Source organism: Ambystoma mexicanum, chromosome 1q, assembly GCF_040938575.1.
Source record: "Ambystoma mexicanum isolate Mex_15411 chromosome 1q, UKY_AmexF1_1, whole genome shotgun sequence".
Classification (NCBI taxonomy): domain Eukaryota; kingdom Metazoa; phylum Chordata; class Amphibia; order Caudata; family Ambystomatidae; genus Ambystoma; species Ambystoma mexicanum.
In genome coordinates this window covers 613,643,964-614,682,606 of record NC_090922.1, presented here as the reverse complement: position 1 = coordinate 614,682,606, position 1,038,643 = coordinate 613,643,964, and the positions used below count along the sequence as shown (strand labels likewise).

At 47.0% G+C, this 1,038,643-nt stretch overlaps 1 protein-coding gene and 1 long non-coding RNA gene across 4 annotated transcripts; one reads left to right on the top strand and one right to left on the bottom strand.

Annotated features, from left to right (window-relative positions):
• Window positions 1–194,873: 194,873 nt before the first annotated feature.
• SEC16B (SEC16 homolog B, endoplasmic reticulum export factor) lies at window positions 194,874–900,593 on the top strand. Of its 3 annotated transcripts, XM_069641150.1 has the most exons (28): window positions 194,924–195,006; window positions 256,145–256,224; window positions 256,565–256,701; window positions 325,822–326,162; window positions 410,828–410,931; window positions 419,728–419,848; window positions 462,235–462,343; window positions 467,267–467,405; window positions 505,112–505,269; window positions 506,460–506,521; window positions 536,028–536,163; window positions 556,890–557,117; window positions 637,249–637,346; window positions 639,074–639,155; window positions 642,686–642,803; window positions 673,120–673,231; window positions 683,055–683,160; window positions 755,228–755,362; window positions 781,777–781,884; window positions 782,691–782,760; window positions 789,485–789,799; window positions 819,949–820,019; window positions 821,613–821,768; window positions 857,730–857,858; window positions 861,766–861,883; window positions 867,312–867,361; window positions 870,154–870,237; window positions 892,831–900,593. In XM_069641150.1, exons 4-28 carry the CDS (start codon window positions 325,876–325,878, stop codon window positions 892,903–892,905), a joined length of 3,171 nt encoding a protein of 1,056 aa, XP_069497251.1. In that variant the 5' UTR covers window positions 194,924–195,006; window positions 256,145–256,224; window positions 256,565–256,701; window positions 325,822–325,875; the 3' UTR covers window positions 892,906–900,593. The 3 variants fall into 3 exon arrangements, with proteins under 3 accessions (XP_069497252.1, XP_069497251.1, XP_069497253.1); XM_069641151.1 differs by lacking the exon at window positions 256,145–256,224 and having other exon boundaries at window positions 194,874–195,006; XM_069641152.1 differs by lacking the exons at window positions 194,924–195,006; window positions 256,145–256,224; window positions 256,565–256,701 and adding an exon at window positions 318,719–319,041.
• Window positions 856,767–859,458, bottom strand: LOC138533543 (uncharacterized). The gene is made up of 5 exons (XR_011284870.1): window positions 859,342–859,458; window positions 859,094–859,203; window positions 858,787–858,973; window positions 857,710–858,650; window positions 856,767–856,874 (listed from the first exon to the last, which is right to left on the bottom strand). It is a non-coding gene; the product is annotated as an uncharacterized lncRNA (long non-coding RNA).
• Window positions 900,594–1,038,643: the final 138,050 nt, after the last annotated feature.

Here is a 1,038,643-nt window from a genome sequence, read left to right as displayed (position 1 = left end):
TGTTATGCTGTCGGCCAAACAGAAGGATGATGAGACACTGGACACCTTCTATGGTCGTTTGCGCCGCCTCTCCCTAGGATGTGGGTGGACGGACGCAGAAGACATGATGCGCACAATGTCAATCCAGGCATGCTCCTCCGGCAAACTCAGGAGGCAGGTCCTCAGAGAGCCAGGCATCACTCTGCCCCGCATACTGGAGCTCGGCCGTTGCCATGAGGTGGCAGAGGCTCGGGCCAATAAGATGGAGGCAGGATCCCGGTCAGTGAGATCGGAGGAGGTGTGCGTTGTGTGGCGAGGTGGCAGAGGCATGAGACGTCCTGGTGGAGGACCCCGTGACAGGGCAGGCAGAGCCGCGGAGTCGTGCCAGAAATGCGGGTACGACCTTCCTCACCCGACAGAATGTCCGGTGGTGGGAAAGACCTGTGGCAGATGTGGACTGGCCGATCACTTTTCAAGGGTATGCCGTGCAGCCCTGCCCGTGATGGTGCCGAGAGGCCAGCCACGGACGTGGATTCCACGCCAGAACCCGCCGCCGAATGTGGCCCAGATGGATCAGGGAGAAGTGGATCCCCAGGTGGAGGGTGCCGAGGAGGAGGACGAGGAGAACATCTTTTTCGTCTCGAGCGTGGACATTCTGAAAAGGAAGAGCCGGAGACAGCCCAGATGTGTGGTGGAGGTCAACCACTCCCCAGTCCCGGTGCTCGTGGATACGGGGGCCTCCGTCAATGTAATGGCCAGAGGACATTATGACACACTTGAACCCCTCCCAGGTCTGGACACACCGAAGGCTCGCATATTTGCGTTTGGAGGGCTGGAACCGATACCACTGGATGGTGCCTTTGTAGCCTGTGTTGAACATGACGGCTCACAGATCAAGGCTCGCTTCTATGTGACTCCTGTGAGTGACAACACCCTGCTCAGCTGTGCCGCTGCCGAGGCCCTGGGGATTGTCAGTTTCGCCTATTCAGTCTATATGGAAGACATCAATGATCTCCTAGACAAGTACGCAGCGCTCTTCAGTGGGATCGGGAAGATGACCGGCGAACCGGTTCGGCTTCACATTGATGAGTCGGTCCAACCGATTGCCCTGAAACATCGTAGGGTACCGTTTCATCTGAGAGAGCAAGTGGACAAGGAGCTGGACAGTTTGGTAAACCTGGACATCATCGAAAAGGTGGAGGGCCCGACCCCCTGGGTGTCTCCGATCGTGGTGGCCAGAAAACCTAAGCAACCTGGTTCGGTCCGCATCTGTGTCGACATGAGGCTCCCTAACAAGGCAATAAAGAGGGAGCGGCATCTCACACCCACGATCGACGACATAATTGTGGAAGTACAAGGGGCTCGGTTCTTCTCGAAATTGGATCTCCGAGCAGGTTACCACCAGGTCGTTCTCCACCCTGAGTCCAGGTACATCTCAACGTTTACCACCCACCGGGGGTTGTACCGATACAAGAGGTTGAGTTTTGGAGTGTCATCTGCCGCCAAGGTGTTCCAGAACATCATCAGAGGCGCCCTGGCAGATCTCGAGGGCGTCCTCAACATCAGCAATGACATTCTGGTGTTCGCGAAGACAGAGGTAGCCCATATGAGGAGCTTGGTAAGACCCTGGAACGACTCCAATCACTGGGCCTTACCCTTCACAAGGAAAAATGCGAGTTCATGCGCACCTCCATTCAATTCTTCGGTTTTGTGTTCAAGGAGGGAGGGGTATCGCCCGATCCAAGAAAGGTCCAGGACATCAAATCGGCACAACCTCCCGAGTCGGTGTCTGATGTGAGGAGTTTTCTGGGGATGGTGACCTACTGTGGACGTTTCATCCAAAACCTCGCTCAAGGTCGGATCCACTCCGGGCCCTGACGAAGAAGGAGTCAGCGTGGCACTGGGGCCCACTTGAGCAGGCCGCTTTCGAGGACATCAAAGCTGCCCTCACGACGGAAGACACCATGGCATTCTTCGACCCAGCCCTGGAGTCAGAGATCGTTGTTGATGCCAGTCCTTTTGGCCTGGGGGCCGTGCTAACTCAGGTGGATCGCAATGGGGGAGTTCGGCCCGTGGCATATGCCAGCAAGGCACTCTCAGAGACTGAGCAGAGGTACTCCCAGATCGAGCGGGAGGCCCTTGCGGTGCTGTGGGGCTGCAGACATTTTCGGCTCTATGTCTTGGGTCGTCCGGTGACGGTGATAACTGACCACAAGCCGTTGCTTCCAATCCTGGTTGGGTCCTCGTCAAAGCCACCGGCAAGGATCGAGAGGTGGATGCTCGCCCTCCTTGAGTATTCTGTTACCCTGGTGTACCGGCCCGGGGCCAACAATGCGGCGGACTACCTGTCCCGCCACCCGGGGGTGTGCGGGGGAGAGGGGCATGATGTCTGTGAAGAAGAGGCTGACAGCCATGTACGGATGGTGGTGGAGGCGGCCACACCAAACGCGATGCCGCTGGCGGAGCTGGAGGCCGCGGCGGCCCAAGACGAATGTTTTCAAGTACTGAGGCACTCGATGCAACACGGCTCCTGGAAGTCCATCCTCGAGGCTGTGGCCGGGCGGACACATGAGGCCAAAACAACACTTGAGCAGCTGTGGAATGTGAAGGACGAGTTGTCGTTTTCGGAGTCGGGTCTGCTGCTCCGGGGTGACCGGATTGTCGTCCCCCTGTCAAAAGTGAGGGAGGTCATCACGTTGGCACACCATGGACATCAAGGCACAGCCAAGACCAAGGCGCGACTCCGGTTGAAGGTCTGGTTTCCTGAACTAGAGAAGAGGGTTGATGACTTCGTAGCGGCATGCGTGTGGTGTCAGGCAGCCTCTCCTCTGCAACGGGAGCCAGCAATAGAAGTGATGCCCCGAGGCACCCGGCCTTGGGAGGTCGTCCACGCGGACTTTGGATCGACGTCGGTGGGCACCCACTTCCTGGCAATTGTCGATGAGTACTCTAGATATCCAGAGGTGGAGTTCGTCGAATCCGTGGCGTTTGAGCATGTGGTGGTTGCGGTGGAGAAGATCTTTGCAGCCCACGGGTTTCCCCACACCCTGTGCTCAGACAACGGGGCTCCTTTCCAAAGTGAGCGGTTCTCTGAGCTAATGGAGAGCTGCGGGGTGCAGCACAGGAAGGTGTCACCGCTGTGGCCCCGAGCCAATGGCGATGCGGAGAGACTCATGCGGACTCTTAATAAGACATTCCGAATCGCCCAGGGACAGGGTCAACCCCAACAACGGGCCCTGTACCAATTCCTGCGGGTGTATCGAACCACCCCGCATGCCTCAACTGGAGTGGCTCCTGCAGAAGCGCTGTTCAAGAGATGTCCCCGTGGTCTGCTACCCGAGGTTGGGGAGAAAGAACCGGGAGTGATTGACAACCAGCGGGTTGCAATGGAAAGGCGAGTGAGAATTGACCAAGAAAACCTGCGAAGGGGTCTCCGGCCTCAACGGCTTGAGCCGGGAGACGAAGTTCTAGTCCGCAACCGACACCCCCATGGGAAACTCTCACTCCCCTATGAACCCGAGCCTTTGGATGTTGTGGCTGTCAAGGGATCCATGGTGACGGCCTCGGATGGGCGATCTGCCGTCACCCGGAATGTGAGCTTCGTCAAGAAACTGGGTGATCCCCGGACTGAGACTCCGCCTGAACCTGACCCACCAGAGGACCCCGACGCTGGAGATTTCTGGGACGAGGTCCCAGACTCCCCGATCCGGGGAGCCGCGGCTGAGGGACACCACGGGCCGGAGGTAGGCAGGAGGTACCCCCAGAGGGCTGGGCGAGGGAAACCTGCTTACCTCAGCGAGTATGTTCTTGGACACTTAGCGTGTAAACTGTGATGAAGGGATACGGGTGGTTGACAATAAAGGGGTGTTGGGTATGCAGTGGTGGTTTATAGTGTAGCTGTGTGTTAAAAGTTATGATCATTAAAAGTGCCGTTGTTGTGGTTCCTCCCGAAAAAGGAGGAGTGTGGCGCTGCCCGTAATGACGGGCTTACGCGGCGGCGTGACGTTGCACGCCGCCGCCGAGTGTATAAATAAAGGGGCGTTCCCGGCCGAGAGCAGAGCGACCGGGAAGCCCGAACCGAAAGGCTGTGTGTGTGTGTCCTTTTAGGTGGGGGGGCTTACGGGAACGCAGTGGGGGGCTCAGGACCGCCCCCCAACAGTGTGTAGTGATAGTCGCCCTGCATCCATTTGAACACATTTCAATTCCTACAATACAATGGCCCTCATTACGACCCTGGCGGAAATCGAAAAACGATGGCGGAAATGCAATACCGCCATCGAATAGCGCTCGGTGCGACTATGACCCGTCACCGCAAAGTACGAAGCCATTAGCGACACCGTAGTGAACGCCAACGCTAACTGCACCAAGCACGCGCGCGCGCGCCATGCCAAACCGCAAACACCACCATGGTGCAACGGTACGCCAATTCCGACCCTAGCGGACATGTACCTAACGCCATCAGGCATGGCGGAATGTACCATTCCGCCATGGCGAGAAGTACGGCATCGCGAATCAACCGTAAACGGCCCCACTGAGTGCCTGTACACCGCTCCCTGCCCACAAAGTACAACTCCCCGTAGGTGCAATGAAGCCACAATGCAACCATTGAAATGTACAAGTCACCCATGCATGCCAACGAACAAAAGAAACACAACAGGGGCCAATGGGAGCTGCAGGGCACAGATGGCACGAATACAGAAGCCATCCCAATGGACATGACCACAGTCCCCCACCAAGAAACGCACGCAAACACAGGCACCTGTGACCAGCAATATACCGAAAACCACATCATTCAACCAGTCCACCTGGCTGACCGGCATCTGTTACACAAAACCCAATCCCCCGCCCCTGAGCATGACAACATTCAAACTGGCATATTGGCAGCCCCCATCCCTGACCTCACTGGGCTTCGTAGGCAAACGCGCACAGCACAGTACCACGCAACTAAACCCCGAAGCTGGAACCCAATGCAGATCTCCTCACAATACATCGCCCCCCAAATAGGCATATGCCACATCACTTGCAAAGAAAAACGCTACACGGGCCAAATCAGAATAGATATTTATGCACATCAAAATCACCAAGCACATACAGCCATCAGGCCATGAAATCCAAAACACCAATCACCATTGTGGGCTGCTTCCGCAAGAAATGACCAGCCACTACCTGTGTGTCGCCCTGTTCCCCCATGGTACACAGAGCCACATTCACGTCCGAAAAGGCAACATGGAAGCGCACAGAACCGCAGGGCCGTCCCAATGGGGAGGCACTAGTCCAGCTGAAAGGCCGAAATGTTGCTCCGAGCCACCAGTACTGCGTAAGGGCATGTTGCCCATTGGCGATCGTCCCATAAGATCGTAATGCTGCTCCACTGATTAACACGAAGCAGCAGGTGTCGGGAGTAAAATCCATCTGCAGGAGTGGCATACAGATGGCAGTGGCAAAAGGGGAGGAGATACCTGTCAACCAAAAGAAAAGAAAAAGAACAGAATGGCCATCAGAACTACATACCAACAACTCACTTCAATGATCACACGAAATCCACAGCCATATGCATGCTAGCCCACTCCAAAGGAACATCACCACCCCAAAACCACTTGCGACTCATAACCATCTATATCGAGGTGCAAACACCATCGCAAACGAGTGTCTGAGGGCGCCTCGAGACAGGGAGGGCTCAACAAGGCCAGATGGACGATGGTCCCACTATGGCAGCCCTGCATCACATAGCGTAGGGGAGGCGGATAGATCCCAAGAAGCCCTGTACATGGCAAACTCTGTATCAAATCACCTGCCCATGCATCCATCCATCATTCCCTCATCCCGGGATCAAAATGCCTGAATAATTACTCACATGACATTAGAAACATCCATTGAGTCTGTGCGTTATGCAGCCTGCTAAATCCACAGTGCCCCAGCCCGTAATTCCAGTGTTGTGAAGTAACATGTATTTGGGAACGGACGGCCTCATCGCCCACGTAGCTATTGCGCATCCCAAACTATTCATATCAATCATTGCTCCCTCGCCATGGGCCCTGTCTCAAGGACATTGAACAATAGAACGTTATATTTGCAGTCAGACCTGTGGGCATCTCCTCGCCGCTAGCTGGAAACCGAAAGCGCCGCCCTTCGAATTCCTCATTTGCAACATCACGTCGAAAAGGCATCTGTGGCCGTTTGAAATCACTAATTATCCCATCGAGTGCGGCTGTGTGTGAAAATGGCAACTGCCTTCACCCACGAATGGGACGCCCCGCCCGTCGTTGCAACTCGGTACAGTGATGCATGAGGGCCCACCGTTACTCGAGTACTACGTCCCACTGACCCCTCACAAGTCTGTTCGCGACTGCACAGATAGTATGTGAAACAATGGGACCACAGCAGAATGAACATATCAACCAATCTTACACGGCCATCGGGTACTAATACATGATTGCAATAGCAAGATACAATTCCCCGAATTGCAGCGTTGTGCGCGGGACGTGCTCGGCCAAAGGGGAGAGCAGTTTGCACAGGTGGAATCAATCACCACAGGTGGAGGCCATACAGCCTGAAAACACATAAATTGCACAGCCAGTCTCCTCCCACAACCACACCGAAATGCTACCGGCAGGACTCGCGATGTTGGCCCTGGGGGACCTGATAGCACTGCAAGTGCTCCGACTCCAAGAAGTAGACGAACACCAACTACAACCAGCCGCACGGAGGAGACGCAGGAGGAGGAGGAGGCCAAGGCAGGGCCAGCAAGGCCCACCAGCACAGCCACTACCACCACGCAGGCAGCCCGCAATTCAACGCCTCCGAGCACATCCGTTCAACCTCACTGATGAGCAGATCCACACCCTCTACCGTCTGGACCGGGACACCATAGCCGCCATTGTGGACATGACACAGGCTGACCTTGTCAGCATGATAGATAGCCCAACCGCCATCCCACCCCTACTGAAGGTGGTGTCTGTACTCCACTTCCTGGCCACAGGCACCTACCAGCACACAGTCGGACAGTTGCATGGCATTTCTCAGCCACTGTTCTCACGGACACTATTGCAAGTGCTCGATGCCCTCCTGAAGCACGCAGACGACTACATCTCTCTACCACGCTCGGAGCAGGAAATTACCAACACAAAAGTGGGATTCCATGCACTTGCCGGCATACCGGGTTGCATTGGTGCCATCGACTGCACCCATGTGGAATTGGTCGTCCCACATGCCATGGAGGCCCAGTACCGCAACCGAAAACAATTTCATTCCCTGAATGTACAGATGGTGTGTGACTCCAACAGGATCATTACACATTGTTGTGCCCGATTCCCTGGATCAACCCATGATTCTATGGTCTTGAGGAACTCTACAATACCACGCTACATGGAACGACACGCAGGGAACAGATCCTGGCTACTCGGTGAGTCTCATTACATGCATGATGATGTGGGGTATGTGAATTGGCAATGAACTGCCAGGAAGGGGGGGGGGGGGTGTGCGTACGTATCAATGGCATTCCACATCATACGTTTCTCGTCCACATACAGGTGATGCTGGATATCCACTGAAGAGATGGCTCCTCACACCAGTCCGGAACCCACGGGACCAGCATGAGGAGGACTACAACCATGCCCACTCACGTACCCGTGTAGTCATAGAACAGGCATTCGGCCTACTGAAGACTCGTTTCCGCTGCCTCAGCAGGTCTGGCGGGGCACTCCTGTACCGCCATGAGAAGGTTGCAAAGATGGTGATGGCATGTGTCATGCTCCACAACATGTGCGTACGTAGAAATGTGCCCATGCCCCCTGACGCAGAACTGCAAGCACCTGATGATGGTCATGTTGAGGGTGGGGATGTGGCAGCACCTCATGGAGTCTGCGAGGCACCGGAGGGCCGTGACATTCGTCAGCATCTCATTGATGTATGCTTCTAGCACTCACGCCTGGTGGCTGATGCATGGACACGGGACTCGTGGCACTGCGTGTGTCTGGGACATGCACAATATGGACTGTACGCCTATGATGGCCTAGTACACAAAGATCAATGTCCACACTTCTCATTGGTTGATCGTGCACTTTTTATGGCATATGTGATATCATGTTGAACACCCTATCGACCCGCCACCCAAGTGAGCCCAACACACCCCCTCCACCCTCCTACCTCCCACCCGAACACCAGTGTCCAAAGATGCTCATTGTCAGTGGGCTGTCGCTATTGCATGCCCCCTCTGCGGGTATCAGGGGCACCCCTGCCTGTGGAGCGCAGGTTCCTTCCAGATCTACGTTGGGGGCTGCCCTGGACGGAACTTGCAACGGATGATGTGTCTGCCTGCTCACGTCCATGCATGTCCCTAAGGGTTTGCGAGAGCTCAGTGAGCACACGGCGCACTGCGGCAAGTTCGGCACATACGTCTTTGGACGTCGCATGCAGTTCCCCCCTCAGGCTATCGGTGCTACTCTCCATTTGGACTCTCAGGCTCTCGGTGCTACTCTCAATTTGTGCCCTTAGCGTCTCTGTACCTCTCTCCATTTCTGCCCTAAGTGTCTCTGTTGATGTTTCTATGTCTGCCTTGGTGCCCCCACATTCATCGGCATGGCCCTTGAGGAGTGTGGCCATTTGCTGCTGTTGGACGATTAACTTGTCGAGGGACTGTTGCCTCTGCTGGGCCATGGCCATTTGCGGTGGTGTCACAGAGGGGCTGTTGTCCTCATGTTGCCTTGCCACAGGGCTTGTGGGGGATGGCCAGTCGTCGTCTTGTGGCTGCACCTGCGTGGTATCCTCATGTTGTACGGGAGGGGACAGACAGGGGGATTGGGACAGGTCATGGATGGATCTGACCTCGACATCCCCGTCTTCTGTGTCCGAGCATGCTGCCATCAATGGGGTGTCACCTATGGTGCTGCTGCCACCAGAGGCAGTGCCTTCTGTGGCATCCATTGGGGGGACCTGTGGTGGTGGTGTTGTGGCCATGCTGGCTGCTGGGGTGCCTGTTGATGTTCCCTCCTCTGTGCTGCCACCTGATTTGTGCTGCTGCCGTGTCTTGATGCGTGCAGCTGAGGTGGAGGGTCTCTGGCCGTTGGTCTTGGCCCTCTTTGCAGGTGTGCTGGTAGGGGTGTCCTGTAGCTCGTCGTTTGGATCGGACCCTGTGGTGGAGTAAAGGAGGGCGAGGGTTATTGATGGGTCAGTGGGAATTGGAATGGCATTGTATCACATGCATTGGGGTGGTACCTGAGGGTGATTTGGGTCGGGGTCTTGGAGGTGCTTTGATTTGTGTGTGGAGTGAGGGTGCAGTTGTTTGGCAGCCTGCAGTTAGGGTGTGCCTGCTGCACGTGTAGTGCGTGTATTAGGGGTTTTTAATTATTTATGTATTTATTGTGGGTTTTGACGTGCGCTTTCAGGCCGATGTGTGTGGACGTTCTCCTGGACATGTGTTTCTGTTGCACTATGTGGACGCATGGTACTTCACATGGTTGGACTTTGTGGATTTGGCATTGTTTTATCTGGCCCTCCTACCTGAATCTTCGGATGTCTGCACTCCTTTCTCCATCCCTCCGACTCCCTCTATGCTCTCCATTCCGATGGTGGAGGCACAGATTTCTTCCCAGGGGGTCAACTTGATGGGTGATTCAGGACCTCCCCCGGTGGCTGTGGCAATGTTGCGGTTGGCAGAGAGTATGCTGCGGACGCGTATCCGCAGGTCGTCCCATCGCTTGCGGCATTGCTGTGGGGTGCGGGGTGCGGTCCCCACCGCACTTACCCGCTGTGCCACCAGAGCCCATATGGCCTTCTTGTTTGCAAGTGCCGTCCTGGTCATTTGCGTGGAGAAGACGACGGCTGCATTCTCCTGGAGGGTCTCTGTTAGCACGGTGAGTTCCTCACGGGAGAAGTGGACCTGCCGCTTGCGGTCGCACGCTTTCTTCGCTACTTTTCCCATTTTTCGTGGTTTCGCTAGGGTGGTTGACGGGTTGGGGTGTGTTTCAGGGTAGTGATTTTAGTGGTTGTGTGGTTTTGGTGTTTTTATAGGTGTACGCCGGGATGTTTCCCGTTCCGGGCCCATGTTTTAACTTCCGTTTCCGTATATTTCCGGGCACCGTACTTTCCGGTAGGCGCACACTGCGGTGACCGCTAAGTGGGGTGGCGGTATTGCACCTAGGGCGCCGTACGGCGGCGGTGTGGGCCGTTTTGGGGTCATTTCCGCCATCGCGGACTTTGCACTTCCGCCGTGGCGTGGTGCTCGTGCCCGATGGGTCGGAATGGGCCGCACTTTGCTCCTTCGTACAATGGCGGAAACGCTATTTACGCTGTGGCGCTCCGGTCAGTCGCTTTCCGCCAGGGTCGTAATGAGGGCCAATGTCATTTTTAAAAATATCTGTGTGTTAATTATGTGCAGCCGGCCGGATACTCTGCTGGTTTCTACCTGAACGGCGCTTCAGCTATCTCCTGTTTGGCTGGATGACTCCTCCTACTGCATTTGAATCGCATGAATACACCTCTGAAGCCCGTGCGCAAATTGTTTCATTGTGTGCAGTCGAAAGGACACTCTGTGCCTGATTCATGGAATATTTGCCCGGTTCAAAGAGACTTTGCACTGCTGAAAAGTGACTTTGCACTGCCGACACAAACCCTGATTCATGGAACTGTGCAAAGTGTATCTTTCCAGGGCAAAGTCAGTGCAAAGTTAATTTTGCACTGCAAAAATGGCTTTGCACTGAAAAAATACACCAGTCACCTATGCGCAAGACACTAAGAGGTGTTAAGAGAGTATTTCGTTCTTAATTGATTCCACAAAACCTAGGCATTGGTTCATAGTACTGTGACATTTATTGTGATTTTGCCAACACGTGTTTCGACCTCAGGGGTCATTATCAAGGCAGTAATTGTTTAGTTAGAGGATGGAGGTGTAGTATTCATTCAGGAGCGTGGGTGTCCACGGTGCAGGTTGCTATCTGGTGATACTGGTGGGCTTCACAATAAGTATCACAGTGCTAGAAACCAATGCCTAGCTTTTGTGGAATCTATTAAGAGCGAAATACTCTCTTGACACCTCTTAGTGTCTGGCGCGTAGGTGTTTGGTCTTAACCACCAATCCCGTTATTTGTGGGTGTAGCCAACAACAAAACTAAACAGTTTAAGCAAAGCTACAATTTAAAGAAAACTGGTGGAATTAAGTTTAAGAAGCGTGTTTCCCTTTGGACCTGTCTTTTTTGTTTTGTTTCTATGACATTGTAAGCTGATCATTTAGAAAGCAATAATGTTGGGAAGCCAGCTTTTAACAATGATGTCCTCCACTTCAATGATATTCATGGCCAATTGATTCCCTTAGTATCTTCTTCAGGCAGGTCCAGAGCCGACCACAAATTATAAGGGGGTCTGAATGGCAGTTTTGAAAGCTGGTAGTGAGTGGGACCATTAAATCCACTGAAGAGTGATGCCTTCCTGAAAGTGGAAGGTCTTAAGCCCTCCCAGTCTCACCCTCTATGCTGGTGTCACCTTTGGCTTCAGGCCAGAAGAAAGAACAGGAAGGAGCACCTTTAAGATTCCTGAAAGTGTTCTTTGTTAGAGGGGGCCAGGCCGCAATTTGGGAAGGGGTAAGGCAACAATTACTGGGGGCAATTTCCCTTATTTGCCACCCCCTATGGACGCCTATGCTTCCACAGTGCAAAGCATGTGCAAAGTGTGTGCAGTCGGCAGGGTGCTTCAGGGAACGCAAGAGATAACGATTCATAGGCGCTTGAAGATTATGCCCCTTAAATATTTATTTTTCAAAAGATTGATTTACTAATTTATCATCACTTGTCTGTGGGTTCCTTTGATATAAGCGTCCAGAAGGCAAAAATAAAGGTAAACACTAGAAATTAGCTGTGGAGCACCCTCTATCAACGTGCATTTCTTAAGTGACAATGACATTTTTAAGAACTAGTTAATCCCCCAAAACAGAACATCACACTTAAAAGAATAAGTATGGCTTAGTATCAGACCGCTGGAGCATGCCAGTTCAACATAGTGGTCTCTGCACGGCACAATTCACCCACTTACACTATGGGGACGCTTTTAAGCAGACCTGGTTCATCACATTGCTGTTCCCTATCTCTGACAAATTAGTGAAAGGGAATCCAAACTTTGATATTTTCCTGGTATGACCCTGTAGCTAGTGCACACATCTTCTCCACTGCCAGGACCCCCCAAATCTTGACCCACGACCAGGCAGGCACTGGACCTTCTTCAGTTTTCCAACCTTGGGCCAGCATCATTCTGGCTGCTGTTAACAAATGTGTTTTAATGTGTATAAATCCTCTCCAATTACGCCAAGCAGGATCACTGCTGGTGAGTCAGGAAGCTGCATCCCCGTACCTCTTTGATATGCCCAATTATTTCTTTCCAAAAGAACTTGGATTTAGGGCAGGTCGACAGCATGTGCCCCAGATCGCCCGTACCCCCACGTTCCCTCCAACATAGGGATGGGAACTGCAAATTCCTTTTATGTGTACTCTGTGCGGACAGGCACCACGTAAAACACATTTTCTATCCGATTCACAGAATAAAATGGCACCGAAAAACAGGCGCTTGCGTGCAAAACATGCGCAAGCGCCCATTTGTTGATTCATGGAACACATAGCGCGTGGCTTAGTGGAAACTTGCGCTGAATCCGCATGGGTCCAACACGTCACTGCAACACCATAACACCTTGCCCGAGACGCCCAGCGAAGGCGCATACCGTCTAACGCAGTCACCTAAAAAGGGGGCGGACCACGTGGAATGGGGAACAACAAGCGTAAATGTGGGCGTTACGTGGGAAGTACCACAGTAAACTACTTGCAACGCCCACATGCGCGCTAACAACACGTATTCATGGAATTGAACAGGGCTCTCCTGCGCGCCGAAAAAAACGGGCTAATCCAGAAACACGTCCGCCAAGGGAAAGCAGGCGTAAGCGTCACCGTGCACTAAAAACAATGCATAAAAAATGCATGCGAAAAACCAACGCGCTATACAGCTACGATGAATGTCCCATTTTTCGCAGGAGTGATCGTGGGACACCGCAGGAGGAGGAGGATAGCCAGGGCATGCATTTTTTCCCAGAACCAGCCTTTTCGGGATGCCTGATGGCCAGGTCTATGGCAGGTATAGGTTTCCACCTCATATCGTATTACACCTGGTCACGGAGTGGGAAGATGTCCTCACATCACCCACCCTGTTCTCCCAAGCACTGAGCCCCTTGGAAAAGGTGCTCAATGTACTGCATTTTTTGGCCACTGGGTCACTTCAGCGGACAACTGCCATTGTCGGGGGCATTTCACAGGCCACACAGTCACCCTGCCTACACCAGTTGTTGGCAATCATGACGGCACGCCCCTCCGTCCGCAGGCACACATACATGCCCAGAACACCTGCAGAAAGGCAGGCTGTGGTCCAGGACTTTTACGGGGTGGCGCACGTCCCTAAAGTGCTTGGTGCCATCGATTGCACCCATGTGGCCCTACGTCCACCTAAGGCCACAGAGCACATCCATCGCAAGCATTGGCATTCCATCAACGTGCAGGTTGTATGTGATGCCAAGGGAATCATCACCTCTGTATATGCCAACTATCCGGGGTCCACCCTTGATAGTTTCATAATCAGAATGTCACCCCTACAGCGGGCCCTGGAAGCTGGGAATCATGGCAACACATGGCTCATTGGTAAGTACAAATGGCCCTGCAAATGTCACACAGACAAAACCACACCACTGATAACCCATATCACCTCTACAGGGGACAGTGCCTACCCTCTGAGCACCTACATGATGACGCCAATAGGGGACCCCACCACACCACGCTAGGTAAGATACAATGCAGCCCATATTGCAACTAGGGGCATAGTGGAGTGTGCATTTGGAGTGCTAAAGTCACGCTTCCGCTCCCTTGACCACTCTGGTGGTGAGCTACTATATGCGCCACCAGTAGTGAGCAGGATCATTGTGGCAGCATGTGTCCTGCACAACGTTGCTACATGGCGTGGCGTACTGGTGGACATGGTGGTGCCCCAACATCCCCAACCACATGCACGGCGTCTGTGCATGGGAGGGGAAAGGGCACTTGGCAGGGCTGCCCGTACCCAGCTTGTGGCACAATTTTCCACCTAAATTCCAACCCCTGCGGAGTGCACACTGCCCTGGCACATTCCAGGTGACAATCGATGATGACAAAGGGACAATCATCTGTCCCAACCTTAACACCCTGAGAATGTGTCCTCGGAAGTGCTACATTGTGTGCATCCCTTAGTACTAAAAGTATCTCAATCTGGTGTGCACAAAAGGAACACATGGAAGATGGAGTATGCCACAAACACCTTGACAAAGTACACATCTAAATGCCAGTATGTCACCTAAACCCTCCCACACTTCATGTCACCTGCTTGACACATTATGCCATGGCATGCAATGTCCTAACAAAGAAAAACATGGCCAACACATAACACTACTGTCACAAAGCGTGCAACGATCAACCTAAAAAATCCAAAAATAACTCATCAATATAATCATGTACACAGGAACATCAATTGGCCAGTACAACAAACCAGAAACACAGGACCCTAGAGTTATTCTGTCTGACCGTGACCATACCCAAATGCACATGTGCCTCAATGTGTCGTGACTTGCACATGCCACTCTTCTAAATTCCACCCTTCTAAATTCGTGTGGCACTGATAAACAAAGGGGGCCAGGGAAGCGCATATAGCATGAAGGCTAACAACACTGGAGACAGTCAAGGCAATACATGAAGATGGAACATGAACAAAGGATGCATCTCAATGTACAAACATAAAATAATGCCAACCATGCACTTGACAAACAATCATGAATCAATTACGGGTGTATACACAGGTCGGACTTGAGACTGCCCTCAGATAGAATGGAAGCCCAATGCCACTGTGTTATTTTCACATGCGGCACTCCTAGCAAGCCCATGGAAAGGGGAAGCAGGAGTGGCATATGTGTCTGGACCCAAGGCACAAACACCAACACGAGACAAGCCTCTATGGGACCAGCTGGAACCTACAGTGGATGCCCTTGGCTGCCACACAAAGCAACACACTGTCACATAAATGCACAATAGACAAAAAAATGAATTTAACCAAATCATAAATGCCCATAGGGGACTAGGGGGTGGGTGGGGGCCCACCGGGAGGAGGTGCATAGTGCACATAAACACCCACATGTGTGGATGTCAAAAAAGAACCCTCCATGGGTTAATAGGCCACCAGCTATGATGGAGTGGGAGACCCGTTGCTGCTGTCTCCACCCTCTGGTGCTGCATCAGAATGTGGTAGTGGAAAGGGAGGATAACCATGTATAGCCCTGGTCTGGTCCTCCATGGCAGTGGCCATGTGGGAATGAGATGCTTGCATCAGCAACATTATGGCCCGGAGGTCTCCATGCCATAATGTTGCTCACGGTATGCACGCAGTTCCTCCGGGATGGTACGAGTCATCATTTCCATCTGCTGTTCAGACCGTCTACTGCTGAATGCCTCGAGTGCAGTCAGTGTAACCCTGAGGGACCTATACTCTGACCTCAGGGCTTCCCTGTTGGTCTGACACTCAGCAACCAAGGATGCACAAAGAGCCCTCAATTCTGCCCGTCGGCTCCTGTTGCTGGCCACCATGTCCAGCCTGTGTGAGCCGCATGTGGACTGCAATGCCTGGTGCTGGTGCTCCACCTGTCTTGCTGGGGGTATCATGGAATTGGTCACCCTTTCCATGCCCTGAGCGAACATCTCATGCAACAGCATACATGGACAGCTCCCACAAAGTATCGCCAGCTAACACACAGCCACCGCGTTGATGGACCCCCAAGTCTGCCTAGGCCAAGGGTACCTGGGCCTTGATGTGATGACACCGTCTGTGGCTGTAGGACTGCATCCCTCCCATGATCTACTGCCCCAGGACCAGGAGTCAATGCTTTGGAGCGTGATCCTGCAACTGTAACCACCACAGACAGATGTTCTGACACTGACTGGCCCTGTGAGGGGTCTTCCCCACTCCAGATGTTTGGGATGCAACAGCACCCACAGTCGATGCACTCACCTGCGACACCAAAGAGGTATCCATATATGATTCACCACCAGAGCCTAAGGCTTCCTCTGAGGCGGACTCATACTGAGTCTGGGCCAGGATGGCCTGTAGCACCAGTGGAACTTCATGGTCTACCACACCACGTCCTCCACTGGTGGATGGTCGTGGCTCACTAACCTGTTCCTCCTACACCTCCTCCTCTGCATCCAGTGCCTCATCACCTGCACATGGACAGAAAAATAAATGAAGAGCCATGTAAATACCATAGACCACTCACATAGGCATCACAATGTCATCATGTGACACATCAACCTGCCATGTCACAAACTCCCGCAGCTACGCAGTGTCAATGTCAAGTGAAGGGTAGCATGAAAACAGCCATGGACCTGTGTGGAAGGGCTACATTCAACCTGTAGTGCATGGTGTATAGCACCTGCTACACACATGAGCACCTGGCTGGCATAGTTCATCCACCAACATCACAGATGCATAAACACATATGCCATGTACCATAGCCATGCCTGATCTGTAATACTGCATGAGATGTGCCTTGCTGACTATTGTCCCAGAGCCATGTACAATGGAGGTGACATGACATGTAAATCACAAACTCAATACACAGAGGTGTCACAGGGTGCAACAATGCAAGAGTGGTGGAATAGAGTGAAGCCAGACACACCCATCCCATGAGGCCAGCTCATATTGACATGACGCGAGTGAATAAGCATGGTGAAGGTGCGGCCTGGGGTTGGAAGTGGGAGTGGGCAGTGCAGTACCTGGGAATGGCATACCAATTAAATACAACTACATTATCATCAATGACAATGCTTTGTGCTGGTGGAAGTGTATGCGCAGACATCAGCTGTCAATAGCTGCTAGAGGGTTGTAGGGATACAGTAAACAGCCACCGAGTGCGGAGTATGGCAGAGAGGCAGTGCATGGGTACAACTGGTGGCTCAGAGGCCTGTGTCAGAGATCATAGTGTGGGCAGGTGACTAGTGCATTCTCTCAGTCATCCAGGACTCCAGCAGGGGAGAGGAGGCAGAGAAAGCACAACACATGAGGAAGTATCATAAGAGCCCCCAGACCCAGAGAAGGTTCACCTCCAGTGCCATTGAGAGCAGGGAGGCTGTAGCAGAGGGAGGCCCCAGCCAAAGATAGACATCAACCGCCAACTAATTGCTCTGAGAAGTAACTGACCCTGAGGGAGTAGGAAAGGGATGATCAACTACCATGAGAAGGAAGCAAATTGGGAAGATGGTGTTGAAGGAACTGCAGGGCCAGGACCCATAAGGCCCTGTGGACAATGGAGAGCGATTGAATATGAACAGTCGTAGCCACCGGGAGCCAGTGTCATCATCACAGTCCTTTGGAGAGACAATACCTGGCACCAAGACAAAAGGACACTCCCCACTGCCCAGGTCAGGATGAGTTGCAGAGGGAAGAGAGTAGAGGCACAGATATCTGGGTATAGGCCATTGCAGTACCCCACCATACGTATGACCAGTCCTCTGGAGACACTGAGCTACTGGGGGAATGAGAGGAAAGGAGGAATACCACTGAGAAGGTGCAGCTGGCAGGCTGACCTCTCAGAGACGTCTGAGATGTGCAGAGAGAAGGCCAGTGTGGAGTGCAAGATTATCGCAGGCTATCCGCCATCACAGGTTGGACCAGGAAGAGGGCCAAGAGAGCCTGGACAGAGTGACATTGAAGGAGTGAGCAGGTGTGGTGATGGGGTTTGTCACGGTTTGCAGCACATTGTGGGTATGCAGTCTGCAGGTCAACAAGCACGTGTCAGTCTACCATGACATGGTTCAGCCATTGCAGACATGCAAATGCAGCCAGAACTGCCAGACAACCAACACACTTAATCCAAGCAACCTACACATGACCTGGACACACATGCGTCACCACTTACCAGACATTCCCTCATAGATTGGCAGGTCCCCCATGCCTTGGACCTGCTCCACATCAATCATAGCACCTATGATCTCTTCCTGTGGAGTGAGTTCTTCATCCTCTTGTGGTAACCCACCTCTAGTCACCAGAGTAGAGGCGTAGTTGACACCCATCTTACCTTTGGCTCGGCGCAAGAGGTCATACCAATGCTTCATTGCGTCAGTAGCGAGCGCCTCTCATGGCCCAAGGCGTTAACAAGGTCGGCGACACACCGCCAGTGGGCCATACGCTAGGCAGGCGTATATGTGCTCCCTGCCTGCACAAGCATGTCGTGTTGGTGTACTTGCGCGTAGTCCATCAGGACCTGGACCTCCTCATCACTAAAGCACCTCTTCCTCGACATGCAGGTCTCCTGTGCCGTGTCTTGGGAATTAGCCTGTTTGCCTACTGCACGCTTTGCCTTCTTACGAGGCTGTGCAGACGCCAAGTGGCTGGGAACACTTGGGTCAGTAGGGACTGGAGCACTGGTGGCCTGGGCTGTGGCATAACACACTGATGGTGTGATTGTAGGTGCCCTTGCAGGTGGCTATACATGGGTGCTGGTGCCATGCCACTGCACAGCATTTCCCTTCCCCTTCGATTCATGAATAGCACCTGCCCCAGCGTCTGCGTAGACCAGGGCGGGGAGCACCACAGGCTTGGGTGAGTGACCCGGAGGCTGGGTGGTGGTTGCTACAGCTGCCCCTGCAGCTACCTGACCCAGGCGGTTGTGTAAGCAGGTGACACTGCTGCATCTGGACCCTGGGTGCCGGTGCCATGACGCTGCACAGCATGTCCCTTCCCCTTCGATGCATGGATAGCATCTGCCCCTGCGTCTCTGTGGAACGGGGCGGGGAGCACCACAGGCTTGGCTGAGTGACCCCTAGGCTGTGTGGTGGTTGCTACAGCTGCCCTTGCAGCTTCCTGACCTTGTTGGGTGGGAGGCATTGGCTCTCCCTGCATGGTGCTCCACCACCTCGGGCACCTCCGCCACCTTGCACACCTCCGCCACCTCGCACAACTCTGCCACCTCAGGCATCTCCACCACCTCGCATACCTCTGCCACCTCGGGTGCCTCTGCCACCTCGGGCACCTCCGCTACCATGGCCACCTTTGCCTCCCTTCCCACTAGTTGCCCTCTCAGTCATGGCGCATGTGGATTGGTGCAATGGGAGGTGTAGCTATCGATTGTCCTGGGCAATTTGAGTGACGGGGCAGTGTACGTGATGTCAAACGTACCAGTGTGCCCCAGCAAGGCTCAATGTAACCCCTGGGGAAAAAATAAACGGGCCGCATAACGCAAAGATACCCCAAATATGAAAAAACAGGTACGCGACCCCTTGGCAGCCCACGTGTAAAGAAAAAAACCTAACCTAAAAATACGTACGCGAAAGACACATAAGCTACAGAGATGTTAAATAAGGGGTTACGGAACACACAGTGGCACCCACAGATTGCAAAATGCGTACGCAACTCACCATGAGCCTCAAAAGTAAACTTGCGTGTGCGCGGAGGCAATCCCCCACCAAAACAAGAGGCTTGCATGCAGTGAAGAGATCACGTGGAAACAAAGTCCACATGTCCATCCGCTATAACTCGGCAAGCATGTGATGCTCTCCTATGCACTACTTTATCCCGATCCTGAACGCCACGGCCAACGTTCGGAGAGTTCAGCGCGCGTCACGTAAGTTACGTGCTTAGGGCCTTTCCTCTGAATCCACGCTAATGCGCTGGTTCCGCACGTGCAGAGTCACTCTGTTTCCGGCTGAGTAACACGGAAGACCCGCGCTCCTGCCTACCAGCCAATTTACCTGCCTCCAAGTGCCCCGAGCCGCCTCCTACGAGCCATCTGCTGCTGCCTGCCCACTCTGGGTGCCTGCTGCCCACCTGCCCTGAAATTTGGTGCCTTTTATTCAGCCATTTCCAGTGCTCCTGTCACTGTGACCACATCTGCTGATCCCGAAGACTCCCGACAATGTGCCATACCCCCGCTCCACAACCCAGCCCCAGGACCACCTTGCCTACCCTTTCCACGCGAATGTCTGGTGCGACTGGGGTACGCGCAGACCTTTCCCCGCAATAATTTGGCTTGTGCAACCAGGGTACGTGATTATGCTGGGGTGCGGAAGGGGTACGCGTGGGCCTTTACATGCGATTTGGCTGGTGCGACCAGGGTATGCAAATTTGCTGGGGTGCGGACAGGGTACACGCGGCCCTTTCCACACAATTTGGCTGGTGCGACTGGGGTACGCGATTACGCGGGGATGCGGAAGGGGTACATGAGGGCCTTTACACGAGATTTGGCGGGTGCGGCTGGGATACGCGCAGGCCTTTCCACACAATTTGGCTGGTGCGACCGGGGTACGCGATTATGCTGGGGCGCGGAAGGAGTATGCGCAGGCCTTTACATGTGATTTGGCTGGTGTGACCGGGGTGTGCGCTGATTTTTCATGCAATGATGATGAGGGGGCTGTGTGCTGGTCCACGGAGGGGCGGGGCCTTGCCCATATTAGGCAGTTCACTGGCTTTTTCCTGTGCACAGGGGCATGTTGGGGGCGTTACTGGCGCTGTTTGATGTTCATTACGCCACGGCTACTGATGCCTCGGAAAATCCATGAATACGCGTGGCGCGTATTTGCTGGTTTGCTCCAGAGCTGGAGCACGCGTATCACACGCTCCTTCCCGGCAAGAGGAGCTTGCGCTACTTCTGCGCTGGATTCCATGAATTGGGCCCTTTATAGGCCGATTCTTTATTGGTCGTAAGTTTCAAGGCCTTGTGAGCCGTATTCCAAATCTTTCCCCATTCTTCCTGCGCAGTGGTAGTGCTGAGGTCCATTTGCCATCTATCCATGTATGGGAGCCTTAAATCTACAAAAGGGGAGACTTTTATTCTTGCTATTATGGTTGCTCTTTAATTTGTTTGTATGCTGTGTCTCGAGCTACAAGAAGGAAAAACGTTTTTTACAGTTTTAATAGTACATGGAAAAACCTTAACATTCATGCAATATGTAACCTCTGAAATATAAAGCAAATGGCAACCAGCACACATAACGATAATGATGAATTAAATTCCAAATCGCCTGCTGCGAACGCTTCTTGCAGTGTCAAATTGTCACTTGGTATTATGAAATACAAAACAACATCATATTACTCCTCGCCAGGGAATTTAAAGTCTACTAAGTAGTAATAGCCCAGAACCACCAAGGGATTCATCTTGCCTGCAGAAGAGGGAGTCATTAAGCCCTCAGGCTATTGGCAATAGTTCTCTGATGGGATTGCGTGACAACTTTCAAAGGAAAGCCAGAGTAAATGTGGAATTTTCTAGTGCCCGTTTACTAAACAAGAATGCACGATTTGTGAGCTGATGAATCTATGACACCTAGTGAGCTTATGGCCCCTGGAATGTGCATCTGTTACTGGACGGGATTACACCAGAATAATTCTGAGTCCAAATAACCGGACAAACTCAAGAAGATGGCAAGTTGCTGTTTTATTAGCAATTATCTAAAACAGGGAGTTTACAACGAACTTCAACAGATGTACGCTCATTCTCTCAGCGATTTCCTCATGAAATAGAATTATATACTCTCTTTGTTGCATCAGAATGACGTCAGACTACATAGCAATAGTGAAAAACCTATCAAGGGTTGGGATTGGTTAAGGGACACATCTAGATATACAATCATATAGGAGCTACGTTTGTTATTGGTTGCCCAATATCAGGTGGACAACTCATGACTACCTCTTCAAACGCGTCATAGTAAGACGAATCAGTTACACAGTGTATCATTGGTTTCTCAAGCTATAAGATCCTTCGTTATATAGACTAATCCAATTGGTTGGCACTTTTGTAGTGGCACTCAGCTCCAAGTTCAGGTCCTATTTCCAGCTTCCACTCAAATGACTTGAGACCACGATTATGTTAATTCTGCAAGCTTTTAAATGTTTTAAATGAATTAAAACTTGGCATCCTTTGTGTTCTTCCTTGCACCTTAACGTGAGAGGATTACGTGTAGATAGCTGACCTCGACTTCTCCGTTCTTGACATGAGGCCAGACATCCTCCAACGCAGCTCCAACAACCTGCTATTCTAATGTGACACAACCTTTCATTCTTTCTTCATGATTTCTTTGTCTTATTATTTCATGATACCAATGTCCAGTTTCTTTACAATGGCGTCTCCACCTGCATTCTATTTACTACTTGTAGCTAGCCTATTCGATGACTTGATCTTTCTTGCGTTTCAGCGTCTGTACATTCTTTATACTTCTGATTTCTGCAGCACTTTTTACTGTGTAATGTTCTTACTTTACACTTTAAGGTTCACTTGATTCTTTACTTCTTCATTTCCCCTCTAGGATTCATACATCATCTTTGTTCAGTATTTGAGGACGTCGGGCACACTTTCTTATAACGTCATGAGTTTGTTTTCTTACCTAAGTTAGTTTTCTTAGCTCTTTCTCATATTCCTTCAGGGAGTTCCTCCTGCAGGCTGTCATCAACTCGAGGGTACATTCCATATGGTCATCTTAATGGATACCGTCTTGCATATTCTCGCTGCAGTATTGGTACAATAGCTGGTGTTAGACAGGGCACAGTTTCCTGGCTCCAATACAGGATAGGTAGGGGGTTAGGATCTCCCACAGATATATACGTCTGCTCCTCTACATTCCTCCCTCTGGTCGAGTACTCAACCACCTCCTCAAGTTTTCCTGCTTCTTTGAATCATCTCTTGAAGAAAGGTTTTTTTGGTATCCATATCTTCGTCACCCCCCCTCAGGGTGCCCACATTTTTGATATGTTCATCGTCACTGCCGGTCATGTAATTACATTCTCCACTAGGGGTACATGAAAACAGGTATGAGAATCAATCGTCATCTCCAATAGCCTCTGTCTCCTCCATTTTTGTGTGCAATCCTGTCAACATAGTTATGGCATCCTTCAGAATCCCATTCTCACCGTCATGCAATGTTGTGAAAGTACAACAAGAAGGCCTGACCTTGGCGCAAACACCTCCTTCCATCGCTGTAATCATGTCAAGGACATGTCTGCTCTGGCGGGTCATCAACCTTATGACCCTCAACTCTTCCTTTATGGCGATAAATCCTTTTATAGTGGCATTGATTGTCTGTAACAGCTCCCATCTGGTGCTCTGTAGCCATTTGGCATTCACTACTGTTTGGAGTCCATGCCTGAATATAGATGTCACGTGCTCGCCTTGGAAGCAAGACGTCACAAGCAACACAGGTTCGATCCCCGGGTCCGCGCTTAGAAACCTCTGGGTATCAAGCGTGTTATAAATAACCTATCATATCATATTATCATATCAGTCTTGCTGAACAACTTGTGTTCATCAGGAATGTCTTCAGAAGCTTTTATTGATTTCAATGAGAAATAATTCTCTCTTTTCATATGTCGAAGTGCAAGTGACCTTCCATTTTCTCAAGTGCTCATCCACTTTTGGAAATTCCTCAATCTTCAGGTCACTCTGGGGAATCACCAAGGCTGGAACATGGATGAGTACAATGGAACACACTCCTCCCCAGTTCCTGGACAACTTCATATATGGTCTGGATCCACAGGCCCAAAATCGATCCATTAGGACAGCAGCCCCTTTCCTCATTTCTGGAACATCAATTATGTTCTTGCACCCCTTATCCTCTCCAATTCAGATGTTGCCTGTGCTTCGTAAGCACATTGTCGCATTAATCAATGGGACTACATTCAGAGGTCCTGCTTCATCATCCACCCATGTCAACAGTTTAGAGATCTTGGCCCATGACTTTAGGCACTCATCATTCACTTTCTGCACCTCTTTCACTGGTTCTTTCTTCAGTAGATGAGCTGCACAGGACATCATCCCATCTTCCCATCCTTTGGTTGTAATCACTTGTCCATAGATTAACAGCTGTAAACGCTCCCAGCATCCAGGCATTCCAGTCTTTTCAGTTTTGTCAGAGCAATACATCCTCTTCTTTTGTTCAATTATCACTTTGTCTTGTCCTGCAGAAGGATACAAAAGCATCTTGTATGTCCATCCAGGCTCTTTTTCCATTTGCGTTGTCTTGATATAATCATCCTGGTATGGAAATGTCTGTCTTGATCGCCATCGCAGGGTTTCTCAGCTCCCTTGGAACTGTCCTCTGGTAGTACATGCTGCTAGAAGGCTGAGGCACTTTGCATCATGTGCCAGCAACTCTTTTGAAATAAATGTTCTTACTGTACTCATGGCATAGGGGATGAGGGAGCAGACATAGCAGCTCTCATCACATGCTCTCTCCCACACCTTTTTCATATGTTGGTACCACATATTGTTCTCCTAGTGAGCCTAATTATCAAGATAGGTATTTATCTTGGTTATCTTCTTCTGCATCCCTCTTATGTCATCTGGCATGCCCAAATATGTCAAAGAAGTTATCATCATTTGTACTTATACTTGGAAAACTCACACATATCGTGTTTTCAATTGTACTATTAGAATGATAGTTTTTTGTTTTTAAAACAATTTTTATAATTTTTTATAAACAACACACCAAACTTTTCAAACAATGAGGACGTTTATATCACATCATTAAATTCACAGGTAGTGGGTCACAGTCCTCCCCCATCCCACCCCCTTTAATTTCAGCGCCTGATTCAATGCCAACTGATTGCGTGTCTCTGGGTTTATCTTCCTCTTCACTCTCCCTCATGTCATCCTCATTAAGTTCGACTTGGGAGGGTCCAACCATCGTGGCTACCAGTTGTCTCCAAGCTATCAGGGGTCCCACTTCCTGCTCTCCTCCCCTACTGATTGCTTCATACCAGACTGCTGTTTCTGCATCTGCCCACTTTAGGAGGTCAGCCCACCACGTCTCTATTCTAGTACGTTGGGCTGCCTTCCAGCCCATTGCAATTCTTCTTTTGGCCAGGATGTAGGCCAAGTCCTTCATTTTACTGATGTGCTTAAGGTTTTGTGGTCTAGCAAAACCCCCCAGCATGCATGCCCACGCTGACTCCACCTCCAGTGTGATCCCTTTTCCGGCCAGGCGTAGCTTAACCTCTATCCAGAATCTCCCCACGTCCGGGCAAGCCCAAAACATGTGTAGCATCCCAGCTTCCACCTCCCCGCACCTTGGACATTTCTGTATCACTGAGCTTCCAAATCTGGCAATTTTGCTAGGGGTCATATATGCCCTGTGGGTGACATATAACTGGATCTGCTGCAGCCTCGCGTTTCGGGACACCTTCTTGCGGTACCTTTGTGCCCTAGCCCATTGTCCATGCAACATATGTTCTCCCACCTCCTCCTCCCAATCCCGCCTCAGTTGGAGTAACTCCTTGCCCACCCTAGTCATCAATAGCCCATATATGCAGGAAATTTCATGCCCACCCTCAGATATATCATACATCGTCTCGATGGCCGTATCAGGTTGCTCCGCTAGCACTGCCCCAGGCCACCTCTCTCGCACCCGTTTGACAATTCTTGTGTGGGTGATATATTGGCCTGTGTACACCCCGGTATCCTCCATTAATCTCTGGAAATCTAGTGCCTCCCCTCTTGCCATACATCTCCAAGGGTCACAAGGCCCATCGGCTCCCAGTATCTGCAAATCCTTTTTATCATTTGCGGGTCCTCCCCACATAGCGCCACTAGCGGCACCCGCAGGGAGCATGGGGTCAGGTTTCCCACTCTTTGCCATGTTTTGCTCCATATTTCCCAGCCCAGTGTCAGCAGTCTCACCTATCCCTGCAACATTGGTTTGGGCAACCACACCACCTCTCTTAGGAAGAAGGGGGCTGTATCCCTACACAAAAGCCTGGATTCGGCCGTTTCTTCTTCGGACAGCCACCTGGTCACATACTGGAGCTGTTCCGCCAGGTAGTATATCTCGAAGTTAGGTAAATTTATACCCCCCCTATCGCACAAGTTTTGCAACTTCCAAAGGGCCACCCTGTTCCTGGAGTTATGCCATATGAAGCCCCTACAGAAGCTATGGAGCTTCACAAAAAAGCGTTTGGGGGGCATGTACGGGATGTTCATAAAATAGTGTAAAAATCTCGGCAGGACCACCATCTTGATCAAGGCCGCCCTACCCACCATGGCTAGGGGTAGTTTGGACCAAAACCCCATGCTGTTCTTGATGCCTTCCATTGCCCTTTCCGTATTGTGTTTGTGCTCCTCCTTGGCCGTGTGATATATGTCAATTCCCAGATATTGGAATGTCCTGGTCTGCCAATGTATCGGCAAGACTGGTAGGTTCCTATGCAAAGCCCCCCTGTATCTACCCAAGGGGAACATGCTAGATTTCTTGGGGTTAACAGCTATGCCCAAGAGGGTGGCGTAGCGTTCCATCACCTCCAGGACATATTGTACATTTTCCTCTGGGAAGCGCTATCCCTTGTCTGAGGCAGATTGCCAGTGGTTCCAGTGCGAGGATGTAAAGCATGGGCGACCAGGGGCAGCCCTGTCTAGTGCCCCTACTAAGTAGCCACTTGTCAGAGATTGTTGTGCCAGTTTTAACCCTGGCGATCGGGGAGCTGTATACCATTTTGACCCACCTCAGATACCCTGGCCCCATCCCATATTCTTTCAGCGCCGCTAACAACCACGGCCATCTCACAGAGTCGAATGCTTTAATGGCATCCAGCGAGACTATTGCCATTTCGCCAGGGCTCTTCTCTGTCTGTTCAATAATGTGGTGGAGTCTCCTGTGATTGTCGGTTATATTCCTACCCGGGACATAGCCTGTTTGATCGGGGTGTATCAGTTTGCCTATGACTCGTTTGAGCCTGTTTGCCAGCGTAGCAGTAAGGATTTTGCTATCTTGGTTGAGCATCGATAGGGGTCTGTATGACCCACAGTCCGTGCTAGGCTTGCCCGGTTTCAGGAGCGGAATGACCACCGCTTCCCTCAGGGACTCTGGCAGCCTCCCTCATTCAAGCGCCTCATTTAGCATAGCAAGCAGCAGGGGGAGCACCTCCTGCTTGTATGTCTTGTAGAATTCGCTTGGGAGCCCATCCGGCCCCAGAGCCTTACACGTGGGTAGGTGCTGTATCACTGTCTCTAATTCTTCTAGTGTGATTGGGGCATCGAGGTCCTCCTGTTCCTCATCGTTTAGTTTAGGCAAACCTATGTCTTCCAGTGTTTCCGGAATCTCCCGGCCCATCTCCTCCCCCATGTCCTGAATGATAGAAATATAGATACTAATGTAAGATACAGAGAGAAAAAGAGAAATCAGATGTATATGTATATCAGGCATAAGAGTCTAGAAAAACATTTTGTGTGCCACGCTATTTCTCGTTGAATTGCTAGCCTTCATGCAACTGCATTTTCTTCTTCCTAAATCATTTTTAATATATGTACTCAAATCACATTTGTAGTTGCACAATCTGCTCTGTTATTGCAATCAAATGTATTGTTATAACTGGACTGTTCTTCGGATCAAGAGATCCAAGATGGCCACCAAGTGGAGAGCACCGTAGTCAGTGCTCGCCCGAACCCCCGAGACCAAAGCAAGCCTAATTAGCAGACACAAATGCCCTCCCCAGGTGCTGTATGCTGCAAAAGAAGCCCTTAACAGTTGTGTCTCCAAGTCCCTCTCAGGGGAGGTGTGGTGCGACAAAGATATGGTGCGGCTTCCCAGAACGCAACTTCCAGCAGGAGACCAGAGCGGGGAGGAGAGGAGGCCCGCTCAGCTTACCACTTTGGACTGTTGAAGCTGCTCCTGGCGCGGGCCCCTGAAGAGGATCGTTAACACCCCAGTGCTGGGTGAAGATGAGACCAGCGCCATTAAGGGGGACCCCCATCCAGTCAGTTGGGACGGGCCACTGGTTTTCCGCTGAGGGCGAGCACCGACAGAACCAACTGGAAGAAGGCGACCCTGAGGGACAACCCAGCGTGGCAACAAAGAGCAACTGCGGATTAGCCAGAGGCTCATCCTCGTCGACCCGCAGGAACGAAGACTGCGCCCAGAGGGGGCACCGCCTGCTGCGGGCATACCTAGGTGAGGAGGACGGCCAGAGAGGGGGCAGAGCCCCCAGTGTGAGCTTGCACAAGCACTTGGTGAGCCCAGACACGTCATAACTCACCACAGAGCATAAGGGACGCAAACGGGGGAAGGCACCTCACTGCACAGACCCCCGAAGAGGCAACAGAGGCATGACAATAATAGGCCTAGACGGCACCCTGGAAGATCTGACCTCGAAAGCAGACCGTAAAGTATATGTCATCCTGATGATGGTGGGGGCACTGGCGGTAGCTCAACAGTGGAAGTCGAAGGAACCCTCGGTAGAACACGGATGGGTCGGGAAAATATTGACTTTCACAGCACTTGATTGGCTTGCCTACTCCCTGCCAGGTGACAACTAAAGCTACCTAAGAGACTGGTCAAAGTTGCTGGAATTCTTGCAGAGTGGGCCCCCGGGGGTCTAGTGTCCAAGACGAATGCGCCTTTTGGGACTGGTGTGACTGCCTGTGGATTCTCAAACCTGGAGGGGAAGGGGCCAGTGAGGAATCCCAATATGCACATGTCACCTGAACTCTCTACAGAGAAGGAGAGGACACTGGTGGGAGAAGTATGCAGTATTGTGGACCACAACCGGACTAGGAGGGTAAAGTTGGGGTTGATTGAAGTGGGATTGTGTTGTTATAAAATGCAAATAAAAAGTTATGTTAAAGAAAAAGGTATTTTCCCAAAAAATAATCTGGGTGTTGCGCTCTCTTCCAATTTCTAATAATGAATTGGCGCTTGGGAATAGTGCCGATATGATTTCTCTTTTTTTCAAAGAATCTCTAAAAAGTACGTTTAAGCTCTGGAATTCTCTGTAAGTCTATGCACTTCCTGCTAAATTTTAAGGAGTGTCCAATGAATTCCAGTCCAAAAGAAATGTTTTTCAATTGCACACTGTTTTATCGTCCTTCTTCCTGGTCAGCAGGTACTAGAGGGAGGGTCTCGCATTTGTAGATCTTTACGTCGCCCAAATGTAACCAAGCTCTTCTTCCAGACACTCTAACTGTAGTGGGGGAAACGTCCTCTACTTGAAAGGGTCCATTCAATCTGGGCTTGTGCCAATAACGGGTAACATTTTTAATAAGTACTTGATCTCCAACATACAACTTTGGTGGTGGCAATAATTAACTCGGATTGATTACTGGCCCATCCTCTCCCGTGTTCCTCAATCCCGCCCTCCTGTTAGACCAGAAAAAGCAACCCTATAGTCGAATGATATGTATAATATGTTGGTCAGAAGCCAATCGCATCATGTGACAAACATTGCAATTCTAGAATCGTCAATGTAACCAAAGGGCGTCCATTTTGTGAAATCTCAGCCATTTGCTTTTTTCTTATCTGTCAAAACGCTTTGCAAATGTATTCTATGTTTTAGACTCGCACACCGTGCAAGGCCACAGCTTGAACGCTGAAATACTAACACAGACAGAAATATCAAACTGTGCAGAAATACATTGTTTTTCTCTCTCACTGAGTCCTTGAAGTCGAGCAGAAGCCGCATATAGTCAGTAGTCCAGGTGCCGGTTTGTCTTGCAAGCGCTGTTGTAAAAGGCAGTTAAACATAAATTATATTCTCCTAACGGTGCTCCTTCACAGAGAGTGGTATTTTCTGCTTCAGAACAATCTGACCCTTAACTCATGAGCCAAAACACACAGATAACGTTGTAAGGAATGTTTCCCTGCTAAGAACACAATATCCTTGCTGAGCCAGAGCTCCATGTTCTATGTTCTATAAAATAACTATGTTTAGGATGAATGAAGACTTGTCATAACATGTCATAATTGTCAATCACTGAACCCTAGCCTGTATGACATGTATGAGGGCGGGTCGAATTGCTTTAGCAAAGGATATGTCTAAGGTATATATATATTGCTGCTTGAGCGCTGTTCGCTCTCTCTCGCATCTCACAGTGTTTGGGAACACATGTCGCGAGGTGGTAAGACCCAGTCGGCCGACTGAGAATCCTTTGAAATAAACCAGACTTGTTTGGAAAATGAATCTCGCGTCTGACGTGTCATTTTTGTATATGGTTATTGTGCCTTAGTTTCCATATGCGATCTTTATGGCCTAGCAAATTTGTCGCCCGAATAGGGGCCCTCCCACTAATGCTCCATCGTATACGTTGAAGTTGAAGGAAGGCAAAAATGAATAGAGGACGAAGCCGTCGTACCGGGATCGGAAGGTGTTCGGGGCGCCCCTGTAGAAGTGATGAGAGACTCCTCCACAGATCTGTACACAGCCGATCCCTGATCGTCGAGCAGCGCCTAGAGAGCATCAAGGTGAGGGTCCTGGAACGAGGCAGATTGAGCCAGACATGCAGTCACGACGATTCTTGGTTGCGTCTGTATACGGGCAAATTGCGTCCTCAGTGACGAATTGGTTGATCAGGTGAGTCGTGCCCTGATTCTTAAATGTCCTGACATTGGTAGAGAGTTGCACTTGCAAGTTCAAATGCCCAGGGTAAGAAAAGGGTAAGAATGACTGTTTAGTGAGTTTTTTCCAATGCAGTAGACAATCTTTGGAAACTGGCCAGGTTGCGCCACCCGTAAGGTCGTCAGCACATGAAATGTATATCAAATATGGTATAGGGGCAATAGTGTTTAATGCGCTTTGGCATAGGCAGACCAGACGTGTATCAGACCTTCAGTGGCCTAATAATGGGAGCTTTGAATTAGCACCTATAGAACACCTGGAATCAGTATTGCTACGCAAAAAGGCCCGACCTGCGGCGTTCAACGTTGTAAGAGACTGGAGGAAGGAAGCTAATCTTCATTTGAGAAGTAGGGAGAAACACGCGCGCAGACATAAAAGAAATGTAGAGAAAGTGCTGGAGCATGACCAGCATCAGCAGACAGAAGCCATTAGAAACATGAACAGGGCTTTCCAATTAGATGTACAGAAAATATGTCCCCAGCAAGGGGACAATACATCAGATGAACTAATAAACAAAATATTAAATGAGCGAATAAATGAACATCAAAATACGGACCCAGTTGTACCTCCTCTTTATGTACCTCCCATTCCCGTTATTTCATCTGCACCTATAGTAAGCAGTTCCTCTCCCCCTGTGCCTGTGATATCATTTCCTCCACCACCACCAGAGCATGACTTAGCCGCTTTAGCAGGCAGTTCTACAGAGATGGGGCCTGCACAAGCAAGTATTAGACAGACTCGTAGTATGATTAGCAAAAGAAGGAAAGAAGAACTGAAAGAATGGGCTGAAACATATATTGATGATGACAATGAAATGGCTGTGCAAATTTCCATATCTGATCATAGAGACCTTGCTGAACAGCAGGTATTGTTAGAATGCATGGGGAATTATCTTGTGAAAATATGGAGTGATTTGACCGATACAGTGGTACCGCAAGAGTTGCGTGATTTGGTTGTTCTTTCGAATCTGAGAGATAATGCGACGAAAGTACGAGAACACGTAGGCCGAATATTTGTGTTTAAGCGAGAACTTGATCGACTGCATAAAGAATTATTGAGAAAAGATAAACCGCATATGTCGTATGTCCAGCAACAGTTTTTACCACTATTGAAACCTGTTAGTGAAGAGATGCAAATTTGTATGCGAGATGCGCTTAGATGGATTACGGATGCCGCCATTTCCCCAATTGAAGTGCATGATACGTTTAGTCAGTATACACCAGAAATGCAGAGAAAGGTATTACAGGTTATGGTAGAGTACCTACAGGATGAATGTATGAAGAATAAGATATGTTGTCCCGCTGATCTAATGACAATTTATAAAAGAGCATTTTCGCCTGAAACTGGAACGACTGCTTTTTCACTTGATTTAGCTTTGTTGCTTAATAGACGGATGAATGTAGAATCACCTAGTTTGCAATTACCCATGAGGGAGGTGCATCCAACGTTTGTCCCAAAAGTAGAGGTTGCTGCCGCTGAAGGAGCTCCAGTGCGAACTATAGAAGCTCATTATATTGAAGAGTTTGTACATGTCCCTTTTTCTAGGCAAGAGGTAAATACTATAAAGCAAACAATCCCTGATATTAGGAAAAACCCGGCAGGATTCTATAAGGAAATTGAATCTGTTTTGAATTCATCTGTTTTTACATTGAGTGACATTGATTTACTGTTTCCTGTAATTCTTCCTGTAGACATATAGAAACAGGTTAGAAATATAAGTGATGCGCCGATGTTAGGCGAAACATGGGAGAATTTGATTAGAATTGATAGTGAGAGAAAGGCTGGAGAGAAGCCACTGCAAGTAATGTTGGCCTTGCCATCGCGAATAGTAGAGAAATTGAAAACTTTGGTGCCCGAAAAAAGAATAGTTTGGGATAAATTGACTGCTTGTTTACAGGGCAAAGAGGAAGGAGCGACAGATTATTTTAATCAGTTTGAAGAAGTATTTGCAGATTTTAGTGGTCAAGATCTGAGTACTGAACCCGGCAAGAGACTGTTGATAAGTTGTTACCGGAAATCCAAAGTTTAATAATGACATCTGAAAGTGCATGGCAAGCAAAAACACAAAGTGAAGTATTACATATGGCCCAATATTATGTGAACAGAGTACATTCAGAAAAGGATAAGGAACTAAGGGACAAAGGGAATTTGAAAACAAGAGTATTGTTACAGCAAGTAGCTAACAACAATAGAGGTGGTGGGAACGCACTGTCCAGAGTCCAATTTGCATTAACGTCCAGTATGTAAGGGGGTCCAATAGGGATTAATCATTGTGCCTATTGTAGACAAGAAGGCCATTGGTGAGCACAGTGCCCACATATACAGAATAGAAATGGGACTTTTCCGAGAAGACAGAATAGAGGTCGTCCAGGAATACAAGGACAGAATAGAAACCAAAAGGCACCACAATTTCAGGAAAATCAGGGTAATCAGAATCAACAATGAAACAATACAAATGGTGGGAATGTTTTTGATAATCAATCCAATGCATATTGCTCTGGCGACTTTAGATCTGACGATGTACTGTTCTACTAGGACAGCCCGAGACAGGGGTTGGAACCAGTATCTATTCCCGTTGACCAGAAATGGCCCTACGTTGAAATGAAGGTAGGGAATAGGGAGCACATTTTTTAGTGGACTCAGGTGCACACAAATGTTCAATTGACCATCAACGGGTTCCAGAAATATCACTGTCAGGGCATAAAAATGTCTCAGTAGGGTTCTCAGGTACGCCCGTAATTAGTCCAGTGTCACAACCAGTACCTATAACAGTAGGTCCATGGGGGGCGTGGCCTGATGTCCGTGGTGTGAGGACGCGGTTCCTGTGAGCTCCGGCCGAGCCACGCAGTCCGATCCTGTTTTGGGCACCGAAAACCTAACAAATCAGCCCATCCTTCGGTGCAGCTACACATAAGGCGATTAGCTGCACTCCACGACTTGTTCCGACAGAAATCGGAGTTCGGGGAGCTTTTCCGACGCTTCGCCCCGACCTCCCCCTGCCGCCTGAGAGAGGAGCACGGGATCTGCCCGAGGCGCGAGATCGCTTCCCTTTTCGAGCGGTGCGGCTCCTCTGCGGTGCCCAGCCTTTGGTGCAGCCGTAAATCAGGCGATTGACTGCACTCGACTTCTTGCCCTGGCAATAAACGGAGAGCCGGGGCCCGCTGAGACGCTCCGGTTGGGCTCCCCCTCTCTCCCGTAAGAGACTTCCAAGATGGCGGCCATGATGACATGAGGATCTCGGAGCGTTCCCGGGACGAGGCGGCGAGCGTGCACCCTGCGGGGGCCAGACCCCAGACCTCCAGGTGCCTCTATCGCTGCCCCCTTCCGCCCTGAGACGAGGACCACTACGGGACCCCATTGATCCATCGACGGCGGGACCGGGGCGCGACGGCGGTGGGAGTTCACCGAGTCGTGATCATTGAACTTCCCGGATCACTTACTGCGTTCCTGACTTGGGGCGTTCGGGGCGGACCACCTATCCTCCGGGGAGCGGATCCCCCTGCCAACGCAGACCTACACATCTTGAACTGGATCGAAGGCTGACTCCAGACCCATTCACAACGCCCACAGGTGAGACCTTCCCAGGGTAGGCCGTTCTCAGCGGTCCGGGCCTGGCGGCTGGTTCGTGGGGTTGTGGGTCCCGGCCTGCTCACCCCAGGCGGCTACCACCGAGCCCCCGACCTCTACACTCCCACTGGCTAACCCCATTGGGAGACGCTATCTCCCTGTAGGACCTGGACCTCTCTTACCCTACTAAAGGCAGGGCGATCACACCCGCGGTGCGCCCAGATCCCGACCCACACGGGGCCAAGTATCCCCGAACCTCCACGTCCCGCCAAAGCTAAACCAGACAGTGAGAGTCCGCCTGCCCCAACGGGAATCCCCTGCGCTCCTGACCAGAACTAAAATAACCCATCATGGCGGCAGCAAGAAACAAAACCAAAAATGCCACCCTTGATCCTTTTATCACGGCGAAACCTCACTCTACTGCCCATACATCAACGGATGACTTAACGACACGGAATAGCCAGGACACCAAACATGACCAGCTACTGGGGGCGATTGAGGCCCTAAAAACATTCATAGACACGAAGATAGGGGAAGTAAAAGCTGACATCCAGCTGATAAGGCAAGACGCCCGCAACCTAGCTGAACGTGTCACCGTTGTCGAGTCCCACCAAGAGGAGATAACAACTGAATCAGCAGCCATGAAATTGGAACTAACAGAACTTAAACATAAGGTGACCCAGCTGGAGGCGAGGTCCGAGGAGGCGGAGGGCCGCGCTAGACGCAGCAACATTAGGATACTGGGCATACCAGAGGGGTCAGAGACTGCTGACCCGACGACCTTCGTGGAATCCTTAATCCAACAAGAGATCGGGGCGGAGAACCTCTCGCAGGGCTTCTCCATAGAGAGAGCACATAGATCGCTCCAGAAAAGACCACCCCCAGGCTCCTACCCTCGCCCCATCATAGCGAAGGTCCTCAATTTCCGGGACCGGGAGGTGATCCTGAGGTTTTCAAGGGAGGGAGGAGAGATAATACGAGACAACTCGAGGATAACGATATACCCAGATTATACTCAGGCGGTCCAGAGAGCGAGGAACTCCTTTGTCCCAGTTAAGGCCAGGCTGAGGAAACTAGACCTAAAATATATGCTCCTATATCCCTCCAGATTGAAGGTAATCTACAAAGGAAAATCAATATTTCTCGAGACTCCAGCTGCAGCTACCATGTGGATGGAGCACAATAACCTGGCTGATACCCCTGCTGAATCCCGACACAGACACTTGCACCCGCCTACAATAGCCTGAGTGGGCAGAGAACTTTAGCCACAAGATGCAGAACTACTATGTGAGTTGCTAAAAGACTGCGGGGCTCGCCCGTTCTCCCACGCATGCACGAAGACCTCGACCCCACGAAAAACCAGTGCAGGCCAGTTGCCAGCACAAACCTACCCGCGCCAGACACCCGGACTGGGACAGACAGCGTGGGAGCACCTGAGCACTCCACCGTTGTGTCAGTCGCTGGGTGCACAAGTTTTAACTGTTTCACACAAGTTATCACCGTTCTGACTGTCCTTACTCCGAGAGCATCCACCCAAATGGAACCGAACCCAAAATCTACCACAGGAGCTAATCTCTCCACTCATCGAGGACAAACCATGGCTCATGATAACAAACTGGAAAATCCCAAAGAGGCCGCTAACCCCTCCTCTTCAATTAACACAACCAGACAATGGCACCGAAACTTAGAGTAATCACATGGAACGTTAGGGGGTTGGGGTCCTACCTTCGGAGAAATCGAATATACTCTTACCTAAAGAGGAAGAAGGTATCAATCGCACTACTACAAGAAACCCACCTCTTAGCCGATTCTGCAAATAAGTTACCAAATTACTGGGGGGGCCAAGGCTACGGATCATCATACTCGAAGTATGCAAGAGGTGTATACACCTGGGTGAGCCCAGACACACCATTTCAACAGCTGGGGGTGGAGCAGGATATCGAAGGCAGGTACTTGCTGCTGTGGGGCATGCTGGAGGGCACCCGCATATGCATAGTAAACTCGTACTTCCCCCAACATGGCATACCCTCTTTCCTCAAGAAGCTGTGCACCAAACTCGTGCTCCACAGAGACTATAGCCTCCTGTGGGGAGGTGACTTTAACTGCGTCATTAATGTGGAATTGGATAGATCCACCATACCACGCTCAAACAATAATTTCCCTACTCTGCCCCTCCGCAGAACAATCGAAGACCTGCACTTGGTGGATATCTGGCGAGACCTCCACCCCACAGACAGAGCATATTCATTCTACTCGGCCCCCATAACCTGCACACCAGGATAGATTACCTCTTCATAAATGACGAGATGACCCCCCAGGTCGAGTCCGCAGAGTACCTGGGCAGATCAATCTCAGATCACTCCCCACTAATAGTGCAATTCTGCCTCCGACCCCCCCTACCTCCTATCCCAACGTGGCGTATGCCAGTGGAGACACTATCTGACCCTGCATTTAAGGACCACCTGGCCGAGAAACTAGAGGAGTATATAGAGATCAACAGGGGATCAGTAGAAAAATGGAGTACTCTCTGGGAGGCAATGAAGGTGGTGACGAGAGGAGAGGTGATTGCTGAGGCGGGTGGGATCAGGAAACAATTGAGGAGGGAACTGGAGGCCGAGGAAGAAAAGATCAAGCACCTTGAAAGCAACTCCCCCCTCACAATTGAGATAGAGAGCAAGCTGAGAGAAATTAGGGAGGAATGTAGAACAGCATGGGAAAGGCTCTCGAAGTTTGACTTCTCTACCCGCACCACGAAAGCTCATAAAGAAGCGGACAAACCAGGTAGGATACTAGCCTGGCTGTGCCGGAAGGAACATCCGAAGCAGGCCCTTACAGAGATCAGAGACGGTAACGGCACAATCCACAAAACACAACAAGCTATAAATAAGGTCTTCACTGACTTCTATACGGAACTATATGCTCACAGCGACCTTATACCCGAGACAGACATAAGAGACACCCTCGAAGAAGTAGACCTACCTAAACTGGCCCCTGAGCAAAGAAATATGCTGGGAGAGGCCATCACGATCGAAGACATCACCGACGCGATCAGGTCCCTCTCCACAAGCAAGACCCCTGGAACTGATGGCCTTGTCCCCGAGTTCTACAAGACATACGAAAAGATCCTCTCTCCCATACTACACGAAGTCTATGTGGAGGCATTCGAGACAGGCACGCTACCAGACACCATGAGAGAGACCCTCATAGTGCCGATGCTCAAGCCAGGAAAACCACCTGAAAATTGCGACTCATATCGCCCACTCGCGCTCCTGAATTATGATAGCAAAATTCTCACAACCATACTCGCTAAGAGGCTCTCAAAGGTGATAGGTTCCCTAGTACATATGGATCAGTGTGGATTTGTCCCCGGACGCAATACTACAGCCAATCTGAGAAGGCTTCAGCACATAATGGCACAGACAGCGGGTTGCAAAGAAGACCTGGCGGTTCTCTCGCTTGATGCCATCAAGGCATTCGACTCGATCTACTGGGAGTGGCTAATGGAAACCCTGAGAGAGTTTGGAATAGGCGAACACTTCATCCGATGGGTCAAAGTTCTGTACAGTAACCCAGTGGCAAGAGTCAAAACAGGGGGCCTGGTGTCGGGAGCCTGGGCTATTCAGAGGGGAACCAGACAAGGATGCCCGCTCTCCCCAATGCTATATATACTGGGCCTGGAACCAGTGGCAATCTATTTCAGGAAACAGCTGTTTGATGCGGGCATAAGCATTGGTGGCACGGACAACATCATTTCCTTATATGCAGACGATGTTCTTTTATACCTGCGAGATCCCCAGATGAATGCCCCGATAGCCCTAGACATCTTGGATAATTTTTCGAGATACTCAGGCATAAAGTTCAGTCGACAGAAATCATCCGCCTTCCCTTTGGCTGGCCTCAGGAAGAAGAGCACAGAAGAGCTACCTGAGATTGGGATTCAGTGGCAATCCGAGTCCTTCCGCTATCTAGGCATCACCATAAGGCACACACCAATCTCTACTCATGAATACAACACTGAGGCCGCATTATCAGGGGTTCGGAACTCCATCAAATTTTGGTCAAAACTACCGCTATCAATGATGGGCAGGGCTGCAATATCTAAAATGATAATTTTACCTAGATTCCTTTATTACTTCACCAACATAATTTACTACATCCCCCCATCCTTCTTCAAGAGGCTAGAATCCCTGATCCGAGACTTCCTTTGGGGACGAACCAGGCACAAGATCACACTGAACATCCTCACACTTCCCTACTCCGTTGGAGGGATCCAACTACCCGATTTCCAGAGATATTACCTGGCGGCACAACTATCACATGTCGCCAAATGGATGAGCGATGAGCCCTCGGCTGAGATGAACCTCCTCTACCAGCTGACCTCACCCTTACATCCTAAAGAGCTAATATGGCACAACAAAATAGGGCCCCCAGACCCGCCCATAATAGTGCAGGTGGGTCGACAGGTGTGGAAAAAGGTTGAATCCATGCTAGGTTTGAAGCACCCATACTCACCCGAGACTCCCATTCTCGCTGACGTATGTGTAACCCCCAATGACCTATCAATAATGAGAAGATGGGAGAACTGCGGTGTCTACACGTGGGGAGACATGTTCGAAGAAGGGCAATTCAGAGACTTCGAATCACTACAGGGAAACGATGGGCTTGCCCCATGCCATTACCTATGGTACCAAAAGGTTAAATTCACTGCCAAGAAGAAATGGAATGTGTGGCCTGAGGAACCTGAGACACACACCCTGATCCAAGAGATGCACGGAGTCAGCGACGGTTGGAAACCAACATCAAGACTATATACCCAAATAAACGACAGATCGAACCCAAGAAGTGCTCGCTTGAAAGAGAAATGGGAATCTGACCTGGGGAACGAAATCACGGAAGGAGAATGGTCTAGAGCCCTGACATACCCGAAGGAGGCATCTAGGAACGCCAGGTTCAGGCTAATACAGCTCAATGTCTTATACAGAACTTACATGTCCCCACACAGAATATCCACCTTCAATAACAGAGTCAGCCCGATGTGCCCATGGTGTCCCTCTGACCACGCCGACATGATCCACATGTTTTGGACCTGCCCTAAAACTCAGAAGCTATGGTCCGCTGCTGAACGGACGTGCAGAAAAGCTGGGCTCGAGATACACGAATGGACACCGAAAGAGTGCCTCCTAGGCACCTACCCGAGGCTAAGCAAGATCAAACACTTGACGAAATTAATGGACATAGCTTGTGTGCTGATAAAAAGAACAATCGCAATGGCCTGGAAATCCCCAGCGGGCCCCAGGTACGAACCTTGGATCAGGGAGATGGAAAGATGGACGACAGCCGAAACTAGAGCATGGGAGGAGGGAAGCAATAGGGGTGGAGAAGACTCGAGCTCCACACTTGAGGCCTGGAAGACCCTTCTGAGAGACATGATCTTCTCGTCGACCTATAAACCTCCCTGAATCAGCCACCCACAAAGGACACAATGACCAGATCTATGCACTGTCGCATCTGTCCTATGCAAGCCGCTCCTTCCTCAGCGCACCGCAAAGACCACTCAGAGTCCAACGGAATAGAGACTGGGGTTCACCTTCACAAGCAAAGCCCACAATAACTCGGAGTTCAAGAGACAGTCACTGTTATCACTGTTACCTCTTTTGTTTTCTTCCCTTTCTTTTTTCCTCTTGTTTACTTCGTTCACTGTTCAATGTTATCTATAACTAATATGGCATAAGTGGTATGCCAGCCATGATTGATACAAACCAGGACTGTAATGGTCCACAATAGAAATGTAAATGTTAAATGCCAATAAAAACATTACAAAATAAAATAACAGTAGGTCCATTCACAGAGTTTTGCCCATTTCTTTTGACGAAAAATTGCGGCGCAAATTTGTTGGGATTAAATTTGTTGAAGAAATTGAATGCAGTCATTTATTGTTCTCCTGATGGAGTGTATTTGACAATGTTACCACAAAAAGACTCCTGTATCAACATTTGTATCTATACCACTACTGACTGAATTGAGTAAAGTACCGGCTTGCATATGGGCAGTCAACAGCAATGATGTTGGTTGTTTGAAAGTAGAGCCAGTAAAAATTGTTCTGGAAGAAGGAATTACATTGCCGCGTATTCCGCAATATAAAATTTCAACTGAGAGAGAAAAAGCATTAAAATGTATTGTACCAGATTTAATTAAAAGAAACGTAATTGAAGAAACTTCTGGTAGTATCTGCAATAGTTTGAATCTTCCGGTTTACAAGAAAGGAAGTAATGATATACCTTACCGTTTTATAATTGATTTACGCTGAGTGAATAAAGTGGTTGCTCTGCAATTTCCATTAGTCCCGGATGTGACTACAATTTTGACTATGATTCCAGCCTCTGCATCATATTTTATTGTAATTGATTTGAAAAAAGCATTTTTTAGTATCCCAGTGCATCCAGATAGTAGATATTTGTTTGCTTTTACATTAGGAGGATGTTCATTTACATTCACACGAATTCCACAGGGCTACACTGAGAGTCCAAGTATTTACAGTAGAGCATTGAAGGAACAACTAGATATGCTTGAACTACCAACAGGTTGCGTATTACTACAATACATAGATGATTTGTTAATAGCAGCAGACACAGAAGAAATATGTAAAGAAAGTACAGTTGCATTATTGACACATTTAGCAGTGCATGGACATAAAGCCTCGCTAAAAAAAAATCCAGTATTGTCGAAAGGAAGTGGCCTACTTGGGCTACCTCCTTTCGAAGGAGGGAAGAAGATTGACACCAGAAAGAATAGAAAGCATCTCTGATATGCCTATTCCAAATACGCAGAAAGAAGTCAGGGCTTTAATTGGCATGGCTTCATATTGTAAGCAGTGGATCGCTAACTTTTCAATGATTGTGAAACCGATAGTGGCATTGACAAGGAAGGATGTTACCTTACCTTTGCCATGGAACATGGAATGTCAAGAAGCATTTGACCTGCTCAAAAGCTGCATTGTGTTCAGATCCAGTTTTGGCACGCCAAATTACGACAAGAGTTTTAAGTTATTTGTGCATGAAAACAATGGATGTGCTTTGGCTGTTTTGACTCAGGAACACGGGGGGAGAAATAGACCATGTGGCTACTTCTCTTCCACGTTGGATCCTGTTGCATGTGCTTTACAGCATTGTATGTGAGCTGTTGCTGCAGCTGCTGCGTCAGTAAAACAAACCGAGGGAATGGTTTTAGGTCACGCTTTAACCGTAATGGTACCTCACTCAGTGGAAGTTCTTTTAAATAGAACGCAGACGCAACATCTCACATCAGCCAGATTAACAAGGTATGAAATCGTTCTATTTGCACCGCATATCCAAATTAAGAGATGTGGCACTTTAAATCCGGCCGAGTTGATGCCTCCTCCAAATGAGAAAGGGGATGAAAAACAATTCCCCCATGATTGCTTAATTGTTACTGAACAAGAGACAAAAGGAAGAATTGACCTAACTAACACCCCACAGAAAGAGCCAAATGGAGAACTGTTTTGTGACGGTTCTTGTTTTATATATCCAGATGGTACATCAACTGCTGCTTATGCCATCACTATTGAAAACTATTCTAGAAAGCAAACGAATCCCATATAACTCAGCACAAGCTGCAGAAGTAATGGCGTTAACAAGAGCATGTGAAATTTCTGCAAACCTCAATGTAAACATATATACTGACAGACAGTATGCCTTTGGGGTGGTACACAATTTTGGTCGATTATGGCCTGAAAGGGGTTTCCTGACATCACACGGAACCAAAATCCAACATGGCACTTTGATAGTGAAACTGTTGTCAGCACTTGCGCTTTCCAAGCGATTAGCGATAATGAAATGTGAAGCACACAAAAAAGTAACATGTAATGTTGGAAAGGGAAACACATTTGCAGACAAAATTGCTAAACAAACTGCCACTGATTTACACACAAAAATGTATGTCGAAAGAATAGAAGAAGTACCCTTCATGATATAAAACGGAATTGCAACAGTTAAGGAAATCCAAGCAGAAGCTACTGTAGATGAAATAAAAAACTGGTGCGAGGGTCCAGCAGAATTAGATTCTGAGGGTTGTTGGGTGGACAAACAAAATAACAGATGGATGGTGCCAAATGCCTATGTGATGGCCATGGTCACCATGGCTCACAGTCCGACACACATATGTGCTAGAAAAATGATTCAACACCTGGATTCTATATGGCAGAATCCACACATTAGAAAAACTGCTGAAAGATTGGTTCAGAATTGCATGACTTGTTTACAAAATAACATTGGAAAGGGAACAGTGACACCAGTAGGTAGTTTTGGCCCACCGTCTATGCCATTTGAAGCCATCCATTTTGATTTCATAGAAATGGAGAGGTGCCAAAACTATAAGTATGTCCTCGTGGTGGGCCGCACATTCAGCAAATGGGTAGAGGCCTATCCCCTGAAAGATTGTACAGCTATGTCCACAGCTAAAGCCATGCTAAAAGAATATTTTCCCCGACATATTGTCAGACAATGGCCCGCACTTTATTGAGGCCGTGATATTGCAAATTTGCGCAGGTCTCCAAATTGATAAACGATTCCATTCGGCCAGACACCAGATGAGTGCCGGTTTGGTAGAACGCCAAAACGGTATCTTGAAAAACAAGCTGAGTAAAATCTGCGCAGGGAGCAATTTGAAATGGCCCGATGCACTAGCCCTAGCTTTACTTTGCATGCAAACAGCTGTACAGGCGAGGACTGGTCTCTCCCCTCACGAGATTGTGATGAGGAGACCAGTAAATGTCTGGAACATGCCCCGACCAAAATGGTTGAGGGATATTGAATACCCATTACTTATTGATTACTGCCAACAGTTGACTCAAAACTTGCGTTTCATTCTTCAGCAGGTGCAGGAGGCTCTTACTGTCAGTTACACCGGCCCAGGACATTGTCGGCAGCCTGGAGACTGGACTCTGGTGAAAGATTTTGAAAGAAAATCTTCGCTTGCACCCTGCTGGACGGGACCCTTCCAGGTGCTACTGGCCACGTAGACTGCAGTCCAAGTGAATGGCTGCAAGCACTGGATGCATGCAACACACACGAAAAGAGTTCCGATTCCTTTGCCACAGGAGAAAGAGATTGATGATCCTGACGTCGAAAGAAAGACAACTGCACCTGATCACAAAGATATCATCGCAAGTTCTCTGTAAGAAGTACTTCCTAAGCCCGAGAAAGGGCCTGGGGAGATTGCAACGGAGATCGAAAGGCCAAAGTTGCCTCAACTTTGTCCGACTGCTGCCTCATCATCATCACGCAGTGCATCACAAGTTGGCACTGATCCTGCATCTGGAAATGAGAGTGCATTGTTCATCGATCATACTGTACCTGGAGCTGTAGGGTACAATCTACGTTCACAAAATCGGAAGTGATCAGATTTTGTTTCACCTTTGTTCCTAGCTCATGGATGAAGCTGGGAACGGAGACCTAGGGAAAAGGAGCGTATGAGTTGCATCAAGTTGAAAGCTCTGACACATGGTTTCCCGGTGCTACCATTTAAAGTGAAGGACCGTTGCAACCTAGCACAGTCAAGCGGGGGCAAATGGTACCGACACTATAAAATTGATACTTGCTCCTGCCTTTTTGGAGCTCTGTGGAGAGTTACATCAGCTTGCTATCATCTATAAGAAGGCTGGCCTGGACTGGCCTGAACGTTTGTTGCTAACGTGTGTTGCTGTGGAGAACTTTCCTTGACGGACACTGAAAAACATTTCCTGAAATAAACATTCCAGACAATGCCTATATTCGCTCCTGCTCCCTCCTGCACCAATGCTGTTGATGATATAGAGATAGAGATTAAGCCTACTCCAAGAAAGACTTGGTTCGGAAAGTATAATATGCTAATGATTATGATACCGCTTTGCATTTTGATTACACTGATCCCAATATTTTGGTATCTAGAAACTGTGCATCCCTTAAACTCTCTCCTAACTGCTACCAATGCTCCTACCATGAGCTGCCCAGTACATGTGCTCTCTTATAATCTCCCTTCACAAGAAGTGAAACATAGAAAAGGGTATGATAATAATACATTACTACTGATTATGAATATGACCCATGCTATCTTGAATAGGTCCAATTGTTGGGTCTGTTCCCATTTATCCCAGCACGGGGAAAGAGGAATGGGTTGGTATGTACATTCTTTGCCACTTAATACCGCCTGTTATGCATCATTCAGAGCGTTTTTTTTTGGAAAATGGAATGATAGTGTCACTGGTCAGTTTGATGGAACAAACATAAATGTATTTGAAAGATTGGTATTGGAACCATTGGGTTGTTCCGTATTTACAAGCAGAAGCAAAATAAAACCGGTAACAACAAGTCCAGTATGTTAGTCCTAAAACAAATCCTATCATGGTCTAGCCCCCCTTGGGCAACCATGTATCAGTCTTAGACAACCCTAGCCAATCCCCTAGGAGGGTGTGGACCACTATGCCCCCCCTACTTTCGTATCCTATCTCAGGGCCTTTGTGCACTGTGTTACTTCTAGATTACTCCTAACATACTCCTATAGACACAATAACATAAGACACAAAGAAAACACGTGAATTGATTCAATTATAACAATAGAATACATTTATTTATACATAACAATGCATGATGGTGATGCAAGCATTCCATTAAACTATGCACGTCTCAAATTTGCACCTTTATACTTTTGGTGCAAATCTACCATGCAGGGGATAACTATAAGCCTTACAGGCTTCTAATGCAAGCTATCAGTGTCTAATGCAATATACATATGGCAAGTGTCACATCAGCATTCCTCTCCATTCCATACCACACTCACTCTCTAAGACAATCCCTGTCTGATTTCCCCTTTCCCAAACCCAAAGCTCTTTGTATGAGTGTCTTTTCTAATCAATCAGTTTAGGCCATTCCCATTTGCTTCCCTTTGTCTCCAGTTCTGTGTGCCAGGTCCAGGTCTCTCCTCTCCCCCTACTCTGCATTCAGTCAGTCAGTTGCCAGGCCAGGTCTCAAGATCTGGTCACTCGAACTGCCTCAAGCCTTTGCCAAGCTCTCAATCTCCCCCAAAGCCATCGGATTCTGCTGCACCAAGACACCTCTCCCTCATCGAACTCCATCAACATCTAGCACCATCTAGAACCAGCTCGAGCGAACTCCATCAACATCTAAAAATCTCCTCTCTTCACCTCTGGTTATACTATTCCATGACGTACACAAATCCCTATGGTTACATTTGTTCTCTACTAAGAATGTCTCTTTCTCTGTCAGCATTTAGCAATGCCTGAAAGTCTGTGTTTGCATGTTCTTTCACTTCATGTTCTGGTCACTGCATGTTCTGTGTCAATGTGACATTGGACATCATATCTCTATCATGGCCTTCTGTCTGCGGGGCCTCCACTTCTCCATTCATACCCATTCACTCCACTGTTGGCAACACGAAATCCTCTTTCCGCCAGAGAACAGGCCATCTCTCCTCTCATGCAAAAGCACACTCTCCCTCTATCCATGTGGCGCAGCCCCCACGTTTTGTGTCTCTGCGAAGCTCAAAGCCATGCTGATAAGGCTTCCTTCGCCGTCCACTCGGACAAGGCTTGTGTTATCTGTCTCTGCCAAGCAAAGCTTTACGAATACTTGTACACTGTTAACTCATAACAATCTTTCCGCACTCCGCGGCGCTCCTCTTTGTCTCCATCCAGAAATGGCTTTATAGGCCTCATGCTTTCACTAGTGCTTACTCTTTCTTCTCGCAACCCAAGCGCTATCTATATGCTCAAAGCATATTCTAAGTGCACACTCAATGGGTGGTGTCTCTATAATGCATACATGTGTCTCTAAATGGCTCTACATGTCTCTATAAGTATAACAGTGTGTCTCTAAAGCACTACATGGCACTTCAAATACGACAGTGTGTCATTCTATAAGCAAATGGCTAATGCATACAAAGTGGCAGTCTAATATGTGGATAGTGTAATGTTACTAGTTCATGTACTAATCAGAATATATGATGGATAACTAAATAGGATACAATGATTCCTAATAATTCTCTACCAAAGAGTCTAATGATTCTATAATGATAACAATCCAGGCATCCCCAATTATCAGTTTTTACAATCTCTCCTATTATCATTACATAATCATTCCTAACTGTATGTCATAACATAACCTAGCAATATGGCATGCTAAAACCAAGCAAAATTGCAAAGGGAAAAAGCATTCTATTTTATGATGCAAAAAAAAAACCTTTTAAAATGCAAGCATTTCACTCTATCAGTGGCAAGCTAAAATTCAAATGCATAGCTGCAAATATGTCAGAAATCAGATTAGCATATTCAAATTTCTCGTAGCAAATCATAGAAAAAGTCAAGTCAAAACCAATAGTCAAAAGTGTCTCTACAAGCAGAAAACGAAAATGCAATGCATAGATCAAAGCATGTGTACTGTGGATTCAGATATTTCCATTTTTCAATGTGTCAAGCACAAAATGTGACAATGTCACTTTCACAGGTGTACAGTTCAATGCATACATATCAGTGTATACATCCAGTCTATTGGTCATGTAGGACAATTCAGTTAATTTCCAGTCCAAGATATTTCCAGGTTCTCTCATTAGGTATGTGTGCCCTCACATCTGTACACAGTTCCAAGTCAGTACACATCCAGTTCTAATGCAACGGTTTCAGCCAAGGAATGTCACCAAAGATGTCAACGAAGCAAGTGTTCACAAATGGATCACAACGAGCATAAATATGTGTTCAGCAAAGATTTTAATGTTCAGGTAGCAGAAAAGTGTTCAAGCCAGTTCAGGCTGGCCTGCTGAATAAATGGCAGCAAGCTAATGAGATTTTGCACAGAGCTCCAAAAAGGCAGGAGCAAGCATCAATTGTGTTGGTACCATATGCGCCTCGTTTGTCCCCATGGGGTGATCACATCGGTCCTTCACTTTTCAATGGTAGCACCGGGAAAACCGTGTGTCAGAACTTTCAATTTGATGCAGATTGATTGCTCATATGCTCCCTTTTCCCTAGGCCTTCTATTCCCAACATGGAGAAGTGGGAACAAAGTTGACTGCAAAACAATGCAGATGGCAACTCTCAAGTGGCAATTCCATGCACAGTGCAATTCCATGCACAGTGGCCCTTCTCCATAGGCCAAATTCCAGCTTCAAATTCTCTCCTTCCTTGCCAGGTCATGCTGTTGCCAGTTGTTGCCATGCCAGTTCATGCAATGCCAGTCCCATGCTTTTCAAATGAGGGACCAGCCAACGTTGAATGCAAGTGCAGATTTCAAAGCACCATGGATCAATGCTCAATCTCTTTCACTCAAGAGACAAAGCTTCACTGCTGTTCAAATGTAGACAGGAATTCAAATGCTTTCAGGGCGTGTTTTCCTGCTCATTCCTGAATTTCTCTCTTTCTCCTCAGGCCCAAATTTGTGTCTGGTTCTGGTTCACAAGGTAAGGCATTCCAAATGGATTCTCTTCTCGCTGCAGATTACAACACAGCCCACAAAACAAATGTCTCCTTTCTTTGCTGAACAATCTTCCACTGCTCCTTCTCTCTCGCTCTTGGCACAGAATGCAGAATGCTGCAAGTCAGTCATGATCTTCGCTTTCCATGGCAATAGTTGTCATGCCACGAAGTCTGGTTACAAGCAGGTTTTCTGGGTACATTCTCAGAGCACAGCCATTAGACAAGGCCACATCCTGAGGCCTCAAATCGGTCAGTCTGCATTCCCCAAAAGTGCTGCTGCAAAGCGTAGCAAAAGGTCAGATGGTGTCACATTACAAGGTGACAAAGCCAGTCTCTTATCGGTGCTGTTTCAAAACAGCCATGATGCAAATGTCACAAGGTGTCAGCCATCATGGATCTCGAACAGATGGTCATCAAGGTCTGGTCAATCTGGTCTGGTCAGTCCATCATTCTGGTCATGCTGCTTTCAATCGTCATGCTGCTGCCAATCATGGTCTGGCCAATTCATGCGATGCAATCTGGTCAGTCATCAATGCGATCTCGGTCTGGTCTGGTCTGGTGTTTCTGCAGATGTCATGCAAAGAAAACAAAAGTGCAGGTATCAGTCTTCAATCAGATTCAGATGTAATCAAAGCCAAAAACAAAACAGCATTTCTCATTGTGCGTTGCAGTGCACATAGCTAGTTCTAAACATCACATGTCTCTCAAAAGACATCAATGCTATCTCCTCTGTGTCTCAGTCAGTTCAATCAATGTGTCAGTGCATCTGTCTAACTATGCCTGTATCTCCATTCTGCTTAATGCATGCATGCTTAATTCATGACTCCTGCAATTCCATCTCTGTCCTTCTCAAAACAAAACAGAACAGCCAATTTCACATACTCCAACAATTTCACATTCAAAAATTGCACATTCAAATGCTGCACAACTGCATATCTCTCATTCAATTGCACTCCATGTCCTGCATTTCCATGTCTTCAAGCCACACATTCCCCTTTTTTCATCATTAAGTATTCACAAAGCTGAATTACTCCATGTTGAAAAAACAAATCGGTTTCATTCAAACAGACACTACAGTGTGTCATACAATTCAGATTCAAACAACATTCCTTCACTTCACTGCTAAATCCTGCTTCAAATAAACAGTCTTCTAGTCCCATGTGATGTCTAATGTCAGCAAACTTCCTCTCCATGTACTCATTCAAACTCAAAAAATTCATGGAATGCAAACTCTCAGAACATCCAAATATAGCACGATTAGTGTGATTCACATTCTTCTTCAATGCTATCCCACTTTCAATGTCATTAGACAAAATATTTTTCTCACTCGATAACATAGGCAAAATACTGGGGGGCGTGGCCTAGATCCATGGAGTGAGGACGTGCTTCTCTCGAGCTCCTGCCCCGATCCTGAGACCGATCCTTGAAAGAGTTTCCAATCTGTTCCGAGGGCAGAAATATTTATATGCCCAGCTGCCTCATCCGATCCTGCACCACTTGAAGGTGAAATTTGTAAAAAACGGAGCAGGCAATACTTAAAACGCGACCTCCGCGCTCCGGCCCCCGGGAATCTTGAGCCCGCGGAGGGGGAGTGCCCGACAAACGGTGGGTACAGAGTCGCTGACCACCCGCGCCACTGTCGGTGCTCGGACATCTGCGCCCCATCCCGGCGCCGAGACTACTGCAGGGCGCCTGCCGCCAGGGGCGCCCCGCCGCCGAGAGGCGAGGAGGAGAAGGCAGCGGCTGGAGGCCCGGGCCGTTGCAGGCCCCTAAGTGAACAGTGAGTGCCGCGAGGTGTGACGCAAAACCCCAAGCCCCTTCGTGGAGGACTCCGCCGCCGGGATACACTCATCCTCGGCGGACAATTCGGTCCGCAGCGCATTGATGCCTTGATCCCGCTCACGAGGAGTGCCAGACAACTAGGGGAGACACAGAGTCGCTGACCACCGGTGCCCCCCATCCCTGCGCCGGGCTCATCGTGGGGCATCTGCCGCCCAGTGCGCACCACCACTGTGAGGTGAGAAGGGGAGGGCGGAGGCGGAGGCTGGAGGCCCGGGCTGCGGCAGGCCCCTGGGCGAACTGGGAGCGCCGCACGAAGAGGCGCACTAAACCCTCCGGGGACACCAGGCCCCTTCTTGGGACCCGGCGGCTGGTGAAAAATCATCCTCGGCGGACGGTTCGGCCCGCGGTGCTCTGTCCCGGCCAATTCCGACCACCACTGAACTTTGGCAGATGCCGGCGGGCCCCGCGGGCGGCGACCACACGATCTGGTGCAGACGACCCTACGGGACAGGAGTTCCCCAGGACACCCGGTTCTAGCCAAAAACACAACGCAACCCTACGAGCCCCGTGGCAGGGCCCGTCACACGGTCTACCCACGCAGTGCAGCCGGAGGACAGATACTCGCATAGAACAGGAGGGCCTGGCCCCAGCACAAAATAACACCCCGCACCAACGGCCAAGAGGGGCTTTACTCCTGCGAACACTCTCCCACCTCCTGCATGAATGATGCACACCTAATGGGGGAAAACCGCACAGCACTGAGAGGGTGGACTACCCTCGGTAATAACCCATAAGCCCTGGTGAAAGGGCGACTCACGGGGTTCCGAGGTTACTTCACGCCGACCAAGAGCCTTCAGCGGACGTCACACAGCATCCCACCAGAAACCCTCCTTAAAAAGAATGTCGCCTCCAAGACAAAAACCCAAACTCGTCACAATGGATTCCTTCACCTCAGTCAGACCAAGACAACAGATGCCACAGGAGACAAGTTCCGCCGAAGAACTTCCGACTGAGGCAATAGATCCTCGGGACTCCCAAATCCTACAGGCGATAGCAGCTCTGAGAACATCCATGGAAGACAAGATTGGTGAAATAAAATCGGACATTCAATTGATGAGACAAGATGCGCGAAACCTAACCGACAGGATGGTCACCGCGGAAGCCTCCCTGCAGGACAACGTGGAGACCACACAGGAACTCAAAGCGAAAGTCAAAGAGCTGGAATCTACAGTAGCTCGACTGGAAACACGCTCAGAAGATGCGGAAGGCCGAGCCCGCCGCAACAATGTCCGGATACTAGGGATACCGGAAGATTCAGAAGGCCCTGACCCCACCGAATACATTGAATCGTTGTTCCTGCAGGAAAACGGGGCAGGCAAACTCACCCAAGGTTTTTCCGTGGAGAGAGCTCACCGATCCCTTCAAAAGCGCCCACCCCCCGGATCACATCCGAGACCAATAATAGCAAAAATCCTAAACTTTAGGGATCGGGAGGCCATATTGAGGTTCTCGAGGGAAGGCGGCGAGATCAGAAGAGGCAGGGCGTCAATAGTCATGTACCCCGATTACACCCCTGTGGTACAACGAGCAAGAAACTCTTTCATACTAGTAAAGACAACCCTAAGGAAACTCAACCTTAAATACATGCTGCTATATCCAGCGAGACTGAAGGTGCTTCACAATGGGAAGGCAATCTTTCTGGAAACCCCGAAGGCGGCAAATCTATGGCTTGAACACAACAACCTGGCAGAGGATGCGGAAGGAATGGCGCGAAGCAATAAACACCTGGGCAAGGTCAAAGACCACACAACAAGCTAAACGGCATAACAACCATGATTACAACCTCGGAATGAACTGCATCGCCACACCAGGAAGGCGATGCAATCGGGCAGGAGCTCGAAGGGCCACATGCAAAACTGGCAAAGACCCACCCCAACCGAAGCGGTGCAGGTAAAATGCCTGCACACCACCCGAGCCGGAAGACCTGGAGAGGACTGGAAGGCCCGGGGGCCCCCGAGCGTCGAGTGTTTGTATCGACTGCTGGGCGCAGTTTACTGTTGTTCTTTTCTGTTGATCCATTCCATGGGATAGAAGTTGTTTGAGTTGGTAAATCTCCGAAGGCAATAACACAACTGGCAGGATGGGGGGCTTGCTTGAGGGCCGAGATGGGCTGGACCTTGCAAAACAGTGCCGAATCGACGGCACCAGATGTCGCCATCTGCACTGCTGTTAGAAAAGGGGGTTCCCTAAGCGTTTTGCGAAACCGAGATGGCTACGCACATTAGACTACTGACTTGGAATCTAAGAGGCCTGGGCACCTACCTCCGTAGGAACAGGATTAAATCCTACCTATACAGAAAGAGAGTGGACATCGCCCTCCTACAAGAGACTCACTGCACCGCTGAAGCCGACGAGAAGCTCAGAGAACACTGGGGGGACAAGGCTACAGAGCCCCTTACTCAAAATTCGCCAGAGGAGTGTTCATCTGGTTCAGCCCCCAGGTACCATTTCTCCTACACAGGATGGTGAAAGACCCAGAAGGTAGATATCTGATCATTTGGGGAACTGTAGAACAAAGAGAAATATGTATAGTAAACTCATACTTCCCCAACAACAATATCCCAGCCCATCTAAGGGTACTTAGCACCCAGATGTCACAATACCGGGACAGCTTCTTCTTGTGGGGAGGCGATTTCAACTGTGTCCATAATCCTGAATTAGATAGGTCTTATCCACCGGCAAATGGCTTCCCCGTCGCCACCTCATCCCTGAATGTCATGACCAAGGAACTTGATCTGATTGATGCTTGGCGGGACCTTCACCCAGGCGAAAGGGCATACTCATACTACTCATCCCCACACAAACTTCACACGAGGTTGGATTCTTTTTTCATAAGGAGAGAACATATGCCTCAGATAGGCAGTACGCAGTACCTGGGGAGGACCATCTCTGACCACTCCCCGCTCCTGTTAGACTGGCAATACAACAGCCCCAGACCGCCCATTCCGATGTGGAGAATGTCCGCCGAGGCCCTGAAGGATCTGACCTTCAGAGAGGAGCTCCAGGAGTCCATAGAGAATTATGTAATGGAAAATTCAGGCAGTGTAGACCAGATTAGTACTTATGGGACGCCCTAAAGATGGTGATATGGGGAGAAGCAATTGCAAAGGCAGGGGGCATCAGGAGAACACTTCGGGAGGAACTGAATCAGAAAGAGTTGGCCGTGCAGCGGCTAGAGTCCACCCCTATCGACACACCCGGGAGGGAGGAGGAACTAAGTTCTCTCAGAGAGGACTGCTCTAAAGCATAGGACAGACTGGCTAAATTCGATTTTAACATCAGAACTAGCAGGACACATGCAGAGGCCGATAGGCCGGGTCGGCTCCTAGCATGGCTCTGTAAAAGAGAACACCCTAGGCATACAACTACAGCACTACAGGATGAACAAGGCACAGAACACAGAACCCAACAGAGCATAAACGACACCTTTCAGAGCTTTTACGCACAACTATACTCCCACACACACAAAGGCCCACAAGATCAGATACTAGATGCCCTGGAAGAAATCGGCCTGCCTAAATTGTCGCCAACACAGTCCGAAGCCCTAGACTCCGACATCACACCTAAAGACATAACAGAGGTTATTAGGTCTCTCGCCACTTGTAAGGCCCCAGGGTGCGACGGGCTCCCCCCAGAATTCTACAAGGCATACGAACCCACCCTGATGCCCGTATTGCACCAGGTCTTCTCTGAGACATTCGAAACCGGTATTCTACCAGACAGCATGAGGGAAACCTTGTTGGTCCCGATGCTCAAACCTAATAAACCCTCCGATAAATGCGACTCCTATCGTCCGCTTGCCATGCTTAACTATGATGTTAAAATATTAACGAAGATACTGGCTAAGCGACTATCTAGAGTGATAGGTGACATAGTACACGAAGACCAGAATGGTTTTGTACCTGGGCATAACACGTCCCATAACTTATGCAGGCTTCAACACATCATAGCTGTGACCAATACAAGCGAAAAACAACTCGCATTACTGTCCCTAGATGCAATTAAAGCATTCAATTCCATTTATTGGGAGTGGCTGGTGGCGGTTTTAGAGGGTTTTGGAATTGGCCAACGATTTATCAGATGGGTATTTATCCTGTATAATGAACCAAGGGCCAGGCTAAAATCTGGGAAGTATGTGTCGGACGCGTGGGATATTCGCAGGGGCACCAGGCAGGGCTGCCCACTTTCCCCCATGCTCTACATCCTGGGCCTAGAACCCATCGCAATCTTCCTCAGGCAGCAATTTTTCGATGCAGGAATCAGGCTGGGCGGGATGGATCACATTGTCTCACTGTATGCAGACGATGTACTGATATATGTCAACAACCCCCACCTCAATGTTCCAACCATACTAGAGGTCCTTGACAACTACGCCAAAGTCTCAGGCATACGATTTAGCAAGACGAAATCCTGCATGTTTCCATTAGCAGCCCTGAGAAATAAAACCGCAGAAGAGCTTCCCTCAGTGGGCATAAAATGGGAGACTGAATCTTTCCGTTACCTTGGGATCCAAATAATGCACACCCCAGAACAAATGCACACACAAAACACCAGAGCTGCGATACCCAAACTGCGCAAGTCCATAAGTTTCTGGACTAAGCTCCCACTGTCCATGCTGGGTAGGGCCTCTATAACCAAGATGATCATCCTACCAAGATTCCTGTACGGGTTCCAGAATGTGCAATTCTATATCACCAAACCCTTCTTCCAGCTTCTGGACACAATACTTAAGGAGTTTCTATGGGGGAGGGGCAGACATAGGGTGGCACTGTCTACCTTAGTACTACCACACAGGCAAGGAGGGATCCAATTACCGAGCTTCGAGAGGTACTACCTTGCAGCCCAGTTAAGCCATGTAACCAAATGGTTAGCAGACGGGACTACTTCAGAGACCCCCCTGCTGCAGGCCATGATCTCCCCAATCAGTCTGAAGGAATTGATCTGGGCCCCACAGACTTTGCTACATGATCTGCCTTTTCTGGCAACTCTGGGTAGGAAAATATGGCGTAGAACTGAGAAGATACTGCACTGGAAGCAACCATACTTCCAAGAAGTACCAATACTCTCGGGACTCGATAAGTCTGTCACCACCCTTCACACTATCAGGCTCTGGGAAGACAAAGGTGTATACACTTGGGGCGATCTATACTCCGAAGGCATATTCAGGGACTTCACTGAGTTGCAGGAGGGAGAGGGCATTCACTCTGGCCAATTCCTGTGGTACCAAAAGATCTGCATGATAGCACGCACGAAATGGGACACCTGGCCAGAGGAACCGAAGGCAACCCCCTTTCTGACGCTACTATACAGCCAGAGCGAGGGGGGAAGGGCAATATCCCAAATCTACAGTCTTCTCATTGACAACCCCAATCCCCGCAGTGATGCACTAAAGACCCGCTGGGAATCAGATATGGGACAAGAGCTGTCCGAGGTAGAATGGAGTAGAGCTTTGTCCTTTCCGAAAGAGGTCTCTAGGAACCAGAGATTTCGACTAATCCAATTAAATATACTTTACCGCACATACTTAACCCCAAGCAGGATTGCGAAGTTCAATAAAACCACCCAGACACTTTGCACCTGGTGTGGGACAGAGGGAGCAGATCTAATCCACATGTTATGGAACTGCACCAAAACACGTAGCCTCTGGTCAATGGTGAAAAAAACCTGCGGAGAAGCGGAAGTCACTAGGTATAAATGGACCCCAGCTGAATGCCTCCTAGGCTGCTACCCCAGATTGGCCAAACTCAAATATGCGGTTAAGCTGATGGACTTGCTATGCATAACAGCCAAGAGGACTATCGCCATGGCATGGAAACGGCCGGCAGGGCCGAATCATAGAGCATGGCGCAAAGAATTCGAAAGATGGGCGACTGCCGAAACAAGAGCTTGGGAGGACAGTGTGGCTAGATCCACAGACGAGTCGAGCATGGCCCTTGCTGCATGGAAAGACACCATGTCCAAACTGTTCCATTCCTCCGATGATAAGCCCCCCTGAACATCTGCCCGGCCCTATCACATGACTTAAAGGTTGACCAGAACACTCGATACCTGACCCCCCCATGAGTATCACTCTTGGAAACCCCAAACCCACGCCCGTGGCGCCCGGCCACTACCCCCGCTTGCGACCCAATCAACCATCGCTTGCCCTCGGACCGGAGATAGTTAATGTTTGATGTTTTTGTTATGTAAATGTTGTTGTTCATTTGCAAAGACAGAATTTCGTTGACCACGTTGGTCAATCTGAATAGTGATTGTAACTATAAATGCCAATAAACAAATTTTAAAATAAAATAGGCAAAATACTGCTACTGCCACCAAAAATGTCATCACAAATGTCATTTCTATTCAAATCAAAGATCTTTCCATAACTAACTTCATACACATAACTGTTTTCATGCAAAGGTGTCTCCAATGATACAGTTTCACAATGCAAATCTACATAGGCAAACCCTCTATGCACTCTCTTTATGTCTGTCAAAAATGTACTATCTCTCGTATTATTCTGAAGTAACTCTTTCTCCCCACGAACAATATTTATATCTCTAGGAACTCTGTTCCCGCCCATGACTGCTGTTGTTGACAAATTTTTCAATGGGTCTAATTTCAAAGCTGCTGCTGCTGGGACATTTTCCCAGTCTTTAATTATATTTCTGAGACGATATATTACTGCTCGCAAATCACCAATATATGGACTCCTCTCTGTCATAGCTATTTCACTATTCACTTTCCGTATGGTTGGTGCCTGTGATACATCGCAGGCTTCAAGCATATTTCTAAGCCGATTTCTTATTGCTTTCAAATCTTTCAAAAATGTGCTAATTTTGCAGTTTCAATTATTCACCCTCACAACACTCAAGTGAGTTTCAAAAAACAAGTTCCAAGACTTCTCTAAACATGCATATATAGTCGGCAACTTGAAATTCCAAGTCTCTGCGGGGATCCAAAAACAAATACCACAAGCGTCTTCAAGAAAAAACTGTTTCTCTAGCTCGGCTAAATAAATGTACATTTATTCCCCTTAAAAAATTGCCAGTCATGAAATACTGCTCTGGACCAATTCCAAAATTCAAATTCCGGATTCAAAGGTCAGTCAGACAATTGTGTCCCCCGTCCTACGGTGAACAAAACCCCAAGACAGACAAAACACGAAACATGAAATATCTATTCCCACAAACTAACAAAGAACAAAACACAGCTGCATACGATGTTCAAACTTCGACTGCTGCAAAACTGATAAGTGGACCAACAAGCCTGCTGCTATCCATGTTATCAGTCAGCATTAGTGAAGTCCCTCTTCGGGCGCCATGTTGTTAGTCCTAAAACAAATCCTACCATGGTCTAGCCCCCCCTTGGGCAACCATGTATCAGTCTTAGACAACCCTAGCCAATCCCTTAGGAGGGTGTGGACCACTATGCCCCCCTACATTCGTATCTCAGGGCCTTTGTGCGGCCCTGAGATCCCCAATTATCAGTTATTACAAGTAGATAGGCTCTCTAGGCCTTACCCGTCCCTAATCACTTTTAAAATGGCTCCGGAAGGAAACAACAATGCTGTGCCTCCCTCCTACACTATTAATCATAGTCCACGTTCTGTCCCATTTTGGTTGTGGAAAAAAGGTTCCTACCCAGTTGGAACATTCACTAGATGTATGAATATTGCTGTGCTTGAACAAGAAGAAAAAACATTATTTCTGAGGCTTGTGTAATCTGCTTAGATCACATGCTGTGCATAGCCGACATCTAGTGGAAGATGCAGAGTGTTACAGTTTGTTTTTCGAAACTCGAAAATGGGCGACGACACAGGGCGTGCCAGTAATACCATCCCTAGTGTGACATCCACTGTACCCATGATCCCTCACGCGTCTAGGACCCTCAGATTGTTTTTTTCTGCCATACTGGTTGGACGCATCCCGCGGAGTTCCCTGGCCTTAGCCATAACTTTGCAAAATATCATAATATTTCCCCATTTTCTCCATCCCAACGTCGAATCACCGAAGTTCGACACTCGACGCCGGCCCGAAGAAGAAAACAACTGTCGAGAGCTGCATGACGGACTTTGGGCCCAGGAAGGCCTCTGGCCTCGGCCCGGGCCTTGGAAGGCCTCTGGCCTCGGCCTTGGAAGGCCTCTGGCCTCGGCCCCTGCAAGTAGGGAGAGTGGGGGGTGGTACATACTCAACACTCTATATATATATATATAGATACAATTTCTTATATATTCCTACACACACTAGCCCGCTGCCACAGGGTGCGTATGGATGGTACCCCTTTCGAATTTTGCCCCAAGTGCAACCGCAAGTACCCTTGGGTTGACAGACACGCCACCTGTAACCTCTGCTTGCCGAGGGACCACCCTGAGGTGAACTGCAGAGCGTGTAGTCGGTTTAAACCGAAGACTCTAAAGGACCGTTCGATCAAATGTTGGGCCCACCATGCCAGGCAACGAGAGGCCATGGAAGCGGAAGGCGCCTTCAGTGATGGCAGCGATGCCGTCCTATCGGACAGCGAGGGCAACGTGGCATCGAGAGACAGCCAATCGCAAGTCCCCGACCTCGGAAGGTTGTCCGGCAGGGCAGCTATGGGGAACACCCCCAGCGACACAAGCGCTACCGACAGCACTTCCACTAAGCACTCAAAGTCGAACCGAGACGCGATGCGCGCGTCGAGTTCTCAGAGAGAGGCACACAGAGAACGGTCCACCGAATCGGTGTCCTCTGGGCGTTCTCGATCAAGATCACTGCATGACACCAGGCAACCATCCACTGTTGCCAAGGGTGCCTCACTCACTAAAGTAACAGAGGTTTGATCATCGGGAGACGAAGACGACCACCATCCCCAGGCCGCACTCCAGGAGTCGGCGTCAGCAGACCGCGTGACGGCTGCTCCCGTGTCCCGACCTACACTCTCTAAGGAAAGGGACACTACTCCGGAATCTCGACGCCAGAAGTCGAAGAGCTGCGAAAAGGTGAAAACACCAGGGAAGCACTCTTCCACTCACAGGGAGGGGGGAAAACAGCAGAAAAAGCATTCCCAGCCTTCATCTGCACCACAGACACATAAGGACAAGTCACAGTCTTCTGTAAAATTATCCAAGATCCCTGCACAAGGCCATAGGTCCAGTCAGGATATAGCAGGGAAACACTCCCAGGAAAGGGTAATCCCCAGCTCTAAAGAATGGTCAAGTGAGGATATAACAACGGTAAGGGTATAGCTAGTTTGACCTCTAACAGGGTCTAAATTACATTCCTACCGAGAATTAAAGATTCATAATCACACACAATCACGGTCTATAGAAGAATAGATTTTCATTACATATTTTATATGTAAAAAATATGTATTTACATATTAACTATGTCATGAAAATCTATTCTTCTATAGACCGTGATTGTGTGTGATTACAAGTGAGGATATAGACAGAGTTATGTCTAGAATGTCATCCCTAGCAGACTTCTATGGCAAAAATCCACAGCACTTCCTCGCCTTTACCCCTGTCGGGGCTACTCCCTCAGGGTCTAAGGACCCGCAAACCCCTGGTAAAAAACCTTGAGTTGAGGCGCCAACGCAAAGTAGGTCTTCTGACCCTTTCCACATTCAGCCATACTCTCAATATGATGAGGATCCATCATTTAACGAGGATCCAGAATTGCCCACATTGTACGTCCAAACTGGAATGGATTACTATGGGGATGACGAGGGCCAAGAGGAGGACGAAGATGACCCAGAAGTCTACAGAGTAGACTCCCCAGTAGACAAAGAACCTCTGGTTACCGACCCTCCTGTCGACAACCAACCTCTCTTAATCTAGAGCGGCTGAACACTTCTGCATAGATACGCAGGGAGCACAGGAGGAGAGGGACTTTGCCGAGGAATCAGTGGAAGAAAAGAGACCTGTTGCCCAGGCCATCCCTATTCTCAAGTCAATACAAAGGAGAATAGACTCTTCCCTTCACAATCCCAAAAAAGAGGGCGGGAACACCCTTATCATCGTCCGAAGCTCCCCACGACAAGGAGAGCAAGACGATCTATGGGTTGGGAAGGAAGGTAGTCTCCACTACCAGGCAATGATTGCCAACTCCACCACCCTGCTGGCGAGTTACAACTGCCATCAGTGGGAAGAAGTTGCGGCGCTCATTGACTCCGCCCCGGAACCTTTAAAAAGCCAGTTGGCACAGGTTGCGTCGGAGGGAAGAGCCGTGTCCGGTTGCATCCTTAATGCAACCTTTGATGCCGCGGATAACGCAGGCAGACTGATAGCAGAGAGCACTTTTATCAAAAGACATGCTTGGTTAAGACAATCTGGGTTTAAACCCGAAAACACAAGCAATAGACAAACCGGTGGAGCCCGATCTACTGTTTGGTAAGGCGGTAGAAGACGCCTTAAAAAATGCGAAAGATGAATACGAGACTCTCAAATCCCTTGGCCAGTTAACCAACAAACCCCCTAATCAAAGAGGGAATGGCAATTTTCATCGCCCACACGGCCAAAACTCACAAAGAGGCTCCAACTATTCCCAAAGGCAGGGTACACCATGGAATAACAACAACCAGCAGTCTTCCCAAGGTTATGGCAGGGGTAACAAGAGGGGACGTGGTAAGGGTAGAGGCAGCCCCAATAGAGGCGGCGGCACGCCTCCCGCAAAACAGTGACGTTACGTTCAGTGTCCCTTCTCACGCATCCCCAGTAGGGGGATGCATTTCCAACTTCACCTAATCATGGGAAGGGATCACATCAGACAGATGGGTGCTGTCCACAGTGTCCGCAGGAAACTGCATAGAACTGTTAGAGCGTCCCCGAAACCACCCTCCACGTCAAAAAGTACATTCATTAGACCACCAGAAGATCCTCCTCGAAGAGATTGCCAATCTTCTAGCAAAGGACACGATAGAACTCGTCCCGGGACACCAGGTAAACAAGGGAATTTATTCAACCTACTTTCTTGTGCCAAAAAAAGATTTGACAATGCGCACAGTATTGGACTTAAGGCCTGCAAACAAGTATGTCAAGCCCCAAAGGTTTCGCATGACTACTCTCCAAGCGCTAATCCCCCTCCTAAAAAAGGGGGATTACATGGCAACATTGGACATGAAAGATGCCTATTTTCATATTTCCATGTTCCCAGCGCACAGAAGATTCTTGCGCTTCAAGGTGGACAGCCAGCACTACCAGTTCAAGGTACTGCCCTTCGGTATAGCCTCGGCGCCAAGGGTATTTACCAAGGTACTGGCGGTGACTGCGGCACACCTACGCAGGGAGGCGATCCAAGTGTACCCTTACCGGGACGACTGGCTCATCACGGGAGAGACCCCAGTAATTTGCAGATCAAACATTCAAAGAACCATCAACCTCCACTTCGAATTGGGTTTCTCCATAAACAAGAAAAAGTCAAGTCTGGTGCCAAGCACCTCCAAACAGTTCCTAGGAGCTGTCCTAAACACACAAGACTGCTGCAAATTCCGCTATATCAAGCTAGTCACCAAGTAACAGTGCACAAGGCAGTGCGTTTGCTGGGCATGATGGAGTCATGTATTTACCTGGTCCCCCACGCGCGCCTGCGCATGCGTCCCTTGCAAGAATGGTTGGCGAAACAGTGGTCTCAGGCAAGTGGTCAGTGGGATGATCTAGTGGTCGTTTCACCAACACTTGTACAAAGTCTTCACTGGTGGACAAGAGAAAACCTGTCAAAGGGGAAACCCTTTTACGATCCCGAGGTACAGGCGGTAGTCACAACAGACGCATCCCTGTCAGGCTGGGGAGCACACCATCTCCACCACACAGCTCAGGGTCTCTGGTCTCACTCAGTGGCCAAGAACCATATCAATCTGCTAGAGCTTCTGGCAGTATTCAGAGCGCTTCAAGCGTTCGAGCCTTACCTGTTGAACCTGTCAGTGCAGATCCTGACAGACAGCACAACAGCTATGTTTTACCTGAACAAGCAGGGAGGGACTCGTTCGCCAAATCTGTGCAAGCTGGCCCAAAAAATGTGGATATGGGCCCTCAGACGGAACATCTACCTGTCATCTCAAAATGTTCCAGGGGATCTCCATTCTCTGGCAGATGCTTTGAGCAGAGATCTCCTCCCGGAAGAACACGAATGATGTCTACACAGAGAAATCATAGAAGACCTCTTCTCTCAGTGGGGTTTCCCCACTATAGACCTATTCACTACAAGCGAAAACAGACAGTGCCCAGGATTCACATCCAGGTTACCCCAACCAGACTCCCAGGGGAACTCCCTGTGGATGAACTGGTCAGGGATGTTTGCGTACGCTTTTCCACCAACCCACCTCATCAGGAAGGTGGTCAACAAGATGCACAGGGAATCGATGACACTCATCCTGGTTGCTCCCATGTGGGCGAGGCAACCGCGGTTCCCACACTTACGCAGACTAGCGGTGTGCGAACCCATCAAACTCCTGTGCTGGTACAACTTACTGTCCCAGAACCAAGGTCAGACAGTGCATCCTCAACCCAACTCAATGAACCTGGCAGCATGGCTCCTGAGGTCATAGAGTTTGGACATCTCAAATTACCTCAGAGATGTATGGACATCTTAAGAGAATCTAGGAAGCCAAACATGAGGCACTGCTACTTTGACAAATGGAAAAGATTTGTTATCTGGTGCCAGAATAAGCATTTCAACCCGGTTGATTGCACTCCTTCTACTATAGTCACCTACATGCTACACCTGCTGGACGCAGGGTTGGTATTTAATTCACTGAAGGTGCACCTGGCGGCTCTGTCAGCATACACCACCTCACATAACAAAGTATTGTGGTGGAAAGTACCAGTGGTTAAAGCCTTCATGGAAGGAGTAAAGAGACTTCACCCTCCAATTTCTAACCCACCACCAGGATGGGACCTTAATGTGGTTCTTGCTAAACTCATGGGCCCTCCCTTCGAGCCCATGCATAAAAACAGTCTCAAACACCTGACATATAAAGCTGCCTTCTTGGTAGCCATCACGTCTATAAGAAGGGTAAGTGAAATTCAGGCTCTGTCAGTGCAGGATCCTTTCTTTACTGTCCATAAGGATAAACTGGTTTTACGAACACACCCAAGGTTCTCACCTAAGCTTATTTCTAAATTTCACGTAAACCAGTCCATCGAGCTTCCGGCTTTCTTCCAAGACCCACAGAGCTCGGCTGAGGTGAAACTACACACCCTAGATGTACGTAGGGCGGTCCTACACTATGTAAACAAGACCACACCGCTAAGGAAAACAGACCAACTGTTTGTCTCCATAGCTACAGGCAGAGAGGGAGATCACGTCTCTAAAGGTGCCATCTCCAAGTGGATTATAAACGGTATCCAGCTGTGTTACTCCCTTTCTGAAAAGACTCTGCCTTTCACGCCAAGAGCCCACTCTACTAGAGGCATTGGGGCCACTCTGGCTTTTATTGCAAATATACCCCTTGACACCATTTGCAAAGCAGCTACATGGAGCTCTATTCACACTTTTACTCAGCACTACTGCATTTACACCCATTCCAAGACAGATACTCAAGTGGGACAAGCGGTTCTAAGACATTTATTTGCTCATGACCCTTCTCACATCCCACCTCCTTCTTCTAACACTGCTCGCTAATCTATGCACAGCATGTGATCTAAGCAGATTCCACAAGCCTCAGAAGAGATACAGTACTCACCATAATCGTATTTCTGATGCTTGTATCTGTTTAGATTCACATGCGACCCACCCTTCCTTCCCTCTGAGAGAAGGCGCATGGATGCTTGTAGTCTTACCTTTCTATCTATCTGCTTGGATAATCTGTACTCACGCTACTCCTCATGTCAGAAAAAATACAATCTGAGGGTCCTAGATGCGTGAGGAATCATGGGTACAGTGGACGTCACACTAGGGATAGTATTACTGGCATACCCTGTGTCGATGCCCATTTTTGAGTTTCGAAAAACAAACTGTAATACTCCGCAGCTTCCACTAGATGTCGGCCTATGCACAGCATGTGAATCTAAGCAGATACAAGCATCAGAAATACGATTACGGTGAGTAATGTATCTCATATAGGAGCTTCTGTCTATTTTGTATGTGGAGATGAGGCCTATCCATGGTTAACTAGAACTTGGGAAGGGACCTGTTATTTAGGTATACTTTTACCTGGTGTATTTCTTTCCAAAACTTCTGAAATAGCAAAATTATCCAGGTATCAGCCACAACGAGATGATACCGCAGGACAGATCGTTGGCGATATAGCGAAATCAGTTATACCGTTTTGGGGACAAGCAATAAACTCATGGAATATAAGAAAACTGTCCAGGGTGTTAGAAAAAATGATAAATGGGACAACAGATATGCTCTATAATATGACATTGGAACAGAAAGCAATCAGATTCATTGCACTTCAAAATAGAATAGTGCTTGATATAATTTTGGCTGATCATGGAGGAGTATGCAAATTGGTGGGGTCAGCGTGCTGTGTATTCGTAAGTGACTCCTCCCCCACGATATTTGAAGCAATTAAGACATTGCATGTCCTAAGTTCTGAAATTCATGTTCCCATAGGTGGTTGGAATCTGAATATAAGTTCATGGTTTTGGGAACTGCTACGATCATGGGGATGGAAACTAATTGCAATTTTGATTATGATATTTGGAATCCTCATATTCTGCTGTTGTTGCATACAATGCCTGCCAGACCTCTGCTCCCAAATTTCAAATTAGTGAAGTGAAGATGCGCAACACGAAAATGAAATAATTAAAGAATTTATGGCAATTCATATTTCTGATATTTCTGATGACGATTATAGCGACACGGGTAGTTCGGAATTGGACACGTGGTCCGATGAAGACGCGATGTATGGATGATGCTATTGGCGTAAGGCCAAAAGGAGGGCTTGTTAGACCAGAAAAAGCAACCCTATAGTCGAATGATATGTATGATATATTGGCCAGAAGCCAATCGCATCATGTGACAAACATCGCAATTCTAGAATCGTCAATGTAACCAAAGGGCGTCCATTTTGTGAAATGTCGGCCATTTGCTTTTTGTCTTTTCTGTCAAAACGCTTTGCAAATGTTTTCTATGTTTTAGACTCGTTCACCGTGCAAGGCCACGGCTTGAACCCTGAAATACTAACACATACAGGAATGTCAAACTGTGCAGAAATACATTGTTTTTCTCTCTGACTGAGTCCTTGAAGTCGAGCAGAAGCCGCATCTAATCAGTAGTCCAGGTGCCGGTTTGTCTTGCAAGCGCTGTTGTAAAAGGTAGTTAAACATGAATTATATTCTCCTAACGGTGCTCCTTCACGGAGAGTGGTATTGTCTGCTTCAGAACTATATGACCCTAAGCTCATGAGCCGAAACACACAGATAACATAGTAAGGAATGTTTCCCTGCTAAGAACACGATATCCTTGCCGAGCCAGAGCTCCATGTTCCTCATAACAGAAAGCTGTCTCTGCTGCCTTCGCTAAAATAACTATGTTTAGGCTGAATGAAGACTTGTCATAACGTGTCATAATTGTCATAATTGTCAATCACTGAACCCTACCCTGTATGACATGTATGAGGGCGGGTCGAATTGCTATAGCAAAGGATATGTCTAATGTATATATATTGCTGCTTGAGCGCTGTTCACTCTCTCTCGCATCTCACAGTGTTTGGGAACACACTTCGTGAGGCGGTGAGACCCAGTCGGCCGACTGAGAATACTTTGAAATAAACCAGACTTGTTTGGAAAACGAACCTCGCGTCTGACGTGTCATTTTAGTATATGGTTATTGTGCTTTAGTTTCCATATGTGGTCTTTATGGCGTAGCACTCCGATGTTTGACTTGATCTGAAATGAAAGAAGCAGTGGTAGTCATAGATGTCAAATAATTGTGAATCTCATCACCTAGAATCTGCGCTACACTCTGGGCATCTCTTCTGACTCTAGCTGGAGGCATAAGATGCGTCCTCATGTAGCGCCCTGTTACTAATTCATGGGGCGTAAGGTGATGATCTGAACCTGGCTGATTTCGAAGGGCATACAAGGCTAGGGGTAGGCAATATAGCAATCCCTTTTTCAAAATTAATCTGATTTTTGCTATTCTTTCCTTTAGAAGGCAGTTGAGCCTCCCACATATTCCGTTCGCTTGTGGGTGATAAGCAGAAGATAACTTATGCTTTATGCTCAATAAAAGCCCTATTTGTTCAAACATCTCATTGGCAAAGCGTGGCCCATTATCAGACCTTAATACTTCGGGCACACTCCACCTTGGAAATACTTTGCGCACTAGTTAATTCACTGCACAGGTTGCATCAGGTTGTGAACAAGGAACGGCTTCGATCCATCAAGAAAGGGGACATGCCACCCCCAATAGATACCTATATCCGTTACATATCTGCAGCATATCGAAGTAATCAATATGCAAATGCTTAAACGGGCCATTTGGACGGGGTATTACTCCTCTGATTGTTCTTAGTGTATGCCCAGCTGTGAACTTCTGACACACAATGCAACTCACAATGAATTGTGCAACGTGTTCCAATAGATTTCGGACAAACCAGTCTTCTGCAATAGTGGCATCAAGACTTTCTTGGGCTATATGTGCGGGGTAATGCAGCTGCTCAGCTGTGACTCTCAGTAATGCTGCTGGTTGCACTAGCTTTGCAGTGCTTTCCTGACTTCACAATGCTTCCGTGGGGATAAAGAGCAACCACTACATCTCCATAGCTCCTGCTCTTCTTGTGGGGCTATACCCTGTATCTCTATTAGTTGCGTAATTGACAGCATATTCAACCCCTCTCGTACTAACATATTTCTATTTAATACTTCCTTGACATTTTCAGTTTCAAAACTCGAAATGTCTGAAGAATAGGCAACCATTTTGGCTTCTAAGTCTGCGGCTTTGTTTCTGCGAGAGATAAAGGGCCTCATTACGACCCAGGCGGTAAGTTACCGCCTGGGTCGTACCCTTACCACCATGGTGTAAACTATGTTTACACCATGGTGGATGGCGGATTTACCGCCCCATTCCAAGGTGAGTGGGGCGGTAAATCCCCATTTCCCATTTTACCCTTCCCCATTCCCATTTTTGCCCCATACGGCATAATGGGAGTGGGGAAGGCGCTAATTACGCCACCGTAAATTACGGTGGCGTAATTAGTACCATGGTCCCTTAGCGCCATGGATTTTAACGCCTGCAAAAAGCAGGCGTTAATATCACCATGGCGCTAACAGACCTTGTAATCAGGCGTTAAGGGTCGGCGCCGTTTACGGCGCCATTAACCCCTTAACGCCTGATTCGTAATGAGGCCCAAAGTCTGTTAGTTTAGTATGCGTTGCACATTTTACAACTTCTATGGCCACTGGGAGTTGTAGAGCCTTAATGATCCTGTCCAATAAAGACGCATGTTGCACTGGAGTGCTGTCTGCGCAGAGATAACTCCTCCTTTTCCAATGTGACAGCCATGCGTGTACGGTTGACGCCACATAGGCAGAGTCACTGTACACCATCACTTCCTGACCTTGATGTTTCTCGAGCGCAACAATAAGTGCTACCAATTCTGCTGCCTGTGCTGAAAAATGGGACAATAGTCTTGCACTCGCCAATACCTCAAATTCACCATTGAATCTGTGCCTTACAACTGCAGATCCTGAATGCCTTTCCCCACTAGTCTAGTCAATTTTTGACAAACCATCAATAAAGAGAATCTCCCGTCCTGCTAAATCATTTTCTTTTACACAGGGTATATCATCATAAAATTCAACATAGTGCACCTGTGTACATGATCACCTTCTTCTACAGGTTCAGCTACAAACATAGCTGGTTTCACTATTTTACATCTTACTATTTTAATCACTGGATTTGAAATCATCATTTCATACGCAGATGCTCTTTGTGTTGCCAATATCATTTTGGGTTTCTCTAAAATGGCAAATAAGGTGTCCTGCACATATAGCCTCCTTGCACAGCCCATCATAATACTTGTGGACTTCTCAATCGCAAATGAAGCAGCAGCCAAAGATTGATCGCATGGAAAATGTCCTCTCATGACTGGATCTAAAATCCCACTATAATACGCCAAAGGTTTATACCCTATAATACGCCAAAGGTTGTTCTTTGTGTGAGTACTGCTGTCATTACTGATCCATTAGTGTGCGAAAACAAATACAATTCTTCAATATAATTGGGAATTCCCAAAACTGGAGCTGTACCAATTGCTCTTTTTAATTCTTCAAATCCTTCCTCTATTTCTTCAGTAAAATCTTTTCTTACCAACTTGTGCTTTCTTGAGCGCTTGCAAAAGTGGCTTTGTATATGTGCTGTAGTCGAACACCCAGGCCGTTCAATAATTGCATATGACCAGAAACTGCTGCATTTGCCTCACTGTGTTTGGCTTTGATGTTTTCATGATAGCCTCAGCTCTCTCAAGTGTCATTTTCTTTCCTTCATGTGAAATTAATTGGCCTATGTACAACACCTCTTCCTGTCAATACTGTAATTCCTACTTGTCTATTTTGTATCCCTTGTCTGTCAATATAGTTATTAACTGAACAGAATCCTGCCTACATTTCACTACAGATTGATATGTCATCTACGTACTGAATTACAGCACTCTTGAGTTCAATGTTACCCAAATCCATCTGTAGGACCCTATTAAAGATTGACAGTGACTCACAGTACCCTTGAGGTAAACAAGTATATTTTAGTCTCTTTTGTCTGAATATAAAAGAAGTAAGGTTTTTTGAGTCTTTGTGCAACGTGATCAAGTTAAATGCATTCTTCAAATTGATCACTGTGAAATACCTAGCATTAACTGGGATGCTACAAAATATTGTCGCAGGATTCGGAACAAATGGAAATTCTACTTCTACAATCTGATTAAGAGGGCACAAGTCCTGGATAAATCTCCATGACCCTCCTTTAGATTTTTTAATCAGATATACTGCAGTATTGCACGAGAACTCTGATGGCACTAGGACGCCCTGTTTCATCAATGCTGAGATAGTCTCAAATATGCCTTCATCAGCTTCCCGTGACATGGGATACTGTTTTGTTTGGGGTAGAATTGCTCCTGGCTTGAGTTTTATTTAAACGTTCCCTATTCACTTCAATAATCCAACGTCATAAGGGGCCGTTAGTCCAAAGGACACTTGGCACCTTTTCTATGTCTTCCTGAAAGAACGCTGGTCTTTGCCGCATCAGTGCAATTCGCTGTGGGATTTCTCTTTTCTCAATCTTGATCCAATGTGTAATGCTTATGAAAAATACTACCTCATCATCTAAACATTAATCTCTGAACATATCTTCATCTGTTATGTCAGTCAGTCTGTATGCTTCTTCAAGAGCAATTGCTGTTCTCCATGCTCTGCCTCCGGTATCTACTCCTTCGAGCATTGCTATCCTCCCTCGTACTATGGCTGCTTCCAATTCTACGGGAATAATCTGCCCTTCTTCCTCATCCATAGGTACTTGTGGTCTGAATAAAAATTCATCAGGTATACTCACAATTTCCCAAACTAATCCAGGTAGCCATGATAATAAAATGCTCACCCCATACATGAACATTTCTGGATCTACCAGGACTCCCTTTAGAGCCACTTGTCCTGTAAATGCCAGTATAAACTCTCCTATGTTTAAATAGTGTAATCATGGAGTGGTCAGCAGAGGTAGGGGGTAGGATCTCCTGTGGATATATACGTCTGCTCCTCTACAATAGCGTAAAAGAGAACGGTTCTTTGGATTTTTGCCTTCCAAATAATTTCCTTCACATTCAGGTATTTGGTAAAAAATATGCCAAGAAATGCAATTGGACCAGCGCAGGCAAGACAACCAAAGTTTGTAAAGGATTTAGGCCTTTGTTAAGATCGCTATCCCAATACAACATGTGGAGTTTCAAGAGCATGCTGCTTTGGAGGAATTACCTACTATTATTGAAAAAGTGGACTGGCAACATAATGAGGAAGTTGAAATAGAAGCCTTTGATATCTCAATTAAAAGCAATTCCATTGAGGAAGCCTAGGTTAAAATAACAACTTAAGCCAGGCAGGAATAAGAGTCCTTGTAAAAAAAGGCAACAGGGAAAAGAAATAGAAAGAATATAAACGGGATCCTTGCAGGATTCATGGTAGTGAAAACACACTTTACTAAATAATAAGGAACGTGCTTATTTCCTAAATCCTGATAACTAGCTGATACAAAAATATAAGGGAGTGTAAAGAAAATGATACAGGGAAATCTTATCTCACTAATAACGAGGGATACATGAGTGGTTTGAGAAAGGCAGCCCTTTCTTTGGCTGTGGAACCATCTATAATATCGATGAACTCACTGCTAATTGCTGATAAGGATCCAAATAAGAATGACTGTGCATTGGGGAAGAGCTTGAATAGATGACATTGGGCCTCATTACAAGCTTGCCGGTTCGGAATCAACGGTACCGGTAAGCTGGCCTGTACCATTGTTTCCGAACGGGCAAACTACAAGTTCTGCGGGCAAGGTCTGATCTGGCGGGCGGAATGGCACCTGCCCGCAGACCTTGACGGTAGCACCGGCACCATTCTGAATGGTGTCGGTGCTACCGTCCTCCCCATTCCCATTGAGTCCAATGGGACTCAATGGGAATGGGGAGTATTTTTTTCTGGTGCCCAGCACTGGGCAATTACCGGGTCCGCCGGGGCTGTAATGCCCGGTAATTGCCCATTGCCGTGCGCCAGAAAAAATTACTCGTAATTACCCCATTGACACTGAACTTGCATTTTCGAAGACGGGCACCAAGGCCCTCATTACGAGTTTGGAGCTATTAGCTCCATGGCTGCCACCAAACCGGGCTCATTTACTGGGTTCATGCAATGAGGAATAACCGGGTCATTCCAACATTGGAGAACCCAGTAATTCCTCCTTGCAGGAACCATTCCCCATTCCCATTTGAGCCCCCATAGAGCTCAATGGGAATGGGGATGGAGGTAACAACGGGCAGATTACAACTGGCCCGTTGTTATCTCCTTCTTCCCCTCGCGGGACCCGGAAAGCACACCTGGTTTACCAGGCGTCCGATCCGGGTCCCGCGATGGGAAGCTTGTAATCGGCGCTCCCGTAAGGAAGGGGGCCGGTCCCATACCGGCCCCCTTCTTTAGGGGAGCGCCAGGGTCGTAATGAGGCCCCAAGACTTTGGGCCTCATTACAAGTATGGCGGTATGGTAATAACGGTGCCGGTAGCGCTTCCGGCACCCTTGCTACCGTACCGCCATACTATGAGCTGCGCTCGCGGGTGCCTGTCAGCGCGCCAGGTCTGACCTGGCGGGCAGTGCGGCACGCGCGAGCACAGCAAGTGGGATGCACCGGCACCGTTGTAAACGGTGCCGGTGCATCCGACATCCCCATCCCCATTTAGCCCTATGGAGCTCAAATGGGAATGGGGATGTACCGGGCCCGGCACCCACAAAAGGGCAATTACGGGATCCGGCTGGGCCGGAATAGCCCGGTAATAGCCCATTGACGGATGCCGGACTCGGAAGCGAGTTTGGAGGTAGCCTTGCCGGTTTTACTGGCAAAGCTACCTCCAACCTCGTAATATGGCCCTTTGTTTATTATTTATGAATTATTTGCCAACGGACACAGGCGGTCAATTAATTGTAAAGCAGTGCACCCGCTTTTACAGTTCATTCCTCTTCTGCTTGTTATCACTACTTTGGATATTGACCCCATTGAGTTCTTATCATTGGATAGTGAAAAGGCTACTTGTGCAGAATGCAGCTCTAGCTTTATCGTACACTTGATTATGTCATATTCCTTCTGTTATTTAAAGATGGGTTTTGACATGAAATACGATGCCTCTGATCCGGGTTGTTCCTTCAAACCTATCAAGGTAATGAGAGGTTTGAAGGAACAACCTGGATCAGAGGCATCCTATTTCACGTCAAAACCCATCTTAAAATAACGGAAGGCACAATTTTGAGGGTAGACACACGTGTCTGATAATGGCCATGGCATTCTTATGTCCTGCAATTCATTATTCGTCTGAGAGCCTATTAATGGGCTCTTGGGTTTACATGCACTTTCATGGAACACTCGCAGACCTAGGCACAATACAAGTAGAAAATGAGGTCATAAAGGGGTTTGTGAACATGCCATTTTTATATTACAAGAAACTTGGCTCGCTACTCGTTTTATAAATAGATGGAATTGGGATAATTGCAAGATGTGCTACAAAAGGGAACTTGGACGTCCTGGTCCTGCGAGTGGTCTTATGAAGCGTTAACAACAGATGTACAATTAAAGAATACGAATTGAAAAAGTAATGCCCTTAATTATTGGCAGCAAAAGTAGACTTATATTAGGAATTGAACATATATTCATGCTGCTAATAAATGTGTATGATCCCCCTGGTGCTAAGAGAAAAGACGAAACGTGTTATTACGGGGTAGGCGGTAGCCGTGCTGGTAAATACCACCACGGCACCCGCCGGAGTCATGAATTTACTGGCACCCGGCAGTGGGGACTTACCGGTCTCACATGGTTGAAGTTATAACTAAATGTCAATGTGCAAATATAATGAATGGAAGGGGACTTCAACGCACACTGTTGAGCTGAAGATGATGGTAAATCCGTACTTCAAAAACAACAGCTATGGTACCATCTGTCAGTTTAATTATGCATTATCGAGGCAGCAGACATGGGATGGCTTGGGTTTGTGGCAGAAAACGACTTGGTAACGTTTAATGGAAGAACTCTGGAAGTCATCCTGTGCAATTTTACCTGGAAGATGGGAAATACAACTAACTTCTATTAATAATGATGTCTTTGTAACCTGCAAGGACTTCATCAAAATAACCCAGTATGCATGGGGGTGTTGCATATGAAAGTCATTTTCAGTCAAAGTGAACATTCAAAGAACTTGTGCACTACAAAAATGCCAACATTATTTATTTATTTACCCTCCCAAAATCTTCAAATTGTTTAAAAGCACGTACGCATTGCATTTCCAATTTCATCATATTTCTACAATATTCACATGTGTGATTTTCAACATAGCTGTACCTTTTAGCCAACTCTACCCTTTCTTTTATAAACCAGTGTTTGCCACGACATAAACTGCTTGATCCCCGTTTACTAATAAATTGCTGGCAACATACTGTCCTGTAAATGGCCTATATGGCTCGTATCTTACAACGGTGTGTACATTATGCATTACATGCAACTATATAATGTCGGAAATTAGATCAATATGACATGTTTTTGCTCTTTTGTCATATAGATGTGGACCATTCCTCAAGACACACACTTATGAGATTTTGATGGCAGTAACCATGGAGAACAATTTAAGTGTATAACACACACACTACATATTTAGAGATTACATCATTACCATCCCAGGCACGTTGCCTAAAAAAACAAGCTATAATAAAAAAGCAAAGGAAGCAGTATAAGACGCCGAATTTTCACACCACAAATGGTGTATGCCAATGGACTATTCACAGAGGCAAAGCCAGTAACTGTGCTGTGAGCATCAAAAATGATTGGTGCACAGCATTCGAAAAGTGGGCATTTACACATGGCCACTGAATACCTTACCAAATCCTGTTCATGGAGATTTATTTACCACCAATTAATGTTAGACCCTGAAGAAGCTCATTGAGCGAAACACGTGTAGGCCTTTTACAAATATTCTGTGAATATCTCAGATCTAACATATGACAATCAATCTAACAGTGCACGACTATAAAACACAAATTAAACAACTTGTTTTAAGATTTTGATGCCTCCAGAAATTCAGTACGAAACTAGCAGATTGGGGAACAGAATATCTGTTATTACTGTTATAATTCTGATCCATAGTTTCTTCGTATTCTAATATTAATGAAGTTAGTAACTAATAATCTCTTTATTACCGTCTCATTGGGAGTACCAGTCCTTAATACTTCAAATCCTTTCTTTGTTCGAAAAGACTGGTAAGTGTATTCATTTCTGTAAGCAGTATATATAAACTATGTTGGCCACAGTTAAGGTTGCAATGTGCGCTGCACAGAGCTAAGATAGTTCAGTTTATGTAATGTTGGTGCATAAAGCTGGCGGATACCATAGGGATCTCCAGCATCTGAAAATGTATGCCAGCGCAAATGCTGGGGCATTTGTATGGTGGCGAGGAAAGGATTTAGCGGAATCACAAGTTGCATTCTGCCTCTCCTATCCGCCATACATATGATTGGAAATGTGGCATGGTCTGAATGCTTTTAAGCCTTTCATTAACTTTACGCCACAATGTAGTGATCATGCTAGCCTGTCAAAAGATGTGTAAGCGACTCCAAATGCATCACTTATGATTGGTGGCACAAATATACATTTCGAATGGATTGTGTCCTCCCACGGATTCCTCATCTTTGTTATTCAAGTCTGCTAGCAGCTTGCTTCGAAATTTGTTTTCATAGTCGAGCATCGTGCCGCATCGAGTCTTGGTCTTCAACGACCTTCGTAGCATTACTCGTGACGTCGACACTGGTATATGAAGCATGCGAGCAGACCATTACCTCAGTTCCCTTTTTTCTGCATTGTGGTGTGCTTCAGAGCTACTCGCCTCAGCAAAATTTGTATTGCCTTTTTTCTTCAATGAAGTCACTTCGATACTCTTTTCACATGTCCACGACACCGAAGACAGGTTTCAAGCAGTGTGCAGACTTTGGAGCAAAAATATCCATAACAGACCCTCACCACGTCTGTCTGTGCTGTTTGGTGACATGTCACAAGGTGGACTACTGTGGCCCATGTCAATATATGACTGTCAAGGCATTGCATGAAAATGAAGGGGAAATTCAATGCAGATAAGCCCTCTCCCAAATCCCCATCAATTACCTCTTTTAAAAGAAAGTCATCCTCCGTCGAGGGATGTTTTCCCTGAAAGAAAACGTCTGAAACATCAGAGACGTTCGAAGTGCAGTTCACAACGCTCGTCGTCCTCTTCACACAAGAAGAATAAGAAACGGCGTCACAGGTGCTCGTCATCGTCATCTTCCTCTACCGAAAAGGTTTTGTTCCCAAAGAAAACTTTGACTCCTGCGGAATGGGATAACTTCCACTTAAAAATGCGTTATGTTTTTCAGAAGCAAGCTCCTCTGAATGTCGCTCTCAAGGAGTCAGGGAAACAAAGCCACCCCTCAGTGTCTGACAAGACCAGTAGGGTGTCTCGTGTGTCTCCTTTTCGTGCGCCTCAGAGCCAGGGAAGAGAGGCTCTTTGGCAAAAGTTGAAAGAGTCTTCATTGACACAAAAGAGAAAGTCTGTTCCTACCCCTTTAAGGCATTCATCTCCGCTATCAAAGCCTTCTTTAAAGGTATTGAAGCCGTCAGGTTTTTCTGCTGAGCCTTAGATGCATGTCATCCATTTGAAATCATTGAAGCATGTTAAACCGTTGGCTCATTCACCGAACGCTATGAGGAAGTCTTCGAAGCCCTCAATGCCTTCGACACCATCAGAGCATTCAGTGCTTCCGAAGACTGTTAAACCAATTGCTGAACCAACCAAGTTGCTCAAACCCATGCCCGACCTGATTTCTTCAGGCAAATGGGTTCCATCTTCGAGGAAGATGAAGAGGAGGATCAAGCCCCTCTTGGGTATGAGTTTGGAATACCAAATGTTCCAGAAGAGTGTATATCTCCAAGAAGAGTCCAAGATGCAGAATCTGGTGGAAACCCTTAAAGAAACCAGCAGCTGAGAAACATCTCCTGAGACTGATTCTGGCAACCCATAGGTGGTTGGATATGCTGATCCTTCATACAGATCTGTAATTTGTAAAGTGGTTGAATATCTGGGGTGGTCTAGACCAGCAGCTACCATAGAGACTGATGATCTTACTGTTATCTTAGACAGTGGTCCAGTCAAAGAAACTGTGCTACCTTTTCATGCTGCCTTAAAGGTAAGGGTTATGGAAAATTGCCCACACTGCGCCTCAAAAAGTGGCCCACCCCTCGCCTCACGACCCTTGACCTCTGATGACATCACCGGAAGTGATGTCATTTGACCCCACCCCAAAGTGACATCCTGAGAAGCGATGAAACACAACCTTTCACCCCTTGACAAAACAGAAAGTGGCATCAAATAGCATTGTTTCCAAGTACACTAAATTACTGATAATCCAAGCAGACGTCCAAGGCCAATTGATAATATGTTATTGTATAGCACTTAGGCTTAAGCTCTTTTTTATAGAACAAATATACATACAATATCACCCAACCTGTGTTGGTACTCATTTATCGACCTAGGAAGGATGAAAGGCTTTTTTGGAGGAAAAAAAGTGGAAAAAAGAAATATATTTGTTTAAATTTTATTTTCTTCCAAACCGGCCCAGGCATGGCCAGAAACCGGCCCCCACTCCCTAGGGACGATTTCGGCCCAGCCAGGGGCCGAAAGGCCAAGGGGCCAATCCGACCTTGTCCCCCTGTAAATAAACTATTAACAAAAAAACACAGAACAGCCTCTGTAGACCCTCCTTTTCTGAACAGGCATCCCACACCAGAAAACCTGGTTGTTCAAGCGGCAACTGTTTCATCTAAGTCTGCAGCTTATCTTTCTGCTCCTGAGACAAAGAAGATAGAAAGATCGATTCTTTGGGAAAGAGTATTTAGTGCAGGAAGCATGGCACTAAAAACGGTCAAAGCCACAAATACCTTAGCAAAATACACACATACCCTTTGGGTTTAGCTGCCCCGGCAGCAGAACATATACCAGAGGGTGAGGAAAGGGACAGGTTTTTAAGCCTAGTCCATGACAGGAAAGATGCCATGAGGCAATCCTTACAGTCCAGCCTGGATACAGTGGATTCCGTAAGTAGATCCATGGCTGCCAGCACTGTTTTAAAATGGATGTCATGGCTGAGAAATTCTGGATTTTCTGCAGATGTCCTAGCATGTCTGCTAGAAATGCCCTTCGATTGTACTTTTCTTTTTGGCAAAAAAGGCTGACAGTAGCTTGGAGAAGCTGCAAGCTTCCATGGCTGCAGCTAAATCATTAGGGGCAGCAATCAGGCAACCTTAACCTTCAGGTCAAGGACGGAGAGGATGTCCTTTTCGTTTCTATTCCACAATCTCTAGAGGAAGAGGGCAGTTCTCACAAAGGAGTCAGAGGACAGTGCCTTGTGGAAGCAGAGGAAGAGGAGGTAGAACTCCCTGCGCAACACCAGCAGAGTTACCCTCAGTGGCAAGTGGAGCAGCAAAATGACTCCCTGACCTACAGGTCTGTGGTGGGAGGCAGACTGTCATATCATTGACGGAGTTGGCAGACGGTTACTGCCTCCCATTCACAAAGAACCCTCCCGATTGCCCACCAAAAGCCAGATCTGCATTGGTTCCAGATCTGCTCCTTCCACAGGATGTTCTCATCCTGTTGGTGAAAGGTTCAATAGAACTGGTACCTGCAGCAGAGAGAAACCAGGGTTGGTATTCTTCCTACTTCTTAATTCCCAAGAAGGACGGAGGAGTGCGACCCATCTTGGACTTGAGATGCCTGAAAAATGTCCTCAGGAAGGACAAGTTCAAGATGGTAACTCTTTTGCAGATCCTTCAGGCCCTTCGACTCCAGGATTGGTTGGTGTCATTGGACCTTCAGGATGCTTATTTTCATGTGCCCATACATCAGAAGCACAGAAGGTACCTGAGTTTCGCAGTTGGCGGTTCTCATTATCAGTTTCGGGTTCTGCCATTCAGGCTCACCTCAGCCTGGTGGAAGTGTCACACCTTTTGTGTTTATTTTCAATGTATTTTGAACGTTTTAATCTGTTTGCCAAAATGGGTGATGGTGCTTGGTGATTATGCAATTGCTATTATCACATATGATTTTATAAACTCAGACATGCCCTGATTTGAGAAATGCGGTACGCCGAAACACGTGTAATCTATAGGGTGACACACACAAATTTAACAATAAAAACTTCCACAGCATAAAACTCTTTGGTTTCCAAGATCTTTTTCTGGCGCAGTAATAAGGCGTTGCCTTAGTAACTTGGTCTTTCATTATACAAGCGGAGTTAAGGAACTCTAAGTCTCCGCTCTAATGGCACACCAATGCGACAGCTTGAAAATGTGCAAGTAATTAGGTCGCGGGGGTCACAAGGTGATATCAACCCAAAAGTTCCTTCGCAAGCTTACATTAGCTTCAAGCCCCATTTGCTAGACAATCCTGGCTACGCCTCTGACTACTCCTCTTTTAAATGCCTCATCTGCAGGCTCTCTCTCTCCTCTAGCCTTTCACTCACTGTGGCTACTATCTATCAGCCACCTGGTCAGATTTCATCCTTCCTCTCTGAGTAGGCGGATCTCTCCTCCTCACTCCTGGCCTCAACTATTCAACTCCTCCTTCTTGGAGACTTCAACATCAACCTGGATGCCTCCGGTCCTCCATCTGGACTCTATCGCAAACTCTGCGACTCTCTCTCACTCACTATTCTCCCCTCTGGCCCGACTCATTCTGCAGGGCACACTCTGGATGTTCTGATCTCGTCAGACCTTCCCCTCTCTGTGACTCTCACCACTCCTCTCTCCTGGACTGATCATTTTCTCCTCTCCTCCCACCTCACCCTCCCTTCCCCTCAGGCCAAGCCACTTCCATCATTGCCACCAATCTTCTCGGTCATCCGACCCATGCAGCGCGTGTCAGCTGAGGCTTTCGCCGCCACCTTCTCACACCCCTTCAACCTTTCGCTGACTCCCATCCTGACACAGCCTCTTCACGCTCCACTCTGCTATATCTGATACTCTCGATATCCTTGCCCCTGTCCTGAGAATCAGCCTGAAGCCCAAAGCCAAGTGCAACTCCTGGTACGATCCAGACCTTGGCAACCTAAAACACAAGAGTAGGGTGGCCGAGAGGAAATGGCGTGCTTCATGTACATCCTCTGACAAACTGGCCTGCCTCCTGCTGAAAATGCAATACCGGCTCTCTGTCCTAACTAAGAAGAGAGCGCATATCCAAGCCCGCGTCTCTGCGGCATCTAACGACTCAACTGAACTTTTTAAAATCTGCAAGGAACTGGCCAACCCTGCGCAGGCTCTACCTCTCCTGTCCCCTCCCAGGCCCTCTGTATGGCACTGGCGTCTCACTTCATATCTAAAACTCAGGACACCATGTCCTCTCTCTCCGCCTATCCCCTTCCTCCCCCCACTCCCTGCTCTTCCTCTGGCCATTCTGCAGCCACCTTTCCTCCCTCCTTCTCTGCCTTTCCCCTGTTCTCCTCAGACAGGGTTTCTAGACAAGTCTGATCTATGAAAGTCTCGTCAAAACAGGTTCACCCCTGTTCCTCCCAAACTATCAAGGACACATCGACTCCCTGGGTCCTGCCCTGGCTCCTGCCCTGGCTGATTTCTGTAATTACTCCTTCGCCACTGGAGTCTTCCCATCCCCTCCTGAAGCACTCCCTTGTGCACCCCCTTCTTAAGAAACCCACTGCCGACCCCTCCTTCCCAGCCAACTATCGCCCAATCTCCATGACTCCCTTCCTGGGCAAGCTCCTGGAGAAACTGGCCATCTCCCCACTTAATCTCCACACTTAATCTGTTAGTTGTCTCCATGACCATAAGTCTGGCTTCAGAGCTGCCAGAAGCACAGAAACTGCTCTCCTGAACAACCGTGAGGACCTGCTCTCCAACCTTGACTCTAACACCCCTTGTGTACTCATCCTGCTTGATTTCTCTTCTGCCTTTGACACTGTCAACCATGCCATCCTGCTCAAACGTCTCCGTGATAACCGGGGTATCACTAGTCAGGCTCTGGCGTGGCTGACTTCTTTCCTCTGCGACCGACCCTCTCATGTTCAACTTGGGACCTTCCTCTCTGCTATCTTTTTCTCTACCTGTGGTGTTCCCCAGGGGTCTAACCTCTCTCCCTGGCTGTTCAACCAATACCTGGCACTCCTGGCCCACCGCATTGCCGCTCTCTGCCCCAACTTTCAGTGTTATGCGGATGACATCCAGCTCATCTTCAGGCTACCCTCCGCCTCCTCCTCTACTTCCCTCATCTCTGACTGTCTGTATGCTATCCAGGAGTGGTGTACCACCAATGACCTCTGCTTTAATGCCAGTAAGACTGAGATTCTCCTCATCGGCACACCCCCTCCCTCCTTTCCTGTAGCTCTCTGGCCGGCCTCTCTCGGCCCTCTTCCTGCTACCACCTGTGAGGCTAAAAACCTCGGGTTCATCTTCGACTCTACACTATCCTCTCCTCACATCTCTGACGTCTCTAAGAAGTCACACTACCAACTGCACCTCCTCAGAGGTATTCTTCCTTTCCTCTCCTTCCCACAGAAGCTCACTGTCTCCAGAGCTCTGGTTCTCTCTAGGCAGGACTATTGCAACAGCCTCTTTCTAAATCTGCCTGCTTCTACTCTCTGCCCTCTGCAACTTATCCAGAACAGGACTGTGACACTTGTCCTTGGCCTCAAGCCCAGGGATCGTATCTCTCCAGGACTGAAATCTTTGCACTGGCTCCCAGTGACTGCGAGGATTAAGTTCAAACCCCTCTGCATCGTCCACAATGCCTTCTGGGGCCTGGCACCTAAATACCTTCAACTCCATCTTCCTAAATACCTTCCTTCTTGAGCCCTTCGCTCATCTGCCTCAAACTCCCTCAGGGTCAGTCGCTTCTCCAAGGAACGGGTTGGTGGTAGATATCTTTCTTCGGCTGGGGCCTCCCTCTGGAACAGCATCCCTGCCTCCCTTTAACCTTAGCAAAATCATCTTCGGTTCCGGAAGGACCTCCAAACCTTTCTCTTTGCTTCTGCTTTTTCTCCTCCTCTCCCTTGCTGACTTCCTGGCTGACACTGATATTGCATTGGTTGCCTGGCCGCCCTCTGATCTCGGGCCCAGGTCCCCTCCCCCACCAGTCGCACTCCTGCACTGCCCTCCTGGCAACCCCGCACTTGGGGACTGTTTCTGTATCCCTACAGTCCCACTACCAGCACTTGACACCTGATGTCTGCACTTATCCTTGCACTTGCCATCTGCTGGCCGTACTTTTACTTATTGTTATTTATTTTCTTATCCCATGTACTGCACTGTCCTCTCCCCCTTCCCCCCGCACTCTCCTCCCTCCCCTTCCCATGCACTTGCGCGATTTGAATGACACCTGGCCTAGTAGGATCGCTGTCTGTCTTCCTTCTGTTCCCCTCCCTTGCCGTGTCGCGCCATGAAACACTTGTGTATAGGCGCGTTATAAATGCCATATCATATCATATCATCATATCTCATTCACACCTGGGACTACCATCATGAGCAGGGTTTCTCCCTGAACTTCAAGAAGTACCACTTGACACCTTCACAGAAGCTTCAATTTATTGGACCAGTCCTGGATTCAGCCTCAGGAAAAAGCTTTTCCACCCGAGTTGAGGGCTCATCATCTCTTGGACATGGTCCAAAAATTCCAGAGTGCCCAACGTCTTCCGGCCTACGACTTCCTAAGGTTGCTCGGCCTCATGGCATCTGGCATTTATCTGGTGCCAGAAGCCTGTCTGAGAATGAGAACCCTTCAGTGGCCTCCCAGATCCCAGTGGTCTCAATTCTCTGGCAGAATGACGGACATTCTCCAGGTCCTGACAAGGGTCGCCAAGGATCTCCTGAGGTGGGCCAACTGAGAGAATGTGAGGGGAGGAGAACCCTTTTGACAACCATGCCAGGAGATGACAGCTGTGACAGACACCTCCGTCACAGAATGGGGAGCACACAAGAGAGATTTTTCAGTACGCGGACACTGGTCTCAGTCAGAGTCCAGACTCCCTATCGACCTTTTAGAACTAAGGACAATCAGTCTAGCGCTGATGGCCTTCCGGCCCTCAATACGGGGGAAGAGTGTCCTGATAATGACAGACAACACAGTGGCCATGCACTACCTCATCAAGAGAGGGGGCGTGTTGTCACTGCCCCTGTGCAGAGATGCAATGCAGTTCTGGTTCTGGGCACTGAGAGAAGGAATCATTCTTCTGGCAGTTCATCTAGCTGGAGAAAAGAACCCGGCGGTGAACACTCTGAGCAGGCAGAGCACGATCTCCCATGAGTAGGAGGAGTTGGCTCAGGAAGTCTTTCTGGAGATCCTCCCCCATGGGCAACCCCTTAAGTAGATCTGTTCATGACCAGTGAACACCAGAAGTGCAAGCTGTTCTGCTCCTGGGAATTTACGCAGAGAGGAGCTCTAGGGGACGTGGTTCGTGGTGAACTGGTCGTTTCCACTTCTGAACGCGTTTCCACAAGTCACCATCATTCCTCATGTCCTCAGGAGGTTGAGTAAGTTCGGGACAACCATGATCCTCATTGCTCCGGATTGGGCCAGGAGAACGTGGTACCCGGACCTTCTGAAAATGGCCACCTGTCCTCCAATTCGTCTTCCCCAAAGAGAGGACCTACTCTCTCAAGAGGGAGGTCGCATTCTTCACCCAGCGATCTGGACTCTCAGACTTCATGCCTGGTGTCTGAAAGGGTGAGATACAAGGATTGGGACCTTCCGGAAGACGTAATGGAGGTATTGCTTTCAGCTAGGAGACCAGCAACTAAATCCCTGTACGGCTACCGTTGGAATAGGTTTTGCAGCTGATGCAGGGAAAAGAAACTTAATCATTTCATATGTAATCTTCCCCATGTTTTATCTTTCCTGCTCCACCTGACCCATTCTGGTTTGCAAGTGGCCACGATGAAGGGCTACTTAGCGGCACTATCAATCTTCAAGAGATCTCCAGATGAGAGATTGTACTTCAAGGTGCCGATTGTGGTACAATTTCTTAAGGGCCTAACAAATGTGTTCCCACCTACACCCTTCATTGTGCCATCATGGGATTTAAATCTAGTACTAAGATGTCTTATGGGAGATCCATTTGAGCCCATACATTTGTGGCCTTTAAGAATGCTCACCATGAAATGTGCCTTTTTTTTAGTTATCACGTTTGCCCACAGGGTATGAGAGCTACAAGCCCCGTCTTCCAAGCCACCTTTCAAATCCTTTCCCAAGGACAGGGTGGTTCTAAGAGTTTGGTCATCTTTCCTTCCAAAGGTTGTGCCGGAGTTTCACCTTGCACAACGTATAGTGTTACCAACTTTTTATCCACCTCCTCATTCATCAAAGGAGTAGGAGAGACTGAGACTACATCGTCTGGACCTCAAAAGGGTATTAAGCTACAACATTACGCGAACAGCAAGTGTTCGTCAAGATGACCAGCTCTTCATTGGTTATGCTGGTCAAATTAGGCTTGCCGGTCACAAAACAGACAATCTCTAGACGGATTGCCATATGCATAACAGAATGCTAGTCATTGGCAGGCAGAGATTCACCCGAAAGTTTGAGGGCGCATTCTGCTAGAGGGGTGGCTGCTTCTTCAGCTCTGGAAAGAAGCGTGCCAGTGTGGGACATTTGCAAAGTGGCAACCTGTTCGTCCCTTCATACTTTCAGTACATTTTATTCGTAGACTCTATCAGGAGAGAAGACAAAATTTGACAAGGCTGTCCTTCATAATGTAAACAAATAGGTACATCCTTGACACCCACCTCCTAACCTAATCTGCTTTGGGAGTCTATCAAAGATGAGGAATATGTGGGAGGACACAATCCATTTGAAGAACAAGTTACTTACCCGTGGTAACATTATTTCAACTGGATGTTCCTCCCACATATTCCTCATCGCCCTCCCATCCATCCCCGGTTGCCTGCCTAGAAATTCTGTCTTACATCTTCCTTTCTCGAAACATCAATATTGTCTCCTCCTATGACACAGCATGCAAATTAAGGAGGAAAAAACTAGAACTGAGGTAACGGTCAGCGCACATGCTTCATATACTTGCGTCGACGTCACAAGGAACGCTGTCGCAGACCAAGAATCGATGCTGCACAACGCTTGACCCTATGAAAAAGAATTCCGAAGCAAGCTGCAAGCAGACTTGAATAGCAAAGTTGAGGAATACTTGGGAGGAACATCAAGTCAAAAGAACGTTACCACGGGTAAGTAACTTTTTCATTTCAGGCAACCAGATAAGGTGCAATGAAACCAAAATGAGGGGTACTAACAATCATATTGCAAACTCAGCTAATATAGAAAAGAGTTCAATTCATACTGATTCACAGGAAAAACTGGTTACCTGGATATGCAGTTTGCCGGCAATTTACAGGTTAATAGATACCCCCTTAATTTTAATTAAAAGCAATATGCTAAGATATTTGATGCAGAGATTTTATGCAGAGATTGCCCAATGTAAATGCATTCTTAGAGCCACAGTCGGCACAGCTCTTAAAACTAATACGATATGTGCTGGTGAATGTGTAGAATGGATGAGAAGAGCCAAGAAGCAATATAAAAATTGGATGAAATATAATAAAGATTCAAACACTAATGCCCAACGGCAACTTATGTTTGGAGTATTGACCACAAACGATACACACACATTCAGGCATTAGTTGAATAAACATAGAGCTGGGATAGACAAGGTTAATATGAATTCTATTGCTAAAAATATATTGCGTAAACATATTGAAGTGATCTCAAATAAGAAAGGGGGAGACAGATCTCTACACATACGTCATATTTCCTCTCCATATCTATTTCATGGTACGCATTTATCTGATTATTAATACATTGAAAGAAAGACTAGCAAGATTAGCAAATGTTGTCCTTAAGAAAGACACGTCAATATGGGCCCACACTTTATATTTGCCCTAAACTGCTACAGCAAAGGAACACCTCATCCTCTTGGAAAGATTCCTTATAAACACCACCTTTAAAAAGGATATCAGTTGACGCCCACAAATTGCAGATTATTACCTATGTTTGATGTTTCCAGTAAAGGTTTTGCCAACCTATCACTCAAGGAACCAGTAAAATGGGCTCAATGGACAAATCACTTTGGCCCATTTCAATCTGGGGTTAGAAGGGGCCATGCCATCACTCATAATATTTTTTTGGCTACATCTACTAACTTACCGTGGTATTTCTGGCAGTGGATCACCTTTATATGTGACTTTCATTGACTTCACTGCCTCTGGTGAAGTTGATTGGCGATTGCTTTGGTGTAAGCTTCTTAAATGGGAGATTCCAAAGGGGCCAATAAGTATGATCATGCAACTGTATAGTGGCACTTCTGTTAGGGTGTGACCTGATAACATTGGTGTGTTTACGCAACACATTAATACGAACTCTAGCCTAAAACAGGGCTGTATGATGGCTCCTGTGTACATTGCAGATGTGCCTGGGGAAATACGGTTAGGCAACAGCTTTCCACCTAAACTTGGCACTGTACCCATCCCTTGGATGGGTTATGCTGATGACCTCGTTTTTATAGTGCTCCTGTGGTTGGTGCTGACAAGACTGATAACTGCACTTATGCAATGCTCACATGATAACTCACTTCGGGTGAATGTTAATAAAACAAAACATATGTACTTTGGGTCTAAGCGACAAGTAGACATGAGAAAATGGTCTATTAGTGTAACTCATATTGAGTAAGTTGAACTTTTTTGTATCTGGGTGCACTGTTTTATAATGAGAAGTATGACAAGAAAACAAGAGAAAGAATTATCAATAAAGCTATTTACAAACTGACGCAAATGAAAGGTTTTAATAAGGAAGCTGCCAAGTACAGTACGAAAGGTATGATTTTGGCCTATAATCAAGGCATAGTCCCTGCAATTATATATAGTCTGCAATTATATATAGTCTTGAAGCAGTATAGTGCCTAAAACAGAATGGCGAAATCAGTTATAAGGGAAGCTATGGCGCTCTGTGCTTGGTCTCCCTCAATGCGCCTCTGTTCAAAGTAGATGCTTGGAATTAGGATCAGCTTCGCTGGTAATATCTACAGGTGTTAGATGCAGATCTTTTTTTTTAAATAGATAAAACCTCCAACAAATCAATATCTGGAATTTTAGGTACTTTATTGAGAGAAGGCAGTAACTTCGATTTTATGAAAGAATTTTCTGATGGATATTAAATCTTTTTTAAGCGAATTGCATCATCTGTGAACTGGAATTTAGATTATAATGAATTAGAACATCAGCTTTATAAAAAGCGCAGGAATCTGATTGGTGTGAAAACAGCAGGTTTTTTGTTAGCAAAATAAATCACTCGTTGGGCACGCAGCAAGCACCTTCCTGCTATTTGAACAACAGCTTTACTTGCTACTTTTTAAAGAAAATATTCTTGCGATTGAATTTGCTTCCATCTTTGGCCGTTCTTGTTGCTCGATACGGTATCCCCAAGGATAAACATTTGTGTAGAAGTTATTAAGAACCTCACATGTAAGAAAGCACTCAACATCTACTAACTCAGTGTGATAATTTACAAACTTTACAATATACGTTTTTGGAAAAATATGTTCACAATCACAATATGCTACAATCAGATCAATTTTGGTTGCTCTGCTTAGTAGACCGACACTCTTGTATGGTCGAATCTCGGATTACAGATTGAAGATCTGGTAGATGAATTGCAATGTTTTATTTGTAAATGTTGTTTTTTTACACAAATAACATAGATGTAATGCATTTAGATTTTTTGAATGTTTGTAAGATTTCATATATTTGTATATATTTGTAGTGTGGAAGGTATTTTTAATAACAGGAGCACAATTTTTAAGTCCAATTAAAAAAATCTGTACTAACTTGTAACATTTTGGCACTCATTTTACTACCTCCCCATTTTGCCAATCCCTCATTAAAACCTTCTATAGCTATTATAACTACAGACATGATCTGCATGTTCATCAATACCCATTTATACACCTGTTCAAACATTGTCATATTTCTGCTCTCATACACGTAAATAGTGAGAAAAGGAAAGCACATGCTAGAACCAGAATATATGCAGTTAATACATACTTTATTCATATTTGTATGTAGTCGCTCTTTTTGTAGAACCAACAGCTGACACGTGGTTAAAGAGAGGCAAGTTGTGGGGCAGCCACTGCATATCTATGTATATTCAGCTTTCAGATATGGTGGTCAATAAGTGGTAAATGAGTGACGGAAACGAGCGGATGCTTGGCTCACTTTGGGATGGAGGTGTCGACTGAGGGTTTTAAGTACTTGGGCAGATGGATAAGCATGGGCTGGCGATGGCTGTACACCCAGAATGCAGGGAAAGCTCTCCCACCATTTGAGGGACTCACAATTATTTGGAGCCGGTTCCCTATTTCTGTACAGGCGCGTTATAAATGCCATATCATATCATGGCTATGGTAAAGATGATCGTGTTGCGAAGGTTGTTCTATGTATTTCAGGTAATGCGGAAGGTGTTGAGTATTGCTTGTTTTGGCTCACTGCATGCTACCCTCAATAGGTTACTTTGGAAGGGAGGGAGCCCGTAGATCGCCCTTGACATGCTACAACTGCCGGCAGGTAAAGGGGGTATTGGGGCACCTGATTTTAGGGCATACTACTGGGCGTCCGTCATGTAGCATATGGTGGACTGGTTGACGCAACCCCATGAGGATGAGGACCGTACCATGGACTGGATCGAGCGAGAGACGGCACTGCGCAGCCTGCTGGAGGCACTTGGGGGATGGGATTGGGAGCTTCGGAGTGTCCTCTCCCTGGTGCGCTTGATTATTAGGGTTTAGTGGAGGGCTATCGCGTGCAAGGGACATCGGTTTCCCTTTCTGTCATTCCCCTGTGCTGTAGCAGGCTGCGACGGGTGACGGTTGGGAGGGGTCTGGGCGGCACGCTAGTTGATTTCTATGTGGAGAATAGGGCAATCACATACGTCAAAGTCAGTAATGCTCACCCACAGGCCCTCCTGAACTTCCTAGAGTTTGCCACGTTGATGGCGGGAGTGAGAGAGGCCTGTGGGGGGTCCCAGGATTGCCCCACGCCCATGGGACGAATGTGACTCTCCTACAATTGGCAGAAGCGTGTCAGGACTGTGTCAGAGGAATGTGACACCACATCGTGGGGCTTGGTCTGAAATGGGAGACAGACATGGGGGATCAATTCACGGATGGCGAATGGGTGAGGGTTCATTGAGCATCCGAAACTGGTATCTAGGAACGTAAATTCAAATGGATGCGATATAAAATAGTCTGGATGGCATACATCACGCCGGTGAGGTTAGCCAAGATGGTGGAGGGGGTGGACCCCATCTGTTGGGGATGTAGGAAGGAGGTTGGGACCTTCTTGCATATGTGGTCGGGATGCGAGTGAGTGGTGGAGTTTTGGGGGGACGTTTGCTCTGAATTGTCTGTGTTATGGGGGTCTGTGCGCAAGTCGCATCAAACACTGCTTGCTGGGCGTAACGCCTGTAGGGAAGGGCAAGCGATGGAAGGAGTTGGCCACAGCTCTAGCAGTGGGCCTTTTCCTGGCAAGGAGGACAATTGCTATGGCCTGGAAGGCACAGGATGGACCCAAGATGGGGGACTGGCACAGGAGTCGCTGCAAGTGGGTAAGAGCCGAGAGGGATGTAGGTGCTAAGCTGCGAGTGGGGGAGGGTCCAGGGGCCAAATACACAATTAGGTACGAGATCTAGGACAAATTGGAACTGAAGCTGGACTGGCATCCCCCCTGAAGGGACTGGGGGTTGATGACAACGATGCCAAGGGAGGAACATGTTGCAGCAGGGGTGGGGGGGGGTCAAAGTTGAAGGGAGGAGGGAAGGAGGAATGAGAGGGGCTGAGCAGGCTGAGTACTGTATTGCCTGGGGTGATTGCTTCACTGGATGTAAGGATGTTTGAGGGACGGGGAGGGGGGGGAGTTGTTGCACAATACTTTCCATGGTGACAAGTGTCTGTTTGCTTTTTTAAAAATGTGATAAAAAAGTGTTTTAAAATAAAATACGCAAGTTTAAATCACTGCATTGGTAAACTTGTCTTTAGTGCTGATGAGTTCATGTAAGTTTATTAAATTCCATGTGATATCTCTGCGAATAGGAGGTAACAAATGACCCAGAACTCAACAGTTTGAAGGGCACATTTTTCTTGATATGGAGTGTTCTATAAGGGGGGGGGGTTTAAAAGTACTGGTACACAACTGTACTGAAATTAAGAAGTTAATACAGAAATACCCTTGTTACCCTTGGCACATCTAGTTTCCTCCATGGAATGTGTATATCTGGTATGTGTTGTCTACGTCGAATGCCTTAAAAGGTACGTTTGATACACCCATCTCGCTTTCAGTCCTACTCTGAGGGAATATTTCACGACGGCACTGAAGCAAAATCCCAGTGAAGAACGACTGGTCCAGCAGTTATTGAGTTCATGTCCTTGTGAGAATCGACTTGCTCGAATATCCCTTCATGAACTTAAGGTACATGGTAAAACGAATGCCCGTAGGAGCTTTGCAGTAGTGCAAGTTTACCAGTGAGGAGGGGCAGTGTGCAGAACTCTTCAGAACAGCAATGGAATCTACCCCCACTCTACCCTGACCTCTCAGCTGGGACTTGGTTACAGACCCCTTGGAAGTCCTGGAACCTCCTTTGAACTAATCTCTCTGTGAAGAACGCATACAATAGTTTTGGGAAATGTAAATGTTATGTTTTCAAACCCAGCAACACAGTACATTAATAAAACCCAAATGTTTCAGCATTACTTTTATTGACTCACCCGGCGTAATATCACTGTACACAATGCTTATGACGTGTTCTGCATTTCCTGCTACCAACCGCCTTAAAGACTCGTGGGTACCCATTGACCAACCCTCTATCCCTGGCCTGCTAAATGCCTCTCCTAGTCTTCCTGAGCCTTGCATCGACTCCAGTGTGCCAGTGTCTTTCTCGCACACCCCTCGAGCTCACTCCGCCCAACACAGCTTTCTGGGATATCAGTCTGGGGCTCATTTTCCAAGTCCCCTGATCATAAAAAGAAGCGATAAAACATCAGTGAAGGTCTTATGACTGTCTTAACACGTTTGTTTATGCTCTGGGGCATGTTCATGGCCTTTGGAGGAGGAGGGGGCACTGAATATGAGTTACATTTCTGCCTCCCTCTTCCCCTCCACCTCCAAAAACCACTTGGTTTTAGACAGCATGGTATGTTCATGCTGGCATAAAGCTGGTGTATTCCTATGGTACTTCAGTTGTTCATTTGTGGGCGCCTTTCGACGCTAGCATCCCGTAGTTCCCTGGTCCCACAATTATTTATGTCCACATGACTTCATACCCCTTCAGTGTGTTCTTTATGGTGCGTGTTGTGGAAGTGTCTAGTAGTGTTTCGGTTACTTCTGGTAATTACAGTTACTCCTAGTTCCACACTTCCTTGTCACAGTGCATACTTACGTGAGATGAATCCCACTTTGGGCAAAGGTTTCCCAACTCTAGCCAAGACGATCAGGTTTGCCTCAGCAGCCTCCTCCATCCTAAAAAGAGGCTGCTCACCTACATCAAATTCCCTTTTCACAATAGCGGCACATACTCGAAGATTACCACTTGGCCACAGTGGCGGCAGGTTTCTAAGGATCGTGACGAGGAAGGGCAGGGCTAGGAGTAACGGTGTAACAGCAACTACCAGAAGCAATTGAAGCATAAGCCAAATACCCCTCTTCCTCGCCAAGTCCTTACACGAGTGAGATATTTTTTTTTGTTTTTATTGTATTTTAGTTTATTACAAACTTTATTATATTTGTTTTGTTTATTTCCGTACATAATCAATCAATTCCAATATAAAATCTTCAACACATTTACTTAAATACTCTGCCATCACTATTGTTGCATATCTCAAGATAGTCAATTGTGGCACAAATATACCTGTAGTTCCGACCAGTTAGTATAGTCTGCCACAGCTCTTCCATGTCCTCGTTTTTTGGTGCGTTTCAATGTATGTGAGATATAAAAAGCCAAACTTTCGCCCCAAACAAGTAGAAAAACAGCACCCCCGTGCACTAGCAATTCATACAAAATCAAAATTTGACACACATTAAATCACGCTTGGTAAGTGAGTCACTTGGATGTGGACAGTAAAACCCCCTCCCTCAAGCCACTTTACAGAGAATCCAAAACATCCAGAGTGTCATGGGACATGAATGTATGGGGAGCCCACTTAACATCCCAATACAAATCTGAAAGCAACAATACCTAAACCTCTGCCCAGCACACACCCATGCCTCTAGGATATCCACTGTGAACACTTTGAGGGCGAGGCATCGAAGTCACAGAATAGGCTAGAGCAGTGGTTGCTAAAATCCATCAACTGAGAGCAATGGAGGAGGCTTTACACTTCTTATCAGAGAAACCAAAGGGCACAAATAAATGTCTGGGCGCCCAAAAAGAAGAGGTCTTCTGAATGTAGAAAAGTGACGCCCTCCTCACATTCACTGTATGCAGTCATCACGCCTCCTCCTTCTTCAAAGGATAAATGTGATGTCAAAATCACCCCCTCAAAACAGTCAAATAAGGAAGTAATGTTAAGGAGAATGATGGGTCCAGACACAAGATGATTACTTCCAGTTTAACAATCAACTTGGGCTCCTTACACGTCGGAGCACCACGTTTCCTGATCCTCCAGCCATGCCAAAGCACTAGACACTGGGCACAAGTAAAAGATAAACACCTCAAATCTGCTCTATCTAATTGTTCAAACAGAGCTGCAGACTCCTGAGGACTAAGAAGAGATCCCAGGTGGGTACCAAAGCCTTACAAGGTGCGCACTGTAAAGTAAAACTCTAGCAGTTTTGCAACTAAATGGCTTCTGACACATAATCCCATTATGCTCCGAAAGCATGAATATCCACCCACTGACTTCTGGTGGTTGAGACCCAGAGTCCCAAAGAAATCCGATCTTGAAGGAACTGCATGACTGGCAGAATAGAGCAATCGGCGGCACTGCATAGGCATTTGGAAAATCTGTTTTTGGAATGACCTCCAATGTCTAATCTGCCAGAAAAGAAGACCTCCTAGACTGCTACCCTATGGGACCTAGATCACTCATAAGACCTTGGGCCTCATTCTGAGTTGGGCGGTAAGGGTTAACGGTCACCGGTAATGATGCCGGTATCGTTAAACCCTTACCGCCCAATTCCGAGGTCCCTTAGCAGGACCCGCAAAGGGACCAGGGCGCTAATAACGGGCCCGCTATTTGCAGGCCCGTAATTAGCGCCTTCCCCATTCCAACTGAGCCCTTTGGGGGCTCAAATGGGAATGGGGAAAGGTCTACAGAATGGGGATTTACCGGGTCCTCCAAGGTCGGAATGACCCGGTAAGTCCCCATTCTGTCAGACCGGACCCGGACGCGGCTATAAGCGCCATGGCTACCTCCAAACTCGTGATGACCGCCCTTGTCTCTGAATACCTTGTCTTTCAGTTTCCACACTGCTTGCTGTGGAGGCTTGAACCAGGACTTCAAGTTGTGGGAGGGAAGTGTGGGGCATAATCTTCTAAAATGGTGCCACTGGTAACTGAAGCAACAGAGTGAACCAACCCGTCGAGGTCAAAAAGGATAATGAAAATAACATGATGACCCTCCCTAAAAACTGTGGCCAGCTCCCTGAATATAAAGGGGAAGGAGAGCAAGCATACAGTGATGGTGGCCAGGAAAGAGACAGTGCATTCTTTCCCAGAGCCCAGTTTCCTGAGTATTAAACAGTTTTTCAGAACGGCATTGCTGTCTGACGCGGAAAGATCCAGGACTGGTTGCCTGAACATCTTGAAGGTTCCGGAGGCAGAGTTTATGTGAGGGTGAAATAATGTGGCTCAATTTGCCCATCCTGACATTTTTTTATTTTTTATTTTATTGTTTAAAGCGCGTACCTAACTCGAGAGCAGCAGAGCGCTGTACAGAGCCGTCATTTGGGATGGCATCTTTTAACAGTAGCGCAGTACTCTGAGGTATGTGCGTCCATTGGAATTAATCCTTGGTCATGTATTGTTGATTGGTCAAGCCCCTGATATGTACTGCGAACCCCAGTCGCCATGTCACCTGTGTCAGGACACTGGACCTTGAACGGCCCTGCCTGTTCACACAAGAACATGCCACTACAGTGTCCATCCTGACTAACACTGCTACCCCGTGAATGACAGGCAGGATCCTCTGCAGAGCACACAAAAAAATCACTCTCAGCTCCTTCTAATTTGAGGAGTGATCCCTTCCTAACCAATCTCTCCTTCCCTGCCACTCTATTAAACCCAGAATTACCCCACGTGCAGGGTACCCGTTCTTACCACCTTCAGAGATGGAAGAGGGAAAAGAAGTCCCTTACTGAGAATGGAGACAACCAGCCACCAATGAACAAACTCCTCCACCGCAGCAGATCATTATCAGTCCTGTCCGCCCAGGCATATGCAGAGAGCTGACCAGAATTGGAGACCAGAGGGTAACGAAGCAGTCCTAAGGGCCCAAGGGTCGAGGCAAGAGCTGCCCACCTAAGATTCAAAGCATTCCTTGAACAGCAGGGTTCTTAGCCCTTTCCTGAAGCAGAGGTTGCTTTTTTTCTTTGTGACAGTTGGGAGCAGAGAGCTCCAAAGGTTGAACCCGGTGAATCGAATCGTCCGTCCTCCAACCTTCACTTTCTTAGATTGCTAGATTATAAGAGGTCTAGTGGGGAAAGATCTCAGGTACAGTCGGCTGCGCTCCCAGAAAGCTCAATGAATGAGGCGAAGGACTTTGAAGGTGACACATGCCTCCACAGGGAGCAAATGAAGGGATTTCAGAGCCAGCGTGATATGGTTATGATGAATGAAGCTCAGCATTAACCTGGCTGCCCTGTTATGGTTGATCGGAAGCTTAAGAAGGGAGTGCTTTGGGAGTCCCAAAACTAGATAATTACAGCAGTCCAGTCTCGAGAGGACCAAGATTTGAAACACCATTTGCAGTATTTGGCGCTTTATAAATACTCAATAAATAAATAAATAAATAAATAAGGTTCTGGTGACCTCCAACCTATGAGTAAAGTTGAGGAAAGGCAAAATATGATGGGCCATTGTAAATTACATTTCTTAGAAAGGTCCTGAATTTGAGGGTAGACATAGAGTTGTCAAAGATAATATCAGATCCCTCAAAGGACCAGGATGGGAGTAGCGCCTAAGAATGTAGACCAAGGTAAAGGAAGAAAAGGAAGCATAGAGGAACCCAAATAGATAATTTCAGTCTTGGTTGCATTGAGACACAGACTATCTTCAAACATCCAACCTAGACCTGGCAGAGACAGGTAGACATCAAGCAATGGGTGTTGCCAGCTAGCCTGAAAGCAATCTGTGTGTCATCAGTGTGGCCCCGAAAGGAGTTTGAGAAAGGGGAGGCGAGCTCACAGGGGAGGTAGATAAGAGCCTGTGGAAGAGAATCGAATGGGGCCATGAGGAACCCCTCTGATAGTCGAGAAGGAGAGAAAAGGACCAGACCTGACCTGCACTTCTCTGTCCTGAAAGGGGAACATGATCCACTTGATTGCGGATTCAGTAATGCTAAAGGAGGTTTTCTAGGTGGTTAAGGAGAGTTGAAGGGTTGTTTGTATCAAAGGTGAAAGACAGTTCAAGGAGTAGCATCAATCTATGCCAGGGAGTTCATCTCTCATTAACAGGAGGGCAGGCTTGGTTCCCCTCAAGGGGTGCAAACCTGATTATTTGTCATTTTGCAGAACATTATTTCAAGTAGAGGCCAAGTATTGAAATATTGCCAGCTTTTCATGAACTTCTCCAATGAATGGTCTAATTGCAATAAGCTGTAGTTGGCGGGGACTGCAGGGTCATCATTGGCGCTCTTGATAAGAGGCCGGGTGTTGTGGATCTTTTTAGATCCTTGGGGACAATGCATGAAAGAAAAGAGCTGTTAAAAAGGGTTGCAAGAGCGGCAGCCAAGGTGTTGATGTTGATTTTTATGGTGCAGGCGAGGCGATGCATTTTTATGGTGCAGGCGAGGCGATGGAAGGCTTATTAAGCATACACTTTGATTTTTGTAACAGTGAGCACAATGGCCGCAGAAGTCACCCATTTGAAAGAACCAAGAATGGGTCTCTAAGGGGTGGCCAGAGGCAAGGATGAAATAGTAACAGATTGCAAGGCAATAGCATTATGGATACCTTTGGACTTATCCCTGCAAGCAGATACATTGTTGGCCAGGAATTAAGAGGCAAAAGGAGAGGAGGAACATGCCTCAGGGTTGCTCATCTCCCTGAATATTTTAAATACTTCCACAACGTTGTTAGAGGCTGGGTGAAGCAGTCTCTGCAAGTGGGCCTTCTTTTTTGTGTGACAGAAGCACAGAAGGTGGTATTGACCTGCTTGCTTTTCTTGGGTGAGAATGTCAAGAGTATGAGGGCTCTGGGGGTCACAGGAAGGCCAAAGTAGAATGAACAGAAGAAGAATTCCCAAAACAAGCTACCTACTGGTGTCACACTTCTGGGCTGGTTACTTAAGTTGAAATGAGGCAAACATGAATCACAGTCTTGTGTCAAAGCAAATATCACAAGATATGCACATAGGCTAGTATTTCAAAAGGAAATATTCAATTTAATTTTTCTAGTACATATTAAAAAAAAGGAACATAATGGGTCCAATTATTAAAAGAGCACAAGACAAAACAGAGAGAAATCACAGTCCTGTTGGAAAAAACTCATGTGAAACGATCATGTGAATCTATTTACTTGAGTCAAATTGTACATCAAACCTGTTCTATTTTTAAGGTGATGTTAGTAGTGAAAAAAGTGACTTCACATCATAGACATAGTATTGTAATACTTTTGCAAAGACCCCAGTCGGGACAATGTGTGAACATAAGCCTGTGTGGGGAACGTGTCGACAGGATGCCTCTGTTTCCAGCCTTAAGAGAGTACAGTCTTCGGAAGTTCAAAGATGACTGTTGTCCATTGAATGAATATTGGACCAGATAAGGCTTTCATCAGGACACATAAACGACAGCTTTAACCCAAGAGTCGTATTCTTCACAGTAGGTGTGAGATGTCTAGATGTATCTCTATGGACCTACAAACATATATGTTAAAAACTAGCTATATTGCAAATGGCAATAGTGAAGATGCCACATAAATCCTAACAGAAACAGCCCTTTCATACAATGTTCAGTGTGCAACCTGGACATATTCATAGTTAATCATGTATATAACTCTTCAAGTTATTTAAATAGCATGTTTGTCATTTGGCTATTTGGTGTATTTTACTTTCACAAATAGATGTGACTCCACATCTTGTGTTGTTGCGTAATACAGCAAATGAGGATCACGCAATTATCCCATTTATGTAAATCAAAATTAAAATTAATTAATACGCTCCAGTTATCATAGTACCTTTCGGGAAATCTTCAGAGAAGTGCTCTGCATGAGTCAAACGATGTCTGTAAGTGCTTCACACATGCCTAGAAGGGCAGCTATGCTGGTCAGTAGCCATCGCTGGCTGTGTAGGAAACACAACAATGCAAAAAACGCAAAAGACATGCGTCATCATATGTCTAAATAATATCCCATTTGATATTAGAAAATGTGTGCATATGTGTACTCATACCTTTCATGAGTTGTTTAGTTGGTGAAACCAGCGATTTATTATTCTGAATGGGCGTCACCGCAGTGATGGTGGTATTCGGCCCAAGTGTGGCACGTACAATAGCGGCGTTCTAGAGGCACGGGAAAGTGAAAAAAACACTCTAAGACACAGAGTCCTTGCTGAGATTACTACGTTCAAACTCGTATAATTGATACATGAGGAGGACTTACTTTTGATTTTCGGAGCACTGTTTCCCTCTAGCAGAACGGCATCACCATTTTTGAGTCCGTATAATCAGTTCAAGCGGTTAAACACTCACGTACTAACGTGGACATGATCATGTGGTCCAGCGGAAATCGCCTGGAGGATCTGGGAAACTGTCGGCCATCTTAGAGTGTCTAGAATGAAGGTGGAGGCAAGAAACGAGGTTGTCAGATAGTTCCAGCTAGTTAAAAAGAAAAGCATCAAAAGTATGCCCATTCCCCGTTGTACATAGGGAATGAATGCCAGATGTTGAGGAAAATGGTGAATGTGAGGTTAGTGATAGTTTGGATGTTGGCAAGGAAGTCGTGCCATTCCTTCTGGAGGTTAGGTGTTCTATGCTCATTGTTTATGCACTTGTTATCCCTGGTCTTTCTCTCCCTCTTGCCCCACCCTTTCCCTGCCTTTCTCATTCCTTTCCTGTTGTTCCCTTTATTGTTACTTACTAGCATTCTCATGTTCCAACATTATTTATTGGAAGTGTTGGAGTTGTGGAGTAGGGTGGCCGACCCCCTGCCTTAATAATCCATGCTCTCCTTGTTCCTGTCTCTGCTTCATTGGAACTCAACAATTTGGCGATGAGTACCTCTAAACCCGCGTCAGTAAGGGACCTCTCATGCCCACACTCACATGGCTGCTCTGTACCTACACGCCAGACAAGCCACCATAACTGAAACACTGCAAATTGCCGGCACTGTACACAGTGAGTGTATTGCTTCTCTGTCCGTCCATGCCTCCTCATCTATTGACCCTGTGGCGGTAACACGCCCAGCCAGCGAAGGCAACATGACCAGCCCTTAGCCTCCATCTCAATGCCTGGCTGTGTGCATGGAGACCTAGCAGCAAACTACTGCCAGTCAACCTGCATAGCACGCCGTCTCTCGCAGTTCTTTCCAAACAGGGCAGACGCACGCATCCCCAGCCAATTCGCTGCATACCTCTCAGGAAGCATTATCACAGCAACCTGAATGCATCCGGCCAAAACCCTGCAATCTCTCCATTCAACTTAGAAATGCAAGTACAAGAGAACCAGGAGGACACCAGGCATTTCCCCGCAACCTCAGCAATGAATGAGATCAGGCTGCATCAATTGCCACTTTAATTACAAGCACAAGGGCAACAAGTGCAACAAGTACTAATAACCAGTCCTGCAAATACCTTGGAAGAGGTGAAAAGTCGGATTCATGATCTACTTTGAGGCTATGAATGGAACTGATGAGTCACAAGTGAAATGGACTAAGATTCTAATGCATTGATAAGGATTGCTAACCTATGAGCATCACTGAAACCCGTCTCCCATCCCTGTGCACAGTGATCAAAGAGACACATTTCAAGACACTATTACAAAACTCGGTAAGTACTACCTTACCAAAATTAACCTCGTGATGGAGAGGCATCTCTTCTGTACCAGATATCTGCATCGGGATGTAACCTTAGAAGATTACATAGCCCCCTGCACATGATTGTCACACCTGTAACTTTGTAACTTTGCCAGTTTTCTCAAGAAAGTCATACGAGATCGAATAATGGTCCACACCAATTGCAACAAGATCAGGGCCAGGCTATACCAAGCCGCTGACTCCTCATTGGATCAGGTGGTGAGTTTAGATGAAAATGTGGAACTGTCGATGGCCTAAAACTCTGTCATCTCAAAACATAAGAGAAGAATGGGAGAAACCAGTGATCCTGTGTGTGCCCTGAATAATTCATAAAAGAAATCCAACCCCTACAAGGTTGCGCAGGCAAAATTACCAATAGTAACTAGGCCGCTAGTCGCGTAAAAAGATTCTGGTATCACTGTGGAAGTTACATTGCTCTTCTGCAAGACACTTCCCAGCACAGGGCAAACAAGGCTATGCTTGTGATAAGAACACCTATTTTGCCCAAGTCTGCCAACAGACACAAAGCAGACCACGCCAGAACAGTACAGTTGCCCTCTTTGATGACAAGAGCGAATATGATATTGATGATATCATCACAACCACATACTCATAGGCCAAGAAATGGAGGACCAAGGAATGCCATCCGTGCCCACGGTACTCATCAGAACTGTGGGGATCGAAATGCCCCTGTTAGCAGACTCAGCATCTCTGTACACTGTAATACCCCACCAAGTATTAGACAACAGGAGAGGCAGTTACTTATCTTGTTCCTGTCAGTACCAGCCCCCATCCCAGAGGGTACTCCAGACATGAACTAAACCTCCACTAATGGATCCACACAATGATGCAATTTAAGGAAAGGGAGACAATATGAAGAATATTCATAGCCATCAGAGGAGTACCCATATTGGGCTAAAAACACCATGCTGACTTCAGGATGACTCTGAAACCACAATATCCGGAACCAGTTCTTTCCCTAGGCCATGGTAGCGATGATGACCCAAGACAGAAATCATCAGGTAGTCCCCAGCTATCTTCAAACCCAACTAGGAAAACTAATCAGATTCTGACACTGGATTGTCGTCAAAACCAACTCAGTACCAAACAAGCACCTAATAAGGAAATTTCCTCTCTGGCGACAAGGAAAGCTTGAAGAGCACCTCTCTAGATTGGAAAAGGAAGGAATAATAAAAGCGGTTGAGTCACCAAAGTGGCTTTTACCTCAAACACACTGGCTGAATTGCTGGATGACCTAACCATTTCACAAAAGAAATGGCTTTTTAGAGGTGCTATGGTTGGCAAGAGATTGATCTTACGTGGTTGGAAGTCCAAGTTTGTTCCGTCTACTGTTGAATGGGTTGATAAATGAATATACTTGCAGATATGGAAAAGACAATTTTCAGGAGGGGTCGGAGAATGAATCTTTATGATAAAATCTGGGGGATGTTTACGGATCTGTACTAGTCTCATTATGTGCCATGTTTTCGGGGGGGGGGGGTGATATTTGGGGGTTTCTGCTTTGTATATCTTTTACTATGCTTGTATATAGTTTATGTACCGCAATTGTGGACGATTTATTATGTTTCCTTATTGTTCATTCTAAAGTTGATGTGTGCTTTCTTGTACAAAATGTAAATAAATAAAATGTTTTTAAAAAACAAAGAAAGTAGGGGCAAATTAAATCAGACTGTGTAGACCTGAGATAACTAAACAAAAGCATTCTCATTGATTGTCATCTATTGATGAACATCAATGAGGTAGCCTGTCTTCTAGGGCAAGCAACATTTTTGTCCAGGGCCGATTTAAAATTGGTCTATCACCAGATAGAAATGACAGTTGATTCAAGGCCCAAGACCACTTTCATAATGCCTTTTGACACATTTCAATTCCTGTGTATGGCCAGCGCAGCAGTTGTTTTCCAACACCTATTGATAACATCATCTTTGAAGATAATATTCTCGTCTTCACCGCACAGTAGAACAATAGAAACATGTCTTGGAGGCTGGCCTAAGGATTCCTCAAAATAAAGACCTCACCCTCACGCAAGAGAAGCGCAAGCTGTTCTGCCTGGAAAGTGATTACCTCATGTGTCAAGAAGAAAATGGACTTGGTGGCTGCTGATAGAAACATCATCTCCCCAACATCAAAGGAAGAAATCACATAATTCCTGTGGTTGTGTGAATTCTACTCACAATGTGTACAGAACTTGATAGCAAGAGCGCAACCCTTGAACAAACTGCTAAAAGAGGGCTCAATCTGTACGAGAGGCACCAACCAGCAAGGAGCCTTTGAGCATGTCAAAAGGGCCAACACCCTTGCCCCAACCCTGACATAGTGTGAGTCTCACAAACACACCATGTTAACAGTAGACACCAGTAACAAAGGCCTGGGAGTAGTTCTTTCCCAAGCTGAGAATGTGGTCACATTTGCCTCCTGAGCTCTGAAAGCCACAGAGAAGATTTACTCAGCCATCGAGATTGGAGCTTTGGTGTACCTCAGTGCAGTGCAACACTTCAGACTGTTCCCCCCACGGTGCACCCTTCAGTTTACGGGTCTAACACAGACTTTTAGTATGAATTCTAATGGCAGGCAGAGAAAATCAGGGTATTTCTCAGGCTGGCCTGCATTTCCACAAGCCTGCAGGAGTATCTTTATGAAATACAGTACTGAACTTTTTTAAAATGTCTTTTCTTAAAAACGTGTATACCAGTTTACATAGAAACTGCTCACACTAAATCATAATACACATTACAATTGTAAAATAACAAAGAAGAAAAAAACACAAAAAGCAGAACAAAATCATACACATTATTACACTCAAATAAAGATCTGGGAACACCTTCCGAACGCTACTGTCATCTTAGTCATCCCAAATTGCACGCCACTCATCCTCCCTCTGCTGTACAATCAATTTCAATTTTGTAGAAATGAATTATAGTAATTTACATAACGCCAATATCATAGCTTCATTGTTAGTCATCATACATCTATCCCATAACAGATCGGACAGGAGCAATTCCGTGGAGTGTACAAAGGAACCTAATAATCGAATACTTTCTTCCAGAAATACTGGACACTTTAATACTAAATGAGACAAGGATTCAATCTCCATGTTACCACATGCCCGACAACCACACATAGTTCTTGGCAATTCCAACTTTGGGCCGATGACTTCCAATGTAGGCAAAGCATTTAGTCGAAATTTTAAGTACCAGGTCCTATATTCCTGAAAAGGAAATTTGAGTATATATATTCTTAGAGTAGACTTTGGAAATAGTGAATTTGTTTATCTCTAAACAACTTTAGTCTTTCCAAGTCTGACATGTCTGTACTCTTATCCCGTTGTCTGATCTTATTCTTTTTGACCTAGTCAGAATATGACATTGCAAGTAAGGTTAGCTCTTCAAAAAGATACGTTTCATGTACTGTGCCCACCACAATGTTAAGCCCAACTCAAGACGTATCACACTAATAAGGGTTGACTTGGTGAGTCCCAAGACTGCCTTCAACATTTTTCCTTCCAAAGAGTCTAGGAATATTCGATTTTTAAAGGCAATCAGTTGACATCCATATAATAGGATTGCTGTTAGTTGAAGTTTATACAATTCAATAAGTGGTGTTAGAGAGAACATGCACAGTTTCATCGTTACTACTTTCATGACAAAAATACAGGGCAACATCTTCTCCTTCATTTTTTTCTTTTTGCTTCTTTTTTTTTTAACTTTTCAACAACACTTTATTGTTTTTCATATAAACATTAATAGCAAAAGTAACAATGCTTCACAATCAGCAGAAAAAGTGAAATTTACAAAAGGACTAGAGCATCATAGATAATACAGCTCAAACAAGGAATCAACCTTAGTGAAGCATAACCAGCAAGATAACCACAACCACACAAGACAGGACAAACAAACAAACAAAAAAAAAAAAACTTTTTTCCATTTACCCATTAATCATATAGAGCCATAAAGGGACCCCAAAGATTCAAATAGTCTTCATCCTTATCTTTATTATGAAATGAAACCTTATCATACTGTGCCAAAACATGTAATTCCATCAGCCTGTCATCTACATTAGGTTTCTTCCTCGATTTCCAAACCCTGAGTATTAACTTGATAGCCACCATTATGGCTCTATCAATCCAACAAGAATGTCTCATAATCCGACGACCCCTGTCCTTACGGGAAAGTAATATGCGACCTCTGCAAAACCACATCAAAAATCAAGTCAATTCTATCAATCACTGCCGACCAAAACTCCAACACTCTCGGGTAATCCCACAATAAATGCAATAATGTACCCCTATAATTATTACAACCCCAACACAAATCATCTGACCGGAGCCCCAGTCTAAACATCCTAACCGGCGTCCAATATAATCTTCCAATAATTTTTTGTCTAATCAAACGTAACCCCATATCAGGACCCAATGTCAAATTAACCTTCAGAATGTATTTCCAATCTAACTCAGAAAGTTCAACCAGAACATCATCCGACCACACATTTTTTAATCTAGACCATGCCCCCCTGAGTTTCTCATCAATAGGCATAAATTGCATATAAGTACTTACCCCGTATTCCGGACCTTCCAATAAAGTACCAATCTCCGGTTTATTCCCAATAGAACCATCAGCCAATTCCAATTTATTATTCATCATATTCTCAAAAGCTAAGTACCTATGCAGTTCATTTCGCCTCAAACCGTACCTATTTGTCAATTCCGCAAAACTCAACAACCTATCTCCATCCAACACATCTGCCAATTTCAGAATACCCTTGTTAATCCAACTGAGTCAATTCAAACATTTATTATCAATCTGTAAGGCAGTATTGTACCATATAGAAGCATACCTATTGAAACCATAACTCATTCCATTCCTCCATTCATTCCATTATCTCGAAACCATCCGCCAATCACCTGTCTAGTAGCCACAATCGGGCGCAACTTCAATCTATTAACTGGCAATTTATCCATACTGTAGACGGACCTCAAGTCAAAAGGAGCACAAATGCCCCGTTCCATACGTAACCAGATTGGTTCATTCACCCCACAATCTCTAAAATAATAAGAGCTTTTTTTAAGTAAAAAAGCATTATAGTATTTTACCAAGTCAGGGAATCCAAATCCCCCATCTTCAACTTTTTGTACTAGCATGTATTTCGGAACTCTAGGCCTTTTTCCAGAACCCCACAAGAAGGAATAAAAAAGTTTTTCAATTTTAAGCAGCTGATTCTTATACAACAACAATGGCATGGACTGAAGAACATACAAGATTTTCGGCAAAAGAACCATTTTAATTGCATTGATCTTAGCCCACAGATTCAAAGTCAACCTCTCCCATCTCCTAATCAATAAAGACATTTGCCCAGTTATCAAATCCAGATTATATTGCAGTAATTTCTTTAAGTCCCCAATAATATGAATTCCTAGATACTTAACCCCCTCTGGAGACCATTTACAATTCCACAAACTCAAAATTGAACCGTCACACCGACCAGACAAGGGGAAAACCTCAGTTTTTTCCCAGTTCACCTTATGTCCCAACAGTTCACCCACTTCTTGAAACATCGATTTTATTACATCTCCACACACTTCTGGATTTGATAACATGAGAAGCATGTCATCAGCATACGATAGGACTTTCACCTCAACTTTCCCAACATTAATACCTTTAATAATCTCACATTGTCTAAAATAAGTAGCAAGAGGTTCCAACGCCAGATCAAACAAAAAAGGTGACAACGGACAACCCTGCCTCGTGCCCCTCAACAACTGAAATGAATCTGAAACCACACCATTAACCAATACCCGGTCCTTAACATCAGTATGAATACATTCTACCATTCTCATGAAAAACAGGCCAAAACCCATTTTTAGCAAAGTGAATTTCAAAAACCTCCAATTTACCCTATCGAAGGCTTTTTCAGCATCAAAGAAACCAATGACTTCATTTGTGTCCCTCCCAAATCGGGCATCTACTACATTTAATACAGTTCGAATATTGTCATAGCCATACCTCCCTGGAATGAAACCCACCTGTGACCCATCAACCAAGTCTTTCATACATAAACCCAATCTGTTGGCCAAAATTTTTGTGAACATTTTTAGGTCCACATTTAGCATTGAGATAGGCCTGTAGTTTCCACAGCGAGTGTGATCCTTGTTAGGTTTTGGTATCAGCACAATCATAGCCTCTTTCATGGAATCGCACATCATTCCCGAAACAACAAACTCATTATAAAGTTCACACAAAACAGGTGCCAATTGGACTTCGAATTGCTTATAAAATTCCGAGACAATACCATCGGGACCCGGTGATTTTCCATCTCTCATTTGGGATATGGCCAAACTAACTTCAGCAACCTCAATCACAGCATAAAGAGAAGTACGTTTGTCCAGAGTCAGTTTGGAGAGCAAAATCTTCTCAAAAAATGTGTCCAGCTCATCTACAGTCGGGTCACAGTCTTCTCTGTACAATGATTCATAATAATCTTTGAAATAACTACAAATATCATCATTCCTATTTAAGGTAGTACCACCATCAGTTTGTATGGAAGAAACACAAGATTCATACACCATCTCCTTAAGCTTATATGCCAACAATTTGCCATTACGATCACCTGCCTCCCTAAACTTCTGTTTTGAATAAAACAAACTTTTACTCGCCAAATTTTGAATGTGAGTCTTCAGTTCCGCCTCTAACTTACACAATTTCAGTTTGGATTGTCCTGAAACATCAGTAGCACAAACCCTCTGCAAGTCACTGATCTCTGTCTCCAGAGCACAAATCAAATTTTGCTTCTTCTTCTTCTTCATATGGGCAGACCTACTAATCAATTCTCCCCTCAAGACCGCCTTAAAACAATCCCAAACAGACTTAATACTGGGCGAGCCTATATTTTCCTTCAAGTATTGCCCAATGAATGCCTCTAGACCCTCTGTAATCATCTTATCTTTCAACATTGCGGCTTGCATCCTCCATCTTCTCGTTTTAGGGCTTATATTGTCCAAAATCAACTGGAGGTCTAATAGAGCATGATCAGAGATGTTTCTTTCCAATATATTCGTCGAGGTCGTGTGACTACTCAAAGCTATACTAATAAAGAAATAATCAATCCTGGTGAAAGAATCATGAACAGGTGAATGAAAAGAAAATTCCTCTTCGCCACGATGAAGCTCTCTCCATATATCAATAAGATTGTATTTAAATACAAATGCCCTAAGTTCCTCACTAATCTTCTCATTATAATATCTACACTCCGATTTACGATCTAACTTACTGTTCATCACTAGATTAAAGTCACCGCCCAACACCACTGAATCACCTTCCATGCCATCTAACAAAAGGCGCAATTGATTGGGAAAAGAAACAGCTGGCGAGCATGGCGCATACACTGAGCCAAACGTCATTTTTTTCCCATCAAGGAGTACGTCAAGTAACAGGATTCTACCTTCCTCATCCATAACTGTCTTTTCAATCTTAAACGACAGGCCCTTCCTAAACAAGATGCTCACCCCCCTAGATTTAGAATCATAGCAATTAGAGACCGCCCTAGAATATTTAGAGTTGACCAGGTATTTTTCAGTATGTTCTTCTAGATGGGTCTCTTGAAGGAACACCACATCAGCCCTACTTCTCCACAATCTCGCCAGAACCTTGCGTCGTTTCACAACATTTCCAATTCCCTTAACATTCCATGAAACAAAAGTTAATGCAACCATAACTCCCAAATCAGATCAGTACAATATAGACAGTAACCATCCAGGACAAAGGCCGGGTTACAAAAAAAAAAAAAAAAAGTGGGAGGGAAAAATTGTAGACACAACAACAAAAACACATAGACAACAACAGACAAAAAGCACATATTTTGCACAGAAATTGTCAGTCTGACAAAACGCAGACTTAAGATAAGCAGAAATACACACATCAAGAAAACCATTCTGAACCATACCCACCAGAAACGAAACTCCAGTCCCAAACCTTATATGAAAATAAATACAATATTTTCCCTTAATATCAAATTTGACCATGCAAATTCCCCTTTTTTTAAATGTGTTTTATTTTCCCTGTTTTGCCACCAACTCCCCATAACCAGGCCAGGTAAGAACACGTTCTTGGCACATTCAAATACTGCACACCAATCATAAAGGCCTAATCTGAATCCCACCCCCTAGAACTTCAGTCCCATTTAAATACAATCCCCCAACCGCTAAACTCAAAGCCCACACAAAGGCAACAATTAACATGCCAAACTCCCATTGAAGAAAAGCCCCCAAATCCCTCTGGAGTTATAATGTCATGACCGAATACAAGGAGATATGTCGTGTTATCAAAGAATCAGCTCAAATCAAAAGAGATCATTTCCCACGAGTGGACCCTCAGAACATAAGCATTCAGCACTGACATACCTCCATCCACACATATCGCCACAATCCCAACCCTGCAGCCACGAAACCTGAATCACCTCCAAGTAAACCTTGTGGCGTCCGGGCTCCAGTAACCGAGCCGTAAACACCATCCCTCCATCAAGCATTGACTTCAGTTGATGAACTAGCCTAAGCACATCCCTCCATTTACTGCACACAAACCTGGAAAAGAGGCAGGCCAATCCACAGGAACACCCCATGAGGATGAACCAAGGTGAATTTAAGATTTAAGTACAACATCTTTCATAGCCATTTTTAAAAATCCAACCTCTACATATCCATTCACATAGGATGTGGTAGTCCATCGTTACAATATTCTTCCCCTTTCAGAGATCAACAAACCAGTCCCAAGTTTGCATGCAAACAGTTTATACTACAGAATCCCATACCAACATATGGAGGCAGCATCGCAGAAGTAGTGTAAAACATATAATCCCTTAAGCAGAATAGAGGCCGCAAATACATGCTAGTTAATTGTAGCAGTGGAACATGCATGAAGCGTGAGCTCCGAAATAAAAATTGGAACCAAGTACATTTAAGAACATCCATCAGCCGCCTCGTTTTGGAGCATATCTTTGATCAAGCGCTGCTTCGGGAGTTTGGAAGAGCAGGGTGACCAAGGAGTGCGGTTTCATTTCAGAATTGCAACTAAACTGAATTTCAGCAGCCAAACATGAAAAGGAGCCACATCTAAGGTCAAGATACACCCATATGGGCTCATGCAGTCAATAGTGGGGTATACGAGGGGCTCAAAGGAAAGGCCGATACTCATGAAAGGCAAAGAGCAAGGGCATCCTGTATGTGACTCCAAAGCCCCAAAACCCTTGTCTCTGTATATCTCCCCGCATTGACCCCATAAGAAAATAATGGAAGTCCGCTCGTAGCAGTGACAGGGCCAAAGCAGCCCACCCGCAAACAATCAGGAACAGATAAATAACAAAGTCTCGGACCATCAACGAGCTTACCAATGTCCACAGGAGTCAACAAGGTCACAAGCTGGAGTGAGGTGTAATCACGGTAAGACTAAACACCAAGCACCTTTCCAGGGGACCTCCGCAAGGGGCAGAGCAGCTGGAGCACGTGATCTATGACAGCACATGACTGCGTATGTGCCAGAGCGCTCCGGTTGAGGTTATCTCCCTCCGCAACACCCGGAAGTGGACGGGAACCGGAGGCATAACGAACAGGAAGGAAAGGGTTTGCCAGTCCGCTACGTCAGACGTAATGCACGTTATACAACAGGGTGCTTTCCTCAACAATGCCATAATACGAAAAGTACAGGCAGCCATGAAACACGAACATCTTCAAGTAAACACTCGAAATCCGTTACTCTTGGTTAACGGAATATAGGCAGTGGCGGCCATTTTCTTCAATAGAAAGTAATGGTGATGCAAAATCTGTTTGATTTGGATTTGGATCCTATGGAGGGCACTTCGTCAGGTTTGGAGCCCAGAGAAAGACAGCGGAGGAAAAAGGGAAGGTCTGACATGCACTAGGATGTGCTGGGAACGGATGCTCATGTGTTGTTTTTTTTTTCAACACCATTACTTTCTTTTTGCTTCTTGACTAGACCTAGAGAAGATATCGGTAGGTCCAAATAGCTTATAGAAGTTACCCTGGTAACCGCTTGGTCATTCAGTCGCCAGACGAAAGGTTTAGTCTTATCCTTTTTCATGAAGGTCATTATGAAGGATTTAGAGAGATTCATCTTTAACTGATTTTCGTACAAGTATCTTTCCACCCCTCCAGAGTTCTCTGAAGCCCTGCCGGGGTATAATCTAACAGCACAAGATCATCTGCGAAGGCAGGGATGTTAGACTTTAGATCTTCCCATTTAGGTGCAAAACTCCTCCCCCCTTGACTTTTCTCCCAGAGGTCTGCTAAGTAGAGATTGAACAGTGGAGGCGCTAGGGTACAACCCTTTCGCACACCTTTATTAACATCAATTGCATTGGACTGTTCCCTCTGATTATTTAGTCTTACCTTGACTGAGTTTCCTGTATACAATAGCTGAATCATTTCAAGAAGGCCCTTATCAATCTTCCACTTTATTAGTTTTTGCAACAGTCTATTTATATCAATGTTATCAAAGGCTGCCTCTAAGTCAATGACTGCAATGTAAAGTGATTTGCCAAATAATCCACCTATATCTGAGATACATGCCCAGAGAGTTAATGCACTCATAATAGTCCCAACCCCCTTTCAGAAACCTGTTTGCAAGGGGTTAAGGATCCTGTTAGAGTCCGCCCAAGCAATCAACTCCTTCAAGATTAATTTAGCAAAAATGTTTGCCTAAATGTATATTAGGGCAATCGGACGATAATTGACTATCATGGCTCTATTGACTTGAAAATAGGTACAATTGCTGCACACTGCCAAGAACTGGGACACACAGTAGTTTTAGAAATATGTGTGAAGAGCCGGAGTAAAATATCTGACCATAACCCAGGGTTTTCCTTAGAGACACAGTTTGAGACCCCATCTGGTCCACAGGTTCTCGAAGTCTTTAGATCTCCAATAGCCATATCCAATAGTCATCAAAGATCTCCAATCTTGTCAAATTGAAATTTCCATCCAGTCCTTCTCCCTGGGCTTTCTTTCGCAAATGTAAGATATCTGGGATTGATTTAAAATGTATTGGTCAGATACTCCACCCATGACCTCTCTGACACACAGCAACTTTGTAAAGTAATCTGAAGCTTGTCTATCACATTTAGAGTTCTCCAAATAGAACGGGTGTCCTTATTGATAATGTATTTAAAAATTGCCTGGTTCTCCTGTATATGTTTTCCAAGTTTATAGAGTCTTAGCCACCTACAATAGGCCTGTAATGCTCATTTTATTCAATTTTTATTCTCTACCTTGCTTAAACTAGGGTAACACCTACTCAGTGCGTTAATACATTTACACAGATCCTTCTTTTTTTTCGTTGATCTGATTGTCAAATGATTTTGTATGTTTGTCAGGGATAAACCCCCCCCCCCCAACAGCTTATTCTGACCAATCTCAGCCAGTCCCAGTTTTAATAAAAACCCGATGAAAATCGTTGGGTTGGGTGCATGCATTTTTGGTCACATTTGATAGAGAGTCCCACCATATCCTAAGATTCCTGTTAGCTCTGTTCACATTCTTAAGTGGTACAAGGCTGTTGTTTTGTCCCTTTACAACAAGATTTGAAGTCTCCCAGAATCAACTTACCTTATCAGATCTAAGTCCAAGACCAAGTGCAACCTTGCGTGATCACTTTGCCTAGTATTAATTGTTTAAAACATACAAAGATTTGATTGCTCCATGTTTCCCACAACCAGATAATGGTGCATGTCCCTATCAAATTCTGCCAGGTTGGTACATTCTTCCACTTGTCGACAAATAGCAAATTTGTCTGTACAAAGCCCCATTTGGCAAATAACGAGGACCAGATTGAATCATAGGAACTTCTCTTGGATCCGTTATTGGTTATAGCAACTATGGCGGTTTTCCCCCTCCTCAAATAACACAGCATTTGCCTCAGTACAGTTACAATCACAGTTAAAATCGCCCCCACAACAACCGGACACATAGGATACAGATGCTGCTTTCATCAGTGTATTTTCAATCTCGTCAATGAGAGAATCCAGCTCATTACACACAGGATTATAATAGACATTAAGTATTAAGATATGTTTCGAAGAATCAGTGGTAGTCTCAATAATCTCTGTTGCCAAGACTGTATCAGACCTACAATACCAGTTCTTGATGGAGCGATATTCTGTTGCCCTTACGGCAATAGGCAGACCCCCCATAAGACGTCCCCTGACACCTTTTTTGGTGCTAATTTCACATTTAACGTAAACCCATCCAGTACTGGCCAGGTGGCCAACCATGTCTCCTGCAACAAAACAAAGTTGTATTTACTTATAATGTGTACCTTTTGCAAAAAAGAATTATAGCCTAAGGAGTTCCCACTTAGAACCGTAATTTTTGAAACCTGGCCTTGAGATTGGGATTCCTGGAAGGGAATTTGCAAGCCATTCCCAATAGGGGTATATTGATCTCTGAAGGAATGGCTGCGACTGTCATTTTTGAAGTAGCAAGTTACAACTAAGTTCCTTCATTGCTCCAATTCCCATTTATTACTTGCAGGCTCCATTTAGTAACTTTCAAAGCCTTTTAGCAGAATGTCCTCTTGATGTTGAAACACAAGATTTTTGACAAGTTTCGAACTAGAATGTACAGCGCTTTTTCCAATTCAGGTTTTATCAAATAAGTAGACAAAACTCAAATCTGCTGTGGAAATCGAGGACAGTTCTGGTACTGTAGAAAGCAAGCTCAAAATCCTTGACCTATTTAACGGAACCCCTCCTTCTTCGTCAAACTCAGGTTCAAAGATGATAGGCCTCAGACCAGTTGATCCAGCCTCCAATTATTTTGTTCTGCCACAATCCCAGTTCCTCATATTTCCAGCCTGTGCAGCAATGGTCGAGCCCTGCATGTCTCTGCCCTACATTTCGTACTAAAGTCATTGGCAGGACTGGCACTTGTTCCAACCAGGCCTGACTTTCCAGTCGCATCCTGGTAACCTACAGGTGACTGTTGGAGCATAATAGGCCCCTGGTTCCTTTTGAACTGACCCATCCTACCCTGCTGCCTCTGTGTCCTGTGGCCTTCACTATTTCCAAGATTGTTTTTGGCCAACATAGGCAAGACTGACCCGCTTTATTTTCAGTAGTTCCTGGATGTAACTAATTCCTTGAAAAGCGGGGAGAGACGGATCTGTCCCGCCTAAACCAGCATTGCGCTTTCTCATACTTAGATGCTAATAGAATCTTGCACAGAAATTTCCTTGAACCTCTGTTATTGCGCTTTATAAGGCCTTTTTCATTTTTTGATTTCTTCTTAGAAATATTCTGACATGTGACTTCTTTACCAGCTGAGGATCGACTTCAACTATCTATTTTTCCACCAAAGATGAAGGTACAGACAATGCTGAGATGTAGTAGGGGACTGCACTTCCCTATGTCTTTCCACAGAACCCTCCTTGGCCTTCTTCAATCACACTTTTTAATTAGCACTTAACACAGACACAGAGGCTGATAGAAGGCTTATAAAAGAGCCCTTAGTTCTGCCAGAATCGCCAAATTCGGTCTCACCTCGTAGGCCACCGTGTCATACAGACGGATAAATGACTGTACGACTAAATTCAATGCAGCTAATGAACTCAAGTTGGCCAGGTCCTTGCCCTCAAAGGGAAGCAAGGAATGATCAGTCCGTGATGAAGAGTCCAGATCAGGATCAGAATCATTGCCTGCAATATCAGGAAAAATACTAGTAGCCTGGGTGTTGAATAGACCAGGCTATTATGAACTTCCAACAAGCTCACACCAGACTCTGACTGCAGAATGCTCAGTCTCCTTTCAATGTTGCTGAGCACTGGGCCAGAGATTTCATAAATGGTTTCTTCCGTTGCTGGCGTTCGGGCTCTCAGGAGGTCTATAACAGTAGTCTCCATTGTAAAAACTTCACTATAGGTTTTAGGAAAAGCATGAGAAAAAAACCTTGTGATTTTCCCCTGTTCTACTGAGACCTCACCAGTTCAGTCAGGTACTTGATTTTTCTCCTCGTTTCTGAGGGGATATCTCTTATTTTTCCTCTTCATTGCCAGATTGACGAGCAATCCACTGACAACAGACTACATAACCACCTTGGTGTCAGGCACAAGGCTTTTATTTTCAAAAAGATTTTATGTCGTGTTCAAAATCTTTTGCCGAACCTTCCAGTGTTAGAACGCCCAATCTTTCGGAAATCAGTGATACTCCAATACTTCAAATACCGAGTCAGTGTTGTTGAGACCCTGGTCTTAATAATCAGTGTTGCCGTGCAACAACAAAGAAAAAGAAAAAAAAGAAGAGCGGCAGATAAAAACTGCGTAATTAGTTGAAAAATCATGCCTTGGCTTCCAAGGAGTGTGGGAATTCACGACGTTGCATTACCACCATTCCGCTTACAGTTTGGTAAAATTAGGGTGACATGAACTGCCAGCCGACACAACAGAACAAACGTCTTTAGATCGGAGAGATCAATGCAGCTTACATCTCCACACTCTCTTAGTTTTCGTATTCCTCCACCCCGGACCGAAGTCTACAGACCCACAGACCCACCAACTTATTCCACCTTATATCAAGTATAGAAGGGATATAGACAAGATGTACAAATTAGTGGGAAGGCAGTAGGAGGGGGGAGCTTAGTGGGACCTCAGGAGGACAGCGGTCAGGGTCTGTATTTTCTCCCCCAGCTGCGGGAGGCGCTTACCAAGCTCACCACGCTTACTGCATCTCTCAGGCAGCAGATGATGAAGGTGAAGGGTCAAAGAGGCAGCAGGCATGCCGGGCACCGGACACCTTCAGTGGACCAGCCGTCCAGCAGTCCTGCTACATTAGATAACCCTGCCTGCTCACTGGCACCGTTCCAGCCCTGCTCTGGTCTGCTCCAACACAGCTCTGAGAACACAGCTCCAGCAAGCGCTGGCAATGCCGACACGCCTCCTCCCATGATTAGAGGAAAGTACCCAACAGAACAGAACGTCAAACCAAAATCAACCTTGCAGTTGGGGGGTCGGAAGTCGATCTTTCCCTTCTTGGCCCTGTGACACAAAGGTCACTTGGGCATTACCTTGACAAAAAGGATTGTTCAAGAAGACTGCTGGTGGCCTGCTATCGACATTGAGATAGATTGCTTTGTCAGATTTTTCAGAGCGTTCCTTTCTCTTACACCAACCCCACTGTACTGGTTAGGGTCAAAGAGGGACCATGGCAGAAGGTGGCCATGGATCTGACCAACCCCTTCAACAGACTACCCCAGTGTAAAAATATCCCAATGCATTTGTTGACTACTTTTCCAGATGCCCTTAAGCGGAACCACTACCGTCATTACATTTCTCCGGAAAACCTTCATTTGGGAGGGGGGCCAAACGGTCTCTCAAGAGATGAAAATATTTTTAGGTGACATAAGTGTCAAGCAGCAAACACAGCTCTCTCCCACCAACAAGCCAAGGGTTTCATTCAAAAGTTTAAAAGCGTACTGAAACACAGCATACAAACTGGCCTCCTGGATGGATACCAGTTTGAGAATGTGATAGATGACATTATTGTGATGTACAGGAACACCTCAATACCCTCAATGAAATGTCACCTTTTGAAATTATGCGAGAGAGGAAAGGCACAATCCAGATTAGGCTGTGGAGGGTTTTTAGAGAAGCAGACATGTACGTCTTTCCCAACCATGGTCTTGATTTTTTCAGAGGAAAATCTTTCAAGAAACAAGCTTCCACCAAAACAAACCATGATGCCAGAAATCATGTCAAAGCCCCAGACTTCCATGTAGGCCAGCAAGTTGCATTAAGATTTTCTCCCACGTAGACCAAGGCATGCCCAGATTCAGCGGCCCCATCAAGATAGGGCAGATCTGGGGAAGTGTGTAACGACATCACTGACTCTCTCCTGATGCCACTTCCTGTGCACCCTCTAGGAGTCCCTGATGGTTAATTGTGCAATACCACAAGGGGTTACACAAGGGGTTCCACAAGGGCTGATGGATACTTGTGTCTTGGGACTGGTGGGCCCTAGGTTCTGATATTTTCCCCAGCTCCTGAAATAACGCAATGAGCTCCTTACTATTGTTTCATGAGTTAACCTTCCTTTTCCTCTTCTGTCCCCCCATCCAGCAGTACATGGTACCTGTTGTAGTAATGAAGTGCCATGTTCACTCATGATCATCAACAGCTGAATGCCTTCTGTGCTTCTGCAGCAGTTAGACACACTCTACAGGGTAAGTGTCTTAATCTTCTGTGGTGGGTTAGTTCATCCTGCGTAGAAGAATGTAGTACACTGTATTCCTGAATAGTTAGAATGTGCTCCTGAAATATAATTCCAATGTTCTCTTGCGTTAAAAGGCACAACTATATTTCCTTTGGGTTACATTCTCTCTTTTTGTCTTTCAGGAAGAAGCACAACGCTTACAGAATGCCCCCAACAAATCCAGAATAGTACCCAGCCTCTAGTTCAAGATTTTTGTCAGGTTTTACAATCTAGCCTTGTATCTGTAACCATAGGAATGCTTTTTCTTCTCTTTAAGATGCAGATTTTGGTGGTCCAGAAATTAAGGGCCTTGGTTCCTTAGATAAGTATATTCCCTTAGAGAGCGGATCCAGAATCTTGATCAATTCAGACAGACTCCCAAGGATGAATGGCATGTAATGCCAGTGGGTGTGGCCTTATATAGGACAAGACCCCGAAATCAGCAGGATTTCAAAATCTTGTGAGATTTGGCGAAATCACGTTCCTGCATGATCTCCTGGCTTGTGGCTTTCTTTGCTACTATGTTTGTTGTGTAGTGTGATGTGTCTAGTCGGTCCCCCTTGTCCTAAGATACCTACTGACTCTACTGCACAACTGGCCCCTGACTGAACCTATTGGCACCAGGCACCCAGAATGCCCTCGCCCTCTTCCCATGGTGGCCATGACAAAGTTCACTGCAGATAACAAAAGTTGGAATATCAAGAGGATAGCATTGTGTTGCTCCAGTGCACTTTTGACCATTGTGATAAAATCACTACTGCTCTGTAGGATTACAGGGATAAGTAGTGGATAAAACCCCAAACAATCCCCACACCAGTACTAAACCCACAATGAGCTAGATAATAAAGGTGACACAGGCACAGCCCGACAGCTGTACCTTCTTTGCCTCTTATGGTAACGCACAGAGAGCTGGCAAAGAAGCATCCAAAAACAATACTTCTGCAATACCAAAATTAACGAAATGCCCAGTCAAGGTTCTATAAAAAAAAAGAGACTTTAATTCAAATAAAAATACAAACACAATAAAAACACTAATACCCACCCATGCAAAGGACGACACAGAATATGTAGACATTTACATACCATGAGCACTCTGGAGCCGAAGACAGGGTAAAACAGGCCTGCCGCAATTTTCAAGTTCAAAGTAGATGTGTTGTAGAAAGGTTAGGAATGAGTTCAATAAATAAATCTCCCTAAGGTACTTAAAACCAGCCCAGAGGGACAGAACAACTAGAGATACCTTTCTGTCTTGTTCTTTTGGCTCAACAACATTGATTCCAGAGTCTGGGAGCTCTATGAGGCAGCAACTCAGCATCAGCATGTGAGCGGGTTGATTTGGTCCCACAGCACTCGGCACAAAGAAGCTTGGGACAATCAGGTGATGTCTGGGTTGGCATACCTCACAAAAGGTTCGCAGTGGGAACCAGAGCAAAGAGCTGTTCCTTTGTCCCTGGGTATCTGTGAGATCCAGTTCAGGGTCTCAAAGGATAAGGTGAGTCCTTATTCTACCCTTCCCAGCCAGGAAGATTGCCAGAGAGCATGTGAAGGCAGTGGGCAGGGTCCGGGTTTTCAGTGTTCAAGCAGCAAGCAAGCCTTGTCCAAACAGCAGGTCACTCCAAATGGTCTACTGGAATGGGTGGTCAGAGGGTCTTAATCCCACCTTCAAATTTTTATCTTCAACTCTGTGGCAGAGGACTTTGTGCAGATTGTACCCTAATAAAGATCTGTGTGAAACCTTCTGATTTCCAAAGAAGATTCAGATTAAGTGGGGTCTCATCCACTTACATACTCAATTTGGCACAGCAGATTGGTCAATATCAAGCCTTCTATAAAGGTTTAGTACTGGCTCCTGTGACAAGAGTCTTCCCCTGTGAGGTCTGTCCCAGAGTGCTTTGTCTGGAGGAAGCAGTGAGTGTGGACAGTTAGATTCCAAGATGGTGGTACCCTTCTATGGACTGGAACTGCGCTTCAGTTTGACTCTAGCTCTGCCCTCTTGCCTGTCGGACTTGCAACAAAGAGACTCAAGTAATAAGCACCCTGGTGAGACCTCTCCATTATTCTGGCATGGATTGCTTTTGAAGCACTGGTTCCCAGGTGACCCGCTGGGTATATGCTCCTCCTGGGACGGTGACAAGACTTTCGAGAGAGAGAACAATTGTATTTTCTAGGGGTAGATACTAATGGTTTGTTTTGGATGATACCCATCCCCGAGATGCCTCATACGCAAAGGTGCTGGCAGTGTAATGGCTCACTAGAACCCAGGCTGACAATCAAATGAGACCAAAAGGTTTTGTTCAGTATAATTGTATATCACTATAGACCAACCCATAAAACCAGATGTGGTTTCTATTTATTTATGTATCTGCCACCAGGCATTTGGCAGTAAACAATTATATATAAAGCTGCTTGTATACTGAGGAATTCATATTTTTATTCCCAGAGGCCAATGTAAAACATAGACTAAGTTTCGTTGTTTACGGGCCTGTGATAATTCCCTTGGAAAGCATATTCCTGAAGCAGTCACGAGCATTGCCTCCAATTTTTACGATGCTACCACTTTTGTATGTATTTATTTACTTAATTGTTTTTTTATAACGCACCTAATACCATACATGAGTGCAGTTTCTAAGAACGGATACAGGGTTCAAACCTCTGTTGCTCTGCATGTTCTTGCTTCCAAGACCAGCATATTGCACCTATGCTATCCTCCGTTCAACTGTAGTACAATTGGCAACCAAAAGCAGGTTACACTTTTTAGTTAACAAAAAACACAGGAACTTTCTAAAAGTGAAGAATCATTTCTGCTGGCATCTCAATTATTGATGTCGACCAGCAAGTATACCTGTGGTGTCTTCTATATGGATGTTGGTAAGTTCAATTATACAAAAAATGTCTGACAGGCCCCTCTGAGTACACACCTACCGAATCCAGTTTGTAAAACAGAGCGCTGTCTGAAAGTGAGACTGTTTGGCAGAACTAACTTTCATTGCAGAATCCATTTACCACAACTCATAAAATTTCAGATTCCCCTAGCACATGGAATTAATTTATTTTGTCACACCTGACCAGAGAAAGGTGTTGGGGGCACCAACCAGGCTGGCTGTCCCACTGATGGATGAGGCAGTGGACGACGTTCTCCCCAGAGGAGAAAGGTCTGACGGAAGGCATGCTAGAGACGCAGTGGAGAGGAGTCGTGGCAAAGGTGAGAATCACAGAAAGCTTTCCTTCCATGCAACCGAGGGGCAAGTGCTCCCACCACTGGCAGGCCCAGCTCTAAAGCAGTGCAGGTCCCTAGCAAGCAGAGTTAAGGACAGGGGATGGCTATCACGCATTCCTATCAGTTGCAGAGACAAACCCATCCCCCGTTTCCCTAAATCCCTCAGTCCTGGGTTTTCCTATGTGCATAAGGGGGGGGGGGGGTATTATATGCTAATCATGTCTGCACTTGTTTTCCCTTGACTTTCTCTCCCTCTTCCCCCATTTTTCCCATGCTCTCCTCATTCCTTTCCTGGAGTTCCATTTATTGTTATGTACGCTTTCTGATGTTCTAAGGTTATTAGTTGGGAGTGCTAGAGTTGGCAGTCCAGCTCCCTGCCTTAAAAACCCCTTCACTCCTTGTTCCTGTCTCTGCTCTGTTGAACACAACAGTAGAGTCACCTGGAGGTCTGTATATAGTAATGATGGGGAGACAAGTGTTGGCACCCCAGGAGATATTTGCAAGACCGACTATTGAAGGAGGGATAATAAAAGGTGATAAGCAATCAATAAATCAATTGATGTTTATTTCAGACCATGTCCATAAAAGGTGATAACCATTGTGGTACTAAAATGTGCAGGGTAGACCAGGGCAACCCTACCCCCTCATACACGGTCGGACAGGCCATAAAATTGTCTCAGGCACCAATGTAAAAGTGCCCTACAGTTGTAAATGGCAATTCATTCCTTTTGTGACACTGTTTGGATGGTACCCAAAGTGGAGTTTTTAAAAAAAAATGTAAACTTTTCTTTATTGGCAAGGAACAGTAGCTGGTGCATTACACATTACCTCAACAAACCGTGTTACATAATTAAGAACATGGACAACCAAGCAGAGCATTAGCAATAAACCAGGCACATTCACAAGAGCGCATCGAGTCTAATAAGGCTACTCAAAGTTCAGATTACACAACTGCCTGATCTGGTGATGGGGGGGAAGATAGGAGCTCCAAGTCAGCCTTGCTGTTCAAATAGCTACAAAACTCTGTCCATACGTTTTTGGGGCGAGCATTCACAGGCAGTGTGTTGATATAGTTCTCCTCACACACCTGTGTCCAGGTAAGAGCCCTTAACGACATTCCTAGCGAAGGGGGGGATTGCCGCTTCGTGCACTGCATAATACATCTCTTAGCCACTATAGCCACTACATTCAAGAATTTAGCAACACGCTTTGCCCCAGTCCCCTCACACAGCCCGAACAACACAGCCAGGGGATCAGGGTCAATCCGGAACCCCACCATCTCTGAGAGGGCCTCAAGCACAGCCTCCCAGAATGTAGCCAGCGCACCACAGGACCAGAACATATGGGCGTGATCCGCTTTGTTGGATCTGCATCTCTTGCAGACGTGAGGCTGATCACGTGTGAATTTCCCAACCACATGAGGAGTATAATACAGGCGATTAAGTAGCTTATATTGCACACATCTAAATCTAGTATTGAGGGAGACCTTACGTGTGTGTGTGTACACATTTTCGCCCACATATCGTCAGTGATTTCCAACCCCAGTTCATGGGCCCAAGCGTCCCGAACCTTGTGGGATGATTCTGCAGATTGTGCTATCAGCATTTTATACAGGGTGGATACTATGCCCCTACCCCCTGCAGAATTAGCAATGTAGCAGATCTCAGGGGACTCAGGGGGTTCATCCGGGTACGAAGGCCACATGTCTTGCACTGCTGCACTGAGTCTAAAGTATTGCAGTAACTCCAGTGGTGACTCGGAGTGTCCTGGCCTCCATGTCTGCGGGGTGATGAATTTCCCCTCGGGGAACAGGTTGGAGAGCGCACGATACCCCAGGTCCAGCCAGTGTCGCATGAGGAGTTTATCCTGCGTGGGGGCGAGGCCCGGGAATGACCATAAGGGCAACTATTTATAGTACGAGCGGGGTTCGGAGTGGGATTGCAGAATCTGTTTACATGCCCTGATTGTGGTGGCCACTGGGTCAGCCGGGGCGTCAGAATGATACGAGTGGAAGAGGATCCGGGACATAACATTCACCTCCTCGGTTGCCAGGATCTCGAGTTTAACATGAGGAGGAGGGTCTTGGTGTTTGTGCAGCAATCCAGTATTGGGTTAGATCTGGTGCGTTAAAGCCCCCCCTCTCATAGGGTAACGTCATATGCTGCCATTTCCTGCGGACAGCACCAGAATGCCATAGGAATCGGGCGCACCCCGCATGTAGGTCCATGAAATAGTGCTTCCCGGGCCAGAGTGGGACGTTAGCGAATATGTTTAGAAGCTTTGGAACTATAATCATTTTGATTAGCGACAGTCTCCCTGACAGGGACAGGGGGAGGTTACACCACCTCTTCATTCTGGCTTCTGCATATTGTGCGGCAGCCACATAGTTTTCAGCCAATAAGGAGGATCTCGACAGGGATACCTGGACCCCTAGATACTTGATGCCCTCAGGGGCCCACCTGAGTGGGAATTCGCGTGTCGGTTGGGGAGTTGCAGGTGTGAGGGGGAAGATGTCTGACTTGGTGTCATTTATGGTGAAGCCCGAGAATGTACCTATTTTGATTATTTCGCGGATGATTGGGTCAAGATGGTCCGAGGGGTCCCTGATGTACAGAAGCACGTTGTCCGCATACAGTGATATGATTTCGGGCGTGTCACGCAGGCGTATCCCTTTGCGAGTATGCTTGTCTCTTACACTATCTGCCATTGGCTCGATAGCCATCGCGAATAGTAGGCGGGAAAATGGGCACCCCGGTGCGTCCCTCTGTGGAGGGTGAAGGAAGCTGACAGATGAGAGTTAACCAGGACTCTGGCCAGAGGGTTGGTATAAAGCAGTTTGATGTAGTTGATGTAGGAGGGCGTGCGTGGGCCAACCCCCATCTTCTCTAGCACCGCCCACAGATATTGCCATGGAACCATATCAAACGCCTTTTGGGCGTCTAGTGTCACAGCAACCGCGTTAGCTTTAGGGTCATTTCTAGAGATGACGTTGAACAGTCGCCGGATATTTAAAGCAGTGGAGCGGGCAGGGACAAAGCCGCTTTGATCCGGGTGGATCAAATATGTCATGATGGGGAGGAACCTGTTCGCAATGATCTTGGCGAATATTTTGGTGTCTGTATTCATGAGGGAAAGAGGTCTGTAGGAGCCGCACTCCTCAGGAGGCTTGCCCGTTTTAGGGAGCACGGTGATGGTGGCCTCACGCAGGGACTGGGGGAGAGTGGCAAGGCGGAGCGACTCGGTCCACACCTCATGTAGGCGCGGGGCCAGTAAAGCAACATGCTCCTGATAAAATTCAGCGGTTAGGCCATCCGGGCCGGGAGCCTTACCCTTGGGGAGGGCCGAGATGGATACGGTTACCTCATCGAGGGTGATGGGGGCGTCCAATTGCTCTTTTGTGGCGTGGGATATATAGGACATGGGGATACGGTCCAGGAGAAGATCCAGGTCTTTCGGGCTATGCTCGCGCTGCGGGGCGTAGAGGGCAGCATAGAATTCTGCAAAGGTCTCAAGAATGGTTTGGTCAGACCAATGCCGCACTCCGTTCTTGTCCGTGATACTATCAATCCGGGTTCTGCCCCCCTCAATCCGGGGCAGCCTGGCCAGGGTTCGACCAGGTCTTTCCCCCTCGCCATACTTCCGAGCCACAATGGGTCGGGCGTAGTATTGTATCTCCCTGAGGGTATGGGTCTCAAAGGTTTCCAGTTCCGTTCGTATCTGTGCCAACTTGGGTGGGGAGGGGGCGGAGGCGTATTCACGCTCTAGTTCCTTGAGTTTGGTCTCGGAGCGCCGTAAAGAGTTCCTAATGTCTTTCAGGACCCCTGCTTCCCTAGAGATGCACATCCCTCTGATGAACACCTTGAATGCCTCCCACTGAACCCCGTCGGTTGTGTCGTGATGTTTGTTGTTATCAAAAAACGAAGTGATATCTGCAAGGATATCGGCCTTGTAAACTATGTCATGTAATGCCTCTGATTTGAAGCGCCAGTTGGAGTGGTGAGGGAGGGCAGGTTGTAGAGTTATGTCCAGTGTCACTGGGGAGTGGTTGGAAAGCGTGCGCGGTAATATCTGCATGCTGAGAATTTTGCGCGGTAATATCTGCATGCTGAGAATTTTCCCTATGAGCCTAGCTGATAGGAGGAAGAGATCAATTGTCATGATCTCTGCTTCCAAAAGGTCAGGGTTTTCCCAACTCCCTTGGAAGCAGATCCATAACCCAGGTTCCGAGTGCCAACCAGTCCCAATTGGGACCTTTTGGACCCAGTCCTGGCGCCAGTGGCACCAGGCTCATAAATATGCCCAGTCCCAGCGCTGGAAGCGCCGGGCTCATAATGCTTGGGTGGACTTACCTGCAGCAGACCATGCTGCTTACTTGCCTGCCAGTTGAGCCTCTGATCCTCTTCTGTTTGGAACTACTTTTCCTGTTGGGTGGGGCAGGAGCCACTCCCTAGATTCAGAACACTGGAACTCTTCTGGAAAGCAGGAACTCTTTTCTTACCTAGGCGTGGCTGTGGAAGGAGACACCTAAGCACTACAGGAGGCTATTTAAACCACACCCGATGGATGAATCTTGCTTTGCGTTATTCTGCATCCTCTGCAGCAGAACGCTCATCGTGTCTTCTGCATCTGATCCTGGGCCTAAGGAAAAAGGCTTACCATCCTGAATCCAGTCTTCAGCAACACCTATAAAGACAAGAAAGAACAGGTTAGCATTACGGGCTTCAGTGACAGCTCTTCACTTACCTGGTCCATCGGCTGTCACCAAAGCCTCGCGCTGCATTCCGGCATCTGAAAGACAAAGGCTTACCTACTCTTCGTGCGCTCCGGAGGTCTTCACACTGCATTCCGGCATCTGAAAGACAAAAGCTTACCAACTCTTCGCACGCTCCGGAGGCCTTCGGCGCTGCATCCCGCATCTGAAAGACAAAACAAGGTGCATTTAAAGACATTGGGGAACTTTAATACTCACGTGCCATTACTCCTTTCCACATCTAACCCAGTGGGTATTCCGGCACCCTGCAGCCGCTCCGAACTTGTACCTGCAAAATAAAAAGACAGTTAGAACGCACCGTGAAGCAGGCAACAAGCGCTTACTTACGTGCTTCCAGGCGCTTCTATTCATCACAGGGGCTCCATCTTCAACTCACTTCAGCCCGTCATCCGCCATCGCCGGAAGCCTGCAAAACAAGAAACATCATTACTAAAGACTTTAAAGACATTAGAATTACTCGAAACTTACCGTTCGTGCAGTAAACGACGGACAGCAGTCCTCTGAAGTCAAGAGGCCTGCTCCCCTTATCCAGTGAAGAAACTGGTTACAGCACCCTGCCCCGAGGCAGATGGAGAGCACGGTGTTCACTTACCTAAGGTGAGAGCGTTAACCTTTGGGGTTCTACAGGAGAAGAGAAAGGGAAGAAGAGAGAGACATTCAATAACCCAGTTCCTTAATCCCATATTTTCTATCTGCAGACATCTTACCCTTCAAGTCAGACATACAGTGCACAGAGGTCCAGCCCAAAGAGCCAGCCGTGTGTTACACATCACCTTTGAAGATACGGTATACGCCCAGTCAAGACCGGCGCCTCTACGGGAATCAGGTGAGCGTTACAGAACGCAAAGCCTACCACAAAACTCCCGTCCAGGCGCTATGGAAACCTCGGATACCGACCAGCTAGCCCAGTTACTTGGGGAACTAAGGGCAGAAGTGCATGCAGCCCGTCAGGAAACGAACGCTCTAAGAAGGGAACTGATTATTTCCAAGGAGCGAACAGATGATCTCGCTAGACAATTGCTACAGTCACAAGCCGGACAGACCCCGTTACCCGCATCTGGGGGAAATCTTCCTTCTACATCCTCTATGAATCCAGTGCAGATCAACCTACCTGGGAATGTACCTCTGGCTCCGCCCGAACGATTTTCTGGTGACCCAAAGAGGTTTGCAGTATTAATCAATCAGTGCGGTTGCATTTCTTATGCCGGCCAGCAGCCTTTCCAACTGATCAAGCTAAAGTAGCTTTCGTACTTTCGTACCTTAGTGGCAATGCGGCAGACTGGTCGATCCCTCTAGTAAATCAAGATGATCCGGTCCTCCATGATTTTCAAGCTTTTCAGCTCAGTATGGAAAAACTGTTCGCAAGACATTCACAGGGGCAGGCCTTGGACAATGAGCTTCTTTCGTTGCGACAAGGTAATCAAGACCTTTTGGCTTATATTGCGTCTTTCAACAGACTGATAGTGGAAACTCAATGGCCTGAGGACAAAAGGATTACGCTGTTTTATAGAGGTCTACGTGGAGAGCTCAAAGATGTGTTAGCCCAAGTAGTGAATCCCCCACAAGATTGTTCGGACTATATAGACTTAGTCGTTCAAATAGATCACAGACTGCAGAACAGGAAGGCCGATCGTTCCAAGTTTGATGCTCGAGTATTTTCCAAACCGCCAACTCCTTCCAAAGGAGTAGACTCCGGGGAACCCATGCAAATAGGGGGTCTGAAAGGTCCTCTAACACAAAAGGAGCGGGAAAGGAGAAAACAGTTGCAATTATGCCTCTATTGCGGAAACTCAGGGCACTTTCTTCGAGACTGTCCGGTGAAACCTGCCAAGAAGGCAGTAGGAGCTGCAGTTACCAAAGTTACAAACTCTGAGCAGGGAAACGACCTCGCCCGACAAGAATAGAGGTCCTCTTGCCGAGCGTGAAAACCAGTTCCGTGACCTCACATTTCGTGATACCTATGGTCCTCATTAGCCCTGATAATCCGGATCGATTACATGCAATTGAAGCTTACGTCGACAGCGGTGCCATCGGCAATTATGTGGATCATGAAATGGTTTTGAGGATGAATCTAACTCTTTGTCCCAAGGCTGTAAAGGACGTCATTACTACGGTGGATGGTACGGAGATAGCCTCCGGGCCAGTAACGCATACCACTCAAGAGGTGACGCTAGTAAGTCAAGATGGACACCATGAGAAGATCGTGTTCGATGTGATCAAGGCCCCTCAGTTTCAGATTATTCTAGGAATACCTTGGTTAGAGAAACACAATCCTCTGATCGATTGGCGAGCAAGAACGGTCCAGTTTCCAGAATGTGTCTCTACTTGTCACCCTCCACCTGGTGTTGCACTGGCAGCAATTTCTTCAGAGACTCCCCAGTTACCTCCCGAATACCTAGAATACCAAGATGTTTTCCGGAAGGATCAGGCTAACTCTCTACCTCCTCATAGGTCTTATGACTGCCAGATAGACCTGATACCTGGATCTACTCCTCCTTGTAGTAGAATTTATGCCCTCACCGAGCCTGAGAACCTTCACCTTCGACAATACCTGGATCAATACCTGGCAAATGGGTTTATTCGTCCTTCCAAGTCCCCTGCTTCTTCAGCTTTGTTCTTCGTTCCAAAAAAGGAAGGAGACCTTAGAACTTGTATAGATTATCGCTCCCTGAACCAGATCACCGTTAAGAATAGATATCCGTTACCTTTGATCCCTGAACTCCTGGACCAAGTCAGAAAAGCATGCATATATACAAAGCTGGATCTTAGAGGAGCTTACCACTTGGTACGAGTAAAAGAGGGCGATGAATGGAAGACGGCCTTCCGCACCAAGTATGGGCTATTTGAATATCAGGTCATGCCCTTCGGACTTTGCAATGCCCCGGCCGCCTTTCAATAGTTTATGAACGATGTCCTCAGAGAGCTCATAGATGTGTGTGTTGTTGTTTACATTGACGACATCCTCGTTTATTCTTCATCGGAATCTGAACATCGGAAACACGTGAAAATGGTCCTCGAAAGATTGCGTCAACACAAACTTTTCGCTAAGTTGGAAAAATGTGTTTTCAACGTGACTGAAGTTGAATTCTTGGGATTCATATTATCACCTGGCGGAGTGCGTATGGATTCAAAGAAGGTCGATGCAGTTCTCAAATGGCCATCACCATCCTCCGTAAAAGGTGTGCAAAGCATGTTAGGCTTCGCTAACTTTTACCGCAGGTTTATCCCCGAATTCTCTCGAATAGTCCAGCCCATCACTGCCTTGTTAAAGAAAAACAAATGTTTTGAATGGTCTACCGAGGCGGAACAAGCTTTCCAGGATTTGAAGACTAAATTTATCTCTGCACCAATCTTAAAACACCCTCGCCCCGAACTCCCCTACATCGTGGAAACTGATGCTTCAAGCCTTGCCATGGGGGCAGTTCTATCACAAAAGGACCCGGTAACCAATCAGTTGCATCCCGTGGCATTTTGGTCCCGCAAATTCTCGCCTCCTGAAATCAATTACACGATTACTGACAAGGAACATCTGGCTATCAAGTCTGCCTTTAAGGCTTGGCGGCATTATCTGCTGGGGGCCCGACACACCATTACTGTGATTACGGATCACCGAAACCTGCAATATTTGAAAACCGCAAAAGCCCAATCCTCTAGACAACTCCGTTGGGCATTATTCTTTGCCGAGTTTGACTTCATAATTACCTATCGACCTGGTACAAAGAACGGTAAAGCTGATGCCCTTTCTCGGATGGGAGTGGAAGAACACTTGATCAACCCTAAACCTGTACCAATCATTCCCGAACAAAGAATTCTGGGTGTAATCGCCACAGAATCCATAGAGGAAGTTAAGGATAAAGCCATGCAACTTGTAACTCCAGCAGACATACAGAATTGGCATCTGCAGGGAAAGGACTTTGCAGTAAAGGACAACTTATTGTATTTCCAAGAACGATTATACCTACCCAGCACAGATTTACAGAAAAAAGTAATCTCTTGTTATCACGATTCTTTAATGGAAGGACATCCCGGTATGGCCAAGACCTCAGAAAAGATCAAGCGCTACTTCTGGTGGCCGTCTTGGAAAAAAGATATCAGAGACTTTATAATGTCCTGTGGAGTATGCGCCCAAAACAAGAGTCAAAAGGAAAGACCAGCAGGCCTCTTACGCCCTATTGACATCCCACCTCGCCCTTTGCATACGCTTTCTATGGACTTCATCACCAATCTACCTCCATGCTCCGGATACAATACGATTCTAGTAATCGTGGACTTATTCTCCAAGATGGTGCATTTCATTCCGCTCAAAGGCTTGCCAACAGCAGCAACTCTGGCCCGAGAATTTCTCGAAAACATCGTCCGACTGCACGGTTTTCCTTCGGTTCTAATTTCGGATCGAGGTAGTCAATTTATTTCTCATTTTTGGCGAAGTTGCTGTCGGTCGGCTCATATTGATGTGAGACTATCGACCAGTCACCACCCTCAGACCGACGGACAAACCGAGAGGACCAATCAAACTCTGGAACAGTATTTACGCTGCATGCTGCAACAAACTGAAAAAACTTGGAAAGACATCCTTTGGATAGCCGAATATGCCTACAATAACTCTGTCCATTCGGGAACTGGGAAAACCCCGTTTTTTCTTTTGTACGGCAGTCACCCTCGAACCTCGGAGTTGGATCCCCTCCAAGATCTTGAAACACCAGCAGTAGACTACCTGCATTCTACAATCACCCAAGCCTTTAAGGACGCTGTTTCTCACCTTCAAAGGGCTAAAGAACAATACAAGAAAGGAGCAGATCAACATCGGAAGGAAGCCCCTCAATATCAAGTAGGGGATCAAGTCTGGTTATCCACCAAATATCTACCTCTAAAAGGGCCACGCACATTCAACCCAAGATACCTTGGTCCCTATTCCATCACTACCATAGTAAACCCAGTAGCGGTCAAGTTGGACTTGCCCCGGCACATAAAGATACATCCGGTCTTCCACGTCTCTCTATTAAAACCCGTGCAACCTCAAACCCGACTAACTAAATCTCCAAAACCTATCCTAGTTGATGGAGAACTCGAGTTTGAAGTCAAAAGCATTCTGGACTCCAAGATCTCCAAATCTAAACTATTTTACCTAATTGACTGGAAAGGCTATGGCCCCCAAGAGAGATCCTGGGAACCTGCTAAATATGTCCACGCTCCTCGCCTAATCAAAAGATTTCACCGAACATTTCCTGACAAGCCAAAACCCCCAGAGAAGCCCGGTTTGGGAGGGGCCTTGAGGGGGGGTACTGTCATGATCTCTGCTTCCAAAAGGTCAGGGTTTTCCCAACTCCCTTGGAAGCAGATCCATAACCCAGGTTCCGAGTGCCAACCAGTCCCAATTGGGACCTTTTGGACCCAGTCCTGGCGCCAGTGGCACCAGGCTCATAAATATGCCCAGTCCCAGCGCTGGAAGCGCCGGGCTCATAATGCTTGGGTGGACTTACCTGCAGCAGACCATGCTGCTTACTTGCCTGCCAGTTGAGCCTCTGATCCTCTTCTGTTTGGAACTACTTTTCCTGTTGGGTGGGGCAGGAGCCACTCCCTAGATTCAGAACACTGGAACTCTTCTGGAAAGCAGGAACTCTTTTCTTACCTAGGCGTGGCTGTGGAAGGAGAGACCTAAGCACTACAGGAGGTTATTTAAACCATACCCGATGGATGAATCTTGCTTTGCGTTATTCTGCATCCTCTGCAGCAGAACGCTCATCGTGTCTTCTGCATCTGATCCTGGGCCTAAGGAAAAAGGCTTACCATCCTGAATCCAGTCTTCAGCAACACCTATAAAGACAAGAAAGAACAGGTTAGCATTACGGGCTTCAGTGACACCTCTTCACTTACCTGGTCCATCGGCTGTCACCAACGCCTCGCGCTGCATTCCGGCATCTGAAAGACAAAGGCTTACCTACTCTTCGTGCGCTCCGGAGGTCTTCACACTGCATTCCGGCATCTGAAAGACAAAAGCTTACCAACTCTTCGCACGTTCCGGAGGCCTTCGGCGCTGCATCCCGCATCTGAAAGACAAAACAAGGTGCGTTTAAAGACATTGGGGAACTTTAATACTCACGTGCCATTACTCCTTTCCACATCTAACCCAGTGGGTATTCCGGCACCCTGCAGCCGCTCCGAACTTGTACCTGCAAAATAAAAAGACAGTTAGAGCACATCGTGAAGCAGGCAACAAGCGCTTACTTACGTGCTTCCAGGCGCTTCTATTCATCACACGGGCTCCATCTTCAACTCACTTCTACCCGTCATCCGCCATCGCCGGAACCCTGCAAAACAAGAAACATCATTACTAAAGACTTTAAAGACATTAGAATTACTCGAAACTTACCGTTCGTGCAGTAAACGACGGACAGCAGTCCTCTGAAGTCAAGAGGCCTGCTCCCCTTATCCAGTGAAGAAACTGGTTACATCACCCTGCCCCGAGGCAGATGGAGAGCACGGCGTTCACTTACCTAAGGTGAGAGCGTTAACCTTTGGGGTTCTACAGGAGAAGAGAAAGGGAAGAAGAGAGAGACATTCAATAACCCAGTTCCTTAATCCCATATTTTCTATCTGCATACATCTTACCCTTCAAGTCAGACAGACAGTGCACAGAGGTCCAGCCCAAAGAGCCAGCCGTGTGTTACACATCACCTTTGAAGATACGGTATACGCCCAGTCAAGACCGGCGCCTCTACGGGAATCAGGTGAGCGTTACATCAATTCTGGAATGGCTGTCATGTGCAGAAGAGTAAAATGTATACTTCCTAGCCAGTGGGTTAAGTGCTCTCCAGGCGTCGACTAGGCCAGCAGGGACCATGTGTGCCTGGAGCCGGCGAGCGGCTCTGGATATCGTCCTGTGTGCAGTGCCTGATCTATCTAGCTCAGAGTCTAATATGAGATTCATGCCCCCCCCAGATGATCGGGACCCCGACATATCTCTTGAGCAGGATGTTGATGTCATCGAAAAAATCAGGAGCATCTATGCTCGGAGCGTATGTGTTAACCAAAAGGCACTCTGTGTTAGCTAGCAGACAATGGGCCTCATTACGAGTCCGGCAGTAACCGCAGCGGTAAAACCGCCTGGTTAGCGCCGGACTCGTATTACCATTCCGCCTCCGTGACTCCCGGAATTACCAGGGCATTACAACCTCGGTGTCCCGGGAGTCACAGAGGCGGAATGGTGTTAATCCCCATTCCCATTGAGTCCCATAGGACTCAATGGGAATGGGGAAGTGGAAACACCGGCACCATCTCGTGATGGTGCTGGTGTTTCCACGTCCCCCTGCAGGCGGGAGGTGTTCAACCCACCAGGCCAGACCTGGCGGGAAGATCACCTCCCGCCTGCAGGACTCGGGACCGGGCAGTCTGGAATTAACAGTGGCGGCGGGTTTACCGCCACTGTTAATTCCGGACGCCTGACCCGTAATGAGGCCCAATGTAGGATCACATACCTACCCTCACGATCTATGTGACTAGTGCGTAGGGGGAATTCCACAGATTTGTGAATTAAGGTGAGGACACCCCTCGACTGAGAGGAATATGCCGTATAATATTTATTGGCGCCCCAAGCCGGTGCCAGAGAGGATGAGAGGTGTGCAAGGGCGTGAGTTTCTTGTAAGAGGAGTATTTTGACCCCATGCCTCTGAGCGTACGCCGTTATCCTGAGGGCCTTCGTAAAATTACTGAGCCCCCGGATGTTCCATGACATTAGCCTAATAGCCATGTTTCAGTTTTATGGGGCATCCCAGCACCGTGTGGCCTTGTTTGTTGACCATGTGATGGTTAATGCAATGGCACACCATTCCGCCCTCCAATCCACTACCTCATTGCCATTTTTGATATAACATTCTACAACTGTACCACCCCACCCTCACTGCCCACCCCAACCCAGCAGTGTACAAAGACCCACCCGAAGATCTGATGCAAGCGTGCCAACCCCAACAGGGCACCGCCCGCCTGTACGCCCAACTGGGGCGCAACCAGTGATCATAACATGCCAAACTCGGCATTGCAGCTCCAGAGGGGGTCGCTGCTGCCGTGAACCCAACTTAAATGAGAGATTGATGCAGTGCACCGTGGATCGTACAGCGATATCGAGTAATACAATTTCTGGGAGCCATTACAACAGGTTACAACTAGCAGAGGATACACAGGATGCAAAATCCATAAGTTCATCAAGGGAGATGCAGACGACGAACGTGTTGGCGGTGCACATGGAGGCCCACCTACGAGAGTCAGGACGAATTTCCTCAACCATCATCTATTGGCTCACAACCGGGTCCGGAAGTGGAATGTGGGATTCAATGAATTTCACTGCTTCCTCCGGCACCGAGAAAAAATATAACTTATTGCGATGGGTGAGCTGCAGCCGTGCCGGGAACAACATGGCATATTCAATTTTCCTCCCTCTAAGCAACTTTTTCACGCCGTTGAACGGTCTGCGCTACAATTGCATACGACGGAAAAGTCCTGAAAGATTCGGATAGTTTGAGACTCCACTTTCAGCTCCCCCTTCTCCCGAGCCAAACGTACTAAGTGATCTCTATCTCTAAAGCTTAGAACCTTAGCAATGATCGGCCTGGGGAAATCGCCCGGCTTGGGACGGGGGGTCAGCGCCCCATTAGCGCGCTCGATCGTGAAGAACGGAGAGAGTTGGGGATTGCCCACGAGGTCTCTTAGGAGATTTTCAATGGCCAGTTCCATCTTGCCTTTGAGGGCGGACTCTGGGACCCCCACAATGCGTATATTGTTCCTGCGGGATCTGGACTCATTAGTCGTTACACTTCGCCTTGACTTGTTTCATATCACGCACCAGGTCAGAGACAGTGTTTTGGAGGGTGTGCACCTCATCCTTGTTGGCCCCGATTCTGGTCTCGGCCTCCACCAGCCTGGCGCCGTGCTAATCCAGTTTGGCTCGCATAGAGGCCACACTAGCATTAATGTCATCCAGTTTCTCGTGGAATGACGCAAAGTTCTTCGCCATGGTTTCCATTAGAGTCGTGAGGTCAGGCTGGGGGGGACATGAAGGTGCATCCGAATCGTCCTGGGTCGAGGCAGACCCTCCTTGCTCCTGTCTAGGAAGTGATTTAGCATATTTATCCATCGCCCCCGCCTTGTTGGCCCCACGTGATTTACTTGACATATTTTGGGAACACACTGGAGCCCCGTAGGGCAGTCTTTGCGAGGTGCTGGCCCGTGAGCTTTGGGCCCCTTGAGCATAACAGTATCAGGAAGAGGAGGAGGGTCTCAACCTCCCATTAATCAAGGGACCGAACACAATATAGGGATAGAAGTGAGCTGTATGCTAGGCAACAGCGTTCCAGGGTGCCGGTGCCTCAGTGCGAAGATGGTCAGTGCGTCCCCTAGTCTAATGCAGCAGCATAACCAAGGCGGGGAGCCAGTCAGGCAAAGCGCGCCGTAGGGCCAGGAGGGCCCCAGGCCTCCGGTGTTAGAGGCGATAGGCAGTGGAATCAGATGCCGCTCAGCGGGTGCGGAGTGTGGGTGGTTGGGTGCAGGCCCAGCGACCGCCCAGGCGGCAAACAGGATGTGAACGGGGAAGGTCTCCACTGGCGCTGCCCACCTCAGTCTGGGGAAGTCGCAGAAGTGCCCCAGGCAGTGGGTCCACAGAAGGAGGGCAGCCCCGGCCGCGGTGTAAAAGGATCTTGCAGGGGGAGAGCGGCGCTGCTCTGAACCTCAGGCCAGGGGGGCTGCACAGTCACGATGAAGTCCCAGGGCCTGTAAGCCTGCAGCAGCTTGGTGTGTATAGGGTCTTTAGCGCCGGTAGGATTTGCGCTGTAGGCAAGTTGTGCGCGTGGTGAACACCTAGGGGCACGGTACGTGCCAACTTCAGCCCCCCAGCACCTCACCTGCAGGTGTACAGTATCAGGCTCCCCGTCACTGCCGAGGCCCCAGCCACCACCGGGCCACCCCCAGGTGACCAAGTGGGATGTATGCAGGCGGGCCGCAGAGTCCGAGATCGCGGTGTGGGGGGGCAGTCAGCCCAGCATTACGGCCGCCACCTGAGAGGGGCAGTCGGCGGGCCGGGCGCAGACAGGGAAGCCATGTCGTCTTCGGGGCGGCGGGACCGTTCCAGCAGCCCCCGCAGGGCTGGACAAGACGGCGGGGGAACCGCCAGTTGAATCCGGCTCGACACCTCCAGGGCGGCGGGCCGCTCCAGCAGCCCCCATGGTGCAGAGCAAAGCAATCCGGCAGCCGCAGGTATGATTCAGCCGGTGCGCTCGCGCTGACAAGGAGGAGCCGCCCGGGCCAGCGCCAACCCCAGGCACGCCTTGCCATAGGGAGAGCGGGGCCAGGGGAAGAAGCGCCGGCCCAGAGACGCGCAGAGGGCCAGGCACGCAGGCGGCCAGGCAAGGAGAAAATTAGGCCCGCCGCTCCAGGCGGCAGTCATGGCTCAGCAGGGCCTCAAAAGCGAGCAGCCAACCGGGCAGAGATGGCGAACCGCAGCCCCAGCGGCACCCGGGGGGCCGGGCCTGCAGTAACAGCACGCGGCCCAGCAGGCCTCAGTTGTCGGGTAGCTGGCCCGGGAGGAGAAAAAAAGCCCCATTCAGTATTAAAGTTCCAATTTTCGCCCCGACACGGATCTGTATGTTGATCCGGTGTTAGCAAACACGATGCGCTTGTTCCCAGCGCTGGATGATGCAAGGAACCGCTGATGCAGGCGGATATTCAGCAGTCGGGTCACGGAGCTAAAAAGCTAGGCAGCCATCTTGCAGGCTGCTCAACAGCACCCCCCCAAAGTGGAGATTTTTGATAGAATGTGATGCAAATTGTGCATTTTAAAGAATTTTATTCAGCAACACTGGTCAAAACTATTAGCTGGAAAGTGAAGTAACTCCTCAAAATGGCCCACATTGACCAAAAATGTGGCCCACCTTGACCATAAAAAACTGTCCCACACCAACATTTTTGTTTTTTTTGGTTTCGGCCATGGGCCTATTGCCCTATAGGTCAGTCCGAGCCTACCCTTGTATTAAGTTGGTTGTTCAACATAATCTAAAAACTATCCCGGTCCAGAAAGTTTTGAGAAGTCCTACAGGTGTTAGATAAACAGGTTTCAGTGAGGCCTTGGAAGTCCAGTTCAAATGTATCCAGTAGGCCATAGATGTTAACAGCATGTTCGCTTGCAGGCCTAATATTGAGGGTAACAGGTAGCTCCAGAACAGTGAGTATTTTCATAGGAGGCAGGCAAATAGTCTTCTTTGGGCTGTCTCTGTGTAGCGGGGGGATCGTACCACGCACCTTATAGGGAGACAGACGAAGGCTGGGCACACCATATACTTATTACATAAATTTAGTGACTACTTCTCCTGTTGCTTACCTGTCTCTTACCCTGCTTACCTGGTTCCAAGATCAACCCGGTGAGCCCTGCTGTGACATGTGGAAAGGAGGAAAAGGCAAAGATTTGGGCAGGATTTTCTCCAAATATCCCAGAGCAAAGAAGACACTAGGTTAAAGTAACTGGCACACAAAGGAAAGGCGGATAAAGGAATGCTGGTGTACGGTTATTTTAGTTGTTAAATGCTTATATATACTTTTCTCTTCCGGTACGCCAGCAGGGTTTTTTGAGAGTTTAAAAGAAAAATTACAAAGTCCATACAGTGCACTGTCCAAACAACTATATATAAAAACACCTTACTTCGGAGACAGCCTGGCTAGGCCTGTCTCAAGGTCCTTGCTGCTGCTCTTTCTTGATGTTCTTCCTGGTTTTGACACTCTCTTGAGATGGTTCTGGCAAGCAGTTCTGATTTACAGGCAGCAGCAGCAACAGTGTGTTGTGGGGAGTATTTTATTTGGCTGGGCTGCTTATGTTAGAAGCAGCCCAGAAGGTAGCAGCAGCATAGCAGGAGTCCCTTATTTTAAGTTGGCCGGGCTGTAGATGTCAGGTGCAGCCCGTCATTGTCTGCAGCAGCGGGAGAGAGGGCCCACAACACTTCCCAACCTGGGCAATGCCTGCCAGGTGTGGCCCAGGGAGTACAGGTGGGCCCCCTGTAAGGGGGCAGCCCCTATTTGTAAATTAGGCGGCCCAGGAGGGCTGGCAGACATGTTCAGCGCTGGTAAATGATGTGCTTGGGGCCGGCGGTGTCAGAAGGCTTGCCGTGGAGGCAGCTGTGCTTTTGGGCGCCTCCCTGTCTATCAGGGGAGTGCCAGCATGAAGACCCGGGTAGCAGCGGTGTGACAGTGCGGAGTGGATGCGCCGTTCAACGTTTTGTTTCTTAAAGAGTAAAGGAACACTTGCCTTACCATGGGTGAGGGTCCTTTACTCTACATGTTCTTTTTCTTTTATGGATCCCCGGCGATCTCGTGCCAGAGATCCTTTTCTTTTAATCCCTGTGCAGCAGTTACATGCTACCCCCTTTTAACTATCCTCGGACCAGAGCATAGCCTTGGCCTCTTCTATGAACTTATCTAGCCATGATTTAGAAGAACAGGCCACAGGTTGCCACCCAGTACCCTGAATCTCATGCACCTCCCACAGTACCCCTGAACTCCTGGGAAAATGCTCTAAAGAAGGAGGAACGGAAGACTGAGAGGAACAGGAAATGGGAACCCCACACTGGAACCAGGGTGAATCGCATGTTCATTTCATAACAGGTCTACTCTACCTGGTGGTATGACGGAGAGCATTCGGGGCCTCTTCTAGGATTTCCTCCATTATGTGCTGTGCCAAGTCAGGGTTCCTATCTTGCAGTGGAGGAACAGGTAAGGGTTCCTCTACCACGTCCAGCATAGCTGGGGCATTTGGAGCAGGATCTGGATTGGACTCTGATAGAACACTGTCAGGTTGGGGTTCAGGTTCCCTAGGAGTGGGATCTGGATCTGCGGATGTAGGGACCCACACTAGTATCTGTTTTAACCATTGTTCTGGGTAGACGCCAAACTGACTGCCCTTGGCGTCTGTGTCTTCGCTGGCTTCCGGCTGGCCTTTTACTGGTCTCACAGTCTCAGTAGCTGGAGAAGCTTCCGGGGATTGAGCCTTCAAAGGATCTTTGGGTCTTTCAGTGAGGAGTCACTGCTGTCTTGTTCCCGGTCCCTTGGCCACTTCCTCATCAGTCACTTCTGGTGCTCAACCTCATCCCCGACTGGGAGCATGTGGTTCTGGTGCAAGGTCTTGATATTCCTTGGCCGTTGTTCATCTCACAGTCAGTAGACAGGGAGCTCTCCTAACTTATGCTCTATGATGAAAGGCTGAGACTCACACTTGTTGCTTAGCTTGTTGCGTCCTCTCTTCCCCAGGGTGCGGATCAACACACGATTGCCAGGTTGGAGAACATGAAACATGACCTTGTCATCATAACAGCGTTTGTTCCCTTCCACTATCTTCTCTGCTGCAGCCTGGACGAGCTGATGTGCTTGCTCTACTTGATGCTTGAGCTGTTTTACATAGCTGGTGTTATTCTTCCTGCCTGGTTCATCTATGCACACTCTAAAACACGGGTTTACAGGCAGACAGGCATCCCTTACAAACATCAAGAAATACATTGTAAACCCGGTGGCATCGTTCTTTGTACAGTTGTAAGCATGGGTCAGGGTGGCCACATATTGACTCTATCTATTCTTTTCCACTGGCCTCGAGGTGCCCCGCATTGTCAAGAGGGTTTGATTGAACCTCTCAACTTGAGCATCCCCCTAAGGGTTATATGGAGTTGCATGGGTTTTCTTGATGCCAACCAGCTCCCGCATCTGCTTTCCGAGCATCAATTAAAAATCTGTTCCCTGGTCGGACTTAATCCTGACAGCCAACCGTAGTGCACAAAGTATTTTTCCCACAACATGCGGGCAACAGTGATGGCATGCTGGCTGATCATTGGTGGGAAACCCCTGTGCATACCAAGTGCAGTGGTCAGTCACCACCAGGATGTTCTGTACACCTCACCTGTCCATCTCCAACTTGAGGAAGTCAATGCCAAAGAGGTCCACGGGCCCCGGAACTCAGCAGGTGTTGAAGATAGGTTGCAGGATGAGCCGCAGTCTTCCAAATGATATACCTGGTGCTGTGCTGGCAATAATACTTGACATCTTCCGCTAGACTAGACCAGGAAAACCTTGAGCGGACCAACTGGAAGTTTCTATTGCTGCCAAGATGTCTGTGTTGGTCGTGGAGTGCATACGATGCTGCTCGGCGGAATCTCTGAGGCAATACCAGGCAATGTAGTAGCTGTTTGTCCAACTTTGCTTTCCTTGTACAGGATTCCACCCTTCCGCACAAGTGTCTTCCACTCTTTCAGCATTGCAGCTTGCTCGGGGTCATGAGAGAAATCTCTGTACACATCCACCCCGGTAGTGTTGGCTTTTAGGAACAGAGTGATGCCATGATCCGCTACCTGGGACATGTAGATTTCATCTCGGGTCAGACACGGTAGCTCAGATACCTCCAGGCTAGTGATGTGCATTAGACGGCGGGTACCTCATCAGCTGAGGATGCCAAGCATTCCACGCTCCTGGCTCTGTCTGGCTCCTGCTGGCTTGCTGCCTGGCAGATAGCTCTGACACCTGCTGAAGACAACTCCTTCCACAAGGTGGATCCAGCTGTATCCTCTGGCTGAGCATGAGGCCTCAGAGCGAGGCATCAGTATCAATGTTAGTGCGTCCAGGTCTGTACTGTAAATTGAAATTATATGTGGACAGTGTGGCGAGCCATCAGTGTCCAGTTACATCCAGCTTCACTGACTTTAACACGTATGTAAGGGGGTTATTGTCCGTTCTCTCCATGAAGGTCGCGCCATAGCGGTAATCCTGGAACTTCTCTGTAACGACCCACTTCAATGCCGAGAATACCAACTTGTGGACTGGGTTGTTCTTCTCTGCCGCATGCAGGCCTTGGCTGGTGAAAGCAACCAGTCTCATCTCACCTTTGGTCCTGGTAGAGAACATCTTCCAACTTCTTTAGACTTGCATCCACATGCAGGATGTAAAACAACTGCGGATCCATGTAGGCCTGTGATGGGGGTCCGCTTGAGTTCCTCAGAGGCCTGCTGGCATTGGTCAGTCCACCGCTCACCAAAGTGCTCCGTGGATGATATAGATGACCCGCAGAGTTGGCGGTATTCCTCTGGTTCCTCTAGGTAGGTGGGTATCCTTTGGGGAGTTCCACAAGTGATCGGGCAATGTTATCATATCCTACAACAAACCTCCTGTTATAGTTACAGAATCCCAGGAAACTCTGTACCTCCTTCAGTGCCTGAAGTCTTAGACAGGTGAGGAGCGTCTCCATCTTTGCCAGATCCACGCAATGCTGTGTGAAGGTGACTATAATTGTCTGATGTACTTCACCCTCAGCCGACAAAAGCTGGCACTTGTCCACACTGACCTTTAGCCTTTGCTCCCGCAGGTGATCCAGCACCTTCATGAGTCTCCTGTTGTGTTCTTCAAGGGTCCTCCTGAACACAATGATGTCATCACAGGTATACAAGTATCTCTAGGAGGTTCATGACGCAGTCTTTTCTGTGAGGCACTGGAAAGTCGCTGGCGCACCCGAGATCCACTTAGGCATCCTGACGGTGTCATAAAATCCAAACAGACAAGCGAAAGATATCTTCTCACAATTCACTGGATGCATTTGGATCTGGTAATAGCCACTCTGCAAGTCCAAGACTGAAAACCGCGTACTCCCTGTTAGGCAGTCCAATGCCTCATCCACCCGGAGCGGGGCATACTGGTCTGGAATAGTGCGGGTGTTAAAACAACGGTAGTTAAGGAACATCCGGACATCCCTGTTCTTCCAGACGACGATGATGGGAGAAGCAGTTCCTTTACTCCTGGATAATCTCTGACTGCAGAAGATCATCCCAATGGCGGCATAGATCCACCACGTCTCCTGGGGCCAGGCATCATGACTGCTCCCTGACAGGAGTCAGACACCGGATCCGGTGTTCTACTCCGTGGGCCTTGACAATGTCGCAGGGGCTTGTGGAGAATGCCTCAGTGCTTAGGGGGAGCTGCTCCTTCAAGTGGTCCTTGCCCTTCTCCTAGATCAGGGAGTCTCCATAGTCTTTGGATCCAGTGCCATCTCGGATGGGCCGTTGGCAACACTCGCTGGGGCTACAAAAGTGGTCAGGTGGAACTGTGTGATGATGGTGCCTCCTAGTAAGTGGATGGGCCGGTTGGTCACATTAATGACTGGTACCTGGATGGACTTCAGGTCCATTACATATGTTATCACCAGGGTCCACTGTACCAGTAAACCCCTCCCCCCCGGGTGCTCCCTACATTCTGGTTCTTCCATCACCAGATGTCTAGGTCATCGCTCCCCACTGAGTCACATTCTGTCAGGAAACATCACTGTGGTGTATGACCGGATTGTGATCTGCCGGAACCCGAGGGTGCAAACATTTCCATGAGTCCATCAGGTAGACCGGATCTCTCTCTGCAAGTACACCTGTTGGCACCTGGGGTTCAACATGCTGGTATATCGTGATTCAGGCATCTCCCAACATAATGCCACCAGTGCGTCCAACATTGAGGAATTCATTCCAGTCACCACCAGTGTTTCTGGGTCTTACTCCGACTTCTGCAGACGAGACCTAGGGTGTTGATAGAAGTACTGACTCCAGCTATGTTGCATGGAAACTGCAGTCTGAGCCAGATGTACCTCAGATATTTCCAAGGATTATCTCCTAGTCTAAGAAGGTTCAGTCCAGCCAAGTACTCCAGTGTGATATGCACCAGGTGTTTCCTGTAGAACCGCTCATAGACGAGGTGGTCAGTCATAATTTCGAGAAAAAAAATGTCAAAAGACAATAATTTCAAAAAAATAATATAAAAAAAAAATCAAATTCTTTATTTTTTTATTTATATATTTTTTTGGGGTTTCACGAGTAAAACAAAGGTACAAAAATAAAAATAAAAAAGGGGGGGGGTTGGGAGTGAACCCCCCCTTTTCGAATAAAAAACGTAGTGAAAAAGAAATTCGATATTTTTATTTTCAATATTATTTTTACGAAATTATGACCTTCGACATTTTGGTATTCGAAATTATCACTATAAACCCATAGACAATGGTCACCTGTGAGCTGCTATCCAGAGGTGCTTGTGCCTGTCGTCCAGCGATGGGAACTTTGACTGTGGCTGGTGGTCCTACAAGCCCTTCAGGAATTGCCTATGATATTCGGGTGCTGCGCTTGCTGGTAGTTTGACTACAGGGGATCTTCCTCTCGGGCTGACTAGCCGGTCTGGGTGGGTGCTGGTTCCCAGATTACTTGCCCACTGGTGGTGTCAATGCAGCCTTGGGCCCGTCTGGTGGAGCAGATTTGTTGTTTGTCTGTACTTGGGCGTAGCGTAGTAGTATTGAGGATTCAGGTGCTCTGCTTCCTGGTCCTCGCTGGCATCTCCTACCATTTCGTGTTTTTTGGGTCGTTCAAGGCCTGGAATCTTACTGCAACTCAGATGTAATCCGGTGGGTTTGAGCACATATGAAATGTTTAGACTTCCTGTCCACACCTGTGGCAGAACTGCAAGACTGGAGTAGTGCGGTACACTGCAGGGTTCACTTTGGGCTGCTGTGGCTTTTGAGCGTGCTGGAAGAGCTGGTGGTCTCTCTCTCGGGATGGCGGTGTAGAGCCTCTTCGGTGCTCTGGTGGTCTGAATGTCACTACAGGCGGTGGCTTGGCGAGCACCCTCTGCAGCTGCATTGTCTGGATGGTTTGGCAACTCCTCCACTTGATGTTGCAGGTCATATTCCGGGGCAATGTATGGAGATACCAGTTGACTCAGCAGACTGCATCTTCCATCTCGCCTTCCAGAGTAAACACCTCTCGGACCAGTTCATCAAAGGGTGGTGGTTTCTGGGTCCGTTCTTTGAGTCATAGCTGCAGAAGCATCAGTGGCAGCAATATGGCTCTGCGCATGAACTGTTGCAGCCTGACCAAGTCCAGGCTGTTCGGCTCAATCCCCTTCTGTTGTAAAGCCAGCTTTAGAATCGGCTTGGTCCTGAATAGATTTTTGAGAGTCGCTCACCCTGTTGGAGGTGGGTGGAGTAATATTGCGCCATCATCTCCGCACCAGACTCAGTAGCTCCAAATAATCCATCCAGCGTGTACATAATGTCCTTCACCGTGGGGTCTGGATGCGTGGTACAGAGCGCTTGATGACTTTCATGCAGGAACGTGCAGACTCTCAATGACTTGATGCCTCTTCTACCTGTCTGCAGCTCTCCAGTCATGTATCATCTGGTTTGCCTGGTCCGCCCAAAGTTGAATTCTTTTTCGCCCCTCAGGATTGGTTTCTCACCAGAGAAGGGTCTGAGGCGGACATATGGGCCATGCTCAGATGGTGTTTCGATGTCCTTGTGTAAAACGTCCTTGAAAGCATCCACCATGGAGGAAGCAATCAGTCCGGCGCCTCTTTCCTCTGGTGTAGCATTGGTGCGTGCTCTAGACTGGTAAAATAGGGGTGCTTACGTGCGTAGCCATGATGGCACCTACACTGGGCGCTGCAGGATGATTGGGCTAAGCGTATTTGGTGTGACTGGTGCAGTGGCCTACAACCCTATCCATGTGTTCAATGCACAGAGAGGATATTACATTACAGGGTCTCCACCATGGATGGTAAGGGGCAATGTCTCAGGGTTGACTTCCTTAGGCCCGTAACAGACCAGGATACTGGTTCCTGCTAGGCCAGGGGCTTTACCCAGGCATTTGAACTAGCCTGTGAAGGACTATAGGGACTCCTTCAACTTGAGCACCTGATGTAGAGACCTATGATAAAGCAATGATCAGGTTTAATCCCCTCATCATCAGCTCAGCTGGCTACCTGAAGCCAATCTATGAGGGTGGTACCTGTTTGTCTGATAGGGTAGCAAAACCTGTAAAAATCAAATTAAAAGAATGATTATCACAATATATACAAATCACTATTCAAAATGTGCACTAAAAAACTGATTGGCCCTCATTACGACCCTGGCGGAAATCGAAAAACGATGGCGGAAATGCAATACCGCCATCGAATAGCGCTCGGTGCGATTATGACCCGTCACCGTAAAGTACAATGCCATTAGCGACACCGTAGTGAACGCCAACGCTAACTGCACCAAGTACGCGCACGCGCGCCATGCGAAACCGTAATTACCACCATGGCGCAACGGTACGCGAATTCTGACCCTAGCGGACATATACCTAACGCCATCAAGCATGGCGGAAAGTACCATTCCGCCATGGTGAGAAGTACGGCATCGCGAACCAACCGTAAAAGGCCCTACTGAGTGCCTGTACACCACTCCCTGCCCACATTGCACAACTCCTCGTAGGTGCAATGAAGTCACACAATGCAACCAGTGAAATGTACAAGTCACCCATGCATGCCAACAAACAAATGAATCTAGGGGCTCCAAGTGCCTTGTGAGTGGCCATCCATATTTGCCATGGCACCATTGCCGTACTGATGCAGCACAGGCATGTGAAGGTTCAAGTCCAGCAACATGAACTGAAATATGAGACAAACAAAAACAGGCCCCCCATCGCTTGACACCAGTGTAAGGCAACATTCAAAGCAGTATCCTGAGTGAGACTGCACCAGCCCTGAACTCCTGCCAGTAAACAAACCAACCATCAGCATAAGCATGTACCACACAAAATGGCAGAGTGACTGAGCAGCCAGGCTCATCTCAAGAGGGGCCAATGGGAGCTGCAGGGCACAGATGGCACGAATACAGAAGCTATTCCAATGGACATGACCTCAGTCTCCCTCCAAGAAACGCACGCAAACACAGGCACCTGTGACCAGCCATATTCTGATAATCACATCATTCCACCAATCCACCTGGCTGACCGGCATCTGTTACACAAAAGCTAATCCCCCGCCCCTGAGCATGACATCATTAAAACAGTCATAATGGCAGCCCCTATCCCTGACCTCACTGGGCTTCGTAGGCAAACGCGGCCAGTACAGTACCACGCAACTATACTCAGAAGCCGGAACCCAATGCAGATCTACTCACAATACATCGCTCCACAAATAGGAATATGCTACATTACTTGCAAAGAATAACGCTACACGGTCAATATCATTATCAAAATTTAATGCACAACAAAATCACCAAGCCCATACAGCTATTAGGTCATGAACTCCAAAATATATTTCATTATTGTGGGCTGCATCCGCAATAAATGACCAGCTTCTTCTTGTGTGACGCCCTGTTCCTTCATGGTACACAGGGGCTACATTCACGTTCAAAAAGGCAACATGGAAGCGCCTAGAACCGCAGGGCCGTCCCATTAGGTAGGCACTAGTCCAGCTGAAAGGTTGATATGTTGCTCCTAGCCACTAGTAAGGGCATGTGGCCCATTGGCGATCGTCCCATAAGATCGTAATGGTGCTCCACTGATTAACACGAAGCAGCAGGTGTCGGGAGTAAAAGCCATCTGCAGGAGTGGCATACAGATGGCAGCGGCAAAAGGGGAGGAGATACCTGTCACCCAAATGAAATGAAAAAGAATAGTATGGGCATCAGAACTTCATTTGAATTACTCACTTCAATGATCACACTAAATCCACAGCCATATGCATGCTAGCCCACTCAAAAGGATTATTCCCACCCAAAAATCACTTGCGAATCATAACTATATAAATCGAGGTGAAAACACTATTACAAACGAGTCTCTGTGTGCATGCGTCTGTCAAAACAGAATCCATTAGATGGGATTAGTAACGTGCATAGACACAAGTGTTTGAAGGCGCGTCGAGACAGGGAGGGTTCAACAAGGGCAGATAGACGATGGTCCCACTATGGCAGCCCTGCATCACATAGCGCAGGGGAAGGGGATAGATTCCAAAAAGCCCTGTACATGGCAAACTCTCTATTAAATCATCTGTCCATGCATCCATACATCATTCCCTCATCCCGGTATGAAAACGCCTGATTATTTACTCACATAACATGTGAAATTTCCATTGAGTCTGTGCGTAATGCAGTCTGCAAAATCCACTGTGCTCCAGCCCGGAATTCCAGTGTTGTGAAGTAACATGTATTTGGGAACGTCCTGCCTTATCGTCCACTACGCTATTGCGCATCCCATACTATTCATATCAATCATTGCATTCTCGCCATGGCCCCTGTCCGAAGGACATTAAACAATAGAACGTTATATTTGCAGTCAGACCTGTGGGCGTCTCCTCGCCGCTAGCCGAAAACCGAAAGCGCTGTCCTTCGAATTCCTCATTTGCAACATCACGTCGAAAAGGCACCTGTGACCGCTTGAAATCACAAATCCATCCATGTAGTGCGGCAGTGTGTGAAAACGGCAACTGGCTTCACTCACAAATGGGACGCCCCGCCCGTCGGTGAACCTCGGTACAGTGCTGCATGAGGGTCCACCGTCAATCGAGTACTACATTCCACTGACCCTTCACAAGTTTGTTCGCGACTGCAAAGATAGTTTGTGAAACAATTGGACCATAGCAGAATGAACATATGAACCAATATTTCACTGCCATCGGGATTAAATACATGATTGTAATAGCAAGATGCCATGCGTCGAATTGCAGCGTTGTGTGCGGGACGTGCACGCCCAAAGGGGATTGCAGCTTGCACAGGTGGAATGAATCACCACAGGTGGAGGCTATACAGCCTGAAAACACATAAATTGCACACCCAACCCCCTCCCACAACCACACCCACTCCAAAATGCTACCGGCAGGACTAGCGATGTTGGCCCTGGGGGACCTGATAGCACTGCAAGTACTCCAACTTCAAGAAGAAGACGAACACCAACTACTACAACAACCGGCCGCACAGAGGAGACGCAGGAGGAGGAGGAGGGCAAGGCAGGGCCAGCAAGGCCCACCAGCACAGCCACTACCACCACGCAGGCAGCCCGCAATCCCACGCCTCCGAGCACATCCGTTCAACCTCACTGATGAGCAGATCCACACCCTCTACCGTTTGGATCGGGACACCATAACCGCCATTGTGGACATGACACACGCTGACCTTGTCAGCATGATAGATAGCCCAACCGCCATCCCACCCCTACTGAAGGTGGTGTCTGTACTCCACTTCCTGGCCACAGGCACCTACCAGCACACAGTCGGACAGTTGCATGGCATTTCACAGCCACTGTTCTCACGGACACTATTGCAAGTGCTCGATGCCCTCCTGAAGCACGCAGACGACTACATCTCTCTACCACGCTCGGAGCAGGAAATTACAAACACAAAAGTGGGATTCCATGCACTTGCCGGCATACCGGGTTGCATTGGTGCCATCGACTGCACCCATGTGGAATTGGTTGTCCCACATGCCATGGAGGCCCAGTACCGCAACCGAAAACAATATCATTCTCTTAATGTACAAATGGTGTGTGACTCCAACAGGATCATTACACATTGTTGTGCCCGATTTCCTGGATCAACCCATGATTCTATGGTCTTGAGGAACTCTACAATACCACGCTACATGGAGCGACACGCGGGGAACAGATCCTGGCTACTCGGTGAGTCTCATTTCATGCATGATAATGTGGGGTATGTGATGCGGCAATGACCTGGCAGGAAGGGGGGGGGGGGTGCGTACGTAGCAATGTCATTCCACAAACATCCTTTATTGTCCACATACAGGTGATGCCGGGTATCCACTGAAGAGATGGCTTCTTACACCATTCCGGAACCCACAGAACCAGCATGAGGAGGACTACAACCATGCCCACTCACGTACCCGTGTAGTCATAGAACAGGCATTCGGCCTACTGAAGACTCGTTTCCGCTGCCTCAGCAGGTCTGGCGGGGCTCTCCTGTACCGCCATGAGAAGGTTGCAAAGATGGTCATGGCATGTGTCATGCTACACAACATGTGCGTACGTAGAAATGTGCCCATGCCCCCTGACGCAGAACTGCAAGCACCTGATGATGGTCATGATGAGGGTGGGGATGTGGCAGCACCTCAAGGAGTCCACGAGGCACAGGAGGGCCGTGAAATTCGTCAGATTATCATAGATTCATGCTTCTAGCACTCACGCCTGGTGGCTGATACATGGACACGGGACTTGTGGCACTGTGTGTGTCTGGAACATGCACAATATGGACTGTACGCCTATAAAGGCCTCGTACACAAAGATCAATGTCCACACATCTCATTGGATGATTGTGCAATGTTTATAGCATATGTGAAATTATGTTACACACCCCATCGACCCGCCACCCAAGTAAGCCCAACACCCACCCTCCACCCTCCTACCTCCCCCCCGAACACCAGTGTCCAAAGATGCTCATTGTCAGTGGGCAGACGCTATTGCAAGCCCCCTCTCCGGGTATCAGGGGCACCCCTGCCTGTGGAGCGCAGGTTCCTCCCAGATCTACGTTGGGGGCTGCCCTGGACGGAACTTGCAACGGATGATGTCTCTGCCTGCTCACGTCCATGCATGTCCCTAAGGGTTTGTGAGAGCTCAGTGAGCACACGGCGCACAGCGGCAAGTTCAGCACATACGTCTTTGGACGTCGCATGCAGTTCCCCCCTCAGGCTCTCGGTGCTTCTCTCCATTTGTACTCTCAGGCTCTCGGTGCTTCTCTCCATTTGTACCCTCAGGCTCTCGGTGCTTCTCTCCATTTGTGCCCTTAGTGTCTCTGTACTTCTCTCCATTTCTGCCCTAAGTGTCTCAGTAGATATTTCTATGGCTGCCTTAGTACCCCCACATTCATCAGCATGGTCCTTGAGGAGCGTGGCCAGTTGCTGCTGTTGCACGATCACCTGGTCGAGGGACTGTTGCCTCTGCTGTGCCATGGCCATTTGCGGTGGTGTCACAGAGGGGCTGATCACCTCATGTTGCCTTGCCACAGGGCTTGTGGGGGATGGCCAGTCGTCGTCTTGTGGGTGCCCCTGCGTGGTATCCTCATGGTGTACGGGATGAAACAAACAGGGGGATTGAGACAGGTCATGGATGGATCCTACATCGACATCACCGTTTTCTGTGTCGGAGCATGCTGCCATTAATGCAGTGTCACCTATGGTGCTGCTGCCACCAGAAGCAGTGCCTTCTGTGGTATCCATTGGGGGGACCTGTGGTGGTGCTGTTGTGGGCATGCTGGCTGCTGGGGTGCCTGTTGGAGTCCCCTCCTGTGTGCTGCCACTTGATTTGTGCTGCTCCCGTGTCTTGATCCGTGCAGCTGAGGTGGAGGGTCTTTGGCCGTTGGTCTTGGCCCTCTTTGCAGGTGTGCTGGTAGGGGTGTCCTGGAGCTCGTCGTTTGAATCGGACCCTGTGGTGGAGTAAAGGAGGGCGAGCGTTATTAATGGGTCTGTGGAAATTGGAATGGCAATGTATCACATGCATTGGGGTGGTACCTGAGGGTGATTTGGGTCAGGGCCTTGGAGGTGGTTTCATTTTTGTGTGGATTGAGGATGCAGTTGTTTTGCAGCCTGCAGTTAGGGTGTGCCTGCTGCACGTGTAGAGGGTGTTTTTAGGATTTTTAATTATTTATGTATTTATTGTGAGTTTTAAAGTGCGCTATCAGGCCAATGTATGTGGACGTTCTCCTGGACATGTGTTTCTGTTGCACTATGTGGACACATGGTACTTCACATGATTGGACATTGTGGATTTAGCATTGTTTTATTTGGGCCACCTACCTGATTCTTCGGATGTCTGCACTCCTTTCTCCATCCCTCCGACTCCCTCTATACTCTCCATTCCAATGGTGGAGGCACAGATTTCTTCCCAGGGGGTCAACTTGATGGGTGATTCCGATCCTCTCCCGGTAGCTGTGGCAATGTTACGGTTGGCGGATAGTATGCTCCGTACGCGTATCCGCAAGTCGTCCCATCGCTTTCTGCATTGCTGTGGGTTGCGGGGTGCGGTCCCCACCGCACTTACCCGCTGTGCCACCAGGGCCCATATGGCCTTCTTGTTCGCAAGTGCCGTCCTGGTCATTTGCGTCGAGAAGACGACGGCAGCATTCTCCTGGAGGGTCTCTGTGAGCACGGTGAGTTCCTCACGGGAGAAGTGGACCTGCCGCTTGCGGTCGCACGCTTTTTTCGCTACTTTTCCCATTTTTATTGTTTTCACTAGGGTGGATGACGGGTTGGGATGTGTCTCAGGGTAGTATTTTTAATGGTTGTGTGGGAATTCTGATTTTATAGGTGTACGGCGTGCTGTTTCCCGTTCCGGGACCATGTTTTTACTTCCGTTTCCGTATATTTACGGTCACCGTATTTTCCGATTGCCGCTCATTACGGTGACCGCTATGATGGGTGGCGGAATTGCACCTAGGGCGCCGTACGACGGCGGTGAGGGGCGTTTTGGGGGCATTTCCGCCATCGCGGACTTTGCACTTCCGCCATGGCATAGTGCTCGTGCCCGATGGGTCGGAATTAGCCGCACTTTACTCCGTCGTGCAATGGCGGAAACGCTATTTACGCTATGGCGGTCAGGTCAGTTACTTTCCGCCAGGGTCGTAATGAGGGCCATTGGCTGGAAGAAAACAGAAACTTAGACTACCAAACTGTACACTACCCCAGGAAGGAAAAAGGGTAGGTATGAGGTAAGTACGTAGGATAGGGATGGTATAGGCACACCAAAGGTGATCTCAGCAGTGCCTCCCAAAAATGTAGTGGGTGGATCATACCACGCACCTTATAGGGGGACAGGTGTAGGCAAGCGCACAATATACTTATATACCTTTACTGAATATACTTGACCTGCCTCTTACTGTCTCCAACCCCACTTACCTGGGTCCAAGATCACTCCGGTGAGCCTGCTGTGATGTGTGGAAGGGAGGAGAAGGCAAAGATTAAGGCAGGATTTTCCCCAAATACCCATAAGGAAAGTAGACATTAGGTTAAAGTAACTGGCACACAAAAGAAAAGGCGGACACAGGAATGCTGGTGTACGGTTCTTTTAATTGTTATTGCTCATATATACTTTTATCTTCTGTTACACCAGCAGGGTTTTTTTTTGAGCATTTAGTTAAAAAAAAGGGAAACCACAAGACAATATAAACAGATACTTTAACCTAAGCAGCAATGTATTGAACCTTAAAAACGCAAACATAAAAAGAGTTGTTTAAATCTTAACAAATGGTAAAAGTCTTAAAAAGTCTTAAAAAATATATACAAAGTCCAAACCGTGCACTGTACAAAATACTATATATAAAAACACGTGACTTCAGGTTCCTTGCTGCTGCTCTTTCTTGATGTTCTTCTTGGTCTTGATGCTCTCGTGAGATGGTTCTGGCAAGCAGTCCGGATTTTCAGGCAGCACCAGCAACCGTGTGTGTGTTACGCTCACCTCGGGGACGCCACCCAGCCCTGGTTGGATGATTTGCACTCTCGAACCCTCTCCCGGTCCCTTGGTAAGGCCTCTGGTTAAAGATGGGTCTGCAATATAGGAGAGCTGGATTCAATAACAGTTTGTCTTTGTTTTCCCACCTCCCTTGGCCTCAACTCCTTCCTCCCCCTTGGGCCCTCTCCTCCCCTTAATATTGTAAAAGGTGGATTCTCTGTCCTGCTCCTCGTGGAAGGGGCGCGTAGATGTGGGGAAGCGAGCAGCGACCAAGTTACTTCACTGGTGCAAGCCCCCCCTGTGGGAATCCAGGCCTGCTGCGACTCTGTAGGTTTGCTGCTTTACAATCTTTATGTGCAGTTCTTATGTTCCCCTTAGTTCAAATAATAATGTCTTGCTTCTTTACTTTTAGGTATGGAAAGGTATTTTGTGTTGTCATGCAGTTTGAAGATGAGCATGGGCCGTTAGGCGAATGTGCGGTGTGCGCGATGCTGTCCGGTGATTAATGTGTGATGTGCTGCGCTGTTTCGCCTTTTATATTGCTAACCTGTGTCTTTTCTCTCCTTGCAGGTTGCGATGTTCCTCGCCGAGCGCCGTAATGTTCCAGCAATGATACTGACCAGGAGATGACTACCCAGGTAAGAATAATTGTGTGGCTTTCTTCATTCGGGAGGAAACGTGAGTAAACGCTTACTAATGCTGTCTTTCTTTCTCCTCTTTCCAGGTTATGGTATTACAGGATGCATGCGGTGCCGGATGATGGAGTTCGTACCTTCAGGTGAGTGGAACTGAAGTCGGCGATGGACTGAAGACATGTTCCAGGTAAGTTTCGTAGTGTTCTTTCTCTCTCTGCATGTCCTTGGTTTCAGGTAAACTGGCATCAAAGAACTGGACACAGTGAGCGTTGCGCTGCCCACAGCAGAATAACGCAAAGCATGTTCTGCTGTTTGGGTGCGGTTTAAATAGTCTCAGGTAAAGTAGTCCAGGTAAAATAGTCCCAGGCCTGCCACACTGAAAGTAGTCCAGGTAAAGTAGTCCCAGGCCTGCCACACCCAAAAGACTAGACCACATAGCTCAGTTCCTTGTAACTGAGCTATGTGTGTGCCTCCATGTTGGCTGAACCCCCGCAAGTTAAATAGTCCCAAGTAAATAGTCCCTTTCTAATGTTGGTCTTCATGATGGTTATGAGCCTGGCGCCAAAGGCGCCAGGACTGACTCCAAGAGAGTCTTGGATGAGGTTTTAAGGCCTTTGACTTGGCCCTAACTGGAAGGCTGACTTGCCAGTGAGGGCCAGAGGTAAGGGTCATGACAGTGTGGGGGCCCCCAAAGTCTTTTATATGGATGGGCTGCTTATGCTAGGTTAACACAAAGAACGGTACTAGGAGAAAACTTTACATAGGGGAGAAAAGACAACAACCCTCTCTTCTCGACAAAACACACATGCAGGCTGTCCCTATGCAGAAGAACACCCTGCCCCTATTTAGAAGGTCTCTCCCTAGGAGCTCGGTGATGTGTCGACTATCTAAAAGGGATAGCGAGGAGACTCTCCGTGATCAACAAGCATACACATATACCTAAATAAATGAGTCAAAAAGGTCAGTCACAAGTATGTAGATGCTATATCAAAACAATATGCATTAGATTATGTCTCTTCCGTATGTGCCAAGAAGACTACTGCTGCTAGGAATTTCTGTCTATGTTTTAATTACCAAATTGAGCGTTGTCCTGTCATATCGGAACTTGTGCTGGTCTTATTAAAACAACGTACTCTTGATAAAGGGCAAACAAAGGACCTAGAGGCAAGCAAGCCTGGTTTTTAACGTGCACACATTTCTTAGGTTGGACAATGTTGTGCTCATGAGGAGGCACATGGACTGATTGGTCGACCGGTTTCGATGACCCCAGTTGTTTGGGTCATCTTCTTTAGTACCTCATTTTATTGTTGGGTTCACTCCTTCTCTGGACCATCAGTGGGATCCAGGCAACACCTTCGATCTCTAGGGGGAGACATAAGGTTGAAACAAAGGGATAAGAGTTCCCTCTGTGCAACACTCATACACATATGTAACAAGGTGCTTTTTGTGTGTCAAATTTCAATCCCATATCTATTGGGGGTTTATTTAATGAGAGGACTATCATGCATGTCCTGATTCCAACACCCAAAGAAACGAGTTGGGGAGGGGGGGTTTCAGGGGAAGGTGGGTGGGGGGACCCAGTGGTCAGCCTGAGCAGATAGTGCATGCTCATGCATCTAGATGGAAAATATCACCTCTGTGGTACGATGTAAGGCATGCAAAGGATAGGTGGTACTGGTTGCACGTACCCAGTAACAAGCTGGTGTATTCCTGCTCGTACAGGAGTCTCCAGGTCGTCAGAGGCAGAACCTAGAAAAGCGTCCTGTCACGGGGTTGGTGTGTACAAGACTGCGTATCAGGTATTTGTATAGAGAAAGGTGTCATGGTGAATAGAAAAGACACATCTTCCTGCTTACCTCAATTGGGACAACCTTTTCTATTAGGATCCACCCATGGACTGCCGTAAATCTACCGTCTCTAGTAGTGCACATCTATGCATGGGGCTCGATGCCCTCAACTGTTCTGAAAAAGCAAACCAGAAATGGTTCTATTGTTTCGCTCTATATTATAGGTGCCTCCTATGTGCGTCATCACATCGCTCAGCGTTTTTACCTGCTATGCGGGTGCCACGAGGGAACCGTTCGTACATGTACTGGATTAGCGTGGCTACAAGCCGCTGGTCTATTGTATGTGTTGTTTCCGTATACGTCACGGATGACGACCCTAGTGTGGTAGCGCGTCTGGGACGCCATCTTGGGATGGGATACTCGGGTGCATGCGTGGAGTCATGTACTGGTCTCTAATGGGTGTCCTAGATGGACCTCTGGGCTCATCTACATTTATACCTTTTTGTCCCCAAGTGACTGACAATGATTTAAAGGACAAGGCACAAGTATATGAAACAAAGTGTGTTCGTGCTACCGATTGATATCTTTTAGTCTCGCATTCCCAAAGGCTGAGACTGTCAATATAGGTATGTCAAGGGTGGGAAATAGGCAGCGTAGGGTGCAGGGGTAACCGGTGCATGATTGTCTTGGCCGGAAGGGTACCCATAGGTTAAATGAGGGGCAATGGAGTCTACCGAATGGGCAAGGACGGGCATGGCATGGGTAATTCTATAAAGCTCTGAATGGGCAACATGGCACTGTTTGTGCATGGTGAAAACATACGGGGATATTGCAACCTGTATTTCAAACTTCCTAGAGACCAGATAAGAGGGCCTAGCGAGTCTCATCCAGAGGTTTTGGTTGTGGTAACTATAATACTGCCAGTTAATTCCACTGGATTTGTTCGTTCAGGCCAGTATTATGGATATGTAACCTGAAAATCCAGTTTTGCTCCCACTTCAAAAGTACATTATGAAAGTTCCCACCTCTTCTTGGCAGATGGATTTTCTCTATTATGGTCCAACGGAAATCGTCTGGGCCATGGCCTGCTGATGTGAAATGTGTCACAAGAGGAGCGGTCAATTTCTTGGTTCTCAGACATGACCTGTGTTTGATCATTCTCTTCTTAAATGCCCTCATGGTCGTGCCCACATACTGTAGATTACATGGACAGGTAATTAAATATATGACTCCTGAGGTATTGCAGTTCGTAAAGGATCGCTGTACGCATGGGGTTGTTGATAAAAAGTCTCATGCTGTGTCGTGTTTGTTCACACATCGAGCAATTGCCACATGGCGCATGTCCAGTGGGAGGAACGCTATTCCACAATATAGGTTTGTGGGGTTTTGGCTCAATTTGTGATCAGGAAAGGTTATTTTTTTTTTAAAACACTTTATTAATTTTCACAAAAAACATATGTAACAATAGCAAAAGTAACAATGTTCCACATTGATCAGAAAAAACGCAATTCACCGAATAATAAAATCATCATAAGTATTACAGACCAAAAATCGACCAATTCAAGTGAAACATAACCAATTTGTCCCTCAAATTGGATCTACGTTTGAAGGCAAATGAGGGTTGTAAGAGTGGATGCTCCCCTGTATTTAAAATTGGCCAGGGTGTCTTGATCTCTCTTTTGATCTTGTTGACTAATGGCGAATAGCTGAGGACTGCTGTAATATTGTCCCGCATTGGTGCGTTGGGCTGTTGTTGTAGGGTGATCTGCCTTGGAATGTTGCGTGCCCGCTTACATGTGGTGTTAATAATCTTCTTGGGATAGCCTCAATTGGCCAACTGTGTTTTTAAGGTTTGGGCTTGTGTAACGAAATTTTCTGTTTCGGTACATAGGCGTCTGTATCGCAGGAACTGCCCAAAGGGCAGATTATCTCTCAAGGTGCGCGGATGGTAGCTAGAGTAGGTAAGTAGTGAATTTCTATTGGTCTGTTTCTTAAAGACCTTACAGCACAGGCGCCCGTTGTTGGTCGCAATGGATAGATCGAGGAAATTAATCTTCGCCTTATCTGGTTCAAGAGTTAACTTTAAAGATGTGGGTTGCATGTATTGATAAATATATCGATGCCATGTCTTGATATGTCTCAAAAAAGGGTTGTTCTCATGGTATATATGGTTGTTCTCAAAAGCATCTACATAAAGGTTTGCCAAACGGGGGGCAAAGGTCGCCCCCATCACATTCCCCGATATTTGTTGATAAAAAGTCTCATTGCACAAAAAGACGTTTTTGGTGTTAGTTCAGCCAGCTGCATAATGAAACTGGGGGGTATATTATGTAGATTAATGCCTGATTCTATGGTGTGTCTAACCATGGATAGAGTCGCCTGTTGGGGGATTTTATTATATAGGGACTCAATATCCATGGTGACAATATTACAGCAGTCCTCAGCTATTCGCTGTTAGGCAACAAGATCAAAAGAGAGCTCAAGACACTCTGGCCAATTTTAAATACAGGGGAGCATCCCCTATTAGAACCCTCATTTGCCTTCAAAGATAGATCCAATTTGAGGGACAAATTGGTTAAAACCTTTCCTGATCAAAAATGGAGCCAAAACCCCACACAACCTACATTGTGGAATAGCGTTCCTCCCACTGGACATGCGCCATGTGGAAATTGCTCGATGTGTACACAAACACGACGCTACACAACAATAGACATTTGGCTAAAAACACCATGGGTACAGCGATGCTTTACGAACTGCAATACCTCAGGAGTCATATATTTAATCACCTGCCCATGTAATCTACAGTATGTGGGCATGACCATGAGGGCAGTTAAGAAGAGAATGATCGAACACAGGTCATGTCTGAGAACCAAGAAATTGACGGCTCCTCTCGTGACACATTTCGCATCAGGAGGCCATGGTCCAGACGATTTCCCTTGGACCATAATAGAGAAAATCCATCTGCCAAGAAGAGGTGGGAATTTTCATAATGTACTTTTGAAGAGGGAGCAAAACTGGATTTTCAGGCTAGATACCCATAATACTGGCCTGAATGAACAAATCCAGTGGAATGAACTGGCAGTATTATAGTTTCCACAACCGCAACCTCCAAACGAGACTCACTAGTCCCTCTTACCTGGTCTCCAGTAAGTTTGAAATCTAGGTTGCGAGATCCCACGTATGTTTTCACCATGCACAAACAGTGCCATGTTGCCCATCCAGAGCTTTATAGAATTACCCATGCCATGCCCGTCCTTGCCTATTCAGTAGACTCCATTGCCCCTCATGGAACCTATGGGTACCCTTCCGGCCAAGACAATCATGCACCGGTTCCCCCTGCACCCTACGTTGACTTTTTCCCCACTCTTGGCATACCTTTATGGACAGTCTCAGCCATTGGGAATGCAAGACTAAGAGATATCAATTGGTAGCACAAACACACTTTGTTTCATACACTTGTGCCGTGTCCTTTAAATAATTGTCAGTCACGTGGGGACAAAAAATGTATAAATGTAGATGAGCCCAGAGGTCTGCCTAGGACACCCATTAGAGACAATTATATGACCCAGAGCATGCGCCCGAGTATCCCATTCCAAGATGGTGTCCCGGATGCGCTACCACACTAGGGTTGTCATCCGTGACGTATATGGAAACAACACATGCAATAGACCAGTGGCTTGTAGCTGTGCTAATCCAGTACGTGTACGAAAGATCACTTGCGGCACCCGCATAGCAGGTAAGAACGCAGAGCGATGGGATGTCGCACATAGGAGGCACCTGTAATATAGAGCGAAACAATAGAACCATTTCTGGTTTGCTTTTTCAGAACAGTTGAGGGCATCGAGCCCCATGCATAGATGCGCACTAGTAGAGACGGTAGATTTACGGCAGTCCATGAGCAGATCCTAATGGGAAAGATTGCCCCGCTTGAAGTAAGCGGGAAGATGTGTCTTTTCTATTCACCATGACACCTTTCCCTATACAAATACCTGATACACAGTCTTGTACACACAGATCCCGTACACCTTTCTCTATGCAAATACCTGATATGCAGTCTTGTACACACAGACCCTGTGACAGGACACATTTCCACGTTCTGCCTCTGATGACATGGAGACCCCTGTACGAGCAGGAATACACCTGCTTGTTACTGGGAACGTGTCACCAGTACCACCTATACTTTGCATGCCTTACATTGCACAACAGAGGTGAAATTTTCCACCTAGTTTCATGAGCGTGCACTATCAGCTCAGGCTGACCACTGGGTCCCTGCGCCCACCCTCACCTGACCTGCCCCACCCCATCCCCACTTGTTTCTTTGGGATTTGGAAACAGGACATGCATGATAGTCCTCTCATTCAATGCACCCCCAATAGCTATGGGATTGAAATTTGACACACAAAAAGCTCCTTGTTACATATGTTTAAGAGTGCTGCACAGAGGGAACTCTTATTCCTTTGTTTCAACCTTATGAATCCCCCTAGAGATCACATGTGTTGTCTGGATCCCACTGATGGTCCAGAGAAGGAGTGAACCAGACGATAAGAAAATGAGGTCCTAAAGAAGATAACCCAATCAACTGGAGTTATCGAAACCGGTCGAACGACTAGCCCATGAGCCTCCTCATGAGCACAACGTTATCCAACCTAAAAAATGTGTATACGTTAAAAACCACTATTTATGACCAGACAGGCTTGCTTGCCTCTAGGTCCTTTGTTTGCTCTTTATGGAGGGTTCATTGTTTTAATAAGACCAGCACAAGTTCCGATATGACAGGACAACTGCTCAATTTGGTTATTAAAACATAGACAGGAATTCCTAGCAGCAGTAGTCTTCCTGGCACATACGGAAGAGACATAATCTAATGCATATTGCCTTGATATAGCATCTACATACTTGTGACTTTTTTTAGGTATATATGTGTATGCTTGTTTATCAGGGAGAGTCTCCTCCCTATACCTTGTAGATAGGCGGCACATCACCGAGCTCCTAGGGAGAGACCCTCTAAATAGGGGCATGGTGTTCTTCTGCATAGGGACAGCCTGCATGTGTGTTTTGTCAAGAAGAAGAGAGGGTTGTTGTCTTTTCTCCCCCATGTAAAGTTTTCTCCTAGTACCGTTCTTTGTGTTAACATAGATTATCCTAACGGTAGGAATGCAATGATGACCAAGTTGGTCTGTATTTAAGGCCTAGGTGTTTTTGCTGCTTATGCTAGGAGCCGCCTAGCAGGAGGCAGCAGCATAGGGGAGATGTCCTTATTTTAAGTTTGCCAACCTGCGTATGTCAGATGTAGCGCGGTGTTGTCTGCCCCAGTGGGGGGAGGGCAACAACACTTCTCAACCTAGACCATGTCTGCCAAAGGTGTGGGCCAGGGAGTCCAGATGTGCCGACATGCAAGGGGGCGGCCCCTTTTTATAAATTACGAAGCCCAGGAGAGCTGGCTGAAATGTTGGGTGCTCCCAGTTGTGGGGAGCGTCAGTAAATGATGTGTCCGGGCCGGCAGTGTCAGGAGGTTTGCTGTGGAGGCAGCTGATCTTTTGGGTGCTTCCTTGTCTATCAGGGGAGCACCAGCATGAAGTCCCGGGCAGCGGCAGTGAGAAGGAGCGCCTCTCAACACTCCTTGCGGAGGGTTGGAAAACCACTGACCACGGCGCTCCGTTTGTATCGTTCAACATCAGTTTATTCTTAAAGAGTAAAGGAGCCCTCCCACGTACACAAGCTTAGGGCCTTTAGTTTAACTTTTCTGCTTTTTCGTTTACAGATCCCCAGTGCATCTTCTTATGCCGGGGATCCTTTTCTTTTAATCCCTATGTGGGGGTTACATCTGGGTGGCAGCTGCACCTAGTAAAGAGTGGCAGAAGGCTCACTCATCCAGGGAGACTGAGGCTCAGAGTGAGGAGAGCGTGACTGGGAAGTGTCTGTATGGGAATAGTCAACAGAGGTGAGAGAGACATTAAGGTAGAAGAAAACAGATAGAAAGTGGGAGAAGCCCTAATGGAGTAATTGCGCTGCGTCATGGTGGTCCCATTAAGGTGGATTTTCGTAGGAGGCAGGTGGAGAGTCTGCCTTGGGTTGTCTCTGTGTAACGGGGGTGGGGGGAGCATAACACGCACCTTATAGGGAGACAGGCATAGGCGAGCACACAAAATACCTATTGTATACCTTTAGTGAATACGTCACCTGCCTCTTACCTGTCGCTTACCCAGCTTACCTGGGTCCAAGATCACCATGGTGAGCCGCACTGTGACTTAGGGAAGGGAGGAAAAGGCAAATATTAGGGCAGGATTTTCCCTAAATATCCCTAAGGAAAGAAGCCACTAGGTTAAAGTAACTCGCACACAAATTAAAGGTGGAAAAAGAAATGCTGGTAAACGGTTCTTTTAGTTGTTATATGCTTATATATATGATTAGTTTACAACTCGAAGCAGGCCCCAATTGGATGTCCCATCATGTGCAACAATGCATCCAGGAGCATGTGAGAGTAGAGGGTTTGGAGAGCATCAGGATCTGCCAGGCTGAAGGGTTGCAGGAGAAGAACAGACTTTAAATCATCTTTTCTTTGGTGAGGTTAATGTAGGTTTCAGCCTGCCATGACATTGTGTATTCGCACCTGGAGTGTTCCAAGTGCCAGATGGAATTACCAATAATGATCTCAGACCCAAATAACCAGACAGACTCAAAGAATATGGCAAAATACTACTTTATCATCAGCTCAATAAAGTAGGGAAACCTGGTGAACAAACAGATTGCAGCTCACACACTTTCTACAATAATTTGATTACACAAAGCCTTTATACTTCGATGTACGTCAGCTATGATGTCATCCTACGTGGCACACAGTAAAACCTATTGAAGGGAGGGATTGGTTAAGGGAACACCTAAACGTATAGGGCCTCATTACGAGTATGGAGGTAGCCATGGTGCTATTAGCGCCATGGCTGCCTCCATACCGGGCTCCAATACCGGATTCCTGCAATGAGGAATTACCGGGTCATTCTGACACTGGAGGACCCGGTAATTCCTCCTTGCAGGAACCCATCCCCAATCCCATTTGAGCCCCCATAGGGCTCAATGGGAATGGGGAGGGAGGTAATAACAGGCACATTACAAATGGCCCATTATTACCTCCCTCTTCCCCTTGCGGGACCCGGAAAGGACATCTGGTTTTACCAGAAGTCTGTTCCGGGTCCCGCAAAGGGAACCTCATAATAGGCGCTCCCGTAATGAAGGGTGCCGGTCCCGTACCGGCACCCTTCATTACGGGAGCGCCACCCTTATAATGAGGCCCATAGTTCATATAATTGTTAGTATCATCATTGGATGCCCCTTATCTGGTAGGCACGCCTTGAACTACCTCTAATACGTATAATATAGATTAATAGCAGAATAAGAGCAGCGCATTGGCTTCTGCAACATTGTATGGTACACTGGTCCATAGGCCCTCATGATTGGTTGGCATACTATCCCAACCTTGGACTTTCGTCTTGTTAGTAGCACATAAGCAAAACAAAACTCAGGTGCGGGGAACAACGTCAAACAATTACCTATTGGATCAATTACGCAACCATCTCTATCCGATGTGGCTCTAAACCAAGGCCTCTTCTTTGTAGTTGACCTTATGGACTGTTCTCTTCTCTGGAATTTTTAAGGGAGTGTAGTTACACCACTATCTTCGTCTTGAGCTTAATGAATAGGCCTTGTTTTCTGAATCACGTGTGAGGAGACCACAATTTGGTCCATTTCAACCTTTTATTTAGTGCTATTTAAATCAGTTATGCTAGGTGCCATTGCTCCTTTTGGCATCTGGAGACTTGGTTGCTCTTCCTCACATATGTTTTATGCATATTTGATTGTCCAATACTTTCCACCTGCAGATGTTTACTTCGTTGTTTAATCTAAGAGAAATATGTCATGCCTATGCAGCTAATCCTCTTGACTTCCCTTGTGCCTTGCAATTATTTCTTGATGTGGCTTCCTTGATCCCAGGCTAATAGATATTCTTTGTTCCGTACACAAAGATATTTTCCAGCGCCTTTCAGCTCTTCAGCCCTGGTCTGTCTCTGAGGTAGCTTTATTGGTTTTAACACAAGTGCGATGTCCATCTTTTCACCATGTCATGTTATATTTTCTACTGAAGCAAGCTTCTATATGTATGTCTTATCTACCTTGCATTTCTGCGTATGCACATTCACCTTGTCTCTTCTCACTTATCTCTTTAGTCCACATGATTTTTTCGTATTCAATGACATGTTTCTCTTGTTACTTCAGTTACATATTTATTCTTTGAGTATCTGCATATCGTTTCAGTGCATCTTCGTATCTTCTCTTCATGACGTCACTCTGCCCTCGTGAGATTTCATTTATAGCTCTTTGATGTCCAATGGTGTATGTAGACATCCTTCCACCACGTCAGTGCAAGGGTACATTCAATACGGTTGTCTAAGTGCAGAACATCTCTCGTATCTTCGATGCAGTATTGGGACGATATCTGGTGTCACACACAGTGCTCTCTTACTGCTATTCCAGTATGACGGAGGTGAGGGGGCGGTCACTAAAGAGGACGTGTACATCTGCCCCTCTACACCATTAAAGAAGGGGAAAGACCATATGCAAATCAGATGTGCTCCCCCCAAAAGGGGCAGTCGAGCCAAACTGCTAGTTGACATCCCTTCTCCAGGAGACGCCAGGCAACCCCAGACATATTTCAGCATCATTGTGCATCATCAGTGAGGTGTAGCTTGGTTCTCTAATAGTGGCAAACGGACACGACGAGAAAAACGACAGAGTGTGGACGCGAGTGCAGTAGGGAGGCAGTCTTACCTGATTTTGGAGGTGCTCCTGCTTGTTGTGTTTCTTTGCCTCAAAACATACTTGAATGCACGGACGAGGGTGTGGGTGAGTTCGGTTGTGAGGCAGTTGTACCTGCTTTTGGAGTTGCTCCTGTACGTTGTGTTTCTTTGGCCTAGAAGGTGGAGCTGTGAAGCATCAAAAAGTCCTTGACTGCGCAGAGCGACACCGTGGATGAGAGTGCAGATGCAAGAGAAGTTGGGAGGCAGTTGGAGTGCAGGTGAGTGCAAGTTATGGAAATCAACAGCACTGGTTAACTTGCTCTCTGGGACCAAGCTCCTTGTTATAATATGAAGTGGAAGTGATGTCCAGACACAGACCAGCTGTGAAGCCACTAGTTGTGAGAGCATGTAATCTTTATTATACATATTTACATGTTAGGGTTCTAGTTGCTCTCAGCTTATGTTACAGGACAAGGAGCATGCAGCACACCTATCGGCCATACTCACACACCCCAGCTCAGGCCCCAACTAACTCTGGGGGGAAACCAGCAACACTCACCAGAGCTGCCAATCATTTCAGTCACCAACGTTGTACACAGCAAACATAGGTGTCCAGCAGGACAGGACAATACTAGAATAACAGATCACAACACTCCTCTAGACTGGTGTCCTTAAACCTTCAGTATGGCATATAATTTGAGGAATTGCAATGCAAAAACAACACATCCTTGCAGACGTTCGAGATCCTTAAATTCGGAAAACAAATTCCAACACTATCTCTAACCGGGCAGTGATCGTGGAAATTATCGCCATTGAGCCTAGTCTTCCATCCGCTGAGCTACAAGTACAGAAGTTTCCAGGTAGTCGGATGACATGCCGTGTCTCCAAGGGTGTCGCTAGGTCTGGAAAAGATCAGGGGCTAAGCTAATGTCGGGAATGGCGGGACTCGGGGCTAGCTGGAATTTTGGTTGTAGCACATGAGCTTCTATCCAGGGCTACAACCAAAAGACCCAGGGCTCTAGCCCCCTCAGGCCCCCCCAGCAACGCCTCTGTGTGTCTCGCCTCCTCAGATAGTACCTATGACCCCCATTACCCATGACAAAATAACCAAATATTTCTTCCAAACAGCCTTCAGTGATGGCTGGAGTAATGGAGGAGGCTTCATCAATTGATAAGGTTGTAGGCTCAATGTCGATGCCACCTACGAAGACTTCCAATTTGACCAGGTTAGGGGTTCCCCCTATTTCTCGTCATAGTTCCTTAGACTCTTAATATCTAAATATGTGTAATACGCTGCTTCAAGAAAGCAATTTATATATTCAATCAAAGTTGGAAGGGTGAGCATGTCAATCTATCAGTCAAAGCCTTCTCAAAGCAATTACAATCTAAAACTGTCAAACCAATGACATATATAAAACTCTGGTAACTGGGACAGTCATCGCTCAACCTCAGCATTCTGACATAAAATTAACATCCATACATGTAGTTGCATTTACTTTGGTCCTACAATCGCTGGCAAAGCTTTACTACCAATCAACAGAAGCAGCGGAGTATCAAACAGATCCAACTGGTCCAGAACAGGGAACAAGGCTAATCCTAGACATCAACATCCTAGATCAAATCACACAGCTGCGGGCAACTCTAAACTGGCTCCCATAGTTGCAAGATTCCCAAGTCTTTTGATATGATATGATATGATATGGCATTTATAACGCGCCTATACACAAGTGTTTCAAGGCGCGACGAGGCAAGGAAGGGGAACAAAGGGAGGACAGACAGCGATCCTACTAGGCCAGGTGTCATTCAGATCATGCAAGTGCATGGGTAGGGGAGGGAGGAGATGTGCAGGGGGAAGGGTGAGAGGACAGTGCAGTACATGGGATAAGAAGAAAAACAAAATAAATAATAAGTAAAGATACAGCAGGTGGCAAGTGCAAGGGTAGGTGCATACATCAGATGTCAAGTGCTGATAATGGGACTATAGGGATACAGAAAACAGTCCCCAAGTGCGGGGGTTGCCGGGAAGGCAGTGCAGGAGTGCGACTGGCAGGGGTGGGGACCTGGGCCCGAGATCAGAGGGTGACCAGGAACCAGTGCAATTTCAATGTCAACCAGGAAGTCAGCAAGGGAGAGGAGGAGAAAAAGCAGAAGCAAAGAGAAAGGTTTTGAGGTGCTTCCGGAACCGAAGATGATTCTCCTCAAGTTTAAGGGAGGCAGGGAGGCTGTTCCAGAGGGAGTCCCCAGCCAAAGAAAGAGATCTACCACCAACACGTTGCTTGGAGAAACGACTGACCCTGAGGGAGTTTGAGGTAGATGAGCGAAGAGCTCGAGAAGGAAGGTATTTAGGGAGAGAGAGTTGAAGGTATAGAGGCCCAAGGCCCCAGAAGGCCTTGTGGACGATGCAGAGGGTTTTGAACTTAATCCTTGCAGCCACTGGGAACCAGTGCAGAGATTTCAGTCCTGGAGAGATACGATCCCTGGGCTTGAGGCCAAGGACAAGTCTCGCAGTCCTGTTCTATTTTTAGAAAATAGGGACTAACTATGCCACAATATCAAACTCCAAGACCCCGGGACCTCGTCTGTTGGATACACAGACAGCAATTGATACTAATTTCACAAGAGTGTGGGAGACCCTCTACTGAGAACGAACATGGAGCAAATAACCTGTTCTATGACATTTTTACCACTCAGGAGGGTCTTCAGCCACGTTTTAGCCCACTGACCCGGCAAAGTGTAACGCTCACCTGGTATCCACGGGGACGTCACTCAGCCTGTTCTGACCTCTTACGACCTCAAACCCTTCCCTGGAGGCTATTCGACTGGAGACTGGGCCTGAAACACAGGATTGGTAGAGTTTAACTCCCTATTGTCTCTGTGTGATTGAACCCCTTCTTCCCCGGGGTCCAACCCTCCCCTTTGATCCACAGCTCACCTTGTTTTCTTGGATAGTGTGCTCTCCGTCCTGCCTTCAGCGCAGGGGTGCGTTGATTGATGCGGGCTCGTTGCTGCCTAGTTACTTCACTGGCAGAGTCCGACAGGTAAGTATAATGAGTCTTTTGAACAGTTCTCTAACTTCGTTCCTTTTCTTCCTTAGATGATGGCCGGCGTCCAGGGATGGCGGCGTGCTGCTGAGATGAGTAGCACTGAAGGTGAGTGAGAGCGCGATGCGCGATGCACCCCTTTCGTATTTGCATTGAACTGAGTTATTTTTCTGTGTCTTTTATGTGCCACAACGTTTTTAGCGTGGATGCCGGTTATGAAGAACAAATGCGGTGGGTAAGCACGGTATGCAGCGCCTTTAGATGTTTCCACGCTAACCTGGAGTGTCTTTTCCCTCTTGCAGATGGATGAGAAGTTCCGGAGACAGAGTTCCCCCAGAGCGGTTGGGATTTAGATAAGCGTTTGAAGCTCGTACAGTATTTAAAAATAAGCGAAGATTTGCAGAATGCTTACTAATGCCTTTTTTCTGTTCTTTCCCTTCTCCTTACGAAGTGACGTGCCGGGATGTGAATGACACCGGCGAAGATGCCCGCAGAACAGAAGGAGCGATTACTGATTGGCAGAAGCGCCGCAAGGTAAGGCTGTTCCTAACGGTGTTCTTGTTCTTGCAGGAGCTGAGCGCAGAAGAAAGAGGCAGGCCTACTGAAGACCGATCCGAACACGGTGAGTGTCACGCTGCAGGTGCAGAAAACGCAAAGCATGTTTCTCAGCCTGGGTGTGGCTTAAATAGTCTCTGGGTATCCCAGGTGCCTCTGGGCTGAACCACACCCAAAAGACTAGACCGCACATGCAGTTCTGGGAACCAAAATATGTGGGGGCATCCATCTTGTCCCCATCAATGCACTACAAGTCCAATACCCAATGTTATCCTATGGGAGTGAGTGAGTCTGGTGCCACAAGCGCGAAGTCTGACTCCAAGTGGGTCTTTGGAGGGATGGAGAGGCCCTTGAGGGCCATGTAGGTGATCGTGGCCTGGCTCCAGCCTGACATCTTGGAGGGCTGGGGACATGAGGGACAGGAATCATGACACAAAGAGGAGAAATACCAATTTGCATATCATTCTGGTCCCACCAAATAGGGCAGTCCAGCACCGAAATGCTAGTCAATTCTCCACGAACTAGAGTACAGTCAGGAACCCCAGACAAGTGTTTCTGCCTTGTTGGGCCTCACTAAGATGGATGTCATTGCCTACTGATTGTATGCACTGTGCTGCTTTATCCTAGTGAAGACCAATCATTCCCAATCTGCAGAAATAGAGCCTCTAAGCAGGAATTCAAACTCTGAATCAGCATTAGGAGTCCCCTCTTGTTGCCGAGACCACACATTCCAGGGAATCCTCTGTATGCCATCACCAGAACGGCGCGAATCGGGAAGGAAGGTGCACAATGCATTCCTTTTTCAGCGGCGTTCTCCCATATGCAGACTCATCAGATTTAGGGCCTAAGTAAGTTGCCGGGTATTACGTTTGGAGCATAGCATAGTCATTAGCAACTGTTCAAATATGCGGGGGCTCTTCCTAACTTCCACATTTAGACCATGTTATATTGGTCAAACCTTATATTGTGAGCTCTTGTGTTCAATGGGGAAAGGAGGGCTGAGAGGAGGGTGAAAACAATTCGCACTGAGAGGTGCAGATCTCTCAAGTTTCACTTGGCCGCACTGAGAATGCCATCTAATCCTGTTTTTCCCTTTGGATTCTGTGGATGGTAGTTTCTTCTTTCGCATTAGAAATTTAGGGAAACAACAAGTCCCAGAACCCAATGTAAAACAGGACTGGGTGGCATTTTCACGCATTGACACGGGAAACACGAGCGCTCTGGAGGTGCAGGGAATTATAGTATTGTAGCCTAGTGATCTTGGGCCAACAGTATATTCTGATCTATTTTGTTCAGTGTCGAGGAAATGAAAACAAGCAGCACTGAAATGCATAGGGATTTTTTGTATTTGTGCCTCAGGATCTTGGACAAACAATATATTCAATAACCTTGTGTTCCAATGGCGAAGAAACGAAAGTACCTAGCACTGGAATATAATTTGTTTCAGTGCCGCCTTGTGAACTTGTGCAAACAATGCATCCCAATTTATTCCCTTATCCTGAATCCTTTCTGAGGTTGGCTAAAGTCATTTAATTGGCTGTACCACTTTATGAGTTTCTGCTAAACTGCAATATATTTGCCTAAAATCTATTTGAGCCTGATAGTGCAGTTTTCTTTTGCTTACATACATTATGGAGAGGAACAGAACTTTTCTTGTAGTAGACCCAAGGCTGGTGATTGAGTGCAATGAGCCTCCTTGGGACAGGCGCTTGCCTCCAACCTGGCAAAGCCCAGTTGCTGTTGATGTATTAGCCCCAAGGAGAGGTAGTGACCGAGATTGTGAGTTGGTCAATGCTTCAGACAAGACTCCCCTTATCAGGGAGTGGATCCTATTGACAGTTGATTAGAGATCCCACCTAATTGCCTTCAAACTAACTTAAAATCCGTGCCCTCCCAGAGCCGCCCACCTGCCCTTAAGTGCCTCATTTCCTTAACAGACGACTTAGTCGTTACAGGATTGGCTTTTTAGATACCAAACGTCTACTATTTTTATGGTCTCTTGGTGCTTTCAGACCTGCTGGAGACAGCATTGGTTTTGGTTAGTAGGGCGGGAAGGCAGCGTGCAACAATTCTTAGCAGTTGTGTTGATGCATACAGATTGGCAGGGACTTGGCTCTGTGTGCGGGGTAAGATGCTAAGTATTTTTTGCCATGTAGATCGGGTTGCGGTTTGTGCATATCCTGGCAACTTGTGTGGGCGATAGCTCGTATAGCGTGTTGGCATTCTATGGTCGTGTGGAGTGGTCAGTGTTTAGTGTCTTTGTTTCAATCGTGGGTTTAAGTGCTGAATCACATTGGTTCATGCGCGTGTTGGATCTATGTTTTGATGTAGTCCTGCTTTTTATTTTTACATCTGGTATAGGCTGTTAGTGGTTTGGTGAGATGTAATGCCAGTTTATGGTGGGAGACTGGAAATGTTAGTGGGGGGGGGCAGTTTATTTACCAAACATCAATCAGTAGAAACACATTGTTAGTCACAATAAAAGAAGCCAATAACCAATGAGGAGCAAAGCATTGCATGACACAGAGGCTCATTACGACCCTGGCGGTCCCGTAATGAACGGTGCCGGTACGGGACCGGCACCGTTCATTACGGGATGCCCTATTACGAGGTTCCCAGACATCCTTAGCGGGTCCCGCAGGGGACCAGGGACTAATAACGGGCCCGTTATTAGCTCCCTCCCCATGGGGGCTCAAATGGGAATGGAGATGGGTTTTTTCAATGAGGAATCCTCCAAGGTTGGAATGACCCGGTAATTCCTCATTGAAGGAACCCCGTACTGGAACCCCGTAAGGGCATGGCTACCTCCATACTCGTAATGAGGCCACAGTCTTTTTTTTAAAATGTCAGTCAAGGAGCAACAATTTGGTGCACAATGTTACAGGGTGCAATAAAAGAAGCTAAACATTTAATGAGGAGCAACAAAACACAGGGCACAGTTAAGAAGCAGGCACTTATCAGGAGGAAAGCATCACAGGGCAACATCAGAGGAGGAAAACACTAACATGGTGATTTGAAAGAAATTGTGAAATTGCATGCACGGGGTCACCAATGTTAACACTTCTGTGTTGTGGTGTCACCTGCATGCAATTTTAAACATCTGCGAGGCAGACTGTCAAAGGAAAGAGTAAAAACGAGGCAAAATGTTACCCTTTCCATTTTTCACTCATGCTTTTGGAAAAGTAAAAACAGGCCACACATTAATTTTGTATGATTTTAAAATAATATATATTTTTAATGTCTTAATACAGTTTATTATGTTGTTACCTTAATGTTATTATTGCTGATGTTTGTAGATGTTAAGTTTTTGTTGGTTTAACCTTAACTCTTTTGTAAAAAAAAGACATTTCACATAATTTCCAATTTTATTTACATGCATTGCTATTAATCACACTCTTACGACACAAATTAATAGTAATTCACATTTATATAGTGATACGAATCCTCAGGCATCTGAACACTGCTTATTATTACCCACGGTGTGCGGTGTTCACTGTTATCACAAATGCTCCTGACACAATCTCCTGAGACATTCTCCTATAACACGTGCACCTACAACACGTGCACCTGGAACACGTGTACATATCATACCTGCACCTATGACACATGCACCTACAACACATACATGTGGATGTGTGACATGTGGACGTATGGCACAAGCTTCATGGGGTCATACTTCCATAATACCCTTTCTGACGACACACACTCTTATAACACACAGTTATGACACATACGTCTATAATACATGCTTCTACAACACACACTCCTACAACGCACGTTCCTACAACACACGCTTCTACAACACATGCTCTTACAACACATGCTCCTACAACACACGACACACAATCTTACGACACACATTCTTACAACACAGAAACGTACAACACACACACTTACAATACATACATTTACGCCATGCACTGTTATGCAACATGCTTTTATGCCACACATACATTTATACTACATGTTCTTACAACACACGTAGTATTACAACAAACACTGGTGTTCTGTGAATGGTGATTACAAGGGATTACACACAGAGTGTGTATTTAACATGGTTGGTTACCTGGGTCTGGGAGGTCCAGTGTGGAGCGTCTTCCCTGTCTGTCATCTTTGGAAAGGAAAAAACATTGTTTCCGGTACTAGGAAATGTAGAGTTTACTGCCACCTTGTCCACTATGCTCTGACATATCTTTTGCTTCTTCACTGTGCTGGTTTTGACACGGACGGCTCCATAGAGGCATGGGGATAGTCTGCTAATCCTCATTGAACTTGATTTTGCTCTTCCAGCCTTCACCTACAGTACATCATGATCTGCATGTTTGGCTCATTTTCCACAGATAAAAGCCTGAAAGCTTTGATGCAGGCACACTGAGTTTTTAAAGAACTATGACAATGGATCCATCATTTTTGCACTTTTTTCAATATAAGGGGGGCACCATGTTAAGGGTTAAAAAATAATGGTTTAATACGGATGGCTGCACAGGTGGGTCACTTTAAGGAAAATGTTACTAAATAACAGTATGTATTCACCTTTTTTTCACCTTGAAGTCCAAACAAAGTCGATTCCTTCCATAAAAGTCTCTGGGAGCAATAAAAGTCTCTAAGTTTAGCAAACGTCTCTGAGTTTCATAGTCTTCAATCCAGGGATCCTTTCCATGGATATATTCTTCCTTCTTAGTGACTCACAGTCTTGGGGATTGAGTGTCACCACACTTCTGCTCGGCTCTTCAGTCTTTAGATGCAAGCACTCTGCTTCTCACCCTAGACTCCTGGGACACCCCTTTTTCTGGGTCTCGGGCCACTGGGTGCATCTGCATTTTAGGCTGTGTGGTGGAAGCGATGAATGGCTGAGGTAAAAGAAATGGACCCCAAACCTTCCACCAAGAGGTTAGGCACCCGATCTTCACTACAGGCTGCGCCTCTGCGCCTTCTACACCTCTCTGCCTTGAGGTCCTGGCTGTAGTCTCCAGCACCCTATCCTTGTCTTCATCCTCTGTGAGTCACATCTGCCTTTTATTCAGGGAAACCTTTCCTGTGGCTCTGACCATTTCTTCCTCCCCCTCACTCTCTTTCTCCTCCTCAACGCCTCACCATGTGCTCATACCACCACATCTCCTCCACTCACACCTCTCAAAGTTAGAGTATGTCCTCTCCTTTAAACTGAAAGGTATTCGCCTCCAGTATCCTCCTCCTTTTTATCTTTCTATACCTTTCCTTGAATGTACTAATTTCCTCCTTGATATTTTCCCCAACTTTCTCCACATTTCTCTTTTCGACCTCCCCCTCACTTCACTCCTCTTGACATTCATCCCCAATACCTCTTGGTTCTCTTTCTCCTCCCTTCTCTTGATACTAATCCTGTCTACCCCCTTGTTCACCTTCAGCCACCTTCCTCCTCCTCACTTCTCCTGATATTCCTTCTCTTTGCATCCTTGTTTCTCTCCACCTCATCTTCACTCCTCCTCCGCCCTCACTCTTTCCTTACTCTTCTCCCCCTCCAACCGTAGCTCCTTCCCTCTATCCACCTCTATCCACACGCCTTCTTTCTGCCCTGCCACAATCTCCACCATGTGTCTCTAACCTCCTCAAACACTCCTTTTTCGCCTGCAAACTCCTACTTCAGATCTGCACTCCCGAAGTCCATTTCACTGCTGTCCTGGGAGATGGCTGTTATATAGGGGTTGAGTTGAATGTCTCCTTCCTGGTTGGAGGGTTCACACGACCTATCTGAGCATGCTCAATTACTGGGATTCCCTTTACTTCGTACTCTTGGGAGGACGTCTTCAAATAGGCCAGCCTCCACATTGAATCGCTTTCTAGAATGCTCTCTCTGTGGGTGGGCTGTAGCTACTACTCTCTCTCTGTCTGCCTGTTGCTGGAAGGTCCCCCTAGCCTTTTCCCTTCCAGAGTTTGTTTTGGTTATTTTATGTAGCAAACAGGTCAGTCTTTGCTATGTACCTCTTTTGGGGTGTGAGAAGTGGATTGGTGTTGATGTTTCTTCAACTAATTTTAAAGAGGGAATGGACTGCAAGTGATTCTCTCTCCATAAGAGAGACATGAACTTTCCTCTCCCCAGGTTCTCTGTAGTGTGGAAAAGAAGTGGCTTTCTCTTTTGGTGTTGAGTTGCTAAATTGGTAAGGGCTGCACTTCGTTCTGTCCTTTGGGTATTAGATGGAAGTCCCCCATGGCTAACCGGCTACCCTCTTTGGGAAGTAGAAATTCCTTCCATGAGGTGCGCAGGTTGTCACCATATTCTTCCTGTCGTTGAATCTGCAACTACCTCTGGATCCACTCTGGGAAAAGAAAGCAAAAATTCAGAGTTGGAACTCCAGGCATTGGTGGATGGAGTGGTCAGCCACATAGAGGAGCTGTATGGCAGCAGGCAGTGCAAGACCTCTACTCAGAGAAAGGCTGCCATTTGGTCCACCATCAGGGGCCAAGTGGTGGCAATGGGCATTGTACCACTTGACTCAGAAGAATTCAGAAAGCGATGGAACAACCTAAAGGCCAGGGTATGCAGCCTCATCTCCTACCACAGAAGGGAGAGCACAGCCACAAGAGGTGGTACTGTGGAACCCCTCATCCTGACACCGTTGCAGGAGAAGGCCAGCTCCATCCTCCACATGGAGGGGATTGAGAGCGCGGAGGCCGGAGCAGCAAGCCAGGGGGATGGCGGTAAGTCTATCAGTCCCCACTCACATGTGAATGCACTGGCCAAAAGCATGGGTTCCCCAGCATAGATGAGCACAATGGCCAAAGGAATAGGCAAATACATGGCAATCATTGCAAATGCACAGTGAGTACATGCATATGCCAGGGGAGGTGGGAAAATGTAGTAATGCTCATGCGCTGTATGTGAAGGTTACATGTGATATTAACGAATAGAAAAGAATGAACAACATTTATGTCTAAACATTTTTAACAAAAGAAATACTGATTTATTTTTATTATTTTGGTGCGGGGGCCCAGGCCCCCACTTCCCTTCATTTATAATCACAACCCACACCCCTTCCCACCCGTTTTAACACCTTACCCCAACCCCATATATATTGATTTAATACAATTCTGTATTCTTTTCGTTATAAATGTTTAAATGTAACTCCACTGCACTTGGACACATCCACTGTTGCCAGTTTGTCCACCTACACCCATGTACATGCCAGACCCGTAGGCAGTGGGAGGAAAAGCAGGAGGGAGTCAGCAAGGCCACAGGACACCACCGCTGTAGCAATTGTGGCAGGCATGGAGGTAAGCACCGTCCCCACATCAGTGCTCAGTGGCCCCTCCACCGGCCATGCAGGTGGTACGTCAGATGCTGATGCTGCCACACCACAGCTGGCCCCTGCGGCAATCCACGAGGAAGCAGTCCGTGCCCCGGTACCTACATATCAGGGCACTGGCGCTCACTCCTCACCATCTTGGAATGTACGTCATCAGCCCCAACACCATCCAGATATAGGCAATGACGGCACCACCAATGTGAAGGAGGAGGACACATGCTTCTGCTCGCCTTGCCCTATAGAGTTGAATTGTCTGGGTAAGATAAGGTGGAGCGAGTCCATGAATGCACTTGAAGACAAGGTGTAGGATCTTAAATAGGATTTGTGAATGTAAAGGTAGCCAATGAAGACTATGCTGGGCAGGGTGATTGATGAATCCTTTGGTACTTTCAGAGTGAGTCAAACTGCAGAGTATTGAGCAATTTGGAAGCGATTCACCTGATATTTGGGTAGGCCAGAGTAGAAGAGGGCGTTCACTAGTCTAGCTTAGAGTGAACTAGTGTAAGGTCAGTACAGAATCCCCTATGACCCCAAAATGTTTAACTTTGTTTGTTGTTGTGATCGAGATGCCAAACAACGTAGAATGATCACAAGTGAATTTGATAGCCACAGAGAATTATGATATATTACAATATGCACAATGAAATTGCTCCACATGATATAGACCAGGGCCCTCATTCCAAGTTTGGCGGTAGTTCAATGGAATTATCGCATACTACCACTAAACGGAATTACTGTTACAGCCACTTGGTCCTGCTGATTTACTGCTGGATTACAAATGGTGGTAGGCGGTGTCAATGCCCATTTTTTGGAGTCTACAGGACTCCACGGGGATTTTGGCAGAATTACCACCAGCAGTTATTCTGCCGATTTAGCCGATGTTTCGGAGGTAAGGTGGAGGATTTACTGCCAGTATTTTGCTAGAGATGAATCCTCCACTCCAAGGCCAAATTCAGAGTTTGGCAGAGGCGGAAAAGTGTCAGTAATTCGGTTACTGACACTTTCTTACTGCTCTGCCACACTCCAAATGAGGCCCCATGCTTATTATCTATAGGGAAAAGGTAAGTGTGACATATGCCAGAGATATTATACTTGTTAAGAAAAATAATCTTGTGACCAGTATAACAGATCTATAAAAAAACAAATTTGCTCTCAAATTTCTTCCTTTTGCACTAGTATGCAAAACTACTTGCGTAAAACTGTTCCTCACCCTGTGTCAGATCTTAAGGACAGAGGTGTGCCCCCAAATCCCAGGGGATAATAGTGCACAAGAGGCAGGAGTGTAAGGAGTACTGCAGACAAGGAAAGATAATAACTACAGATGGGCAGCAAAGGCAGTGAACTGTAAAAGGCAGTGAATGCAAACACGTTAGGTTCCCACTTGATGTGTACTCATAATGGGGAAAGAGCTTCCCTAGTGTCAGGGGAAATGCTCATAGAAGGGAGCAGCAGCAATTGTCTGCATCTGTACCCAAAGGCATGAACAATGAAACAAAACTTTCAGAACTGAAGCCTGTATGGGTCCATCAGGACGGAACAGTGACTGCTCCTGAAACAGGAACAGGCACGCTGTTAACAAATATGGCACAATGGGCAAGACTGAGATGCAGCAAGGGAAAAGGACTGAGATTGACTGTCGGGAAACAGCAGCCACATTCTGAACAAAGGAATTACACAAGCACAAGTGAGGACAAGAACAGTAACAGGAATATCCAAGGAAAGAACACGAAGTCAAAGTGAAAAAGGTTCAGGACAGAAAAGAGGAAGAAAAAGCAAAAGCAAGAAGACAATAATAAACAAAGTGCAAGGGTACAGGAGACTGGAGACTGGACACTCGAGCATAGACTACAACTACGGCCCGGAAACAAGGAACAGCAGACTGGACTATAGACCAGGAACAAGAAAACCCAGGACTGAAACCCTGGACTAGGATAACCAGGACTGAACTGCAGATAGTTAACAAAGAATACAAGGAACTGTAACTCTGGACTGGAATAACAAGGGAAGTACTGCAGACAGATAACAAGGAAACTAAGGACTGGAATCTAGGAAGCAAAATCCAGGTAGCAAGAACTAACTACGGGCATAGTGCAAGGAACTGCAGGCAGGGAACAAGATAATTGTCAGTAGAGAGCAGGGGGCTGCAGGCAGGGACAAGAGGACTGCAGACAGAGGTGTGGGGCACTGCAGGCAGTGTGTACATGGTTGCTGGGTAGCAGGGACAAAGCTGCAGAGAAAACAGCATTGCAGGCAGGGAAGCAAGGCTGAAGCACTGAGGTGCCGGGCAGAGGAGCAGGGCTGCAGGGCAGGGAAAACAGAGCACTGGAACAGGATCAGTTTCTGGAAGCCACACGACAATCAAAAACTTAAAACACAAAGGGCTGGCAGCAAACTCAGTGCCACAGTCCTGTGCTCCTGCAGGCAGCTGCTTAATTTCTGACTAGCCCTGAGATGCAGCACGCTCATTAGCAGCACCTGGAGTACCACACCTGAAGGTAATAAGCCTCCTCCCTCTCTGCTCCTGGGAAAGCAAAACCAGCACTTATATCAATGGCCTCTGGCATTGTGGTTATAAGACTGCTGTATAGGAATAGCCAGGTAATGAGGCCTGCCACACAGTGCATTATGGGATATGTAGTTTTTGATAGAACATACAGTAGTGCAGGGGTCTGCAACCTGTGGCTCTCTAGATGTTTTGGACTACAATTCCCACGATCCCTCAGCATTGACTTTACTGGATATGGCTGATGGGAGTTGTGGTCCAAAACACAGTGAAAGCCAAAGGTTGCAGAACCCTGCAGTAGTAGAGGAGCAAAGTCGGGTAGATAGTTAGGATGAGGGCGAGGGATAGAGAAGGTGCGCAGGAAGGCATGAGAAGGAAAAGGTGGAAGAGCTATGTGTACAATTGAACCAAGTTTATCGTGGGACTCAACTATATTTGTGGGGTGCAGCACCAAAAAGAGAGATAACTGGAGAAGAGGTGTTCGCTGCGCAAGGGGGTATGTCTAGAATATGTTAACTGCATGGTGACCTGGGGAATGTTGAATCCATGCCCAAGAAAACACAGGCAGCAACAACATTTGGCTGGGGTTCTATGACAGAAATTTGAATTTGCCAATTTTTTCAACAGCTCCTGTTTCTGGGTTTGTATAGGTATTGTCCATGGAGGATTATGGCGATGAATGTCGAATACAAAATACTCCAATATGTGTGACACTTGGTGTTCTATTAGTACGGTAGTGACACCCTTTTACAAAAGACACAGAAGGGCACTAGAACGTAGAGTCTACTGCGCTCAGCACACAGTTCTGTAAGTTCCTAAAGGGGTAAACTGTAAACTGAGAACCCTGCTGCGCATGTCTGGAGTGGGGAGAGGCAGTGTCCTACCGTCCTCTAAATGGCAGAATAAAGAAAAACAGAGTGACCATGACACAATCACGCTGGGTTAATGATAACCAAAAAGAAGAAACTAACTGAAACCTCAACCAAGAAGGCTTAATGCTAAATTAGTCCAGGAATGTGTTGACATGTTAGTGTTACAGCTACAGCCAAAGCATCACTTAACCGTGGCAGGGTCTGTTTCAAGGCTGTTCAATACAAGTTGATGAACACAATGGATGACAAAGAGTATCATGCTGCAAATATTATCACCGAAATTGTGATGCCCAGATAGATTTACAGAGACCCATTAGTGGCATGGGAATGAGATAACAACGCAGTGGATACATATATCAAAAATAATGATCCTAACATGAAAAATTATTATACAAAAGACAATTTTGATAAAAACATGCATACACATGTAAGCCAATGTATGAAATGAACATGTGGGGGGAGGAGTGGAAGAGAGAACAAAGTACAGATTCATATTAATAGGCAGCAATTACCATGAAGTCATACAATTAATCAAGTGGATCATTCCCCAAGGGTCTGGATCATCTTGCAGAGAACTTTCAAAAGTGTACAAGGGCACAGGTTAAGTGGAAAGGTTGCAGCCAATTGCTGATCATACTGTGGGAATGGGAAAAGGAGATGCAAATTCGAGTAAGTGAATTCATAGAGCCAAGGGGTGGATGGTCCATAACTACTATCATCTATGCGAAATAGACGCTACCTGGAAAGTGTAAATTTGACTCTGCGGACTGATAGTTAAACCAATTTTGAGTAACAAAATACCTCAGCCAGTGACTGAAAAGTAAGTGATATCTATCTTCAGTTTATTAGTAATCCATTAATTTGCCAAGTAAATTAGTCTCAAAGAATAAGCATCATAGTCTGTGGAACAAACACAACATGTAAAGGGCCAGTGGATAAACACATAAAAGAGAAAGAAAACAAAAAAGAGGGGGAAAAAAGTTCAAATGATTGGACAGATAGTCTACATCTACTATGAACTGTGCAGAACAGGTGCTAAATGAAAAGTGTTATTCTCACTCTGTGAACTAATCAAGAAAAGTCCAGTTAACAATCCTATTGTAAGTTAAAAAATAACTCAGCCGATGTGACTTGAGAGTAAAGGATATCTACGTTTATTGGTAATCCAGTAATTCTCCAAATATAGTTAGTATCAAAGAAAATACAGCATGGTCTGTGAAACAAACGGAACAGATAAGAGTAGTTGGAAAGGCAGATCAAATCAAAGTAAATAAACAATCGTCGACATGAAAGGCTCATTACGTGCAACAAAATTTACTCAAAAACAGGCTGTGTCCCTTTCGCTCCCACCCCTCGCCCGTATGTTAATTTCATACATTGGCTTACATGTGTATGTATATTTTTATCAAAATTATCTTTTGCATAATAATTTTTCATGTTGGGATCATTCATTTGATCTATGTATCCACTGTGTTGTTATCTCATCTCCATGTCACTAATGAGTGATGGGTCTCGGTAAATTTATCTGAGCATCACAATTGTGGTGATGATTTGTGCAGCATGATACTTTTTATTATCCATTATGTTCATCAACTTGTATTGAAAAGCCCTGAAAAAGACCCTGCCACGGTTGAACCACGTGTTGGCTGTAGCTATAACACCAACATCTCAACAAATTCCTGAGCTAAACACTAATTTAGCATTAAACCTTCTTGGCTGAGAGTTGAGTTCATTTGTTCTTTTTGGTTATCTTTAAACCAGCGCGATTGTGTCAGGTGCACTCAGTTTTTCTTTGTTCAACCCTTTTACAAAACACAAGGTTTTATGTTAACTACTTTTATGAGTCCTCTCACTGCAATCTAAAGGTCAATACTCATTTGCATATTGATGTCTCTTTCTAGGTCATCTTCCTTATACACGTCTACATGCTTTTTGCTATCAAAATAATCAAAATAAAACAGTCTTTCTTCAGCAGTAATCAGAGGTCTGGTTGCAGATATATTTACACTGCCCCTGCTAACTAGACACCTGTCACAGAAAACAATGAACTCCTCCAAAAGAGAAGAAGGAAGTATTAGCCCTGTATTCAGAGCTATGACAGGCTTATCTTTAATGGTTTCCCTAAGCATCAAAAACTGTTTCCAAAATGTGTAACTGCTTCCTTACATCATTATTCTCCTGGATCAGGGGTAAGAGTTGCAATAGGTTTTCAAACCTACGTCGGCCCATACTTTCATACAATTTAGGGACATTTCATACTTCAAACGTGTTATCGTAGTTTTCTTGATTTGCCAGAAAATATTATGCATCCTAGTCTGAGCAGAAAGTGTATGTCTGCAGAGGTTGCTCCACTAACCCATGCTACTATTAGCTGTGAATAACTCTGTACCTTGTATGAACCTACCTGTGGTTCACCCTTCCCTAAAAGATCCTTTCACTTACCAACATTAATTGGCCTAGCACAAGATTACTTACACATTGCAGTTGGGGAGGTTCGAGAGGCCATAACAGACAATTTTTCCTTAACCTATCCACACATCAGGAGTTATACCCATGACACTGATTTGGAACCTAGATGGCTGTCCAGGAATCTACACTTCCCAGATATCACAGTGCATCACCCAGTCTCAGGAACATCTGTCCCACAGGCCTGGCAGGATCGGGCTTGTTGTGGCCTAGCCCCACCAATGGGCTCTTTGGATTCGAATGAATAAAGATTTCGCTAACACCTCCAACTGCAGCATTTCCACATTTTCCTATTGGCAGGTATTTCTTATTTTTTGTTGAGCTCTCGGGGTCAGACTTGGTTCAGTACATCATAACAAATTCTTATGAGTTGTTCATTGAGGAAATCCTGAACTTTTTTATTTTTGTATTTATTCCATGCAAACCTTACATATTTCACAAAAAGAAATCCTGAACTTCTGCACAGGCAAAGTCCCAGTACAAGGCACCTCCAGTTGTTATGGCAATCTAAATAAGACTTGACAGCAGTTCTACAATGTTTGCATCAGTGTTGGCCAGTTGTGCCCTGGTGATTAGTCCAGTCACCTTTTCCAGGCAACGCAAGAGGTCACTAGGAGACTGATCTTATAGACACTCCAAACAGAGAGTGCACTGTTGGCTCCATTCCACACCTGATCCCTCAGACTCGGCTTACTCCTTTGAGAGATCAACACTTGTAGCTGTTCTGCAATACAGATCATTGCTCTTCTTCAGCAGTTGGGGAACTTCAATGTTACATGGAATTCAGACAGAGGTACTGAAAATGTGAAAGTTCCTGGAGATGCATTTACAAAGATATACCTGTATCTAGACCTATTTACTCAATCAGCTACAGTTGTCACGTTTCTTAATTTCACTGGGTTCATCATGAGAAACAGAAGCTTGAATGACTAAACAAGAAAAATCATTGCAAAGTCATGGGGTAAAACACCACAATCGTGGTCATTTGGGGCAAATCTCCCCTGTTAGGGAATTATTTCTGACATTCAGGGGTGCCAATGAATAGCAATAGGGACCATTGTAATTATCTCCTTCATTGAGTACTTCGCAATAACCCTATATACCATCATTGCCACTGCCTCAGATAGATGTACTTTATCCAAGTTTCAGATCGATATACCGCAAAAGGTCTTGTATCCTACACCATTACTCGTATCATATCATTTCAATACCAGAAAATGACTCTCTCCTTATACTATCCTTTATATACAAAGGATACGTTAGAAACACAATATGAATGCAAATTGGATGCATATAAGGGAAGGCTTTGGGCCAGTTGAATTCATTTGGTATGGTTGGCCTGCTGCTAACAAAAGAAGGAATAGGAGAATAATGAGCATGCGCTGTCATTAATGGGGTTCATTTGCAGCTAATACTTTAGAAGAGTCTTCATCTGATTACCAATTTGGGAGAGCCTTGCAAGGATTCTCAACCTACACTTCTTTCCATTGAGCAGGTGATGGACTGAATCCTAAAAACATGTTCGTCCCACACTCCCAGTTTCCCCCTTAATCACAAGTTCCACCTTCCCATGCCATGGTATATCCCCTCCAATACCAGGAACATCCTTGTAGCTCAGAGTTTGTAACAATATTGCTTAGATTAACAATGTTTAGGCTTCTGACTAGCCATGCTATTTCGCTTTGATGATTCCAGAATCAAACCTCATTTAGAAACATAGTAGAGTATAAAAGTCCTGCCAGCATATTAACGGCTAGCACCCTGCACTCCATTTGCTCGTGGCACAATCACTTTGCATTGTGTAACATGGATCCAGTTGGCTACTTCCATTACCTTTATGGGTGTTTTGGATTTTAGGAGTGCTTGCTAGGGACCACACCACCTGGGAGGGGGAGCCAATACTGTTTTTCTTTGGTGTTCCTTTATCATCACAGTCAACTGGGCTGGATGGAGTGGTGGGTTTTACCGGGGTTCTTGGGCAGCATCTCCCGGATCTGTGTGTGTAGACACTTCACAGTAGATATAAGTCGTCACAATATCAAGCAGGACATTATCAGTCAAATGTATATAAATGTAGAAACTTCAGGTGATGTTGAGGGGAGGTGCACTGCTGACATCTTGTGGGGACTTAACCCGGTTTTCCTGTTAGCTGTGCTACATACACTAAACTATACCAAAGAAATTGCCTCATGCCACTTGAGGTCTGTCTCTTTGTAAGATGGTGGGGGCAATGGAGTTTGTTCTCTATCTGTAGTCTGCTCACAGTTCCCTCACTATTTTTCAGTAAAGTGAGCACACCAGAGCCTATTTATGCTCATGTGTACTTCAGATCATGGGATAAAGTCTCTAATTAACAGCTTGGCCACTGTCACAGCGTCGGGTCTCAGGCACTGGTAGGCCTCAATTCAGCCTGAGAGTGTATCCATGACTAAAGCACACTGGTAATTATTGCATTTCTGAAGCTGAATGAAGTCAACCAAGGCTTCAGATGTGCTCTTGTTACGTGCACAGCTTTTGCTCACATTATTATGCCGGTAAAAACACACTGGGCTTCATTATCCAAGTCCCTCGAGCATCCTGGGTGGACATTTTTTATGCCTTGAATTGATGTAGCTCCGCATACCCATCACATACGACTGTGCCCTCTGCCTTTACGCCACCAAACACAGGCATATTCTCTGTATGGCTAAGGCGTAAAAACATGCAGATTTTATAAAACGGACATTTTGCAACATTTCTACGTTTGAAATTTATGTCAAAGGTGTATGCCTTTGGGGATGTTCCCGGAACTTTGCACTGGGCTTTGCGCCAGCTTTTTCTCTAAGAAGAGCACCTTCAATTTGTTAGAGAAAATGTGGCCTTCAGACAGGGTGCGCTGTTCTTCATGCTATCCTTACAACAAGCAACACTTTTGTGATGAGGACTGCATAAAACCTCAGAATACAGTAGCCTCACTTTTTCAAGACTGATGGAAGAACTACTACTGTTGTTCCAACTAAGGAGAACTCTGTTCCAGGCACAGGTGGCCCAGCTGCACCATCAGCAGCCCCTAACCAGGATGCCCAAAAGCCTGGGACCCGGCCCCATCCCAGGAAGTCCATCAGGCTGGCCCCAAGGCCCTACCCCAGGTAGCCCATAAGGTTGGAAATCATCCCATACCCCAAGCAGCCCATCAGCCTGGAACCCAGCACCCACCTCAGACAGCCCATCATGCTGGACCTCAGCCCTTTACCAGGCATCCCACCAGCATGGACACAATCCCCCACCCCAGGCGGCCCATCAGGTTTGACCCCAAGAGGCCACCCCAGCAGTAGCACTAGGAAAGTCGGAGCAGCAGGAAATTTCAAGGCCCTAGCCGCAAAAGGTGTACCAGCCAACGTTGTCCATCCCAGCAAGAGATCACAGACCAGCAGGTCCTTACCCAACTAAAAGCTGAACATGTCCACCATCTTCAACCTTCTGGCAGAAATCGGGCTCTACAGACAGCCTCACAAGGACACAGTCACACCATTGCACACCGGTTGAAGCTCCTCGCAGTGCTCCATTTCTGTACCACATGCCATTTCAAGCACAATGTGGGCCTAGTGCCTGGCCTCACCCAGCCAATTGTTCCCCTGCATCCTCTCACAGGTTATATAGATGTGACACTACATTGCCTTCCCTACAAACTCAATAGTCCTAAATCACTTCAAGGCCCACATGTATGGAACTAAAGGATTCCCAAACGTGGTTGGAGCTCTGGACTGCAAACTCATGACCCTTGTACCACCTAGGGCACGGAAGCATTTCTTCAACAATAGACACATGCAACATACAATCAATGTGCAGATAGTCTGTGATGCAAACATGATCTTCAAACATCTGTGTGTGAGATTTCCTGGCTCAGCTCAAGATAACATTATCCTGCCCAGACCAACCTTGCAGGCATCATGCAGGGAATACAGCAACAATGGGCATGGCTTTTGGGTATTGTGAGAAATCTAAGGGTATCCTCACACCTACTCCCCCTGGATCCTCTTCTCAGGTGGCCAGGGAAAGCGCATCACTTTTGGATCCTGATCCTGGGGTGGAGAAGCGAGGAAGGGTCACCTGGGAGGAGGGTCGTTGGGGATTGGGAAGAGGGTATGCACAGGCGATACATGGTATCCCCCTTTCCCTTATGAAAACCAACCTAAACCTCCCCCGACCTTTATGGGCTATTGCAATACATCTCCCCTCATTCAACCTACTAGAGTACTGGGACGAGGAAGAGGCGACTAGGAGTAGTGAAGACTAGTAAGTCATTTCACCACTCTTACTTAGTTCTTCTAATCATACGAACCCGGTCCTAACCTGAAAAATAGATAGCCTTCTAAGATGCTGAATTGCATGAAATTCTCTACATCCAACTACACATTTGTTTGTAATACCCACCCTATAGGGCGAAATGGAAACCTGTAAATAACTCACCCTACTACTGCAGGGCTGAGTATCTTAGTAATATGGTCCTAAACCACCAACTATGGTAGTAACTAGCGTGCATTAGTCAAAAAACCCTCTTGGTTGTCCATTCCTGGCGATCCACTCACCTCAATGTGTACTTGTCTTTTGATTAGGAACCATCGCTTATGCAGGGGTGGAAGCCCCTCTCCAATTTCTTAAGTGGGTTATACACACCTGAATAAACAATGTGTCAATTTTAGTGTCCCATAATGTTAATTCCAAAAGAAAGAGAGGGGAACTAGGCTTACATGCACTGAATTAGAATACCTTAGATGTCCTTGTGTCCAGGGAATAGCCGTCTGTGCTCCCGAGTGCCTATAGAGCAACGCAGAACGGCCGCAAAATGGCTGCTATATATATTGGCGTGCATTGCCAGCGTGATGATGTCATCACATTGTGACGTGCATGATGTCACTAGTGTAAACATTAGCCGCGAGTAATCGCGCTGGGCGAATGCTCACTGTTAGGTTCATGTAATATGAACTAATTTCAGATCTAAGGTAAACTAAATAGTAGAGCCCTCAATCTACTGGATACTTGCAGTTTCCCACACCCGTGTCATCTGTCTGAGGTAAAACATGTCAGCTACATCGGACACCCAGGCATGGCACTGATGCCTTTGTTGCAACATGTGTAATGTGATACGTGTCTGAGGCAGTGCTGGTTCACAGTCTGAGCATGCACGGCCATGGACCTTTGACCCAGCATTGTGGAATTATGTGCAAATACAGGGACTGCATTGCAAACGAGAACACTGATGCAGGAGGCATTGCTGTAGGGATTGTTGCACATACATGCCACTCATGGACCCTGCATGACCGTCATCACCATGTCCAAATATTGTGGCTCAGGATATGTTCTATGCACACCACATTTGCACATAACCAGCCTCCCCACCAACATGGAGCAGGAGCAACAGGGCGCGGTCCTAACATTGTAATGCAGATGACAAGCAGCTCTCAAACAAGCCTTACTACCTGCCTCCCCCTTATCCTCTCTCATGCATTACTGGCCATATGTTATACAGGCATGCTGTACTGCTTCCAATCTCTGCCTCAATACCAGTGACACTGAGAGCCTACTCACTGGGACACCTGCTCCCTCTTACCCTCCCCTACCCTGGCTGCACTTCATGGGCCCACTCCCCTCACCCTCTTGTGGGTCCATGGGCCTTGTCATCTTTGAATACTCTCTTCTCTTCACTTCACGGATCTTGCCCAAAGGGGCCACTTTCAGCTGACCCTACTCAGAGGCATTTTCAAGTTCCTCGCCTTCCCCCAGGACCTCAATGTCTCCAATGCTCTGTCCCAATCCTGATTTGTGTGTCATGTGTTGACCGTGGTGGTGTCTGTGGATATGGGTGGCAGACTGTTGCCATGTGATGTCCTTCAGCATTACAATGTCCCATGTGCATTACTATTCCTTGGTATGTGTAGTGACATGACAGTTGCATGGTCCATCATTGTGTGTTTTCACTACTTTTGTATGTCAATGTGTCCACTGCTGGCATGGACATGACCGGGAGAGGGGAGGGCGGGGACACTAGTCAGCAAATGCCATGCATACGTTGTTTACAGCTCATTTTGTGTGAATGCACAATGTCTGATCCCTGCATGTCCTGCTATGTGTAGTTTTAGTGCACTTAGATGCACATGTGCATTTGTGTCTCATTGCACATGGCTCAATATGTCTTTCTCTGCTTATGTGCAGGTGAGGATGCACCAGATGCAGAGGCGGAGGAGGAGGAGGAGGAGGAAGAAGAGTTAGTGGTGCATCAGACTACCAGTGGAGGACGTGGTGTTGTACACCATGAGAACCCAATGGTGCTCCAGACTATCCTCAGTCGTGCTGAGACTCTTTGGACTCTTCAGACTCAGCTGGTTTTGATGCTGAACCAGATGTGTATGCCTCAAAGAGGGCAAAGGTTAGTGCCCCAATAGGCAGATCAGATGGGGCCCATGAGTCTGCGGCGGTGCAGTTGGCCTCACAAGGCCAGTCAGTGGTGGGCCCCCATCTGCGGTGGTTACAACTGCAAGGCCACCCTCCCATGAATTGGCATCAGGTCCTGGGACTCATGTCCAAGGGAGGGTTTCAGACCTGCCACCAACGACAGGGACAACACAGCAAGAGGCATGGTCGCTTGCATCAAGCCGATGTGGGCCCGCACACATGGTGGACGTGTGCAGGCTGGGGAGACAGAGTGGGAGCAGCAGATGTTGCGTGCCGTCATCCGACATGGCAATGTGTTGGACAAAATCTAAGAGTGCATGCATAAAATGGCCAAGACCATGACCCCAAGAGCGGCACGGGTAGAGCAACAGCTGCAGGTCATACGGTCCTCATGCCGCTACCACAGACTGCGCATGCAGGCCAAAATGAAGGGTGTATCGGCTTTTCTGAGGTGTCTGCAGGGGTCTGTGCATGCAGATGCTCAGACACACAGAGAGGCCCTGAGGCATGAGATGTAGGCCATGAGGACTGCAATAATTGACAAACTTGCAGCCACAAGGACGCTGATCCACGAGGAGATGGATGCCTCCAGGCAGACACTCTCAGAGCAACTCAATGCATCAAGGTTGAGTGCCCATGTAGACTCTGCAGCCATCCGGGAGGACATGCATGGAGACCACACCACCCTTACTGTGCTGGTACATTCAACTGTGCCACAGCTGGCCATGGCCAGTGAAGATCAGGCCTTGCCACTGCGTGGTAGGGCCCCAACACCTCAACCACCTGCAGATCAACCGCAGGATGGTGGTCTCAGCACAGACCAGCCTCCTGGTCCACTGTTGCCATGAGGTCCATGACCCCATGGAGGAGATTTTGGAAAAACAATTTTTTCCACTCATGTGGACATTGACATGCACCTCCACTCCCCACTCCAGGTTGGACTCCCCCCATCCCCAGTCCAGGATGGACTTTTTTCTTTTCTTTTGGACATGATTGGTGTGGCCTTTGTTTAATTTTATTGGCCCTTTGATTCGGCATGGACACTTTGTGGTTGTTTTTCAATACCCATGGCCCGGATGGTGGCATGTGTTTTTGTTTTTTCCTTTTCAAGGTGTACTGTTCTTTGTTTATTCCCTCGAGATCTTCAGTTGCCCTCTCAAAGGCATGATGAATGCAGTTGTGGGCATGCAGCCATGCACAGTAGTGTCAACTGCCATGGCTGCCTTGAGGTCGACAGGATGGGATCTAGCTATCTATCTATCTATCTATCTATCTATCTATCTATCTATCTATCTATCTATCTATCTATCTACATTCTTGTATTGCGCCACTAGCCCGAAGGTCTCAGGGCGCACACAGAAGAAGAAAGGAGACATACAACAGACAACAGTGACAGACAGAAAACAAGGAACAGAGAGTCATGAGAATCCAGTACTCATAAAGGCCAAAACGATGGTAGGAAGTAGCGTGATATAAGATTCATTACCAAAGTGCTATTCAAGGAAGCAGGTGAGTCCTAACCTTTGTCAAACAGGAAGGTCTTTAGTTGCTTCTTAAAGATAAGCAAGGAGTCACTATTAGCAAGATGTTTGGGAAGTAAATTCCATAGAACCGGAGCCCATGAGTCAAAGCTTACACCTCCAAATCTTTTCAGGATAAATGGAGGTTGGACCAGAATAGTATTATTGCTTGAGCGCAGAGAGTGGGTGACCAGTTTCTTTTTTAGCCTAGTAGTGAGATAAGATGGAGCTTGACCGTAAAGGCATTTGAAAACAATAGTTAGACCTTTATGTTGTATTCGCTGCTGCACTGGCAGCCAATGTAGGCTATGCCTAGCATCGGATACGTGCATATTGCGCTTGCGGCCCATTACGGCATGTACTGTACTATTCTGTATAACCTGCAAGATTTTAAGATGTGCATGTAACAATGGGTATATGGAATCTTGACACATGTGTGCTACATGCATGATTGTGAACTATGGCTGTTGAAATACAATGTCCCATGTTGTTGCAGTTATCCATATTCATCCAATGACTGCACTCCATGGGAGGTCCACCCTGCACACTTTCACGTCCCTGGCCCCATACCCTCTGCCAGGCACTGACTCTCCTTTCATGTATTTGAAGGTACAGTTCCCGAGGGATAGTGATGAGGGAGTCACATCATGCCAGCTCTGTCAGAATGAAAGCATGTACACTGTCTCTCGTGTTGTGACTGTATTATTGGTTGCCATGGGCTTTGCATGCATGGCACATTTTTACTGACTGGGGGGTAAACCTTGAGTCACAGTGAATGGGGCCTCATTACGAGTCCGGCGGTAACCTGCCAGTTTTTCCGGCTCGGTTGCCGCCGGACTCGTATTACCATTCCGCCCCCGTGATTCTCGGAATTACCACGGCATTACAACCCCGGTGACCCGGGAATTCCAGAGGCGGAATTCGGTAAATCCCCATTCCCATTGAGTCCTATAGGACTCAATGGGAATGGGGACCATGGAAACACCGGCACCATCTCGTGATGGTGCCGTTGTTTCCACGTCTGCCTGCAAGCGGGCGGTGTCAAACCCGCCAGGTCAGACCTGGCAGGAATGACACCTCCGCCTGCAGGACTAGAGATCACCCGGTATGGAAACAACGGTGGCGGCGGGTTTACCGCCACCATTATTTCCATACTGGGTGACTCGTAATGAGGCCCAATATCTGTCCACATGCATGTGTGTGTATGTGCAGTTACACTTTTATGCGGATGCATTGTTTTGGTGGATGCACTTACATAATTGGCCCAATTAATGGAAGGGGTTGGGCAGCACTTGTCACACTTTGGCCATTGGCAGTATTTCATTAATTCTGGATGTTGGTACTAATTGACGGAATGCATTCTCTGTGCATCTGCACTCTGTGTCTTTTGGTTCTCCTAAACTTGCCTCACTGATTGTGATGATATCTCCTTACTGCCACCCTTATACTCCCCCATGCCCCATGTATCCGACTGGGCCCTGCAGGTGTACTCCATTGACCTGTGCCACTAACCAATTCACTCCCTTCTCCACTTACATGACCTGCCCTGACCTGCCACTGTTCCACATGTAGCACCCACGCTGATTGTCAGGCATTCTCATTCTCCGCTCCACCGCTTCATGACGTAGCTCTGGTGACACAATTCTGGCCATTTCTGTACATTGACTCCACAGGACAGGTTTGTCACACTTGATGCATGTATGGTTGGACAGATATGCACATGTGTACCCGTGACAGACTGCTTCTGTGTTACCCAATGAGGTAGCCTTTTTACAGTGTTTGTTTCTGTTGGTTCTCTACACCGGGGTGTGTTACATGTTTTTCTTTCTCCATTTCTTGTACATGTCATCCGGCACTGTCAGTGAATGCACATTGTGTGTGCACATTGTGTGGCCATGCATGTGTAACATCGTTCACTTCCCACACCTTGTCTTCATCTGTTCTCCCTGTGTCAGTTGCAAGGATCTGTGTGATTTTTCCATCATGGAAAGGTCTGTGACGGAAAGGTTTGCATGAGAAATGTGAGAAACACGCATTTAAAACCCCTACAAACCCACACCCCCACCCACACCAACACACCCACGACACACCCACACCCTTAACACACCCCAACATACCCACACCCTACTTACCTTTCCTTCACGCTGTGTCCCTACGGTGCCAGTTCCCTTTCACTTCCGTGATCGGTAACCGGCACTGCAGGGTCCTTTTCTTTTTTTTGGAAGCTGCAGGGGTTTCCCCCGCAACCCCCCGCTCACTATACTGTAAAGCCCTTGTTTAAAAAAATATATATATTTTTTTTCTCGGGTGTGCTGCCGGGGTGTCCCCCGCAACACCCTGCTCACTATACTGTATAGCATTATTCATTTGGTGGGGGGCTAGGGGGTTGTCCCCCACAACCCCCGCTCACTGTAGTGAGCAGGGTCTTGGGGCGGACAACCAGCCAACCCCAAGTCCGACCCCACCAAAACACTTGAACACACACCACGAAAAGTTCGGACTTTTGGTGTTTGTTTGTTGGGGTCGGACTTTTAAAGTCGGTAAAAACGTACAATACTGAGTTGCAAGTGCACCCTGGAATCCATGCTCACTTACTGGGACAGTCTCACTCAGGATGTATCGTCTGTTAGGGGGAGTGACCATGAGGGGGAATGTTGGTTGGTGTAGGGTATGGGTATGTGGTTGTAGGCACTACTTTGAGGGGATGTAGCGTACATGGGTCTTTTTCTGATTTCCATGCCATGGTCGGTTGTAACAGTGGTTTGCCTGATGTATAGCTGATTATTGACCTTTCATATGTGCCAATTCTTTGCCAGTCTACCCTTTGCTGTCGCCCACTTTTGTCCTTCATGGCCCACTACATGTCGTACTTTTCCATCTCTGTTCCTTCAAGGTTCAGGTTGCTTCTTGCAAAGGTGTTCATGGCTCTGTCTTCCTTGCTTGGAAAACTTCTCTCTGCCCTCACCCACTGTGATGTCAGACATATCCATCCTCATCTCCGCTCCAGCCAGTCTCCTCCTTGCAGTCCTTTTCACCTGTCCCTCTCTCTCTCACGCTCCACTCCAATGCTAGGCAATCGTCACTCTGTCCTATCTCCCTCTTGCACTCTGTCGTCCTTCGACATTGGGTAGCCCATGCCTATTTTCTTGTTCCCTACATGAGTTGTCATGGATATCCAGTGTCTTTATGTTGTTGCAATGCATGTCTTTGTGATTTGAAAAGGTCTTTCCAGGTGGGATGCAAGCCAGGTGGGTACCCTTTGCAGGTGAGTGAAGGGCACTCAGGGTGTCACTTGTATTGTGGTTTGTGGCAGGGAGTTTGGCACTGTGTGTGGTCGCTTTTCTTTTACTTGTATTGAGGTGAACGGATCCAGCTTCATGGGTGCATGTTACACATGGTGATGGTAAGCCGGTGTGTCTATGCATGCTGTTTTCTAAAGCCAATCAGGGTGGCATTGGTTGTGGTTCATAGTTCTGAGGGGGCTGTCTCTGTAGGGCCTTTGTTGGTGAGTTGTCAAAAGGGTGGCAGGCCTGGCAGTTTGTGTGCTGTGACACATGGTGATGGATGTGTTGGTGATTGTTTCCTTGCACTTTTTTTCACATGTGTCCTGCCTGCCACATAGCATCCCATACAATGATTTTTCAATAGTCATGCCTACCCACGCAGGCAGTCCAATCTTGGTCGTTCCTCCCCTTCTGGGGGTGCTGTCCCAAGCCAGGTCCAAACACAAAACAGTATGCTGGCCATTTGTGGGATCACATGTGGGACCACAGACACTAGGCACACATCATTGTCCTGGGGTTGTTGGTCGCCACGGTGACCATGTACCGTGCATGGTACACCATCTCATTTCCTGAGGGATGTTGACAGCTACTGAGTGCATCTCAATGCTCCCTTCAGTTCAAAGCACATTCAACACATTTCGATCCAGTCCCGGTGAAGACTGCCTTCCCTACCACTTTCCTGTTGCCTGCTCCTTTTTGTGTGTCTTTGTCCCTGGCCTCAGTTTCTTATTGCTTTCTCATTCTGCTTGTGTGTTTCATGCCAGTTGCCTCAGTGACCTGCCTTCCAGTATGACAGCTGCAACTGTGAAGTGATGCCTTCAGCAAGATCCTGTCTTCTGTGAAACTGGTGATATTTTTCAATCACATCTTCTTGGACTTTGTATCATCAGCTCCCCTGCCAGTGTTTACTGCACTGTCCGAGTGCCATGTTAATGAGAGGATGCCATATCATGGCATTGGGGGTACTTCCAAGGTGATCCTGGGTTTCCATCCTCTCAGACCACTGAGAAGATTGTCTCTTTTTGGGGGTCCTCTCAGTGTCATACTGACTGTGGCCAGATTCAAGGGAATGTCCCATCAGCATGATAATGAATACGTGTTACATGGTCCTTCACGGCATGGTACTCGGGGGGCAATGCAATGTAGGTGTTGTGGGTGGGTAAGGTGTCACTGTGTGGGGTGTCCATTTTGCATTGGCGGGAGGTGGGCGGATCTGGCTGCATGGGTGCCGGCACACATGGTGATGGGTGGCTGGTGAGTTAATGTTTGCATTTGTTGCATGTCACTCAGGGGCAAATGTTGCTGTATGTTTGGGTACATTGATGTGTGTTGCCTGCCCTCACATTATGCTTTCTTTATCTACAGAGGCATTCTGCATGTGAATATGGTTGTTGCGATTGAAGGTGAAGTTGCTGGTGTGGTTGTATAGGACACATCATCATGGTTTGGTGGTTTCCAGGCCGACAGAGGGGGACATCAATGGATTGCACAGTCCAGCTCGTGCAGGCAGACAAAGGATAAGGTGAGATGTGAATATTTCTTGCAGTGCACTTGCATTTTTCTGGATCGGCATGACAGCTTTGATGTGACTGTGGATTGTGAGCATAGTTTTGGTCAAGGAATGGGCTGGCCACTGAACCTGTTTATTGTTGTGGGACACACAAAGTGGATCCAGGTCTGTCCTCACATGTCTTTCTTTTGCATCCATTTGGTACTATGCCTTCCTACTTGTGGTCTCATGTGTGTGTTTTGGTGTCTACATGTACAACAGTTGTCCATGTGATGGTGGTCAGGGACTTCGTTGCTTGTGCTGTGTGCTTTTGGGTGTACTACATGGACGCTGTTCAAGTTGCTCTGACTGTGTTGGTGATTTTTGCACAGCCTTACTGTAAAGACCGGTAGGGGGTGTCTGTACTTCCGCTCTCTATATGGTAGAGGGGAGGCACAGCAGACCCCAGCCAAGATTCTCTATTACGGTAGCAATGGACGAGCAATCAAGGCCTAGCTTCTCAGGAGGTGATGCGGGCTGGTTCTTAAGTACAGTGTAGTCCCCGAACCCCCACAAAGGAATGTCCACACACTGTATTACTGAAAACACAGTCTTTATATAATTAATATACAAAGGTATGTACACGATCACAATACATACTTTGTACTTGGAAGTCAATAATGATAAATATATACACGTCTAGAGTGGTACCACTAATGTTATCAAATCTCATTAAAGTGCATCAACTGTACGGTTAAAATGTCACAAAGATCAATAACGAGTAAACCAGCAATAGAGATAGGAAGGAACGCAAGGTGGTTGAAACAATAGGCAGAATGCTGACCCCTACCACTAGGCACAGTTCTGTGTGGAGATCCCCTCACCTGAGCAACCTGTAAATAAAGATATATAGCACAAGCCCAGTCCATATATTGTTCGATAGTCTTACTCCTTCCTATTAAGGTTTTACCCCCCCCCATGTACCTGGTGGAGTAGAATTCTCCGACGATGCACCGACCGATCCTTCTTGAGTGCCTCCCATTCAGGCGGGAGCCACGGATCGTCGAGAGGTGTCGGGGGACTTGGCGTTCGGTGTCGGGGAATCGACGGCCCTTCTTGAGTGGCCTCCCTTTAAGGCGGGAGTCACGGATCTTCGAACGTCTGGCGGTGAACAGGGTGAACTACGGCAAGGAAGTGACAGCTTTGTTCCTAGCGGTGCTCGTCAATGACAGAGCGTTGGCGTCCTGCAAGGAAGAGGCATGCGGGGCACCTCAGTGACAATAGTACTGGACCGCAAAGAGATGATGAAGAACTGTGGCCCAGCAAGGGCGTCGAGTCGTCAGCGTCTCTGCGGTCTTTAGGTGGCGGGAAACCCATCGGTGGATGCTCCTCGGCGCGTCAACGGTCGGGCCTTCTCCAGCGGGAGACAAGCGGGTGACGATGCAGACGAGAGCGTCCGATGATCAATTGAAGTTCTTAGGCAAACGGGAGCACGGCGGCTCCAGTCGGCGACGGCGGTCGTCGACAGTGGCGGACAACAGTCTGAGTGCTTCTCCTTGGAGTTCCGCAGCAGTCCCCGTATTGGGTCGGCAGCCTGTCGAAGGTCTGTCTACCAGGAAGCGTTGGCAAAGATCAGCTGTGCACGATGGTCCCTCGTAGCTCGGGAAGAGGGCGCCTTACCAGGTCCTCTCTGGGTCAGTCCTTGGAGGCACAGCAGCTTTCAGATTGTGAAGGAGAGCAACAGAAATTCTTCTGGTCCAGCATGGCTTCAAGGTCAAGCGTCAGTTAATCCAGTAACTCGTCGTAGTGGACTTCAGCTTCTGAACACGATTCCTAGCAGTGAGAGGTCCCCAGATATACTGTTGATCTCCCATTCATTCCGCTGGGTCACACTCAAGCATCCAATCACGACTACGGGCATTCATGCAGGCAGGCAGCCAATCAGGCACACAAGTTATTCAGGCCATTCACTTCTCTCCAGACACTCACAACAAGTTATGTGTATTGGGACAAGTACCGAGCCATTCAACACTCCAAGCTGCATTCATACCGGTTTCGGGCAGGGTAGTCTCAGTCATTGTGTCAACCACCAGATACTAGACACCCACAACACAGAATGCATATTCGTCACACACTCTGTTCACCCAGGTCCCACCCACAGGAGGTACCCACAACATACATCACCGGGAAGGCTCCAGCTAGTCTGACTGGGCCTTCACAACAACACCATATATGGCACTTCCATCCAACAGCCAGTCAGGGGGAAGGGACAGAGTCAGGGCTTCCCAGGACTTTGGGAAAACAAGGTAATGGGTAATAGAAAGCAAGAGGCCACCGGGGCCATCTTGTTTTCCATCAGGGATCAACTGATCCCAATGGCAGGGCCGGGGTATCCCAAAATGGAGGATACTCCGCGCACCTGTCAAATTCAGCATGGAGCTGCCACCAGCCCATACCCTGCTCTGTGGGCCACCCACAGGTGCCCAAAAACATACACTAGGGGCACAGGGTTGTACCCCCACCCATGGGTGCCATAAGGGTATCCCACGGGTCCGTTCACCAAACCAAAAGAAAGAGAGCTGCACCGCCAGGAGTCCCACATGAACTCCTGCGCGGAAAACATGACAGAACACACGATAAAAAGCAGTAAAGGACAAGGATACGGAGGCCCTTTCCCTCCGATGCATTTCCAGCATCACACTTACAGATTAGGGCCATGATTCACAGAGCGTTTCCCTATGGGAAAGCACCATTATTTGTCGCTTGTGTTAATCAGGCCATTGTGGGTTATCAACCACTTTTTGTCACTTACAAATTAGCTCCGACTCAGTGGTAATTTTTATATGGGGTGCAGAGTCTCCCTATTCACAGTATGTATGTAACATGTGGAATCTTGCGCCCCTGCTTTTACGCTCACATCAAAATGGATACGTTTGAGCCTGTTGTGCATGCAGTCCCACAGGTGTACAATAGTATTTAGAGTGGCTGATTGGAATTAGTGAACATGTTGCTTTTGATGTCCATGAGTGACTAGGTGCTAAGAATTGAATGTTGCCAAGTTGATGCATTTTATTTTCCAACATGTTTTTACTTGTTTATGTATTTTTCACATTTGTACATTTGTTCTGCCTCCAGAATCATTTTACTCCCAACTTCCCATTTACAGATCTTATCTGGAGCTCAGTTTGTGCATGTTGTTTTATGTCTAGTGGACACACACAATTTTGCCCTCCCAGAGGTACATTCTCAGGGTGTTGTTTTGGGCACGGAGGATAGGCCCCAATTCATCATTGATTGGCATGGGATGTGGCTTCAGAGTGTGTGCTCCACAGAGGCTGGTTTTTATGTGAAGTGTGATTGCACCAGCTGGGTGCATGCAGCCTAGCAACGCGCCCTTTGGCCAACCATCGGCAAAGGGGGTGCCTGTGGGTGCGGTCGGTGTCCCACCTGCATTTCCACTTGTACACCACGCCATGTTGCAACATTGTTATGATTCTACATACTGCCGGTGGTGCATATAGCAACACCCCACCAGAGTGGTCAAGGGAGCAGAACCGTGACTTCAGCACCCTGAATGTGAGCTCCACCATTGCCCTAGTGGCTACATGAGCTGTATTATATCCCACCTCAGCTGGTGTTGTGGGATGTTGTGACACCGGATTGGTGTCATCATGAATGTTGACAGCAGGTAGGCACTGTCCCCTGTAAATGTGTACATGGTTGTCATTGTCATTTATTGTCAGGGTCTATTGTTCAGTTTATTTATTTTGCATTTTTAAAGCGCTCACACATCCTGGGGGCATTGAGGCGCTGTTGCCGGAATATGTCTTAGTTGCGTATTTATAACGCGCTGAATACCCACAGGTTTCTAAGCGCGGACCCAGGGATCGAACCTGTGTTGCTTCGTGTCGTCTTGTTTCAAAGGCGAGCACGTTGCCGCTGAGCTATCCTCCCGGGACTAAGTGTGTCACATGCATGCATGCGTGTGGCCGTTCATACTCGCCAATGAGCCAGGCATTGCCATGTTTTCCAGATGCCAGAGCCCGGTGCAGTGGTGACTGGCGGAAGATGTAGCTATCATGTGTGCTGCCTGGGAAATTGGCATACCCTTCCATGATGATTGCATTGGCATCACACACTACTAGCACATTAATGTAGTGCCAGTGCTTACGATTCAGGTATATGTGCTCTGTCATTCGGGGTGGCCGTAGCGCAACATGTGTGCAGTCAATTGTACCTAGTACACGGGGGAAGTGTACTACTGCATAAGATTCCTGGATCACTGTCTACCTTTCAGTCACTGTTTGGGGTATATATATGTGCCTGCGCACACATGCACATGCTGTTATTCATGCCAATACCTGGTGTAGACAGCAGGATTGGGTGGTCTGCGATATCCCAACTATTGCAAAGGATCGCTGGAAGGACCCAGTTGCAAATGAAGTGCAGTCAGCACTTTTTCTAGGGGGATAAGGACCAGGGACCAGATAGTGGGGGATGCTAAGCAATCTTCCCACTCCCTGACAATGTCTAGGATTATATGGGGGAACCTGTACCTGGCATATACCTGGTTACCTGGCATCCCAAACAGCGTAGTGTGAAGACCCGGGCATCCTCCTTCTCCTGCGGTGTCCATGCACGATAGCTCCTACTATTGCTTGGTTCTTCATGGCTGTAGATGTTGCTTTGTTGTGCGCTGCGTGCTATATACTCATTGGTTCCTGCGCGTTGTAGTTTATGCCTGCTATGATGTGGCAGATGGATCATAGGGTTTGCATGTGTTTTTTCGCAATGCAACGTTCTGCGTTGAAATCCATGAATACGCTTGGATTTGCGTTGGAATGGGCGTGCGATTGCTTAGCCATGGCCCGTTCCTCAACACGCCCACATTTTCACGTGTTCTTCCTCATTCTGCATGTTCCGCCCCCTTTTTGGGATGCAGCTTAGGCTCAGCCACACTCTGTTTGGAGTCTCGCGCAAGGCACTCGTCCACTCGCAGAGAGGTGCCAGGCCTGCGCGAACTTCATGCAAGTCCCGGAAAAGTCCTGCGCAGTCGGTTCCATGAATCGACGAACAGGGATTTGCATGCAGATTGCTGCATAAAGGCTGATTTTCTGCACAGAAACCTCCATGTATCTGGCCCAAAGTGCAAACTGGGCACAAATCCCACTATCACTTTTCTTTTTCAAAGTGTTCAAAGTGCAAACTGGGCATAAATCCCACCTTCACTTATTAACTGTGTGCTACTAAGGAAATTGTGTTATCACACTGCAGCATAAGTTAAAATTGGGATGCCAGTGCCACATGGTTTTGTGTTGTGGCAGCATGCCAGGTATCGGTATTGCTTTGTAGGGGTGGGACACAGTGGTCGAAGTGTACGAAAAGAAGTAAAAGAAGTAGTGGAACTATGTTCCCTGCTGGCCTGCCCCCGCTCCCCACAAACACCATCACCATGCCCCCTCCCACGCACAACACAACCCCAAAACACATGCACCTGATGTTCAAGTGAACGTTCAGTGCAGTGCGCTGAAAGTGCAAGTTTCAACTTCTTCCTACACTTTTATTTTAAAACGAAACCATTCCGCAACGGTTTCTTTTTCAAATAAAAGTATAGGAACAGTAAAACTTAATTTAAAAAAGTAGAGGAGCACCGCTCCCGACCGCTCCCGCTCATTTCGACCACTGGTGGGATCTGCAACATGCCAACCCTCACGATTTAGGCAGGGGACTCCCGGCTTTTCAGTGAAAAATATTGCTGTCTTTCACGTTCTCCCACCTAAAATGTTTCTGGTGCCCGTGCATTCCTAAAGGGAAAATTATGTCTTTGATTTCTCTCACAAAATCCCAGGTGCGCCGGAATGTTGTCATGTATGGGGACGGCAGAACTGAGCACACAACATCATACATGCCAACCCTCCCTATTTTTCACGGACAAATACTTTCACGTTCTCCCTACCTAAAATTATATTTTCACCAATGCATTCCTATGGGGAAATTGTTGTCTCCCGATTTCTCTGAAGAAATCTCCCTCCTAGGTGCCGCGTAATGTTGGCATGTATGCAACATGGGCTCTGTTTGTGGTGGTGGGTGTGGAGGTAGGATGCCAGATACGGGTATTCCTGTTTTGTGGGTTGGGAAAGCAGGACCCTAGTAATTATACAATGTGAAAGGCAGAGCACTGGGAATGGCTATCATTTTGACGGGTCTGACTGCTCTTGCTTGATTCGAATATCTAAGCCAGACAACTTGCCCCGCTCTGCTGACAGTGTCTCTGATTTCCAGACATCTAGAAGCAGTTTGTCAGTGGATATTATATTTACCAGAAAGCCGCACTCTCACGAAGCATTAGCCAATAACGAAATCGTTCACTCGCCATGCACTTTTCACAGCGTGAATTATAGAAACGAGCGTAACTTGTAAATCCATCCCGATAGGAAACGCGACACACACAAGATGGCATCTTCGGCCATCCGAGGATAAAGTAAGCGCAGCTGTAAAATCTGTCCGTGCTGCTCCGCCGCACCGTGCTGAAGGTTCTGCGATTGGATTTGACGTGGCAGCCTGAATAGAATCCATAGACAAGCTGATCCTTGAGTAAGCGGCGGGACAGGAGGCGGGGGAACGAGAGCCGGCTGTATCTGACTGTGAGTATCCAGCCTCCTGGCATCACATTTAGAGATTTATATCAGCAGGACAAGTCTGTCTGAGACTTACTGCAGGTTGCATGGGACTAGGTCAATTTACAACCCTTTGACAACTCTTGTCGCACTCTGCTACCAATTCCCACTCCTTTGCTGCCCAGAGGACAGACACTCGCGGCACAGGCAGGGTTCGCACCTTCTTTATAATAATTACAATATTATATATGTATATAAGCAAAAAAGGACAAACGATAATGTACAGAATAAATTACTACAATGTACTTGTACTGTATTTTTTGCCTTTGGCTCATTGGGGTATACTCATGCTTTTATCACTAGCCTCGGTATGTTAGCCCTCAGCTTTGATCACTACAATACTAATGCTTCTAAATCTAGACACGTTCTTTAAGTTTTATGGGTAGACTTGTGATTTAATAGATATGAGCTTAGGCTAAAGCCTTGATCCTGCGGGTGTAGGGATGGGAGGGTGAAAAAAGGTCCTGTGTGAATGAGGGAGGCAGGGAGCAGAATATGTAGTGGTGGATATTGTATTATGGTGTCCTTTAAAATCCTTGTGAAACATTTACATTTTAGCAGAAGGTAGGAAGGGGGCTGGATTAAAACAAGAATTGCAAACGGGCTTCCTTTTTTAAGTGTATGTGTTGGGTAGTGTATTGATAGGTGTATTGGTGGAGAGTGGGCGGATGTGATATTTGAGATGTGCTTTTGTGTTTTGGGGTTTGGGTTTCTGTGTATACGTTATACATGTGTGGTTGGGTGTATGCATGGTTGAGTATTATATATATAGAGGTTTAGAGGAGGGACATCACTATATTATTATTATCTCATCAAATGATTATCTCATGTGCCAGATAATGGCACGTGCCATATGACGGTATTGCAATCGTATGACCCTATACTACGATCATATACCCCAATTATTTCCACCATATGGCTTTGGGTCACCTTATGCCTGGTGCTCCTTTCACACACCCACTATAGACGAGCAGCATTAATTTATGTACCTCAACACGGAGTAGGCAAAGCAGAGGCAAGAGCAGTGCAAACTTCCTGCAGACACTCACCATGTACAGCAAGGGCCGCACAATCCCAACACAAACATGCTTAACAGCTGCAGCATTGACAGCAGCAGAGTAAGCTTCACACACAGAAAAGATATAGCAAAGGCATCTGCAGTGCAAGCCTTCCAGTGAGACGTGTGGAGCTCCACACCCAGCTATGACCCAGTTACTCCTCGGCCATACAGGCCTCCAGAGTATGGGCAGAAACCTGGAGGGCAACCGCATATGCTTACACGAGTTGCAGATGTATCTCAAACAAGCTAGTCCACTGAAAAATGGAAGCTCAGTTAGAACTCAAAGAGGAGCTTTGACTAAAATCGGAGCCTTTGTCAGGAGCTTGGGAATTGGGTAAGATAATTCTGTAGCCAGAAGCACGGTAAAGTAGTACTGACCATCCACAGATCTCTTGTATCTGCTGACTGCCCCTATGACCTGGGGTGGCAAACGCAAACCGGTTGGTGTCTTGGAAGCCCTGGAGTGCCACAGTAGGATTTACAGGACTTAAGGTGAACATGCACAATGCTCCTAATGGGGTTTCGAGCAGGGCACTTTGCCTCCATAGTTGTAGTTGTGAAACAGTGTCTCATCGCGGAATGCACTGTCAGTGGGGGATCTACTGGCGCTGCTGGCATCAGGCTCATTTATCTTGCTTTTCTCTATGTACACATATGTAGGTTTGGGTTGCCTCTGCTGTGTTATTCAAGTCGAGAAATGTCTGGGTCTTCTGCGCTCTTTAATCACTGATTGGTGGATACACACACGCAGTGCAACATGCAGTCACACTGGTCAAATGCGAAAATGTAGTGGAGCCATCGAAAAACGGAGCCACAATGCAATGGCCCAATCAAACGCCTGATATGTTTAGCTGAGCAGCACAGTATACGTGGTAGGCATTTGCTTCACAAGAAACCCCACACTCTCTGCAGTCAGAAGTAACAGGGTGGTTCAACGTTATGGACGCAAAGTGACTATGACAACCTGATCTCCATTGCGTCTCTTCCTGGGTACTTTACAGACCACTTCCTGTTCTTTGACTCCCTAACTCTTTGTGAAAGATACATTATTTTGTATTGTACATAGTAAAGGCATGTGATATAGGCGAGGTGAGCAATGATCAAAACACCCCCTCCAAATCCCCCCCCCCCCCAAGTGCTTGGGTTTCTGGGAGAAGCAGCATCTAAAGGTTTAAAGAAAAGGGCTCTCAGTTGAGGGCCCGGCAGTTTCTTCATCCGGGATGCTGCCTGCCTATGGCCTGCTTCCTCGCCTGGACTTGTTGAGGGGCCTCAGGCCCCTTGTACTAGATGGAAGCTCAGCTGGGGCTCAAAGAGGAGCTTCGAGTAAAATCGGAGCCAGTGTTACTGAATACATATTCTTTAAAATGCAAAATTTGTATCACATTTGAGCAAAAACCTCCCCCTTGGGTACTACTCAAACAGTCTGTCACAAAAGGAATGAAATGCCATTTGCAACTGTGGGCCACTTTTTCATTGGTGCACGAGACACTTTTATCCCCCAGTTCGACCCTCCTGGCACAAGCATAGGCCAGCAACTGTATGCAAGGGGAGGGAGGGTAGAAGAGAGGCCATACGTGTACATGACCATAGCCTTTGTGGTGGACGACAGTATACCACATTCTATGGAGATTATCAACTTGACCTACTGCTCCCTGACTTGTTAATCACCTCTTTATTAATGGTGATGACAGTTAGAGCCATTGTCCCAATAGTGACATAATTCATCTAGCTTCCACCTAGCACCATTAAAATCAGAACACATTGCACGTTGCCGCAGATTTTCCTTTAAACAGTTTATTTTTTGTAGTATGTGCTACGGGGCATTTTGTAAAAAAGTGCAACTTTAACGCCCTTGGGAACCGAAGTTCAAGTCAATAGAGAGAGAGAGGAGAGAGTCAAGGTGCGTGTGAGCACCGGATATGTGTGCAGCTGGTGTGGCATTCGTTTAGTAGCTGCTTCTTAGCGGTAGGTGTGGTGGTGTAGAGATCAGTAGTATGTGTTCGTTCTGGCAGGATTTATCCTGATCGATTGCGGCTGCGTTAGGCCTGAGGAGAACGCCTGGCCCGGGGGTGTGTAACCAGTGGTGTTTAGTTAGAGTGATGGGGAGTATGAGGTAGATGCTTGGTATGAGAACAGCTATACCGAATGGTGTCATAGTATCTCTGTGTTCTAGTTGAGTGGTGGTGTAAAGAAGAGAGTAAGCATGGTGATGTGATATGATGGGGGTACATGCTCTTCCAAACCATTCCATGCATTCCAAACCATTCCATGTAAGTTGCGCAATTCCATGCACTCCCGTCTGCTCCATGCACTCCAATCCGTTCCGTGTATTTCTAAGTTGTTTTATGCACTCCATCCACATATTTCACCCGTACTATCCACATACTTCCACGTACCATTCACATATTATACCAGTACCATTCGCATATTACACCAGTACCATTCGCATATTACACCAGTACCATTCGCATATTACACCAGTACCATTCACATATTACATCAGTACTTTCCACATACTTCATCCGTTCCATCCATATATTTCCCCCGTTCCATCCACATATTTCATCCGTTCCATCCACATACTTCATCCGTTTCATCCACATATGTCACCCGTTCCATCCACATACGTCACCCGTTCCATCCACATACGTCACCTGTTCTATTCACATACATCACTCGTTCTATCTACATACGTCACGCAATTCCATCCACATACTTCACCCGTTCTACGCATTCATTTGCTCCAGGCACTCATCCGTTCTACATGTTCTACGCACTCGTCTGCTCTACGCACTGGTCCGCTCTACGCACTCGTCCGCTCTACGCACTCGTCTGCTCTACGCAGTCATCCGCTCTACGCAGTCATCTGCCCTATGCACTGGTCCGCTCTAGGTATTTGTCAGCTTTGTGCCCTCGCACGCTCTACGCACTCATCTGCTCTACGCACTCACCCACTCTTACGCACCCCTCCACTCTTTAGGTGCTCATTCGTTCTGTACACTCGTCCGCGCTACCCACTAGTCTGTTCTACGCATTCATCTACTCTACACATTTCTCCGTTCTTACACACGTCTCCGTTCTTACACACTTCTCCGTTCTTACACATTCCTCCGTTCTTACACATTTCTCCTCACTGTGCACTCTTCGGCGCTGCGTGCACATCCGCTCGGAGCATTCATCCGCTCCCCGCATTCATCCGTTCTATGCACTCATCCGCTCTATGCACTCATCCGCTCTATACACTCATCCGCTCTATACACTCATCCACACTGCATATTCATCTGCTCTACGCGCTCATGTGTTCTACACACACCTCCGTACTTACGCACTCACCCACTCTACACACTCATCCGCTTTACACACCCATCCGCTTTACACACCCATCCGCTCTACACCCATCCGCTCTACACCCATCCGCTCTACACACTCATCCGTTCAACATACTCATCCGTTCAACATACCCACACCTTCTATACACTCATCCGATCTACACACTCATCTGCTCAACGAAGTCATCCGCTCAGCGCAATAATCCGGTCCATGCGCTTCCTCCATTCTGACGATTTCATCCATTCCATTCACTTCGTTCATTCATCATGCATTATCGATTTAGGTCATGTCACTTGTCATATGCACTGGATCCGTTCCGTGCTCTCTATCTGTTTCATGAACTACACCCGTCTCATGTACTAGAATTGTCTATTTTATACTTTCCATTTATGCCATGCACTCATACAGTCGGTGTCATCTATCTGTGTACTCATCAGCCTCTTGTATTCATCTTTCCATCCTCTTCTCGTTATTCATTTCGCTCATTTTGTACATTTTGTCCATTGCATTCATTACATCCATTGCTTTCATTTAAACCTCATTACTGTTGTTTTCATACGATTTATTCCTTTTTATCCATTTCACTGCTTTGATGTACTTTGCTTGCTCTATTCTGTTTGTGCTTTTAGTTTACATCAGTGATTTTTAGTTGTCGATTTCTCGCATGGATCTTGATGTTGTATTGTTATTTGTCTTATTGTTATTCAAGATCTAGTGGTTTGTTGGATCGGTGTCATTGAGATGCTGTTATTCAGATTGGGTTAGTTTGCGTACGGGTTGGTTTTAGCGGAAGAGCCAAGTTTTCAGAAGTTTGCGTAAAGACATTAGATCTTCAGTTATACGGATGTGGGGTGGGAGTGCGTTCCACAGCGTGGGGGCCAAGGCTGAGAAGGATGATCCGCCTAACCTGACTGAGTTTGTTTTAGGTATGACTAGGAGGCCAGCTGAGCTTGATCTTAGAGTACGTGGAGGGTGATAGGGTTTTAGCTTGTCTTGAAGATATTGATGTCCTGTTTTATGCAATGCTCGGTGAGAAATGCATAAGGTTTTGAAAGTCACCCTTCGAGCCACTGGAAGCCAGTGCAGAGTTTCAAGGGCTGGGGAGATGTGGTCTCTCGGACCGAGCGCTAGTAGCAGTTTGGCTGCAGCGTTTTGTGCTCTTTGAAGTTTATTCAGTTGGTAAGCGTGGACTCCTAGGTAGAGGGGGTTAGCGTAGTTCAGTCTTGATATAACAATTGATTGGACCGCGGAGACTCTGGGCCTCATTACGACTCAGGCGCAAAGCGAAAAACGATGGCGGTAAACGATTACCGCCATCGTCTTCCGCTCGGGCCGATTACGACCCGTGACCGTAAACTACGATGTCACTAGTGGCATCGTAGCTAACGCTGCCGCTGACTGCGCCAAGGGCGCGCGCACGCGAACATCCACACCGTACTTAGCGCCATGGCGGAAAGGTGCCGGAATCCCGACCCAAGCGGACATGCCCCTAACGCCATCACCCAGGCCGTTAAGTACCTTACCGCCATGGTGCAAATTACGCCATCGCGAACCAACCGTAAAGGGCCATGTAAAGTGAATGCAGCTGCCACAGGTGCACAGAAACAGCACAGGTGAAGGCAATACAGACACAGGAAGTACAAAAAGAGCACACCCCACCCCTTCCCACACCCAGTCACACTCCACAATGATACCAATAGGACTAGCAATGTTGGGGCTGGAGGACCTGATAGCAATGCGAGTGCTACAACAGCAACTACAACAACTACAACTACAACAACAACAACAACAGCAACAGGCTGCACAGAGGAGACGCAGGAGGAGAAGGAGGGCAAGGCAGGCCCAGCAAGCCCCACCAGCACAGCCAGTGCCACCACGCAGGCAGCCCCCAATCCCACGCATCAGACCCAGCCCATTCAACCTCACCGCTGAGCAGATCCACACCCTGTACCGACTGGACCGGGACACCATCACCACCATTGTGGACATGATACACAACGACATCGTCAGCATGATTGATACACCCACTGCCACCCCCCCCTACTGAAGGTAGTGTCCGTGCTCCACTTCCTGGCCACAGGCACCTACCAGCACACAGTGGGGCACTTGCATGGCATATCACAACCATTATTCTCGCGTACACTGATGCAAGTGCTCGATGCCCTCCTCAAGCACACAGATGACCACATCTCATTACCACGGTCTGCCCAGGAGATTGCCAACACCAAAGTGGGTTTCCATGCACTGGCCGGCATACCTGGTTGCATTGGTGCCATTGACTGCACCCATGTTGAATTGGTGGTCCCACATGCCATGGAGGTACCGTACGCAACCGTAAACATTTCCACTCAATCAACGTGCAAATGGTCTGTGACTCCAACAGGATCATCACACATTGTTGTGCCAGATTCCCCGGATCAACCCATGATTCTATGATCCTTCGGAACTCAACAATACCACGCTACATGGAGCGACATGCAGGCCCAAGATCCTACCTACTCGGTGAGTCTAATGACATGAGCATGGAAATGCTAAGTGGGTGTTGAATGACGTACCAATGCATATTACATCTGGCAGATACAGGGGGGTGGGTGCAACTAGCAGTAGCCAGATCATTCCCTGTGGCAGCACTGACGTCAACAGAGAAGTGTACACATCATGCCTGACCTAATCATCCCAACATGTGAATGAAAGTGCATCCCAAAAACGACACAACCATTTGCAAGTGCATTGTGCAAATTGTGGCCGCATTGACCCTAAAGAATAACACCAACATGCACGTCACCATGCACCAACTACTGAAAGGCCTGTCCCCCACAACTGCGCACAAAGGAGGCACATGACAGACAGGGACATCAATGCACCACTACAAGACCCACAAACTGTCCCCATTGACACCAGTAATGCTCACTGGGGTCATAATGAGCCAGACATCGATGTTGCTATCATGTGAGCTTCAAGCTCACAGGACACGTGCAAGGTCACATGAATGACGTCCTGAACGGACACAGTGGATGGCCACTCACAAGGCAATCGTCCCCCCTGCATTGTGTTTTAGCATGCAAAACAGTACATGAGAGCCATGAACACATACTGGTTGCACAGTGTAAATCCATAACCACAACTCCAATTGGTGCACAGTAACAGTCGGAATCAAGGCATGGTTGTGCGTCATGTTCACATTTCAATCTCGTTCCTGACACATTCTTTTCTCACATTTTACAGGTGATGCGGGCTATCCCCTGAAGAGGTGGCTCCTTACACCAGTCCGGAACCCATCGGACCAGCATGAGGAGGACTACAACCATAACCATGCACGTACCCGTGTGGTGATAGAGCATGCTTTTGGCCTACTGAAGGCACGTTTCCGCTGCCTCAGCAGGTCTTGCGGGGCACTCCTGTACCGCCATGAGAAGGTTGCAAAGATCGTCATGGCATGTGTCATGCTACACAATATGTGCATCAGACGAAACGTGCCTCTGCCCCCTGACGCAGAACCACAACCACCTGATGATGGGGATGATGATGATGGGGATGGGGCAGCACCTCAGGGAGGCAGCAATGCACAGGAGGGCCATATAATGCGTCAGAATGTCATTGACCGATACTTCTAGCACACACAGCGAGTGTGTGACATATGGATGGCACTTGGGGCACTGTGTGTGTCTGGTATGTCAACACTGTGGACTGTAACAATAAAGCACACATACGCAATGAGCAATGTCTACACATTTAGTTTGTGAGAAAAGAAAAAGTGTATTGTACTACTGAATAGGTATAACAGTACCCCTCCCCCTCCCCCCTGCACACTCCAACACACCCAATACCCCCCTCCCCCTCCCCCCTGAACACTCCAACACACCCAATACCCCCCTCCCCCTCCCCCCTGAACACTCCAACACACCCAATACCCCCCTCCCCCTCCCCCCTGAACACTCCAACACACCCAATACCCCCCTCCCCCTCCCCCTGAACACCCTGCAAACATGTGACAGTGCCCGTGGTGAAGTGAGTATAGTTCAGCACACTATTGACTGGCCCCTCTCCCGGAACCTGGGGCCCCCCTGCCTGTGCTCCTCAGGGTCCTGGATGACCTGCGGACGGGAGAGGCTTGTGCTGAACTTGCAGCCGAGGATGTACCGGGCTGCTCAGTACGGCATGTGTCCAGAATTGTCTGGATGAGCTGGCTCATCATCTGCCGCCCTGCAGCAAGTTCGGTGCAAATGTCCCTGCTGGCAGTTTGGATGGCAGCCCTGATGCCATCAGCACTCCTCTCCATGGCTGCACTGGTACTTACACATTCTGCTACATGCTGCGTGAGGAGTGTGCCCAGTGCTTCCTGCCTGTTGGCAATCTGCTCCAGCGACAGCTGGAATTCTGGCCCAATGGGGGGTGCCAATGGGGGACCAATGGGACTACTCCCATCTTCCACAACTCCCACTGGGCTTGGAGTTGCTGGCCATGAATTAGCTGGCGATGGGCCCTGGGTGTCATCTCCATGATGGCTGATTGGGGATAGGTGTGGTGAGTGCAGTTGTGTGTTGTGGTCAAGTCCGGTGTCATCCTCCACATCACTGTCGGAGCAGGCAGCGATGGCTGCAGTCTCCCCAACAGTACTGCTCTCTGCTGACGCATTGCCCTCAGTGGGCAACAGTGGGTGTGGTTGGGCTGCAGGTGCTGTCACGACCCCTTCCTCGGGGGTCTTTGCTGCCCTGGGCTCTTCAGCCTGGCGTGGATTCTGCCTGGGTCCAGCAGAGGTGGATGCATGGTTCCCCTCTCCCACTTTCCTGGCCTTCTTGGCTGGGGTGCTGGTGCTGTCGTCCCTGCCAGTGTCCGATTGCGAGCCTGTGGTGGAGCAGAGGAGGGTCACTGTTATTGATGGTTCAGCGGACATTGAGCAGGCATTGTGAAGAGTGAAATGGATAGATGGTGGAGTAAGTAGCCCGTGACATACAGGTTGCCTCCCTTTAGGTTCGGTTTTGCATGCAGGTGTGTGTCTGCCTACTGTACAGTGTACATGCTGCATGTGCGCAGGGTGTGGCTCATCTGCTGATGTGTTGCGTCTGCCACATTGTGATTGTCACGTGCAAGTGTATCAGGGTGTCTTGCAAGGCTGGATATGAGGCACCTACCTGTGTCTCCAGATCTCGGGGCCCCTCTCTCCATCTCGCCGACACCTTCGATGCACTCAATGCCAATCAGAGAGGCACATGTCTCCTCCCATGGCTGCATCTTCAGTGGGGAGTCTGCTCCCCCGCCAGTTCCCAGGGCCAGGTTACGGTTGACAGACATAATGCCCCGGACCCTGATCCGCAGGTCGTCCCATCTCTTGCGGCACTGTTTGGAGGTGCGTGGGGTGGTTCCAACTGCACTGACACGTTGTGCCACAAGTTCCCACACCTCCTTTTTGCGGCCTATGGCTGTTCGGGTCATCTCATTGGAGAAGACAACATCAGCCTTCTCCTGGAGCGTGTCTGCAAGCATTTGCAGTTCCTCTCGACTGAAGCGCTCCTGCCGCTGCCTGTCACATGCCTTCTTGACAACTTTAGGCATGGTTGGCTGTGGAAATGGGTGGGTTATGGGAATGTCAGGGTTTGAGGGTTGGTTGTGGTGTGGTTGGGTAGGATGGCAATGGATTGTGTTTTTTAAGATGGCCGCTGTGCTGTTTCCCGTTCCGCCGCGATTACGCTATTTCCGGTTCCGCCTAATTGCGGTCACCGCTAATTACGGTGACCGCTGACTACGGTCGGCGCAATGATGGGTGGCGGTAGGTCACCCTGCGCTGTTAACGAGGGCGGTAAGGGCTGTTTACGGCATGGCGTAGTTTACGTTACCGCCATGGCGTAATGCTCGTGCGCGATGGGTCGTAATGTGGCGCTCTTATCGCCATCGGACCATGGCGTTAACGCTCATTACACCATGGCGGTAATTTCATTCACTTACCGCCTGAGTCGTAATGAGGCCCTCTGTTGGGAAAGGAGAGATATGGAAAGATGCACCTAAGAGTTTTAAGGTGGTAGTGGCAGGACTTTGAGACATTGTTGACTTGGCGCGAGAGTGTTAGGTCAGATTCAAGGGTGCATCCAAGGTTTTTTACTGAGTTAGAGGGAGTCGGTGAGTTGCCCATGGCAGATGGCCAGGGTAGTGGGTGTGGAAGAAGTTCGGAGTTGCCACATACCAAGATTTCAGTTTTGGAGGGGTTTAACAGGAGGTGGCTTTGGGTCATCCAGAGTTCTATGTCGAGGAGGCAGGAGGCGAGGTCCGGTCGGTAGTTGGGTTTTGAGTTCAGGAGTTTTAGAATTAGTTGAGTGTCATCAGTGTAGTTGTAAAACAGGATGTTGTGTGAACGAATTATTGGTGGGAGGGTGATCAAGTAAAAATTGAACAGGAGGGTGATAGGCATGCTCCTTGTGGAACTCCGTGTCGACTGGTCAGGCTTGGGAGGAATAGGTGTAGAGTAGCGTTATTTGGTACCTATCTTTGAGGAATGAGGCTATCCATTTGAGAGCAGTTCCACAAATCCCTATGGAGTGGATGCGGTCAAGGAGGTTTGAGTGATTGATTGTGTCGAAGGCGGCGGATAGGTCAAGAAGGATTAATGCGGCGTATCCCGCAGAGTCTGCCGTGATTTTAAGGTCATCCCAGATTGATGTTAGAGTGGCTTCAGTTCCGTGTCGGGCTCTGAAACCTGATTGTGCGGGGTCTAGGAGATTGTTGGCTTCGACAAAGGCATTTAGTTGGGAGTAGGCGGTTCGGTCAATGAGTTTGGCAAGGAACCTGGTGTTTGAGATGGGGCGGTAGTTTTTGGGCTCGAAAGGGTCGAGGGAAGGTTCTTTTATTAGAGGTTTGATATGGACTGTTTTGAATGCGTCGGGAAAAATACATGAGGAAAGGGAGTATTTTATGATGGATCTTGCGTGTTCTCCTGTGCAGGTAGAAGCGAAAATTTCTTTGAGGGTTGTTGCCGGGCAAGGGTCTAGCAGAGAGCCGGATGGTTTGTGGGCAGAGAGAAGTTTGAGAAATTGGTCGGGAGATATTGGACTAACGGAGTCGAACGTTGGTTGCGCAGTGGTCGCAGCCGAGGTTTGGGTAGGGTTTCCTGGTGGTTGTAAGAGAGCCAGTTTGGTGGTTAGCGCATTTGTTCTTTCGAGGGCCGTGGCGTAAAAGTGGAGAGAGAGTGAGTCGCACAGTGATTGTGAGGGGGTCGGGACGGTGGTAGTGCATGCTGGTTTGGTGAATTCATTGATGATTTTGTGAAGTTCTTTGCAGGGGTTTTTGGAGTTTAGGATTCGGAAGTTGTAGTGGGATTTTTTTGCTTTCCGGATCCTAATTGTGTCCTAATTCCCTATGCAATATTTACAAATGTATTATCTTACTTGACTACACAAGCACTGGGTATATCTAAATTCTCCACATGATCATACAGCTCATGCATTGCTTGTATTGTCACTATGTCCAAATTGTCCTACCTGTTCATAACTTGCTTGTGTCATCAATGGCTGGTATCACCGAGCAGTTTCAATGTAATGGTACTCTAATAAATGCAACATCTGCATTCGGGTAAATTAATTGTACTATTAAAGAATAAAGGTTAATAAGTGATGGTGCCAAACTATGGGCCCTGGACCCCAACACATTGCTGGCAGGCAACAGTCACATTGTAGCATATCAGAGGCCAGTGTAGGGATCCAGCCCCTTCCCACCTTGCTGGCCCATCAAGGCAGACTAGAACTAGGTGCTTAGGACCTGACCAAAAATCTAGGAATACTCAGCAGGCTAGTGAAAGACCTCACCCTCCTCTTTTGAGAGAGCCTAAAGCTCACTCTGGCCATACAAAAAAGACTCATAGCAGAAAGAAGAGTTTTCCATTGAAGGGGGAACTTGTCTGTGCAGGAAAAGAAGGTAGCAAATACAGGGTCATTATTGCCAGTTCACCTGGCACATTAAAGCAGTTCCACGGATTGTTTCCAGGTTTCATCTTTCCAAACAAGGAGAAACTAATGCGGGAAGCAGCATTATAAAACATGCGTTCGATGGCGAGCAAATCACACACTAGGGAGCAATATTGTCATATGCCTTGCTCGCACAATACTGCCAATGAATATGAAACTCTTAAAAGCGTACCCAGCGTGCCTCCATTTGTATGCTCTCGATGGAAACACCACAGTTCTTGGCTTAGTACAGGCAGCCACAGAGTCGGTCAGAGGAAAAAACTGAAAACCAAGATGGGCAACAGGGCAGATATAAGATTGGTCCAACCTCCTGATCTCAAGTAGCTCCAGATTACTCAAAGCAACCCACCAATCCCAGCCAACACTCAATTACCACACTCAGGCGCAGACCCTCTGGAAAAGACCCACCCATGGGGAGGATGGAGCACCTTATAAATGCAACCAGCCCCATTTGCTGAGTGTGAATTACAGGAGCAGCAGTCTCAACTTTGGAGGAGGCTGGAAAGTCGAGAAGAATGGAAGAACGGATGCTAAAGAGACGGAAGAAGCTGGGGAGTTGGTGGCAGTGAAGAGCGGAAGAAGATGCTGGTAGCAGGAGAGACCCAGGAAGACAGGAGGAAGTGGTAACATCAGGGGTGTATAGTGATCAGACGGAGGTGGTGAGATCAGAAAAGACCCGGTAGGAAGTGCTAGCATCAGGGGTGGAAATTGAGGAGAATGATTTGGGGGTAGCTAGAGATACCCGTGAGGAGTTGTAACATCAGGGGTGGAGCATGAGCAGATAGAGGTGGTGCTAGAAGGAGAGACCCACAACAAGGTGGTAACAGGTGGAGAGTGAGCAGAAGGTGGTGGTGGAAGCCAGAGAAATTAAGAAGCAAGTGGAAACATCCGGAATGAAGACAGGACAGAAGGAGGAGGTGGTAGCATCAGGTTCCCTTCATTGAGAAGAGGTGGCAGACGACAGGGTAAACCAGGATGAGTTGAAACCCAGGCACCTGAAAGAGGTGTGGATATCAGGGCCCATTGCTGATGCAGAACCCGTCACTTCACACAAGGAGAATGATACAGAGGTGCTAAGAGGGAAGTGAAGCAGATCTGAGAGCAAAGAAGTGTGTGAAGAAATCTATAATAGAGCTAGAAATAATACGACGGTTCCAGCAGACCAGGGCAGCCCTATGCAAAAAGATATAATGGGAGAATGACCGAGATGGGGGCAAGGAAGTTACGGTCATCTCAGAGAGGCAAAGGGGAAGACGTAGAATAGTTTCAGCATGCCCAGAGACCCCCCTGCTGCTCTATCAGTGGACCATGATCAGGGACCCATCTACTTGCAGGGCTTGGTGCCAGGGTCAGTGGTGGGGTAGGGGACCCTGCAAAGCCTGCAACTCGCTAGATGCCAGACGAGAGTTCAAGATACACATATGCCTTCAACACCAGATGAGGGCCGGTGAAGCACCTCCCTCGCATGAACTGCATAGACCTAATCATTGGCCACAGGTGCTCGAAGGCCTAATCATAACCTTACAGAAAATATATTTGTATGTATGGAAATCATTTATTTATTTTATTTTTGCATTCATAGCAGCGCACCAAACCCTCAGGTATCAGGGCGCTAGTTACAGTAAGTGCGAATTAACAATCTTCAAAGAGCAGGTCCACACATACATGACAACGTACAGGTGGTTCTTAAGTAGTAAAGCCATGCCTCGGGGTACAGTGGGCTACATTAGGCCTACAGATACATGAGTGTCAAAGTTAGGGTAAATGCATTGCCTAGCAAAGCCACGCCTCACGGTACGGGGGCTACATTAGGCATACTGGTACATGAATGTCAAAGTTAGGGTAAATGCATAGTTTAGGAAAGCCACGCCTCGTGGTACAGGGGGCTACATTAGGCATACAAATATGTGAGTGTCAAAGTTAGGGTAAATCCATAGTCTAGCAAAGCCACGCCTCATGGTACGGGGGGCTACATTAGGCATACTGATACATGAGTATCAAATGTAGGGTAAATGCATAGTCTAGCAAGGCCGCGTCTCATGGCCTAAGGGCAAACGGACAGGCAATTGTAGCAATTAGCAAAGTAATGAGCATGGGGGCAGAGCAGAGTGGGGTAGGAGATAGGGGAAAACAAAAGAGGAAGAGGAATCATTGGTGGTCAAGCAAGGGAGTGTAACAGAGAGGGTGAGCAGTTGGCGGCGCAACACGGGAAGGAGGGGGAATATCATGAGTATGTAGGTAAAAATGGATTGGAGGTGCAGGGGACTACAAGTTAACAGCACAAAAGAGTACAGCACATCATAGGTGAGCCAAATGCAACAGTGGTTAACAAGCAGTACACAGCAATGCGGTGCAGAGAGACCAATACATGTAGCAGGCCAGAAGGTGCAATGAACAGCGAGGGTTGCCAAAAGACAACAGTAGGTAGCGCATATGTGAGGAGAAGTGTACAGTGTGGCTGCAAAAGTCAAACAGGTAGGTCCATGTGGGTGGGGTGCGGTGTGCCACATAGCTGCAAATGTTCACAGTAAGGTCTACTAGGTATGAAAAAGATTCAAAGTATGACGAAGGCTGTGAAGAATCTCAGGTAGACAAGGAGGGGGGTAAGGGGTGAAGGCGGGTAGGAAACTCAGTGAGTGAAGAAGTGAAAGAGGGATATGGGGGAGGTTGATAGAAGAGAGCTGGGGGACCAACATACCTTTAGGTGTGTAGCAGAAGGTAAAGTGTGAAATAATGAGAGCAAGCAAGCCCCTCTGCCTCATACGCAGCCGGCAAGGCCAGACAAGGGCCTTAAATAGGGGCTTTGGATGGAGGGCCGGCAAGCCTGCCGGCTCAGGGTATCTTCCTTATCTGATCAGCTTTACCCAATCAGAGGCCGCCCAGATGCCAGAGATCTGCCTGGATGCTCACAAGTGTCACGGGCTGCAGAGTGGCAGACTCGGTGTCAAGGAGTCGGCCAGCAGTCATCTTGGGATGGAGCACAGGATCCATAGTTGTAGTCGAATTGGAAGGCATCTGCCTCCTCCCGCACTCAGCGAGGTGCAGGGGGGGCCTGATGCATGATACCTGGATATCGTAACCTTGCTATTATTGTTTCATCTGGAGCTGATCACCTTTTTGCATTTTTAGTTTCCTCCTACTTGTACATAGCCCCAAATTAAGACACTGAACCGACAGTACTTAGTCTTGGCATCCTTCTTGATCCCATGTGTCCTATGTGACACCTATTTTAAAGTCTGGATTTCTTGGAAAAGGTCAAATTTCTCTATGTGCACCCGATCATATCCAGGCAGTTAGAGTGTGGGGATACATTAGCTCTCTGCAGCTGAAGTTGCACAGTGTTCCTGTCATCTCCGTTCCTGCCGTTCTCTTTGCTCCCCACCCACTTGATCAGCCTCGTTGTGAAAGTCAGTATGACCAAAGTGGGCAGAGCAGGTACACAGTTTGAAGTAGGAAAAAAGCAGGGACACCATGCCCATTACCCGCTGAAAGCTGCAGGATAGGAGCACAGTTTCTCTGCTCAACTCCTGCATAAAAATTTAGTGACTAACCCGCTCTTCCTGTGAGTCTGGATAAAACTTAATTAACTTCTCAGTCTCACATTGTCAGGTGGCTTTCGTCTACGCTTGTTGGCTCAGGCATTGTTTATTTGGTTGGTTAGAGGGTGTTCAGACTACTGAAGGGCTGGATTTCTTCTGCTTGTTTGGACTTCATTTATGAGTCAGTTCATAATATTCTTGCACTATTTTATGGTGATTGTGAGAGGTGTTTGAACTTGGTTATTAGTAAGGAGGTTTATGACTGGGAAGCACAGTTTTACATTTTGGAGATATCTTTATTGATTTTAAATACTTTCGATGCAGGAACAAATGTAACATTCCAGTGTAAAAGGCTCCAGGGTGTATTGACGACATTACATATTATATATAAGGAAGAGAGAAAAAAGAAAAGTCAGCAGCTTACAGTATTAATTCTACAACAAGTAGCAGTTTAAATCATATATTTTTTTATTTTATTGTTTAAAGAGCGGATCTAGCGTGAGATCAGAGGAGTGCTGTACAGGGTGTGGGTAGCCAACATTTGGGCTGGCATCTTTTAACAGTAGTATAGTACTGTGAGTAGCGGTCTATGCGTCCATTGTGATTAGTTCCTGGTCAAGTGTTATTGAAAAAGGCATGTTTTGAAATCATAGTAGGTCACTTCAGGGTGGTCCTAAATCTGAAGGGTAATTGACAGTAAAACATAACTCATCCCACACCGAGTAAGACAAATCATTTTCTGCCACACTCATTTTCTGATGCCCTACGAATTTCAGTCTCAAGAATAGCTCATCTGCCGAATTCTTCAAACATACCTGGAAGGCAGGAATCATTGAGTCCTTCCATGGTTGCACTATCAATCGTAATAGCGCAATACCCTGGGATAAATATGTAGTGACTAACCCGATGTTCCCATCCTGTCACCTGAGCGAGGTTGTTCAGTACCTTGTGCCAGAGCTCTCCAGTGGCTGCACAGTCCAACACCATGTGCAAACAATCAGATTTTGAATATGAATATCCAGGGCATGCCGCCTGATTTATATATTACTAATGGAGAAAAGGAGGCTCTTCATCCTCTTTCGGGCTGAGCGCCTCGTGTAATCCTAAAATACGCCTATTACCTTTCAAACCCCTGAGCTTAACAACCACGTCGTTTTGCGTAACAACCAGCCCAGTCCAGCGAATAATAGCCAAGGTCACCACAGAGGTAAACAATGTACCCTTGTGGATTGCTCTGCCTCTACAGAATTCTAGAAATGGCATTAATTTGCTACCCTTGTAAAGGGAAGCCACTGTTGGGCACCCGTTACCTAATCCAAAGGACCTGCCTAGTGTGTTTAGGGAACCCTTAAAAATACAACTTCCCCAGAGAGGAACACCCAACGCAAGCAAACACACAGGACGTTTCTCCCGTGGTTCTAGTGAAGCCATGTTCTCACGGGGCCAAGGACTGTGTAGCTGAAGTACTAGTTGCCCATAGTACATTTGAGAGGTTGTCTGGCACCATTATGTTGCATATCATTTTTCCAGGCAGGTCTAAGGAGCTGAGATCCCACCAAGGGGCTACATGTTGCACCTGAGCTACTGGGTAATAGCCAATGAAATCAGGTGCTCATAGCCTCCCCAATGTGTATGGCAGTTTTATCGTACTTGGGGCAAGGCAGGGATTCCCCCCGCAACCCCTACCAAAACAGCCAAAGCAGCAGGCCATCTAATGCCTTAAAGAAAGATCTAAGTATAAAGGTAGGGATTACCTGGGACAGCTATAACAATTTTGGGAGCATAATATTTGTTATGGCCGATACTCTGCGTAGCAATGATATCGGGTGCCCTGGCCAGATGTAAATTGATTGCGATAATTCAACAAGCAGTGCATCTACATTTTCTCTATATACCCCATTGAAATCGCTATGCACCTTAATCGCTAGATCAGGGCGCAAAATGTACACTTGCCACTAGCCATTTGACTCTTGGCGAGTAAGAAATGGTGTGCTGTGTGTATGCATAGAATTGAGGTGGCAAGTGACTTTTTATGGCCGGCTAGCACGTGGCAACTTGAATTTCTGCCCCCTGCCCTAGATACCTGCAGGGTTCAGCTGTCAGCTGCAATGGCTTGTAGTCCAGCCCATCAACACAGCATCCTGTTAGGGGGTACAGCAGGGACTTCTGCCAGTTGAGCCTTATTCCAGACAATAGGCCAAAGTGCTCAATCAGTTAGAGCATCTGCCGGATCGTAGACAACGGTCTCGAGAGAACAACAGTGTGTCAACTGCATACAAAGCACCCACATGGTGGTCCATACCACCCGTTAGCAATCCTAAGCCGGCAAAGGAGGATTTCTTCCTGCATGCCAAGGGTTCCACATTCAGTGTAAATGTCAAGGGTGATAAGATGCACCCGTGTGTGGTGCCCCTGCCAATCTTAAAGGATCTCGAAATACAATCATTGGTTTAAACCCTGGCCTTTGGGTTGTTATATAGGATGTGTAACCATTTCAAGAATCAAGGGCCAAGTCCAAAGTGCTCCAAAGCATAAAACCCGATAGATAGTCCATCCAGGGCAGGCGCCTTGTTCCCTCACACATTATGGATAGTACTTTGCAATGGTATAGAGGCGCATTTTAGCAAATTCTGTCTTCGCAAGATAGACGTTGCAGTTCAGCTTTGGCTAAAAAGGCTAATACCTGATCCCTTCCCAATATGTTCTGCTGCAAATATAACCTACCATAAAACTCTTTGAAGGTGTCATTAACACAGCTCATTAGTGTTCATTAGTGGTGTGACCCTGGCCCATTTCAATGCACGAGATGGGCCTATGTTCTTGCCCACCTGACATCAGTCTATATAAAAGCATGCCCCTTCATGTATTCTTTTGATGTCCTCTGCATATTCATATTCCCCAAGCTTGTCCAGTGTCAGGGATTGTGTAGTGCGCGTCCCCATCAATAATTGCCCCACCATGTTGTCTGCTATGTGCAACCAGTCTAAATCCTTTACTTTGTCTTCCAGACTATAATGTAGGTCTTGAAGCTGTCCCAAATCATCCCTCGGTTGGAAACTGAATGTAGATTTGCAGCAGAGAAGTTGTTTATTTCAGTGCATACCATGTGTACGAAAGCTAAGTCTGAAAGGAGAGGTGCATTTAACTTCCAGGTGCAGATTGCAGGTAATCTTTTACCCCTGGTAAGATGTATTAATAATTAGGAGTGATCAGACAAGAATCAACCCAAGTACTCAGAATGTGTTATGCTATTCAATTGTGACACATTTGCTAACATCATGTCAATCTGCAAAAAGGTACCATGCACTTTGGACCAGTTGGAAAACCCAACCCCCTCTGGATGAAATTCTCTCCACAGGTCCCTTAAGTAGTAGTGTGCCACCATACTGGTCAATGTCCTTGAAGCTACTCCTAGTGGCCTGCCGCTACCCCTAGAACCGTCCAGCAATGTGTATAGTATTTGTATTTATTTGAAAAACAGGGATGCCAATTTCGATCACAAATGACTTATATTGACACATTAACAGATGATGGAGGCATTCCCACGAAGCATGGCTGTACAATAGCATAAAGATGAGAAGAAATGGTGAGCCTGTTTATGAGAGTGTAAAAAAGCAGAACATATACCAGGTACAAAACAAAACCAACAGAAAACAAATATACATGAGTAAGCAGGTGATTTACAATAGTAACACTAACATAAGCGAGGTGTACTATTTAAATGTACAAAATTACCTTATTAAGCGTCACTGGAGGCACTGGAGGCAGTCACTGGAGGCGTCACTGGAGGCAGTGGTGGGGTCAGGTAGGGAGGATGGGGAGAGTGCAGGGGGAGCTCCATTTTTAGCAAGTAAGTGAAGTTTAAGCCGCGCTTTGATGAGATCCCAGTTGGTCTGGCTCTGATTGTTATGGGCAGTGAGTTGCAGTGGAATAGGGAGAAAGAACAGAAGTGAGAGGAGGCCCATGGAGGGTATGGCATGGTAGGTTCAGTTCAGATGAGGATTGGAGTGAACGAGATGGTGAGTAAACTGAGATACAGACTGACAGGTACTGAGGAACGAGGCCATTGTTAGCTTTGTAGACTAGGAATAGGAACTTGAAAAGAGAGTATGGAGAGCCAACCAGCATGTTGTCAGCAGGTAGAAGTGGTAGAGGATCTTGGTAGGTTGTAGAGAGTGCAGAAAGCAAAGTTGAGGAATTTAGGACTAGAAGGAGTAGAGAAGGAGGCCAAGGAGTAGGCTTAAGCAGTAGTCAGGTTTTCTGAGTATGAGAGTGGAGATTAGATTGGAGATGAGACAACAAAGTTTGAGGAGGTTAATACGAGCAGTAGAGGCAGTGGTAGTGATCAATTGTTTCAATTGTTGCAGTTTACTATCAAAGAGGACCCCAAGACAGCGAGTCATGGGCGAGGGAAGAAGACAGTGAGGTGGGAAGGAGATAGGAGAGGGTGGGTAGGAGGAAGATGACTTTGGTTCAGCATGAGGCACCGGAGAGCCATTCAGTGATGAATTGCAGTGAGACAGTCCATAATCCATCATAAGATGGCTGGTGTGGAGGAGGGAAAAGAGGAAAGTATTTGAGTGCCATCAGCCAGAAGGTGATTGTGAAAGCCAAATGATGAGATACGGCTTCCTAGGGCAGAGGTACCGAGGGTGAAGAGCAGAGCTCCAAGGACTGATTGTTGGGGGGCATCGACAGGGAGAGGGGTGGGGATCGGAGGTTTGCAAGTTCCAAGAAATTTGAAAGGATTCACCTTCCAGGTAGGAGGTGATCCAGGCAAGAGCAGATTTGCGAAACCCATGGTCCTGATGAGTGAGGAGGAGAGAGGAATGGTCAGATGTGTCCAAAGGGGCAGAAAGGTCCAAAAGGATGAGTATAGAAGAGAGTTTAGAGAACATATTTATACAATATAAAAAAAGAAATATAAAAAAAGAATGAGCTAAAATAGAGGTAGTTATTACTTGTATAAAAACACAAAGGGTAATAAATCCTATTTTAACTACATTCATATTTTTCTTTACACCGAAAAGCTGCCTGATATACCATGCAAATTGTATTGCACAGCATTTGGTTATATAATTTAGATGTTGCCTTGTTCCGTAAATAACATATTACCTATTCCTCCAGGATATTGTGGCAGGAAATGTAAAATGTTGCCCTGCACACTGCCTCTTTCCTGCAATGTGCCAATCTCACACCCTCCAGTCAATAAATGTGCTGTATAAATGCTGCAAAAAGTACAATTTTGTGCTGCAAAATTTGCATTTGTGATGCAACTTTTTACATTTTACATTTCCTGTCGGTGCTGAAATGTATCAAGCTCTGGGGAATGAATGGCTGAATCTGCCATTCTGAGATTTTGAACAGTAACCTGCAAGTCGGTCTCCCTCTTTCTTTCTCTCGCGGTCTCTCTCTCTCTCTCTCTCTCTCACACACACACACACACACACACACACACACACACACACACACACACACACACACACACACACACACACACACACACACACACACACACACACACACACACACACGTCTCTACACTGCAAGAATGTAACTCTGTGAGCTATCTCATTTAATTAATGCTCTGTCTCTCTCCTCTAATCTTACTGATTTGCCTTCAAAATTCTCTTCTTGTCCCCTTCAAATCCTACTGAGAGTCTTTGTTAATCCTAATGACATTCCCTTCGTATCCCCCTTATGTTCCATCCATATCTCACTTATGCTCTCTACAAGCAATCCTTTCTCTGCATTGCTCCCCACTCCCATGCACATTCTTCTCAGCGTTGCTTCCATGCAACCCAGCCCCTCTTCTCTCCTCTCCCTTCTCTTCAGGCTCCCTTGAGCTGCGACCAGTGTATTGTTCCCCGTTTGTGTCTCTGCATCCCACGCTCGTTCGTACTGTGACCATTGTATTGTCATTCCATTGCATTGCTTGCATTTTCCTCTTAATTCCAGGTCTCCTTGATTACCAGTGTTTGCATATTTGGTTGTAGTGTTACTAGTGTATCGTTTACGTGCTGCATTGTGTGCATTTCTCTTCTTCCCCTCTAGGTCCACTAGGACTACCTGCTGTGTATTCAGTTTTGTACTTTCATTCTCACGCCCTTGAAGTGCCATTGTAGTGTACATTTATTGTTTGCACTGTTTTTCTGCACTCACGCAAGGCCCCCGCAAGGTTTCAGTGTTCTTGTTCTGTGGTGAACTTACTGTTGCCCCCTCTATTGTGTGTGACCCCCTGTGTTCCTCCCTCGCTCCAATATGGGCACAGTGCGTCACAAGCCCAAAACATATGTATGTGATCCGCATCTGTAGATTTACATCTAGGGCAAGTGTGAGCCTGGCTTTGTGCAAATCTGCCCACCCTGTGCGGCATGTAATATAATCGATTCAGGAGCTTATATTGTATACACCTATATCTGGCGTTTAGGGAGGTCGTACGGGTGTGTATGCACATTTTCCTCCACATTACACCAGTGATGGGCAGGCCCAGCTCACCGCTCCACATGTCGCGTGCCGTCTGTAGCACATCCTTAGGGTTAGCCATCAGCATTTTGTACAACAAGGATATTATCCCTCTAGCCCCTGCCGAGTTGGTTATATAGTGGATTTCAGGTAATTCTGGGGGTTCGTCGGGGTATGAGGGCCACCAGGCACGGACTACTGCTCTCAACCTGAAGTATTGTAATAGTTCCAGCGCAGAGCCTGAGTGCCCCGGACGTCATGTCTGCGGGTTGATAAACTTCCCTTCGGGGTATAAGTCAGTCAGGGCTGTGTATCCCAAGTCATACCAGTGTCTCATTAGGAGTTTGTCATGCGTGGGGCTGAGGCCTGGGAACTGCCAAATGGGCAGCCATTTGTAGTACGGGTGGTGGCCAGGTTGTGTTTGTAGTATTCGTTTCCAAGCCATGGTTGTTGCTGCTACTGGGTCAGTCGGGGCATCAGTGTGAAATGTATGGTGGAGTATAAGAGAGAGGGTGTTGACTCCTTCACTTGCTAGTTTCTCGAGTTTCACCTGTGGGGGAGGATCAGTGAATTTATACCAGTGTGTGGCGTGTTGGGCTTGCGTGGCGGTACAGTATTTAGCGAAGTCTGGGGCAGTGAAGCCCCCATTCTCATATGGAAGAGTCATATGCTGGCACTTCTTACGAACTGCGCCAGAGTGCCACAAAAATTGGGCGCATGTAGTGTGTAGATTCTTGAAGTATCGTCTCCCGGGCCAGATCGGCACATTAACAAAGACGTAGAGCAGTTTAGGGACAATTATTATTTTGATTAGGGACAGTGTGCCCGATAAGGAGAGCGGGAGGTTGCGCCATTTCGACATACAGGCCTCCGCAAGTTGCACTGCAGCCCCGTAGTTGTCGGCCAATAGTGAAGGTTTAGTGAGGGATACTTGAACCCCGAGGTATCTGATACCCTTTGGTGACCAGCGGAGGGGGAATTCACATGCTGGTTCAGAAGTGGCTGCCGTAAGCGGGAAGATTTCAGATTTGATATAATTTATGGTGAAGCACAAAAATGTTCCAATTTTTGTTATGTCCCGTATAATTGGTCCAAATGGACAGCTGGGTCTTTGATATAGAGAAGTACATAATCTGCATATAATGAGATGATCTCCGGGGTGTCACGCAGGCATGTACCCTTACGTGTATGTTTGTCTCTGACACTGTCAGCCATGGGTTCAATAGCAAGCGCAAAAAGTATCGGGGAGAACGGACAGCCTTGGCGGGTGCCTCTGTGGAGGGAGAAGGGGGGCAAGACCCTAGCGTTGACAAGGACTCTGGCTACGCGGTTTGCGTAGAGCAATTTGATATATGATATCATGCGTGGGCCGATTCCCATTTTGTGAAGTACAGCCCACATATACTGCCACGACACCATGCCTTCTGGGCATCAAGGGTGACCACTACGGCGCTTGCGTCAAGGTCGATTCTGGCCATGACATTGAATAACCGGCGAATATTGAGGGCTGTGGATCTGCTAGGTACAAAGCCACTCTGGTCTGGGTGAACTAGGTGGGTCATAATGGGGAGGAATCTATTCGCAATAATTTTAGCAAATATTTTCATGTCGGTGTTGATTAGAAACAGGGGTCTGTAGGAGCCGCATTCGTCCAGCGGTTTTCCCGGCTTGGGAAGCACAGTTATGACCGCTTTGCGCATGGATTGGTGTAGGGTGTTCAGCCCAAGGTATTCGTTCCACCCCTCTAGGAGCCTGGGTGCCAGGACGGCGACATGCTCCTGATAAAACTCCAAAGTGAGACTGTCTGGGCCAGGTGCCTTGCCCTTCGGACAGTTTGAGATGGCTGCGGTTATCTCGTCAAGGGTGATTGGAGCATCAAGCTGGTCGCTAGTCACGCGGGAGAGGAGGGTCATGGGGATTTGGTCTAGTAGAATGTCAGTATCTTGTGGGCTGTGTTCTTGCTGGGGGCCGTATAGGGTTGTGTAGAACGCGGTGATGTCTCGAGGATCCCTTTGTCGGTCCAGCACAGGGCGCCCCCTGCATCTTTGATGCAGTCAATGCGAGTCCTGCCATCCTCTGCATGGACCAATCTGGACAGCGTCCTCCCCGGTCTGTCCCTCTCACCATATTTCCTGGCTGCCACAGGGCGGGCATGGTACTGTATCTCCCTCCGGGCATGGGTCTCAAATGTTTCCAGTTCCGCTCTAATCTGTGTCAGCGTGGTCGGGGAAGGGCCAGAGGTGTACTCCCTCTCCACTTCTTTTAACTTTGCTTCCGATCACTGCAAGCTATTTTTAATGACTTTGAGGACCCCGGCCTCTCTGGAGATGCACATCCCCCTGATGAAGACCTTGAATGCCTGCCAGTGAACCCCATCAGTTGTATCTTGTCTAGTGTTGCACTCAAAGAAGGTGTTAATGTCAGCCAGAATTTCAGCCCTGAAAACTTTATCTTGGAGGGCCTCTGATTTGAATCTCCAGGAGGAGCGGGGGGGCTGGTCCTGACCCAGTGTAAAGTGCAGTGTTACCGGTGAGTGATCCGAAAGTGTGCGCGGCAATATCTGTGTCTCTGTGACCTTGCCCAGTATGCCGCCTGATATGAGAAACAGGTCTATCCTAGATAGGCTATCATGTACCGATGAGTAAAATGTATACTCTCTCGTCTGCTGGTTGAGAACACTCAATACGTCTTTGAGACCCAGTGTGTTCATGTGTGCATGTAATCTGTGGGCCGCACGTGATGTGGCTCTACGGGCGGTCCCGGATCTGTCCAGCTCATTGTCCAGAATTAAGTTCATGTCTCCCCCCCCATATGATTGGAACACCGATATATTTCAGAAGTATGGTTGTGATTGTGTCAAAGAAATCTGGAGCGTCGGAATTAGGGGCATATGTGTTCACAAGGAGGCATTCCATATTGGCGTGTAAACAGTGAAGGATTACATATCTGCCCTCGGGGTCAATGTGACTGGTGCGCAATGAGAATTGGACTGATTTGTGAACTAGAGTAAGTACCCCCGTGGACTGGGTTGAATACCTTGTATAATACCTATTGGTGCCCCAGGTCGGGGCGAGGTATGTCGCTACGCGCCCCATGGCATGCACTTCTTGGAGGAAGAACATCTTAATTCCATGCCTCTGGGCATAGGCAGTTATCCTGCAGGCTTTGGTGAAGTTACTCAGTCCATGAACATTCCATGTCATGATATTAAGTGACATAGGGCCTCATTACGACCCTGGCGGAAATCGCGGTGCTAAATGCACCGCGGAGCACGGCGGAAAGCTGCCGATAGCGCCATGGAGGTTGGCGGATTTTCCGCCCCATGCCGACCTTGGCGGGGCGGTAAATCCCCATTCCCCATTTTACCCTTCCCCATTCCCATTTTTGCCCCATAGGGTATAATGGGAGTGGGGAAGGAGTTAATTGCGCCACCGTAAAATACGGTGGCGTAATTAACAACAAGGTCCCATAGCGCCATGGATTTTTCCGCCCGGAAAAACCAGGCGGAAAACGTTCCATGGCGCTACGGGAACTCGTAGTAGGGCGGACGGGTCCGCCGCGAATAACGCTGGCGTAAACCCACTCCGCCAGGGTCGTAATGAGGCCCATAGTGTTGCATTATGGGACATGCCTGCAGTAGTATTCATTACCATTCCACAGCTTGCGTTCACCTGCTGTACAGGTATATTGCGTTGCAGTCGTGTATCTCCCTGTCATGCCATTTTCTTTTAATCCAACAGTGCCCCCCCACCCTCACTGCCCAACCCCAACATGCAGTGCAATCCCCCCACCACCGAACACAGGTGTCACCAATTGAACCGACTCTCACTGGGAGGTGAAGGTCGGAGGGCCGGATCCAACGTGGATATGCCCTCATCCCAGCCCAACGGGGGCCAAACATTAGCAACAACCAAATGAAATTAAACATGGCAACTGCAGCAGGGAGCGCTGATGCCGTGCGGCCGACATTTTAAGCATGATGTAGGGCAGCAATTGCTGTCCTGGCCATGTTACTGCAGTAAATGGATTTTGCAATCGGCCCCTGCAGCCACAGAACACTCTCAAGCTAGTCAAAACTGCAGGAGGGGGTAGGACACATCGAGAGGGAAGGATGGCCAATGTATACCATCCAGGAGCCAGCCTGTGACCCAAATGCAAGTGATAGGGATGCATGTTTGCTGAGTAGACAAAGTCAAGTTGCCATCGACACATCATAAGTCAAGGATCAGCGGTTATGATAAGTCTCCATGAGCTACGCTGTGTGTGATTAGTTGTCATTGGCGCGGTCATATCTCGGACCGTGGAGCAGTATTTGCAACTCAATGAATTTCACCGCTTCGTCTGGGACTGTGAAGAAGTGCAGTTTGCCATTGTGGGTGATTTTGAGTCGCGCCGGGAACAGGATGGTATACGGGATGTTGCGCTCCCTGAGCAGTTTCTTAACGCCAAGGAATGGACGCCTCTCTTTCTGTACCGCCAATGAGAATTCTGGGAAGATTCTAATAGTGTGGGCCTCAAATCGTAGGTCTCCCTTCTCACGCGACAGGCGAAGAATGAGGTCCCTGTCACAATAATTGAGTATCTTAGCGATGATGGGCCTGGGGCGGTCGCTTGGCTTAAGGCGTGGTTATAGGGCCCGGTGAGCTCGCTCCACTGTAAAATATGGTGAGAGGTCCGGATTATCCAGCAGGTCTTTAAGTAGTTTTTTTACTGCGTCTTCCATCCGCCCCATGAGGGCATTTTCAGGAACTCCGAAGATGCGCAGGTTGTTCCTGCGGGAGCGAGACTCCAAGTCATCACATTTCGCCTTGACACTCTTCATGTCATGCGATAGGGAGGCCACAGTGTCTTGGAGCGTGTGTATTTCGTCCTCATTGACAGAGATTCTATTTTTGGCCTCAGTGATCCTAGATCCCGCCTGGTCCACCTGAGTTTTTAGTGAGGCAACATTTGCGTTAATGTCGTCTAATTTTTCATGAAAGGAGGCAACATTTTTGGCCATAGATTCCATCAGCGTAGTGAGATCTGGCGCTACAACCCCATGGTGAGGGTCCGGGTCGGGTTCCTCCTGTGAAGATGACGTGTGGCCCGGCTCAGCCCGCGGAACCGCTTTAGTGAGCTTGTCCTTAGTACCCCTTTGGCAGCTCCCTTGGATCTGCTAGACATTGCAGCAAGAAGAAGCCTGGCTATGGTGCTGGCACTCTGGTGGAGAGGATGGTGGTATGGTGGGCACAGGCCTTGGCGGGCCAGAGGCCTCCCGCCAATGTCTCAGTGTCAGCAGGGTGTACAGGCCGTAGCGGAGGCAGTTAGCTGCGGCGAGGCTGCAGTACAATGTGCAGTGCGAGTCACCAGGGGCAGCCAGGGACAGCTGTGGATTGTTGAATACTGCTAATGAAGTGACAATGCAGTGATGGCTAAGGCGTGTTGTCACTTCATGTGCTTAATTTGCTTGCGTCGGGTCAGCCGTGTCGAGCAGGGTCCTCATCCATCAGCACTGGAGGTCTCCAGGAAGGAGGGGGGGCTGTTCACCCCTAGTATGTGGTGGTCATATAATGACAGGTCGCGTCGAGGCGGGGGTCACAGCGTGGAGCGGGGTCTCATTAAGCACGTGGGCAGTTTGCTCAGCGCAGGTTGGACAAGCCTGCATAGGTTTATATTCAGAACAGGGGTGACCCGCACAGGGGAGCAAAAGAGTCAATTGGTCCGGCCCCGGGGGGGCTATGCATATGATCGGGGATGGTGCATGGTGCCACCTGGTCAGTAGAGCTGGCGGTGCCCATGGGCCTACGTGACAGTGGGCAACAACAGGGGGCAACACCGTGCGTGCTTCCCCCCGCTCCCCACCTGCTGGACTGCCGCGTGGGTGGCGCGAGCCTCCGAGTCCTCACACAACTGGGCGACCGCCAGTGTGTAGCCGCAAGTATGGTGTCGATCGCAGCAAAGAGCACGGCCTCCCAGCACAGGGGGGGTGGGCCGTGCTCCAGCGCAGGCCCCAGCCCGCGGCTCAGCCGTGCTGCCACTCGCCCCGTGCGGGGCCCCCGCAGCAAGCGGTGTCAGGTCTCCGCAGCACAATCAGGTCCCCCCCACCTCAACCACGCCGATATCACAGAAGGAGGGGACCCGGGCCGCCTCTGCAGCTGTTACGGCGACGGTCTCTGGGGAGAAGAGCCAGGCGGGGGAGGCCGGAAGTCAGGCGAGCGCCGGGTCCAGGGACACACACGGCCAGCAGCCGCCAAGGATGTCACATCTGGGTCCCCAGAGGTTGTATCGGGCCCAAATCTGCACAATACTGCAGTGTAGATAGTAGCTCAGCAAAGCGATAATGTTAGACAGCAAAGGAGACCGCAGATGTAGCCGGATCGATGCCTGAGCCGCACAGAGCTGAAAAGCTAGGCAGCCATCTTGGGCTGCTCCACAGTGCCACCCCTCTAACTGTTATTCTATCGACTATCCTATCCCTCTCACTAAGTCTGGTAGGACGAAGTTCAAAAGGGACACCATGGTCTCCAACCCAGGCCTCCCTATCGCTGATACCTACACCAGTGCTTCCTCCAGACAGACCCTCACCGACATCCTCTTTGTTGTTCCCTCTCCTGGCCAATGGACACCACATATGGTCTCTGTTCTCTCTCCTTTTTCCTGCTCTCCCATTAATGGTGACACCCAGTGGGAGGCCCTCGTGGCCCCTTCAGCTCCTCCAAGACAATCATTAATATCTACTGGCACCGTCTTGGTCCAGTGCCTTCAGGCCCATCTCTTCCTTTTTCGATAGATGCTTCTTGTGTCTTATCAACTTCCTTCCTTCTCCTGCTACTCCTACCTACTCCTCTCTGGCTCCCCTGCTGCCTCCTTCCTATTCCATCTCTCTGGCACCCTCTGCTGCTTCTCTGCCCGCTCTGGCCTCTCCTTCCTCTGCCACTCCTCCGGCACCCTCATCTTCCTGTCTGCCATCTCCTCCTTCCACCTCTGCTCATTCTCAGGCCCCTCTAACACTTCCGCAGGGCATATCTCATGGCAGTACCCCTCCACCGAAGTCTTGCAAAGGTGGCAATGTGCTCCATGTCGCTACTCTTAACTCTCTCTCCGCTGTGAAACACTCCTCGGACATTGGATGTCTTCTCAAAGAGCTTGATTTGGATGTACTCTGTCTCACCGAGACTTGGTTCACGGCTAGCTCTGTCACGAGTTTTGACACTCTACTCCCTGTTGGCTACAAGATCCTCTCCGAACCCAGAACAAACCATCCAGGACGGGGAGTAGATCACTGCTTCTGTCATTCCTACGCAGGCCTACTCCTCCTTCGAATGCCTGCTCTGCCTCTCCTGGCCGCTCTCTCACTGGGGCCACCATCTACAGGCCGCATGGCCAGGTCGCGCTCTTCCTCTCCGAGTAGGCTGACCTCTCCTCCTCCCTCCTTGCCTCTACCTTTCAGTTTCTCCTCCTCGGAGACCTCAACATACACTTGGATGCTTCTAGCCCCTCCTCTGGGCTCTTTTGCAACCTCTGCGTCTCTCTCTCTCTCTCTCTCTCTCTCTCTCTCTCTCTCTCTCTCTCTCTCTCTCTCTCTCTCTCTCTCTCTCTCTCTCTCTCTCTCTCTCTCTCTCTCTCTCTCTCTCTCTCTCTCTCTCTCTCTCTCTCTCTCTCTCTCTCTCTCTCTCTCTCTCTCTCTCTCTCTCTCTCTCTCTCTCTCTCTCTCTCTCTCTCTCTCTCTCTCTCTCTCTCTCTCTCTCTCTCTCTCTCTCTCTCTCTCTCTCTCTCTCTCTCTCTCTCTCTCTCTCTTCTTCCCTATGGCCTGACTCACTCTGCTGGGCACACCCTGGATGTTTCTGATCTTGTCAGACCTCCCCCTCTCCAAACCTCTCACCACTCCTCTTTCTTGGGCTGACCACTTTCTTCACTCCTCTCACCTGTCGCTCTCTGCCCTTCAGGCTAAGCCGACCCCAGCACTGCCTTCCACCTTCTTGGTCATCCGGCCCATGAAGCGTGTGTCAGTGGAGGCTTGGGCTGCTACTCTCTCTCTCCTCATCCTACACCTTTGGCTGACTCACACTCTGACACAGCCCTCTCCAACCTTCATCTCTCAATCTCTAACACTCTGGACATCCTTGCCCCTGTCATGAGGATTGGTTTGAAGCCCTCCTCCAAGTGCAACTCTTGGTATGATAATGACCTCGCCACCCTTAAGCGCAACTGTAGTGTGGCTGAGAGGAAGAGGAGGGCATCAGGCTCATTCTCTGACAAACTGGCCAGCCGCCTGCTTCAAAGGCAATGCAGACCCTCTGTCCTTTCTAAGAAGAGAGCATACATCCAAGCCCGCGTCTCGGCGGCCTCTAACAACTAAGCCGAACTTTTCAAAATCTGCAAGGAGCTGTCCAATCCTGCTGCAGTGTCCGCTTCTCCTGTTCCCTCCCAGTCCCTTTGCACGGCTCTGGCATCTCATTTCACCACCAAAACTCAGAACATCCCTTTTCTCTACCTCCTCTCCCTCTACCATTCTAGGCCCCTCTCTGGATATTTCTCCTCTTCCTTTCTCCTCCTTCTCCCTGTTCACACCGACAGGGTTTCTAGACAAGTCCGATCTATGAAAGTCTTGTAAAAGCAGGTGCTCCCCTTCTCCTCCAGAACCATCAAGAACGACATTGACACCCTTGCACCAGCCTTGGCTGATTTCTGCAATCGCTCTTTTGCCAATGGAACCTTCCCCTCTCCCCTTAAGCCCTCCCTTGTGCACCCTCTCCTTAAGAAGCCCTCTGCCGATCCGTCCTCTCTGGCAAACTACTGCCCGATCTCCATCACTCCTTTCCTGGGCAAAGTGCTGGAAAAGCTGGCCATCTCCCAGCTTAATCTATATACCGAATGTGTTGGTTGTCTCCATGACCACCAGTCTGGCTTCAGAGCAGCCAGAAGCACGGAAACTGCTCTCCTGAACACCCGTGAAGACTTGCTCTCTAATCTACACTCTAACCTTCCTTCTGTCCTCATTCTCCTTGATTTATCCTCTGCTTTCAACACTGTAAACCCCGCAATCCAACTCAATCGTCTCTGTGACAACCTGGCCATCTCTGGTCAGGCCCTAGCCTGGTTGACCTCCTTTCCCTCAGTTTGACCCTCCCAGGTCCAACTTGGGTCTTTTCTCTCTTCTATCTCTCTCTACATGTGGTGTCCCCCAGGGGTCTAACCTCTCCCACTGGCTCTTTAACCACTACCTGGCAACTCTAGCCCACCACATCTGTACCTTTTGTTCTAACTTTCAGTGTTATGCGGATGTCACCCAGCTCTCCTTCAGGATCCCTGCTCTGCTCCTTCTCTAATACCTGACTGTCTGTCTGCAATTCAGGAATGGTGGGCATCCAACGATCTCTGCCTTAATGCCAGCAAGATTGAGATCCTCCTCACTGGCCGCCACACCCCCCCCCCCGGGCCCTCTACCTGCAGTGAGGCTAAGAACAGTGGTGTCAGCTTCGACTCCACCATCTCCTTCTCTCCTCACATCTCTGACGTCTCTAAGAAGTCACACTACCAGCTGCACCTCCTCCAAGGTATTCTTCCTTTTCTCACTTTCCCCCAGAAGCTCACTGTCTCTAGAGCCCTGGTCCTCTCTAGGCTGGACTACTGCAACAGCCTCTTTCTAAATCTGCAGGCCTCTACTCTACGCCCTCTACAACTAATCCAGAATAGGACTTCAAGACTTGTCCTTGGCCCCAAGCCCAGGGATCGTATCTCTCCTGCCCTGAAATCTCTTCACTGGCTCCCTGTGGCTGCAAGGATCAGGTTCAAGACCCTCTGCATCGTCCACAAGGCTTTCTGTGCCCAGGGACCACACTACATCCAAATTTCTCTTCCTAAGCATCTTCCTTCTCGAGCCCTCTGCTCATCCACCTCCAACTCTCTAAGGGTCAGGCACTTCTCCAGGCAGAGAGTGGAGGGTGGATCTCTGCACTCGAAGGGGGCCGCCCTCTGGAACAGCCTCCCTGCCTCCCTGTCTCTCTCAAACTTGAGCATGACCACCTAAGGTTCAGGAAGCAACTCAAGACCTTCCTTTTTGAATCTGCTTTCCCTCTCCCTTGCTGATGTCCCCGTCTGCTGTGCATTCTGGTTACCTGGCCACCCACTGAATCTACATGACCAGGCTCCTGCACGACCAGTTGCCCTTGCACTGCCTCCGGGCCTCCCAGCCACTTAGGGACTGTATCTTCAACCCTACAGTCCCCCGACTCCCTGCACGTATGAGCCACCTCCCTGGCAGCACTTATAATTTCCTTTGCACTCTCCCCTCCCCCTTACCCACTGACGCTTCTACCCCCGCACTTGCGCTAACTGAATGATACAAGGTAAGATTGTTGTTTTGTCCTCTTTCTGCCTTCCCTTCCTTGTCTTGTCGCGCCTAGAAACACTTGTGTACAGGCACGTTATAAATGCCTTATAGCATATCATATCATATCATACAAATGTTACTCAGGCTTACTCACTTACTCATATTTGTTCTTGATGTTCCCCGCAAATCTCCCGTATATTTTCTACAAATCTCAGTCATCTCTTGCAAAACTCCATTGTGTTCCCTGCAAATCTTCCCCATGTATGGCGATTTGCAGATACAGGTTCACTGCTCTGTTTCTAAGTTTCAGGAGCGGACCCTTTTGACGATTGGAGTCCTACTGCATACTTGCCAACCCTACAGATTTAGGCAGTAGGCTACTGCTTTTTGAGCAGTCCTACCGCCTACAGATTTGGGTGACAGATCCTACTGCTTTTTACAGTGGAAGGTAATTTATGTGACTTTAAGGCAGGCTGCAGGACAAAGCATGCAACACATTAATTAGTCTGTCTATACAGTGGACTGGTAGGTGATTACTTTGATTGGGATCAGACCAATCTACTGACCTGACAGCTACGCGACTGTGTCCTGCACTCTTGCCGGTACAACCCTTATGTGAACCACCAGTGAAGGCAAGTGGCAGAGTGTAACACCATGACACAGCATCTGCCTATCAGACTGAGGGGAGTATCATTCTCCATGTCATTCAGTGTTCAACTTGCACTGCAGGAATACATATGTATTCGCCAGGCGGTTGCTACAGAGCAGTGGTAAACGTTGCCTACCAGCTATGTGTGATTACCTACTGTGCAATTGAATTTGGTGTTAACTTACCATTCAGAATTATACATTTTTAACATTTGAACATCTTTCCATGTTGTGCTGTTTGATGGGTTGTGTTTTTTAGAATGCTTCAATGCTACCAACAATGTATGTTTTGTATTTTTCTGTGATGTCATTGTTATGCGAATTACTATTTATTAAACTTGAAAAATCCTACATCTTTTGGTCACTGTCATGTCTTCGGGTCGTACCTCTGGCCATGTCCCGTCACCCAGTCACGGGACCACTCTCTCTCATTCACCTGTCTCCCAGGACTCGCGCAGGCAACCCAGTCTGGCTCGCGCGCTGGCAAAACAATCGCCATACTCCTTTCAGTCGCGCTTACGGCCGTTTCTCCCTTGGCAGTTGCCATGGAGATTAGGCAGCCGCTCGAGCGGTAACACACGCGCTCGTACCGTTGTGGCCCGGTCACGTGACTTGTCTATACGGTCATGTGCCCCGGGTTCACGGTCACGTGGCTCCATTCAATGTCACGTGACCAGGAAGTAAACGGTATTTAAGCTGTTCAGTACCTGTACTCCACGCTTCACAGCTGATTTCCTTGGAGACCCTGTCTGGCTGACTTACTCGTGTTACTTACCCGGCTTCCTTGAAACCTCGTTCTTGCTTTTGGACTTCTTGTGGATCACGTTTGGCTGCGACGACACCGGCTCCTCTGTTCATCACGGCTTCTGACCTCGGACTGAATCACGGACTCCCTCTGGATCTTGCTCTTTGTTCTTCCATTTATTCGGACGGCTCTTCCTGGCTTCAGACCCTTCTTTTGCTCAACGGACTCCTCTTGGATTTCCCAGATCGCCTTGCTGCACGGTGGGTCACGCCTCCCAAGTGGTGGTTGTCATCTGACTGATTGGGACCCTTTACTCCACTACAACCCTCTCCAGGTGGAGACTGGCGAATGACATTTGGTCCTATCCCTGAAGGTGGGTCCCTTGCCTGCGTGAGTCCTGGAACCATCCTCCCTTTCAGGTTCAACGTCCTTTTTCATCAAGTCCCCGGTAAGACTCTGATTGTTCTCTGTTTGAATACATGTAGTGCCCTGCCTGCTTGGATTGTAATCATTGCCTTCTTTCACAGCTGCCTTGGGGTTCCTAGTACTTCGGTTCCGGCTTCGGATCTTCTCCACCTGTGGCCTCAAGGGTTGCACAGGGAGTGATAAGTGATTCTCCCTGTGCGGCACTTGGGGACGGAGGTCTCCTATATCTTCACGACTCTCAACGCACAACAGACTGTGAAGCCCAGTCATGTAAGACATGGAGGGTGCCGCTGAAGACCCCCTGGCCGCTGTCATCCAAGCACTTACGGTACTACGGGCCGACATGGTGGCTGCTAATACAGCAGTCCATCAGCGTCTCGACCTATTGCAGAGTGCCCAGCATCCCTTACCCGCAGACCCGGAGCTGGTTGACGCCACTCCAGCGTCGGTACCCCTTGCACACCCACTCCCGACTCCCCCGGCTCCCGTTCCGGTGGTCCTACCCTCTCCCTTTCCTTTGGCTGCCCCAGAAAAGTTCTATGGGGACCCGAGGAAGTTTAGGACTTTCCTTAACCAGTGCAAATTGCATTTTTTGTGTCGACCCCTTGCTTTTCCTGACCCCACCACCAAGGCAGCATTCACTCTATCTCACCTAGCCGGCACGGCTGCTGCTTGGGCAAACCCGCTGTTAGAAAACGATCATCCTGCCCTCTATGATTTTGACCAGTTAATATCAGAAATGTCCAGAGTGTTTGACACCAGATATAAAGCGCAATCCCATGATCTAGAATTGCTGGATTTGTCCCAAGGTAAGGGCTCCCTCATCGAGTACATTACACGATTCAATCAACTGGCAGCGGAGACCTCATGGCCCGAAAGCAAAAAATCGGTTGTATTCTATAGAGGGCTAAGCAACCCTATGAAAGACGCTCTGGCTGTGGTACCGTCCCTACCAGTTCAGTTCCCGGCTCTGGTGGATTTGGCACTCCAAGTGGACGCACAGCGCTCTGAACGCAGGGCTGAGGCCGGGTTTTCCCAGTCTGCCAGCTCTGCCGACTCATCGTCTCACTCTGAGCCCACCAGCGAGCCTATGCAAATAGGGGGTGTTAGGAGTCCCATCACCTCAAGGGAGAGGGAGCGCAGAAGGGCTGAGAACGCCTGTTTTTACTGTGGGTTGGGGGGCATTTAGTGAAGGAGTGTCCTCGGAAACCCAAATCCAAGAAACCGGATTTTCGTCCAGCTGGATCCTAGATACGGGGGTAGGATCGAGTTCTCCATGCCCTTCCCCGAGTCACACTCCATCGTTTGGTCAAATCAGGCCTATCCAAGTAGAAGCCACCATACAGCCCGCCCCTGGTATCATTCATCCCGTACAGATCACTATTGATTCCGGGGCCTCCGGGAACTATATCGACATCACCCTAGCCCAAACACTGAACCTACCTTTGATCAACAAACACCGACCCGAACCGGTTCAAGCAGTCGACGGGACTGAGCTTGTTTCTGGTCCCATTAGGCAACAGACAGCTCCCCTCGTCCTGACCATCCAATCGACCCATAAAGAAACCCTCCACTTCGATTTAATATCCATGCCCCAGTTTGGCATCATTATAGGTATACCGTGGTTACGAGAGCACAACCCGCATATCGATTGGGGAACGGGACACGTTCATTTCGAATCCGAGCTCTGTCAGAACTTCTGCTTACCTGTGGACAGAAAGACAGACACCCCAGCCGGAGCGCTTGGTGCGGTTGCCCAACTATCTGTACTGGGCGACGAAATACCCCCTGCCTCACACATAGTGGGTTTAGTCACCAATCACATTCCTGTGGTTTATCGGGATTACAGCATGCTATTCGATCAGGGCTCCTCCCAAGTACTCCCTCCTCACCGCCCATATGATTGCCCGATTGACTTGGTTCCCGGGGCTGTGGTACCCTCGGGCCGCATCTATTCTTTATCCGTGTCGGAGGATCTGACTCTTAAAGAGTACATCGATAAAGCGCTGCACTTGGGTCACATACGACCGTCTAAATCTTCTGCAGCTAGCCCCATATTCTTCGTGCCCAAAAAAGAGGGCGACCTTCGTCCCTGTGTGGATTATCGTCGGCTCAATGCCGTCACTGTTAAGAACCGTTACCCAATACCACTCATCTCTCCTCTCCTAGACCGGTTAACCCATGCCTCCATATATACTAAGTTGGATTTGCGGGGGGCCTATAACCTCGTCCGCATCCGAAAGGGAGACGAGTGGAAGACAGCCTTCTGTACACGGTATGGCCTTTATGAGTATACAGTCATGCCCTTCGGTCTATGCAACGCCCCGGCCACCTTTCAGCATTTCATGAATGACATCTTCTCGGGCATCTTGGACATGTTTGTGGTGGTGTATCTTGATGATATACTCATTTTTTCTCACACACTGAAAGAACATGTTCAACATGTACGAGAAGTGTTGTCCCGGCTGCGACACCACTCGTTGTTTGTGAAACCCGAAAAATGCTTGTTCCATGTAACTAACGTGGAGTTCTTGGGGTTTAACATTACACCTGATGGTCTGGCCATGAATCACACCAAAGTACGGGCGGTCCTCGAATGGCCAACACCAAAAACCCTAAAATCCTTGCAATCCTTCTTGGGTTTCGCCAATTTTTATCGGCGTTTTATCTCTGGGTTCTCTTCTCTTGTGTCTCCTCTCACATCCCTTACCAGTCCTCTTGTTCCGTTCAAGTGGAAGGAGATACACCAGCAGGCCTTCGACGCATTGAAGAACGCCTTCACGACTGCCCCTGTGCTCCAGCACCCCGATCCTGACCAGCCGTACGTTGTTGAGGCTGACGCCTCTTCCTTCGCATTGGGGGCAATCCTGTCACAAGCCTGTCCCACTACAGGACGGCTTCATCCTGTAGCCTTTCATTCACGCAAGTTTAACCCTGCAGAAACCCACTATACCGTAACCGAAAAAGAGCTACTGGCGGTAATGGACGCCTTTCGAACCTGGCGCCATCACCTGTTGGGGGCCAAACATAAGGTCACGGTATACACCGACCACAGAAACTTGCAAGACCTGGCAGCCCTGAAATGCGTAAACAGTAGACAGGTCAGATGGCACCTGTTCTTCGCCGCTTTTGACTTTCAGATTAAACATCGCTCTGGCTCTGAGCATAGTAAGGCCGACGCTTTGTCCCGCTCCCCTGGGGGGGTTTCGTTACCAGTGTTTCCTGACACACTCTTACCCCGGGGGCATGTTATTTGCACTTTTACACCTCCCCTACCGCTACTAGAGGAGATCCGCTCTTGGGTCAAAAAACACCCTGATCATTTGTCGGAATGGGATCCCACCTTTCATAACGGTCTGCCGTATGTACAGGACCGTCTAGTTCTCCCTACCACTGACACCAGAAACCTAGCCCTGGAGTGGTCGCATGACGCCCCGATCAATGGTCACCCGGGCCAGGCCCGCACCTTGGATCTCTTGAAACGCTGGTGTTGGTGGCCTTCCATGAGACGGGACGTGGGCTGTTATGTCGACTCATGCTCAGTTTGTGCTCAGGGCAAACATCGTAGGGGTCGTCCGTTGGGACTTTTGCGCCCCTTACCCTTGCCACCAAAGCCCTGGCACACCCTGAGCATGGACTTTGTGACCGATTTACCCAGGATCCAGGGGTATGACACTGTGTGGGTAGTGGTCGATGTCTTCACCAAGATGGCCCGTTTCGTCCCTTGTCATGGTATCCCTTCTGCCCCTGCCTTGGCCAAACTTTTCTTTGATTCCATTTTTTGCCTATACGGCCTTCCATCTGTCCTGGTGTCCGATCGTGGCTCTCAGTTCACTTCCCGTTTCTGGCGTGCCTTCGTGCCTTGACCGCTCTGCTAGGTATCGATGCACGGTTCTCCTCCGCTTACCACCCAGAAACCGATGGTCAGACGGAAAGAACAAATCAGTCCATGGAACAATATCTACGTTGTTTGATGCTGCAGCAGCAAACGACCTGGTTGCAGAACATCCGTTATGCTGAGTTTGCCTATAACAACGCTACACACTCTTCCACTGGTTTCTCTCCGTTCTATGCCATGTATGGTCAGCATCCCCGATTCCTCCCTGTCCCCGACATTTCACCCTCCGAGAACCCTGCCGCAGCAGCCTGCATTCGGGATATGACGACCCTCCATGCCCAGGTCCTCATTCACCTGCAGGAGGCGCAGGCTTCCATGAAGGCCTCCTCGGACGCTAGGCGTACCATGGCGCCTTTGTATCCCGTTGGTTCCCGGGTTTGGTTGTCCTCCCGACATCTCCACTTGAAGGGCTGTCGCAAGCTGTTGCCCCGTTTCGTGGGTCCTTATGTAGTTTCCCGGGTCATCAACCCGGTGGCCTATCGCCTGGTTCTCCCTTCCTCTTGGCGGGTTCATCCTGTGTTCCATACCTCCCTCCTCAAGCCCTGTCCCTCCTCGACACGTCTTCGCCCCTCTCCTGCCCCTGTTTCCCTGGGGGTGCCTGATGTTTTCGAGGTCTCGAACATTCTGGGGTCCCGTTTCCTTAGGGGTCGCCTACAATACCTGGTCGATTGGTTGGGTTATGGTCCGGAGGAGCGTTCCTGGGTCTCTGCCTCGGATGTCCAGGCCCCCCGGCTGGTTGCTCAGTTCCATCGAGAGCATCCTTCGTGCCCACGGGGTCGTGGGCCTTTGGGGGGGGGGGCTCTGTCATGTCTTCGGGTCGTACCTCTGGCCATGTCCCGTCACCCAGTCACGGGACCACTCTCTCTCATTCACCTGTCTCCCAGGACTCGCGCAGGCAACCCAGTCTGGCTTGCGCGCTGGCAAAACAATCGCCATACTCCTTTCAGTCGCGCTTACGGCCGTTTCTCCCTTGGCAGTTGCCATGGAGATTAGGCAGCCGCTCGAGCGGTAACACACGCGCTCGTACCGTTGTGGCCCGGTCACGTGACTTGTCTATACGGTCATGTGCCCCGGGTTCACGGTCACGTGGCTCCATTCAATGTCACGTGACCAGGAAGTAAACGGTATTTAAGCTGTTCAGTACCTGTACTCCACGCTTCACAGCTGATTTCCTTGGAGACCCTGTCTGGCTGACTTACTCGTGTTACTTACCCGGCTTCCTTGAAACCTCGTTCTTGCTTTTGGACTTCTTGTGGATCACGTTTGGCTGCGACGACACCGGCTCCTCTGTTCATCACGGCTTCTGACCTCGGACTGAATCACGGACTCCCTCTGGATCTTGCTCTTTGTTCTTCCATTTATTCGGACGGCTCTTCCTGGCTTCAGACCCTTCTTTTGCTCAACGGACTCATCTTGGATTTCCCAGATCGCCTTGCTGCACGGTGGGTCACGCCTCCCAAGTGGTGGTTGTCATCTGACTGATTGGGACCCTTTACTCCACTACAACCCTCTCCAGGTGGAGACTGGCGAATGACATTTGGTCCTATCCCTGAAGGTGGGTCCCTTGCCTGCGTGAGTCCTGGAACCATCCTCCCTTTCAGGTTCAACGTCCTTTTTCATCAAGTCCCCGGTAAGACTCTGATTGTTCTCTGTTTGAATACATGTAGTGCCCTGCCTGCTTGGATTGTAATCATTGCCTTCTTTCACAGCTGCCTTGGGGTTCCTAGTACTTCGGTTCCGGCTTCGGATCTTCTCCACCTGTGGCCTCAAGGGTTGCACAGGGAGTGATAAGTGATTCTCCCTGTGCGGCACTTGGAGACGGAGGTCTCCTATATCTTCACGACTCTCAACGCACAACAGTCACAGAATGTTGTCAAGTATGCTACTGATACCATGTAAATCAATAAATAAAGAACAACCAGAACCAGTAACATTTCTGAGTTCATGATTTATTAGTGCAATTATTTTAAAGTCACAGTTAATAGTTTTATAGTGTAGAACTACAGTGTAGGAAGGAATACTCAGAGACTGTGTTGGCACCTGCTTGTGCGCCTTTACACCAAATAAAAGGATATGAGTTTTGCCATTTTCTGCTGTTCAGCCACCAACAACGTGAACAAGAAGTTCTGGTGGTAACTGGGGATTTCAGTTGAAATCCTGTGGCTGAACCTTTCGAGGGAGTAAAGACAGAAAGTTATTTTTCTGAAAATAACTTTCGGTCTTCTCTCTCCTGAACATTTCAGACTTTGCCTTTAACCCCAGCCCCATACTTACCTTGCGGTGGCACACTTCGCTGTGAGCTGCCGACTCGCTGTGTCCCTGCAACACCCGCTCCCTTTCACTTCTGTCATCAGGAAAGGGCGCTGCAGGGTCCTTTCCTTTTTTATTTTTACTTTTTACAGGAACGGCTGCGGGGACACCCATGCAACCCCCACTCACAGTATAGTGAACAAGGGTGTGGTGGACACCCCCACTGCACATGTAGCCCTTCCCACCGAATGGGGGATTTGTTCGAATTTTTCGGCCGTTCGGAATTTTCGAACGGCCGAAATTCGGCATTTCAGGATTTTAAATACAGTCTTTTTGGGTCATTCTGTAACTGGAGTACAAGGACAGTAGTCACCAATGGAACGAACAGAAAGTTCAGGGGACAGGAAATGTTGAGAGTCTAAGAAAATCAGTCTCCATTAAGTGAAAAGGGGCTAGGCTGGACCATGCAAGGTTGTGGAAAAGGAAACCCAATTAAGTCCCAGAATGTGAGAGGCCAAAATGAAGTCAGCAAACAATTTACCAGGAGTCCAGAATGGGCACAGGCATGAAATCTGCCTGAAACAATCAGAAAAGAGCCGGCATGGTCAAGGAAGTCTGGAGTTCAGGGGTGCACAAAAAACAAGAGCAACTGAGAATACGGCCAACTTTACCTGCAAAAGAGCTCCCTAAGCTTGCAAGTAAGCCTATGGCCGTTATAGGACAAACCGGAGAATGATGCAAGTGTCAGAGTATGGGGTGGTACTGCTGCCAACACAAATGATAGGGCGCTCAATCCCTCTGAGTGGACATCTGTATTCAAACGTCATCTGGCAGGGGACTTAGGCCTGCTGATCGTCATGGCAAAGAAAGACTGGCTAGCCCTGTGATCCGAGAGGAATCAGCAGGGAGCTGTACAGCACTAGGGGAGACTTGATCGAGGACAGGAACAGAGAACAAATAACCACAGTGACCGCATGGACAGATGGCGAAGATAGAGGTTGAAAGGGAGAGGGGGAGGGCATAAAGGTCCTTATGAACACTTTCCAATGATGGGATAGCTCACACAGAGATTGGCACAGGGGAGCTGGTGACTCAGGTAACCAATGGGAGCAGAGGGACGCTTCTAGACAGGAAGGGTGGCAATAAACAGCCAGAAGAGTCAGTTCACAGTAAATGGAGTACTGTTAAGGCCACAGAGGAGGTGAAGGAGGTGAAGGAGTACCACAAAGCCAGAAGGCAATTTGCAACAGCTGGGAGTGGACTTGGAGGAGACTTTGGAGTGTTTGCAGAGAGAGGAAGTAAGTTGTTGCGAAGGGAAAATGGTACCCATTTTGTGTGAGTGGGGAAGTGGTCGGCAGTAATTCTGGAAGGAGAGCAGCAGGCAGGTTGAGAGTAGGAGAGAGAGAAACAGAGAGAGATAGAGGGGGGAGATAGAGGTGCGAGGCAGGTAGTTTTGGGACACGTGAGATTTGAAGGGAAGCAGTGTCATGATGCCTACCCCCGGGGATCCAGACCAAGTCGGGTGCAGTCCTGGTGCCTCATATGGAGAGCCAGTCCTGGCGCCATAGGCACCAGGCTCATAGATTAAAACTTACCTGATGCAGACCATGCTGCAAGAGCTCCAAGCCAAAAGAGGCTTGGAAGGGACTACTTTATCTAGGGACTATTTTTTTTACTCGGGTGGGGTTGGGGAGGAATACTTACCTGGGACTACTTTGGGGGCTATTTAAACCACGCCCGAAGAGCAGCACACGCTTTGCGTTATTCTGCATCCAGCAGCGTAACGCTCACCGTGCCTGCAAGTCTGCATCCAGTCTTCTGCCACGCCCGCCTCGAGTTTGGAGCTCCTAGAAAAAGGGAGAAAGAAGGAGAAAAGGTTAGAACAAGAGCAATACCTTTGATCCTTACCTGAATTCCCGATCCATTGCACCTTCGAGCTGGAAGAAAGAAGTTATTTTATGCGCGTTGCCTCGCCTGCTGCAGCGCTGCGCTGAACTCACCAGCCCTCGCAGCATCTTCACATTCCACTGCATCGTCCTGCATGTTCCCGCCGCACTCCGGCTCCTAAGGAGAAGACAAGAACAGCAAGGTGAGCCAAGGGAATACACAGAGGAATATTAGTTACCCCCCATAGACTTACCTGATTTTACCACCGGGGGTACTATTCCTCTTCACGGGTCGGCGCAGCTTCTACTGCATCTTCGCCGAACCCCGGCCCCTAAGGGGAAACAAAAGGACAGGAAGGTGAAACAAAGGGGCTAACAAGGGGAACCCTCCTCACCACAATAGACTTACCTGATTTTACCGCCGGAGGCATTATTCCCCGAGACTTCATACTTCCTCTCAGCGCCTGAATAAGGGAGAAAGCAACAGGTTACATATTGACATTATTTTATCGAACTGTGTTGGATAATACAAATCCTTACCAGAATATTACCGGTTGCCACGAGGAACTCTTCACTAGGGTCAAGCTGCAACCTGCAAGGAATCGGACAAGAGTGAAAGTCAGGCATTTGAACTCTTATGAACTACATACTTACGGCGTCTTGCCGGGAATTTCGGAGTCAATATTGTTCTGGAACTCACCAATTCCTTCGAGCCAGTGAAGCAACTGTTTATCTACGCGCCCCTGCGCTCAATGCTGGATGGAGAGCTCATCTTTTAAAACCCTCAGGTGAGACTATAAGAGGGGACATCAAAGGTGATCAGTGGGGAGAACAGCGGGGGGTGGAGGGATTTACGCTCAACTCCACGGGCGGTTAATTCCCTTTCTCCATTTGCAGGAGAATATTCCTATGGGCCAAGCAAACGAAGCTAGGTGGGCCAGTTCAGTTCGTCATCTCGGCCCTACGTGTCACATTGGTGGAGACCGCAGCTGTCCAGTTCAGACCGACGCCTCTGTGGTAGCCAGGTGAGCATGACAAGCAGATAAGACCAGGAAGGAGCCGGAGAATAGAGACAGGTGAAGGAACAGAGAGAGAGAAAGGAAGAGAGAGAGAGAAAGAGATGAGACCCAGAGAACACGTATAGAGAAAATGAGAAAGTTGTAGGGTGGAGACAGGAGAAGGGAGCAAGAGATAAGGCCAGGAAACAAGTGTTGAGAGAGTACAAGAGATCAGGAGGAAGTTGGGGGTGGAGTCCGGAGAAGAGAGAGAGAGTGATAAGACCAGGGGATGGAGTGTTAGAGAGCGGGAAGGAGAGAGAAAGGAGGGTGGAGAAGAGAAGAGGCAGGCGTAGGGAGAGGAGAATGAAGAAACAGTTGAGAGACAGTTATCTGGAGGTAAATGGTGCCAGGGAAATCAGACTACACTACTAGGCCACCTAGGAAATCCTTGAGGTAGTCAGAGAGTTAAGGCGATAGCCATTTGTCCCTTCGTAGGACAAGGATAGGCCAGACAGCAGGGGTTGCCTGGCTCTAGTGGATTGGCACAACAATACCTCCTGCTAGAGTAGGGAGACTGGGTTAATGAGGTAGGATTGCGAGCACCCTCAAAGGTTAATTTTTTTATTTATTTGTTATTCATATTTTATCATTTTCAATCAATCAAATACAAGCAGTATACAACAGTGTTGGCAAAATATAATACAAGTAAAAAACAAAGAAAGGGTAACGTAAGTAATCCAATGAGAGATCTTGCAAAAGCAGAACATGGCAAACAAATCAAAACATCTCATATTGTTGTAATAATACAGAAGATCCCAACCCCACTTTACCCACTTGTCCCCGAACACAACAATACAACACAACAATACGCAAACCGACAACCAAATATGTTGTAGCATATGCAACCTTTTCCCTAGCAGCCAATAGCAACATAATCTGAAACCAGTTTTCAAGTTGGGGTTTCCCATTATACTTCCATTTCTTCAAAATCAAAATCAATTTCTTAGCCAGTAACAATGTTTTGTATGCCCAATTTTTAACTCCAGCAGATAACTTGAAACAATTTGGCAATAAGTCCATAACACAAACAATTTGGGAATAAGTCCAGAACACAGAATATTGGAGTATGTGGCAGTACTGACTGGGTTACAAACTCCATTAGGGAGAGGACGTGTTCCCAGTACTGAGATACTTGCGCACAAGGCCAAAACATGTGTGTATTGGTTCCAATTTCCTTTTTGCAGTTCCAGCAAATATCAGATTGGGAAAGTTTACATACTTTCATCCTCCACAGCAACAATTCTTTAGGCTTTTACATATTATCGACCAGTTGGAATCAGATATCTGCACATGCATTTCAGACTCCCAAATCTTTCTCTCTGGCCGTTCCAAGGGAATTTTAGAGATCACAGAGGGTAGGCGGTAGACCACAGATGCAGAGAGAGGGAAGTTCTTCAACATGACATATAGGGCAGGAGGGTAGCCTATTTTTCTAACACCCTTTTTGTAGCAAACACTGAAAACGTATTGGATTTGTATTGTGACTCATTGAGCACTTTGTCACAATAGTTATTTGAATCCCTAGCCTAGTACTCTAAGCCTTGCTCTTGAGTTGCATTTCTTGCTGGAGAGCTTCTACCAGGGATCTTAACAGGGGGTGATTTGTTTGCACGGATTGCAGGTGCTTGATTATGGTGTGTGTGAGAAGGTTTGGAAAGGCTTAAAAGTGCCGATTTTAGTTTCACTGGGCCAGAACAGTGCATTGTGAGATTTGTTATTGTCTGCAGTATTTAATTTATTTATATACAGGAGGAAAAATGACTTTGGATCACAAAAAAACGTGTAATATAAATAGGAAATCCGATTTGACAGGAAGCAGTGAGCTTCTTACAATGGGGTGAGTTTGAGGGACATTAGGAGCAGGTTGTGGAAGGAAATAAATGGAACAGTCAATTGGGCCAATACATAAGTGGACATACATACATAGATTCAGGAAACCAACACTGGACATCTTTAAGTGTAGGTAGGCGGTACGGCTCTGCTGTGCTCGGGATATGCAGCCACATTGGGTGAAGTGCTAGAATGGAGGCAGAGGAAGTGAGAAACAGAGTCGGGTTAGAGGCGAGGACATTTTTTTAGCTAGCAGGCAAATGAGTGGTAGGTTACGAGGGTAGCTCACAGGTGAGGAGGTTGGCTTTCAGTTTGGTTTTGAACAAATCTGTGTGGACTGGTTCGATTCAGCAGCTCTGTACTAAGAAGGTTCAAGCTTGCAGATTCCAGTTGCAGGTCCAGTAGAAAAGTACAGGGCAATTTTGTTATTTGATGTTAGAAACTTTAACACTGCATCAAACCCCCACCATCGTGGTCTCAAGGTGCCAAGGCCTGTCTGGAAGTTGGCCCAGGGCTCGAACATTTCTGGGGAGATCCTGGTTGGCTTGACACCAACAGCTACTAGGAGCTACATTTGGCTCCACAGGCCAACTGGTACCATACAAATGTATCCATATGATATTAACCCTGTGCATTTATGAATGTACATAAATGAGCATTAGGACACATCCAAAAGACATTTAAAGCATAAGGAATCATATTTACTTGACAAAAATGTATAGTTTGCATCTCAGGAAGGTCTTACATTTGTGGCACGCTATATATAGCTCCTGGTTCCGAGAGGTAGTTCCTGCTTATTGGGTGATGCCGGATACACAGGAGCTGCTGTTAGCTACTGCTAATCAAATGCGTATTTCAATTCCTGTTGGCCTATTGTCCTGTTGTGCCCCTGTCTGGGCTATTCAGACTGTGGTCTGCAGAGAAAAGGGAAGGGGGAGGAGTGTAGGGATGAGGGAAGAGAGTACATATGAAACAAACAGGTGGTTCAAGCAGGTTAACGGGCAAGGGATAGTGTTTGTGATAGTTTTGGTGCATGTTGATCTAACCAAAAGAAAATCAAAGTTCAGGAGTGCAGCAATACAAAGGGTTAATTATATTGTGTCTGTAGGAAGAGTAGTGCTGAAAGAAGTAGATTTCTGTTCCAAGCCTGACAGTCAACCAGCACAGTGTATTGTGGGAGATTATTTTTTATATTGAGAAGGACAGAGGATATTGTCATGTTTATTTGCCTCAGGACTGTTTGGTTCAGCTTCGCTGGCACCATTTTTCCTCGTAATATGGCCGCCGCTTACACTTCCTGGTAGAGCTATACGCGGTCTAGTCTTTCTGTGCACCGCGTTTATATCGGCTAATTTTGCCGGTGTGCCTCGCATCTCAACGCTTGGCAAACTTGGTTCCTAGCTCAGCGCTCCTCTTGTTTTTCTCCTCTACCATCCTTGCTGTCTGTTTCCCCTCCTTGGTGCCGTTCTCCTGGCCGTCTCCCTGTCCGTTTCTTCCCTCTCCTGCTTTGGAACTCTGTGCTCCTGGAATCGCCTTGCTGTTTTCACTTCTGTTTTCTACCATCCTTCCATGCTCAACATGCTGTCGACCTCGGCTTTCTGAGCTCCTGGAATCCTCTTGCTTCCTTCTGTGTTGAATTCTGGACTTCCCACTGACTACTCCTGCAGGTTTTTTACCCTCACTGAGGGTTTTGCTGCTTATTGGGTTGTCTCCCCAGTGTTACTCTACTTGATTGTTTATCTATTGGGCAGGATGGTGTCGGGGGAGGCTCGCCCCTTTCTTCATGAGACTTGTACAAAAAAGAAGACCCCAAAGGTGAAGGCCACCAAGAAGACCATGCATAAGAAACCACAGTTGAGCCATATCCCGAAACCTGCACATTCTGACAGCTTGAGACGCCATCGATCCCTTGAGACTGTGGACATGAAACCTTCGGTACAGGATTTATTGCGTGCGTGCATGGTTCATCTCACTTTCAAACCCTATTTTTACTCCACTAATAGGGCCAAGGAGGGATTCATAATTTCTCACCTAATGGGTAATGCCATTACTTGTGCTACTCCCTTGGTGGTCGCTGCAGACCCGCAGTTGGATAACTATGACAGGTTTGTGAATTCCTTTGAGGCCTTGTTTGATTGACCTGATATAGTCTTTGCAGCTATTGGAGTTTCAACAAGGGTCACAGGACATGTTGAGCTACATGACTTAATTTAAACAACTTGCAAAGGAAGTTGATTGGTCGGCCAATGCTTGTTTCACCCTTTTTCATAAAAGAGGCAACGAAGAAATCAAGAATGAGTTGGCACAACTTGCCAGACTGTGGTCTTTTCAGGCTTTCCTTGATATGGCCACACAGATCGATTACCAACTCCAGGAAAGGAAGGTTGAGAAAAGAAAACATTGTTACCCATCCTTTAAACCTACCCCAGTGTTTCCACGCCACAAGAGGCACCTTCCTTTGTTTCGGGGGAACCCAAACCAATGCAGATGGGTCCATTTACTACTGAGGAAAAAAACAGAAGGATCGAGTTGGGATTGTGTTTGTATTGTGCGTCCCCAAAAGATATGGTAACCAATTGCCCAATAGTTCCACCCAGGCGATCGGGAAATGCCACCTCCCGTTCCTAACAGGAGCTGGGTTTCTGGAGGTTGATACTTGCTCCTTTTTCTTTGCCAACTACGCTCTTCCCTGGTAGTGTTACAGGTCTCTTTACAGTCTGATCATGGAGACGTTCAATCCGTACACACATTGGTGGATTGTGGGGCCATGGGAGTTTTCTTGAATGATGAATGGGCCCAACTTCATCAGATTCCTTGTGAGAATAAAGAACAGATTCAGACTGTTAAAGGAATTGATGATTGTCCCTTGTCATCCGGGCCATTTACACAGTGCTCCAAGGACCTTCGTCTGACCATTACTAACCACCGGGAATTCCTTTGTTTTGGTGCAATTCTGCAAAGCACGCAACAGTTACTGCAAACAAAGTGTGTTTGCAGTAAATGGAAACTGAGTTTCCAACATCCCCATACTCACCAGCAAGGTCACGTATCATGCAAATGGTACTTGGCCTTCATAAAAACTACTCGCCAATGCTAGTGGGCTAGTAGATTTTGCAAACTCTACTGTGTAAAAGCTTTTTCTTCAAACTCTGTACCTTTTCCTCTGGTCAAGTAAATGTGTTCATTAACTTTTTTTTATTATTGTTCGGTTGAGAGAACTCAACCTTTAATACAACTTTGAAGTATATCAGTTAAAACACATCAATGCATCAAATACATCCATTAAAACACAACAATTAAAACACAATATAAAGAAAAAAGACAAGAAAAACAGATAACTACATATTTAATTTAATGTCCTAGTCTTCTCCCTTTCACCTAAAACATTGATTATGTAACACATATTAAAAAAAATATATATATATCCCATTGATTGAATATCCTAACCTATTCCCTCTTCCCCTTCTGATTCAACAATGATCAAAGATCAGTACCACATTTAATTACAAGGTGCATTTCATTTCATTACTCCTCAAAAGCAGTATCAAAAAAGTAAAAGCGAGACCACCAGGGGGTGTGGGAGGAAACGGCTGCTTAAGCGTACGGCTTCCGCTCCCTCCAGCATGAATGTGAGGAGGTACAGCTTTTCCATCCTGAGAAGAAACACAAAAATGGTGTGCAGAAGTGGACAAAGTCTTAAAGATCACAGAAAACTGCAGGTTGGAGAGTAAACAGTGATCTGAAGCCACGATCAGGAGAGAAGACGAAGACGGGGCCTCCCAGCAGAAGGAGAGACAAGACGGACTGTGTCCTGGTAACGGACAGGAGTGTGCAGAAGAAGGGAGGAACAGCCCAGGAGCTCCACGAGGACAGCTGCAGAGAAATTAAGGAACAAGCAGCCCAGCAGAAGAGAGGTGGTACGTGAACGACAGTTGCAGACACCGAAACGAAGGACTGGTGCCCGTGAAGAAATTCAGGTGGGCAGACCTCAATGTGGTGGAGGGAGGGGGAGCCCCGTAACGCAGAGGCCCGAAGCGGTATGAACGGGCACCAACAGAGAAACCCAGGTGGGCATACTTGGCCGCAGCAGAGGGTGGAGGGCCCCCTGTGGGAGAGAGGGAAGCCGCAGAAGAGCGAGAATGGAGGCGGCAAGGGAGAGAGGCTGAGTGTGGAACGGAGAGACCAGGGGGGACAAGGACCACCAAGTGCAATAGTGGTGCAGTTGGCCCCACAACAGCCCCCCCTAACCCCGTAGTACGCGTTTGACAAAAGAGAGCACGACAAGGAAGCAGAGGAGCCTGGAGAGGCGGCTAGAATGCCTAGAGAGTAACTGGCTCCTGGGGAACAAGACTCAAGGGGTCCATATCCCCTATGAGGCTGAGGTAGAGTCTCAAGAGCAATATTGGGGCAGCAAATGGCAGTCAGTTGAAACAACCCCAGGGGCACCATCAAACACGGGACGAGAAGGGTGTAAATACCGCAGTGAAACTGAAAGTTCTTCTGCAAACACCGGAGAACAAAGGAGGAAGGAGGGCCTGGTCAAGACAGAGATAAAGTGGGAGTGGAAAGTGCTCAATGCTGCTACCCAACGGCCAAATTCAGACCCTTTGGCGCCATCTAACTGAAAAACACGAAGTGCAAATAACACAATACAGACAAGAGAGTGGCAGAAGCCACAGACATCATGGGCATAGAAGGAAAAACACAGAAGAGGTGAAGAGGAGAAGGCCTTGGGTCGGACGCCCGTGCAGGGGAACCACGGGACAGAGTTAACAGGGGAAGCTGGACACAAAGAAGAAGGGGGAAAAGAAGAAGACAGGGGGAAGGAAGGAAGGAAACAGAAGAGAGCAAAAGAGGAACCCTGGTTGGCAGCAACGGAAAGATGGATACAATGGCACAGCAGCCTCAGAAGCAGGGAGGATCAACAAAGAAGGCTCCAGAGGGGAAAATGTTGCTGGAGGTGGACATGTCCCTCTTCTTCACATAGGAAGACTCGGACACATCCTGGCAGAAATGAAGGCCCTTAGGGGAGACATACAGGCCTCACTAACAGATCTCACAAGCAGGAAGGGCACCGTCAAGAGCAAGGTAGAGGGCCTCGAACATAATCAGCTCAATGCAGATCTGGTGGAAATGAGGCTTGATGCCAGGATGACCGAGCTGGAGTTCTGAGAAGAAGAAGTGATGCTGAAAATGGACAATTTAGAAAATAGAGAGAGAAGGAACAACATATGGATGCTGGGCCTTAAAGAAATGGCGAGGGAGATGCCAAGGCAAGTGGAGGAGAGGGTACAAGCCCTAGTGCACCATCTCTTTGAAGTTGAAGGAGTGAAAATGGTGCAATTCGAAAGAGCGCACAGAGGAGGGAAACTATCGGGAGTGGCCCCTGCTCCATCGTGGCGAAATTTCTGAGCTATAAGGACAAAACAGAAGTACTGAAAAGAGCAACGTAACAAAGAGAAATGGACTTTGAGGGCTCTAAAGGTACGATCTATCAAGACTTGTCCAACGGCACGCTCTCCAGGTGTAGAGACTTCAGGCACCTCAAAAAGTGGCTACAAGAAAAAGGGATGAGGTACAGATGGGGTTACCCATTTTGCTGCAATTTGAAGTAGAGGCAGTAGACTACTGTATAACCTCAGCGGATGAAGCGGAACAAGCCCTGTGTCACCTCACCGCCGACATGGAGGTCGAACTGAGGGGACCTGTAGGACCAACCACGAGCAGAGAAAAACCAAGACCAACACCAGGCCCACAGAGAAGGAAAAGAAGACAAACGGGAAGAAAATACATGCAATTGACTGGACCATCACCTCACAAGACGCCCACGACACCAAAACAGCCACAAGAGAATAACTCTTGAGAAGAGACAATGTGATGGCTGAAGAGACATTGGCAATACCAGATAGAAAGTAAACGTATGCAAACTAAATGCGGAGAGTACAGGGCAGAGGCTACGTCTCACTGTATGCAAGTAGATTAAGGGAGATTCTGGAGACAATGCTAGAATATAACAGATTAAAGGTACATACCAAGCTGTTAGTTGAAACAGGTATTCACAGGAACTGCAGGAGCAGGCTGTAAACAAAGAGACAGAGAAAAGGCAAAGACAAGCAAATACACTGGGCAACATGGATTGATCAGAAATAAGCGTGTACTGGAATATGATAAGGGGTCTCCAGGGATTAAGGAAAGCCCTTGGGTTAGGTACCAGCAGATTACTCTTAACAACAGTCATACAACTATGTCATGACTTAGGCGTGCCGAGGAAACTGTTGTACTCAGTCCAAGGGTAAACTGAAAAACCATATACTGAGGCAGGTACGACTTCCACGGACTAGGTGAAGGCAACAGAAGTCTTCCCTTATCTGATCTGAATGGAGATCAACCCAGGGTCACAATGTAAAACGGAGTCAAGTGGTGACACCACAGTGGACCAAGATGTATACAAGTAGAAAGCAGCGTTGAAAGAAATAACCAGGTACACGACAGGATAGGATATCAGAAGTTGGAACAGGCAGGAAGCAAGGCAAGGAGCCCAGAGGAACAGGGGAGAAGGCAGAGGAGTGTGGCAAGGCTGCCAGGCAGGGAAGCCCAGGGGAGAAGGGCAGAAGGCAGAGGAGTGCAGCAAAGTGGTCAGACAGGAGCCCAGAGGAACAGGGCGGAAGATAGCGGAGTGTGGCAGAGCCGCAAGGCGGGAGCCCAGAGGAGCAGGGCGGAAAGCAGTGGAGTGCGGCAGAGCCATCAGGTGGGAGCCCAGAGGAGCAGGGCGGAAGGCAGCGGAGTGCAGCAGAGCCGTCAGGCGGGAGCCCAGAGGAGCAGGGCAGAAAGTACCGGTGGGAGCCCAGAGGAGCAGGGCGTAAGGCAGCGGAGTGTGGCAGAGCCGCAAGGTGGGAGCCCAGAGGAGCAGGGCGGAAAGCAGCGGAGTGCGGCAGAGCCATCAGGTGGGAGCCCAGAGGAGCAGGGCAGAAGGCAGCAGAGTGCGGCAGAGCCGTCAGGCAGGAGCCCAGAGGAGCAGAGGAGCAGGGCGGAAGGCAGCGGAGTGTGGCAGAGCCGTCAGGTGGGAGCCTAGAGGAGCAGGGCGGAAGGCAGCAGAGTGCAGCAGAGCCGTCAGGTGAGAGCCCAGAGGAGTAGGGCAGAAGGCTGCAGCAACAGGAATCAAAAGGCCAAAAGAGGATTTCTAGGAATGGTCAAAAACTGGTAACAGGAGCACCAGCACGAATTCCCAGTGGAAGCAGTTGACTGACCACTGCTTCTGTTCAAAGTGAGTTTATAAAGGCCATCCCAGCCAGCAGGCCAGCAGGGTGGAGCTGATTGCAGACTCTGGCAGCTGTGTTCAATTAAGCCCAGCCCTGGCTTCAGTAGCCTGCAGCAGTAGCAGCAGTGGTTTCTAATCAAGTGCTCTCCAGCTCTCTGCAGCCTAGCCTGCAGTAGCTTGGAACAGGTGAATGCAATCAGGCCCTCTGCAGCTCTTAGTAGCTTGCTGCAAACAAATGTATTTAGTATGCCTCCTCCAGCCCTCTGTCTTTTGGACAGCATACATGTCCCTGAATGCATCTGCTGGTTTAACCCAAAAGCCGGAATGGAACATGCAATTAGATTAGTCCAAAACTGCAGTGATAAAACAAGGAAATAAAGGAGGAGGCGCATGTAGCACTGCTGGGTGGCAGGCGAGCAGGATCGTGACAACGGGGGAGGCGCTTGCAACATTTAGTAGGGTACTGATATTGGTAATACCAAAGGAAGGAAGGGATCCAGCCCGGTACTCATCATATCGTCCCATTTCACTCTTAAACGTGGATGAAAAAATATTCACATGACACGCTTCGAAGAGATGATGCCCTGCATCGTCCACCAGACCAAATGGGATTTATAGCGGGAAGACAGGGCCCAGATGCGATTCGGAAAAACCCTGGATCTCATTGAACACGTCAAGGGGGACCCGGCGGGCTATGCTCTGTTGAGCCTAGACGCAGAAAAGGGTTTCTACAGGGTCAAATGGGGCTTCCTATTTGCTATACTGCGGAAGATAGGGGTTGGGGACAGAATGTGTCAGGTAATCGAGGTGATCTACTCAGGCACCACAGCGAGAGTGGTCGTGAATGCAACGAAGTCTAGGGAATTTGAACTTAGCAGAGGTACAAGGCAGGGATGCCCCTTGTCATCCCTCCTCTTCGCCTCAACGATGGACCCCCTGGGGGAGAAGATGCGTGAGGACAACCAGATAAGAGGTGTGGAGGTGGGGGAGGATAGCCACAAAATCAGGATGTACAGACGACGTACTGTTATATCTCTCTGAGATATCGGCATCAATCCCAAGGGTACTTAAGATACTGGCTGATTACGGAAGAGTATCAGGATAAACATAAATAAGTCAGTACTTCTTCCCTTGAGAGGTGCAATTGGAGAACAGAGAGGAGAATGGGGAGGGCTGGGGGTACCAGTGGAAGACGAAAGCATAAAATACCTGGGGGTGAGACTACCCAGGGAACTAGATAAACTATATGAGCTGAACTTCCCCCTGCTATTGCACAGGCTCTTCGGTGAGCTGAAAACATGGTCGAGGCTCACCATTTCGTGGCTGGGCAGACTAAATGCTGTTGTGATTATGATTCTTCCTTTGGGTGATGTATCTATACCAGGTGCTGCCAATAGCCTTGCCAGACCTACACTTTACAGAGTTAAGAAAAAGAATAGGGACATTTCTGTGGCAAGGGAAGGAACAGAGTCGCATATGGAATGTTGGTACAGCCCAAAGAAAAGGGTGGAGTGGGCCTACCGGACATGTGCACCTACTATAGAGCAGCTCATTTCCGGGCCTTGATCCCTCACCTGTGGGTGGACAAGCAGAAGCGGTGGGTGGGTATTGAAAATTACCAATTGAGACCGGTCACGCTGTGGGAATGGCTTTGAACAGTGCAAAAAAAGGGATCCCGAAAAAGGTAAAGGCACACAAGATCCTGGGCACACTTTGGATGCTGTTTGTTTGTTTGTTTGTTTAACCTTGTGGAGGGTGAAAAAGGAAATGACAGGAGTCAAAACATGGCCGTCCCCATTGAGTCATATATGGGACTCCCCAATACGGGATCACATCCCCGACCACTCAAGTTTCCAAGATTGGTTCGAGGTGGGATTGGAACAGAGTAGGAAATGTTCTCAAGAAGGATGAATTTATAGACGTGGCAGAGCTTGAAGAGTATATGGGTATAAGTAAGATCTTGGTATTCAAATACCTGCAGCTTAAAGGGGTGTTGATGTCAGGAAAATGGAAGGATGAACTGCAAAGGGAACTGATGAGCACAGAAATGGTACTGAATTCAAAGAGGGGAATGAGGGGATTAATATCTAAACTGTACCATGTCCTACTGGGGGCGCAGGGAGGAGAGATCAAAACATTCAGGAGGAAATGTGAGAGAGATATGGGAATAGAAATAGAAGCTGACCAGTGGAGAAAGTTATACGAGAACCTGCATCGCACGTCCGTGGCATGTCAGTATAAGTTGCATGGAATCAAACTTTTATACAGGTGGCAGTGGGATCCAGTAAGACTATCTAAAATGTACCCAGGGGCGGACCCCCACTGCTGGAGGAAGTGTGGGCAAACAGCAGGCTATTTGCATATGTGGTGGGTAAGCAAGAAGGTGGTCCTGAAATGGCTAAAGGCCTTGGATGTGGTGGAAAGTCATCATGACCCCCTGCTGGTATTGTTTGGAATTGAGACGGTGGAGGGGGAGTGGGTGAAACTCCCACATATGCCCCACTACCTATTGTTGGCAGCCAGGGCTTGCCTGGCAGGGGATGGAAGAGAGAGAAACTTCCAAGTGAGTGACAACGGCCCTTGAAAGCCTTGGGCATGTACAGAACATGTACAGAATGGAACAGCTGACAAGGCAAATAGACAGCCTGGCTCCATCGAGGGAAATGGAGTGGGCGGCCTTTCTTGAGAGGTATGATCAAGAGAGGTCACACTTGGATGAAAGAACTGGGGAGCCAGAGTCTGCAGACACACAGGGATGGAATATAAAATGTACAACGGTCACAGCTGACAAGAGTAGTTGAGAGAGACAACAAGAGCCAGAGACGGTGGAAAGGGGGGAACAAAAGTGTGCCAGTGAACCCTAGACCAGACCCTGGAAGGACATTTCAGAAATCACAAAGTGAATATGGAAGGAAGACTCTCGCCTAAAAGGTGGAACAAGTCATTGAAGGAGCTTGGCTCCAATGTGATACCTGACATGGCAACCCTGGGGCCGCATGTGGAAGAAGCGGGGTGTGGGGTTTGGGTAGGGATTGAAGGGCGGTGGTGTGGGAGAAAAAGTTGGGGGAAAACTTGATAGTGAATAACACAAGGTGTGAAGATGTAATGATCATATCTGTTTTGTTTGCGCTAATTCACTAATAAAATAAATAAAAGAAATTAAAAAGGGAAAGCGATAAAATATAATATCACACCACCAAGGGTTCCTCCAAATTCAGTGCTCTAATAAAGCTGGAGATTCCTATGGCAGAGGACGTGGTTCTACCAGCCAAATATCTGTGCCAAAACACATCTGTATCAACTATCTGGGAAATACGAGCAAGTTTCCCCAGATACGGTTTCTGCAGGGTACCCAGCCCAGGGCAGTCCACTACCCAGTGTTTGGTTATTTCCACTGTGTCTTGGTTTTTACAAAATCTACATTGTCCTGAATTCGCTGGAATCTTGTCATGCCCAACCAAAATTTGTTTGGAATTTACAAGTTCCAGCGAAAACGCATAAAGACTGCTCGGGTCACTTTATCTGTATACATTCTGAGGAATGGGGCTAAAAGGCCCCTCTTTTTATAATCTGCCCTAAAATGTGCAAGGGATGGATAGGAATGAAATTGCTCTATCGTCACCATCCAGTCTTGTCGATAGAGCAATTCTTTCACCCTACTGGGGTGCTCTAACAAATCCTGTGTGCTACAACATATTTTTTCCAATATTGCGCTACATAATTCTTTTAAGGCTCTCATGTTAGTACAGCACTGTTTGGTGGAAGAGGAATTAAAATCTTCGAATAGAGAATGCTCTACCGGAATTAGAATTTTACGCAAAAGAGATAACATTTTCCAGTGTGCTCGAGATAGTAGAGAAGCAGTACCCAACTCATAATGCACGGCTACTTCTAGGAAACTCATTGGAACATTTAGTGTACGTTTCCAAATTCTTCCCTCCACAACTGACAGATATTTCAAGAGAGAAAATGGATGGATCTTGAGGCCAGATAAAGGTTTTGGCGCAACTTTGGCATCGTAATATCAAATAACTGGTTTAAGTGAAAACTTAACCAAACTTTACAGCAATCATTTTCATTCAAATGATTGTTTTCGCAGTTCAATCGTTCAGCCAACCCAGACTATTGTTAAAAGAGGATCGTGTGATTACTGGAAACCCCAAGTAGATCAAGGAGTCCACGTAATGAATGGAAGACTTACCTATGTGCCACTTGAAATTACATTTCTTACTGTTATTTGAAAATCTAATTATTCTAGATTTAGTGGGGTTGACAGTGAGTGCATGATCTTTTATATAAATTGTGAAAGAAGAGATCAAGCGCTGGAGACCAATTTTAGTAACGTCAAACATGAAGAAATCGTCAGCGTATGAGTGCCATCGAAACCATAGATTTAATAATTTAGGGGCAATCAATAATACCTGGCAGAGGGCCTCCATAATATCAGCCAGATACAAGTTAAATAGACAGGGAAAAACCATGCAACCATGTCTCACCCCCTTGGCTGTAGGGATTGTCCTTGATAAAGCTCCATTGTTGTTTAATCATATTTGGATGGCAGTTCTTGAATGAAGAGCGATTAATAAGCTAAGGAGACCCTCAGGATACCCCAGCTTGCAAGTTTCTGCCAAAGCAACCCTCGATCCAACATGTCAAAAGCGGCTGTTAGGTTCGTGGGAGGCCCCATACACTGCTTCGTACCTTCCGCTCCACGCCAGGTCTTGTATTGTATTAATGACCAAACCATTGAGCAAGGTCCCCACCTGTCGCCTAAAGCCTGTTTGCCACTTAGAAATTCTTCCCGTCTCGGCTGCTCAAGCTTTCAAGTGAGAGAGCACCATCGACACAAATACCTTACTATCCACGTCGAGCAGTGCTACAGGGTGATAAATAGAGGGGTTAGCTCTGTCTCCTTTTTTAAAGATTGGCACGATATGAGCGCTAGACCACATTGGTGAAATAATTCCTGTTGCGATTATATTTGCAAACAGGCTTGAGAGTGTCTTTGCCCACGCCTTCCAGTTTAATTTAATGACAAGATTGGCTAATCGATTAAGACTTGGAGCCCTTGAAGTGCTGATGCTATTATTTACTCTGAAGATCATGTCTTCACCAAAGTCCATCTGCGAGACTGCTTGAGAGCCCCAAACGGGCAGCGCCTCGTCCCCACTTGAGCTGGTGTTACCTGCATAAACCTTGCGGAAGTACATTACCCAGTCCAATTCTGATACTCCATTTATTTGGAGCAGAGACTGGGGAGCTTCACTGTTGTTGATTATCTGCTAAAAGGCTTTTGAGTTCTTGTTCTTAAGGCATAGAAGCATTGCTTCACCGTCCCATTGCTCTCTAATACTTTTGACTGTCTGACCCAATTGTGATATTCTTGGTAAATTTTCCTTATTCCTTCAGTCAGTTCAGCGGGACCCCTTATTCCATCGTTTTTCATCTGTATGATCTTTTGGTGCATCTCCCTCTTGCGCAAAACCCCCTCTCTGTTATAAACATGCTTGTGATTAGTCCTAGTTCCATTCTGACCCCTATTGGACACTGCCCCACCTGAATTTAATTGGAGCTTAATTAATAATGTTTCCAATTTCATTAGGATTGAAGTTTTGAATTTCCATGTTGAATCCGTTGATTTAAGATAGGTATCCAATAAGGAATTTACCTACACCACTTTGCCTAAGTTCCAGTGAATCTGAGAGCCTGAGGCATTAACTATCAAATCTGAAGCACATTTTTAATGTTGGGTCATCATCCTCGTAAATCTTTTTAGATTTTTGTATAATAGCAAAATCTGCCTCAATTAAAGCATGATTGCTATGTATGGTGAAGTTCCCAGAAAATGTTGTGTAGCGGACACCAAGCCCATCATCCACAAAGATGTATTCAAGCGTCAAATTTGAGGTGCCGGTGCTTTAAAGCAGAGTGCCTCGTCCAAGGACAATAGTCCTAAACCTTCCAGGTTTGAGAGCCATCTACTTCCATTCCTACTTTTGTCACCAGTCAGAGTACCTAAACCCCTTAAATCTGGGCCGGTTTCAGAACTAAGACAATTGGAGTTGTCCCCCACCACCAGAATATGTCTCTCCGGTGCGACCTCTCACCATTTTAGCACACGTTACTTCATCTCACGGAGCACAATTTTCAGGCACCCCAACCCTTTGTTCCAGTAGACTTTTACTACTAGTAGCTCATAAGGATTGACCCCCCCACCCCAATATTAATATGTGTCACTAACACTCCTCTGGTGATGTCAATGGAGTTCATTACTGCCAGCAGAAAAGATCAAATTAAAGTTAAGAGACTCCCTGAGGGTCGACCCATAGCACCTTGCATGGATGGCTGACTTTGAATTACACAACCATCTAATATGGGAGCCTGTATCGGCCATGTTTCTTGTAGGGCAATTATTTGAGCAGTTTGGAGCTTTTCCCTCAAAGCTGGTTCAGAAAACAAATACCTATGACCCTGAGTATTCCATGATATTACGCTAACTTGGTTTCCTCCTACATGTCCTAAAGAGAGGGCCTCATTATTACTTGCATGATGCGTTAAAGAGCCATGTCCAATTATTGGTAGCTTCTGAGTATTCCATTTTTTGCTTCAGATACTCAATTTCAGCATGTAAGTGGGGATAACTCCTTCCTTTTCTTCAACATTATAGGTAGAGACATCAAACCCCAAGATTCTCAGACAATCCCTTTTTCTAAGAAATGAATGCAGGACAAATCTTGTGTTTAGCATAACCAATGCTCTATCATTTCTTCCACAATCCAAGAAGTCAACCCTATTCAAGTCAATTGAAGAAATACCCTTGAAATTGGGTATCTCAGGAAATAGCTGCAGGATCGTGGAACGTCTCATGATCACTTCCTTGTTCTTGGGTAAGATGCTCTCTAATAGGATGGTCTTGATTTCGTCCATTCACTTTAATGGAGAGTGTTTTAAACTTACTTCATTTGTTTGCAGTCCCCACCAGTTCTGAGATTTATGCCCAAAGCTAAGAAGCAGACCCATCAGAAAACTGTCTGGTTATTCCCTAGAATACGGGACCCTTTTCGCCTCCACCAGGGCTGAGCCCGCATGTATCTTATTTAGGGGTTTCAACTGTTGCGTGCCTCTATTGATGTGATCCTCCGTTATTCTGCAGCCCTCTTTCCAAAAGAATTCAGCATCTATTTCATTAATACGATTGCAACTATGCAACATGACGTTGATTTCAAAACCAAAAAACCCACCTTTTATGCTAATGATGTAATTCTTCGTTAATTTCCCATTTGCAGAACGTTTTCTCTTTTGGTTACATCTGAGTTTTTAAGTTTGTTTTCTTCTAGGAAGGCTACATCGTATTCCAAATGGCTCGCATCATGTCCTCATAGCTCTTTCTGATGCAATTGTGCCTCTATGGATTCCCCTGGTTAACGTTTCCATTCCTCAGGGGATTTTCTCCCAATTCTGTAAGACAGGGTCATGTTCTTCTGCTGCTAAAAGAATCTGGACTGGACTCGTTAGAGAATGGCAACTATCGCACTATCACTGCCATGCCCTGTTATCAATTTTATTGATATATCTTAATCTTGTCATGCTCATTTCTGCTGTACAGTGCCCGCTACCTTCAGACCAGTGTCTGTGCTTCACAAATGGTGAAAGAAATAGTTGGCAATCCCATGCTTCTCATGCTGGTTGATCTTTGTGCTTTTGTTGGTTGTTGCATGTGCTCCCTATTGCTTGATTAGTGCGCCTTATTCCTGTTGATAGGTCCATACAGTCGTTGTTGGACAATCCATAGGTTCCCTGTTGTTCGATTCATGAACTCTCTTGGTAAATCCATGCTATCTATGTTGATCTAGCCAGGCCTCTTTAACGGTCAATTCATGTGTTCCTTTTTGCACAATCTGTGCATGTTTGATTCATGCCTTCTTCGTTGGACATTCCACCCTTTCCAGGCTCGTTGACGTTTGTGCTATTTGTTGGTTGATACATTATCTTGCCTGGTTCTAAATTGATGCATTTGCTTTCTGTCTTTTGGTTGGAGCACCACCTTGGTCAATACAGGTGCTCCCTGTTGGTCAATGCATGCCCTCCCTTGGTTGTTACATGCGTTTCCATGTTGTTCAATCCATACATTCCTTACTGTTCGAATCAAAAGTTCCATGTTGGCCATGCTAGATCCATGCTTTTCGTGTTGAGATCCTTTACTTCTTTGTTAGTGAAAAGAGTTGTTCCTTGCATATGTTGTTAGTCAACTCCTTGTTGGTCGATCCGTGTGCTCCTCGTTTGATATTCTACACATTTCTTTTTGCTGGGTCCTTGCACTCATTGTAGGAGAGTCGATGGATGCCCGATCCAAGGGTTCCTTGTTGATCAATCCATGTGCTACTTGCTGATTAGTCTGTGTTCCGTGTTGGTCAGTTAATGATGTCTTTGTTGCTCAATCCACAGGTTCCTTATTGATCAAGCTAACTATTCCCTGTTCATCAATCTGAACCTTCCTTTTTGGGCATTCCATGCTTTTTAGGTTGGTAAGTACATGTGTTCCTTGTTAGTTCATCCATTTGCAGTTGTTAATATGCTTCCTTCTTATTGGTCTATACAGGCACGTCCGCAGTTTCATTTTGATTGGCCTGTACTCTACCTGGTGGCTTATCCATACCTTTTATTTTTGTCACTTGAGTCCTTATTTTTTGGCCATTCCATGTGCTCTCTGTTGGTCAGTAAATGGCTTGCTCGTATTGGTTGCATGCCTTCCTTGTTGGCCAATTCACTAATTCTCTGTTGGTTATGTCATGGCTTCATTATTAGAAAATACATATGTATCCTATTGTTCAATGCACACAGTGACATGTGCTGTTTCCCCTGCAGAGGCTGCCTTGGTTACACCTGATGTCACAGCATGGACTACAGGGATCAAGACTTGGCTTGGATCAGCGGCATCAAGTTCCATGAAGATGTTCCTTCAGAGGACGAAGGTCTGCTGATTTTTAGGGCTTGATGTACAGGTACAGAGAGTGAGATAGTGCCACTGGTGATTACTGTGAGGTACATGAGCTATGAGAGTGCTGCTTCTGGGGGGCTCCACTGACATCTATGTACAGCGGGAGCAAGCGTTCACTGACATCCAAGTACAGAAGGCGTAAGGGTCCTTCAAATAGGATCATACCAGTGACACCCAGGCATGGAAGGTGCGAGGTTCCCTGGGAGTGACAATTGAGACACTATTTATTACATTGTGTGTGAGCCCCGCACTTTAGGTGGTGTGAGGATCCTTCCTCTAGGAGGATATCAGTGACACAGATGCAGATATTATGACTGTCTTCAGGTAATTTCATCAATGCCCAGGTACAAAATGCAAGCAGTGTTTTAGTTCACGTTTTTAGAGACGATGTTTTAACATTTCATTCCTACACATATTAAAGTCATTCAATTGTTGGGGTACATTCACATTTGAAATATTGAGTTATATGACTTCAACGCCAACATGTATAAATCATTTGTTAGGTAAGGGACAGTGTGAAATCTGTCCCTCTTCTGTTGTTCTAGTCTGAGAACAAAACAGAAGAAAGTGAAGTCCCCATCTTCTCCTCCCTATCCCAGCTCCTCTGTTACCCATTCATCCTACGTATAACCCCTGGGTGTGTCCCCTTTACACAGCACTCAGTATCCTACTTGTATGTCCAGGGAGAGTGTTGCGTGATTACTGAAATGATTTAACTTTATTTTGAAGGCAGCCACCTTACTCCTTACATATTCAGGTAGGAACATGAAATAAATCATGCTGGACCTGTTCATGCTCCTCCATGTCGTGCTACCTTTACCTTCCTTCTGTCCTATCTGTTCTACATTATTTAACCTTTGTGACATATAAATGTCAACCCATTTGACAACCCTTCTGACCTGATCAGATACGTTGTGGGAACAGCACCGGATTGCTTCATCCTTCTCACTTTCATGCAAAATCTTAGCTACACAATAAGCATTGAAGCCCCACCCCACCCCCCAGTACTACAGCTTCACCTTTATTTCCCAGAGACCAGAGGTTTATGACAACAGTAATGGTATCTATAATATAATGTGTGTGCTTTCTCCCTGGTGGATCGTTTACATTTATAAAGAGTATCCATTCTTTCCTTTCTTATGTTTGGATCAGCACTTTACCACATAGCACAACATCACACTTTCTACCCAGATGAATCTGCTCTAACGTTTGTGTGTTCTTTACTCCCAGCAAGAGGCCCCCACTCGGTCTATCCTTATTTCCTTTTTTTGTCTTCCTACAGATAGCACTATAACCATCCAAGAAAACCTCTGGCATTAACCATGTTTCCTGTAATAGTAATATATCATTCTCATTTAGAATATTAATCCCCTAGTTTCTATTTATAAAGTGGTTATGGCGTCTTGTGTTCCATTGCATTATTTTGATAGTATCACCAAGTTGGCTAGGTGCTCCATGCAGTGCATCCACCTACCACACGTGGTAGCCTGTCCCACTTTACTTGCCGTTTCTGTGTATCTTTCCCCCCCACATGGGGATTTTCTACATTCACCTTAGGTCCATTATTATTATAGGTTATTACAATTTTCTCCTTGCCCCAGGACGGTGATCTACTAACACTGCTAGGGTTGTTTACCCCCTCTTTGACTCTACCTAGTGAGAAAAACATTATTAAAAAACTGGGAATAAACTCCATTATCAAATCTGTTATTTGAGTTTTCACCATTATACATCAATATCGTTTGTGATGATGACTTAGTTGTGGGATCATCATCAGCAAGCCTAACACCCTCGATCTATCCAAATACTCTTTTTTGGGTCCTTGGAAAAGCTCTGATATATAGTTTGTGGAGCTGCACTCAAGGTTTAATGTGTCTTTCTTTATCCTAGCATTTTTAACTTCTTCCGTCTCCACCTTTCTCCACATCTCTTTCGCTGCTCCTTATATAGGATGTTGGCCAAATCAATCATTTACGTAATGCACTGTAGCTCATCCCCTTCTGGTGGAGCCTCGTTAATAGAGAATATGGTTTGATTTCCTTGTGGTTCGTCCTGGTTTATCACCCAATTGTCAATTATTTAGTTATAGCTCGGGAAAATCCAAAGGCCTATGTGGGCAAGGAACGGTGTACAACCACCCGAAGTGGGGGGGTGTGTACCTCAAGGCTGTGGCAGGAGGACAGAAAAGGATAGAGCAAGTGTCTAACTAACCCTGCCTAAGTCCAATGCCTCCACTCGGTTACGGTGCTGTGCTGCTTACAAACAGAGGATAGAAAAAGAGGTAAACTAACCACTTCTAAGTGTGTGATGCTTTCAGCCTTGTTGGTCCTATTCTACTCTCTTCCACTATGTGCAAGTGTGTATTGGAAGAGAATAACTAAGTTAATAGCTTAAAATGGTGCACCAATGGTCAACCGAAAAGGCATATGGTGTATCTACCAGTTTATTAACCACCAGATTGTCTTATGTGTTAAAACTAGTTAAGAGTAAGGGCAATACCCTGATAACTCTCTCTTCCGCCCTCTTGTTTTTTCAAATTATTACCCAATTGTCCAATGTTGCCGATTTCTGTCTTTTCCTTCACTTGGCTTTTTTCAATTCTCTTTGTGACATCCTTTTTAATTCAAAGGTATTTTCCTCAGTGTCTATGAGACTATATTTGCTGCCAACTGAGATAGGCAGAAAGAGCTTGTTTTTTCTTCTTAGAGCCTGCTTTGTCCTTTGTCACTCTTTTCTTAGCCGCTCTGCGTTTTTTAAGGCGTTTCTTCCTTAATTTCTCTGTTGTCATTTCACATGCCCCATCTTCTATCATGTTTATAACCACATCACTCCTCATGCCTACCGGTGTGGCCATTTGTAATTCACCCATCAGCTGGTGCAATTCTATTAGGAACTAATTTAAGTGTTTGGCAACGATACACTGCGCTCTCCTAGCATCAAATTGTATTTTGCCTTGTTGAATCCAGTATTAGTGCTTAGCTACTTCCAATTAACCACCACTTATGCTGCAACAGTAGTCTGGCGGCTGTAACACTATAAAGCAACCAGTGTTAAGTATTTAGATATAATCCAGACAATTCCATACGCTGTGGTTCAAAAAGTTTTATATGGTTATCGCAACAAAAATCAACAAAAACCAACATTAACTCATTAGTGAACATGTGCAAATGTTTCGCCCATTACGGCTTTGACATCCAGTATTCTTAACTGTCTTTCACTATCACTATAGATTACAGTTCTTAACAATATAACTTTGCTGCTCCTGTTATCACAAAATCAACCTAGATATACAGTCATATTCATAACCGTTTGTACATTATGTGTCCCATGAATCCATAGTCTATTTTATAAGTACAATCTAAAAGAGAGAATAGTAAGTGGCAGAGTGTTGGCCAGGCGTTTGGCATGCCTCCATAGCTGCTGTGATGCTGTTGGAGTCTGCCAGAATCTGCCTTCTGTGTTCAGTGAGGAGGAAGAGCAACATCACCTACACTCACACTCCCGACGCGGAGCGTTGCAGAGTGTTAGCTGCCGTGTTAGCAAATGGAAGTGTCTCCACCCGCTGGCAGCATCCAGAGAACTCGAAGCTAAGCTTGGCTACTCTTTTTGTGCAACGCGATGAAGATGCCTTTGCTCGTGTCTGGCGGCCCCAGTGAACAGCCTCCACCCCCCCTAGTGATTTCTGTGAGCCGAAGAACAATGGTCCACCAACATGTACTAAACAGGGATGTCTGTTGTTTTTAGGTCGTAGATACATGTGTCCCTATCTATACCCCTGTTGACACAGTTTCCTTGAAACTTGTAACTCTCATGGTGGACTGCGAAAGACCACAGTGCTACTCACTCCCCATACACGACGCCAAAACTCACTGTCATGCCATGTCAAAAAACACCATACGTAGATGACATTGAACAAGTAGATCTTATGGACGGAAATGTGCAAAAAACTAACTTAGGCTTGCGCGTACCAACCCTTTCCGAAAAGGTGAACCACACAGAAACCTGCCCCATTGAAAAATCTCCCTTGTAATACTCAGCGTTCTGAACATCTAAAACAAAAAAGCAACTCTGTTACTGATCCGACATGACTACGATGGCATTTCAAACGGTCTGAAGCCTCACAAGCAAGCCAAAATAATCTGTCTCCACCAGAGGCACAATTCAAAAATGACATTTTAATAGCAACAAAGCAATTGATATTGTGTAAAACCCCTATCTCAGACATTGACCTGTTGGAAAACATCAAAGCCCTACAATCAGCCATTGCAAATGACCCATCATGCGAGATAGGGCCAACGAATAACAGTGTGATGCTGTTCCCTAGTGGTAGAGAGGCCACTTATGGTCCTGGAATCTCTGAAGATATATGTGCCTGTGAAGTGACTAAGGAACCTCTCATTCTAACTTCAACTGATGCTGGGCGTTCTTGAATGAACTTACATTCATGCAACCCCAGTTACCTAGTGTCCCTGAATGCCATAATCAAACAACCCCAATGCTGGCGGCTCGCCTAACAAAAAATATTGCAGATTTAACTTTATGGTTGGAAGGAGGTTGATGGAACGGTAAGCGACTGTGTTTCCGATCTAGTGGAATCAGTTGACTCCAGTCAACAGTGCCAGGTGAAAAGATTTAAACCCAACAACTTACCATCGACAATATTGACTGGGAAAGAAAATGGTCCTCACCACACGCCTCCAGCCGTGGTATATTCTGCTGCCCAGGCATCTCACCCGTCTGAATTGTCGAACCCAAATCCATCTCAATGGCACTTGACTAGCAGCGGCTATGAATCATGTGACAATCCTGACTCTGATTCCTTTGGAGCCTCTCGCTCAAATTCAGAACATAGAGTGTTTCTATCCTGGTAGTTTCCATCTAAGAGACCATATCATTGTGTAGTTGATTGCAATGAAGGGATCCAGAGTGCTCCATTTTCCCAATTACAGGCTAGTATTATCTCGGCAGTTACGATCACGTTATCACTTTACCTGAAGCAGTTCGAAACACGTAATGACAACTATAAAGATCAGTCAACATTAATCGCTCTAATTAATTCAAAACTGATTCACATAGAAATATCTATGGAATCAATGAGAGGATGTAGAATGAAAGACAAAGACCTAGACATGCCCCTTCCGTTGTCAGAGCCCGAATGATTAAAAAACTTTGAACAAGATACAGAAATTGCAATGCTTCACACAGATCTTTGTTGTATCAAAGGGACGCAGAAGTAATGCTGCGGGTGTTGTCTACACAGAACCACCGGAACCTGTGGCTGCACTTAAACAACAAAGAAGCTACTGATTGTCCCCTTCAACTAAAACCAATATCTGAATCTTTATGGGTGGGACACTTTGGAAACTTACTTGGCCAAATAATGCACCAAGGAGAAGAACTCCAGACAAAACTCCGTAATGAATGGAAAATTGACTTTGATAAAGACAAAATGTTACTTCTAATAAAGAAAGCAAATATATCCCGAGCCCCAGGGCCAGATGGATTAACTAACTACATATTAAAGGCCGCCCTAGATGCATTGGCTGATTTATGCCATATTTTGTTCTGGAGAATCATGCTGATGGGCCAAGTCCCTGCTTCATGGAAGAAATCAATCGTAGTTCTGATTTTCAAGAAGGGCGAAAGAGCTGATCCCAAGAAATATCACCCCATCGCCCTTCTTGATCTCTTGGGTAAGCGCTTTGCTGCTGTCTTGTTGAGGCGGCTAAACTGGTGGGTACAAGACTCCGGAGCCTTTGACCCTAGACAAACAGGTTTTGTTAAGGGAGTGGGATGTAGTCTAAACCTGCTACTACTGAGCCTGTTAGAGATGAAGACCTTGAGGGGCGACTGAAAAATCTACCTTGCATGTATTGACATGGAACAGGCGTTCGATAGTATTAGTAGAGAACATCTGTGGTAAAAAAACTTCAAGGTTAAGATGTCCAAATGACCTTCTGTCTGCCATCAAGGGTCTGTACACCGGGACATCCCTACAAGTAAGGCTTGATCAAGAAGGCCATCTGACCAGCAGCATCTTAGCACATAAGGGATTGAAGCAGGGTTGCTCACTTGCCGCTTCTTTATTTAACATCTTTATATCTGATCTACGTGACATTATAGACCCTACTCCCTCATGTTCCCTAAGATCAATGACCAGATGACAGGATGTCTCCTGTATGCTAACGACATAGTTATTTTGGATAGAAACCAGCTTGGCCTCCAAAAGAAGCTAGAAGCTCTACAACTGTATGTAGAACGTAACGGCCTGCAAATGAATGGAATTAAGTCAGAAATTCTAATCTTAGAGAATAGAAGAGGCGGAAAAGCAAAGACATCTAGTTGGGTTCTAAACAAGAACAGAATTCAACCAGTTCTAGCTATTAAATATCTCGGTGCCATGATAAGTGCAAGTCCATGTGAAATCCTGTGGAAGGAGTACTTGGAAAGTAAACTTAAACATTTAACTTCCCAAGGAGTCTTATTTGGGAAAAAATATGGAAAGTTTTCACTACAACTGGTTATTCATTTTAATAACTAGAAAGTGACACCAGCCATGATTTATGCTGTGGAAGCCTGTCTTGACTTACCATAGAAAACATGGGAGCGCTTTGAAGGAAATTTTGGAGACGGATCCTGTGTTTTCCCAATGGCGTGCCAATGGCGGTAATAAGACACGAGATTGGCCTTTTATCCCTGTATGTAAGGGTAGTTTGTAAGTCCCTCCTCCTTTATGGCAAACTACAGGACCCAAACTGTCCACCTCAATTTGAAATCCTATTAATAAAGACTGTGATCATCCCGGATTTGTCCTTGAGCATGTGGATGAAAGGCCGTAGCGCAATTTTGGCAAATTTGGGTTTGTCCATTGAAACCCTAACTCGAAATCTGACTTTGGTGAAAAAGACGTTATGGGCTGATGACTGGAGGGACACAGAACTAAAGAGAGCAAACTGAAAAGTACATATGTTATCAAAAACACTAACATCATTACCCAATGTGACAGCACGATATTTGAAAAAATCTCCAAGTGCAATACACAGAGACTTAATTTTGAGATTCTGTTTAAATATCTTATACACAAACTTGACTCTGTATAGATATGGAATGACAGAGACTGAAAAGTGCAGACTATGTCACACAGAAATAGACATTTCAAACCATCTCATTTTGTTCGGTCCTGAGTAAGGAAACTACAGCACACTGCACCTCTACAGTCAACTGTCAATAAAAAATGTAAGGAACTAGATGAAATTAAATAGCCTGAAATTAATTCTTGTGAAGACCTAATATCTTAGTGGTAGAAGATTTTCCTTTCCCTTTTCTGAAGTGGCGAATGGCAAACGTTTGTAATTAACTAAATGCCTGAATAAATAAAAAACGAAATGGTTTAGAGAGACAATAACAGGCGATATGAAAAGACAATTAATTAATAAATGCTGCAGTTCATTCACAAATGATGCAGTATTATTTTATCTATTGTCACTTGTCCATGTCCCGTTCTATTCCTGAACACACAATATTTGTATCATCAACCTATGTTGTCTACTAGGGATTCCAGTCCCACATCACTGACCAACATCTCCCAGAAGAATCTAGACACAGAACACTATGAGCCTGATTCACATAACATTTCCTATGGGATTGCGCCATTATAAAATGCTTCTGTTATATCAGGCCCTATATGTATGTGGACTTCCTGTCACCTATTCCCTTGTAACCAGTAACTAGAATTATATGACACATCAATAATAATTGTTGTGCCCCCTTCTTACCTCATTACGTGTACTTCCAACCACCACATAAATTATGACCATTCAACTGAATTCCAAACAATCAATTGTACTCCTGTATCCTGTGATCTAACAGAAAATATTTGTTCGTTTGATTCCTTTTTATACTCCAATTGCATGAATCCTAGTAAATGTATAACTGAATGTATGCTTGCAATTGGCTGTTCCCTTTTTACAAGCAACCGTGTATATATATATATATATAGATCCAATCTTCCAATATGTTCAATATTATGGTTTACATAAAAATCTAAAAAACAAGAATATAAATCCCATTAATTTGCTTATCTGTAATCTGCATCCTAACTTGACAATAGCCCATTTTAAATCATATTGTACTTTAGGTCAGTCTGCCAAAGTTAATTTTCCATATGCACTGTTTGGTTGCTTCCTGTTTCATTCCATATTAAGCATTGAAATCTAAAACAGGTATAGAGACACTTTAGTAAGTAGTATGATGGCCCAGGGCTGCAAAGCCCAAGTAAAAGATCCTGTCCTCACTGTTAACCTTACCTGTGAAGACGCACATTATTTCAGCCATGGCGGCAGTGTCCGGCATTCAGGCTCGCCGCTCCGATCTCACTGAACTTAGTTTATATTGTCACGCGCAATGATGTAATGCGCATCGTGACATCATCACGTTGCTGCGTTCCTCTACCAGTGTGTAAACACTAGTCCATTTACGGTTATGCACACCCGTGTGTGTTGAAGTCTTGTGATGCACATAGTTGCTCCATAAGGGTATCAACTTGTCCATAGATTCACTCCTGACTTTACTTGTATACAATTTCACTAAGTGCCGAAGTTCTAGTCCCTCAGAATATTGTTTATTTATTCAATGACTCGCACACCCTCGACCTAATATTGGTATCCTGTTTGGACCTGCAAACATAATGTATCACATTAATTTATAAATGGAGAACCCCATTGTGCATACATTATGGGTATTGTTTTGGAAAATACAACCTCCTCCTAATGCTTGTGTCCAATCAGAGGTGCTTACCAGTCATGTCAGTATCGGTCTCCCAAACCACAACATAATGTATCATTATATAGTATTGGATCTATTGACTATTCATTAGCAAACAATCCTACAGAATGTTACACAACACAACCTTCCTTCTTTTAGGTATTTGATCAGAGTTTGCCACTTAACCATGACACATAATCATGCCAACCATCCTTATTCATAAGAACGTTTTCATCTCAGTGTCCTTATTTAATCCATAGAATGTGCTTTGTAGACATAATCTAAAAAAAAGCCATACCACAGTAAGAAAACAGGCCTTTGCTGGCTTGCTGGTAAGATAGCTCAATGGGTTGCACCCTCACGTCTGCAATCTGAGTGTGATCTGCAGGTCGCAGGTTCAAATCCCAGCAAGGCCTACTCAGCCTTTCATCCTCCTGAGGTGGATAAATCGGTACCAACTTTGTTTGAGTGATCATTTTATAGAAATATGTTAATTAAACAGTGCATTGGCGAAAGCTCTATAAAAATAACAAACCATTATCATTATACCAATCAACCAAATATGATGCAATCATCATGTTGTATTTGCCTGCTAACACCAGTAAAGAATGTCATGCAACAGTAAGAAAACTGTGCCTTGCGGGCTTCACAAATGCCCGTCCCTCCCAATGTGAAAAAACGTATCATGTTGACTTTAACCTTAACAACAGTAAAACAATGCCATGCCACAGTAAGCAAACATGCCATCACCAATGTAAGAACACTCACCAAGCTGGCTTTTTCCATAATTCGAGTACAAAATTCAATGCCACAGTAGAACCCAGACAGCCATTTCAGTATCCCCCACTGCAACGCTTCTTTCACATAATCACACTCAAGTTGCCTTTGCTTTGCACATAAATACCAGTAAAACATGCCATGCTCCGTGCAGAAAATGTTTACGCTCCAATGCCCGTGCCAAACACACACACCCACCCATACAGCTTCTGTCATTCACTCCTTTCCTGGGCAAACTCCTGGAAAAGCTGGCCATCGCCCAGCTTAATCTTCACACTGAATTGGTTGGTTGTCTCCATGACCATCAGTCTGGCTTCAGAGCTACCAGAAGCATGGAAACGTCTCTCCTGAACATCTGTGAAGACCTGCTCTCCAACCTTGACTCCAATAACCCCTGTGTCCTCATCTTACTTGATCTCTCTTCTGCCTTTGACACAGTCAACCATTCCATCCTGCTCAACCGTCTTCTTGATAACCTGGGTATCACTGATCAGGCCCTGGCATGGCTGACCTCTTTCCTCTCATATCGAGCCTCCCAGGTCCAACTTGTGTCCTTCCTCTCCTCTATCTCCATCTCTACCTGTGGTGTTCCCCAGGGGTCTAACCTCTCTCCTTGGCTGTTCAACCAATACCTGGCACTTCTTGCCCACGCATTGCCACTCTTTGTCCCAATGTTCAGTGCTATGCGGATGACACTCAGCTCATTTTCAGGCTCCCTTCCGCCACCTCTTCCCTTTCTCATCTCTGACTGCCTGTCCGATATCCAGGAGTGGTGTGCCGCCAACGATCTCTGCCTTAATGCCAGTAAGACGGAGATTCTCCTCATCGGCACACCTTCTCCCTCCTTTCCTGTTGCTCTCTGGCTTCTCCCACCTGTGAGGCTAAAAACATCAGGGTCATCTTCGACTCCACTCTCTCCTCTCCTCACATCTCTGACATCTCTAAGAAGTCACAGTACCACCTCCTCAGAGGTATTCTTCCTTTCCTCTCCTTCCCCCAGAAGCTCACTTTCTCCAGAGCTCTGGTAATCTCTAGGCTGGACTACTGCAACAGCCTCTTTCTAAATCTTCCTGCTTCTACTCTCCAGCTTCTGCAACTCATCCAGAACAGGACTGAAGGAATTGTCCTTAGCCTCAAGCCCAGGGATCGTATCTCTCCAGGACTGAAATCTCTGCACTGGCACCCAGTGGCTGTGAGGATTAAGTTCAAAACCCTCTGCATTGTCCACAAGGCCTTCTGGGGACTGCGGCCTCAATACCTCCAACTCTCTCTTCCTAGATTTCTTCCTTCTCAAGCACTTCGCTCATCCGCCTCCAACTCCATCAGGGTCAGTCACTTCTCCAAGCAACGAGTTGGTGGTAGTTCTCTTTCTTCGGCTGGGGGCCTCCCTCTGGAACAGCCTCCCTGCCTCCCTGAAACTTGAAGAGAACCATCTCCGGTTCCGGAAGCACTTCAAGACCTTCCTCTTTGCTTCTGCTTTCTCTCCTCCTCTGCCCTGCTGAACTCCTGACTGAAACTGCACTGGTCACCTGACTACCCCCTGCACTTGGGTGCTGTATCTGTATCCCTACAGTCCTTGACACTTGATGTCTGCACTTACCCCTGCACATGCCACTAGCTGGCCATACCTTTACCTACTGTTTTTATTTATTTTTACTGTTGATCCTTTGTATTGCACTGCCCTTTCAACCCCCGTACTTTCCCTTTCCCCCCTCCCCTGCACCTGCGCGATCTGAATGTCACCCGGCCTAGTAAGATCGTTGTCTCTGTCTTCCCTCTGCTCCCCCTCGCTGGCCTCGTCGCGCTTTGAAACACTTGTGTATAGGCGTGTTTTAAATGCCATATCATATCATATCACCCTAGCACCCAGCACATTCACACTGCATTCTCATTCACACGCATGCTGACACCCATGTCTGTACACTAGTCACACTGCATTCATTCATATTGATGCAAACATAGATACACGCATGTGCTCACCCTCACATGCATGAACGCATACATTTATACATGCATACACACAAACAAAAACACTTTTTTTTCTTACCTGTTTCCCTCTGGACCCTCTCAAGCCCTTTCCTGTCCACACCTCTGCATCTCACAGGCTATTTAGTTAAACAAAGCAATGCCCATCATTCGAGGCATGACCAACTAAAAGTTCAGCCCAGCAGTTAAGCCTTTAGCTTCCACCTAGAGGTCCACTGTTATCATCCCTTGGGCAGGCTTTTGTCCTCTGCAAGTTTGCTGACGCTGCAGTCATGTAACAACTATTTTCGCATCTCAGAGAGCGGTATATTTGCTCACTTTTAAAGTTTAATATTATGTTCAAAAGTAAGTAAATACATCACTCTCCGAGATGAGAAATGTGACAGCTCCTTGTCTGAGCCCAGGCTGGGCCTCACAGCAGATTAATGGCTGATGACTCAAAGTGGGAGGGATTTAGCTCTCCCAAGCCTGGTGCCGCCCATGGGAAGGACAGTTACTTTATGTGTATCGCCAGCGACGGGGCTATGACCCTACTCACTGGAGCACCAAAGCCACAGCCTCCCCTGCCCTCGGCCCAGCAGTCCACAGACAGCGTGGGGAGTGACCACAAACCTTTTCCGAGCACTGATCATTTCCACATTGCTACTGCTGCATGCAGCCCCAATCTCCAGGACCAGAGTAAAGCAGGATACAAGAGAACAGCTGCTTCCAACACCATCAGTCAGATCAAATGTCTTCTTATGTATTGCGATTTAACATGCACAGATGTACACATGTCTGAAAATAGCCACTCTGGAGTGTCCGAAAGATGGTTGAACCTACTTTTTTTCTAAGCTGTCCAATGCACCCAAAATGTGCACTAACTTTGCTTTCTATTGCTATGTTGCTCTGTCTTTCACACCGCAGATTGATTTATTTTGTTGATTCCTCTGTCACTTGGTTTACATTTCTCTCCCCTTTATTTCCTCCTTACATTTCTTTTTTCCAGTTCCTCTACGTTTGCTGCTATCTCTCATTTAGTAATTGCCTATTTTTTCACTACATAAATAACCCTATCAATGCATTATTCCTGTTACTGCATCGATCTCAGTTGCAGTGTTAATTGCTAGACAATGTTTATCTCTGCTGCAACCTCTTTCTGTAAAGCCGCCTTGCTCGCTTTCTTCCCCTCTCTGCTTTTACCACAGCTACCTGCTATGAGTACCTATGTAATTTGTATAGCCTGCTCCCTTGTTCCCAACAGTAGGAGCACCCCTCCAGTATGTTTAGCATCTGAAATTGTAGCCCACAGCTGCGCTAGGGGTTACATACATTGAGATAATATCTATACACTTCCACATAGTTAAAAAGGGAAGAACCTGGTCTACAAGGTTTCTTGTAGGAAGTGCTACTCATATAAAGGACTCCACTACTTTAAAGCCGCCCTTCTAAGTGTCAGAGATCTGAGACATCATCACACCCTTTATCTATTCAAGATATTAGGCCAACATGGCCAAGCTCAATACACTGAGCTTCACTGAAGCACAAATTCTGGAAATTATGAGAGGGCCATCCCTCTTCAATCCTACAGGCACTGATCAGCCATTGATGTCCCAATCCACAGGAGAAGAATTGTTAAAACTCAAGAAAAAATGCTTTCTCACAGAGGTCAATGGCTATTTCCTGTGTTAATATTTAAAGGCCAATATCATACCAGCTGGACTAGTTGTAAAAAATGAACCTTCACTATTACTCGATGATATGGATTACTGTATAGGTTTCAGTCAGATCGCCACCAAAGGCAGTCGCGACCTGATGGTACATATTATCCCCACTGCATTGAGGATCGGTGTAAAAATTCAGAAAGACCGATACAATGAAGAACTGACATTTTTAGATGATACAGCAATCTCTAATGCATGGGACAAACTTAATGAAACTCCCAATAAGAACAATTTAAGAATACCACTATAAACAAGAAAATATAAAAACTCAATAGAGACGCAAAGGATTTTAAATTAGAAGTCACATATCCATATCCAGTGGAAAATTACCATGCCAATAAGCAGGACGATAACAGAGGGGGATCCGAGCAACAGCTGAATGCAAGGCACTGCTGGGTCACATTCAGTGTCACTTCTTGCTCAGACTCTGGTGATGAAGACCTGAGAGAATACTATGGAGGTTCCTATGAACAATTTAGAAGCAGAAGGAGGCCTTTTTTAGGATGGGGGGACCCCAGGAGAGGAGAGAGTGGAGTTGAATTTCATCAACACTAGATACCCCAGATACCAACGCACACAGAGACATCCACAGCAGAGGAGATGGATGCACAATTAAAATTACCTGTGTTTAACCTAACATCCACAGAAGAAATATCGCTCCAAGCAAAGGGACTGTCTTTTGTACGAACAAACACAACTGACTGGTATAACCTAGAGCTTGAATTGCGCAGGTTCTTTAGCAGAATAAGACTAAACATATGTTTTCAAGATCGACAGAACGAAGAACCCTCTGAAGACACCGCCCTCAGAGCAAAATCAACATTTACTCTGCAGGATAATCAAACTCCAAGAGAGATCCTGGCCTTTGAAAGATGCGTACTACAGGAAATCCTAAAACTACAGAAACTCAAACCAACTGCTCGCAACAACTTAACCAACCAGGAGATTGCAGCCCTTCTATTCCTATGTGCTAACAATGAGATGATAATAAAACCAGCCGATAAGGGCAAAGGGATCGTGGTACTTGGGGTAAATCAATATTGCAAAATGGTGATCGATCTACTCAATAACGAAACAAACTATGAGAAACTTAAAAAAGACCCCACGTCAGATATACAACAAGATCTATCAGAGATAACGGGCACAGGCCTGGCTAATGAGTGGATAGCAGAACAGGAACACGCCTTTCTGAACAGTTGTGAAGGACGGACACCCACCATGTATGCTATCCTGGAAATTCATAAAAATTCAATGCACCCACCAGGCCGACCCATCATCTCAAGATGTGGCTCCATTCTCGAACCTACAGGCACATTTCTAGACTTTTTTCAAGCCATTAAGACAATTAACAGACACCTATTTAAGAGACACCATGGATGCCATCAAGTGCTTTGAAGGAATTACCATTGAAAATCAAACAGACCTCCTACTCCCTATGGCCTTGTAAGCACTGTACACTAGCATCACGCAACATGAAGCCACAGAATGCATAGGGGAAGAATGATCAAGTCAGGATATCTAAAAATTGACTCCTTACTGAATTTATTATGGAGATATTAACTGTGGCATTGACAAAGAACTTCTTTACTTTTGACAAAACGTTCTACCTCCAGACAAGAGGAACAGTGATGGGCGCAGCATTTGTGCCCAGTCGAGCAATCATATTCATGGTCCAGTTTGAAAGAATGCATGTCCTGAATAACAACAACCCATTCCACAATAAGATCTATAAGTGGAAACGCTATATAGATGACATAATTTTCATATGGCATGATACCTGAAAGAATTTAGAAGCATTTCTTCTATTGCTCAATCCCAGAAACCCTAACATACAGTTTATGATGTCCTGGAATCAGCAATAAATCAACTTTCTAGACCTCGCTATATGGGTTGCCCATAGCACCTTACAATTTACAATCTTAAAATACGCACAGATCGAAATATACTACTACATTACTCGAGTCAAAACCCCACCACACTAAGGAATAACTTACTGTGTGGTCAATAGTTACACATAAGATAGAATTGATCCACGACAGAAGACTACCAGGGACAAGTACACACACTTGATGCCAGACTCAGAGCCCGGGGTACCCAAAACAAGTTATTAGACATGCACACAAACGGGCCAGATGTACCCTCTAACACCAAAAGCAAGAAAACCTCAAGAGGATAGATGTGTATGTGTACATACCAATAACCACCAAAAGACTAAGATCAAGGCAACCATCAAAACATTCTGGCCACTGGTTCATACAGCTCTTTCCAGTGAACCATCACCTCTGATGGCCCTTAAAAGATCTAAGAACCTTAAAGACTATCTGACCAATTCATTCTTCCGAAGTCCTAGTCCTAGAAGCACATTATGAAATATGAGACCCATAACAGGCCATTTACCCCGCCGCACATGCACTGTATGTCAATTCACAAAGAAAATGCCAGGTTTTGAGATCAAGTGCAGGACATGGCACTTTAAACATCTCTCAAATTGTAAACCAGCAAATGTGTATTGTGTGCAGTGCCCATGTGGACTCAGATCCGTGGGTCAAACAACCAGGCCAATCCGCAAAAGAATTGTTGAACACCGGTCTAAGATAAGATGTAGGACAGTCTCAGCCTCCATGGTCCCTCACTTTGTACACCACCAACACTCACAGGATGAAATATGCTGGTGAGTGCTAGAGGTAGTAACCAGCTCACCAAACACAAATGCATCTCTTGACCATAAATAGAGCCGGTGAATCCATACATTGAACACAGACAGGGAAGCCTCAATGGACTATACAACGCTGTAAGAATATGAAATGCATTACAGGTCCTGTTGCAACACATACTTTGGACTCCCCTAACCAAACCCAACCCTGCATGAGCATGACATGCATTTTAGTCGTTTTTGGTCTTGTTTTTGTTTAGTATACCTAGACCTCCCCATCCATTCTATACCAGTATTAGCTATTGTCGACACAATGTTTTAGTCCCAATAGGACGACAACACAGTCGATCTCCGTGCCCATTTTCTCTGATTAGAAAAGATTCCATTTCAGTTGATACCTCCTCCTTACCCAATTTATTCACCTTGGCATACAATTCTCCTACCCCTCGTTTTATTTGAGACTTTCAGGCCAGTACCATGCCTTTACACGGCACCTAGCAAGTGTACATTACACTATCCTTTAATGCACAGTAGCATATCCCCCATCTCACTCATCCAGTGTGGACCTGCGTAGAACAAGCTGACCGATATCATGTTTCTTCCCCATATGAGGCACTACGACTATCGCTGGGAGTTATACATGTTAGCGTTCATCTTCCAGACTTACCAGACAGCCACCAGCAAGGACAACACAACAGTGCTCGGCTATATGATCTTTTTTCTGGCACCACGCCATGTTGCTGTGCACCAATAATTTAATCAGGTTATGCCCCTCAACTGCATTGCAGTGGCAGCACACTAAACAGACATAGGGTCTCCTCACAAGTTGGGCGATAAAGCGGCACAATTACCGCTAGGCGCTAATAGTGTTACCGCCGGGTCATGCTGTGGTAATTGCGCCTCATCACATCCTGGCGTGCACGTGCCCACGATTCCGGCGGTAACGCTATTAGCGCCCGGCGGTAATTGCGCTGACATAAGGACTACTACTGGAAATCCGCCCCTAATAGCGCTACCGTCCACGAGCCTGCTGCAATTAGCGCTGGCGGAAATTTAATTTCCGCCAGAATGGGGAGCATCTTGGTGGCCATTTTGAAAAACACAATCCATTTCAAATCTCCACTTCCTGCAGCTATCCAGCAGTGTAGACAACTGAAAATGTCATAGGAGAGGCTGAGCGGCAAGGGGCCATACATCAGCTCAGAAAGCCCATGTTCAGTGAGGGCGTGCTTGTGGTACTGCCCGATGAGGTAGTGGGGGACAGTGATGAGCTATATGGGCCAATCCAGAAGACCAGTGGGCAGCGGCGCACAGCCATATGGAGAAGCATTGCCCAGAAGGTCTCGGCAGTGTCCAGTGTACCCGATGGTTGTGAGGACTGCCGGAAACTGTGAAATGAACTGAGGGTACGGGTGCGGGGACTGCTTGCCCAACACTGCCGGGAGTCCCTGGTGACTGGAGGAGGCACTGCCCAGCCACTGATCCTCGCTGCATGAAAGGAAAAATGCAGCACTGTGCTCGACCTCGAGGGCATAGAGGGCGTCAGCATTGCAGATGCAGGAGCCAGCAGCCAAGAGGCAGGAGGTGAGTAAAACTCCCCCACCCCCAACAAATGCATGCACAAATGACAACCCAGAATAAGAAGCCCCAGTGGACGGGGCACACAAGTCAGCAGAGCCTGAAGCTGAGCATGCTGACAGTGCAGAGTGAGGGCCCGTAACATCAGCCACCCCAGAGCAGCCATGGAGCAGGGTACCAAGGGCACTGTGAGCGTCACAGCAGTGGGAAGGGCAGGCAAGTGAACCAAACAAATATCCATGCACACCTCACCCCTCCTGGTGCACACTGCACCAGCGGGATTGAGTTGTGAGAGCAACTATGACACCTTGCATCATCCACCCCAGAATGTAGCGGACCCAGTAGGCCTGCCCGATGAAGGCATGGCAGAAAAGCCACAGGGAAGTACACGTCCCACATGAAGACATCTCCACAGCATGCAAATCACTGTTCACCACAGAACAGCCCTGCTGGCTGCACAGCAGTGTCCCATAGAGCCATGACTTTGCCATGGAACAAGGCCCATCCCACCATGTCACTGCCATCCGGGGAGTGGATGCAGGCCCATGAAGCCCCACAAGTATGCATGTCAGACATCACTCATCTCGGCACGGACACCCTACCCTACCCAAAAACAGGCAAATGGCCAACAGGCCATGGGCCACACACCCATCTCTACTAGAAACCCCATGATGGTGGGCCCACATGCAACTTCCGATGGCCAGACATGCCCATTTGTCACCATGTCTGGGGTCACACTCTTCACCATAGCAATCATGTAATGCATGCCAATACAGGTGGTGGGCCCTGATGCAATGCCCTATGTCCCCTAGAGGCGCACATGCATTGCCACAGGTCTCTGAGGAGGAGGACGAGGTGGAGGAGGAGGAGGAGGAGTCAGCTGGCCCATCAGGCATTGCTGCCACAAGGCCCTCAATGTCTGCCATCACCACCCCACGAAGGCCCACGACACTGTCGTCTAGGCGAACGGACCTCCATTCAACACTTGAAGCCAGCAAGGCCAAGTCTGCCAGTATCACCACTGACCCGGCAATGAAACCAGCAGACACCCTGGGCAGTGCAGGCCAAGCTGCACCCATGCCTGAAACCGCCAGCACGGATAGGGAGCCAATACCAGCATACAGTGACACTGGTGAGCCACAGGGGGACACCAGCCTGCAGTCAATACATGGCCAAGGTTCACAATCCCCTGGGAGCCCTCCACGCCACCACCGCGTGGCAACTCATGAGCCAGATGTGGCCATATCCTCGTATGACTCCCCCACATTCAGCCCTGGCCCAATGCCTAGCCCACCTCCACCGCCTGTAAAGAACACTGGGACACTGGCCACCACAAGTGGCTGTGCTGGGGAGTTGGTGGTGGGAGGGGTGAGGTGAGACGGGGTTGTGTGCTGGGGAGTTGGTGGTGGGAGGGGGGATTGTGTGCTGGGGAGTTGGTGGTGGGAGGGGGGATTGTGTGCTGGGGGGTGGTTGGTGGGAGGGGGTTCTGTTGGGGTATGTTCACTACATGTAAACCGTTGAACTCATTCACTGCAAGGAAATTCCTGATTGTGTCATTGTCCTTTCATTGTTGGGGTGGAATAGCACAGTTGTGCATGGCTTGTGCAATGTTATCAATTTGTCTCTGACATGCATGTCTCCCATCCCTCACGGCATCATCGGCAATGGGTGCATTTGCCTCAGCTACTGGCCCTGCTTCCTCATAGTCTGGGGGTGGCATGTCCACGTCAGGGGGTAGCGGGACATTCCTCCAGGGGCAGATAGCGTGCAGCATGGCACACCCAAGCATGATGTTACCCACTTTCTCTGGTGCATACATCAGGGTTCCACCAGTATGGTCAAGGCAGCAGAACCGTGCCTTCAGAAGTCCAAAGGTACGCTCGATGCACACACGGGTCCTGTAGTTCTCCAGCATGTGGTCTGGCATGGATTCACATGCTCATGAATATTCCCCGTCGTCAGGCTGGGAATCCTTGGTAAAGAAAAAATCAGTATCAGTTTCGTTTCTGATCTGTCTTTCTTAGTAGTAACCAATCACTGGTCTCTGGGTCATACTGTCCCCAGCCAATGACTGCCCTCTTCCTAAGCCCTGCCCCTGGCAGCCATCCTCAGATTTTTACCGCACGTTCAAGTGTTGGGAGTCCTCGTGCTATAGCTCTCGAGCTTTTACTGCGTTTTGCGCTTTTTCAAAGAGATTTATCTAATTTTTTCGGTTTAATCGAGCCTTAAGCTTCACCGTTTCTACTTCCGATCAACGGGGACCCATTTCGGATTTATCTATGCCCCTCAAGGGTGAAGTTTTCGTCGAGTTCCGCTTCTTGGAGGATTCCAGAAGTTTCTGAGGCCTACCTCAGAACATGGCCCAGGAGAAGGGAAGCTCGACTCACGGCAAACTGTTCAGGGTCTGCCCTGGATGCAACCTACAAAATGTGTTCAAGGAGGATGAGCATTCGAAATGCCTTTACTGCCTCCACGAGGACAAAACGCACGTTGAGAAAGACTGTGCGTTTTGCATGAACATGTCGGATCGGACTATGAGGGATCGTCGGACCTGTCTCTCCAACTGGCTGGAAGGCAAGAGCCCAGCAGGTGAGAAGAAGAAGAAGTCTGAGCGGTCTTCTAAGTCCTGTGAGGGCGCCCCAGCGACGGGGGCCCAACAGAAGTCAAAACACCACGAGTCAGCAGGCACCGGGAGCGCCGAACGGTCGGCTCCTCGGCTGCCAGGCAGAGCGCACCTTCACCAACGTCATCAACCACGAGCCAACGCTCTGGCTCGGGGAAGAGAAAATCCGAGAACCCGGCTAAGCTTCTGGAGAGGCCCCGGTCGATCTCGAAGGAACCAGCCGAGGGGGAGCGAGGTGGTGACCTTCCCCCTAAGGTGAAGGCCTCAAGCGCGCCCAAGGTGGTGAAGGCCTTGATTCACCCAGTTAAGGCCTCTATCAAAGGAGTCACTGCGGCCCTGGTGAAGCCTGTGGGGGCTAACCCAGTGGAGGCGACCTCGGGGCCCAGAGTTTCCCTGCGTTCGCTGAGGGAATCCTCTTTTAAGCCCATCGAGAAGACCCCCGTGAAGACCCCGGTGGAAAAAGAGGGGGGTGGGGGCGGTGGCCGTTACGGACACGGACACAACCTCCGAGGAGGAACTGACCGAGAATTTGGAAGAGGCCCGGTCCTGCGGGAGGAATCCCGACGAGGGGGACGACGAGAGCGAGGGTGGCAACGACGACGAGGTTCCCGTGTCCCGTGGAGGAACAACCGTTGCTCCTGGCACGCCCGTCGCAACCCGAGCCGCAGGACAACTTGGTGGCCATTTTGACGGCAATCCAAGCCTTATGCACGGAGATAAGGACAAGACTGCCCCTACCCCGACAGACGACCCAGCTGAACCGGGTCCATCGGGAAGCCCTCCAAACAAGAGGAGGAGAATTCATCCAGTGTCCCTTCAGCCCTCACGGCCTTCTCAGCCTTTGTCACCTTCCCCGGTCCCGAGGGACGACACGGGAACAGACACGGCCACGACGGGGACGGATGACGATGGCGGTGATGAGGGACTGGCCTCCCGTCTCCGATTCCTCGGGCGTCCCCGCCTGACGAGATTGGCTCCTTCCACGTCATGATTGCCAGGGCACCTGAGCTTTTTCAGCTCTGCCCCGAAGAGAAGAAGAAGGAAGGCTTCCTCTACCCGGGGTCGGCTGTGCCCTAAGGCACAATGGGGCGGCGTCGGGGACCCAGTACTTTTTCTCGTACTGGTGCCTCTTGGCAGGTGTCGTGGACGGGTTCTTGAGGAGTGCAAGTCCATCGTCCCAGATGTCATCCAGCAACGGCACCGCGAGGACCGTCTTCCTCTTGGCCTCGCACCCCCCCGTGCGAGGCCAAGACCCCGGATTCGGTCATCTCGGCAGCGGCCAAGAAGAAAGCGGGGGGCATCGGCTTCATCTTCAACTTCCCCACCGGAAGGCGAGGGAAAGAAGCTGGATGCCGTGGGACGACGAGTCATCTTATCAGCAGCGACGACGATTAAGGCGGCCAACGCCCTAGCAATTGTGGCCCGCTACGACAGGGAATTGTGGTACAAGATCGCCCCCCCTGTTGGACTTCCTCCCGGACGACAAGAGGGCAGAGGCCCTGGCGATCCTACAGGAGGGTGAAGTGGCGTTGGACCACGCCATAACTGTGGCCACGGACATTGCCGACACCGGTTTCTGCAGTTGGGCAACAGCGTTTGCCTTCGACGGCGGGGGGTGTCTCAAGGCGACGGATTTCTGCTAGGACGTGCAAGCCAAGGTTTTGGACATGCCCTTCGACGGGAACAATCTGTTTGGAAAGACAGTGGATGAGTCGCTGCAGGCCATCCAGATCGACACAGTGACGATCCGGCCTTGGGAGTTCTGCAGCAACGGCGGCAGCCCATTTGGAACTCCGGAGGCAAGCAAGGTGCCTCCAAAGGATTCGGCGGCAGCTCCTTGACCTACCGTCACAAGAAGCCTACAGGGGACGAGGCAAGTCAGGTGGATCTCGCCGTCGTCGCCAGGGAGGCCAAGAAGGCAAGGCTGCTTCCAAGCAAGACTGAACCGGCCGTTGCGTCGGGTCCCCACCGAAGCACCCCAGTGGGTGGCCGGCTGGCGAAGTTTGTCAGCGTGTGGGAGTCCATCTCCACCGACCGTTGGGTGCTGGATGCCCTGGCTCACGGGCACACTCTGGAATTTCTAAAGAAGTGCCCCCGAATTCCTCCAGTGGCCAGGAAGGAAAACCACGTCCCTCAACTGCTTTTAGAGGTAAGGGCGATGCTCAAGAAAGGGGCCATCGAGCTCGTCCCAAAGAGGCTCTGGGGCTCCGGAGTACACTCAAAATACTTCCTCGTCAGGAAGAAGACAGGAGGTTTGCGTCCCATCCTGGACTTGCGTCGGCTAAACAAATACATCAAGGCACAGAAGTTCCAGATGGTCACCCTCCTGCACGTGCTGGGCCAGCTGGAGGAAGGCGACTTCCTATTGTCGTTGGATTTGGAGGATGCGTACTTTCACATCCCCATCCTAAAAGGACACCGAATGTTTCTCAGGTTCATAGTCCAAGGGCGGCACTACCAGTTCAAGGCCCTCCCATTCGGATTGAAGTCGGCACCTAGGGTGTTCAACAAGTGCCTAGCATCAGTGGCGGCGCGGCTGCGCCTGCAGGGGATCCACGTCTACCCCTACCTGGAAGACTGGCTCATCCAAGAAGGGACAAGGGAACTCGCCGTCGAATACACAGCAAAGACCGTCCGGCTGCTCACGGACCTGGGATTCGCCATCAACTTCCCCAAATCCCACCTGGTTCAGTCGCAGGTCGCGCTGTTTCTGGGAGCCAAGCTCGATACAGTGGCGCGACTGGCCTCGCCATCGGAGGAAAGAACGCAGGCCATCCTGGGCAAGGTACAGCATCTGCTGGCCACGGACGTGGCCAGAGCAAGGTCCATCAAATCCCTTCTCTGGATGATGTCCTCTTGCATCTATCTGGTGCGCCTGTGCAGTCTTCGGATGTGCCCTCTGCAGGAGTTCCTCGACGCCCGTTGGATTCAAGTGACGGGCAGCTTCGAGGACAAGATCTCGCTCAACAAAGTATTCCGCCAAGCAATTCGATGGTGGGGCACCCGCGCGCATCTCGCGGCGTGCACTGACTTTCAGACCCCAGCATACCAGGTGACGGTGACGACGGATGCCTCCCTGGAGGGGAGGGGAGCGCTCACCGGAGATCTTCACGCGAGAGGCCTTTGGCTCCCGGAGGAGAAGCCGCTCCACATCAACATACTGGAGCTCTGAGCAGTGTTCTGGGCCCTCAAGTCATTCCTCCCGTCCCTCAAGGGCAAGGTGGTGAGGATCTTCACCGACAACACCACCACGATGTTCTACATCCGGAAGCAGGGAGGAACCAGATCCCCAGCACTGTCCAAAGAAGCCCAGGATCTGTGGCACTGGGCCGTTGCCCAGGGGATGTTTCTGGTACCTTTTCATCTAGCAGGGATAAGAAACACCACCGCCGACTCACTCAGCAGGGAGCTGCGCTCGTGCCACGAGTGGGAACTACACCAGGATCAAGTGGATCAACACTTCCGGCGATGGGGCAAACCCCAAATCGACCTGTTCGCGACGGCGACAAACTCCAAGTGCCAGAGGTTCGCCAGCAGGTTCCCCCAGCCGAGGAGCATGGGCGATGCTTTCTCGTTCCCCTGGGACGGCCTGTTCCTGTATGCGTTCCCTCCGTTGCCGTTGCTGCTCAGGCTCATCAACCAACTCAAGAGGTCCCTGTGCAGGATGATCCTCGTCGCACCGAGGTGGCCGAGACAAATATGGTTCCCGGACTTTCTGGACTTGTCAGCGTCCCCACCAGTCAAACTGCCGACAGACACAGATCTTCTCTCCAGAGAAGGAGGCACCATTCTTCATCACGACCCAGAGTCACTGAACTTGCAGGCCTGGCTCCTGCAGCACTAGAGTTTGGAGGGTACGATATCCTGGCTGACTGCAGAGAGGTTCTTGCAAAGACCAGGGCGTCCTCAACTCTCAGGTGCTATGGACACAAGTGGAAGAGGTTCTCTGTCTGGTGCCGTGCACAGAAGATTAACCCTCTACGGATTACAGCCCCTCAGGTGCTACCATACTTACTGTTGCTGGCCAAAGCTGGACTAGCTCATGCTTCCATCAAGATACATCTGGCAGTGATTTCCCGATACACCACAACTGCAGGACGGTCGTCCCTTTGGTCTCATCGCCTGGTGAAGGAGTTTATGAAAGAACTGTTTCGATCGTTCCCGCCGGTGAAGGCTCCAGCCCCGGCGTGGGAGCTCAACGTGGTGCTGACCAGGCTCATGGGCCCGCCATTCGAGCCCTTGCATTCGGCTCTGTTGAAGTTCCTGTCATGGAAGACAGTTTTCCTTGTGGCCATCACCTCTGCACGACGTGTGGGAGAGATTCAGGCCCTATCCTGCAAGCCTCCATACTTGACTTTCCACGAGACGAGGGTAGTGCTGAGGACACACCCCTCCTTCATGCCCAAGGTGCCATCGGACTTCCATCTCAACGAGCCCTTGGTGTGACCAGTCTTTTTCCCGTCACCTTTGTCGCCGGCCGAGAGGACTTTGCACTCGCTGCATGTAGCTAGAGCGCTGAAGTTCTACGTGGACCGAACGAAGAGTTTTCGGAAGACATCACAGCTCTTTGTGAACTTTGGACCTGTGAACAAAGGGAAGGCTCTCTCGAAGGCTTCCATTTCCAGATGGCTCTCCGGCTGCATCATGCACTGTCATCGGTTGGCAAACTGACGGTTGCCCGGCCATCCGAGAGCCCATTCGACCAGAGCGACCGTTGCTACCACGGCGTTCTTGTCTGGTGTGCCCCTGCTGGACATCTGCAGGGCTGCTACGTGGAGGTCGACGCACACCTTCACGAGATTCTACTACATCGACCGGGATTCCAGGGAGGAGTCCAGAGTCGGCCAGGCAGTGCTGCGCAACCTGTTCGCTTAAGGTGAGCCTGGTGAGGAGGTAAGAGATGCTTAATGTTGAGTTTTATGTAATGCTTAATGTTTAGTCTTGCCACCTCCCGTGGTTGTGCATGTGTGTACTGCTATGTATTCTTATATTCACAAGCATGTGAATCCATGCCAGACCCCATGCTGGAGAAGGAACAAGTTACTTACCTGTAACTGTTGTTCTCCAGCATGGGTCTGGCATGGATTCAAATGCGAACCCTCCCTCCTTCCCCTCTGCGGCTCTTCACTTGGTCATACTGCCACTTTACGTGCTACCAAATCTGAGCATGGCTGCCAGGGCGGGGCTTAGGGAGAGGGCAGTCATTGGCTGGGGACAGTATGACCCAGAGACCAGTGATTGGTTACTACTAAGAAAGACAGATCAAAAACGAAACTGATACTGATTTTTTCTTTACCGAGGATTCCCAGCCTGACGACGGGGAATATTCATGAGCATGTGAATCCATGCCAGACCCATGCTGGAGAACAATAGTTACAGGTAAGTAACTTGTTCCATATTGCACAGCATGGGTCTATTCCATATCTGTGCATGCTGTGAGACTTGTTTCATGCATTGTTGCTGCTTCTCATGCACCCTTTTGACTTTTAGCATATGTTACGTTAGGTGTATGTGACTGCCATGTGCTGCAGACATGGTGGCTGCCATGTGTCAGTGTATTTACTTGTGCCTGTGGCATGCTGGGAACCCCATGGGCCCTACCTGTGCATCTGGTGGCGACTGGAGAGCATTGTGGGCTAGACGATCATGGGTACATGGCTGTGGGACTGGCAGGGTTGTTGTTGAGTGTGGCAATATGGCCATTACCATCATTGATTTGGTATGTGCATGTTGTATTGTGGTACTTGTAGTCATGTTGGTGTGGATGATTGGAACTATATGTGTGTTGCTGCTTGTCCATGCGAGCAAGTCTAACATGTGCATGCTCCATGGCCTGTAATGTGACATTGGTGTGGGGGAGTGCTGATGTACATATTTTGCGTTCACTTGTCATGCCATCCTTTGTGTAGTCATTTGCATCACCCCTGCCCCCCATTTGGACATGTGCTTCACAGTGCATGTGTACTGTCTTTTGGGGTCACCCACTATCCAGGTCCGTTGTCTTCTGTGCATCTCAATGGATGCACAGAAGTGTGCTGTTCTGTAGGACTGTGGCATTGTGGGTGGATCCAGGGTAGCGGGCACAGCAATGGGTGATGATGAGATCAGGGTTGCAGGTCACCTGCACGTTGAGGGAGTGATTGTGCTACCGGTTCCTGTATACAACCTCATGAACCTTGGGTGCCACCAATGCAACATGGGTGTAATCAATGGCTGCAATGACTTTTGGCAGTTGGGCGATGGCATAGAACCTTGCTTTCATGTTGTTGACCTGGGCCTGGGTGGTGGGCAGTGCAATATGGTGGTTCTCTTGCCGCAGTAGGGCATCCAGCACATGGGCCAGGACTGCACAGAATGTGGGCTGTGCCATGTCATGCATCATGGCCAGAGTGCTGGAAGGTGCCTGTCTCCAAGAACTGCAGGACTGCCACCAGCTTCACAGCTGTTCAGATGTTGATACTGCTCATTATGTCTTCCAGGAGTGTGCCCAGCAGATTGGTGATGGTCTCCCTGTTGAGTTGGTACGGGGTGACCACCCAGGTGTCGGTGAGGGCCCAGGTTGATGGCCTGACTCTGGGATGGGTGTACACTTTGCTTGTACAGTTGTCCTCCTCTTCCTTTTCCTCCTTCTCTTGCTCCTATCCCCCCTGTGCTCCCTGTGTCCTGTTCTAGTTGTTCTGCATCTCAAGATCCAGGTCGCAGCATGAGCAGCTGCCTGTCCCAGCTCTCAGCGAATAATGGCAGTGTGGTGTTGAAAACAGTGTGTGGGGTAGAGGTGCGCCTTATGTAGCCCTCTGGTGTGCATTGTGTACACCGGTGGCTTCATTTCCGGCACCTGTGTTCATTTGCTTCCAGCTAGATCGCAAGAGGTAATTCTTGGCTGTATTAGTGCTGGTTTTTGGCGCTAATACTGCTGTAAATGTACTTGGGATACGGCTGTAATTGCGCTTTGTGTTGTTGGTGCTATTAGCGCTGCCTGTAATTACGCTGGCTGTAATAGCACCAGCTGTAATAGCGCTGGTTCATTTTGTGTCCGGCTGTATTTGTGCCGACTCGTGATCTGGCATGGTGGTATTGGAGGCGCTAATTCCGTTACCACTATATTTAAGGGCTACTGTCCGACTCATGATGAGGCCTATAGTCCTGCTGCCTCATATCAACTCGGAGCCTTCTGCTCAGCAGCATTTGGTCACTTAGCAACTAAGATTCACCATTACTCTCCAGTGCAGCAATCGTTTTCGGCATTGTGACACCAATACACATTCCGCATGGCCAACCAATCAGTGTGGCTATGCCTCACCAAACCCCCTATGGTTACCCTGACTACCGATCAGCATTTTGTCTACTTTTAGACGACTGCCGCATACGGCTAACTTTTCCATGCCGCCTGCGCACTTTTTCAAACTACGGATTCCTTACTATGCTAACGGGCCCTATGGTAAGCAATCCTCCAAATTAGAATATATTGCATGTCCCTGGCACAACTTGTGCTAGGCAGCCATATGCTACTTCCAAGTACAAGCGCCAAATATGCTTTATATACTTGATCCTGACCACAGACATTGTCCTTGTCTTTTTTCTTTCCTTTCCTCTTCCCCCATTTCAATCATTAATGCACAGGTCCAGATGCTTGGCACCTTGCCTACAGGAGTGATTAAAAAAAAAGACACAGTTGTGTACATACACACACACATGAAGCTCCAATATTCCATGGTTCTTAGTGAAACCCACAAACAGAAATATATATTATTTGTGTTCCCTATAGAGTGTGTTTTGCTAACTACCTCTACAATACATGAGGCCGCCCTATTGAAGTTATTTGATGCTCATTCCTCTGCCGTGAACTTATGCTGAATTACAATTTCAACTGGGTAAGATTTCTCAGCCAGTGTTGGGCCTTGGTCTAGCGTAGGCCAGTCCGTGGACATTTATACAGTCCTCATTATATACAAATCCATATCTCTTTCTTCTAATGAGTAGGCAACATCTAGTTAAGATATGATTGTCTAACTGATCCAGATAAACCAATCGACCCATGTCCCTTCCTCATATGAAGTAGCACCCAGAGGTCACTATCTCCATCTACCTCTCTTGTTCACACCCTTTGTTGATATATTAAGCTCACACCCACTGAAGAACCATACAAATTATTCATTTTGTTTACATTCAGGGGTCCCCAAAGAAATAGGAAAAGGTCCTGAAGAAGGCAAAAGCCAAGTCATAGACAGTTGCCGAAACGTCACACTGGAAGACAGATAGGCTAAGAGCCATTGTCATATGGTCATTAAGGGTTTCTCAAGTGTAAACCCCGCAAAAAAACAAAAATAATTTTTTGACACAGACCTGCATTAAGATCCACTTCTTGTCCAGTCTAAACAAGTAATGATCTACACTAGGATTCACTCCTTGCTCAGCCTAAACAAGTAATATAACTACCACACTGGTACATCATACAGTGTGATCACAAGAATCTAAGTAAATTTGTGTTATGAACTGTATGTCATATATTGATGTATTGTATACATTTTAACATGTATATATCACTATGTATTAGTTCTAGGTATTGTCACTCTGTCTTGTATCCTTTTCAAGATTTTTCAATATTTGTTCCTTTTTTGTTAGTAACCATATGCTTTCACAATATCATGAATATATGAAATTGTTTACACAGGTACAATGAATAAATATATTAATTTTGTTTACAATGCACACTGGAGAATAAGGACAGGTTTCTTGAAAAAAACAACCAAAACTAAAATTACTTTCCTTTGGTTTAAGGTTCTCTTTATGCCTTTTTATTTAAATGTTGTTGTTTATGCAAACATATGTTGGGAACTCACCTATGTAATTTGCCATGAGTACGGGGCAAGCAGCGTTTACTCAATTTGCACTTCAGAGTGCTAAAGGGCGGCATACACGCATGTACGCCACCTTTTTGATCTTTACTTTTGCACTCCGCCTTGCAAATGTTGAAAATTACATATTCATTCATTTTGCCATTTGTATAGCGCCTTTCACCATAATTATGGTCCCAACTCACTGTTGGTTGAAGCCCTCAGAGAGACCAAAGTCCAGATATGGGATATTAGTAGGTGCTATTAATCCGTGTGCATTTCAGCCATTAAAGTTACGAGAGGGTGGCCAAGACCCTGCTAGTCACCCATGTCAGAATGGGATGTGAATGGGTGGAAAGTAGGTATACTATGAACTAAGCAGGGGGTTTGGGTTTAAGAGGATAGAACATTTTGTGAGTAGCTACAGTTCCCAATTTTTGTTGTGAAAGATAGCTTCATGCTTATGGCAGAGGTGTTGTGCAATAGTGTTTGTGTTATATGTAAGTGCAGAGGTGTGTGGGAGTGAGGCCGTGCTTTCGGCTAAGTTACAAAGGTGCTGGGTGCTAGGGAAAAAGTGGGTTAGCTGTACAAACAACCATGACTACCCCCTGGAATCAAACCACATGCAAAGAGTGGAGCTTAGTCTCACACATGATCTATTTGCAATAAATGAATAAACAAATAAACAAATGAGAGAATAAATAGTGGGAAACTCACCCTTTGGGTGGATTTTATAGTGATAAATTGCCATCCCTAGGTCCTTCAAGTGTAAAAACGTCCCACGTTACATGTCTAGTTGCAGTGGCAATGCCAACCCTCGTATGGTTTAGAGTTGACATACAGTTCTGACTACAATTGATGGATCAGCTGTAATTGATTATCCTCTTCCAAATTGATCCAATTGCTTGGCCTGAGGTGCGTTTAAGTGCGATGCATTGCCCACCTTCGGAGCCCGTTTGAGATCAACAACCAACACACTCTCAGTATTCTTATTATGTGCAAGTTTAGTGGATTCCTTCTTGAATCCTTCGTACGAAAAATTGCCACCTTACGTGTCTAGTTGTGGCGGCAACGCCCACGCTCATATGCTTTAGAGTTGCATACAGAGCTGACTACGAATTGAAAATTCAGCTGTAATTGATTATCCTCCTCTAATCTGATCCAATTGCTTGTCCTATGGCGCGTTTAAGTGCGATGCATTGCCCATCTCAGAGCCCATTTGAAATTAAATACAGGCCCACTTTAAGGATTCTTATCATGTGTAAGTTTACTGGATGATATGATATGATAGGTTATTTATAACGCGCTTAATAGCCAGAGGTTTCTAAGCGCCGACCTGGGGAATCAAACATGTGTTGCTCTGTGTCGTCTTGCTTCCAAGGCGAGCATTTTGCCCCTGAGCTATCCTCTCGAGACACCTTCTTGAGCCCTCTGTATGGGGTTGGCAGAGCTTGGCAGAGCTGGGGGATATGTGGTGGCCACGTTCAGACGATAGATTAGAGATGGGGCAAGGTAGCTGAAAAGATGGTGTGTGCATGGGGTGGGGAGTCTGTCTGCTGGATGAAGCTAGTGTGTGGGAGGGTGCGTGGGGTGGGGCGTGGAAGGGGGGGTCCAGGCAGCTGGAAGGAACAGCCAGTTTTTTAGGGATTTCCTGAAAGCCAGGTGATCCTCAATGAGGCGAAGAGCGAGGGGGGATTTCCAGGGGGTGGGTGCAAGGACGGAGAAGCAATTTCCTCCTAGTCTGGGGAACTTGAAGGTGGGGACTACTAGGAGGTTTGCAGAACCTGATCTGAGAGTGCGGGTGGGGTGGTAGCATGTGAGTTTGTTTTGAAGAAAATCAGGCACTTTCTTATGAACGGCACAGTGAGTAATGCAGATTGATTTTAAGGGAGGCCCGTGAGCTGATGGGCGGCCAGTGAAGTACCCTGGGGGTGGGGGATATGTGTTCTCTGGGGAGAGTGTGAGGAGTTGTCTTGCTGCAGCGTTTTGGATCCGTTGGGGCTTTCTGCGTTGAGATGCTGGTGTGCATAGATAGAGGCAATAAGAATAGTCTAGGAGTGAGAGGATGGTGGCCATGATTGTGGAGACTCTATGGGGGTAGGAGAAGCATGGAAAAATCTGCCTGAGAATGCAGAGGTGAAAGGTGCATGATCTGGAGACTGCATTGATGGGACGGAAGAGGGACATGTCTGAGCTATAAGTGCATCCTAGGTGTTTGACTGAGGGGGATGCGATTGGCGTGGGTCATAAGGAAGGCGAACAAAGGGTGGTTTGGGGAAAGAGAGCTGTTTTGCTGCAGATTAGGATTTTGGTTTTTCCATGGTTGAGGAGGAGGTGGTTGCTCGTCATCCAGTGGTCAATGTCTGAGAGGCAAGTTTCCAGATCTGGGACAGGCGAAGACAGGGATTTGGGAATCTTGAGAATGATCTGAGTGTCATCGGCGTAGTTGTATCAGGTGAGATTGTGGGAGCGGATGAACGAGAGCAGGGGCAAAGGGTAGAGGTTGAAGAGGAGAGATGATAGTAAGGCTCCCTGAGGGACTCTGTGGGGGATTGTGTGGGATGTAGAGAATAAAGAATGGAGAAAGGTTATTTGGGAGCGGTCAGCAAGGAAAGAGGAGATCCATCTAAGAGCAGAGCCCCGGAAGCCTAAGTCGAAGAGGCTGTTCTTGAAGATGGAGTAGTTGATTGTGTCAAAGGCGTGAACTATCAAATAGTCATCTTTCAAAGTCAAGAGGAGTTAGCGTTCTATTTAAGGAGGGGCTAATCTTTAAAATTGAAAAGGTGGCCATGGATGGGGAAGGTAGAATACTCCTTGTAGATATATGTTATGGTGGTTAGGTGATAATTATTGGTAGTTTATATGGTCCATGTCCTTCAAACAAATTATTATTTTTGACGGTTACCCAACTACTGCGTGACCTGCAGGGTGACACAATTATAATTGGTGGAGACTTCACTTGGGTCCTTCATCATGTTGTTGATCGCTCAGCAGCATGCAGATACACGAATCATGGGATAAGTAAAGAATTCAGTCTCTTCATTGATCGATTCATTTTAACAGACGCATGGAGGATCATACAACCCTCTAAGAGAGAATACTCTTTCTATTCACCAATGCATAATTCCTTTTCCCGGATTGATTATATACTGATTTCAGATAGGTTGACTGATGAAATATTAAGTACAAATATTAGGGAACATGAAACCTTTGATCATGCTTTATTAGATCTACAACTAACAAAGGGTGGAGAAAAATCTAACTTTCAACAATGGTGCTTGAAAACAGGTATATTAAGGGATGAGCATGAAATAACCCATTTTATGGCGTTTAATTGAGATGTTTTTCAAAGAAAACATGGGCTCTGCCGATATTCAAGTGGTTTGGGATAGTTTTAAACTTGCCCCTCTACAAAGGAAGTATGCATGAACAAAAAGTGTAGAAGACTGCCTGAAGATATCTCTTACACAGGAAGATCTGAAGCACAAAACTAATATGATGGCGGAAACGGGTATTTTTTTCATGAGACAAAAGTACTGCGACAATGGAGACAAAAGTGATAGATTACTGGCTACTAGGTTGAAAAGGATGATGGAATCTTCATGTATACAAAGTATGAGAATGCGCAAGGTGATATAGTTAAAAAAAAAAACAAAGACATTTTCAAATGTTTCCGCTCCTACTATAAAACTATATATAAGGAGGATACCTTCCCATTGGTATCAGAGTTAGAGAGTTTTTTTGATGCTTTAGATCTCCCCAAATTAAAAATTGAGGATAGAGATACATTGGATGCAGAGTTTGAATTAGGAGAGAAGTTACAGGCAATTCAAGAGCTTAGTGTTGGCAAGTCGCCGGAATTAGATGGTTTGCCGTCAGAGTTTTATAGGGCATTTGGGACAATAGCTCCCTTTCTATGTGACTCATTTAACGATTTTATATGTAAAGGGACCCTTTGTCACTCAATGAGGGAGGCTCTTATAACACTAATTGCGAAGCCAGGTAAGGACCACAAGATGTGTGGTAATTATAGACCCATCTCATTACTCAACGTGGATGTTAAAATATTTTCTAAAGTACTGGCTAATTAACTGGATAAATATATTGGGGGCCTAATACATTATTTGCAAGTGGGTTTTATGAGGAACAGATTTGGGTACGACAATATCAGGACTATTATTGACATACTGGGACTACACAAAGATGTGATTCAAGAAACAGTACTAGTTTTTATAGATGTCGAGAAGGCTTGTGAATAGAGTGAGTTGGACATATTTGGAGTACACGATGCAGAGGTTGGGTTTTGGATTACGATTTTTACAGGCGGTGAGATGTTTGCATAATGATGCCATGGCAAGGATTTGGGTCAACAATGAGGCTTTTGCCTCATTCAAACTTGAAAGAGGTACGAGGCAAGGATGCCCACTATTGCCATTTTTATTTAACATGGCTTCGGAACCTTTCATTGCTTATATACATAGAGAAATTGGTATTAGGGGTCTTAAATTTGGAGACACAGAAATTAAAGTACTGTCATATGCAGATGACATGGTGTTTATCTTGTCAAATCCGGTGGAGGGGAGTAATGCTTTGAAGAGAGCATTTAAAAGAGTGAGTAAACTCTCAGGACATAAAGTAAACTGGGAAAAGTCTGAGGTTTTCCCATTCTATGAGAGATGCAACATAGGTGATTTTGAAGAATGGAATTGTAAATGGTCAGATTCACAGGTTAAATATCTAGAAATATATCTTATAAGGGACCTCAAGAGAAGTGTTGAGATACATGTAGAAATGTTGATTGGAGATCTACTTACGTATGTCAGGAAATGGCAAAGTCTGAATCTAGGAATTTGGGCCAAGGTCAATGCCATTAAAATGACTCTGTTACCTTATACTTGGTCCATTCACTTCCTCTGCCTTTTACCAAAAAACAATTAAAAAAGATTGATAATACATTTCATAGGTTTTTGTGGGGTGAGAAGGGGATGGCGAGAATCACTAGGTATATTATGATAATTAAAGTACAGAAAGGTGGCGTTGCTTATCCGGACCTTAATGAGTATCATAGGGGCTTTATTTTAAAGAAGGCTGCCCACTATATGGACCATAGATTTATATAGATAAATATGAGCTAAATTGGCTAACAATTGAAAGGGAGGTGTTTCATCCATTGGAATTAGATAATATTTACTCAGTAGGAAGATTCCCCTCGAAGCTGAGTAGACTGTCTAATATAGATGTGACACATACAACTCTAATTAATTGGATTACTGATAATGACCAGAACATTACTTTACATTAGAAAGCTTCACTTTGGGGTAATCCTGGTCTTCAATTGGCGAATAAAACTCTATATTGGCGCAGTTGGATCCTAAAAGGTATTCTGAGGAGAGGGGACTTGGTAAGAAGGGACATGTGGTTTCCTTCTTGGAACTACAGAGGAAGTCTGGTCTGGAAAAGAGGGAGTTGAATAAGGTTAAAGAAATAAGGACACTTCTTCAACAAAGACTGAGAATGCTGTCAAGCCCATTGGAAAAACAACTGGCAGGATGTGAAATACTCGAGTCGACTCCGTGTTCAGTTTCTACTTATATCAATCTAATGCCTTTAGATGTTCCTACTATTGGGTCGTGGAGCAAATTGAAAGTAAAATGGGAAAATGAGTCACAATGTGCAATTTGGCAGGAAGAGTGGAGAAAGGTACTACAGGTGGGTTATAGGAGCAAATTAGATTTAAACCTGCGGCTTATTCACCAAATGTTTTTTTTTTTATATTGGGCACCTGTGCGTATGCATAGTTTTGATCTCCTGGACAATGAGGTATGTTGGCGGCATGGGAAGGAGAGAGGGACGTTCATATGTTATGCAATTGTTCAAGATCAAGTGGTTTTTGGGGCGATGTATTAGATAGGCTGGACCCAGCACTGTATTTAAGTTTTCCGAGAACAACCTTATCTGCAATTCTTCTGTCTGACAAAGGAAGATGTGTGATTGATAGAGGATATAGATGCCGGATTGACAAGGCTTTAATGGTCGTAGTGAATCACATTTTAAGATTGTGGAAAACTAGAAAAAAGCCGCAAGTGGAGAATTGGGTCAATGATATGCAGTTGTCAGATTTTGAAAAGTATATGTATTACAGGAGAAATCAGGAGAATGTTTATTTGGATCTCTGGTCACCCTTTAACAATTTAAATGGTTCATAAAAATAAGTTCTGCAAATGTAGTCCTAATCAAAAATGGTGTTTGCCTGTTCATACATATTTGGGTATACACTTTGTATGTGTGATGTGTGTATTATGTGGTGGCTTTTGTGTTGTCTTGTGTTTTCTTTTTATCCCCTTTTTTCTTGCTTACTTTCTTGTTTCCTTTTCCTCTTTAGTTTCTGGATCTTAGTTTCTATGCAAGCACATTGGTTGTGCCGGAGGGTTGATAGCAATATGTTGTTGATATTTTGTCAATGCACTTGATAGATATCTCAAATCCTTTAATAATTGTTAATTTAACCCTTCGATAATCTTGTAAGCTATTAATATTGATGTTTGGCTTTTGGAAAGTGTTACTAGTTGCCGATTGTGTTACCTGTTTCTGAAAATGATAAATAAAGTTCTTTTCAGATCATCCCTGATTGAGACATCGGGGGATTCAGTTCCATTGAGTGGTCTGACGCCAGACTGGGCAGAGTCAAGAAGGGCGTGGAATTCTGCGTAGAGGCTGAGCTGGCAATAGGCCGTGTGATCTATCAGTTTGGCTATGAAGTGATAATTCGAAATGAGGCGGTAATTGGAGGGAACGAGGGGGTTAAAAAAGTTGCTTTTAGTAGCGGTTTGACATGAGAGGTTTTCTATACTGCTGGGAAGAGCCCCGCTTAATGATTGTTTGATAATAGATCTGGCAAGGGTACCTGTGCAGGTGAAGGAGAGAATGTTTTTGAGGAGGGCCGGCGGGCAAGGGTCTCCCTGGGCTCCTGAGGGGCGGCTATTAGAGAGAAGCATTAAGAATTCAGGTTGGGAGACTGCTGAGAAGGAGCTGAAGATGGGTGCATGTCAGGGGGCGGTCGGCAGCGGGGGGAAGAGGTTGAAAGTTTGGTGTGATGGCAAGGTTCCTTTCAATGACTATGTTGAGGTAGTGGTCAGACAGAGAGTCGCACAGTGCTTGGGATACAGTGGGGGGAGAGGATGAGCACAGGGGGGTCTTGAACTTGGAGATAATCTCATGGAGTTCTTTGTGTGGGTTGGTTGCATTGGTAATGCAGGGCTGTAGAAAGCATTTGTGGCTTTTCTGATTTCTAATCTGTAGGCTCTTGTATGTCTAGCAAGGGTGGCTTTGTTTTGGGCAGAAGCGTTGATCTGCCAAAGGCATTCCAGGTGATGGTTGAGGGTTCTGAGGGATTTGAGGGAAGGGCTGAACCACCTGTGTGAAGGACCTGTGCGGTGGGAGGGGGGTTTTGAGGGAGATAGGGGTAAGAGCATCAGAGAGCCATTGGTCGAAGAGGTCTAGGGAGGGGTCCTTGGAGGGTGAGGTTGGGAAGAGGGGTGAGAAGGGAGTGGGATAAATCAGGGGCGATAGTTACCTTGTCCCATAGCAGGATTCTCAGGGAGTTTGTTGGGAGGCGGAGGTGGGAGGGGTCTGGAGTCAGAGCTGAGGAAAAGATAGTGGAGTGGTCTGTCCTGATGCGTGGGCAGGTGAGGTTGGACGAGCTGAACACTACATCTAGGGTGTGACGAGCAATGTGTGTGGGGCCTGATATGAGTTGGGCCATATTGAGTGCTTCCAAGCTGTAAATGAGATGAGGGGTTATGTGGCTGAAGGGGGTGTTGAACCAGATGTTCAGATCTCCTGGACGGGTAAGCGTCGGATGCATGAGGCCGCTACAGATTCACTCTGTGAGTCTGTGAAAGTTCTCTTATAGCCGGGGGTCTGTAGAGGAGGAAGAAGCTGAAGGAGAAAGAAGGTGATACTTGGTATTTTACTAACAAGGATTCACAGTCGTCACTCCAGGTTTTGTATGGGGAACCTGCCTATTCAAACCTGTATTCGTAACCTTTCAACGTCATTAATGGGGAAGTTAAAAAAAAAAAGCCATATTATAATTTGTGAACTTTCAATAAAAAGTATTTAAATAAAAACAAAAACATTTTGGGAAGCCCTTGAATTCTTGGCTCCTATTGCTGTTTTTTTTTTAATCTCTTTCTCTTGCCTTAAAAACAAGAAAAAGCCTTCACTGAAGCTCTGTGCACACCAGGTCCCTGCCTCTAGTGGTGTCCGGATAGATCAATTAGGCACACGAACAGAGAGGGTGCAAGGGTAGCTAGTGACGTCAACTGCTCTGGTCTCCCGCCCTTAAAAACACGGCATAAGTCGAGGGAACACGCGGGTGGACCGCGTCTGACCACTTTTTTCAGTGAGCGCTCCCCGTCCCCACTGTGTTTTCAAGGATTTTTTTTTTAATCATAATTTGCTGTTCCCACATGAAGTAAACAATGCTGCAGCGGATTTGATCACAAGTCACAGACGCTTAGCCCCAAGACGAATCTCTAACCATGAAGCTCTAACATTTCTCATATTGACACCTGCTACACAGGACATTTTTAGTTACAGAGTTGTAGACATAAATGGTGCGCACATTTCATACTTAGCCAAAAATGTTATGAGAAACATCTTGGCAAATGCTTATTTGTCATGTGCACTTTCTTCAAGTAGGAAAGACGGAGTAAATTAAATGTGCATATTTCACTTTAGGACATGTTCATTTCCTGTGACGTCACTTCTCATTGAGTACGTCAGAGTCCCCCACTTTTTTTTAGGACTTGAACACTGCAACTACACAGGTCCGGGTGATCGTATTCTACAAATCTATGCACCATCTACTTTTAATACCCGCGAGTGGATCGGCCGATCCCTGTGACCTCGAGATCTGTGTGTGGCGTAGATTCCTGTGCACCTGCTATCGCATTAATTGCTCTGCTCCTAGTGAGCGGGGCCTTCAGAGAGACTTGTGAGCACCAGGGTCGGACTGGGACGAGAAATAGGCCCGGACACCGAAAAAAAAGTGGCCCACCCCACGCCTCACAAAAAAGTGGCCCATCCCTCACCTCCAAAAATGTGGTCCGCAAACCATCATCCGTATCCATGAATCGTGTAATTCACAACGTTACAGCCCCAGCCCCGAGCCTAGAAACCTAATGCACACAGTGCACTTGGAGCCTGGAGGAACTGGAAAAAATGCATAAATATATATAGGATGGCATTTTGTGCGTGACGCCAGCATTAGGTAGCGCCCTGTCCTTGTGTGCGCATTAAAACACACATCATGCACAGTGACATGTAGTTAATGTTCAGTGGTGGCTGGTGAATTCTTGAACTGGAGAGTCTTAAATGTTGTCTCCAATTATGGAGCCCAAACCAAACAAGCGGTCTTGAGAGGGTTTCTTACCGAGATATTGTTTTAAAACAAAATTAAAATGTTGATAACATTTTCTTGAACATTTTGGTTAAAAAGCCAGAGTTTGCAACTGGTTTTGTATGGTAGCTGTGCTGCCTTCCACCCCGCCACCCTGGTGCAGGCGGGGGGGCGGGGGGTATGCAGTGGCGTCACTATGGTTGGTGTCACCCGGCGTGGCACCTCATGGTGTCACCCACTCCAGACTTACTCCATGGTTAGACCATTAAGTGCTCAAGGGTGGGCCCTGAGCTAACAGCAGCCGGCAGCCCCAAAACAGACCCTTATCATAGGTGAGTGGGAGATCTTTCACATGGCTGCCGGACCCCTTGCCAATGTAGCAATATAGGAGCTCTCAAGTTACGTTAGTGTTTTATATGTGGGGCCCATCACGTCCTTGGTGTTTCCTGTGCAGCTGTCTGCCACTTGCAGCTTTATATTTCCGTTATAGATGCAAGCCCCAGAATGCAGAGAAGAAATCATGACTGGGTGCAGCGTGAAAACTCCACAAAGTGCTGCATGCCATGAATCAGTGGTGCCGCGTAATACGACGCTGTGCCGCATAGTAAATTCAGTGGTGCTCAATATCTGAGGGTGCTGTTGCTGTAGCTACTAATATGGTTGTTGCTGTTCAGTGTGAGGGGCAGCACACGTGCATTGCTAAGGGTTCTGCAATTGCTAATATTAGAGCATGCATACTAAGCTCTTTCTTAGTTCACACCGAGCAAGATACGCGGGCTACTGCAGCAGAATGCTGACACATTACAGAGGCACTGGAGAAAGTGGGGTGCTGAAGGCATTTGGAGACTAAGCCGGACATTTCCTATTCAGGGGGTTTATGTGTTTGGCTTTACGGCTGGCTGGGGCGATTAATATTGTGCTGACCATTTTAATTCTGGCCAATTGTGACCATTACAATGTTGCACCTGCTACCAGTTAATACAACCACGGTAGTCCCTCACAAGTGCCTTTCCCATGCCTACACATGGCCTGGGAATGTGGGTAGGACTGGCAATAAAACAAGCATCAGCAATGCCAACAGTCTGGGCTTTTGTGTATGCATGGGAGATGCACTTACCAGGCCCTACCATAGGTGTATTAACTGACATTTGATCCAGTGGTTCAGATAATAAGGTATAAGGGACATGTAGCTGAAGTTTCCAGTACTATGGGTCGATCAAATATTTAATAAACGTATCAGTAATTCAAGCTGAAGTTATAAAGCAACAGGCAGATGCAGTAGTTTACTGCTGTGATTGCAACATGACACTAGCCAGAGCAAAGGAAATAGCAAGACTGTTGAAATATGACTATGCTATTCATGCAGCAACACTAGTTTTACCCAAACTTTACAAATGTGTTGTGTTAGCCCTCCACAGAGTTGTCCATCAAAATCAAAGTAGGTTTCATGCTCCCAAACTGGAAAACACACCAGGCCCTCAAAAGCCTGCAAAAGTCACTGTAGCCATGTACAGATCCTGATTTCAGCAGATTGCCAACGTGTTGAGCGAAAGAGTGAATTCTGTGGAAATAGAGGGGGAGGACTGATAGAAACTAGTGTTTATCAGGCGTTCATGGCAGGTCTTGGCGGAGACTTCTAGTTAATGTATGGCAGCCCTTCCCTTCTGACAGCAGCTGCCTTTACCTTGTCTCTTAAACAGTTTAAGACCTGCTAAAAAGTGCCTTCCTAATAAATAGATCCTTGACAGCAGACTGCTGGAAAGTGACAGAACTGTTCAGAATAATGTGTAGCCCAGTGTTGAGAGGTGAAAGTACTATCCTGAAAGTACAGCGGCCTGCATCCTCCTGGTGCTGGACCTTGAATGACCCCTTCATTAGGGAAACATCCCGCAGATCCAAGCCTTTCGTCCACGTATACAATTTAGGAATACAAGAAAATCCACTCACAGTTTAAGCCAGTGCTTTAAATGGGAAGATACTTGATGGTCCAGAGTACATGTGCTTCTTTCATTTGAAATTAAGCACCGGCACTTCTTAGCATGAAGCTAGTACATTTAATGGAGGAGTACCAGCACTTCTAAACAGTAAGCAGGTACTCTGGTAAAGTACCTGCACGTCTGTGTTTCCACTTCAAACACTGGTTCCAACTCCCCAGAGATGCCAGTGTGACCATGAGCCTTAGCCGCTGAAACTGATCACTCATGACACCTTGGACCATAATCACGTATCACCCCCATTGTTATCCCAGGGATAAAGCATGCAATGGGAGTTTCCTTTCATTCACTATCGGCCCTGTCCTGCGCAGTGTGATTGGGTATTGTACTATGTGGATCACTATACTAGAACATGCCACTTGAAGCACACCTCAGTCAAGATATCCTTGTCACTTCTTTGGGAAGCAGCGCCACACACCTTATCGTCCGACAATGGTTCCAATGGACATGCACTGCAGTGTGATCCAGTGGCTGTTTGCCTTGTCAAATCCGTGCAGACAAAGCTAATATGCATATATTTACAACTCTACTGTAGACAACGGACATTGCGGGGTGGGTGCTCACCTGTTTCAGGTATGCCCTGTCTAAGGACCAGCTGGAGCCAGGAGAAGAGTGTGATGGAGGGTGTCATAGCCGCTCCTGTGCAGGGGGTTCACTGTCACCATGAAAGCAGGGGGAGGCTGGGCAGTCATAGTCTCGGGCAGGTTCTGTTGAGGAGCGCCTGTCTTGTCCTCCTGATGGGTCCCATGTCTGAGTCGGCTGGGACTGTGTGTGCACTCTGCTCGGCTCCAGTTCCAGTATTCTGATAGAAAATATTCTTCACCCTGAATTGGTGGGCAGCTAGGCACATTGCAGCAATGATGCCTCATGCTCCTCTGTGCTTGAGCACCTCAGTGCACGGCATCTGCAGATTGTTACAATTGTAACCGTTAGTCAATGGTTCCTGCCTGTCCCATCCCCCTTGACACAGTCAGGTCTGGCTACCTCCAGGTGACCTCCTCTCCTGCAGTGTTTAGGCTCGCTTGAGGCTTACAAGCTGTGTTTGCTAGTTCCCGTCGACGGTCACTTCCATTGGGGAAAACGTACATGGTGTCCCCCCTGAAATGGTGTCAGGTGGGCACTGCGAGGCCCGTCCCAAGAGCGAGGCCCGGGGCAGATTGCCCCCTCGGTCTCCTCTCCTTCTGACGGCCCTGGGCTGGCTTGTCCCATGGCAGGGATCTCCGTTTTGGGAGATATGTGGTGCGAAATGCTGAGTTTTATGTTTACTTAAAACATTACATCAATCACACTCCTCCAACGTGCAGGTGTTCCAAACAGCACAGCCGACTGCACTCTGCTTAATTAAAATTAATATATATATTTTAAAAAACTAAGAAAAAAAACCTTATAAAACGGCCCAGGTGTGGACAGAAACCGATCCCCAGGCCCTCCACATGATTTCGGCTCGGCAACGGGCCGAATGGCTGGTGGGCCAGTCCCACCCTGGTGAGTACTCCTCTGCCCCTCCCCAACCCCATTTATTACATCCAGGAGTGCATTACAGTAGCATGTGCTTAGTGTGGTGTCCCGCTCTGGGGGCACCTGCGGGGGAGACACAGCAGCTGTGGGGGCACCGGCTGAACAATGACACTACAATCACGTATTGTAACACGCGGCAGGGGGCCCCTTGCGAGGGTCGGGAGCACCCAATTTTCATACTAGCACTGGGGCACCCAGTGCACGTGGTCCTCGGCACGGTCCTCGGCAGAGGATCGCACATAGGCCGTGAGCACACAGCAACCCAAACCAAATGAAGACACAGGCGCAGGGTTGCCATTTCCTGGATCTCGGCTGCAGTGCCTGCACGTGCACGCAGAGGCCCCTTTTATTCCTTTGAGTCATGACAAAATGGCAACACGCCCCAGTTAAAGGGGCCACACACCACACTCCTCCTTTACCACAACCAAACAAAACAACAGCAACACTGTCCCTGTAACTGAGCCCTCAACTTTGGTTCATTCCAGTCCGCACATCAGTACTATTAACCATGTACTTAACCACAGCAAACTTTGGTGCTTTCCAGTCTGCGCACCCACATGGTTAACATTTTCATGAAACCCAACAACCTCCTCGGATCACTGCAATCCTATATGCCTGGATCAAACTGTCTGTCTCGGGGAACCATACTCCGGTCTTTGCTCATTTGATGCAGACAACCCTGGTCACTTTTCTGGGTGCAGGACAGGAGGGTTTACCTCCTTGCTGTTGTCATCCTCAGCAAAGTCAAACTGCCTTCTCTGTTGCTCTGCCAGCTGGATCATGGCTGTTTTGGGCGGTTTCTTTCCCGTTGGTTTTATCATATCGTCCTTTGAGGCACTCCATGCTGCCAGCGCCACTGCACCTGCAGCACATATGTCCTTTGGCTGGGCACTCATGTGCGTGCAGCAGACCTATCCACATAGCGGGCATAACATTGCGCCTGTCTCCTTTTGTGGCCAATCCCCTTTTCTTACCGGCTTACTTCCCTGCCATTTGCCCACAACATACACTGTTTTACGTGATTAACAGGGACAGAGCCCCTTTAAGAACAGACACACGAGGAAGCGGGAAGAGGGCGGAAAGGGAGGGGACAAAGGGAGAGGGGCAGTTATGTTGGAGACGTGAATAAAGAAGGTTCATAGTCTAAATGGCTCCGTCTGTCTGTTGCGTAGCGCTATGAATGCGTGGTAAGAGCCCCCAACAACTGGCGACGAGGCCGACACGAACCTTCGTGTGACGGCAGCAGATCGGGAGGGCCTGTGCGCCCAGCAGGTTAGGAGGGCAGTGCGCCCCGCAGTTCAAGTGGGCCCGTGTGCCCTGCTGTAGAGGAAAGACCTGCGTGAGTGAGCCTGCGTGGCCGACGCAGCTGAAGGGGCCCATGCGCCCAGCTACCAAGGTGGGCCCATGTGCCCTGCAGCAGAGTAGAGACCCATGTGCCCTACGAGGGAGCAGAGGCCCGTGTGCCCTGCAGCAGTGTAGAGGCCCATGCGCCCCACGATAAAGCAAAGGCCCGTAAGCCCTGCAGACACCTCAGAACTGTGTGCCTGCACATCGGGACGAGCCTGAGTGCCCAACGACCTGGAGTGCACGACCGCGCGGGCCTGTGTGCCCGGCATCCACCAAGAGGCCCGTGCGCCTCCAGATGGAAGGACCAGCGGCTACGGAGCCACTGAACAAGAAAAGAGAAGACTGTGCATGCAGCACCCGTGTCAGCGCAGCAGGCCCAGCTGATCCACCGCTTCATCCCGCCATCAGCAGCAGGGAGAGAGGAGACAACGGACCGCTGCGGCCACAACCCCACCAAGTAAGGTACTCAGCCGGGGATCAGGAAGGAAACAAGCCGCAAATAAGGGTAACCCGGTGTCTCCCACAATGTGACATTCCAAAAAAAAAAAGAAATGTCAACTGTAACATACGGCCTAGCAATATTAACCCCGCGTCTCGTGCCCAGTGACACTAAAAAAAAAAAAGAAAAGAAAAGTGCACAATAAACATTGGCGGGACATTACAAATAAAGGCCAAACCCCAGGGCCCAACAGCCCCACATGAGCACAACAAGAGCCAAAACAAACCTTACGGCTCACCTACCCTACCAAACAAGCTGGTTGAAGCTTCCTAGAAGGAAAGTCCACATTTTGGCACACTAAACAAGTGACCACAGACCATCATTTCGGCTCCGGATGCGGCAGACCCCAATGCCCAGCCACCATTACCAGGAGCACCCTCCTCTCACACTAGCTTAATGAGAAGACCTGCGCCATTCACACTGAACCCACACCACAATCAGGGTCAGCGATGGGAAGAGTGCGTAGAAGAATTCGAGGACTTCGTAGGTGCCATTGGCACACAAGAACCACCCAACATATTCAGCATTTTCGCCAATGTGGCAGGGAGAGAAATTAAAAACATCATACGCACGATTCCCCCAAAGGATCGTACCACGTATCCGAAACTCTTAGACGCCATCAACGAGAAACTTGTCATTTCACCCAACCGGGACTATGAGCGATACACTTTCAATCAATGTGGCCAACTACCTCATGAGTCCATAGGGGAATTTGTCATCCGCCTGCAAAGAAAGATAACTAAGTGCGACTTTGCCAACTTTAATGATGACGAAGGATGCATATCTTCCATGTTTAGGAAGCACCTCCTAAAAAAGCCCCTATCCCTGAAAGAAGTTTTGGATTTGGCCAGAGTGTACGAAAGAGTAGATGTCCAAGCTGCTGCTATTGAAAACCCAAAAAAGAAGACACCATCGCAGCAGTGAGCCCCTACACCCAATTTCCGACTTCGCAAAATTGAACGACTCCCAAATATTCAGCTCAATGGTCCCAGGGCGACCGCCAATGCTACCGTTGCGGGTTCGAATACCCACACAGAGGACCATGCCCCGCCATCGGCCAGCGCTGCCTAAGATGCGGAATGGAAAACCACTTCCAAGTGATGTGCAAGGAACAGCTCCCTGAGGGAAGCTCGACTCGCCAACGAACTGCTAGCCGCGCAGCAGAGATGCACATGGACCAACAACTACGCCCCGCCGAAAGAAATGCACCATACCCCATAAACTCATATCAACGCCCGAACACCGTGAGGGCACTAGAAGGTCTCCAGATTGCACCAGACAGGAGAGATCATGAACTGTATGACATTCGCCAAAGAGAACTAGTACAAGCACCAGAACACGGAGCAACATACATGAGATACCCCTTGCCATTGCATGAACAGGACATGGACCCATACACCAACTCCCCACCAAGACATCAATTAGGGGAAGACGCACAAACATATTACTTGCAAGATGGCAACGACAGGGAATACGTCCGACTCCTCTGCGTCGACGTTGAAGACGCCTAAGCTCCCAAAGTGACGATACAAATGAGGAACACCAGGAACAAGTTTGTGGTTGACAAGGGAGCGACAGTAAATGTCATGAATGAAGACCTGTAACGTGACATCGCCCCTCTGTACCCCCTTCGAGAATCCAGAACACACATCTTCCAATGGGGAGCAGCTATACCCATGACATCAAAAGGACAATTTCAATGTGACCTCACACACCGCAACCGCACGGTGACATCCACGATACACGTCATCAAGAGCCCATCCATAGGTCGCTGTCTCCTCAGCTATCGTACAGCCAGTACCCTGACACTGATTGACCTACAATATGACCGATCAGAAATAATAAAGCGACACCCCTCAACACAAGAAACCATCATGGCGATAATAGGCCGACCTCTCGCAAAAGAAGACCTCAAACATCAATTCCCTAAACTATTTGAGGGAGTGGGAATGCTCAAGAACTCACCCATCAAACTACACATCAACCACAACGTCACGCCAATACCAGAGCACCCCCGCAAAGTGGGCTACCACCTTCAGGAACAAGTATCGAAGGAGATTCAGCTCTTCCTCCTCAATGACATTATAGAGAAGGCAGAAGGACCAACGCCATGGGTATCCCCGATAGTGATAGTGCCCAACGGACGCCTACGCATATGTGTCGATATGCGCATCCCAAATACCGCTATCCAGAGGGAGAGGCACCCAGGCCCAAGCCTGGAAGACATGCTTATCAGGTTAAATCAAGCGAGGTACTTCTCAAAATTAGATCTCAATCAGGGCTACCACCAGCTCGTCCTGGATCCAGACTCGAGACCCATAACCACCTTCGCAACCCATGACGGACTATTTAGATACAAGAGACTAAATTTTGGCATATCATCTGCTGCAGAGATTTTTCAGGAGACAATAAGACGCCTAATAGCATCTGAAATGAATACCCTAAATTATAGTGATGATATTCTGATCTTTGGAAAGGATCAAGAACAGCACAACAGTGCCCTAATAACTGTCTACAAGACCCTCCAAGAAGCAGGATTGACGCTAAATGAACTCAAATGTGACATCAACAAGACCAGCCTCAAATTCTTCGGGCACATATTCTCCAACAAAGGAATAACAGCCGACCCGGACAAGATAAAGGCTATCACTGACCTCCAAGCCCCCACGACAGCGGCGGAACAGCGCTCCCTCTTAGGAATGGCAGGATATTGTGCACACAATATCCTGCCTCTTAGGAATGGCAGGATATTGTGCATGCTGTTAGGCAGAAACCTGTGCAGTTCCCTCTGGGACCACTGCAAAAGATTTAAGACTACAGGCGTTTGGCAGTAAACCCACTTGGTAGCAGTCTGTACCACACAGATTCACTTGGTAGCTGTGGCTGAGCAGTCAGACTTCCATCAAGAAGAGTTAGGCAGTATACAGAGTATTCACAATAGGTCAAAATAACACAATAAAACAAGTAAACACTGACCAGAGCTTGGTGTAAAAGAGATATAATTATTTATTTAAAACCACATCTAGTAAAACACACAGGTACTAATGTTAAGCAGTTCAAAAACACTGTCACTAAAAGATATACACTCCCTTAAAAGAATATTAGACAATTCTTAAGTAAAGCCCCACTTATTTTCAGACAGCGGTGAGCGCTTAACGCAGATGGCACTCTAATAATTTGTTTTAAAAATGGAGAGAAAAGCAGAGTATAATTTGAAACAGATCCCAACACTTTCACAAGAACACAACAAGAGAGGAAGGCAAAGTAAAACCGTGAAGTTAGAGTTCAGAAGGCCGGATCCACTTTAAGAGGATCAGAACGAAATGCGTACAAGGTCACACGGTTGAAGTGCACAAAAGTCTTGAAAAGGTTCAGAAAGAGTTGGACCAAAGAAAGGGACCAGTTAGATGGTCAAGGCGGCCAGCCCAGTCCAGAAGGTTAAGGGATTATTATTACCTTGTAGCAATCTTTAGAAAGGGAGGCCTGGCGGACACGGTACCTTAAAGTGGTGAGAATACTCCAGCGGGGGCAGTTGTTCCTGGCAGCGGATGCAAGTCGGTGCTTCGTCCGGGGGAAGAGAGGATCTCGTCGGGGAGGAAGACAGGAGTTCGTTGCACTGCCAGGGAAGAAACCAGCTGCGGAGTTCTCAGGTAAAAGGAGCGGTCCTTTTATTCGCGGTCCAGTGGTAAGTGGCTATCCGGTTGCCGGGGTGCTTGGCACGGGCAATTCGACCACAAGACGTCCTGGGATGCGAGGAAAAGAAGGTAAACTGGTTGTGCCCACCAGTCAGGGGAAGAAGCCTCTCCAGCCGGGAGATCTTCTCTGTCGTCAGGAAGTGGTGAGTCGGTCCCACAGGGCTCCACCGGTGGTGTCATCGTGGTAGGTCGGCTCAGCTTCTCCCTCATCGGATTCTCAGGTCCTGTGGCGACTTCTGAAGTTCCAGTCCTCAAAGCCCTGCTTTTATGCAGCACACCCCCATTCACTCAGCCTAGCTGTCAATCAAACATGCTAAGTGGTGAGCCGGCCGGCTCACCACTTGGGCCAATCACACAAGAGTGCGACTTGAGTTACCAAGGTAACTCAGTCCAGGGTGCCTAAACCCCCTCCCACACCCACTGTGGTACCCAGACAGAGTGGCACCACTTTTGGAGGCTTCTGTGGAGAAGCCCGCCAAAAAGTGGAACAAAGGGCTCGACTTGGGTTGGAGTCACAGAAGAGAACACAAACGCCATTTTAGAATCGAGTCCTGGCAAAAAATACCAACCAGCGAATTAATATTAAATGAATAAACCGGCAGTATGTTCGAGGCTATGAGAATTAAATAATTAAAGTTGGTAGCCTCGAACAATGGGAAAATCCCATAGGGATATATTCACAGTCGAATATAAAAATTAGTATCCACTGCCACCAGCCAAAACTTGATCAGGGGGGACGGAGACGTGCCCCCTCGACTAACAGACCCCGGGGCAATCGAATTGCCCCGACCAGTACGTCCACAATATGATGGTTTGTACTGGTTTCTGTTCATAATTTGGGACTAGTAAAGCCAATGGTGACTTTACATGCCCTGTGAGACAGTAGTCAGTCCCAGGGTATGGAGTCTATGATGGGGTGTCACTGTGACACCCCTTTGTCACTGCACGGAGGGTGCTGTGTAACACACATATTAAAAACACATGAGGCCCTATGGGGTAAAGGACCCCATAGCCCATAAAACACATAAACAGTCAAAGGAACACCATAAATCATGTCCAAGAGTGGGAGAAAAAGAGAGAGAATTCTCCCTAACACTAGCCCCCCCCCCAGACTAAGGGACAGGAGGATTTAATCCACTCCTGGATGAATCTCATACCTCTAGTCGATGACATACATCCTAGAGAGACCATCAGCATTTTGGTGGTGACACCCTGACCTGTGCTCAATGGTGAATTGAAACCCTTGCAGGCAGATTGACAATCTCAATAGTTTTGGGTTTTCCCTTTTCATTTGCATTAACCATCTCAAGGGTTGGTGGTCAGTCTGAATGACAAAAGTAGAACCATACAAGTATGGCCTAAACTTCTTCAGAGCCCACACAATAGCAAAACACTCTCGTTCAATGGTTGCCCACCTTGTTTCAGGATCCTTCAGTTTTCTACTGATGAAGCAAATGGGGTGCTCCCTACCTTTCCCATCCAGTTGACTGAGGACTGCACCTATTCCTACATTTGAAGCATCTGTTTGCACAATGAAAGTTTGGTGGTAGTCAGGAGCTCTGAGTACTGGGGCTTGGCAAATAGCCTTTTTCAGGGTTTCAAAGGCCTGATTGCATTCCTCATTCCACCTAACCTTTTTAGGGAATTTAGGAGAGGAGATGACATTCAGTGGAGAAGCTATGGACCCATAGTTCTCAATGAAATTCCTGTAATACCCAGTGAGGCCTAAGAAGGCTCTCATCTGAGTCTGACTAGTAGGTGTTGTCCCATTTTGCACAGCTTCAATCTTACTGGGCAAAGGCCTTATTTCTCCACCTCCTACCTCATGTCCAAGGTAGACCACTTTACTCTGTCCAATCTGGCATTTACTCGCCTCGCCTTTATGGTCAAATTGGCCTTTCCAAGAGCTTGCAAAACATATCTCAGGTGGTTCACATGTTCTTCCCAGGAATTGCTGAACACTGCTATGTCAACCAAGTATGCCATGTAGAAGTCCTCCATCCCATTCAGAACCTGGTTTACCATCCTTTGAAATGTAGCAGGTGCATTTTTCAATCCAAAAGGCATAACTGTAAACTGGTATACGCCAACTGGGGTAGAAAATTCAGTTTTCTCCTTGGCATGGTCTGTCAGGGCTATTTGCCAATAGCCTGACGTCAAGCCAAATGTGCTGAGGAACTTGGCTGCACCAAGTCTATCCACCAACTCATCTGTCCTTGGCAAAGGGTGGGCATCAGTCTTAGTGACTGCATTAAGAGCTCTGTAATCCACACAGAATCTAAGTTCTTTAGATCCTGCCTTTGGTACTAACACAACTGGGCTAGACCATGGACTAGTAGAGGGCTCTATTACCCCGAGATCAAGCATCTTGCTGACCTCACCTTTGATGTGGGTTCTTACATTTTCTGACATTCAATATCCTCTGCTTTTGACTGGCAGACAGTCACCAGTGAGTATGTCATGCTTCCCCCAAGGGGTCAAGCCTGGTGAAAGTGAGAACAGGGAGGCAAACTGATTCAACATGGATTTGCACTCTTCCTGTTGCTCAGGTGTCAGATTTGAAGAGAGATTTACTCCTTGAATCTTTTCGTCTAAAGGTAAGCCTCTGAGGAGATCAGGAAGAGCTTCACTCTCTTCTTCTTCCTCTGATGATGCTAGAAGCAAAGCTCCTACATCAGGTCTGGAGACATACGATTTTAGTCTGTTGGTGTGGAAGACTGTTGGAGCCTCCTTGGGATTGCCCAAGTCCACCAGATAGTTGACCTCTCCAAGTTTACCCACAACTTTGAAGTGTCCCATCCATTTGTCTTGCAAGGCCCTCTGCCTTGTTGGAATCATAACGAGAACTAGCTGGTCCTGAGTAAACTCAACCATGTTAGCCTTTTGGTCATGCCAGTGCTTGACCAATGCTTGCCCAGCTTTCAAGTTATCACTTGCTTCTGCCATCATTTGTGACATTCTCCTTCGGAGACCTATCACATAGTCAGTCACTCTGACTGGCTTGGGAGAAGGAGCACTCTCCAACTCTTCCTTGATCAGGGCCAATGGACCTCTGACCGGATGACCATAAAGAAGTTCAAAGGGAGAATAACCTACTCCCTCCTGAGGGACTTCTCTATAAGCAAAGAGAAGGCATGGCAGTAGAAGGTCCCACTTTCTTTTAAGGGGGTCCTCTAAAGCACCTATCATGCTCTTCATGGTTCTGTTGAACCTTTCAACTAGCCAATTTGTCTGAGGGTGGTATGTGGTTGAGAACTTGTAAGTAACTCCGCAGGTTTTCCACATGGCTTTCATGTAGTGGGACATAAAATTCGACCCCCTGTCACAGATTACTTCCTTAGGAAACCCAACCCTGGTAAAAATACCAAGGAGGGCCTTAGCCACAGCCGGAGCTGTAACAGTCCTCATAGGAATTGCCTCAGGGTACCTAGTAGAATGGTCTACTACAACAAGTATAAACCTGTTGCCTGAGGAGGTTGGAGGATCAAGGGGACCAACAATGTCAATCCCTACTCTCTCAAATGGGACTCCGACTACAGGGAGAGGCACTAAAGGTGCCACATTCTTGGAGCCAACCTTACCCGAAGTCTGGCAGGTGTGGCAGCTCCTACAGTACTTATCTACTTCAGCCCCCATCTTTGGCCAATAAAAGTAGAGTGAGAGCCTTTCCTTAGTCTTCTTGAAGCTCAAGTGACCAGCCAAAGGGATCTCATGGGCTAACTGCAAGAACTGTGGTCTGTTCTCTTGGGGTACTACAAGTTGTTTGTTGTCCCCAGGTGCAGACTCCGTTGGTTCACTGTAGAAGAGGCCATCTTCCCAGTGTAACCTATATTTCCCTGGCTCTTGCCCTTCAGCCTGAGCATCTGCCTGGTGGCGAAGACCTTCCAGAGTTGGATATTCTCTCTGTCCCTTACTGAAGTCTTCCCTGTTGGGTCCACCTTCTGCCAGTAAAGACTGCAGCTCAGGATGGTCAACAGGATCCAGATCTCCAATGAGTTCCTGGCCTTCCACTAGCTCTTCTTTAGAGTCTAGTTCAACCACACAGGGTTGTACCTCCCTCTCAGCCTCAGCTGGAGGGGGAGTTACTGGTGTAACTTTGGACAACCTAGGGGAAGTCCTTGTTGGCTGCACTGGAGTGCTGGCTGTGAGCTTCTTTTAAGAAGTTTTAGGTTTCCCTTTTCCTTCTAGTTTCTTAGAGACAGCAGCTGACATCTCCAGTGGAACAGGAGTGATCTCTTTCTTCATCATCCCATTGGGAGTACCTCTCATGGTTCGCTCCATTGCAGGTCTGGTGAGATCCTGTAACCTTTTACTTGGAGGTCTGGGGTATGTGACACTACTCGAAGAGTTTTTAAGTCATTACCCAGCAGAACCCTTCCTGGCACCTCACTTTGTATGCTGACAGGTATCTTCACAGTCACGTAATTACACTGGATGAGAACTGGTAATTGGGGAAGCATCTGCACAGGCCCTCCAGCTTACTTGGTGAGGCATTTGGGTGCCTTAGCAATATCCTCAGCCTGAAAAAACGATTTGTCCACCACAGTTATGCTGGCCCCAGTGTCCCTAATGGCAGGAGTCTCCTGACCATTCACCTGGACACTGTCCTTATAATACTCTTTAGTATTATCTGGGATAGAATTATACACATCTAAGTTATGTTGTTCCCACAAACCCAGAGACACTAAAGAAACACTGGCTGAGACTCCAATGGGTTCATCAGCCAGCAATAGAAAGTTTCCACTTGCCATTTGTACTTCCTCCTCTGGAGCAAAGGCTAAGGAGACAAGCTGGACCCCTGAAGGTTTACCCTTACATCTGGGATCTCCTTTCACATGGTCAGTAGAGCCACAAACAAAGCATTTACCAAATGCTTTCTGGAATGGTGGCTTGTTCTGACCTCCTTCTGGTTTGGCACCAGGAGGTACACTAGCCTGATTTGGTTTCCCTTGTGGCTTACCCTTTTGGTTTTGTTTGGGACCCTCTTTGGAATTGGAATGATTAGAATTCTCTTTGGAGTCCTTTTTTGGCTGTTTTCCCTCATCCTTTTTCTGAGTAGCCCCAGAATCCTTGTGAGTGGTCCTGTTGGCAACCCACAACGCAGCAGCCGTAGCTAACTTCCTGGAATCTAATTCCTTTGAATCAGCCAAGCGCTGTCTGAGCTCAGGAGAGCAGGCATCATAAATTGACTCCAACATTACAAGATTCTTCATTCCTTCATAAGTGTTAACTCTGTAACCCTTAATCCATCCCTCTAGGTTTTTCAAACTTTCACTCACCCAGGTAGCCCAAGGGGTACCATCATGCTTTTTGAGGGTCCTAAATCTCTTAAGGTGCTGGGAAGGGGTCTTCCCAAATCTAACTATCAAAGCTAGTTTCACACATTCATAATCCTTCTTATCCACCTCCCCCAACTCCATTACCACATCAGTTGCAACAGGGGGAAGCTTAGAGAACAACCAGGGAAGTAACTCATTCCCTGTGATGTCCTGGAGCCCATGATTATACTCAAACATTTTTAACAAATCCAACACATCCAATTTAGGTTCAGACATACCCACTAATTCCTTAGGCATCCGGGGTCTTTTGGGACTGGAACTCCTAGAGGAACCAGAGGAGAGAGAGAAGCATTTTCCACAGACAACTTCTTCATTTCTAGTTCATGATTAAGCTCTATTTCTCTGAGTCTTAACTCAGCTTGCTTCTGCTCAGCCTGGGCATTCATTCTTCTAAAACGTTTGTACTCTAATTCAAGCTTCATTTTTCAAGTTCAAAATAAGCAGTGTTACATGTAGGACCTGGTATAGGCCCAGTAGGTACAGTAGGTAAGGCAGACAGAGGCTCAGAGTGGCTAACTTCATTAGGTTCACTTTCCTCTTCTGACTCATTATCAAGACTTTGATTCAGATCAATACCATCACTGTTTTCTACATTTGCTGGGGGGGTAGATTCCTCTGTACCTCCCAGACTTTGGTTTTCTAACAATCTTTCTATAAGTTCCATTTTCTTGCCCTTCTCAGAGAGATTCTTATGTCTACACAATACTTTTAAGCAATCAGCAGTTTTGGCAGACAATGATTCTAGGGGATAACTCTCCATAGCAGACATAGTTAGAAAATCAGCTTTTTTTAGTGCTAAGCTCTGTGGTTAGTTGTCCTAAAGTGTTCAAAAAGCACACTAAAGTGTATACTCAATACAAATCCCACCGCTGTACACCAGTGTTAGGCAGAAACCTGTGCAGTTCCCTCTGGGACCACTGCAAAAGATTTACGACTACAGGTGTTTGGCAGTAAACCCACTTGGTAGCAGTCTGTACCACACAGATTCACTTGGTAGCTGTGGCTGAGCAGTCAGACTTCCCTCAAGAAGAGTTAAGCAGTATACAGAGTATTCACAATAGGTCAAATGAACACAGTAGAACAAGTAAACACTGACCAGAGCTTGGTGTAAAAGAGATATAATTATTTATTTAAAACCACATCTAGTAAAACACAAAGGCACTAATGTTAAGCAGTTCAAAAACACGGTCACTAAAAGATAAACACTCCCTTAAAAGAATATTAGACAATTCTTAAGTAAAGCCCCACTTATTTTCAGACAGCAGTGAGCGCTTAACGCAGATGGCACTCTAATAATTCGTTTTAAAAAGGGAGAGAAAAGCAGAGTATAATTTGAAACAGATCCCAACACTTTCACAAGAACACAACAAGAGAGGAAGGCAAAGTAAAACCGTGAAGTTAGAGTTCAGAAGGCCGGATCCACTTTAAGAGCATCAGAACGAAATGTGTCCAAGGTTACATGGTTGAAGTGCACAAAAGTCTTGAAAAGGTTCAGAAAGAGTTGGACCAAAGAAAGGGAGCAGTTAGATGGTCAAGGCGGCCAGCCCAGTCCAGAAGGTTAAGGGATTATTATTACCTTGTAGCAATCTTTAGAAAGGGAGGCCTGGCGGACACGGTACCTTAAAGTGGTGAGAATACTCCAGCGGGGGCAGTTGTTCCTGGCAGCGGATGCAAGTCGGTGCTTCATCCGGGGGAAGAGAGGATCTCGTCGGGGAGGAAGACAGGAGTCCGTTGCACTGCCAGGGAAGAAACCAGCCGCGGAGTTCTCAGGTGAAAGGAGCGGTCCTTTTATTCGCGGGCCATTGGTAAGTGGCTATCCGGTTGCCGGGTGCTTCGCACGGGCGATTCGACCACAAGACGTCCTGGGATGCGAGGAAAAGAAGGTAAACTGGTTGTGCCCACCAGTCACGGGAAGAAGCCTCTCCAGCCGGGAGATCTTCTCTGTCGTCGGGAAGTGGTGAGTCGGTTCTGCAGGGCTCCATCGGTGGTGTCGTCGTGGTAGGTCGGCTCAGCTTCTCCCTCATCGGATTCTCAGGTCCTGTGGCGACTTCTGAAGTTCCAGTCCCCAAAGCCCTGCTTTTATGCAGCACACCCCCATTCACTCAGCCTAGCTGTCAATCAAACATGCTAAGTGGTGAGCCGGCCGGCTCACCACTTGGGCCAATCACACAAGAGTGCGACTTGAGTTACCAAGGTAACTCAGTCCAGGGTGCCTAAACCCCCTCCCACACCCCCTGTGGTACCCAGACAGAGTGGCACCACTTTTGGAGGCTTCTGTGGAGAAGCCTGCCAAAAAGTGGAACAAAGGGCTCGACTTGGGTTGGAGTCACAGAAGAGAACACAAACGCCATTTTAGAATCGAGTCCTGGCAAAAAATACCAACCGGCGAATTAATATTAAATAAATGAACCGGCGGTATGTTCGAGGCTATGAGAATTAAATAATTAAAGTTGGTAGCCTTGAACAATGGGAAAATCCCATATTCGCGGTCGAATATAAAAAGTAGTATCCACTGCCACCAGCCAAAACTCGATCATGGGGGACGGAGACGTGCACCCTCGACTAACAGACCCAGGGGCAATCGAATTGCCCCGACCAGTACGTCCACAATATGATGGTTTGTACTGGTTTATGTTCATAATTTGGGACTAGTAAAGCCAATGGTGACTTTACATGCCCTGGGAGACAGTAGTCAGTCCCAGGGTATGGAGTCTATGGTGGGGTGTCACTATGACACCCCTGTGTCACTGCATGGAGGGTGCTGTGTAACACACATAGTAAAAACACATGAGGCCCTATGGGGTAAAGGACCCCATAGCCCATAAAACACATAAACAGTCAAAGGAACACCATAAATCATGTCCAAGAGTGGGAAAAAAAGAGTCTCACTCTTGGCAGGAGAAAAAAAACAAACTCCAGAAATCCAGCAAAGCTGCTGAGGGACTCACTAGGTTCGGAAATTTAGCCTAAAGAGAGAATTCTCCCTAACACACGCTACCTCCCGAACTATGCCACAATTACCGACCCACTCCGCACCCTCCTGAAGAAGGACCAACCTTTTGTCTGGGACGCACCCTGCAAAGGGGCATTCACAACTATTAAAGAAAGCCTCACCAACAACCGCCAGCTGGCGTATTTTCATCCAGAGTGGCACACCATGATTACGGTAGATGCCAGTCCAGGAGGACTCGGAGCCATCCTGGCCCAGACCGACGCCAAAGACAACGCCCGGCATGCAGTGGTGGCATACGCCAGCCGCGCTCTATCAAACACTGAGAGGGCCTACTCGCAAGCAGAGAGGGAAAGCCTAGCCGCAGTATGGGCCTGCGAGAAATATCACCACTTTATCATCGGCCGAAAGTTTACCCTCATAACAGACCATCAAGCACTCCTCTCAATATTTGCCAACCCCAAAACGAAAATGCCACCCTGAATAGAGCGCTGGGGAATAAGACTACAAGAATATGACTACGTGATTATCCACAAACCCGGGGGAGAAGCCAACCAGGCGGACTACTTGTCCAGGCACCCCACGATGAACAAGGACGACACCTTGGCCCATGAGGCCACTGACTACATCTCCTACCTGTCCTCAAATGCCATGCCACGGACAATCTCAACGGCAACATTTGTGGAAAGAAGCAAGGCCGACCCAACGATCAAAGCCGTCGTCTCCCTCACCCGCTCCAACAAATGGAGAGAGAGCCATAAAAGAGGTAACGGAGGGGAGGAAGCAGACAAGAAAGAGCTCGATTGGCTAGCCAAAGTGCACAAGGAACTAATAGCCACAGACCAAAGAATATTACTGCGTGGAAACAGATTAGTAGCCCCGAGAGACCTAAGGAAGACCCTGGTGACACTAGCCCATGAGGGCCACAGGGGGATTGACAACACTAAACGAATTCTCAGAAACTATGTCTACTTTCCGTACATGGACGCGGTAGTTGAAGACATGGTGATGCCAACTTGCAGCAAAGGGGCCTACCCCAAACCCCCTACAACTAACCACACTTCCAACAAGGCCCTGGCAAAAAGTTGCGATGGACTTCTACAGACCCCTGGAGGAAGGAGGGTACCTGCTAGTGATAATAGACGAATATTCAAGGTTCCCATTCATCAGGCAGACACCCTCGACATCTTTCACGGAAACAGCACCCATCGTAGATGAACTATTTAGTGAGTGGGGCATCCCAAACATTGTCAAGACAGATAACGGATCCCCGTTCCAAGGACGAGAGTTCGCGAAGTTCGCGGACCACGTAGGATTCCACCACCAGAAGATTACACCACTCTGGCCCCAAGCCAACGGGATGGTGGAACGGTTCATGACCACCATCAAATTGACCTGACAGAAAGCTGCAGCAGAGCAGACACCCCACATGCAAGCCATCTGCAGTATGCTCAGAAGCTACCGAAACACTCAGCACGACGCAACAGGAAAGCCACCAGCTGAACTCATGGTGAGATACCAGCCCAGAACACGCATCCCCCGGTGGGAAGATTACACACCAGAGGAGGATACGACCATCAGAGAGCGAGACGCTGAAAAAAAGAGGAAAGCCAAACAATGGGCCGATAAAAGGAGAAGAGCGGAAGAGCACCAACTAGAGGTGGGACAGACCGTCCTAGTCCGACAAACCCAACGTAAGAAGACAGACACGCGGTACAGCCCAGAGCCTCGGGTCATCACAGCCATCAAAGGACCCATGATCACGGCGAACCGAAACTCCTCATTCTTTAAGAGATTATTTCTTGAAGAGCCAGAGACACCGGAAATAGCAGCTGAAAGTCTAAGCGAGGAAGACGAGACATAACACCCAGCGGAAACGACGGGAGAAAGCAGGGAATCCCCAGGGAGGCCTCTCAGAACAATAAAGAAACCAGTGAGACTTATCGAACAGATGTAACTAGACTTTCATGTTAAGCACGGGGAGGTGTTGTACGTGATTAACAGGGACAGAGCCCCTTTAAGAACAGACACACGAGGAAGCGGGAAGAGGGCGGAAAGGGAGGGGACAAAGGGAGAGGGGCAGTTATGTTGGAGACGTGAATAAAGAAGGTTCATAGTCTAAATGGCTCCATCTGTCTGTTGCATAGCGCTATGAATGCGTGGTAAGAGCCCCCAACACACACCTCCTCCAGTTTCACCCATTGCACTCCTCTGCCCCTCCCTAACCCCATTTATTACATTGTGGAGTGCATTACAGTAGCATGTGCTTAATGTGGTGTCTCGCTCTGCGGGCACCTGAGGGGGAGACACAGCAGCTGTGGGGGCACCCGGATGAACAATGACAGTATGATCACGTAGTGTAACACGCGGCAGGGGGCCCCCTGTGCAGGTCGGGAGCACCCGACTTTCGTACTGGCACTGCGGGCACCCAGTGCACGTGGTCCTCGGCACTGAGGTAACACAGGCAGAGGATCGCATATAGGCCGTGAGCACACAGCAACCCAAACCAAATGAAGACACAGGCGCAGGGTTGTCATTTCCTGGATCTCTGCTGCAGTGCCTGCACGTGCACGCAGAGGCCCCTTTTATTCCTTCCCGCCATGACAAAGTCCTGACTCGTGTTCTTTAAAGGGCAACACGTCCGAGTTAAAGAGGCCACAAAGTACACTTAGTAGTCAGGCAGATCCCTGAGCACCCACCCTCTCCATCGTGAATACCCAGTACTTCGCTGGGCTGTTACTAGTGCAGGGGGCTTTTAACATTAGGCTCTCGGAATGTTTTGGACTACAGTTTCCATCATCCCTAGTCGGTAGAGTCAATGGTGGGAGATCATGGGAGTCGTTGTCCAAAATGTCAAGAGCCTGGCTGCAGTTTACAGATCCTAGTTCTCTGGACCCTTGTTGCACCTCTTATCTTTAATCCCCAAGACTGGACCACAGCCTCTGTTTGTAATCACCTGTGTATGAATGTTCCAATTAGATTTTCATGGAGGGAGATCGCTGATGAGCTCAGCGTGTCAACATGAGATAACCAGTGTATAAACTATAATAAGTACGTGGGCTAAGGGTGGTTTGCAATGGGAACACCACTGATTTACCGCATCAGAGCGAAATGAAGCTAGCTCTGCTCGTTGTGCTTTGTGAGACAAAAACACACGTGTATTTGAACTTCTAAAAAAATTACATTTTAATCAAAGATTAGTCTGTTTGCCCATCACATGATCTTGGCAGGTAGTGGACCTGGCTGGGCCAAAGTGGTTGACTTGGCCAGTATCACACCATTTTGTTATGTGAAAGAATCAGAACTCTGGTCCCTTAGTATCAAAGTAGACAGCTTTGCTACTAACCACATCTGCATCGAGCAGCATAAACTCTGCATAATCCTTGTGGTTGATGTCAAATGTTGAACAGGACCTGCAGGGTGTGAATGGAATATCAGGGTTTCCATGGATAGGATGTGAATGGAATAGCAGGGTTTACATAGCTATAATGTGAATGGAGTAGATGGGCTTCCATGGATATGGTGTGAATGGAATCTCAGTGTTTCCATAGCTAGGATGTGAATAGAGTAGCTGGCATCCACGGATAGGGTGTGAATGGAATAGCAGGGTTTCCATGGCTAGGTTGTGAATGGAGTAGCAGAGCATCCACTGATAGGATGTGAAAGGAATAGAAGGGTTTCCGTGACTAGGATGTGAATGGAGTGGCTGGGCTTCCATGGATAGGGTGTGAATGGAATAGCAGGGTTTCCATGGCTAGGATGTGAGTGGAGTAGCTGGGCATCCATGGATAGGGTGTGAATGGAATAGCAGGGTGTCCATGGCTAGTATGTGAATGGATTAGCTGAGCATCCATGGATAGGATGTGAATGGAATAGTAGGGTTCCCATGGCTAGAATGTGAATGGGGTGGCTGGGCTTCCATGGATAGGGTGTGAATGGAATAGCAGGGTTTCCATGGCTAGGATGTGAATGGAGTGGCTGGGCATTCATGGATAGGATGTGAATGGAATAGTAGGGCTCCCATGGCTAGGATGTGAATGGAGTGGCTGGGCTTCCATGGATAGGGTGTGAATGGAATAGCAGGGTTTCCATGGCTAGGATGTGAATGGAGTGGCTGGGCTTCCATGGATAGGGTGTGAATGGAATAGCAGGGTTTCCATAGCTAGGATGTGAATGGAGTAGCTGGCATCCACGGATAGGGTGTGAATGGAATAGAAGGGTTTCCATGGCTAGGTTGTGAATGGAGTAGCAGAGCATCCATTGATAGGATGTGAAAGGAATAGCAGGGTTTCCGTGACTAGGATGTGAATGGAGTGGCTGGGCTTCCATGGATAGGGTGTGAATGGAATAGCAGGGTTTCCATGGCTAGGATGTGAGTGGAGTAGCTGGGCATCCATGGATAGGGTGCGAATGGAATAGCAGGGTGTCCATGGCTAGTATGTGAATGGATTAGCTGAGCATCCATGGATAGGATGCGAATGGAATAGTAGGGTTCCCATGGCTAGGATGTGAATGAAGTGGCTGGGCTTCCATGGATAGGGTGTGAATGGAATAGCAGGGTTTCCATGGCTAGGATGTGAATGGAGTGGCTGGGCATTCATGGATAGGATGTGAATGGAATAGCAGGGTTCCCATGGCTAGGATGTGAATGGAGTGGCTGGGCTTCCATGGATAGGGTGTGAATGGAATAGCAGGGTTTCCATGGCTAGGATGTGAATGTAGTGGCTGGGCTTCCATGGATAGGGTGTGAATGGAATAGCAGGGTTTCCATGGCTAGGATGTGAATGGAGTGGCTGGGCTTCCATGGATAGGGTGTGAATGGAATAGCAGGGTTTCCATGGCTAGGATGTGAATGGAGTGGCTGGGCTTCCATGGATAGGGTGTGAATGGAATAGCAGAGCATCCACTGATAGGAAGTGAAAGGAATAGCAGGGTTTCAGTGACTAGGATGTGAATGGAGTGGCTGGGCTTCCATGGATAGGGTGTGAATGGAATAGCAGGGTTTCCATGGCTAGGATGTGAGTGGAGTAGCTGGGCATCCATGGATAGGGTGTGAATGGAATAGCAGGGTTTCCATGGCTAGGATGTGAATGGAGTGGCTGGGCTTCCATGGATAGGGTGTGAATGGAATAGCAGGGTTTCCATAGCTAGGATGTGAATGGAGTAGCTGGCATCCACGGATAGGGTGTGAATGGAATAGCAGGGTTTCCATGGCTAGGTTGTGAATGGAGTAGCAGAGCATCCACTGATAGGATGTGAAAGGAATAGTAGGGTTTCCGTGACTAGGATGTGAATGGAGTGGCTGGGCTTCCATGGATAGGGTGTGAATGGAATAGCAGGGTTTCCATGGCTAGGATGTGAGTGGAGTAGCTGGGCATCTATGGATAGGGTGTGAATGGAATAGCAGGGTGTCCATGGCTAGTATGTGAATGGATTAGCTGAGCATCCATGGATAGGATGTGAATGGAATAGTAGGGTTCCCATGGCTAGGATGTGAATGGAGTGGCTTGGCTTCCATGGATAGGGTGTGAATGGAATAGCAGGGTTTCCATGGCTAGGATATGAATGGAGTGGCTGGGCTTCCATGGATAGGGTGTGAATGGAATAGCAGGGTTTCCATGGCTAGGATATGAATGGAGTTGCTGGCTTCCATGCATAGGGTGTGAATGGAATAGCAGGGTTTCCATGGCTAGGATGTGAATGGAGTGGCTGGGCTTACATGGATAGGGTGTGAATGGAATAGCAGGGTTTCCATGGCTAGGATGTGAGTGGAGTTGCTGGCTTCCATGCATAGGGTATGAGTGGAATAGCTAAGCTTCCATGGCTAGATTGTGAATAGCATAGCTGGGTTGCCATTGATAGGGCGAGAATAGAGCAGGATGAGAATGGAATCGGTGGGTTTCCTTGTATATAGTGTGAATGGTGAAGCGAGAGTTCCATGGATAGGATGTCTTTGAATGGAGTTTTGGTTTCCATAGATAGGATGCAAACTTGGTTGCTGGGTTCCCATGTATATGATGTGAATGGAGTAGTATGGTGTTCATGATATGATTTACATGAAATAGTAAAGTGTCAATAGATATGATGTGACTGGAGTGGCAGGAATTTCGTGAATATGATATGAATGAAGTAGTGGGGGTTGCATTGCTAGAATACAGTTGGGCAGTCTAACGGGCTCAAATCATCTCCAAGCCGCCATGCTTCCCTGGGTGAGGGTTCGTGGTAGCGGGAGGCGGGCCTGCTGTGAATCTGTTGGCTCCTCTGTGCCGCCCGCGGTACTGCACTTTGCCCTCTTATCAAGCCTCTCTTGCTCAGAGCAGCCGGGCTGGCCGCTGGGGGAGGGCGGTTAATGCCTCACACAGGGCCAACTTGGTTGGACTTTGTCGACATATCTTCACCAGCTCCGACAGACAAACCCGAAGCTGCGGTGGGACCCTCCACAGAAAACTGTGCAGTTGGCCTCTCCGCCGTAAGGGCGGCACTGGGCCCCAGCTCCACAGAAAGAGCAGCCGTGCCTCCAGATTTAGAGAGCTGCAGCGGGCCTCTCCATCGGAAGAGCTACAGCGGGCCTCTGCACGGGAAGAGCTGCAGCGGGCCTCTCCATGGGCAGAGCTACAGCGGGCCTCTCCACGGACAGAGCTGCAGCGGGCCTCTCGCCGGGAGCTACCTATTAATGAAGCAGGTGTGTGCCCATAAACACATACTTTTCCTTTTGGCCTCTTCCTTGCATGGCGGGCTTCTCTCGCTCTCTTTTTGCCCCCCTATCCACACTGCTTTGCCTACGTGTGCTTCTATTTGTGCACTGATTAGATGTCCTCGCGCCCTCCTGTCCTCCTTTCCACCGTGTACAGTACACATTCTTGTTAAGTGTTGTAGACAGCTTTCTGTTTCTCCAAGTCCTTTCCTTCCATCATCCTCGGGCCTGTTCACCCCCCCTTGCCCCTCCCCCTTCACTATCTCTCCTGGTCCACAGTCCTAGCAGAGCAAATTGACTAGTACTTAACGTTATGGCGCTGCAGTATAAAAGGTTGCCTGTAGTGGGGAGTCCAACAAAGGTATTACAGTGGACCTGAAAGCGTCCCTTCCCCATCATTGGGGTATTGAGGCACGCTGGGCTTCGGGCGGATGGCCAAGGATAATGTTGTTTTTGTATTCATTGCTGGGAAGGAGGCGGGTGCTGATCAGGGCAAGTGTGAGACGCATTAGCATAACTTGGCCATTTGTCCATTACTATGCCAATATACATCACACTTGCTCATTCATCTTGGCCCCTTTCTTCTCCCCACCAGTAAGGTGCAGAATGAGACATGTCTTCTTTTTTGGCATAAAAAGGCCGCAGATTTATTTTCACACATAATCAAAAACACTGCAAACAATTGTGAAAATGGTTCCGGCGACTGCTCCGTGTCCAAAACCTGCTTCCCCCTTTTCCCAACAAAGTCCACAGATGGCACAACTCCCCCAACCCTTCGTTCTGAGACCCGCCTGCCCCTGCTGGAGTTCCTGGGCTGGAAGAGCACTGTTTATTTGGGTGGAAGCTGAGCCCTCATTGTTACCACCAGACGCCCGCGCCGCTTAGGCTCCCAAGAGGCGCTGTTCCCGAGAAGAGTGTAGACCCTTCCGGCTTTCCCATGGCTCATTCGGAGTCTGTCTCTTGTCACTGGTCGCCAAAACACCGCCTTGCCGTCCCACGATGCCGACGGCCAGGCCTTGCCGTACCTGTTCCTTATGCAGGGTGGGTGGTTGGAAAACGAAAATCCTCTCACTGCGGCGGGCGTCCTACGGCTGGGGGCTGGATGCTTCCTGCAGCTGGATGCCATCGGCCGCTTATATCGGGCTTAGCACACCCCCTTCCTTTGTTGCCCTTCGCAGGCTTTCCAAGCGCTTTGGCGCACTTCCTGCTATCCCTCCCCCTTACCCAGGGAGGAGGGAGGAGGAGGACCCTGCCTGGGTTATCGGGGTGCCTCCTCCATTTGCTTTCTTTGTCGTCACCTTCATAACCTGGGCATTTGTCCATTACTATGCCAATAAACATCACACTTGCTCATTCATCTCAGCCCCTTTCTTCTCCCCAGCAGTAAGGTGCAGAATGAGAGATGTCTTCTTTTTGGTATAAAAAGACTGCAGATTTATTTTCACACATAATCAAAAACACTGGAAACAATTGTGAAAATAGTTCAGAAGGTGCGGCGACTGCTCTGTGTCCAAAACCTGCTTCCCCCTTTTCCCAACAAAGTCCACAGCAGGCACAACTCCCCCAACCCTTCGTGTCTGAGACCCGCCTGCCCCTGCAGGTGTTCCTGGGCTGGGAGACCGCCGTTTATTCGAGGGAAGCTGAGCCCTCATTGTTACCACCAGACACCCCCGCCGCTTAGGCTCCCAGGAGGCGCTGGTCCTGAGAAGAGCGAAGACCCTTCTGGCTTTCCCAGGGCTCATTCGGAGTCTGTCTCTTGTCACTGTTAGGAAAGATTTCATAATTGTATGTAATTTTCCCTCCATGTGTCAACCCCCAAACATTTTTCTGCTGTTTAGACACCATTGATTGACTTTGCCAGAGAAGCACAGCCTTCAGTCGCACTTACTCCTCTGGGCTTTAGCTCACTTTTTATGGGGAAACTGACATGCCCTTAAGACAGTCAGTACTAGGAGACTTTGTTTCCCTTAGTCCTTTCCTCATGTTACAACTTTTATGCAACATATAACAAGTGTGCAATGTATTTTACCATACAGCACGCTTGGGTCTCTAGTCATTTCCAAAGGCCCTAGATACTCTCGCTGGACTTTTTATGAACTGTGCAGATGTACCATGAACAGGACTGGTGGCAGCTATCTTTTTGCATTCTTTTTAACCCTTTCCTGCCACGTTAACCGCATTAACTGCGTTTGGCACAAATAGGTGACCAGGCTCCAAAATGGCCATGCCACAAGGCTCTTTGTCCTGTCCTTTGGCCATCTTGCCCCTTCACCTTCCCCAGGTCGAGTCGACCCGGGTCAGTCCTTATTTGGTCAGGCACTTTCCTGCGAATCCAAATGCTTTCGCGGGCTTCTGCATGCCTTGTGTGTGTGCCTCCAGGATGTGGGCTGGAACGTCTGGTTCCAATACACATCCTGGGTGCCAGAGAGTCTGGAGTGCCATGAATTACTGGGACCACCATGGTCCGTGATTGGTCCACGTATGGATGTTTGTGAGCAGATCTCTCATTGGGTCCTCTTCGTTTTGGCGCGAAGAGAACTTTGGATAAGAGGGGGCCGAAAACACCCATACCATTTTGATATCCTGAGTTCTCACTGAACAAAGGATAGGATCCAAGTATCCTGCAACTACGAAGCCGAATCGAGGAACCGCTGGTGACCCGTGGAAGGTTTGGCACCCTGAGCCCGCTGTCGTCCCGTAGGACTCCTCTGCATCTGGTTGTCCTAGAAGGTCTGTGAAGGCGCTTCGATCCATTGGAATAGTGGGACCAACTATTCTCTGCACCTTCATCAAACCCTGCAAGTAAGCTTTCTCGGAAGTGTCCCTGGGCCAACCAGTGGACTGACCCGCTTACCCAGTTGCTTTGCTCTGTCACTGCCGCCGTTTCGAGGAGGCCCTCGAAACTTGGCCTACTGCTAGCTCTGTGTCCCCGGCACCCTCACACCGTACACTTGGCATTCCCAAGTTTGAAGTGAGACGAGTGCGCCAGGACCGGAGTGAACGCGGTTACCGTGTTGCACTGCTGCAGCAACATCCTTAGCAGGTCCGCTGCATTTGTGACCCTCTTGCCCCTGAAGCCTGCTGCAGTGAAACTTGGCCAATTCATCCACCCGGAACGGAGAAATCGCCACTGTCCTGTTTGGGAATCATCGCTGTATCTCAGGAACTGAAAGGTGCCGAGACGTCCTTTTTGCCGCATTCGAACCTGCAAGCCAAGTGGACTGAACTGGCGAAGTTTGGGTCCGCTTGTGTCGGGGACCGGTGAGTGCTCCATACCCAAACTGGTGGCCCCTAGTGCAAGGGCCCATTTTTACACACAAGGGGCCCCTGCGGGGCCCTCTCTATTTCCACTGCTATTGCGAAATAGCAACTCCATCTCGAACTCTCAAACTGCCTCTGCCTTCAAGTGGAGGTCCCTCTTGAATAGTTGGACCTTGTTCTGCATCGCCTCATCCACCTTCCTGAGCTGCTAGAGACCCCTGAAGAGACCCTAGTTGGCCCATTGGAACAACCGCGTGCGATTGCATTGCATGTACTATTGAGCACAAGGCTCCTCTCTTCTTAAGGCTTGGACTGCCTCTTAGTTAGGTGTATTGTCGACGTCGAACTGGGCCTAAAGAATATCTGCACTGCCTGTTTCCCGTCCTTCTAGGTTGTCGACATATTTTGTGCATTTAACCCTTTAGACCCCAATAGTCTTGTTTATACATTGTAGTGATAGAGTTGTGTTGGTTTATTTGTGTTACTGTGATTCTTCTGCTATGGTCTATGTTACAAAGGCCTTGTAATAAATGTGTCTATATTTTTGATATAACACCTGTCTGGAGTAATTTGTAAGTGTCCTTGCTTTGTGTGCTCATTGAGGTCCTTCAGTCACCCTCACCCCTCCTGAGACTTAGTCTTGACCGCCTGCCATAGCTACCCTGATTGGTCTGGCTTGTCCAGAGGTTACCCTGTTCCAAGAAACTAGGCTAGCCTTCTGAACCTCTGACCCTCCAGGTCAGAGTTCAGAAATCCACCTTAACAGTCACTGGTCACCAAAACACTGCCACGCCGAAGGTGGGTTACCGCCCACTGCGGCACCCCCCACTTCTAATTCATAGTTCCAGGAGCTTTGTGCAAAAATTCCAATAAAACAGATCCATCCCAGAAGCAGACAAATGCACTCCATCCTTCAAGTAATACTTCAGGGATTTCAAATTGATCAAGCCTTGCCTGATCTGGGGAGAACCTCTGCAGAATTTTGCCATTGCACAATTCAATTTCCTTCTTGACTTCTCCACAGCTGAGTCACTCTCAGCGCACCTCCATTCCTGCCTCAGAATGATCTCTGACCACAAGATCTCTTTCTCACCCAGTTGCGAAGACAACTCCTGTAAAGAAAACATCATCTCCCTCATCAGAGCCCTCCTCCCCAGGCTTGTCAAATCATTGCCCCCAAAATGTATGATCAAGAAGTCCAGCTTTTGCTGCTTACCCAGCAATCTGTGGATGTGCCCATGCAGCTGGGCCCATCTCATCCCCATGCCACCCTATCCGGTACTCGCCAGCGGTCAGCTCCTCTCGCTCTGCCGTCCAGCTCGCCCCAGCCCTTGACACAAAGCAATGCACTACCACGCAGACGGACCGCTTTCTCCTCTGTGTTGCTGCTAGTAGGATGGAGACGAGAAGGAAGCTTGTTAACGCTACATTTCAGGCATGATGTATCTCCTGTAACACCCCGAGTTCCATCTCCCTGTTTGCTTGATTGCCTCTGAACCCAGGCTCATCTCTGCCGCTGATGTGGCTGCCCCTATCCTAAAGGAATGAGTCCCGAACACCCCTTCTGTAAGCCCCATCTTCTCTAGAGCCATGTTTATGACCCTCCTGAATTGGAAACGGCACAAGGCTGACCCATCACTGTGCAAGAGGAGTGGAGCTCCCCCCCTCCCGTAGGCAGCCTCTGCCGAAGATAAGCAGCCAAGCCCGCCACTGGGCACACTATGCTCCCTTCTGTGCTAAGGAGTGTAATTGTCCTACCTTTCCCCTACTGATCAATTTTTCATCTCCTTAGAAAAATGCTTAACCGGCCAACTGTTAAGTGAACGTCTGACAATTGCCACTACTTCATCCATGTTACGGTCTCGTGAAAGGTGTGGGGTGGATGGAAATGAGCAGAGCGCTCACTGCACAGCAGCAGAGTTCTCATTTGGCTTCATGCCAGGTGCAAGACGTGCAGCTAGCTCTGGCTGTTTGCCTTCCAATAGATTATGTTACTTGTAGTCCACACTTTATAAAGGAAACAGCAAAATTACAAATACTGCACCACAATTCAAAACGATGGGAAATAAGAACACAGGGCTGGTAGAGCTATTCCCGCCTGACAGGAAAGTCACAGGGAGCCCAGCTTCATCAGTCGAGCAAGCTCTTGCCCTCGCTTTCCCGTGAGCGTGGGCAGCTGCCTCGAGCAACCGATGGCAGATTGTGAACAATAAGGTATGTGTCGTGTGTAGGGGCCGCATTTGTTGTCATAACAAAGAGGCCAACAACCTTTGTTTTTACCTCTGTGTGATGCGAGACAGTTTAAAAGAAGCATCATGGTGTATTTATTATTGAGTGAATGATCGATCTCAAAGCACCCTAATGTGAGCTAGTTTACATATGAAGACGTATGCCATATGTTGATGCACACAGATTTGTGTATCTATGAATCATTTAGTGGTGCACCTTCCCTCATTGCATTGTGTCGTGGAATGTCATTAATATGTGTTTTTTCAGTGATCGAAGTGAGCGAGAACGGTTGGGAGCCGCGTTCGACTACTCTTATTTTTTTCTGTTTACTATTCCTCTACTTTTTACAGCCATAGTCACCATTCTATACAGATGATTTGTCCATTCATGTCCCTGTGCAATAGTAAAGTTGTAATATGAGCCTCAGTTACTAGTCACTTAGACTATTGGAATGCCCCAGCCGCAACACATGGTCACATGTTGCCCTATGTTCCACACACAGTTCCACTACTTTTTTCGGTACCCCTGGTTATTATGGCTCAAAATAATGGTTATTGTTTTTACTGTTATCTATCTTGGAAGGATCAAATATCAGCCCTGTCACTAATCAAACCTACCACCTAGAGCTTCACCTGCCTCTCAGCAGCAGGATCTGAACCCACTGACCTAGGTCCCATCTTTGTCCTGCTTGTTAAGGTTCATGCAATGACATGCATCCTATCCAACCCTGATAATAACAGTATTCGCTATCCAGGAGGTTAGGTCCTCAAATGGGCTTTGTGGTATAGAGGGAGTACTACTGTGTGTACACCAGGAATGAGCAGCACTGCTAGAGCTGTAGCAGGCAGGGGTGCTAAGGCCGGGATTGAGGGATATTTATGGAGCTGCCATGGATATTTTGTCGTCCCATCTCTAAACGCTGGAGCATTCTCCACCATACTTACAAGTTATCCCCAATATTGAGGCTTTCAGGAACCTTCTCATTCTGCAGGTAGTCTAACACTAACACTTGGCCCCGGCTTTAAACTAGGCAACTTGACAAGTATCACTGACCTAACATAACTAAGGTGGCAACAGAGTACACGTTCAACGGTGGGGCAGCACAGCCCACAGCCGTTGATGGGCAAGTGGGCAAGATGGAGATGCTGTTTGGGCCCCAGTATCTGTATCTTCATGGAAAAATGATGCTTTGCAGGAAATGTTTAATGCAGACGTGTGGGTTCTTTCAAGTGGATATTAGTACTAATACTTCTAGGTTCTCCCTTTTTTCTTAATCAGTGAAAGAAAGACAACCCACCCAGGAAGAACCTTCGCGAGGGGCAGTACACTGGGATGGACCCCAGGGCCAGCCCATGGCACTCCACGCCACAGGGAAGGCCACCACCGGGCATGGTTCCTTGGAGAGGCGGATATCTGCACAGGCCTGTCCCCCTTCCCAGGCAGAACAGCAGCATCCCGTATTATCAACCCCCCGACCCAAGGAGCGAGTACCAGCCGCGTCCACCACACATCTGGGGAGAAGATGCCCGCCACCAGCGCCAGCCTGCTGCCCCCTCCAGACCCGAATCCAGGGCTGAACTCTATGAAAGGGGGGCCTACCCATACAGACCTCAATCAAGGTAAGATTTGAGGAATCCATCTAGTTGGGATAGACAACTTGCAATATCCGCCTTTAGGACGCCCTTTACCTTAACATGCAATTACCTTTTCAGCACTTGTGACTGTAAATGTCCACAGATTTTTTTCCATTTGCTCTTTCTCAGTGTAAAGTTTTTTACACCTGGCTAACAGGATGAGCAAGGTGCATTGGGCAAGAAATGCCATTAGGCGAAGTACAGAGTTTGACCCTGATGTTCTGTATCCTCTTATTTTATGGAAGTGTGCAATAAGAGCAAATTCTGCCTCCTATAATGTGCATATCAGTAAGGATGAATAAGTGCTATTTTAGATAACAGTAAGTGATTTGGGGGAAACCAGGTATAAGGGCCCTGGGCCAAGAAAGTGAAGTGAAAAAATAAGTTATCAAATACATTTTCAGCTGCAGACTACGGACCTCTAGGCTGAGAATCACAACGTGTTATATTAGCTTCATGGCCTTATGAGATTCCTGCACATAGCAGCATCAAGAAATTGTTTTATTTCCGTGCAATTTGGCAAGGTGACAAGTGGAATTTGCCTTGAAAAAGACTGATGTGGTCGAAACACGTGTCGGCACAGTTCTTTGTGCAACAATGACCATGGAATAAAAATTGAGAACTTTTTCACTTATACTGACTAGTTCTATCATATTGATTGCTTTGTTTACTTCAGCGCATGCACATGGAACAATCTTGTCATCTATTTTAGATACCTCCTATTTTTAAAACACTGCATAATTATGGATTAGGATCACATGAGGGTTTTATGGTATGGAGTACATAGCAAGTAATGAATGGGGTACATAGGGGTAATTTGCCTCATGCAGTACTTTCTCTGTACCCCATGTGGGAAATATTCGAACCACCCAACTCATAATTTGTTGGTATTTTAAAAATAGGAGGATTTAAAATGCAGCATATTTGCCATTACAAGCATACTCAGAATAAGGGAGACCAGTGCCCAGATCCATGCTGTCCTTGTAATCACTGATGACTGTGGTCTGATGTGGGTCTGGCCTTACAGTTAACATTGCCAATAGTTGTGGTGGTGTGGCAAGGGTTGGTTCACGGCCCTCAGCTCAAGCATGAGCTTGGCCATTGGCCTCTCAAACCCATTCTTCCTAATACAATATGTATGCCTTTCTGTATTGTTTTCTCGTTTTTTAGTTTTGGCTAAAGGGTGATGCACTAGAACCAACTAGTGAGGTAACTAATTATTAGATTGTGTAGAGAGAGGAATGGCTTTGTGGATGCAGAAAAGGTCTCCAGGTGTCAATGGACTGCATAGATTTGTTTCATAGGTTCTTCTTTGTCACCACCATGAGATTTGGTGTATATGTTATCTTATATTACTCTGCTTTTATAATTCAATGAATCAGCATCGTAGCAGTATATAGATCTTTATTTAGTGCCTCCTAGCAAGGCTGCAAGACATTTACTCATAATATGCCCCCCCCCCCCAGAGTTGTCAGCCCACCCTCACAGTCATCCACTGCACTGCTCTTAGAATAGGGGGATTTTATCTTCATTCAATGTCTAATGGAAGGCCCGCAGCACCCGAGATGCGGCATTTGCTTCACCCCACAGCACATCCAGTGAATTCATGCACTGCAATGCACCTGGCTGCTTCATGGAACCATGAGCGGGTGCAGCATCTGCGCCACCCTGGGATGAAAGCAAGATCACAAGAGCTGAATTCATGCTGAAAAACCCAAGCACATCTCTTTGTGAATGTCTGCAGTCCCCACCTTGAAGGCAACTTCCACAAATGCCTGAAATAAATACCCAAACCCTGCCCGCAGAAATAATCTGCTCACTCTAAATGCTGGAGCGAGGGCTATTTGATCACTACTTCAGTGCTCCTTAAGTGTTAAAGCAAGGTGTCAATCTCTAAGAAGCGCGTATTCCACAACTGTTCAGTATTTCAGTCCATCCTGGCATTCAATACATCAAAAGAAGCAATGAAATACACACCACACCTACAACACCCAGCATGTCCATGACATCTGCTGACTGCTTTACCTTTGGTCTGACGCTATCATTTCGTTTCATAGTGAATCAGAGCCCCCTCACCCATGAACTGGGCGACGTCATTTAAAATCACAGACATCCGTGTTTGGATCCTTTTTTTTAGACCAGATGTCAATAATATGCTTTGAAGCCCCAAATGTTTCTTCATAAAGCTGGAGCCCCACAGTGAAAGGAGGAACAGAAAAGACGTGCTGGGCATGTTTTACATATTAAAATGCGACTGTGTTGTACCATCATTGGGATCAGAAAGCCAGAAAGGGCTGAGGAGTTTGGATGGAATGCAGGCCTGAGGTAGCCACCTTGCCTGCAGAGCAATACATCTGAAGCTAGAAGCTTGTTACTTCAAAGACAAACAAAACAAAGGTATTTATTGAAAAGACTTCACCAAATTTTGCTCCCGTGGGCGGATATCGAATCACAGTTGAAAACACGCATCTATACTACCACTTTGCCATCACCGCATCCCAAGTGTTTTCCCCAGGAGTGGACTGGGAACTAAAAGAGGCCCTGGAAATAATTACTGAGGACCAAAAGAGGCCCTGGAAATAATTTTCAAAGTGGCCCCATATGACACATTTTCAGCAAGCTCAATGCTTTTCCTGTGGGAACATTTGGAAATACCACACAAAAGAGGCCCAGGGTGCAGAGGCCCACCGGGAAATCTCCAGAGTTCCCTATAGGTCAGTCCACCCCCGGTTTTCCCCCACTCAAGTGTGGCGTCCACTGTCAAATCCCCCTTTTCTTTACACCTTGCCCTCTTCTTTCCCATCCACTGACCAAGGTCGGATGACCCCATTACGGGATCACAATGCGCCACCCCTCGGACAAGGCCAGGCACCATAAGATCACTAGGATGGTAAAGAGTGCAGCATAAATGTTTGTTTGTTTGCTTGTTTTATTACTTGTATTGCGCTCCAGACCCGTAGGTATCAGGGCGCATTGCATAAGATCACTCACAATTTAGTTACACATAAAAATGTACACTTACATAAAGCAATTTGGTTACACACAGGCAAATTATATACATACAGTATATATACATACATGTAATACAGACTACAGGCAGAGAGCAGGCACATGGAAAGCCTGGGAGAGTCACGGTTCATAGAGTGGTAGTATATAAGGTGCAGGAGACAGTCGGTAATGTGACTAGTAGCTAGAATATTTACAGGGAGGTAGATCAGTTAGTCTGGGTGTAATAGGCCAGCCTAGAAGTCAGCGTCTTTAAGCCATTTTATTATGCTCCAACAGAGATTTTGGTACGATTGATCTAGGCTTAGTGGGGAGGGTAGCAAGTTCCACGATTGGGCTGCATTGACCTGGAAACTGCTACCTCCATCTCTAGATAGCTTAAATCTAGGGACCAAGAGGCAATTCATATTAGAGAGTCTAGTTGTTCTTGTCGCAGGTTTCGTAGTAATTCTATCTGGCAGGTAATGGGGTGCCGCATTGTTCAGCCATTTATATGTGAGGGAGGCAACTTTTAGTTTAATTTTATTGTATGTGGAGAGCCAATTGTTAGCTCTTCTCGTCTCAGAGATGTGTTCTCTCCTTGCAATTCCTAGTGCTGTTCTGAGAGCATTGTTTTGCAAGAATTGGATTTTCTTAATAGTTCTTAATAGTTTGTTTGTTAGCCCCTATGTACAAGGCGTTACAATAGTCGAATTTAGATGAGATGAGTGCTCTGGCAAGGGTGATGCAACTAGAATTTGACAGGAAAGCTTTGCCTGCTCTAATCAGTTTGCAGGTATATTCCGTGGCCGAGGCCATGGCATTAACCTGTTTGTTGAAGGAAAGAGTAGAGTCCAGGTAGAAACCCAGGGTTTTTACCTCCTTAGCTACAGTAATACTATTATGGTCTATGTTAAAGGCCAAGTATTGGGGATTCTGTTTTTTTAGGGTCGATGGCGTGCCCAGGATGATGATCTCTGTCTTGTCATCATTCAGGCATAGTCCATGGGTGGCCATCCATGCCTGAATGATGAGGTATACCCTATTCACCAAGGCCAAATCCTTGTCATAATCACCAGTAAAAGGTAGGAGGATCTTAGTATCATCTGCATAATTAGTGTAGGTGATACCTAGATGATCCAGATCATCGCAAGGGGGCTTAGTGAAGATGTTGTATAGGGTAGGTGAGACACAAGACCCCTGTGGCACTCCACAAGTGATAGGGATAGGGTCAGCAGCTGCCATAGGTGAGAAGACTCTCATAGTCCGATTACTTAGAAAAGATTGTAGCCACGCTATGGCTTGTATTGCGAAGTATGCCGCAGAATGCAGGTGACTGCATAAGACCCGGTAGTCGACCAGGTGAAAGGCAGCCAATAAGTCCAGGAGAAGAAGAAGGGCTGATTTCGCTTTATCCCTAAGTTCATCAATCTGGGCCTTCAGGTCTATTAACGCTGTTTCGATCCCGTGCTGAGGCCGAAAACCTGACTGCCTTGCTCCTAGTAGAGAGTTAGATTCCAGATATTTTTGTATTTGGGAGTAGGCCATTTTATCTATGATTTACAGAAGAAATGGCACTGTAGTGATTGGTCCGTAGTTAGTAGGTATCAAGGGGTCTAGAGTCTGTTTTTTTCAATAAAGGGAGCACCCACGATTCCTTAAGGTTAGATGGCATGGTACTTGATGAGAATGAAGCATTGATGAGTTTCGTGATAAAGGGGGCCAGGTTTCTGGCTGCATCCTTTATGAGTTGAGCAGGGCATTGGTGACTTTGGAAAACATAAAGCGGGAAGTTTTGACAGTGTTATTGGATGGCTCTGGGGTGATTCTGGTGGGCTTGGTGCTGGTTATTGAGGCTTTTTTTCTTAGCAATTTTTACTTGTAGAGTTGTAACTTTATTGGCTAGTGCTTGCTGTATGTTCGAGCACCAAAGTTTATCCTTTATACAGTTGTCTGGCACTGGGAAGCGAGCTTCTAACTCTTTGAGGATGACAAAGAGTTCCTTCATACATCAGTTGGTTTGAGATATTCTAGCGTTATAGGTTTCACGTTTAGCTCAGAGTATTTTGTTTTTGTATAGGGCTGTGATGGTGCTGAGATTAGTCTTGTTTTCTTCAAACTGTTGTGATCTCCAAGATATCTCGCATTGCCATTTTTTAGTGCGTAGTGTTTTTAAGTATGGAGTGTACCAGGAGTGAAGATGGGCCTTGGGTTTACTTTGTCTTAATTTGAGTGGCGCTATTGACTCTAGGGGGGTGGTCATGATATGATTATATTCCTTGACCAATGCGTCAGGTCCCAGGTTTTCAGGGATCACATTGAGTGTGGGGAGGATAAGAGGGAATAAGTTGTTGCAGGTAATATTCTTTTTATTCCGGGTGGGAATAGGTCGAGCTGGCGATACAGGCAAGGAGATGGGTTTTTCGGTAGCAAAGGTAAAGGTTATGAGGTAATGGTCCGTCCAGATCTGAGGGGATATGCAGGAGATTGAGGCATTGCAGTTGTGGTCTGCTACCCAGTCTAGTGTTCTTCCTTTATTATGCGAAGGGAGGAGCACTCTTTGGGTAAAGCCTTGTTCCATTAGGATATTTGCCACACTTGAAGCATGTGCGTCTTTAGGGTCATTATAGCCTAGGTTCAGGTCCCCTAGTAGTAAGACTTGAGATGAGTTTTTTAAGTTATTGGATACAATTTTTGATATGTCATCCTCAAACATTCCGATAAGGCCTGGAGGTCTATATATCAGATGGATCGTGAGAGTCTGGGAACTGTTTATGTTGAGCTTGGCTGTCAAATTCTCTCATGATTTGATATCCGGGGATGGCACTTGTCTAATCGGTAGATTGTCTCTAGCTATAAGTGCAATACCTCCTCCATGAGTTTCAACTCTATCTGATCTTAGGATGGTATATCCGTTGGGAATAGCCAATGAGAGGGCTGGTCCTGCCACGGCATGTAGCCAGGATTCAGTGATCGCTAGGAAGTCAAGGTGTTCTGAGTGGATGATATCTGCTATCTCAGTTGCATGTGCGACCAGAGATCTCGCATTTATTAGAGCGTCCTTGAGAATAGGGTTAGCTGAGGCTGTTATTGGAGAGCCTGTTGTAATTTGGGTCTTGGAGGTAGAGTGGTTAGTGGCAGTAAGTGTGGGCCGGCATTTTGTTTTGGTAATGGGAGTAACGGAATTAGGGTTAGATCTTTTGTTAGGCGTAGCAAGGGTTCTAGCTAGCGGATCTTAGAGTTTAGTTAGTCTCGAACAGAGTCTTCCATTTCTATCAGTGGTGGCACAGAGATGGCCATTCTGTAAAGGACCTTGCGTGATAAGTTTTGTTGGCCATTGTTTACTTGTGTAAGTAAGAGGTAGGGCCATAGTGGAGTTTTGGTTGGTATAATAGTGTTGATCTACCAGTATTATCACTAAGTAAGCAATAGCTGTTGAGATAGTGAGGAAGGGCAGTAGACTCCTTCGTATGTACATTTTAGGTGTAGGTGCTGTTAAAAAGTGGGCCGGTGTTACGCTCGGTGGCAGAAACAGTAGCTTACTTACTAGTGACACTGTAGGAGATAGTGAGGCATGAGATAGGTTAAACTAAGTTTGGTAGGCTCAAGACTGATTAGTCTGATTAGACTGATTAGCATAAAGTAAGCTCATTTCAACAAGAATGTGCTTGAGCGAATATATGCAATCTAGCGGGAAAGATCAGGATACCACTAAGTATGCTAAAAACATTGATAAAAGACTTTGGGATTCTGATTGTGCTAGGAGTATACTGATCAGCTAAATCCTGCAGCAGTAAACTAGGGAACATTGAACGGGTAGGACACTAATAAGTCTCCGCCCCTATATATGAACAGTGCACAAATGAACTATGCATAATGAAACATACAGTGTGTGAATTAGGCTAGACACCACGTAGTGATGCAGTACATGAAAATACTAGACAGATATATATCAACAGTTTGGCATGTGAAGACCATATGCAACAACTAGGTTCAAACACAGTGGACACGAACTATGTAGTACATGGTGAGGAGGCCAGAGGTTCAGTAAGGGGAAGGTCAGCTTGCTGTGGGCAAATATGAGTTTCAACAATGTAGGGTGGATGGTATTTGGCATGTGTGGGTCATAGAAAGAAGGCAAAGAGGGTGGGCTCACGGTGTGATATAGCGTTGGAGTGTTACCGCGTTGCGGTGGTTGAGGCTTCAGACAGGAGGTACGCGAACAGAGTAGATCCGTATGAAGGCGCTGCACAAGCTCCCAGGGCGGGTGCGTAGTTAGGCTCAAGTAGAGACTTACTACAGGTGCGGATCGGTGGGCATCAATAGTCATACTAATGTCCTGGCAAGACTAGGAGTGTGCTGGATTCCAGAAGGGTGCTGTGCACAAACAGGCATGGATTCGCACCTCGCGGCTCAGACGCGGTGAGACAGGCAGAGACAGGCTCCAGCCTTACGTGTTGGGCCTTGAGTAGGCGGGCCGGCTCTCGTCTTGCGGGCGGGTGGATGTGGGTCTGCCGGGGCAATCAGCGCGCGTGGCGCTCGTGGATCAGATCAGCTGTTGGGGGTTCCCTAGCAACCAATCCGACTAAATAAGGCGGCGGCCATCTTAAAAGCGCACACCATGCTTGATTCGGCTCGCAATTAAAAAATTGAATTCAGGCGGTGCTTCATTCACAAAACACAATGTTAGCAGGAGGGGCAGGCAGGGGATGACGTGAGGTGCTCACTGGCCCTGCAAGGATGAAATACCTTCGTGGGTGGAGTGGCGTAGCTGCATGCTCATCTCAGGTGCAGCTGTGGATCAGATGATGCGGGGCAGGGCTCCACCCCGCCCCATGTCATCGCTGCAGGGGAATTCACCTGATTATAATAATAATAATTATTATTATTATAATATTTAATTATATAAATAATATTATAATATCCGATAATAGTGTTGACATCCCAGCAGGGAATTGTTGGGTTGTCGTAGAGAGCTATGTTGTTTGGAAATACGCAAGGTTGTAATGCAGAGATCAAATAAGTACTTTAGTTGAATAACTAGAGTAGTACAATTAAAAAAACAAAACTAGGCAGAATCTTCCCACTTCTGAAGGTACATTTATGACCCGAACCAGGGTTTGGGGGGGGAAGAGGGAACAAACTCAGTACATAATAATGCACGGACCAAGCTCGAGAGCAGCGGAGCACTATGAAGAGTTGGCTAGCCAACATTTGGGCTGGCATCTTTTAACAGAAGAGCAGTACTGTGAGATCTGCGCGTTGGTATTTGCATCCATTCTTGCAGGCACAAATGAATATGCACAGTGTTATATTAATTACTGTATGTGTTAACAGAATTCTGTCTCAGTGTTGTATGCTTGCCTAACACGGCATAGATGGGAGCCCCTACAACTAGAAATAATGCAAAAGGGTTGTGCTTTCCTCTGATACTTAGCACAACATTCCCAAGTTGATATTGTGGATCCATTCATGGGGTTTGTGCCACACTTAACATCAATAAAGTTATTCCAGTCCAGGCATTTTGTAAGATGCCTCTCAGCTGTGCTCAGATGGAAAGTCCGGCCTAATTCACAGAAGGCATGATTCTCTCCAAATTGCCTCCGTCTATTTTGAGTCACCTGGTTAATAATCATGTCGTGGTAGGGCCATGGAAACATTTCTCTGTTGATTTTAATCGTTGAGTAGCGCTTTTCCCCCTCTCAGTCGTTGTATGATTCCACTTAATTTTTGACCAACCTATGCTGCAGTGCCATGTTCACTAGGGCACATATGACATTTACTGCTATTCCACTTAGTCTGCATGCACCATACACGTCTACCCCAATCCTGCAGATATTGGTACTATCAGAACAGGGGTGTGCAGTACAGTTGCCCTTTTATATTGGGGATGCACCCTATGTCAAGGACTGTCTGCCCAATTTCACATCTTGGGGCTAAACGTCCACTAACTTTCCCCGTGGGCTCAGCCCCCTTCTTAATTGAAACCGCCTTTTTACAAAAGACAGAACGAATGATACTTTTACTACATGTCACATCTTTGTTATGAGAATTCTGTATTTGTTGCTCACTGCTGGATTGTTAGCGGAAAAGAATAATTTCTGTTCCAGCTGAGTTTTTCTGCTGTCTTAGTAAAAAAGAATGTCTTAGTGTGGTCTTTGGCGTCTGCCTATGCTAATTGGACAATCCCACCAGAGAAACCTCTTTACAGGATCTAATTGTGGATGGCTGCTGCATGGATGTGTCAATCCATTGCATATATTACATATGTGCAATCCAGACATCTGGCACCTAAGGAGGTGGGTGTAGGACAAAATGGACGTCTGTCACATATTTGTTCATGGTAACCTACTCCCTCCTTTTTCTATGTACTTTGTAGGCCTGCTTTATATATAATTTTAACAAAAGTATAGTTTGTGCAGGTATGTATTATTATATACATATTTACCTCACCTACTTCCTTATGCACTGAGTCAGTGGTGTCTAAATCCAGATGCAGGACTGATAATGCCAATTTACCAATGCATAATTTATAAGGCCATCTTTCGGAAGAAGCTAGACTATCTAGCCACAAGCTTGTCCCGTAGGATCGAAACAACAAGGAGCCAAGACACAAGACCAGACTTATCCTACAATTAATAAATGTCTGGAGGAGAGGGCACTTAAAAAGGTATTCTTACTTCACACTCTACAACGCAGTCCCCTGCCTAACTGTGGGTTCTGACTGTGAAGTGGTCAATGGGACCGGGTGCTAGTGGATTTTAAGTCCAGAACAAGTGTACCGATGACCCAAAGATCGACCCCATGGCATCCCCACACCAAGGCAGGGAACAGTTACTGAAAGACAACCCTCTCTCATCTCCACTGGCTGGCATGGTCATGAAGAGGGTAATTACAGGGCACCCACATTCCCTTCACTCCCTGGCCTTGCCAATTACTAGGATTGGGATTGGGAGTGGAGGCTTCCCTTTAGGTAAATGATTTCAGATAAACTATATCAATGTTAAATGATCCTTGGGTCATTGGCTTACCATCTAGAGAGTTGTATAGCACATTGTCCAGGGATAACACATATACCCTATGACAGTATGTAGTTTTTGGTAATGTTCACTGTTATTTTATTTTAATTTGAATTGAAAAAACACTTAAACACTAAGACATCACTGACAATAAAAATTGGTACCTAAACCAACATAGTACAATGGTGCCCTAACATACAGAAATGACAACATTGAAATTAGAAAAATCACAATCACTCAGTTGTAACTGATGACCGCACAGCACCCTCTATGCACAACACACCTTCTGTCTGTGTTGCCTGGTGCAGTAGAGAATGTCTACAATACTGTCTAAAACTATAGATCCTTAATTGTGTGTGTCCTTTTATCTAACTCTACCCTGCATGTTTCAACCCTCTGTGTTGATTATGGGGTTTTCTTCAGGGGCTTCAAAGTTGTAAAAGAGGTGCAGGCATTGATGATTTCAGATAGTCTCCAAGCTCCGTAGCCAGCCAGAGCCAGAGCTCCCACATAAAAAAGGAAACCCTTCCCATGGAAGAAACAAACAAGGTTACAACTGTTGACAAATAGCGGGGATGCCAGGGGAATCAGCTCCCATTACAATTCCTGCTCACATGACCCGCAGAAATGCTACAGTTACACAGTCACACTTGAACAATGCAAGGGGGATTCCTGTGGAGCACATACATTCTGAGATATAAACACAGCCGTTGCTCCACGTTGCAGGAGTTACAAATTTACCAACATACAGGAGATTTAACTGAGTTAGACTTCCTCCCCGGCTTACCTAGAGATTTCCTGAGTATAGAATTACATTCCAGCAGAGCAGGGAGACCCAGAATCACACAGCCACTAAGACCATGGCTCTCAGGGGAGGGATAGAACGTCATAGTCTCCCCACAGCCCTTCAGACATCCAAGATCTAACATGAGGACAGCCCCCTAATAAACCACATGACCCTGAACCAAGGGCCCAATTACAATCAAGCACAATGCTCAATACACAGGTGTCCTCGGTACTAGAAAGCACCACCCGATGGGAGGAGAGATCCCACAATATAATGCATCCAGCTCAGTCTTTTGTGCTTATTGCTGCCGAAACTGTAGTTCTACTTCTATGGCAGTGGCCTGTCCTGGTTTTTTATTTTGAAAATCTGGTCCCGCCAGAGAGCAAGATACTCCCAATTGTAGGATGTTTTAATTGGGTGACAACTCGCTCAGGGGAATTTTCCACCCTCCCCAAATCAGGTACGGGCAATTTTCAGTTATTTAATAAAGTTCTTTTTATGAAGCTAGGACCACCAATTTAACAGTATTGATTCCCTACAGCCTTGCTCCCCTTTTGGGACAAGAAACACAAAGTGGTGCACATAAAGTCTATTTATTAATAACATTGAAATAATTGAATCAATTTAAATATGCACAAATTAACCATTTATGAAATTCCAATGTCGATAGTGACTTTAATGAAGAGTAATCAATGCACTGGTTGCATCACCTTTCTGTGCTACTGTTACACTAGGCTCACAGAATACAACCAGGTGCAATATAAAGATAAGAATGACTTACGGGGATTACAATGTCCGTGTTTAGTGGCGGTGCATAGTGTGGGATGATCTTCTTGATGATTGGCACCTTAATAATGATCAACCCCACTAGCTCAGCAGAGCCTAAAGCTAGTGCAGTGAATCACTTGAAAGGGTGTGGCGATCCCTATTACAGAGATAGCCTGTGGTGCTGCAGGTTCGTATCGGATGAATCTTCTCCCTAAAGAAGAAGAATGGACTTAGTATACTCCGTAACCAAAAGTAACCCAACCTCTATGTGAACAGTCAATATAGAAGACTCCTACCTTATCATGGAAATACCAGGTCCTGGAAGAGAAAGGAATTCCAGGGAAAACGAGCAAGGAAGGAGGGTTAGTAAGGAACTTAACCCGAACAGCACAAGGGATGCACTAGTGTCGGGCTGGTGCACTAACTATCTGCAAAGCGTCCTGGAGACCTGTGCACATGGAGACGTCCAAAAGTAAATATCCAAAAGTAGCAACACCAAAATCCTCAAGTGTCTAAAGGAAGGAGTATCCCTTTAAGAAGAGAAAGCAACACAAATGCAGGGCCAATAGCAGCTAATTCTACAACATGTTTACTCCCAGCGATACAAAGAACTTCAATGCTGTAAGAATGTAAATGAAATGATGCTGGACCAGCAGGTGTAAAGTCCATAAATTGGGAGGTGTAAAGCAGCTGTAGCCGTAAATAGCAAATGCCCTTTAAATCCGGAATGCTGAAATGACATCAAGGCTGGTGTCGAATGGAAAGAAGTCAGTTGTGGAAGACCCACAGCTTGAATGTCATTGATGGGACTAACCACGTCCCCAGACAAGTGACCTGGTCTCGTAACGTGCGAGTCATCAGGAAACAATCTTCAAACTAAACAGCATAATAACCCCTAATGTCGCCTCCATGAGAACCTGCCAGAGAGTTTATAACAGGGATAGAAAGGCCTGGCAGCCGTTCTCTGTGAAAAGTGCTCTTTAGAATGTGCAAAGCGCAGTTTACGATGTAGAGCATTCATCCTCCTGGAATTAACACGTGAAGAGGCAGAGGGAGCCAATCTAGCAGGCATGACAGCTACTTTTACATGAATGAGTATATATACATAGGACCCTAAGTGCACATGGGTCCATCATAAGACTTTAATAAAAACAAAACATCAGAACACCCCCTTTATTCAAACTGGATACCTCTGCCTTACGCAGTGCACATGTCAGAATTTCAAACAGTGCTTTAGAAAACGCTATGTGAAGCACTTACAAAATGAAAGTGCATGTTTACGAAATTCCCGTCGGGGGTGTTTCTATTGCATTAATGCAAAAAGGGTACATTTCTCATTTTCAATGGGCAGCCTAAAAGTGGGAAAATGAGTAACAACCCATCGCTCCTTAATCTTGAGTGGATCAACACCAGTAACATGGCTCTGCTTGGTGATACAAGCAGAAAATTACTTCAGTTACCTTATTTGTCTAGGTATGTACACATTGAGATTTCCTTTTACTTCCAGAATACTTCTTCTGTGCTTGATCATTACACAAAGAAGGAGCCAGAGGATCTTCCAGTATACACACCATAGGACCTATTCTATCAGACCTATCATTTCAGAAGCAGGTACACTTCTAAAATCTTTATTGATTTCTCAGTATCTCTAGTCAATTTACGTACCCGCCCCTTGAGTATTTCACTAATAAAAAGAGCTGGGATTTAACCTACTCCGTTTAGAGTATTGCTTCCTTCAGGATTATGTCCCCTTAATATTATGCCTATGTATGAGTTTCCTTTGGCTGTCTCCCAGACAGGTGAACACTCTCTTAAGGACTGGTTCAACTCTTCCACTCTAGGAACAGGTTGGCATCAGTCAGCAAGGTGGGATTAGCTTCCCTCTACAGTCTGGTCCCTTCTTTCTGTTTAGGCGATGTCTGTTACCTTTTCCACTGAAGAAGGCCTTGCGTTTTAACTCCAGGTAGTCCTCTCTTACAGTGTGCTGCTAATAATAAAAAAATTGGGTCCAAAAGAAAGCAAGCTATTTCATTCTCCTTTCTGTTGTTATAAATTCTCAATGTTCTCCTTCCTGCAATCAGCCGGTCATTGAGTGAGCAAGGGAGTGCCCCAGAATCTATGGGTTTGAATTGTATAGAGCAGAAGCCACTCACCTTAGAGGTGTTTATCATTTCTCTGATCTAAGTGGTTAAGGTATATCTAAACTCAGTTTCCCTCCTGTTTGATGTGATGTCACCTTGGAGATTTCAACATTAAACAACTGTAACCTTCTAAAACCTAGTTTTCCTTACATGTGATCATGTTACTAACCATCAGATTGCTCTCACTTAGACTAATCAAATAACAAAATGGTTACATCAGCAGGACATGGGATGTGTGTAATATAGGATTGTGTCTTTTTTGCTCTAATAAATGTATGTAAAAATTCCATTCCCAACTCAGAATAAGGGGCTTACTGGCACAAATGCTAGGATATGTGACTGATTGGTGCGCGCTGTGTCTGCACAAATATATACACATATGCCTTATTTACATAATGAAATATACATTTAAGAAATATAATTTTACATTCAGCTCATAGAAATTTTCAACCTGAACACTTAAAAGAAATAGGGCCTCATTACGACTTTGGAGGCAGCCATGCCCTTTGCAAGTTTGCAAATTCTGTCCGGGTTCCCTGAATGGGGAAATACCGGGCCATTCCGACTTTGGAGGGCCCTGTATTTCCTCCTTCACGGAACCCCGGTCCTTCCCCATTCCCATTCGAGCCCCCATAGGGCTCAATGGGAATGGGGGTGAGGGGAGCTAACAACGGGCCTGTTAATAACGGGCCCGTTGTTAGCTCCCTGGTCCCATTGCGGGACCCGCTCTGGACGTCTGATAAGACATGACCCCAAAATGCAAGACGTAAGCTGTCCTACCATGAAAATGATGCAGTGCTACAACCATTCCATAGCCATCAACATGTGCACTGTACAAAATCAGACCCTAGCCCCGCAACACAATGCAGCTACAAGCAATAAGTATGCCCAATGCACAGCACCAAATACCATCAACAAAAAGGACAGTCCTCCATTACTGCGTACAAAGGAGTCACATGAGGGCAAAATACATGAACACACCACTAGACTAACACAGAGGTCCACCAAAACAGCATGTCACCATTTGTCGTGCATAGTGAGATCATCATGAGGCTGCCATCAACGGTGACAGGATGAAAGCATACAAATAACTGCACATCACCGAGATCATGGGAACAACCAGCGTGGACTACCACAGTGCATGAGCACTCACAAGGAATAGGAACTCCCTGTGCCAACTAGACGATGGCACGCACACCTGTCGATAGAGGAATGGACACATAGCAGTCACATCATGTGTCTCTATTCATGCATGGATATGTGGGTGCAGACAGGAAATAAATGCATGCTATGGTGTCAATGATACAGGTCCCATATGATGTGATGACTTGCACATAATCATTGTTGCCCACATGCAGGTGATGCAGGCTATCCCTTGAAGAGGTGGCTCCTTACCCCAGTCAGGAACCCGCAGAACAGCCACGAGGAGGACTACAATCGTGCGCATACACGTACCCGTGAGATGATTGAGCAGACATTTGGCCTCTTGAAGGCACGGTTTCGCTGCCTCAGCAGGTCTGGTCATGAGAAGGTGGGCAAGACCGTCATGGCATGTGTCATGCTACACAATATGTGCATCAGACGGAATGTGCCTCTGCCCCCTGACACTGAACTGCAACCACCTGACGATGAGGATGAGGAGGGCCGAGATGGGGCTGCACTTCAGGGAGGCAGCGATGCACAGGAGGGATGTGCCATGCGTCAGACTCTGATTGACCAATGTTTCTAGCACACATGGATGGGGAGTGTGACATGGAGGTGGGACTCAGGGCACTGGGTGTGTCAGGGACATGGACACTGTAGACTGTTCACCAATAAAGCACACGTACACAATAAGCAATGTCCGCACATGTGAATACTGATTTCACAACAGGTGTATTCAAGAAATATAACATATCAAGTGCACAAGCCCGCCACCCCACACACCCTCTCCCCCTGCCCCTCCCCCCTCAACTCCCCCACACACCCTCTCCCTCTCCCCCCTCAACTCCCCACACACCCTCTCCCCCTCCCGCTCCCCTCTCAACTACCCCACACATGGTGTGCACTGGCATGCACCATAAGTGTACATGAGTTCAGAATGCCTGGCTGAACCTACACCCCTTCTCCTCTTCCGGCATCAGGTGGACCCCTGTCTGACCTGCGCAGGTTCAGCACAGACCTACGCAGGGCGCTGGACTTAGTGGAGCTTGCATTTGAGGATGTCCCAGGTTGTTCTACCACCTGTGCCGGACGCATGGCCTCCAATTCTGCCACCATTTGGGTGAGGACCTGCCTCACAGCTGCCAATTCAGTACATATGTCTTTTGAGGTGGTTGCTGATTTGAGGGATGAGGCGCATTGCCTTATTTCCTCCCTTGCCTGGCCACATTCCATGATGCGCTGTGTCAACAGCCCTGTCAGCTCCTCCTGCTGCTTTTGGATTGCCCTGATCCCCTCTTGGCTGTTCCGAACACTGGTGGATGTATGAGGTGCTACCGACATGGTTGGTTCTTCATGCACTCTTGGCGTGGGGCTGAAACTACCGGGCCATGACTCCCCAGCAGACAGCTCATGGCTGTTGCTGTTGTGTATGCTGGATGGGGAGAGGTGTGGTGAATGCGGGTGGCCTGTAGCGGTAGTTGTGCCATGTGGCAGAACATCTGCCTCGTCATCGGACACGGCTGCTGTGGCAGCTGTCTCCCCCACAGTACTGCTGGCAGCCGATACAGTGCCTTCAGCCACTGGCACCTGTGTGTTGGTGGCTGGTGTGGGTGCTGTGGTGGGGGCCGTAGTGCACATTGGTGCTATGGGTTCTCAGGTTGTCTTGCCCTTCCGCGGTAGTCCAGGTTGCCCTCTTCCCCTTGATGTTGAGGGGCAGCTTTCTCCCTCCATGCCCCTGGCCTTCTTGTGTGGTGTCGCAGCATCCTCCCTGGGGTCCTGGTCATCGCTGTCTGATTGCGTGCCTGTGGGGGACCAAGAGAGGCAGAGTATTATCGATGGGTCTACATGCATCAGGCATGCATTGGGGTAGCTGCATTTATATGGAATGGCAGTTGATTGGCATTGGGGTTGCTTGGCTTTTGGATGGGTGATGCAGGAATGTGTCTGGGATGAAACATATATGGGGTGCATCATGCATGTGGACAAGATGGTGCTGTGCACTGCATGTCCACCTACCTGCATCAGCCGATGACGAGGCTCCTCGCTCCATGTCCCCCACTCCTTCAATAGCCTCCATCCCAATGGTGCTTGCACAGATCTCCTCCCAGCGTTGTATCTTTATGGGGGAGTCCGCACCTCCACCTGTTGCCACCCCTGCTTGCGGTTGGCCGAGAGGATGTTCCGCACGCGTAAGTGCAGGTCGTCCCAGCGCTTCCGGACATCTTTAGGAGTGCTGGGGGTGGTGCCAACGGCACTCACTTTCTGCACCACCTCCGCCCATATCTCCTTCTTCCGCTGCACTGCAGGTCAAGACATGTTGGTGGAGAAGACGACATCCGCATATTCTTGCAGCGTCTCGGCCAGCATGTTCAACTCCTCTTGTGAGAAGCGCTCCTTGCGCAAGCGCTCTGCACTTTTTTGAGTGCCTTGGGCATTGTGATATTCTGCAGGTAGAGGTAGAGGTGTGGTAGAAGTGTGGTGGTGATATGGGTCCTGGTTACAGAGGATGGCAATGGATGGCCGCCGTGCTCTTTCCCGTTCCTGTGCGATGACGCTACTTCCGGTTCCGCTTATTAGCAGTGACCGCTAATTGCGGTCACCGCTAATAGCGATCAGTGCTAATGCCGATGGCTTGGATGGCGGTGGAGCTATCTGCGCTTCGCGCAATGCCGGTAAGGGCCGTACCTTACCTCCAAACTCGTAATGAGGGCCTATGTGTTTACAGGGGTTGGGTGATGTTCGTGTCATGCATAAGGAATAAGTACTCTATCATTTGCTGCAGATTTTGCTGTGACTGTTCATTGTGAGGGAAACACGTGAGATTGCAGTCTATGATGCTTGTACTTTGAGGGAAATGTGCTACTGTGCTTCCTTTATGTGAGGCATGCTTGCCCTGTGGAGGGCCATTGTTGATTTGCCCTGTATGAGGAAATTGTGAATTGCTGTGGCCCATGCTGTATCTATGAAAGAGAACCTTGCACTGCTGCTGCTTATGCTGATCTGTTCTGTGTTTGAGGAAAGCATGCTTGGCTCTTGCCTGTGCTGTACCAGTTTAATGTGAGTGAAGCTTGCACTGCTGCTGCCCATGCTTATCTGTTCCGTCTTTGTGTTTTCTTGGGCTGTGCTCGCTCCTTTTGGTGAAATATGGGGCCACTTTGAAAACTTTTTCCAGGGCCACTTTTGGTTCCCAGTCCAGCCCTGTGGGTCAATCAAGCTGGAAGTATCATGGAGGATGCAAATCCTAACCTCTTTTAGTATTTGTCTACATAAAACTGCAGGTGTTTTGTTTTAGATGGTGAACCAATATTCTTGCAGGTCCATAGAGCATGTAAGATATTGCGGGATGATTGTTGGCACCTCCAGCATTTGGCATGTTTTATCAGACCAGCATCTTGCATCTTTTTCCCGGTCCAATGCCATCCTTGCAGCAGCTTAAAATGGGCTAGGTTCAGTATTGCTTGCTGGGCACTCTTTTCATAATTACTTAAGATGCTGATAATCAAACTTTCCTTCAGCTGTTCTCCTAAGGTCTTGTGCCATCTGTCCGCTAGTTACCTTCTGCACTATTCCATATATAAGGATCCAATTAAGGTAGAGTGCAGCATCTCGTCAGTCCTTTGCTATTCCGTCATATTTAAATGTTTCTAGTTACTGGTGAACGGAGCAGCTTCTGCCAGCAGGAAGTCCCAGTGCACAGTAAGCAGTGCCATGGCTGGGCATATCTCCATATGTTTTCGTTTTTAAGTTATATTTGGAGGTTTGAACCTCAAATCGCATGACTTGAATCTCTTAGGGTAGGTCTTTTATTTGCTTTATTCCTTCTTTTCAGAACATTAGGGTCTTGTCAATTCGTACCACAATATTATTGTTTTTCGGTGCTTCACAGTGCTTAGGTGCTCTTTTCCATGCATATATATTTGTTTATAGAATTGGAGCGTTTTGTTATTTTCCTTATCATTACCATATATTACAGTTGGCCCCTAACTGCAGGCCAGGCTCGGAGTGGCCTATTGGTCAATATGCAATGCCCCAACCAAAATCACAAAATGCTAGTGTGGGCCTGTTGTTTTGGTCAAAGTGGGCGTGTGGGCCAGTTTGATAAGTTACTTATCTGTTACTAAATAAATAGCATTTCAAATACACAATTTGCATCACATTTGATCAAAAACCTCTTCCTTGGGTACTACTCAAACTACTCAAACATTCTGTCACAAAGGGGATGAATTGACATTTGCAACTCTGGGTCACTTTTTCATTGGTGCTCGCAGGAATGTAATGCCCCAGTCAGATCCTGCTTCTGGCTAGCTCCTTTTCCAGCAGTGTCCATGTGAGCCTGTTCTCTGATTCCCCAAAAAAGGATTCTTTTTGCCATATTTGTTGCGCTAGATAATATAGTTCCACGTTGGGAAGTCTGAGGTTCCCTGCACCCATGGGGGCACATACTTTTTCCATTTTAAGTTTGGCTATGCAGAAAACCCGTATAAAGTCTTTGGCCCTCGTTACAACACCGGCGCTAAACCATGGCGCTATTAGCACCATGGTTGGTGCCGGTGTTGTAACGAGTCCGCCATGGTGAAATGGGGAAATACCGCCCCATTCCAAGGTTGGCGGGCCGGTATTTCCCCATTTTACCATGGCCCTTCCCCATTCCCATTTTTGCCCCATAGGGCTCAATGGGAATGGGGAAGGCGGCATTACGTTACTGCAAATTGCAGTACCGTAATTGCCTGCGAGGTCCCTTCGCGGGTCCCTACTTTAACGGCTGGTCCAGACCAGCCGTTCAGGTCGGGTCCCACAAAGGGACCTCGTAGTAAAGCGCTAAGTGGTTAATGGCGCCACAGCCTTTTACGGCGCTGTTAACCACTTAGCACCTGGGTCGTAATGAGGCCCTTTAAATCATCTGGAGATTTTTTTCATGAGGATAGGTGGAATTTTTAAGGTTAGCATGCTGAAGATATAGTTTAAGTATGTGACCACTACCATTTTAAAAACTTGTGTCCACCCCCATCGGCAGAGCTTCAGTGAAGCCCACTTATTTAGCTCTTGGTTTATCTTGGACCTGGCTGTGTTCACATTGGGGATCATTACGAGTGAGGCGGTAAGGGGTTAACGGCGCCGGTAAGGGTGCCGGAGCCGCCAACCCCTTACCGCCTCATTACGAGTCTGCTTGCGGGAACCCGCTAAGGACGCCTGGTTATACCAGGTGGCATTAGCGGGTCCCGCAAGCTGCCCAGCATGCTAACAACAGGCCCATTATTAACGGGCCCGTTGTTAGCACCCTCCCCATTCCCATTGAGCCCTATGGGGGCTCGAATGGGAATGGGGATGGGTTCCTTGAATGAGGAATTACCGGGTCCTCCAAGGTCAGAATGGCCCGGTAATTCCTCATTCAAGGAACCCAGACCCGGTACCTGGTAAGGGGAATCCATGCCGCTATTAGCAGCATGGTTACCTCCTAACTTGTAATGACCCCCATTGTCTTTTACCATGTTTAGAAGTCCTTGATTTACATATATTCCCAGATAATTCAGGTGTGCTGTTACCCATTGAAATTGAGCATCCCCAATACATTCTTTGTGCCTACTGGTATTTAAGGGTAAGACTTCACATTTACCCCAATTCATTTTGTGCTCTGGGAAAGAAGAGAAGTTCTGTACCACCGTCATTAGTTCTTTAATGGAGGGCTTGGGTTCAGAGAGGGTTAACATAAGGTCATCCACGTTGAAAAGGAGCTTCTATACGCAATGTTTTCCTGCGGTTTCCACAAGCCATGTAGCATCACCATGCACCTCATGCATGTTTAATGGCACTGCTTTTATGGATTCCTTCAAAATATTTTCTCTTCCTACGTCCCTGGTCCAAAAGGAGTTTGCTAGAAAGCAGCCATCTTGGTCTGTAGCCCTCGGACAAACCAACATTATTTAATGTACTCTTCTGTAATGATCTAGTGGAAGGTCTATCTCACCACACTTTGTGGTATGATATCTCTTTATTTTACGGGTTGAAGGCTACTTGCTTGGATTCATATTTCTTCATTATTTCATCCACAGGTATCTACTCCTCTTGGCTTGGTCTTAGCCAGTGTCTGTGAAATAGACCTCAACAGAGATCATGCCCCTTTCTCTCTTCTTGGTCTTGTCCTTCCTTCAGGTCCATAGCCTGGAGTGTCTCCTTGCTTCCTGAACCTTTAACCTTTTTATAGTTCCCCTAATTATCCTGATGAATCTCTCTGGATCTCGGTGTACAGATAGGGAGTGAGTTTCACTGAACAAGGGCAAGGACACAGAGGGTCTAGGGCTTTGTGACAGATGGCCTTACTGGGAACCTGATCACTGAGTGGGTCCCAGAATCCCATTCTTTCATCTGTCAACCTGTTCTAAAATAGTGATTCATAGGGTGTCAGGCAGGGACCTCTGCTCTCATCATTCATAAACCATTCTGTGGGGAAGGGAGAGGGACTCTGAGGGATCCCCTGCATACCTTCTGCAGGGATGCCCATAACAAAGCTCGTGGTCATCCCTGGTCCTCAGAGTCACTCTCTAATGCACAGTGAGATCAACCACTAGTAAGCCGGTCAAGTGGCACAGCGAGTAGAGCGCACAGAGCCTGCTAACGCAGGTTTGAATCCCGGCGGGGCCAAACTCAGCCTTTCATCCTTCCGAGGTCGATAAATGAGCACCACACACCGTGGGTAATAATAAGCAGCGCTCAGATACCTGAGGGTTCGTAGCGCTATATAAATGTCAAATTATTATTATTATTATTATTATTATTATTAACCATTGTGCTTTTCTTCACTGGTAATAAAATCCTGGAAAAGGCTAATTTTGGAGGGAGGGATCACGGGTAGGTAGGATCAGTGATCATCACCAGAGGCTCTGTTTATGTCCTAATGCAAAGAAGAAAAAGAGGCACATGTGTATATATTAGCGCACTTAGGCAAAGTGGGAATATTGGTATTGTAGTTATGCTACACACTTTTTATGAGAAATGCATGAGCAAACATATATACGTTGATTTTATTATAATGCTGGGGGAATATTTTGAAAACCTTGGCTAAATTAATTGTGGTGGAAGATAAAGCAACAGATACATACACCTAGTCTGGCTTCCTTAAAATCTTTCGGTCATGAGTCAGGGTACATACAGTCTTTGTCCATAGAGACTGAAAATATATTATTCAACAACAGCTGTAGGCCGATGCAAGATTAGATATGATATTCATCATTAATCTTACTCCTCACACCTCATCATATTCCAGTTGTCCACAATGTCTTTGTAATTTTCCCTGATCCCTAGGAGACATGTAAGGCCTTCTTGCTCCTGCTTATTTCAGTGCTTTTCTTCTTAACAAGAGCTGCTGCTGATACGAATCAAAAAAGGAGGTAGTGCCCCACCTAGGAATAGTGAAGGACCCACCTAACCTGTACGGATGATTGCTCCCCCTGTTTCCTCCCTTTGCTACTTGTAGAGTAATTGCGGCCAAATTGCCTGCCCTACTCATCGTTAGTTCCCTGCTCCCTTGTATTTATCCTTCCCTCACTGTTTCCTTCCCCCTTTGATTTGTAAAGTGTTCTTGTGCTTCCCAAAACTTGGTCCATTCTCAATAAACACCCTAATAACAATAATGACTATATAGGTCCATAAGGAATGTGGTGAGCCAGGAAGACTAAGAATAATTACCTCCCATCCCTCCTTTGCTATTTAATGAAGATATAGCAAGCAGTGATATGTGTCGTATATTAAAACAAACACAGTCCCCAAATGAACTAGTCATATTACATCCACTCAAGTCATTCAGTGAAAACTAGTCTAAAGGATCCTGTCACCAAATATAGTAAATAAAGATTTAGTATATTCTCTTGGAGTGGCCTGCGATCTGCTCTGCACCCTCACAAAGCTCATAATGCTCTTCCCCACAGCGGCCCTCAGTTTGCGCCTGACTTCTTGCAAGACTTTTCTGTTCTTGCCTCACGAGACATGCACTTCACATACCTCCTTTTTTGAGACACATGCTGATGTTACTCCATAATGAAGTCCTTGAAGTAATTGTAGCAAATCAGCTTCCTCTTCCTCTTCACCCTGCTGGTTTCTAGTGTACTCACTGTTCACAGATGCTCTTACCTCTCTCAGTTCATTTTCATCTCCATCCCGACTCACCATTGGCTAATTGTCCTTCCCACATGGCGTTGCCACATCACCGTCCTACAACCTGTGTTTGCCAGTCATCTGTGCTCACACAGTTATTTACCACCACTATCTCTCTTGAACGCCTCCCCTCGTTTTCAGCCGATTGTCTTTTTCAGCCGATTGTCTTGGTCCCTTACGGGAAGTTTGCTGTCCATTCCTTTTCTTTCTACATTCCTGGCATATAGTGCCACTCTCTCCAAAGTTCACCTTTTTCTGCCTGCATGCACATATGATTTGTTCCTTTCTCCATGGGCCTCATTACGAGTTTGGAGGTAGCCATAGTGCTATTAGCACCATTGTCGCCTCCAAACCAGGCTCCATTACCGGGTTCCTGCAATGAGGACTTACTGGGTCATTCCGACATAGGAGGACCCAGTAATTCCTCTTTGCAGGAACCATTCCCTATTTCCATTTGAGCACCCATAGGGTTCAATGGGAATGGGGAGGGAGGTAATAACGGGCACATAACAACTGGCCCGTTATTACCTCCCTCTTCCCCTTGGGGGACCCGGAAAAGACATCTGGTTTTACCAGATGTCTGATCCGGGTCCCGCAAAGGGAAACTTGTAATCGGCGCTCCCGTAATCAAGGGGGCCGTCCCGTACCGGCCCCCTTCATTACAGGAGTGCAAGGGTTGTAATGAGGCCCATAGTAAAATGTACATCTATATAATACATCAAACTCATGATATCCATGTGTAACTCAGTAGTCGGCAACAAACGAAAGTCAGAGTGTTACGATCGTAATAGTTGGCTTACATAAAAATGTTGCATCAGTAGATCCTATGTCATGACTCGATGGGCTCGCCCCTTCTGGAGATCGTGGTCAACACAACACCGTCTTGCGGCGTCCATTTTTCCTTCCAACATGGTGACCAATGTCTTTCCAGCCGCATCAGGGGTCTAGTTTCCGGGATCCTGTCTTCGTCACAGCAGATAGGCGCCAGACTCGAACTCTGTGGCGCGTCTCAATGCTCTTCTCTGAGCTCAGCGCGTCTGTTTGTTTCCTCATATTCCATACCCCCATTTAGGCAGCCTCTCCCCTTCCTGTTCCTTACCTCCTTGCTGCCGCCTTCCCCTTCTCTCTCCTGGCTTCTTGCACACTGTTTAGCACGCTTCTTGGACTCTAATGCGTTCCTGGCCCCTTCCAGGATTCCTTCCGGGACTGACACCGTTCAGACCTCTAATCGGACGGTACCCTCCGGTGCCTGTCAATCCAGCCCTGGCTGGCAGGGTGGTGTCTGGAGACGCACGCCTTTATCTCCGAGAAACTCGCACCAAGAAAAAGGACAAGCCTCCTGCAACTAAGAAGAAGAATTCCAAGTGCAAATAGGAGAGCCCGGAGCTAACTTATGACAGTTTGAGACGCGCAGAGACTGACATAGATCCCGGAATGGAGGCTACAATACAGGATCTCCTGCGTGGAATGCATGAATTATCCACTGATTTCCAAAACCTCAAGGCAGAGAACGCAGCCCTAAAACACTTAGTCCTGTCCAGAGATTCAGCCCTACAGGAAAGTGTTCCTACAGGCGGAGTGGTTGAGAAGTACGATGGGAACCCCAAGACTCTACGCCCCTTCCTTGATTCCTGTTTGGTTCATTTTACCTTCAAGCCCTATTATATTTCTACCCCTCGAGCTAAAGTAGGGTTTGTTATAGCTCACCTCTCAGGAAACGCCCCCGCTTGGGCCACACCCTTGGTGTCTGCCGAAGATCCACTCCTGAATGATTATAATTGATTCATCAGTGCCTTTAAAATGATGTTTGATCTCCTAGATCAGGTTTATTCAGCCCAAGAAAAACTCCTGGAATTTCAACAAGGTAGCCAGGACATGGTAACCTATGTTACTCGATTTAAACAATTGGCCAAAGAAGCGGACTGGAGTACAGAAGCTTGCTCCACCCTGTTTTGCCGAAGCTTAAATGAAGAAGTCAAAGATGAGCTGGCTAGGGTAGCTCACCCAAGTTCCTTCCAGGCTTTGTTGGACCTCACACTTCAGATAGACTTCTGAATCCAAGAAAGAAAGGCAGAGAAGAGGAAAACACGCAGCCATTGCCAGAAACCAACTCCTGTGTATCCGAGCTCCCGGGAACCCCTTCCATCATCTTCATCAGAGCCGGAACCTATGCAATTGGGAGCACTACATGGGCCCATCACCTCAGAAGAACGGATTTGCAGGATTAACAGCGGTCTCTGTATGCACTGCGCTTCTGATAAGCATCTGGTAAGAAATTGCCCTATAGCCCCTCCAAGACGGCCAGGAAACGCCAGCTCCCGATCCTGAACGGAGCACAGTGTCAGGAGAGGAAGAATCGCTCCGCCTTTTCCACCTCAATAAATCCAGCATTCAGATCCTCCCTGGTGATCCTTCAAGTCACTCTCACTACCCATACTGAAGAAGTTATTCCCGCCCTGGCCTTGCTTTATTGTGGGGCCATGGGCATCTTCCTTGGTGACAAATGGGCCAGACAACATGGGTTACCTAAGGAATCTAAGGATGTGGTGCAAGCTGTCGAAGGGATTGATGGACGCCCTTTGTCCTCTGGACCTATAACTGAATGGTCCACAGCACTTCTACTTTCTATAAACAACCATCAGAAGATCCAGCATTTTGATATTATAAGGACAGCTCATTATCCCATGGTGTTAGGTTTGCCCTGGCTACAACAACACAATCCCTACATCAACTGGAGAGCGGGGTCTTTGTTCTTGGGATCGGAATACTGTTTATCACATTGCTTGTCTTAAAAGTCTTGTCTCAAGTCAGTCACTGCCAACGAACCTCACGAACACAAGAACATCACTGTATCCAACATTACCCAAGTCCCTGAGGCCTACCATCAGTTCTCAGATGTCTTTTCTACAGCTATAGTACAAAGATTGCCTCCCCATAGACCAGAGGACTGTGCCTTCAACACTGTTCCAGATGCAGTCATTCCCTTTGGACGGATGTTCATCCTATCTGAGCCAGAAAAGAAAGCCCTATGAGAGTATCTAGATACCAACCTGACAAACGGAACAATCTGCCCTTCCAAGTCACCGGCGAGTGCTTCCTTGCTCTTTGTTCCCAAAAAAGACTCTAAAGAACTCCGTCCTTGCCTGGATTATAGAGGGTTGAACCAGTATAATATAAAGGATCGGTATCCTCTACCGCTTATTTCAGATATTGTTGAAGTCCTTTGTGGGAGCAGTAATATACACCAAACTAGATTTGAGGGGGGCTTACCATTTGATCAGAGTCAAAGAAGGCGATGAATGGAAGACCGCATTTAGGACTCCCTTTGGTCGTATTGAATACCTTGTCATGCCCTTTGGACTCTCCAATGCTCCCGCTGTGTTCCAGCGCTTCATGGACCGGTTCTTTTCTGACATGTTATTCCTATTTGTGATAGTCTACTTAGATGACATCCTGGTGTATTTCAAAGACCAAGCTGCACATCAGACACACGTTACGCAGGTTCTGCAACGCCTGCGGGTACATCACCTATTCGCAAAACCAGAGAAATGTATCTTTCATGTGTCCTCCGTGTGATATCTGGGATTCATTATAAGTCCGCAAGGAATAGCAATGGGCCCATCCAAAGTCGCTGTCATCACCCCCTGGCCCGTTCCTTCCATGATCAAACAGATCCAATCCTTCCTGGGCCTAGCAAATTTCTATAGGAAATGTATACCGACCTTCTCATGTATTGTTCAACCCATCGTGTCCCTACTGAAGAAAAACACCCCCTTTCAGTGGGGAAACAAACAGGATAGGGCCTTTCGGACTCTAAAAGACAAGTTCACCCAGGGACCCATCCTGATTCAACCAGATGCTACCAAACCCTTCCTGGTAGAAACCAATACCTCTGAATACGCTATAGGGGCAGTGTTCAAACAGGAGCTCAAGGAAGGGAAGGATCATCCCATAGCCTTCCATTCTAGGACATTGAACTCCAGCGAAACACATTACTCCGTACTAGAAAAAGGACTTCTTGCCATCCGTCAGGCCTTTAAGGAGTGGCGTCATCCACTTCTAGGAGCCCAACATTCTGTACAAGTAAGGATTGATCACAGAAACCTCCAGGTACTACAGTCCATGGAATGCAGAAATAGCAGACAGGCACGATGAGCTTATTTATTTGCTCAATATCGGTTCCATATACAACACATCCCGGGCAAGGGGAACGCCCTAGCAGATGCTCTCTCTAGGAGACCAGATTATGCACCATGTGAAGAAACACTCTTTCCCAGACTACTGCCGGAATCTGTAATCGTGGCTCAAGCCAAGACACTGCTAGACCACATAAGAATTGCTACTCCCCAATCTACCCTGTGGAAGGACTTGACATCATCTGATGGTCTATGACATCCGAAGATGGACTCCTCTTTAAGGGCACAGATCTGGCCATTCCTACACATTCCCTGAGAAAAAATATTATGCACCTCTGCCACGACAACTTATTCTCTGTACATCGTGGAATCAAGGCAACTCTTTTACCCATCAAAAGGAATTTCTGGTGGTCGAGCATGTATGAAGATGTCAAGACCTACATCCAGACATGTTCCATGTGTAATCAAAACAAGACCGATACCAGGAAGCCGGCAGGTCTCCTTCTTCAACCTGACTTACCATCAAGACCCTGGGAAGCTATAGCCACAGATTGTATTGTAGATCTCCCTCCTTCCAAGGGGTAAACTACCATTATGGTGACTATTGATCTATTCTCCCACATGGCACACTTCACCCCCTTGCTGAAATTACCATCAGCACATGAAATGGCATGGATCTTCGTGAACCACATATTTAGACTCCACGGACAACCCACCAAGATAATATCAGACCGGGGACCTCAATATACCTCCAGGTTCTGGAAAAATCTCTGTCAATTGTTGGGAATTCAACATGCCTTGTCTTCTGGATATCACCCACAAACCAATGGAATCACCGAAAGGGTAAACCAAACCCTTGAACAATACCTTAGATGTTTCTCCACCCAGGTCCAAGATGACTGGTCAGTCCTAATTCCAGTCGCAGAATTCGCCTACAATAACTCTGAACATTCTACGATTGGGACCAGCTCAATCTTTTGCAACCAGGGGTTCCATCCTTCCACCATACCCTTGGTTGCCCCACACTCCTGTCCGGCCCCTTCTGTGGACTCCTGGATAACCCACCTGACGACAGTACACAAGGACGTTAAGGGACATCTGGAAAAAGCACGAACAGACATAAAGAAATATGCTGACTCCAGGCGACGACCCTCCCCTTCCTACATAGTCGGGGATAAAGTGTGGCTTTCTTCCTGTTATTTACCCAGGCACCTAAGGCCTAATAAACTGGCTCCTCAATTCTACGGCCCATTTACCATGATCAAAGTGGTCAACCCAGTTGCTCTACAACTCTGCCTTCCAGCGACATGGAAGAGAATCCACCCGGTTTTTCACTCTTCCCTTGTGAAACCTTACCATCCGTCCACTTGCTCTGCTTCTCGTCCCCCTCCTGTCCTTGTCAACAATCAGATTGAGTATGAGGTATCTAGGATATGTGACTCCAGGTATAGGAGGGGTTGGCTGCAGTATTTGGTGGAATGGAAAGGCTACCCACCAAGTGACCGTACATGGGAAGCCGTTGGCAACATCAATGCCCCCCGTTTGCTACATAGATTTCATCGGATTCACCCAGGCAAACCTGGTGGGACGGGTTTTTGGAGGGGGCATTCTGTCATGACTCAATGGGCTCGTCCCTTCTGGAGATCGTGGTCAACACAACACTGTCTTGCAGCGTCCATTTTTCCTTCCAACATGGCGACCAACGTCTTTCCAGCCCCATCAGCGGTCCTGTTTCCGGGATACTGTCTTCGTCACGGCAGATAGGCACCAGACTCGAACTCTGCGGCGCATCTCAACGCTCTTCTCTGAGCTCAGCGCGTCTGTTTGTTTCCTTGTATTCCTTACCACCGTTTAGGCAGCCTCTCTCCTTCCTGTTCCTTACATCCTTGCTGCCGCCTTCTCCTTCTCTCTCCTGGCTTCTTGCACACTGTTTAGCGTGCTTCTTGGACTCTTCCTTTCTGGTAATTCGTTCCTGGCCCCTTCCAGTATTCCTTCCGGGACTGACACCGTTCAGACCTCTAATCGGATGGTACCCTCCGGTGCCTGTCAATCTAGCCCAGGCTGGCAGGGTGGCATCTGGAGATGCACACCCTTATCTCCGAGACACTCGCACCAAGAAAAAGGACAAGCCTCCTGCGACTAAGAAGAAGAATTCCAAGTACAAACAGGTGAGCCCGGGGCTAACAGTAGGTGTCACTTTTTGCTTGTAATATATTAAAGCTGGGTTATAGGAACATTTTGCTTGTGAGATTGATGTTAATATCTTAGATCTCAGCTCTAGATGATATGGAAGATCAACTTTATTGTTGTTTGTGTTTAACCCCAGATATCGATATTCACTAGTTTCCTCAAGAACACTTTGATCAAGCGTTCATTAACACTTTGCTTTCTTTTATTTTTATTATTTCCACAGATACAGATTTGAGTTTTTTCTAGATTTATAGAAAGATGATTTTTAGAAGCGTAGTTTTGTAAGGTATATAAAAGGTTTTGTAGCCCTATTGGAGGGTTTGACAGCAAAACCAAGTCACTGGCATAAAGAAGCCATGATTACTGAGAGACGCCCAGTTTTGGCAAATCTGCACATACAGTCGTACATGTTTTGCCGATATCAGCTATAAAAAAAATTGAATATGGTAGCAGCAAGAATGCATCCCTGCTTGAGACCCTTGGAGGTTAGAATTTGTCTCGACAGTTGTCCGTCTTGTGTTAGGCGTACTTGGATTGATGTATCTGAGTAGAATTGTTTAATGAACTGCATATGTGCAGGACATTTGGCTTTTTCTAGATTGTCAAATCAGATTTCCCTTGAGATAGAGTCAAAGGCCATTTTAAAGTCAATGAAGGCCATATATATCGGTTGACCCATTTGCTGTACTCTATACTTGACTATCACCAAAGAAAGTGAATTAACCGAAGTTCCTAAACCAGGAACAAATCCTGTTTGATATTTGTCCATTAATTGATTTTCTGATACTTATCTTGTAAAACCCTTGTAAAACCCTTCTATAGCATTGGGGCAAAACATTTTCCTGGGACTTCCAGCAATGCTTTCGGCCTATATTTCTGGGGGAGTTGTTGATCACCCTTTTTGAAGATCGGAATGAGACTGGATTTGTTCCAAGTTGGCGGAATTTGGCCATTTTGTATTACATCGGAGAATATATTAAATAGGATATCGTCCAAGCATCTGGATGGGACTTTGACATGGCATTTGATCAGACGTCCGGCCCAGGGGCTTTTGAACTGCTTAGTTTGGCTATTTGGAGTAGAATGTCCCCTCTATCAAACACCAGTGTGCCTTTTGCTGCCCATGACTCGCTTATGGTACTTCAAGCTCCAATAGTCGGCTCATAAAGGTCTTGATAATAGGCTATCCAAAATGCTTCTTGCACCTTGTTGAGTTGGAAGGGTGTTTGATCATCCTAAAAAGCACTATTTAATGTTGCCCAAATTTGGCTACTATGCTTCGTTGCAATTGATTTGCGCATGAGCTCACCGTCGTTCTGAGTGATAAGCTGCGAATTAATGACAATCTAGTAGCCAGATCGTGCTAAGCCACTGCTCGTAGATTATACCGCAGTCGCATTTTTTTTTTATTCGCCGTCGAAAGAATGTTTGTGCTTAAAACAGGATTTTGATTTGAACAATGGCTGTAATTTAAATAAAGACCTAATTGCGACATATGTACCTTGTGATATCGTTAGACCTGTATCAGGGTTTGGGTTCAGCATGTGCATGTTGAAACAGACTAAAGACTCATCCATCCACCTAAACTTGTTCCTCCCTCCCGTCAGGGTCAACCAAGGTAAATAATACTCAGGCTCATCTAGGGTAAGATGCCCTTTCCAAGAGCAGGATAAGAGATTGTGATCACTATTGGGTTGTTCAATGATTTCAAAGTTATCTATAAGGTTATAAGTGCGGCAAAGGACAAAACTATAATCTATTGTGGATGCGCTGTTTCCCCTTTTCCACGTTGGTCTCTGGGGAATATATCCTTTTAGTGTGCCATTCAGCATTAGAAAATGCCTTTCTTCCATAAGAGTTAACCACAATTCAGCAATGTGGTGTGGTTTTCTTGGAATGTATACAGTTTAGATTCAAGTCGCCTGCTATAATTGCATGTATGATTGTTGGGTCTCGAATGATCAGATCCAGCATATCAGTGATGCCTGATAAAAATAAATCATCAGCGATCCCATTCTGATTCGAGTAAAAATTAAGGCTTGCTAAGTTACCTTGGGGAGTTTTTATTTTAACCAGCTGAGTATAAGCATTCGGTGATGCCCAAGGCTCTACTGTATATTTCAGTTTAGATTTAACAGCCACCATCAGGCCTGCTGCAGGGCGACCTAACGTTCCTTTGATGGCAGGCACCAGAGAGAGGACATGGCCTTCCCACACCGGAATTTCCAGAAGCCATGTTTCTTGCAGGATGATATATAAAATGCTTTGAATATGTCAATTTCACTAAATAGGAGATGCTTAAAGCCCCTGGTATTCCAAGAGGCTAGTTTCTATTTGCTAGGACTCAATAAATTGCATTGTTATCTCTGAGAGTACAGTACTTTATTCTCAATCGTCTTCGACCAGAGTTTCTAATTTAATCATTTGGGTTGACATGGTTTTTCCGAGGGCGTTTGGAAGCGGGTGGTTATTGATGAAGTGTTACAGACAAGTTCTGTCTCTGTATAGTGATTTTTTTTTTATTTTTTATTATTTCCATGTTGGCCAATTGATTCCACAATCGCCTGTTCACTTGCCTGCATCTGAATGAAATGCTGCATTAGAATGAAACCCAAGTGGTATAGATCAGTTCTTGCCTGCCATAACATATTTCTAATAACACCAGGTTGGATCCATAATCTTACTAACCCCCTGTTATTTATTTCAACAAACTCAACTTGAGCGATGTCACTAGATTGTACATCTTCTAGAGTTTGTATATCACTGAGCATGTTCAGAATACTGGATCTATTTAGAACATATAGGGGGCTAGGATTGGGTCTACATTGCAGGATTAAGGTGTGGTAGTGTTTTGCTATGGCTCTTGAATCGCTCCTTTCTAGGTCATTACCACTCATCTTTTGCTCTTCTACGTAACTTATTTGCGATATAAAGTTATGCTAGTTTATAGCGGGGACAGCCACTTGAGCATTATTTGTGGGCTGTGTATTTACAAAATGTATCTTGGCCTTAGAGGCAACTTACGGAGCAGCATAATATTGTTCTATTTCTTTCCTTCTTTGTTCTAACGTAAAGTTAGATACATTTTGCCATAGTTTCATGGTTTTCATATCATTTTTGTCATTATAGAAATCTATATTGGCTAGTAGGCTGCACAATGTTAAATGTATGGCCTTGTAATGGTTCTATAATAGCAGGAGATAGTTGCCCTAATTGTTCAGCAGCTTCAATCAGATTGTCTAGGGGCTCAAATCTTTCCGGTTCAATATCTGATTGTGGAATTTCTGCTGTAGATTTTAGATCACATTTTAGTCTCGATCACTTCTTCACTTTATTTGTTACTCTTACACTTGTCTTAAATTTCATGGAGTGGTTAAAATGTGTATGAATTTTCTTTATCCTGGTTGTGAAGCCTAAGAGAAAGATCTTTGATTTTTCGACTTTTTTTTATCATTTTCACAGGTTTCATTTTTTCCTCTGGATTTGTGCAGCAAAGTTTCCAAAAGCCGTGTTTTCATTTTTCGCAGTTATAGTTATAACCTCAGGTTCTAATGCCTGATCATCATTGCTAGGTAACCTATTCATTATTTCCTCAACTGGGACTTCATGTACTGAGGTATCTGGATACAGATTCAGGCATCGTAAATTAGATACTCGTGAGCAGTGAAAAGGGGAGTACGCAAATGCTCGCGAGGGGATGTTCAACAGTCATTATGAGTGGCCTGTGGTTCAGCGTGATTTGGATACTGCTTACCGGATCGGTCTTCATATAGTTTAGTTATTAGATCTGTTTGAAATGTCATTTTGTTGTCTAGTGTAGTGTTCATGGCTGTCAAGGTAACTTCGACCAAAGGAATTGGTTCCTTCTAATAGTTCCCTGGTCGCCGAGGGGTAGGATTAACAAAGGAAACTGAGGAGCAGCTTGAGGAGTCAGGAGAGTTTCCACATAGTATGGGCGATTGAGACAGATTAAGAGGGGTTAGAGATGGAGTCAAGTTATGTGGTAGTGGGATTTGTGTGTCAGGGACTAGAATATATTCTGCTACTAGTTGTTCCCTCGGTATGTTGTTACGGGTAGTTTCCTCTTTGTCTCTTAATGGAATTGTCAATAATTGTGTTATGGGTGATATCAAAGCATTCGCTATCACTCCCAGTGGTGCACACTTTTAGATACCTTGTTCTGTTGCATGAACTTGTATTGTGACCATGCTTACGGTCACAATAGGCAGTCTCTAATATATTTCTAGGTGTATTCATCGAGCCTTCTTTTGCCAATGCCTGGACTAGCTTACTTACTGCCACTAAATTATTAGATTGGTTTTGATTATCTGTTATATCTGCAGGTTGCTCTATAGATGACAGGACATCTGTCATCAAGGTGTCCGATATTTCGCTGAGATCTATTAACAGCAATTTGTCATCTGTGGCTCTTAGAGGTTCTGGATTCAGATGGGTAGTCTTAGCATTTAAATTCCATTTATCAATTTTGTTCGAACTACGGAAATGTCTAATGTCAGTGGTTAGTGAATTTGCTCTTTTTCGCTTTTAATTTTTGGAACATAATAGGTCATTAATTGCGTAAACTCGCTGCAACTCGGTTGTAGAAGTTTCTAAGTCAGGAGTGGTTTCTTTTATCGGCATTGTTGTCTTTAAAGTGTAAGCATAATTCATTATGTATTTCTATGTATCTCGGTCTACCAGACGTTGTCCTTATCAAAAGTTAATAGTAATCCTGCATCACAATTTAAACAATTGGATCAAAATGAGATAAGCCACGCTCTCCAAACGTTTGTTTTAGAACAAAGGAGGCCATTAAAAGATGACAAACAGACTCAACATATATATTCAATCTCAGTTGAAAGCTGGCTCAGAAAATCTCGTTCTACATGCACCGGTCACTTTTCATACAGCTAGTAACCATGTGTGCCATGATATGCAGACAATCATTTTTAGTAATTGGCTGAAATATCCCACTACACTGTGCCCCCTTTCAGACCCCTAGCCATTACTCAGACAAGGAAGAGACCTTTGCAAGCAATGCCAATTCCCTATGGAAAACATACATATAGTATTGAACTGAAGAAGAGGGACAGGGAGGAAACTATCACTCAAGACAGCCATGTCCCACTTATAAGATCAGACAAGGTCAGGCACTTGACTCCCATAATTTACACCTGCAACATATTAGTGATTGGCACCTGTATAAAGGAGGTGAACTTAAAGAGAAATCGAGTCATGGTGAGTAGGTGGTGAGTAGTGAGCTGAGATGCTGGGCTGGCCCAGGACATGTTGTTGGGGAACGTAATGCCAAGACACTGAAGTCTGCAGAACAAGGTGACAAGAAGAAGCGTGGTGAGGGAGCTGTGTCTCGAAGAAGCCCTCAGAGGGGAGATGGGGCTTGCTGAGTCCTTTTACCCTGTTGCCGAGAAGTTGTGCATTTCTCTGGGTCAAACTGGAGCTCAGGAGGAGTGCCTAAGGGGCAGGCAGTGAGCCCTAACCCCAGAGGAGAAAAGGCACTAATAAGAAAAGCGAGAGAGAACTGAGAAGCACAACTGGTGAGTTTCAGACGATGGGAAACTCCGTATTTGTTGAATGCAAGTCTATGAATTGTAGCAGAGTGGTCGCGAGTAAAAGAATACTTGTTGTCGAAAGTCTCTGAACACTGTTGAAGAATGAAAAGTGAGAAGTGAAGTGTCTAAGAATATTATGTAACAGAGGAACTGCGTATCACAGAAGATACATTTGCGAAAACCTCTACATGATGAAAGAAAGTCCTGTTTGAAAAGAGGAGCTGTGCGCGAAAGCGAAGTGTGAGCAAAAGTCGCAGGTTGAAAAGGGGAGATGCGTGAAAAGAGAAGTGTGAGCCAAATACCCTCAAAAAAGATTGAGGAAACTAAAATTCATGCATATAAGAGAGTGTTCATGAGAATGAGAAAGTGACAAGAAGGGGCATAGCAACAGCAAAAACCCAGGAACCTGGTTGCGCTGCCTGTAATGGGTGGACTGTGCAGTCCAAAAATCTGCACCCAGGCCAGGGGAGACTCAATGCAAATAAATGAACTTTGTGACAAATGTGAATCAAGCGGAAAATGAGTGAGAATTGAAGAGTCAGTGAACATGGGAAAGGAAACTCCAGAAGAAACCAGCTGAATGTCTATGAAATCAAGGGGCATTGAGCTTGGGCAAAGTAAGCCTGAGACGCTGGTTGAAGTATTGAAAGTGGGGCTAGGAACCCCAGAAGAAACCAAATGAACTTTTGTGTTTGTTACAGAAGAACGTAGTGTAAAATAGATGGCTTTAAGTTCAGATAAAGGAATCCTAAGAAGCCTAATAAACTTTGTGAATCCAAGTACAGCCTGAACTGGTGATAAGTGAATTCTGAGAGACTTGTGGAATTTTGTGAACCTGAATACTTTGAACTTGGGGATGGGAGCTATAGAAAAGCTCCAGTGCCAAACTGTTTTACTTTTTAACACTATTCTTTTTAACTAAAACAATCCCTACAAAATACTTAGTTAGATGGAGGGCAAGCGTAGGTTTATGACACGGACCAATGTTAATTTGGGATTACTGACTTAGACTGCCTTATAGCAACATCAGTGGGGGGAAAACCCAAATTAGAGATAAGGCAAGATAGGTGTTACACCAACCCTAAAAGTTTAAGTAAAGGTTTTCGAACTGTTCTTCTTGTGTCTGTGTCATCTCTTTATACCATGCTTTTCTCACAACATCTTCCTCTCTACATTCTCCCCTCTGGTCGAATCCTCAACCACCTCCTCAAATTTCTTAATCTTTTCTTCATACTGTGGTTTCTTCGGAATCCATATCTTTGTCACCCCGTCAGGTCACCTGCATTCTTTGTGTTCATCCACACTGCAGGCCATATGGCAGCACTCCCCAGTCGGTGAATAGAACACCCACCGTCCTTCATAGTTCTTATGGTCCGTAGGATAGTAAGACTTTGTTCCTTCGGGTGCAAGAGGGCTTCCTTTGGAGTGATCATGGGTGGTGTCCTCTATCTGTGCATGTGTCAGGAATCCCGGCCGCCGGGCCCGTAACTGGAAGTTCCAGGTGTACACATCACTATGGCAATGCTGAAAAGGTATTTTACCTCACACAAGATGGCGCCTGCAACTACGGCATTGTAACGTGATGACGTCAGATGTCGTGGCAATCCGGAAAGACACTGCTTCAATAAAAAACGCAGAGACCCGTTAAGCCCTGCGTCGCAATATCGGTTCCTTTCCTATTGCACCAATGATGTTTTCTCCCTGGTCCTGGCGCTCCATTTCCTCCCCTGCTCTCAGACCTTACCCTGCTTTCCTCTCCCACCTTGCCTTACGTGGCCTCGCCCTTGCCTCTCTTAGTTCCGGTCTCTGCTTCCTTGCTTGGGACTACCTCCTGTGCACCCGCTTTTCAACCTTGGCTCCTCCTCTGCTCATGTGAGAAAAGGCTCCTACGACTTACCTGCTTATCTCCAGTCTTCTACGATTATTCTGATACCAACTGTCTGTGGATTTCCTTATCTGGACCCTGAGTACCACCACAAGGTGTTTTCCCATTCATTGGGTTTTTCCCCTCGTTTACAGACTTGCCACCTAAGGTGAGCCTCTCTGCCCTCCTGTGCATCCAATCAGTCGGCGGAGTGGCTACCTGGCGGGACAGGCCTTACCTCGTCAAACCCATCTAAAGTCACCAAGGTAAGGCCAGTCGCTGACAGTATGTTCGTTAGTCACAGCATTCACATCGATCATTATCTTCATTCCAACAGCTTTCTCTGCTGTCTTCTTACATTGTCCTATAATTATTCTTATAAGACAGAATCCAGCAACACTAACACTAGTTTTGCCCCAACATCTGGAATGCATTTGCCAGCCAGGTTGGAATCTATGAGAACAGGTATGAAAACCAATCATCCTCTTCGGTTTCATCTACTTCTTCCACCATTTTCGCATGTAGGGTCGATAACAGGGTTATAGCTTCTGTCAGAATTCTATTGTCTCCATCATGGGCAGGTATGTATGTACAGCAAGAAAGCCCGAATTTGGCAAACACGCCTCATTCCTTTTCTGTAATTAAATCCAAGACACACCTATTATGGAGGGTTATAAGTCTAATGGCCCTCAATTCTTCTTTAATGGCATTAAATCCTGTTATTGTTGTGTTAATTGCTTGTAGCAGTTCCAACTTTGTGATTCGTAACCACTTGGCGTTCACTGCAGCTTGAATTCCTGGCATGAATATAGCTGTAAATGTTACTGACGTCCTACTGAACAATTTATGCTCACCTGGAATGTCATTATAAGCTTCCATTGATTTTGACAGAAAAGAGAAAGAGGTTGCTTACCAAAGTAAGCAACCTCTTCTTACTTTGGTGTGCATCAATTTTAGGAAAGCTCTCTGTGTGGAGGTCACTTTGAGAGACCACTAATGCAGGAACATGTATTATCACCATATAACATATTCCTGCCCAATTTAGAGGCAATCTCATGTAAGCTCTGGATCCACAGGCCCAATAGTGGTTCATCAGCACAGAAGTTACTCCTTTCATTCGTCTCAAATCGATTGTGTGCCTGCATCCTTTATTTTCTCCAACTTTGGTCTGACCACTGTTTCTGAAGCACAGTGTTGTATTCTTCATTGGCAGTATCGATACCGGTCCTGCTTCATCTTCGACCCATGTTAATAACCTTGAATACTTGGCCCATTCCTTAAGACATTCGTCATTTACTACTTGCGCTATTTTCACTGGTGCTGTCACCAATAAATGTGCACTGCATCCATCATTCCTTCTTCCCACCCTGTACTGGTGGTTACTTGTCCATATACCAATAGTCGAGGTCTCTCCCAGCATCCTGGTAATCCTGTTGTTTCCCATGTATCTTCACAATGCAGTCTCTTTTGTTCAACAATCTTCACATCCCCTCTATTTGGACCATAGAATGTGTACTGGATCATTTTGCTCTTCTAGTTTGGGTCTTTTATCATCTTCTGTGTTTTTATGTAAGCATCTTCATATGGGAACATTCTTTTTGAAATCCATTGTAGGGTTGCCCACTTCCCTTCAAATTGTCCTCTTGTCATGCATGCTGCTAAATGGCTGAGGCACTTTGCATCAGTGTAGGTATTTCTCTTGCTATAAATGTTCTGCGGTGTTCATGGCATAAGGATGAGAGAACAAACATAGCAGCTCTTATCTGAAGTTCCTCTCCCCACCACACTCTTGTGCTAGTACCATTGGTTATTTTTTAAATGGGCTGACTTATCAAGATATGCATTTATGTCTTGATAATATTCTCCAGCATCCCTTTTAAGCTGGTTAATTTGTTTGGAAATATCAGGGATAATGTCACTTGTGCTTTTGTTAGGAATAGAAACAGATGTCTCATTGTTGGACACTCCATCTATATTGTAAAACATCATTTAACGAAATGCTATAAGAATAAGGAAGTAAAGACTACACATTGTAGAGAATGTAGCTACAAGAAATATTGCAAAATAATGTATACGCCTTACTGCATTTTGCGCATTAGGCACCCTTCTCGCTGACAATGTTAATGACTCTTGCCAGTCAGGACTGCTGCCGCCGGAGCTTATAGCGGCAAGGGTTATTCCTCTTCTGAAAAAGCCATCACTGGACCCTTCTGTTCCTTCTAATTTTCGTCCCATCTCTCTTCTCCCTAAGTTCCTCGAGTCCCTGGTGTCACCTCTACTCTCCACCTTTCCTGAATCTTCTCATCTTCCTGATCCTGCTCAGTCAGGTTTCAGGCCTGGTAGGGGTAGAGAGAGTGTTTTGGTTTCCGTCCATGGCGATATGACCAGGCTGGTGGATTCAGGTGGGGTGGGGGCCCTGTTTTTACTAGATCTTTCAGCGGCATTGGACACTGTCGACCACCCAATTCTGCTGTCCCGCCTTGCCCAGATGGGTATATCTGGTCAAGTGCTGGCCTGGTTCACTTCGATCCTGGCGGACCACACTCAGACCCCTGACTTGTCCCCCTTTCTGTCTGCTTCTTGTCATCTCAGCTGTGTGGTGCTGCAGGGATCCCTCCTCCTTGTCTCTGATTCTTTTTAACATTTACATCTGGGCACTTGTGTGTCTCAACCGCTCCTTCGGTGTCAGGTGCTACTCCTACGCTGATGACACCCAGGTCCTGATCTGTTTAGATCTTGATCAGGCTGAGGTGTCGTCGTGCTTGTGGAGGTGCCTGACTGCTGTGGGAGATTGGATGAACCACAATTGGCTAAAATTGAACTGAGACAAGACTGAGGTTCTGGTGGTGAGCTGTCCTCCTGACCCTTCACTCTGGGTGTCTTCTTTCTGGCCTCCCTCTCTGGGTCTTCTCCCGGTTCCAGTACAGAAGGTGAAAAACATGGGTGTTATTCTATCTGGATCCCTGTCCATGGACAATCATTGACTGCTGTTTGTCAGTCAGGTTACTTTCATTGGAAAGTGTTAAAGAAAGTGCTTCCCATGATTCCTGCCGTCCTTTGTCCGCTGGTGGTGGCATCTATGGTACTACCCCGGGTGGACTATTGTAATTCTCTTTATTTGGCGCAGCCTAAGGGGCTGATCTGCCGGCTGCAGCGCCTACAAACACTTGCTGCCCGCCTTGCCACAAGGATGCCCTACGGGGCTCATATCTCCCCGGTACTTCGTTCCCTTCATTGGCTCCCAGTAGCCCAACGCATCAGGTTTAAAGCACTGTGTATTGTGCATCAGGTGCTGCATGGCCAGGGTGTGGAATTCCTTAGAGAAAAGTTCACTTGTTACCGCCCGGCATGCTGTCTGCGCTCTTCCTCTGCTGATCAGCTCCTTGTTCCCTCCTTCCGGTGTGTGCGGATTGGTGGCCGAGCTTTCTCAATAACAGCAGCTCTGCTCTGGAATGAGCTGCCTTTACCTATAAAAAGATTATCCAATCACTTTGCCTTCAGGAAGACCGTTAAAACCCATTTGGTCTAGCAGCTTTGCTTTGGTTTGTGGTCGTACCCCGCCTTCTAGCGCCAAGATACCCTAGGGGATCGTGCGCTGTAGAAGTTTCGTTAACATAACATGTATCTCACGAAATTGAAGATTCCCATTCTTCTTTTATCAACATTTAGTTCCTTTTGCTTTTTATAATAACCACACTTTTATATAACAGACATTTTAACAATATTGCTGTGATGATCCTGCGAATAATGGGGGCTGTCTTAGGATTTCCAAAAAAAGGTGACAATATCAACGTTTCATCTCACTAGGGCTGGATAGGATCAAAGTATATATGTGAATACAGCATACAAGAATGTGTGCAATGTTGTAGGCAACATAAAGTGTTGTGAGCTCGTCTTTTCTTCAAAACATTGGGCCTCATTACGAGTCCGGAGGTAACCGAGCGGGAAAAACCGGCAGATTACTGCCGGACTCTTATTAACATTCCGCCTCCGTGATTCCCGGAATTACTGGGGCATTACGACCCCGGTGATCTGGGAATTCCGGAGGCGGAATTCGGTAAATCCCCATTCCCATGGAGCCCGGCTGACTCATAATGAGGCCCATTATCTCAGGAATAGTTCTGTGAACACTGAAAAGTTATTTGTTTCCCAAAATTGTTTTATTTTGATGATGCCTGTTGGCTCTTGGTAGCCGATCTGGTCTGCATATGCGTAACTTCCTCTCTTGCTTCCCTGTCAACAGGTGTCAGAGGGGTAAGGGTCTTGTAGAGCTTTACGTCATTTAGGTGCAGACAGGCTCATCTTCCATGTACTTTACCAGCTATGGGGGTGACCTCCTCTATCATGTACTGTCCATCAAAACGGGTTTTGTGCCAAGTGCGGACGAAACATTTAATGAGTGTCCAGTCACCAACTCACGAGGAGTCAGGTGCTGATCTGAGCCAGGCTTGTTTCTTACTGCAAATAGAGCAAGGGGTAGGCAATGTAGCCACCCCTTCTTCAACGTCATCTTTATCTTTGCTATCCTCTTCGAGGACTCTATTTAAATGCTTGCAAATAACATTCACCTGTGGGTGATAAGCAGATGAAAGTGTATGCGTTATGCTTAATAGAAGGGTTATTACGTCAAACCTCTCATTTACAAAATGTGGCACATTATCAGACCATAGGACGTTGCATACACCCCAACGAGAGACTTGGCCGCACATGTGGTATCGGGGCGTGTGCATGGACCTGCCCCAATCCATCGGGAAAAGGGACATACTACCACTAACATACATCTATAACCATTGCATGTTTGCAACATATCCACATAATATATATGGAGATGCTGAAAGGGACCATTGGGACGGGATATTGCTCCTCTCATTGTTTGCAGAGGTGTGCCATGCTGTGAATTTCTGACAAACAATGCAGTTCACAATAAATTGTGCACCGTGTTGTAACAAATTTGGTGAAAACCAGTTTTCTGCTATCATGGCGGCAAGACTTTCTCTGGTTATATGTGCAGGATAGTGAAGTTGATTCAGCGCAACTTTCTATAATGCTAGAGGCATAACAGGCTTTCCAGTACTATCTTGTCTCTATATAGCCTCTGTGGGGGATAAAGAATACCCCCATCTTTTCCATAAATCTTGTTCCTCCTGTGGAGCTCGATCTTGCAGCTCAATCAACTGTACAATAGACAGCATATTAAAGCCTTCCTCCATCATCATGCATCATTCTGACAATTACTTGATATCTTCTACTTGACAATATGAGATATTGGGAGAGTATGCTGCTCTTTTTGCTTCAATGTCTGCGGCTTTGTTACCGCGAGAAATCATGTCTGCCCTCTTAGTATGGGCTGCGCATTTCGCCACAGCAATAGCCAATGGGAGATTTAATGCCTTAATTTGCTTGTCCAATAGTGATGCATCTTGCACTGGTGTACTGTCTGCGTTGAGGAGCCCCCCGTTTTCCAGCGTGACAATCCTGCATGTACAGTTGACATCACATAGGCGGAGTCAGAGATCACTGTCACTTCCTCATCCTCATATCTCTGAAGTGCGGCGATAAGTGCCACTAATTCTGCAGCCTGCGCTGAACAATGTGAAGGCAGTCTTGCACTTGTCACTACTTCAAATTCACCATTCTGTTTTAACTTCACTACTTCCGATCCCATATGTCTTTTCCTGTAGTTTGATCAATTTTCGAAGAACCATCAATGAATAGAATTTCCTGCCTCTTAGAGCGTTTCCTTTAACGTGGGGAACATCGTCATAAAACTCAGTATACATTGTTCAATCGTGTACATAATCTCTCTTCTCTATTGGTTCTGTTATAAATGTTGCTGGATTTACTACTCTACATCTGGCAATTTTAATCGCTGGGTTTGAAATGATCACCTCATATCCTGATGCTCTTTGTGTAGTCAATGTGCTTTTAGGCATCTCCAAAATGGTGAATAAGGCATGCTTGACGTATAACGTTGTAAAGGACACCATTGTAATACTTGTAGCTTTTTCATTTGTGAAAACAGCAGCAGCTAATGCTTGTTCACATAGTTAATGCCCTGCCATTACAGGGTCTAAAATCCCACTGTAATAAGCCACTGGTTTATGTCCATGTCCTAATGTTGTCTTCTGCGTAAAGGCTGCTGTCATCACCACTCCATTTGAATGCAAGAATAAATAAAACTCCTCATTATAGTATGGAATCCCTAACACAGGGGCTGTACACATTGCCTTTTTTAACTCTTCAAATCCTTCATTCATCTAATCTGTCCATATTATCTCACTTTTACTTGTCTGCGATTATTTGGGTCTTTTTAAATGTGGTCTAATATATGTACTGTAATCAAAAACCCAGGCCCTACAATAAGTACATAGGCCTAAAAACTGCTGCATCTTCTCACTGTCTCTGGTCTTAGAGTTTTCATAATTAATTCTGCTCTCTCGGGTGTCACTTTTCTCCCTTCTTGAGAGATAAACTGCTTTGCTGACAGTACTATAGTTTCTCCTTGTCCATTTTGTATCCTTTTTCTGCCAATACCCCTCGTTAACTGGACTGAATCTTCTCTGCACTTTTCTTCTATCTCTGCACACTAATATGTCATCTACGTACATAATTATTGTGCTATCAAGTTGTATGTTACCTAGGTACATCTGAAAGACCCTATTAAAGATACATGGGGACTCACAGTACCCCTGTGGTTATCTTGTATGTTTCCACCCGCTGATTTCTATCCGAACATGAGGTCCAATCTTGGGAGTCCTCATGAAGGGGAATTGAAAAGAAGGCATTCTTTAAATCCAGTGCTGTAAAATATTTGGCTGTAGCTGAGATGTTACATAATATCGTAGCTGGGTTTGGAACCAGAGGAAACTCTGCTTCAAGAATATTGTTTGGGGGTGTAGATCGTGAATACATTTCCATGACCACCCCGTTGATTTCTTAACTGGGCACACAGCATTGTTAGATGGAGAATCTAATGGCACCAATATTCCCTGCTGTACTAAAGCGTTAATGGTTTCAAATATACTTTCATCTGCTTCTCTGGACATGGGATACTGTTTAGCTTTTGGTAACATTGCTCCTGGCTTAAGCTTTATTTTACCTGCTCCCCCTCCACTTAATAGACCCATATCATATGGACTATTGGTCCATAAAATGCTTGGCACCCTTTCTAGATCTATCTGGAAAAATTATAGCTTCTTTCTTACCAATGCCATTCTCTGTGGTATTTATTTGTTCTCTATTTTCATCCAATAAGTAAGACTTATGAAAAATACTAATTCATTGTCTGAATTCTCAACTCTGAACAACTCCTTGTCTGTCAACTATGTTAGTCTATAACTTTCATCAAGAGCCATTACTGTCCTCCGTGCTTTTCCTTTGTCATCTGTCCCACGAATAATCACCCTTTCCTCTCTTACAATCACTTCCTCCAGTTCTATGGGGATAACATGTCCTTCCTCATCGTCCATAGGTACTTCAGGTCTAAACAAAAACTCGTAAGGTATCCTCAACAACTTACCTACCAATCCAGGAAGCCATGTCAGCAAAATATTTACTCTATACAAAAATACTTTTGGGTCTAAAGGGACACCTCATAATGCTTTTTGGCCTGTAAATGCTAATATAAATTCTTTTACATTCATGTAATGTATCCCTGGAATGGAACATATTATCCCTTTATCAGTAAAGGATATCGTCATATTAGTTTTCGTCATTAGATCATGTCCTAATATGTTAACTGGTGTCTGTTGAGAATAAAATAATGTCATAGACACGTCATGTTCTCCTATTGGAATTGGTAATTCATCAATAAATGGAACCAAACTCATAGCCCCAGAGAATCCCTGTGCATTCATTGCGATGCTAGACAATGGATACTTTCCTTCTCAAACACAAGAGCGAGCCGCTCCCGTGTCTACAAGAAACGTTAATGTCTTGCCTCCTATTGCTACCCTGACCCTCAGTTCCTCTTGGGAGTCTGGTGTCATGGATAGTACTGAACACATCAGGTCACTCTGTGGACTTTCCTATTGTGGATATAAATTCATCACTGTACTCGTAAAAGGATTCCCTCCCACTACTGTCAAACTCCCTATCCTAGGTGTAGGTGTTTGTTGGGATCCTGCATTTGCCTTCCATTGTGGCATGCATTGTAGCCTGTTGCATTAGTGTATATTGTTGTGTCTGTACTTGTTGTGTTTGCATAGGTGATTACTGTAGTTGCCCTTGTGGCGACTGTGGTTGCAGCGGAATCTGCTGCATTTGCTGCATTTTTACAGTGCATGTGTCTGATACTGCGTGTGATCTTGGACATAGTACTCTTGTGGTTCTCTACTATAAATTGGAAAATATCCCATCCCCCATCGTTCTGCTGCATGCCCCCTCTACTTCTACACATTTGTGCCTTATGTCCCATCCTCCCACAATTCCAGCACTGCTGCGGCTGTCCTCCATTAACTCCTCCCCTCTTGAGGGTTCTGAAATCCGCCTCCTTGTCCTCTAGATCCATTCCCTCTACCACGTGGCCAAACATTTTACCCACCCTGATCTGCGGGCTAACCTACATTGATTGGCTGTGTAGTCGGCAACTCTTGTGTGACCACTCCTTTTGCCGCTCATGAGTGCTACTCCTTCTATAGCAAACTTCGACAACTTCTTCTGAACTAACTTTGCCTCCTCAAGCTTCCTATTTTCAGCTTTTTTTTAATTCATCTCTTGTAACAATTGACAATGATGTACAATAGTCAACTGTATTTCTGGCCATGGCTCTGCTTCCATCCCTACCTATTTTTTCATCTGCCTTTGCACTGACTCGGGCAGTCCCTGACATAAAATATGATAAAATAATGCCACAGTCTTATTCCACGGTTCCCTTGTCTCAAGACACCAATGAATATAAGCAACAGGATCTTTGTTCTCACCTATTTTCCATGTCATAATCATGCTCTTGTCTGACGTATCAGGATATTCGGCCTCATTATGAGTGAGGCGTTAATTTGGCGGTAAATCTGCCAACAAATCGCCCTAACGAATTTCAGTTACCTTCACTTAGTCAGGCGGTATTATCGCCTGTGGATTTACCTCCAGCATTTCCCTGGATGCAAATCCTCCACTCCAGGACCAAACTCGTAATTTGGCTTAGGGGTAAAGTTGGCAGTAACTTTACCACTTACTGCCACACTCGTAATGAGGCTGATTGTACTCTAAGTACCCTCCCTTATGTCTGCTCTAAAATTATTAAATGGCACTCCATCATGTGTCATGCTTTGTGCTGTTACACACGCATATCCCGCTTGTCTCCAAATGTCATCAGCTCTCTCCCCTAGGATGGCTGCTAGGAAGCCTTTCATGTCACCCACCGCTAATATCATTCCTGCTGTCATTCTTTCTAATACATAAATCCATTTACCCGCTCCTGAAGTTAAACTGGGCAATTTACATTTCAAATGATCTTTATCTATTTGCGGCCATGATATATATTGTGGTGGTTCTCCCCGTTTCTCCAGTAATGGGAATTGTGTAAATCTTGTTCCACAATCATATCCACCCATGCTTCTTGTCTTCCAGGTGGGGCTAGTTTTGCATGCTCGTCTTTGTCCTCGTAATGACCTCAATCTAATTACATAAGGAGGGGTTATTTCCCCTATGCCAGAGGTAGCACAGCTGGTTTTTCTCAGAGGGCCTAATGTACCTTCGGAGCTGCGTAGAGTCGGCCGGACTACTAATGTGGCATGGAGCGGGTGGGGGAGGGGTGATCGCACGACATGAGCAAGGGAACAAAGGAAAATCAAAAAGAAATGGAAAAAGCATCCTGGTCATGGAGATAATGAATCCCCCAATCTCACCCATGTTATGTTATTGCCAGCAAATGAACATTTAATCTGCAAGTGCAAAGGGCTGCAACATGCATTCAGTACCATTTATTTCACCCAAAGTGTTTGCATGCTGTTACCTTCTTTGTCTATTTATCTTCAGCTGCTGTCCAATGCCACATTCACAGTCTCTCTTTCTCTTCCTGTACATCTCTCTCTCTTTCTGTCTTTAATCTCAATCCAAATCTTAAAACATGTCATCCACATCATGCAGACAAGCCTTGGTCAAGGCAAACAACGTCTGTGATTATTAAGTATCTTTAATAGACATCTGAGATTTTCATGGCCATGTTAAACTGAGAGTCCCCCAAGACCGACTACCACACTTGTGTAGGAATCATTGGGCCTCATTCTGAGTTGGCCGGTAGGGGATACCGGGCACCGGTAAGGAGACCGGTGCCGGTAATCCCCTACTGCCCAATTCCGAGGTCCCTTAGCGGGAACCGTAAGGGACGAGTGGTCAGACCACACATCCTTTACGGGTCCCGCTAAGGGACCAGGGCGCAAATAACGGGCTTGCCATTCACGAGCCCGTTATTTGCGCTCTCCCCATTCCCATTGAGCCCTATGGGGGCTCAAATGGGAATGGGATTGGTTTGTGCAATGGGGACTTATCAGTCCCGCCAGGGTCGGACTAGACCGGTAAGTCCCCATTGCACAACAACGGACACGGGCACGGTATTGGAGGCAGCCATGGAGGTAAAAGAAACCTTTCTTTCTCGCTCCGTTCTTTCTTCTTTCGTTGTCATCATCAATACGCTTTCTGTCTAATTTGAGTAGTATCTGTCCTCCCATCCATTCATTCTGTACAATTGTCACTTCATTGGTTCTATCTTTCTCTCCTTTTTGTCTCTTTGTCTCTTCTTCTATCTCTTATAACCTGTCTCTTCTTTCACTATGCTCCTCGTGTTCCTTACATACAGACCTATATTTGCGTTCTTTAATCTTACTTTCTTCTGTGCTATCTTCACTACTATAAGCAGGGGGTGCATGTATCGGATCAATATACCCGCAGCTGCTTTTAGATCCTTTAGAGGATAAAATCCCTGTTTCTCATTGGTCGTACTACTATCATCAGAAGGAGAAAGAGGAGCCGAGGGCGTTGTGCCCTCCCCGCTGATTAAGCATCTCCTCCTTCGCTGGCGGGTCGTCTTTCGCGCTATGATACAATTCTCCATAGCAACCTTTTCCCGGTATACACTGCATGTAAGTATGTTGTCATGTGTTGCAATACTGCTCTTGATAGGGAAGGCATGAACATTTTGTCAACCGTGCCTTTTACCCATTCAGCATGATATTTCTTAATATGGGGACATGCATTTATACATTTGTTTCCGCCCATCACCATCTCCGGTTCCGGAAGCAACTCAAAACCTTCCTCTTTGCTTCTGCTTTCTCTCTCCCCTGCTAAATTCTTCACTGAAACTGCACTGAATCTGCAACTGGGCCACTCTCAGCGACCTCGGTCCTGGGCCCAGCCACTCTCCACTGAACTGCCTCCCTGGCAACCCCTGCACTGCGGGACTGTCTCTGTATCCCTACAGCCCCCCCTTCCCAGCACTTGTCTGAACTTACCTTGCACTTGCCACCATCTGGCCCTATTTATTTATTTTTATTCTACTTACTTTGTACTGCACTTCCCCCCTCCCCTTGCACTTTTTCCCTTCCCCCTACCCCTGCACTTGCGCGGTCTGAATGACACCTGGCCTAGTAGGATCGTTGTCTGTCTTCCCCTTGTTCTCCCCTCCCTGCCTCGTCGCGCCTTGAAACACTTGTGTATAGGCGCGTTACAAATGCCATATCATATCATATCATATCTTAGGTGTGTACCTTGGTAATGTTTTGCACAGGTGTAGAAGGGGAGTGTCTCCCATAATGTCAAGTCATTTATAACTGTAAATACTTGCTGGATCTTTTATTCTGCTACGAGTTTAATGAATTATTGTCATATCAACTTTATTCTTTCCTTCTTTCACAATACTTCATATATCACAACAATCAATTAGGGCAAGCACCATCAATCGCCATCCATTTCTCAAACAATTGTCTATGATCATCTGGTAGAAACCTGTTTCTTGTCCCCTTATCCGACTATGCTACTCGTGGGGAACGCTGTTTTCCAATCCGGGCCCCCGCCTATGGAACCTACTTCCAGCAGATCTATGGAATATTACTTCTCTTGCTATTTTTCGTTCAAAGCTGAAAACATACCTGTTTGATTGAAACTAGAACACATGAAGATAGCTACCTGTGCAAGTCAAGTTATCATATGCACCTAGATACAGTTTGTCTGCTTGGTTCTGCAATGATATGCGCGTAATACATTTTTAATCTAATCTAATCTAATCCAAAAACCTTTCCAAGCCTACACAATAATATTCTCTTTGCCTCTTCATTACAATTCTATCGATTCTCACTAAACTGTTGTTTTATTATTGACAATCTTATCTTGCTATATTTTTTCACAACTGTTACCCTCCTATGATTGGCACCAATCGCTTGTTCTTTAGGATCTGATAAAACCTCAAATTATTACTATCATTCTATATTTCAAAACCACAACCTAAATTATCACAACTAATAAAAAAACATGTGTCTTTTTTAAAACAAATCAACTTTTTATACTAACATTTTCATAACTCTAACAAAATGTGCACAGCAATTTTTACGATCGTCTTCTTTACCTCCCAAGTAAGAGTATCTCATCTGTATGTTACCCTGTTTTGGAGAATAAAACACATCCTTCATACTGGCCTTGCCTCACAAATCCCTCATTTTAATACTCCATCTTGGAGTGTGATGTGTTTTCTTCTATCTCCTTGAGAATAGGTATCAAGGAATCTATCCTTAACCAAATCCCTTTTCATTTCCCCACTACATATATATATCTTTACACATGCAATACAATCCCTCCCCCTTTATTTGCCACTTTCAATGTTCTACTTAAGTCCATTGCTCAGTTTGAGCCCTATGATATCGACTCTGCCCCAATCGGCCACTTCGCCTTTGGTGGGGACCGGTCAGAAAATTCTTCAAAGAGGCACCTACCGACCGTCTCGATTTACATGTGTGATTCTTCTGCTATCCACAGGAAATTCTGCGATCTTCCGGCTGATGGTTGAAGACGTCAAGAATCCTAGAGTCTGCGTCTGAACCATTCGCACTGCTACCAAATGTGCAATAGGACCTGGAGCTTTCCAAGTGCTGAATGGGATTACCACAATAAATGATCTCAGGCCCAAATAACTGGACAGACTCAAGGAAGATGGCAAAATACTACTTCATTATCAGTTCAATAAAGTATGGAATCCTGGTGAACAAACAGATAGCAGCTCACAAACTCTCAATACATTTTGGTTACACAAAAGGATTTATACCTCAACATACATCAGCTATGATGTCATCCTACGTGGCTAACAGTAAAAACCTATTGGGGGGAATTGGTTAAGGGAAACATTTCCCTATGAGGAGCAGGAGCTCCCTAACCTCTGCCGGAGCAGTGGTTCCACATCGTGCCACCTGCACTACCAGCTAAAGGTAAGCCAGCTGGCTTCACCTCGGCCCCCTGCTGCCCGACCTGCATCCCCAACTGATGTACGTTATTGCGCCCACGTTTCTTAATAGTGCCTTCACTACTGATCTAATGCCATCACAGCACTGGATGATAGTGCTGCGCTGCGCCGACGCCAGAAACACCCAGCACTCCATTGCTGAGCATGAGGTAGGCTACATTCAAAAACGGCCGCGGCGTCTCTTTGAAATCATCCTCACTGTGTTCTGCATCGCTGTTCCCTGCTGCCTTACCCTGATAGGCTGCTCCGTTACCTAAAGGTCCAATCTGCTGCCGGATGGCCTAAGCCGGCCCACATCTGTAAAGCACACGGATCCAAGGCTGATGCCTGTCGTAGCCTGTCGTGCCGCATCGGAGCCGCGAGGCGCAAAAACTATGCCCATTTCCCCATAAGTCCACAACACCTTGCCTGCGCTCGACCGCTGCCACATGTTTGCCTAAAATGAGCGTGTTGCACCCTCACTGGAACTAAGGTTGCTGGTCTCATCTCACCCGTGACCCCAACCACCGTAATGTGGTAAGACTTGCTGCTCCCCCCTATTGTTCATCACTTTCCTGTCTGAGACTGCCATGTATTTTATGCCTTGCCAAGCGCTGTACACGGCTGCCTACTTTTGGTAAATTATATATAGACTAACGCATTCCACGTGCTGCATCCGATCCTAAGCTACTCCTTAAAACCACTCAGAATGGACATGTTCTCTGCCCAACAATTGTGACCTTTTTACATATCAGATGCCTGCACGCCTCGAAAGCATTACTTGCCTATGCTCTACTTATGGCGCCTCTAGGTACTCAGCTCCATCCCATACCTGATTGTGCACCACCCACTCTCTGATGTGACTTACCTGAAACCCACATGGCTACTACTTGTAAGCTCCTCGCTTGCAGAACATAGCTTTACTGCCCGCCTTACTTGGTCGGCACTTACCTGATAAGAACTACACCCTGGCCACTGTACCTGGCAACCAACATGCCTTTTTCGATATTGCTTGTGGCATTAATTGTCACATACCTGTTTACACTCACAGTTGTTTACCTGCCCAACTCACTGTGTCTGCTTTGACTGCCTGATTGCGACGTTTTGTACTTGCTTTGGACCTGCATTTACGGCCTGATTATTGCTCGCCTGCCCTACCCACTGTGATCGTATTGATTGCCTGATTGCCACGCATTGTACCTGCCCTTACTTGCATTTATGGCGTGGTCATTGCTCGCCTGCCCTACCCACTGTGATCACATTGATTGCCTGATTGCCACGCTTTGTTCTTGCCCTGTACTTGCATTTATGGCCTGATTATTGCTCGCCTGCCCTACCCACTGTGACTGCATTGATCGCCTGATTGCCACGCTCTGTACTTGCCCTGTACTTGAATTTACGGTCTCATTATTGCTCACCTTCCCTAACCACTGTGATTGCATTGATTGCCTGATTGCCACGCATTGTACTTGCACTTACGGTCTGATTATTGATCAACTGCCCTACCCACTGTGATTGCATTGATTGCCTGATTGCCACGCATTGTACTTGCCCTTACTTGCATTTACGGCCTGATTATTGCTCGCCTACCCTACCCATTGTGATCACATTGATTGCCTGATTGCCACGCTTTGTACTTGCCCTGTACTTGCATTTATGGCCTGATAATTGCTCGCCTGCCCTACCCACTGTGACTGCATTGATCGCCTGATTGCCTTGCCCTGTACTTGCATTTACGGCCTGATTATTGCTCACCTGCTCTAACCACTCTGATCGCATTGATTGCCTGATTGCCATGCATTGTACTTGCCCTTACTTACACTTACAGCCTGATTATTGATCCCCTGCCCTACCCACTGTGATTGTATTGATTGCCTGATTGCCACGCATTGTACTTGCCCTTACTTGCATTTACGGCCTGATTATTGCTCACCTGCCCTACCCACTGTGATTGCATTGATTGCCCGATTGCTACGCATTCTACTTGCCCTTACTTGCATTTACGACCTGATTATTGCTCGCCTGCCCTACCCACTGTGATCGCATTGATTGCCTGATTGTCACGCTTTGTACTTGCCCTATACTTGCATTCACGGCCTGATTATTGCATGCCTGCCCAACCCACTGTGATTGTAACAATTGCCTTGATTGCCCAAGATCACCCAAAACATGCACACCCCAAAGAATTTATCGCCCATCCTCACTATTGCGATAGCCACATTTTATCTATTGACTATACTGGGTGTATACCACTACTGTAATTGGTACCCTACCATGACCCAAGGACCTCCCTTTATAAGTAAATATAGGCCTACTAACTTTAGCTCACTAACTCTTCCACTGAAGACATACCCATGCACTTTGTCTGACAGAAATGGAAAACTCTGTTCTAGACTTTCTAAACTCTACGATGCACCAGCGAGAACCCTTGTCTCTAGTAACAAAAGATCTCCCCCCTCCCTTGTTACACCCACTCATAAAACCAAAGTTCAACCCAGTGCTAATGCCTCTGACCCTACTACCCCCAATACCCAACCAACTCTAGGTCTACTAGCTCCTACCCCAGTCTGTAAAAGTCTCAAGGGCTCACTAATAAATGCAAGATCTATGGTTGCCCATGCTACTGAAATAGCAGACATTATACAGGCAGAAAACCTTGACTTTTTAGCAATCACCGAATCCTGGCTCCATGCCGCTGCAGGACCAGCTCTCTCACTAGCTAACTCTTCGGGATACACTATCTTAAGATCAGATAGATTAGACACTCGAGGAGGAGGCATCGCACTTAAAGCGCGAGATAACCTACCAATTATGCTAGTGCCTTCCCTAAACACCAATTCATGCGAGAACCTGACCGCCAAACATAACATAAATAATTCACAGACACTTACAATCCACCTAATATACAGACCCCCAGACTCCATTGGAACTTTTGAAGATGACCTTTCCAACATTGCTTCCAATAATCTAAAACATTCCTCCCAAGTTCTTCTATTAGGAGACTTCAACCTAGGTTATAATGACCCAAAGGATGCACACGCATCCAATGTGGCAAATACACTAATAGAACAAGGCTTCTCCCAAAAAGTACTTCACCCCTCTCACACCAAAGGAAGAATCTTGTACTGGGTGGCAGACCACAATTGTAATGTCATTATCTCCTCCATATCACCTCAGATATGGTCGGGTCATTACCTGATAACCTTTACTCTAGCCACTGATAAACCCAGCTCCAAACCTGCATCCCTTGCTCCATCCATTCCCACTCGAAATAAAAAGAACATCACCTGCGACAAGTTACTCCCGCTCATCTTACCCACACTCAATGCCTTCCCAGATACTCTGGGTCCTGATGCCATGGTCAAGGATTATAATCATATCATGACCACATCCATAGACGCTATTGCTCCTCTCAAACTTAGACAAAGTAGACCTAAAGCACACCTTTACTCGTAGTACACACCTTACCTGAAAATACTACGTGCTAAAAAAAGGCTATACGCAACAACTTGGAAATCTCTTCCGTCTGAAGAGAATAAGATTAAGCTCTGTGGTATCACAACCTTATATAAAAACAAAATATTATCAGCCAAACGTGAAACCTATAACACCAGAATTTCCCAAGCTAACTCAAGCACTAAAGAACTTTTCGTTATCCTCAAAGAGCAGGAAGCCGCTATCCCTGTGCCAGTCAATTGCACTAAGGACATACTCTGGTGCTCAAACATCCAGCATGCACTGGAAAACAAATTTTTGACTCTACACACAAAAGTTGCCAATAAAAAAGCCTCATTAGCTAGTGCCATGCCTATCAGAACCTTATTAGACCCTTCCAAAAACACTGTCAAACCACCTTGCTTAGAGTTTTCTAAAGTCACCACAATTGAAACGGAAAAAAACATATTATCTCTCAAACCATCCAACTGTCAGGGCGACGCATGCCCTGCTCAACTGATAAAGGACGCAGCCAGAGACTTGTCACCTTTTATCACAAAACTTATCAATGCGTCATTTGCGTCCAATACCATCCCAACTAACCTCAAGGAATCTTGGGTGCTCCCAGTACTAAAAAAACAGACCTTAGACCCTCTAATTCTTATGCAGTCACCTGGACACGGCGGCACACTTCTCTACTGAAGCCATAGCATGGATACAATCCTTTCTCAGCGACCGTACCATGAGAGTCTTCTCACCCACGGCTGCAGCTGACCCTATCCCCATAACGTGCGGTGTACCTCAGGGATCTTGTGTCTCTTCTACTCTATACAACTTCTTCACAAAGCCCCTTTTCGATGATCTGGATCATCTGGGTATCAACTACACTAACTATGCAGATGATACACAGATCCTCCTACCTCTTACTGGTGATTATGAAAAGGATTTGGCCTTGGTGAACAAGATCTATCTCATCATCCAGGCATGGATGGCCACCCATGGACTATGCCTGCATGGTGACAAGACTAAGATCATCATCCTGGGCACCCCATCTTCTCTAACAAAAAACTGAGCCCCAAATATACAGCCTTTAACATCGACCACAACATCATCTCAGTTGCCAAGGAAGTCAAAACTTTAGGGTTCTATCTGGATTCCACTCTCTCACTTAACAAACAGGTAAATGCCATGGCCTCTGCCACAGCCTATACCTGCAAACTGATACGAGCAGGAAAAGCCTTCCTCTCCAATGACAGTTGCATTACCCTTGCCAGAGCACTGATTCTATCTAAGCTTGACTACTGTAATGCCAGGTACATAGGAGCTAACAAACAAATAACCAAGAAAATCCAATTTCTGCAAAATAACGCCCTTAGAGCCGCACTAGGCATAGCTATGAGTGAACACATTTCTGAGACGAGAAGAGCCAACAACGGGTTGTCCACAGCTGACAAAATCAAACTGAAATTCTCCTCGCTCACTCACAAATTTATAAACAAGGTAGCTCCACTTTACCTTGCAGACAGAATAAGCATGAAAACCACGACAAGAATAAACAGACTCTCTCCAACACGAATTGCCTTCTGACACCCAGATACAAATTGGCTAGAGTGGGAGGCTGTAGCTTCCAGATTAAGGCAGCCCAACTCTGGAACTCACTTCCCTCCACCATTAGACTGGAGCAGTCCTATCTAAAATTCTGACACAGCATAATACATTGGCTTAAAGACTCTGACCATTAGCTGCACTGCCACACCTGACCTTCTGACCCACCCCATCACCGACCGTTGTTCATACTATTATTTCCTTACAAACACGCACTTTTCTCCACAGGTCGAAATTGCCTGCCACTACTCCAGCCTATTCTTGTAAATATACTGTAAATGTGTAACTTTATTAATTCTATTGTGTAACTATACCAAATGGATATTTTCCATCATTCATGTAACTAAGTTTTGAGTAATCCTGTGAAATGTATATATTTTCCCCTCTTTATGTGTCTATAACCAAGCTTTGAGTAATCTTATGCAAATCGCCCTTATACCCTCGGGTTCTGGTGCGCTATGCAAATAATAAAACAAACAAGCAAAAAAACAATACAAAGTTTGTATGAATGTTAGTTCCATCATTGGATGCCCCTTATCTGGTAGCCCCGCCTTGAATTACCTCTATGTAAAATACTGATACTAGCATAACAACAACAGAGATAGGCCCGTGCAACAATGTATGGTCCACCATTACATAGACCCTCATGATTGGTTGGCACTCTCTTACCAACCTTGGCCATTTGGCTCGTTAGCAGCACGTAAGCCAGTCAGTCAATAAAACTTTATTCAGATGTAAATATCCATAAAAGTACAACAATTAAAACAATATCACAAATACCACATATAAAAAAACATTAAAACATGCTCCTTGACCACCCCCTTAAAACAAAGAAACAACCAAAACCCGCCAGTCTCTGATCACTTTACAGATAATCTCTATTCCAAAGATTATGAATAAGCATACATCCTTTTCCTGTATAGACTTCTGATGGATTTTCAATGCCCTGCTTATAAAAGTCGACAAGGCCCAAGCTGTTAGGGGGGGTTTCCGTCTTCAGTAGGAATAGGAGCGATGGCCAATACTGTGAAAAGGGTTTCCCTCTAAAAACAGGAACCAACAAACACTTCCTAAACCACTCATACGAGGGGCAAAAGAATAGGAAGTGTGCCAGATCCTCCAACCCAGGCCCACATATGGGACATCCTGCATGAATGTTCAATCCCGTTCGGTTTGCTACCACTTCCCCTAGGGTTAGGCAGTTAAAGAGTACTCTTCTGATGTGACAGCAATGAGATTTCTTGTGCAACCAGACCAAATAGTCCTTAATATAATTTGTGTTCAGTAGCAGAAAGCGTCTTTTCGAGGGTTTGACTATCTCTAGGCTTTCCCTTACATTGTGAAGCCTGGCTGCCACTCTCTTCTTCATGTCTCGGGGCATTACCCTGGTCAATATTCATTCTGAAGCACTTTTAATAAAGAAAAGCCATTTAATGTTATTCACACCATTTTGCATTAGAATCTAAAGAGGCATTGGGGTTTACCCAGACCCTGAACCACAACGAGGTAGGTTCATTTGCTATCTCATCTGCAATATAACTGAAACCCAGCTAGTTTTGAACTGCAAAATTAGGGGGTGATAATGGTAGGGCCAACATTTTTTCAGGAAACTATTTTCTTCATATTGAATTGCCTTTTGATTCTTGTTGCCCCAAATAGCAGCACCATATTTTGCTGATCCCCTGGACCCTGATCCCCTGGACCTAACCATATAGAAAGTTCTAATTATCTTTAAAGGCTGTTGCCTGTGCTGCCCCATGAAGCGGAAAATACCTCAGAGTGATTGCCTCATACTACACAACTCACGGAATTGGGTGTGTCTAACACCACATGGTCCTAAACCTCCCCTTCTTCCTATCTGGGTCACAAAACATAACAGCAGATTTTGTAGAATTAACGTGGAGGTCCAACTCTGCCAGGAATGCTACATAGCTATTGATTAGACACTGCAGAGCTCTAGGGGATCGAGCTATACACACAGAATCATCTGCATAGAGTAGGACTGGCAGTGACATAGCCCCTATTTTAGGAACATCCACCTGACAGTCTACTAGTACTTTGTATAGGTTATTTATATACAAATAACATAAAAGTAGAGCAAGCACACACCCTTGCCTAACCCCAGCCTGAATTGGAAAACAAGATGTGCAGTGACCCTCTGACCCTGATCTAACGCATCCCACATTCTTCTCATGTAGAGAAATGAGAGCAGCCAGGACACTAGATGGACTATCAAAGGACCTCAGCACCTGCTATAACTTGCTTCTATTAACCTTATCAGTGGCATTGCTGAGGTCCATAAATGTGAGGTACACTGGCTCTTTCTTTACGTAAAGTGAGTGTGCAATGATTAAATAGAGGTTAAGACATTGGTCAATAGAACCTGGTGAAGGGCGGAAAACTAGTTGAATTGGTGACAAAATCGAGTTTACTGATACCAAATCCTCTATTACCTGCAGAAGACCACTTCCAGAAATGTTGCAACTCGAGTTCAAAAAGTGAAATCGGGCGATAGGATTCAAGAGAATCTCTGCAGCCCTTCTTAAATAAGGGGACAATAAGCACCCTATTCAATTCTTCCAAGAGGATACCCGTCGCCATTATTGCATTAAATAACCTGGTTAGAATGGGTCTCCATATCTTGACGTGATCTTGATAATAATCAGTAGGAATTCCGTCTGAGCCAGGAGCTCTATTCCTCTTTGCCAGCTTAATTACCTTCACTACCTCTGCATAATGTTACCAACTCCTTCAGCAGCAACATACATTTATGGGTGTTTAGCCTCAGGATTTGCTCACCTATCCTGAATTCTTCTGCCAACTCCCATCTTAAAAGTTTAGTCACATTGCCCTTGCAAGAGAGCCCCTCAAGATGTTTAATTGTGTTAGTTCTCTGCACTAGTGCATTAGACTGAACCACCAAGGCCAGACCATAATGATCACTCTTGAGGGTTGTCAGTATACTAAATTGCACAATCTGCTTCCACAGGTTTACTGTCACCATGAAATAATCAATGCATTAACTCCCTCTGGTGCTACTATAGGTTATAGATATCGCTATCTATCCAACCATTTAGCGATCTCATGCCCATGTTAACTAGCCAGTGCCAGAGTTTCAAGCCCTCTGCACTGGATCTTGGGTCCTTCATCTTCTTTTGGGTCATACAGCCCCTCCGATGGGCCATTCCAATCTCCCCCACATATCAGCCTTAGATCTTTCCTCGGTTGTTACTCTCGCAGCCCTTCAAGGCATGTTTTAATTGCAGGCCGGGGATTTGGAGCACTTTGGGAAAATGTCCCGTTGTAGTTTGCATTTGGATACTTCTGTAGGTCCTTGCATCCCTTTGTTCTACATACGTACACACAAAGGGGCCTACATCAGATGGCAAACTACTTGCTGACGACCTCTGAGTATCTGTGGATTCAACTTGCATCTTTAGCGATTGCTGACCCACGGGCTCATGACCAACTTGGCCCCCAACATTGATACACAATGTACTGGCCCTGGCTGACGTTTGAGACAGGTTTATCATAGAGTTAGACAATGTGCTGATGGCCTCCAAACAAACATCCAATCTCTCTGCATCTCTCTCGTTTCTGCCCAACAACGAACTGAGGGCAGCTTTAGTTCCAAATAAGCAGCAGTGAGCCTATTCCAATACATGACAAAATGCGGTGTGCCGTTCATGTTCCCACTTATTTGCCTTTCTTCAACTACATCACTTGCCCCATGGTGTCCATGTGGATCTGGATTTGATTTAAAAGCAGGTAAATCTGGGTGAAAAGCCTGCCATGAGCCTGCCTGGTTCCACTGTTCCCCCTCATCTGGAGGAACAGCTGTCGACCTGGCTGATGCAAAGCCCGATAAATCCAGTGAGTTACAGTCATCAGCACCTTGAGTATTCTGCCTCCTCCCATCCTTGTCCTGCTGCCCAGCTAACATGTGGTCACCCATAGGGTCCTTGATGGTCGTAGGAATTTGTGGAAGCAAAGTGACGCTCTGCATACCTGCTTCTGCCCGAGCCACTTTGCAACCCCACCTCGAACTCAAATAAACTAGTCAACTCCAAGTCTGCTTCCAAATCAGAGTTGGCGGTTGTACCTTACTGAGACCTGGCTCCTGCCTAGCTCCTTGCCAGCATTGGTCCAGGCTATCCCTGCAGAATACTGCATTATCCATCTCAACCGCCCCCCGATCCCCCCACAGCATGGAGGTGGGGTTGCAGTCATATATAGTGCAGAATATGAGGCCACTCAGCTGACTTGCCCTCACAAGCTTAATATGGAAGCACTCCTTTTTAGATGTGCCATCTCGCCTACATGACTATGCCATTTATTTCTCATATACCGCCCTCCTGGTTCTTCTGGGAGTTTTGGGGAACCCTTTCTAGACCTTCTGGCTGACATGCATATGCGCTATACTAATCTTATAGTGTTAGGAGATTTTAATTTGCGATTCAATACCCCTAGGCCCTCTGACACAAATCTTCTTTTCGATAGCATATCTGACCTTGAACTATATCAACTAGTCCAAGGTCTCACACATGAATTGGGAAACACTCTTGATCTAATTTTCTCTAAAGCATCCTTACTCAGTCTTAATGCTATTGTACCAGTGGTCTGGTCTGATCATTTCCTGATAACTTGTATGTTTAAGTTCTCTAACACACCCACCAAGATCCCGGCACCTAAAGTGTGGCTGCGCTCCTGGAGCTCGGTCAACACTAAAGACTTTGCCGAACAGATAGCCTCTAGATGCAACTCTTTACCACCCATGTCTCTGTTACTGTTGTCTGAGGTGGTTCAGGAGACGGCAGACAAATTTGCCCCTATGAAACTGAGACAATGTCGTAGAATGCCCTCTCAGCCATGGTTTTCCGACCAACTCAGAGCAGCGCAACTCAAGGTGAGACAGACCGAATGCAAATGGTGCAAATCTTACGACCCCCTTCTTAGAGAAAGCTATAAATCATGTCTCTCTACTTATTTGATGGATATCAAAGCGGCCAAAGCGTGCTATTTTTCTTGCAGGATTGAAACAGCTCTGTGTCAACCAAAAACATTGTTCTCTATTGTCAAATCTTTGGCATCTTCGGACTCTCTCACTTCGAGGGTTAAACAAACTCAAGAATTACGTGACGGTCTCTCCCACTTTTTTCTCACCAAAATCCACGATATTCAGACCAATATCGCTAAATCATTAGCCGTATCTGCTGATAATGTGAAGGCGATTCCTAATGTCACACAACCAGAAAACACAGCTAAATGGTCTACCTTCCCTCCTTTCACAGAAGGAGATGTATTAGCAACCATCCTAAAGATTAAATCCTCCTCCCCGTCGGACGCTGTTCCAGTGGAGATTATGAATGAAAAGGCACCATAACTTTTAGAAGCATTAACAACTGCTGTGAGTGACTCATGTCAATCAGGGGTTGTTCCACCCGAGCTGAAATCTGCAAGGGTTGTTCCACTTCTTAAGAAGCCATCACTTGATCCAACCGTCCTAGCTAATTTCCGCTCTATCTCTCTGCTTCAGTTTCTCTCCAAATTACTTGAATCTCTGGTTGCACCCCTACTTTCGTCTTTTCTGCAATCCTCTAATGTTTTCAACTCTGCACACGCTGGCTTCAGGCCTGGCAGAGGCACTGAGAGTGGGCTAGTTTCCGTTCAGGATGATATGTCCAGGCTGGTGGATTCAAGTGGGGTGGGGGCCCTGATTTTATTAGACCTATCAGCGGCGTTCGACACTGTCGACCACGTCATCCTGTTATCTCGCCTTGCCCGGATAGGAATATCTAGTCAGGTTCACCTCATTCCTGGCGGATCGTATGCAGACTCTCTCTATGCCACCTTTCCTTTCTACTCCTTGTCACCACACTTGCGGTGTCTCACAGGGCTCGTCTTTGTCTCCGATCCTATGTAACATCTACATTTGGGCCTGAGTGTGTCTCAACCGCTCCCACAGCCTCAATTGCTACTCTTACGCCGACGACACCCAGATCCTGATCTGCTTAGACCGTGATCGAGCTGAGGTGTCATTGTGCCTTCAGAGTTGGTTGACTGCAGTTGGGGAGTGGATGGACTACAACTGGCTCAAATTGAACGGAGACAAGACAGAGGTTCTGGTGGTTGGGTGTACCCCTGATCCTTCACTCTGTGTTTCTTCCTTCTGGCCCTCCACTCTTGTTCCTCTCCCCACTCCGGTTGGCAAGGTGAAAAACATGGGGGTTATACTCTCAGCCACCTTGTCTTTGGCGAATCAAGTCGCAGCTGTCTGCCAAGCAGGCCATTACCAACTTAAGGTCCTGAAGGGTGTTCTCCCCATGATCCCCGAACATCTCTGCCCTCCAGTAGTTGCGGCTTTGGTTCTATCTCTCCTAGACTATTGTAATTCACTGTATTTGGCCCAGCTGATTGGTTTTACGCAGTGGTTACAGTGTCTACAAAATTTAGCAGCCCGAACGGCAAATGCCACCCCTTATGGAGATCATATAACTCCAGTATTACGTTCCCTCCATTGGCTGCCGGTTAGCCAGCGTATCAGATTTAAAGCCCTGTGCATAGTTCACTGGGCTCTCCACTCTCATGGCGCCGAATGTCTTCAACCTAAATTCACTCGATATCAACCTGGGCGTCTGCTACAATCCTCCACTGCGGATCTTCTTACTGTACCCAGGTTCCGGCGCACAAGAATAGGTGGCCTTGCCTTCTCTATAGTTGCGGCAAACCTATGGAATGGGCTGCCAATTCCTATTAGGAAACTATCGAATCATCTGTTGTTTAGAAGCGCGCTTAAAACTGCGCTCTTCTAGACATCTTACTTCTCCTTTTGCACCTGGTTTGAGCATTGTCTCTCTCTCTAGCGCCAAGATACCTTTGGGTGGCCGTGCGTTTAAGAAATCTAACTAACATAACATAACATAACATAACATAACATAACATAACATAACATAACATTGAGTCCCACAAGCCCAAAGGGGCTCTGTCAGCACACCGGGGACCATTATCTCGAAAATTCATATTAACTGACTTTGTATGGGTTTTCAAACAGGTCCCTCCAAAGCTCTTAAAATGGATCTATCCAATGAGACTGCAGCCTCGGCGGGAGGGATGTCCCCATTTGGTAGTTTCTGGTCAGGAGTACTACCTTCTACAGCCAACCCCCCACCCTCCGCTGCTGCCCACAAACCTTGTGTAGTGTCTGACCAAAACTTGTTCCCTCCCTGGGTGTCGATTTGTCAAACTCCTTGCAAAGGAGGTTAGCAGAGGGGTTCTGCTTGGAGCTGAGCACTGTACCTGCAGGTCCTCTGCAACTGGAGCAGTGCCAAGCAGCGGGAGGGAGACTTCCTCTACCCTTCCAGTTGGTATTAGCTCTCGTGAGCTGGGACCTGCCTTCTTCAGCTCATTCAGCTAATTTCTCTTCAATCTCCATCAGCCGTGGCTGAGTCCATGACCTTTGTACTGCGCACCAATCAGTCTATTAAAGCTTCTCTGGTTCGCATGCCGGCTCCAGGTCCAGCATTCTTTGCAAAAAGTTGGTTGTCACTAGTCACTTTCTTGCTGGTTGCTTTCCCTGGTTTTGATTTCATCACCATAATGTAATCCCTGATGTGATAGTGAAAATGCAATATGCAAAAGAGTGCAAGGGGGAAAATGGATAAATGGGACAGACAGAGGCCAAACCGGACCATTGGCTGATACTATGCTGTGTATCTAGATCACTCTAGCACTCTGGCATTCTCCCAGAATAAAAGCACAGTTCATACAAAATCACTTTCCCACTACCACTCCAGATCACCACACACATGCCCATACCATGCCTGTGAGCGAGGTGCTGACTGCACTCACCGCTTTGACACGATAAACGGCACGGTAGGTGTATATATGGTCTGTATATATATATATATATATATATATATATATATATATATATATATATATATATATATATGGTGTAGAAGGGATAATGAAATTAAATGGAGGATGAAAGTGGGCTTGTAGCTAACTAACTACCATCAGATTGCTGGTGTGCCGATATGCTGGTGTGTAGATTGTGCAGATTGTTCCTTGAGCTCTTGGAAAAGCCTCTGTCTAACGTCGCCCTGCTGTTCCCTCTCTCCGCCTCCATGTTAATCTGCCGGCTGTGGCTAAACACATGAACACCCCCGGTACTGGTCCTCGTCCTCTGACAGCACATGACTTAGCCGCGTATGATGCCTCTCCTTCATAGCCTCACTCCTCGCTTTCCTCCTTCCTCCTTCAACAGTTAGAGGAAAGGACCCAGCACGTCAAGCGCACTGCACTCTGCACCTACACAGCCGTTTCCGACGAAAAGTGTATTCTACTAGAGTTGTACACAACAAAACCCATGTGCAAGGGAACAACGTCAGACAACTGACTTTCTTAGCTAATTAGCCTACCATCTCTCATCAGTTAGGCCCTAAGCCAAGGCTTCTTCTTTGTAGTTGACCTTGCTGACTGTTCTTTTCTTCAGAACTTTAAAAGGAGTGAAGGTATATTGCTGTCTTTGTCTGGAGTTGTATAAATAGGCCTTGTTTTTCCACCTGTGAGGAGACCATGATATTTTGTCCATTCTGCCTTTCTATTTAATGCTATTTGATTCAATTATATCGGGTGTGTACATAGCTAATCCTCTTTGACTCTTTTCAAGCCATGTAGTTGCTATTGCTGCGGCATCCATGATTCTGAGCCAAGCAAATACCCTTTGTTCTTGCACAAATATGTATTCCAGCGCCTGTCAGCATTTCAGCCTTGGTTTCCCTTCTCATGGCTACTTGCTTACTATTATACGATGCTGACATCCATTTTCTCAACATGGCTGCTTTACTCACGTTCTATTACCTACTTTAACAAGCTTCTATGTTGTCTTATCTACCTTGAATTCTGTGCATATACATCTACTACATCCCTTATTACTTATCTTCTTTAGTGCATGTGGTTTTCTTCATATTCACATGTATGTTTACTTCGTCACTTCAATCACATCTTCATTGTTTAGATATCCATACATCGAGTTCAGTGCGCCCACGTATCTTCTCTCTTTAGTGGTGTCACTTTCCATCTGCTAGACTTTTCTCATAGTTCTATGTCCAATGGTGTCTGCGGGCTCATGTCTACCGCATCAGTTCCAGGGAACATTCGTCTGAGCGCATAACGCCTCTCATACCTTCGATGTGGTATTATAATAATACCAGGTGTCAAACATAGTACTTTCTTGTTGTTCTTCCAGTATAACGAAGGTGAGGGGTGGGCTCTATAAATTACGTGTACATCTGCCTCTCTACACCTCTTTTTAATATTGTTTTTCTCAACCTTTGGGTTGGTACTACCTTGTGTTTGTGGAATAATAAACGATTCTCCATGAATAGTTCCACTGACATTTTCAAATACGGTTGCAGGCCTTCAGGTACGGCCCTCTCATCTGGCCACCTATACTTGTTCCAACTGCCCAGTTGTGACATGGTGATGACCCGCTCCATTTCTTCTTCCTCTTCTATGGATCTCTGACCTTCAACTTTAGGGTTCTTTGTCACCACACCCTACCTGAAACATACCCCAAATGGGACGTCAAATATCTGCTCTTGATATATTGGACCTGTTGCCCTCACAATTTGCTTCTTTGAACTTCAACACTAAACTAAAAACATTTAACAAAGACTCTCTTTCGTACAAATGCGCCACACTAGTTCAATAATATCTCCAGAGTCGAGATTTATTAGTAAGTGCCCTTCATGGTAACACGTGTTTCGGCATCATTAGATAGTGCCTTTCTCAAACCAGGGCTGTTGACATGGTGCAACTTGATAATATCTTTCCGTCTGTTCTAGAATGTGTTAACCGGGTTAAATCCTGTATCGTCAGGGGCGTCTAAAGTATGAGGATCCATACCTCCTCATACTTTGGACGCCCCCGACTAATGATGCCGAAACACGTGTTACCATGAAGGGCACTTACTAATAAATCTCGACTCTGGAGATATTATTGAACTAGTGTGGCGCATTTGTACGAAAGAGAGTCTATGTCACGTGTTTTTACTATAGAGGTTGGAGTGTGTACCTCTATCTCTCTTGACAGATACGACATGTACAATGACTGTTCATCTGATGTAAAACTAATACTAGGTCGCAGAAAGTGAAGGTCGGCGTCAATCCACTCCATTACTTGTGTTTATAAACAAAAAACATGTTTTGCACTACCAGTTGTCAAGGAGAACTTTCCTTTTATTGTACTCTATATTGACCCTCTGTCCCCAAGTATGCTACGCTGTGCTATATGACGACCACGCCCAACCTACACAGGATCCTACCCATGTGCTCATCCCATAACCTTAGTAGGTAATTTTGCAGAGTGTTAACCTGCCCCTTTCTTTACCATGGATTTCTTTTTGCAGACAGATTGTTTTTTAAATCAATTTGATTTGAGAAAATCATTTTCTCTGTACGTTCAGATCTGCTTCATGCATCATTGAAGCACAGAAGTAATGTGTACATATATTAATTGTTTCACTTATTGTTTTTAAGCTGACCTTGACGTTACCGGTGGCTGAATTCAGTTTTAGGTCTGACCTTGCCACATGATGTTATCTGTTTCAAGACAGGCCACTGACCAAGCAATTTGTTGTGATTTGTATTCAGATGTTTGCAAAGCATTTTACACGCATGTGTGCTTACCTTATAATCGGTGCTGATTTTTTGTATTGATTGTTGATTTGTAAGGCTACAGCCTCAGTATGCACACCGCTTCGTAGCACCCCAAGGAGAAAGGGACAGGGAAGACATTAGCAAAGGGAGGGCACAAAAAATGTAATTCTCAGTTTGTGCAGCATCCAGACTTATGCGGTTGTGGTGGGTGGTGAAAGAACTCAGCGATGTCAACATAATCACTGCAGGGACATAACATTTATAATGCAGGTGTAGACCAAGGCACTCAAAGAGACAACAATGTTAGGCACAGTGATCACGATCTGGCCTGTAGTACCTAAAGGGGTTGCCCAAGACATGGGGCTTACCACCTAGTCCAGGGTGATGAGGTCCCAAAAAAAACCTCAGAAGGCCGGAAACACTTGCTTGAAGTGGTGAGTCTTGAACTGCTTTAGACATTTGGGAAGGTTTTCTTACAATTTGATGAACAGTGGAAGGTTGTCCCAGCGGACTGAGCCCCATACACTGGTGGACCTAATTGCTAACTTCTTTTTCTTGAAGGTAGTGGTGCAGAGGTTGTAGGTAGGGTTCTATGTTGAGGTGTAAGGACTGAGGTACCTGAACCCTCTGTAATTCATGGTCTTGTGAAGAGTACATACAATCTTAAAGATGATTCTTTCTTCCAGAGGGGGGCTGTGGAGGTCCCTCTGTGCCAGCGAGACATGATGCTGAGGTTTTAGGCCTACCACCAACAGGGATGCCTTATTTTGAATAATTTGCAAGGTGTGGACTGTGGACAGTGTATTTGCATTCTTGTGACTTTTACCTTGTGTTGCATGTCAAGGTATGACATGATGCAGTTAAGCACATGGAGACGGAAGTGACAGGAGTGTGCCATGTATTTGTTCTATTTAAGGAAAGCTTGCAATCAAACAAGACAGCTAAGTTCTTGCTGTCTGAGACAGATATTTGGGGAGACAAATGGGTAGTGACCAGCTAAATTGAGTATGGCAAGGCTCTCAGGCCTTATCAAAATGATTTCTGTTTTAGTGGAGTTTAAGCACAGGTGATTGTCAATCATCCAGTCCTTCAAAACTTCCAGGCATGGTGAGATGTTTTTGCGAGTTGTCAGTAGGGGGTTGTATGTTCAGTAGTCCTTGCCCCTGATGTTAAGTGTGGATGCATGTTACCCGGGTATAGTAAGTTGTGCAGATTCTGCATTCAAATTTTGGGATTGCCCTGTATTTGGTCCTGCACCTGGATAAAGATGTTGAGCAGAATTTGTGTTACATCTCGAGGTTGGTCATGTGTTTTAATTGAAGCTTATTTTAACTTCTGCGTTCCTGTTAATCACACTATATGGGCTCCAGATAATGAAATAATCTTGACTTGTTTACAAGTCTTTACACTCTTAGCTGTTCCTCCAGATGTGTACATTGGTCTGATTTAGATATTTTCCTATGTTACCCTTTACAGCAAATTGTTTATATTACGCATGAAGGTCACTTTTGGGTGGGGTAGCTGCTTACTTTTCCTCCGTTTATTGCTGGCTGCATTCCATGTTATCTACTTTAAATTCAACAGCGTGTCTTCAATAATTGTAATCAAATGCTCCAAAGGTTTCCTTTCGCCAAACATACTGCACCTTCTTCTCTGCCTACATATTCTTGCTAATCCAGAAATACTTCCCTTCCTATCAAAATAAAACTCGCCCCCGGCACATCTTAACGTGAGATCAGCTAAAAGAATGCATGCCTCCGAAATCTGGCCTACGACGCCTCTGGATCTTGCATTGGCATTCCCACAACCAAATGACTGCCATCTTCAGCCGCCAGCTCTTAATTAAGCACAAAGGCAGCCTGTCTCTCATTGCCCATGGCTTGCTTTCTCCGTAAGTAATCAACACTCCTTTTTTTGTTGTTGTCCGTGTAGCTATTTTCTTCTGTCTATCAGGGCAACAACTTCACCTCTTTTATCTCAGCTACTATCTACCTTCTGTCGTTGATGGCTCCTCCAACTACCCGGTCTCCGCCTTCCCAAGGGATATTTCCCTTTCACGTCTATCTGAGCATTTTCAAGGTCCTTCCCATGCAGTTATTCACAACCTCAATTTCATCATCTCCGTTGATCCCCTTCCTTCCACTGCTTTTGTTCACCACTGTAATATGATCCACCCACACTCTCATAGCTGATATTTCCCCCCATTTCCCGCAAATCCATCTTCCCCACTGCTGCCTCCAGCATCTAATCTCTTCAGGCTTCTGAGACAACCTTTGCTGCCAAAGTCCTGGACCTCATGTCCATTAATCATACCTCACAGCACTCAACACTGCCATTATGGAACCCATAGTTTCCAGAGCTTCTATAAAGAAAAGCCAGCATTCACCATGAGTCCAGCAAACTATTGCTCTTTAACAATCTCCTGCTTCAGAAATAAGAACTACATAGGAAGGAACTTAAATGTAGGCTATCCAAGGTCCTACTCAGTGAAATTGGACTTCAGGGGGATCCAACCTTGCTAAATGTGTGCATTTAACCCTTTAACTGCCGACCCACTGCCGACTGCCATGAGTTGAAATGGTTTATTATGCAGCACAAAATTCATATACATCTGGTAAATGAAGCCAAACACTTTGCAGGCAGTTCAATAGGGGACCACATGAAAAACTCCCAATAGATGCCAGGTCAAAAACAGCACACAGGCGGTTATTTATTTATTTGGTGTTGTAAATATGATCGTTTATTTATATAGCACCTATACACAATGTGTTTCAAAGTGCTTCAAGGCAAGGGAGGGAACAAGGGAAAATACAACCACATTCTTACAGGCCATGAACAGTAAGGATGTGAAATTAACTATCGTTCTCGGCCTGGCGACATTTCAGATAGTGCAAGAGCTAAGACATATATAAGGAAGGGAGGGGGATAGTGGGAAGGAAATGGAAACAGACAGGCGACTACCGTACTAGGCCTGACAACATTTCTGTTAGAGCCGGAGAAAAACAAAAGGTGAGGGAGAGGGGTGCAGAAAGGGAGGGGAGGAACAAAACAAGCGACTTTCATACAAGGCCTGACGACATTTCAGATAGTGCTGGAGGCGTGGTGGGGAGGAAAACAACAGTAATGGGAGGGTGGAGGAAACAGACGAGGTTGCTATCATATTAGGTGCAGGGAGAATTCTGATAGAGTAAGTACATAGAAGAAAGTAAGGAGAGGAGATAGGAAAAGGGAGAAGGGAAAGGAGGAGAGAAAAGAGAGTAAGCTGTCAAAAAGAGTGGAGAAGCAAGAGTGGGGAGCGAATACAATTGCAGAAGTCATTAGTAACACATAATGTTGCAAGCCAGGATACAAGATGAAGATGGGAACAGAATGATTCAGGGCCACCATGAGTACAAGATGCAAAGGAAGTCCAGCATGAGAATTGAGAAAGAGTGATGCACCGTGAATGAATGAGGTCCATAAAAGTCAAATCCAGCATTGGCCACAAAACAGTGATGGTGAAGGAAGGCACCAGGTGCGCAGGGGTTGCTAACTGGTGAAAAAGAGCAGCAGGCAGGAAGGTACCAAATGGCACAGGGTTGCCAGGAAAACTGCTAGAAAGGAAGGGAAAAAGTAATGGGAACAATGGAAAGGGCAAGGGGACTCACTGGAGTATTGGGGGAAGGGAGGTGGTCATATAGATTTAGATCAGCAGGTGGATTGGTAGAAAGGAATGGTAAGATAAGAAGTAAGGTTCTCTATTTGGGGAAGTCAGGGAATGTCTTCTCTAGTAGTCTGATACATGCTCCTTCTGATGAATCTGTTCCCTTTGTGTTCTGTAGTATTGACAAATTAAGGTTTCTAGCGTCAGAGCGTCATTTCAGCTTTCCACTGAGGTATCTTGGGCCTGTGTACCAGATCATTTTGGGTATCATGCAGAAGAGCTTGAATTTTATTCTTCGCTTGACATGTAGTTATTGGAGGCTCAGTCCGCCCAGGGAGATGTGGCCATTCCTTGTTAAGGCCAGAATCATTCTGGCAGCTCTGTTCTTAGCTAATTGTAGTTATCTGAGTGAGCAAAATGGGTCACCCATGTATAAACAATTGCAGAATCCTAGTCTAGACAAAATCAGTGCCTCTATGGTCTTGGTTTTGTGTTGAAAGCCTATGAAGGGCAGGGTGTGTCTGAGTGTGTAGAGTTGAAAGTGGGAAGATTTGCTCACTGTGTTTATTTGGGATGAAGTATAGGTCTGACTTGGAGGCCACACCCAGATTTTTGAAAGTTTGCACTGGTGTAGGTGCCTCTAATTAGTTGATTGGTTGATTCTTAATCTTGTTAGGGACACAATTCAGGATCACTCGTTTGCTTCCAGTCAAGCACATGAAGCAATATGCCATCAAGTCTTCGATTTTACGCTGTAAACAAGAACGTTTGATGCATTTGGATTCTCCCTTGTCTAGATTGATCAGAACTGACAATAATCTGGTGATAGTTGAAAAGTGTTGATTTAAGGGTTCCAGTTAGAAGGCAAATGGTCACATATATGGACATTGAAAAAGCAGGGATGGGACAGAGCCCTGGGCGAAACAGAATGGTTGGTGCCGTGTCATTGACACAATGTGGTATTCAATCAAAGACTGTTCCTGCTATCCCCAAACATTTCTTTGCAGGGTGAATCAGAGTGTTGTGTTGTGTTGTATGCAGCTGAGAGATGCAATAGGTAGAGAGCTGTTTGATGGTTTGGATCTGATGACTTTAGGAGTTCTTCCCTGATGTTCAGATAGTTGCTCTATGTGTCGCTGGTGGGTCTGAATCTTGATTGTTAATTATGCAAATGAGCAGCTTTCTTGCTGAATTCTTGTCATTGGTCATTGCCACTTTCTTTAGTATTTGTGCATAGAAAGACCGCTGCGAGATTGGACGGAAGTTAGCAACGACCTTATGCCAGCCTTGAACTTTTTTTTAGAAGCTATGCATAGCCTTCTTGAGTGTAAGGGAGATCTTGCTGGCATTTATGGATGCATTGCAGAGGGTGGTGAAAGGTTGTCCATATTCCTTTGCATGAACATGGCAGGGTAAGTGCAGGTGTCATGGGAAGATGCTGTTTAGATCAATGTTTTTTTGGCAATCTGAGTGCACGACATACACTTGGAGATTTCTTTTTGTAATAAGAATGTGTGGCTGTTGTTCTGGCGAGTTGCAAAATTGTCTGCCCTGTTAAATGTGTTAGGGTTTCGTTTTGGGCTAGCAGTCGGATTGCTTAACTCATTAAAGACGTTGAATAGCCCTGAGTATTTTGTCTTACCTTTGTAGTTCTGGTTTGTAAGTGTTCTAATTTATGCAGTCAGATGACCTTTTGGTACCCCTTGCATGTATATTGCAAGCCATTCCCTTGGCCTCCCCCAAAAAGGTGTCATATATTTTCAAGTTTCCTTTGTTGTCCCTTCAAGCCAACTAGAACTTTACCATACCATTTGTTTAATGCTTTGATGTCTATCTTTTGTTTTGCCTGCGTGATAACGCCAGCATGTTCTGTGATCCCTTGAGCCCAAGGTAAATGGAGTGCAACCATTGAGCAGGGTCAGTGTTCTGTTTAGTCTGGGTGAGGGTCAGGGTGAAGGTTTCTGCAAATAGGTGCATCCATATGTCCTTAGAGGGTCTGTCTCTATTCTCAATGCATTGTTTGTCCGTTCTTGACCTAGCCATGAGGGTACTTGTGGAGGATGCAGACTACCTGTGATGAGGTAGTGCTTGGTTGAAAAGTGTTTTTATAATGCTCATGTCACAGATGGACATGTCTAGAATAAATATGATTTCTAGTGTGTGCCCCAATTGAAAGACAAGGTTCGACACGTGGTGTATCCAGTCTGTGGACATTCTGTATATGGTGCTTCACTTCTAAGGTTGAAATTGCCTTTTATTTTGAGGTTTTGACATGGCTTTATGATGTTATCCATGAAGACCAATCATTCTTATAAAAAGTTTTTGTTATGAACTGAGCAACGGTATGTGATCATTATGGGTGTGTCGGAGTTAGGACTCAGGGTACATCTGATCGCAAGGTGGAGAAAGCAAATTGTTTAGGGAACACCAGGGCTTCTCCTAGCCACATTTTTGATTTCCTATTTTTATTGAGGATGTTATAACCTTGCGGCAGAAGAAAGTCAAATAAATGAATGGAGCTTTTGTTAAACTATGTTTCTTTGATAGTCGGTATTATTGGGTATTATTGAGTTGTTTTCTGCAACGATCGAGTGCAGGTTTGAATCATTTGTGTTGTCCGATCATGCATAATCAATCGAAAGGTGGTGAAAATATTCCACCTACCGTTGGTGGAATGTCTTATAGATGTTGAGGGGTTTATAGAGATCTGGTATCTCTGGGGAGTTATAGCCTGAGTTGACTAAGTGTTAACAATGGGGTAGGGGGTCCTTGCTGTGTGGATATGAGTGGGGTGTTGATTTTTACTGTTGATGGGGGGGATTATTCCCTCTATTGCTTTGTTTGGATGTCGTGTCAGTATCGCAGAGTTTGATATCTTTTTTTAGTTTGGTTCCTATTTGTGAAGTTGGTTGTCATGTAGTTGGGATGTCATGTTGGGAATGTCCAGGAGAACATCTGCTGAGCAACTGTCATCAAAGGGTTTGCTAAGAGCTATCAGCAGGGTTAGTTGGTATGGACCATAATGGTTCCATTCACATAGGTGTTGATGTAAGTTTGCCAGAGTCAGGAGACATTTGGGTTGCATTCAGTCTCAAGCTGACTCCGGAGTGTCGGACAAGGTATTCATTAATGCTGGAGTTGGAGGTACCATCGCTGGATGTGATGGTAGAAGAATAAAAGGTCTATCACCCCTTTTCTTGATTTTATGTAATTGTAGTTGTCCATGAATAGCTTCTCTGGATTTGTCCTTAATGTTGCTCTTTTAATTTAATTTTTACTGTTTGTAGTGTAATCAAGTTATACAGTCAGTCAGTAGGCCATGGGAAGCCGGTTATACACTGTTATTTGGGTAAAAAATAAATCAGCGGATACATTTGCTAAATGTGCTAAGGGTCATGTTATAAAGTTGACCAGTGAGGTCAAAGGGAGCATGTTCTATACTTTACAAATAGGGTAATTGGTATCAACCTTTTCACTTTACTAGAGGGGTCAATATGAGCAACTCATACAGCTATAAAATGAGGCCAGTGGAAAACCTTATTCACTTTACCAAAATGCTCAATGAGATCTGGTTAACCACTTTGCTTGTGAGGCTAGTGGGTCAATAGGAGCAGGTCTATACACTTTGCTACTGGGGTCAATGGGAGCAGGTCATACAGTTATCTGATGAGGTCAATGGCAAATGTTATTCACTTTACTGGTGAAGTCAATGGAATCAGCTCTTGCATTTGCTAAAATGGTAAATGAACTTAGTTTTGCAGCTAGACAATGAAGTCAGTAGTTCAGCCAATACACTTTATCCATATGGTCGATAGGAACAGATAGTGTGCTTTGCTAAAGTGGTCATTGGAAGCCAGTCAAACAGTTGTCCAATGTGGCCAAAGGAAGTAAATGATACAATTTAACAATGTGGTCATTGGGCATAGCTTGTACACTTTGCTACCGGGGTTACTGGGATCAGCTTCCACATTCAGGCAATAAGGTCAAGGGGAACAGGTCATACAATTAACCAATGAGGTCATTGAGATCAGCTTATACATTTTCGAAAGAGACAAAATCGGCTTTGTTTTACAGTTAGCCAATGAGGTCGGAAGGGCAGGTTATGCTCTTTACCAATGTGTTCACAGGGATCGCTTACACACTTTGCTAGAGGGTCAATGGGAGCAGGTCATACTGAATACTGCAACACATTTTCATGCTGGACGTATCTAAAGAAAAAATAAGAGGGCTGGCTCAGTAGTGTTTTCCAGCATTGCCTCTATAAAGCGCAATGCTATACTGCTAGTGACCAACATTATATACCAGCAATGACCTATAAAACTAATTTCTATTCTGCTTGTGCCCAACACTCTATATACCAGTATTGCCATTATAAAAATACACTTTCACGTTGACTGTTACTGGTATATGCAAGTATATTGCCAGTGTAAAACCTTTTCATTTTGACTGTACCCAGTAAATACCTTATTTTTTAAAAAATAAGTGCCTTTCTTCAATGTTAGGCCGTTCTCACCCTCATGTTGAATTACATATCTAGGTGTCTTTAAAAATATGTGCTGTTCTTCAATGTTAGGCCTTTCTCACCCTCATGCTGCATTCAAATCTAGGTTTTTTATTTTTAAAAAGTACATGCTGTTCGTCAAAGTTAAGCCTCATAGCCTTATGCTGTATGGCAAATATATCTGCCTTGTGTAACGGCTGCTACGTTTAATAGCTAGACTTTTTCCCTCCATTGAAAGTCAATCCTGTGTTGTTTATAACTATTGGATGTTCCTTCTTTTTCCATATGCCTGATATTGTACTTGTACCTTGGTTAATTTCTCCCCCTGTCCCTGTATCTCACCGCCTGGTATGGTGCTCTATGCTGCTTGCTGTAACCTAGACCTTTCCCACCAGAGCACTTTTTATTGTTCATTTGACTTGTCTGCACCTGTCTGCTGCTAGGCCGCCTTGTGAGTTCCTTGTGCATTGTGTGGCTCCTGTGGCTCTCTCCCATGCCATGGTGCCCTCTATCTCTGCTATCTTCTCTAACTGCTATTCTATATCCTATCCTACCTCTTTCTCTAAGCCTAGAAAGAAAACATTTAATAAAGCACTCCTGGTCTCCAACTCAGGCATACCCATCGCTGACATCTATGTCAGTGCTTCCTCCAGGCAGACATTTTCTTTGTCATCCCCTCTCCTGATTTATGGATTCCCCATATGTTCTCAACCCTCTCCGCTTTCTCCTCTTCTCCCATTAATGGTGGAACCAGATGGGAAGAACTCTTGGCCCGCTTCTCATCCTCTAGGTGCATCATTAATGTCTATCTGAATGGCACTGTCATGGCCCACAGCTCTCAGCCGAATCTTCTCCTTCTTGATAGGCATCTTCCCTCTCTCATTAACTTTCTTTCTTCTCCTGCCATTCCTCCCTGTGCCACCCCGCTTGCCCCTTCACCTCCACTGACGGGTGTTAGTCCACCCTGCACTCCTCCTCAGAAAACATTCAAACAGGGCAGCCAGCTTCCCTCAGCTACTCTCAATGCTCGCTCTGCCATTAAAAACTCCTCTTGCATCTGGCACTTTCTTGAAGACTTTGATCTTGACAATCTTGCCCTCACTGAAACGTAGTTCAAGGCCAGCTCTGTCACAGCTCTTGACACTCTTCTTCCCGACGGCTACACAATCCTCTCCAAGCCCAGGCCCAACCGGTCTGCTGGCGGAGTGGCACTTATCTTTCCTGAATGGGTCTCTTCTATTATCCTACTCACTCAACCCTATTCTTCCTTCGAAATGCCTTGTCTGCAGACTGGGTGTTTCTTCTACCCTCTCCCTTACTCTTGTCACCATTTACAAGCCCACTGGCCCAGACTCCCTCTTCCTTTCTGAATGGGCCAACCTCACCCTTTCTTTCCTGACTTGTACCTCCATGCTTCTTTTCCTCAGAGACTTTAACATTCATATTGATTCCTCTGACTTGACCACTTGACTCTTCCACAACCTCTGTGACTCTTTCCCTAACCATTCTTCCTTCTGGTCCGACCCACTCAGCTGGACACACCCTGGATGCATTCATCTCAGCCGGCAACCCTACTGCCAACCCTCCCATTATACCTTTCTCCTGGACTGACCATGCTCTCCTCTCATCTGGAGCTCCTGGGCTCCCTGGCTAACCCTCTGCCTGCACTTCTAGTCTCCTTCTCCATCATTCGACAGATTAAGTGAGTGACAGTTGCTGCTTTTGACACCACTTTCATCCATCCTCCTACCCCTCCCATTAACTCTCCCACCGACACAGCCCTTGCTAATTTTCACCACTCCATGTCCAATACCCTAGACACCATTGCCCCTTTCATGAGGATCCATTTGAAGCCTGCCTGCAAGCGTAACTGCTGGATGATTCTGATTTAGCCTCCCTGAAGCGCAAGTACAGGGTGGCCGAACGGAGGTGGCAGACCTCAAACACTTCCACTTAAAAACTGGCCTGTCACCTTCTTCAAAGACAATACCTTTTCTCCATCCACTCTAAGAAGAGGGCCCAAATCCAAGCCTGCATCTCTGGGTCAGCCAACAATATGGCTGAATTGTTTCAGAAGTGTAAGGAGCCAGCTAATCCTACTACAATTTCCACCTCCCCTCTTCCTTCCCAGACCCTCTGTAATGCTATGGCCTCCCATTTCACAACCCAAACCCTGGATATCCTGTCCTCACCCTTCACTACCCCCATCCCTACTCCCACACACACTCTCAGGCCTCCCTTGTGCCCCACTCCAACTCCCCCGTAATCTCTGCCTTCTCGCTCATAACACAGGATGAGGTCTCTAAAGCTGTCTGCTCTATGAAAGTCTCCTCCAAACAGGTGCCCCCAGCTCCTTCAGAGCTATCAAGGGCAACATCTCCTCTCTCGCTCCTGCCCTGGCTGATTTATGCAAGCACTCTTTTGCCACTGGCTCCTTCCCACAATCCCTCAAGCACTCCCTTGTGCACCCTGTCCTAAAAAAGCCATCTGCCGACCCCTCCTGCCCGGCTAACTACCGCCCTACCTCCACTACCCTCTTCCAGGGCAAACTCTTGAGATGTTGGTCATCCCCCGATTTACCCCCCACACCGAATCGGTTGACTGTCTCCATGACCACTAGTCTGGCTTTCGAACATCCAGAGGCATGGAAACTGCTCTCCTGAACACCTGTGAAGACCTGCTCTCCAATCATGATTCTAACTCTCCCTCTGTTCTCATCCTCCTTGACTTGTCCTTTACCTTTCACATGATCAATCATGCCACCCTCATACAGCGACTCCATGATTCCATTGGCACCAATGACTTGATACTGGACTGGTTGACCTCCTTCCTTTCTAACTGACCTTCCGAGGTGCAACTGGGCCCTTTCCTCTCTTCCATCTCACTCTCTACCTGTGGTGTCTCTCAGGGCCCTATCATATCCCCCTGGCTCTTCAACATTTACCTTGCCCCTATGTCCCACATCATTTCATCCTTCTCTCCTCATTTACAGTGTAATGCCGAAGACACACAGCTCTCCTTCAATCTTCCCTCTACTACCCCCTATGCTTTCTCTCTCATTCCCAACTGTATGACTGCTATTCAGGCATGGTGCACTGCTATTGATCTCTGTCAGTAAGACAGAGATCCTTCACATTCACACCCCTGCTCCCTTCCCACTCTCTGGCCGCCCCCTTGGGTCCCCTCCCTTCATCATCTTGTGTGGTCAAAAACCCTGGTGTCATCTTTGACTCATCTCTCTCCTTCTCCCCACACATCATAGACTTTGCCAAGAAGGCCCACTTTCAACTTCACCTCCTTAGAGGCATTCTTTCTTTCTTTACCTTCCCCAGAAACGCACTGTGTCTAGAGCTCTGTTTCTCCAGGCTGGACTACTTCAACAGCTTCTTCCTCAATCTGCCTCTTTCCTCGCTGCGCCACCTTCAACTAATCCAGGACAGGACTGCAAGACTTATCCTTGGCCTCAAGCCCAGGGACTGCATCTCTCCAGTCCTTAAATCTTTCCACTGGCTTTCGGTGGCTGCAACAATCAAATTCAAGAATCTCTGGATCATCCACAAGACCTTCTGGTGCCTGGGACCCAACTACATCCAACTCTACCTCCATAAATACCTTCCAGCTAGATCCCTTTGATCTGCTAGCTCCAACTCTCTGCAGATCAGATGTTTTTCCAAGCAGAGAGAGGGGAGTAGATCTCTCTCTTCGGCAGGTCCTTCCCTCTGTAATGGCATCCTCATCCCTCAGACTTGAGCCAGACCACCTTAAGTTCTGGAATCTTCTCAAGACCTTGCTCTTCTCTACCTCCTTCCCTCTCGCCCTCCCCTGCTAACGCCCCCGCCTCTATGACTGGTGACCTGGTCGCTCATGAGCCACACAGACCACCAGGCCCCCTCTGACCAGTTCCTTCCCTCTCACCCCCCTGCCACTGTGACTGGAGGTCTGATATTCCTCATGATCCCTACAGGGCACCAGGTCCCTCTGACCAGTCTATACCTGCACATCTCCCATACTAGCACTGCCCTTCTGGGCCTCCTTCCCAGACTGCTGGGTGGGTTGGCTTCCCTCCTTCTTGGGTCAACCCTCTGTTCTCGGATTTCGATGATGGTCCTCCCCCTGTCATCTCCTGGCATTTGTCCCCTGGTGGGTTGGGTATCCCTCCCGTGTCTGGTCTACCCCCCCCCTATCTTTGCTCGTAGCCGGTGGTCCACTCCTGGCCTCCCCTGGTACTTGCCCCTTCAGTACTTGCCCAGACTTCCATCCCTCTTACCACCACTCTCCTCCTACCCCCCTGAACTTCCTGTTACTGAACTTGCACAATCCGAATGTCACAAGGCCTAGTAGGACTATTTATTTCTGTTTATCGCCCTTGTTCCCCTCCCCTGTTTTGTCTTGTGGCATCTGGAAACACCTTTTTCTTATAGTGCGCCTTATAAATGCCCAATAAATAAATACATTGCCACTATAAGAACACATGTCCATGATATGATATGGCATTTGATACGCGCCTATACACAGCTGTTTGCTTGTCTTGTACCCAGTGTATGCCAGTATCAACACTGTAAACCCTTTTTGTGTTTGCTTTGTCTACTATACTCCAGTATTGCAACTCTCAAACACACTTTCATACTGGCTGTGCCCAGTGTATGCCAGTATTGTCACTGTAAGTACAGAATTTCATTATGGTTGTGCTGAATATAAGGCAACATGTAAATTAATGAACATTTTGTATCCTAGCCGTGCCCAACATATGCCATAAATATAACTGCAAGAGTACACTTTCATGTTGTTTGTTACCAGTACATGCTGGTGTTGCCACTGTAAAACCTTTCCATGTTAGGCGTGTCCAATATATGCCAGTTATGGCTCTGTAGCAACACACATTTATTCACGTTGTGCCCAATATACACCATCATGCCACTGAGGAAATATTTTCTTACTGTCAATAGTCAGTAAATGCCAGTATTGCCACTGTTAGAGCATGTTTTCATGCTGTTGTGCCAAATATATTCCAATATTGTCACTGTAAGAAAATACTTTCATACTGGCAGTGCCAAGTCTATGCCCATATTACCCCAGCAAAACATTTTTTATAGTAGCTGTGCCCAATGTATGCCATTATTGCCACTGCAATAACATGCTTTCATTCCGATTGTGCCAAAATATTATAGCATGTTTCTGTAAAATATTTTCATGGTGTCTATGCCCAATATATACCAGATCATGTTGCTGAATGAACACACCCTCATGCTGGTTGTGCCCATGGTGTCGCTACTGTAAGAACAAACTTCCATGCTGGTTTTGCCCAAAATATGCCAGCATGCCACCATACAAACATACCTATCAGGTTGTGCACAATATATTCCAGTATTACCAGCATAGGACCAAATTTTCATGCTGCCTGTTCTGATAATTTTCAGTTGTGCAACCTCAATCCTTCCTGACCTTCTTAAAAACTCACCTGAATTAAAAAAAAGATTGCAGAAGCACACTTTTGATCCCTGCATGTCTATTTCCTATAGACCAGTAAGTGGCCAAAACACAATATTGACTAAAATCAATATTATTGAATCTCTGGGCACCACACAACTCCAATCTATGGTGACCACTAACCCACTTCTCAATCTTATGCCATCAGTATTCATCTCAAAATATGGTACTGAGACAGCTGTGGTAGGGTGTGGTTGATGACCTCCACTGCCTGATTAACTCTAATAAGTGTGACCGTCCTGTGCACTTTTATTTGGCATCTGAATTTCACATCCCAGGCCAAAAAATCCTACTCCCCCTTGCAAACAATTGCCCATGTTTCTTCTATTTCTCTTTGCTGCTTTGCAAGTCTCATGAGCGCTCCTCTGCCCCACCCATCCTTTACGACCATGGAGTTCCCCAGGGCTCTTTGCTTTTCCCACATTCTTGATAGTGCACCTGCCTTTCTAGGATGCCTCCTTAGATCCATAGGTTCCACCTTTTGTATCTACGCTGATGAAGTCTAACGTTACATTGGAATTTCCTCCAATCTCTCCCATCAACAAGATTAGATCTCACGCACCTTCATTTTGACATAGACCAGGATGTCTAAACATATGCTTTTCTTAACCTTTCCCAATACAAAAATATTGACTTTCGATTCCGTGAAAGAATTCATCATCCTACGTTCTAGTTGCTCCAATCCTACTTTACTGGGCCATGAGATCTTCTCAACCAAAAAGGCCAAAAAAGCCATTGTATTGTTTTGTACCGAGATTTATAGAGCGCAAACTATGGCCCGAATGCATTAAGGTGCAGTACAGAAAGCAGACATTCCGGGAGAGGTGCCGTAACGTGAAGAGTGTTTAAAAAAGACAAGTCTTTAGTGCCTTGCAAAACAGCAGGTAGTCTTCGTTTTCCCAAACAGAAAACGGCAGCTTGTTCAACGAGGTGGGGGCAACCTTAACCGGCAACCACTGGAGTTGCTGCAACAGACCGGCAGAAGGGGTAAGTCTAGGTGCATTTAAGGCCAACCTAGCCACAGAGTTTTAAAGTACCTGCCAGTACTGCACCTGGCACCCAGGCTGTCCCCGGTAGACCCCGTTACAGTAATCCAGCGATCCCATGATCCCAGAGGTGACTACCTTAGTACGGCAGTCAGCAGGAAGAAAAGGGAGAATGTTTCTCAATACTTTTAATTTATTCTGGCCCGAACTGGGAACTCCAGGTACTAGTCGCTGCCTGGAAGCCAAACATGAGCACGTTTTTTTCCCCATTGAACTTCAACCAGTTTGAAGACATCCAGCTTCCTATAGCTGACAGGCAATCCCTCCGTTTATGAGGGGGCTCAATGGTGGAGGAGTTGAGATGGAACACAATTGTGTATCATCTGCGTATATGTAAAAATGAACCTCAAACTCTGAGATGAGGTTGCCAACGGTCGTAAATAAAGATTAAACAAAAGTGGCGACAGAGTTGATACTTGGGGAATCCCACCAGGAAGATAAGAGGAAAAGGAATGACAGGCATGAAAGGAGTTTGTGTACACTCGGCAAGGAACAAAGCAAACCATGCCAGCGGGACCCCAGAAATCCCAGCCTGCTCCAGACGGCCAAAGAGAATGCCATGATCCACCGTATAAAATGCCACAGAGCGGTCAAGAAGAATCAACACTCCGACCCCTCCATGGTCCTGAAGCAGAGCTAAATCATCCAGAAGTGAAATCATGACAGACTCCGTGCCCATCAGGGGCCTAAAACCCAATTGATAGGGGTGTAAGCAATTATTGTTTTCCAGAAAATGGGAAAAGAACAGAGTGATAAAAACCCCCATGAGCTTCTTAAAACTGGCAACAAAGATATAGGCCGATAATTATCCACTTCGGTTGTTTCGAGATTTTTAATTTTTTAGGAGTGGAGTAACCACCGCGTGCTTCTAGGTGACAGGAATCACCCCTGAGAAAATGAGCATTGAAGAGCCACAGTAAACACAGTAAACACAGAAATAGCTTTTAGGGGGAGAGACTTGAGAATGTGTAGTGGAGCCAGGGCCAAGGGGAATGCTGATTTGAGCTGGGTCAGAGCACTTGACACAGTTGTGTCATCCATTGTTTCAAATTGGAAAAGCCCCACTGGGATTGGTTTGACCAATCTGATAGGAGGCCTTGTACTGATCTGCCACAGTAGGGAGCCGACTCTCATCCGTAATGACTTGCCGAATGAGGCTGATGTTATCAGAAAAGAAGGTATTAATAGCATCCCATTGCGCATGTGAGCCGGGCGTATTATCTTTCGTCCTCAGAGGAAGCAAGGAAAGTTCTTTGGTTACTTTATAAAGCTCCCGCGAGGAGCATGCTGCCTCATTAATCCGGTTGGCATAGAACCTAGATGTTTCTTCGACAATCATTTTATGGTAGTGTAGTACAGCTAGCTTGCAACCTGTTCATGCTTTCTGGTTGTAATTTGTATGCCATCTACGCCCCAGGCGACGACAAACTGATGTGTTTGAAGGCAGTTTGAGGACTTCTGGGGGCAGATTAATGGGACAATGGTGAATACTAACAGAAAGTGATCCAACCATAGTACTGGAAGAGGGGTAAAAGTTGCAGGACGTTTCTTTTCTGAAAGTCAAGAGTGTTTCTACTATGTGTACAGGCAGATGATTACGTAGACTGAGAGAGGAGTTGGCCAAGCTAGTTACCGTTCAGGTGCAGATTAAAATCCCCCAACAAAACCAGATTGAGATGCATCAGCACTAAATCCATAATCAGCTGTGAAATATAATTTTCAAAATTAGCTAATCCTTGGGAAGGTGCACGGTATATCAATAAGATATAAATTGACAAATTAGGGGTAACATGTGCCCTTACGATTAAAAGTTCAAATGGCAAAGAATGTTCAACAGGAATGAATAGGCATTTAATGGATGCACAATGAATTACAGCTAGGCCGTGAGGGGCCTATCACGAAATATTATTGTGTAGGAATCAGGCAGCATTTGTCGAAGAGCTGGCTGAGAACCATGTCTCAGTCATCCATAGAAAATCTGATCCATTTCCTCCAACAGATCACGAAATCATTGTAATGAGCCCCGGCTGATCTAGTATTAATTAAGAGCGCCATGTGGGGTGTATTCTTCCCCCCTTGTGCCATATCTCTATTCCCTTAAGGCATTGCCCCTTCTTTGCTTATAACAGAGATATTGGTTGTTTCCACTATACAGGTCTGAAATGTCTTCTGGGCATCAACAGGCAAAGTAGAGTCAGGTGGGGCCAGGTTGAGGAGTTCAGAGCGGGTGTATCTCTTGCAGGCAGCATCTGACACCCCCCTAGCTAAAGGAGAATAAAAATCCTTATTTTGCCATGGTGTGAAGGCCCACGATCCATCCCACGTCCGGACGTGCCCTTCGTCTGCTCCAGCCTGCGATGAAATGCTGGCTGTGGAAGTGGGAACGTGACGTGGCAGCAGCAATGGAGAAAATACTTTCTGAGCAACGAAGAACTCAGAGGTTTCATATGTAGTCCACCCATAACTGCAAACCAAGTCCCTAGCAATATCAAGAAGTAGGATTATAACATAGCAATACCACCCTCTCTTCAGGGCATTTTACCCAGAAAAAACAGAGAAATATCAAACATTGTCTTCCCGCTCTTAAATGAAAATCATCATACAACCGCTGAATGCCTCCAAGACGGACTGCTGAAATACTTTCCTAGAAAGTGCTAACGCCTCATTATAAGTAAGGCTACACATTTGACAGAATTCCACCCCCAGATCACCACAAACACTGACCACATATGTCACATGTGTCAGATTATGACATGCCTCCATTAACCAGAAAAAAAGCAGATACAAATGATAAGTATTTGTATTTATTAAATTTTATATAGCGCTTTACGCCAAAGCGCTTGACATGGACAACAGTAATACATAAGAAGCAATATAATACAACTCATGATTAAAAAAACCAGGAACAATAAGTGGAACAATTAGCCGAGATCATATAGTAGACAGAGTGGGGTAAAGCAGGTGAGGAAGTTGCAGCGAGGTGTCAAGAGGGAGAATGGAGAAAGTGGGCTTTTAAGGAGGAGCGGAAGGATGAGTAAGAGGAGATGGAGCGAATAGGAAGAGGGAGAGAATTCTAGTGGAGTGAGGCAAGGAGCTGGAAGGAGCAAAAGCGTGAAGGGGAACAAGTAGTGGGTGTAACATTGAGTACGAAGTGATCAGCAGAAACAAGGGGCCTTGAGGGAGAATAGAATGAAAGGAGGGAGGTAGTTGTCCAGGTCCCTAAATTCATCTTTCAAATTGTGCAAGCCTACTTACGCATTGCATCTCACAAACAATTAGAAATGCCGATCGATCCCTCTCTTTGAATCATCTTTCATTGGGGAGAGAAGATTTTCCTGTGCGAGGAGCTATAGTTTGAAAACTCTCAAATCCTATCTGCTTGTGAGACCTGTTCCCCCATCCAATTCAGAAGGTTGCTGAACACTTAGCTATTTTCTTAACCTTTCTACGTGCTGTTCTTCTCATGTCTGGTCAGTTTGATTGCCTCACAACAATTATAAGAGGCGTAAGGGGACCTTACCCCCAAGCGATCCCTCAAATACGTTCAACAACCTTTAAATGCAAACAGCAAAGTGCTTGGGAGCAAAAAAAGTCTATTGCAGGAGTGGTTAAACCCACAACACTAACCAAGGCCAAGAAGCCACCTACCAGAACTCAATACAACAGATGCTTTCATACACATTTATTGGTATCTAAATCTCAGATAAAAAAACAGAACAAAAATGGTCTGTTCGGCAAACCACAATGCAATTATTTGGGATTTACAAAGTGCAAAAAAGACAGGCAGTTTATACATCTAAATTGAAGGCTTCCATCCTTATAGATATAGTGCTGTGCAATCATACTAGTTCATAAAATCTCCCATAACCTAAAATGTTTCTTTCCTAAACATTAGTAACCTGACCAGTGTTGGAAATTCTTTAGGGGCTGTCTGTCTATACACAATGCACTATTACACTACAAAACCTATTTCCCAACTTCAGTTGAATTACTAGTGAAAAACAGATTGTGCTATATTAATGCTTCATTTACCCGGATTGACATCTCATCTTATGATCGCCTAAAGTAAAATAAAATAAAATGTTCTTTGGTTTTCAGGCAGAGCTATGAGGAAGTGTATGGAGCCTATCCTCTGCCGGTCCCCAGTGAAGACTACAGAGCATATTACAACACTTACTCGAGAGCTGCAATAGAGGAGCAAGGTAAGGCTCTTATGTGCAATATTTGAAATCTATGTCTACGACAATCATTCCCAGACCTACTTAAAAGTGTAAGAACACTTTTCACCCAGAACCAGAATTCACAGGTGAATAACTCCAGCCTCTGCATATCCTCCATTGTATTCACAAGAAGTAGAGCAGCAGTTGTAGATGTCCTCTCAACTAAATATTAGACTATGTCACGGAAGGCATGCCTAACGGTTTTCTGAAACCTCGGTTAACTTTGGGAGTTGCCAGTGGCTTTCAGGATTACTTTGCAAGGCTGCACTAATGTTCAGAATGTGTTGCTTCAGAGAGGGACTCCAAGAGTCAGACAGAACACATCAAAATCAGGTTGATTGATTTTTGTAATAAACGTATTGATTCATAAACATCACCATACAGTGGCATGAAGTTTGGGCCTTTAGTATATTCAAGAGCTCCAGTGGCATCAGACTTGTTTAGATAGAAAAGAGAGATAGAGTGCATAGGACCCAACTCCCCACAAAACATTTAATGTCAAATGTCAGAATGAAACCACAAGAATGGTGGATGGACTGGTATTCCAAGTTGATAAGAACATGGGTACAGGAGCTCCAGGACAGAATGTATTTTTTTTCAGAATAAGAAAATAATTGCTGTGAGGGGATTTTAGGATGGAAGTTTAAAAGTTAACCATTCCTATTGTTATGATTTTGCACTTTCTTATGCCTCTGGCACCAGTAGAGGTGTTCAACTTAATTTTGATTGTTCAAATGTATCACTTATTCGGGGAGATGATTATTGTGCTTCATGTAGTAGCCAGTGCAAGGGGTTTTGTGCGGTATCTTCTGGATCCTATATTCAGCCCTGCATCTACAGAGAACAGAGCTTTTAGGGGAGCCACGGATGAAGCTGGAAGCTGTTCAGCAGAGCATCTCCAGTGCTGATGCTACAGGATACAGAAGACCTTAAGAGCTGAACAAAACTTGGGGAAGGGATTGAAGGGTTTGACTGTTTTTACACTTTAAGACAAGAGCTTAATCTAACCTAGAAATGAGGAAATCTAGAGATCTTGTTTCAAGTACTACTGTTTGTATGGTCCCTTTGAAGGTTAAAATGTCAACTGACTGTCCGGGTTTGGGGAGATTATGCAGAATTGAATCACATTCCAGACACAATTTTCAACAGTTTATGTTGCTGACGTGTTAGGTCACCCTCTAGCCTGGCTAAATACAACCAATTGTGACACTATTAACTGCCTCTTGTTTGGTTGTATCCTGTATCTGAGCTATCACGAGTCACTATAGGTGGTGGTCATATACACAGAAATCTAAAGCACAAATTTGTTTTAGCTATGTACAATTAAATTGTGTTACCAACTCAGTTACTATATAGGTTTTGTGAATGTTAAGAAACAAACTACACTTAGTAAACTGAATTTCAAAAAAATCATTACAAAGTTTAAATGCATGACTGTGAAATGCATGAACAGCTAAATAAATAAAAGCTGTATTTATTTATTATTTTCTATTTTTGTCTGCACTCTCAATTGCTTGCTTCAGTACTACTACATACAAAAGATATTTGAATGTATGTTACATGACAGAACAACTTCAGGTTTACAGCAATAAGAAAGTAAACCGTAGAAATACAGTCATCAGAACAACCCCCCCTTGTACCATATGTTGCTGATGGGGGACACTGTTTAGGGTCTTCCTTTTACTGATGCACAAAACATCAGAGGCATAGTCAGGATTGTCTAACAAGTGGGGCCTGAAGCTAATGTAGTTGGGCCCACCGCAGTGACATTACATCTTTAAAGGAGCGCTGCTGAGTGGCCATTTACAGATTTTGGTTAGGGCCTTGCCCACTCAGGCTCTACCCTGTCTACGCCTCTGCACAGCACCTGTCCACTCCATCATAATTCCCAGCAGCTCCATGTGCATCTAAGTCGTATGGGATACATTGTGGAACTCCCATTTGTGCTGTTGTGTACATGTTTTGACGGCTGGAGGCCAGTGGGGCCTTTTTGTCTTTGCTGACCTCTTTGGGCTCAACTGATTTCACTGGTCGGTCACTATGCTGTTAGTGCGGGGGAGGAGTCTGTTCACCATGGCGAAGGTCTCTGTTTATTTAAATATCGGACTAGGTACTGTGGAGTCTCTGGGCCTTACCAATTTGGCACCTCTCGCTAATCAATGGAGTGAACCAGTTCTGTCCTGAAAGCCATTGTCTGCTCTCAGGGATATGGCATGGTCATTTGTGATGGCGGCTGCAGAAAGGCTGATGCAACTGCTTGGATGTATGCTGATTGATAGGGTGCTGGCAGGTTATCATTTGTAATAGATGTCAGTAGAAATATGGTACCTGTTAGGGGGGCTGCTCCGGTCCTCCGGGCAGCCCCAGACTCGTGTCGGGTAGCACCCGACACCACACGCCGGAGTGCGGCGATCACGCCTCTGGATGAAGGGTGGGGGTTCATCCCACCCGCTCCGGGACACCGGAGTGCCACACATGGCCGGCTGGCAACCGGCTTACCGCGGCCCCGGCTCTGGGGGCACCCAGGCCGGGGTCGCCCCCTGGCCCGACTCACAGGGCCAGGGAAACACACAGGGACGGTGTTGCCCGGCAGGGGCACCGTCCGGACGGCGTTGCCCGGCAGGGGCACCGTCCTGGAGCTGGGCCCCTTCCTTGGGCCCAGCACACGTGGTGGGGCGCCGCCATGGCGCCGACACACAGAACACACACACACCACGGAGTCTTGCTGGTCTCGACTGCCGAGCCGGAAACGGCTCGGACCTTTTATTAGGTTGGTCACATGGTTGCCCATGTGACCACACAACAACACTGGAATCTACCATGGCCCCTTGCAGGGGTGCCATGCAACACTCCTCCTTTTCCATAACAACAAAACAAAAACCCCAAAATCCCCATCTAGCCACAACTACTACTATTTGAGCCACTCTACTACTTTGCACACCCTTTATTAACCTGGGTGAGCGGCTCTCATATCACTAAACGGCACCAGTGAGGGCTACTGGCACCACATAAAGCACTCGGAGCCTACAGGTGCGCACCACACAACATTGCCCACTAACTGGACCATTTTAAGCAAGTCCATGTCTGCCGGCTCACAGTCTTCCGGGGAATGTCACTCATGATGTCCATATTCCGTATGGAGTCGCCGGAAACCAGCTCGCACCCTCACCAGAGTTCATTTAGGACAGTTATAACACGGTCACACAAAACACCGGCAAAGCCGCACCTGGGGAGGCCCAGGGGCCACATCGGCCAAGTTCCACTTGTATGGGGGCAAACCTCATGGCCGGATGGCAGAGCCCGCTTCCTTCGCCTCCCCTTCCATCTCGGGCAGCTGACCAGATGACACCGGTGCGATGCCATGAGCCTGGCCATCTTCCTTACTGCGCCAGACCCTAGGGCTTTCCGCCCTCCTTCCTCGTGTTCCTCTTTGTTCGCTGTTGGGGGTAGGCAGCTCATCTCGTTGTTGCAGCCGCAGCCACCACCACCCCTCTTGAGAGAAAGGCAACCCACTTGTTGGGCGGTCCCCGCCCCTCTCCTGGACCGGGGCCACCTCAGCTGTGCGGCGGCCCCCCACATCTCTTTTCCCTGCTCCTCGGAGCGGGCACACACACCCTCGCGGGCCGTCCCCCTTCAGATGGGAGTGGGGACAGCGGAGGGGCAGCTGACTTCCCCACTGCGGCGGATGCCGCTCCACTTCCCGTAGGGGCAGGGCAGGCAGCTCCTCTGCCCGCTCCTCGGGGCATGCACTCCATTGTCTTTGCGAGCCCAGCTGGTGCAGGGCCCGCCTCCTTTGTTTCCTTTTCATTTGCAGGCCCCGTTGGATTCGTTCGGGCCTGCAACGTCTCACCTTTTTTTTTTTTTGCGCGGGCCCAGCTGTTATTTTTCTTTTTGGGCCCGCCTCAGTGGTTCAACTTTCGGGGCCCGACAGGCAGCAGCACCAAAGCGGGCGGCCAGCAGTGCCGGCAGGCGCACTGAGGGAGGGGCCGCACACCTCCTTTGTTGCGGGCCCAGTTGGAGTTGGGCCCGCCTCACCATTTTCCTTCCCGTTGGTGGTGGGGGAGGGGTAAAGCCACCCACGCGGCCTACGCCGCAAACATCTTCCGTCTCCCTCGGGGGACGGGCGGGCCGCTCGCCCACCATGTTTTCCTTGCGGGCCCAGCTGGTGTTGGGCCCGCCTCCTTCCCCGTGCGGCCGACGCCGCAGGACACCGTCACTCCCCTCTCTGGGGGGGGGAGGGGAAAACGGCCTCCCTCGATATGCGGCCGATGCCGCTGGCATTCCAGTCCCCACGGGACAGGGGGGGACGTCTTCAGCCCTCCTGATGGTGGTGGGGGCCGATTGCCTTCGTCCCGCGGCCGATGCCGCGGACCTCCTCCATCTCCCTCAGGGGACGGGCAGGCAGCTCGCCCCCATGTGCACATCGCAGGCCCAGTTGGAGGTGGGTCTGCCACGGCACTTCTTCTCGGCGGGCCCAGGTATAGAAGGGCCCGCCACACCATGATGTCCTCCGGGCACACGGGGCCCGTTCCTTCGTCGCCATTGTTAGGGGGGCTGCTCCGGTCCTCCGGGCAGCCCCAGACTCGTGTCGGGTAGCACGCGACACCACACGCCGGAGTGCGGCGATCACGCCTCTGGATGAAGGGTGGGGGTTCATCCCACCCGCTCCGGGACACCGGAGTGCCACACATGGCCGGCTGGCAACCGGCTTACCGCGGCCCCGGCTCTGGGGGCACCCAGGCCGGGGTCGCCCCCTGGCCCGACTCACAGGGCCAGGGAAACACACAGGGACGGTGTTGCCCGGCAGGGGCACCGTCCGGATGGCGTTGCCCGGCAGGGGCACCGTCCTGGAGCTGGGCCCCTTCCTTGGGCCCAGCACACGTGGTGGGGCGCCGCCATGGCGCCGACACACAGAACACACACACACCACGGAGTCTTGCTGGTCTCGACTGCCGAGCCGGAAACGGCTCGGACCTTTTATTAGGTTGGTCACATGGTTGCCCATGTGACCACACAACAACACTGGAATCTACCATGGCCCCTTGCAGGGGTGCCATGCAACAGTACCATATTTTTCTTTGGATTTGCCTTGTGGAGAAAAGTTGGTCAAAGTTTTAAAATGATTCAAGAGTTTTGGGTCCAAATGAGGTTTCCTGATTTATGGTGTTGCTTGTCCTGTTTGAAAGTATTCAGTTATGTTTCAGAGAAAGATTGTTTTCATTTTTCATTTTTAAATCAATAGGTGGATTAGTTCAATTAAAGACTACTTCACTGTAGAGTAAGAATTAGGGGTTGGTGAACCGACTTGAATCAGATTTGAGCCTAAACAATAGTGTTTAGTATTAGCTCAAACCATTCAAACCCTTTGGAACTGAAGCTCAGAATGTTTTGAAACTTTTAAAACAGAATTGAGCCACTAACAGATTTAGTTAGAATACAACTCTATGGTAATACTGAATTCTGGGGTACTGGTGACTAAGGACATGATGCAATGGGGTCCTCATTTCCTGCCTGGAGCCATTCTGGTGCTTTATTTTTGTAGGTGAATCATTTTTAAATGTTTTTCTTTTTTAACATGTTTATTTTCAAATCGGTTGCACATATGAAAACATTCAGGTATTTATATATGAAGGATAGAAAAGACCCCCATGCCAGTTTGTGAGACTGAAAGAGCCCGTTCTGGAGATCCCGAAGCTCTTCCCACCCCACCCCATCCCACCAACCCCCCAGCCCCCTGCCTCCAGCTCAACTCTCCTCCAGGCCCGATAGAGCCTATGTATCCGTGGACAGTTCGCTGCCCGAGTGTAGGGCCCATCGGGTCGTCTGGGGCTTGTGAGTCATCGTTGGGAAGTTCTGATCATAGTCAAGGATTGGGGCCCAAATGTCTGCAAATTGGTGTAAAAGGCCTGCTTTGGCAGCCGTAACTTTTTCTGCGACCAAAATGACCCAAAGTTTGATCCACCAAAGAGTCATTGAGGGGCCTTCAGCGGTTTTCCAGATACGAGCGATTGTGATTTTCCCGGCCAGTGGGAGTTGCATAAGGAGTTTGGCTTTTTTCCCAGATCTCGGGTAAGTCCCTGGTGCTGTGGCGCCTAGCAGTATAATTTCTGGCTCCATGGGGATCTCCACTTGGGTGATATCCTTAATGACAGAAAAGCATTGGGCCCAGAAGGATTTTACGGTTGGGCACGTCTACCACATGTGAAAGTATGTCCCTGGTTGTCCACATCGGCGCCAGCATGTAATTTAAGCATGTAATGTGATGTAAGCGAAGTGGAGGATAGTACCATCTCAGAAGCAGTTTATGGGTGCATTCCCGATTCGTGATGCAGAAAGAGGAGGAGTGAGTTCTAGCCAAATGTCCACCCATGTTTGGTTTTCCATGGGGTGCCCTAGGTCAGTCTCCCATTGTGCCATATAGGGGGCACTTGCAGTGAGCATATCCCCCTGTAACAGTTTGTAAAGTGTGGAGATTTTCCTCCGAGGTGGCAGATCCTTCAAAGTAAGCTTAAGAGGGGCCGTACTGCTGCCAACTGCATTTGAGGGTGGGAGCACCAGTGTCGAAGTTGTGCATAGAAGAACCTGTCTGTTTCTGCTAAGTGAAAAGCTGCTTTGCATTGTTCAAAGGAATGGGGTTGATCATTCTCGTAGAGTTGCCCCAAGGATTCAAGACCGCCCGCCCTCCAATTTTTAAAGTTCTGCGGTTGGTACCCCGTAGAGAAAGCCAGGTTATGGAAGATCGGGAAGGAAGGACCTATGCCACGCGGGATACGTTTATACTTTAACGCCCAGTCCAATGTTTTAAGAGTATGTTTAGTGGAGGCCAATATTCCAACCCAGGTTCGGCGTAGCGGAGATGGGACGTGAGGAAGAAAGCGAAGAGAGAGGGTAAGACGGGAATCCCTTTATTTTAAGAAAACGTTTTTATTTTGGCTGACTTTTGCTTTTACTTTATTTTAATATTAAAGAAAATAAATCAGGGCCTGGTTCATGGAGCCAGTGCTCAGTCAGTTAGCTGCTGACTCAGTCAGTGCATTTTGTCTGACTTGCCACACTCACTTTCAGAACATTGTTGATAGTAGGGATTTTTATGCTTTCAGATCATTTATTTTTCATCTTATTTAAAACCAAACAGCATTTTGTTTATTCTTTTGCTTCGATATGTGAGTTGTTCAACAGTTTTCTACAAATGCATTTTTCATTTTTTCCATTTAATTTGGTCTGAATGTTTCTTGTATTATCTTTTTCATTTATTTAGTTAATTTAAAACAAAGAAATGCATTTATACAAGCCATTGTTTTTCTATTTATACAGTCGAGTTGTAGAGTAGAAACTTCCTTTTTAGTTTTATTTCTATTACATGTTCTTGTGTGTGTGAAAACAGACATATCTTTGCAGTTTCTATAAAAAATAAATATTTTTTCAGTCGAAATTTTATTCTTTTTGTCATGCAGCTTAATTCTTCTTTCCCCATTTATTATCATATATTTCAAACCAGAGTCCCACAATCTTTGAAAACAAATAAAATTCCAAATAAAACATATTCTCCAAAGGTTGGGTACTGGCTACTGTTACAGGAAGTACCGATAGAGGGAGAGAGAAAGACAGAGAGAGAGAGAGAGAGAGAGAGAGAGAGACAGAGAGAGAGAGAGAGAGAGAGAGAGAGAGAGAGAGCAGCATTTTTGTCTTGGAGAGCCATTACAATTTGTCAGAGTGCAGTTTTTCTGTGGGGGTAGCCATTTTCATTTTTCAGATAGGTAGTTTCCGTGAAGGAGATCCTTTACAATTTTTCAGGGAACAGATTATTGTGTGCCAAAATTAACATTTTTAGGGACCCGGTTCTCGGCATGATAGAGGCGTGTAAAAAAATACCTGTCATCGTCATCTCTTGGCACTTTCTCTGGAAGTGCAGTAGGTGCCCAGGGCATTTCTACAAACATCGAGGCTTGTGTGTAAAAAAGGTCTAATCCTAAAAGCCCTCCAAGTCAGGTTACAACCAAGGAAATTGGCCCTGGTACTGATGAATTGCATATTAAAACATGTGGCAATATCTGAGGCCTGAGAAAAGTGGAAGAGAGAATCTGCATCTGACCAGTTCTCAAATGAGCAGTGGTCACTTGAAAGAGAAACAACAGGTGATCTAAGTGACAGTCACTGTAGCGAGCAAATGAACTTGGTTGTAGACTCTGGAGACACTGATCCTGTGGAAAGTTTGTCAGAAAGTGATGCCCTACTTGCAGATAGACCAGACAGTGAAAGAAATAGCAGGACAATGGTCAATATCTGAATCTAGGATGTCTACAAAGGAAATCACCAGTGGTCTGACAAAAAACACAGAAAAAAACATGTTGCGAATGCCCGCCCCGGAACAGACCTCAATACCATCTGCAAAATCTAGAAACGCAGGGCACCGTGTTCCAGCATCAAGCCCTAAAACCTCAACATTCATGGGACTTCATGATGCCCCCACAGTTTAGAGGCTTTAGCTGGTGAAAGCAGAAACGTATTCTTACAAGCAGTTCAACTCCTGTGCAAGACAACTTTAATTTGAAATTTAACTCCAAATGTATAAAATGTTCATACAGAGGCCAACATCTCTGGTGTATTGTATGAGGGGGTATAATGGTATATACTGAATGGATGACTAGTAAGCTTGTGTCTGGTATTGTGTGCATGACCATTGGAACTCTCGCCACACTTTTCAAACCAATAGAAACACGGTCACGAGAATGTTTGCCTTAATCATCATCCTATTTTCCCTTTTCTCTTTTATTGCAGATTGGAGGCAGATGGAAGTTTACAGGAGGCAAGGCAATTACTGGGACCCGAGGTACTATAGTGACAACCAAGTGGAACAGGAGAGCAGCAACTTTACACCAAGAGATGTGGCACCATACAGGTAAAAAGTGAGGTAGGCAGCGGTTATTTAGGTTTTTGGACTTGGGATTACGATCCAGTGTAGGTGAAAAATTAGACAGATATGGCAGTATGGAGTAACAATGGAGAACAAGATCTTGGTAGTCAGACCCATTGCTTGTGACAGTCGTAGGAGACATTTTGGGGTTTATCCTGGTCCAGATGAAATTGGATAGAATTGAAAGCAGTGTGGTGATGGGCATGTCAGAGCGGCTTGTGAAGGAACATTTGAGGGTGTGCATTGGGTTTTAAGGTGGATGTCAGTACAAGTGAGCATCTGTACCTTGGGCAGAAAAGTACCTTGGTCAGGTGTACTGATTTTGCGCATCTCCCTACTGAAACATCTTTTACTAAATCACTTTGAAGGCTTCTGCCCGATCACAAGCCGCTCTGCTGCCTGAGCAGTACAGCTTGACGCAGATTGTCAGAGTGGCCGCCCTTAGACCTATCGTCTTAAAAGTGCAGGCAGAAGAGGATGATGCTATCTACAAGGTGCATCTGCAAGAGGCAACGGCACTGAGGGGTGCTTTTATCTCTGCCATGGTTTAGGTACGGCAGGGATTTATTGAGCACCTGGTATCTTTCCTTGCATACTGTGGTTTTATTATTTAATTACTCTGTGGTAATTTACTGAAACAGAATCACCTGGTGGGGAAGTAAATACATACATTTTTTATGGGGTCTAGGGGGAACTCGGGGGAGTGGGTTGTAGCGGTGGCAGTGTGGGGAATCAGAGTATGGGTGATCCCCCATTTTTTTAAAAACGAAAAAGAAAATTTGAAGTGATTCTGTCAAAGTAAATTACCACTTAGTAATTTAGTTCGATCAAACCATACAGAGCCATCTTACCCACCTATGGGAAGAACCCAATTAAATTGTCAAGTCGGTTTTAGGGAGGACTAGGTGCTGGATTGGGAGTGGGTGGTTCATGTCCAGCGTGAGTCTATTGGATATTATCCTAGACTCAATTTGTACTATGAGCTTAAGTGTTACGATGGGCAGGAACTTTACCTAAACTACATTTGCACTCTCTTTAGCTCAGGGTCTTGGACATTTGTCCCTAAATGGGACCTTGACCAGTTGGGCTGTACTTGAGACCCCTGGCTACCTATGCTTGTGTGATGAGGGCCAGAAATAGTGGCCCATTTTCTGTTTTTGTGAAGCAATAGTCACACTTCAGGAAGACTGGGCAGACCGCTATTGAGAAGGCTAGTGTTAGACACCTAGAGGCGGCATTTGTAGGGGATTACTCGACAGCAAGCAAGGTTGCAGTCTTTGCTGTGACAACCTTTGTGTGGAAAACTCAGCAACGACAAACATTTCTTGCTTCCAAATACGGGTATTGTTTCATTTAGTTGGACTGCAAGGACAGTTGTCTGGTCGAGGCCCTTTTCCTTCTATAGTAATTTAAGGCAATGTGGGATACTCTTCGTTTTTTTCTGTTAGAACTATATATATATATATATATATATATATATAATATATATATATATATATATGTATGTATATATATATATATATATTTATATATATGTTTTAATGTATGGTGAGGATAGGAGAGTATGGGTATGTGAAACTTCCCGGTCATATATAATGTTACTAAGTTTTTTGTATGTTTTAATTTGAATTACTTGTAATGGCCTTTGCTGAACAAACAAATTTGACTTTGAGTCTTGTGTATGAACATGAAGTTCGTAAACTAGCAACAATTTTTTTTATAGATTATATGCAAACAGGAGAATGTAATCGGGTATTCATCGCCAGCCAGTAATGTTGAGAAATGTTAATTTTTGGGTCCTAAATCCAGTGGAGTCCTGAAGGCTATATGCAGGAGAAATATTTTCACCGCTTTGCACACATAGATATTTGAGTGACTTGTGCTGATTTCCATATGCTGGACGATTCATTTTCTATAAGTTGAATTTCAGGGTCACTTACGCATGTCTCTTTTTCCAATTTTATTTTCTGAGCTAGACAGGGATTTGTATATTGTGGTCGTAGCACTATGTTTTGCAAAAAATATTAGTTTGTGTTTTTGTAATGTGGGCCTTGTAACCAGATTGGTGCTTAAGAGGGCAAAAGAATGGGTAAGGGGACGAGGGAAATAGGCGTAATAGGTACCCTTAGGAGGGTAGATATCTAAGGAGCGTGCTTACTTGCTGTGCTCACGTTCCAGGGGCCGATCATAACAGAACTATTTTTCAGATTCCTTTTGAATGTGATCAAGCTGCAGGCGAAGTAGGGTGTCAGTCTGACCTGAAGGGATAAGCATGGATACTACACAGGCATCTGCCACGTAAACAATTGTACCCGTGCCAGCGGGTTGTAGCAAATTCTGCATCGCCGACCATATGCGCCTGGCCAGCGGTTAGTGAGGGAGGAACTTGGAGACATATCCAGAAGCAGGACCATTGAATGGCAACCAGTGGAGGAGCTTTAAACCATGGGTGATGTGGTCAATGCTTTTCAAGTTGAACATCAGTCTTCCTCCAAGGTTTTGAACCCTTTGCAATCTGTGAAAGGCCTTTGAGGAAGGCCAGTCTATATGCCATTACCTGCCATATATGCCTATCCCTAAATAGAGCCTCGTATTTTTGCTGTGTTGAGGCTAGGGGTGTTTCTAGGTCTGGAAAAGATCAGGGGCTAAGCTAATGTCGGGACTGGCGGGACTCGGGATAGCTAGCATTTTGGTTGTAGCACCTGAGCCTCTATGCGGGGCTACAACCAAAAGACCCGGGGCTATAGCCCCTTCCGCCCCCCACTAGCAACGCCTCTGGTTGAGGCAACGATTGTTTGCAGTCATCCTTGCTTAAACATGTAACAAACATCCACTTACCACTTGGCAGCCTCTGGCCTGCTTTTCCAAATTGATATGGATTTGCTCGGCCACATCACCCATTCATGTGTTTTTCAAAGATGGCAGGCAAAGGAGCCTTTGAAATGTTGAATAGGATTGGGGCATGGTGACGCGCCCTGAGGTACCCCACATGAAATTATCCTAATGTGGGCGAGTAAAGGGGCCCCTGCTAGCTGGTGTGTTTTATGAGAGAATGGAATTGAAACAATTTTAAGGCCCAATCTGAGATACCCATTGGTAGCTGGAGATGGATGATCGGAACACTAGGATCCATGCTGTAAAAGGCTGCTGATAATTCTTCAAGGAACAGGGGCCACCTCTTCAGATGGTCTCTAATAGAGCCTAATTCCTTCTGAAAATCTCTATCCCCCTATGAACCTGATAATCAATTTGGAGACATTGCTGTTCAATGTGCTTTGTAATCAGCTAGTGGCATAGTTTCCACTTTTTCGACCGTACATGGAAGGCCTAATATTGGTAGGTGCTGAGCCAGGCATGTTAACTTTCGCTTTTAAGTAGAGGTGTGATAATTACATGTTGAAACCTCTTAGGGATCTCGCCATGGCTAAGTGTGCAGTTGTTGAGCGCAGTTATCATCTGGACAATCAAAGGGATGAGTAAGCTTGCCCCCCTATCATTGCATGGGTCCCTGAATTAGGTATACCCTTGGATTGGGAACAAGAGCTTGAATGAGCTGTGCACCGTGGGATCTACGTGAAATGGTTTGTCGCCAAAATGGACGGGGCCGAAAAGCGCGACGTGTAAAACTTTGCATCGCTGCATCTGTTTTTGTAACTTTTTTTTAACTTTAATTTTCCCCCGCTTTCCTTGCTATGGAAGAAGGGAACACCTCCGCAAACCCCGAATTCCCATAATGTCGAACAAGGAGAACGGGGGACAAATGTCTTGTTCGACATTATGGGAATTCGTGATTTTTTCCAATGCCGAATGCGCAGTATTTTTTTTTCAAAATGTTCTGCTGCTTCGCATCTTTTCCCATGGCACGTATCAGTCATTGGTAAACTTTGCAAAGTTCCTTGGCTGAGTTTTCAGCTGCAGTGACTGTTCATTGGTAGTGCATAGAATCCCTGAGAACATGTCAGTGTTGTGATAGTTACTAATAACTGTTGTCAGTTACATACCTCTTAGAACATTAAATGCTGACATAACTACGGCTTAAATTAAATGGCTTCCATAACCCTGGCATCCGTCAATTCGTATCCAACGTATCCATAGCTCATTCCCCTTTCCCCCCAGAAAGTGTAGAATGAGACCTGTTTGTTTTTTGGCATAAAAGGCTGCAGATTTATTCCACAATAACACCAAAACCAAAATCACACTGCACACATTTGTGGAAAATTACTCATAAGATGCGGCGACTGCTCCGTGTCAAAAATAACCTGCTTCTCCCTTTCCTTCCCCAAGTGTCCAGAATAGGCCCAACTCTCCCAACCTTGGCCTCCGAGCCTGTCCTGTAGGCGCTCCTGGGCGGGAGAGTGCCGTTTCCTTGGGGGAAGCTGAGCCCTAGTTGTTCCTCCCAGACGCCCCTGCCGTTTAGGCTCCTAAGGGGTGCTGGGTCTGAGAAGAGCGAAGGCCCTTCTTGCTTTCTCCTGGCTCATCCGGAGTCTGTCTCATGTGTTTGTCCGGCCAAACACTGCCACGCCACGAGTGGGTTACCGCCCACTGTGGCTCCCCCCTTCTTCCTACATTTACAGGATTTTTGTGCAGATATTCCAAAAGAACAGATCAATGCCCAAAGGGGTCAAGTGCACTCCATCATTGAGGAAATACTCCGGGGATTTCAGATTGAGCAAGACGTGCCTGAACTGTCCAAAGCCCCTGCCCCTGCAGAACTTTGCCATTGCGCAGTTCAGCTTCCTCCTGGATTTTTCCACCACTGCGTGGTTCTCTGCACCTCTCCATTCCGGCCTCAGGATGATCTCAGACCAAACAATTTCTGTTTCCCCAAGTTCTCCTGCCAGCCCCTGCAACAAGCACATCATTGCTCGCATCAGGGCCCTCCTCCCCAAGCTTGTCAAATCGTTACCCCCCAAATGAATCACGAGTATGTCCGGCTTTTGCTTAACACTCAGTAATCTGTGCACCTGCTTCTGCAATTGTGCCCATTTCATACCCGGCACCCCGTGCCAACCTATCCTGAATTCGCCCGCTGTCAGCTTTTCTTGTTCTTTAGACCAACTTGCCCCTGCTCTAGACACAAAAGAGTGTCCTACCACCCATACCGATCTCCTCCTTCTTCGAGCAGGTGCTGGTGAAAAAAAAAGGACAAAAAGACTTAACCTCACATTTTCTCGGGCCTGATATCTCTCTTGAAGCAGCCAGATTTCCACCTCCCAATCTTCTTGATTGCCACTTCCCCCATGCCAACCGCTGCTGCGGATGTGGCAGCCCCTATCCGGAATGAGTGTGTCCCAAAGATCCCTTCAGCTTCCCAATTCCTTCTAATGCCAGCTCCATCACTCTTTTAAACTGGAAGCGACTTAGTGCTGAACCATCCTGGTGGATGAATAGCGGAGCCTCCTTTACTGAAGGAGGTCTGCGCTTGAGATAAACCGACACTGCCCTGACTGGGCATATCGTGCTCCCTGTGATGAGCTGTAATGACACCGTGCACCCTTTGCCTTCCTGGTCTGTTTTTGAGCCTCTTAGCCATAAAGTCACTTGAAGCTCTGAACAGTGCACATCCTGTATTTGTAAAAATCTCATCCCCTTTGCACCTTTGTTGTCTGGTACCAATTCACTTACCCTGAATGCCCCAAAGAAAGCTAAAATAAAAGCAGCTCTGAATAAAGTCGCTTCGTAATCCCCATGGCAGGTTTGCCCTAGACATAGGACCAAAATCTGCAGCTTGACCACGTCAATGGGCCTCCTTTCATCCCTTCCAGGTTTTACTTGCCTAGCCCATCCTTTCATTGTCATGCCAATATAGTGTTCTTTAGTAGGGTCGTTCTCCCCCCTCAGTTTACAGAAGTGGGCGATAGCTGCTAGATGGTGCGCCATCCAAGACCTGGTTTTCTCCTCCTGCCAGCCCCAGCCTACAATGGCCCTTACCAGTGATTCTTGCTGTATTTCTCCCAGTACCTCTCGTTTGAAATTCAGGTACTGCTCCCAGCAAGCCTTATACCTCCTTGTTGTGCCTGGTGCCAGAGCCATCTGGATGAGAGCACTCAGATTACCCCAATCATGTCCCACCACTGAGTTTTGAACTGGGACATCGCCTTCTCTGCTCCCGGGCAGCTCTCTCGGAATTTCTCCCACTGTAAACGAGAGAGAGCATCAGCTGCCGTGTTCTGCACCCCAGGAATATGCCTGGCTCGTACCTCTATATTCCTCATCAGCATGCATCTCTGAAGCTCCCTTAGTAACCGTAAAACCCCATTTGCCATTGGCGGAACCTTGATTAATGATTTGCACCACTGCTAAGTTGTCGGACCAGAGCGTGATTTTACTGTTTGCCAGCTGTTCCCCCATAGCTTAAATGCTACAACAATGGGGAAGAGTTCCAACAGAGTGATGTCCCTAGTAATCCATTTCTGATGCCATTCCTTCGGCCATGCCAGGCCACACCACTTGCTGTCAAGGATTGCCCCGAAACCCAGCGCTCCAGACGAGTCTGTGAACAATTTGCGGCTGTCCTCCCTGTTACCTTTGCTACGCCAAATTAAAACCCCGTAATACTCATCCAAAAATGTGTGCCACATAGCCAGATCTTCCTGTACCTCTGACCCCAGCCTGACGTGTTGGCCCGCATGCTGCAGGCCGGCTGTTTTCAGTTCCACACTCCTTGCAAATGTTTTGCCCACCGGGATGACTTTCCCTGCAAAATTGAGAGAGCCTGCTAGGACCTGCAGTTCCCTTAGGGTTGCCTTCTTTTTGCCTCTTAGACCCTTGATGATCCCTTTCAGTTTTGTCACCTTGTACCGGGGCAGCTTGCATTCCCCTTTCAATGAATCAATCTCTATCCTCAAAAAGGTAAGACAAGTCACTGAGCCCACTGTTTTCTCTTTGGCTAGCGGAACCCCCATTACCTTTATCAGTCTTTCAAATGTACCCATGAGGTTTTCACACTCTTTAGACCCCTCCACCCCGATAAACAGAAAATCATCGAGGTAATGGACCACTGCCCCTTCCGGGCATTCTTGCTTTACTGCGAACTCCAGAAATGAGCTAAAGGCTTCAAAATAGGCACAGTAGATGACGCACCCCATCGGTAAACACTTGTCATAATAATAGAGCTTTTGCACCTTAAACCCCAATAAATGCTGGCTGTCTGCATGAATAGGAAGTAACCTGAAAGCTGATTCAATGTCTGACTTTCCCATAAGAGCTCCCTTTCCCGCTGCCTTCACCACTTGCACTGCATCCTCAAAAGAAGTGTATTGCACTCTGGACATGTCTTCGCTAATCCCATCATTGACTGACTCCCGTTTGGGAAATGAGAGGTGATGGATCAACCTACATTGCCCCTCCTCCTTTTTGGGCACCAGCCCTAAAGGCGATACCACTAGGTTTGACATTGGTGGTTGCCTGAAGGGACCCGCCACCCTGCCCAGGGCTACTTCTTTGGCCACTTTCTGAGCCACTACTTCTGGCATTCCTAGCGCTGACCGCAGGTTGCATGCTTCTGCGCCCTTTCTTACTTCCATACGTGGGATCCTGAACCCCCACCTGAAACCTTCCCACAACAATTTGGCATCATTACTGTTATGATAAATATTTAACCATGGAGTCATTGCTTGTAAATTAATTGGGGTTGGCAGCCCAATTTTAATCAAACCATTACATTTTTTATTTTGCTTCAGAGCTGTTTTTGCCATCATGTTTTCAAACTCATTCTTTCTTGACCTTATCCTTTCTTTTTGGACTACTCTTACGCCTCCCTTCACTAGAAGTGGCGCTGCGTTCTTTCCCGCTCCCACCGTGAGGATGCTTAAATCGGCATGATTTACCAAAGGGGCAACCTTCCTCTGAATTAACCCTCTAGCAGTCCGCTTGCTCCCCCTGGTAGCTGGGTCTGTTGTTGAGTGCCCGCGAAAGGACGCCCTCCCCCGGCGTGTGAAACCACCCCTCCCCCTCCAAACCTGGGGTTTCTCTACTGTGGCTTTTTCACTTCACTCTCCTGTGAGCACCAATTTATCCATAATCCCGCCCACATCCATTTCATCCCAAGATAGTGCTGGCCATACCCGCATTTTCAAGCGAAATGCGCGATCATACTGTAGCCACCCTTCGCCACCCCGCTTCAAATAAATATCCTGAATGTAATGGCCATATGCCAGCATTGCTATAGCGTCTTGGGGGTACTTTTCTATCATTATTGAAGTATAAACAAAAAATGCCTTTAACCAATTATGTATGGTAGACTCTGTTTTGGGTGTTTCCTTGTCCCTCTTCTCTTTTTCCTTCTCAGAAAGTTCTTTTAAACCATTTCCCAGTGGCTCCATCCCCACCAGTTCCAGGATTTCTATGAATTCCTTCCTCCACATCCTTTCTTTGACTGATACAGGTATGTGCCAAGATAAAGAATTGACTGCAACCCTGACAGGAGCAAGCCCCGGCATTGTTCTCCCGTATTGCGTCATTGTACCCCACACCCCGTCCTGACCGACAATGGGACTAGGCCCTGGGGGTACCCCTGTATTAGTCGCCCTTTGCCCCCGCCATGTGAGTGGCTGAGCTGCACCCCCTGCAGTTAAACCCAATTGCATCCCTGGACCACCCCCTATTACCGAACCCGTGCTGGTCACTGCATTGGGGTGCTGCACTTGCGAGGCTTGAAATGCATTGGTGCCTCCAGTATTGCCCACAGCCCCCGCGCTGACCCCTTGACTCGGTGGCTGCTGCACTCCCCCATTCACACTTGGTAAAATGGGCCATCCCCCCCAGCACTTGGTTCCCTGACCCTGGAACCCCTGTGCTGGAGAGGCTCCCTGCGTGCTGGTAGCTCCCCGGTCCCCCGGCCCCCAGACCCGGTGCCAGCCCTCTCTGTTGTAATACTGCTGCCCCATTACCCATTTGGTTAAATGCCCTGATGTTCCTGCACAACAATTGACCATTGCCCCCGTTACCCCAAGTTTGCATACATTGCATCACCATACCTTTCACCGCCTCCAAAGATGTGGGTCCTTCTTCCCTTGGAGCCACCGGTCTGGTTGCAGGCGTGCTAGGTGTTCCCTCTCTCCTTGGTGCTTCCACAGGTTCAGGCACCGGTACGGCCACAACCTCCTGTGTCCTTCCCTTTCCTCTTGCCCCGGTCACCCTAGCTCTCTTGTTCCTGGCTGCCTGCTCTTTGCTCGCCAGGGCTTTTTGCGTCATCACTCTCCTCCTCTTTCCAGTTGGCTCCTCTTCCTCCTCCTCGTGCCCTCTCCTTCCTGGTCCTGCATGTCCTCCTCATTGTGGAACATCAAAGGGGATTCCGGGCACTCACTTGTCCCTAGCTGTTCTCCATCAGGCTGTGCCGCCAAAGCCTCCAATTGCAGCCGTACTTGGCCACCACCAGCTTTGCCATTGCAACAAACGCCTCCAGATCCATGCTTGTTGCTGGGTGTCTTGCCACAAGCTGCTGCTCAGGCACTGCTTGCCTGCTTCTCCTGTTTGCCCAGACCTAAGCGCTCAATCCACTCACGCTTCTTGCTGGGTGTTTTGCCACGAGCAGCTGCTCAGGCACTGCTTGCCTGCTTCTCCTGTTTGCCCAGAGCTAAGCGCTCAGTCCACTCACACTTCCTGCTACCCAAGGGAAGCGAGTTTGCCTGTGTGCTGCTGCTTTGCTGTATACGGCGAAATGACCGGCAAATGTCAACTTTAGACCAACAGTAACCCTTTGGTTATTTGCCAGTATGAGCCGCTCCTTGCCGTGTGTGGCGTCTGGTGCCCCAATTGTTGGCACCTGGCTGCTCCCTTTGCCGGTGCTCCGCTCGCTGTCCTGCTCTGCCTCCTGCCCTTGCAGTGCCCAGGTGTCTGCTACCCTGCGTCAGTGGTCGGGTGCTGCAGCTTCCTTGCTGCGGGCCGCGGCGGCTTCACAGTGCGGTCCTGATGATAATAGAAACGCTGCGCTCCTCCGTTGTCAGTGGGATTCTCCCGCTCGCCCCGCCTCCTGCTGGTGCTCCGCGGCTCCTCACCCCTGCCACAGCGGTCCCAGAGCTATGCGCTCTAGCAGCGAGATGTCCCCGATCGCTCCACTGCAAGCCAGCCGCCTGAGCGTCTTCTTCTCCTTCCGACGGCGACGCTGCCTATTTCGGATCTCCTCTTCTTCCAGCAACACGGTGCCCCTCAGGCCGATCCTCCGTCTGGCAGTCCTTCTTCTGTCGGCACCGAGCCGCTGCAGCTGTTTCTTCTTGTTCGTGCTGTCAATGAAAAACGAAATGTTCCTTCCGCGACTCCTGGGCGGGTGTCCTTTGCGGGCTGGATGCTGGTTTCCCTGCAGCTCCTGCCTGATTATAAAGGGCGAGCCCCTCCCCTTTCTTTTGTCAGCCCTTTGCGGGCTTTCCTTGGAATTCGCCACGCTTTCTTGTTTCGTGGGCTTTGCCTGTGTTTTGCCGCGTTGGGCACGGCACCTCCCCCTTTTTCAGAGAGGGGGAGGCCAAGCGGGGACACTGCCCGGGTTATCGTGGGTGCCTCCTCCATTTTGTGGCGCCTTCGTTGTCACTTTCATTTGTCGACTTCTACTAGGTTAGAAAGTTTTGATGTCCACATTGTACCTGTTAAGCCCAGCAATTGTACTGTTGTTGATAAGAAATGTTGCTGTTTGTCCAGACAACCTTTTCCAAACCTTCCACTGCAGGTTTCAGGTGGGAGTTTTAAAATGATCAGCACCTGGCTCTTGCGTCGCAGCCAATCAGAAAGCGTAGAACATTGCCCGTATCAATTGAGACAATCCCGCCTTTAGGCTCTTGGAGTCTCATGCTGCGGTGCTGATAGCACCAACACCCTTGCTGCTGTATTGTCTGGTAACTGTGCTACTGTCCTCGATATTAACCCAGGCTGGTGTGCCATTACCAGCCGATATAGCACGCTCTCTTCTGGTGTTACCACCTACTTCAAAGCCAGAAGCAGCTTTATCAAAATCACTTGTAATTGCTCTTGCAGCATAGTTTTTATTAAGGATTTTCTGTAGTACAGTTGCAAAAAGCTTAATATTTTCCTCTGATAGTCTGTACGGGCTGACCCTAATGTATGAGAAATGCTACATTACGGATCCATCTGTTTAACTAAACTTGAGAGAGTGCTTTCAATGCTGGAGTGATCCTCGCCTATATGTTCAGGTAACATATATAGGGTCATTTTATTCTAAGTGTAAATTGCTCGAAGGGAACCGTGAGGGTCAGCATTACACGCTGCTAGGTCCAATGCATGCAATTTTAAACGTTTGCAAGGTGCTGTGTAATAGCAAACAATAAAACAAAGCGAAATCGTGTATACTCTTCAAATGTATGCTCTGTTTTGCAAAAGAGTAAATGCTGACTGCAAATTACGCTTTCCAAGCAGCGTTTCTATGGAATCCGCCTGCTCATTAGCAGGTGCAAAAGCGAGGTGGCTTACATAGGAAGCCATTGGTTTTACGCATGCATGAAAATCTTGTGCAGGCGCTCCTCCAAAACAGAGCACAAAACTACGGCAGAGATGCAGACTGCGCTTTGTGCACCTTCTCCACCTTGTAAGAGGATGAAAACGACCCAGGTTGGTAACGCAAGGAGTAAACGCATTATGCCTTGAATTTATGCCTAGTTCTACCACTCCACCCAGTGCAAAATGAACCCAGAAAATGTTTGTTAAAGCCCTATGCTCACCACCTCCGAAAATATTTTGTGACTGTTGCGTAGGTTTCTTTGTGAATCAATTTCATTTGTTTTCAACAAAGTACTATAATGAGTAGTAGAACAGATAAAGCAGATCAAATAAGAAATATTATCAGCAGTTCAGATAATTGATATGTCCAGTTACCCACACTAACCACTTATAAAGATAATGATAAAAAGGGTCATCATGAACTGAGACCTCCACAATGTCCTAAAAAAAACAAAATCAACCAGATGTAGACAATATTAAATGAGAAAGGTTATCGTAAGCATGAAATACAGCAACTTAAAATGTCATCTTGAATTTCTTGAAATGTTTCGCTAGAAACAAGTAGACGAAAACAAGCACTGTAATGTTTTTTGTTGTGTAGAACCATCCAAAAATATATATATTTGTATTGAGTTATTTTTTTTAATTATTTTTAAAAATAGTATCATAATCCTATCTGGACCCACTTTTCCACTAAGCCAGCTGGCATAGTGATGTCAATGACTATGTGACAGATACAGATTTGCACAGATTCTCCAGAGAGTTCCATGATTTCCTGGTTCTCTAAGGGGATCTTCCATATCTTTCAATTTGAGAGTATATATTTTATTTCCGTCTGTCTTAGTGTCTAAATAGTTACCAAACAAGCAACAAGACTTATGGATCATAAAATAGACACTTAATTATCTGACCTTTACTAACGTAAATCATTCTGTTACCAGCTATGGGAGATACCAGTGAATTGAACTTTCTGCCCGTAAGGGTCTGAATAATGCAGCTTAAACTATCAATGGATTTTGTGAGCTTGGTTCCTTGAGGTTAGTCACCTATTACAATCTTTGATTGTTAAGTAGATGGACTGAAGTCGATGTTCTGGACTTCACTTTTATAGTCTCATATTGTAAGGGGTCAAACCAAATACACAATGTAAGATACCTACAGTGAATACATTGCATCGGGCCCCATTGGCCACTGCACAGCTGCTGTTATTTTGAAAAAGATTTAAAAAACGATTTTTATTTATTGTCTATGATGTTGAAAAGTAGCGAGTTGTTCGGTCTCCACGGAGTAGGCTGTATTGTTTACATCACTATATTAAAATCTGTGATGATTCAAGCATGAAAAGAAACCCAAAAAAGTCAAATGTCCATATGTGGGATACTTCTAGATTAGAGAGGTACGCTATTTCACTGTAAACGGAAGCAGGTTTTGAGACAAGATGGGCCCAGCTTTGCTTACTGCTGCAGGAGCGGGTCTGGTTTGGCATATTAAACTGTTTAATTTTTGTTGGTGCATTGCTGTGAAAAGATGAAAAATCAAATGCAGTGTCGAAAAATCTCTCTATTGAAATATTTCCTTGTATTAGCACCCTGATATTGACCAATCCGATCACTTGGATGTTGTGAATTCACTATTGCATGATGCTTGTACCGTCTATTGTTTAAAAGTTTCTCGCCCCACCAAGGCCCCTCTTTTTTCTGCATGTGCTCCCATCCTCGAGTACCCAAACTCCATTCTCCGTTTTCAAGCAAATTCCTACCAGGACTTGCCCAACTCCCACACGGCCATCCTCTTCGTTATCCTTTGCCATGGTGCCTCTGCATGGCTTGTTTTTTATCCCCCTAGAAATGGGACCTTAGCATCACCCGACATTGTGCTGGTGTGCTAATGGCCACATTGATGCATTTGCCACACCGCACCAATTGGTGCTTGACTGGCGCCCCTACCAAAGGCCCTTGTTGTGCTCAGTCGTGATAGTTTGGACAGCGGGCTACTATCACCCGATGCGGCCTGCCAGTTGCATCATTATGGACGAAGAACATGTTCATCACATTCACAAATACGCAAGTATGTAGCTACTTCTGATTTCTTAAAGGTATCTGCATTCAACATAGCTGTGTTGCAGTCTTTTATAGGAACTTTCTCCTCTACCATCTGCCCAATGGATCTTACGCCTTTTCTGAGGACTTTAATCATAGCACTCGATGGCCAACATCCAAAGCAGCACTCACAGGGAACAAACATGCTTTGTCCTCCTAAAAACACAGTGACGTCCTGGATATCAGTATGTGCCAATTATTGATACTGGAGATGCATCCGTTATTAAATTAAACAGGAACATAATAAGATATGTATTTCCAATGGTTGTGTGGAAGGGAAACAAAGAAGTCAATCAGACATGTGCATTACTTGTTACTGGCCCATTATCTATGTTTTCATTGTTTCTCTGTGGTTCACATTTCTTCAGAATTCATGGTGCATTTATCGTTAAGCTTAGAAGGTTAGGGGAAGCACTAAATGAGTATTATATAATATAACCATTTCTTGTCTAACATGTTTCAAATTTATTGGACATGCCTGGCAAACTGAAGAGGAGTAAAAATTGCTACAAGAAGTAATGGACTCAAACACCCATTCTCGGCTCCTCTTTCCTGTGCTGCCACTTTTAGTGGAATATTACGTAGATTTCTTAAAGTGAACAGTAACCTTTATAAAAAACACTTTACAAATGAAAATGAATAAACAGGACTTAGATCATCAAATCGAAAACCACACTTTTTGTCGGTGTATACTATTAGTTGTCCCAGTATGTTTAGATTCTCATCTTAGTCTTTGGGAATCCAGCTTTACGTGCTTTTCCTGTGTTGAAAAGTCTAACACTACCAGACTACTCTCTTTGTTTGCAGATGAGACCCTAGTAATTGGCTGTGTGCTGGCGCAGGTGGGGTACCCATTTGAAAATGCATGTGGCAGTCTTTTAATTCTGGATATTTTTAAGTTGGGTATGGGAACACCTTTTGTAGATGAATATGCTAAACCAAGCAGACCCTGAGAGGCGTATAAAGCATTGATGACAAGAAAACTCCTGTCTATGATTTTCTCCGGATTTGTCTGCTGTCCAGCTTCTGTTAAAGCAATCTGAACTCTGGTGCTTTGTTTTTGCGCTTCATCTAACAGGTGTTACCCTACTCTTGACTACCATTCTTAGCTGCCTCATGTGAGGGAGTACTCTACTCTTCGCTACCAATCTTTGCTCCCTTGCGTGAGGGAGTACTCTACTCTTGGCTACCGTTTTTAGCTCCCTCGAGTGTGGGAGTTCCCTACTCTTGGCTACCATTCTTATGTCCCATGTGTGAGGGAGTATCCTACTGTTGGCTACACCATTCTTAGATCACTTGCGTGAGGGAGTACTCTACTCTTGGCTACCATTCAAAGCACCCATGCGTGTGGGAGTACCCTACTTTTGGCTACCATTCCTAGCTCCCATGTATCTTCCACATGTGAGGAAGTATCCTACTGTTGGCTACCATTCATAGCTCCCACCTGTGAGTGAGTACTCTACTGTTGGCGACGATTCATAGTTCCCACATGTAAGGGAGTACCCTACTCTTGGCTACCATTCTTATGTCCCATGTGTGAGGGAGTATCCTACTGTTGGCTACACCATTCTTAGATCACTTGCGTGAGGGAGTACTCTACTCTTGGCTACCATTCAAAGCACCCATGCGTGTGGGAGTACCCTACTTTTGGCTACCATTCCTAGCTCCCATGTATCTTCCACATGTGAGGAAGTATCCTACTGTTGGCTGCCATTCTTAGCTCACTCGCGTGAGGGAGTACCCTACTGTTGGCTACCATTCATAGCTCCCACATCCAAGGGAGTACCCTACTCTTGACTACCATTTTCAGCTCCCACATGTCTCCCACATGTGAGGGAGTATCCTACTGTTGGGTACCATTCTCAGCTCCCATATGTCTCCCACATATGAGGGAGTATCCTACTGTTGGCTACCATTCATAGCTCCTACATGTGAGGGAGTACCCTACTTTTGGCCATCATACCTAGCTCCCACATGTCAGGGAGTACCCTACTCTTGGCTGCCATCCTTAGCTCCTTCGCGTGCGCGAGTACCCTACTCGTGGCTACCATTCCTAGTTCCCACACATGTTTCTCTTCATTGGCTCCCCATTCACAGCGGTGCAGTTTAGCAGACTTGCTACATCGCCTAGAAAGCGGTGGTTCTGGGCCAATCATCTTATCTTGCCAAGATGTTGCCTATTTCGGGGGAGATGAAAGGAGACCAGGAGTGCTGATATCGTTTGTTATTTTCCGCTTCAAGTACTCATGCTTTTCTGCTCCAGCTTTCTCAGCAGAGTCCCCACCTCATGCTTGGAAATCTCCTTACCTTCGATTCAAATCCTCCAGACCCTTCTCGAGTTTTGGAATGTCCTTAAGGCATATTTATTTCATCTTACATTTTAATTGTAACTATTTTTCTTCCTTCATCGTTATTTGTAGCATTTTATTTGAATTGTATGTATTTGTTGAAAATGCTTTTCTGCACATAGTCTTTGATGTGGTTTTGTTATTTTTGCCAAAACTGTGCTGTTTGTACAGCTTCCTGTGACCTCTGGGGTAGGGCTGCACTATTTACCATTTTTAAATAAATATCAAAATATTCTTGACATTATCCTGCCCTTATTAAGATGGCTAAGAAAAGCACTTATAGCTCTGCTATTCACGCTGTGGATACAGTATTCCAAATGGCTTTTCAAAGTAATTAAATAAGACTCCTCCTTTGCTGTGCCCCTGTGGATTAACCTGGTGGCAAAATGGCAGTGGAGGGATCTCTAATCTCCCCATCTTGTGCAATGGTTAATGCACAAATAATAGTTATCTAGCCAGCACCTGCCCCTTTAAACGGATTCTCCTGTTTGGTGCATCCTTTTTTGTACAGCACCTGAAATATTTTGAATTCTGCTATGGCATATTCTTTATCAATTACAGGCTGCGTCATGTGCAGGTTGTTGCCTGTGCTACCTCCAATGGATTCCAGCTAAGAAGACAGCATGGTGAGCTTTCTTCGCAGCAAGAGATTTACCCACATGGGTTGTTTCACCCTTACCACCTTTGCTTGGAAGTGGAAGCTCCAGGTGAGATATGCTGAAGGAGCAGGAACTGGATTCCAATGTGTTTCTGGCTACTTAGCATCATAGTGGAGAAGCACAATGGCTATGGGTAGAATCCAGAGCTGCACAAAAACATGCATACAGCAAGAAGAGGGCAGTCTCCTATTTGATGCCTTCCTATTCCTGTGAGTGCGGCTTCAACTGAAGCTGTTGCTAACCCCTGACGGCCCCTTATTAATGCCGCCCTGAGGCAAATCATGTTTCCCCTTCCGAAGCCGCTTCTGGATTCATTGTACTGTAGGGCAGTAAAAGTCCTCCTGCAGGTCAAGATCATGTGGGTCTCAGTATTGATCTAATAGTTCAGCATTTGGTATTTTATAGGACTCCGAATTGCTGCCAGGATCTCTAGCTCGACTCGCGTCACTGTACCTCTGTGGACTTTGATCCTTGTGATTGAAGCCAAGATTTCCATTGAGTGTGCACTTATGAGTAATGGACATCTTGATGCGGGTGACACATTGCCTAGTAAATCTGGTCCCCACACGTTGGCATCAACAGGCTTGACTCCTGGGCTTCTTGCAATAAAATCTCTTCCCCCAATGACGTCTACAATTGTTACAACTGGTTGACCTGCCCATTTTTCATCTTGGTCGGCTTCACAAGTTCCAGTAATGAATAGCACAATGCACATGTTGCATACGGCATAGTTCTTAGTAGCGCCGCAGATGTAGGACCACATATATGCGCAGGATCACTTATCTGCAAAAATTCAGTCTGTGCAAGCGCATTCCCAAATACTAGAAAAAGCACAGCTGATGTTACAAACTTATGGGCTTGAGGAGCATCTGGAAGTTCTGTGCAGTAGCACCGGGAGTGTTCCAAGTGCCAGATGTAATTGCCAATAATAATCTCAAACTCAAATAACCAAACAGACCCAAAGAATATGGCAAAATACTATTATACTATATATATTATAAAAACTATTATCAGCTCAATAAAGTAGGGAAACCTGGCAAACAAAAAATCATAGTCCACATACTCTCGACATTAATTTGATTATACAAAGGCTTTATACCTCAATGTGCGTCAGCTATGACGTCATCCTATGTGGTAAACTTTAAAAACCTATTATCGGTAAGGATTGGTTAAGGGAACATATATACCTATAGCTCATATAAGTGTTAGTGTGATTATTGGATGCTCCTTATCTGGTAGGAACACCTTGGACTACATCTAAATAAGTATAATACAGATTAATAGAAGAATAACAGCTGATAATAAGCTTCTGCAACATTGTATAGTACGTTGCCACATAGACGCCCTTGATTGGTTGGCATACTTTCCCAACCTTGGACTTTCAGCTCATTATCAGCATGTAAGCAAAATGAAACACAGGTGCAGAGAACAATGTCAGACTACTATCCACCCACTCAATTAGTCTACCATCTCTCATCGGTCAGGCCCTAAGCCAAGGATTCTTGTTTGTAGTTGACCTTGCGTGCGGTTTTCTTCCCCAGAACTTTTAAGGAAGTGTAGGTACACAACTATCTTCATCTGACGCTTAATGAATAGGTTTTGTTCTCAAGTTCTGAATCACTTGTGAGGAGACCACGATTATGTCCATTTCAACCTTTTATTTAGTGCTATTTAATTCATTTATGCTGGGTGCCATTACTCCTCTTGGCCTCTGGGGAATTTGTTGCTTTGCCTCACATATGATTTCTGCATCCTTAATTGTGCAATCTGTAGCACTTGCAGATGATTGCTCCGTTGCTTAATCTAATAGAAATATGTCATGCGTATGCAGCTTATACTATTCACTCCCTTTGTGTCTTGCACTTATTTCTTGATGTGACATCCTTGATCCCAGGCCAATAGCTTTTCTTTGTTCCTCACACAAAGCTGTTTTTCAGTGCCTTTCAGCTCTGCAGCCCTGGTCTGTCTGTGAGGTAATTTGGTCATTCTTAACACAAGTCTGACATCCATCATTTAATCATGGCTGCTTTATTCGCGTTATATTTTCTTCCTGCAGCAAGTTTCTATATATCTCATCTACCTTGCATTTCTGCGGATGCACATTCACTTCATCTCTTCTCACATATTTCTTTGGTGCACATGATTTCTTCATATTTATCTACATGTTTCTCTTGTTACTTCAGTTACATCTTCAGTCTTAAAGTATTTCCATATCGTTTCAATGTGTCTTTGTGTCTTCTCTTCATGACGTCACTCTACCCTCGTCTGATTTCAATTACAGCTCTTTGATGTCCAGTTCTGTATGCAGACATCCTTCCACCATGTCAGTGCGAGGGTACATTCAATAAAATTGTCTGAGTGCATAACGTCTCTCATAACTTCGATGCGGTATTGGGACAATACCCAGTGTCACACACAGTGCTCTCTTGCTACAATTCCAGTATGACAGAGGTGAGTGGGCGGGTACTAGAGATGACGTGTACATTTGCCCCTCCACATTCTCTCTGTGGTTGAGTCCTCGACCACCTCCTCTTCCTCGATCTTCATCTTTTCTCAATACTTTGGTTACTTCAGGATCCATACTTTTGTCACCGCCCTCAGGTCGCCTACATTCTTTATGTGGTAATCCACACTCCAAGTCACGTGAGAACACTCTTCAGTCGTTTGACAGAATACCCAACGTCCTACATAATTTATATGATCCTTTGGGTAATAAAACGTCATCCTTGGGTGAGCCTGGGAACTCTTCTTTATGTTCTCATGGACAATGTCTTCAGTCTGTGGTGTATGGTCACCGTTCATATTAATCATTACCTTCATCACAATAGCTTTCTTTGCTGTCTTCTTGCATTATCCTAAAATGATCATTACAAGACAAAATCCTAGCAATACAAACACTAGTATTGCTCTGAGTAGCTTGAAGGCATTTGCCAACCAGGTTTTAACCCATGAAAACAGGGACGAAAAACAGTCATCTTCCTCTGTCTCGTGGACTTCTTCCTCCATCTTCATATGTAGGTTGACAGCATAGTTATTGCCTCTGTCAGGGATCCATTTTCTCCATCATGGACAGGTTTGTATGTGCAACAGGAAGGCCCGATCGTGGCACACACGCTGCCTTCCATTGCTGTAATCAAGTCCAGCATATACCTATTCTGGAGGGTCATGAGTCTGATGGCCCTTAATTCTTCTCGAATCACATTCAATCCTTTGATTGTCATATGTATTTTCTGTAACAGTTCCCACCTGGTTATCTGCAACCATTTGGCATTCACTGCAGTTTGGATTCCTGGCATGAATATAGCTCTGAATATTACTGCATTCTTACTGAACAATTTATGCTCAAATGGAATACTATCATAAGCTTCTATTGATTTTGCTCGGAAATAGTTCTCTCTCTTCAGCCGGGAGGAGGTTAAGCAACCTCTTCCTTCTCTGGTGTGCATCCATCTTTGGAAACTCTTCAATATGGAGAACACTTTGGGGGATCACCAATGCAGGAACATGTATGACCACGATAGAACATATTCCTCCCCAATGTTTAGGCAGCTGCATGTAAGCTCTGGTTTCACAGGCTCAATAGTGGTTCATCAGCACAGCAGCTTCTACACTCATTATCTGCTTACATACCTGGCTTCCTCCCACTTCAGTCGATCCTGTATTTCTGAAGCACAGTGTGACATTCTTCATCAATATATATACAATATCATCATCAATATATATGTAATATAAATACAGGTTCTGCTTCATTCTTGACCCATGTTAGTAGTTTTGCATACTTGTACTATGATTTCAAACATTATTCATTCACTATTTGCACCATCTGCACTTGTGCTGTCATCAATAAGTGTGTACTACAGGCCAGCATGACATCTTCCCATCCTGTGTTGGTTGCTACTCGTCCATATACTAGCATCTGAGGCCTTTCCCAACATCTAGGCAATTCTGTGGTTTCCCATGCATCTGCACATAGTCTCTTTTGCTCAACAATACTTATCAATACTTATCTGGTCTCCAGTCATACGATTGAGTGAGTACATGAGCATCCTTCTCATCCAACCTGGTTTCTTTTCCATTTGCTGCGTTTTTATATGTCCATCTTCGTATGGAAATGTCTTTCTTGACCTCCATCTTAGGGTTGCCCATTTTCCTTCCAATTGTCCTCTTGTTGTGCATGCTGCTAAGTGGCTGAGATATCTTGAATCATGTACAGGTATTTAGCTTGCGATTAATGTTCTGGCTGTGCTCATGGCATAAGGGATGAGAGAATACACTCTGACGTTCTCCTCCCCACCTCCTTCATGTGCTGATGCCACATGTTATTCTTTAAGTGTGCTGAATTATCAAGCTATGTATTTATAGCTTCATGGTTTTCACCAGCATCTCTTTTAAGTCGAACAGTTTGTTTAGCAAAATCAGGGTAAATACTACTTGTGCCTTTGTTAGGGATGATGAGAGAACTTTCATTGTCAACCACTGTATCTGCATTTTTAATCATTATATGTCTAAATGCCACAATAATAAGGAAGAAACGACAAACCATTGTGCAAAATGAGGTTACAATTAGTATTCCAAAGAAACCTTTTGATTTTCCTGTTGGCAGTAATTCTCATATATTTTGGAAAATTCTCATTCTTTTAAATCAATACATCATTTTGTTACTTTTGTGAATCACACTTTTATATCAAAAACTGCAAAATGATTGCAATAATGATCCTGAAAATAATAGGACTGTTTTTAGGATTTGCTGAAAAATGTAACAATGTCCACATATCGTCTTTCTAGAGCTGGATAAGACTGCAATATGTAAGTAAAAACAGCATACAAGAATGTGTGTACCGTTATTATTATTGGTAGCATAACATGTGCGATGTGCCCTTTTCTTTTAGATCTGGTACATCAATACATTGTCACTTTCTCCTATCTAAAAGAATTCTGGAACTTGTTTCAAAAGTTATTCGTCCTTCTTCTCCTTTGCCATGAAATGTTCTTTAGAAATTCAAAGTGTCCTTATTTCGATGAATCTTTGTTTTGGTTCTTGGCAGCTGATCTTGTCATCATCCATGGAGCTACTTCTCTTGCTTCACTGTCAGCGGATGTAGGAAGGGTCAGGGTTTCTCCTTTGTATGGCTTTACATCGTGCAGATGTAGCCAGACTCTTATTCCTTGAAGCTTGACAGCTGTGGGAGTGACCCCCTCTACTATGCACTGTCCTTCAAAGTGGGGTTTATTCCAAGTGCTGACAGAACACTGTACTAGCACCTGGTACCCTGGAATCAAACTAGGTTGCTTCATTAAGTCATTGGGATCAACTGTTTGGCTGTTTTCTTCAATCTTCTTTGATCCCTCCCTCTGGTTTTTGATCTGTTGAGAAATAAAAGAAACACTACCGGTCATATTTGTTAAATAATCATGCTAATGTTTTTACTACACTATGGACATCAGTTATTACCCCAGTAGGAGGTTCAAGGGGTATTCTCATATGGTGTCCAGTTGCCAACTCATAAGGAGTCAGATGGTGATCTGAGCCAGGCTGGTTTGACAGTGTGAATAATGCAAGGGGTAAGCAATGTAACCAGTTTTTCTTTAAAGTGATTTTAATCTTAGCTATCCTCTCTTTAAGGGGCCCATTTAAACAAACACAAATATCATTCGCCTGTGGGTGATAGGCAGAGGGAAATGTATGCTTTATGCCTAATAAAAGAGTAACCTGCTCAAATAGTTAGTTTACAAAATTCTGCCCATTATCAGACCGCAGGACTGCACACACACCCCATCTAGGAAATACCTCACGTACGAGAAACTTGGCAGCACATGTGGCATCTGGGTGTGTACATGGACCTGCCTCAATCCATCTGGAAAAGGGACATACTACCACTAACATGTATCTCTAACCATTACATGTCTGCAACATATCCACATAATCTAGACGTAAATGCTGGAAGGGGCCATTGGGTCTAGGGATTGCTCATTTCACTGTTTGCAAAGTGTGCCCTGGTGTGCATTTCTGGCACACATGCAGTTCACAATAAACTTTGCCACATGTTCTAATAAATTTGGTGAAAACCAATCTTCTGCAATCATGGCAGCAAGACTCTCTTGAGTTGTGTGCGCGGGTAGTGAAGCTGCTCCAGCCCCACCTTCAATAATGCTAGAGGAATAACTGGCTTTCCAGTGCTATTCTGTCTCCATGTAGCCTCAGCGGGGGATAATGAACACCCCTGTCTCCTCCATAAATCTTGCTCTTTTTGTGGGGCTCGCCCTTGTCACTCCATTAGCTGAACAATGGGCCACATTTTGAAACATTCCTTCACCATCATACATCGTCCTGACATTTGTTTAACACTTATACTTCAAAATCAGAGATATTTGGGAAATATGCTGCCCTTTTGGCTTCTATGTCTGTGGCTTTGTTACAGTGAGAAATCATGTCTGTCCTCTTAGTATCGGCTGCGCATTTCACCACAGCGATAGCCAATGACAGTCTCAATGCTTCAATAAGCTTATCCAGTAAGGATGGATGTTGCACTGGTGTGCCGTCTGCACGGAAGAAACCCCTCCTTTCCCAACATGACAATCCTGCGTGTATGGTTGACGTCACATAGGCGTAGTCAGGTTACACTATCACTTCCTCATCCTTGTATCTCTGAAGTGCAGAAATATGTGCCACTAATTATGCAAGCTGTGCTGAATAATGTGAAGGCAGTCTCGCACTTGTCACTACTTCAAATTCACCATCATGGTTCAGTTTCACTACTGCCGATCCCGTATGTCTTTCTCCTGTCATTTGGTTAATTTCAAAGAACCATCAATGAACAGAATTTCCCCCCCTTCGAGAGCATTTCCTCTAACATGGGGAATATCAACATAGAACTCATTTTGTGTTGTGCAGTAATGTACATAGTCCTCCTTCCCTACTAGTTTTGCTATAAATGTTGATAGATTCACTATTCTACACCTAACAATTTTGATTGCTGGGTTTGAAATAATTACCTGATACCCTGATGCTCTTTGTGTAGTCAATGTATTTTTGGGTTTCTCTAAAATGGCAAATAACGAGTGTTCGACACATAATGTCAATGTACATCCCAATGTAATACTTACAGCTTTTTTAATAGCGAAAGCAGCAGCAGCTAACGCCTGTTCGCAAGGGAAATGCCCTTTCATTACTGGATCTAAAATCCCACTTTAATAGACTAATGGTTTATGTCCATGTCCTAATGTTGTTTTCTGTGTGAGGACTGCTGTCATTACTTCTCCATTTGAATGTGAAAATAGATAAAACTCTTTATTATAATCTGGAATTCCTAACACAGAGGCTATACTGATCGCCTTCTTTTATTCTTCAAATCCTTCAGTCATTTCATCTGTTCATGTTATCTTAGTTTTGCCTACTTGTGCTTCCTTAAGTCCATTCAAAAGTTGTTGAATATACATACTGTAATCAAAATCCCAGGTCCTACAATTGTTTCATAGGCCTAAACATTGTTGCATTTCCCTCACTGTTTTAGGTTCTAAGTCATCATGATTGCTTCTGCTCTCTCAGGTGTCACTTTTCTCCCTTCTTGAGAGATTAACTGTCCTATGTACAGGATCTCTTCATGACCAAATTGTAGGGTTTCTATGTCTACTTTATATCTTTTCCCTGCTAGTATGGTCATTAACTGAACCAAGTCTTTTCTACACTTTTCTTCTGCCTCACTGCACACTAATATGTCATCTACATACTAGATTATGGCACTTTCAAGTTGTATGTTACCTAGGTCCATCTGAAGAACCCTGTTAAAGATTGAGGGGGACTCACACTAACCCTGGGGAAGTCGTGTGTGTTTCCAGAGCTGGTTTCTATATGAAAATGAGGTAAAATCGTGAAGAGGTATTGAGACAAATGTGTTCTTCAAATCTATTACTGTAAAATATTTGACTCTGGCTGCATAATGTAGCTGGATTTGGAACTATGGGAAATGTTGCCTCGACTATATTATTTAAGGCACGAAGATCCTGAATATATCTCCACGACCATGCTGTTGATTTCTTCACTGGATACACAGTCGTGTTACATGGGGATTCTGATGGTTCCGATATTCCCTGTTGTACTAAAGCGGAAATGGTTTCAAATATACCTTCATCCACTTCTCTGGATATGGGGTATTGCTTTGCTTGTGGCAAAATTGCTCCAGGTTTAAGCTTGATTTTCACTGCTCCTGCTCCACTCAATAGGTCCATGTTATATGGAATGCTGGTCCATAGGATGTTTGTCACCTTCTCTAAATGTTCCTGAAAAAATGACAGTGCCTTTTTTACCAATGCCATTCTATGTGGTATCTTTCTATTCTCTCCTTTAATCAAATAAGTGAGAATTATGAAAAATACGAACTCATCATCTGAATATTCATCCCTGAAAGGTTCTTTGTCTTTCAAGTATGTCAATCTATACCCTTCACCAAGGGCTATCACTGCTCTCCATCCTCTTCCCTCATAGTCTGTCCCATGAACAACCACCCTTTCCACTCTTACCACTGTTGCTTCTAGTTCTAGGGGGATAACCTGTCCTTCTTCATCATCGATAGGTATTTCCAGTCTAAACAAAAACTCTTCAGGTATTCTCAATATTTTACCTACCAACCTAGGTAACCATGTTAATAAGGCAGTCAATCCATACAAGAATACTTCTTGATCTAAGGGAACTTCTTTTAATGCCTTTTGGCCTGCAAATGCTAATATAAACTCTCTTACATTCATATATTGTATCCCTGGGATAGAACACGCTATTCCTTTGTCAGTAAAAGATATTGCCATATTAAGTTTTGTCATTAAATCACATCCTAATATATTAACTGAGAATAAACTAATGGCATAGACACATTATGTTCTTCTATAGAGATTGGTAATTCATCTGTAAAAGGAACTAAACTCATAGCCCCAGAGAATCCATGTGCATTCATGGCAATGCCAGACTTTGGGTACTTTCCCTCTTGAACACAGGAACTAGTTGCTCCAGTGTCTACAATAAATGAACATGTCTTGCCTCCTATCGTTACCTTGACCCTTGGTTCGTCTTGGGGGTCTGGTGTCACTGATAGTACTGAACACATCCGGTCGCTCTGTGGGCTTCCCTATTGTGGATATAAATTAATTCCTGTACCTGTGAAAGGATTCCATCTCACCATGGTCACAATCCCTATTCTAGGTGTGGGTGCTTGTGGGATTCCAACATTTGTGTTCCATTGTGACACCATGGTCTGTTGTCTCTGGGTTTGCTGAGTATGTAGTTCTTGTGTTTGCATAGGCACTTGCTTTGGTTGCCCATGTGACGTTTGTAATTGTATTAGAGCTTGCTGTGTTTGCTGTATTTGTGGCGCACGTGTCTGATTCTTCGTGTGATCTTGGGCATAATACTCTTGTGGTTCTGTATTGTATTGTGGAACATAGCCCATCCCCCCTCTTGGAGCTTGCCAGTTTTGCTGTATGTCCCCGCTGCTTCTACTTGTTCGGGCTATGTGTCCCATCCTTCCACAATTCCAGCATTGCTGCGGCTGTCTGCCATTAAATCCTCCTCCTCCCTGAGGATTTTGGAATCCACATCACCCTCCCCTAGATCCCTTTGATCTATGGGATACACTACATTGCTTGACTGTGCTGGTTGTATCTCTTATGTCGTCATGTCCTCACCACTTGTCAATACTGCTTCCTCTATGGCTAATTTTAACAATTGTTTCGGAACTAACTTCGCTTCTTCCTGCCTCCTAGCGACGGGTCTCTCGTCTCAAGATGCCAACGTTCTTGAATGTCTTGAAAAAAGGCTACATGATCTTCATCCTCACCCATTTTCCATGTCATAATCGCATCCATGTCTGATGTGTCAGGATATTGTACTCTGAGCACCCTCCATACGTCTGCTCTGCAATTATTAAATGGCGTTCCATTGTATGTCGTGTTTTGTGCTGTCACACTTGCATACCCTGCTCATCTCCAACTGTCATCGGCCCTCTTCCCTAGAATGGCTGCTAGCAGGCCTTTTATGTCACCTATTGCTAACGTCATTCCCAACTTCATTCACTCTAACTCATAAATCCTCTTACTGCACCTGCAGTCAAACTAGGTAATTTACATTTCAAATGATCTTTCTCCATTTGTGGCCATGGGATATATTGTGATCACCCTCCCCCTTTCCCTAATAATGGGAATTGTGTAAATACTAGTCCACAATCATATCCACCTACACTTTTTGTCTTCCAGGTGGGGCTAGTCTCACCTGTTCATCTTTGTCCTGGCAGTGCCCTTAATCTGTTTACATAGGGCGCTGATATGTCCCCTGTACTGCGCGATCATGATTGTGGTTGCTCAGTATATGGTGTCGGTTCTGGAATTTTTTCTTTGGGGCCTTCTAAGTCTGACCATTTTACCCCTCTCTCAATGCTTGAATCTTTAGAAAAACTGCATGCACCCCTCCTCGTGCTCTTTTGCTTTCCTCCCTTTCTTCATCTGAGATCATTATACCCCAGGTTGTATGACTATTGTCCCTTTCCATGTCTATTGTCCCTTTCCATGTCTAAAGACAGCATTCTATGTTCTTCCTTCATTACATTATCTGTTCATCATGCTTCCTTTAATGAAAATCCTTCAATATTTCCTTAAGTTTTGTAATCATCTTTATCTCTCATTTGCCTATATAAATCCCCAATCCTTTTCCCTATGTCTTCTGCCTCATGCTCATCAGCCCATGTGTGCATCCTTAGTATCACTTGCAGCTCCCTGCAGGGCTGCTGTGACCCGCTCTCTTCTTCCCATCACTCTTGTGCAACGATTGGCACTATGCATCTATGGAATAATAATCTGTTTCGTCATCCCTTTGTCCCCTACTCCTATTAATTTCTTCTTCCCTTCTTCTCATTTCCTTTTTTTCTTCTTCCTCTCGCCTTCTTTGTAACCTATGTTTTTTCAATCTCTGTGTTTCTATCACATCTCGTTTCTTCTCACCCAGTCTCTCTTTCTCTTCCTTTTGTTCCTCATACCTTCTTCATTCTTCCTTTCGCGTCCTTGCTTTTTCCTTCTCTTCCTTGTATGATTTTCCTCATTCTTTTTCCTTTTTCTCTTCTCTTTCTCTAACCCATTTACGCCCTTGTCATCTAGCTCAAGTAATATCTGTCCTCCCATCCATTCATTCTGTACTATTGTCACTTCCTTGACTTTGTCCTTCACTCCTCTTTGTCTCTTTGCTTCTTCCTCTGTCTGTCCTTTCTTTCAACATGCTATTTATTTTCATTGCGTGTTGACATATATTTGCGTTCTCTATTTTTGCCCTCTTGCATGTTACCCTGACTGTTATAAGCGGGAGGCTCGTATATATCGGATTAACATACCCTGCCACTGCTTTTAATTCTTTTAAAGGGTAAAATCTCTATTTCTCGATGTCTGTGCTCTTGTTCTCAGTACGGGAAAAAGGGGCCGAAGGCGTTACATCCTCCCCTTTATGCTAATTAAGCATCCACACCTTCTCAGACAGATCTTCTCTCTCACTCTGATACATCTTCCAAAATTCTAAAACAGCTAATCTTTTCTGTAGCTTCTTCCCTTTACATGCAGCATGCAAGTATGTGGCATGTATTGCAATATCGTTTTTGATAATGAGCCTTCTTGAGGCCATGGCATGAGTGTTTTTTTAGTTGTGCCTTTTACCCACTCAGCATGGTACTTTATAATCTTAGGTGTGTACCTTGGTAATGTCCTGCATAGATGTAGAAGGGGAGTGCCCCCATGATGACAAGTCATTTTTGACTGTCAATACTTACCAGACCTTTTATCCTTTTACTTATTCAATCAAATATACCACAATAATTGATTCGGGCAAGCACCATCGATCGTCACCCATTACCAGAAAAAACTATTCTTTAACCAATTTTAAAAATCTATACGATAATGTTCTCTTTATTACTTCCCTTGAAGGTTGGGTCTATAATCGTTCTGAAAACCTTTGTCCACATTCGTCAAACGGAAACAAAGTTATAAGCCATCTAAAAATGTTGTGATCCCATCTAATTTAGCCCCCTTTTCAGAAAATCCCACCAAACTTTACAAAAACATTTATATCTAGAATTAAAATTATTTTGCAAGCTTTTGTGCAGATTCGTCAACTGGCACCACATTTATAAGCCTTTACAATATTTTGGGAATCCGCCTCTAATTTTGCCCCCTCTTGACAGAATCCCACCAAACTTCGGATAACCATTCAGAATCAGGTCATGCAGTTTCAATGAGTGGTGCCAAAGTTATAAGCCATCCAAGAACTGCTTTTCACCAACCCTGTGATGCAGAAATAGGCACAGATGTCCCCAAACACCTGAAGTGTTCGTGAGCATCACAGGACTGTCCTCCGAACATCCGGAGCATTTGCGGATTGCGGATTTCGGGGATGAAAAACACCAATTTTTTGGCTTCTTACGGGCATCTCCCATCCCATCCTCATCACCCCTCACCTCCCCAGAGATTGTTTGATAAGTTTGACAAGTGCAATGTTGTGGTATTTTTACATGTTTCTACCGCAGTGTCCGACGGACACTGCCGGAATGTCAGCGAATCCAACATGGCGGGCGTTTCCAAAAATGTGACGCACTTCACGCTTTTCACCATGCAATCAGTGGGCGCGTCCGATGTCCGCGGCACATTCAGCGGTTTGGGCTATAGGCATGAGAAAAATATCTTTTCATTATGTCTATGGAAAAGAAAAAGAATGAGGGATCCCCTATAACTTTGCCCCCCCCCCCCCTTGACGAAAACCTCACCAAACTTGCCAAAACAATTCAGAGCGGGCCAGATACTTTTTTTGCAAAGTTTGGTGAGGATTCGTCCAGGGGGAGCGAAGTTAAAAGCTGCCCAAAAAGTCTGTAGTTATGGTTACGTTGCTAAACCCATAGGAAGAACACGCTCCCCCTGGACGAATCCTCACCAAACTTTGCAAAAAAAGTATTTGGCCCGCTCTGTATTATAAGTGTGTGTATATATATATATATATATATATATTATACGGCCTGAATCACGTGTGAGGAGACCACGATTTTGTCCATTTTGATCTTTTATTTAATGCTATTTAATGCAATTATGCTGGGTGCCATTACTCGTCTTGGCCTCTGGAGGCTTGGCTGCGCTGCCTCACATATGCTTTCTGCATCCTTGATTGTCCAATACTTGGCACTTGCAGATGCTTTCTTCTTTGCTTAATCTAAGAGAAATATGTCATGCATATGCAGCTTATCCTCTTGACTCCCTTTGTGCCTTGCAATTATTTCTTGATGTGACATCCTTTATCCCAGGCCAATAGATATTCTTTGTTCCTCAAACAAAGCTGTTTTTTCAGCACCTTTCAGCTCTGCAGCCCTAGTCCGTTTCTGAGGTAGTTTGGTCATTTTTAACACAGGGCCAACGTCCATACTTTTGATCATGGCTGCTTTAATCAAGTTATATTTTCTTCTGCAGCAAGTTTGTGTATATCACAACTACCTTGCATTTCTGCGTATGTACATTCACTTCATCACTTATTTCTTTGGTGCACATGATTTCTTCATATTCATCTACATGTTTCTCGTGTTACTTCAGTTACATCTTTAGTCAAGAATTTGCATATCGTTTCAGTGCATCTTTGTGTCTTATCTTTATGAGATCACTCTGCCCTCGTTTGATTTCGATTACAGCTCTTCGATGTCCAATGGTGTATACAGACATCCTTCCACCAACTCAGTGCAAGGGTACATTTGATACAGTTGTCTAAGTGCATACCGTCTCTCATAACTTCGATGCAGTGTTGGGACAATACCCAGTGTCACACACAGTGCTCTCTTGCTACAATTCCAGTATGACAGAGGTGAGTGGGCGGGCACTAGAGATTGCATGTGCATTTGCCCCTCTACATTTCTTTATTAAAATCCCAGAAGCAGGTGTCAAAGACCTCTGATAATTCTATTAAGCTTTTTGAAGCATTTAAGTGCGCTTAAGTTGTAAGCATGAGATCTTTGAAAACATTCCTAGGGCGCCCTGAGTTGCTATAAATCTGGATTCATGCACAGAAAAACCCAGATTAATTATTATGATTTTTTTCTAAGGTGAGGACTCTTGTTCACACTGATTCATGTAGCCTCATTATCAATTTGCCGGTCCGGAAATAAAGTGCCAATAAAAACATATAGGGCCCCTACCGGCCAACATCAAGTCTGCCGGTAGAGCTCTGAGCTACAGACAGGCCTAACCTGCCGATCGATCAGGCACCTACCAGCAGATAAATGCCTGAATCACATGCAGCTGATTCAGGAAACCCCATCCCATGGAGTCCTATAGAACTCCATGTATTGGGGAGGTACGCCGTCTACGCCTCCCGTAATATCCGGGTAATACCGGGGTATCCGGTGGCAGAGACAGTGGTACCGTTTGCTGATATGCCACTGGATATCGGCCAACACATAATGAGGGCCATGGTCCTATTTCTGCCTTCTGGTGAAAGCCGCTCAAAATCACAGCACCACTGGGCAATTCAAACATCTATGCCCCCCTTGAAGCAAATGGGTATTGATGCCTCCTTTCAGACATTAGTTTATCTTCATGTTAAAAGGAATAACTCCCTGTAAGAGAAGCTGAGTGCTTAATTCACAAAATCAGGGAATTTAAATCCTAGAAGCATATGCCAAGTTTCTTTTTCTGGCATCCATCAACCTGCAGGAATCTGGCTGTTTTGGTGATTGGTGAGGTAGGATTTAGGTTGGGAGCAATGTGCTGCTGATTATTTCAAGAGAGCTGTACAGATAGGTAGATTCTGGTGCATGTGCTCTCTGTAACCTTTGTATTTCACAGTGCTACTATTAGTCTACTTTCCCACTTGTAGTGTGTACAGGCTAAGTTCCTGCAGGAAGCAGCTGCAGGTGTTGAGACGTATGGCGAGGACGGTCTGCAATATTGCCCAAATGCAAGAATCGCATTTGATGAACATAGACAGGAAGCTACTATGAGGGCCTGGAATTCATGGTATAGTCACATAATAGAGCAGGAGCAGTTTTGATTTAGATCCCTTCTAATATAGTCACATTATAGAGGAGTAGCAGCTTTGATCTAGAGCCCTTCTAATATAGAGCTCAAAGTCAGACCCTTTTGGCGGGTTCTGGTTAAATTGTGGATATAGCAGATCTTGTTGTTTTTAATTTTAGTTTTTGGACTTTAACTATGTGTATAGGCAATCAACTCTTGGTAGGTCAGCTGAAGAGCTATTTGTCCCAGAATCAGCAATCGTGGTCTATTGGAGCCCTCAGAGCGAACTCACAGAAATTCTCGATCTTTGGCTCTTACGTGATCTGCTAGTAATTATTTTACTTCACCTCAGCAGTAACATAGTATTGATTTTCATATTTTTTGAATGCTCAAAATGATCAATTCTGACCTTTTTGCAGAAATAGGTCCTTTCTGACCCTTTTATGCCCTACATGGCTTTGAATGAGAGGGGGGCTTCAAAGATGTCCACATTGTCACACCCTACCATGTCCCATTCTAAAAATATTCTTGCTGCATTGAAGGAAAGTACCTGTGAATCACTTCTGTACATTACAAAAAGTCATTAATATTTTTGGGGCCAATTTGGAATTTTTAGGTCCACCTCTGAGATGGAGGTAAAAATAGGTGGATTTTCGGGATGACAATGTGCCTTCTTCGCTGCCAGCGGTATTCCCTTTGAATGCACCTGTAAGTAAATATACCCCCAACCTTGAATTGTACGGGGGTAACTCTGGTGACATTTGGCAAATTCTGACAGATTTACCTTTTCCAACCAACTCTTGATGACCCCCTAGTCATCTCTTTTAGTACACAAGCAGAAAGAAAAAACAAGCTATATTTCTTCTAGCTTCATCAAGATTAAATCATCTGAGAGATGCTCAGTTACATTCCCGCTTGACACCGAACTGAAGCTTTCACCAATGAGAACTTCAATGAAGGGCCAGATTAATTCTCATAGCAGATGTCACAATAGTCTTCCGCAAATTGGGCCTTTTGCTTACTCTGATAGGACAGCAACGTGTTTGCCTTTCAAGAATATGGACAATGCACGTAATTTCATATTACAGAATTTATTAATTCACAGGGTCAGGTAATCACTAGCCCGTTGCACATTTCTGGAACATTTCACACATTGTACTACTGGTGATCTGCCACTGGGCCACCAAGCCCCATTGGTATGTAAGCCGCTAAAGGATCTGGACGTGTGTGGGCTAAATGGTGAGTTTGTAGAGTATTGTCCGCAAAGCATATTTTCTATAGGGTCTGCTCAGGTAGTTCCCTGCATTTATGAGTTATTAACCAGGAACACTATTTGGTGTTCGACCTTCCATATCCTGAACTGGTCCTGTAGGGAGAATTTGCCTCAGTGTGTGTTATCATATGCCTGGTTGACTCCGGTGCTAAACTTACCTGGCGAACAGGAAGTTAAAGAGGTGGAGAAATCAAACTATGCTGAATCTTCCAGTGGTGCTTCCAAATTGTGAGCCTATGGACCATGCTGCTGAACACATAGGGTGTGTATTCCACATGCCACTTCTAATCTGCTGCTAGAGGCACTGATTACATTGAATGTGCATAAAACGCATCAGCCCATAAAAGGGAGTAAGTCTGCTATTAATTCTGCGTCCAGCCAAGACTGTCTTAATAAGTCTTCTATTAATTCTTATTTCGACCAAGATTGTTTTAATTTAAACAAACAAAACCATGATTGCTCAAGTGTCCTAATGCACTGTTCAACAAATCAGTGTTGAGAGCAGAGGCAAATGAGTGTACACATCTTAATCTTTAAAAAGGAGGCTAACAGGAATCCTGGCACCTCATGCTAGTGGCCACTCAAAAGGGGAGCTCAAGGGACCTTTGTCTGCTGGTTGCCTAAAGGATGGGTAACTGGCAGCAGTTGAATGAGAACTTTGCAGCAGAACCACAGTGGAGTGACTGTCTATCAATGTATATGCATCAGCCTTTGGTGAAAGGTTAGAAAGGGGCAAGCCCCTACAGTCTCCACCTTAAGTGAGGCAAATCAGATGGGCTACTGGTCCATTATGAACCAGTTTGCACCATTGAGGATTGAGTCGGTGTTCCCTGGACCTCTAAATCCCAGCTATTATTACTGCTATGTCTCGGACGAAGGACTCCCCTTCCTTGGGACCCAATGGTGTACTCATGCTCTTGATTATCCACCCAACTTCTTTGTTTAGCAATGTATATAATTACTAGTTGTACCAGGCAAACCAGATTCCGATCTTGAGCTCTCTCTCTTCCTCTATCACTCTATCACTCTCCTCCACTCCCTGCGTTCTTTCTCTGTCTTGCTCTCTTTATCGGCAAAAGTGACACTGTCAGATGTTCATGGCAGCAGCGAGCCCAAGGGAAAAACATGGATGTCTTGAAGGGGTGTTGTGCTGTGTTTTCTATGGCTAAAAGTAGATTCAGAGCAGAAGCAAAAGAGGCATCCCCTGAGGATGCCAACAGGCAAAATGAAACATTGCCTAAGTGCTCAAAGAAAAAGCAGATAATGAAGATTGCCAAAGCGCATAGTGCAGGAAGTCTTGATTCTATTAAAGACACGGAGGCGAGCATTATGCTTAAACTCCTTTAATACTGCCAATCACAGCATTTCAAAACTTCTCAAATTGAAACCAATGTTTTTTTTTTTTAAACTTTACAAAATATAAAACTTAAACTCTGGGTCCCTTCCTCTTCTTTTTTGTGGAACTGTTAACTTCTCTACTTTAGAGTCACTCTTGAACTGATTGAAACTCCTCTGAGGGATATGTCTACTTTTTCTCAATCCCTGGAGTTCCTCTGATCTTCCCCTTAATCACAGAGAAACGATACTATTAGGGTGGGAATTCGCTAAACAGCACAGCATTGAATATAAAAAATACAGGTACACATAATCAGAAATCTTTCTTTACAATTTTTTATCTTTTGCAGCGAAGTTCATCTTTTTGGGTGGGATAATGCTCGCCTCCGTGTCTTTAATAGAATCAAGACTTTCTGCGCTATGCGCTTTGGCAATCTTCATTCTATGACAAGACAAGAGGTGAGCATTATCCATGTTCAAAGCTTTGTACAATTGTCTTTGCCATATTTGCTACTGGCTTACTATAGAAGGTCCTGAAAACTGAGTCACTGGACCAATCTGCTGCCTTCAGGATCTCCTACAGCGGAAAACCTGCTGCAAAAGCTCCAGAAGCCATAGATCCTCTTGTTGAATGAGCCCCGAACACAGAAATATCTATGCCTGCCAGCTCCATGATCTCTTTCACCCATCTTGCTATGGTAGATGAAGTGACTGCTTTAAAGGGTCTCCTGCGCGCTATGAGCAATTGTGTTACACTATGAGTTCGAACGCTTGCTGTTGCTGCTTCGTATCATTTAATACATTTTGCTACACATAGATTATCATTAACCTGGAAGTAGGGGTAAGAAATTACTTTGGAATTTGTCTTGGTACGCTGCGCAATGTTGAAAGCTACGCCATCTCGATAGAAGATCTTTCTGTCGATCTCTAGTGCTTTCACGTCCGAAGCTCTTCGACATGAAACTAAACAGAGTAAAGTCGCTAGTTTACCTGAAAGCGGTCTCCCTGATAATAGGTCATTCCTAGGCCATTGCTCGAAAAGTCTAAATATCTTGTTTACGTCCCAGAGAACTGAATATCTAGGAAGAGGGGGTTTCGTGACTTTGATCCCTTTGAGTAGTCAGGAGACTGCCGGGTGCTCTCCTACTGGAACTCCTGCTACCAGCTTGTGTCCGGCTGAAATAGCCGACCTATACACTCCCACTGTTCTGAAAGCCTTCCCGCTCATGGTTAGGTATGCCAGGAAATTTAGTACATTTTCTATAGGGGCTGAAATGGAAGAAACACTCCTTTCTCTGCACCATATCTACCAGGCTTGCCAAGCAGAATTATAGCTCCTGACTGTAGATGGGGCCCATGATACTTTAATGAGCTCTGTAGCTTCCTCTGAAAGGCCTGGCAAACACCATCACCGCCTGAAATTCGCAAATGCTATCAGGTTCAGAGTGTTGTTCTGAATCAACAGGTGAGGATTGCCTCTCGGGTCTACTAGCAAGTCTGGTTTGCTCGCAATCCTCTGAGGAAAATCCATAGAAAGTTCCATCAGAACTGGAAACCAGGCTTGAGATCTCCACTCTGGTGTCACAAGTACTAATTCTGCTTTCTCCCTGCGGACCTTTGCTAGTGCTCTCGCCAGCATCGCAAAGGGGGGAAAGGCGTAGTGTGTATGAACTTTCCAACTGTGGAGGAACGCATCTGTCCCTGCTGCACCCGGGTCAAGCCTCCAACTGAAGTACTTTGTCAGTTGGGCGTTTAGTCTTGAAGTGAATAGGTCCGTATCGAACGGACCCCACTTCCGCCGTAACTTCTCGAATACGGATGCATGCAGCATCCAGTCGCTTGAGTCTGTCAGATACCTGGAGTTCCAATCCGCTACTGAATTGCTCGCTCCCGGAAGATATTCTGCTTTTACCGCTATCTCCCTTGCCAAACAATCGTGCCAGAAATCCTTGGCTAGTTCCGCTAACATTTTGGATCGAGTGCCTCCCTGTTTGTTGATGTATTTCACTGCCGAAATGTTGTCCATCCTCAACAGAATGCAACATTTTGCGCGATCCTTGGTGAAAGCCTGCACTGCAAAAGATCCCGCTAAGAGCTCTAGACAGTTTATGTGCAACTCCCACTCCTCCTGTGACCATTTACGCCCTGTTTCTATGAGCCCGCATCTCGCTCCCCAGCCTGTTCTGCTGGCGTCGGATTCTATGACGATCTCTGGTGAGTCTCCGAATATGGCGTGCCCGTTCCAGGCTTCCATATTGCTGAGCCACCATTCGATCTCCGATCTGCTCTCCTGATCTAGAGGAACAGATGATGGTATCTCCATCCCTCTTGTAGGTATTATATCTTGAGCCTCTGAAGAGCTTGATAATGTAGAGGCCCCGGAAATATCGCTTGAATTGATGCTGCTAGCAGGCCAACTATCCTGGCTAGATTCCGAAGCGATATAACCGGTTTCTTCAGAGCCGACTTCAGATCTCTTTTTATCGCTCTGATTTTGCTCATGGGAAGTTCTAACATGGCTTTCTCTGTGTCTATTATAAAGCCTAGCAATTCTATTCTTTTGCAAGGTAAGAGGGCTGATTTTTCTGCGTTGAGAGAAACCCTAGACTTAGAATCAGTGACACTGCTCGCTGGATCTGTTGTCGCAACCTGTCCTTGTCTTCTGCTATAAGCAGAATATCGTCTAGGTATATTATTATTCTGAAACCCTTGTCTCGCAATGCTGCTGCTAGTGGTCTCATTAGCTTGGTAAACACCCACGGGGCCGATGCTAGGCTGAAAGGTAGGGTCTTGAATTGCCATCTCTGTCCTTTCCAATTGAATTGCAGGAAATGCCGGAACTGTTGGGCAATGGGTATTGTCACATAGGCGTCCTTCAGGTCTAATCTGGCTAACCAGTCCCCTTTCCTGAGAAGGTCTGCTAGTAGATGGATTCCTTCCATCTTGAAGTGTCTGTATATTACCCTGCAGTTCAATTCTTTTAAGTTTACCACAGGTCGCACCTTTCCTTTCCTGTGGACTAAAAACATATTGCTCAAGAAGCCTAATGAATGTGGATGCGCTCTCTCTATCGCCTGCTTGTCTGCTAGTGCTTGAATCTCCTTGTCTAATAGCCCCTTCTCCTCTTCCGAGTAGTGTATGCTTGGGGGAGGGCCTGTCTGCGAGGGCAATCCCAGAAATTCTAACTGGCAACCTTGGGCTGTCTGAAGTACCCATGCGTCTGATTAAAGCTTGCGCCAATTGTCTACGAATAGCGAGGTCCTGCCCCCCACTGGCAGATACAATGCACTGCGCTTTCTCACCTGCATTGGCATTCTGGTGCCTGAAGTATCCTCTGCCTCTTCTCCCCCTGAAGCTCCTTCCTCGGTTGGGGAAGAATGTATCTTGTTGGCACGACTCCCAATATTGAGCCCTTGGTCCCTGTGGCCTTCTATTTGTATTGAAGCGGCCGGTCGAGCGGCCCCTGAATCGACCGGCCCCTGCAAAAACTCGACCTGGAAAGACTATCTTGATCGATGCTTGCGCCTTCTCCAGAGCTGTATATGTTCCCACGAATCTGCTCATTTCCTTTACGAAGGTGTCCCCGAAGAGTAGCCCCTGGGCACCTTCTCCCGCCTCATAAGAGGCTAGATCGCCTAGTTTTGCGTCTATCTTGAGGAGCATGGACTTCCTCCTTTCTGTTGACATTGCTGAGTTAGTATTACCTAGTAAGCACACGGCGTGTTGCGCCCAACCTGCTAGGATGACTGGATCTATGTGTTCCCCCGTATCTTTAGCTCTTTCAGCAAGGTCCATTATCTTCGCTATGGGACCTGTCAAGCACAGTACTTTATCTTGGCAAGATCGCCAAGCTCAGTCCATGCCTTTCCTTAAGTCTTTGCTTGCTTTAGAAATGAATGAAAGCATCTTTGGGTCCAGGTCTGGAGTCTCCGATACTTTTACTGGGCTCTGGTCTTAGGTACTCCGATCTTAGGCGAAACCTGACCTCTTTCTCTAAGGGTTTCCTGATTCTTTGAGCCATGTACGTGGCAACTCTTGGGGATGGGGTCCACTCCGTGGATTGTGGATGCCTGATCGCCTCTGGCTCAAACATGTTGGACATGTCATCCTCTGGGGTACCCTCCACCAAGCTGGCTTTCTCCGTACCTGTTATCTTGTCCGGTACGTTATCCATATTTACACTCTCATCATCCTCCTCCTCTTGGTCGAACTCCTCAGATGATGAGATTAATTCCCCCATATTATTCGACCCTGGGGTCGGGTGTGGGAGGCTGGGCACGGCTGATTTGGACAGGAACTCTTCCTTCAGTCTGAGGAAGGCATCAGCTGCCTCCTGGGGCTTCTCTCATATCCCCTTTATTGAGCCCGGGGGGGGGGGGGGGTAGAAGACTGCTTCCTCTTCCGGGCCACTTTACACCCCCTATTCGTGTTGTCAACAATGTTGGTGGAGGTCCCTTCACCTGGATCGTCAAGCAAGCCAGCTTTTGTGCCCAAAAGGTTCTCGAGAACTTGCAGTCTCTCTTGAATAGGTTGAACCCCCTGTGCCACTGCTTTAATCAGGGAGTCCCCTAATACCTTCTTAAAGCTACGAGATAGATCCATCTCTTCTTCCTGGAGCTCTGTATCTTGCTCCTCATATTCCTCCCAGTATTCTCCACCTCTGTCTGAAGCCATTTCTCTTATAGACTGGTGAATTGTCCTTCTGAACCGAAGAATACACGCTTTAAGGCTATCCAGCCCAGGCAAAGAGGGGGATAAATCCTTCAGTATCCACCCTGCGTGTGATGGGAAGGTAAGAGCAAACATTTTTTTTCTTTTTTCATTCATGCTCTTAATATGTTAATCTCCTGTCCTTTACTGCAGAAACCGCTTCAAAACGAAGCTTCTGCGATGAATAGAGGTGCTCGAACGAGGTCTGCGACTTCTTTCGTTCGAGACCGTTAGGAAGAATCACTAACTGCACACTGCGCATGCGCGCACATGCTCACATCGAAAGTTTGCCTGCTCCACAGCCGCGTTCGGGCGTCGCAGAAGGGGAACTGAATGAAAATGAGACCCGATACCTGTGAAATGAACCCGAATGCTAGTGATAACGCTGGCGGGTTCTATCTATTGACGTAAAGAAAATACGGAATAATCCTAACGGAAGAAATAATAATAATAAAGGTACGCGCGCGCTCGTTATACAGCCTACATGCTTATTCTATGTAACGCGGCTGCGTGTTACTCTATTTAATTACATGTTTCTCATAAACCATTGAAAATGGTTTAAAAATATAACGCTATTAAACTCCTAAATCACAAGAAAAAAACTATTACTAATGCAATTGTGAATGAGAGGTACTTAGCTGAGTGGCAGCAAAAAAGAAGAGGAAGGGACCCAGAGTTTGGACTGTATTATACCTGCAGGGACTCACCCATTAGAGGATGAGAGTGAGGCTAGGACTACTAGACCCCTAGAGCCTCTTGGGATTTGTAGGGTGATTACACAACGTGTATACACTATTACTTGAGTTTAAGTTTTATATTTTGTAAAGTTTAAAAAAAAAAAACATTGGTTTAAATTTGAGAAGTTTTGAAATGCTGTGATTGGCAGTATTAAAGGAGTTTAAGCATAATGCTTGCCTCCGGTCTTGTCATAGAATTGGTTTGAATATTAGTGTGACTGTTTCCAAGAAGCCTAGACATTTTGAATAGTTAGCAACCTATGGTTTTTTTATTTCAAATTGTGATGTGATGCACCCTATTTTAGTTTAATATGTATAGATGTTGGAGCCAGGGATTTCTGCAGAATGTTGCTTTAGTGGCTAGACGACTAGATTGAAAGAGACCAAATGATTTCAGAGTAGCAGTTGGGCTTAGGTCAGGGATGGATCACAGATGATCGCTGCATTTCCCTGTCGTGTGTCCCTGGAACTGCATTCGGAAGAAAGGGCAGCTTAATTACTGCTTAAGAGATTTCCAGGCTCTATTTGGCAGGGTTAACAGGGACTGTCTACAGAAAATGTCCATGAACTATTGATTGTATCCCCATACTTGCGATCCTGAGAGACCTTCACATGAATAACTGCGTGCAGATTAGATTAGGTAGTGTTGATTTTTGTACTGAACCCATCAATACATATGGTGGTCTTAGACAGATTGTGTTCTTGTCCCCTACTGTTCAAAATAAATCTTACTGACCTCCCAGTTGCTATCGCAAACGACAGGTTTTTCTCCCCTACCTTGGGTGGGGAAAACGTGTCTGTCTAATTCATGCAAATTATATGGTCCTTTGGGACCTCACGCCTAATGGGCTACAGAGAAAACTTAGGGCAGTGGGTTAAGATTGTGCAGCCAAGAAAATTGATGTGGATATGCAGAAAACCAAAATCACTATATTTTGGCCCATAACATTCTGCCAAGCATGCAAGCATGCTGGAAGGGTACAACAAAACTGGAGGTGGTGCCATGGTTCAAATATGCAGGTGTTTATCTTTCTCATTTTCTGTCCTGGAAATGTCATCACTCAGAAAGAATTGACAGATTGTGAAAGGATTGAGACAATTTAACAGCCGATTCAGAGGGATCTCCACAGAACCTCCCTGGAGAGTATATCATGGTCAAATTATTCCTTTGCTTACACACACCTGTTGTTTTTATGGCAGGTACGGTCAGCCATTTTTTCTTGCTGGACATTTACAACAAGTGCTTGCATACTGCATAAAGAAAGGGTATCCAGTACAATGGAAGCAGTAGGACGGGAGGGGAGTGGCAGCTAACAGAAAACATGGTTATAAAACAGGGGCACAATTAAACATTCATTTAATGTTACATAGAATAATAACCACATGTTTAATAATCAATCAATAAAATGAAGTGGGTAGTTTGGAAGTCCATGTGCATTTAGCCCAAAATATGATGTCATGCTGAGATGTCTTCTATTTCCCTAGATAACGGGAGGTCCTAATAGTCCTCATCTAGAAAGCCCTATCTTTGTATCAACATTCCAAGCGTTTCCAGTTTCCCTAACATCCAGGTGATCCGTCTCTGTCACTCACTGCTAGTAATTTCTCATAGAGGTCCTACTCCCCTGCATTGCAGCGGGTCCCCTTTAGCTAATGAGTTGAACGCTTTTTGGTTGAGGTGTGCTTTTAGGGTGCATTTGCACCGTGCATGGTAGTTCTCAGGTCTCAAACATTTTGTGAAGTCACTCCAGGCAGTAGGACATTCCAAGCAAAGATACTTCCCCCATGTTGAAGTCTTTTAAAGTAAATGATTTTCTGCTGCCTACTAAAACAGTACCGGGTGAGCAGGATGAATATGTATTCTGGCCTTCTCTACGACATACCACGGTGGTCCAGGCATAGTATTTTGAATGATATGTGATGTTCAATGGGTACCTATCAAAACATTTTTAGTTCCGATTATGGGTCTTATGGCACAGGATTTGTCTAGTTTTGCAATAGCTGCAACTGAGGGATTCCAATTTTATTCAGCTCTACTTTAACACTGACACAGAAGTCCAGTCCATTGAGGACCAAGTGTCTGGTCAGATCTACTTTTTGTGTCATTGTCTTATACCTGTATATTTCCTGAGCTTGTGCATTTGGAAATTGGCCTTGCGGTATGCTCTTTTCATCTGTGGTATGAGAAAAGTTTGATCCTGTGTCCAGTTGAAATCAAACAAAGCCGAAGTTGTGATACCTTTTATAGAAGAAACTGAAAAAATTCTGATGAGATGAAAAAATGCATAAGCTTTCAAAGTCCCAGAGACTTCTTGTTCAGATAGTGGTCACACAATGAAAATCGTAATGGAGAAAAACACAGGGCTGGACATATCTTTTTCATTGAACAAAAAAATAACAATAATATTTCACTTTAAACTCCATTGGCTGCAGGAAACAGTATGCAGGTACACCTGCTGCTTCTTCTGGTGAACTTTCTAGAATGTTGTTAATTTTCCATGGCAAGATAGAGATAATCATTTTGTGTCCCGCTCCATGCTGCATAGACAGGATTTAATTTGGCTGTTTCTTCTTACCCTCCTGCCTCTACTTTGAGCTTTCCTTTGATTTATTATGTTGACAATCCAGTGATGATGAAAAGGTAAATATCTTGACCCAATTTTGTAATGCTAACACTCAAAAATACACATTCACCCGACCTCACCCATTTCTCTGTCTTTCTTTCGCCATTCAATCTCATTACCTTTTTCCCATAGGACAAACCACTACCACTATGAAGACCACTACCTCAGGACAGGGCACGAAAGAAATGGAACTGATTTTCATGGGGGTTCTCGAGATGATTCCAGTCTTTTACAAGTCGAGGTAAGTGTAGTTATATATATATATATATATATATATACACACACACACACACACGCACACGCACGCACGCACACGCACACACACACACACACACACCCCCCTCTGCCAGCACAGCATGCCCTTTCACCACTAGGAACAAACACAGATCAGCCACTGCCCTTAAAACAGAAGCAACAGCACCCCACTACTCTCCCTGCACTGGGAACCTCACAGAATCTTTTCACGTCAATCCTACGGTGCAGCACCTCATGCTTTTAAACCACTTGATAAACAAGTGTACCTCGTTCCTGGCACTCATCTGACACATTGATGGAAGTGGAAACATACACATGTAGTCTAACAATAAGTAGATGTTAGAATAGCTGCAGAATCTTAAACATATCACGTCTTATAACATTGACCCACTGTTAGATAATAAACTCTTAAGCTCTCAAACAGAAATGTCTTCGCAGGACATGGCTGTAATCTTGATAAACGACCTGACCTCTATATCAGTTAAGTTGGCACCGCTCAAGTTAAAAAAGATAAAGGATACTGAACATAAAAGCAAAGCTTGGTTCTCTGCGGATCTCAGAACCAAGAAATCGGAAGTCAGTAAAGCGTTCTTTGAGTGGAAAAAGGAACACAACCCAGCATCTCTAGCAAGGTATAAAAACTTAGTATGTGTACAAAAAATCCATTCTCGAGGCAAAGAGAGACTTTCATAATGATCGCATCAACACAGCAAAATCAAATACAAGGGAAATCTATAAGATACTAAAGGAACAGGAGATTACTCCCGCTCCATTAGATACTCAAGTTAAATATGATAATTGGTGTCAACTCATACAAGAAAGCTTTCACAATAAGCTACATAAAGTTCAGACATCAATGTTGGGAAAATAATAACTCCTCCATTCCTTCTAGTAAGGACTCAAACAAAGGGTTCAGTCATTACCTCTCAGTTCCTCTGTTCAATTTTCATCCCATCACAGAGAGTGAACTAAAATAAATTATCGAGCAAAAGAAACCCTCACAGTGCAGTGGAGATGCATTCTCTTCTATGGTTATGAAAACATGCCCTCCGCGTCTCATTGAAGCTGTGCGCACCTTCATAAACACCTCTCTGAAGGAAAGCAATGTACCAGATGAGCTAAAACCTACGATGGTCACCCCAATTCTTAAGAAGCCAGGTTTGGCAATGGGTAATCCGTTAAATTTTCGCCCCATCTCCAACACACCCTTTTTACTTAATATTTTGGACAGAGTGGCCTATGGTCAGTTAGCTGAACATTTGGAGTTACATCCTATTCTCCATCCTAACCAGTCAGGTTTCAGAAAAAAATATGGGACTGAAACCACTCTTCTAGAGCTGAAAACTAAACTTTTGGGAGAAATGGACAGAAGTCGTTTGTCTCTGATTATCTCATTAGACCAATCTGCGGCATTTGATTTAATCGAACACTCCATTCTTATTCCCAGATTACGGGAGGTAGCAAACCTCTCCGACTCGGCAGCCCAGTGGGTTGCTTCATTTCTGGAGCACAGAAGCAGTAGAGTTTGCTCGGCCTCTGCTGAAGCCCCCCCGCTATCAGTGCTGTATGGGGTTTCACAAGGGGCAATTATGTCGCCCTGCCTCTATAATCTGTTTATGGCCCCCTTCTTCTTCATGCTAGAGGAAGAGAGGGTCGTATTCTCAAACTATGCAGATGACACCCAATGTGTCATCTCATTAACCGGACATCATGAGACTGATGAGTTAGAGGTTAATAGAATCTTTGCATTGATCGAACGAACAGTGGATGTTGGATAATTTCCTAGCCCTGAATCGAAGCGAGACAGTTGCTGATTGTAGATAGTTTTAAAGCATCAAACAATTTAAATCAAGCCTATAGCTCTTTTAAATTGGGAGATGACATCATCTCTGTACCTAAAACAAAAAATCTGGGGGTAACTCTGCACTCGACATTGAGCATGAAGGCTCATGTCTCTACAGTAGTGGCCAGAGTAGTGTATTATATTAAACTATTGGCTCACTTGAGGCCCATGATTTCTCAAGAAAGTGCTGAGACAATTGCCAGGGCAATAATTGGAGCAAAGCTAGATTATTGCTGCAGTCTATTGCTGGGCATCAGTCAGCAAGAACAGCGCAGGCTGCAGGTAGCTCAGAAATGGGCGGTCAGAGTAGTTTTCAGACTTCCTAGGCAGAGCCACGTAACTGAGGCCAGGCGTTCTCTCCACTGGCTTCCCATTGAATCCCGGATCTCTTTTAGAGTGCTGGTCATTACTTTCAAATGCAGGCTACAAGTAATGCCCGCTTATCTACAAAGCCATATAAAAGAGAAGTGTAATCAACGAACTCTCAGATCAGGAAATCTGATAATACAGCCTAGATGTAAAACCTCAAAGGCAGAAAATCGGGCATTTTGTGTCTCTTTCCCTGTTTTTTCCTTATTGTCTGTCTAGTCTGCACCTTTATGCCTGAGGGCCAATAGTGCGCATAACAAATGTAATGTAATGTAGCTACCCCTAGTGCATCTGAACTGCTGAACTGGGGGTTGAGTAAATTCTCATTAATCCAAAATCCTCATAAGCACATACCCAACGATGAACACACATATCACCTAAACTGCCCTCTAGACCGCAATCGTGTATACATCAAAGAATCTTGGGAAATCTAACATCTTGGTGTAGAGTATATTGTTCCTGATCTCACCTTTATTGGTTGCTACTGGCCCTCTTTTGGTTGTAACCTTCCCTGTTGTACCTGATCTCCTCATGGTTGGTCGTTACCAGTCCTATTATACCTGAACATACTATTGTTGGTCGCTACTGGCCATATTGTTTCTCAGTTTGGCCATTACTGGTCGGTAATGGCCCTATTGTACTTGATCTAGTCATTGTTGATCACTTCCAGACTTATTGTATCAGATGTCACCACTGTTGGTCACTGGCTGCCCTTTTGCACTTACACATCACATTGTTGGTCACCATCAGCCCTATTGTACCTGAACTTGCATTTGTTGGTTGCTAGTGGCCCTATTGTACCAGATCTCACCATTGCTTGTCTCTGTCGGCCCTAATGTATCTGAACATGTCATTGTTGGACATTACTGACTCTATTGTAGCTGAGTATTCCATTGCTGGTCACTACCAGCCCCCTGAGAGAACAATGAATCCTGCTTGCTACTTTATCACCTTCTGCCCTGGTCACTGATGGTATGTCTGCCACGACTGAAAAGTGGACCTTTGGGTCAAAGGATGGAGACTTCAATGGAATGTGGGTTCCATTCACCACCCCAGCGATGTTGGGGATGCCATGCACAGCATAGAATCCTTCCTTGATGACCTGCTGCTCTTCCCATGCCTGTGAATTGTACACATGTACCCACTGTCTATGTACAATGGCCTTCACAACAGGGTGAAATATTGTGCTGAAGGCTATTTGTGATATTCCGGCATATTGTGCTACTGCTGTTTGGAAGGATCCAGATGCTAACCTGTGCAGGGTGGATGTCGGCCTTAGTAAAGGTGGAATAGGCTGACTTCTAAGGGTGGCAAGTGATATTTCAGCCTGCAGCCCTCCCAGCATGTCAGCATGTCAGTGATTTTTTGGGAGGACCTGTAGAGGGTGTACACCTGCGCACTAGAAATTGAAAATATATTGGCCCTCCGCATTGCTATCTGTGCCCTGTGCTGGTGCCTTGCATGGCATACTTGTGTGGCACGCTGTATGAAATAGCACTCATTGGCCATTGCCTCCCTTTGCTGAAACTCTCCTGTCTAAGTTCAAGCAGGTCTTTCCAAGGTGTGTAGCCAGTTATTTGTGTGCTTGATGTGAGTCTGCTTTTGGAGTTCATGGTCAGTGTTTTTGGTGAAATCTGGGACTTTCAGCTTTCATGGATGTGTGAGTGTGTGTGATCTCAACAGCATGACTAGCTGCACCGTTTCTCTTATCACCTTGGCCAGTGTTGCAGTTTTACACAGAACTGTTGGGTGTAACATAATGGGTGACCCCAAGCTCCAAACTGGTCTTACCTTTGGTAGTATTTACCACCCGGTCTGGGGGCTGGTTGTTATGTAACTGCATTTTCTGCCATCATATCCTTCAGAGTCAGTGTTGTGGGCACCTTCATCAGCACATTGGCGGTGCGCCTTCTATGATCGGGCTGATTCTGCAGCTGGCGGTAATTGACGGTTCACACCTGCGGTATTCTTACCATCCGTTCTGTAAACCCTGCCCGTCTTCCTTCATGGAAGCTGCCCACAAGCAATCCAATCCCAACAGGCCTCAATCTCTCTAGATCTGTACATATTCACCTCTCCCAGACTTCCTACTGATCCGTGTTACACACAGTGTTTAGGAAACCTCATATATCTGGTGTTCACCCGCACTCTCCACAGAACTGTGCTCCTGTTTATAAACACAAACCCCCAAATGTATTCTGCCAGGAAAGCCCACCTTAGTACCACGTACACAACCCTGACAGCTGCCATGGTCAAGAGGTCATGAAAAAGGGAAAGGTTGCTCTTTACAAATATTGCTGAACAACACATAGCATAACCTAACACACTACATGCAATCAAACCCACACACCTATGTACCTGTGCCCTAACCAGCAACACCTGCTTCTAATCCAGCACTGATCTTACACACAGTTTAGCCAGTGCACTTTACAACTGCACTGGAGCATCCCTAATATTTCAGCACAGGGACCTACAAAAAACATCACCCACAGCATCCCTTATAGCTTTCACACAGCTCGCCCAGTGTGCCTCAAATAGCAAGCTATGCATTCTGGGGATTATTCCAATGCTAGAGACCAATATACAGATACAATTGCCCCCAATGTTGATCTGCAATGCTACCTTTGTACTTCACTACTGAGGTCCCACTCAACACCAACCCCTCATTCGCCTCTTCTCTGCTTCCATCCTCCTCAGCGCCCTAGGTCTGTGGAGCCCAGCCTACTTCAGCAGTACAAAGAGTCGGGCCTCTCCTCCAGCAGCTATGAGCTCAGCCAGTACATCTTTGACTCCCCAGACCCACACCCTAAAGAAACCTGGAGTCCTGTGGTTGCAGGTGAGTCCCCATCAACCATCATGGTAAGCCACAACTCTTCTAGAGTGAGATATTCCTGCAGTGCTTTCAAGGCAAAACAGGATTGTTGGCCAACTGCTCTAATAAAAAGGCATGCAATTGGACTGGGTTTAAATATTTGAATGTGCAATGCATGCCATCTTGCTTCATTTTTCGGCACCCCTTTTTTCCATTTCTGTCTTTCTCGCATACATCATTTGGAGTTGCAGAAATGACAATCCTGTGTCTACAGGCATCCTCACCCTTGTATCCTTTACCTTTGTGTCTGGATGTGTCCTCACCCCACCACTTCTACTCCACTGTCTTCCACTTCTTTTCACAGTCATCCGAGTGACTCTAATCTCCATGAGTAGTGCAGTCCCTGTACCCTAGCCCTGGACTGCATGCAGCAATTAGTTTGGTAGAGAAGGGGATGAAAACATGGGGGAGTCCTCCTGTACCAAATTAAGATGAAATGCTATGCCTTCTAGCATACTTCCCTACTTGGGGTGGCATGAGGGATTTCCAGGGCTGCCGGACTTATCCCTGTAAATTCTGCCTTCACCTCACGTATATGTTCCTACTATCGTTTTATCATCTTTTGTGACTTCTTTCAAGAAAGTACACACTGAAGAGAAATTCACCAATCAGGAAGCAAAAAGCATGAGGGCTGCTAGTTAGTAGGACACACACTTCATGTTGGCTTCGGGTATTAGGACTGCAAGAACACCCTCTAACCTCTTGCTCGGCTTCTGCCATCTGCATACTTGAAGCCAGCATGTTGTACGCCGTGTATCATCAGTAAAAAATAATAACACATCAATTCACAAGCAGTTTTTCTTGCAGTAGCAGATGATGGTGCAGCAGCAGGAAGACCTCTTGGGTGTGCACCCTCCTGAAAGCAGATCATACAGGGCTCGAAATTTAGATTGGATGAGTAGGAGCTTAAAATTACTCCTGAGTATCTAGCATTAACCAGTGACCTCAAGCTACCACTTGGGAACGAGGAACTGGCACAAAGCGTTACGCAAATCTATCTTCCACATAAGATAGAAACATATAATTATTTATGATCCTTTATACTTTAAAGTTTGTATAGATGTCTCCTAAACTTTATAGATGGTCCCAAATTGACATAGGTGTGTTTGTTCGGCATCAGTTGGCCTGGGGAGCCAAAGGTAGCTCCTGGTAATGGTTGGTGGCAAGCTAACCAGGCGCTTCTAGGCTACAAAGAGGAGCTAAATAGCTTCCAGCTCCCCTCAATTTCGAACCCTACCATAAAAGATGACCACATTGAGCGAGAACGGACTTCAGTAGTTACCCACATGGTTTAGCTACAACTTTGTCTCATCTCCCCCTACATAGAAGAGTCAAGGAGAGACTGCGTTAATCTGAGGTTTCTTGGATGAACCCACTCCATCAACAGACCACCACATCTTGTCATTTCTACTGATTTCATCCCCCTGAATAAGGTGCAGACTGCATAGAACTGAAACATTTAGGGATTACAGTGCCTCTTATAGAAAAGAACAGTCATTTAAAAAAAAATATATGCTATGACTTATATTTAATGTGTGACGTTTTGATATAGTCACATTGTCTATCATGTATTATATGCTTTATTAATGGGTGTAATGTGTAAAACGTGTACATTTATTTAAATGTGAGGGCACTTAATGAAACTGTTGATTCCATCATTGGCTTATATAATTGGAATACACAATAATAAAGTAAGAAGAACATAACAGTTGTATTATTTTGTTTATGAGCAGCTATATAATGCTAAAGGGGTTTCTTTGGTTGTGTATGCATATGTTTCCTGATGTACCCCTGGCATGTTTAAATGGCCGGGTCCCCCTCATATGTTATGAAACTGTAAACTATGAAGTGTAAGGATTCCCTATCTCAAGTGGGTACTAGTCTCCCTTAAAGTGTCTCTTTTATTGTTCTGCCTCTAGTATATAGTGTCCACGATGCTTCTAAGCTGCAGTCAATACATGGAATGGGTTGGTCAAATGCCTAGATGTTCTAGGAACATTAAACTCAAAATCATAAGGACAGCTATGGTAAAGGTGTCAGGACTGGTCAACATAAAGTATCCCAATGCCCTAACTATGAGAATATTGATCTTCCGAGCCTCCCCTAATTACAGATCCTTTTTCGCTTCTTGGAAATCTCAATATTAGGCATATAACACTCTGCTCGCTTCTTGGCACTCCTACCAGCAAATAATACCCTCCCCCAGGTTACGGTAATTATGCGTCCTAGATATTCTCATCTTCTAACCGATGGTCCCTCTCCTGCCAGCAAATATTTCTTTCCCCCTTCTCAAATCAATGTCCAGGCCTATATATTCTCAGTCTTCTGCCACGGGTCTGTGAGCTCTCCTGACTTTTTGGCTGTCACTAATCTCCTAGCTGAATCTGGTCTTATCGCTGGCTCTTGTCTCGCCAACCTCCAATCCTCCTCTGCACTCCTGCTTCATAGACCGGGGAAACAAAGCTTTAAACCTCCTAAGCCAGGTATCTCTTCCTTAATTGGCTTGGCCTGTCAAATGTTATTTTGCCAATATCTTATTGGTTGTGATGCTTTGTAGTTCTGAAATCGGGAAGGATGGCTTTAAAAGGGCTGATGGCCATTTGGGAATCCTGCCATACCCTCTCAGCATTGAAAACAAAGGAAAAAACTGAAAAGGTCCTCTATTAGTCCTTTCTCTTTTTCCTTTCTTAAAACTACAACTCACACTGTCTCTGTAGTCCCTGACGGTGTGCACTGGTCCCCAAAGATGGTCCAGCTGCTGAAAAATCTCTATGCTCAGTTTCCATTTGTGTTCTCCCACCACACCTCTGTGTGTTCTGTGGGCCTAGGCTTCATGACAGGTGTCTCTCCTCTCTTCTGTTTGCCTCCTCGTGCAATTTGTACCTCCTGGGTTTTCAGCGCGGACCGCTCAATCCGTTTTTTGCTCGTGTGCTGGGCTCTCCGCCGTTCGCACGTGTCAATGATTAATCACTGCCGGGCCCGGCTTCAATGTTCTCTCCGTAGGCGTCTAGATCAACTCCGTTATGCCGGGTTACTCCAGCTTCCGGCTGCTCGATGAGAAAGCGCAGTACTGGCTCCTCCTTCCCAAAGGTGGGGGCCGTCGCGCTCCTCTCGCCTCTGCCTCCGCCTGCGCGAGGGTGTTGGCCGGATCGCTTATGTCGGTAGTGAGGGAGAACGATCCCCCAAGCGTGCAGAGCATGCTACACGGGGCTGTTCTCCCTCATGCTGCTTTTCTCGCTCGCTGTTCTGTTCTTGAACATATTTGAGAAGGTGTTGCGCTACGTGCTCCGTTTCGCCTATGTATTGGCTGACTGCTGAAAAATACACTCCCTAATCTAGGTAATAGAAGGTCATTTCTGTACTATTTAGCATATCTTCGTTAGTATACATCCTCTATTAGGCAATCTTTCTGTTCTTTAACGTAAATCTCCACAAGTAAGGTTAAAATACTACAATTCTAAAGCACTGACGAAAAAGGGTACTTATCTGCTGAAGAGTTGGAAAAGAAGAGAAGGAGTCCACAGACAGGAAGTGACACATGGACTGGGCTGGCACTGTCAGGGACTACAGAGACAGTGGAAGTTGTAGTTTTAAGAAAGGAAAAAGAGAAACGGGTAGTAGAGGACCTTTTCAAGTTTTTCCTTTGTTTTGTTGAAACTGCTGAAGAGTTGATTAAAAAAAAATGAAGCATAATGCTCCAGTCTTGACATAGAATCTGTTACACCTTTAATATTGTTGATGTTTCTTCTTTTTCTTGGTCACTGGGGCTATGCCTTGCCCTACAGTGGGCTTAAACGCAGCAGGAGTCAGGAGACAATCTTTAAGATTCTCCTGCTTCACATGTTTCCATGGCATGAAAGAACTAGGTTTGTAAGGAGCAGTTTCTTTTTTTACCACACGACAGGGACGTTTTAAGCTGTGGCTGACTGCAACTAACTGCAGAAAGATAGTAATGGGCCCCTTACCTTATATTAGCACTTGTATATGAGTCTGGGTATCCAAAAAAGTACTGGTTTTGACTCATGTGATTCTTCAAAATATTTAGTCTGGCCAAGCTCATAAGTTATAAGCATTGCCCATCTGTCACCCTCACCCTATTTGTGTGATCCTTGATGGCATTTGTTTTGGTATTGCTGTGCAGCCTAGGGGGCAATAATGGGACTCATTCTCACTGCGCCACAATCTGCTGCACCTGCAATTTGATTGATCTAGTGCTTTCTCCTCTCCTTCTGTGCACTCTCACTTGGTTCATTTTGTTTTGTTTGTATTGTTCTTGAACATCAGCTATGACAACCGCAAGTATTCCGGGCCCCTGTCATCAATCCCCAAGTAAGCATTGCCAACACATCAAACAAGATTAACAAATTCTATTCCTCTTGCCCCACGTCCAGGAGACGTTTCTGCACAAATGCAGCAGCCGCCTCCACTTAGATGAAGACAAAGCTTTTCTTTTGATACACAAACGTTAATTTGTCTGGTTGTCAAATAGAAGCAGACACCCCCAGTGTTAAGAGTTCCCTCCTTATGGGCATTAATTTCTTCATCTTTCCCTTAGTTTCCAAACTCAAATTTGCAAAAAATAAAGTTGGCAACCATTCCTGCAAAGTTTCTTATTCTTTGCCCCAAGTTGCAAGACCACCTCTCTGTTGTCCAGGTCTTTCAAGACCATAATAACTGTGCCTCCTAATTTTTAAAATCTGTGTCTGATTCTGCTGGTATGTAGGAAGTTAGGTGATGTGCCTTTGTAATTGAAAACGTCTTGAGGTTTTCTCATCTGACATCTAAGAGAGCCTGGATCTAATTGGAAATGTCTTGAGGTTCTCCCAATTTGACATCTAAGAAAGCCTGGAACTAATTGTAAACGTCTTGAGGTTCTCGCAATCAAATTCAGGACCCCCAAAACGTGTGCTTTTGCCACCTTGTTGGTGTTCTTGCTCCTCTCAAGTTTGGAATCCAGCAACACCATACTGCTGGAGAGAGTGTAACTCAGTTACATCTTACACCACTGTCTTTTCGTCAGAGCTGCTATTTGTTCCTCCACTTTTTGTAACCCCTTCTCAGTGCCATGGATCTTGGACACCATTGTTGCTTATCTTAGTTACATGGATGAGATACATTTTATTTTTCCAACTTGTCTATTTTCTTATGGAGGGTTTGACGAATTGACGGAATTTGTCTGTTCTCCCCAATCGGAAGCTCCCCCTCTCGTGAGGCTAGGGAGGTGAGCCCGCTCCACAACACCCTCCCTAGGGGTCGAGACAGGTGGACCTGACCAGAAAAGAATCCCCCTTTGGGGACAGGACTCCCATTCCAGTGAGCAACTGCCTGATGGCCTTCAAGTGATGTCTTAGATTGACAAATAGAATATACCAAACTGTTATCAAACTCATGAAGTGAAGTTATATTATAAACAACAAGAAATGGAAGATATCCCTTTAAATTAAATTCCCCAATGGCCTGCAACAAGGAGGCTGAAAAGGGATGCGAGACTAACCAGTGAGAGAGAGGAGACCGAGAGAGAGCGAAGACCCGAGAGACGCAGGGAAAGCACCCTGGGCATAAAGAAGCGGAAGAAGGCAGGGCTTTGGGAGAACGCAGAGCCGACATGCAGCAGAGCCACTGCAGCGCAGAGCTAGAACTGCTGAGCAACCGTTGTGCGAGAGCAGAAGAAAGCCAAGCAAGGCAGAGGAAAAAGAGCTGTGCTGGCGTGACCATGGAATCAAAGTGGTGGGAAATCTACCTGTACAACAGCACCAAGACCATCCAGGGGAGTAAGCAGCTCCCAGTCCGAGTCACAATCTCCTTGACATATCAAACATGAGAATGGCACATCCAGGAAGTAGATGCAGTTGAGAGCAAGCTGTGGAGCGGCAACAAGAATTAACGAGAATCCAGGGGCCTGCAGGTACCGCTGACTTTGCCCCGGGACTCAGAAGGTAAAACGAGGAACGGGAATACAGGCAAGCCAAGTGGCATTCATTATGAATTAAGCGCAATTCGTCCCATTAATAATAGGAAAACTATTGGAAATAATCCAGTGAAACAAAACTGTTTGAATGAGATAAGGAGAAATACTAAAACCACAGAGTGGGAAAGAAATAAAGTTGGAGGCTTATCACTTTGGGGAAAAAGGGAAGGCCCACCCCCATATCTCGAAGATAAGACAGAGAGCACAAGAAAGAGAGACATTTGGGCAGAACAAATCTGTGAAGCCAGGAAGCCCAAACTCATATATGAATCTGTACCCTGGGAATGGGGGTATAGAAATTGGAACTTGAACTACTATAAAAGAGAGGAGAATAGTGTAACAGAGATTCAGGAACAATCAATAGGGAGAAAAGGAGTCTAATTAGACTTATTGAGATTGATATTTTATTTGTATAGTGCTCATACACAAGTGCTTCAGAACGCGACAAGGCAAGGGAGGGGAACACGGGAGAACAAAAACAACAATCTTACTAGGCCCAGTGCCATTGAGAACGGGCAAGTGCATGGGAGAGGGAAAGGGGAAAAGTGCATGGAAGATGGAGAAGTGGAAAGTGCGGAGCAAAGGAAAACCGATAAATAATAAAATAAATAAATAATAAAAGGTAACAAACAGTGGTAGTGCAGCCAGCAAGTGGCAAGTGCTGTGTTTAAGGCAGCAGAACAGGGCATGTCTGATAAGTGCAGGAAAAAGGGGGGGGGTCTATTTGGTTACAGATGCAGACCCCAGTGCAAGGGATTGCCAGGAGGCAGTGCAGGTGGGTGGCAGGGTGAACAGGTACCTGGGCCCAGAAGTCAGAGGTTAGGCCAGGTGCACAGTGCAGAGAGAAAGAAGATCAGTAGGGGGAGGGGGTGAAGGCAGAAGTAAAGAGGAAGGTCTTGAGGTACTTCCGTAACCGGAGATGGTTCTCCTCAAGTTTCAGAGTGGCAAGGAGGTTGTTCCAGAGGGAGGTCCCAGCCGAAGACAGAGATCTACCCCCAGCTCGTTTCTTTGAAGAACGACTGACCCTTACGGAGTTAGAGGTAGAGGAGCGAAGAGCTCAAGAGGGGAGGTATTTACGGAGGGACAGCTGAAGGTATTTTGGACCAGGCCCCAGAAAGCCTTGTGGACAATGCAAAGGGGTTTGAATGTAATCCTGCAAGCACTCGCATTAGGTTAACCTGTCTGCCTTGGCCATCAGGAACTACAGTTCCCAGGAGCACCTGGAGCATACATCTAGATACGTCAGGCGCTTTTAGCGCCGGGGCTTTCAGGGGCAAGCCGGTCTGCGCCGGTCCCGCCGACCTCCCCTTATAAACCCTTCTGGCATCTGCTGCCAAAGGAAAGGTAAATAATTTCATTGCTGTGTCGGGGGAAGCTTTTTAGCTGCTTTTCATTGCCATTGAAATATACAGGGGTAACGTTACTTGAAGTACATGCATTTTCTTTTTGCTATCTTTGTTACATTGCCATTGAAATATACAGGGGTAACGTTACTTGAAGTACGTGCGTTTGATATTTCTTTTGCTATCTCTGTCACATCTGTTGCTCCTCCAGGCGGAGTACCAAGCACATGTGTGTGTTCTAAGTAGTTTTCTTTGATACTGCAGCGAGCAAGCACTCGCATTAGGTTAACATGTCTGCCTTGGCCATCAGGAACTACAGTTCCCAAGAGCACCTGGTGCATACATCTAGATACGTCTACGGCGCTCGGCGCAGGAAATGCTGCCGGAATTCCCTTTCTTCAAGCTCATCTCCTTCATATAAGGTAAAATGGGGTTACTCCCGGTAGAAAAGTTAATGTCCAACCTCTGTAATATCCAATGCTTATACAAGGTCGAACAAGCAGTCGCCATGGCACTGGCCCGACCCAAACCAGACATTTCTCCACTTAGGGAAAATCTGGCAATTAAAAGAGCTCCTAAGAATGAAAAGCAGAGCATTCAATCACGGAATGGCACAGCGTGCCAATCCAATTCCAGGCATGATCTTAAACTATGCCTTCTGAATATCTGCTCCCTTAATAAACATGCACAATGCGTACATGACAGAATCATAGAGGAACAAATAGATGTGTTTTGCATAACCGAAACCTGGCTTAAGGACCCGATAGGTCCTACTTGTGACATTGCGGTCCCGGAGGGCTATTCCATCTTCTACTCCAACAGACAGGAAGGCTATGGGGGTGGTGTTGTAGTTATCGCAAGGGACTCAATTCACATGTTCCCCACTGATATTACATGCCCAGGTAGTGAAATCTTACATCTAAAACACCTTCCCACAGCCAACAGTAGCCTTAATTTGATTGTCCTCTATAGGCCCCCTTCCTCCAACCCGGAGTTTAATGAGCACATTGCGCACCAACTTAACATGCTTAAAGGGCTTAATACAGCCACCATAGTCATAGGGGACTTCAGTCGTTGGCATGGTGATCTTGGGGACAAAGAAGCTAGCAACTTACAATGTTTGCTGAACAACATTGACTTTAAGATCAATAACCAACATCCCACGATGGATAATGGTCACGGTTGTACTGGGTTATCACTAACAATCTGGTAACTCGAGACTTTGTGACAGAACCATGCATATGGTCAGATCACCATAGTGTAACTTTTTACATCTCCTTGCCTTACCCCAAGCCCAAAATTCCCAACCACCCCATGCCTATGACATATCGAAACCATAAAAATATAGACAGGGACTTACTTCTGCAATGCCTCTCCAACGCGGAAGCTAGTCAAGGTAAAATGGATTCATGTGAGACATTATTGTCTAACTTACTAAGCCACCTTGACAAAGCAATAAATCTTGCAGCACCTCTTCAAACAAAACCTTCCAGACCAGTCAAAAAACAAACACCATGGTTCACTAGCGAATTTACAGACCAAAAAAAGGTCAAAAGAAACAGAGAAAATAGCTGGCGAAAAAATCCATCGCTGGCTAATACAGCTTCCTGTAAAGAAAGTGAATCCAAATACAAAAGTATGATACTAGAAGCCAAGAAAAACGATTATAACGGCCAAATCAAAGCAGATGATAATTCCACTAGTAAACTTTTTAACATCTTAAAATCAGTGGAAAAACCAATTGCTATTACACCCCCGTTCTCACCTACACAAGAAGAATGTGCGGCCACTCAGATCGCCTTCTTCAATAAAATCTCGAAAGCCAAAGACACTATCCTAAACTCACTAATGAATAAAACCACATCAATGACTATGCCCCTGGAGACCACCCGACACCCTCGGAAACTTTCAAGTTTTCAGAAATCATGGTGGAAGACATGACTAAAACCCTTACCTCCATGAAACCCACCTCCTGTGCTGAGAACATTCTCCCTCCTAAAATATTCTTGGACAAAGCAGACATTTTCGCACCGATGTTAACCAAAATTATCAATGCATCTTTCAGAGATCAGGATGTACCTAAGGCCATAAAAAAAGGTTACAGTTACACCATTGGTCAAGAAACCGAACCTCGATCAAAGAGACCCCAATAACCTGAGACCCATTACGAACTGTCATTTTACATTGAAAATCATGGACAGGATCACCACCAGCCAGCTACAGGCACATGTAGAGTCCACCAATCCACTACATCCTCACTACATCCTCAACAATCGGGTTTCCGCCCAGCTCACAGCATGGAGTCGGCAATGCTTGATTTACAGTCCAAGATGCTTAGCATTATCGATAAAGGAAAGGCAGGTCTCCTGATTCTCCTCGACCTAAGCACTGCGTTCGACCTATTTGTCTATAACTTACTCCAGTCCGCTCTAAAGAAAACCGCTAACTGCTCAGAGGAAGCCATCGGCTAGATTATGCCGTTCCTAAAAGACAGGATATCTAAAGTCCATTGGAGCGACAAGTTCTCCATGGAAAAGGAAATCATTTGTGAAGTTCCTCAAGGCGCAAGCATGTCACCGCTACTTTTTATCATCTACTTGAGATAGCTATGTCTCGTCCTCGATTACATAAATGCGTTCTTTACCAACTACGCTGATGATACACAGCTGGTGATCGAGCTAAGCAGCGACTATCAGAAAGATAGTGACCAGCTCACCAGCTGACCAGCTCACCAGTCATCTACAATAACGTGGAACATTGGATGGACTCCAATTGGATGTGCCTGAATGGACAAAAAACCGAGCTCTTGATCTTTGGATCCCCTTCAGTCACAGCCAAATTATCCACTTCGTATAAATCCTTTAAAATAAAAGATACACAGATTCAGGTCCTAAGTAAAGTTAAAACCCTGGGTATGATGCTTGAAGCCTCATTGGGGACAAACGCGCAGGCACAATATATAAAAAAAACAGTGCTTATCACATCAGGCTACTAAAATCCATCCGGCCATATATATCCGAGGAAAAAACAGTGCCACCATTGCCAGAGCCACCATATTGTCCCGTTTGGACTATGGCAATGCCCTGATCCTGGGTGCTTCTAAGAAATGCATACACAGCCACCAGGTTGTCCAGAATAACACAGTAAGGATTGTGAAGCAAAAAACCAAATCACAGCATATCAGTGACTCCAGAAGAGAGCTACACTGGTTGAAAATATAGGATAGGGTCCATTTCAAGGCCTTAACAATCGTGCATGAGTGTATCCATGGAAAAGCCCCGGCTTACTTGAAATCCAGGATTCATTCCTATCTGCCAGGCAGAACACTAAGATCTACCCATCTCGGTAAAATCACAGTTGCTCTGCATAAACCTAAATGTGGTCTTGGCAGATCCTTCCCTATACTGGCAGCCGGCATTTGGAACAATCCCCTGACTCATACTCGATTGGAAACCAACTATTTGAGTTTCCGCAAGCAAGTGAAGACCCTCTGTTTTAAATAATCTCCCTGTCGAACCTACCTTTTAGGCCCTCTGCTCACTTGTTTGTCTGTCCCGTCTTTCTAAGCACTGTCCATTTGTAAATGTGTCTATATCTCTGGCCCCCGAGGCCTGCGGGCTACCGGCGCATTATAAATTAAAATAAATAAATCAAAATCCTTACATTCACTGGGAGCCAGTGGATAGATTTCAGGGCTGCAGAGATACGATCCCAGGGCTTGAGGCCAAGGACAAGTCTTGAAGTCCTTTTCTGGATGAGTTGCAAAGGGCAGAGAGTAGAGGCAGGTACATTTAGAAAGAGGCTGTTACAATAGTCCAACATAGAGAGAACCAGGGCTCGGGAGGCAATGAGTAGCTGGGAGAAGGTGAGGAAAGGCAGAGTAGCTCTGAGGAGGTGCAGTAGCAATTTTGGCTTTTTAGAGACATCAGAGATGTGGGCAGAGAAGGAAAGCATGGAATCAAAGATGACCCTGAGGTTCTTAGCCTCGCAGGTGGGGGTAGGAGGAGGGCCAAGGGTGGCCGGCCAGAGAGTGAGAAGAAAGGAGGGTGAAGGTGTGCCAATGAGGAGGATCTATGTCTTGCTGGCATTCAGGCAGAGGTCATTGGTGACACACTAATTCTGAATGGCAGATAGGCAATCAGAGATGAGAGAAGGAGAGGAAGTGGCCGAGGGAAGCCTGAAAATTAGTTTAGTGTTGTCAGCATAACACTGGAAATTGGAGCAGAAAATGCCAATGCAGTGGGCGAGAGTTGCCAGGTATTGGTTGAAAAGCCAGGGTGAGAGATTAGACCCATGGGGGGGGTCTTAAGCTGACAAGGAAGAATAAGGACCAGGGAAGAACCAGTCCCTTAAAAGAAACTGCTAAACCTGATACAGTGACTATTGCATATGGTCTACTGAAAGGAGTAAAAGGAGTAAGAATGAACTTGTGACAAAACACAAGCACCAGGAGAAGGGGGTCATTCTCCTGACCTTAATTAGTTATAATAGTGCTAGGGTCAGATAGCTTAGATTTGGACAAAGGACAGATTTGTTTTTGGACAATCATCCTGACTGATGAGCACATTAGCTAAAAAGACGGGCAGCAAACAACCCATAGTTATAGGGGGACAGAGGTCTTATTTTACTGTTTACAGCCAACCGCTATGTGTTCTCTTGGATAATCTAGGAGTCTGTTTCACCAATTATGCAGACGACACACAACTTGTTATCGAGCTCTGTGGAGCATACGAGGAAGACACTGATTGAGTGTCTCTGATTTACAACTCGATCCAGAACTGGTTGACATGCAACAGAATATGTTTGAATGCTGCTAAAATGGAGCTGTTGCTCTTTGGCTCTTCCCAGGCCAGAGGGAAACTTGAAGACTTGTACGTCGGATTTACCATTAACAAACACTTCATTCCCATAGTCACCAAAGTGAAAAACTTTGCGAGTTATCTTTGAAGCATCTCTTAGCTCGGATGCTCACATTCAGAATGTTATCAACAAAACCCAGTACCACCTCAGGTTACTGCGACTGGTTAAACTTTATGTGTCGGAAACCAATTGCACGACCTTGGTCAGAGCATTAAATATGCCCAGTATCGACTATTGTAGTGCCCTACAAATTTGTGCTTGTAAGGGCAGCCTAGGATGTTTGCAGGTTCTGCAAAACAACACTGTACGCATTGTGAAAAATGTGCACAGACATGAGCCTATTTCTGGAAATCTTCACTGGCTCTCGTGGAAGCCAGGACCCCCTTTAAAGCACTCACCATGGTACATAAATGTTGTTACGTACAAACCCTAGGATATAAAAAAAACACATGAAGGGGTATGCCCCCCAAAGAGCCACTAGATCAGGTGATGAAATACGCATGATTGGCCCAAGCAGCAAGCGGGTCAAAGGATATGGTAGATCCTTCCCAGTGCAGGCAGCCACGACCTGGAATACAATCCTGAAGGAATTGCATGCTGAACCCAATCTCTTGAGTTTTAGAAAAACATCTGAAAACTTTCCTTTTTGAATAGCTAAGGACTTCTCTGTGATCTTGACCAATGCTTTCTCTTCCCCGTTTTCCCTGTTTCGCACCCTGATGCCTGCGGGCTCCGGCGCTCTATAAATGGATAAATAGAAAAAATTGGCCTTCTCTTTCTTCTGAGTTTTTCCCAGCATACCACGGCTCAGCTCTAGGGATCATCCCAGGAACCGTCATGGATCTATGAATAACTAACTGTGATTGCAAATAGCCTCGCCCGCTAAGTGTGCACCCTCTGGTTGCATCCAAAGATCAGACTCCCTATCCAGGTCATGGGAGTGAAGAGAGATCCTGATTCATTCTCTGTCCCCAAAATATGTTACAGGTAATTTCAGGAGACAATATCCCTGAGTGCAAGCGTTTCCCAAAATGAAACTATAATACAATCTCAGTAGTCAAAATTGTATTAAAAAATAATTCAACAAACATACTGTTTTGCAATTCGTGAGTGAGTAAGAGTGTGAACAGAGTAATAAACAACAATACTTGTAAGCATCAGAATATCAATCTTAAAATGTAAAGATAATAGAACTGTGTCAAGAATGTAAAAATCATAGGGCTGTGCCAACTGCATGGCCATCAGTTTCGACTCCCGGGCTTTATCAAGGCATTTCCTATTCTAAAGTGTCATTTGTGTGTTGCATGCTCCCTCTTATCCTGCTTAGTGCATGTAAGTATAGTCTGCAATCCATGGTTCCTTCATGTATATTTTCTGAAATATAAAGTCTTATTCTGAATTTCAAACGGTCAGATAAATTTCCAGATGTTTCCTATCACTGTTGCTTAGCAATACTGATTTGTGGCCATGTCACCTTCTCAAATAAGGTTGGGATTGGACATTGTACTGATCATCCAAGCATCAAAAGATATTCCATATGGTTCTAATCACTGCTGCTTAGCAATATTAGTTGGTGGCTACCTCGCCTTCTTAAGTATAGTGAAGAGTGGACCTCTATATTGTCCGTAAATGCGGCAATTCTTAGTAACCCCCATTTCAGTTCCTGTTAAGTAAAGGCTCCTTTTAAGTATACCTTCTCTTCTCTGGCCTGATATTCTTCAGGTTCAGTTCCTGTGTTGCTTGCAGCAATTAGTTTACAGGTCACCATGTCACTTGAATTAGGAGTTGTGGGTATCTACCATAGCCCGTGTGCATGATACTCGGGTGAGGCAATCTCACTTTGTTCTCTAAGCCGCACTCATACATTGCACTGGATGTCTGATTCTGTAGCAGAGGTAGGGAGAGAAGGGGAACCCAACTCAATTTTCCAACCGATGACACTCCACATCTTCCACTATTCAAGGACCACCTGATTAAGCCCCTAATCCTGCCCGGAAGAGCATGCAACCCCATTATATGAGCCAGATGATAGTGAGCCCTCAAAATACAGTCATCTTGCCCTCTGCCCAGCTCCACCCCGACTTGCCTCTAAATGCTCATCTACAGTCTGTGATCTACATGTGCATAACCTCAGGAGCGCTCCCAAAAACAAAGTTCACAAAGTTCCAAGGGTTTTCATGCTGAGGGAAGAGCCTACTACAGCTGGCCTTGCTGCACTCTTTTCCATCCTCATTTAGTGCTCCACCTCCACCAGTGTAGCATCATTCTTTAGCCAGGACGTTCCTTTCTAGATATTCCTTTTTGTGAATGTGGATTGTGGGATTGTGGTGAACCTCTTTACTGCTGCCAATAGAGCACTCCCCATGCAGATTGTACCATGTCTTTCTATTTACTGTGCTGTGCCATGCCCTTGCACTCCTCCAATCACTCAGGAGTCATCACAGGAAGCCCTCATACAGTTCCTCAACAACATCTAAGCCGGTGCGTTAGGTCAACTCTGTGTTACGTTGTCACACCTTGCGTGATGATGCAAACCTCACCTTCAAATTATGAAAATAAATAGGACTGAGCTGTGCATGGACAAGTCAGCCCTCACTCACACAGTTTATGTATTTATTTATTTGTTTTAATTTATTAAGTGCACTAAGCCAGGGGCATCAAGGCGCTGGTTACAAATTCCATTTTCAGACATTGGGCCTCATTAGGACCCAGGCGGAGTGGGTTTCCGCCAGCGCTAATCGCGGCGGACCCGTCCGCCGTACTACGAGTTCCCTTAGCGCCATGGAGGTTTTCTCCGCCTGGTTTTACCAGGCGGAGAAAACCATGGCGCTACGGGACCTCGTTGTTAATTACGCCACCGTATTTTACGGTGGCGTAATTAACTCCTTCCCCACTCCCATTATACCCTATGGGGCAAGAATGGGAATGGGGAAGGGCAGAATGGGGATTGGGGATTTACCGCTCCGCCGAGGTCGGAATGGGGCGGTAAATCCGCCAACCCCCATGGCGCTATCGACGGCTTTCCGCCGTGCTTCGCGGTGCATTTAGCACCGCGAAATCCGCCTGGGTCCTAATGAGGCCCATTCACATAGATATTTCAGTGTGAATAGGGAGAGCAGGTTTCCAGTAGAAACGGCATAAAGTACATTTCCATGGGGCTGAGGGTTTTCAGAATGCACCCAATTGAGGTGGTTTAGTGGAGAACAGTAGGGTCTTGAGCTGTTTCCTGAAGGTCCAATAAGATTGTTCAGATCTTAGTTGCAAAGGTAGAATGTTCCAGCACTTGACAATGGGAAACTGCTGGACTCACCTGATCTTATTCTCCTGAAACTCGGAATAGTCAGATGGTGGGAGTAGGCGGAGCGAGTTGGCCTGGTAGACTGAGGTTTAAAAAACGTTCTCATCGATATTTTGGCGCTGTTTTACAGAGACATTTGTGCGTGATGTCAACGGATTTACAGATGATGCGCACTTAGATGGGTATCCAGTGTGCGCTTCTACGCGTTGCAGAGACATGTTCACGCTTTGGGATATTGAGTGCCGCTCTGAGGGCGTTATTCTGTATAATTTGTAGTTTGTTGATATTGCGCACTGATGTTCCTGCAAATTGGGCATTGCAGTAATCAAGCCTTGAGCCTATGAGGCCTCTAGCAAAGGTGATACATCTTTTTGGAGTCAGGAGAGGTCTGAAGGTGTTGATTAATTTTGATGTGTGTGCAGCAGAGGAGGCAATTGCATTTACCTGTCTTGAGAGTGACAGGTTGGCATCCAAGTAGATTCCGAGAGCTTTGACATTACTGGCCACTGGTATGGTGATGCCCTCAATGGTGAAGGATTTGTTGTCTTGACTGAGCTTTTTAAGCGAGGATTGCGAGCCAACTACAAGAATTTCTTTGACGGCCGGCAAAGTCAGCTGGAGCCCACACCGGAACAAGCCTCCACTAAATACCAGGGAAATATTATTTAAAATAAAGGCCTCCACATCAGAAAAGGTGTCGACAGAGTGTGGCGAGGATGTCAGGACAAGGATAATGGATCTGGCCGAAAAGGCCGCAGATACAGGCGTGCCAGTAGATGTAGTCGTACTAGGGAGCTGGTCCCAGTGATCAGTTTGTTAGGAAATTTCCTAACAAACTGTGCCCTTTCGGCAGAAAGAAAGCGAGGAGTATTATTGAAAATAGATAACAAGCTGAGTGATCTTGTCTCCTATGAGGCAGGCAGAGATGCGAAAGGCCTATTGTTTGGAGACACCTTTGCCAAGGAGATGTCGCAATTTGGAGGGACATATTCTGCCCTAGAAAAAGTGAAGAGCTCCATCCGTAGAATTTTCCCTGGATGGGTTTTTATTGGCGTCCGGTCATTTTGGCCAGTACAGAAGACCTCAAGGACTCAGAGCCCAATACTAGGAGAATCGCCAGCAAGATCATTTCTTCCCGGCCAGAGCTCGTGTCTGCAGAAATCGTAGCGGGAGAGGCGCCTACAGGCAGCAAAGCTCACCAGCCGGTGAGTACCCTACGGTTCGTTCCTCTGGGTGTGGGGGGTAGGACACGCTGGTTCTTGGATGCATGGCGAGAATTGTCCAACGATGCATGGGTGTTGTAAGCAGTCTCAGGCATGCGGCTAAAATTTGTAGGTGACCCCTCACAAATGCGAGAGCCGGCAGTGATGCACATGCCCCTAGAAGAGCAGCAACTGCTCTACAGCGAATTACGCAGCCTAGCAGACAAGTGAGCGATAGAGAACGAATTTCAGGAGGACGAAGGTTTCCTTTGCAACATGTTTTAGTGCACAGAGGAGAAAAGAGCAGGCCTGTGATAAACTTGAAGTGTTTGAACAAATGGGTAGTGTATCGACATTTCAAGATGGAAGGGATACACCTTCTGCAAGACCTGCTTAGGTCAGGAGACTGGCTCGTCCAATTAGATCTCAAAGATGCCTATTTTACCATTCCTACAGCAGTAGAGCATCAGAAATACCTTCGGTTCTGATGGGGGCAGAGATCTGGAAGTTCACGTTTCTCCTGTTCGGCCTGGCATCCGCGCCAGTGGCAGCAGCCATTCGGGAAAGAGGGATCAGCATGATCCTATATCTAGATGATATTCTCATCCTGGGACAGAGCGCCGCAAGTCTACAGGAGCAAGCTACATGGGTGTGCGGACTAGTGTCCTCTGTCGGCTTCGTCGTAAATACGGAAAAATCCAACTTGCGCCCAGCTCAGAGAATAGAGTTTCTGGGATTTGTAGTAAATACCATGAACGCCTGATTAGAGCTGCCAACTGGAAAAATAAAAGCCATAAAGAAGTAACTGAGAACAGTAGTAGCGAAGAAAGTTGTTTTGCTTCGCAATCTGGCTCGGGTAGTAGGTCTTCTAGCAGCCTCCATATAGGCCATATTTCCGGGCCATGTACGCTACAGAGCTCTTCAGAGGCTGAAAATCAGACATCTCAGAGGGGGCCTAGATTATCATCAATTAGTGATCTTAGACCAGGAAGCCATCACAGAGCTGAACTGGTGGCTTCAGAACATGGAAGCCTGGAATGGCAAGGCCATTTTCGGAGACACTCCGGACCTAATAATAGAATCAGACGTGGCCATAGCAGGCTGGGGAGCACGATGCGGCTCCTTAGAGACAGGAGGGAAATGGTCTGAGGAGGAGCTGCTCCTCCACATAAACTGCCTCAAGCTCCTAGCAGACTTGTTCATGGTACGAGCTTTTACCAAAGACCGAGCCAAGTGCTGCATTCTTCTCAAGATGGACAACATTTTGGCGGTACGATATATCAACAAGCTAGGAGGGACCTCCTCCAGGATGCTAGCCAAACTGGCAAAGGATTTTTGGCATCACTGTCTGCGTCAACAAATATTAGTATCAGCAGAATACTTACCAGGGGTCCAGAATATGGTAGCAGACTGAAATTTGCGATATTTGGTAGATTCCAGTGACTGGAGGCTCCCCTCAGACATATGCCAGGGGTAGCGGAAGTGATATCACAATGCCACACCCCCAAGAGTGTCATCACAGGGACCGAGTCGTAGAAAACCGGAGCAAGCAGCTGATCCCGTGGACTTCAGTTCCCGTTCCAGCAGTGGCTACGATTTTCGTGGGATGCTATCCGCAAGTAAGTAGCTCTTTGGAGCCAGCAACAGACCTCCTTAGACCTCCTCTGCCATATGGACATTGTAAAAGACATCTATATACCAATATGGTACGAGTAACTTTGACGTATTTCTGGCTAGGGTTTCTGATATAATCTCTTTTGAAACCCTCACAGATTGGAGCCTAAAATTAAACCATCTGCCATGCAGGATTGCTAACTAGAACATTGCCAACTCGTATGACAGTGTTTTCTGTTTCATACAAAAATGTATACAACGGATTGATTCCTGTTACAGTTGTCAAGGTTTTTTTTTGATAAAACATTTTTTATTGTTTTACATTCTCATCAACACAACAACAACATGTGTGGACTAGCATGTCCTTTCAAAATTCAAACGTGAACAGATCAATTATCAATCACCCATGACATTACCCCGGGTCTTTAGTGCGATTAAACCGTATCCCCCCTAACTGCATACAATAGGATCCAACAGGATCTAAGGTCCATCCTCTTCCCACCTCCCCCATATTTTATCCGCTTTGGCAGGGCAGCCTCTGGCAGTATATACTCTATGTTCTATACTTGTACAAATGTTCATGTCCGTTGCCCATTGCTCCATCGTTGGGGACTCTGGGGCTCCCCATTTTTGCGGTATGTTGCGCTTCATCAGTCCCGCTGCCGTATTCAAGTGCAGTTTACCCCATTTATTAAGTGCAATCTCATCTGGAGCACCCAAAATGAGAGTCTTTCGGTCCAGTGGTATACGGCACGCCAAGACGTTGCTAAATACAGTACAGCATTCATTCCAGAAGGTACGGATTCGGGGGCATGCCCAAAGGATGTGAAAGAAAGTCCCTTATTCCTCTCCGCATCAGAGACAGTTCGGGTTCAAGGCTCTCTCCCACCTATATAGTATCGTCCTGGGATAATAGACCCTGTGCAGGATCTTTAATTGGACCAGCCGAATCCTAGAAGAGATGGCCACCTCCCTTGGGTGCATTAGTACTTGGATCCAGTCTTCTGGATCTATTACCCCTACATCCACCTCCCATTTGGCTTTCAGGATCATGAGTTCGGGCGTAGCAAAGGATGTAATAGTATTATATAGGATGGAGGTGCATTTGGTGGGGATGAAAGCTGGCAGTATATTGCGCTCTATTTGTGTATAGTCCGGGACATTGGTGCCTACAGGTATGTGGTTTCTTAGGGCGTGGGCCAGCTGTACATAGTGATATCGTTCAGTGCCCGGGAGTTGGAATTTTTGCTGGATGACTTCAAACGAGGCTATATCCCCCTCCTCAAGAATATCCCCGACCCTCAGAATCCAGGCCCTTACCCATCGGGGCCATGGTTGAAGTTTCCCTATCTCGGGCAGATAGCAGTTCCTCCACAGGGGTTGTGCCGTAGACACGCTATGTTCCCACCCTATGAATTTGTGCGCCTGCTTCCAAACAGCAATAATATGAGACATGGTCGTTGGTGGGGGGGGTCTCGGAAGAGTTTGGTATAGCAGTTGCCATGGGTCGGTATCATGCATGGGCGCAACCTCGGCCTTGATGTGGGGGAGTTCCCTATCTCCATGAAGCAGGTCGTTGACCACTGCCAACTGTGCAGCCCAGTAATAGGTTTGGAGGCGGGGAGCCCCTATCCCACCCTCCCAGATCGATCTTTGGAGCGTGGTTAGCGCTATCCTCGGCTGGCCTCCCCCCCATATTAGTTCCCGAAAGAGGGATTCAACCCGTTTAAAGTCGGAGTCTGGGATCTTTAACGGAGCATTCTGTAAGACATAGAGAAACCTTGGGAGAGTCATCATCTTAAAGAGTGCGGCTCTTCCCATGGGCGTGAGAGGGAGAAGCCGCCAGTGGTGGACGTCATTGACAAAGCGGTCAAGGACCGGTTGTAGATTGTGTTTTGTGTATTCAGTCAGGTTTGCAGTCACCCAGATCCCTAAGTATTGGAAACCTTGCGGTTCCATTCGGTACGGGCATTCCTGGGGGTCAACCTGCACATTACCCTTCAGCGGGAAGAGAACTGATTTTCCCCAATTAATTTTAAGCCCACTAAGTTCTCCGAAACGGGTAAGCATCTGTGTCACCCTGGGGCAGGATCGAGCTGGGTCCCCCAGGTAAATCAAGAGGTCATCCGCGTACAAGGAGATGCGGTCCTCATGTCCTTCAGGCCATCTGAACCCTGTCCATGCAGCATTTTGGCGAAGCCAAAGGGCAAGAGGTTCAATTGCCAGGGCAAAGAGAAGGGGAGAAAGGGGACAACCCTGTCGCGTGCCCCTTCCCAGTGGAAAGGACCGGGACGGCCAACCATTCACCCTGACCTCCGCCTGAATGTTAGTGTAGAATAATTTCACCCATTCCAAGAAGCTGTCTCCGAACCCCATACGTCTCATGACCTCCCAGAGGCAGTCCCACCTGACCGAGTCGAAGGCCTTTTCGAAATATATTGCCAACAGAGTAAGGGGGGTATCAATGATCGGGCCCGCTCTAGCGCCAAGTGGAGCCGACGCAGATTCATACGAGTTGATTTGTGTGGCATAAAGCCACATTGGTCCGGGTGGATGAAGGTATGGTCTATTGTCTGCAGTCGGTTGGCAAGGAGCTTGGCAAGAACTTTGGCTTCACTGTTAATTAAAGAGATAGGCCGGTAAGAGGCGCACAGTTCCAGGGGTTTATCGGGTTTGGGAATGACCACAATGGTGGCTTTACATAGGTCAGGTGGGAGGGTGCCTTGGTCGCGGGCGCCGAGGAACATCCTGTAGAGGGGGGTTGCTATTTTATGCCCTCCAAGCATTTGCCAGGTCTCGGCCGGGAATCCATTAGGACCTGGTGTTTTCCCTGTTTGAAGTTGCGCTAGGGCTTCAGCTATTTCAGATTCAGAGAGATCCGAGTCCAGCTCCTCGCGCTGTTGTTCTGTCAGTGCTGGGAGTGTTACTTCGTCTAGGAGGGTCGGGTGGAATGGTGTTGTCGGGACTCGGTAGAGTTCCGCATAGAACTGGGCAAAGGCCTCTGCTATTTCAGCATCCGTCTGGTACCCGACACCATTCGGGGCAACAATTTCCCGGACATGACGCTTTCCCTCCTCCTTCCTCTCCAGCCAGGCCAGCATTTTCCCTGCCTTGTCCCCCAGTTCGTATATCCTTGCTCTGGTGTCCCAATGGCCTTGCTTGGCATTATCCAGCATAATATTTCTCAGGGACTCCGTGGTTAATTTGAGGGACCTTTGAGTCTGCGGGGTAGGGTCAAGAGCATGCGTGTTTTCGGCCTGGATCATTTCAGCCTCCGCTTCTACTATTTTTTGGAGTCTCTCCCTCTTTTTGTACGCTACCCAGGAGATTATTTCCCCACGCAGCACCGTTTTATAAGCCTCCCACACCACTACTGGGTCATCCACTGCTAGTTCGTTTACATCGAAATATTCATCGGACACCTCCGTGGTGTGGTCCACCAATTCTGGGAACCCAAGGTGGTAGTTGTTTAGTCTCCATGCTCTATGGGGGGTCGTGGCCTGTGTTCGTATTTCTGTTATTAGGGGGGAGTGGTCTGAGATTCCACAAGGGAGGAATTCTGTGGATATCACCCTATGTAGGTCTGTATTCGGTACGAGGAGGTAGTCGAGTCTGGAGAGGGAGCCATGGGCCCCGGAATGGAACGAATAACCTCTGCCTTGGGGAGGTAACTCCCGCCACACATCCCGGAGGCCTAGGGCGGACACAAAGTCAGACAGTTTCGTGGAAGCATTCGGGTTACGCCCTCTAAGGTGGGTATGATCCATGGTATTGCACATAACGTTATTAAAGTCTCCCCCCAGATCCATCGGTCTGGGTGGTGTTGTCCCAGGAGAGTGGTGCTATCCTCCAATAAGCCCTGGCCCAGTCCGGGCGGGGAATATATTGATACAATGGCCATTGTTTCTCCCCAGAGCGAACCCAGGATGAGTACATAGCGACCTCGTGGGTCCAATTCCATGACTTGTGGGGAGGACGGGAGCCTCTTGTGTATAAGGATAAGGGTGCCCCTGGATCCCATTGTGTACCCGCATGGAATGCGGCCCGGTAGTTTGTTCGCTGGAAAAGGGTGCATTGTGTTCCCGCTAAGTGCGTCTCTGATAAGAGGGCCAGATCGGGAGAGTGTCTATTCAACAATTGCTTAATCAGACGTCTCTTAATCCCAGAGCCCATTCCGTTTAGGTTCCAGGTGAGCAGCTTAAGGGGCCTGGGGCGATCAGGCAATGGTGGGTGTGTTTGTGGATGTGTCATCTAAAACTTCCCGCTGGAGGACATACAGGATACTTTGGTCGGGAGAGTTGCCTCCCCTTGGTGCATCTGTCGGGAATAGGTTCCTGATACATGGTGCAGCAGGGTGTAATGTAGAAAGGCTCATGTTTGGGTCGGTGTTTGGACATGCTATAGATCCGAGCTAACAAAACAACATAAAAACTTTCCCCTTCTTCCCCCTCCCTATACTCCACCCCAACTTGAAGTACCTGTCGCCCGAACATACAAATACAAAACACTGTCAAAGGACAGTCAACTCATTAACCAGTAACTATTCCCCAAGTAGTAGAGCTGTACTTAGTCTTAGATTGTCTTGTTCCAACAGTGGGGGCTACGCGGCCCGTGCCACCAGTTATACAGGCATCGGTTCACAGTTAGCTTGTTGTTAACATGATATCACAGCGTGGTGCCGGCTCTTAATGCGTAATTTGTGAGTGGGTACCTTATTCTTCTTTTCAGTCACTGTCCCTGTTTGGCTGTGCTTGCGGTTGTTGTTGTGGGCGCTCAGGAGGTGCTCTGTCTCGTCTCGGGCGATTCCTGCCATTACCTTGTCTCCCGTCCGGCCTCCAGTCGCCCTCCAGGTGATTTTCCGCCCAATTCCATGCTTCAGCTGGGTCTGTGAAGTGCACAGTTGTTCCGTTAAAGTATATTTTCAGCTGTGCTGGGAATAGGAGTCCGTATTTTACGTTGAGAGTTTGGAGACGTTTTTTCAGAGGGCCAAAGGATTGTCTATCTTTTTGGACCTCCCTGGTAAAGTCTGGGAAACAACCTATCTTGGAGCCGTTGAATGTTATAGTGCCCTTGGTTCTGGCCATTTGGAGTATTGCATCCCGGTTTCTATAGTTCAGGAGTTTCGCAATCACCTTGTCTCCCGTCCGGCCTCCAGTCGCCCTCCAGGTGATTTTCCGCCCAATTCCATGCTTCAGCTGGGTCTGTGAAGTGCACAGTTGTTCCGTTAAAGTATATTTTCAGCTGTGCTGGGAATAGGAGTCCGTATTTTACGTTGAGAGTTTGGAGACGTTTTTTCAGAGGGCCAAAGGATTGTCTATCTTTTTGGACCTCCCTGGTAAAGTCTGGGAAACAACCTATCTTGGAGCCGTTGAATGTTATAGTGCCCTTGGTTCTGGCCATTTGGAGTATTGCATCCCGGTTTCTATAGTTCAGGAGTTTCGCAATCACTGTGCGGGGTGGGGTGCTCGGAATTAGCCTGCCAGTTGGCATTCGGTGGGCCCGTTCAATTTAGAAAACGTTTGACAAGGTCTTGGGAGCAAAGAGATCTGCGAGCCATTGTTCTAGGAACAGTTCCATGCTTGCTCCTTCCGTTTTTTCCGGCAGACCGAGGATCCGAATGTTATTTCGTCTTGCCCTGCCCTCTCCCTCTTCCACCCTTTCTTCCAGTGCTTTGAGGCGAGCTAGTGCTCCTGACATTTGCTGGTTCACAGTCCTTAAATAGTCTTCTGTTTCGGATATCCGATCTTCGGCTTCACCAGTACGGGCTGTGAGCTTTTGGAGGTCATGGCGTAATAATGACACCTCTGCGCTGATGCCGTCCATTTTCTTTTCCATGGAAGTTCTCGAGTTTGCTATGGCATTCATGACATCTTTCAGCGAAATGTTCTCCTCTTCATCTAGTGTTTCACTCGTTTTGGCTTGTTCTGGTGGGGGGGCTTGGGCGGGGATCGTATATTGTTCTATTTTGCTCTGCGTTGTCATAGCTCTTGCCTTATCTTTCACCATGTTGGACAGTGGATAGTGGTCTGTGAGGGGGCAGCCCCACTCAGTCGTTTCCTGTAAGATTTTAAACCCTGTAGTGCGTGTAGTGGTTGCACGCTCAATGGGGGGCGGGGGTTTGCACAGTGTGCGCCAGTACTCACAGGGACGATGTGAAGGGCAGGTAGGTGCAGTACCTTTTCCTGGAACTGCTGGGATGTGTTGTCATCCAACCATTGATGGGTGGGTTGGGTCGCGTGTTTGAAGATCGCCCCCTTTTGTTGGTCCTGTTATTTACGTTTTTTCCGCTTTGCTTACAGTTGTCACGAGCACTCTGTACATATGTTGTAGTAATGTCTAATGTCTACTTGTCTGTCTCTTTTGGTCTAGAGTTACGGCGCCGCTGACCAGTTGGTCTGCCGTGTGTTTTGGTCACCTATCTTCAGCTATCCCCAGGTTTGCAGGCACTCTAGTCGCTGCACTCGTAGTGTGCACTGGTGGGTACTTCACGTTTCCAGTATTGTATGATTAGTGCTGTGAGTTAGACTGTTTCGCACAGGCGCCGCGTTACAGCTGCCCCAGTCTGCTCCTTGGTTCAGATGGCACCCGCCGGACTGCGAGAGGTTTCTCCCCCTCCTTAATGCAGCTGGCTTCTAACAGTGTCACGCGGGGCGGGGTATGGTTTGACCCGGTCTCTGGGATCTTTTATATGATTGCAGCGCTGCACTCACCGGGGCACGCCACCGGCGAGATAGCACGTCCACGGAATCCGGATGTACGCGTGCTGTTGCCCACGGGAGCCCGGCAGCTCGCGTCAGGATGTGTCTGTTAGCAGCGGGACTCGCTTACCTTCACCCTGTGCAGATCGTCGCCCTTGGAAGGAGTACTCAGACACGTCTCCTGCTCTCCACAGCGTTCACGGACGGCCGCCCCAGGCACCGGCAGTGCAGAGCGTCTGTCTGCCTCAGCTTGGTGCCGTGTTACGCGGCCTTGTTTAGTCCGCAGCTCCGGCGGCCATCTTGCCAGTCGTCGCCGTCGCGGGTTCCCGGACCAATTTCTCCGGAATGCTGCTGCGGTTCGGTTAAAAAATACAGCAGCTTAAGCATCCGCGGTTCCGCTGTGTCTTGGTGTTATTTCAGGTTCTGTAGTGCCCGAATTGTAGGATATTCACAGGATTTGGCTGGCGGCTTCGGGAGCTCTGAGGGATCACGTCCTCATCTCACGCTCGCTGGCCACGCCCCCTATAGTTGTCAAGGTTGGTTTGCAAGTTGTCCCTTCAAAAGTTTTTTCTAAACAACTGCATGTGGGCTCTGACTTCTTTCCATTTGGTGTGTATCTAATTTTTCCATCACTCTTTGCCACATTTATGATCTGCACCATCCTTGTCTAGGGACACTGATTCCTTATGGTAGCACTCAATGCATGACGCCCTGAGTTTAACCCCAATATATGTAGATATTGGGGGATTTTCAGCAGGACAACAGTAAAACATTTTTGTCTGCAATTTAGCTTTGTGAAGTCATGTACTTGCATTTTCTTTTCCACTTCCTTTCACTTGGCCTCTCTTTTTGACTTTGATTTTAGTTTTGGATAGGGAAGTGATGGGCCCATATATTTGTTTTGTTTGTAGACAACTACCCTTAATCTCCTGATGAAGACGTACCAAACCATCGTTTACACGTCGAAACTGGTTGAGAGAAACCTAGGATAAGGCCACTTGTGAAGTCTCTTTTTGGCCTATCCCGATTGCTGACCACCTCTTCTAAAATTTACTGTGGCCATGCATTGTGTGTTGTTGTTGCTGACCACTTAAAAAACCTATTGTGGACCTGCACTATTTGTTGTTTTGCACAAAAAACTTTTTGTATAACTATTAAATTGTGGATGAATTGTTATATTTGTTATATGTTTTATCGTGTACTTATTGATGAGTTGTATGAGTATTTTGATGGATGTTGTATGGATGTGGATAAAAGTATGAATGACTTAATAGGATGATTTTTATCAAATCTTGATGTTTTTAAAATATTCCTGCTATGTAAAATAATAAATCGTTAGAGTGCAGATTAATTTGTGATTAAATTCACACAGAAAAATGTATTGGGTATAATAAAATCCTTAATACGCTTTTTTGCAAATTGTTTCCTCTGGATTTTCTTTCTGAGATGAATTATTACGGTAATACCCCAATCTAGAGAGTGGAGTCTCCTGTGCCTTTCAGTGACAGATCACAGGAAGTGATGTCATTTGACCACACCCCCACATGACATCACAGGAAGTGATGTAATTTGACCACGCTCCCACGCGTCATCACAGGAAGTGGCCTTCTAAAGCATTATCCCTCAGTACGCTAAGAAAATGATGGTTACGATATCGCTGTATTGTGACATTTCATACAAGAATGGATCATCATATGTAGCAGTATCAAGGTCACAGAAAGTGTATGATCCCAAATTCCCCCTTGATGTGGATCCGCCCCGTTATTTCAACAGGACTACAGAGCGAAATCACATTCTGGGGGACGGGTGGATAGGCGGGTATGGGGATAGGAGAAAGCCAGGATAAAAGGGGAGAGGGAGAATATTTCACCAGTCGATGGCATCCATAGTCTTTAATGATTTCGGCACTTACCCCATTTTCTTCTGATTCAACAAGTGTTGTACTGTTTGCAGTTGTTTCATGGACTTCAGTACTCCTGCACCAAACAGCCAGACGTCTCCGATGTGCATCTCCTTAAGAACCTAGAATTTAAAATGGGTTTGATTAGTGCATTAGCAAATACTGCTGGTGGGGGGACATAAAGTTAACAACACAGGGCCTCATAGGGGGGCATCAAGAAACAACAAGGGGCAACAGAGGGGTCGGATGACCTCACAAAACAATGTTAAGACAATGTGTGCCTTTTTATTCCTAACATGCTCATCTGTATTGGTTCCATTGGAGCAAGCAGTGTGGCTTGCCTATATTGTGGTTGTAGTTTGTAGCTTGTAGTTTCCTTTATATCTGTAATCCCACTTTTTAAAAATTTGAAACCAGCGTTCCCATGTTTTTTCTAATAGGGTCTGAATTTGAGATACGTAAGGTAGGCATGTCCCGTGGTTTCTAATTTAGGAGCCGGCGTGATGTGCTTCAATTCATTCATTTTCTCGTCCTGTCAAAGGAGCAATTGGCGAGGACAATCTGCACTGTTGTTCGTGTCTCACCAGGTGAGGTCATCGCTGTGACAATGCAGTTCATTTTGTTTAACAAAAAAGATAAATAGTTTTCCGTCTAGAGCAACTGGTTGTTTATAAAAGAAATGTACACACCCTTAAATCTGAATGAGGCTTGAGTACAAGCTGGTTTATGCGCCCCCTTTTCGCAAAGGAAATACTACAGAACATGAGTGAATCACCTATTCAGGGACAAGGTGTGACCTATAAAACAGTGGCAAGCTTACCTTTACTATAATGCCCATGCGTTTGCTTTCCGAAGTGAATGGGAAGATCTGCAGGTCAAAATCTGTCTACCAGGCGTCTTCAGCTGCATGAGTTCACGCCAACCAAAGTCACCCAATGCTCTCTGACCACTGTACCAGGGCCACCTTAAGGAAGAAAGGACATTGTGGTGTTAAAAGTCAATCGCACCCCTGTGTTAATCACGCTGAGGCCAAATAACGGGCTACAGGCTAAAGGTCAAGCAGCTTGTTAATAAACTGGTGCACTGGCGCACACGTAGAGCACCAGCTGTGGCAGAAATACTTTTTTTAAAAGTCTAATTAAAGTGACATTCAACATAAACGCATGGCAATATTTCCCAGGCTGCATTCGAAGCAGTTTACTATTGTTATTGATTTTTTTGTTGTAGAGGCGGTTTCAATTACTAGAGTCTGATCTAATGAAACATTGGGCCCCATTACGACCCCGGCGGTAAGTGAATAACGATGCCGGTAAAGGATTACCGGCATCGCTTACCGCTCCGGCCAATTAGGACCTGATAAACCGCTATTAGCGGCACCGTAATTAACGGTGCTGTTAAAAGCGCCAAGTGCGTGGGCACGCGACCACCCATGTTGCAAATACCGGCATGGTGCAAACAGGGGATCATCACAAGTCAGGCGGACATACAAATAACGCCCTACTGAAGCCCGAAAAATACCTTACCGGCATGGAGCTAATTCCGCCATCGCGGACCACCCGTAAACGGCCATGTGCAGTGTTCCCTACTGCCACAGGTGCACACAATCAGCACAGGTGGAGGCAATACAGACTGGGCCAGCACAAAAGGAGCACACCCCACCGTTCCCACACCCTGTCACACTCTACAATGATTCCAATACTACTAGCAATGCTGGGGCTGGAGGACATGATTGCAGTGGAAGTGCTACTACAACAACAACAACAACAACAACAACAACAACAACAAGGTAGTGAAGGTATTGTCTGTGCTCCACTTCCTGGCCACAGGCACCTACCAGCACACAGTGGGGCACATGCATGGCATTTCACAACCATTATTCTCACGTACGCTGAACCAAGTGCTTGATGCCCTCCTCAAGCACACAGATGACCACATTTCCTTACCACGGTCTGCCCTGGAGATCTCAAACACCAAAGTTGGTTTCCATTCACTGGCCGGCATCCCTGGTTGCATTGGCGCCATCGACTGCACCCATGTGGAATTGGTTGTCCCACATGCCATGGAGGTAGCCTACTGCAACCGTAAGCTATACCACTCAATCAACGTGCAAATGGTATGTGACTCAAACAAGATCATTACACATTGTTGCGCCCGATTCCCCGCATCAACCCATGATTCAATGGTCCTGCGCAACTCCACGATACCACGCTACATGGAGCGACATGCAGGGCAGAGATCCTGGCTTCTCGGTGAGTCGCATTTTAGGCCCATGGAAATATGATGTGGGTAGGTGATTGGAGTAGAGATGCATACTTCACTTGGCTGAGATGGGGGGTAGAGATGCATACTTCACCTGGCTGAGATGCGGGGGAGGAGAGATGCATACTTCACCTGGCTGCGAGTGCCTGAGGGAATGGACCATGCTCATACCCCAAAGCAGCCCAGACTGGACCTGACACCTGACCACATAATGCAAGATGTAAGCAGCCCTACCATGTAAATGATGCAGTGTCACAACCATTCCACATCCATCTGCATGTGCACTGTACCAAATCAGACCGCATTCCCCTCAACACAATGCAGCTACAAGCAATTACTATGGCCAATACACAGCACCAAATAACATCAACTGAAATGACAGTCCCCCATTACTGCGTACAAAGGAGTCACATGAGGGTCAAATACATCAATACACCACTACACTGACACAGAGGTCCAACTGAATTGCATGTCACCATTTGTTGTGCATAGTGAGATCATCATGAGGCTGACATCAACGGTGCCAGGATGAAAGCATACAAATTACTGGACATCAGCCAGATCATAGAAACTACCGCCATGGACTAACACAGTACATGAGCACTCACAAGGAACTGGACCCCCCTGCGCCCATCTAGTTGATGGCACGCACACCAGTCCATAAGAGGAATACACACATAGCAGTCACATCGTGTGTCTCCATTCATGCATGGAAATGTGGTTGAAATGAAGAAATAAATGCATGCTATGGTGTCAATGAATGAGGTCCCATATGATGTGATGACTTACACATACATTGTTGCCCACATGTAGGTGATGCAGGCTATCCCTTGAAGAGGTGGCTCCTTACCCCAGTCCGGAACCCACAGAACAGGCACGAGGAGGACTATAATCGTGCACATACACACACCCGTGTGGTGATTGAGCAGACATTTGGCCTCTTGAAGGCACGGTTTTGCTGCCTCAGCAGGTCTGGTGGGGCACTCCTATACCGCCATGAGAAGGTGGCAAAGATCATCATGGCATGTGTAATGCTACACAATATGTGCATCAGACGGAATGTGCCCCTTCCCCCTGACGCTGAACTGCAACCACCTGACGATGAGGATGAGGAGGGTGGGGATGGGGCAGCACCTCAGGGAGGCAGCGATGCACAGGAGGGACGTGACATGCGTCAGACTCTGATCAACCAATGTTTCTAGCACACATGGACGGGGAGTGTGACATGGAGATGGCACTCAGGGCACTAGGTGTGTCAGGGTCATGGACACTGTAGACTGTCCACCAATAAAGCACATGTACGCAATAAGCAATGTCCACACAATTGTGAGTTACCAAAATGTGTATTGAAGAATTATGACAAAGGGAACAAGCCCTCCACCCCACACACCCTCTCCGCCCTCCCCCCTCAACTCCCCCACCCACACTCTCCCCCCTTCCCCCTCAACTCCCCCACACACCCTCTTCCCCCTCAACTCCCCCACACACCCTCCCCCCCTCGCCCCCTCAACTCCCCCACACATTGTGTGCAGTAGCGTGCACCAGTGGTCCACATGGCACCAGTATGCATGGCTGTGCCTACTGGCCTCCCCCTCTTCCAGCACCAGGTGCTCCCCTGTCCGATCTGCACAGGTTCCTGCCAGACCTCCGCACGGGGCTGGTCCTGGTTGAACTAGCAGTTGATGATGTACCCGGTTGTTCAGAAAACTGTGGTGGACGCATGGCCTGCATTGCTGCCACCATCTCAGAGAGGACGTGCCGCACTGCTGCCAATTCGGCACAAATGTCCTTCGAGGATGCCTCAATAGCTGATTTCAAAGATGCAGCACATTCCTGGATGTCATCCCTTACACTCCCACATTCAGTTATGTGCTGCGTCAACAGGCCAGTGAGCTCCTGTTGGTGCCTCTGAATATCCTGGATCCCCTCTTGGGTGGTTGGGGCTGCGGTGGATCTTTGAGGGGTTTCCAAAATACTATGTTCCTCGGGCACAGTTGGCGTGGTCCTGGGAGTTGCAGGCCATGAATGATCCGGAGACAGCCAGTGCATGCTGGTGTCGCGCATGCTGCATGGGGACAGTTGTGGGGAATGCAGGGGGCCTGTGGCGGGAGTTGCAACATGCAGCTGATCCTCTTCCTCATCATCAGAGACTGCTGCTGTGGCAGCTGTCTTGGCCACTGTGCTGCTTGCAGCCGATGCAGTCCCTTCTGCCGCTGCCACTTGGGTGCTGGTGGCTGTTGTGGGCGCTGTAGTGGGGGCCGTAGAGCACAATGGTGCTGTGGCCTGTGGTGTTGTCTTGGCCTTCCGATGAGGCGCCGGTTGGCCTATGCCCCTTGAAGTGGAGGGGCGGTGTTGTCGCTCCTCGGCCCTGGCCTTCTTACGTGGTGTGCCATCTTCCTCCCTGCTGTCCTCATCACCACTGTCTGATTGCGTGCCTCTGGGGACCAATAGAGGGAGAGGGTTAATGATGGGTCTACAGGCATCGGGCATGCATTGGGGTGGCTGCATCCATATGGAATGGCAGATGATTGACATTGGGGGAGTGACATACGGGTTGCTTGGCTTTTGGGTGGGTGATGCATGGAGGTGTCTTGCCTTACACATGTGGGGTGCATTCAGCATGTGGACAAAGGGATGCTCTGCACTGCCTGTAGGCAGTCTTGTACTCATGTGTCTGGTGGACCCTGATCTACATCATTGCACTGTCAGTTCAGGTGGACATCATCGTGGTGGTATTAGCCTTGTATCATTTGGGACACCTACCTGCATCGGCCGATGACGGTGCTCCTCGCTCCATGTCCCCGACTCTGTGAATTGACTCTGCCCCTATGGTGGTGGCGCATATCTCCTTCCACGGTTGTAATTTGATGGGGGACTCCGCACCTCCACCTGTCGGCATCCCCATGTTGCGGTTTGCAGAGAGTATGCTGCGTACGCGTAAATGCAGGTCATCCCAGCTCTTACGGCATTCTTTTGGTGTGCGGGGTTTGCTGCCAACAGCGCTGACTTTCTGGCTGACCTCCGCCCAAATCTGGTTTTTGTGCTGCAGTGCTGGACGGGACATCTCGTTTGAGAAGACCTCATCTGCATGCTCCTGCGGTGTCTCAGCTAGCATTGTCAGCTCCTCTCTGGAGAAGTGCTCCTTGCGCTGGCGATCTCCCATTTTCTTCACAGCTTTTGGCATGGTTAAATGCAAAAGGTAGTGGTGGAGGTGTGTAAGAGTTCCGGGGGTCAGATGACTTCTGGTTGTGGTGGATGGCAATGGATTGTGTTTTTAAACATGGCCGCCGTGCTCTTTCGCGTTCCTGTGCGATGACGCTACTTCCGGTTCCGCTTGTTAACAGTCACTGCTAATAGCGGTAACCGCTATTAGCGGTGACCGCTAATGCCGAAGGCTTGGATGCTGGAGGAGCTATTTCCACTTCAGTGCCGGTGCCGGAAAGGGGGTTTTTTCGGGGCAAAGCTCGTGCCTGCGAATTCGTAATGGGCCGCTTTTAGCGCTCTATTACCAGCACGGATACAGTAATTGCGCCATGCCGGTAATGACCGGTACTTAGCGCCCGGGTCGTAACGAGGGCCATTGTCTTACAATCCAGCATTGCTGCACAGTTTGACTCGGTTTGTCTTGCTTAAGCACATTTCACCACATGTATACATTACACTCCAAATGGTTTAATACACAGCTGCTTTGAAAAATAACTCCCAAAGATGAGCACAGCGTGAAAGGGATGTGCTAGCACTTGCGTGCATTGACAATTACACAACAGACTTTTATATTTCTGATAAAGTCTAGTCCAATGTTTGATGAACATACAGAAAGACTGCTCACACATTTTCATGATATTTTACACAGTAATTCAAGTCTGATTCCTGATGCTTGGTCCCGCATGAGTTGCGGTTTTCATGGAGAGAATTCACTTCTTTCTTCATGCCGCAGGGCAGACCCTGTTTTCAATCGGGTGACCCACGCCAGTGTTAAGGAAATTCAAACTGCCCGGCCGTGCCTCGCACACCTCGAGCCAGGGGGCAGTTCAATAGTTCCACAAAAGGCAAAGAGGCAGGAAGGGCGGCTGAAAAAAAAAACAAAGAACACCTCTCGGCAATGGCTATGGTTTCTTTTTATTGTCCGTGAAGGTGTTTGCATTGTATAAACAAGTGAGGAAGGGAGATAAGGCTTGTGCGACAGGGGGTCGCAGAGGGGGGTTAGAGGGAGCAGACAGAAGAGAAGGAGAGTGGATGGCTAAGGGACCAGCCCAGGGAGAGAAGCCAACTCGGCGTGAGGAGGGAGATGGAACATACTGTTGCAAACAAAAAGGCGAGAGAAATAATTGGAGATTAAGGGAGATTGGGGGTGGAAGAGTTTATAATCAAGGGGGGAGATGAAGTGAAGGGAGATGGTTGGGGGTTTGCGTAAGAAGAGAAGAGCTGCTGGGCGGGTTCAGATGAGGGGGCAAAGAGGCGAAGAAGCGTGGGCGATGGGAGGAATAGATCAATGGAGACTAGGAGGAGGCGGGTATGTGTCAAGTGAGTGATCGCTAGATAAGAGGTGGGGTGACCCAGGGCCTGCCCTGCGGCACCTCTGCGGCCACCGCATGCCAATTCCGGATTGTTGGTGGTGTGTCGAAGCCCACACATCCGACCTTAGCCCTCGCCAGCGGCGATGACGCGGCCACAGGCGAGGGCTGGGAACCATCGACCACACACACGCCGCATCAACCCCCATGCACACACACGCCCACCCCCCACCTACTCACCCACAGCCACTGTCTGCCACCCTAAGACTGTGTACTCAATGGGCCTTGCCTGCACACAACCAGGAAGAGCTCAGGAGCGTGCACACGTCATAGAGGAACTGAAACCAAACCACGTGAAAAATGGTTGAAGATAGCATCCGTCCCCTCCTCTGATTGGACGGATGCTAGAGGTCACAAGAGATTGACAGAGGTCGCTAGCCAATCAGCAGCAGTCGCTCTTGCGACCTCTGGTGACCCCTAAATGACGTCCCTGCCTGGACACCGACCTGTTCACATCCAGGCTAAACACGCAGATTCCCAAGTTTTTCAGCTGGAGGATAGACCCAACAGCAGCAGTGATGGATGCATTTCTGCAGCAGTAAAAGGGAGAGGTCCACTACGCCTTTCCCCCGTTCATCATGCTGACGAGGGTTCTAGCGAAGGTCCGCAGAGAACAGGCAGAGTTAGTGCTTGTAGTTCTGATATGGAAGTCCCCGCCGTGGTTTCCAGTAGTGATGGAACTTTCCGCGGATTTCCCGAGAGTGATCCCTCACAGGTTCGACATTCTTCGGGGCCCGAATGGCCAGCTCCATCCTCTAGTAGTGGGAGGCATGCAGCATCTCATGACATGCAGGGTTTCGGGACGAGATTGCGGCTGCCAGGCATTTCGTAATTCGCTGCTGAGTGTATTAAGAGACTCCTGGGTGCCTTCCACCATCAGGAGCTATTGTGCTGTGTGGAACAGCTGCAGCGCATATTGTGCAAGATTTATTGTTAATTCCGTTTCAGCCCCTGTAGTGCAGGTATTGAACTTAGCAGAAAGATTTCAAGAGGGTTGTGCCTACAGAACGATAGGAGTGTACAGATCCGCTATCTCGGCGGGACACGATAAGATAGATGAAAAATAGTCAGGAGAGCACCCAGCTATTATATGTCTATTGAGAGGCATTAAGATGTGGAAGCCTCCTGAAACCAAATATTCGGTCCTTTGGGATGTGCAGGCAGTTTTTCAACTGTTTTCCTATCTTGGCCAGATAATAGGGATATTTCCTGATCTCAGCTTTCAGGGAAATAAGCCATGCTTCTATGTCTCATAGCTTGCAGGAGAGTCTCTCATGTCAAGGCCTTAGAAGTTGACAGGAAAATATTTTAAACGGAGGGAGTAGCCTTTAATGTGGCTAACAGGACTACGTCAGATTCTACGATTATATCTTACCCATGCTTTCCCAATAATAGCAAGTAGTGCGTAGCACAGTGTATCAAAGACTACGAGGCAGCCACAGCAGAGATTGGACCTAGAGGTGTCGATCTGCTATTGATTGCGCGATGAAAGCCTTTCCACACTGTATCGACAGCCACAATTGCCAGATGGCTTAGAGAAGTAATGTACTGGGCAGGCATTGATTTATCACAATTTAGGTTGCATTCAGCGAGAGGCGCAATGGCTTCTAGAGCGTTCTTCGCAGGGGTCCCTTTACAAGTTATTATGAAGTCTGCTGATTGGTCAAAACCTTTTATTTCAAGCCTATGCCCCAGATAGTGAGTAGAGTGATTGACAGCTTTGGACAAGCATAATGCTCGCCTCCTGGCTCAACATAGAATGAAGATTGCCTATGCTGAGAGCGCTGGACAGTCTTGATTCTATTAAAGACAAGGAAGCAAGCATTATATCCCGCCAAGGGGTATAATGAATGCTACTGTAAACTGCTTTGTTGCATGTCATATGCGTAAGACCCACCCATATGATTGTAGCTCAGTTTATTTCAGGAGATGAACAGAAGGTGACTTGAGCGGGGAAGGAAGTTCTAGAGGAGACTGTTTGGTAGATAGGACGCCAGACGGGAGCGTTCCAGTTTTTCTGTTGGTTGGAAAGTTGACTGTTGGCGTTTCAAGTTATATGGACATGCGCTGCCAAAGAAAGAGGAGTTGCGCTTTCAAAGGGTACTACATATAGACATGGGCCGAGCCTGATTGGGCAGAGGACAGAACTACGAGAAAGCAAAGAGTTATGGGGTTTTGTAGTTCTTGGAAACATTTTAATCTGCAGTGGAAACTACACCCCCTTTTTTGGTTTTAAGCCTTCAGAAAGGCGCAGGAGCAAACAAAAAACGTGTTGTTAAGTTTGTGAAAGTTAAAATGTTTGAATTTGAAATTGCTGTGAGAGCAGTAATAAAGAAAGGTAAGTATAATGCTCGCCTCCTTGTCTTTAATAGAATCAAGACTGTCCAGCGCTCTCAGCATAGGCAATCTTCATTGTCTTTTAATACAATCTTAATTCATCCTCAAGCTAAAGTACACTCAAGATTTGATTAAACTAGGCAATGCTCTTGCATATATTTAAAACACAAAATACAAAAACACATAAATATGTACATAAATCCAATACAGAAACCATACTTGAATTTCAAACATACATTCATAAAAAAAGAAATAAAACATAAAAAAAGATCATCCAAACAATTTCTCCAGTTTCTCTTATCTGTTTTACAATGTGTTTACAAAATGTTCAGTTCAAAAAAGTCACTCTAACTGCTTTTAATGACTGATGATTCCTTCAACAATGGATGTCCTCTTTTAGGACGTGGCTGTACCAGAGGAGGTCAAAGAGCAAGGAGTTGCAGCTGGCTTATGGTGGCTGATTCTGTCCTGCAAAGATGCTGCAGCCATACAAATATGTCCACTCTGTATAGGAATTTGAAATAGTATTCTTGCTTTTGTCAGGTGCCAATGCAGCGTTCTAAGAGCAGAAGATATATCATCTTCGTGTTGGGTGTTGGTCAGCACTCCTGTTTCCTTATTCCTAAGCACTTGAAGTTTGACAACATTTCCTCCTCTCTGGGCCATACCAATTCACAATTACAGTAATCAGTTTTTGAGCTGACGCCAAGCTAGTGCTATCATGACCTTGTCTTCTTATGATAGAAAGGGTCTCATCACGAGTTGGGCAGTAGCCCTTAAATGCGGCGGTAAAGCTATTACAGCCGCATTTAAGTTGTAGCCCAATCATGATTTGGGCGGAAAGAGGGACGTTTACCTCCAGCTTTTTGCTGGAGGTAAAAATGTCCCCTTTCTGCGCCAGCGCTAATAGCGCCACCCCAATCCCATTCCCAATGGGGAATGGGGATTTACCACTGTTTGTGATCCGGTGCTAATAACACTGGACCAAGTAGCAGTAACGCTATTTTCATTGGTGGTATCTCGGCTCACTTACTGCCAGGATACCGCCAACCTTGTGATGAGGCCCAAAGTATTGAATCTGTCATAAGGCTACCGCTGCATTTGCCTGGTTCAACATCGACCTCGTGGAGTCAAAAAATTCATCTAACATCATGAGAAGTGAAAATCTTTAAGTAGAAGAAATCTTAGCAAAAATAAAAATTGCATGGGCCTACAAAATGTGTCCTGTTGAATTGAGGCCGCCTTTTAAAATATCTTTAGAAGTAGGGGAATATTGGAAATAGGCTTTTAATTGCTGCCACGTAGTTGTGAATTTATACATTTGAATCACATTATCACATGAAAAAAATGAGATATCGATTTTGTTCATGAGATGTGTCCTCTCCATAGTGCACACGTCTGTGCAGATGAATGTATTGTATCTAGTTCTCTTCGTATGGTCTCACATGCTACTTTTCTGGCACATGTGCCCACAACACTGTACAGTTTTGCCTATAATGTTGCTTGTAACTGCAGATTCCAGAGCGGAAAATGACTTGTTCCCTCAAAATATATTCTGACAGAAGTCTTTCTTCACCTTTTAACATGTTTTATTTCATCGCTTGTACTCTTTTTCAGAACAAGTTTTGCCCTCCGTTCCAGAGTCTGTTACCCCCAGGAAATATTCCCTCCCTCATGTGGTGGTCTGCTTTGGAGCAAGGGGACAGATGGTTCGTGTGTGCCCCAACTACCCAGCTGATGGGCAGCCAGCAGTTGTGGAAATACACAGCTTGGAGGTAACAGCTTGGAGAATTCAATCGGCGCACAGGAGGCAAGTGTGGGGGTGGAGGCATCGAATATATTGGGTGTTAACACAGAAATGTACCTTTTGTGAGAACCTCTGCTAAAGAAACTTTCCTGATATAATAACCTCTGATATGGGATGTTCCCACTATAATACATTTATGGAGATTCTCTGGCATAGGCCCCTTCATGCAGACTCCTCATGCCCCTGGTATATCAGCCTCTGGTACAGAGGCTACCTGATGTAAGAACCTCTGAAATACGACCTTCCTGGTAAAGACACTCTGATATAGATCCTCTGGTATAAGAGCTTCCCAGCCCCTGGTGTTGTATAGCTTTGGACGCAGAGGTTCTCCAGGTATATATGCACTGCAAAGCACATGTTATAAGAAACTGTGATGCTCTAAAGTGTATAAAAGCCCTAATACAGAGTCTGGCCTGGTATCAGACCAAATGATACCGAGTATCCTCTCCGCCTCTGGTGTAAAATTCTCTGCTACTGAGTCTGTTCTGGTATAAGACCCTCTCCCAGGTAAACAAACCTCTGATAGGAAGTTCCCTGAACACTGAGAACCCCCTATTATTAGACTCTCTGGAGCAGGAAGCCCTGATTCAGATGAATCTCCTCCTAGACCGTCACTCATGATCCAGGGTACTCAGTGATTTTTCATGGATGTCCTTTTTCCAAGGTAGTCTTTAGACACCTATATCAAAGCAATGGATGTTTCTGTTTCAGACTTTAAAAGGCAACCTTTTGGCACAGAGACATATAGTACTATACGAATTTCTTATGCATAGATGCCACCCAGTGAAAGAATCATTTGATGATCGGACACCCCTGATAGAGCAATGTATAGGAAAGAACCTCTCCTGGTATGAGAACACTACCAAGAAGGACTCACCCTGGATAACAGAATGCAAGTCCGAAAAGCTAATAGCTGACAGTCATAATTCCTGCAGGTTTCAGAAATATATCAATGAGATATGGTACTCATAAGACTAATTCTGTATGTAAATAGATTAATCCTAGACCCCCACCAGTTGAATGACCACTCTGGTTAGGGAAACTTTTTGGATGCTGTCGAACACTTGATAGATACCAACATGTGCTGATAGCCAGTTCATTTTTCATTGTCTTATTTGGTGGATATGCAGAAAGTATAATGTGCCCTTTTTCCCATAGGTGATTCTTCATGACACACCAGAGCAGGAGGAAATGCGTGTCTTCTCTGGGCCGCTCATCAGGTAACCCAACATGCCTCAATTTCCACCTGCTGCCCAATGGTGAGATGTGGGATAAGACGAGGTGTGATATTCAGTGACAGGCCTCTGACCTCACATAGGTCCCAGTGATTCCACCCTGCAAAGAATTTAAGGGCAGCCAAATCTGCTGTACAATGAAACCTGGGTTAAACTTTTCACCCCACAGGAAGAAACCAGGTATATCGGGTCTAATTGCAAATTTGGGGGGAATTCTTTGTTAATTCCACAAAATTACCAGCAAACTAATTTACATTTAACACCTCTCGTTCCTGCGGATTTACCATGAGATTACAAGTGGTGGTAACAGTATTTTAATCCCCATTTTTGTAGTTCATAGGTCTCCATGCTGATTCTTTCGGATTCACCTGGAAAGTTAATTATTCCATGGTTTATCACCCGATTTTGGAGTTAAAGTGGAGGATTCACCTTTAACTAAATGCTGGCTTCATCTCACTAATAGGAGTTAGGCAGTGCAGTAAAGTTGGCAGTAATTCCGTTACCACCAAAACAAGCAGCAGTAATGGAAATTTAGCTACTGCATGAGGACTATGTAGGGGTCCAACTGCTTACCCCTAATGCAAAGAACATATTCATAGAAATATAACACCACATATATTACCACCTATGTACCTGGAGTTAAAAATACTCACACGTTTTTAAACAAATAACACAAGTTTACATCAATGTGAACTTCTTGTTCATTCAAAAATATTTAACAAACATTCTTCTTCAAACACCTCATAAATTCCTAACTCAAGTTGATATTTGTTTACTCCAATAATCCAAAAATATTTTAACAAGATGTGGTGTCCATAGAAAAATATTTATTCAGAGAGTTTATTCTATAAAGAGTTTTGCATTGGCCAACAAAAGTGTTGAACTGCACCCTTACTTCCTGGTCGCCTATGGCAACCAACGTGGACACATCAGTACCAAGGTGCCTTGAAACATCTGTCCGCTTAATTAGGTGGAAGGGTAGCTTGGCCGGAGTCGAGGATGATCTCCACTGTTATACCTGTGTGCTTCAAGATATGATTCCCCCTTCCAAGATGGCTGCCAGGTAGCTGTGCTCCTAACTGTGTGACACCTAAAATGGCCACCGAGCGTCCCGTACTGAAGCTCAAGGTACGTTCTAGTTCTGGTCCGCACAAGTCTGCTTCTTTCATTATAAAACAGCCAGAGAAACAGAGCGTGTTGTCACTGCTTAGATGTCACATTCAAGGGTTACCAGTCATTTGGTCGAAAACCAAATGGTCGAATGACCATTTGATCGAAGAAAAATGGTCGGAAAAAAAGGTCGAATTTTTTATTTTATGGGGGCGTTCCCCCTAACCCCCCTTTTTCTTTATTAAAAATATTTTTTAAGCAACCAAAACTTAAAAAATATATATAAATAAATAAAAAATTCGACCTTTTTTTTTCCGACCATTTTGATTCGATCAAATGGTCATTCGACCATTTATTTTCAACCATTTGACCGAACACCACATTCAAGTCTGTGGTTCCAGTCCACAGGTATTCTTAGGTACTTAGACTTTGTGGAGACAAGAGTTCTGTCCTGGTTGCACTTGGAGTTCCCAAGTCTGCGTTCAGTTCAAGTGTTCCCTCTGGCATAAGGGATACAGTTTATTGTTTTGCATGTGTTGTTGTAGCGTCTTGGAGGTCCCAAGTCGGTAATTCTCCAATGACTGGGGTTTTATTCTGAAACTCAGTTTTGTGCTGCAGTGAGACATGCAAGGAGAGAATCTCCTAAATCCGCTATTTGGTTGTGTGAGAATAACAGAACAGAACTGGCACTCTGGATGGTTCTAGCCTGACACATCAAGAGATCAATCAGGTATTCTCTCCTTATGTATGACACCCCAGTTTGTGTGTGGTGTGTTAATAAGTTATTACTTTGCAAACCCCATACAGTTTCCTAAATCCTTTACCTTTGTCACCACTACAGCTCCTGAGTAGGGGATCCGGAGTAACGCATGGAAAGGGGGCGCAGCCATTAAGACGCCCCTGCACTGTGTCAACCGCCTGTTTTCCTGTATGTTCTATTAGGAGTCAGGGGGTTTACATTGTGACAGAGGTGCTCGTTTTTCATGGTTCCCAAGGACCCCTCATGCAACTGAGAATGGGCACGATCCACACAGAAAGGGTGGCTAATAAAAATAGGACGTAACCTTTGAAATATCAGAAAAATCGCAACAGAAACTCTTGGATACACTTATATTTATTGTAGAATACAATGTCAATTCATACATAATGTACCAAGCACCAAATGAAAAAATCTTAAAAATCCAAAAGGAAACACTTGGATACAGTTATATTTATTGCAGAATATGATGTCAATTATGACAAAATGTACAAAGCACCAAAGATACATTTAAAATGGTTGTCATTGGATACAATATTTTAGAGAGGAACTGATGATTATGTGTTCTGTCCTGTCACTTAGGCAAATCACTTGAATTGGCATTTGGTGTTTGGTTACCACCAAAGCCCAAAGGGGTACTGAACTGAGACCAAGAACTACATCAGTTGCTTGTGTGCTTGGATGGCCTTTAGTAGGCTTTTGGCCTTTCAAGAAAGTTAACTTTGCTCTTGGACTTTGGGCGGTTGCTTGCAGATAGCTATTCCTTTGTCAGCATAAACAGAGTTTATTCCCAGGTACTATGCTGCCTCCCTGGGGTTTAAAGTACATTCTGGCTAATCATGTTCAGTACTTCATTGCTTCTTCTGCTTTCCCTATGCTTTATGTTTGTTCCCCAGGTTATGGCATTCCTCACTGTATTATGATGTTGCTTCCTTATGCCTGGGCTGCCTGTTCAACATTTATGTCCATGTCTATCTTTGTGTGCTGGCTTCCATGGGTCTTGTGTTAATTTCCCTACTTGTGCTCTGCCTCCCTTAGACTTGCATTAATTCTCATGGTTGTGTGCCGCTTAATCTGGGTTTCTCTCTCACTCAATCCATTGTGTACTGGTTCCCAGTGTCTTGTGTTCCTTCTGCCAGTTAAGCGATGCCTCCCTGGGTTGTTATAGTTATTCCATAGTGGTGTGCTGTCTCCCTGTGATTACGTTAGGTGCCTGACTCTGTCCGAAGTCATGGAGGAAACCCTGAGGCCTAAGGAAGCAGGCCAACCAGGGCCTAAGTGCCTGAGCCATGTGCCACCTGAAGGCAGTAGAGAGGGGAGTACCAGAGCCCCCCAGTCCATGCTCCCTCTCTGAGTCTGATGACATAGGCTTCAAAGATCTAGATTATGGCAGAGTTCCTTTGCGCCGTTCTGAAAAACCTATTCTCCATCAATACATGCATTCACTGAAACTATGGCTCAAAAGCAGGTTGAGTTACTCTCTCATGTGGTTCCATATGTCTAATGGGCCGATTGGCAAAGTTATCTCCTAAAAATTGAGAGATCTTATTTGGAAACCCCCAAAGCGAAAGCATTTGCACTGCATGCTCCTGTATGCGAGAAGGGACTCTTGCAGATAAATGTTGAAGATACATCCCAAGACCAGAAAAGATTATGATGTGTTTTGCAGTACCACAAGATCCCCTGTACTTGCAGCGATCCCTGCAGTCTCTCACAAAACTACTACCAAAGATCACAGCTGTCACAAGATAAGTTGGATCTGCAGGAGGCCAAGATACAGATTCATATTGAAACAGAGATTTATTAGACATCGTCACAGAGTTGGGGCAAATTAACCTCATGCAAAAGTTTAATAATAGGATGGCTTTTTCTTGTGTTTAACAGGTTCAGCCTAGCTTGCAAATCCCAGTTCATAGCACCTCCCTGGAAAGACGTCAGTTGCAGTCACTCAGAGCCCTGGTGTTTTGAGTTTTCTAATACTTCTTTGTGTCTCCTTTCTCGATAGTCTATGGTCCTCTTCTCCTCATCCTCATCCCAAAGAAGACCCAATGAGTCCATATGCGCCACACCTTAGATTGTAAAGAGAGTAGAGGCTGAGGCTAAATAAGGCCTTGCAAAGCTTCTAGAGCATCTACTAGGAAGCTAGCAGCCTGTGGTAACTTTCCAGCTCAACCTCTACTTCCTGACACATCTCTGTCCTGAGTTTCCAGCATTGTGTTACGCTCACCTGGTATCCACAGGGACGCCCTTATGCCCTGATTGCTGGATTCCCCCTGGACCCTTCCCGATTCCGGATGGTGCCTTCTATGGAGGTCGGGCCTGAAAACACAGGAGGACTGGACTTAGGAACAGATTTCGTTTCCTCCCCCGTGTCCCCTGGATTCAATCTGATGGCCCACTCCTCACCTTGTTGTGATGTCTGGCGTGCTCTCCGTCCTGCCTTCTGTGCAGGGGCACGTAGTTTTCTGCGGGTTTGAGCGACCGAGTTAACTTCACTGGTGCTAACCCTTTCAAGTGTCTTTAAGGAGGTAAGACTGGTTATAGCAGTCTTAAAATGTCCTTGCTTTCCTTTCTTGCGATTAATGTCTTTCCCTTATTTATTCCCCCTTAGGTGCACGGAGGTTGGGTGGATGCACAGCTTGGATCGGGCTCCTACCAGGATGATGGATGCAGGAGCGTATGATGGATGGATGGTAGGTTAAGCGCGAAGTGCGGCGCGGTAATGTCTTCTTTGCTAACCTGTATTCTTTATTCCTTTTCAAGTCGCAATGGTCTTTCTGGGCGTGTGAAGATTTCCGGAGCGGAGCCGGCCAAGAAAATGCCCAGCCAGGTGAGGTTCTCATGATTACTGCCGTAAATGCTGTGAGTAACCTGTTTTAACGTTGTCCTTCTTTCTCTATACCTCCAGGTGCTTAGTTCTGGTGCGTGCGTGGTGTCCCGATGATGCTGCTGACTGGATGGAAGACCGCGAGCAGCAGGGAGACGGATAATCGACAGATGGGAAGCTGCAGGTAAGCAGAGCCTGCTAATGATGTTCTTTTGTCTCCTCTGCAGGTCCGCTGTTCAAGGATTGCCGGATTCTGGTCTCTGGACACGATCAGCGTCACAATGCTGGCTGCAGAATAACGCGAAGCACGTTCTGTAACTTTGGTGTGGTTTATATAGCCTTCTAGTAAAGTAGTCCAGGGAAAGTAGTCCGGGCAACCACACCCAAAACACTACACTGCATACTCTAGGAGAGTCAATGAGGATAGTGCAAGGCCCTTGGGGCCCCAAGTGAACCTTGAGTCTTAACCCTACCTCGCATGTGACCATGCCAGTGGGGTTTTGGGTCACGGGTCATGACAGCACTCCCCCCCAAGGCCCCTCCCAAGGCGATTCTCCTGCCTGGTCCAGGTTTGGCTGGAAAGTTTCGATGAAATAGTCTAATCAAACGCGGTGCATGAATGTTCTCACTAGGTTCCCAAGATATGTCTTGAGGGCCGTAACACTTCCAGTCGACTAGATAGTATAGTTTGGATTTGGTATATTTGGAATCCAGGATTTCTTTCACTTCGAATTCGGGTTCTCCATCAATCATTATGGATTCAGGTGGTGGCTTAACTCGTGTACCGCGTTGTACTGGTTTTAGAAGTGAGACGTGGAATACTGGGTGAATTTGCATGTTAGCTGGTAATGCTAGTTTAGCAGCTGCTGGGTTGATGATGGCTTTAACAGAATGAGGTCCCAAATAGCGAGGACGAAAAGTCTAGGTTCCTTTAAGAGGTATATATTTTGCGGCTAGACAAACCCTGTCTCCTACCTGATAGTCAGGGGCTTTTTTCCGATGTTGGTCAGAAAATCCTTTTTGCTTGTTTTTGGCTTGGATTAACTGTTCTGTTGCCTTTTTAAAGGCCTGCGTGATGTTTGCATGAAGAGTCTTTACTTCTGGCATTTCTAGACTGGGAGGGCTGTCTAGTTCGGAAGTACGTGGATGTCTGCCGTAGAGGGTATAGAAAGGTGTTTGACCAGTACTGGAATGCAATGAATTGTTGTAAGAATATTGGGCTATCCATAATACATCTCTCCAGGTTCCTTCGACTTGGTGCAGCATGCACCGTAGGTATTGTATGAGAGTCTGGTTGGTCCTCTCTGTTTGACCATCCGTTTGGGGGTGATGGCTGGTGGATAGTCATATGTCGATTTGAGCCATAGAGCAGCACTTTTTCCTGAAGTTAGATACAAATTGGCTGCCTCGATCAGAGACCAGGACTAAAGGGAATCCATGCAGTTTGATAATGTTTTCCAGGAACACTTTTGCTAGATGGGATGCATCTGGGAGTCCTTTGAATGGGATAAAGTGTGCCATTTTCGAAAATAAGTCTACTACTACTAAAATGGTGTTGAACCCTTGGCTGGGAGGCAAATCGGTAATAGAGTCGAGAGAAAGTGTGTGCCATGGTGCAGGAGGAATTTCTAATGGTTGCAGGAGGCCAGCTGGTTTTTGTTTTAGTGACTTGTTTTGTGCACACACCCCACAGGTTTGAACATATTGGATGACATCTCGACGCCAAGTGGGCCACCAATAATTGCATTTCACTTTGGCTAGGGTTTTGGCAATTCCGGGATGACCTTCTATCAGAGAATCGTGATAGTCCGAAATGATTAGTTGTTGTAGCTCTGTTTTAGGCACATACAGGCGTTCATCAAAATATGGCAGTGGATTTTTAACAGTGTATTGTTTTCCTTTGGTATGCCATTCCAGTAGTTCGTTAGGGGTTATTTCACGTTGGATCACGTTTCTAAGCTCAGTTTGTGTTACAGCTGTGCTGAGGCCTAAGAGCTTGTCCTCAGGAATAATGGCTACTGGATCTGTGGTTGCCTATACTTCCTCATCGATGCCCATGCGAGATAGTGCGTCAGCTTTCCCGTTTCTTACGCCTGGTCGATAGTGATCACATAGTCATACTCGGCGAAGAAAAGGGCCCATCACAATTGGCGTGAGGATTGTGCTTTTGATGTTTGTAAATATTGTAGGTTCCGATGAGCTGTGATTACCGTGACCGTATGCCTGCCCCCCAAGAGGTAATTTCGCCATGCTTTGAAGGCGGATTTTATAGCAAGCAGTTCCTCATCGGTGATGGCATAATTGAGTTCAGGGGGTGTGAATTTTCGTGACCAGAAGGCCACGGGGTGCAATTGGCCAGTTTCAGGGTCCCTCTGAGAAGGGACCGCTCTCATAGCCATGCTGGAGGCATCCGTTTCCACGATGTAAGGAAGATCTAGACGAGGATGTCGTAAAATCGGGGCTGAGGTGAACCTTTCCTTAAGTTCTTGGAAGACCTTTTCGGCGTCTTCTGTCAACATGAAATTTTTATTGTTTTTTCGTAGAAGTAACATGATCGGATGCACAATCTGAGAGAAATCTGGAATGAACCAACGGTAGAAGTTTGCAAAGCCTAGCATGCTCTGGACCCCTTTTAACGAGGTCAGAGAAGGCCATTTAAAAATGGCATCCACCTTGTGTACATCCATTCGGATGCCTTTCTGAGTAAGAATGAAACCAAGAAATTCTACTTCGGTTACGTGGAAAAAGCATTTTTCAAGTTTTGCATATAGTCGATGTTGGCGCAGTTTGGCAAGGACAGCGTGGACATGCTTGACATGGTCTTGTTTCAAGGTTGAATACACTAGGATGTCGTCTATGTAGACCAGGGCGCAAACATTGATCAATTCCCTTAGGAAGTCGTTCATAAAGTATTGGAACACCGCCGGGGCATTACAAAGTCCGAAAGGCATTACCCGGTACTCAAACAACCCATATTTGGTATGGAAGGCCGTTTTCCATTCATCTCCTTTTTTAACTCGGACCAGGTGGTACGCTCCTCTGAGGTATAACTTAGTATAAATCTGGGCATCTTTGACTTGATCCAGCATCTCGGGAATAAGTGGCAGGGGGTAACGGTTCTTCACAGTGATCTGGTTCAATCCGCGATAGTCAATACAGGTTCTCAAGTCCCCTTCCTTCTTTGGTACCAAGAATAGGGGACTGGCTGCCGGTGATTTAGATGGGCGAATGAACCCATTTGCCAAGTACTGGTCCATATAGGATTTTAGATGGCGGTTTTCTGGTTCTGTGAGTGCATAGATTCTGCCACAAGTGATCTGTGCACCAGGTATGAGGTCAATCTGACAGGCATAGGACCTGTGCGGCGGTAGTGTATTAGCTTGTTCCTTCTGGAACACATCCTGGAAATCCTGGTATTCTTCAGGGAGAGTACTAGTTGCGCCAAGTGTAGATATGCCGATTCTAGGACTCGTGGGAACATTGAACCTGGATTTGTTTTCTTGGAAATAACAGGTGGAAGCGCAATCACGAGGAAAAGACAATTTCCTTGCACACCAATCTATCCGAGGGTTATGAGCAACTAGCCATGGCATCCCTAAATTAGCTGAAACTGAGGTGCTTTGATGAGATCAAAGGAAATTGATTCCCGGTGTCCATCCTGGCACAGCAGGGTTATTCCTGCTGTACATTGGGTTACTGGTCCGGAAGCAATTTCTGTTCCATCCACCGTGGTTTCCGTTTCTGTGTTCGGCTTAAAACATAAGGGAAGCCCCATCTGTGCGACCAGATCTCGATCAATGTAATTCCCAACTGCTCCGTTGTCTATGTAAGCTTCAACGGTATGCATCCTTGAAGGTTGGTGGTGATTGATTAGGATCACTGGTATTGCAAAATGTGAGGTTGGTGGTTCATTCTTCTCACTCGACAAACTGACCTCTACTTTTCTCATCCTTTTCTGTAGCTCCCACAATTCGCTTGGGGTTTTTTATTGGACAGTCTTTTAGGAAGTGCCCTGATTGTCCGCAGTACAAACATAACTGCTGTTGCCTTCTCTTTTCTTTTTCAGCTTTTGTTAACGGTGGTCGTATGCCTCCGATTTGCATTGGCTCTGTGGTATTCTCTAACATGCGTGGAGTTGCATCCTTGGTTCAAAGATACACGGCCCGTGTATCTGATCTGGAAGGATCTGCTTTCCGATCTTGTAGTCGATGATCTACTTGCACCACCAGGTTGATACATTCACTACAGTCTCTAGGTGGATCAACCACCTGAGCCAAGACGTCCTTCAATTCCCCTCGAAGGCCTCGGTGAAACAATGTGGTTCTCTTGTCTTCAGGCCACCTTGTTTCAGCCACTAACCTATTAAAGGTTGCTATGTATGTTAGTAAGTCTTGATTCCCTTGCCGGAGTCATAAGAGTTTGTTGTCTACAGCTTGTTCATGGGTGTGTCGAGTAAAGAGCTTTTCCATTTCCCTTTGGAAACCCCCAAAGTCACGTAGTTTCGGATCATCATAGCTCACAAGTGGCACTGACCAGTCTGCTGCACTACCACTCAGATATGACAAAATAAATGCTACGCGTGCCTGATCGTTAGGGAATGCGCCCGGTCTGCAGAGGAAGTGAAGACGACATTGAAATGCCCAGCCAGGTGAGGTTCTCGTGATTACTGCCATAAATGCCATGAGTAACCTGTTTTAACGTTGTCCTTCTTTCTTTCTCCCTGCAGGTGCTTCGTTCTGGTGCGTGCTTGGTATCCCTATGATGCTGCCGACTGGATGGAAGACCGCGAGCAGCAGGAAGACGGTAATCGACGGTTGGAAGGCTGCAGGTAAGCAGAGACTGCTAATGATGTTTTTTTATCTCCTCTGCAGGTCCACTGTTCAAGGATCGCCGGATTCTGGTCTCTGGACACAATGAGCAACACGCTGCTGGCTGCAGAATAACGCGAAGCACGTTCTGTAACTTGAGTGTGGTTTATATAGCCTTCTAGTAAAGTAGTCCAGGTAAAGTAGTCTGGGCTACCACACCCAAAATACTGCACCGCACAGTTCGTTTCTAGGAACTAGGCTGTGTGGGTGCCTCCATGTTGGCTGCAGGCCTCCAATGAAAAAGTAGTCCCTTCAAGATTACTTTTTGCTTTATGTGGCATATGAATGTCTTTTTAAGCAGGATTAAGTGAGTGGATCACTGCTATCTATACCCAAGGTTTCTCATTCTTTTAAGCACATTTTCATAATATTCCTTGAGCTGAAAGCTTGAATAGTTTCCTATTATTTCTTTGCAGCGATGGATGGTTCTCTGCTCATTGTGTTGATGAGTGTAGACAGTGTACCACTTTTTGGTCCACCCCGCTATCAAGCACAAGTGGTCAGCATTCTTATAAAATTGGGTGTTTACCGGACAGATATTGCCTTGATGAAGGACCATACGTGGTCTGAAATGCATTGACTTTGATATTGGCAGTCTGATTGTTACTTCAAACGTTTTCTGACTTAATTTTTATGTTGCGATTCATCCTGTGGATGATTTCTTATGCTACTTTGCTTGATATTTGAATCAACTATGACAGGGTTATTAACCTCTTAGAATGTTGTCATCAATGTGGACATATTTTAAGTCTTTTGTTCTGTGTCACTTGTGCAAGGGTGGCTTAGTTGGCAATGTGAAAATTCACACTACTATATTTATTGTATTTCGGTATTAAGAAGGTGGTGCTCACTTCTTTTCAGTGTCCTGCTCTTGTGCCCCCATCTTCTCAATTCTCCCTCTAAGGAGGTGGTCTGTCGTCTGCGTTCAGCTTCTTTATAGGGGTAGGAACAATCCCATTGCTGACACCACATGTCACAGATGGCCTTAAGAACACCCACGCATCAAGAAACAGTGCACAGGTTTTTATTTATTTTAACCACTTACTTTCTTTTTTTATGATTGTGTTTGGGCTCATCAGAACCTTTCACATATTGAATTTTAACATTACAAAAGAATGAAAAAAACACATTCATACATACTTCATTTGTAAAAATAAAATAAAATACTTTTACCCAATATCCAAAAAATGGTCACATGCAGAACAGTGCGAACAAAAGTGCCTTACAAGAGAGGGCTAAGGGGACAGAAACGCCTGCAAGCTTCCAATCCAGCCGCCTCTATGACCACACTTAAAGAGTTTTTCAGGAAAAAAATGACGCTGGACGGACTAAGCCACCAAGATCTTTCGGACACAGAGTTGCTGGCAATAGTAGAAGATACCGCTACTCACCTCACAAGCTTAAATCTTCCATCTACGGGGACATTAATTCCAGGAGTGATTGCACAAACGAAACCTGCAACAACCACAAAGCCAACCACGCAAAAATGGCATTTTGGCAAGCCGCAGACCGATCAAGTCTGGATAAACGGGCTTGTCTCGCCAGAGGAGAAAACTAAAGGGGTGCATCAAATTCCTTTAGTGAGGCCCCTGTGCAGCCCAGAATTACCGTGCCAAGACAATGACAAACATCGAACAGCGTGGTTGGAAGGAGAAAACAAAGCGCAGGAGAGCCCTACTGAAAGGACAAGGGGTGATGCCCTTGGAGAGTTTGGAGAGCCGGTGTCTTCAGAAGATCTGCGAGAGTCGGTAACTCCTCTGGCCTTTCAATGGGATCGAGAGCTAGAAGAACAACCCACCCACCCAATCCGAGTCATAGGCAAGAGGAACAACCCCGCAATCCCGGAGCTAGCCGGGAGCAGGGACATAAGTACAAGAACTCCATCAGTCAACAGACACCTAAGTGAAATTTCCTCAAAGCCTCCTATTGAGTCCCCCAAAAGAAACTCGACCCCATGACAATCCTCTCAACAGTGACCATTGCGCTGGCCCCATTTGGGAAACTGTATGAATACCTCAATGACGCCTTAAAGGACCAGAGCATACTGATCGCCTTCATGCATACAAAGCTCAATTATTTGGAGGGTTTTGTAGCTGCTAAAATACAAGGCATTCCCACTGGGTCTGAATTTATATCAGAAGAGCGACCGTTGGGTCATGCTTCCTGGCCCAGGACACCAAGCTCACGAGTAACTGAACCAAAAACAGTCATGTCGCAGGGAACGCAGATGACGAGTCGGCCTCTCTGCATCAGGATGAAGCCCAAAGACAATACTTCAAGAAAGGGACCTGGATGAGAGGGAGTGATCTAACAGGACCTGAAGCAGGACCTAACCCTGTGGCTACCTCGCAAATTCAGAGGTATGGAGAGGCCCCAATTCAAACCAAGTTAACGAAGACCAACATCAGCAAGGGTAACGGCTCAATAGTGTCACGACCCTCAGCCCTGATCCCCACTGGCAAGCCCATTGGCCAGGTGGAATCAGGACTCGGATCGCTTATAAGGCCTGGCATCCACTTCACAGGCCCTCTTGGGGCCAGTCCTGGTGCCTTTGGCGCCAGGCTCATAAACAAAGATAGACATCTGCTTGTGGAACTACTTTTTAGGGCTTTCAGTCAACATGGAGGCGTCCACATAGCTTGATTCCTAGAACCTAGCTATGCTGTATAGTGTTTTGGGTGTGGTGGTCTAGGGACTACTTTACCTGGACTACTTTGCAGTGGCTATTTAAACGACACCCGAACAAGACAACACGCTTCGCGTTCTTTGCTACTAGCAAAGTGACGCTCACCGTGTCCAGCTTTCTCACGAGCCTGACGAATTCCGGACCTGCGGAAAAAACAAAGAACATCGTTAGCAGCAGAATCTTACCTGTAATCTCCATCCTTCACTGCTCGCAGCTCCGTTTGAAGATTTTGCCGCCCGGATCGAAGGACCTGAAAAAAGGAGAAAGACATTTTTAAAGGAGGTAGAAGAGACATTACAACCATGAAGCGCTTAGAGACTTACCTGCCTGGCTGATTTTCGACCGGCATAGCTCCAGAACTCCATCCGCGCTGGAGGCACACCGCAACCTACGAAAAAGAGAAAGGCACAGGTCAGTGAAGACAAGGCATCGCTGTGCTGTGCAAAGCGCTTCCTTACCGCATCATAGCGCTTTGGTGCGCCATCGTTTACCGGCAAGAACCAGCCTACCCAGTTCTCCAAGCGGACACTCCGCGCACCTAAGGGAGATAAAAAGAGACATTTTAGAACAGCGAAAAGACATGCATGAATAACAACTTCATAAACTCGCAATAACACCTACCTGAAAGACATTACTAGGGCCGCAGTCAGTGAAGTAACTGGACAGCACGCGCCCACCATAGACAACGCGCCCCTGCCCAGAGAGCAGGATGGAGAGCCCACCAAATCCGACAACCAGGTGAGAAGAGAACCCAGAGGGGCTGCAATCACAAAGGAGGTGAGAAAAACTTACCTTGGTCGTCCAGTCCTAACGTAGTCTTCATTTCCAGGCGGAATCCCATCGACACAGAGAACCACACCAGGGAACCATTGAGAAGGGCACCGGCGACCAACTAGCTGAGTGGCGTCCCCGTGGATATTAGGTGAGCGTAACAAATAGCCTTGAATCAGCTGGAAATCATCATGACGACACCAACCTCAAAAGCCAGCTATACCATGGTGGACCCGAATCACCTAACATTTGGAATTTTTACTCAGAAAGGAGGCTCTCACCAGGATTTAAGTAAGAAGAAAGTGGAAAGGGCGAGAAAACAAATCCACAAGATCGGGTGCAGTTTCATCAACAAAACCAGGATAAAAAGCCTGAAGCTATCTGGCTTAACACTAAAGTCATAGTTAAACAAGCGAGAAGCATCATTATGACTGAGAGTCCCGACAAGATGATCCCCAACAGCAAGGGAACGAAGCCCACTGAAGATGAGACCTCAGTGAGCTCACCAGACCTAATGAATATGAGTTTGTATACCGTTGAAGACTCTGAATCTGAACTCTTGTACATTCCACAGCAAAAAAGAAAGAGTTCAGAAAGTCAGGAGAAAAAGCTTGCGAAAGAGCCCAAGATGAAAGTTATGTTCATCGACTCCCCCTCCCCGAAACATCGGACATTGGCGGAGAAGAGGGAGTTACACTCTAAAGGCAGAACGCCAGGTTGTGAACCACAAAGAAAAGCCTGCCTTCAGCGAGGGAGACTCCTTACATCTCCCACTCCGCCTCCCCAAAGAGACCCAGAAAGAAATAGGGACCGCACAAAGGGGCGTCCAGTGGGAAGGTGGTGAAAGTCCAAAGGAAGAACAAGCCCAGAAAAATGGGTGGAAGAACAACCCTTCCCCCGTGCCAAAATTCACTACAAGTCACGGTTGCATGAGGCAAACTGTAGAGAAGGCAGAAGCCGCAACCATGGAAGAACTCAATACATTGGGTCTCCCTATAAATCAAAGCTAAGGTCCACGAGAATGTTTAGACTTCAAAGAACTCACGAGGGGAAAGATAACTGGACCCTGAACTTCATGGCCCTATCGAAACTATTCTACCAGGTGAATTCCCTCTGAACTTGCTCTATGAAGGACATCAACATACTCAAACCGAATCCCAATTACCTATATACCAACTCAAGACACACCCAGAAACTGTTGTGGAGAGCAAATGAAAAACTGAACAGCCTAGGCTTCAACTTAAATGATGCAATGGACATCCCTTCAAGGGACACTCACCCGCAAGCGAGCCTACACGCTCCCTATCCCAACCGAATGTCAACACAAAGAGATCGAACCAGTTCAAGGGTAAAATCGCCAAGAAGAACCTCAAGAGTGAACAACCAGTGATCGTCCTTGGCGAGCCATCTCCCACCTGCTCCGTTTCAGAGCCACAATGGAAAAAAGGTAGGGTGTGGTATTTGGGAGCCGACAGAGAATAATAATCAAAAAGAGTATAGAGACAGACTGAGACACATCTCTTCACTAATGACACTAGACAGAGAACAAAACCAAAAGGGACCTCGTTCCTGCTAGAGAACAACTTCTTCCCAACCCAAGGGGGATTTCAAGTCGGCGACAAGCCCTAGAGGAATCGAGAGTAGGACCTCAATGGCCATTGAACACAAAAGATAACAGACTGCACTTACATCGGCCAAAACTAGGAGAAATTATCCATCACAAGAAATAATAGTGGAAAGCCCCTTGGAGCACAAAGCACCCCTGATGGCTTCTAAGCACAAGTTAAAAATGGGCTCCTGGAACACCAGGGGCTTTTCCCACTTGACCATCAACTCTGATGTAAACTTAGCAAAATTTGACGCACTTTGTCTGCAAGAAACCTGGCTCAGCACTAAACCATCGCTAGACGGATTTGAATTAGCACACTCACCAGCACAAAGGGGCCTTAAGGGTAGACCCAGATCAGGCCTAATAACAGCAATAAGGATGGGCAGTGGACTACATCTGAAAAAAATAATTAAGGCAATGGAATTTATCCTGGCCACCATTATTGAATGGTCTGGACTAACAAACTACGGTGATTTTAAACAACAGGAGGAGATCTTACTGATTAACATCTACTGGAATCCGAAACGTGAGAGCAACGAGAACTTCCTGGAACAAATGGAATCGCTAATTGCCACGACCCTGATCAACCAGAAGGCCACACACATAATCATCACTGGTGACTTGAATGTCGACTTGTCCATTCGTCTGGAAAACCGAAGAGGGAGAGCCCACTTATGGACCAAACTAATGGAATCCAGAGATCTGCACAATCTTCACCAGGCATTTGCAAAATCCCAAAGTGGGAAAAATGGACAATCGGCAACAATCGACTACACTCACGTCTCAAGAAGCCTCCTGATTATAATGGAATCATTTAAAGGGACCAAGACAAAACATAGTGATCACAACATCTTGATCTCAGCCTGGTACACCCAGAAACCTAAAGAACACTATATGAACTCAAGCCTTGAACCCAACACAAGCGGCACCAGGCTGAGACTAACAGAAAGGTCTATTGATCAACTTACGAAGATTTACCTCAGTAAAAAGGCTGCAGAAAATGCAAACAAAACAAACATAGTTCACTACTCTTCAGTCCTCTCAATCTTTAAATCAAAAAAGGTAATGATTCCCAAGTGTTCAAAACCCACTCTACACGTATTTAGCGAGCAACTCGTGGAGAGAAGAAAGCTAATTAGAAAGCTGAGGCGTATAGCGAGAAAGTCACAATCTAAAGTTAAAATGGAGGAGGCTAAGAACGCCCTGAAAAGCTATCGAGCCTGGTTGAGGAACAGCAAACACCTAAGATACCAGGAAGATGCAGAGTCAATGCTCTGCGTAATATACAGAAAGAAGATAAGGGACTTCTGGTCATTAATCAAGGGCAACGCCAAAGGAGAAAATTAGCCTTTACAGAATTCAGTGGGCGATCAAAAGTGGGTAAAACATTTTGAGGAGCTATATAAACTGCCCAAAAGATCAAAGAATCTGAACATCACTTCACCAATGAAAAATGGCAGATACCAATGGACCAGGACACAATCATAAGGAAAATAAAAAAACTCAACAGATCCCGGGCTGCCGGCCCCGATGGTATCACCAATTTTGACCTACAAAAATATGCAGAACTCTGGTCAATTTTCAACATGGAAGTGTTCAAAAACTGTGTCAGGTCTGAATCAATTCCGCCCTCATGGAAAAGGGCGATAGTGGTCCCGATCATTAAGAAGGGTGCGAGGGATAATCCTAACCATTATCGCCCGATAGCCCTCCTTGACTCACTAGGGAAACTCTTTGGCTCACTGATTTTGGACAACCTACAGAAATGGATAATAACGTCCAAAACCGCGAACCCTCTCCAAGCAGGTTTTGTTAAAAATCTGGGGACGACAGCGAATATTTTGGCGCTGAGTTCATTGAAAGCCAAAGTCCTAGAAGGCCGACCTAAAATCTACATGGCATTTATCAACCTGGTCCAGGCCTCCAACCAGGTTGACAGAGCCTTGCTATGGGAAAAACAAGAACATTGTGCTTGTCCACCTCAAATCCTGAACCCCATAAAGGCTATGTATTTAGGAACCTCGACGTGTGTCTGCCTCAATCAAGCATGCCTGCTATCCTTGTGGATAAAAACTGAACGGAGAGTGAAACAAGGATGCCCCTTGGCTCCGGCTCTGTACAATGCTTATGTAGCCGACTTCATGGATCATGAGACCAGCGTCCGATCTTTTCCCCCAGCCTTGGGCGAGGCAAAAATATCAAGACTGAAGAACTTCAGGCATTTGGGAATCACATTGAATAAAAACAGCAAAGACGTGCCGATGCAAGAGAGCTTAATGACAAAGGCCCATCTTTTGATCACCCAGACCAGAGTCATTACTAAAAAATATGGTCGCTTCACACTGTCCCTGATCCAGACATTTGACAAAACAAAAGTCATCCCTAGTCTTACGTATGGTACGGAACCTATGTCCTACTTACCAGCGAAGTACTGAGAGAATTAACTCTCCAATCTTTAAGCTCCATCGTAGCTCGGAACGAAGTTATGCTATACAGAAAAAAATTGCTGCCTCCGCCGCCATTTATCCTCATGGCTGTCAATAGGGAAATACGAGCAGTATCATGCAAAATGCTACAAACCTGGGCATCTAAGAACAAATCTCTTCTGGACTGGGTAGGTAGCTCCGAAGAAGAGCTCATTACCAACCCAGAAAAAGTAAAAAAACATCTACTAGAAAGAGATTGGATACAAACCCTGGAAGAAGCGAGTTCCTTTAAGTTGACACCAGACCTTCCGCCAAACATGACGAAAGTTAACGAAACAAGAACTTACCTGGCAAAATGCCTGGATAGGAAACTATGTGAAAACTTCCTGAGATTTTGTCTAAACATTTTGCTTACAAAAGAAATTTTGGCTAGAAGGAAACAAAGGGACACAAACGCATGCCGCTTTTGTTTACAACTAGAAATGAAAGAAACCACCAAACAACTCCTGCTAATCTGTCCGGGGGTGAATGCAGCTCGCTCACTTCACTTGGGTCATCTATTCAGAAACCTACTGTACTACGATGAAGAAGAATGGTGGAGCAATGAATGGGGAAAAAACTACCTGGATGATAGCAGTAGTTGGATTCTTTGAAAGCCTTGGACTAGTCAACAGGCGGAAAACCTCAGCAATTGATGAGGCAGGAGAAAACTAAGGAAATAAGGGGAATGAAGCGCACACTTTTAGCTGAAATCAACTCGGCCAGGAATCTGACCCGATTAATTATCTAAATAATTAATCAATCAGGATAAGCCTTGTAAAAATTGTTTTATTGCAATTGAAACAAGTAAATAAAAAATAAATAAAAAATTACATTTGCAAAACAGAAGGAATGAATTAAAATCAATAATTCATAGTATCTCACTAAAAAGTTAGCTAAAGGACTTAATATCTACCTTAAAAAAGGGTTAATACCAATCAATTCCCCAAAAACATCCATAAAAAGCTACGCATTTAGTATTTGTTCCATGTCATCAATTCTTTCCTTTCACAAGACAGCATTTAAAAATGTCACTTCAGCCAAGGCTAATGAAGTTTCAGTGCCTATCTGCAGTCTACATTGCAAGGCATCCAAGGATAATACCCTGAAATCTTTTAAAAATCAACCAAAGTACAGTTGTCAAATTTGTACTAAGCCGGGACATTCCACTTTAATGTGCCTTAGGATCTCAACCTGAGCCCCATCAATACAGAACCGACAACTTCTAAGGCTTCTGGGTACCTCATTACGAGCACTCGCCACCTCTCTTGATTGAAATAAATTAAGAGAAAGCTGTAAAAATTGCGCTCTCAATTTCGTGTTTGGACATTTACAAAGATAACCACGTATTGTATTACTAGGTTTGGCATCTACTATTACATGGTCACCAATCGTAGTATTCCAGTCATATTGCCACAGTCTATTTTTTCCCGTTCCTCTCTTCTTCCTTGAAACTCCTCTTTTTTTCCAGGGGATTTTAACCTCCACCTGGCCACTTTCCATCCTTGATTATTATTTTCTCTCACTACTCTCAACACCTCCATCTCATATCTCCGGCTCTTCTGTGGAACTCAACATTTCTCTCTTCTCTATTTTGTACTCCTGTCTTGGCCCTTCCTTCTTACTTTTCGGATCAGTCTCTTTGATCTTTCTCTCCTCTTCTCCCTCCTTTCATTCCTCTCTGTCCATTTTCTGTTGCCATGATCTTTGGTCCTTTCATCTTTCTTTATTCTTTCCCTTGCTCACCTCTTCCCTCCCGTCTCCTGACATTTTATCCTCATTTTCTGTTTATTCCTTTGGTTCTCTTTTCTCATTCTCTATTTTTATGACTCTTGATTCTTTCTATCCTTACTCGCCCTTTGGGCCTTCATATAAGCCTCCTCAGCCTTGGATTACCCCTGGTCTTCGTTATTTGTGGCATCCCTTTCGCTGAGCCGAACGTCGATGGCAGAAGTCCCAATCGCCTTCTAACATCCTTAACTTTACTTCACCGTGACTTTGACGCCTCTCTTTTTCTCACTAAACAACGTTTCTTCCCTGATGTACTAGCTTCTCTCTCCTCTTATCCTCGCCATTTTTCAAATTCTAAGTCACATTCTTTCTCCAGCTCCCCATGAGCCCTCTATTTCTTCACCTCTATCTACTTCTGACTTTGCCTCCTACTTCACATCCAAAGTTACTATTCTGCCTTTTTCCATCACTTCTGCCCCCTTTTCCCCTCCTCCTCTTCCGGTCTCAGTGTCCCCTCCCAGATTAATGTCCTTATTCTTTCCCATTTCTTCTAATGATATCTCCTTTTTCCTCTGTAAAGTCCAACCCACCGCGGGTCCCTCTGACTCTCTTCCTTCCTCCCTTATTCCCATGACCTCTCTCCTTACTTGGCTTACATTTTTCTCTTCAATATTCTGCTTTCCCTTCCTCTTTTAAATATGTTACTATTCTTCCAATTCTTTAGAAGCCTTCCTTGGATACTTCTCTCCCTTCAAACTTCCGTCCCATCTCGTTCCTCCTTATTTTTCCAAACTATTGGAGCATATTGTTTATTCCCAAGTCTCTTCTCACATCACTACTGCTTCTCGTCTTTCACTCTTCCAATCTGGTTTCTGCCCTTTCGACTCTAGTGAGACTGCCCTTCTCTCTGTATGTGATTCACTTTTCGATGTATGCTACTCTATGCAGTCCTGCCTCCTGATCCTACTCGACTTGTCAGCTGTCTTTGACACTGTCAACCACACTCTTCTTCTCCGCTCCCTTTCTCGTCTTGGTTTCCGTGGTTCTCAAACTCCCCTGTCCTTCCCCTTCACTATGGTGCTCCTCAGGGCTCCATTCTCGGTCCTGTTCTCTTTTCTTTGTACACCATTCTCTTATTTCTTCTGTTGGTCTTATAATTTTCATGCTGATGAAACTCAGCTCTTCCTTTCTTTTTCTTCATTCTCCCCATCTATTCATGAGACTGTTTCGTCCTGTCTTTTTGCAATTCAGTCTTGGATGACAGCAAACTATCTCCATCTAAATCCCTCCAAGACTGATTTATTTTCTTTCCCGTCTCTACTATTCCTCCCCTTATTCCTCCCTCTTCTACCTCTTCCCCCTTCTTCTTTTTCTATTTCCTCTTCTGCTAGAAATCTTGGGGTTATTCTTGACGATTCCTTATTATACTGCTCTCACATTTCTGTTGTTTCCCGTTCCTCACTTTTTCACCTTTACAACATCTGCAAGGCTAGAACTTGTCTTTCTTTTAATGCATCTAAAATGATTGTCTCCTCTTTCATTTTGTCTCACCTATTATACTGTTCTTCTCCCCTCCTTGGGCTTCCTGCTACTCATCTTGCTGTCCTTTGTTCCATCTAAAATTCTTCTATTCACCTCCTCTTCTCTCTATCTTCTCAAGGCTCCATTTCTTCTGCTGTAGCCCCTCTTCACTGGCTTCCCTTTGAATCATGTTTGCTCTTCAGCTTCATTTGTCTGTTTTTTTTAAATGTCTCCATGGTCTTGCCCCTCCCCATCTTTCCTCTGTCTTCTCTTTTTATGTCCCTCGCCATTCCCTTCGCTCTCTTTTCCTCTTCCTACTGAGTGGCCCCTGTCCTCCCTGTACTATCTCTTGATTATCTTCTTTCTCTGTTCTTGCCCCTAAACATTGGAACGCTCTTCTGCCGCCTCTTCATTTCCTTTCCTCTCTTCCTCTTTTTCATTCTCAGCTTCAAACCCATTTTCTCACTTAATTTGTTCTTGCTCTTTTACGATCCTACTTGCTGATTTCATTTATAATGTACTGTTATTTGTTTTATGAACAGCACTTTGGCATATATCTCTGTATATATAAGATTGAAATTCAATTTCAATTGAATTCAAAGTCAGTTTGGTAAACATTTAATTGCAGTATTGCGGAGGGAACATAGGAACAAATGACACATGACACTCCAGCAATCCCAACCCTTTTTTTCCCACCTTCCCCCATAAATCAACCTTTATAAATTTTGAATACATTAAAACTTGTGTGGCTGACAAAAGAATGCATTACTTCTTTAAGGGGGGTTTCACTCCTTATAATTGATACAGTGATTTTCTTTGTGACGTCTGAAGAGTCATTTGCAGGGTTATTGCTGCTGCCTTCTAAAGATACCAGCCGAACTAGGCCTTCTTTAGCCAATTAGCCACCTGGTTATAAACACTCTTTTTTTTAAAAAACTTCTCTTTATTGTTTTAATAACTTGAGATAACAACAAAACCCACAAACTTGCCGCTCCTCCCTCACCCCCCCCAACATTGCCATAACGCCCACAGCCCACACCACCCCCAACCCTTTCTCTTCCGGTGAATTAGACATAGAGGTCCAACAGTTTGAGTCCTTGGGGTCGCCATTGCTCCCGGAACTCCCCCTTTAAGTAGTCCAAGGTCTCTCCCCATTCCGCTGCAAAGTTCCCCAAGTTGCAGTTAACCGCAAACGTAGCCCATTCCAACAATACAATCTCGTACATTTCCTCAGCCAGTCCTGCTCCGTTGGGATCCTGGGGCTCTTCCACCTTTGGGCAATGAGAGCCATCGCTGCTAGTATGAAGACAACTCTTGCCTTATAGTGGCCCCCTCCACTCCCCCCTACTCTCGCCACCTTCCCATTAGGATCTCGCGGGGGTCCTGACTCGTGCCTTCCCCAAACGCCTGATCTTGCGTCCGAGAAATTCCCCTCCAGAAAGGTCTAATATAAGGGCAATCCCACCAAATATGAGCCTCTGTGCCTTCTTCACCACAACCCCTCCAGCATGTTCCGGGTGTTGTTGGGAATATTGCATGAAGGCGGGCCGGGGTGTAATGCCAGCCAAATAGGTACTTGTACCAAGCCTCCTGAAGCTGGGCAGCCCTGGCCACCTTCGGGATCAATTTCCAAAGCCTCTCCCAGTCCTCCCTTTCCATTCCCGCCCCTAACAGCCCCTCCCATCTGGACATATACGGCCATTTCATAGTCAGATCAGCACTCTCAAGAAGCCTATAAACATCCGAAATCAACCCTCTGGACCCCTCGTGCCTCAGGAGGTATTGTTAGAACTGTGTCAGTTCACGAGTTGCTGCCCTCCGAACCTCTGTGGACATCACCCAATGTCTGAGCTGAAAATATCTGAGCCGTTCCCCCTTGAAACCCCAAACTCCTGTTTACATTCTTCAAAGGATTTCACATTCTGACCTCGAAACAAATCTCTAATGACCCTGCACCCCCCACTCTCCCACTTCAGAAATGCCCCCTTTTCCATCCCCGGGGTGAAATCCCCATTATTTGAAGATGGGGGTGAATGGTGATAGGAAGGTAGTAATCCCCAGTTTCTCCACGACCCCGTCCCAAATTTCAAACAACCCCTTTGTTATGTTGGTCATATATAGATGTGCCGGTCTTAACCTGCGCGGGAGCCGAGTACCTCTCCCAGGTGGTGCCGAGCTACCGCTCTATCCATCTTAACCCACTGTTTATTATATTCCGCTGAGAACCATTCCCGGATTACCCTGAGCTGCGCAGCCTCGTAATAGCGGCAGAAATTTGGTAAGACTAAGCCCCCCATCCCCTTAGATGCTGCCAATAGCTGTTTGGCCAAGCGCGGCTTCTTGCCTTCCCAGACAAAGTCCTTAACTGCCTTGTCTAATTCCTTAAAGAAGGGAGCTGGGACAGGCAACACAACTGCCTGAAATAAGTAAAGCAACTGTGGGAGGACCACCATTTTGAGCACCAAACCCCTTCCCAACCACAATATCCTTAGGGAGCTCACTTCCTGAGGTCTTTTTTTTGTAATCGCCACTAGCGTGGGAGTGTAATTGGTCCTGTACCATCCTGAAAACTGAGGGGTAACCCTAATCCCAAGGTATCGTATTCCATCCGGACTCCACTTAAATGGGGAGGACGCCCTTAAGACCCTTGCCTCATTGCCCTTCAGCAGATTTTTGCAAGTTCACCCACAGGCCAAAAATGTCCCCAAACTTGGACACTAGTGCCATACACGCCTCTATGGACTCCCCTGGGCTCGTCAGAGTGAGCAGCATGTCATCGGAGAACGCTGCCACCTTATGCTGATGCCCCCGAAAAGCATGCCCTGAATATCCTCAGCCTCCTGTATCGCCACAAGTAGGGGCTCGAAGTACAGAGCGTACAAAGGCGGAGAAAGGGGGCACCCCTGCTTGGTACCGAGTCCAAGCTTGATAGGTTGTGACATTGCGCTGTTCACTAGTAAGCACGAGGTAGGGGCTCTATAATTCGCCTGCACCATGCTGATGAACCCTGCACCTATACCCTTTCTTTCCTTGGCCAGAAACAGAAAAGACCACTCCACCCGGTCGAACGCCTTCTCGGCATCCAAAGCTAGGAGAATCGCTGGAGTGGGGGTCTTCTGCGTTTTCTCAACCAAGTGAGCCACCCGTTTGATATTATCGGCCGTTTGTCTTTCTTGTAGGAACCCCGTCTGATCCTGATGGATCAGTGTAGGGAGGTGCATCTCTAAGCGCCTTGCCAAGATTTTAGTATACATTTTTGCGTCTTGAGTTTAATGGGTCTATAGGAGGTGCAATCCTCCGGGTCCTTGCCTGCCTTATGTATGAGAGTGTAATTTTGGGCTCCTCCATTGAAGGAGTAATGCAGCCTTCGGTGCCGAATGAGTTAAAAAGTTGTGCAAGGTGTGGGATCAGTATGGCGTAAAAGGTTTTTTAAAAGGAGACCGGGTATCCGTCAGGGCCCGGGGCCTTATTACTGGGAAGTGAGGTAATGACAGCCTGCACCTCATCCTCCGTGATGGAACGTCCCAGTTCCTCCCCGATTTCCCTAGGGAGACGCGGTAGGGACAAGGCTCCCAATAAGTCCTTCTGATCGGTTCCATGTAACAATGTCACCACAAAAATATCAACATACAAAAATATCGCCGAAAAATTGTCGTTTTCTGTGGAGACATTATTGCATGGAACATGCGGGGGACACCCCCGCAACCCCCAATTTTTTTATTTTTTTTGCCCCTGTCGCCACATATATGGTCACCCAAATAATATCGCCGCAGCATTTTCCCGGCGATATTATTTACGGCGACCATATATGTGCCGATATTATTACCTAATACCTTCTGATGCAGGGTGACTGGGCCCTGAGATGTGTACAGGGCTTCATAGAATCTGGCTAGTCGCTCCCTAATCTCCTCATTTCGGGTGAGTCTCTCCCCCCTTTCATCCTTCAAAGCCGAGATCGTATTTTGTTCCCTGCTACCCCTCAGTAGGCGCGCTAGAAGCGAGTCCGCCTTATTGGCCTTTGCGTAAAATTTCTGCCTGACCTTTAACATAGCTCCCACTGCCTTTTTGGTTCTCAAAATCCTCAGTTGCCCCTCTTCCAACCTATACTCCCTATAAGCTTTCCTTGTGGGGACCTCCTTCAGCCTCACCCTTGCAGCCTCCACCTCCCCTTCCAGCTGGGCCTCCAAGAGCCGCAGTTGTTTATTCCTCTCTGCCTTCAGGGCGATAAGTTCCCGTCTCAGAGTATCCTTGTGCTGAGACTCGTATGCGTGCCGTTATTTCTTTCGAAGAAAGCTTTAATGTTGTTGCCTATATCCTCCCTGATCCCCAGGAAAATGCCAACTCCAAACCCCTGGCCTTTGCCTACCCAACTGCATTTTCATCTGCAGAACCCTGTGATTGGCAAATCCCATGGGGCCAGTCTCCACCCATTCTACCCCTCCCACCAAACTCGCCGAGACCCAGATGTAATCAATTCTAGATTGGGTTCTATGCACGTCTGAAAGAAATGTGTAGCCTTCTTCCTCCCCCCCTCAACACCCTCCACACATCCCTCAAGCCTGCCCCTTTAAATTGCTCCTTCAGCTGTGGAGAGGCCACCACCCCCCCTCTCCGCCCACGTGTTGTGTCCGATCTAACCGCTTGTCCCAGGCCAAATTAAGGTCCCCCATCAGGATGACTTTCCCCCTTGCAAACCCTTCCAACACGCCCAAAGTCTCCCTCGTGAGCTTGTCCTGTCCCACATTTGGGCCGTAAACCGAGGCTATAGTGTAAGTAGTGCCTATATGCTCTCCCCTTACCATGATGAACTTCCCATTTTTGTCCCTCAGGATATCTTGGATACTGAAGTCCATACCTCTCCCAAATGCCAGCGTCACCCCCCCTTTCTTTGTGGGACCTGACGCAAAAAAGATCTGTGGGAAACCCTTCAGGTGCAGACGGCCCTGGTCTTTGCGCAGCAGATGGGTCTCCTGCAGGGCCAAAACATCCGGCGCATGCGTTCTAGTGAATTGTTCTAGTTTGGCCCACTTGAGGGGAGAATTTAACCCCCTCACATTATGAGTTAGCCACCTAAAACCAAAACGGTGTTATGCCCCGCTCCCACAAGCTGCCCTTCCGTCCCCATCCTCAACCCTCCCATGCCCCCCCTGCCCAGAACACCCAACTTTGGGCTAGACCGCACCCTCCCCCTGTTCCCCCACTGTCCATCCCCCGCCCCCCGGACAGTCCTGTCCTTGCTTGTTCCAACATGTTTCTACTCCTCCCTCCCAGGCCCATCACACAGCCCATGAGTCCACCACCCCCATATACCACCCAAGTGCCAGTCAGTTAGGTCACCCGGCCCCCTCCACATTATGACCTCACTCCCCCTCAGCACTCCGAGCTTTCAACCCACCCGCGGGGGCCCGCAACACGCCCTTCCTCTTGCCCCGCTCCCCCACAGTTGCCCATTCCCATGGTCTACTCCTCTCCCTTTGACCCCCACTGGATGCAGGGTCCCCCACGCGCCTCTAGCCCCCTCCACCGCCGCCTCCACCGGGGGAAAGTCTGCTCTGGCGCTCGCTGCCCCTCTCCTGCTGTGCAGCTGCCGCACTCTTCGTGGGCCCGCCCGGAGGGTTGTGGGGGCCCGGCACTGCAACAGTCGCCCACCTGGGCTGCCGAATGACACCGCCGCTGACTCCGGGGGAACCCGGTTCTTCTCATGCGGATGCAACCCGCGCCTCCTTATTGGTGGCCGCGCTCCGCCTTCCAGGGGGTCAACGCAGCACAGCTTCCTCTTCTATTGCACTCCTCCGATGTTCCCTAACCAAGGCTGCAGCCCCGGATCCCGGTCCTGGAGGGGGTAGTGGAACCGCCAACGAACCAGACCCGGGATAACAGAGCAGCCGTCGGCACGTCTACTCGCTGCCAGCAGCCATCTTGGAATATAAACACTCTTTTTGAAGTAAGGGAAACTTGTACCAGAATGGAATTTGGCAGCGTGTGCGTGCCACATTACATATACATGTGTAAACACTGACAGTGTGTGAGTGAAGCACTGCTTCTCTGTGTCAAATCTTGAAACTCCATTCTGTCAGGCAACTGTGACAAATGTTCGGATGTCATCCCTTCTCCCCTAGGGGGAGACCTTTCTTTATTATGGGGTCAGAGCGGTGTGTCCACAGAACAATAGCCCCCTGGGAGAGGAAGTCCTTTTTGGTATGAAAAACGACTAACTCCAAAGTATGCCCACCTCTCCTTCTTCCGCAGAAGCAGACTCCTTAGATACACTGCCAGGCATGACACACGTGTACTTTTATGAAGTCAATCTACCAAACACAATCTATAACAGAAAGCATCAGGAAAATCAAGCTCTCCAGGCCTATACCTTTAACTCAGGTACTGGGAAGAAGATGATAAGGAGTTCGAAGATCATTCGGCTAAACTCTGGTGAGCTATCTAGTCCTCCTCAGTATCTCACTGGAGCAATGAGTTACAAAATAACCAAGGGAAACCAAATCCGGGTGATACATCCCCAGACAAGAGGTGTCGGAAGACAACCCTGTAACCGTGAAGGAGAGAACAGAGACACCATCTACCGAGCAGGGAGAGAGAGCAAACATAACCCAAGAACCGGGTACTACGAGACTCGCTTCCCGAGTATATGCATAGGCGTCCCATAGTGTCCACAGCAACCCTGAGTCGAGAGGAGACTGCGATAAGAATGCGGAATGCTGCTGACAGGCGACCGACTCGAAAACGACCCGAACGCTACTGGAACCTCGAGAAGGTGTCCCGTGGACCAGAAGACGCAAACCGAAAACCAAAGGTACGTGGGCTGTTGTGAAGGGACAGGAGGTCCCGGAGAAGCACAGAGAGAACCGAGTGTGAGATGGGAAGCCTGGAAGTCAGAGAGTACCACAGACTGACAAGCTACCTAAGAGGAGAGTTTCGAGTCTGGGACTCTTGCCCACATATAAAACAGAGAATAAGAATAAGAATAAGAATAAGAGGGTCACAGACCCAAGAAAGAAGAGACAGAAATCCAGAAGAAATCCAGAAGAAATACAGCGTTGGCAGGAAAGTGAGGCAGGCTATCCAAACTCTGCACCCACATTTAAACCTGAGAACAAGAGGTTCAGGGATCCTAACAGAGAAAGAAGTAGATACAGGAGACACACAGCGTTGGCAGGAGAGTGGAACAGGCCGCCAAAGAACTGTGTTGTGAGTCTGAGACTCACACCCACATTTAAAACAGAGGACAAGAGGGTCAGGAACCCTAAAAGGAAGAGAAAGAAACACAAAAGAAATAGAGGGTTGTCAGGAAAGTGAACTGTATTCAGAGTCTGGGGCTCATACCCACATTCAACCCAGAGAATAAGAGCAACAGGGAACCCAAAAAAAAGAGAGGGAGACACAAAAGAAATACAAGCTAGGCAGGAGACTAAACCAAGCCATCAAAGGAACCAATGATAAGGCGAGGGCTTGCACTCTATCTAATTCAAGAGAAGAGGAGGGTTGGGGACCATGAATGAGAAAGAAGGGGATACCAAGGAGAACCTTTGGTGACAGAATAAATCCACCTAGGTATAAACAGCAGAGCAGGCCTGGGACCCAACATAAACAACACATCGGGTCTAGGACCTTACAGAGATAGACACTTCGAAACCATGGTATTCCCCTGGATGATATCTGCTGAGAAGTAGAGGGTATCAGAATCATCCCTCAGAGAATAAATAAGGAACCAGCTTTACAGATGGCACAACTGGTCTGGGACCCAACACTTAGAGACTGTGATATTCCCTTGGACAATATCTATCAGAGAGAGGGAGAGAGAGAGAAGAAAGTACTAAGAAGGGCCATACTTGGCAGGAGAGTAAACCAAGTTGGGTCACGATCAATACCGCGAGTCTGCGACCTGCACCCATATTAGAAACCAGGAGTAAAGTGAACTTTGCTTTTTGTTTCTTAGAAGAAGGGGAAGAATACTTGTACACCTCATCCTTGAAAGAAGACATTTCTTTTGATTAACATCATCACTGACATTTAGAACCTTTCCTTTCCTGAAGGAGTTTCATCAGCAACTTTTTGAGACCGAAGTACCTTGCACTTTAGTTTTATATTATTAGTTGAAGGGTCAGAAGCAGGGTTTTGGGAAACCAAGGTGACTGACGTTTTAGGTTGATATCCTGACAGTTTCATTAGTTTCCTTTGAGACAGGGAAACCCCGCTTAGTATTTAGGGACAGAGAGGCATGTTCCCAAACCCTCAATATTCCTTTGACAAAGGTTTATGGCAATAAATACATCACCAGTGTTCGAGCCTTCCTTCTGCACCCTTACACAACCTATATATTTATCAAAAAGGAATCTCTCTAACTATACCAGGTCAACGCAAGAACATTAAGGCCTACTCTACTTAAATTAGTAAATGTCTTCATTTTTGTTAATTTGAATTCACTTTTAAACCATTTCATACAACGTGTATTGTTCGGGCATATTACTGCCCAGCGTTTCCTCTTTTCAGGGATCTTGTGCTCCTCTTCTTGTTTCTCCTATTGTCCTCCTCTGCATGCATTACAACCTCTCCGTTTTCATTTCGCTAACTTCTGAGCCAAAGAAGCATTCATCTGTACCTAAGTGTTAGGGATTCATACCTCACATTCTAAAGAGAAATCATGGGCATACAGCTACCTTTAACTTCCCATTGGGAAGTTCATGGCAGGCTGCATTTTTGCTTTAAAAAAAGAAAAGACACACATATCTTTCCATAGATTACAAGAGACTGCCTTCTGAACTCACACTGACAAATACATGTCAGTCCTTGCATCCTGCAAAAAAAGTACAGACCACAACCTACCTTGTTATATCAGGGGCACTGCACAGTGTAGATCACAGAAAAACATATGGGTGCACACTCTGCCCTACATGGTTTTCAGGATCTCTCAATCCCCACAGTGACAGCAGGGACATACCAACTCCATGATGAAATCAGACAGAGGTCTTAACACGTCTGCAAACAAGGATAAGACCTGCATTTTTTACCAACCATCAATTACAGAGTCTTCCCCGGGTTGTTCCTCCTCCCCCAAACTCCCGGTGTGTCAGTATCTGCTTTTCTGTTTGGCTTAGCCATGACTATATACTTCTCTCCGTCTGCTATTGCAGGGAAGATTTACATAAAGTGGATGTTATGAGCTTCTGTCAACGCAAAGCGACTCAGATCCATCAGCGAGACAATGCGAAGATGTGCGATGCCTCCCTACTCTGGCAACTCCTGGTGCTCCTTTGCCGGCAGAATGGGGTAAGTTGTCAGTTTTGATGCTTAAAGTAAGGCTCTTTGACAGGCATTTCTCTAACAAAGCAGCAAACGCATCAATGCATTTTTTGTGTGTGTCTGTACATGTACTGTGCATGTATTGCAAACTCTCTTTCACTGCAAAGTTCCTAAAACCCTCCTTTATATTCAAACACTTTTAGTGGTATTTGTTAATAGTTGGTATCTGCAGCCCTGGGGTCCAGGGGAGACCCACCTGCTCTAAGAGACTACCCAGACACAGGTCTGCTGCCATTGGGCTACGGGCGCCCTCTGCTTGTGCAGGCACGGGAATACCCCCTTCATTATAAGGTGCGACGGCTCAACGTAGCCGTGGTGCAATCATGTGACACATAACATTCCTCCCTTTTTATAGGGAACAAACTGAGCACAAGACATGGTCAGTTGTGAAACAACACATAAACATATAACCCAACGTGGGCAGTAAAATGGCATGACAAAACATGACTATCATTGGATGAACAGTAAATTAACCTGAGTGTTTTGCATTTTAACACAATAGTATAGCCCCCCATGTTGCTTGTCCCATAGCACGCTTACTCTGACATCACATAGTCATCAAAACAGGTAGGCCTCCTTCTGCTTTCCCGACTCGGGTGCCTGCTACCTCCGCCATCTTTCCGGGGCACGTTCACTTACCAGGACTGGGGCATCAGGCTCTTGGGTGGGCCCTGGGTCGTCATCACTCTCAAGGCTCTGGGTATCTTTTCCCTCTCTTACCTCTCCCGACACTATACTACCTTCACCAAGCCTCCTGAAAAGACTGGAGTTTCGTCTCGCAGCTCCTCTGATGTCTGCTGCCATGACCATGGACCCCTTCACCTGAACAACATCCATGGGACACGGTTCGCATTTGAGGGACAACTTTCTTTGGGATGTCTGTTTCTTACTAACACTGGGGCCTCATTACGAGTGTGCCGGTCCGGTAACAATGGTACCAGTAAATTACCGGCACCGTTCTTACCGGACCCGCACACTCTGAGGTCTGCAAGCGGGTGCCTTTCTGCCCGCCAGGTCTATCCTGGCGGGCGGAACGGCCCCTGCTCACAGACCTTGACAGATGCACCGGCACCATTCATGAATGGTGCCGGTGCATCCGTCCTCCCCATTCCCATTCAGTCCAATGGGACTCGAATGGGAATGGGGAATAATTTTTTCCAGTGCCCGGCAATAGGGAATTACCGGGACCACCAGGGCTGTAATGCCCTGGTAAGTCGACATTGTTGGGCGCCGGAAAAAAAAATACTCTGGTGGCAGCAGTGCCAGTATTTACCGGCATGGTAAACCTACCCTACTCCAACTTTAGATGTAAGGTAAAAAACTGGCTCTGGTCCAACAACAACTAATTTTCGCTGTACCTAACGGCCGTGATACTCCTGAAACCCAGTCTAAGACTATTCTGCTTTTACCCTTTTCAGCTTTTTGTATACACCTTCAATACTGTAACATGTTAGTTTCCATATCATCTGCTTGTATTGACATGTATGCACTGAATTGATATGCTTCTTATCCTCTGTATGCAGCCTAAGCTTAAGTATCCTTGTACCTGCTGCGCCCGGCTACCCCTGGGTTTTGTGCGTATTATCAAATAATAAACATAAACATAAACATGGCTATCGCCGGACTCATAATGAGGCCCACTGTGTCACTCACAACCAGGTCTGGTGATTTTAGATTCTTTCTCATGTTTTCCCTTTCGTTTCCTCATCTCCTGTCCTCAAAAACTCTCTTGTCGATTTCGCCGAGGACTCTTCCCTCCACATTGGGAATTACCAATAGGGAATTAGCAAGACCGCCAGGGCTGTAATGCCCCGGTAACTCCCCATTGCCAGGCACCTGAAAAAAAAAATGACTCTGGCGGCAGCCGTGCCGGTATTTACTGGCACAGCTACTGCCAGACTCATATTGAGGCCCACTGTGTCACCCACAACCAGGTCTGGTGATTTTAGGTACTTTCTCATGTTTTCCCTTTCATTTCGTCATCTCCTGTCCTCAAAAATTCTCTTGTCGGCGATTTCGCCGTGGACTCTTCCTTCCACCTTGGGAATCAGGCTTCGGGGACACTTTTGAAAGAAGGCATCTGCCGGTGCGACTCGTGTTGCCTTGTGCGGCATGGACCTGTACTCCCACAAAAACTGATATACCGTCCATTTGAGACAGTTTCCTTGTCCTTGAGAAATGCAAAAGATTTTTGCCGTTTGCTCGCGGCCAGACAGGTGATATCTTCTGATGTACTATTCTGCACTCTTGTAAGAACTGCACAAAGCACTCCCCTTGGAACGGGGGTCCATTGTCCGAGCAAATTACCTGGGAGAAGCCGTGGGTCGCAAATATCTTCTCCATCGCATGCGCCACTTGCTCGAATGACGTGGATTCTACCAGCTCCACCTCTGGGTATCTGGACCACTGGTTAATCATGACCAGAAAATGCACCCACGACCCATGGAGCCAAAGTCAATGTGTACAGTGTCCCACAGTCTATCACTCCGGGACAGGGACTCAATTTGTGGTGGTCGGTTAGCTGGCACTGTGGCCTGGCACCATACGCACCAGCTGATAAAATCGTCTGCGCTCTTCTCTAAATTAGGAAACCATACCTTCAGCCGCAGTCTGGCTTTATTCTTTGCCAAACCCTGATGTCCGCTGTGTGCCAGCTCTATCATTCTGGGTATGAGCGCCACTGGAATCACCATCCTACTACCCCTCAGCAGGAGTCTTTCATTGGTGATCGACAGCTCTTGGCGTATCCTCCACAACTGTTCCAACTCTAGTTGAGATGCCTGGACTTTTCGGTTGAGATCCATCAATATGTTTTTCCAGTCACTACTTGACATGGCTGTCTTGACCAGGCTGAAACACTCATCCCGATTAGACAGTCCCAGGATTTCTTGGAGTGATAGTGATACCATTTTGGCTGACTTCAATACTAACTGGACGTGGTATTCAGCTTCCGTGTCTTTGGGCAACATGATGTCCTCCTCTTCCCAAGGATGCTGTGATAGAAAGTCCGCCGGGTTTTGCGACACCGGTCCATACACTACCTCCCCTCTATATTCCAGCAGTGTGAGCACCACCGTGCAGTTTTTGAGGGTGGTTTTGAGGATGAGCCTGCCATGATGGATAACATTGGCTTATGGTCAGTGACAACTGTTACCAGCTTTCCCAGGATGTATAGTCTGAAGTGGCGACACCCCCATAGGACTGCCAGTGGCTCCCTCTCGATTTGGGAGTACCGTTGATCAGTGCTGGACAGGGCCTTAATTGCGTACGCCACGCGCCTCACCTGCCCTTTCTTGTTGCTTTGGGTCAGTACCGCTCCCAGGCCCACCACGATTTCTGACTCTTTCTGTGGATCGAAGAAAGCCATGGTTTCTTTTTCTGTTAGTACCTTCTTGATGGTTTCAAATGCGTTCTGTTCCTTCTGGGTTCAGTACCATTCTCCTTATTAGTCTGAGAGGCTCGTATATGGCCGCGAGGTATGTAATGAAGCATCCACAGTACGTGACCATTCCGTGGAAGCTCTGGATTTCCGATGCATTTCCCACTGGCCTTGCCTCCTGAATGTCCTGTACCTTGCGCGGGTCTGGCGTTATGCCACCTTCATGAAAGGTGAATCCAAAGAACTCAATGCTTTTTTGCAGGAATTCACACTTTTCCTTGTGCTGTCCCAGCTGCTGAATTCTCTCGATCGTCTTTTCTGATCTTTGCATGTACCCTGCCTCTGATGTTGCGAATGCCAGTATATCATCACGTAAATTAATAACTCCATCCAGTCCATCCAGGGCCCCACAGATCACGTTCTGAGACACCTCTACTGCCGGGGATACCCTGAAGCTGAGGCGCCAATACTGGTATAGTGCTCTGTCCATTGTAAATGTCGTGATATAGTGGTGGAGTACAAGCTGGCGATACCCCGCTCTCAGATCGAACTTGGAGAACACGCATACTCCTTGTAACTCCCCCACCACTTCTTCTAACGTCAGGATCAGGTGTCTCTCCCTCCTGATGGCCTGGTTGGGGAGCCTCATGTCCATGCAGATTTGCACCGACCCTGGTTGTTTCAGTTTCTGCGCCACCACTATCACTATGGGAGACACCCATGTGGTCGGCCCTTCCACTTTCTCGATAATGTCTAGATTCACCAGGTTTTCGAGTTCCTGATCCACCCGTCCCCTGTGGTGAAATGGTATCAGACAGTCCTTGAGTGCCATTGGGCGACCGACTTGTCGATGTGTAAGTTAATGGGTTCTCCAGTCATCTTCCCCACACTCACAAATACGTTCTTGAACTTCTCTAGGACTGCATTAATATCTTCCACGTACACCCCATATGCAAAATGCACAATCCCTAATGCTTGAGCCGCCGCACAGATAAGCAGCGTGTCCTTAATGATGTCTGTGACAAAAAATTTCACTTTGATGTGATGTCCGTCATGTTCCACCTTTGTTATGAAGACACCCTTCAATGGAATGGGTTGCGTGCCCCCGAATGTGAAGATCTTGGCTTTTGCAGCTGATAGAGGTGGTGGCCTCGGTAAAGCCTTGTAGTGTTGTAAAGCCATCACTCACACTGATGCCCCTGTACTCACCAGGCCCAGTGTCTCTGGCCCTCATATTGCCACAATACACTTCAGTTGTCTTCTCTTTTTCGTTTTCATTGAGCCAATGCTAGAGATGAAGAATACCTCCTCCTCTTCTTCTTCCTCTTCCGCTATGTCACGCTCCTCAAAATCCCTCCCTGTTCCATCATTGCCACGTTTTGTTGTTGTCTCGAGACATTGATATTCATCCTGCCTGGGCCTCTTGGGATCGCCACGGGTGTGGAGGCCTTGCACATTCTGGCGATGTGTCTGGTTATTCCACACCGTCCACACACCCTACCCTTTGCCGGGCATCCACCCAAATGTGGGAGGTCATAACTACACTTTGGACAGGGTCTGGGATTTCCCCCTCTCTCTCTTCTGGGAGCCCACCTTGGCTTTGCTGCTGTGGCTCCTTGCTGCCGACCCACTGCGCATACCTCCTCCATTTTGGAAGTCCTTACTTCTGCCACCTCATATAACCTGCCATCTCCAGGATGCAGGCAGCCGTTAGCCCAGGCTCCCTCAGTACTTGGCATTGTAGTTTGTCAGAGATGCAACCGTGTATGAGCTGATTGTGGACCATGACATCTTCATTCTTCTAAGCACATGCCACCGCAAGATGTCTGAGACATCCATAAAACCTGTCAAGGAATTTGTTGTCCTTCTGCTTGGTTGTACACATGACGAACTGCTCGTAGTCTTGATTTGCCAGCGGTATGAAATGTTCTCTAAAACAGTCTTTTGCTGCTTGGTACGAGTTGTCCACTGGTGTTAGGGTTTTAAAAATGTTGTGTACCTCTGATCCAGCCGAGTATATGAGCGTGGACACTTTCGCATCCGCATCTGTCTCCCCTGTGGCTCTAAAATACATGTCTAATCTCTCGACCGAGAGGTTCCATTTGGGCCCCAGGCTTGATGGTATGCATGTCGTGTTGAACTCCGGCATGGAAGCCAGAGTGCCTTTCTGGCGGGTTCCCTCTCTTTTCCGAACGGCACCTCCTGCCAGCCACTGATCGTCCTCCTGCACGTCACCTTGGTTCTCAATCATGGTGGCCTGCTTCCTTTGAGTCCACACATGTCCAAGGGCACAGGCACCTCCGTAAACCTGGAGGCTGCAACTCCCACGTGATAGAGCGCACAAGCACCCCTGGGCAAGCAGAGGCTGCAACTCAGAGTGTAACCCAGCATCAACTGGGGGGTAGGAATTCTTTCTTGTGTACTCCCAAACACCTCCTGGCCCCTTGGGCTCGTTTCTGTGTTCCCAATACTGTTCTTTTGTTGGTCACCCTCCTGGTCTTCACACACACTTTGCACATTACTTTATTGTCCCTCTTTCTTTTCTTGTTCTTCCCGTTCATATTTTTGAAGATTGGGTCTCCCAGGCACTCCGGATGCTGTGCACACTGCAAGGTGCTGCACTGTCAGTTCCACAAATTTCCCAAGGGTGCACGAGCATTCCAAATGGGAGCCGCTGCCACTGGGATAATCAAAATGGCGGTTCGAATCTTACTGTAATCTGTTGACTGGCAGGCACTGAGAGGGATGAACACTGCCACACACCGTTGCGGTGCAGACCGAAATCCTCTCTCCTGCCCAGGCATCCAACTTGTCGCCAATATTAATGGTTGGTATCTGCAGTCCCGGAGTCCTGGGGAGACCCACCCCCAGTAAGAGACTACACAGACACAGGTCGGCTGCAGTGGGGCTTCAGGTGTACTCTGCTTGCGCAGGCACAGGAACGCTCGCCTTAATTATAACATTCGACAGCTCAACGTACCCGATGCACAATCATGTGACACTTTACAGTATTGTAACTAGACAACAGTGTGAAAAATCTGGCACTGAGACGGACACAAAAGCAAAAGTAATTTGTTCTGTGGGCTGTAATCCAGTCAAGAGGACAGAATCATGTTTACCTCTCTGCACCATCCCATTGGAGAATATCTGTTTGCATATCATCCTGGGCCCATTTATAAGGTCATGTACTGCACAAACCTCCAGGCAAATCTCTGAACGAGAGTACCAACACCAATCCCAGATATGTTTTTTCTGCTTCATTATACATCACCAGTGGCGTGTGGTTCTCTCTGTAGGGGTAGTGAGCAAGGTATTGTGTCTGGGATACCCTACTTACTTCAGATGAAACCCAATGCAATTCACAATCAGCTAACAATGTGAGAAATATTCTACTGAGAAGTGAGAACAGAAACAAAGCTAAAATACCTTGTTCAGTGTGCTGCAACTCACACAGCGGGACCTGAAACACTGCAAATGAAATGAGATCACTGTGGCATGAGGAAGGCCACAAACCACCGAAAGTAAATAAAAGTAGTAGCTATACACATCTGAAGTGGCTGAGGTGAGTCCTCCCCTCTAAACCATGGAACACCTTGTCCTCTGCGATTGTTCCATGTCATGCTCTTGACATGTCACTGGAGGGTCAGCCACTGTTGAAGCCGGCATTTTGTACTTGCGAAAGTAGTAATGCTTCTGAAACCCAATGAAGGCCTTTCTTGTTCATGAGAGTTTGTTGCACACAATTCTTCAGGCAATAATGGGGCACATGCTTACCGTTCTCTGCTCCTCTCCTTTGCCTTTTTGCGGTTCTTTCTTTGCTGGATCCTCTTTGCTGTTCTTAAACACCTCCTTCATCTCGAGTTTGGCGTTTAAGCATGAAACACAGAATAGCCATCTCTGCTCCTTCCTCTTCCCCGTCCTTATATTTTGTCCTCCTCTCCCACAGACACCCTTTGTGCATAGCAAAGATCCCAATAGTTTGTAAACAAATACTGTCCTCTAGAAGCACCTTCCACAGACTGTTTTGCCCCTACACAGTCCCATTTTCCAGAATATCTCATATTTTATTGTCTATCCATAGAAATTAATTTGAATGCTAACCAGTGATGGGTCCTCTCCCTTTGTTTTTTTTAATAAAAACCTGCCCTCCCTCCCCATCCTGATTTGCGAGTTTTGGGCTTCAGCTAGGCTTTGTGCCAAGGCTTCGAGGCCTTGCAGCCTTTCAGAAGGAAGTACTGCAAAGCTAGTTGGTCCCATCCTCGTGGGAAGGTTTCGTTTTCTTTGACAAGCAGCGCAGTCATAGGGCTCAGTCACCTTTTTCAGAGGGTGAGGGCAGTTCTGTGAACACTATCTCTGCTGGGCTTTGGGCCAGGCCAAAGAACAGTATTGCTGGGCCCGGTGAAAGTGGAAACTCTCCAAGCTAAGAAACGTATTCAGTTGTAGGCCTTCCAGAAGGTGTCCGGTCAAATGGTCGAAAATAAATGGTCGAATGACCATTTGATCGAATCAAAATGGTCGGAAAAAAAAAGGTCGAATTTTTTTATTTATTTATTTATATATTTGCTTAAAGTTTTGGTTGCTTTAAAATAAATAAAAAATAAAAAAACCAAAAAAATTCAACCTTTTTTTTCCGACCATTTTACTTCGATCAAATGGTCATTCGACCATTTGGTTTTCGACCAAATGACTGGTAACCGTTCCAGAAAGCTGAAAGCGAGAGACCAAAACTCGGGCCAGGTCCGGGGCGAATTAACATCACATTACGACGTCTGTTCTGTAGCTCATTTGAAGGAGCCGCCGAAAGGTCTGACATAAGGCCTCCAGACTCTTGATACATGGGAGCAAACTGCACCATACGACCTCCAGTCCCTGATACCAGGGTAGAAGCTGCAACCATATCCAGGGACCTACCGAGACAAGAGGGAACTATATAGAGACAACCCTGGACCCACTGAGGGTTCAGAGAAAAGGGAAATTGTGACTTAGGAGGCCAGGGAGCTGCCTCCTAACCATAAACCAGTAAGAATACCCTAACCATAGACATAGGATAATCCACACCGCCAAGCATTTATAATATCCTGAGAAAGAACTGAAGAGCTTGCTAAAATCAGAGCAGTCTGGGAAGCAGCCAGACTGTGAGTACAGCTCTAAGAGCCTTTCTTTGGGAACTTTGTGGACATGTGCTAATACTGGGAAGTACATCTAAAGAATAGAATTGGACTTCTTCTTTGGGCCATTGCTGGAACTATCTGTTGATTAGATTAGGGGACAATTGTCCCAGGAATGCTTTACGAGTAGGTTGCAATTTCTGTTGCCCATTTTGGATAATTTGCTTTAGAGTGATAGGGTTTGACCACAGATCAGGACTTCATGAAGATAGGGGAGGGAGAGATATAATCGATAGCCACCTCATTTTGTTATCCTGACCCTGTCCCTGACCGTGTTGTTTATGATTTTGTCTTCTTAGAGTAGTTAGGCATTAATACCAACCCTCCCCTGATCACTGGTTCACTAATAAAGAAACATTACACTTGACATACTTGAGTCCAGTGTCTCACTGCTCTGCCCACCACATTACTTGCTGGCAATCCTCCCTACTATGATTCATCCATCCTCACCCAAGTCAGTCATTCAACACTGCCAGTGTACCTATATCTCTTTCACCTGAATCCTCACCATGTTGGGTATATGTACAGGAGCAAATGGGGTGAGTTATCAGCGACACCCAGCATGTGGGAGGAGCCTATAGATGCCTATTGTGTATGTTCTTTAATGCATGTCTGGATGGATGAACGCTTTATATGTAGGTCAGGTTGAGTGATGTCACTGTAGAATGTGCACGGATGATTGCTATAATTTTAGGCCCAGGTGTTCCACCAGTGTCAATTGAAGATGTAGACTGGGCAGTGGGTGCCGGTGGGTCCTGTCCTGTAACATACTTGGATTTGGCATGTACCTAAATAAACTCATTAAAAGGAGAACATACCTGCCGTGTAGAGAGAAATCTCTTTACAACAAGCGCATTCAAAATTATTGGGTTTCTTGTTTTGCAAAAACAGTGTTAGTATATTTTATATGTCTGGGTTCAGGAAGTATGAATCTGGGTAATACAGATTACAGGTAAGTAATCCTGGCAGTATACACGCACTGGGATACAGAATATAGAGCTAAGTAGCCCTCTTTTTTAAGGGGCTGTGTGGAGGAGGACAAATGACACAAGTGTATACAAAGAAATCCACAATATCAGCTTCCCACCTTCACACGTGCTAGGTGTGTCTAGTTGCCCAAGCTATGTCATTGAATATATTTAAACAAAGCAGTAAAGATTCACATATTTTAATCAGTGTATACAAATATCAAAAAAACATCGCATAAAAAACATTGTGAAATCGACCTTATGGGACTAGCATCAGCAAGCCCCTAATTGACAGGCCCCTAATTAGACCAAAACAGTCTCCTTAGCACAGAGTAATTGTGTGGGTAGTAGGGACGTGAGGCAAACATTTCAATCAATTCATGCCTCCTCATATTATTTTATGGTTGTCCTTGACTGCGTCGACACTAAACAATGTGTTTCTAGGTCTAGGCTAAATATGACAGTCTTCAGCCGACTAGATCTGCTTTACGACGTCCACTGGACCCGTCTTCACGACACTGTGTAATCACACAAGTTATTTAAAGATGGCCCATAGTATGGGAAACTTCATTTTCAACAATCTAAAAAACTAAAAAACGAAAACGCGTTGGTAACATCTTAAAACCATTCAAACATTTTGTATCTCTTTTTTGGCAAAAGCACCTATCAACACTAACCTAATTTCTTTAATGGTGTGTGAGGCTTCATCTACAATAGGGTTGATGATATTTCTTATTCAACAGATGTCTTAATCCTCAAAATCATGTAGCTATAAAGTGAAACATAAACAATCATGTCTACTATTTCTCCAAATAGCATTTTGCATATTCTCACATGGATGTAATTCTTCACTTTACACTCGTGAAGAGACATTAAGGTATTTCGATAATCAAAATGTGAACTTTTTTTCAAACAATGTTATGGGGATACAAGTACTATAGTCCTGCTCATGGACTTGAGCCACTGTGTTTCCTTATCTCTTTAGGGATGTTACTTTAAGGGACAACATGTGTTTGATGGCTATTTAACCAAGCTAAATTATCAATTGACCACAAGGACATATCTAATATATGCCGGTAGGTGTACATAAAGATGAAATTCCTGCATGCGACCAATTACCTTTGCGCCGAGCTGGCAAGCATTTGCCCTCGTATTTGTTGTTAGGGCTGAACACGGGTTATCAAGTTCTGCCACAACAGGGATGTCGCCCAATCTGTATAGACGTGACAAACATAGGGGGACACTGTCAGGCTAATGTTATTATCTAAAACATTCAAACGTTGCAATTGAAACACACAAGCCTAGTTTCAAATGTCTGAACGCTTACTTGATTAGTGCGAGAGGTCCGTTATGTTTGCGTACCGTGCGTACACTGCTCAAACGTATGCACGCGGCTTCCTGGTCTAGTGCTCATTACATAAGAACACTAGACCAAAAGGTTGGTTACAAGATGGCGAACGCGAACCGCCATCTTGGATGGAACATTGTGGCGTACAATTTGTATACATGCATGTGTATTACCACACATAATTTCAAGAGAGATTAAATTAACTGCATATTCCTTTAGATGTTATTTTTATTTGTATTTTACATGGACAGAGCCACAACTACGGCCAAATCCATTAATTAGATATGACATATCACTGCAATTGACAGTTCTCAAGCGTGTTGGTGTCAATGACATGGTTCTGCAATGAGATCCTTTCAATGTAAAATAACAACACGTGGGTCCTACTAAGCTAAGGAGTGAAATTATGAGTTCTAAATGTGCCGTGGCATCTTAGGTATATCATGATGACAAGTGGTGATACCCACCCTTGTATGAAAAACTGGGCAAAGTGAACTAACTATGGTTGATTGCGTTTAGATTTTTATTTTTAGGAACCACGTATCATAGCAAAAATGTCCTAATTTAATAACGATCATCCGGCATATTGATGTAAACGGCCCAACCCAGTTGGATACTAGGACCCCCGCAGTGTTGGTTCTTAATAATAAGGATCATCCATTGAAGATATTTACTACAACATTTTTTTTACTATTCCATGTTTGAGGCATTTATGCTATTCTCTGTCATCAAAACTAAACATAGTATAATGGGTCGAAAATGACATCAAAACAGACTGCTTAGAAGGTGCACACACACAAGGGTTATATCATGTTTATGAAGGAATAGGCTCCATTCAATGCCAACATTCAGGCCGGCCTGGACCGTATTTAGATCATAGATCCATTTTTTTTCCACTTGTTTAAGCTTGAGGCCTCCGTCGCTGCCTCGAGGATGGGCTATCACAGTTTGAATTATGAACCTTTCAATGTCATCTTCTGTATGTTTGGCCTTAACAAAATGGGCTACTAAACATTTATCAGCGATAGAATGTTTCACGCAAGAGCGATGCTCGCAAATTCTTTGTTTGATAGGTCTTTTAGTCTTGCCGATATACAGTAGTCCACATGGGCACTTAATCCCATAGATTGCCCATGGTGTATTACAGTTGGTAAATTTTTTCAGATGCCAAATGCGGCCGTTGAGATTGATGGTTTTCAAATTGTTTGTGAGTCGGCAAATGGAACAGTTACACCATTTGAAATGTCCACTGACTGGTGGAAGATGCCGCAAGGTGGTTTGTCTAGAGCTTTGAGTCTGCTCTGAGGTCTTGTACGTGTGCACCAATTTGTCACGTAGGTTTGGCATTCGCTTGAATACAAACCTTGGTTTATTCAAGGAAAAATCTTCAGTTTGTATTGTGGGCCAATTTTTTAGGATACATCTGCGAGGTCATTGCTAATTGGCGAATAGGTGGATACGCATGTAACTTTATCTTCTTGTACCCGACATTGTTTCTCAAGGCAGTGATCTCTGTTGGTATTGCGAGCCCTTTTCATCGATCTGCGAACAATGTATGCAGGGAAGCCTCATTATTTGTGTCTAAGGGTCAGATTTCTGCTATTACTATCAAAGTCCTCTTTGGTAGTACAATTGTGTCTAATACGCAAAAACTGCTCATATGGCAGGTTTTCCCAAAGGGATTGGGGATGGAGACTCTTGAATAGTAAAAGAGTGTTTTTATCGGTTTGCTTTTTATATTCACCAATTAGCAATGACCTCCACAGATGTATCCTAAAAAATTGGCCCACAATACAAACTGAAGATTTTTCCTTGAATAAACCACGGTTTGCACTCAAGCGAATGGCAAACCTACATGACAAATTGATGCACACGTACAAGGCCTCAGAGCAGACTCAAAGCTCTAGACAAACCACCTTGTGGCACCTTCCACCAGTCAGTGGACATTTCAAATGCGGTAACTGTTCCATTTGCAGACTCACTAACAATTTGAAAACCATCAATCTCAACGGCCGCATTTGGCATCTGAAAACATTTACCAACTGTACTACACCGTGGGCAATCTATGGGATTAAGTGCCCATGTGGACTACTGTATATCGGCAAGACTAAAAGACCTATCAAACAAAGAATGTGCGAGCATCGCTCTTGCGTGAAAGATTCTATTGCTGATAAACCCTTAGTAGCCCATTTTGTTAAGGCCAAACATACAGAAGATGATATTGAATGGTTTATAATTCAAACTGTGACAGCGCATCCTCGAGGTGGCGACTGAGACCTCAAGCTTGAACAACTGGAACAAAAATCGATCTATGATCTAAATACAGTCCAGGCCGGCCTGAATGTTGGCATTGAATGGAGCCTATTCCTTCATAAATGACACATGAAATAACCCTTGTGTGTTTCTGTGTGAACCGTCTAAGCAGTCTGTTTTGATGTCCTTTTCGACGCATTATACTATGTTTACTTTTGATGACAGAGAATAGCATATGTGCCTCAAACGTGGAATAGTAAAACTTTTTTTGTAGTAAATATCTTCAATGGATGATCCTTATTATTAAGAAACAACACTGCGGGGGACCTAGTATCCAACTAGGTGGGACCATTTACATCAATATGCTAGACAGACCATCATTATTAAATTAGGACATTTTCGCTATGATACGTGATTCCTAAAAATAAAAATCTAAACGAAATCAACCATAGTTAGTTCACTTTGCAAAGTTTTTCATACAAGGGTGGGTATCACCACTCGTCATCATGATATACCCAAGATGGCGGGGCACATTTAGAACTCAGAATTTCACTCCTTATTTTAGTAGGACCAACGTGTTGTTATTTTACATTGAAAGGATCTCATTGCACAACCATGTCATTGACACCAACACGCTCGAGAACTGTCAATTGCAGTGATATGTCATATCTAATTAATGGATTTGGCCGTAGTTGTGGCTCTGTCCAAGTAAAATACAAATAAAAATAACATCTAAAGGAATATGCAGTTAATTTAATCTCTCTTGAAATTATGTGTGGTAATACACATGCATGTATATGAGTTGTATGCCACAATGTTCCATCCAAGATGGAGGTTCACAATTGCCATCTTGTAACCATCATCCCGGTCTAGTGTTGTAATGTAATGAGCACTAGACCAGGCAGCCGCGTGCATACATTTGAGCAGTGTGCACGCGGTACGCGAACATAACGGACGTCTCGCACTAATCAAGTAAGGGTTCTGCGATTTGAAACTAGGCTTATGTGTTTCAATTACAACGTTTGAATGTTTTACATCATAACATTAGCCTGACAGTGTCCCCCTATTTTTGTCACGTCTATACAGATTGGGCGACATCCTTGTTGTGGCAGAACTTGACAACACGCGTTCAGCCCTAACAACAAATAGGAGCGCAAATGTAATTGTTTGCATGCAGGCATTTAATCTTTATGTACACCTACCGGCATATATTACATATGTCCTTGTGGTCAATTGATAATTTAGCTTGGTTAAATAACCATCAAACAAATGTTGTCCCTTAAAGTAACATCCCTAAAGAGATAAGGGAACACAGTGGCTGAAGTCCATGAGCAGGACTATAGTACTTGTATCCCCATAACATTGTTTGAAAAAACCGTTCACATTTTGATTATTGAAATATCTTAAAGTCTCTTCACGAGTATAAAGTGAAGAATTGCATCCATGTGAAAATATGCAAAATGCTATTTGGAGAAATAGTAGACATGTTTGTTTATGTTTCACTTTATAGCAACATGATTTTGAGCATTAAGTCACATGTTCAATAAGAAATATCATCAACTCTATTGTAGATGAAGCCTCACACGCCATTAAATAAATTAGAAGGTTAGTGTTGATAGTTGCTCTTGCCAAAAAAAAGATACAAAACATTTGAAGGGTTTTAAGGTGTTACCAACACGTTTTTGTTTTGGTTTTTTAGATTGTCGAAAATGAAGTTTCCCATACTATGGGCCATCTTTAAATAACTTGTGTCATTACACAGTGCCCTGAAGACGGGTCCAGTGGATGTTGTAAAGCAGATCAAGTTGGCTACAGACTGTCATATTTAGCTAGGACCTAGAAACACATTGGCCCTCATCAGGAGGTTGGAGGTAACCATGCTGCTTTTAGCTGCATGGTTGCCTCCTTACCGCATTCCGTGCCCGGGTTCATCGAATGAGGACTTACTGGGCCGTCGCAACCTTGGCGGACCCGTTAATTCTCCATCCGAGGAACCCGGCCCCGGTTCATCCCCATTCCCTTTCGAGCCCCCATAGGGCTCAATAGGAATGGGGATGGAGCTATAACGGGCCCGTTGTTAGCTCCCTGGTGTCCTTGCGGGACCCGGTATGGATGCCTGGTTTTTCCAGGCGCCCATTGCGGGTCCCGCGAGGAGACCTCGTGGTAGGGCGGAATGGGTTTACCGGCACCTGCACCTTTGCCGGTGCCGGTAAACCCATTCCGCTAACCTTGTGATGAGGGCCATTGTTTAGTGTCGATGCAGTCAAGGACAACCATATAATGATATGAGGAGGCATGAAGTGATTGAAATGTTTGCCTTACGTCCCTACTAACCACACAATTACTCTGTGCTAAGGAGACTGTTTTGGCCTAATTAGGGGCCTGTCAATTAAGGGCCTGCTGATGCTAGTCCCATAAGGTCGATTTCACCATGTTTTTCTGTGATGTTGTTTTAAATATTTGTACATTTTGTATACACTGATTAAAATATGTGAATCTTTACTGCTTTGTCTAAATATATTCAATGACATAGCTTGGGCAACTAGACAAACCTAGCACGTGTGAAGGTGGGAAGCTGTTATTGTGGATTTCTTTGTATACACTAGTATACACGCACTTACATTGAGATTTAAATTGCAGTGTATTATATTTTTTTGTTTTGTTTACTGTAATTTTATAATCTATTTTTGGAATGTTTAATTTTTATTTCACTTTTTATTCAGTATTTAATTTCTGGATCTCTTTAATGTTCAGAGTTTTCTTCTACTTCATAACTTTAGAGCATATTCAAATTTAGCTCCTAGACCCTCACTGCTCAAAGGGTGGTAGAGGATATCAGCGGTAGTGGAACTGCCCATTTTGCAATGTGCTGTAGGTGGGACGGCACGTCAAATCCAGGACTAATCCTGTACGTGCGCAATTACACCCAAAGCCACCATATTTTCGACTCAGATGTTTTGGGGGTGAAATTGATAGCGTTTGGGGGGGCGGTGTAGTTGTCAGGGAAGTGTGGAATGTTTTATTCTTATATTCAGCTACTGTGATATCTACAATGTGTGATATATATGTGTTGTATTTGTTGTGCAGCGGGAATCATGGAGGTTGGTGCTTCTACGGTACTGTTCTGCATGGTTTTATTTATACTTTTTTCAGAAAATACTAATACACATATTTTTCTTTAAAAAAGAGTTCCATATACACACTAACATTAGAGTCAGGGTTTGGGCGTGATAAAGTAGATAACCAATCACCGCCTATCTTGAAAGAAGTGGCAGAATTATCTGGCGAGAGAATTCCTCAAGTAAGCCCTGGCTTAGCCTTGTGTGTTTCTCGCGTGATTCATGTGAGGTACTTCATCCAAGAATTTTTTTTAATGGAGGAACTCCCCTATCCCCTCCTCTAGTCCACCCCCTCAACCATCACACCAAACCCTCCTACTCCCCTACTCCCACTTACACATAGACATTTACTTGTCTATGTGTATGTAATTTGCTGATTTTTACCAAAAGTACACAAAGTGCACATGTATAAATTGACAACTATGAAAACCTTTATTACAGAAATTAACAGTGCTGACCTCCAGTCCACTAAAACATAGGGTTACTGATATCTTTACGAATATTATATTGGGCCTTCTAAATGTAGGTATCTGCTCATTTGGAGATTTCCTTAGTAGAATTCGCCCCAAAGGTAAGCCTCTAAGCATCTGGTCCTTTCTTGTTGCCTACTAGTCCCAAAATGCCCTATGCCTCCCAGCCAATAAAGCTCTTCAGCATTTCTGAGCAAACTGATTGCCAGCCAAACTGAACAAAACTATATCGACGCATCCCCACATTTTTTTAGTGCACATTTTTTTACAAATCAATTTTTTGCAAAATATGGGGCGAGATCCGCGTATCCACCTACAAACCGCCACCCACTTGCTATCCCATATTGCCTCACTCAAACTGTTCCCATTTATTTTTTGGCACAAAATTGGTAAAAATGAATGTGGAAAACAATTCCACTGTTACATTTCTGCTGTGAAAAGACTGGATACCAATCATTTCTAGTTTATTAGCATGTAGCACAGCTGCATACAAGGGATGATTATGCAGTGCTTTGATGCCCTTATTAAACCTTCTATGCGAGTCCTGGCCACATTTGTTCAGAAAAGGAAAAGCCTTGTGGTCCAGTTCGTGAATCATAAGGACTTTTAAATCAAGGGAAGGACGAAGGCACTTTAAGAGCATATGAAGGTGCAGACTTTTTTCTGCTTGGTATGCACAAACAATACTCTAAATATTTGTGGACATGATTGAGGGTCTCCTCTCTGGAGAGACGTGATGGTGGATCAGCAACAGATTGAAGATTTGATCACTTTTGGGAGCTTTTAGGAATTTCTTGATTAATGGCTCCTTGCCTCTGGACCCGTAATCCTCTTCACAAACAAGGGAGGTGTAATCCTAGTCATGGTCAGAAGAGCAGCTTATTGTGAAATGTACCCTTTCCCGATGACCCATTGCAGTCGGTCATCGCACATAAAGTGTTGGTAGGGGGATCAGTTGGGGTTGAGGCACACCCCCTGCAGAAGTGCTACCTGAGGAAATCCGACTTATTTGTGGCCATCATTCTACCTTTATACTGGTCAGTGAGTTCTTGGTTGAAGACACAATTCTCAGCTGGGACTACCAGCAGGACATTTTTATATGAGGGATTTCACATTGCCTTGTGAATGGCTTCTTCCTTTCTATCAGCAGCAGAAATGTACTTGGAGATCTTCCTTACCAAGGGTTTCTGTGGTCAGGACCTTTGGCAATAAAAGAGTGAGATAAAATGGACGAAGAAAACAGCAAGGTATGCACATTGGCATGCTTGCAACATTCCATTTGATATCTTTGGTGTCACTTTTTTATTTTAAGGGGAAGCAAAGGAACGGTAAATGTGCCAACGTTTATGGTTGCTACATGCTTTATTCTGTAATTCAGTGACACAGTAAGCTTCAGTGGATGTGTAAAGATATGAGTAATCAATCTAAAACTCCATGCCTTGAGATAACATTTGAGTTTAGTTTTTTGTTCTAAGTGTTCCCTGTCATTTACATTTTTAATTAGTGTAACATTACCATTTGATTTCCCAGTGTTCATTGACATTCAGAGCTGAAGATAAGGGACCCATGTGTTTTCCTAGTAGACCACTTTTGCTGGGACCCTATTCGCTGGGTCCGGCTTTAGCACTGTGGAGGAAACACATTGATATGCCTGCTTTCCCTCCTGCCCCTTCTCTCATGCGTGCAACATCCCTACAGGCTTCTGTGTCTGACAGCCTGCCTCCCCCACCCTTTCCCTACCAAAATGCGGGGAACACTCCAGTGATCTCCCACCAGGCCTACTCACTCCCACCACTGTGTCCCTGCGTCCCTCTACCTCCACCCCCACTCTCTGCACAACCCAAGCCACCCCTTCAACCCACCCCAACCACATTTTACCACCTCAGCCCGCCCACGGATGCTGCACAGAGGCGTGACCTGGCTCTACCCACTTTCAATGAATGCTAATCATGATAATGGTAATTTTTGTTCGATGAAAGCGGGCTCAAGCTGAGAGCTTCTAATGGACGTTCGACCATTAACCTGTTTAACTTTGTAAAGACGCCCTGTACATGCACTGCCTCGGCCATCTTCCTTTGTACAGCATTTCTGATAGAAGAGTCTACCCAACAAATACAAAAACGAAGCTTTATCACAATCGCTGTGATCATATTCCACGTAAATCAGTTTGCAATGCTGTATTTAAAATGCAGAGGCGTACTTATGTTATGTTATGTTATTGTGATTTATACTGCATACCACTGTCATTTTCATTATCTGCAGGCGCCCAGCTGGATCTGAAAACGAAGAGGGTTGGGATGGGTTAGTTAGTGGAGGAGAGAGAGGGAAAAGCACAAGAGAGCTTTGATGTGCTTTTGGTAGTTTCAGTTCGCAAAAGCTTGTCACTGTGTGATAGTTTGTTTTAGTTCATCGACGTTCTGGTGTTTTGTGGGTGGTTTATGTGCGTTTTGGGGTTGTAGAGAGTAAGTAGAGTGCTTGTAGTTTGTGTTGTTTTTTGTAGCAAGGGTATGTGTCTGGTTTCTTCAGTGTTGGAGGGTGGGTATGCAGAGTATTAGAGAGTTTTTAGAAGGGTTAGGGCCTCATTACACGGATGGCGGTAATAACAGTGACGTTAACCATTACCGCCTTACTACGAGGTCCCTTAGCGGGTTGGTGTTTTAACGCCTGCTTTTTGCAGGCATTAAAAACCAACCCGCTAAGGGACCTTGGTGCTAATTACGGCACCGCAAAATTGCGGTGCCGTAATTACCACCTTCCCCATTCCCATTATGCCCTATGGGGCAAAAATGGGAATGGGGAAGGGCAGTGGTGGAAGGGGGAATTACCGCCCCGCCAACCTTGGAATGGGGTGGTAATTCCCCCTTCCACCAAGGTGGTGCCGGTATTTTACCGGCATGGACCAAGGTGCTAACAGCACCTTGGTCCATGTGCTAATACCGCCATCCGTGTAATGAGGCCCTTAGTCAGTGGTCTTTTTCTGTGTGTTGAGTTGATCTGTTAGGTTAATCTTACATCCTTGTGTAACACTCGGTGGGCTGCTTCTATCACTCTGGGTTTCGTATCATACAGCTTCTGACACATGGATAAGAACCAGTAACTCTTTTCTTATTTGCTACACCGCACACTTTCTTTGATTTCTTATAATCATATATTTATCTACACATTATGCAGTGATGTTTGTGCCTGCTAAGCCTTGATGAATACATTGGCTGTAATCTGAACCACCTCAATGTTTAGGGTGTTCAGAGATTACTGACATTCCAGAATATTTAAAAATGTCAGTTATTAGGGCCTTGTTAAGTTAAAGTCAGTTTCGGGATATTGACAGTTTCTTTGAACAGTGGGTTAAAAAGAGCCTTTTCTGCCAATATATTCTAAGGAAACAGATTGACAGTTTGTAATACAAATCAGCTGGAAGTGTGTTCAAATGGAAAGCAAAATTAACTCTGTCTTCTCAAAGGACAAAAATAGGGTATCCAGTCATTTTAGCGGAGTCGTACGTTTTACCGAAGTAAAAAATACAGAAAAAATATTGAAACATTTTAAATAAATATATTGTGGTGGGGTAAGGGGTTAAAATGGGTCGGGATGGGGTTGGGTGGGGTTGTAAGGCTAGACAAAACAGGTGGCTTGAGGGGGACCCCCCAAATAAAAAATAAAAACCGAAAATGTGGTATTTTTATGGTATTTTGGTTGCAGTGAAATGTACCCCTCTGAAATTTGCTTCGGTAATATCACATATAACCAAGAATAGCCAGAACACACGTATGCTGCTTTTTTTCCCCAGCTACAGCTAAAAATGTACTTGTAGTATTGCACTACTGTCTGACACCACAACATCACATGGATTAATGACTGCATCCTGCATGCCCGACTTGTGACTTAGCCCCTGTTTAATCTTTGTTACATTTTGCATGCTATGGAAGATTCTGTTTAAGTGATTTCTGTATTTCCTCCACATATCATGTATGCTTTCTTGTCATTCTAGTCCATGGTAGGGTCGGACATCGCGGATCTCTTGATGAAAGATTGCAAACGTGAAAAGTACAAGAAGCAGGAGGCAAATGACAATCTGATCAACCTGAGCGTCGAATCCTGGCCGGCCCCAGGCTCTGGTGGTGCTGACCTGCTCACAGGGGAGGTCCCGAGCTGTACAGAGACTGCAAAACAGGCAATGGAAAAGTTCACTAAACTGCTCTTCTACGGCCGAAAAAAAGCAAGTGACCATTCTCCTTTCCCATTTCCGCAGGGAGGGTTAGTGACAAGAGATAATTACGCTTTGCAGATATGTTTATGTCGATATTATGAAATGTTTGATTTAAATTTAAATTTAGTGAAGGTTTATATTTGTAGTGTAGATTTGTGGGTTACATTTTAATCTCTTCTTTCGTGTTTAATCTTTTCTTTTTTTTCTTTTCATTTTTAATGTTTTAGTTTAGTAAATGTTTAGATTTGGCAAAACTTGAAAAACGATTCTATAGAAAGTGATATTAAAAGTTATCACCTCAGTGCCTCCTAACAAAATCCAAAGTGTGAAACTCTCACCATCTGAATTCTAAATAACATTTGACATTCAAATAGCCTGTATTCTCAGCAGGTATCTATTGCCATTTTACGGTAAGAACACTTTGGTAATGAACTAAAATAATCTAGAATTCCTATTATTCTTAAATGTTTAAAGGACCTAGAAAAAGTGAATGATAACTTTATTGGGAAGATGTTACATTTTGTTTGGGATTTTGAGGTTTATCTTTGATAATTGCAGGCTGTTACAAAAGCTGATCGAAATTGCTGATAGACAACATTCACACTCACATTTCCATGAGTGGCCAAAATGGTGTTCAGGCAAAATAACATGCAGGTCTATCTGTTTTGTGGTATCTGTGCCATTTTGTTGCAGATTCAACATAAGTAGCAAGAAACACAGAGTATAATGATTTTATTGGATTTGTGAATTTGTAACGTGCATACCCCTTAGGGACCGAGGAGAATTGCATCTAGGCGCTGATGGAAACATAACTGTTTCCTGAATGTAGTCAATAACTTGACTCGTCAAAGTTCCAACGGGAAAGAATTCCAGGACCGAGGCCCAAAGGAAGAGTACCACCTGTCACCCCGTGTAGAGGTTCTCACAAATTCTAGTCAGATAATATGGGGCAAGGCCATGGATACATTTAAAATCCAGACACAGGAACTTGAATAGAATTCTCTGCTGTACAGGGAGCCAGTGAAATCTTTTCCTATCACCAGATAGAAACATTTCTAGGGAACGAAAAAATCCACCTGACAGCAGAATTCACTTGGTGCAAGTTTCCCCACTCAGTGCAGGGAATCTGTATGCATTTCCATCAAGAATCAGTTTTCTGATTCTAGATTAGAAGCAGGGATCGGTACAGGCTGGGCCTGTCTTTTAGCATGTGATAAAGGTCACAGTGATTGTGGTCGCAGACCCTTTTTTCATAATGGCCATCAGTACTTGCACAGCGTTAGTTGGGCCTGCCTTTTCCTTCTAATACACAAAATGGACATTGCATTAAGATTTGTTGGAGCTATGCATTGGGCAATAGTCCCTGTATCATGTGATCAACAATTGACAGAGGATGTCACTTTGTCCAACAAAAACTTTATTTTTAATTTAGCATTGTAGTAATTCATTTTAAATCCAGTTTTACTATGTTTATTTTGTTTTCATTTTACTTAATGTTTTTTATTTCTTTTATATTTGGCCAGATGTTTCTATGCTGTCTGTTAGGTTATTCTTTTCTTTTAATATTTAACGTTTGTTAGAACATTGAAATTTTGGTAGCTTCATTCAGATAAATTGTGCGTCATTGGGCGAAAGGGTTTAGGCATTCCTCTGTCCTCTATTCTTGGTACAATAAATTGGGCAACCCCTCCATGATACCTCTTTGTTGCCCCGGAAATGTACACAGGATCATGAAGTGTGACCCCGAGGATGAGACATCTTGTTTGTAGAAAAATATTTGAGTGAGCAGACATCTGTTTTTAAAAACTTGTACAAAGTGCTCAGCAAAAAAGACCATGTGGGCCAATAAATGTAGCAATCATTGAGGCAAAGACCAGAAAAAGTTTTGAAAAAAGTTACTTCTTGCAACTTACTCCTTCAAGCCATCTGGCAGTAGGCAAATGGACATACACCATCATGACCTGTGAAACACACAGCCTTCACCAAGCCTTCACACTCTTTTGGGGTGTCATAAAATTCTTGACACATCCCACTTATGAGACCACCTGTCAGGAGGCCCAATTGGGATGTGAAAAAGACTGTATTTACACACAAGTGCAATAAACGGAAATGGAAAAAACAGAACGGTTATTATCTCAATTAAGAAAAAGTCTCTTACACTGGGTGAAATGCCATCTTACTTTCCAGTGGCGTTGTGGTTTCTAGGGGCTCCCTAAAACTTGATAGTCTCTTGGATGGTTGTTGCAGGTTTCCTTGGGGTTCCTGAACCCTGCTGCCACTCCTGATTCCACAATACTCACAGGATAAGTCCAGCCGTCTCCTCCACCAGCGAAAGATATAGGTGTAGTATCTCTGATTGGTTGAGGTAGAGCCAGTCATAGCCATATTCACTTTCTAACAATCCCCTTATCCACAGGGCCAGTCCCTCTCCTTCCACAAAGTTTATGGCTTTGCACCCTTGCACTCCCTGACTATTTCTCCTCTGCCCTCCTTTCTTGGATCTCATTTCTCCTCCCGCCTCCTCAACCTGCCTTAGGCCCACCCAGCCTCCTCAGGCCTTTATGTTCTGTCTGTCTAGTGGGTTGCCCTGTTCCTTCTTCTCAAGCCTGTTCTCATCAGCTGTTAATAATTTGTCCTCCTCTGTACCACCACCTCCTAATCTGCTGTTACTACCTCCTCCCCGTCTTTTACAATTACCTCCTCCTCCTGTGCTGTCACCACTTCCTCCTCCTTGCTTACTACCAACTCTTACTCTCCAGTTCAAATTCTTTCCTGCCCCTTCTCCCCCACTTGTCTCTAGCACCTCCTTAAAGCTCCTCATATAGCTCTCCAATATTCTCTAACCTCCACCCAGGGGAGTATCCAGCGTAGGAAGAGTGGGTGGGGGGGGGGTGAACAATGGAAAAAGGCCTAGCCCTGTTTTTGTAGTCAGAGACACATCAGGCTGTCAGAAGCAAGGTGGGGAGAAGGCAAAGGTGAGGTTGATTGATCTTGGTAATGCCTTGTGACAGAATATAGGTGGATGTTCCTTTTTTGTATTTCCTCCACTGTTCAGATCTGCTGTGCCATGACACGAGGGGCAGGGGGGCAGCAAGAAAACTGCAGCATGGACAGGTTTACCAAATCCACCCCCGACAAAAGGTAGAATCCCAGCAGTGCCCCTCCCCTCCCGAGACACAACCAGAACCTGCACCCACAGAGATGCAACAAATGCTAGAAACCGTGCAGAAGTGGTTCGTGGCAGTGCGTGAAAAGTCACATGATATCACTGTCGGCAGCTGGCTAAAAAAGTGCAGCAAATCAATTAGGTGAATGAAAAGATTGGTGCTACAGAAGACACTGTTCATGACCTGAACAGCCTAGTGAAGGAGATGAAGTTTGTCAAGGCAAAATGTGATGATCTTGAATTGAAATCTCGCTGAAATAATACACGAATTGGAAGGGTCCCAGGGGATGCACTATCTGGCAATATGGAGCAGGCGCTGGAGGTGCTCATTAGACAGCATCTTGATAATCCATCTTTATTCCTGTTTTTGCTATTGAGAAAGTGCATAGAGCCCTCGCCCCAAAGCCGAAACTGGGAAACTTCCCAAGGCCCATAATAGCTAAGGTTCTAAACTAGCGGGACAGAGACCGCCGATTGAAATTAACCAGGGAGAAGCAGGAGTTGCGGCTAGCGTGCCAAGTTGTACGATTGTTTCCTGATTTTGCGATGTCTGTCCAACAGGAATGCAGGCAATTTTTTGGTGTGAAAAAAACTCCTCCATGGACTAAGTATACAGTATGCTATATTGTACCCAGCTAGGCTACGCTTACATTTCAAGGAGAAACTATACTTTTTGACGGTGCCGGCCGGAGGAAGCAATTAATTTTGCTGAATTAAGCCAAGAGTCCTCTACCAAGTCAGAAGACGGCATCTGGTTCTCCTACACCTGATGTCGTGGCTGTTACTTATTCATAATTGCAAAGATTAAGCTGTAGGATTGGTTGATGGTAAAATACAGTGGAAGTATATTGCTGAATTTGCTAATCTGGTTTGATGTTCAGATGTTGTCAAAGAGCGATATGTGCAGCATCAGTTAGCCATGCTGCGATTGCGCATTCTTTCTGGAGAGATAAGGTGGGAACAAAGGGTTATGACACTGCAAGTTGTGGGTGGGCAGTGAGGGTGGGGGTTCAATGTGGGGGCTGAATGGGCTTTCTGGTGAAAAAGCACTTGGTGGGATGCATGAATGAGATTCATAGAGGGCACTCCAAGTCTACGACATCTCCACTATTGCATCGGGGTCCTGTGAAGTTCAAAGTCATATGAAACTGTTGAGCCGGAATGTCAGAGAGTTGGTCAATTACATGAAGGCCCAGGAAGGTCATTGCACAGGCCATCCCACTGGTGGATAATGTATTATTTCTGCAGTAAACTCACCTGATGGGGCACTTGGCTTCATGGGTGACACTGAACTGGGACAATCAAAGTTACTATACATCATACTCCTCTAGTGCCAGAGGCGTGATGATATTGATACACAAAACACTACAGTTTACCTGCAAGAGATCAATAATAGATCCCAATGGAAGATATATTTTATTGCATGGGTATCTATGTGGGAAGGAGGTGGCATTGCTTGACAGCTATGGCCCCAATATTGACAACTCTGAATATTTTGCTGGTGTTATGCGCCTTCTAGCTGGATTTCCCTCGGCTGATATCCTCTGGGGTGGGGATTTCAATACAATCATGGATTTGGCTTTAGATAGATCTACAGTGAGCCATCACTCTCTTTCCAAGGCAGCTTATGATATTGCTGACAGAGTGTGGGAATTGGGTATGGTCGACATATGGAGAATTCACCACAAAGAGCGGCAGGAATATTCCTATTACTCGGTGGTGCATGATGTGCACTCCCGAATTGATTTATGGTTTATATCGGACACATTGATCTCAGACGTTATAGACTGTATATTATATCCCAGGACTCTATCCGACCACTCTCCTTTATTACTAGTGTTGAATTGGTCCTCTGAAGGGAGAAGTAAGCCGGTATGACAATTTAAATCAGAGACTTTGCAGGACCTTGCCTTTCCCATCAGCTTGCAGGAGAATATCAAGCTATATTTCACAGAGAATGTGGGATCAGTGGCATTGGTGGCCACATTATGGCAGACCTTTAAGGCTTATGTCCGAGGCGTTGCAATCTCTGCTGAGTTTGGGGTTCTGAAGACCATTAGACGAGACATTGCAGAGGCAGACTTGAAACTTAAGGCGTTGCAGAACCTTATTGCACATGACTCTAAAGCGGAGAAACTGGCTGGGATAAAAACTCAACTTGATTTATTCAGAGACCTGGCACATCGAGAGATTAAATTGTTAGACAGGCCGGTAATGGCACGTAGGTATGGGGAGGCTGATAGGCCAGGTCATCTGTTGGCGTGACTGGTGAGGAGGGAAGCTGGAAAAATCCCTATCACACACATTGACAAAGGTAATAGGGAAAGGGTCTATAGGCATAGCAAAATAAATTAGGTGTTCCATGCTTTCTACACTAATTTGTACCAACCTAAAGGGGATGAAATACGCGGGTACTTGGGAGCGTTACCTACTTCATTACTGGCTAGAGAGTGGGCAGAGGCTCTTGAGATGCCACTGACAGCAGAACATTAGCTATCCTGGCACTACTGAATGGCAAGGCTGCGGGAACAGAGGGACTCGTCGCAGAGTTCTATGAAGAATACCATGCCATTTTGACCCCATATTTGCTTCAAATGTGGGAGGAATCGTTAACCACAGGACAACTTCCGGGCTCAATGCGTGAAGCTGTGATTACCCTGTTGTTAAAACAAGGTAAGGCGCCTAATTTATTTATCTATTGGGCATTTATCAGGTGCTTGTACAGCTAGAATAGTGTTTGAAAGTGCCACACGGCAAGAAGGGAGGGGGAACAAGGGAACAACTTAAATAACAATGAGTGAAAAAGACACTGAGTAGAACATAAAGACAACAACGGTTCTACTAGGTCTTGTGACATTCAGAATGTGCAAGTGCAGAGAAAGAGACGGGCAGGGGGCAAGGGAAAGTGCTGGTGGGTCACCCGGAGGGGGGGGAGTGCTGAAGTGTTTGTTATTGATGCAACAGCTAAGTGCGAAGGCGGTGACAACCCTGGTGAGAGGGATGTCAGCTGCCCACCAAATATGTGCAGACCTGAGACAACACAGCAGGCAGGCGTGGGCCCGATGGCCATTGCAAGGGGGGCAGATGCAGGTGGCGATCGGGCAAAAGGCCAGGACCCAGTTGGACTCTTAAGGGACCTGGCTGCTGAACACAGCGACTGTGGGGATGGTTAGCATGGGAGGGAGAGAGGTAAGGAGGAGTAAAGTCGCGAGATGCTTGCAGAACTTGAGGAAATCTGGTTCAAGATGGAGACAATGGGAGGCTGTTCCAGAGGAGGGAGCCAGCCGAGGAAAGAGATCTGTCACCAGCTCTCTACTTGGAGTAGCGTTTGACCAGCAGAGAGTTGGAGCCGGAAGATCGAAGGGATCTTGAAGGAAAGTATATAGTAATAGCTATTTGTAGATAGCATGGCCCCAGGCAACCTTATGGATGATGCAGAGGGATTTGAATTTGATCCTTACGGCAATCGGACGCCAATGGAGAGATTTTAGGGCTGGAGAGATGTGGTCCCTGGGCTTGAGGCCGAGGATACGTTTTGCAGCCCTATTCTGGATTATTTGGAGGGGGCGGTGGGAAGAGGAAGGTAGGTTAAGGAAGAGGCTGTTTAGTGCGCCTCATAACTCTGACTCTCCTTAATATGGACGCTTACATGTTTGCAAAAGCAATTGCTAATAGGCTGTTGCCTCTGATGTCCCATTTAGTCAAGAATAGTCAGTCAGGGTCCATACGTGGAAGGTACACATCCCTTAACCTGCAAAAACTGTACAATGCAATGTAGCTGGTTACTCCTGAATCTCGTGCAGTTGCAATTTCTTTAGACATACAGACGGCATTTGGTACAGTTTACTGGCCATTTCTGTTTGAGGTTCTAAGTAACAATGGATTTGAGACCCGTTTCATATGGTTTCATATATCGTGGTTAAAGCTGTTATGTACTGCAACAATAGCTAGAGTGAACACGAATAGGACTACATCAGGGATCATACAGATTGAGGGAGGTACGAGGGAGTGCTTCCCGTTGTCCCTGCTGATTTTCACAGTAATAATCTAACCACTTGCGGATCTGCTACAACACTGATATGGAAGATGTGGTCTAAGGCTGGGTGGAACCCCAACACTAATATCTCTTATTGCGGATGATATACTGCTGTATGTTCGGGACCCGCTATTGAACGGTGCAGAGGTAATAAATGCAGTGGTGTACTTTGGGAGGTTCTCTGTCCTTCATCTCAGTAAGGAAAAGACAGAGGTGTGCCCTCTGACTGATATTACCTTAGAACGAGCTAAAGTTCATGGGCTGAGCATAGTGGCGACATCTATGAAGTGCCTAGTCATAGGTACACAGGTCACTGGCTGAGACAATAGCAATGAATTACACCAGGTACTTACAACACCTTAAAACTGAGCTGGCCATTTGTCAATGTCAATGCTAAAACGTCTTTCACTGACTAAGATGATTGTTCTTCCGAAATTGCTGTACCTATTCAATAATATCCCAGCATCACTGGGTAGACCGATGCTCAAGGAGCTGCAGACAATGTGCACTAAACTTTTTTGGGTCAATCGCGGGATTTGACTTGTGGGGCTTTCTCTGACCCGTCCATGGGAGGTGGGTGGGGTCTTAGCACCACATTTTGAATTGCATTACCTCACCACACAGGGCCTATATGCAGCACTGCGAGAGGGGGTGATGGGTCCTCCACCCCATGTCTACCTGGAAAGAACAGCGGCTGGTGAGGTCCCCTTGCAAACTGTCCTATATGGGGGACGGTATAAATCTGAGGGACCATTCGACCCTGTTGAGGCTAATAGGATAGCCAATAGGGTAGCCTGGGTGAGACTTGCATGTTACGAGGTATAGGTTCCGCATATGAAAGGCGAGCCCCCCTATGGGGAGTGAGTGCTCTAGCTCCATCACTGGACCCATAGATTGAAAGGTGCTTGAAGGATGCGGGCATGGAGTCAGTGGGATGCATGTCCAGACAAGGGAAATTCTTAAGCTTGGACAATGTCAAAGAGACTGTTGGGGAGTCCCTGCTGCAGGAAAAGTACTATCGGAGAATGAGAGCCACTTCAGATCCAAGTGGCCATGCTTTCCGGATGAGCCCTTGGTAAATTAAGGGGAGCCGAATATTCATGAGGCAATAATGGATGGGAGAGCTAAAAGTGTCTCAGTACTGGACAAGTGCTTGCTAGGGGAAATCAATCCCAAGGACCCGAATGTAAAGGCAAAATGAGAAAGGGACTTTGGTGCAGAATTCACTGAGAAAAGATGGCTAGGCATATGCACCCTAACCAAAAAGGTCTTGTACAATTCTAAATTTTGCCTCATCCAATTGATGATTGTAAATAGGCTGCACTATTCACTTGCCAAGATCCTGTTGTTTTGCAAAGATTGTATGGGAAAATAACCCAGATGTTCTAGTGATGAGGCAAATCTTCTGCATATGCTCTATGCATGCCCAAGATTGTTGTTTGTTTGTTTGTTTGTTTATTCACTTTTTATGCGTGCCAGACCCAAGGGTAGCAGGGCGCAATGGCAAGAAAATTCAAAGCTTACAGGTTACATCAAGCATAGCGTACAATATAAAATACAATGATTACAAAGTATGCAAAATTCGAGAAAGGTCAATCAAGTTACAGGTTACATCATGGCAGAATGTACAGTAGAAAATACTGTGAGGTCATGGGACACAGATAATTACAAAATATACAAGGTTCAAGTGAGGGCAATCAGGGTTGTAGGTGACATAGGTCATGTGGGGTCAGCTGTGGTCAGTCGAGGTGAGGAGTTGGATGAGCGAGGGTAGGGTAAGTCCACTCTCAAGTCTTGTGGTAGTGAGTTCCAGGTCTTTGCAGCCTTTACCTGAAAGCTATTACCTCCGTTCGTCTTAAGTCTAAAGTTCGGTATTGTCAGGCAATTGGAATTGACAGCTCTAGTCAGTCTGGGGGATGTTCTCCTGTGGAATTTGTCAATCGGGTATTCGGGGGCGGAGTTATTAAGGGCTTTGTGGGTCAGGCATAACATCTTAAGTGTTATTTTGTTCTCAGTGGTCAACCAGTTATGATGGCGTCTGGCGGCAGAGATGTGGGATCTTTTGTTTATGCCTAGTGCTGCTTTCAGGTCATTATTTTGTAGTGTTTGTAGTCTTTGCGTTATAGTTTTATTCGCTCCGCAGTAGAGAGCGTTGCAGTAGTCAATCCTAGAGAGTATTAAGGCTCTAGCAAAGATTAAGCAGCTCTTATTGGAAAGGAAAGGTTTACCGGCTCTTATCAATTTGCATGTGTAAGCCGTGGAGGAGGCAAGGGATTTTAGCTGTTTGTCAAGAGATAGGGTAGAATCAAGATAGAATCCCAGGGTTTTTACATCCTTGGATACTTGGATGATATTCCCGTCTATGTTAAATGAGGAGAATTCCTGACCTAGTTTTTTGATATTGGTTTGAGTGCCCAGGATAATCAACTCGGTCTTATCATCGTTCAGACAGAGGCCATGAGTGGCCATCCATGCCTGGATGATAAGATATACCTTGTTCACCAATTCTGTGTCTTTCGCATGATCCCCAGAAAGCGGGAGGAGGATCTGTGTATCATCTGCATAATTAGTGTAGGTGATACCGAGATGATCCAAATAATTAAACAAGGGCTTGGTGAAGATGTTGTATAGAGTTGGGGAGACGCAGGAGCCCTGGGGGACACCGCATGAGATGGGGGTGGGATCTGCCGCTGCCGAGGGGGAGAAGACTCTCATCGTTCTTTCACTCAGAAATGACTCTATCCATCTGATGGCTTCCGGGGAGAAATGGGCGGTGGAATCCAGGTAACTACAGAGGACTTTATGATCCACCAAATCAAAGGCGGCTGAGAGGTCAAGGAGTAGCAGAAGTACTGTTCTCCCTTTGTCTCGTAGCTCGTCAATTTGGGATTTGAAGTCAATAAGGGCAGTTTCAGTTCCATGTAGGGGACGGAAGCCCGATTGTCTCTCTCCTAGGAGGTTGTGTAGTTCTAGGTGCTTTTGAATTTGGCTATAAGCAGCTTTGTCCAGAATCTTGAGAAGAAACGGTACCGTAGTAATAGAGCAGTAATTAGTAGGGATGAGGGGGTCTAATGTCTGCTTTTAAGTAGGGGGAGTACCCAGGACTGTTTAAGGTTGACAGGGATGGTGGCTGAGGCAAAGGAGGCGTTAATCAGTTTGGTGATAAAGGGCGATAATTCTCTGGCAGCGTCTTTTATTAACTGTGCTGGGCAAAGGTCACCTTTACAGTTAGATGGTTTAAGCGACAGGATAATTTTTTCTACTTCCAAGGTGGTCATTTTAGGGAAGTGGAAGGAATCACTGTACGCCAATAGTTTATTAGTGTTGGGCATTTTAGGCGAATCCTGAATTTTAAGTACTTATTTTTTTTGCTGGATTTTATTTTGGAGAGTAGCAATTTTATTTGTTAGGGCTTTCTGGATATCTGTGCACCAAGGTTTGTCCTTGGTACAGGCGTCCGGTGTGGCGATAGGAGACTCAAGTTCCTTTAGAATAGAAAAGAGCTCTTTCATGCTGGAATTAGAGTTGGCTAAACGGTCATCATACGAATAACGTTTTGCCTGGCAAACTTCTTTTTTGTAAAGTGAGGAGAGAGAGGTTAGTTTGGCTTTGAAGGGCAGAGCCTCCAGGTAGTTTCACTTTTTCTTTTCAGGATGCGTAAGTCTCTTAGCTGTGGAGTGAGCCATTTTTTTAGGTGAGCTTTTGGTTTGCTTGATCTGAGTTTGAGAGGTGCCAATTTATCTAGGGTGACGAGCATGATATTATTGAAATCTTGTACTAGGGTGCTGGGGTTTAGATTAGCTGATAATGCATTGAGGGTCGGTAATATAGCTGGGATCACTTTCTCTACCGTAATGCATTTTTTATTTCTGGTTAAACATGGTGGTGCTATTGGAAGGACTGTGGGGTTAGGTCTGGAGGTGGCTAGGTTAAAGGACACTAAAGAATGGTCTGTCCAAGGTAGGGGTCTTATGGATAGGATAGTGGCTGAGAAGTTACAGTCCCCTATCCAATCTAGCGTTCTTCCCTTCAAGTGCGTAGGCTTGTCAACTCTTTGAGTTAGGCCTAGTGCGTGAATAGTGTTGGCTACCACTGTGGCATTAGTATCCGTGGTGTCATGGAAACCCAAGTTAAAGTCCCCAAGGAGGATTATTTGAGAACAAGGTTTGAGGTTATTAGTGAGAAGGTTGTGGAGATCCTCTTCAAAGGTGCCTAGGGGGCCTTGGGGTCTATATAAAAGGTGGATGGTGAGAGTTTGATTATTATTTATCTGGAGTTTAGCAGATAAGGTCTCGCAAGATTGGATCGATTTGGTGGGTACTAGTCTGAGTGAGAGGCTCGTTTTGGAGATTATGGCGATGCCGCCACCTCTTGCACCTTCTTGGTCATTTCTGATTATCGTATAGCCATCCGGGATGGCTAGCATGAGCGAGGGTCCTGCTGCATTGTGTAGCCACGTCTCTGCAATAGCGAGAAAGTCAAGGTTGCCTTCTGAGATTAGGTCGGCAATGTCTAGGGCATGGGCGACAAGCGATCTCACGTTCAGGAGTGCTCCAACGATAGTTGGGGTCTTGGAGACCTCTGTGGCTTGGGGGGATGGAGTAGTAGGTGTGTTAGGTGTAGTGGGCTTATTGTTCTGAGTTGGACAGGTATTGGAATTGGGTGAAGGAGGTGGTCTAATATAGCGAGGATTACAGATCTGCTGGAGGTTAGTTTTGATGTTGGTAGGGGGAAGAGACCTACGGGGAGGTTCATGCAGTTTAGTTAGCCTGGCGCGGAGTCTAAGGTTTCTACTAAGTGTATCACATGGACGTGAGACAGAGGTGGCTGTCTCAAGGGATCCATGGCAAGGATATAGGTATTGGCCTGGAGAGTTACAGGTCAGATGTATTACCGATGTCAAAGGAGGCAGGGTGTTAGGTAGGTTAACATCTAGCATGATGAGTAGATGTAGGATAGTCCTAAGTAGGACTGTGTAAATAGCTGGTAGATACATAGTTATATAAGGAGGCCTATCTAGCGTACCACATTAGTAGTCGGTGGGAGCCGTTGGTAACAAGTACAAAGCACAATTTATGCTAGAGGTATTAGCATGTAGGAATGATTTGGTAGTAAGAGTCACCTATATACTAAGTGCTAATATGATATATGTAGACAGTGACTCAATAGCAATGATTCAACTATACCGGCTAGGTAGGTACAGGAGCAAAAATGTGATCAATGGCTCAGTGGCTGACCGACTAGGTAGGTACAGGAGCAAATGCAATCAGCGTATCAGAGGCCGAGGTTTAACTATGCTGGCTAAGAAAGTTCATGTGCAAGTGTAAACAATGACTCAGAGGCTGGGCCGACTAGGTAAGTACAGAATCATATACAAGCAAGGTCTCAGCAACAAAGGTTCAGCTATGCTGACTAGGAGGGTACAGGACCAAAAGTACAATCAATAATTCAAGGCAATAGTTTGGCTAGGTCGAGCAGATGAATGCAGCAGGTTACAGGTAGGTAGGTAGACATCACAGTTATATGAGTGGTGATCATGAAAGTGCAGTGCGGCATGCATATGAACAATAGAGGAAGAGGTAGTGCTTCAAGAAAAAGTAATAGTATAAGCGTAGTGGCCACTTTGGAAATACGCCTCAGAGGGGAATGTTTTATTGGCCAGTACAGGGGACAAGGACATCTGGCATGGAAATATCCCACGTGCGAGCAGTATGGCACTAGTGTACATGAGGCACAAGAGAAGAGTACAGACACGAGTTTTATGTGAACAAGGTAAATTACAGCCGAGCCCGGAATTTTACCTTGAATCACTAGGAGTTAGGAGTCCAGGGGGTCTGGCAGACGGCAGTACTGGCAGCTAACAGGCTGAGAACAGGCACCAGCTTTGTTTACGAGGGCCTTGGAGGGAGAGGTCCGGCTTCGCCTGCCAGCGCCCAATGGCAGGGGATATAGTCAGAGTGGCCAATCAGGCAAGGCCAAGACTACTGCTGTGTGCCTGGTAAGGCACAGGGTGAGACAAGCCTAAAAGCGGTGGCCATCTTGGAAAGGGTACCCCGTGTACCTCAGTGCTGCAAACAGGGCGGAATCGTGCTCTTGCAGGTGCGGGGCAGGTGTAGGGCTGCCTAGGTCCTTAGTAGGGCATCACGGAGCAATTGTGGGTATTTAGGCATCGATTTTGGATTTTCGAATTTAGATGCAATGAAAATTAGCGCAGTTTAGAGGCACTTACCAAATTGCAGATGTCATATTGCAAGTGAGTGAGCAATGTGATAAGGGCTCTGATTAGTCATTTTATCACCTCAGAAATGTGTGCTAGATTTCATAGGTAAAATGGCGGAAACGTAGATTTGTAAACCTTGGACTGCTGCTGGCCAGACGATGTATACTTTTGCACTGGATTCAGACTGGACCACCCACAGTGGATGAATGGCTTCAAGATGTTGTCTAGGCCAATGACTTGGATGAGATCTGAAAAACTCTTCAAATAGTGGCCTTGTCAATTGCTAGTCCATGGTGCATGTCCATATGCAGTTTAACCTAATCCCCTGTCAAACTGAGTGACACTACAGTTGGAGTGCCTTTGAGGTGTCAATGGGCAGTATGAAGGGAGATCATAGGTAAATTAAATGAATTTGTGCTATAGCATAGGTAGCATCACTTAGCCTAAAATCATACAGTAGAGCATAATACGGCATACAAGTCTGAGAAAGAATATTTTTCAAACTGTGATGCTTCCAAAGTGAAAAAGGTTGTCTGAGTAACTGGGTAGTTTGTTAGGCAAGACATGCTAGCAATAACCATCTTAAACTCATTCTACCTCCCACCCCACCAGACAACACATCTCAAGCAAGAGGAGAGAGCGAATACAATTGCAGAAATCATTACGTGTTACTTCTGACTTCTGCGATCGTATTCGCTCTCCCCTCTTGCTTCTCCACTCTTTTTGACTGCTTACTCTCTGTTCTCTCCTACTCTCCCTTTCTCCTTTTTTCTATCTCCTCCGCTTACTTTCTTCTATGCACTTACTCTATCAGAATTGTCCCTGGACCTAGTATGATAGCAACCTCGTCTGTCTCCTCCTCTCCTCCCCTTACTTGTTTCCCCCTCTCCCCTCCAGCACTATCTGAAATGTTGTCAGGCCGAGTACGATAGTTAATTTCACATCCTTACTGTTCATGGCCTGTAAGAATGTCATTGGGCCTCATTACAAGTTTGGAGGTAGCCTTGCCCGTAATACCGGCAGGCTACCTCCAAACTTGCAAAAAATTCTGGCACCCGCGAATGTTCAATTACCGGGGTAGTGGAGAGTGCAGAGCAAATGGAGAAACAGATCAGTAATAATAAATTAATAATAAAGGCAACCAACAGTGGTAGTGCAGCCAGCGATTGGCAAGTGCTGGGTTTAAGGCAGCAGACAGGGTAGGTCTGATAAGTGCAGGAAGAAAAAAGAGGGGGCTGTATGGGTACAGATACAGACCCCAGTGCAAGGGGTGGCCAGAAGGCAGTGCAGGAGGGTGGCAGGGGGAACAGGTACCTGGGCCCAGAGGACAGAGGGTGGCCAGGTGCATGGTGCCAAGAGAGAACAGATCAGCAGGGGAGAGGGGGAGCGAAGGCAGAAGCAAAGAGGAAGGTCTTAATGTGCTTACGGAACCGGAGATGGTTCACCTCAAGTTTTAGAGTGGCAGGGAGGCTGTTCCAGAGAGAGGTCCTAGCCGAAGACAGAGATCTACCCCCCAGCCCGTTTCTTTGAAGAATGACTGACCCTGAGGGAGTTAGAGGTAAAGGAGTGAAGAACTCGAGAGGGGAGGTTTGCGGAGGGATAGCTGAGGGTATTTTGGACCCAGGCCCAAGAAAGCCTTCTGGACAATGCAGAGGGTTTTGAATTTAATCCTTGCATCCACGGGGAGCCAATGGAGAGATTTCAGAGCTGGAGAGATACGATCCCAGGGCTTGAGGCCAAGGGAAAGTCTTGTAGCCCTGTTCTGGATTAGTTGCAGAGGGTAGAGGCACGTAGCTTTAGAAAGAGGCTGTTGCAGTAGTCCAGCCTAGAGAGAACCAGAGCTTGGGAGACCATGAGCTTCTGGGGGAAGGAGAGGAAAGGCAGAGTACCTCTGAGGAGGTGCAGTAGGAAGTTTGACTTTTTAGAGACATCAGAGATGTGGGCGGATGAAGGAAATTGTGGAGTCAAAGATGACCCCGAGCATAACCATAACAGCCTTTGCTCACTCATCATAGGCATGTGTGTCATGTGCTGATGGTACGTGTTTCCCTCATGCAAAGGGGAGTTTGTTGATGGGTGCACAGGGTCATTCCAGTCCTACACACGCATCGGAATAATGTGCGCACGTCACTGGTCTACCGACCTTCTGCCATTGAATGGAAGCACATGTTCTAGTCCAGGCTGACGTCATCACTGTATCACAGCCTTTACTGAGCATGGAGCTTAGGCACCTGAAGCGCCATCTCCCTGGCACTGGCAAGTCATAGGACCTAGGAAGCGCAAATGCAATAGATGGGCCACATAGTAACATCTAGTGTCAGAACAGGTAAGCTTTGAAACACATGCAGCAGACTCCCTAACACCCAGTGCCGGGCTCCTCAGTCAAAGCAGGGATGCTTCTCTGACCACATGCAGCAGACTCCCTAACACGCAGTGCCGGGTCCCCTCAGTCAAGCAGGAATGATTCTCTGACCACATGCAGCAGACTCCCTAACACCCAGTGCCGGAGCCCTCAGTTGAAGCAGGGATGATTCTCTGACCACATGCAACAGACTCCCTAATACCCAGTGCCGGGCCCCTCAGTGGAAGCAGGGATGCTTCTCTGACCACATGCAGCAGACTCCCTAACACGCAGTGCTGGGTCCCCTCAGTCAAGCAAGGATGCTTCTCTGACCACATGCTGCAGACGCCCTAACACACAGCGCCGGGTCCCCTCACTTAAGCAGGGATGCTTCTCTGACCTTGCAGTGGGGGCAGACATTGATCTTCACCTTCCACAGAGTACTCCTCACTTCAGGGTGCAAAAAGCCTGATTCTCAGTAGGCAGGCTAGAAATACAACTAGAAAGGCCCGGACAATGGTGGCAGGTTAAGATAGTAGAGATGGTGACAGCCTGAAGGTAGTTGCATAAGTAAAAGCAGATGGAACAAACAGCAGGATGGCATCTGCTCTTTGCGAGGCCGGCTGGCATAGGTCACACTGAAAGAGGGTAGGTTTCTTCTGGGCAGGTGGTGGATGTCACATGGATGTCCCACCCAGCACAACACGGGCCGTGTGAGTCCAACTTGTCACCAATTTTAAAGTTAGCTTTTTAGGAAAGCACCAGGAGCCACAAAGGGAAGGCCTTATTGTTGCAGGTGCAGTTACAGGCTACAAGGTATACGATGAAGGTAGGTAGAAGTCTAGGACATCCACTGGCACAGCCTCTCACAAAGTCAGCCTTTCACTGCTTGTCACACATGGAATATTCATCAGCTCACTCACTTAGGATTCCATTCACAGAACACTCATTACATTACACATACACCCAAGGAACAGAAGGTAGATAGAAAGAACATCACAACAGATGTGAACCACAATCCTTTTCCAGGCCCCATCTTTCCAGCAATAAACACACAACCAGTGTTGCCAAGGCTGGCAACTCTTGTTCATTTGAAGAATGCACTGAGCTTTGCCAGCATTCATAAGCTATTCTGGCCGAGGTGTACCAGTGGACTTTGGTATGGTATGGTGTGACTATGACCTGTGGTATCCTGGCGCTAAGAGAAAAAAAAGCAAGCGAGGAGCATCGAAAGCGGAAACTCGTGAGGAGGGCATCAGTCCCAGACTACCAGATACTTAATCACTAACTGGAAACAGGAAACAGGAACGTTTTTAATAGTTTCTCCAAAACTGGATACATTTTGGCAGCCCGAAGCAGCAGTGGAATACTATTCCAGAGTTTTGGTGCTGACACTGAAAAAGCATGGCCTCCCATTGTACTCTTATTAAACCGAGGGACCGCCAAAAGCAGCCTGCTGAGTGCAGTGCTCGCAACAGGCTGCATTTACAAAGCCTTTCCTGAAAATACTTAGCACCTTTGTCAACGTAAGCCCTGTGTACTAGACATAGGGTCTTAAATTTAATTCTGGCATCCGCTGGGATCCATTGCAGCTTTTTTTTAGCATTGGGGATGAGTGAGTCAATCTGGATAAATTAGTAGACTTTCTGTACTTGTTACTCATGGAGGAAAAAGAATCTCCAGTAACTCGAACCTTAAACTTCTCCTTTCTTCACTCTCTGAGATCAATCTCAATTTGCATCACTACCTCTACCACCGCCTTGATGGAGACTTGAACTCGTCCTTGGACTCTGACCTGAATCTGACGAGAAACAACACGTGCTGTGCCCTTTCCAACTTAGAAGGCTCATAGCTCACTCCCTAAAATCTGCTGCAGAGGCGAGATTACCAATAGCAGCTTCATGCAAGTCTTAACACAGTCCTTCCTTGGCAGACATTGCCCAAACACCTGGAGGAAAACCAACAGAAAGGTGGTGTATATATCAAGAAGTGGATCCCTTGCTGTAAAATTTCCAATAGCTGAGGCCAAGACAGGACCTGTTAAATTCCCTACAGAAAAGCCCACCTTTATATGGTCAGTTCCAGATAATTGAGGCTTAAGAGCACACTGTACCAGGCATGAATCCTGGAACTCCTAGACCTTGTTGGAGGTCACCACAAAACCTAAACCCTGAAAAATGGTTTCTCAAGGTCTCAGTGCCTGCCCAAGGGCATGCCACACAGGCAGCGCTTAAATAGACATGTTCACCTTCAAAGGCTGGACTCTAGTGGGCAAATAATCTTTAAAAGATCTTGAAAGGGGCGAGCATCTGTAGCTATTATGATGCTTACATTTTTAGGACGTCCGCGCCTGTCGTGGTTAAGGAGTCAGACGCATTTTCTCTTGAAGAAATGAGCATCCTACCCGTGTGCCACTGTCCAACTTGTGAAATATACATACAGATAAGGGGAGTGGCTTGGGTGAGATAGCTTGCTAGAGAAGAAAGCATCAGGAAGAACAAATCTCAAGTGAGCAGACATCCATTTGCTCCCCCTTCACAAAGCACTGCAGTGAATTCCTAATAAGTGCCATCACTATGGCAACCATGGAGGTAAATAACAGGAAGAGTTGCAATATCTCTTCATTCCTGTTGATGACTCCCTAAATCCTGCGAGAATGTCAGATCTCAACCTGACAGGAACGAAGTGGGCTCCTACCATGATAGCTTGGGACACTCCCAGTCATCATCTTGCAATGAACGTGAAAGCAGAAAGTATGAAGAATTTTTAGAAAGTTAAACAAGCCACGCATAGCCCCAAGACCCAGGTGCAAGTCATCATTCAAGGTACTAGATCCTGGCATGCAAGCAAATGCATGCTTCACACAATTTTCACACAAGCCTTCGTCACAGATTCTGCCCCAGTTCATGGCCAGTCCTCAACTGATGCTGCAGGGTACCAAAATGATTGCAGCGCATATAGTTGGTTTATCATGAATGGCAAGTGGCATCTACCCCACATTTGCAATGTTTCTATTATGTCTCCCGTGTTCCTAAATGTATTAGAGCTGTTCTGTCAAGTTTTCTTCCATGTTTTAGGATTCTGCTTCATGTTTAGATTTCCTTCAAATGTTTAGTTTTTGTTTTGGATTAAGTTTTGAGAAATGCCCATGGGCTGACTGTAGAAGATGGAAAAGCAAAGGGGAAAAGCAAACACTCTAAAGAGGTTTACAATCTAAAGCACTCAATTTCAAGGAGCGCAACCAAGTGTGATACCAGGCTCTACTGTCCAGGAACTCACAAAAGGGGAGAACAACATAGTTTCGTAAATTCAGGATCTCAACAGGACACGAGCGCAGATGGTGAAATCCATCATGTCAATGCAGGAGTTAATGGAGGCTTCATCAACTCGAGTGACCAGCACAAAGTTACCCATGAGATATTAGTTTCTAGAGAGAAATGGGAGCCAATTGGTGTTCATGTTCGTCAAGGAATGTGAAGCAGCCAGCATTTTTCACCAAAAGGGCACGGTATACCAGCTTGAAAGCAGTGCAATTTGGTGAAAATTACAGCTCTGAATTTTCCAACAGAGGCTGGAAAGGAGGACGTTAAGGAAAAGATAAGTCTCTTTATTGAGCAATTTATCAACATCAACGTGGTGGCTAACGACCAGGTACTTAAACTAGAGATAAAAAGGCCCTCTGTAACGATCTACTAAGAACACAGTGATGGGTTCAAGTTGTGGACATCTGCTATTCCTCCCTTAATGGATTTTGGGACCAGCCAAAGGCCTTTGGAGGTAGGAATCTAGAGAAAAAGACCTGTTATTTGAGGGCTAGAGCAATTATAATGTTCCCGGGTTTAAGTCACAAAGCTGTAGCAAGGAGAAAAGATTTACAGAAAACAAACAATTGGCTGACATATGCCTCTCTGATTCTTTCTTTCATTGCCTCACTTATTCCCTCCTATGTGGCTGGGTATTGAGTCATAGTGTATGACGAGTAAGAAAATGGGGACCCCATACTGATCACTGTGCGGTGGTAGTGGTAATCACCATCATGCATTACGCCATTGATGATGTTCAGATACCACCTCTTTTCTGAGGAGATCCTAGATATCCTGGTAATTTTTGATGGGAAAGGAGCGACGCACAATGCTTTGGTGCTAATAATTGAAAAATACAGGGTGCATCAGTATATATTACGAGGGATTTGGTATCATTTTCGTTACTTATCGACAAATTCAGAAAATAAAAATTATTTTGAGACTTTGGACAAATCATCACCAATTGTCCGCAGACACTTTTGAGGGACTTGAAAGGAAATGCATGGGCGATATCACATTTGTGTGGATATGTACTTACATAATCTTAATGCACAATTTGCAATACCAACAATTTCCAACTGCTACAGCCAGTAATCAAAGTACTGATATATGTCAACTTTATTGTTTTGTGGGTGTGTCAGAGCCACACGAGAATTCATGCAGTTCTTACTCCTTTCGGAATTTGGCGGCTGGTGGTTGGAGGCCATGACGGTTTAGGGCCATGGCAGAAAGCATCACTTTGACTAGAATGTTGAGCATCACCGGACTAAACACCTTCAATTCATCAGAATTGGTAGAAATGATCGAAACTGTTGGTCTTGCTCTTACCAAATTTATGATAATTTACACTACGATCATAATTAGGTCTTGATTTCTAAAGGAAAATTAATAGGAACATGAAGTCTGTTTTGTATATTAAAAATGGACAATGTTGTAACAATTCAGGGGTTCTGGCAACAACAAAAGGAAAATGTCTATTGTATTATTTAAGTAATAAGGCCCAAGGGGCTGGCAAGGTTAGGTGTCCAGAAAGATCGACTTAACAGCCCCAAGCAAAACAAGAGTCGTTAGGAGGTTGACCAATTGTGGCTTTTAGGAAAAATAATAACAGCGACTGCTGAGAGACACGCTGCCCAGGCAGTGCGGTGTACACCCCGGTGTACGCTGGGCTAAGGGCAGCACCATGGCTGTTATGGTGAGAGGTTCCAGTCGGTTAATGCAGACTGTATAAGAGTGACCTGAGAAGGGATCTGAGGGGAGCCATGAAATGGGACAGTGCACAGAGGCCAGGAAGAGGATGATGGAGGAAGAGGGCAAGAGGCACTGTCCAACAAGGCAGAGTACGAGGCATAGAGGCACTGCTGAACAAGGCGGGCATGACAGGGAGGGAAGGGAAAGAATGTGTGACCCACTGGTAGGAAGCATACATTTCGGGCAACTAATTATGATTATGAGTGCTCTGATTGGCTTATTTGCACTGATCATTCAAAAAAGGGTACTAATGATTAGCGTTCAATAAAACAGTACGAAAAAAAGTACTACAATTGCACATGTAATCTTGTTTTATATCGATTGATAATTGAACCAGTTGGAATGCGTCACTCTATAGCATGTAGGTCTTCCTTCTCTTCTTCAGTTCCTCTGCTTTCAGCGCCCCTGTTCAGCTTTTCCCTTCCACCTCCTCCACTCTCCACACCCGTCTCTGGGTTTTTTAAAAACGTTTTTCCATCGGCTCTGCTTGTTCCTCAAATCTTCAACTTTTCTTCTCCACTGCCTCTGCTCTATACTCCCCCCCCCCTCGACGCTCCAATCTCTACTCCCTCCTTTCAAATTCTCCTTCCTCACTCCTCACCTCACTCGCAGCAAACTGTCTTGACCTCCCTCCTGTTCACTTTCCTCTCCATTCCTTGCTAGCGATCTCTTTACTTACCTCAGATCTCAACTGCTTGCAACTGCTTGTCTCCTTCCAACACCCGCACTGGGCTTTGATTGCAGCTGGCTTTTATGTTAGTGCTGTCTCGCCTCATTATTGTGGGTAAATGGCCTTCCGGCCAGAAATATTTGTAGCAAACGCCAGTCAGCGGAGCAATCCTATATACCATGGCGTACAATTTTTGGAATGATAGGTATTTCCTCGTCAATGGGTGATGCGATTGCATGATTCAGAGACTGGGACATGTCAGGCAGGTCCTGCAGTAATAAAAGGACTTTGGTTACACACATGGTAGAAGGCACAGTGAAGATTAAAACAGGAAAGTCAGTGAGGGGAAGTAATAAGAAAGCTGGCAGACAGTGCTCCTTCTAGGTTGAGAATGTGGAGCTTGAGTGAGGACTTGAATGAGCGGATAGTAGAGGAGTTGTTAATATAGGGGACATGAGTTCCAATTGAGTGGGGCACAGAGTATTAAGGAGCAGAAGTGAGAGGGAGCAAAGAGAGGAAGGGGCACTGAGAGATTTGGTAGTGAAGAAGCATGGAAAGTGAGTGGCAGTGAGTAGCACAAGACAATGTTGAGTAGTTTGGGGAGAGCAAGACCTGGCAGGGATTTGAAAACAAGAAGAAATTCAAATAGGGATTGTTTTTACATAGCCAGGCAGCCTGCCAGCCAGCATGAAAGCACTGTTTAAAGGTGGTAGAGAAACATGGAAGGTTATAGAGGGCACTCATAGTAAAAATTAGTATTTTGTCAATCGGGATGAAGGAGTAGGGAGGTGGAGCAAGAAGGCGCCTGGCACAGAAGACAATGTAACTGATAACCAGGGTCGCTAGACGGGTTTTGGTGGAGTTGTAGTTAAGAAAGTCGTTTTTGTAGGGGACCCCAAGGGTGCGAACATTGAGGGAGTTTGGGAGTAGATCAGGTCGAAGTAGGATGGTTTAGGGACGGAGAGAACGATATTGGGGGAGGACATCAGATTGCTTTGGTATTGTGGGTGTGCTGCATGGGGCAGCAAAGTGTCATCAAGTGACCTATTGCTAGCCACAAAAAGGATATGTCATAGGCGAAAACAGGAGCAATCATGAGCTAACCAGTCTCTGGGGTCCAAGTGGACAGAGGGGTCAGTTTAGGGTCAACAGTACCTGGATCCAGTTCTTGGTGGGTTGACGGAGTGAAGGCCAGTTCAGGCATGTTGGATTGTGTAGGCCCTAGTCTCAAGCAGGTGTCGAGTAAGGGCGAATGCAGTTGCTCTGCGTGGTAGAAGGGCAGCTCTCAAGGATGCAGGTCGGGGTGGTCCCATGATCGATTCGCAGTTGGTCCAGGCCGAGTCAGCATTAGCCGCTGGGAGGGGTCGGTGAATGATGCTCCAGCAGGTGGAGTAGGCGGGCGGTGGTCAACAAAGTGTTGATCTTGTTGGCATTGATGGGTAAATTGATGAGGCGGCCGTTCAAGGGCTAGCCGGGTTGATCCAAGGTTATAACCCCTGGTCAGAGTCATCTTGTGACTTAACAATGATTTGGATTGGGTCCCAGCATTCAACAGTCGATTCAGACCTAGCAGATTATGTGCTTAGTTAGGGCATGATGCAGCGTCAAACTGCCTCTAAGTGCAAGCTTTAGTTCGGATTCATAGAGAGACGTAAAAACCTGCACCAGCATCTTCCCTCTTGTTCAGGTCCAGGTCGAGTCGGCATTAGCCGCTGGGAGGGGTCGGTGAATGATGCTCCAGCAGGTGGAGTAGGCGGGCGGTGGTCAACAAAGTGTTGATCTTGTTGGCATTGATGGGTAAATTGATGAGGCGGCCGTTCAAGGGCTAGCTGGGTTGATCCAAGGTTATAACCCCTGGTCAGAGTCATCTTGTGACTTAACAATGATTTGGATTGGGTCCCAGCATTGAGCAGTCGATTTGGACCTAGCAGATTATGTGCTTAATTAGGGAATGATGCAGCGACAAGCTGCCTCGAAGTGCATGCAATAGTTCGGATTCATAGAGGGACATAAAAACCTGCACCAGCATCTTCCTTCTTGTTCAATGTGCTGTGACCAGTTCGGTGCTACAGAACAGGGAGCTTAAGCAGTTCTGGTCCTCCTGACTGCTGTGAAGCCCACTCAGGGGGACTTGAGGACAGGATGATTCTGTTCAGGGTCTGTTCTCCCAGCTCTAGGAGATTCCAGTGCAGAATGGTACATCCTGGTCCACAGCAAAAGTCACCTCTAATGTGCCCTGGGAGTGGGTAGGGGGCAGATCTCTCTTCTGCGTTGGACAGTTCCTTCTTCACCTCAGGCTGAGGGCTTTGGAAAGTGTAACTTTCTCAAAGGATGTCCAGTGAGTCCTTCCAGTCTCTTGAAGATCCCAAGAAGATTCGGAGGAGGGTTGGGAGAACTCTGCTTTTAAAGGCAAAAGTCCTGAGGTGATTGGACTAAGGTTAGTTGGCCTTAGTAGTCCAATCCCTGTGTCCAAAAGGAGTGGACCTTGCCCTTCTGATGTCACACCCAAAGTGCTTTGCACCTGAGGAAGTGGAGGGAATAGGAAGGAGAAAGTAAGACAGTGAGAAAAAAAATGGTGAAAGTCTCCTTGCAGCGACCAGAGCATTCCTGTCTAGTCTAATCCTGCCCCTTTCCTTCGTACTAAGAATAAAAGCCCTTAGCGATGCAGCACCCTGTTGCAAGGCTACTCCTTTTGAATAGATGTGCTGCTTTGATGCCTGGGACCAGGACAGCTGCCTGCTGTGCAGCTGTCTCTGGGCCAGTGTGTTACTGGCCCTCACAAAGGGATCAAAGAAGCGGCTTGGTCCTCTGGGTTTTGGATCTGCTATTTGACAGTATCAACCTATCTACCAGAATAGACATCATCTTCTACAGCAGAGCTTACTCACAGGAGCTGACACATGTACAAAAAAGGGCAGCAGAGGAAACTATTTGGGAACTCCTTTGAGACGTCTTGGCAAATAACAATTCCTGCCGTTTCTGGAAACCTATCTCAGAATTGTTATTGGTGTCCCCATCAAATTGTGAAGTAGACTCTTTTATCCATCAGGATGTATGGTTTCAACATTTTATCTCTCTGTATTCCTTGTCTGACATGAACAGAACTACCACCCTCTCCCCCAACATTAAATACCTTCTTGGCCCCTTAGTGAAGAAACACGATCCGTGCTCAGTACACAATAAAGGGATAGGCATCGGCGTCGAGAGGCTCCCTAACAAACTTTTTAAGGAAGATAATAGCATTTAGGCTCCAATTTTGACCTGTTTTTTCAACTGCCTGAACACAATTGATGTCCCTTATAACTGGCGGCAGGCAGAGATTGTGGCCATCTATGAAATAAGTGGCACTCAAGTCAGTTTGAAAGATGGGCTTTCCAAGATGTATGGGAAACTGTTATTCTCACGTGTAGAATTGGGTGGAAGATAAAAGTATAATTTCTGAACTCCTAGCAGGGTTTAAAAGAGGATCGGGCACAATAGAACAAGCTTTTCATCGGTTTTCCATCTTAAGCAAGTATGTGGTCTTAAAAAAAGAAACTTTCTTTCTGGTTTCTGCTGACTTTAAGTCCACATTCGATTCCATTGACAGGAATACCTTATAGAATCTTTTATATGATCTTGAAGTCCCCCAAGAAATGTTACGTCCCTTAAGGAAACTTTACAAAAATAACTATGCCTCAGTTAGGTTTGGCTATGGAGGAGAAAGAACAAACATTTTCTCAGTAGAAAATTGAGTACTTAAGAGGTGCGTGCTCGCTCCCCTCCTGTTCCTAATTTATGCTGATGACTTCATTACAAGAATCTTAAGCATACATTCAGCTGCCCCTTCAATTCCAAATCATAAAGTGGGCATGTTAATGATTGCAGACTGCACTGTTTTAATTACAAAACCTTAGATGGGCATCCTGAAATGGTATTAGCATACTTGTTAGAAAAATATTTGACCTTTTACTTTAGACACATTTGTTTAAATGTTTTTTTGGTCAAAATTCTGTCATATTTAATTAAATATATACATGGGGTGGGGTAAGAGAATAGGTGGGGGGTCTCCTCCTCCATTTATGACCAAAAAAAGAGCAAAATAAATTCGGTAAAAAATGAAAAGGTCAAATATTTTCGACCAAATAGGGCTAAACCTCCTGAAACAGCTATCCATACTAACAAACTTCTGCAATGAAAGAAGTCTTTTAATAAATCGCTCTAAGACAGTGGTTGGGAGTAAAACCTGCCGGTAGGCAGAACGCGACCACCGACGACGTAACACTGTTTCCGATGCCTGATATCCTGGTGCCACCGGGATTTCATGAGCGGCGATAGAACGGTAAATCCCCATTCCCGTGGAGTCTCATAGGACTTCACAGGAATGGGGACACTGAACTATCAGCACTGTTGCTAACTGTGCCGGTGCTTCAGTGAAAACACTGCCGGTAGGTGCCTGAACTCCCGGCCGGCAGATTCGTAGTTTGACGGTCCGGAAAGGGTGCCAGTACAATGCTACTGGCACCCTTATTTCCAGACCGCCAAACTTATAATGAGGTATATGGTCTGTAATGCCACATGGAAAATTAAAACTAACATCTGTATTGAAGGCGAATGGCTCAAGCAGGTCAACTTCTATGACTACCTGGGTGTCAGATTTCAGGACAGCGTGAAATTGTCCTTCCAACTGGATAAAAGCGATCTCACTCTTAAAAGACGCTTTGGAGCCATACACACAATAAATCTACAAACTGGCCCCTGTCTTCCATTCATAGCGTTAGATTTGTATGCAGCACAGGCTCGGTCTGCTACCATTTACTGCACCAAGATTTGGGGTTCTGCGGCAGTTTCTTCTCAGACTGTCACAGAAAATACATTTTTAAAAATAAATCTTAGCCTACTGTGACGAGTCGCTAGGCATCGTCACTTCTCCACAAGGGGGAGCGCCTTCTCATGAGGCTAGGGATGTGTGGCCACTACCCGATAGTCCCCCTAGGGGTGGTTTCATGATGGATGACTTCATGGGAGAGAGCTCCCCACTTGGGGACAAGGACGATTACCTGGGGTATATGTGACAAATGTCTTGATGTCGTCACTTCTCCCCCGGAAGGCAACCCTTCCCTTGGGGCCAAGGAGGAGGTGAGGCCGCTACCCGATAGTCCTTCTGGGTGTGGCACTCAGTGGCAGGATCCCATGGGAGGGAACCCTCTCTGTGAGAGAAGGGAAGACTATCAAGGGAGAACGCAGTATGTAGACCACCATGCTGCCCTACACGATTCACCCCAAAACATGGATAGGGCCCAAACACCCCTATCTTCTATATCTCCGCTTTCTTCTGTTAGTTACTTCATACATAGTAGCCCTGTCTATCAGATAGACAATACTGTGATGAGGAATAATGGCAATAGATGGCTCCAGAAGTACTGACACGAAGAAGAGCAGGGCAATGAAGAGCCCTATGCGGAATGAAATCAAACATACTAGCTATCGAAAGATGTCATACCATGAAAAGCGAGAAGGACTCTCCTCAGGGTCAGTCCTGTCCCAGAGAAAGGAGTCAGGGTCTGAGATGGCTGAGTAGAGCCAAAGCTCACCTGAAGGCTGGGAAACCTGACATCCATTGGCAGGAAGGAAGCCATCCAAGTGGCCCGGGCATGCAAGTAGAAACCAGCATGGCAGAGCCCGGTGGAAGCCAGAGATGCTTGCCGGTGTTGCTGAGGACTGGAACCCTCGCGGACCAAGGTAGAAGGCACACAGAGGGGGACTGGGAAGGCACTAGGAAACCCTATAGACTGTGGTCAGGAGGAAGTGAAGAACCATCTTCCTCGTCCCAGTGGGACCCAACAGAGAAATTAAACATACAGGGCGAGAGAGCACTCCAAAGAAACCAGAAGAGAGATAAGGGTCTGGGACCTGCATGTTGAGAGAATTGGAGAATTATACATGTGAGACAATGCAGGAAAAGGGCCTGGGACCCACATAACAGGAAGAGAAGACAAAGGGGAAGAGAGATATACTTTGACAAAGGACAGAGGAAGACCAAACGAAAAGAGATACATTCTTTAGTCAAAATCAAGAGAAGACCAGAGGAAGAGAGAAATATCCTTTGGCAAAAGTCGAGAGAGGACGAGAGGAGGAAAGATATGTCATCTGACAAAATTCCAGACATCATTGTGATTATTGAAAGAGAGCCTAAGAAAGGCTTGGGGAGGGAGACATTTTCCTCATATTTGTGGAACTGTAAATAGTTGCCTAAGAAGGCCTGGGGAAGGGAGGACCTCCCCCAACCCCCAATCTGTGTGGAACTATACAGAAAAGCCTACTGATGGCCAGGGGAAGAAGGCTATTCCCCCACCATTCACAAACTGCCTAAAACCATCCAGAAGGAAGGAGCTACACATCTGGAGTCAAGGTGGAACCTATTATATAATTTTTCTTTTGAAGTGTAAGGGACGGAAATGGGTTTTGGACATAGGATTATTTGTTTTTGATGGACGTTCTGACATCATCCTTAATTTTGTTTGAGACAGGAAAACCCCTCTTAGTTATGGGGAGAGGTAGGGTTCTTCCTTATTTTCTGTTAAATAAATGTTTATGCCAACAAGCATGCCACCTTTGTGCCCTGCGACTACTTCTGCACCCTTACATATAGACCACACAAACCCATTGCATATTTACAGTGCCTATCCCCTTCTTTCCCCTCTCACCTCTCTTCTTCTGCCTCTAGGTATTATTGTCAAGTAGAAGGTACTGGGACGAGGAAGATTAGCAGTAGTGCTAACCACTTAAGTACTGGGACGAGTTGGCCCTGCCAATGTCCTGGAGGAAGAACATAGGAAACAGTCAAAATATTTGTACAGCCAGACCAGACGTGGCTGGCAACAATGTATAGAAAACAATAATGGACTTTCGGCAGCAGAACAGGCAGCACTCAGATGGAGGTGAATGTGCCGACTTTCCACCCATTTTTAGTGCAATTACTGAGGCGCAATTATCCCCTCGGGATTTGCACCTAAAATGCACCATTGAGTCGCATGGATTAAAAAGAAATGGGGATTTACCACCATACTGCAACTTGTGATCCAGCACTGAGAGTGCTGGGCCAGGTTGTGGTAATGCTAATTGTCTTGGGCGGTATCCCGGTGGCGGTGGATTTACCGCTGGTATACTGCCCACTCGTGATGAGGCACACAATCTCTTCCCAGATTGTCCCAGATCAGATGAAAATAATCACCATCCTGTGAGAACCCAGAAGGTGTCTCACCCACTAGTCCCCGGGGGTCTCTCGCTCAGGTGGCCAGGGCACAGCCATAGCCATTTCGATATGGACCCTGGGTCTGGACCAGTGCGGGAGGATACCTGGGTGGGGGGTCTTCGGGGAGTGGGAGTGGGACACCTCATGGCGAGAAACGGTATCCCCCTCTCTGTAACACCTTTACCCCATCCTATCCGGTAGGATATTTAGGAACTATACCCCCCCCATTTCCCTTCACAAACACTTTCACATGGACAGCCCGCTCTGGGAGAAAACAGACTCACAGCCGAGCATTGTACCTGACATGTCCCACTACTACGGTCAGACAAAGTTAGACAATTACTGGTAATCACTCACACCTGACTTCCATTAAACCTCCCCACACAGATAAAAGGCGGAGCATGAGCGCACACTCTGAGCGAGGCTAAGCACACCAAGGAACAGTATTTTCCCAATGGCAGCTGAACTAAGGAAGAAAAACGTCAAACCAAGAAGGGTGCGCTAATAACGGGCCCGCAAAATGACCTTTCCGAAGAGAACCCGTTGCTTTCCAGAGCCCTTCAGATTAAAAAGCGTAAAGCCAGGAAACCAGACTGAAGGATCTTGTATTGTGTGTCAGAGATACCTGGGGCCCTCCTGCATGGCTGACCATCTCAGGGAGGCACAGTCCAATGTGGTACCGTCCTTGGCTCCAAGATCAAAGCGGCGTCAGAGAGATCACCACAGCCAGTGATTTGGGGAGACCGATGCAAGACCGGTCTGTGTTGAAGTCAAGGTTGCAAGCAGCAACATTGTATTAAGAGCGCAAGAACAAAGATTGGTAACGCTGTGATGAAGGACCTGAGGAAAGCTTAATTGCTGATGGATGTGTGGACATTAATGGAGAAAGACCAAATACCAGTGACAGAGTGGTTCGGCACCACAAGGGTGCTCAATCGAAGGTCTCTGTAAGGTATCCAGCCAACAAGTGGCAGAAACCAAAGTAGAAGATTGGTAAGAACATTGTGTGAAGTGAATCGAAGTGGCCCTGCGACTGTTTAAGCAAAACCCGTTGCACATTCGAAAGTCTTTGATTTTTGATATAAAGAGGAAGACCTAAAAAGTGAGATTACATGGTCCGAGCCCGAACGAGAGAGACCAATTGTGAACATTGTGCTAAAGAGGACCGAGCCCGAACGAGGGGGACCAATTGTGAACATTGTACTAAAGGAGTCTGAGCCCGAACGATGGAGATCCATGGTCTGAGCCCGATCGAGGGAGACCAATTGTGAACATTGCGGTAAAAACAAGTCCGAGTCTGAAATAGGGAGACCCATGATGAGCACTGGAAGCGAGAACTTGTGAATGTGGAAATCCTGATAAGAAACAAACTTTGGTGCTTGTTTGTTACGACAGGCCCTCTGGAGTAAGAGACTATTATTGGGAAAGAGGCTTTGGCAGAAGGCTCTGATACCTATGCTTTGAACTGTATCCTCATGGCAGAGTAGCCAGAGTGTGTGCTAAGCTTGAACAGGCCGCCATGCCCCGTTGTGAAAACTTGGGGAAGGGAAGCCAACTGCTCAACTATCCTGACATATTATTTCTTGAACACTTTTCTTTTTTTAATACACTATTATCCCGGACCATTTGTATTTAGAAGAAAGGATTGGCAATAGGTTTATTAGTATAGGCCCTTTTGTTTTGACAGAGACTCGACTAGGACTGCGTTATTATTATTTGATGATCATAGCTTGATGCCATCCTTAGATTTAGGCTTAGATAGGGGGTTCAACCAACCCATTGAAGTTCAGTAATCACCCATGAACTGTAATCACTTGTGTCTGTCTTCACTGTTTGATACCATGCCTTCCTTACAATCCTCAGAGTGACATTTAGGGCATCACCTTCTATGTGCCAGAGCGAATTGTGTCTGAAGTGCAGGGGAAAAGTAAGCCTGGTGCAGGATCTTATACTGGATAAGTTTCCAGTTCGTATTAAGGGATACCATTGTGTGTATTCACACATGGATAACCACTCACATTCATCTGAAGAGAGTTGCATGTCGCGTTCCCAGTTAAGTTTACTTTTGGGGTTCACTTGAGGGGTTGCTTGCTGTATCAATCTATAGAGGGCAGGCACATGACACAGAGATTTGGGAGATAAGAAAACGAATTTGAGGGTTGGAGAGTGAGGGTGTTCGCTCGAGAATGGGGAGACCAGGCTTTAAACGCTGCATGCATGCTGTAATACTGAAAGACCATATTAAAGACATCTATTTTATAATTAAACTGTGTTTTGGATACAAACTGTTGGGGACGACCCCAAGGTATGCCAGAGGGACACCGGAAGTCCGTGGACTTCGAGAGCCCAACTCCCTCCTCCCCAGGGTACACGGAGGACTCAGTCAATGGCAAGTTCAAACTGTGGTTTATTACAGGCAAAACCAACAGGGATCAGAAAAGGAACAGAGAAAATCCATGTAGATCTCTCTCTTCCTCGGCTTGCAGGCCGGTTTTACAACTCAATTATGTCAGAGTGACGTCACAACCTGGGCCCTCCTCCAGGAATCCTATCGGGCCACACGATTGGGTGTTGAGTATTTTACCGCCTATAGTGGACTATATAGATGCTACTCTACTGGCCCTCGATGTCAGGTGGCTAGCCTGGTCCATCCCCAAGTTACGATCTATAATAAATTGCAGTGTGGTGGACTTACCATTGGTTCTTGCCCGTTTCTACCCACCCCTACACCTCATGGGAGAGAGCACCCCACTTGGAGACAAGGACGATTACCAGGGGTATATGTGACAAATGTCTTGATGTCGTCACTTCTCCCCCGGAGGGAGACCCTTCCCATGTGTGATTGGCTAAAGCTGACGTCCCCCAGGCCTGGGACCCACAATGATTCCCAGCTCTCTCCGTACCTTTTCAAGGTAACAAGGATGACTATGGGCCTCATTCTGAGTGCGGTGGTAAGGGGTTAACGGCACCGGTAAGGATGCCGGTGCCGTTAACTCCCTACCGCCGCATTCCGAGGACCCTTAGCGGATCCCACTAGGGGCGGCTGGTTTTACCAGCCGCCCTTAGCGGGACTTGTTAAGGGACCAGGGAGCTAATAACGGGCCCGCTATTTGCGGGCCCGTTATGAGCTCCTTCCCCATTCCCATTGAGCCCTATGGGGGCTCGAATGGGGAATGGTTTTCGGAATGGGGACCTACCGGGTCCGCAAAAGGTCGGAATGTCCCGGTAAGTCCCCATTCCGACACCACGGACCCGGACGCGAGTTTGGAGGCAGCCATGGGGCTATTTGCACCATGGCTGCCTCCAAACTCATAATGACCCCCTTTGTGTCTGCATTGTAACTTCTGTACACCACCTTAGCTCATGTGAGTGCTCTCCTGCTTGGGGCAACACTTGTAACTCATTGTTGCAACCTTATCGCTAGCTCTCTGTGTCTAGCAGCCTGGGACCAGTGCTCCTTTCCCACCACTGATTGTTGTCCATTGTCTGCTTCGGCCGTGTCACGTGTTCGGAGACCACGGATTTCAGCTGTGCGGCTCTGAATCATAAGGATTTATTCACATTTTCTGCAGCTGGTCCTCTTGTCGTCTGTGGATTGGAATGTCGTCCGTATCTATTGGCCTTGGCAGTGGGTCCTGTCTCACACGTCTTGCTCTCTGTGCAGCCTGAATTCCAGCTCAGCTTGTCGCTTGCTGAGGGGCTTGCGGTCTGCTGTACTTTTCTTAAACCTTATAATGTGGTTTCTACAGTGTACATACTACACTATATTTTGATAGGTTAGTCATACTTGGACCTGTCAGGTCCCATAGGTGCTCCTGCAGTTCCATAGGGTTAATTGCACATAAGCATCTGCAAGCTGTGCTCAGGATCTCTTGTCTTTTGCGGTTTCTGTGCTGCTGCGTTTGGCTACTGGCTAAATAATAAAAGCAATGACAGTATGTATGTGGATCTGTTCACTAACTATAGAACTGTACTCTCGTGTTCTTCATGTATTCGAGTGCGTGTTTGGGTCCCGAAGTGCGGATGGCATGTGTGTTTCATGTCTAATGCTCCTGTGTCATGATGTCAGCAACATGGGCGCTTGGTGCTTAGTCCAGGCTGTCAATAGAGGTATCCTTGATCATGGCCTGTGGCACTTCATCCACGCTGGGGTAAATCCATACCACACCTGGTCTGTAGGGTTGGTTGAGGGGATATGGTTGGCTGAGGGGGTATCTCACGACATACTTATCGGCCCGAAATAGAATGGGTGCTTGCTGTGTTTCCTGGCCTTCTTTCGCGTCATGAATTTTGTAGGAGGGGGAGGGGGTGACAGGCTTCCCCATCTCTCTTCAAAAAGTTCTATTTGGGTACATATCATACAAAAAGCAAATCTCTAGGTCCGTCCAAAAGCGCTCTATGCTCTGATTGCATGTCTGGGTCAAGATTTAATTTTGAGGTGTATTGAAATGTGAGCCCTACCCATCTGTGCAATCTATCGATGTCCCTAATCATACAGCATACTGGATCATACAGGATACTGGATCAAATGGACATGTGTCTGGCAGCTTAGGATGAAGCAGGAAAGTCTGGAGTGAAAATGGGTGGACTGATCTCCAGACAGCATTAAGAATGTTTATGGCAGTGTATTTAAGGATTGTTTCTGGAAAGGCTGAACTTTAGGGAGTGGGAGCTCAGCTAGGTAAGCAAATTGGACGGTTGCAGGACATACACGTTCTCATGAGAATCATGAAAGTACTCAGTATCTTGCGCGAGGACGAGAAGGATCCCTACGCATTCCTTATGACAGGAATCTCAGTATAGTTCTGCTCTTGTTTCAGGATATGGGACAGTAACCGTCCCGGTCTACCATCCTCCCCATATTTTGTAGCCTGCTATAAGCCTAAGGATAAATTTCACTTCTCGGTCTGCGAGATCGCAACATTTGTGAAGTTTGGGTTTCAGACGGGGCAGAAGCATGGGATCCCTGAAGTTCTTTTTCTAGAGCACTTATTTCAGTTTCCAACTTAGATAAAGAACCCCAGCTAGATTTGAGGACACCACATTCCATTCCAATTGAGAGGCCCTGATATACACCTCAAAAGATTCCCAGTGCTTGGGCTTGGAGGTGATCTAGTCAATGCTAATGTCGAAAAATTCGATAATGACTTTCCCAATCACTGATTTATAGGCTATATCAGTTGGAGCGTGGATCTTAAATCTCCATGGTGGACACTGTGGTAGAATATCAGGTACATGAAAGGACCCTGACAGAGGAGAATGGTCTGAAAGAGTCCTAATTAGTATATTAAAAGCTTTGGTATTGTGTATTTGTTACTGTGTACTAGTGAAATGCGGACAAAGAGGTAGCCAATTCTAGATCAGCTGTCGTGGACAGACAAATAATATAAGTATTCACTGGGGTCTGTATGGAAAGTCTCCAAGTATTAACCAGTCCCAGCGTAGACATAACCTTCTTTATTTCCTGAGCTGAGTGGGAGAGCAGTCTTGGGGGGATGGCAGACCTATCAAGTTAGGTGTAAAGGATAGTGTTAAAATCACCCGACCTAATAATACAAGAGTCGACATATTTCATACACCTCTCAAAGAGGGGGCCTATGAAACTGAGGGTCATCTATGTTGGGAGCATATACATTCACTAAGGTCACTTTAGTTTGAGCAAGGATACCGGAAACTATAACATAGCGGCCCTGCCCACTCATCCCTTTCACATTCAATTTAAGTAATCAGGAGAGATTTGTGTATGAGCGTAAGGACCCTCTTGAATTAGAGGAATAGGCTGTGTACCACCTTAAAGGGTCCCACGCTCTTGCGAAGGATTCATTATAAGTACCTCTTATATGCGTCTCTTGAAGCAGGATAATCTTTGCTCCTTGCCGCTCATAATATTGTTGGACTTTCTGGGCCTTAATGGTAAAGTTCAGACCTTTAACATTCCAGCTAAGCAAGGTCCAGCAGTCAGGGAGCAATATGCCCCCTGACCTATATTATGTGACCTGTGTGTAAACTCGATTTCCAATGGATAAGGTTCTCATATGGAACAGGGGCTTAAAGAATGACACGCTGTGACTATTTTGAATTACAATGTGCACTATCTCAACCCCTGTCACACTTACCCTCAACTACCCACCACCTGTATTGCCAATACCCAACCTGAAGTGCATACACCCCCTCACAACTCTCTCCCCAACAATAACCAGGGTCAATCACCCAAGGGCACCAGATGAGGTTAAGTAGTGCGAGGCTTCCACATATCGTGAGGGCCAGCTGGCTGCAGAACCGATACAACTTGTATCTGAGGATGGACTGAAGCGTTCCATTCATGCACACAGTTTACACCTTGGGGGGAGGGTGGTCAACCAAGCACCCCAAATGCTGTCAACCACAAACAGAGAATTACTTCCATTCTCACCAATTCAAACAAGGAGAGGCACCAAACTTTCCTTTCGCTATAATACAAAGGATGTAATGGCTACAGGTAGAAGTTACCCAATGCAGGCATTAACAATAAAAGATAACACACTCAGGAGGTTGATTGAGATTCAAGGAAGATCTGAGCATCTGAGGATCAGTATAGAAATGAGTCTTGTTATTATACACAACTCGTAATTTGAATGGGAAAAGCATAGATACTTAATTCCCTTACCTCTGACCAGAGCCTTGACTGTGGAGAAGAACATTTTTGTTTTCTGCACTGCCACTGTGAAATCCGGATAAAAAGATATCTTGTCTTTTGAAAGCAAATTACTCCCAGTTTGCGTGCTCTTGCGAGAATAACATCCTTGTCTCTGTATTTGAGGAGACGTACAATTGGTCAACAGGGATTCTGACCTCGGAACAGAGCAGGGCCAGGTACTCGATGGGCTCTCTCAACCAGAAATTGGGACGAGAGTGGAGGATCCCGAAGGAATGACTTTATAAATCCCTCCATAAACCCCTCCACATTGCCAGAAGGGCCAGCCTCTGGGACACCCACTATCCTGACATTATTTCTCCTGGATCTGACCTCCAAATCCAAATATTTTGCGTGTACTCCCTTCATAGTATTTTGGAGGTCATTTCCAATCCACTGTCTTCAAGGACACAGTCGGTGTTCCACCTCCGAGATGCGTCTACTCTCCTTCTCAATTCTCTGTTGCATCCTGTCAATTTATAGACCAAATTGTCCAACTTTGACTTGACTGACTCAAAACCAGCCTTCATCTTGAACAGGATGACAGAAAGGTCAGAGGGAAGTCCCTGAGTGGTGGCTGTAGAGGTGGCTGCTGTGTTCTCGGGATGGGCCACCTGTGCAGGGTCAGGGATAACAAGATCCATGGCCAAGGATGGCAAATCCGCAACTAGGGAAGACAACAATTGTTTTAGTTTAGGGGTCAGTCTAGATTGTCCCTGTAACGCTCACCTGATTCTCGCAGAGGCGCCGGTCTTGACTGGGCGACTACCGTATCTTCCAAGGTGATGTGTAGCACCCGGTTGGCTCTTTGGACTGGACCTCTGTGCACTGTATGCCTGACTTCAAGAGTAAGATGTCTTAGGTAAGTGAATGCCGAGCTCTCCATCTGCCTCGGGGCAGGGTGCTGTAACCAGTTTCTTCACTGGATCGGTAGCGCAGGCCTCTTGACTTCAGAGGACTGCTGTCCGTCGTTTACTGCACGAACGGTAAGTTTCGAGTAGTTCTATTGTCTTTAAAGTCTTTAGTAATGAAGTCTCTTGTTTTGCAGGTGCCGGCGATGGCGGATGACGGGCTGAAGTGAGTTGAAGATGGAGTCCGTGTGATGAATAGAAGCGCCTGGAAGCACGTAAGTAAGCGCTTGTTGCCTGCTTCACGATGCGCTCTAACTGTCTTTTATTTTGCAGGTACGAGTTCGGAGGGGCTGCAGGGTGCCGGAATACCCACTGGGTTAGAGTAATGGCACGTGAGTATTAAAGTTCCCCAATGTCTTTAAACGCACCTTGTTTTGTCTTTCAGATGCAGGATGCAGCGCCGAAGGCCTCCGGAGCGTGCGAAGAGTTGGTAAGCTTTTGTCTTTCAGATGCCGGAATGCTAACCTGTTCTTTCTTGTCTTTATAGGTGTTGCTGAAGACTGGATTCAGGATGGTAAGCCTTTTTCCTTAGGCCCAGGATCCGATGCAGAAGACACGATGAGCGTTCTGCTGCAGAGGATGCAGAATAACGCAAAGCAAGATTCATCCACCGGGTGTGGTTTAAATAGCCTCCTGTAGTGCTTAGGTGTCTCCTTCCACAGCCACGCCTTGGTAAGAAAAGAGTTCCTGCTTTCCAGAAGAGTTCCAGTGTTCTGAATCTAGGGAGTGGCTCCTGCCCCACCCAACAGGAAAAGTAGTTCCAAACAGAAGAGGATCAGAGGCTCAGCTGGCAGGCAAGTAAGCAGCATGGTCTGCTGCTGGTAAGTCCACCCAAGCATTATGAGCCCGGCGCTTCCAGCGCTGGGACTGGGCATATTTATGAGCCTGGTGCCACTGGCGCCAGGACTGGGTCCAAAAGGTCCCAATTGGGACTGGTTGGCCCTCGGAACCTGGGTTATGGATCTGCTTCCAAGGGAGTTGGGAAAACCCTGACCTTTTGGAAGCAGAGATCATGCCAGTACCCCCCCTCAAGGCCCCTCCCAAACCGGGCTTCTCCGGGGGTTTGGGCTTGTCAGGAAATGTTCGGTGAAATCTTTTGATTAGGCGAGGAGCGTGGACATATTCAGCAGGTTCCCAGGATCTCTCTTGGGGGCCGTAGCCTTTCCAGTCAATTAGGTAAAATAGTTTAGATTTGGAGATCTTGGAGTCCAGAATGCTTTTGACTTCAAACTCGAGTTCCCCATCAACTAAGATGGGTTTTGGAGATTTAGTTAGTCGGGTTTGAGGTTGCACGGGTTTTAATAGAGAGACGTGGAAGACCGGATGTATCTTCATGTGCGGGGGCAAGTCCAACTTGACCGCTACTGGGTTTACTATGGTAGTGATGGAATAGGGACCAAGATATCTTGGGTTGAATGTGCGTGGCCCTTTTAGAGGTAGATATTTGGTGGATAGCCAGACTTGGTCCCCTACTTGATATTGAGGGGCTTCCTTCCGATGTTGATCTGCTCCTTTCTTGTATTGTTCTTTAGCCCTTTGAAGGTGAGAAACAGCTTCCTTAAAGGCTTGGGTGATTGTAGAATGCAGGTAGTCTACTGCTGGTGTTTCAAGATCTTGGAGGGGATCCAACTCCGAGGTTCGAGGGTGACTGCCGTGCAAAAGAAAAAACGGTGTTTTCCCAGTTCCATGGACAGAGTTATTGTAGGCATATTCGGCTATCCAAAGGATGTCTTTCCAAGTTTTTTCAGTTTGTTGCAGCATGCAGCGTAAATACTGTTCCAGAGTTTGATTGGTCCTCTCGGTTTGTCCGTCGGTCTGAGGGTGGTGACTGGTCGATAGTCTCACATCAATTTGAGCCGACCGACAGCAACTTCGCCAAAAATGAGAAATAAATTGACTACCTCGATCCGAAATTAGAACCGAAGGAAAACCGTGTAGTCGGACAATGTTTTCGAGAAATTCTCAGGCCAGAGTTGCTGCTGTTGGCAAGCCTTTGAGCGGGATGAAATGCGCCATCTTGGAGAATAAGTCCACGATTACTAGAATCGTATTGTATCCGGAGCATGGAGGTAGATCGGTGATGAAGTCCATAGAAAGCGTATGCCAAGGGCGAGGTGGGATGTCAATAGGGCGTAAGAGGCCTGCTGGTCTTTCCTTTTGACTCTTGTTTTGGGCGCATACTCCACAGGACATTATAAAGTCTCTGATATCTTTTTTCCAAGACGGCCACCAGAAGTAGCGCTTGATCTTTTCTGAGGTCTTGGCCATCCCGGGATGACCTTCCATTAAAGAATTGTGATAACAGGAGATTACTTTTTTCTGTAGATCTGTGCTGGGTAGGTATAATCGTTCTTGGAAATACAATAAGTTGTCCTTTACTGCAAAGTCCTTTCCCTGCAGATGCCAATTCTGTATGTCTGCTGGAGTTACAAGTTGCCTAGCTTTATCCTTAACTTCCTCTATGGATTCTGTGGCGATTACACCCAGAATTCTTTGTTCGGGAATGATTGGTACAGGTTTAGGGTTGATCAAGTGTTCTTCCACTCCCATCCGAGAAAGGGCATCAGCTTTACCGTTCTTTGTACCAGGTCGATAGGTAATTATGAAGTCAAACTCGGCAAAGAATAATGCCCAACGGAGTTGTCTAGAGGATTGGGCTTTTGCGGTTTTCAAATATTGCAGGTTTCGGTGATCCGTAATCACAGTAACGGTGTGTCGGGCCCCCAGCAGATAATGCCGCCAAGCCTTAAAGGCAGACTTGATAGCCAGAAGTTCCTTGTCAGTAATCGTGTAATTGATTTCCGGAGGCGAGAATTTGCGGGACCAAAATGCCATGGGATGCAACTGATTGGTTACCGGGTCCTTTTGTGATAGAACTGCCCCCATGGCAAGGCTTGAAGCATCAGTTTCAACGATGTAGGGGAGTTCGGGGCGAGGGTGTTTTAAGATTGGTGCAGAGATAAATTTAGTCTTCAAATCCTGGAAAGCTTGTTCCGCCTCGGTAGACCATTCAAAACGTTTGTTTTTCTTTAACAAGGCAGTGATGGGCTGGACTATTCGAGAGAATTCGGGGATAAACCTGCGGTAAAAGTTAGCGAAGCCTAACATGCTTTGCACACCTTTTACGGAGGATGGTGATGGCCATTTGAGAACTGCATCGACCTTATTTGAATCCATACGTACTCCGCCAGGTGATAATATGAATCCCAAGAATTCAACTTCAGTCACGTTGAAAACACATTTTTCCAACTTAGCGAAAAGTTTGTGTTGACGCAATCTTTCGAGGACCATTTTCACGTGTTTTCGATGTTCAGATTCCGATGAAGAATAAACGAGGATGTCGTCAATGTAAACAACAACACACTTCTATGAGCTCTCTGAGGACATCGTTCATAAAATATTGAAAGGCGGCCGGGGCATTGCAAAGTCCGAAGGGCATGACCTGATATTCAAATAGCCCATACTTGGTGCGGAAGGCAGTCTTCCATTCATCGCCCCGTTTTACTCGTACCAAGTGGTAAGCTCCTCTAAGATCCAGCTTTGTATATATGCATGCTTTTCTGACTTGGTCCAGGTGTTCAGGGATCAAAGGTAACGGATATCTATTCTTAACGGTGATCTGGTTCAGGGAGCGATAATCGATACAAGTTCTAAGGTCTCCTTCCTTTTTTGGAACGAAGAACAAAGCTGAAGAAGCAGGGGACTTGGAAGGACGAATAAACCCATTCGCCAGGTATTGATCCAGGTATTGTCGAAGGTGAAGGTTCTCAGGCTCGGTGAGGGCATAAATTCTACTACAAGGAGGAGTAGATCCAGGTATCAGGTCTATCTGGCAGTCATAAGACCTATGAGGAGGTAGAGTGTTAGACTGATCCTTCCGGAAAACATCTTGGTATTCAAGGTATTCGGGAGGTAACTGGGGAGTCTCTGAAGAAATTGCTGCCAGTGCAACACCAGGTGGAGGGTGACAAGTAGAGACACATTCTGGAAACTGGACCGTTCTTGCTCGCCAATCGATCAGAGGATTGTGTTTCTCTAACCAAGGTATTCCTAGAATAATCTGAAACTGAGGGGCCTTGATCACATCGAACACAATCTTCTCATGGTGTCCATCTTGACTTACTAGCGTCACCTCTTGAGTGGTATGCGTTACAGGCCCGGAGGCTATCTCCGTACCATCCACTGTAGTAATGACGTCCTTTACAGCCTTGGGACAAAGAGTTAGATTCATCCTCAAAACCATCTCATGATCCACATAATTGCCGATGGCACCGCTGTCGACGTAAGCTTCAATTGCATGTAATCGATCCGGATTATCAGGGCTAATGAGGACCATAGGTATCACGAAATGCGAGGTCACGGAACTGGTTTTCACGCTCGGCAAGAGGACCTCTATTCTTGTCGGGCGAGGTCGTTTCCCTGCTCAGAGTTTGTAACTTTGGTAACTGCAGCTCCCACTGCCTTCTTGGCAGGTTTCACCGGACAGTCTCGAAGAAAGTGCCCTGAGTTTCCGCAATATAGGCATAATTGCAACTGTTTTCTCCTTTCCCGCTCCTTTTGTGTTAGAGGACCTTTCAGACCCCCTATTTGCATGGGTTCCCCGGAGTCTACTCCTTTGGAAGGAGTTGGCGGTTTGGAAAATACTCGAGCATCAAACTTGGAACGGTCGGCCTTCCTGTTCTGCAGTCTATGATCTATTTGAACGACCAAGTCTATATAATCCGAACAGTCTTGTGGGGGATTCACTACTTGGGCTAAAACGTCTTTGAGCTCTCCACGTAGACCTCTATAAAACAGCGTAATCCATTTGTCCTCAGGCCATTGAGTTTCCACTATTAGTCTATTGAAAGATGCAATATAAGCCAAAAGGTCTTGATTACCCTGTCGCAACGAAAGAAGCTCATTGTCCAAGGCCTGCCCCTGTGAATGTCTTGCGAACAGTTTTTCCATACTAAGCTGAAAGGCTTGAAAATCATGGAGAACCGGATCATCTTGATTAACTAGAGGGATCGACCAGTCTGCCGCATTGCCACTAAGGTACGAAAGTACAAAAGCTACTTTAGCTTGATCAGTTGGAAAGGCTGCAGGCCGGCATAAGAAGTGCAACCGGCACTGATTGATAAATACTGCAAACCTCTTTGGGTCACCAGAAAATCGTTCGGGCGGAGCCAGAGGTACATCCCCAGGTAGGTTGATCTGCACTGGATTCATAGAGGATGTTGAAGGAAGATTTGCCCCTGATGCGGGTAACGGGGTTTGTCCGGCTTGTGACTGTAGCAATTGTCTAGCAAGACCGTCTGTTCTCTCCTTGGAAATAGTTAGTTCCCTTCTTAGAGCATTCGTTTCCTGATGAGCTGCATGCACTTCCGCCCTTAGTTCCCCAAGTAACCGGGCTAGGTGGTCAGTATCCGAGGTTTCCATAGCGACTGGGCGAGAGTTTTGCGGTAGGCTTTGCGTCCTGTAACGCTCACCTGATTCTCGCAGAGGCGCCGGTCTTGACTGGGCGACTACCGTATCTTCCAAGGTGATGTGTAGCACCCGGTTGGCTCTTTGGACTGGACCTCTGTGCACTGTATGCCTGACTTCAAGAGTAAGATGTCTTAGGTAAGTGAATGCCGAGCTCTCCATCTGCCTCGGGGCAGGGTGCTGTAACCAGTTTCTTCACTGGATCGGTAGCGCAGGCCTCTTGACTTCAGAGGACTGCTGTCCGTCGTTTACTGCACGAACGGTAAGTTTCGAGTAGTTCTATTGTCTTTAAAGTCTTTAGTAATGATGTCTCTTGTTTTGCAGGTGCCGGTGATGGCGGATGACGGGCTGAAGTGAGTTGAAGATGGAGTCCGTGTGATGAATAGAAGCGCCTGGAAGCACGTAAGTAAGCGCTTGTTGCCTGCTTCACGATGCGCTCTAACTGTCTTTTATTTTGCAGGTACGAGTTCGGAGCGGCTGCAGGGTGCCGGAATACCCACTGGGTTAGAGTAATGGCACGTGAGTATTAAAGTTCCCCAATGTCTTTAAACGCACCTTGTTTTGTCTTTCAGATGCAGGATGCAGCGCCGAAGGCCTCCGGAGCGTGCAAAGAGTTGGTAAGCTTTTGTCTTTCAGATGCCGGAATGCTAACCTGTTCTTTCTTGTCTTTATAGGTGTTGCTGAAGACTGGATTCAGGATGGTAAGCCTTTTTCCTTAGGCCCAGGATCCGATGCAGAAGACACGATGAGCGTTCTGCTGCAGAGGATGCAGAATAACACAAAGCAAGATTCATCCACCGGGTGTGGTTTAAATAGCCTCCTGTAGTGCTTAGGTGTCTCCTTCCACAGCCACGCCTTGGTAAGAAAAGAGTTCCTGCTTTCCAGAAGAGTTCCAGTGTTCTGAATCTAGAGAGTGGCTCCTGCCCCACCCAACAGGAAAAGTAGTTCCAAACAGAAGAGGATCAGAGGCTCAGCTGGCAGGCAAGTAAGCAGCATGGTCTGCTGCAGGTAAGTCCACCCAAGCATTATGAGCCCGGCGCTTCCAGCGCTGGGACTGGGCATATTTATGAGCCTGGTGCCACTGGCGCCAGGACTGGGTCCAAAAGGTCCCAATTGGGACTGGTTGGCCCTCGGAACCTGGGTTATGGATCTGCTTCCAAGGGAGTTGGGAAACCCTGACCTTTTGGAAGCAGAGATCATGACAGTCGCCTGCTTTCTTTTACCATATATTCAAGGCTGCATTGTGGGAGCAGTTCCGATGTGTGTGAAAGCAGCTGGCAAAGAGACCGGAAGAGTTATCTGGACTCAAAGAGTACAGGAACCAGCCAGTCACAATGGGGGAGTGTGGCCGGGAGTCGCAATGGAGTAAGCACGAGATCCGATGCGTACCTCACCTAGGTATCCCAGAAATCCAGTAGTTAAATATTATGATGGGCCACTTCAATAGCTAGGCTGAATAATATGCCCCTATGCCGCCCCTGTGGCGGCCGTCACCATAACACTCCCTTTGTCCCTCCCACTCACCGTCTCCCAGGTGTCCACAGAGCCCAACCAGGTTCCTCCAGAGGTCAGAGAGGCACACCGTAAACACTGCTCAAAAGAATGGATCACCAGAATAGTTTGTAAGGCCCGTCAGTGCCACAGTGTAGGAAACCCCGGGGCCTCAATGGGAGCTAGCAGTCTTCATCTCCTGGACGACTTGGCAGGCACTCCAATGTAGCAGTGGAGGAGCAAATGGTATATAGTGGCTGCCAGCAGGAAGACCCAGTCTCTCCCGGAGGCCAGAGGAATGTACCAGGTTCAGGAACAGCAGATCGGGACTCCGGAGTCGCCCGCCGCCAGAATCACGGTGTTAAGGGCTCTGGTGCCCATCGGATGCCGCAAACGATATGCCTCTTCAAGGTCGAGAAGCGTCTCAACAGCTTCTGCAGTTCTTGGGGCGCATCGAGGGTTCTGCATCTGACTGAGAATCCGGGCAAGGAGCAGTAGAGGTGTGACGGCGGCAGCAAAGGGGGCGCAAACTGTGATCCCTAGGTTCCAGGGGGCTTTGGGTTAGTAACTTTCTGAGGGTCAGATGCTTCTCCAAGCAGAGAGTTACATATATCTCCTCGGCTTGGGCCTAGCTCTGGAACAGCCTCCCTTCCTCTCTCAAACTTGAGCAGAACCACCACTGGTTCTGGAAGCAACTCAAGACCTTCCTTTTCGCTTCCGCTTTCTCTCTTCCTCTCCCCTGCTGATGCACCTCACTGCTCCGCGCACTGGTCACCTGGTAACCCTCTGAACTCGGGCCCAGGCTCCTGCATGTCTAGTTGCCCTCGTACTGCCTCCAGGCTCCCCTGCACTTAAGGGTCTGTATCTGCAACCCTGCAGTTACTTCTCTCTGCACTTATGAGCCACCCTCTGGCTGCACTTGTCGGTTTACTGCACGTCTCCCTTCCCCTCCCCTCGGCACTTCTCCCCTTCCCCGCACTTGTGCAATCTGAATGACACACGGCCTAGTAAGATCGTTTTTTGTCCTTGCTTTGTTTCCCCCTCATTGTCTTGTCGCGCCTAGAAACACTTGTGTACAGGCGCGTTATAAATGCCATATCATATCATAATCTCAAGGTGTGAAGAAGAATTTATTGGGACAGAAAGTGGCCCTCATCGGGACAGCAGAGCCTCAAGCAGAAGCAGAAGCAGCCATCTTGTGCTGGCTCGCAAGCATCCCCCCAAGAGGTTGTTTCTTACCGCCACCTACTTAGTGTCCTAAGTAAGTCACAGTGTCCTGTGCTATCTGGCATTTGGATGCCTTGATAGTCAAGCCAGCCTTCCGTATGGCTTGAAGCACATGTTCCAGATGGGATAGATGGTCTTCCCAGGAGTTGTTGAATACTGTACCGTCATCTAGGTAGGCAACGCTGAAGTCGTCCATCCCCGCTAGTACCTGGTTCACCATCATATGGAGGGTGGCAGATTCATTATTTAGTCAAAATGATTAGTGAACTGATAATGCCCTTCTGGGATGGAGAACACAGACCTCTCTTTTTGCTTGCCCAGTCAGACCGACCTGCTAGTACCCAGCCGTGAGGTCAAAGGTACTTGTAAATTTGAGAGCGTCTTATCTATCTATCAGTTTGTCTCCCTGAGGGATGGGGCGTGCATCTGTCTTTGTGACAGAGTTGAGCCCCCGGTAATCCATGCAAAAGTGGACCTCAGTTTTCCTGCTACTGGACTCTTTAGGGCCCAGTACCACCCCGGTTAGCCCAGGGAAGGCTGCAGGGATGCTCAATAACCCCCCGTGCCAACATTTTAGAGGCTTCTTCCTTGATGGTATCTTTGACCTTGTCGGACATGCAGTGAACCCTTCTGTTGACTGTCTCCCGTATTGATATCATACACGTACCAATCAATCTTCCTGGGACTCAGGGAGAATAGGTCTGCAAACTGATCCAGCAACTGCTGACAGCCCTGCATTTGCTGTTCGGTGAAGTATTGGGAGATTTGAACTCCCTAAAGAGATCTGTCTGTGGACTCAGTGTGTAATAAGTCCGGGAGTGGATCGGTCTCCTCCTCGGGCCTCTTTATCTGTGACCAGAGCCATCACTAAGTCATGCTGGCTGTAATGGAGTTTTAGCCGGTTGAATTGGAAGACCCAATGCGTCTGCTTCGAGGTCTTAGTGTCAATGAGGTAGTTAACCTCACTGATGTTTTCCAGCGCCACATTGGGCCTGTCCACTTGTCTTGACGAGTTCCAAGATTCAGACCATCTGGCCTGGTGTGTACTCTCTCCTGGGAGCCTTCTGGTCATGCCAGTGCTTAATTGGCTCCTCGCTTGCCTTGAGGCTCCGGGTGTTCTGCCCTCTGTAATTAGCTATCTTCGATCGAAGGCCAAGCACATAGTCCACTATGTCGTACAAAGGAGTTATGGGATGGCCCACCCATACTTCCCACACTAGACATAGCAGACCCCTAACAGGATGGCCAGGTGCTCGAAGTGACTGAACCCAACACCGTTCTGTGGCACCTCCTTGTAGGAGAACAGGAAGCATTGCAGGAGAATATCCCACTTTCTCCGGAGGGGCTCTTCCAAGCCACCTATCATGCCCATAAGGGTCTTATTGAACCACTGAACAAGCCTGTTGGTTTGTGGGTGAAAGACTGTGGAGAATGTGTAAGTTACTCCACATTCATCCCACATCGCCTTCACATGCGTTGATATGAAGTTGGATCCCCTGTTGGAAATGTCTTCCTTAGGGAATCCGACATCAGAAAATATCTCAATGAGTGCCTTTGCGGCAACAGGGGCTTTGATTCTCCTCAAAGGTACAGCCTCAAGGTACCGGGTGGAGTGATCTATCACGACCAAGATGTACCGGTTTCTCAAGGAGTTTTATTTTTGAAAGGCCGCCCAACCACAGGCAATGGAATTATGGGGGCCTTGGTGGCCCTGCCCACCTTGTCGGATGCTTGGCAAGTGTGGCAGGACCAGACACATTCTTTTATCCCAGATGACCTGCCAATGGCATATTGTGAGCCAAGTCAAAAAGGAACTTCCTGTGGCACTTGGGGACCACCAAACGCTGGCTGCCCATACCTCCGAGTTCTTGGGCTTACTTTACAGGAGACCATTCTCTCAGTACACCCTGAGCATCTCTGGGGATTCCCCCGGGCCTACTTCTCTATCTGCCCACTGTGACGAATCCTGTGATGTCGTCCCTTCTCCCCAATGGGGAGACCCTTCTCATGAGGCTGCCCAGGGAGGTGAGGTTGCTACCCGATAGTCCCCCTGGGGGTGGTCCTCCGCAGGAGGATCTCATGGAGAGGGATTGATCCTCTGGGATACAGGGAGGACCTCTCAGAAAAGCGTGGCATTTAGGCCCTCAATCCAACTCTGGGAACTCTCCCATAGACCCTAATACCTTCTCAATTACCCCAAGGTATGTGTGTCAGGCTGTCCCTTACATTAGTACTGAGGTGAGGGATGACAGGTAATACCTTCAGAAATCATCATATAGAAGGACTGGACCAATGAAGAGAGCCCAATATAACCACATTGAATGGTTTAGCCTTTTTGGTGCCTTCAGCACAACTAAGAAAGGACTAACTGAAATAGGAAACAGTCCACAGATGAACCAAGGGCAGGGAAGCTGTTTGCCGAGGAAAGTCGAGAGGCTGAGGACCGGGGTCCTGTCCGAAGGCAAGAGGCGTCTCTGCAGGCTACATGTCTTGGAGTGGCAAAGCAGTAGCAGTAGCCCGAACCTCAGCAAAGATGGGGATCCCGAAGTACAGAACGGGAACGAGTGCCGCAGGGAGCCAAAAGCAGCAGAGCTGTGAAAACTGGAGAGAGGCTCACAGAACCCTGTGGGTCAAGGTAGAAGGCAGACCGAACCCATAAGGAGTAAGGAGACCGCGGGCAGTATCACAGAATTTACTGTAGTGCAAAGGTTGGTCGGTGGAGATGCGATAAGGCCTTGCCCAGCATACCGAAGTAGTGAGAGAAGCCTGGGTCGGGAACACTGTGTCTTCCTCCTGGTCACACTTGGCAAGAGAGTGGACCAGGTTGACCAAATAAGAGAGGGGGAAAGAAACCACATCCTAGATCCCAGCGAAGGCCAGGGGAAGGGAGTCATTTTAAACTGCACAGAAGGGCTGAAGAATAAAAGACCATACTTAGCAGGTTAATGAACCAAGTTGGTCCTGGTCAGGGGAAGGGAGTCATTCCCCCTGGCATTGCGAACGGCCCTTTGAGAAACCTGATAACGGCCAGGGGAAGGGAGTTATTCCCCCTAGCATTGTGAACACTGTGTGAAACCTGAGAAAGACCTGGGGAAATGAGTCATTCTCCCTGGTGTTGTGGACATTGTGAGAACAAGATCAGGGGAAGAGAATAATTCCCCCTGGCATTGTGAGAAACCTGTGAGGGACCAGGGGAATGGAGTCATTCCCCCTGATGTTGTGGGCATTGTGAGACCAAGACCATACTTGGCAGGTTGGTGAACCAAGTTGGCTCAGATCTGGGGAAGGGAGACATTCCCCCAACTTGCGTGAACTGTGGCAAAGAGCCTGAGAGGAGCCTGGGGAAGAAAGTCATTCCCCCAGCCTTCATGAACTGTGGCTGTGGAAAACAGTCTGAGAAGGGCATGTGGAAAGACTTTCCCCCTATTACGGTAAAATTACAAGCCAAGGGAGATCAGAGGAAGGAAGTCATACCCTCTGGTGTCGCCTACTACCAAGCAAAGCCAAGAAAGGCCCGGGGAAGGTCGTCATTCCCCTGGCACTGTGAACATTCTAGGAACAAGATAACTGAAGAAGGAACGCATTTTCCAGGGCACACATGGTGAAGAACCACTACGAGCAATGATGCTTTGGAGTTGGAACAATGGTTTATAAGTGAACTGAGACTTTCAATCTGGAACTTTGTGTTGTGTCCTTGGAAGGGATTGCGACCTGGGTAAGGGAGTCATTCCCTCAGGAAATAGTCCCATCCAGAAGAAGAGAGCCATTCTTTTGCACCAAGAAGACTCACCAGTCTTTTAGTTTAGTTATGAGCGGAAGGGAAGGAAATCTGTTTTTGACACAGAATATTGGACTATTAGCAGTGCCTTAAGTGGCACTACAAAATGAGCTGGGGCTCATCAAGGGGGCGTGGCCTAACGGTGGGGGTCCCGCTTGCCCATTAGGCCACGCCCCCCTGATGAGCCTCGGCTCAATGGGCTACTGGCTACAATGGGCTACTGGCAGCCCTGCCAGGCAGCCTTTTGCAGAGATCAGCACCCTCTCACCACAGGGGGGAGGGTGCTGATCTCTGCATTTATTTTCTATAGGCTTGCCTGGCAGGGGATAGTACCTTGCCTATTCAGCCTCCATCTGGGCAGGGACAGCGTCACCATTGAGGCTGAAAGGGTGAGGCAGCTGGAAGCAGAGGCCTTTTTCCTAAAGATTGAAACTCCCCGCGAATCCGCGGGAGCTTCAGTATTTAGAAAGCAAGGCCTCTGCTTCCATCGGCCTCATGTTTTATCCATAATGGTGGCGCCGGCCCACGGGCATCTCCTGCTTAAAGGGATGCCTCGTAGGTGCGGCGCCACCCTTATGGCTGAAAGGCATTTTTTTTCTGAAGCCTGAAGTACTTGCACACGAGCGAGAGCTTCAGGCTGTAGAAAAAAAAGCCTTTTCATGTAGTGGCCACTTAAAGCCCTGACTATTAGTTACAGCCATTCTGACACATCCTTAGTATTTGGTTCAGGCAGGTAAACCCCTCTTCGAAAATAGGGAAAGTTAGGGGGTTTCTCTTTATTTTTTAACGTAATAAAAGTTTATAGCCAAAGTTGGACAGTCACGCTGTGCCTGGTAAATGTCTGCTTGACTTGCGCCACCAGCTAAGGACAAGTCAATTAGTTCGGGGAGACCTCACTGTGTCCTCCACCCCAGTTTCTGGTTTGACACCTGTAGGCAATCCTCAGGTCACTGATTCTGATGCCTCCGTATCAGGCACCTCTGTGGCTACTAGACCCTCTCTGGCAGGAGAAAGTGTCTCTGTGGACTTGGGGTCTGGACTGGGTAGTAGCGGCTGTGCCAGCCTCTCGCCATCGTCAGCCCGAAGAGCCTGTACACACATAGCCAACAGGGCTGCAACCTGAGCTGCTTCCGTTGCCTTAGATCGTGTGACTGTGGCAATGATTTAGGTGTCAGGTTTATCATTTCCTAATAGACAGTCTACAGCAATGGCATCTTTAACAGCGACACAGATCTGTGAGGTTGCTCCCCTCCAACTGAATGCCATGATAGTCTCTGGGTGTCAGGTGAGACCATTGAACCCCCTAACTAGCTTGGGAGAACCAGGGATGATCTTGTCCTCGCACACCCACTGTCATCGGGCAGCAGTATCACAAGGTGCTTGGGCTCTGATCCCATTAATAAACACGTGGTCCAAGAAGATCTCTGTGTTAGCAGTAACCGGGGCATCAGTGGGGATCCAGTACCTGTCCAGCTCAGCGATATGCGGATGCATTCAGTCAGCCTCAGGCTGAGGGGGAATTCATCATCCAAGATGTCAACGTTTACTATTTCTTCTTCCTCCTCCTCCATAAGAGTAGCGCTAACTACTGTCTGGTTGGGTCTGCCCTTGCAGATTGGATCTCTCTTCCTGTGTTTCCGATCTACACAGGTGAGGTGGCCTTGTGGGTCTGTGAATCTCGGTGCTCCAGTGCTGCGGTGCTCTCATTCTTCCTCTCTGTCAGAGCGAACGATGCATGTGTCTGGAATTTTCCATCAGGTTTTTGGGGCCCTTTCTTAGCAAATGGGTGTGGACCTTTTTCCTTACCCTCTTTTGATGTACTCTTCTCAACCCCCTTGTCACCTGGTTTGGATGCATTAATTACAGGCTTTTTCTAGACACAAGTAGCCACAAACCGATCAGCTGCCTTTGCAAGGGTCTGTGATATTCTTTCCACTAAATGCTGGTGCAACTCCATCTCACATTGTTTAAGGATGCTCTCACATGCAATCAGATTAAACATGCCCTCAAATGTGTCAACCTTGTCACCTGTGACCCAACCACTCAGATATTTCAGGGATGGATGGGTAAATGCGTTGAATTTTTATTCCCCTTTTTATTGAGCTATCTAAAGCTCTTGAGGTATTGTTCTGGGGGTTTTCAGAACTTCCGGTGGACGACAGCCATCACCTTAGAATATATAAACCTCTCTTCAGGAGTCAACTGCATAATTGTATCAGTTCCAACCATTGGTAGATGGCCCATAAGGGCTGTACCCCGCAACTCCTCTTTCAACTCCTGGTGACGAAATCTAACTCCAGCTTTCCAAACCAGTCGAAAATATCCTTCCCATCTCATATGGTTCGACTAACTCCTTGGGGAGGTGGCGCGTAGATGTTCCTTGGCAGTCACTGCTGAAGACTCTTCCTTCCGTACTAGATTTTTACTGGCTACCTTCTGGGACTAGAGCTTCATCTTGCGCAACATCACGGGGTCCTTTTGCTTCTGTTCTTCCAGAGTTACCCTCCCTTATTCTAGGAGGTAGTGCCTGTCAACCGCTAGGGTCTCTCATGGCCTGGCCGAAGCGTGGGATCTACCCAACACATGCGATTTGCAGGAGACTTGTGACCCTTGGGACACCACCATGCCTGCCCCAATGGGAGGATCGCGGGAAAGCCCTATCGCTGTTGCTTTCCTTAGTGATTTCCACTCCCCCCAGGTGCATGGGCAACAAGGAATCGAGCTAGACGCGGGTCCCATGAGGACCCCGCATCCACCTAGCTTCCTCGAAAGGTTGGAGGCTTTTTTTACAGTTTGGCTTTCTTAACCTTACTGCCGTGAGGGGTCCCCTCTCTCGACAGAGGTCGCGCAAGATGCTTACTGTCACGGCCTGCACCGTGCACATGTCGAGTTCCATGGTTGTAAAAATACCTTGGCAGTGATAACATTAACTGCACACCTTTATTTTGGCTGGCTGAGCAGCAGGCACAATCTGTTTCAAATTCCACTGCTGCTACCAGTATGACAAATTGGATTCTGCTCTGCAGCAGTACAAGGATGAGTAGGGGTAAAATGGCCCACTCAGCCCTCAGACTTCTACGAAGCAGAACCCAATGAAATCAGAAAGGTGAAACAGGAACAGTTAAGAGATATACCTCCTTTGCCTTTTGTGGTAATGTGAGCTGAGGTAAGGCTATGCTCTTAAGAGCTGTGTTGTTTGTGTCACTATTGGTTTACCTTTATATCACTCTTAATGATATAAAGCTAAACCAATAGTGACCCAAACAACACAGGATCACAGTCCAAAATAAAGGGAATGTCCTATCAAGTATGAATAAAAATATATACTTTAATCAAACACATCATCTGCAATGGAACACATAGTAAATACTGTACAAAAGCCCACCCCAAAGGAAGGACAGAAAAGATGTGACAGACTGAGGAAAGTAGTACTCTGAGCGTAGTTTCAGGGGTGGTCCGTAAGTCAACATTGAGTTACTAACACAAAAAGCATATGGTGTGGGTAAAATCAGGAGTGATCATGACATAACCAGTCTCTAGGACCGAAAAACAGCGAGCAGACCAAGACCCACATTATTACAAGCCAAACCTAAAGGCAAACTAGAATCAGAAAAATTGAGGCTCATGACAACTTTCAGTACGAATAACTTTGTTATGCAAAACATTTTACTGAAAAATTGGAATATCCTCTCTACGGACTCTGAATTACAAAGTTTTTTAGACAAGAACCCTAACATAGTCTTTCGTAATTGTATGAACTTAAAGAGAATGCTCAGTCCATCATACTTCGACAATCAAAAATATGAAAAATACAAACAGATGCACTCCTCAAATACAGAATCCTGGCTCAAACCACCAACTCAAGGGAATTACAAATGTAATAATTGCCAGATGTGCCTACACATGGACAATGCCAAGAAATAATTTTCACAACCAAATGGCAAGAAGATTAAAATCGGACAACATATTAATTGTAATAGCCAATTTGTTGTATATGCCATTACATGCCTTTGCAACAAACTTTCCATTGGCAGTACGATAAGGAAACAAAAGATTAGATTAGGTGAACACTTGAGAGCCATTAAAAACAAAGATATGAAATCTCCACTGGCTTTTCATTTCCATGAACATCACTCTGATTCTGACCTAGCAAAAATTAAATGTCATGGTATAGAAAAAATGTCATCACCAAAGAGAGGAGGGAATCTGGAAAGACTACTACGCAAAAGAGAAGCTTTCTGGATTTGATCTATGGATACAATTTTTATCGGTTTAAATGTAGACCAAGAACTTCATCACTTCCTTTAACAGGTACACGAATATATGACTTGAAATGGATACTGATTTTTGGGTTCAAAGGATGTTGTTCCTGATATATTTGCAGCTTGCTACTCATGTGTTTTGTATACATACATATTTGCGTACTGGTATTGGTTCAAATAAGGTTTTGATACATAATGCAAGTTTACTTTACAAGTGAATGGTTGGTTTTGCTATAGAGGATTTTCTCTATTCTTTATTTTGGACAGCCTCAGTGCTAATTAATGGACCTTGCAGTTTCTCTATTCCCTAGCCTCTAATATGAAATATATTGTTGTGTATACAATGGGATCTTCAGAACAGGATGTGGAGACAATTATTCAAATTAGGTAGACCTAGTGGAATCTACACAATTGGACACAAATGAAAAACAAATTACTCTAATTTTTCTAGAGATCAGATTTATTCCAATTGAACTGTGTTGCAAACACACTCCTATCTCTAGCAAGCAATGATTTATTGAATCGAATGATCGACAGTATTCTTTTCCGCTTCAACATGGCAGATTTTATCAGTAAACTACACTCGCTAAGCAATATTTGTGTACTGAGTCGATAAAAATAGTTTAAAAAAATAGTCTTTTCTTTCTAGACTATCATTACCATAAATATGATTTGAATCCACACACATCTTGAAACACGAGTTGAAACAAGTATCGCAGCATTGAGACTGTGATCAACGGGCCCAATCAAACATGGCGTACTTCACGTTAATGAGCGTCACAATGCGTCTGAACAAAGCTTTATTATACTTCCGGGTACAGCACACCAGTGTTACTCACACTGTTACCGGCAATCGCACCGTTCGCTTGGACACGGATAATAACAATGATAACCACATAACGCAGGTAAGCTTAACTAACAAAGCGCTCGTACGTAATAAACTACAAAGCACATTGCATGTGTGAAATGTTAAGAACCTGCTACGATGACCAGACGGTCTCTGATAACGGTTCACTATTCCTTTATAGCAGGGGTGCAAAACTAATTTTTACAGAGGGCCAAAAGTACCTTACATGAGGGCTATAGTGGGCCGAAAAGTAAATGTGGGCGGGGCGGTAGGTGGGGCATGGCAGGAGGCTTTTTCAACCCCCAATTTGTATTAAACACATGGAAAATGAATATGTTTTTGAGGGGCACCGATTTATATTGCATTTCAAACTTACATTTTGTACTACACATTTTCCATTGTTATAATTTATTTCGATTTAGTTATTGTATATCGTCTGTTTAATTAAATTATATATATATTTTATTGACCTATGATTGGACATTCCGTTATTTTGGACTGCTATAGTTTGCTGTTTGGGTTGCCCAAGAGGAGTATGGCCTTCGTTGAGTCAGGTTTCCTCAAAAAAGCAAAGGATGTACATCTCCTAACTGTGCCTGTTTTAGCTTTTTATTGGGTTCACTCTTGGAGTGCAACACTATGCCCCATGGCTCCCATCCCCAACCAAACACTATGCCCCATGGCCCCCTCACCCCCAAGCAAACACTATGCCCCATGGCTCCCACCCCAAGCAAACACTATGCCCCATGGCCCCCTCACCCCCAAGCAAACACTATGCCCCATGTCCCTCACCCCCAATCAAACACTATGCCCCATGCCCATGTCCCCCACCCCAACCAAACACTATGCCCCATGGCTCCCACCCCCAACCAAACACTATGCCCCATGGCCCCCTCACCCCCAACCAAACACTATGCCCCATGGCCCCCTCACCCCCAACCAAACACTATGCCCCATGGCCCCCTCACCCCCAACCTAACACTATGCCCCATGCCCATGTCCCCCACCCCAACCAAACACTATGCCCCATGGCTCCCACCCCCAACCAAACACTATGCCCCTTGGCCCCCTCACCCCCTACCAAACACTATGCCCCATGGCCCCCTCACCCCCAACCAAACACTATACCCCATGGCCCCCTCACCCGCAACCAAACACTATGTCCCATGCCCATGTCCCCCAACCCCAACCAAACACTATGCCCCATGGCTCCCACCCCCAACCAAACACTATGCCCCATGGCCCCCTCACCCCCAAACAAACACTATGCCCCATGGCCCCCTCACCCCCAACCAAACACTATGCACCATGTCCCTCACCCAACCAAACACTATGCCCCATGCCCATGTCCCGCACCCCAACCAAACACTATGCCCCATGGCCCCCTCACCCCAAACCAAACACTATGCCCCATGGTCCCATCACCCCCACCCAAACACTATGCCCCATGTCCCTCACCCCCAACCAAACACTATGCCCCATGCCCATGTCCCCCACCCCCAACCAAACACTATGCCCCATGTCCCTCACCCCCAACCAAACACTATGCCCCATGTCCCTTACCCCCAACCAAACACTATGCCCCAAACACACTCTCAAGCATGCACCCATACAGACCCGAACCCCCCCACCCCCCAACTCAGCACACACACTCTCAAGCATGCACCCATACAGGTCCGAACCCCCCACCCCCCAACTCAGCACACACAGTCTCAAGCATGCACCCATACAGACCCAAACTCCCCACCCCACAACTCAGCACACACACTCTCAAGCATGCACCCATAGAGACCCAAACCCCCCAGCCCCCGCAACTCAGCACACACACTCTCAAGCATGCCCCCATACAGACCCAAACCCCCCCACCCCCAACTCAGCACTCACATTCTCAAGCATGCACCCATACAGACCCATACCCCCACCCCCATCTCAACATACACAACACAAACACTCAAAAACAAACATTCATCACATCCGACACCCCCCACCCCCATCTTAACATACACAACACAAACACTCAAAAACAAACATTCATACACATCCGACACGAACCCCCACCCCCCAACTCAACATACACAACACAAACACTCAAAAACATTCATTCACATCCGACACCTCCCCACCCCCCAACTCAACATACACAACACAAACACTCAAAAACAAACATTCATACACATCTGACACCCCCTCAACCCCCATCTCAACATACACAACACAAAAATTCAAAAACAAACATTCATGCACATCCGACACCCCCCACACAACCTCATCTAAACATACACAACACACTCAAAAACAAACATTCATACACATCGAACTCCCCCACCCCATCTCAATATACACAACACAAACATTCAAAAACAAACATTCATGCACATCCGACACCCCCCCATCCCCCCAACTCAACATACACAACACAAACATTCAAAAACAAACATTCAGGCACATCCGACACCCCCCACACCCCTATCTAAATATATACAACACACTCAAAAACAAACATTCATGCACATCCAACACCCCCCACCCCCCCATCTCAACATGCACAACACAAACACTCAAAAACAAACATTCATACACATCCGACGCCCCCCCCACCCCCCCATCTCAACATACACAACACAAACATACAGCAGAACAGACCCGACACACAAACACAAACAAACAGACCACTTACCGGACGTGCTGGAAAGCAGGTAAGCTGGAACGCTGGCGAGGTGAGTGGTACTACGGCTGGAGTGGCCAGCAAGGCTGAAATGCCTGCCGGCATCAAGCCTTACTGGCCACGCCAGGCGTAGTGCTGGTCCTCCATTGGTGCAGCACAAACGCACTACGTGGCTCGTAGGAGCGACGTGGTGCGTGTGTGCTGAGCCAATGACGGCCAGTGTTTTGTCCGGCCCGGAAGACAACAAAGACTTTCCTAATGGAGGGCAGCCGATGCTGCTTGTGGGCCGCCCTCCATTAGGAAAGTGTTTGTGCCTCGCGGGCCGGACAAAACAGCATGGCGGGCCGCAACTGGCCCGCGGGCCGTATGTTGTGCACCCATGCTTTATAGGGACATCGACCCAACAATCTAGAAAAATAACTGACAGTTTAACTTCAAACTACCGTTCTATACAAATCATCGAAGACCATTAAAGGATAGTTCCGGGACTTTTTTTTTATTGTCCCTACGGTTTGGCCATGTGTTTTTAAGCATAACTCGGTAGATCGTAGAAAACTTTCCTATGGACCTTACCCGACTTTTCGTCCATTAACGCACTCGAAAACAGCCGCCATTTTCTGATAAACCTATCATTTCCCCCCATCGCCCTGGCTCACCTGCTTTTGCGGCACTAAATCAAATCCCCCGCCCCTGAAACAGACTTGATCAAAACATTCATATTCCCCGCCTCTATCCGTGACGTGACTGAGCTGCGTAGGCAAACGCGCCCAGGCGTCTTCTACGCGACTCCACACAGAACCAGGAAATCAACACAGATGAGCTCACACAACACAGCGCGCCACAATTGGGAATATGAAACTGTACTTTTAAATTAAACCGCAAGATTGTACATTTGGTAAAGTACATTTATTTGGCATCAAATGTTTTGAGAATATTCAGCGATTTGCATTTTTATTTGCTCACGTTCCAAAAAGTTCGTTTCGAGGCACACGATGTTCCTTTGCTGTACACAGGGTCTTAGATCATCTCACAATACAGCGCCACAATTCGGAATATGAAACTGTGGTTTAAAAGCAAACGGCAAGATTGTACATTTGGCAAAGTACATTTATTTGACATCAAATGTTTTGAGAATATTCAGCGATTTGCATTTTTATTTGCTCTCGATCCAAAATAGTTCGTCTTGAGGCAAGCGATGTTCGTGTGCAGTACACAGGGTGTTGGTTTACGATAAAATAAGCTCTTCGGTCGCACTGATAATCGCATGGCTGTTCCAACAACGAGGCACTAGGCCACCACAACGGTATGTATGTTGCATCTAGCCATTAGTACCGCGTAAGGGCATACTTGTACTTGGCGATCGTCCCATAAAATGGTCAGGGTGGTAACGTTGTTCACGCGGAGAAGCAACTGGCGGTTGAAAAACCCATCCGCCGGTGTCTGGTACTCGTGACACAGACAATAATGGATGATGTACCTGTTTGAAAAACATAAAAAATGAAATTAGTCTCACCATCAGATCTTTATTAAAATTATTCATTTTATATATTAGGTCGGGAAATTATTTCATAGCTAGGACAGTACAACTGGGTATTATACGTCAAGGGGGGGCTGTAGGATACTGAGACAGTCCCCCAGTGCAGGGGTTGACAGGGAGGCAGTGCAGGTGGAGAGTGGAAGGGCCCAGGACCGAGGTCGCAGACAGTGGACCAGTTGTAGCAGGGGAGAGGGAGAGAGAAAGCAGAAGCAAAGAGGAAGGTTTTGAGGTGCTTCCGTAAAAGGAGATGGTTCTCCTCAAGATAGTGTGCGGTACAAAACAATATGCCACATAGAACGAACAAGTACAACTTAACCCGTCTTTAAAGCTACTGTATAGTAATTAAATTGCGGTATAAACTCATCTAAAGAGTTACTTACATTATATTTGCATTTTCCATTGTGTCTGTGCGTAGGGCAGCCCCGAAATACCACTCCTTCTATGCCAACGTTATTTCTTCTAATGAACGAACATGAAATGGCTTTCGTTTCTGAAATTATATTCATTATCGTTTCTTTCGTTATTGCCCCACACCCCCAAAAAGAAGTCTTTCGGGATGGTCCCGGCCTGTCAAGGTCAAATAACAATAGAACCTTATACTGAGTCGTGGGCCATTCCGGCACCCGAGCAAAAAATCAAAGCGGCTGACCTTCACTTTGAACGAGCACACATTCCTAGTTAGCTACATTCAGTGTAAGGCCATCTCACAGGACTTGAAATTTACACTCCATCTTTGCATTTTGTCTGCGTGCTTTGCAGCCCCAGAGAACCATAAATACGGAGACATTCTATATTTTTTGAAAAATGATTTATATTACTGTTTGGTTTAATTTAATGCGCAAATGAACAAGGTTGGATAGACACATTGCATGTACACTGAGCAATCACTTTTATTTACACATTACATAGATACACATATTCAATGGGCCTGCGACATGAGGAGACTCGAGAGAACAGACAATCAAATTACAATCATTTAAACCGTGATGTGTATTTCTCAATGAGCTCTTCTTTAGGTGGACATGGAACAGAGGCAATGTTGGGTGGCAATGCAGTTGTCCCCTGCACAGGTTCGTTCACAACTCCATTTATGTGCCTATCTAGGACGTCAACAATAAGTCTCTCAATAAACTCATATTGCATATCCTCAAACACTGGTTTGATCACCCATTGTTTACTTCTTTTAGTGAAGGCCTTATTGTAGCGAAGCGTCCCTAAAGTTCCGGTCGGCCTACTTTGTTGACGGCCAACATTATGGTTATGTGCCAAGACCGCTAGAAGAGTCCGATTTATCATGCCCTCCATGCCAAAATGCAATCGTTTTGGCCTATACTTTAGGCACATATTGTGGAACACCTCCAAATCTCCTGTCTGGCAGAATTCCGTGGGTCCCCTCAAATCTCTTGTTATAGTTTTATCAAATACAATCTTTTCAATGGCTTTGTGAGTGGGTGATGAAGGAATCAACCACTTCTTCTTCCGTGCCTCCTCTGTGGACAAATGGCCATGTTCACAATTGTGGAAATGTTGGTTTGTGTTCCAACGGTGAAAGTTGGTACAGTGTAGCATTACTGACCGCCATTTTTCAAGTAGAATTTCCGACCCTCCACATGTTTTTGAGCTCCACCAAAGATGGTTGCTGATTGACTTGGACCACTGTGAAATACCTTGCATTTCTTTTTTTTTACCTGCAGCCGACATTTTTTTATTGATTGTTTTTGCAAGATGCCAAACGTCAAATTGGTGATTTATATTTTTGTACTCTTCTCTCATTGTCTTGGCAATTGAAACGTGTCTGTCCGTGGCAATCAGGTCGATCACCATTCCCCGCGATTGTAGTTCTTGCAATGATGCTACAAAGCCAACTTTCTCCATGGCCACTGAGGATGTACTTTGTGACACCTGCACGACCACCGAACTCACAATTTTCTTACTTTCCATGTCCTGAAAGTGGTAGGTGCAGTACTTGGCTGAAAATCCTGGGCTGTCGCACTGTCCATCACCGGCTAGCCTGAACCGTTTGCCCGCGAATGTACTATCAATAGACATTTTTTCCATTCTCCAAGCTTCGCTAATGGCTGGAAATAGATAATCGGTTTGGTATTTGTAGAACTGAGTTTTCGCAATGAAATGGATTCCCACAAACTGAAAGAAAGACTCTAACTTTTTAAAACTTGAACCACTAAAAAGTGCAGCCGCTGCACAAAGTAGATTGCCTGCTGGCAGTTGCCCCAGCATGGGTTGTGCAGACCATGAGAAAGGATGATATTTTGTACAGGTGGCATGTATTTTAAGGTTAGTGCCTCGAATTGCACGAGTCACATTAATCAATGGCTCCCCACATACTTCCCCACCTACCGAATGCCCACATTTCAACCGAATAATAATATCAATCAAACAACTATCGAATACAATGAATTTGGCCTCTTTCCTTATACTGTCACTCTGCATCCCAGCTGGTTCGGCCTGTAACGTTGAGGACATGTCACTCACATGAAAGGTAGAATCTCTGATATCGTCTTCCGCTATGTTCAGTGATATTGATGGTGTTTCATTGTAGTCCACTTCATTCTCTTCCATTGCAACATCTGTTCCTTCTCCGGCGATGGGTGAATAAGACAATTTCTTCAACTTTCTCGCGGTCTTAGCTTTTGCGGGTGTGGATTCTGTGAATTGATCTCCGACTGCATCCGAACTACCAGGAGGACATTCTCACTATCAATGGCTGGTGGTGGTATAGCTCCGTTGTCAATCACTTCATATTCTTCCCATTGGCACGATGCATCTCCAGTCTCAAGTCCCTGCCAAAAGGTTTGACAAGCAACATCTCTCGTTTGCTTCACTGTCTGTGTAGATCTAGTTCGTACACCCACTCGCAACTAGAGGACAGATTGGAAAAGGGATGTTCAGTTCAAACACAACTTACAGTATTGAACTATTAACAGTGAAAAACAACATAATATAGTGACCAGGACACTAACCTTCTTTTGCTTTCTTTTCTTTGAAACTTTCTTGCCTCGAACTTCAAAATCAGGACGCTGTTGCTCCGACTCGTGTGTGGATGTCTCCACTTCCTCTTGCGCTGCAACGACTATATTTTCATGATAAGCACATCCGTCGCGCACTGACGCTCCATCGACTCCCTGAAACATAGAACTTTCATTAGTATGTATAATAATATCGAAAACACAAAATGTACTTGGGGACCAATACCCACGTACATCTCAATAGCAAAACACGAATGAACGCTTTGTGTAGAACATTCAAACGACAATTATTCACGCATTGTTGATGTAGTTAGATGGAACTGTCTCGATCCATACCTCGGGCTCCTCATAGACTTCCATTGATGATATTATTGAAGATGATGCTTCAGTAACTCCCTGAAACACAGTAATTGCATTAGTATGGTTTTCTATTTTGATAAAAAGAACAGAAACTTTGTGCAGGCGTCAACGGCTCATCTAAATAGACCTGCACAAATGATCAGTTGTCTAAAATAAATAATGGATATGTAAATATGATTCGATTTGCTCGATCGTTGGGAGTGTCACCACCCAGAGATCTGCATCAACTACTAGGGGTGATGTTCTTGTAGAAGAAGCTCCGTCATCTCCCTGAAACATAGTACTTGCGTTAATAAAGAAGGAAGTATAGCGGATGTAATCACGTCATATGATTTTGCTTGATCGAACTGTCAGTATCCATACCTCGAAATGCATAAGAACATCAAGGGACGATGTAACTGCGGTGCACACTTCTGCAAGCTGTTGCGCCGACCCGTAACTGCATGCTCCCCCTTCTTCTTGGACTAATGCTCCATCGACTCCCTGAAACATAGGACTTTCATTAGTAATGAACACAATATTGAAAAAAGAAGACACATAGGAGGGCGACGACAGACGGACATATCAATGGCTAAAAACGAAAGAAACATTGTGTGTAACAATCACGCTACAAGAATGCAAGATCTGATGATCTCCATCGATGGAACTGTCCGGAAACGTACCTCGAGCATCTGAGTGACATCAACGGTAGTCGTCAATACGTTGGACTCCTCAGCATCTCCCTGAAAGACAGTACTTGCATTATTTTGGATAACAATAATTATAACTGAAAACAAAGACTAGAGGACGAGTACAAGGGTGTACCATTAGGTAAAATAATTACACGATAAATTAAAACTATTGATTTACATGCCTAAAACAAGTCAGTGGCAGAATAGCCAAGTAAGATTACCCGATAGGCGCTTGAAGTGGCTGATGACTGCAATAACGACACGGATGGAGAATCTTCCGCCTTCATATTGAGTGGATACATAAATGGGGAAATTATTGTTAGCTAATGCTACACACTACCGCAAGGCCGAGAGATAAATACGTAAACTTGACTCACCAGTGGAGGGATGTGGACGAATAGAGTGGGAATAGCGGTTGAGAGCAATTTTCGCCTCGCTCGCGGTGTGTTCTTCTTTATTAGCAATGATGTGGAGTACATGTCTGAGCTAAAGTGCCTGCTGCAGATGCGGTATCGATCACCCCTCTTGTCCGCAAAGACTTCTAGGACTCTACTTTCAAGCTCAGACGGTGGATATCCGCAATATCGGACCCATTCTCTTATCTGATCTATTGTCTTAGGGAAAACATGCATTATAGTACCTTCAGATTTATTATGGGTCTTCGAAGGGCAACCGCCAATGGAACAGGCAGGCATTGTGGAAAGTTCTGAAAAGTAAAGATCAACAATTCTCTATGAATACCAATGTAAACTCAGAACATGTGACTAGTTCCTTGCATGTACTGTCTTGAACGAAAAGAAATTGGACGCAAAATGATTATGGTACATGGCCTTACCTTGACGAACAAACAGTTAGATGCAGGGATCAGAGTAGTTTCTTGTCGTAGAACAGGGAGCAGTTCACAGGTTGCAAACTGAGGAGTTTCCTCGAAGTGGTCACGGAAGTTCACAGAGACGAAGAGCAGATAACCAGCACCTTCACGGGTTGACTAGCAAAGCGGAAAGAAGTGCTCATTAGAAATATGAAGTGGGTTATAAAGGATTCGAAACTGGGGTGTGTTTGTGAATGAATGACGTGTATATGTCGTGGCATTATGCGGTTTGCAGGGGGGCGTCCAGCGTGAGGGGGGATGCTTGGCAGGAGACACGGGGTCTGGAGGTAGACATGGGAACAACAACCCATGCTCTATAGACCACTTTGAAGTGTACATGGTCTTTGGCACCTTTTGGCCTTTATCGCTCCCTGACAGCTCCACTTGCCAGCGCAAGTACCCCGGTGCGAACTGCCTTTGATAGGGCGGGGGGTGGATTGGGGCGGTGGTCGTGCAGACAAGACACAGGAAGACTCGTGAATGGAGACACACTTATGTGGATTGCAGGGGGGCGTACAGCGTGAGGGGGGATGCTTGGCAGGAGACACGGGGTCTGGAGGTAGACATGGGAACAACAACCCATGCTCTATAGACCACTTTGAAGTGTACATGGTCTTTGGCACCTTTTGGCCTTTATCGCTCCCTGACAGCTCCACTTGCCAGCGCAAGTACCCCGGTGCGAACTGCCTTTGATAGGGCGGGGGGTGGATTGGGGCGGTGGTCGTGCAGACAAGACACAGGAAGACTCGTGAATGGAGACACACTTATGTGGATTGCAGGGGGGCGTCCAGCGTGAGGGGGGATGCTTGGCAGGAGACACGGGGTCTGGAGGTAGACATGGGAACAACAACCCATGCTCTATAGACCACTTTGAAGTGTACATGGTCTTTGGCACCTCTTGGCCTTTATCGCTCCCTGACAGCTCCACTTGCCAGCGCAAGTACCCCGGTGCGAACTGCCTTTGATAGGGTGGGGGGTGGATTGGGGCGGTGGTCGTGCAGACAAGACTCATTTGCTGCAGGGCCTCACCAAGGAGAGGCCATCTAACTGCATGTAAGAGGCAGGCTGAAGGATCTAGTACATGGAAGGCAGGGGGGTGAGTTTATAAATACCTCAGCCTCCCAGGAGAATATATGGGTGCAGTTCACCCTGGAGACCCTGGATGCCTAGGCAGTTAGTCAGCAGCAGGCTGGCCTGTGGTGGCAAGGCGGCACGGGCCAGAGGGGGTCATCTCTGTACCCGGTGCCCAAAAGGATGATTTTATATGCTCAACCATATTGATTATTTACCTATAACCATGTTTTGTATCAATAAAATCCAACGGCCTTCCTTTTATTGCCAACGCTTGAACAAAGTGGAGACACACTAGATTCATTTAAAAAATCAAAACAACCATTGTTAAAATATATGTTGGGTTTTATTTTAGATCTTAATTTCATTGAACATAAATAATAAACATTACACATTGTAAAGTTCCGGTTGCAGCACATCCAGGGAAAATCCGCGGTATTGTCCACTGTCGCTGGGGAAATGTTGTCTAATGGCAAGTACCGCACAGGCAGGTATTACTCTCCGAACGCGGTGTCCGAGCCTCCCGTGAAGCCACCAAGTGAAGCAACGATAGGCCACCAGCCGGTACCACCTGTGAAAATGAAAGATGCAAACTGTATTAAAATGACAAAACTTTCTTATCACTGTCGATTCAGGTAAAAAATGTCATTCTGCTTTGAAAATAATTCTATCTAGAAAATGCACAATATGGAACCAATTTACATGCATTCGAACGATATGTAGATGTCATTTTATATGTGGGAGACGACCATGACATAGTAGTGGCATCACTGACATCACAACCAGAGTATACTTACTCGTTACTCGGATTACGCGGACGAACAGTGCCGCGAAGTTCGTGCATAAGCACCATCATCATCCTCAACACGGTCCGTGAGAGGCAGGCTTCCCTGAACTCTGGCAGCTCGGTGATGCATTGCGGACTTGGCTCGCCTTCCGAAATGTAGGCCAAGCACCCGGAATTTTCACGGCAGCAGCAGTTCTCCTCCTCAGTTGGCATTAGCTCGCACCGATTGCACGTGCACGAGGTGGAGACGCCGTCCATGCGACATGGTCCAGGCTCTTCATCCGTTGACTGGTCCTCCCAACTGCCGTCTGAATCCCCATCGTTTTCGCGTGCTTGCCTTTCCAGTAGTTCCTCCTCGGTGTACTCGGGCTCGTACATATACGGCATTATTGTAGCCATTGTGTGGTAAAGAAAGTAAAATAATTTACAGAGATGGTACAGGTGTTCACAAGGCCTAGAAGCGGCGAAGGTAGCTGACCAGAGCACAGAAACGAGTCACAGAATACTCAAAGTAACACAGAGAGAGGAATGGAATCGAAAATCTGCTGCTGTGTGTTGTGAAACGGTGTGTTTATACTTATTGAGGAAAGAGGCGTCCTGCCATTTCCATGGCGACACGTCATTAGCTGAGGCGCAGCGATTGTTGACACGAAACGTGCTTTGGCGTTGGGAAATGGGCGGTACGCGTCTGCTGATGTCAGGCTCAAGGGCGGGGGATTTGATTTAGTGCCGCAAAAGCAGGTGAGCCAGGGCGATGGGGGGAAATGATAGGATTATCAGAAAATGGCGGCTGTTTTCGAGTGCGTTAATGGACGAAAAGTCGGGTAAGGTCCATAGGAAAGTTTTCTACGATCTACCGAGTTATGCTTAAAAACACATGGCCGAACCGTAGGGACAATAAAAAAAAGTCCCGGAACTATCCTTTAAGTAAGTCAAAATTAATGGTCTTGCTTATAGCAGTATAGAGTTCTTTACCTAATCCTGAGATGCAGATCCCAATGTAAACACTTAGTCACTGTATATTTGTGTTTTCTTTTTGCTTGTTTCTTTCACTAGGATGCCAATGTTTTTGGATTTGTGTACCTAACATAACATATGAAGAAGAATTTTTTGGAAAAGTGTATCTATACTAGCCAATATACTCCTGAGGAACCGCCACACCTATGGCGGGGAAACACGTGTCGGGTTCAGGCTGAGCAAGACTAAAACTCGAATAATGAATACAAGTAAAATTGAATGATTTGAATTCAACGAAGTGAAATACTTGTTTATTGAAAGCCAAGCATGACAAATTTAAACGAATGAACTCTAATGATATTGAATGATTACAATTCAATGAAATTAATCACATGAATATATTGGATCGAGCAGAGGCTAAAATAAATCAGACAAATCGTACTCTGAAGTGAATCCTTTATTGACAAAACATCATTTCTTTATAGTGACATTGGAATGTGAAAGCGCAAGTTAACAGTAGGTCTAATTTATCTATTTTCATTGTATACTTTTCCTTCTACAGTCTGAGGGTAATAGACCCAAAACTTGCTGCTTCTACTCACAAAACTATAAACACGCTAGAGTAGCGCGAGAATCAGCTGAAGACTGACTTCTTTTTTTCAAAGTGATCATGACATAACCAGTCTCTAGGATCCAAGTGGACCAAGGGGGCAGTTCAGGGTCAACAGCGCCTGGATTCGGTTTTTGGTGGATTGATAGCAGAGGCGTTGCTGGGGGGGCGGCGGCTGAGGGGGCTATAGCCCCGGGACTTTTGGTTTGAACCCCTGGATAGAAGCTCAGGTGCTACAACTAAAATGCTGGGTAGCCCTGAGTCCAGCCAGTCCCGACAATAGCTTACCCCCTGATCTTTTGCAGACCTAGCAACACCCCTGGCCGAGGCATTGCTGGGGGGGCTGACAGGGCTATAGCCCAGGGTCTTTTGGTTGTAGCCTCGGATAAAAGCTCAGGTGCTACAACCAAAATGCTAGGTAGCTCTGAGTCCTGCCAGTCCCGACATTAGCTTAGCCCCTGATCTTTTCCAGGCCTAGCAACACCCCTGGACTTGACAGAGTTAGACCTGGTCTTGAACGTTGATGTGAGAGGATCAAGCTTAGTTTGTGCTGTTGGCACGTGCAGGCCCCAGCTGCAAGCAGTCATCGAGTAGGGGTGAATGTTGTCACTCTGCTTGGTAGAAGGATGGCTCTCAAGGATGCAGGTTGGGCGGTTTCAGGATTGCTTCGCAGTTGGGTCAGGCCGAATTGGGCTTTAGCTGCTGAGAGGGGTCGATGAGTGATACTCCAACGGGCCGAATCGGTGGGTGGTTGTCGTCAAAGTGTTGATCTTGGGGGCATTGATGGGCGTCCCTGCGCACTGTATAAAAGTGCGCGCAAACAACAAACACGTATATATAGCTACGATGAATGCCCCATTTGTCGCAGCACTGGTCGTGGGACACCGCAGGATGAGGAGAATAGCCAGGGGACGCATTTTTTCACCCCGGACAAACCTTTTTGGGATGCCTGACGACCAGGTCTACGGCAGGTATAGGTTTCCACCTCGTATCATCCTAGACCTGGTCAGGGAGTGGGAAGATGACCTTACATCCCCCACCCTCTGCTCCCAAGCATTGAGCCCCTTGGAGAAGGTGCTCAATGTCCTTCATTTTTTGGCCACTGGGTCATTTCAGCGGACTGCTGCCATAGTGGGGGGGGCGGTCTCACAGGCCACGCAGTCACGCTGCCTACACCAAAGTGCTCAGTGCCATAGATTGCACCCATGTGGCCCTACGTCCACCTAGGGCCACTGAGCAAATCTACCGAAACCGCAAGCACTGGCATTCCATCAACATGGAGGTGGTATGCGATGCAAAGGGAATCATCACCTCTGTCTATGCTCCACCCATGACAGTTTCATATACAGAATGTCCGCCCTGAGCCGGGCCCTGGAAGCTGGGCAGCATGGTTACACATGGCTCCTAGGCGAGTACAAATGCCTGTGCACATGCATGCATGTCACACACACACACACAAATACACAAACCCCAATAATCACAACCATCTTAACCTCTCCAGGGGACAGTGCCTACCCTCTGAGCAACCAAATGATGACGCCAATCCGGAACCCCACCACACCACCCCAGGTAAGATAAAACGCAGCCCATATTGCAACCAGGGCCATAGTGGAGCGCACATTCGGAGTGCTCAAGTCACGCTTCCGCTCTCTTGACCGCTCTGGCGGGCAGCTACTCTATGCACCCCCAGTAGTGTGCAGGATCATTGTGGCAGCATGGGTCCTGCACAATGTTGCAACACGGCAGGGCGTACCGGTGGACATGGTGGTGCCCCCACATCCCCAACCACAGGCACAGGTGCTGCCCATAGGAGGGGACAGGGCACGTGGCAAGGAAGCCCGGACCCAACTTGTGGCCACATTTTTCACCTAAACTCCCACCCCTGTGGAGTGCACACAGGCCTGGCACATACCAGGTGACAATCGATGATGACAAAGAGACAGTCAACTGTCACAACCTTACCACCCTGAGAATGTTGCCATGGAAGTGCCACATTGTGTGAATCCCTAGCTACTTAAACATAAGCAATCCTGTGTAACCAAAAGGCACACATGCAAGGTGTGAATCACACAGACCTGCAAAACAGGCCATGACTATCATTGGTATGTCACCCAAACCCTCCCAAACCACAACATGACATGGCAAGCAATAGCTATACACCAACACAGTACCAATAAGGTACACATTGACATGTGAAAATGTAAAGTGGCATCAGACAATGATGCCTGACATGGAATCAGATGAAATGACTGACCAACAACCTCCCACCCAAAAGAAGTCATACCCAAATGCAGTCCAACAGTTGTAGTTGTAACATAACAATGAATGCGCATTGCAAAATCAACACTGCAGCTTCTGTGTGCCGTGCCCACCTCCTGCAACACACTGCTCAGCGCACAGCATAGTGAACAGCCATTGTGTGTGATGCACACCCTGAGCATCACATCTAAGCGGCAAACTACATTAAAAAGCAAATTATGCATGTACAGGATCCACAATTGGTCATAGATCATGTGCTGCAGGGACACAGTGGGCACCAGAAGGCAAACAGAGTGTACATGTGGACATGGAAGGGTGGTTGTACATGTAGTGGATCATAGTGCGAGTGTGTGGGTCAGTAGGGACATGCACTCAAAAAATGCATGTGAAATCAAGTGACCATCAGTTTCCTCTACACATCACATGTGAACATTCACCATGTGTACACCCCAGCATGTCAAGCCACAACTATTCCCTCACACCTGAAAGGTAAACCCAACACATGAACAGGCATTGATCAGCAGAATACATCATGTACATAGGATACCGCAATTACAATGTCAGGGTACGCATCACACTGTAGGGCAAGGCAACTGTCAACAAAACACCGCCCCTCCCTCACAAATCACCATGACCCACTGAACAACTGCACCTGGGTTATGTAGCCTTCATCCTTGATTTTCACCTGGCCACAGGATCACCCTTCCCCTTTGTCACCATCTCCCACCTTGTGTGCAAAAAGCGTCCAGCACCCTCAGAGGCCACCTTGACTTGCAAAAACACCACATCAAAGAGAACTCAAAGCAGGCCAACACAGAATCCAAGCAAAAAGCCTGCAGGCAGCAAAACAAACCAGAAGAGCCTCCAGTAGATGACTTGAAGTAGCAGAACGTCACAAAGTACTACCACAATGATGTAACAACCAAGATAGCACAGTAAAACAATGTCACAACAGGGTGTGTACCATGTGTGGTACATAACACAGAATGATGCACCACAAACTGATGTGTACTGTCACAGCTCCCGTGTACAGGCGCACGAGTGGCACAAACCAACCACCCCCAACGTGGTCTGGGTCCCTGCAAGGTCAAACTCACACAGGCCTCTGAGACCCGGGTGGGGAAGGAGGGTCAGGGATATGCAGTCAGGACAGGCATTGGTATACTGAATAACCGGAATGCAGGGCAGGAGAGGAGAGTAGGATTGACACAGGAAAGTAGGAAATGCACAAAACTGTACTACTCACATTAACACATACACAAGTACACCAAACTTGATCATCATGCACACAGTAACAAATTACTCAAATGGAAGACAAAGAGAAACTTATCTCTGGGATGAGTGCTGGCCTCCTGCCTGCGCACTCTCAGGTCCGGTAACAGGAGCAGTTCAATGCTGCAAAAAGAGCCACAGTTACTAATCTGTGCGTGCCCATAACACACAAACACACCACCATATATGCCCCAAACTAACAAACTACTCTACAAACAAACAATCTGGTGTGTATGCTTCGTACCTATACGTAACATTACCCCTGTGATGGTTCATAAACAGTCAATGCAGTAAGCCAGGCGCCGGTGGGTGCGTGGCAAATGGAAGACCAGTGTGTCACGATTTACACAACATACAATGTTCCCTGGGTAAGCAGCCAGACGCATATAGCAAGGTATGACTTCAGAACAAGTCGTGTTCCACCATGACCGAAATAAAGTAGGTAGTGCATGTGTCAAATTCTACATGGAAATGAAATGCACTGCACACAAGTCTGTCCCTTGTTGTCTGTCCCTGTGAGCTGCTTCTTTCCATGTCTAGAAAACTCTACATGGCTAATACAAGTGCCTCAATGGACCATGGTGGACCGGAGGGTATGTGCCACTACCCCTGCAGGTGCCCCAGACAACTTTCCCATCAACTAGCCATTGGTCCACTAACACATCTCAGCTGTATTGTGCGCTTCAACACCAATATTTGTCCAAGCTCACCGTCAGTTCTGCTACTAAGCATGCATGTGCAACTGGCCTGGTGGAAGGTTTGCTGTGTTGGGGCCCCCCTGTGCTGCTCACCTTGCCTGGAGTCCCTTGAAACACGTCAGCTGTTTTTGGATGTATGAGCGCAATCCCTGTGCCTCTGCTTGTGCACACATGCGCATGTCGGCACCACCAAACATGTCCAGCTTCCAGATGTCCAATGGCCCATGTCTGCTGGCAAAGGTGGTCTGGAGGCTCATCCCCCCTGCAGAAAGAGCATGCAACACATGATTAATGCTTTAAATTCATCTGTGTGTGTCTCTTCAGGCATTTCATGACTGGACCATGTCAGAGACGTACATCAGAAATCAGACCATCAGTCCGTCTTTCACAGGCAAAGTGTGGAACACACTATCTACGGCATGAATTGCCGTAAAGTAAAGTTAAGAAACATACTACACAATGCATAGCAATGAATGTACACATGAATCATGAAACCCCCATCTAGCGAAAGAAGAACAGTGGTCAATAACACCCCTATCATCCCCACTAGGGGTGTCAACACAAGTTGGACAGCAGCAGACATGCCACAAATATGACAGACCAAAGCCCTTTTGTAATAGGCTGTTACACCAAACCATCCTTGCGAGCCCATGGATAAGGGAAGCTGGAGTGGCATATGTGAGTCAAGGACCACAAGCTGCAAACACATACACAAGCCAAGCTTGAAAGGCCCAGCTGGAACAGACAGTGGATGCTTTCAAAAGCCACAAAGCACCACACCGTCACATGAAAGCACAATAGACAAGCAATTTTAAACTATATTAACTAATTACACTAACTGTGAAAAACCTACATTACCTAATTAAACTAATTATCAAATAGAAACTTAACTAACTAAACTAAAAGAAAAATAAAAAATGGCCACATACCACCCGGGGGGGGGGGGAGGCACCCCTGAGGGGGGAGGTACAGGGTGCTGCTCAACACCCACATGCAATGATGTTGAGGAAAAAAAAAAACTCCATGGGCTCAACGCCTGCACAGCCCGACCTATGTGGGAGATAGATTGTCGTCCGAGTCTGGCTTTTCCTGGAAAGGAGGACGTGGCACAGGAGCCTGACCACGCCTAGCCGCAGCTTGCCCCTCATCGGCAGCAAGTCTGCCGGACGGGTGAGCCTGGTTCTGTGCGGCGATCACACGTAGGTCTGCATGCAGGACCTCACGTGATACGCGTCCTTCCTCTTGCAAGGTAACACGTGTAACATGGAGTTCCTCCTGCAAGGCCTGGCTGGACAACTGTTGCACCTCCCGGCATGCATGTAGCTCAGCCGAGATGGTACGCTCAAGCTGCGCAAACCTCTCCTCTACCCGCTCCCTCTGGGACATCAAATGGACACCCAGAGTGGATCTGAGGGAAGCATACTCCTCCCTCAGGGCCTCCATGTGTGCCTCTGCGTGAGCAGCAATTGCTCGACTCAAAGACACCATCTCAGCCTGGCATGCCCTGTCTGATGCCGCCATACCCAGCCTGAGCGAGCAGGCCGTGGACCATGCCGCCTGCTGCTGGAGAAGCACCTGCCTAGCAGGGGGAGCACGGATTGGGCCACACACTCCATGCTCACAGCGATGTTCTCCATTGCTGCCCCTTGGTGTTCAGAATTGGCAGTCATGTCTTGCTCCCACTCAGTATACAGCGGTTGCGCGCAGCGACTGCGTTGCTGGGCTTGACCCCTGCGGGACCCAAGTACTGGGTGTCCTTGTTGTGTTGGCACCGGCCGCAGCTGCACGACTACATGCCCCCGTCGACGTGATGGCCCAGGCACATCAGTGACTGGTGTGGAGGGTGACCCTGCGTCCCGATCCACCACAGGCGGAGGTTCCAAGACTGTCTGACCCCTCAGTGAAGGTGTCGCGGACAGAGGAGTGCCCACATCAGAATCACTCACCCCTGACATATGGACCTGATGCTCATCCAACTCGACTTGGACATCAGAGTGGTCATCAGGGCTGGACTCATTGCCAGCCAGAGACAAGATGGACTGTAGCACATGTGGGTTTTCGTGGCCTACCACCCCACGACCCCTACTTGTGCCGGGTTGCTGTAGTGATAACAACCCTGTGCCTGGCATGACAACACCATCCTCTGGCTCCATTGCGTCATCATCTGAAAAGTAGAGAGAAAAAAGGTCACTACACATGTTAGAAGCACACAACACACACACACACAGACATCACACAGACACCAAACACATCAAGCAGACATGTCACACACAAAAGAGAACCTGCCATGCATGCTGGGTAAACTTGACACTGCTTCTGTGATTAGGCATGTAGAATGGTGTCATTTTGCACAGAAGTGGGTCGATGCAGTGCAGCAAATTTGTACGTTACTCACTGTCTACATGTACAAGTACTTCATGATGTGTATCTGAAAATGTGAAGGCAGTGCAAGGTCAACTTCAGCCATCTCGTGCAATGTGAATTCAATGGCTAGCATGGCTACAAGCAAACCACCCCTCCCCCCAAGTGCAAATGCAGGGATGCCTAGCATGGTATCAAAAGGCAAGGGAGCATGCCTACATGGAGTACCCGGATGCAGGCAGAGGACACATGCACGTCAGTCATGCTATGACATAGTCCCTGGGCTGAGAGGAAGGTCACCCCACGCTACATGCAAAAGGGCCAGTGAGCTGGAACATGGACTTGAGTGGCATCCTGGTGACCAGCATATGAGTAGGGTGCAATAGTGGTGATGCGGACAGTCCCCGTCCGCTCCACATGTCCACCATCCAGCAGAGCAGACATGCATCGGGGAAGCATTGCATTACTTGCACATCAGAACCATGTACACGTGACATGTAGTGGCAGTCATGCACAACACATCACACAAGTAAAACACACATGTCCACAACAAACACGCAGCAACACTCACTGGACTGGGCATCAAAGTCTGGCATCTCACCCACTCCTTCGACCGATTAAGATGGTATGAACTCTGCAACGAGTGACTCATGCGGAGTGAGGTCTTCCTCCTCAGGTGCAGGCCCACTGCGAGTCACCAGAGTCAAGTTGTAATTTGAGGCACGCTTAGCCTTAGCGCTGCGTTTGAAGTCATTCCAACGCTTTTTGCACTCTTGCGCCGTGCACACCTCATGGCCGAATGCACTCACATGTTCCGCAACTTGCTTCCAGTGGGTATCACGATGGGCAGCCGTAGTCTGACAATTAGGACCCACTAGCATGTCACAGCTGTGGTCTCGCACGTAGTGCACGAGGTATTCCAGTTCCCGGTTGCAGAAAGGCTACTTCCTCGACATGCAGGAGGTCGTGGCTGTGTGTGGGATCCCAGCCTGTGCTGCAGGTGCAACCTTCCTCCTCTTGGATTGTGGCACAGACCCTGGCTGGTAAATGCCGCCCTGATCACTATGGCCAGTAGCACCGGTGGATTGAGCCAAGGGATTTGCAGGTGGAGGGACGACCAAAGGCCTGACTTGCGTCAGTGGCAGCTGGGTGCGCTCAAATGGACCCTGCGCAGCAACATCCGCTGTGGCAGGGTCATTGACCACGACTGTCCTGGTTGGCAGACTCACAACCAGGATGTTGTTGGTTGCATCTGCCCCTGCACTTGCCAACACCCGGCTGTTCGGGGCAGCAGGTGACATTACTGCCCCAGGGACACGTGTCTTGGTCAGGGCAGCCCTGCGTGCACCTACTGTTTCCCTCCTAGCCTGTTGGAAATCTTCCAAGGGCTCTTCAAGTACCAACGCAGCCTGTACTGGCAGACCCTGAGCCTGGGTGGTGGTGTCCACAGCTGCACCTGCAGCTATCACTACCCTTGGGCCCGTGGCAGTCGATGAAACAGAATGCCGGGTCACACGGGCGCCAGTGCCAGATGCAGAAGCTGCATCTCCCGGAACCACAGGGGTGGTGGCATGACTGCATCGACACATGGCACAACATTGTGCTCAAGTGGCGCACCCCTGCCTCTTCCCCCTCTGCGGCCACCCTGGGCACCCTGGAGTCCCCCTACTCCCTGGTCACCCTGGCCACGTCCCTGACCACACCCGCCACGAGAGGACACCCAGCTGAGGCGCCCCTCACCTTTGGTGGCCTCCCAACCATGGCACAGATGGAGTAGTGCCGGCACAGATGGAGGAGTGCCAATGGGAGGTGTACACCACAATTGTCCTGGGTAATTGGGGTGAAGGGGGTGGGAAGCAAGATGTTAACAGCCCCCCTGCACCTGCAAGGCTGTATGTGACCCCGGTGATGTAGTGACGGGTCACGCAATGCTCAGGCACCCCAAAACTGCAGTAAAACTGTACACACAACCCTGCAGCCTACGTGCGTGGAATCAACCTCCCGCAGTACGCGGTGGCACCCAGTAACACAAAAAATAGGCTACTATGACCTCGAAAACGGGTGCGATACACAGGGGCACCCGCAGTGGGAAATATAGCGTGCGCAACTCACTGTCTGACTAGCGTGATAATGAAACACACGCGTAGCCAATACCCCTGCCAAAAGAAGAGATACGTCCTTGATCCGCTGTGAAGTTGTGATGGCGCGTGAAACAACATGAAATAGCAACACACATCAGTCTCCATGAAAGGCACGTACAGCGAACTGCTGGCCCCGCTCACCTTTAACCCGTGCTGAGGGAAACACCTGTGTGTGTCGCGCGTAGCCCCTTTCCTCGGATTACACGCATTCACACGCAGACATGCAGTTTTTTCACACGCACGCTGAACTACTATGCCCACGTCACGAGGGAAACGCCCGTGTGCGCTACGTCACAGACGCGCTTATGCGCTAAGGGCCTTTCCTCGAATTACACGCTGACGTGCAATTTTTTCACATGCCAAATCACTCCATATCAAGCTGGTTACGCAAAAACACACGGAAGACCACGCTCCTGCCCAAAAGGCCATTTTCCTGCCCCCAAGAGCCCCGAGCACGCTCCCACCAGCCATCTGCTGCTGCCTGCCTGCCTGCTGCCCACGTGCCCTGCTATTTGGTGCCTGCATGTCAGCCATCTGCAGGGGTCCAGTTGCTGTGTCCACCCCTGCTGGAACAGAAGACTCCCGACTGGGATACCATCGCTCCACAGCCCAGCCCCAGGACCCAGTTGCCCACCCACGCCTGCCTCGGGGGCCGCCATGTCGGGGCAAACACTATCTGAGACCACTGGTGACCCCCAGTCAGAGAGGCAGAGGGTCACCAGCTTCAGTGAGAAGGAAGTTGGTGTCCTGGTGGAGCATGTCGTGGGGCATTATGATGCCCTCTTCGGAACATCACGCAGCAACAAGGAAGGACGGTCGAGGATCTGGGAAGACACAGTGGTTGCCATCAATGCAGAGGGGGTGGCAACCCGCGACATCAAGCACTTCAAGAAGCGCTGGGAGGACTTGAGGTCCAGGACCCTCTACAAGGCCCGGCGCCTCGCGGAGGGGGGCCGGGGCAGCATGAGAAACATCCAGATGAGGGTCCTGGAACACGTAGGCCCAGCGCTCCCCGCCCAGATCCTTCGGAAGCAGACCCGTCTGGAGTTGAGCGGTAAGTGGCCAAGCATTGCTGTGTGAGACAGGGCATGTTGCAGTGTGCTGGTAGTCTGATACTTGCCTGTATGTGTGACATAGGCCATGTATGGATGTGTGTGTGCAGGGACATCATGGTCATGCATGTGAGACCAGTAATGTGTGAACCACATGGATGGTGCATGTGTTCCAATGCAACATGGGGAGCTGTATGCGGAATGCACACATGAAAGCATGCCAGTCTCTGTTCTTGGACATGGAGGGGGTGTGAGGGATGGGTGCTGCTGTCATGTACATGTATGGTGCACATGTGTGTGTGTCTGAGAAGTGTGTGTGTGACTTTGAAACGCCATGGGTGCATGACACATGTCCGTGATGATGTGTAGCTTCACTCATGCAGTGCCGTCACTGTTGTATCCACTGTGTCTGTGGTGTACAAGCCATGAAGCATGACCCTCCGGTGATGTGTGTGCATGGGATCAGTCTGAGCCATGATGCATGTGAGTTTGAAGGCAACATTTTGGTTAACAGAGGCCCTTTCTACATGGATGCTGATGTTGATTGCAGGCGCCGGGACTGCATGTGTGTTGCGTGCATTCACCCATGTGTTGTGGAGGGACAGGATGGAAGTGCCATTTGACAGTGCCACTCATGTGTTATTTTTTCCTGGCTAGGGGAATATTGTACTGTACCCTGATGCTTGTGTTCTGTGTCTCCCCCTACGCAGCGTCAAATGAAGAAGAGGGCGGAGAGGCCAAGCGGCGGGGATGCCTCCACTGGGCGGCGACGCAAGGCCCAGCCACCCTCCCAGGAATTGCCATCATCCGGGAGCGAGGGGGCTGGTGCCGCGACTGCCACTACAGCTGTAGCGGAAGGGCAGGGTGAGCCCCCACAGGGGCTTGCAATGGCGGAAGACGGTGTGGAGACATCCAGGTTGGTGGTCGCCACAGAGGAGAAGGAGCCCACTACTGAGCCGCACATGGGGCCTGGTGGGGGTAGTACCACTGGTGCAAGTGGTGCAGTCCAGGGCCAGGGTCAGGAGGCCTCTCAGGTCACCGCAGAGGGGCCTTTGCATGTTGCTGTCCTTGACCCTGTGACTGCACCACCATGCATCAGCAGGGATGCCCCGTCCCAGGCCCGTCCGCAGGTAGGGGGGAGTGCCACATCATCTGCCTCTCCACTACCTGCGGACGAGTGGTCCCACGACCGTATGGGCTCCGTCCTGGTTGATGTCACCTTGCGCACGCGTGACATTCGTGATCACGTGCATGCTTCCTGGGTGGAGCACGCACGCCATCACGAAGAGCAGCGTCGCGACATGGCACTGTTGGGAGGGGCACTGGTCGGTGGGTTCCTACATGTGTCGCGCACTCTGGCGGACCTCTCCTCCTCTGTGGAGACTATGCGCCAGTCGTTCTCCCTGCCGTCTTCCGGCCCAGATTCCACCAGGGCCCCCTGTGGACCTGGCCTGACCAACACAGCCAGCTTAGTGGAGATCCCACCCCTGCCACAGTCGGGAGTCGGCGGTCCAGCAGGGGTGGACACCCCAACAACTGGGGACCAGCAGATGGAGGATGTGCAGGCATCGGACAGGGCACATGGACAACAGCAACAGCAGCAGGCTCTAGGTGGGAGCAATAATGGCTCGGCGCCATCGACATCAGAGGGGCAGGCATCGGCCAGAGGGCAGGAGGACCCTGGAATGGGTGTGTCTTCCATATGGCTGCGGTTGGGCCAGCGTATAGATGCGGAGCGGCGGCGGGCGGAAGAGGCGCGGCTCACCATGGTCAGGGCGGAGTTCTCCATGTGTTGGGCGTTGAGGCGGGCAGAATGCCTCGAGGCAACTCGCAGGGAGTTGGAACAGGCCATGAGTGCATCCCTGCGAGACCTCGGGGCCAGGGCAGAGTCCCGCCTCTGGGACATTGACATGGAGTTCGATGATGCCCTGGCCCGGGACATCACAGAGTGAGCCGCAGGACTTGCCCGCCTCCATTGTATATAGTTAGATAGTGTTAGGTTTCCTTTGTTTTTCTTTTAATTTGGAGTTAATGGACATTGCTCCACTTCGTGTGTATATAGTTTTTTCGTCATAGGACTTTTTTGTAGGTTTCCTTTTGTTTGTGGATCATGGACCCTTTGGACTTACATTGTATATAGTTGCACACTTGTACATACTTTCTTTTTCTATATTCTCATGGATCAATGGTTATTTTTCATTTGGATTATGTTTTTATTATGGACATTGGCAATGGACCACTTTTTTTATTGTACATGATTTTTCTTTTTTTTTACTTCATTGGATTTACAATATTTTTTTTTCTAAATTGGTCATTGTACATTGATGTTCATTTTACTATTCCTCAAAGTCAGTTCATTATGTTTTTAATACTATTTTTATAACTTCTGAATTGGTATTGTGTTCTGTCATTGGTTTTGTGCATGTCTCATTGAACATTTCCTCAGTCACGTGTTACCACTGTGTGGCTACGTTGTGCATTCCTGCATGGGCATGGTGGTTCATTTAGACTATCATGGCATGGGTAATTTGGGAATGGGTTCTGTGGATGGTTGCATGCTTGGATTGGGGGGCAAGGGGGATTAGGGTTGGCTTTAGGGACATGGGTCTGTTTTGTTAGGACATGTTGTTTGTTGGGACATGAGTCGGGACTGCTGGCAGGTGCCCGTCAATGCTGGGGGGTGGGGGTGCTGGGGGACATGAGTCGGGGCCTGCTGGCAGGTGCCCCTCACTGCTGGGGGATGGGGGTGCTGGGGGACATGAGTCAGGGCCTGAGGCTCACTGCTGGGTGGGTGGGGGTGCTGGGGGACATGAGTCGGGGCTGCTGGCAGGTGCCCCTCACTGCTGGGGGGTGGGGGTGCTGGGGGACATGAGTTGGTGATCACTAGTGGAAGGTGACATGTGGGCTGGCTGGGGGGCATGCCCATTGTAGATGGGCTGCCTGCGGGACATGACCAGGGGTGCAGGGTAGTCCCCTGTGGTGTGGGTTGCCTGCAGGGGCCGTGGAGGGGTAGAGGGCAGACCTGGGAGGACCCACACTGCCAATTCACGTGTGGGACTCCCCGCGCACCCCACTGGATACACGTACCCCACTCTGACAGCGAAATCGCGTGTGAATCTTCCCGCGCACCCCCAAAATCCACGTACCCCGCTTGCACAGGCCCAATCGCGTGTAGAACTCCCTGCGCACTCCAGTAATACACGTACCCCGCTCGCACATGGCCAATAGCATGTGAAACTTCCCGCGTACCCCCGAAATACACGTACCCTGCCCGCACAGGGCCAATCGCATGTGAAACTCCCCGCGCACCCCAGTAATACACGTACCCCGCTTGCACAGGGACAATCGCGTGTGAAACTCCCTGCGCACCCCAGTAATACATGTACCCTGCTCGCACAGGGCCAATCGCGTGTGAAACTTGCCACGTACCCTCGAAATACACGTACCCCGCTCGCACAGGGCCAATCGCATGTGAAACTTCCCACGTTTTACAGGCGTTTTCGTGGTTGGGGGCCTGTGCGCCATGTATGGGATTTGTGCGCTGTACATGGCGCACGGGGAGGGGAGGGGTTGGGGGCATAACTGGCGCTGCTGCAGGGTCGCTGCGCCACTCTGCGCCACGGCTGGTTATGGATGTTCAAATCTATGGATACGCTGTGTGCGGAAATGGAATTTGGCACATGCGGCTGGTGCAGACTGTCGCACACGCACACTGTGCGCCAGCCGCGTGTGCCACTTGTGCGCTGCATTCTATGAATTACCTCGCAAGTGTCAAGGGATTGAGCAGAAGACATGAATTTTCTTTGGTGTATAGCATCCTGCTGTTTGATCCTGACTTCATTTGTTACGTTTGATGTGTTCAAACACCAGAATCAAATCAAAGTTTTTCGGTGCCAGATACATGTATAAAGGATTACTTAATTTTTCAAAATTAAATTTCCCACAGTGGTGCTCCTTTTCTTTATATGACTAATTTGATGGCGGGGAGCCGTTACGTTAACACTTTAACATAGGCGGCTTCCGGCCGCCACATTTTTGTAATTTGTACTGCAGGGTGCAAATGTAAAGGGCAAAAGGCTGCATGAACATCTATGGCGGTGCAAATGCTGGAGCATTTGTATGGCGGCACGGAAAAGAGGCACCATACAAGTGAATAAAAATGAGCCGTGGTGTAACTGCAAGGTGTTAAAGCCCTACTCAAAGCATTTACATCTTGCATTCACGTTAAGGCTCCACAGAACATAACCCCCAGTGTGGTGAGAGATATGATTTTGTTGTGTAGGCAGCTAAACATTGTACAGACTCCTGTGACAATGAGTCTCAGTGAAGGCCAGCTTTCCTGGGGTGGTGCATTCACTTCGATTCTGGATCCTTTGGGGGGATGGACCACCTATCAGGCACCCCCAAATGTGTTAAGCTTAGATGTAGAGTGACTTCTCACATGTCAACTTTCTCTTGGTTTCAGGAGGCCCTGGATTGGGCAATGAGAAACCAACTCTGGGGACACGCCCTGTTTCTGTCCAGCAAGATGGATCTGAGGACCTACAGCTGGGTAATGAGCAGGTAGGAGAACCGGGGTGTCGCACAGTGACTTAGTGACCTTGATGTGAGCCCTTCAGAGTGACTCTTGCTCATTTCTCCAGGCCTTGTTGGCCTTAGAGGCGGCCTCCCACTCCCGATGTTACTAGCCTTCAATGAAGTCTCTCCCATCAGTGGTTTCATGCATGTCAATGACACCTCACTCATCCCTCTCATTGCGTACATAGAGTTCAATAATTTCGCATGCGTTCCATTGATTGGATCATACACTACAGTGGATTGTCACTCCTTTTAACGTCATTGGCCACAGACACTTAAGTGAAGTCTCATCCATTCCGACATTACTCGAATTCCACAATGCAATGGTGTCCCACCCAGACCTGTATACCTGCATTTTTATTAAACTTGACTGTCGCTCACTATCATCATAACCTTTAAAAGTACGTGCCATATGTTTGGTCTGCAAAATGTAGCTATACATGCAAATAATTTAAGTAAGCATCACTATTTATATATGTATGTATATTTAGCTGTTACAGCTTCCATTGGGGAGGGGCACAGTCTTGGGGCCTATTGCGGATAGAGCTGATGAAGAATTGGAATGTCTATTAGGGTGGGTTATCTAAATCAAGCAGTTAGTGGGCAGAAAGAAACACTTAGTTGAAGAAACATTTGTTGATACCTGGGGTTATTGCTGGGCAGGAAGTATCTCTTAGGGATTACTATGACAGAGGCGGCAACACAGTGAAAGAAAGCCTGGGGGACCTATTGTAGATGAAGCTGGAGATGGGCAGGAACGCAGAAAGGAAAGAAAGGAGGCCTTGGGATCCTGTGGACAAACAGCTGAGCTGCTAATGGAAAGGAATCCACAAGAGTGGTCTACTGTGCTGTGCTGAAAGCTGGTATGGCACAGGAAGAGAGCCGTGCTCCCTACATTACCCGGAGCTGACGATGAACAGGAAGCCAGGAGTCCTTTTGTACATGCAGCTAGTACTAGACGGAAAGTCCTGGGGGACTATTGTGTATGGAGCTGGCCGTGGAAAGGAAACCACATAGCCTATAAACATGCAGTCATTCATTGGCATGGATGGGTATTGGGCATGCAACTAGCAATGGGCAGAAAAAGAGTGTGTAGCTGGACTGGAAGTAAACGTGTGGCCATTTGTAAAGATAGCTGGACCTGGGTAGGACAAACACCACCTGTAGTCTATTGCACATGAAGCAGCTAATGACCCGGTTGGATGCATTGTCCTGTTAGTACATGGAGCTGGAATGCACAGTAAGCCCAGTGGCCTATCCTGCATGAAGCCCTTAACGGACATTGAAGCTGGCGTCTTGTACATGGAGCTAGCAATGGGCAGAGGATCATAGGAACCCTGCCCAGGCGGGTAGTTAAAAGGCAGCAGGAAAGAATGAGCCTATTGTCTGTGGCGGTGAGAATGGGCAGGACAGGGGCCTGCGTTCCATGGTAAATTGAGCTAGTACAGAGTAGGGAGGAAGCATTGCGATCGATTATGCATGCAACGGCAGCATGCATTAAGTGCGCCTTGGACATAGTTTGCATAGGGGCCATACATTCCAGCAGTAAGAGTGGGCAAGAAAGGGCAAATTAAGGATTTTGGCTTGGGGAGGGGACCTCTTCACCTACTCACCTATTCCATCAGGTTTCCGATTTTAAATGCTCCCATGCTGATTGGCAAGCCATCTCTACGTGCATGTGCAATACCCTAATTGTCCCCTTCCCATTGCAGGTTCACCAGCTCCCTGGCACACAACGACCCCCTGCAGACCTTGTTCCAGCTGATGTCAGGCCGGATCCCCCAGGCGTGCACGGTAGGGGATGCTGCAGCCAGTTAGATGCAATAGTCCTTTTCCATAGTCCGCTCGGCATCCTGTAGGGGAGCCTGGTAAGAGGATGTGGGTGCTTATCGTTTGCCCACGGAAGGGAAATAAAGCAACTTTGCACATAGGACATACTCGTATTAACCATCACCCAAGAAAGGCTGACCATAACACTAGCTTCTCTGTTTTTGACTGAAAATCAATTCCCATGCTATTGCCATACCTCTCAACCCGCAGGGGTGACACATGGTGGAGCCGGCAGGCCTATTTTCTTCGGGTGGGGAGCAGTCGGGGGGGTGCCGCTTGCTTCAGGCAGGGTGGTCGGGGAATGAAGGTGCCTTTGTTAGGAGGCAGTGAGGAGGAGGATGAGAGGTGGTCGAGGAACATACAGGCTGTGGGATACATCTGCAGCACTGATGCCCGGGGTCTGTCAGGTGTGGTGCCCTTACATTGCTCTTGCATAATATGATGACAAATCTGCATGTGTGCTTCGGGTGCATGTGCAGCAGTCAGGGCCTGCCTCTACATGCAGCCGAAAACTCCCCACGCATCAGTTCTCAGTCCTTTTTCTTTGCTGCCAGGCATTGCCCATATTGTGGTGTGCTCTGAACTTCTTCTGTCGTGCCCTCAGTCAACTAGAGCTAGGGGTCGCTTCACGCTTGAGTTTTCATGGGGCAGCCAGAGGGTGTGCTGATTGGTAATGTTGTGATATTCGACAAGGTGTCAGATGTCACGCATGATAGATGTGCATTGAGGATTTCTTTGATATTTCTTCTTGCAACCACATTCTTTCATAGTCTGGGTGGAGTGTGTGTCTTGTGCTCCCTAGGTTGTCCATTTTATGTGTGTTAGTAAAAAAGAGGTTACTCCCCTGAGTGCGCAGTCTGTCGTGAGGCTAGACATGTCCAGACAGGGCCAACAGGCCATGACTCCTAGCTCTGCCCACAGTTCCTTGCTCCGTCCCCATGGCGGTGGGAGGATGGCTTGTTCTGGGTATATCGGCCTTTGCAGAGATTAAGTCCTCTTTCTCTCTTTGATTTCTTTTTCGTATTTGCTTACTGAAGAGGAAAATGATTTCCCTGTCATGCTTTTTTCTGCACCCCATCTACTTCAGCTTAAACGGCATACTGGAAAATTGGTTTGTGCCGTTGTGTGAAGATAATCTGTGCTTTGTTTTTGCTAAATTGCTAGTCAAGATTGTAGCTACAGCCCTTCCTTTGGTGAGCTATCTGGCAAACACACATTGTTACTGCTTGCATTTGCAGCCCATGCTTGCCCAATCTGTCCATATCACTCTGGCCCCTTGTCCTCCCTTTGTCCCCATTATGGGGGAAAGAATTCTGAATGGAGCACTAACAGTCTCATTACAGTGTGATGCAAGAATCAAAAAGCGGCAGTGGTGCTATTTCTCTAGCTCTACTACAGCTCTGGTTTTAAACTTCAATGGTGATGGTACAAGTGGCACCAAAAGGTACAAAGGGTAACTAGTGCCAGCTTTCGAACCCGGTAAAGTGGTGCTAACTTGTATGTTTGTGTTTGTAAGTGTGCAGTGTGCATATGTTTGTTTGCTGGCATGTGTGTGTGTGGCACCCTCTCTCTGGAAATATGTGAGCCTGCCTCGTGCAATGCTTGTGGTGATGGAGTATGCAGATATGTCTGTGGTCATTACAGATAGTGTGTGCACACACACACGCATATGTGTGTGCTTTCATTTCATGTCATCATTATTATTATTAATATTATTATCAAATAAAGGTAAACATTGGCGAGAGTGTCCATGCATCGTGGGAAGGCCTTGGGCAGCGGCCATCTATTATGGTCCAGTACCCTCACACTGACCTTTGAATAACCAACTCCTCTTTGGAATTGGCCCTGTCAAACGGTGGGTCACAGCCCCTCACAATCCGCAGTGAAGAGAATCCATTCTTCACGCAAAAGATATCCTCTTCCCTTGACAAAAGCTAAACTCTCCATTCCCATTCCTGGTATCCTTACCCTCATGCTTCCACACTCTGCGGTCCCCCAACTCCTTACCCCTTTTCGCCCCATTCCTTCCTTCTGTGCCCCGAACATACAAATGGATGTTGCTATACAAAAGCCCTAAATTTTGGCTATTGCCAAAGCTTGTTGTATTATGTGTTAAACCAGAAAATGCTTGGCAGCGCCGCCAGTGCTCACCTGGACGTTCCCTATTAGTTGAAGGTGTCCCTCTCCAGCCGTTTCTATGCATGCAATGCTTCAAGTAGCCTACATCAAGGAAAGGTCTTTACCGTGGGACCAGCAGTCAGGATCCAGACCTCTCAGACAGGGGAGAGTGGAGTTGGTACCATTTATGCACACAAAGGAATGTTGCTCCTTTATGGATATTGACTAAGAATCAAAGCCCAATTGTACATTAAAGGATTCCAACATGGAATGTTAATACATATCCCAAGTAATGTAATGGGCAACAAGCAGAATGGTGTATTTAATGCTGTACAAAGATACACGAGTTAATGGAATGATTTCACAAGCTCTCCTTTTCTATGGATGGGGGAATCTTTTATTTAACCAAGTTACTACTGTGCCGATTTTCCGGAAAAAGGCGAATGCAGTGAACATCTTGTTACAATACCACATTGGCATGTGCGTCCAAATGCCTGATATTACAGGCCCAATGGAAGCCTGGGATAGACCACAAGAGGCAGTCACTTACCGTTTTTGTTTTCGGTATTTGTTCCCACCGCAAACCCACCATTTCCCCACATTTGTAACCCCACCCAAACCCCCACTACCCATTTTAACCCCTTACTCCCACCCCATATCTATTTATTTTTTGATATTGTGTTCGTTATAATTTCAATTGATAATTTAAATTCGTTAAAATCACTGCATACCCACCTCGGGTCCAGAAAGAAACTCAAAGACACGTTTATCTGCCAAGCCCCTTTGCAAACTCAAATACCTTAACGAGTAGCTGTCAGATGTGCGCACTAAGAAATAGAGATCAGACGTGTGTATTGCATGTCCCAGTCCCACGCTGTTATAATCCTCTTTCTTTCCCATGCTCCGATTCACCACTTGGTGCCCAAACGTGTTGTTGTTAAGAAATGAACGCACAGACATTGCTGGTGGGTGGAGGGAGGGCGATAGGGGCTATAGCCCCGGATCTTTTGGTTGAAGCCCCAGATAGAAGTTCAGGCCAGGGCTACAACCAAAAGGCTAGCTAGCCCCAAGTCCCAACAGTCCCGACATTAGCATAGCCCCAGATCTTTTCCAGACCTGGCAACAACCCTGCATGAACGTAAACTAACCTTTTCTGATTGATGTTTTTCTTTTTTTCTTCATTTTGTGGGTCCCAATGCTCTAAAACTGTATCTACTCTGGAAAGGGTGGACGTTGTTGGGCAGGGGTACAAGAGCTGGACGCCAGTGCTCCACAGCCATCTGGCTTTAGGCATCATCCCGAAAAGAAGTGTATCCTCAAGCTGCAGCTTTGTCAATGATGTTCCTTCTATCATCCTTTTGTTCCTTTCTTTGCAGTGCTGCGGGGATGCCAAGTGGGGTGACTGGAGACCACACCTAGCAGTGATGCTGTCCAACCAGGCTGGAGATTCTGAGCTAACCCACCGCTCCATCCTGACCATGGGAGATACTTTAGGTAACTGAGGAAAATGAGAGGGAGTGCATGGGGCTGTGGGGAACTCTAAGAACTGCTGCATTAAGTCATGAGTGAGGTGCCCATTGGCCTTGCAAAAGTCTACAGATACAAAGTTTACAGTGCCATTTTCGAGCCACCTTGCTCCACTTGGAATAGAGCTGGTATCAATGTTTTCAGGGTCAGTACCTCTGCCCGACTACGCCCTAGGCGGTTGCCTAGAAATGCCTGGCTGTAGAACAGGCATTGATAGCCTCTGTATTAAAAGCCCATACCCCATTAAGTTCTAAGGGCATGCATTTTCTCCCTGAATTACATATGAAGTCCAATAATTAAAAGGATTGCCACTGGGGGATAAGTGTTCTTTGTACTTTATTGTAAGAGCCAGCCAATCCAATCCTTTTGATCTGTGCTGCCCAGGCCAGCTCAATACATTTGGTGACCAGCAAGCCATCACTCTCATTGGTACCACTTAGGGAAACTCAGCCTCTCAGTTAATTTGTTTAAAATCTTTAAAGGTTCTTGACTTAGCTTTAATAACCTATGAGATGCAAATGCTTTGCTAGAATGATGACAGGAATTTTCTCCTATCACTTTATTGGTACAGTTTTCATTTTTGTAATACATAGGGTAAGCGTTTCTGTAGCTATAATACCCGCTTTCTAGCACCCCACCAACTGGAGCCAAAGTAGGCTCAAGAGAAGCGAGAAACTCAGCGAAGGCTCATGGCCATTAACGGCCCTGCTCACCCACCAATTATGGTATTAATGCTATTAGCACTCTTGCATGTTGCATGAGGTGCTATTAATGTGTTTTGCCTCAAAAAAAGAGAAAAAATCCCTTTGATGAAGAAGTGCACACATGGCTGCCGTAGACGCACAAGAAGGGTTCGGTGGTGAGTCCATTGTTGCTGTCTATATGAGAGAAGGAAGGTGGCATCTAGGCAAAAGAGGCAGCATGGTGAGGAGTGGCTGCGAAAGTGAGTGGGGGAGGGTTATCCGCTGAGAGGAGAGAGGGTGCAGGACGCAGCTTGCAGGAGGTGGGAGGGTCATTGAGTCCGGGTGAGCCAGGTGTTGCAGGGGGAGAATAGCAGTCATAGTGGGAGCTAGGTGCTACCTCCGAATGCAGGTTGTCACTGTCCTTGCATGGCTGACATTGGAGGGAATTCAATGGCTGGCTTCCCCGCACAAGGTTATAACAAAACCTAATCTCAGCAGTAAATTACTTTATAGGAAAATCTGAGAATTAGTGAAAATAACTGCTCTTCGCGAACTGGTCAAAATCACCTGGTGACCCTTGAACATTTGTGCGGCCACACCCATCTTAAGTGCAGTAATAGAACCAAGTTGTGGGAAGCTAAAATTACTGGTGGTGGTTTTCCTTAAAGTCAGAAAAGGATGTCCTACAGATACTGAGAGGGAGGCTGCTTGTTCTGGTAGAGGTGTTGTTTAGGAGACTGTGAGGGTTGCATGTTTATCTCAGTGGTAGAGAGATTAGATCGCCTCAAAGCATTGCCCTAGAAAGTACAACCATTATCTGCAGTATTCACAGATATTTTTATTTTATTGTTGTTTGTTCCAATCATTCTGAGGGATGCCCGTGTCTCTGTGAAAGCATGAATGCTAGATATGGCAAGTAGCAAACTCCTCCAAGGTTCTGCTTATATTTCTCAATGAACACAAAACCCTCACCTCTATAACTAACACAATTCAGCTACCACGTGATTGGTGTAAACCAATGCAGACGTTCTTCTACATCAAAATGAAAAATATATGAGATGGAATCTTTAATTCTGTTGGATCCAGATGACACCAGAAGTATCACCGGAAAAAAAGATACCTTCTATATATACGCTACTGTGGTAAAATGAGAGCAGTCGGTACATGGAACCCTTGGTCTCTTATGCAACATGTTGCTCTGACACTTTAATTTTCAAGAATATGTCAGTTTTGGTTCTCAATAAAACATACTGCTCTGGAAATCCCTGTAATTGCCAGCTCATCAACACTTGTGCTAACACCTTACCGCCTTAGTGCCACCTTTTGATATGATGATTGATCTCAATTCAATATAGATTTAATATAAAATTAATATTAAATATGATATCTATTTTATATCAACAGTATTTTTCTTGATATAAAGTGTTTTTCTGGTTTGATTTGAAAAAAGGATATCATTTATATCATTTTGATATAAAGTGAATATAAAGTTTATATAAAAATGTGCTGGGAGCTTGCGTGTGTGCTGCTGCTTGTTGCAGGGCGAAGTGAGTTGTGAAGGGAGAGACTGCAAATGTTAGGGTTTTGTCATAGTGACGTGTTGATGGTGCAGTAGTGGGTCTGGTTTTTAAATATAAAGCCGACGCCATGATTTTAAAATACTTTTTATATAGATCTAATATAAGTTTAGACAAAGCAGCCAACGTCATGATTTTATAACAGACTGTATATAAAGTTGGAGTACATTTGATAAGAACCTTAATCATTTTATATAAACGTTATATATGTTTTGTATTATTTTTATATATAGTTGGCGTACATTTGATAAGAACTTAAGTCATTTTATATAAACGTTATACATGTTTTACATTATAAAGTTGGGCATTTGATAAGACTGAATAATGTTTGTATAAACTTTAATTTTTTTATATAAAGTAGGGGTGTATTTGATACGACCTTTAATACATTTGATATAAAGTGGATATAGTTTAAGAATTCCAAGAATGTTTGATATACATTTGATTGAAAGGCTTAAGGCTGTGATGGCTTTGGGGTGGACATTACAATACAGATATAAAGCTTTTGCAATGGTTTGGAAAACAGAGCGCTTTTTTAGCTTGATAGGGGCTATTCAGGAAACCGCTATTATTAACAGCTACAATTATGATGAGGGGAGAACACCCCCAGGAAGCCCCATGGATTTTATGGTGTACAATGAGATGGAAGATGCTCAGGATTTGATAGCTGACTATGAACCCAAAGAGTTTTGGCATAATGACGATGTGGTTGTGGAGTAGCCATTTGAGGCCGATGCCAGCTCTGAAGACAAGAACTGTGAAGCTATGGCTCTGTAGTCAGATGCAACGATGATACCAGGGACTGAATCCAACCCCCATAGCCTTGATGAAAAACAGGGGCATGTGTGCGGGTGTGAGGAGAACCAGACTTCGGCAGAGTTATTCATATCTATTGTGCTTGCTGTTCAAACCAACTTGAAAACCCTGGGTATTTTATTTTGAAAGTATCCTGTGCAAGGCCCGTCTTTCATTGCTGGAGAACAGTAGTCTTAAAAGCAATGCTATTCTTTATTGCACTTGTTGTTCAAAACGAATTGAAAGCCTGGGGGATAGCATTCTGTGTAAGGAATGTATTATGCTAATGGAGACCGATATGGAAACAGCGGCTCCTCTTCTCGCTGATATTCATACCACCCAGGGGATTATTGCCATAGTGACTTTGTTGTGTTTAAAATAACGCTTTTACAGATGGTGCTATGGACATAAAATTAATGATCTCCAGCAGGATGCTCACAAATATTTGGAAATATCTTACACGGATAATTCGCAAGGTAAAATATGTGTCGTGATGAGCCCTAAATGCATTGTAGAAATGATGCAATTAATGCAACTGCTGACACAGGTAAGGATCGGCGCAGGAACTGAACATCATGTGTCTATAACATTATGCGCTATAGAATTGGTGAATAACCCTCTTTTAAAAATGAACCAGTTTAGACGCATATGTCCGATTGGTGTTAGAAACATAATTGACATTTTTTTTCTGAACTGGGCGTGGATAAAGTATATATAAATTAGTGCCTAATGGAGTGTATCATGCTTGCTTAACGAAGCAGAGGCATGCCATGTGTTTGAGCGTCATTCACATTTATTATGAAATCTATAACAGGGCAGATTGCTTTAGTGTTTTATTATGAATATATTTTAAATAGAAATTGCAATTTTAAATGGGAATAAAAATCTGTTGTTTATAAAAACTGATTGTGTCTTTATGTTGAGCTGTTATGAGCAAACATGTCTGGCCAGAAGTTGTCGAAAATGTATTATGATAAAGGAGGTGTTGGTATTTATGGAGGGCTTGACAGCCAGTGCCGTAAACTGCAACGCGACGGTGACAAGGTGTCATGGGGAGCCGTTAAGACGTGGATTTCAGGGGAGGAGGCTTATATGCTACGCAAGCCGGTCCACAAACATTTAAAGTGGTGAATTACCAAAGTATGCGATATCGACCAACAATGGCAGGGAGATTTCATGGATTTGAGTCCGTTTCGTGAAGATAACGATGGTTGTTTAGATATTCTAGCCGTCATCGACATTCTATCAAAATACGCCTATGTTGAGACCTTAAAGAACAAGACGGACCATAGCATGACAACAGCTTTTAAGCGCATATTTAACAACGGCAGAGTCCCCGTAAAACGACAGATAGACACTGGTAAGGAGTTTTTAAATAAGCTGCTGCAGAATTTTCTAACTCAACATGGGGTGCATCACTTTGTTACACATTCTGAAGTTCAAGCCTCTATTGTAGAACATTTTATACATACCTTTAAAACACAGCTAAAACCCCCCATAGATATGTGGAGGTGCTACCCGTATTTATAATGTGTATAACAACACCCTAGATCTATTAAAACCACCCCAGCTGGTGTAACGTCGCTGAATTCTTTGGAGGTCTGGAAAAAATTGTACGGCGAAAGACCTTTTAAAAAGACACCATTTACACCCCTTAAAAAGGGGGATCATGTGCATGTTTACAAAGGACTATGAGCAGAACTACCACAGTGAGATTTTTATTATAGATGGAGTGGCTCACCGGGAGGGTCTTTATATATACAGATTAATTGTTATTTGGGGGAGGTTGTTCAAGGTGTTTTGTTTTGTTAAACGTTTTTATTTTTTACATTGTACAATTTACACAACATTGAATTGTGCACAATGTGAACATCCCACCCTTCCACCTACCCCTCCCCTCTGTCTGTCTCCTCCCATTTTGCCCAGATTTTGTGATATTTCTCCAACATCCCCCTAGTTCGATAAATGATTTTCTCCATGCTGCGGCAGTGTTCCATGCCCGTCTCCCAATTGCTCAGTGTCGGCATGTCTTTGGAGCCCCATTTAGTTGCCAAGTCCCTCTTGACCACCATTGTCGCAATATCCAGGAGATGGCTGTCCCATTTTGTTCCCTCCATTTCCCTATTAGTATGCAATAACAGCACTTTTGGGTCTTCAGGGATTGGACTACCCAGCACCCCCCTCATCCTCACCAGGACTCTGTCCCACAGTCCCGCCACCAACCCACATTCCCATAGCAATTGATAGAAGGTACCCACCACCCGCACACATTTGAGGCACAAGTGCTCTTCGGTCCTCCCCATTTTGTATAATCTGTCCCTTGATAGGTATATTCTGTGAAGTATTTTATATTGGATCAGCCTCATCTGGAGGGCACGTTAATCTCTCTTGCTGCCACCATCGCCTCCATCCACTCTTTCCTTTCCAAATTCCACGGGTCTCTTTCCCACGTCCTTTTAAGCAGTTCTAATAGGGTGGGATGAAAATGTATTTATTGCCTGATACAGGGCCCATATTCCACCTTTAGTGGACTATGGTCTGGAAAGTCAAGGTCTTCCGTAAACTGGGCTGACACCGCACATTGCAAGTACAGGTGTGTATTTTATTCCACTTTGCCAAGTCCATATTTATTCCTTAGGTCTGGGAAGGGTATCATCCCCTGCTCCCCCATCACCTCTCCCACCCTCGTCCACCTAGTCTGTCTGCCTAGTTTTGGGATTTCCACCAGTTGTGTGTTGTTCCATAGCGGCTGCGCTCTCGTAAATCTCCCTCCCCACCTCATCCTATGGTTGGCTTCTTCCCTTATCAGGACTAGTTCCCGCCCTGCCGGTGGGAGCGACCTCCATACCTCTCACCTGTACAGCACCTGAAGTTGGTCTGTGTTTCCTGTGACCGCTAGCTCCAGTCTTGTATGTGGGAGATCCCTCCCTCCATATACCCACTCATTGGCTACCACTAGATGTGCCGCCCAATGGTACTTCTTTACGTCAGGGAGTCCCCCTTCCCATACTGACCTAGTCAAGACTGTTGAGGCGACCCGTGGAGTTTCCCCCATATCACCTCCCTCATAAGGGCATTGATTTGCTTGAATTGCTTATTCGTTATGTGCACTGGGACATTTTGAGTAGATTGACTTGCCCCAGTAGAGTCACTGGTAGGGTGGCCCAGTGTTTCGCATTGTCTCTTAGTCTGGCTATGATTGGGTCTAAATTATTTGCAGTGAAAGACCTTGCGTCCCTTTGCACCTCAATCCCCAAGTACTTGAACCCTTGCATTTCTACTCGGAGTGGACATCCCGCTGGTACTGCCCCCTCTCCCCATTTCACTGCTATTATCACATATTACTCCTAGTTCATTTTGAGCTCTCAGTAGTTTTGATATTCTTTTAGTATTAGGATAACTCTTGGTCCTGATCTATCTGTTTCCCCTAAGTATACCAAGACATTGTCTGCATATAGGGATATTCTGTCTTCCCTCCCTTTCGGCCACTTGAACCCTCTAATAGTAGGGTCTGTGCGGAATACTTGTGCTAGTGGTTCTATTGCCAGTAAAAATAATAGAGGGGATAGTGGACATCCCTGTCGGGTTCCCCTCTGCAGTGGAAATGTGTTGGATACATGGCCATTCACTCTGACTCTGGCCAGTGGGTTTGCGTATAGTAGTTGCACCCACCTTATATATTCCGGCCCCAAACCCATTCTTCACACACATCACTGCCCACAAAAATTCTCATCTGACTGAGTCAAAGCCCTTCTCCGAGTCTAGGGCCATCACCACATGGTCTCCCATCAGGGTGTCCGATAGTGCTAGTGTGTTTTGTCGCCTTCATAGATTCATTCTCGTGGCCCTGCCTGGTACAAATCTGCATTGGTCCGGATGGATCAGTTTATTGATTTGTGGCAATAGCCTATTCGCCAACACCTTGGCCAAGGCTTTAGCCTCCACATTCAGCAGGGCGAGCGGGCGGTACGATGAGCATGCAGTCAGTGTTTTCCCTCTTTTGTGTATGACTACTATATAAGCCGTTCTTAGGTCTACTGGGAGTTCCTTCCTAGTTCGGCTTTCTTCTAGCATCCCTAGCAAGTTTTCTCCTACCTCCTTCCACATATCTTTCCAGTATTCCACCGGAAATCCATTTGGTCCGGGTGTCTTCCCAGTCTGTAACTCTTGTATGGCCATCAATTCCATTCTAAAGAATTTTTATTAGGTGCCAACTCGCCTGCAGGCTTCACAGCACTCACAGACAAAACAAACAAAGAACACAGAAAGGGAAATAATGGCAGTGAGGTTGAGTTAAAGACCAGGAGGAAGAGAGGAGACCTAAGTTCCTCTGCCATCGAACAGGTAGGTTTTCAAAGCTTTCCTGAATTGGGCAGTCAACGGAAGTTGCCTGATAGAAAGGGGTAGATCATTCCAGACCCTTGGGCCTCATGCATTAAAACTCAAGTTTTTAAAATTTCTTGAGTATGCGGTGTAGTAACGCGTCCTTGTCATTGGACCACAGCCTGTAAGACAGTCACCTAATTCGTGATTCAAGGTAGATAGGAGCAATACCTGTAAGGCATTTATACATCAGGCAAGGTGCTTTAAAGTGAATCCTTTTACGTGCAGGGAGCCGGTGTAGTTTCCTGCAGGCATCAGAGGCATCTCTACGTCCGATGCCCCATACAGCTCTGACAGCCCCGTTTTGAATAGTCTGCACTATTTTCGCATTTGCTTTTGAGGTGCTGACTTATAGCCCATTGCAATAATCAAGCCTAGAGTTAATGGTGACTGTGGCTATCCAGGCCCTATTTCCCTCTGACAAATATGGTAGGAGCTGCCATAACAATTGTGTCATGTAGGTGCAGGTAGAGCTTAGATAGGAGACATGTTTATTGAAATTTAAGTTGCAATCGAAAACAACCCCCAAGTTTTTAACATGGTTAGAAACCTGTTTACTAGCCCCACCTATTGAAAAGGCCTCATACTGAGGGCCTAATGTCTTAAGCTTAGCCGTACTACCGTGAATTAAAATCTCAGTCTTCTTTTCGTTTAATACCAGAGAGTTGGTTTCCATCCAGGCTTTAATGGCATCAAAGACCCCACCGACCAACAGTGAATTTGCCTCAAAGGAGCCTGACAATTCCAGGATAATCTGGGTGTAATCAGCATAATTAGCATATTTGACACCCAGACTATCCAAGAGATCAAAAAGAGGTTTTGAATAAATGCTGTACAGCAGCAGGTATACACTGATAGACTGGATCCTTGTGGGGAACCACAACAAAGGAGGACCTCTTGTGACTTAAAGTCCCCCCGGCTTCCTTGGCCCTGCTCGGTCCAAGAAAGGATCTGAACCAATTTGCACCAGCTTGGAACAATTGCCAACCTCAATTAGACTGTCCGCCAGCCTATCGTGATTAACCAGATCAAAGGCGGCGGACAGTTCCAGCAACAGCAGCATGGCCAGGATACCTTGATCAACAATTTTGGCAAGGGCAGATTTAACTTCCACCAGATCAGTTTCCATTTCATAGTTCCTGAACCCGGACTGGCCCTTGGACAAAAGGCGCCTCTCTTCAACAAAGGCGTCTAACTGGGTACAGGCAACTTTATCGATAATCTTTAGTAAGAAAGGGACAATAATTCTTTCCTTGTAATTTCGGCCTCTAGATCGAGGTGTTCCCTTTCCCCTATCTGTGGTAGGGCAATGCCATTCAGGCATTGTTCGATTTCTCTCGTGGTTGCTCCTGGGGCTTTAGCACACAAGGCCTGGTGGTATTCAGCAAAGGCTCGGGCTGTGTCCTTCCCCTCTCTTCATTCTTCCCCTGGCCAATCTATCACCACCTGCACCCATCTCCCTCCTTCCTTGCTCCCTTCTAGCCATGCTAACATCCTCCCTCACTTGTCTCCCAGGTCATATACACTTGCCCTTTTTTGCCAGATGTGCCGTTCAGGCTTCATCTGTTGCAATTTCCTTCAGTTTCTAGACCACCCTAGCCAGTGCTCTCCTGTTGTCATCTGTCGGGGCCTGTGTGTGAAGCTTCTCCGCTTCTTCTAGTTGCTCCTCCTTCCTCGTCATGTTAGCCCTTCTTTCCTTTCCAGTCCCCCTATTATAGTTTTGGGCGGTCCCTTTGAGCACTGTTTTATATGCCTCCCATATCGTTTTTTGACTGTCTACCGTGCCCAGGTTATTCTCAAAATATTCCTTCAGGCTGTCCACCAGTGCTTTCCTCACCTCCTCATTCCCCAAGTGATATGTGCTAAGTCTCCATTGACCCGTTCCCTCCCCCTCTTTCCCTTCCAGCACTATTGGTGGCGGGGCATGGTCTGTCAGTCCCCTGGGCAAGTACCTCACTTCCCTCACCCTCCCTGACATTGTGCAGGGCATTAGTATTTAGTCGAGCCATGATTGAGCATCATGGGCCCCTGAGTAGAATGAAAAGTGTGTCTGTTCCGGATGGAGATCCCTCCATACATCTCGAAGTCCAGATGCCGTGAGGAAGGATGCCAGCCTCGTACTACCCCTTCCCCCCATTGGCGGGCCACCTTTGGCTCTTTGGCTTTTCCCTCTATCCACCACATCGTTAAAGTCCCTCCACAATGGTGACCTTGGCTCCTCGAGTTGATAGCAAGGTTTAGATGTCCATTAAAGGTTCTGCCTGTAAGGTTGGAGGTGCATATAAACTGGCTAACAGGAATGATTCCCCCACAGTTCCCCAGCGACTCCCAGATATCTCCCTCTCTCGTCCCTTATAACCTTTGTGACCTGAAGGAGTAATGATTTATGTATTAATATTGACACTCTTCTTGATCCCCGATGGTAACCCACATGCTCCCCCACGTGGTATTGCCCTCTCCCTGGGAAACGGCAGGCCGAGCCCAGGAGGTGGTTCTCCTGCAAGAAGAATTTCTGTATTCTCTTTAAGATATCGCATGACCAACCCCCTTTTTATTTTATCCAACATGGTGTGTACATTCTATGTGAGGCATTTTACAGTGTTATGTCCCATTTCCCCTTACTCTTGATTGTTCATTCCCCTGATGTCTGGGTTTCATTTTTCCTTCCCATATGTCCACTGGTAGATTGCCCCCCCCCCCACATTGTGCATTCCCAACCATAACTCCCCAGCTCAACTCCCTTCGCCCCCACCACCCTAACTGCCTCTTCTTCAGTCCCACCCCATACTTCTCCCAATTTAGAAGCATCTGTCATCCCGTAACAACTAAATCATCCATCTCACCGAGCGGGGAGATAGGGTCTATATGGGGGCCCTGCGAAATGGTCACTCTCCCCTTACTCCCATTGCTTGACCGCTTCTACTCTATTCAGTTAGTTAAATTCAAGTTCAGGTCCTGACATTTAGAGGATCCTTTCCATACTTGCCTTGTCCCACCGATATCTGTGTCCCTGCATATCTCTTTCCATTGTTTATCTTCAGAATCTCTTTAGCCCAATGGCCCCCTGTTAGACCTTGTCCGCTTTTGGTTGGAGTCTGTTGTTGTGGCCTGTCAGTCACTTGGCTCAGCTGCCTTTCGGTCCATTCCCATGCTTCAGTGGGTTTGTTGCAAAAACAGACTCCCTTAGATCCGCAGACTTGTAGAGTGACTGGGTACATCATTGCGTATCTTATCCCTTTTTCCCTGAGAAACCTTTTGATGGCTTCAAATGTTTTTCTGGCTTTCTGTACTGCTCTGTTGAAGTCCGGGTAAATTGCTGTAGTTATTCTGTTGTGTATTGGCGGCCCCTTTCTCCTTGCCGTTTGGAGGACTGCATCCCTGTCTCTATAGTTTAATAGCCTGGCGATCACCTGCCTTGGCGGGCTTCCGGCTGGTGGTTCTCCATTCTTTGAGTAGCTGTTCGAGGAACAATTCCATGGAGGGGTCCTCTGCCTTTTCCGGTAGTCCACTCAGTTTTAAATTGTTCTGACGCGAGCGCCCCTCTGCTTCCTCCATCCTGCTTTCTACCACCTCTGTTCTCTTGAGCAGCAAAGGGTGGCTTGTTGTAGCAGTGTTAGGGCATCCTCCATTTCTGATATTCAGCCTTTGGCTTCTTGGATTCTGGTGGACATGTTTTTTAGGTCCTGTCTTAGAAGTCCCACGTCCAACCCCACAGTGTCTATTCTCTGTGCCAACTGCATTTTCGTTTCTTTGATTGTCAGTAGTATTTCTTGTGTTGCTGTCATAGTACCTTCTTTATTACTTGTTTCATTCCCCGGGTCCGGTGTCTGTCAGCTCCTCCCATTGTGTGCACATCCATCTTCATCTGGTGTCCTGTTTGCTTTGGTTTGTCTTTCTCTCTCGTCAATTTTCGCTCTTCTAGCTCCTGGATTCTCAGATTCTGCCTGTTAGTGCTCTCTGAGCCTCCAGGACAGGCTTGCCCCCTTCCGCTCTTCCTTAGTGTCTCTGTGTTATGGCTCCCTGGCTTTGCCTCCATCTCCGTCTTTTGTCCGACCTCTGGCTGCTCTGGCACATCTCTTTTTCCTGGTGCCCCCGGAGGCCTTGTATAGGGCAGTGCATCGGATGCTGTGAGCTGCTTCTATCTCCAGTCTCCCTTCTCCCCTCCGGCACTTGGGATGATAGACCTAAGTTTCTCTGCCAGCTGCCAGGGAGTACATTTTCACTGCCTCCTTTTTTAGAGCTTCCTTCCTTTTACTGCTACAGGTTTGCTGCTTCTAACTGTGCTGGCTTTTTCCAAGTTATATCAGGTCAGTTACTGGGTGGATTCTGCTGTGGCTCGCTGCCGTTAGCTTTCAGGTTGGGGCTGTGGTGCTACTGTCCTCCCTTCCACTCTCATGTAATTGGGAAGGTTGTATTCTTTCCCCCCCTTTTTCCGGTTTTTCACCCGGGGTGGGGGATGGGGAGGTGCTGGTATGCTCTCTCTTCACCGGCACTGTTGGAATGCTGGGGTAGGATTATGGCTGTCCCTCCTTGCTCATCCCTCGGTATGGTGTCGTTCTTTATGTTTCCCATAAGGGTCCGCTCACCATTGTGCCTGGTCCTTCCTGTCCTGCCACACCTCTCCTCTTTCCTCTTCACCCCTGCAGCTGCCGTTTTGAGTACTCCTCCACACAGTCAGCCTTTGGGATGAGGATGCGGTGCTGCTGCCCTCCCTTCCTTGCTCTTGTGATGCGAGAAGGGTATGTTTTCTTCTGCGTTCCACCCTGGGGGACAGGGGGAGCTGCTGGTCTGTTCTCCCTCTTTCTTTCTGCTCCGCTCTGGTCCCGATGCAGGGCCGCAGCGGGTCTGTGGCTGCCACTTCTTTACTACTCCCCCATCATGGGCACCATCTGCTCAACGCTTCAGGCCGTAGGTCCTTGCCTCGCCACATCGTTCCTCCTCCTTCTTTACCGCTGTGCGGCCGCCATGATTTATCATCCTCCACACTGGTCGGGCCGTGGATAATTCTTTAATAACTCAGCAATCCGGTCCTGCAGCGATCTGAAACTCTGTCTGCTTATGCCTCCTACCTTTCCAACAGCTGCTGTATGAATTTGGCTGTCCGTTGTTCGGTATTGCAGCCTTTCCGCGGTCTTCACTTCTGCTTAAATGGACGTATTCCATGCTTTGCGCGACAGCGCCCACCTCAAGGTGTTTTTTACAGGGAAGAGATCCAAAAAGTCAGTAAAGACCAGCAGCAAGTTATAAAATTGAAAAAGTCATAAAGTGTAAGATTGTGGAGTCAAGAAGCACTATCTAGTTAAATGGCTGGGTTGACCTTACAAATTTAACAGGTGGGTGTCAGCCGGATACCTCGAGACCACAGGTGTGTAACGGTGTGTTCAAAATGGAGTCTGCCGATTTTTATATTATGTTTCCCACCAACGCCTCAGCCGAGACATTTCCAGGCAACAAAATATCCAACTTTACCGTGAAGCCCACTAAACCTGTAAATTTGGAGGGTAAATCGACGGTGGCGCTTACTGAAATTCTGCACGCCGGATCGTGGGATACTCAAGCCCCGGGAGAAGCCACCTTTATCATAAACAAAAAAAACCTGCCCGGCTCTGGTTGGGTGGATTTCCTGTGGGGCATTATGCAAATATCCAGGAACTTGTGAGAGTCATCAACAAGTCTGTATCAAATATACCTGAGTACTACCCATATTATGTATTCAACAGCTGGGAGACTGCGCAACATATTGGGGACTATGCAACACATTGGAAGTAAAGAACCATGGGATAATCCATGCGGCAACATTAGCAGTTTTTTTTATAGCTTATTGTTTTACAGCAATATCGTGGAATATCAACATGGCTGGGCGATAGCTACACCGCACTACTTAGAACCGTGGAGATTAAATAGAACAACAATGATCAATATGACTCCTTTCTCATTGGCAACACTCACATCCCGGTATCCCAGTCAGTCAAAACTCTGGGAGTATATCTAGACTCGAACCTCACCATGGCCAGACAGGTGAATGCAATATCATCAGCATAACGCAACAAAACTCCCTCACCATCGCCAGAGCAATCATAGGATCTCGCCTAGACTATTGCAATGCACTCCTACTAGGCACATCAGCAAAGAACATCAGGAAACTTAAAACGGTGCAAAACAATGCCCTTAGAGCTGCCACCAGAGTCTCAAAGAGAGACCACATCTCGGCCACCAGGAAATTTGTCCACTGGTTACCCGTCAAAGAACGTATCCTCTTTAAGTCCCTGGCCCTTACCCACAAATGTCGCTTTGACACAGCACCTTGCTTGCCTCTCGCAAAGATTCTCTGTGCCCCCCTCAAACAGACCTACCAGATCTAGCCACACCAACCGCCTAGCCATTCCCAAAAGCCTTCGAATTAGAGCAGGCGGCTCACCTTCCCAGTTATAGCAGCTACCAACTGGAACCTGCTACCTCCTTCTATCAGAGGCATTGAGTCCCACGCAGTCTTTAGAAAAGCAATCAAAACCATGCTGTTTGTGTAAGATCACCACACTGTACTTTAGTACATGTATGTATTCTTTATATGACCCTGCTCGTCCTGCCAACATGTAAGGCACATGACTCCTGGAACCCCTGTATTGTCTGCCACTTCCTGTAACTAAGGTACATTCTTGAAACAGCGCCTCGATGCCTCTGGGCTCCTAGGTGCTTTACAAATACAAAAATAAATAAATAAAATTGTGAACATTGAATACAACAAACCCGATTATGTTGCTGTGTGCAAAAAACATTTTGGCACCATCAACATACAGATAAGAGTCGACCAAGGACAGTTTGTATCATTTAAATATGGAAAAACCGGACTGCGGTTACACTTTAGACTGCTCCAGCTGAAAGACTAATAAAACAGCTTTATAATGGCTGTGGTAAAGAACTATGGAGACACCAGGGCCTATATGGAATATTATATGGACCAGGCCGGTTACGGCGATCAACTATATTTCAGCGGAACACCCGTAACGTATGCGCCAGGTCTCGGCTGCATCTTTAAAAGTCTTTTTAGTTGCGCAATGCCCTTTCTACATCACGGCTTTGAACTATCTAACCGGCACGTGAAAACGGCAGCCAACAATATTGAAAAGACGTCGTGGGAAGCGTGACAACAGCGGTCACAACAGAGGTGACAACAGCGGTTGCCGAGTGGCTTGTCATACAGATAAAGCAGGGACAGGACAGAGCGGAACTGATTTATAAACCACGTAGGAGTGTTAAGAGGAAGAGTTCAGCCTCTGTGCTGCGCGGTCCTCCGAAACCCACCAGAAAAAGCAGATCAAAACCCTGATTCACAAAGGCGAATAGGAAGAAGAAGCGTGTTATTTCTAAAAGACACAAGGGCAGTGATATTTTTTAAAGAACAATAGCCTTCTTACACAGATTCTCTGGGGGATGTGTAAAATTGGAGCTCAATCTCTTTAGCGTACCCCCAACCCAAAACAGCATTGATAACAGTTTCTTTCTCGATGTCTTGCTTATGGTGGCTCTATCACTGCTAGCCCCCATAGAATTTTTGTGTCTGGCTCGACTGACATGTATCTGGAGTTTAACGATATGCTGCTACAAATCTAACCTGTAAAATAACAAAGGCAGATGGAACCAACATCGCAGGTACATCACGAGTGGGCTTGATCACTTATTCGATAGCCACCATGTTCAACCAGGTAGATGTGACGTTGGGCGATTGAATGATAATGCAGAGTGATAATACATATGCCTAATGGGCCTATGTAGAGAGCCTATTGAATCATGCCCACGATGTGCTGGATAAGCAGCTCTCGGTGGCCACTTTTATTGTGACAATGAGGGAATTTTCAACAACACCGCTCTGGATGGCAAGAACATGAGGTTCGCAAAGAGAGTACTTCACGCCAGAACACTAGAGTATTCGATTTACTAGGCCGTATGCCCGCTGGCCTTTTCTTCCAGGATAAACTATTGATGAACAGCATTGATCTTAAAGTGAAACTCTCCAGAAACACAGACGCCTCATGAGCGGGGACACAGAACAATACAACCTAGTCATATCAGCCAGATTGTTCATTAAACGTTTAAGCGTCTCTCCGACTATTAGACTGGCGCATGCAGAGGCGCTGCAGAGGCGCTGCAGATATCTAATGCAAAGTATCCTGTTAGTCACTCTTAAAGCCTTCAGCATTCCTAACGGTAGCCGTGGTACCTGTTAATACAAACTGTTTCCGGGGCAGTTCCTATAAATAATCATCATGGGAATTGATGAAACAACGGCACTCAGCGGGGAATACTATAAAAACCCATTCGAGTTCAAACAATGTTACATGGACTGTGTGGCGCTGCATGAAGACAGTGTTCTGATTCCTGCCAAAGCATACACTCCCAATTTTAGACTTCTGAACCTAATCAGACAATACATGGGGCTGTTGGCTGTCACAGGAAAACACATGCGTGATGTACCAGTTTCATTCACACACAACGAGTATGCTATCGGCTATACCCTACTGGCCTTTGATCTAAGACCTGATAACACATCAGCGGGGCATTTCAACCTCATAAGAGCGGAAACCTACGTGCTGACATAAAGTTTGTAAGAAAACTAACTGCCACACACTCTCTGCTAGTGTGTAGCGTTTTTGATAGCGTTCTCGAGATCAACGCACAAAGAAACATACTTTTTGTTATTTAATGGATTCTCTACAGATAAATGGATTTCTGCGCAAGCATTGACATGCTCAAAAAACCTTTTATGGTGTGTATGCCAGCGATACAAAACACCTACCCAGAAATCGCCCGGTTAGCCTGGTGGTGAACACCGATCTGCAGGCCCTGTGTGGAACACATTGGATAGCTCTGTGGCTGGAGGGGGATGTGCTGACAGTGTTTGACAATTTGGCGCTCTTCCCACAACACCCCATATAAGCCGGGGTTTACACATACACAGCAAAGTATTTACATTATATTACTGTACCAGTTCAAGACTCTAAAGCTATGACTGCATATTCTTTAAACGTCAAATGTCAGAATGGAGATTGCTGTCGGCTGTTTTGAAAATATATTCGAGCAATCACATGCAAAATGATCAAATGGTTACCAGATTTGTTAACAAGATGTTACATAATGTATATAGATCTCTCAAAATGTTTACATTGTGTCAAAAATGTAAATGTGGATTGTCTATCAGTGATACACGTATCAATAAAATAGCTTTTTTCAAAAAGCAAGCATTATGCGTTATTATAAATACTAAATAATAGAACATAATACAGAACCAGTCGGTTTTACGAATTGAAAACATTTATTAATAAAAAAAGACATATTTAATACAGAAAGAAAACATGTTATACCACAATATAGCAAATAAGAAACATATACATTCAACAATGGAGGAACCAGCAATATTCGGATAACCATATAGGCCTGTCGCATCTTTGGTGTGGCCTAAACATTTCAGAGTCATGTATGACGGGGGTGGGTAAATATTCCTTTAACCAGCTGGTATTCCATTCCTTTTCAGGGATGGGTGAGCGGGGAGTGCTTATAGGGGTGAGTAAAGGGCTGTGTTCTTGGCAAGGAGTTGTGGAAGCACCAGTTTTTAGCCGCACAAGAAGGCGTCTTTGGGTGACATTAGCCACGACCGAAGGGGGAATATTTAAATCAGTGACCGCTTGCATAAACTTGTTCCTGCAGATGTGGGATTTATTATAGACATGGGGTGTCGGTTTGTAACACCCCATACTAAATTGTGCAGGTTCGAACCCCTTAAAACCGTGCCTTTGTAAATAAACTCTCCTCTATCAGTCTACGCAGCCACATCTTTTGCAAGTTTCATCTTTTGTAGCAATAGTTCCACGTTAGGTTTATAGTGTTGGCTAAGAGTGTTTATCGCATCAGCCACAACCGGATCTGCCTCTGGTGGAGCCTTCACCCTACTAGATAGTTCAGGCGGCATGTATAAAGTTGGTTTGTTTTTCTCTGCATCGCCGTGGTTTAAGTATTTATGCAGAATATTTGAATATAAGGCTGCTTTATCATGCGCCGCTAAATCACATTTCTTTAAAATATCCTTCCTTTCCAAATCGAGGGTGCATGGGAACAACTTTTAGTATACCCCAAACCGGTGCGGGTGTGGAACTCATCAGGCTTTCTAACTGACGCTTGTCCAACAAATACATTTTATGGGTGTTGTTGGGAAGGAAATGAACCTTTAGGTGCTTTAGAGTGAGGCGAGTCCCATAGATAGACGTGCAATGGACCAGGGGGCAGAGGGCCGTGCTAAGAAACCCTGCACAAACACAATATTACATGACATACAGATGTATATATTCAGTGCGTGCATATAAGGAGATGCCATTTTGTGGTTATGGTAGATGCATTCAGTCCTGCATGGCCGCGCGATACACACAGGCCTGATGAAGAAACCTGAACAGTCCCAAGCTCTGATGGTAGAAGGACCTGCGCTGCTAATTCCCATAGTAACTTCCCTTTGTTCCTTAACTGTTGCAAATACTTGTGATCCCAAAAAGAAAATGCACCCTGCAAGGCCGTGAGACAGCACCAGGCGCCTCACTCTGTACATTCATCACAGCCAGGCAAAAAGACCTCCAACCCCCAGGCAGCCCACCAGGAGTTATGATTCCCACAACTGACCCAGTCGAAGACCCCTGAATTCCACGATAGTAGGTGACCTCAGATCACCAACCATAAACTCAGTGGTCATAAAATAGCTGAAAGAACACAACCATTTCACCTTATTTTAGAATAACTCAGTTTGTAATACGAGGTACAGGGAGGAATGAATTATAGTCCAAAGTGAGGGTGGAAACCTTGGGTGTGGAGAGTGAACTGAGTAAAGAATGTGCAGGTCAGCATGATCTTGAGCCTCCACTTGTGCCAGTCCCCGGTGCACGCCATAATGACAGAATAGCATTGTCTTACAACAATAACTAATGAGGAACGTGACCTTCATTCCTTGGAGATATGAGCCCGGCTGACCCCACGTGCTGAAAGTAAGACAGACAGGGCTGGGTCCAATTGCTGCCTGGCATCCCCTATGGAGCAGGCAGCCCATGTATAGGGTCTCACCTACCAGGCACGCTGGTTTTTACTGTATGTATGATGTAGTTATGACGATGTGTTGCCTTATAACCTTCTGCTTGTACTACTTTTCAGCAGAACGTTCTCGAGCAGCAGAGTTCTTTTCTGGCCACCTTATTTTTGTGTGCTATTAAAACTTGTTATCCTTGCAAGAAATCTCTTGGCCTTTTTTCCCTAGTGGGTTGGCGTGAGCGTTCAGGGGCATGCCTTCATTGTGTTCCATTATTGTATCCCGAGCAAGCTGGTTATTAGCGGTAGGGTTGTGCCTATGAGTGATCCTATGAACACGCCGGCCTGCGAGACCACTTTTCTTTTAGCCCTTAGCAATATTTGCTTATTGCCCACTTTCTTGATGCTGTTCTTTTTATTTTTCAACACACCTATTTCATGGTGTGTTAGGGGGACGTGTGCCTCTAAAGTGTTGTGAGCAATCTCCGAAATAGCGGCCACCAAATTCTTCAGAGGCCGCAGCTAGAATGACCTTGCGTTGTTGAGGGGTGGCATATACAAGCATTTTCAGACCGGCTACTGACGCGCTGTTGCACTTAATGTTGTTTTTTAGATGTCTTTTTCGGGATACAAACAGCAGGATATTTTGGCGCAAATATATCGGTGCGCAATCTATAATCCTCTAGAGTGGTTATTTTTAACCCAACCAGGAGATATCATAGGGCTTACTGGTCGCTTCTTCAAAACGGCCAGGAAAAAATGCATTTTGCTCAGATATATCTGGCAGGCTATCACGGCTAATTGTTGTTTATCATGGGGGTTTTTAAATACTATATAACTAGCGTTTAGTGTTGTAGATCTGTTGCTCTTGTCCTTGTTAAATACATTTTGGCAGATATAACAAACACTCAGATTGCAGCGATGGGAATATTGAGTAAATGCTTTTTCTAGTTCGGTGTCCTGACCCCCCCTCGGTCATCAAATTGTCCACATTAATCATATTCACCATGCTAGGTGGCAATAAATGATTGTTGTTGAGACTGTCCGGCATCCCCTCTACAAACCAAAGGTGTTTAAACTGTAGAGGAGGAGTCAAGTACCCCCACCTCAACGGTCCGCCCCTATTGCCCGTATGTTGTAAACTAGAGTATGTGACATACACGGAGCAGTTGAAACGACAATGGCCAAAGGGAATTATAGAGGCAAGATTCCCATTGAGGAAACCATACCTGCTTACGAGGAAATATGATGGTTGTTTAAATGAGATTCCTGAAGAAGCAGAGCAAATAAATGGTAAGGAAGAAAGGTGATGTCACCAACTCACAAACCACCACTGAGTAAACGTCACAGGGAACTGAACTGACGTACCTAGAAGATATGCAGATATTCTATGAGGCATTGAGAAAGTATCAAGAATAAGTGACATCTTGGGGTCAAGGTGAAGAAACTTATGTCAAGTTATTTCACACGTGTACAGATGCAAAAGAAACGCAAGCAGATTAAGTAATCTTGAGGCTAGCTTTATAGTGAATAGATTCCGGCAATCATCAATATATATATATGGATTTAGACAAGTAAAGGATGGATGTTTCCACTACGCATTATAGCAGTGCTGGACTTTAGCAAGAAGGCCGAGAAAGCCTGATTTCCATAGTGTCGCAGTTAAAAAGTAAATTGAATTACAAAGTGAATCTTAGCAGATAGGGCTGGATGAGTCAAGGTCTTATCAAACTGGAGTGAACTGACATTGGATACAAATCATGTGAACGAACAGAACTCCTGTTCAGATGGCATGAACAAAACAAGGAAGACGTCAGAGGTCTATTAAAAATAGTATTAAAAAGCACTAGAAGCTCAATTCCATGGTCTCTAGTCAAATGGAAGGATGAAGTTGGACGAACGAGATGGTCACACCTATGCACGATGGCAGAGCATGCCTTCCCTCCCTGAATTTCTCAGAGTTAAGAACACTCTCAAGGCCGAGCTTCAAAGCCTAATTGACAGTAGACCATTGAGGTGATGATGGATTGATATGCTAATTGATGGGAAGCAATGGTTAAAGCAAGCTCACCAGCACCTGGATGGCCAGCCTGCGTGCTGCTAGACTTAGGTGGAAAAGTACTTTCCAAGCCAATTGTAGAGGACTGCGTAATTAGGGGTCCTATAATTGTGTAAACCAATGGGACATCGTGTATTTAGTGACATTTATAGTGGTCATTTTTAGGGGAGGGCTTAGTTGCCCCACCTGGCTTAGTTGCCCCACCTGATGTTAAGTAACCAATCACATATTCACACTTTTTTAGACTAGTATGGTTTGTATACTTAGATGGTCACTCGGATCCAATCACCCATACCCATAGATTTTTGTAGTTTTCCACGTAGAATGATGTTAGTAAACACATAGGTTAACATCATTGATGACGAGTTTTGTGTATAAAATCTCTGTGTTTAGTAGAATGCATTGAGTAAGAGGATCGAGCAAATTCGTTGATGTTCGTTATGCTCCCTGTTTTAGATAATTGATATTAAAACAGTTTTCCTTTTTCCAACTACCTGTGTCTTCTTGATTATTGATGTATGAATACAAATCTGCATCCCCGTCCATCTCCATGGTAATTGCTACTCATCTTAAAGGGCTGTGCTATCCAGTTCAAGGTGTTGTAAAGAGGTTGCCAGCAGCTGTCAAACCAAATAATATTTTCAGGTCATGTGCTATCCCGATGTGGGCTTTTCTAAAAGTTTTTTGACAAAATAACTCTTGCAGCAACTAGAAGGGCCAGCCAGTGCACAGCCAAAGGGGTGTTTTAGCCTGATATTCATAATGACAAATTCTTCAGCATTAACAAAACATGTACAAATATCTAAGTTCAAGCTTTTCGGGTGAGGTTTAATCACAGCGGGTGGTTAGCATTTCAATTTTCTAGAAGTTGATAAATCAAACACTGCTATATTTGTGCATCTTTATTTGATGTTTAGGCAGTACATAAAAATGTACAAATGAAATGCATGGACTCCTATACATAGCTAGAAGCTACAAATAAAAAAAACATGATACAATTTACCCCTAAACACTGTATAAAACCCATGCAACGTACCACAACATATTTTTAGAAGTTATAATAAATCATTCAGCATAAAGTGACCCATCCCATCACACCTGTAAAAAACAATGAGTTGTCATTTGTCAGCCACCCTGCGACACCTGTTTTCAAAAGAATAATAGAACAACTCAGCTTGATGGGGCCTCAGGCAATCCAGCAGCCCATTAATACATTTTTAAAAAAGCACAACTTCACGCATCGGGCCCTCAGGCAATCCAGAGGCCCATTAATAAATAAAAAAAAGAACAACTTCGATCGTCAGGGCCCTCAGTCAATCCAGCGGCCCATTAATAAATAAAACAAAAAGAACAACTTCTATCGTCGGGGCTGCCCAGACAGTCCTTGGGCTCTCATGATCAACAACCAAGATTAATAAAAGAACAATGCTTGATATTCTATAGTGCCAGTTCTGGAGATCAGAACCACTAGTTGCAGTTCCCCATGATTGATATCTTGGTAGCTGCAGCTCCTCTGGTGTGTAACTCTTGGTGATGATGAAGCAATGGGCACCACCAACTCGTCTATACCTTGGACTTGCAGATCGCGAGGGCATCCAAAAACCCTGTTTTTTTCTCTCGAGAAATGTCCATAACACTTGTTGCTGGGGCTCATTAAACTCACCCAAAAGCCATTTTCCACTGTTGGTGGCAAACCCAGGCCTTTGTGGTTTGCAGCCCCCCGAGAATCGGCAAATGGTACACTCCACAAATCCTGGCTATGCTGATCCATCCACGATGATTGCATGAACCCTTCAGACGCATCCATCGACAGCACTAGATCCATTCCCCCAGGCCTTGATGTTTGTGAGATTGCACAATCCACGCTGCATCCTATATCCATGGCATCAGCGTTCACTGGTTGCATGAGGCCACATGCCACACAAAGTGCTGGAACAGCGCAGTGCCTGTGATGGCTTGCCGGTCTCCCATACACCATTCGTGGGTCATCAAAATAGCCAGCCCCCCAGGCTCGTTTTCCAAAAGCGGCCTGCTGCATCATCCAGTTGTTGAAAGCCATTTCTACAAAAAACACAGAAAATATACAGTAAGTATAAAACATATTTTACACATTAAACATCAGCATATCTCAATATTCGAAATATTAAACCCTTATAACAACCAAGCACACCTCGAGCCCATATAACACACTGATTCTTGCTGCCCTTAAAAATGTCAAACCCTTTGTACAAAATAAATCGTGGTGCACGTGTTTCAGCATGTGTGATCTGTGACACATTGCCAGAACCCTCATTAGTCTATAAAACACAATTTGCAAATATAATTAAAATTCATGGCACGCAATTAAGAAACCACACTGCACATGAATCCTAAGAGCCAAAAGTCTAAATTAATATAATGTCATTATTACAGCAACATAGGATGCATAGGGCCAATAAAACAGCTAAGGCCCCATTATATACGGCACTCTCCAAATAGGCCCAGAGTCTAAATTAATACATCAAATTTATCATCAACCTAGAATTATGGCTGTAAGCCCAGCCCTCCTCAAAACTTGCATAAATACATTTTCACCACACATTTTATTCAAATTCAGATTAATTTTTTATTTCACTATGCCTATATAAAAGGCCATGGCTATCAACTTGGTTAATGCATTTTTTCCTTCTAAAATTTAAAAAAATATTTAAAATTTGTGTCACACAATTAAGAAAGTGCACTGCACATGTATCCTAAGAGCCGAAAGTCTGAAATTAATATAATGTAATTATTACAAAAGATAGGACGCAACAGAGCCAAATCCGATAAGGTCCCATTTATAAATTGCACTTTCCAATTAGGCCCAGAGTCTTTAATACAGTCTATAACAATTGTCCTTCTGCACCCCATATTCAAATTCAGATCACTCAGACGCGACACACTATTCTCCAAAAACACTAATGTTGTTATAAAAATATAGCCATGGGTCTAACATTCTCCATGTGTTCATACATGGCCCAGTCCTGAATGTATTTGTAACATTGTTTAAATCAACATTTCCGTTTGGTTGTGTGCAAGAAAAAAACACAGTTACACCATTAAACGCCTGGCCATAAAAAAGTTTAAATAATTGCATAAATGTAGGTTTAAAATTGCAATTTAAACCTGCGTTAATACAGAAACTTTGAAGTCAGCTACCCATAACACCAATACACCTTTCACTGCAGAAAAAATACCCTCCCTGTGGCAGCCTGCATAAACATTGATAAGCCAAGTCTGATAGGCCTACACTCTGCTGAGTCCTAAAACAAATATATGTATAGTTTGCGAGCAATCTTGTACATTCCAAAGGCAACTTTTACACACAGGCTAAAATGTCATGCCCCCAATACATCTTCAACACAGCTATTCAGCATTTCCTATGCCCTTGCGCTTGTTCATATAGTTTAAAACAATATTTACACTGGTTGCATTTTAAAACTGCTGTAGTTTTAAATATTCACACAATACCACACTTTATAGCGACTAAATAACATTTTCTTCATGTTAGAAGCTTTCATATATAAAAATGCAACCTTTTACTCTGAACATCCCCACACGTGTCAGTTATAGCACTTTGCTACAGAAGTTGGTACACAGTATGTCACTTTGTGCTTTTTAACCAGAACCATACTTAAAAATACAAGATGAATTCAGCACAACCTAGAACAAAAACTTTAAATAAGCCGGTTTTCACACCAACCATCTCTTTAAAATAATACTAGCTGGCGTTTTCCGTTTTCTGATTGAGCGCTGTATTATGTGCCCTGGAGGATGTTCCTCTTGTCCTCTTGTTGGCAAGTCTTGATTCAGTTTGCTCTGGAGTTTCATGTGCCCTGGAGGATGTTGCTCTTGTCCTCATGTCAGCAAGTCTTGCTTCAGTTTTTTCTGGCATCTCATTTGCCCTGGAGAAAGTTGCTCTTGTACTCTGGTCGGCAAGTCATGCTGCTGTTTGCAGTTGCGTTTCAGAAGCTCTTGATATTGATTTTCGCTTTGCATCAGATGGAGCTTTTTCAAGTGATGTTCGTTTTGTGCGGCATGTTTCAGTCATTCAGTGGCTTCAGCACATTTGAGAAAGTGTCCAAGAAAGATTGATTGATTGTGCTCCCTGCTTGTGAATGAACGTAAGTAAACTGTAACCTTGCTATTTCCTATGTTTGGAGTGGCGTGGTAACATTTTTTTCAATTCCCTTTAAAAATGCTTTAATAAACACTTTACAACTGTATACTGTAGTAATACATGTCAAAGGAATAACCAACATATCGAACATTTTGCCTCAGACACTTTTCCAAATTTTGCCTAGTACCTACTGTATTGAATCAGAGTGAGTAAATGAGGGTATCTATGGAGTGCATTTTTTGCATCCAAACATAGACTACAATCTTGCCCCAGACAAATGAGAACTCCATGCAAAATTTGGTAGCAGTGGGTGCAAAGGTGTGGATTTGTATAGCCGGACAAACATACACACACACATCCCAAACATCTTTTGCATATAAGATTTTTGCATCCAAACATAGATTACGATCTTGCCGAAGACAAAAGAGGAATCCATGCAAAATTTGGTAGACATGGGTTCAGCTGTGTGGATTTGTATAGCTGGACAAACATACATACATACATTCCGCTTTATATATAAAGATTATACAGAACCCTAGCACTTGGACTGTAATTAAAAAGCAACAATTTCATCCCTTGTATAAAAATAGCAGCTACACCTTATGCCGTCTCATGTGTGCTGTTTAGCAATAGACTCAACTGCATCCTTGCATGACCCTGCTGATTGGTGGCCTCACAATACATCTATAGTTTGTTTCCACACCATGCTCCAATGGGTCAAAGCATGTAAATATCCAAAATATGCAGTTTCAAGTTTTAAACCCTCTAACTGTAGAGGGTTTAATATTTAAGGGCTGACCTATTAAGTAGCTCAGCTATAAACACTTACAAAAACGTTTACATCTTGTCCTAGCCAAAGTCAGAAAACACGTTAGCGCCTTTGAACACCTTCTCAACACTAACAAATAATGTTCTTTACGTTTAAAGGGCATCTGAATATTTCACACTTATGAGCACAGCCTGCAATATTAGAAAAAACATCTGTTTATTTTAAAAGTAAAATGCCTTCACAACCCTGTGTAAAAAACACAAGTTTATCAGAAATACTAAATATCCCCAGCCACTGTCAACCTCTACAATATATAAACACTAAGCACAATTTGTTTTATATTTTGCCCCTCATTTGAAATGTGAAATCCATCTTACCTTATTGTTCTTTCTCTCCTTTCCTAGAAAAGGGCTTGCAGATAGCAGAATTCTAATGCTCCAGGACACAGGGCAGCAGCAATCGTCCGTAGCTTAAATCTGCTTTTAAACACCTACAAAACATTTTGTATTCACATGTATATATTTCATTCTACTTTTATTCACTTTTAAATGCTACAAGCCCTACCAAACCTATTTATAGCTCAAGCCTCTCCTTCACATTTTAAAATTATGAAGGCGTGCCTTAAAAAAACACAACCTCCTTTTAAAATTACATCTATAGAAAAACCGAAATTATGATTTCAGACACTCTGCCTAGCTTTATATTACAACTAAATAAAAACTCTTATAAAATGGACGCCAACTTTATATTAAATCTATATGAAAAGTATTATGAAATCATGGCATCAGCACTATATTTAAAAAAGAAACCCACTCCTGCATCATCAACACGTCACCAAGACAAAACCCTAACATTTGCAGTCTCTTTCTTCACAACTGACTTCACCCTCCGACAAGCAGCAGCGCACACGCGTGGTCCCAGACACAATTTATATAAACTTTATATTCACTTTATGTCAAACTGATATAAATTATATACTTTTTCAAATCAAACTACAAAAACATTTTATATCAAAAAATATACATTTGATATAAAATAGATATCAAAGATGATGTATCATCTTTGATATCTATTTTATATCAAATGTATAGTTCCCTTCCCGCCATCGTTGGTGGTTGCCATAGCGCTTACTCCAACGCTCCGAGTGTTCCCAACGTACGCCTCTGGCGCTGCTCTCACATCAGGCAGCATCTCACATTGCCATGGATACCCGATGTGTGGCGGTATGCCGATGCATCACAGGCCGGCTCTGCAGTGTTTAAATCTCTACAGTACCACAACGCTGGTGCTTCTTATTAAAGTGAGTCCTAAGCGTCTTGGGTTCCGTGCCTCCTCTTTTACTCCCACTGACCCGGTTATTTTGTTTTTTTAGTTCCCAATTGGATTACAGTGTGCTTTTGCTACGTGACGACTGGCTCCTGAACCTTCTGCCTGTCACTCGGATTGCCTCTTAGATTACTCTTTGCTTTATTGACCAGATTTCTTCCTTAACTACCTGTTTGCCTGATCTTCCTTTTTGGACCTGTGGTGAAGTTGACCCTGCCTTTGGGAATTAGCACTGCACTGGACTTTTCGACGCTATGCTACTTATGGTGCACTTTTGCCATTTTTAGAGTGTCCTTGTTTCGCCCGGGGGTAGGTCCCTCTAACCTTACTAACATTCCTTCCCTTCCATGCCTAGGGTATTCCATTCTTCTTCCCCACTCTTCTCCATGCTGTCCTTCATTTCGGATTTGTACATCCAAAATACCAGGTAGGCTCTTTACCACAGAGTAGATAGTGTATCATTGTCCCTTCATTTTCTACACTTCTCCTTTATTCTGCATTGCACAGAACAGGACGGAGCTTTTTTTCCACCAGGCAACGCCCTTAGAGAGATCCAGTCCATAGCCAAGCACTTCACAGGTTAGTGTTGTTTCCAGTTTACGGGTATATACACTACTATTGGGATTTTACCAGTAAAATAACTTTCTTTGCAGCCGGCAGTTTGTACCTGGTGGTATTTTTGCAACGAACCTGCCTGTGTTGGTAAACGGGGAGGGTTATGCTTCATAGGAAAGGTCGCCCTCATAGATGATACGCCTTCTTGGGGTTGTTCCAGAACGGAAGCAGACAGAGTGCAGGGATTATCTGTGAGGTACTGCGAAAACTGAATTTACCGAAGATGTATTGAAAGAATGTCTTGTGCTGTTCCCATTTACATGTTGTACCTCCTTTGGCACCACCATGCACTTTAATGTTTTAACTACTCTACCGTGACTGTGGGAAGCACCCAGCAAAGGAACTCCTGCTGTCGTCCGTATGCCGTTTGTAAAGTGATTCTTCGCTAAACACTTTATTTTTAATAAATGATTACACATCGTTTGAGAGCGTAATCCACTTGACTATCGCTTTGGCCAGTGAGATGGGAGTGATGATCTTTTGGTCATCATGAGTTGTGGGACCATATGGGCGAGCCACCTCTGCTACCCCAAAGAGCTGTACCTTGCCTACTCTGGATGTTTTATGGGCATTGTTGGGAACATCCTGTTCTTTGTTACCAATTGGTGCTGCAGAAATGTACCCTGCAAGCTCTCTCGCTTGGAGGACCTACACTGCAATGATAGACAACATAACACAAGTGCCGAGAAAATAAGGAAATGGGCCTCATTGCAAGTTTGCTGGTCTGGTAGTGACGGCGCCGGTTAGCTACCACCGCCGTTACTACTGGACCGGCAAGCTACGAGTTGTGCTCGCAGGTGCCTGTGTGCCCGCCAGGTCTGACCTGGCAGTCAGACTGGCACCCGCGAGCACAGTATGTCGGATGCACCGGCACCATTCGTGAATGGTGCCGGTGCATCCGGCTTCCCCATTCCCATTGAGCCCTATGGGGCTCGAATGGGAATGGGGAAGAATATTTTCCGGCGCCCAGGAATGGGCGATTACCGTGTCCGGAAAGGGCGTAATGACCCAGTAATTGCCCATTCCTGGGCGCTGGACAAACATGCAAGTTTGGTGGCAGCCTGCGGTTTTACCGGCAAGGCTACCACCAAACTTGTAATGAGGCCCAATGTGCAGAGAAATGGTAAACCCATTAGCACCCTCTTTAGAGAGATATGACACTTTATTCTGCGTCCACCATTAAATACAGTGCATATCCAAATTCATCCAACTTAACCTAAAAAATACCTATTTACATTTTTTACATACAAATAAAAACATTATAAAAATACATCAACATTAAACCAGGCAGTATTTCCACTCTTCAAATTTTGCACATTCTAAAACTCTTTAAAAAGAAATATTACAATATTTTGCCAAAAGCTATTTAATTAAGAACTCGTCATTACTTTTTCTCCTAAAGACCATTCTAATAATGAACGCAGAGGTGAGATAAATTATCAACACAGCCAACCACACAATTGCATTCCTTCCCCAGCTTCTTTATTCCAACACCATGTTCCATTACGTATCTTTCAAACATTTGCAACCGGGAAAAGCAGATCGACCAATCACAATCTGCTTTTCCCAGGCGCAATTGTGCATTCACCACCCAAGGTGAAAACAAAGTCAATTAAAATGGCCACCATGAAGATAGAAAAGGAATTATGTCCCTTTTCCGATGACGGTGCCCATTTTGGATCTTGTTTTCCATTTTGTTTCTCTGACAGGAGATGTGCTTATACAGAGCTGAACTCCCGTTGGGGAAAAAAAGAAAAGTGAAAACCATCCGCTCCCGGGGTGCAAATAGCTTTCACGCCCTGGTTTGGTTGATGGAAATGGCATTTAAAGAAGGCCCGCAGCCCGAACTGAAGCCCGACCTGAGGCCCAAGCTGAGCTCGGCCCTACCAAAGCTTGGGCTGCCAGGCCGTTAAATGCCATACCTGCCCCTGAGCCAGGGCATAAAAGCTACATTCATAGCATGGCATATATTGGGCCTCATCAAGGGTTGGGCGGAGTGGTAAAAATGCAGTGGTAACCCTATTACCGCCACATCACCGCTCTGACCAATCCTGAGATTTGGGCAAACTTCGAGCATTTCACCTCCAGCTTTGTGCTGGAGGTGAATGCTCCAACTTTCTGCCCATTTTCAGTGCAATTACCTCAGTGCAGTTAATGCCACCGTAATTGTGCTGAAAATGCCCCATAGAGTCCCATGGACTCAAAATAAATGGGGCTGTATCCTGACAGATTTACAGCTGGGATACCGCCCAACTCGTGATGCGGCTTTAAATCTGAGGATTTCACATGGGTGAAATATACCTCTGTCATGATTGGTTCTTTTACCTGCACCCAAAGATTCAGGGAATTGAATCTATTTGCAACCAGCCAATTATACGTCTCAACCAATCAGGATCTTTGGAATGCAGGAAATAAGTACTGTCAGTTCTTCGAAATTCCCAGAAATTTGACCATCTGTTTGTGGTTCTTCCAGCATGTGCCTTGCTTTGCTTTCTACCCTTACACCTACCCACTCCAACCTGCCTTATCTTTTTTAACCTTGCTCCCTGCTGCAGCCACTGACCCCTACACTGAAGTCGCAGCTCTGGCTATCCCACCAAACTGCTCCACGGTCCAGTTACCCACGTTTGATTTACTTTAAAAGGGGACTTTTCTTCCCCGTGTGCCCGCTATGCACATTTCTGTGGTGGCCATCTTGGTTTTTTTGTAACTAATTGGATTTTCTTCTCATCACATGCTCTCCTGCCACCACACTCTCTGCTTCAGAAAACGTATCCACGCCATTCTAGGCTCGTCCAAGCTTGATTAACGTGTAGAGCGTGTGCACACTGTTACAATGAGATTGTCTATAACCCGTGTTGTCTTGTGTTTTTTTACCAGCTATGAAGGGATTCCTGGATGCTTCACATTGCTGCTATCTGATAGCAAACGTCCCCTTTGGTTTCTACATCATGAAAAAGAATCCCCTGGTGTTGTTGGGAAGTAGTCACAGGTGAGTCATATCAAGCTAAGTGTCCAATTTAATTTACATACAATCCAAAATAAAGACAATCTTCATGTATTTCTGAGGAAAGCAAAACTTCCAAAATACATTTAGAGTTAGATTTTAAAGCAACATGTGTTTGTGTTTTTTCCCCTCAACAGTTTATTGTGAATGGATTTTAAGGCTTAGATTTACTATTGATGCTGATGCAACTTTTCCGCTTCTCTACCACTTCTGTGTCATATTTAAATTGGCACTGAGTCGTGCACTTTTCCTGAGCTCACCCTACTATAGCTATAGATATTAAAGGGCTTCTGTTGTGCATCCTCTGATTTGCAGGGTGTTCATTAGGACTTATGGTATGTTTTAAGCAGCTACAATAACCAAAGTACATTAGCAACCTGGCAAAGGGCACTGGCACATTGGGATGCTTGGAAGGTGGACTGTATTAATTGGTACAAGCCCCTATTCTGAGCAGACTGAGTGCTTCTGGAGTTCTACCACTTGCCCTCCTTTCTGTTGCTGGACCCCACGTTGCTGGCAGCACACCCTTTAAAACTGCAGAAGATCACACGCTGATCCTAAGGGATTTTCGACACCATACAAAAAAGAAAAAACAGACTTAACTGTGGGATTGCTTCAGGTGTGTAGATCTTCCCAAGACCCTTTTGCTTGATGATGACATCATGGCCATCAACATGGTAAATGGGCTACAGAAATATAACATGGCTTTAGCCAACCCACAGATATGTTTCTTTCATTTCTTTTTCATATGCACCATTAGTACCTGTCTGTGGTTTGTGCAGGAGCAAATGGTGATATAACCCCGGGTTCAAGGAGTATCTGCCAGTACTAGCACTGCCACCCTTGATAAGCACTCTTGTATCTCACGCTGAGGGTGGTTACGAAGAGTGTTGGCTTGTCGCCCAGGATGATATCACCTCATTAACACTGTCTCAGAAAATAGACGAGGTACTCAAATCTCAAATGAGGTTGGCTCATCAAATCTTTAATAGCAGCACTGCGGGCTGAACACAGACAAGAAGAACATACAATACCCATGCAATTAAAGACAGTGTTATCCTGCTCCTTTATCGACTGGTCTTTATACTTTTTCGGTACATTGACTTCCATAGACTAAGTGAAAGATGTCATGTCCTCACTCTGCAGCCTTTAATTCTTCCCCAATTAGCACAATGGCTAACTCTGTAGAGCCAGCCAAATGCAGACATCAAAGGTCATTTTCCAGTCTTCAGGAGATAACCTATGCAGATGTGTACCTCTAATACAATTAATCCTTTTGCTCCTCTAACAGCATTTGCTTGAAGCAACTTTATCTATGCGATTTAATATATTTTTGGCAGTGTTAGCACATTTCTAAATAATTGCAAGGATAACAGAATACAATCTTGTGAGTAAATACATTGTTAATTGGCAGGTTTCTCTTCCCCATCCTACCTACAGACACACATTTCAAAATGTATTAATTTCCTCTGCTACATTAGGCATGGTGTTAAATAGGAAGGCCTAGTCTTTCTTGAATAAGCACGCTCTTTACACTCACATTTACATTCACATACATTTACATGTTTCATCAACATTATTTAAAAATTGATCTGCATATATTTGCATTTTTCCTCCACAGCACCCTGGTGGGGGGCACTGGGCAATCAGGACGTTCCAAATACAGGCTGTATTTATTGGTACAAGCCTGCATTCTGAGCAGCCTGACTGCTGCCTGGCATGTGCTGTCTGGCCCCTTTCTGTTGGTGGGTACCGTGCAGCCGGCAGCACAACCGTTATCACCATCAAAACCATATGTGATTGGTAAGGGGTCTTTTGACACAACACAAAAAAGAACAACCAAACTCAACTGCGGGATCTCTCAAGAAGCACAGATCTTCTGAAATTCCTTTTCCCTGTTGGTGAAGTCATTGTCCTCAACATAGAAAATGAACTCATAATGAAGCATAAGAGATCCCAAAGGTACGTTTTTCAGTTTTTGTCTTTTTAAAAAAAAATCATCTTTATCATTTTCAAACAAGCATATGTTAGATATTACAATAAAAAACAGACATATAAATAAAAAACTGCTTATTTTAGCATATACCGCTATTAAATGTCAACCATGCCCCAAAATGTAGTCAGAAACGAATTAAGTACACATTTATTGGGGCAATAATACCTAATCCTAATAACATTAATTCCATTACAAAATAATTGTCCATATTTCCAAACATTTAGACAAGAGAAATACATAAAACAAACACTTACACACACACACTAACGACAACAAATACTATAAAGCACTTTTGTCATTATCTGACCACTTAGATTAATGAGTTATTCATTCAATGTACCATCACCATACAAATCAATAATAGGTTTCCATAAGATACAATAGGCTCCCTCCTTACCCTTTCTCTGAAACATGACCAGTTCAAAATCAGATAATAACAATATGTCATTAATCCAATCTTCCACTTTTGGTTTCTTCCTGGTCTTCCACACTTTCAATATCTGTTTCACTGCTATCACTAGGATTCTATGTATCCAAAACCCATACAGAGGAGTCGTTAAACAACGCCCACTATTTGTTAATATTAAGGCCTGTGACGGTCCTCTTGGGAATTTAATAGACAGGGTCATATCCAGCCTAACACCTCGCACCAGAAGGCTAGCACTCTGGGGCAATACCACAACATATGGAGTAACGTTCCCTTCTCTTTCCCACATCCCCTACATATATCATCTGTTACTAACCCTAAAGTGAACATGCACTCAGGTTTGTAATACAATCGTCCCAAAATGTTCTGGTGAATAAGTCGTAACTTGAGATCCAATTTGCTACTGTGCCCAGTCCGCCACCATGTCTTCAGATTTAATCAGTGATAACACAACCTAAGTTTAACTCCCATTTCCGTTTCAAGTTACTCCATGATTCTAACACTGAACCATTCTCTGGCATGAGTTTCAAGTATGTAGAGAGTCTACGCAGCGACAAACAAAATATGGTCCATCCTGCTGGTTCTTTCTCCATTGGTGCATATAACATCCTGAAAATCCGGGTCAAAAGACATTCTAATTCCCTAAACGTACTCCGTTCTCTCCTACCTAAATGGAACAACCTTTGAAGCTACTCAAAGGACAACAAGTGTCTGTCACGCATTAAATCCCATAATGATAAGATCCCCCTTGAAATCCAGCTTCCCCAGTACAGAGTCTTGTTCCCAAGTTGCAACGCAGGGTTATGCCAAATAGACGATTTGTGGTTTAAAAACATATTCCCACTAAAATTAAGTAGCCACCATGACATCAAGTTTTTAGCCACCTTAACAGCTGGTAATTTAACAGTCCCTTTAGGTAGTTTTTCCATGGAAAAGATACTGTCCAATTGAAATTGTAACAAGGTATCTCTCTCAATTGCCAACCAGATTGGTTCATGTTCTTTCCCCGCTGTCACATATAGGACAGTTTTCTTCCAGATTAATCCCCTGTGTGAATTTTCCAAGTTTGGAAATTCAAAACCCCTATCTTTAGTGTCTCGTTGTAAAAAAAACTTTGGAATTTTAGGAGCCTTTTTGTCTCCCCAGAGAAAATCTTGGAAAACCCGATCAATTTCCTTAAATAATTCCTTTGAGAAGCTAAGGGGTATTGATTGCATAATATATAAGATTTTTGTAACAGTGACCTTTTAATCGTATTCATCTTTGCCCATATCCCTAAATCCAATCATGAGCACTTGATAATATCTCTCCTAAGAGTTTCTACCAGTTTAGTCACATTAAATTTAACCATCTTTTGTATGTCTTTAATAAGGAAGATCCCCAAATACTTTACACGCGTCTCAGACCACCTACAATTCCATTCAGCAAAATCCCTCCTCCTTACAGCCGTCAAAAGCGGGAACACCTCTGTTTTATCCCAGTTGATCTTATAACCTGAAAACTTACCCACCCTTTCAAGTAGTTCCTTAAGAACAATGCTGCCCCTTTCAGGATCCGAGAGTACCACCGCCATATCATCATCGTAAGAAAGCACTTTTACTTCATTTGTCCCAAATTTCAGTCCACATATCCTCTGCTTATTCCGTGTCAGGGTCACCGATGGTTCCAAGGCAATGTTGAATAGAAATGGCGATAGAGGACAGCACTGTCTCATTCCTCTAGCATCCGACAACTCATTATTAACCCAGACATGTGCCTTAGCAGAGCTCTGTAAACAATGAACCATCACCATAAATCTATGGCCAAAACCCATTTTCTCAATTGCAAATTTCAGAAAGTCCCAGTTTACTCTGTCAAAGGCCTTCTCAGCATCCATAAAGACCAAAGCGGCATTGACAGGTTCATCAATGTGGAGACTTATTATACCCACTAATGTCCTAATGTTATCATATCCAAATCTATCCTTCATGAACCCCACCTGAGATTCATGAATTATTTTCCCAATACAGCCACTGAGTCTATTTGCCATTATGTTGGTAAAAAGTTTGATATCTACATTTAACAGAGATATCGGTCTATAATTCTTACGCTTTTTACTGTATCTCCCTTCTTTTGGTATCAATGTAATCATGGCCTCAGTCATTGATTGACACAATCCCTCCCCTTGTAAAAATGAGTTTAACCGCTTACATAATATTGGGGCTAAGAAAGTATTACATTTCTTATAAAACTCCACTAGCAAACAGTCTAAACCTGGAGATTTTCCCAATTGGAGTTGCTCAATTGCAAATAAAGCCTCATCAATTTCAATATCTGCTTCGAACACCCTATTATCATCCATTGATAGTTTTTAAATATCAATGTGCTCAAATAGGCTCTCCAAATATTGCCTTGATACTGATTCTTCTTCCATATATAAAGTTTTATAATAATTTTTAAAGCCTGCACAGTATTCTTCTGCACTAATTGATCATTTTCATCTTCAATTCCATGAACAAAGGATCTCCCATTCATATCCTTCAACCTATTCACCAATAATCGTCTACTCCTATCAGCAGTTTCCCAATACTTTTGTTGTGTGAAAAATATCAAGTTGGTTGCATTTGCCAGTTTTTCTCGAACAAGATTCATCTCAGACCTATCCTTAGCTCTCCTAATTGGGCATATTGTTGTTGTAATTTTGACAATTTTGCCTCCAACATACTCAGATCACTCATGGATTTCTTCCTAAGGCGAGAGGTTCAATCTCTCATATGAACCCTGATCGTTGCTTTAAAACTGTCCCATACAATCCCTTGACCAGCAGAGCCTTCATTAATCTAATAGAATTGGGTCATATTTGACAGTAAACCCTCTATTACATCTTTCTCCTCTAATATCCCCGTCTTTAATCTCCAGTTCCTAAAGGATGGAGCCTTCATATACATCTGCAAACAAAGGTCAACTGGTGCGTGATCTGAAATGTCACTCTTCGTAATGTTGATATCAAGAGTTTTCTCCATTAACGTCTTAGTGATCAATATATAGTATAGCCTAGAGAAAGAATCATGTACCGGGGAAAAGAATGCAAATTCCTTTTCCGAAGGATGTAGCTCCCTCCATATATCAACCAGGCCAAATCTATCGAGAAAAAAATCAAATTCCTTACAAGTGTTCACATTAGTGTATCTACACAAACTGATTCTATCTGATTTGTAATTGTGAATACAGTTCAAATCTCCCCCAAGACAATTGTCTCACCATGCAATTCACACAAAAGGTTTGACATATCATCAAAGAAGCCCTTACCAGACATGCACGGCCCATAGATGCATCCTAAATTGATTAATTTCTCCTTGTATATTACATCTGCAAAAATCATACGGCCCTCCCCATCCATCACCACCTTTGCAATCTTATATCGTAAACCTCTCCTAAATAGAATACTTACCCCCCTGGAACTGTTAGAGTAAAAATTAGATAAATCTTTATTATATCTAGAGTTAGTCAGCCTTTGTCTAGTCTCATCCACCAAATGCGTTTCTTGTAAAAGGACTATACTAGCCTTAAGCCTCCATAATCTCGCCATCACTTTTCTTATTTTCCTAGGACAATTGAATCCCTTAACCTTCCACGTTACTACGCTCAAGTCATTCACTCACAACTCAACCTATTTCAAATACTCATTAACGCATAGTTTCACAAGATGACAGTCATAATGCCACCCCACTCTTAACATATAAACATTATAACACCTATCTCAAAGATATAGGTTAGCAGTTTACAAGCAAAAACATCAAAATCCCTAAATGTCAGCAAAATAATTCTACGCGAGTTGTCACTATAAACATACAACATTAAATAAGACCTACAAACCACATACACGAGACATAACATTTAAACACAAAGCAAAAGAAAGCAATAACAAGATAGAACCTTGAAGAGATCCTCCAGTTGACAATGAATACCAATCATCTCCATACACCCTACATTCCAACCCGACCCCTCCAAGGTTGTAGCCGCCATGTTTACTACAAATACACTCATTATCATAATCCCTCAATGTTAGATTCAAGAATTTACGTCCAACTATAAATATTATAACTCTAATATAATATTATAATATTATTGATATAATATATCAATGAACACATAAGTAAGATAATCTTCAACCAAAACTAGTCAAGTTACCATTAAGTTCCCAGAACAAGTATTTGCTAAAACATTACCTGTTAATCCATATCACTCCACCCCTTGATATCATTATCTGTAGAACTATACATATTAGCATATTAACAGGTACCTCAATACTTAGCACTCATTCTGTCCATATAATAACCATTTAATCTTCTAAGTACCAACAGGATACTTTAAATATCTATTGCACAGCACCCTTGTTATCCACAAGGAGATAATCCACATTCACCTTAATATATCTATTCTTATATATCATTTCCTCCTGAAACTAGTGAAGCCATCCATCCTAAATCAGCATCCCCACGGGAGAAGACCCTGAACCACATAACCCCTATTACTGAATTTCAGGCCATCGTAATCTAAAAGAACTAAAACCCATCCATATGATCATCCAAGCAATCATTTAAAGGTCTATGTTTTGTTCCCTCCGTCAGAGTTGCCTAATTTCACTCAGTTGGAAATAACATCCCCCAGATGGAACTCGATGTATGTTGCATGCCACATTCGAGTAATCATAAAATAACATGCATCAGTATATATATATTTAAAGCCCCTCATCACATAACAGATTGGCATGAACATTAGTAAGGGTCCGTCAAATCACAGAGGCCAGCGCAACAAATCAGATCTCTGAAGAACCAAGCCCTGTATGAGCATCGCAGGGACCTGGTATACCCAATGGTGCCAACATACAAACTCTAACCTAACTCCAGTGTTTTGGGCCCTCTGTAAAAAAAAAAAACCAGTACAAACCTTACATTCCAACACTTTTACATATGCTTTGCAGAAACGAGAAGTCCACAATATAGGTGACATGATATTCTTCTGTATAATGATCATCAATAGGATAGCAATCTAACAATAACAGTAATAAAATACAAAAATGCACAAATGGAGTATCCCCCCCATTAATGCCCCTTTATAATATACAACAATGTGCACAAAAGGTGGACCTCAATATGAAACAGAACAAGTTGAACACAATAACATGTGTAAGGAGTTCCAGCACTTAAAAAAAGGGGGTCTCCGTTACATAACAAGCTGGTATTCACTTCATCAGGGGACCTTTAAGAACATGCCAACATATTTACCGAAATCGTAGCATGTTTTGAGTTTCATAATATCACAAACTTGAATGGTCCAGCTACACTGATGCCACTCCATTATTCAGCATGAATCACCATTTGTCTGTAACCCTCAGCTAGTCGGCACATGTGCAAATTATATTGTTATCCCGTTAGCTGCTTGTCAATGCAGATGTGTAACACATTCATAACACATATATTTAGTATTAACATTAATCAGCTGTTACATTAATGCGTCTCTAGCAGCTCCAGCAACTCTGAGGTGTATGACCCAAGCTCTACGTCACAACTCGCGATTGTCTTTCTTACCGAGCACATGTTTTCCTAGTAGCACGGATCCACAAAATAAAGCGCCAATTCTCCTTTTCTTCTTTGTTGACAGTGTAGCGTAGCGGAGAACAGCACACGGAAGTAGCATTCCAAAATTCATGCTAGTCACATTATTTCAGTATGCGCTGGGTTCTTTCCTCTAACTACAACAATGCTATCCACGGCAGTATTCCGTGCGTACAGTTGAAATGAAAGCAATGGTAAAACGGATTCAACGGTACCAAACTAACCTTTATCAATATTCAAATAAACATTAATAAAACAATTAAAATAAGCATGAACTGAAACAAAGTTAACTAGAAACAAAGCAAAATAAAACATGGACCAAATCATATCATATTTTCTTCTTTGAAGCAAATCCTGTTCTTTGAATAGTTGCCTCCTCCATAGGTTGGTGGTACAAATCCGTGAGGGACGCCTCAGCCCCTTTGTGATCTGAGAAGGAGTGCACTGTGCCATTGAGCACCACTCTCAATATTGCTGGGTAGATCATGTAATATTTTAAGTGCTTCCCCCCCGCTTTCTCCTTGGCAATGGTAAAAGCCTTTCTTTTTTCCAATAAATCACGACTCAGGTCTCCAAAGTTCATGATTTTGTGGCTTCCCCATGACAAATCAACTTTCTCTCTTGTCTTTCTTAGAACCAATTCTCGCACTGGGAACCTCAAAAATGTTATGATGAAGTGCCGAGGTCTTTGCCTAGGTGATGGCTTAGGACCCAAAGACCTGTGTACCCTTTCAATCTCTAGGGGGATCTTAGGATCCATATTGAGCAGTTTAATTAAAGCTCTCTCCAGAAAATCCGTGGGGCAACCCTGCTCAATATTTTCCAGAAACCCAGCCACTCAGATGTTATTTCTTCTGGTGAGGTTCGCCTGTTCAGAGCACTTGAGAGGCAGTTTTTCAGCTTCAGCCTGTAAATCCCTTATCTGGATAGCCATTTTATGGGAGTCATCACTGACCACTGTTGCTGGTGCTATGTGTCCATGTGGCCCATGGTGCTAAACTTCCTGGATAACTCATTGTATCTGTCTTCAGAAGCCACAAGGGAGGCCTTATTGTCAGCAAGTCTGTGGTCACTTTGATCAGTAGGCTCCATCAGTTCATCTTCTCTCTTTTCAGAGTTGATCTCCTCCCCTTTCTGCCTCTTAGATGGTTGTGAATTTCCTGAATTTTACTCAGCCATTATAGTGAATTCAGAGAGATGAGGGTCTTGGACTCCTTCGTGTAAAAGTGAGGGGGAGAGGTTCCAGAGCCTTGGCGCGTCAGGTGACGGATTTATCTGGATCCAGAAGCTGGAGACACTATCCTCAAAGGGCTGGATGTTTTTGTAGCTATTGCAGTTGAGCGTACACTTCAAATACTTTGCTTAGTTGGCTTCATGATTTGACTGGTGACCTTTGATCAAGTACTGTATTCACTAGCAATGTGCCTAATGCTTGAAAAATCCTGCATTTACAAAACACAATTCTACACTGAATTATGTTGGACTCATTCGTAGAATGACACATCTCATTGCAAAATGCTCACACTCATCTGTTTTTGGGCTTGCCCAAACAGTCACATTTTAAATTTGAAGCAACTAGGATTTATTTGATGAAGGATTTTCTAATGTAAGTTATCATTTATTGCCTGATTTACTTTAATTAATTTAAAACCACGTAGGTGTAGGCACTCTCCTAAAGGATATTTTAATGCGTCATGGGGCTATAGTGGGGGTGGAGAGGTGTGTTGGGGGATAAAGAGTTCACTTTTGAATTTTTTTGCATTCCTTCTATCACTTTTCACCTTTCAGTAAGACCTTCAAGGCCTTCGCTACGACAGAGGCCATTCAGCGGACAGAAATCCTGGAGTACTGCCGGCAGCTGAGACAGGCCGGAACATCCATCCCTTCTTTCCAGGTAACACCAATAATGCAGAATTGCAGCAGAGAAACTCAATACAGCTCCCATACAAAGAGCAGTGCTCTCATTCAAGACCAGAGCACCCCAAAATAGCTCTCTATCCAGACAACATAATTCAATCAATAATAAGTTTATTCGGATACAAATTGTCCATAAACAGCAAATACAGGATAAAAATACATAAGACAATACAAAATTAAATTCTACATTTAAAAAGAAATCTGTGATGTAAACTTACAAACATTACATATAAAAGAGGATAAAAAAGTGCATGTATGTCTTGTGATTAATATCCACCAAAAAGGCCTCCAGATTCGAACATTAAGTTTTCACAGTTTGGGCAAATTGTGAGAGAAATGTTTTGTTCTCCGATGCCAGGCCTTTCTCAGATACCAAGCCACTGGCATTGAGGCAGCTGCAAGCAGATAACATAGGGCAGGCCTAGCCTGTGTCATGCCAGCAGACCTGAGAAGTGGCACAAGTGTTTTCCGTCTTAGATCTGTATAATGTGGACAAAATAACACAAAATGTAAAAGGTCCTCGACCGGCCACTGACAACAATAACAGGCTGTAGGTTGGTCATTGTGAGACCAGCTTTTTGTTCGAGCTCCTAGCCATAGAAAGTCAAAATGGGCTTGAGTCAGAGCCCAGCGGTCTAAGAGTTTGCCACTGTGGAGCAAGTACGGCTGAATAGCATCTGCCGTTGTTAAAACAATGTGCCTTCTGTTTGAAAAATACCTAGGGCAGAGGAATCCTTATTAGACACAAGAATGGATTTAAACATTTGCTTGTGAGCCCTTACTGCACAGGGAATCAAGAAAGTTAAAGGGCAAATAAGGCTAACACAGTTTAATTTTGTGATACATTTCTGAATATACATGAGCAACGGAGAGTGGCTTTCTGATTTGACCATAATGCCAACCAGTGCGAGACAGGGCCCAGTAACCACTCATCAGCGATGTGTGGGCACCCCAATTCCAAATGTGTACCATAACTTGGCGCAGACTGCGGTAGCCCAAGTAGTTTCTTAAGAAGGAGTTCTCAACATTTTCGATATTTGAAATCCTATCCATACCCCGCAGTGCGGCCCCATAATTAGTAGCAGTTTTAGTTTGTGCCCTATATACTTCGAGAATTAACTTAATTGGATGCCCTGCACAATTATGTTGAAAGCAGGATAAGCCCCCCAAGTGCCTGTAAATAGCTCTCTATCCAGACAACATAATTATCATGCAGTGATATAATCTATAATATAATATATAATGTTATCAGACCACAGGAATTTGCTCTCACTATTGTTCACTGGCGAGTGATAATTCACTTTTTGCAAGTAAAATGTGGTGTGCCTGGTGAACATGGAGTCCTGGCATTCCTGACCGGGCAAGTGACGTTTATACCTGGCTAGTAGCTTACAACTTGATATTTCTATCCCTGAATTGCAGCTTTCTAGCCACCCGAATCACCTCTCCACCCAGACATCACCTCTGTAATACAGGTCCATACAGACAATCTCGAACATCACTCCATCAAGTTAAAATCCCAGTAATACAAGACTGCAGGTGACATAGCAAGCACACCTTACAGACACACAACAACCCAGTGAAGCAGAACTCCAAGGCTCTCCTACAAGTACGCCCTCATCTTTAGCTCTCCTTTCACACATCTCTCCATGCCCCAATATAAGAAGACTGTAAGGAACACTAGTTCTAGTTAAGCAACCCTTCAAAAATACATGACAGGGGTGGTCCTTTGTGTAACACTTTCTATGAAACAGGCCTGTATAAAATGTTCTCAACAGGGGGACACAGTAGTAATTCAAGACTGTGGGAGATATCACAGTCCTCATCATCCAGGTGACATCACTGCAATGTACGATTGTAAGGGTCACTTAAATAGAGGTCCGCAGGAATCCTACAAAGCCCCTAATTGGGGACGATTCATTTTCAGCTGACACTTAAGTCTAAGGCGTCCTGTTTGTCCCTCGTCGTTACTTCTAAGCTTGCTTCTGAAATTAAATTAATGATATTCCATCTGAATTCCCACCCAGGATCACATTACAAAGAGGGCACAGGGCACAGGGATCACTGTTCAAATCTGATTATGGAAAGAAATTAAACACATTTTCAAATTGCTCCCTATATAAGTGCAGTGAGCTCCCCCTATAGATATAGGAGACTATCCTTCTCATTTGGCACAACACAGAATGTTCTACACCCAGTGAAGGGGTAATAGGGCACCTTCTATTCTTCAGATCCTGTATGGACTGCCTCTTCCGGCTTGTATTGCATTTATGGCCTGTCGTCTGGTTTATGAGTAGACAACAACTCTCCTGGAATTAAGGAAAGACCACGGGTTTCTGGGGCTCATTCCAACTAAGGAGTGCCTGAAACTGTTATTTATGGTCCCCTTAGGAGGGTGGGGACCTGCAGTCACGCTTTTTAGTTTTAGCTATTAGGTGGCAGCTTTGAGGAAAAGCTATTGTGTTGGATTACAGAGAGCAAGGAAATGGCATATGAGGAGGGACACACCGCTTATGGGTGTTACTTGGTTATTAACCCATTGCCTTCCCATAGCCAGGCTAATACCCATGGCCATTCCCATCCACTACCTGCACCTCACTGCCCAAGATGCATTCTTAGATAATCTCGTTGAGCTAGCTGTTTCAAGCAGTAACATTAAACTGTGTGCTGTACAGGGCCTGTCAGTGTTATTCCAGAGCAGTTTTCTGAGAGTTAATGGCTTAACTGAAGCTGTAAACGTACTACTGGTCTAATAAAACTATCTTAAATAAGTGTGCCTTCAGCCACTTGATTTGTAAGCTGCATATGCATACTTACATCTGTTCATTTTGCTGATGTCAGGTTAACAACAAGCACTGGACAAGCTAACAGTTTTGTATTGTGTATAGGAATTAGAATAGACATTTTCCATGCATTGCTATGATATGTACTAGCACTCAGAACATTTTCCAGCTGCTACCATCTTATGGCCAGGTTGTACCATTATGGGTGTTTGGCAAATGCCTAACTCAAGTCTAGCCACAACTGTTGGCTTTGCCGTTGCTTGTTTTATTTAGGTCCCTTTCTTTAAAAACCCTCCCACTTGATTTAGGGTTGTCTCCTCCTTTTATGGTGTTTAAGAAGAGTCTGAAGACACTCCTTTTTGGGAAATGTGCTCATGTTTGCTATGATGTTTTTTCTCTTGCAGCTCTTTAGATGGTATAGCTGGGTGGGCTTAGCAAGGGTTAGCTGGCAGTCTTGCGAGTTTTAGTTATTCATGTACTTGGGAGCATCTTTTATTTCTGTTTTTACTTTTCTGTCTGCTGGGTTGATGGGACTCATCATGTGCTTTTCTGATGCATTCTGTAAAGCGCTCCATTCCACTGCTGTATTTGGGTGAGGCTCGCGCTATAGCAAGTTTAAACCCACTTCTCATGCAAACAGCACCTCCATAACAAAGGACTGTGGGGAACCCTTTCATGCGCCTGCTAACCAGACAACAAATGTGAATGCAGGGGATCCATCACCAACCTTACCCTGGTACACCCACTTATCCCAACAATAAGAAGAACCGGAAACACACCACACCCAGGTAACACACGCTGTGAGATAGGATACATCAACTCTCATCCCGGAAAATCAACCACCACGCAACTCATAATATGGGACTGCAAGGGACAACGCAACACACATGCTCCAGGAAGAACACCACAATAGGCGACTCCAGAGGGTCTGCCATCAGTCCCCACAGCCATGCAACATTTCAGATAATACATGACTGTAGAGGACACCAAAACACCCTTCCAGGGGCGTCACCATCTTGGTATCACCCTGTATAGCATGAGAGCGCAGCGGACACTCACAATACTTCTCATCCAGAACAGGCCAGGGCCACAGCTGGACACACCTCTGCCTCATCCTTGTGACATCCCATGTAATATGAGGCTACAGAGGCCACCTGGACAGATGTTTCAGGAAACACTATGCACAACTTCAGTTGATATCTCAGAACTTCTTTTCCAAGTTGCACAGCCCTATAAAACATGAATAAAGGGGCAACCCATTGTCCTCTATCACACAGGACCGCCAGGTCACCCCAAAACCTATTTTCCAGGCAGAGGAGAATATTCCACCAACTCTCAACTCTGTAACACTGCCTGTGATCATGTCTTTTGGGGGCCCTTCACCCACTCCCCAAGTCCATCTCCATCCATTTAACATGCCTATAATGCGGGGCTGCAGAATGCACCAGGAAACCCTGCGCCCAGCTAACTCAATATGGTATAGGATTTCAGTGCAGAAACCCCCCCCCCCAACCCTCACCAAATCACACCGAGGCACACACACGCTTCCCTAATATTTAAGGAGACTTCTTGTACAGTTCTTAATGCCGCCATCATGTCTCATCAGAGTGCTGTAGGGAAGGAGAAAAGGAAGAGGCAAGGAAGGGAGGGAACTATCAGAAGGGGAAGCTGGTTGAAAGTGGGCAATGAGGTTGGAAGATACATCAAGGGGATAGTGAAAGGCAACGTGGTATGGAAGTTAGTTGGGGAGAAGAGTGCGAATTGGGCTGGGACACCGAGGTTCAAGGTATGCTGCTCTCGCTCTCTTTCCCCAACCGTGTCTTCAGACAACCTTAGTCAGTCTCTCTCCCTCTCCCCCTCTTTCTCCCTCTCTCCCCGCCCCTTTCTCTCTCTGCCCCACCTCTCTCTCTCTCCCTCTCTCTCTCTCTCTCTACCCCTCTCTCGCTCTCTCCCCCTCTCTTTCTGTTTCTCTCGGTATCTCCCTCTCTCGCTTTCTCTCATGCATTTTCACGGCAGCCATTAATTGTAGTGAGAGGGACGGAGGGATGGGGAATTGACAGGTGCACGTCACTACATTTCACTCGCCAGCATTGGCTTTTGAGACGGGCAGGACAACGTTTCCAAGCAGGACACCCTCCCTGGTGTACTAAGTGACCCATTGTGAGCGAGTTGCCTTGTTTAAACAAACAAACAAGAAGCATGACTACCACTTGCAAAAATAGACTGTCGTCGGGAGAATAGCTCAGGGGCAACGTGCTCGCCCTCGAAACAGAGCAATGCAGGCTCGATACCTGGGTCCGTGCTTAGAAACCTTTGGGTATTAAGCACATTATAAATAACCAATCATATCATTGGACAAATTGTGTACGAATTTTCCACTTCAGTATGACGATCTTCCCATTTTGACCCATGACCCATCGCCTTCTCAGCTATGCCTTCCATTGAAAGGTTAAGTTGGACCAGCATTTTCAAATCATAAGACCCTCATCAAAACTTTGAAATGTGGAGAGAGAGACATACAACCAGGGAATTAAACGGGCCAGAACATGACAGAGCTGTGCTCCTGCAAAGTTTGTCTTCCATGGAACCCCGAGGCCCAAATTCCTGGGTGGAAAGCATTCTCCAAGATCTGCTCACGCGCCGATTTACGAGATCTACATAAAACATTCTAAGCCTCACAGGAGCATCCAGGCACTGTCCAAATATGTGTACGTGTCTCGTAGTTTACAGATCTTTTTTCTGTTTTCGTGTGTAGTTTTGTAGTTCGGCCCTACAGGGTCCGGCTAGTTGGGCTACATGCTGGCGCTCTGAGGGAACACACAGGAAAGAAACATGCACCAGTGTAGTAATACAAGGTTTTATTTAAGTGTAGTGAGTGTTTGTTTACATGTTCTGGGTGTGTGTGTTTTGGACGGATCTATCCAGCCCACAATGGGGCTGGATGGAATGTTAAAGCAAAGAACAATAGGAAAGAACTCCCCTGCCCAAGAATGGGCTGGGCAGGGGAAAGAAAAGAATCCATAAGGATTTTAAAAAGGATAGTTGAAAAGGCAGTTAAGAAAAGGTGAGAGAAAAAAAGAGAGACTCACCTTGGGGTTGCTGCCTTGAGCGGCCCTCTGGGGCCTTAGTCCATTGAAAAGAGCTAGGTGGTGCAACGGGGAGACGCTTCAGAGATTGTGAGCAGGGGCGCTGAGCTGCTATGTCAGGGGCAGAGCTGCCCCTGGCGCCGGTCGGCCCACCCGTGGGCCAGACTGGATGGGCCCCAGAGACATTTGAGGCCCGGGCAGTGTGGTGGTGGTTGCCCGGGCCTGTTAAGAACAGACTGGCCAGGACCATGTGTGGGGGGGCGGCCCCGACCGGGCTGCTCAGCCGGGCCCCAAAAGGCCCGCCTCGTGGCTAGCGAGGCGGGCCTGTTAAAGGAATAATCCTCCTGGGCTGAGCATTTCAGGAGCAGAGACGTGCTGCGGAAGCCTGGGGGACCATCCTGCGAACTGGGAACATGCCGGGGATCGCAGCTGTGATGTAGGGTGGGCCCCATAGCCAATGGGGCTCACCCTAAAATAATATTCATACCATGGGTCCTGACAGTGATGTCAGGTGGGCTCCCCTGCCAATGGGGCCCACCAAAAGTAATTTAAACACAGCAGGTGTGCAGCAGTGAGTGTGGGCGGTCCTCCATGTGCGCTGGGGGCCACCCATAACAGTTTCAAGAACCCAGGCCTGCTGTGCGGTGAATGTGGTGGCCCCAAGTGGTGGAAGGGGTCCCCTTGAAGGAGGACAAGGGGCCATGGCCCCATTATAGATCAACAACTGGCCCAGTGTCGTCAGAGAACAGCTACTCACCCTGTGACCAGCACTTCACTGCCCTTCACCTAAGCCAGCGCCCTTCTCTTGCCACCTCTACAGGTTGATTGTTCTTGGATCTCATTACTTGATCCATGTGTGGCGGTTTTATTTGGACTATGTCCCCCTCCTCGACCTCCGTTCTCAAAGCTGCCCTTCGTGTGACACTCTGCGTTTTCATTCGGTCTTTGTTCTTTTGTATTCTCCAGACCACATCCTTCATGTTTACGGTGTCATCCTGCCTTACTCTGGATAGCCATCGGGCTACTAGGGTGGAAGCAGCTCTCCTCCCCCTCAGCAGTTTGAAGGGCGACACATTTGTGATCGCATTCGGGGTCAGGCGATGAGACACTATCGCCTCCTTAGCTGTTTTGTAGGGATCCATCCCTGAAGCTGCGTCAAGTTGTAGGGCTCCTTTTATAAACCTATGGGTCCTCTCCACTAGCCCATTAGCCTGAGGGTGACAGAAGCTGGCTCTGATTTGCCTGACGTTGCGCTTCCTTAGAAACTCTTCCATTTCTCTTGACACCAGCTGGACGCCATTGTCCGTCACTATTTCTTTGGGCAAGACTTCCCTGTGGAAAATTGCATTAAAAACTTCAAAAACAGTAGTTGTGGTGATGTTGGGTACTAATTAGGCTTCCACCCATTTCGACAGAGAGTCTACTATGACTACCCCATACCTGTGGTCGGGCACCATGGTGTCCAACGGACCGATAAAATGAAAGCCTACCTTTTGCCATACTCCTGTTGTAATCTCAGTGGGGTCATGGGTGCTTGCCGCACTTTGAGCCATTTGTCACAGTTCATACACTTGTGGCACTTTTCAATCATTACTTTGATGTCCGCATCCATGCATGGCCACCGGTATGCCTCTCACACTCTTTGCCTGGTTATGCTGCTGCCCAGATGTTCCAAGTGTGCCCTGCATAAGATTACTTTCTGCATTCCTGCTGACGGTATTACTTGATCCCCTCTCATCAACAACCCGTTAGCTTCGAACATATCTTCATTTACTTTCCAGTATGGCCTCAGTCCTTCGGGAATGGTTCTTTCACTCGGCCACCCCTTCCGGGCCCACATGACCACTTTCTTCAAGCACAGGTATTTTTCTAGTTCCTCATCCCAGTGGTTTTTACTCATTTCCAGGATTTCCAGACTTCTTAGGTCACCCACAGATGCTACTATGCTTTCATCTTGGAGAAATGTGTTGGCAGCATTACCTTGTTCTAGCAACCACGACATGCACTCCACTTGTGCATTCTTCCACCCTGCTATATGCGAATTTCATAGATGTATTCTTGCAGTTTGGCTGCTATCCGGAGAGTTGGGGAGGTGTCGTCTTTACTCCCAGTGGCTCCTATCTCTGTGTTCGCTCTCTTATGCATGCGCGCAGAGTACAGTCCTTTGTGGTCACAGCACCTGCCATGATCTCACAAGGCTGCTCCCCACATTCTTGTTAACCTCTTAAAATAATTTTCAAAGTATCACTAACACTATCTTTGATCTTATTATACACTAATAAAACTATTTAACCAATTCTAAAAACGTATTCACACTTTTCTGTAACGAGCAATGTAAATTCAGAAATCGGACTTGGATGAGTTCTTTGATTGGTTCTGATTTATTATGTTTTTGTTGGAGCAGAAATGCTCTCTCCACCAGTGATGCACCAACACGCAACTCAACGATGCAATGTCCATTGACAGTGTTGTTGTAAGCATTTCCATAGAGACGTGTGTAGGCCGCTTGCCATTGATCCCCATCTCGCGGAAAGGCCATTTTCTTTGAGGTCCGATGCGATCCTCAGTGCACGCTCGGCTTGCACTTCCACTTTAGCCCGCGCCCATGCCCCAATCTTATTTGAAGTATGAAATTCACTATGTACAACCCGCGCCTCTCCTTGAGTGTCCCCACCCCATTACACAAGCTGGTAAATAACAAAAGTACAATCCATACACACACTTCGCAACAAGGTGACTACTAACTGTGTATTCCTGTTTCATTAAATACAAGCATTACTTTAAATCTGTGGTAATTTGGTTCGTGTATGGGGCTATGTGTGCTGTATTTGTGGTGATGTTAGAGCTGCTTAAATCACAGCTAGAATATGGAGTATTGAGGATGTGAGGGTTCTGAGGAAAACCATTGGGTCTGTCAGTCGAAGTGAGAGGTGGCTGAAGGGTGTGGGGGAACCAGTGTTTTTCTGTTATATCTAACATCGTCCCAGATGTGTGTCTCTTGTGTGCCCAACCCAAGTGTTTGATGATCCTGATGGAGATAAAGCTACTCTGCAACTGCACTTACCTCATGACTGTCTCCTGTGCAACCAGAGCCCCATCACTTCATTTTGGAGACTAGTGGTCTCAAGGTGGGTCATGAGATTAAGAGCTGTTCAGGGCTGTGGGGGGAGCAGCTAGCCTGGAACAGACACTGCCCCCTGAGGAAGTCATCCCACACCCAGGAGGCAGGCGCCAGCAGGAGCAGAGCCGGTGCTTTGCTGGGAGGTGTGGGTGGTCATCTGGTCATGGCCTCAGCCCCAGGAGGGGTTTGCATCTTGTAGCCGGGCAGTGCAGGTATAGGGGCGTACAACAGAGCTTCCCGACATGTGCTGCAGGAAGTTAGCTCACCAGTTAAGGTTGCCGGGCTGGTCCGTGCTAGTTGATGGAGGTACTCAGCGTGTGGAGATATGTGGTACCAGCCATCGTGTCCATGTCAGGACTTTCCAGGGACCTTCCACAGACCGGTGGTGAGGCAATTGTGGTGTCCTGGAGGGTCATGCTGGGGCATAGATGACCAGCATTCATCTGCCGGAAGCCGTCTGTGCACCTCTGATCTGCTACTGTTGGGGGAATGGTGACATTGTGGAGCGTGAGCAGAGCGCATCGTGCGCGGAGCGCAGAGACATCATCCTAAGTAGTGTTGTTGTCCGTGCGCTCTATGTGCCGCTAGCAGCACTATGGAAGGATCAGAGGACACATCGGCTACGGAAGGATCCGAGAAGATGTCAGCTTTGTCTAGCCATGTGAAGGGAAGCGGGGACTCTGCAGGAGTGCCGGTTTGGGGATGCTAGTGCCCGAGGTTCAACGACTGTCTGGTTTTCGGCATTCAACAGGAGGACACAGACAAGTGATGGAGGAGCTGCAGGAATGGTGACGTTCCTGGGACTGTGGCGTATGCCTGGAGGAAGACTGGTTTGCTGCTGAAGTGTGTGACAGGTGTCTGCTAATTTCTAGCAGGATGAAGCAAATGGATTTTAATCATCAATGGTTGTGGTTCACGGACCCTGGCAGGTTTGGCTCTGGGTAGGACAAGCCTGTTTTGTTAGTTGGGGTCAGGCTTATGTTTATGATTATGTTGTTGTGGTGCTCTGTGTTGTGGCCCTTATGTAGCTGGTTTAGGATGTTTTCCTGTGGGTGGTTATGGGTTATGTCTAGGTTACAAGGCCTGTTGTTTTATTATTGTGGTGTGTGTATGTTGTGGCATTCATTCCGGGAGGTTAGGTGTTTTTTATTGGCATTCTTATTTTGACGGGGCCTGGACATATTTACCTTGGGCATGAGGGTGCAGGTTTGCACAGGTCTTTGGGGTTTACATAGGTTTTTGGTACATTTTATCATGGACATTAGGGTGCAGGGTTCACACAGTTCTTTGAACATTTTACGATGGACATGAGGAAGTGGGGTTTGCGCAGGTTGTGATAATATATGTGCACTTGTATTTGTTAAAATGTTTTTCCTGTACAGGTGATTTGAACTTGGACGTTTTGGGACACTATGCTCGTTGACCTTGGGGTTATGGTCATGCAGGTGTGGGGTGGTGGTTATGACCAGTGGTGATAGGGAAATGTTATCTGTTGTCCCTAATAACATGTGACTTTGTCATCTGTGCTGGTGGTGTTGTGTTTCCATTCAGGGTTATTTAGGTTTTAGGGGATTCTGGTCGGGTGTCCCTGTTGGCCACAGGACAAGTATGTGTCATTGCGCCAGGTGGTTGCAGCACATCTAGTATGGTTTGTTGGCCATAGCACTTGAATTTGCCATGTGCTGGGTGGTGCTACCCCTGCTAGTATGGCGATTTGTTTGGCATGGCACAAGGGTGTGCCATGTGCCGGGTGGTTCCGGCACAGCTGGTATGGGGATTCATTTTGGCCATTGCACAAGGATGTGTTGTGAGGAACCAGAAAGTGTCTCACCCACTAGTCCCTGGGTATCTGTCATCCAGGTGGTCAGGACACGGCCATCACTTTTGTTTCCAGTTCTTGAGGGTGGACCAGTGCGGGAGGATCACCTCGGTGAGGGGTCGTCGGGGAGTGGGAGTGGGACACCGGATGGTGAGACGCAGTATCCCCTTCCTTGTAACACTGTTACCCCATCCTACCTGGTAGGATATTTAGGAACTCTACCCCAGCTCCCCCTTTTACAACACAAACACTTTCTCACTGACAGCCCACTCTAAGGGAAAAAAGACTAGCACCCAAGCCGTGTACCTGACATGTCCCAATACCATGGTCAGGCAAGGTCAGGCAATTATCGACAATCACTCACACCTGACTTCCATTACACTTCCCCACACAGATAAAAGGTGGAGCACGAGAGCACACTCTGAGTGAGGCAAAACACACTAGCAAACAGCAGTTCGAAGATGGCAGTTTAACGATAGATGAAAGACGGTGAAACAGAAAGGGATCACAAGGGGGGAAGTACCCTTGACCTTTTCGACAAGGAACCGTTGCTTTCATGAGTCAGCGAGAATGGAAAACATAAGACCAGGAAAACAGGCTGAAGAATCCTGCATTGTGTGTCGGAGATACCGGGGGCCCTCCCCCGTCGATAATCAAGGCGGGCAGGATCATCAGCCACCGTGGTACTGTCCTTGGCTCGGAGAACAAAGCAGCATCAGTGAAATCAACACAGCTGGTGAGTTGGAGAGACTGATACAAAACCGGTCTGTGTTGAAGCCATGGTTGCAAGCAGCAACATTGTATGGCAAGCGCTGGAACGAACATTGAAAACGTGTGTGATAAGAGACGCGAGTGAGGTTAAACTGCTGATGGGTGATTGAACTTTAATACAAGCTACAATCCACTCGGCAGCGTAGTCCGGCACCACGTGGGTGCTCAGTCAAAGGTCTCTGTAAGGTATCCAGCTGAGGAGTAACGAAAGTGAATAGATGTGATCCGAGCCCCACTGAGCGAGATCCTTTGAAAATGAACTAATAAATGTGAATCGAAGTGGTCCTGCGACGGGTCAAGCAAAATCCTGGGCACAGTTGAAAGTCTTTGGTTTTGACGCAATACAGAAAGTTTGGAAAAATACATGAATCTGGTCCAAGACCGGCAGAGAGAGATCAATTGAAGATTTTGTGTTAAGGTGGGCCTGAGCCCGGTAGAGGGGCACCGGGGTGAACAGTGAATCACTGAAAAAGGTTTTATGTTAAATTGTGTCTGAGCCCGAAGGAGGAGACCCGGGGTGAATCGAAAACCACCCTAGAAGTTGTACATGAGAATCCTGATTTTGGTCATGGAGAAAAGGGCGGAGGACTGAAGCTGCTGTTTCTTGCTGTGTCATGTGCTGTGCCACGTGAGAAAGCAGTAACTGGACATTAATATACTGCCTTTCACCTTCCGTTGTGTGTCGTGAAGGACGGAGGAGAGAATTCAACGAGTGTAAGAAGCGTACCTAATTTGGCCCCTTTAACACTCTACCAGAGGCAGGACACGCCTAGGACATGCCCACCAGGAAGTGCCAGCTAAAACAGGAACTGCCTGCCCTTGCGGCGAGAAGCCTGTCACGGGGAAAAGGGCAGGGGACTGAAGCTGCTGTTTCTTGCTGTTTGTGCTGGCCGTGCTGTGCCGCTCGGATAGGCGAGGACTACTATAGTACATCTACACGATCGGGTCTGGAAGATATCGAGAGGGCAGCTGATTGTAGCACTTAAGAAGCAGGAATCTGGATTGAGAACGAGACGTACCAGGAATTTGGAAGTCAAACTGTAACGGACAGCTCTACAGATACAACAAAGTCACGTATTCATCGAGACGGAGGTATGGAAGAACGAGGAAAGGAGGTAAGGAGAGTTGGACCTGTGAGTTTATGGATCATTGAACTGTACCTGAATTGATCCCGCAGTGTAGTGCTACCTACTGCCACGCTTCACCTTCCACTCCTACAGTATCCCAAATAAATCTAATGGGATCTCAGTGAAATAAAGTAACATCACTTGTCTTTAGGCACTTTAGAAAGTCCTCCATTGCCGTTGTGAAAGACTTAAAGCGTAATAAATAATCATCCCCACCTGATTTGAGACAGGACCCGGAATTGAAGTGCCGTTATCTTCATAGCCTTCCTTCTCCTTTTTCAGCAGCCTATCTGTCCATAAATCTAGCTGTACAGTATCAATCTAGGTCACACCAAAGACGTGTTGGTAAGGGTTGCCCCAGAAGCTGTACTGCCCTGCAAGGCAAAGGCCTCAAGGGAGGTATTAAGAAATCCTCTGATTAAAGGAGGCTAGTGGCGAGGGCGCAACCTAGGTGCAGCTAGTTAAGCTATCCCTACATCAGAAGCAAAAGGGAAGAAAAAGGAGAAATACATAATAAAAATAAAATTAAAATAAATAAATTTAAAAAACGAAGACAAAGATGAAACTTTGCAGTAAACTAACAAAGGGTGATCTTAGGTGCCCAGAATGGGATGGGTCCTATTCAGAATAGCAGGAGATTCCGGGGGATAAAGAGCTACAAGATCTACAGACCAGACAGGAAGACTGTGTTGCTTTGCCCCATTGGGGTGGCTGAAGAGGGCCAGATAATACAAATCCAGACTCAAATCCATACAAACATAAGTCCCCCACATACCCTGACTCCTGCCATGGTAGGAGCCGCTGAGATAAATCCAATAATACAATCTTGGAAGCAAGGATATGGAGTACACAGTCCCTTCTAAGAAAATACAAAAGAAGATTAATGATCACTTCTGTAAAACAAAACCTAAAAGTGTAGATGACCAGGATCTCTTGCATATGGCGTGCATTTTGGCAGAGCAGGATGAAGCCTGCATGGAGAATCAGCTGACTAATAAGGAGCCATTAACTTTTCTGGCAGCACCACAACAACCCATGACAAAAGACATCCCAGTGTGCCAGGTGGGGGAAAGGGAGAACAATGTTAACATTGAAAGAGAATCACTGGAAGAAGACATAGGGTTGGGTTTCTCATCATACCCAATCCAAGCACAGAACATTTCTGTCCAACAAGGAATGTCATGTTCAAATGAAGCCACAATCCCGGCACTGAACTTTGTTCTTAACTCCTTGGTTTCCGTATTCAAAGGTGTAAAACTGAAGTCCAGGCGCAAGCAGGGATCCTCTTAGAACTCACTAAGGAAACAGCAAGTTTGGATTCATCTTTGGTGGGTTGCAATAATATTATCAACTCAAGTCTTGAACCCTGGATGAAGGACCTGCGCCTGGAGTTAGCCAAACAAGGATTAGACACATCAGCCATTCAATTAGCATTGGCTTCAAGGAGAAAAGAGGAGGAAAAAAAAATACTCCTACAAGAGTTGCTGACCCAAATGAAAATCATGTGGCAAGTTCAAAGGGGAAAAGAGGGAGAAGATATATCAGATGAGATAAATCACCCCTTCGATGACACCCCCTTATCAGCATCAACCCTTGAAGATTAGCCAATGTAGTGGAGGGAGCACTAGAAGAGGAATCTGAGTTGGAGGAGCAACTATATCACCCAAAATGAATGGACCAAGCACAACAAACTATGCTGGGGATGGATCAGCAACGATCTAAGGGAAGAAGAAAAGAAAGGAAGAGAGAAACAAGGAGGAAGAGAAGAAATAGGGAATCACTCCATCCAGTGAGGGAGGAAAAAAAACTAAGAAACAAAAAAGTGGGAAATACAAGAAATCTGAAACAAACACCTTCCTAAGATCTTTGCTAAAATCACCAGCATTGAGCACTCTAGACGAAGAGGAGCACATGACAGATCCAATCACTGTGGAGGAGGATTTCAAGGAAAAGAGTGAAAAGGACGAGAGGCAAGCAAAAAACATTACTTCAAAATTAAAAAATAAGTGTTGCCAAGATGATCCTTCGAATGGAAAGAGAGACCAAGAATACACAGCCTGGTGTAAAAGAAAGAAACGAGGCAAACTTGCCTCCAATTGATGAGAACAAGAAGTATCATCATTGTTCCCCGTTGGCCCCACTGCACTATAGCCGTCCGGTTGCTCCAATCTTTCTATTGAATAAACGCACTGTTGCGACCACTAGATTCAAAAGAAGTCTGTGAAAATAGCACCAATTTTTCTGAAAACTCTGGCCACATTGTAGGGGAAAAAGTCGTTGATTGAGGAAGTCAAATTGGGACAAGGCAAGTGTGCCTCACTCAATTTAAAATTTAATGGAGGGGGAAAGTCAATGGAAATGGATGAGAAGGAGACACAAATGTTGGCAGATCCTCGGGAACTAAAACACTCAGCATGTAAAAGTAAGGTTAAAGAAGAGGCTATGTCCCCATTTTCAATGCCAGAATTATGGCTCAGCATTTCAGACAAATACAAGAAACATAAATCATTGTGCAGAAGTACAATTCTCTCCTACTTTAAGGAGATGCCAAATATCTATCTTCTGAACTCCCAAAATATCGAATCTGTACGCTTCCCAAACACCAACTCCCCATTTACAGCTGAAGTGGGTTTGACATCGAGAGGGGTTTTCAAAGCAATAGTGGGAGCGTCAATGGAACTGGAGAGACGGGGCCTAACAGTCTCATGCACAAAGCCCCCACTAATAGATTCCACTGTGCCACAGGCCACTGCCCACCAAGTGTGGGGGGGAGCAGCGGAAGCAAACAAGTGCATCGATACTCATATGATGAGGTGACCAGACAGGAGAAAAAGCTACTCAATCAGAGACTGAGGCAACTGAAAAGAGCAGGTCTCAGCAGAGAGAATTATGGAAGCGCATCCAAGAGAGCCTCACAAAGGTATAAGCAGTGGTCGGTGGTCAGGAGGATGTGGCGACTCCAGCAAGATGGTGAGCGCATGCTGAAATTAGCAGGAAGTAATGTCTCCGGTGAATTCCGGTCAGTATTAGTAATGCGTCGTTTAGAAGGTAACCCAGACACTGCATTATGTAATTTGGTGCCAGAAAAGAGCTGGATAGATTATCTGTCAGCCAGCTTCAAGAATCCGGTGAAAATGGAAAGTACTTCGGATAAAACTGTCCGTGGTGTCTCCCTCTGGGGCAGCAGTCCTTATTAGCTCTGATTGCCAAATCCTCCTCTTCCAAAGCAGCAGGGCCAAATTGCCTAACTTATCAAGTGCTGAAAAAGCAGCCTTTACTCTGGGGCCAAAATACTATCTTGGCTATTTGGAGCGATCTTAGAAAGCCAACAATTCCCTGCATCATGGAAATCAGCGGTTATCATCCCGGACGACCGGCTGCAACCTACAAACTATCTGCCCATCACCCTCCTTGATATTGAGAGTAAACTCTTCATGAAGATCCTATTGCTGGAGTTAGAGGTCTGGATAAAGGAAAAAAAACACTCTCAAAACACCAAACGGGCTTCAGAGGTGGACACTCAACAGCATTAAATGGACTAATATTAAACATCTTAAGCGGAAAGACAAAGGTCAAAGGAGAACAACAGTTATATGGTGCCTGGGTGGATTTCTCAAAGGTGTTCGACCATGTGAACAGAACATGTCGATGGGCAAAACTAAGGAAATGGAACATCCCGGAGGGGCTTTTGTCTATGCTGGTAGAGCTCCATAAGGATACCACTGTTAGAGTCCGACTGGATGATGAAGGTCATCTTTCAGACTCAATCAAGGTAGAAAGAGGAGTATGTCAGGGTTGTTTGGATTCCCCTTTATTCTTTAATTTCTATCTTGCTGATATGGGAGAGTCCTTGGAAGAATCGGCACTGGCCAGTCCCATAATCAATGGTTGCAAGATCCACTGGCTTGCTTATTCTGACAACGTAGCCCTGCTGGACAAAACACCAATAGGGCTGCATCGACTTCTAGACAAACTGGACATCTATGCAAAGGAAAATGACCTGGCCATCAAGCCAAAGAAATCGATGATAGTAGTCTTCAAGCATCCACTTAAGAAGATAAACTATTTAGACTGGAAGCTATGGGGCCAGAGTAGTCTAAGAGTGGAAGATCTAACCTATCTGGGCTACAAGGTCTATGCGGCATCATCACAGGAGAAGGTTGAACAGGACGTGTAATTGAAAATCTCACAGCTAGTTTCCCAGATGAAAAAGATCTCATCAAAATTCTGCTAATTCTCACTCATGCCATTGATCAAATTCTACATCGCCAAAGTGGTCCTAGTGATCCTCTATGGACTAGAAACAAAAACATGTTTATGGAATGTAGATTGGCAAAGCCTGGAGGGGCTAGTCTGGAAGAGAGTATTGTGTCTCCCATTGAGCCTTCCAATGTCCTCGCTCAGATTCGAACTGGGCCTACGGTCACTAAAAGCTCAGGCAGAATGGAAATTAATTTCCCTCTTTCGACCAATAATCACTGCTCAGAAGGACACCCTGTACTTTGATTTTAAGGCCCATCTGGAAGCAAAAAAATTGAACATTTTATCAACCCTGGAGGAAAGATCACTGAAAGGCCTGTAAAAAGCAGACACTGACCTGGAGACATTAACACTTAACCCTTTAAAGGTAAAAAAGCTCCTAGAAGAAGCAGACTGGATAACGACAATCGATAAGATGTGCTCCCACACCCCTGAAAATCTCTTCCTAAAAGCAGAAAAAAAACAAGGAGTTATAGCCCCATATCTCTTGAAATTCCCAGACTGGAGGATCAGAATGAACTTCCTCAGAATAAGACTTAACATAGCATCTACAGGGGACATTCTTTCAGTAAGGGGAAAAGAGGAGAATGCTATCGCTTTATGTAACATCTGCAAAACACCCTCCAACCAGTCGTTGAAACATCTATTGTTGGCGTGTGAAGGGACTTGGCCTGTGAGACTCTCTTTCTTCGCAGGATTTGGAGTCGGCAGGGAGGACCATATTGCCGATCTGTTCTGGGATAGAGTAATCTCCGGTCACTCGAGTTCTCTGACAATACCGGTGGTAAAAGTCCTCGAGAAGTTTGATATCGTGATGAACATGAAAATCTCAAAGGTTTCCTTGGAAAATGTGTGTTTTTAGGAAAAGCATTTCCACAGTGAAACAGTAGATATGAAGGACTGATACATCCGTGTGTATGTCAGCCAATGTGCTCTTCTGGCTCTTTTTTTTAATTGCTTTTTTGTATGCGCCATTTGAGCAAAATATAAATTGTAAAAAATTATGTTTATTTTACTTTTCTGCTTCTGCATAGCGCTTGATAGTTATGTCAAGTGTCTAGAGACGGAAGATTGTATTTAGGTAATTTCTTGTTTTATATTTAAATGGAAATAAAAGTTTTGTAAAAGGTTTTTGCTTAACCAAAAACAAACACAGAAATTAAAAAAAGAATGTTTGTTTGTCGTACGAGGCCCTCTTAAGTAATAGACTTTGAATGGCAAAGAGACTTTGGTACAGAAGGCCCTAATATTGAGATTTGAACTGCATCCTCATTCTAGAGAAGCCAGAGACTGTGATAAGCTTGAGTGTGCCGCTTTGCCCCTTGCTGAAAATGTGGGGAATGGAAGCCAGCGGCTTGAATATCCTGGCATATACTTTCTTGAACACTTTTCTTTTGCATAACATTGTTTCCCACACTATTTGTAATTAAATGTAAGGATTGGCAATAGGTTTATTAGTATAGGCCTTTTAATTTTGACAAGACACCACTACGACGGTGTTAATATTATTTGATGGTCGTAGCTTGCTCCCATATTTAGATTCAGGATTAGATATGCGTTCTTCAAACCCAGTTGAAGTTCAATAAACACCCTTGAACTGTGATCACTTGTGTCTGTCTTACTGTTTGATACCATGGCAACCTTACAGTGCCTGGTGGTACAAGCATCTGCTGTTTTTCCAATTTGCTTTGGCATTGCACAAGGATGTGCCATGTGCCGGCTGATTCCAGCATAGCCAGTATGGCGGAGGCACCATGGTTGTTTTTGGTGACATGCGCTGTGGTGATATTGTGGTTTTGGGTTATCTATCCAATGTTGGTGCTTCAGTGTGACTGGTGACGGATTTGGATTTTATTTGCCTTGTGTTTATGCATTACTGTTTTGCGCTTGTGCATATTATTGTGCCCTGGTTTGAGGTGGTCAGTTTTCAGGTGTTGGTTCTGTGTTTGTTTTTTTAGTTTGATTTCCCACACATATCTAGTTTGCTGGCTAGTGTGCTCATAGGACAAAATATTGGGGTTTGTGCACAGACATGGCAGATCTGGGGCTTGGGAATGGCGTCCCAAACGGAGGGAGTTTCAGTTCTTTTGGATGTTTAGGTTTGTTGTGTTGCCACTTTTGCTCAGGGGAGAGCAAAGTTTGTGCTTGGATGTGGCAGGTCTGAGGTCATGGGGGCAGCTCAGGGCAAAAGGAGGTTTGTTCCTCTGGTGGATATTACCTTGTGGGTAGTAGTGGCAGTTCTGGAGTCCTTTCGTTATTTCGGTGGGCACTTGTTCTGTCGTTGCTCCGGTTTGGTAGGTTTAGGAGGGAGTGGTTTGGTGTTGGTGTCAGTTTTGGAGTTTTTAGCATTAGGGGCAGCTCATCTTTTGGGTTTCTTGTTGTGAGCGTGTGCAAATTTGAAGGTTAGATTTGGTGTGCAGTGGACGTTCCATCTTGTTATTTTCACATAAGCGTGTGTGTTCCATTCTTTGGTTTACATTTTCTTTGTGATTATTGTGGTTAGATGTTTCCCACAGTTTTGGGGTCCTGAACTGGCATTTGTGTTTTCCTTATGTCGTTGCAGGCTCCGAGGCACTTTCCTACTTTGGTGGCCACTTTGTAGGTAGACGTTTGGGGCGTGTTGTGTTACTGGAACCATTTATGGACCCCCCAAACCTTCTGCTTTTGTTTGGCTATCCTAACCTGACGTTTTCTAGTGTTGCCCATCCTTCAGCTGAACTCCCATGGGCTTTTGCTCACTTGTTATGGGGAAACTGACACGTCCTTCAGACTGTCAGTACTGGGAAACTCTGTTTCTCTGAGTTTTTAACTATGTTGCCATTTCTTGGTAATTGTTTTTAACAGTGCACAATGTACCTTCCAGTACCGTGCGCTGGGGTCCCTTTTTGTTTTATGGACCTAGACACCCTCTGAGGATTTTTTAGTGATTGTGCGAGTGTGCCTGGGAGGAGCTGGTGGCAGTAGTTACTTTTTTATGTTTTACTTCTTTTTATCGAGTTGAACCGCGTTTACTGTGCTTAGCTCAAGACTGTGGCTAGATCCGAAAAAATGGCCGAGCCACAAATTCTTTTGTTCTGTCCCGTGGCCATTTCGTCCCTGGCCTTCACCCAGGAGTAACCCAGGTTTTCCGTATTTGGGCAAGCAGCCTCCTGTGAAAAGCAATCTCTTTTGCAGCCTTCCGCCTATCACGTATGTTTGCCCAGGAAGAGGGCTGGAACTGTCTAGTTCCAATCCATGCTACTGGTGCAAGGATGTCTGAAGTGCCTGAATGACTGAGACCACTGTGGGCTGTGATTGGTCCACATCTGGGATGCCTGCAAGAGAGCAGATCTTTTATTGGAAGTCCTTTATTTTGGCATGAAGCTAATCTTGGATAAGAGAAGGGGCTCTGCAGCAATTCCAGGTCGATCACCTGTGTTCCCACCGAACTACAGAAGGAGCGAAGTCTCCTACACAAAGAAACAGACTTGTGAAACGGCTGAAGACACTTTGAAAGGTTTTGGCACCCTTTGCCCTCTGTTGTCCCGTCAGATCCCTGCTTTCTTCTTTGATCCAGAAAGCCTGCCAAGGAGCTTCGCCCCTTTGGAATAGTGGGAACAACTACTCTCGGTGCCCTCTGCTTACCCACTGAAGGAGCCCCTTTGGAAGTGTAACCACTGGGCCATCCAATGAACTGTCCAGCTCTACCTCACGGTAACCCACAGCTCCACCTCCATCTCGAGTGTAGATGCGAGACCTGGGACATCGCTTGTTTGTGGTCCCGTGCATTCTCCTGCCAAATTTTGCAGGCCTAGCTCTTCTGGGTCCCAAATAAGGAGAGTGTGTAATGCTGCCCACATCCACAATTCCTGCGTCACTACCTGGTGGTGACGGTCGCTATAGTTCCCCTGCTGTTCTGCTCTTCCGTGCCCTGAAGCCAGCTGCACTGGATGTTTCTCCATACCTTTTTCGGAAGGTGAGAAAAGGCAACTGTGCCATCACGGACGATTGCTCTCCACCACAGCTTCTGAAAGCCGGAGCACCGGGAAACTGCAGGACTCAAACCTACTAGCAACTGGAAAATGGAAAGTCTGAGCCTGCCTTCTAATGACAGTACAGAAGGTGCTTGGGCTATCCCAAGTACCATTAATGCATTTACTAGTGCTACCATAGAAAGAGACCAGGCTGATGATTTTAGTGAAGATGTTTCCTCTGTTCCACTGGCCGGCTCGGGGGCTGAAGCCATGCTGGAATTCAAGAAGCAAGAATTATAAATCCCATAAGGCATTGTGCCCTATGGGATAAATGGTCAGGCCCTTACCCAGCTGTGGAACAGCTGGGTGAGGCCAACTATGTGGTGGACCTTAGAAGGCCTGGACAGACCCCAAAAGTGTTTCACATAAATAGACTGAAGGCTTTCAATCCTACGGTTGTAATAGCTGCACTGCTACTTGCTTCAGATATGTAAGAGGAGGAATCAGACCCTCTACTTGACCTGTTCCAGAGTGGTCCTTCCGATGGCTCCATTGAGGGCGTCCATGTGGCCCCTCCCCTGACTTCTGACCAACAAGGGGAAGTACGAACTTTGCTCAGGCAGTTCTCCTCCTTGTTCTTACCAACTCCATGTTTGACACCTTGGTGCAAACACAAGATTGACAGTGGAGATAGTGTACCTACCAAAAGTAGGGGTTACAGGATGTGGAAATATCTGGGTGCATCCCTATTTTTGTTTTCGGGGGATTAGTCTCACTGGGAAGAGCATATGTGAAATATAGCAGAACATGGAGCCAATTACCCCTCTCTACATCCAGATTGTTTCGGTAAGTGCACCACCTTTTTACCTTATCACTACAAATATTGCAATGAGGTCTCACATGTTGTCTCCAGCCCTTTCATATAAAACATATTTTATTCATATTTTTTATAACGAACATAACATCATTTAAGATTCCTCATATGCACATTGACACACACACATTTCCAAAAACACATCTTCAAATTATTTAGAGAAATGTTTTCCAAAAAAGTGGGGTTAGTAAGTGACTGAGATCCTTTTACAGATCAAGTTGGCTTTCTAGAAAATCACAAAATAGGAACATTAGAGAACAGATATGAGTAACTTGAATTCTTAATATATTATTCTGTTCCAATTGAGTCACAGACTTTATATCTACAGAGGTCCTTTAGTGTGATCTCTGTTATCTAAGGATAGATGTTTCAAGCCTGTTTGATTGTCTACATATGTTTCAGCCTTTATATAATAAATGAGGCACTATCCCTAGTGTCTATTTTTAATGTTATGGCCATCTTCAGGACACGGAAATGTCTTATACACTTGCGATTACTTCACAGGAACCCCTTGGGTATTGTCTCCCATGCACTGTTTTTTGCAAACAATTGGATTGGAGCTTATTTTGCATCGAAGTTGTAATTTCCTTGATGTAGTAGAGGACTTTTTAATCTTACCTGTAATCACAGGGCCGTATTGCTTATTTTCTTATCTTTTTTATTTTACATTGCGCCGTATTCTTGCACTTGTTGCTAGACATCGTTTTTACTTTCCTTTATTTGGTAAGTATTATATTTGTGTGCTTGCCTTCTACGCTCGTATTTGCTTCTGTTGGAGACACTGGAGATATTGTACCGTCCAAAAGTAGGGGTTACAGGATGTCAGACACGGCTAGATCCGGCATCAAGGCAGAAGTCAACAAGATGCTCGATCTAGGAGTGATTGAGCTTTTCAGTAGTCCCTGGCCAGCCCAGTGGTTTTAGTGCCAAAAGCTGGTACCTCAGAATTTAGGATCTGTGTGGATTATAGGGCTCTGAATTCTGTCACCAGAATGCTGTTACCTAGAACCGATGAGCTGGTGGATACCTTGGGTGCTTCCAAGTACCTCAGCACATTTTACCTCACTGCTGGCTATTGGCAAATAGCCTTAGCAGAGTATGCCAAGAAGAAGACAGCATTCTCAACTCCAGAAGGCCTTTACCAGTTCAGGGTAATGCCATTTGGGTTGAAAAATGCACCTGCCACTTTTCAGAGGCTTGTGAACCATGTTCTAAATGGGATGGATGATTTTGGCTTAGCATATCTGGGTGATATAGCAGTCTTCAGTGCCACCGTGAAGGAAGATGTAGAGTATCTCAGGATTGTGTTTCAGACTCTTCGGGAGGCCCGCCTGACCATAAAGGCCAGCAAGTGCCGGATTGGACATGGATCAGTGGTCTCCCTTAGGCATGAAGTATGTGGGGTAAGGATTCAGCCTCTACCCAGTAAAGTACAAGCAGCACAAGAGTGGCCTGCTCCCACTACACAAACCCAAGTGAGAGCCTTCTTAGGACTCACTGGGTACTACTGAAATTTCATGGCAGACTATCACACTATAGCTGCCCCTCTGACTGCTCTCACTGCTCCAAAGAAGCCCAAGAAGGTCTCTTGGTCTGAGGAGTGTGAGAAAGCCTTCAATGGCTTAAAAGACTCCCTGTGCCAGGCTTCTGTCCTCAGGGCCCCTGACTACAAATGTGCTTGTATTTTGCAGACAGATGCCTCTGACACTGGGATAGGTGCAGTACTATCACAGATAGATAGGAAAGGCAAGGAACACCTGATTGGATTCATTAGTCTCCAGCTTAAGGACAGAGAGCTCAGGTGGTCCACTGTAGAGAAATACATTTTCTCTGTCGTGTGGGCCCTATGGAAGCTGAGGCCCTACCTCTATGGGACCCACTTCACTGTGCAAACCGACCATAAGCCCTTAAAGTGGCTAACATAAAGGAAGAGACTCCAAAGTTACTCAGGTGGTCCATACGCCTGCAAGGGTTTGACTTCACCATTGAGCACAGACCAGGTGTCCAACATAGCAATGCTGATGGGCTGTTCAGAATGTGTAACCGACCTGAACATGAGGCCAATCCAGGGGTGGATTAGTTCCCCCTGTCCTTAGTTTGGGAGGGGCGAGTGTTAGGAAAGATTTCATTTATGTGCAATTTGCCCGCCATTTATTGACCCACCCAAACCTTTTGCTTTTGTTTGGTTATCCTTACCTGACTTTCCAGTGGAGCCCAGCCTTCAGCTGAATTCCCCTGGGCTTTTGGTCACTTGTTATGGGGAAACGTACGCGTCCTTCAGACTGTTACTGGGAAACTATGTTTCTCTCAGTCTTTGATTATGTTGCCATTTCTTGGTAATTATTTTTAACAGTGCATAATGTACCTTCCAGTACTGTGTGCAGGGGTCCCTTTTGGTTTTATGGCCCTAGATACCGTCTAAGGACTTTTTGGTGCTTGTACAAGTGTGCCTGGGATGAGCTGGTAGCAGCAGTTCCTTTTTATAATGGTTTACTTCTTTTTATTGAGTTAAACCGCCTTTAGCGCGTTTGGCTCAAGACTGTGGCCGAAAAAAATGGCCGAGCCACAAGGTCTTTTGTTCTGTCCAGTGGCCATTTTGACCCTTGCCTTCACCCAGGTTGAGTAACCTGAATTTGGGCATGCAGCCTACCACAAAAAAACAATCTCTTTTGCGGACTTCTGGCTGTCACGTATATGTGTGCCCAGGAAGAGGGCTGGAGCTGTCTAGTTCCAATCCACACTACTGGTGCCAGGATGTCTGGAGTGCCTGAATGCCTGAGACTACAGTGGGCTGTGATTGGTCCACGTCTGGGATGCCTGCAAGAGAGCAGATCTTCTATTGGAAGTCCTTAATTTTGTCACAAAGCTAATCTTGGATAAGAGAAGAGACTCTGCAGCCATTCCAAGTCAATCACCCGTGTTCTCACCAAACTACAGAAGAAGCCAAGTCTCCTACCTGAAGAAACCGACTTGTGAACCCGTCGGAGACGCTTTGGAAGGTTTTGGCACCCTTTGCCTTCTTCTGTGCCGTCAGACCCCTGCTTTCTTTTTTGATCCAGAAGGCCTGCCAGGTGCTTTGCCCCTTTGGAGAGGTGGGAACAACTACGCTCGGCGCCCCCTGCTTACCCACCGAACGAGCCCCTTCGGAAGTGTTCCTGGGCCGTCCAGCGAACTGTCCAGTTCTGGCTCAGGTTAACCCACAGCTCCACAGCTGTCTCGAGTGCAGACATTGCTTGCTTGTGGTCCCATGCAGTCTCCTGCCAAATTTCACAGGGTAGCTCCTCTGGGTCCCAAATAAGGAGAGTGCGTAACGCTGCCCGCATCCACGATTCCCGTGTCAGTACCTGGTGGTGACGGTCACTATAGTTCCCCTGCTGTTCTGGTCTCAAGCCAACTGCACCAGAATTTTCTCCATTCCTCCTTCGGAAGCTGAGAAAGGGCAACTGTCCCGTCTTTGGCGATAGTTCTCCACCGCAGCCGCTGAGAGACAGAGCGCTGCGGAACTGCAGGACTCAAATCTACTAGTGACCTCGACTAAACTGGCAAAGTTTGGACCGGACTTTGCCGAGGGTCAGTGAGTACTTGCACAGCTTACCATTGGCCCCCTGGCACAGCCGATCTTTTTTACGCACAAGTATCCCTTAAAGGAACTTGCCTTGGTTTGCCTGTGCTCCCTAGCTATTGTCACCACTTGAATTCTGCTTTGCAGCCAAGGACAGGGCCTACTCTAATAGTGGGAACTTATTCTTCATTTCCTCAAGCGCTTTTCTGACTTGCTACAGCCCTGCAAAGAAGACCCGCTCTTTTGTTCATCTGTGTGATCGTGCGTTTTTATGCACACTGTTATGAACCGTTTCGGGAGGGTAGCTCAGGGGCAAGGTGCTCCCTTTGGAAGCAAGACGACAAAGAGCAACACAGGTTCGATCCCCGGGTCTGCGCTTAGAAACCTCTGGGTATTAAGCGCATTAAATAATCAATCATATCATAATCAATCATATCATAACTGTACTGTTGAGCACAAGGGACTCCTCTTCTTAGGGTTGGACTTGAAGGTTAGGGAACAAACTCTGAAGAATAACCTAATGCCCTTTGTGTGTTAACTTAACCCTCTCTTCACAGGTATTGGTTATAGCTCATAACTGAATTGCATTAGGAAATGTCTTGTATCTATACTGTATAGATTAAGGATTTGTGTGATCATTGCTTTACTCATTGCTAAAGGTACTTGTGTCTATTTTATCCAGCTGACAATGGGCCTCATCACAAGTTTGGCGGTAACCCTTAAATGCGGCGGTAACGCTATTACCGCCGCATTTAAGGGTGCGCCAGATCATGGCCTTGGCGGATTTCCCCCCAGCTTTTAGCTGGGGGGAAAACCGCGGCAAAATTGCTGATTTTTGACGCTATTACCCCCGGCGGGAAATCCGCCGGCGGTGATAGTGTGAATTTTCCCCATTGGGACCAATGGGCAATGAGGAATTCCCGAATGGGCCCAATGGGGAATGGGCACTAACCGCTCCGCCAAACCCGTGATCCGGGGCTAATAGCACCGGGGGGGTTTGGCAGTAGGGCTAATAGGTATTACTGCCGGCGTTACCGCCCAACTCGTGATGAGGCCCAATAAATAGATATTTTTCATATACACTTGTCTAAGGTTAATTTGTGGTTCATTGCTGTGTGTGCTCATTGTGGGCTTCCAATCACTCTCACCCCTCCTGAGACTTAGTCTTGACCGCCTGCCAAGCTACCTAGATTGGGCTGGCTTGTCCAGAAGATTCCCCTGTTTCACTAAACCGAGGGTGGCCTCCTAAAACTCTGCCCACCAGGTCAGTTTAGAAATCCATCTTAACAGTCATTGGGCCTCATTACGACCCCGGCGCTAATGGGTTAACGGCTCCGTAAAAGGCTGCAGCGCCGTTAACGCATTAGCGCCTAATTACGAGGTCCCTTTGCAGGACCCGAACTTAAACGGCTGGTCTAGACCAGCCGTTGAAGTAGGGACCCGCAAAGGGACCTTTGCGGTACCATACTTAGCGCCTTCGCCATTCCCATTATGCCCTATGGGGCGAAAATGGGAATGGGGAAGGGCCATGGTGAAATGGGGAAATACTGCCCCGCCAACCTTGGAATGGGGCGGTATTTCCCCATTTCACCATGGCGGACACGTTACGATACCGGCACCAACCATGGTGCTAATAGCGCCATGGTTTAGCGCCGGTATCGTAATCAGGGCCATTGTTACAGTAACAGAGCGACAGATGTGGTAATCTAGTTTGGTGTATGGGGCTGTATGTGCTGTCTTTGTGGTGATGTCAGAGCTGCTTACTTCACAGCTAGAATGTGGAGTGTTGAGGAAAACCGTTCGGTTTGTCAGTTGAAGGAGGAGCTGTCTGAAGGGTGTGGGGGAAGCAGTGTTTTTCTGTTGTATCTAACATCTTCCTAGATGTGTCTCTTGTGTGCCCAACCCACCTGTTTGATGGACCTGGTGGCAATAAAGCTACTCTGCAACTGCACTTAGCTCGTGACTGTCTTCTGTGCAACCTGAGCCCCATCACTTCTAAATCCTTCTTTAGAAAATATTTAAGTACTAATTTACATCACGCAAACAATAAAGGAAAGCTTGTGTGAGCAGGTGCGATTGGTTGACGACAATATAGCCGTGCTGATCCTGTCGAGGGTAGTTGCTTATTAACTAATAATATTTGTGCGGGTACTTGATGCTGCAGATTGCAGGGATGGGTGGCACCCAACCTTGTGCCACCATTGCAAATGTAAGGGTAAAGGGTAGATACATCCCCATGCAAGCGCTCCAAGTAAAACCGAGTATTTAGTTGTGTATACAGTACGATGTCCAGTTTATTAAAAAGCATAAACTAAGATGAGGCCCATATAGAAAGTAACCTGTGAGATTTGTGTTAGTAAGTGACAGATGTACTGTGCTATTAAAGCAAGGTGTTTGTTTGACTCCAGTTGAGGGCAATACAATATGAAGGTAAATTTACCACAATTTAATACAAACCTCACAGGTTACTTTCCATGTCATCCTTATCTTAGTTTATGCTGTTTAATAAACTGGACATCGTACTGGTTCCCTACAAATCCCAAAGGGACTTATGCTCCATCCACCCATCCATAACACTGTGTGCCAATCTCAGATTTACACATTGTTTTTTTTAAAGGAGCATCACTCACCCTTCCTGTTCCTAATGCCTATGTACACAGCCTTGAATTTTTCATATTACCTCCACATCCTACTCTTCCTCTTCACAGTACTTACTCTATGAAGGTACACTGCCTTTCAACAGAGTAATTTGCAAAAGAAATGTTTTTCTTTTAGCCTGCCCTCCTCATAGCTCGGGTATAACGCAACTGACCTGTCCCATGATCCTTCTGTCAGGACCCCAGGACCCTGGCTGATTTTTTGAAGTCCTTTCAGTTCTCCTTTTTCAATGGTTGGACAGTCCCTCATTTAGAGGATCGCAGGCTGGTAGCCGGTGTGTAATCTCGGATAGGCGGTCTTTCTGGAAAGCTATTCCTAATCATCTGACTCTGGGAATAGAGGGTGGTTCTTGCTCTTTTACGCAGTAGGGAGTGCTAGGCCTCCATCTTGCTCAATTTGTTCTTTGGTGCTCCTCGACTTGGTGGTTGGCCTGGTGATGTCTTCCTCCCTGTTCTTTTATGTGGGACTTCTGGATTCTTTGGAGGGCCACCAAAGTGGTCCTATTGAGTGGTCTGGATACGTGTATATTCACTGTACCTGGTAATTGTGCCGCTCACTGGTATGTTTCTGTGAGGCATATCCCACACACTCCTCTTTATGCCTATAGGGTGGTTGCGTGGGATCATGGGATGGCCGCTGTCCCTGTTTGTAGCAATGATGGTATTCCTTTTTGGGCCAAGTATATGCCAGTCCGATGTTTGGGTCTTTGCTATACTTCATAGAGTAAATACTCTGATGAGGAAGAGGGATTACTTATCAGTAATCTTCATTACTCCTAGTCCTACTCTTCTTCGTCACAATACAGACACCTCTCCACCCACCCCGGCGGTATGATCGTCCCGGTTCCTTCGGTATAGACAGGAAGATCATTGGGGCCGGTCAAGTGCTTTACACCCTGGGCTAAGGAGGTGGGGCACTAAACGAAAAAAAAATAAGATCTTTTTGGAAAGAGTGCTGTCAGAAATGCTGTGACATGGAAGAGTAGGACTAGGATTAATGAAGATTACTGGTAAGGAATCGGAGTTTGACATCTGCTCAACAATCTACTACCCACTGTTTTATGCCAACCCCATCACTTGTTCATGATACTTATCAAAGGTCTGAATATTGAACTTCCCCAAGTTCAAAAAGATTGCATACCTTTGTTTTCTGTCACAGGTTCCAAACGCTACGTGTAGCCATGTGCAATTTCAAATAAACACGGTTTTGTGTATCAACTGATATGCTACTTCTAGTCCAGGGAGACATTCAGCCTAGACCAACTCCCAATCCTGAGTATCCCTTAATCAGGGAAACATGGATCCATGTTGTGTAGGTGGATGGATCTCATCACATCAATCATTCTATTTTTCACGTGTTGCTCGTCAAAAATGTCCAAAACTGCACATTCCTCATTCTAACAGTGCACGAGAAAGCACAGGGATACTACACCCGCCCCGGGGTTTTAAAACAAAAGAAAACCTAAACCAAGATGCAGCAAAATGCAAAATACAACTGAGAAAGAGAATAATAATTTCAAACAGGAACAAAAATTTCACAGGTGAACCACAAGCACTATTCAACTCCTGACATAGGGGGTCATTACGAGTTTGGAGGCAGCCATGGTGCAAGTAGCACCATGGCTGCCTCCAAATCCGGGTCCAGGTTCACTGAATGGGCACTTACCGGGTCATTCCAACCTTAGAGGACCCGGCAAGTCCCCATTCAGAAAACCATTCCCCATTCCCATTGGAGCCCCCATAGGGCTCAATGGGAATGGGGAAGGAGCTAACAACGGCTAACAGCTAACAACAGCAAATTGCGGGCCCGTTATTAGCTCCATGGTCCCTTAACGAGTCCCGCTAAAACAGGCTGGTAAAACCAGTCCTGGTGGGACCCGCTAAGGGACCTCGTAATAGGGCGGTAGGGGGCTAATGGCACCGGCATCCTTACCAGTGCCGTTAACCCCCTACCGCCAGGGTCGTAATGACCCCCATAGTCTTTTTTTGGACCAGAGGGAAGGTTTTCTCACCCTCCCTCTCAACACAACGGTGTCTTCAGAACCACCAATGATGTTCTTAGGACCACTGGGCATGATCCCCCTCCCGTCATCCACATTACCCATGTTCACTGAATTCTAATACGTGGCACCACTGGGGACCACAACTTCACCCACATCAAAGGACCACTCTCTGCCAGAACACTCACATTCCTCTGCATTATTGCTCACTCCAGAACCTTCCCATCTCCATTTACTCACACGGTCAATATTGCATATGGATCCATCCTGAATTCTGACCACATTGTGAAACACTTCCTTTACTCGAACAGGATCCCAAAACTTGGACTCACCTTTGTTGGTCAACCTACCCTTCCTGATCCTCACCAAATCACCTGGCCTTAAACAGTTTTCCAATTTACAACCATCATGGGCATGTGACTCAGCATATCCTTCATCCAATGTCTTCTGCCTAGTCACCCACACTGGATTCAATATCGTGTTGGGCTCACTACCTCTCATGATCATAAATGGTGACTTCCAAGTATCACCCCAGACAGATGTTCTGATGCTCCATAACTTCTCATCAATGGCTGATTCAACCTAGACATTATTCCCAACTACCTCTTCCACAGTCTCAACCATTACTCTATTACACATCTCCAGCATAACGTTGGTTTGGGGATGATAATTGGCTGAGAACTTTCACTCATTGCCTACAGACCTAGCCTATTTCATCATCTCACCACTTCCGAACTGCACCCCATTATCTCTGATCATCCATTTAGGATATCCTTCCCTCCTTAACACACGCTTAAATAACTTTTTGACGCCACTCATGCCCACTTTGCGCACCAGCTTAGCCTCAGCCCATTTGGAGCAGTAGTCTTCCATTACAATTAGGAATCTTTTCTCTCTCTTGAGGTTACTGTAGGGACCAACAATGTCAACACCTCCTTATTCCCACATTTCTTCTGACCTGTGCATTACCACCAATTCTGATTTGTGTCCTTTACAAATCTTATCTGAGTTTTGGCAGAGTCAATAACACCTTACAAACCTTTCAACTCTGAAATCCATTCCTGGCCACCAGGACTTGGATCTAACATTCCGATTTGTACCTGTTGATCCAGGATGACCCTGGTGAGCTCTCTCAATTAGTCCTTCCCTCAGACTCTCAGGTGGTATCAACTTGTCCCCTCTCAACAGTAAGTCACACTCAAAAGAACACTTCTCCCTAGCCTCCCAAAATGGTAGACTGGAATAATCTAATATGCTCTTACTGGGCCATCCCTTAACCGTGTAGGTCATAACCCTGCTTAGTCCCTCATCCTCTGAAGTTCTTCAACCCACTTCGCTTTAGGGATGGCCTCCAACACCATTGCAACCATATCAACCTCCTCATCTTGAATTTCACCTCCAGTCTTCAAAGGCAATCTGGAGAGAAAATCAGCCACTCTACTCTTCACCCCAGGCACATACCTGACATTAAAATCATAGGGCCTCATTACACGGTAGGAGGTAACCATGCCGCTATTAGCGGCATGGCTACTCCCTTACCGCATACCGGGTCCGGGTAGACGGTATGGGGACTTACCGGGTCATTCCGACCCTGGAGGACCCGGTAAGTCCCCATTCCAAATACCATTCCCCATTCCCATTTGAGCCCCCATAGGGCTCAATGGGAATGGGGAAGGAGCTAATAACGGTACCGCAATTTGCGGTACCGTTATTAGCTCTGAAGTCCCTCAGCGGGTCCCGTCCTTAACGCCTGGTCAGACGTGATGACGTTTCCTTATGTCCCCAATCTCCAATCCATCATCGTCTAGGTTCCTATGAGTACGGTCATGAAAAACAGACCTAAAATGACCCACACCTTGGATCATACTATCTAACATAGGATCGGCACAGCACTTAAATAAATGTCGCCCTTGCAGAGTACACGTGACCCAAATATTCAACTTCACGCTTTTTAAACTTGCACTTACTTTTCTCCACCTTTAATCATGCTCTCCTTCTCCTTTGCCAAACACAATAATATCATCCTGGTATATTAAAGATCCCTTCAATCCCTACAATACTTGAGTCATTACCCTCTGGAAAACTGCAACTGCTGACGTTAGGCCAAATGGCATTCTCTTGTAGTGGTACATTACAAACAGCATGATGATGGGAGTCAAATCTCTACAATACTTTGTGAGACTAATCTGATGATAGGCATTAGATAAATCCACTGTAGTGAACAAATTTGCTCCTTCCATGCAATTTAGCATTTCTGAAACTATAGGTAGGGGAAATGTGACCACGTGGATGTTCTTATTTGGGTCTCTGAGGTCCACACAGAACCTAAGCTTCCCATTCTTCTTGAATACCACTACAATGGGGCTCACCCACTGTGAGGATTAGACCCTCTCAATAATTCCTTCTTTTTACAGTCTGTCCAGCTCCAGTTCTACTAATGCAAATGGAATTGGCCTCACCTTTTTGTGCACCGCTGGAACTGTCTCTGGCCTTAATATGATCCTGTGAGTATAGCCTTTAAGTAGACCCGGTTTGTCATGAAACACATCCGTTACCGTCTTTTCTAACTCTTCATGGCGAACAATCATTTTCTCCATGCTTCTTTCTTCTCTTCCATCTTCCACCATCAAAACAGGTTCAGCCGCACATGGATTAAGTCTAATCTTCATCGCCTTCTGATCCTTCCACCCAAGTACATTTACACCCTTCTTAGCTATGTACATCTTTATTTCTGCACATCGGCCCTTGAATTTGACAATGCTCTTTATCCAGCCAATGATGCTAATTCTCGATCATCCAAACACCCCAGGGTTTTTTTTTATGTCTGGTTGATATACATTGGCCTTAAGTCCCTGGCCTCTGAGATCTTTCAATGTCGTGTGAGTTGTTATTGTGTTTGGGGAACCATCACACTCACAGGGTAATTCATAGAATTTCGCAGAAATGTGTCGCAAGCGGCTGGCGCAGAGTGTCCGCGTGCGATTGTCTGCGCCAGGCACGTGCGCTAAAACCGATTTCCGCGTACAGCGTATTCATGGATTTTAGGCTCCCAAACCAGCCGTGGCGCAGAGAATCGCAGCGACCCTGCAGCAGCGCCAGTAACGCCCCCAAGAACGCCCTCGCGCAAGGAAAAGCCATCAAAATCGCTAAATCATCGCAAAGGGCTGCGCTAACCCTGGACCAGTTCACCGGGCTGGCAAACAGCAAACGCCAAGCGGGGAACGTGTATTTCAGGGGTGCGCGGGAAGTTCCACACGCGATTGGCCCCGTGCAAGCAGGGTACGTGTATTTCAGGGGTGCGCGGAAAGTTCCACACGCGATTTCATCACGGTACGTGTATTTCAGGGGTGCGCGGGAAGTTCCACACGCGATTGGCCCAGTGCGAGCAGGGTACGTGTATTTCAGGGGTGCGCGGGAAGTTCCACACGCGATTGGCCCCGTGCAAGCAGGGTACGTGTATTCCAGGGGTGCGCGGGAAGTTCCACACGCGATTGGCCCAGTGCGAGCAGGGTACGTGTATTCCATGGGTGCGCGGGAAGTTCCACACGCGATTTCAGCAGGGTACGTGTATTCCAGGGGTGCGCGGGAAGTTCCACACGCGATTTCAGCAGGGTACGTGTATTTCAGGGGTGCGCGGGAAGTTCCACACGCGATTGGCCCAGTGCGAGCAGGGTACGTGTATTCCATGGGTGCGCGGGAAGTTCCACACGCGATTTCAGCAGGGTACGTGTATTCCAGGGGTGCGCGGGAAGTTCCACATGCGATTTCAGCAGGGTACGTGTATTTCAGGGGTGCGCGGGAAGTTCCACACGCGTTTGGCCCAGTGCGAGCACGGTACGTGTATTCCATGGGTGCGCGGGAAGTTCCACACGCGATTTCAGCAGGGTACGTGTATTTCAGGGGTGCGCGGGAAGTTCCACACGCGATTGGGCCAGTGCGAGCAGGGTACGTGTATTTCAGGGGTGCGCGGGAAGTTCCACACGCGATTGGCCCCGTGCAAGCAGGGTACGTGTATTTCAGGGGTGCGCGGGAAGTTCCACACGCGATTGGCCCAGTGCGAACAGGGTACGTGTATTCCATGGGTGCGCGGGAAGTTCCACATGCGATTTCAGCAGGGTACGTGTATTCCAGGGGTGCGCGGGAAGTTCCACACGCGATTTCAGCAGGGTACGTGTATTTCAGGGGTGCGCGGGAAGTTCCACACGCGATTTCAGCAGGGTATGTGTATTTCAGGGGTTCTGGGGAGTACTACATGTGAATTGGCCGTGTGGGTCCTCCCAGGTGTACGCTCCACAACCTCCACGGCCCCTGCAGGCAGCCCACACCACGGGGGACTACCCTGCACCCCTGCTCATGTCCCGCAGGCAGCCCATCCACCATGGGCATGCCCCCCAGCCAACCCACATGTCACCTTGCACTACTGATCAACAATGCATGTCTCCCACCACCCCCACCCCCCAGCAGTGCAGGGGCAGCCTCCACCAGGCCCCCACTCATGTCTCCCACCACCCCCACCCCCCAGCAGTGCACGGGCACCCTCCACCAGGCCCCCACCCATGTCCCCTATCACCACCACCCCCCAGCAGTGCAGGGGCACCCTCCACCAGGCCCCCACCCATGTCTCCCACCACCCCCACCCCCCCGCCACCAGGGGCACCCTCCACCAGGCCCCCACTCATGTCTCCCACCACCCCCACCCCCCAGCCACCAGGGGCACCCTCCACCAGGCCCCCACCCATGTCTCCCACCCCCCACCCCCCAGCCACCAGGGGCACCCTCCACCAGGCCCCCACTCATGTCTCCCACCACCCCCACCCCCCAGCAGTGCAGGGGCACCCTCCACCAGGCCCCCACCCATGTCCCCTATCACCACCACCCCCCAGCAGTGCAGGGGCACCCTCCACCAGGCCCCCAACCATGTCTCCCACCACCCCCACCCCCCAGCAGGGCAGGGGCAGCCTCCACCAGGCCCCCACTCATGTCCCCTATCACCCCCACCCCCCCGCCACCATGGGCAGCCCCCACCAGGCCCCCACTCATGTCCCCCTGCACCCCCAACCCCCAGCATCCAGGGGCAGCCTCCACCAGGCCCCCACTCATGTCTCCCATCACCCCCACCCCCCAGCCACCGGGGGCACCCTCCACCAGGCCCCCACTCATGTCTCCCACCACCCCCACCCCCCAGCAGTGCAGGGGCAGCCTCCACCAGGCCCCCACTCATGTCCCCTATCACCCCCATCCCCCAGCAGTGCAGGGGCAGCCTCCACCAGGCCCCCACTCATGTCCCCTATCACCCCCACCCCCCGCCACCATGGGCAGCCCCCACCAGGCCCCCACTCAGTTCTCCCACCCACCCCCACCCCCCAGCCACCATGGGCAGCCCCCACCAGGCCCCCACTCATGTCCCCCTGCACCCCCACCCCCCAGCATCCAGGGGCAGCCTCCACCAGGCCCCCACTCATGTCTCCCACCACCCCCACCCCCCAGCCACCAGGGGCACCCTCCACCAGGCCCCCACTCATGTCTCCCACCACCCCCACCCCCCAGCAGTGCAGGGGCACCCTCCACCAGGCCCCCACTCATGTCTCCCACCACCCCCACCCCCAGCAGTGCAGGGGCACCCTCCACCAGGCCCCCACTCATGTCTCCCACCACCCCCACCCCCCAGCAGTGCAGGGGCAGCCTCCACCAGGCCCCCACTCATGTCCCCTATCACCCCCACCCCCCCGCCACCATGGGCAGCCCCCACCAGGCCCCCACTCATGTCTCCCACCCACCCTCACCCCCCAGCCACCATGGGCAGCCCCCACCAGGCCCCCACTCATGTCCCCCTGCACCCCCACCCCCCAGCATCCAGGGGCAGCCTCCACCAGGCCCCCACTCATGTCTCCCACCACCCCCCAGCAGTGCAGGGGCACCCTCCACCAGGCCCCCACTCATGTCCCCCTGCACCCTGCACCCCGACCCCCCACCCCCCATGGGCAGCCCCCACCAGGCCCCCACTCATGTCTCCCACCACCCTCACCCCCCAGCAGTGCAGGGGCACCCTCCACCAGGCCCCCACCCATGTCCCCTATCACCACCACCCCCCAGCAGTGCAGGGGCACCCTCCACCAGGCCCCCACCCATGTCTCCCACCACCCCCATCCCCCAGGAGTGCAGGGGCACCCTCCACCAGGCCCCCACTCATGTCTCCCACCACCCCCACCCCCCAGCCACCAGGGGCACCCTCCACCAGGCCTCCACTCATGTCTCCCACCACCCCCACCCCCCAGCCACCAGGGGCACCCTCCACCAGGCCCCCACTCATGTCTCCCACCACCCTCAGCAGTGCAGGGGCACCCTCCACCAGGCCCCCACTCATGTCTCCCACCACCCCCACCCCCCAGCAGTGCAGGGGCACCCTCCACCAGGCCCCCACTCATGTCTCTCACCACCCCCAGCCCCCAGCCACCAGGGGCACCCTCCACCAGGCCCCCACTCATGTCTCCCACCACCCCCAGCCACCAGGGGCACCCTCCACCAGGCCCCCACTCATGTCTCCCACCACCCCCACCCCCCAGCAGTGCAGGGGCACCCTCCACCAGGCCCCCACTCATGTCTCCCACCACCCCCACCCGCCAGCAGTGCAGGGACAGCCTCCACCAGGCCCCCACTCATGTCTCCCACCACCCCCACCCCCCAGCAGTGCAGGGGCACCCTCCACCAGGCCCCCACTCATGTCTCCCACCACCCCCACCCCCCAGCAGTGCAGGGGCAGCCTCCACCAGGCCCCCACTCATGTCCCCTATCACCCCCACCCCCCCGCCACCATGGGCAGCCCCCACCAGGCTCCCACTCATGTCTCCCACCCACCCCCACCCCCCACCCCCCATGGGCAGCCCCCACCAGGCCCCCACCCATGTCCCCCTGCACCCCCACCCCCCAGCATCCAGGGGCAGCCTCCACCAGGCCCCCACTCATGTCTCCCACCACCCCCACCCACCAGCAGTGCAGGGGCACCCTCCACCAGGCCCCCACTCATGTCTCCCACCACCCCCAGCCACCAGGGGCACCCTCCACCAGGCCCCCACTCATGTCTCCCACCACCCCTACCCCCCAGCCACCAGGGGCACCCTCCACCAGGCCCCCACCCATGTCTCCCACCACCCCCACCCCCCAGCCACCAGGGGCACCCTCCACCAGGCCCCCACTCATGTCTCCCACCACCCCCACCCCCCATCAGTGCAGGGGCACCCTCCACCAGGCCCCCACCCATGTCCCCTATCACCACCACCCCCCAGCAGTGGAGGGGCACCCTCCACCAGGCCCCCACCCATGTCTCCCACCACCCCCACCTCCCAGCAGTGCAGGGGCACCCTCCACCAGGGCCCCACTCATGTCTCCCACCACCCCCACCCCCCAGCCACCAGGGGCACCCTCCACCAGGCCCCCACTCATGTCTCCCACCACCCCCACCCCCCAGCAGTGCAGGGGCAGCCTCCACCAGGCCCCCACTCATGTCTCCCACCCACCCCCACCCCCCAGCCACCATGGGCAGCCCCCACCAGGCCCCCACTCATGTCCCCCTGCACCCCCACCCCCCAGCATCCAGGGGCACCCTCCACCAGGCCCCCACTCATGTCTCCCACCACCCCCACCCCCCAGCATCCAGGGGCACCCTCCACCAGGCCCCCACTCATAGCCCCTATCACCCCCACCCCCCAGCCACCAGGGGCAGCCTCCACCAGGCCCCCACCCATGTCCCCTATCACCCCCACCCTCCAGCCACCAGGGGCAGCCTCCACCAGGCCCCCACTCATGTCTCCCACCACCCCCACCCCCCAGCAGTGCAGGGGCACCCTCCACCAGGCCCCCACTCATGTCTCCCACCACCCCCACCCCCCCGCCACCATGGGCAGCCCCCACCAGGCCCCCACTCATGTCTCCCACCCACCCCCACCCCCCAGCCACCATGGGCAGCCCCCACCAGGCCCCCACTCATGTCCCCCTGCACCCCCACCCCCCAGCATCCAGGGGCACCCTCCACCAGGCCCCCACTCATGTCTCCCACCACCCCCACCCCCCAGCCACCATGGCCAGCCCCCACCAGGCCCCCACTCATGTCCCCTATCACCCCCACCCCCCAGCAGTGCAGGGGCACCCTCCACCCGGCCCCCACTCATGTCCCCCTGCACCCCCACCCCCCAGCATCCAGGGGCACCCTCCACCAGGCCCCCACTCATGGCCCCTATCACCCCCACCCCCCAGCAACCAGGGGCAGCCTCCACCAGGCCCCCACCCATGTCCCCTATCACCCCCACCCTCCAGCCACCAGGGGCAGCCTCCACCAGGCCCCCACTCATGTCTCCCACCACCCCCACCCCCCAGCAGTGCAGGGGCACCCTCCACCAGGCCCCCACTCATGTCTCCCACCACCCCCACCCCCAGCAGTGCAGGGGCAGCCTCCACCAGGCCCCCACTCATGTCTCCCACCACCCCCACCCCCCAGCAGTGCAGGGGCACCCTCCACCAGGCCCCCACTCATGTCTCCCACCACCCCCACCCCCCAGCAGTGCAGGGGCACCCTCCACCAGGCCCCCACTCATGTCTCCCACCACCCCCACCCCCCAGCAGTGCAGGGGCAGCCTCCACCAGGCTCCCACTCATGTCCCCTATCACCCCTACCCCCCCGCCACCATGGGCAGCCCCCACCAGGCCCCCACTCATGTCTCCCACCCACCCCCAGCCCCCACCCCCCATGGGCAGCCCCCACCAGGCCCCCACTCATGTCCCCCTGCACCCCCACCCCCCAGCATCCAGGGGCACCCTCCACCAGGCCCCCACTCATGTCTCCCACCACCCCCACCCCCCAGCAGTGCAGGGGCACCCTCCACCATGCCCCCACTCATGTCTCCCACCACCCCCACCCCCAGCAGTGCAGGGGCAGCCTCCACAAGGCCCCCACTCATGTCTCCCACCACCCCCACCCCCAGCAGTGCAGGGGCGCCCTCCACCAGCCCCCCACTCATGTCTCCCACCACCCCCACCCCCCAGCAGTGCAGGGGCACCCTCCACCAGGCCCCCACTCATGTCTCCCACCACCCCCACCCCCCAGCAGTGCAGGGGCAGCCTCCAACAGGCCCCCACTCATGTCCCCTATCACCCCTACCCCCCCGCCACCATGGGCAGCCCCCACCAGGCCCCCACTCATGTCTCCCACCCACCCCCATCCCCCACCCCCCATGGGCAGCCCCCACCAGGCCCCCACTCATGTCCCCCTGCACCCCCACCCCCCAGCATCCAGGGGCAGCCTCCACCAGGCCCCCACTCATGTCTCCCACCACCCCCACCCCCCAGCAGTGCAGGGGCACCCTCCACCAGGCCCCCACCCATGTCTCCCACCACCCCCACCCCCCAGCCACCAGGGGCACCCTCCACCAGGCTCCCACTCATGTCTCCCACCACCCCCACCCCCCAGCAGTGCAGGGGCACCCTCCACCAGGCCTCCACCCATGTCCCCTATCACCACCACCCCCCAGCAGTGGAGGGGCACCCTCCACCAGGCCCCCATCCATGTCTCCCACCACCCCCACCCCCCAGCAGTGCAGGGGCACCCTCCACCAGGCCCCCACTCATGTCTCCCAACACCCCCACCCCCCAGCCACCAGGGGCACCCTCCACCAGGCCCCAACTCATGTCTCCCACCACCCCCACCCCCCAGCAGTGCAGGGGCAGCCTCCACCAGGCCCCCACTCATGTCCCCTATCACCCCCACCCCCCCGCCACCATGGGCAGCCCCCACCAGGCCCCCACTCATGTCGACCTCCCACCCCCACCCCCCAGCCACCATGGGCAGCCCCCACCAGGCCCCTACTCATGTCCCCCTGCACCCCCACCCCCCAGCATCCAGGGGCACCCTCCACCAGGCCCCCACTCATGTCTCCCACCACCCCCACCCCCCAGCCACCATGGCCAGCCCCCACCAGGCCCCCACTCATGTCCCCTATCACCCCCACCCCCCAGCAGTGCAGGGGCACCCTCTACCAGGCCCCCACTCATGTCCCCCTGCACCCCCACCCCCCAGCATCCAGGGGCACCCTCCACCAGGCCCGCACTCATGGCCCCTATCACCCCCACCCCCGAGCCACCAGGGGCAGCCTCCACCAGGCCCCCACCCATGTCCCCTATCACCCCCACCCCCCAGCCACCAGGGGCAGCCTCCACCAGGCCCCCACTCATGTATCCCACCACCCCCACCCCCCAGCCACCATGGCCAGCCCCCACCAGGCCCCCACTCATGTCCCCTATCACCCCCACCCCCCAGGAGTGCAGGGGCACCCTCCACCAGGCCCCCACTCATGTCCCCCCTGCACCCCCACCCCCCAGCATCCAGGGGCACCCTCCACCAGGCCCCCATCCATGTCTCCCACCACCCCCACCCCCCAGCAGTGCAGGGGCACCCTCCACCAGGCCCCCACCCATGTCCCCCTGCACCCAGGTCCTCACAATCACCAACCATGTGCGTAATGGTCAGCCTCCACAGCCAAAAGGCCCTACCAAGTAACCCATTCACCCACATGGAAATGAAAATTACATGTTACACCCCCAATGTACATAAAGCAAATGAACCCATGTCTGTCACACACAATGGTTGCAAATGAATTTGAAAACACCCAACATGACATGCATGAAACCAATGAGATGATACCACACAGTGAAGTATGAAAACAAAAATGTATTAAATAAATATGAATGCAAATGAAATGAAACAAAGTATAATGCCAATGAAAAAAAGAAAAGGTGCATGTCCGTCCCAAAAAATGAAAAACACCAAATCCAAAAAAAATGTACTTCAAAGTCACATTAAAAATGAAATCAATCCGACAGAAAAAAAATAAAATCCAAACACCATTGCTCCATGGAGAAGAAAAAATAAAATTAAAAAATAAAACAATCCAATGAAGAACTATGTACAAAATATCCAAGGGTCCATGAGCCCAACTGAACAAAGGAAACCTACAAAAAACCCTAACAAAAATGCAACTATATACAAAAAGTGGAGCTGTGTCCGTCGACTCCAAATCATAAGAATAAACAAATGAAACCTAAAACTAAAGAACTATATACAAAGGCGGCGGGCAAGTCCAGCGGCTCACTCTGTAGTGTTCCGGGCCAGGGCATCATCAAACTCCTCGTCTATGTCCCGGAGGCGGTCCTGTTCCATGGCCCCGAGGGTCCGCAGGGACGACTCCATCTGCTCCTCCAACCCCCTGCGGATTGCATCGAGGCACTCGGCCCGCCTCAGGGCCCTCCGCATGGAGTTCTCCGCCCTGACCATCGTGAGCCACTCCTCTTCCGCCCGCTGCCGCTCCGCACCTATCTGCTGGCCCAACCGCAGCCACACGGAAGACACTTCCTGTCCTGGGTCCTCCTGCCCTCCGGCCGATGCCTGCCCCTCTGATGTTGATGGCCCCGAGCCATGATGCTTCCCACGTTGACTCTGCTGCTGCCTCCGACGCAACTGCCTCTGCCAGCACAACGGCATCCAGGCTGATGGAATCCACCGACGCCGTCGTGCACGTGCCCTGCCTGATGATGCCGGCACATCCTCCATCTGCTGGGGTACAGTTGCTGTGGTGTCCACCCCTGCTTGACCTCCGACTCCCGACTGTGGCAGGGATGGGATCCCCACCGAGCTGGCTGCATAGGTCAGGGCAGGTCCACAGGGGGCCCTGGTGGCATCTGGGCCGGAAGACGGCAAGGAGAACGACTGGCATATAGCCTCCACAGAGGAGGAGAGGGCCGCCAGATTGGCCGACACATGCAGGAAACCCCCGAACATGGAAGATCCCAATTGGGCCACGTCGGCACGGTACTCTTTGTGATGATGTGCATGCTCCTCCCCCGGGAAGCACGCACGTCATCACGAATTGCACCCGCGCGCATCGCAACCCCAATCAGGACCTTCTCCATACGGACACGGGTCCCCTCGTCCGCAGGTGGAGGGGAGTCAGGTGACATGGACATCCCCTCCACCAGCGGACGGGCCTGGGACGGGGCAACCCTGCTGGTGCATGGTGGTGCACTCACAGGGTCAGGGACAGCGACATGCACAGGCCCCTCCACGGTGACCTGTGCTGCCTCCTGGCCCTGGACTGCACCACTTGCACCAGCAGGGATGCCCCCACCAGGCCCCATGTGTGCCCCTGTGGCGGCCTCCTCCTCCTCTGTGGAAACCACCAACCTGGATGGCTCCTCACCGTCTTCCACCGTAGCAGGCCCCTGTGGGGGCTCACCCACCCCTTCCGCTGCAGCCGTGGGGGCATCCCCGCCGCCTTGCTCCACAGCGCCGTCTCCGCCCTCTTCTTCACTAGCCGCTGCGTAGAGGGAGACAAAGAACACAAGCATCAGGGTACTGTACAATGGTCCCCTAGACAGGAAGCAATAGCAGATGAGTACCACTGTCAAAGTACACTCCCATCATGTCCCTCCACAACACATGGGTCAGTCCAGGCAAAACACACACAGTAACAGGCATGGTGCATGCCATGGACATTTCCATACATGTCCAATGGACTCTTGAAACATACAATGATATGGAACTCACATGCATCATGGGTCATGCCTATCACATGCACACACTTCACCTCAGTCACATCCATCTGGCCCCATACACCCCAAACACAGCGGATACAAGGGTAACTAGGCTGCATCAGTGAATCTGTGCATTGTCACACACATGTGTCATGCATCCATGGCATGCACAAGTCACAGACACGCAGGTCAGGCACACAGACATGGCTACCATATATGTACCTGCCATCAGCACCCATCCCACACCCCCACCCATGTCCAGGAACAGAGACTGGCATGCTCTCATGTCTAAAATCTGCATAGGGCTCCCCATGTGGCATTTAAACACATGCAACAACCATGTGGTTCACACATCACTGGACGCACATGCATTACCATGATGTCCCTGCACACATACATGCATACATGGCCTATGTCACACATACAGGCAAGTATCAGAGAATCAGCACACCGCAACATGCCCTGTCTCACACAGCAATGCTTGGACACTTACCACTCAACTCCAGACGGGTCTCCCTCTCAAGGATCTGGGCGTGGAGCGCTGGGCGTACGCGTTCCAGGACCCTCATCTGGATGGAACTCATGCGGCCCCGTCCCCCCTCCACGAGGCGCCGGGCCTTCACGAGGGTCCTGGACCTCAAGTCCTCCCAGCGCTTCTTGATCTTCTGGACGTCGCGGGTTGCCACCCCCTCCGCGTTGATGGCAACCACACAGTCGGCCCAGATCCTCTCCCGTCCTTCCTTGCTGGCGCGGGACGATCCAAAGAGGGCATCATACTGCCCCAGACATGCTCCACCAGGACACCAACTTCGGTGGCAGTGAAGCTGGTGCCCCTCTGCCCCTCTGGCCTGGGGTTGCTACTGGTGCCAGATGTGGAAGTGCCCGACATGGCAACCCCAGAGGCAGGTGTGGGTGGGCAACTGGGTCCTGGGGCTGGGCTGTGGAGCGATGTAATCCCAGTCGGGAGTCTTCAGTTCCAGCAGGGGTGGACACAGCAACTGGACCCCTGCAGATGGCTGATGTGCAGGCACCAAATGGCAGGGCACGGTGGCAGCAGGCAGGCAGGCAGGCAGCAGCAGATGGCACGTGGGAGGCTGCTCGGGGCACTGGGGGGCAGTAATTCGGCCTTCTGGGCAGGAGCGTGGCTTCCGTGTGTTTTCGCGTGGCCAGCTTGATACGGAGTGATTTGGCACGTGAAAATCCTGCACGTCAGCGTGAAATTCGAGGAAAGGCCCTTAGCGCGTAAGCGCGTCAGCACGCATACGCGATTCTATTGGACCAAAGGCCCTCAGCGCGTAAGCGCGTCTGTGACGTGACCCGCACGGGTGTTTCCCACACAGCACGTGATGACAGAGCACACGTGGAAAGACTGCACGTCAGAGTGTCATCGCGTGTAATTGGACAAAAGTGCGCGTACACGCGATTGGCCTATGTACGTGTATATCAGGGGTGCGCTGGCACTTACACACGTAAGTACGTCAGCGCCCCTGTATCCCGGGGTGCGCGGGAATTTCCACACGCTATTGGACTGGGTACTGGATTTCAGGGGTGCGCGGGTCACACGCTCGCCTACAACACGCGCAACGCATAAATTTGCGCGCTAACAAAATAACAAGCTCAGACCCAGGATGAACATACCGTTCCTAGCAGCAGTGGGCGTGGGCTACCAAAGGAGGAGGAGGAGGATAGTCAGGGCCAGAATATTCACACCCAGAACCAGCCTTTTCGGGATGCCTGATGACCAGGTGTATGGGAGGTACAGGTTTCCACCACACATAATACTGGACCTGGTGAGTGAGTGGGAGGATGACCTCACATCACCCACCCTGTGCTCCCAAGCACTCAGCCCCCTGGAGAAGGTCCTCAATGTACTGCACTTCTTAGCCACTGGATCATTTCAGCGGACAAGTGCCATAGTGGGTGGGGTATCACAGGCCACCCAGTCACGCTGCCTACACCAGGTCTTGAACATCATCACTGCACGCCCATCAGTCCGCAGGCACATATACCTGCCCAGAACACCTGCAGAAAGGCATGCTGCCGCCCTGGATTTTTACGGTGTGGCACGATTCCCCAAAGTGCTAGGTGCCATCGACTGCACCCATGTGGCTCTACGTCCCCCCAGGGAATCAGAGCACATCTATAGGAACCGCAAGCACTGGCATTCCATCAACGTGCAGGTAGTATGTAATGCCAAGGGAATCATCACCTCAGTATATGCCAACTATCCCGGGTCCACGCACGACAGCTTCATTTACCGAATGTCCACCCTAAGCCGGGACCTAGAAGCTGGGCGGCATGGCGATACATGGCTGCTTGGTGAGTATGAATGCCACTGCACATGCATGCATGTCAGATACTGAGCAAGGTCACAACCCCACCAATGATACCAATCACCACCTCCACAGGGGACAGTGCCTACCCTCTCAGCCCCCACATGATGACGCCAATTCGGAACCCCACCACGCCACCCCAGGTAAGATATAACACAGCCCACATTACAACCCGGGGCATAGTGGAGCGCACATTCGGAGTGCTAAAGTCACGCTTTCGCTCCCTTGACCGTTCTGGCGGGCAGCTGTTGTACGCTCCCCCAGTAGTGTGCAGGATCATAGTGGCAGCATGTGTCCTGCACAACGTTGCAACACGCCGAGGCCTGGCCGTGGACATGGTGGTGGCCCCACATCCCCAACCACATGCACAGCCGCTGCGCATGGGAGGGGAAAGGGCACGGGGGAGGCAGCCCGTACAGAGCTAGTGGCTAATTACTTCACATAGAAATCACACCCCTGTGGAGTGCACACTGCCCTGGCACATTCCATCTGACAATCAATGATGCCTCAACCTGACACTGATCCTGAATGTCTGGAGAATCAACCGTGAAAACCATATTATCCTGAGATTGTTCACCTGGAAGTGTTACAATGTGTGCATCCCTACCCACACAGACACCACCAATGCAGTTTTGTGAGGAAACACATTCAAGCAGCTAAAATGAATACCCACTTGCAAAATGCAACAAGAGGACAGTGCCATGTCAGCCAACCCATCCCCAGCACCGCCACACGACACACCGTGCCATGTCATGCTATTTGCAGGTAAACAAAGTAATCCCCACAACATGACACTAGTGTCACAATGTACAGTGTCCCTAATTGAAACTTGCAACACCTGAAATGCTCACAGTAATGCAGGACCAACAACAAACTTGAGCAGGTACTACCATTAACATGACATCACAAATGTAATTAATTAGTAGTCTCACCACCTGGAAATGCCTGCACTCCCACCACTACCAACTGTGCAGTGTTGGCACCATGTAGAGTTGTAGGTGCACTGCTGCCAACATGGACCCCATCTCCAAACTAGAGGGCCTTGTGTAGACATGAGGAAGGGACCTGCAAATTGGGAGGTAGACACAGATGATGAGTTACACATCAATGCAACATGCAGTGTACAACACAACAGCAATATGCACTAGGAATGTATACACAGTATTGACTAGACTACCCACACATGTAGTGGGAGTCCAATGTCACCATGTACGTCAATGTCACTTGGGCACACCCTTTGCAAGCCCATGGAAACGGGAAGCAGGAGGGGTGTGTGTGACTCAAACCCAAGCATCTGAACCAAATACATGACAAGCCTGCATGTGCCCAGCCACAATGCAGCGTATGCCCACAGGAACCACGGAAGGCAACAAATTGTCCCAGAAAAATTGGGAAAAAAATAATTAAAAATAAAAATAAAAATAAAAATAAAAAATGGCCATTGATGGGCCCGGGGGGGTTGGGGAGGCCACCCAGGAGGTCCGAGGACAGGGTGCACACCAAAACCCACCTGTGTGGATCCTGGGGAAAAAAAACACCTCCATGGGCTCATGGCCCACACGGCTACCCTATTGTGGGAGTATCACTGCTGTCGCTATTATCACCCTGTGCAGCTGCATCCGGAGGTGGTTGCACAATGGGAGGCAGCCCACGCAAGGCCCTAGTCTGCTCCTCCATGGCTGCAAGCATGCGGGTGTGGTAGGTCTCGGTCTGGAGGATGAGTGTGCGGAGGTCCCCATGCAACAACTCACGGGATGCCCGGACCTCCGCCCTCGTTGCCTGCATCTCAGCTGAGAGCGTACGGGTGAGATGCTCCAGCTGCTGTTCTGTCCTTTGGTGTGTTGAAGCCTCAAGCTCAACAAGAGTCGTCCTGAGGTGAAGGAGCTCCTGCCTCAGGGCTTCCCTGTGGCCCTGGGACTCTATGGAGATGGCCTCCTGCAGAGTCGCCAGTGCCGCCCGCCTGTCCCTGTTGGACGCCAACATGTCCTCCCTGTGTGACTGGCAGATGGAGTCGGTTGCCTGCTGTAGTCGCTCCATCAGCCTTTCAGGGGGGACAATGGAAGTGGCCACCCTATCCATGGCCTGAGACATCATCTCGGATGATGCTGCCTGTTGGGTTGCCATACCGTAAATGGATTGCTCCCATGCGGTATTGCCAGGTGGCGTACGGCCACCACGTCGGCGGGCACCACACCTGTCTGGGGCAAGGCGAACTGCGCCTTGCTGTGCCGGCACTGCCTGAGGCTGCAGGACTGCATTCCCCCTCTGATCTGCTGGCCCAGGAACAGGATCAGATGTCGCGGAGTGTGACCCTGCATCCGTAACCACCAAAGGCGTAGCTGCCAACACTGACATCCCCATTGAGGGTTCTGACCTGGTGCAGGTGGGTGGGACAGAACAGAATCCCTCCCTGGAACACTCACCTGCGACGGCACGTAGGCCTCATCATCCGAATCAACACCTGAGTACAGCTCGGGGGAGGTGCAGCCAGAGACACCCCTTGAGAGCACGACCTGCAGCACTTGTGGGTTCTCACCCACCACCACACCACGTCCCTCACTGGTGGTTGGTCGGCCCTCGGACCCCTCCTGGGTCTGCACCATCTCCACAACCCCAGCAGTATCAGGTGCGTCTTCCCCTGCAAAGACATAAAAACAAAGAAATGGAAACAGGCATTAGCACCATGGCACACAATGAGGGCTGAGAAGCAAGAGAACCAGTACTTGATTGACACATGTCCCACATGACTAAAACCCTCCCATGCATGCACCCTCACTGCATATGAAGGGCAGGCAAATGGCACACACTGATGACACCAAGATGGAAGATGAACACATTTTCTGCATGCTGCCTGGCAGTGGCATCACACATTGGCCTGTGATTGCCAGGTGAAACACACATGCCATCACACAGATGGCATGTACCATTGCTATTGAGTAAAGATGGAGAGGAGGGCAGCACCTATTCATTCAGTCCAGTTCCCGCATGTAATAGCTTTTCTAATTCAAACAGGTCAGATTTTTCACCTGGAGCTGCCAGTCCAAAATGGTCCAATTGCACAGGGACATGTGTGAACAAATGATATCCAGGTAACAAAGTCACTCCACTTTACCATAGCCATGTCAGACATGTGACTAGAGGACTGCGAAATGCCTAGTAAAAGTGGTGGAATGCAAACAATCTGACTGAATGAACAGTGAAAAATAAGCAACAATGTTGTGGCAAGGTGACACTTCAAGGGCAACTGGCGTGCAGTTGTGCTAGATGTCTACTGTTGGCAGAAGGGATACTGCTATGGCCAAATGCAGCTGCGCAGGATGTATTGCATGAAGCACATGGCTGGCCCATACGACTCAGGCGCACACACTCTCACCTGGCACACAAACAGAAGCCCTCACACACACCATGCACATGGATGACACACACATTCATGTGCACTCACCGACAATGCCTCGTAATCAGGCAGATCTCCCACACCTTGGATCTGTTCCTCCGTGACGTAGGTCCCAGCGACTGACTCATGTGGAGTGAGTTCCATGTCTACTACTGGAGACCCACCTCCAGTCACTAGAGTTGCGGCATGACTTGAGGCCAGCTTACTCTTTGCCCTGCGCTTTAGGTCATTCCAGCGCTTATAGCAATCATTGGCTGTGCGCCTCACGATTCCAAGGGCACTTACGATGTCCGCAACGGTCTGCCAGTGTGCCTGGCATTGTGCAGGTGTGGTCTTGGATCCTGCAACAATGACCATCTCGTTATCATGTGCGGACACATACTCGACAAGTGCATTCAGTTCGTCATCCGTGAAGCTGGGCTTCCTCGACGGGCCGGACTGTGTAGCCGTGTCTGGGGCATCAGCCTGTGCCGGGCGAGCACTCTTCCTCTTCCGCTTGGAAGGTGGTGGTGATCCTGAGTGTCCTGCGCCGCTCTGGACACTAGGGGCAGGAGCCCTGGTGGACTCTGTATCAGGAGTGTGGGATTGCACACTCAGCATGGGAGTTGGTGCAGGCATTGGCTCAAGTGTAATGGTGTCAGGGGGAATGTCAGCAGGATGGACTAGGACCAAAACTGTCCTGGCTGGGTGTGTGAGAGCTGGGGTGGATGGAGCCGCAGCTGCCCCTGCAGCCTCTCCGCCTGCCTACTTGGGGCAGCAGATGACCTTGCTGCCCCAGATGCACGTGGCATGATGACATCAACGTGCACCAGCGCACGTGTCATAGGCCTGCTGACCTGGAAGTCAGCCATGGAGTCAGCCAGGTCTGGTGCCACAATGGGCTGGTCCAACAAGGGCTGAGCATGGATGGTGTCAGCCACATCAGCCTCAACGGGAGGGGGGGGGATTATGGGTGCCCTTGACTGGTCCTCCACACATGGGGGGACAGGCTCACCCTGCAAGTAACGACCACGTCCCCTACCGGATCCACCACGGCCACCACTTGTGGCTCTTCCACCTTTGCCACCCTTGCGGAATCCTTGCCTCCCAGCCATGGCACTGATGTTAATGTGCGTATGGGAGTGGCTGTAAACTGTTGTCCTGGGCAATTGGGGGTCAAAGGGGTTGGGTACCAGATGGTAATTGTACCCTAGTGCTCTAGCAAGGCTGAATGTAACCCCTGGGGAAAGATGACGGGTCACGCTACGCACAAGAGCCCCAAACCCTCCTAGACCACGTGTGCAGAAAGAAAAACCTGCACTACGCTGTGGCACCCAGTAACACAAGAAAGAACGTATGCGTGTCACACGCAGCCTAGAATGACCTCTGAAGGGGTAGGCTACACACGGGGCAAGCACAGATGTTAGATACGTGCGTGACTCACCGTCTGCCAGGTAAAAGAGCGTGAAAAAGGAGCGTGTTTGGTTGGCAACACCCCCGCCAAAAGAAGATTTGTACGCTGTCTGAGGAGACAGGACAACAGTAGAAGGGAACACTGTTTGAGGGAACAGGCCCAGGTAAACCAGTAAAAGAGAAAAAAGAGAAAAAGCTGTCAGAGGTAACAGGGAATACGAACTTGAAACGCCGTGAAGTAAATCACGTGTGAAACGACAAGAAGTACAGAATTCACCCACTCGCTCTCCACTAAAAGCACGTACAAGGAAATGGTGTTGTACACGTACCTTTTATACAGACCCACACGTCCAGCGTCACTTACGCGGCGTGTACGCGCTAGGGCCATTTCCACCAATTACACGCTTTGTCACTTCTGCGTGTAGGGCCATTTCCACCAATTACACGCTTTGTCACTTCTGCGTGTAGGGCCATTTCCACCAATTACACGCTTTGTCACTGCCGCGTGTAGGCCCATTCCCACCAATTACACGCTTTGACACTCGGACGTGTCTTTCATTTTTTTCACACGCAACATTTTCAAACGTGTGCCCAATTCAACGTGCACGTGACTTAATAGACGCGCATACGCTGGCGACGCGTTTACGCGCTAAGGGCCTTTCCTCGAATTACACGCAGACGTGTTGGATTTTTCACGTGCCAAATCACTCCGTATCAAGCTGGCCACGCGTAGCACACAGAAGACCACGCTCCTGCCCACAAGGCCGAACTACTGCCCCCCAGAGCCCCGAGCACGCTCCCACCTGCCATCTGCTGCTGCCTGACTGCCTGCTGCCCACGTGCACTGCCATTTGCTGCCTGCACATCAGCCAGGGGTGCTAATGCTGTGACCACCCCTGCTGGAACCGAAGACTCCCGACTGGGATTCCATCTCTCCACAGCCCAGCCCCAGGACCCAGTTGCCCACCCACTCCTGCCTCTGGGGTTGTCATGTCGGGGCAAACACCATCTGGGACCACTGACAACCCCCGGCCAGAGAGGCAGAGGGGCACCAGCTTCAGTGCCACCGAAGTTGGTGTCCTGGTGGAGCAAGTCCTGGGGCAGTATGATGCCCTCTTCGGAAGTTCCCGCGCCGACAAGGAAGGACGGACTCGGATCTGGACTGACATCGTGACTGCCATCAACGCGGAGGGGGTGGCAGTCCGCGACTTACAACATGTCAGGAAGCGCTGGGAGGACTTCAGGTCCAGGACCCTGAACAAGGCCCGGCGCCTCTTGAAGGCAGCGGATGCCAAGGGGTGCCGGGGCCACTTGTCGGAAGAACAGATGAGGGTCCTGGAACGCATATCCCTAGCGCTCCACGTCCAGGTCCTAGAGAAGCAGACCCGTCTGGAGTCGAGCGGTGAGTGTACATGCATCCTGATTGTGAGCAGTGCGTGTGGTGATTATTCGGTAGTGTGCAGGTTGCACATCTGTTTGTATGGGGTCGAGTATGGGTGGGGGTGTACAGGGCCGTGGGGCTGACACATGCGAGGGCTGTAATGTGTGAGACATGGATGGTGCTTGTGTGTGTAGGCTTGCATGCCAAATGCAGTTGTGTGGGCACACATGTTTGGATGAATGTGTATGTAAGTAGACATGTCCGTGATGTCACGCATGTATGTTGTTTTCGGCTGCATGTCTGAGCACTGTGTACATGTGCATGTGTGTGTATTTGACAAGGGTGCAACAGTGATGCAACATGGATGTATGTGACAGCGGTATGTGGAAGCCTGATTGGCAGATGTGACATGGATGCCCGTCTGAACAGTGCGACACTTGGCAGAGGTGTACACATGCATGCAAGTGTGGTGGTGTGTGTACATGTGTGGTGCACTTCCTGTGTTGCATGTGATGTCTGGCTCACCTTTGGCTGCTCATGCTGTTGTATGTGTAGGGATGGTGGTGGCAGTTGCGATATGGCTGTGGTATGGCTCATGTGTGCGAGTTGTAATGACATGTGTTTTGGGGATTGTGATGACATGTCTGAGGTTTGCCAATGCCACTCATGTGCAACTGTCATGTGTGTATGTGTCCATTGTACAGTGCCCTGATGCCTGTGTTTTGTTTCTCCCTGTCTGCAGCGTCAACTGATGAAGAGGGCGGAGAAGGTGCTGTGGAGCACAGCGGCGGGGATCCCACCGCCAGCCGGAGACGCAAGGCCCGGCTCCCCTCTCGTGTTGTCATCTCGTCGGGGAGTGAGGAGTCCGGTGCCGCGTCCCAGGCCGCAGCTGCCGGGGGGAGGTCCAAGAGGCGGAGGTTGGAGTTGGGCTCCTCGGCAGCAGAAGGGGCAGCTGGGACCCCACAGGGCCCAACAGGGGAAGATGGCACGGAGTCATCCAGGTTGGTGGGGGGTTTGGTGGAGGAGGAGGCCGTGCAAGCACCAGAGACGGATCCCACTGGTGCTAGTGGTGCAGTGCAGGACCAGGGACAGGAGGCAGCACAGGCCGCCGCGGAGGTGCCTGTGTGCAATCCTGTCCCCGATCCTGTCCCTGCATCATCTTGCACCAGCAGGGATGCCTACGTCCAGACCCGTTTTCAGGCAGGGGATGAGCTGACGTCAACTGGCCTTCCTCTGCCTGCGGACGTGGCTATCCAGGTCCGGGTTGAGCCTGTCCTGGCTGGTATGGCGTTGCGTCAACGGGCCATGCGAGGTGACCTGCAGTCTTTTCATGGAGAGACTGCACGTCATCTCGAATGGCTCGTTGATCACGTCAGCCTGCTGGGACAGGTCACCCAGGCCGGATTCCTCCGTCTGATGGGGCTTGCTCCGACCCCCTCCTCAACTGGACCCCCTACGCGCCAGTCGTCCTCTGTGCCATTTTCCCACCCATCAGTCACCTGGGTGCCCTGTGGAGCTGCCTCTGACGGTGCGGCCAGGCTGGTGGAGGAGGCATCCCTGCCACAGTCGGGAGTCGCACGTCCAGCAGGGGTGGCCACATCAACAAGTGCACCCCAGCCGGCGGAGGGCAGGTTGACCCAGGACGGGGTGTGTCTTCTGTGTGGCAGCGGTTGGGCCAGCAGATAGGTGCGGAGCGGCGGCGGGCGGAAGAGGCGCGGCTCACAATGGTCAGGGCGGAGACCTCCATGCGGAGGGCCCTGAGGCGGGCCGAGTGCCTCGAGGCAATCCGCAGGGGGTTGGAGGAGGACACGGCGTCGTCCCTGCGGACCCTCGGGGCCATGGAACAGGACCGCCTCCGGGACATCGAACAGGAGTTCGATGATGCCCTGGCCCGGAACACCACGGAGTGAGCCGCTGGACTTGCCCGCCGCCTTTGTATATAGTTCTTTAGTTTTAGGTTTCCTTTGTTTGTTCTTATGATTTGGAGTCGACGGACACTGCTCCACTTTTTGTATATAGTTGCATTTTAGTTAGGGTTTTTTGTAGGTTTCCTTTGTTCAGTTGGGCTCATGGACCCTTGGATGTTTTGTACATAGTTCTTCATTGGATTGATTTTATTTTTCATTTGACTTTGAACAACATTTTTTTGGATTAGGATTTGGTGTTTTTATTTATTTTAAACGGACATGCAGCTTATCTTTTTTTCATTGCCATTGTAGTTTGTTTCATTTCTTTTGCATTTATTATTTTTTTTAATACAATTTTGTTTTCATACTTCACTGTGTGGTATCATCTCATTGGTTTCATGCATGTCATGTTGGGTGTTTTCCCATTCAATTGCAACCATTGTGTGTGACGGACATGGGTTCATTAGCTTTATGAACATTGGGGGTGTAACATGCAATTTCCATTTCCATGTGGGTGAATGGGTTACTTGGTAGGGCTTTTTGGCTGTGGAGGCTGACCATAACGCACATGATTGGGGATTGTGAGGACCTGGTGGAGGCTGCCCATGGTGGCTGGGGGTGGTGGGAGACATGGGTGGGGGCCTGGTGGAGGGTGCCCCTGGTGGCTGGGGGATGGGGGTGGTGGGAGACATGAGTGGGGGCCTGGTGGAGGGTGCCCCTGCACTGCTGGGGGTTGGGGGTGCAGGGGGACATGAGTGGGGGCCTGGTGGAGGCTGCCCCTGCACTGCTGGGGGGTGGGGGGGTGTGAGACATGAGTGGGGGCCTGGTGGAGGGTGCCCCTGCACTGCTGGGGGGTGGGGGTGCAGGGGGACATGAGTGGGGGCCTGGTGGAGGCTGCCCGTGCACTGCTGGGGGGTGGGGGGAGTGGGAGACATGGTTGTGGGGGCCTGGTGGAGGGTGCCCCTGCACTGCTGGGGGGTGGGGGTGTTGGGGACATGAGTGGGGGCCTGGTGGGGGCTGCCCATGGTGGCTGGGGGGTGGGGGTGGGTGGGAGACATGAGTGTGGGCCTGGTGGGGGCTGCCCATGGTGGCTGGGGGGTGGGGGTGATAGGGGACATGAGTGGGGGCCTGGTGGAGGCTGCCCCTGGTGGCTGGGGGGTGGGGGTGGTGGGAGACATGAGTGGGGGCCTGGTGGAGGGTGCCCCTGGATGCTGGGGGGTGGGGGTGCAGGGGGACATGAGCGGGGGCCTGGTGGGGGCTGGCCATGGTGGCTGGGGAGTGAGGGTGGTGGGAGACATGAGTGGGGGCCTGGTGGAGGGTGCCCCTGGTGGCTGGGGGGTGGGGGGGATGGTAGACATGAGTGGGGGCCTGGTGGAGGGTGCCTCTGCACTGCTGGGGGGTGGGGTGGTGGGAGACATGGATGGGGGCCTGGTGGAGGGTGCCCCTGGTGGCTGGGGGTGGGGGTGGTGGGAGACATGAGTGGGGGCCTGGTGGAGGGTGCCCCTGCACTGCTGGGGGGTGGGGGTGGTGGGAGACATGGGTGGGGGCCTGGTGGAGGCTGCCCCTGGTGGCTGGGGGGTGGGGGTGATAGGGGCCATGAGTGGGGGCCTGGTGGAGGGAGCCCCTGGATGCTGGGGGGTGGGGGTGCAGGGGGACATGAGTGGGGGCCTGGTGGAGGGTGCCCCTGCTCTGCTGGGGGGTGGGGGTGATAGGGGACATGAGTGGGGGCCTGGTGGGGGCTGGCCATGGTGGCTGGGGGGTGGGGGTGGTGGGAGACATTAGTGGGGGCCTGGTGGAGGGTGCCCCTGGTGGCTGGGGGGTGGGGGTGGTGGGGGACATGGATGGGGGCCTGGTGGAGGGTGCCCCTGGTGGCTGGGGGTGGTGGGAGACATGGATGGGGGCCTGGTGGAGGGTGCCCCTGGTGGCGGGGGGGTGGGGGTGATAGGGGCCATGAGTGGGGGCCTGGTGGAGGGTGCCCCTGGATGCTGGGGGGTGGGGGTGAAGGGGGACATGAGTGGGGGCCTGGTGGAGGGTGCCCCTGCACTGCTGGGCGGTGGGGGTGCAGGGGGACATGAGTGGGGGCCTGGTGGAGGCTGCCCCTGCACTGCTGGGGGGTGGGAGAGGGTGGGAGACATGAGTGGGGGCCTGGTGGAGGGTGCCCCTGCACTGCTGGGGGGTGGGGGTGATAGGGGACATGAGTGGGGGCCTGGTGGGGGCTGCCCATGGTGGCTGGGGGGTGGGAGACATGAGTGGGGGCTGCCCATGGTGGCTGGGGTGTGGGGGTGATAGGGGACATGAGTGGGGGCCTGGTGGAGGCTGCCCCTGGTGGCTGGGGGGTGGGGGTGGTGGGAGACATGAGTGGGGGCCTGGTGGAGGGTGCCCCTGGATGCTGGGGGGTGGGGGTGCAGGGGGACATGAGTGGGGGCCTGGTGGGGGCTGGCCATGGTGGCTGGGGGGTGGGGGTGGTGGGAGACATGGATGGGGGCCTGGTGGAGGGTGCCCCTGGTGGCTGGGGGGTGGGGGTGGTGGGAGACATGAGTGGGGGCCTGGTGGAGGGTGCCCCTGCACTGCTGGGGGGTGGGGGTGGTGGGAGACATGGGTGGGGGCCTGGTGGAGGCTGCCCCTGGTGGCTGGGGGGTGGGGGTGATAGGGGCCATGAGTGGGGGCCTGGTGGAGGGTGCCCCTGGATGCTGGGGGGTGGGGGTGCAGGGGGACATGAGTGGGGGCCTGGTGGAGGGTGCCCCTGCACTGCTGGGGGGTGGGGGTGATAGGGGACATGGGTGGGGGCCTGGTGGGGGCTGGCCATGGTGGCTGGGGGGTGGGGGTGGTGGGAGACATGAGTGGGGGCCTGGTGGAGGGTGCCCCTGGTGGCTGGGGGGTGGGGGTGGTGGTAGACATGGATGGGGGCCTGGTGGAGGGTGCCCCTGGTGGCTGGGGGGTGGGGGTGGTGGGAGACATGGGTGGGGGCCTGGTGGAGGCTGCCCCTGGTGGCGGGGGGGGGAGTGGGGGTGATAGGGGCCATGAGTGGGGGCCTGGTGGAGGGTGCCCCTGGATGCTGGGGGTGCAGGGGGACATGAGTGGGGGCCTGGTGGAGGGTGCCCCTGCACTGCTGGGGGGTGGGGGTGCAGGGGGACATGAGTGGGGGCCTGTTGGAGGCTGCCCCTGCACTGCTGGGGGGTGGGGGTGCAGGGGGACATGAGTGGGGGCCTGGTGGAGGCTGCCCCTGCACTGCTGGGGGGTGGGGGTGGTGGGAGACATGTGTGGGGGCCTGGTGGAGGGTGCCCCTGCACTGCTGGGGGGTGGGGGTGATAGGGGACATGAGTGGGGGCCTGGTTGGGGCTGCCCATGGTGGCTGGGGTTGGGGGTGGGTGGGAGACATGAGTGGGGGCCTGGTGGGGGCTGCCCATGGTGGCTGGGGGGTGGGGGTGATAGGGGACATGAGTGGGGGCCTGGTGGAGGCTGCCCCTGGTGGTTGGGGGGTGGGGGTGGTGGTAGACATGAGTGGGGGCCTGGTGGAGGGTGCCCCTGCACTGCTGGGGGGTGGGGGTGATAGGGGACATGAGTGGGGGCCTGGTGGCGGCTGGCCATGGTGGCTGGGGGGTGGGGGTGGTGGGAGACATGAGTGGGGGCCTGGTGGAGGGTGCCCCTGGTGGCTGGGGGGTGGGGGTGGGTGGGAGACATGAGTGGGGGCCTGGTGGGGGCTGCCCATGGTCGCTGGGGGGTGGAGGTGATAGTGGACATGAGTGGGGGCCTGGTGGAGGCTGCCCCTGGTGGCTGGGGGTGGGGGTGGTGGTAGACATGAGTGGGGGCCTGGTGGAGGGTGCCCCTGCACTGCTGGGGGGTGGGGGTGATAGGGGACATGAGTGGGGGCCTGGTGGGGGCTGGCCATGGTGGCTGGGGGTGGGGGTGGTGGGAGACATGAGTGGGGGCCTGGTGGAGGGTGCCCCTGGTGGCTGGGGGGTGGGGGTGGTGGGAGACATGGATGGGGGCCTGGTGGAGGGTGCCCCTGGTGGCTGGGGGGTGGGGGTGGTGGGAGACATGGATGGGGGCCTGGTGGAGGGTGCCCCCGGTGGCTGGGGGGTGGGGGTGGTGGGAGACATGGATGGGGGCCTGGTGGAGGGTGCCCCTGGTGGCTGGGGGGTGGGGGGTGGTAGACATGAGTGGGGGCCTGGTGGAGGGTGCCCCTGCACTGCTGGGGGGTGGGGGTGGTGGGAGACATGGATGGGGGCCTGGTGGAGGGTGCCCCTGGTGGCTGGGGGGTGGGGGTGGTGGGAGACATGAGTGGGGGCCTGGTGGAGGGTGCCCCTGCACTGCTGGGGGGTGGGGGTGGTGGGAGACATGGGTGGGGGCCTGGTGGAGGCTGCCCCTGGTGGCTGGGGGGTGGGGGTGGTGGGAGACATGAGTGGGGGCCTGGTGGAGGGTGCCCCTGCACTGCTGGGGGGTGGGGGTGGTGGGAGACATGGGTGGGGGCCTGGTGGAGGCTGCCCCTGGTGGCTGGGGGGTGGGGGTGATAGGGGCCATGAGTGGGGGCCTGGCGAGGGTGCCCCTGGATGCTGGGGGGTGGGGGTGCAGGGGGACATGAGTGGGGGCCTGGTGGAGGGTGCCCCTGCACTGCTGGGGGGTGGGGGTGATAGGGGACATGAGTGGGGGCCTGGTGGGGGCTGTCCATGGTGGCTGGGGGGTGGGGGTGGTGGGAGACATGAGTGGGGGCCTGGTGGAGGGTGCCCCAGGTGGCTGGGGGGTGGGGGTGGTGGGAGACATGGATGGGGGCCTGGTGGAGGGTGCCCCTGGTGGCCTGGGGGTGGGGGTGGTGGGAGACATGGATGGGGGCCTGGTGGAGGGTGCCCCTGGTGGCTGGAGGGTGGGGGTGGTGGTAGACATGGATGGGGGCCTGGTGGAGGGTGCCCCTGGTGGCTGGGGGGTGGGGGTGGTGGGAGACATGGGTGGGGGCCTGGTGGAGGCTGCCCCTGGTGGCGGGGGGGTGGGGGTGATAGGGGCCATGAGTGGGGGCCTGGTGGAGGGTGCCCCTGGATGCTGGGGGTGCAGGGGGACATGAGTGGGGGCCTGGTGGAGGGTGCCCCTGCACTGCTGGGGGGTGGGGGTGCAGGGGGACATGAGTGGGGGCCTGGTGGAGGCTGCCCCTGCACTGCTGGGGGGTGGGGGTGCAGGGGGACATGAGTGGGGGCCTGGTGGAGGCTGCCCCTGCACTGCTGGGGGGTGGGGGTGGTGGGAGACATGAGTGGGGGCCTGGTGGAGGGTGCCCCTGCACTGCTGGGGGGTGGGGGTGATAGGGGACATGAGTGGGGGCCTGGTGGGGGCTGCCAATGGTGGCTGGGGGGTGGGGGTGGGTGGGAGACATGAGTGGGGGCTGCCCATGGTGGCTGGGGGGTGGGGGTGATAGGGGACATGAGTGGGGGCCTGGTTGGGGCTGCCCATGGTGGCTGGGGTTGGGGGTGGGTGGGAGACATGAGTGGGGGCCTGGTGGGGGCTGCCCATGGTGGCTGGGGGGTGGGGGTGATAGGGGACATGAGTGGGGGCCTGGTGGAGGCTGCCCCTGGTGGTTGGGGGGTGGGGGTGGTGGTAGACATGAGTGGGGGCCTGGTGGAGGGTGCCCCTGCACTGCTGGGGGGTGGGGGTGATAGGGGACATGAGTGGGGGCCTGGTGGCGGCTGGCCATGGTGGCTGGGGGGTGGGGGTGGTGGGAGACATGAGTGGGGGCCTGGTGGAGGGTGCCCCTGGTGGCTGGGGGGTGGGGGTGGGTGGGAGACATGAGTGGGGGCCTGGTGGGGGCTGCCCATGGTCGCTGGGGGGTGGAGGTGATAGTGGACATGAGTGGGGGCCTGGTGGAGGCTGCCCCTGGTGGCTGGGGGTGGGGGTGGTGGTAGACATGAGTGGGGGCCTGGTGGAGGGTGCCCCTGCACTGCTGGGGGGTGGGGGTGATAGGGGACATGAGTGGGGGCCTGGTGGGGGCTGGCCATGGTGGCTGGGGGTGGGGGTGGTGGGAGACATGAGTGGGGGCCTGGTGGAGGGTGCCCCTGGTGGCTGGGGGGTGGGGGTGGTGGGAGACATGGATGGGGGCCTGGTGGAGGGTGCCCCTGGTGGCTGGGGGGTGGGGGTGGTGGGAGACATGGATGGGGGCCTGGTGGAGGGTGCCCCCGGTGGCTGGGGGGTGGGGGTGGTGGGAGACATGGATGGGGGCCTGGTGGAGGGTGCCCCTGGTGGCTGGGGGGTGGGGGGTGGTAGACATGAGTGGGGGCCTGGTGGAGGGTGCCCCTGCACTGCTGGGGGGTGGGGGTGGTGGGAGACATGGATGGGGGCCTGGTGGAGGGTGCCCCTGGTGGCTGGGGGGTGGGGGTGGTGGGAGACATGAGTGGGGGCCTGGTGGAGGGTGCCCCTGCACTGCTGGGGGGTGGGGGTGGTGGGAGACATGGGTGGGGGCCTGGTGGAGGCTGCCCCTGGTGGCTGGGGGGTGGGGGTGGTGGGAGACATGAGTGGGGGCCTGGTGGAGGGTGCCCCTGCACTGCTGGGGGGTGGGGGTGGTGGGAGACATGGGTGGGGGCCTGGTGGAGGCTGCCCCTGGTGGCTGGGGGGTGGGGGTGATAGGGGCCATGAGTGGGGGCCTGGCGAGGGTGCCCCTGGATGCTGGGGGGTGGGGGTGCAGGGGGACATGAGTGGGGGCCTGGTGGAGGGTGCCCCTGCACTGCTGGGGGGTGGGGGTGATAGGGGACATGAGTGGGGGCCTGGTGGGGGCTGTCCATGGTGGCTGGGGGGTGGGGGTGGTGGGAGACATGAGTGGGGGCCTGGTGGAGGGTGCCCCAGGTGGCTGGGGGGTGGGGGTGGTGGGAGACATGGATGGGGGCCTGGTGGAGGGTGCCCCTGGTGGCCTGGGGGTGGGGGTGGTGGGAGACATGGATGGGGGCCTGGTGGAGGGTGCCCCTGGTGGCTGGAGGGTGGGGGTGGTGGTAGACATGGATGGGGGCCTGGTGGAGGGTGCCCCTGGTGGCTGGGGGGTGGGGGTGGTGGGAGACATGGGTGGGGGCCTGGTGGAGGCTGCCCCTGGTGGCGGGGGGGTGGGGGTGATAGGGGCCATGAGTGGGGGCCTGGTGGAGGGTGCCCCTGGATGCTGGGGGTGCAGGGGGACATGAGTGGGGGCCTGGTGGAGGGTGCCCCTGCACTGCTGGGGGGTGGGGGTGCAGGGGGACATGAGTGGGGGCCTGGTGGAGGCTGCCCCTGCACTGCTGGGGGGTGGGGGTGCAGGGGGACATGAGTGGGGGCCTGGTGGAGGCTGCCCCTGCACTGCTGGGGGGTGGGGGTGGTGGGAGACATGAGTGGGGGCCTGGTGGAGGGTGCCCCTGCACTGCTGGGGGGTGGGGGTGATAGGGGACATGAGTGGGGGCCTGGTGGGGGCTGCCAATGGTGGCTGGGGGGTGGGGGTGGGTGGGAGACATGAGTGGGGGCTGCCCATGGTGGCTGGGGGGTGGGGGTGATAGGGGACATGAGTGGGGGCCTGGTGGAGGCTGCCCCTGGTGGTTGGGGGTGGGGGTGGTGGTAGACATGAGTGGGGGCCTGGTGGAGGGTACCCCTGCACTGCTGGGGGGTGGGGGTGATAGGGGACATGAGTGGGGGCCTGGTGGGGGCTGGCCATGGTGGCTGGGGGGTGGGGGTGGTGGGAGACATGAGTGGGGGCCTGGTGGAGGGTGCCCCTGCACTGCTGGGGGGTGGGGGTGATAGGGGACATGAGTGGGGGCCTGGTGGGGGCTGCCCATGGTGGCTGGGGGGTGGGAGTGGGTGGGAGACATGAGTGGGGGCCTGGTGGGGGCTGCCCATGGTGGCTGGGGGGTGGGGGTGATAGGGGACATGAGTGGGGGCCTGGTGGAGGCTGCCCCTGGTGGTTGGGGGTGGGGGTGGTGGTAGACATGAGTGGGGGCCTGGTGGAGGGTGCCCCTGCACTGCTGGGGGGTGGGGGTGATAGGGGACATGAGTGGGTGCCTGGTGGAGGCTGCCCCTGGTGGCTGGGGGGTGGGGGTGGTGGTAGACATGAGTGGGGGCCTGGTGGAGGGTACCCCTGCACAGCTGGGGGGTGGGGGTGATAGGGGACATGAGTGGGGGCCTGGTGGGGGCTGGCCATGGTGGCTGGGGGTGGTGGGAGACATGAGTGGGGGCCTGGTGGAGGGTGCCCCTGGTGGCTGGGGGGTGGGGGTGGTGGGAGACATGGATGGGGGCCTGGTGGAGGGTGCCCCTGGTGGCTGGGGGGTGGGGGTGGTGGGAGACATGGATGGGGGCCTGGTGGAGGGTGCCCCTGGTGGCTGGGGGGTGGGGGTGGTGGGAGACATGGATGGGGGCCTGGTGGAGGGTGCCCCTGGTGGCTGGGGGGTGGGGGTGGTGGGAGACATGGGTGGGGGCCTGGTGGAGGCTGCCCCTGCACTGCTGGGGGGTGGGGGTGATAGGGGACATGAGTGGGGGCCTGGTGGGGGCTGGCCATGGTGGCTGCGGGGTGGGGGTGGTGGGAGACATGAGTGGGGGCCTGGTGGAGGGTGCCCCTGGATGCTGGGGGGTGGGGGTGCAGGGGGCCATGAGTGGGGGCCTGGTGGGGGCTGCCCATGGTGGCTGGGGGGTGGGGGTGATTGGGAGACATGAGTGGGGGCCTGGTGGGGGCTGCCCATGGTGGCTGGGGGGTGGGGGTGATAGGGGACATGAGTGGGGGCCTGGTGGAGGCTGCCCCTGGTGGCTGGGGGGTGGGGGTGGTGGGAGACATGAGTGGGGGCCTGGTGGAGGGTGCCCCTGGTGGCTGGGGGGTGGGGGTGGTGGGAGACATGAGTGGGGGCCTGGTGGAGGGTGCCCCTGGTGGCTGGGGGGTGGGGGTGGTGGGAGACATGAGTGGGGGCCTGGTGGAGGGTGCCCCTGGATGCTGGGGGGTGGGGGTGATAGGGGCCATGAGTGGGGGCCTGGTGGAGGGTGCCCCACACTGCTGGGGGGGTGGGGGTGGTGGGAGACATGAGTGGGGGCCTGGTGGGGGATGCCCACTGTGGCTGGGGGGTGGGGGTGGGTGGGAGACATGAGTGGAGGCCTGGTGGAGGGTGCCCATGATGGCTGGGGGATGGGGGTGGTGAGAGACATGAGTGGGGGCCTGGTGGTGCTGCCCCTGCACTGCTGGGGGATGGGGGTGGTGGGAGACATGAGTGGGGGCCTGGTGGAGGGTGCCCATGGTGGCTGGGGGATGGGGGTGGTGGGAGACATGAGTAGGGCCTGGTGGAGGGTGCCCCACACTGCTGGGGGGTGGGGGTGGTGGGAGACATGGGTGGGGGCCTGGTGGAGGGTGCCCCACACTGCTGGGGGGTGGGGGTGGTGGGAGACATGAGTGGGGGCCTGGTGGAGGGTGCCCCACACTGCTGGGGGGTGGGGGTGATGGGAGACATGAGTGGGTGCCTGGTGGAGGCTGCCCCTGGTGGCTGGGGGGTGGGGGTGGTGGTAGACATGAGTGGGGGCCTGGTGGAGGGTACCCCTGCACAGCTGGGGGGTGGGGGTGATAGGGGACATGAGTGGGGGCCTGGTGGGGGCTGGCCATGGTGGCTGGGGGTGGTGGGAGACATGAGTGGGGGCCTGGTGGAGGGTGCCCCTGGTGGCTGGGGGGTGGGGGTGGTGGGAGACATGGATGGGGGCCTGGTGGAGGGTGCCCCTGGTGGCTGGGGGGTGGGGGTGGTGGGAGACATGGATGGGGGCCTGGTGGAGGGTGCCCCTGGTGGCTGGGGGGTGGGGGTGGTGGGAGACATGGATGGGGGCCTGGTGGAGGGTGCCCCTGGTGGCTGGGGGGTGGGGGTGGTGGGAGACATGGGTGGGGGCCTGGTGGAGGCTGCCCCTGCACTGCTGGGGGGTGGGGGTGATAGGGGACATGAGTGGGGGCCTGGTGGGGGCTGGCCATGGTGGCTGGGGGGTGGGGGTGGTGGGAGACATGAGTGGGGGCCTGGTGGAGGGTGCCCCTGGATGCTGGGGGGTGGGGGTGCAGGGGGCCATGAGTGGGGGCCTGGTGGGGGCTGCCCATGGTGGCTGGGGGGTGGGGGTGATTGGGAGACATGAGTGGGGGCCTGGTGGGGGCTGCCCATGGTGGCTGGGGGGTGGGGGTGATAGGGGACATGAGTGGGGGCCTGGTGGAGGCTGCCCCTGGTGGCTGGGGGGTGGGGGTGGTGGGAGACATGAGTGGGGGCCTGGTGGAGGGTGCCCCTGGTGGCTGGGGGGTGGGGGTGGTGGGAGACATGAGTGGGGGCCTGGTGGAGGGTGCCCCTGGTGGCTGGGGGGTGGGGGTGGTGGGAGACATGAGTGGGGGCCTGGTGGAGGGTGCCCCTGGATGCTGGGGGGTGGGGGTGATAGGGGCCATGAGTGGGGGCCTGGTGGAGGGTGCCCCACACTGCTGGGGGTGGTGGGGGTGGTGGGAGACATGAGTGGGGGCCTGGTGGGGGATGCCCACTGTGGCTGGGGGGTGGGGGTGGGTGGGAGACATGAGTGGAGGCCTGGTGGAGGGTGCCCATGATGGCTGGGGGATGGGGGTGGTGAGAGACATGAGTGGGGGCCTGGTGGTGCTGCCCCTGCACTGCTGGGGGATGGGGGTGGTGGGAGACATGAGTGGGGGCCTGGTGGAGGGTGCCCATGGTGGCTGGGGGATGGGGGTGGTGGGAGACATGAGTAGGGCCTGGTGGAGGGTGCCCCACACTGCTGGGGGGTGGGGGTGGTGGGAGACATGGGTGGGGGCCTGGTGGAGGGTGCCCCACACTGCTGGGGGGTGGGGGTGGTGGGAGACATGAGTGGGGGCCTGGTGGAGGGTGCCCCACACTGCTGGGGGGTGGGGGTGATGGGAGACATGAGTGGGGGCCTGGTGGGGGCTGCCCATGGTGGCTGGGGGGTGGGGGTGGGTGGGAGACATGAGTGGGGGCCTGCTGGAGGGTGCCCCTGGATGCTGGGGGGTGGGGGTGATAGGGGCCATGAGTGGGGGCCTGGTGGAGGGTGCCCCACACTGCTGGGGGGGTGGGGGTGGTGGGAGACATGAGTGGGGGCCTGGTGGGGGATGCCCATGGTGGCTGGGGGGTGGGGGTGGGGGTGGGTGGAAGACATGAGTGGAGGCCTGGTGGAGGGTGCCCATGGTGGCTGGGGGATGGGGGTGGTGGGAGACATGAGTGGGGGCCTGGTGGTGCTGCCCCTGCACTGCTGGGGGATGGGGTTGGTGGGAGACATGAGTGGGGGCCTGGTGGAGGCTGCCCCTGCACTGCTGTGGGATGGAGGTGGTGGGAGACATGAGTGGGGGCCTGGTGGAGGGTGCCCCTGGATGCTGGGGGGTGGGGGTGATAGGGGCCATGAGTGGGGGCCTGGTGGAGGGTGCCCCACACTGCTGGGGGGGTGGGGGTGGTGGGAGACATGAGTGGGGGCCTGGTGGAGGGTGCCCCTGCACAGCTGGGGGGTGGGGGTGATAGGGGTCATGAGTGGGGGCCTGGTGGGGGCTGGCCATGGTGGCTGGGGGTGGTGGGAGACATGAGTAGGGGCCTGGTGGAGGGTGCCCCTGGTGGCTGGGGGGTGGGGGTGGTGGGAGACATGGATGGGGGCCTGGTGGAGGGTGCCCCTGGTGGCTGGGGGGTGGGGGTGGTGGGAGACATGGATGGGGGCCTGGTGGAGGGTGCCCCTGGTGGCTGGGGGGTGGGGGTGGTGGGAGACATGGATGGGGGCCTGGTGGAGGGTGCCCCTGGTGGCTGGGGGGTGGGGGTGGTGGGAGACATGGGTGGGGGCCTGGTGGAGGCTGCCCCTGCACTGCTGGGGGGTGGGGGTGATAGGGGACATGAGTGGGGGCCTGGTGGGGGCTGGCCATGGTGGCTGGGGGGTGGGGGTGGTGGGAGACATGAGTGGGGGCCTGGTGGAGGGTGCCCCTGGATGCTGGGGGGTGGGGGTGCAGGGGGCCATGAGTGGGGGCCTGGTGGGGGCTGCCCATGGTGGCTGGGGGGTGGGGGTGATTGGGAGACATGAGTGGGGGCCTGGTGGGGGCTGCCCATGGTGGCTGGGGGGTGGGGGTGATAGGGGACATGAGTGGGGGCCTGGTGGAGGCTGCCCCTGGTGGCTGGGGGGTGGGGGTGGTGGGAGACATGAGTGGGGGCCTGGTGGAGGGTGCCCCTGGTGGCTGGGGGGTGGGGGTGGTGGGAGACATGAGTGGGGGCCTGGTGGAGGGTGCCCCTGGTGGCTGGGGGGTGGGGGTGGTGGGAGACATGAGTGGGGGCCTGGTGGAGGGTGCCCCTGGATGCTGGGGGGTGGGGGTGATAGGGGCCATGAGTGGGGGCCTGGTGGAGGATGCCCCACACTGCTGGGGGGGTGGGGGTGGTGGGAGACATGAGTGGGGGCCTGGTGGGGGATGCCCACTGTGGCTGGGGGGTGGGGGTGGATGGGAGACATGAGTGGAGGCCTGGTGGAGGGTGCCCATGGTGGCTGGGGGATGGGGGTGGTGAGAGACATGAGTGGGGGCCTGGTGGAGGGTGCCCATGGTGGCTGGGGGATGGGGGTGGTGGGAGACATGAGTAGGGCCTGGTGGAGGGTGCCCCACACTGCTGGGGGATGGGGGTGGTGGGAGACATGGGTGGGGGCCTGGTGGAGGGTGCCCCACACTGCTGGGGGGTGGGGGTGGTGGGAGACATGAGTGGGGGCCTGGTGGAGGGTGCCCCACACTGCTGGGGGGTGGGGGTGATGGGAGACATGAGTGGGGGCCTGGTGGGGGCTGCCCATGGTGGCTGGGGGGTGGGGGTGGGTGGGAGACATGTGTGGGGGCCTGGTGGAGGGTGCCCCTGGATGCTGGGGGGTGGGGGTGATAGGGGCCATGAGTGGGGGCCTGGTGGAGGGTGCCCCACACTGCTGGGGGGGTGGAGGTGGTGGGAGACATGAGTGGGGGCCTGGTGGGGGATGCCCATGGTGGCTGGGGGGTGGGGGTGGGTGGGAGACATGAGTGGAGGCCTGGTGGAGGGTGCCCATGGTGGCTGGGGGATGGGGGTGGTGGGAGACATGAGTGGGGGCCTGGTGGTGCTGCCCCTGCACTGCTGGGGGATGGGGGTGGTGGGAGACATGAGTGGGGGCCTGGTGGAGGCTGCCCCTGCACTGCTGTGGGATGGAGGTGGTGGGAGACATGAGTGGGGGCCTGGTGGAGGGTGCCCCTGGATGCTGGGGGGTGGGGGTGATAGGGGCCATGAGTGGGGGCCTGGTGGAGGGTGCCCCACACTGCTGGGCGGGTGGGGGTGGTGGGAGACATGAGTGGGGGCCTGGTGGGGGATGCCCATGGTGGCTGGGGGGTGGGGGTGGGTGGGAGACATGAGTGGAGGCCTGGTGGAGGGTGCCCATGGTGGCTGGGGGATGGGGGTGGTGGGAGACATGAGTGGGGGCCTGGTGGTGCTGCCCCTGCACTGCTGGGGGATGGGGGTGGTGGGAGACATGGTTGGGGGCTGCCCATGGTGGCTGGGGGGTGGGGGTGCTGGGAGACATGAGTGGGGGCCTGGTGGAGGGTGCCCCTGCACTGCTGGGGGGTGGGGGTGCTGGGAGACATGGGTGGGGGCCTGGTGGAGGCTGCCCCTGCACTGCTGGGGGTGGTGGGAGACATGAGTGGGGGCCTGGTGGAGGGTGCCCATGGTGGCTGGGGGATGGGGGTGGTGGGAGACATGAGTGGGGGCCTGGTGGAGGGTGCCCCACACTGCTGGGGGGTGGGGTGGTGGGAGACATGAGTTGGACATGAGTGGGGGCTTGGTGGTGCTGCCCCTGCACTGCTGGGGGGTGGGGGTGGTGGGAGACATGGGTGGGGGCCTGGTGGAGGGTGCCCCTGCACTGCTGGGGGGTGGGGGTGGTGGGAGACATGAGTTGGACATGAGTGGGGGCCTGGTGGTGCTGCCCCTGCACTGCTGGGGGGTGGGGGTGCTGGGAGACATGGGTGGGGGCCTGGTGGAGGGTGCCCCTGCACTGCTGGGGGGTGGAGGTGGTGGGAGATATGAGTGGGGGCCTGGTGGAGGGTGCCCCTGGATGCTGGGGGGTGGGGGTGATAGGGGCCATGAGTGGGGGCCTGGTGGAGGGTGCCCCACACTGCTGGGGGGGTGGGGGTGGTGGGAGACATGAGTGGGGGCCTGGTGGAGGGTGCCCCTGGATGCTGGGGGGTGGGGGTGATAGGGGCCATGAGTGGGGGCCTGGTGGAGGGTGCCCCACACTGCTGGGGGGCTGGGGGTGGTGGGAGACATGAGTGGGGGCCTGGTGGGGGATGCCCATGGTGGCTGGGGGGTGGGGGTGGGTGGGAGACATGAGTGGGGGCCTGGTGGAGGGTGCCCCTGGATGCTGGGGGGTGGGGGTGATAGGGGCCATGAGTGGGGGCCTGGTGGAGGGTGCCCCACACTGCTGGGGGGGTGGGGGTGGTGGGAGACATGAGTGGGGGCCTGGTGGTGCTGCCCCTGCACTGCTGGGGGGTTCGGGTGATAGGGGCCATGAGTGGGGGCCTGGTGGAGGGTGACCCACACTGCTGGGGGGTGGGGGTGCTGGGTGACATGAGCAGGTGTGCAGGGTAGTCCCCTGTGGTGTCGGCTGCCTGCAGGGGCTGTGGAGGGTGTACAGGGAATACCTGGGAGCACACAGCCAAATCGCGTGTAGAATTTCCCGCGTACCCCTGAAATACACGTACCCAGCCAAATCGCGTGTGGAAATTCCCGCGCACGTACCCGGCCAAATCGCGTGTGGGACTTCCCGCGCACCCCTGAGATCCACGTACCCAGCCAAGTCGCGTGTGCAAATTCCCGCGCACGTACCCGACCAAATCGCGTGTGGAACTTCCCGCGCACCCCTGAAATCCACGTACCCTTCCAAATCGCGTGTGAGACTTCCCGCGCACCCCTGAGATCCACGTACCCAGCCAAATCGCGTGTGGAAATTCCCGCGCACGTACCCGGCCAAATCGCGTGGGCAACTTCCTGCGCACCCCTGAAATCCACGTACCCTGCCAAATCGCATGTGGGACTTCCCGCGCACCCCTGAGATCCACGTACCCAGCCAAATCGCGTGTGGAAATTCCCGCGCACGTACCCTGCCAAATCGCGTGTGCAACTTCCCGCGCACCCCTGAAATCCACGTACCCTGCCAAATCGTGTGTGGGACTTCCCGCACACCCCTGAGATCCACGTACCCAGCCAAATCGCGTGTGGAAATTCCCGCGCACGTACCCGGCCAAATCGCATGTGGAACTTCCCGCGCACCCCTGAAATCCACGTACCCTGCCAAATCGCGTGTGGGACTTCCCGCACACCCCTGAGATCCACGTACCCAGCCAAATCGCGTGTGGAAATTCCCGCGCACGTACCCTGCCAAATCGCGTGTGAGACTTCCCGCGCACCCCGGTATACACGCACACGTATTTTTTGTCTGCGGGTGTCCGTGTTTGTGGGTACCCCTTTGCACGTCATTTGTCCTGGAGGGCCACAGTATAGGACATTCATCATGGCTGTATATAGGTGCTATTTGTTGGCGCACCTTTTGGCGCACATTTCTTCCAGGCGCAGAGACGCTACCGCCTGCTTTCTTGTGGCGGTCGTGTTTGTGCCTGTGCGCTGGTTTGAGCGTGCGCTTTTTTGCCCTATTCTATTCCATGAATACGTGTTGTAGGCGAGCATGTGGGCGTTCCGCGCACTTGTACCCTGTACTTCCCCCGTGACGCCCACATTTTGGCAAGTTGTTCCCCATTCCGAGTGTTACGCCCCGTGTTCCGCCTACTTTTGTTGCGTGCGCCGCGCTATGTGCGATTTTCGCTGTGGCATGTGCGATTTTCGCTGTGACCTGGCGCACGCAGTTAGATGGCCTGTGCGCCAACGTGCGCCGTGCACTTTTTTATCGCACATCCGATGGTTTTCTCGCGCACGGCCTTCCATGAATCGATGTGCGCTGCTTTTCGTGCGATTATCGCACTTGCACTGCGATTTTCGCTATTCCACTGCGATTCGCACGTTTTTGCCCACTTGCGCCGCGCTAATTATTCCATGAATCGGCCTGTCAATCTCTAATTTTGCATCACTATTTCACATGCAGGACACTTCAGGTCTTGGTTGCCATCTTCTTGAACAACCACCACTCTTTTCTTTTCTTCTGAATCGGTTTAATCCAGAACTAGAGGCACCTTCTTCTTGTTCCTACATACAACAGCAAAATGTCCCTTCATTTTACATACAGCACACAATTGTCCTATTGCAGGGCAGTTCCTTGAAGTAGCATAGTGACCAACCCTACCACATCTGTACTTTTCCTTGCCCTCAAATTTCTACAGAGCCTTCTTTACACCCTTCTTTAACCCTCTGCTTTCATGCTGCTTTGGTTTGCTGTGCTTCTCTCCAGATGCTCCCCCTAATTTTCAGTGCATTCCTGTTTACTTGTTATCACATTGATATTAGACTGTTCCTCCATGTGTTTCACACTTCCAACTTGTGTTTGCTGCGCCTCTTACTTCTTACTATTTATTTCCTTGGAGCATAGTTGGGTTTGCTCAACCTTTTTTGCTAGGGCCAGTGCCTCTGGTAATGATGGGTTTCCTGACATCCACAATCGTTCTTGAATCAGTGAGTCTTTCATGTGGATGATTATCTGATCCCTGATTAATTCAGCTGTACTAGTTCCGGCTCCAAAATGACACGACTGAAGCAGTTTTTTCAGGGATTATACATATTCTTCCACCGTCTCATCTTCCTTTTGAATCCTTGTATAAAAATGATACCTGTTTATCGCAACATTTTTTTCAGGGGCATAATGCTTGTCTAACTGTCTTAAGGCACATTCATGCTCCTTTAAATCCCCTACATCGTCACCTGTCAATTCCAGCTGCTCTCTATATTTGTGCTGCCCTTCTGGTCCCAAAGCGTGCAACAGGAGTAATTTTCTCTTCTACCATGTTAAATCGTCTTGTTCCACTGTTTTTATGTAGTTCCTCCAGCACTCTTTCCACTCTGTCCATAGAATGGCTGGCCATCCTGGATTTGGCAGGAAACTCTCAGGGGGTGTACAGTTATTCCTTGCATGCTTCACTCAATAAGACCTTGCTTTGCTTAATTGTACAATGCCTCCCTTAGCTTCTCTGCTCCTGTGACCTTATTTCACTTTTAAATAAGCAGAGCTGTGATGAAAATGGCCAGCATGAAGAATGTAGATCAGCACTGTGATGAAAATTAACCGTATGAGGAATGTAGATCAACCCATACTATGACGAGGAAGCTGCAAGTAATGAAAAGCGTTTTCCCTCTCAAGATGGAGTAACGTTGGAAAACGTTTCTTTAGGTATTTTCCTCAGTCCTTAGCAGGGTAAAATGGCTGCACACCAGAGGACACTTTAAGGTCGTTTCCTCGAATGCCTTTCAGCCAATGCCGGCACCACTCTGCAGGTCCTCCAATATCTACAATGCTACAGGACAGACATCTGTCCTCCACTGCCCACCTACCGATTGCTATCGCCGGATGCACGGCAGAGACCGTTGACCTCGGCGAGCCGGGAGCACCTTTGTTCCTTTTTATTTAATTTGTTTTCTTCCGTTCTGTGTGGGTCTAGGCTGCTGGTGCACTCGTCACCAAAATGATGTCTCTTGCTCAATAATAAGCAGGAGCCAACCGCATGTAAGTTCACTGCTTCTTTTATTGATAGCACCAATGACTCTCCATAACAGCTCCCTTCATCAACTGCCTCTCCCTGCTCCACGCACACACCACTCCATGCCAAGTATGCACACAACATTCTCTCATAAAGTCCTGGAACAGGGCATTAGACAGCATAGGGATACTACAATACACATATCATCACATATGTCAATGACCTTCTACATTAATAAAGACATTATCGCCAGCAGTCTATATAGTGTTTCACTAGGAAAAAAAGAAGTAACAAATATGGGCATAAGTGTTTAAGCGGTTAAATCCTTCAGTGGTTATATGGGATATATTCTGCACCAATTTATGTTATCATTGAGAATACTTATATGGGATTTGGCCAGGAAAAGTAATGTTTGCTCCTATCGCAAAAGTGTTTTATCCATCCTTGGATTACTGAAAAATATCCTCTGGATAATGGACCAAAGGTGATCATTCCCGGTGTGTCCTTTCTGAAAGGAATCACTTACTAGGGTGCTGTGATCACTGTATTACTAATACAGCTTTTATGTTCAGTGATATGTGTCCTGATTTTTGGAATGGCTTTTCCTATGTATTGTAAACCACATGGGCACGTGATTATGTACAATACTTTTTCAAAGTTCCAGTTTATAAGCATCATCTGTTACTTTCCCTGTTTAAACCGATGTCGACTTCATTGCTTTGTGTTGGGTGGTGTCCGATGATTTCAGGTAAGCCCCAAAGGGAGGTGATGGTCTTCTGCGTTCCCACAGCATTGTTCCTGGACCCTGGATGGACCAATATATCTCTTTCCCATGTACTTCTTTTTATGGCAAAACATGGATTGGGCAGCTTAGTCTAGACACAGTTTAGAATGTGCCAATGTCTTTAATAATGTAAATAACCTTAACATTCCAGGGGGCAACTCAGCACCCTTATAATGGTGAAATAATTGCAGGAATCCATAACTCAGCAATCCCCCTAAAAGAACAGACAAATGTACTATAACACGGCAAGGCCCTCCACTAAAACTCCACACAATGTTGAGTACTATATATTTCAGGATTGCAGGGTATGCACCATCACCACCCCCCCCCACCCCCAACCTCTGATAAGCTGGCAGGTGGAACCCCACCAATCCCTCAACCACATAATACACCTACTATGTAAGAAAGATGGTTGGTTTCCCACACCATCATAACTCCAACATGGCAACATCCCCATAGTGTAGAACAGGCCTGAGCCCCGTTCTGAGACCCCCTTTCAGGTAACAGCCCTATTGTAGAAGATCTACAGTGGCACCCCTGTGGTCTGTTGAGTGGAGAGTGTGTCCCTGTCCATTTCTTCATTTCTTAATATCCTTGCATCCAAGTTTGAGTGTTCTCTGATTAACGCCCTCTCTCACACAATTCTCTTTTTACAGGCGTATAAGTTCATCTATGCGTCCCGACTGGCAGACTATGGTCTCACTTCTCAAGCTCTTCATTACTGCGAGGGGATCGGGGCGACGCTGATGGCCCAGACCAGCGGTTCTGTACTGTTAACAGAACTCATTAAGGTGGGACACTATTTCTGCACATATGGGGTTTATGGGTGATTAGGGTTATTTGGCTCATGCAACACAGCAATCTCAGTGGCCTCTTCAGTGGCAATCTAGTGTAGATAAACGCATGCCATCTCTTATCCTTTGCGTTACCATGTGACTAGAATAACATGCCCCTGGCTCACCTCAGTGTTGACAATTAAAGGTGACCTTGAACTGGACTTTTTTTAATGTCTTTTTTATTGATTTTCAGATATATAACATTCCATGTTTTACGATTGCTTGTGTTTACATTGTCATCAGCCGTATTTACTGAGTAACAATTTCCAAGTCAATAGATCACACATGAACAGGACCACCGTTTCCCGTTTCTAATGTCTAGCATTCCCCATTATCAAATCCATTCCAAGTTCCCAACTCTTCCCCTCCTTGTTACCCCCTTTCCCTGCATTCCTCTCTCCTTAATTTTCCCCTCTCCTTTCCTGGTAACTCGTATTCTCCACTTTGTTCTAACCTTTCATTATTCCTAAATGGCCTATTTCCAACTGCCTCACGGGGGCTTCAAATCTGCGGATAGGTTAATGTGTTTAGTATCTAACCCCAGTCCAGTTCTGCCCCTTCCTCCTTCTTCCAGACCATTCTCGCATAGGACAAGAAATGCCCTCTCGCGATGCCGTAAGTCGTCCTCCATTGCTTGATTGACATCAGTGTTCCTTCCATGAAACATTCTCCCAAAGTAGAGCCCTTCTTTTCCCTTAGGGTAGCTAAACCTATTTGCTCCAGTGCTGACAAAGTTGTCCAATCGGACCCTATTAGCAATTCCGCACTATATAATCCAATGGTCCTGAATTTAGCTATCAACTTCCCCCGTAGCACGCATATGACCTGAAAATATAGATGGAGCCCCTATTGCCCGTGGCATTCCATAACATTTCAATTCCCTGTCTGCACCTCGGTATACTCCCTACCAGCCTAGAAATGTCTCCCTCCGGTGAATTGTCTCAGGTAGCTGCAGCCTATAACTGTGCCACTATAAGGTATAGCTCAAAGTCGACTATTTTTTTTAACATTTATTAGCATTAGTAATAAGAAACAGTAATAAGAAACAGTCTCAAAACATAAATAGGATGTGGCCGAGAGCAATAATAACATTGGGCCTCATTCCGAGACTGGAAGTAGTCATGGCGCTATTTGCGCCATGACTGCCTCCAATAACGGTACCGGCACCGGTCTCGTTCAATGGGGACTTACCGGTGTAGTCCGACCTTTGCGGGACCGGTAAGTGCCCATTGAAAATACCATTCCCCATTCCCATTTGTGCCCCCATAGGGCTGAATGGGAATGGGGAAGTAGCTAATAACGGTAACACAATTTGCGTTACCGTTATTAGCTCTGAAGTCCATTAGCGGGCCCTGTCCATAACGCCTGGCAAAACCAGGCGTTGAAGGAGGGACCCGCTAAGGGAACTCGTAGTAGGGCGGTAAGGGATTACCGGCACCGGTCTCGTTAACGGTGCCCGGTATCCCTTACCACCCTACTCGTAATGAGGCACATTGTGTTTTAAAGAGCATTTCCTGCTTGATAACGTCTGTTTCAAAACGCTGGAATAATAGATGATGTTATAGCCGACGTTAATGGTACTCAAATTATTGTCTTTGAAAATGTTAAGGGGCTGCTGAGGCCCTGCAGGTATTCAAACTTTAAAAGTGCAGGCTGGTCCTGTGTCTGAGGTGAGTGCTTAACCTATTATCATGACACTCTGTTATACAAGTATATTGTTGACAGTTCTCAAAAATGATATGTCCATTGATCAGCCGACACATTCCTTCACCCAGCATCACCATTACTGTGATTCATTATTTAAATGGGTGCCACATGTTCAGGACAATTTAAGTACGCATACCCATAATTAGATTTTCACAATTACCTGTTTTGATTATTGAACTGATAAGACCAACCCTAGTTGAATAGTTTCAAGCTTCCCAACCCAAACTGGGGCCTGTGGGACAGGAAACAAACTATTTTCTAGCAATATTTCTATTACAGAATTGGAAGTATTATAACATATATGTTACTTCAACAAGATAACACAGGGTTAAATCACATGTGTCCCTATCCGGAAACACAGGCTTTGAACATATACAGAATTAGTACTCGGCGAGTGTCAATGAGCTTGTAAAAAGTAAGCTCATTGGCCCTCGCCCGGGCCTTACCTGCCCAAGAAGGCTCCGCGCACCGCTGCGTCACAGAGTTCCGTGAATGGCCACCATGGAAAGGGCGAAGGGACTACTTGTCCCTTCTCCCCATATCCCTGGTGGCCATTTTTTTTTCTAGTCGAGAAATGGTCGCAGCGCCATTTCTTAACTTCAGAAAAATTACTGTTAGTATCCTTGTACGATGGGCCGGGGTACTAATGGCAATATAACCCTCAGAGCGAGGGCATTGCCGGTAGAGCAATGCCCGGGGGTTCGTTAAAGCTATTGCTTCACTCTGGCTTCTAACTATGACCCCAGGGACCTTACTGTTATGCCCCCCCCTTCTCGTGTTATATTACCTAGTTAGTGCCTTCTTTTGAATTAATAGATGCAACAAGTGCTGGGTGAACATGTTCAGTGCATCACCCGAATTGTGGGTCTTTTTGTTTTTGGTAACTTGTTGAACTTTTCTGGATATTCATCCAGGAAAGTTTGAAGTTACGTAGACTCCTGGTTTCTGGCAGGTCTCACGCTAGCAGTAGGGATTCGTAAAAGGTTTTCTATTTTATGCACTTGTCCTCTTAAGCGTGAGTGGTTTGGTTATGGAGGTTGAATAGATCTAAATTATATAATCCAGGCGTTAAACTGTAAAACAATATAGGGTGGAATTCCCAGATTGCCAAGAGTGAGTTAACTCTAAGAATACGCAATGGTGCAATCACTTCCTTGAGGAACCAGTGTGGCAATCGCTTACCTATAACGATCCTCAAAGTGCATAAATCACAATCACTATCTGCGGCATAGGGTGGAATTCCCAGATTGCCAAGAGTGAGTTAACTCTAACAATACGCAATGGTGCAATATCTTCCTTGAGCAACCAGTGTGGCAATCGCTTACCTCTAACGATCCTCAAAGTGCATAAATCACAATCGCTATCTGCGGAATGGAATTCCCAGATTGTCAAGAATGAGTTAACTCTAAAAATACGCAATGGTGCAATATCTTCCTTGAGCAACCAGTGTGGCAATCGCTTACCTTTAACGATCCTCAAAGTACATAAATCACAATCACTACCTGCGGCATAAGGTGGAATTCCCAGATTGTCAAAAATGAGTTAACTCTAAGAAGAACCGATGGTGCAATCTCGACCCGATGGTGGAATCTCTTCCTTGAGCAACCAGTGTAGCAATCGCTTACCTCACAGTACATAAATCACAGTCACTACCGGCAGCAGCATTATATGGTAGCAAAATGTGGGGCATGGAAGATGTTCACAGCCTCACAGTAGCTGAACATCGATTTATTTATCAAGCTTTAAGTCTTCCCAAAAGCATGCCCACAATCTCCTTATCAATTGAAACTGGGACGAAAGTATCGGCTTCATGGCACACTAAGAAGAAGCTCTTAGTGTGCCATGTAAGAACCTCCTGATTCACATCAAATGTGATTTCTAATCTATTGTACCTTCTTCTGTGATCAAAATAGCTTTGTTCCTCCTCTATATAAATAAATAAATACCCAATTTAAAAAATGATGAGTTACACTGATGTGGTGTTTGGGGTATCTGGATTCCTTTTGCATGCATGGCGGACAAGACAGAAAACATGGCAACTGGGAAACGCCAAATACACAGTCAATAATAATACATTAGATTATGCATAATTACGCACTTTTATCTGTCTACATTCATGACTTTGCACAAGTGCACTTTAAGGTTTCATGATGTTTCGTCTGCACATACAACTACGGTGCCTTAATTGCACTATTCTGAGACAGAGCAACTCATTACCTTAGGAGTTTTAAAATGTGTACCTTCTTGATAATTGATGTATTAGATTTTCTTTCTAAATGTTTCATGCTTCTTTTGCAATTTTACAAATTTCTATTTAAAATGCATGCTGTGTTACATAATGCACACATTGAGTTTTATCACAAACTATCAATGAGCAGCTTTTTTAGAAATAGGATCCCTTTACACTTTTATACAAATAGATTTATATTCTGGTGATATATTGAAATAACTGTTTAAGAGTGTTAAGTAATTTATTTTTATTGGGGATTGATGTCTTTATGGCTCCATCCAAATAAAGCTTTTTCTGACTCTGACTGAATACAACTGGGAGAAAAAAGTGAAAGGGTGAAAGTAAGTAGAGGGAATCAGTGTCCTCACAGTGGAAAGACAGAGAGCCTGGAGGATGACAGGCTATTCAAAAAGCAAGAAGGTGGGTTGTTTGGAAGAGGACACGCATATTTAAAGGAAGGGGTTACAGGAAGATAGGGGAGAGAGGAAAACAAAATCCATCAGGGGTGGTATAGAATACACATTGCACTGTCGATGCTAGGTAGGCAAGACAGTGAGAAAGGGTAGTTGGGAATGTAGTTAAGGGGGTGGTGCACTAGTGTTGAAATATAGAATCCAGTTCTCTGAAAAAGAGGACATTCAAGTGAAGTTAAATAAAAATGTCAATGAGGAAGGAGGTTTTGTTACAAGTGGAATGTAACTAAGGTCAGATGTACAATCCACTTTGGAGCAAGTAGTCCCGACCATTCTGCCTCTCCTCGTCTGTCCCATGATTCATCCATGGGTCAACAATACTTAGAGCAGATGCGGTCGTGAATGGTGGAATACATCTGCTGAACGCACATTGCCTCTTGTATACATCTTCCAATACCCCAGGTTCATCCACTGCAACAGAGCCCTGATTAGTGCTCTACTTTGGAGCAAGCATCCGCAACCATCCTGGCGGCTTTCCTTGCCTATCCCTGGGTTCACTTGGCATTCATAATTAGGGCAACCATGGCCATGATTGATGTATTGCATAATGTGACTGCTCCATAACAAGGACCCTAGGTGTCCCACCGCCTGAGTAAAAAGAAGTGCAGCACTGCAAAGGATATGTTCTGTTTTGCCACGTTCAGGTGTGCAAGGTCCAAGGGCCTGCCTCTTTCTGACCTCTACTAGTGCCAATTTACAAGAAATCACCTCGTTTAGGAGTGGGTTTTCTTTATAGGGAAGCCAACAAACCTTATTAGTATCCATTGTCTTGCCCGTGGGCAGTGTATGCCAAGCTTAAAGCTTACTCATAATAAGATTTTGAAAAATCTGCATGGTAGGAATTGGGACGATATCAAAAGTAAACATCTAGCCTATGAGTCATTGCTTTCTACGAAAAAATATCAGCAATGTGAGAACTGCTGGCAAGCTCTGAAAACTGTGGTATTATAGCATATTTGGATTTTGGAGGCTTGTTGCTCACGGTTCAACGGGCCTCATTACACGGAAGGCGTTAACCATGGCGCTATTAGTGCCATGGTTGCCGCCGGTAATTTACCGATCCCGCCATGGTGAATGGCGGAATTACCGCCCCATTCCAAGGTTGGCGGGGCGGTAATTCCCCATTCACCATTGGCCCCTGTGGTACCGTAATTGCCTCCAAGGTCCCTTTGCGGGTCCCGTCCTTAATGGCTGGTAAAACCAGCCGTTAAGGTAGGGACCAGCAAAGGGACCTCGTAATAGGGCGGTAAGGGATTACCGGCACCGGTGCCATTACCGGTGCCGGTAATCCCTTACCGCCATCCGTGTAATGAGACCCAACGTCTTCTGTGCAGCCTTCCTTGAAAGCGGGTCATTTATGGCTATCTCACTTTAACTCTCTGTTTAATGCAGATGTTTTGGGCACAGGCCGGTGGCAGAAGCAAACTTATTATGCAGGTTTGCGAGTTATAGAGTTGGATTCTGCTGGGCTTGAGCCCCCGAAGTTTATTGAATGGGAGATAGCATTAGCTCCACAGATTTCCTTAAGGAGCAACCACTAATCTGAGTACCTTTCCTGACAAAATTCTTTAATCAAGTTCTTGAGAGAAATAGAATCCCTAGACGGTGGCAAAGCTCAGTCATTATTCCATTATTGAAAAAGGGGGACCTTAGTGTCCCCTCTAACTATAGACTGGTATGCCTATTCGGTTCCCTCTCTAGGCTCTATGGTAAAGCATTAACTTTAAGGCTTGAGTCTTGGCGTGCTGATAATAGGAGCCTATCGTCAGCTCAGGCGGGGTTTAGGAAAGCTATATCGACACTAGATCAGTCCTTTAGATTGTCCCTATTTGTGGACAAATATGTTAAGCTTGAGAGAATGCCTTTACATGTCACTTTTATTGACCTACATGCGCCTTTTGATTCTGTTTCTAGGCCTCAATTATGGGCCTTGTTAGAGTCAATAGGGGTGCCAGTAACATTGATTTTGGCAATATCCCAATTATATGAAAACAACTTTGCAGTTGTCTGTTGGGGCAATTCAGGAGAGTATAATCCCCAATTTTCTATCTCAAAAGCGGTTAGGCAGCGGTGCATTATGCCGCCTCTCCTATTTTCACTAATAATGATATTGCACTAGGGAAGCGGATGCGCCGCTATTGGGTGGCAAAACGTGGGATATTTTACTATTTGCTGATGATGCTGTTTAAACTTCCAAGAACCCCTAAGGCCTAAAAAAAAATGTACTGCTTTTTCAACCTACTGTCAGGATAAAGACTTAAAAATTAATATTTCAAAAGCTGAAGCTAGTCTAAAGCTATGATTTGTACTCCTAAGAACTATTATATGTGCAAATCTTATTAATTTGATACGGTTAATGTTCATTTGGAACAGGTGGAGGGTTATGTTTATCTGGGGATATTATTAATTAATTGATTATATTTATATAGCGCGCCTATCTCTAGGGCATCTGGGCGCTCGAACTGAAGAATACGGTTACATTTCAGAGACTTAGTTATACAGTGTAGTTAAAGTTGCAGGTATAGTATCGATACATGCTTGTACAGTTGCAATGGTCGTATATGGATGTACAAATACATTTCAGGCTTAGTCATTTTCATAAAAGAACATATGCAAAAAACGGTATCCCAGTTACTCATTGTGCTGGGTAAGTCGTGTCTAGTGTCTGTGGACAGGGGGGAGACCTAGTGCTCATTAGTGGGGCAGGGTACATTCTTAGAATCCTGTATGAAAAGCCAAGTTTTTAGTTTTTTGTCAAAGGACCATAGTGAGGGGTCTGTCATTCCGTGGGAATGGCATTCCAGTAGTTGGCTGCGATAACAGGAAAGCTGGAACCTCCAGCTTTTTTGTCTTTTGTACCTTTGTGTGGTCAGTTACCCCAAGTAGGCTGACCGGGTTGGTCTGGCTGATTTCGTTTTGGAGTTTACGTTTGAAAGGTAGTGTGGAGCAGTGTTAGATAGACATTTGTGAGTGAGAGATAGTATTTTGAATTAAATACGGTCTCTTACTGGTAGCCAGTGAATGTTTCTTCTGGCTGTGGTTATGTGGTCTGATTTTGGGATATTAGGAGCTGCTATGATTGCGTTATTTTGGACAAACTGTAGCTTCGTAATTTTTTTTGTTGAGGAGCCTGCAAAGATGGCATTACATTAGTCGATTCTAGAGAGGATCAGGCCTCTAGCCAATGTAACGCGGTTCTTCGCAGTGAGGTAAGGTCTGCATGCATTGATGAGTTAGCAGTGCATGTTGAGGCCGATGTGATGTCATTAACTTGTCGGAAGAGGGTAAGTGATGAGTCTAGGAACACCCCTAGTGTCTTGACTTCTTTGGCTACCGTGATACTGTTAACAACAATGTCAAATGTTTTGTAGGAAGATGGGAGGTTCTTGAGTCTTGCAGGGCTGCCTATGATCAGGATCTCTGTTTTATCATCATTAAGACAGAGTTTGTGTTGAGCCATCCAGGCTTGAATAGCGAGGTAGATAAAGTTGAGGGATTTGGAGTCTGTGTCATAGTCCCCAGTGATTGAGAGTAGTATTTGGGTGTCATCAGCATAATTTGTGTATGTGGCACCCAATTTGTCCAGTCTATCAAAGAGAAGTTTTGTGAATGCGTTGCACAGCAAGGGAGGGACGCACGATCCTTGAGGGACACCACAAGTGACCGGAGCAGGGCGTGCAGCCGCCATGGATGAAAAGACTCTCATGGATCGGTTAGAAAGGAACGATTCAATCCAGCTTATGGCGGTGTTGGAGAAATGAGCGTCACTGCCTAGGTGGCGGCATAAGATATTGTGATTTACTAAATCAAGTGCCGCCGAGAGGTCCAGTAGGAGAAGGATGGCGAGGTCGCCTCTGTCTCTTATTTGATCCATTTGGATTTTTAAATCTAACAGGGCCGTTTCCGTGCCATGGCCTGGGCGGAAGCCTGATTGGCGGAGGCCAAGAAGGTTGTGTGTTTCAAAGTAGTTTTGGATTTGTACATAGGCTACCCTATTTAGTATTTTTAGTAGGAATGGTACCATAGTGATAGGCCTGTAGTTGGTTGGCACGTTAGGGTCTAGAGTTGTTTTTTTCAGTAAAGGGAGTACCCCGGCTTCCTTCAGGTTTTCCAGTACTTTATTAGAGGAGAACACATTTTTTTATTAGTGATGTGATGAATGGTGCCAGATTATCTGTGCAGTCTTTGATTAGCGTGGCTGGACATATGTCACCTTGACATCTCAATGGTTTTAGGTCTGTCTTTAATATTTTTGATGGTCTCCTCTATGGTGATAGGTGTGAATTCAGACCTAGGGATTGGTTTTGGTGGGATATGCTCCGCAGTGGGTTGGACAGGTGGGGCAGGTTTACATTTTTTTGATTAATCTTAAATTGGAGGGATGAGATTTTGTCCATAAGTGCCTATGGATACTTTTGCACCAGGCTTGGTCCTTGGTGCAAAGGTCTGGGGTCTGCGTGGGTGATTCTAGTTCCCTCAGAACTGAAAAGAGCTCTTTTGTACCGGAGTTGGTGTTCTCAATACGCGTTTTATATGCATTACTCTTTGCTAGAAAGGTGGCCTCTTTGTACTATGTAACTGGGGTGGTGAACTGTTGTTTGTTGTTGAAGGAAGGAGTTTTTTCCAGTTTCTTTCTGCATTTCGTTTTTATTCCATAGGTTTTTAAGTTCTGGGGTGAACCAGTGATTGATATGGGCTTTAGGTTTGGATTTGCAGTTGCCCATAGGTGCCACTTTGTTGATCGCTGCCTCCATAGTCTGGTTATAAGTAGCTACCAAGGAGGACGGATTAGCAATGTTCCCAATGTGTTAGGTGAGTGGTGCGAGCACCGGGTTCATGTTATCAGACGTGATGTTGAGGTGGTTGCGAGTCTGGGTCGCAGGTGCAGTAATGGTATGGGTGCAAGTTTGTGTGCCTGTATTGATTGAGAATAGTATAGTATTGTGGTCTAACCAGGGGTATGGATTGTTGTCAGCAATGTGTTTAGTGCAAATATAGTCCGCAATACAGTGAAGCGTGCAGCCTTTGGCATGTGTAGGGCCTGCGATGCGCATGGTGAAGTCTTTGTTTCTATGGTATTTGCCAAGGTTCAGACTTGGGTGTCAGTGCTGTTATTGAGTCCTAGATTGAAGTCTCCAAGGATGAGGGCTTTGGATGTAGGTTTTAAATCTGTAGAGTGGCAGTACCCTACTCAAAGGAGGAAGTGGGGCCTGGAGGCCTGTAAATGAGATGTATAGTTAAGGAGGCTGTGGCAGAGATGGTAATTTTGGTGGACAATAATTCTCCTGATGGGAAGGCTGAATTTGGGATTTCTCTAATGTTGAGGTTGGTTTTGGAGATGAAGGCAATGCCACCTCCTTTCGAGGTAATTCTATCTTTTCTTATGATAGAGTAGCCTTCTGCTAATGAAAGAGCGAGGGAAGGACCTGCTGCAGGGTGCAGCCAGATTTCTGTTATAGCAATAAAGTCTAAGTCATTGGTTGTAATAAGATCTGATATGTCCAGAATGTGTGCTGGAAGGGATCTGGCGTCGATTTGGGCTCCCTTGATGGGGGTAGGTGTGTCACAGTCTTTATTCCTGCTAAATGCTGCCGTAGTTTTGGGTGTGGATGGTTTTCTCGAGGGTACTGTTGAATTATTTTTCTTGACTCAGCTGGGCGGTAGCAATAGGTGCAGATGGGTTAGTTTTATGAGCTCTAGAATGAATGCGGCTGCCAGAAGAGTGAGTTGCCTTAAATTGTTTCTGGTTTTTGGGGAAGGTTTTTGCCCTGTTCCTAAGTCTTTCGTTTCTATGTCGAGCAGTAATGGTGGTGGTTCGTAGTGAGTTGTTGTGCTGCTTTAGCGAAGTTAGGGGTGAGGATGGGTTGATGTAGAGGGGGTGAGTTTTATGTAGGGTTTGAACTGCAACATTTGAGGGAGAAATGAGGAAGGCGGGATGGTGTTGGAATTGGGGAGTACTTTGGCTATACCTAAAGTATGAAGTAGGTGAGCAAGTAACTCTGCCCTGAGCGGTGGGGCTGGCTTGTCGCCGCTGTATTACCGAATTAGAGGCTATAATGTGCTGGGGTGGGTAGGCTATCGAAAGATGTGACAGTACAAAGGATTTAGTCTAATACAGATAGCTGAGCACGGGAAGTGCCACCTGCTAGGGTGACCCGACTAGTGAAAGGGACCATATCTAGGTGTGGCTGGCGAGAAAATTAAGCTATGCACAGGTTAATCTGATCACCTACCATGTGACTGGGCATGGGTTAGGCAGAGAGCGTAGCAAGATAACAGAGCATATGTACTGCACACAATGCTTGGTGCCAGAATGGCTAAATGCAGCACACAATATTTGCACAGAAAGGTAAGGTACTGTGCTCAATGCTTGGTTCCAGAATGGCTAAATGCAACACACAATATCTGCACAGAAAGGTTAGGTACTACACCTAGTGCTCGAGCAGGAGTGTCTGGTCATGCCTCTGTATAGGACAGTAGTGCATTTTCACAGCCACCACAACATGCACACACTAGGTAGTCAATAGGTGTTATGCACATGGTGTACTTTATGCTGTTCAGTCTTGATCTTAGTGTGGGACGGTTATGAGTTGGGGAATATTCACCAACCATTAGCGGAGTAACGGGTGGATAGGCTATAATTTAGATAGTGTGTGAGATTGATGGGCGGCAATACATTTCTGGATAGGTCAAGAGGATAGCGCGTGGGATGGCCGAAGGGAGCATTCATCGGCAATTTCTCTGTACATGCTTAGAAAGTGTCGGACAGGCTGCTTACCTTGGCCTCAGTGTTGGTGGGTCTTCGGGCTCCCCGGCGACAGAAATAGGCACAAACAGGGGCCTTTGGTGGGGCGGCTGGCGTTCACCTGCCAGCTCCCTATTGGGCAGCTTTTGTGGAGCAAGTGACCAATGGAGGCGATTGTCAGGAACACGTTCAGGAAGTTCGAAGTGTACTCCAGTGCGCTAAAGCCAGGTGGCCATTTTGGAAGGGATGGTAACTGATGAGGCAGACATGCCAGCAGTATAATGAAGTAAAAAACACAAGATAAGGCTCGTTTCTCAAAGCGATGTGCCGGCAGTGCGCAATGCCGAGACTTAGCAAATGAAGCGCAGCTTGTTGTCGTGTTGATCAAATTTTAAGAAAGAATGTCTTTCTGCATTGCTGTTTACCCGCATGTAGCCCCAGTGGGCTTATCTTAGTGCGCGGCTATTGAAGACCCTCCATGGGTCTCCCTTTTCTCGGGCAGCAATGTTAAGCCCAAAACTTCCATGTGGGGATCAGCAATGAAATGAAATATTGGTTCGCTTTAATTGCAGTTGGGGTTGGCAAGTAGAGAAAAGATTGAATAGCCTGTCCAGTAGGGTCTAGCTGTGATTAGCTTCACCAATAAGTATGGAAGGAGAAGTATTTCCCCCACAATGGAAATTTACAGAATTCTGGCTTTGCCTGCTTCGTTATTTGGAGTGGAATTGTGGGGATATTCAGATACCCGCGGCTTGGTTTGGGAGGAAAATAAATGACTAAAGTGTCTCCTTAATCTTCCCAAAAGTGTGTTGGGTTGGTGTGGGCTGGAGTATCTGATAAAGTTGCGACCACTACTATACTTGCTTGTGAATGTGGCATACAAGTGAAATTGTAGTATAACGGGAGGCAGAGGCATAGACAGGGTAGGACCTAAGCAGGCAAGGCCCACACAAAATCTGTAAATGCCCACTCAGCAGTGCTGTGTGGGCATTTACAGATGTTAATGTCACTGTGTTGGACCCAACTACATTAGCTTCATGCTTCGCTTGTTAGACAATCCTGGCTAGAACACATTTTATTGTGTTCTAAATTTGCAAACATATTTCAACACACATAATAAGATTGAGAGGTGTGAAGTGGTTCAAAGAATCAAAATGTTACAGCATATAAAGGGTCAAAGATATCACCGTTCAAACCAGTTTAACTAAATGAAAAAGTTTAATTACTAAATTAAACACATTTTGTTAAAACTGAATTAAATAATAATAAAAAGAATAATTAATCTTTTATAACGCGGTTCAAACCAGAAACCAGTCTTTAAGTGCGGGACCGGAATTCAGACCTGTGTTGCTCTCCCTTGCTTCCAAGACAAAGGCACGGCCCCTGAGCCATCCTCCCAGCAGATACAGATAGCAGATATTAACTTCTAAAGAAGAAACACCCAAGACTGTACATTTAAAGAATAGACTAAGGAATCAAAGTTGATCAGTGGAAAAATAAAATCAGTAAAATACTGAGCTACCAACGTCTTCACCGGGTCTGCACCCTCAGTTGGTTTGAGAGACCAAATAGGCTACTGATAAAGAATTCTACCCTCATATTCAGAAACAATTATGGAGCTTAAATCTCACCAGCTGGGCAGATCCCAAGGCTGCACCCAAAAATTACTCCATTAGGTTGGATAGCTCTACGCGGTCCACCATGTGAAGGGAAATCTGAAACGATGACTGAATCCAAAATCATTGCTCATTGGGATCTTGCGGCAGCGGTGGTTGGGTCAGGGTTCCACATGGGTGATCTGGTTTGGGTAGGGTTGGGGAGTGTACTGTTATTTGTAAACAGTTTTAATTGATATCAGCTTGAGTCACATTAGACCATATAAACAAGAGACTGGCTTAGCTGTGTTAAACTCACGGTTCATATTAATAATGGACTAGAAATTGTATAGTTGTGTTTTAGTATGTTTGTTTTTATTGATGAAATATTTGTTATAATTGAGTGATTTGATGAATTGTTTGAGTATGAATGTAGTATGGTTGAAGTGTGGTTTGTTGTGGTTTTAGATGGGAATGATGTATCTTATCAGTCCAATTATGAATTTGATGGACTGATTAACGAATTTATTGATACTTACATTGATGTATGTTTTTATAATTATGAGATCAGTTTTTTACAAGGATTTGTTCTATACATGTTAATAAAAAATATTGAATTGTGATTGAGTGTCTACTGGGTTGAGGTCAATTTGTTTCATCTCACGATTTGGTTTTTTGAAAGACACGTTTATTCATAGATGTTTCTTGCATTGTGAAGCTATGATGATTATGTAGACAGGTGTATTGCACTGGGACTCACTACATAAACACAACAGTACTCTGACTTTCAATGTTAATCTTTTCTATGCTCTATCCAGGCCAGGTCACAGTATTCAGATATTCCTGGTATCCCCTGTTACTCTTGTGTTTTGGCGATCTGGTTTGTACCCATCCTCTGCAACTAGAAACAATAACAAAGCCCCACGCAGGAAGCCTGCAGTACACCACAGTTGATAAGGTCTGACCAAGAGCATTGCAGTGTTCAGTGTGGCGTTGCAGTAGCAGTGGTCACTCCTCGGTTACTTGGATACCTCATCTGGTTTGTTCCGATCTTGCTCAATCCGAAAAAATGACAAAGTCCCACATGGGAAGCCAGTGGGACTTTGTGGTTGATGTGGACGGATGAGGGCTCCTTGAGGTCAGGTACCACCCCTGGTTAGTTTTGTCCCTCGCAACCTTTCTACCACACAAGGATGAAGCCAGTTGAAGGTGACTTCTCTTGCTGCGGAGGTTGTGCCTTCATAGGCAAGCAGTAGGCACCTCACGCTGGTCTCCCCCCTTTTAACACGTTTTTCAAGTTCGTCCAACAGTTCCCAAACTTCCAGGACCTCTTTTGGGAACATTACTAGGTATCTGTACAGTTTTGGAAAGTGCCCAAGAGTGTTCTGCTGCTTTTTCTGTGTCTGCCAACGCTGGCCCTAGGCTTTTAGTGCCTTTCTCAGTGCCTTCTAGTGCTTCTGAAACCTCTTGTCCCTGGAACAATTCACCACCACAGAGTGAGCCTCTGGCAAGACAGGCAGTCTGTCTCTTCAGCCAGGTCAGACCCCACTCACCTCAAGAGTCACTTCAGATGTTGGCTCTCCCAACTCTGGTAAGCAGGCACCATAGACAAGGACAAGTAGAGCAGTCCTTCAGGATCAGTCAGCGTCAGTCCGGCAACAGCAAGCAGTAATCCAGGCAAAATCTTCTCATCTCTTCAAGAACTTAGGATGTTACAAAATTAGTGGATGAAATCACAGTCTCTTACACCCCCTTTAAGCAAATCTCAGCCAAGGGAGATGGACCAACCCTAACTATATAGAAGTCAGGGTCTTTCTGACTTTTACAGTAAAAGTGAGCCCCCAGTCCTACCTTCAGTGCAGTTTCCACCCCTCTCAAAATGGTGGAAACCTTCCTAAACTGTAAAGACATTTCCCAGCAGCCTACTCCTCCTATCCCTACTGCCTGCAAAGACTCACCTTCTGTTTGGTCTGCCAAAGGGGGAGAATTTCAGCTATCCTCTAGAGTCTCCAGGTGTGAGAGGTTGTAAAGCCATCGGAAATTCTCCTGCTCCTAAAAGAAGGTGGGATCGAACACAGGCATATCTTTTTATGTCATGCCCTCTTTTGTGTTGCCTCCCACAGTACTGGGATGAGATGAGTTAAAGCAGGAATTGCAAAACAACAATACAGGACACAAGGAGCTGTGTCCTCTCAGTTTCTAATGTCAAAGGAGTGTACAAATCATATCCCTATAGGAAATAAATGGGGAACCCATATTCACAGATGGACCTTCACAAAGTCCCCTGCCCCAACTCACCTTGCAGCATAATCACACTCTGCTATCTTGACTACTACAAATCTATTTTTTTTTTATAATTAAATGTTTTCATTGTTAAAAACATCAGAGAACAACAAAACACTAACAAGGAAAAAGGGTGTCCAGTCAAAGGATCAATTACAAAAGGTTCGAATGCAAAAGGTGAAAGTCAATAGGGTCGAAAACCAAAGGTTCGAATTTTGTTTTCATTTATATATTTATTTTTGGGTTTCCGTGTACGTAAAAAAAGTTGTTTTTACCACAAAAACGGGGGTTGTGGGCGGACCCCCCCCCACAAAAAAAAATATATATATAAAAACAATATTTTGAACCTTTTGTTTTCGAGACTATTGACTCAAACCTTTTGCCATTCGACCCTTTGCAGATCCTTTGACCTATAACCGGAAAAAGTCATGTCACGTTATATGCATCTCTTACAGAGAATCAATAAAACCAGTCCATATCCATACACAAGGATTTAATCCAATAATTAGACCTACAGCATTCACCATTAGTTTCCCATTTGTTCCAGATTTCCCCAAACTTTTGAGGGGAACCGCGTAACCACTAGACTACCACAAATCTTCACGTGTGTTATACTGGTTGCAACTGTTGGTAGCTACCATTCTAACGGCCTTAATTCTTTTTGTTGGTTGCTACTTTCTTAATTATTTTAATTTTTACATCTAATGGTGGTTACTGACCAGTTGTAATTTGTTTGAATGTTTTCTGCTACTAGCCATACTGCCTTAATTCTCATTGTTGAATGCTACTGGTGTGACTTTATTAATGTTCTATTGTTGTTCAATACCGACCTGTCTTCTATTTTTATTTTGGTTGCTACCATCCTAACTGCCTCAATTGTTATTTTTGGTAGCTATTCTCCTGGGTTACTTCAATTTTTTGGTTGCTTACGGTTTAAAGGCCTTCATTTTGTATTATTGGTTGCTACCGGACTCCTTGACATGCCTAACCAATTCAATTTCATCTGCCATGTCAGTCTCCTACCTACTACCCCCTCCACCTACATCTTTGCCCCATAAACCTCATTGGCCTCACTCTGGGATTCTGAAATGTCCAATCCCTTTGCAATATCTTTCCTCACTGGCCACTTTGACTCCCATCAACCCATACTCTTGGTGATGGCTGTCATCGAAGCCTGGCTCTCCCTCACTACACTGCCACTTTGTCTGCCCTCCACACTGACTTTGCCGTCCTTTCTCTCTTCCCTCAATGAAATTAAAAAGGCAGTGGTGTTGGCCTCGTGATCAGCATGGACACACCATCTGCTCATCTTCCCCCCTCTGAACTAAGTTTCTCTCTGACCATATATCAGTCCAACCATTTGCTTCCAACTCTCTTACCATCTTGCTCATCTACAGCCCACCCGGCACACTTCTTCTCATCTTTTCTGAACTAGACCTGCTATTTAACACTCTCCTGGCTGATGTTCCTATGGTGATAATGGGTGACCTCAGCTTATGCAAAATTACTAACATCCATCAACTACAGCTAGCATGCACTCTCTTGCACCACTCCCTGACGAACCTACATAACCTTCCTTTTCACACCCAAGATACACCACTTGATTTCATCCCCCTATCCACCTCTCTTAAATCCTCTGCCCTCTTTGATGACCCCTGCCTATCCAACTACGTAATTATTCACTTCACCATCTCCGACCCTTAAAACGTTTGCACCTCACCCTTCATTTATCACCGAAAGCAAATTCAAGCCACACTGCATGGTCCCCATCTGAATCAAGTCAAGTCCCCCCAACATGCACTCACTCTTACACTCATCCACTCACCTTTGTCGAGTTCAACAAGGCACTGGCTACTTTCTATAGCCCTCACTATCCTGCTTGCTCCTTCACCCTATTCTGCCACTTCCCCAAACTTGGACCTCCCTGGCTACCCAAACGCTTACAACAACCATGTATCTCCACCTACACCACTGGCACCAATATTGCACCTGTACTCTTGTTACTGCCTCCAAACTCTGTCTAATGGCCCTCACAACTGCCCATGACTTTAGCAAATCCTTTTACTTACAGACATTATTTCCTCCCTCCTCTCAAATCCCCACAGACTATCTGTGACCCTTGAGGCCAAGCTCTCTTCAGCACTCCAAAATAAAACTCGGCTCTGTCTGCCAGTAACTTTTGCTTCTAATTCTCCAAAATCACTAAAATATGTGGCACTGTGTCCACCCTCCTATCTCTCACCTCCCCCTGTTAAAGACTGGAGGGGGTTATCTGTACTCCTGCCCTCTATATGGCAGAGTAGAAGCACAGAGCACCCTAGCTAAGATTCTCTATTTGGTAACGCTGGACGAGCAATCAAGGCTTAAGCTCTCGGGAGGTGTTGTGGGCTGGTTCTTAAGTACAGTGTTGTCCCCCAACCCCCTATAAAGGAATGTCCACACACTATGTTAGTGATGACACAGTTCTTTATATAAATAAGGTTCATGTTATATACACATACAATAACACACTTTGTGCTCACGCAATACTTAAACTGCTTTAAAGTGCACCAATTGCTGACAGTGTCAAATAGCATACAAATCAATTTCAAAAGGTATCAACAATAGACATAGGAGGAAAACAAGTTGGTTAAACAATTGGCAGAATACTGGGCCCCTACCACCAGGCACAGTTCTGTGTGAGGATCCGCCCATCTGGGCAACCTGTAAATAAGATATATTGATAAGCCCAGTCCATATATTGTTTAGCAGAGTTTTATTTCCTTCTACAAATGTTCTACTACCCCAATGTACCTGGTTTAGCAGAGTTTGACGATGGGTCGTCGATGGATCCTTCTTGAGTAAACTCCCTTTAAGGCAGGAGCCACGGATCATCGAGATTCCTTGAAGAAAAGGGGTGAACAATGTTGTTGAGGTGCAAGTTCGGTCCTTGCGGTGCTTGTCGGTGATCGGTCGTGGATGTCCTGCGAAGATGAGGTGTGCGGTGCACCTCGATGATGATAATGTGTTGAAGCAAAGAGTCAATGAAGAACCCAGGGTTGTCAGCGGTTGGCGTCGGCGATCAGGACTCGACCACGGCTGGCTTTCGGATCTTCATCTGTGTCTTTGAGGAATTCGGGTGGCGGGAACCCCCCTTGCGGATTCTCCTTGGTTCGTCTGCACCCTTGACTTTCTCCGGCGGGACAAAGCGGTTGACGGTGACAATCAAGGGACTCCTTGATTCAAAGTGTTGTTAGGCAATGGAGCGTTTTGGCTCCGGTCCACTATGATGGTCGCCGACAGCGATGGATTTCAATGTCCGGGTGCTTCGCTTCAGATTCCTCTGCGGTCCCCCTCTCCGGTTGGCAGTATTTCGATGACTGACTTCCAGGGAGCCTTGGTGAAGGTTAGCTGGTGCACAATGTTCCCTCATAGCTCGGGAAGAAGTCTCCTACTCAGTTCCTCTCTTGGATCAGTTCTTGGAGACACGACAGCTTTCAGATTGCGGCGAAGGAAAGCAGCAGCAAAACCTTCTTCTTCTAGCTGGGCTTCAAGGTAAGCATCAAGTTTCGACATCAGCTTCTGAACAATTCCAGTAAGTGAGAGGCCCTCAGATATACTGTTCCGTCACTCTCATTCACACTGCTGGGCCAAGCTCAGCAGCCAATCATTCAGCGGGGCATTCATGCAGGCAGCCAGCCAATCAAAGTGCATTCAGGCCATTATTCTCCATCCAGACCCTCACAACAAGGAAAGTGGATTAGGACAAGCACCCAGCCATTCAGCACTCTTCAATGCATTCTACCAGTTTCGGGCAGGGCTGTCTCATTCCTTGTGTCACATACTAGAAACCAGACACTCATAACATGAAATGTCTATTGGTCACACACTCCATTCACCCAGGTCCCACCCGAAGGTGTACCCACAACATACAGTCACTGGGAAGGCTCCAGCCAGTCTGGCCAGGACTTCCCCACAATACCATATATGGAACTTCCACCCAACAGCTAGTCAGGGGAAGGGACAGAGTCAGGGCTTCTCAGGTCTTTGGGAAAACAAGGTAACAGGCAATAGAAAGCAAGAGGCCACAGGGGCCACCTTGTCTCCTATCAGGAATCAACTGATTCCAATAGCAGGGGCTGGGTATCCCAAAATGGAAGATACTCAGAGCACCTGTCAAATTCACCATGGAGCTGCCACCAGCCCATAACCTGCTCTGTGGGCCACACACAGGTGCCCAAAAACATATACTAGGCGTACAGGGTTGTACCCCCACCCATGGGTGCCATAAGGGTATCCCATGGGTCTGTTCACCACAACCAAATAGAGGAAGAGCTGCACTGCCAGGAGTCCCGCATGGAGGCCCTGTCCCTCCAATGCATTTCCAGCATCACCCCCACCCCCTCCATCCTGCTTTTCTCCTCTGGTCAGCCCCTCATTTTCCTTTCAATGCCACGTCTCTCCCACCACCCCCATTGAACGTGTATTCATCCTCCTCTCAGCCAACCCTTCCTTGGTTCTCATTGACCCATTTGCAACAGAAACTATAAAAGAGCTTGCAGCTGCCCCTCTCAGCTCTCCCCCCTCTTCAGTCGCTCCCTCTGTACAGGCATATTCCCTGTTCCTACAAAATAGCCACAGCCCTTACCATGCTTAAGAAACCCACTGCTGACACTGTCTACAAACCTCTCCCCCGCCCCACTTCACCACTCTAAAATCCTTGAGAATTGTTTCTAACCATAAGGTCAACCACCTCATGGTTCTCAAACTGTGTGATAACCTACAATCAGATTTCATGAGTAACTACTCCACTGAAACCTGCATCACCCCTGCCTCAAATTGTTTATCCATTGCTCACTTCTCCCACCTCTCCTCCCTCATCATTCTACTCAATCTGTCTGCTGCCTTCAACAATGTGGACTGTCTCTAAAACCCTCTGTTAGTTTTAAAGAGGCCACCCTTGATTGGATGTCCTCCAATCTCTCTGACTACTCCATGTCCATCTCATGGAGATTTTAATACCTACTCTCCCACTCTCCTTAGAGTAGTCACCCCTCAAGGATCAGCTCTCGGAATGCTGACGAACACCTCTTCACTGATGATGAGCAGAGCTTTTTCTCTTTTCCCTCCTTCCCCTTGCTATCTCTGGACAGATAACCAGCTGCCTCACAGCTATTTGTCAATTTTATTTATTTAATTGCTTACAGGGCGAACATCGCTTTACGACACTTTACAACATTGGAGTGCTTTACAACAAAAGGGTGTCAGCATTGGACTTGCCATTTTATAAAGTAGGGCAGTTATTTTGGTGGAGGGAGAGAGGGATTTGTGTTCGTCCAGCAGATATTCCTGAAGGAGCCACTTATTGCCTCTACACTACCTGATTATAAACTCCCCACAAAGGAAGTCACATTTCTCCCAGCCTCCAGTTCCAACCACACGTACCCATCTCCTTCTCTCCTGGCCTTCTCATTCCATGACCCAAGACTTGCATTCTTGTGGGTTTCTATGACAGCAACCTAAGAAACCAAATGTTCATCATAGCTACAGCCAAAGCTTCCAGAATTAACATTCTCAATATAAGAAAGCTCTGCCTCCACTTCACCTATCACTCGACTAAACGCTGTTCTCTAGCCTCTTACTCAGCAAAATGGACTACTGCTCAGGCCTACTACTTGGTCCTCTCCTCTACACCATCTCTTACATAAGGAAATATTCTCATCTTCGCTACATCCACTCTCTAAAACCTACCTAGAGTCACTCCTTTTTCCACAGAAGGACACCACGCTGTATCACTCGCAATGCAAAATCGCTTCCTTTTGAAGTTGCTGCTACTCATCTTCAAATCTATCCATAGTCTTGTCCCCCACTGCTTGGCTGACTGCCTTGCTGTCAACTATACCCTTCGAACCCTGCAATACTTCCCTCTATGCAACCTTTCGACACCCGCACTGATGCACCTCCTCCCAATTCCACTCCTTCTCACACCTTGCCCCGTTCCACTGGATCGCACTCCTTCCGTCCACCAAAGCTAGTTAATCAGTGGAATTGTTCAAGCCCTGACTCAAGCTCCTCTTGGTTGTCATGTAAGGGTGGTGTAGAAAGTAGGGTAGATCAAAGTAGCAAGATTCCTGGAGCAGATGGGAGGGAAGCAGTGTGAAACTTGGTCGAACAGGAAGGAGTGAGTTGCGATGGAGAAGAACGGAGCTGGATATTTTGACAACATGTTATATTATTTTGCATTTGTTTAGTGCCTCCTGCCATAGTTTATGGCTTTGAACACTTTGCCTATCAGAGAGACACATGAGGAAGATGACAGAGGATGACAGAACATTCAGTAGCGGCAGGGAGAGGCACAGTCGACAAGATTCACAGAAAGACATCAGAAGGAAAAGGTAGAGGAGCTATGTGTACAATTGGACATTTATTGTGGGACTCCACTGTATTCTATAGGGCGCAGTGCCAAGAGGAGAAATAGCTGGAGAGGTGGTGTTCTCTCCACAAGGGGGGTATGTTTGGAAATTACTGCATGGTGAGTCCATGTAAGGAATCCAACCATCTGCACGGTGGGTGTGCACTCACCTGGACTTTTTTATTTTTCAAGAAATTGAATGAAGGGAGATCAACCTCTAAAAATGTGTGGGGCTAATCCGCACACATTTTCCTATGCTCACCACATGACAACCCCATAGATCCGTGTACTCTGTGGGTGAGGGGCACAGCCTACAGGCGCAGTCCTCCTTGTCACATTTAGTTAGAATGTGACACCCAGGAGCACATGAAGTCATCTCAAAAGGGGGAGCGCAAAACCTTCCTCCTGCCATGGCCAGCCTAATTAAATACCCCCATTTCAGTTCTGCTAGTGGGAGCCCATACTGATTAGAGTTCATTGAAGCAGGCCTGCGAGACACCTGGTCGCAGAGCTACCATAGGGGACAGGAAACCCAACACCTTTTTGACATGCATCTGTGTCAACCTAAAGACAGCTCCCGCCCCTTAGTATCAAGGGCAGTGAAATGTCATGTCTGGTACATGTGTTTACAGTAGGCAACCCCTGCAGGGGGACGCCCTTTCAGAGGGTAGGAGTATGTGATTTGATGGAGACACAAAGTCTGTTATTACCACAACTTCATGGGAGACCTGCGCTTTGATCAGGAACCACAGAGAGCTCAATTAATCAGGGAGACCCTTTGATGCTCAACGGACAGTAGGATGGGTGGGTGCATGTTTTCACCCCTTTACCTTTCCTGTTGCAAAGCACTCTGTTTATGACCTCACACATAACAGAAGATTGTTGATGGGGACACAGGATTGGTGTATTAAGATAAGCCTAGCCTGCACCAATCAGTGGGGCCCATTTAACTTTAAAAGAGGGCTGGGCCCCTCTCTTAGCAGATCATCTGAAGACTTTTCCAGGAGCAGCAAGAATAACTCATTTGGACCCTGGCTGAAGGTACACTCTGCCTTACAGCTTCCGCCAGTGAAGGAAGGGCAGGATTTTCAAGAGGATAGCAAGACCCCCCCACCTAAACATCTCCCTGGAAACAGAGGGAGATACTGAATCCAGAGGACCGTCCAGCAGCTCCACAACCGGTACCCAGCCAGTCCACAGCATGCCCTTCTAGCCTCTGGAAGCAAGCTTCCTAGGTGGGAAGTGCCAGAGAGTCTCTGGACTGAACCAAGGACATGGCCGTTGCCTGCAACACTCTCCTCAGCTTTCGGTCATCTGCCTTAAAGGATGACACAAGCCCAGTGAAGAAGCTAGGAGGAGCCCACCAACATGCATCAACCAGCGTCCACTTTTCAGGACCGACCGAGAAGCCTCGACCAGTGCTTCAGACCCACCAACCAGCAGTGAGACAACGATTCCTGACTCCGAGCCTCTGTGTAGGCCAGCCTGCAGCCGTCAGCCCAGCCTTGCTCACCGAACTGCCTGCCGCATGATACCCGCAGCTGTCTCCCGTCTTGAACTCTGTCACAGAAGCTGCAAACCGCCCTGAAACCGACTTGACGCTGTCAAGCACCAAGAACTTTTTCAAGCACAAGGTACATTGTGGTTCTGTCCCCCTGGTCCTTCCCCAAAGGCCCTTAGTGACATTTTACAAACCATTGCACCCTTTTCTGTTGAAACCAAGTATCATTGAAGTATTGAGATTAATTGCTTATCAACTACCCTCCTGTCAATATCCAGAGACCATCCCCTTTCCTCCTTGAAACTGTCTTTCCTCTGCATTCCTTTACAGGGTGGGTTGCATTTTGTTTTGTGCTAGAACTGTCTGTTGAATAATAATAAAGTAGATATTTTTATACAACCTTCGCTGAACAATCCCTTTAATCATTGGGTAACAATTGTATTTTTGCTGTGTTGCAACTACCAACGATCCACAACCTTGCTTGTTTGTTTGTTTGTTTTATTTGCTTATATAGCGCGCTGAACCCTGAGGTAGCTAGGACTTTAACCTTGTGGAGAAGGTTACATAATAGTATAGTTACAAAATTACAGGAATTTACAGGCATATTTAGTGGGGCTAGTCACACACACGGACTTAGTACAATAATAATTTACAGGATTATATAGTAGAGGCAGTAAAAAATACAAAACAAAATTTACAGGATTATACAGGAATTTACAATTTGAAGGACTGAGTTAGGCAATATTGCCGACTATATACAAGGAGCTGGTTGTTTCGTAAGTGTTAATTTAGATGGAAGGGATTGTGGTGAAGAGCCATGTTTTGACTTTGAAACGGAAGGCAAGGAAGGAGTGTTCATCTCTTAGCGCTGGGGGCATAGAGTTTCATGTTTTTGCTGCTAGGACTGGGAAACCGGTACCGCCTGATTTTTGGAGTCTGTACTTGAGGATGTTGAGGCAGTGAGCGTAGTTGGCTCTGGTGGGTCTAGATGATGCCTTGGTTCAGAATTTGTCGACAAGGTATTTTGGAGCTGTGTTGTTGAGGCATTTGTGGGTGATCATGAGGGTTCTGAAGGTGATTCTGTCTTTTATGGGGAGCCAATTGGCCGTCTGTTTTGCATGGGATATGTGGTCAGTGCGTGGGATGTTGAGGGCTGCTCTAAGGGTGTTATTTCGCACAATTTGGAGTTAATGGGTGTTTTGTTTACTGGTACCCAAATATAGGGAATTGCAGTAAAGAGGTTTGGATAGTATCAATGCTCTTGCTAGTATGATACAGTTTTGTATAGATAGGAAGGGTCTACAGGCCGTTATTAGTTTAGTGGTGTAGGCCGAGGCGGAGGCAGTGGCATTAACCTGTCTCGAAAGTGTCAGGGTGGAGTCGAGGTAGACACCTAGTGTTTTGGCATTTTTGGAGATCTTGATGAGGTTTCTGTGGATATTGAATGAATTGTATTGTGGGTTGAGTTTGTTGAGGCGTTATTTGGAGCCAAATAGTAGGAGCTTGGTTTTGTCATCATTTAGACAAAGCCCATGCTTGGCCATCCAGTCTTGAATCTTTCTATAAATTTCATTAAGGTGGGAGGAATCATTTTCATATGAGCCTGAGAGTGTGATGAGGATCTGCGTATCATCAGCGTAGTTGGTGTATAGGACTTTCATGTCATCCAGGAGGTCAAATAACATCTTAGTAAAGATGTTACGAAGGGCGCTGGGGACGCAGGAGCCATGGGGAACTCCACACATGATAGGTGATGGGTCTACTGAGGCACTGTCTGAAAAAGCCCTCATGGATCTTTCAGAAAGGAAGGAAGGATTGGATCCATTTGGCTGCGTTTGGTGAGAAGGAGGCTGAGGTGGTTAGGAGTGAGGTTAAGATGTTATGGTCGACTAAGTCTAAGGCCGCAGGGAGATCAGGGAGTAAGAGGAGGGATGGATGGCCTTTATCTTTGGCCTCATCCATTTGGATCTTCAGATCTAGGAGGGCTGTCTCAGTGCCGTGTCTAGGTCTGAAGCAAGATTGGCAGAGGCCTATAAAGTTGTGCGTTTCGAGGTGGTCCTGAATTTGAATGTAGGCTGCTTTATCGAGGATTTTTAGCAGGAAAGGGACGGTGGTGATGGGGTGGTAATTAGTGGGAATGCTTGGGTCTAGTCTAGGTTTCTTGATAAGCAGGCGTCTTTGAGATTCTTGGGTACCGAGCAGCAGGCGAAGGAGGTGTTGATGAGAGTGGTGATGAAGGGAGCAAAGTCTCTGGCTCCTTCTTTGATGATGGGGGCCGGACAGATGTCTCCTTGGCATTTTGAAGGTTTGAGGCTGGCAATTATTGATTCACCCTTAGTAATGGGGACCGGGGCAAATTCAAAGAGATCTGGCTTGTTAGGGTGCGGTTGGTGGGTTTGGTTAGAGTTATTTTATAGAGTTATTACGGAGATAAGCCTGCCGTTCCGTCCACCAAAATTGGACTAGTAGGTTTATAATTAACCTGTGTTTCCAATCTGGTCTGATCCCTTCTGTGTACTAGAGATGTGGGGTTGATTGATGGTTTAGAAACCGATATTCATCCCTGGACCCCTGGTGCCCCCGGAAGTTGATTCCTCACAGTCCGGACATATTGAAGCCATGCACAAGCAAACACATGCAGCAAATGTTTCACCCTAAATTACCCAAGGTAATCCAGACAGGGACCTCTTGCTCACTGTGCTTAGAGAAGCACAACTTCACCTCACGACTAGGCTGAAACACTTGTCTGGGGTGGCTCTTGGTACTCTTGTTCAGAGGAGAATTGCCTAGCATTTCGGTGCTGAATTGCCTATGTGTGTGGGACCAGACTGATATGCAAATTAATATTTCTCCCCTGTGAAAAGTACAGTGAGCTAAAATGTGTTTGTAGAACCTCCCGAGTGGGCATGTTCCCATAGACCATGCTATTTGGCCGTTTTCGTACTCAGTTGAGGGGCTTTGAGACTTTTCTTTAATTTTTAAGAGCTTGCGGTTTCACCCTAAGTAACTCAGGGTAATCCAGACTTGGGCCCCTTGCTCTCTGTGCTTAGAGAGGCACAGCTTCATCTCACTGATGAGGCCCGACTAGGCCGAAAAAACGTGTCTGGTGTTGCTGTTGGTAATCTTGTTCAGAGGAGAATTACGTAACATTTCGGTGCTGGACTGCCTAAGTGGGTGGGACCAGACCGATATGCAAATGGATATTTCTCCTCTGAGAAAAGTACAGTGAGTTAAAACATGGTTGTAGACCCTCCCAAGTGGGTACCTTCCCATAGAACAGGTTATTTTGCCGTGTTTGTTCTTGGTGGAGGACCTCACAAACCTTTTTTGAATTGTTTTCATGTAAAAACGTGCTCTCAATAAATACCTTATTACTAAGAAATGCAATGAAAAACAATGTTCCTCAAGAAGTGACATGCCGTGCACATTGTGTCACCCCTGCAGCTGGCCGAGAGGCTGAAGTTCTCTGATCCATGCCTTCAGGAGAGACCAGAGCAAGAGCTGGAGCCCGACTGGCTGGTGCGGCTGCGACTACACTGGAGGCAGCTCCAAGTAAGCTGCAGTAGCTGCATTGAGGGTGTAATATGGCAAGCTTGTCTCTTGTAGGTCTTCGGGCTGGCTGACCACTGCAATACAAGGGGTCTCTGCTTGCCTGATGTCTTCTGTGCGATACATCCTAGGTGAAGCTTCGCTGCTTACCCGCTGTGAGCTTTGACATTACTCCTGGGTTTTTGGATTGAATGTTCCACGCTTGACAGATATCTCCCTATCTGCTTTTTTGTGGCTGGTTGTCCATAGCCTGTAAGTGTATAATTCCTTTGGCTTTCTTCCCGCATGGTGTCTTTCTGTTGATCTGGTAGCTTTCTGTCAGCCTAGTGTACTTCTGCCAGCTCCGTATATTTCTGACAGCTTTGAGTCCTTTTACCAACTTGGAGCCCATCTGCCGACCTGGAGTCCTTTACCTTGTTGTCTGTCCATTAGCTTGGCATCTGTTTGCTCACCTAAAGTCAATTTTCCCTTGCAGGTGTTTTACTGCCAGTGTCTGATCGGATGTCTGTTAGTCTGGTGTCGAATAGCCCAGTGTCTGTGTGCTTGTCTCCTCTTTCTCTATTGAGATGGTTTCCTGTTAGCTCGCTATCTTGCTGCTTCTTGGTGTCAGTCTGTTAGCCTGATGTCTGTCTGTTGACTGTTGTCTGTCTCCCAGTCTTGTGTCTGCAAACATGGTGTCTGTCTTCTGTCCTAGTGCCTATCAGGTTGTCATTGGCTTGAAGCTCTGTGCCTGGCCAGCTCTAGTGAGCTAGGAGTGTGCAGAGACTTCTGACATAGTTTTCTCATTGCTCATTTTGGTTGATGTGCAGGCACAACATGACCCAGAAACCAGGAGCCTGGGGAACCTGGATTTTCCAGCGGAGGACGGGTCAATACAAGGTAATAAAGATGTCACACTGGATCATATTGTCTTGAAACTGCAATGTCATGCATCTCATGTAAAAAGTGTGTATATACATTGTTTCTTTGAGAGAGTGATACACATTAACGTTGTAAATGCAGACTTTTAATTTTGATAAGTGTCTATTGTCCAGAGGTCACAGGTATCTAAAGGAAACTTATTTTTGGAATACACTTACTATGGTTTCTTCATTTTCAAAAATCTTGTGTTTTATTCTACTGTTCACCTTTCACCTCTGGATGTCTTAGTGCATCCTCATTGGGCTCATCCTGAATACTTATAGCACATCATTATGTTATGCTATGTTATGCTACTTGTTTTTCGCAGAGCGCTTATCTGCTGTTTGTATGCCCTTGCAGTGTTTTGGGCAGGTGGCTGTGCCAGCTGGCCTGGTTCTAGGTTTCTAGAGGTTAATTGTCTGACATCTCAAAATAAATGGCATTGAGTAGAACTGTGCAGATTGGCAAACATTTGGCATGGTCATACTTGGAATGCAGAATAGCATAAGCAGAAGATAGTAGACTATCCCTGGCCCGTACATTTTGGCACAGTAATGCCACAATTGTGCCATATATGGTTGTGGTCTGTGGTGGGTTATGTCAGTTGCTAGTGGATGGCCACATTGTATCGTAACTCCATGCAAGGATAAGTGGTACAGCACTTGGAAAGAGGTTGAGAATACAATGCTGCCTGGCACAGGTGAAAGCAAGATACTTGCATATTCCCAGGAAAAGCTTTGAATGCTACTTGCAGTCTTCATCTTCTGTCTTCTCTGGGAGCCCCAGAGTTCCCATATTGTTCATTCTTCAGGGATTCTCAGCATCGGGATTCGCTTGTCTTAGGCGGGATCTTCATTCTACTGCACCTGTTTTCAGCACTGCACCCTGCTGCACTTATCCTTTTTCATGCCCCTTCTTGCCGTCTCTAAATGCTCTTGAAAGTGTCCTGGTTTATTAGCCGGCTTTCATTAGTGGTTTTCTGCTGAGGTATTAAGGTTATCAAGTTGTAAATTGCTTCCAGGGTATCTGAAAACCAAAACGGGAAATCTGTGGTCACGTTCTGCTTTTATATTTTGTTACTGCAGTTGCATGGCTAATGTTTAACTTTACTCATTTTCCGTTTTGGCTGTTAGTTGGAGCCGAAGGTGCTGCCAATAAGCCATATCTATTGCAATGGGAAGTGAAGATAGGAGAGAAATGATATGTGAGGCGGGGCAACAGCCTGTGGGTGTTGTTTGATTATTTAAACACCCATTATACACCTCCGGCCATGTCAGTCCTTATGCCTTTTCCCTCCCACATCCTGCCCCTCCCTGTCCAAACCAAATCTCACTGGGATCTCATTGAGTATAGCTCTGTGTTTTCTGGTCAGGCTTGACAAAGGTATTTTATTAATTGCAGCTGTAAACAGATTACACGCGCTCCTGGTGCAATATAATTGCTGTAACCAAGTCTGCCTTAAGCAATTTGATTTATAAGCAGTATATATTTTCTTGCATCTGTTCCTTGCACTGAATCCTAGTATAAAATAAGCATTGGCAAAGCCAACAGTTTTGTCTCTTGCATAAGGATTAGTTAGCCATTGGCCAGGAACTGGCATATTATGTCCAGGTAGTAACACCAATTTCCATCTGTTGCCATCTTATGGTCAGGTAGATTCGTTATGGCAGTGCCTGGAAAATGGGTATCCCATGCCCCAACAAAAGCCAAAGTAGATGACTTTGCCGATGCTAGCTTCTTTACCCCATCTGAGATTCTCCTTTTTTCATTATACTCTCTCCGTCCCCCACAGAGAGGAATGGAGAGAGAACTGCCTTGTTGTCTTTCCAATAATTATATGAAATTTTTTGGAAACAATATGAACATCGTAATGGCTATTAATCTTCTCTCTCCTGAAATTAGACACCTCTTATTTTAAGGCAGATTCGCAAAAGGCTTGCCAAAAAACATATCTGAGGACTAAAATTGTACGTTTTCTTTTTTATTTGATTACATTTTGCATCTTTACGCATCTTTACCGGCGTAGCTTTTGCCAAACTAACAAGCGCACTTACCCTAGATGACCACTAGGTGGCAGACTTTCCATAGCGAAGCATTGAGGATAGTTGACCGGCTGACAAGCAAATAAATAGGAAGCCACATTGCAGGGCATCTACCCCAGATTTTTTTTTTACGTTGCATCAACACACATGGATAATGGTAGTTTTATTGTTTATCTGATGAAGATTGTAGTTTCTACAGCAAATGTGAAATCCTTTCTTAAGTATGCATTTTGTACAATACGTGTGGGGAAAATTCACAGGTCTCAAGCAGGTGTGCAATTATGATACAGATGGGAGTTTCAGCCAGGAGCACAGCAAAACCTAAATTTCGGGGTGGGAGCTTGGGGGGGGGGGGACTGTTGATGGGCGGGGCAACTTCAGAAACTGTCTGGTACAAACTTAGAGGCTCCACCCCCACTGTTCTATACCCCCCAAGGTCTGGTGTGGGGACCAAAAAGTACAATTTAATGCGCCACATGCAGAGATGCAATTGAAGTCTTGCTTGAAAGCAGCAGCTTTAAAGTTTTGCTGTGTTTATTCAAGTACATTTTTCTGCACAAACGCGGTAAAACATTAACACTGCCAGTTTTGGGAAAGGCTTCACTCACTTTTCTGCCTAACAAAAGGCAAGTGCACACATCCATAGGTCTACCTAGGATAAAACGTAGGCGTGGGATAACCCTTCAAATGTTGGGAGAGGCACTAACTTCAGAGACTGTGGGGGCGAGGCAAACTTACTTGTGTAGGGGCATCAAACTTCTTTATGCATTCTAATGAGACTATTCTAGTGCAGCTTCAATTTTACAAGCAGTTAACTCTCTCCTTTAAGTCTGACAACAGCCACTTAAGGACTGCTGTAAGAGTGAGCTGTCTCCTGCCACCCATACACTTCCAATCACTCCCCTGGCATGCAAGTACTAACCCCACATTACAATTTCAATTGCCTAAAAATGTATTCATCTGAATGCAGGTGCTAACAATGAAATGCTTTATGTTACTACTGGTCTCGGGAGGATAGCTCAGGGCCATTGTTCTCTCCTTGCAAGCAGGACGACACAGCACACCACAGGTTCGATCCCCAGGTCCGCGCTTAGAAACCTCTGGGTATTAAGTGCGTTATAAATAACCTATCATATCATATCATATTATAACTAAGATTTCCACAAGGCACTCAAGGGATCAGACTTCGGGTTCTATGCATTTTCTAAGATATCCCCAAACCCATTGAAGAAGCTCATCACACTGGTTCTTCTGACCTGCACCCGCCTGTCAGCACCGTCACTCCTGATGCACGTCACAATGCCTTTAAATTCCATAAAAAGCTTAGATTAGATTGCAAAACCACACCTTCTTCGAATAAAAACCGTTTGCAAGTGAGGGGGCAAGTTCAAGTAGGGCGGCGCTGCATCCTATGCCAAGAAAGTGGTTTATTTGTGTTAAAAGTGCTGTATTCAGAAGGATTCTTCTCCAGTGAAGGGAAGCATGGCACACACTGATAACTGTAGCTCACAGGTAAAACAAGTCTCTCTGTTTTCAAGGGAGGGTTTCCTTCAGCTGTGTCTGGGGTATCAGCAGAACCTGTGCACGCCTAACCGGTGGCCCAACACCATTGAACAGATCAGGCTCAAATGTGTGATTTGTATGTAGTCATTGTATTAAATCATTCTTAAGGGCAAGACTTTAATGTACTAGGTTGTATTCTCTATATTATACTTTCCCTTCTGTGCTAGAAAACACATACATTAATTGCCAATATCTTTTAACTAATGAGGTGATTCCAAACTTGACTGCTACGGACATCTACTGGGGAAGACCAGTATTGCCACACATTATTTTCCATTTACATTACGCACAGGTAATCAGTTCAGGTGTCCCCGGTTTAGCCCCAGATCCACAGCAATGTGTGAGGACAAATGGGACTGAGTTCTGGCTAGACCCAGTCCACTTAAAACTCTGCTAATGAATTTATCAAAATGCAGTAAACATGAGCAGATTCTTATGATTATTGGTAGGATGTTCAGGTTTTAGGGTGCAACGAGGCAACTAAACTGAAATGGGCGGTGCTACATGTGGGATAATTGGCATGTATTGTAGACGGGGGCAGAGCTGGCTCAAAATATTGGGGAGCTGAAAAACATTTTTTAAAAGGTGGGGTTACGAGTACGGTCATGAATGATTATCCCCTGCCCCTCCAAGTGCTGCATGTCCGCCAAAAGCTGTGCCTTTATTTGTGTGCACACTGACACTGGCAACACTTTTTTATTTGCTCTCTCTCTCGCCAACTGGCTTGATAAAAAGGGAGGAACGAAAGAGAAGTGTAAGGGCTAGTATTGCTATGTCATTTGCTCTGGGAATCAAACAGGACCCCTTCTTGATTCACATATGAGGAGACATCACAGGAAGTGACATCAGTCATTGCTCCTCAATCATGGGGTCCTAAATTGCAAAAGTAAAACCACAACAAAGGACATTTTGGACATTGCAATGAATGCTCAAATCAAAGGTGTTTAGGGATTTCTGGACATTTACTTGTAAAAAATGTGCTTAGAGAGCCTAACCAGGTTTGCAAAATGTGACAAAATATGCTGGAGTCAACTGATGGCACAGGCATGCATCTAAGCGCATGCTCATGTGTATTATGCAAATCAAAGGAATTGCTGTGCGTGTTACATGCTATTTTATTTACCTGAATGCTGAAAAACGCGTTATGTTCAGGGTGCTACTGTCATTTGTAAATATATGCATTTTTTCTGCTGGTCCCAAAATCTCACATCTATAATGAAACATTATTATTAATTAAACAGCACTTGTACCAGGGAGGCATTAACATTGTGTTGTTCAAACTCTACCAGTACCTTAAAATCATCTTTAGATAATCAGGTAATTAAACAACTAACGTCAATGGAATCCAATTGCTGATCACCACCACAGCAGCAAAACCCCACTACATAAATCCAGAGACAGGTCGGTCTGAAGAGGCACGTCTCCTTGGTAACTATTGCAAGTGTTTCAAGTGCGAACAGATGGGCTCTAGCCCCCTCTGGTGGACCTTCAGAGTCGTGACCGGACAGAACAGCACACCCAAGTTAAACGGCTTCACTGTTAACAAAAGCCCTGCACAGAAGCCCCGGCCCTCAGGCCCAGGCCCACCCAAAATCTGTAAATGCCCACTCAGCAGCGCTGTCTGGGCATTTACACATGTTAATGTCCCGACCCCCAACTACATTAGCTTCAAGCCCCACTTGTCAGAAAATCCTGGCTACGCCTCGCCTTATTAGCTCAATTACGTTGCGAGCCTGACTTCAGGCAGGGGCCAGGCAACCTATGGTTCATCTCAAATGGTGTCTATGCCTGGCCAAGGCTCTAGAACCATCCCAACCCACTTGTCCCCTCTGCCCAACCCTGCCGCACCCAGAGTCAGCTGGTCTCATCACCCATACAGCTCGGAAGCAACATTGGAGATAGTGTGTGGGGGGTGTGGGGAGGAGTGGTAAGGGCACCCTCCTAGGCAGGGCTTTAAGTGGGGTAAGAATTCGAGGCAGGGCCCTCATTTGGGGGCATGGCTTGCGGATGGACGTGGCCTAAAAAGTACACATACAATAGTAAGGTACACAAGCAAATATATAAATGCATGTAAGCATTTATATATGTGTGTGCGTTCCTTACTATGGCTTGTGTACTTTGCAAGCCATCTTTTATACATACAGAAGAAATATGTTGCATATTTCTATGTTTATAAAAGACGGCCCGAAAAGGACACAAACCATAGTAAGGTACACACACAAATATATAACATTTATATATATTTGTGTGCATACCTATGGCTTGCATACTTTTCAAGCCATCTTTTTTTAAACATTTCTATGTTTATAAAAGATGGCTTGAAAAGTAGACAATTCATGCCATGTTTTATAAAGCTTTGGCGTTGGCAACGCTTTATAAAAGATGGCTTGAAGCCATCTTTTATAAACACAGAAATTAGCACAGAGTCCCCAGGTTCGCCAAGGGTTAAAGGCGCCTCAACGACCTGGGGAGGAGATGGGGAAACAAAGGGACAGTAACTTCCTCTGGTGACCTCTCGCACGAGGGGTCACCAGAGGAATTCACAGTGACTATAAGAAGTGCCAGCCAGCCACAGCTGGCACTTCTGTCAGTCACCTTGACTGACTTAATGGTGGGCACATCTCCCATCGCAGCTGTGTTGTAGTGCAACCGTTGGGGCCCGGCAGGACCCCGGCTCAGTCCCACTTTTTGAAGACTGCCGGGGCACGGCCCCGGCTGGGCCCAGCCCAGTTAAAGCACTGCTAGGATATTAGATTCATATTTTGGGTTTGTATGCTTGGGCTGTCTGTAACCCGTTGGGCGTTTGTGTTGCTTTGTGTCGTCCTGGGAGGTGGAAATATACATGTGTGTGCAGTCTAACGCACTTAAAGCGTATTGTGTTCCCCTTCTTCTGCTGTTCAGTGTCGGACCACATCCCAAGCCCGTGCAGCACTGCACCCCCAGACAGCCCATAGAGGCATAAGGCCATGCCTATGGCAGTATAGGCTCTTATAAATGTCTAGTAACAGATATGAAACGGTCCCATGTATGAAGCCCTGTGTTAAAACAATCTACTTCCATTAGTGCCAGCTCCATTTGACCTCTGCTTCTTACCGTAGGTCGCGTGGAACACAATGAACCGCCTTACAACCAGCAGCATCTCCAGAACGCTGTGCAGCCTCAGGAGAATGGGCTCAGCCAAGTGCCAGAGTACTACACCCACCACATGGCACAGGCCACATGCCCGGGAATGCCTCAACAGCAGCTTGACTTTCAGCCCGAGGCCTCTACCAGGCCGGACGGTCCAGACGTGGCAGAGAGTCGTGTGCCGTGGGGCTCTCAGAATGAAGCACGTCCATCAGGTCCCAGTGACGCCATGACATCCATGGAGCGCTTGCCACAGGGGAACCCTCCGGCGGTGTACCATCCTCCGGGTAAGTAGACCTCTTTCAGTAACCACCCGCAGGCATTAGTAATGAGTGTTTGGGGGTGTCAAGGTATTAGAGGGCCACCTCCTGACTGCCCTCCGTATTACCGGTCTGATGCGAACCAGAGCACTGTACTCCTATCGCAAGTTTTTACTTTGGGTTGTGGTGTGCAGTAAACCATCAACAATCGTTAAGTTATTTTTTAAAATGTATTTATTGATTACATTTATGTAACCCCCAAACCTGGGGTTATCACAGCGTGTGTACAGGAATAAAGGGTGAATAAGACAGAGGTAATCTGGTAGCAGTTAGAGGGTCCGGGAAGCACATAAGACCTAGAGATCGGATAAGTTTCAGTTATAGACACTAGGCATATTTATTAAATAGCCAGGTTTTCACCGGTTTCCTGAATAGCGGGTAGGAACCTTCGTTTCTGATGTTAGGAGGGAAAGCATTAGAGTGTAGGCGCTGTGAAACCGAAGCTTGCACCTCCGGCTCTTTTTACGTTTGAACCTTGATGTGGCCAGTGTCAGGTTAGCCAATGATCGTAGGGAGACTACGTTAAGTTTCATGGTAACACTCTTGTGTAGGTAGGGGCCTCTTTGTGTATGCATCTGTGTGCAAAGGTTAGGATTTTGAAGTCAGTGTGGGCCTTGATGGGAAGCCAGTGGATGTCTTGTCTAAGAGCAGAGATCTGGTCGAACCGGCGAAGACCTAGGCCTGCACAAAGAGCTTTATTTTGTAGTAGCTGACATTTGGCAAGGTTTTCTGCCGAGGTACCCATGAGAAGTGTGTTGCAATAATCCAGTTTACTAAGAATTGAAGTCCTCGCTAGTGTCAAGTAATTGTCTGGAGTGAGAACTTGTCTGCTCAAGGAGATAGGTTTGGAGGTGTAGGCTGTGGAGGAATCTAGAGCGTTGGTATGCTTGGTCATGGAACGATCCGCATCCAGATAAACGTCTACAGTCTTGACGTGTTGTAGGACAGTGATCTTTATGCCACTGATAGTGAAAGAGGCAAAAGCAGGGTCAAGTTTTTTGAGAAGGTAAGGGGAGCCCAACCCACTAAGAGTAGCTCTATTTTATCATCATAAAGGCAGAGATTGTGGCAGGCTATCGAGTGTTGGATGATGCTGTAAACCTTATTGATGGCAGTGCTGTCAGCCTGATCGTTACCCTTGATGGGGATGAGGATTTGGGTGTTGTTGGCAAAGTTGGTATATACAAAACCTAGTGAGTCGAGCCGGTCGAAAAGGGGCTTTGTATAGATGTTGTATAGTGGCGGGGACAGGCAGATAACTTGGGGGACCCTCTCATGGACCATGATAGGGTCAGCAGCCTCGTCCCCGATTAAAACTCTGGAAGTGCGAACTCTAAGGAAGGATTTGACCCATGTGGTGGCCTTGATAGAGAAGTGAAAGTTGGATCTTAGATGGGGGCAGAGGGTGTCATGATCCACCTGATTGAACGCAGCAAAGAGGTTGAGGAGGAGAAGAATGGCTAGGTTGCCTGAATCCTGAATCTTGTCTAGCTGGATTTTGAGAAGTAGCAGATTTAGGACTGTTTTTGATCTAAAGCCTGATTGCCTTGTGCCTAGTAGTTGATGGAGTTCAAGAAAGGGCTGGATTTGGGCGTAGGTTATGCAATCCAGTATTTTGAGGCAGAAAGGGGCTGTGGTGATAGGACAGTAGTTAGTAGGGAGGGTAGGGTCAAGGGTAGGTTTATTGAGTAGTGGGGAGACAGAGGCCGATCTAAGGTTAGTAGGAACAGAGTTCGAATGGAAGGAGATATTAAGGAACTCTGTGATGATTGTGGCAAGTGTGGGGCACAAAGTTTGACAATGTGAGCCGGGGAGGCTTCTCCCTTGCAACTAGACGGTTTGAGGGAGCAAATGGTTTCAAGTATCTTAGCTTGTGTAACAAAGGAAAAGCTGATGGGGCTGCAGGGGGAGGGTATTTGGGTGGCGTAGGGTGCACCGGGGGATCACAGTGGAGGCTTTGGCAGTGAGTAACTCTTTTTTGTGTGGAAATGCTGTCTTGTAGAGTGTCACTCTTTGTGGCAAGGGTGGTTTGAATAGTACAGCACCAGGCTTTGTATGGTCAAGCCAGGGTGCAAGCAGGGACAGTGTTTTCGAGTTCTTTGAGGATGGAATATAATTATTTGGCATTGGAGCTGGCTTTGGTAATTTGGAGGTATAAGAGTTCGTTTTCGATGAGATTAAAGCTTTTTTTGTACGTATTTGTTGTATTGTTAATGTTTACTGGAATGTGGAATGTTAGTAGGTCATGGAGGGAATGACAGTATTGAAGGTGATGATGAATTTGTCACAATTGGAAAAGGTGGGATGCTTATTCCAAGTGTGTTCTGTTGCTCTTTTGTGTCTGCCGGGGAGGACACCGTCTTCCGAGAACCAGGTGTTGGTGGGTTTATGGGGTTTGGGGATTTGGGCTTTGAGGGGGCATGCATATCCATGGTTAACAGAAGGCTCTGAGTGTACAAGGTGGCTAGGCCATTGGAGTTCTTAGATATTAGGAGTTCAGCAGAGAGAGGGTCGGGAGGATGGGAGCAAATACCTCCTCCGTGTCTTTTTGGGTGTTGCGTGTAATAACGGGTTGGGGGTGGTGGGTCATGGGGGCAGCAGGGGTCAAACTGAACTCCATAAAAGAGAGATCTGACCAAGCTATAGGATTAATGGAAGAGATGCTTAAAGTAGCATTTGTTGAGAGGATCCACTCTAGGATGGGGTGTTTGGTATGGGTAGGAGAGGAGACATGATGGGTGAAACACATGTCTGTAAGGGAGTTGGCCAGGACTGTGGCTTTAGAATCTGCTGGGTCATTAAGGCCCAGGTTAAAGTCTCCCAGTAGTATGGGTTTGGTGGTGGGCTTGATGATGAAGGTTAGTAACAGGGAGATGTCAGTCGGGAGAACTGGATGCATTTGGTTGCCAGTAGAGGAGTAAGAGGTTGTAGGTGGCTTGGAGGTTGATATTGACTTTGGCACAAAGAATTTCATAGCCAGGAATCAATGGGGAGGGGATCTGCCTGATAGGCAGGGAGGATTTGGCTATGATTGTAACGCCACCTCCTGTGGATTTGGGCAGCCGGTTCTGAAGATAGAATAGTCGGGTGGAATGGCTAGACAGAGGTATGGCAAAAAACAGGAGTAACAGGGGATACCAGGTCTATCTCTGTTCTATGATCCAACCTGGGAAGAACCGTTATATTTACTAAGACAAAAAAGGATCATAGAACTGGTGTCTTTGTGGGGTGAGCTCTAAAGAGGTGAACACATCTATATAACCATTATCTCACTCTAACCAACCGAAAAAATGACAGTGTCCACATATAAAAGTTAGTCAAGTAAAACAATTCAATTTACTTCGCTGGACACGTTGAACTATTAACATTTAGGGAGGGATGGGCCAGAGGCGTTGTGAAGCCAAGATTCAGTGATAGCTAGGATGTCAAGGTGATGGTCAATGATGATGTCATGAATATCGAGAGTGTGGGTGCACAGCAAGCATGCTTTTGTGAGGGCACAGCTGAAGGTCACCGTTTGGTTGGGAGCAGGCAAGGGTGCAGTAGTGGGTAGGGGGTTTGGCTTGGGTAGGGGAAGTGGGGTGGCTGGAGGGGTAGGGTGGTGAGGTAGTTTGGGAGGATAGTCTAGCAAGTCTCTGCTGGCCCTTAGGGGGCAGGGTGAGGCTTGGGGGAGTGCAGCAGTAGCTAAAGTATGTGATCGTAGCTAAATAGTCGAAGTAGGCCTGAGCAGGGGAAGGAGGGTTGGTCTGAGGAAGGTTGGTCAGGGGGACTGGTATTGGTGATATAGGTGCAGGAACTGGGCCTGGGACTGAGGTCCTGAGTATTGCTGTGGTGGGTACTTGGTAGTTCATTACAGGGTGTAGGCAAAAGTCGTGTTAAGTGCAGGCATGGAGTAGTCAAGTGGGCCAGTGGCAGTGGTCAGGTGGTTCTGCTCATGTCAGGCATGGTCAGGGTTGCTTTATGTTGAGCTGGTGTCTCCCAAGGAAGTGTGTCTTATGGTGAATAAATAGTGCAGTGGATGCAAGAAGATGGTGGGAGAGGGAGTGGGGGCATGGCGTGGAGTCAGTGGCAAGGCTGGAAGCATAGCGAGATGCGGCAATGCCGCAGTGGTTCTGGGTTGTATGATGACGCATGGGACAGAACGCATCAGGATGTGGAGGGGGAAGAGCATAGGTAAGAAGCGGGCGGGGGCAGCAGTGGGCAGTATGATGGGTTACAGCTGTTGCTGTTATGGGTGAGAGGCGAGGTGGTTGCTAAACAACTGGAAACTGATGCACAGAGAGAGATGTTCCTACCAGTGATTAGTTCAGAAATTATTTTGTCATTTCTTTATGCAAAATCAATTTTTTATTTCAGCATCCTGTTCAAAGAACTTGAGATTATTAGGTGGAATGTTGTTTTTCTTGATTCAATCAAATGTTTTAATTAGTTTGAATATTAGTCTTAATTCTCATTGTGCCTGATTTCTACACAATATTGTAAAATAATTCAACACATGCTTGCATACCAACAGTATTACAAACGTGCTAGAGCAAAACGCTGGTGCGGGTAACATACTGTATATATTATTTAAAAAAACGCCAACACAAATAGAGTGACACACAGGATCTAGACAAAAATCTAAATAATCACAAAGTTCATTTTGCGAGTAGTCCATGGTCGACGCAGAGTGGCTGCATTTTGCCATGAACAAATTAACCCCCTTTGTCAGGACAGGACTCACAAATCTTTCTCGCAACCAATGGAGCGATCTACAATATGTACTGTCCCCAGTAAGGGATCTTTAAACAATTGTTTCTTACTAGGCCATCTTCTCTGGTAGTGAGGAATGACGCATGGAAAATAAATATGTTTGTTGGCAAAGCTGTCTGGAAGGGTAGAGGAGTAAATCCCTCTTTAAACAGTGATTGAATCGGGGACCAGTTGGACGAAGGGAGCATGCAGGAGTTGGACTGGGTAAATGAAATTAAATGAAACTCTATTTTATTTATATCGCGCTCGTACACAAGTGTTTCAGAGCGCGACCAGGCAAAAAGGGAGGGGAACAAGGGAGAACAAAAAAGAAAAACAGCAATCTTACTAGGTCCAGTGACATTTAAGAAAGCACAAGTGCATGGAAAAGGAAACAGGGGAAAGTGCATGGAAGGGGGGAGTGGAAAGTGCAAGGCAGAGGAGAGAAAACATAAATAAGTATTAAATTAAATAAATAATAAATAAGGCCGATAAACCATGGTAGTTCAGCCAGCAAGTGGCAGGTGAAGGTTAGTCAGAAAGGTATAGCTGATAAGTGCAGAAGAAAAGTGGGAGGGGGACTGTATGGGTACAGAGACAGAACGCTAATGCAGAGGGTGGCCTGGAGGGTGGCAGGGTGAGCAGGTACTTGGGTCCGAATGACAAAGGGTGGCCAGGTGCACAATGCCAAGAGAAGAAACATATCAACAGGGGACAAGGGGGGCAAAGGCAGAGGCAAAGAGGAAGGTCTTGAGATTCTTCCAGAACCGGATATGGTTTTCCTCAAGTTTCAAGGTGGCGGGGAGGCTGTTCCAAATGGAGGCACCAGCCGAAGACAGAGATCTACCACCAGCTAGGTTCTTTGCAAAACAACTAATCCTGAGGAAGTTAGAAGTAGAGGAGCGAAGGGCTCGAGAGGGGAGGTATTTACGGAGGATAGTTGAAGGTATCTTGGACCCAGGCCCCAGAAAGCCTTGTGGACAATGCAGAGGGTTTTAAATGTAATCCTTGCATCCACTGGGAGCCAATGAAGGGATTTCAGAGCTGGAGAGATACAATCCCAGAGCTTGAGGCCAAGGACAAGTCTCGCAGTTCTGTTCTGGATTAGTTTTAGAGTGGAGGTAGGTAGATTTAGAAAGAGGCTGTTACGGTAATCCAGTCTGGAAAGAACCAGAGCTTGGGAGACAGTGAGCTTTTGAGGAAAGGAGAGGAAAGGCAGAGTACCTCTAAGGAGGTGAAGCAAAAAGTTTGACTTTTTGGAGACATCAGAGATGTGTGCAAAGAAGGAAAGTGTAGAGTCAAAGATAACCCTGGCGTTCTTAGCCGCGCAGGTGGGGGTAGGTGGAGAGCCAAGGGAGGCTGGCCAGAGAGTGAGAGGAAAGGGTGGAGATGGTAAACCAATAAGGAGGATCTCGGTCTTGTTGGCATTTAGACATAGATCATTTGCAGAACACCAATATTGAACAGCGATTAGACAATCAGAGATGAAGGAAGGAGAGGAGGAGGCCGAAGGAAGCCTGAAAATGAGTTTGGTGTCGTCAGCATAGCACTGGAAAGTTGAGCAGAAAAGAGATGCAGTAAGCGAGAGTTGCCAGGTATTGGTTGAAAAGCCAGGGCGAGAGGTTAGACGCCTGGGGGACACCTCATGTGGAGAGGTACTTGGTAGTCATGGTAGTCTGGAATTTGGTCGTAAATGGTCATAAAGGGGCTCTCTGTTCCTACCCTCCCTGTTATGTGCAGGGAGGGTAGGAACAGGGCGGGCAGTGGTAAAAGGCGGCATGGGACAGAGCTGGTAATGGTGTTATAGCATAGGGCACACGGGTTGGTGCTGCGCTCCTTACCTATCGTGCAGGTGCGTGGATCCGCAGGACCGCTCCTGAAGATGGACCGCATTGGTAGAGTGTGCAGATCAGAAGGGGACCCGTGTGTCCAGGACTTAGGGCCATGTGTAGTTACAGTGGCAGCTGGCCAAGCGGGGACAGGTGCAGACAGGCTTCAGTCTTGTCTCGGGGCCCTCACTGGGGGCCCCCAGACAAGTTACAAAGGAAATGTAGATACATGGGTAAACTCTTTCCAATAGGAAATTAGGAGTGGCGCAGGTCAGTGGCACTGTTTAGATGGCAAATGCCGGTTAACTGTTAACGCCCCCCCCCCCCGGAGGTGATCCTGCCAGTAGATGACTGTAATAGCATCGTAGGTTGACAGGGTTTGTAGGTGGGTCCTACCGGCCTGCCAAATCGATTTCATTACTAAAGGGATTGACCTGACCTTATCATTAGCTAGAATTCTGGGGCCAGGTCTGTGGGTCGGTGGGCTAATAAACCCACTCTGGGTATTTGTGTTGGAGCGCATGCTCCCTGGTTTGAAACCCGGCAGGTCTGCTCAGCCCTTCGTCTGTCTGGGATCAGCATAGCAGGTAAACCAACATCTGTCTGCCTGTAACATCCAGAGTCCCTCTGGGTATATGTTATTATATGATGAATGCTTTACGTGGAGGAAACAGCAAAGCAGAGTGTATCCATGAGCACATATGAAAGCCCACAGTACACAGTATGACACTTTTGGCAAAGTTAGCTTCGCCAACTTTCAGCCACAACCTAAAAGGCAGATGGAAATGATCGTGGGCCTGTTTTGATGTTACTTATTGAATCCTACAACGTTTTCCATTCTCTTTTCCGACTCTTTGATCTCCCATTCGTCTTCTGTTTCAATGTTATGAAGTCTTATATAGGGTGCACCTCACACCTGCTTTAATTATATTAGAGCGAGGTACCCGGATAGCCCGACCAGCGACCGACCACCCGTCCTAAGAGTGGGGACACAGACGCAGAATTAATTCATATATTCGCCCTATGGTCATTATTAAGTACATTGGTGATCCACGTCACATCAATAATATCTGACGGTGTGGGCATGGACGTTACTCTCTCTACCGCGACCATAACGTCTGCACCAACTGTCAAAGATGACTATGTCGTTCCCGTTATACACACTTGTATATTGGGTCATAGGGCACGAGATGAATTCTACTGTAGAATTCATCGAAGGAGCATTCATTGAATTACTTTGATTGGCTTGTGCCACAAATGTATGTGTGGGGTGGTTTTAGGCGAATACAAATGTAAGAAGGTTAAAGTGTGGGGGGGTGCTGCGGCGGTCTCCCCCGCATATAATTGCGGCAAAATTGATCAGTCAAAAAAAAACGATGAATTCTCCATCGATCAATTCTATTGGATAAAATCACATAGAGCCAAGAATGATGTTTCATTTTGCTGCCTACGCTATTTTAATTTGTGACACTAGAGGGGGCAGCATGTCATCAGCATTTGAAGAAGTGTTGGTCGTGGAAAGGAGGCGTTCTCCATTTCACAAGGCGGTGAGTTGCTGGTGGTAGCCTGCAGATTTGTTCAGCTATTACTCTCACAAGATCAGATTCTGGGAAGAGGCCTGACACTTGCATTATTTGGCATCGCCTCCTGATTAGTAAAGTGAATATTGTTAAACAGGACAATCAACAGCCCATTGAGGTCTGCCCACTTTGCCTGCTGTGAACGTGGGTTGCACGCAGTGTGGCTTTTTAAAGCAGAAGAGTTTATATATTGTTGTGGTTGCAGTCCATTTCGCTCGTTTCCAAAAAGCCCTCAATTTGCTCTGATTGGCTTCTGAATTTCTCTTGGTTTCCAAGTGAGCCTATTACAGAAAACAGAAGGGAATAACCACAAAAGTGCTCTGCAGCTCTGTGATCTTCTGGTTTGTAGTAAACCAATTTAGAAACAGGGTTTCAACCTCCCTGGAAGCCTGATAAAGAAAAGAATGACACACCATGATAATGGCGTGCAGAGGAATGCTAAGCCATGCACGCGTAATGCTTAGCAGCTAATATGCTCAATGCCCAGAAGGAAAAGATGTCGCTTTCCTTCCCCACTGCTACTTATGCCCTCTCTTGCAATCTGCTTACTTCTGGGCTTTTCAGATTTTCATGAGGGGAACTTCGCTGCCCTGTAAAGGTTCTGGTTGGGGACATGCCCTTCCCGGCTATGGGTGGTTAGTGTGGCGACAACGGCTGAGGAGGCTTGCATGCCTCATCGACGTCACTGAGGCATGTGGGAATGCTCTTGGCGATCATAACCCGCTTGCTGACACTATAGCCTAGTGCACAGAATTCATCTTGACTCGTAACTATTTCACATTGGGTACTGATACCTATTTCCAAACAATGGGGATGGCCATGGGTATGGCGCTTCAGTTTGCACCTTTGTTCGCAGCAGGATTACAGACCGGTTTCCTTTCCACCCGTGGCTGCAGATCTTCGGGATAGCCGCGCCACGTTGACGATATCCTCGTGATTTGGACTGCTGGGAAACAGGATTCCTTAGGCTTCCACAGAAGATTCAATGAATTCCACCCACCCATCAACCTCACACTCTCCTACTCTCCAGCAAAAGCACATTTCCTCAGCACCCCCATAACAATAAACAATGACTAGATGCAGATCACATTATTTCACAAACCGGGCAAGCTACCTGAGGAGTGTCCGCTTCCACCCAGTGCATGCACGGCATGCTACAATATTCGGCCACGTATTAAGAGACAACCGAATATACTCAGACACAAGGGACTGGGATAAAAATATAAATTCTTTGAGATCAGACTTCATAAACCATGGCTACAACCACAGAATTGTGGGCAGCCAGGTTCACAGGGCAACAAGGGTCCCCCGGAGCAGCCTCTTAAAATACAGAGGGCAAGAGGCACAAACCTAGGTGCCATTGGTAGTCACATACAATCCATAGTTGTAAGCCCTCAGCAAGATTGCTAATGAACTACAACCCATTCTGCAGCGAGATGTCAGAGATACCTTTTCCTTGAGATGCCCCCATTGCTTTCAGACAACTAGTCAGTCTGAATGGAATGATAGTAAGAAGCAAACTACATAGAAATAGTGCAGAAAATGGAATCATACTATGCAAAATCAAAATGCCTAACCTGTCCATATATCAACATTTTGGATACAATCAAGATACCAAACACTGAGCAGGACTGCAAAATTATGGGGCATTTTACATGTGCATCGAAGAACATTGTATACTTGATTTGGTACATGATATTATCTGTGTGAGGGTACCATGTAGGAGAAATGGGTCAGCTTCCACATAAAGCCATGAACATCCACTGCCAGAGTGTGAAGCGATGCACAAATGAGAGCCCACTGGTGATCCTTTTTTGTGTAAACAAATCATACTCTCAAAATGTCAAGACTGACAAAGCCGAAAGACCAATGAATTCAAATGTATGTACATTTCCAATGCACTGACGGGGGCTTGAAAAGCCATTACGGTTTCATGAGTCACTATGCCAAGTAACATACTCTCACTCTTTCCACCAATAGAGATACAGCGATCAAACATTTAGACCTCACATTCCATCACTTTTCCAAAGCCGATCATAGACATTTGACTGACACCACACCAGCCCCACCAGCTTCTGTAAGGCAATGGCTTGTTGCCAGACTTGCACCATCCCCAGCCTCAGCTCCATCATTTTCCAAAAAGCACCTGCTTCAGAACCTTGCAAGGGCCCCTTTATCATGTTAGAAGCCCCCCTTTCTTCATGATTGTGATGAAACACAATCCCAATGTGGCATTTGACGCAAACGTACCACAGTGGTCTCCATGAGTCAAAGACCTGACACATGACTGGTTGTGCATTATCAATATTGACCTTCTAGAGCAAGGGTCTGCAACTTTTAGGCTCTCCAGATGACTCCCATGATCCCTCACCATTGACTTTAATGGCTAGGTTTTAAGGGAGTTGTAGTCCAAAACATCTGGAGAGCCACAGGTTGCAGACGCCTGTTCTAGAGGCACAAGTTTCAACTGGACTACATCTATCATGACTGACACTATTCCATTCCTCCTGCCTTCCTGATAGCACCATAACAGGGGGAGTTGTGTTTTTCTTTCTCAATTTTTTCTTCTTCCCCTTCTCTTTAGTTCCAATGACCCCTGTCCAACTTAACACAGTGCACCTTTAACGGTTTATTGAGACGCCACCCTCAACGCAGGGAGTTCCTTCCCTCCCCACTCAAGGTATTTCGCAACTAACTATTTAGCAGATTCCATTATCCAGCCCTACTGCAGGCACATGTCATGCCCCTTGTATCCCTCCCTTTGAGCTACCAATGAGCAAAGAACCAGGCCGGTGTACAGGAAATATATTTATATTTATTTAAATTAAACGTAATAGAAATCACAATGAACTACACGTGACACGTTCTTTGTGTCTCGCTGTTAACTTCTTGTTACTCAAATCAATGACACAAATTAGTTAAAAAAACACAAATCACAATTCATTACTTTGATTTCACTTGAAGAAATAATTTAACTGATCAATAACCAAAACAATTATAAATGTAGTACTGTGCAATTTGGCTTTTCCTGCAGGCTTAAAAAGCTAGCAGTAGGGTTTCAAGATTGGTACAAATACATATGGCGATTATGAGTTCACCCACACTTTTGGTTTAACATAAACACAGGGTGATTTACCAGTTTGTTTTTTAGGCCCCCCCCCCTACTTTGGTCTGTGTTGGGGAAGTCAGACAGAAACATTGACATTATTTGGGGAATTTTGGATTGCAGACACCCCTCCACTGAAACTCCTATGTTAGCGGAAAGTTGGACAACAAGATTGGACAGAGACAGATTTAAAAGCAAAAACACCCCTCTTCCTTAAAGTCGGGATCAGCAGGACAAAATGATCACCCAATTAAATTATAGGCAATCGTTTTCAGTGCACACTGGGAAGTGAGCTTTGTTAATTTTGAATTTTGACAACAAACACCCCTCAGTGTTCCACCAAGTGGGGAATTAATTAAATTAATATTTTTAGTTAAATAGGCTATGGATCTACACAGTTTTTCCCCCTGCCCCCGGACCGGTCAAGGAAAAGGATTTAAAGCAAGCAGGCTCCCCACCTTTTGGTTTCCCAGGGTTCAGTTCTACTTACATAGAAAGCCTCTGTTTAAAGTTCAGGAAAGCCAGCTGCGTTTCAGGACACTTTGGAAAGATAGGGCAGGGGTCTGGTCACTCCACTCTCAAGGATGGCCTTCCCCTCTCCACCATCAGACCCTGTCTGCTTTTAAGCCTTCCTAACAATAGACAGCTCCACCCAGATGCACTCACAGGAGTCTCCTCTTGTGTTGTCTTGCAGCTGTCAGATTGTAAGTAGCAGCAGCACTCCTTTGATGGTAAATTTCAGCAGCCATGTCCCCTCCTTATAGTGCAGGACCCCTCATATAAACCCTTATATAGCAGCAATGACACCACCAATTTTACAATCTTGGGGAAGTACCCTGCCATAGTTCCCGCAACTAGTATTGGACAGTTACCGTTTCGCCCTCCCAAATCCATCCTCCCTCTCCGGGTTGGTTTAGGGGTCGGGATTTGTAATCGCCATTTGTTCTCCTTTCAAATATTTGGTAAAAACTAGTTATGTATCAAAATCTTTGTGATTTACTAGTAACTGCCATAATATATATATATTTTCCTTTTCAGCTAATCGTGGGGCCTTTAATCAAACAACTGGGTCCGCATCATGTTGCATGACTGTTTGGCAATTTTCTGCCATTTTCACAAATAGCATAACAGTTATGAATATGTAATTTATTACCCATATTACTAATTTCTTCCTTCAATCCGTTCACCAACTCTCATATGTGGCACCTTTTCAGATCAGCCAGAAACCCATCTTAGATGCCCATTAGAGTTCCCAGAGTCACAGGTGGATGAATTTTATAGCTCCACAATTGCCTGGAAATTACATAACAAGTAACAAATACATATAATTAGTACGACTTATGGTTTCTGAGAAAAAGGCCTACACCATAATAGTCCTTTTAAATTAATTGTGAATCTTCATGTGGGACAAATGGCAATTTTCCGACCTTTAGGCCATATGGTCTCACTGGGTCAGCCTACAATCAGTGTTTTTATTATTCTCTTAGTTTCTGCAGCTTGCTCTTTGAAGTTGGTTGCCTCGATTTTCACACCGTTTGGCCATGCTCAAGCCAAGTGGAACTTGTCCTGCAGTCACTTCCTTCAGATCCATCAAGTCTGGGGAAGACTGAGCTTTCCACACCTTTAGAACAATGCTTTATTGCCTTTATAATCAGCTGGGGGATGTAAAATCCAGACCTGCAGTTGGTAACTTCCTTGTGAAGTGTACCACAGGAAGCAAAAGGGTTTGTCTCTAGCCTACAGAAGCTTTTCCATGGAAAAACAAAAGGGGCTTTTCTTTTCAAATTTTAGCAGGGGTACATTTTTCACATTTAAACCGCAAACACACATGCAAAGCCATTTTTGTGTCATTGTTTAAAAATACTGTTTTCCATGAGAAAGGGTCCTTTGATTTTTCTTCTTGCTTTGTGAATTAAACTGCTGCTTTTCCTTGGGTAGTGACAGGTAGGCCTTTTTCACATGGCCCTTCAGTTTTCATTTGCAATCACACCTGCAAGGCCTTTTTTGGTGTTAGTGTTGAACAATCCTGCTTTTCATGTGAAAGGGACCTTCAGTTTTCCCTTGCAGCCACACACACAAAGCCGTTTTTGGTGTTAGTGTTAAAATACATGGTTCTCAGTTTTTCAGGTGAAAGGGACATTCAATTTGGGGCCTTTGAATGCACTCCACATGCACCCCCCATGTTCTTCCATGACTTTTTGTCGGGGAAGAGCAGGGCAGAGTGGGGTTTCATTAGGCATACTTTCCTTCATCAGGGAATGGGCACTCCAGTCACCCCTTCCATCTCCTGGTTGGGGGGAATGGCATGGCACCCTCTTTTCTCCTTTATTACGGAGTGAGCACTCCAGCCTCCCCTTCCATCTTTGGGTTGGAGGGTGTGTCACGGCACCCCGTTCCTTCCTTCTTTCCAGGGTCCCTGGGGTTCTCACTGGACTCCACTGTAACCTCCAGGCTGGAAGTTAAGGAGGTTAGTTCTCTAATACAAGAAAGAAAAAGAGTTTCAGTACTTTTTACACACTTACTTCCCTGGAAGATTTACATAGAATTTACAACAACAACAACAACAGACAATTATAAATAGGAAGAGCATTTTTTGGGCGGCTTATAACTTCGCTCCCCCTGGACGAATACTCACCAAACGTTTCAAAAAAAGTATATGGCCCACTCTGCACTTGTTTGCCAAGATTGGTGAGGTTTGGTCCAGGGGGGGAAAAGTTATAGGTGGGGTCCCAAAACTTCTGTTCTTCCCATAGACATAATGGGAAAAACTTTGCTCATGTCTACAGCCCAAACCGCTAGATGGATTTTCACCAAATTTGCGGCAGGAGCAGCGGCTTGGTCCCGAACGCATGCTTTTGTTAATTTGGTGTAAATCTGTCCAGTAGTTTTTTTTAAATGACCAAAACATAAGGCAACAAAATTAGTGATATCTATGTCCGCCCCGCGGACACACTTCCCTGTTCGCTCCGCGGACAGGACATGGATTGGCCAAGCGGCAATCGTCATGTCCGCGGACATGTGACATGCTCTCTGATTGGCTGGGGTGAAGCGTGAAGTGCGTCCTATTTTTGGAGACACCTGCCATCTTGGATTCGCATTCGGAGTGCGCAGACATTGCGGTAAAACTTATTAAAAAAACACAACATTGCACTCATCAAACTTATCAAATAATCTATGGGGAGGTGAGGGGTGATGAGGATGGGATGGAATATGGCTGCAAGAAGCACAAAATGTGTTAAGTAAAAAACATCTGAACACGAAGAAAGCATGTAGCGGTGTAGACCACGCTCACGCATAGAAGAGTTCACGTGGTAAAGCACACACGCACAACTACTTCACCCGCTCTTGACATATACCGCGCCAGTCAAAATGCGCAGACACTTTCTTTTTTAAACTTGCATGCGCGCATCATCCGAACATGGACACGTGTTGAAGAAAACATGCAGAAATTATGACTGCGCACAGGAGTTAACGGAAAACACATAGCAGTGAATGCCGCGCACACGTGCTGTAGAAAACACATAGCTGCGAAGACCAGACACACGTGCTGTAGATAACACATAGCCGCAAAGACCATGCACACACATTGTAGAAAACACGTAGCTGCGAAGACCGCACACACACGATGTAGATAACACATAGCTGCGAAGACCACGCACACGCGTTGAAGGAAGCACGTAGCAGTGTATCTTTTTAAAACTTGCACGCACGCTCTTAACAGATGAATCCAAGCTCACACGTGCCTTATCTGAACATGCACATGCGTTGAAGAAAAAAGCGCAGAAATGATGACTCCGCACATGCATTAACAGAAAACACGTAGCAGTGAAAACTGCGCACACGCGCTGTGTAAAAAACATAGCTGCAAAGACCGCACACATGCGCTGTAGAAAACACATAGCTGTGAAGACCGCGTGCATGCGCCTTGGAAAACACGTAGCTGTGAAGACCGCGCGCACGTGCTGTAGATAACATGTAGCTGCGAAGACCACGCACACGTGCTGTAGATAACACGTAGCTGAGAAGACCGTGCACACGCGTTGAATGAAGCACGTATCGGTGTATCTTTTTCAAACTCGTATGCGCGCTCTTAAGAGATGAATCCGAGCTCACACGCGCCTCATCCGAATATGCACACGCGTTGAAGAAAAACACGCAGAAATGAAGACCATGCACAGGCATTAACAGAAAACACGTAGCATTGAAAACTGCGCACACGCGCTGTGGAAAACATGTAGCTGCAAACACCGTGCACATGCGCTGTAGAAAACACATAGCTGTGAAGACTGAGCACACGTGCTGCTGATAGCACGTAGCTGCAAAGGCCACGCACACGTGTTGTGGAAAACACGTAGCTGCGAATATCGCGCACACGTGTTGAAGGAAGCACAAAGCGATGTAGACCACGCTCACGTGTAGAAGAGTTCACGTTGCAAAGCGCACATGCATAGGAGATTTCACGCAGCAGAGAAGTCTGCCCACACGCGTTGGAAGAAACACGTATCAGTGAAGACCTCAGCAGAGTTAGTGACACGAGTACACGAGTACACGAAAACCGCGCACTTGAGCAACTTGTAAAAGCTTATAAATGATGTGCCATTTGACGAATCTACACATAATTTGGGAAATTGATAATACCTGTAGATATAAATGATTTTGGAAGTTTGGTGGGATTTTGTCAAGAGGGGCAAAATTAGAGGGGGGGTCCCAAAATATTGTGAAGGCTTATTAATGTGGTGCCATTTGACAAATCTACACAAAGGTTTGCAAAAAGATTATAGATCTAGATATAAATGTTTTTGTAAAGTCTGAATGGATTTTGTTTGTGCATATATTTAACACTTTTGAAAAAATAAAACATGGGTGGATTGCCAGCAAACTTGTGTAAGGAGCATTGAGAAGGACCTGAAAGCATGGTTTTGCAAATGTGCCCGCGTTTTATTTTTTGACCAGTGTCATATTCTAGGTACAAAAAATAGTGATATACCTTTGGTGACTGAGGTGTAGCCTGTAACCATGGGCAGTGGCCACATTGTCGGGGTCATATAATAAGGTAATGATCTAGACAATTTGGCTACTGGCCAGGACCATGAGGGACAAAACGTGGTTAAAGTGGTAACCCCATGTTTTGTGGTAAGGTTATTCGAAATTGGTATAGATTTCAAAAGGAAGAAAAATTTGCTTGTGGTAATATGGTCATAGAGTTCTCTTTTTGCCTTCTGTAGGCCGCCATAGAAAGCGAAGAGGGGCCCGGTATGGAACCCCGCCTTCCCTTTCCATCGTAGCCATCTTGGTAAAGGATTTTCCTTCCTACACCGGGACGCTGCAGGCGTCCCGGTGTGGGAAGAAAAATATTTTTTTTAGCACCCCGGGTTCCCGCTTTGGGAACCTAGGGTGCTAATGGCCTTCATCCATTTAAAGGGACGTTATGGTTAAGTTGCGCTACTAAAATCCTATGAAATTCAGTAAAAAAACGATGTTAAACGGGCGTTATGGTTAAGTTGCTCTACTTAAAACCTATGAAATTCAACGTCCCTTTAACAAAGTTTTTTTACTGAATATATATATATATATATATATATATTTGTCTTAGTTTCCATCCGATTTTTCATCCTTCCTTTTCATTCTTCAGATGGTTTCTCTGCTCGACTTTCATTTGGTTCATCAATCAGTCATAAATCGTGTCTGGGATGACAACTTTTCAATTGATTGATGTGGCACATTATTCTTCTGTCTGTCCTCCTTTTGGGATGTGGATCTTGTAAGCAACAGGTGATATTTTATCTACAATTTCAAAGGCACCATGCCAATATGCAAGAGCTTCCTGCTCCTTGGCCTGATTCCTTTGAAAATTGTTCAGGTAAAACTTGTCACCTACTTCATACTCTTTTCTGCTGGTCTTTAGATCTTAATAGGCCTTCCTTCCTTTGGCTAACTTTTCTAAATTGTGCTGAGCATAAGCAAAAGCATGATGGAGGTGATTCCTTAAATTGTCAATGTACTCAAGAGTAGTGGGTGCATTTATCAGTGTCTGCTCTTGAGTTCTATATAGCTGATGCTGCTGTAACACAAATGTTTGTCTGGTCATGAGCTCAAATGGAGACATCTTTGTTGCACAAGATGGTGTAGACCTAATAGCCATTAGGAAAAGCAGTAATTGGATGTCCCAACTTGGTCCAGCGTCTGCCACAGACATTTTTAAGATACTCACTCTTGTTTTATTGTATCTCTCAAGCCCCCACTTGAGGCTGGGTGGTAGGCAATGTGGAGTTTTTTTTTTACCCCTCGAATCTCCCACATCATGGCCATCACCTCACTGTTAAAATGGCTTCCTCAATGCGACTCAATCCTTTGCTGGAGGACGAAACGAGAGAAGATGTGGTTGATCATTAGTGCAGCAGCTGTTTTCACCTTACAATTCGGGGCTGGAAGACATTCTACCCACTTTGTGAACAAGCATGTTACTGTCAACATGTACTTGTTTCCTCTAGAGGAGCGAATCACTGGCTCAATGAAATTGACTTGCAAATCTGACCAAGGTAGTGTCATTCCCCTTATTTGTAGGGGAGCTTTGTGTGTGAGTCAACTGGGTTGAAATTGAGCACACACAAGACACACCTTTAGGTGAATGTCGAGGTACTAGGCCATGTGTGGCCAGAAGGCAACCTTGTGCAAGATTTCCAATGTCGTATGAAACCCCCTATGACCAGCAGTGGCCGTGTCATGGGCATGGTTCAATATTAGGCTTCAGTACTACCCATTGGTCACAGCCAGATAGGGCTCTCCTTCCAACAAACCGTCCTGATCTGGAACATCTTGGAAGACTTCATCAACACCTGGAGATCTTCTTTACTGGTATTATCTGACTCTGTTAGTGGAAAGCTCACAGGGTCTTCAATGTGTCGATAACATTTCCCAATGATTGGGTCCCCTTTCTGTTCAGTGATCAAATCTTCATTGGGGGCATCTTTGCTCCATTGGGCAGTTGAGAGTTTGGTGTTCACATGAGTTTGTGACCTGGTGACAGTGGCTACTTGTATTTTCCCCAGCAGGTATTCTGTTTCTATGAAATCCCTCTGCAGAGCCACGGTTTTAGCCAGCTGGCCAGCCATGTCATTATCAGTCTTATCTGGCCCCTCTATTTTGTAATAACCCATTATTTTTTCCAATAGATGGTCATCTCATGGAGGTCACCAGATCATCGATTGACTGATCAGTTTGGCATGCTTTAAGGGTTTGCTGTTGGCACAAATCATATCTTGATTCTTCCAGTTAATCAGGTGCTCCACAAACCCATTCCTGACATAATCAGAGTCTGTCATTATGACCAGTTCATTGAGCTGGTGGTGCACTGCAGTGAGGGTGGCTTGATAAGCAGCCATCAACTCTGCAGCCTGACTCCTTTGTGGTTCTACTTTATAACCAGCAGAGGGTTCCAGGGTATCATTTACGCAGGCATTCCCAATGCTAGCCACCAGTTTCCCCATTATTTTCAACCTGGTAGGAGCACCCATCCACATAAACTGGGGTATCCCCTGACATGTGTCTTCTTCATAGACCTTGGGCCTCATTACGACCCAGGCGGAATGGGTTTAACAACGCCGTTAAAGGGTGCCGGAGCCGTTAAACCCATTCCGCCCCATTACGAGGTCCCCTTGCGGGACCCGCTATGGACGTCTGGTTAGACCAGACGTCCTTTGCGGGTCCCGCGAGGGGACCAGGGAGCTAACAATGGGCCCGTTATTAACATCGGGCCCGTTATTTACGGGCCCGTTGTTAGCTCCTTCCCATTCCCATTGAGCCCTATGGGGTCTCGAATGGGAATGGGGATGAGTACATTGAATGAGGAAATACCGGGTGCTCCAAGGTTGGAATGGCCCGGTAATTCCTCATTCAAGGAACCCGAACCCATACCCTCATTAAGGGCATGGCTGCCTCCAAACTCATAATGAGGCCCCTTGTATGGGGAAGTTAAGTACACCTCCATGTTGTTGTTGGTCATTAGACTTTTGTCCTCAAGACAGTTTTCTTGAGTACAATCATGTAAGTCCGCCAACCCTTGTGCTAGGGGACTCTTCTTGTTTTGGCCATATCTGACTTCCACAGGAAAGCCTTGCATGGACAGAATACAGGAAGTAATTCTGGAATTACTAACAATCCCTGCCCGGATTCTGTCACTTTGGAGATATTGCAAGGGTTGGTGCAGAGTCTCAATAATGATGTGCTCCCCCTGTATGAATTGGTGGGAATTTTTCAAAGACCATGCCATTGCCAGGAGTGCCTTCTCACAGTCATCAAATTTTTCCTCCACAGAGGACAAAGTCGTGCTCGCGTACGAGATGACTTTGTTGACCTTGTCATGCTTTTGCTACAACACCGCTGTTAGGCAAGTACCTGAGAACCCTGCCTCCAAAAATAACTGCTGTTCTTTATGGGCTAAGCCAAACAAGGAGCCTGGGAGAGGTTTCTGTTCAGTTGTTTCACTGCCTCAAATTGTTTCGGACCTCACTCCCACATGACTTCTGCCTTTAATAAATGTACCAAGGGTCGAGTGACCTCTGCGTAGTCTTCAATGAACTTCCGACTATAATTAGTGAGTCCAAGAAGGCGTCTTAATTCTCGCAGAGTAGTAGGGTATTTTAATTCTTCCACCTTCTTCGCTTGGGGATTATGACCCTCAGGAGTGATCTTGTGCCCTAAGAAGGTCACTAAGGTCTTACACCACTGTGCCTTCTGAAAGGACAGTTTTGCTCCAACTTTCTGCAACTGGGTTAGAACATAGCGGATTTCTGCCATTTGTTCCTCCACAGTTGAGCTCTTGATCAAACCATCATCCATATAGGCCAGGTTTCCCCTTTTGCCCAAATCGAGTATGGTCTTATGTAGGAAGATGTTGAACTCATTGCTGGAGTTTATGCATCCAAAGGGGGTTTGGGGCCACGTATACTGCTGCTCCTCAAAGGTAAAGGCAAGCTTGTACTGGTCTTCCCTACTCAGGGGTACTGTCCAGTAACCATTGGTCAGGTCAGTGGCGGTGTACACTTTTGACCCTTGGATCTGAGCCAATCCCTGAACGATGTAGAGAATGGGCCATCTTAACATGTGGACCCGTTTGATCAACTCTTTCAGGTCTACACATAATCTCCTTTGGCCGTTTGGTTTGAGTATTCCCAGTACTGGGTTGTTGAAGGTACTGTGGATTGGATGAATTATCCAACAGGATTCTAAATTCTTAATAATCTCTGTGAGCTACTCCATGGACCCGAGAGGTGACCAGTATTTTTTCACAAATACTGGAGCCATCTCGGTGTCCATGGGAATGGTGGTTGAATGAATGGATGTGCGTCCACAGTCATTTGAGTCCACTGAAAAGATAACTTAGATAAAAAGATAATTCCAAAGAAGACTTGTTTTAGCTTTTGTCTTTGCTCCTCGGTCTCACAGGCATCAGCAAGATTGATCCTTTCCTCGACCATCTGCTTGAAACGTGGAAAGACCTTGGGCTTGGCAATTTCAACTGTATCCTCCAGTTGGGCGGAGAGATCTCTTTTGATGGTGTTGACCTGGACAGGACATTCAAGGTAGTGGTCCTTGACTCGGAACATTACCTCCTCCCTCCTAATGTCACAGGTCACCTCTTCCATACCATAGGGGCAGGAAGAGTACACCAAAAAATTGCTGAGGTCGAAACAGTCGTTTAGGATTGGTCCCATAATTTCATTACCTAAATCAATAAAATAATGTTGGGTATCAACCGCCATTCCAATAAAGGTGTCTGCGGCCAAAGTGATACTTCGGGGGTCGCAGTTATCCACCAATATTCGAATAGTGTCATCCACTAGGTCTACTAGAGGTGTTGGATTTAAATACAAACCTTTACGTTCAGAGTTGGGAATTTAGATTTATATAGGCATCCTGATGTTTGAGGTTCTGTACTTGCTTAATTTTGAGGTGGAGAGTACATTGTTGCACCTTCCCTGGAATGGTACCCTCTTCTCACACTTTAACATCAACAGCATAAGACAGCAATTGAGCTGACCAGAATAATTTTTTATTTTTCCGTGTTGTCAAAGTCCATGGGATTACCTCCCAGTCAGGACCAGGCTTTATTATTAATTAGGTACAAATTCATTGCGAACCGATTGAGAATGTCACTGACCAAAGAGAAGGTGGAAGGAACACCTCTCACGACCCAACAATTATGCTCTATGCATTTGTCGCCAATGGAGATTTTTAGCATACAACTGCTAGGCAGGAGATGTTTGGAATTTGGGTTTTCCAGACCTACTTCCCATTTGTCAATCAATTTAAATGTGGGAATGGTCTGGTCTTTTGGGAGTTTCCTGAACAATTCTTCACTGGTCAAGCTCCTTCCATTATTCAGGCATATTTTGGTGAGCACCGGCTCCTCTATTTCATTTAACTGAATTGGGAAAAGCAACTGCTCACCCTTTTTCTGAATGTCCGTCAGACTTGGAGCGGGCTATTCCATACCTGGTTTCACAAGACTCAATGTCTCTTTTGATTTTGGACTGGTGTAAAATGTTAGGGTGTTCCCTTCCAGTGTGGATTGCCATTTAAAATTGTGAGAATGCTGAAGGGTTCCCATCACCAGTTTGTTCTCCTACAGAGATGACAGTGATGTCTGAGACTTGGTTATTCTTGAAATGGAACTCTACATTCTCAGGACATTGATCAATTACGTGACAGGTAACATTCAGGCTTACATAATTGGTACTAATTTTCAATTTTATGGGGCGGTTAGTCTGATTTCAGAGGACCTTGTTTACACAGTCAAATCAAAGGTGATAACCTCCTCAGGAGATTGTTTCCCAGTAAATAAGGCATGCCCTCGGGAGTCACGACTATTGCCAGATATTTTAGCCCGTGCCGTCCAATTTTTATTTCCAGATCTGCAGTCCCTTCGACAGAAATAGAATTCCCTTCGAAATGTTTGAGTTATCCAGGAAGTGTTGTGAGTGGAATTTGGAGGCCCTCCCCAGTCCTGAGTTTTTTTGGTCAAAGGCCCTCTTTAACAGGAGGGTGGCTTAAGATCCAGCATCCACCAGAGCTGATAATTCACACTCACCCTGCACCTTGACCGTTGCATAAAATCATCCTTCTTTCTCTTCCAAGGTGCAAAGAAAGTGTGAGTTATTTAACAGACTGGTGGTCATTTTCTTAATATTGAACTTCGACAGTGTGTGATATTGGGCAATTTTCTGTGTCAGAGTTCAGGAATTGGTAGAAAAAACTTTGCAACTCGCAGTAGGGGTTGTTGGGGTATCCTCCTTTGCCCCAGCTCCTTGTCTGTCCACCTTTACCTGGTGACAGTTCTTAGAACCGCTTTGGAGAAAGGGCACCCCCTCTGTTTCCATTCTATCTGGCTCACATGTTTGGGGATGAATAGTTTCTTGTTCTGAGTCGGTCTCCATACTTACCCTGTCGCATTCAGGGTCTTTTGGGACCCATTTTTCTTTGGGAGGGATCCCCCGTTTTTGAAAGGGAAGGTCTGCTTATCTGAATTCTCGAGGGATTCTGCTCTTTCAAAGCAGATAATCAGGAGTTCCTCCACAAAGTGGGTTCTTCTTTGGCCTCTCCTACTTAGCCTTTGCTCTTTGGATTCTAACATTTCGGGGGCAGAAGAGACACTCTCATGCTGAGAAGTTTTTAGGGGTTCTGTCTGGGTGAGAAAGGAAGCTCCCTCTAGTGCTTGGCATCTCCCCTCCACCCGAGCACCCTCCTCAGGAACCTGTGGTTTGTCGAAGGTTTCCTCCCATCATTTCCCCCTTGAGGCATCAGCCCTGGGTGTTGGAGAATTCTGGGAAGTAGGGTTAGGTTGAGGGTTGGACTGAGCCTCCAGCATGCGCCCCAGATCATTGGTCAGTTGCTGGACCTGTCGCTCCAGTTGCAAGACTTTGTCTGGGTTGCAGGGAGGTCTCAAGTCATACCTCTGCTGCTCCGGAAAAGGGTAACTGTCCCTTCTCCCAGAGTAGCTTGGGTACTAGAAATTCCCCCCATAATAGTCCATTCTGAATCTCCTTTCTCCGGGTTTAGGGATCTATTGTCCTGGAATCGGGCAGAGAAAGGAGTATTGTTTTAGAAGTTCTGGTTTGGGGGATATACAGGGGAGAAGTTCAGATTGGGAGGTGGAGTCATACTTCTCTCCTAAGGGAAGTTTGGAGGGAAGCTTCCAAGGGTAGTACTTACCTGATTGGTTCCCCCCCTTGGGCTGGGGGAGTCTATACATACCACAGGATTTTTTTTTTACCCTTATACCAAAGGCTCATATAAGTGGCAGGGTCAGAGGGATCATTATGCTGAACCCCTGCCTGACTACCATTCGATTGGGCCGGGTTGGGGGGTCCCTTCTGCCTTCCCTTTTTCTTGTTGACAGCACAGTTACTTTTAGGCCCCACCATCTCCAGATCCAATGGAGAGGTCGGTTTTTCCTCTGCCACCTTCGAAGTAGCAAGGGTGTTAGATGGTTTGGGGGTTTTGGAGGTGTTTTTGCTCTCAGCAGGCTGCTGCACCTCACAGCTCCTGGTGGCCTGTTCAATCACCCAATCCAAGGTCCTAGGCTAGTGAAAATCTTGCACCAACTCAGTCATTATGTAGTTGGGGAGCGCATGGAAATATGTGGTTATGTACTCCCTGCCATTGGTGTTCACCCGACGGGAAGTCTGAGCAAATGCACGCTTTAGCTCCTGCACAAACTCCCAAGGCGCCTGGTCTTCCCACATTGCAAATTATATGCAGCTTTACAGGCCTCTTGTGGGCTCCAGTGAGTGGAAACATGTTTCAATATGGCTGCCTTATAGGTGGACCATTTAGAATGATCCTGGTGCTCCAACCCTGCAAGAAACTGGGGTACTCAGGTGGGAAAGCATATTTAGCAAAAGCTATACAATTCACATCATTCCTGATCTGGAATGATGCCATCATCTGCTCATAAAGTTCTAGGTGCTCCCATAGCAAATACCTAGCATTCCTGTGGAATGGGGCCAGGAAGCTCTTTATGGCCCTGATTTGTCTTATTGGGTCTTTCACAAAACCCGTGTTCTGTTTCCCCATTTTTTTCTTCTTCTTCTGCACCAGAGTCCATTCACCTTCTGACTCAGAACTGCTACTGGTACTCCCTTCCCTATCTTCTAGGCACTCCCTATCTCTATGAGACTGGGAATATGTTCCAGAGCCATGAGGTTTGGACTCCTCTTGCCTGGACCAAAGTGAGCTCTCAGGGTCACTCTCCCTGGAGCTCCTTTCAGGCCCATGATAGAACCCAGGTTCCTCATCTCTCCTACCAGGGAGTCTGGGGAATTACCCACCTTCCCTTGAATATACAGAAGTTTGTAGAATGCCCTTTCTAGTCTAGGCTGAGGGTCATCATAAGAGTTTTCATGGTCTGAAGTACTTACAGTATTTTTCTTTACTTCCCAGGACACGCTGGTCTGGCCATTTTCCCTTCTGTGTGGTAGAGATTAATATTCATCAATATCAGCCAGGGACCTGCCTCCTTGATCATTTGGGCTAGGCCTGGGTAAGTCTAACTGCCTCATGTCGCCCTGTTCTGGATAGGTGGCATGCATGACGTTGGCTCCCATTTGGACATCCTGATTGATAGGGGTGACTCAGGGCCTGTTTATCATTTTTGATTTCCTTGGTGAGGTTCTCACACTTGCCTCTCTCTGTCCTGATTTCCTGTTGGTACTCAGAGAGCTGGCTTTTTAATTCTGAGACTGGGGCCTGATCAGTATCATGCACCCTGCTCTGAGCAACCAACTGATATTTCGTTTGCTGCACCTCATGCTGAAGTGATTCATGCTCCCTCTGTGAGCCTTGTATGCTGCATGCATATTCAAGGCGCTTTTCTTTCAGGAGAATAATCTCTTTCTCCTGTTCATCCCTACATTTTGCTGAATCCGTTCAGCTTCTATTTGTCTCACTCGCTCTAATTGCTCATTCCTTTCTTCTCTAATTCTGGTCAGTTCCTGAGAACCTGACTGTCCCTTTTCTACCTCCATTTACAACTGATTTATCCTCTGTAATAGGATGCTGTTATCCTGATTCAAGAGGTCTTTTTCTTGAATCAGCTGTGTCCTCTGTTGTTTCAGAGTATCTACCTGCTGATGTATCTGATCAAAGTCATTTTGAAAATTAACCCCTTTGATAATTAATTCACTATTTTCATTTTTCAACTGCTTTATTTGCAATTGAAAGGCCATAATATCATCTATCAACCCTCCATTATGATATGATATGGTAGGCATTTATAACGCACCTATACACAAGTGATTATGACCAATCTAGTCATTCAATTAGCCGTGTCTTTGCCCTCAGTGCATGTATTATGCAGTGCAGTGAACTCTATGTCTCTCTCTGCACTGGCTTGCTATTGTGTTTTCAGCTCATTTTTGAGTTGTCGAACAAGGTCCTGGGCCTGTGACAGGTCTCCAGTCTGATTCATCCTACTACCCTCACTATTGTGCCAACGCTGTTCCACTAAAAGCAAATGAAAATATAACTGAGCAGTTTGCAGAGCCATTTGTATCTATTCATCACGAGCAGTTGTGGTCATATAAAATGCCTAAAGTGCCTTGGGTAACATTCCACCTTCAGGCTAAATATGATTGCTTACTGAGGGTACCTCCCGCACAATTCTGGTTTGCCAGTTTCCAGCATCACTCGCAACCCATTCTCCTTTAAGAAATAATTTAGCCAGGAGATGCTCCCTGGATTCACCAATTTGAACAGTGGTCATTTTCACAATGGCTTTTTGCACCTTAGTAAAACTTTATTTCTGCAGGAGCAAACATCACCCTGTTCCTGCTTGATTTTCTCATACAAATAAATTCTTACAAATCTTACTTTCTCAGCTATACACCTCCTTGGAACTCAGGGGTCAAATCGTTGCGGCACTTTAACAACACAAAGATGACTTTTCCTCCACCTTAATGCAATTGCATCAAAAATAGTCAGAAGTAGCCAGCTAAATCCTGGCCACGAGCTCCCAATATGTAATGGTTTATTGAGAGGCCACCCTCAACACAGGGAGTTCCTTCCCTTCCCACTCAAGGGGTTTCGCAAACTAGCTGGATAACAGATTATTTTATTCAGCCCTACTTTAGACACATGTCATTCTTTACTTTGATTTCACTTGAAGAAATAATTTTTCTGATCAATAACCAAAACAATTATAAATGTAGTGCTGTGCAATTTTGATTTTCCTGCAGGCATAAAAGGCTAGCTGTAGGGTTTCAAGATTGGTACAAATACATATGGCAATTATAAGTTTACCCACACTTTTGGTTTAACATAAACACAGGGTGATTTAGTGGTTTGTTTTTCAGACCTCTCCCCTCCTATTTTGGTCTGTGTTGGTGAAGTCGAGCAGTATAATTAGAATGATTTGGGGACTTTTGGATTTCAGACCCCCCTCCACTGAAAGGTCTATGTTAGGGGAAAGTTGGACAACAAGATTGGACTGATTTAAGAACAAAGACACCCCTCTTCCTTAAAGATGTCGGGGTCAACAGGACAAAAAGGATCACCCAATTACATTATAGGCTGTAGCTTTTCAGCGCAAACTGGGAAGTGAGCTTTGTTGATTTCGAATCTACACAATAAGTTTTGCCCCCTCACCCCCTACAAAGGGAAAGGATTTAAGGCAAGCGCAAGCAGACTCCCCTACCTTTTGAAATCCCAGGGCTCAGTTCTACTTACATAGAAAGCCTGTGTTTAAAGTTCAGGAAAGCCAGCTGCGTTTCAGGACACTATGGAAAGATAGGGCAGGGGTTTCGTCACTCCACTCTCAAGGAGGGCCTCCCGCTCTCCGCCATTGGACCCCATCAGGTTTTAGGCCTTATTGCTAGGAAGGCAATAAGCTCCACCCAGAGGCACTCTCAGCAATCTCCTCTGGTGTTTTCTTGCAGCTGTCTGATTTAAGTTACCCAAACTTAAGCCAAGTACCCCATATATGGGGGTTGTCCCCAAACAGTGATCGATGGGCTACTACTTAACTAGACACAATCCATATTTGGTTGTGTACGCTAGAAACTATATTTCGTCCTGATGAAGGCTGTATATTTGTGACACCACAGTGGATGAATAGACAGCTGAAACACATCGTGTCAACCTTTATTTACAGCTACCACCATCACGGATTAAGTTAGGGCAGGTTTTACAGAAATAGAAAAAAGGAATTGAAAATAGAACATTGGACAACACCAGTGTTTGGATTTTGTGTCTGTAATAGATATGTGTTGCTATTTTTGTATAAAATATTGCATGATGGCCTTGTTTTTTGGGGCCAATGAAAGTGTATATGGGTTATGTTGTAAAGAAGATCGATTTGTGTCACTCTGGTACAAAATAAAACAACATATGTTTTTATGAGAAATTTAAAAGTGTTATGGTACTGGTTTGAAAAGAAAGGGAGTATGACATAATAGCCCTAGCGAATTTCTGTTTTGTTTGCCTATCCTATACCTGGACGACCAAGGCTCACCAGCAACCCTTTTCTAGAGATACAGATTGTAAGTAGCAGCAGCACTCTTTTAATGGTAAATTTCAGCAGTCCTGTCCCCTCCTCCTAGTTTAGTCCCCTTATATAGCAGCAATGACACCACCAGTCTTACAATCTTGGGGAAGTACCCTGCAATAGTTCCCGCAACTAGGATTGGGCAATTACCCTTCTTTCTCTTCCCAAATCCAGCCTCCCTCCTAGGATTGGTTTAGGGGTCTGGAGCAACGTATGACAATTCCCATTTGTAATCGCCAGTTGTTCTCCTTTCACATTTTTGGCAAAACTAGTTATGTATCAACAACCTTGTGATTTACTAGTAACTGCCATACTATATATATTTTCATTTTCAGCTAATTGTGGGGCATTTAATCAAACAACAGCCGGGTCTGCGCCATGTTGCATGACTGTTTGGCAATTGTATGCCATTTTTGCAAAAAAAAAGCATAGCAGTTATGAATATGTTATTTATTACCCATATTCCTAATTTGTTCCCTCCCCCCATTCACCAACTCTCATATTTGCAACCTTTTCAGATCTGCCAGAAACCCATCTTAGATGGCCATTACAATTCCCGGTTGCAGGTGGATGAATTTTTATATCTCCACAATCGCCTAGAAATTACATAAAAAATAACACATATAACACATACATGTAATTAGTATGATTTTTGGTTGCTGAGAAAAATGCCTAAATGATAATATCCTTTTAAATTAATTGTGAATCGTCATGTGGGACAAATGGGCATTCTCCTGCCTTCAGGCCATATGGTCTCTCTGGGTGAGCCTGTAACCAGAGTGTTTATTATTCTCTTTGTGTTTGCAGCTTGCTCTTTGAAGTTGGTTGCCTCCATTTTCACACCTTTTGGTCATGCTCCAGCCAAGGGGAACTTGTCCTGTAGTCACTGCCTTCAGAGCCAGCATGTTTGGGGAACACCTTAGCGGGTTGATTTGTTGTCTTTATAATTAGCTGTGGGATGTAAAATCCAGACCTGCAGTTGGGGACTTCCTTGTGAAGTGTCCACAGCAAGCAAAAGGGCTTGTCTCTAGCCTACAGAGGTTTTTCCATGGAAAAACAAAAGAGGCCTTTCTTTTCAAATGTTAGCAGGGGTACATTTTTCACATTTAAACTGCAAACACACATACACAGCCGTTCTTGTGTCATTGTTTGTAAATTCTGCTTTCCATGTGAAAGTGACCTTTGATTTTTCTTCCAGCTTTGTGAATTAAAAGGCTGCTTTTCCTTGGGCATTGACAGGCAGGCCTTTTTCACAAGGCCCTTCAGTTTTCCCTTGCAGCCACACATGCAAAATCGTTTTTGGTGTTAGTGTTAAAAAATCCTGTTTCTCAGGTGAAAGGGACATTCAGTTTGGAGCCTTTGAATGCACCCCACACACCATTCAACTCAATATCTTAATTAGCATAGCAGATTAATGTATTTGCAAGCTTTTGTGGTATTTTCCCATTCCTCAGGAAGGGATGAAACGAAGCCTTTGAAAAACATTGCAACATTACTGCATAAATCGCCCTGTTTTCCTTATCTGCAAGCCTGTACCTGATTTGTAGTTTGCTCAGAGAGACATGCATTAGATGTTGAACGCCCCAACAAATTGTAATCTTCAAGGTTTGAATTGGCTGTATTTTTCTTTTTTTACTCAATGGTCACAGATTCCATGTTGAGCCTACCACTATGGAGGGTATGCTGTGTGATAACTCCCTAACAATGTTTCATGGTGACTTCACACCTCCCCCCAAGCTAGACAAATTTGCCACTGCCAGGAGACTGCCCTTGGGTGGTACCGGTGCACGGTATAAATCAACATAATATAACATAACACTGTGGAAGAATGGTCCAAATTATGTTTACCTAAGTGCATATTCACAGAAGCACAGACAATGTGCAGTCAGATCGCAAAACAGTTCCATAGACTCAAACAGTAGAAATAAGTGTGAACCGCGCAATATATGTATAGCTGATTTGGCAGAAACGGGCAAATGCAGTTGATGTGTCCTTTGCTGACTATGAGCATTGGGGAGGGAGGGGAGCAAGAGGTGTTTCTCTTAGGGAATTGGGGGAGCATGGCTTCAACAGCCCCCCCCCCCAATAGTTCCCCCATACTGCATTAGCACTGGGACTGGCTTCACTACATTTTCAAGGTACAATTAGAAGCAGTCAATTCTGTTTGAAGGGGTTTCTGCTTAAGTAAATATGGCATGACATGGTTCATGGAGCCCCAGAACATCTAGTGGGTTTTACTTCGCACTGCAGTTTTTGTGTGGTCACATGTGCTGAATATGTGGTGGTTCCCAGATAATGCCTAAACATGCCCTCTTTTTGCTCTCATCTAGGGGGAGCCTCAGGAGTAACGTGGCAGAGCCATGCAAGGCTTGATCATGCGGCGAACGCCTCCTTGCAGCAGGTAAGAGGAAGCTAGTACAGGTAATCCAAGAGCACATCACCATTAGGGATCTGCGCAGAAGTGCTGAACACAGGCTGGTGGGACAGCGTCACTCCAACAGAGGGGGCAGAGAGCAGTGGGTGGTGGTCTGGTAGTGTCATCCTCTGTTGCAGGAGTCACACCACTTTTTACGGAGTACATGTGGAAGAAGAAATAAAGCTTTGCTGTCTATGGCCTCTGCCTCTAAGGTCTCTTTCTTCGTATTGTTTATGATTGTGTATAGGCGCGTTATAAATGCCATATCATATCATATCATTGAAATACGGCAATCTTTACAAAGCAATCTTAAACGAAGAACAATCTTAACAGACAACTATAAAACAAAATTACACAGCAAACAAAATATTAATCCTGATATAATTACAATTAAAACACACTACACTCATTAAATGTGTCAATACTAAATCCAGCCATACTATCCCCCATCGCTCCATCTATAGTCTAAAATGTATACACCCTTAAATTCGTTATATAAAACTCCGAACTGTGAGTTCCAACAAATTAGGTGTTAGATTTAACAATCTATGCCATAGATTTTCATTTTCCACATAGTACTTATTATACACAAATTGTCTTAAATAGAACTTTCTAGAAAATATGAGCATTGGACGAAATAGAAAAGTTCTTTGACGTTGTTACAATGATGACAAAACGCTGCTCCCTTAGGTATGAGACCACTTTTTGCTAGAATTTCACGAGTAAGCAATACATTTGATCGAAATCTCAACAATACAGTTCCCGCTCTAGCGTTCTTAAATCAGGCCAAGTAAGGTGCTAATGTGCAAAGGAGTGCGGGAGCCCCTCTACTGAGAACAAACATGGGGCAAATACCCTGTTCTCTGGAATTTCTTCCATTCAGGAGGGTGTACAACCACAGTTTAGCTCACTACACCCTTCACAGAGGAGAAATGTCCATTTGCCTATAAATCTTTGTCCCACCCACAAGGGTAGTCCATCACCGAAATGCTAGGAAAATCTCCTGTGAACAAGTGTACCATCAGCAACCCCAGACACGCGTTTCAGCCTTATTGGGCCTCCTCAGTGAGGTGAAGGTAAGCTTCTCTAAGCCACGTCTGCATTACCCAGGGTTAAACCAGCTAACTCAGATCCTGATGTAATAAAACTGTCTTAAGTATGTGTGACTTTAGCCACTTGATTTATAAGTAGTAACAGTGTTCTTGCATATGTTCGCTGCACTGAATTCCTTTTTAAAAAGCCTGGTCAAAGTGAACAGTTTTGGTTTTATGTTGGCATTAGGTAGACATGCCATATTGTGCCCAGGTACTACCACCATTGGCCAGCTGTTGCAATCTTATGGCCAGGTTGTGGCATTATGGCAGAGCCTGGGAAATGCAGGTACGATGTCTACGCAAAAGCCAAAACTGTTGGATTTGCCAATGCGTGTTTGTTTAGAATTCACAAGTTGCAAGACAAGTGTCCACTTTGCATGCACTGCTGATAATGTGCTGTGGTGCGTGGAGTGCCATCTGTGCAATTTACGATTCTCTTGGACGGTCTCCTCCCCTAAGTGCTTGCTCTCTCCCTAATTTACAGCGAGTGGTAAATCCCAGGGTCAGGACAGTTTCCGAGTGTTCCACCATCTCAGTGGATGAGGATGCTCCACCGTCAATGGATGGAGGTGTTAATGAGACCACAGAGCAGCCTGACAAGGACACAGCTGGCGACCAAGAGCAGAAGGAGGGCAAGAAGGTAATGAACACCATTAATTCATACATTATTGTGCCTTTACTAGTGAGTGCTCTGTTTCTCCTGTCTACACCCATAAATTATCAGCTCCTGCTGGCTGCACTGGTGAGCTTTTAGCTCTATCTGGCTTCACTGGTGAGTTTTCAGCTCCTGCTGGCTGCACTGGTGAGCTTTTAGCTCTATCTGGCTGCACTGGTGAGTTTTCAGCTCCTGCTGGCTGCACTAGTGAGCTTTTAGCTCTATCTGGCTGCACTGGTGAGTTTGCAGTCCCTGCTGGCTGCACTGGTGAGTTATCAGTTCTTCGTAATTTCAATTTCTTTTATCTAAGTTGGTGGGTTTGTCATCTCTTAAGCATCAGGGAAGTCTACTTTAACTATTCTGTGTTGTGAGCAGTAGCAGCTTTAAAATAACATTTCAAGCCCACCCACTCAATTCAGACCTTTTCTGCAGCAGCCAGTGAGTGAATTGGTGTCTAGCGCCGCCCCAGAGGCCATATTAGATTCTCCCATTGCTTGTTTGATCTCGCTTTCCAGCAGCCTGTCATTGCTTTTTGATGGTTTCCCAGATGTTCCTAGTCTGAAGGCCTTCCACTCCTTCCATGAGGTATATTGTCATCTTCAGCATGACCAAAAAGTGTCTGACTGTACCTTATTTAAGAATCTATCCAAATGTGTTCACATAAATAACCCTTTGCGTGCCTTAAGGTGTTTATAGTTTGGCCTCAAGGGGAAGAGGGAATGGATATATGAGCATCCCCAAGCACCCCCAAACCCTGGGGAACGCTCTGCAAGTTTATCTACATGATTGCTGTCCCTGGTCCCTCCCCGGCACATTGGTGCATCGAGGAGAGGTGCACTCTACGAGTTTAAGATGGTGAAAAGGATTACATTAAAGATGTCCCTACAGATCATGAGGTGGCGAGCTGTCTCATCTGCTAAGGCCTCCCTCTCTAGAGAAGAAAGGACAGTGTAAGAAGGCTTATGTATTTTATGGTTACCTGTGATAGTATCGAAAACAAAAGGATCGATTGCCTTTTGTTCGACAGAGAAAGGATCGAAAAAAAGGGTCAATTTTTTAAAATTATTTTTATTTTTTTATGGGGGGGATCCCCCCTCAACTCCCCGTTTTCTTTATTAAAAACATTTTTTTTACCAACCCAAACTAAAAAAATATATAAATAAATAAAAAAAATTGACCTTTTTTTCGATCCTTTTGCATTCGAGCAAAAGGTCATTCGATCCTTTTTTTTCGATCGTTTGACTGGACACCGTATTTTATTAAAGGTCAACAGGTATGCCTCTTTTGAGTATGTCTCTGTGGCAGGTGTGCTCCACCGTCTGCCTGCACACAGGGGCAGTGGCCTGGACAGGGACCTGGTGCTGATGAGTTCACTCCAGAGTAAGACCGTTTAAAAGAGAAAAGGATGAAAGACCTCAATCGAAGCAGAGCTACTACTCTTAAATCTCTGTGAAATCTACAATGCTCCCATCCTCCATCGGCATTGATAGAGAAATAGGTCTTCTCTCTCATCTAAGGTTCCATCCCAGTCAACCTCATTGCCTCCTCCATCTACGGTTTCCCTCCTCCATCATCGGCCACCTCCATGTTGGCAAAATCTACGTTCAATAAATGCCAATGATAGATAATATTTCCACCTGGGTGGCGAGGAGCTACATTTCAGGATAGATCAATGTTGATCTATATTCCCTCGCCGCAGAATTTCCTGTTGTAAGAAATCCCTGACAACAGAGCCATTTACATTGGTTTTGGTGACAGAGACATTGCCAGCTGATTTTTATATTTAGGAAAAAGTACACCATGCAGCTTGTATTGGGTGGCAACAGCCCACAGTGAAAATTATAAGGACCAGATCGAAGAAAAGGCATTTAATAAAGGCCCGGCACCATAAGCACCCGATAGCGCATGTTGTGGCATGGATTATTACCATTAGAACTCCTGCTTAACTTTCTGAAGGCTTAGGGCGCATCTCTAGGTCTCTTTGCGAATGAGAATGAAATCAAGCATTGCGGCTTCTGGTGAGAGCCCCTTTCACTGGCACTTATCAATGCAGAGATTGGTCTTGTAAGGCCTTCACAAATGTAATGGGACAGTGTAGGCTTGCCCAGTTATTGCTTTCATGCTTGTGCCCCCTTCCGTGACAGGGATAGTGAGCTAGTAGTGGCAAGCATGGCGTTACCGGCTAGTACCGAGGACGAAGAGTGTACAGCAGAAGATGTGGACAACTTGCTAAAGTGTGCGAAAGAGTGGGTGTCCGTGGCGGGCCCAATAGGAATATGTTGGACACAGAGATGGGTGCGTGGTACGAGATTAAAGGGGAACAGAGTATTATCAATGGCAAATTAAGAGGAGGCGAGAAGATTGCACCCCTTTTAAGTTTCTGGGAAAACATCATACATATGGAACATGAAGGACATTTAGGGTGCAGTGTCACCAATAAGAGGCCGCGTCAAGCATTTTGGTGCCCTGGAATGAGTGCTGTGCTTGACAGGAGAGTCGGGGAGTGTCCACAATGTATCAGTGCTGATAAAAGTAAGACGTGCAGAGAACCTCCTTTGTGACCAGTCACAGTGCCGAGACAGCCATGCTTCAAAGCGGTGGTTGATGTCATGGAGCAAATCCGAAGTTTGGGGAGTTCATTGTGGTGGACTGTCACACTAAATGGGTGGAATGGAAGGCAGTGGGTGAAGCAGCCACAGGAGAGATGATAAGGTTTCTGGAGGATATTGTTTTAGAGAGGGGATTCCACAGCAGATTGTGACAGACAATGGGGTTCATGTCAAGCAAGATGCAGATGTTCCACGAGTAGTGTGCCAGTAAACATTCCAGGACTGCCTTTTAGCACCCACAGGCAAATGGACAGTAGAAAGGATTAACAGTAATTAAAGGGGATATACATCTGGCATTAGAGGGCAGAATGCACTGGAGAGAGGTTGTAATACAAATTATATGGAGTTATTGTCCTACACCACATTCTGTGAAGGGATAGCACCTTTTATATCTTTGAACTGAAGGATTCTGAGTACTAGATTGTGTTGTGCTTGGATTGGGTTAGTGGCTTTGGTAAATGTGGATAGAGAAGAAATTGTGCAGGCTGTGAGGGAAGCGCAGAGTCAATGCAAAGGAAATTTTTGACCAAGGTCACACAGTGTAAGAGAAGGACTGGAGCGTAGGTGACTTGGTGATGTTATGGAACCTGAGATTAGGTGCCAAATGTCAAGGAGATAGGTTTGTGGGGTAAAAACAAATCTCGGCTGTGAGAAGCAATGTGGTGATATTGGAAGGAGGAGAAGTGTGGTGACAAGGAGATATAGTAAAATATCATGGGGTAGAGAGAGAGACAAGGGAATGCAAGAGCGGGTGAGGCTATATAGTTGTATATAGATCCCATTTGTCTTTGGGATCACATCATTAGTTGAATCAAAATTGTGACTGTTATATGTTCTGCGATTACATACATTCTATGTTCAATTCTGTATTGTTGAAAGGGGCATATGAAGCGGGGAACAGGTGTCCCGGTAGGAAGAATCTCAGTCTTACTGGTATTAAGACAGAGATCATTGGAGGTGCACCAAGACCGGATAGCAGACAGGGAGTCCGGGATGATAGTTGAGGAAGAGAAGGAGGAAGTAGGGAGCTTTAAGAAGAGTTGTGTGTCATCTGTGCAACACTGGAAGTGAGGAGAGAAGGTGGAAATCAGGTGAGCAAGAGGAGCAAGGTAGATGTTGAAGAACTAAGGCAAGAGGATAGAGACCTGGGGAACACCACATAAAGAGAGAGAGGTGGTGGAGGAGAAAGAGCCCAGGATCACCTGGGAAGGGCAGTCAACGAGGAAGGAGGACAACCAATTCAGTCCCCGGTCTGAGATACCATGGTTATCTTGGAGCTGCTTTATGAGGATAGAGTGGTTGACCGTATCGAAGGCGAATGAGAACAGCAGGAGAGTTGGAGTCAAGAGTTGCAAGCAGTTCATCACAGGTGTTCAGGAGAGCAGTTTCCGTACCTAAGGATGCTCGGAATCCAGATTGATAGTCATGTAAACAACCACCGAGTTCAGTGTGGTGGGTCAGTTGGGGAAGACCGTTTCTCCAGGAGTTTCCCAAGGAAGGGTGTAGTAGAGATAGGCCAGTAGTTGGCGTGACAGGAGGGCTGGGCAGAGTTTTATTTTAGAAGGTGTGCACAAGGGAGTGCTTGAGTGAAGAAGAAAAAGAGCCAGTGGCTAGAGAGTGGTTGCAGAAGTCAGCAAGAGCTGGTGCGAAGGAAGGGGTATTGTCCTTAATGGTTCTGGAGGAAAAGGGAGACACCTGTTTTGATGAGACCTTCATTGAGCAGACTACTCTAGTGACCCCATCTGTTGTGATAGGTGAGAAGGAGGCGAGAGTGGATGCGGGTGGGGGAGATGCCAAGGAAGGCAGGAGGACAGGGTGCAGAGTGGATGAGGGGAAGAAGAGAGTGAGGCCAGAATATCCTGTGTTTTAGAAGAACAAGTGGGTGGCCAGTGCAGTGCAGTGGGCCTGAGAGGGAAGAGGTGAAGTAGAGACTGCAGATGGATTGGCTAGTTCCTTGCAGATTTTGAGAGTTCAGCCATGTTTTTTGTGGCTCCAGAGATGCGTGCCTGGATGTGGGCCCTCTTTTCAGAGCAGATGGAGGTATGGTATTGCCTTTGGAGCAGGCTGCAGGACAGTTTGTCAGAGGGTGATCCTGGGTCTGCCACTTCCGTTCAGCAACCCTACACTTACATTTGAGAGCGGCTAGATCAGAGTCGTACCAACTGTTACTCTTGGAGACAGGTTTCAGGTGGATTCTCATGACGGGGCTAGAATGTCAAGGGTGTTAGTGATGGAAAGATGAAGATTGTCAAGGACAGATTCAATAGGGGGGAAGGAGGGAGGATGAAGGTGGAGGCAAACACAGCAACTGACACTCGTTTCATCGGTCGGATGACCGCGAAGGAGGCTGGAAGTGCTTGAGGAGGTTCGGTCAGGGGGTCGAGAGGTCCCAAGTGGGAAGAGAGGAGGGAGTGGTCAGACTACAAAAGAGGGGTAGATATAGGGTTGGAGAACAGAAGATCAGCATGGATGCAAGCATCAAGAGTGTGTCCGGCAGAGTGGGTAGGGCTGGAGGGAAGAATTGTGAGGGAGTGAGAGGTACAGAAGTCACGGAAGAGAGTGAAGGCAGAGACAGTGGAATCGAGGCAGATGTTGAAGTCTCAAAGGAGGAGGAGTTTAGAGGTAGAAGTGAGAAGGGAAGAGGAAAAGTCGGCCCATTCAGATAGGAAGAGAGAGACAGGACCAGGGGGCCTGTAGACAGTAGCAAGAGTAATAGAGAGAGTAGGGAAGGAGAGATACCATGTTTGCAGACAAGGCTTTCAAAAGAGAAGTAGGACTGGGTGGGTGGACACGAGAGAGGTGGGGACCCACTCCGGGAAGATCAAGGCTACTCCATCACCAGCTCCTGTAGCCATCAGGGAGGAGGGAGTCAAAAGCAGTGACAGAGCTGACATTGAACCACGTCTTGGTAAGAGCGATGATGTCAAGATCAAAGTCTTCAAGAAGGAAGAAGATGTCAGAGGAATGTTTGACAGCCGATTGAGCATTCAGAGTGGCTAAGTGCAGCTGGTCATCATCTTTGAAAGTTTTCCGAGGAGGAGTGCAAGGGGCTGGTACACCTGTCCGAGGAGGAGAAGGAGGTGCAGAGATGGAGGAAGGAGGCGTAGAAGGAGAAGGAAGTTGATGAGGGTCGGCAGGCGCCGGTCGAAAAGACAAAGATTGGGTTGAGAGCCCTGAGCCATGACAGTGCCGTTATAATAGACATTGATGATACACCAAGAGGATGAGAAATGAGCCAAGAGTGCTTCCCATATAGTGCCACCATTAATGGGTGAGGAGGAAAAAGGGGAGAGAGTAGAGATGAGCAGAGGAGTCCATAGGTCTTGAGGGGGGACAGTAAAGAGGATATCAGTGATATTCTGTCTTGAAGTAGTGCTGACGTAGATGTCTGCGATAGGAAGGCCAGGATTCGAGGCCAAGAGATCTTTTTTGAACTTTATTCTTCAGGCTTCATGAGAGAGGAAGGATATCTGAATAGCAATTAGAGTAGATGGGGGAGATGGCGAGTGCCATGGAGGAGGACAGAGGGATAGAAGAGGCTGCACAAGGCATGGCACAAACTCACCAGGCGGCCTACAGAATGGAAGATGCACAGGATGTAAAAGCACACCTAAATTCAAATTTCACCAAAAGGTATAGATGCACCACAAACTGTAAGATGCAACCTCACTTTCTACATATACGTGGACAACTCTCAACTTCTGTTCCAACTAAAAAGAATGGTTCAACAAAGGTAAACCCGAAAGAAGTGGTCCATAACTAGATGAAACAAGCCTCCTCTGCCTGAATGGGCAAAAATCAGAGATCTTCCTGGGAGGAATGGGGGGGCATCCAATCACCATAGCTTCTCAGATTGGCTGCAGAGCCTAAGCCCACCACCCACCATATCATGAGAAAATATCCAAATGCCCAGGCCCTGCTGATTCCAAAATTGCCTGCATCAGCATTTGCAGTTGAGTCCCCGGGAAGGATGTTCGCAAACTTGAAACTCTGCAAAACAGGGTTGTCTTTTTCCAAATCATGGTGTCTAAACAAGTCTGATGGCACTTCCGAGATGTTGCAGACTGTCCACTTCCGTTCTGTGCACCCAGAGGCAGCCTCCAAGTACTTGATCAACCATCTCAAGCACTGTCAATCGATGAGGAACTTCTAGTCCAATTCAGCCAATGTCTGGCTTAAACCCACCAGCCAACACAAACGAAAAGGGGAAACGATCTTCTCCAGCAAGTGTTCCGAACTATGGAATACCCTTCCCCTAGAAATGAGACTGGAACGCGGCCACTTACGTATATATAGTCACTTCTCATGCAGGTACCAGCATATAACACAGAATCGTGTTACTATTAATTTAAGATGTATTACAGGGAGACACCCACCCGTTTGTCATCAGGCACTCATAGCTCAGCACCAGCTGACACTCTGAAGATCATACATGCATCATATTCATGTGATATTCTCTGACCTGCCATTCAGCTGCACTCATGGGCATTCTACTGTCATGCCTGGAGAACCAGTTAGGCAACACAACTTCATTCCACTCAAGCACTCAAGACGAGACAAAAACACCTTCTATTCAGAAGGTCATTGGAGGCCCTTTGTTATGCAGAGCCTTCCACTCCGTTCATGATTTGGTACAATAGCCGCCACCTAAATTCTTGAGAGAGCCTCATTGTCTGGAATGCATCTCACTAACTGGCTGTGAATGATAAACTTAATCTTTATCTTATTCTGAATCTTTCCCTTAACCTTCTCCCCATCTCCCACCCTTTCCCCTCTTGCTGCTTCAAAATGACTTTGGCATGCACTAACATTTTATAAGACACCAAATCAATACATACATGAGAATCTTTCTTGCTGCAGTGGATACCGTGAGATGTTCCACTGCTAGCCACTTAGCAGTTCCTCCAGTAGGCTCTTGCTGTGCTGTTGCTAAGCTCTTGAGCCTGCTATCGGACTTGTAAAGGCAGAAGGTGTGTCCATTGATAGGTCCTGGTTCTAGGTGGGCTGCCTGGTCCTGCTGCTCAAAGGGAAGCATGTGAAACCTGCTAAAGTGCTTTGGTCTTTTCGAGAAGAGGGGGCCTGCTTGCTCAAGATGAATTGAAAGTGCCAATATGCTCCAGGCTCCTTGATGCTGAGCCAAAGGGCAGTCTGAGGTCACCAAACATATGGGAGTGATTTTTCTTGGCACGGAAGAGGTGGGAAGTTTATATTTCTAGACTTTCAGCCACTGGCATTTCCTGTACGGAATTAATGTACATTAGTGCTGCAAGAGCAGGGATGTACTCCAGCCATGTAATAACTCCTCTACTGATAATGAGCCAAAGCTAAGATAGCATGTTCTATCTGCGTCATCAGTGAGATGCGGCTGAGATGCTGCTGTCTTTGCAAGTGCAGCGAGAAAGATTTTCATAATTGAATTCCCCTCTTCACTTAACAAAGCCAAGTGCTTCAAGATTAGCTCATAATGCAAGCAATCGTCTGCTGAAAAAGAAAATTATGCCAAAATAGGTTGTCCTGTGGCTAACCCCTGTTGGGAAGGGGACATATTCTTCCCATACCCCCAAGCGCTTTAGAATAAGGCAAAGGCGATCATCAGAAATGTAGACCAGGGGGAATGGGGTTGCCCTTATCGGCTTCCACACAATTATATTATTGTACATCTTGTAGGTGAAGTATGCATGAGGGAGTAGCAGCCATCTTAGATATTAGCAGCCATATTGTGGCACACAGCTTAAATGTGGCATGGCAGTAAGCACCCCAGGCCTAGGCCGCATACATGAGTGCAGGAATAGTTTGTATCCCAAACACTGATGAGAAAGCCCAGAGCTACACTGATCCATAAAACCCGTAATTGTTCTAAAATGTTGCCAACCTTCGTGCCCTGTGTAGAATTTGCCCTGCAAAGCCACAGGAGGATCGCTGAGTGCCTGTGAACAGCGTGATCCCATGAGAAGGAGGGCAGGGGCCTCCAGCCCTCACCAGTCTTAATGCTAAATTATAGCACCCAAATGCTGTGGCTTTAGGACCCCTGAATTCCAGTGTACCAGATAACCGCAGACCACTGACCATAAACCTGTTGGACCCCCGATCGAATGAAAAATCAGAAAGCTGAGTCTTTCTGCCTTCAGTCATAGGTCACGTGATTTGTTGTGAGAGGTGCAGGGAGCGATTAAATTATAGCCTTGGAGGTATGCCGGCCTGCCTGGGAGTGAGTTAGTATGACCTCGGCTTTCTCCCCGGAGACCCTGTCTGTGCGTGCCAGGTGCCCTGTTACATAGAGATAGATGTGTTTTTCTTAGTAATATAATTGTTACTTGACCATCGGCTGACCAATGATGACTGCAACATCGCCCATGTGGAAGAAGATGAACGATCGAGGCTTAAACCAATGGCCTTGCATCACCTATGGAGCAGGTGACCCTAAGTGTGAGGTCTCACTAACCAGCAGCACAGGTTTCTACTGTATGTAATGATGCCACTGATGATGCTGTGTACCGTTATAATGTACTGCACATGCCGATGTTGCCAGAACATTCCGCGGCAGTAGAGTTCTTTGTTGGCGCTTTTGCCTTTTGTATGGAAATAAACATTTTCTCCTTGCAAGACGTGTACTGGGCCTTTTCCCCTAGTGGGTTGCATTTTTTTTGGTCTGAGCGTATAGGGGGCTTTCCTACACCCCTTCAGAAAATGTTAAACACCTTTTAGTTCTCTACACGGATAAGTAACTGATGCTTTTGCCCCACATCCTTTACGTTCAAATATGGAGCATATTCCCAGAAGCCAATTCATTCCTGATGTGCTAATGCTAAATGGGTGGTGTGACTGTTGGAGCTTCACTTTACCCAAACAGGGATGGCACCAGAGCTCAGAGTCCACCTTATTAAAAATGGTCTACCTTGTTACATGAATCAATCACTGTCAAATGTTGGATTTAACCTATCCACCTATGAAGAATGGCCTGTGATGTGACCTTTTGATAGAATCAGTTGCCTTCATATTGCAGGTTACATAGTCAGGGACCTTACTACTAGGAAAGGTTCAGAGTTAGTGTAGTTCTGACTAGGAGTGCATCAATTGTCACTCCTTAGACTAGGACGGTGCTAGGGTCAGGTGTCCCTTAGAATTTTTGGATGTCAGAAACCCACACTCTATGTCAAAGTAGAAAAAGAGACCCGTCTCTGCGATAGAACCCAAGGGAGCCGGCCACCCCAGAAACTGTACCCAGAGACATTTTGTGCCAAACGGGTATCTGGTTTTCCTCTACATCAGAAAAGTTGGTGTTTAAAGGTTCTGCAAAGTGCGAGAGACACAACAAATGCATTTCGAAGAAAATTTGAAAAACCTTCTTATATCCTACGATATTTTTGTTCTGTTAGCACACCATTTGAAGCCTTACCTGTCCATCCTAATCCTCAAAACCATGAACCTTTCCCTCTGCCTTTTACATTGAAAGCATTAAAGCACCGTGTAGCAATGAATCAAGATCTACTAAGTAAAATTGTAACTCAAGATGCTCGTGCTTTTTGGTGGACCCTGAACAATAAAAGCAATGACCAGTCCCACTATCAGCCCTCCAGAGTATCAGAGGAGGCGCGCGTTGAATATTTCACAGATACATAGGAAGTTTAACGCAACAATGGGAATAGCTTGGGCACTGAGAATATTTTTCAGGCATCTCCTTCCCCTTTCCTTTTTGATCGGGCGGATATAGCGCTCACCATTAATAAACTAAACAATTCTCGAGCTTCGGTTCGAGATGGTGTGACACATGATATTATCAAAAGAAATTCTGCTAAGGACTCGACTGACACAACATCAAAAATGTTTGCAACACTCCTTAGAGAATTGACCTTGTGGGCGGAGGGGGCGAATATCTTATGTCCCTTACAAACTGGCTTTAGAAGAGGTAGTAGCACAGTAATTAGTGCGATTGCTTTAACTGCTTGACTGTCTGACCTCGGACCTCCTATGCGTTGTTCACTTTATGTGGTCAAAATTGATCTGTCCACGGCCTTTTATAATGTCAACATCTCTATGCTGTGGTATAAGCTGTGGTAAGCTAGGTAAGTGGGGGATACACCCTGACTAGTTATGCCTGATTCAACTACTCTACTCTGACAATTCGACCAAAGTCAGATTAAATATGTTGGGAAAATTATCTTGGAAGATCCCTATAAAGAGAGGTGTACACCAAGAGTGGGTGCTGAATTATTTATTTATATCTAGCTGATTTGTGCGCAAAAAGTAAAGAGTGGGGGGTTGGAGGGGAGGGGTTCCTTCCCACCTGGCCAAATTTGAAAGTGAGGTGCATTGCATATGCAGATGATTTTGTAATAATTGACTACACGCAGTTACGATTGCAGCGGCAACTGGAAGGTGTGGAAAAATATTTGAACAAAAATCATCTGCATATAAACCAGAGTAAATCATATGTAATGGTTAGTACAACTCGTAGGAAGACAAACAAGGATTTCACTTGGAAATTGAATAACAGCCTAATTAAAAGAGTTGAGTCAATTTGTTACCTAGGATTTATGATTTCAGTAACAAAACATTGTGAACATCTCAGAGCACGATTGGACGAAAAAATGTGCATATGCACTTCCCTTTTGATGGCAATTAAAAGTAAATTGTGCGCCTTTTCCTTAATTCCATTAATCGAGTTTTATAAAGTTAAAGTGTCACCAATTATTTTGTATGGGCGTGAACTGCTAAATATTAGTGACAGAAATTACACGTCTAAGCACTGCACATCCTCTGTGTCTGTTCCAAATAGGGGTGTCGAGGGCGCTGAGTATGGGGGGCTCTGGGGCCCAGGCCCCTCCCCCCCCCGGCAAAATCAAGTCAGGGCGGAGCCCCCACGGGCCGGAGTTAAGTGATGCAGCATCAATGGCCCTTTCCATCGATACAGCATCACTTCTCTCCGGCGGGTAAAAGTGCGAAAGTGTCCAATTAAGCCCTCCCCTCCAGGACTCATATTGGTGTATGGTCCTGGAGGGGAGGGCTTAAGGGCTACCGGAAGCTTCTGTGTTTTGCTTCCGGTTCGCCCGTATTTAAGGCAGGAGCAGCAAACACTATTCCAGCCAGCGAAGCAGAGAGCAGCACGTTCGTAGGAAAACTGCGGGTATGTTATTTTTTTTCTTTTTTCATTTGTGGCCCTCTCATTCCTCACTACTTTGCACCCACAGGTTTTTTATTGTATGTTTTTAATATTTTAATTGTGTCGTTTGTGTACAAAAGCAATTGTTCTCGTAACAACGGTGCCCAGAGATTGACAGGAAAGGTGGGCAAGCAATTCAAGTTTGTTTTGACACCATTTTATTGGATTAAATGAAAATCTTATGCTGAGATGGTAAAATACACAAGCTTTCAAAGTGCCATAGTCTTCTTCATCAGATGGTTAAATGAGCTACAAAAAACCCCCCAGTGCTGGACATCTTTTAAATGAAAAAAGGAAGAGCACGTCTTTCACTTTTAAATGCTGGGCTACAGAGAAAACATATGCATGGCATTCAGTGCTGTGATGGCCCCCTTATCTACTGGGCAATACATTTGCGATAAGAACAGACACACATTATGTACTTGCATCCATTGGAAAACCGTTCTCCACTCCAGCACTGCTGGGAAATTCTATTTTCAGCAGGACCACGTTAGTTATCCAATATTGTGCAGGTAATGCGTCCAAACTCTGTAGGCACCATGAATCTTATGCATGGGCCCCAGTAATAGGAAAAATAGCACCAGCAATGTAGGAAGACTGTCGTGTCCTGTACACACAGCGTGTGCATTTTCATTTACACTGCAAACTAAATCACCCTTCAGTGCTGCAGGGAAAATAGGGTGGGATTCAGTATTGTTTGAGATTTTGTGTATATGAGCCCTGGGGCCTTTATAGCTGCATTGCAGTAATAGCTCCTCCTTATCACCTTTTTATTTTCTACATTTATAGCAGCGCACAAAACCCTTGCAGCAGGGTAGGTGTCAGGCATGCACTAATGGCTTTAACTGGACAGGTATCTGGGCAGTTAAAGGCACATCTGCAACCAAGGGGATACTTTCCTGGGTATTTGATGGCAATGCGTTGTTACTTGGGATTTTGATGGCTATCCATGGTAGTGGCACAAGTACCTGGCCAGTTTTTCAGTCCTTATTGATGGAGCATGTAGCTAGGTATTTGATGGCAGAGAGGTAAATACCTGGGCAGTTGATCACAATCCTTAGCAATGGAGTAAATACCTGGGCAGCTGATGGTAATCCTTGATTAGGGTGAAAGACATGGCATTTGATGGCAATGGGGCAAGTTCCTGGGTATTTTTTGGCAACCATTGTCCATGGCCCAGGTTCCTGGTCAGTTGCTGTTCCTTCTTGGCAATATTGCAAACTTCTAGGTAGTTTACTTGACAATTGTGCAAGCACCTGATTTGTAGCTAGGAATGGAGGATGGTCCTGGCAGTTGATGACCATTTTTGCGATGCAAAGCCGGACCAAGGAGGGGGATATCAGAGTACGTGGCTGATGCCCTCCTCTCCAGTGGCCGTCCTTCAGCCATGATGGCACTTTCCAGGACCCTCGGTTGGGCAGCCTGTGCTGGCAAAGGAGCTAAACCTGCTGGCTTTGCTATAGCTAATTTTAAAGCTGTCACTGTTATTTCCAGTAACCGCAGTCCTGTGTTTTGATTACAATGGGCAACATCTGGGAAGGGCCACATGGCTATGGTCCACCTCGTTTTGTGTAGCTACACAGAGTTGTGTTCTTGATAGGGCGGCTGTCATTTGAGCAATTTGGAATATTTCGCTGAATGCTGTTTTTTATTTTGTACACTTTAATTCTCTCTGCATCCGTCTACAGTAACCTCAAACAAGCATTGGGAATGCCAACCGTTTGTGCTTTTGTGCAGGCAGGGCAAAGGCACTTGCCAGGCACAGCCATAGTGGTATTAACTGGCCATTGATTGTAGCAGGTGCAAAATGGTGCGAGTGCCAGGGCCTCTAATAGCAGTCCATGACAAATGAGGTGTATGCTTGTTTCTTGGAAGGTAAGACGTTATTAAGCATAAGTGGGGTGTACTTTTTTTTTACTGACTCCTTAATTTTTTGAATAAGGGGTGTTTCAAATGAATGTTGAAAACCAGGAAAGTGGGAGTTTTTAAAACATGGAGACAACCATGGCTACAACATTTAGACGCGAGTATATCCAGTACATGCTAGCCAATGTTTCCACTGTTCTGCGCTGCGCGTGCCCCCACCACCCCGCGCGCCGTTGCACCAAGTTGGTGACTACATTTGCAGTCATATAACTGCCAGTGATGTCACTTCCTGTATTTGCCCCCCCCCCCACCCCCTGGGAAATTCATAAATCGGCTCCCCTGGGCATGGGTGATTGGCAAATCTACTCATTTAATTGAGCAGCCCCTTTGTGAATAAGAGAGGCGCATTTAAAATGTGGAACATTCTCTAACATCTAGGATTTGTGTAACCCTCCTTTAAATCATTGTTGATACCTGCTCAATGTAACAGGAGAAGGCTTACGAGTCATGGCATCTGCATCTTGGATGTCGCTCCCAATTGTCCCGTGAACATCAGCGCAGTGCAGACAGCTCTTTCTGAGTAACACAAATAATTGTGGAAAATCCTTAATACTAGCAATTAAATAAATCCAGAGAAATATACTCTACACAGAAGTGCAACTTTACTTCTCTTTTTTTATTAGCACATCAGAATATTTTTCTCTCAGCCAATCAGAACGCACGCACATGCCGGAGTGCACTGCGAGTGCTGTTTGCTGTCTGGATGTCATGCTGTTGCTTTTGCAACCTGGGACGTGTGGAATAACTTTAAAGAGGAGATTAAAAGGGACTTGTGTTGTGCGTATTTATCTCCTCCCCCGTCATCCTGGAAACTGCTACAAAGGGGACAGGGCGCACTCATTCGCACGCGCATCCCAGAGTGCACCATGAGTGCTGTTTGCTGTCTGGAAGTTATGCCATTGCTTCTTCGACCTGGCACTTGTGGAATAACGTGTGAAATAACTTTTAAGAGGATATTAAAATTGATTTTTGTTGTGTGTCTTTAGCCCCTTCATCCCTCCCGGAAACAGCTACAAATGGCCGGGGTGCGCCCATTTGCGCACGCGCCTTCGCGCATCCGCATATGGGGTGACTTCGAGCACTTTTTGCTGTTTGTGGGTTTGGGGAGCGGTTTGGGTTTATCTAGCCCCAACCCTCAACGCTGATTTTTTTGCTTTGCCAATTATAGCATGTGTTGTTCGCCCAGAGTTTTTGGGGGGTCTGGGTAGGGGCCGCACAAAGTGAGGGGATAGGATTGTGCTGCCGACTTACCTGGTGAACTTGCACTAATATTTAGGGGTTTTTGATAAATTCCACAGAATGAGGAAAAAAGAGCAGGCTGTCCCAACAAAAAAGGTTCTGTTAGCGGCCCCTTTAGTCTTCACCAATAGAAGGAACAGCTTGTCTCGAGCCTTGGCCTTGCCGCTCCCTCCCCTGTGGAGGGTGACAATGATTAAGAACAGAGGAGGGCTGAAGTTTATGGCCCAGTTGTGCAGGAACAAGGCAAGCCCAAACAATTGGTTTTGTCGAGTTCACCTTTGCTATTGGATTGGGAGGAGTTTGTTTCCTTGCTTCAAGAAGTCCATAATCAAATCCTGGGTCAGGATGCTTTTAATCATGTTTTAGCCATGACTGAATCATCTAACGTTTCATTTTTGGACACCCCTCCTATATGTGCGACCGGCGAAGTCTCCTTATGGATTTACCGGAACATCCATAAGCAGTTGATGGTGGGTTAGATCTCTCTCTGACATTGGCTCAGATGCTATCTACCAGGGGGGAGGAACCTTTAATTCTCCAGCCTGTGACTATTGCCTCACACGAGTTAATCTGTGCGGAATTGAGAGAACACACACATTACTTAAGAAATATTGCCACATTTGGCCTCGTTGATTAGTCGTATGGGCGACTGTTTCCCTGAATTGGTTTTTCCTTTTCACAAGTCTGGCGTGGGCAATAACCCAATTTCTATTGTGGCTAATACACATACTGGGTGTGATATGGCCCTCAGCAGATTACTAATATTTATGTGGCAAAGGATAGCAGGAATAAACAGGATAGGCTTGCTTGCACCATTATCAAATAGACTTGGACGGTGTTTCACTGAGGGAAGCAGCAAAGTGTTTGCCTGTTAAGCGAGTGGAATTTTCATCGAATAAATCGAAAAGAGGGAAGAAGCTAAGGATAAAAACAAAACTATCCACACAAACATTTTGAAGGTCTCTAACACGTCATCCCGTAAATATTTACGCTCTGTGACACGTACTGATTTGTTTGAGAATCAACATCTGAAGGACTTGAATGGTTCTATGATTAGTGGGGAGGGAGATTTGGTGGACTTCCCTTCTGACCAAGAGAACATCTCTCTACTGTCGCTGCTGGTCTTAGGGACGGATCCAGGTGGTGAGGGGGTGGGTCTTGAGTCGACTTGAGTCGAATTTCATTCAGAGCCTGAGGCCAGATTGGTGAATGCAATGAAGCATAAAGGGTCGACGAGGGGTGGGCAGCGAGGGAAATGTGCCAATAAAGCGTTGGAAGATGGTGCATTTTATGACCTATTCAAAAAACCTCAGCCTCTGTACTCAAGAGACAAAACAAATAGCACGCCAACTCCCTTGAGTCATGAGGACTCTTCAACTGACTCGAATGCAAGTCCTCGGGCGAGGGGGGTTATCAGTTGAACTCCCCACAAAGATGGGGAGCTCCGTACCCTTGGGTGAAGAAGCAGAATCCACTATCTTAACAGAGGAACACATTAGAGCCACAGTTAAGGACATTTTAGAGCAAGTTGCCTGGGAAGGGTCTAATGCCATCAATAGGCCCATAGAAGGGGAGGACAGTGTGGACTTTAAAAACAGTGATAGACCGACTGATGAGCTGTTCATAATCGGGCGGGTGGGTCCTCGGCCCTTGCCAGATAAGGAGGCGAGTAATGGGCCACTTGGGTCGGCTGCAACCTGGACCTCTGGTAGGATGCCCCGGGTCCCTCCAAGCATCTGAGAACTTTTGAAGACACTGACTGGGTTGACCAAGAAGGCTCTTGTGATGGAGGTATGTGATCTCAGGCAGAGAGATATTAAGTGTCTATGGAGGGGACTAAGGAGTTTGGTCATATCCTATCGTCTTCCACTATTGATCTACCTCTGGCCCCTCGTGAACTCCCTGTACTAAGGCTAGTGCTAAGAATGTGTGCATCAGTAAGAATGAGGTCCGTTGGAGAGACCCGTCATTTCCTGATGAACCTAGCCTATTGCTACATTACATGTTTGACCATGGTGGTCCTGATTCCCTAAACAGACTACACGTTTTTGCCTTATTAAATGAAATCTCTGCCCTGAGACTCATTACTTTGAAAGACATCACGCTGGTTGATTTCATTCACCCATGGAGGTATGGCCATGTAAGGTTAGTCATACAGTCTTGTATGGTGTATGGGGTCCTATTAAATGAAATGCAAAACTTTCACAAACTGGGGTATGATTTGCTTCCCTTTGACTCAGGGTTATCACAGGACGGCAGTTGACAGGAATCGCAGAGGCCAGATGCAGATACTACTAAAAGAGATATTCCTACTATAGGGAACTCTGGCACAGATGGGGTGTCAACTGACAAGGGGGAACTAAATCGGAGGTGGTTAGCTCTATCTCTAAGATAGTCAATTTCGCAGCTGGAAGATTTAAAAGGCCAACTTTACCAATGTTAATGACCTATCAGTGATTCATGGAATGCTAGGGGTTTTTCTAACTTGTGCACAAGCTCTGATCTTTGTCGATATGTTAGTTCCTTTTCAATCATATGTCAGGACTGTCGGTACTCAGGGCTAGCTAGCCTTTTGGTTGTAGCCCCTGAGCTTCTATCTGGGGCTACAACCAAAAGACCTGGGGTATAGCCCCCTCACCCCCTCCTAGCAACACCTCTGGGAAGCGTTCCGGCATCAAGGAGAAAGAGACTCCAAGGTCAAATATGGTACGACTCATTTGAGAGTTGGGGGTTGTGTCTGGTGAATGAACTTTATAAAGAACAGACAGAAAACATTCCAACTTGGTTCAGAGGTAATACTGTCTCCACAATTGATTACATCTTTGTATCAAAGAGGCTTTTGGATATTGTTATCAATTTCAATGTTCTGACCACAGATTGTAGCGATCATGCCTATGTATGATATTAAGCTTGCAGGAAACTGAACATGATAGGCAAATCTATTTTAGATCTTTGATTGTTAACTCTAAATCTTCCCGTTTAGTATGGCATGATGGCAATAGCTCAAACCTTAATATGGTTTTGCTGAAGGACTTTGATAACCTCCCCCTGGAATCTAAATTATCCACTTATATTCACAGCACATGTCTCTATTTGCAAACAGTGATCTGTAAATTAGCAAAAGGGCCCAAGAGAGCTCGAGGAGTACCCTCATGTCCATAAGTTTGATTCTTTGGTCCAAGACATTAAAAAAAAGTTTACCCGTAGACAGATTCGATTTATCTAGGCTTTCCAATTATTACATCTCCTAGCAAGGGTTGTCTTAGGACATATTTGAAAGTAAAGGCACTTAAGGCATTTGCACAAATTAAAAAGATTGACGTCAAGTACGGTACATTTTCTATCTTGCCAGTTCTAAAATTATATTTAGCAAATGTGATTCCATGAGTATGCTATGGTTCAGAGTTCTCGCCTGTATGGTTTATGTTGGAACTAAACAAATTTGAAGCATTCATCTGGTGGTCAGTTCTATATTTTATCCCTAAATGTGTGATATTTTCTGCAATTCGATATGCATTGGGGCTACAGGCTCTACAAAGTATGGTGGAGTGGAGGAGGTTGTCTCTATTCAGAAAATTGTATGGTAGCGCGGAAAAGAGCCTATCTTTGTTACTAAGTAAAGGGATCAGGGATGGTACCATGCAGGAGTGGTTTGTGTATAATCTTCCTCTGACTGTATTGGTTTACTAGACAAATTGGGAACCTCTTTGGAAACCCTTCTGCAAAACCCACTCAAAGTAAAAATGTTGCTTCAAAGTAATGATTGGGCTCAAACGAATGATATAGTTACAGGTTCGTACCTTTACTATCAGATCATCTCCTCAAAAGATATTCGGTACCATGGAGCCTTACTTGAAATGATTTTAGTAATAAGAGGGGGTTTGAGAGATGTTTCACCTCATTGTCGATTTTTCGTAATTTTAATGATGCAAAAGAAACGCTTCCACATTTGCCTTTATATTGCCCTGCTCTTAGACTACAAAGAATTTACTATTCTCCAGCATGGGGTCTGGCATGGATTCACATGCTCATGAATATTCCCCGTCGTCAGGCTGGGAATCGTCGGTAAAGAAAAAAAAAAAACCAGTATCAGTTTCGTTTTTGATCTGTCTTTCGTAGTAATAACCAATCACTGGTCTCTGCGTCATACTGACCACAGCCAATGACTGCCCTCTACCTATGCACCGTCTCTGGCAGCCATCTTCAGATTTTTACCGCACGTTCATGTGTTGGGATCCTCGTGCTATTGCTCTCGAGCGTTAGTGCTATTTTTTCACGTTTTTTCTCAAAAAATGTCGTTTTTTCGCTCAAAAGAGCCTCAAGCTCCACCGACTCTCCATCCGATCAACAGGGACCCGTGTCGGATTCGTCTGCGCCCCGCAAGGGTGAAGATTTCGTCGAGCTACGCTTTTGGAGGACTCCAGAAGTTTCTCAGGCCCGGACATGGCCCAGGAGAAGGGAAGCTCGGCGCCCGGAAAGCTGTTCAGGATCTGCCCTGGACGCCAGCTGCAGAACGTCTTTAAGGAGGACGAACACTCCTTTCGTCTCTACTGCTTACATGAGGACAAGACGCACGTGGAGAAGGACTGTGCGTTTTGCGGCAACATGTCGGAGCGGACCATGAAGGACCGCCATCAACGTCTCGCCAACTGGCTGGAAGGGAAGAGCCCGTCAGGCGAGAAGAAGAGGAAGAAATCCGAGCGGTCTTCTAAGACCTTTGAGGACGCCCCGGCGACGGGGGTCCAACACAAGGCCAAGCACCGCGAGTCTGCTGGCACCAGGAGCGCCGAACGGTCGGGCTCTACGGGCGCCAGGCAGGGCGCACCCTCCCCGGCACCTTCAGCCACGAGCCAACGCTCTGGGTCGGGTAAGAGGAAGGGCGAGCACCCGGCGAAGCTCCTGGAGAGGCCCCGGTCGAGCTCGAAGGCCCCATCGGAGGGGGAGCGAGGCAGTGTCCCCCCCCTCAAGGATAAGGCGGTGAGCGCACCTAAGGTGGTGAAGGCCTTAATCCATCCGGCCAAGCCCTCCATCGATACTGTCGCGGCGGCCCTGGCTCAGCCTGTGGAGGCTACACCAGTGGTGGCGACCTTGGGGCTCAGAGTCTCCCTGCCACCTCGGAGGGAGTCCTCTTTTGTGCCCATCGATAGGACCCCCATGAAACCCCCGGCGGGGAAGAAAAAGGGGGGGCAGGGCGTCGTCGTAGATTCGGCCTCAACCTCAGAGGAAGAGCTGATTGAGGTCTTAAGCCACGGCCTTGGCCCCTGATCGCCCGTCGGATTCCCCTCTGCCAGTGCCGCAAGACAACTCGGCGGCCATTTTGTTGGCTATACAGTCCTTATGTTCAGAGATAAGGACGAGACTACCGTTGCCGACGGAGGAACCTTTCCCGTCGGGGGATCCTGAACCGGGACCTTCTGGGGCTCCCCCACCCAAGAAAAGAAGGATTCACCCTCCACCTCCTTTTCAGCCGTCGCGCCCCGTCCAGCCCTCCTCCCCGTCCACCCGAGGGGATGATACGGGGACTGACACGGCAGCGACGGGTACGGGCGACGAGGTATACGACGAGGATCTACCGTCGTCACCTCCCACCAGGGCTTCTCCGCCCGACGAGATTGGATCGTTCCACTCCATGATCTCCAGGGCATCCGAGCTTTTCCAACTCTGCACTGAGGAGAAGAAAAAGGAAGGATTCCTTTATCAACGGCGCGAGGCCAAGAGGAAGACGGTCCACGTGGTGCCTCTACTGGACGACATTTGGGATGAGGGCCTCGCCCTCCTCAAGAACCCTTCCACGACGCCAGCTAGAAGAGACCGGTACGAGAAGAAGTACCGTGTCCCGGACGCGGCCCCCCTGTGCCTCCGGGCGCAGCCTACCCCGGACTCCGTCGTCTCCGCGGCGGCCAGGAAGAAAGCGGGGGGGGTGCGGCCTCCACATCGACTTCCCCACCGGACGGCGAGGGAAAGAAATTGGACGCTATGGGACGCAGGGTCATCTCGTCTGCAGCGACGACGATTAAAGCGGCCAACGCCTTGGCTATCGTGGCCCGCTACGACAGGGAGCTATGGTACAAACTGGCTCCCCTGCTGGACTTCCTACCGGACGACAAGAGGGCGGATGCCCTGGAGATCCTACAGGAAGGCGAGGTGGCGTCGGACCACGCCATCACTATTGCGACGGACATCGCCGACACTGGGTTTCGCCAGTTGGGCAACAGCGTTTGCCTTAGGCGGCGTGGATGGCTCAAGGCTACGGACTTCCGTCAAGACGTACAGACCAGAGTCCTGGACATGCCGTTCGATGGGAACAACCTGTTTGGGAAAACAGTGGACGATTCCCTTCAGGCCATTAAAGCGGACACTGAGACGGCCCGGGCCCTTGGGGTTCTGCAGCAACGACGGACGCCCTTTCGGAGCAGCGGAAGCAAGGGCGCCTCCAAAGGTTCCGGCGGCGGTTTCTCCACCTACCGTCAAGCGGCCCGCTCGTCGTCTCAGGAGGCCTACAGAGGACGAGGCAAGTCTGGCGGACCCCGCCGTCGTCGCCAAGGAGGTCAAGGCGGCAAAGCCTCGTCAAAAAAGGATTGAACCGGCCGTGGGGTTGGGCCCCCACCGAAGCACCCCGGTGGGAGGCCGGCTGGCAAGCTTCGTCAGCGTGTGGGAGTCCATCTCCACCGACCGTTGGGTGCTGGACGCCTTAGCCCGGGGCCACGCGCTCGAGTTTCAAAGAAGGTGCCCGCGCGTCCCCCCCGTGGCCAGGAAAGAGCTTCACGTCCCTCAGCTTCTCCTGGAGGTAAAGGCGATGCTCAGGAAGGGCGTCATCGAACTCGTCCCAAAGAGGCTTCGGGGCTCCGGAGTTTACTCGAGATACTTCCTCGTGAAGAAGAAGACGGGAGGATGGCGCCCCATCCTAGACCTGCGACGTCTGAACAAGTTCATCAAGGCGCAGAAGTTCCGGATGGTCACCCTTCAGCACGTCCTGGGACAGCTGGAGGAAGGAGACTTCCTGTCGTCGTTGGATTTGGAGGATGCCTACTTCCATATTCCCATCCTAAAGGGGCACCGAAAATTCCTCAGGTTTGTGGTCCAAGGGCGTCACTACCAGTTCAAAGCCCTCCCCTTCGGACTACGGTCGGCACCCAGGGTATTCACCAAGTGCCTTGCACCGGTGGCGGCGCAGCTGCGCCGCGAGGGGATCCACGTCTACCCCTACCTGGACGACTGGCTCATCCAGGTAGGGGTAGCTCGCCGTGGATCACACGGCAAGGACCGTCCAACTTCTCACGGACCTGGGATTCTCCGTGAACTACGCCAAGTCCCACCTGGTACCCGCGCAAAACGCACTGTTTCTGGGAGCGAAGCTCGACACAGTGTCCCTTCTGGCCTCCCCGTCGGAGGAAAGGACCAGGTCCATTCTGGGCAAAGTACAGCGGATGTTGGTTTCCGACGCGGCCAAGGTGAGGTCCATCAAGTCCCTCCTCGGAATGATGTCTTCTTGCATCTACCTCATTCCCATGTGCAGGCTCCGGATGCGCCCGTTGCAGGAGTTCCTGGACGCGCGCTGGATCCAAACGACGGGCGGCTTCGAGGAGAGGATCACACTCGACAAGAGTTTCCGCCGAGCGGTCCGGTGGTGGGGCAACCGCGCGCATCTGACGGCGGGCATGGACTTCCAGACCCCAGACCACCAGGAGACAGTGACCACGGATGCCTCCCTGGAAGGGTGGGGAGCGCACACCAAAAATCTGCACGCGAGAGGCCTTTGGCTCCCGACGGAGAAGTCCCTCCATATCAACGTCCTGGAGCTCCGTGCAGTGTTCTGGGCCCTCAGGTCCTTCCTTCCGTCCCTCAAGGGCAAGGTGGTGAGGATCTTCACCATCAACACCACTACCATGTTTTGCATCAGGAAACAGGGCGGAACCAGGTCTCCAGCGCTGTCCAAGGAGGCGCAGGACCTGTGGCATTGGGCCGTCGCCCAAAGGATGTTTCTGGTGCCGTTTCATCTGGCAGGGATAAAAAACACCATTGCCGACTCACTCAGCAGGGAGCTGCGCTCGTGCCACGAGTGGGAACTACGGCAGGATCTAGTGGATCGCCTCTTCCGACGGTGGGGCACACCCCAGATCGACCTGTTTGCGACGGCGACAAACTCCAAGTGCCGGAGGTTCGCCAGCAGGTTTCCCCAGGCGAGGAGAATGGGCGATGCCTTCTCGTTCCCCTGGGAGGGCCTGTTCCTCTACGCGTTCCCTCCTTTGCCACTGCTAATCCGGCTCGTCAACCAGCTCAAGAGGTCGCGGTGCAGGATGATCCTCGTCGCACCTGCGTGGCCGAGGCAGATATGGTTCCCGGACCTTCTGGACTTGTCAGCGTCCCCGCCAATCAAGCTGCCGGTGGACGCGGATCTACTCTCCAGGGAAGGAGGCGCCATCCTCCACCATGACCCGAAATCGCTGAACTTGCAGGCCTGGCTCCTGCGGCGCTAGAGTTTGGAGGATACGACATACCGGCCGACTGCAGAGAGGTTCTTGCAAAGGCCAGGGCGTCCTCGACTCTTAAATGCTACGGACACAAATGGAAGAGGTTCTCTGTCTGGTGCCACGCACAGAAGATTAACCCTCTACGGATTACGGCTCCCCAAGTACTGCCGTACCTGCTGACGCTGGCCAAAGCTGGACTGGCACACGCGTCCATCAAGATTCATCTTGCTGCGATCTCCCGATACACCAGAACCACGGGCCGGACGTCCTTGTGGTCTCATCGTCTGGTGAAAGAGTTCATGAAGGGACTGTTCAGATCGTTCCCGCCGGTGAAGGCGCCGGCCCCGGCGTGGGAGCTCAACGTGGTGCTGACCAAGCTCATGGGACCTCCGTTCGAGCCTCTGCACTCGGCCCCGTTGAAGTTTCTGTCGTGGAAAACAGCGTTTCTTGTGGCCATCACCTCCGCACGACGGGTGGGAGAGATCCAGGCCCTTTCCTGCAAGGCCCCGTACTTGACTTTTCACGACACGAGGGTAGTGCTCAGGACGCACCCCTCCTTCATGCCCAAGGTACCGTCGGACTTCCATCTCAACTAACCCTTTGTGTTGCCTGTGTTCTTCCCGTCGCCTTCGTCGCCGGCTGAGAGGACTTTGCACTCGCTGGATGTGGCTAGAGCGCTGAAGTTCTACGTGGACCGCACAAAGTGTTTTCGGAAGACGTCACAACTCTTTGTGAATTTTGGACCTGTCAATCAGGGGAAGGCTCTCTCGAAGGCTTCCATTTCCAGATGGCTCTCCGGCTGTATCATGTACTGTCATCGGTTGGCAAACCGACCGCTGCCTGGCCGTCCGAGAGCCCATTCCACCAGAGCGATCGCAGCTACCACGGCGTTCCTTCTGGTGTGCCCCTGCTGGACATATGCAGGGCTGCTACGTGGAGGTCGACGCACACCTTCACGAAATTCTACTGCGCCGATCGGGATTCCAGGGAGGAGTCCAGGGTCGGCCAAGCAGTGCTGCGCAACCTGTTCGCCTGAGGTGAGCCTGGTGAGGAGGTAAGATGCTTAATGTTGAGTTTGATGTAATGCTTAATGTTGAGCCTTTGCCACCTCCCGTGGTTGTGCATGTGTGTACTGCTATGTATTCTTTATTCATGAGCATGTGAATCCATGCCAGACCCCATGCTGGAGAAGGAACAAGTTACTTACCTGTAACTGTTGTTCTCCAGCATGGGTCTGGCATGGATTCACATGCGAACCCTCCCGCCTACCCCTCTGCGGCTCTTCACTTGGTCATACTGCCACTTCACGTGCTTCCAAATCTGAAGATGGCTGCCAGAGGCGGTGCTTAGGTAGAGGGCAGTCATTGGCTGTGGTCAGTATGACGCAGAGACCAGTGATTGGTTATTACTGCGAAAGACAGATCAGAAATGAAACTGATACTGGTTTTTTTTTTTCTTTACCGAGGATTCCCAGCCTGACGACGGGGAATATTCATGAGCATGTGAATCCATGCCAGACCCATGCTGGAGAACAACAGTTACAGGTAAGTAACTTGTTCCTTTTACCAAATTTGTGTCTACTTTATGAAGACACATTTACTGTTGAAATACTACAAAAAACATATTTAATTTACTCCTCAGTTTGTCCATTTACTTTACTCACAACACACCATTTTTACTTACCGCCAACACTTCAAAACATGTATTGCTACCACCACAATGTACTAATAGTCTTATAGACCTCGAAGGGCTCATTATCACTTTGGATAATGACCCTCCCCAAACCTATGAGCAGTGGCAGATCATTATCCCACAATAATGACCCCACCTTCGGTCCATAAAGCTATATTATCATTATTATTCTTGTCTCCTGTACCTACCTTTGGTAAACAGCTGGGCATATAAGTGAACCACAGATTCATTCCCTCCTAATATTTGTTACCCTATTCCATGGGTTTAACAACAAGTGCTTAAAGTGGTAGGAGTGGTTGTGAGCGGTGCTCCTGTACTTTAAAAAAATGTTTTACTGTTCCCATACTTTTATTTTTAAAACGAAAACCGTTCCAGAATGACTTCGTTTTAAAATAAAAGTGTAGGAAGAAGTTGAAACTTGCACTTCAGTACACTGCACTGATTGTTCCCTTAAACAGCAGCCGCGTTTGGGAGTTTGGATTGCGCGTGCGAGGGGCACAGCGATGGGGTTGATCGGGAGCTGTGGCAGGCCAGCAGGGAGCATAGTTCCACTGCTTCTTTTTGTAAACTTCAACCACTGCTAACAACCTTTGGCTCTTCAAATGCTTTGGACCGCAACTCTCATCAGCCCTAACTAGCATAGTCAGTGGTGAAGGGTCATGAAAGTTGTGTTGCATTTCATCAGGAGAGTATCAGGTTGCCGTCCTCTGTTCTACTCCATCCATGAGTTTGCCTTTTCCTATAGCTTAGCTCATTATCTGGGATCTCTACTGGGAGAGCAATGTGCATCACAATCACACTCATTAGCATTTCAAAGAGAAGGAAAGGTGTCTGGGGCTTACAATGTCTGTGGGATGTTACCAAGTAAGGCGCCGATAGTCGTCATAGCATATGGATCTCTGTTGGAAGACTAAACTAGCTGGTAACACGCACTCGTAAAGGGACAGACACTGCCACGCGGCTGGTAAAGGGTAAGGGTATAGTTGCAGACACAGCCATGTTCAAACACTGGTAGGAGTAGTAGGCTGGCCAGCCCATGGATAACATCAAAGACTCAGGGAAGAAGACCTCTGTAGGAGGGTTGGATAAGAATGGGCCAGGAAAGATCAACTTGATTTTTGATTCTCCATTTCAAAATCTTGGCAAAGAATAGTTAGTCCATAATGCTGTCAGCATAGCATTTCCCCTCCCCTGTATCAAACCAGCATAATTTAGGTTTTACTTTCCTTGTCGATGTCCTCTAATGTTACCTGGAGCTCAATCTCCCTAGAGGCTCTGCCAGCTCTAACACCACCAGTCTGGCTCTTTTCAAACTCCACAGCTGTCAGCACAAAAATGCGGTCTGATGTCAGGGTCCATCATGGACGGAGGTCCCTGCCCCCCACAACAGCGGGGAGAGGGCGATAGGCACCTCTTAATGAGGGGGCACTTCTGCCAGCTGCTGTGATGTATAGGCCTTATCTCAGTGAACAAGTCTAGATGGATGACCCAGGATCAGCTCACACGTCCCTGGGGCGAGTCCTATGGACCTTCAGCGTCAGCAGGCAACCACACCCAGCTTCTGGGCTAGACTACAGTGCCCTGGCACCCCTCTCCTTTGTAGGACCATTGCAGTTTCCAGCTGTTACTAAGGGAATGACGTCACAAGTCTTGATCTGGATAATGGATCAGGGAAGCACATGCAGAAGCACGTTATTTTACCAGAGCAATCAGGCAGCCATGGCCTTCCTTCCTGTTATAGCAAAATGCATCTTGTACATATTTATCGCGTTCACCATGCATATTTACCAACCGCCTAGAGGCTGGTAAAATTTGTGCAATTGCACACAAGGGAAACAAAAACCTTCAAAACGCAGATACCCTTTGTGAATCGCACATTTCCTTTTGGGCATTTGTGCATCTGCCAATATAGACAATAGATGCCCGCAGGCCCATCCGAGATCTTATACCCACCCACATCTGTTTGCTACGCATGTGTGTTTCCTGCAATAAAGCAGATACCGGCTAAAGGGAATCATCCAAAAAGACCTAAAATAAAAGACTGAATAGGAGATTTGGCTGATTTTTGGCTGTTCGAAAATTTCAAATGGCTGAAAAGTTTGACCAAATCCCCCATTCCATGGCAAGGGCTGTGGCGTCTGCCAAGGTGTCCCCCGCATCCTTGTTCACTATACAAGGAATAGGGGTTGAGGGGGTGTCCCCGTAGCCGATCCCATACAAAGTTTAAAAAAAAAAAAAGGAAAGGGCCCTGCGCCGCCGGTTCCCAATCACAGAAATGAAAGCGAACAGGCGTCGCAGGAACAAAGTGATGCGGAGGCGGAGGCACACAGCGAGGTGTGCCACTGCAAGGTAAGTAGGGGGGTGGGTGGGGTTGGAAGGCCGTGGCTGCATGTTCAGGGAGAAAAAACAGAAAGTTTTCCCAAAAAGAAAACATTCGGTCTTTTCTCCCTCGAACATTTCAGCCACAGGTTTGCAACCCCCATCCCAGCTAAAGCCTCATGATTGCAGACATGTGGTTACTGAGCCTTAGCTCCAAGTTGTATACTTTCCTTCGTATTATAATAGCTGCCACATAGGAATCCATAGATTTGATCGGCAAACGGGAGATTTGATTGAATTTCGGCAATACGAAAATTACAAGTAGCCGAACATTTGGATTAAGTCTCCCATTCAGTGCCATTACAGTGAACAAGGGAGTGTGGGAGTTGCAGGGGTGACCAAGCACCCTTGTTCCCTGTAATGGCGTCCGTGGTTGCAGAGGTGTCCCCTGCTTCCCGAAAAATAAAGGAAAAAAAAAGACGCTGCAGCGCCGGTTCCCGATCACCGAAGTGAAAGGAACAGGCGTTGCAGGGACAAAGCGAGTTGGTGGCACACAGCGAAGTGTGCCACCGAAGGGTAAGAAAGGGGGTGGGTGGGAGCAGGTTATCTGAAATCGCCACGGGAGGAAAAAACAAAAGTTATTTTCAAAAAAATAACTTTTGTTCTCCCTCGGTCATTTCAGATTCAAACAATTCAGGGTAATACGCACATGCACAAATATACAGCAAACATATCACATGGAGATTAATTCCCTAATATACTGCTGTGCCGTGACATCACCTTTCATAACTCCGACAATGCCTCTTCTTGGTGTGCTCAAGATGGACTGAGAGCCCCCATTCTGTATGACCTAGCTCCCATGAAGCCATCCCAAACATGCCATATTTTGTTGTCTAAAGACAGAAGGATTTTATTGCCAAATAGTTGTTGCCATTTAAACATAAGCAAACATCTCCCACTGTCTCCCACTGTGTTTTAATATGTTTGTTCCTGTTGTTAACTGTGGTATGAGTCGACATTAAGTGATCCTTTTTGAATCCCCAGAACAGAAAACGTGATGCTAAAACCAGCTGTAAAGGTGTTACCTACCCCTGGTTTAACATCACCTTTTGGGCTCTTGGGTACTTTAGAGAGTTATGCACATTGGGGACAGAACAGGATTAACATTTCCGTCTGCCAATCCCACTCCACCTGACAACAACACCTGTTTTTCTGGCAGCATGCCCTTCTCATGCCGGCAGAAAAACATCGGATTCCCCCAGAATTAAAAATCAGGTGGATCCCAGGGGGGCCCATTGCAAATGCCTCCTGCCCACGCACACATTGCCAGAGGGACTTACACTTGACCCGGATCCACCATGTTTGCAAAGCAGGAATATTGGATGAGGGTGCGCACAGAGGCCGTACTCTCTGGGCAAGGAACTCGTTTTAGAAATGTTTTCCTGCAGGAGGTTTTGTCTGCCGTTGACTAACACCTCGTTGTGTGTTATTTTGCTGCCGTTGACTAACACCTCGTTGTGTGTTAATAACGGAAAAGACGGGCCGACACCTGGTGATGAAAAGGCCAGATTGGGTCTTTTGGGTTAATGGAGCACCCTATGAGATTGATACTCTCCATTTTAGTTTATTGAAACTTTTAGCAATGACAATTATAAACATTCTAGTCCTTCCGTCCAACTTGACTCCAAGGTACTGTTTGTTTTATTGTCCGAAGGGAAATTAGGCCAAGACTTTTTATATGCTTTTTGGAAAACCAGCGGAACATCGCTGCAGAGGACTGGTGGACAGAATTGCTGAGGGGAGAAAAGCCCTCTTTAGTAATTGCAACAATTGCATTCTCCTAAAAATGTAATTGTTGTGATTACTAAAGAGGGCTTTTCTCCCATCAAAAAGTCTTGATCTAATTTCCTTTCTAGTGCTCCCTCTGTACTATACAACCTGCAGGATGTGTCTCGAGGGCCCTCTTTATGTCTCACTGACAGGATCTCCTTTGTGTTATACAAGTTAAGTCTCATCCTGATGAACTGCATCCTGTATAGGGGATCTGGGAACTCTCTTATGTTGCTTGGCTTGTTTCCTAGGACTCTAGTTTCTCCGACTAGATTCTGGTATAGCTTGTATTGGTTTGCCTCTTCGCACGTTAGAACCCAGTCATTTTCGCACAGTTTTTTCTCTACCTTGTTTGGGTTTCTGTGTAGGTCGTCCAATGTAGCATTAGCCTGAACCAGCAGATCTTTACAGGATCGGACCCAGTTTTGCACTGTTGTTTTCTGTTCCTCTATCCAGCTTAGATTTTAGTATCGTCAAAATCGGTGCTTCATCCTTCTTCATACATTTGCCATATAGAGATAGGATCTTTCAATTTACAATTGCTTTTAGGGAGGTCAAGCCAAGTTCCCTTTCGATGAACTGTATTGGGGTGATTTTGGAAGTGAGAGTACTTTTTTCCAGAACATCCCTTGGAGATACTGTCACTGTTTCTTCGGTAGGTATATCAGTGCATCAGCGCCATATGATAGTATAGCCACCACCTTCCCTTTGTAGAATTTGATCACAGGGAGTAGCGAGTATCGACAGTATCTTCTTTTAAGCACTAGCGCTTGGTTCGCCAACATCTTCGCTTTAGATCTTAGGGCCAGGATATTGTCTGTTTCCACTAGACTTTTACTAATGACCGTTCCTAGGAATTTGTAGTCAGTTACTTTTTCTAGTGGACGCCCTCCCAATTTCCAGTAGAATGCTTTCGTTCATTTAAACCTTCCCCATTCAGGCATAGGAGTTTGGTTTTCTTGGCATTCATTTGAGGTGTTTTTCGAACGTGTATTCCTCCAGTCTGCTCAGCTGTCTCTGCAGCCGTATCTCGGTGTGATCCATGAGTACTAGATCAGCTGCCTAAAGCAGGGGGCTCACCTGCTCACCACCTATCTTAGGAGGGAAACTTTTACAATCTTCCATGAATGGTCCCAAGTAAGAAATATGTAGGTTGAAGAGGGCGGGTGCAAGTGCACAGTCTTGCTTCACCCCCCTAGCTGTAACAATCTCTTCTGTCAGCAGTCTCTCCAGTCACACTCTCATGCTCGTGGCTGTGTGTAGAGCCTCGATTTGGGCCACAAGATCTTCAGGGCAGTTCCATGCTCTCATCTTCTTCCAAAGTCATTTTCGATTTATTGTGTCAAACGCTTTTGTCAGGTCGACAAAAGCTATGAACTTTTTAGAATTCTTTCTTCTCACTTGTTCTTTTACAATTGAGAGCAGAAGGGTCGGTGGTGCGGTGCATAATCCCTTTATGAAACCACATTGGAACATATTGTGCCTTATTGTGTCAATTGCCCAGTTATTCACTCTCTTTAGTAAAAGGGAAGCGATATCTTCCCCATAACGTCCAGTAGGGCGATGGGTCAGTAGTTATTAGGGTCATCCCAGCTTCCACTTTTAAAGATCGGGATGAGATTTACCGTTTTCTATGAAATAGGCCCTCTCTTGTTTTGTAGCGACTTTCTTATGATTTGACATATTAGCTTTGCCCATTCTTCTGTTCTTTCAGCATATAGTTGGATATACCGTCCAGTCCTGCGGCGTGTGAAGAGCTGGCTCGTTTAATCAGATGGGCAACTTCCTCCTGGTCGTATGACAAGCTTATTGCAGTTTGGTGAGGGGTCTCCTAGGGTGGGTTTGGCATAAACATACTTGAAGTGTATTATCCATATCTCTTCTGAGACAATGTTAATCTGTTGTTGAGCCGGGTCTTTTCCCTGCAAGTTGACGCAGTTCCAAATCTCTGCAAAGTTTTTGTTTGAGATAGCTCTCATCATCATTTCAGCGTCTTGCTGCACTAATGTGCTTTTGTACAATTTTAACCAATTCTCATATTGTTTTTTTGTGTCTGCTTCATGGTCTCGACTGTCTCTGCGTCCCACATTTTCAGTGCTGCTCTCAATTCTCTTCTTTTATACATCAATTGTTTGTCAAAAGTGGGTGTATGTTTATTTTTGTTGATATTTCCATATCCGGTTGATTTGTGTTATAAAAACGGAACAAGGATTGGGTGTACTCAAGTGCCTCTGTGCAGCAATTCTGCTCTTGCTCCATTCTGAGTTTTTTGGATTGGACGTTCATAAATTCTAGGTTCTTTTTCATAATTCTTAAACTACATGCTTTATTAGTGCACTCTACCAGAATTGTCATCTTATTAAGTTCCCTTTGCCCTTTCTCTTGCCAAGTAACTTTTAGTATGTTATGGTAGCTTGTCTTTGAATGCATAACTGCAAATGATGTTATATCCTCAATTAGATTTAGTGTGACGGAGATATAGTCTATTACAGATGTTTGTTCCCCTCTCTTCCAGGTTGGTATATTCTGTTTGGTCTCTTCAAAGTAGTTATTCCAGGTTGGTATATTCTGTTTGGTCTCTTCAAAGTAGTTATTTAGATCGTGGATATCTCTGCTTTCCACTAGCCCCATCCACATCTGACCTCTTAGTTTCTGGGTATTTATGCCCTTGGCGTCTCTTGTGTCTGACTCTTTTTGATTTGGTATACGCATTATCAATTGCCATAGCCACTTTTTCCATCATGTCGTGGATCTTTGTAGCCATAGGATTCCAGTAGGTGTTTATTATAGCTAGATGGTTTCTAGATCCCTTCATTTCCTTTTGCCTTAACTCTCTTTGTCTGAGTAGGGTCAATTATATGTAAGGGCTGATATTTTTGGATTCAGTTATTCCGTGGTTCGTCCCGTTTTTGACTAGAGTCAACAGACCGGCTGATGGGCGGCCTTTTCCCCTCTTACGGCCGGATTTAGGCAGATGGTATATCCGTCTACAGCCGGCTTCGAGGACTACCAGTTTTCCTGAAAGCAGAGAACATTGTAGACAATCAATTTAGTCTCCCCTCCGTTGAGGAGGTGTACATGTCCTCTGGTGTTCCACAAGATTAATGATAGAGAGGTATTCTCTGTTTTTTTGGGTCTAGTTATTTGCTCCTCTTTTTCTTTCTAATGCTGTAGGAAGCCAGGACCAATGTTCCTCATTATAAGTTTCTGAGCTGCTTTGACGTTGTGTTATCATGTTCGCTTCAGTGAGAATTCGTCCTGTGTTGTCTATTATAAATTTTCAGTTCTTCATAAATTTACCCTCCACTTCCCCCTTTGTGTCCCTGCCCTGATGGGCCCCACTTTCACGTGAGCCCGATTCTGCCCATGTTACCCACTTGGACGGTTGTCGCTCGTCCTGCGTGGTTCGGGTTGCTTATGGATGTCTTACTTTAGCAATCGCAGGATTGCTTATCAGGAACTCTTGTCGGTCGATCAGTCTCATCTCGTCCACTATGGTTAAATCAAAGCCCAGTATTTGGAAACTTGTGGCCGAGTCCAGCAGTAATTGCTTCACCACTATTGAGTATAAGTGAACGTAGACCAAGTCTGTTCAATCTTCTTGGACAAACTCTATTATTTGGATATATTCCGTAGAGATTTATCTTGTGTTTGGTATACATTGGAAGAGGATGAGGACGTTATGTCTGTTTAGGATAAGTATTTTGAAATTGATAAATTATGGTTGACTCAGTGCAAGGTAAACATCAACAAATTAGAGATTTACTTTCTCAAAGTTGTGTATTGTAAATAATATATAAGAATTTGGTTTGAAGGGACAAGAGAAAAAAATCCATATATTTAGGAAACGTCTTCAGTCGATGAGACATTCAGCATGAGTACGATTGCTACATTACAGAATGTCAAAGAGCTATTAGATACATTGTTGTTTTTAAAATTGACCTTGAGACCATGCAGATGATGATTACCCAAATTACACTATGCTGTATTTGCTGCCCTTGATCTTTCACAATAGACAATTTAAGACAATCAACACATTACACTTGACGCCTTTATGAATAGGTACAAGGTAGGAAACCTCATGAGGAGGCTTCAGCAGAAAAAAAGAGGAAGAGTTGGGTCAATCCTTTAGACTTTGGTAGATATCAGGAAGCCTTTATTATATACCAGTCCATCTCTTGGGATGCAGGGAATCTTGGTCAATGCCAAAACGATACCTGGTAGAGGAACAGGTGGTGGTACATCCTTGTCCTTTATGGTCTCTCCTACAAGTGGGTGTATCTAAGAAGTGTAGGAGTTCAGTGACCCCAGGTTTTAGCTACAAATACATATTTAAAAAAAATAGACAATTGTATTCAAAATGGCTGGTCATAAATCCATGAAACGTTCCCATTAACTAAAATAAATTATTAACTGCAATAGTGGAGACATATATTTTTCACCATGAAGAACAGGGAGATCATGTGAGTTATGAAGTTGCTATAGACTGTTTGATTAAACCGTTGGCAGCACTAAGTGCTGTTTTTGGCTTGGCATTGAATGACCATGAGTTGTACAACAGGTTAGTGCCACTGGTGGCTTTACAAGTTTCCCTTATTTGACCAGCTGGCAAATGAATAATAAGTATGGGCAGCTCCCAAGTCCAGCTTGCAATTACACAAAGATACTGAACGAGAAATACACCATAGAAAGTCTTGATCTGTGGTAACTGTGGATACTTCTCCCTTGGGGCAAACTTTGGTGCCAAGATTTGGACCTCCTCCTTGTCCAGCATCACACAATACCCATTCATTCTTATGAATAGGGTGCAGTTGGCCCTTTCCTGCCTAGAGAAATCAGCTGCTGGAGATTCTTGACACCTGCCGTCACTATGGAACATGTAAGGTCACACTTTGCCAGATTTTCATCAATTGTGCAATGCTGGCAGAATACATCCAGTGAGCTTGGAAATATATTATAAGAATAATGTGTGTTTCTCTACCCGTAGTATCAGAATCCATTATTCTAGGCAATAAGCGAACAGGCAGAATAACCAAATTATACATTCTTTAGTTGACGCGTTAGAATTACCTGAAGACCAATAACATCCAAATGGAAGTTGGTGCAGCATATTCCTTATACAAGATGGTGTGTCACATGCATTGTATGGAGATAACCTATTCTCACAGCTGGCAACAATTTGATCAATTGAAATAATATAGAAGCCATAAGAAATAGTTTTGGATACCTTTGTTAGGAGATCAAACCACCATATTGTTAAGTGTCATTGGCTGCCTTAAAACCTTTATTTTTGTATTTTGTGACAAAGTCCCCTGCTGAATGTTGGGGACTGATAGAGGGGTGGTCAAAGGGCCCGGTGCTGCCCTGCGCTAGGGGATGCTGGACACAGAGTAGGCATATGGGGTTACCCAAAACACTACGTATGCATCACTACGCTACACTAAGGCAAGGGGCAGTCATAGGAGCAGTGATACTCCCATCACCTCCCCCAACACACATGACCACCAACGGGTGTGGGGTGCAGTATCTGCGTTCAGTGGGCACTGCAAGAAATTTAAACAATATTCAAGTGTATGCCCTAAAAGTATTCGGTATATACCAAAAAAAACCTGAATTGCACTGTTTTAGAAATCAATCATATACAGAAACTGATGGAACGCCCACCAGCGTTGTTCACACCCTGGTAATATAAACGACTGACGTTCAGTATATTAGTGAATCAATTAGTGCTGGGTGTTCTGTTTTCATAAACATTTCTTTAATTGGCGTCCTTTTCATTATTGCTTGGGTGGCAGAATACTTGGCCAATGCATTTCGGAATCTGGGTTCATCATCAGAGCGATTTCTACAATCAATGTAAACAGAAAAAACTGAATTATCTATGCATAACATCCCTTACCAACACGGCTCAAGAAGACCTACGCCGTCCACATTAGAAACAATGGTTCTGGTGAATGGATGTAGCAGAGCTTTTGGCTCTTATATTTTTAGTTTTTAGTAAACAACATCATCATTAAGGCATCCACAATATAAAAGTACTGAACAAAAACCCAGAGCCTGCCATTATCTATTTGGGTGTTTCAAGCAAATACAAAACCACAGTTAATCCGCACATGTTCAGCTACACACACAGCCACTTTCTGCCTATTGCTCCCTAGTCATGCACAGCACACCCTCATCCACACAATGAACATCCTGGGGAGAACACTGAAGATGCACTGCAACCCCCTTACCTGAGCCACACTCAGATTAGACACCTTTAGTCACAGAATCCTTTGCATGAGACCTTGCAGACACTCAATGCACATTTCAACCACTCTCTGAATATGTTCAGCCATGCGCCTGAAGCCTCCTGCCAAGCTCATCCACACTTCATAGGGGTTATATAAGGGGGTACATTAACACATTCTGTAACATCAAGAGGCATGACATCAGGCCATCATTAAACGATCGTGGGGAGAGTATATGGACACATAAAAGGAGAAAGATATTTTGTGGCAGCTGTGTAGTGAGAGTCTAAGGAAATTAATATCTGTATGTTCTGTTTTGCTCCCCCGGCCAGTGTCTTTTTCACGTGAAGGCTACAGGCTTTTTGAATAGCTTTTCATTTTACATGCATACATAAAAGGTATTTTGAATGTCATCAGTATTGGTACTAGTTGTCTGCTTTCACAAATTACCTTTGACCTTCTGTTCGTAGGCCTCGGGATCAGGTTGGTTCAGCTGGTTTCGTTCAAAATCTGTGAAGGAAGAAGCAGACCCTTCCCCAAAAGCGGCACCTTCCAGTGTTCCAAATCTGGACTCTGATACCTCTCCAGCAGCTGTGCAGGTAATGCCTACAATAGCAAATATTCTGAAAGTCTTACTGCCTACTTGGAACAGTTACAGGGAATCCTGCTCTTGAGCACATCAACCTAATTATCAAGCTCTCCCCCCAATTCTCTGTACCAGTATTGTCAACCTGATTGCACCAATTAAGACTCACACCTGCTCTCCTCCTTACCCTATATAGTAAAATATTTGTGAAATTATTTAAATGCAAACTTAATTGGAACCCTTGTAGGAGCACATCTACATGGGACATAGAGCATAGAATCCCATAAGTAAGTGACTGGTGAGAAACACACACGAATATTCAAGTTATAGGTAACCAGCTTTTTATGATTTAGCTGATACACTAACTGTTTTGACTTTTTTGTGAAAGTGATCAATGGAGTACAATGTTGTGCAAAGGAACAGCAATATGCTTCTTTCAGAACAGAGAATACATTCACTTCAGCATGTAAAAACCAGGTGATAGAGTGGTTAAAGCAACAGGAGAACAAATTAAATGGACGCACATGTCAAAAGGAACAACTCATCCGGTAATCAGAATGTTGTGGGAACAGATTAAATGAACACAGAGTAGTCACTGATTTAGTGAATTTGAGACTTAGGTCAAGGGTCTCCTGAGCCCGGCTAGAATATGACCTCGTATTTGGTCTAGGTCAAAATATGATGATAAAAATGTGGTTGCAGACATAGTTGTTAGCCCAGGGCGGTGTGGGCATAGATGCTGCAGGGCCCAGGGAGGGCTACTGAGATGAGAGCCTTCTTCTAGGGCCATGGGAGTCAGGTCACTCTGTGTGAGGGAAAAAGAAAAGGAAGGAATAACTAGGATGTGTAAAACAAGTACCAAGATGCTGGCATGGGTAAAGGGTAAGTATTTAATACTAAAGGACAGATCCTAAACGGTTCCAGAGCCACAAACAACCCACCGAAAGCCGGGAGCACCGTGAAGTGCTCGCAAGCGTGGAGTAGCTGCGTGACGGGAATGAAAAGGTCCAGGGAAGGACTCCAGGTGAATGGGTGGATGGTCCCTGGTAGTGGAGGAGAGCCGTGGGTAGGGACAGAGATCCTTCGGACTTGCTCACAGGTAACAAGCAGAAGCAGGGAGCTTGCAACCTAAACAGGTGAGAGAGAAGGGTATAGGCTGAAAAAGCGCCCATATGGCTGGTGGTGCAGTCTAAAAAACATCTAAGGTATAGCAGTGCACTGCTTGTAAGGTAAAGCAGAGGGCATTACTTGTAGGCCAAAGTGTAGTGGTCCGAGCGCTGGAAATGTGGCCAATAATGCTGGTCATTCCATGAAGGCGCCTTCCAGTGAATGGAGGCAAGAGTGGATACAGGAGCACCCTGTTAAAAAAGGAAGGAGAAAGAAGAAGGAGTCCAAGGTAAAAATGCTGTGCAAAGGTGCAGCATAATAGGCATGTAGGCGAGACCAGCGTGTCTGGTCTTCCACGAGGTAAGCTTTGGGAAAGTAAGCCCCTTTACCTGCAATCTCGTGGTGCTCTGAATGGAGGCGAACGTCCGCTGCTAGAGCCCATGCTGGCTCTCTAAAGGAGATGTGTCTCCGTGCTTAATGGCTGGCAGGCAGTGCGGGCGCGCATGCGCTCGGGGATAGTATCCCCTCGAGTGACACATGCGTGCGGGGGGAGTAACTAGCATACTCTGTGCGTATGTGCCTCAGGGCAGAGTGCAGGACCTGAGCACATGCGCACATAGATGTGCCTTTGTGGTCCGGTTATGAGGCTCCCTACGGAATGGATCGGAGCTGGAGAGAGCAGTCTGAAGGTGCAAAAGCGCCAGTAGTGGCGCGTGGCCCAGGAGCAAAAGTAGAGTTGGAGCTGTGGGGCAGAGCAAGAGAGAGGGATTGAGAGGGGAGGTCTTTACTTGAGGAAGGGCCTCCCTATAGTATAGAAACATGGGCAGTGACATCATACAGGTGTGGCAACAGGAAAATACAGAAAATCCTGAACATTGCGGTTAACAGCACTGGACATTTACAACACAATAAAAAGTAAATGGTGACTTGGTAAGCAAACAAGAATTAACATCATGAGGGTCATACTCCCCATGTTCATGCGAGTGTGTCAAGTGTCATTGTACAATGGAGTCAGTTTGTAGTGCTGCATTGAGTTTAAGAGACATCATGGAAGACAGAAACACCAATAGTAAACATGCTGATCGAGAGCCCTCAGTCCTAGCACAACATAGTGACATGATTGGTGGCATTATTAGAGCCTGTGGCAAGAGCAGCGAACGTACTGGTCATCAGTGCCAAATCTTAATTGGTGAGTAAAGGCTAGATACGCTAATGAGTGTCTTGAAAGAACCCGATGGGTGTGCATGGGGAACCCAAGCCCAAATGCATCCTGACATTAAGATTGGAGCATGACCACCACCGTGAGGGGTTAATACCTGAATTAAAATAGGGTATAAAATGGGAGACAGCTAGATGCTACTGAGGTGATCATGGGCATCAGAGGTAGGACCACACATGATGAGAGAGGTGGTCCATGGGAGGAGAAAGTCAGAGTGTGTCGGGTTACCCAGGATAGGGGGATATATATCCCGAGATGGGAGGGCCTGCAGGAGTAGGGAAACTCGGTTGGCTGTAAATAGGTCTGGGGGCCCCCCAGACACGGAAGGCAGCTCAAAGTGGGAGCCGAACAGGAGCTAGGCACTAAGGTGCCTGATTCGATGCTGAATTGTCCTGGTTGTAACTCGTTGAGGCCTTTGGTGGTGGATTGGAGTTTGAACATCCACCATGCCTCCTTAAAATCTAGTGAGTTTGCAGTGTTGGCCTTGTCTTGAACTTTGTCAACGACCCACCAGGAGAAGGAGTCAGGACCATGATGGAATTCACTAAAATGGTTGACTAAAGGGGCAGTGAAGTTTTTGCATCTTTTCCTGGATCTGTGCTCCCCAATCCGTTTGTGTATGGGTCTAGAGGTTTGACCCACGTATCGTAGACCACATGGGCATAGGATCACATAGATGACATTAGCTCCTCCTTACATGGTCAGGATTTTGGTTCCCATTTCCAATATGGTACAATAGCCAGAAACCTCTTTCACTGGGTGTGGGAAGTATGGCGTTCCACATGGGCTATTGTGCTGTTTTAGTGCCAGGCATCTCCACTGTTATCCTGTGGGGTGCCACACTTCCCTGAGCAAAGTAGTTATCTGTGGGGCCAGATTTCTAGCGGGCTAAGGTATCATCTGCTGTTGGGTCAACAAGATTGAACTTCTGGATTTAGTCCATCCTTAGTATTTGCTGTCACGGGTGGTCTCCACAGAACAAGCTAGTGCAGAATGATGTTTCAACACCTTTATTTCTCTTTCTGAACAATGGGTCTGGGGTAATGCCTAGAGGCAAAGGGCCTCATTACAAGTGAGGCAGTAAGGGTTAACAGCGCTGGTAAAGGTGCCGGCGCCGTTAACCCTGTACCGCCTCATTACGAGGTCCCTTCGCGGGACCCGCTCTGGTCAGACCAGACGTCCTTTGCGGGTCCCGCGAGGGGACCAGCATGCTAACAACAGGCCCGTCATTAACGGGCCCGTTGTTAGCATGCTCCCCATTCCCATTGAGCCCCATGGGGCCTCAAATGGGAATGGGGATGGTCCGGGTTCCCTGAATGGGGAAATACTGGGACCGCCAAAGTCAGAATGGCACGGTATTTCCCCATTCAGGGACCACAGACCCGGACCCGAGTTTGGAGGCAGCCAAACTCGTAATGAGACCCAAAGAGTTTATTCAAGAGCAAAGAGTTTATTCAAGAGGGAGGTTCTATAACAAAATGCGTCTGGACGATGTGTCAATGAAAATCAAGGGAGACCATAATCTAAAAGGACCCAGGCTTCTGTTTCCCAAAGCACAATTCTCTGGTCTAAATACAAAGTTCTCTTTCTGCAGGGGGACACAGCAACTCTGCCTCTCAAACCAAAAGATGATGTTAGCCCCTCGTGTTTGCCACCTCCACCCACTGCTTTTATGCCACAGACAGGCAGGAACCCCTTCTCCAGAAGTGCTGGTAAGTCTGGGGAATTTCTGTGTTGTATAGCCTTTTCATTTGTGATCTCCGTTGGCAGCAAGCACTTTTCTCACTTGGATGTGTAGATTGACAAGTTATGAACGCGTTTGCATGTCCAAAATTGACACTGCATCTGAAAGCTGCCAATTTTCCAAAACCCAATAAGGGTGTAGTTTTTGTCTCCTGCTTTGCCCACTGTGTAATATTGGTCACTTGGCTTACTTGCTGTGTAGTCTGTTCTCGCAACGTACTCTCTGTGCCGTCCATGGTTCTCTGCCTTCCTCCCTCTTTACTCAGGTTAATTTGTCTTCTGTATTGACAAATCTGCCCTCTGCCCATGTGCAATGAACTCTGATAATGATCTGCCTTGCCTCATGACCATATACCATTCTTTTCTCTACAGCATTGATCCATCTCCTTGTTCCCACTCCATACACAATCTTGAATCATCTTAGCTGCAGCCGCATGTACACCTCTTCAGCACTTTGATGATAGCTAGCTGTGTTTGTGGGTGTCCAGTCAACTGGTCGAAAAAAAACTGGTCGACTGCAATTTGGTCGAAAACCAAATGGTCGATTTTTTTATTTTATTTATATATTTTTCGGGTTTTCGTTTAGTAAAAAAAGGGGTTTTTAGAGAAAAAAAAGGGGGTTGGGGGGGACCCCCCCAAAAAGTGAAAAAAAAGGGTTAAAATAAAAAATTCGACCATTTGGTTTTTGATCAAATTGGTTCGACCATTTGTCTGGTCGACCAAATGTCTGGCAACCATGTTTGTGCTTACATCCCATCTATCTCTCTCTCCCTCTCTGTCTCTATCTCTTTTTACCTCTCTCTCTCGCTCTTATACACACACACACACACACACACACACACACACACACACACACACACACACACACACACACACACACACACACACACACACACACACACACACACACACCCCCAAAGCCCCCCCACCCCCCCCCCACTCCCCCCCCAAACGTAGCCTCTCTTTCACTGTCCTCCTTGAGGTGTCTGTGTCTCCTTTTCTCCTTGTCTAGTGTGTGTTTTCAGCCTCCCACACCTCAAGTGTTTCTGTGACTCTTACCTGCTTCTGTGAGGAGGGATCTATCATCCTTTGCATTGCACTAAATGCTTTCTTCGATGCTGGGCCTCTGCTTTCCTCACCTTGAAGGTGACTGTTGCTCTCCCCCAGAGGCAGCTGTGTCTCTATTTTTGCTCAATGCCGCCAGCCGTGAGAATTTATTGCCTTTAGCTTCCACCCTATGAAGTCTCGATCCTGAGCCTTCTGCGACAGGATGCCATCTGACAATGTGGGAAAGCCTTAGCTTTTTGATTTTTACTACTAAAGTGATGCAGGTAGCAATTTGGTCACAGAAAAGGAGGTCTGATAATCAGATCCCCCTTTAATAAAATTATTCATGCCAAAATTATAGTGCAAACATGTGTGTTTACAATGATAGCCTAGAGGTATCCTCTGCCTAAGCTCTGCAGTGGCACAGAGCAGGTTCAAAGTTCACATGTGCATGCCAGACTTCTAGTGGAGCAAAAGGATCCTGCAGACAGAGGTGGCTTTTTAATTTTCTGCAACTATGATATCAAAAATAATAATTGTATGCTTTTGTCAACTTGGTGGTATGTACTTATTTAAATATTACCCATGAATGTTTGGGGCATGGTGACTGCTAAGAGCACACACTTATACAGCCATAGAAATGTGTTTTCACACTAGTGTCAGCTCTGTGAACAGGGCTTGGCTATGACAGTATTAATGTATATTGGTATCTGGACTGACTGTCTCAACAGCTGCTATGTTAGCCGGTGGCCAGAGTGATGCCTTTTTAAAATCCCAGTTTAGGGAAGCAATACCTTCCCTCAGGGTACAGGAACGTCCCCTAGGAGGTCTCCTGGCAACCGTTTCTTCAGAGGCAGCACTGACATAGCAGATTCACTCACACACCATGGTACTGACCTCTGAATTCCCTTTGAAGTCAGCAGGCATGGGAAAGAGGTAGAGGGAGAGTAGCCAGAGAGGGGAGATGGACTTAGAGAAGTGTCGCACCATCTGGATTCCTATTAGGGCTCTCTTCTTTTTCCTGTCTCTGCCATTTTCTGCAGGCATTGTACTCTAGGTGTGACAGCATAAGGCAGAAGGCCTTTGTCACAACACCCTGGTTTGGACCCCATACAGTTGGCTTTCTTAGACTAATCCTCTGTGACATTTTGCTTTTAAGAGGAGGGGGCAGCCCCTCACTCTTTGATTCATTTTTGGACTTTTACGAAAAACTCACTGGAACTCTGTTGGGGATACCGTCGACCATAAATTCCTCTCCCAGAGGTGAAGATACGAGGCTGTCTTGGCAGAGGAAAGCTTTGTCCCTCACCCATCCCCAGGGAACAGTAGGGGTGAACTACTTTGGATCAAGGCCTTCCTACCTGTTGGCTGCCCTGGAACCAGACTACTGTTCATTGGAGGTGAAGGGACCCCTGCAGGTGCCAGCCAATCTCCCTGGAGTGGGAGTGCAGAACAGAAGGTTTTACCTTGTCCTGGAACCCCTGATTTGGAACCCCCATCAACTCACTTGGAATCCTGTTTCTCCACCTCAAGATGTCTTTGAGACGGTTCAATGCCACTCGCTGCCTTCAAGCCTCCACAGACCCTGCAGTGATGCTTTGGCACTCTTAGTGAACTTCGAACCCTTGCTGCACTTTGACCCATCCAGATGCTGGCTGGACCATTGCCATGGATCCACTGTAGCAACCCGATTGCAGGCTCAACATGGTGGCAGCACTGATGTGATCACTGACTTGATTGCTGGAAACTGCATCAAACTCACTGTCTCGAATGCTGATTTGACTCAGCAGAGCCAGTGTCTTGCTGCTGACTTGAAAACTGCTCTGAACTGACTGGAAGACATCATCTCACTGCCGACTCAACCCATCCGGAGTCCTACATCTTCAAACGGAGTCGGGGTTGGCTGCCATTGGAATTGCACTTAAATGTCTTGACACCGGCTCGACTGCAGATAAAGCACCAAGAAGCCTAGCTCGATGCTGTCGATCACCCTAATCAAGAATAAAGGTACTGTGAAGAGGCCCTGTCCCCATGACCTTTGAAGAACTTAGTCTTGAACATTGACGTTGTTGCCTAATCTAATTGCCTGACAACCCTTGCTCTTCCACGCAGACTACCCTTTCAAACGTCTCTGTGTTTCTTTATAGGGGGGAGTTTTTGTATTGTATCGTAATGGATTATTTGCATTTTATCATCTGATTAAACAGGCTGTATTTGTATACAACCTTGATTGCAAATTCTTTTATTTTCAAACTGTGTATTGACATTGTTTGGGTGGCTGCTGCTATCAGTGCACACTCCCGATGAATATGACAAACACCCCTGAGTTGGGGGGGGGGGCGGACATGGCCGGTAATAGCCCACCAGCCCGAGCATAGGTAGGCCCGAGCAAAGTAAGGGCCTTGGCGAGCGCTCTGGGCCATTACCGCCCATGCCCACCCCCAACAAAGGGGTGATAGCCATTCGCACCCCTGGGTTCATAATTTTTTTGACAGGTGATGGGCTGCGCGCGTATTGTGTGAGCCCAATCTCCCTTCATAAAAGATTAACAAGATGGTCGCTGCCATACAAAAAGGGGCGTAGTCCCTTTTTTTATTTCTATGGGCAGTGGCTGCGGGAGGGAGGAGTGGAAAAGGTTATGTTTTATTTTGGGGGTTGGGAGGAAGGGTGGGGACATGGCGTGGCAACAGGGAGAGGCTACATGTTGCCTCCCCACAATGAATATGAAACCATCCGGAGAAGTGCCTCAGGTGGCTGGAAACAGCGTGTGGTGCACATTGTGTTCTTGCCCCCTGTTCAGCCACCTTATTAGCTGAGTGCCCTTCCCCGGATGCAAATCATTTATGCCCATGGCTCCATCTTCATTAATGTCCTCCTAACAAACATGCTAGCTGAAACTAACTTCCTCAACTTCAAGAGTAGCATGAATTGGTGCCTCCACATGGCTGAGAATAAACCCCAACTAGACATGAAAGCACTTTACAGACTCACCGTTCTTGACAATTGACATCTGATAACCAAGGCAGTATTGCTTCTAACTAGCCAGCTGTCTAAAACTGGCTCCATCACAAATACAGAATTGTTATTCAAAATATATAAGAGGGGTGGAGTAAGGGATTAAAATGGGTGGGGAAGGGTTTAGGTTGGGGTTATAAACCTAGGGAAACGTGGAGCTTGAGGACGTGACCTTCCAAAATAAATAAAATAAAAACATCTGTATTTTTTGCTGTTTTTTTCGTTTACATTTTTTTTGTTAAAAATGTTTTTTGATAAACTCACATGGAACCGTATATTTCCGTGCACTGGAAAATGAGGCCCCAAGTCTGCATCACTATTCCCCATTCAGGATAAGGACACAGTCTATGGCAGTAATCTACAGTCTCATTCTTGTGGCGAATGGGTAACGCATGCCATCGTAATGGACATTGGCCTTCTTTTGTGTATTCCCCCCCTATGCTCTTAAACTGCTTTGAGGTGGATTAAACAAAGAAATACATTCATAGTGCGTTACTGTGCACATCCACTGTGTGTCCTTTGTACCACTATGCAGAGTATTTCTCCCACTTTCCTCTCTGTGCACACTGTGTCTCTTCTACCAGTCTGAGGATGACTCCTTTGTGTAGCCCATTTCACCTCTATCTTATGAATCCTTGTCTCTTGACGTCAACTATATGTATTCTTTGTCTTGTGCATTGGTTTCTGTTTAAACTATTTCTTTGCTGTCTTCCCTGTGGAGTCTCTCTCTGGTCCTCCTATCTTCTTTCCTGTGGAGTCCATCCCTAGTGTTTTCATCACAGTTTCCTTAATATGTCTTGCTCAGAAAATGTCTCACCTCCTTTCTACTTCTTGGAGGTCCTTTTCCTCCCAGGTGTAAACTGCACAGAGGGGAAATGAGGGAACAAGTCCCCCCCCCCAGGCGATTTTCATCATTTTCACTTCAAAGTGCAAAACAAAGGTAATAATCGCCTGTACGCCTCTTTTTTTGCACTTCTCTATGCAAATAGAGGAAACGCTGCCTGCCATTTTGCGCATGACAGGCAGCGTTTACAATGGATTTCTATGGAATCTGCCTGCTTTTTGCCAGTGTATAAAGTGATTTTTGGAGGTAGAGGAGGAAAGGGTGGCAGAAACATAACTCCAATTACTCAGCCCCCACCTTCGAAAAGCCTAAAAGTGCCCAGCAATATTAATAAAAGGTGTTAAAGTGAGCTTAACACCCTTACACATATCTTTAGCATCTTTATTTACACACAACCTGGAAAATTAGTCCACTCTAACTTTGCATACATATGTCATGATTCAGCAGTTTAGAAGTCTTTCATCATGTTGTCAATGCTTTCACTTCCTCAGGTAATATATCAAAGCAACAGAGCGCAAGGAGCCCTCCTATATCTCCTGGGGTAAGCAATCTGTCAATCATATAAGTGTGGGGGCCTGGGGTTAAGGGGCCTTGGAACACCTTTATTTGATACAATACTTTTGTGTTTTCTTTTCAATCGTGGCTTTAACCAGTAACAGCACAGCAGGACCAGCATCGCCATAAACAAGTAGACCATAGGCATCATCAGTGAAAGCTTCACTCACGCAGGAAACTCGCACTGCTCAGGCAGAAGCAGTGCAGGCTTCCTTAACATACTAAACAGAACAGGCAACAACAGCTTAGGACAGCGTCATGCATACAGCAAATGATTCTGGACTGCGTGCTTATCTTCCCAAGCACAAGAGCAGAAGTGCTTGAGCCTAAAAGCAGCAGAAGAGATATAGCAAAGGCAGCAGCAGGCAAAATATTGCATCACACAGAACAGCTAAGAAACAAGTACAAGTGCAAGTTCTTAGGATTCCTGTTATGCCATTGAAGATGTATGTGCCTGTGATTCCTTTGTCTTGTAAGACTTAATGTTGCTGTGTCTCCTACTGGAATGATTGCTAGCCTATTTACGCAGTTATTTTTTCAATGTCCACATGAGCCGTTATCGCGGCGGCCTGATCTCACACACTATCAAACAACCAATCATGAACTTGGTTCCCACAAGCACCACCAGCTGGAAACACAGGCCTTCATCTTGTTTTTCACACTATGAAATATTACAGGATTGACTAGTCACTGCACCAGGCACGTGCGGGAGATCAGGCAAATTGGAGACAAAGTGGTTGAGATAGAACAACAGCACCATGGCACTCGGATATATTGGGATGTACAGCGGGGCATTGTCATGGGAAGAATTGTGTGCCATGGCCATGTCTCACGCCAGGTGGGTTTTATACTGCTTTAATGCGTGAAGGCAATCAGGAACTAGTTCGGAATCACACTGGAAGGAATTGAGAGATAGGCAGGTATTGCTCCTGGATGAAATATAGGCTTGGCCACCCATGGTAAAGGTAACAATTGTGAAGGTTTAGTACACACACAATACACCATGTTCTCCACCTGAAAGAGCCTGTAAGTATAGTCCATGCTCCTCTAGTTGCAATTTGTGAAGCATAGACTGTCGCTAACCGTTTTATTGCAACTGCAAGAATTGACAAAGAAAGCCACTTCTTGACTGGGTGCACATACAATAACTCCCACCTGAACTGCTAAGTACATATAAAGCACAACTCCGGTAGACAGTGGCCGTAGGCATGGCTACCCGTACACATCAGAATACAGCAATGGCTACGACAAATTTGTTCTCGCTGGTCACATAATTGTTCCGCCTACTTACACCAGACTATGCCTCAACACCTCTGACATCAGTATGCAACGAAGACATATGACAAATTTGGGAATGCTGGACACATAGCGAGTCTCTAGCACTCACGCCATCTCCAAACTCCTCTCAGCACCCATCCACAGGCCTGATCCCTTGGGTTGCCTTCTATCAGAGCCTGGCCAGCCCTGCTAAGCCTTATTGGGCAAAAATGCACACACAAATTCTAATCCTACTCTGTGAACTCCATCACTTTGGACTTTGGTCCCCGAGGGCGTTCCCAGCACCAGCGCATTGACACTTTTATAATGGTTAAAAGCGCTATATGAATGACAACTGCAATAAAATACAAGAGAATGAAGACATATCCCTCAATTGTAGGCATTTGAAAAGACCTCCCTTAAAAATTGTCCTCTGATACCACAGAAACACTGACAGCCACAGCCTTCCGGTTAGTTATGAAACATTCCGACCAGTCACTCATCCCAGCACCAGCAATCAGGGGAGTTGCTAGGTCTGGAAAAGACCCGGGGCTAAGCTGATGTCCGAACTGTTGGGACTGGGGGCTAGCTAGTCTTTTGGCTGTAGCTCCTGAGATTCTATCCGGGGCTACAACCAAAAGATCAGGGGCTATAGCCCCCTTAGCCCCCCCCTAGCAACGCCCCTGCCAGCAATTGACATAGCCCAAAGCATACGACACTGAAACCTAACGCATCACAAAGCTGTCAGGTAATAGGAAGAAATAGATGTATATGTCGTCAATATGCAACCTTTGCAGGCAACGCTGCATTAACGCTGACTTCATCTATCGCATCCTATACATCACCAATATGTACAGGCTGGGTCTGCGCTCAGAAGAATTAATTCTCATCCACTTCAAGTATAGGACACAGGTTCAAATCCCTGTAAGTTCATTCAGTTGTTCATCCTTCTAGGGTGAATACAATGAGTGTCATTCAGTCGGGTAACAATAAACATCTGTTCACAGTGCCAAAATACCCCACTAGGGTATACATGCGCCTCTTAAGTCATGTTACATGCATAGCTGGTTGGCAAATTGTCATATACCCCATCCCATGAAGTTCCCTTGACGTAGTTGCAGTCCAACATTTGCAATGTATTAGACACATGCACACACACGCACGCGCGCGCGCACACCCACACACACACATACACTGCCGCCTTCTATAAAATAGCACATTCTCCCTCTGCCTTAAACCTATAACAACTCAGCTTGCACATCCACACAGCTCAAAGTGCTATTAGCACTGTACAAATGCCACGTTGCATTAACACATGCAAGACTAGCTAAACAGGTGTAAGTAACAGAGCAGCAGGTATAGTGCAGGCAGTGCAAGCTTCATCTGGCCCATGAAACCTGAAAACTAATATCCCTCTAACCTGACCTGAGAAAAACAGGCCTTGCACTGCATTTACTCTCTTGATATTCACATTGAAAAACAATGCCATCCTTTATTCCTTTTAATGTATTTCCATTTCAGGACAGACCACCAGTTCCCACCTTTAACCCTGGCGATCTCCCTCAGCTACAATCAGGAGGTGTCTCTCTTTATAACCCTTCCCAGGTACGTGTTGCTTTCTTCATTGTAAAAGTGAACACATACTTGTGTTATTGGAGCTAAAGAAGGTCTAGCACAGCTTTAATCAACAACGGGGCTGCCTTGTATCAGAGCTCCCAATGGCCCGGTGGGGGCAGAGTCTCAATTCTCCTGATTACAAACTGACCGAGGTTTCTGAGTGCAATATTGCTGCATTTTAATACCTAATTTAATGCAATGAATATTTAACTTAAATCTCTAGGAATGCACGTTTTTCATTTCACGATAATTAAAATATTATTGATTTCTTCATATGAACAAACTCATTTTTAGACATATTTCTACCTTGAGAAATTATTATGGCAGGGTCGATTCCATTGTGCCAATTTCAAATGCATAGGTTTTCACTCAGGTTTTCTTATATTGCCTGTGATGGTTGCAAAATCAATCTAATACATTCTCACCTATGATTGTCCCACATAGGTGCACCTGTTTATATATTTGTTCATATTTATGAGTATTTTTAATAACGCTATTTAAGGTCTTATAAATAATGCACCAAATTCAATTCAAAATACGAGTGCACAAACTTTCAGGCCTTCAGCTACAAAGCTATTCATAAGTAATGAAAATGTCACATACAAACTAATGCGAGCAGTGCAGTAGACTGATAGGGAATGACTCTCAGTGGAGATTAATAATGTAGAAAATAAACCTTTTTAATAGTCAACTGTTTGTACCGTAAAATCAAAATTGTAATATGACAAACCAATATCTCTATAAATCATGATACATATACTATAAATATAGAGAATGAAGCAAAAATCCTCATCATGCCTAAATAAACCCTTCTTCAGTAGTAACTTTGAGAAAGGATATTTGTCATTTATGATTAATGGCACAATATATGTCCAGAAATTGTCCATATTGTGACTTTGGCAATATGTTTAGATGTATGAATATATCATTGTTTGCACTGTTCGATTTACGTGACTTTTGTTTGTTATATTCAGAGCAGTGTGAGTATTCTTGCCTTCGTCATCGCTGTATTTATATTACATGTATCATTATTTATAGATGTATTGTTTTGTCATATTGAATTTGTGATCTTACTGTACACAAAATTGATTATTATAAAGATGTATTTTGAAGATTATTAATCTTTACTGAGAGGTCTTCTCTAAGAGTGTGCAACACCGTTTACATTTGTTTTTTTATGTGACATATTCATTAACTATTTATATGTTTTGTCATAACATTTATAACAATAGACAACTTTGACATTTTGAGAAAAAAAATACTTATCGGCTTCCAGCTTTTTTTCTGCAATTGTAGCAGAAACAATATGCAGCATACAGATGCTGCTCCACAGTTCATCATTACAGATCAGCGGTAAATAAGAGAGCAGCTTCGGCAAGACCCAGAAAGTGTGAGAAGTAATACTATAAAGTGGAAACCTGACAGGTGTGAACAGGAGAGGGAATATGAGAAGAAAAAGGAAATGAAGGATAACAAATGGAACTGAGATTATGGACAGAGGAAAAGGTTATGTAGCAGTGGGGTGTGAGGGCCTGGAGAATACACTGAGAAGGATAACAAGAAAAGGGAGATGACACATGAAAGAACAGAATTCCAGTTTTGGATGAATTGAGATGCAATGCGTGAGGGAGCATCTAGTGTTTGACAGTGATAAGACAGTCATGGATAGAAGCATGAAGATGATCAGAAAAGGGTCTGAACATTTGGGAGTGGTCCACATAAATTGGATGACGTATGCCTAAACCATAGAAAAAAAGAATAGAGAGGAGCACTATAAAGAGAAACAATTAGTGTATCCAAGACAGCCTAGTAGAACACTGCAGCATAGTGGGAGGGGAAAGAAGAACCCCCCCATCCAGGATGCACAAGAAGAGCGTTCAGAGAGACTGGATTGGACTTTTCTTGTCATCCTTCTCAGTATATTCCGAACAACAAATGTGGTTGTAGACCCGCCTGAGTGGAAGAAATTCCATAGAACAGGGTATTTGACCCATGATCGTTCTCAGCAGAGGGTCTTCCACACTCCTTTGTAATTTTGTAAACTTGGGTTTTCACCCTAGGTAACACAGGATAAGCCAGACATGGACCCCTTGCTCATTGTGCTTAGAGAAGCACACATTTGCATCACTGATAAGGCCTGACTAGGCCTGAACATGTGCATGGGGTTGCTGATGGTACTCTTTTTCAGAGGAGAATTGCCTATCATTTTGGTGCTGGACTGCCCTTGTGGGTGGGACAATGACTGATATTCATATATTTAATTCTCCTCTGTGAAGGGTGCAGTGAGTTAAAATGTGGTTGTTGACCCTTCTGGGTGGCAGAAATTCCATAGAACAGGGTATTTGACCCTGGTCGTTCTCAGGAGAGGGGCTCCCACACTCCTTTGTAACTTATCAACTCTGAATTGCTCTAGTTAGAGGAAGAGGGCATATGCAACATATTGTCAATGTAAGGCAGGATAGACTCAGTAGTCCATAGCTTAGCCATACTACAATGGTGTCAGCACGCTGAAGTTGGCAGATATCTTTCAAAGGAAAAAACATACTTCTTCTATTTATTGACATAACAATGTACATACTTTCAGTCAAGGCACAAACACTGTCCAACACTAGCACTGATGAAACAGTTCTGAAACCTTACACCGCCATGCTGGTCGTGATGACCCAGATTGCCATGTTAGTTCTGAGGGACCAGGCGCTATGCTGGTTTGAAGGACCCAGAGCCCTTTCCTGCTCTCGACACACTCAAACACCATGCCAGTCCTGCTGCCTCTAAATACTCTGCTGTTCCCAGGGACTCTGATCCCCTTGCTGGTCTGGTACCACCAGACCCATGCTAATCCTGACATATGGCCATTCAGAAAGAAGAAAATTCTTTCTTGAAGAAATTGTTGGCCCTCCCTAGCTCTGTGCTGAATTACGCAACACACAACGAGGTAGGCCTTACTTTTATCCAGGACGAGCTAGTTTTGGAACCAATATTTTATGGATTAGGGTATGGTCTAATCCTAATGCATCACTGACTCACCATATTCTGACGAATTTGCTAAGCAAAAGGGGGGAGGAGAATATTAAATGGTTTACTCATGTAAAACACATGTAAGAATTAATGCAATCCCCTATTTTTATTTTATCTTTTTAACTCTTTGGAGAGTCCTGATATCAAAAAGAGATTGAAATCCTTGGTTTGGGATGCAAGGGAGGCCATGGAAATTGTGAAACCAGCTAATAGGCGATTTATGATTTTAGCCAGTTCATGTGAATTGGATACTTTTATATGAAACCTTGTCCAAAAGATCATGCTAAGGCAAGATTCCTCATGTGCCAAGCGGAGGTGGAGGAGTTGCCTGGATACGCATTTTTAAGGACAGTGTTATTGGTGCCCGTCTTTAAAGATAATAGATTCACTCAACATAGACCGGCACTTTATTTTTTATTAAACATACATTCTCTGACTTCGGCTTCAGCACTGTCTTTTTACATACGTAGAGCTTGGAAAATATGAGAAAATAGAGTAAGGGGGGGTATGTATAAGCTTGATGATGGGGTCTTTGGATTCAGGTAGATATTTTGGTGTAATTTCCCTAGTTCTTTGTTACATTATTGCCTTACTTTTTTGCACTTTAGCCACTTTAAGATGTGTTGTAGTAAACCTAGGCATGTTGTGATAAATGACAGCCTGGCGAAGATGGATATATTAGTATGTGCATATACACACATTGTTCTTCTGCAATAGATTTAGAAAGGGATTGTGTTCTATTTAACTTTGTGAATGCTCTCCTTTTTAAAGTTTTAGGCTAATATGTATATTATCGTATTATGATTTTATATTTATTTGTATATATTGTGGTTGATGTTGCTTTTATTCATATATTGTTATCCGAAATAAATTTGATTGACTGATTAGCTAATCCCGACAGCCAAACCCATCATGCAGGACCATCGACACCAACCCACCATGCTGGTCATGAGCACAAGCATTACATTGCACCCCTCCTCCCACCCGCGGGGTCCCAGGTTTATCATGAAATTTGAAGATAATGGTGCACCATTTAGAGCGCATGAACAAAAGACGCTGGTTGCCAAGGGTCATCACTAACGGTATAGCTCTTTCAATAAATCAAATGCCCCAAACGACCCTGACAAATTCAAGCATTTCATAAATCTGAAACGTCAGACTCCTCATGACCATCCACAGGTATAGAAAGTGGTGGAAAAGAATCATGGGCAAAGGATCTTCATGAATTGGTTTCACTTGCGGCGCATGAAAGGCTAAATCAGTGATGCACAACATGAGGCCCGTGGGCCAAATGCAGCCCTCCATTTTATTTATATTTGTATTTAGTTATTTGTACTGTGCAATAGGCAGACTGAACTGCATTTTGGCGCTGATCTAAAAGATCGGCATGATACAGATTTGAATGAAACATGCCTAAGTAGATTAGTGAATGGTGTCGGAAGCGACTGTTGTCTGATTGATTGTCCGTGCCGTGCCGTTCCTGAAGCAGTGCGGCTTGACACGTTTTGGCATGTTTGAAGGTCCCTTCCTCAACTCTCTTGCCTCCTCTCTTGCCTGCCTGTTGCTGCCATTGGGAATAGAGCCAAGCGAGCCACGCAAGGCTAGGCAAGGTTTGTCAAGTCAAGGTGCGGTAAAGCAGAGCTTGTAAGGCTGTGTGAGGTTGGAGGACCGAGAAGTGAGGGGGGGTTGCTGCGTGATGTATTCTGGAGTCCGAGGGAAAATCGGAAGGTGAGCGTGAGTAGGGGAGGCTCTAGGGTGAACCCTAGTAAGCCCCAGTAGTAAGACGATGAGTCCAGGCTGCACCCCACCCCGCCCCGGTGCAAGGCGGCCTCCCCGCTCCCAGTAGCCCCTCCCTAGCAGCTCTTCACCGCTACTTGTGTGGATCTTCTGGAGAGGGGAAAAGAAAAAAAAAGGGCTACCTAATACAGAGAAGGGCTACCTAATATGGCCCAGTGGTACAACTACTATAGTGTAATAGGGGGCAAAATATCATAATAGCCCTTGTGGGGCCTAACAATCTTAACACCTTTGGATTTTGCCTACTTTTGAGCCATCGATTTTACTGGGTCTTCGGCTGTGGTGATTGTCGGGTTGTGTGATTTTTGGACAAACTCTCTTCCCCAGATTACAACGGGTCTGAAGTTGGTCAGGACACGCCAGCAGGTTTGAATGCTAGAAGCATCTCCCCTGTCTGATCAGCCACCCATGTTTGTGAGCCCCACTGTTGCTCCGATTGTTTATGGCCAAGATGCATGCCTTAATATGGGGGGAGAAGAGAGGGACCCCTCATTAGTAGTAAATGGGAAAGGGCTTATGGAGGATCCTCCCATGACTATCCAAGTCAATGGTGGCCTGCTGCTTACTGAGACTTCCAGAGAAAGATCACCTTTGATATCCGTTAATAACCCATTAAATATGGAGACGCCGCATGAGGGTCCCTTGCAGAAACCTCCTGAGGTCTGTGTACCATCTTGTGATCGCATGGACTACGGCTGTAATACTCGTGGCCCAAATGGGATGAACTGAATGAAAATAACTATCATGGTGAGTCAGGACCGGATATTTTTGGAGGGGACTGATCCCGCCCTCCCTCTGTTGGCGACTGATAGATGGAATTCCTTTCCTGAGTATGTTGGAACCCCTGATGCTAGGCAGCTGCCATCCCCAAACAGGGGGAAATTAAATCTTCTGACCTGGTGGCTCGCCCATCTAGAGATATACTAGATCTTGCAACTCAGAGTGCCTCGCAAAAAAGGCTGAGTTCGGCTAAATACAAGAAAAATTGGGTGAACAGTTTCGACAGTGTACAAACAACAGGAACAGAGGCTTAAGCTCTGAAGATCATTCTCAGGAATTGCAACTACCACTTGAAGGAGGTGAATCCTGCTTGCAGGGCAGGCTATAGGCTGGTAATGTCTGCTCGGCTCCTCATTTGATTAGCAGGCCTATGAATGGAGAGGGGCATCGAGGTATTAGCAGTAGCTCGGTAACAACTTCATCTCAACCTTCATGTGGGGACTCTGTGTTCCATGCTACAGAGAGGCCGGTGGGTCTTTCAACTGCGGCCCTGTCACAATTACAAAATAATATTATGGTTGGCACTCTCTATATACTTGGCCCCCTTCTCAAAATTATACGAGGACTTGAATTATTCCCTGAAAGACCCGTCCGCTCTGATAGCAATGACTCACTCCAAACTTAGCTATGTAGAACGTTTTGTGGCTAAGGTCCCAGATAGGCTCGATAAAGAAGCCGAAACCTCAGTAAACTGGCAGAACAGACTATGTGACTTGGCTCGAAGGAAGAATCAGACAAGACAACGCTGATGGAAGCATTGCTTGAAGATTGCAAGTGGATGAGAAGCCAATTTAAACATGAGCAGAGAATAAATATAGAGATATCCTGCCGAAAGCCCAATTACGTAAGTCTAGCGCTGGGGGTTTCTCCTCAAGAAATAGTAAGACGGTCCAATCCAGTTCCTAGCACTCTACTGCCAAGACAACAGGTGAATGGTTCCTTGGACTGCCAAGTAATTGAAGTGGGTCCCTCGACCAAATCCAAAAATGGTCCAGAAGCCACAGCCCCCATTGGTGTGAATGTTTTTTCTATCTTTCAATCACAGGAAATAAATGATGGTGATGCATCTAAGCCGGGGAAAGGAAATGTGCAAGTGAAAAAAACAAAAAACATGAAAATGGGGTGAAAACGGAAATCAAATGGTTCCAGGACTTTTTTAAGAAACCTGTGATCCCCTCCATTTGTATCCCCTCCCCCAAATCCAAAGTGCCCCAAGAATGACATCTTGGTGGCACCCAAACTGATGGGGTTGTGCCCAGATAATGCCTCAGTGATATCTGCTAGCTATTCCCAAAATCAATTGGAAGGAAATGACACAGAATTGATTTCTGAGTCTTGCGTGAGTGATTTAATTGATACAATGGCCAGAGAGGAAGAACTCGATGACTGGGGAAACTTGAGCTCCTCCGAACTTGTGGAGATGGACAGACAAGTGACACAGATATCAGGCAAACCCTCAGTTTGACTGTCGTTTAATCAAGAACGTGATGACAAATGGAGACCTATGGGTCTGGACAACCTCCCCTTCAGAACTGTGGAAGAAAAAAGGAAGCGTCTCTTGGCTGTGAAAATACCAGACAAGAGTTCTGTAATTCGAACTGAAGTTATTCTCCCAGAATCCCGTAAGAATCAATCTGAAACAAAAAGTCATTTTTGAGACCGGCACCATGGATGTTGAATTAGGAACAATACTATCTATCAGGACAATCGTAGCTACTTGGAAAATCTGTCTCCAACGGAGGATCCATCTATCGTAAATTGTAAAAATGTGATGAATTTATTTCAGCATATTCCGAAATTGCGCTTTATAACTCCTGATGACATCTGTATGGTGCAGCTTGTGAACGAGAAACATTTGGATTGGGTTGTTCTTCACTTGAACTCAGCTCTGATAAAGATGGCTCTACTGGAAGTGCGTGACACCACTGCTTCCTTTTGATTTCGAGCTTAGTGACTACTCTGACTCCAAAGAGATTCCTGCTGACCAGGAACTTAGAAGGTCAGTAATGAGTAATGAGGGGTTCTCTGTCTGGTAAACATGGCTCAAAACTGATGATGATGATGAAGGGGAATCTGGCTCCTCAATCTGCTGGCGCTGGAATATTGCCTTCATTCATAGTCACGATTGATTGAGCATCAGGTGGAAGAACTCAAGGTCAAACAAGGGTACAGTAGACAGTGGTTGGAACAGTGCCTTCTAAGGACTGGTCCTGTCTGGATACTGCCTTGGTGGAGTCGCGTCAACACTAGTGCCAGATTTGGGCCAAAAAGGAGGCTCTTATAATTGGATCATGGAACTAGAGAGGCTTTGCAGACCTTTTTTCTAATAACAACTTGGGCCTGGGTCAGTATGACATCATTTGCCTCCAGGAATCATGACTGAGATTCACAACCATGTGCAATGGCTAACTGCCATATTTAAACAAGGCGTGCAAAGGATGGCTCAGGTTTATTGACATTGGTGAAAATGGACAGCAATCTGAGGGTGAAGAAAGTTAACCAGTCCAATCCTTGTGTTCAAATGTTGCTGTTGGAACCCCTAATTGTTAGTAAGGATGATGTGCTGACAATTTTACTTATTAACATGTATTGCAGTGTGAATATGTGTTCATCTGAGAGGCTTATTGATTGTATGATGTATCTGTTAGATGATGCTCTCATTGACATAACTAATCCACGCATTTTCGTGTGCCGGGAGTTTAGTTGGCATTACTTGGATACCAATGGAGTGATACCAAGAGATTCATCCCTATCATAGAGAGCCCTCTCCTGGGCCACTGAGTTGAAGGAGCGTGGCGTATCAATGTTAAATGGGCAGATGAAAGGAGATGTGCCAGGAGCGTGTACTTGGTCTAAGGGTTACAACAGGCATGTCTGAATTATTGCTTCGTTTCAAAGAATGTGCAAATGGCAATTAGCAAATTTGAGGTTGTAGACATGCCTGTAAGGGACCATAACCTGCTAGTTATTAGCTGGGAAGTGGCCTGTGGTGACTCCAACGCAATATGGTCCAATCCCGTGGGGGAATCTTGGGGTAGAAACAGAGTGAAGATCAAATATAGTGAGGTCCAGGTGGTTGCTGGGCGCTTTGCCAGTTTATGTCGAATAATCCTAATGGAGTGGATTATGAATGGATACTCTGTGATTTTGGGGTTAACAAAGGCCTGATCGACGAAGCCTCTTTCAAAGCACGACACATATATAATGGGGAGGTGTTGAGGCTAAGAAACTGTTGCAAACCAATATGAGGAAACTGAAGAAGTTAAATATCGTCTAGGGCGGTCTGTTATTTAAGACGAGGAAGCAACAGTATCGTAACTGGCTTCTGTCTCCTAGAGCTGGTAAACGGCAACATGATGCTGAGCATATGCTCAGGGTTTTATGTAAAAGAAATACTCGAAACCTCTGGGAACTAATCAATGATGCTGAAACCTTTCAAACGTCGACTACTATCAGTCAAGTCTCGGAAGATAAGTGGGTGGAGCATTTCACCAGTCTTTTTTGATGCAGGGACCAATATGAGAGAAGGGGACAGTGCACTTGAAGGGGTCGAGTGGTCCCTGGATTTTGATCTAGAGGTCATCAAAACTATATTGGGGAAGTTAAGCAGATCTAGGGCAGCGGCCGGATGTTCTCTTGTATGCCATGATAAAAGAAAACCTAGATTCTTGGGAAGATTTCACCTTTAAACTTTTTACTCAAATGTTGGCAACTTAGCAGATCCCGGCATCATGGAGAGAGGCAGTGATGATTCCAATTTTTAAAAGGGGTGACTGGGCGCCGTGACCCAAAAACTATCACCCAATAGCTTTATTGGACTCTAGAGGTAAGGCTTTTGCATCTGTCCTACTGCGAGAGCTAAGCAATTGGGCAGTTACAACAGGCGCTCTGACCCTCGCCAGACTGGGTTTGTAAACGGAGTGGGTACCTCATTAAATGTGCTCCTGCTGAAGCATCAAGCTACTGCGTCCAAGTCTAATATTTACCTGGCATTTATGGACTTAGAACAAGCCTTTGATGGGGTTTGTCGGGAGAGGCTATGGGCGAAACCTTTGAAGTTGGGATGACCCCCGGGACTCGTTGAAGCAATTAAAGCACTCTATTCTAATACTTCAATCCAGGTTAGACTATCAGATAAGGGTACTCTCTGTAGGAGAATATTTACATATCGTGGGTTAAAGCAAGGGTGCTCATTTTCTTTTTAATCATTATATATGGCATTTGGGAGAATCCTAACAAACAGTTTGGGAATTTCCACCAAGAATCAATATGTGGATCCTTTATACTGATAATTTGGTGTTCATCGACCAAACCCTGGTCAGACTTCAACATCTGCTAGACTCCTTTATGGGTTTCCGTATATTAAACAATTTGAGAGTGAATGTAAAAAAATCAAAGGTCCTTGTCTTGTAATCTGCTCATAGGAGAACTAAGGGAGCTTTCTCATGGAGGGTCGGGGTGGAAAACTAGAAGTGGTAGTATCCATTATATATTTGGGTATAATGGTGAATAAAAACATCAATGAGCAAGCCCAATATAAGATGCTGCAATTAAAAGTTAAGAGGTTAACAGCTCACGGAGTAGCTCTACATAGGAGATACGGATCCTTCTCTTTATTCCCGGTTATAACCTTTTATAAGCAAAAAAGTAGTCCAAATCCTCACTTATAGGGCTGAATCACTTTTGAGCCAAACCTGCAAAGTATGGGGGATATTGGTGGGATACTTTTGGAGGAAAGTATTGCGATTACCTAATTCGCGCTCTGTGGTTTGTATCCATATGGAACTAGGATTCCAATCAATGGAGTCAATCGTAGCCTGGAAAAGTATTTCCCTTCTTAGAAACTGCCTCTTGGTGGATAATACACTCCCTTTTGACATCTTGAGAAACTAGGAGCAATCAACATGGGATGGGATGTTTGCCACCTGGAAGGCCCGCTGTATGACACATTTAGATCAGTGTGATATCCCTTTAGATATGATCATTGTAAATCCACTAAAAGCAAAAAAAATGAAAAGACTGCCAGAGAGGGATTGTATAACAATGCAAGCTTCCTATGCCAAAAATAAATTAGTGTTAAAAGCGATCCAGGCAGGAAGAGGTTTAATTCTTATCTCCTCCTAACGCCAAAAGCTCCTCTCAGCCTACTATCGAGAAATATTCATGAGATGACGCTTTAACATTCTTCCCACTAGAGAAATTCAGTTAGCGCATGAGAGGTTATTAGAAGGTAATTCATTTTGTAGGTTCTGTGGGGAAAGTGAGGCCCCATAAACATTATTTCACTTAGTGCGTCTTTGTAGTACTTTATGGGACGTTCGCACACGCCATTTGGAAACATGGATTGCGACGATAAAATCCCTATCAGCCATTGAATGGTGGGAGATGTTTTTAATTGGGGAAAAATTAAGTTTGGTTTTAGCCACACTGAAATTCATTGAATATATTTTTAAGGAATGATTGGAGAATTCTAACGGATACACCCCCCCCTTTCTATTTAGCTTCTTTGAGGAAAGTTTGGCTTTTACTGTTTATTTATGAAATTGATGTTTGAATGGTGAGTATGCTCTAAAAGCTTATTAGTTTGGAGATTTTTTGGGGAGGTTTTTATATGGTTCTAAGAATGAAATGTACATTGTAAAAAGTTTGTCTTTTTTTGTTCAAAATAAAGCAAACACAATTAAAAATAAATCAAGAATTATTAGAAAAGGTAGGTTTTAAGAGCGTTATGAAACAGCAATAAGGAAGAGATGTTCCTTAATTCCTGAGGCAATGAGTTCCTCAGTTCAAGTCCATACACAGAGAAATACCTGTCCCTTATTTGAACGTAGCGGGATGAAGGTATCTTAACCTGTTTTTTTTCTCCTCTGATCTAAGTGATCTTGTGGGCTGGTAGAGGAAGATCCTGTTGAGAAGATACAAGGAAGCTAGTCCATTTGCCCATTTATACATTAGGCAAAGGACTTTAAAGCCAATTCTTTTACTGTCAGCCAGCCAGTGGTATGAGATTCGATAATTAGACACAGAGGTTAGCCCCAACACCCTGAAAATCATGCAGACTGCTGCATTTTGGGCTACTTGTAGTAGTTGAAGCTGAAATTTGGGAATGCCTATTAAAGTGACATTTACATAGTCCAGCTTTGAGTTTACCAGAAAGCCTACCACTACTGGGACATCTGCAGGAGCAAGAAATGGAAGATTGCAATAGTCGAAGGGTATAGTATATAGATTGAACCGTGGTGTTGATTTGAGAGTTACAGCCCATATCTGACTGCCAGTTGTAACCTAAACTCTTGGCCTTGGAGGCATAGGTAGATGATAGGCCAAACAAGTAGGGAAGTGGGGATTCTGCCTATGGTTTGTTTATTAAGCCTTTGGGACCTAACAGTATGATTTTCGGTTTTGTAGAATTGTGTTGAAGTCTATTCAAGGTCATTTATAGTGCAATCTCAGCAGTGCAATTAGCAATATTATGTAATGGTTGCTATAGACGTAATAACTGACTATTGTCTGCCTACAAGTGATAAAACATATTAAACTTCAAAATAATCTTCATCAGGGGTTGCATGTAAACGTTAATAAGAATTAGGAACAAGGAAGAGCCCTGAGGAACTCCGCAGGGGACCTGGGATTCTGTACATATACAATTTCCCAGCTTAACATTTTGATGGCCATCTGTCAAGAAAGAGCAAAACCAGCTTAGTGCTTTGTTTGATACTCCTGCCCCATTAGTAAGTCTAGATAGTAGAATATCGAAGTCTACTGTGTCAAACACGGCAGAGAGGTCCAGCATAACCAGCAATTTCAGAGGTCCCTCATCGGAATTCTTCAGCACATCATCCTACATCACAATCAGTGCTGTCTCAGTCCCATGTAGTGGGCAGAAACCAGATTGATAAGTGTCTAAAATGTGATGTTTATCTATATAAGCCTGTAGCTGAGAAGACACTACTTTCTCCAACACCATGGTTGGCCACGAAGACTAGCAACTGGCCAGTAGTTTTGCAATATTTCCGGTTGTAGCGATGTTTTTTTTTTAGTGGTGGCAAGATAGCTTTTTTTAGTGTTGCAGACCCCTCCTTCAGGGTGAAATTGACAAACGCTATCATAAAATCAGTCAGACTTAAGGCATTGTTTTTCGCTATATATGAATAGTAGGTTTGAAGGTTTGAAGAAACTTATGTATAGTATCATGGGCTACGTTTGAAAATTCAAAAGGCGCTCCCACTGTGCAACTTTCATACATGATTTAGATGCTTTCTGATCAATGTCCTGTTGGATAGCTTCTATCTTTTGTTTAAAAAAGACATTGGATTCGTTAGCCAAACAGTCAGAGGAAACCAATTTGGTAGATAGGTTTGGTTAGGAAGAGTTCTCTAGGTTTACTGACTCACCAGCTACAAGTAGACAAAGGTATTTTAATGCAGTGGTGGAGAGAAAGTTATTTACATATTCAAGAAACCTACCAGCTGGACCCGATAGTCAATAGCATCATATTGATTTGAGAGATATGTCAGTGACAGGGGTATTTATGGCCCTCCAAGTCACATTTGTTTAGTGATGAGCTGTTGCCTGCCCAAAAGTCAGTCACTCAGTCTTTCATGTCAGGTGTGTGAAACCTCTGTGGTGTCGTTTTTGATGTTGCAACATCATACACACAATTTTCCTTCTATTGAAAAACATGGTTTCAGTCCCATAAATACATATATCTGATAAATATCAAATCAGTAATGCCATTACAATGATATCCATCAAGTACTACAGCAAATAGGTAATAAACAGTGCACCTTAAAACCAATGTTATTTTTAAAACTCAAATTCATGCACCAATTCCCCTAGCTCACACTCGTTGCCAAGGATAGTTCCACCCACTGCATGGGACTTTTGTGGTACATTTGGCCCTCCTGCGAAACAAGTTGTGCACCCCTGACCTGGATGAACCCCTCATGTTAACAGGCAACAAAGTATGACGAGCAACTGCATTGACAATGCTCGCCCCAACAAAAGGCCCTTTCTACATTGGAGCCAACTTTACTGGAACAAACAAGCTGTGAAAAGGAGCAAGGACCACCAAACTTTTTGTCGTACAAAACATGTTGCTGATTCCTTCTAGAACCATCAGCTTTCCTCTACATGGCTTCCTTAGTCACACAGTTTCTCAGCAACCAAAATCAGGTCATTTGCGCGTCCCATATGTAAGGATTAGAATTCGCTCCTATCCATTTTGGTGGAAATACATCCAGATGAACAAGAGGGTACATGTCACACACACAAAGAAGTGATATACCAGTATAAGAATGCAGTGAAACCTCGGAAAATTCTGCAGTGGGGAGAACAACTTTCCAATGTTTCACCCTCCCTGATTTCCCTCTACATTTGCAAATGATAAACGCAGGCGATGACCCACTCTAAAGCTAGGGCCTTGTAAACGTCATTCCAAAACTATATCATAAAGGATCTTCTGCACAATATTGCAATGAGGACATGGATGCTATCCCCTAGTGCTCTCAAAGAATGAAATGGGAGTTTCTTTGCATTTCAATGCGCATCCTAATTTCACAAATGCGATTTGCTCTGAAATGTGCAAAAATGCAAGTGCTTCCCCTGCGCCTGCTTGGACTCGGAGCCGGGGAAGGGGTAATGCATAAGAGGTTCATTTCTGATCCTTTCATGCATGTTCTTTGCAGTGGGAGAGCTGCGGTGTGAACCGCTGCTCGTAAACTTGCATTTCTATCTTTCAAACAAGGATAGAAATGCATTTCTATTTTTTCAACATGATTCAGAGTGACAGGCCAACATTGAAATGCACTCCATATGGTTGCTGGGAGCCTCTAATACATTAGTATTGGAATATGTATTAAAGGGGGCTGGGCAGCGTCTCTTTCGTGCTACTGTCCAGCCCCCTCGAAATGCAAAAGTCATCCATCTTTGAGAAAAAGTTGACCTGGGCAGTCTGTAAAAGTAACGCAAATGAAACAGGCGCATCCTCTCTGCTCATTTCATTTGAGTTGCTTTTTGTCAGTGCATAATTTGTGGGGGGTGTTTGCCAGGGCTCAGCCCCAGCACTTATTTTTGAGCCCCGGTACTTATTGTCTCCGACTATGAAGTGGTGATAGTGCATCAACCACAATGGGAGGTGCGGGCTGTAGTCTAACCCCAAATATGTCGACACTGTGGAGATCAGGTGTGGGTGGTGGCAGCAGTGGTGCCCACCCGCAGTGTCACAGGAGTGGTAGAATATATTTGGCCCCTGACACTTCTTTTTTTTTTTTACAAATGATGCACTGCTTGTGGATCTGGCCCTAGATGTTCGATACGTGTTTCACTTTCTATCTGACAGCTTTCTTCCGAAGCCGATAGCTTTGTGTTTAAATAATGCTTGATGTGGTCTGTGTTCTGGTGGGCACAGTCTGATTCGCTGGGCGTAGAGGAAGGAAGGATAATAAACAGCAATCGGTGCCAGCTACGGATCTACTTTATAATGCCGAAAAGAAAACAACAAGGCAGAAAGCACCGATTTTTAACTAATCTAATTTCGAAAATGCCTTTTCTTTTTTTACACTTTTTTAAAAAACTTAAATGCGGGAGGAGACCCCCTGCACTCCTCACCCTGCAGCCTCCGACCTTAATATATTCCCTATCCCAACCAGCAACAGGTTTTTCAAAGGAAAATGTCAAAAAAATTGAAAACATTCGATCAGATAAATTCGGTGTTTTCTAGATCGTTATTTTCGAATTCGTTTTTTTGCTGTGATACCTAGCTACACGTGCACTTTTCCTATGAAATAGAGGCGGCCGAAGGGTCCACTGTTTTGGGTAATTGCCTGCTGCTATTTGTGTTCCCGTACAAAGCCTTTCCTTGCTGAAAAACTGGCCTTAGGATAGTTTCTACGTGGCTTCACCGCCATAATATTAAAAGTGGTAAGTTTGGCCGAATCTATGTGTCTCATTACGAGTCTGCGGGTCCGGAAACAAGGGTGCCGGTAGCAACGTGTCGGCACATTTTCTGGACCTGCACATTACAACCCTGCCTGCCGGAGCAGAAGTGCCGGGCAGGTCAGACCCGGTAGGCACAGTTGTCGTGGAACGACTGGCACCGTAACTAACAGTGCCGGTGCTTCCGAGTTCCCATTCCCGTGTACCAGAGAAACACAGTACCCAGCTCAGTTGCTTCCATTTATATGCTTATGGAGAAGCACTGCCCTCTGCTCTCATCCTGTATGTAGGGGAACCGTGTTGATTTCTACAGCCCCCCACACCTCTACGTCCATGAGGTTTCTCCACCTTATCTGGAGTGCATAGGTAAATATGCTGCCATTTCAAATCGTGGTATTTGTTACATAGAAGCAGTGTTTCAAGGCATGGATGCGAACAGCTGCTTTGACCTTTGAATACAAATATCCATTTGTATCATTTACAGTATGACCCGTCTATGGATTGGGGCAACCATGATCCTTTTTACAGGTCAAAGAGGGAACGGGCAAGCAAAAACAAGCACTGGCAAAACCAACAGTTTTGGCTTTACTGTAGGCATCGGATAGGCCTTTGCCATGCACTGCCATAATGCATCTACCTGGTCATAATAGAGCAACAACTGGAAAAAAGTGCAAGTACCCGAGCATATAATGTCAGTGCCTGGAAAATGCCTGTCTAATGCACAAGTCAAAACTTTTGTCTTTGATAGTCCCAGGTTTCAACAGAGCTTCTGTGAAATTAGCAAATGCAAGGACACACATATTGTTTATAAATCAAGTGACTGGACGCATACTTGGTTAAGAAATGTTTATTACCTCAGAAACTCATTTGTAACTGTAATGAAACCATTATCTAACAGAAGACTGCTCAGAAATAACACTGGAAAGTGCTAAATAACAAAAGGCTTAATGTTACTGTCTAGCTGAGTTAGCTCAAGGAGCTCCCAGGAAGGTGCGTTTTGGGTAGGGAGTGACAGGTAGTGGGTGGCAATGGCCATATGGATTAGCATGGCCAGGGGTAGTCAGTGCGTGGGTAAAAAGCTAAACAACATCTACCCCTCCTCACATTCCATCTCCCTCCTAGCTGTACTCCAATGCAATAGTTTCTGCTCATAAGTGCCGGGGGATCATCCAAGTGCAGCTGTACAGGCTGTAAATGCACAATTGCATCCACTAAATCTAAATGGCCACAGAGAGGTACATTCAGACCACACATCACTGCATGGTAAGTCCAGAATTCGCAGTTGAGGGAATACAGAGGGAGAAGTACTTGGAGACATGTGCGAAGTGATTTGCACGTGGAAATTGATTTTGGATATTAAAGTTGTGCTGGGTGAAGCAGATTAGATGCAAGTTAAACAAATTGATTGTGAGACAGGTTAAAACACAGCTGATCATGAAGCATATTAAATTGTGAAGCATATTAAATGACAACTAGAATGAGTCTTGCAAAAGATTAGACTTCTGGAGCACAGGAACACACTTGTGGGAGATAAAAATAGTGATGTTTGTCCTGGTGAAGGCTGTGAAACTGAGAGTGGTTTCCATTAGCTCACGAGGCCGAAACACATCTGTGTTGACATGTTTTAAACAAATCAGTGTCATGCATATGCACTGAACAATAATTCGAATGTTTTTTTTTTGTAATTTGCAGTTTATTCAAACTTTTATTACAAAACACGCAACACGAAACACAGAGCTCAGAAAAAAGGAAAGGAAAGGAAAAAAAAAACAGATAATTATGATGCAGCAGCGGTAACACAATGTTTTCCTATTCTGATGATGGTTTCATTACTTCATTTGGTATAATCTTTTCCAAGAAATTAATCACCGCACATGTTAACTGAATATTGATGCTAGACAACATCCTATACCACCAATCATCAACATTATCATTTACAGGAGCATACTTTCCTAAAAACAGTGAACGAGCTTCTACCAACTCCTCACATTCCATTATTAAATGTTTTAAGGATTCTACTGACACTTGACAAAATCTACAAGTATTGTCACTTGTTTTTTCATCGTGTCTAACCCACAGCACATCTTTTGTATGATATATATTTAGCCGTAGACGCAGGAATTTGTTTCGGTGGATTCTGGAGGGAAATTGCTTTAGATATTTAGGCAAATGATCTAAGCTGTTCCCTGCTAGTCCTAAATCCAATGTGGTCTTCAAGCCAGCTCGGTTTTCTGAGTTCTGTAACCAGCTCCATTGCCGTAGTTTTAGTTTGGCTATTTGTGGAGTGGCCATCACTGTTTCCCACTTGATGTCGGCAGCATCAACATTCGAATTGTGGGCCACATTGTTAGCCAAAGTTTGAATGCAGTACCCTCTGGGAACACTACAAACAACTATGACTACAGGTATAGGCAACCCAACCTTTGGTATAAGCTTGTACTACACAGTTTTGGTAGCATGTTGAGCAACCAGGCTTATCTCAAGAGGCGAAATGTGCACTGTAGTGGAGTTACACAAAGATTCACAGTTACAGGTATTCAAATAAACTCTTATTATCAAGGTTTCTTGCATAAACAATTATTAACTTATTTATCAGTCAGTTATAAAGCCTTCTTCAGAAGGGAGCAATAGAATAATAACACACAAATATACTTCAATACTGTACACTCTGAGTTTCTGGATCAGACAAGGTGCATTTGGGATGGCCCACAGACACAACCTACACCCAAAGGTGACTTCAGCAACAAGGATGCTGGGGACATTAATATCTTACTGTTGGCACACAGAATAGTCTTTAAAAAGTAAGTAAAAGGCAACATTTATTAGAACACAAGAAATACAAATAGTCATAAACATGGCAAATACTTTCAGAGAGCTCTGAGAAGATTCATTCAATGCAATAGGCTAAGCCAAAGCCAATAGGCCAAAGTCTTTGTATAGGATGCCGCACTTCAGGTAATTAAATGGAAAAGTATTTGCACAAGTTCGTAGGAGTCTTTGAGAACAAGAAGAATCAAGTGTAGGGCCACAAGCTGATTCGACATGAGTTGCAGAAGTTACAAGCACTTCCACAGTAAGAGGTAAGTTCTCAGGCTAGTTTTTACAGTACCTTAGTAAAGAAGAAAACATGCATCTTAAGACTTCTGTTCCTGTGCAGCTCTTCAGATCTCACTGTTCCTGGCCCTCAGTCGTGGGGAAAAGAGAGATGACATCGGAGAACTCCTGCACTGCACTGGCACAGTCAAAGCTGGCAACTGGCAAACTTTACTTCCAGTGGCTGTTTTGCGTTTCAGCTCCCTGCGGTACAGCAAATAGCAACAAGTGTGTTTCTTGGCTGTCAAGGTGGACTTTCCTCACATCTGACATCCCGCACTCGACTTAGGGGGATCAGGCTTGGTCAGCCCTGCTTCGTGGGAGTCTGGAAGATCTTTCAAAAGCTTTAGGCCATCTTACAAGCAAAGCACACAATCTGGTGTCCCTCTCCCTGGCTCTACGGTTTCCTGCAGCAACTCTGAGGAAATTCAACTAGTTCTGAGATGGGTGTCCAAGTGGCTTACTTGGGAGTTGATTGGTCGTACCAACTCAAAGGGAGAAGTCGTCCTTTGCAGGGCTTCTCTGTCGATGCAAACTTGGCGATTTGGACCTGCAGCAGGGATTCACCGGGCAAACCAATGGTCCAGGAGTTGCAGCAGCCATCCCCTTCAAGCTCTTCTTCGGTTCCTTCGTCCAGTGGTCGACTCTGCCTTCGAAGCCAAGAGACTCACCTTTTGTTCAGTTCTCTCCCATTCATTCCAGCCTAGTTGCCACTCACCCAGGAGGGTGGCTGTCCTTGCCGGACAGTCAGCCAGCCAATCACCATTGAGTGCATTTGGGTCTCCTAGGAGACTAAGTAGTGGGAGTTTTTGGCACCTCCCTCACTTCCTGCCTACCCCAGACACTCTGGAGCCAGAGGCGGGTTTCACTCCTGAAGCCTGCCAAAGTCGAATGAACAAAGAGACCAAACATGGTTTGGCGCGCAGATAAAAACTCGAGAGTGACCTTTCCAAAAAGAAATGGCGAAAAAAGAAGACCGGGAACCATTTTAACAAAGGAGGCTCAGGCGCCATCTTGAAAAACATGGCTCCCGCGATTTAATGTTACCGGAGCTGCGAACAGTTTGTGGTCGGGGTAAATCATGGTAGTTCATTGTAAAACCACTGCCACCAGTCATTCTGAGGGGAAAGGGTAACATTTGACTGTTACATGAGTAACTAGACATACAGGATACTAAGTAACCCCTCCAGCACTCTATTGTAAGATAGGGTGTGCTGGGTCTAGAAATGTACATGACTAAGTGAAGTCAGTTTCACTCCACTGTTCTGGGAAACAGCAGTTGATCCCAGAGAAGGTATTTAAATCTTGGGAAGTCTGAAAAACTTCCCTGTGGCACTGCACTGAAGGTGCTTTGTGACACAATTGTAAAAGATGACGCCTATGGTGTGGGTTAGACTCCATAACCAAAAAGAAACACATGGTATAAACTCACATCAAAATACTTGAGAGAGTGGGAAAAAGGCTCACACTCTCTCCAGGAAAAACAATCAAGTCCTCAAAATCCAGCAAAGTTGTTGGGGGTCTCCAAGGTAGAGGGAATTAGCACATTTTTGAGAATTCTCCCTATCACACATACAATCTAATCAGTCCCTTGCTAAATAGAAAGGGTCAAACGCTGGGCTGAATAGCTGTGAAAAATATGCATAATAAGAAATACATGTAATGTTTAGTACTTTACTCTTGTATCTATGAAAATGTTGTAATATTGTATTGTACATTTTCTTACATGATTTCTTAAAATAATAATTTTGTATATAAATGAAGAAATAAAATGAGTAATTTCTTATTGCGAGAAGTCGATTGGTTAAACAAGGGTATAAGGTACACATACAGGTTCTATCCGAAACATTGCCCCAATCATTTGGTTGCTTTGTATGTGTTGGTGCCTGGGAGATCAGGAAAGAAGCCAGGTGTCCCATATTGTAGTTTAGAAGGAGGTACAGACAGCGGTCCACATACAAAAAGAATGTCTTAAACAGGCCGAAGTTCAGATTCATCAATCACATATCACCACACTCAGAGATCGTCGTGCAAACAGATCCATGCCGTCACCAACCAGCTATAGCAAACGCGTACATGAATGCTAACAATGCACTTGCCACACATATGTATACACGCACACACCTCTGGGGCACAAGCATCCCCACCAGGTCTGGGTGTTCAGAGAAAATAGTTTTAGTTACATTCATTTAGATGTATTTGTTCTGCTCACACCATGGCCCATCCCTCTGTAAGTGTACCACTCCTCTACTAAGCACTGCGTTGATGCATGTTTGTGTTGCGAAGCACTTTGATGGATGGATGCAAGCTAGTCTGCAACGCATGAGGTCGGTGAGAATGGTGATGTATGATTGAGGGAATGCTTCTGCGAGGGCGCTGCAACCCACGCAGTCGGAAGATGTAGCCTGTGTGGTGGGAGCCAGTGAGTTCCTCTCTTGTAACTTAAGGAGACTTGCTGTATCTACAGTAAAGGAACTCTGAAGTAACCTACCTGTAGCGTCCAGAGCTTCTGTGCGACAGTTTAGTCATTGAAGGACGAAAATAAAGTATATGCGAAAAATGTGCCGCAAAACATACATGACCACACATAAACCTAATTTATAGTGACTGCTCCTGACCAGTCAATCAAAACTAAGGATCTATATTGCCACCTATTATATAATGAGTATGTGTATGATCTGTGGTGTGTATTGCTTGGATCCTGCTATCATCAAATTTATTCCATGAGACCGACTGCTAAACATGCTTACATGTGCCCGAGGAGAGGCTCCAATCTGAGATGCAGCTGCCCACTTCTGGCATGGCTACATTTTTAAAAGAATCTGTGCGCATCTGGCATGGATACCCTCTGGAGACACATACCCGAGAGCTAGTTTCCATCACCATATTCATGGGCCTGGCAGGCAAAATAGAAATGCCAATGTATACATAATGCAAACAAAATTCTGCACTTTCTGAGTATGCGTCCCCATTAAGCCGAACGGGCAGCCACTCATGACTGGAATTGGCGAAATATTACTTTCGTATTGTATCTAAAAATATATACAGTTTCTAAATCAGGATCTTTTTGGTTCGCCCCTTATCATTTGAGATGGACCATTCCAGTTATTCGGCCTGAGCTTTTTCTGACATGCGCCCTTTTTGCTTCACCGCATGTGGATGACCCCTGCATCCAAGCCTAGGCGTAGCTCTATCGCTCTGCGCCGAAGACCCACAGGACCACGTCACCAGTTCTCCTCTGATGGAAAGGCACATACAAATGCCAAACAAGGGCTTCATGTTTTGATATGTCTTCCACAGTGCAGGTCAAGAGGGGCAAGAGCAGCACCTCCATTTTGAATAACTTTGAATGTGCTAAAAGGGGACACAGTTGGGGTGGTATTGCAGTGTTTGGAAGGCTATAGGTCTAGGGATATTTTCATTGCCCCAGTAAGGGGTTAATCAAACTGCTTATTTTATAAAGACTTAACTTAAATCCACTCAATGTAACTGGGAGCCATCCAGAGGCAACCTTCGCTCACTGCCCCAATGTAGACATAATTGGTAATTTGATAATATTTGCGAATATTTGGTAATCCCTTCGTTGGGAAATTCAGACAATACAGCACTGTTTGGCCTGTGTAGTCACCAAAACAACCATTATCGCTACTGTGTAAAAAGACGGAAAGAACTAGAACATTTCCTGTAATAATGATCACTGGGCGACATATGTTTTTGGATGCTAATACAATGAACCACTCTTTTTATCACAAAAACATGTATGTGTTATTTGTATGCACTACACTACAAAATAGAGAGCATGTTGTCATGTCATTGCAATGAAATGAAGGCGAACCCCAGCCCTGGTCTGCACAGCAAACACCTGAGCACTGAAAAATCAAATTCAATTAAAATATAAGAGGTTAATTTCGCAGCCGAAGGATATTAAACTGAAGAAAACTCTCCTTTTCATTGCAGGTTCCCTCTTCAACGAGCAGTGCTCCGCCTCAGCGGCAAAAACTCTCTCAGCGCCGATACCCGCTGCAGTCTTGAAGATGACGCCTGCCCTCATGTCTCAGCACAACTAACATTCATCATTCAGGGTCCTCCTGTTTGTTGGTGAAAATTGAGACTCAGAGTAACCCTTTTTGACTCTGCTTCCACACTAACCACCCTCTGTGGTCAAAATCATTGGAAAATTGCCAGATATGCAACTAGCAGATCATCCGATGCCAGTCTGGAAATCCAGGGTTTAGACTCAAAACCTTTTCGCTAGGCACTTGTCAACTCATTTAAGCAGAGGAGACCGGAGCGACTGTTGTGCTGGCCATATTGCACCCGATGAGCGCAGTCAATACTGCCAACCATAGGTGAATCATGGTGAGAGTTCGAGCAATCCACAGAGGATGTCAATGACCCAATGGACTGGTTGATAGCCTTCATTTACTCTTGTTGTAATCTAATCACGGGGTTCCGCTTTCCAAGCATAGGCTGCTTACCACCTATGAAGCCTTCTTCCCAAAGATCTCAAAGCGAGCGTGTGATTGACAAGTGCCTTTATAAAGACTCCTGCACGTCTACTTGCACCCAGGCGCTGGTTGTAAGGTTGCTTAACAGCATGCAGACAGTTACACAGTGGTGATTGAAGATGAGAGTGGCAAAGATTCGTTTTTTGTACATTACGAACAACTTGGATGGAGAGGCATCTGTGTAAATAATTGGGTAATTTGTTTGATGCTAATCCACCCTAGACAACAAGTCGCATTTTTCCAAAACTGACCTTTGGGATTTTAAGAAAGTTGTTATTATGTTTTATCACAGTGTCTTTGCAGGTGTATGGGAATGAAAAGCCTCTGCTTGGTATTGGGGATCTTGACCTGAAAGGCCCCTGAAGACTACATTCAAGCCTAAATAGAATGCTCCCATTGATCAGACGCCAGTGTGAATATCGCCTGGCCTCCTCGATAAGAACCACATCTCTTCATACCTGTAACATAGCAGAGAGGCCTGTTCATGGCCGGAAGTTTTGATAACAGACATTTTGGGACTTGCCCATTGTCAAGGTGTGAGGAAATCAGAGCTGCTATCACTACAGCAAACCAGTCGCCCAGAATGAATGACAGACCTCCATGCAACTCTCTCCGGGCCAGGAATCTGTTCAGCCGGCTTATTTGTGGGGTCTTGGAGAGTGAGAAATCAAAGACGAAACCCAGTGCCCTTTTAATTTTGATTTTGATCACAAATCCCTTTGTGATCTCTTCCCACAACATATTCTCGTTTTGTATACTTGTTCAAAGGACAGCACATTTCTTTTTCAAACCATAGCAGGTATTGCATGCGTACTGATACCCTAACCCAAAATTTCAATGTGATTAACAACTTAATAAACACTAATTAACGTGTCTTCAAGCATAAACACACATATCATTAGGGAGCCAGCTCTTGCAATACAATGGGCCTCATTACACGGAAGGCGGTAACCATGGCGCTATTAGCGCCATGGTTGCCGCCGGTATTTTACCGAGTCCTCCATGGTGAATGGCGGAATTACCGCCCCATTCCAAGGTGTGCGGGGGCGGTAATTCCCCATTCACCTTGGCACCTCCCCATTCCCATTTTTGCCCCCATAGAGCTCAATGGGAATGGGGAAGGCGGTAATTATTACCTCTAAGGTCCCTTTGCTGATCCGGTCCTTAACGGCTGGTAAAACCAGCCGTTTAGGTAGGGACCCGTGAAGGGACCTCGTAGTAAGGCGGTAATCCATTACCGCCATCCGTGTAATGAGGCCCAATGTCTAACCCACCCAGACCGCCCAATGTGCATTATAGGCCCATTTCTTTTGGTAACAAGTTGCAGTTCAGGACCAAAACAAAGATATTTGAGGTATCACTCCCTCTGCCTCATATTCAATCCACCCTCACTTCACCTGATTGTACCCCAACTCTTTCTGAACCGCAAAGGCAGCAGTAACCTTAACATGCAGGGTTTGAAATTGAGGGGAACTGGGAGCTATGTAGCTCCTGCTTGTAGCCTAGAAGACCCTGGTTGGCTTGACAACAACAGCTACTAGGAGCTGCTTTTCCCCAGGCCAACTGATGCCGAACAAACACACCTATGTGAATTTACCTTTGTGCGTTTGGGACAATCTACAAATAAACATTAGGCTCCATACATACAACATATAAAGCGTAAGGGGTCGTACACATTAGACAAAATACTATGTTTGCATCTTATGTGGAAGTTAGATTTGCAGAACACTATGTAGTAGCTCCAGGCACCCCAGTGGTAGATCCTGGTCACTGACTAATGCTGGATAACCAGGAGTTGCTTTTAGCTCCTGCTTATCCAATCTCAGTTTCCATCCCTAGACTAGTGTACATCTATTTCAGAGACTGGTTTCCTTTGGCCAGCTTCCCATTAGCAGTTGAATTTCTGTGTCTCCCAGAATTGAGTGTTGGATCTTTTTGATTTTTCTATCTCTGACTGACTTTACCAAGGAGGTCTATTATCAGTGCAGTGTGGCTTGACTACATTCTAGCCAGGAGCCAGTAGATCACAGAACAGGAAATCACAGAGACTCGTATCTATCCAGTGGGGGAGTAGGTGGGAGATCACAGAGCAGCACTCTGGAATCTCAGGGTCTCATTCTTGGACAGCACCACGCTGTGTAGGGATGGCCTAAGTCAGACCTCAGCTGGGAAAGCACAGACCAGCAACCATGGAATCCTGGGACTTATTCTTCTACAGTGCCCTACGCTGTGACAGAACAGTTTGACCATGCTGGCTGTAATACAGACCTCAGCGGGGAAAGCACAGACCAGCAACCATGGACTCCTGGGACTAATTCTTCTACAGTGACCTACGCTGTGACCGAACTGTTTGACCATGCTGGCTGTATTGCAGACCTTAAGAGCTCAGCGTCGCAAGCACAGACTCCTAGGGTTGGACTGTTACACAGTGACTGAGCATTGCATCCGTGCTATAATGTGGAGCTGCACTGGGAGATCACAGAGGAGCACTCAAGCGATAACATGATGCCGTTCTTACACAGTGACTGGGCAGTGGGGCCATACTACAGAGCAGAGCTCTGAGCTCAGATAGCAGAACACAGGGCGATTCTGGGTCTTTTTGACACAGAGGCTGCACAGTGTTGTTATTCTGCAGTGCAACCCTGAACAGGTAGATCACAGAGCAGCACCCAGGCAATAACAGGATATCATTCGTACTTGATACATGAGCAACGTGACGATGCTATAATGTATACTGAAGTTCTGGGAGGACAGAGCAGTACAAGTGGAGTCTCCTGGTCGACCCGCGCACAGTGACTGTGCAGTGTGGCCATCCTCCTATGCAATGTAATGCGAAAGTGAAAGCTGGGCCTGTGCTGGACCGCCCACTGCACCCTGTAGCCTCATAGGAGTCACATTATACACACACACATACACACACACACACACGAAACACCAGATTTACACTGCTCCTACCTTATGTTGGGTTCAGAATATGCCGCCATTGACCTTCTATGGACTTGGCGGATTAAAAACCCTGATGTTAGGTTGACATGTGCGCACTTCTTCCCAGGAGAGCACATCTCTTAGGGTACACGAAGGCATAGTGGGTGCTCTTCACATGGCCTTGCAAACACTCGACTGCATGAGTACAGTATCTAGCTGTGAGTTCACGCCTGGTGTCAATCTGCTGGACCTCCAAAACGTTATTGCCCGTGGGGTTTCGTGCATAGTATTGCCCGTGCCTCCCCCTGTCCGAACCAGCTAACTAGAACCCCCTGAATCGCTGTGAGGCTGGTGCTACTAGGTGACCCTAAATGGTCAAACTCCCCGCACCTCCCCGCCTCATCCTGGTTACAACAAAGAACAGCCACCGCACAATAGAAACCTGTGCGAAGGGAGGTGGGCAAAAAACATGTTCGTTGTGTTTGCCCTGCCAACAGACGTGCATGCAAAAATAGAAAAGTGTTGCTCCTTGAAGGAGCGATACTTTTCTACAGCACATCAGTTTCTCTCACAATCCCTCTCTTTACGGCTTGGCCACGGTTTTAGTAACCTCACCAACCGCTGAGGGGCCAGTGCCATCTCATTCTGCTCTGCTAGTACCACATTTACCCCTAAAAAAGGGTGCTGAAGAACGGCAACATGAGGTGTCGTTGGTGTAGAAAAGAGGTTTAGTGTGGGCTTTCTTTTTAGAGCGCCATATAGATATATTGCACTAGTATTCCGGAAGATGGCACAGCGAGGCAGACAGTGTAAATACGACTGCCTGCATTCGGTTTTCTTCTCAATGTGTCTGGACCTCCTTTCTTCTCTACTGAGAGTGCTGCCCAGGATCTGCCAGCTCGGGAACACGTTCTGCACTGTAGCAATATGTCTTTCGTGTTTTCATTTGGAGCAGAGGTAGTCTGCAGATGGTAAGCCTGCCTGCAGCGCTTCGTCTGCGCTCACTTTACACCAATGTCTTAAGCACCTGCCACGTGACGACACCTCTCCGCCATTCCTCTCCTCAAGTCAGAATGTACTTGGAAGGATTTGGCAGGAGAGGGGGCCAGGGAGAGTTGTCTGAGAGACAGAGCAGCGCGTAGAGTGCCTCTGTGCAGGTGGCTGCATTACAACGCCATGCGTACTTGCAGCAACGGCTCTGAGTGCTGCGGCAGTGTTGCGGCGCCTCTGAAGCAAGTATGTGTTAAATAAGAAAATGTATGTCGAGAACAACTATACTTTTCTTATTAGCTGCGTATTTAATAGGAACGCGGCTGATGGTCGTGCTGCTGACCGCCACGATTGGCTACTAAGCTGGTAGGACATACTCTGGGCCCACATTACGGCTCAGCAAAAACCCTGGTAACCGCATCATTCAGAGCAAGTTTTTTGCAGCAGTGTTTTTTCTTTCTTGTGGCTTCTTTTGCATCCCCTACAGTGCATGAGTACAGCACCTTACGGGGGTAAGGCGTGGGGGATGTTTACTTCATTTACAAAGCACAGAAACTGAATAATAAAGGCTGTTCGCCAAAAAAGGGTGAGTGCGTGGAATGCTAGTCTCGCAAGAGCGGCACTGGCCGCACTTTCGCGAGACTTCAGGCAGCACGAGCGGGGGCCCGGAAGGAGAGCAGAGGGAGCTGGCAGAGAGATGAGTGAGGGCATGCGCGGAACTCCCCTGCTCAGGGTAAACTCAATACGTCCTGGCTGAGCCACACACTGCCTCAAGAGAATTTATCATACCAGCCAGTGAAGATAACCGCCTTTACTTGTATATAGGTCATAAGTCATATGTAGTTAAAAGGTCCATGGGGTGGGGGGGGCATACTACGCTATTCAGTGTAGTCTCACATTGCCACACTGTGGGACACTGTGCAAAAATAGAACCACACATATTTTGGGTGGTTCGAGTTCCACAAACGTTCAGAACTTCCCCAGAGGTTTGTCCAGGGGAGTTCATGTTCACCCAGAGTTAGGAAATGAGGGACCTATAACTTGCCCCACTGGGACCTGGGAGTCCCCTGCTTGAATCGGAGGCATGTCTTACTCTTTTTCTAATTCCAGCGCTATTACCTTGGAAGGAGAAGAATGCCGTACCCGTTCTTGGAGGTGTGGGGAATGCTGCGTACTGCTGCGGTTGGGTGAGGGAGAAGATGGAGTGATGTCTAGAGGTGAGGGGAGTCTGGCTCACAGCCCAAAATAGACTCTAGGGCCAGTTCCTCATGAAATTCTGCGGGCCACTTTTGGTGGAGTTCGAGCACCCCAAACAAAGTAAATAATTGCACAGTTGCATTTGTCAAGCTACACCAGAGGATTCATCAAAGGAAATCTTTGCATAGTGAGCATGTGCATAGAATATGTCCCAGAGAGTCTTATTATATATAATATAAAACAGTGGCTGGGCAGTGTTGATACGCTTTAATGGCCAGACCTGGACATCCTGAGCCAGCACACAGGAAACTCAGGGACTAACACAGGACCTGATTCTCACACATCTGCCTGAGCAGGGCCACCGTGCAAGGCTGTGTGCCGTATATAGCTGTGATGAATCAACTTCCAGGGCACCAGTGGTCCAGGGATGAATATCGATTTCTAAACCATCATTCAGCCCCACACCTCTAGTGCACCAGAAAGGATCCGAACAGATTGGAAACACAGGTTAATTATAAACCTACTAGTCCAATTTTGGTAGGCTTATCTCCGTAAGGTCGTGAATCGTTGGTTAATTGCAACACAGCGAAAATACAATTATTACCCAATGATAAAAGGGTCTGTCCAGTCAAGGTTGTATAAACATATCTACTTTATTGGGCTTGTGTTGTCCTTTAAGGAGGGCGGCCCAAAGCTGAGGAGAGTGTTGCTGGCAGCTGCCTTGTCCTTAATTTGGTTCAGAGGTTCACTGGCACTTTCCACCTAGGAAGCTTGCTGCAGAGCATAGCAGTGCATGCTGGAGGGTCCTCTGGATTCAGTATCTCAGTCTGTACCCTGGGAGATTTTTAGGGGAGGAATCTTGCTTCCCTCTTGGAGGTCCTGGCCTTCCTTTACTGTCGGAAGATGTAAGGCAGACTGTACCTTCTGCCAGGGTCCAATGCTGAGTTCTTCTTGCTACTCCTTGTGAAGTCTTTAGATGATCTGCCCAAAAGAGGGTATTGACTCTCTTTTAAAGCCAAATGGGCCCCAGTGATTGGTGTAGGCTAAGCCTACCTTTATGAACCAATTCTGGGTTCCCACCAACAATCTTCTTTATGCATGAGGTCATAACCAGAGTGCTTTGTGATAGAAAAGGTAAAGGGTTGAACACATGTAATACTAAGTCCCACCCATCTTCCTGTCTGTTGTGGATCAAAGGGTCTCTCAAGTTAATTGACCTCTCCGTTATTCCTGATTAAAGTGGCAGGTCCCCCTTGAAATGTGGCGGGACAAGACTTATGATCTCTGCCAAACCACATACTTGTACCTTCTGAATGGGGTGCCCCTGTGGGGATGACTACTGTAAATACATAGGTCCAGACATTACAGGTAACTGCACCTGATATTTAGAGGCTGTAACTGGTTTCAGGTTGACACAGTGCATATCAAAGGTTGTTGGGGTTTTCCTGTCCTTTGTTAGTTCTGCGACCAGCAGCTAACATTTCACAGTGCCTTATCTTGAGCATACTGTTATCCAAAACATTAATAAATGCAGTGTTTTGGATAACACTATATTGAAGGAAGCTGTGTTGTCAACTTCACTTGCTGAGCGGGCAAACAAGGCGTGGCAAATAGGGTGCTCTTATCGGGACGTGCGCCGAACGTGCCGCGGGCAAACGGCTGGCGCCTAAAGGCATGGGCTGAAATGTCCTGCGTTGCGTCCTAACTCCTTGTATCACACCTCGACCTCTGACCCCGGGATCTTTCTCTCACAGAGCAGTCACCATGCTATGTGGAAGTTCACGGATCCTCACTGAGGAACCCCAGGGTCACGTGTGGCAGGGAGTGAGCAGGGCAGAGATGCAGCGTTGAAGAGCTGATCTGGGAAATCACAGAGCAGCAACCGCTGGGAAATCTCAGGCCCCAGCTCTTAAAGAGCCAATCACAAAAGCGTTCACAGCACAGTGCCTGGTACGCAATGCCGCAACCATCCAAACTAACCATTAAGTGGCACAAGGACGGTTTTTAATATTAAAAATATGAATATATATTTGTACCGATTTCAACTATTTTTCCACTGGTTGTAAAATATTTCAATAAAATGATAGATCTCTTCTTCAATCTTGTGTTAATAATCCTCAAGGGAGAGCACAGTGTTGTCTGCGTAAATTATGACTGGTTCTAAATGTTATTATAGATATGTTTTTACAGTTTGAACAAAAGATTCCCTTTGGACTGAAAATGTGATAAAAGATAGTGGCATTTTCTGTGTTCTGAGTCCCCCAAGGTACCACATTGTGCCTTGTGTAAACGCCGACTGCAGAAGTGGATGGCAGCTAGGAGATGGATTCACACCTAAAAGCATACAGATGGACTGATATTACTAACTTCACAAAGATGCCGCAGGAGCCCTGGGAGAAGCTCCTCTAAGTGTCAAATGTCAAATGAGTTTTGAGTATCTGAAACCAGGGCTCGTGCAAGTAACTTTGGCATCCTAGGCAAAAAAAGTCATTTTGTCACTCCCACTACCAACTCCAAGTGTCCTGATCCCAGATGTGTCCTCACCACTTCTCTCCCATTAGCCCTCTACCTTGTTTTTTCCCTTCTCCATCCTCCTCCCAGCCCTCCACCCAAGAACTGATTGGCCCTCCAGGCCAGTGCACCATCCCATAAGGTTCTTGCTGCCTCTGCCACCACCTACAAGGCACTTTTCATTCTGAGCCTGATCGGGTAAATGCATTCCTTGGCCCCTCGGCTGCGAGCGTGCCTTTCCTTGTACATTTTTTAAAATGACATATTTGAACTTTTTAGCCACTGCAGCATTAGTCCATGCTCCCCCCTGGCTCTCGTTAGCTTGCTTCCTTGTTTTTTCCTTCCCCACTCTCCTCCCAGCCCTTCCCCAACCACTGATTGGTCCTCTGTCCCATTTAACCTAACCTATCAGGGCAGCCCCTGCCCAGGTTTCCAGTTGGCTAAGGGCCACAAGGCAAAGGGCAGCTCCTGAGTAAGCAGCCCAGGCTGTATTTGCTGTGTTCGCCTGTGAAGCATGCTGCAGTCAACCAGCAGCGACTGATAAGGTATGTGTGGTCTGGCTGGGTAGTATAGCCATTACTGTGCTTCTGTAAAGCCCCAACACTCTTACTACCTACTATAACAAAGACCATCTCACTTTTATTTGGGATAAACTTTGCTCCCCTCCATTACTGCTGTGTTTCATTTCTGGGTGTTGCCCACTAGTGGTGTGTTCCAATTCTAAGGTTTTCCCTACTGCTGCTGTGTTTCAAATCCAGGTGTTTTTCCAACTAGTACCGTGTTCCAAATCTAGGTGTTTTCCCACTACAGATGTGTTCCAATTCTTGGTGTTTCTCCACTGCTACTGTGTTTCAAATGAAGGTGTTTTTCTCATTACTACTGTGTTCCAAATCTAGGTGTTTCCCCACTGCTGCTGTGTTTCAGACCTAGGTGTTTTCCCACTACTGCTGGGTTTCAAATCGAAGTCTCTGGCCCGCTATTGCTGTATTACAATTCTAGGTGTTTCCCCAGTGCTGCTGTATTTCAAATCTAAGTGTTTTCTCCAACTACTACTGTGTTCCAAATCTAGGTGGCTTCCCACTGCTGCTGTGTTACGATTATAGGGGTTTCCCAACTGCTGCTGTGTTTCAAATCTATGTGTTTTCTCAAATAGTACCACATTCCAAATGTAGGTGTTTTCACACTACTGCTGTGTTCAAATCTAGGCATTTCCCCTCTAGTGCGGTGTTCCAAATCTAGTTGTTTTTCCCACTACTGCTGTCTTCCAATTCTAGGTGGTTCCCCACTGCTGCTGTGTTTCAAATCTAGGTTTTTTCCGACCACTACTGTGTTTCAAATCTATATGTTTTCCCCCACTTCTGCTGTGTTCCAATTCTAGGTGTTTCAAATCTAGGTATTATCCCACTAGTACTGTATTTCAAATCTAAGTGTTATATCGCACTACTGCTGTGTTTCAATTCTAGGTGTTTCCCCACTGTTGCTGTGTTCCAGCTCTAGGTGTTCCTCACTTCTGCTGTGTTGCCATATAACTAATGTACTAAACCCCACCCCTTTATTGGTCCTCCAACATAGCCAACACCACTATGCATGACTAGGGGCTAGCCACACTACACATAGACACACCTAGAACTAATCTAATTCTCACACTCAACCACCCCTCTGAGACTCAGGAATAAATTTAGAGGGAACATACCCATACACATAGTTCATAAATCCATCGACACTACACAAAAGCATAACAGCACAATTCAATCAGACACCTAACAGTTATCCGTGACTCTGGAACCCTCTTATGGATACAACTAACCAGTGCGCACAACCACACCCCCACCCTAACCTCATACCACCAACACCCAACATAAACACCAGGCACTGAGTCCTACACAGAGACGCCAGTTTCTCCTTGTTCTGAACCTATCCTATCATCCTATCCCCACCATCTTCTCTAGCAGAGCCATGTGAGCGCCTGGAGATAAACTTTCCTAACAAGTAGGTACAACATGGGTAGGGTCAATGCAAGTCCAGTGCAAACAGGTATGCACACAGCATGCCAGGGCCAGTGTACATTTCCCTCGCAAATATGCACAAGCACAGCATTGGCTGAGCAACTGATTGCAAGGGCCTGTCCAGACTTCACTTAAATTGGGACATTTCTGGCTCAAACAGGATCAGTGCAAGTTTCCCTCACACACTGGTACAGCTACAGTATGTGCACGCCCAGTACATGTTTCCCCTCTAAACTAGTAGAGTTGCAGCATCCTCTGTCAACAGACTTGCACATCACATGCAGTGACAGTGCAAGTGTCTCTTGCAAAGTACAGGCACAGCATGAACTCTAGATCAATGGAGTCTACTAGTTCCCATACATGTGGAAAGCTCCTCTTTTATGTGACCTTCCAACCCCCTCAGCAACACTTACTAGTGACAACGTGTTGGTTGGGGAGTGGACAACACAGCTTCCTGCTGCACTCTCTCTGCACTGCCACACGCCTTGACCCGCGTCTGCTTAATCTGGAACTCCTTCTTCTTTCAAAGCAAGCCTTGCATTCAGACCTGTTTCTGCCTCTACTACTCCTTAAGTGTGTCCTTCCCTCAGCTGCAACTCATTCTGGAGTTTAAATGTCCTGCTTAGGTGCCTCACACTACAAATAGACCACTCAGTATGTTTAATGGCACCTTTAATCATCTTTGACTCTGAGTCCCTCTTCCTCGTCCCAGGACCCCAGACATACGTAATTACACAGTGGTGCAGGATTCCAGATTCGAAAATATTGACTTCGAAATGTGCGCCGCGGGGTAACTGCGCATTGGATTACCTGCATCCTCTTAACTTCTCCTTCCCCCCTACTTACCGGTAGGTGGCACACTTCGCTGTGTGCTGCCGACTCTCCCTGTCTCCCTGCGACACCAGTTCCCTTCACTCACATAGATGGGAACCGGCACATCGCAGTCTTTTGTTTTTTAAAGCAACTTCTTTTTGTTAAAAATGGGAGACACCCCCAACCCCTGGTCCCATTATAGTGAACAAGGGTTCGGGGGACACCCCTGAAACTCCCACTCCCCTTGCTCGCTATAATGGGCAGGTATGGTAGAATTGTTCAAAACGTTCAGCGGTACAACATTTTGGTACAGCCGAGATTCAAACTATTCTACCATACATTTTCTTTTCTTCAACATTTTATACTGCTAGCCAGTACCACAGGCATTATCGATCCTGAAGTGCAAAGTGGCTTTGGTCTGTTAGTAATTAGTTAGTTTTAACTGCTTTTCAAAGTTAGGGGAGGTTGCAAAAAGGGTTTGTGATTTACTCTTGGGCTTAGGGCCTTGATTTAAGACAGAATTATAACAATTCAAGGTTGTCATATTTACTTCCTGAACTCCCAAGGTACCAAACTTATTCTGTTTGGCAGACTTATCATAGCATGTGTTTTGGGCTAGACATATTGGAGGTATTTGTACACTTACAACATACCATTAGGTATTTGGGAATGATGGGCATCTCATCCTCAGAAGAAGATGAATACTGCGTCCCTCCTAAGGGAGCCACCACTTCCCCCTGACAGCCATCTCCTCCCATGCGATCCTCTCTCATGTTACCACCCCCAGGGTTAGGATCAGTTAGCAGCTCCCTTCCCCTGGTCGCATAAGAGGAGATCTTAGGGTGGGGTTTAGTGATGACTCTGCAGGATTCATCACATCCCCCCATAAATTATTAGTTGCCCCAGCCATTCTTTTAAGTGCCATCCATTTGGAGGGTCAGACCTTTTTTATATCATCAGATTGCTAGTATGACCTTCCAATTTGTTCAATATGTTGAATACCTTTCAAAGTTTAAAGTGTGCCAACATCAAAAGACCCATATAGAACTTGAGTCGTATGCATGTTCCCTTAACATGCACACATTCTCAGCCAGCATGCTTATCTTAGATTTATAACCTGCACTGGATATACATATACTAGCAAAGGCAGCAAGGCTTGACCAGTATGGTTCAGTATTGCTTTGAAAGTTAGCTCATCAGTTTGCAAATTAATTGGGCATCTTTGTGAACTTTCCAAGAAATGCTAGATAATGTTTGCAGCTGTGAATTCGCCCAGATATCAAGTTACTTAACTTGCAAATGGTGTGTATGCACAAAATAAAGTCTATTTATCCATGAAGAAGGTTTAAATTGGAATGAATATACATTACTTCCACTAAACAGAAAACATTTCAACAATTCAATTGTTGGGTCAGTGCTCAGAGTCAGCCCCTTCCAGCATTGCTTCAAAAGTTATATCTAATGGGCTATTCATGCCAATGAAAATGTTTCTGAGTAAATATGCTGCAAGTGCAGCACACTTTGACCTATTATGAGATTATGTGGATAAGGCCCCTTAACTCTTTTTTTGCTGAACTTGCACGAGTCCCCTGCACTCACTATATCTCCCTTCTGCTCCTACCTGTGAGGTATACTTCGCTTGGCCCATTCTCTGCCAGCAGAAGTCCCATTACTCTACCATTCTACCATTACTCTAGACTTTCCTGTTGTGAGTACCCTGGTTCTGAACATTTTGTTTTATTAACATTTCTCACTGCTAGTTAACTCTGCTTTTATTTGTGCCTGAATATGTACTGTGCTGCTCAGAACATGTAGTAATAGGCAATGGCCTTACTTCAACTGCCATGTTAGAGACCCCTAGAAATGTGAGCACTGTCATTTGCAGCAGGGTACCCCCTAATTGCAGGAAGACATTATCCACCTACTTTAAATTAGATTGGTTTACATCGATTTTGTAATTTTAAGGCTATGTTATGTTAAAGGATATTTATACTGTGCACTATTATTACCTGAATGGTGCCCTGGCGCTCTGGCGCATCTGAAAAGCACGAGGGTAGCGTAAGTTAGTAGGACTGAGTGTGAGAAAGTGCAAGAGAGCTGCAATGTACGGTTGGCAGCTTCAGTTCGGTTTACACCGTTCGCTGAGCATAGGTGTGATTTTTCGGTCGGTAGTTGTCCTGTGCTGTTGTTCGAGGCTATTTGTGTTTTGTTTCATTGTTGCGGTGTAGTGAAGTGCGTGAGGTCTGTTGTGCTGTATAGGTATGGTTGTGTTTTGATTAGAGTTTGAGAGGTGTAAGCAGAGAAGGATGAGACTTTTGGTGGGTTGGTTAATGGTGGTGCACCATCTTACCCCTTCCACTTCGCCCACTTGCACCACGTGTCCCTGTCAGTGTCGTGCATTGTGGTGTGCTAGGGGGGGGGGTCTCCCTCCTATATTCTGTGCAGAGTTGTTGCTTGTCAGCAGGGCTGTTCAGTGGTGACGCCTCCTCCACCCCCACCCCGTGTTCAAACTAATTGATGTCTACAGCACCTTGTCCCCTGGCATTTCCTGGCATGCACTCTCCATTGCCTTCCTCGGCCTCTTGAAGGGTGCGGGGGGGCTCTTCCCTGTGCCCTTGAATTCCCTCAGCCCTGTGGTTTATCTGTCTGTTCAACCACTCTTTCCCCTTAAACTCTAATGCCCCCTTTCTGTGGTTCAACCTAGGACGTTCCCATCTCTCTCCCTAGCCTCCCGTAGGGCCCTCAATAGGAACGGGTGCCCCCAGGTCTCCCTATCACTCAGACATCTCTCCACCTCCCTGCACTTTGTCGTGGTTCAGTCTAGTCCTCCGTCTTGCCATTTGTGTGTTCATTCTGAGGGGTGTGTGTGTTGCTCATTCGTTTTCATCCGGTTCTGAGTTGAAGAGCCAGGTTTTTTGGAGTTTTCTGAATTTTAGATGGTCCTTCATGTGTCATATTTCTCTCAGGAGGGAGTTCCAAATGTTTGTGGCTAGGCAAGATAATGCTGATCCACCAAGTGTTTTCCTTGTGTATGATTTAGGTTCAGGGGAATGTCATTGCTGCATCTGAGTGTTCTGGTCGACTGGTAAATGGTGATTTTCTTTTGTAAGAATTCTGCTCCTTGGCCGTCGATTGCTCTTTGTGTTAAGCACATTGTTTTGAATGTGATTAGTTGGAAGTCTAGCCGCTGCATTCTGTATATGTTGCAGTTTCTTGAGTAGATAATCTGGCATTATGAGGTATAGGCTGTTGGCGTAGTCTATAGTGGACCTGATGCGGGAGATGATGGGTAGTGTTTTGTGCATGAAAGAGAGGAATGGTAGAAGCATGTCTTGATTATTGCGTTTACTTGTGGTTGTAAGGTAAGCTTGTTGTCCATTAGGATTACCAGGTTTTTGACTATTGTGGATGGTGTGGGCGCTGTTCCTAGTTCTGTGGGCCATGGGATGTATTGGTTGCTTCCCTGGTTTTTGCACATAGTCATGATTTCTGTCTTGCCCTGGTTGACTTTGAGGCTATTTAGGTTCATCCCGTCATGGAGTTCTTTGAGACTGTCTACTAGCGTTGTGTTCTCCTCTTATATAGCTTCGATTTTGTAGATGATTTTGATGTCACCTGCGTAGTTGTAGCAGGTCAGGCTGTGCCTTCTGATGAGGTTGATTAGTGGAGTAATGTAGATGTTGGAGAGGAGTTGGGATACGGAGAGTCCTTGTGGTACGGCACAGGTGGTGTCCAGTGGTGCAGATTTGATTGGTTTTATCCATACTGTTTCTGTTCTTTCAGATAGGAAAGATTTAATACAGAGCAGTGCCGTGTCGGCGATCCCTATTTCTTTTGTGGCTGACTGTGTCGAACGCTGCGGAGAAGTCAAGCAGTATCAGTGCAGAGTTTGTGTTGGAATCTGCGTTGGTCTTTAGGTCATCCCAGATAGAGCGAAGTGCCTTTTCTGTCCCTCTCATGGGTCTGAAGCCAACTTGTGCCTGGTCCAAAAGTTGGTGGTTTTCTACGTGTTGCAGTGTTTGTTCGAAAACATAGGTCTCTGGCAGTTTTGCTAAAGAGGGCATGTTTGATATCGGTCTGTAGTTAGAGAGGTCTTCCACATCGCTCGTAGTATCCTTGAGGAGTGGTTTGACGTACATAGATTTGAAGGCCTGGTATACTCTCCCCATTGAGAGCGATTGATTGAAGCGGTTTCTGTGGAATTCCAATGGCATGCCCTGTGTAAGGATTGATTTATAAATGTCTGGTGGGCATGGGTCCATTGGGGAGCCTGATTTGTTGCTATGTTTCACCAGATGGACGAACCTCTCCCCTGATATTTGAGTAAAGCTTTGCAGCTTGTTCTGTGGTTTCAGGGCCAGTGGGAATGGTGCACAGTCAGGTTGATTGGTCTGCTTTGTATGATCCAATGTATGCCAGTGATTTTCTTTTTAAAGTGCTCTGCGAGGTTGTTGCATAGTTTTGGTGAAGGTACTGGTGTATTGTTGGATCCAGGTGGTTTTCTTATCTCATTTACAATGTTGAATAGTTCTTTCTGGAAGTTGGTAGCATTTGTGATTCGGTTGTCATAGTATTTCTTTTTTGCTTTGAGAATTTCCTTTTTGTATGCTCGGATTTGTTTTTGATAGTTTATTCTTTTGGCCTGGTTGTAGTTTTTCCCTCCATTCCAGTTCAATTTTCATTTTTTTCATTCAGGTGGGGTGTAAACCATCTTGCCAAGGCTTTCATTTGTGATGGGATTAAGGGTTTTTCCAGGGAGATGCTGTCTATTGTTTTGGCATTCCATTTCTGGATTAGGTTTGCTTTTTCTTCTAGGTCAGTTACGTCCAGGTTTGCGGTTGATGGTTTTAAGCATTCCAGTAGTTCTTTTAGGTACGACTTTTGATGGTATTCCAGTCTCTTTTCCAGATCTCAGGACCTTTTAGGGCTGTTTGGGTGATTTAGCTGGTAGGTGAATCACAAACTGTATAATGAGGTGGTGAATCACAAACTGTATAATGAGGTGGTCGCTCCATAGTATTTGTATTGGTGGCACAGTTGAGATCAGTGTTTTGCTGGCAAAGATTGCGTCGAGAGTGTGTCCTGCTCCTTTAACCATCTGGCGTAGTTTCATTGTCTCGAGATGCTTGATTGGTGATTTATGTGGGTTTGCGCTCTCTTCTTCAAGCCATATGTTGAAGTCAGCTCGGATTATCAGGTGATCGTGTTTGATGGCAAGGTTTATGATCGCTTCTATGAAGGTGTCTACGAAGGTTGCATCATAGGTCGGTGGTCTATAGATGAGTATGAATGTGAGGTTTGTTTTTGAGTTCGCTGTCAGGTGAAAGATGAAGGATTCACAGTTTCTGATGTTCAGCGGGTCATCTGTTTTTATTTTTTGGTGTTCTTTGTAGGCTACTGCAAGTCCTCCTCCTCTTTTTCCTTTTCTGTTTACCTATGTGTATTTGAAGTTATGGGGTAGACAGCTGTGTAGTGTGACTTTGTAGTCATCTAACCAAGTTTCTGTGACAAATAAGATGTCTATTCCACCATCGTTATCGTAGATCGTAGATCTCTGTTGCATGTTTGGACATTGATCTTGCGTTGATTAGATTGCAGTGTGTTTTTTAACAGTGCTTTGTTTTGTTGTTAGCTTTGTCTTATGGTGGTCTTGTTGGTGTGTTTCCTTGTTGCTCTCACAATGTGAGGTGTGTTCAGAAGTGTCTGTTTCGTCATTGAGTAGATCTGCTAGGTTTCATATTGGGTTCTTGACTTCTTCTTGTTCTTCTTCTGTACCTCGTTGCAGTTGCTGTTGGTGCCTTAAAGTTTTGGTGATATTTGGAATGAGGGTGTTGTTTTCCCTCTTGTTCATTCTGGATGTTTCTGGTCTTTTCTGTGTGGTCCTGGTATCTTTCTGGAGCATATGGCATCATTTGTGGTTGTGAATTTTTCTGGTGGGTGTTTTGTCACTAGGTATGGTTTTAGGTATAAAGATTTTTCTTTTCTTTTGGAGTTTGTTCTATTTTCTGTCATGCTTATGGGTGTGTTTTCCGTTGTCGTGTCTGTGTTTGTTGGTATGGTGCCATGGTGTGGTTCCATTTGATTTATTCTTTCTCCTCGTTTTCTGTCACATCGTCCCATTCTGTGTCATGGCATAATGTAGTCCTTTGGAGTCTACTAGTTTAATTAGTCTGCATTATTTTGTTGTCGCAAGGGCCCTTGCCCACTTGCAGCACTTTCCAGAGTTTTGTTTGGGTTGTAGTTGTCCTTCTGCTTCTTTGTGGTTTTTGGTGCCCTGTGGTTATGGATGAGGGGGTGTTGTTGAGCGGGTGCCTGGGTCTTACAGTCTGATAGCTAGCAGATTGGGTAAGGAGGAGATTTAAGGCAGAGGTGAATGGTGATTCCAGGATGCGTGTCTGTGAGAAACCTGAAGGTGTCTCCCTAGCAAGTCCCCAGGGATCTGTCATCCAGGTGACCAGGACACAGCCATCGGTCTTTTATCCAGTTCCTGGGGGTGGATCAGTGAGGGAGGACCAACTGGATGGGTGATCCTTGGGGAGTGGGAGTAGGACACCGATGGGTGAGACATAGTATCCCCCTTCTTCCAACACCTTTTCCCCATCCTACTACGTAGGATGTTCCACAACATTGCCTCCCTTTTCCGACACAAACACTTTTGCACAACACGAAAGACAACGGACTAACACCTGAGCTGTTTATCTGACATGTCCAAATACAAGGGTCAGGCAAAGTTAGGCAATTGACCAAAATCACACACAACTGACTGCCCTTTCCTTTCCCCACAGGGATAAAAGGTGGAGCAAGAGAGCACAATACTAGTAAGGCAGACCATGCGACATGAGAGCAAACTCAGCATGGCAGTTCTAAAAGAAGCAAAAGACGGCACATATGAACGGGGTGACAAGGAGAGAAGACACCTTGCACTTTCCGACCAAGACCCGTGAACCCTCCGCAGATGGAAACCTAAGACTGAGAACAATAGCCAGCGTGCATTGCAACAGATGTCTACAGTACGCGAGACCCTCCTGCCCTGATAACTAAGCTGCAGAGAGAGATGCTGGTTTCCGTGGTACCAACCTTGATACGAAGGAGAAGAAAGCCAAGCAGTTCATCATATCCAGTGAGTCGAGGGGAGAATAGATAAGAAACTGAACTGTGTTGAGCGAAAAGTAGTAAGCAGCTAATTTGTACTTTGAAAGTCTCAAAGGAACTATTGAGAAAAGAGGGAGAAGCCATCAACAGAGGAGTCCGCCACCATGTGGGTGCTCACGCAGGAAACTCTGGGCGTTTACCAAATGGTATAGACTACCATAACCAGAAGGTCATGGGGAAAAGGCGAGAAGAGGTCAAAGTGGTCATACAGGGGCCTTGTAAAATCCTCTGCACTGTCGAAAGTGTTTGACTGACAGATGATTGTGACTGAAAGGGAAATGAATCCCGCATGGTGAATTGAGCGCTTGACCAGTGTGTTGAAAGAGTTGGCAAGAGTGAACCCAGCGCAGCGATGCTAACGAGACCGGCCGAAATCTAAAGTCCCATAGTGAATTGTTTGGTAAACGTTGGCAAGAATGAACCCGGCAGAGGGATGCTAATGAGACGTGGTGAAGTCTAAAGTCCGATAGTGAGCTGTCTGTAGAAGTTGGCGAGAGTGAACCTGACAGAGGGAAGCCGACAATCAGGGACGAAGCCTGAAGAACTGTTTAAAAAGACTATGATGAGGGTTGGTTTGCTCCCAAGAATTGCGCACACAACCGAGAATTATAATGCTCAATTAGGCGTAGTTTAATGCAGTTTGAAGACAGCCAACACGTGTTTCGAGCAGCAAGCTCTTCTTCCAAGGCTGTAAAGTTATGAGCATATTTTGTACATTTTTGACAATCAATTATTGGGATAAGTAAAAGTTATACATCAGTCAGGGCCAAAAACCATGAAGTTAACTTAAGGGTGGCATGTAATATAACCAATACAACATTTCCCAACAAGATATACCAAATTCATTAGCATTGCAAAATATGTTAATATATCATTGCAGAATTAAAATAAACATGAAAGGATATGTGGCCCATTTAACAGTGAAGTTCATCCGAACCGTCGAGTCAATACCATATATAAGAAAGGAAAAACAAAATAATTGTGCAAAGAGATGAGTGATGGGAACGGCCTCGTAATTCCAAAACTCATTAACCTTGTGTCCAGATACTATGAAAATATTATTAGACAAGTTATTTTACCTGAGGAGGCTTGGCACTAATTCTAATACATAGGGAAAACAAAAAACACAGGTGTTTGTTACTTAATGGGCAAATTAGGTATTTGCGAAGAGCAAAATTAATTGGCTATCAAAAAAGTTGCCAAATTAAATTGCTTGTTCAAATTCAGCAGGTTTGCAAAAGATTATATGTATCTATTCTTACCTTTATATATGGCAGATAGATATCCAACAGAAATTTCAATTGCGGCTCCGCTGCAAGCGGAAGAATACTAAGTTAGCCGCATTATGTAAACTGAGAATTAAGCCTAAGCGAGAAGTATGTATGTATCGGAAAAAACATACCTATATGGACGCATGTGCGTATTAAAACTGTAGCTGGCAGGCAGGCCAAATGCGATGAGATGGGGTGAAATTGAATACAGGTACGTGGCACCGGGTAGAGGGGGAGAGAGGAGAAGAACAATCTAATTAGTCAAAGTAATTGATAATCAAAAGTGAGAGACGGTCACATGAGTATACCCCCAGGCAAGGAGGTCCATAATACGCACATGCGTCCATATAAGTATGTTTTTTCCTGCTGAATTTGGACAAGCAATTTAATTTGGCAACTTTTTGGATAGCCAATTAATTTTGGTCTTCGCAAATACCTAATTTGCCCATTAAGTTGGCTGTCTTCAAACTGCATTAAACTATGCCTAATTGAGCATTATAATTCTCAGTTGTGTGAGCAATTCTTGGGAGCAAACCAACCCTCATCATATTTTATTTATGTGCACACTATAGGCAGGGTGTTCACACACTGCTCCCTTCTGCTGCCCGTCAACCATCTTACTCTTTGGTCAAGTGCGCCTAACCTCAAATTGTCCTTTCTACCACACTCTCTTTTCTGTTTAAAAAGACATTGGGCCTCATTACGAGTCCGCCGACCGGTAAAACCATACCGGCGTCGTTTCCCTGACCGTGCAATCACGACCCATGGACCCGGAAAAACCACCACTACAAACCACCGCCGCGGAGTTAAAGGATCCGTAGAATACGACGGCTGCGAAACCACCCAGTTACCAGCAACACGAAACACCATGGGCATCACGGGTACCACAGACATGGAAACACCGCCACAAAAATGGTGGAAAAACCGTGGCCAAGGAGGCGGTATCGATGCCACCATGAACATGATGTTAAACAGTACCAGGTGAGGTGAATCAGGCAACAGGTGCCCCAAATGAGGCCAGCCGGACCCAGCAGGTCACTGGGAGGCTACAAAAGGGCCACACCCAGGCCAACTCCAAACACAACAATGCAGGCAGCAGCAGCATTGGGACTGGGACTATTGAACCTACAGGCAGCAGTGCACATGGTGGCAGCAATGGTGCAGAGGAGGATGAGGTGGAGGAGGAGGAGGAGCAGGTGTCAGTTAGCAAACCCTGCACCCATGCCAAACCCAATTGCGCAGCCAGCACGACCCCGCAGGCAGCCTGCAATACCCCGCATCAGGGCCTCACCCTGGAACCTGACCCCAGGACAGATCCACACATTATACCAGCTGGACCGTCCAACAATCATGTACATCACCGCCATGATTGAGGACGACATCAGCAGCCACATTGCCATCTCAACCCCAATCCCTCCCCTCCTGAAGGTGGTGTCAGTACTGTATTTCCTAGGCACCGGAACTTATCAGCACACAGTTGGTGAGCTGCACGGGCTCTCACAACCCTGTTTTTCAAAAATATTGGGACAGGTACTGGATGCTCTGCTACGCCATGTGTCGGAACACATCGCTCTACCCCGTACACTTGCAGAGGTCATTGCAACCAAGTTGGCATTCCATGACATTGCAGCTATGCCAAATTGCATAGGTGCATTAGACTGCACCCACATAGAGCTGACAGTACCACGTGCAATGGAGATGGTGTACCGCAATAGGAAACAGTACCACTCACTGAATGTACAGATGGTATGTGATGCCGGACTGCTGATTACACATTGCTGCGCACGTTTTCCGGGGTCAACACATGACTCAATGGTCCTGCGGAATTCCACATTGCCACGCTACATGGAACGCTACGCTGGACAAAGCACATAGCTATTGGGTGAGTACAACTGCCAATGCATAGGCCCTGTTGAAGTGTGTTGAGTGCCCAGGCCAATTACCTGTGTAAGTGGGCTGCTATAACTGCACATGCATCACCCCCTGGCCCATGTAATGGACGGTCAGCATAACCCACACATCATATATCTACACATGACCGGTTGCCACAGTACACGCCCTGCCTAAGGAGACATACCACCAAAGCTACCAACAGGCCATACAAGTTGATCCATTCAATCCAGCCACCCACACTCAGGACCACTTCCCCCCCAAAGCACATGACGGCTGCACATGAGACATCCTGCAACATCCAAATCATCACAGTCCATGGAATGACTCCCCCATGTGTGCTTGTCATTGCACAGTGCCTTACTTACCAACCACTATCGTGTATAAGGTCCACTTCATATGCACAGCAAGTAATAGTGCAATGTCCAAATGCCACCATCTACAACAATTACCCATGGATGGCAATCACCCACCCTTCCGACCACGGCTAGGCCATATGGATGAATGTATGATGACACAATATTGCATTGCATCAGATCGTGAGATGAACCACAAACACTGACATGTCCCACACATTTACATCCAATGTAGGTGATGCTGGATATGCACTCACACCATGGCTGATGACACCTGTACGGAGGCCAAGGAACAGGCATGAGGAGGCGTACAACAGGGCACACGTCCGCACACGTGGCATGATTGAGAGGACATTTGGCCTACTGAAGGCCAGGTTCCGCTGCTTGAGCAGATTTGGAGGATCACTGCTCTACAACCCAGTGAAGACGGGTAAAATTGTGCTTGTGTGTGCCATGCTGCACAATCTGTGCTTGTGCAGGAACATTCCACTGCCCCCAGACGCAGAAGATGAAGATGGGGATGGAGATGGGATGGGGATGGGGTGTCAGCACAACCTCCCAGGGGTGTGCAAGATGGCCCAACAAGCACGGGATGCACTCATTCGCATTTACTTTTGAGAGACTGCACATTGACAGCACAGCATGGATATGACGATGCCAGTGAATAAATGATTTTTGTCTGCTAATGAAATGACAGATGTCCACTCATTATGGTAGTTTTCAAAGGTTTTGTATTATCAATTAAACAGGGAAGAAAGTGCATTGGGTAGGGAAGCTGTACACCCATGCCCACCCACCACCCAAACCACCCAAATGTTCCCACCCCCAACCAGGACCCTAGCAACTAACCACCTAATGGGCAACCCCCACCACCCAAACGTTCCCACCCCTCCAACACCCATGGTGTCCCCAAATGTCATGTTGACTGGCATCCCCACATGCCACTATTTGCGGGGGTGCTTGTGCGCAGGTGTGTCCTTGCTGGCGGATCCAGTCAACCGACTTGAACGCCTCCATGGGCTGCCAGTGGCAGAGCTGGATGGGGTGGTGCTGGCTGAGGTGACTGTCGGTGTAACTATGGGCAAGCGTCCTTGAAACGCCTGCTGTGCTACCAACATTGACTCGGCAATACTGGACTGCACACTGTTCCCTTCCCTGACATGGTGTGCCAGGGTGGGAATTGTGGCTGCAAATCATCCAATCGACCTGGTGAGCTGACGCACCGACGTGGCATTGCTCTCCCGCTGCAGCCTGGCCTCCTCCCGCTGTTGTATGGCCTCCTCACGCTGCAGCCTGGCCTCCTCCAGCTGTCTTTCCACCAGCTGCGTCAGGGGGGGCCTGTTGTTGCTCGATGTGCTGCAATCGTGTACAGAGCTCGCCCATGGATGGAATTGGGGAGCGCATGGGGCAGTGCAGTTCTGGGGGGCTGAACTGTAGGCCATGGATGGGTGACAGTTCATCCATGTTGTCCCCCTCACCCTGTTGTACTGCTTCGGCCTGCATGGCCGGGGCACTCCCATCACTTGATGCAGCCTCCTCAGCTGTGCAGATGGGTTGCGAATCATCATCCAGGGCCAGGGTGGGTGGCTGCATGGGGATGGTGTCGTCTGCTAGTGTGCCTGCTGCAGCCGGTGCCTTTGTGCCAGAGCAGCTCACATCATCCTCCTGGACATGAGTGCTGTGTTGTGCGCCTGCAGGTGGCCGCTGCGTAGCCTCTTGTCCGTCTTCTCTGTCACTTGTCACGACTGTAGGGATACAGAGGGCATCCGTTTAGTTGTGTGGTGTTACGTAATGTGTCCATCACATGCATCAAACATCACAATCCATGTCCACTTGCAATTCAACACTTTTGACAATTGATACACACAGGTGTGTGTCTCTGCTTCCAGTTAGGCATGCACTGTGTGGATTTCGAGGGATCGTGCTTTGGGGATGTGATACTCTTCGTTTGGCCCGTCAGTGGGTCCATTGGGTCACTCCTGCCCTGTTTGGGGGGGCATTGGGAGTGGGTCCATTGGGTCACTCCTGCCCTGTTTGGGGGGGGGCATTGGGAGTGGGTCCATTGGGTCACTCCTGCCCTGTTTGGGGGGGCATTGGGAGTGGGTCCATTGGGTCACTCCCAATCACACGTATGGCTTTGTACTCTTTGCACTTACCAGCATCTGCAGGTGGGCTCACTCCTGCCTCTGCCTCTCCTATGCCGTGGATGCCTTCGAGGTGCATGACACTGCTGCAGCGCTCCTCCCACGATTGCAGCTTCAGAGGGGATGCAGGCCCTCCACCAGTACCAGTGCTGTGTTGGCGGTGTGCTGTGAAGAGGTTGCTTACCCGGAGCCTGAGGTCATCCCACCTCTTGTGGCACTCCTTCACTGAGTGTGTGGTCACGCCAACCGCTGTGCACTTGCGTGCTGACTCTGCCCAAACCTCCTTGCGGCGTTGCTGAGTAGCGCGCCGCTGATCTGCACTAAAGAGCATTTCAGCATGCTCAACAATGTGCTCCACCAGTACTGTGAGCTCAGCCTCACTGAAGCGCTGCTTTCTCTGTCTGCGTGCTGGTATCCTGGATGCCATGATGGTGTTGGATGGTTTGTCAGTCTCAGGGAGGTGATCTGACCTGTGGTGTCTGAGGATGGCAGTGGATTTTGCTTTACATAATGGCCGCCTCTCTGTTTACATTTTTCCCCGTGGTCATGGTATTTCCGCTTCCAGTGTTTCCGTGTCAGCGGGGCAGACACAGTTCTAGCGCCGTTTTCTGTGGCGCTAAGTCCGCCGTGTTTACGTGACGGCGGTGACTCCGTTTTCGCCTCGGTGTGTTGCGCGCGACCCACGTGCCGTAATCGGCCCTCCTTTCCACAACCTTGCAGTCGCGGAAGCGGAGTCACCCTCGACACGGAATCACCGCATTCCAGTAAAGCGGACTCGTAATGAGGCCCATTGGCTCATAAAAGTAAGAAGTATTGGAAGAACAGGGAGAGTGAATGGTCCCTCTCGTCAAGTGGCAATAGGTTTTTCTTTAGTATAGGCCCTTTTATTTTGACATGACACCACAAGGACTGCCCTATTTTTCATTTGATGGTCGAAGCTTGCTCCCATCTTAGATTTAGATTTAGATTAGGTGTTTTTCCAACCCTGCATTTACAGTTTAATAAACACACTTTAACTGTGATGGCTTGTGTCTGTCTTTACTGTTGCCACCATGGGTTCCTTACAACGCCTTAGGTATCCTTATCCTTTGGCTAACTATGCGTAGCTATCCTTAAATTCTGAGTATTGTGGGAGTGGTGGAGCATCTAAGGATGTGGTCCCTTACTATGTGGAGACTTAGTTCTGCTGTTGTTTCACTTGGAGAACAGTTCTAACGGTAGAGCGCAGCTCGGGCTGAATCCAATAGAGGCGATGGAACACCTAAAGCTGGGAGCATGGTGCTGGATAGAGGGGAGGATGTCTAGGTTGCTGGATGGAAGAAAGGCCTACATTTAAAACACAACAGCAAATGCAAAACACCTAGATACGAGTTTCTTGGATAGAAGGAAAACACCTACATTTCAAACACAGGGACCCCATAGGGGGCTCAGGACGACATCACATAGCCTTAGGACCTACGGGTCGAAACACGTGTCGGATGACCTCAATTGGGACACAAGAGCCCACGCACAAAATAAAATAAACATTGTTTGCCACAAGCCCAAGACGCAAAGAAACTGCGTGGAAATCAATTTCTACTTCCAAAACAAATGCGAGGTAGCCAGGTCGACCTCCTTTCTCCCTACTAGACAAATGAGGTGTGGGCTTCACCTCAACACAAACCTGTGACCTTGCTCCTAGAACATTCGGATACAAACTGAATATAATAGAGCTCAGCAAGGTTGGTTCCACCTCTAGAGCCCCTGTTCAGTTTTCCATTTGTAAATAGGTTATGACCTTCTATGGCCAGTAGAGGTCAGGCCATGCCCATGGAAATTCTTAGCAAAAAAGAAATGCCCTGAAGAACGGCAAGATGCAGGTTACATATGGTTGCAGCAACAGTGCTCGGGAATCTGCAGCCATTTTACTGCAAAATTCAACACACAATATCCACAGTATAACAACAACCTGGATTGTACTGGCGTGGATATATTAATCACACTCTCTCATGCTATTACAGCGCGAGAGAGTGTGAGTAATGCATCCATGTTAGAATAATCCAGGTTGTTGTTATACTGTGGATTTCTATTGTGTACTTTTTTGTACATTCCACTTTTGTATTAGATTGTGGTTTTACCCATTATGTTTTAGTGTTTTATGGTAATATTATTATGTGTTGAATTTTGCAATAAAATTGAGTATGATTTTTTATATGTAAAGAAATCTGTGTCGAGTTACAGGTCTAATATAGGTTTAGGACCAACTCCAGGTCTTTCTCATGAAAGATAATTATTGACACACACTACATCACCTTCCTTTTGCTTATTTGCTGTAAAACATTGACCACCACACACCAGTATAGCGAGGCACTGGGATTGAAGAAATTAGTTTGCATGTGATCCTGAGGTTGCAGAGAATTTACGTTTCTGTGCGAGAATTTGAAAAGCATTAAAACATGGCTCATTTTAAAGCAGATTTCCAGTTTCTCAAAACAACTATTTGACCATCAGAGACAGTTCAGAAGGGGACTCTAAAATGTATGTTGAACCCTTTTTAAGGTTAAATCAGGTGTAATAGCAGTGCAAAGAGCGGCAATTTGGTGCTGGACATATTCTTGTAACTTACAAACAACCCAAAATGCATGTTTATGTTCAGTCTTGGGGCTCCCTGTTACTGCTACAGTGCATAATGTGCACCTACAGCTTGGGATGAGCTTTTTATAAGATGTCATTTCTATGCAACCGCTATTGTGCTGGTGCGCATTTTGAAAAATCGACCAGCCGAGGAGCAGATCAAGGACCTTGGTGATAGCATTGCCCAGAAACAGAATATCTTGGCTGGACTTTACTAAACCCAGTGTCAAATCTCTAGGGCTGGAACCCTGGCTCCTGGATACTGATTCAATACCAATGGGTAATAAAGAACATATTAAAACGTCCTGTATCTGGAGAAGGGGAAATTAGCATGCATGCATGAGTTGAGGAATCATCTCCTGTTATGTATTTATTTATTTATTTACATTTATAAGCCGCACTAAACCCAAGGGCATCAAGGCACTGTTACAGTTCAAGTTACAAGGGCGGGTTATAATTAAGGCTTCCGGTTTTATGGTATTCACCCATTTATGTCTGTATTTATCCATATAACTGCAATTTTTCAGTTTTTATCCCCATTTATTTTTGTCATATAAAAAGTTATTTAGCAACCAGCATTTTTCTGCATTTATTCTAATAAAAATGCATTTATTAAAGTAGACATGCAGCCATATAGGAAAAAAATGCTAGCTCAGTTCTTTCCCTAACAACAAACTCTTGGCAAAATAGAATTGTTGAGCATCTCAGGCGATGCGCTCCGTGAAGAGTCAAGTATTCAAAAGATTACAAAGGCCCAATCAGATTGTTCAGCTCTCAGGGTATGGGGGAGAGTGTTCCAAAGTTCTACTGCCATTACTGGGAAGCTGGCGGCGCCAGCCCTGGATGGGCTGAACGTCGGCATTAGGAGGTCGATGAGCATAGACAGTTCTGGTTGGTCTCTTATTCTGGGCTTTAGTGATATTCCCTATGCACTGATGTTAACCCCAGTGGAGTATGGGATATGTGTAATGAGAATCACCCAGGGGAGCCCAGGAGAATCAAAGTGAAAGCCGCCACAGTCAGAAAAACAAAGTTGTTGCATTTGTAAATGCTGCGGTATTTGTAGAAAGAAAACCACAGCATTTACAAATACAACAACGTTGTATTTCTGACTGCAGCAGCTTTCGCTTTGAGTCTCCTGGACTCCCCCGACCCAGGGGTGCCGAGGAGACTCAAAGCGAAACCCACCGCAGTCAGAAATACAACATTGTTGTATTTAAAATTGCCATGGTTTTGCAACCACAGCAATCACAAATACAACAACATTGTATTTAAAATTGCTGTGCCTTTGCTTTTTGCCTTTCATTTTACGTTTTCTGTGCTTCCATGGGCTTGGAGAGCACCGAAAACGTAAAATGAAAGTGAAGGCAGCCTCCTCAGCTCATGCACAGCTCTGCTCTTGCTGCAGTAAGCAAAAGCTCCCAGTAGGGGGCTTTTGCTGCTTGTTTAGTGCTCCCACGGCAGAGCTTAACATGAGCTGAAGAGGCTGCCTGAAATGGCAAAATGGATGCTCCCATGTAAACGCTTTGAGCCTCGTTTGCTCAAAAGTTTAATTGGAACTTTCATTAAAATGCTGTTTAATGCATGTTTTGGATTATTGCCCATCTTTTGGGACAATAATATTTTTGAGTGCACTATTACTTTAAGCTTAGACTGAGGACATTTAACTATGGGAATGCCCGACAACCAAGAAGCACATTTAGTTCCTTTAGATAGGAAGGGAAATCCCTCTAGAAGTAGGGAAAGACAGGCCTTATTCATTTAATGTTATTAAAAAGCAGTCAGAATGTCCTTAACGTGTCCTGCTCCTTCTTCCGACCTGCTACATATGGTGTCATGTCCCAAAATAGAGTCAAACTCTGCTATCCACCAGATATGATATGATATGATAGGTTATTTATAACGCATCTAATACCCACAGGTTTCTAAGCGCGGACCCGGAGATCGAACCTGTGTGGTTCCATGTCGTCTTGCTTCCAAGGGGAGCACGTTGCCGCTGAGCAATCCTCCTGAGAGGAGCAACGCCATTCGACAAGCTCCAAATTATACGACATTTGGGCATAAAACCATAATTGGGAGGTAATCCAAAATGTGATCGTTCTGAACCCTTAAAGACCACAGCACTTAATTGCACACTTCCCCAAGATACTGACAAGGAGTAAGAAGTAAGACACACCTATTCAGAGGCTTCCTCCTCCTCAACAACCCCATGCATCGAGATGCGTATGCTCAAATCCATCCTCGAACGGATCATACAAAATACTAGATCCAAGTGCATCGACGTCTACAAGAAGACCTTGACCAAATACGGGCAGGTCCCTCCCATCGGGAGTACCCCATGGGGTACTCCAACCTTATCAAGAAGGAACGGATTTGGGGGCATTCTTTATAAAATTCAAATTAATAGCCACACAATTCAATTAGGACGATGACTTAAAAGTCTGTTATTTGGACCCCTTATTAAAGGGAGACTTCCAAGTGTTGTGTGAAAACATAAACCCCTTAAGGTCAACCCCTTGTCCTGACATAAAGAGGACCCTCGTAGAACGGGTGTGGCAGAATGGGGCTTTTTACCGGCAAACATTTTGGAACATTCACATACTACCAAATGAAAATCCCCTTGAATTAGCAAGCAGGGAACACACTATTCTTACCCAATGGATCAGATGGAAAACCCTACTGGAGGTTTTGGAAGCCCTGGCATTAGAACAATTTATAAATGCCAACCCTTGTCCTTACAATGAGGTATACTACCACAGCCTCAACCCTCGCTAGAGATGGCCATCCAGGTTGCCCAAGCCCATTTTAGGAGACCAAATATTTAAAACATACAGGCAAATGGTAGACCAAAAAAGGGATGCGAGACCATCTCCCAAATTCGTATCTCAAGAAAAGGCCAATGGAATCAAGAGAACACCTTCTTGAGAAATCCAGAACAAGGAGGAAATCCCTAGAAGAACCCCTTTCAGGTGAGTGACAAAAACCTGACCGCCCACTAGAGAAGAAAGAGGGTGAGTATAAACACCCTTTTTGCCCCCCCCCCCTTTTGTTTTTCATGTGGAGAAAAGTAACATCTTCCAAGGTTCTGCCCTAAAACAACATATAGGAGCCTATGGATGTTGACTGGCTAGCAGCCGAACAGTGGAGCAAGGAAGAAGGGGAGGGAGAGGACAACCCCAATACGGATGAGATCTACTATTGTACCTCTCAATCTTTTCAAACACATGAGATGATTCAAGTCAATGGGGTATGGCCTAAAACCCATATCCATGCCAGTAATAGACAATTGGCCATAAGAGCTGACTTAATATACCTTAAAGGCATCCAGGGCAACCAAGCCGTCAGAATTACGTGCATGCACAGCAATGTTGAAACTGTTTCCAAAGTCCCCCTACTATTCATTGTCAGGGGTCAACCAATGACTATCTGGACTGCCACCGTACCTGCTCTCCCTGAGCAAGCAATCATTGATACAGACTTCCAGACCTTTTCAGAACTTTTAAGTTCTCCTTTGACCCAGAATACTTGTAGAAAGGACCCCCTGTTAAAGTCTTGGGAAACATCGATTGACCTCCAGGGCACTTCCATCTGGAACTGGGGAAAGACTATATCCCACAAAAGGGGCAAAGCCTCACAATCATGTCTCCAAAATTTAGGAAGAATCAAACCAAATCTAATCAAAGAAGCACCATGCCTTTAACAGAGAGATGGGGAAGCCACTCGCGTAAGGCGAAGGGTATGTGATGAATCGAGGCTAGGGAGTTGAGTCTGCTCTGCAAGACCCTTCCTAGGGGTCTGGGCAAGTGTACCCTCACTGGGAGAGAATCCCCCTTAGGGGGACAAGGACTCCCGTTCCTGTGTGAAACTCCCTAGACCATAAACCAAAACCATAGCAGAATATATGGGACTACCTGCTGTGAAGAATAATGTGATCCCTGTATATTTGGCTGAAGGCAATGCTGTAACAAACCAATTTGGAAAAGGAAAAGAAGATGTCTATATAAGGAGAAACGTACATTTAACTGAGATGAGTGGAGTAACGAGCGAGAGAGAGAGAGAGAGAGAGAGAGTTTTGTATGTAGGAGAAGCCCCCTGACATGATCACGTCTGGGAGAGGCAGAGCAGAGATAGGGAAATCTATCTAGCAGTAGGGAAAGATAGACCATATTCATTTCATTTCATTAAAAACAATTCAGAATGTCCTTAACGTGTTTGACTCCTTCTTCTGACCCGCCACAGCTCCTATGTTGAAAGATTACAATATTTCTTATTTACTTTATCAAATGTCATGCAGAAAACTGTATGTTGGGGAAATTGCTCAACCTCTTACGGTGGGAGTCATGGAACACAAGTCCGAGATTACAAGAGGGAACCACAGTTCACCGGCAGCTCAAGGTTTTCTATGAGAATCACAATATTGCACAATTGAAACTTCAAGTAATTGAGCAAGTTCCGAAAGATTCACGAGGGGGAGACCGTAAAGCAAAGGGATTGTAAAGGGAGGCATACTGGATCAGAAGTCTATCAAGCATCACACCAGCAGCTTTGAATGAGAACTGGGAACTATCTAATTTCCTGCAAACACAAAAATGCCATTGATCGTAGAAATATGACTTTATTAGGTCTGTTTATTGTTGTCACAAATGAGTGGTGACAGGAGATCTGAAAAGGCCAAGTCTGGTGTTTATGTTTATTCCCGCGGGTAGGACAGAAGTGGGGGCAGTGATAGAAATAGCAGAGGAAGCTTCGATGACCAGGAACTGACCCCAAACAGCGGGTGTGATTTATTTTGTTTACAGGGATTTGATTTGGGGATAGATAGTTGGAATAAGGGAAAGCAAAGTATTTTTTTATATCTAGATATTCTGCTGTAGGTTGCCGCTGACGAAGCGGGACACTCCCAAAGGTTATGCATTTTTTCTCTTAGTGGGGCCGGTGAGGGATATTCAAACAGTCACCCCGTCGATCAAAAGTCTTTATGTGGGAAATCGAAATGTCCATAAAAGTACATAAAATACATAAAAACCAAAATATAAAATATGAAATGCACATTTAATCCACACAAATCTGCCAATGTTCTTATACTTTACAATACATTTGGCTTTTATGAACTATGTAATCACAAAACAAGTTAATAAAAAATAACGATGTCTGGACGACAAATGTTGCATTCCATAGAAATAAACATGTATTTTTTTTTTTAAAGAAATGGTATGCAGTAATATTTGTACTTTCGCATGGTGCTGGCCTAAGGTAGTTGGCTATGGCGAGCACAGTGGAATGCCTGGTAGATATGGTAAAACAAAGAAGGTTGATATCGAGGGAATCCGCTCTTTCTCAGAAATTGACCTAACTTACTTTTCCTACCAGACCAATACCGGGGTCAAAACAGTAGAGCATGAAGTATGGCCTCGCCCTTCTCCGACTTGGCTGGTCAAAATGTGCTTTGTCTTTCCCTCTTGACCCCATTGAATCGTGAATGCTGGCAATTGACCTAATTTCAATTTCAAGCGCAAACTTCCGCGCCAGCATTTTCAACCCGAATGCAGTTCGGGGTGAGTATCGTTGTTTCCAGCAAGAGGGAGATAGAAGTAGTTAAAATATCTTTTCTTTTACTCCCAACAGCTGTGCATTGCTCTGCAATGGCACCCACTTTCTTTTGTTGGTATAATCTTGTGTTCAGCTGCATCTCTCCAGGGTCAGTGGACCAGTTCAAATGTCCCACCTTATTTAACTGATGTTGCACATACATAAGCCAATAACGTGCATGGAAATGTCATGCAGGTGTCAATCTAAACGCACTGACTGGGCGGAGATCTATGTCCTCTCCATAACCATTTGACACACCACCCCATTGAAAATGAGGACTATTGTTTTAATTTGGTTTTAATTTGGGCAACGATGTATATAAGTGATCAATAGCACTTTATATTAAAAATAGAGTGGACGTGTGGTTGCTGTGACCAGGGTGGACTGGGAACCAAAACAGGCCCTGGAAATAATTTCCAAAGTGGCCCCATATTACACATTTCGAGACAGCCCATCTCTTTTCCTATGAGAACATTTGAAAATATAATTAGTAACCACACAATAGAGGCCCTGGGTGCAGGGGCCTACCAGGAAATCTCCAGAGTTCTCTGTAGGCCAGTCCACCCCTGTCTGCGACAAATAACAATTAACTAAAAGTGGCCTGATCACATGATACAGAGCACCAAAACTGAATTATGTGTGCGGGAGGAAAGCCTTGACTAGTTCTTATATTGCCTACAGAAAATTGTTATGAACATATCAACAATTTTTGTGTTGTACCATTTAAGCACGTTCAAGGGAGAAATGTAGTGAAGGTTTCAAATGTGGAGCCACCTTGGTTTTTCCGTTGGACCCTCCATTGCAGCTCTCCATTCTCATTTTGCCGGGCAGGCTGCACATGCGCAGACATCAACTCTGGAAGTGGTGAGTGTGTGTGTGTGTGTGTGGGCGATGGGTTTGGTCGGGGGCACTAACATGTTATTTGGGACCTGCTGGGTTACCTTCTTTTCTACCTGGTTTGATAGGCTATGCTATGTTTGTGATATCTGGCTGTACTATGCTACCTATAGTATCTCCAGTATGCTCTGCCATGCATAGGCGTGCTATATTTTCTTAGGTTTGCTGTGATACGTTACATTATGTTATGCTCCCCCAAGTCCTGTTTAGATGGCTGCGGCATTTTGTTGTGTAATGTTGGTCAGTTGGGATATAGGTTATTTTGTTGCCAAATGCATTTTTGCCAAAAAATGTAATATGAAATTGTGCTTTTAATGTAAACATTCCATTTACTTTGAGGTGGGTATTCCTCCCCCCACACAATCCTGTTTAGACTTCCACTTCCTCCCCCACCTCACCTGCACCTATCCATGATCTATCCTGGTGTTTTCCATTGTAATTCTCCATTCCTATGTTTTTGGTTTTAAGGGAGATTTGTTCATTTTTCGTTTTTATGTATCTGTTCCTTTACGCATTTTCCCTTTTATTTTTTTGGGGCATGATTCTGGTTTTGCTAGACTACCTGTTATGGCGTGATACGTCAGGTTTTATGATGTCATGTTTGCTTATGTCGTTTCACATTAGTGTCACGTTGCCCTTCAGAACTCACAGAAGGGGCCTCATTATGACTCCGGCGGTAGCCGTGCTGGTAAAACTGCCACGGGTGACACCGGAGTCATTTTATTTCCAGTGCCCAGGAATGGGCAATTACCGGGGCATTACAGCCCCGGCGCACCCGGTAATTGCCCATTCCGGGGCGCCGGAAAATATGAGTCCCCATTCCCATATGAGTCTCATTGGACTCAATGGGAGTAGGGAGGCCGGATGCACCGGCACCATTCAGGAATGGTGCCGTTGCATCTGACATGGTCTGCTCGTGGGTGCCCGCCCGCCCGCCAGGTCAGACCCGGTGGGCGAAAATGCACCCGCAAGCAGAACTCGTAGTTTGCCGGTTCGGTAACAACGGTAGCGGCAAGCTTACCGGGACCGTTGTTATCAGACCTGTAACCTCATAATAAGGCCCAAGGACTTTGAAGCAGCCAGAATGTGATACTTAGCACTCCAGAACACACCAGCTGAGTAAATAATACACGCAAGCAGCACTCAAGTCATGGAAAGTGCTTTAACACACAAAGGAGACCTGCAACTGTAACCTGGTAGCAAATGTATCACCTCTGTTGGACCCAAGATTTCAATGCAGCCTTATTTTAACAGGACAAGGTAACTGCAGACAAGGTCACATCACTCAAGCCTCATCCAACTGCACTGCAAGCCAGTATCATCTTGAAATCCTCCTGCATCATTTGCAAGGCTGTCACTCTGAAGTTCGCAAGCAACCTTACTGAAAAGCCTACGATCCACCTAAGGACATGTGCAGACTTGAACTCCACCGGGGCAGGGAGGAAAACAACAGAAGACAGGCCATCTCTGTCTGTGCCCCAAGACTCTGAAACCTCCTCCCCATCGACATGCGACTCGCCCCCTATCTTCTATAGTTCAGGAAAGCGCTCAAGACCCTCCTCTTCAAACAAATGGCTCCTCCCTAACGCCTAGGTCCATACCACATTCTCTCCCCACCATACTTGAGACTGGGTGATCTGATCCCCACTGTTCCCTCTCCCGGTTACTTGTAGATCCGTTGCTGACAAATTGCCTACTTGACCCGTCCCATGTTATTAGCTTCCCATTCCCTTGTTTTTTTGCTTCCTAACCTCCTTCCTCCCCCTATGAGTGTAAAACAATCCGTTGCTTCCTAAAGATAGGTCCGCACTCAATAAACACCCTGATGATAGTAATAATAATAAGGTTACATTATGCAGATTAACTCCCAGAGCACAGCTTCAGCTGAAGAGAAATCCGGAATCCCCCACCACTACGGCCATCTGCATAAAGTTGTTACCTGGTCTCTAGAACATCCAGGAAGCCGTGGCCACGTCTTTCCTCGCTGAGGAGCTAATGTTCGGAATTCACCCTCATTTAAAAGTGCCTGTAGTTCCTCTCGGCTTTCTTTCCTATAGAACCTGGCCGTTCATGACCTAGTGGAGTACATTGATAGGTAGTTGCTGCCCTTGCACTTATGAATGCACTTATGGATGGTTTGTGCTCACAGTGACACGCTCACATTGCAAAACACTTCAAACCTGACCCACGGATATACTTGCATCATTGCAACAGTCACGCAAAAGATTGCCACACTGTCATTGTGTGCAAAAAGACAGACATCGGGCCCATCTCTCTCTAACTGACTCTACCTAGCTAAATCACCACAATGACTCGCATCACCTAACATTGATCACACAATATCATCCCCCATCAAGATGCCGAGCAGACATGCCTCTAGGAGGATCACAGTTCCCCTTTCTTCCCCTCCCTCTTTTATGTGCCCCACATTCACCTTAACATGGCCAACTCCTACCCCCTCACCCCCAAGATTATACTCCTGGTTTACCGGGAGGGAGGCTTGAAATCCTTCTAGTGAAGAAGCCACCACACTTCAAGGCCACACTTGAGCACAACTCAAATCCATCGCACAACCATGTGCTGCCTATGTTTACTTCCACAATATCACTGTACTAAATGCTGCCCACACTGACACCTGCTCAGATGTACATGCAGGTGTTAGTCTCTTTCTTTCCAATCAACACTGGGTTGATCCACTGCCATTGATTACACACCCATCCCTATTACCACATACAAACACCTTTCCCCTCAAACCCCATGCACCCTCTCATTTATATCCAACTCCTGCTTCTCTTACCTTCTCTCCCCTTTTCCCTACTTCCTTTTCACCACAAACCATGGTCTGGTACCCACCCCTGCCTCTCCCCCGGATGCGGGCATAATACAGACATTTCGGTGCTGTAAGACCAGGCTGGTGGTGATGGGTGCAGTGTTGAAGCATTTAAACGTAACACTGGTATTAATATAACACTTTATTCCAAAGTGCTGTGTAAAAACTCAAACATTACAATAATAGTGATATATGACAGAGTGAATTAACCATGCATCTAAACATAATCGCCACTGTGTTTAATAATTCGCAAATATATGGAAGAAAAATAATTATTTTTTAATGGTCGCCTGTATCCATGAGGATATCGCGCTGGGTAGCACCAAAACAGGAAGGCACTAGACATTGGGTTTCCAACAGGTAAACAAGGTTTACCTTAAAGGCATTCAGTATTGAAAAATAACAAATAATGCTCGAATTAAATTAGGCAAAAACTATATTAGCAAGTGGTTTATTAACTCACTGTTGAAAGGTTGAGACAAATAATTTTTTTTAACATAAAAATTATACAATATATGAACAAAATGTTCAAGAAGGAATATACAACAAAAGTAGAAGAGGTGCATTAATCAAACATAACACGTATTTATTTATTTATTTTGGAATTTGTAGAGCGCACCTAACCCTGAGGCATCTGGGCTTTGGGCTTCGTATGATACAAACTTTTAAGTTGACAATAAAATCATTGTAAAGAAGCAATCTGCACAAAGTGCATTTCACGCCACTTCTTGAACTGAACTAAATTAGAACAAGAACAAATACCCGAAGGCAAATAATTCCATAATTTAGGAGTTAAAAGCTGAAATGAAGGAAAGCGGAAGGGTGCACAAGGTGGACCTGGAACAAGAAGAAGAAGAAATGTAGTGGCATAGAGAAGAGCTCTAGGATGGTGATAAATAGATAGCAAAGGGGCCAGAGAAAGCATACGTTTACTATGCATAAAAACTGGTATTCATATTGGTGATCGATAGACAGCCAAGATGGTCCAAAGAGGCAGAAACATCAGAAGAAAAGGGAAGAGCAAACATATTCTAACTGCAGAGTGCAAGGCCGTGCGCAGAGGATAGAGTGCATCACTAGGAAGACACACATATACAGAGCAGCAGTAATTGGGACGAGATAAGACACCAGTTTGTAACAGCACTTCAGTGCACCCAAAGGTCAGCAGATGATGCATTGTCTTCATATTGAAGAGATGAAAAAGACAAGATTGAGCAATGGCAGCAATTTGGGTTTGGAGTGAAAAAGAAGATTAAAAAATAAAACCCATGTTACGGTAGTCATGCCTAACAGATAGCTGAAACAGAGGAAAAGAAATGAAAGATGGAGAATACATTAAAGAAAATGCAGAAACACATTTTTGTCAGTGTTTTTAAGGTTAAGGCAAAAGAAAACGAAAAGATATCCAGGATTTAACAGCCGGAAGACAAGCAGATAAACGCTGACGAGTAGAGTAATAGAAAGAAAGAAGCAAAGAAGAAAGAAAGAAAGAAAGAGAGAATGAAAGAAAGGAAAGAAAGATCTGAGTATCACCAGCCTAGAAAGGAGCCTGGAAACCATGATCTGAAATTAAGAAAGCCAAAGATGATGTATATAGAGTGAATAATAATCTACCTAAGGCAGACCCACGAGGGACACCATGCATGAGAGGAAATGATTGTGAACAAGAACCCTTTCAAGAAACAGCAAAAGAACGATTACATAGATAAGAAGAACACCATCGAAGAACCATATCAGAAAGACTGACAGATGAAAGGATAGAAAACAAAGCGCGGTGATCCACCAGGTCAAAGGCTGCGCTCAGATCTAATAAGACCAAAATAGAAGAAAGTTTAAGATGCTGGGCATGGAGTGTAGCATTTGAGACAGATAAAAGAGCGCCATTGTCACGTTGGTTTCTACACGCCCGCAGAAAATTACTGAGGCAACTTCAACAATGCAAGCCCCAATCTGGTATGCCAGCCTTAAGTAGTACTCAAATGGCATGGACCCATTCATTACTCCTGACTGCTGGCAGGGAGCATTAGGCATAGGCCCAATCTGATAACTTTACCGATTTGAATACACTTCTCCCACGTCATTTTCATATAAAGCATTGGCATTCTGTGCTTTTGGAGGAGCTCAACCCTGTTTGCTTATCGTGGAACAGTTTCCTGGATCCACTCAGTGGGAGAACATCTTCTGCAGTATTTTGACAATAAAAGGGTTTTTTTCTATCTGGTGGAAGTTGCAAAGTACAGGAGAATCCTGTGTGTTTTTAACATAGGGGAAATTAGGATTTTCTTCATGTTACAGAAAGAAGCCATGAGTGAAGGATCTATTGATCGCTGAAGCCAATGTCAGGGATAAAGTAGTTAAGTTTTATTTTATTCTAATAGCAGAGCACGCGCATGATGATGAATGAATTTAAGAGACCAACTTCATAATGTCTTATGGGGAAGTAGGTTGGATGTATTGCAAAGGAGATCTCTCAAGGTGCTATGGAGATTGGGGGCATAGCTGATTGGGGTTGATTATGTGTATTGTCTTGGATCGCTTTGATCTTGTTTTAGAAGAAGGATGCTGGGCCACCCTGCTTGTTTCTGGAATGTTATGGCTTTTTGGGAGCACTGTAGGCGGGGGTTCTGCGTTCTTTTCAGATTTGAAAAACCTCTTAGGATTTGTTGAAGGCTTGAGAGATATGATTGTGGAGAAGCACTTGCTTTTTCCTGGTAATGGCATAGTGATAACCTTTGAGATGACATGTGCATTCAGATGTGTCTTTGTTGTCAAACGTTTTGCGTCATTGGTCTATATGTCAGGTAGTACATTTCTTTTCGTTGATGTCTGACATTTTTCACCTGTCATTGGTCCTCTCTCTGTGGTACCTCTAGGATACCCTGAGTGGCAAAGTCAGTGCAGGTGTGTTTGCTGCTCTCGGGAATGTTCATTTTATTGCCCACTATGTAACAAAGTCAATCCCATATATTTGGTTGAACGTTGGTCAGGTGCTCTTCAAGCCATGAAAGCCGGCCTACCTGAGCGATGCGAGAGCCATGAGCTACCTCAAGGTGCTCGTGCTTCTCTGAGTAGCATGAGCACTTAACTCAGGGACTCAGACTATGGTACCAAACCTTTGCTTTATGGATTAAACCAAGTTGATAATTCCTTCATGCAAGTACATGGAAATTCTATCATCCACTGAGAGCCGAAGAGCTTTGCCAGCCGTAGTGTCATGTCACCGCTGGGGCATCTCCAGACATGAAACCCTAGCTAACCGGGCTCCCCTGATCAGGTTTATACTAAAGTCCTTGATGTGTTTCTCACTCCTAAATACCTATAGGTCATGAGGTGTTCCAGAGGTGAAGTTAGAGAACCACTCTCTCAGTGGGGAAAAGAGAAATGTAACGGAGCGGCAGGGGTACTCTTGGCAGATACCCCAATTACCAGCAAGAGGATACATGGGCACCAACAATTCCCTGCCGCAAGAATGGAAGACTCAACCATAGGGCCATTACTGGCCTTATCAGTGGTCGAAGTGTGAAAAGAAGTAGTGGAACTATGTTCCCTGCCCGTCTGCCCCACTCCCCACAAACTCCATCGCTGCGCCCCCTCCCACACACAATTCAAACCCCCAAACAAACACACCTGCTGTTTAAGGGGATGTTCAGTGCTGTGCACGGAAGTGAAAGCTTCAACTTTTTCCTACACTTTTATTTTAAAACTAAACCATTACAGAACGGTTTATTTCTAAAATAAAAGTATAGGAACAGTGAAACTTAAAAATAAAAAGTATAGGAACACCACTCCCGTCCACTTCGACCTCTGGTCCTTATTATCAATCAAACGACAGGTATTGGCACTTGAACAGCATAAAGTCTCCAAGAACTCTCATCCTTCAAGCGTGTGTCACTCGGTTTTAACGTTGGAAAATGGTAAGAGCATAGATTCAGAACCAGGCAAAACTGGCATCTGTGAGTGTTGTTTTGCGTGTGGTAAATAGTGAGTGTCCTCATCTATTGTACCCGTATGACTAAGATTCCGTGCCTCGGGTGCATGGTAGTGTTCTGTGTTGATGTTAGTGTGTTGTGTGGTTATGGTGGGTTAGTCGTATGCACTGGTTAGATGGTGCCCTTAAGGGATCCAGAGTCACAGGTGGTTGTAGCAGCAAAATAATCCGGCATCTTGGTGTGTGGTTGTATTGTTGATTGTTTCTGGACTACGTGGGTGGTTCAGTCTTGTTGTGGACATAGTAATGGTTTCTGTTAGTTTAGGTGGTGTGAGGCTAGTCTAAGAGTAGGTGTAGTGGTATCAGTTATGTGGAAGGTGGAGGAAGGGAAAGGGTTAGTTAGTAAAGTCGGTTCGTTTGTTGGGGTCCCTGGTGCGGCCCTTTGGATGACGCTTGACGGTATCTAGCCAGGTTCTTCTTTGTGGGTCGTTTGACCTATCTCGTCTCCTCACTAGTTGTTTGTCCGTGGTGTTGTTGTTGCCGTTGTCAATTTTAGGTTGTCATTGTCTGCTGAATAGCCAGGTTTTGTGCAGTTTCCTAAAGGTGATGTGGTCTTCTGTGGTTATAATTGCTTAGGGTATGTTGTTCCAGATGTTAGCAATTAGATGTGAGAACGCTCCTCTGCCGAGTTTCATTTTTTCATAGTGTTTGCCTTGATTTGTAGGTCGTTGCTGGATCTTAGTTCCCTTCCTGGGCGATGGTGGCTAATCTTGTCTTGGAGGAATTCTGCTCCTTGTCTGTGTATGGCTTTGTGGGCGCTGCGGAGTGCTTTGAATTTGATGCGCTTTTGTACTGGTAACCACTGTAGGCTTTTCAGTGCTGGAGTGATGTGGTCACTTGTGTTTAGTCTTAACAGGATCCTGGCTGCTGTATTTTGACACCTTTGGAATTTCTTGGTAAGTCTTTCTGGCATTCCTATGTAGAGGCTGTTTGCGTATTCAATTCTTGTGAGTATCAGGGATAGGTTTGTGAGGGTTCTTTTGGGGAAGGAGAAGTAGTGGAGTAATCCTCTGAGAAGTTGTAGGAGGAAGAAGCATTTTTTTGTGATTGCGTTGACTTGTGGTTTCAGTAGTAGTCCATTGTCCATACATATTCCTAGGTTATTTACTCCATCGATAGTCTCTGGTTACGTTCCCATGCCTATCAACCAGCCCATTTGTGGGTTCCCTCTGTTGAATCCGGTGGGTGAGAGCATTACTTCCATTTTTGCCAGGTTCAGTTTGAGGTTGTTCTTGTCATCCAGTTGTCATCCAGTTGTCATACAGTCTGTGAGCAGTTGTTGAGGCTTTTGTTTTTTTCCTGTGCTCTGTTCGTTTTCACAATCAGTTGTGTGTGTCACCTGCGTAGTTGTAGGCGTAAGTCCGTGGGTTTGAATGATTTACATCAGTGGCCACATGTAGATGTTGAAAAGTAGACGGGAGAGGCTGGGGCCCTGTGGGACTCCGCGAGATATATTTTTGGTGTTTGCGGTGAATGGTGGTAAGTAAGGTCTTTCGGTTCAGTTTGTTAAGAATGAGGTAAGCCACTTTAGTGCAGATTCCTGTATGTAACATTCCATCAATCTTTTTATTAGTGTTGTGTGACTGATTGTGTGGAAAGCCGCTGATATGTCCAATAGTATAAGGGCTGATTGGGTATCTTGTCTGCGTTTATTTTCAGGTCGTCCCATATCGATAAGAGTGCTGATTCGGTTCCTCTCATTGGTCTGAAGCCAACTTATGATTGGTCGAGTATTCTGTTTGTTTCAATGTGTTTAAGAAGGATTTTGTAGACATGGTTCTCCAGGAACTTTGCTTGGTAGTGCAGGTTAGATATCGGTCTAGAGTTTCTTGGGTCTTCTGCACTTTCTGATTTCTTTTTTATTGGTGGAAGAAGGATTTTGTAGACATGGTTCTCCAGGAACTTTGCTGGGTAGGGCAGGTTAGATATCGGTCTAGAGTTTCTTGGGTCTTCTGCACTTTCTGATTTCTTTTTTATTGGTGGATTTATGTATGCTGATTTGAAGGGGCATGGTACCAGTCCTCTTTTGAGTGATAGATTCATTCCGGAAGCGTGTTGCTGGGGTTCTGTGGTTGAGTATTCCATTGAAGATGTCTGTGGGACAGGGGTCCCTTGGGGATCCTGCAAGGTTGGTGTCCTTGAAGAGTGTGGTGAAGGTTTCTTATATGATTGGTTCTAGGCAGGTGAGTTGTGCTGTAATCTGTGTTTTGCCCGATCTCTGTGGTCAGGCAGTCGTGGTTTTATTTGCCTGGGCTAGGTTGATGATCTCCTGGATTGTATCTATTTTTGCTCTCAGGTGGTTGGTGATGTTGTCACAAAGTGTTTGTGTCGGGGTGATAGAGATTTTGCAGGAATAAGGGTTTTTGATCTCTTTAATGACTTTGAAGAGTTCTTTCTATGGTTTGTTTGTCGATTCTATTCTTGTGGCGTAGTAGAACCTTTTTGCTTTGAGGACTGTTGATTTGTATAGTTTGAGTTGTCTTTGGCATTTTATTTTGTCTTGTCTGGTGTATTGTTCTCTCCATCTTTTTTCCTTTTTGCAGTTTTTTTTAGTTCTTTCAGTTCTTCTCTGAACCATTTTTCTGCCAGTTTTTTTAGTGTTGCTTTGAATGTTTTAGCCGGTGCTAGTTGGTCAAGGGCCTTGGTGATCCAATTGTTGAGTGTGTCTTCTGCTGTGTCTATGCTTGTTTTGGTGGGTTCTCTTTCACTTGGGGTGGTTGAGTCTAGTAGGTTTGTTAGGGCATCTAGGTGCAGGTTCTTCCAGATTATTTTCTTGCTAGTATGGAGTAATAACTTCCCGGCTGGTAGGCGAGTTTGGGATATGAGGTTGAATGGTATCAGGTAGTGGTTGCTCCATGCCATTGGTGTAGGTGGCGCGGATGCGCATAGTTCTTCCCTGCAGAAGATTGCATCCAGGGTGTGTCTGGCGTTATTGGTGGATTCATTTACTATTTGCTTGAAATACAAAGTTTCCAGGAGTGTGCAGAGTGAATTTGCTGTGGCCTCCTTTTCTTTTTCAAACACTATGTGCAAATCTTCCAGTATGACTAGGTTGTCGTGGTGGGTTGCTAGCATGGCTGCCTCCTCCGCTAGATTTGTTGCAAAGTTGGGGTTGTAAGAAGGTGGTCTCTAGATCAAGAGGAATACTATTTTTGATTGATCGTTGAGTTCTTGATGAGTAGGGATTCATAGTCTTCTGCGTTGGTTGTGTTGATTCGAGATGCTCGGATGAGTTCTTCGTGTATGATTGCGATTCTGCCTCCTCTTCAGTTTTCTCTGTTGGTGTGTATTAATTCATAATTGTCTGGTGTTGCTTCATTTGCAATGGCTTTATAATTGTCTGATAACCAGGTTTCTGTGAGGAAGAGCACATCTGTGCCACCTTCGCTTAGGAGGTCATGGATTTCTATTGAGTGTTTTGCCATGGATCTAACATTAAGGCTTCAGGGTAGTTTGTTTGGTTTTCCTTTCTGGTTGTTGTTTGTGTTGTTTGTTCTGCCCGGTGTGATGTTGGTTGGGTTTCAGTTCCTGTTTGGTTTTCCACAGTTGAACCTGTTGGGCAGAGTTCTTTGTTGCTCAGTCACTTTGTCGATTGGGTTGATAAGGTTTATGCTGGGCTAGGTCAGTTTCAGTTTGTTCAGGGTGGTAAATTGTGGAGGTGCCCTTCCGTTTTTCAAGTCTTTGGTGATGTAGGGCGTGTAGAGGTTGATGGATTCCAACTTGTCCCTAATTCTGGTTGGGGTATTGACCGTGGTGAAGGTCGGGTTGGGATGGTTTGATAGTTGTTGTGTTGCATTTGGTGTCCTGGTGGGGTGTACTCATGGCCCTTGTTGTCTGTCTGTTCGCTGTTGCTTTGCCGTTTTTGCTTGCCACGCTGCCATATGTGGAGAGGTAGCCAGAAATATAGTGTGTCTTTCTCTGTTGTTTGTATTTCATCTCTGGCCATCTGTGATATTTATTGTCCAGTTTTTTGGGGTTGTGGGATCCTGCTGGTCAGTGCCTTCCCGAGCGGTTTGGGTTTTCTTATTATTTCTGTTGCCTGTTCTTGCCTCTTTGTCTTTCTTGTGGCGAAGCATGATGTTTGGGTTGAATACCTTTGAGTGGGTGTCCTCTTTTGAGTAGTGTTTTTCCTGATCTTTCGGCTTTAGTCTTTTCTGTTTGTGGTTTGTTGTTGCTTGTATTTGGTGAGGTTGTGGATAGTTGAGACCTTGGTTGCAGGACCTTCGTGGTTTGGCTTTTCTATTGCTCCTTTCTTGTTTTTGTTATTATTATTTTTTTTGGGGGATCCTTTGGTTATGGTTGTTGAACCTGGGGTGGTAAACCCTCACAGCTCTTTCATTTTAGTGATCTTTCCTTCAGGTACCAATGAGCGCACCCAGCTGGGTGGAGATGTCTCTGTGTCCTTTTTGGTTAGGATGTTGATTGTTGGATGTTGATTGTTGATTGTTGAACCAGAGGTGGTAACCATCACAGTTCTTTTGTTTAGTCGTCCTTTCCTTCTGGTTCCGATTTGAGCGCCTGACTGGGTGAGGATGTCTGGATTAACCAGTGGGGTGTGGGTAGAACAGTCAATGCAGTAACACCTAGACTTGGGACAACTATCTAGAGGGAGAAGGGCTTAACGTGGGCACAGCAGTCAATGCAGTCACACTTGTTTGTGGTACCTGGACCCCAGGGAGCAGGGCCTAAAGTATGGCACAACAGTCAATGCAGTTGCACCAAGAATCGGGCACCTAGGCTGAGGTGAATGCTTAAAATAGGACCACAACAATCAACAAGACAGTACTTCGATTTGGGACTCCTGGATAGAGGGAGAAGAGTTTAGCGAGGGGCAAAACAGTGAATGCAGTCACACCTAGGTTGGGATATCTGGACAGAGAGGGCGGGGACTAAAGAGGGGGCAAAGCAGTTAATGCAGTCACATCTGGAATTGGGACAACTGGACAGGGAAGAGTGCTTAAATAGTGGCACAGCAGTCAATGCAACAGTGCTTCGATCTGGGAGACCTGGATAGTGAGAAAGGACCAAAGATGGAACAACAATCAATGCAACAGCTATTCAATGTGGGACACCTTGTTAGAGGGAAAGAGGCCTAAAAGTGGATTGGGTTCCCCGGACAGAGGGAGCGGGGACTAAAGAGGGCACAACAGACAAAGCAATAACTCTTTGATTTGGAACACCTGGATAGAGGGAGAAAGACCTAGAGAGGGCACAATGGGCAATGCAATAGCTCTTTGATATGGGACACCTGAGTAGTGGATCACAACAGCAAATGCATTGAAATGCCCAAAGAGGGGCACAACAGTCAGTGCAATAACTCTTTGATATGGGACAGCTGGGTAGAGTACCACAACGGTGAATGCAGCAACCTTGGACTTGGCACACCTGGTTCAAGGGGCAAGGCCTGAGGTTGGGTAACTCTTTGAATTGGGACACCTGGATAGAGGGAGAAAGTCCTAAAGATGGCACAATAGTCAATACAATAACTCTTTGATTTGGGACACCTGGGGAGAGGATCACAGTACTAAAAACAGCAACCTTAGACCTGGGACACCTGAATAGAGGGAGAAATTCCTAAGCAGGGGCACAGTAGACAATGCATTAACTCTTTAGTTCTGATAGGGGCACAACAGTGAATGCAGCAACCAATTACACTATGCTGATAATAATTTGATTCCTGAAACCTGGGTAGGGGGTCAGAAACAGTGGATGCAGCAACCTAAGGCCTTGGGCACCTGGGTAGGGGGATGGAGACCTAATGAGGGCACCACAATCAATGCGATAACACTTGATATCAAGTGTTACCAAAACCGTCCATCTAAATGTGAGATTTGCCTGGCTAGCAAAATCTGTGTGAATGTGGAATATGGCTAGCTTACACAATCGGGCTAACTTGCACAATCAGACTAAATGTGAAGTATGGCTAACTTGTACAATCACGCTAAATGCAAAGTGTGGCTGACTTACACAATCAGGCTAAATGCGAGATATGACTAACTTGCACAATCAGGGTAATTGTGAGATATGGCTAACTTACACAAACATGCTAAATGTGAGGTATGGCTAACTTACGCAATCAGGTTAAATGCGAGGTATGGCTAACTTGCACAATGAGGCTAAGACGAGATATAGCTAACGTGCACAATGAGGCTAAATGTGAGATATGGCTAACTTGCACACGAGATAAGGCTAACTTGCACAATCAGGCTAAATGCAGGATATGGCTAACTTACACAATCAGGCTAAATGTGAGATATGACTAACTTGCACAATCGGGCTAAATGCGAGATATGGCTAACTTGCACAATCAGGGTAAATGTGAGATATAACTAGTTTACACAATCAGGCTAGATGTGAAAGGCCTAAGTTTCAAAGCATACCAGTCAGTGAAAAGACACCTAGATTAGGTTTCCCGAATGGTATCTAGCGTGCAACTAAGGATGCGCTAGGGCGGTGTGCACAGTGTAGTAGAGATGTGGTGTTTGTGTTATAAAATCAAGAGGTTATAGGCTAATATAAATGATGTGGTAATGTAATGATGATGAACAGTGAAGGCTGTTTGTGCCTTGTCTACCTTCTCAGTTGGTGCTGGTTGACGGCTGCCAGCTTCACCTGCTGACACCTGCAGGCACGGTCTGGAGCTGCTTCTTTAGGAGCTGCCCTTTGCCTTAGGGTCCCTCGCCAATGGGGCTGCACTGGCAGGGGGCTACCCTAGGTGTGCATCTAATGAGGCCTCTATGGACCAATCAGTGGCAGAGGGAGGTAATGCGGGAGAACTCTTGGGCAGCACAACAGGAAGTGATGCAGGGAGGTAAACAAGTGCTCAAGGACTCGGATTTGTAACAAATAACCATAAAATGGATGCAGAGCACAAGGGATTTAGTAGACACCCCAATGAAATATGGTCACAAGTGGCTTCAGTACATCCCTGCAAGGGTTCCACGCCCTTGCTAGTAAAACTGCAGGCTTCTATGGACCAATCGGGGCTGGAGGGAGGGAAGGAAGGAGGGCTCTCTGGCTGCACACCAAGAAGTGGTGCAGGGAGGTAAATGCAGCGCTCAACGGTCCAGATTTGTAACAAATAACCACAAAATGGATGCGGAGCACAAGGGATTAAATCAACACTTACCTCAATGAAATATGGTCACAAGTGGCTTCAGTAGATCCCTGCGAGGGCTCCACGCCCTTGCTAGTAAAACACTAGGCCTCTATGGATCTATCAGCGGCAGAGGTAGGGCTCCCGAGCTCCACATCAGGAAGTGGTGCAGGGAGGTAAACGGAGCGCTCAAGGGCTCGGATTTGTAACAAATAACCACAAAATGGATGCAGAGCACAGGGGGTTTAGTAGACACCCCAATGAAACACGGTCACAAGTGGCTTCAGTAGATGCCTGTGAGGGCTCTACACCCTTGCTCGGAAAACACTAGGCCTCTATGGACCAATCGGGGGTGAAGGGAGGGAAGGACGGAGGACTATCGGGCTGCACACCATGAAGTAATAGAAATAATTGGCCAGTGCAACATAGTGTGCCTAACGTGAAAGGTAGTTCGGGATTGGACAGAAAGAATCGTCTCACCCTTGGGAGTTTGGACAGCTACCAGACCAAGTTCTACTACTCAAGACAGTGGGAATGATCAAGAAGCTGCTACTTGTTCCCAATTAGTTGCCATCTCTGATCTCCCAGTCCATGAGACAAAACATTTGGCTTTGAACATGTGTAATAGTTGCATCTTTCCACCTTTGGTTTGATAAGAACAGCTTCCCGCCATCTGCCTCGAATGAATAGGCTCTGTCTTGGACATTCAGGTCACGTGAGCAGGAAATTGAGCTCTCCTGCTTGTAATTAAAAGGAGTTTAGACTGTATCCCTCACAAGTACCTTATCGTATTGTGTGACTGGAAACCTTCCATCTCTGCTCATCCTTGGCGAGGCTGTGCACAGTGTCTGAGCTGGAAGCCTTTGTCTGTGTTCTTCTGCTGGATCGGTCTGTCTCCCTTTCCCTGTATTCTGAAGTTTGCCTTGCTTTCCAATTGCACTCTAATGCACCCATGGCTTCCATCTGTGTTTTCATGGCTGCCCATGTTAGCCACAATTAAGCATGAGCAAGCTTGGTATACGTAGTCTTAGACGTCTTGCTGTTTCCGCGTAGCAAAATATATACTTTTGTATGTGTGTCAGTCCTCTAACTATGTGAGTCATTTGCATTTTCTATGTGTCTATCTGCAATAAACTAAAGTGTTTGTGTAGCTTTGTGCATGGATGCCTATCTGCTTCAAGTCTAATCCATCTATGTCATAATGTCAGTATTAACATCATCAGCTTGTTTGAGGTTGTAGTCAGTCAACTTGTTTGATCAATGACAGATGTATCTCATCATCGTTGTCAGCCGGGTATGGTCTAAAAGGTTGCCTGAGTGAATAACATTTCTCACTTCTACGATACATCAACGATAGTGAGGATGGGCCCAGAAGTGATTTGCATCTTTTGTTTCTCTGTCTCCTGGCTGAGAGTTGGGTAGGGTTCATGAGGAGCATGCCTCGGGTCTCCCTCTTCAGAAACAAAGAGACATCATAACTGTTTATGATCCTGGGTCTAACCACATGAGAAGGAGAACCACCCGAGCCAGTTACACAAGCATGCCAGCAGGATAGAATGCAGTAATCGCAGAGATTCTGCAAAAGTGTGCCTAGAGGGGTTTTAGGGAGCCAGAGCTGGGGGGTTGTAATTCAGAGCTGAGCCACTAGAGCCACAGGACTTCTACATGACATCAGATTTGCTTACTGGGCCATTGAAAGGTTAAGGGTACTGCAGACCCACAAAAGGAGAGGTAAATCAGAGATGGAAGTCAATCAACCAATCAGATGCCTAACACAAGAGAAGAAGATATAACCTTTCTCCTGGGCAATATATAGGAGTTTAAGAGCTGTATAAAGACAGCATTGAGAGTTTAAAGGGGTGGCAGGTTGTGGTGAGCAGGGAGAGCACCGGAGAATGGGAGAAGCATACTGCAGTAATGTTCTTGTTGTACATTACTTATTAGTGTGCTGGTGGGTAGTGGAACTTGATGGTGTCATGTAGAGTGTTGGTGTTGACTGAATGATGATGTGTGAGGTGGACAGTTAGTGGCCTGAGCTGGTGTGTGGATGGGCCAGTGTTTTTCCTGTTCTAAACTAAGTGTTATAGTGTACAATTGAGCATGAATTAACCCATGAACTTACCTGGTTTCCTGCATAGTGTGTAACAGAAGAACCCTCACCGAGATCACTTCACTGGCGATGAGGATTTTCCTGCTAGGACCAGGCGCTGCTGTGGGGGATGCAGTGGGCGGAAGACACTGCCCCTGAAAGTTTCCCATCCACACAGTCATCAATAAACACTGGTGACCAGGCAGCGCAGTGGCAGCGACTGCTTCATTTGGCTGGAGTAGGAGTTGGTCGCGTTGGCCTAGTGACTTTTGCTGTGATAGTAACGAGGCAAACTAACCCTGTAGTCCTGTGACGGGGCTGCACAGATGAGTTACAGGATTGTGCCTCCGGTCTGGGCAGTGGAGCCAACATCCCACTCGGAAAGGAGCAGGAAAAGTTCTGCGTCCGGGCGATGCAGCATGGAGCCTGAGGCGAGCAGTCAGTCAAACGACGCGGTGCCTGCTGCAGAGAGGCAGGCGTCCATGCAAGGAGGTGAGGAGGAGTGAAGATTTCCAGGTCCTGCTGGGCCAGGAGGGTCCCGTTTGAACATAGCAGTGTGACTCAGAGCGTGTGCTTTTAGTGGAGGTGAGGAGAGCAGGAATGATGCTGTTGGGCCGCAAGAAGGTGATTGCAGGGTGCAAACTTGGTCAGGAGGAAGATGTGTCCCATTGCTATTGTAGGAGAAGTCATGACATCACGAATGGAGGGTAGAGTGGCGCTGCTGCCCCACCTGGAATGCAGCGTCGCTGTGGAACGCTGTGTTTCAGTGGCAAGCTGTGCAAATTCCGTTAATGGAATGGAAGGCAACTCGCGTTCTCGGTTTTCATTGCCGGCGACTTCGGAAGTACGGAACGTTTTGCATTGCTGTTTTGAACTTCTGGTGACTGCAGTCCAGTGAGAAAGGGGTTAAAGAGGGAGCAGTCGGCTAGAAGGTAATTTTCAGTCGGCAGGTGCGCTCCGGAGCCAGATCCCAAAAGGAGATGTTTATTGCATGATTCCCTGGGCAAGGAGAAGTGTCCCATTTGTATGGTGGCGAAACCTGCAAGTGAGGAGTTTTGTGAAGGATGCGGCAGTATTAGGGAACATTTGAGAGCTGGATCCAGACCTCTGGGGTTTATATCTTCAGTTGAAAGACTTTAAAGTATCAGAGAATTGAAAATTGAGGTGTTTAGATGTCTGGGTAAGACCAGGATTATTGTGTTGTCGTGTTAGTGTTGTGGCCTCTGGGTTAGTGTTGTTTAGTGGGGTTGCACTTGGGTTGATGTTGTCTAGGGCCTGGAAGTGTTGGCTGAGTGTACATTTTGTGGCCCGTTACCCCACTAGTGCTCTATAATCTTGACAAATTTTATTATGTCTTGCTTTTTTTGTGTTTTACAGAGTTGTCATGCCTTAATTTGCATTTCCTTTTCAGGGAGAACTTGGACTTATGTATGTGGGGTGTTTATCTTGTGGGACACTCTGTGTTTTTTTTATGCAGACAATTTAACTGTCTTTATAGGACCGTGACCTGGTTTTCCTTCCAGGGGGCAAACTTTGGACATGTGGGTGCGGGGTATGTCCTCATTTTTAGGGTCAGCATTTCCTTGCTGGGTGCTCATTAAAAGTACCTTTCAGGATGGCATTCTAAATGTTTTTTTTGCACTTATGCTGTTGTGTAAATATGGTCTCTGTGTTGAGTGGTGTGCAGTATGGCATTGAGTTTGACTGTTGTTTGCAGTTGGGGAGGTCGTATGAGGTGATTTAGGCAGTTGGTTACAGCCGGGGTGACTGTTGGTCACAGTTGGGGAGGTCGTGTGAGTTGTTTTAGGCTGTTGGTTACAGCCAGGGTTTGACTATTGGTTACAGTCAGGGAGGTCGTGTGAGTTGTTTTACCTGGTTTCCTGCGTGGTGTGTAACAGAAGAACCCCCACCAAGATCACTACACAGACCCATGGGAGCCATCAGCATCCATCAGCAGAGAGGACCAAGGATGATCAGATACTGAGAGGAGACAGAGCGCCTGAGACTAACTTTGAGACATGCTGGAAGCCTCCTGCCAGCGTGGTTCAGTCACCTGGGAAGTAGGACTGCAGCAGGATTTGAGGAGGTGATCTGAGAGGTTGGACCTACTCAGTCACCATAAGAGAAAGGGACCGTGAAAGGAGTGAACAGACCTCCACATCCCTGAAGATATGGAGAAGGCACAGAGATCCTTCATAGTAGGAGGGCTCTATATCCCTTAGCCAGAGAGAGAAAGGCAAAGATAACCCTTACAGGTAGGAATGGCACCCCAATTCCATTAGGGAAAAGACAGGGGCAAGAAAGCTTTTATAGTGGGAAGGGCACTTTATCCACTAAATAGCAATTGCGAGAGGGGTGCAAGCCATCTTGAAGAGTGAAAGGGGCATCGTACATTGCATTGCAAACTGTTTCACTGGCACCTGGGATCAGGAAGAAGTGCACTAGACCCTATTCCTCTGATGTGAACTACAAACAGCTATTAGTGAGCTAAGCCCTGTGGAGCGTATATATGTGACAAAGGAGCAGCTGGGCTCTATATCCCTGAGACTGTGAGTTTGAAGCCAAGTCGGAGCTTGGTGCCACATTCCTGAGACTGTGTTGTGCAAGTCATATTGGGCTCCTTATTCTCAGCCCCCTATACTAGCCCAGAGGGAGTAGGCTCAGGTCTTTCCCCTGGCATCTCAACTAGTACATCAGGTCCTTAGGCAATATCACTGAACGTTCCTCTGCATCCTTCCAAATGTATGAGAGCGATACACAGATTGCCTATAAGTAAGAGAACATCACACCACACTCTCAAAACATCGCTGCTTGTAGCACACAAACACCACATTGAATGTTCGACAATTGCCCTGGTCTAAATGTGTCAGAAACTGAAACCATCTTCAAGGGCACGAGCATCCCCTGCCCCTTTCCCTCTGAACACCCCCCTTTAAGAGGGTTAACATCTACTTTTGGAGTTCATGACCAACACTTCTGACCAAAGTGTTTTTTACTGTTCAGGGATTGCCAGGGAAAGCAGTGGGGGAGTCAAGGTGGGAGCTGGGGGAACAGCCGCTCCCCCTTGCTCCCTGTGTGTACTCAGTGTGCCCCCACCAGCCTCTGGTGCCCTATTATCCCCCAGCGCCAAAAGCTGGATGTGGCAGCAGGACCACACAACGGGAGCAGTGCTGGGAGAGGGCTGCCAAAAAAACAGGGGCCAATGGAGAGGTAGACATCAGGCCGTCCCTGCAGTGGGCAGTCTTTTTGGCTCCCTTCTGCAAAGTCGCTCTTACGTCTTTAATGTTTAGACATAGATCAGTATCTGAACCAACATGTGTGGCCACTCTTGGGTGATGGAGTGTTGTTAGTGCTGTCCTATGTGATTGCTTGAGTGATTTTAGCTGTCCCAGTTGTACCCCATTCCTGCGTTCCACTCACTAAAATATGCGCAATGAGTGATATCAGGCAAGAAGTCAACTATGTTAACTATGTGTTGAGAAGAATCTCTGTTAACATGTTGTATTGGACACATGCCCAGCAGCCAGTTCTGGCATTGATGTAGTCCCTCCAAGAGGCATGGTTGACAGCTGTTGCATATGATTATCAAGTCATATGCTATCCTGGGAAACATTTATACGCATGTGTGAGGAGCAGGTCTGCATCATGCACCTATTTGCCTTTTGGTGCTGTGCTTCTTGTTGTGGAAGACCAGCTCTCGCTGCTAGTAGGCACAAGGGCCACGTTAGGGAATTCAGCAACATGTGACGAGGGCATAGCTGAGAGGCTAGTGGATGTGCAAATCATACAATTAAGGTAGCGAGATTCAATGGAGAGAGAGAAACTGGTGTGTGAGACCAGCTCCAAGGACAGAGCCGCTCCAAGGACGGGCCACCAAGCATAACCCTCCTCACACCGCGGAAGTCCACAGCCAGACCACAGGCATCATATCTCATACCTGAGAGCTTATTGAGCTACCGCCAACAGGCATAGCATCAGGGAATTATGTGAGCAGCAGAAAGATGCTGTATGATTCCAATATGGCAGCTGGCCGGGATATAATCTTTCCTCACTGAGTCACAGTGTTGTGTACTTGGCCACTAAGATCACCTCAGAAAATTGTAGTCTGCTTGAGACTGCACCCATCGTCAAGAGTCACTAAGATTGGCAGAGAATAAGGTGCGAGATGTGGGAGTTAGGTTCAGGACAGAGAGCGAGCAGTGATAGAAGCAGAGGGGAGCGTAATCGTGTGTTTCTTTCGGAGAGGGACCGGAGAGATAGAATTATAATTGTTCTTTCATAAGATGCTTAATACTAGCGAGTGGTTTCTAAGTGCGGGGTCAGGATTTGACCCAGTGTTGGGTTGTGTTGTCTTGCTTCCAAGACAAACGTGTTGCCCCTGAGCTATTCTTCATGTGTTGGAAGAGAGAAAGGGGAGGGGGAGGAGCATGGTGGTAGAGAGTAAAAAGAGGGATAGAAAGTGAAACACTGAAAGAGAGAGAAAGAGAAATCAGAGTGGTAACATTAGCAGAGAGAGGAAGGGAGGAGAAGGACTAGCAGAAGCTAATGTGAGAAGAAGGCAGGGGATAGATAGAGCAGAGGAGATGAAACAAAAAGGAAAGAGAGGAAGCAAAAGAAGAAGAGGAGGGCAGAGAAAGCAGAGAAGAGACGAGGTGGAAGATAAGCGAAGTAACCCACAGAGGAAAAGAAAAAGAAAATGTGACACCTATTGGTAGAGGTGAGAGAGAATCCAAAGAAGCATCTGAGGACAGAAAGACCAAGGAAAATGGAGAAGAGCATTTTAAAAGCTGTGCCAGACTGCTACTCCTAAGAAGATGGAGGAACGTTAGACCTGGATTTAGAAGACACCCCAAGACCATCTAAAGAGAGGAGCTGTCCTCCAGGACAGCCTAGTTATGATAGGTGGCATCAAGAGACCTTTGGCGAAGGGAAAAGCTGAAGTAGAGTGGGTTCCAACAGGGCACTGTTATATATTATTTTTGTAATTCTTTTTTTTTTAAATTTGTTTATTTTAAATCAAGGCAGGTTGATATTTACAAACATTGTAAGGAACAATTATTTAGGCATGTTGATCCCCCAGTCCTTTTTTCCCCCCGGTAGATCTTCCTCCTCACCCCCCCCCGTTCCTGGTGGGTTTGTAGGTTTGTAGGTCAGGGCGGGGAAGCGCTGGTCATATTCAAGCACTGGGGCCCAAATATTTTGGAATCGGTGGAGAGTTCCCGCCTGCGCTGCCGTCACCTTCTCCGCAATCAAAATATCCCAAAGTTTAGTCCACCATTGGGCCATTTGAGGGCCTTCCGGGGATTTTCAAGATCGGAGCTCCCAGCAAGACTGGCTCTGGTTCCAGCAGGATCGCCGTTCCGGTAATTTGTGTGATGGTCCCCAAGCATGTCTTCCAAAATTGCTGGATCTTTGGGCAGGCCCACCACATATGGAAGAAGGATGGCCACATCCTCTCCAACAGGAATGGTCCAGTTGTGGATTTATATGGTGGAGTCTAAGGGGTGGGTAATACCACCGTAGCATGATCTTGTACGCACATTCCCTGTTGGTAATGCAGGTGGATGAGGCATGTGTTCTGGTCCATATGTCTACCCAGGTTTGATCCTCTATTGGGTGACCTAGATCCGCTTCCCACTGGGCCATGCAGCGGGTTCTTGTGACCAGGAAGTCGCTTAAGAAGCGCCATTATAGGGTGGATACTCTGCCACGAGCTGGAAGATCTCCAAGTGTGAGATCCAGGGCGGTGGGAGGGCGTGTCGCTGCTTGCAAAGTTTGAGGGCGCGAGCACCAGTGACGTAGTTGGATATAGGTGAATCTGTCCCTCTCCTGGAGTTGGAACTTTTCCTTACATTGCTCAAATGTGAGGGGGATCTCTCCCGTATATAGCTGGTCTATAGTCTCCAGCCCGCCCTTTATCCAGTTCTGAAAGTTGCGAGGGTGCGCTCCAGGTGAGAATGCCGGATTATGGAAGACCGGGTATCGTGGGCTCAGGCCTCTTGGTACTCCCTTTCGCTTCAGCGCCCAGTCCCAGGAGCTTAGGGTATGCTTGGTTGATAGGAGGAGGTCTCCCCAGTGTGGCTGAGGGGGGGTGGGATGTGCTGCAAAAATTGTAAGGGTAGGGGCACTTGCGATTGTTCCAGTTCTACCCATCTAGGGCGGTTTGTAATAGTTTGCCATGCCTGGACCTGCGCTAGTTGAGCCGCCACTCTGTAGGCCTGCAAGTCTGGGACCCCCAACCCTCCCAGTCTGGAACCCCCTAGCAGAGTTCTGAGGGGGATTCTCGCTCTCTTACCTTTCCAGATAAATTTCAGCATCTTTCTCTGGATATCGTGAAGAGTTGGTGCGGGAATCGCTACTGGGAGGGAGGTGCAGGCGTATAGGAACCTCAGAAGGAGGTTCATCTAACAGGCTGTGATGCGCCCCAGCAGTGAAATCTCTTGGGTCGCCCAACGTTTCAGGTCTCCTTCCAGTTCTTTAAACAACCGGGGGAAGTTATCTTTATACGTGTCTCTTGGGTCAGCTGGGATGTGGACCCCTAAATAGGGGATGGCCCTTTTTTCCCATGTTATTGGACACATCTTGGCCAGTGGCTCCCGCTCTGTCAGGGTGAGGCCGATGCTTAAAGCCGATGATTTGTCAAAGTTTACTGTAAAGCCTGAGACCTCACCATATCTGGCTATTTCTCGTAGCGCATATTTCAGGGGCGAATGGGCCTCCGAGATCGTAAGCAATACGTCGTCCGCATATAGGGCGATTTTGTGTTGCATGGGGCCACTCTGTAGGCCTTTGATCTGGTCGTTTCGCCTAATTCTTTGGGCAAAGGGCTTCATGGTGAGTGCAGAGAGCAGGGGTGATAGCGGGCAGCCCTGCCTGGTTCCGCAGGACAGGGGGATTGGAGCCGAGCTATGCCGTTGATTCTCAGGAAGGTTCTTGGACTGTTATAGTTAGCCAGAACCATCGTTTGGAATGTTGTCCCGAAACCGAAGGCCCCCAGGGTGTGTTTCATGAATGTCCAATCCACCCTATCAAATGCCTTGGCTGCGTCCAGTGCCATTAAGACTAGTTTCTGGGACTTCCAGGAGGCAAGGTCTACCAGGTTCAAGGTTCTCCGAATGTTGTCACCTGCCGTCCTGTGTAAAATGAAGCCTACCTGGTCGGGGTGGATAATCTTTGGTAGGACGCGACTCAAGCGGTTCGCCAGAATTTTTGAATATATGTTTGCGTCAATAATCAGAAGTGCAATTGGCCTATAGGAGGTCAGGCTTCTCGGATCCTTCCCTGGTTTGGGCAGGAGGATGGTGGTTGATTTGTGCATCGATGGGGTTACTGATCCCGTTTCCCTGAAGGAGTTGAACAGAGTAACTAGGGGGGGGGTCAGCTGAGATCTAAATAGTTTATAAAATCTGGTTGAAAAGCCGTCTGGGCCTAGGGCCCGTGTTTTGAGTGATTTAATAGCCTCCTCAACCTCCTCCCCTGTAATGGGCTCCTCCAATTCGCCTCTCGTTGTGTCGGGGAGACGGTGCAATGCTGCCTTCTGCAGGTATTCCATCTGTTGCGGTAGGTTCGGTGGGGTTGCCGTCATGATTTGGGTCAGGTGATCTGTTGCTAGACGTTGTTTTTCGGGCTCTGAGTACAGTGTTACCCCATTGGGATCACGCAGGCCGGTGATCGTATTAATGCGTCTTCGCTTGGCTAGTTTGGCCACCAGGAATCTGTTCGCCTTGTTGTTCTTCGCGTAGTATGACTGTTTGGCTTTCGCCATTAGCAGTGCGGTTTGTTCCGCATAGTGGGCTTCTAGTTTTTTCCTCACCGTGCGTATTATTCGCTGCGTTTTAGGGGACCAGCCTTTTTCCCTGTGGACTGCCTCAGCCTCCCTCAGCTCATCCTCTAGAGCTATACGAGTCTGTCGCCTATCCCGGTGATAGGCCGCTCCCTGGTCAATCAGGGTACCCCTAATCACTGCCTTCATGGCGTCCCAATTATTCGCTAGCGAAGTGTCTGAGGCTGGATTCTCATCAAAAAAGTTTCTTATCCCCTCTGGGATCTTGTCTCTGGTCGCCATATCGTTAAGGATCGGGTCGTATAAGGACCATTTACGTGGACTATTGAGTTTGGGATTCTGGGCCTGGAGTTCCAAGATCACTGGGGCGTGATCGGATATGGCTCTTGTGCCGATGGATACCTCTTTGACGAAGGCCAAGGTTTGCGGGGAGGTTAGGAACAGGTTGATCCTTGAAAAGGTTCGGTGGACGAATGAATAGAAGGAGTAGTCTATTTCGGTGGGGTGAAGCACCCGCCAGGAGTCTACTATCTCCAAGGACCTGAACAGCCGGAGGAGGCTTAATGCCTGAGCGAAATCGCTTGGAGTCTGGGGGTGTGACCTGCCCTTGGTGGGGTCGGGAAGCCTGTTGAAATCCCCTCCGATTATCGTTTGGCCCTCTACGAAGTGTGCGAGAGACGCACCCAGGGTGTCATAGAAGTATGATTGTCCAGTGTTAGGGGCATACACCGAGATAAAGGTGTAAAGGTCTCCTAGCAGGAGGCATTTGACAGCTGTAAATCGGCCTTCTGGGCACGTTTTCATTTCCAAAACTTGTGGGTTCAAGTCTTTCCTAAAAAGGATCGCAGTTTCTCCCTTTTGCTTGTTCCGGAGGCAAAAAATTGAAGCGGGAATAGCCGAGAGCGAAGCTGAGTAACATCTGCTGGCAGCAGATGAGTCTCTTGGAGCATGGCTACCGCAGCATCCTAGTCCTGGAGCTTTAGTAGGATTGCTTTTCGCTTGTTAGGAGAGTTCAGTCCATTAACATTTAGGGAGAGGAGCCTCAGGGTTTGGTGGTCCGATGTCATTTCACTCTCCGTTACTTGTTTGGGGGGGAGCCGTGAGCTGGTGATTCAACTGCCTTTTCTGCTGTGAATCCCTAGAATATCATCCTGCACTTGAGGTTTTAACGCGGAACCCCAACGGGGGGCCGCAACTTTAACTGGCGGGTAGGCCGACATTGTGAGTACGGATGTACCCTTGGCCACCAGGGCCAACTGTCCCATCAAGTATTGTGTACTGTGGGTTTCCAAGGAACCAGAGTTGGAAAGTATCCTTGGAGTGGGTATGAGCCATGGGTATGGCCCACCGCCTTCATCTTCGAGGCTCATCAGTTTAGGAGTAAGGTGGCGGATCCTAATTTAAGTGAGGCCAAGTGAGTCCAGGCTAAAATGATGTTGGGACCTGGGGACGCGGGAGTGCCTCTGATCACCTCCTTCTGTTGTTTCGCTGTGTTGTCGACCATGGGGATCGTTTGGGCTTTGGGGAGGGGAGTGGCTCAGAGTCCCCAGCCCCCTCCGGGTTCGGCGTGGAGAGCTCTCGGGGCGAGGTTGGGTGCATGATTTTCTCTGCGTCCTCCAGGTGGCTAATCCGGCATAAGGTGCCCTTGTATGTGAACTGTAGGGCCGTCGGGAACAACCATCTGTAGCGGACCTGCTGGTCCTGGAGGAATAGTGCCAGGGGTTGGAGTGCTCTCCTTTTCTGAAGGGTGAGTGGTGAGAGGTCCTGGTAAATCTGAAGTGGAGTGCTCTGGAAAGTAATCTCCTCCCCTTGACGGCTGATCGCCGATATTGCCTCTTTGGTCGTGAAGAAGTGGACCCTGGTAATAACATCTGGGGGGGGTCTGAATCCACCCCACGGTGCGGACATAGCCTGTGGGTCCGGTCTAGCAAGAGCTGAGATTTATCTAGGTCCGGGAGTAGGGCCTTGAAGAAGCTCCCCACGTAGTCCGTCAGCTTGTTGTCGGGGACGGAGGTCGGGACGCCCCGGATGCGGAGGTTGTTGCGACGTGCCCTGTTTTCAAGGTCTTTGTGTTTAAACTCTAGGATCTCGCATTTGTGTTGCAAGGTATCAATGGATCTCTGCATTTCCCCCAGAGTGGTGGTATGGTCCCGAGTATGGTCTTCGATTTCTCCGAGCCTCTGCTCGACTTCTGTAACCCTTTGGTCTGTCTGCTCCACTTTGGTGGTAAGTTCTGAGAGGCACGAGCGGAACTCTGCCTTAATGTCTGCCATGAAGGCTACTAGGTCCCCTTTAGTAGCGAGGGCTCCCCTATCCTCTTGTGGCTTCTGTGGAGTAAGTTTAGGGGGATCCTGTTTCTTATTTTTATCTGGTGCAACGAACATGGTGGATATATCCGTGCCCTTGCTAACCTTTGTTTGCCTGGACATGGTGGTTGTGCTGAGCGGTTGCAGTCGGACGAGTTACAGAGGGGACCAGGAGTGCGGGAGGCGACTCCAGGGGTGAAAAACGCTCCAAGCTCCTTCCCCGATCTGGTCCTGCAGAGTTCAGAGAATCGTTAGGGCCGCACGTAGGCCTCCGTCGCCAGCTGTTAAGGTGTATTTGAACGTGAAGGAGAAGCTGGCAGGGGTAGCCGTTGCCCCGTGGTGATTCAGGTCACTGGGTGGGTGTATGGGCCCGGGGCGCCCCAGGAGGTGGCGGTCCGGGGGGGACCTTGGGTGATTGCTGGGGACTTCTTGCTCTTCAGCAGGTTGGGTCTGGTTCAGGGCGACCACATGTTGCGTGGAGGGGGGGGGGGGTGTTGCTGCAGTTGGACCTGTAGGTCAGAGCTTATTTGGATGGCAGGGGCGGCCTTCGGGCCTCCGTTCATTCCCCTATGTCCCTGGAACCGGTCAAACACCGGGAAGACCTCGTTTGTGTCCCTCTGTATGTTCCCAGCGTGTGGTTAGCGATGGTGCTGGCTGATGCCGGGGGAAGGGCTGAAGTCGAATATAAGAGCGGGGGTGAGGAGGACCCACCTGCAGCTCCCGGTGCTCCCCAGATACGTGCGTCAGGGTTTGGGGTCCGCTCAGGAAAGGAGGGGAGCGACAGCTCCAGAGTCCCGCTCCCAGCTGAGTATGCGAGCGCAGTGCGCTCCAGTCACAAGCCGCCGCAGGGGAAGCCCTTTCCGTGGACTCCAGCTGCCACAGACACGATCCGGGCGGTTCTGTGCTGGCGGGTCTGCGGACCCTCGAGGAGTGTCAGGCCTCTGCTCGTTCCTCCCCTCCGGCTCCTCGGCACTCCACAGCCCCGTCACCGAGAGGCACGTAGTGTGCTGCTGGGCTGCGGCGAAGCCGCCATCTTGTTTCCTTCGGCTGGTGACGGGGGTAGAGTTCCGCGGCTAAGTTCGGACGGAACGCTCCCACGTTCAGTGATCATTCTGGGCCAAGTTAAGCTGAGTAGGTTCCGGTCGCCTTAGGTGGTATTGGCGACACGGTAATCTCAGCGGAACCGCCATAATCTGACGGCGGCGGCGGGCATCCCACGGGCAGCTTCAGAGGAGCGACGACATCGATGGCGCTCCAAGCCACGCCCCCATTATTTTTGTAATTCTGTGTGTTGATCTATCATGGTGGGTATGGCATCCCAGGGATCCAAAAGAGATTGTCCAAAAGGGTCTGCTTCTAGAAGGTTGATGAGATCTGGGGAAGGCATTCAGGACTGGAGATGTCTGCGTGGATGGTGGGGGACATTTACCTATGCTTTAACTACAATTATTCTTGAAATAAATGAACATGAAACTTACCCGATCTGGTATGGACTATGGCATTATAGGTATGCTTAATCTGAAGTCTGACCCGCACCACCTCTCCTTAGGGTAATGAAGTGGGTGCGATGTAGCTGAGCCAAGATGGATCTACGAAAGACCTTGCCTCTGGCAAGAAACACAAATCATCAAGACAAAAGTGCTCGGAACACTATAGAATCCTAGAAACTGTGAGTGGTTGTTGAGGACCTGGTTAATGCTCAACTGTTGTGATACCAATTTCAACCCCATCACCAGTGATTCAGCCACCCTAATACCTTTTGTAATATGACTAAACCAAGCAGAAGCATTTACATTGCTCTTGGGTTGTTTGTTGGTCCATTGGCTCTTGGAAAGGGCATACATTTCAGCATTCATGGCATTGAGAGAAGCTGGTTCCTGGGTAATGCGATAGGGTGCCCTGTGCATCGAAACATGGCATCCAGGACATGTGTCAGGATTTCGGAACACTGGGTTGTGCGATAGAATGTGCGACACCCTGAAATGAGCCACTTGCACAGGCATGGAACACACAAAGCAACTTCAACATGCTCGTCTGATCTCTCAGCTGTGCTCCATGTCATCTTAGATTCACGCTTAGAGTGATCGTATTGCAACCATGTCCAGCAGGTAGGTGGCATGTACATGCTGGCCACCCATGTCTAGGGGTTGCAACCTTGCCCTGTACACCCGTGGCGTCAGGGGTGTTTCTAGGTCTGGAAAAGACCCGGGGCTATGCTGGTGTCACGACCGGGGGCTAGCTAGCCTTTTGGTTGTAGCTCCTGAGATTCTATCCGGGGTTACAACCAAAAGACCAGGGGCTATATCCCCCTTAACCCCCCCTAGCAACGCCTCTGCGTGGCGTGTATCTCCAGGCATCCGCATCTTCCTCATCCTTTGCAGGTGCTACTCCTGCAATATTGAACGTTGGGTTGCTTCTTGGCAGGCAGTTCGTTTGACTGTTGGGTGGCTGTCGAAGCGCTGCTATGCAGGCTTTTGGTCATTCTGTTGACAAGCTTGTGGGGTCTGATGGTTTAGCTATTATGATGCTGTTTGGACAGGTTGTTAATGGGGTCATATGGCCTGGCTGTTGGGGGGAATACTGGGCAGGCTGCGGGGGGACTTTTTCAGGAGCTGCTCGGCTGCCTGCTGAATATGTTGCTGCTGATACATCAGGGAAGCTGCTACTTCTTGTGGGGTTTGCCTCAGGCCATTTAAATGCGCCACTGCTCCCTCCATGGTGCCCAGTTGCACTAAATGTGGACATTCTGGCACTTTTACTGATTATTTGTTGTTACAAAATAGTTTATGGAGGAAAAGAATCCAGTGCACCACAAATCTTAACGGAGTTTACACTTCACCTCTCTCAAAATAAAAAGTAAACAAATGTTCACAGTAAGCAACAAGGAAATCAATAAAGCCATCAATATAACCGAAGAAAAATCTACACATTTTCAGTCAACACAAAATCAAGTGAGACACACTAGGGCAAAATGAGCTGTTAAAACCATGTGTAAAAGTGTTATGTCTGATTTAACACCTATTTTTTGCACTCTGGAGATTTTCCATGGTTTTAGAAGGCCGATTAGCGGCATGGAACTGAAGTACCATTTACGTCTCCCCTTGACGCTCCTCCTGCCAAAACTGAATGGGTTTCCACCAGCATGAGATTTTTGTGCTGGAGGAAAAACTATTGGATTTCTACGTGTTCCGCCAGCTTTTAACAATTGTGAAATGCTGTCTGATTCCACATAAATCCATTGTAAATGCCTGCCGCCACATTCAGACTTCTTTGCACTATGAAGAGCAAAAATGCGTACAAATCCGATTTCACCTGGTGTTAGAGGGCTGGATAGCCCGGAATGAAAACGCGGACACCAGCGTGGAGGTTTCGTTCCTTCTTTATTCAAATACATGGACTAACTGCCTTTCGGCCGGGCACTTCCCTCGTTCCCCACGTCACTTCCTTCAGTGACGTTTCCCCACGCAGGAGCTGCCTTAAAGGGGCAGTCACCCGTAACAACACCCCCCTGACAAATGTCCTTGCAACAACTTTAACTTAGCCATCTGGCAGGCTGTCAACATTCCTCCACTAACCTGGGAGGCCTCCTGATGCTTCTCTGGGGTCATCCTCGCGGCTCTAGGTGTGAGCCGCCATCAGTGTCTCCCTCAGAGTTTGGCTGACCTTGAACCTGTGGTCCGAGGGGAACCCAAGCTTCATCATGAATGTCTATGTATTCTGGGTGTGGATCATCGGGTGGCGGCTTTCCTTCTGCACCTCTCGAGATGTGTTTGAACCTAGAACTGTTCCGAGTCACTTCCTTTTCTCCATTTGCAGCCGTTATCATAGTCCCTTTTACGGCAACTACTTGTAGTGGCTCAGGTGAGAACTGCGGGTCTGTCTTTTTTGTTACAACTTTTTGTACCCACACTTCGTCTCCTATTTGGAACTCTTTTGTCTGTGCCCTCCTACTTCTGTCAGTCTGTTCCCGTGTTTTTTCATCGCGTCTGATGACTTCCTGGTCTGCCTCGGGCCGTGCTGTTGGGTTATTGAATGGTCTGGTCCTGACCTGGTACTTAACCATGAGTTCTGCTGACGTTCTGTTGGTGGCCTCATGAGGCGTATTTCGATAGTCCCTCAACATTCTGCATAGTGCTTGATGTGGGTCAGTCCCTTCTACGCGTGCCCTTTGCATGGTCTTCTTGATGGATGCCATAAACATTTCTGCCATCCCGTTAGCCTGCGGCCATCTTGGTGTTACTCTTTGGTGGCAGAATCCCATATGTTTTGCGAACACCCCAAATTCATGTCCACTGAAGGGTGCTCCATTATCTGATTTTATACAATAGTAAGTAGTCTCCTTCCTCCCGTGGTCCGTAGAAGTCGACTGCGACTCTTTCCCATGGATGTTCTGGAATTGTGGTTACTCTGAGCGGCACTGGGGGTTCTGGTTTTGCGGTGCACTGGCATGCTGTGCAGTTCTGGACCCACCGGTCGACCATATCGTCCATGAAGGGGAACCAGGCGTTGCATTTTAGCTGTCTTTTTGTGTTCTCTGCCCCCGATGACCTTCGTGTGCGGTTTTGATGACCTCTGAGTGCAATGTGGTGGGAATGACTATCTTGCAACCCTGTAGCAGAATGACTTGTCCCGGACCGCTAGTTCCGCATGCACTCTGGCCAGTCTCTCGATCTCCTCTCTGCAGGCCCCTGGGTGTCTTTGGACTGCTCTGCGGAAGTCTTTCCATTGTTATTTTCCATCAAGCTAATTGCCAGAGCCATGGATGGGTCTGCGGCTGATGCAACAGCAATGGCTTCAATTGATATAGCAGGAGGTAGTGCATTTGCAGTGATGTAGCTGATATATTCCGAATCACCTTGCCTTGGCGTTGGACTACCAACAGGGTGCCTTGAGAGGTAATCTGCGGGGTTGTTCTCGCCCCCTGGTTGGTGGATGATCTCAAAGTCGTACTCTTGTAGGCGGATTCCCCACCATTCAATTCTGGGGGGCATCTTTGTACGTGGGTTGCCGAATAGGGATAGTAAGGCTTGGTGATCTGTGATTAAGGTGAATTTCTTTCCAATGATAAAATTATGAAAATGCTCACACGCCCAGACAGCCGCTAGACTTTCTTTCTCTGCTTGGGAGTAAGCGGATTCTGGGGGAGCTAGGGCTGTGCTGGCATATGCAACCACATGCCTCGGATGAGTGTCTTGTCCACTGGTTTGGGCAAGGATGGCACCCAGACCCACCCGACTGGCGTCTACCATTATTTCAGTGTGCCACTCGGGGTCAAAGTATGCTAATTTTCTAGCTTCCGTCAGGGAATGTTTGATAGTGTCGAAAGCTGATTGACACTCGCTGGTCCAGGCGAATGTGACATCTTTTTGTAGTAGGTGCCTGAGGGGTTCAGTAATGGAGGCAAAGTGTGAAATGTACCGAGCGCAGTATCCGGCCATTCCTAGAAATGATCTCATATCGGCAATTTGGGTAGGTTTTCCTAAGTGAAAGATAGTCGAAACATTGTCCGGGTCAGGGGTCATTCCGTCCGCTGAGAAGATGTGGCCAAAGAACTTGAGCTTGGCCTTACTGAAATGACACTTCTCAATGTTGAGGGTTAGTCCGGCTTCTTGTATTGCCGTGCATACGCCTCGGAGGGCCTCATCATGTGCACTGCGTGACTTTCCAAAGACAAGCATGTCATCACTATAGTTGAGGGTCCCCTTTATGGGTCGTATTATCTGTCGGATCGTTTCATGAAAAATTTCAGCGGCAGAGGAGATTCCGGAGTTCAACCGCTTGTAGCGGAACAGTCCATCATGTGATGCAAATGTGGTGATGGGTCGTGATTCAGGGTAAAGCACGAGTTGGTGGTACCCTGGATTTAGATCCAATTTAGAGAAGAGAACCGCTTTGTTTAGTTGGACAATCATGTCCTCGATTTTTGGTCCCGGGTGATGCTCCGGCTGTATGGCTGTGTTGGCTACCCTCATGTCCACGCATAGCCTTAGACAGCCACCTTCTTTCGGGACGATTACAAGGGGAGAAACCCATGGCGTCGGACCTGTGGCTGGCTCAATGATGTCATCGTGTAGCAGTTGGTTCAATTCTTTTGAGACTGCCTCTTGTAGGTGGAACCCTACTATGCGGGGGTGTTGCAGGACCGGTCGGATTGCTGGGTCTATGTGCAGCTTGATCGGTGGGCATTTCATTCTGCCTAGGCCGTGACACAGTTGTGGAAATTCTTTGATAATATCCTACTTCGTGATGGTGCTGGTGCCATGAGATCCCAAGTCCATGCTGTATACTTGTCCTTGTTTTCTGATATGTACTTCTGATGACTCAATGACATCACTGCCTCGGACGGGTATGTTGATTAGCCCTAGACATGATGCCATTTTGTAGCTCAACAGACATCGCCCCTTGGTGGGGCTCCTGATGACGTGAATGACGGTGTTGGTAGACTTGTCACCAAATGTGAGCCTTCTTTTGAATGAGCCTACACTGTGCAGCGGGGCCTCTCCTCCCCATTGATATATCTTTGAGGTTGATGGGGTTAGTGTGGGTTTGCTGTGAAGTAATTGAAATTCTTTCTCCCCCATTATGTTCACTGTTGCTCCCGAGTCAATCAAGAAGCTAAATTGTTCATTGCAGATGTCTATCTGTATTCTGGGTGCCTCCTGAGCTTCCTCCTCATCCATAATGAGGTTTACGAATTCATCTTGGGCATACAAGTTATACTGATCACCTTCATTGTCAAGGTTTCCTTGTGTTTCGAGCGGGCGTCCTTGTCGCACCGGCGGTGGGCTGTCATACTCATCACGCAGTTGCATGTTTTGTTCCTGTGTCACATATTCCAGACTGTCATCCTCAGGATATATTTCTTCCACCACTCGCACATATCTTCTCGGCCCTTGCTAGTATGAACGTGACTGGTGAGATTGATTTGGGAATATTCTTTGGGTTGTTCTGTATTGCGGGGCTGCACCCATGCGTGGTGTGGGAAACGATTTCCCTTCCCTACACACAGACTGAAAGTGTCCTTCCCTGCCACAGTTGCCACATTTTTGGGAGAGAGCGGGGCAAAACCCAGCATGCGGAAACGCCATCCCACATCTGTAACATTGTCTTTGCATTCCTGGGGTCGATGTGCTATTTAGGTTGCTGCTTCTTTCGTTACCTTTGAGGTTGCCTGCATGGATTGCTGCTATGATGTCACTTTTGTCGTGTTTGGTGGCTGTGTTGCTTGTCATGTGTGTGGCTTGTTTTTCCACTCTCTCTAGTATTCGTGCCATCTATTTCACTTCTTCAATGGTGACAAGTTTTTTTAGAAGTTGTTTCTGTAGTGCTGTTGACACACACCTCTCAATTACTCTCAGTCTAATCGCTTCATCTAGCGAGAACGCATGAAATTGACAGTGTGTGCCTTTCACGCAGAGCCTTGTGAAGAACTCATCCACCATTTCGTTGTTGCGCTGTCTGCACTGGTTGAAGACATATCTTTCATAATCACTGTTGGGGGGATGACAGGTACCCGCCGTGTTAATAAACATGCTGTGCAGGCGTGGGGAGGTTTATTCCCCTGCGGCATCTATGAAGTTATTGAAATCCTCCAGCCATTCCACCCATCTTGCTCCTTTATCAGATTGTGGTGTCACGGAGAAAGGGGGAGGCATGTGCCATGCCGTGGCAGTGGACCTCATGACTGTTGGTGCTGGTTGTGAGCTGGAAGTCGCCTGGTCACCTGAAGTACTCATGATTTGATTGGTTGGTGCTTCACGCGGCACTCACTTTGTGCTGGTCTTAGTATTGGTTTTCTTTCGGCAGCGTTATCTGGATGGCATGCGCAGCGTTTGTTCTTGTTGTGGCTCTTTCGGTCAGGGGTTGAGCCCGGATTTCCTTTCTGGTGGTATCTGGCGGTGGGATCACCCCAGTTATTCCCTGTGAGGGTGATTATGGTTGCTTGCTGGTGGTGGGATCACCCCAGTAGTTTCCTCGTGGGTCCCAAGGGGTGGGGGTGCTGGGAAGAGGAAGGTTTCAGTTGAAAATAAAGATTAATGTTTTGGTTGAAGAGTCAGGACACAGCGGAATCGCACGTGTTCTTGGAGGCAGGAGTGTCTAGCCACACGGTGGGATTGCATGTGTGTGTGGAGATGGAGGAATCCGGGCACACGGCGGGATCGCGCGTGTGTGAGGAGATGGAGGAATCCGGGTGCATCACATACATGGGCACGTAGCCGGCTGCAGGAGCGGAGGACAGTAGGCTAGTGGGATCACTAGCGTTTGTAATCAAACACACGCGGAGGGATCGCTGGCGTGTGAATAAGGAGTACCGCTGGTGGGGACGTACCTCGTCGCCAGTTGTTAGAGGGCTGGATAGCCCGGAATGAAAACACGGACACCAGCGTGGAGGTTTTGTGCCTTCTTTATTCAAATACATGGATTAACTGTCTTTCGGCCGGGCACTTCCCTCGTTCCCCACGTCACTTTGTTCAGTGACGTTTCCCCATGCAGGAGCTGCCTTAAAGGGGCAGTCACCTGTAACACCTGGTTTGACATGTATTTATGCACTTCATAGTGCAAGCACGGACATGGCATGGGGGGACTGCAGTTGGCAACCCCGCTCCATGCACTTTAGACTTGTTTTTTAAAATATAACCCCACACGAAGATTACAAAACAGTAACCTACACGCAGCAGCAACCATGCACATCAAACATTGGAACTTTACTGAAGGGATTAAGCATAACAATGACAAAAGGTGGACCAAAAGAATACACAGGGACCCGACAAAGCAAATCCACCATCTGCAAAAGGCCCAAAACACAGCTGTGAGACTGTTTCATTTAATTTATTTCCTTTGCAAGGCACTTCACTGGCTGCTGGTACAATAGAGGATTATTTTAAAAACTCATTGGGGCACATTACAGGTTTGCTGGTAACCGCTGGTAAACCTGCTGCTTTACCGTTACCGGGGCTGATATCCTGGTGTTACTGGGATATTACGGGTGCCGGCAATGGTGGTAAGTTCCCATTCCATTGAGTCCCGTAGGAATGGGTTTGCCGCCATCACTGGCACCGATACTACTGGTGCAGTACATTGCTGCAATTATTTCCTGGTAGGGGCCTGAACTACTGGCAGCTCAGGCCTGCCGGTGGATAAAAACAGATCAAACCCCCTACCGGCAAACTGAGAGTCTGCCAGTCCCATAAAAATGGCACCGCTGGTATTACGAGCATTTTTCCAGCATTTTCACCACACCGGCAAACTCGCAATGAGCTTTGTCTTGACATTAAGTTGCTTAATGTTCTTGCCCTTGCTTACCTTAAAGCTAAACTTGGAATCTATCACCCTGTACGGTCACTACGATCCTCACCTTTTAGTTGTACCACCATCTCACTTTATGTACAGAGGTGATAGGTGTTTTTCGGGTGGGGGCTCCTGAATCTGGAACTGACTTCCCTTTTGTATATGACCTGCAAGGCCCACCCTTAGGGTTGTGCCTGTGCTGGCCACCTCCATTTCTTCAGCCATTCTCAACAAGGAGCATCAGGGAGAGATCTGTACCCCAGGTCCACATCCGTTGCTGCAGGAGCAGTGCGGACACAAAGGGAGTCAAGGTAAACCCTGATGGGCTTAATCTGCACACTTAATCTGCAATAATTTGAAACCTGAGCAGTGAGCAGTCAAAACAGCGCAGGTTTCGCAGGTCAACACCGGAGGACTGCCTTATGCTCCTGGAGTCGCTGGCTCCATTTCAAAACATCTTTTCTCTTCTACTTGACTAGATGTGTTGGTAAGTGCATTTGCATTTTGTGTGCTTTTGATCTTGGCCTCCGCGTAAGCACAGCCTTCCAGCTTCAACACCCTCTGGCCAAGCCTCTCATGAGCAGCCAATCGTTTATGCTGGCCCCCACTCAAGGACCACCCCTAAGACTCTTGTCTGTGTCTGTCCGGGCCTGGCTGGGCTTTGTGGGCCCCCGTACAATACCACAGGCAAAGAATGCACAAAGATGCTGGGTACTTCGTCCACGCGTACTCGGGCTATGGTAACCCCCCCCTTCTGCTATCACATGAATGTTGACTGTTTGCCCCATTTACCTGCCTCATCCCTCCTTAACTCTGTGCCTATGCCACTCCTGACATTCTCAATGACCTATGTCAGCTGGCACTTCTCCACTTGTACTTCATGGTCAATAAGTACTTTCATTGTCTTCACTTCCTGAGATTTCACTCCCACTGCTTCCACCTCTGAACTGCTGTGCTGAAATTGTGACTTAAAACTGAACTTAGGTGTGCTCACATCCTGCATGGCTTGTGTCTATTAGTTTAAAAATCGAATTTAAGTGTGCTCACATCCTGCATTGTTTTGTGTCTGTTTGTTTAACAAACATGTTTAGGTGTGCTCTCATCTTGCATTGGTTTTTGTCTGTTACTTTGTCTAAAAATCGAATTTAGGTGTGCCCACATCCTGAATTATTTTTTGACTGTTACTCTTAAGATCCACTTGGCTGCTGTGAGTTAAGGTCAGAACTGTGCACTGCAGCACCCCCTCCCTCTTTATCTCTGCCTCTCGCTTCCTTCTTCTTGCTCTGAGATGGTACTCCCCATCTTTCAAATCTACTCCAACTGTTACACTATCACATATCCACCCTCTCTCACAAAATCTGGACGGAAAAAGCATAAAAAAGACATCCTTGCTGCAAACCCTGGCCTCCAATTGCAGACACCTATGTCAGTGCATCCTCCAGAGAAATCTTCACTGACATTCTTCTCTCTCTCCCATCCCCAGACCTATTGACTTCTCATCTCTACTCTCTCCCCTTACTCTTCCACTACCATTAATGGCGCCACCAAGTGTGAAGTCCTCTTTGTGGGCTTCCTCTCATCTCGCTGCTCCATTAATGTCTACTTCACGGGCACAATCCTGATTCAAGGCCCTCAGGCCAACCTCCTTCTCTTTGACCAGATCATTCCATCTCCCATCAAATTTCTTTTTTCTCTTGCCTCTCTTCCTACTTCACCCCCTGATCTGCCACCTCTGAATGAAGTACCACGCTCCTATACTCCACTTCAAAAAACATTCAAAGGCAGCGATCATCTCCACTTGGTGACCCTCAATGCACATTCAGCCAACAAAAACACTGACCTTGACATACTCACACTCACTGAGACTTGGTTCAATGCCAACTCAGTCACTTCCTTTGACTCAATCTTACCCGACACCTTTAAGATCACCTCAAGCCTCAACCTCACTGGGCTGGTGGTGGAGTTGCCTTAATCTTCCCTGAGTGGATTACTTCTTCCATCCTACCCACTCAGCTCTATTCATCCTTTGAGACCCTAGTATGCAAACTGATCGTGATTTCTGTTCCTCCTTACTCTCTACCACCTCCAACCTGCTACTCCAGGGTGACTTCAACATACATGTAGACTCCTTGTTCACAGCATCCACCCTTAATTGGCCTCTGCACCTCCCTATCCCTTTCCATTCTTCCTTCTGGTCCAACGCACTCTGCCGGACACACGTTGCACACAATCATCCATTCCGACCCCATTCTCTCATCTCCTCTAGTGACCCCTATTCTTGGTCTGTCCACTCTCTTCTCTCCTCCCAGCGGGGCCCTATGGCCCTGTGACAACTCCTCCAAATGCCCTGCCAAGCTCGTTCACGCACATCCGTCTGATGAAACGAGTGTCAGCTGCTGCCTTCGCTTCCACCTTCATTCCCCCTTGCCCACCCAACTCAGACTCTGCCTCTGATTCTGCTCTTAGGAACGTCTATATTTCCATTACCAACACCCTTGACATCCTTGCCCCAGTCATGAGAATCCACCTGAAACCTGCCTCCAACCATAAAACCTGGTACGACTCAAAACTTGCAGACCAACAACGTAAGTGCAGGGAGGCAGAATGGAAGTGGAAAACTTCAGGTTCACCCTCTGACAAACTGTCCGGCCGCCTGCTCCAAAGGCACTACAGACTCTCTGTCCATGCCAAAAAAGGGCCCACATTCAGGCACAAGTATCTGGTGCATCCAGCAACACGGCTCAACTCTTCAGAATCTGCAGGGAATTTGCCAACCCATCCGCAGTATGCTCTGCCCCTACTCCTTCCCATGCCCTTTGCAATGCACTCACCACTCAGTTCACCTCGAAAACTCAGGACATAGTGAACAGCCTAGCCACACACTCTTCCAACCCATCCCTCCACCCACTGCCTCCCCTGACCTCTCACCCTCCTCCTTCCTCCATTTCCTCCTTCACCTCTGTCCTCTCTCACCCCTGCTCTCGTTGATCTTTGGAACCACTCATTTGCTACTGTTTCTTTTCCATCCTCACTCAAGTATTCCCTTGTGCGCCCCTCCTTAAAAAACTGTCAGTAGACCTTTCCTGCCCAGCCAACTATTGCCCCATCTCTGTCCGCCCTTTCCTGGGGAAACTGCTTGAGAAGTTGGCCCTCCCCAACTTAACTCCCACACTGGACTTGTTGGCGGTCTTCATGATCATCAGTCTGGATTCTGAGCAGCCAGAGGCATGGACACTGCTCTTCAGAACACATGTGAACAACTGCTCGCATCCCTTGATTCCACCTCCCCTGCTGTCCTCGTCCTCCTTGATCTGTCTTCTGCATTTGACACAGTAAACCACTCCATCCTCATAAAAAGACTGCATGACACCCTTTGTATCTCGGTGCCGGCACTGGACTGGTTTATCTCCTTCCTCACTGGCCGCTGTTGCAAAGTCATACTGGGCACCTTCTGCCCTCCTACTTCCTCCTCCACCTGTGGCGTCTCCCAGGGCTCCATTCTTTTGCCTTGACTTTTTAACATCTACTTTAGCTTGCTGGCACACCTCATTTCCTCCTTCTCCCCCAACTTCCAGTGCTATGCTGACAACACACAACACTTCTTCACACTTCCTACAGATGCCCTTGCACCCTCCTTCATCCCTGACTGCCTCCAAGACCTCCAGGCCTGGTGTTCTTCTAATGATCTCTGCCTCAATGCCAGCAAAACAGAGATTCTCCCTATTAGGATCCCAGCACCCAACTTCTTCCCTTCACTCTGGCTTTCTTCCTTGGGCTCTCCTCTTGCTCCCTCTTCGGAGGCCAGAAACCTCAGAGTCATCTTCGACTCCTCTCTCTCCATCCTGATCATACTCAGGTCATTGCCAATAAGTCCCACTTTCAGCTTGTCCTTCTGAAAGGAATTCTACGTTTCCTCACCTTCCCTCAGAGACTCAATGTTACCCGGGCTCTGGTTCTCTCTTGACTTGATTATTGCAATAGCCTCCTTCTTAATCTACCATCTCCCACTCTGCAACCCATCCAGCTAATCAAGAATAGGGCAGAAAGACTTATCCTTGGCCTCAAGCCCAGGGACCGCATCTCTCCTGCCCTACAAAGTCTCCACTGGCTCCCGATCGCAGCACAGATTAAATTTGAATCCCTCTGCATCATCCACAAGGCTGTCTCGGTCTGGGGTCCACTTTATCTGCAACACTTCCTGACCAAATAACCCCCCATCTAGAGATCTGCATTCCTCTGGCACCAACTCCTTGCATGGGAAGCTGTTTGCTAAACAGAGAGCAAGCGGTCGATCACTTTCCTGAGCGGGTTCCCTTCTTTGGAACAGCCTGGCCAACCTCTTCATCTTGAGCAGGACCTCCTTAAATTCTGGAAAAGCCTCAAGACCTTTCTCTTTACCTCTTCCTTCCCTCCCACTGCTAATTGCAGAGTAGCATGACTGGTGTGCAAGGGCCCTTAAGCATCCTCGGGGCCCTGACCTCCCACATCTTATCATCCCAGCTACTGTCTATCCTCTGCACTTGCCTCGGCTCACCCTCCACCACTGGAGGGTGCACTTACCTTACCTTTCCTCATAGCCCTTCACCTGCTACTCTGCATGCGCACCACAGCACCTATCCCATACCCCTCTCCCCTCTGCACGTGCACGTTCTGAAGACTCACAAGCCATAGTAGGTTTGTCTTCCCCTTCCCATTGTCTCTTCTTTTTTGTTGAATTTAATTATTTAACATTGTTGTAATTACATTGTCTATCATCCCGTGGTCCCCTCCCTGTTGCCCTGTGGGCGCTTTGAAATAGTATTTGTTTCCTGTATAAGTGCCTAACAAGTGAACAATAAATAAATTAATTAATACTGTTTGTTCTGTCCGGTTTTTCTACCGTGTCGAAGTAAATATCCTCATGATAAATAAACAAATTAGATTAAATCAAATCATGCATATGCCCCTCTTTGTCCATTCCTTTGATAATTGACTTTTTCATAACTAAGGGGGCTGTAAGATCTTAGACCCAGTCATCACTGTTTGGACTAGAGCCAATGTTCTCGTCAGACTTTCAAAGTGTTCTTTCTAGCCACTATTAGGGCTCTGCAGATCCATTCACTGATGCAGGCAGAGAGAGTTAGTCTCGGTCGAAAAACAAATCCTAGACACAGATGGAGACGGATTTTGGGACAGGCACCCCCACCATATGCTCCATCCTTTGGATCAAATCATCCCAGAAAGGCTGTACTTTTTCACATGCCCAACACATATGTCGAGCTGCCCACCTTTCCCATTTATATGCCAAAAAATTGTCTTCCGGGGGTTATTTGCATTGCCACAACCTGTGAGATGACCCAATGGGGATTATATATTGCACGTTTATTTATGTATTTATTTATTTATTTATTGTTCACTTGTTAGGCGCTTATACAGGAAGTAAATAATGTTTCAAAGCGCCCACAAGGCAAAAGGGAGGGGATAAGGGATGGGAAACGATTGCAATACATAAGACATGATAACTATAAATACAGTAGGGAGGGGAAGACAAACCTACTGTGCTTTGTGAGTGTTCAGAATGTGCAACATTTCTGTGGGTAGCTCAGCGTCAGGTCCCATTTCACCCAGAATTGCTCAAACCACTTTTATTATGCCACAACCCCAGATAGGTGCACAGTATCGGTAGTTAGCAATTGATGATCTGTTTGGACTTATTTTCATTGTTGCTGCACTGCTTTGTCGCCCCTCACCACTGATTTTGTTTTGGTCTGAGATGGCTGTGGTGTTGGGCATGCTTTTGCATGCATTATTATCGGGACATATAGATTTTCCACAGGGAATACGTATACGGTCCATGGAACTGCACAGAGACTGCGTCCAATTTTAGCAAAGATGGTTGGTCTGTTGGATTTTTGATGCGGATGTTCTGAGCGGAGAAGCAGCCTGCATTATCCGCATGCTTCGCAAATCTATGGCTCTCATTCTGAGGTTGGTGCTAGTCATGGCACTATTAGCGCCATGACTGGCAGCAATACCGGTACCGCCACCGACTCGGTGGTATGGGGATTTACTGGTCTATTCTGACCTTTGCGTGACCGGTAAGTCCCCATTTCAAAAGCCATTCCCCATTTCCCATTCCCATTTGAGCCCACATGGGGCTCAATGGGAAGGCATCAATAACGGTACCGCAAATTGCGGTACCGTTATTGACCCCGGTATCCCTTTGCGGGTCCCGTCCATAACGCCTGGTAAAACCAGGCGTTTAGGGAGGGACCCGCAAAGGTACCTCGGAATAGGGCGCAAAGGGATTACTGGCACCGGTGTCATTACCGGTGCTGGTATCCCTTTGCGCCCAGGTCGTAATGACCCCCTATATGCGATAATGTATGCAGAAATTATCTTGTTTTATCACTTTCAAGCCACAATCAAAATGAAGCAAACACTATTGTTTTATAGCGATTGACACGCAGCAAACCATTAGTGTTTTTATAAACATCCGTAGAAAATTGCATGAACAAGGCAAGTTTAATTAAATCCCATGAAAATGCACTGGTAAGCAAAGTGTCTTGAAATATTTTACAACCTTACACGAGGAAGAGCAAACAAAAACGCAGTCCTATTCAATACAGATTTACCAATCTAACTAACATCTTGAATATTAAGGAGCCCAGGATTAATAGGATCTATGGGATCACTGCGACCACATATAATTGCGACGGCCGAAAATGATGACTTTTTTTGTTTTTGTTTTAATATAACCCCCATAGATAAGCGGGGGGAGACCCCCGCATCCCACAATATTTCTAGAATATCCCATTCCCCCCCCCACATATATATGTGGTGTAAAGGGGGTGTTTAAAAAAGAAAGTCTGGCATTTCGGCCGTCGCAATTGTGACATTTTGGCCCATTTCCGATTAATACAGTGAACGAGAGGCCTAGCAAGCACTGCAGAGGAGAGTATCCTCTGACATGATTTCCCAAATGTATGGCGTTCTGTAGGCCAGGGGCCTGCAACCTGCGGCTCCACAGATATGTTGGACTAGAACTGCCAAGATTCTTCTACATTGTCCATGCTGGCGAGGGCTCATGGAATTTTGTAGTCCAAAGTATTGCAGACCCGCGCTGTCCACTCTCCAGCATAGCCAGTGCTGCAGCCTCACTGCATGCTGCTTTTTCTTCACGTCAGCGGTGTGGCCCCTGCAGTCACCCATGGGTGCATGCGCCTGCCTTTGTGCTTTTTCGCGGTATAGCATTCGGTAAGTGTTGTCCCAATAACTAGGCAAAAAGGGACTTAAGGCAAGAACGGTCCCTGATTATGACAGAAGGCCAGAGCAGTTCACTCTTCCACTTCCCAAGCATTGAATGAATTAATCATGCAGATTGCCTTTCATTTACATTCATGAACGGGGTGAAGGCAGAAAGGAAGGAACTTTTGAACCTCAGAGTCTCTTGCAGGAAGTAAGAAGGCTATGTAATCACCAAACCCAGTTCATGTTCTTGTTCCTGAAAATCAATGCTGATTGATGCCAATAAAGCGAGAGAGTAGTGGAAATGGATTGGTACTAAGCTAGTGCCTATATGTACTTTTGATTAAGGATTGTTTAGCATGTTTAAATCAGATGGTTTAACTTTCCTTCTTTAGCCTAACTTGTAGCGATGTAGAGAACATTATCACCCGTGCCTCTTTTTTATAGCAATAATACCCAATCCGGCGGGTTGGATTGGGCGGTAATGGACCAGGGTCAGGGCCACGTCATGTGGGCTTTAACAATGGGCCTGGGTTTCATTACCACCCGATCCGACGGGCTGGATCGAGTATTATTGATATTAGCACCCCAGGTTTTGGATCAGGAAACCCGGAGTGCTCACAGCAATGCATTTTGTTTGAATTAATGGGACGCCTCGCTGCATCGCGTTCATTCAAACAAAATGCTTATCCAAGTCCTCCAGCATTGGATGTTTCATGGCTTCACATGCTCATTGAATATTCCCCGTTGTCAGGCTGGGAATCCTCAGTAATATTAAAGTAGTCTATCTTTAAAGTTTAAAATTGCTTGTCACGTTAGTACTCTGTTGGTGTCACTTTAGGTTATACTGCCCACAGCCAATGAGACAGGTCCCCCTTAGCTCCACCCCTGGTAGCCATCTTCAGATTTTTTACCGCATGTGTTGAGAGTCCCAGATTGTTCTCTTCAGAAATGCAATGTTTTTTAATCTATTTTTGATTATATCTTTCTTCAATTCTTTGGGGGTTTAGTGACCCAATGCTTCCTGACTACAGTGAGCCATTATCGGTGAAGTTTAGGCCTTTTCCATCGCCAAGAGAGTTCCAGTACTCTCTGAGGCCTTTGTGGGTACGTAGCATGGCAGACACAGGGAAGAAAAGCCTTTTTAAGGTTTGTTCAAAATGCAACCTCAAGAATGTCTACATTGAAAAGCTTCATGAGAAGTGTGTATAATGCCTGCATCTGGACCACAACATAAATGGCTGGTCCATCTGCCAATCCTTCTTGTCCAAAACATGCAAGGACTGCCATTGCAGGTTGATGACATGGTTGGATGAGGGTTCCCGGGGCCTCTGACTTGGCCTCTACCCATAGTTATGGCTCTGCCAGGCACAGCAGGCCCCCAGAGCGTACTCCCTCTTCAAAGCACTCACGGCCCACAAGGAATCTTCCCGGGGAAGTGAGCGAAAAAGAGACATGAGTCACACATTCAGGCTGCTCTACTGTCGACAACCTTGTTGACAATTCCATCTAAGCATATGGCCATCTCGTCTACAGTCACAGTGCCTAAGACTTCTTCGTCTAAACATTCTTTGGAGAACTGACACTCATCCAGGACTACCCACTCGTCCACGACTAGCTCGTCGATGACTAGTTGGCCAAAGTCATCACCCACGACTGCCTCGTCCATGACCCTTAAGCTTCCAAAATATTCATCGTCAACGGCGCAAACACCTTCGTCAACCACTTCATCCATGACAAAAGTCACAACCAGCAAATCCATTGACACTCCGTAAACCAGTTCTGCCAATACCAAAACTTCAATGTATTTACCACCCATTTATTTTTAAATTTATTTATTGGCATTTATCATTTTTACATTTGCATGACATAAAATATGTCCATAGTTAGAGGATGATAAGCATTTCGTAATAAAACATTAACAATTAACAATTCAACTTTAACTGTCTCCAAGTGCTCCTTCCATCATGGCAGGGCAGTCTGTCGGTTCAGAGGGGGTTGGGCAAGCCAGGGGGAGAGGGGACTTGAGCTTGTAAGGACCCAGTGAAGTTGTGGCTAGTTGCTCTCGGGGTCCTGTGATGTTGGTTGTGAATCCGTTTTCCATAGGTTCGTTCTTGTTCATGGGGGCTTGTCGTCCGAGGGGTGAAACAAGGATCCTGTGAGTTCTTTCCAGGCTGTTAGGGTCATGCTCGAGGTGTCTGTGGACCTGGCAACACTGTCTTCCCATGCCTTTGTTTCAGCTTGTACCCAACGTTCCAATTCTCTGTGCCATACCTTTTGTTGGGGTCCTGCGAGTTTTTTCCAGGACATTGCAATTGTCCTTTTTGCCAGTATGCACATGATGTCCATTCATTTGGCCAGGTGTTTAAGTTTGGCCGGCCTGGGGTACGCTCCCAGAAGGCATTCGTCCGGGGTCCACTTATACCCAGTCAACCCTGCTTTTTCGCTTGTCAGCCGTACGGTGGTCCACAGGTACTGTGTTTTGGTGCACGACCAGAACATGTGAATGAGGTCCGCATTATTCTCTCCGCACCAGGTGCAGACAGAGTGTGGTGATTTATTGAATATCGCCAGCCTGGATGGGGTTAAATATGTTTGGTATACCAGGTTCAGTTGTATTTGTCTAAATCTGTGGTTTCTGGAGACTGCTTTAGGGTACGCTAGAGCCCTCTCCCATTCTCCATCAGCCATTTCCCGGCCCATGTCCGTTTCCCATCTTCTTTTCAGATCGGCACTTCGTGGGTTGCGGGTGTCACTCAAGTGGCCATAGATCTGGGACACTGGTCTCCATGCCTCTCCCAAGCTGTACAATAGTGTGATCAGAGGGTTTGATTCTGGTTCCTCCGGCCATGTTGTCCACTTGTTTTGTGCTGTAGTCCGTATCCTTTGATACCACAGAAACTGGCCCGTGTGGATTCCAGCTTCCTCCTGTAGTGTTTCAAATTCCTTAAAGGTGCCATCGTCGTACAGGTCTCCCCACGTGTATATATACCTTTTTCTTCCCACTGTCTGAGGTGTTGCAGGTCCATGTCGGATCTGTATAGGTCCGAGATCATTGGTGTGTCTGGGGAGTAGTGATGCTTTGCGTGGGGGAGTGCCTCTGCTCTGTGCCATACTTTTTGCCCTAGAGCCAAGAAGGGGGCATTTCGCATCAGGTGGCTGGGGGCCCAAATAAGTTCCTTCAGATGAATCGGGGAGACCAAGGGTTGTAGCAGGGGCGTCTCAGATGTGGTGTCGTCTGCTAGCCACTTGGTCACAAAACTGAGTTGCGCTGCCAAATAATATTTCTCGAAGTTTGGGAGTTGAATTCCCCCCTGGCTATGCAGTAGGACCAAAGTGGTGAGTGCTATCTTGCGTCTTCCTTTCCCCCATAGGAAATCACGGAGTATCACTTCTAGCAGGCGAAAAAAGGAAGCATTGATGTAGTAATGTACATTTTGGAACCTGTACAGGAATCTAGGGAGGACAATCAATTTAATTATTGAGGCTATGCCCATCATAGACAGGGGAAGTTTTGCCCAGAAGTTCATGGATTTTCTTAAAACGGGGATTGCTGATTTCGTGTTGTGTTCGTGCATCAGTGCAGGGGTGTGCATTATGTGTATTCCCAGGTATTTAAACGAGGTGACCTCCCACTGTATCCTCACAGAAGGAAGTTCTACAATATTCTTGCTCTTGAGGCCAGCTAGAGGGAAGAGGCAGGACTTCGCCCTGCTAAATTGTATGCCTGAGACCTTCGCAAAGTTGTCTAAGACATCTAGCATTGTGGGCACATTATTGTGCGGGTCCGTAACATATAGCAGCACATCGTCTGCATAAAGTGAGATGATGTGGTCCACTCCCCCCAGGCGTATCCCAGCATCGAAGAATTGTTTCCGAAAATAGATGGCAATAGGTTCCAGTCCCATGGGGGATAGTGGACATCCCTGCCTAGTGCCCCTGCATATGTCCCAGACCTCAGATACATACTTTCAGGTTTTTACCCTAGCCCTGGGTTTTGTGTAAAGTATCTTGATCCACCTAATGAACCCCGGGCCAAAGCCGAAACCTTCTAGAACCACTACGAGCCATCCCAATATATAGAATCGAACACCTTAATGGCATCAAGGGATAGAAGTGCACATGCCTCCGAGCTAGCCTCAGTTTGGTTTATAACTATAATCTGCGTAAATTCATGGTCGTGTTCTGGCTCGGTATGAAGCTGCACTGATCCATGTGCACGATCTCCCCTATGATTCTAGCCAACCTCTTCGCTAATATCGTTGTCAGTTTTTTCACATCATAATTGAGCATGGCTATTGGGCGGTAAGAGCCGCATTTGTCGACAGGTTTTTTAGGTTTAATGATCGGGATGAAAAGGGTCTATCTCATGTTGTCGGGAAATATCCCTCTCTCAGATGCTACTTGAAAAACCTCATGTAATAAAGGTGTTAGGGAGGTCTCGTACGCTTTATAAAACTCAGCGGGTAGCCCATCGGTCCCAGGGGTCTTGCAGTTGGCCAGCGATTTAATCGCCTCTGTTATATCTTCGGTCGTGATGTCTGCATTTAGGGCCTCAGTCTGTTCATGGGTTAGTCTGGGGAGTCCTATTTCCTCCAAAGTATCTGTGATTTGGTCTCGCGGAACTTGGTCCTTATGGGAGTGTTCATAAAAGCGCTTGAAGGAGTCGTTTATGCCTTGTTGTGTTTGGAATTCATTGCCCTCTGCATCCTGTATCTTGGTGATTGTGTGCCTGGGGTGTTCTTTCTTGCACAGCCAGGCCAGCATTCTACTAAGCCTGTCGGCTTCTGTGTGTGCTCTGTTAGTCTTGGTGGTGTAGTCAAATTTAGCTAGTCTGTCCCATGCCGATGTGCATTTAACTCTAAGTACTTTGAGGGTGTCCTCTCTCTGGTGAGTGTTCACCGGGGTGGCCTCGAATTGCTCAATCTCTTGCTCCCACTGGTCTAGTTTGCCTCGCAGCTGTTTTCTAATACCTCCCGCTTTTGTTATAGTGTCCCCCCTTATCACTACTTTTAGGGCGTCCCACATTGTGCTCTGGTGGTCGACACTTCTGGTATTTACCTCTATAAAGTTATCTATAAAGTCGTGCAGCTCCTTCCTGAATGCCAGATCACCCAGGGTGTCAATCGGCATTCTCCACATAGGGATAGGGGCTCTAGGGCCAGCATGGTTCCATTCTACTAAAAGTGGCAAGTGGTCTGAGATGGTTCTCCCTAGGTGTTGTGCACTGTCTATTTGTGACAGGTGTTCTTTGCTAATGAAAACGTAATCTAACCTCGTATGAAGGTCAGGTGGGGAGGAGAAGTACGAGTATCCCCGGGCGTTGGGGTGCTGCTCCCTCCATGTGTCAGCAAGATATAGTCCGTCTATTAACTATCAAGGTTGGGATCCCGTACACAGTTGAAGTCCCCTGCCCAAAAAAAGATGCTGTGCCTGTATGGGGCGATTTTGGGATACATTGAGTTCAGATGTGCCGGAATATTAGTGTTGGGAAGATAGGAGTTCACTATACCACCACCTCTTCCTGTTCTAGTCGGCCCCACAGTATCGCAAACCTGCCTTCCGGATCTATCTCGGACTTAATAAAATGGAATGGGAGTTGGGGGTGAATCCAGGTGTATACTCCTCTGGCATATTTGGAGTAGGTGGTTCCAATTCCTTGTCCTCCCCAATGCTCGCCTAATTTGGCCAGAGAGTCCGCCGTGCAATGTGTCTCCTGCAACAGTGCTATTTGCACTCCCTTTCTGTTCAAGTAGGACTTGATTCTGTTCCGGCATAGGTAAGTTCCCAAGCCCCTCACGATCCAAGTCATTATTTTTATTCTAGTTGCCATGGTGGGTTAATAGGATTTCCGCTGCTTCAGTCCAGCAACCGTCAACCTCTTCCGTTCGCTCACCCCTTTTTGGCTTCTTCCCTCCGTGCCCGTCCTCCCCGGCACCACCTGTTACACCTGTTGGAGACTTTTTAACTTGAGTAACTCCCATTGTGTGAATGGGGAAAAGAAACAAAAACAACTCTAATTGCCCCTAGCAGTTGCTTTCAACTTGCAGCGCTCAGGGGGTCCCGAGCCTTCCAGGCCACTCCTGGCCTTCCGGATCAGGTAGTGTGTAGGCGGATTGCCTGCACAGATTCCGGCGGGGTGGCCCGCCTTTCTTTTATTTCGCGTGGTCCTCCGAGCTCCTGTGCGATCTGGCTTACATCACAGTAGGACTCAATTGTGTATTTACCACCCATGCCACTGTCTGCATCAGCTGTTACCAGCCCACATGCCCATGGTGTCCACATTCCCACAAGGAGTAAGTATCGACAGTGAGGTGGCATAAGCCTTAGACTTTCTACCAAGGCCTACGCAGGCTCAGCCATTGTTTTCTCTGGCTCACTATGTACTGCCTACAACCTCCTGTCCATCCACTGCTCCTCCTGACCAGTTGCTTCATCAAGGTGAAGATTCAGTCATTGAGCCCTGAAGCTCTATTCTCTGACCATGAGGAGATATAGGAAAAGTCTGCCCCTCCTCCCAGCATGCCTCCTCTGAAGCAAAGTCTTCTTCTACCTCTAACCCCAGTTCAACCTCCACCTCTACCTATGTAAGCACCTTCTAGCTCCATAGACCTGTCCCTGCATATACTACATACCTTGCAAACTCTGGTTTCAGAACTTCAGCATCGTCTTCCCTCTCCATTATTAACTCCTCAAGAGCAACCATGGGAGTTAACATCAAGAGAGGGTTTAGCCCCCCACTGCTATCTAAATCTCCTCTACAGATTCCTCTTCTGCCACCTGTCACCCTCACTGACACTGAGACTGACAATGATCTCACAGATAGGTCCCCAGACACACACACCAGGGATGAGTTCGAAGACCTGGTACCGGGCGATTGCGAGCCAGTTGACTTACTGCCAAGAGACTCGCCACCAGATGAAATCAGTTCCTTTCATTCTTTCATGACAAAAGCAGATAAACTGTTCTACCTTCTACCTTGTATGGGAAAAGCAGGGAAAAGGAGGGTTTCTTTATCAGAAGCACAAATCTTCCTGAAAAACTGTGCCGCCCATTCCTATGTTAGAGGATATCTGGTAGGATGGTCTCCTTGTCATGACAAATCCTCAGCGCCCCCATGAAGGACCGCCTGGAGAAAAAGTACAAGGTACCAGATTCAGCACCAACATGTCCATGCACGCAATGACTACACTTTCGTCCCAGCAGCGGCACGGATACGCTGTGCCAATCTTTAATCTCCCTGCATGCTGCCCCCAGACAAAGAAGGCAAACAGCTCAATGCCTTTGGGAAGTGGGTTATATCTACTGCTGCTAGTGTCATCAAGGCTGCAAACTCACTGGAAATCCACTCACGTTAGGATCCTGAACTGTGCTACAGAATGGCTCCTATGCTCAAATTTCTCCTGGATGACAAGCGAGACAAAGCTCTCCCACTACTGCAGGAAGGGGAGGCTGCATCAAACCATGCCATCTTCATTGCAGTAGAGATCGCTCACACTGGTTTTCAGCAGATGGGAAACAGAGCTGTGCTATGGCACCATGGATGGTTTCAGGCCCCAACTTCTGACTGGTTCAATCAAAGGTGGTCGATATGCCTTTTAATGGGATTGACCTTTTTGGGAAAAAGGTAGATGAAACCTTGCAGGCTATCAAAGCTGACATGGACACTGCACGTGCCCTAGGCACTGTCCAACATGCTTCCAGTCCTTTGACATGGGGAAAGCGAGATTCTCAAGGACTTAGATGGACTACAGGTCCTCCTATTGCCCGCAAACATCCCGTACGGGGTCACAGGAGGGATACAAGGGAAGGCCCCAGACATACATTGGTAACCAGCGTTGATGCTGAGGTTCTTCCAGGGCCCAAGCCCTGAAACTAACCTGATAAGTCCCTGCACCCAATGCCTCACTAAAGCACCCCAGTAGGGGCGCAGTTAACCAACATTGACACGCAGTCGGAAAACATCACCAAAAACAAATGGATGCTGATCATCATTCACCGGGGGCCACACCCTGAAATTCATGGGAAAATGCCCTTCCATCTCCCATATCCAAAAAGGAACTACACCAATCTTTACTTCTGCAAGAGATTCAGTCCCTCCTAAGGAAAGGAGCAATAAAAGTTGTCACATCACACCTCCAGGGATCCATAGTGTACTCCAGATACTTTCTGGTGAGCAAAATGTCAGGAGAGTGAATGCCCATTCTAGACCTCAGGAAATGCAACAGGTTCCTCATGGTCCAATGACTTTGCGTGATCACATTGCAACACATCCTGGACCAGCTGGAAGGAGGGGATTTCCTCTCCTCTCTGGACTTAGAGGACAGGTATTTCCATATCCTTATCCGCCAATTGCACAGACACTTCCTCCATTGTGTAGTGCAGGGCAAACACTACCAATTCAAGGCCTTTTGGGCTGACGTCAGAACCACGTGAGTTCAAAAAATGGCAGGCCCCAGTGGCAGCCCACCTCTGTCGTACAGGCCTTTACGTCAGCCTTACCTGGACGATTGGCTAGGTATGCTCCATCGCTGCCACTAGCAACACAGCGCACCGAAGATACCATCCAGTGTCTAGCATCTCTGGGGATCTCCAACATTCCTGAATCCTGTGTACAGCCTGCTCAGAATGCCATCTTCATAGGCTCACGCCTAAACACCTGGAAAGTCGCGCCACCCCTTTGGAGGAGAGGATCAGCACTGTACTGCAGAAGGTCCATTGGCTGACCAACATGCCAATAGCGTTGGATTTGTTCATGTCTTACCCTGCAAAACTGATTGACTATGTGGCTTTTCACCCAATTGTTCATGGGAAGTGTGCTGTAAAGTACACCATTTTTGCCTATTAGTTTAAATACGTTCTGCTGCTTGCACATAGTCATGGGAAGTGTTTATGACCCTCCAATTAAAGAAATCACCAGTTGCCATTGGTTCCGAGGATTCACCCATGGGTCCGGTTCATAGTGATAATATCGAAAACCAAAATCTCGAAAACCAAAATCTCGAATACAAAAGGCCGAAAAATAAAATATCGAATTTTTTTTTCAATGTGTTTTTTTTTAAAATGGGGGGGTTCCCCCCCAACCCCCCTTTTTTTTCATTTTTTTTTTATTTTACCCCTTTTTTTTACTTACCTGACCCCAAAAACATATATAAATAAATAAATAAAAAATTCGATATTTTTTTTTTCGATATTTTTTTTTTCGATATTTTTGTATTCGATATTTTGGTTTCGAGATTTTGACTGACTACCGGACAAAGAGCTTCTGAGATGTAGGAAGAATGGGTTTGGGGGATATGCTCTTGAACAAAGAACCTGCTACCTGTAGAAAGAATGGGTTCTGGGGATTAGCATGAGGATAGAGAACCTGTCGTTAGAATGTGCAGCTGTGCCATTAAACATTATATAAAGAAAAGTTATTGTTTTGTTGGAAGGCTGGGTCTGATGATTAGCAAAGAAGTGGTGGGCCAGTCACCTACAGGGAGGATTCGTTCTGGGTGGTGGTCCAGGATGATCATCTAGTTACTTGATAGAGGGATGGGCTTTGCCGATTCACCAAAGACAGAGAAATTAATTGGCTACAGGAAGGATGGGTTCTATGGATTTAGAAAGGGATTAAGAACCTGTGAGGAACAAACTGGGAGGGTTTCTGAAAGCTGAATGAGCTCCCACAACACCCTATTCAACTAGCTGTAGTGAGAAACAGGCCAAGCACCACTGCAAATTACCCCTCGCTTACACATGGTTGGCAGAGGCCACGCACAGTGCTTATCTCTGCAATTACGAAATAAAATAACATGTGGGTCAAGAATAGATAAATTCTATCAACACAGGTAATACATTATGTCACCTGAAGGAAGGCTTATTCTGGGATTCACTCACCCTGGGATATGCAACATGTCACTCAGAGAAACAACCTTTTCTGCGTTTTTGAACAAGTATAGACAACGCATCACCTTTAGTAAGGGCAGGTTCTGGGGAGTCACCCAGGAATATAAAACAGATCAACTGAAAGGTGGGCTCTATAGGTTCACACGGATGAGGACACTGGTACCCTTAGAAAGTATGGGTTCATGCTGGGATGGAGAATCTGCTATCTGCAGAAAGATAAGGTCTGGACATTGTCTCTAGAGACTGGGAACTAGGAAAGATGGGCGTCTGAGCATTCACTCAAGGTAAATAGAACAAGTCACATGTGAAAAGCATATTTTCGGGGGGCGTGGCTTCGAGTCATGGCGGTCGGTTTGGCTCTGTAAGAGCTCCCGGCTGGCGCCACGCTACCAGCCACCATGCCCGGTGAAGTTTGAGACTTGAAGCCGAAAAATAGGGAATTCCTGCAGCGGAAACGACGGAGCACCGCCTGATGTGCCCCCGGCGCGGATCCGCGGGGGCTAGCGGCTGACTGGGTCCCGAACCCTGACGGACACAGGATCCTCCCAAGGAGCAGAAGGAAAATGGCGGACTCCGTCCACATCCCGCCGATCGGAACGGTCCGATTTTAACCTGAGAAAGAGCCTGGAGGCAGCTGCGCTCCAGACCCAGCACCAGAATCGCCGACCCCTCGGCTGACTCTCGCCATCTCGCAATCTGGGGCTCGGATCGGATCGGAGCTCCCCCGGAGACCAGCGACGTCGCCCATCCCCCCCTCAGGCACATCAACAATAACTGAGCGGCAACCACCCGGCGGGCCCTTGCGGAGAGGGGCTGGGGTCAAGGGACCCCCATCGTTGCACCGGCGGCCCCTACCCGACCTTCAGTGCCCCCCCGAGGGCGTGCGGGTCTTCGGCCTCGGCTTCGGAGGCTGGGCCCCCCTTGGGTGAGGGAGCGGACTACTCGAAGCTCGACCGGAGCGTCGCCAACCCGTGCTGCTCCCGGTGGCCAGGAACAGCAAGACAACAAACCCAGCACGCCAAACCAGTCACCGGTGACCACGACGCGACCGAGCCCAGCTGAACTCGCAGGTCCACGGGACCCCCCCACCGCCGAGGACGATCGGCGGAGGCTGAGGTCCCCATAGTACCCACTCATTGGAGCCGGTCCCTTCCTTCTCTGCTGGAGGACGCCCGCAACTATCCACCTCTGCCCCTGCCTCCTAGAGAATACCCAGGCTCATCGGAGCGGAGGGAATCCCGGAGCCCTGAGGAACATCTTCCATTGCCCCCACCCCCGCCCCCCCCCGCTACACGAAGCCATCTGGGCACGAATCCACCCCGGCTCCGAGGGGCCCCCCTCCATCGGGGGCCCACTATCGAAGGTAAGGCGGCACCTGCCGTGTCAAGCCCTGTGGGGCTACCCCGACAAACACCAGGCATCGGTGGACCCACCGTTTGAGGCCCCCCCTGGCTCTACACTAAAGCCCTGAATCCGGGACTGGGTCCCGCCTCCTGGGGGAGAGCCAACACCTCTGGACGTTCTGCAAACCGGGGTTCTGGAGCCGGTAGCGGCCGCCGAAACTCGCTTCCCACAACGGGAGCCCAGGGAGTGTCACTCGCCACCTGAATTAACCGACAGCCCCTCCCCCCCTCTAGTGGTTACAGGACTGTGGTGGAATCTCTTGAGCTCCGGGGGGGGCTTTTGCCGGGGCCAGGGGGCCCCCATCGCAGCGATGTCTGAAGCGAACAAATTAGCAAAGCAAGCGGACATCGCCACTATGCTGAACACGCCCTCGGGGGGTGAGAAAAGCAAGAAGGGCGAGCGAAACGAGGGGGGTGCGGGGAATGTCCCCCCCGAAGATCAGGGAATGGTGGCCACTCAAGCTGTCACTAAAGCTGACTTGCACGACCTCCTGTCGGCCCTCACTAAAGAGTTCCAAAAGGGGACAGAGGAAGTAAAATCCCAAATTGCTCGACTGGACAAGAGGGTAGGGGAAATTGAGTCAAGAACCGAGGAAATTGAAACTACACTCTGTGAACAGAACTTTGAGATCGGAGAGGGGGCTGACAGAATCAGAGCTCTCGAGTGCAGATGCGAGGCACTAGAAACGAAACAGGAAGAAGCGGAAAATCGCTCTAGACGAAACAACATCAGGATTCGGGGCATCCCGCTGGCGATCCCAGATACAGACCTCCCATCTTACGTAGCGGATCTCCTCCGCCACATCATCACCCTCCCAGATGACGGCCCCCTGGAGCTGGACCGGGTGCATAGAACCAGGCCTAGACAAAATTCTAATAGCTCAGTAGATGTGCTGGTCAGAGTTCACTTCTATAAACTCAAGGAAGAGATCATGCAAGAAGCCAGGGCGATGGGCCAAATCCACTTCCGAGACGCTGAAATCTCTCTCTTTCAAGATCTTGCAGCAGCCACTCTGGCAAAACGCAGAATGCTCAAACCCATGACTGATTGGCTTCGCGAGCGCAAGATAACATACCGTTGGAGCTTTCCGTCGGGTCTTGCCTTTCTCTGGGAGGGGAAGATGCGGCAAATCCCGTCCCCCCAAGAAGCGGCCCTATTTATGAACCCGGAGGCGGAGGAGGGAGAGCCCCGGGGGAGCGCGAGTCATTCACCGGAGGGAGCTAATAGAGAGTCGCTCCGCTCGTGGTCCCGGGTGGAGGGGCGCCGCAGGAGGCGAGGTCCGCCATCCAGGGGGAAAAATATGAACAATCGCTGAAGCCCCACATCGCTGGCGACTGAAATCCACACCGAGGAGCAGGGAAGGCAAGCAGGGACGGGATCCAGAGTCTTCTGGGCCCCGAGCCGGCACAAAGTCCCATACACATAGTTACACGGTCTCACTCTCACCGGCAAAGCATGAGGCCCCATGGCCTCTCAACGAGCTGGTAGCCATGGCCCAGCCGACAGCCCCGTTGGTAGAAGGCTGGTCTGGATACCTACACTGATTTTCTGTTTGAAGTTCGGTTTTAAGTTTCGTTTGCTGGGAAATCATGGTCAGAGGAGAGAAAGGAGCGGAATTCGAGGGGAGACCCGAAGGAAGGGGCGACCCAGAGGGCAGGACACAAGCTCCAGGGACGGGGGAGCCCACAACCCGATAGATGGACCGAGGCAACGAAAAGCCACAACCTATCTCATTGACGAATGGCCCAGCCGGATAGAGAGCTAACCATGTTATCCTGGAACGTCCAGGGCCTTAACACCCCACGGAAGAGGAAAGCCATAGAGCACAGACTCGCCCAGCTGGCTCCCGATATTGTATGCCTCCAGGAGACGCACCTCCTCAAGTCAGACGAAAGCCGCATCGCAGTCCGATACTACACGAAACGCTTTTTTGCCTCGGCAGGCATCAAGAAAAGAGGAGTGGGCATCCTGATAAGCCGAGATCTCCCTTTCACGAAGGTCACAGTCAAGAGAGATCCAGAGGGGCGATACATTCTTCTTAAGGGCCGATTGGTAGAACTACCCATCACCATAGCAGCCATATACTGCCCGAACACAGCACAAAGTCTATTCCTCCGCAACCTGCTCCCCATAATTTCAACCTTCACTGAAGGGCAGCTGTTCATAGGGGGCGACTTTAACCTAACCCCGGATCCCAACCTAGATAAGACACTCCCTCCTTCCAAAGACGACTGGGGCAAAGCCCTCGCGATGGCGGAGTTCCTGAGGGAAACCGACTCCATAGATGTCTGGAGGTGGGCCAACAAGGGAACCAGGGATTACACATTTTTCTCCCACGCCCATATGGGTCACTCCAGGATCGATCTCCTGCTCCTCTCAAGCTCTCTCATTCTCTGCGTGGAATCTATCCAAATTGGACACAGAGCCCTATCCGACCACGCTCCAGTCATAATGAAATTAAGGGTTCAGAGCTTCCCCGATCCGACCCAGCGCCAATGGAAACTGCAAGACCAGATCTTAACAGACATAGCGATCAGAACGGAATTAGCAGACGCACTCAAGAATTATTTCAAGGAAAACACCACCAGAGACACAACGATCTCCACGATCTGGGACGCCATGAAACCGGTAATCAGGGGTGTGGCTAATGATTGCACGGCCAGACTACGACGGCTACATAAAATACAGCAAGACAAACTAGAAGCGGAGGTAGCTGAGGCGGAACGCATCCTGAAACAAGGTCAGAACAGGAAAGCGAGTCGCATACTCCAGAAAGCAAAACGCTCCTTAGAAATGCACCTAGCGGACAAAGCGGCCAGGGCACTTACATACACCAAGCAATTTTACTATGTGCACAGCAGTAAAGCAAACCGCCTCCTAGCCCACAAACTTAAAAAGCTGCACTCGAGGAACTCCATCCAATGCCTCCAAGACTCACAAGGAACACCACACTACACCAATTTAGAGAAAATGAACATCATGACGGCACACCACAGAGCAATCATGTCGGGGGCCCCTACAGCAACAGAAGCACACTCCAGATACCTAGATGGGGTCCAGTCGGGCATCCCTCACCCACACATGTCATCCCTCGAAGACCCGATCTCGTCAGAGGAAGTAAGTGAGGTTATAGCAAAATTGAAAAACTCAACACCTGGCCCGGATGGGCTCACAGCCCCTTTTTTCAAGAAATTCTCATTCATACTCGCCCCCCAACTGGCGCTCCTCTTCAATTCCTTCCTCGCCTCAGGGACAACCACCCCTTCAATGGAAGAGTCTCTAACAGTCCTGCTATTAAAACCTGGCAGAGATCGTAGTCTCTGCGCCTCGTACAGACCCATCACACTCCTGAACTATGACGCTAAAATTTTCGCTAACAGACTGGCTCCCCTACTCCCGGACATTATACACCCAGACCAAACGGGATTCATACCCGGCCGCCGTACTCACGACAGCATAAGAAGATCCATAAACGTCATCGAGTCGGCCAGCAGGAAAGGCCAGGAGCTGATGATGCTCTCTCTAGATGCTCACAAAGCTTTCGACATGCTGGATTGGGGATACATACAAAAAACATTGAAGCACTATGGTTTCGGCCCTAACTTTATAAAATGGACATTAGCCAACTACCAGCACCCATCCACCAAACTGAGGCTCAACGGAACCAAATCGGATACAATTCACATCTCAAGAGGCACAAGGCAAGGATGTCCCCTCTCCCCATTGATCTTTGCCCTGTCCATGGAACCGTTTGCAAGCAGGGTCCGGCAAAACGAAGAAATACAAGGCCTGACAATCAAATCCCAAACATACAAAGCTGCCCTATACGCCGACGATGTCCTCTTATCACTAACCAATCCTAGGGACTCCATGAAAGCTCTGTGGACCGAACTGGAGGAATTCCGGGAAGCTTCGGGGTTCAAGGTCAACAGATCTAAGTCTTCTGCACTGGGCATCAACCTCCCTCAGCCTATGATCACAGACCTGGAAAAGGAATATCGAATCCCCTGGGCAGAAAAGCATCTAGCATACCTGGGGGTCCAGCTACCTAACACCCCGCACAGCTTATATAAAGCTAACTTTCCGGCGCTGTTCAAAGAACTTAAGAGCGACCTAATACGCTGGCAGAAACAGGAAATTTCCTGGTTCGGAAGAATCACAGCACTGAAAATGAATCTTATTCCAAGACTGCTATACCACTGCACGGCCCTACCAACAGCTATCCCAAGGCAAGCGACACAGAAATTACAAAAGAGCATTATGAGATACATATGGGAAGGAAAACAGCCACGAATCCCAAGGAAACTCATGCTGCGGGGCCGAGCAGTGGGAGGTCTTGGAGCACCGGATGTGGCCAGATATATCCTGGCTGCCCAGCTCTCACACGCATTTGTCTGGCCCCAGGCCTCACCTAAGCCTCGATGGCTGGATCTGGAGGAGGCCTGGAGCCCTGTCCCGATAAGTGCACTCCCGCACTTGAAAAGCTCCACGGCCCGGGCAGACACCGGACCGCTCTCAGCAACCGAAAACACGGTGATGAGTTGGAAGACAGCAGCGCGTCTATGGAAAAACCGCAGCACAACAGGTCCGCTCACCCCGATCTGGGCAAACCCAGAGTTCTCACCTGGCGCCTTTCCCAAGCACTTCGCGAAATGGAGGGAGGGTGGACTGGAGAGAGTGCAGGACTTTTTCAATGAAGCAAATCCCCTGGACTTCGAGGCCTGCAAGGCGAAATTCAGGGTGACTGAAAAGGAAAGGTTCAGATATACCCAACTTCGACACTGGCTCTCTAGCAGGAGCATGAAAACCCACGGAAGCAGAGCCCTAACAGCCCTTGAACAAACCCTCACAGCGTCTCCCCCGAAAGGCAAAATCTCTACCCTCTACAAGATCCTAGACAGAACCGACCTGACCCGTACATGCTCAAATGGGAGAGAGACATCGGAAGACCCATGGAGCCAGAAGAATGGGACCAGATCTGGACAAGAGCAAACAGGAGCTCGAAGTGCGTGGCCAACAAAGAGGGAGCATTTAAGGTATGCTACAGATGGTACCGAACCCCAGAATCGCTTAACAAATGCAACCCGGAGATCCCGGCGTCATGCTGGAGAGGGTGCTCAGACAAAGGCACACTATTCCACCAGCTCTGGACATGCCCCAAGGTGACTCAATTTTGGAAATCGGTACTAACACAAATCAACATGATCACGGGCCTATCAATCCCTTGGGACCCAGGAATAGTACTACTGGGGGCTAGTGGGGAAGGCCAATTCCCACGATCAGGTCACAGTGCAGAACTGTGTTCCCATTTACTGACAGCCGCTAAAATCTCAGTGGCAAGGCTCTGGAAAAATGTGGAAGGACCATCGATCCAAATGTGGTTGACCAAATGCTGGGACATAATTGCAGCCGAAAAAATCACTGCACTTAGGTTCGGGAACAGAGACAAATTTCTGCTCACATGGGCTCCCTTCCTGGACTATGCACAGACGTATCCGGGCCTAGCCCGGCAACCCCCATCGCTGCGCTGGCTGGACAAATATGACTGAAAAATATAGCTGGGTGCCTGTCCACCGAACCTAAACCTCCCCAGGCTTACAGCTGATCCTCTGACCCACAGTTATTGTTTATGTTTTCTTGTTATTTTTTGTTTAGGAACTTACAAGCTAGACAGTGCTGACTGAAGCACCTACAATGCATATGCTTGAATGCACAACATGCCTGTTTAAAACCAATAAAAACATGTTTGGAAAAAAAAAAAGAAAAGCATATTTTCTGGTAGATATGCCAATAAAATAGCTTTTGAAGTTAATGGCTCACCTGAGACATTTGTATTTAGCGTAGAGGACACAGGTTCAAAGAGTAACAAGGACTACTTATCCTTTTGCCATTCTGAGGTATATAAATGGAGTACCATTACAATGGCTAAAAACAACACCTCTCATGCAGGGCGTAAAGGCAGGAAGAAACCATCCGGAAGTGCTACATAAAAACATCTTTTTTAGTCTAGTGCAAGAGTACCTGTCGAAACAGTGTTGACCTCTGAAATTTGGACCAACGTCCTAGGAGACCTTGTATTGCCACAATACGTTCTGGTGGAAAAGATTCAGAGATCCGCCACCCAAGGCCAAAGCAGCCCAGATGTTTAACTGTCTAGACAGGGACCTGATAGAGAGATAGACGTGTCCTTCAATACCAGTAGGCCGACATATCCATGCATCCAAATTACAGACAAGCCGTGCAATCCTCCAGCAAATCTTTTTACGAGGTAAGGAAGCTTCTGCGGAACACGGTTACAAAATACTTATTTCCCTGCAAAATTAACATGAATTCTTAAAGAGAGATTCTGCCTTTTCAAGTGCCAAGAGAGATGCTTGACTTTACAAACAGGAACATGTGTCGCATTAGCCAGTCTCATCGACATAATAACTTCCTGGCACATTGAGAAGATGGCCTCATACGATGGCACACTGTTATTCAGCTAACACCGTTTTTCCTTTTTTGTTTTCTGTAAGAGCCTTTACTCTGAGATGTTTATTACTCGTCTGCCCTTCCAATGGTACCACCTACTATTTTTGTTGTGCGAGCATTGTCAATAAGTTATGTTACAACATTAATAGGTTTTCCATTTTTTACCATAAAGCAACATACAAAAAGTGGCAATTGCATGTCTGTGTCTAGTAGTGGTCCCTCTACACTTGCCCTTAACCTTGAAGGGGACTCCGCACCTCCCTGAAACAGGCACCTTACTCCCAAAAGGCTTGATTCAATAATTGTTCACTAAAGCCAGGGATCCCCTACTGTTTAGGTTGACCCTACTCTTGAGAGGCCTAAAGGCCATAGCCTTATCTCTCTATCGGCCCTCAGTGACTTCCTAGCTGTCCTAAAATCTGTCTTGCCATTCCCTTTCTCTTGTTATAGTATTTGAATTCTTTTCCTCACTCTCTCCTGCTATTCCCCTCTCCTGCACCTGTGCCTCTCACTCCACCTCTCTAGCCTGCTTCCCCCTCTTGTCTTGATTGCTTCTCTTACTTCTCCTATCTCCACTCTATCTCGCTCTTGATCTTAGTCCTACTCCCGCTCCACCTCTCTACTCTCTTTTGCCCATCTTGTCTTACTGGCTGTCTACATTTGCCTCTTCATTCGTAGTCTTACTTCAACTATCTATGTACCGTCTCCCTCATGGTTTTACTGTCTTTCTCAATTCCCCTCTCCCGCCTAGTTCCTCTCCACCTCTCACCCTACTTTCCTCACCCTATCCTAACCCTCCCGATTGCATTCCTTTCTCTCTCTCTCCCTCTCTCCCTCTCTCTCTCTCTCTCTCTCTATCTACACATACTACAATAATATTGGTACGATTCTTTCAGTCCCAGCACCTTACCTGCTCTCTCTCCAAATATGCGAATGCTCTCTTCCAAGTCCTCCTCCATCTGCTACACACTACTCTGGTTTCTTGGCCTCCTTGACTTCCTCCAATCTCCCTCCAACAGCTTTCAGCTACAAACTGACCCGCCTAGGTTTACATAGCACTCCCATTCCTGTCTAGAAACTTCCCTGAGCCGCCATTGGGTACTCGGGTCAGCTGGTTTCTTGGGCCAATCTCTATCTTGTCTATTCCTAAACCTTCCCATCTCCTTCCCTGCTTGGCTGCAAGGCCTCTTTTAGTCCTTAGAAAGACCTTTAGCCTCACCCCCTTTTCAGTTTGGATTTCCTTCCTCTGTTCTTCTCCTGTGTTCAGTAAGTCAATATCCTTGATCTCCCCTAGAGTGTGCAGCTCCATACTGGGGCTGCTGCTTCATTGTACCCCTGTAGCATGCCTGGGTGCCCTGGCGTAGGTGTTGGGTCTCCCCCTCAGCTCCCGTATAGGGGAGGATTGATCATTTTCATTGGAGCAAACTCTATTTTCCTTCTGGTCTGAGACGGGTCTTGTTCGTTGGACCCAGGCACACTCGTAGTCCCTGTTTTTTTTGTCTTTGAATGGTGCTGCGTTCCAGGAAGCACCTAAAAGATTAGAAAGAGAGGCTTGACCAGGACAGGGACTGATATTCACCAGGATAGGGAAAGAAGTACCAATGCTCATATATAACTCTACGCATTCTTGAGCACCAGGGATGGGGCCTCTCTCAATCACCTCACACCACCTCTGGGGCAGATCTGGCTCTGGCATTACCCTGGTAGGCCACCTACCCCAGACTGAGAGAGGTCCAGGGCCACCCTGATAAGGTCATACCCATAACCGTGTCACATTGTTAATATTATAAGTTGTCAATTTAAACATATTTCGCCTCTTAAGAGCTTTGCTGCTAATGGGATATGGGTTCTGTAATGTTTAGTGTTCTGGGGATCTAATTGGTCTGAATTTCATTTTTAGGCCAGTCTGGTTCTGGAAATTGTGGGTTGCTTAACAGTTCTTTATTGCGCCCCACTCCCCCGCCCACCCTGCAGGTGGGTTTGAGGGTTCATAGTACAATCTGCTAACAGTTGTTACTGAAGTAGCTGAAACCTTAAGGCCAGAATGATGGCTAGCTGTTTGGGTACCATCAGGCAATGACACCTGATGTCATGACATGGAATTAATGCTGCTTTAAATACCAGAACATCGAGAATGGTTCTGCCATTTGTCAGTTGTCACTATTTCAAAGTCCTTTTTTCGCAGGAAACTCACTTCCACCATAAATATCAACTTGGACAGGAGCGGATGAGCGCACTGACATTTCTCGTTTTGCACTTATAATCCCAGAGGAGTTGCATTATTGACTCACAAGAAGATCCGGTTTCTGGAACATAAAGGGATTAGCAACAGTGAGGCCTGTTTCCTTTCGCTAGTGGGCGAAATTTAGGGTGATTACACATACGTGTGTGCCTCCAATTCAGACCACTAGCAATGATGCGCAATTTGTTTGTCTGCCTGCTCCTGAACTGAACATGTTCCAGTGTGTTTTTTTGTACTTTTCACCTTTCGCGGCTGGTTCCCGTGAAGGTTTACCCAGATCTATAGTCTCAAAGAGAAAACGGGCTTATGTTGCACATTGAACCTGACACATAGACCCCGCTAATGGAACTGTTTGCTGTAACATATGTTCAGATATGCTTGGTGAAAAGGACACTAACTCAGAAGAGACCCATGCAAAGAACAATTGTTCAGTAGAGGGCTTTAGACGCTTATCCATCTGGGTTGATCCTGCTGTCCTCTATTGACTTCTATGAACACTGTAGCACGGGGCGGAAGGTCAGTCAAGGGGTGTTCTCTGTCGATTTTGAAGGGAGGAGCCATGCACCATCTCATTGAGGAGCCCAGTCTCTATGATGCACCAAGATTATGCTGCAATCCTGACCACTGCTTTGGTTTGGTATTTAACATGCTTATATTGTCTTGGAGCACACAGAAACATGTTATGGAACTTTAAAAAATGTTAAAGTCCTAGAAAGTTCTTACCTATGCACAGTCTAATCTTTGGTAGTAAGGTTCAACCTTTAGTATAAAACTGCATCCCTTGCATACAGGGTCCCACATAAGATTATGAAATGGGAGTATTTTGCAACCCACGTTTGGAGTAAACAAAAAAACAGAGTAAAAAGGTATGTTTTGCTTTTCACTGTTTTATTTCAGGAAAGTACATTTCTTTTTAATTTTAAGAGGTAGGTATTGTTGTTTTCTTTTTTTTTATTCCATAGCTCTGCTTCAGATCAGATAACTGAATAGCACAGCATCTCTGTATGTCATATGCTCCTGATGCCTGTGGTCTGAGCACATTAACACAGCATTGAAGGCAGAAACAAGGGACACATGTCCGCATATTTGTTACTATTTGTTTTTTGTTGGTTGGAAGTATTTGGCTAATTTTAGGGAGTAAGTCTGGAGGCCTGCTCACATTAGAGAATACATTATCATGTGTCCATTTGCATTAGAATGCTTCAATCGTAGTAGAAACTAAAATACTGATTTGAAATGACAGAGCCTTGTGAAAATCCCCTCCATCGGTTAACCTGGGCATTAGAAGTTATTCCCCTACTAGATAGTCACATATTTTGAAAAAGAAACCCTGAGATCTGCTCAGCCGATCCTCAAACATAGGTTTTATGTCCCCGTCTGGAGGAAGAGTTTAGTTGGACCCTCAGAGTAACATTTAAACTGACAATATCATCTATAGTTTGACTTGTCTAAAGTTCTAAAGTTTGGTAAAATGCAGACCCATATATCCCCTTTTGAAGTCACATGTCGTTAATGGCATAAAAAACTATGAAGGGCTGACCTTGAGTAGTACATGGGGCCCCCTTTTTAAAGCGATGACATTTTGACAGGTGTATTTGTTGATATAAAGTGTGCACTTTATATGCTGTTGAGATGATTTGATATAAAGTGAATCTAAACTTTAAAATTGTTATCGAATGTCCACCAGCTTTATATGAAAATACTATAAAACATATATAATGTTTACATAAAATAATTAAAGTTCTTATCAAATGTCTACCAATTTTATATAAAAATAATCTAAAATATATTATGTTTATATATAATAATTAAAGTTCTTCTCAAATGTACTCTAACTTTACATAAAAGCTTTTATGAAATTATGACATCACCCAATCTGCCTAGCTTTATATTCCATCTCTATTAAATCTATATAAATTCATGTCGTCAGCACTATATTTACAAAGCCCAACCCACTCCCCGTCATCAAAGCGTCAACACAATCTAACAATTGCAGTTTATCTCCTCACAACTCACTTTGCTCTCGACCCGGCAGCAGTGCACACGCTCTGCTCCCAGCCATATTTTATACACATTTTATATTAAATCATTTTAATATAAAGTTTTAATTCACTTTATATCAAATCATCTCAACATCGTATCAAAGTACACAAACACTTTATATAAAAAAAATGCATTTGATATAAAATTGATATCAACTTTGATATTAAATTTATATTAAATGTATATCAAATCCATATCAAAACCATATCAAAAGGGCACGATTAATACTGGAAGCAAAGGGCGTTCCCACATGCCAAAATTTCAGTGCTTTAAAAAGGGGGCCCCATGTACTACTACCACGGTTGTAGATTTGCTATGGATGCATTTTTTCATAGAGGCACGCTGGACATTTTTGACATGTTCCAATTTATAGATACCTTGCTTTGCTTTCAACAACCCTTAAAACATTGTTCTCTCTTTCTCTATTGAATTACTGCAGGGCATGTCTCAATGATATGAATCTTGTCCTAACAATGATGTCATTTCAAAATGGTTCCATTTCCCAGGGTTCAAAATATTATTTTTTACCCCTGACCCTTCTGTCTGCATGGCTAACCCAGGGCTGATTGAGAGGAGGATTCCATCCTTCCTTTTGTGCCTGGTTGTCCTTTCCTGGCAGATTAGGCAGGTGGACACTCTCCTTGTCTCACTGCTAATATGTGGGAAACAAAAAAGTGGGCACTGTCCTTTGATTCTTTGCTCGTCTCGCCTGCTCTTGGCAGTTAAAGGGGCAGACAATTCCTTTGGCATCATTGCCAGTCCAACGACAATAGTACCAAAATATAATTCTATGTGGCATATAAACAAGGGTTAAAAGGGGGCGTGGCCTGGAGCCAATGGCGTTCGGAGGCTAATCCGCCGAGCTCCGGCCGAGACGCCGTTTCCAGATCCTCTACCCCGGCTCGAGCGAAGCTACATCAAAAACAAATGATCACGGAGGTGGGGGAAGCAGATCCCGACAAGCACAGCCCACTTATTCGGGGAATCGGATCCCCAAGACGACACCAGCGGCCCCGAACCGCACTCCCCCCCCTCGCCTCGCAAGAATCCAAGATGGCGCCACGCTACGGGTAACGCAGCTGCGGAATAGCGCCAGCGTCGGCGGCCACTACCCGGCAGGAGGCAGAGGACCAAAGACTAAGGAACCTGGGAGCGGAGGCAGCCTGAGGCTCACACCAGTCTCCGGAGCCCACGTCGGGCGGTCTCTCCGCTCCGTGACTGCAGTTTCAGCGGAGCCGCTCAACCACATCCAGCCTGTGATACGCGGACGCCGCCAGCGCCGCGATCACCCTGAAGAGGGCTCACACGGTCCCCGAGCCCACGCCCGACCTCAACGAGGCGAATCACTCATCGGCGGGACCACGGAGGAGCAGCATCTGCGGCACATCCCCCCCCCGAAACCCATCGGTGTCCCGGATGCGACACCGGAGCTCCGGAGGAACTGGCGAGGTAGGATAGTCCCTGCAGCACCCCCTGGTCACATATAAGGGTGCCGGGGGCCACTAACCCCCGACGAGTTGCCTCCACAACCCCCCAATACCACCACCACCATCACCCAGTGCTGTATGAACATCAGTAGCCCCCAAATAAGGGGGAAGGCAACGGCTCCTAAGTAACAGAAGCCACTCTATTGGATTCACACAACGGAGACTGGGAGCCCACGCAGACCCAAGGACAGGCACCTAACTCACAGCCCGCAACAACCCTCCGTACACCAACCAACCGCCAGCAGTAGGGACTCGAACCTACACCCCAACACTAAGGCCGCTCCAAAATGGCTGCCAGGAATAAATCCAAAGCAGCCACCATGGACTCCTTTGTTGCTACCAAGCCTAAAACACCCACCCAGGCTAGACCCTATGCTCCCGAAAACACCCAATTTAAAGAGGGCGAACCCACAGATAATCACTCTCAAATACTGGAAGCCATCGCCTCATTGAGGTCCCATATAGATTCCAAAATAGATGAGTTCAAAATTGACATTCAACTCATCCGCCAAGATGCACGCAACCTGACGGAAAGGGTGACGATAATCGAGAACTCAGCAGAAGAAACGGCCGGGGCAACCGCATCACTACGCTCTGAGGTTGCCGATCTGAAACGGAAAGTCCACGCTCTCGAGGAAAGGGCAGAGGAGGCTGAAGGTCGAGCCAGACGGGGCAACATCAGGATTCTGGGGGTCCCGGAGGGAAGTGAAGGCCCAAACACCACAAGCTACGTAGAATCCCTACTATTGCAAGAGATCGGAGCCGGTAAGATGACACAGGGATTCGCGGTCGAGAGGGCCCACAGATCACTCCAAAAACGCCCCCCCCCCCTGGCTCACATCCCCGACCAATAATCGCCAAGATACTAAACTTCCAAGATAGGGAAACCATCTTGAGACACTCCAGGGAAGAAGGCCCCATCGAAAGAGGAGACTCTAAGATAACCATATACCCGGACTACACCCAGAAAGTCCAAAGAGAGAGAAATTATTTTGTTCCGATCAAAGCAAGACTCCGCCAACTAGATCTGAAATACAGGCTGCTCTACCCCTCACGCCTGAAAGTGATACATAAAGGACGAGCGATATTCCTCGAAAACCCTGAGGCCGCCAACATGTGGCTCGAGGATAACAACCTTGCCGACGACAAAGACATTTCACACAACAAGGAATGAGCTCCCCAGATTACCTGAGCAGGACGTACACGGCGCAGCGATAGCCCAGCAACAATCGAACCCGGACACCAGAAGGTAATCCAGTTACAGCATGCCACAAGGAAACGACCCTCGTTCGGCCTCCTCGCCGGGCCCCAGCCCAGCCCCCAGCGAACAACCCTCCTGGGTCAGGCCAACACCAGACCCAACTCGCGCCCGAAGCCCGGATGGGCCCAAACGGCTCGAGAGCGCCCGAGCACCACGACACAAAAGTAGTCGCTGGGCGCACCTGTTTGAGTTATGTTGTTTGTTCCAACAGTTACACAGTCTTCAAACCTACACTGCCAAAGAAACATAAGCCGGGTGCAAGAAATACAACAAGTACGAATTTAGTCCGTCCCTGTCTCCGACCCCCTGAATACGGACCGCTGTCACATCAGGCCCCAAGGATGGGGACACCACCCGACCCCGAAACACTGATCCTATGGCGTCACAACTCAACGTGATGACGTGGAATGTGAGGGGGATGGGCTCGTACCTCAGACGGAACCGCATACAATCATTCCTCCGAAGGAAGAAAGTCTCAATTGCGCTCCTACAAGAGACACACCTCACGGAAGAAGCCATGGCCAAACTAGCAGACCGGTGGGATGGGACACTGAAGGGATCCCCCTACTCCAAATACGCAAGAGGTGTGCTCATATGGGTAAATCCGAATGTCCCCTTCCAGCTACAAGGATACGAGACTGATAAAGAAGGCCGCTTTGTGATCATGTGGGGCACCATCGAACAAATCCCGATATGCCTAGCTAACTCATACTTCCCACCCCACGGGATACCACCGCACCTCGGAATGATCAGTGCAAAACTGGCTCATCACCGGAACAGAACCTTCATATGGGGTGGCGACTTCAACTGTGTTGTGGATGCTACCATGGATAGATCAACACCCCCTCCCCAAACGAAAAACCCTGCATCGTCTGCCATGCAAGAGACACTATCGCAGCTACACCTAATGGACATATGGAGAGAACAACACCCCTCGGAAAAGGTCTACTCCTACTACTCAGCTCCACACAGAGTCTACACAAGAATCGACTACCTCTTCGTTGATAGAGAACAAATGCAATTGGTGGAGTCTTCCAAATATCTGGGCAGATCGATCTCCGACCATTCGCCACTGATCATGCAATGGCAGCTCAAAGGACCCAGACCCCCCATCCCTATGTGGAGGATGCCTGTTGCGGCCCTCGAAGACTCAGAGTTCAGAGAGGACCTCGCCGAAAAACTTGAAGAATACGTTGATACCAACAAGGGCTCAGTATCCACCTGGAGCACATTGTGGGAGGCCTTGAAGGTGGTGGTAAGGGGCGAAATAATATCGAAAGCTGGCGGTACCCGCAGGCAACTGAAGGCGTCCCTGGATGCACACGAATTGGAGATAGCACGTCTGGAATCCTCCTCCAACACCACTCCGGCAATCGAGAAGCAATTGAAAGAGCTCCGCGAAAACTGCCAATCCTCCTGGGACAGATTAGAGAAATTCGATCACGCAACGTACACCACCAGATCCCACAAAGAATCAGACAAACCTGGTAGGCTATTGGCTTGGCTATGCAGGAAAGAACATCCTAAGCAACTCCCAACCGAGATACTAGACGAAGAAGGAACATCTCATAAGACGCAGACGGGAATTAACAAGACATTCGCCAAATTCTACTCCAGGTTATACACTCACGACAAACAAGTTCCCAGAGACGAAATCATTGATACATTGGAAGAGATAGACCTCCCCAAGATCACCGCCGAACAGAGAGAGGAACTAGAAAAGGAGATCACGGCCGAGGACGGGAAGGCAGCAATCAGATCGCTCGCCACCGGCAAGGCCCCCGGAAGCGACGGCCTCCCATCTGAGTTCTATAAGGCATACGAATCCACCCTCACCCCAATCCTGCACGAAATATATCAAGAGGCCTACACAGACGGGATCTTACCCAACACCATGAGGGAGACAATAATCATCCCCATGCTCAAGCCACATAAAACACCCACCGATTGCGACTCCTATCGCCCTCTGGCCATGCTAAACTATGACATCAAGATCCTCACCACCATATTGGCTGACAGACTCGCCAGAGTGCTGGGTTCCATAATCCACGAAGACCAAAACGGGTTTGTTCCCGGTCGCAACACCACAGCTAACCTCAGAAGGCTTCAACACATCATGGCAGAGACCTACGAAAGGGATGAAGACCTAGCGGTACTATCACTTGACGCCATCAAAGCCTTCGACTCCATCTACTGGGAGTGGCTTACCGAGTCACTCAGGGGATTTGGGTTCGGCGAGGGCTTCATCAGATGGATCAAGGTACTATATAACTCTCCAAGCGCAAGAGTGAAGACAGGTAGAATGGTCTCAGAATCCTGGCAGATACAGAGGGGCACTAGGCAGGGATGCCCTCTCTCGCCTATGCTATATATACTTGGCCTGGAACCGATTGCCATATATTTCAGGCAACAATTTTTCGATGCCGGCATCAAGATCGGCAATACCTACAACGTAATTTCCCTCTACGCTGATGATGTCCTACTGTACCTAAATGACCCCAAGGTCAATGCACCGACCACACTGGAGGTACTTGACAATTACTCGAAATACTCTGGAATACAATTTAGCAGACACAAATCCTCAGCATTCCCACTGGCTGGCCTGAGAGGCCTAACAGAGAACGACCTCCCGACTATAGGAATAAAATGGCAACTCGACAAGTTCAGGTACCTAGGAATCAAAGTGGGCCACACTCCGATGCTCACACACGAATACAATACGGAAGCCGCCATACCAAGCCTCCGCAGATCCATGAAATTCTGGTCCAAGCTCCCGCTCGCAATGGTTGGTAGAGCGGCAATTGTAAAGATGATAATCCTTCCCCGGTTCCTGTATTTCTTCCTGAATATATGCTTCTACGTAAGACCACCCTTCTTCAAGAAACTAGAAGCGCTCATAGGAGACTTCCTGTGGGGCCCCAAAAGGCACAAACTGTCCCTGGCCACACTATCTCTCCCACACAAGGAGGGAGGAATAAAACTTCCGGACCTTCAGCTATACTACCTTGCGGCGCAGCTTAGTCACATCACGAAGTGGATCTCAGATGAGCCATCCGCTGAACTGGGACTCCTGAGTCAATTCTCCACCAAACTAACACCCAAGGAAACCCTATGGAGCCCTCTACTACACTCCCCCGACCCTCCTTTGGTCATCGGTCTCGGCAGGCAGATATGGGCCAGAACCTGTTACATCAGGAAAGTGAAACACCCGTACTCCCCAGACAACCCCATCCTGGTGGATATATGCAAATCAGAATCTGATCTATCCACGGCAAGAAGATGGGAAATGGCAGGCATTTACACATGGGGAGATATGTTTGAGGAAGGCGAATTCAGAGAACTCGAATCACTACAGATCAAGGAAGGGCTCTCAAGTGGCCAGTTTCTCTGGTACCAACGCATCAAACAAACCAGCAAAAAAAACTGGAAAGGATGGCCAGAAGAGCCCGCTCCAGACCCGCTACTACAGGAAATGCACGATCTTGGGGACGGATGGAGACCGATCTCCAGGCTCTACAACAGACTCACTGACAAACCCAACCCCAAGGGAGAGGCACTGAAGGCGAAATGGGAAGCAGACATCGGAACCACGCTCACAGACAAGGAATGGGAAAGAGCATTAATATACCCCAAAAAAGTCTCCAGGAATTCCAGATTCGGCCAGATCCAATTGAACGTCCTTCATCGCACGTACATGACTCCACACAGGGTGGCTTCCTTCAACAGACAAGCTTCCCCGACATGCCCGAGGTGCGGACACGACAGAGCCGACTTAATCCATATGTTCTGGACATGCACCAAAGCGATGGAACTGTGGTCCAAAATCAAACAGACCTGCAAAGATGCAGGTATGGAAAGATATAAGTGGACACCGGGAGAATGCTTACTAGGCACCTATCCCAGACCAGCTAAATACAAACACCTTGTAAAAATGATGGACATTTAATGCATCTTAGCGAAGAGAACCATAGCCATGGCCTGGAAGAAACCATCCGGCCCCAGACACGAACACTGGTTGAAGGAGATGCAAAAATGGACAGCAGCTGAAACCAGAGCCTGGCAAGACAGAACCAACTCCACCGGAGATATGGCGAGCGGCACCCTAGACTCCTGGAAGGCCCTATTAAGAGACACATCCTTCAGCGCAGACCACAAACCCCCCTGACAACCACCAACAACATGTCACAACTGAATGCTTGATACCACAAAAGACTCCACCGGTTCCCGAGACACATGATTTCTCTTCACCCACATTCACCCGAGAGACATGCATTGCACCACATGAAGACTGTCGTTTTTGATGTTCTTGTTTTTATTTTTTTTATCTTTTTATTGTGCTTGTTCTTCCCTTTTCCATTTTACTTGTTAATACACACAGTTCATATGTTTGTAATTGTATGCCTTTAATACAAAACACCAATAAATTACTTTAAAAATAAATAAATAAATAAACAAGGGTTAAAATCATCTTCAAGGAAGTGTTGCATCTGTTAGATTACCATATCTACTTCTTGTTGCTTGCAGGGGTCAATAAACGTGTTAAGTCATAGATAAATATAATATATACATAAGCAACATGCTTGCAAAAAATGCTTACACTTAACTAAAAGACTACTCATGGTTCGTGTTTGAAATGATGATGGCACTGCTTACACTTTATTTCAGTGTGCAAAACTCTCTCTTATCCTAGGAATCAAAGCCATTAGCTAAATGTGTTTTATCCCAACCTTCTTTTCTATGAACGGATCCTGCCGTATACTGCAGTCCCTCATTTACTTCCTCCCTTCTCCTGCCTCTCCCCCTACCACTCACTCTGTGCCTCCCCCCACTGACTGGAGTACCACGCCCCTTTACTCCACCTCAGAAAACCTTCAAAGGCAGAGACCCCTTCACATGGTGACTCTTAACACCTGTTCAGCCAACAAACACCCTGCTGACATCTGCCTCCTTCTTGAAGACACAGACCTCGACAATCTCACTCTTGCCGAGACTTGGTTCATTGCCAGCTCAGTCACTGCTTTTGACTCCCTCCTCCCTGATGGCTTCAAGATCATTTCCAAGCCTTATCCTCACTGTGCTGACAGTGGGGTTGCCTTAATCTACCCTGACTGGGTTCCTTCTTCCATTTTACCCACCCACCTCTACTCTTCCTTTGAGTGCCTGGTCTGCAAGTTGGTCATCTCTCCCTCCTCCACCCTTATCGTTGCAATCATTTACCAGCCTCCAGGTGCTACCACCCTGTTCCTCTCTGAATAGGCTGATTTCTGTTCTTCCTTACTGCCGCCACCTCCTCCTCTTGGGGGATTTCAACATCCAATTGGACTCCCATGTCACAGAATCCACACTTTTCATCGCCCTCTGCACCTCTCTATTCCTCTCCATTCTCCCCTCTGGTCCAACCCACTCGGCTTCATACACTCTGGATGCCCTCATCCACTCTGACCTCTCTCTCCCGCCCGCTAGTCACTCCTCTCTCTTGGTCAGGCCATTCTCACCTCTCCTCCCAACTGGGTCCCTTCGGCTCTCTGACTGCACCCCCAAAAGCCCTGCCAACCTCATTCACGAACATCCGCCCAATGAAACGAGTGTCAGCTGTTGCCTTAGCTTCCACCTTCACCCCCCTTATCCCCGAACCTCAGACTCAACCACAAACTCAGCCTGCAACTACCACTTGGCCATCACCAATACTCTAGACATTCTTTCCCCAGTCATGAGGATCCGCCTGAAACCTGCCTCTAAGCGCAACATCTGGTATGACTCCGAACTTGCAGTCCTGAAACGATAGTGCAGAGCGGCATAACAGAAGTGGCAAACCTCAGGTTCACCCTCTGACAAACTGGCCTGCTGCCTATTCCAAAGGCAATACAGACTCTCCAACTGTGCCAAAAAAAGGGAACCACATTCAGGCATGGCAATCTGGTGCCTCCAATAACAGAGCTGAACTTTTTAGAATCTGCAGGGAACTAGGCAACCCTTCTGCAGTCTCCTCCTCTCTTCCTTCCAAGGCCCTCTGCAATGCACTAGCCACACATTTTGCCACCAAGACTCAGAACATCCTGACCACCCTTCTAACTCACCCGCCCAACCAATCCCACAACCCCTTACCTTCCTTGGCCACTGGCCCTCCTCCGTCGCCCCTGTCACACTTGAAGGAGTTACCAGAGTTGTCAGCTCCATGAAGGTCTCTTCCAAACAGCTTTCACCTTGCTTATCCAGAACCATCAAGTACAACATTGGCTCTCTTGCCCCCGCACTCGCTGATTTCTGCAAACACTCTTTTGCCACTGGATCTTTCCCCTCCTCCCTCAAGCACTCCCTTGTACGCCCCCTCCTGAAAAAATTTTCAGCAGACCCTACCTGTCCAGCCAACTACCACCCTATTTCCATCACCCCCTTGCTGGGGAAACTGCTGAAGAAGCTGGCCTTGCCCCAATTCAACTTGCACACTAAACTTCAACCATCTGGATGCTTCACAGACCGTGGGTAATAAGAACCTGAGGGTTTGTAGTGTTATATAAATGCTAAATTAGTATTATTATTATTTTTATTATTTTTCAATCAAGCATCCAGAGGCAATGAAACTGCTTTTCTGAACACTCGTGAAGAACTCCCCGCATCTCTGGACTCCAACTCCCCAGCGGTCCTCATCCTACCCGATCTCTCCTCTGCCTTCGACACGCTCAAACATTCCATCCCCATGCAAAGGCTCCACAATACCCTTGGTATCTCAGAATGGGCACTGGAGTGGCTGACCTCTTTCCTAACTGATCGCTCTTCCCAAGTCATCCTGGGCACCTTATCATCTCTACTTCCTACTCTCCCCTTGGCTCTTTAACAACTACCTTGACATCTACCTTGCTCAGCTGGAATTCCTCATCTCCTCCTTCTCCCTCAAATTCGAGCCTTACACAGACGACATTCAACTCTTTTTCAAATCTCCTACTGACCCTCCTGCGCCTTCCATCATCCCAGACTGCCTATCTGCCATCCAGTCCGGTGCACTTCCAACGATCTCTGCCTCAATGCCAGCTAAACTGAGATTCTTCCCATTGGGACCCCTGCTCCCTCCTTCTTCCCTTCACTCCGGCCTTCTTCCATGGGCTCTCCCCCTGCTCCTTCTTCTGAAGTCAGAAACCTTGGAGTCATATTTGACTCCTCTCTCTCCTTCCTCCTGCACGCTCAGGACATTGCCAAAAATTCCCACCTTCAGCTCTTCCTTCTTAAAGGAATTCTCTCTTTTCTTACTTTCTTCAGAAGCTCAATGTTACCCCAGCGCTGGTTCTCTCTAGGCTTGACTATTGCAATAGCCTCCTCCTGAATCTACCTTCTTCCACTCTGCGACCTCTCCAGCTAATTCAGAATAGGGCTGCAAGACTTATCCTTGGGCTTAAGCCCATCTCTCCTGCCCCAAAAAGTCTTCATTGGCTCCTGGTTGCTGCACGGATTAAATTAAAATCCCTCTGGATCATCAACAAGGCTGTCTAGGGCCGGGGACCACACTATCTGCTACTCTCTCTAGACCAGTGGTCTTCAAACTCTTTTGGCTGGGGCCCCCCTGAGCAAAGTTTAGGCAGGTCGGGATCCCCCAGAAATGCCAAATGGACAGTATATATTGCTTGCCGTCACCTACTCCTATCACAGTCGCTGGGCTCCCTCATCCCACTCCTACCCAGTCCCTGGTGTCTCCCCACCCCATCACACACCCTGAGCTCTCCCCACCCTGCTCCCACCACTATCCAATGGTTCCTGCCCATTGTGCTCCCACCATAGTCCCTGGGTTCCCCCCATCCCATTCCCAACACAGTCTGAGGGCCAGTGGCGGCTGGTTATTTTTTTAAGTAGAGGGGCATAACTATTTCCCCCAAAAATGCCATAGCGACCAATCATAGTGAGGAGCCCGAACCAATAAAGGGAGGGTTCGGGTAGTTTCCCCCTGTGAATTTTTTTTAAATAATGGGTTAAAATGTTGCATTGTAGAGCATACTTTTAACAAAAAAAATGGTAAATAGCCAAACAGTTTGCAATTGGTGCTGGGAGCCCAGAGGGCAGGCATGACATTTTTTACTGGGCATCTATGATAGATGTCCAGTAAAAAGTTACCATCCCTGTCCCCTGGACCTCACTGGGCCTAACACAATCAACATGATTATGTGTGTATGCAAGGCGCTGCACATTCATACAGCAATCACTCTATCATTCACACAAGCATCCAGCACCATACACTCACTTATAACATAAGCATACACGCATCCATACACATGTTTAAATAAGAACAATTAACATAAACGCACCTTCTGCATTGGCCAGCGTGTGCTGAAACACCCTGCTCCAGGCTGCTCTGTCCGTATGTGCGAGGAGGCGCAGGAGCTCCCCCTCGGACATACAGACATGCAGTGCCCCAGCCAGCATTTCCAATGAGCTATGCAATAATGGTGAAGCAAAATGCCCCAGCACTTGCATGGCTCAGTGAGCATGTGCGGCTGGGGAACTAAACTGAACTCTCAAAGGGAAACACTGTTTCCCCTTGACAGTTCAGCCAGCCCAGGAGCACTCCATCAGCTGGAAAGAGCAGCTGAGGGAGTGCTCACTGTTTCACTGGGCTGGCTCCTTAGCTCCTCCATAATGGGTGAGGGGCCACTGGGTGGGCGCCCCCTCGCCATTATGGATGAGCCGCCAGGCTCGGACTGGCCTATAGGCCAATGCCTGTACCAAAAATGTAAAATGCTAGTGTGGGCCAGTCAAAATGGGCCACCATTTTGGCCAATGTGGACCAGTTTGATGGATATGCAGTTAGTTATTTTGACCATTGTTGCTGAATATATCACAATTTACTTACATTTTAATGCAAAGCACCCCCTTGGGTAATATTGAAACAGTGGGCCTCATTACAACCCTGGCAGTAGCTGTGCCGGTAAAACCGGCACGGCTGCCGCCAGAGTTGCATCCGCCACCCGCGAATGGGTAATTACCGGGTCATGCGAGTTAGGCAGACCTGATAATTGCCCTTTCGCGGGTGCCGGTACCGGTAGATCCCCATTCCCATTTGGGAATGGGGAGCTCGGATGCACCGGCACCGTTAATAACGGTGCCGGTGCATCTGACGAGCTGCGCTCGCGGGTGCCGCACGGCCTGCCAGGTCACACCTGGCGGGCTGTCAGGCTCCCGCGAGCACAACTCTTATTATTTGTATTTGTTTTATTTGTATTTGTTTTATTTGTAACGCACACCTTCAGGCCCGGAGGCATCAGGGCGCAATTTAGACATGGTTACATAAGCATGCATCTATTCAAAACATTAAACAGTGCACAGTATTCAGGGTATACAGCAATATACATATTTACTTGAATGTAGATTAGGGCAGGCGTTTTCCTGGGGCGGGCTACCAAGAACATAAGAGGTCCAGAAGTCAAGGCTGGCTGAAGAGCCCGGATTTGGTTTTAGATTTGAAGGCACTAAGGCATTCTTCAGATCTGATGGTGAGGGGAAGGGCATTCCAAAGCTTGGACACAAGGACGGGCAAGCTAGATCCACCCGCTTTTTGTAGTTTGAACCTAGGAGTGGTTAGACAGTGGGTCTGGGCCGTTCTTTGCGGGCGGGTTGGCGCGTGGCTGGATAGCCGGCTGCAGAGATACGGAGGGGCTTGGTTGGCTAGGCATTTGTGGGTAAGGTCTAGGACTTTCAGTGAAATTCTCTGTTTGACTGGTAGCCAGTGTAGGTTGGATCTAGATTCCGAGATGTGGTTGTTTCGCGGGATGTTTAAGGCTGCTCCAATGGTGTTAGTCTGGGTGATTTGCAGTTTGTTCAGATTCTCCTGGCTAGTTCCGAGGTAGAGGGTGCTCCCATAGTCAATTTTGGCCATGATGAGAGTTCTGGCCAGTGTGACCGTGTTAGGGGTGGTCAGAAACGGCCTGCAAGCTGCAATGAGTTGCAGGTGTATGCTGAGGAGGATATGACTGGGTTAGTTTGTCGGGATAGGGATAGGGTGGCGTCAAGATAGAAGCCTAGAGTTTTGGTGTCTTTCGAAACTTGGATGGTGTTGCCATCGATGATAAACGATTGGTAGGATGGCTCAAGTTTACTAAGACATTGTGTAGTGCCCAAGATGAGGAGCTCGGTTTTATCATCGTTAAGGCATAACTGGTGTTGTGCCATCCAGGTTTGGATGACCAGGTAGACATTGTTCAAGGCCTTAGTGTCAACCAAGGAGTCTCCAGTGATGGGAATGAGTATCTGGGTGTCGTCGGCGTAATTCGTGTAGGAGACACCCAGATAGTCAAGTACATCAAAGAGTGGTTTTGTAAAAACATTGTAGAGCGTTGGCGACACACAAGAGCCCTGGGGGACGCCGCAGTGAATAGGGGAAGGATCTGCAGCTGCAGATTGAGAGAAGACCCACATGGGTCTATTACTCAAGAATGATTTGATCCAGCCCGTAGCTGATGGTGAGAAATGAGCGGCCGAGTGGAGATGCTTGCATAAGATTTGGTGATTGACCAGATCGAAGGACGCAGAAAGATCGAGTAGAAGTAACAAGGCATGTTTGCCGTTGTCCTTTAGCACTTCAATTTGGGTTTTTAAGTCTAGTAGATCTGTCTCTGTTCCGTTTCTAGGGCGGAAACCAGATTGTCTAAGACCTAGAAGATTATTGGCTTCCAAGTGTTCTTGGATTTGCAGGTATGCTGCACGGTCAAGAATTTTTAGCAGGAAGGGGACAGTAGTAATGGGTCTGTAGTTAGTAGGTATGCTAGGGTCAAGGGATGTTTTTTTAAGCAAGGGGATCACCCATGCATCCTTGAGGTTATCATGAACGGTTCCTGTTTTAAAGGAGCCGTTAATAAAGGATGTGATAAATGGGGCCAAATCGTGGGCAGATTACTTCATAATTGGGTCCGGGCAAGGATCGCCTTGGCAATTGGACGGTTTGATCCTCAGGATGATGTTTTCTACTTCCGCAGTGGTGAGCGGAGAGAAGGCAAAGCGTTTACCGTTGGGCAGGTCAGGAGAGAGGGCCCCTGCTACGGTAGGAGGGCGATTGTCCAATTTAAGGCTGTCTTGTTTGGCTAAGATTTTAGATTGAAGCATGGTGATTTCATTCAGTAACGCTGCCTGAATGTTAGCACACCATTTGCTATCTTTAATGCAGGTGTCAGGTGGGGGACGGGGGTTTCGAGTTCTTTTAGGATCTTAAAAAGTTCCTTAGAGTTGGAGTCAGCATTCAAGATGCGATTATTAAGGGATTCTTTTTTCGCCTCTATAATGGCTGCTTTGTAGGTGAGCGAGGCCAGGAAGAAGCCATCTTTGTGCGTGTCAGAAGGGTGGCTTTTCCAACGGTTTTCGGCACAGCGTTTGGTTTTGCGGAGTACTCTTAGCTGTGGGTGAACCAAGAGTTCAGGTGTGCTCGTGGTTTGGCCTTCCTTAATTTGATGGGGGCCATAGAATCTATTGCTGTCTGCATGCTGCAGTTATAGATGTCAGCTAAGGCGGTAGGGTCATTACAGGAGTCAGTGGCCGCTTTGAGTGTGGGGAGTAGTAGAGGGAGAAGTTTCTCCTTGGTTATGTCCTTTTTGTTTCTGGTCAGGAGAACCAGCGCTATCACGGTCGCGATACGGGGGGCGGCTTCAATGCTAAAGGTGATAATGTGGTGGTCTGACCAGAGGCTAGGGGCAATGGCCAGGACATTGATATCGCAATTAGAGCTGGCTAGCCAGTCGAGGCTCCTGCCTTTAGAATGCGTGGGCTCTTGGATGTGCAAGGTGAAACCAGAGTTGGAGAGTGCGTTTTCCGGATCAAGTGCGATAGGATCTTTAGGGTCACCAAGTCCCAGGTTGAGGTCTCCAAGGATAGCAACGGTGCCGGTAGTTTACCGGCACTGTTGTTACTGTACCGCCATAGTTGTAATGAGGCCCAGTCTGTGACTAAAGGAATGAATATCCATTTACAACTGCGTGACACTTTTTCATTGTTGCCTGAGACAGTTCATGCTTCAGCCCGACCATGTGAGCCACCCCTGCCCATTTCTTCCAATCTAAAAAATAAAAAAACATTAAAAAAATATTTAAAAAAAAAAGAATTCATGCTGAGCTTTCAGGGCTCCCCAGGGAGGCACCTGCGGACGCCCCACAGTTTGAATTCCGCTGCTCTAGACCTCTATGTTCCTCTGGCACTAACTTTTTGTGTTTAAAGCATTTCGCTGAACAGGGGGCAGGAGGTTGATCACCTTCCTCAGCTGGATCCCTCCCCTTCCCTCTGCATCTAGAGCAGGAAATTCTTAAATTCTGAAAGCTCCTCAAGACTTTCCAATTTTCCTCCTCCTCCCCTTCTTCTCGCCTCTGCTAACCTCACAGTTGCTGTGGTTGGTGTCTTGGACCCTTATACATCCTCTGGGCCCTTGACATCCCTCAGCTAGTATCCCCAGCTTCTGCCTACCTCAATACTTGCCTCGGCACACCCTCCCCCCTGGAGGCTCGCACTTTTCCCCCCAACGCGGCACTAGGTCCTGTAGCACTTAGCATACCTTGCACTTCATCTGTGGCTCACACAAGAGCGCGGCCACTCCAGCACCTACCCCCACTGCCCTCTTTCTTGCTGCACTTGCACACTCTGAATACTCACAAGGCATAGTAGGATTGTCCTTTTTCTCCCCCTCACTGTATTTAATATTTTGTGTATGTTAATGTGTTTCATTCCCATGTTCCCTCCCTCTTGCCCTGTGGGTACTTTGAAACAATATGTACTTCCTGTAAAAGCACCGAACAATTGAACAATGCATACAATAAATAAATAAAAGAATAGCAATTTGTCCCAAACAATGTTCTATATCATTAAAAGCCTAAAAGTCACAGTTGTCACAGTTTGAATATCAGCAATGCTTGCTGGTCAAATTAGCATGGCATTTAATCGTTTCTACTTATGGAGACCCTGGAATGGTCAGTGCATGCGGTCTATGAGTCCATTGAGATCCACAGAGACGCGACAGGCATGCTTAAAAAGGGTTAAACATGCTTAAAAGGACAAGGAGATACTGAACGGAGGAGACGTGGTCCCAGTCACGTGATTTCAGCCCTTCCTCGTTCACCTGGTCCCGGGCCGTCAACAGCTCCATCTTTCGCTGCTTCCGCAATGTTGTAGGTGTGGCTGCTAAAACGCCCCCATGTCGGTGTTGACTTTTTCTACACTCCCTAAAGCCTGTTCATGTCTGATGACAGACTTGTAATAAATGAGCACCTTTTGCAATGATTTGCAGGATATCATTTCAAGAAACGAACAGTGGTTGTAGGTCATGGCATGCCCTTGCTTGGGTAAGGGGCTGAACTTGTTTTAAATATAATAGATTTATTTATTTGTAATAACATTTTGCCTGTGCTGACTCGTGTACTTCTCAGGACTACAATTCGTCTTTCAGCCGTGTACACAGGCGGAATGGCTGGAGCAAAGCCTTATGACCTAGCTGGCTTTTCCCCATTCCACTTTGTCATAATTGTCTTTCAGTCTGTGTTCCATTATGCTTGACAGCCCGTTTGAAAAAAGTGTGGCCCAAAAATTGCGGCATTGAGCTTGTTCTCACATATTTAAAACTTTGCCCTTCATATGGCTGTTCTGCCAGATTGCGGATTTCTCATTTTATTTAAATGAACCAGTATGTATGTATGCATGTAGGTGTTTCATATAGCGCAAGCCTAGTTATACATCAATATATCATTGTACAATTATGGTGAGCAGAACGTGCTGGGGAGGATGGTCTTGTCGTTTATGGTTTCCATTTGTTGGTGAAGTGTTCTTTGAAGAGAGTAGGGTTTTCAGATCTTTCCTAAATCCCAGGAGGAAGGGAGCAAGTCTGATGTTAGCTGGAAGGATGGTCCAGAGCGTGAGAGGACGGCAGAAGAATGCTTGCATTCTGGCCTCCTTCTTGCAATTCTTGCTTTCCAGTCTGGTGATATCTTAGATTCTGGTGTTGCCCTCCGCAGATGGTGATCTTTTCGGCGGAGTACGATGTTGTGTTGGACATTAGAGCTGTGTAGGTGAAGCAGGCGGTCTTGAAGGTGATGAGAGCTGCGATGGGTTAGCAGTGTAGTTCCTCGAGTGTGGGGGAAATGTAATATGTCTTCAGTCCTGTGATGTTGTTTGCTACACCGTGCTGAACATCTTTCAGAGGGGCCGAAGTAGTGCTTGGGACACCTGCCGGGAGGGCGTTGCCACCATCCAGATGGGTGAGCACTATGGCATGGATAACACATCTGAAGTATGTAGCGGGATGAAAGGTTTGATTTGGCCCAGGAGTGAGAGCTCATACCATGCTGTCTGTGTCTTCTTGATGATGTGTGCTTTGAATATGAGGTCGCAATCGATGGTGAAGCCGAGGGACTTAGCATTAGGGGCAGGTTGAGAGGGGAAGCTGTCGAGCTCTCTCTGTGTTAGCCAGTTTTGAACTTGGTAGACTTTGGTGGCACCCCCCTCCCGAGGAGGATGAACTCTGTTTTTTGAGGGTCGAGTTTCAAGTGGGCACTTGATTTCCAGGCTTCAATTGTGGGGAGGCAGTGTTTCAATTGGTGAATGTCATCGAGGAAGTTGACCTTAAGGTTTAGATGTGTGTCATCATTGTTAGAGGGTGGAGCTGGCCATGGGACATCGTACCAGCTCCCCAGTAGGATGCTATGGAACACCAGCATCAGGAGGCTCGGGGTCTCGGAGGTTGCATGGGTGGGGGCTGGCCATGGGACATCGTACGAGCCCCACCCTATAGTGCTATGGGACACCAGCACTGTGTAGGCTTAAGCGTCTCGGTATGCGGCCAGGTTGACAGTGTCACTGCATACAGCCCCGTCCTGCCTGCTGTGTAGGGGGGCCCCATGGTAACATGGTCTGCAGGCCCTGTGTATCCAGGGCGGGCCTGCAGGCCACAATAAAGGACATACACACAGATCAGTCAGTCATGGTGTCCGCAGCTGTGTCTCCCGCACGTGCCTGCAGGGCTCCCTTTTATTTAGCTTGGGCCATGACGACATCATGGCCCATCTTAAAAGGCCAATACATGGGGGAGGGACTCGACCCCTTAAAGGGGCGATGCCCAGAGGAGGGCTCACTACACAACATCCCTCCTTTTTCATAAGGAACAAAAACAACTTGTCATGTAACATAACTAATTTTCCCACCCCCCCCTTTCTCAATGCAAAACAACATTACTTTGGAGATGAGGTACTATCTTTAACAGGACGTGCTATTAGCACCTCTGGTCGCACCTTATTGTGTATGGACCACATACTATCAAACCCTTTATTAACCTGGGGTGCGGACCTGCCATCATTGCACAACGCTATCGGGTAATCCCTGGTACCACCTAGATCATCCCCACCACATGCAGGAGCACCTCTTCACGTTGCTGTCCTTTACTGAGACCACTTTCAGCATGTGTATACTAAGCCAGTCTACAGCATCAAAACACAATGTACTGAGTCCTTTTAAAGCTACGGTAGGACTTGCTGGAGATCAGCTCATCACCCATGAGCGACCATTGCGGATTGATGCAATGACGATACAGTTCCCATCCGGCAAAGCCGCACCCGGCCGGTACCAGGGGTCACATTGGCATAGTCCCTTGATGTGGGCAGGGGAGCAATCTGCGTCCCTCTGGGCATCTCTGGGCTCCAGGCTGCTCCTCATGCTGACGACAGGGTGTGGGGTGGCTGGCCATCACTCACCCCTTTTTCGGCTATGTTACCCCCCAGCTGGGAGTTCCTCTTTCCTTCGATGGCACAGGAGGGCGCACAAGCACTCGTCATGAGCTGCAACCCAGTTCCTGTCAGCTGCTCTGCTTCTTGGTGATAGTTCCGTCTTGTGATGGCGTTGCATGTGGCCAGCACCAGTGGCTGGTAGTTCAGCAGCCTTGGTGGTTCGACGTCAACACCACCTGTTGGTCAGCCAGGGTGACTGCAGTGGCCTGCATGGTGTTGGAGACATTGTTGAGCAGTCACTCAGGGTGGCTTCCGTGGTAGGGGGTCTAACTTCTTAGTTCTGGTGATCGGGGCCCCATTGCTGCCTTTCTTCTTTCAAGGCCAGTCCCCACCACTGTGCCCAGGAACTGCAGTGTCGTAATTGTCGCTTTTCAATCACAACTCTGGACCGGAGGAGGGTTCATGTGTCGACTTGGTGTTGGCCATATTCGTGGGTGCCACTTACACAACAGTAGAGGGTGCCTGATTGGGCAGCCACGAAGGGGTGTTGCATTTCTAAACCCCCGGTGATGCAAGATGGAGGACAGCACTTCACCGTCCCCAGGGGCCTGGGCGCACCATGGGCCGATGCCCATCACATTGCTCCAACAAAGATCGGGTCTATGCAACCTGTTACTGCTCCCGCCCGGAGCAGAGTAGCACTTGCCGCCGGTGGCCCAAGTCTGCGGAGGGCCAGGGAGTGGCACCGTGCTTCGTTATTCGCTCCGCTCTGGAGCATACCGCGACTCGTGCCACTTTCCCTCCGGCTCGTGGTGCTGGCAGGCATGCAGGGGAGGGACAGCTCACCTCTCCCTGCGGCGGGAGCCACCTGTGTAGGCGCTTCGTGTTGCGCTGCTTGCGGGAATGAGAGGGGCAGATCCTCTTCGTTGCTCTTCCCCTCTGAGGTGGGGAGGACGGGCAGCTCACCTCTCTCCCATGAGCGATGCCTCCTCTGGGGCTCTTCCTTGTTGCGGCGGACGCCGCTTCTCCTTCACGGCGGGTGGGGGAGGGGCAGCTGTGGCTTTTCCCCACTGCGGCTCGTGTCTCTTTCCCTCTGTCCTGACACGTGGTGCAGGCATGCAGGGGAGGGGCAGCTCAGGTCTCCATGCGGCAGGGCCCGCAGGACAGGCTTCCTCATCTGGGGGGAAAAGAGAGGGGCGGGCAGCGCACCTCCTTCCTGCGAGCCGGCTTCCTCTTCTGGGGTTTTCCTTGTGGGGGACGCTGCCTCCACTTCATGGCTGGTGGGGGAGGGGCATCTTACTTCTTCCGTGTGGCGGTTGCCACGCAGCTTCCCCTTTTGCGGCGGAGGCCGCTAACTCTTTTATCTTCGTGGCGATCACGCCACTTGGCGAATCTCGGTGCGGCACTGGCCACCGGGCATCCTCCTTTTCGGGGGTAGCGTGTCACTCCCACACTACACGGGTGACGATCCACGTCATCACAGTTGCGGCGGAGGCCACAGGACCTTCTTTACAGTTCTTAGAGGGGGGGGAGCCGCCTCCATTATCGTGTGGCCGACACCGTACTTCACAATGTGTGGGCACAGGGCCCTTTCTCCCTGGCTTGCGGCAGGTGCCACGGGGAAAGAGGAATATCCCTTTCTTCCCCAGGAACCGCCACTTTCTTTGCGGCTGTGGCTCCACTTTTCCCTCCTTCTTGCCAGGCACCACAGGATGCAGCTCACTGCAGGGTGGCCCGGGCTATTACCGTAGTACGTGCGGTGGAGTGCGGATCCTTCCTGGCTGCAGTGAGGATTAGGTGCTGTCCTGAAAGGAATGTAGAGACTGCTTGCACTTCGTGTGCTCGTGGTCCTCTCTCTCTCCTTTTCCCTCTTGAGAGAGAGACGACTTCCTCGTCGCCAATGTTAGAGGGTGGAGCTGGCCATGGGACATCGTACCAGCTCCCCAGTAGGATGCTATGGGACACCAGCATCAGGAGGCTCCGGGTCTTGGAGGTTGCATGGGTGGGGGCTGGCCATGGGACATCCAACCAGCCCCACCCTATAGTGCTATGGGACACCAGCACTGTGTAGGCTTAAGCGCCTCGGTATGCGGCCAGGCTGACAGTGTCACTGCATACAGCCCCGTCCTGCCTGCCGTGTAGGGGGGCCCCATGGTAACATGGTCTGCAGGCCCTGTGGATCCAGGGCGGGCCTGCAGGCCACAATAAAGGACATACACACAGATCAGTCAGTCATGGTGTCCGCAGCTGTGTCTCCCGCACGTGCCTGCAGAGCTCCCTTTTATTTAGCTTGGGCCATGACGACATCATGGCCCATCTTAAAAGGGTAATACATGGGGGAGGGACTCAACCCCTTAAAGGGGCGATGCCCAGAGGAGGGCTCACTACACAACAATCATCATACTGGTCGATTTGTATGTTGATTCTGGCCAGGTGGGCCCCCAGTGGCTCCATGTAGAGGTTGGAGATGACAGGGTAGAGAATGGAGCTGCCTTGTGTGACCCTACACGTTACTGGGCATTATTGGGATCTGCAAGTGCCTACCTGGAAGAGCTGGTGTCTTTAGGCGAGGTAGGAGTCAAACCGTTGATGTAGTAGTAAGAAATGGTGTTCAATAGTGCTTTGAGGTAGAGTGTTTTGAATGCAAGAGAGAGGTTGAGCGGCACCAGAAGACATGGGTCGTCCCTGTCCATGATAGAGTGCCTTGTCGATGAACTGGATGGTGGTGGTCTCAGTGCTGCATCTTGGTCAGAAACCAGACTGGTATCTTGAAGCAGGCAGTGTCGGAGGGTCTTTTTTTGTGTAGTTGGAGTGTGATGATGATCTTGATGATCTTTCCAATCAAAGGGTAGATGGGTAATGAGGTGGTAGTTTGCTAGATCACCCAGGTCGACTTTGGTCTCCTTTAGAAGAGGTAGGATCGGGGCCAGTTTTCCATGCATCGGAAAGATACCTTGCATGAATGATGCGTTGATAGGGTGGAGGACAGTGGTCGGCCGGTTTGGACAGTCGAGGAAGAACCACGCAGAGCAACCAGCAGCTGCAGCAGCAGCAGAAGACGACGATGACTGGAGACTGCTTCGGACTTCAGCTCACTCTAAACAGAGCAGTTAGCCAAAAGTCAGGTTTGCTGCCGTTTTTCAAAAAAACAATGTAATTTTAAAAAGGGGCAATAGGTAATTTTGGTTGCTTCATTATCTTGCGAAATGCAGATTTCGGCAGCCAAATGTAGGCGCCTGTGGATTTAGAGAGGTGCAAAAGGCCCCATCCCTTTTATCACTAGCCACCCAGACGGCCCCTTATCTGCCCTATGGTGCTCCGAGCGCCTGCTCCCAGAAGCAGAGGCCCTTCAGAACAGGGAATGGGCGATGGACTGCTTTCCAACCCAACATGAATTTAAATCCGACATTTAAAAAAAACGAGTACAGATTGCAATAAAGAAGGCTTTGCTCTGGCATGGAGTGGACGGGTAAGCCCCGGTTGGGCCACGATCATGGAGTATTTAGCAAGGACTCTACCGCTTTACCTCTACAACTACAGGAGAGAGGGGGCGTGAGCAAACAGCTCCTGGACTCTCAGGCTGATGGGATCAGACTTGGCAGGTTTGCCTCCTGAGAGGCGATTCAGGGCGGGGCGGGCCACGTTGGGAGACTACAGAGCGAGCAAGTAACAGTCGCACACATCGCTGCTGTGATGACCAGTTAGACTTTTATGATTTATAAGTTACAACATTAAATGCTTGAATAAAGTAACACAACAGACGAACCTATAGAGCAAGCGTGACAAATGTTCCCCCATTGCTTGAAATCAAAAATAAATATTGTTACATTTTTTAATCACACCCCTAAGTCAGTGGAAACATCTCAAACTTAAATCAATGATAAGATAAAATCTACTTTAAAAAAGTACCCTTGAACGTTCATATTAATGTCATTATTTCGGGATGCTCAATTTCTGAAAATCCAAAATGTCTGTACATATGCGGTGCTTCTTGAAGCGAGAGATCTGTGAACAAACACTTCAAAGGATGTGTACACAAAGACGCATGCCACAGACCCAAACTGCTAACGGGGCAGGATACGTACAATGCTACCCTTTCTTTGTGCACTGCTTTAATTTAACAAGAGAAAGCAGCCGAGCACGAAACTGCCCACTGTAAACCAGCTTCCTCTCCAAGACTCAGTATTCCCAAGTGAGGCCGTGCTGCATTTCGTGCAGATGGTAGTCACATAGGGCATGAGGGCAGGCACGAGCTAAGTGTCTCCTGCATGCATAGGAAGCAGGAGCCAAAAGGTGGACTGGCAAAGAGGAGCTGGCCCAGTGGCATGAGTGCTTTCATTAGTCTCTCTCAGTTGCATTGGCGTCACTAGGGTTGGTGACACCTTAAAGCATGGTGTCAACGCCTCCTGGTAAGGGGGGGGAGGGCAGTGACACCATGAGTTACCACATCGAGTGTCACCAACCTTTTGCCTTCCCCTGGTGATGCCACTTGTGCGGCTAGGCAGCTTTCTCCTCAATTATCTTTCGGGAACCAGAGCATACCACTTAAGGAATTGGGGGCAAGTATCCCTGCACTTCTCTAAGCGCTAGGTGGACGACGACACTGAGTCAGTCATCGGTGCCTTTTGAGCCGAATAAATATCCTCTGATCTACATTTAGTAATACAATTATTATTGTTCCTACAATTGAGGCCTGTGCCGGCCTTGGTATGGGAGGCCCTCTACACAATAGTCACATCTAGTCCTTTAAATCATGTTTGATTTATCTACTCATCCACTCTCAACATGAGACCCCAACAGCTTCCGGGCTTTCTTCACTTTGGACACGTTCACTGTTTCTAGGTCCATATTCTCCAATGCAGTTTTCATTTTTGCAACCCACGCATCCGCCACCCATTCCGTTTGGGCATGTCCAAGATGTCTTAAGCACAAGCAACGTTCTCTATATTGTCTTGGGAGGATAGGTCAGGGGCAACGTGCTCATCTTGGAAGAAAGATTATACGGAACAACACAGGTTGAATCCCTGGGTCCACGCTTAGAAACCTCTGGGTATTAAGCGCGTTATAAATAACCTATCATATCATATAACAGGGCAATCCTTAACATCTTGCCTCAAACCCTACATTGTTTAATTGTTCTTACCTTTCACTCAGAAACAACTTCAAGTCTGTAACTTTGTAAGCTATGATGACGTAGAAGACATTTCTGTCTGATCTAGCCACATCCTCTACTCCACCTCACCTAACACTTTTCTTTCCTTCAAGGACCAGAGCTACACTACTTTTTCTTTTGCGCTTCAACCACCGGTGGAGGAGAGGAATGAGACACTTTCCTGTGTTATTCTTCAGGGTGGAGGATGGGATGACGATGTACTTGTGGGAGGTGCAAATAACAAGGGGGGTCCTGGGAGACTCTGTGCCAGACATGAGTCCTGGTTACAAGAGCCTTACCCAGAGTCTTTAGCTCACTATCTTTCACAGAGAAGAAATATCCTAAACATATCCGTCTTTGTCCTGTCCTGGGGCAGTCCAGCACTGAAATGCTAGGCAATTCTCCTCTGAACAAGAGTACCAACAGCAACCCCAGGCACGTGTTCCGGTCTGGTTGAACCTCATCAGTAGGGTGTAGCTGTGCCTCTCTAAGAATAGTGAGCAAGGGGCCCACGTCTGGATTCCCCTAGTAATTTAGGGTGAGACCCAAAGTTACTAGAAATATGCAAATAACAAGGGAGGTCCTGGGAGACTCTCTGCCAGACATGAGTACTGGTTACAAGAGCCTTACCCAGAGTCTTTAGCTCACTATCTTTCACAGAGAAGAAATATCCCAAACATATCAGTTGGAGGTGGGAGGTGGCCTTGAGTGATGCAAGGATGTTTGTGAGTTCTTCCAGTGTTAGGGTCTTGAATTCTGTCCATCTTGGGACAAGGAATCCAGTGATCCAAGCAGGTCATTGTTTTTCTTGGGCAAAACAGCTAACTAACATGTGGCTGTAAAAACGGGGAGCTCAGTGCCCTGACGCTGTAGCCATGGGGGGGCCTTTTGAAACCAGTCCCCGCTTGGCACTTGTGGTCAGCACAGAGCTCTTTTCTGAGGGGCGGGCCTGGAGACGTCATACATAGATGGCAATAGACCAGGCATGGCACATAGCTGCAGGAGTGAGGTGCTGCTTTCTTATTGTGGAAACTTGACGGTGGATAATTTACTTCATGTAGAAGTACTGACATGGGTGGCAGAGAGCACACCAGGTGCACAGAAGCCCTTCTAGGGGTCTATGCAGATAGCATAGCGGTTCCATGTACGTACTAGTGCCACGTTCTAGTTTTCAGGAATGAAGTACAAAGGCTGGAGTAATCTTCTTGACATGTCTGCGTGGCGCCCCCCTTTAGCAGCAAATGACCAGCCCTGAGAATCCACACTGTTCTCTCCCTGTCCCCACATCGTGAAGGAATCTCGGAGATTGGGGGTCTTGAGGAGCAGATGATGATCTCAAGGCTGATACTCTCTCTGCAGCTTGAGGGGGTCATTTAAGTTCAGTCTACACATTTGCCCAACTCAAGAGAAGTGCACTTCCCATTCAGCTATAATGGGTCAGGATTGCCATGCACTTACTCTATCAGAATTGTCTCTGGACCTACTATGATAGCAACAAATGTTTGTCTCCCCCCCCTCCCTTTACTTGTTGCTAACCCCCCCCCCTTCAGCACTATCTGTAATGTCGTCAGGCCTAGGACGATAGTTGCTTGTTTTGTTCCTCTCCCTCCTTTCTCCTCCCCCGTCCCTCACCTCTTGTTAATCTCCGGATCTACCAGAAATGTTGTACGGTAGTTGTAAATGTTGTACTGCCTTGTACTGCCTTGTACGGTAGTTGCCTGTCTGTTTCCCATTTCCTCCCTATCTGTGTTTTAGCTCTTGCACTATCTCAAATGTCGCCAGACCGAGTACGATAGTTAATTTCACATTCTTGTTGTTCATGGCCTGTAAGAATGTCATTGTATTTTCCCTTGTTTCCTTTCTTGCCGTAAAGCGCTTTGAAACACATTTTGTATAGGCGCTATATGAATAAACTATCATATCATATCATGGCACCCTAACAGCCAGTTGGGCAGCACAGTGTGGTGCATTAGCTTTGAACCCAGGGTGGTGATTCCTTTTGAGTATTGTAGCAGTTGAGAGCATTGAGGCAGGCCATGAATAACCTTCTTTTCCTTCCATGTACTTTCCTTGAAAGATTCAAACCCAGCATGAGGGACGTGTGCTACCTTCCTGTTACACCTTTTTTTTTATCGTATATTCAGGTTGCGCAAGGGCCATGGTGCACAAGAAGGCAATACATAACCATTCTTTTTGGTTAAAATGTTGCTGCATTTATTAACAGAAATTCGAATTGATAAAACATTTTCACACATTACAACAAAGCGAGACTATTCTAACAGCTTGGTGTGTCTACTATACACACTTCAAACCCATCACAGCAAATCTCAGGGACCAATCATCATTAGGCGTGAGGGAGATGGTCACCTCATACAATACCACCATGCTCCAGGAGCAATATCAGGAGAGGCGAAACCCCCATCCTGACCCAGCTGTCTTCTGATTCCACACCCCCTGCACTTGCGGCCCAAACTGTTTAGAAACCCTCCAGTAAACGCCTGCCTGGCGACTTTACGGGGAGGAGGATGGGCTCAATCCTCAGGACCTCCACTAGGGGCCAACCAAGCTGTCCAGTTAATCAGTAATCAGGTCTTAGGGCCCCTTCCCTGATAAACTAATAAAAGGGGGGGATTAACGATCTCTGCAAATCCACTGGCGACGTCAGGGCTCTGGTTGACACAGGGCAGCGGCGAGAGCAACAAGAGTGATTGCCTGTTGCCACCCCTTTTTGAATCCCTGCTACCACTGTGTCCCAGCCCAAGCCTGAGAAACTCTGCTTCTGCACACACCCAATGTGGCCTCCCTGCTGACCTCACCCCATGCACCCTTCATACCGTGCTGCCGTTCTGCCATGGTGTGTTGGGATGGGCCAGGCAAGGGCCAGGGCCCGCAAGGGCCTGAATTCTTAACCTTGCTTTTGGGTCAAATTTGGTCACATTTATCAACGGAAATGCACTGTAATTGAAAATATTGACACATAACAAAGATTAGGCCATTCTAGCAGCTTGTCATGTCTACAAGGGGCACGCAGTGGAAGCAATTATCAGGTGTGGGGGTGATGGCCCCCCTGAGTCAATCTCTCCATTGCCTGGGAGCAATAGCGGGATATGTAAAATCCCTGTTCTCACCCGACCTATGCCCCCCTTGCTGGTGCAAACCCCTTCACTGATCGCCTGCCTGGTCACTTCTCTCGAGGGCTAGAATCTTTAGGACTGCCAATAGGGGCAAAACAAGCTGTCCAGTTAATTGTGTCTGAATGCCCCTACCCTTCACAGTGCACCAGACCTGCCATCGGGCACTCCCCTTGGTATCTCGCCCCATGGAATGTAATTTTAGCAAAATAAATGGGTCCATAGTTCAACATTTCCATGCCTTTGCTGAGGAGATGAACCCCATCGCCATGGCACATTTCCTGACACCTGAGCAAACCTTGCGTCACTACTCGTAGATGCCAGCGGAGTCATCGCATTGTTCAATTTCTTTGCTGAAAGGGCGAATGGTCTTGCCTAGAGACCCCTCCCCAATAGTGCCAGGTGATCACCTGCAACCAGGCGATAATCGCCCCAGGCCAAAACCTCCCCACCCAGGCCTAATCAAAGGCCAGACTCTCCCAGAGGCTCTTCTTCCCCCAGTCCACCAAATTGTTGCCCTCAATGTGCAAAATGTCTAAGCCCGGTTGCCGTAAGCTGCATCTGCACCTGGCTTCCACCATTACGGCCTGCACATGATTCACCTGCATCCCGCCAGCACCGATCCTAAATATTGTCAACCCTTCCATGCTCCCCTTTTCCCCAAGACATTGCTCCTGCATGCGGGTGAGTGTCCTCTTCACGAATGAATGAGTGAAGACCCACACCACCCGGAAGGACGCCATTTTCTGCATGAAAGAAAACACAACGTAAATCATGACTGCCCATGAGTGCACCTTCCACAGCTGAAGGCGCACGTTTAACCCTATTGCTTATCACCCAAACCTGGGCCCTCTGCAGTAGTGTTCACACTGATCCTGGAGGGATGAGATGAATAGCCTGCCTTGACCAACCCTGACACTACCAATATGCGCTGAAATACTTTGCTGAATTGGAACTGCAACATGCACAGTCCATCCTGATGCACCCATCGAGGGCTGTGGCCTTTGACCTTCCTCACTGACAATATTCCATCATTGCCCTCACTGACCATGCTGTTGGGCCCTGGGCTTGGGCCAATGAAGCCCTTGCGTCCCTCCCTTCTTGACCGGTTCTGGATTTTCCATCCCAAACATGTACTATCCAGTCTGAAACTGACACTTCCTCCCTGCACAGGCCCCCTATGCAGTCGCCGCTGTTGCACAGCACTAACTTGCCTGTGCAGAAACATTTGGATACAAAAGCTGCCCTAAAAAGTAAAAACGTGTACTCGTTAGAGCATACCTTGCACAATGGTACTGCAATGCCTCTCCGCTTGTGTGCATCGAATGGCCTCCTGCCATTCTGCCACATCCCACTCATCCTCAACCATCCTGCTAAGGCCTTCCTGGCCAGAAGGTTATTAGTTCACCTTCTCTCCCCTGCCAAACTGGCATAAGTGACATGTCCCATAGATGCCTCCTGGCCAACACCAGTGTCTCAACGCTGCCATAAAAATGAATAATACTGCAGTGTTGCCTCTAGAGACAACATTGGCAATTTCTCAACTTTTGACAAAATTCACAAAACTCCTTAAAAGCTTCCTCATGGCCTGCTTTTATCTTGGGGGCAATGAATCAGATATCAAGTGTGAGAGTCCCGCTCTCTGAGCATCCACAGTACTTATGGGAATTGGGTAATCTAATGCTTCGCTGCAGAATGCCAACGCCTGAAATCCTGCATCTTGGAATGAGAGGGATAATTATTGACAACCCCTTGGCATATGTTTAGCTTTAAATTTCACATTCTTTTGTTTTTTAATGTATTTTTTATTGTGCATTATGGTTACAATACAAACAATAGGCACACAATACATAATACATACAACCATTAAAACCCATCTACATAGAAACAATGCCTCAATCTTAATGTGAACAGAATTCATCACAAGATCCAATATTAAAACCAATAGACCTAATTAAAGTTACTTTCCAGATAAAATGTGCAGCAGCAGACATTACCAACGACTCCCGGAAATAGTTACTACTCCAAAATTGATCAGTGCTAATAGATTTTATGTTGCTAACCAATGTATGGTATCCATTGACATACCTTCCTTGCAATCTATCACAACCAGTCAATATATGCCTGGAGAACTCAACCAACAGATCGCATAGTCTGCAGATACGACTTACATTTGGGATTTTGTGCCAGGCTCCAATATTTTCATAGGTTTCTAGAGGGTTAAACCTACGCCTCATAATAAATCTTAACTGAGGCACATTTTGTTTTTACAATCTATGAGCAGGGACGAGGGAATGCAAACCATTGCCTAGAGTAAATTTCATGTTTTGGTTTAAAGGATAATTTCTCCAACAATTTCCCTCTGTCCCATTTTATAGCTTTGGGTATCATTAGTTTGGTACTCACGCCTACATTAAAAGGTAATTCCATTTTTAAATCAATCTAATAAATAAAATGCATACACTTCATCAATAAAAATCGGGATTACCCCTGTTGGTTTCTCAGTACCCTTCACCATAAGGGAAAAACATCCCAGCCGAGAATTTATGTAACCATGATCCTACATCTTCCGGTATAGGGAACATCTCTGAATCCTCCAGATTCACGATGGAGGTAAGCCCTAGCTCACAACAGATTGCCTCAGATGGTACACATTGAGGCAAACCAAGAGTGCACTTCCATATCTTACTCTCAATGTGTTGAGGCCAGAGTACCTCATCTTCAGTAAACACCTCCATCCCATACAAAAGGCTAGGTATCAAACAAATGTTGTATAGGGTTGAAAAGCCCTCCACAGAGCACCCCTCAACCTTCTTGCCGATATGAAGGACTTAAGCAGGTGAGCTTTCTTTAATACTCTGGGGATTATAAATCTAGGTAGTACAGATTTATATAATTTAAAATTAATTAACACACCCAGGTAGACATAATCCTCGACAATTTCAATATTTGACTCATCCATTTTACATTTGAATTTCCTAAAATGTTTCTAATAATTTCCCACCACAAGTATTTTAGCATTGGAGGGATTAATGGGTAGGCCATTCTCTTTGGTGTAATGAACCAGGGCATCAATGCTGCGCTGTAATCCAATGGGCGTCCTATCCAGTAAGATGGTATCATCTGCATAGGAAAGCCAGGGCAGCATGCTGGCAGCAATCCTGTGAGGGAAGTTACGTATACTATCCAATCTCCCCCCATATATGCAACAAATAAGTTATACAATAAAGGTGCCAGCACGCAACCCCGTTTTCCTCCCTGATTTGTACAATATTGGGAGACACACGCCTTTCAAGATCAGGTATACCGCCGTTTGCGCCCTTTTCCTAGCAGCGATGGCAGCATCATAGATAAACCCACATTTGACAGCATTCTGACAAGTCCTTTTTAAAATGTTTCCAAGGCTGAACACAAGATGGTTGATTAATTTGCCAACCTACAATAACAGAGCATACCCACCATTTAGCCATTTGCGAAAAGTCAACCCAACCAGTGGTAGCTCAGCAAGCATTAGCTCATTAAATCTTTCACTATTACGGGAAGTTAATCTCAACTTTTCCCACTGCCATTGGTGTCCACCCCTGACAATATGGCAAGCTTACTAGCCTTTTTACGTATCATTATCTGACACTTCAAGATAATATGCTCGCTAACCACTGTCACCACCGGGATATAACCAGATATATAATTCCTCAGGCCATCCGTAACACAAATGTAATCAATACAGGATTCCTGCATACCATCTTTACACATAAAAGCAGGGCAGTTATTCTTTCCCTATGCCACAAGGTTGTAGTATGCCCATGCCATATGAATCCAGGAAAGAGGACTAACAAACTTTGTCACTCCCCCTCTGAAGAATTAGCAAAATATCATCATCAACATACTCATCGCATTGGGTGCTGAAATCACCTGGAATTATAATGATGGATACCAGGAGATTCCAAATTCCAGGAATCCAGAATTAACTCAATATATTCACGGATCGACCGTGAGCAATTAAACCCCAGTGAGACATACACATTGATGATCAATATCCTTTCACAAGAATTATTAATGGAGATATTAACCACAGCTGCCATTGCATTCAGATACACTACTAATGCCAAATATACAATAACTGACATATTTGCTCTTACACCAATTGCAAGGACTCCCATGAAGCGTCCCATACTTTTTTGAGTGGTGCTGAAAAATAACAAAACCATCGATGTTTATGTCATGAACCAACCAGGCCTCCTGTTGAAGAAATAGGTCAATGTCCAGAATTGTTCTTATCCCCTTCTACTTCAACAGAAAGGAATTGAACCTGCAAGTGTTCCAGTATAGGAAGATAACCCCCCCCCGCTCATGCATAATGGTAACAACACTCGTCCCATCCTGAAATCAATAATTTCTAACACTAAGAGCAGCAGGTAGACATGTCCACTCAGTGTGACCATCAGATAATTTAAAATTGCTTTATTTCGGGGTCACCTGGACAGTTCTTCTCCCATATTTGTTTGACAAAATTTGCAGATTGTTCATTGGCTCTATATCCCCCATATAGTGGTGCTTAGCATCATACATACTTTCTGGATTGAATGAGAACTCAAAACCTAGTTTTAAAACGTCAGTCACAAGAGATAATACCATTTCTGCCAGAGCCGGTGATGCAAAATGAATCTCTGCCCAGTGAGTGGCACTAGTGCCCTGCGGTAATTCAACCAAGTCATTTTGTCTTTGGTGCTTATCCACTTTAATTGCGGGGCACAATGTTGCAATTGCAGACCCACACTCCTGCTAAGAAAAGGACTTTCATTGGTTGGAAATAATTCACTCAACCTTGTTTCTCATTCCCCTCTGCCATTAAACACATACTTGTATGTGTTCCAAATTTATAAGGGTGCCGCTGGGACCCAGTAGAATTGAAAGCACGCCTGTGAGCACCAGAAAACACTATTTTAGGTTCACCCTCCTCATAAATGTAAGGGGACAACATCCTCTACAGAAGCAAAATAAGTGTCAACTTGTTCTTCTGTTGCATTGCTTCACGGATTTCTTAGTCCACTTGCCAAGAGACTCATCCATCAACTTACTCTTGGCTGGTTTAGCATCACCAGTAACTTGCTCCAACTTGTAACCCTCAGAGGATTGTACACAAACTTTGTTGCTGAAGCAGTGTCAGCCAAGGGGTCTGAGTTCACTCTCGATTGATCATGAGGCACACACCGAGGACTCTTACATACAGATCTAGCATTTCTCCTCAGTTTCTTTCACCTTCGCCCATTCAACTTCCTTTTCTTACGATTCATTGTTGACGTATCAGCTAAAACCTGATTACCAATTGACTGAGTGGTAAACTAGCAAACAGCTATTCCAACAGCAGGACAACTTTCCATTTGCCCCACCACATCAATGGGAGAATCACAGAAAGAATCCTAAGACACAGCACCACCTGGGTTTTCAGTGACACAAGTGTCGTGCGACTATTTTCTTGGATAACATCAACAATCCTACGGACCACATGTACCAGTTCTATTGGTTCATGCACCATATTAGTACAGAGAACATATAATGCCTTAAGCGTCGTAATAGGTTCTGCAGCGTCAGAATGGTAGGATGCTGACCCAAATGAGGGGCATTCAGTATCCACCTCTCCATAGACCTCATCAACAAGTTGCTCTAAATCAGGCATTTTTGTGAGGTTACAACCAATTATATTACAGCACAACACTGATAACCGTCTTATGTGCCGGAACCTCCTGAGGCCCCATGGAGTTACGCTGCAATATAAAGCAGAGGTTCAATAAAGATTGGTTGTTGTCTATGTCTGCAAATCAGGAGGATTTAGGTACCTACTCAAGTCTAGGGGAGGATGTTCAATTTATACATAAACCCTCCTTCGGCATGGCTTCAATCACAACACTCTCCGTGGGGAAAGAACAAAGTGATTTTCCCATTAGACTTAGTAGGCACAGTCTTTCTTCCTAAGCCACCACACGACACACCAGTAAATAAAGAACAGTTTGCTTCAGGAATGATTCTGCTCAATTCTGCCAGAGCTTCATTGGGCTGTCAAATACCAAGTGTTTCGAGCAGGACTGTGCACTCACCTATGCACTTGTGCTGCACGTGCACGGTGTGCGCGCCGAGGGAATTTTAAATCCACACAATCAGCTAGTCTTCAGTATCCAGTAGGAGGAGCCCAATGCACCATGGAAGTAATCAGGCATAAAACAAAACGCCAAACTGTGAAAATATATTTAGTTTAGTGGCCTATAAGGTATGCATATTGGCCTAAGCACATTCGCATCACAATACTATTGCTGCAATAATGATGGCCATGTTGCAATTTTGTTTTATCCGCCATCTTGGTTGCATTTTTCAGTTCCCTGCTCATTCTCCATTTTGGCTCTGAGTGCGTTAGAATACCTCGGCATGAACTTTCTGACACTTACGAGACAGGAATGCACATTCTGCTGAGCGTTTTGTTTGTTTTACACTATAGAACCTTGAAGTCCTCGCTAAAGCGTAGCTAATCTGCAAGTTAGGTGCCCTCCTGTCTCAACCATGTTTTCTCCACTGAACCATTAAGTGTAATAATGTGCATCTGAAACGTGCTCCTTCAGAGAAACCCTATTCCCAAGCTTTGGAGCAGACTGACCTTAGGCTCCAGGAGCAACATAGATAAGCTACACAGAGAATGTTACCTTGTACCAGAGAACACAATATGGCCCCACGCACTGCCTTGCCCTGCACCCAGACAGTAAATTGTCTGCATGGAAAATACAAGTGTGTTGTCATGGTAATACCATCTACGTGGAAAGGTCATGAACCCTATGGTCCCTATCGCATGAGGGGGCTGGACAAGCATATCGTATGTTATTCCTAATTTTATATATGATCCTGTTTCTGTTGACTCAGGGCTCTCTACCTCCACGGTGTTTGTACGCATGCATCGTGGGGTGCTGAGACCCAGTCATATGACTGTAATAAATGTTGTACTTTGACCTTGTGACTGGCGTATTTCCCTTTCTTTGTAGTAAGCCTCATTTTTGGTCTTTCAAAACAGCAAGCGTTTCCAGAAGCTCAGTGCACTCATCTATGCACTTGTGCTGTGCGCATGCATTGTGTGCACTGAGGGGAGTTTAAATCCCCACAATCACCTGGTCTTCAGTATCCAATAGGAGAAGCCCAATGCACAAAGGAATTAACCAGAGAAGAAACGAAACGCCAAACAGCAAGCGTTTCCAGCAGGACTGTGCACTCAGCTATGCACTTGTGCTGTGTGTGCGTGCTCTGCCGGCCGAGGGGAGTTTCAATTGCCACAATAAGCTGGTCTTCAGTCTCCAATAGGAGGAGCCCAATGGACAATGGAAGTAACTAGACAAGAAATGAAATGCCAAACACCACGCATTTCCAGCAGGACAGTGAGTGCACTCAGTCATGCACTTGTGCACATTCACTCTCAGTGAAATCAACAGTCTCAACACCATCTTGCATGCAGCCCACTCATTTTTGATGGTCTGCACCACCAAAATACTGTCAGGCCAAAACATTATGTTTCTGTCCCTCTGCCCAGAAATCCTTAGTGTTTATCTCATCAGAACAGGAAAGAGCTCCAAAAAAGTAATGTTCTTGACCAAACCACCATCAGAGCATTCTTCCAGCTCCCTGTGTCATCATTCGCCCTCCCTGGAAGATTTGGATCCTATGGTGCCTAAGCCACTAGCGTGCCGTCACACTCTCACTAGAACGAAAGTTTTGTTCTAGACTTTTTCAAGATGGCTTGTCCTCATTTCCATAAATGCAATCCCCAGAAAGAACGCCACACGCTCATTTTCCCTTATGTTTCTTGGATTTGTCTCTCTTCCTGGTCTGCAACCTCCGCTCTCATTTTTCGAGAGCTCCCGTTATTCCAGCGTTGCTACTCAGCTTGCTATTTCTGCTCATACGCTCGGGAGCTGTTTTCTCTGGTACTACCCCTTGTCAATGGCGGCTCTCCACTCAGCGCTTTCTGTTTCTTCTGGCCTTTCTCTCTTGCGTGCTACCCGTATTACTCCAAATACCCCAGCCTGGGCGAGCTCTCCGTTTCATTGGAGAAGCAGTGTTCCTTGTCTCTACTAAGTAAGAGTTACAATACCTACATAGGCGAAATACTATTCTCACCCCACTTAATTGAAAACATTCTGGACGGACTTCCTGGGGGTTCCTCGAATCTCACAGCACTAGTAACAGCAAAGACTGAAGTTTTTTTTAGCCTTGCTGGCTTTTTCCCTTCTTGCAGCCAATTCTGGGCTGGGGTCTCTTGCCTTAGCTGGTCTCGCATAGTGGCTTCCTCTCGGGATCAGCCTTACCTCTATAATGACTGCCGATCCACCCGGAAGAAAAAGACAACTGTTTTTCCAGACGAAGACTCACCAAGCCCATCTTCGGACAAAGAGTCAGGTGAGGAGGAATTTGTTAAACAAGACACCGTGGCTATGTTCCATTTTTTTGTCCATTATTGTGCCAAAACCCACACTGCCTGCTGCATGTGGGTTGGACACTTACAACGATGAGCACAATAGAGACACAATAATCTCCTTTCAAATGGATGCCCATATGCCCAAGTCCTCATTAACTTTCCTAGACAAGTCACTCATGGCGCTACAATAGATCTCAAAAATGCCCAACCCATCGACATAATTGTGAGAGCGAAGGTCAACTGCCCAACCAACACTTTCAGCTTGTGCAATGCCACCTTCTTTGCCTGAAAAAACACAGGTCTGCAGATCCTTTAAAGGCCTGCGATTCTCCTTCAGCAAACAGCATATCCCAGCTCCGAAGTCCAACTTTTTACCCAAGAAGGTCAATCTTGTTTGTCTTGCCCTGAACTGATGGCACTCCCAAACTTTGCGCATCCCGGCTGAATACTCTCAGGGTATGCGTGCACTCCTGCGATGTGGGAACCCCAAGAACAGAAAATCATGCAGATAGTGCAACACTCTCAGGGGAGCTGATTCCACCTTGATAATCCACTCTAACAAAGTGCTGAAGTTGCCAAAATATGCTCATGACACCGAACAACCCACCGGCATGCATTTGTCATAACAATGCTTCCACCCAGACCGGAACCCAAGAAGGCGATAATCCTCAAGATGCTGTGGCAGGAGCCTGAAGGACAATTCCATATCGGCTTTTGCCATCGAAGCACCTACTGCAGTGCCCCTCATACCTTCCAAGGCATCGTCAAATGATGCATATCTCAGGGCACAAGATAATTGAATAATTTATTGATGACCATTTTGGAAAGGACACGTTTTGAATCAGATGAAACTGGACCTTCTCTTTCTTTGGCACTAAACCTAATGGAGAACAAATGAAGTTGTGAAACGATGTGACCAGGGATGGACCAGCCACGCTCTCCAGGGACACTTCTTTCACGATTTCCATTTCCACCTCCCCAGGGTTTGCAGGTGCCACTGTCGGATTGCGCAGCACCCCTGTTGCCTCAAACCCTGATGCTAGCATGTGAAAATTCCCTTTGAAACATCAATACACGAACAATGCATCAATCCCTCGGGGATAAACTCAAACACTGCACTAACACACTTCCCCTTACTGCATAGGCATCAGACCATCCCTTCTATGAAATTCCCCCCATCTTTCCGCTCCTGCCCACTATTTCTGCTCGTTCTCCTTTGCCTTTTTATGCCACTGTACTTCTGGGTGAAATCCAAGTCTGCAGAATTAACACACATGTAGAAACGGACCTTTTTGCTAAAAGCCCAACAGGCTCTCTCACCTGCTTGTCTCAGGCTCTGAAAGGGGTGGCTATATCATCTGTTCCGCAGACCGGACATCACCTCCTTATATGATCTATTCTGATCCAGTGGTGACTCCTGTGGTCCGGTCGAGGCATGCAGAGCTTTGTGAGAACAACGAAGGTCAGCGCTGGTTGCCTCTTCTTTTTGAGTCTCTGATCCTGGCGAGCCCAAGCCCGCGAAACCCCACTTCCGGCCGCGAAAAGCCCACTTCCGGCGTTGTGCAGCAGCACATGATGATACTGTCCAGTGCAGCCCACCTCTTGACCGGTACACACACAGCCAAGCATGCCGCCCAGGAGTTCTGCCGGGGCTTGCTAGGATCCTACGAGTTGCAATCACTATGCATAAGTAGTCAAATCAAAATATGGTAATTACAGATATTTAACCATACCAGGAATCAAAGCAAGGAAACATTTGTTAAAATATGCAAAGCAAATTAATGGCATTAACCAGACAAGGTAATAGAATGTGGCAGCAATGTTTCCAGGGGATATTTCTAATTCTATCGCGCAGATTTTATTTTATTTATTTTTACATTTATAAAGCGCCCACACAGCCCGCAGGCATCGAGGCGCTGTTACAGGAATTGTTTGTTTTTCTTAGTTGCGTAATTGTGTATTTTTTTTTTGTCTTAGCGCGGACCCGGGGATCGAACCTGTTGTTGCTTCATGTTGTCTTGCTTCCAAGATGGGCACGCTGCCGCTGAGCCATCCTCCCGGGACAAGATGATCCATGAACATCTCCAGAACTACGTCGACCCTGTGAGGGTAAGTATTTTCAACTCTCGGAAGAAGCTTTGGATAAATAAGCTCCAGGAGTGTTGTAGAGAAGTCTTGTCTTGTCACTGGTCTGGGTGCTTGCTGGAAGAACGCTGTTGCATGAATGCAGCTCAGGAGAATGTTGGGTGGATGTGTGTGTGAATGCTCTGAGAGTGTCGGTTGGGAGCCTGAGCTGGGGATAATTGGATGGGCAGTGGGTCCACTCCTTTGTTAGTGATGTTTATACCCATCCATGTTCCTGTCGGTGTTGTGGTGGAATTTTTTGGGTATTGGTGCAACTAACCTGGAACGCAGGATTTCTGCACTCCATTGTTGCTGGTGGAGCTCGGAACCTCTGATGGAAGGCCGCTTTTGAGGAAAGGCCTTCAAGATGTGTGCAAACGTGATGACGTTTTGCAGATGTAAAACACATCTGTTTCAATATGGAATGTTGGGGTGAATAAATTAAATTTGCAGCAGCTGTTAGAAAGCATATCACGTCCCTTGGAACATGTGCAATGAACATTACCACGTGATCAGAAAGCATATTCAGGTCCCCTGGGAATCGAACATTGGACAATGGTGTTATGTTTCGTTGTGTGCGTGGGATCCATGAAGTTTGTTTAAAACGCGGCAATGGGAATCTAAGGGCCGTGACTTTGGTGGATTAAGTTGGTTTTGAAAGAGGATATAACAATTGCCGACATAACAGTGAGTTGCGCTCCTGGAAAATAATAAAAGGACGCTCCTGTGACGGTAATACCATGAATATAAATACAGTGGATTCAAAAAGGGGTTTGGTCATGGAAATGGAGTTTGTTTTTTCTTAGAGGTATTAACACTGCAATGGGATAATATCTATATGTGTGATTAAAAGGTAGTGGATAAAAATGGTGCAATGTCTAATTAAAGTTGCAATGCCATGCAGCATTGGTGGCAGTTTAAACAATGATTTTATTTGTGCCAGAGTAAACAATGATGTTTAATGTGGTGACATTTATCAAGTAGTTAAGTTATTAAGGCAGAGGTCGTATACATGATGACTAAGGTACAAAAATTCAATAGGTTTTGTGATATGTGCAATCAATATACAAATGCTTTTGGTTCATTGATACAAAGTGGGCTATTGTGACTATAGAGTTTTGTTGAAACCATGAACATTGGCAAAACTATGAAGTATGTGAAGGGCCGTTGTTTTGTGTCATGTGTGTATTGTGTTGTGGCCAAGTGTTATCATAGTGCTGAGGTCTGTGTTTTGTCAAAAATGTGACTATTAAAAAAAAGAAAAGGTAAAGTGGAATTTATATATGGAAAAGGTAAATACTTAAAAGGTAAAGTGGAATTTACGTATGTTGTCTATAGGAAATGTTTGATGTAAGTTTTTTTTAAACATTACATTTTATTTTTGGGCAGCCACACTGAATAGTTTGCGAGTGTGGTTGGTGTCATGTTATGAGGGGACATCCACCATTTTCAGGTTGGATGGTGAAGCAATCGTTCCGAGTTGCACACTTATAATGCAAAGAATGTATAGGTTGCAAGGGTACCCGATTGTTTTGAGTTGTTTTAGTTATTATGATAGTTATGCTTTTCAAAAGCAAATTGTTTGATGCTACCAGGAGCATTTCAATTGTTATATGGTGTTTTGGCATGGGTCTGGTAGTGTTTGGTTTGGATGATGCTTGTGGTAAGTGTGGTGCGTGTGTCACTGTAGGATGGTTGGAGTTTGTTTGGAGTTGGGTGGTAGCTTTATATATATGTGGGTTTGAATCTGTGGGATGTCTGTAGGGAGTTAAGTGGGAGAGATTTGTGTTTCAGTGAGACGTGTGGGTGTAAAGAGGAAGAAGTGCGGTCAAAGTTATCCCTTCTGCAAATGTTGTTTTTGGTTGGCAACACCTCTTTTTGTTTGTTAGATGGTTGGACTTGTATGCACTACATTTCCGTTGCGTGTCCGTTGGGTGTCACGGTTGTGGTGATACCGGGTCCGTGGTGGGGCAAATCTGGGCCAAATCTGTGGTCTCCCCTTTTTGTTCCCCCACCTGGTTGTATGATTGATTTCCCTTGGTTGTGTATGGTTGTGTGCCACAGTGTGGCAGGCTCTGTGTCTGGATGTGGCGGATCCAGATGGAAGGTGTTTGTTGTGGTCAGAGGGTTTTGGTGAAAGGGAGATGTTGTAGTATAGTCTTGTCACTGGCCTGGGTACCCATCCATGTTCCTGTCAGTGTCTATACATGACTATACATATATACAAGAGAAACTGGAGTAATGTACATAATGTACATATGTAAATAAAATAAAGCCTTGCCTGGAATCAAATCTAGACTCCACAGCAGATCTGTGCTTCAGTGATGCATCCTGATGTCTAGTGAAAGGCTTTACAACAAGGAGGGACGATAGCTCAGTGATAATTCAGCAGAGTGCCGGAAGGACGTGAGAGGTGACATATTAGTATTAAAAAATGTTTATTTGGCAGAGGAACACCCGTGAGCTTCTGCTTCCACTGCGCTTTCCAAACACCCGTGCCTCTTGTGTCACTGCTCCGTATCATGGATCTAGAACCCTGTGCATCAGGCACAGTGAGTGTCACATGAAGCATGGAATATAGCACCACTTCCTTGTTTATACTTTACATACAGCGAGATCCTCTAACAAATCTCTAAAGCACTTGTGACAAACTATCGTCAACTGGAAAAGACACTGCAACAAGGTTTTACAAACCAAAACTAAAAGAAGATGAATATAAATCGCCCAAAACCTTTCTACAATACCTTAATCAACACACCCACTCACCAATGCCTCACCTTCCCCTCCTTATTTAATACGGACATAAATATAAAAGTCAACTCTATACTCTTAATAGTTAAGGGACTTCAATTGAGCCTCACTCGAATTCTAGAAACACACCCCCTGGCTTTTACTCTCTGGGAAGTAGTGGTGGTGGTATTACATCTCCTGCGATTATTCTTACTTGGTCTGTGTTATCTTGGTCACTTGGCTCTTACCCGGGGTTCCCAGTAGAAGGGCTGGACCAGGAACCAAAATAAGCCCTGGAAATAATGTTCATAGTGGCCCCATATTACACATTTTCAGCAATCCCAACCCTTTTCCTTTGGGAACATTTGGAAATACCGCACAAAAGAGGCCCAGTGTGAAGAGGCTTACTGGGGAAATCCCCAGAGTTGCCTATAGGCCAGTCTTCCCCTGCCCAGTAGATGGATTGGTTAGATCGCTCCCCGTGGTTGGGTCAGATGGAGCTTGGCACAATGTGGGGTGATAAGCTCCTTCAAGTCTGTCGGGGGGAAATTCTGCCGGGGTCGGCCGGGCCGTCCGTAGACCTCCGGGCAGGGAGGCCCCAACTCCTCCCGTATATCCCAAAAGAGATAGAGTATGAGACACACGCAAGAAGCAAGGTGATTCTGCTGTTTATTAGACAAAACAGCAGGGATGGGTCAAGGATCGTACGCGTCCGTCCTGACACACACACAATCGTGGGGCTCGCAGGCCCTTTTTACCTTAATATGACGCGCTACTTGCGTCACCTTAGAAAGTTTAGCAAAAAACCTATTTCCACTCTGGATTGGTTATTCGAGTGGTAGGGTTAGTATAGCATACATATAGAGAACGGTGTTAGTGGTTGAGGGTTAGTCAGGTGATATACTTGGGCTGTTCCTTCAATTTGATACATGAAAATTGTTACATGAAGACCTCTGAGGATTGGTCAATGTTAATGGCGTCAGTGATAAGAGCCCCATGTTCTGATTGGTCCGCTCGCGAGCCTCCCAGTCTGGGACTATCGCTGTTCCCAGCTCGTGGTGCACCTGTCATTTGCAACAATGTTTTACTATGGGTAGGTGTAAACAATGTGAGTATTTATTCATATGTTGGGAGGTCGACTACTCCCACTGCTGCAGATGTCCAATGAGTCTTTTAATTGTATCTGCCTGTGTCTTGAAACGTGGGATTCAGGCGTCTCCTTCCTCCTGGGCTTGGCATCCTATCAGGTTTGGCTTTGTCACATGAGGTGGGACCGTGTTTGAGGCAAAATTCAGCACAATTAATATTGTTTTTCCCACTGTGTGCCTGGTTTATCTTGCAGGTGCGACCTTGGCGTCGGCTTGCGGCGTGCGAGATTGCAACATCGTGCCATTGGCTGTGTGCTTTCGCCGGGCTCATTCTGCAGGGTCAGCAACCGAGCTCTTGCTCATTCAATGTTCATGGAAGCTTTTGCTTGCGACCTACTTGGGCCTGGTGCATAGGTGGAACCGTTTGATGCAGAGCGCTTTAGGTTACGGTATCATATTGCTCTATCCTCAGTATCGTATCTCCGTTATATTCTTCATTATGGTACATGGTTCTTAGAAGAAGCGTGAGCAAGCCTTTTTAGATAAGTTCATTATGCGTCTTGCGTTTCTGCATTTTGAGAGCCTATGTGGAAAATAATAAAGATGCACGTCCGTGGGTATGTCTGTCGCCTACGTCATAGCACTGAGTATGTTCTTCGTGTGGATTGGTGTGGGAGTGTCCGGTGTGCATGTTTGCACAGGTGTGCTGACCGTTGGCTAGGTCGTCATGGCATCTCTAACGACGTGTAGGTTTAGTCGAGTTGATCCATGCCGCAGGTGTCGGCATGGGCAGGGCGGGCTGCTGGGCAGGTAGGTGGGCACATCCGTATGTTCCTGTACCAGGGTATTTGGTCGTCTGGTAGATAGGCAAACTCCTCTCGTGGCGGGTGTCTAGGCCGTGATCCTCTAGGCCAAGCGCGAGAGGGGAAGGGCGGGAGCCTGTTCTTCCATTCTCCCACTTCAAGTCTCTTAGGATAAGGGACCTTTGTGTCATAGGTGATGTGAGCTATATGTTCTATATTCCAAACCTTACCATCAGTTGTACGCACTGCCCTACCTTGTACTTGGTTGACTCTCTGGGAGGATTAGGTTGTCCAGTCAAAGTTTCAAAACAATGGTTTTGAATTACAAAAGTTCTGAAACAAAAGTTTTGCAAAGAAAAGTGTTGAATGTATATTTTTTAATATTAAAGGGTTTCTTTTAATTTCATATAGTTAAATAAGTGTTTTTTTAAACCCCCCCATAAAATAAACTAAAAGAAAATACATTTGAAACTTTATTTTTTGACACTTTTGTGTCGGAACTTTTGTCATTCGAAAATGTGACTGTCGAAACATTTACTATGAACCGAGGATTAGTACACACAGAGCCTTTGGGGAAGAAACCCATACAGTTTGACTTTGACCGAATCCCCTACAAAGAAGTTGCATAAGCGAGTGGTGTGGGAATGTCCGAAGTCCACTTTCATAAATTCATGTGCTGCATTTAAGTTGGAGTAAACTTGTTTGAGGTCAGGAATTACTGTCATGTCCTTGGGCCCATTCTTGAATGTTCTCCTGGGCTTGGACGGTTTTGTTTGAATTCCAAAGGGGGACATTTTGATCATTGTGTTGGGAGTAGTCCTATATGTGAATAACATGTATTTTACAGACACTAGAGGTTCGAAGATGTTTTATATAGCTATATGTACTAGGAATGTTGGGACACTATTGAACCTTTCAACCATGCCATTGCCTTGCGTGTGATATAGGGAGGCGGTGCGATGGACAACATCACAAGAGGTTTAGGCAGTCATTCCCTCATAAAAAGTTATCTCAAAACTTCTATGACTGAGTCAGTGGTGGCAGACTACAAAATTTACTTTTGGCCACTTGGAGAAATGATCATAACCACTGGGGCATATTTGCAAGTAAGAGAAAGAGTGTTGTACGGTCCAGCAATTTCAATGGCCACAATGAGCCATGGTCCTTCTAGAATGGGCATTGCAGTGATGGGAGGGGATTTGGTGATTAGTGTTTTGTCTGTTTCAGCACAGATAGTTCTCGATGATGACTCTCTTGGTGAATGTAATGCCGAAATGTCCCTCGTGGGCAGCTCAAAGTAGTTTCAATCTAACGTTTGCTGGGGGGTAAAACTCTATGCACTGTGTATAAAAAACACTTCACAGATGTAGTTGATTTTTGACATTTCAGTAGGGGGGGGGAGATTGTTCTCCAACTGTCTTGGAAGAGGCCATCCATTCCGTAGATGTCTCTTCACTTCTTGTAATATCAAATCTGTACAGTAAATACTCAATGAGCAAAATATAAAGTGTCCTCTTTTTTAGGGACACGTTGGGAGAGGACTGCGTAACATGAAAGAAAGAGGGGTTCATACATGAATTGTATTCACTAAAGTCACCCATAGGCTATTAACATCACTCTAGCTTTGGTGTATTATATTATCACTGTCTTATAACCAGCTACTGCTTTGTGATAAATTGTGTTTTATGTTGTTAAAATTTGCAAATGTGACCAATGGGTCGAAATATATATTTTTTATGATGTGTTAAGGAATAAACCTTGATATATTTTTGTAAACCCGACCATTTTATCTTTTTATATATGCTCAAAAAGATGTTTACTTAAACCCTCCCTGGGCCTGGTAAAGTCCTCCAACCTTTAGTGCTACATCAAAGTTAACTCGCTGTGGAACCCCTCTTTCTGTCATATCAAATCTGCACTACTAACATACTCAGTTGCACAATCCATCTCATCAGTGATATAGCTGTGGTGTCAGCTTGCTCATGAGTGGATGGGCATACATGACAGTCACCAGCTAAATTGGCCTTCCCTGGTTTGTATTCGAAAGTACAGTTGTATTATTTGTCTTTTCTTTTTTTCCACTTGTCTGTACAGTTGTATTCTTGAAACAGAGCAGATAATCTGTCTGTCTCTGAGCTACCTTGGAGAGGCATGCTGCTGAGAGAACTTGAAGCAACGGTCTCTGCTCTATTCTTAAAACAAAGGATGCTCCCTATAGATACATTGGAAATGTTGAACTGCCCAATTCCATGCTAAGGTATCTCTTTCAATTAGGCAGCAAGTGATGTTTGTGGACCTGAGTGCTCTAGATGCAAACACTGTGGGGTTCTCTCTGCAATCTTTGAATTGGGAAGCACTCCCCAAGGGCCTTTTGTGCTGATGTCTGCTGTCAGGACTGAGTTCACTTGCATGTAGAATGGCGGTAGTCTGGGTGATTTTCTTATCAGGCTCTTATCTTTTCAAAGGATCCTTTTTGTTCCCTGAACCTCAGAAAAGGTACTCCTTTCTTTCCTAGTTGTTGGAATAATTTGACAACAGTAGCTAAATTAACAGTGAACTTGGCAGAAAATGTGCAGAGTCCAAATAAGGACACCAGTTCCTCCTTGGGAGATGTGACAGGTGCTTCTGCAATAGCCTTTGTTAGGTTGTGTTTGGGTTGTACTCCTTGGGAAGATAACGGATGCCCCGTGCAGTTGATGCTGTGGGTAGTTAAGGCCCATGGCGTTGAACGAGGCTGGAGTGATAGAGCATTGGGGAGGCCTTCCACTAAAGGGGAGGCATATGCCGCAAGTTTTCGGCATGGGGAAGTAGGTGCATGCTCCATGTCAAAGACTACCCCTGTACTGTCCGAGTGCCCTGGGATCTCACTGGGAATCCTGCAGAATGAGGCTTGGGTGCAGCGTCTCGCGGGAAAGCACAGGTAGCCAGTGAAGTTCCATTGTAGGTTGCCCTCTAGTGTTGGTGTCGGTCTCAGGTGCAGAGAAGGTAGGAGGCGGCTCATCGCCAGTGTGGTAATGTAGTACAATGCCGGTGTGAGGGATTTGACCCTCTGCATGCTGGGTGTGTGCTCGCCTGGGATTTTTTTGACATTTTCCATTAAATGGAATGATGGTAATCTAACCTCAGGAAAATGTGTGGGGCTAATCCACACACATTTTCCTAAGATCACATCACGACAAAGGCATAGACCTGTGTACTCTGAGTGGACACAGCCTAAAGGCACAGTGCGCCCTGTCATATTTAGTTGGGCTTTTGTATTTGTGGACTACACTATGTAATTTCCAGACAGGGGGAGGACCAAGCTTCCACCTGCCATGGACAGCCTGATTTACTGACAAAGGCTCCATGGATCGGCTCTGCTCTTTTGTTGTGTCCTGCAGCTGGTGGCAGCGATTATCACACTAATAGAGTGTACTGACTGCAGAGGTTAACAAAGGAGACAGGAAACCCCAACAATCTTTCATATGTAACTGTGTGAGCCTGATGCTAGCTCCCGCCCTCGCTATCATTGACAGTAAGCTGTCATATCTGAGACTGTGTTTTTAAAGTAGTCCACCCCGCTAGGGAGATCCCATTCATAAGGCACGAGAATGTGGTTTGCAGGGGCCAGAGAGACTGGTCTCACCACAGCTTCAAGGGAGACCTGCCCTTTAATCAGGGACCACAGAGAGATCCATTAACCAGAGAGTCTCTTTAATCCACAAGAGACAGGAATATGGTTGGGGCTTAGCATCACAAGTGTTCACCCCTTTACCTTTCCTGTTTCAGTGCACCCTGGTTATGACTTCATGCAAACAACAGATTGTTGGTAGGGGCATCAGGATTGTTTCATTAAGGTAGGCCTAGCCTACACCAATCACTGTGGCCCACTTGGCTTTAAAAGAAGGCTGAGCCCCTCTTTTGGCAGAATATCTGAAGACTTCTCTTAAGAAAGAAAAACTCAACATTGGAACCTGGCTTGTCGGTTGTGGGTGTGTGGCGCTTTATAAAAATTAAAATACATTTTAAAAATGTCTCTCTCCAACCTTTGGTCTGTCTCGGGTCGCTGCTCCATATCAAGTTCTAGAACACTGCGCGTTAGGATCATCACCACGAGAAGCACAGAATAAAACCAATTCCTTTCATCCATCAGGGATCGGCAGGAAAGCTATGGTAGTCACTTAAAATGCAACTTAATGAACACCATTGACTGTTGATTGAACTTATATCTAAACACACAATAATTATATTTTACCATTCATCTAAAGTCAATTTAAATGTATTTTAAGATGGATGTGGTCTTTTAAATATATAGAGGGATGCACAAGTCAACAGATCTATGTTGTGTTTTATGTATTAACTGTATGTAATAATTTGTAACTATTTTAATATTCTGTTTTACCTCTGTTTTTTAAGATGTATGTTGTATATATAAAGCTTAATAGCTAGATGAATATTAACACTAAATAAATATATAAATGAACACACCATGTTCTTATTCAGGTTTACTTGCACTCCTGTTATTCTGCTTAAACTCTGTTAGACAGACTCAATACTGTATGCCTGAATAGAACCTATGGATTCTGATCTGCATCAGCAAAGTTACTGCAAGCAAATGTATGTCTCTTCTTGGGACTCACAATATTGGTAGATAAGGCACAGTGAGATAAAATGATTTGCCCAGAATCACAGACTCTGCTTAAATGATGAAGCCGGGATTTGGGCCCAGTCAGCAATGTAAGCACTTGGACAAATATCTTCTCATTGATAGTAAATATAACTATTTGATAAGATTTGGGTTTGATGAGATTTAAAAATAGTTTATGGCAATGAATTTAAAAGTACAAAAATTATATAAGACACTAACCTGACATTATATAAATCGTTTTAGAAGCACGTTGTGCAAACATATGATTATAGCTCTATTTCACTCATCCTGACTAGAAGATCACAGTTAAATCCTAAAAAAAGTTGGCATTCTTTAAAATTGTTCTCACAGTGAAAGAAAATGGGTTTCAAAACGGTATTCACTGTGAAAGAAAATACAACACAATTGTCATGTCATTGGCTTGAGTCTTTATGTCACACAGCATGGAACGTTAAGCTCCCTTACATTCACAAGTCTTAATTGACAATAGTTTTTCCCCAGGGAGCCCTGTGCCTTTCCTCTCAACCTCTAATCTCTCTAGTTGTAATGCTTTGTTGACACAAAGCGAAATCTCAGGGGGAGCAGCTGTGCTTCCCGCTCTGTGAAGTTTCACAGGAAAAGGTGTGAACACCGACCTCTGAATGCCTTGGAAAGCGGATGTGTGTGGGACTAGGGAATATGGGACGGTTGGCAACGTTATTGAGTATCGGTACTCTCCTCATGCTTGGTAAAGTCCCACCCCTCAATACTGCCAAAAATTAGAAGTGCGGGTACTGAGGGCCGGTTAAAGCGAGCCCTTTTAAAGCCCTTCCTGCAGTGCAGGGCTGGAGCCCACACACAGCGCTGCCAGTGAACGTAGTTCTATGTTTCCATTAATAAAGATGGGGGAGGTCTGGGTGCGCATAATTGCAATGTTTAGAAATGAAAGTCAAAAACCCTAGAAAAACACTGGTAGGGTCTGTCCATATTCATGGCCTTGTCACTTTCATTCATCTTCTTCTGGGTCATGGCCCTGGTCTCTCTCATGGAACTGGCTTGATTACTTGTGACTGGCAGTGATGTACGCCTCCATCACATCCCTGGGAGCACTATTCGGTGACAAATGACCAGAAGAATAAGAAGGCAAGCCCGCCGCTCATCTAAGGGCAATGGCGGCCTATTTATCAACACTTTCAAGATCAGCATTCTGCCTGGTCTACTGCCTACCATTAGACACGCACTCCTGCTTATACAAACATATCCCCTCTACAACAATTGCATCATATCTTCCTAATTTCATAGGTGTATGCAGCCCTGTCCTATTTCTACTTCTCTCCACCCCCACGTGTTGCCCTGTTTTCATTTATTCTTCCCCCACCGGCTACGCTCTGGTTACTATGGGGAGGGGCGCAATACACCATTTTCTCAGACAAGGCACTACAGCCCCTGTTTTTTAGTGCCGGTCTAGTACATACACAGGACTCTACTAACGCAATCCCGGTATGTGGCATGCCTTGCACTTCCAGTAGCAGGACTCAGTCCCATCATTTCCAGTAGAGATTACGATTCAAGCCGCACTCCCTGCTTATCTAGTACTCCCTCAACTCTGCCATTCCTGCTCTTTCCAGATCGGCAGCCAACCACAGCTCCTTCACTAGGCCAGGACATCGGAAAACCACTAGAGTGATGACTGACGCAATAGAAACACTTCACAACATAAAGTAACATAAAATTATACAAAATAACTATAA

What these genes read in the sequence shown, in the direction of transcription:
- SEC16B (XM_069641151.1), top strand. Translation starts at nt 325,876, where the DNA reads ATGGACCCCAGGGCCAGCCCATGGCACTCCACGCCACAGGGAAGGCCA. An exon ending in CCCCTTCTCCAGAAGTGCTG is followed by an intron (nt 861,884 to 867,311) that starts GTAAGTCTGGGG and finishes TCACTTCCTCAG; the next exon opens with GTAATATATCAAAGCAACAG. An exon ending in CTCTTTATAACCCTTCCCAG is followed by an intron (nt 870,238 to 892,830) that starts GTACGTGTTGCT and finishes TTTTCATTGCAG; the next exon opens with GTTCCCTCTTCAACGAGCAG.